General features: G+C 37.8%; 2 protein-coding genes and 2 long non-coding RNA genes across 8 annotated transcripts; 2 read left to right on the top strand and 2 right to left on the bottom strand.

Moving 5' to 3' along the window:
* Window positions 1–42,572: 42,572 nt before the first annotated feature.
* LOC140533434 (uncharacterized) lies at window positions 42,573–76,533 on the top strand. The gene is made up of 5 exons (XR_011976919.1): window positions 42,573–42,713; window positions 56,108–56,212; window positions 57,640–57,705; window positions 59,110–59,257; window positions 75,914–76,533. It is a non-coding gene; the product is annotated as an uncharacterized lncRNA (long non-coding RNA).
* ORC5 (origin recognition complex subunit 5) lies at window positions 72,391–166,510 on the bottom strand. 5 transcript variants are annotated; one of them, XM_072653132.1, is made up of 16 exons: window positions 166,037–166,306; window positions 164,612–164,738; window positions 161,935–162,027; window positions 159,144–159,344; window positions 153,385–153,459; window positions 150,374–150,485; window positions 147,844–147,974; window positions 139,029–139,077; window positions 138,829–138,919; window positions 134,455–134,507; window positions 131,522–131,634; window positions 120,869–120,916; window positions 117,621–117,731; window positions 103,997–104,092; window positions 76,293–76,405; window positions 72,391–73,185 (listed from the first exon to the last, which is right to left on the bottom strand). In XM_072653132.1, exons 3-16 carry the CDS (start codon window positions 161,959–161,961, stop codon window positions 73,140–73,142), a joined length of 1,266 nt encoding a protein of 421 aa, XP_072509233.1. In that variant the 5' UTR covers window positions 161,962–162,027; window positions 164,612–164,738; window positions 166,037–166,306; the 3' UTR covers window positions 72,391–73,139. The 5 variants fall into 5 exon arrangements, with proteins under 5 accessions (XP_072509233.1, XP_072509230.1, XP_072509234.1 ...); XM_072653129.1 differs by lacking the exon at window positions 164,612–164,738 and having other exon boundaries at window positions 166,037–166,333; XM_072653133.1 differs by lacking the exon at window positions 103,997–104,092 and having other exon boundaries at window positions 166,037–166,314.
* A 181,229-nt stretch (window positions 166,511–347,739) lies between these two features.
* On the top strand, window positions 347,740–1,053,324 carry LHFPL3 (LHFPL tetraspan subfamily member 3). Its single transcript, XM_072653128.1, has 3 exons — window positions 347,740–348,439; window positions 809,877–810,113; window positions 1,053,127–1,053,324. The coding sequence occupies exons 1-3, from the start codon at window positions 348,001–348,003 to the stop codon at window positions 1,053,153–1,053,155; spliced, it is 705 nt and encodes a 234-aa protein (XP_072509229.1). The 5' UTR covers window positions 347,740–348,000; the 3' UTR covers window positions 1,053,156–1,053,324.
* Window positions 1,053,325–1,083,593: 30,269 nt separating this feature from the next.
* Window positions 1,083,594–1,099,828, bottom strand: LOC140533431 (uncharacterized). Its single transcript, XR_011976918.1, has 3 exons — window positions 1,091,939–1,099,828; window positions 1,089,928–1,090,246; window positions 1,083,594–1,085,330 (listed from the first exon to the last, which is right to left on the bottom strand). It is a non-coding gene; the product is annotated as an uncharacterized lncRNA (long non-coding RNA).
* Window positions 1,099,829–1,153,433: the final 53,605 nt, after the last annotated feature.

Genomic DNA, 1,153,433 nt, shown 5'->3' with positions numbered 1-1,153,433 from the left:
AGAAATCTGAAAACTAACCTTAATTGCTACCTCATTTTCTGAGTTTACTTTCTTCAAAAACTATTGTTCCTTACTGAGATTTTTCAACAATTTGGATGTTCTAATTTGTTTTTCATTGGGGTCTAGTTTGCTTAAGTCAGGATATTTTGACTCAAAATGGCGATGAAGATTGTATTCCTTCCCAATGGCTATTGCTTCTCAGCAAAAAAGGCACAATATTTTGTCTCTCATTTGAGTAAACAAGATCTCTTTGTCCACTTTGGATTAAACATTCTATGTTCTGATTTGATCTTCCATTTCTTTTTATCACCCATTTTACAAAGTCACTCCAAAAACTTTAATGTTAGAACCAAAAATTCTCCACAGCAACTGTTCACATGTGAAGAAATACTAAACTGTCTGGGCTTGGAGAGAGCCCCAGACATTCATGTAACTTGGAGGGTGGCCACACAGAAAGGGAGGGGAAGAAGCCCTAGCATCTTTGCCGCTCATCTCACAGCTAGCATCAGCTGCATTGGCGCATGGCCACACTCACTTTGTCCCTGTTCAACACCAATGATGACTGAAAACAGGGAAAAGATAAGACTCGCTCTTCTCAGACTAGAGACAGACTGATGATGGGTGGTTGCCTTGGATCACCTACCCGCCAAGTTATGTGATGGATACAGTAGTGACAAGTGGAAGGTGGGTTAAGCAGGGCATGGACAAACCACTTATTACATCTTGACTTTCTTTTACATTTTCCACATTTTTTTATAGGCCACCCAAAATCGTTTGGTGTGCCTCAAGTAACCCATAGATCATATGTTGTGCATGCCTGATCTATATAGTTCTTTGCATGATGTCTCCACCATTAGAATGTGAGTTCTTTGAAGTCAGGGATCCTGTTTTGGCTTCTGTTTTTAGCTGTTTACAGTACCTGGCAGGTAGGCAACATTTTTTAAATGCTTGTTGACTAGCTGACTAAAGAGAATAATGAAAAAATTGGATTTGATAGGCATAGGGAGAGAACCAAATGAAAGTATCAGGGAATTTGGTTATCACTCAAACATCCATCATGTTTTTACAAAACTGATCACTCTAGGATATAAAGAACTTATAAATAAATGGAAAAGGGCAAAAATCTTAAACATTGGAGAATATGATACACATATACACACAATTAGTACAGAAAATCAGATCATAATATAAAGACCTAAATGGACCAAAAATAATCATTATCTAAATAATGCTTTGTTCAAATGCCAAGTATAAAAAAAAATTAGAAATATGTTAAAGATGAGAGCAATACCATGTAACAAAATTTATAGAATTCAGCTATGGTATTTCCTGGAAGTAATTTTATGTGCCTAGATTGTTATATATTTCCTCTCTCAGTTGTGCTTCTGATTCACCAGACTTTAGTACCATGACTTAGGCTGCCTTTTCGTCCTGGAACATATCTCAGTGCCTTGTGTTTTCTCACCTCAGATCATGCTAGTTCCTACCTTCCACTGCAGAGTTCCTTCTGGGGGCCTCCATTTTGGGGACAAGTCCAGGACAGCCCTCTTCCACTTTCTTCCAGATTGTGTTTTTGTCTCCTTGGACTTTGACACCCTAGTGGCACAGTAGATTTAGAGTTGGCTCTGTGGTTAGGAGTTCAAATCTGGCCCCAGACACTTTGTACCTGTGTGACCTTGGGCAAATCACTTTATCCTGTTTGCCTCAGTTTCCTCATCTGTAAAATGAGCTGGAGAAGGAAATGGCAGACTAAAAGAAACAATAATAATAAACAAAAAACAATAACAACCCCAGAAAGAGCAGCTCCCCTGCTCTGTTCTGCTCTGGCTACAGCACACTCCATGGAGTGCTAAGCCTGCATCATGGCCACATAAAGATCAACATATGCTTAGAGTCTTTGGAATAACATAGCAAAGCCTTGGGGGGGGGGTCCCTTGGTCCCCCTCTCTACCATCTTACTCTCATGGTGGGCTTGGGGAAGATGGAGAGGGAGAACACTGAATGACGTTAAAAGAAGACCGCTCTCCAAAAGGATGTATCATTTAACAAAATCTTCTCCAACCTAACCAAGGCAGTCCATTCCTCTCCTGGAAAGCTCTGCTGGAAATAATGGTGACTTCAGCTCTCATTTTCATGACATTTTGAATTTTGCAACACACTTGACATGTCCTGGAAGCAACCCAAAGAGGCAAGTGATAGTCTAATCCCCACTTTCCCAAGGAATAAAGGAGTAGGTGACTTGCCTAGGATCACAGACCTAATATGAATAAAGGTCTCTCCTGACTCCAGGCTCAGCACTCTTTCTATACTAATCATGTATCATTACTCTCCAGCTATAGAGGCTCACTGTGGTGAAAAAAAACAAAACAAAACTCTTCCAGAGATGATGATGATAATGATGTTAACATGCCTGTAGTTTGGTGGAGATGGACAGTCTCCCAACTGAGGAGCCAGAGGAACTATGGCATGAAAGAAGGGTCATCATCATTGGATACTAAAGTCCAGGAAGACGACAGCAGGGAGTATGATGGAAAGGAAAACATGAGCCATCATGTGAATCAAATTTTATTAAGCTGTTAGGAGAAACAGTGGACATAGCCAAGTGTAAAAGTACTTTACCAATATGTGAGAAGCCCTACTAAAAGTACACAATAGCAGTGATGAATTATTTCTATCTAAAGAAAAGTAGGGATTTAATTTGATGCGCTACCACCAGTAAGATAATTTATGGTAGCTTTTTCTTCCGAGACACAATAGAGCTCACCATCTACACAATTTATGGAAGGACAGGCTCTGCAGACACTGTGGGCGCCTGTACCAGATTTCCATCATTAGTTATCATGCCAGTATTCAGTTCTGGGTCACTGGCATACACAGCTTTATGGGTGCTCTGCCAAGCTGATCTGAAAAGAAACTTGCCTTTCTGTATGACCACAGGCAAGGGTCATTTAGATCTAAGTTATAAACAAACAAAGTGAAAACAAAAGCTAACTTGGTGCAGCATAAAAGGGTCCTGAATTAGAGTCAGAGGGCCTGGGTTCAAATCTCACCTCTGCCACTTACTACCTGTGTTATATCATAGAGGTCATTTCACTACTCTTGGCCTTAGTTTTTCATATGTAAAATGAGAGAGCTGGCCTGGAAGGCCTCTAAAGGTCCTAGCCCTAAATCCTATGTCTTCTGTATACCTAAGCAAACCACTACCTGAGTTAGTATAAATCTCAGATTAGGTTGTTGGGGGGGTGGAGGGGGTGGGAAATAAATCAGAGAAGGAAAAACGATGATATGTTCCAGTCATCTAAAAACATTCAAAAACATTAGTGATGGGATTAGGATGCTTGCAAATGCATATGTTGTATTAGGAAATGGAGTGACATAATTGTTAATAATAGTGTTTTATCCGGTGGAATTATACCCCACACCAGATGACTAACAAGCCAGAGACTGTCAGTATTGGTTGCAAAATAAAATTATTGTCTAATTTAGGGAACATCTGATGTCAGGTTCACAGAGAGAATCCAATCTGAATGTAAGATTGGATACAAATCAGGAAGCTAAAAAACTTACTGGAGCATAGATAGATTATTTGCCTGTCACCATGTTGTTTATTTGATAACCCACTATCAAAGTCAGTGTTAAGGAGAAAATCGGAGAGTAGTCATACCTGAAGAAACCTCAGTGGTGATGGAAGACCCTATACTTGAGTGAAACTGCATGTAGGATTACTTAGTAAAGCAAAGCTAGGCAATGTCTGTGAGTCTAAAACTTTGTGAGGATGTCATGGATCTGGGTATCCTCTTTTCCCTTGTCTCCTGACCTTTTCCCTTAGACCTTAGTAAATGCTTGATGACTGACTGACTGAGTGGCTCCTGTTATGACAGAAATCAAACCCCACAGCTGGTTGCCTACTCTACCTATGTGTAAAGCTGGCCTTGCCTGGGTTACAGGGCTCAGTATCAACTGAGTATGAAAGATTTATTTTTTTAAATATAATCCTTGTTCCAAACACAAAATTAAGAAGTCTCCTAATATGTCACCATTGGTCTTAGGTTGGAATCTTTATGTCTTCCTTCTCTAGCAGATTCCTTTCCAAATAATGTTCATTGACAAATGGTACCTAATGATTTCACGGTCATGATGTCATTAAGGTATAGTCCCAGAGGAAAATCATTTTCTGCTTAGAGTCCACACAAAGGAGAGACTACCATCTTGTTAATGTATAGCTAATGGTAAGTGGGGTACATGAGTCCCTGTGAGTAAAGAAATAGCTTCTTCTAGAGGGAGTCACCACTCAGGAGCAATTTTCAGAGTGGATTTCCAGGAGAAAGCCACAAATGACAGCAATTCATCCTAAAACGTGAAAAAGAAAGGTTATATTGAAATGTGTTCCACAGATCTTCAGGGAATGTATTATATAGGTCATCCTGCCTGATGTGATTACACATTATGTGTATAGCAAATATAATCTGACTTCCCTGCTAGAGAAGAAGCTAAAAAGGCTTGAGAAATGTCCAAGAACAGTGGAAAATACTGCATGGGGGAGTCTGGAAGGTCTGGGCTCAAGTTTTGGTTTACCATGTGATCTTAGGCAAATCACCAAACCTCATCTGTAAAATGGGGGAGGAACTTGGGCTAGATAATAATAGGTGATATTAAAGTTTCCCTTTTATGTATAGAAATTTCATTTGATTCTTACATCGACCCTGTAAGCTAGCTAAAACAAGTATTATTCCCATTTTATAAACGAGGCTCAGAGAGCTAGAGTGATTTTCCCAAGGTCACACAGCTAGTAAGTGATAGAGTCAAGACTTAAACTCAGGCCTTCTGGTGAATTCCGACCACCTTTATACATTCCCCCACAAAGAGGAAGGGAGGAGAGGGGAATAACTAGAATGAATGATTAGTACAGCCCTTAACTGAAAAGCAATTTTACTAATTTTAGTGTATATTCTTATCTACTTTAAGACTAGCATTCTTAAAAGATTCTCACACTAGCTAGACTGCTATATTTGAAAAGAGATATCAGCTCCTTTTGTTCCTGAAGTATGAAACAGTTCTGCTGTTCATCCTTCATTTCCAAGGAGGGCAATGTCATCATGGGGCGATGTCTTGACTTGCATGTGAACTGGATTTAAGTGTGGCAAAGTAGCACAAAGTCATCAGCCTCACTCTCTCTTTCTAAGTCATAAAAGTCCAGAGGCAAGATAAAAGTGAAAATAACTGGAGATGGCCAGGATGCAATGGATGACCTTGGTGTCTTTGATGCCTGACCAAGGTCTAAATGCTCCACAGTGTCTGCTTCAGCCATTTTCATGGCTGGTGTAACAAATTGTTCTCATTTACTCAGTATGCCAGGGAAAGTCTTTATATCCTTGGGGTAGACACCCCCTAACTCACCAATGGTTTTGAGGCCTGTTGGATACCCTCAACGTGGTTTAGCCCACTTGTTGAGGCAGTTTTACCATATTGTGGCTGTTGTACATGTTACAACTTCTTAGAAGCACAGGTGAGAGTTGGGTGAAAGGTCAGCACCAAAGGTAGATGAACAGACCTGAAATTTGGGATCAGATTTATTTTCTTGAGACTACTTTATGAGTTACTTTGCTTCTGAGGCCACAATGGACAGATAAAAAAACTGAGTGACCACTGAAGCTGATTAGCATGTGAGTCCTTGTAGCTTTTATTGTCTGTGTGTACTACACAGGTAAATTAAAGAGATTGGGCCTATGTTTCTGTTACACCAGTTCTAGTACACCTTCTAACAACACATTTTTTAAAAAAATTTTACCAATTTGTCCCTTTCATTCCACTCCATCTCCTCCACCTATAGCAACTGAGGGAATAAACCAACAAAAATTAAAAATAAAGCCCACGTTATGTAGATTCTATAGTCCAGCAAGATAGATTCTTGCATTGGCCATGTCTGAAAATGTATGTCTCTTACTGCCTTTCTGACAGGAGTTGAGTGACATGTTTCACCTGTCATCTTTTGGACTCCTGGTTTTTCATTCTATCCATCTAAGCTCTAAAAATCTCCCACATTGTTTTTTCTCTATTTGTAAAAATTGCTCTCCTGGTTCTGCTCACTTCACACTTGCATCAGTTCATAGAGGTCTTCTCAGTTTCTTTTGAAATCATCCATTCTGTCTGTATAAGAATAATTATCATTAAGGTCCCTTGTAGCTCTCAAATTTTACAGCCCTCCAGTTTCATAGAGAAAATAAAAGCCTTCTGGGTTGTACAGAAGAAGCGATCCATGAAAAAAAGAAGCCAGAAAGGAAAAGAACATAAGAAAGGGAAGAGGAAACAAAGGTGGCATCAAGAGGTTAGTGACTGAAAGACTGGCAAGGAGGAAGAAGAGAAGAAACTCTATTGTCTACATGAAATCCTTGTAGTGAAGCAGGATGGAACATCTTCCGAAGAAGCAGCAGCATCCCACAGTTAACTCAACACAGTCATCAGTGATGAGAGGCAACCTTGTTGATTGCTGACGGGTAGACGTGTGTAGACCTGAAATAGCTACGTGAGAGGTGAGCTCCTGGACTGCAGCATATCTGAGACAGGGACAAAGAGTCTGCCAGGATTTAGTCAATCTGCGAAGCACCAGCTGCCTCTGAGCATGTACAAGGGATCAAATGACTGTCAGAAGAAGCCTGAAATGCATTTTCAGGGTTTCAAAGTCCTGATAGGAAATTGAATAACAATAATGAAAAATTAATATATTGCTTTAAATTTGAAATATTTCATTTGATCCTTACAACAGCTCTCTGAGGATTCACAGGAATGTAAGGAATGTCTTCCTTACAGACAAGGAAACTGAGGCTCAAAGGAGTTAAGCATTCCTGCCCTCCTTAAAAACTCATCTCAAATGTCACCTTCAACAGGAGGCCTTTCTTGTTCCCCTCAGTGACTTGAGCCCTCTTCTACATGCTTTGTATGTACTTAATAATATATATGCTGTCTACCCCATTTTAGAGTAGCTGGGTAGCACAGTAGTAGAGTGCCAGGTCTGGAGTCAGAAAGATCTGAGTTCAAATCCAGCCTCAGACACTTTCTAGCTGTGTGACCCTGGGCAAGTCACCCCTGTTTGCCTCAGTTTCCTCATCTGTAAAATAAACTGGAGAAGGAAATGGCAAATTACTCCAGTATCTTTGCCAAGAAAACGCCAAATGGAGTCACAAAGAGTTGGACACGACTGAAACTATTGAACAACAACAACCCCATTATAATGTAAGCTCCTTCAAGTCAAAACTGATTTTTGCCTTTCTTTGTATCCCCCATACTTAGCACATTGCCTAGCATATAGTAAGCACTTAATATTTGTTGATTGATTGAAGTGAATTGCCCATGCATGCACAGCCAGTAAATGTCATAGGCAAGATTGGAACCCAGGTCAACCTGATCGCAAGTCTAGCACCCCATTCACTATTCCACACTGCCTCTTTGAAGGCCTTAGCACAGGTAATATTTTCATTCTATCTTCCATTTGAACAATACACAATGGAAGAGCTGTTTCTCATGAAGACTGAGAAAAAATGCATTTTAAGAGTTTTCTTTTTCAGCTAAAACTGTAAAGCTGAATACGATGGAAGGTAACTTCTATGAAACAAAAATAATTCTCAGGAGGAAATGGTAAGGAATACAGGAAAGAGAAATGCCTCGGGCCTCCCAGCTCTAGGTAACAAGGCCCAAAGCATGCCAGTCAAAACTGAAGTGGAGATGTTAACACCCATTTCACAATTATCTCCAAGACTTGGTGAGTTTCAAATAATAGCTAGAGAATATAGCAGTGTAAGAATGTACTTTGATGTTTCAAACATTCTCATCAAGGTAGACGTTCTCTCTGAGTATAAACTACATCTGACACTGGCATCATCTTTGCATCCTAGGGCAGCATTTCAAGCTCATAACCTAACCAAAAAGACATCAAAGAGAATCTACCCACCATTTACCTAGAGGATGTACTGGTTCTTTTAATATTTCAAGGATACCATTGCAACAACTGAGCAGTCCATTTGTTATCCTTTGCTCTCCTATATACTCCCTGGCCAGCATACTTTTCATGTCCCTGATGATAACTTGCGTACCACTTACTGGTAATATGTTTCAGCCTGCTAGTATCCACCATGTGTCTTACTGTGCCCTTTGGGTCATCTGAAAATCCGATTCTTCTGAGATCATGGGGGTGATTCACAGCCCCAAGTAGAGAATATCTGTGTTAAAAAATATGGGTTTTGGCAGCAGAGAGCAGTCTGGGATCATTAAAAGTGATGTGCAGCTTCACAAATGCAATCCAGCCTGATCTCTTAAAGAGTCAGGAGTGCTATAGCTCAGAATTAACTGGGGCTGGTAAGAAAACAGAAGGATAAGGGAAAAAGGGTTATTTTTTAAAAGCTATAGTGAGGAAAAAAAGCAAGGTCAAAGAAGGGATAAGATGCTTTTTAAGGCAGATGGTACAATAACAAAAAGAAAAGAGAACTGCTCAAGTCTTTTTTGGCCAAAGAATAGTCTTTGGATTAGAAAAGAAGAATAAATTGGCCTATGATTTCATTGGTATAGGGAACTTCCTTTACTAATGTAGTTCAGAAAGTACCTTCTCTACAACTTATAGTCTCACAGAATACTGCATTTAGAGCATTTGGGATCAAGGGACTTATCTAGGATCACACAGCCAGTGTGTGTCAAAGGCAGAACTCAAATCCAGAACTTTATGGTTTCAAGGCCAGCTCTCTATACCCACTATGCCATGCTGTTTCTCAATAAAAGTGGCCAGTGGTTAATGGGACATTGTTTGAGAACTAGATGGGAGTGTAGTGAAGTGGTTAAAGGTTTGTTTGTTTTGGTCTTAGAGAGTTGCTTGGGCAAGGTAGGAGATATAGAGTCAGGAGGGAAGTTAGTGAGTTCAAGTCACAAAGCACATATGAACTCCATTCTTGATTACCAATAGAACTGATGGGTGAGCCACTCATTAGGAGTGATTTCTAAAAGTTCATGCAAAATAAAAAGGGTACATAGGACTGGAGAAGAGTAAGCATCATTCTGATTTTCCAAAAGAAAAAAGGGGAGAAGAGCTCAGACTCTGTAGGTCAGTGAGCTTGATTTGGATCCTGGCAACAATTCTGGAGATTATAAATGATGATTAGTGAGAAACTAGAAAAGGAAGCAGTGATATTGAAGAACCACTACGACTGTATAAAAAAAATGGACCACTCTTAACTAAACTCATTTCCCTTTTGGCCAGTTACTAAATTGGTAGGTCAGAAAAATGCTGCAGATGTATCTTATCTTGGTCTCTTCAAAGCATTTTACAAAGTATCTTCAGCTACTCCTATGGGAAAGATGGAGAACTGTGGGCTAGGTGGGCTAAGTGAAGAGAAAACTGGTTAAATGACTGGCTCAAAGAGTGACCGCTAATGGTCCAATGTTCAATAGGAAGAGAACATCTAATGGAGTACCCTGCAGATCTATGCTTGGCCCTCTGTTCTTTAATATTTTTTATGACTGATTTGAATGAAATCATTGATAGTATACTTATCAAGTATGTAGATAACACAGAGCTGGGGGAAAAAGCTATCATGCCAGATGACAGGGTTCCAAAGATCTGAACATGGTAGAATATGGGGGATAAAATAAAAAATCATAAAATTTAGGAGAAATACATATAACACCTTCAAAATGAATTTTAAAAAATCGTCTTTCCAAGTATGAGGTGGGAGAGGCACAGTCATACATAATGCAGTTATCTGAAAACTCTCTGGGGGTTTTGGTGGACTGCAAGCTTAGTATGATTCAACAATACTATCTGATATCAAAGAAATTTAATACAATCTTGGCTTGCATTAAGAGAAGCATAGTATCTAGGAACATGGAGATAAGAGTCCCTGCGTATGACCTCATCTGGAGTATTGTGCTCATTTCCGAGCCCCGCATTTTGGGAAAGGCATTAATTAGAGTGTGTCCAGAGAAGGACAACCACCCCAGCTAGCATAACAGGATGGGTATCCAGAGCTAGCAGTCAATAGGAGATAAAGAGAGAAAGATGCTCAATGGAAAGGAAAAATTCCTAATAATTAAAACTATCCAAAAATGGAATGAGCTGCTCATAGAGGTGATAGAATCCCTCTAATTGCAGCTCTTCTAGGAAAAATGATGACCACTGGTCTGCTATGATAGATTCTTGTTCAGGCTAGATGGTCATTGAGCTCCCTTCTGAATTCATTCCTTCTCCACTAGCTCATTCTCATCTGCCTAAAAATATGGTCAGGTCTTCCTAATGCTAAAACACCAACCTTGCCTTTGACTCCTCCTTTCTACCCAACTACTGTCCCATCTCCCTCTTTTCCATTGATTGCTACATTTATTTAAAATATTTATTTAAAAGCCTATACATAATGCCAACATTTCCTTATAACCTACTTTTTTCATATCCTTTAGTAGTCTGCTAACTTTAGTAGTCTCAAATTGCTGTCATAAAGGAGATCAATGATATAGTAAAACAAATTCAAAATTGTCTTTTTTTTGGTCTTTCTTGCTAGATGTGTATTTTTTTTTAACACTATTGGCCATCCCTCATTACTAGATACTCTCTCTTCCATTGGTTTCCATGATTCTACTCTCCTACTACTCTAATTACTTTATTTTGTTGCTTACTGGCTCTATGTTCTCTCCCTGACCTCTTAATGTTTATGTTCCTTTGGCCCTCTTTTCTCCATTACTCTCTCCCTTGTCAATCTCATTCACTCTCATAATTTATAGGTTCATAAGGTGATTGATTTTGAGTCAGAAAGGACCTGAGAAGTAATCTAGTCCAACTCCTTTATTTTACAATGAGAAAGCTAAAGCCAGAGGTGAAGGAACTTGCCCAAGGTCACACAGCTGGGACAGAATTGGAATTCAAATCCAGGTCCTTACTCCAAATTAAAAATGCTTTCAACTATACTACAATTCTTCTCCAACTTCAGTTACCACCCCTATTCAGAAGATGCTCAAATGGGCATCTACATCCCTGAACTCTCAGTTCTTGACTCATATTTCCAACTGCCTATCAGATATCTCCTCATGGATATCTGACTAGCACCTTGAACTCAATATGCTTCAAATCAAGTTTTCCCTTCTACCTCTTTGACTCTGACATGATATCATCAAGAAATTATTTCCCACGTCTTGGTTTTATCCTTGATTAGTCTTTCTCTCCCTCAGCTATCATATTAACTTAATTACCATGTCCTGATAATTCTGCCTATGAAACCTTTCTCACATCTCTCTCCCCCTCTTTTTTCTCATTTGTACCACCTTAATGTAGTAAATGCCTTCATTATGAGCACCTGGAATTCTCTAAGAATCACCTCACAGGCCTTCCTGACACCATACCTCCCATAGAATTCATGCCAGACTAATCCTTATGTGCAGGTATAGACATGTCACCCCTTTACTTTAGTCATTTCCTGTTTCTTACCAAATAGAGTTCAAGCAACTTAGTGTAATGTTCAAGGCCCTTCCCAATATGGTTCCACTTAACTTTTCCAGCCTTGATTTATATTATTCCTCTTTATGTAGGCAACAGTTATTCAAACTGGACCATCTAAACTCCCCAAACCACACCCAGAACTTTCTTGTCTCCATTTTTTCTTATATCTGGAAAATTCTCTTTAAAATTTATCTTATTTGATTTGGTCACCATTCTCTACTGTGTTCAGATATTTTGGAATCCTGTCATCCAATGTGACAATTATTTTCCCCAGTTTTATGTCAATTACATATTTTCTAAGCATAACATTTTCACTCATATCAATGATAAAATATATTAAATAGCAGCAGAACAAGCACAAATCCCTATGGTACTCTAACTGGACACTAACTTCCAATCTGAAACTAAACCATTATTGATTATTTGCCAGTCATTTCACCAATTTGGATTTCATTTAACTGTATTATCCCTAAGTTCAAAGGTATCAGATATGCTGACTGTTCCCCAAAATGTAATTGGGAAATATTTGAGAAAATAAATAAAAATACAATAGAACACAGATAATAGTAATATGTGGTTTTCTAAGTCAATATGTCACCCATGGTAATCCTTATGTCACCACCGCTAGCCCACACTTCTCCATCTTTTCTACAAGAATAGCCTGAGAGAAACATTTTAGCTTCCTTCATATGTTGAATTACTGCCCATCTATTAAAGTCCAATTCAGATTCTACTTTCTCCAAAAATTCCGTTTTCTTTGCAGAAATAATAGCATGCCTCATCTCATTTCATATATAGGACTTTCTGGTGGTAACTCTTTGATGTACCACATCTCAGGTACCATCTTGTATCATACTTATTTATATTTGTGTCTCATCTTGCTTGAGTAAAAGCTTATAGGGGCAGGGACCATGTCTAATTTAAACTTCATATCCCTCCTCCCTCCCCCCCTCAAGTGCCTATCTCAGTGCTCTGAAAACTGTGAGTACTCAATAGATTTTTGTTGAATAGCTAATTGAATGAATGAATGACTCTCAGTAATATATGTTACATATTATCTTTCTGGACAAGATGGAAAAATCTGGGCTACTTCATATGCAGTTATCTTTGTAAAACAATGCTACCCATAGTGTGTTAAAGAATCTATCTCAATATGAAGAATTTGGAATTACTGTTTATTTTACCACTGAAAGGCCACAGAGAATAATATGGGTAGCCAGTAACTACCCAGGTGAGGTAAATTTTTAAAATCTAGAGGATGTGGCCCAGTGGGCATCAAAAGAAACATGCTCCCAAAAAATCAATCAATACCCATTTTTTAAGCACTTACCATGTTCCAAGTCCTGAGGATACAAAAATAAAAATAAAATCATTCCTGCCTCAAAAAAATACATGCAAAACATACAAAATAACCTTCTGGGAGAAGCCATTAGCTTCTAGGCAAACCACTGAGGATGCAAGCAGAAATTGGTGCCTACGTTGTGTCCTGAAAAGGATTCCAAGAATCAGTAAGGGCATTCAGACATTAGAGGCAGCCTATAAAAAGAGAGGGTTGATAATGAACCCATGGGAGTTGATGAAGTCACTGAATAAGATAGTGTAAAAAAAAGGAAGAAAAGACTCACCCACACAGTTGGAGAGCATGATATAAATGATGATTCATTAAAGGAAACTGATAAAGAGCCACCAACTTGTTGGAGAGGAACCAGGAAAAGCAAATGTCAAAACAGCCCAGAGAGGCGAGAATAAGACTCTAGGAAGAGAAGTTATCAATAGTGTCGAATGTTGCAAAGATGTCAAGAAAAATAAAGATTAAGCAAAGGCCATCAGATTTAGAAATTAAAAGAACACTCGTAATTCTGAAGAAAGTAGTTTTGGTTGAGTGAGGAGTCGAGGGAAATAAAGAGGCTGAGAACCTGGGAGACAGGAAGGATGATGTCCTTGGGAATGGGAATAGGAAAGTTCAGAGGGAGGGTAGACTTACAGGGGAAAAATAGTGTAACTGAAACCCATTCATGCCTACTCATCCCATGCTACTCAATATTGCTTTTCTCTTAACCAAAAAAGAAAGAAAGAAAGAAAGAGAGAGAGAGAGAGAGAGAGAGAGAGAGAGAGAGAGAGAGAAAGAAAGAAAGAAAGAAAGAAAGAAAGAAAGAAAGAAAGAAAGAAAGAAAAAGAAAGGGAGAGAGGAAGAAGGGAAGGAAGGAAGGAAAGAAGGAAGGAAAGAGGAAAGAAAGAAAGAAAGAAAGAAAGAAAGAAAGAAAGAAAGAGAGAGAGAGAGAGAGAAAGAAAGAAAGAAAGGAAGGAAGGAAGCAAGGAAGGAAGGAAGGAAGGAAGAAAGGAAGAAAGAAAAAGAAAGAAAGGGAGGGAGGGAGGAAGGAAGGAAAAAAAGAAGGAAGAAGGAAAGAAAGGAAGGAAGAAAGAGAGAGAAAGAAAAGAAGACTTCCTCTTTGGCGACTGCTACAGTGATAGGGGACAAAGTGTAGTGATACTAGGAAGGTAAGGTAGAATTCTGTCTGAACTGCTGAAATGGGTGCCTGGGAATAATATGGCTATAACCTACCTAAAGACCCCATGTCTGGGGCAGCCACACAAGAGGAGAAGGAAGTTGTGGAAGACGCAGAGTGGGTAGTGTTTAAGGGAGTGTCTAGTAGTGTTAGAGACAACCTATGGGGGAGTGGAATGTGGCCCATCTATCCAATCTGTCTTATTAGTGGATCACAAAACCTTGAAGTCCTCTTCAACTTAGAAAACTAGTATTCTAAAGAGGAGATCTAAGTGCAGATTTTGGCTTAGTATAAGGAAGGATGTTCTAACAATTCGTATAACCCAATTGTGGAATAAGAATTGGAAAATAAGATGAGCTCAAGTGTGTTGAATCATTGTCTTGTCTGGAGTATTACAAAGGAGATTCTTCAGCTGGGAGGAAACACCATTAAGGTGCTTTTCAACACCAATATTCTGTGATTTTGAAGATTTTTTTTCTAAACTAAAAGCACTTCAATGAACGGCAGAGCACCTGAGAATACAACCTGGTTAAAAAGTTGGGCATGAGCCAGCACAGTTTAGGAGGAAGAACTAGGAACCTGTGGCCTCAGCATTAAAAGATAATGCTTGAGAAGACTTCAGAACTATGAATGATGAATGAGCACTTATTAGGCTCCTACCAAGTACCAAGTACTTTGCCAGCCCCTGGGGTTAAAACTCCAAAAAACAGTCCCTGCCCTTAAGGAGTTTGGTTGGTTGGCTGTTGTCCTTCATTTTCGAAGAGGACCAAAATGACATTGCTCTGCTAGAGTCAAGATACAGTGTGTCTGACTATGACTGATCAGACCAATAGGAGCTCCGAATATTCTATCACAAGTTCTATCACAAATAATCCACGTGAACACTTGGGGTGGATTCTCTAAATTTACACGCCTTGTGTTTCTTTTGAACTACTTCAATTCTGTTTTGCTCATAGAATGCAGCACCTTCTCTCTTGTGGGCACATCATGCTGAGCAGTCCTGTGCCAGTGTCTTCCATGACACACAATCAATTCCAAAGTTCTTAAGAGAGATCTTGAGAGTGTCCTTGTATCGCTTCTTCTGACCACCATGTGAACACTTGCCCTGGGTGAGTTCTCCATAAAATAGTCTTTTTGGCAAGTCTACATTTTGCATTGGAACAATGTGGCCAGCCCATCGGAGTTGGGCTCTCTGAAGTACAGTTTGAATGCTTGGCAGTTTAGTTTGAGAAAGCACCCCAGTGTCTGATATCTTATCCTGCCAGGTGATCAGTTAAAAAGGTAAGGTGACCTTTAACTTTGTCAGTTAAGGAGCTAAAATTCTGATGGCAGAGAAGGTACATATAGGAGAATGGTAGCCAAAAAGGATCTTTTCATTTGGAACATTGCAGAAATGTTGAGTGAAGCCACTTGAAAGTGTATTTACTCATGCTTTCCAGAAGCAATGGTGAAAATGATTTGGTTATGATCCCAGAACTAAAGGTGGAAAATAGTGGGAAGGTTCACAAGCTAAGAAGACATCTAAGAAGCAAAGAGAAGTCCGGTTCAGACCCACCTGAAACTGGGAGCCAGGTAAAGCAGTCCTGCCCACCTCCCCCAACTCCCCCCCCCCCCAAAAAGGTGGGGCACCCAGGGCAAGTGTTCTGGAAAGGTCAAAGACATGGATTCTGATCCTGACAGCAAACTGACTAGTGAGAAGACAGTCTGGGAGTAAAGCCTCTACAAATTTATACTACTGACTGACAGGCTGATTACTCATGTAACAATGTGAGAACAGTTCTCATATTACACCATCTTCCATCCCTGTGCTCCATTTCATTATTTGTGATTTATAGAAGTTGCCATTTGCCATCGGCATTTTTAAATGCTTGCTCTCACATTAATAGCAAAATAATTGAGGCAACTTGGCATAGTGGATAATGTGTGGGCTTGGAAACAGGAAGACCTTAGTTCAGATCACACCTCTGACATTTGTTGGCTCTCTGGCCCCAACTTAGCCTCTATTGCCTCTGACCTTATCTATTAAATTATTGCCAGATGGTGGGAATTTCCCCATAATGACAATAGTCCTCTGTGAAGGGTTGGTGAGTACTAGACCATAGTTTTAGCAGACCAGAAACTGATATAAGAATCTGAAGGTATCTTTGCAAGATTTCATTATAGGTTAGCAACTGAAAACAGCATGGTAAAGGAAAGATTGTAGGCAGCTAGGTGGCTCAGTGGATAGAGTACTGAGCTTGGAGACAGAAAGACTCATCTTTCTGAGTTTACATCTGGCTTCAGACACTTAGGAGCTATGCAATCCTGGACAAGTCACTTAACCGTGTTTGCCTCAGTTTCCTCATCTGTAAAATGAGCTAAAGAAGGAAGTGGCAAACCGCACCAGTACCTTTGCCAAGAAAACCCCAAATGGGGTCACAAAGGATCTTCAATTGAAACAATTAAGAACAAAGTAGGAAAGATTCCTTGATTTGGAGTTAGAAGAATTATGTTTGATCCCTGGATGTACTACTTAGTATCTGTGTGAACTTGGACAAGTCACCTAACCTCTCAGGACCTCAATTTCCTCATATGTAAACTATAGGGAGGTTGGATTTGATAATTTCTAAAGTCTCCTCAGTAATAGAGACAGTGAAAGGAGAATTTCAAAAATTTTCTGATCACTAGATCCAATACTTTGGTGCAAAATACAATTAACATGTAGTCTTTCTACAACCTGGGAAACACGTAGCTTGGGATCTCTAAGGTAACTTAACTACCGACTGGAAAAACGCTGCGATTCCTGAGAAGTTGCTGATATACTCATTTAGCTACTGAATCATCTTCTTTTGTTCCTTTTGTGTTTCTGTCTTATTGTTGACAAGCAGTCCTTAACAGCTCCCTCTAATGATAGACAAGGGACTGGGGGGAAAGAGCTAAGCAAAGAATCTGACAGCTAAGTATTTGTTTCACAATGTATTTCCACAACATTCTTCTTATTTCTTTAGCAGCCCTGTTCCCTTTCAGCTTTCAATTATTTTAGGAATTTCAATTATTTTAATTTCAATGTTAGGAATTTCAATAATTCAATTATTTAGGAATCTTTTTGCAATGCATCATAAAAATACTTACTAATTTGGCACTTGGCCAAATCTAATTCAGGGACATGTTTGAATATTTTAACTAGGAAAATCTCATCAGAGATTTGAAGTTGGGAGAGAAGATTTATCATTCAAAAACAGAGACACAGACCATTGTTTTTATAATGGATCTCTTTTAATTACTTTTTATTCTGAATCTAACAAACACTCAAAAAAGAAAGAACTTTTCCATACACAAGTAAGAAGGGCTATATATATGTGAAACCATGAGTCTCTGTTATATGCGACCTGCTTCTTGGAAAAAAAAAAAGTATGTAATAAATTCAAAATGTTCTTTGAAAGTTGGCCTAACTGATCTTATTGGCACACAATGGCCACTAGATGGCAGCAGCAAGAGCACTGGCTATTTCTTTTCTGGGAAATAGGACAGACCTTTTCTCAAGGTCTTCCAACCTGTGTCCCACGGAATCTTCCATCTATGTGAAACTCTACTGTTTCATAAGTAGAATTTAGATTTACCTATTTCTCATGAACTTAAATAAAATTCTTTGTATTTTGAGCTTTATGCAAAAATCCTTTCTGAAATCAATTCCTGTCTCTTTGGTGTCCAAATTACACTCTCATTTTTACCCTTTACTGGCATATTTGTTGCAGAGGGTGATGCTGAACCAGGACAGAAAGTAAACAGTACAAGTGCTGTTAACCATTCTGGGCCGAAGTTTCCTCAAAAGCCACAAAGCAGCAGTTGGTTTGGAAGGCCTCTGAGGTCCCTTCCAGCTCTCATTCTATAGTAGAAAATTGGTTAGATTTCAGTAAAATTCAGTAAGCATTGATTAAATGTTTACTATGACAGAGAGTTGGTACAGTGGATAAAGCACTGGATTTAGAGTTAGAAAGACTTGAATTCAAACTCAGCCTCAGCTGTCTACTAGTTTATGACCCTGAGCAAGTCATTTAACCGCCACCTCATTTTCCTCAACAGTACCATGGGAATAAGAATAGCACCTACCACCCCACCCCACCCCCCCACTCCCGCCCCCAGGTTGTGGTGAAGATCCAGTGAGATAGTATTGGTAAAGTATTTACCTTTACAATGCTTTGGGGACCGCTGGGTGGTCAATGGATAGAGCACTAAGCCAGGAGTTGGGAGGATCTGAGGTCAAATCCAGCATCAGGTACTTACTAGCTGTGTAACCCTGGGCAAGTCACTTAATCCTGGTTGCCTCAGTTTCCTCATCTGTAAAATGATCTGGAGAAGGAAATGGCAAAGCCCTCTAGTGTCTTTACCAACAAAGTCCCAAATGGGGTCACAAAAAGTTGGACATGACTGGAACAACTGAACAACAGTTACAACCACCTCCCGTACCCCCTCCCTTCCCTGGGGTTGTTAATGAGGATCAAATGAGATATTTGTAAAGCACTTAGCACAGTACGTGCTTAAAATACTTGTGTCCTTCCTTCTTAGTGCCAGGAGTTAGGGGTATAAAGGTAAAATGGGATATTTCTTGTTTTCTGAGACTTTCTATTTAACTATGGGGTGTGACAGAGGCCATCCCTTAGGGCATATTCAGAGTTGATCTTCCTGGGTCTTGACACCAAGAACAAGCTTTAGAGAATATTTCTGGTCCTATGGGACTCAGGTTTTCATTTTGAGTTGATGAAGAGTCCCCTTACTGGCTTAACAGAAATAGCTAATGACCTAGGGGATATTTAAAAGGAAGCAACCCCACTATAAAGCCTCTTCCCTTTGGGGTATACCCTCTATCATGCCCACAAGTTAATAGAAATTGTTTTTTACTTATTCAGATGTGAACATGTATTTTTTGGTAGAATGTAACAGATCTATTCACTGAATGGGCATTACCTCACCCTAAATGAGTACCAAATAGCCTTGGCCTCAAGGGCCCAAGGCCTCCCACTGCATCCTGGGTCATCTCCAGTCATCCTGATGAATATCTGGTCACTGGATTCAGATGGCTCTGGAGGAGAAGTGAGGCTGGTAACCTGCACAGCTCTCCCTCACTCAAAACAAAGTCAAGTGCAAGTCATGTCATCATTTCGCTGATGGCATGGTCTTCTTTGGCAATGAAGGAAAAACACAACAACATCCTCTATCAGGATTGAAGCCAGCAGATTCCCTTGAAGGGTGAGGGAGGGAAAGTTTGCCCTGGGTCACAACCGACCATCTGGCTGTGAAAACATGCCCCATCTTGGCAAGCTTGCGCTTGGATCTAGGGCAGTCTCTTTTGTGGTGATTCTTTTCTGATCTTAAGTGGCAGAAGGTCTGGCCCTAAAGTCAGAATCCAAGTTTAAGGTATTTCAGCCAGTTACATGCATTGTTGTTGTTCAGTTGGTTTTCAGTCGTGTCTGATCCTTCATCACCCCATTTGGGGTTTTCTTGCAGAGATACAGGAGTGATTTGCCATCTCCTTCTCCAGCTCATTTTACAGATGAGGAATTGAGGCAAGCAGGGTTAAGTGCTGTGCCCAGAGTCACACAGCTAGTAAGTGTCTGAGGCTGGATTTTAACTCAGGCCTTCCTGGCTCCATGCCAAAAGCTCCCACCTCTGCAATTCTTGGCTTTCACCTCATCTATTCCTGGTATTGAGCCTGCTTGGCATTTTTTGGCCATTTCTTTGACATGCTGCCACCCTTTCCAACTCTAGCTACATATTTATTGTTTTCTCCAATTGGAATGTTAGCTCCTTGGTGGTAACGACTGGCCTTTCTGCTTTTATTTGTATCCCCAACGCTTAGGTCAATGCCTGTCACTTGTAAGCCTTTATTAAATGTTCTTTCATTAATTTGTTCCATTCCTTTGCCCTGACTATCCCCTACGCCTAGACCACTTCCTATCACCTCTGCCTCTCAGAATCCCTTATGTCCTTTAGAAATCTGCTCAGCTGTGTCCAAGGGTCTATAAAAACCATGTATACCCTTTGACCTAGCAATACTGCTACTCGATCTAGATCCTAAAAGAGATGAAAAACCAGAAAGGAAAAGGACCTATGTGCACAAAAAGGTTGATAGCAGCTCATTCCTGGTGCAAAGAATTAGAAATGGAGGGAATACCTATCAATTGGGGAATGGCAGAACAAGTTGTGGTATGTTATTGTAATGGAATACTATCGTGCTATAAGAAATGATGTGCCAGATGCTCTCAGAAAAATCTAGAAAGACTTACATATACTGATGCAAAGTGAAATTAATAGAACCAAGAGAACACTGTACACAGCAACTGTAGTATTGGTAGATGATCAGCTGTGAATGACGAAGCTGTTTTCAGCAATACCAAGATCTAAGACAACTTTGAAGGAGTTAGGATGAAAAATTCTATCCATCTTTAGAGAAATAAATGGTGGAGTCTGAATGTAGATTGAAACAACCTTTTTTTGTTTATTTTTCTTGAGTTTTTATTTTGGTCTGTTTTCTTTTACAACATGACTAACATGGAAACATGTTTTGTACATATAACCTATATCTAATATGGGGAGGGAGGGAGAGAATTTGGAACTCAATTTTCAAAGTGAATATTGAAAATTGTTTTTACATGCAATTAGAGAAAAATAAAATTCTAAATTTTTTAAAAAGTCTGTTCAAGTTATGTCTTCTTCAGGAAGTCCACCCTGATTCCTTCCAGTGTCTAGTGTACTATTCCCCTCCAAAAAAAACTTAACTTCCATTCAACATATATTTTGTATATGCTCATTTATTATACATGAAAGAGACAGTGTTGTATAATGACTAGCGAGCTGGTCTTGAAGCCAGCAAGACATAGGTAAAATTCTCACCTCTGACACATCTTGGCTATATGACTTTGGGTAAGTCACTTAACTTGCCAGTGCTCTAGTCCATTCTCTGTAACTCTAAGTTGCAGAGAAGGTACTGATCTGCATTTGGTAGAAGGAATTTCCTTACCCTGGAGTGCCCAATATCAGTGAAATCACAGGTCCATTCTCTATCCTGTATTTCTTTATCTTGCACACAGCTTGTTTGTAAATGTTTTGCTAGTTGTCTCCCCTCTCCCATTAGCTAATGAGCTCTTTGAGGACAGCAATTTTTTTTGCCTCTTGTATCCCCAGCATATAGTAGACACTCAATAAATGTTTATTGTCTGTGGAAAATATGCATTTTTCTCACCTGACAAACTGTAAGTTCTTTGAAAGTCGCGCCTATTTCATCTTTGTCATATGTCTCTAGCAATTAGTATAATGTCTGGTACATAGTAGGCTATCTATTGCCTCTGGGATAAAATTCAAACTCACCTATTTGATATTTAAAATCCTTCACAGTCTGGCTCCAACCTCCTTTTCTATACTGATTTCTCATTATTCTCTCTTATATACTCTTACTCCAGCCACAGACTTACTTGCCACTCCCTCTCTCATCTCTGTGCTTTTGCTCAGACTCTCTGCCAATGCCTGGCATGCTCTCACTCCTCGTGTTCACTTCCAGGAATTCCTTTCTCCTTTCCAGGCTCAGATTAAATGGTACCCTCTACAAGAGGCTTTTCCTGTTCCCTCAGGTTCTCAAACTTTCTCCCCCAACACTGCCCCACCCTTGCAAAAGTACTTTGCATTTATTTTGTATGTTTTATTCATCTGTGTATATGTTCTCCCCTCTCTTCAGTGAAATTCAAACTCCTTTCATTTAAAAAAATTTTGTATCCCCAGTGCCTACCACCAGACTTGGAACAAAGAAGGTCCTTTTTTCCTTCCTACCATCACTACTGTAAGGTAGCTCCTTATCATTTTGCACTTGGATAACTCCATCAGGGTCCTTTCTTGAAGTCTCATCTTCTCCTATAGATCTTACTTACTCTCTCACTACTCTGTATTCAATCTATTTAGTTAGAATCACATAGGCTTACCCTTAATTGTCTTTCTCATTGTTCCAGGGATTTTATTTGGTCTCCCTACATAAAGCTAAGCAGCTTGAGGACTGAGGCTACGTGGCACACTTCTACCCTCACAGTGATGCCTGACACCCAGTAAACCCCTCAAACATGGTTTTGGACTGACTATAAATGGTTGTTCAACCTATGCTAATGTCTTAATGGAAGGTTAGATACCAGGAAAGGGATTGGAATGTGGTCATCTAGATGTAATGCCTCTCAACTTAGTTTCTGAACCCATTAAATCATCCTAAAAGGGAGAACTAAAGTTTCTTCTATGAGATAAAGGAAAGATTTGGACTTGGCTGTCTCTAAGGTTAGTATACAGCTAGTGATTGTCTGAGGCCATATTTGAACTCAGGTCTTTGTAATTCCAGGCCCAGTGCTCTATCCACTGTTCCACCTAGCTGCCTCAAGATGTAGCCTGCTGAGGTGTAAAGAAAGTAGTATCTGTTTTCATCCAAAAAATTGGATTTCAGGAGACAAAGTGGTAGTGGGTGAAAAGTCAGTTGTCAAGTCTGGAAGAAATAAGTTCAAATCCACACACACTTTGTATCTGTATATGTGTCTATATATATATATGTATATATATATATACACACACATGCACACATATACATACATACATATATATGTATGTGTATATATATATATATATCTCCAGTGTCCCAAAAATCTTAACATAGTTTATTAAGCTATTAAAGCTTAAAACTACACTAAGAATTTCAGGACATCTTGTATTTTAAATGCATATATACATCTATATCTATACACATGTATGTATATGTGTAGCTAGAGATATCCCTAATCCATTGGAGAAGAAAATCCAGTATCTTTGCCAAGAAAACCTGGATATCCATGGGGTCACTAAAAATCATACATGACTAAATGAATGACAATGAGAGAGGTAGAGAGAGAGAGAGAGAGAGGATACTAACTAGATATAATCATATTCTATATTTCATGCAAATTTCAAACCTTGCCCAGTGCATGCCTAATCCAGAGGATGCCTCCTTTGGGTAGTTGGTGGTCTATCAACTATCAGATCTCAGAGTACAATTGTAAGCCACTACGACTATACGATATGATACTACCTTTTCCTGGGAGAACTTTTTCTTGGTTGTTCATATACATCAGTGCATGTACAACTTCACCCTTGATCATGTCTTCCCAGTGACAAATCCACATAAGGATTACAGTCACAGTATACCTAATTGACTCAAACCAGATTCCTAGGAGCACTCTTGATATGAAACATTGGGAAATAGAACAAGTCTTACTATATTTCAGTTATCTAAAAAGTTGATGTGGTAATCATTTGGAGTCAATACTATTAGGACCATCTGAAACCTTCATTATCACCTAACAATCATTATATCCTTTAAGATGCATAGAGCCCCACATCCTTGGAGTCATTTATGCCCTTTAGTTTTATTCACATGGAAACAAGAGGAAATAGACTTAAATGGCATCAAGAAGGATTTTATGTTACACATAATAAAAAGCTTACCATCCATTCAGATGAGTCCTAGAATCATAGATTAAGAGTTAGAAAGGATCTTAGAAGTCATTTATTCTAATTCTCTCACTGTACAAATAAGGAAGCTGAAATACAAAAGGTCATATAACATTACCTTGCATATATCCATAGCAATTGTTTCATTCTTTATGCTTATATCACCAGCACCTAGGACAGTGCCTGGCATATCCTGGGCAATTAATAATTGCTTGCTGATTGATTAGATGATTTGACTAATGTTATTCAGGTAAATGGCAGAGTAGGTTTACCTTGCCAATTCATAGAACATTTGAGTCAGTTTACCAAAGGAAGATATAAAGTTCTCTGAAAACATTTTAAAATTGGGTAGATACAAATGTATCTGAAATAGACTTAGAAAATGCAGATCTGTATTTTCTGCATAATTTTTGTTGATTTTCAAAGAAAAAGAATATTCTCTGACAATCTTTATTCTGCTTTCAATGTCAACACTCAGCAAAATTATAAAGCAGAAACTCAGGTATATTTTCCTGACTTCTGATGAAATTCCTCTGTCCCTCAAAACTTTCAACAAGTATTGACTCAGTGCTAGTTATGTGCAAGAAAATGTGGGGAGAACGTGTATCCTGTTCTGAAGAATTTTGTTCTCATTGATAATCTAATCTGTGCTGAGGCTCAATTCAACCCAATTCAAATTAATTTTTTAAAAGCTAACTGTACAAGGCACTGTGCTGCTCAGGCCTAGGAACAGAGGGCTGAAAACTGACACAGCTCCTGTTTAAAGAGGTTACAGTATAATACGGGAGATAAGACAGGTACACAAATAATTACAGTGTAAACAGAATGTGAGAAGGGTAAAGCAAAAGTTCAAAGAAAGTGTTATGAGAAATTGGAGGAGTGAGAGATCACTTTCAGCTGGGGATAGAAAATACAATATGGCCCAGGTGGTATCTGAGTCTGAGTTGAATCTTCAAAGAAGGGAGGGATTTAAACAGGTGAATGTAGGTGGTGAGAGGGATTGCCATTCATTCAACATACATTTGATTAAGCTCTTGCTATGTGGGGCAGCTAGGTGACACAGTGGATAGAGCCAGGTTCAAATCCAGCTTCAGACACCTATTATCTGTGGGACCTTAGGCAAGTCACTTAACCTCTTTCAGCCTCAGTCTCCTTATCTGTAAAATGGGGGATATAATAACACCAACGTGAGGATCAAGTGAGATAATGTTTGTAAAGCATCTTGTAAAACCTTATGGCTCTATACAAATGCTAGCTATTATTATTAGCATTGAAGGTTCAAAGACAAAAGCAAAATGGTCCCTAGAACCACAAAACTTATATTCTAGGCATATAGGAAGGCATTCACAAAAGCATGGTTATGAAAGAGGGTAGGATGAGAATTTCTTAACACACTTAGGTCATGCAGAGTTACCAAAGACAGACAGATTATAGTGGAAAGTTCTGACCAAAGGTGATCCACTGGAAAAGAAAATGGCAAACCACTACAGTATCTTTGACAAGACAATCTCATGGAAGACACTCATCAGTTGGGGAATGGCTGAACAGTTGTGGCATATGAATGCAATGGAATACTATTGTGCTAGATGAAATGACAAGCAGGCAGATTTCAGAAAAACCTGCCAAGGCTTTCATGAACTACTGTAAGGTAAAGTGAGCAGAAGCAGAACACTGTACACAGTAACAGCAACACTGCAAGATGATCAACTATGAATGACAGCTATTCTCAGCAATACAAACATCCAAGACAATTCTGAAGGACTCATAATGAAAAATAAATATTTTTTTGTTTTTTGTTGTTGTTTTTCTCCAATTTATTTATTTAATTTTTTCAAAATTCACTTCCATAAGTTTTAAATTTTCTCCCCTTCCTTCTCCAAGATGGCATATAATCTAATATAGGGTCTACACATACATTCTTATTAAACACATTTTTAAAATTAGTCATATTGCAAATAAGAATTATAATCAAGTGGAGTAACTATGAGAAAGGAAAAACAAAATAAAACAAAACAAAAAAGGAAATAGTCTGCTTCACTCTCCATTCCAACTCCACAGTTCTTTCTCTTGATGTGGATGACAAAAATATTTTTAAAGTAAAGTTTTGTTGTATTAAAAATGTAAAAAAAAAAATTCTCAGTTGAATTGGCAATATAAAAACAGGTGGTGGATGAAGAGGGAGTAGTCTACTGACCCCCTGGACAAGATGAACTCCTCTAAAGTTCTTTTTGTCTCTACATCTATGACCCTAGGAAGATCAGTGTTCAGCAATTAAGATATTTTCCTGTGTGCTTCACAAGTGAATTAAGGCTGTACCTACACAGATAGCAAAATAACTGAAAAAAGTTTCCATCCTTGTATCCTTGAACTGATCTGTTGGTTTGGTGTCATGTAGAACAATTCAGTGGATAGAGCACTGGATAGGGTCAGGAAGATCTAAGTTCAAATTCAGCCTCAGACACTTCCTAGCTGTGTAACCCCGGGCAAGTCACTTAACCCTGTTTGCCTTAGTTTCCTCATCTGTAAAATGAACTGGAGAAGGAAATGACAAACCACTCTAGTATCTTTGCCAGGGTCATAAAAAGTCAGATATAGCCAAAATATATTTCAGTATATATATTGACAATAAAAGATATAATCTTAATCCACATGTAAAGCAGGAACATAAAAATTCATTAATAATAACTTCAATTCAGTAGAAATAGCAGTCCTAAATAATTATAGTATAAAGGAATATATTGTATAGAAAATATAGTAAATATAGTATAAAGGAATATGCACTGGGGATGTTGTAACTCCAGTAACATAGGGAATTTGACCCAGTTTCCTTCCTGACATTAAGGGGCAATTAATGGTTCATATGTCATATTATTATCTCCCTGTAAACTTGGGTGAGAAATCTATTTTGTCAGATGGAATGGAACTTGGTGTCCCCATTTGGTATGACTAGATAGCATGGAGCCCTTCTGATGAGCTAGAAAGAAAATGTTGACCTGGGTACCATATTAAGAGAATATGTACAATGATTTGAATTGAATGCCAGTTACCTCTTTACTCACAGAATTACTGATAACTTCAGCCAATATGCTTTTTAAAAATTCTTCTTCACTCATTATAAATGATCAAACATGAATTTGTTCTTAGACACTAGGGCAACAACATATGAAAGGCAGAAAAAATATTGAACTTTCCTGAAGGCCAAGTGAAGTCTGATTTGTGAAGTGCTGGGATGTCATTGAAAGTAAAGTATGAACCATTGTTCTGATGATTACTAAATACATTAGCAATTCCTGTGCCTGCAGAGAACTTATGTGAATTTCAATGGCACTTCTAGATCTGAGCAGCTGTACACAGTGGGAAGTCCTCAGCCCTCATCTCAGTATTAAAAGAACGCACTGGGGTCCCTACATTTCTTTAGAAAATGAAGTTGCAGCTCAGGTTCTTGTAACCCAGGAAGTTTTGTAATCACAGAGCTTTAGAGTAGGAAGGGATCTCAGAAGTCATGGTTCTAGCAAAGCAAGTCTAAATCGTCTGCCTTATAACAATTCTTCAAATATTTATAGATAGTGATCAATCCTCCCCTCTCTAAAGGTTCAAAGTAGGTGCTTAATAAAGGCTTGTTGATTGATTCTCCAGAATAAAGAGCTTCATTCAGTTCTTTCAACCAGTCCCTTTATGGCATCTTTTCTAGACCCCTCATGAGCTTTCACCCACCCCTGAGGTCAATACAGCTTGCTATGTCCTTCCTAAAACTCAGTGTTCAGAACTAGGTCTGGCACTCCAAATGTGGGTCTGACCAACGCAGGGCACAGAAAGTCAGCTCCACCCTCCTTGCTCTGGACTCTAGACTTCTGCTAACGGAGTCTAAATTTGCATTAGTTTTTTTTTGGCTGTCATGTCACATTGTTGACTCACGTTGACCTTGTGATTTACTAAAAATTCTGGGTACTTTAACATTTGGCTTTCTTTTGTAGGATGATGGGTTGCTCAGGAATAATGGCATATACTTGTAATTCATGCTGCCAGGGAGGATGAGGGGGTGCATCACTTGGGTTCCAGGGGTCTTGAATTGCAAAAACTGATAGGGTGTCCATACTAAGTTCAGCACCAATATGATGACCCCTTCCCTACCACCACCCAAAGGAGAGGGAGTGGGGTACCATACTGCCTAAGGAGAGGGTGAACCAGTCCATGTAGGATAGTGGGATTAGACCCATCAAGCCTGAGTGAGATAGCATATTTAATCTCAAAAAAGAATAGTTTTTTAAAAAAAATGACTAAAGGTAATCTCAGTAAAATGTAATACCAAATAGTCTCACCAGTGCCAGTTCCTGGACTCTTATTACTTATTACATATAGCTCTGGAGAACTGAAAAGGGTGAGTGTTTTATAGGAAGAAGAAGACATGGGTATGTCTGATTGACTTCCTACCTCTAATGTCACAGAGAAGGGAGCACCAATTATCCAGGAAACTGCCAATATCTAGCTTGGAAGGTTCCATGCATAAAAGATCCCAGGAAAGGAGCAATGAAGGGATGGAGGAGCAGGCAGGGGAGAAGACAGGGTTAAGGCAAAGATAGCATACTGCACAAAGAAAGACTAGGCCTTCCAATGTACCATATAGTATGTCTCATCCTTTTCTATTGATTGACAAAAGACCTTCACCTGGGCCTCTGGAAACTCTAAAATTAAGGGAAAAAATTGAAAAACTAATGGAAAAGTTGAAAAACAGATGATTAGCAGTAATTCCGCTGCCTTACTTAACCTATCAGATATCACGCAGTTTACCCATTTACACATGCTTATTGATTTAATGTTTTGTAAATTTAGCTCTCTTCAGACTCAGCTGATGTGTGGGTGCGTGTCCTAGGCTGGTATTTATTCCACAAGTGTGAAGTGACTTGTTAATTTATGAGTGGTGAAACCCAAAGTTGTACAGATTTTTCCCCCTTCCTCAGGAAAAGGAATAAATATATGCAACACATTTTAATCAACTTATTCCTTTCAATATTTCATTTTTAAGATTATTTATTTTCTGATATGATATTCATAGGGGTCTGACAGAAAATTGTCAGCCCGCCTCTTCTTTGTATGAGCTATCTTTGGAAACCAATTACTTGAAATAACAAAGCTTTCTTCATAAAATCATTGTAAGGAAGAGAAATCTTAGGGGATGCCCACAAGAGAATAGGGAAGAGAAGGAACCCCCATCTGTAGGTTTAATCTCACACCTTAATCTGGAACTAATCTTGGTTATAAATAGGGAGAATGTAGGGAGAGCTACCACAGTTATTCTTTCAGAATCTAGTTAGCATTTCTTTGCTTCCTTTTCCTACTTTGACAATCCCATCTTCTAGAAATTAGAATCATTTCTTTGACCCCCTCATCACCCTGTGGTTCTTCTATGCCTTGTCCTTTATTTCTGTCCCACTAGCCTTCTTTTCCTAGGTTTGGACCCCTGACACCAACCGCTATATTTTCTTAATGACAAACACCAGCTATTTGGATCTTGGCAGAACTCCTCCCCAACGGAGATTTGGGATGGACTTCAACTTCAGCTTCCTGACTATTTCTCCATTGCTAAACCTCTTAGTTTTGTATTTGCCTTCCACACACTCATCTCTAAATGAATAGCCTCCTCATCATGCATCCATCTTTAGACTTTGTACTTCACTTGACCTTATGGTCTCTTGCTATTCAGTGTCTTGTCTTTTCCTAACCTGGTGTATCCGACTGTTGCTTAAGCCCCAGCTATCACTGGGTTTTATGTTGACTTTGCTACCTCTGTACCAAGATAGGAAGCACTGATCTGCTTCTTCATCCTGGCCTTAGATAACATGACTCTGAGCTTTCAAGCCCACAGTGGGGTTCTCTCTGTTGTCAATTTAGCATTGTTCCTTCCATCCTCAGCAAAGGTCCTGGCCCTTTCTCCAGTATAGCATCACCCTACTCCCAATCATTTTTGCTATCTTAACTTTATCTGAGAGAAAATGATGTAGCTGATTAAACAAAAAACAAAAAATCATCTACTTCAGAATGAGGAGGAGCTGGATTCAGATTCTGCTTCTGACACTTACTAGCTCTGGGACCCTGGGCAATTAATTTAAACTTTCAGTACTCTAAATGACTCTTCAAAACTAGAAGTAGCAGTACTGCATTGATGAAAGAAATTCCTCATCTGGGAGTTCTCCGTTCCAATGACATCGGGGTGCAGTCTCTTTCTTTTGCTTCCCTAGACAGCTTTGGCTCATATTTGACCCAGGTTTTACTTCACTGTATTTTATAAGTCTCAGATTTTATGTGGATTATAGACTTACTATATATGTAATATATGTTAACATAATATATATTAGAAACAGGGATATTTTCTCAATATTTTAAATGGGGGTAAAAGGAAAGAAAAATGAAGGCATTTTGGACTAATTTCCTTCTCAGTTCTCAAACTAGTGTTTTTCTTTTCATTTGCCCTATAAGTGGGGGTGTTGTTAGAAATCTGCATATAGGGATGTTACTAAGATAACCCTTTTCCCTTGGGTATGCAATGACCTTTCTAGTCAATATTTACCAATATTGAGCAGAATCTCAAGTCACCATCTTCTAAACATACAGTAAGTTTAACTGAAAAGGAAGTTTTGCCCTGTCAGAGGGCTTTGATCCAGATAAAGAAGAAAATTATTAATCCTGGAGGAAACAGGACTTTGATCCCATGTCAGCGCTTAGATGAATGACAGCTGCAGGTATCGTCAGAAGAATAATCATCTTTAAAGTCATTCACCGCAGGATATTCTTTGGATCAACAAATTTCTCCATGTTTGTAAAAGTTCAGTGCACCTGAAACACTTTGGTGTGCCACAGGTTGTACAGGCCCATTTTAGGGGAATGGGGCTGGTCTGAATTGGTGACTTCATCAGTGTAGATAGTATGCAGGAAGGAAATTCTAACAAAGCAAAACCTTCAACTACTCTGAAACTTATGAAGTCTTAGAGATTTTCTTGGGGTTAATAAAGTTAAGTGACTTGTTTAGGGTACACACAGCCAGTAGGTGTCAGAGGCAGACTGGAATTCAAATCTTCCTGATTCTGAGGCCCATTGTTTTATTCACTATGTAATTTTAAAGCCTCTTCTTTTTAAAAGGTAAAGACTATGAGGGAGAAAAGCATTTTTTAAAATGACTGCTCATTGATAGGAGAATGAGCTACAGGAATTAGCTTTGGAATGTTATGGTACTATAAGGAATGGGAGAGGCATTGTGACATGTGGATAAAAAATTGGCCTTAAGAGTTAGAAAAACTTGGATTCTAGTCTAGCTTTTGACACATGCTGACTGTCGCTCAGTGCCCCAGTTAACTCTCTAAAAGCTTAAGTTGAAGATTAGGTGTTAATATGATAAACAGGGTATAATGTTATTGTAAGGTTAATAGTAGGTGGGGGGGGGAAGAATTAAAGATCTTCCTCATCCATTAATAGGCATCAATACCTTTTGTTAATTTCTGCTGAGGGACTGGGTCAGAGGGTAGTACCCTCAGGCTCTGAAAAGTATATAAATACTCTGAGGTGAAGTTTTACTTTGGGGCTTACTCATTGGACATGTTTATTTGGCCAGACAAGACTCTGGGTAGCTGCTAAAGAGCTTTGAAAACCCAAATGTTGGTGATTCTCTGTTAACTCTGCATGTATGTAATGGTCAGACAGTTAGATCTGTCTGTTGATCTGTGATGTATGTATTGCTTATGGTCAGACATTTGGAAGCCCTGTCTGTTGGTCTTTATTTTTCTGTTTGTATTTTCTCTGAAGTTCAAGGTGCTGACTTTTTTTCCTGAACTAAGTGAATGATATATGTGCTTAATTAAAGTGATTGTTGACCCCTCAAAAGCTGCTTTTCTTTTAGAAAAGCAGATCTAAGAACCTGTACAGCAAGCCTTCCTGTGTATGCTGGGGTCCTTGTTGATACAGAGGGTTTATCACCCAGAGCTTCCTACACTGATGAAATCATAGGTCCAGTCTAAAAAAAAAGACAAGTATGAAGAATCCAGAGGAACAGGAAAAGCTAACAGAGCATGTGCAAAGTGATCTTCCTGTCTTTTGCTGATCACCTGTACCTGTGAGGGAGATGGTGCTTTGAGATGATAAAGCACCGTATTGGTCTCCAAACAGGAAGAAGTGATGACTCAGTGGATACATAAAAGGAATAGCTGTACCCTCAGAGTTCTCTTCCCTCCTAGTTTCAGACTGTCAGAACTGTTTCCAATTGCTGCTGTCGGGATAGGGGAACAGCTTATGCCATCTAGGCTCCAGCTGCTATGTGGCAGGGAGCACATGGCAGACAAAGCCCATGTCCTTCTAGTGTAGTCTGAGCCTAGGTTTGTATTACTTCTTTTCGTTTTGCTCTTCCCTGATCTTAAGTTAAAGAATATTTATCCCAAGATGGATGTGTCCAGGCTTGGAGGTGGCCTTGTGAGTGGTAGAGTTGGGAGGTCCTGGGTCTTTTTGGTCAGATATACTGGTGGACAGGAAAGGAGTCTCCATAAACTATTCTAGCCTTCTCAGAGAAATCAGACACCAACAAGGAGAGGGTATCAACCTGGCCTGTTCTGCCAGAGGATGTGAACTTGAGAGAGACAATACAGAACTAAAGTAAACTATAAATGTCTAATCAGGAGTCCTGTAGATTATTTCATGTACAGATGGAGTATAAGAGCAGTACTATTTCCATTTCCTTGCCTATCTCTCTCTCTCTTTTCCTTCCCTTTCTCCCTTTGTTCCTTCTTCCCATCCTCTTTTTCTTCATTCCTTCCTTTCTTCTTTCCTTTCTTTCTTTATTCCATCCATCCTTCCTTCCTTCTTTCCATCCTTCCCTCCTTCCTTTTTTCTTTTCCTTTTTTTCTTTTTTTTCTTTGTAATCGAGTTGTGGGTCTTCTGTACCTTTAGCTTTTCCTTGATGTGTAAGAAATAAATATCTGTCCCATACCTAGAATTATATTATGCACTGAGTACCTCTTTGCTTACCACTATAGGCATACCCTAGACATAAAATAATGCTTAAGCTATAAGTAATCTTTGCCCAGAATGTCAGGATAGGAGACATGATGACTCAAAGATTATGAGAAAAAAGTAACCTGATTCCTCTTCCAGGAAGTTAGGCATCCCTGGATGGAACTCAGTTCAGAATAGAAGAATCTCTTAGGGAAGAATGAGCGCAATGCTTCTGCCCTTTGGACCAAGCAGGATACAAAATTACAATTATATGAAATAATGAAGTGGAAGAGAACAGAGTGCACAAGAACTACAAAAATGTAAGTTATACAACTGCTACATTCTAGTTAAATTCTGCTGAAACCAAAAAGTCTCCATCCAGGAAAGTATGATTCAGTAAGAATAATTCTAGATTTAGAGTCAGAGGAACTGGGATGAAATCTTGACTCTTAACATTTACTTCCTATGTAATCTTGGGCAAGTCACTTAACCTCTGTGAGACTCAATCTTCATCCATAAAATGAGATGGTTAAATTAATGGTCTTAGAAGTCCTAATATAACTTTAAGTCTATGATTCCCCTATGAAGTGATTACAAAATCCAATTCTCTCTTATCAGAATAAAGGTAAAAGACTGTGGGTGTAAAATGCAGCATATTCTATCAGTTACTGCAATGCTTAGTTTTATTTGAATGTTTTCTTTCGTTATGAGAAGGGTCAATATAGGGGTAGTTTAAGGTGAAATAATAGTGTTGTGAAATCAAAAGGCAACAAAAATTTTTTTTAAAAAGAAAAAAGGAGAAAATCTTTATATCTTAATTGCATAAACTTAATAAAATTGCATTAACTTAAAACATTTTTTTAAAAGTTGGGTTAATGAACGCAGTACATATGTAAGTGAATGAATGAATGAATGTACAAAACCTTTGTTGAACATTTTGGTCCATTTATTCCCTCTGTCTTCCCTAGCAATTGTAAAGTGCTATTTACACTAGCCTGGGGGGCTGATGGGTTCTTATTTTATTTAACTGGTGATATGCCATAAACTGCTGTGCAAATTAACAGAAAAGATGAATAATGATAAACTGGCTGCACCTCTTTCCAGAAGGATAGCAGCTATTCACAGTTTATTTGAATTTGTTGGGTGCTATCCTTTCCCATACACATTGAGCTTAACTTTCCTCTTGGAAATTCTTCCTCTTTTCTTACAGGGCCAAAGCAAAATAGCTGTTCTCCTTCGCTTTGAAACATGTACTAGAAGGTGAGTTCTTCTATCCATACAGCAACACAATCCAGTATTCCAGCACCTTGACCTTGAGACACACTGAGCAGCAAGAGCTCTACTTGGTAACTGGGGAAGCATCAGGCAATCGTGTTCCAACCATTCATTACCTGAAGCCTTCTCATCCTTCAAGATAAAATTCACATCCTGCCTCCTCCTTGCATCCTTCCCTGACTACTCCAGCTTTCCATCCTCTCTCTACTATTAGCCCTTCTACATCTGTACCATCTGTATTTTTCACATCTGACTGATCCATCTCATCATATCCCTCATAATATCGGAGCCCAGAGAGAAGCTCTCAGAATTTCCTCTTTCACACACTGCACTCTGCTTCAGCAAGGGGGGAATATATCAGGAGACGTAGTTTTGATTATAAACCAAGAGACTCCTAGGGAAAGGGGACAGTCCTTTGGAGGGAAAAATGGGCTACATAGTAATGTTATCTTTTTCTGCACAGAGATCTCATCTTCCTAATCCTTGAAGGCAGTTTCTTAGGTACCTCTCATAATTCCTAAAATAGCAGATAGTAATGTATATAGTCCTATATACTATATCTACATATAGTAAAATATATACTACAAAGGGGAAAGATTGTTAAACTTTTGTTTTTCGTCCCCAGTGCTTAACACAGTGCTTTCCTTGAATACAGTAGGTGCTTCGTAAATATTTGTTCAACTGACTTGTAAATGCTCACTAAATATTTGATTAATTGAACCAAAATAATCATAATAAAAATTTAGAGCAGGAAGGTGTCTCTGAGGTCATTGGTACAACCTCATCATTTTACTAATAGAAACTAAGAGTCAGACAATCTCAGTGACTTGCCCAGGGTCATCAAGTTGGTAAATTTCTGGGAGGGGCTTCAAGCTAAAACTTTCCCTACTCCTGGCTCAGAACTCTATGAACCACACAGGGGCATATCTCAATCATACCTGCTCACCGTAGGAATGATAGCGAATTTGCTCCAGGGCAGGGAAGCTCCATCCCTGGAGACTTTTAAATAAGGTAGATTTCCGTCTCTGAGATGTTTAGAGGCAACTAGGTGATTTAGTGAATAAAGCATTGAACTTGGAGTCCGGAAGACTCACCTTCTTGAGTTCAAATCTGACCTCAGACATTTACTAGCTGTGGGACCCTGGGCAAGTCACTTAATCTACTCCAGTATCTTTGCCAAGAAAACCCCAAATGGAGTCACAAAGAGTTGGACACAACTAAAATGAGTGAACAACAGTGCAATCTTGGTTAAGTGTACAGACCACCTGATCTTAGGAGAATGCCACCTTTTCTATAATTAGGCTGTGAAATGCTGGACAACTACAAAGCCATCCCGAGCTCCAAACTACCTTTATACCTAGTGCAGCTAGTACCAGGATATATATGAGCCTCAACAGCTTGGTCCATCCTCTAACACATACTATTCTCATAAGAGGTCTGTTTCATACTGGAAACCAATAGGGGGCAGGAAGCACACAGAAATTAGAAGGCACAAGTGATTAGAATAGATTTAGCCTGGGAAGAGACCTTAGAGGCACCTTGTCCCCATTTTGTAGGTGAAAAATCTAAGGCTCAGAAAGATAAGATGACTTCCCCAAGGTCAGAAGCAGGATGTGAAGCTAAGTTCTTTGACTCCAAATTTAGTGCTTTTTCTTCTCTATAATAGCTATCTCAAGGGCAGCCAATATAAAAGAAATCAAGGACTGAGCCACTGAAAAGAGGACTGGTTCCATTTTAGACCTCTAGTAACTGGCTGCCAAAGACAGAGCTTTTGCTGAAAGGGGGTTGAAGGTACCCTATGAAGATATGGAGAGGAAAGCATCAAACAAAGGTAGGGCTAAATCATTAGCAATTCTAAGTTGGGAAGCTAAAATTGGTCTTAGAGCCTATAGGTGAGGTAAGTTAATCAGCCTCAGCAGCTGCAGGTTGTAAGCTAGGAGGAAAGATATCTGGAGTATCTGTGGAAAGCAAATAGCCTTAACACTCAGCATGAGCTGAGGTACTGAACAAAATTAACTGTTAAGTAGGACAGAATAAGAGAACTTAATATGAAATTCTTTGTTTGAATAGAGGACTTATTTGCTGGAATTCTTCACAGAATAAATAGCCCAAAAGTTTTCTTTTAAATAATGTTCTATGTTAGAAACTCTTTAGACATATGTAAGAGGCTTGGTACATTTAGCCCCTGGTTTCTCTTTCCAGGCTGCAAATATCTCTAGTGATTACCTGAAACCAAATGAACACTTACCATGGAATAGGTCATTATTTGATTGAGGCCAGGATGACAGGGCAGAAGGCCTTAGTGTGACACTCAACATCTCTTGCAACCTGGTATGTTTATCATTGTAAGACACCGCAAATGATCTACCCGGTATTCAGTCTCGCTAAAGCCCAAGGAATTGATTGAATATGATCACATCATTTGAAATTCATGTAGCTCCTGCTATTGCAACAGTAAATCAAATGGATGACACTGGAGCTGACAGGCCCTCCTTGGAATTGTATCTGTAAGTTCATGTTATGTTTAATACCTAGCTTTTGAGATAGGCTAAAAAAAAAATTCCAGTAAATTTAAATACTTACCCTATTAATCTCCAGCAGAGGGACATGGCTTAAAGGGTTCTATTTCAAATCTCTTTTATCTTACCCCCCAGGATGTGTCAACATTTCTGTAAAAAGACCACTCAGGAGGGACAGGCTTTTCTCCTTGTCCTATTCAGTGCTTTGTGTCTGAGTTCCAACAGGGGTGTTAATTAGTGACAGAACTGACCGTAGGGAGTTTGTGACTTGGGCATCCTTGCACAAGAAATAGGAAATGAAATAAGTGAACCCCTCATCTACAATAAGACCAAAGAGATAGCAGGCAGCCATGATCCCTGCTGACATTGATTTGGACCTGGTTTGAGTTAGTGGTGTCTATGAAGGGGAGTAGAATTCCACATAAATACAGTAGGCCATCACCTGGTTGGTTTGATTTTAGGGGCCAGTGGAAGCCCTAACACTCAGAAAATAGATTATCTTATTGCTGGCTAAGGTTTGAAGGGACTGGAAAAATCTGGAATACCAATCAAACCTGAAATTCATGATTCTTAGGACTTTCTAGTGCTGGCCCATTAAAACACAAATATCATTGGAACTGGGATGAATTCAAAATCAGAGGATTTAGAGAGTTCATAATTTTACCTCCTGTAGAATGTAAACTCTTTAAGGTCGGAGACTTTTTTATTTTTATCTTTATATCTATGATATACCTAATACGAGCAGACCTTTAGATACTTTTAGAGTTGAACTGAATTTAGTACAATCCTTTTATTTTACAGATGAAAAAATTAAGGTTCAAAGAAGTTTAGGTCTTTGGAGAAAGACTGAAAGTTTCTCTTCCACCCTCATTTTGGAATCACTGCATGAGCTTTCAGTACCTTGGCAGTTACAGCGAGATTATATAGCCTGGGCAGAACCAAGATGGCAGAGCAGAGACAGCAATCTAGCCAAATTCTCCCAACATTCCATTCTAAACAAATTTAAAATAACGCGTCAAAGTGAATTCTGGAGCACCATAGTCAACAAAAGGTCAGGTGAGAAGTGACATTAACCAACCGTAAGACAACTTAGAAAGTTGAAGGAAAGGTTTATGACACCAGGGTCGGGGCTAGCCTGGAGTACTTGCAGAAGAAACAGCAGAGGTGGCACAGGTGGCAGCTATCACAACCCCAGTAGCTTTGATAACTCAGCCCAGATATGCTCCAGGGCACAGAAGGGTACTACTAGAGGTTGCATCTAGAGGGCAGCAAAGGACCTAGTCATACTTCAAGGTCCCAGAGGAGACCCTCCCTGGGTAAATACTAGAGTGAGGACTAGGAGATCATTGACCACACCTCTCTCTGAATCATACCACCTTGGAAGCATCAAAAACTTACAGGCCCCTAGCCCTGAAAATAGTAGCTCTGAAAAAGTGTGAAGCTTGGGGCAGTGCTCACTCACCCACGTGAGCAGAGCTCACAGAGTTTAACATAAAGTTCAAAGTCAAGAGACAGGCTGGAAAAATGAGAAAACAGCAACAAAATGAACCTAACCATAAAAATCAACTACAGTGACAAGGAAAATCAAGAAATAAACTCAGTAGAAGACTATCATATGAAGACAGTTACCAGAAAAGCCTCAAAGAAAATTCTCTCCCTCCCTCAAGTCCTTCCCCAATCCATTAAGAAGGCAAGCAATATATCAATTATACGTATGAAATCATGCAAACTATATTTTCATATTAGCCACATTGCAAAAAAAACCCAAGAAAAATAAAAAAGTGAAAATTATGTTTCATTGTGAATTGTTCATCTGTTCTCTCTCTGGAAGTAGATAGCATTTTTCAACATGAATCTTTAGGAACTGTCTTCTAAATGAATGTTATAAATAAATAATATTTTAAAATATTATAGGCAGCTAATTAGAAGAACTCCAATGAGAGCTCAGGTCCTCTGATTTTAAAAGCAGTACTCTTTTCATTATCCCATGGATAGGATACTGTGAGCAAGTTTATATAGTGGAAAGAAGAGCTAGCTCAAGGATGATGCTCAAAAATCAAGGAGAGGCCACCACTATCATCAGTCTTTAACAGTAATAGCAAGTATTATTCAGCACTTCAAGTTTTGCAAAGTGCTTTCTGTTTATTATTATTCTCTACTTATAACAATCTCATGATGTAGGTGCTATTACTATTCCATTTTGCAGATGGGGAAACTAAGGTTGAGAAAATTTGAATGACTTGGTCAGTAAGTATCTGAGAGGGTTAACTCAGGTCTTCTTGACTCCTGGACTAAGACTCTATCCACTCTAAAAAAGAAAGAAAGGAAAAGAAAGGAAAGGGAAGGGAAAGGAAGGAAAGAGAAGAGGAGGAGAAGGAGGAAGAGGGGAGGGGAGAATCCAAAAAGGTAGATAGAGGCAGAAGGATGGAGGTACTAAAGACAAGCTTCCTTTTACTTCTCAATTTTGCCTTATCCTGGCTCTATCCATATTCTTCTACTAATTTTCTTCTGGTCAGTATCTAGTCAGCAAGCTTTTCTGTTTAAGCATCATCATCATGGTTGGCAGCCAGAGCCCTCAGCTATATTCTAGGAAGAAGATGAGACTAGTTTCTTTTTTCAAAATTCTTTTTGAGCTCTTCCATGGCTTGAGTCCATTGAATATTTATTTTGGATGTTTGGGATACAGAAGACTTGACTTTTATGTCTTTCCCTGATGGTAAGCATTGTTCTTCCTCATCTGAAAGGATGGGAGAAGATATCTGTTCACCAAGAAAGTAACCTTCTATAGTCTTATTATTTTTCCCTTTTTGGGGCATTTTCCTAACCAGTTACTTGACTTTTGGGTCCTTTGTCAAGAGTAGGGTATACTCTGGGAATCTGTAAGATCTCAGTTCCTCCAAGGTGGTACAATCAAGTGTGTACACTGGTCTGGGAGCAGGCAGAGATTTTTGTGCCCCGAATCTTAGCAGTTTCCTCTCCACAGTCACCTGGCCTCCAGTTCCACCGCCATTCTGTGTGAGATAAAGATCAGCTTCCTCAGGGTCTCTACTCAGGGCTGAGGTAAGAATGGGCTGCTCAGTGCCTCTAGGGGTTTTACGTTCCAACAATGGATGTGGGCTGCTGTGGGAACTGCTGCCTGCCCAATGTGGCCTCCATGGCTGCTGCCTGAGGCTGGAGCTATGGGAAGGCCCTTCTCCCTTCCCAGCCAGATGAAAATCTCTGTCACTGACCTTTGGCGCCTGTGGGTTGAGGGATTTGCAAACCTGCTGCTACTGTGACTGGAGATTCTGCCCCTGAGGTGTCCTCCTTCCAGAGCCATGCCACGCGGCCAAGGCTGGGCTGGGCTCCGCTCCGCGTCTGGGAGACTGGTTTCTTGATACAGTGTGTAGCACAAAGGGATCAACAACGCTACAGTCAGGAGAGAAACAGAAAAGGAAAGGGAGGGAGCCTACAACACTGTAATGCTGCTGGTATACAAGAATGAGCACTGAGTGACTTTGCTAGTGTGTGAATTTGCACAAGTCGATTCAATGAAGGCAAATCAAGTTGAATTCAATGACTAATAATAATCTACTATGTGTTGTGCACTGTACTAAGTTTTGGGCATAGAAAAATATAACTTCAACACTAGACTTAAACTCAAGTAGTTTACAATCTAATAGGGAGAAGGACAAGTTCAGAAATGATAAGGTAGGAATGAACAGAGATAAATGGAAATCCAGGCAACTTGTGATGCATTTGAGAAGAGATCACTTTCACTTGAAAGGTATTGGGAGTGGGGGGTGGGAAAGAAATGGGTCAGAGAAGGATTATTGGAGGAGAGGTTGCCCAAAATGATCCTTGAAAGAAAACGAACACTTCAACAGATGAGATATTGAAGAAGGTGGAAAAGAGTCCATTCCAGGCATGGAGAATGATGTGAGCAAAGACATCAGAAAGTTGGACAAGAATGGGGGGCATGGTTGGGGTGAGGAGGGGATGATTGAAGAGTTGTACATTTCACTTTTTTGGCCTCAGTTTCCTTATCTTTAAAGTGAGGGAGTTGGAATAAATTACCTCTGTAAGTCTTTCTAGTTGTAAATCTTTTGACTTGTGTTTGTCCTTCATTCTTGAAGAAGACCATGACATCAAGATGAAGACGTGACTTGCAGTATACTTTGATTTGAGTGAGGGAGGGCTGTGCAAGGTCACCAACATCACTTTCTTCTCCTGAGCCACCTGGGTCCTGATATTGATCAGGACGACAAATCTTTTGACTAAAAAATTTCAATAAGCATTTATTAGATGCTTGCTTTGTGCAGAGCACTGTTCTAGGTGTATATATGTATGTGGAGTGTGTATATGGAGGTGGTAAAAACAAAAGAAATTTATACCGAAGGGCAGTTTCTATTCTTAAAAGGTTATAGTTGGAGAAATGTAATGCATATAATGATAATAAAATGTAAAACTTGTAATGATAGCTGAATAATGTGAACCAACATCTCTAAAAGTACAAAGTAATATGATCTAAGGGGTGGGGGGGAAGAAGGGGATTCCTTAATCCCCTTTTTTTGTGTCATAGACCCCTTTAGCATTCTGGGGAAGTCTATATTCTCAGAATAATGTTTTGAAATGACTAAAAAAAATGGGATATAGAAAAGGAACTAATTACAATGAAATACTATTACCAAAATATTCTTTAAAAATTCATAGACCACATATTAAGAAGTTCGGACCTAAAAGGAATCATATATTCAGAACTGAAAGGAACCTCAGGGGCCAGCTAATCCTATCTTCTCATTTTATTAAGAATGAAATTGAGGCCCATGGAGGTTAAGTGATTGGCCCAAGCCACAAAGGTAGTAAGCATCTCCAGTAGGATTTGAAGACCTCTTTGATTACAGAGCTAATGCTCTATCCACTGTACCATCTGTTTCTCCAGATTCTTAAGGGTCCAGGCAAAGCATAGCTGTTATCAGACTGAGGAAGGATGTGCCAGACAGCTTCTTAAAACAAAGAATTTTGAGCTAAGTTTGAAGGGCATGGGGCATTATGTTGGTCAAGGACATCCTAGGTGGGAAATGTCTTTGCCACTATCACTCATGGATCAATCCATAGGGATAGATTTTGGTTATGTGGGCCTTGCATGAGTATTTTTTCCAATAACCCTAACTCTTAGAAGCAGTTTGTCAATAAACTGAGTCATCTCAGCTGTCATTAAAAAAGAATCAATTTTTACTTACCCAGTTGTGAATTTCAGTTCTCAAGTTACCTAAAATATGTTTTTCTCCTACTATCTCAACCTACAACCTACTCTCCCTGTTACCTCTATCTCCACAGTCTTTCCCAAAGTTATCAATATGTACAGATAGAACAGATGATGAGTATTAACAACCTATACCCACATACTGATAGGGCTCCATGAACTCTCCATTAAAGAGGTAGGACTTACAGGCCTTTGTACTAGCTACCTTTTCTGGTTCCTTTCTTTCCCCAGTGACTTCCCTCTGAATTACCTTCAATTTATACTGTATATCTTGTGTGTGTGTGTGTGTGTGTGTGTGTGTGTGTGTGTGTATGTACACATACAACACATCTCTCTCTAAATATACATACATATATATGTATATGATTTACATGCCATATCCCTCCATTAGATTGTGAGATCCTATAATGCTGATACCGTCTTTTTGCCTTTATTTCTTAATGCGTAGCATAGTACCTGACTCGGAGTGTTTAATTGCACCGTCATCAACAAGAAGTTTGATTCATTTTGATTTGTCATTCAGCTTTGCTCCTCACCGCCTCCTCATACCCTTAACAGCCTCTCCCCTCTGATTGGAGGGACAATAACACCTCCCTTTATAGAGGGCTCAGCATGTTCTAGTTAACTTCATTCTCTACCCATTGCTCTGCTTGATGCAGGCTCCCAAACATCATGTGTGTTGTCTTCCTCAGTTTGAATAGAAACTCCTGGAGGGCAGGGACTGTCTTTTTCTCATTTGTGTCCCCAGTACTTAGCATAGTGCCTGGCACACAGGCAGTGCTTCTTAAATATTTATCGACTATTTACTAATAAAGACTCATTGACTGACTACTCTATGCTTTTACGAGGCCCTATGCAACCTGAAGCTACCATCCATCCATTCATCAAACATTAAATACTTGGTCCATATAACAAACTGTGGTGAACAAGAGACTGAGATACAAAAGATAAAGAAGATGTTTTCAGTCCTCAAGGAGAATAAAATCTGGCTAGCTCCATTATCCAACATTTCTTCAGATAAGAAAGGATGGACCCAAAATGGTTAAGAGGAAATTGAAACCTAAAACAGGTGAGTAGATAGCAGCAGAACACCAATCAGTTGTAAATGAACTCAAATCACCTGACCCGGATAAATTGCAACATGAAGGATACTGAAAGAACTTGCACATATGATCAGAGGATTAGTAGAGCTGCATCTGAATCGACAATGGGCAAGCATTGTATTGGTTTTTAAAAGGGTAAGAAGATGGATTCTTCAGACTATAGACATAATGAGCTTGATCTCTCATTAGGATAGTGGGTAGGAAGTCAGATTGAGAGGAGTGAAATGTGAGGAGGCAGTGATCAAGACGGGATAGTAAGTGCAGATAGATGGCTTTATCTTGGAAAGGAAGAAGAGATATATAGGGTGATATCTTGAGGGCATGGCAGGGTTAGGGGAAGGTTTTTTTAAAGGAGAAATTAAAAATGGAGGAAGTGACAGAGAGAAACAGAAACTGAGACAGAGATACAGAGAGACTGATAAAAGTGGCAAGTTCACAAAGAAGGAGATGGGATCTGGGGCTCAAACAGAGAGACTGGCTTCTTGCTCCGACAAAAGGTCAGAGAATTAGTGAACATGTAGTAGAGTTTTGATATGTAGAGAAGAGAGAACTCAGAGGATGGCCTCTATTGTCCTCCTGAAGTGAAAGTAAAGGTCCTCTTCTGAGAGGCATAGAAAGCTTGAGGAGAGAGGTTTGGAGTTTCTCTGGGAAATGTGATGTTTTAGGGATGAAGAAAAGGGTATGAAAGGGAAATCGAAAGTAATTTGTGGTACTCAAATATCAGACTAAAGAATTTTTGCTACTAAGACCTAAGTGGGTAGGACTCTAATGCATAAGGACATTGAATAAACTAAATCAGAAATTACCAATTTCCATAGCAATTGTATTGAACAAGACCCCATTCTTGTTAGCTACCAACTTAGTAACAATTTTGATGCTATTATTTGTATATTTAGAATGTGTATCACATACATATTAGCTGTTCCTCATAAGCCAAAGGGATGTGTTATCAGCTATGTTTTATGATTCAGATCTTATTTTTCTGGAGATTCTTTAAAATTATTTTGCATTGTGAATTTAATCATCAGCACATACAAATATTTCCATATATAAAGAATAAAAAAAGATTGTGTGAACCCGCATTGTTGCTCAGTTGTGACCCATTTGGAGTTTTCTTGGCAAACAAACTGGAATGGCTTGCCATTTCCTTCTCCAGCTGATTTTACTAATGAGGAAATCAAAGCAAACGGAGTGAAATGACTTGCCCAGGGTCATACAGCTAGTGTCTGAGGCCAGATTTGAACTCAGGAAAATGAATTTTCCTGACTTCAGGCCTAGTACTCTATCCACTGCACCACATAGCTGCCCAAAGCCACCTGGCTTCAAAAATACCTTCAAAAATACATGTATCAAATATAAAAACTTAGTCTTGAAATTGCCCTGTCTCTCTGAACTTTGTTTTCTTCTGTTCATTTTTAAATATTTTATTGATGTCCTTTAGTTTTTTCTTTGCATCTCTATAACTACCAACTAATCTCCCCCTGCCAAAAAAACCTTCCCTTTGTAATGAATAAGTATAGGTAAGAAAAACCAACATACTAGTCATGTTTGAAAACATAGGTTTGTAGAGACTTTTCATATGTATTGTTTCAATGGTATAGAAAAGTGGCTTAGCTCAGAAGGCACTAGGTGCTAATTCTTCATCATGTAATCTTAAGCAGCCTTGACGTTTTCTGAAAAGCAAAAGAGGACTTAGAAAAACTGAAGCATGCTTTGAATTTTTTAAATGAAAGAATTAGGGTAGGGAAAAAAAACACATGTTTTTGTGTTTTTTTTGTCATTTGTTGCCAACTGCCAGTAATGTACATTCTGAACACTTTTAAAAATGAGCAGTTTTCATCATGTCCTAGCAAATGATGAGACTTTTAGGTGAAGGGGGTGGTTCACAGCATTCTTTTGCTTCCCAAGCAGTGTGACTTGGAAGTGACCATTGATAAAGGCTTTTCACTGCCCAGGGACTCTTGCATGGGCAATCACTTTTAAATTTTGCTACGTAAATTCTTCCAAAGGTCTGAAGATCAGCATGTTCATTCTCCTTCAGAAACTTCAGTAGTGTAGAAGTGAAATGAAACATATGCAAGTCTGAATTTCAAAAGATGTTCATGAATAAAGATGTTTGTTTCCAAGTAATCTGCACTGCTCTTCATATCAGCAACTAATGGTCTTTAATCAGCAGTTAAAAAAAAAGATCATCTTGCGAGTGCCTTTTTTTCTTTTTAAAGAAATCTGATTGCTGATTATTAGAGTACTACATAACTCAAGCAAGTCAGAAAGTAGGGAGAAGACTGAAGGGTGAGCTTTTGGCCAATGGAAATTCAGAAGGCAACAACCACTCAACATGTGCTCCTGAGTATAATCTTAAAATTCTGCTTTAGGAGAGCTTTAGGAGAGTCTGATTGCTTAAGGAATTCAGTAAATGATCACTGCAGAAAAAGGAGGAATTTTGCAAGCTCAGCTCCTGGAACATATATATATTTATTTGGAATACACATCTGTGTGTATGCATGTGTACACAAATACATGCACACATATAATTGATAGTGTGGTATAATGGATATAGAACATGTCTAGAAGGCAGGAAGGCCTGGGTTCAGTTCCTGCCTCTGACAAATACTTGCTGTAACCCTGGGCAAGTCTTGGTGCTCCAGGCCAGTGGGATCAAACTCAAATAGAAAGAGGGCCACTAAACTGTACATAAGGATCCCTGCAGTCCACATATTGATTTAGGAAACCAGATGAACAGCATTTATTTTATTGTATTTTTATTTTTGTTAAACATTTCTCAGTTACATTTTAATCTATTTTGGCCTATACTTGGGAGTGCTATGGGTTGGGTCTATCAATCTATACTCAATAAGTTACAGAGAAGGTACTGACTTTTATTTTGAAGTTTTTCTTTTCTTTTCTTTTTGTTCTTATATAAAATAACATATTTATTTATTCAGAAACACAGTCAAGGAGTGAGGTATGCCAAATATATGTCCAGTTAAATAAAGGATGCCTATGTCTTTATATACCAGAGAGTTTTTTATTCCAACTATTTTGGATGGAAATCTTTCTAGAGTGTATCATACATTGTCCTGCTTTCTTAAACAGAGTAATTCAAACATAATCTAATGTTTTCTTCAAAGTTCATCATAAAGATGATTTATATATTGTTTTATCATTTTCAGTCATGTTGAACTCTTCTTGATCCCTTTCAGGCTTTTCTTTTTTCCTTTTTTAAAAAATATATATTTTTCAGTTTTCCACATTCACTTCCACAAGAATTTGAATTCCAAATTTTCTCCCCATCTCTCCCCAACCCCACCCCAGCATATTATGTACCCCACTCACCCCTTCCTCTAGTCTATCCTCCCTTTTATCAACCCCACTTCTTCTATCCCCCTCCCCTCTATTTTTTTGTAGGGCAAAATAGATTTCTATACCCCATTGCCTGTGTATCATTTCCCAGTTGCATGCAAAAACAATTTTTAACATTCATATTTAAAACTTTGAGATCCATATTCTCTCCCTTCCTCCCTCCCCACCTGCCCTCATTGAGGAAGCAAGCAATAAGTCATACATGTGTAGCCATGCAAAACACTTCTATAATGGTTATGGTGCAAAAGACTAACCACATTTCCCTCTGTCCTATCCAGCTCTCCATTTAATCCATTCTCTCCCTTGACCTGTCCTCTCACAGTAGTATTTGCTTCTGATTATCCCTTTCCCCATTTCGCTGTCCCTTCTATTATCTTCCCTCTCCTATCCACTCCCCTTCTGCCTTCCTGCAGGATAAAATAGATTTCCATACGCAACTGACTGTGTGTTATTCCTTCCTTAAGCCAAATCCTATGACAGTAAGGCTCACTTATTCTCTTTCATCTCTTCTCTTTTCCCCTCCATTGTAAAATCTCTTTCTTGCCCCTTTTATGTGAGATGATTTGCTACATTCTACCTCTCTCTTTCTGTTTCTCCTAGTACATTCCACTCAACAGTAAATTTTATTTTTTAGGTATTGTCCTTTCATATTCAGCTCACCCTGTGCCCTCTGTCTACGTATGTATGTGTGTATGTCTGTGTGTGTGTGTGTGTGTGTGTGTGTATACACACACACAAATATATATAAAATATAATACAATACTTATGTGTAATACATTTATACATACATACGTAATACATCCTTGTATATATAAATACATATACATACACACATATAATATACATATATACCCATACATATCTATATCTAGATATCTATTCTCTCTAACTACCCTAATACTGAGGAAGGTCTCATGAATTACAAATATCATATTTCCATGTAGGAATGTAAGCCGTTCAACTTTAATGGGTTCCTTAAGGCTTCTCTTTCCTGTTTACCTTTTCATGCTTCTCTTGATTCTTGTATTTGAAAGTAAAATTTTCTATTCAGTTCTGGTCTTTTCAACAAGAATGCTTGGAAGTCTTCTGTTTCGTTGAAATTCTATTTTTTTTCGCCTGAAGTATTATACTCAGTTTTGCTGGATAGGTGATCCTTGGTTTTAATCCTAGCTCAATTGACCTCTGGAATATCATACTCCAAGCCCTTTGATCCCTTAGTGTAGAAGCTGCTAAATTCTATGTTGTCCTGATTGTATTTCCATAATATGTGAATTGTTTCTTTCTGGCTGCTTGCAATATTTTCTACTTGACCAGTGAATTCTGGAACTTGGCTACAATATTCCTAGGAGTTTTCCTTTTGGGGTCTCCTTCATGAGGTAATCAGTCAATTCTTTCCATTCCTATTTTATCCTCTGGTTCTAGAATATCAGGACAGTTTTCCTTGATGATTTCTTGGAAGATGATGTGTAGACTCCTTTTTTTATCATGGTTGTCAGGTAGACTAATAATTTTTAAATTATCTCTCCTGGATCTATTTTCCAGGTCAGTTGTTTTTCCCATGAGATATTTCACATTGTCTTCTATTTTTCATTCTTTTGGTTTTGTTTTATAATTTCTTGATTTCTCATAAAGTCATTAGCTTCCATCTGCTCCATTCTAATTTTTAAAGAATTATTTTCTTCAGTGAGCTTTTGGACCTCCTTTTGCATTTGGCCAATTCTGCTTTTTAAGGCATTCTTCTCCTTATTGGATTTTTAGGCTTCTTTTGCCATTTGGGTTAGTCTATTTTTAAACGTGTTATTTTCTTCAGCATTTTTTGGGATCTCCTTTAGCAAGCTATTGACTTGTTTTTCATGATTTTCTTGCATCACTCTCATTTATTTCTCTTCCCAATTTTTGCTCTACTTCTCTTACTTGATTTTCAAAATCATTTTTGAGCTTTTCCATGGCCTGAGACCAATTCATATGTTTTTGGGAGGCTTTGGATATAGGAGCCTTGATCTTGCTGTCTTCCTCCAGTTGTATGCTTTAGTCTTCCTCTAATTGTATGCTTTGATCTTCCTCATATGAAAGGATGGAATAAAATACCTTTTCACCAAGAAAGTAATCCTCTATAGTCTTTAATTTTTCCCCTTTTTGGGCATTTTCCCAACCAATTACTTGACTTTCAAATCCTTTGTCAAGTGGAAGGTATACTACCCCAGGCTTCAGAGGTTTTGTGCAGCTGTTCTCTGAGATATCTCTAGGGACCTGTAAGTTTTCAGTTCCTCCAAAGTGGCATAGTCAAGGGAGAGGTGTTTACTCCCACCTGGCCTGCACTCTGGTCTGTGAGCAATAATAAGCACTCTTTACAGCCCTGGAACTGTGAGTAGAATTCCCTCTCTGCAGCTGCCACCAGCTCAGCCATGCCAGAGTTCTTTCTCATCCCAGGACCGCCACTCAGGACTGAAACCCAGATGGGTAGCTTGATTCCCTCAGGATCTGTAGGCTGAGAGTTCCAGAAGTGACCTTTGAAACTGTCCTTGGCATTTGTGGGTTGAGAAATCTGGAAACTGCAACAGCTGCCCTTGATTCAGCACCCTGAAGCCTGCTCCAGTCCCATCTGTGCTGGCCTACACTGGGCTCCACTCCTCTCTGAGGGAGGTGCGATAGACCCTTCCTGTTGACCTGGCAGGCTATCTTGGGCTGGAAATCTGTTTCACTCTGTCTTTCTGTAGCTTTCTGCTGCTCTAGGATTTATTTAGCATCATTTTTGTAGGGATTTTAAGGGATTTGTGGAGAGAGCCTGAGCCGATTTGTGCTTCTACTCCACCATCCTGGCTCCACCCACCTTGAAGTTTTTCAACTAGGTGTTCTAATACCACTGAATTAACAGGTTCAGTCCTTATCTATGTATGTGAATGTGTATGTGTGTGTGTGTATATACATTATAATGTAACATATAATAATACATGATGTATTATTTTTAGACATATAATTGTTCTGCCACATAGAGAAAACACTCTTTTCATAATACTTGCCTAGACTTCAAAAGTGGAATGATCAGACAACTTATTTAGTATGGTATGGTAAGGATTTCTTCAGTGTATGGCTTGGACTAGTTGGTCACTAAGGTCCCTTCTACCTCCCAAATTCTGTGATTTCCATTTTCTTCAACAAAATGGAAATTGTTTGAATGTCATGCCTTCATTTAAATAGCTCATTTATGTATAATTGCCACTCCCTAGTCATCCTTTATTGAGTTCTTAGATTGACTTTAAAAACCACATATATCAGATAACTAAACAATTTGTGGAACATGTATGTAATGGAATATTATTGTGCCATAAAAATGATGAGATAGACTTTTTCAGAGGAAACTGTGAAACCTTTGTGGACTTATGCAGAGTGAAGCAAGCATAACTAGAAGAGCCATGTAAGAATGATAATATTATAGTGAAAAACAACTTTGAAAGACTTTAGAACTCTAATCAGCTCAATGATGTACCACAAGTCCAATCAAATGAAGATAAAACTTGCCATTCACTTCTTGAGAAACATTTAAAACACATTTTCAGACATAGCTAATGGGGAATATTTTTTTTGGCCACTTTATGTAGCTATAAATTGAAGGTTTTTTTAAAATGGGGGTTTCTGCGGAGAGTGGGAGAGATGTATTAATATAAAATACTTGTTACTTGAAAAATAAAAATAATAAATTATTTAAAAATATGTCAGAAAAAGCAGTTTTTGTTAACCCCTCAGAGTGCAATGGAAATGCTATGGATAAATTCAAAGATGGGTGTGTATATACACATCATAGATAGATAAATGGATACACAGATAGCTATAGATATAGCCTTATGATGAGAGCTCTATCTGTTGGATCAATCAATCAAATACTTATTAAACACCCCCTATGTGTTAGGCATTGCTCTAAGTGCTAGGGATAAAAGCACAAAGCAGGAAAGGGTTCTTACAGGCAAACCGCTTATGTGCTAATACAGGTTTAGAAGTGACCTTGACTAACAGTGAGGCCTTTTGCTAATACGCCATTGTAATAACTAAATCACCTTGGGTAAAGACTAAGTAGATTGTATTTAAACTGAATTCCATTACCTAGTGAATACTGCTTTATAAAAATAGCAATATTCCTGTGTAAGTGCCATAAGTATGGATAGTCAACTGCTGATTATTTTTGTATAATTTAATTATTCTATGCAATTCAATGCCTATTTATTGAGCACTGATTCTGTGAATTACTTGAAGAAAGTTTTAACCCCAAACTCTTTTATTTCTGTCACTCAAGATACTTCTGGGACATCATCCTTCTCTTTCAACTAGTTTATATTAAGAGAATGGAAACATTTTAATATGAGCCCAGATAAAACATGATTAAAGAGAAATCCCCAAGTGCTGAAGTAAATATGGTACTTTCCCCAAATCAAATAATATATTCCAAACTCAATGATGAGAGTAACTCTTATTATGTATCATTTTACAGTTTTACAGACTGGTTTCCTCTTAGCAACCCTGTGATGTACACGGGGATTCTTGTATTATCTGTTGTTTGGATTATCTGTACCCTTATCCCCATCTCTCATGCCACTTTTTAAGAACTGACTCTATGTGTATAATTAATAACTATAAATATGTACTCTGTATTCCACAGCCAAACATTGAGGCAGATAACTAACACAGTGGACAAGAGCACAGGACTTACAGTCTGGAAGACCTGATTTAAAATCCAGTCTAAGATACTTACTAGCTGTTTGAACCTAAACAAATCACTTAACCTCTCTCAGCCTCAATTTCCTCCCCTGAAAAATACCAAAAATAATAATCCCTACATCCAAGGGTTATTGTGAAGATCAAGTGTATGTATGTATATGTGTGTGTGTGTGTGTATGTGTGTGCATGCATGTATACTAGCTTGGATTTGCATAGTACTTTTAAGGTTTGCAAAGCTCTCTATAAAGAAATCTACATAGATTAAAATATATAAATAAATTTATTATATATTATCTATAGAGAGCTTTGCAAACCTTAAAGTGCCATGTAAATTAGTAGATCTTATATATATGTAAATACGTATGTGTGCATATGTTTATATGTATATACATACATACACACACATATATGCCAGAAAAGAGAGAGAGGGAGAGAGACAGCAAAAGAGAGAGGGAATCCTTTGCAAACCTTAAATGTCTATTTCCAAAAGATGATTAGGGAAAAAGGATAAGAACCTAAATGTTCCAGATTTCTTTGTGGTGGCAAAGAACTGGAAATTGTGGGGATGCCCATCGATTGGGGAATGGCTAAACAAGTTGTGATATATGATAGTGATGGAATAGTACTGTACTATAAGAAATGATGTGCTCAATGATCTTCAAAAACCATGGAAAGACATACATGAAATAATGAATGAAATAAGCAGAACCAAGAGAATAACAATATTATTTTAAGAAAGATTTTGAGTGAATAAGTTATTTTGACTATTATAGATACCCAAATTAACTATAAAGGACATATGAAGAAAGATGCTATCTGCATCCAGAGAAAGAACTGATAAATAGAAGAATGTATAGAATAATAATTTTGCATATATATGTTTGTGTCTAATGGTAGTTATGTCTAGGGTTAGGTAGGGAAGGGTAGAAAAAAATAGAAGAAAAAAGAAACATGTTATAATTTTGTTGTATATTTGAAAGGAATAGCAAATCATGCTTAGTAGATTAGCAGTTTCATGTACAATCATCTTTTTTTTTAATTGAACTGTGTTATAGAAATGCTTGTTTTATTCCATAAATATGTATTAATGTAAAAAAAGAGGAAAAGTACTATATATTCATATGTGTATGTGTGTGTGTGTGTGTATATATATATATATATATATATATGTATATATATATATATATTTGCCCAAGAATTTATAGATAAGGAAACTGTGATCCTGTGTAGTTGTTGGAATATAACACAAGCCTTAGTGGGATACTGCATCTTGTCATGTCAGGTAATAGCAACAGTACATGTCCATGAGAAGGAAAGTCCAGAATATTCTAAAACACTGCAGAACATGGAATAAAAGGAATTCTTCCTTCCAATAAGGTTGTGTTTGTTCATAAGCAAAGGAAGACAGTCTCCTTTGGCCCAGATGAGGATAAAGTTACCTAATATATTTTATCTTTGGTTGTACAAGTTATGCCAAGTCCACCAAGCTACAGTTATAGGAAGAGAGAGAACTTACGGATATGGAAACAAAAGGGATTTAAGCATTAAGTTAATTTCAGTAGGTGAATATGTTCTCCAGTTTCTTGTTTATCTGGAGAACCCAAAATAAAACATTTTCAAAAAAAGTCTGTTCCTAGGACAAACATATAATTTAAATAATTTATCCTAATACTAACTCTGCTTTAAGAAATGAATTCTAATAACCTCCAAAGAAATCCATAGATTATATCAGTTTGTCAGTCAGTAGCTACTACCCCTACCCCCTGCAACCTTGTGTAGAGTTCTATTTTGAGTTACTGCAAACAGGTGTAGACCTTTTTCTCTTCACTTTCCTCTTTAACACTCTCAGGTGCCACCAGGGGGTAGTAAGCAGATTGAGGTTGATTAGTTGTTGAAGCAGATTAGTAAGTATCACTGAGCAATCAGAAGATTTTTTATTTAGACCTGTGATTTCATTGTCATAAGGAAATTCCAGATGGGGAAAAGTACTTCAAGCAAGGCAGATCGGCATCTCCTCTCAATTTCTAGTACTAGCAAGAGGCCTAGGACACAGAAATAAGTAACTTGCCAGAGACACAGCCAGTGTTTGGGGACTTGAACTCAAGTGTTGTACTTTTTCCACTGTTTCAAAGCTGCCTTTTAGTCACTGGATAAAAACCACAAAACGGGATATAAGGCTGAATTCAAAGTATTTTTCAGGTTTTAACTGTCTGTTCATATAAAAGGCCAAGAATGTAATAAACTAGGCAGTTTTAGAAACCTTTCCTCATCCCTCGAGATTAGTTTTGTCTGAGTTCCTTTCCCCTGTCCACTCATCTATATGGGAACATGGAGAGGATTTGGAGTTGAGAAATGAGAGATCCTGGAACCCTGGCATATTTTAAGAAACGCTAGCTTTGAAGTTAGAACAGCAGAGTTCAAATCCTATCCTTAATGCTTGTTACCTGTATGTTAATTCACTCAACCAACCTGGTGTCATTTTCTCATCTGTAAAATAAGAGAGTTGGAATACATGATCTCTAAATTTCTTCTAGCTCTATGAATCATGATCCTATGAGTCCCCTACATGGACAGTGATTAGGTACAGTCTTACCTTCATAGATTTAAATTCCAGGGTGTAAGAAATGCTCATCATAAGTTGGCAGTTGAGGTTTCTGACCAACATCTTTGTTTCAAAAGTCAAGCTTGAGCCTGAGGGTGTGTTGGCTTCTTCCCAGAGTTGTTCTTCATGGACCTCGTTCTTTCTGTTATGGGAGTCTGGTACCTTATGTGTCTTCTCTCAAAGCTGGAGTCAGAAAAAAAAAGAAAAGAAACCCTCCTTTCCCTAGCTTTTACTCCTTCTACCTTCACCCTCCAGTAGGCAGCAATCATTACTTGTTATCAATGAGGAGACAAATGCTTACTTGAGCCCTGGGTTACAACAGTAAAGCTTCCCCTTGCTGCAAAATTAGATTGCACTGATTTCAAATATATTTTGTATTTTATTTATATGTTCATTATGTCTGTTTACATGAATATATAAGTTATATATTTATATACAAAATGTCTAAGTATATAATGTGTATATACATATATATATATATATATATACACACCACATGTTTATGGGGAGATAACAGGCATACATGTAAAAATGTACAAAATATATTAATGTAATATAATATTCATGTAATATGATTCATATGATATGAATAATTTTGTGCATTATTATATGTGTACCTGTTTCCCCCAAACCATATGATATATATAAAATATACATACCTTATTAATTATAGTATATTTCTGACAATTATGTATTTATATGAATATATTTTCTTCATTATTTATATATGCACTTGTGCATGAAAATAAAAAATAAAAGCTCCTTTGCTTAAATATTTGTTGATTGTTTGAAGAAAATTTCTTTGGACCATTCAAGAACTAATAGAGTGAAAGATAGATATGGAATAATGAAGGTATGGTACCTGTATTCTAGACAAAGGAGAATGAAATAGACAAGAAAGTGAGAAACTTTCTGCAAGTGTTGAGAAACAAGTCTCGGATGTGTAACTAACCTTTTATCTCCTACATGTGGAATCACAGAATGGGACCCTAAAAGGGCAAAGGTGCAAGATTTTTGCATATTGAATCAACCACATAGTAAAGGAACATCTAGGAAAAGATCAAAGAAAGTGTTAAAAGATATAGATCTTACAAGTACCCAATGGAGGAAGTCCCAGAGCTCCGGGTTCTAATCCCTGGTCTACTGTTGTCTTGCTTCCTAATTTAAGGAAATTACATCTGAACTCCCTTCAGGTCTCAGTTTCCCTAGTGTGGATTACATGATATCTAAGGTACTTTGTAGCTCTAACCATCTTCAGGATGATGTGTATGATTTTGTGATGGTTAGAAGTATATGTTGGCAGCTGCCAAATCACCAGTACTTTGAAAAGTCAAGGAGGGCTAAAGAGTTATGCTGGGTCAGGTCAGAAGCTGTCCATGGCTCCTTCTCACTATTTTTATCTGCATTGCTGTCCTCAGCAATGCTTTGACTTGTGTGAATTGTTACCAGAAAAAGAGTTTTGTTTTCCAGATTTCACTAAAAGCAGACAAAATGTTGCCTATATCTTTTGACATTGGCAAGATATAAAGGATAATTTATATTTCCTTAGTTAAATATCTGTTTTTTTCTTTTGTTCTATTTCTTCTTTCAAAACATGACTAATGTGGGAATATGTTTAATATGATTGTACATGGATAGCCTACATCAGATTGCATTTTGTTTTGCAGAGAGGGGGAAATTTAGAACTCAAAATCTTACAAAAGTGAATGTGGAAAACTAATAAATAAATAATTTCTAAAAAACCAAAAAAATTGTCTTGTAATTAGAAAAACTAAAATACTATTAAATTAAAAAAAATAAATTTCTACATCTGCTGTTTAGACTGTTTTGAAAAACGCCATGGTACTTTACTGCCAGGTAGTCCCTGGGACACATGGGAAGAGAAATGGATTTGAAGTTCAGTTCTATTTGCTACCTATATGGCCTTGGGCAACTCACTATCTCTCTGGGCTTCAGTTTCCTCACCTATAAAATGGGGGGTGTTTAGACTAGATGCCCTCTAGGGTCCTTTCCAGTTCTACATCTTTGATCTCATTATATTTTCCTCACCATTAGGTCACGGGGTGGAGCAAATGAAGGTATCTTTGCTGTGTCAGGCAGTATTCGTCATCCCACAGAACCCTGTTTCCATCTAACCCTGTTAAATTACATGCCTTTTTCTTTCCCTAGAAAATTCCCTCTTTCCCTAGAGATGCATTTTATCATCCCTACGAGTACCATGCCCAGAGCCCTGCTTGCCTCTAATGCCTAACTTCTCAGCCCTATTCATTTAGTCCCTTTGTCTTAGGGGAGGGAGGGAGGTTTGTTATATATTGCTTTGATAATGCTTTAATCATGGATTATGAGTTGCTCTACAGCTCCCTGAATGCTTTGGCAGGGGCTCTATATAAATAAAATTATTATTATTAAAGTCAATTAATCAGACACACAAATCACTTTTCAGTCTTTGGCAGGCCTCAAGCCCCGTGATGGAAGGCAGAATTATTTTTTTCCTCCATAGTTAGTGTGGCAACATTTTAGGGTGTCAGTGATGTGGAAATGTCACTCTTATAACACACTACCGGCAACTTGAATGAGATTCCAGCCCACAGGCAGAAATGAAGGCTGAATGCCTCCTCCTTTAGCCCATTAGCAAAAGTATAGAATGCTTTGATTAGCTGTGAACTAAGCTACCTAAGCAATGAGATCCATTTTTAAAAGAAGGCTGGCAAGGAGGATATGTAAATAATTTGGGAGGAACTTTAATTAAACATTAAAAAAAAGAGAAAAATTAAGACAAAATAGTTACTGAGAAGCACCTCTTGGTATGATTAGGATCTCTCAGCACTCTGGGTGTTTTTTTCTATACTCATAGGTGGTATAGTGGCTACTGAAGTTGACCTTAAAACCAGCAAAACCTGAGTTCTAGTTCTGCCTCTGAAATATACTGGCTGGTGACCTGGACGACTCAGTGCTATAGGTAAGATGATGACCTGCATTGGTAGAAGAGGGAGTTTCTGTCACTGGGATTTTCCTATCCAACGAAAATCACAGGTTCAGTCAATATCCCTTCAGAATAAAGTGGAAAAGAAGCTACCTTTGTTGGCACATTTCTTATTTTTATTAGTCAACTATTTCCAATGTCTTTTGGGGTTGAAGAGAAGGTCGAACAAGGGGGGCAAATGAGGTCACCAGTATTTTGAAAGAGACTTCCATTTTTTATTGATCCTTCTAACATCCCTGGGAAGTTGCAGTTTAGTCATGTCCGACTCTTCACGACCCCATGGACAAGTCCACAGGGTTTCCTTTTTTGACAAAGAGTTTGCTATTTCCTTCTCCAGTGTGTCCCCATTTTACACATGAGGAGCTGAGGCAAATAGGGGTCAAGTGACTTGCCCAGGGTCACACAGCTTAGTAAGTGTCAGAGGCTAGATTTGAACTCAGATCTTCCTGACTCCAGGCCCCATGTGTTCTATCTATCTACTGCACCACCTAGCTGCCCTGGAAGGTAGGTGCTGTTATGACAGTTTTACATTTTATAGTTGAGAAATCTGAGGCAGAAGTTAAGTGACTTGCCCAGGGTCACACAACTACTAAAAGTCTGAAGCGAAATCTGAGTTCAGGTCTTCCTGACTCAAGTCTCAGAGCTCTATCAACTGCCTCCACTAACATTTCAACTAATTCAACTAACAGTTTTAATTATCATCATTCTTATTGAAGGGTTTGATTTTCTCACTAACACTATCCAGAAGTAGCGCTGTAGTGTAATTCAATAGGATCAAACCTGCTGGCCACACATGGCCCACGACACTCCCAAATACTGCCAGAAATGGATTATAATGTAATTGGGAAATATTTAACAAAATTTTAAAAAACAGTAGAACACAGATAATATTAAATCTTATTTACTTTTTTGGCATGGAGAGACAATCAGGGTTAAGCGATTTGCCCAAGGTCACACAGTTAGTAACTGTCTGAGACCAAATTTGGTCCTCCTGACTCCAGGGCTGGTGCTCTATCTGCTGTACCACCTAGTTGCCCTATAATTTTAAAATTATATTTTAAAACTAAGTCAAGATGTAGCCCATAGGGATCCTGATTTACAGACTGGTGGCCAGTGTTTCTGAGTCTGACATCTCTGGTGTAATGGATAAAAGTTCCAGTCCTGCATCTGTCACTTAATAGTCATGTGAACTGCACAAGTCTCTTGACCTCTCTTAGTGTTTCTTCATGTATAAAATGAGGGGGTTGGTTAGCTCTAAATCTTGGATCCTACAAAGCTGAAGAAAATTAAGTGTCTTTCTCAAGATCACAAGGCAGTTGGTGATGGGCATATTAGTCCAGAGCAGAGCAGGTAGTCTTACGGCAGAGATTGAGATATTGAAGTGGTTTGCCTTCTTTCTCCAGATAATTTTACAGATGAAGTTACTGAGGCAAACAAGGTGAAATGATTTGCCCAAGGTCACACAACTGGTAAGTATCTGAGGCCACATTTGAAATCAGGATGATGAGAATTCCTAATTTCAGACCTGGTACTCTATCCACTGGACAAATTAGCAGACCACTGGTTATCATTAGAATGAAGAAATATGGTAGAAAGGGCGAGATGGGGGGGGGTAGGGAGGGGTGTCTGGCATTATAGAAAGAAGAAAGGTTAACTGGGATGGGATGGTAGGACAAATAAGAGAAGTCTAATTTATTTTTATTAATCTTATTTTAGTTTCTTATTATCTATTATTATAACATAACATATTTTATTGGGTCATATATTATGTTATATTGCATTGTATTATTATTATATTATGCTATGTTATATTATATTATATTATGCCCTGTCTGTGAGCTAAATGAGTCTGGTTCATATATCTGTGAAACCCATGCATATGTTCAGTCAGAGCTGTTAGGCTGGAGTGGACAGAGGTCCAGATTTATCTTGTCTGGAGAAACTTCTTTCCTTCCTAGAAAAACCCTAAAAGGTGGTTTGTAGTGATTGCCTGTCCACTCAGAGGATGCCAGAGGCCCCCATTATGTTCAGGATAAATAAAAGACCATTTGAAACACCAGCCAGAGCACTTGGCCTCTAGCCTCAACCAAATGCCAACCACAATCCAAACTGTATTTCTTTTTCATCTGATTCTGACAAGGTGGTTTCCGTATCTTACCCACCCACAGCCTGGCTCAATGGAAGGCATGTATGAGAGCAAACTGGCTGATGCTCAATTCAGACAATCAATTTAGCACAGGCCATGATTCCTATCCGATTCTCTCCCTCCCACAGGGTTTGCTCCTAGACCACCCCCAGGGTAGATTTTTGCAATATACTGTAGGTGGGGCTGTCTTCTAAGATGCTGCAACTTGTAACTGACATCAATGGCAGCAGTGTGTTAAATAGGTCAACCTCACTTAGCTGCATGCTCATTTAACATGAAACTAAAACAGGCGGTGTTCTGATTTACATATTGGATGTTGACTGCTCCAATAGCCTGCTGGCTATGTCAACACTTACAAGTCTCAGGTAAGAGGTGTTAGAATATTTTATTATTAATTAGTCAGATGCTAGGCTCCACTAGCCTGGTGGGGGAAGGGGGAACATGAACGCCCCGCTGCAGGTCCTAAAAGGGCTTTAATATCTGTATTACTAACAGGTAAAGGTCAGGACCCATTTAAATGTCTGATAAAAAATCATCTCCCTGTGCCTGCTAGCTGGGGAGTTCTGATAAACACCTGGATTATGGGTATAAGCATATAAGACTTTCAAGTCTCTTGGAGAAGGTACAAACCCCCTTTATTAAGTCTGTGCTATCTTTGAATAAAATGTGCTTTTATGTAAGTATAACATCATGTGTGTTATCGGTCTTTTTGGCTAACCTCTTGCAGGAAGTGCAGGAGAGAATTAATTGCATCTAAAAGGGCCAACGGTCAAACATTTTTAAGTACCTACTACAAAGCAAAGTGGATGGACATCTGTAGTGAAGACATGGGCTTGAGTCTAAACTCTGACATATACTGGCTTGTGTGACCCTGGGTAAGTCACAACCTGTCAATGCTACTGGCCACTCTTAAAGACTAAGGTGCTGATCTGCATTGACAGATACTTTCCTCACTGGGCCTTCATTAAACTTAAATCACAGGTCTAGCAATTTTTTTTTTAATGTGTCAAGCAGCATGTGATAGGGATTCTGGTGAGGAATTTCTCAGCCAAGAGGGAGCTGGTCCTCCTGGGAGTATATCCCACCAGCCTATCTTAAACTGGAGGTCAGATAAAGTGAATAATCATAACAAAAAAGGGGAAAATCATTACTTCTCCTAAGACAGAGACTGGGTTTCTCTAGCTTTTCCAGTACACTTGTTGGAGTACATAGGCAAGCATCAGTATTCAGTAGTAGGTAAATGCGTGTCTGACCAATGTGGTGTTAGGCTCCCATATTTGAAAGAGCTATTACTGGAACCTATAAGCTTCTTCTAGATTGAGGGCTCACAGGGATAATGCTCAGTAGTGTAAAGTCCAGAGTTATTAAACCAGGATGATTAGAGGTATTGACAAGGTGGGTGACCTTGTCAGTCACCATGGTCAAAATGAAGGCTCTTAGCCATATAAAACATTTTAAAAATGGCACCGTTCTTCTGCCACATTACAAAGACAAAGCCACATTCTTGAGAAGCAGGGCTGCAGAGAATGTATAGATGAAAGAAAATGCAAGGTAATTTTAGGAAAGAGAGAACATGAACATCTGTGAGGGATCTAGAAAGTCTTCCCAAGGGTGGTATAATCTGGACCATGCCTTGAAGGAAGATTTTTCTGAAATGCAGAAATGAGAATGAGTTAATCCACACAGATATAAAAATAAAAAAGAAATAAACCTTGCCCTCAAGGAGCTGACAAGAAATGGACTGATTAGTTCAGCTAATTTGACAGAAGCTACATAAGCGATATAGTGGAGCTAAAAGGTGAGCTAACACAAGTGCTCTTAAAGTGGGGTTAAGAACTTTACAACAGATTTTGATAACTGAACTTCAATATATTGGTTTAACTGGTAATCTTATGTATCTTAATTGATGCATTTAAAAACATTATTCTTAGAAGAGGTCCTTACCAGAATGCCCAAAGGGTGCATGGCACACACAAAAAAATTCAGAGCCCTGCACTAGAGGGTAATGAGCTGACCTCAAAGTCAGGAAAACACTGGGTCACATCCAATCTCTGATAAAGACTTGCCTGGGTGAGTCACAAGTCACTTAAATCTCTCAGTCCTTCAAAGAACTTCCTCAAAATTCAAAGGTGCCAAACTGCAACAGTGGAAGGAGTTTCCTCATCTGAGAATTTTCCACACCAACAAATTCCAGGTCTAGCCCCCGTCCCTGTTTTATAAAAAATAATTTTACTTTCTACTTTTAAAACCAAGCAGATGAGACATTTTGAAAACTGTGATCTGTACTTTATGGTTTCTATACACAGTGCATGGGAATACTTAATACAATTCCAAAAATTCATCTTCATATTTCACAATAGATTTTGTACAGATGACAGGCATTTAATCCACATAGAAAACATGGGTATTTTAAAATTGTACCTGATATTTATTTTAGAGTAGGGTAAGATGTAATTTGTATAATAGCAAAAAGGTAGTAGCAAAGCCATTCTGATTTCTAGAGTTTTTTGGGAGAGGATTCCTAGAAATATTAAAAAAAACCTCAGACCTTTGGAAAGTTCTTACTCAATATGATGAATGCCATAGCCTTCATTATTCCCCCTTTCTTAACAATACCTTGATTGAGCTTTTGTAATGCTACTAGACATTTATTTTCTGTTTATGTAGAGAGCTTCTCCATGGAGATACGTCTGTAATATGAAAGCATCCAATATAGAAAATGACACGCATTGCCTTTATTCTTCCAATTTAATTAATGCTATGACAACAACTTGGCAAAAAGAGAAGGTGGAGAATGGCCTCTGTAGGGAACTGCAGGTTGTAAACAGAAAGAAAACTATCAAATGTAACTAGGAGTCAACACATTACAAAAGAAAGCTTTCTCCACGGCATGCATAAATTCTTAGCACAACAGGAAGATCTAAAAACTGGGTGTTTAGCCCAAGAAAAGCAAAGGGGCAAGATAATCATAACAGAAATCAAGGAATCTTTTTTTTCCAGATCAGATTTCTAGAAAATTATTTTCTTGGTTTGTTCCCACTGTGGCATGCAGGCCTCCCCAGCTCTCGGTGACTCCCCAAAAGCTCGGCTTCTCTAGCACTTTGCTTTAGAATTCTGAGAGAATTCTAGAGGCCTTTGAAGAGAAGACCTAAAATAATAATTTCTGGGGGAAAAAAAATCTTCATTACATTTTTCTATTTCTTGCTTCATTTCATGTTACAATTTAAAAAAAGATCTATTTGTTGTTTTTTTAAAAAACTTTAAATATTAAACCCCCACATAACTAGATGTGCTAACCTAACATAGTAGGCTTTTACTCACAGTCATATAAGTTACATGACACAACTGAATTTACTATATATATATAATGAAATCTATTATAAGCAACAGTCAACTTCTTCCAGACTACCATCCTACTAAACCTGATTCTTACAGAGTGATAAGACCTAGACCAGGGGTGGGAAACCTGCAGTCTCAAGGCCACATGTTGCCCTCTAGGTCCTCAAGCGTGGCCCTTTGACTGGCTTCAGTTGAGCTATTCAATGAAGTTTAGATTCAGTCAAAGGGCCGTACTTGAGGACCTAAAGGACTTGTGGCCTTGAGGCCACAGGTTCCCCACCCCTGAGAGACACTTACTTTCTTCTAATATTCTGGATCATCCCTCTTTCATTGATGAGGTGTAGCTATTTTTAGTTTTCTGGGGCCCAGATTTGAAAGCCCCATGCTGGAAGAATTATTGTCAGAGGACCATTCAACCTTGTTTACCAATTATCACTAGTTGTCCAAGGAGACAGCTTATTACATGGCTATTCAGATTTGTCTGTTATTATATCGTTTGTACATATTTGCTTGTTGTCTGCCCCATTGGATTGTGAACTCTCTGTGGACAGGGATTGTCTGTGGCCTCTTACTGTGCTTAGCACAGTGCTTGGCATGTAGTAGGGGCTTAATAAATGCTTACTGATGGAAGTACTGTGGAGAAGTAGCATTCTGTAGTATGAAAATGGATTCAACAAAAAGATTATATATAACATTTTAAATTGTCATTGAAAAGAGAGAAAATCAATCCATCAATCAACAACCATTTTCCAAAAACTTTCCTTGTCCTCCTCATCACTGTAAAGGGGGAGGAAAAAAATATACATATACATATGCATTTACATTTTTATGTGTGTTGTGTAAGCATGTGTAAACTGGCACGTACAAGATAAATACAGAATAAATCAAAAGTAGCCTTAGAGGGGAAAGCACTAGCAGCCAGGGATGGAGCACTAAAAAACTGATGAAACCTGGTTTTCTGAAAAATGATTTGTAGCAAAAATAATCAGAATCTTATTGAATAATCACATTACTGGGTATAAAGCTTAACATTATCAGAAAGAAAAAAGAACCATCTATTCACAGACATTTACAGCAGTATTACCTGTCAAATTTACAAAATAAAAACCTACAATAGGAACAACCCAAATGGTCTAAGAATTAGAGGTCTACCTTAGAGCCAGAAAGACTTGGGTTCAGGTCTTGCCTCTGACACATGCTGGCTTTATGGCCATCGGTAAGTCATTTGATCTCTCAATGCCCCACATAATTCTCAGTCATTGAGCCAACTAACACTTAAGTGCCTAAGAAGTGCCAGGCACTGTGGTATAAGAACTGGGAAAAGTCCCCCCACCCCCAAAAAAGTCTCAAGTCCCCAACCCACTTCTCTAAGACTCTGTGTTATGGACTAGTTGACTATAGATAGCATCAGGACATCAGTAGAGAGGATTACCACAATTAGGAATTCTTCACACCCATTAAATTTCAGGTCAATACTCTTACCCCTCAAAAAAAGGGTGGGGAAAGTTCTAAGACAGTCACAGCAGAACAAATGCTGAGAAATATATATTCAGGGACAATCACTAGAACAGTTTGAATAGTTTAGCAGTACTGAGTTTTGAAGAGGTTGCTTGGGAAGATTGTCTCCTATGAGCATTTGTGGGGAAAAAAAAGCAGAATTGGAACAGAAAAAAGAGAAATCCATGGAGGAGTGTAAGGGAGACAACAGGGTCAAAAGAGAAATAATAAGAAATGGAAGAAGAAGTTTAGTTGGGGCAGACTGCAAGAATGCCTTGAAAATGAGGATAATGAAATCTCAGTCTGGGGATAGGGGATTTTATTATGGCAGATTTGGCTTTGCTGGTTAGGTGGGCAGAATCAGCGACTTCTGTGGAGGGGGTTTTAGAAGACAAGGGAAGAAAATAAAAGCATATAGATTTTAGTGATGTAAAAGTGGGGAAAGAAGGTAGGAAACTTTTAAATGCTATCCAGAGTCAGGCCTGGAATCTGAAGAGTGGCATAGGTAAGGGCCTCTGCTTGCATGTTTTGTAGCAAGATAGACACCAAATTTCTAGAAAACCAGTAATGGGTGAAATTTCAAGATGATGACTGGGGAGGAGGGAAATCTATAGCTTAAAAAGGAGAAAAAGAGAAAGCATTGCCTGATGAAGACTTACGTTACCTACTGTTATGCCCATGTTACCTACTTTTTGTTCTCTGCTATCCAAATTTGGAAGATTCAGATAGATGCAGGGACATATGAATACCCTAACTACTCTTGGGTCTTTAAATATTAATATATTTTAATATGTTTTCTAGGAAAAAAAACCAAAACCTAGAAATGAAAATGTCCCAGAGGCAGGGACCATGCAGAGAAACATGACATGTTGGCTAAGCAGAATAGGATATTTATAGTATATTTAGCAAGGTTGAAATATCATAAAATATTGTTTCACAAACTGCTTTTGCTCCAGGCCCTGAAAAGGCTAAGGTGGCTTAGCGAGAAACTTTTAGGGATGTGGAAGAAAAACAAGTGGATTCAACAAAAGTATTGTACATATTAACATTTTAAATTGTCACTGAGAAGTGAAAGAAAATCAATCAACCAAGAGTCATATATCTAGTGCTCACCATGTGCCAGGCAGCATGTTAAAACTTTCCTGCCATCACTGTGATGGGGGAGAAAATATATACAAAAATCAGAATGTATAAGATAAATTCAGAGTTAATGGCAAGTAGCCCTAGAGGGAGGTTAGCACTAGCAGCTGGGGGTGGAGTACTAAAAAACTGATAGAATCTTCCTTTGGAAGGTAATTTGTAGCAAAAATAATCATGTTCTAATTTAATAATCACATTATTGGGTATACACTTTAAGAACCTTATCAGAAAGAAAAACGAGCCACCTATTCAAAGATGTTTATAGCAACGTTATCTGTAAAATTTACAAAATAAAAACCTGAAGGAGATAAAATCAAAGTGGTCCAACAATTAGTAAATAGGTGAAAAAAGTGTGATACATTAGTATAATGGAATGCCCTTGTAACCAATTTGGCAGATCCTCTGATGTTACAAACCAAGGCAAATCTCCAGGATGTTTCACTAATAATAATCTTGAAGACTTATTCCCATACCCCTTCTCCCCCCATCCTCATCCTACCTACAGTCATTTCTGTGAACATCAGAATCTAGCTAGGGCTAAATCTTAAAGAAACTTCAGTTCCTTTGCAAGCATTTGGATTAACAGAGGCAGTAAAAGGTTTATTTAAGGCAATAATGAACACAGAAAGGACTTTCAAACAAGCCCCTAGGAAAGAAATAGAGACCATTTGGCTTACTTACCCAGAATTTTGGCCCGCAGTTCTTTCAAATTCAAAGCATCTGTTAGAGATATCCCTGTATCACAAAAGGAATCACAGGACCTCTGAGTAGACAGGCAGTGTAGGGTTTTATCTGGCCATGGATTCCTCCATTCAGATGGCTGTCTGGGACTCCCAATCCCTTAGTCCTATCTCGTCTACCATCTCTCTCTGCATAGCACAGAAGGAACAACTTTCTATTGACCTGCTGTCAGTATTTTATATACTTAAGAGCCATTTGCTATCACTATCACTCATCTTGTCTTCTGCCATCGGTGTTTTCCATGGATTTTTTCCCCCTCAACAAATATATATTCAGCATTACCTTGTTATCATGCTGGATTTAGGAAACAAGGATAACATGTGTAGGAATCAAAACGTATCAGTCTGCACTGGAGACATCATGACTTAATTCTCAGTAGAAGTGGTCTGCACATTCTAATGGGTTTTTGCTGTCATTTTGAATGTTTATCCTATATGTTTTATTAGTTGATATAGTCCTCTCTCTGTCTATATTTGGGCAGCTTAGGTGGCACAGTGGGTAGAGCTCCAGGCCTGGAGTCAAGAAGACCTGAATTCAAATCTGGCCTCTGATACTTACTAGCTGTGTGACCCTGGGCAAGTCACTTTACCCTGTTTGTCTCTGTTTTCTCAACTGTAAAATGAGCTGGAGAAAGAAATGGCAAACTATTCCAATATTTTAGGTAAGAAAACCCCAAACGGGGTCACAAAGAGTTGGACGTGATTGAAACAAACTGAGCAAAATGCTATATATCTATATCTCTATCTCTATACCTAGATATCTCTATCTATCTACCCCTACTGCTGGTAGTAGCGATTTATAACCTAGAACAACTATCCAGTTCCATCAGCGTACTTGGTCACTCTCTTTAGTAAATTAATATGTTCAAAATGAGACATACCTCTAATATGAATGCTAAACTGCACTTCCAAACAACTAGATATGCTTTGGCTAGAATTCTCCTGCTATGACATCAGTGTTTTTTTCTGTGGAGTGGTAGGAGCTATACTTGCTTTGTGCTAAGGGTTTTTGCCAGAGATGGGTAGCTAGGCTACCATGACTTCACGGAGTAGAGAGTAGAGGTCAAGTTCAGACCCCCACCATGGCTGTGGTCGAGCCTCTTTCTACCCTCTTTCTCTCCCATCCCAGTCACTTCCCATTTCTCATTTTGGTAGCCCTGCCCAGTGCCCTATAGATAAGCTTTATGTTTTTATTTATCTTAAAAACGACAACAACAAAAAACCCCTTTACTAGCTTTGATCTTCACAAAGGTGAATAATTTTTTAAAAAAATTAATGAAAATTCACCTCTCTTTCCCCACTGAAAAACAGAAACAAAACCCTTGTACCAAATATGCAGTCAAGCAAAAAAATTCTCACATTGGCCATATCTAAAAAATATGCCTCAATCTGCAAGTCTGCCACTTTTCAGTCTGGAGTGAGATAGCACGTTTCATCATGAATCCTCTGGAATTGCTTTCAGTCATTTGTTCATTGGAGTTCTTAAGTCTTTCAAAATTGTCTTTAGTGTCTTTATTGTACAAATCATTCAGGTTGTTCTCAATGCACTGTACATCAGATTATATAAGTCTTCCAAGGTTTTTCTGAAAGGGAATATAAGGTATAAGTGGAATGGAAATGTAAGGAAAGGACAGGTATGAAGGGCTTTTGAATGCCAAACAAAGGATTTTATATTTGGTCATAGAAGTGATAGGGAGCTAGAACGCTACAGGGATTATGGAACAAGAGGGAACTACTGTCCATAGTTCTCTGGACAATGAGGAGATGAACCTGAGTTATTTCTGTAATAAAGTTCTGTGAATGGGTTGAAGAAGCAGAAACGGGCAGTTTGATAAGAAAGAAGGCTGAGGAAAAGATTCTTGCAGAGGAAAAAAAAAAGCTCTAGACAGCGTACTATTTTAGAAAGGGCACTGATAGCTGGGAAGAATCAGGAAAGGCATTGTGTCACTTGAGCTGAGCTTTGAAGAAAAACTGTTATTTGTGCATTTTCTTTCATTAGATTGTGAGCTAAGTACTTGGGAGCAGGGACTGTCCTTTGCCATTCTTTGTGTTCCCCATTCATAACACTATACTTGTTTCATAGTCAAACACTAAATAAATAACCAAAAGTGCTAAATAAATATTTATCAACTGCTGTCAACTATAATCATTGAGTCATTTTCCCTACTGTTCTTATAGCTTCACGGAGAAAATTTTCTTTCATCTAAAAAGTTTCACTTGCTTTTGTTTGCTTACAATGAAAATAGATATATTTATATATGCACACGTGTGCGCACACATATTTTATATATACGTACGTATACATACACACATATATGTGTATATATGAAGGGATTTGAAAGATAGAGGGAGGGGATTCATATTTCCTAAGTCTGCATGTGATTTTCAAATTACGTTTTCCTATTCAGACACTTTTAACAGCTAACTGTTCTATTCACTATTTGGCTACAGGAGTGTTTCCTTCATAAAATCCATTCTCTAAGTATTCTTCTACTATATCCTTTGAAAGACTTATAAAGGGAATTGTACAGATTTGACACATTGTATTTCATTGTACCATTTATTTATCTGTAGGTAATCAATCACTCACCTCTTTTAAATTCTGTTTTGTTAGCATGAAATTTCCACTAATTATTTTTTACTACTCCTTTGTTTTGATTTCACCTCTTTTATTTTGGTTTATTGATTTTCATTTTAATCAAATTAACTACTAGTTTGTATATTTTATTAATAATTTAAAAAAATCAGTTTCTAGTTTTACTTATGGAGGCAGCCAGGTGAATCAGTGGATAGAGTGGTAGGCCTGGGAAGAACTGAATTCTAATTTGGCTTCAGACATTCTCTAGCTATGTGACCCTAGGCAAGTCATTTAACCTTGTTTGCCTGAACCCACCGGAAAAGGAAACGGAAAGCCACTATATCTTCACCAAGAAAACCCTATGGATAAGCATTGGTGTACTATGGTTCATGGGCTCACAGTCAGATGTGACTCAACAATGTTTTATTTTCAATTTTATCGTTTTTGATTTTTATAATTTCTCTTTTTGTGGTATGGTATGGGGACTTCTAATTTCCTGACTTGTGAAAATTTTTTTAGTTGCATACTTAATTTATTGATAATTTTTTCTTATGTTGATTGTTGTTAGAGTTTCAACACATACATTTTACGCCCTAAGGACTACTTTAGATACATCCCAAAAGTTTTGGTATGTGATCTTAAACTGGCTTAAAATTTTGATAAAATTACTGTTTCTAAGATTTGTTCTTTGACCCACTCATTCTTGAATATTGTATTATTCTGCCTCTATAAAAGACTGGAACCTTTCTTCAAGTACCTTTGATTATCATTTTTATTGCATTGAAAGATGTTTACTATTTCTAATTTTAATACTTCTGCTCTTTCTCGGGTCACTGAAGTTATTCTTTTATACTTTGATAACTATATTTCAATATAAGTGGTTTATTCTGTGGCCTTGTGTATTTCATTTTATGAATTTCAAAACACCGTCTTGCTTCACCAGACTGCCAAAGGGATCCAGGACACAAACAAGGTTAAAGAAACCTTACTTGAGAGGCAGTTGGGCTTGGCTGTAATCTTTTACTACGCCATCTTTGCTGGAAGACCCAGGCTAATTTCTCTATCCCTAGAATCTTTAAAAGGCTTTTAGTTCTGCCTCAGGCAATCCTAGTGCACAGAGCTAAGGTTAGAATTTTTGGCACAAAAGGAAAGCAGCATACAATACCTACCCAAATCATCTTTATAATTCAAGATGTAAGAATATAGGAAATACATAAGACAAATTCAGTTGAGCAGGAGGATTGGACTTTTTTATGAAGGTAGGGACAGCATGATATTGTTGGACATGAGGTATGTACAGTGGGTGGGGAGGGCATAGTGGTTGTCAGCTGAAGGAAACACTTGATTTGGTTGTTTCCTATTGGACTAATTATTAGTGTTAGCTAGGTGCTAAGTTCAATTGCTTTGATGCTACTGAAGGAGTAAGAATGCTCTCAAAATATAAATATAACACATTCAAAAGTAAGTTCTCTTTAAAGGAGTAATTTAAAATTTCAGCACCCTCTAAATTCAGTACCTGGGGAAAAGCTTTGGTTGTCCCACTCAACTTTGACCTCTGCTATCACATGACCTACTGAAGAAGGGGTATGCACCCCCTTCAAGTTATATCTTATATGGGGCCTCTTAGGTTTTCCTTTTTCTCTTTTTCACTTAAGGAATACATTTGCTCTATAACTATAAAAATCCTTCAAGTGACAGAAATCACCCAAGAATATCTACCTATAAAGAACCAATGCCACAAACAATTTTTCTACTAAACTTGGACCTAGAAAGCTCCCTGTGTTTAAAACCTAGATTTGAAAGAGAAATCAGCAATGCCTCTTAAAGCCAAAATGCTAACACTTGTATTTTTAGTGGAGAAATACGTAATTATTTGTACTTTTAGTAAGGATCAAATGATGATACTTAGTTTCTATGAGGATGAGATGGTCAAATTGGTTCCTAAGTTCCTTTAAGGCAGTGAGAATCACAGATCATCCCATGGATAATCTGAGGCAAGGAAGTTTCCCCAAGACCTAGAGGGTTCGTGTTGGATAATGCAGCTGTTGTACCTGATGTTTACAGAGAGTTGAATGCCTTCCTAACTTCCCCATCATTATCGTGCATTAACATGCTGGAGAATGTTGCAGGAGAGCTTTCAGGTTAAAGGAATGAATGCACGGATGATGATTTTCTTTGCTCTACTGAATCATTCCTTCCTCATACTGTGCCTCATAATGTCACTGCTGGAAAGTGAACATCAACTGCATATTCAATGTATTTAACTGGAAATTTGATTGGAAATTTGATATCTCAATATGAAAGATGTCTTTGAGCTCTACTAAGCATTTCCAAAGAAAATTGTGTCAGCAGATTAAAGTTACATACAAAATTAGCTAAATTTATGCTCATAAGATAGGCAGTCATATTCAGGGGTAGATGAAGCATTCAAAAGCTAGGCGATAGCTGAGTACTAACCTTTAGTTTAATTACTTCAAATGATCTAAGGTATGGAAAAGAAGGTTAGATGATGGAGCTTTCAGGTAACACTACAACAATCCTCTAATTTACATAAATTAGGACTATTTCCAAGTTACATTCACACTGGCTTGAGTCTATTAAGGTATGCCATATACTTTAGAAAATACTGGCCTTATAGTTGGTGTTGTCACTAAAACCCTAACACTAACATAACCAGATGTACTTTTAGGCAAAGTTCTTGGGCTCAGAGATTATTTCTTTGTCTTTGTATTCCCCAAAGTCTAATATAGAGCCTGACCCCACAGTAAGTGTTTAAAAAATGTCTGTTGAAGTCAGGTCCTATTTTAGGTGTGATTTGAAGTCTTCCTCTACCTTAAGAAAGAATTTGGCATTGAAAGGGACCTTAGAGGTTTTTCAATTGAAGCTATTCATAATTACAGATAAAGAAACCAAAGAATCATGAATGGAAAACATGAGCCTAGCTCCTCACCTTAAATGTGAATGGATTAAATGATCCAACAAAACAAAGAAGAGTGCCAAATGGGATAAAAAAAAAAAATCCACCATCTATTGCTTAGAAGAAATACATCTAAAAAAAGGCATTCACAGACTAAAAATGAGATGGAAGAGCCTCAGGTTAATAACCCCAAAAGGCAGGGGCTACAATTATGCTGCCAGACAAAGGAAAAGCAAAATTCACTACACAGAAAGAGATACACAGGAAAACTGCACTATGCTGAAAAAAACCATAAACAAACCAATGTCAACATTAAACTTGCATATTAATTCCTTTGCATTTAACTGAATTACAAGGAGACATAAATAGTAATATAATAGTGGCAGATGATTTTAATGTCTTTCAGTTTGGGATAATTAAAACAGAAAGAAAAATGAAAAGGAAAATATAGAATTTCACAAATATCTAGAAGAACTAAAGCTAAAAGACATGGAATCTTTTAAGCAATATGCTAAAGAATATATACATATACATGCATATTTATACAAAAACTGTAAGGCACAGAGATTCCCAAAGTCACACAGGTAAATATTAGGGGTGGGATTAAGTCCTCTGACTCCAGAACCAGAAGTCTTTCTACTGTACTACAAAGGCCCATTCCTTAAAATAGAAAGTTTAATTACCCACCTGCCACAAGTGTCTAAAATTCCCAGTAGAAAGTCTTATTGCTATCTATAGGCTTCCCATGTGAAAATGAAAATATCCCACAAAGGGCAACACATTAAATACTCACGAGCCTTAAGTCACAAGATTCATAACTTGTCAAGACTCAGAAAGGAGATTCAAGACAAGTATAATTGGAAGAGAGGATGACAGAGATCACAGGAGTCAAACACGTGGCTCACGAAACTCCTACAGTGATCCTAAGTCAGATTGAAATATTTAACAAAATAAATAAAAATACAATAAAACTCTGGGCACCCAATGTGAGAGTCTATGTTTTGGGGGTGGGAGGAGGAGGCAGGCACTGAAAAACTTCAGTTCTCTCTCTCTTTGTGTCTTGCTAACTCTACCTCTTTACTCTCTCCACTTCTTACATAATAATACCAGCCTATGTAAATCTAGATCAGCAAAAAGTTTTTTGAAAATATATTAAATCAAACTACTTAGGACTAAGAAGCCACACTACCTAGCGTTCCTCTTACTTGAAGCGTTTGTACAAAAATGGCTTCATTTCTGTTGACACTTGGGAATTCTGCTATAGGAATCTCACAACTTTCTCTATGTATAGAGCATGGGTTCTGCCTTGACATGACCAGTGTACCCCTACTAATGGCTAGGGTGAGGCCATCATAGAAAGAATATACTAATATTCACTGCGAATAGAGCTCTTTTTGGAAAGGAATTTCTTTCCTTGTTCTCTTCTAACAAGAGAAGGGTATAATTTATTTTTCTCTTCTTTCTCCTTACCTTCTAAATACAGGATGTGCAGCACGTAAATAATTACTTGTTTAATTTGTACTTTGTGTTAGTAAGTTATAGTTCCTATGTGACAGGCAATTATTGTATACAAAGATTTCTTATCTGGGAGTGCGTAATGTGAATTTTTCTTCAAAAATGAATTGTATGAAAATTCCATTTGTATTGAAATTTAAATTTAGGCCCTTTTATCAAGCCTTCTAAATGAGTTTAAAATAATTTTCAAATATTCAAATGTTAACCTGAAAGTGCCTTCAAAAAACCAAGTTAGACAAGAAAATTTAGAATCACAGTCTATAGTTGACATAACAGACACAGTTTTAATTGTAAAAATTTTAATAGCTAGTGGTTAAAATAAAGAGCTAATCACATTAATAAAGCCCTAGTTTGGACAGTTAATTGCAAATGGGTGTCCAGGTAAGTATCACACAAGCACTTTCCAGGTTGGCAGTTACTACAATCAGTCATATATGCAAAGTTGATCTATGTCCGATCAAATCTACCTTCTGTTCTGAGAAAATTACGACCTACACAGAAAAAACATATACATACCCATTTGGATTTAGATACAACCTTACATTTATTACATTTCACAATTCCAATCTCTTAAAATGGTGGCCTTAGGAAAAAGCTGCTTTGGCAGGCAATTGCAAAGACTCCTGCAGAGAGGAAGTGAAAAAACTGGGCATATAAACAAGGGCTGCTGGCACGTTCAAAGCGCAGGGGAGAGTTCACAGAGCAAAATGCAGTCCTAAGTAAATGGGTTTCAGGCAATTTCAGTGTTAAGATAACATCATTAAGAATAGAACAGATTGTGCTCAAACCCTGCTGTTTATAATTAACACATTGCTTCCAAATACTCCAGGGTCTCTGGTAAATAGTCCTCTGCTCAGATCCACCCAGACCAATCAGAGCATTTTCATCGGATGCCATGCTGGGCCAGCACCTGTTTGGACAAATCCAATAGAGCCAAAACACTCCTCTGCCTGGCCAGCTAAGTGATGGATGAACACAGCTTGGCTTAGTCACTGTCATAGTGTCCATATGTGAAGCTGGGAAGCTTGTTTTCACAAGAAATCATACAAGTATTTTATTATGTCGAAGTTCACCGTCCTATAAACAAAAACACAGAACCTGTTAGTATCACCGCTCCTGGACTGCTCAAAGCAATGTGTGTTTAGGGGAAGAGTACACAGGAATATTCACAATTAATGCTTTATAACCCACTGGTGCTATGACACTGCACATAATACTGACAAGTCTGATGCCAATTCTTTGAAATGCTATTAGCAAAACAATATCTGAATAAGTTTTTGCCAGGCATTAAGTTTTTTTTTGGGTATTTTAAAGTTAGATCTAACTGTGTAAAGACTCTATTTCAATTGTGCCACAGAAAGTTGAAATTTAGCTTGCCAGCTACTTGCTTTTTGTCTAATAAACAGGATAAAGTAATTGGAGATGCAAAAGTATTTAAATCTTTTGTGCTGCTGAACATTGTTTATCATCCAAACCACCTGTTTAAGCATTACATACTGCATAGCTCATCTGTCCTCATTTATGGTGTTCATTCTTTCAGTCTTTTAACACTAGTTGACCTGTGTATGCATTGTAGCTAAATCTGTAAAATCCAAGAATGAGATTCAACAGATAGATGATGTGAATGTGTATTTTTGTACTCTGATGGCAGGCAGAATAAAATAGCAGTGGAGAGAGACATATAATTATTTTCTTTTCTCTAAACTCATTCTTCACTACAAATATTCAGACTTAGAGTTTTATTATTTGAATAAATGATCAAAATAATTAGATATAATGATCTAGCAATAAGTATAAATGAAAGGCTTAACACTGAATGCTGCAAAAATAATCCTCCATATGAGAGCGGCATGTTAAAGATTTGCTAATTGCATCTCTTATTTATTAAACCATCATCACTGAATGTTTTTGGCTATAATTTTGTAACTTTTTAAAAAAAGTTTCTGGCACATTATTAATACAAAAGATATTTTGAAATTCTTAAAATAGTTGATAATGGAAACTATCTGTGGAAAACTATTTAGAACAGCTTAAGTGAGGCTCCAGGGTGACAGTGGTATCTAATGAGGACAAGAAAGAGCCCAGGTACCTTAACCATTTGACCACAATGCCATCACTATAAGGAAAGCTAACCTCACCACACAAAAGAATCATGACCAAAAATAATTCATATATACCTGACACTAAAACAGAAGTAAAAAAAAATTAACAAAATATTTTAATAGTATAGAATGAAATATCTGATTATACAGCTTTAATCCCCTTCTCCAATTTTTTATATATTTATTCTTCTCTACAGCTTTTAGAACTCAGAAAATTTGGAGAGAAGGAATACAGATGACAGAAAAAATCTGGGTATTAATTGAATTGGTAGAGGGAGAAAGAATGGTTTTCTGAGATATCCAGGGCATGGCATGTGCTTTTTTATTATAAACAGAAAGGGAATTCAAGTTAGCACATTCCTATGGGTAAAACTATAATGTAATTCCCAGTTTCAATGAATAGTAGGAAAAGTGGATCTGATTCTAGGGCTTATTGCCTGTGTGCTTTTAAATACATACTGAGCAAAACTACAGCTTTAGATGATTAAAAAAAAAGTGAGAAAACTAACCAGTTTTAATGTATTAACTGGTGAAAACAACTTAAATCTGAAGGAAATGTTTCAGTGTTAACAGAGAATGAATGTTAGCAGAGAATGAATAGCTAAATTCATTCTCTCAAGAAACACACATTTATCAAGGTAACTGGAATTCCTAATTTCCTCTACTGTAGGCAATCTGCCAATTGATCCCAGCAGATCATCTTCCAAGGTATTGGCAACTATACGAAAATTTAACAGTATGCCAACATTGGCAGTATCAAGGATGATATAAGGCAGTCAAATTCATAGCAGGCTATAACTCTACTCTTATAAGAATGCTGGATTAACAAGGCTTAGATCAATTTATTCTTGGGGAAAGTTTTGATTTGTAAAGGAGAAAATGTGCTTTGCAAGTACTTTCTCTAACTCTTCTTGGCTTTTTACATCTATCAAGTTCACTAAGCACAACTGTTTCTCCCCTGAAGAATGCATTGCATATTGATTTTTTTGGGGGGAATGATTGATTTCTTTTTTAAAGCAAACATTATAAAAGAAACAGGACATGAGTATGATAGAGAAAAAAGGCAAACAGTTTCAATGGTGATTTTCCCAATGTCATTTTATAAATCAGAATTTAAATGACTTATGAGCTGAGGATACAGTCTGGGCACATTAATTTAGTACTTTTCCTTTATACCTCAATCTTCTTTGTGTCTTTTTCCTTTTTAAAAATAATGTCTTCCTCCTAGGAGCTATTATTTTATTTCTTTCTCCTTCTATACACAGATTGTAGAGTTGTTTTTTTTAAAAGTTCAATTAATAACCTGAAACTTTATGAAGAGAATACCTTAAATCAGAAATCCTATCACATTTTCATAAAGAGTAAAGTGTATTTCACTGTTATAGGCAGGTATATACCTGACAAATATTAGGTAATGAAGCTTAAAATATTTGATCCTAAGTTAACCTATTTCTATACCATGAATTTCAATTTGAAGACGGAAACTACTATGAAAACTAAGTAATAAATTAAGTTGCAAGATACATAAAAATGCAGAAAGAATGGAAAGGAATTGGGCAAGAGGAATATTTTTATGACTTTTTAAGTAGGATGCTACCACTCCCCCTCCAAAAAAAAAGGAAAAAAACCCAAACCAACAAGTGGCTACGTAAAGTGCACCAAATACCCATATGCACTAGTTATATTTTGTTTTTTTTCCACAGATTACATGGTCCTAACTTCGGCTGGCCATTTTGTACATTTGCAACATTGGTGTCAGTGAATTTTTAGAATGACAAAAGCTGTATGCTCTACCGAGGTCAGTGGCAGAATAATCTTCTCATATGATGTACCACAAATTAGAAGACAGAATCTTCCAAGAGATAAAGGCTAATGGATAAAGATTCACCACACTGAGGAGAATCAAAAGAATGTCCTATGGGCTCTGAGGGCATTTCCAAAAGAAGCATGGACTCCCCCTTGAATGGTTCTGGGAGTCAAATGAGCTCTTCATTTTTAAACAACAAATACTATTACTTTTAAATTTATTACACCACTTACATAATTTATAGACTACTACATTAAAAGCTATTTGGAGCTGACCTTGCAATAGCTCTGACGAAGTCTAAAGACACAGTGCATTTGTACTTTGGTCCATCAAGTTGGTCATCATGGCCAACCAAAGTTAACAGCTGAAGGGTCACAAGAGAGGTAATCTAGAAATGAGAAAGCATAAAAGTTTTAACTGCTTATGCAAAGATGCATTATATCATCATTTCCATTCATAATCCAATACAATCATTTTAAAGATCCTTCAATAAAGAATATACAAGTGCAAAGGGAATTACAAAGTGAATACAATTGCTTTGAAATGTGTATGAGATAGACACCCAGACATCTATTTAACTAACATAAACATAAGCATCTTTAAGGGTTTTATCCTTGGGGAACACTCGTTTTCTTTTTCACTGAACGAAATACTTTGTTTCATTAATGACTCAGAAGTATGAGCACTGCCCTTCTAAAATAAGAGGAATCAAAACACTTTCCCAAAACACATAAATGTTTTTTGAAGTTCCTATCCAAATACAGCAAAAGATCAAAAATCTACATTCCTTGGGGATCAAGCAATGTGTGGTCTTTGAATCTTTTTTCTCTCTCAGATTTCAGGGCTAGAAACAGGCAGGAGAATGAAAATAAGTACCAATAGCTAGCTAACCTGAATTGTCCTTTTCCTCTGTGTTGGTATTGCTTTAAACCTGAATATTGACCAATGAGTCAGGAAAATAACCCAAGGCTTGGATTTACCAAAGACAGATTAAGTTTTGTCAAGTCAAAACCAAGGAGTGTAACAAAACAACATCCATCTCCCAGGACCATCACCATCACCTAAAGGATTAAGGCTTGAAATCCAGGAACGATAGGTGCTCCAAGCACTAAAAGGCTTAACTCGGGCTCATTCTATACTCACACCCAATGTTACCATGCTGTGGACCAGCAGGAGACAGAAAAAGGCAGTGGAAAGAAGTGGGAATGCATAACTTTGATGATTTGCTTGTGATCTCATACAGGACTGCTCTATAACAAACAATTCAGCATAAGAAATAACTGAAAAAAAATTACACAAGACTATTCATCTAAATCAGGAACTAAATATTGCTCACTTTAGTGGCTTAGCACTAACATTTTATAAATGTCCAAGAACAATGAACAGAACGACTTGTTTTAGTTAAAGGAATTTAGAACTTTTAAAAACTTACCAACCTCACTAAGTTCTACTTTGAACTTTCTTAGTTTTGATTTGAAAACTACAAAATTGTCTTTTTATTAAATTTATTTCTGTAAGAGGAAGATATGATCTATAATCTATTAAATCAAATCTCTCTTCAGTCAACGAAGAAGCATAATAACCTGCTATTACAGCTGCTCTTTTGCATACTAGTGCACCATCATTCTGCTGGATGCGACTGCTACTGGCTCCTTATATTCAGGGACTACCAAAGAAAAAAGTTTTATCTCCTAGAAAGAATGGGCATGAGGCTCATAAAGGCTCCCAATGAAAATACCATAAATTTAGACAGCTCTTAGGGGAGACCTCATCTAAATACAATACATAATTTTTTAAATCACCTGGTTTCATTACAAATGTTTTGTTATTGTGTTAATAATACATATTTCAAGCAAAAGGGAAAAACAAAGAATATTCCGCATTCAGGAGCTATAAAACTGTTATTTTTAAGAGAGGCATGAAGTATTTTTAATTTAATATTTAACACAATATTTCTTCAAAATTAGTTCTATTTTGATGAGACAAAGAAATCACAACTTTCTGCAACAAATTTGGAAGGGACTTTGGATCGTCTGGTTCATCTTCGTTTTAAAGTCAAGGAAATTAAAGCCTAGGAATTAAATGACTTGTTCAAGGTCATGCAACAGATTAGGGACACAGCCAAGACTTTCTACAATCTAGTCTTCTGATTCTTAGCACAGTGATTGTTTCATTCTAAGTGTTCTTTCTTTCAGCAACTTTGGATGCAAAAACTAATCATCATCATAATAGAGCATTTCTAGCTAAGGTCTATCAAACATAAAAAGATTGCTAGAGCCAAGGATCACATTCAGTAAGGGAATCATAGATCCAGACATGGAGGTGGCACCTGAGATGTGCCATGAAAAAGGATGATTTCAAAAACTAGGAATGGGGTAAGAAGGAAGAGGTAGGGAAAGATGTCCCTCCAAGACCTATTAATAGTGTGAGCAGGGGCATAGCAGTAAGAGGAAAGATCAAGAAATAAAAAATGGTGGGGGGCAGGGAAGGAAACTAGCATTTATGAAGAAACTACTGCATGGCAGGCACTGTGCTAATAATCCAGACAGGTTAAAATAAAGAGTGTACAAAGGAGAGTATTATGAAATAATGCTGGAAAAGCAGACTGAACCAGAGTATGGAGGGCCTTGAATATTAGGTGTGTATTTTGTTAAGGCAGCAGCAGGAAGTCACTGATGAGAAGTAAATTTCATCAGAATAAACACCCAACTACATAGAAAAGCTAGACTATAACTAATTATACTTCTTTTTTTAATGTGAAAACTAGATTTTATTACAAAAGAAATAAAATCACATGAGTGGAACCCAAAGGGTTCACAGTCCTTACAAAAGTTTACATATCTATTGCTGTACAAAAGGAGGAGAAAACACGAAGGGGTATGGCATGGGAAGGAAAAGGTACAATAATCCCTCCTGAAAGGGAGGAACAAGGCAATAGCAAAAACCATGTTCTTTTTTTTTTCTTTTTAAATTAATTAATTTATTTAACTTTTAACATTCATTTTAACAAAATTTTGGGTTCCAAATTTTCTCCCCTTTTGTCCCCTCCCCCCCCAAACACCAAGCATTCTAATTGCCCCTATGACCAATCTGCTCTCTCTTCTATCATCCCTCTCTGCCCTTGTCTCCATCTTCTCTTTTGTCCTGGAGGGCCAGATAACTTTCTACACCCCTTTACCTGTATTTCTTATTTCCTAGTGGCAAGAACATTACTCGACAGTTGTTCCTAACACTTTCAGTTCCAACTTCTTTACCCTCCCTCCCTCCCCACCCCTTCCCTTTGGAGGGCAAGCAATTCAATATAGGCCAAATCTGTGTAGTTTTGCAAATGACTTCCATAATAGTTGTGTTGTGTAAGACTAACTATATTTCCCTCCATCCTATCCTGTCCCCCATTACTTCTATTCTCTCTTTTGATCCTGTCCCTCCCCATGAGTGTTGACCTCAAATTGCTCCCTCCTTCCCATGCCCTCCCTTCCATCATCCCCCCCACCCTGCTTATCCCCTTATCCCCCACTTTCCTGTATTATAAGATAGGTTTTCATACCAAAATGAGTGTGCATTTTATTCCTTCCTTTAGTGGAATGTGATGAGAGTAAACTTTATGTTTTTCTCTCACCTCCCCTCTTTATCCCTCCACTAATAAGTCTTTTGCTTGCCTTTTTTATGAGATAATTTGCCCCATTCCATTTCTCCCTTTCTCCTCCCAATATATTTCTCTCTCACTGCTTGATTTCATTTTTTAAAGATATGATCCCATCCTCTTCAATTCACTCTGTCTCTATGTGTGTGTGCGTGTGCGTGTGCATGTGTGTGTGTGTGTAATCCCACCCAGTACCCAGATACTGAATAGTTTCAAGAGTTACAAATATTGTCTTTCCATGTAGGAATGTAAACAGTTGCACTTTTGTAAGTCCCTTATGACTTCTCTTTGCTGTTTACCTTTTCATGCTTCTCTTCATTCTTGTGTTTGAAAGTCAGATTTTCTTTTCAGCTCTGGTCTTTTCATCAAGAATGCTTGAAAGTCCTCTATTTCATTGAAAGACCAATTTTTCCCCTGAAGTATTATACTCAGTTTTGCTGGGTAGGTGATTCTTGGTTTTAGTCCTAGTTGACTTTGACTTCTGGAATATCCATATTCCATGCCCTTCGATCCCTTAATGTAGAGGCTGCTAGATCTTGTGTTATCCTGATTGTATTTCCACAATACTTGAATTGTTTCTTTCTAGCTGCTTGCAATATTTTCTCCTTGACCTGGGAACTCTGGAATTTGGCCACAATGTTCCTAGGAGTTTCTCTTTTTGGATCTCTTTCAGGAGGTGATCAGTGGATTTTTTCAATATTTATTTTGCCCCCTGGTTCTAGAATATCAGGGCAGTTTTCCTTGATAATTTCATGAAAGATGATGTCTAGGCTCTTTTTTAGATCATGGCTTTCAGGTAGTCCCATAAATTTTAAATTGTCTGTTCCAGATCAGTTGTTTTTCCAATGAGATATTTTACATTATCTTCCATTTTTTCATTCTTTTGGTTTTGTTTTGTGATTTCTTGGTTTCTCATAAAGTCATTAGCCTCCATCTGTTCCATTCTAATTTTGAAAGAACTGTTTTCTTCAGTGAGCTTTTGAATCTCCTTTTCCATTTGGCTAATTCTGCTTTTGAAAGCATTCTTCTCCTTGTTGGCTTTTTGAACCTCTTTTGCCAATTGAGTTAGCCTATTTTTCAAGGTGTTATTTTCTTCAGCATTTTTTTGGGTCTCCTTTAGCAGGGTGCTGACCTGCTGTTCATGCTTTGACTGCATGTCTCTCATTTCTCTTCCCAGCTTTTCCTCCACCTCTCTAACTTGCTTTTCAAAATCCTTTTTGAGCTCTTCCATGGCCTGAGCCCATTGAGTGGGCTGGGATATAGAAGCCTTGACTTCTGTGTCTTTGCCTCATGGTAAGCATTGTTCTTCCTCATCAGAAAGGAAGGGAGGAAATGCCTGTTCACCAAGAAAGTAACCTTCTATAGTCTTATTTCTTTTCCCTTTTCTGGGCATTTTCCCAGCCAGTGACTTGACTTCTGAATGTCCTCTTCACACCCACTTTGCCTCCAGATCCGCCCATCTGGAGCTTGGGGTCTGAGATTCAAATGCTGCTTCCCAGCCTCAGGGCTTTGGGCGGGGGCAGGGCTGCTATTCAGTGTGAGATTAAGTTCAGGTGCTCAGGTGGGGGCAGGGCCGCCTCACGGGCTCAGTTCCCTCAGGGGGTTTATGCAGAGACCTTCAACAATGGATCCAGGCTCCTGCCTGCTTGGGGAGCCCAGGTCTGCTCCCACCTCCGCTTCTGCCTCCCGAGGGGGCCTGAGTTATGGGGGCACCCCACTCCCCTGTCGACCCACCAAAGAGACCCTCTCACCGACCCCCGTCACCTGTGGGTGGAGGGACCCGCGTGGCTGCTGGAGATCCTGTCCCTGAAGCCCACTCGGATCTGCTTGTCTCGGTGCCGCGGCCATGGCAGGGCTGTGCTTGGCTCCCAGTCCGCGGCTCAAAGGACCTTTTGCGAGAGGTTTGCAGGTCCCTCTGGAATAGAAATCTCCTTCGCTCCAATGTTCTGTGGCCTCTGGTGCTGCAGAATTCGCAGTGAGTTGCTATTTACAGATGTTCTATGGGTTGTGGGTTCGGAGCTATGTGTATGTGTGTCTTTCTACTCCGCCATCTTGGCTCTGCCTGCTAATTATACTTTCTTCCCCCTCAATACATTAAGATATATGTTTAAATTTGCTCTGTAATCATTTTAAGGCAAAAAATTTTGAGCTGAGATTAAACTTCCCACAAGCTGTATACAGTAAAGGATCAATGCAGAAATTTAAAAATACAAATATTCAGAATCTTTGAACTATTCTTGGTACAGATAGATTAAAGGCTGATTCCTAGGATATTCATCTTAGTCTTGATTAAATACTAAATCATAGTGTTTAATATTTCCAGTACTTAATATTTGTGGAGTATTTTCTGATTCTAACCTCTCATAACATCTTACATATATAAGTACTCTCTAAAATCATTTCACTGTTAAAAAAGGTGATAAAATTTTTTCAACTTTCTAAATTTTATTGACAAATCTAAAGTTGAAGAAAAGGTATATATCATTGTACTCTTCCATATTCATAGCATTTCCTACTTAGCAAATTCTGAAGCAGCTTTTATAATTAGAAAAGTATATTCTATTGTAATAACTCTTCAACAAAAGATTAATATTTTGATTCCTATGCTTTAACTTTACAACATAAGTCTTGAAAGTAAATGCTGAATGTGGAATCTCCATCTTTTAATAGTGTAAAAACTAGATGAATTCTCTTTTGATGTTTTATTAATTTGTAACAAATAAGGCACATCATATAAAACATTTGAACACAAATTTAACTTAGTTGCCTACACTTGTCTAAAGCCCTCTGCTACTGATAGTTAAATGTGTACAGATGTTACATAGCAATGTAACCAAGAGCAGTTTGAAAACCAGATGTCATTTAGAAAACACATTTCGTGTAAAATTACCATCCAGGACTAGTCTCTTGGAGTTAAATTCAATGACCCCAGCACAAATTATGTTAACATGAAAAAAAAAGCTATCCTGAGAGAACTAAATATTTTACTCTTTCAGAAATCAGTAAAGACAGAAAGAAAAAATGGTGCCATTAAAGATGACTCATATGAACCACAGGTAAAAGAGACTTAGTAGAAATATGTGAATGTAGGGCTTAGAAAAAGAAAATATTTCAAACCCTAACAAATCTCACAGCATGTAGGAAACAAACCTCTGATAAAGCTTTTTAACTGACTACTTACCAATGGGGGAAATTGGTTGAAATTGAGTCATTCTTATGTAGTAATTTCATAGTGAGAGTTGGTTTCCATTTTTTATCATCCTATTCTTGTTTCCACAATTACTTTGCCATGATAATTATGAAAATTTTGAATACAAATTACTTAGCTACCTTGAATATCTCTGAAGTTAGAGGGTCAACTCTAGGTTAGCGAGAAGATGGAAGATAAGCAGAAATCTTCACATATTATCTTTTAGTTGGCTATGCCATACCATAGAATTTCTCATTTGGAAAATAGCGTTTCTCTTGTTATTCATGAGGAAAAATGTCAAGGATCCATGATGTCATCACAGTGAAAGGAAGGGAGCTTAGAAATCATCTAGCCTATGTCTCCTGATATTGCAGCTGAAAAAATTTTACATTAAAGGTAAAACAACTTGCTTAACATCCAACAACTACACACTTAGTTAAAAGCAGAGCCCAGACTAGAACTCAGACTTCCAGTATTTTATTAGTAAACTAGCTTTGAAGGAGAATGGACCAAAACTGGTCATTCCACATGTATTTACTGATTGCCCACAAAGTTCATAGAACTGTGACAGAAAATCTAGATCCTAATTTTTGGCTTTACCCTAATTGTGAAATAAGGACAGGTATACTCTGTCTTATAGAGATTTGCTCAAAATCAACAGGATGGTAGGACCAGTCTTCCTGATGAAGAAGTGGGTAAGCTGCTCAAACTTTAGTATGGGAGTAAATTTATTCCACTTCTTTGGCATGGTAAGGTACAATGCAACAGCCATACATACAAAGGGGACAAATATGAAAACTATTAGAGCAACTATTACAGAAGTTATGGAAGGTCAGGCACAGAGATGCACTGTTGGTAGGGCTGCAAATTGGACCAATTAATCTGGAAAGAAAATTAGAATGGTATCTCAACAGTCATTAAACAGGGCATATCTTTCAATTTAGTGATACTACTTACTACAAGGTATATTCTCCAAAGAGATCAAAGAACTCATGTCTACAAAAATGTTTTTGTTGTAGCAGAGAACAGGAAACAAAGCAGGTGCTCAGTAACAGGGGAATGACTGGACAAACTCTAGTATATGAACATACTGAAACATAATTTTCTCTATGAAGTGATGACTGCTACAGATTCAGTGAAACATAAGAAGACTTGTATGAAATGATGAAGAAGAAAAAGAGGCAGAAGCAGGATAGCAATGTACACAAAAATCATAATGTAAGGGAACAATTCTGAAAGATATAGAATTATGCCACCCATGTCTAGGCAGAGAAGTAATGGGCTAGAGCTGCAAATGAGACATTTTTCAGACACTGCCAAAATGATCATTGTTTTGCTTAACTTTACTTATTTGTTCAAAAGGAGGTCTACTGAAGGAGAAGGTTGGAGTTAGTGGGTAGAGGCAGAGATACAAAAGAAAGGGGAATTAATAAAATTTTAAAAATTTTAGCAGAAGAATACAAAAAAATTCCAAAGGAGACACAATCAAGGCAATTTTGTTAATACAGGACTAAATTTAACATGCACAGTTTAATCCTTCTTCTTTGTATATTGAAACTGTAATTGAAATGTACATTGAAATGAAACTTGATGATGACAGATAAATGAAAAAAAAATGTGGTTTTGTATAGTCTAACATATTACTGTCGCAGTTAAGTGGCACAGTGGTAGAATGCTGGGCCTGGAGTGAGGAAGACCTGAGTTCAAATCCAGCCTCAGACACTTACAGCTATGTGACCCTTGGCAAGTCATTTAACTGTCTGCCTCAGTTTCCTCATCTGTAAAATGAGTTGGAGAAGGAAATGGCAAACTATTCCAACAACTCTGCCAAGAACACCTCAAATGGGGTAACGAACAACAGAAATTACTAACAACAGTATACTATTATGTCTTTTGAGAGTATTTTCCCTTTAGAACCTGTTATTGCAACTGTTATTGTAACAAATTTAACACATCCCCTTCCCTTTTAAAAAAACTTACAGTTTCAAAATTTTTGTACCCAGTATGATCTCTTTCCCTTGGTTCTCAGATTTATAACATAAATATGTTATGATCAACACTTGAACTGGAGGTAACTGTCCTTAAGCAAGGAATATTTATTGAGAAACTGATGAATTAATGTCCTTTACAATGACTACTAGAAGCTAATTCTTCGTTTGCTCAATCAATCAATATTTATTAAACAACGATCATATGCTTGGCACCATGCTAGGAGCTAGATATAGAAACAAAAATGACAATTCTCCAGGAGCTCACATTCAACATAAACACCCTGTGTGTTCATTCTTCATTGTCGAAGAAGACCATGCCATCAGAGAAATAAAGACATTACTTGCACTTGACTTTGTTTTTGAGTGAGGGAAGGCTGTACAAGGTCCCCAGCTTCACTTCTCCTCCAGAGCCATCTGAATTCAGAGACCAGATATTCATCAGGATGACTGGAGATGACCCAGGATGAGGCAACTGGGGTTAAGTGACTTGCCCAAGGTCACACAGCTAGTGAGTGTCAAGTGTGTGAGGTGAGATTTGAACTCAGGTCCTCCTGACTCCTGTAGTGGTGCTTTATCCACTGTACCACCTAGCTGCCCCTTTCTTCTCATTACTTGGTGAAACAACTCTAAAAACAGAATTTCTATGCGAATTTCATACAGAAACTTAAAAAAAAATTCAGGGTATATGTCAAATTGCTTGCCTTTCCATTGAAGGGGGAGGGAAGGAAGGAAGGAAGAGAGGGAAAGAATTTGAAACTCAAAATTTGAAAAAAGAATACATTTTGGACAACTATCATTGTCTTAAAAGTGAAGCTGGATTCCTGTTAGAGAATTATTTAAGAGGGCAGATACTTGTAAAATATAAATATTGGCTTTTTTTTCTTGTGATAAATAGTAGCAACTAATATATATGAGGGAATTTAGCTGAAACTCTGGGCTGACGATTTTATAGCATTTGTCCAAAGGCATAGAGATATAGCAGGGCAAAGAGTAGGTATAATGAGTTTTAATAAGTTCAAATGTCAAAACAGATCAAAATAAGAATTTGTCAATGTGAAAACTGAAAAGAGTAACTAGGATCTATCCATTATCACCCCGCAGAAGAAAAAAAAGAAATAAAGAGAACCACTGAAACACTATGTATACAATCAAGTGATATGGAGAAACCATATACATTTTTCATATATAATCTTCTTTTGGGGTTCTAGTTTATGTAAAAGTGTTTTTTTTTTGGTGTCTGTTAAGATTAGAACAAAAGATTAGGGATAGAAGTGTTCCTAGGATGCAGAAGGTGGTGTAGACCTTCTGGTAGGAAAAGATCTGACACTGCATAAGCAGGGGCTAAGCAGCTGAATGTGCTTGAATGGTCCTCTTTTCTTTTCTCTAATCATAGGCAGAGCCATTTCTGAGCACTGGTCATTGCGGCTCTGCATATATGCTTCCCTCTCTTCCCAGCTGGAAGGTAGGCCACCACTGATGATGCAACAGGTTCCTGAGCCCAAGCCAGGGCCAGGGTCTGTCAGCTACAGCCTTTTTACCCTCTCCCCTTTTGCTACTGGAACCCTGCAAGCGGAAGACAGAAAAATACAGCAACAAGAAACTCAGTGAAAGACTGCCCTGGTCCCTGCCATCTTTTCATTAGTTGTGTTCTGCAATCAAACTCTACCACATCCTTTACAAAAATTCAAATGCTGTAAATCAAGCCTTTTTCAACCTTGGGGCAAATTTCAGCCCTAGAACAAAGTCCTATAAGCCCTACCCTAGTTTCTGGCTCTATATTGGAGTGGGGAGAATTCTACAGAAAGTTTGATAAGAGACACAATTAAATCATATTATCTAGGGTATTTATAGATGAAAACTGGAAGGAAAACAAAGTGTCACAAAATGGAAATAGCTTTGTCAGAGTTTCTATAGTGATCTATTCTCATCTTTGAAGATAATGGAGTCACTACACTTGGAATCAAACATGAGGAAATGGCACTTAAAAAGATGAAATTGTGAGGAGAGGCTGGATTAGACTACATACATACAAAAGAAATCTGTGCTTTATGGATGTCATGATACAATTTTGAGGGCACTCAGTGCTCAGTTTTTAATGTCAAAGGGAAGATACTGAAAGAACTATGGAAAAAAAAATCAGATGATATATTGCCAAAAACATGTAAATGAGAAAAAACCTAGCAAATACTGGCTCATATGCCTGCTTTCTCATTCCTATAATTTCTTTGTAAGAATGTTTTGTGTGCATATTTATGGGTTCCTTGAGGAATACATAAGCTTTCACACTTTTGTAGACAACTTTACAATCACAATGAATAAATATGGAGAGAATAAAAGATTCTGTTGTTTATTAAAAAAAAAATTGATGTGGTAGAGGCAAAATGAAACCTCTAAGTTGACTATTCTTCAACAAGGTGTTTACCATGTGTATATTAAGTTTATACAAAAGTTCTAGTTATGTGTGATCATGGATAACTTTGGTCAATGGTTCTCTATTATCAATATAAAGTAAAGCAACATACTTACCAAAAGGTATACCACTGTCATGGTGAGGGGGGAGGAAGGGAGAGAGATTGTGAGAGAGAGGATGTTTCCTGTAGAGTCTAAAGAAGGAATTACTCATAGATGGTGAGATCCTCTAGATATTCCTGTTTGCAGATTACATAGACTTCTCAATTAAGTGACAATTTTTCAAAAGCCAGGAAAAGTTATTTGGCAAGGAATGGGGAGTTCATTTAATTTAAAAGACCTAGAGAAAGACCTCAAGGAAACTGGGTAGATTGTCTATAAAATATTTATAGGAGGTTATGGTCTATTAGAACCACACCTGATGTGAAGGCCTGGGTTGAAGGCTTCACTGGAACTAACCAATGGAGGAAGTACATCAATAACCTCATGGATTCAATTAAGTATTAAAATTATTTGGGAAGGTCTTTTACACTAAAACTTCTGAATGCAGCCCAAATCAGAATAAAATGTAATTGGAAAATATTACATCTCTCCCCTACCCCACCATACACAATACAACATACAGAATGTTAATTTTTGGTTTTTTAAGTCACTATATGGCCAGCAAGGATCCATTTCTATATCAGCCTGACAGCACTGTTTTACACAAAATGAAATGTAATAGAAGTTTTGAATAAGAAAACAGAGAAAACTTGGCAGATAAGTTAGTATAAACTATTTCAAGTTCATAAGATATTTTGGAAAAAGGGATGGCAGGAAGCAGAATAATATTCCAAAAATATAGAAACATTTGGGTGATCACTTAATTTTTTTCAAGTCTTACTTCATAAGCCCCAATAATTCCCAAAACAAATGACAAAGTTCTTAGGAATAAATGTTTTTCTTTTGGTGACACCTGGGCAAACAAGTAAGCAACTTATTAATTAATAAGTCCTAAGTTGAGAATAACCAATATATAAAAATATGAACTTAACAAAATAGGAAAAATTAGAGGGGCAACTGTCCACATGATAAAATGATTCTCTTCAAAAATTCTTTAAAAGTTGAATTCCTCTACTGTATTTAAAGTATGATGCAATGAATAAAAATAAAACAAACATTAAAAATTTTTGGTATAACATTTATTACATTAAACAATGTACACTTATACTGGCCTTAACTAAAAACTCTTTCATGGAATTTATTCTAATACTGTTAGGAGATATTTAGGGGGGGAAAATGTGTGTGCTGCCAAAGAATTATGTCCCCCGCCAAAAAAAATTGCTTTAAAGTTTTGTTAACGTTAAACCTCAAACAAAATTATTCCATAAAAAACAACAAATGACACAGGCTTAAATATCAATCATTCTTCTTCCTAACTTCCTAATCTCTAACCCTCCCATAATATCCATAATTCCACATTTAAGGCACCTTCTACTTACTGTCTACTCAACTCTTTCTCAATCCTCTCAACTCAATAGTGAATTAGAACTCTACTCAAAGATGAATTTTGATACTAGTATCAGCAATTCTCTTTGCATTTACACAACAATTTTAACATTAACAGAAGAATGCTGAATGTTGCAATTATGGAATATTTTGTCCCTAGGACAATGTATCTATAAGGCATTTTAAAAACATTTTTTAGCATTAGAAGGGACCTCAGTAATTATCTAGTTCAATCCATACTACAGTCTATATCTTTGTTTTTTCTTACATGTGAATATGTGTGTGTATATATCCATTAAAGCACACACACACACACACACTTTTTTTTTTGCACCTACTTACTAAACGCAAAAATTCAAAGTTTACAGAAAAAATTCTAGGTAACTCAAGAATTGAACTTATACACTCAATACCTATCAGGAGCCTTAAGGAATTTCTGTAACTATAGTGCAAATTGAACGAATGGGATAGGATGGTATAATAAATGTTCCTGATATAAAATATTTTAGCATGTAAATGTTAACTATAGTAGTGTATGACTGAACCTAAACTAGGTTGTCTTCCAAGGCAAGCGGCCTTGATGGAAAAAAAAAATCAGTGTAGCTAGCAAAAGAAGGAAAATTACTGGTTGGGAAGAAAAAAATCTTTGTATCAAGTCTCTGAAAAGGATAAACTACCTCAGACATAATAAACAAATACACCAAGAGCAATTCCTCAATACATAAAGTGGTAAAAGGATATGAACAAACAATTCTTGAAAGAAATGTAAAACATTAGTAGCCTTAAGAAAGAGTGCTCCAAATGACTAATAAAACACTAAAGTTTTATGACAGAGCCAAAAAATCAAACACTGGCAAAGATATCAAGAGATGGTATTAGTCAAGAAACATACACTGTTGGCGGTGCTATGAACTGATCCATTCTGGAAAGCATCTGGAACTGTGCTTTAAAAGTAACTAAAATGCTCTCTGTCCAAGATACCCTTTCACCCAGAGATCCCACTGATGGCTATTCTTGAATGAGGTAAAAAAAAATAGAAAGGGAATAGCAGCACTTTTTGAAGTATCAAAGAACTGGAAATTATACAGAAGTTCATCAGTGGGGGAATGACCAAAACGTATGTCATGTAATGACATATTACTATGTAATAAGAAATGGCAAACATGAAGACATGAGAAATATGGGAAAAGTTATATGAACGGATATAGTCTGAAGTAAGAAGGAAGAAAACAACATACACAAGAAAAATAATGTAAATGGTTTGACTCTGCAGGAGATATGCAAAAATGCACCATTCCTTTTAGTCACTGCAAGTGACTAGCTATGGGTATGGATTACTGCACTTGCAGTCAGATTCATTTGATATGTTGGTTGGGGAGGAAGGAAAACGAAGGGGAGAAAATTCATATCTCAAAATCTTATGGAAGTGAATGTTCAAAACTAAAAATAAATTTATATATATGTATATATATGTATGTGTATGTGTGTATATGTTATTCTTCAAACACAACAGGGCATTTAAATTTGATTTCTATGATCTTGCTTTAAATGCAAAAGGTAAAATCCACTTAAGTACTACAGAAAATTTAGATTACTGAGTTAACTTTTTAATCTGAGGGTAAAATTTCATTTTAATAAGAATCTGGTTCACACATTCCAGTACCCCAGGGATTTGGAAAATGAATATGATGACTATTTCACAGGTCTGTGTTGCTGAACAGTATTTCCTAAATGACCACTACCTATTTTAGGTACATATGATAGCAAATATTTAAAGCATATTTAAAATATGTGATACATCGCTGACTCCACTGAATGAGGTTAGAAACTAATGAGTAACCTAAAATAATAAAACATAAACATCACTTTTATTTCTAAGATAATTCTGAGTACTAGTCCAAAGTCACCTTTTGTGCTTAAACAGGGCAATAAACTAAACATGAAAAAGATCACTTGATTTTTTTGGTTTCCTTTTGTTGATGCCTTCTGTTCTCTATTTTAATTCTATTTCACAAACAGAAATTCTTTTTATTCCATTTCATGTGTAAAACTGATTTTTTAAAAGTTGTTTTGGTTCATGTAGCATCTGAATTCCACTAAGTTGAGACCAAAAATGTTTGTTATAGGATCAAGAATATGAGAAAAGTTTGATGAGTTTCCTCATGAGAACTAGCTTAGAAATTAAAATTCAATTAAAACGTCAGTTTTAACATAGCTAACTTTAGCATCTACCTCAAAGAGTTTTGTAAATTAATTTTATAACTAAGATATTAATTACTGAAGTTGACATAATACCTTATTGGTCAAATCCCAAATAATTTCATAAAACCGACATGTAACAGCTAACATGTGGCCCATTTATTGCTATCTTCCCTCCACTCCCCTGGCAATTTTTCTTTAGTGATGTATTCTATTCATTGGACTTTTCCCATGTGGATTTTACTTCCTGTCTAGTGCAAGGCAGGAAAATGGCTATATTCACAAAGGAAAGGAGGATTAAGTGAATCAAGTAAGCATTTTTTCCTCAGTTAAGTATGAGACCCTGGGCAAGTCTCCTAACACTTCAATGTTCTAGGCAACTAAGAACACAAGTTACAGAGCAAGTACCAATCTCTTCTAGTAGAGCGCTTCTTCATCTAGGAGGACTGAGGTCCTTTACTTTCCAAGTAAAGGTATACTACCTTGTTTTTCTTTGTAATGAGTAGGGAAGAGGAGCAAGGATATAAAGGCAAAAATGATATAATACAGAAAATAACTCACAGTAATAATATCAGTTCATGTGAACAACATGAATTCACTCATAAAAAAGAGAATAGGCAGAAGGGATTAGAAAGCAGAACCCAACATTATGGCATCTATAAGGAAATACATTTGTAACCCCAAGACTGACTGAGTCTGAGGGTATGGAGGAGAAGCTAATATGCTTCAGTTAAATCCAAAAAGAGCAGAGGTAGCAATAATGATCTGAGATTAGGCAAAAACCTGTGGTAATTACTGTATGGAAATCAAAGGGAAACACAAAGTTCTTAATTTTGTATGGAATGATTACAAAAACTGAAAAAAGAGATAAATAAGCAAGGAAACAATATCAATACTATACATAAATATATATATATGTGTGTACATGGACATACCTAATGACCTAGTGTCTAACTACTTAAAGGAAAAACTAAATGAATTACAGAGACAAAGAAATAGCAGCATATAATAGATGGGAACCTTAATATGCCCCTTTTAGATCTAGATAAATCTAACAAAAAGGTAAACCACAAAGATGTCAAGGATCTAAAAAAGATTTTAGAAAAAATTAGATATAATTCATCTCTAGTAACTACTGAATGGAAATCAAAAGGAGTATACATTTTTAAATTTTGCACAGAACTGTTAAAAATACTGAAAATGTGATAGGGAATATAAATAAAACCTCATAAACAAATACAGAAAATTAGAAATCATACACACATTCTTTACAATAAAATTATAACCAATAAAGTGAAGTTGAAGAAAAGATTCATATTTAAATAGACATTAAAGAATTTGGGCCAAAGAGGGAATCACAAAAACAACAGAGAATTTCATTCAAGAAAATCAGACCTGCAGAACTTGGCAGCAGGTAGGGGCCAAAATTAAAATAGGCTAAACTTCTTTGGGTTGCAGATAGGTTTTTAGCAGCTCACTTTCCAAGTAAAGGTATAATTAATGATTAAACTATTTTGCAAATAAACCATATTTTGAAAAAGGGAAATTTCAATTAATATCAATTAATTACAATTATTATTTAAGATTTTCATTTATCCTCAAATCACTCTTCTCAGAGTAGAGATAGATCCATGATGGTTGGTTGCCATAGGTCCCATGACAAGAGAGTGTGCAGTAGCAACCCACGCACCAAGTTACCTGACAGGCACATGTGTGTGAGTTCATCCTTCACTGCCGAAGAAGACTATGCCATCAGAGAAATGATGACATGATTTGCACTTGACTTTGTTTCTGAGTGAGGGAGGGCTGTGCAGGTCACCAACCTTACTTTTCCTCCAGAGCCATCTGAATCCAGTGACCAGATATTCATCAGGATGACTGGAGATGACCCAGAATGAGGCAACTGGGGTTAAGTGACTTGCCCAAGGTCACAAAGCTAGTGAGTGACAAGTGTGTGAGGTGAGATTTGAACTCAGGTCCTCCTGACTCCTGCACTGGTGCTCTATCCACTGCATCACCTAGCTGCCCCATAGTGCACAAGCATATAGTGACTAGTGGAAAGCAGGTTAAGTGGGGAATGGACAAAGCATTCATTACATCTTTACTTTCTTTTACATCATCTATATTATTCGTGGGCTGCCCATAACCCTTTAGAGGGCAAGCAGCCCACAGGCCATATACTTTGCAAGCCTGAAGAAAATGATGCCAATAAGGTAACATGCCAAAGCCTCTGAGATGTAACTGAAATGATCTTTAGGAGAAAAAAATTTAAACTTCCATCAATAAAAGGAAAAACAGAAAAGTGAATTGTATATGTAACCAAAAAAAAAAAAAAAAAGTAGAAAGAGACTTTCCCAAGGTCATAATGGTAGTAATAGGATTGGAATTGCTTTTATAGTGGGTGAGCCTGGGTTTATATTAAACCCATGCATCATTTTGTGGTCCTCTCATGATCTATAATGTAAGATTTTTGAGGTGGCTGAATGGGAAGAAGAATTAAGGAATCATAGATTTGGAGCTGGAAGAAATTTAGAAGTCATCTTGCCAAACCTGTTCATTTTACAGTCAATGAAACTGAAATCCAAAAGGCTTGTGACTTGCCCAAAGTAACAGGTATTAATTGGCAGAATGTGAAATCAAAGTCAGGTTCTCTGACCAAATTAAGTACTCTTTCCATAGTGTAGCAGGTATTAGGAAGAAGGGGAATCCTTTTTATACACTTTTGCAAGAGAAGAATGAGAATAGAATCTATGACAATGGAATTTCAAGGTGGAAACACAATGGGAAATTGCTTGTAGGGTGAGATTAAATAAGAGTAGATGATAATATACTTAAGGGAGCTGTAAATAGCAATCTGTGTCCAAGAACTCTGGCCTTGGGCATAATCTCTCTCTTCTGCTACTGAGCTAGCCCCACCCAGATATCTCCTTCAAAGGCCCTGGCTTCTCCATTGCATTTTCACCCATGTACAGTAGCTCTCCCTTTGATTTCTGCCAATGTTAGTATATTATAGCATTTTAATGTTACCAGCCTACCTGCCTGAATAAATATTTCACTCTATATGCTACACATACAAGATGAAACAAATGATAGTGACTAGTCTTGGGGATTGTCTGGTAAGTGGACAGACTGAAAAACAGCAAAAAAAAGTATTTAGAGAACTGATGGACAGAGTGAAGTAAGAAAAAGTAGAGCGCGAGGGAATCTGGCCCTTGAATACAACAGCAAAGAGGTCTTCAATGGAGAGACCTGATCTGACATGGTGAGTAGTGTGTTCTTTTAATGTTCTTGGTAAACAGTCCACTTGTCCAACATCTGTTATATAGAGACAAGAACAGAATGCCAAGGGGCGGGGGGAAGGGACCAGAGAGAGAAAGACTACACAGTAGCATTCACCAGGTGCCCATATAACAGGGAAGCTAGCTCAGAGGGAGAATCATAGAGGGAAACACAATTTAAACTTCACCAGGTTAAACTTAAGTTGAAAATTGAACATCTTGTCTGGGATGCTACTTGATAAAGACTAAAAAGTTATGTTCACATCAGACAGTTAGACAGGTATTATCTATGTATGGATCAGAGTTCAACCTATCCAATTAAATAACATATTACAAATGTCATCAAAATCAATTCTTCTAAGTAGAGATCCATCTACTGATGCAGAGACTGACAAAAGAATTTTAGTAGCTCTTAAAACTGCACATCAACTCTTATCAAGTTTGAATTACTTATGTTAATCACAGAACTTCAGATTTAGCCATTTTAAGGCAACTTCTAAAAATGAAGGAATGACAGCAACAGTGACTGAGTTGTATGCAACTTTCCATACCACTGTCTCCTATCTTTTTACTAAAATGAGTGTTTCATCATCTGTTCTCTGGGACCTAGACTGGTCAGCGAAATTAGTCTCTGATTGCTTTTTATTGTTACTTTCATTTATTTATTTATTGTAGCCATTGTGCATATTGTTTTCTAGGATTTCTGTTCCGTATTAGACAAACAAGTCTTCCCATATTTTTCTGAATTTCATTATTTGAATAGGCAAAAATTTGTTCAGTCATTCACCAATTGATGGGATGCCCACTTTGCTTCCAGTGTTTTGCTAATACTGAAAGTGTTTTAAAAAAAGAAAAGGGACTTTTTTTTTTGACTTTGACCTCCCTGGTGTATATTTTGTAAGACTGCTGGGTCAAAAGTTATGAACAATTTAGTGACTTTTTGTTCCAAATTGTTTTCCAGGATTGTTTGACCAATTCACAGCTCCAGCAACAGTATGTCAATGTCTTTCTCCCCATAACCGCTCCAACATCTACTATTCCCATCTTTCATCATCTTTGTCAAGCTGATATAACCACAGTTTTAATTTTCCTTTCTCTTATTAGTGATTTGTAGCATTTTTTTATATGACAGTTGCTCATCTGGATGTCTTCTGAAAATTATTCATCTTTTGACCACATCTATTGGGTCTTGGTCATACATTTGGGCCAATTCCATATATAGTGTGGCTATCAGACTTTCATCAGAAACATTTGGTAAAAAGGTTTTGAAAGGTAACTTTTAAAGGAATTTTAAAATTTGAACTTAAAAGATACTAAAAAAACCCTTCCTGACTGCTCTAAATTGAGGAATATTTTTCTGAATTTAAAGTCATACTTTAACGCAAACAATAAACAATATTTTTTATTTACACAATGAGGTAAAAAAGAATTTTCTGAACATTCTTTAGCACAAATACTAAAAAAAACTCCAAAAATCAAACTATTAAAGGATGAAATATTAACAAACATGAAGCATAAAATACCAAAATGTTCTGCACCTTCTTATTGAAGAACAAGGACCATCAGAAAGAAATATAAGTTTTCTAATTTTGCTGGAAATCCATTATGATATTTCTTTGTTTAATATTTTTATCTTATGAAAATTTATTCTTTTGTCAATAGTTTTCAAATTTCGAGGGAGTGAACACTACTTTCTACAGCTGCCTTACTTGCCTATTAATCTATGCCAAGTTTTGCTGCTTCCAATTCAAATGACTGAAAAGCCACGCAGGGGGGTGGATTATCTTGTTCAAAGTAGGAATCCAGAAGCAGGCTTAAACCAGAAACAAGTAAAAAAAAAAAATTACCTATATTCTGAATTTCATTCTCTTTCATTATATTTTTCCAGTCATATTTCTATGCAATTCTCAGAAAAGAAACTATTTTTGCATGGCAAAAATATCTGAAAAACAAGTTTGACTCATTCTCCTTCTGGATATAGGATTTATACAATATTAATCAAGTGCAATTTATTTAAAATAATTTAATTCAAACTACTTATCACAATAACATTGTCTTTCTGTGAAACCTGACCCTCTTATTATTCAGACGTTTATAAATAAATCAGAACTCTTCTTGTATGTAGAACATTTTTGGATATTCAGTGTTTAAATGGGGCTATGCAATATTTGTTTAATTAATCTTTGCTCTATTAACAGATATACCAGATGTACTATTATGCGCTTTGTTCTCATCTAAGTAGGGGATCAGCTGATTAGTTATCTCTAAACAATAGGAGTTCATGTACCACAGTGAGGATTTCTCCCCCTTAATCTGAGAGGCAATCACTAACAAGCTTCAGCTGGAAATGCTTGTTGTAAACACAGTGTGAACCTGCTCCTGGACTAATAAATGATATTCCTTCTGTTAACAGGAGTAAATCAATTTTCAACTGTAATTAATTTTTGACACATTCATTTTTATATTTTTATATCAGTATAGTAAGTCAAGTTTTTTCATCATAACCTTGTACACTTACCATATACTAAGCTTTGAAATATGTATGAAATTCCAAGGATGTTAAATGACTTAAATAAAACAGCATTCTATATACATCCACAGAACCCAAAGAGAACTATACCTGATCTAATTTCAGCATCTGACAGTATCATATCTATCCATGGAGGCTTATCACAACTGGGGGTAGAAGGAGGTAAGGAAGAAGACAAGTACATAAGGGTCACTGATATGAGGAGCTAAGGGAGCACTTACTTAACCCACTAGCACAGCAGAACCAGGGGCATGATGGTTACAGCCTCAGCCTCTTTCCAGAGGTGGCTTATACTGGTGAGCTACCGGGGAAATGGAAGGTACATCTTTCATTAACAAAAGCTATCTACATTTCCCAACAATCATGCTCCTTTTAGCCCTTCATTACCATATAGGTTCAAGTAAGTGGGGCATACACACAGAGAAGGGAGGAGCTACTGCTAACACCAATGCAGTCCAAGCTTCTGCCCAGACTGTGTCAGAGAGGAATGGAACGGTGAAAAGGCCATGTGCTGCCCAGGGTCAGAGAGGTATTTTTAACAATATGATTCTCGTAGCCTTCTAAATGAATCTATATCAAATGATGAAAAAGGATAGAAGAGTAAAGTGGTTCCTAAGCCACTTCTTGTTCAGATTAGTGGCTTCCATCACATGACCTTGCCCTCAAGCATTATCATCAACTCTGTTACTATTCTGAAATCAATCTCTGGTACTTAAGAACACCTAACTTTCTCTGGAAGATCATTTCTCCTTTCTTCCCTATACTCCTCTTCAGTGCTGACCCACTCCTTGCCTCCTCCCCACACATACAAGGCCAGGAGGCATATTTTTTTTGGGTTTTTTTTTTTGCTTCTAAACTGCAAATACTCCAAGTTTTCTTTCTTGGAGTTCCCTCCACATACACATATCATATCTGCTGAGACCTTGTTGTCATTTGCCAGCCCCTAGATCACTATCCTTCCTTTACAAAGTCAATCAGTGAGTAGGCTGTTTTGCTCTTCACCTCAAATTCTGTTCACATACCTTAAGGACTTAACCATCATGCTCATGTTCTCTGAAACATTCTGGCTTAATGGTTCATCAAATTCCATAACTCTAAAGACCTTCAATCCTACTTTACCTTACCCAACTAGAAGTTTTGTTACATTTTAGTCCAAAACCTACCATTTGTCTTCATTTTAAGTGTTCTCCTAGTCCATGTCCTCTGCTCTGACTTTACCCCTCTTCCTTCTGCCTTGACTTTACTGTTAACTAGTTTTAACATGCAGTTGAATTCTCCTCCAAAGGAAGGTAAATTTGGATGGCCAGAGGCTGCCCAGTTAACTCGGGGTTTACTGGCTAGATCAATCTCTCCTTCTGTCTCTTGTCTCTCTCTCCTTGTCATTCCCAAAACCTTAAACCCAGTGCGCTTGAAGCCCATAGATTGGACAACAACAGGACCCTGCTCAAGCTTCACTTAATGGCTGGCTTACAGTGACTGTCAATAGTAAGTTTCTCTTTCCCTCCCAGCTTCATTTACTTATTTTTTCTTTTGCTCATTAAAGGGGCCATTCCCTGCCTACTTCTTAAAGAGGCCTATTCACTGAATGGGCATTACCTCCCTCTAAGTGAGTACCTAAAAAGGTCTAGCCTAAAAAGGCCAAAGACATCCTGATAAATATCTGGTCACTGGACCCAGATGGCTCAGGAAGAGAAAATGAGGTTGGTGACCTTGCACAGCCCTCCCTCACTCAAAACAAAGTTAAGTACAAGTCATGTCATCATTTCTCTGGTGGCATGGTCTTCTTCAGCAATGACGAATACCACCATCACCACCACAACAACCCTTACTTCCCAGGACCTCATGTCCTTTTTTATTCACACAGTACAAATCCTCAGTCCCCTCTTATCTCCTTCTGCTTCTACTCACAAGCTGTTGAAAAAGTCAACATAACTCTACCAATGGAGTGCATGACAAATTAGTGTTACTTAAATGCACCTGGCCCTTCATTGTTACAGGATGAAACTTTTACTCTTCCTGACCCTCAATTATATTCTCTACAGTGGTTGTTCCAAACCTCTTTCCTCCAGTCGCCTCTGTATCTTTGGAGATTATCTCACTTTCTAATTTATTGAGAAAACTGAAGCTGTCTTCCCTGGGCTGTCTCTTCATCCCTACTTTATGCCTTGAAACTTCTCAATCTTTTCATCCATCTCCTCCTTTCATATAGCCTTGGACGAAAAGGTGATCTCTCTTGTTTGTCAATGCTATCTTCTTTGCCTCTATCTTTGGTTTCATGCCCTTGATGGTCTCCGAAACTCAGTTTTCCCCATCTACTAGATCTTTCTTTGCTGCCTATAAGTATGTGGAGTGACCCAAGGGTGAAGGTTGGCTTAGGGTTCTGGAGGAAAAGATGAGATGCCATGCATCATCCACATGGATTAAAAATAATCAGAAAATTGAACATGAGTAACAAGGCTGAAGGAGTAGCCTTTTCTAGGACCCTCTGGACACATTCAAGTATTCAGAATTCAAGTATTTACATCATAGCTTAAACTGCTACTGCCTTGGCTACAAATTTGAGTCCTTCAATTTTTGGAAAAACGTAGGCAATGTTCTTTCTTCCAGATGTGTTTAGTTGACACCTTCAATGGTGGAATTAGAAGAATCACCTCCAAATGGGGCTGCTCCGCCCCCTGGGAACCCACCAGGCATGCCTCCTGAACTCTGGCACAGTTTGGTAATGATAGGGTTGCAAACCTTCTCCAATCCTTTCTGCTGATGCTCAAATTCTTCCTTCTCAACAGTTTGGGTTCTTATCCAGGCGAACGATAATTTCACATTTGTCAAGAACTTTCTGTTTGTCTTCATCACCATTCTGCTGATGAAAAACTCAGTTTTTCATCTTTTATGGTAGCCTTCATATTAAAAGCACAAAATTCAAGAGAATTCTTGGAAGACACTTTGTCTCTCTGCTTCTCATCTTCAACCTTGTACTTCTCAGCCTCCTGGAACATACACTCAGATTCCTGTGAACTCGAAATTGCTAAACAGGTTGTCACCTTCTGTCATTGCTCTTTCACTTTCATAAACCTAAATACACACACCTGGATGGTAGTCTGAGAAGGTGGTAAAGGCTTGCATCTGCTTGGTGGGGATGGTGATATCATGCTTCATCAGAAATGTCTTTACTCTACCAGCAGCTTCAATTCCAAGGGAAAGAGAAGTTACATCCCAACAGCAGCAAGTCCGGTACAGTCTCACATTTATCTCCAGACAAGATGGGAGCCTGGACTGCTGCACCATAGGAAACAGCTTCATCAGGACTGATACTCTTGCTGAGCTTTTAGTCACTGAAGAAGTCCTGCAGAAGTTTCTAGATTTGGAGGAACAAATTAGAATCATTCACCAAGATAATGTCATGAATTTGTGATTTATCTAGCTTAGCATCTCTTAGGGCCTTTTCCACATTGGTCAGCATACCATGGAAAAGGTCAGTATTCAGCTCCAAATTTTGAGTCCTGGTGAAAAAAGGTATGGAAGCCAGTACTTCCATAGAAGAAACCAATCTCAGTACTGGCCTGGGTACTAGAAGAGAGGGTATACTTTGCACTTCACAAGGGATACAAAGACAGCTCTCTTGCTCTCAGTGAAATGGTTGACCATGTGGTTATCAAAGTCCTCACCATCCAAGTAAGTGTCCCCACTTGTAGGCTTGACTTCAAAGATGCCATCTTCAATGGTAAAAATGGAGATATCGAAAGTACCACCTCTAAGATCAACACATTTCTCTTGGTACCAACCTTTTTGTTCTAGCCAGGAACAGCAGCAGTTGGCTCACTGATGATTTGGAGCACACTGAGACGAGTGATGATTTCAGCATCTTTGGTGGTCTGACACTGGGAATTGCTTAAGTAGACTGGTACTTCGATGATAGCATTTGTGATGGTCTTCCAAAGGTAAGCTTTGGTAATTTCTTTCATCTTGGTCAAGACCACAGAAGATGTTATTCTGGATAGAAACTGGATAGAACCCTTTGTATTTCACTTGGATCTTACACCTGCCTGTGCCATTCACCACCATAAAAGGCCAATGTCTGATGTACAACTGCATCATCAAATCTGCAACCAATCAGACATTTGGTATCAAAGACTGTATTGGTGGGGTTCATAGCAATGTGATTTTTTTTTTGCAGCATCATCAATTAAATGTTCTATATTGGTAAAAGTGACCTAGCTTGGGATGTTCCCACTTCTTTGATCATTAGTAATGATCACCACTTTTCCATGTTGGAAGATTCCCACACAGGAACAAGTTATGTCAAGATCAATGCGAACCACAGGTCCCTTTGACATAGTTGCTGGGATGTTGAGGGTTGGAGTTAACTACTGTGGAGCAAGAAGGGCTGCTGCTGAACCAAGTAGGATATTTGAAATGTTAATCAGATTTTAAATGATATTATTTGTTATAACATGATGATAGCTGATATTACTAAATGTTACAGGGCATTAAAATTTTCTTTATTAATTAACAAGTATTTATTTTCTCTCATTCCCTACAAGCCCATTATTTCTCCTCCTATTATAACTCAAAGACATTTAATGACCACTCTGGTTGTATTCTTCCCTTGTTGCTCTTGTCTACCTGTGTTCCTAACCTGGGTGTCTCTTTATACATTTTCCCTTGTGTGATGTTAAAAAGGTATAATTGGACCAATAAAGAGCATAAGTATGTTAAATAATATGTTTTATACCATAAATGTATCATATAGTGTTTTAAACATTACTGACCCATCTAATTCTTCTGTAAAGTTTCCTTTCGTTCCTTGAAAGAGACTAGCATATCTTTTCAATACTAAATCTCCCTCTGTGACAAAATATGTCTTGATTTTTGTCAAAACAAAGAATAGTAGATTTGGGATCAGAAGACTTAGATTCACATGGCAGTTCCTCTATTTACAGAGATTTTGGTCTATAACTCAACTTTTTTTAAAGTCACACTTTCCTCATCTGTAAAAAGGGATTAATAATGTTTATTCCTATATCACGGGAATGTTGTGAAGAAAGCATTTTGTAAACCTTTAGGTTATAGTTTTGTAAACAACCACGTATATATACATATTTTTAAGTGCTATATAACTATAAGCTAATGTTACCTTGGCCACAAGCTCAGAATAACATCAAAAAGATTAAAAAATGTTCTAAAAATGTTTCACTAAATCTGGCAAAATTAATAAATAAACAATTGATCATAAGCTAACCTTCTTCAGGAAGGGGTGCAGGAAAAGGTAAGGAGAAGAAAGCATAAGAAAAGGAAATGACAAACTCCTCACCTGAATACTAAAGAACTTAAATACTTTCTAGAGCTCAAAACTCCACTTAACAGTTCATTACCTGCTTGTTAAAATTCATTGACTGAAATCTGGGACCTAGGCAGAAGGGGCGAAATATTTTGTCCACAACTACCTATTTCTCAAGCCAAAGTCATTATTTACAAACATTCAAATCATGCCATTTCCTGAAATCCATAGAATCCCGATGCTAAAAGGGGGCATCTGTAGATCCTACCTAGTCCATCTGGCTATAAGATCCTTAACAAAAGAGTCAGTCATTGAGACTCCACTAGGAACACATATGTAGAGTGAAGTGAAACCTACTATCTGATACTATGCAGGGCTTCATCAACTTTTTCCACTCCAGACCCTTTTTTTGAGTTTGTAATGTTAATGGGATCTTCTCCATCTGTTAATAGACCTCACATTAAGGGAAGCTTACTTAGTGGAAGTTTGCTTGTAGGAAGACTTTCACACCTTTTGCTAATTTCTAATTGGACACTGGGTCATGAGGGTTGTGATACCTTCTGGCTGAGAAATGTATATAAACTCTGAGTTGGTACTTTGCTTTGGTGGTTCACTTATGAGAAGGACCTTGTGATTCTCTAGTCAAGACTCTGAGTAGTCATATGTTCAGACCGCGTGACTGCTCAGATGTAAAGGCTTTCTCATCCAGGGATTTATGCAGAGTGTACAGCATTATTGCTTTGATTCAGACAGTAGAGTCCTCTGTTGGTCCTTATTTCTCTGCTTATACTTTCTCTGTATTTTCTGTTTGTATTTACTCTGAAGTTCAGGGTGCTGACTTTTCCCCTGAACTAGCAAACGTAATTAAAGAAGATTGTTGACCCCTTAAAAGTTGCTTCCCTTTAAGAAAAGCAGATCCAAGGACTTGTGTGCTAGCAAGTCACCCTGAGTGTGCCAGGGTGCTTGCCTTTACAAACTTTTGACCCCTTTTCAAGTTTCAGCGGCGTTTGTGGCATTGCATGGCCTGAGGGCACATGCAGTGCAAAATGTGCATGCTTTGTTTTCAGAACCAAGGCTGTAGTGAAGTTGCCCAATGTAACACAGGCAAATGCTGCCAGAAACACCTTGGATTCATTACAATTTTGATTTTTAATTAATTTCTGATCACTGTGCATTCAGAAACCTTTTACTGTGGCCAAATTTTTCCAGTTCCCATATGAGGTCATGACCCACAATTTAAGAAGCGCTATATTATAGCATATTCCACTTTTGGATCTTCCTCTTCAGTAAGAAATGTTTTGTTTTCTTTCTATTGAGCCAGTATTTGCCCCTCTGTAATTTCCCCCACCCCCACTGGTCCCAATTCTTCATTGTGGGGACAATCAAAACAATTATTTTTTCATATCACAAACCTTCAATCATTGAAAGACCACAAACATGTCCCCCTTCTCCAAGTCTCCTCTTCTAGCTAAACTCTCAGAACACTCAAGTTTTTGTCACAATCTTTTTGCCTTGTCTTGTCAAGGGGTCCGCTAAAATGTGGGCAACCAAACATAGGACTTAAGTTCTAATCACATGAAATACTTAACCAGTTTCACGGAACCTTCTTTGTTATGAACACTGAACTTCCACTGATGAAATCTAAGACTGTAGCAAGGAAAGTGTAACAGCAGCCAGAAAGCTAGCCTTAAAGCTCTAGATTCAAATTCAGTTCCTGACACATATTAGGTGTGTGACCAAGAGGAAGACATGGAATCCTCATCTACTTACAACAACTCATTACGACCATATAGTTGCAGTATGGGTCCCCTACATTGATGAAATCATAGGTTTAGATTAGTCCTACTTGTTTCTCTCCCCCAAAGAATTGTGTTAAGCTTTTGTGCAACACTATTGACCCATTTTCACTTGTATGTTTTCACTAAATGGTTGTTTCAGTCAGTGTGGTGTAGTGAAAAAGGTGACTGATAGACCTGGAGTTGAGAGCTCTTTATCTGAATCTTGGTACTGATATCTGTGTGCCACGAAATCATAAATAAGTCACTTAACTGGTGAGCCTCTTTCCTCATCTGTAAATTAAAGAGAATAATATTTATATTACCTACATCACAGTTTTGTAAAAAATAAAAGTTACTACAATAATTTTAATATCTCCCCATTCTATATTAGTTCAGTAAATTATTTTGAACCCAGCTGTAGACATTTATTCTTCTTAAAATTTTTAATTAAAACTGTTTTTATTGTGAATTTAATCACCAAATATTAGCATTTCAATATACAGAACAAAAACGGAATTGTATATGAAACTATAAGCTTTCATTATATAGCTTTTTTAGGAGTATAATAAATTTAAAATGGCAAAGACAAAAGTACCCTGTTTATATCCACTTCTGAACTTTTTTGCAATCTTTTTCTACTTTCCCTATTAAATTTCAACATGTTACATTCATTATAATTTCAAGTCTTGATTGTTTTTCAAAGAGATGCTAAAGTAATCTAGCACTGCTGGGAGATAAAGTACTATAAATAAGTTATCTGAAACTTTGTAGATAACTGAATTCATTTATGTAGCAAACTTATTTTTGAAACCTAGGAAAGTTATCTTTCTAAAATAAAATGTATCCTATATTTTCCTGTACTCTTAAGGCTTCTGAATCTTATTTATGGCAATAATACATTTTTTTAATCACCCCTTTATTTTAGTTACTGATTTTCCAACATATATTATTTAATCATTTAAGCCGTTTAACGTTATATTTACTATAATGGTTTACGTTACATTTTTGGATTTAAATATTTGTAGAACCCATTACCATTTTACTGCTACCAAACCTCTTATTTTTAAACTCTTTCTTAAGCTTTCAAGACAAAATGTGCCAAGTAAAATAAAATTTATTAGCACTGAAAACATTTCCCATAAAGTTATGAATGTATATTTATATATGTGAACAATATATTTGGTATATCCAACAGAAACAATCCTTGGCTTTGAGAGTGGCAGCTATAAAGTACTACCTACGGGAAAGAATAGTTACTGACATAGTCCTGTTACAGTGAAGCTGAAAGTATAATTTATGTAACTTTTTTTTCATCCCCAAGGCATTATCTTACATGTCACCTTTGAGTTATGGGTCCATTTTCTAGACTCAAGCAAAAAAACAACTGGAAAAAGCCTTGATGCACTATCATAATCACAAAGAAAAAGCTGCTATACCTGAAGGATCTTAACATCAAATTCAGAAAAGGCTATAAAAATGAGCACAAATATTCTTTAAAACAGAACAAAACACAAAACCTCTTTTCTAGCTAATGGGATAAAATAAAAGGTGATGCTAAATGATTCATCAGCATTCCAAGTATTGCTTAAAATAGTGCTACCACGTAGGGAGACAGGTCAATCCTTTGTACTCTTATTCATAAAACATTCTAAAATGATCTAAAAAAATCTTGGAAATAGGCACTTTACTGAGGATAGGATTCTGGGTTGTTTTGGTGGTAGCACAGTAATATATGGCAAAACCAGTGTAGTTAAGAGACCTGGGAATTTAATTTACTGCACCACTGGAGACAGAGTATTGTTACATACTGAAGAAAGTGTGTGTGTCTCTATCAAGTACTACTCATTCTGATCTACTCATCAGTGAAAAAGGTATTAAATAAGATTCCTCTTATTCTTTTGAAGTGAAACCCCCTAATAATCTCAGTTATGGTAAAGTGAATGGAAAGTAGCATAGCCTTCTGAGATTTATATATTTGATAAAGTCAAGTTTTTGGTTAGGTATTTTGGAGACACAAATACTGTGTGCATGTGTGTTTGTGTATGTAAATATATTTTGATCCTGAGTCCTAACAGAAGCCTACAGATCCAGAGAAAGAGAGCAATGATAACCATACCATTTTAAAACATTAAATAATATGGGATTGTTTTTCGGGAAAAGCTTCCTCCAAGTTGAAGATAGAAGAATTCAATAAACATATTAATGTAACATTTAGATACAAATCAGTTCTGATGAGCATGATAACATATCATGTTATATATTGCTAAGAACTTTACAGTTTACCCCACTTTTGATAAGTCTCCCTTGATTGTCACAACAATCCTGTTTGGGATTATAACTGTTGACAACAATTTCTCTTTATTTCATGAAATTCAGTTGCCTTTTGCACCAACAAAGAATTGAGCCACAAAAAAATACAACGTGTGATCAAATTTTTAAAAAATGCAATAAGAATCACCCTCCTTCTGCTCCAGACCTATGATTTTGGTAGTGCACAGAAACTGCCGTGTGGAATATCCTTCTACTGACACAAATCAGCAACTCATCTATCAGACAGAGTCCTCAACAGTTGCCTGGACACTAAGAAGCTAAGTGACTTGCTTTGATCATAGAGATAAATATCAGAAGCAGGTCTTTCATGCCAGTCCTTTCTGACTTGAACACTAGTCTCCTATGCACTATTCTCTATGGCCTAAATTACATGATTTTGATGATAAAGATTTATTTCTCTTAAATTATTACTTAAATAGACAAAGGATGAAAAACAAAACACTTTATAAGTAGAATGTTGTACATATCGTCAGTTCTTTTGTTGATCTCATTAGCTTAACTGTTTTCTTCCTTCTAAGGAAGAGTTTAATGAGACAGGGTATATCAGGAAATAATTATGGCACTAAAATCAAAAGGTCTCAACACAACCTAAAAAGAGAGAAGGGCCTCTCAGTAACTAAAAAGAAATAAACAAGGAAACGAGCAAGCAGGGGAGTAAAATCATAATCACAGCTAACATTTACATTGTGTACTATGTGCCACGCTAACCGCTTTACAATTCTGATCATTTTTGATCATCTTTGATCATCTCAACAATCCTGTGAGGGTACTATTATTACCCTATGTTGCAGATGAGGAAACAGAGGCAGTCTGAGGTTGAATGACTTACTCAGGGACACACATCTAATAAGTGTCTGAAGCTGGATATGAACTCAAGTCTTCCTGACTGCAGGCCCAGCACTTTGTCCACTGCACCAAAAGGTCAGGAAGAAGTCACCAGAAGGAAAAAAGTAACAAATTAACTTCAACAACAGACCAAGAATTAAAATGGAATTACATGAAATTATATAATCAAAATTAAACAAGGGATCTGGTGTTGATGAAGAAAGAGCAAATATTTGGAATGAAAGGCTGATCATCATTCAAAACAGAAAAAAAACCAAACTGTGACAGAAATTCAATAACATAGAGCCAGACTGGAAAATCTGAATGAAGAAATAAAATCAAAAGGAAGTAAAATTTGCTGAAAGCCAAATCTGAAATGGTAGAACATGCAGCAAAACAAGATAAAAAGATACCTCAATGGAAAAAGCATAAAAAGTCTACATACACTCAAAGAAAACGGAACTAGAAGATCAAAGCTGGAATGACTCAAGAATCTCTAGATTACCCAAAAACTTGAATAAGAGAATAACCATTATTTTTCAAACACTTCAAGAAAATTTCTCAGGTCTAATAAGAACAGAAGACAAATGACAAATCAATAGAATTCACAGGGCATCTTCAGAGAAATGTCCGATTACATCACTTTGACACACTGTGATTGAACGCTAGAAGTTCAGCAAAAAAGAAAATTTATGAGGGTACATAGATTATACTCATAATAATTTTATATCTAGTGCATAATATAAGGAAAAAGCAGGATTCTGCAAATGATATTCTAAAGTATGCCATATCTTTATGTTCATATAACTATCTGAAAGATGTAGAAAATACAAGATGCTATGCTGCTTGTTTTTTAAATGTAAAAATGCATATGATCACAGAGAGAAAATACTGCCTAATAGGTCTCTTTCAACAAAAAAAATCATCCATGCAGACATCAAATTATGTGCAATTCCACATATACATATATACACACACAATGAGTATATACACATGCGAAATGTATGTAATATATATGCATGATGAGTTGCTGATCTGTATGAATAGAAGGATTTCCCACAGGAATTTGTTTGTAACACTGAAATCGTAGGAATATATATGCAATCTTACCTAATTTGTGCACATGTACGTACATATGTGTAGATATATTTATCTAGGTATAACACACATTATGTTAAGATTCCATGCCTGTACACAGTATGAATGTCTGTGTGTATATACAAAAAGAAAAGGTCACCTTGTTTGCTGGTCCTCAGATTATTACCAGCAGGTGAAGAATTAAACCAATATGTATGCTTGGCAAAGGTGTCTACTCATTGTTATGAAAAAGATATACTAAAGAGATGTTTTCTACAAATGGTGATATCCTCCAGATGGTACAATTTATAGATAACATTAATCTGGTCGCATCAGAACAAAAAAGAATCTCCTGGATAAAATATGTAACCATTCCAAAAAATATGGCCTGACCATTCACACAAGGAAACCCAAGAGGACGAAAAATGTCTATTGTCTGGATTCACACACACACACACACACACACACACACACACACACACACAGAGCTTTTTCCTGAAACAAGTCATCTTTTTAAAACCAAAACTCTTCAGTATTTTATAGGGCTGTAAGTTCTTGATTACCACGGTCTTCAAAGAATTAAAAATAAGGACCTTACAGGACACTGCAAAGTTAAGTGCTACATGGGGCCTGGCTAAAACATATTACAAACAGGGGGCAACTCGGGAGAACTAGAACAAAGGATGTCATCAGTGAAATACATAATTGAAAAGATGGACTCATCATGTGTGAGAGCAAGGGATAACATGCACAGATTGTTGCAGTCTTCTATTTTTCTCACCTTGCCAAAAGAAAGCAAAGACATTTGGGTGGATACTCTGTAGTAAACTTACAGGTAGAAACAGACAAGCACTGCACAGAACAGAGAGGTGAAAGTGTTTTTTTAAACTGCATAATTGAAGGGAATACAAAATGATTGACTGTTTACAAGCAACTAGGAAAAAAAGCACCTATCCTGATTCATTTTCACAAGATTAGTCACTCTCCAAACCCCTTACACAGAAAAATACAAAATATTCCTTACAGAAACTGGGAAAATATATCTTTTGCAGAAAATAAATATAAAAAAATTGACATTCAAAATGTATATCATATGGATACAAATGTGTAAAAGAACTACGTTGCAACACAAAAGTGGTGCAAGGATACAGAAAGGCAGATCTCAACAGAAAATATAAGCATGAACAAGAATCACATTTTTTAAATTTTCAAAATTTTTAATATCCAAGTAAATGCAAATAAAAACAACTGATTCCACCTAATAGCCATCAAATTGCTAAAGATAATATAAAACAATAAAATCCAGTGCTTGTCTGGCTATGATAAAATAGGCAAACTTTCACTACTGTTACAATTGTGAATTTGTATAACCTTTTTAGAAACCAACACAGAATTAATTACATAATAAAAATGGAAAATGTTCACATTCTTTAACATCCAATTACTAATTTCTAAAGAGGTTAATAAAAAAGGGGGGGGGAGCGTATATCAAAAGAAAAAAAAATTCCAACAGCACTATTTTTATCCACAAAAAGTAGAAATAAAATAGGTGACCATTAGTTGGGGAATGGTTGAACAAATATGGTGTACGAATTCAAAGAACTATAACTGAACCCTAAAATATTGTTACATGTTCCTAATTTCATTATAAATCCAACTACAAGTGTTTATTTTCTAAATATCAAAAAGAAACAAAATGAAAAGTGATCATTTTACCTTGATAATTTTGTGGTATTTAGGCCACAACTGATTTTTCTATAGATTCAGTGTCATGAATTTCTGCCTTTGAATTGTTAAGAATGCTTCTCAAAGTTATATAAAATAGTATTGCATTGGGTGGGAAAAAGCGGTATTGATCATTCATGAAAGAAATTCAAATGGATTGAAACAATAGTTTAAACGTGGGATTTACGCTAATGCTTACCTAATGTAGAAATATTCAAAATATTAATTTAGGTATTGAAAAGCATTAATAAAATAACATACTTTTGTTTATCTAAATACATGATAAACTATCATTTCAAAACATTCACTATTTTTCATGAGGGGAAAAAACCCTATTACAGATCAAGTAAATATGGAGTATTGGTTCATAAAATCATATATTTAAATGATTTTTAAAAACACTGCACAAAACAGTAATGTAATTGTAATGGCTCAAAATTAACAAATTATAAAGGACTATGCTCATGACATTTAAGTCACTAAAAAAATATTATGCTTAGCATGATACTGCTTACCATGCTACACGGCTGTGATATTAAGAGTTTTTTAAGTAAGGACTAACCACATCAGTAAATGAAAGAAATCTAACCAACGTTTCTTCTTAAGGTACTAATTATTCAACATGCTACCTATCAAGTGATACCAACAGGATCAGGAAAGCTTAGCCAACATTCCCTGTATATCTCAATGTATTTTGCATATAACATGCATTTATAAATATATACTTTAAATTCTTCAAGAATAATATGTCTCCTCTAGAAATAACATAATTCCCCCTAAAAAAATGCTTCTTATAATTTTTTTCAGAAGGTTGAGTTACAATTAAAATATTAAAACTGTAAGAAATTCTTTTCCCTTATGAAAACATTAAGTCAGAATAATACCTGTTAGTCCTAAAACATAAACTGACCTTTTCTTTTTCAGTAATAATCGCCTTTCAATTATAAATAGTTTACAGTTGGAGAGGAAAAAAAATTTTAACTCAATTTACAAGAACATTTAGAATCATAAAGGAACTGCCAATATCCTTGTGGACATTACATTCAAATGCGAAAGTATAGTGGTCTACTTCAATACTACTCTGAAAAAATCCAACTGATACTAATTCCTTTAAAAGAAAAAACACCACATAACTAGAAATATGCCAATTAAAAATACAAACGACAAACTTTATAAGGTAATATAGTAAATGGCATTTAGGAGATATTTAATTATATAGTTTGTGGATGGAGAAAAAAAGGAAAAGAAGAAAAACAATTCCAATAATTAAAGCCTTCTCAACTACTAGGGAAAACAATGAGGAGGTATATATCAATTTTTACTTAAATTTTTAAAAAATGATCAATGTTAACAACTGTTGATTATGAATCCTTTAATTGTAGCTCAAAAGTATAAATGTTTAAAAATGTTTTAAAAATGTTAATGTTAAATATTATCTATTAATTTAAATTAATAATTATAAATATAAACAACCACACAAAAATAATCACAAAAATTAATAAATAATGTTATTAATTGAATATTACGTTATATTAATGTTAAATGTTAAAATATTTTTTAAAAGGCTTAATAAATATACAGACAAAAAATCAAAATGTCTTCTCATTGTGTGTGTTCATCCTTCATTGCCAAAGAAGACCATGCCATCAGAGAAATAATGACATGACTTGCACTTGACTTTGTTTTTGAGTGAGGGAGGGCTGTGCAGATCACCAGCCTCATTTCTCCTCCAGAGCCACCTAAATTCAGTGACCAGATATTCATCAGGATGACTGGAGATGACCCAGGATGAGGCAACTGGGGTTAAGTGACTTGCCCAAGGTCACACAGCTAGTGAGTGACAAGTGTGAGAGGTGAGATTTGACCTCAGGTCCTCCTGACTCCTGCACTGGTGCTCTATCCACTGTACCACCTAACTGCCCCTCTCTTCTCATTACTTGGTGAAGAAACTCTAAAAACAGAATTTCTATGTGAATTTCATACAGAAACTTAAAAAAAAAAATTCAGGATATATGTCAAACTGCTTGCCTTCTCATTGAAGGGGGAGGGAAGGAAGGAAGAGAAGGAAAGAATTTGGAACTCAAAATTTGCAAAAAAGAATGTTAAAATTGTTTTTACATGCAATTGGGGGAAAAGGAAATATTAAATTTGAGAAACAGAAGGCAAAGAAATAAAAGGGGATACTGAAACCTGAAAAAAAATTCAGGATAAAGAATGTAAAATAAACCCTAAAAGCAGATAATTCACTAAATTATAAGGCTTTAATATGTTATATGTTAAACACTTTATTAAAAAGCAGATTAAAAGTCAATTGAAATTTTTTTTTAACTACTCTTCACTCTTAGGGCAAACTGATTTTTTTTTTTTTTACATAAATATGTGAATTGGAGAAACACCAAGTACTGCTGCAGTAAGCTTTAAAAAAAGTATATAATTTACTTTAAGGAAGAAAATACATTTAACATCATTGAAAAGACAATCTCCAGTTTTTGTTTTGTGCATTAAATTTTTTTGAATAAGAAATGACTATCATGAAAAATCATTTATATCAATGTTCTTTCCTCAGACAAACCATATTTTTTAAACCAAATACAGTAGAGGTTGTAGGAACAAGGATTACTGAGAACTTGAATAATGTTTTTAATATTTACTGTGACAATGCTGCCACCTAGTGTACACTTTGACTTTAGTCAAAGAAAGGCAGCCATAAGTAATGGATAATGAGCTGGCCTAGGCACCAGGAGCACCTGGGTTCAAACCATGCCACTGACACATATTTGATGTACAATCCTGGGAAAACTACTTCATCATGTAGGCCTTGAGGCAACTCCCAAAGATGATAAGTTTCAAAAAAGGTCCTGACCTACAAAAAGAGATCAAGTTCTTTAACAGGAAAATAGGAGTATCTCAAAAGCACAGGTGCCTTTTCTATCCCAATTGAATATTCCAGGGATTAAGGAAAAGTATACTAAGTATACTCACTCTGCTAATTGCCAAGAAAACCTTTAAAGTATTCTCAAATGATTTCTGAATTTGTTTCAGAAGTTCTGATTTGTTTAGTTTTTTACTTTATCCCTAATGGTCTCACATCGGAAAGCAGACATGCACATGCCAATCACTCCCAGGCCTCCTATGACTACTATGATAATGACTACCAAGACAGGAACTGACAGACCTCATCAAGCACCTACTGTGTGTTAGGCATCGGGTAAATAAACACAAAGAATCAAACAATCTCTCCTCTTTAAGAAGCTGACACAGCTTAAATACAAATAGAACAGAGAATAAATACAGGTAGCTAGGAAACAAAGGTATTAGCATTTGGGAGGAAAGGCTTTGTCTTTGTCTTGAAGAAAGCGAAGGATTCTATAAGGAGAAATGAGGAGGGAATTCCAGGTATGAGGTATAACCAGAAAAGGCAAAAATAGGGCAGATAAGATCTAGCTTGGCTGGGGTATGAGGAAGGGGAGTAATATATGTCTCAACAGACTGAATGGGGTGTGAATTGGAAGGATTATAAGAGCCAAAGAGACAAATTTATATTTTATTCTAGAGGCAAGAGGTGATGTCTGGAGTTTCCTGGACAGGGGAATAACATGGTTATTATATCTGATGTTTTGGTAACCACGTAAAGCATGAACTGGATGGGAAGATAGCTGAGGCAGGAAAACCAGTCAAGAGGCTACTATAACAGTGTAGGTAAGGTCTGCCTGTGTAGGTAGAAAGGTCTGACATGAAAATGTCATGAGGCAGAAATGGCAAGATTTGGTACCTAATCAGGCATAGGAGAGATTATGGTTGTTCATCCTTCTTTCCCAAAGAGGCCCAATGACATGCTGAGGGTAATGACTTCACTTGTTTGTGAACTGGATGTAAGTGAAGCAGAACAAGACAAACAGAAACTAAGGAAATGGAAGAACAGAGGTACCTTTCACAGAAATAGCCCTGACCCCACCAAGATCTGGACAGAGTACCTGGCAAAAAGTAGCACTTAACAGATGCTTACTGACTGAAAACAAAACGTCCCAGGACTTCCAGTCTGAAATGTCCAATGGGCAATTTGAGATAAAGGACCAATGCTCAGGGAAGAGACTAGGGCTCTCTCACAATAAATATTTGCTTATTTATTGAAATGTCCTCTTGGTCCTATTAGTTGGGAAAAATAAAATTGTGTGGATTTATTTCATTGATATTAGATCTAGGAAGTAGTGGTAAGTGTTATCAGGAAGTATTTATGACAATATCATACTTCTAAATACTTTTAAACTTCAGACATACCTTTAAAAATTCATTTGTGTATACTTTTTTAGACTTCTAAACTAAAAAACGTGGTCATTGCTGAAACTACTTCTTAAAAATGGAACTGGAAAAAAAACCCCTCATTTTTAAAATATAACTGATTTGCTATATTATTTGACTTATTAAAAGATCTTTAAGGACACTTCCACTTTCAATCTGCCTACAATAATCCCATCCCAGAAGGTTAGAGACCAATGGGATGAGAAGAAAATACTTCAGAACTACTGCTATACTTTTAAGAACTCTTAATAAAGGAGCTCTTCGTAAACAAAACAAAAAGCAGTTCCCATACTACTTGTACGTAAAATTTCAAATCTCTTAATTTAGCATTCAAGGGCCTTTTCAAGTTGATCTCTGTCTACTTCTCTATCTTTAATCCTCATAAACTCTCTATTCCAAATAAGCTGACCTATATTCATAATGCCCCCCAACACATACTTATTACTTTCCTGACCTTTTCTTTGCCTTTGCTCAGTTCCAGCACATCACTAAATGCCTCCCTTGCTATGTAATTCACTATCCTTTAGCCCATCCATCCTAAGGTTGACTCTCCTCGTTCCAATGTGGAACTCTTTCCTCTGAAGTTTCAACTATAAAACTGAGATTTATTTATAGCCTTTTTAAAAAAGTATCTTTTCTCCCCTAAATAGTTCCTTGAGGGCAGAAATCATTATTTTACCTCCAATATACCAAACCACACAAACGAATTTCTTGTACAGTACTCTCTTGATATCACAGCATCAGCTTATATTTTAAGCTAAAAAGGAGTTCTGTGGTCATTTAGTATAGTACTTAAACTGTGGGTCATGACCCACAGTTTAAGAAGCACTGAAGGGATTTCAAGTGGAAAAAGTTTAAGAAGTCCAAGTTCAATTCCCTCATTTTAAAGATGACAATAAACTGAAGTCTACTACCTGGATGGCCTCTTGGCTAAAGGTCACACAGGTAGTAAGTGGATTCAAATCCAGGTTGTTGGAATCCAAATCCACCATGATGTTATCAGTTGTAGGTTCTGGGAACACAGATTTGCTTTTTTAATACTGGCCCAGGAAAGTCAATTCTGATAATGAGAAACCCAAAGCTTGCAACACCTTCCAAAATTGAACATAGTTTTAAAAATAATTAGAAATTATTTATATAAATATTTCATAAAATGATAAAAATTAACAATTATCTTCACCCCTTGTGTGCAGGCATACCCGCCACCCTATGTTTGTTTGCATAGTGGAGATGTTTCAAGAAATGGCTGTATTACTTTTCTTCAAAAGCAAAAAACATCACATATTGTTATCTAATTTTACCCTTATTGTACACTGTGAAATAAAGGCCTTAGGGTAATGTAATAAATTTACTGTCACATAACAGAATGTGAGAGACACAATATGTACATATCCCAGAGCTTCTACATTAGAACACTTAGTTTTAAGTCCTGATTCCCAGCACTGAACTAGCTGTGTGATCATAAAGAACTTAATCTCTGAGGCTGTTTTCATATCCATCCTTTAGTTCCAGTTTATTAATTAAAATTTGCTATCTATTTATGGAATTCTTATCCCAGTAAAATAAATGAAATGAAAATTCTAACTGGAAGTTTTCCAGTAAGTGAGATCTAAAAAATATTTTTCTGGAACCCATTTGCAAAAGTGACCAGCCTATAATATTAATAATCCTCCTTAAAATGTAGGTCACTTGAAAATTTTTTTTTATATATCCTCACTAGTTAAGGCACATATATTCTTTATTTTTATAGAGAACTGCTGCCACCTAGTGAATTATTTTTGAAACAGACATTAGCTAAAAAATTTGATAATGGCTGACTTCCTCATACCAACTGCCATTAGGCAAAACAATGATTAGTCTTTGTAAATACTAGGGAAATACAAAGATTTATTTTCCTCAAGTAATGTTACAGAAAAAAGAACTTCCTGCCTCAAGTCTTTCCTCACTGCAGTTCACTCTCCAGTCTGCTATCAAAGGGATCCTACTGACTTGTAGGCCTCTATTTGAATAAAATCCTTTGGCCCCCTATTACACCCAGAATCCAATAAAATATACTCAATCTGGCATTAAAGCCCTTCAAAACCTGAGTCTTTCCTACCATTACTCTTACTTTTTATTCCCCTCTGTGTATTCTATGATCTAGTGACAATGGCCTTCTGGATATTCCTGAACACAAGACCCTCCCTATCCAGCTCTGCATTTTCACCAGATGTCCCCCATCCCAAGAACGTTCTCTCTCATCTCTATGTTCTGGCTTCCTTCAAGTCTCAGCTAAAATCCTACCTTCTACAAGAAGGCCAGCCCAACTTAACACCACTGTTATCCTTCGAGGACTACCTCTCTCAGTAGTTCGTAGCTGTTTGTATGTTCTCTCCCCCATTCGAATGACCTCCTTGAGGGCACAGGGGCTGTTTTTGCTGGCATTTGTATCCATAGTACTTAGCAAAGTGCCTGGCACATAGGAAGCTTTTAGGGAATGCTTGTTTCTCAACTTACTAATTGGTCAAATTGAGGCTCAATGATTTATATCTTTGGAGTCAGAGAAGTTGGATTCAAATTTTACATTTGAAAATTGCTCAGCAAATATCCGTAAAATGAGGACTCGGTGGTCTCTGAATTACAAATGTATGCTTTCCAAGTCCAGCTCTATGATCTTATAATTTCTGATCTTAAACGCAGGCATTTTCTCTGATGGGCATTATTATTTCTGATCTTAATTATTTAAACTGTCTAAGTAGAATTCCATCACACAAAAAATTAAAAGTTAATCAAGCTAAAGCCTTTAAAAATATTAATTTGGCTTAAAGGTTAACAAGTAGTCTGATTCTCTACGTTCACAATTTTTTTCTAAACATTATTTACTTTTCCTGAATTTTGACTTCTTTATTCAACTCAGCAATACTGACAGGAAAGAACAGCTCTCTTTTCTTTTTCTAATAGTATCAATGAAAACCAAACCACATTTCCTTCAACAACGGAAATATCTAACAGCAAGAATTTTGGCAAATAAGAGCACTAGTACTATAGTCTCAAAAGAAAAACAAAAAATTCCCAAAGTATACATCCCAAAATTTTCTTTGCACTACAATAAAGGATGTTCATAAATTTATAGCTCCACTTTGAAGTACTCCCCTACCTGGGTTCAACTCCACAGAATACGATACCTGTTGGTGTCTGTCCCCTCCCTTTGCCATTTCCTGCCTCCTTTTGTGTGTTGTCTCTTTAGATTACAAGCTATTTGAGGGCAGAGACTGGTTTTTTTTTTTTTTATTGTCTTTCCAGTACTTAGCACAGTTCCTGGCACATAGTAGACAGTTAATAAATATTTATTGGATTGGATAAATTAGAATACTCCCACCCCCACAAAGAGTCTAGACCTAAAACTTTAAACGAGTGAGAAGTTGTTCATTTTTTTTTAACACACACATAAAACACTTTCTTCTTTCACATTAATTAACACCATATCTTTTTTAAAGTGTGATTGTTATCAGATATCATGTAACACTTTGAGGAGCTCCCAAAAGATGATGGAAAAATAAGATAATATAAAATCTATACTTACCTGGGAGAAGATATTTGCAGTTGGAGCAACTCTGCTGTCCACAATACTGTATAATATTGCTAACAATCTGTCCAGAGGAAATGGCTTTGGTCCAAGAAGATGATTGCTAGTCTGTAAGAAAGAGATCAGTTAAATAGATTTTTCCTAGGAGCTGAGCACCCTTATTTATTGCACTGCAAAATCCCAAAGGCAATATTTACATTTTACATAATCCCTGAAGGAAAACCCTGAAAACTATGCAGCCTAAAACCTCTAACAAATATGACAGGGGACTGTAAGTCAACACTTTGCAAGACTCTAAATGGTCAAGATTTTTTAAAAAAATGTTTTAATTTAACACTTTCTGAATTTCCTTTCATTCCCTCTTTCAATACTGGCATACTGAGAGGGAAACAAATTATTTTTCCTCACTATTCTTAAAATTCAATTATGATAAATATTAGGGATTATCATTTCATTCTCAGATATCAGTTAATAGCTTAGGGATACCTGACCTAATGTCAATTATAATGAATATTTTATGATCTGCGTAGAAGATGCTGTCAGTCTGAAAACATGAAGATGGCAGATTTGTAAAAACTTTGAGCTAGGGCCTAGAAAACTTTGTATTTATTTACAAGTAAAATGACATACAAATTTTATGATACCACTTTGAGAAAAAGATAAATTTAAAATGCATTATGATCAGTGCTCAGTGAATTTTTACCCAATATATTTATCAGCAATTAGAAAAAACATTAAAGAATAAAAAATATTATTTTTAGAAAGTAAGATAAGGAGAAGTAACTTACTACAGTGGAAAGATTTGGAGTAGGAGGACCTGAATTTTAATTCTCCTTCAAACTTACTACAGGGAAAGGCATTTCCCTTCTCCACATCTGTTTCCTTAATTTGAGAAATGAATCCACTAGACTTAAAAGTTATTGTTTAGTAGTGTCCGACTCTGTGATCCCATTTGAGGCTTTCTTGGCAAAGATACTGGAGGGGTTTACCATTTCCTTCTCCAGCTCATTTTATGTATGAGGAAACTGAAGTCAACAGGATTAAAAGCCTTGCCCAGGGTCACAGAGCTAGCGTCTGGGGCCACATTTGAACTCGGGAAGATACAACTTCCTTCAGGCACAGTCGTTTACTCAATGTGCTACCTAGTTTTCCAGATCTTTGAAGTCATAATGGTATAGAGGTAATCTTGCTTTCCTGAAGGTTCTATCCCAGGATATAAGGTCTGACTGATTCTAGTAACCTGAAAAGGCTTTGAGTATTTACTCATCTTACAATCTTCATCAACAGCCATGGATTCAATTATCATCTGTGTGCTAATGATTGTCAAATATACTGACTTAGCCCTAACCTCTCTGTTGACTTCCAGTCTTATATCTCCTAGACATCTTAAATTTAAGACATTCCAAAATAAATTCATCATCTTTCCCCAAAAACTCTTCTGTCTTCCTAATTTCCTGATTCCAGTTGAAGGTACCACCATCCTCCCAGGCTCCCAGGCATACAATCTAGGTATCATCTTCAACTCCTCATCTCCATATCCACTGTTGTCAAGGTCTGTTGATTTTACCTTTGCAACATCTCTGGAATATGGCCCCTTCTGACCTCTTAAGCCACCACTACCCTGACATAGTCCCTCATCAGCTATTGCAATAACCTGTCAGGTGGTTGCCCTGCCATAGGTCTCTTTCCATTCCAGTCTACCCTCCACTCAACCGACAAATTGATGTTCCTAAAGCAAAGGTTTAACCATGTTACTCCCCACTCCCATACTTATTAAACTCCAGCAGCTCCCTATCACCTCTAGGATCAAACAGAAAATCTTGTTTAGCATTCATAGTCCTTCATAACTTGGTCCATCTCCTTATTTTTCCAGTCTTCTTGTACCTTACACCTCTTCCTACCCACAGATGCTTCTCTTCTGTAGTGGTCTCTTCACTGTTCCTCCCACCAGATCCTCTATCTCCCCACTCCAGACATTATCACAGGTCTTCACCTCAGTTTGGAATGTTCTTTCTCATCTCCACCTCCAGGCTTCCTTGGCCTCCTTCAAATCCCAGCTAAAATGCCACCCTCTACAAGAAGCTCTTCCTGATACCCCTTAATTCCAGCGTCCTCTCTGTTGACTGTCTCCAATTTATCCTATTTATGTCATGTATATACATAGTTGTTTGCATGTTTTCTCCCCCGCTGGACTGTAAGCTCCTTGAGCTCAGGCTATTCACAAAATGTGATAGTATATCAGGCTTGAAAGTTTCCAATGATTTGATCTTGCAGATGGGGGAATGAACTTGTAACTCATGAGTTGTCTCCTCATCTGGAAATATTAGGGTGCTTTGAAGTTAGTAAAAAGATACTCGAAATATTTACATTTTGTTGATAGCTATATTTTTTGAGGAAGCAAAGAGAAAGCAGTAGGACAAATGATCATACTTTGAAGAATTTTTGTCATAATTATACTTTCTTATTCAGCATTTTTATTTAGCTCTCTTGAATATTATTATTAATTTAAATTACTTCTGGTAATGTTTAATTGCAAAAATACCCTCACATTTTTCTATTCCTTTAAATGTAAATTTAAAAGGTTTTGTACATTCAGAAATGTGATTTGATTTTATGTTGACAGCCAAACTGTGGCATAAAACACAATTCTAATGTTAAAATGAAAATATCAATGTCTTTTGTTTCTCTTTCTACCTGATACTTTGATCAGCACTGGCTATATGTGCTATAAATGTAAAATGGTTTCACTTTTTCCTTCCAACCCCCTCCATTTGAGGTACAAGAGTAATTTAGATTCTGTGATGGTATGGGACCGTCCAAAAGAGCAGCTGGATACAACCTCTGAGGGTACCACCTAACTAACAAGATTCAAATCTTTCATAATTTAAAGTTAACAACTGCTGTGGTCAAAAAATTTTACGCTGACAACTTTTGGGTGAAGAACCTCCCTGAACTTAACTAGAAGGGTCATGATACAAGAGATTTACAATCTGTATGGGACCATAAACCAAGTATTTCCAGCTTGGAAGCACCTGCCAGAATCAGAACTCTTCTGGGTAAAGCCTTTAAGAACTTAGTCACTTACATCCCAAAAGGAGGCACCAGACTAAGATTTTAGAAAGCTTTCTAGGCCCAGCACTTCAGTGAAAATACATAATCTTTAATCATTAATGATGTCTCCATTACCTATGAAGAAATACACACAGCAAGATTTTTCTTTATGAAAATAATGAAAATGTAAATACCTTTTCGTGTTTTTTCATAAAACTAGCTTTCTTGATTTTTCCATGATGCTGAAAATGAATTTAAAAAAACAGTGAAAAAAGGATGAACAATCAATGAACCAACAAACACTTAAGTACCTATTATATACTAGGCATTGGGGACACAAGTACAAAGAACATAATGTATCTATTGTATATGTGCATGCACAAAATAAATATAAATAAAGATAAAACAGTTAAATACAAGGTCATTTGGGATGAAAGCAGGGTATGCTAGAACCACCTCAAACCAGCTAACTGTTAAATTTTCAGTGTGACCATTTACACCTTGGAAATCAGCAAATGACACACATCACAGCTTGATTTATTGTCCTGTTAATTGCTTAGACTTAAGTGATAAGAGAAAATTTTAGCAATGGGAATTAAATTAAAAGTGTGCCAGAGCATTATGTTTCAATGAGGTAAATGTTTACCAGCCTTGAGGAAGGACACTAGCAATTAAAGAGAAAAGGAAAAGTTTTATATGGAAGGTGGTACTTGAGCTGAGCCTTGAAGAATGTGAGGGATTCTGCAAGGCAGAGTTAAGGTAGGAGTGAATTTCTGCCATAGTGGAAAACTGCTGCAACGGTAGTGATAGGAGATACGAGTGCAGGATAATCAAGAGAAGGTCAGTTTGAATAGATCTCAGGGTGTGAGAGGGGGAATAATGTACAACGAGGCTAGAAAGATGATTGAAAGGACACATACAACTTGGCTAAGTGCAAAAGAATTCAACATGAAAAGAGCAAAGTTTCATTGATTTAAACTGTTAAGTGTTATTTCTATCATTTACAGTATCCTCTTACAGTTTTACGTATTTAATTTATTCCTATAATCCAATACATCAGAAGATCTGTGATTTGATCAGTGCAGGTATTACCTCCTTTGATGCAAGAGCACAGCCCTTATACATCTTGGTAGAATTCTATGAGCCATATTTCATCACTTAGTGACCAGTTTTTTGGTGGAAAGCCTTTTCCAACTTTGTGTCAATCAGTCTAATAAACATTTATTAAATATGCATTGACTTGATTTATACATTTTAATTCTTGAAGATGTGAACCAAATAGATTTGGATTAGAAGTTGGAAAAGACTGAAGTCTGTTTTTATGCTATCTATGAGCAAAGTATTCTCTAAGTAATAGTGCAGGGGACCTTGTTAACCTTAAAAGAATTATTTTTAAATACTTAAAACAATGTGTTTCTATGAAAATTTGGATGGATGCTGCTAATTTCAAATGAATTTCATCTAGTTCCTGAAGTGGATTGATGAACTCTTACTTAGAAATATTTTGTTGGTAGTTAGTTGTCTAACTTGAATTACTGTGTGTACTAAATGGCTTTTCCTCCTACCTTAAAACATTTCTCAGATGTCAACATCCATAAAGAAGTTAAATATTCCAGAATCATAGGTATTTAGGGTTGAAAAGGATGTCAAAGGCCACTTGGTCAAATCTATAAATGACGAAGAATGTTCTCTACAACATTTCTAACAAATGATCAAATCTGACAACCTACACCACTCCAAGTAACTCATATGGCAACATTTTCATTAACCTCAGTTTCCTCATGTGAAAAAAAGAGGCGAATTAGATAGATAGTCTTGAATGTCCCTTCTGGTTCTATATCTATAATCCTCCTGGGTAGGGAGGTGACACCGCAGGACATAACATGGTAACGATGATGAAGTCTTGAGTTGTAGTGGAAATATGCATTGCTGTATGATCCTCTGGTGTCTCTTAGACTTGTAATGCAGTTTTAATTTGCTGTGTAAATTTAGCGGGCTGGTTGAACCCCGACAACTAGGTCTCCCCTGGCTATGTATCCTGATAAGTCACCATCTCCTTCCCTGTTTCTTGGCAAGGGATAATCACTGTCAAAATGGTTCAAGAACACTGAGTAATCCCTTCACCTACCCTGCACCCAGATGGCAAGGGGGAATATTCTTGAAGGGCTCTATAAAAACACGCTTAAATTCCAAGTAAGTGGAGCAATCACTGCCACTCTCTAGACTGCATGGTTGTCCTCCTCCCTAGGCTGATTGATGTCCAGAGATTCACTCTTCCATTCCACAGGTATTTCTTAATTCCCTTAGTACCCTGTCCTCCAGGGTATTCCCATCCTCTCTCTTTCCCTTCTTCTTTCTCCCAGTTTTACAGCTTACACCTGTCAATGGAACCACTTAGATGGGAAATAGGCTGAGCATGAAACATTAACCAAAACTGAGATGAAGTTTTCTGGCACCCCATGGATGAGGTGAGACAGGAAGCCTCATTGTCACCCTCTATTTTCTCCAGAAAAAGCAAGGTCACTGACCAAAACTGTGTCTAGGACTCTCAGCAGCCATAACTTCAGGGGCACCACTTGCCTTCACTGAAAAGAGTTAAGGCCTTGAGTTCAAACCCAGTGATTAGGAACTCCTACCCTCCCCTTAGTGTGTGACCAGGGCTGGGACTAGTAGCCACACTTTCTGGTAAGGATTTCCTGTCTTCATTAAAAAAAACAAAAAAACAAAAACAAAAAAAACCCCAAAGGCTAGGGCTAAACCCTTATCTGGGTGAAGGGATTCCCTTCTTATTTTGTCCCTTAGATTCACAGCCTCTGACCAGGGCTAGGAATAGGACTTGGACCTAAGGTCTCTGCCCCAGTGGAAGGGAGTTCCTCCCCTACTGTGGTCAAGGAAAAGCTTGTATTCCTAAAACTACATACACAAAAAACTGAAGAACCTGGTACAGGGAATGGAGATGGTGATGTCTTTCCCTATTTCTGCTATTTGTTGAAAATGAGAGCTTTAGGAGAAAAAAAGCAATTAAGTGAATAACTGGTTAAGAAGATTGTACCTGTGAAGAGGATTTTGACTTCTGTACCACAGCCTAAACAAAGAAATGAAGGAGTAAAAATACTGGGGAGTGGTAAAATATATATTTGCCTTAGAATAATAAAACAAGTTTATATTACTCAAATGACCTTTTCTTCACATTTGAAGATCTTTCTACTTGCATGAAACACAGAATGTCATTGAAATCATCAATTTAACCATTAGGCATCTTGAGAATTTGAAGCAGTCCCCGCCCCCCTCACTGCTATGTGGACTCTTTCAATAAATCCTTCACTGTATGTATTCAGAAGCTCTCAAAAGTTTTCTTATATTTTCTTTTCTGCATTATGAAATGCGAATTTTTTGACTGGTCATGCACATACTATCATCAAAGTTATTTACTTTGACCTCTATAGAATTCATGTGTTCTTTTAACATTGTTGCCTTTTCCTTTTATTCTTCTAAACTTTCTTCCATTTCAGTATTTCTCATAATCTCTTTCACTTTAGATTCTCCAACATGGATTCCATTTGTTTTCTAACATGTGTTTAATTTTGCTTTCAGAGTTACAATTTCTGGCTTTATTCATTTCTTATTTTAACAAGCTTTACTTATCTTTTGAACTGTTCTTGAGTTTCTTGTTCTTCCATATTCTCAAGGGCATCTTTAGGCATCTATTTTCCATTAGGCATACTGGTTCATTTTTCTTCTTTGCATTCTCTTTGACATCTTACTCATTCTTCCTTCTGCTTTCAAGATCTTCTGTGCTGATTTAACTGTTTGAGTTCTGGATTTTTATTGAGTTTTTTATTCTTTATATCTCTGATGGTTTTAATTTTAGTAGCATTTTTTGCCTTTTCAAAAAATTCTCCTGCCACTTATTTTTTGGCCCCTCCGTCTTGCTGGTAAGCAGACTACTGAAAATGGGCGGTACGGTTCTTTTAGACTACTAACATTGAGGGACAGAACTCATTAACCCAGGTCCTTCACAGATCTCTAACATACCCAAAAGAAATTATGTGTCACATGTAGAATGATTACAACTAAATCCACAGAAGACAAAAGCAGATAATTAAAAAAAAATAATTATTTTATAATATAATAAAATAGATAATTAAAAAAAAAATTCTTAATAATTCCCAATTGCCTTACCCCTACCAGTAGCAAGACAAATTCAAGTACATTCAGGCTTGCGCAGAACATGGCTCAAGGACAGGGACTCTGCTATGGCAATGACTGAGCAATCACCCACACCAACTATATTCTGCAAACAGTGGCAGATGCTGATTAGGGCTGTTGGAGTGGACAAATGCAAGGAGCCTGAGGGAAAGGAGGCTGAAACCCAGCTGAAGACAGTGCTTTCCCCTCTGAGGTTCTTCAGGGCAGGGACCCAGGTTGCCAAATTCTATATTCTGTCTCGTGGACTTATTTTCTATTATATTAGCAATACGATAATTTAAAAAAAAAAAATTATCTTTTTTTTAAAAGCACAGTTTATTCTAACTTCAGTTCTTATGCTTTTTTGCTTGTTTCTGATAAGGCTTTTATTTGGTCTTTTACCAGGCTCAATTATTACTTAATTTACATTAACTAAATTTGCTAATTTAATGTATCACTTATCCATCTGAGTATATCTCTCCAGAAGTTTTATGTTTTTCTATCTGTGAAGCTCCAAGTCCTTTAGTTATTTTGTTGTTCCTTAGCAGAGTTTTTTATTATTATTTTTTATTTATCTATGTTAGCTAGTTTTTATTCATGTAGTTTTTAAATACTATTTTTCCTCACTGGTATTTCTATTATTTTCAGCAGGGATGCAAAAAGTAAAAAGCCTGATTCCTTTTTAAATCTCGTATTCCATCATCTCAACTTTCTATATTTTTCTTCACTGAGTATTTAACAGCCACTATCAAAAATCCTACTAAAATACTTAATTAGAGTATGGATGTCACCTTGGTTTCTTCTAGGAAAAGTCAACAGAATGAAGGCATTAAAAGGTCCTACAAAGTCAAAACTCCAAAGGAACTTATGATTCATTGTTACATTTTTTTTCCTTACAACGAAGCAAATGACAACCAATCCATGCCTGTTTAATTTCTGCTACTCTTGTCCACACTCTTCTATAAACTCAACACAGAAGTCCATCCAGAATGCTGACAACTTTCTCACCATTTGACAGCATAAGGATTCTAGAAAAACACACAGGCTATCCAATGGTTATCTATTATTCTGTCAACATGACCAGCTTCTTTTTTTACTCATACAATTAATTTGTTAATGACATCCTTTATTCAAGTTCTTATTTTTAACTTCTTGTTTGGAAAGGATTGCAGCCTACTCATGTCTCCATTTAGCAACCACTTCTTCTATATTCAGAATGAAATGATTCTGATCAATCAGGAAGATCTCTACTTGTTAGTCACTGGACAAGTATCTCACATTTAGAGTACCAAATGCTAGGTTTAAGTTCATAACTGGTTTAAAAATTGTGAGATCCCTAGCATCTTCTTCTTCTTTTTTTCTACTACAATGATACATCACCTTAGCAGCTAAAGGAGATTCACCAATAGCAAGGGGTCACATTTTGTACTTTTGTAAACTTCATGGGCTGTACTGGCCAAAAAATTATCAGTGTCTTCTACTTCTTTTTTTCTACTACTGTGATACATCACCTTAGCAGCTAAAGGAGATTCACCAATAGCAAGGGGTCACATTTTGTACTTTTGTAAACTTCATGGGCTGAATTGGCCAAGAAATTATCAGTGTCTAGCCTACTGCTGAAGAGACCAGACTAGAAATGTTTCAGAAATAGATACGTAACTATTTGTCATTTAATGGCCAGTCTAGTTTGGAGGAGCTCATTACCAACAGGTCTGTTTTTGGCTTAATTTTTGGTTCCAACAGCTCATGTAGATCTTCAATCAGGGAAAGAATAGCTGACAATCTGCATCAGAAGAGAAAGTACCCACCTTGAGGAAGTAATAGCTCTTTTTAAGTTTGCAGAATATCCTAACGTGACTTTACAGGTTAAGCACTTCCCCTCATCTCCACAAAAACTGGCTTACTGATTTATAATTTTAAAGCAACTTTGAAAATGTAGCTACAATATGAAATGAATGTGCATTTATAAACAAAAGCTTGAGTTCATGAAAGACTAGCCAAGAACTCGTGTTTTACGGGATAAACTTCTAAATATATTTAAAATCCATTTACATACAGTAACTACTTCAATAAGCTTAGTCATGTTGTTGTTCTGAACTTCACTAAAAACTTGAATCACATGTGATGTTGAAATGTGACACATAGTATTTCTAAAAGGATTTTCACAGATATCTTAATTGAATAAGTTGATTTAAAAGAATAAAACCAACAATGTTCTGAACTGATTTCATTCAGCAAAATTAGAAAACAGGGAAATCAGTGATTATATTAAGGTCATTTGTCATGAATATTATAATAATCAAATTATTTAGTCCATGGATAACACACTAAGTAAACTATGTGCATTACCTGTAATTATGCTGTTATAAAGGTTACAATAATAAAATTATTATTAGTCCTGAATATCTATTACTTGTAATTTTACTTTCCTTTAAAAAGTTGAATAACAATATAACTAATAGCATTTACAAATAGTGACAATTATAATTATTACAAATACTGGCTATTATATATTGTAATTGATTTTACGACTAGGCAAAAGGAACTTCACAAAGCAAAATTATGTCTATTAATTGCTCTCCTGCAAACCAGGATGCCAAAAAGATACTTTCATGTAATAGGCTACTATTTTAAAGATGCAAACAACTAAATAAATAGAAGACAAATGGCACTGCAACAAATATACTATTACATTTCTATACTGAGGAAAACATGCTGAAAATCAGCCAAACTCCAAGTTAGTACTCTTATTTGCTACGACAATGAAAATACTAAATTTAACAAATTTTATTACTACACTCAAGACTGATGTTTCAAAGTTCAGCATACACTATTTCTATAAAACAAAGAAAAGCAGTTTTCAGTTAAGTTTAAAATAATTCAGAAAATATTCAAGGCCTACTATGTACTGAATATCAAATATAAAGAAATTTGGCATAATCTCTGGCTTCAAAGAGTTTAATATACAGAATCTAATTGGAAAAGTCTTTAAACATATAACAGTATGGACAACAAGACAATAAATACTATAGGAGATTATAATAAGGAGACTCAAGAAGAACCCTAAAGTTCTCTTCAGTTCTAAAATTCTTCAGGGCCCACATAAGGCGAACGATGAAGAAGAGGTAAGGCTTGGCTACACAGATAACATTCCACTCATGAAGAACATCATAGCAAAGTTACTGAGATGAAAATCAGTATGACAGGTCAGGGAAGAGAAGGAAACCAATCCAACGTGAGTATAATAGACACTGGGAAGAGAGAAAATTCAAAAGGTTTTTTTCTTCTATATTTTACACATACACATCAAGGAATTAGAGGATTATGAAAAGAAGATGGGCTACTCATTTGCTTGTATGAAATCCTCTGATCTATTCTCAGAATGTCAATTTTAAATTCAATCATCTTTTCTATTTTATTTATACAGAAGTTTTTTAAGGAGATAGTTTGCCAAATTCTAGTTTCCATCTATTAGATTCCCTCTGTGTGACTGTGTGTTCTATAACATTTGAATTTTATGACTTGTACACGAGAGACCATTCAGCTATATGCACTGTTCTGATGCCAGGGTGATGAGGGAGAGGGGGAGGGGGAGAAGGGGATAGGAAAGAGAGAGGGAGGAGAAAGGAAGAAGAGAGAAGTAAAGGAAGGAGAGAAGGAAGAAAGGAGGGAAAAGAAAAAAAGGAAAGAAAGGAAGGAGACAAATAGCCAGAATAATAATCCACGGGTACCCTTGAAATGTTGAGGGGAAATGTCAAAGGCCTCAAACACATGTTATAGACCCCTTTTGGTGAAATGTTATGAGGACATGGGAAAAAGCCAAATAGAATGAGTTCTGATCTGTATCAATGGAGGCAACTCCTGAATTGATGAGATTACATTTAAGCATTTAATATTTCATATGCTTAAAATTAATTATAGTTGTTCAGCCATGCTATATAAATGACCCTTTAAATATTTACAAAGTGATCTGGTTTTGCTTCCTCATTTAGCAAAACAAACCATACTGACATTCACACATTAAAAAAAAAAAACCAAAACACTTACCCAATACTCTTGCCAATTTTATTCACTGCTACTGTCTCCCAGTTGCAAAACATTGCAATACGGAGGACCAAAGATAAGTACAATACAAAGCAATGAATGATCTAAAGTACAAGTATTTGTACTGATAAACACTCTCAAAAACATGCCCCTTCTTTCTAGGCTCCAATTCATTCCTGGCTAACAGCTTAGAACCCAGATCAAGAGTGCAAAAGGAATAAATGGTTAAAAGCAGAAAGCTGACCACACTAAAATCGGAGAAAACCTAACTTTACTATATTCATTTAACAATATAGACCTTTATTAAGTTTCTACTGTCTATCTAGAGCACTGTGCTAAGAGAAATACAAAGTTTAGATAACAGTTCTGGCCCTTCTGGAGTATATACTCTAGTAAAAAGTCATCAATACAGATAATTCTGAATGAAAGCATTTCCTCTAGTTTCCATGAGAATACTTTACTTTATTTATTCATTCAAGAAATATTAGTGTAGAATGTACATAGGCTTATGACAGAGAAAGCCTAGTGCAGTGACAAATTAGGAGAGATCAAGATGAAAATCCTGCCTTAGGACTTCCTAGCTATGTCTTTTTTGTTCATAAATTTCCCATTTGAATGAACAAAAGATAAACATTGTTATTCCATAAAAATCTGAAAACTCTTCCCTTATATAAGAACTTACAAAAATAAATTTCTGAAACTCAAGACATTATTTTAATCTTTTGACTACTCCTACTAATACTCTCTGGTGAATAAATTAATAGTGAAGGATTATGTCTGTAAACTTAAAATTTTCATTTTATGATTAGCAGGTTCATATGTTTGGAACTGGTAGGGACCTCAGAAGTCATCTAGTTCAACTCCTTCATTTGACAGTTGAAGAAACAGAGGGCTAGGGGTCAAGGGTGGGGAAGGCGATAAATCCTGCCCAAGGTCAAAAAGGTATAGAAGAGTTGGGAAGTCAAGTCCTCCAAATTGAAGTCAATGGTATTTCCACTATACTACAATGCCTGTACTTTACATTTTCTGACTAGATTTGTGTTATCATTGGAATAAGGAATTCTCATTAAGGGAATTGACTCTACCAATGCAAAAACGCCCACTTTCTACAATGTATAGTTTTAGAGAGATGACTGGGGGGGTACTGCAAGATTAAATGACTTTCCAGGAATAAGCCAGCATGTGTCAGAGGCAGGACTTGAAGTAAGGTTCTTCTGACTGAGGCTGGTCCTCTATCAAGCACAGTATAGTAGAACTTCACTTAAAACCACTTATTTTTCTAAACATCTGTGAAATCTTGGGGCATAATTCTAATTTTCCTAAATTTTCATGAATGTAATGAGGGTAAATTGGAGCCAGAGGACTAAATGATCTATAGCTTATTTTACAAAGTAATATTCTCCAAAGCTCTGCCTGTAGACTATTACTAGCTTGGTAAATTGCTGGTGGCCTTTATCACATCCCTTTCATTATTCTCCTAATTCTGAATTAAATATTCAGTTATTGGATCTAGGGACTAGAAATAGGCTACATGAAAAGAAAAAAAATAGAAAAAGGAAAAAAGTTAAATTTGGCAATAATTGTGTTTTAATTCTGAATGTGACAGTTTATACTACATACCTATTTATTCAAGGACCCTAGGAAAATTCTACTACAGGCCACTTCCTCGGGCTCAAACAGAAAAAAAAAAATTAGGGAATAATCCACACAATTATTTTTCTCAATATAATTTTAGTGTTATTTATTTAACACTCACAACATACCCCAACAATGCCCACAGATTTGTTGACAGCTTCAATGAAACTATTCTGAAATTCTTTCAGTACAGAAAGGACATGACATTGCTTTCTTTATAGTCTACTGAAAAATAATTTCACTATCATCATATGATAAAACTGGTGAATATTACTGAAATTATGAAAGAATATGACTTTTGACTGACATTATCCTTCCCAAGAGATTCTCTTTCTTAATTTACAATTCAGTTTCATGTTTGAATTTTATTATAAATTTTATTATAAAAATTAAAAAGCTATTTTTAACTCCTTCCAAGAGGATGGATGATAAATCCAGAGTTTCCAACTAAATATTCTTCAGTTAAAAGAATAACTTTAATGCCAAATCAAAGATATATATTTTTCTTTCTAGAAGAAAAGAGTCTCAAAATGGGATATTTTAGTTTATTATTTCAGCAGAAAAAAATAAGAGTTTTGGTTCATAATTCACAAAATACAGGATATATTATAGGAGGAATTTTACTGAGGCTAAAGAGCCAGAAAAATAACTACTGCACTTGAGAAGCTTCTGATGTACCATACTTCAATCAAGGTTTGATTTACAAAGAATTCTGAGTTAATACATTACTTGCTAACTTACCTCCCGGATCTTAACTGGTTTCTGTATAATGTACCAAAATTCCAGATCAGAACCTCAATGCAAAAATGTTCATAGGAGAGGACTAAAATATATTATAAGATCTATTACTCTACTATCTTCATTCAGCTCTACTTCTTTTAAGAATTTAGTTTTTGCAAAAATATTAATTCCACTAACATAATTGTAATCTTCAGAAAAAAATAGCCCAAAGAAAAGTAGAAAAAGCATATAGAAATTACCTTTAGGAAAAATCTTTTATCTGTTCTCGTTGGGTTGTATGAAGCCAAGTATGCAGCAATCAGAATAAATTTGGAGTAATATGGAAGTTCTACATGAGCATGAGCAGAAAGACCTATGGAAAATATTTTTATAAAGCTCATTAATAATAAAACAGGTTGACAATGACATAGCACTTTGCAGTAAACAAAGCCCTCTTCTTAACACAATCCAAACAAGTACAAGACAGAGATTCACTGACTCAGAAACAGAAAGATCTTTGGAAGACAATTTATTCAACTTACATGTAAGAACCTTCCTAAGGACTGGTAATAGAGCTCCTGTTTGAAGACCTTCAGCAAAAGAGAATCTATTACCTCTCTAAGAGCTAGCACCAGTTTTGGATAACTTGAGAAATCTTTCCTTACATTGAACCCCTCAGTATCCACTGGTTTTAGTGCTACCACCTAGGGCCCAGTAAAACATGTCTACTCTCTCTTCATTGTTATGCCTCTTCATATAGCTGAAAACAGCTATCATTCCCCCTCTAAGCCTTTTCTTCTCTAGGCTAGCGAAACCCAATTTCTTCAATGTAAATAAATATCTTAGTTGATTTAACCTAACATTATGTCTTGAGTATCTGTTTCAAAAGTCACATTCTTGGAAGGCAGCATTCATTTCCATAATCAATTTTGTAGCTAATAAGAAATTTTAAATGAAACTAGAATTCCTTATGGGAGGGGAGGAGATGGAACAGAGGCAGTGTGGTAGAGTGGACAGAGCTGGCCCTCAAACGTGGGAAGAGCTCAGTTTAAGCCCAGCCTCCCCGATACCAGCCACGTGACCTTGGGCAAGTTACTTAAAACTCCCAGTGCTCCAGGCAACTTTCAAGGACTACAAACAGCAGAGAAGGTGACAGCATGTGCTGGCAGAGGCAGCTGGGTCATCTAAAACTCCTGTAGGCCAGTGAAATCTTCTAGGTTTTGTGTGTTTCCCTTTGGCAAAGTAAAGTTTTTCTTGGGAAGATAACAATGTAAGAAAAAACGTAAAAAATTATTTTCATTTAAAAATATTATTCCTGTTTAAATCAATAAGATCTGAGTTTCATTTTTCAAAAAATTATGAAAATGAAAAAAAAAAGTCAGATTAGGACCCCAATGGTTATCACAAAACTGTGGATCTGAGGGCGAAGACGGTTATGCTTTTTTAAAAAATTTTTTGCTCCACAGTACTGTAAGTCACTAAAGTTTTAGATAAAATTGGATATAAACTGACAAAATTTTCATTTTTTCAAATACTCATGAAATGTGTCCCATTTAGTCTATGACTTGACTATGAAAATGATAATGTAGAAAATAATATTTTTCTACTCATACTGAATTCTTAGTCACTTGATTAATCTTAAAATATCTAATTCTTGAAGGAATACAATTTTAAGTGCATTATTACCTATTTTCACTAGTGACAACTATATGCTTTCTTTAGGGTAGCTAGATGAAAAAGTAGAATATATACAATACTGTGTTCTTAACCATCATCATTGGAAAACATCTCTGCTCTGACACTTCTTTTTACAAATATATTTTCAATTAACCAACAAACATTTATTACCTACTTTTCTTCAAGTTAAATACCGTATGTCAGTCATTCAAACAGTACATATTAAGTGCCAATTATGTGCACTTAATAGAAAGGCAAAAAACAATTGCTGCTTTCAAAGAGTTCATAGTCTAAAGAGGTGGACAACATACAAACAACTATGTAGCACAAAATATATACAAGAAGGTACTAGTATTAATGGGGATTGAGATAAAGGCTATTCCTCTCATAGATGGCTATTTCCAAAGGGTCTGGATTGCCAATAACATTTTTAATGAGAAAGAGGTGAAAATACATGTTTAAAATATAAAACAAATTGTAAAACACTAACAGGCATAATAAAATAAGATTTTAGTACTGACTGTACTTTTTACTGTCAATGAAAACTAGCAGAAAATGGCCCCAGGTGTTCAATCCAGAACAGTGTATTTCCTACCCAAATGCTAACTTGAGCCTTAGTTGGTAAAGCCTGAATGTCCAGCTGACATGTAAAAATAGCACTGTGAAAGTGACAAGGCATTTATTTGTTCGTTAAATCATAACCACTGTTCTGACAACAATTAATTTTAGTTTAAATAAAACACCATCAACTTCCAAAAATTGACCCATGTAGATGTCTAAGATTTATCTTTTTAAGCTGCATAAAGAATCATTTTCTAAGATAATCAGCATCAAATTTTAGTCTATTTTGTTGACTGGGAGTATGGCATAATAGCTGGACTGTCAGAAAAATATTAGGTTAAGAATGATTGCTCAGACTCATTTCAATAATGGGTTTCACGAACATCTCTTACTTTATGTAAAATATGGACTCTGATATGAGTGTTCTTCATAAGTATTCATCTACTGAGAAGATGAAGTTAAAATCTACCAAAATTAGGCACTGGTAGAACAAAGTGGTATAATGAGTTATACCTCTACAAAAAAAAAAAAGATTCATTATGACTAAATACTTTATTGCCAAAAGAAGAGAAAAGTCAGCTACCACACACTTCCCTTCAAAGGTAGGAAAACTAGAAACCTTTGGACATTTCGGTCTATTTCCACCCCACCAAGTGCTATTCAACACTCAGCAAAGTGCTTGGCACAAAGTGAGTGCTGAATAATGCTGACTGACCCTTTCTGCTCTCCACAGCTTTCCCCTGAGGGGCACAAACACCTGGTTCAATATGTGTCAGTGAAAAATGCAAGCATCCTAACTGCCAGGCTCCAAAAGCCTGGCAGTCAGCAGCAAAGCCAGTGAACAAAAATGAAGGAAAAGTAGGACTTCATAGTTAGACTCTTCTCAAATAATTCTTGGAGGTACCTCAATAGCAGGAAAAGTCCATTAAACATTCCACTATAATGTTTTTGATACCTTTCAATTGTCCCATTTCTGTGTCATCTTGCTGTAATTTTTCCCATTGTGAACTAAAAGTTTAAGAAAAGAATATAAATAAATTAGCTTCATGTACTTGAAAAGATATCCTTAGGAAAATTCTAAATTTCTAGAGTATTACAGACGTATGCAATTCTATGAAGAAGAGATTTTAAAATATATAATATAACCAGTTTTATAAGCCTCACAGTAAAAAATGACCTTGGTACTTTAAAGTAACACTTTACTTTTGACTCAAAATTCATATTAATTCAATTTAACAGACATTTATTAAGCTACTACTCCTATATTCAAGGAATTGTGCTGGGTACTACGGATATTATCTAGCTTCCTCACTACTATTTACAAAAATAAAAACAAATCTATACTTCAAAAGACAAAGATTTACCACCACTAAGGATATTCAAAAGAATACCCTACAGGCTTCTCAAATCATTTTTAAAAAAGAGTTTAAATTATTATTGGTATTATTATGATTATGAACAGTCTGTATTTATATAGCACTTTAAGGTGTGAAAAGTGTTTTAACATTTGGTTTTCACAACTAAGTCATTCTTATCCCCATTTTAACATGACTTTCTTAGCATCTGAGGGGGATTCTAATGGAAGTCTTCTTGATTCCAAATTCAGTTATCCACTACACCAGAGGTATCAAACATGTAATTCAAATATGACTCAAACCAGATTAAAACATAATTGGGAAATGCTTAACAAAATTAATAAAAATATAATAAAATATAAAGAATGTAAATTTGTGATTTCTAAGTTAATATATGGCCCACAGGGATTCATTTCTATTTGTTTAACAACTCTACACTAAATAATGCTGCCTCTATCAAGTCATCTGCAGATGGAGTGAACCCTTCATTTCTAGGGTAGGAGGGAAGCAACATGACAGAGTGGAAAGAGCACTGGAGTCAGGGGTCATTGGTACCAAACCCTGGCTCTGCCATTTATTCCTCATGTAACCCTAGGCAAGTAAATTAATCCTACTAGACCTCAGTTTCCTCAACAATGAAAAAGAGGGGGTTGAATTAGATGGCCCCTAAAATCTCTTCCAGTTCCAGATCTTTGATCCTTTAAATAACAAATAAGGTGTCTCTAGTGTGAAGAAAGATTTTCCCCCCTTCTGGAGGGAGGGTAATTAATTACTTCTTCCAAATTTTGTCACCTTCCCCCCCACCTCCATCACCCACCCCTAACTTGAGTGGCACAATGGATAGAGAGCTGCGCCTGGTGTCAGGAAGACTCATCTTTCTTAGTTCAAATCTGGTTTCAGACACTAGCTATCTGACCCTGGGCCAGTCACTTAACCCTATTTGCCTCAGTTTCCTCATCTGTAAAATGAGCTGGAAAAGAAAATGGCAAACCACTCCAGTATCTTTGCCAAGAAAACCCCAGATGGCATGACAAAGAATCAGACATTACTGAAAACAACTGAATAGTGGCAATCAGTTTGAGCAATATATGTTTGTTGAGAATTGTCTATTCTATGATATTAATTTCTTTTGTATTTATTATTTCAACTTTCTCACTGATCTACATTTTCTCTTTTCTTTTTGCTATTGGCTTTTTTGGTTTTAAAAATGGCAGCTTCTGCTTTTATTAATTCAATTGTTTTGTAAATCTTTTTTACCATTTGTTCTTAGCTTTATAATCTCTTTTAAAACTACAGCTATGTTAGTTTTCTACTGTCTTTATGTGGAAATCTAATTCATTTATTTTGCCCTTTTCTTTCTTATTAACATAGGCACAACTTAGCCATATAAATTGCTTCTGAAAACTGCTGTGACTGTATCCCATAGATATTGATATTATTTCTGTCAGCTTTTAAATACTCTGGCTTTGTCTTCCTCTTTAATTCAAGTTTTATTATTATATTTTCCAGTTTCCTTGTTATTTTATATATTTTTCTCATCCTAATTATAAATTTACTATTGTCTGAAAACAACACATTTACACTTCTACTTTTGTGAAATTATGTGGTGCTCCTCTATGCCCTATGTTAGCAGTTTTTGTGAATATTCTGGGTACTTGATTTAGTTTTCTCTATACAGTTGCTGTTTCCAATTTAATACTCATTGAGATATGACTTTCTTATTAAATTTAATTTTCCTTAATAACGTATTTTTGAAGTTCCCCATTATTATTGTTATATTGTGTCTATTTTGTCTTCTGAATTCAAATTTTATCTCAAGCTTAGAAACTACTTATAAACAAAGTAACCAAGGGCCAGTCACTTTAACTCAGTCTCAGTATCCTCTTCTGAAAAGGGGGATAACAAGGCCTGTCTGATTCATGTCATAGGGTTGGAATGATGATCAAATGAGAAATCTGGGATCTTGGGTGGGTATAGGAAAATGAGTGTTCACTTTAATTCAAGATAAATACCATAGTAAGAGAACCAACCATCTCTGAGGTGGCTCTAGGTATATGCAACCCAGTATAGTACAGTAGAGGGCTTGAAGTAAAGCAGCCTACTGACAATCCAAAAGGTAGGGAAAGAAAACTGATGAATGACCCCACTTGGGGGGAGAGGCAAAGAGTTTACAGGGGGTGGAAGTACCCTTTAGACCATAAGACTTGGGAGTAGTTCAGTACAGCTCTATAAGGCACAGTTGTAATAAATTCCTCTTCTCTAGGAGAAGTAATAAACATGAAAAAATAGGTAGAAAATAAGATGTTTTAGAAAAAAGATAAATGAGATAAAGTGAAAATCAACATGACCAGAAAAAAGATGGTACTTTTAGCAATGATTCTCACTAAGTTCATATGCCAGCATGAATCTAAGATTTACTTCAGCTACCACACTGTCAGCTTTTTCTGAACGGTTTCATCAGCAACAGTTTGCAGCATTAATGACCAGATCTTAGGATCTAGACAATTTATTTTGGCCCAGAATTCTTGTTTATTGTAATAGAATTTTATAGGCTGGACAAGTACAAAGAAGGCACATCAGTACAACTCCCAAGAAGCTGTACATCATGATAAATATGTTTGAAAGTAAAGAGGACAAGAGAATCTATGGATTTACTGAGAGAAAATCTCAAGCAATGTTGCTTGGCTACCAATGGCTGGAATATCACAGCTATTATTAGATAAACCTAGAATAAAGCTTGAAGTTTTGGGGGCAAAAATTACCATGCCAGCTTAGCCTGGAAAGCAAAGTCACAAAAAGCAAAAAATACTCAAGATATAAATTTAATTATTAATCAAACGCCACATTTTACACGTCCTCAAGAAAGGTTACATACTTCAGCTACATCTAAGCACACAGATTATAATTGCCACTACGGAGCATCTTATTTTTTTAAAACAATGTCAAACATATAAATAAAGAATACTACCAACAAAGCTCCAAATCAGTATTTTCAGAAATATTTCTTTAGATAAATCAAAGGTCTGTGATTACTAGGAAAATAGATACATCTCAAAGTAGTTTATATAATTTATCTTGATATACACTGCTACAGACAAACGAAACTTATTTATCTCAATCTGGTTAAATTGGAAATGCAAACACTTTCACCTAATTTTTCAACTCAGAGAGGACCCGCTGTTAGGAAATTAAAAGTTTAGCTAATGCGACTTATTTTATTCTCTAAAATCATCGTAAAAGATGCAGAATTTCACTGTAATTGTTCTAATGATTAACAGCTTGTTGTTCATATAATAATTAAATTATGTCAGATAACAGTTTAAACTAATTTATTAAAAGTAATGTGATGAGAACATTAATTGGTCAAAGCATAGAATATAAATTTCAAATAACATTTTTAGGCTGCTTCCAGAAATTAAAAAACAAAACAAAACATTTTTAATACCTTTAAGTGTTAAGAAACACTGGTAATACACACAAAATTTACTCATTTTCAAATTTTAACTAACCTTTCTGGGAAAGAAATTAATCTGAGAATGACTTTTGGATAGAAAAGATAAATTGTGGTCTTTACTACCTAGGTGATCTACAGCATGTATCCATTTTAATATAAGAATAGCATATACTTTTTTCACTTGATTTATATAGGATACAGTGGGTTTGTTTTCCAACCTAAAACGAAAAAGTTTACAGAGTATAAGAACCAAAGCTGGTTTAAAAATATCCTCTAATTCCTCTGAATATTACATTCCTATCTAATAATTTTGGAATAATTTACTTCACAATAAAATGTTAATTTTCAAGCCAGAAAAAAAGTAATAAACATACAATGATTTCTATTTCTTTCCAGCAGGTTATAAATATTAGCTTTATCCTACTATGAAATTGAGGAATAAGAACTACATTTTAGCATAATAAATATCTAGACAATCAACTGAATAATCCCCAGAACTTTGGCAAAAAGCAAACCTTACCTTGATATCTCCCTGAGATAAACAGTATGCATAGCTTTCTTCAAATGAGGTTCAATATTTCTCCACAATTTACGAGTATCACGTTCATTAGCTACATTAAACAAAAACACACACATACAACAAAAACCCAAACTTTAGCAATATAAATCCTAGAAAACAGCTGAGCAAAAGTATGACTAACACACAAAAAAGACATTTACCTTCTCCTTTTACCACAGGTTCACAATATTTAGAAAAGTTAAGAGCTGCCTATATTTAAAAAAAAAAGAAAAAGTTATTTCCAAATAGTTACCATTATACTGTGACAAATTTATTTTTTAAGGTAAGTTATTTATTACTTTATCACAAAAAGCTGAGGTGAAGAAAATTCATTAACTATAATAAAAATTTTTTTAATGGTCAAGGAAATTTTTAATGAGCCAAATCCTGCTAGAAAATGGTTCCTTGGCTGTACAGTAAGTACTTTTAGGGAAAACAAGTACTTTTAGACTACAGAATAATACAACACTCTGAAACAATGATTTATAAAACAGTTCCTCATAATCCTAAATCCTTCACCAAGTTTATTATAGTAGTATAATTCATGAAATTTGTCGAATTAGTTCTGGTTAATTAACGGCTAATTGAAACATTAATAAACATGGTTTCCATTTAAAAGCAATATGTCAAGTATGTATAGTAATGCTTATTTATTTCCAAGAATTTCACATGAAAATAATATGACCTCTACATAACAACCAACCAATAAGCCTTTATCACGTCCTTACTACATGCCAGGTCCTAGGGATATATGTACAAATATGTGGAAACTCATCATGTTAATTAAATGTATGACTAAATGAATGAGATGAACTAGCACTAAAAATAAACATAATGAAACATATATTGACTCCATTTTTCCCACTGTACCTCAATAAAACATCCAGACTCAATTTTTTAAAAGTATGTGTTCAGGGTAGAAAATGTTTCAACAACATCTAATATTAATTTTCCCTTCAGAGGAATTCCCTAGAACAACCCTGTCTAGTCTTTTAATCTTTAGGTCTAAGAAATGCATCCATTAATAAACAACTATCTGAATGGGAGTAGTAACTGCTGAATTTTCATTTTTCTTTTTAATAATTGATTTATTTTTAGTTTTTAATATTCACTTCCATAAGTTTTTGAGTTTTAAGTTTTCTTCCCCTCCTCCTCCTGCCCTTTCCCCAGGACAGTGTGCAATCTGATACTGGCTCTACTTATATCACGATATAAAGAATCGGAACTAACGGGAAGAACCACGAGAACGAGAAAGAAGAAACAAAACAAAAGAAAAGGAGAGCAAATGGTATGCTTCCATATGCAATTCAATGACTCCAAACTTCTTCCTCTGGAAGTGGATAGCATTTTCTATCCTGAGTCTTTTGGAGTTTCCTTAGATCCTTACATTGCTGAGGAGAGCCAAGTCTATCAAAGTCACTCATCTAACAACGCGGCTGTTATTGTGTACTTTGTTTTCCTCTCTATCTCAGTTCATATTAGTCTTTCCAGGTTTTTTAAAGTCTTCCTGCTCATCATTACTTATAGCACAATAGTAATCCACTACATTCATAAACAACAACTTGTTCAACCATTTCCCAATTGATGGACCTCCTCTTGATTTCCAATTCTTTGCCACCACAAAAAGAGCTGCTATAAATATATTTATATAAATATAAAATATTTTGCTATAAAAATATTTTGTGGATCCTTTCCCAGTCTTTTTGGATCTCTTTAGAATACAGACCTAGAAGTGGTATTGCTGGGTCAAAGGGTATGCACAGTTTTATAGCCCTTTCGGAACACTTCTAAACTGCTATCCAAAATGGCTGAATCAGTTCACAACTCCACCAACAATGCATTAGCGTTCCAATTTCCCCACATCTTCTCCAACATTAATCATTTCTCTGTTTTATCATGTTAGACAATCTCACAGGTGTGATGTGGTACCTCAGAGTTGTTTTGATTTGCATTTCTCTAATCAATAGTGATTTAGAGCATTTTATTCATGATTATTGATAGCTTTAATTTCTTCCTCTGAAAACTGCCTATAACTGGTGAATTTTAAAAAATGTTTCCTTAGTTGAAAGATCAGAAATGTGGTCTATAATTCACATATACCACTAACTACCTAGTCCTTCGTATTTTGCTTCATATAGCAGGTTCCCGACCCCTGAGTAGGGAAATGTATTCAGTTGTCTAAATACATTTTTTAAAATTTTAAATAAAACAAGGAAGTTTTTGTCTTAACAATGAACTGACTTCATAAGAACCTTTTCCAATTACTAAATATCATAAATTAACAAGACCAACAACTATCCTTTGATGTAGCCTGTGCTACTATGCCTTCTGTACTCTTCCTGTGCTAACCCTAACTCTGGTAACCCAATTTTTTCATCAGTATAGTATAACAGAAAGAGCATTGGCTTTAAAGCTAGATGAGTGGAGTTAAAATGCTGATGCCTGTGAAACTTTAGGCAAGTCACTTAGATTCTTCTACATGCCTATAATCTATGATCTTATACTCAACTCCTTCAAATGTTTCCTGACTTTCTAGTTCTCTGAACTTTCTACTCCAACTTTACTTGCTTCTACTACCTAATCTCAATTCCATGGTCAGTCACTTCAATGTTTGCTTAGTCAGTTACCCTAACATTAGTAATCCTTCATCCCTAAGCAACCTCCACTATCCATAATCTCTGTTCCTACTCCAGGCTACTAATTATCCGCAGAGAAAGTCATGCAATCAAGATGTTCAGAAAAACTATGGAGAGCACCACTAGAGAGCCTCTACCTGGGCACCTTCTCTAGCTTTGGGGACTGGATAGTTTGGAGAGCTGACAGACTCTGCAAAGGTTTTCCTATGGTCAAAGGGGTCCAGTTTTAGGATAAGAGAATCAAACACAGGTTCTTTCAATGTACTGGTGGAGCCTGTGAGAAAACTGCTAACACTGCATTTGCTTCTGCTAGGGAAAGCAAAGGTAATGTTACATTTATGATACTCTGGGGAGGGTGAATCTAGCCTATAAGACTTATAATTATCTGTCCAGGTGAGAGAAATAGAATATTTACAGACTTGGTCATTACTATTGTGAACCAAAAACCTAACTTTTTTCAATTATATTAAGAACAGGAGAAAAAATGTGAAAGAACTTAGCTACTTTATATTAAAGTGAAGCAATAGCTCTAGTAATATATCTGTATATCCAGAGGCTAAAGTGATTATAACTTTAACCATTTGTAATTCAGCTATACAAATATAAAGTAACACCCCTAACTCTATCTCTACCCAAAGCCTGATTGGCCTCTTGATCTAAAAAGAAAGAAAGAAGCTATCATAAAGGCTATATACCTCACTTAGAGGGAAAGGAACTACACTCAGCACCCTCACACAGACAGTAATATTTAAGGTCGCAGACTTTAAGATGACAAATGGATAGCAATAGTGACAACTAATGACAGAGGGAGGAGGAATGATAGAAAGCAAAACAAAACCCCACAGGAGCTTAATTATTGTCTTAGATCTGGTCTGACCCCTGCACTAGAGGTGATGAGGCCAAGAGGAACAAATGGCCTTGCTACCAAGTCATGCAGGCAGCTAATGGCAGAGCTGGTACTGAAGGAATCAACAATACTTGGCTGCTTGTCTACCCCATCAGCTGCTCAGCTCCTTGCAGGCAGGGACAGTCTTTTGACTCTTCCTATACCCTTGGTGCTTAGCACCATGCCTACCATGTAGCAGGAGCTTTAAAAACGTTTACTAACTGCTAAATATATTATAATAAGACCTAGGGGCCAGAAGAAACCTTGAAAAATCATGTTTCCTCAGGTACGACTATACCTAAACCATTCCAGATGGAATAAATGCTATCTTGTTTTATAAAATGTCCAGATATTATAAATGCTGCTGGTAATCCAATTTTATTTTTAACAATATTTCATCTAAATCCCTCATACCACAATCTAATTTCCTCTTTCACATTCAATGGTTAACTCAATATAACGACCTAATAAGAATAATAGACTCTTACCTCAGGGGTAACCTAACAGGGATTCCTGGGGTGGAGTTAAGATGGCAAAGTGGAGAAAGCTGAGATCTCCCAACATTGCCCTCCAAACAACTTGACAGTAACCCCTGAAATTGAACTCTGGAGTGGCAAAGCCAACAAAAAGTCAGAGTGAGACCTTCCTCCAGCCCAACACAACTTAGGAGGTTGGAAAGAGAGATCTGGGACATGGGGGAAGGAGGCTGGCTCAGAGTCCATATGGATAAAACCAGTGGTCAGACTAGGTGGTGGTGACAGAAGCAGTAGCAGCTTTGGGAGCTCTCAGGCCACAGATGGTAAGAGTGCCTAGTAACTTGCCAGAAAGAGACTGTGCAAGCACTGGATGTAGGGCCATAAACTGTTTGGCAACTCCAATGTGTTTAGCCATTTCTGGGTCATAGTTCAAGGTCTGAGAGAAGCACTTTTGGTCAACAGGGAACAGAAGCCCTAAGGGGCAGTATCACTTCCAACCCCAAGGGATCAAAGACCCTGAAGAACAATATCATTTCTAGTCCAACTAAGGAGGGGGCCTGAGGAGCAGTATAGTTTGCAATCCCAATGGATCAGGGGCCCTTCCTAGGTAAGGGCCAAAGTGCAGACCAAGAGTACAGTGACTACATCTCTCCCCAGATCACACCAAAAACTTCCAAACCCACAAAACTGGCTCTGAAAAGAGTGCAGAAAAAGCCTGAAGCTGTACCAGGAGCAGAGCCCAACATTAACATAGAGTTCTAAATCAAGAAAGAGGGAGGAAAAATGAGCAAACAACAAAAAGGAACCTGATCATAAAAAGCTACTATGGTGACAGGAAAGATCAAAACGCAAACTCAAAAGAAGATAATATAGTCAAAACATCCACAAGCAACGCTTCAAATTAAAATGTGAATTGGACATAAGTCCAACAAAAATTCCTGGAAGAGTTAGGATATTATTTTCAAAATCAAATAAGAGCGGTAGAGTAAAAAATTGGTAAAGAAATTAAAGCAAAAAAGAAAATTACGAAAAGACAATTAACAGCTTGATAAAAGAGGCACAAAAAATAATACCCAAAAGGCAGAATTGTCCAAATAGAAAAAGAGGTACAGAAATTCACCATAATTCCTTAAAAATTAGAATTGAGTTTGTGGAAGCTAGTAACTCCATAAGAAATCAAGAAACAAAGTCAAAAGAATAAAAAAAAAAAAAGAAAATGTGAACTATATCATTGGAAAAAGAACTGACCTGAAAAACAGATTAAGGAGTGATAATTTGAGAATTACTGGACTATCTGAAAACCATGATCAAAGAATGAGCCTAGCCATTACATTTTAAAAAATCATCAAGGAAAACTACCCAATATCCTACGACCAGATGATAAAATAGAAATTGAAAGATCCATTTATCACTGACTCCAAGAGATCCCAAAATGAAAAGTCTCAACAATATTTATAGCCAAATCCCAGAGCATTCCTGATAAAAAGACTAGAGTTGAGTAGAAAACATGATATTCAAACAGAAAACTCAAGAGAAACATAGAAAGGTAAACATGAAAGAGTATTTATGGCATCTAATTCAGAACTCCTCTCAGTTTGACCAGCAACCTCATTTAAGTTTAGATTTCCTTCAAAATGTGAACTATTGTCAAAGAGAAGCTGATTGTGAATGTCCTAAAGGAAGACCAAGACCTGCATAACAAGATCATTGTTGGGGTTGGTGCAGTTAACATGGCATGTGCCATCAATGCCTTAATGAAGGATTTGGCTAATGAACTTGCCCTTTAGAAACTAAAGAGAGAGATGATGCATCTCCAACATAGCAGCCTTTTCCTCAGAACACCAAAGACTGCTTGTGACAAAAACTACAGTGTGACTGCAACTCAGAGCTCGCTGTTGTTATGGCTGGGACACATCAGCAGGAGGGAGGAAGTCATCTTAATTTGGTCTAGAACAATGTGAATATCTTTAAATTCATCATTCCCAATAGAGTTAAATACAGACCTAATTGCAAGCTGCTTACTATTTCCAATTCAACAGGTTTTTGACATATGACACTTGACATAAGCCAAGTGGCTTTCCTAAAAACAATGTCATTGGAAGTGGTTGCAATTTGTATCCTGCTGGTTTCCATTACTTAATGGGGGAGGGACTCAGTGTCCATTCTTCAAGTTGTCAAGGATGGGTCTTTGGGGAACATGGAGATTGCAGTGTCCCTGTGTGCAGTGGTGTGAACGTTGCCAGCGTCCCTCTGAAGAATCTTTATCCTGCTTTAGGAACTTATGCTGACTGAAAGCACTGGAAAGATGTTTATACACAGGTAGTTGAAAGTGCTCATGAGATGATCAAACTTAAGGGCTACACTTCCTTGGCCACTGGCACGTCTGTGGAAGATCTGATAGAAAATATTATGAAGAATCTCAAGAGAGTGCATCCAATTTCCACCATTTATGATGATGTCTTCCTCAGTGTCCCATGTGTCATGGTGCAGAATGGAATTTCAGATGTGGAAATCCAGAAGGAGTTACAGTTTTAAAGTCTTTTATTGTGCGGCCACTTCACAGCCTAGAGAATGTGACAGTGGTTAAGGGATGATGTAAAATGCACTTTTTCAAGTAGGTCAAATCCTTCCTCTGCTTAAAGAGACAACACCAGAAATATAAAATTTAAGAGTCTCTAGTCTCTTCATAAAGTTAGAAATGGGAAACAGTACAATGTGACTACTATTTGCTAAATCCTGTTGTTTGCACTGTGATGCTGGATATGACTTGTACATTAAAGTAGGTGAAGTAGTCGCTGTCAAGCACACCCAGCACCTCACAAGGACATAACTTCCTGCCTTACAGGTGCTACCAGAAGACAACTTTTGGTTCCTGGACATAAAGCACCATACAGTACTAATACTTTGTTGATGCGCTGATTACCTTTGTGCTTCCCTCCATTAGGGTTCTACAGCATAGTCCCATGTATCAACTTTCCAGAAGACCTGATATTTGTCTATAACTACATATAGATAGATAGATCTCTCTCTTAGTACTTATAAATATCCACACTATATAAAAAGATTTACATATGTGCAACAATGTAACTAATTCCTCAAGGGTCATACTAACCCAAATACTGAACAAATAACTTAAAAAAAAAAAAGTCATCACAAGGGACTCAATAAAAGTAAGAATTGGTATCCCTTGACAAATACTTAGAGGAAGTGTACTTCTAATCCTTTCACCTACTGGTCACTAAACACTCCCCAAAATCCACTAAATCACCTACTCTATAGGATAAAAAGTACTTGGATGCAGGTCTATATTCATTTATATTTTTATTAACTTATCCAAAAAATTTTCATTTGAAATTTTATAAAGCTAATTAAATAATTTTGACCAAAAAAGTCTTTTTCTTTCATCAAAAGTATCCCTTTGAAGAGGTGGTAAAGGATTAAGGTATCTTTTTCTCTCCTATGGTCTGTGAAGATGATTCAAAATGGTATATACCACTTCCTTTTTTAAGTTTATTATTAGCTTTTTTCCCAAGACCAGCTTCTATTTTTATTTAAATTCGGTATTTTTATACTTTCAATTTTCATTATTCTCTATCTTTCAGTATTTCCAATTTGGGGTTCTAAATATTTAATACAAAACTTTCCAAAAGTTTAGAATGTATTTTAAAACAGAAGTTGACATTTATCCAAGGAATATAAGCAATGATTAATGAAAATTGGAATTCACAGCTTCTGATTTAAGTATGTTTCCTTCCATTTAGATAAAAAGTTAGCATATATAAAAGAAACTCAAAATAAACTAAGAGAAAAGTCTAAATTTTTGGTTACTAAATTATGTGTCTATTTTCTTACTGTTTTCTATTACTCTTTACAGGTGGGTAGGTGATAGTTTAAAAAAAAGACAGATAATTCTTGGAATGACCTTTGGAATGTTGAACATACAAAGTGGAAAGAGTTCAGTGATCATGTCAAAATATTTATTAAACCACAGATTTAAGTCACACAGATACACTTTCTATTTTATGACATCTCTCATATCATCCCCTTATCATTATTCACACAACTATCAGCTTTTCTCAGGACCTCAAAAACTCTGATCTGGAGTGTTACAATGGCCTCCCAATCGGTCTCCCTATTAAGTATCTTCCTGCTTCAATCTATCCTTCATGTAGCTGACAAAATGATCCCCCTTAAGCCCAGGTCTAAGCATGCCACTCCCCTATTGGATACATTCCAGTAACTCCATATTGCCTCTATGATCAAATATAAATCCTGTCTGATTTTTAAAGGTATTTACAAGCTAGCTCTTTTTCAGTTTCATTGTATATCAGTCTCTTTCCCACACTACTGTCCCACCAAACTGGCCTTCTTGCCATTCATCATATAAACCACTCCATCTGCCATTTGTATGCTTTTGCACTGGCCATCATTTGTAACTAAAATATACTCCCGCTAAAAAAATCCCTTACCTCCTTAATTCAAGTGCCACTTTCTACACAAAGCCTTTTCTGATTCCACCAACTACTAGTATACTCTCTCCTAACTACTATGTATTATTTTATATTTATTCTGTACATTTATCTATATTCTATATCCATATATAGTATATACACATGTATATGTGTATGAATAAGTGTATACGACACACATATGTGTATGCGACACACATACCCCATTTATTTATGTACAGATCTCCCCCAAAGCATAGAAGTTCATGGAAGGGAGGGACTATTTAATTTTGTCTTTGTATTCCGAGCATCTTGCACAGTAACTTGCATATAACAGGCACGTAATATTTATTGACTGATAACCTATGGGTCATGAGTTTAGCATGCAAAAAAAGAGAGAGAGATTTAAACCAGTGAAAATAATGTAATATATAAGAATAAATCCTTAGCTCATAGACTATGTTATTTTTAATAGTTTATAGCAAAGTAAAAGTAATTACAAACAAGAAAATAATTACACGATCACTCACCAGATGTCTGAGTTCTTTTAGGTCTCTGCAGACAGTGTAGAAAACACCAAGCAGAATATTAATGTAGGCAGCATAGAAATCAGCTGAGTACTCTGGAGGATGATCATGGGACAAAATCTTTTGAAGATGTCCTGGTCCATAAACACAAATTTGTTCTTAATGATTTATGAAGCATTTAAGACATATATTTTTCAATACTTTATTACACCACTCTGAAACAATACATGAAGTCATGAAAAGTTGTAAGAATTGTAAACCCATTAGAATAGGAAAGCAACATTAAATTTTGAAACCAAGATGGGGGAACATGGGAGGTGGAGTTATATGTCTGCCTTAGTGCTACAAAGCTTATTAAGTGGTAAGCATGACAAAAAAAACAAGAGGAATTTTTCTAAAGTAGATCTCAAAAGCCTTATTTACCTTAGCAAAGTAAATAACTTAAAAAATCTAAATGGATAAATTGGATGCAGGTCTATATTCAGAGTTGAATATTCTATCATGTTAGGTATTCTAAGTAGAAAATAATTTGGTTAAAAAACCAAACAAAAAAAATGATCATCTGCTTTAAAAGCTTTTCAGGAAACAAAAAGAATTCCAAAATTCTAAATAAATCTATCCATTTTCAAAGATCTCATTCCTTACCTTTCTCTCTCTCTCTTTTTTTAAACATATTCTTCTTTCTCCTACATTAAGAGCCTTAAAATTCATCTCTCTCTGCTCCTAACTTTCTTATATGACAACAGAAATTTAGAAACAAAAGACATACATTTTCTGGCTGTGGTCTTCTCCTTCCTAATCTCTGTACTCCCCATCTCACATCTCTGCATCATGTGACACTATTAATCACACTCTTTTCAAAGGTATTTTCTCGTTTCTTGGTTTTAGTGAAACTTTCCTTGTTCTCTTCCTGGCTGGCTGATAGCTCTTTATGTCCTCTTTACTGAATCATCTTCTGTGTTATTCCCTTTAACCATGAGTTTCTGCTGGTACTACATCCTGGGTTACTGTCCTTTGTCTATATACACTTTCTCAGGGATCTCTTCAGTGCCATTATCTTTATACGATGATTTTATCTCACCACCTATCTGCTTAATCACTCTAACTAGATGTTCCAAAGGCATCTCAAATATAATAGATCAAAAACCAGAACCCCAAACTGCCAAACAACATTGAGAGCCAAGCCAGTAGTTTCTTCACTTTACCCTGTAGTGTTCAGGATTTAGAGAATCCTTTCTAAAGGGATATTCATTCCTTAAAGAAAAGGCACAGTATAAAGAAAATGTGCCTGTATATTTATATTTACATATATATGTGTGTGTATATATGTGTATGAATTATAAATCATAATAAAGACTGCACTGCATCTACACATGTATGTAAACAACACACACTATACATATGAGGTGGAATGTGAGATAAAATGTTAAGTGGTCTGTGGAAAGAACAATGAGATGTGAATCAGAATATCTGAGTTCAAATGCAGCCTCAGGCATTTACTAGCTGTATAACCTTGGGCAAGTCACTTAATCTTGGTCTGCCTCAGTTTTCTCATTTGTAAAATGGGGATCATAACAGCACCTAACTCCCAGGATTACTTTGAGGATTGAGTAAAATACCTGTAAAGTCCCGAGCACAGTGTTTGGCACAGAGTAGGCAATATATAAATCCTTATTGCCCTTGACTTTCTTTGGTATGATATGGGGGTGGGAGAGGTGGGGAGGGGCATGGACATTCACGTAACTTCCTTTCCTCCAAATGAGTTTTTTCCCCCTTGTGAAAACAAGTAAAATTTTGTAATGAATGACAGCAGTTGGTTAGGTCAGCTGATCAGAGTGACATTATGGCCCAAGAAACTGAGGCCAAAGCCAGAAGGAGCCCTAGACTTCAACTAATACAATCCCCTTACTTTATGACTTGAGAAATTTAAGTCTAGAGGTTATATGACATTCCTACATCTGGTTTTTTTATTGTATCACAATGCCTCTTACATTTCATAGCCACAGACTATATACTAAGCATTTAGAAAATCTGTAACTGTACTGAGGGAATAGGTGAAAAAAATGTGGACGAATCGGTAAAAATCCACAGTCACTACCGAAAAACATACTCAAAGTTCTGAGAGTAGGTCAGGCCATATTATTAATCTACCAAACTGTTTGGCTACAGGGTAACACTAAATACTACCCAAAAAATCAGGCCCTTTAGCATATATGGCAAAACACACTAACAGAGAAGGAAGAATCTCATAGACTTAAAAAACACATTTAAATGTCTGCAAAGTACACAACGCTTTCCACATGTGAGCAAATGTAAGTGGGGATACAAAGATCATTACACTGAAATGCTCCCTTCCACTGACTGCCAGATTTCCCACACCCCACAGTGATATTGCATTTCCCTTTCAGAATTTACTTTTTAAATGATCTCCTCATTCAAACATGTTGATAATTGTCTCCCAAAAACTGATAATTTTAAATATTTCCATTTAAAAACTCACTTCTGAAAGGAATAAAAAAAAATGAGCATTTACCTATGCTATAATCAGGGAAATACATGATGAATGGTTCAAAACATCCAGTATTTGGTCGAAACTTCTCCCAAACAATTTGACTGAGAAAGATAACAGTTACGTTTCTGTTGGTCTGTAAAAGAAAAAGGAATATAAGGTGACCTTGTATATTGAAACTGTAATCAGAATAGTGATTCCATCTGGATTTTTCATTCAGAAAATTATCAAATTTCCAATTTATTATAAAATATTTGCATATTAATAAGCTATCTTTAGACATTCTAATCAAGGACTCATACATTTGCAGGTTTTCATAATTATCCAAAATTTCTATAAAACTCTTGTCATTTTAATTGTTATTCAGGTACTCTGCTTGAATGAAACATATCTCACAAAACGTATTGCTTTTACACTAATTTAAGAATATACATTGCTTGACTAAGATTAGAGCTTTTTATAAAAAATGTTGTTAGGAATGAATGTATCCCTCTAAAAACAACTGCATCTTTCAATAACAAAGTTGATTATATTTTTAAAAAATCAATATTTACCAATAATGTGAAAAGCATTACTTTCTAAAATTTTTCCTCTTTTTAAGTAAAATAGAAAAACCGGGAAGATTCCAAAGACATATCACACGTAAGAATTACAGTCCATCTAACTTTAGAAGAATTAAGTAAAAAAAGATCAAATTTTTCAAAGGATTTAAATTTATTTAAATTTAGTAATGAGTCTTCATTATTCTCTTCGAAGACAAAGACAACATTTCAATAAATTAATAATCATCTCATAGAGAGCCTATTGGCTGCATCATACAAAAAAAAGGATAATCACCTCCAAATGCCTCTTTCCATCTATCCAAGAAATTCAGTGGTTTAAAAAAAAACAAAAACTCTGCATATATTCTTCCAGGGAAGAAAAATATTTGTGAGTCTAAAAACAGTTCTAACTAAAAATCACTAAGCTTTTTCCATTTAAAAATGATTAATGATAAAAAAAAATACTGATTTATTAAAACCAGATTTAAAAACTATTGGCCAGCAGGATCTTGGAAGAACAATAGAATATGTTTCTTGTCTAAAAGTGATTTATAATGCCAAACATCCATCTATTTATCTGGCAGTGTATTCAGTATGAAATGAATTTTACCATTACTGAAATTTTTATTTGTAGCCTCATATGAAGAGCAAAAATCAAATAGTAATACAAAAAAAAAAAGAATGGTGGAGGGTTCATTAGGGAGAAGGAGGTTCCCTCAGGCCTAATACATTTTCCTTGCTTTATGGGAAGTCCTAGGAAATGTATTTTCTTTGTTTGTACAGAGGGGGATATTCTTCTTGTTTTCCCCCAAATCTGACTCTCCAAAACTCTGGGACTCCTTTATCCTACTAAAAAGATCTTTAAGTTGTATATCCAGTTGCTTTCTCACCTAAATACCAAAAGCCTTAATACAATACAATCTTACACACCATAAATCTGTAGATAGCCTGTTTGGTAAACACTAGTATGAAGGGAGGGCAGGGAGAGGGACAGCATGAATATGGTAATACAAAAGCACTGGGAAACTAATGATACTGGAAAAAGATTTACCACTCGTGGGGTCTGGATCCTAGCATCCAGGGGCTAAGAAAGGCAAAAGGAAAGGTCAGCCACTTAAGAAGACTTATGATAGGGAGATCACACTCCAAGTCTCAAGGCTATGAGAATCCAGTGATGATGTGAAATCTTCTACCGTATACAGTAACTTGGACAAAAATAGAATCCCAGCAACTGTGTCTAGGGTTTCTCTTCACAAGCAGAACAGGGCTGGAGGTGAAAAGAGTTAGGTCAACTACTGTCTCTTTGAAATCAACCTCAACTTCTAAAACACTTAAAATAGGTTAACAACCTACATGTCCAGCCTTAGCAAGAGCAACATTTCATAGGCATTGAAAAGTCCTCAATCAAAGCTAAAACAAAGTACTGTACATTTATACCCTAGCCAAATGTGAAAATTCTGTTCCCTTTCATGTCGTAGCCTAAACAGATACCTGTGCCATCTTCTCTAGTCTCTTATCTCATCCTCAAAACCTCCCTCATCTGTCTCTTATTGTTTGAAATTCTTTTACCAGAAAGGGATAACTGTCATTCTATCATTATTTTTAAAGCATTTAAAAATACAAAGAAAACCTGGAGTGGTAACACAATAATGTAGATGAGTTTTAGTTAAAGTGTAAATATGGGAGATAATTTACCTCAAGGGTAAATGAGAACAGAAAGGACAGGCTAGACACACCAAGGAAAAACTTTACCTACAATAGGTAGATAAAGATACACCATGTTAATATTTTCAATACAATAAATAAAAACAGTAGGTTACAAAATTCATTCCATAGATGAATATAAAAAATCAGAGGGAACATTGGCTTGTAAAAGGATCAAAGTGCTTTTCTGAGGTTTTCTGGGTAAGCCAGCTTTGTAGAAATACCTTTCCCCCTCCACAAGAGATTTTTGGGAAAAGCATTCAGTTAGTCTGGGCAACTTAGGGAGACAGTTATGGCTCAAATACCAACTCCTCCATTTGCCACATTAATGGTGCTACTTTCATACGTACCTAAGTGTCTCAAGAAGCTCTGTGCTCAACAATACTAAGTCTATTTCACTTTCAAACTAGCTGCTACATTTATTGTAATGTTCTTAAGTATTTTGCTTCATGAGATATATGCAAAAGAGTTCAAAGTGATGAAATATTGCATTCGATGAACATGTACTGCATACTTTACAGAAAATCAATACTGGCGGAAATGAGGGTAAGAAGGAGAAGGGAAGAATTCACGTCAATATGTCAAATAAAAGTAAAATATACTAAGCAGATGCAGATCCAAAAATGTCATAAGTATACTTTTCTGTGTACAACTAATATGCAGCACTTGAAAAACGATATGTAAGCACAAGTGAAACTGGATGAAATTTTTTTGTAATAACAATTCCCCTATTTTGTAAATCTAAGTTTTTATCTAATATGTTCCTGAAATAAAGCCCAATTCACTTACCAGTTCTTGTAACCTAAGAAACGCAGGGAGTAGATTTGCTTCCATTTCCCTTAAATATTCTGCTTTATCCAGCACCTTAAAAAAAAATAGCAATAATTTTGAGCAGAGTAAAAAGCAACTTAAGTCAATCAACACTATGTAGCACGGTGACCCGATCTTTTCATTCAACCTTATAATTCAAATCTTACTTTCTCAAAGAATTTTTATTTTTTGTTCAGCTTCAAATATCCTATTCCAAACCAGGCTCTGAAGAGTTAACAAAGCTTTCTTATTAAAGTACAACTCTAACCATGTCACTCCTTGCTCATGAATCTTCATTGGTTCCTTTCTACCTCTAAAACTAACAACAAAAAAAACCTCAGCTCAGCATTTATATAGCTCTTCACAGAGTGCCTGTCATCTACTTTTCCAGAATTATTTCACATTTCTCCCCTTTTGAAGCACTCTATGATCCAGTCAAAATGGCCACCTTGGTATTCTCCAGACAGTATTCCAAATCCTCTATTTATTCTTTTTGCACAAACGGTTCCATATTTCTAGAATTCAGACCCTACTTACCTTATGTACCACCTACTTCAGAAAGTCATTCCTGAGCCTCAGCTTAGTCCTTAATGCTTTCTTCCTACTACACACACACACACACACACACACACACACACACACACACACACACACACACACACACACACACACACCCTGTTTGCATTCCATATATTTCAACTGAACATAAAATATAAATTACTTAAGGGTAAGCCCTATTCTCCCTTTAGTTTTTGTATTCTAATGCCTAGCACAGAGTTCTGCATAGTTTTTTTGTTGTTATGGAATTGTGACTTAATTGATTTAAATAATTCCCTTGTGAGGCAGCTCCCTCTACCAATACAGATCAACAACTTTGCTGCATCACTGGCTCTCCAGAGAACTGCATTGGCTACTGAGAAGTAAGTGACTTGTCCAGGTTCAACCGGGCGGTATGTGCCCAAAGCAGGATATCTTAACTTCAAGGCCTGGGTCTAGAACAAAAGGCACATTTTAAAGAAAGACCTGCATGAAAGAAATGGCGTAAATGCCATCATAAAAAACACAGATATTATGAAAAGGAAGTGGGTCAGTCATATAGTGAGAACAAGGGACAAGAGATGTGCTTAAGATAATTAAAAGAACCAGAAGAAGTCCTCAAAGGATTTAATGGACTTACTGAAGGATAATGAAGGGAATCACACAGGATATAGGAAAGAAGGGAAGAGTTGTGGTCTATAATAACAAACTGAATGATCGTACCACTTGCTACCACAAAGCCATTTCTACTTCTACATGAAGTTTCTACCAGTCACATGTGTAAAATTCAACTTTTGAAGAAATGTAATAATGTCAACATAAAAAAATTAACATAGCATCTCTTTCCAAAAATTACTGTTCTAGTGCTCTATGGGTAAACATGTCCTTAGCTGGAAAAGTAAATACAGAAATGTGCAACTTTTATTGCTTTTCAAAAGTCTCTATGTCCCAAATGTTTAAAAATAAATTTACTTTTCACCCTCTAAAAGCTCAAATTTAAAACTTTTGGGTGTAATTAAATGAAATTTATCTAGCTTGAATTATTTTATTGAATAGTGAAAAATTTTAAGATCACGCACAGTTCTGAGAAAATATAAGTTTTTAAAATAGCCTGATTTTTAGTCCAAATTCATCATCCTATGACAGTATAAAGCAAATGCCTTTCCAAAAAAGGTAATCTCCAAAACAAAAACAAATCCCTAAGATAATTTTCCTTTCTTCAATGCAACAAAAATCTTTGCATAATTTACTGCCCAAGTGGCAATGATATTTCCTATCATCATTCTTTAAAACAAAACCTTGAAATTTGTATGAATAAATCTTATAAATTTTAATAAACTTTAAATGTATGATACAATGTAGGAAAAGTGTTTCCTTTGATTTTTTTCATACTTGTTTTATAATTAAGAAATACATGCAAAAATTAGTGAACAACAGTAACCATCCATTTCAATCTTATCTAATCTAATTAGGAATGAAATATTTTAAGCAATTTACTGCTCAAATGAAATGAATTACCTTTTCAACTATGTTCCCAACATGCATTTTTCCTTTCAATCTCCATTTAAATCCTCTCACCCAGAAAACACAGGTTACCTCAAATAAACTGATGATTCTTCTTTACATCTATTATTATGTAGAACAGCAGTGAAACACTAATTTAACGTAAGTATTTAATTTGACTATAATCTGCCCAGTACAGTTGACAATAGTGTAACATTTAATGCCTTGTATTCCTTTATAAACAACTGCCAAATAATTAATGTCCGGAAAGGCAGAAATGTTAATAAACACATGTTTTTCTTATTCATGTACCCTTAGAAATTATCCTTCACTTTATAATTTGCAAGTTAATTTAACTCATAATAATATGCTGTTGACCAGCATTCCCATTGCAAGCCTGCCAATTTATATGCAAGGTTTGACAGTCTTATGAGTTTACTATTTTAAAAATCTGTAACTAGAAGCATATAATGAGTAGCTCCTACTATCTACTTCTTATTCCAAATTTTTAGCCAAATAGCAAATATTTATTTAGAGTCTGTTATGTGTAAGTGTCTCTATCAGGTGCTGTGGGAAATACAAAGAAGTAAAAAACACAGTCCCTTTTTCAAAGAGTACACAATCTAGTCAGGGAGAATATGCACAAACACTAGCAATACAAGACAAAATATAATAGTAATCATAAGGTAATCCAAGGTAACTTGCCCTTTCCCCCTCATAGGGTTGAAAACAGCAAAATCTGCAAATTCCATTCATACAGAAACATCAATAAAACAACTACTACTGTCCCATTAATTGTTGGGGGTTTTTTTGATAGTAACTTTTTAAGTTTTAAAAAAGATAACTTATACATATGTGTAATAACAGCATGGTGCAGCCAGTGGACAGAGTACTGGGCCTGGAGTCAGGAAAACTCCTCTTTCTTGAGTTCAAATCTGGCTTCAGACACTTGGAAAGTCAACTAACCCTGTTCGCCTCAGTTTCCTCATCTGTAAAGTGAGCTGGAGAAGGAAATGGCAAATCATTCTAGTATCTTTGCCAAGAAAACCCCAAATGGTATTATGAAGAGTTGGTGCAACTCAAAAGATTAAGTAACAGCAAAAAATAGCATGTAAGAAAAATTCTTCACTTACTAAAATATCTAACAATATATATTAACACAAACAAGACAGAAAATTGTGTGCCTAAAAATTTAGTCTATGACATTAAAACCAATAAAATTAGAATACTCCAAATTCTGTTATTCAGTTTTCATATTGCTTATTTTACTTACAAGCTGATTTTATCAGGTTTTTTTTTAATTAAGCATACTCTTCATTTGAATTTTTGGTTTATTCTTGTTTTCTTCATTCACTGAATATGAAACATGCATGATTTTTATGTTAATTCTATATTCTCAATTTTATGCATTTTCAATATTCTATATCAAATTAATTTTTCTTCAGTATCTTGCATTTAAAATAAGCTTTTAAAATAACTCCCCCACCCTTCACATTTGATCACTCCTAGACTATATTTCTTACTATCTTTAGACCTTTCTTCCACATGTTCACTAAGGGCTCAGTAAAGACAGAACAATCAGGATTTCACACTGCTGTAATTCAGTTTAAATGTCCTGAGATATTAAAAGAATGAGGGGAAGGACGCAAAACTATGAGGTTCATCTATACAGGATTTACAGGAGAACATGGAAGAGAATCACACAAGATGAGTGGGTATGACAGAAGTAACATCTACTAGGATCCCAAAGTCAGGGAAGTTATCCTCAAAGAACCGAAAGAAACCAGGGCTTGAGCAATTGAAACCTTGGGGCACAGGTTGACACACCAAAAATCAGTGGCCCTCAGCTCAAAGAATGTCCACTGTTCCCAAGTTCCCACAACTACCTGCTTGGATGTTTTCACATGAAGGTGAAGGGGATGAAGTTCACTTGAACCAGTACTGCATACTTGCAAAGTATCTTTTCTCTGCTTTTGTTAAGTAAACTTCTTTTCCATTAAAAGTTGGCTCATCTCCAATGTCTCATTTTTTTCCAATCCAAGTCTGAGTCACTAGACCAGTGTAGTAGGTCAGGTCTACTTTACAATAAAGAGGTTAGGATCTCTATTAGTGGAAGGAAGAATCTGCCCAGGAAGGGAGGGAAGACAGGATGAGGGTAGTACAAAAATGAGACAGCAGCTAAGAAGGAGCAAACCAGAAGGAAGGTGGAGAAATATTAAATGGAAATATTAAATGACAGCAAGGAATAAGAGAGGAAAAATGAAAAAGCAGGAATAATGTAAAAATGTTCAAATCACTGAAATGATATTACATTCAGTATCCTCTATTTAAGCAATATATCTTTAAAACATTTCTATCAAAATAGTTAAATCATTTTGGGTGCTTAGAGAAAAGTTTTAATTATCTTGAAAGTGAATTTAAGTGCATCTGTATCTCCCAATAATGCTAGATAACTGAAGTGCTATCGTATACATAATTTAGTGTGCATATGTGTAGTTCGCTATGTATGATTACCTATATATTGTCAGTCAAAAAGTACTTAATATCATGTGTGTGATTTCTCTTTTCAGTAATGAAAATCAAATGGACTGATGGACCATTTTTCATGTAACCAACAACCCTTAGGACGAAAAAGACTATTTGGAATTCAGTTCTCTCTACTAATTATCTTATTCAAAAACTAAACTTGCAACTTGAGTTTCATTAGCATCATACTATAATCACTTGTTATTAAAAAAGTCAAATTTATGATAAGAAGATAAAATATAAAATTTGTAATAAACACCCAGAAACCTTTCAATCCTCATATAGATTTAGAACTGAAAGAGGTCTCAAAGACCATCTAGTACAGATGTGGGGAACCTGCAGCCTCAAGGCCACATGTGGCCCTCTAGGACCTTGGGTGCAGCCCTTTGACTGAAACCAAATTACACAGAACAAATCCCCTTAATAAAAGGATTTATTCTGTAAAACTTAGACTCAATCAAAAGGCCACACTCGAGGACCCAGAAAGCCAGATGTGGCCTTGAGGCTGCAGGTTCCCTGATCTAGTCCAAGTCTCTCATTTTGCAAGTGAGGAAACAAGCCCAGGGAGTTTAATTGACTTGCCCAAGGTCACAAAGGGATAGGATTTGAACTCATGTTCTTACTCCTCAATCAGTGCTGTTACCACGTTGCCTCTCCTTTGCTACAAAGATCTATAATCTCACCAATTTAGGGACTTCTCCAATATTCATCAATTTGCCCTTCTGTGGTTTTACTCATCACCTCTAGAATTTTGTAAAGTAAAATATTTTCTTAGCCACCAGGCTGATGATAGCATCAAAGCTAAAGAAGGGGTTTGAGAGGTTGCAAAAGTAGCACTGACAGGCCTTGGCAAGAGACTAAAGGATGGACACACACACACACACACACACACACACACACACACACACACACATAGTAAGGAAACAAAAATCACATTTAAGATGTGAACCTGAGTAGAATAGGAGGATAGTGCTACCCTAGACAACAACAAGGAATTTAGAAAGAGGAGAGGGTTTGTCTATGTATATGTAAATACTGAGAGATCCATAAAAAAAAATTCATATAAGTTATAAATCCATACAGAAGTACATATAAAATCAATCTGAAACACTAAGAAGTAATGAATATAATAAATGAGTCATTAAAAAGAATAACATAGTTAAATTACTTACAATATATACAGTCTGATCATCCACACCCTGGTCTTGAATTACTTTCTTAAACAAATGAACAAAATCATTAAACGAATCACAGGCTATATAAGAGGCACATTCATCTTTTGAAGAACTGTGACAATTCAACTGGTTTAAAATGTGCTCCAACAGTATCTTTGAGGTAAAACATTCAACACAGTTCACAATAACATGTGGAAGCTAAAAAAGAAAAAAGTAAACAAATCTGACAATTTGATCCTTTTTTTTCTAAAAGCTATTACAAAACCAATCATCAGTTCTATTTAACAATATGTATGATTGTTGAAACACCCAATTTTTAAAAAAAATTAATAATTTTAACAACTTGAGGTCAAGTGAAAGCTTGAATTCTAGTCCCAGGTTTCACATTAATTTGCAGTGTGGCCTTAGGTAAGTCACTTTATTAAATAAACTGTCTTATCTGTAAAACAAGAAGTTTGAGCTAGATGGTCTCCATTATCCCTTCCTCTTCTAACATTCTGTGAGTCTGAAAGCAACAGACCACACATCATAGATTTGGAAATAAACATGAGACCATATACTTGACTAAGTTTGGCATCTACCATTGGAAAAGTTTCTCAAGATGAAAATACAAAAGTAAAATGTGTAGTTTTTAGAGAACGAGTGATGAAAAGGACCATTCTTGGAGGGGAGAGGGTGGGGTGAATAAAACACAGATGTGGAATTGTACAGAGGAGGCTGCAGTCTGTTATCTGGTTTTGCTTAATTTCAGTGGGTAGGTGGGGTAACTTGTCTGGAAAACAGTTTTTTAAAAAATAATAAAAATTAATTAAAAGGTAGACTATTGTATTTTAACCTTTCAAATTTTAAGTATCTGCTATTTCAGGATTTGTTTTACCTAACAGATCAGAACCCTCTAAACTCAGTGGGCACTCTGAAACAGTTGCTGTGGGTAAGAAATTCAGGACTCTATGGCCAAATTGGTGAGACCCCTTGAATTAGGCCTTGGAGGATGGGTAAATAATTCATTGTTGATCTAAACGTAAAGTTTTTCCAGTTTGAATGAATCTTCCAAAGCCTGCAATCTTTTGGCATAGATTTCCTCTATGCTATCGTTAAGGCATCAACAATAGGACTTTAGGGGATAATTCTATGAAAAGCAATAGATATGATAAATTATAAATGATGAATATTAATTATTTAAAAGTAAAGACTCTGGAAAGAAAACAAAACAAACCAAAAAATGCAAGAGTACTCTGATCAGAAAAAAGGTCAGGATTTAGAAGAGAGATAGCTGAACTTAAAACATTTTATACTTAAGATATTTTAAATTCTTCTACCTATCTTATTAACCAGGCTTTTAGAAATTCACTTATCATCTAGAAACAGTCAACCTGAGGAATACCAATCACATTAGCAACCTGCAATATGAATACTGTATTTGAGATGATGTCACCATGCAAATAATTTATTATTTGGTAAGTAAGAAAATTCCTCAGACCAGGGCTTCTTAAACTTTTTCCACAGGTGACCAACACACGTGAGTCAGTACTTCTTAAACTTCAAGTCTTGACCCGCAGTTTATGAAGTGCTGCCCTATACCACTATAGATCAAAACCAACTTATGAATTAGTAGTAAGTCCTAGGAAGAATCTTGAGGAACAGAGAGATTAAATGACTTATCCAAGGTTACACAGTCACTATGTATCAGAAGCAGCTGAACCCATGACCCAAGTCTTATCAACTTCAAATCCAGAGCTTTTGATCCACTGTTCCAAACTGCCTTTGTGGATCTCCAGATATTAAAGTTACAAAAATTTACTACTTTTAAAGACAGTTTTGATACATTTAAACTAATTCTGTATTATAAAATTAGAATTTAAAAGGTGAATGTTGATAGTTTAAATTTTTGTTTTAGACAATTCACACTATATTACTACTATAGAACACAGAAATTCAATGATTACACAGTTTTTATCTACATTGTTATAGAAAATATTCATATTTCAATTCTCTAGTACATTTTATATAGGCTACTTAGAATATATAAAAATGAAGCATCTGAAAATAGCATTTTCAGATACAAACTTAGTAAGATCTATTTAAAACTTCTTATATTGAACAAGCAATGAGGTTCTCTTAGTTTAATAGTAACCATATAGCTGCATTCTTTACACATACTTTAAGTGCTAGGTTATAACTATAACCTGCAGGGATCAATTACTTTTCTATAAAGAATTTCTATAAAGAATCATTAGCACTTGAGGCACCAGCCTTCTGATAACTTCTCAGTCTTTTGTAAATAAGCTACATCCTCCTAGGAATAAGGTAGTTTATAGAAAAAGCTCTCTGCCTTTGAAAATAGAGGACAACAATGAAAGAACTACATTGTTATTTACACAGTGCTATCAATTTCACAAACGCTCAAAGTGACACTTTCTCATGATAGCAGTAGATAGTTTCCAAAACTTTCTATACCTTCTACTCTATAATGATTTTATTTACACATTTTATTGCTAGCACACTGTAAGGCAGATTCAATGAAGGTACTTGAATATGTTCTTGCTTCTGGAAAAAGTCACAACAGAAAATCTACTACAATGGTGTTTAATAAATTATTAATCTAGTTACTAGAGTGGTTATAACACAAAATTTTCAGTTATAACACCAAATATAGTATATGTTTGTTTCTAAACCAAATCTGTAGTTATTTTTAGTATTTCTAACATTATTTCCTACAGGGTGTATTTTTCTTCCACATACTATAACATTTTAAATCAACTTAGAATGAGTTTAATATTACTCTTACCTCTGAAGTTTTCAACAAAGTTTCCATCACATAGGTCTTTCCACTAGCTGTATGCCCATAAATAAAGATGGATGGGAAGCTAAAATGATGGCGCTAAGGGAGAAAAAAACAGGGATCCATTTACATTTACAAAATTTACAAATGTATTGAACTTCAACTTTACCAAACTTTTTATTTAGCTTATTTTTTCATCAATCCAAAACACTGCAATAAAAAGAGCAAATGTTTTCTTGCTGAACAAAAATGGTTGCAAGACTAGGAGGGATTTTAAGAAGCATTAGGTCCAAGGCCCCACACAATGGAAAGACAGAAAGACTATTAGTCCACCCAGGCACTTACTAAAGAAAGTCAGTGATAAAATTTGTCTATATTAAAGTCAACAATTAAAAAAAAAAATCTGTGTGCTCCTCTTACAGTTCATGAAAGCAGCAGCTGATCAGAAAAAAAAAATTTTTCTTCAGAGATTCCTACTCAATCAACACTATAAATATTCCTCCAGTGAGTTAGGCAGTTAGAAAATTTTTGTTGTTATCATCATGATCATCAATAAACATTTAACGAAAGTCTCCTAGTTGTCGAATCAAAAACAAGTTCTAGGATAGGTTACCCTACATCTCAGCTGAAATGAAGTTTTCTTTAAAAAAATAAAAAAATCTATACTTGGTTTATAACTAGTTTTTTTGAGGTTTAATCATTTCATTCCCTTCATGAATCCATTTGGGGTCTTCATGGCAAAGATATTGTAGTAGTTTGCCATTTCCTTCTCCAGTTCATTTTACAGATGAGGAAACCAAGGCAAACAGAGTTAAGGGACTTGCCCAGGGTTACAGAGCTAGTAAATATCTGAGACCAGATGTGAACTCAGGAAACCATTTCAGGTCCTGTGCGCCATCCACTGAACCACCTAGATATCCTTTCTATAGTAAAATACATGTGCTAAAATTTCACATCATCAACTGGTTGTTAACAAAATGAAAACCATATGGTATATTTCAATACACAAGTGTTTCTAAACGCATATAAGGATGTGTACTGAATGTTTACTTAAGGATTTAAGAATACAACCAATAATGCCCTCACAAAGAGCAGCTCTTTCTATTAATTAAGGCCCTGATCACAGAGGACTAAATAAAGCTCATTCTTGGAAGCCCTAGAGCACTTACTGTTTGTATAAGTAATTTGGCACAAACATATATTACCTTGGAGCCGTGTTTTCAATTCAACAAGTCAATTCAACAAACGTTATTAAAGCCTCAACTAAGTTCAAGACGAGGTTAAGAAAGATGAAAATAAAAGCCACTGCCATCAAGGAACTTACTGAGGAATATAAGATATACAACAATATTTGAGTTAGATCCCACAAAAAACTAGGGAGATCAGAAAGGGTTCCTTATAGAAGTTGGCACCTGAGCTGAACTTTAAAAGAAATTAAGTAGCCTAAAATGTAGAGGTGAGGAGGGCACGTACCCTGAGCATATGGGATAGCTTGTGCAAGGCCCGAGAGATGGGAAATGAAATGCTGATTGCGAGAAACAGCAGGACCACTTGGGCTAGAACAAATATATGGGAAGTGAAGTGATATATAAAGAGGTTAGAAAGGTCTGCCGTGACTACCCAAGATAATTAATTCCAAAGAGGCACAGTAAAACTGTCTCAAAACTGATCTACCATGCCAAATCTTGACTGAACAGTAAAACATGGCTGGCTGCCTTTGGCCCCCACTTTGATATACTTTTCCACGCCATATGTCTCCTGGGTCTATCCAGTCACATGTTGCCCTACTAAACTACTCTGCCTCTTATTTTTCTTTTATTCTCATCCTCCACTAAGGAAGAAAGGCACGTCCAGGTCCTCTGACATCACCATTAGTTGAAATGGTGACAAGGTTATCAAATACTTATCATATATAACTTTACTATGCACTTCCTATGTAATTCAGTTAGTATCCTAGCTGAATGAGAACCATAGGAGTAATGACATATCTAAGCACTACAACATGAACTCCTCAAGGACAGGGACCTTTTTGGGGATTTTTGCTTTGTTTTGCCTGATTCCTCATCAGGGCTTTTTTTAACTCCTAAGCCAATACACTGGTTTCCTTTAAGTTCCAACTAAAATCCTGCCTTCTCCAGGAAGTCTTCTCTACTCCCTCTTAATTCTAGTGATTTCCCTCTTTTAATTATTTCCTATTTATTTGGCCTCTTTCTGCATCCCCTGCACGTAGCACAATGCCTGGCACATACTTAATAAATGTTTACTGAATGAATGAACTCAAGTTTTCTCTATCCATTATGCGAAATGACTCTTTACACATATCATGCCTCTGGTATATTAGCTCTGTGACCCTGGGCAAGCTGGAATACATCTATAGGATGGTGGTATGAGTAGTGAGGACAGTGAGATGATTATTGCATATAAGGAAAAGTTAAAGAAAACAGATATGACCAGACTAGAGAAAAGATAGGATGGTGGTCCACAAAATTATGAAAGGCTACCATGCAGAAGAACGACCAGACTTATTCTTCATGGCTCCACAGGACAGATCTTGGATCAATGGGTGGACATTAAAGATAATTGTTGTGTTTGTCCTTCGTTCTCAAAGAGGACCATGCCATCAAGATGATGACATGACTTGCAGTTGACTTTGAGTGAGGGAGGACTGTGCATGGTCACCAACCTCTCTTTCTTCTCCTCAGCCATCTGGATACAGTGGCCTGATATTCATCAGGACGACTGGAGATGGCCCAGGATGCAATGTGAGACCCTGGCCCTTTCAGGTTAAGGTCCTACAGCATTCTCACTTTCTTAAAGAGAGGAAAACTTTGTTTCAATACAAGGAAGAACAATTAGAGATATCCCCAAACAAAAACATTGTCTCAATACAAGAAAGAACAATTAGAGATATCCCAAAACAGAATGGGCTGCATTGTGATACAGTGAAGTACCTATTACCAGATGTTTAACTGAAAGTCAGAGAGGAAAGGGTACCTTGGAGAACCATCATTTTTGCAACTAAAGAAATAGAAGCCCCAAGATGCTAAATGAAGACCAGTGTTATCCCTGTTAGTGGCAGAGCAAAGAATGAAACCCAGGTCTCCTTGGCTCTCAGTCCAATAGTCTTTTCACTAAACCTAATTTAGTAGTGGATGTTATATAGAGGAAACTGCGTATATTGGGCCTTTAAGTGTCCTTTCCAAATATGACATTCCGTGAACCAAGTAAGATGACCACATTTTGAGTAACCACAACAAAATTCTAAGTAGAATATGATCTGAGATATTAGTATGCCTCACTTGGCATTATTATTTCCTTCGAAACCTGCTGGGGGCGGTAGAATGTTTCCAAACTCCCTAAGAGTCTTCTCCCTGGCCAATGGGCCTTTCACCTAACCGTTCTGGTAGGAAATGGTCAAACCAGCTGTCAGGGATTTTAGAGAGCAAACTCCTGGATTGCTAGGCATGAAGCCCAACTTCCCAACAACCTCACTGAAACCAGAACCAGCCAACACAGCACACCTCAAAAATACAGCCCTTACCAAGACCTCGCGTGTCGGGCAAGCTGCTTTGTGCTACACCCCCACAAACGAACTCAACCTTCCAAGGGGACTGTGGATAATGATAAACTGCCACTAGGGCTTCCAGCTCAGACCCTCCCTCCCTCAAGACATCAAAGTGCTCTGCCAAACTGCGGTGCCCCGCAGGCTCTTCATTTTGGGCCACTGGTCAGAAGTCAAGGCTTCTCAAAGTTCTACAAGTCTCTTTCCTTAGCCTAGTCCACCTGTGGCAAGACCCCGCAGAATCTGAGTATGTTCACTTTGGGGAGCTGGGGGGACGAGGAAGAGGACAGAGAGGGCTGTCTGCGGCCCCATCCGATCCTCAGTGACCCGGGACTTTGATCCCCACTTTTTTCTCCCATAGATGAGAACACGGAGGCTGCGAGGCCAAGCCACGAGCCCAGAGGCACAGAGCCGCTGGACGTCTCAGGCAAGACTCGAACTCGGGGCTCCGGACTCAAGGCCGGCGCTCCCCTCACTCCGCCGGCTGAGGAGGCAAAAGCGAGGTCTGAAAAGTAACGTTTAAGGAAGCCGTCTAAGGAACAGTACCTCTCCAAACAAGGCCGTCAAAGCAGACACCTGGGATTCGCGACAAAGCACCGCGTTCTCCAGAGGAAGCATCGCAGCGGAGGGGGGCGATGAACCCGCCACGGGGAGAAAAGAGCAGCGGACGCCTGGGGCGGCCTTTACCGCGCCCCCCCGCCAAAAGAAGAGCACGCGACACAGACGGGAACTCAACACCCAGCGAGCGCCCGCTAGACGCTTAAAAAGCCCCGGTCCAACCTCCCCGGGCTTCAGCAGCCTTTATGGCCGGACGCCAGCACGTCGGCGTCGTGACGTCACCGCGCCGGCGTCGGCGGTCGGCGTCCTTGGGGAGGGCGCGCGGGCCGGGAGCCGCTTCAGACGCCCCCTCCTGGGGTACCGGCAGCCTGTGCGGGCTTTTCTAGGTTCTCCTAAGACTGAGGAAAAAGGAGAGGGCCCAGATCCTCCCCCGGTCATCCGGAGGCTGAGCGGGAGGACAGCGAAGGGGGCCTGCTGGGGCTTCCCTTAGGTAGGCCTCGGGCCCGGGTGGCCACGCCCACGGCGCCGGGATGAAAAGAGGCGGGGCCGGCATCCTGCCGCGTGGAGCTGACGTTCGGGGTTTTTAGAGAGCTGGGCAAGGTTCGTGGTGCGCTCTGGTGCTCCCCAGGACATGCATGGTGACCCCGGCTTCTCTGACGGGCTAGGGTGAATACGCACACGTAGGAATTGTGTGTATGTGTAAATACAAATTACACGTGCATGTGTGTGTACATAAACACACAGCGCTTTTATATGTCGTCGACCTGAACGTTTGGTGACAAAACCAAACTTTTGGTTGTTCCCTTAAAGCTGGCAGTACGGGCCGAGAAGGGCATCTCTGACCGACTGATCCCACAATGCCCAGGTTTAAATCTGCTTTCGGACAAGCAGGGATGTCCGTGCCCCTCAGATTGGTGGTCTCTTCTATGTGTTTGACTATACCATGAGAAAGGAGTTTTCTTAATTGAATAGGTTATAAATAAGAGAGGTGACCGTTTCAACTGAAATGACTATCCAGCATATCTGTGTTTTCTTTACCATTAACGTGCTGTAACATAGTATATGTCCACAAAACATTAAGATATGGAAAAAGTCCCATTGTTCAAGATAGTGTCTTGCGTTAAGGGTCTCATAAAGAATGCTAAGTCAGCCCCATCTGGCCTTGTTGACATAAGAAGAGGTATTCTCTGAGTTTACCTAAGAGAACAAGGAGAATGTTAGATCCAGGCTCTTCTTCTGATTGATTAATTCAGGCTCTGGCCCATGTTAAAGTCCAAAAATGATATTAAATGTTATCAATATACAGCCCATATATGTGTGTACAGACACACCGCAAGGTACGAATGTATATACAGCATCCTGAAGAGTTAGTAAATTACATATAAAATTGTGTGTGTTTATGTATGTAACATGGTACCTGGCATATAGTTAGCAATTAATAAATGCATGTTTCATTTCTTTATTTTTAAATCTAATTTTATTATTTTCCCATTTAGCAGATCAGTACACAAACAATCAGGCCTTACCATGTACCTGGCACGAATGAGGGAGAAAACATGCTAAATACTACGGTTATACAAGATGTCTAGCTAATGGTAGCAATAACAGGATTTCACTGGGCCAGTCTCTAGCCTGGGAATGAAGAAACAGCAGGCCAGAGACAAAGTGCCAGTAATCAGGTAGCCATTTAATTAGTTTCATTCTGAGGAAGAGATTTGCAAATCCAGTTTTCCTCATCAGAATTCCACCTTGCTGCAGTGAAGACAGAGATTATATAAAAATCACCATGATAAAGGGGGGGGGGGGAGAATGTAGATTACAAACAATCATTTCTCATGTGGTTTTCCATAACAAGCCCACCAGTGGAAGACAATACTACGATTCTGGAGTCTGTAGGAGGATCTCAAGACTTTGGGGATCATTCCTTAGTAGGTCACAGAACCAGAGTTCTCTGAGGCTCAAACAGGTTCTACAGTGTTTGATTCCCTTCACTTTACGTACACAGGCACAAGAATGCCAGTGATTGTGAGCACTGTCAAGGTTTGATTGATCATTTCAAGCTGCATTGTGAGCATCTGACTCACAAGCTAGAAAAAACAATTCTGAAAAATCTGATCTGTGGGTATATTCATTATACTTATATCATTTAATAAGAAAATCATAATTCCATTCACAGTAGGTAAACGTTGGGGGAGGGGGGAAGCAATAGTAGTGTGGGGGGAAGGTGACTTGCAGAAGGTAGATGGGATTTGAACTTGATGGAGCACAAGGAAGCCAATACTGTACTAAATGGTGAGGAAAGAGCATTTTAGGCATGGGGAGAACCACCAGTGAAAAAAACAGGGAATTAATTGCCTCCCTTCTACCCCTGTCCAGTTACACAGACAAAAATTTTAAAAAGCAAGCAAAAAACAACCCTTGTCACATATTCATAGTCAAGCAATTGGCCAAAAATACTTCTCATTCTTCATTTTGAGCATCATTTCTCTGTCAAGAGATAGATGACTTACTAGGGCTGGTAAAATAACAATTTTATGGATCAAGATGAACAAAGTTGTTGGCATAATTTTTAAAAGACTAGCAGTAGTTCAGAGGAATCAAATTTGAATGACCATATTAAGTAGTTTAGCTTCACAGCTTGCCTGTAACAGATTGTGTGACCCAGAGTAAATCACTGAGCCTTAGCTTCTCCATCTGTAAAATGGAGGTGATAACACCTATCTCATAGGGGTGTGATGGGAATCAAATGAGAGAATATATGAAAAACTCTCCACAGTCCTTATAACACTATAAGTGATAGCTATCATTATCATTGGTGTAAGCATGCAAGGAAGACATTAAAGAGGCTATAAAACAGCTGAATCCAGAGATGAGATTACTAATCCCCCAAAAAAGAAGGTAGAGGAATAACTACATTTTATTTTTGAGGAAACTTGGCCCCAGCTGTGGTTTTTTCCATAATTGCTTTGGCTAAGAAAAATTAATTACTTAAAGGTCTCACATCATAGCAGAGAGTTAAATACCTTATTCCAAACCTAAGGCACTTTACTCTTTAACCCATTCTCAGTAAATTACATGAGCTTTGATTTGAATATAATTTGTTCTTTGCAATAACAAAATATTCTAATATTGATTTGTAGTGTGTTCTTGATTATATGGGCAAGTATTAGTATGCCTAAAATTATATTTAATCCACTACCATTGCTAAAACTCACTTCAGTAAGTATTTATTAAGCTCCTTTGTCAAACACCATGCTAGACACTGGAGATACAGGAAATGTGTGTTCGTCCTTTGTTGACAAAGAAGACCATGCCATCAGAGAAATAATGACATGACTTGTATTGACTTTGCTTTGAGTGAGGGAGGGCTGCGCAGGTCACCAGCCTCACTTCTCTTCCAGAGCCATCTGAATCCAGTGACCAGATATTCATCAGGATGACTGGAGGTGGCTCAGGATGAGGCAACTGAGGTTAAGTGACTTGCCCAAGGTCACACAGCTAGTGAGTGTCAAGTGTCTGAGATGAGATTTGAACTCAGGTCCTCCTGACCTCCTGCACTGGTGCTCTATCCACTGCACCACCTAGCTGCCCCAGAGATACAGGAGAGGGAGGGAACAAAAACAAAGAAATAGCCCCTGCTTTCTAGAAGCATTTATTCTATCTGAAGTCTTACTATCTAGGTCTTACTGATGATGAGTCATTGACATCAACTTTGTATGTATGACCATATATCCCCAAGAAATCAAAGAAAGGAAAAGCACCCATATGTATAAATATATTTTAGCTCTTTTAGTGGTAGCAAAAAATTGGAAGCTGAGAAGTTGCCCATCAATTGGGGAATGCCTAAACAACTTAAGGTATATGAATAGAATGGAATACTACTGTTTTGTAAGAAATGATGAAGGAGAAGATCTGTAGGAACTGATGTAAAGTGAAGTGAACAGAACCAGAACAATTTATATAATAACAACAATATTCTAAAGATAATCAACTTAGAAACTCAACACAGTGACCAACCATAATTCCAAAGGACTCCTGATGAGACATGCTCTCCACCTACAGAAAGCAAGAGATCTTTGTCTCAGTATAGATTGAAGCATGTTTTCTTTTTTTTGGAAGGGTATGAAGCATTGCTAATTGTGGATTTTGTTTTTCATAACTATACATATTTGTAATGACCTTTGTTTTTCCATGCCTTCTCAACAGGTAGAAGGGGAAATAAAAAAGAATTTGGAACTGAAAATAAAATAAATTGAATTTATTTTAATTTTAATTTATAATTAAATTTAATAATTTTAATAAATAAATTTAATAAAATAAAATTTAATTTATTTAATTTTAATAAAATTAAAAATTTAATTTTAAAAAAAAATAATGTTATGACTGACTGGGAGAAGGTGGAAGGCTGCTATAAATTCTGCTGCCCAGGAGGTTGAGACTCCTGACTGTCTTGAGCTTATGAAGTCTGAGGTACAGTAAGCTGAGCCATAGGGTTAAGTTTGGCATTAATATGGTGAGCTTTTCATTAATAGAAAGGGTTGCTGAAGGAGAGGTAAACTAGCCCAGATTGAAAACTGAACAGGTCAAAGTTCCTGTGCTAATCACAATTGGACTGGGCCTCTGCATGCCCCTGTATCTCCAAACTGGATATCTTAAAAAATTAAAAATAAAAAAAGAATATTATGAAATCAAGTCTTATTACTAACAATATTTTATAGCTATTAAACTCTTATTTGACACATTGTGTCAAAGTTATTTAATTTCTTACTGGTATCTATTAAGATGAGTGAAATCTATTTAGATTTAAATTGACAGTTTAGATGTATTAATGAACACCCCCCCAAAAATATAATCCTTTGGAAAAGCAAGTAATTTCTTCAGGAAGTTTGCACTTTTTTTTTTTTTTAAAGATTATACTCTCTTCAATATCCCTTTGATTATCTCTACAGCAGGTATTTCCAACTATTAGCTTTCCATGTTAGCCTTTCCCCACAGTCACTCAGCTAAGGACCTGCCCTCATACTTCACTGAAAAAAATTGACCAATCAAGGAATACTCCTCCTTTTTCTCCCCTTATCACATCATTCAGACATGTTCACCAATTCTCTTGTTCACCTTGCTCTCAAATGAAAAGGTAGCCCTTCTTGCCAAGGTTAATGCCTCTTTATAAGCACTCTAGATTCTTATCCCCTGTAGTCTTTCCCAGTAAATTGCCTCCACTATTATCCTTACTTTCTTTTAATTTCATTCTTTCTCTACTTACTCTTGTTGCATACAAATATGCCCATGTTTCCCACATTCTTAACAAATTCTCATTTAATTCTATCTATTAACAATCATCCTATATCTCTCCTCCCCTTATCAACTGTACTTGAAAAATTTTTCTATACCAGGTGTCTCTACTTCCTCTCTCCTCACTTCTAGCACTGTTGCACTTCACAGATAGCATTCTCTGTCTGGCATCAGACCTAATTATTCAACTAAAAATGGCCCTCTCCAATGTTACCAGTGATTCCTTAATTGTCACTTTAATGGCCCCTTATCAGGTCTCATCTTTTTTGACCTTTTGCATTTTATACTGTTGATCATTCTGTTCCCCTAAGTATCTTTATTAGGTTTTTATAGAACTGCTTTTTTAAAAACAACACTGCTTTTTCCTTCTACCTGACTACTCCTTCTCAAACTCTTATTCTGAATCTTCATCTAGGTCATGCCCACTGGTGTCTCCCAAAGCTCTGCTTTGGTCCCCTATTTCCCCCTATGTTCTTTCTTGTTGATCTCATCAGGTCCCACAGATTCAATTATTTCTATGTAAATGGTTCTCAGATCTCTATAGCCAGCCTTAATCCCCCTCCTGAGTTCTGGTCCTACATCACCAGCTGTCTCTTGGATATCTTAAATGGGATATCCCACAGACATCTCAAACTCACATGTCCAAAATGGAACTCATGTCTCTCCTCACCACCAAACTCTCCCCTTTTTCAAATTTTCCTATTACTGTCAAGAGCACTACAGTTCTGTCAAATACCCAGACTTGCCTTCCTGGTCTCACCCTCAGCTCCATATTCTCATCCCACATATCCACTCAACTGCCAAATCTCATTGTTCATAACTTCCTAAAATCTCTCATATAGACAAATGGGTGGCAGAGTGGATAGAATGCAGGACTTGGCGTCAGGAAGACCTGCCTCAAAATCTGCCTCAAACATATATCTGTGTGACCTTGGCCAAGCCACACCTCTATTTCAATTTCTTCATCTGTAAAATGGGGATAATAATATAATCTACTTCCCAGGATTCTTATTAGAATCAAATGCGTTATATAAAGCAATTTTCAAACCTTAAGGCACTATATAAATGCCAATTACTACTATTATTTTTATATACATTCCCTTCTGTCTAATCACATAGGTAATGTTCTAGTTCAAGTTCTCATCATCTCTTACCCAGACTATTGCAGTAGCTTTTTAATTGATGTTTCTGCTTCAGGTCTCTCCCCACTACAATACATCCTCCACTCAGCTGTCCAAGTAACTTTATTCTAAAGTGTAGATCTGACCATGTCCACCTCAAGCTCAATGAACATAAAGTCTTATGTTTGTCATTTAAATATTTCATTGCCTCATCCCTTCCTACCTTTCCAGTTTTACACTTTACTCCCCTCCAAATACTCTATGATCTAGCTGCCCTGATCTACTTGCTGCTAGCACAAGACACACCATCTTTCATCTCTGTACCTTTATATTAGCTCTCCTCCATGTCTGGGTTATCATGGCTTCCTTCAAGACTTAGCTCAATTGTGCCTTCTCCAGAAGGTCTTAACCAGTCTCTCCAGCTACTAATACCTTCCCCTCTTGGATTACTTCCTGTCCTGTATATGTCTTATTTTTACCTAGTTATTTATTTGTCTCCTCCATTAACATATGAACTCCTTGAAGACAGGGGATGTTTTTGCTTTTCTTTATATCCTCAGCACTTATTACAGTACTTGAAAATCAAATACTTAGTAACTTGAGTGTGGCAAATCCACACTGAATACTTTGTCATTCAACTTTAGCATGTTACAAAACTGACAACGCTGTGTTCCATTTGCACGAATATAGTTAACAATACTTATAACTTGTTTCAAAGTGTCATTTAAAATAGTAGCTTTAGCACAGAGATTTTTGCTGATGCAAGATACAATGAAAAGAAATGAGAGCATCTGAACCCGTTAATACTTCTTTTTATCTGTGCAATAAACCCTTCATGTTTTCCTTTCATGCACATGGAAGGTGCACCATCTGTATGTACACTCACTAAATACACCAAATCCAGTCCAATTTCACAACATTTGTCTTGAAAGTTGTTAAAGATATCTATTCCCCATGTTCTGTTTGCAAGAGTGTCAGTAATTTTTCATAGCAAAGAAAATCTTCTGTTATAACCCAGATGAAGTATAAAACCTGTGCCAAGTCAGTAGTATCAGTTGATTCATTCAGCACCATAGGATAATATATATTTTCCTTTTGAAGTATTGGATGAAGTTGTTCTGTTAAGCTGAAGGCTAATTCATGTTGCCAATCAGTTATGGTTCTTGAAAGAGGCAGTTGTTTATACTTTGAAAGTTATTGAGGTCTAAGCATCTTACGACTTCAACAGTGCATTCTTTCACAATTTCTGCATCACTGAATGGCTTCCCTTTTTTCCTGAGTATATAAGCTACTTTATAAATTGTTTCAGTGGCATTATTTCCAGTTCTTATTGCTTCTTGAAAGAATTGTCTTTACTTTTGATTTTCACTTTTCATTTCTGCAATACAAACTTTCATTCCTTTCTCTCGTTTAAAATATTTGTGGTCCTTATGAGTGATGTAATGCTGATGAACACTGGATTTCTTTACTGTTGATATTGCAATATCACAAAACAAACAAATCATCTTATCTTTAGTAGAAACAAGATAATATTGCCATTCCCAATCCTCATTAAAACATATTTTCTTCCTTCAGAATTCTCTTGGTCTTCTTTGACATGATGGGCTGTTAAACAGACAGAATTTATTTTATTTTTATTTTAGATTCTTATTTATTTATTTAACTTTTAACATTCATTTTCACAAAATTTTGGGTTCCAAATTTTCTCCCTTTTTGTCCCCTCCCCCCACCCCAAAACACCGAGCATTCTAATTGCCCCTATGACCAATCTGCTCTCTCTTCTGTCATCCCTCTCTGCCCTTGTCTCCATCTTCTCTTTTGTCCTGTAGGGCCAAATAACTTTCTATACCCTTTTACCTGTATTTCTTATTTCCCAGTGGCAAGAACAGTACTTGACAGTTGTTCCTAAAACTTTGAGTTCCAACTTCTTTTCCTCCCTCCCTCCCCACCCCTTCCCTTTGGAAGGCAAGCAATTCAATATAGGCCAAATCTGTGTAGTTTTGCAAATGATTTCCATAATAGTCGTGTTGTATAAGACTAACTATATTTCCCTCTATCCTATCCTGTCCCCCATTACTTCTATTCTCTCTTTTGATTCTGTCCCTCCCCATGAGTGTTAACCTCAAATTGCTCCCTCCTTCCCATGCCCTCCCTTCCATCATCCCCCCCCACCCTGCTTATCCCCTTATCCCCCACTTTCCTGTATTATAAGATAGGTTTTCATACCAAAATGAGTGTGCATTTTATTCCTTCCTTTAGTGGAATGTGATGAGAGTAAACTTCATGTTTTTCTCTCACCTCCCCTCTTTATCCCTCCACTAATAAGTCTTTTGCTTGCCTTTTTTATGAGAGATAATTTGCCCCATTCCATTTCTCCCTTTCTCCTCCCAATATATTTCTATCTCACTGCTTGATTTCATTTTTTTAAGATATGATCCCATCCTCTTCAATTCACTCTGTGCACTCTGTCTCTGTGTGTGTGCGTGTGCGTGTGCGTGTGTGTGTGTGTACTCCCACCCAGTACCCAGATACTGAAATGTTTCAGGAGTTACAAATATTGTCTTTCCATGTAGGAATGTAAACAGTTCCACTTTTGTAAGTCCCTTATGACTTCTCTTTGCTGTTTACCTTTTCATGCTTCTCTTCATTCTTGTGTTTGAAAGTCAAATTTTCTTTTCAGCTCTGGTCTTTTCATCAAGAATGCTTGAAAGTCCTCTATTTCATTGAAAGACCAATTTTTCCCCTGAAGTATTATACTCAGTTTTGCTGGGTAGGTGATTCTTGGTTTTAGTCCTAGTTCCTTTTGCCAGGCCTAGAGGCCTGTGGGCTACCCGAGTCTTTCTTACCTCACCTCCGAGGTCTTCGGCTGGCCACGCCGGATGCTCATATGAGAGAAAGGACGTTCCAGAGTCGAACAAGGGTTGAGCTTTATTTCAGGGTCTCGGTTACAAGTGCAGGGGGGTCTTCCTTAGGAGGAAGAGGGGGAGATTTCCTAAGGAGGCTAGGATCTTAAGGGATTGGAAGTAGAAGTACAAGTGGGGAGAGAGGGGGAGGGGAGAGAGGAAAGAAGAGAAGCAGAGCCTACTGTCTTCTTGGCTCCTCACATGCTAAGAGAGCTTTCAGGCTTCCTCAATCCTACTTAACCTTCAGCCGCATAGTTTGCATCTGAATACCATGCTGTTAGGTAACTAGGTGTGCCCAGATCCGGGACAATCTCGAGGGCGGGGAGAGCTCTCTCCCATCACGTTTCTCACGGGAAGAGGCGGAATTACTCGAGATAGCTCGGTTCACCTCGATTCCCTGCCGTTTCCTGGGGGGGTCTCGTGAGAGCTCTAAGATTTAGAAGCTCCCACCTTTACCCGCCCGAGACTGTCCACACGGAATTGAGCTTCCAATCCCAACACCTTTGACTTCTGGAATATCCTATTCCACACCCTTCGATCCCTTAATGTGGAAGCTGCTAGATCTTGTGTTATCCTGATTGTATTTCCACAATACTTGAATTGTTTCTTTCTAACTGCTTCCAATGTTTTCTCCTTGACCAGGGAACTCTGGAATTTGGCCACAATGTTCCTAGGAGTTTCTCTTTTTGGATCTCTTTCAGACAGTGATCTGTGGATTCCTTGAATACTTATTTTGCCCTCTGGTTCTAGAATCTCAGGGCAGTTTTCCTTGATAATTTCATGAAAGATGATGTCTAGGCTCTCTTTTTGATCATGGCTTTCAGGTAGTCCCATAATTTTTAAATTGTCTCTCCTGGATCTATTTTCCAGGTCAGTTGTTTTTCCAATGAGATATTTCACATTATCTTCCATTTTTTCATTCTTTTGGTTTTGTTTTGTGATTTCTTGGTTTCTCATAAAGTCATTAGCCTCCATCTGTTCCATTCTAATTTTGAAAGAACTATTTTCTTCAGTGAGCTTTTGAACCTCCTTTTCCATTTGGCTAATTCTACTTTTGAAAGCATTCTTCTCCTCATTGGCTTTTTGAAGCTCTTTTGCCAATTGAGTTAGCCTATTTTTCAAGGTGTTATTTTCTTCAGCATTTTTTTGGGTCTCCTTTAGCAGGGTGTTTACTTGTTTTTCATGCTTTGCTTGCATCTCTCTCATTTCTCTTCCCAGTTTTTCCTCCACCTCTCTAACTTGATTTTCAAAATCCTTTTTGAGCTCTTCCATGGCCTGAGCCTATTGAGTGGGCTGGGATACAGAAGCCTTGACTTCTGTGTCTTTGTCTGATGGTAAGCATTGTTCTTCCTCATCAGAAAGGAAGGGAGGAAATACCTGTTCACCAAGAAAGTAACCTTCTATAGTCTTATTTCTTTTCCCTTTTCTGGGCATTTTCCAAGCCAGTGACTTGACTTCTGAATATTCTCTTCATACCCACTTTGCCTCCAGATCTGCCCAGCCAGCTTGGGGTCTGAGATTCAAATGCTGCTTCCCAACCTCAGGGCTTTGGGCAGGGGCGAGGCTGCTATTCAGTGTGAGATAAAGTTCAGGTGCTCAGGTGGGGGCAGGGCTGCCTCACAGGCTCAGTTCCCTCAGGGGGTTTATGCAGAGACCTTCAAGGATGGATCCAGGCTCCTGCCTGCTTGGGGAGCCCAGGTCTGCTGCCGCCTCTGCTGCTGCCTCCTGAGGGGCCCTGAGTTATGAGGGCATCCCACTCACCTCTCAGCAAGCCGAGAAGACCCTCTCACCAACTTTTGGGGCCCGTTGGTGGAGGGACCCGCGCGGCTGCTGGAGATCCCATCCCTGAAGCCTGCTTGGATCTGCTCCTCTCAGTGCCGCACAGCCAAGGCAGGGCTGGGCTCGGCTCCGGGTCCACAGCGCGAAGGACCTTTTGCGAGAGGTTTTCAGGGCTCTCTGGAACAGAAATCTCGTCTGCTTCATTGTTCTGTGGCTTCTGCTGCTCCAGAATTTGTTGGGAGTTCTTTTTTACAGATATTTTATGGGTTGTGGGTTTGGAGCTAGCATATGTGTGTCTTTCTACTCCGCCAGACAGAATTTAAAAATACTGTTGAGCTATGCAACTATTCACATTCTACTTCAAACAGAAACACAGTGCACCGTTGTCAAAAACTGCTAAGACTAGCGTACTCAACCCCTCTTGCCACCAGCCTCATGCAGTTGTGTGTGTGTTCATCCTTCGTTGTGAAAGAAGATCATGCCATCAGAGAAATAATGACATGACTTGCACTTGACTTTGCTTTGAGTGAGGGAGGGAGGGCTGTGCAGGTCACCAAACTCACTTCTCCTCCAGAGCCTTCTGAATCCAGTGACCAGATATTCATCAGGATGACTAGAGATGACCCAGGATGCGGCAATTGGGGTTAAGTGACTTGCCCAAGGTCACACAACTAGTGAGTGTCAAGTGTCTGAGGTGAGATTTGAACTCAGGTCCTCCTGACTCCTGCACTGGTACTCTATCCTCTGCACCACTTAGCTGCCCCAGTCAGAAAGGGGAAGTTAGAACTAAATAATGAGCATAGCAGCCTTCAATTTAGCCCTCATGGCTTACTAATGTTCTAATTCTATCAGTCAGTATGCATCAGTCAATATAGAGTTAAGGGTTGGCATGGTCAGATCTACATTTTAGAAAAGTTACTTGGACAGCTGAGTGGAGGATGCAGTGTAGTGGGGAGAGACTTGAAGCAGAGACATCAAATTAAAAAGCTATTTCAATAGTCTGGGTAAGAGGTGACGAGAACTTGAATTATTTTGTTGAAACTTATTTTATTCTTTGGTATTTTAAATACATTCATTAAAAAATAAAATTAAAAATATAGAAAATGAACAAAAATATAATAATAAAAATATGAAATTGTGTTCTGTAAAACTTGGATTAAGTAAAAAAGTCTGCACTTAAGGACCTAGGAGGCCACTTGTGGCGTTAAGGCTGCAAATTCCCCACCCCTGTACTACATTCTCTAAAATCTGCTCTAAAACACACACCCTTACATCCTCAGACTTTTCAATTAATTTTTCTTCTTTCCACCTCCTAGCTTGACAGGAAGCTTTTCAGATATTTGTTTTTACTTTGCAAAGTAACTCTGTGAGAAATATAATTTTAGTTACTTTCAAAATTTTGCAGTTTTGAAATCAATACCAATTTAGTTTTATTATAGAATTGTTAACTGAAAACCTGACATGCAGCCTTTTCTACTAGTCATCCATTACAAATCTCTTACCTCCAATTTCTGACCTTATTTAGCATAAATAACCCAACGCTTACATGACCTAGTTTCTTACATCACTGAGAACTTTTGCCACAACTTATTTGAGCTTCCTCTGTACCACCTTACCCACCCCCCAAAACTCCCAGTCATTATCCACTCTCTTACCCATCTTTTTGGTGACAAGGTTCCTACTTTAAGGAATCTTAGCACTTAGGAGTCATTTTCTCCTTTAGGACACTTGACTCACAGTTATTCCTTATTTCTTTTACTTCTTTAATCTTTGCTCTTAGATCCCTTTCTTTTTAAAAAATTGTCTACGTATGCAGTTGACACCCAAATATATATCTTCTACCCTGACCTCCCTTCTGAACTTCCAACCTGCTATCTAGTCACTTTCATGACACCTTCATCTTGATGCCTCATGGACACCTTAAATAGTAGGAAAAGTTTCCTGCCTAAAAAAGCTTGTTGTCCAAAAAATCTGTATGTCCTTTTTTTTCACTGTTTCTGTCTGTGGTACCACTATTCACCATGTCTCTATGTGCACGGTTTTGGGATTACCTTTGACTCATTTCCCTTACCTTTCATATTCATTTAGTTACTAAGTCCTGCTCATTTCACCTCTGTGGCATTTCGTGCCCCCATCTCCTCTTCATTCCCTCTACCTGTCTGGACTATTGTCATAGCTTCCTACTAGGTTTTCCTGCTTCGTTTCTCTTCTCTTTTTTTTTTTTTAATTTTTTTTATTTAGCTTTTAACATTTATTTTCACAAAATTTTGGGTTACAAATTTTCTCCCCTTTTATCCCCTCCCCCCCCAAACCCAAGCATTCTAATTGCCGCTGTGACCAATCTACTCTCTCTTCTATCCTCCCTCTCTGCCCTTGTCTCCGTCTTCTCTTTTGTCCTGTAGGGCCAGATAGCTTTCTTGACCCCTTAACCTGTATTTCTTATTTCCCAGTGGTAAGAACATTACATTTGATCCTAACACTTTGAGTTCCAACTTCTTTAACTCCTTCTCTCCCCACCCCTTCCCCTTGGAAGACAAGCAATTCAATATAGGCCAAATCTGTGTAGTTTTGCAAATGATTTCCCTACTAGTTGTGTTGTATAGGACTAACTATATTTCCCTCCATCCTATCCTGTCCCCCATTACTTCTATTCTCTTATGATCCTTTCCCTCCCCATGAGTGTCAACCTCGGATTGCATTCTCCTCCCCATGCCCTCCCCTCCATCCTCCCCCCCACCCTGCTTGTGCCCCTGTCCCCCACTCTCCTGTATTATGAGATAGGTTTTCCTATCAAAATGAGTGTGCATTTTATTCTTTCCTTTAGTGGAATGTGATGGGATAGACCTCATGTTTTTCTCTTGCCTCCCCTCTTTATCCCTCCACTAATAAGTCTTTTGCTTGCCTCTTTTATGAGAGATAATTTGCCCCATTCAACTTCTCCCTTTCTCCTCCCAATATTTCTCTCTCACTGCTTGATTTTTTTTTTAAGATATGATCCCATCCTCTTCAATTCACTCTGTGTACTCTGTCTCTATGTATGTGTGCGTGTGTGCATGTGTGTGTGTGTGTACTCCCACCCAGTACCCAGATACTGAAATGTTTCAAGAGTTACAAATATTGTCTTTCCATGTAGGAATGTAAACAGTTCAACTTTAGTAAGTCCCTTATGACTTCTCTTTGCTGTTCACCTTTTCATGGTTCTCTTCATTCTTGTGTTAGAAAGTCAAATTTTCTTTCCAGCTCTGGTCTTTTCATCAAGAAAATTTGAAAATCCTCTATTTCATTGAAAGACCATTTTTTCTCCTGAAGTATTATACTCAGTTTTGCTGGATAGGTGATTCTTGGTTTTAGTCCTAGTTCCTTTGACTTCTGGAATATCCTATTCCATTCCCTTCCATCCCTTAACGTAGAGGGTGCTAGATCTTGTGTTATCCTGATTGTATTTCCACAATACTTGAATTGTTTCTTTCTAGCTGCTTGCAATATTTTCTCTTTCACCTGGGAATTCTGGAATTTGGCCACAATGTTCCTAGGAGTTTCTCTTTTTGGATCTCTTTCATGCGGTGTTCTGCGGATTCCTTGAATATTTATTTTGCCCTCTGGTTCTAGAATCTCAGGGCAGTTTTCCTTGATAATTTCATGGAAGATGATGTCTAGGCTCTTCTTTTGATCATGGTTTTCAGGTAGTCCCAGAATTTTTACATTGTCTCTCCTGGATCTATTTTCCAGGTCAGTTGTTTTTCCAATAAGATATTTCACATTATCTTCCATTTTTCGAATCTTCACGCTATGTTCTGTGATATCTGTCTTTCTCATAAAGTCCTTAGTGTCCATCTGTATCATTCCAGTTTTGAAAGATCTATTTTCTTCAGTGAGCTTTTGAATCTCCTTTTCCATTTGGCTAATTCTGTTTTTGAAAGCATTCTTCTCCTCATTGGCCTTTTGAACCTCTTTTGCCAATTGAGTTAGGCTAGTTTTCAAGGTGTTAATTTCTTCAACATTTTTTTGGTTCTCCTTTAGCAGTGAGCTGATCTGCTGTTCATGCTTCTCTTTCATCCCTCTCATTTCTCTTCCCAGTTTTTCCTCCACCTCTCTAACTTGATTTTCAAAATTCTTTTTGAGCTCTTCCATGGCCTGAGCCCATTGGGTGGGCTGGGACAGATTTCTGTGTCTTTGCCTGATGGTAAGCATTGTTCTTCCTCGTCAGAAAGGAAGGGAGGAAGTGTCTTTTCTCCGAGAAAGTACCCTTCAATAGTTTTATTTCTTTTCCCTTTTCTTGGCATTCTCCCCAGCCAGTGGCTTGACCTCTGAATGTTCTCCTCACACCCACCTCGCCTCCTGGTCCTCCCAGCCAGCGTTTGGGGACTGAGATTCAAATGCTGCTTCCCGCCTTAGGGCTTTTGGCGGGGGCAGGGCTGCTATTCAGTGTGAGAGTTAAGTTCAGATGGTCACGTCGGGGCAGGGCTGCCTCTCAGGCTCAGTTCCCTCAGGGGGTTTATGCACAGACCTTCCACAATGGATCCAGGCTCCCGCCTGCTTGGGGAGCCCCTGTCTGCAGCCGCCTCTCAGCTTCTATCTCCCGGGGGGGCCCGAGCCATGGGGGCACCCCACTCCCCTCTCAACCCGCCAAAGAGACTCTCTCACCGACCGTCCTCACCTGTGGGTGGAGGGGCTTGTGCTGCCACTGGAGATCCCGTCTCTGAAGCCTGCTCGGATCTGTACGTCTCGGAGCCGAGGCCGCCGCAGGTCTGGGCTAGGCTCCGCGTCTGCAGTGCGACGGACCTTTTGCGAGAGGTTTGCAGTTCCCTCTGTGGGTGGAGGGACCCGCGTGGCTGCAGGAGATCCCGTCTCCGTAGCCCACTCGGATCTTTTCCTCATGGTGTCGCGGCTGCTGCAGGGCTGCACTCAGCTCCCAGTCCCGGCGCCCAGTCCGCAGCACGAAGGACCCCCCGCGAGAGGTTTGCAGGTCTCTCCGGAACAGAAATCTCCCTCGCTCCAGTATTCCGTGGCCTCTGGGTGCAGAATTCGCCGTAAGTTACTCCCCTCTAGCCATTCTGTGGGTTGTGGGTTCGGAGCCATGTGTATGTGCGTTTTTCTACTCCGCCATCTTGGCTCCACCCCCCTCTCTTCTTTTTCTAATTCATGCTTCATATGACTTAGAGTAATCCTTCTTATGCATAAATCAGCCCCCAAAATTTTCAGCAGCACTGCATTTCTTTCTGAATAAAGTTAAAATATCTTTGCTTAGTACTTAAATATCCTTCATAAGCTACTGTCACATTAACTTTGCATCCCTACCACATATTATTCCCCTCCATATTCTCCATATTCCAGTTAAACCAATTCATTCTTTTACCCCAAATGCACCCTTCCTACTCACTTGCCTTTGTTCATAGATGGAATCTTCTCTTCCCCCATGTCCCCCACAATATATACAAACCATTCATCTGTTGATTTCATATATATCCTTTAAAGCCCAACTCAGTACTTAGCTTCCCTCTAGTTTCCAATGACCTTTTCCTTCAGACTTTGCAAAATACTTTGGACTTTTTGCAATTCTTTGGTGTGCTCATCATTTAATATTGTAGCTCATATTTATCCTTGCTTGTCTTGCATCCTAGCTAGACTGTGGGTAGAAAACATCTTTTATTTAAGTTTTGTATATCTGGCCAGCACAGTGCCCCACACACAGGTGCTTAATATTTGTTGAATTGAATTGGATATAATAGTGCTCAAGCACCAAAAAGGGAAACTACAAAAAAAGTAAGTTAAATTGACTTATTTATTTATTTTAATTGTTAATGCCATTAATGATCAGCAGTATTTCCTAGATTCTCTGATGTGTTGACCTCTTCTTCCAAACTTAATGGTTTTAGTCTTAAATTATTAGGTGATAGCAAGTTAAAAATGTGCTTGGGGGCCAATTATTTGAAAATAATTAAATGCCAGTGGAAAAGCTTTTTTAATGTGTTAGTATCCTAGGACTATTAAGTCTCTAACTTAATTGAGCAATAAATACACCATAAGGTTGGGAAGAGAAGGCAAATTCTACCTGAATCATGTTGTTAATTTTCAAACATAAGTTCATAGGCATAACATTTGATGATACTGAAGATCCCTCTCCCCTCCCCCCAAAATGCAAATGATCCATTGACAATGTATGCCCCTGATAGAATCCTGTTAAAGGAACAGTTAAATGGCCAAATCTGGCTGTATGTCTTCATGGAGGTCCAGTGTGAAACACGTACACACATTAAGTGACTTGCTTATGATCTCATAGTGATAGTAGTAGTAGATAGAAGATAGATAGCCCAATAGAATCGGGCCTAGAATTCACATATTTGTATTTCTAAGCTAGTGCTCTTTCCATAATTCCAGTGTCCCTCTTATTACCATTCCAGTTCCTTTTCTAGTCATATACTGTCTCACTGGCAAGTAACAATCTATAAATACTATGTATGTCCACCACTGCCTTTAAATCATTTGTAATTTTAATTTTTTGTAACCCTTAATTCTTTAGGAAATGCAGGGTTCATGGTTATATCTATATCATCACTGGGAGAACATTGGCATCAAAAAGATGGTAGCAAGCAACTTGCAATTATTGAAAACACTGCAGATTTCCAAATATAATACAGCCTCAACTTCAAAAAGTTTTTTTCTGTTTTTTTTTTTACTCTTAAGAGTTAGCTTAGCATGGCATAGATGTTTATTTATTGCTGAAGCATTTTCCAGCAAAATATAAACTCTAGTTGGCTCTATTTTTGTTCAAAAGTAATAACTAATATTATTATTAGCATTTATATAACACTATGTACCAGGCCCTTTACAAATATTATTGTCATTTGATCCTTATAACAACCTTAGGAGGTAGGTTCTAGGTAGACAGGTAAATACTCATTTTATAGTTGAGGAAACAGGCAAAAAGAAGTTAAATGACTTGTCCAAGGTCACCCAGCTAATGTTTAAGACCAGATTTTCACTAAGGTTTGCCTGACTTAGGCCAAGCACTCTATCTGCTGCACTATTAGCCTCTGAAAGGTAACTTTTAAGCCTTCAAATAGGTAACAGAGCTATGGTAATAGACTTGCTTCTACTTTTCCTGAAGAAGTCATACTTAAGTTCAGTGAGGCTTATTACCACTAGTTTGTCCACTTGATGGTGAATTCTTTTGCCATAGACATCTGTGAAATAAATTAAATAAAAAATGACTTTCAGGCCTGTATGGTCCTTTTTTGCTCCTTCAGTAACTAGCAAAGTAGTGAAAGAGAGGGGCAAAGAGCTCCAAGAATGACATAATTTTTAGATCATCTATCAACAGAAACTTAGGTGATGGGACTCTTAGTGTGAGATACTTGAACAGTGACTAGTGAGTGAATAAAACTACTTCAAGGCTTTTCAACCATTTTTGTATTAAGGACCCTATGGTAGTCTGGTGAAGTCTATGGCAACGTTCTCAGAACGATTGAAGGAAATGTTAGATCAGTTAAAGGTTTACAAAAATGGAAATGTAGTTTTTCCCAATCCAAGTTCATGGACTCCCTGAAATCTATCCATGGAACCTAGGTTAAATGTCCCTCTAGAGGAACTGAATGATGTCATTCTTAACATTTTTTTCTATAAGTGAAACAAAAAGACAAAACAATCATAGCTAAATGGATGGATGACTTGTAGGGTTCCTCTCAGAGAGGTAAATAAAGAAAAATTAGCGTTGGGTTTTATTGTGCATGCAATGGCAATAAGAACATTATTTCATCAGATATTTACTCATGATAAGCATTTGCAAAAAGACCACAATTAAAGTAATTGCTGTTTATGCACCAACATCTGTTGAAAAGAATGAAGAGGAAGTAAAATTCTCTGAGCTCAACAAAAACCTCCAAATTAAATCAAAATATACTTTGATATTCTGTGCAAAGGTGAGCATAACAACATCGATGACATACATTGGAAAATACAGATCAGGAATAAGACATAAAAGAGGTGAAGATTTATAGACTACTACATAGATACTTTATGTCTATACATCATGATTACTCATTTCAATAACCAGAAGGTACTAGACATGAAAATCACTGAATAATATCACAAAAATGAAATTAATTATATTTATATTATCCATCATCTGCCATTAGGTGCTCTTCTTGTTTCATCTCCACCATGATCATTCCCCCAAGATCATCACAAGGAAACTCATGATCATAGAGATTGCCTCAGCTTTGGTAATCACACCTCATCAGTATCCTCAGTTGCTTCTGCCTCTCTGTTTGGAGTGCTAGAGGGTGGAGTAAAAAACTCCTTCTATATCCTTCCTTTTTAGGGGGCTCAAAATCTTAACTATCTTTTCATCTACCATCAGCTGCTCTATTTGGTTTCCATTGTACATAATCTTCATCATGTTCCACACTAGGTACCCTTTTATGCCTACTATCCCCAACCATTCATCTTTCTTTTCTGTATTGTCTTCATTAGATTGTAAGTTTCTTGAGAACAAGAATTGTCTTTTTCTTAATTGAATCCCCAGTATCTAGCATAATGTCTCGCAACCAACTAGTAGAGACTTAATAAATATCGTCTCATATTTTAATGGAAAGAAAATTACTTATTCTTGATGTGGGAGTCATTCATATATCATCTGTGTAAATCAGATCAACTATATATTGGAGAATAGTTCAAAATAATGAATACAGAGAGAAAAAAGATATCATGCAGTTACTTCAATCTAACCTATTTAAAGAAGGTTCCAGTGAAAGAAAACACATAAACACAATTATGGTAATTTCATACAGTTGTGAGGGCACTGATGGAGTTATTCTCAAGGTATTTGAAGTAGGAGAAGATACTAAAGCTTTGGCAAATATCTCAGACCTTACTACTACCCCCCAAGAAAAAGTCACCTGAGAAAACAATTCTTGACTTGTTTTTCCTATCTGTATGGTTATGAAATTAATTTATACACCCATACATTGAGGGTATCCTTGATGATAAGGAACGAGAAAGGCTTTTATAAGCAATATTACATGGTAAACTAAATCTTTACAATCATATAATTGGTTGAATGATGTAATGGGTACACAATCCTACTGTGCTTAGTGTATGTTGATTATTTTTTTAAAAAGGCATTTGGCTTGCTAGATCAAAGTGATAAAATTCATTATTTGTAGAGGCCTGAGGAAATATCTATTCTATTAAATTTTTGATCAGACTCTAAACTGGTAAAAAACTTTGCAGAGTAATATGTGTCCCCAAAATGATCTTACCATTTAACATAGTGTTTCAGTTGCTAGGACTCAGTCCTAAAAGAATCATGAAAAGTAAAAAGGTAACTACCAGTGCAAAATATTCATAGCTACTTTATTTGCAACAGTAAGATCCAGGAAGAAAACCTATGTGTCTGTCAACTGAATCATGGCTGACTAAATAATGGTAATTAAGTAAATATTATAATACCATAAATTGATAAATATGAAGAATACAAGTCAATATGGAAAGACCCCTATGAAGTAAGGCAAAGCAAGCTCAACAGAAAAAAAAGCCAAAGACAGTAGGATTTCAGATAGGGTTGGAAGGGGCGACAGAGTAAAAGGTTTTTTTGGTGCTTTTAATGTGTTTTTGTTTTGGTAAAATGTGTAGTCTTTTATGTTAAATATTTTATATAAGATTTTAGTTTTATTTTTGTTGATGAATATTAAGCTTATTAATCAAAATATTTTTAAAGTTTCAATTTAGTTCTACATCTTTTTAAATAGATCCTCTAGATCATTATTTAGATTGCTAAAATAATTTGATGGTGACTTGATTACTATTTTATTGTGTCTTGGTCTATAACAGAATTGTATTCTAATGCCTGATTATGGCATGGAGGTGAACCCGATGGAATATCATTAGGTTTGGTAGATTTTTCCATTCTAGAGAGTTCTCAAGCACAGTACCAGCAAAAACACTGTTCATTTTCAGACGACTTAGCCTCACCAAGAACAGACTGCTCACCCAAAGGCAATGACAATCAGGGAACCAAAGAAAATTTAGAAGTAGCCCATTCCTCATTGTTGCTCTTCTGTTTATGTGTGGTGCTTGCTACAATCACAGTTTTTAAACTTTCTATAAATACTTACTTAATTATTGGTATTCTAAATGTGACATACAGTAAGATGAATGGATATACTAATAAAGAAAGTAAATTATAAAAATCTTGACATTTTTCTTTATAAATCAAATAACGTAATATTTGTAGAATACTTAGCAAGCACAGTGGCTGGCATGTAGTAGACACTTTTTAAAAGCTTATTCTTTTTTCTTTCCCTAAATGAAATTTAATTTCATTCTAGCTAAATGGAAAGATGAGTGACATCTAACTAAAAAGCAGTTTTGGTTTGTCATGTCTTCTAATGATGTTGGTTTTTGGACAAAATAAGCAAAATAATTAATCTACTCTTTTGGCTGTGCCAAAAAAGTTTAGTTTAAAACCCAGAATTCTAGTAACTTGAAAATTGCTAGCATAATGCCAATGCTCTTAGTAGCCACTATGAATATGCATGTGTATTTCCAGGGTGAATTTGCAAAATATAATAAACTTTCTTCTTCTAAGCCAAAATCAAAATATTTATTTGGGATATCATTAGAATACCAGGAGGTAAGATTTAACAGGGTACTTATCACTAATCCGGGGAGCAGCCAACATCTTAAACTTTCTTTCCATCAGGTCTCCCCACAAAAAGGAGTTCCCCTAGACAAATTCCTCCCTCTGCCCATTCATAGCTTGCTTCTCTCTGTTTCTTGGGACAATGGCTCCCACTCACAACTTACTTTCTGTCTCTGCTCTGCCTGTTCTCACTCTGCTCATGCTCTCTCTCTGTCTCTCTATCTCTCCCTTGGGCAAATTCCTCTCAGTCTGAGTTCCATGTGACCCAGGCTCCATGTGATCACAGGGTCCATTTGTTAGGCCTATTAATGGGCAGAGAAGATCTTCCTAGCTATCTTGGCAAACTATTTTTATAATCTTAATATAGCGAAACCCTACAAAACTGTATTAAATCCTATGCTCTGTCCTTCTCGTATGATGAAGTATGAGTGTGTCAGCCTCCTCCTGGTCCCTGTTTTGTGTTTTTTGGTTTTTTTCCCCATCCTGTAAGCAGTAAGATTCTCCTCTATGGCAGTGCTGCAGTTGCAGTAGCAATAGCCAAAGAATATACAGTCATGGAAGAACTAAACTCATGTTCTCTTTGGCTTACTCCTGACAAGGTGAAGCACTGTAAGCTTCTGTTGCAATATGGGGCTGTAATTACAAACTCCTTAGCACATATGAGAATGGCAAGTGATAGCACAATGCCAAGGAGAGAGTGCTGAATTTGGAGTCAGAGCACCCGGGTTTGGATCTCAGCTTTGCCATTCACTTAAATTCTCTGGGCCTCAGTATCCTTCATCTGTAAAATGAAGGAGTTGGACCAGATGGCCTCTTAGGTTTTTTTGTGCTCTAAATTTAGAATCCTACATATATCTAAGATCTTATCGTTTCAGAAATAGAAATATGATCCATTGCTACAAGCTGGCCCTTGGAAAAACTGAAATAGGAAGAGTCGGTCTTCATTGTTTTCTACCAGAATTCTAGATGCCCTCATGCTACCTCATCATTTAGTGAGGAAAATGTTTGATTTGACATAATGAAATTTGGGCTTGAGGACTGGCTCATATTAATAACTAGCTATATGACCATGAGCTAGACACATAATGATTCTAGATTTCAGTTTCTCCTCTGGCCTGAGGAAAGTGGAATGACTTCTGAGGTCCTTTTCTGCTTGTACACTCTCTGATTCTGGAGGTACTATGACCCTAAATAGCAGAGACATGGTCTACTACTGCAATTCCTCATCTATTTCTGGCCTCCTTAGGTAACACTTCATCTTCTAGGGTCTTTTCAGTCCCTCCCAGTTGTCTTCCATCTGGGTCACATTCTGTCAGTTTGTCAATCAACAGGTATCCATTAAATATGTATTATGTGACTGGCATGATCTAAATAAGAGTTTCCTTCTTTGATTTTCATGGTCCTAAATAGCTATTCTGATAAAATTCACTGTTATTTGGAAAGGGTTAGACCCTCTTTCCTGTTTATTATATTTCCAATTTGCAGTGGCCTCTTGAAGATAATACCTTAACATAAAATAGTGACTATCAAATACTATTTTAGGCTTTCTAGGAGGTCACTAAGTGTCATAATTTGTGCCATTCTTCAGTTACCACAACTTAGTTAGTTGCTTATTTTATAAAGATTTGGACTAGCCTTGCAGGGTACTCTTTTCCTATTCCAGTGACAAGAGCAGTAACCTATGGACTGGAAGAAAAGTTGGATGTCAGCTTGAAGGGCCTTATACAGGTAAAATACAAAAGGACGTTCTTTTTGTATCAACAACAGCAAATTAAGTAACTGCATATTAATTTTATTGAATTTTTAACATCTATTTCTTCTATTGTACAAAACTAAGTGTAGCTCCCCCTCTGTGCTCATCCTTCCAACTGCTCTCACACTGTTAGACTGGATTTCCTGGTGATGACTGATTACTCTCTATTCTCCCTCCCCCCAGTCTTTGAATAACCCTGAAGAGTTGTGGCTTCTAATATTGTTGATCATGAGTCCCCATGCAGCGTGTTCCTCTCCCTTCAATATTGACCAACTAGTTGATATTGATTAGATTTTACAAAGGCATATTTTCTGAGAAGATGTAGCAACGAGAGAATTTACAAATTATCTGTCAAATTGAGGGCTAATTCTTTCATAAGAAGAGTCAATTCAAACTTGAAACACGGAAGTATTGAGGAACACATATGGATTACACATGGAGCCAAGGGGCATCTTACAAGGTGACTTGGCTGACTGGTCAACCCATGAGTGTCTGGGTCAAGTACATTACTTGACTGTTACACTAAAGTCAGTTGTTGTTGGAACCTTGAATGGCTTTGATGGATCTCCTAGTCTCACCAGTTTCCTGAATTGAGAGAGAGAGAGAGAGAGAGAGAGAGAGAGAGAGAGAGAGAGAGAGAGAGAGAGAGATAAGGAGAGAGAAGATTTATTAAGTGCCTGCTGTTTGTCAGGCCCTGTGCCAAATACTGGTAATGCAAATATAAGCCTCCTCCCCTCCCCCCAAAAAAGACATAGTTGCTATTCTCAAGGAGTTACATTCTAATGAAGAAATATAACATGTAAAAAGAAAGTTGGAAATCAGGGGGTGGGGAAAAGGATACACATATGATGGCCAGGTGAGGAGGTCTGGAGAGTCAGGAGTAGGGCCAGGAAGGAAGTGATCATGGATGTACTGGACACTTCCTTAAATGATGATCTTAGGCAGGAACTCACCAATCAGAGGGGAGGACTGCAAGGGTTCAGAAAGGTGATGAAGGATGGGGTAGAAAAGTCCTCAGAGTCAGGAATGGAGATGAGAGAGAAGTATCTATCCCAGGATACTCATTCACCAAAGGCCAAAAAAAAAAAAAAGAAACAGAACAGGCATTGGCATTCCATGTATTGATGCACATGTGACGGCTGGATAAAGGAAAAGAACTTGCTTCTGCCTCGCCCTCCACATGACTGACAGCTCACAGCAATTCTGCCCATTTGGAAGCCACTAGGGAAGAATATTTTGTAAGAATCATCAGTTATGGCTCCTCAGCCAATTAGAAGGCTGTCACCAGAGCACCAGTCTCTCATTCACCCACAGCAGGAAATAGGTTCACCAAGGATCCACATGTGGGATTGGTAGCAGAAATGAACCACACATACACACACACACACACACACACACACACACATACACACACATATATAACTTATATAACTGATCAAGAAGTGAAAGTCTGAGCATATTCCAAAGACTCGCATTATATAATCATGTACCATATTTTAATGTAATACACTAATCAACTGATTTTTGTCTTCATATTTTTACCATATTTCCTTATAGATTCCCAAATTCCTTTTGCTTTGTATCCTCTTCCCTATCTTGTTATGTGACCTTGATCAAGTCATTTCACTTCTCTAGGCTCCAGTTTCTTCATATGTCAAATAAGGGGGTTGAAATAAATGATCATCAAGATACCTTTCAGCTCCAACGTTCTGCTCTCTGGCAGAATATACTATAAAATTTGTACTTTACACAATTCTGGGAGGGAGAGCTACCACATTGTTGTGGGATCCAGAAAAGATCTTGATAGCCTATAAAGATGGACCAAATAAAATAATATTAAATTTAATAGTGACAAAAAGTAAGTTCCTATACTTGGATTAAAAAAGTTAATTTCACAAATATGATATGAAAGAGACACAGCTACACAATAATTGATGTGGGATAGGGAGAAGATCTGAGGGGTTTTAGTGGACAGCAAACTTGATGTGAGTCAAGTGTGACACATGGCAGCCAAAAATACTAAGGGGAGTTCAGGCTGCATTGAAAGAGAAATTGTGGCCAGAACATGGGAAGTAAGAATCCTGCTATATTGTCTTCTCTGGTCAGGCCACCTTTGGAGTATTGTATTCAGCTCTGAATACCATATTTAGGAAAGACATTTGAATATTTCCTGGATACTCTAGACAGGTATCCATAAGACAGTGAAAGTACTTATGATTATTTCATCCATAGACTGAGCAACTGGGGGGTAATTTAACCTGTAAAACATGAGACGTAGTAGAACATAATGACTCTATTCAAGTAGGACTGTCATGTGGAACAGGTATTAGTCTTGTTTTCCTTGGCCCTAATTGGAAGCTCCAATTGAAAGTTTCAGAGAGTGAGATTTCATCTCAAATTAGGTTAAAAACAAAAACAAAAACCCTTCCTACCAATTAGAGCTCTACACAAGTGGAATGGGCTAATGAGAGATAGTAGGTTATCTCTTAGTGGAGGTATTCAAACGTATATTGGATGACCACTTGTCCAGTATGATGCAGGGAGTTTCTTGTTTACTTACAATTCTTGAGTACACTCAGGAAAACTGAATGTAAGAAACCATACCTGCAGATCCTCATCTATATCCAGGCCAACAAATTATTCCACCCTATAATATTTCTAAACTAATGGAGTCTTGGGGGCATCCATTTGACAAAGCAGTAGTCTTAGATAAAAGGAATAAGTTCCTCATAACACAAACATGAACAGTTCAGCATCATGTATGCTTTTTATTTGTGAGGTGTAGGAAATATTCAGAACTATTCTGTGCCTCCCCTTAAACTCTCACTGCTTTTAGTAAAGTCAGAAAGGTGGGAGGAGTGGAAGAATATAAAGGTTTTTGAGATCTGCCAAACAATTAAGATTATTGAAAGACTTTAACAGAGGTTCATTATTTTTAAATTTTTTTTTGTTTGTTTTTAAATTATAAGCATTGTGTATGAAGGATTCATTAGGCCACTGATATAGGACGTCACATACTCCAGAATTGTTGTCTTTGCTTCCTTTTTCCAAGAAAGTTACATAAAGGGTTAAAAAAAGATTTTCTTTATTTTGTCTTTTTTCCTTTTTTTTAAACTAATGAAACTGCAGAAGTAGTTCTACAAATAAGCAAAAATGTAAAGGGATAGGAGAGATTCAAAATAGGAAAACAGTGATAAGACCAGATGTAGTTATGGTTCTAACGACTTACAATCTAAATATTAAATTTATCCTACATTATTTATTGTGTTCCATCCAAGACGTTTTTCTTTGATAAACTGAGTGGAAAATCTCTCTTTCTCTAGCTCTTCACAGTCTATCCCCTTGTCTTTCTAGTATTCTTAGATATTATTCCCTTTCATGCACTCTAGAAGCCGGCAATACTAATCAACTTACTGTTCCTCACACATTTTACATCTCTATACTTTTATACTGGTTGTACCTCCATGCCAAGAATTCTTTCTGTCCTCACCTGTACCTCTTAGAATCCCTAACTTTCTTTCAGACTTAACCCAAACTGCCACATTGCTGTTTCTTTTTTTCTTCCTTCCTTCCTTCCTTCCTTCCTTCCTTCCTTCCTTCCTTCCTTCCTTCCTTCCTTCCTTCCTTCCCTCCTTCCTTCCTCCCTGTCTTCCTCTCTTTCTTTCCTTCCTCCCTCCCTCCCTTCCTGTCTCCCTCTCTCTCTCTCTCTCTTTCTCTCTCTCTTTCTTTCTTTCTTTCATTTCTTTCTTTCTTCTCAAGAACCCAGATAGAAGGGAGTGGGGAAAGAAAATATTATTTCTTCCCCTGACATTCAGATGAAGAAGTTTTCCTCTCTGTCACTTTATGCTTATGTACAACAAGCCATTCACTGCCTCCTTTTTCTTTTCCTCCCTCATACTCATGTAGAGGATATGTGTGGGTGCACCATTTTGTTTTGCCTACATTAAGTTATGTGTGCCCACATGGGTCTGTCTAGATGTGGCTATCCAGGAGGCAGAAATATATATCTGTGGAGTCTTCTCCCACTTCTTTTCTCCAAGGGAGACTTTGAATTCTGTCAGTAGGGAAAGTAGGAGGTTGAGGTCAGTGACTGTTTTCCCTGCTCTATTCAGAGAGAGAAGGTTTCAGTCTAGAATTTTATATGCTCCTTGAAATGTTGTTAGTTTGGTGATGTAACTTTTAGGTTCAAGCTGTACTCAAATTGACCCCCTTCCACTAGATGGCAGTTCCACAATGAAAACAGATAGCAAATAACCAATAAACTCATTCATTCAAACAAACAGAAATCAGAGTCATGAGAATATACACTATATGATATATATGTATATATATACATAGATGTGTACATGTGTATATATGTATATATATGTGTGTATGTGTGTATATATATATACACACCAGACAATGGAAGAGAGGTAACTTACCTCATCCAAGAGGAGTCACAGATCTTATCCAAAGGGAAATTTCCCAAAGTCTCTAGTGTAGTAAACTGGAAATTTGGATGTGATTTAAGCACTGCCTCCTCTACCTGGGAGCTTCTCAGAGTCTTTCTCTACCTTCAGACTGAAGGGAGGTTGGAATACCACATCTTCTTTCCTGAAGATGAAAGCCCAAAGACTAAGGTCTCTCTTCTTCCTTTCTCAACAACTCCACCTCTCACACAGACTTTGAACAATGATGAAACAGTCACTACCAATGAGAAATGTTTCATCAAATGGGCTTCAAGGTTCATGGTACATTAATAATGAATCATACAACCAGGAACAGTTATATCTAATCAGATAGCTTAAAGAACAACAACAATGAGGGGCAGAGCCAAGATGGTGGAGTAGAAAGATGCATATACTCTAGTGCTTCCCCCAGAGCCCACAAAATACCTGTAAAAAATGACTCTCAACAAATTCTAGAGCAGCAAAAGCCACAGAACAACACAGTGAAAGAGGTTTGCAGCCAAAGATAACCTGGAAGGCTAACAGGAAAGGTCTATCTCATGGGACACTAAGTGGAGCCCAGCCCTGGCCACTCAGCACTGGGAGGAACAGGACCTGAACAGACCTCTGGGGCAGAATTCCCACCAGGGAGGGTCCCAGATGCCTCAACCCACAAGCCACAAAGAAAGCTCCAAAGATCAGTGTGGTAGGGTTTTCCCAGATGGGCAAGAGGGGAATGGGGTTCCTCTTGCACTGGCCCTAGGTGTCAGCAGCAGCAGGCAGCAGGTGGCTGTGTGGAAGTAGCCTGGGTCTATTGTCCAGTTCAGAAAAATTGAGTCTAATATTTCAAGGGAATAAATGGTCTTTCAGTGATATAGAGGACTTTCAAGCATTCATGATGAAAAGACCAGAACTATATAGAAAATTTGACTTTCAAACACAAGAATCAAGAGGAGCATGAAAAGGTAAACAAGAAAGAGAAATCATAAAAGACTTTCTAAAGTTGAACTGTTTACATTCCTACATGGAAAGATAATGTTTGTAACTCTTGAGGCTTTTCTCAGTATTTGGGTAGGTGGAGGGATTATACACACACACACAAACATACACACACACACGCACACACACATAGAGAATACAGGTTTAGTTGAATCAGAAGAGATGATATCCATAAAAAAAATAAAACAAAAATTAAAGAGTGAGGGAGGAAAGTACTGGGAGGAGAAAGGGGGAAATGGAATGGGGCAGGCTATAACTCATAAAAGAGATAAAGAAAAATCTTGTTTAATGGAGGAGAAAAGGGTGAAGGTGAGAGGGGAAAAACGAAGCTTACCCTCTTCATGTATGGCTTAAGGAGGGAATAACATGCTCACTAAATTTGGTATGAAAATCTGTCTCACACTACAGGAAAGCAGGGGAGGAGGGGACAAGTGGGGTGAGGGGGATGATAGAAGGGAGGGCAAATGGGAGAAAGAAGTAACTAGAAATAAACACTTTTGGGAAGGGACAAGGTCAAATGAGGGAATAGAAAAAAAGGGGGGGACAGGGTAGGATAGAGAGCAATATAGTTAGTATTACACAACATGATTATTATGGAAGTCTTTTGCAAAATGACACATATGTAGCCTGTATTGAATTGCTTGCCTTCTCAGTGGGAATGGGGAGGGAGGTAGGGAGGGAGAGAAGTTGGAATTGAAAGTATTAGAAACGAATGTTGAGAGTTATTATTGCATATAACTGGGAAATAAGAAACACAGGTAATGGGGTATAGAAATTTATCTTGCCCTACAAGAAAAGAGAGAAGATGGGGATAAGGGAAGGGTGGGGTGTGATAGAAGGGAGGGTACATTGAGGGAAGGGGTAATCAGAATGCAAGGTATTATGGGGTACAATACAACTTTGAAGTATACTAATATTTTAAGATATCTCAATTCAAATTGATTTCAGGGAAATAAATAAGGTAGATTTGTTTTAAAAAGACATACTAGAAAGGGAAGATGAAGTAATAATGAAATATAATTATATATAATAAATATATGTAATATAAAATATAACAAAAATGTTTCCACAATGAAATTATATGTATGATTAAATGTAAAATGTTCAACATAAGAAAAAAATTAAGACTGCATTGGGTTGAAAAAATACAATTTTGTTAACTTTTCTATTTCAATAGCTAGCTGGATTATTTTCTCAATTATTTCTTTGTAGCTTTAAAAATTACATTTTTATATTTTTTTCTATTCTTTTGGATAAGGAAGAACAAAGCCTAACATCAGAGGAAGTCAAGGCTTCTGCATGCAAAACCTCCAAAATAAATATGCATTGGTATCAGGCCCTGGAAGAGCTCAAAAAGGATGTTGAAAATCAAGTAAGAGAGGGAGGAAAAATTTGGAAGAGAAATGAGAGCAATGCAAGAAAACCATGAAAAACAAGTCAACAGCTTGCTAAAAGAGACCCAAAAAATACTGAAGAAATTAACACCTTAAAAAATAGACTAACTCAAAAGGCAAAAGAGGTCCAAAAAGCCAATGAGGAGAAAAATGCTTTAAAGAGCAGAATTAGCCAAATGGAAAAAGAGGTTCAAAAGCTCACTGAAGAAAAGAGTTCTTTAAAAATTAGAATGGAACAGATAGCAGCTAATGACTTTATGAGAAACCAAGAAATTACAAAACAAAACCAAAAGAATGAAAAAATGGAAGATAATGTGAAATATCTCATTGAAAAAACAACTGACCTGGAGACAATTTAAAAATTATGGGATTACCTGAAAGCCAGGATCAAAAAAAGAGCCTAGACATCATCTTTCATGAAATTATCAAGGACAACTGTCCTGAGATTCTAGAACCAGAGGGTAAAATAAATATTGAAAGAATCCACAGATCACCTTTTGAAAGAGATCCAAAAAGAAAAACTCCTAGGAACATTGTAGTCAAATTCCAGAATTCCCAGATCAAGGAGAAAATATTGCAAGTAGCCAGAAAGAAACAGTTTGAGTACTGTGGAAATATAATCAGGATAACACAGAATCTGGTAGCTTCTGCATTAAGGGATCAAAGGGCCTGGAATATGATATTCCAGAAGTCAAAGGAACTAGGATTGAAACCAAGAATCACCTCCCCAGCAAAACTGAGTATAATACTTCAGGGGGAAAAATGGTAATTCAATGATATAGAGGACTTTCAAGCATTCATGATGAAAAGATCAGAGCTGAAAAGAAAATTTGACCTTCAAACACAAGAATCAAGGGAAGCATGAAAAGACTCTGATGGAGACAGTCAGGGACCTCGTACTCATGACCCTTGAGAACAGATCATTGGACCTCTTCCTCTGACTTGAATCCTTCTGTAATTTCTTGCTTAATGTCATCAACAATCATCCTGGGAAGAAATCTCTTTGGAGATGAAGCCCAGCACCTGCTCCTGCAAGTGTCACAGCCATAGCTACTGAATATTCAGAAAAGAAATTTCTTGCCAGCAAAATCCCTGGCACTGTCAAATGGTTCAACATGAGGGACTGATCATTTCATCAGTAGAAATGACATTAGAGAAAAGGCACAGCTATTTGATTTGCTGCCACATCCTAATGACCATCAGACCTATTCTTACAATTTGAAAGCTTCCATAGGTAGTTGCCTCTTCCTTTTGAATGTGCGCTTTTTTTTTTAACAAATCAATTTATTTATTTTTAGTTTTCAACTTTCATTTCCATAAGTATTAATTTTTCTCTCCCTCCCACCCCTTTCCCCACAAAAATTGTAATCTGATATAGGCTGTACGCATACATAGAATGTGAGCTTTTTGAGAGCAGGGACAGTTTTACTTTGCTTAACAAAATGCTTTGTGCATAGTAAGTACTTAATAAATGTTTTATTTATTTGTTTAAAAAAGCTAAAAAAAAAAAAAGAGAGAGATATTGAAGCTCAGTAGAGAGATACCTGAAGCAAGGAGACTAATTAGGAGGACATTGCAATCATCTAACCCAGAGATTATAAGGGTATAAAGTAAGACTGACTGCTTGTGATTAGAGAAGAGTTAGATGCAACAGATGTTACGGAAGCAGTAAAGGCTGGAGTTGACAGCGGATTAGGTATATGGGATGAGGGAGAGTTGAGGATAATATTAACGTTAACAAATCTGAGAAACTGAAAAAGTGGTGGTGCCTTCAACAGATATAGGGAAGTTTGGAAGAATAATGTTAAGTCCGTATCACCTCATATCTCGACTGTTGTAATGTGCTGGTTATTCTTGCCACAAGTCTCTTCCTACTCTAGTTCATCATGCACTCAGCTGTCAAATTGATCTTTTCAAACTTTTAAAATTTTATGTAATCAAAATTATTCATTGGGAATACTTGTTATTGTCATTATAGTATGCCTAAATTTTAGTAAAGCATTTGACAAAGTAAAAAAAATAAACTTTTAAGAGGACAGAATACTTAAAGCAGTGAATATTCATGAGTGTCTTCTCAGCCAACAGATAATTAATATTTAAGATACAATACCTGGCATGTAATAGAAGGTTATTAATAAAAGCATTTATATATCACTTTAAGGTTTGCAAAGCACTTTGTAAATATTATGTCATATTATCTTCACAATGACCCTGAGAGGTAGATGATATTATCCCCATTTTAGAAATGAGAAAACAAAGTCAAATGGGTTAAGTTCCTTGTCCAGGGTCACTAAAGTGCCTGAGGCAGGATTTGAACTTGGGCTCTCTTGACTCCAGGTCATCTAACTGCCTGAATAAAAATGTTTGATTTAACAATCGAATATTATTTTGAATTAACTGGTAAGAGAATGTGAAGGAAAGAAAGTGTTTTAAGCCATATGGTAAAAGTAAAGTTTAAAAATTTATTGTGAAGGTATGTTAACTGATATTTGTGCTTCATCATCCCATTAGCAGCAGAAATACTGATAGATTTCCTATATACATAAAAATCTATCTAAATTCTTTTTGTGTGTATATATGTATATATATATATGTACACACACATACATATATATACAATATCCCAGATTTCTTTACATGACACTTTAAAATTCTTACATAGTTGTTTCACATATATGTGTCATATTTCCTCAATTATAGCAAAAGGTTCTTAACAGCAAAAGTTTTTTTTATCATGGTAAGCCCTCTGTGATTGTTGAAAGAATGAATATAGTATAAAAAAAGTTTCAGATCCAGTCTCAGCCTGTAATGAGAAAGGCATAGTGATCAAGACATGGAAGGTCATAGTTCTATTTTCTTTTGCCCAAATCAGACTCCATCTGCAGTACTGTATTCAATTGGGATCACATTTTTGGAAGAATATTATAAAGCTGCAGCCAGAGTAAAATGAATAAGATGGCAGGCCTTGAGAACTTTTTGAGATTGGTGGAAGGAACTAGAAAATCCATCATGTAGAAAATAGATTAGGCTTATATTGCTTGGCCCCAGAGGACTCAACTAGGAACATTGGGTGAAATTTGCAGAGAAGCAGGTTTATATTTTTTGTACCTGTAGTCAGGAGAGGGAACAGGAATTAGAAATATGATGTCCTTGATATGGGTAACTCATAGATGAAGAAACTCAATCAGTGTAGGTTAACAGATTCTCTTTAACTTATAGTCTTAATTGTCCAGAGCACTGAGACTGACTTGTACATGGTTGCACAGTCAGAATATGTTTCGGTAGGTAGGTCTTGAACACAAGTTTTCCTGGCACCAAGACCATGTCAAGGCATTTATTAAATACTATATGCCAGGCACTGTGCTATACATTGGGGATGTAAAGAAAGAAAAAAAGCATGGTCCTTGTCTTCAAGGAATTCATATTCTTAATTGGGGAGACAATGTGTAAATAACTATGTACAAAAAACATATACTGAGCAGATGGAAGGTAATCTCAAACGAAAGGTACTGGTGGGGTGGGAGGGGAGGACTAAGAAAGACAGTGAAGAAAGTGAGATTTGAACTGAGTCTTAGATGAAGTCAAAGAAGCTAAGAGGTAGAGGAGAAGAGTGAAAATGTACTAGATGACACCATCAGTATGAAGTCATGGAATCAGGAGATGGTGTGTCCAGTGAGAAGAACAGCCAGTGTAGCTGGATCCTAAATATAGTGTTCTCAAAATGTGGTCTGGGGACCCTTGAGGGGATCTAAGACCCTTTTAGGGGATCCATGAGGTCAGAACTGTTTTCATCATAATAGTAAGGTATTTTCATTTCTAATATAGTAAATATCAATAGATAAAACACATAAATAAAACATTTTGGGTGAGGGGTCTTCAATAATTTTTTAAGAGCCCAAAGTGAGGGAAGACTGTGCTAAACACTGGGGATGTAAAGAAAGAAAAAAAGCATGCTCCTTGCCTTCGAGGAATTCTTAATTGGGGAGATAATACGTAAATAACTATGTACATAAAATATGTACTGAGCAGACGGAAGGTAATCTCAAATGAAAGGTACTGGGGGAGGCGGAAGGATTAAGAAAGACCTACTGAAGAAAGTGAGATTTGAGCTGAGCCAAAGAAGTTGAGAGGTAGAGGAGAAAAGTGAGAATGTACGAGATGACATCATCAATATGAAGTCATGAAATGAGAGATATGCACAGACTTCAAATAAAGGGCTGGAGTAGAATTTATCATGCTTCAACTGATGTAAAAAAAAACGCAGGGATAGCAATAATGATGTCAGACAAAGTAAAGGTTAAATTAAGTTAAAAGTGGAAATAGAAACTACACTATATCACCAATATTTTCCAATATTGTTTTAGTCCATTGAAAATGATTGTAGACAGGTATTTATTTCCTCTACACAAGCGAAATGCTAAACACAAGATTTTTGCAAGTGTGCACTGACAAGAAAAGCTTTAAACAGCAGCAGTGTTAACTACTGCTATTTTTTTCCAAGTTTGAAACTTTAAATATCAAGACATGAAGCAGTTTACTTGACAGCTGAATAGGCATTTCACGTTTCACCTCACTCTACACTTGTTTCCCTTAAAGTACATTTCTTCTAGCAAGCCAGGCCAGGGATTGAACTCCTTCATTTGTTGGTGCTATGCTCTTTGATGCAGAAACTGCCAGCCACAAGTCAGCTCTAATCAAAGAATCCAGGATCTCCCTTCTCTCTAGATTGGAATCATCTATCTCAGGAACTCTATTCAGTTATCTAAATGCAGGAGAGGAAAGAAAAAAAAGAGAAAAAGGCAGTCAGGGACCCCAGGGCCTTGGTTCATCTGGCCAACATCCTGCCTTCATCACCACAAAAGAGCAGTGTCCATTTCTGCTTTCTCCTCCCACTTCTTCAGGGGTATAATGGAACAGAATTCACATTATCTGTAGCCAAGTAGAGAAGAGACAATCCAGGGCAATGCACTCCCTTTTAAACTTCCATGGAATCAGTGACTATTTTCTGCTCATTTATCAATAAGATAATTGCTTCATCATCCCCAAAGAACCTGAGTCTTTCAGAATCAATTCACTCCTGGCCTGGCTGGAAGTAGCCAGGATATTCATCATCTTCAAAGCTCCCAAGTATTTAACTAACACATGGTAAGCCAGAAGTAGATAGAGCTCTCTGTGCATGCCCAGTTATACATATTTATATGAAAAATTGATTTCAGTTGGTTATTTTCATGTTTCTTTTGTCTCCATTTAAAGAAAGTTTTCACTACAGATTCTTTTAAATAGAAAGTTTTGCTTATATATATATATATAATATAATAAAGTTACAAACTTGATTTATTCACAGTTGATTTAGGAATACTTTTGTTTCATAAGCAAGGCATACCTATGTTAATTACTGATTTTTTGCATATTTATAAATTATGATTCATTTAATTATTAATTTCCAAAACTTTCAAACCCCACTTGACTAAACATTTTTTTGATAATAAAAGTCAATAATGGTCATAAGACATTTTGAAATTCCCTCTTTATTTTTTTAAGGATCTTGTACACCGAACTTGAATGTCCTATTTTTCCAAAAAACATCTATCAAGAAAGAAGTCACCTATGTTGGTAATCAATACCAAATGGATAAAGAAATTATAATTTCCTAAGTGGAATCTCACCCTCAAGAAATCAACTTTAAAGAAAGAATTTAAGTATCAGCATGTTGTAATTGAAAGAACATTGGATTGTGAATCATGAAACCTGGGACCTAATCCTGACCCTATCACTGTATAGCAGTGATTGAGTAAATTATTTTCCTCCTCTAAGCCTCAACTTTTTGACTTTAAAGTGATATGCTTTGACTAAATAATCCCAAAGTCCCTTCTAGCTCTAAGGATTTTTTTGGCCATAGTTTTAGATAACTAATCAGTTATATTCCATAGATAGAAATGTGGTAATCATCACCATAATTCCTAAATGAAGTCTTTTTACTTAATAGATTTAATACAAGGCCATACAAGGCTGGTCACAGAAGTAGGAAGATCTAAGTTCAAGTCTTGCTTCTGATCATATGATCATGGGCAAATCACTTAATTACTTGGTGCTCTAGGCAGCTCTCTAAGCCAGAAAAGTTGCTTATATACATTGGTGTCTTACCAGAGCTTCCCTATATTAAAACAATATGGAACCAAAAATAATAAATAAATAAACCAAATTTAGGATCATATGTTTAGACCTGAAAAGATTATTAGAGGCAAGTTGAAGCCTAGAGAGATATAGTTTCTAGTTCACAGTCATCATTGTGGTTGTTCATCCTTTATTCTCATTGCCTTCTATTTTTTCATTCTTTTGGTTTTGTTTTATAATTTCTTGGTTTCTCATAAAGTCATTAGCTTCCATCTGTTCCATTCTAATTTTTAAAGAACCATTTTCTACAATGAACTTTTGAACCTTGCCCGGGGCGACTCCCGAGCCTTCGCCTTCTACTTACCTATCCCTGGTCCTCGGACGTCTCTGGCCCTCCTCCTGGTTCGGGGGAGGGAATTCCCTCTCCCTGTTGGGGAAGGGGAATAAACAGGCAGAGCACCCGAAAGGAGTTGCAGCCAGCAAGCTTTATTCCGTTTCTCTCTCTAGCTCTCATGATCATCCCCTTTTATTATCCCCTGTCTCCTCCCCCGTACCTCCCATGGGCGAGTGAGCTCCTCCCAAGTGCCTCCCCATGGGTGGATCCAGCCTGTTACCAGGGCCATCCCAGTACCTCGTGGCTTGCTAGACCAGCTAGCCTGCCACGTAAGCAGGTTCGGACCCTCAGGCGTCTCACGGTCCTCACGGGGGACCCCGGTCCAGAGCTGTCCCCCAACAGAACCTCCTTTTTCATTTGGCCGATTCTCCTTTTTAAAGCATTCTTCTTCTCATTGCCTTTTTTGGACCTCTTTTGCCATTTGGGTTAGTCTATTTTTAAAGGTATTATTTTCTTCAGCATTTTTTGAGTCTGCTTTAGCAAGCTGTTGACTCGCTTTTCATGCTCTTGCATTTCTTTCATTTCTCTTCCCAATTTTTTCTCCACCTCTCTTACTTGATTTTCAAAATCCTTTTTGAACTCTTCCATGGCCTGAGACCATCACATATTTTTTGGGGGTTTTGGATGCAGAAGCCTTTACCTTACTGTCTTTCTATGATGGTATGTTTTGCTCTTTCCCAAAAGGATGGGAGAAAATACCTTTTCACCAAGAAAGTAACTATCTATAGTCTTATTTTTTCCCCATTTTGGGTATTTTCCCAGTCAGTTACTTGACTTTTGAGTTCTTTGTCAAAAACTGGAGGGTGTGCTACCCTAGGCTTCAGAGGTTTTGTGCAATTGTTCTTTGAGATATTTCTAGAGACCTGTAAGTTCTCAGTTCCTCCAGGGTGGCACAATAAAAGGAGAGGAGTTTACTCCCCTCCTGGCCTGTGCTCTGGTCTGTGAACAACCAAAAGCACTCTTTTCTGCCCTGGAACTGTAAATAGAATTCCCTTTCCCTAGTCACCACCAGCACCACCAAGCCAATACTCCTCCTGACCTCAGGGCTGCCATTCAAAGACTGAGACTCAGTTTAGCCACTCAGTTCTCTCAAGGTCTTTAGGCTGAGGGCTCTAAAAGTAAAACATACTGCTGCAGTGGCTTCTGCCACCCTCGGGCTGCAGCTGGGGCTGCACCACGCTCCTCTCTCACCTAGGTATAAGAGCTTTCTTACTGACCTTTGAAGCTGTCTTTGGCATTTGTGGGTTGAGAAATCTGGGAACCACAGCAGCTGCCCATGATTTGATGCTCCAATCCTGTCTATGCCACGTAGCCCACACTGTGCTGTGCTGTACTCCAAGCCTGTGATAGACCTTTCCTGTGGGCCTTCCAGGCTGTCTTGGACTGGAAATCTGTTTCACTCTATCATTTTGTGGTTTCTGGTACTTTAGGATTTATTTAGAGCTAATTTTTAGTGATATTTTCTGGGCTGTGGGAGGAGAGCTAGAGGATGTCTGTCCTTCTACTCCGCCATTTTGGCTCTACCCTTCATCCTTCATTCTTGATTACATCAAGAGAGTCATGTCTTGACTTGCAAGTGAACTGAATTAAAGTGAGGCAGAGAGAGCTATGCAAAGTCATCAGCCCCACTCTCTCTTCCAGAGTCACAGGAGTTCAGTGGCAAGACATAGGTCTTGGTGATGGCCCAGGATGCAGTGAGAGAACTTGGCCTTTTAAAGGTAAGGTCTTTCCCAGGTGTCAATTTGTCTGATGCAACACCCACTCAGTAGTTAAAGGCTAGGTAAGAATTGAGGTAAAAGATAGCCTCTTTTGTCTTCACAAAAGAATTAATCAGGGAGAGGAAGACCCTCAGAGTTTTTGGCCCAGCATAGAAACAATTGCTATACACTTACTCTGAGCCATCAAAATCCAAACAATGAGCAAGTGAGACTTGGGCTAGGGCCTATTATTAGCTAAGTAGTGAGAACTGGAATGATTACCATTTCAAGACATAGTCAAGTACCTCCTTTGAATCCCAATAAGCTTTGTCAAGCCTGTTGCTCATTTATGATTTCTTGAAATATAGCTCTAGAAGCCCATAGTTACACTCCTAATAAATAGTTGAAGCATGATTTGAACCTTGGTTGTTATAATGGAGATCCGACATCTCCTCAGCTGACATCTTTCCAGATAAGGGAATCTAGAGGAACCTAGGCAACTTGCTTGTGGAAGATTCATAATGATATGGAATTGAAGTGCTTTAGAGAGACTATGGTGCATGCATGGTCATTGTATAACTGGTTCTGGTTGCCTAATCACATGTTGAAGAGGAGGGCTGTTGATTAACTGCAAATATATTCAGAAAGTTAGCTTTTGGCACAGCCTCTTAGCCTCTTTTGGTTACTCTTTTGCTTGTAGTTTTTGGTGAAGCCAGTGTGATAAGGGAGCCTGTGGTACCTTCTCCTTTTTGAGGGAATATCACTGTGTAAAGGGGCATCTATATATGAAATCTCAGTATCTCTTCTTCCCCCTCTTAAATGAAGAATGTTGAAGCTTCTGACCTTGTAAGTTTGAAAATCAGGAGGACATTGGCATCTTGGAATACCAGAGTCTGAATTCTAGAACCAGTGAATGAACAACGCCCCAAGATCAAGGAGTGAACTTTGGAACCGTAGCCTAGCAATAACTGAGACAAGGACTCATTTTGCAGACATGTCTTCTTTGGATATGAACTCTATGAAACCAACTCAATGTAGGAATTGAGCCAAGTTTGAGTCTACCTTCCCCAGAGACTGAGGTGATAGATGGAAGAAAGTTTCCTAGAGGTATTAAGGGGAAATGTCTGTACTTTGTTCTTTGAAATAAATATCATTTCATAAAAGCTAATTGATATTACATGATTAAATCAAATCAAATAAAAAATCAAATTAGAACCATGTTACTGGTAACTAACAATATGAGGAGAATATAGCCGTTGTGGGCTTGAGCTAATAGTAACAGAAAAGCCTAAGTTCTTCAGGTTTTCATACAACTCTGAGGGGCAGATGTATAGTATGTTGTCTGCCTCCTGAGAGTGAGTCAAAGCATATACCCTCCTGACTACCTGCCCTATGTACTACATTATGTTGCTTGTTAAATGCCAGAACATTCTTCAAGTCAAAACAGAACAAATGATCCAAGAATCTCCAAGCTCTACATTTTTAAAAGCTTAATTATGTCTAAAAATTCATCTATCTATCTACCTATTTATGTATATATGTATCTATCTATTTCTATCTATCTATCCATCTATATTGGATAATTCACCAAATCCATCAAGTCTTTGTTTATTAAACTACAAATTGCTATTATAGAAATAAGACTAAATGAGCAGAAAACTTCTTAAAATGAGTGAAGTAACCATACTAAGGTTTGGCTTTTCTGTTATGAAGACCAGGGGGCCCTGTGGTTCAATGTAAGCTTTGTAATCTTTGAGTTCCTATAGTCTATATACTATAGGAATTCAAAGTGGAACTAACCCAAAGTAGTCTTGCAGAAATAAAGTGTTGTCGTGTTTCATAGTTTGTCCCTTGTCTATTTTTTACTGATATTTAACACAACATCCTGCTTGGTAATGAAGATGACGCACTATTTATCACAGGTAGTATAACTCTACTCTCAGGTTTTATCAGCTGTAAATAATTCCCTCCAACTTAGAATCTGAGATAATCTTTTGATTAAAGTGGCCTTGGTATATATTGAAAAGTTTGTAAGTGTGCCAGGTTCCTGTCCTTTGTATACTGAGAGGCTTTCTTTTGGTCCTGAATCAAACAAAAAAAACCAAATGGTTCTAAAACAGAAGGGTGCCATGTTCCTGATAATTTGTGGGACCTAAACATATCATAAAGGATATTATTTCTGTGACAAAACTTATTTCATCTAAAATTAGTCAAATCTTGTTAATTCTGGTGTCTCGATATTTCTCACATCTGCTGTTTTCCATTGACACTTTTTATTTATTTGTTTTTAGTTTTCAATATTCACTTCTATAAGATTTTGAGTTCTAAATTTTCTCCCCCTTCCTCTGCTCTCCCCTCATGCAATCTGATCTAGACTATACATGTACAATCATATTAAACATATTTCCACATTAATCATGTTGTAAAGAAGAATAAGAACAAAAAAGAAAAAACCATAAGAAAGAAGAAACAAACAAAAGAAAATAGTATGCTTTAATCTACATTCAGACCCTGTAGTTTTTCCTCTGAATGTGGATAGCATTTTCCAACATGAGTCTTTTGTAATTGTCTTAGAGCCTTGTATTATTGAGAAGAGTTAAGTCTATCAAGTGTTGGTGTTACTATGTACAGTGTTTCCTAGTTCTACTTACTTCACTCAGCACCAGTTTATGTAAATCTTTACAGATTTTTCTGAAGTCTTCCTGTTCATCATTTCTTATGGAACAATAGTATTCCACTGCAATCAAATACCACAACTTGTTCAGACATTCCCTCAGTTTCCAATTCTTGGCCACCACAAAAAGAGCTGCTATAAATATTTTTGTGCATGTGAGTCCTTTTCCCATTTTTATGATCTCTTTGTGATACATATCAAGAAGTGGTATTGCTGGATCAAAGAGTATGCACAGTTTTATAACCCTTTGGGCATAATTCCAAATTGCTCTCCAGAACTGTGGGAACAGTCCCAACTTTACCAACAATGCATTAGTGTCCCAGTTTTCCCACATCTTCTCCAACATTTATTATTTTCCAGTTTTGCCATCCTTATCAACCTATTTACTAAATTATTTTAAGTTTCCTAGCCCATCTCTTTGGCTCCAGATTCTCCCCTTTCTAATTCATCACTCATTTAGCTGATAAAATAATGTTAAAGCATATATCTGGCCAAGTCAAGTTATCAAGCTTTTATTAAGCAGGCACTGTGCTAAGTTCTACAGGCATACATTGGAGATATTGCAGGTTTAGTTCCAGATCATCATAATAAAGCAAATATTGCAATAAAGAAAGTCACATGAATTTTTTTTGGTTTCCCAGTGCATGTAAAAGTTATGTTTATACTATACACTGTCTATTGTGTGTAGCAGTATTGTGTCCAAAGAATGTACATACCTTTTGACTCAGGTTTACCACAAACCTTTAATTTGCAAAAAAAAAGGCAATGAAGCAAAACACAATAAAATGAGGTATGCCTGTATAAAGAAAGACAAAACCAGTCTCTGCTCACCTAGAACTCTCAATGTAATGATTATGCTCAAAAAATCTTCAGTGGCTCTTTATTGATTGTAGAATTAAATGCATACTTTTTAATCTGGTATTTAATGCCCCTCTCCCTCACTATCTGGATCTCAACCTAACTTTCCAACCTTATTTTACTCTGTTCCCGTTAAAATATTAACTCAAATTGATGTAGCACTTATCTTAAAATAACTCTGTAAGGTAAAGTAATGCAAGTAGCCCTATTCCTATTTTTACATAAATTGCCCAAAGTCATTTAATTACTTTGTTTCAGAAACAAAATTCAAACCCAGATTTCCCTTGATTTCAGGTCTGGTGCTATTTTTACTTTACCACACTTTCTTTCAGGTATCCTAGGCAGACTGCACCCATTTGGGTTCACCTTGCATTAATGTAGATTATTCTTTATCCTGAAAAAAGGCTCCCTTTGCATCTTCACCTCTTGAAATCATTTCTTTCAAGTTGAAATCTTTCTTTTCTCAACACTCAACTCAAATGCCATCTCCTCTATAAAACCTTCAATGACAGTCTTCCTCTAGTCCCCTCACCCCTCTGTTAAAATGATTTTTCTATTCTCAAATTTTCATGAAACACTTTGACTGACCTCTCTATTTAAAAAACCCAACAATAAATTTGGCATCTTTTGTTTTTGCATCATCATCATTTCCAAATTTTCTTTTCCCTTTTCTTTTTTCTTTTAGAGGTATCTGCATTTTATTTTTTAAAATTTATTTCATTTTAGTTTTCAACATTCACTTCGACAAGATTTTGAGTTACAAATTTTCTCCCCATCACTCCCCTCCACTTACCCCAAGACACTATGTATTCTGAATATCCCTTCCTCCAATCTGCCCTACTTTCTATCACACCATTCCCTTCTCTTATCCCCTTCCCCTCTATTTTCTTGTAGGGAAAGATAAATTTCTATACCCTATTGCCTGTATGTCTTATTTCCCAGTTGCGTGTAAAAGCAATCTTTTAACATTTGTTTTTAAAACTTTGAGTTCCAACTTTTCTCCTTTCCTCCCCTCCCACCCACCTCCATTGAGAAGGCAAGCAATTGTATATAGGTTACACATGCGTAGTCATACAAAACACTTCCATAACAGTCATGATGTGAAAGACTAGCTATATTTTCCTCTATCCTATCCTGCCTCCCATTTATTTTATTCTCTCTTTTGACCCTGTATCTCCTCAGAAGTGTTTACTTTGAATTATCCTCTCCTCCCATTTACCCTTTGTTCTGTCATCCTCCCAAAGCCCCACTTCACCCCTTCTCCCCTACTTTCCTGTAGTGTAAGATAGATTTTCATACCAAATTGAATGTGCATGTTATTCCCTCCTTAAGCCAAATCTGATGAGAGTAAAATTTACTCCCTCTCACCTTCCCCCTCTTCCCCTTCATTGAAAAAAACTTTTTCTTGCCACTTTTATGTGAGAGAGAATTTATCCCATTCTATTTCTCCCTTTCTTCTCCCAATTTATTTCTCTCTTACCCCTTAATTTTATTTTTTAGATATCATTCTTTTATATTCATCTCACTCTGTGCCCTCTGTCTGTCTGTCTGTCTCTCTCTCTATGTGTGTGTATGAATGTATATATATGTATAATACATATGTGTGTGTGTATATATATATATATATATACACACACACACACACACACATACATACAATGCCTCCAACTACCCTAATACTGAGAAAAGTCTCAAGAGTTATAAATATTATCTTTCCATGTGGGGATATAAACAGTTCAACTTTAGTATGTCATTTGTGATTTCTCTTTCCTGTTTGCCTTTTCATGCTCCCCTTGGTTCTTGTGTTTGGAAGTCAAATTTTCAACTCACCTCTGGTCTTGTCATCAAGAATGCTTGAAAGTCCTCTATTACATTGAATAACCAATTTTTCCCCTGAAGTATTATGCTCAGTTTTGCTATGTAAGTAATTCTTGGTTTTAATCCTAGCTCCTCTGACTTCTGGAATATCATATTCTAAGCCCTCTGATCCCTTCATGCAGAAGCTGCTAGATCTTGTGTTATCCTGATTGTGTTTCCACAACACTCAAATTATTTCTTTCTGACTGCTTGCAATATTTTTTCCTTGACCTGGGAGAACTGGAATTTGGCTACAATATTCCTAGGAGTTTTCATTTTGGAATATCTTTCAGGAGACAATGTGTAAATTCTTATAATATCAATTTTACCCTCTGGTTCTAGAATTTCAGAGCAATATTCCTTGATAATTTCGTGAAAGATGATGTCTAGGCTCCTTTTTTTGATCCTGGCTTTCAAGTAGTCCAATAATTTTTAAATTGTCTCTCCTGGATCTATTTTTCAGGTCCATTGTTTTTCCAATGAGACATTTTACATTGTCTATTTTTTCATTCCTTTGGTTTTATTCCTATAATTTCTTGATTTTTCACAAAATCGTTAGCTTCTATCTGTTCCATTCTAATCTTTAAGTAACTATTTTCTTCAGTGAACTTTTGGACCTCCTTTTCCTTCTGACCATTTCTTCTGTTTAGGGCATTCTTCTCCTCATTGACTTTTTGGATCTCTTTTGCCATTTAGGTTAGTCTATTTAAGCTGCTATTTTATTCAGCATTTTTTGGGTCCCCTTTAGCAAGCAATTGACTCACCTTTCATGATTTTCTTGCATCACTCTCATTTTTATTCCCAATTTTTCTCTACTTCTATTATTTGATTTTCAAAATTCCTTCTGAGCTCTTCCATGGCCTGCGACCAATTCATATTTTTCTTGGAGGCTTTGGATGGAGGATCATTGACTTTGTTATCTTCTTCTGTTTGTATATTTTGGTCTTCCTTGTCACCAAAGTAAGATTTTATAGTCTGATTCCCTTTTCTGGTTTTTGCTCATTTTCCCAGCCATTTATTTGCCTTTTGAGCTCTTTGTCAAGGTAGTTCTCTGCTTCCAGTGGGGGTGGGGGGGGGTGTAATGTCACCCTCTCCACAATCTGTGGGCCTAAAGCTCCAGAAACAGCCGCTGCCTCTTCCCTTGCTGCTGTTGTGGCTGCCACAGGCTCCTCCAACCTCCCCTCCCCCAAGGGGCTGGGGAGAGACCACTCTGCTCTCTCGCACAGGTCCTGTAGCTTTTTTCCACTGACATTCCAATTTGTCCTTAGTGTTTTGTGGTTGTGAAGTCTGGAAACTGCCACAGGTGGCAGAGATTCAGTCCCCCCCACCCCAGGCCTCCTTAAGTCCTGTCTGTGTTCAGTTTGGCCCATACTGAACACTCTGCCACGCTCTGCTCCTCAGCTCAGTGTGATAGCCACTTCCTGTTGAATTTACAGGCTCTCTTGGGCTGGAGTTTTGCTTCACTCAATCATTCTGTGGGTTCTGCAGCTCCAGAATTTGTTTAGAGTAATTTTTTATAGATAGTTGGCTGGATTTGGGGAGAGAGTCCCTGCTTTTACTCCACCATCTTGGCACCACCCTCCGTTTTCTTAACAAGAAAATAAAAGAGGGAAAAAGATGTTTTTTTTTCCCCATGAAGAAACTAAGGCATAGGTATTTAAATGGCTTTTCATGATCATATAGCTTGTGATTGGTAAAGGGAAAACCTGAACCAAAGTCTTTCTGGTAAAGTTATAGTAATTTATCATATATATAAACATACATATGTACACATACGTATATACACATGTATATATTATATTCACACATATGCATATGCATATATTTATCCACTATATTAAGCCAAGTGCTTAATGAACATTTGTTAAACTAAATTGAATTGAAATGTAACACATTTAAAGAGACTGAACTTTTATTGACAGTGTACTTCTCACTTAGGACCATTAGGAGTTCAAAGATTTAACTCTTATAAACAGAATTGATAATAATAATAACAATGAAAATAGCTCACTATCATATAGCACTTTAAGGCTCACTAAATACTTTCCTTAATAGACTAATAAGGGCATCATTCCTTACATTACAGAGCTACACTATATTTCTCAACATTACAATTTTGCAGATTTCTTAGATGACACATTGCAGAATTATAGTGTGTTGACTTTGTGATATTCTTTTGGTGGTACTTCTTGGCTGAGCTACATTTGACATTTTTAATGAAGCAATACAAGGTCTTACCACTGGGATAAGATCACCATGTGTCACAGAAATTAAAGGAGAAACTTCTAAATGTACTGCGCATAACACTGGCAACAGGTTCTGCAGAACATAGTAAATAGATGCTCTCTGATACATGCAGAACATTTTAGACTTAGGGAGGTTATAAAGGTTCCAGCTATGATTTGCAGGGTGCTGAGTATAGGTTCTTTAAGAAAGTCCATTTTCTTTTAAAATGCCATTTAAAACTCATGCAAATAAAGCCCACAGACTGTCACAGAAGTTCGTACTATGTGTTAGATTTAAATAATCATTACTTACATATCAACAGAAGATTAGAGGAAAAACAACTTAGCTTGCTTTAGTATATGTAACAGTACTCATAAATAATCATGAGTGCAAGATGGAAGTCCATTTGGTTATGTTGTACCAATAACATATTATAAAGATACTGTAGGGAGACTGGTCCAATTTAGGGCCAGTTGGAGAGGAAAAAATCCATCATAAATGTACATACATATAGATACACACCATGTGCACATACATTCATGTATATAAACATCCATACACATATATATGATGGATACAGGCATATTTATCCACATATACATATATGTATTTGTGTGCATACATGTAACTATATATACACATATTTGCATATGTGTGTGTGTGCATACCTGTGAACAAATGTGTGCACATGTAAATATAGATATATGTACAGATAGAAGTAGTGGGTTATATCTCCAACATGTGGCTAGTATTCTTGGATTCTAGGACTGTGTTCCTAACATCATAACTCACAAGCCTCCATCAACATACTTGTTCTTCACACCCAAATAGACACAATTAGTTCTTAGCAAAATAATTTTCTATCGCATAATAGGAATAATGAAAGAAAACATTTCCTGCTCCTCCCACTGCTGAAATCTCAGGGGTCTCTTCATTAATACACACAGCAATGTGGGAAGAGTAGGCACAGATTTAGAACACAATAAAGCACACAGGTAGTGCTCATAGGTGATATTCCATCCTCTTACATACCTCTGTTGTTAATTTTTTTAATCCAGTGGATGAATTTTTAGTTTTTTCTTTTCATAGTCTCTAGAGATGTAGCAATTTATTTAATTACTTGTGCTTTCTGTGGTAGTTGTATTTATTTACTTTTCTTATATTTCTATTTTTTGGAGGTATTTGCAAGTAAAATAATGCGCTCATATTTGGTTCTTGGGGCAGGAATGCTTCAAAAGTTTCTTGCTGAATATTCATATTTTTCATTGATGGCTAGGCTCAGGTTTGCAGAGTATATCATTTTAGGCTGCATCTTGATCTCTTTTGCCTTTTCAGGATATATTATTCAATTTCCTTACGTGTTCTTGGTGAGAGCAGAGGAGTTTCATAGTAAAAATTCCTTTCTTTTGTTTTTGAAAATCTTCTCCTGGTTGCTTGCAGAATTCTTTATTTTCATTGGATCAGTATATTTAACTATTTATTATTTGAAAGTAATTTTTTTTCTTTTTTTGCTGGAGGTGGGTGATCTGTCAGTTATTTTGATTATTGCTTTGTTTCTTGCATTTAGAAGTTGTAGGCAGTTTTCTTATCTTATCCCTTGTGTTGTAAGTGTTCAGATTTTTTGACTTGTTTTCTTCTGACAGGACTTAAGTTTTCACTATGCACTCTGTCTTTTAGATCAATATGTCTTGCTTATATAGAGATCATATATTCTTTTAATGTTATTGCTCTTTGCTTCTTTTCTTCTAAATTGTCCTTCACTTTAGTAACCTTGTTTTCTAAATGTGTTGTTTCTCACTTTCACTTCTATGGAGAGATTTATCCCCATTTATTCAATTGGTGTTGTTTTCTGTTTTGCTATTCATTTTTTCCCTACAGGTCATAAATACAGCCATTTGTTCCTACATAACTACTTCTCTCAAGACTATGATTCTCTTAAACAATTCTGGAACATGCTTACAAAATTCCATGTCCTCTTAGATATCTACAAGGTTCTGTGTTTCATCAGCTATTAGTTCAATTTCCTTTGTCTTCAATATTTGCTTGGGGACATTTTAATTTTGTAGATATCATTATTTATTTTCCCTACAATTTTTAGTATGTTTTTAAAAAAATTTATCTACTTATGCTCTAGGTTTTAAACTAAATTTCCTCTTGAGGAAACCACCTGGTGGCTTTAGTTTTTTTCATTATATGTCCTTGTTGCTCACTCTCTGACTCTTCCCCCTTTGATATTGGATTTATCCCCAGGGCTACACTTCAAAATTGTCTCAATTTCCTCTCAGATTGAGGAATTTACTTTTCATTGGAGCTTAGTCCTCATTCCAAGTAACTAATGGGAGAATAGCACTCCCTCGAGCTGGGCACTAGCTCTCTTTTAGACCTGGTGAGATTCCTCATGCTGGCTTCGTGTCCCATTTATCTCTTTTTTAATTTTCTGAATGGGCTGAGTCAATGTCTGTCCCTTTTTGCAGGCTTTGAGGAGGGTGGAGTGTATGTTTCAGGGAAGTTTTTTGTCACCCTGTGGTTCCCATGCAGAATGTAGTCCCCTTCTACACATGGCTAGACAGAGTTGAGGTACTCTGTTTATTGCAGCTGAATGATGAAGGAAGGTCAGAGGTGAGGAATGTTAGTAGAGAATGCAGCAAGAGAGAAATCCCTGAGTGGCCCAAAGCCAAAGCTTCTGACCAGTTTGGATCCCTGGCAGAGCCTATAGGCTAGTGGGGAGAAATGTGTTGAGTGATGAAGTTGGGGGTTATCATGTTTTACTGTAAATTCATAAGGTTGTTACTTGTTGATCTTCTTGCTCTCTTGTCCCTCAGGAACAGCTATAATTGTTTTACCTCTGGCACATAATTCTTTTTTTATTTTATTTTTTGAGGATTAGTGGGAATGGAGGAAGCATCTAATCTTCCATCTTATTGGTCACATGACTCAAAAATACAACCCAGCTCTCAGTTGCCAGCTGTCTTCTGTCCTGTTGAAGGTCCTACTTCTTGAAGCTGTTTCCTCCCTCTTTATAGGTGCTGTTTCCGCTCCTGTTGAATGTGGTGTTTCTTCTTGGTTAAGTAGCTTCTCTTTAAAACTACATACCTGATGGGGAATGATGAGAAGGTAGAAATTCTCTCCTTCCTTCCAGGGGAATGGAGGGGAGGTAGAAGCTCCCTTCTTCTTCTCAAGAGCAACTTCCTCTCGGGGGTTGTGTTCCCTCTCCAATTCTGGATTGAATCAATGGACTACTTAATTGCTGGATACCTTGATTGTTATATAGGCTCAAGGATTATGACTGAAAATCTCGGCCAGTCATTAATTATTTCCTGTGTGGTGTTAGTTGCCTTCATTTAAACAGAATGACCAATATTTTGGTCCTCTGAATAGTGTAACCTGAAAATGTGAAGTATATAGAATTGTGTTTAGCTTGAAAAACCAAAATGGGATTCCTATGGTATGAAGGAATGTCTTATAACTGGAGGATAAGAGTGAGTTTCTTAGGGAACATATGAGTGAGAAAGAAGGGGTCTGTGGATTTGATGAAGACCAGGTATTCTAGATATTCATCTAGATTTAGAGACAAGGTCTCCAAAATGCTGTCTGGAACTTTCCAATGGACCATGGCATGACTGCAAGGGTAATTGATCAAAATGTCAGAAAGCAGGTCATACTCCACCCTTGCTGAGATAGTCAACCATGGATAGGACTTGTCTTCACTTAACTATACCAGCCCCTTCATCTGTTAACAAGCAACAACTCCCCACTCTATATTCTTCTGCTACTGTCCTCAGCTGTACAATCTTTCCCTTTCTATAGCAGTCTTTGGGTCAGGGTGGTTATAATTTAACCATGACCTGGGCACCAACAACCAGCAGCTACAGAGGAAAAATGTTCCCCTCCTCAGTATGCCCATGCCCTGCCACTAGATCACTATGTAATTGAAGTAGATGCTTCTAGCGAAGTTATTTCTACCCTGGGCAGTGATTGATGAGTAGTAGCCCCAATCTTAACCCTTTTTATTTTCAGTGGAACAGGGTAAGCTGAACAGGATGAGAAGACATGAATAGATTGGCATCTGCATTGCAAATCTCCTTGCTTTATTTGTCTTGTCAACTCTCCCTTGCCCTTCTGAAATCCTCTTTTCTTGTAGAACACACTACTGTCTTGTCCCCTAAGTTCTCAAACCCTTTTTTATCCTTGACTCCTCATTCAAATGAAACTTGTCCATTCAAAGTAACTTTAACTGCCAAATGTGATGCTTCTGAATCCTTACTTCCTTGACATTTCCATAGCATATGACATCATTGGCCACTGCTATCCTCTCTGGGGGTGCTGAAAACAACCAATATGTCATATGTAAAAACTCTCATATCTGTACACTTTACAGACTTGGAAATAATTTTTTAACCTTTTCATTTTTTTTCCAGAGTTTCAATGAGTTTAAAACTCATTTGTTAAACATGTAAAAATGCATATAAACATATAAAAACATATAAGCATATAAGAAATATACAAAACTCATTTGTTAAACATATAAAAACTGATTAATTAGCAAGAATAACTGGTTTGACATCAGAAAAGAAGGAAACTGACCACCTAAAGTTAAACAAAAACCTTTGTATCATTGGTAAATAGGATTGAAAAATGAGCATTTTGAGTAACAAGTACAGTTAATGATTCAGGGATAGCCAGGTGGTGCAGTGGATAGAGCACCAGTGCAGGAGTAAGGAGGACCTGAGTTCAAATCTCACCTCAGACACTTGACACTCACTAGCTTTGTGACCTTAGGGCACTAATCCTTAGGGCAAGTCACTTAACTCCAGTTGCCTCATTCTGGGTCATCTCCAGTTATCCTGATGGATATCTGGTCAGCGGATTCAGATGGCTCTGGGGGAGAAGTGTGGCTGGTGACCTGCACAACCTTCCCTCACTCAAAGCAAAGTCAAGTGCAAGTCATGTCATAATTTCTCTGATGGCATGGTTTTCTTCAGCAACAAAGGACGAACACACACACAGCCAATGATATACTTTTTCCATTGTCTTTATTCAAGGACTGCCCTGGATCGCTAAGGTTCTGCTATGGGCACCCAGAATTTAATGTCAATAGTAATCAGGTTTCTCACCTTGGTGTTGATAATGGTGTCCTTCACTTCTTCCTCACTCCCCTTTTCCCCAGCAACTTTAATGCTGCCAGAAAAGAAACGCTCTTAGAGACCAAGCTATTGTTTCCGAAGATTCTTGAGACAAGTTGGTAGGCCCATCTATCTCACCCAGTCATGGTGCAAACAGTTGCAGATCATAGAAACTAGTAGAGAAGACCAAACCATTGCTGGTTATCTATACTAGAACAACAATAGTACACTACAAATTACTTCAGAATTTATATCTTGAGACATATTTTCTGAGAACAGGTCATTTCAGGATTTGTTAACTTTTGTATCTCTGCTTCCCAAATATCTAGTTCTTATGTTCTTCATTCCTATTATTATGAGTCCTATGTATCTTGCTGTGGAACTGAAATAATTCCTGATAACCTATGATGGTATATTATATATCTAGTTTACCTAGGAGGAAAGGATCTCTTTATGGGGCCCTGTTGATCCATAATCACTACTGAAGGAATAAAGTTTTAATTCTTTTTAGAAACCCATGACCACTGATGAATGCAAACATGAGTGAATGAGAAAGGAATTTAGGAAGTATTATTAATTATATAATTGTTACCATAGATTATATCACAAAACATCTTCAATGCCTAGTGCTTTGTTATATACTACATCTAACACTCTAGACACTTTGTTGCACTGCCCAATGTTAAAGAATTTTCCAAGATCATATGTAACATGTAGGAACACAATCATAGACACGCAGGTCATCAGATATCCCAGAGCTACATGGTTTCATAATATTGAGGTCTTACCTGATTCCCTTGCTCTGCCTCCTGTCAGCACATTCAGCTCCATGATAGCACAATAGGAACCTGTTTAGGAACTCCAGCCTATAGACTGACTTTCTCCCTGCTTTAATATGCTATCTATAGGTAGCCTCAGAGAGTCAGGCTTATACTCTTAGTATGACTTTTGACAATATCTGCCCTCTTTATGTTTTTGGTACCCAGATGTTATTCCCTGAATTTTCACTCCAGAGTATCCAACTCTGGTTTACTAAAGGAGGGCACTAATGGAACAAACGACATGAAAAAAAGGATAATCACTTTGCTTTACAGGTATGTTGTCAACACTACAGCAAACCCAGTTCAATCTAGTACTAGGCATGGGTACTAGGTCTATTTTCTGTATGCAATGGGAAGAAAGGTTTACACTTTTGCAAAAGGCTCCATATTCATCTCACAAAGTAAAACTGAAAACATGCCAAACAAACAAACAAAACCCCAGACCCACAGTACAGAGAGGCTCAAAATGAGAAATATTCAAGTACTTTTTAGACTAAGGATCCATGAATTTGTTGTTTAAAAATATTTTGATAATCATATTTCAATAATTGCATTACTTTTAAACCTATGTGGTTTATCTTATTTTCATATTCATATTCATTTAAAATTTATTCCAAGAAGAGTTCAACAGCGTGCCAAAGGGATCTATGACACAAAGAAGGTTATAAACCCCTTATTGGGGGAATTTTTCAGTACTTTTTCCTTATAGCACTCAACCAGGAAACCTAGGGAAATGTATGCTTAGTACTCTGATCCAGTATGTTGAAACTGATTTCCCATTTAAAGGCATATAGCTCATGGTATTAGAGGAAAGATTTATTAAAAGAAGGAAGCAGGCAAAACAGAGACCCTTGAGCAAACAATCATTCAGTTCGGTTAAGTAAACATGGACAGGGCACTGCTAGCTGCAAATACGTATACCCTCAGAATCATTTACAATCTAAAATATGAAGGCTTTTCTGATAGAGGCCTCTTCTATGTCCTGTCTTCACTTGATTCTCTCTCCTGGTCCAAGGAGGAGGTGAAGGGAGTAAGAAAGTTAACTCTCTTTTTCTTACTCTTCCTACTGGTCTGTGCAATTTTATAGGTAGGATGAGGATGAGGTTCTTGAGTTCTCCAACTTTTCAGTTCAATTATCCCTATGAAGGTTGAAACTAAAACATATACTACTATTTTCTTCTCTCTAGGTGCTCCTGCTCCCCTCTTTCTTCATCTTTTTTTTCCTGCAGTGTTCATCAGTTATCAGTGTCACAAATTACCACATATTACCCCAGGAGTACACTATATATTCTCCCCCACCCCGTTTAAATTGGAGAAGGGAACAAAGGGAAATTTTTAGCACCTGAAACTAGTTACAGAAACTAGTCTCAACCTGAGATTGGAAAAATTTCATTAATGGGTAATGACTAAACAGAAAGAACTGTCTGTCAAAATACAGGCAAAGAGATCTCAAGTGCTATCTATGGCAACATGAGAACTCAGACAAGGGAAATTATAGGTCAGAGAAATCAGTCTGGTAAATGAAAAAGTCTATTCCTATAAGGCTTAAGTTTTTACTCATTGAAGAAAATACTTCTGCTTTGGAACTTCAAGGAAATCAGGAAGTGTCAAGACTGAATTATTGGTCAAAAAAGTTAAATGGCAGCTCTAACAATTCTATATCTCCAGGAATTTATTAGACAAATTAAAGACCAAGCAGAGAAATATCTGATAGAATTAGGGTTTGTATATACTATTTGAGGACCTGGATACTGGAAGTGCCCAGAGTACAAATTTCTAAAATTTGCCAAAAGGAAAGAATGTTTTATGTGACAGTTTTCAAGATGATACTTCTTCTTGAGGAAGACAGAACTCTACCTAACTGTTCAAATTTAAATTAGTGATGACTACAACAAGACGAAGCATGAAGTGAGAGATAACTCTTAATCTATACAAGGGTACCCTCCAGCAGCTTAAAGGAATAAAATACCTATTTTCTCTTTATTGTGCCGGGACATTGACAGGAAGAAAAATGTGTATGTATATAAAACATCAATTTAGTTTGTGCAATGAGATGTATTGAAAAGAGACACTGGTAAATCAGGAATTTATTTGATTAAATCATTCGGTGTTTCTGACATCTTATTGGGGATATGTATGGGATAAGGGTGGTGTGAACAGTTACTTTAGGTGGGCAGTTTTGCAAATGTCTGTAGTGAGCCTCTGCATGTTGTACAATACATGATTATAGGATCATAGATTTAGAGCTGGAAAAGACCTTAGAAATGTAGTCTAATCACATCTTTTTGGAGGAAGACAATGAGACAGACCCAGAGAAGTAACTTTCTAGGTCACAGGTAGTAGGTAAATAAAAGAACTCGGTGTGGTGCAGGAGCAGCAGTACCACACAGGGCTGACAGTTAAAGATTTATTACTATATACTAGGGGAGGAGGAGAACAAATGCCAGTGGGTAATGGTGTGTGGTCCCTTTGCTCTTATAACAAGGGGAGCACACAGTGGGGTGACTCTTGACATGGAGTAGTGCAATCATTTTTGAACTGTAGTCAAAGGTCCAGAGCTCCTTGGGGTTCAAACTTACGTAGTCTTAGATAAAGAGCTGGTTATCACCAATAGGACACTGCCCCGTAGAGGAAGATAGTAGTGGAGAAGGGACCAGATAAATGAGAGCATTTTCTAAGTTGCCTAATAAAGAATGAGGAATTTTAATCGCATTTCATTTTGTTGTTATTATTGTTCAGTTGTTCTAGTCGTGTCCAACTCTTCATGACCCCATTTGGGGTTTTCTTGGCAAAGACACTATAGAAGTTTGCCATTTACTTCTCCAGCTCCTTTTACATAGGAGGAAACTGAGACAAACAGGATTAAGTGACTTGTCCAGGGTCATACAGCTGGTAAATGTCTGAGGCTGGGTTTGTCCTCAGGTCTTCCTGACTCCAGGCCTGGTGCTTGATCCACTGTGCCACCTGGCTGCCCTAGAATGAGGAATGAAGAATGAGGGACAGGGACAAAAGGAACTTAACTCCGTGCCATCCAACAAATGCCTAGTCTCTGAGTTTATTAGCTTTAGCATAAGGTGGAAGACAGGTCATACCAATCAAACTGGTTTTTGCTGGTTCATATCCTCCTTATTCTTCTATTCGTACTTTTCTACCTTCAAACCTCCTAACACATACTAGCAATCCCTTCTGTCATTCACATTAAATGAGTGATGAAATAATCTGGTGCTGACCTTTTGGTTTTACCTCTTGAGTATTTGCTAAAGTCAAGTTAAAAGTATTTATAATTCTTCCCTGGACACTAGAACTGCTGAAGTGATGACCTGGCATTTCTTTCTTTTTTTCTTAATAGTATGTTTTTTCCCCAATTACATATAAAGACAATTTTTAGCATTCATTTTTACATGATGCTGAATTTCAAATTTTTCTCCCTCTCTTTCTCCCCTCTTTCTTAAACGATAGGCAATTACATATAGGTTGTATACGTGCTATCATGAAAAACACATTTCCATATTAGTCATAGTTGTGAAAGAAGAAACTGATCAAAAGAAAAAAAACACAAAAAAGAATGAAGAGAAAAAAGGATGTTTCAATCTGTATTCAGAGTCTATCAGTTCTTTATCTAGATGTGGGTAGTATTTTCCTTGGTGAGTCCTTCGACACTTGTCTAGCAACATTGCTGAGAAGAGTTGAGTCATTCATAGTTGATCACACAATACTGCTTATACTGTGCACAGTGTTTTCCTGGTTTTGCTCATTTCACTTTGCATCATTTTGTACAAGTCTTTCCAGGTTTTTTTTCTCCTGAAATCTGTCTGTTCATCATTTCTTATTGCATAATAGTATTCCATTACATTCACATATCACATCTTGTTCAGTCACTCCTCAATTTATGAGCATCCTCTCAATTTCCAAAATTTTGCCGCCATAGAAAGGGCTGCTATAAACATTTTTGCACATGTAAGTCTTTTCCCCTTTTAATGATCTCTTTGGGATACAGTGTATTAGTTTCTCAATTTTCCCATATTGTCTCCATTTGTCATTTTTCTTTTATGTCATATTAGTCAATCTGATAGGTGTGAGGTGGTACTGCAGAGTTGTTTTAATTTGCATTTCTCTAATCAAAAGTGATTTAGACCATTTTTTCAGATGACTATAAATAGCTTTGATTTCTTCATCTGAAAATTGCCTATTCATATCCTTTGACCATTTATCAATTGAGGAATGGTTTGTATTCTCATAATTTGACTCAGTTCTCTATATATTTGAGATATGAGGCCTTTATCCGAGACACTTGCGGTAAACATTGTTTCCCAACTTTCTGCTTTCCTTCTAATCCTGATTGCTTTGGTTGTGTTTGTGCAAAAACTTTTTAATTTTATATAATCAAAATGATCTAGTTTATATTTTGTAATGCTTTCTATCTCTTGTTTGGTCACACACCTGTAACTCACTTAACTTCTCCTTTAAGAATTTGGATCTTATACCATTTGGTGTATCTATGTTTAATATTGAACTTCATTGTCTATGGTACCTTTTTAGCAAGATGTAGCTTCCTTCCTTATCTCTTTTAATTAGGTCTAGTTTTTCTTTTGTTTTGTATGAGATCAGAATTGCTACCTCTGTTTTGTTTTTTTTTTTTTTACTTCAGCTGAAGCATAATAGAGTCTGATCCAGCACCTTACCTTTACTCTGTGTGTGTTTCTGTGCTTCAAGTGTATTTCTTTCTTTAAAAAAATATATATCATAGGATTCTATTTTTTGATCTATTCTCCTATCTGTTTCCATTTTATGGGAGAATTCATTCCATTCACATTCACAGTTATGATTACCAACTTTCAGTATTTCCTTCCATCTTCACTCTCTCCTTTCACTCTTTCCCTCCTCAAAAGTGTTTTTTTCTTCTACCTCCTCCTCAGGTCTGCTCTCTCTTCTGTCAATTTCCCCTCCCTCCCTTAATTTAATCTTTTCCCCTTCTACTTTCCTCTCAGGTAAGATTTCTATTTTCAACTTATTGTGCATATTATCCCCTCTTTGAGCCAATACTGAAAAGAGTAAGGTTCAAGTGATGGCCATTGCCCACTCTCCCATCTTTTCCTTCACTATAATAGATTTTTTATGTCTCTTTATATGAAATAATTTATTCCATTCTACCTCTCCCTTCCTTCTGAATCTGGTGTACTCCTCTTACTTATCTCCTAATTTTTTTTAATGTCATTCTCTCAAATTCACCTTATACTCATACCTTCTCTCTATGAATATTCCTTCTGGTTGTAATATTAGTGGAACAAATTTTAAGAATCACATGTATCATTTTCCCATATAGGGTTGTCAACAATTTAGCTCCTTTGAATCCCTTATGTTTTCTTTTCCCTTTCTACTTTTTTTAGGTTTCTCTTGGGTCATGATATTGGAGATCAAATTTTTTTTGCTCAGTTCTGTTCTTCTCTTTATGAAAGTTTGAAATCATTCTATTTCACTGAATGACCATTTTTACCCTTGAAGTATTGCTTAATTTTTCCAGGTAGGTGATTCTTAGGTGTAGTCCTAGATCCTTTGCCTTCTGGAATATCATGTTCCATGCCCTCCAATCCTTTAATGTTGAAGCTGCTAAGTCCTGTGAAATCCTGATTGTGGCTCCCTGATATTTGAAGTATTTCTTTCTGACCCCTTGCACTATTTTTTTCTTGAGCTGACAGTTCTGTAATTTGACTATAATGTTCCTTGGGCTCTCTTTCTTGAAGTGATGAGTGAATTCTGTCAATGTCTATTTTGCCCTTTGGCTCCAGGGTGTCAGGGCAGTTTTCCTTGATAATATCTTGAAAGATGATGTCCAGGTGCTCCTTTTTATTATGGCTTTCAGGTAGTTCAGTGTTTTGATAGCGTCTCTCTTGGATCCTTTTTAGGTCAGTTGTTTTTCCAATAAAGTACTTAACATTTGCTTCTATTTTATTTCATTCTTCTGAATTTATTTGATTGATTCTTGATATCTCATAATTATTAACTTCCACTTGCCCAATTCTAACTTTTAAGGAGCTGTTTTCCTCAGTTAGCTTTTACACTTCCTTTTCCATTTGGCCAATTGTATTTTTTTAAATTGTTTTCTTCAGTGGAATGTTGCATCTCCTTTTCTATTTAGCAGCTTCTACTTTTTAAGCAACTGTTTTCTTTTTGCAAGCTTTTGACTCTTTTTTCATAATTCTCTTACATCACTCTCACTTCTTTTCCCAGTTTTTCTTCTACCTCTCTTATATGATTTTTAAGCATTTTTTTTGAGCTCTTTATGAGTTCTTTCTGGGAACGGCACCACCTCCCATTTTTCTTTGGAATTTTGCCCATATCTGTTTTTGTCTCTTGATATTCTCTGTTGCCATAATAACTTTCTGTGGTCAGATTCTTTTTCTTCTTGTTGTTTTTTGTTCATCTTTTTTTGGTCTTTTCCCCTTTCTTTTAAATATAAGGTCTATTCTTGGGGTAGAAAGGGACTGTCTCAGGCTTCTTGTGACAGAAGCTACAGGCCAGTTTACCTGGTGTTGCACTGATTGCCCTGAAGCTCATGGGGCACCCTCATGTCTGTTGCTGTGCTGAGGGGGTGTGGTGGTGGAGTGGTTGGCATGGCTGGAGATCATAGAGGTCTGGCAGCTTACCTGGTGCTGAGCCAGACTCCTAGTGCTGGCATACTGGTATGAGACCAGTGGGAGTTTTTATATTTCCCCGTGGTTATGCTGAAGCATGTGGCAGTTCTTGGAACTGGAGTCAGCTTATTCCCCTGTCTATGCTGAGGCATGTGGAGGAAAGGTGCTGGTGTTGGTGTTTGACTGCTGCATTGCCCTGGGGCTTAGGATCTCCCACTGAGGTGAGGCTTGCTACTGGCTTGTTGGGACACTTCCTGTTCTGGACTGTGTTCCCCTTTTGCCCAAATGAGACAGACTTTTCTTACTGATCTACCAAGTTTCTTGGGTTAAAAGATTGTTTCATCTCATCATTTTTGCTGATTCTGCTTTTCTAAGATTTGTTTTGGGGTGCTTTTTTATGGTTGTTTGGATGTGAATATGGGAGAGTTATGGCAATTTGCTGCTTATTCTGCCATCTTGGCTCCCATAAGTCTGATCACCTGGTATTCCTACAGGGACAGAAATAGGGATTGGACCTGTGATTTCTTCAGTATGGAGCAATGATGTCAAACTTCTAGCCAGCAGGACCCTAGGCTGACAACAATACTACAGTGGGGCCAGAACTAGATTAAAATGTAATTGGGAAATGCTTAACAAAATAAATAAAAGCACAATGTAATATAGATAATGATAATTTATGGTTTTCTAAGTCAATGTGCTATTTCTATTTGACATTGACACTCTTGGTATAGAGAACTACAAATCAAGACAACATGTTCTTCCCAAGAAGCTTGGTACCTTCTTTACAACTTTTAATCTTAAGAAGTTTACTATGCCCACTAATTTAACATGATGACAAACTTATAAAAGAATAGAACAACATATTATCCAAGAGTAGAGTTATTGTTGTAAGGTAGAGAATATTGTTTTTCAGGGTTAGATGTTACATTTTTTCCTTAAAATTCATATAATTTAGAAATAGCACTGGAGACACTGTCTACTGGCAAACAGAAATCTTCAGTGTCTTCAGTTTTGATCTCCTAGGGAATGGCCTTAACCCTGAGATGGATAGAGACCAAACTGTTACTGACAAACTAGCTCCTCTAATTTCCATCAGCAGGGGTAGGTGGAAGCCATGGGAAGGGAGGGGCTAATTTATTTCTGTTTTTGTATCCCCTAAATCTGGCACAGTTCCTTGCACACAGTAGGGTTTTAATTATTGTTGTTGTTCACCCTTAGTTTTTGAAGAGGACAAGTAACATCATGGGGTGATTTGTTGATTTGAATGTGATTTGATTTAAGTGAGGCATAGTTGCACAAAGTCATCAGTCTCATTCTTTCTTCTAGACTCACAGAAGCCCAGGGGCAAGACAAAAAGTCAGGATGACTGGTGGTGCTTTAGGATGCAATGGATGACCTTGGTATTTTTGATTTCTGACCAAGCTCTAAACACACCATAGTACCTGTTTCAATAACCTTCATGGCCATTGGAACACATTGTTCTCATCTGCCCATTCTGCTGGGAGAATCCTTCACATGCTTGAGATAGACATCCCCTAATTCACTGAACAGGTTTGAATACCCTTAGTTATACTCAACCTGTTTTAAGCAATTGTGATGACCAGTAAAATAGTATCTTTTGCTGTTTTTGTTTTAGTATAATCAAGTGCCTCTGATTGAATCTTGCCTTTATCAACCAAAAGTCTTTACAAGGAGTAAAGTACAGAAACAAGAGTTTCTTTTTTTTGGGGGGGGGGGGCTAACATCAAAGAAATCATTTTAATGATAGAGTGTATCATAAACGGTCAGAATCATAATTTGAAGTTTTCCAAACATCCTATCTGTATGTTGCATAACTTACAAGATTTCTGTTCTTGTTCTGGAAAGATTTGGTCTTTTTAAAATTTCCTTGTGGCAGCCACTCTTCCCTGACCCCAAAGAGATTTTTGGAAAGAGCTGGGGTTGGGAAGTGGAGGGTTGGGGAAGGATATGTTAGTTATTTTCTAAAAAATCATTTATTTATTTATTTATTTTAAGTTTTCAACATTCACTTCCACAAAATTTTGAGTTCCAAATTTTCTCCCCATCTCTCTCCTCCCCACCCCAAAACACCAAGCATTCTGATTACCCCTTCCACCAATCTGCCTTCCCTTCTAACACCCCCTCCCTTCCCTTATCCCCATCTTCTCTTTTGTCCTATAGGGTAAGATAAATTTCTATACCCCATTACCTGTATTTCTTATTTCCCAGTTGTACACACAAACAATTCTCAACATTTGTTCCTAAAACTTTGAATTCCAACTTCTCTCCCTTCCTCCCTCCTCACCCATCTCCACTAAGAAGGCAAGTAATTCAATATAGGCTATATATGTGTAGTTTGCAAATGATTTCCATAATAGTCATGTTGTGTAAGACTAACTATATTTTCTTCCATCCTATCCTGCCCCACATTTCTTCTATTCTGTCTTTTGACCTTGTCCCTCCCCAAGAATGTTTACTTCTAATTGCTCCCTCCTCCCATTTGCCCTCCCTTCTATCATCCTCCCCCCACCTTGCTTATCCCCTTTTCCCCTACTTTTCTGTACTGTAAGATAGTTTTTCATACCAAATTGAGTGTGTATGTTATTCCTTCCTTGAGCCGAATGTGATGAGAGTAAGCTTCACTTTTCCCCTCTCACCTTCTCCCTTTACCCCTCCATTGAAAAAGCTTTTTCTTGCCTCTTTTATGAGAGATAATTTGCCCAATTCCATTTCTCCCTTTCTCCTCTCAATATATTCCTCTCTCACCACTTAATTTTCTTTTTTTAGATATGATCCCTTCCTATTCCACTCACTCTGTGCTCTCTCTGTCTGTCTGTCTGTGTGTGTGTGTGTGTGTGTGTATATATAATCCCTCCAACTCCCCAGATACTGAGAAAAGTTTCAAGAGTTACAAATATTATCTTTCCATGTAGAAATGTAAACAGTTAAGCTTTAGTAAGTCCCTTATGATTTTTCTTTCCTGTTTGCCTTTTCATACTTCTCTTGATTCTTGTGTTTGAAAGTCGAATTTTCTTTTCAACTCTGGTCTTTTTATCAAGAATGTTTGAAAGCCCTCTGTTTCAATGAATGACCATTTCCCCCCCTATAGTATTATACTCAGTTTTGCTGGGTAGTTGATTCTTGGTTTTAATCCTAGTTCCTTCGACTTCTGGAATATCATATTCCACTTCCTTCAATCTCTTAATGTAAAAGCTGCTAGATCTTGTGTTATTTTGATTGTATTTCCACAATACTCGAATTGTTTCTTTCTAGCTTCTTGCAATATTTTCTACTTGACCTGGAAACTCTGGAATTTTACTACAATATTCCTAGGAGTTTCTCTTTTTGGATCTCTTTCAGGAGGTGATCAGGGGATTCTTTCAATATTCTTTTTGCCCTCTGGTTCTAGAATATCAGGGCAATTTTCCTTGATAATTTCATGAAAAATGATGTCTAGACTCTTTTTTCATCATGGTTTTCAGGTAGTCCCATAATTTTTAAATTGTCTCTCCTGGATCTGTTTTCCAGGTCAGTTGTTTTTCCAATGAGATATTTCACATTATCTTCCATTTTTTCATTCTCTTGGTTTTGTTTTGTAATTTCTTGGTTTCTCATAAAGTCATTAGCTTCTATCTGTTCCATTCTAATTTTTAAAGAACTATTTTCTTTTGAGCCTCCTTTTCCATTTGGCTAATTCTGCTTTTTAAAGCATTCTTCTCCTCATTGGATTTTTGGACCTCTTTTGCCAATTGAGTTAGCCTATTTTTAAAGGTGTTATTTTCTTCAACATTTTTTGGGTCTCTTTTAGCAAGCTGTTGACTCGCTTTTTATGATTTTCTCGCATTTCTCTTCCCAGTTTTTCCTCCACCTCTCTTATTTGATTTTCAAAATCCTTTTTGAGATCTTCCATGGCCTGAGACCATTGAAGCAGAAGCCTTGACTTTTACATCTTTCCCTGATGGTAAGCATTGTTCTTCATCATCTAAAAGGATGGGAGAAAATACTTGTTCACCAAGAAAATAACCTTCTGTAGTCTTATTTTTTCCCTTTTTTTGGGGAAATTTTCCCAACCAGTTACTTGACTTTTGAGTCCTTTGTCAAGAGTAGGGTATACTCCAGGGACCTGTGAGATCTCAGTTCCTCCAAGGTGGCACAATCAAGGGAGAGGAGTTTACTCCTCAATGACCTCCAGCTCTGCCACACCAGTACTCCTTCTTACCCCAGGACTCTGCTCAGGACTGAGATTAAGATCAGCTGCTCATTTCCCCCAGGGGCTTTAAGCTGAGGGCTCCAAAAATCGACTCTGGCTGCTGCCTGCCACTGCCACCACAGCTGCTGCCACTGCCCACTGCTGCTGCTGCTGCTGCCTCTGCCATCTCTACTGCCACCATCTGAGGCTGGAGCTGGGGGCACCCTTCTCACCTGGCTGAAAAAGTCCTCTCACTGACCTCTGAAGCTTCCTTTGGCACCTGTGGGTTGAGGGATCTGAGAACCTCTGCTGCTGCTGGGGATTCTGCCCCCAAGGCCTGCTCCAGTACTGCTCCTCCCAGTGCACCATGGCCAAGGCTGGGCTGTGCTCCTCTCTGTGTCTGGTGTGACAGACCTTTCCCATTGTCCTTCCAGGTCACCCTGGGCTGGAAATCTCCTTCACTCCATTGTTCTGTGGCTTTTGCTCCTCTAGAATTTGTTGAGAGTAATTTTTTACAGATATTTTATGGGCTGTGGGGGAAGACCTAGAGTATTTGTGTCTTTCTACTCTGCCATCTTGACTTTGCTCTTAACAAGAGTATTTTAATCCCAGTATTTTAATACATGATTGTTGATTGATAAGTCTCATGTCTCTGTCAGCTTTAAATCTATGGTACTGCACTCCTCACCAGAATTCTTACTTGTTCTTGAAACCCCTCCCAAATGCTAAATCCTTCAAAATATCTTCCCAGATGTCCCCCCTCCCAATTTAGTAAAAAAACTTTTTTCCCACCTTACCACTGACATTGTTTATACCTCTCTAAGGGACATGTATATTGGTTATCTCTAGTTATCTATGCATATGTCACATTTTACTAGCTTGAATTTTTCATGAGGAAAGGAACTCTCTGCCTTCCCCAAAGCCTAGTACATAGCTCTAATAAATGTCTATTGAATTGAAGTGAATACTGAAACACTGTTTACTCCTTTACAATTTTTACCAAAATCCATCACAATGTTTCCTCAAATAGCATATAATATTTTGTGTGTGTATGGAGAGGAATAGCTAATTTTTTCCATCATTACATAAGAATTAAAATCTCAAAATAAACTCTACCATTTAAGACTCTAATTAAAGTCAGAGAATTTCTTTGTGTTAGTTCTCTGAATATAGATCTAATTAAAGTTCAGGTAACATACTGAATTGAACTGAGTTGTTAAACTTATAAGATTAGAAATTGAGGCAATAATTCCTAAGTGTAATAATCAGTAAAACATAAACAGCTCGGCTACTTGTGTGTTAAAGAGAGTTTAGAACATCTCAATACATTGCAAGTATTGAATAAAAGCAAAGTAAGCCAACACCTCTGGTCCATGCCAGTCTTTATTCTTAACAACTTCCTTAGTGTGGTTAGCCACTGAAATCTTTAATTATAAACAAGAGAAATAATTCCAAAGCCCAAAGTAAGCACTTTCCAAGTTTTCATTGAGAATCAAAACTTTAATGATTAGTAAGACAACTTCTATTTCCCTGAAATGTATTTTATTTTTCAAGATTACTTCTGTTTGAAAACTTTGAGATTCTTGGGGGAAACAGTTGAATCAAATTCTGACCATGTCAGAATGATTCAGTTCTTCTTTCATTCTATTTGTTTTGGATCTAGAACAACAAAGACTCTGAATCACTGGAAAGATCAAAGAAAAATCTGTAATATTGATATAATTTTTAAAAAATCAAACAACTATAATAAAATAATCCATAAAATAATGTCATAATTCAAGAGAAATGCTGTTGGCTAGAAAGTGTGGTTCAATGGCACTAATCAATAAGTCAATGTGCCAAACTTAATGTTTTTATTTTTTCTAAAGAAAGAATCAGAATTAGCACAGAGCAGCTTGAATTTTGCTGTAGGTCATCTATATCCAGGACAGCATACTTCCTTCCCCCAGTGGAACACCTTCCAGCTCACATAAATATCCCTGCTTCTTCCTGCAGGCCCACACTGCTAACTGTAGGTCCTATGGCAGATATGACCTTCTCTGAAGGTTTGTTTTCCTGTGAATTCTCTTGATTTTGGGGCTCATGCCATACAGGATGCCCAGGACCAGCACAGATTTAATGAGGAGGTCAGTGGCAAATGTTGGTTGCCACTCTCTTTCTCTCTCCACTGTAAATTCTTTGAGAGTGGAGACTGTCTCCCACCTCCCCAGAACCAAGCATAGTGCTCTGTGCAGAGGGAGAGCTCAAAGTGTTTGTCAATGATTATGATTTGTTATTTGTTTCCTGCCAAATAAATGAAGCATACATCCAACACCCTTATAATCAGCTGAGGGGACCTACCTTGGAGCTAATTTAATTGCGCTATACTAAGTACACCTCATGTACTTTGGCCAGAAAATTCCTATTTTCTGCTCTTCTAATTCCTGTGATACAGATCTGTCTCCTGTCTTAAGTAAAAGCCTCTTTCTCTTGCTATTTCTTTCCACATTCTCAGTCCAAGTCACTCATTCCAAGCCTTCCTTTGTTCCTATCTTATTCTGTCCTCCTTTTCCATTGCCCCTTTTAAGACCTTCCTCTATTGTTTAAAGATTTAAAACTCAAAAATATCTTTCATCCTAGACTTGTCCTCTCACCTTCCTTCTGATTTTGTTGAAACCTAACTTTCTCTTAAGGATGCCATATATTTCTTGGCATCCATTCTAAGGCTTCCTACTCCTCTCACAACCCCTGACATACAAGTTCCTACTATGACTGTCAAACTTTTCCCCTCCTGCCACCATCACTCAGCAACCACTTCTTTAAAATGTACTCCATCTTGTCCAGACCTTTGTTTATGCCTTCCATGTTTTCCTAAGTCGTTCTCCTTTTCCCCCAGGAAGTTAAACACCTTGCTCATAGTCTTCTTCCCACCAACTCTTACCCACTTTCAACTCTCCTGGCTTCTGAGCTCCTAAACTCCTCACCTCCCAAGAATTCCATCTGACCTACCTCAACCACCCAGAAGTACAGTCATAGTTTAGAACCTCTCCCAGTTGCATCCTTCCCCCAACTGAATTGACCTTAATTGCTAGAATTCTTAGTTATAGTTCTAAAGAAATGTGCTGGATTTTGACTAACACTCTGCTGGCAGTAAAAGTTCAGCAAAACAGCCATTCTTTCCTCCCCTAAATATTTAGAAGTATTTGTACACCATATAAGGCTATATAATAGCTTATACTTAGGATTAGTGAGGATTTCAGGAGTTCCCCAAATTTTTATTAGGTGCTCATCAAAAACAACAGCAACAAGAACAATAACCTCACCTCTGAGTAGAATTGAAGTGGGATTTGAAGAGGGTATCTATAGTATAAAGCAATGAACGTCAAAAGCAAGATTTGAAGTAGCATCCTAATGGACAAGAAGATGGCTTACCTGACTTCTCTAGTGAAGCTTTCTTAAGAAATTAGGGAAAAACTACTTTCTGTACAGGCTCAAGTCCTTCATCTTTTGATCTAATATGGTTAAGACTTTTTCCAGTGGTTTTAGAGGTTAATGAAATCCTACTAATGAAAGTGGGCTTCTATCTCACCAAGAAGAAAAGAAATATGACTGTTAGGGAAGAGATAATGCTCACAGCTAGCATTTATACAGCATTGTAGGATTTGCAAAGCACCTTACAAGTATCAATCTTATTTGATTCTCACAACCTTGGAAGGTAGGTACTATTATTATTATCCCCATTTTACTGATGAGAAAACCATGTTAGGAAGAAGTTAAAAGATTTGCCTAGAGTCACACAGTTCGTAAATGTCTGAAGATAGATTAGATCTCAGGTCTTCCTGACTACAGGTTCAGCAATCTATCCATTGTACTATCTGACTACCCTGAGATGTGTGGTTAAGAATGTTCTGAGAAAGCAGTAATTATGGTTAAATGGATTAAAGTGTTTAAGGAAAGGTCACAAAAGGACAACAGAAACTGGAGAAAGACAATTGTAAAAAAAAGGAAAGAATAGATACTTGATTTAAAAATATTTCTAGATATAAGGAGGGAAAGAATAAACAGAAAACAAATATATAAATTGCACTAAAAAAGATGATATAAAAAAATCAGGCAAGTCCATACAAACATGTGTGGACTCCCAAAATCTATTTAATAGTATGAAGAAATATTTATAATGTGATAACATCCGTGTTTTTAAAAATAACACTATATTTATGTAGTATTTAAGGTCAACACCCTCCATGTACTTTTCTAGTCTATTGACATATGAAGTGCTATCATGTTGAACTCAAAAACTCTACTCAGATGATTTGGTTCTGCTGGAAACTTAGAGCAAATATTATTTAGAATACGGTAACCCTTGCAGCTAGGGTTTGATAGTATTTTGTTTCTCTTGTAGAAACGTCTATTGCTAGAGTATTCAATTTGTAATTTAAATTCTTGTGAGGTAGTTTGGGAAGAATTATTAATCCAATGCAATTCAACAAGCATTTATTAAGTACCTCTGCTAGACAGGGTTCTATATTAGGCACTGAGGATACAAAAAGAAAATAAAAGAAACAGTCCTTGTTCTCCAGGAATTTACATTCTTTGGGGAGGGAGAAAACCTGTATATGGATAAGCACATTCATTTTTATTTGAGAACAAAGACACCATCAACAACTAGGGGGACCCAAGAAAGCCTTTGTATAGGAGGTAGCACATGAGCTAAACTTTGAAGGAAGCTAGGGTAAGAGGTGGCAGTGACAAGGTAGTACATATTCAGGGCTTTTGGAATAACCAGAAAACATGGAATGCTGGAATGCCAAGTTCAGGACACATGCTTGGAGGCTTACTCATTCAATAAATCAGGTGAGAATTTGGATTAGAAAAGTTTTTCACTCCTCTACACAATATTTAAGGATGTACTAACAACTGGGCAGGAGGGACCAACATCAGAGGGTTCAATGTTAAGTTTCCAAGATAACGGGGTATGAAACAAGGAGTCATCAGATTTTCATTTTCCCAGGAATCATCAATTCTTTAATGAAGTCCTGCAAATATTTGATTGTACATAAATAACAAGTTTCTAAAAAAGAAGAAAAAAAACAAAAGAAAAAAATTGGTCAGGATCAATATAGTCAACCAGCTGAATCATCTGATACCAGGTCAATCACCAAGCACTTCATCAGGCTGCCACACAGTTGATTCAATTGAGTGGTTTAAGATGATGAAAATAAACAGACCATAAAATGATCAGTCTGGTTATTTGGGCAATCTTTACAACACATTTCTGTTATGCTTTTCCATTCAAAATATTCTCCTTTCTTCTCTCCACCTATCCCAAACTGACTTGTTCTTTAAGGGTCAGCTAACAACCCATCTGCTTCAGGAAGCTTTCACTGATAGGTCTAGTTTAAGGTGAGTTCTGCCCTTTCTGACCTCCTATGATACTTATTAATCACCACACATCTGAGTACTTAATTATATTCTTAATATATATTGTTTCCTAATCATTTCATCTATTCAAATTTTGTTTCTCTTCTATCCCCATCATTCCACCATTCAATGGATAGAAATATTTGAAGAATAGCAACTATATCATGTTTTTTATTACTATTCTCTAAAATATATAGAATAGTACTGGACAAATGAGACATACTTACTAAACATTTATTTCAGTAAAAGTTGGTCACATAGACAAATCCTATTGATTCCATAAGTCCACGATACCTATGCTATACTTTGTGTTTCCATTGTCATCAATCTAGTGCAGATGTTGTCTTATCTTGCACTACTGCAGAAGCCTTCTATTTATTAAATTTCTCCTGAGCACCTATTTTGCTCCAGGTATTATGCTAGTTGCAGAGGACAAAAGGATAAGATTGAAACAAATACTACACTCAGGAAACTTGCATTCTATTGTGGAAAAAATATACCAGAGACAAGTATTTACAAAGCATATACAGAGCATGTGTAGTCTTCCCCTCCCAGTTTGATATGATTTAATTTTTTTGAGTAGGCAAACTAGGTCTTCTTTTGCCTCATTTCTTACCTAACCTGAAATCACTGAATGGGTGTTGCTTCAGACAAACTGAGAATTGGGAAAGTTCTTATCTGAAAAAGGCCAAGATCTCCCACTGCATATGGGACCTTCTCTAGTCATCCTGATCTGTGTCTTGCCATTGGACTCAGATGACCCTGGAGGAGAGAGTGAGGTTTATGACTTTGCATAGCCCTGCCTCACTTAAATCCAATTCACTTGAAAGTCATGGCATCACCCTCCTGATGTCATTGGTTCTGTTCCAGAACAAAAGACAAATAATAACAACAGAGCAAATAAAAGGTAATTTTAGGGGAGGAAATGGCACCAACAATCAAGGATTATCAGAAAAGGCCCCCAGGAGAGTGAGACACCTGAGTTGTGCTGTGAAGGGAGGAGAGGGTTGTACAAGTCACAGGAGAGTTCTAGAATGTCAAGACCCAGGTTCAAATCTTATCTCTGATACTTAATCCCTGTGTGACCTCCAACAATTTATTTAACCTCTTAAGATTCAATTCCCTTATCTGTGAAATGAAAACTGGGCTAGACAGCTTCTAAGGGCTCTTTCATCTCTGAGTCTCTGATCATATAATATGAATGCAGAAGTGAGGAGGAAGAACATTCCAGGGATAGGATAGAACCTATGCAAAAAAAGCTAAACAAGGGAGGTAGAAGATAGAATGCTGTATATAGTGAAGTAGACCAGATTGGCTGAAACATAGAATTCATGAGTTGGAAAAATATGAGATTAGTCTGGAAATATAAATTTGTTGGGATTGGAAGTTCAAATCCGTGTGGATGGTCTCGGGCGGGTAAAAGTGGGACTTCTAAATCTTAGAGTCTTACGAGGCCCTCCATGAACAGTGGGAATTCGAGAAGGTCAGACTGAGCTAGCTCGGCTAGCTGGGGTATTTCCGCCTCTCCCCGGGAGATACGTGATGGGTGGAGTCTCCCTGCCCTCGAGGTCGTCCTGGATCTGGGCACACTATTGTTATCTAACAGCACGGTATTCAGATGCAAACTGTGTGGCTGAAGGTTAAGTAGGATTGAGGAAGCCTGAAAGCTCTCTTAGCACGTGAGGAGCCAAGAGGACAGTAGGCTCCGCTTTTCTTCTTTCCTCTCTCCCCTCCCCCTCTCTCCCCGCTTGTACTTCTCGGAGGTGAGGTAAGAAGACTCGGGTAGCCCACACAGGCCTCTAGGCCTGGCAGTTGGTGCCCCAACAGAGGACTGGGAGCGCAGATAATCCTGGGTGTTTTTGGGGAACACCTGGAAGGGGCTGTGAAAGAAGCGAGTCCCGAATCCTAGATTCGGAAGGAGAGAAAGAGTGAGAGAAGCTTCCCACACCCATGGGAAAAGGGCAGAGATGGGGAATCTATTGCCAGTAATAAAGCCAGAGGAACAGGAGGTCTGGGCTGAGAAACTTCACAGGGAATGCAGGAAGGCGGGGGTCACAATAGAGTTAGATGACCTCCAAGAATTTTGTAAAAGGATTTGGAAAGTTTCTCCTTGGCTCAAGCAGGCAGGAATATCAAGAGAAAAATGGGGAGCGGTCGGAGAGCAAATGACTGCTTATGAGCAACAATACCCTGGGGAGCTGGAGGATTTAGATTTCCTGATATTCGGTGTAATTAAGAGCCTGCTGGAAGGGCCGGAGAGGCTAGGGCGGGATTGGAATGAGAGTGGAAGCGGAGAGAGGGGAGGGGAGAACACGGGAGGGACGGAGAGTCCAGGCAAGCAGAAAGTTAAGTGGAAAGTTAAGGAGCGTAAAGAAAAAATAGACTCGGAGCTCCATCTAGCGGATGGAAAAGGCGAGGCAGGGGAGAATACGCCGTGCCTTCCCTCCGTGCCTCCTTATAACCTGCTCCATTGGTCAGACAGTCCAGGGCCACAGTCCAGTTTGGAAAAAGGAATAAGAAAGGCTATAGAGAATGGAGAAGATGTAGGGGCATTTCCTGTGCTAGAAATAGCGGACCCCAGTGTCCCCGGTGGCGTTCGAAGGAGCCACATACCCATAGAGTGGAAGAGAGTGGCGACTCTTAAAGAGGCTTGTACCAAGCATGGCCCTAATTCACCCTTTGTCATAGCCATGCTTGAAACTCTCAGTGGTCAGTTCGTTCTGACTCCTAATGACTGGAAGAGCTTAGCTAGAGCCTGCCTTACCCCTGGGCAGAATGTGATTTGGGTATCAGAATTTTCTCAGAGGGTAAAGAGCGCTACCAGTGGGCTAGGGGCTCAGGCCCCCCAGGCTTATCAGCAATTTACAGGAACAGGGCAGTTTGAGGCTACAGGAAATCAATTACAGTACTTGGCCGCCGATTATGTCTTGATTGCCGGAATGGCTATTAGCCGCCTCGGGATGAGGTTATCAAATTTTTAGTAAGGGCCATTGCTGTTGCTCTGGAGTCCCCACCCTTGAATTGGAAGTCAGACACCCCGATTTGGGTGGAGCGGTGGCCCCTGACTCCAGAAAAACTCCAGGCACTACAACTATTGGTTAAGGAGCAATTAGCACCCTGGAATGCTCCTGTGTTTGTTATAAAGAAAAAATCCGGGAAATTCAGGTTACTTACAGATGTTAATCAAGCATTTGTGAGCACCTGGCAGCAGCTATACCAAAATAAACAGCTGCTATGCATTCTTATCAATTTTACCTTAAAGGTGATCCTCGCTAAACAAAGAAGGGGAAAAGGTCACCTAATACAATCAGAGCTTGATACAGCTGTCTCAAAAGGCTCACATACTACTCCAGCTATGAGACATTTTAAGATACTAATATGGGGTCGAGGGTATGTTTGTGTCTCCACAGGAAAAGGGAATGCATGGATTCCCATTAGAAGGATCCGTAAGTGGGAACCCGAGGTCGGAGGCGATGGAGACGCAGGAGGCGGAGACCCCAGAGAGCCCGGAGACCCCGGAGAAGGATCATACACCACCTGAGCCTGCTGCTGACAGCTTTAACTTTCCTGCCCAGAGAGAAAGCAGCCCTCATCACAACCGCAGACACTGCCGCTGACAGCCTTCAATCTAGGCATCCTTTTTTCGCCAGGTGAATGAGGACTTTGATATCACAGACTCAGACACTTGGGGGGGGGGAGGAGGTGACCAATTTTCCACCTGTATAGATCCATTTGCAAGATTAAGGGGGGTGGTGACGTGTAAGGTGCCAACACCACCTGCTCCTCTTAAAAAATGCTTTGGGATTAGTTGATTGCACTTCCCCTGTTGTAACTCAGCCATGTAGTTTCATCTTTGTTTTATTTGATGCCTCCCTTTGTCAGTTGTGCTAGCTGCAGATTTCTGTGTGAATGAAGTCTTGTTGTAGGGTACTCATATGCTAAAGGCCTTCCTAATCCACTCAGCCTCTAGCCACTGTTTGCTCTAGAGCCAGATGCGCTCCGCGCATAACAAAGAAGGGGAGATGTTGGGATTGGAAGCTCAATTCCGTGTGGACAGTCTCGGGCGGGCAAAGGTGGAAGCTTCTAAATCTTAGAGCTCTCACGAGACCCCCCCCAGGAAACGGCAGGGAATCGAGGTGAACCGAGCTATCTCGAGTAATTCCGCCTCTTCCCGTGAGAAACGTGATGGGAGAGAGATCTCCCCGCCCTCGAGATTGTCCCGGATCTGGGCACACCTAGTTACCTAACAGCACGGTATTCAGATGCAAACTATGCGGCTGAAGGTTAGGTAGGATTGAGGAAGCCTGAAAGCTCTCTTAGCACGTGAGGAGCCAAGAGGACAGTAGGCTCCGCTTTCTTCTTTCCTCTCTCCCCTCCCCCTCTCTCCCCGCTTGTACTTCTACTTCCAATCCCTTAAGATCTTAGCCTCCTTAGGAAATCTCCCCCTCTTCCTCCTAAGGAAGAATCCCCTGCACTTGTAACCGAGACCCTGAAATAAAGCTCAACCCTTGTTCGACTCTGGAACGTCCTTTCTCTCATATGAGCATCCGGTTTTGGCCAACCGAAGACCTCGGAGGTGAGGTAAGAAGACTCGGGTAGCCCACACAGGCCTCTAGGCCTGGCATAAATTGGACCTGGACTGTGGAGGGCTTTAAATACCAAACAGACAGTTTATCTTTTATCTTACAGGCAACAGAAAGATATTGAAACTTCTTGAGCAAAAGAGTGATGTGTTAACACCTATGCTTTAGTAATATCAATTTTACAACTTTATGCATGATGGATTGGAGTAAGGGGGAGGCTGGCTACAGGGAGATAAATTAGAAGGTTATTTCAATTGTCTAGGTGAGAGGTAAAGAGGACTTGAGATATGGTAGTGATTATATGAACTGAAAGAAGAGGGTGGATGTGAAAGATGTTGTGGAGAACTTGGAATTGATTAGATATGGAGATATGGGATAAGGGAAGAGGCAAGGATCACTTCTAGGCTGTGAACTTGAGTTCTGCATGAATGGTGATACCCTTGACAGAAATAGTAAAAGTAGGAAAAAAGAAGTGGGTTTAAGTAGAATGATGAATGCTATTTTTAACATATTAATTTTGAGATAGCTTAAAGGACAGTAAGATGAAGATATACAGGAGGCAGTTAGAGATGTGGACCTGGAGCTCAGGACAAAGATGAAGACTAGATTTTTATATTTGAAAAGTCATATTCAAAGAGATGAGGATTAAACCCATGGGAGCTCATGAAATCATCAAGAGAAAAAAAATGTAGAGGATGAAAATAAATGGACCCAGGAAAGAACACTGATGGTACAAACACTAAAAGGGAATGGGATGTGGATGCTGATTGAACAAAAGAATCTGAAAAGGATCAGTCAATACTTAGGAGGAGGACCTAGAGAGTACACTGTCATAAAAATCATGTTGAAGAGAGTACCTGAGAGGAGGGAGTGGTCAACAATATCAAAAGCTACAGAGAGGCCATGAAGGATGAGAACTGAGAAAAACCCTTTGGATTGAGCCAATAAGAAATCACTAGTAATCTCAAAGAGTGCAAGACCAAATGAGTGGTGGGATCAAGAGCCAGATTTCAAAGGTTGAGAAGTAATTGGGAGGTGAGGAGATGCAGACAACAAAAGTAGACAGCTTTGGAAATGGAAAGAAAGGGAGAATCAAGATAATAACTTGAGGGGATGGCAGGGTCTGGTAAAGGGTTTTTGTTGTTGTTGTTAAGAATGAGGACTGATCTTGACATGTTTGTATAAAACAGTAGGAAAAAATGATGTAGATAGAGAGAAACTGAAAACTGAAATGAGAGGATGATTAATGGTGAAGATATGAGGACAGGAAATAATAGGACATATAAAGTGTTTACTCTTGTTAAGGAAGCCCCCTTCTGATACTGGAACAAAAAGGAGGAATAGAGGAAGATATTAGGGTCATTTTAGGTACAGAACTGGATAAAATAAGAAGCTCCTAACTGATGATTTCAATTTTCTCTGTCAAATGTGAGACAAGGTCCTACCCCTAAAGGGAAGAAGTGGTACAATAAATGGATTAGGGAGAGAAGGGAAAATTTGTACTTGACAGTGTGGGAATGTGATGAATAATGAATTAGGGAAGAGTAAAGGAATTAATACCAGTGAGAGCTCCATTGATATCAAATAGTACAAATTTGTAGTGTAGCCCATAAGCTCAGCTTTGTGACTAACACTCACCATCTTGGAAATAGGAGCATAGAAGGCCAATGGTGAAAGTAATTTAGGTTTATAATTTAGAAAGAAATGAGGCAAGATGGCAGAGTAACAGCATGCACTTTCTAGAGCACTGCCCCCAAACCCAGTCAAATACCTGAAAAAATGACTCTAAGCATATCCTAGAGCTGCGGAACCCACAGAATGATGTGAAAGAAATCTCCAGTCCAAGGAAGCCTGGAAGGTCACCAGGAAGTGTCTATCGCTATGCTCTGGGAGCAGAGTGCAGTCCAATATAGGCCAGGCTGGCACAAATAGGACCTGAGCAGGCCTTAGGGAGACTGAATCTCTCACACCTGTGGCAATTTCCAGAGTTCAGGACCCCAAAACATCAAGGAAAAATTGGAAGGTCAGTGGAAAAAGCTTGTGGGATCAGTGTGGGAGAGTGGGGTGGTCTACCCAACCCCAGGGCAGCAGAGGAGGGAAAGGCAGAGGAGCTTGCTGCAGCCACAGAAGCAGCAGTAGCAGAGACAGTGATTGTTTCTGGAGCTCTAGGTTCACAGACTGTGGGAGGATTGATCAGCTGACAGACCACCTCCCACTCCCATGGGAAGCAGAGAACTACCTTGACAAAGATCTCAAAAGGCAAGTAAATGGCTGGAGAAATGAGCAAAAACCAAAAAAATGTTGGACTATAGAATCTCACTTTGGTGACAGGAAAGACCAAAACATGAAAACAAAAGAAAACAAAGTCAAAACTCCTTCATCAAAAGCCTCCAAGAAAAATATGAATTGGTCTCAGGCTACGGAAGAACTCAAAAAGAATTTTGAAAATCAAGTAGGAGAAGTAGAGCAAAAATTGGAAAGAAAAATGAGAGTGATGCAAGAAAATCATGAAAAATGAGTCAACTGCTTACTAAAGGAGACTCAAAAAAATACTGAAGAAAATAACACTTTAAAAAACAGACTAACCCAAATGGCAAAAGAAATCCAAAAAGCCAATGAGGAAAAGAATCCTCTAAAAAGCAGAATTGGCCAGATGGAAAAGGAGGTCTAAAAGCTCACTGAAGAAAATAATTCCTTAAAGATTAAAATAGAGCAGATGGAAGATAATGACTTTATGAAAAATTATGAAATTTTTAAAACAAAACCAAAGGAATGAAAAAATAGACAATGTGAAATATTTCATTGGAAAAACAACTGACCTGGAAAATAGATCCAGGAGAGACAATCTAAAAATTTTGGGACTACCTGAAAGCCATGATCACAAAAAGAGCCTAGACATCATCTTTCATGAAGTTATCAAGGAAAACTGCCCTAATATTCTAGAACCAGAGGGTAAAATAAATATTGAAAGAATCCCCTGATCACCTCCTGAAAGAGAGCCAAAAAGAGAAACTCGTAGGAATATTATAGGCAAATTCCAGAGTTTCCAGGGCAAGGAGAAAATACTACAAGCAGCCAGAAAGAAACAATTCGAGTATTGTGGAAATACAATCAGGATAACACAAAAATCTAGCAGCTTTTACATTAAGGGATTGAAGGAAGTGGAATATGATATTCCAGAAGTCAAAGGAGCTAGGATTAAAACCAAGAATCACCTACCCAGAAAAACTGAGTATAATACTGCAGGGGAAAAAAATGGTCATTCAATGAAATAGAGGACTTTCAAGCATTCTTGATGAAAAGACCAGAGCTGAAAAGAAAATTTGACTTTCAAACACAAGAATCAAGAGAAGCATGAAAAGGTAACCAGGAAAGAGAAATCATAAGGGACTTACTAAAGTTGAACTGTTTACATTCCTACATGGAAAGATAATATTTGTAACTCTTGAGAATTTTCTTGATATTTGAGTAGTTGAAAGGATTATATACATATAGACAGAGGGCACAAGGTAAGTTGAATAGGAAGGGATGACATATAAAAAAATTAAGGGGTGAGAGGGAAATATATTGGGAGGAGAAAGGGAAAAATGGAATGGAGGAAATCTCTCATAAAAGAGGCAAGAAAAAGCTTTTTCAATGGAGGGGCAAAGGGGGGAGGTGAGAGGGAAAAAGTGAAGCTAACTCTATCACATTTGGCTCAATGAGGGAATAATATGCCCACTCAATTTGGTATGAAAATCTATATTACACTACAGGAAAGTAGGGAAGAAAGGGATAAGTGGGGTGGGGTGGATGATAGAAGGGAGGGCAAAAGGGAGGAGGGGGTAATTAAAAGCAATAACCTATATTGAGTTGCTTGCCTTCTCAGTGGGGATGGATGGGGAGTGAGGAAGGGAGAGAAGTTAGAACTCAAAGTTTTAAAAAGTAATGTTAAAAATTGTTTTTACATGCAACTGAGAAATAAGGAGTTCAGGTAATGGGAAAATCTATCTTGCCCTACAAGAAAATAGAGGAGATGGGGATAATGGAAGGGAGTGGTGTGATAGAAGGGAGGGCAGATGGGGGAAAGGGTAATTAGAATGTATGGTGTCTTGGGGTGGAGGAGGGGAAAGATGGGGAGAAAATTTGGAACTCAAAATCTTGTGGAAAGGAATGTTGAAAACTAAAAATAAATAAATAAATTTTAAAAATAAATGTAATGAAATACTATTGTGCTATAAGAAATGATGAACAGGTAGACTTTGGGAAAGATTGGAAATACTCACATGAACTGATGCTGAGTGAAGTAAGCAGAACCAGGAGAACATTGTACACAGTAACAGCCTAAGTATTCAAGGACTGTTTTTGATAGACTTAACTCTTCTCAGCAATACAAGGACGTAAAACATTCCCAAAGGACTCGATGCAAAATGCCATCCACATCCAGAGAAAGAACCATGGAGTTGGAATGCAGAATGAAGCAGAATGTTTTCTTTTTTGCTATATTTCCTTGTGTTTTGTTTTGTTTTTCTCATGGTTTCTTCCATTCATTACAATTCTTCTAAGCAATATGACATGTATAAAAGTATTTAATAGGATTTAATGTACGTGTAGAGACCTTATAAGATTGGATGCTGTCTTGGGGAGGAAAGGGGAAGGAGAAGGGAGGGAAAGAAAATTTAAAACTTAGGGAAGTGAACGTTGAAAGCAAAAACAAATAAATAAATTTGAAAAAATTTTTAAAAAAATAAATGAGCAGTGATCAGCTTTTATCCATCACAGGACAGAATAAAATTGATCTGGCTAACTAATATTGTATCAACATTTCAAAGGGAGCAAAATGAGGCCAAAACAAGTGTGACAACTTTCGAATGTAGAGGAGGTGGATTAAATGGAGGTTGCACTGGCAGTCACCAAATTGCCAACCGACAAAACAGGTTAAGGAAGGATGAGGTATGGGGAAACATGGAAAGACAAGATCTTATGGTCAGATAGAAAAATTTAAAGATTTGACATCATTGAGATAGAACATGTATATGACAATGAATTTAAGGTATCAACATCCTTGTGTGAAGTTGAGATGGAATGGAGGTAAGGGGATATCAACATAAATATAGAACTACCCAAATTTAAGAACAGATTGCTTTGGAGTAGGAGATCATGAAAAAGGTACTGATCTTTTTGAGAAAGTAGAGATTATCACTTGAATTAGGAATTAGTAAATAACTGCAACAAAAACTTGTTTAGGGTGATGGAGAGGGATGAAATGATCCCCAAAGGAGAGGTTGCTGAATAAAAGGTATATTCCTCCTAGCTCATTTTGTTAGAGATTATAAGAGAAGGTGCCTCTAGTACTGAAAAGGATGAACAAATAGAAAGATGGATAGATAAAGCAATAAGTGCTTACTATGTGACAGGCAGAAAGGTAGTCCCTGCCTTTAAAGGAGCTTACATTCTAATGGGAGAAGGCATCACATAAAAGAGAGATGAAAAATCAGGGATGGGGAGGGCAATACTCTTGTCGTGTCAAAATAAAAAAAAAATTGGAAAGTCAGGAGTTGAGCCAGGCTAGCAGTGAGTATGGAAGACATAGATACTTTCTCACACAGAGATTTTGAAGAGGAACTCAAAACTCACCAATTGGAGAAAGAAGCCAGAGGAGTGGAGGAAACTTCAGAATGAGAAAGCCAGTGGAAACATAGTTTGGAAAGTTAGAAGCTGAGTGAGGTTAGAGGTAAGCATAGCCAGCATGGGTAGAGGAATGAACAAGAATGCTATATCTTCTGGAGAGGATTAAGTTTCTGTGTTTACAAAGAGAGGATAGAAGTGTGAGAGGATGAAGTCTAACGTGAAGGATGATTTGTTAAAAAAAAAAAAAAGAGTGGGAGTTCCATAGGACATGGTGTAAAGGCAGAGCAGAGCAGAGTAGGGACATATTGTTGAAGAGTCTGGGCTGATAAAGGAGCAGAGAGTGATATAGCATCAGAGAAAAGGAGTTTTCATCTAGGCAGCCTTCATCCTTGAATTACAAGGAGAAAAAGGAGACTGTTTGCTCTTGTTTTATTTTCCTAATTAGTTTTCCCCACCTTCAGATATTTTTCTTCAAACTATCCTACATATAATCCTATAGTAATATTCCTAGTGTACAACTTTTAACTATACTATCTCCCTTTCCAATACCTTTGGCTCCTCATCGAATATCAGTGATTCAACACGCATTTATTAAGCACCTATGGTGACAGGCACTGTGCTGGAGCCTGAAGATAAAAAAACAAAAAGACAAAAGTAAAAGACAAAAAAATATGAAAGTCTCAGCTTTCAAGGAGCTTACATTTTAGGTGGGATACATAAATAATAGGTACAACTTATGGAAAGAATAAATGCAAAGCAATATAGGAGACAAAAGAACTAGTTGCGGGGTGGGAAATCAGGAAAGGTTTCATTCAGAATGTGGCGTGTGAACTAAACTCTTAAGGGACACTGGGAATTCTGAGTAGTGGGGAAGAGAGTATTGCAGCCATAGGAGAGGATGCCAAGGCACAGAGAAAGGAAATTGAGTGTTGGATGTGAGGAAGGGAAGAATACATACACAAAAATCATTTAGGTGTTAAGCACTGAGCTAAATTCTAGAAATACAAATGCAGAAGTATCACAATCCCTGCCTTTCAGAAACTTATGTACCAGTAGGAAGAGAAAATACATATAAGGGAGTGGTCACAGGTATTGAGAATGGAGGCAAGGGTGTCAATTGATGTACCTTTTCTAGTATAAGTGAGAGTTGATTTGATTACTGTTCATACAGTAAGAGGTAGACAGCAAAGCAATAGAGGATGTTAAGAATATGGTAGTTATAGAGGTGGCAAGGAGATGGCCAGAATGGATTATATTTTGAGATATAAAGCATGGTCTAGAGAGGCTGGATATAGAGGCCTATGTGCATTGGTGCTAGATGTCACACATCAGGACAACAAGGCCCCAGAAGAGTGGTTCTGAAGTGGAGTGGAGTAAGTCACTCAGGGCATGATATCAGGAAGTCCTGTGGTCTGAAAGAAACAAGGGCAGGTAGGTGGCAAGATGAAGGATCAGATGGAATATGAAATATGATCTTGGGTCTTAGGCTGGCCCAGTATGTCTATGGGCATTTACGTTTCTTGGAACAAGAAGCCCATTTGGCCTGCCCACAGAATACCTGAAGAGGAATAAGGCAGGGTTAAAATAAAATAAAAGCAATTTTATAAAGTCCTCCACAATCTGGTTCTCACCAATCATTCCAGCATTATTCAGACCTTGTACTCAACTTCATGTACTCTAATCAGTCTGGCATAATAGAAAGAGTATTGATTTGAAGTAAGAAGACTGGTGTGGTGGGAGCAACATCTGTTACTAATCTGATTAGGACCCAAGGCAGGAAGACTGGAAAGTCCCTGCTACCTAGACTAGTTTTCTATAAAAATGCAAAGAAACTTTCTGTCTTTTAGACTTAATTGGGCCAAGAGACTAAAGTTTCAATTGTTGACATAGCTATCCAACTTCTTAAGGCATAAAATCACAGCCCCATAAATCTTTTCAGGCCAGACCAACTTCCCACTGAGTTAAGAGACCTTTCTAACACACTATTCCATTATGTTAAATGCCAAGGTGAGCTATACCTATATAAGCCAACATTATATCTTTACTGAATATTCTTTCCATGCTATTATTAAGTTTCCTTTGAAGATTTTTTTAAATTTTCTTTCTTTTTTTTTACTTTTTTTAATTTAACTTTTAACATTCATTTTCACAAAATTTTGGGTTCCCAATTTTCTCCCCTTTTGTCCCCTCCCCCCACCCCTAAACACCGAGCATTCTAATTGCCCCTGTCTGCCAATCTGCCCTCCCTCCTTCCCCACCCCTTCCCTTTGGAAGGCAAGCAATTCAATATAGGCCAAATCTGTGTAGGTTTGCAAATGACTTCCAGAATAGTAGTGCTGTGTAAGAACTAATTATATTTCCCTCCATCCTATCCTGTCCCCCATTACTTCTGTTCTCTGTTTTGATCCTGTCCCTCCCCATGAGTGTTGACCTCAAATTGCTCTCTCCTCCCCATGCTCTCCCTTCCATCATCCCCCCCCCCACTTATCCCCTTATCCCCCACTTTCCTGTATTGTAAGATAGGTTTTCATACCAAAATGAGTGTGCATTTTATTCCTTCCTTTAGTGGAATGTGATGAGAGTAAACTTCATGTTTTTCTCTCACCTCCCCTCTTTATCCCTCCACTAATAAGTCTTTTGCTTGCCTCTTTTATGAGAGATATTTTGCCCCATTCCATTTCTCCCTTTCTCCTCCCAATATATTTCTCTCTCACTACTTGATTTCATTTTTTTAAGATATGATCCCATCCTCTTCAATTCACTCTGTGCACTCTGTCTCTATGTGTGTGTGCATGTGCGTGTGCATGTGTGTGTGTGTAATCCCACCCAGTACCCAAATACTGAATAGTTTCAAGAGTTACAAATATTGTCTTTCCATGTAGGAATGTAAACAGTTCAACTTTAGTAAAGTCCCTTATGACTTCTCTTTGCTGTTTACCTTTTCATGCTTCTCTTCATTCTTGTGTTTGAAAGTCAAATTTTCTTTTCAGCTCTGGTCTTTTCATCAAGAATGCTTGAAAGTCCTCTATTTCATTGAAAGACCAATTTTTCCCCTGAAGTATTATACTCAGTTTTGCTGGATAGGTGATTCTTGGTTTTAGTCCTAGTTCCTTTGACTTCTGGAATATCCTATTCCACACCCTTCGATCCCTTAATGTGGAAGCTGCTAGATCTTGTGTTATCCTGATTGTATTCCCACAATACTTGAATTGTTTCTTTCTAGCTGCTTGCAATATTTTCTCCTTGACCTGGGAACTCTGGAATTTGGCCACAATGTTCCTGGGAGTTTCTCTTTTTGGATCTCTTTCAGGCGGTGTTCTGTGGATTCCTTGAATATTTATTTTGCCCTCCGGTTCTAGAATCTCAGGGCAGTTTTCCTTGATAATTTCATGAAAGATGATGTCTAGGCTCTTTTTTTGATCATGGCTTTCAGGTAGTCCCATAATTTTTAAATTGTCTTTCCTGGATCTATTCTCCAGGTCAGTTGTTTTTCCAATGAGATATTTTACATTATCTTCCATTTTTTCATTCTTTTGGTTTTGTTTTGTGATTTCTTGGTTTCTCATAAAGTCATTGGCCTCCATCTGTTCCATTCTAATTTTGAAAGAACTATTTTCTTCAGTGAGCTTTTGAATCTCCTTTTCCATTTGGCTAATTCTGCTTTTGAAAGCATTCTTCTCCTCATTGGCTTTTTGAAGCTCTTTTGCCAATTGAGTTAGCCTATTTTTCAAGGTGTTATTTTCTTCAGCATTTTTTTGGGTCTCCTTTAGCAGGGTGTTTACTTGTTTTTCATGCTTTGCTTGCATGTCACTCAATTCTCTTCCCAGTTTTTCCTTCACCTCTCTAATTTGATTTTCAAAATCCTTTTTGAGCTCTTCCATGGCCTGAGCCCATTGGGTGGGCTGGGATACAGAAGCCTTGACTTCTGCATTTTTTCCTGATAGTAATCATTGTTCTTCCTCATCAGAAAGGAAGGGAGGAAATGCCTGTTCACCAAGAAAGTAACTTTCTATAGTCTTATTTTTTTTCCCATTTGTAGGCATTTTCCCAGCCAGTGACTTGACTTCTGAGTGTCCTCTCCACCCCCACCTCGCCTCCAGATCCGCCCAGCCAGCATTTGGGGTTTGAGATTCAAATGCTGCTTCCCAGTCTCAGGGCTTTGGGCGGAGGCAGGGCTGCTATTCAGTGTGAGATTAAGTTTAGGTGCTCAAGTCAGGGCAGGCCCGGCTCATGGGCTCTGTTCCCTCAGGGGGTTTATGCAGAGACCTTCAACAATGGATCCAGGGTCCTGCCTGCTTGGGGAGCCCTGGTCTGCTCCCGCCTCTGCTGCTGCCTCTCGAGGGGGCCTGAGCTATGGGGGCACCCCACTCCCCTCTCGACCCACCAAAGAGACCCTCTCACCGACCCTTGTCACCTGTGAGTGGAGGGACCCACGCGGCTGCTGGAGATTCTGTCCCTGAAGCCTGCTCAGATCTGCTTCTTTCGGCGCTGCGCTGCCGAGGCAGGGTTGAGCTCTGCTCTGGGTCCGGGGTGCGAGGGACCTTTTGTGAGAGGTTTTCAGGCTCTCTGGAGCAGAAATCTCGTCTGCTCCATTCTGTGGCTTCTGCTGCTCCAGAATTCACCAGTGTTTCTTTTCTCTATAGGTATTTTATGGGCAATGGGTTCGGAGGTAGCGTATGTGCGTCTTTCTACTCTGCCATCTTGGCTCCGCCCCCTCCTTTGAAGATTTAATACTAAATATTGAATAGTTAGGTATTATGTAGTTTATAAGTGTCTCATTGAACTACTAGGCAGGCCTAAGTTAGGCCCAGGTCAGGATGACTTGAATTTATGTCCAGTCTCTCATACCCATATTCTCTTGTTATTAAATGAAAGTAATAATCTACCCCACAAGTTTGTTGTGAGTAAAGTACTTTGCAAATTGTAATGTGCCATATCAGTGTAAGGTATTATAACCTTTCTCATGCCATTCTGTATGTCTGAAGGCTATCTCAATTTCTCTTTTCAAATCCTATCTATCCTTTAAGACCATCTCAAATGCCATCTCCTCCATGAAAATTTCTTTGGCATTGTGCCTATAGCTATAAGTTATTGCTGACATCATGTTTCATTTTGATTGTATTTTTCTTACACACCTTCACATTCAACTTCTATCTAGTTGCATATACTTCCTATTCTCTCTCTCTCCTCTTTATTTTGTAAGCCAGTACTCTACTTTAGTCATCTTAAAAATTAAAGTAGAGGTTCTTAACCTGAAATATTTTAAAAAGAAATAATTTGATAACTGTATTCACTATAATTGGCTTCCTTTGTAATTTTCTGTATTTTATTTTATGCATTTAAGAACATCATTCTGAGAAAGGATTCATAGACTTCATCAGACTGTTGTTGAGTCCACGATGAAAAAAAGGTTAAGAACTCCTTAATTACAGATTCTACATAATGACTTGCCCATGTGGTAAGTGATGAATGGAAGTATCAAATGAATGGATAACTATCTTCCCCCAATTAACTTTTATTTGTTTTGTCTATACTTATACACATATTTTTCTCCTCTAGTTGAATCTAAGTTCCTTGAGATCAGAGACCTTTCATTTTTATTTCTGTATCCCCGGGCTTAGCATGTAGTAGTTACTTAATAAATGCTTGTTGCTTGTTTGATAGATTGGATTGAGTCTTACATGCACTGTATCAAAAATGTATCTGCACCAAAATTTACATTTTCATTTTTATCGCAGTTATGCCAATTGTAGCAGCAGAAACAGCTGTCTAAGAGGAAGAAAGGCTTAGGTTCAAGTCTTCTTTCTTTCTTTCTTTTTTTTTTTAATAAAACAAAGTTTTTTTTTAAAGGTCTACTATATACAAGACAAGAAGAAATACATTTTATAGGGTTTTAGGAAGACTTCAGTATCCAATGTTGTATCTGGCCCTTGCCAATTATATGAATTTTGGACAAAATACTTCACACACATCCTGGGTCTTAGGGATTGGATTGGATGATCTCTGTGGCCCTTTCCAGCTGTAAATTCCAAGACCCTACATTAAATTTTTTTCTTTTTTTATTTACTTTATTCTGAATTTAAGAAATAAAACAAATATTTCCATATAATTAGAATAGAAAAAATATGCTTGTACATGGAAATGTACAACTTCCTATTCCTTTTAAATATATATTAACATTATATGGGACTTTCTTTTTTTTCCTTTTTTCTTCCCTCCTCTCTCCCTCCCCTATTCTAGAGATGGTTACTATTAAGCATTTATACATATACATATATATGTATGTATGTATATGTGTATTTATATGTGTGTATATATGTATATATGTATGTAAAATCATTCTATACATCTCTTTATTAGTTCTTCTCTGGATATAGAGTGTCTTCCTTCAGGGGTCCTTTAAGGCTAATTTGGGTATTTATCACAATCACAATGAGTTAGTCACTTAAATCTGTTCTTAAAACAATATTGTTTTTACTATATATGATGTTATCTTGTTTCTACCCATTTTCCTCTCTATTATTTCATGCAAGTCTATTCATACTTTTCTAAGATCATGGAGCTCATCATTTCTTATAGCATAGCAATATTCCATCACAATCATATACTGTGAATTGTTTAGTACTTCTCCAATTAGCAGGTATCCCCATAATTTCCCAGTTTTTTGCCACCACAAAGAGAGCTGTCATAAATATTTTAAATATATATGGGTTCTTTTCCTTTTCCTCTAATCATCTTTAGAAACAGACCTAGTAATGGTATTGCTGGGTCAAATGGTACAGCCAGTTTAATAATTCTTTAGACTTAATTCCAGATTACCCTCCAAAATGGTTGGATCAGTTTACAATTCCATCAACAATAGAGTATCCCAATTTTCCATATCCCCTCCAACATTTGTCACTTTCCCCTTCAATCATTTTAACTGACCTGATCTGTGTGAAATGATATTTCAAGGTTGTTTTAAGTTGTAATTCTCTAATAAATAAAGATTTAGGGAATTTTTTTCATATGATTATAAATTGTTTTGATTTCTTCATTGGAAAACTGCCTGTTCATATCCTTTGACCATTTATCAATTGGGGAATGACATATTCTTATAGATTTGACAAAGTTCTTTATATATTTGAGATATGAGACTTTTATCTGAGAAACTGTTTATAAAATTCTCCCTTGCCTTCAATTTTCTGTTTTCCTTCTGATCTTGGCTACATTTGTTTTATTTCTACAAAGCCTTTTTAATTTAATGTAATCGAAATTATCCATTTTACACTTCATGCTGCTATCTCTTATTTATTCCTAAATTGTTTGTATATTCCACAAGTTCCCAAACATATCTGGCCTATTTCCCCCCTTTTTAAAAAAAATTCCTCAGTGCTCCTCTGAAAATCTACTTTCTTTAACCCTTTAATTTTTTTTAAAAAAATTTGCACCATTTCAAAAAATATAAATTTTTAAAAATATCTTAAATTTAATAATTTATTTTAAATTTGTGTGTTTTTTCTGCACTGAAACTTTGATGACACAATATTGTGTCATGTGACTATATAATATCATATTGTAAACTGGTCATTATATGCACATATTCCTGCCAGTGCATGTTGGACTTGCCAACAATGCATGACATGCTTACCTGCCAATATTTGCATGTTAAGACCTGTTGGTGGACTTGACCACTAATACATTGTAACTTGCATTTTGTGTGCTTATTTGGAAAATAATATAATCATTATGACTTTAACTGTTACACAACAGATGAAGCATGTACAAATGGTTTTTCAAAATATTCTTATTTTCTCTTCTTTCCTTATGGTTCTACTGTTTCCCTCTATTTTTATTCAAAACCCCCCAATTGCACCTGAGGATACTATCACCCCACTGGATCATTCCAGTGTCCCCCAAAAGGCTTTGGGAACCTATGGATCTATAAGTCTGATAGGTAATATGTTCTATGTTCTTCAAATTTTCTTGCAATATCTCTCTTTATATCCAGATCTTAAGTCCTATTTCTAAAACATACTGGCTTTGTGAACCTGGGGAAATCTATGAAATACTCTGTGACCTAAGTGACTATCTAAAACTGTAGGTTGATGAGAAAGTGTCAACTTACATGAGTAGTTCTCTGTATCTATACAAGCACAGGTCCAGTTTCTATCCCACATATCAACTGAGATTAGAATTGTGCCATGTCGAGGCAAGCATCATATCGCCATCCCTTAAAGATCAAAAATACTTTGAGAAATGTGGAGCACTGAGAAAATGTATAAGAATGATGACTAAAGATTTAATTCCTTTGCTTATTGCCCTGTATTAACTGAAGATTACAAAGTTTTCCAAAATTTTTTGGTGTCAGATCTCTATCTTCTCTTTTGTCCAAAGTTAAGTCAAAGTTTAAGCAGTGGGTGATAAAGAATTCATTAACATCAGTGATCTTTCTTAAGTGGGTTTTCAATTTTTTGGCCTACTTGCTTATTTGTATATCGGGAAAAATGTATTTCTCCTACAGAGACCCCACAAGATACAATAATCATTATTCCTAAGCGTTTGACTTTTTCTCTTGAGTATGTTTTACAGACAATTAATTGGTCTACTAATTAATTTTCATGGGAGCACTATAGAATCTTATAGAACAGAAATCTTTTTTCTCAGATCCTGAATTCTTGGTAAATTGCCAACCTGCTTTCCTGGTCTCATCATCTTGTAGAATATATATATATATATATGGTAGAACACACAAGAAAATCAAAGCTAATGTACAGTATTTGTTCTAGAAGGGCTGGTGGGAACTTTAGACAAAAAGTTTCTGTAGAGTCAGAGGGTCAGGGAAGTGAAGAGAGGTGAAAAAGGAGAAATTTTTCAGGTGAAACGATGATTCTTTTTAAACGTTAGACTGTCAGCCTTGACAATGTGTTTTTTAGATATGGAGGGAAACTGGTGTGAGTAATTATAGTCAGTGACTGTCTTTGTCAAGATATTGCTGTGTAATTAGAGAAATATAAAATATGTCTCAGTTAAAGACACCTCAAACAGTGACACTGCAACAATCATTGACGAGAAAAGGTTAATAAAGTCAGAAGACACACTCTGGCATGGTGCACAGGCTCTACAGTATACTTGAATGTCTATGATATAAGAGAAATTTCTGTCATCCTTAACACCATACACTTTGCTTTACAGCAGTCTAGATGAAGAAAAAGCTAGTTGTTAAAAAAGCTCTAGTATTGGAGGGCAGATTAAACGACGAAAACCTCAACAGCATTTCTGCCTATTAACTAACCAGATAAAGTGATAGTCACATGAATTTTTACTTTTAAGCCCACAGGATTACAAACAAAAGTATTTTTTTCAAGATCTATGGAGTGTAGTTGGGATCCATTTTCTGTTTATGAATAAACCTAGTTTATCAGTCTAAACAGCAAGGTAGCTCACTGTCAAAGAAGCTGATAGATTAATACGTGCAGCATCAGAATGTTTACTGCATCACAATTTTGGAAATGAGAAACCTGCTTCCCTTAAAAGCACATAGGAGAGCAAATGATATTTTCTTTGTGAATTATGGGGCTATTTGAAGGGGCACATTCTTTATCATTTATTGGGTAAATAGGAGAAGCCGTTTGATGCAGCTGCCTGCTCGCATCTGACTCAGATTTATAGGAGCTCAGACTGACATGCTGAATGCTAATAAAGACACATGGTCGGAATAACTGATTACATGGCCAGATTTGAAAAGACACAAAACAGAAATAGAAGTCTCCTCTACTCTCATCACATCACAAAAAAGTAAAGAAAAGGATACCAAAGAAAGAAAAAACATTTTATCCAGTTACCTATCTGGAATGATTTTTAGGATACAAGGATAGTCCTGGGAAGTAGAAATAACTAGGTTTTTTTTACATAATAATGTACAATGCAGTGAATCTACTCCTTTCTCTCTCTCTCTCTCTCTCTCTCTCTCTCTCTCTCTCTCTCTTCCTCCTTTCATTTTTTATCTAAAATGTAACATCTAACTAAACAAAAAGTGAGAGATCTGGAAAAATTAGGTCAAGACAGACCAAATGATTTCCAAAAGTACTATTAATTAGCCACAAATAGATATGACCTTCAAATACTAAACCCATTTCACTGTGTCCAAATGAATTTTTAAAAAATGAGATCAGATATTAGGATGACAAAATTTTGGTGTTGACAACTGTTTTTATTAACTAGAATAAAGGATCTTTAGGCACATATGAGACTTTATTTCTTTTTTTTTATTTTATGATCGCTGAAGTAAGAGATTGAGAGCTCCTGTTGTATTCCCAGTACCAATGATAACTCATTCATCACTGTACATTAAAGTATAGAAGCAGCCATGGAAGTTTAGGTGGGAGCCAATACCTAATTACATAATGTATGATTATGGATTAAACAATAAATAAATAGAGTTTCCAATATAATACCCTAAGGATACTGTTAAGACTGTAGTATTCTAGTTCAAATAGTAAAGCTGATTCCTCTTACTAAAGGATAATATAAATATAGTGAAACAAAAGATAACACAAATATAGTGTTCCATGTGATGACTGCATAGCTGCACTTAGCCATGGATACAAGACTGCATCAGAATTGTCCTACTTTGCTTTATGGTGATGCAGAAAGAAAACTAAACTTGGAGATAAGATACCTGGGTTCAAGACTTTGAATCAGTTCTACTTTGACCTTGGGCAAATCACTTGAAATTTTCTACAGCTTGATTTTCTTAAAGGAGTGGGAAGGATGATACAAAAGTGACTTCCAGTTCTAAAGTTCTATGATTTCATGAATCGAAAGTTGGAAAAGATGGGCTTTCTTGTTAATGATGTGTAAAGAGCATGGCAAAATTGGGAGGAAACAAAAACTGAGTAGGATTGTGGATAGAACAGAAATAGAAGTAAGGGTTCAATTGAGATAATACTTGACTATTGCAACGAGTTCCTTGCTGACCTCTCTATCGTGAGATGCTAAATTTAGCTTTAATTTGTTTTCCGCAAGCATCACTCTATGCATACCATTATTTAATATAGTTCTTACTTGATTCTGAAATTCTATTAACGTTACAAATGATGAGATTCAAATCTCTGCCACCAGCTTGTACCTCTTCTCCACTTATTTTTATCTTCCATATACTATATATACATATACATATATGCATGTGTATATGTATACATACACATATACACATGTATATATGTATATATACAGTGTACTACTATATCTAACCAAACATATTTGCCATTGGTCTCGTACAAACCACTCACTTCCACTCCCACTTTTGAGTTATCTCCCCAAATAGAATTATCTTTCTGTTCTTTTCATTAATCACAGTTAATATTGTTCTTAAAAACTAATTTATAATCCTTAAGACACTCTATATATGTGAGCTATTATTTTTACAATGTATTTCTATATTTCTTTGTTTTGATATCACCATGCCACATGCTTTGCGAGCAGAAGTGTCTTCTATTCCCTTTAGATTTCTCCACAGAACCTGCTTTGATGGAAGATATGTATATTAATCAATATTAGCAAATTGACTATCGGATGGACATTCATCTTGGAAATAATTTCAGATACATTAAACTACAAATGAGTACCAAGAACAGAGCAGATTTATATTTTACCATTTCCATGCTCTTCTTTCTCAAAACCTTATTTTAATTGAAAATATTTTTTGTCTAATGTTATTTCACTGATATAGGAAACACTAAGGATAGAAATTCTTTCTACCAAAACAGAATGTTAACTTATTTGTAACATAGTTTTGGAGAGTTACATGTCTGGCACTGAGAGTTTGAAGTGACCTCCATAATAACACAATTAACATGGGCAGGGAAGATCTTTAACTCTCGTTGTCTGTAGTTTACATTATAATAATTTACGTATACAAATAAGGGTATATTAGGAGCAGCCAGGCATAGCAGATAGAGTGCTTAGCCTATAGTCAGGAAGACCTGAGTTCAAATCCAGCCTTAGATACTTACCAGCTATGTGACTATGGGCAAGTCACTTAACCATGTTTGCCTCAGTTTCCTCATCTACAAAATGAGCTGGAGAAGGAAATGGTCAACTACTCCAATATCTTTTCCATAAAAGACCCAAAAGGGTTCATGAAGAGTCAAACATGACTGAACAAAAAAGAATATATTATGTACACTTATTGATAAATATGCAGAGAGAACAAACTATGTATTACATATGTATATGAATGCATGTATATATATACACACATATGTATATTTGTATACTAAACCAAAATAACACAGTCCCTGGTACAAAGTAAGTGCTTAATAAATTATTTTTTCATCCATTCACTCATTCATCATATATTCATTAATTTATTCATTATACTGTAGTAAAGACATGAACATCCTAGAGAGTATCCAGAAACAAGTCACCATATACAAAATTATGAAGCATGAGTCAAGAATCCAAAATTATCTACCTATCAAAATGTCATTCAATGGAATTGAGCACGTAGGACAAAAGTAGAGAACTTTCTCATCATTTTGGTAAAAAGAAAGATTTTTTTTTTTATTTTATAGTTATTTTTTTTTTGAGTTGAATTTTTTTTTATTTTGTAATGTTTAACAATCACTGCCATACAATTGTGATTTTATCCCCCCCGCCTACCCCCCACTCCCCCCCTCCCACCCCCCACTCCCCCCCTCCCTCCCCACGACTGCATACAATTCTGTATAGATTCTACATATACTTTCCTATTGAGTATATTTTCACTATAGTCATGCTATGTAGTCAGACTAAGATAAATGAAAGAAATCGTATAACAAATCAGAACATGATACACAAACACATACACATACACAAACATGATCTGCTACAATATGTGAGTGACTTCCATATTTCTCTCTCTGAGTGTGGCAGGCATTTTGCCTTGAGATCCTCCATTGGGATTTTTTTTTTTTTTTTTGGTAAGAAGTTCTTGTGTTATTACACAAATCTAAGTCTACCAGAAAAAACTCTCACACACTGTGGTTGTTGCTGTGCATAAAGTTCTCCTGGTTCTGCTCCTTTCACTCAGCATCAGGTCATATAAGTCCTTCCAGGCCTCTCTGAAGTCTTCTTTTTCATCATTTCTTATGGCACAATAGTACTCCATTACATTCATATACCATAATTTATTCAGCCATTCCCCAATTGATGGACATCCCCTTGACTTCCAGTTTTTGGCAACTACATAGAGTGCTGCTATAAATATTTTTGTACATGTGGGACTCTTTCCCATTTTTATGATCTCTTGGGGATATAGTCCTAGTAGCGATATTGCTGGGTCAAAGGGTATGCACATTTTTGTAGCCCTTTGGGCATAGTTCCAAATTGCTCTCCAGAATGGTTGGATGCGCTCACAGCTCCACCAACAATGAATTAGTGTTCCAACTTTCCCACATCCTCTCCAGCATTTATCATTTTCTTGTTCTGTCATGTTTGCCAATCTTATAGGTGTGATGTGGTACCTCAGAGTTGTTTTGATTTGCATCTCTCTAATCAATAGTGATTTAGAGCATTTTTTCATATGATTATAGATAGCTTTAATTTCTTCCTCTGAAAATTGCCTGTTCATATCCTTTGACCATTTATCAATTGGGGAATGACTTGTATGATTATACATTTGGATCAGTTCTCTATATATTCTAGAAATGAGGCCTTTGTCCCCGAGCTTAGCTGTAAAAATTCTTTCCCAATTTACTACATCCCTCCGGATTTTGGTTGCATTGGGTTTGGTTGTGCAAAAACTTCTCAGTTTAATGTAATCAAAGTTATCCATTTTGCATTTCATAATGCATTCTATCTCTCCTTTAGTAAAGAATTCTTCCCTTCTCCATAGATCTGATAAATACACTATTCCTTGCTTCTCCAGTTTATTCATGGTATCAATCTTTATACCTAAATCATGTACCCATTTGGACTTTATTCTTGTGTACGGTGTCAGGTATGGGTCTATGCCTAATTTCCGCCACACTGTTATCCAGTTTTCCCAGCAATTTTTGTCAAACAATGAGTTCTTATCCCAGAAGCTGGGGTCCTTGGGTTTATCAAACAGAAGGTTGCTATATTCCTTGCCTACTGCATCTTGAGTGCCAAGTCTATTCCACTTGTCTACCTCTCTGTTTCTTAGCCAATACCAAGTGGTTTTGATAATTGCTGCTTTATAGTACAGTTTGAGGTCTGGTAGCGCTAGGCCACCTTCCCAAGCATTTCTTTTCATTAGTCCCTTTGATATTCTGGACCTTTTGTTTTTCCAAATGAATTTTGATATTATTTTGTCCAGCTCTAGAAAGTAATTGTCTGAAAAGAAAGATTTGAAGAAAATGAGCTTTCTCATATATACCTTTAAAAAAACCCCCAAAGTTTGAAGTTTAAACATGAATGAGGTTAAGTAACTTAAAAAACAAAAAATCTGATATCAAAACACATAAACATAGACAGAAAACAACTACTACAGATAATGTACAAAAGCAACACATATAGAAAGTGAGACACTGCAAGATACCTCAAGAGATATGCTTAAACAGATAATGTACATTTTAAAAATATACAAGAAATTACACTGGGAAGAAATTCACAAGGTCAAATGAAAGAAGAACTTAATTCTAGCTTTAGTCATATAATGACTAAAGCTAGAATTAAAAACCATTAGTAAACTCAATAGGAAATATTTTCTTTTAAAAATAACTGATGTAGAACATATAATAATAGAAAACCTGAAAGAATCAATAGAAAACAATCAATAACAGGCTTACTACAGTGGGAAACAAAATTGCAGACAATACAGATAAACTAGGAAAGAAAGTTCAGAAAATTACCAAATTGTGAAAAGAATTGGAAAGTTTGCAGACTTCAGTGACAGACCTGGAGGATGTCAAGATGTAGTAACCTCAGGACTATTGACATCTCAGAAAGTATAGATAAGGAAAAGAACTTGAATAATATATTATCTGAAATTGACAAAGAAAACATGCTAGAATTAACCAAAAAAATGGAGATAGAAAGAAACTACAGAATTCCAAGAAGGAAAGACTCAGTACTGAACTCTTCTAGAAATGTTATAGTTAAATTCCAGTGCTATGGAGATAAGAGGGAAAAAAATCATGTTGTAAAAATAAAGCCAGCAATAAATTACTAAGAACTAAAAATCAGAATCATAGCAGACACAAAAAAGGTGACAATTGGAATATTATACATGAAAAACTTAAGAAGCAGATGTCATGATCTGAAATTATTATGTCTTCCCACTGAAGTTTGATATATGGAGCCAAGAGAGCAGTATTTGAAAAGTGCTTAAGTTTTACAAAGTTTTCAGAGATACAGAGTATGCCAAGGAAGTCTTCACGTAATAGTCAATCTTCAAAGTAAAAAATCTGAGTATTTAAAATATTTCATACTTCTGTAATCAAGACAAATTGTTTGCTAACCATATGTCAGAACCCTGAGTATTATTGTTTTTGCTAAAGTACATGAGGTTCTAAAAAGGTGTGTAGATGAGTAAACAAAACAAAAACAAAAAACAAAGTGGGTGGGTGGGTGGTACTACAGAGAGAGTGAACAAATTGGGGAAAGATTTGAGACAGAACAATTCCAAAGGAATGCAACCACATTTGATGAAAAGAGAAGTCTAAGTTAAAGAAAGTGACATCATTACTTAGGGAAGGCAGAGTAAAAATATTACAATAGTTTGTTAATTGGAATAATAATTATTGTACATAGAAATCATATTCATAAAATGTATATTACCTTCCAATATGTGGATGGATGAAAATACAAATCATCTTTAAAAATACATGTAGACTAAACTATAAGATAGAAAAAATAATCATAGAATTGATAAAACAGAAAAACTTTGCCCAAAATAATTAGTGCCACTCATGCTTTTAATGATTCTATCTTGTTATAATAAATTTTAGATCAGTTTTCAGTTTAAACCTATTAAATTTCAGAAAAAAAATCCATGAAAAGCATCAGTAGCTCTGATTATTTTGAACAAAGTTGAATTCAAATGAGAAAGCATTAAAAGAGTTAAATAATGATGTCCTATTATAGTAAAAATTCTATTAAAATGATAATATAATCATTAAAACATATGTATATAATAATTCTGCAACAAAATTTGTTAAAGAAACCCTTATCATATGACAAGGGAAAAATGGACAAAAAATCAACAAATATTCAACTCTCAGAACTTGATAAATCAAGCAAAAAGAAATAAGAAAGAAATTACAGAGCTGAATAGAGTACTAAACAAACTAGATATAAAAGATGTATTGTTGGAAATAAAGAGGTCAAATAATCAATATATTTTTCAAACATTCTAAGAACACACCAATAATTGATCATATTTTTTATTGAAAATTTTAATTGATATTTGATTAATATCACCTATATTTCATGGCATCACATTTCTGATGCCATGGTACTCTTCAAGAACAAAGAACAAACAACAACAATATCTCATAGATTTCCTCTTCCTTTGTGGTGGCAACTAACAAAAAGCTAAGGGAGTGACTATTAATTGAGGAATAACTAAACAAATCATGCTGCAAAACTATTGTCCTGTTAAGAACGGTGAAAAAAATGGTGTCACAGAAGTTTGAAAAAACTTGTATGTACTGATGCACACTGAAGTGTGCAGAATTAGAAGAGGAATTTATGCTGACAACAAAATTGTCAAAGTGAACAATTTGAAAAGACTTAAAAACTCTGATCAATGCAATAATCACCCATGATTCCAGACAGCATAATTATGAAGATGGCTACCCAACTCCTGACAGAGAGGTGAGAGACTAATATACAAAATTTTGAACATAACAACTGTAGGAATTTGTTTTGATTGACTGTTCATATTTGTTTAAAACATTTTCCTTTTCTTTGTTGTCTAGTGGGGGGTGTGAGAAAAAGAAAAAGAAGTTTGACAAATTTTTTGAAAAAAGAATATGACATAGTAGGTAAAGCACCAGACTCAGTCAGGAAGACCTGCATTCAAATAATGCCTCTGACACTTACTAGATATGTGATTTCAGACAAGTCACTTATCCTCCCTTCGTATTAGTTTCTTTATCTGTAAAATGTGGATAACAATAGCACCTACCTTTCAAGGTTGTTATGAAGAACAAATAATATATATAAAGCATTTTGCAAACTTTAAAGTACTATACACTTATTGTTATTTCATTTTGTCCCTTTCTAAATATTTCAATTAGCACTAATTCCTCTGACTGGATTTTGGTTGGAAGAATACTTTTATGGGAGCTATTAAAGAGTCACTTATTCTTCTTGCATCCCAGTGTGAGAGTTGTCATGTAATGTGTGTGATAGGGGCATCCTAAAAATTCCAGGAACTCCATTTTGAATTACTGATGTACTGAAGTACTGCTTACTACCAGGAAAGGTCATTACATTTAGGGTAATTTTAAAAATCCTGTATCCAGGATAATTGATAGAGCCTATCAAGATTTGTCTTCTAAATGTCTGGAGACATGAAACAATTAACCAAGAATTCCCTGTCACTCTTGAATTGTTAACCAAATGAAAGATAGAGTCAATTACCAAAAATAAAATGGATATTTTGATTACATGAAATTGAAAAGCTTTAGCATGAATAAAAATTTAATGCAACTAGGATAAGATGAAAAGAGATCAACTGGGAAAAAAATCTTTGCATCAAATTTCTCTAATAAAAGTCTAATATCTGATATATATAGGAACTGATGGAGATCTATGTGTCCTAAAGCCCATCCCCATATAAGTGGTCAAAAGATATGAATAAACAGCTCTCAAAAGAAGAATTGCAAGCTATTAAGGAAGAATGCTTCAAAAGACTAATCAGAAAACTGGTAAACATGACAAAAAGACAGGAATAGTCTAGCCCATCACACTTTAGACATTAATTTTCTTTTAAAAGTTTCATTTTACATTTTCATTTTGTCCCAGCCATCAAAGACTTCTAAGCCAGATTGTTTTATAGATTAGACACTTTTCCACTAAAATATATTTTTCTTTGAGAATTCCTGTGTCAATTCAGGGATGGTTGGTGGTGATTATGAATATACCCGCATAGTTCTCAATCACAAACTGTAACAGACTCTCTATAAAGAAGGCAGAATAAAAACATTTATTCAGACATCAAAAAGGCAAATCCCCGAATCAGAAAGTAAAATCCATCATAATAGCCAAGAAGTCAATACACCTTAGCACTTCAGGGGACAAAGTCATTCTCAAGCCTCCTTCCCATTACCTGCTGGGGCCTTCCCACAAACAAACAAACACTCAGGAGCCCAGCTGTTTGCTCGCCACTCTCCACCCTAACTGCTCTCAATCAGTAACTATCAGTTCTGCTTCACCCTTCCTGTTTCACAGGTTCAGCAAGCTCCACCACATGTGACTGTCTTCCGTGTGATTTAAGCAGGTCACATGGGCCTATTAGTGAATGGGAAAGATCTTCCCATTTCAATTACCATTACACGCATCTATAGAACCTGTCCCAGATGTGCCATAAATAGCCTAGTTTGTATTAGTTAGAATTATTGGCAATTCCTTTGTAGTATTCTAGGGCTTAACATAAATACCATATATGAAGAGAAGCTTTTAAACTCATTCTCACTGATCCAACTCAGACCACCTAAGCCCTGAGCCTAGAGGGACCTGGGCTATTTGTTACAGGCTTCTCTAGTTATCTTCATTGTTTCATATGGCATAAAAATATTCCATTACATTCTTTTGTCAAAATTAATGCAACCATTACATTTTTAAATGGGAATGTATTTCATTTCTATTTTTTTTACTAGCACATTATAAAAAGTGCTGCTATGAATTATTTTATTATATATAGGATTATGGCTGCCCATTGACATAAGTATAAAATATCCACACTTCTGCTTTACATTTAAAGCCTTTCATTATCCAACCTTTTCTTCTAGTCTGATTATGTAATATTTCCCTTCATACACCCAAAATTCCAGTTACACTGACATACTTTTCACATTGTTTCCTTTAATAGAATGAAAAAAATTGAGATTAAATACTGTTTTATTCTTTAAAAAAAAGAGAATTCCTGTGAACAAATATTTAGACCATATGATTACATGAATTTTGTATTGACAAAAATTAGGCTTCTATCTCTGAAATAATTATCTTCAACCATTTTCATTCATTTGAAAAAAAGAAATAATTACAGTAAAGCCAAAAATTTCCCAGAGACAGTGGGTTATAGTGGAAGCACCATGGATCTAGTGCCCAGAGACTTGATATTTTCCAGGTATTTGACTAGAGGACCATATGCTGAGATTTTTTCCACATTTGTAAAATGGAGATAATCATACTTGCACTCTATTTTTCTCAGGGCTATGGTGAAGAGGGAATTTTATAAATTTTAAAGTGCTTTGTAAATTTAACCTCATTACAAATGTTGTTAAATATTTCCTTTATATAAATAACATAAACTTTCATATACAGCACTTATTACATAACCAAAAGAATGGTGAGTAAGCAGAAGTAGCAGTCTAAGAAGGTTTGGTTATGGTAATTAATATTCATAACATGTACCATATAGTTATAAAATATTACTGATTATTATAGCTACTATGTAAAATTCAATTGACTCTCCCAGGATGTGTACAGCTACATTATTATCATTTCAGGCCATTATTATGGCCTGAAAAATGTTATGAAACTACAGTGCTCTTAATAAAATAAGATTTTGTTCCACACAATTTTATACATTCATTTACATTTTCTTTTATCCATAACTCAACCATTTACTATCTACAGCACATCCTAGAGCTGATATCTTTCAGGATATAAATTGAAGGATTAAGTAAAATGGCACTCGCTGGTATCTCAGGGAAAATGTCAAAGTTTAATATGGAAAGAAAGCCAAATTCATTCACAGAACTCTGGGTACAAGTGAACTTTCTTGTGAAGCAGAGGATATATGGAAGCTAAGGGCAGAGGAAAGCAGAATTAAAGCAATACCACAACAATAACAAAAGCTATCATCTTATGATTTGCAAAGTCATATTTAGATAGATAGATATAGAAAGATAAATATGTTTGCATATGTAAAAACTCATTTTGTTGTATATAAAGCAGATGGTATCATTTTCTCTATTTTACAAATGGGGAAATAGAAGCTGAAAAAGTTTAAATCACCTGCCCAAGGTCACCCAGTTGGTAAATATAAGAGGTATAACTTGAATTCAAGTATTCTTGACCCTAAGTCCAATACTAAGCCAAGCTGTCTACTTGTTTAAAATTTGAATTCAATTAAACTACCTTGGTAATAAAAGTAATGAGTCAAAATGATCATTTATGAGTATTTTTGGATAGAACACTTAATTTTATGACTCTGTACATTTTCACCAACTGTATCTATCCCTTGCCTGTAATTTTCTCCCTCCTGATCTCATTGGCTTCCTTTGAGCCTCAGCTAAAATTCCAACTTCTACAAGACATGTTCCCTGATTCCTCTTCCTGCTGGTAGCTCCCTTCTGTGATTATTTCTAATTTATCCTGCATATATCTTGTTGTATGTAGGTTGTCTTTTACAGGTTATCTCCCCCATTAGATTATGAGCATCTTGAGAACAGGGGATTTTTTTTGCTTTTTTTTTTTTTTTTTTTTTTTATATCTCTAGCACTTGGCAAGCTGCCTGGCAAATAGTAGGCAGTTAATTCTTATTGATTGACTAACTTTATGCATAAGGCTTAGTAGTACTATTGGCATAGTAGAAATAGTATTGCATTATAAATCATTGGACTTGCATTGATTACTAGCTCTATGTTCTACATGTGTGACTTCAGACAAGTTACTTGTGCTTTCCCTCTAAGACTAATTCTATTTTATCTTGTACATATTCTTTTTGTACATAGTTGTTTGTATGTTGGCTTTCTCATTAGACTATGAGGTCCTTGAAAGCAGGCATTATTTTTTGCCCCCACACCTTTTTTGCATGTTTAAACTTAACATATTGTGCCCAGCATATAGTAGGTGCTTAATAAATGCCTATTAAACCTGACTTTATTTATATAAACCACTACTATTATAGAAGTCATCAGACAGATGCATGGGTATTCATGAGATCATGGGGACAGTAAAATCAGTCAAATTAATCAGGTGTTTTGGATGCCAGTTTGTAAAAGTGAAGGAAAAAAAATCTTTCAATCTCATCAAATGGAACCACTTTAAAGTGAAGTGATCACCCTAATATGGTCACTATCATTTTTCTTTAGGGAATCAATTCAATCTATTTTTCATTGTAGGGTGGAAATTAGAGAGTGCCTCTCAGATCCTCCACCATTTCCCAGGGCATTCACCTCATCACTTCCCACTAGTATTCATAATGCCCCTTTACTCGTACTTCCCTGCTCTACCCTCTCCCCACCTCACTATTTTTCAGCTTCTTTTAATATATTTTCTTCCCCCACCATATTGTAAGCTCCTGGAGAGCTGACATTCTTTTATGCCTTTTCTTTGTATCCCCAACACTTAAAACAGTAGGTGCTTTATAAATTTTTATTGACTCTCTGTCTCTGATATGGATGTTGACATGAAAACTAGACAGAAACATTTTCACCCACATGTATTATTCCTTCTAACCCTACCCATGGTTAAGGTCAAGATTTGTGTTGGCCAGGGTCTGAAAACTTGAGTAGCTTAATTTTGACACATTTATTAGTAGGACCCCAGAATAGATCAGGTCTTACAAGATCAAAGGTTTCAATTGAATAGCAAGCATTCAAGGGCCAGAGGCAAGAGGCATATTCAACAGAGTCATCAGATTGGTAGCATCTGGATTCAAAGATATAGATTCCCTGACTAGGAATGTTCAAGAATAAAGTCACCTTGTCTAGAGAAACAGATATCCAAAATGTCACTGAGTTAATTCAAAAGAATCTTCTGATCTTTTAAGCTGTAGTGTTTGGATTAGCAAGACACTTTGGTCTCCTCCTAAATTCATGAGTTTAGAATTTGAAGCACCCTTAGAGCTCACTGATGCCAATCTCTTCATTTTACAGATGAGAAAACTGCAGCCCAGAGAAACTGAGTGGCTTATCTACTACTGGGTTCAAACAGGATTTGAACTCTGATTCTCCTGACACCAAGTCAAGTATTCTAGCACTTACACTATCTTGTTTCTTTTCTGTTCTGGCTTCTGGTATTGACACCCACCATAGCTTGTGCTTTCTGCATTGATATTCTTAAATTCTCAAAGAACCAGATACCACACCTTGCACATACTAGTCTGTCCCTAACAAAAATATTTGGTTCCCATCTTACAGTCTTATGCTTATGTAAAAGCAAGCACCCTGACACATCCAGGATGGCCTGCTGTACAGGTTCTTAGATATGCTTTTCTTTTTTTTTAATTAATTAATTAATTTTTAGTTTTCAACAGACACTTCCACAAGATTTTGAGTTCCAAATTTTTACCCCATCTCTCCCCTCCACCCACCCTGACAACATGCATTCTGACTATCACTTCCCCCAAACTGCCCTCCCTTATTACACCCCTCTCTTCTCTTATCCCCATTCCTTCTATTTTCTTGTAGGGCAAGATAGATTTCTATACTCCATTGCTTGTATATCTTATTTCCCAGTTGCATGTAAAAACAATTTTTAACATTTTTTTTTAAAACTTTGGGTTCCAATTACTCTCCCTTCTTCCCTCCCCACCCACCCCCACTCAGAAGGCAAGCAATTCAATATAGGTTATACAGGTGTAGTTATGCAAAACACTTCCATAACAGTCATATTATGAAAGACTAACTGTATTTCCCTCCATCCTATCCTGCCCCCAATTTATTATCTCTTTTGAATCTATCCCTCAAGTGTTTGTTTCTAATTATCCCCTCTTCCCATTTGCTCTCTCTTCTATAAATCCTCCCAACCTCCACGTATCCTCTTCCCCTCTACTTCCCTATAGTGTGAGATAGATTTTCATACCAAATTGAGTGTGCATGCTATTCCCTCTTTAAGTGAAATCCAATGAAATTAAGGTTCCCTCTTTCTCTCTCACCTACCCCCTTTCCCCCTGCATTGCAAAATCTTTTTCTTGCCTCTTTTATGTAAGATAATTTGTCCCCTTCTATTTCTCCCTTTCTCCTCCCAATATATTTCTCTCTCACCTCTTAATTTTATTTTTTTTAGATGTCATCCCTACCTATTCAACTCACCCTGTGCGCTCTTTCTATATGTATGTAATCCCTCCAACTACCCTAATACTGAGAAAAGTCTCAAGAGTTACAGTTATGATCTTTTCATGTAGGAATGTAAACTGTTAAGAGACTTTAGTAAGTCCCTTATGATATGTCTTTCCTGTTTGCCTGTTCATGCTTCTCTTGATTCTTGTGTTTAAAAGTCAGATTTTCTATTCAGCTCTGATCTTTTCATCAAGAATGCTTGAAAGTCCTCTATTTCACTGAATGACCATTTTCCCCTGAAGTATAATTCTCAGTTCTGCTGGGTAGGTGATTCTTGGTTTGAATCCTAGCTCCTTTGACTTCTGGAATATCATATTCCAAGCCCTCTGATCCCTTAATGTAGAAGCTGCTTGATCTTGTGTTTTCCTGATTGTATTTCCACAATTGTTTCTTTCTGTCTGCTTGCAATATTTTCTCCTTGACCTGGAAGCACTGGAATTTGCCTACAATATTCGTAGGAATTTTCTTTTTGGGATCTCTTTCAGGAGATGATCTGTGGATTCTTTCAAAATTTATTTAACTCTCTGATTCTAGAATATCAGGGCAGTTTTCCTTGATAATTTCTTGAAAGATGATGTCTAGGCTCTTTTTTTTTGATCATGGCTGTCAGGTAGTCCAATAATTTTAAAATTGTCTCTCCTGGATCTATTTTCCAGGTCAGTTGTTTTTCTCATGAGATATTTCACATTGTCTCCTATTTTTCCATTGCTTTGGTTTTGTTTTATAATTTCTTGATTTTTCATAAAGTCATTAGCTTCCATCTGCTCCATTTTTAAGGCTTTTACCATTTTATTCTTTCTTGGTTTTGTTTTTTCATTTTTAACACAGTTCATATCACATAACACAATTCCAACTTTTGGCCAGGTGATATTTCTTTTAAAGCATTTACAATATAGACTACAAATGAATATTTTTTAACATTAACCAACTGAGACACAAATAATAACTGTGTATGCTAACTTCACAAGCCCTTGACCTAATTATCTCCACATTATTACTAAGAATTAAAGGACCCTAACTTATTATTGTTGGTCTAAAGTCCTAAGTCTAACGGCTTAATTTTAGACTTGACGTCCGATGCTCCCCTACCAACAATCTGTAATTTAATAGATCCAGTATTAAGCTTACAAACCTTTTGACTATAGGAAATTGCCACTAAGAGTAGGGACATTGCAGGGAAACAACATCTCCCCATCTTCACGTCAGTTCCAGCAGTAGATTGTCAACTTGCATTCAGTGAGGCTTAGAGTCTGCCAGGTGTCAGTAGAGAAACTGAGTCAGGAGAATCCTACCTCAACTCAGGCTGAACAGCCACTCTCCGACATTTTCCATGAGATCACCATTTTCAGTTCATACCAATATCTCACAGGCTTACCAGCATCATGAATTGGAGGCTCAGATCACCTTTCTTGCTATCCATACCTGCAGTTAGACTCAGAACAGTCACTTAATAGTCCCATAGCATCTTAAAACAGCAAGGTCCAGTAACTAGGTTTTAGATATGACTATAATTTCACATTGGCTAAGGAACATCTTTTGAGGCAAGTCTTAAGTGATTTACATGCCTTTCTATACCTGTTGTAGTTCCTGCTTAAATAACAATCATAAAATCAAATTTACCATTAAAACCTTAACTTTTCCATCAATGCCAAATTTTACTCGAAGTTATCTGCCTCTAGGAGACTTAGACTAAAATTCATTTCCCCAAACTAAAGATATCTCTAGTTTAGTCTCAGTAATTAATTCAGTCAACTGTTTTAATACTAATTGCTTTTACGTCACTTTGTAACATGTCCAATTTTTCTCCCCAGCTCTCCCCTCACCCACCTCCTAATACCTTGCATTCTGATTACCCCTTCCCTCAATGAACCCTCCTTTCTATCATACCCTACCCTTCCCTTATCCCCATCTTCTCTCTTTCCTTGTAGGGCAAGATAAATTTCTATACCCCATTACCTGTGTTTCTTATTTCCTGGTTATATGCACTAATAATTCTCAATGTTCCTTTCTAATACTTTGAATTCCACCTTCTTTCCCTCCCTCCCTCCTTACCCATCCCCACTGAGAAGGCAAGCAATTGGATACAGGCTATGTATGTGTCATTTTGCAAAGACTTCCATAGTAATCATGTTGTGTAATACTAACTATATTGCCCTCTATCCTACTCTATCCCCCCTTTATTTTCTATTCTCTCATTTGACTTTGTCCCTTCCCAAAAGTCTTTATTTCTAGTTACTCCCTTCTCCCATTTGCCCTCACTTCTATCATTCCCCTCACCCCACTTGTCACCTCCTCCCCTACTTTCTTGTAGTAAAAGATAGATTTTCATACCAAATTTAGTAAGCATGTTATTCCCTCCTTAAGCCATATGTGGAGAGAGCAGCTTCACTTTTCCCCTCTCCCCTTCTCCTTTTTCTCCTCCATTAAACAAAATTTTTCTTTATCTCTTTTATGAGTTATAGCCTGCCCCATTCCATTTCTCTCTTTCTCCTCCCAGTATTTTCCTCCCTTACCCCTTAATTTTTATTTTATTTATATTTTTTTGTGGATATCATACACAGCCTGTACTCTCTGTCTATGTGTGTGTGTGTGTGTGTGTGTGTGTGTGTGTGTGTGTGTGTATGTATGTACAATCCCTTCACCTACCCAAATACTGAGAAAAGTCTCAAGGGTTAGAAATATTTTCTTTCCATGTAGAAATGTAAACAGTTCAGCTTTAGAAAGTCTTTTATGATTTTTCTTTCCTGTTTACCTTTTCAAGCTTCTCTTGATTCTTGTGTTGGAAAGTCAAATTTTCTATACAGTTCTGGTCTTTTCAACATGAATACTTGAAAGTCCTCTGTATCATTGAATGACCATTTATTCCCTTGAAGTATTAGACTCAGTTTTTTTGAGTAGGTGATTCTTGGTTTTAATCCCCGTTCCTTTGACTTCTGGAGTATCCTATTCCAAGCCCTTCAATCCCTTTATGTAGAAGCTGCCAGATCCTGTGTTATCCTGATTGTATTTCCACAATACTGGAATTGTTTCTTTCTAGCTGCTTTCAATATTTTTTCCTTGACCATGGAACTCTGAAATTTGGCCACAATATTCCTAGGAGTTTCTCTTTTCAAGTCTCTTTCAGGAGGTGATCAGCGGATTCTTTCAATATTTATTTTGCCTTCTGGTTCTAGAATATCAGGGCAGTTTTCCTCGATAATTTCATGGAAGATAATGTCTATTTTTTTGATCATGGCTTTCAGGTAGTCTCATAATTTTTAAATTGTCTCTCCTGGATCTATTTTCCAGGTCAGTTCCTTTTCCAATGAGATGTTCCACATTATCTTCTATTTTTTCAAATTTTTGGTTTTGTTTTCTAACTGCTTTGTTTATCTCATAGTCATTCATTTCCCTGAACTCAATTCTCTTTTTTCAGAGAACTGTTTTGTTCAGTGAGCTTTTGAACCATCTCCTCCATTTGGCTAATTCTGCTTTTTAATGCCTCCTTCTTCTCATTGGCTATTTGGACCTCTTTTTCCAACTGAGTTAGCTTCTTTTAAAAGGTCTTATTTTGCTTAGCATTTTTTTTGGTTCTCCTTTAGGAAGCTGCTTTTCAAGCTCTTCTATTGCTTGAATCCAATTTAAGTTCACTTTGGAGGCCCTGGAGGCAGGGGTCTTAACTTCCTGTGACAGGAAGCCTTGTTCTTCCTCATCTGAAAGGATTGGAGGAGACACTTGTTCACTAAGAAAGAAACCTTCTATGGTCTTATTTTTTTCCCTTTTCTGGGCATTTCCCCAGCCTTGACTTCTGACTCCTTTGTCTAGAGATTAGACTCACTTGCTCAGTTCCCCTGGGCTTTCGGTGGGGGCAGTGCCATCACTCAGGGCTGGGGTTTAGATCAGCTGCTCTCTACCCCCATAGGCTTTAAGCTGAGCTGCCTGAACAATGGATCCAGATTGCTTCCAGGCCTCTGTAACTGCTTACAGTCTGCTGTTGTGGCCTCTGTTGTCACCGGAGGTTTTTGCTGGAGAAACCCTGTTCCCTCTTGCCCAGCTGGGAAAGCCCTCCCCCACTGACCTTTGGAGCTTTCTTTGGTACTTGTGGGTTGAGGTATCTGGGACCTTCCCTGCTAGGAACTCTTCCCGGAGGTCTGTTCAGGTCCTGTTCCTCCCAGTGCTGAGTGCCCAGGGCTGTGCTCTGCTCTGCTCAGCGTCCTGTGAGATAGACCTTTCCTGTTGGCCTTCTGGGTTACCTTTGACTGGAAACCTCTTTCTCTCTGTTGTTCTTTGGCTTCTGCTGCTCTAGACTTTGTTGAGAGTCATTTTTACAGGTATTATGTGGGCTGTGAGGGAAGCGCTAGAGTATATGCATCTTTCTACTCTGCCATCTTGGCCCCACCCCCCATCTGCTCCATTCTAATCTTTAAGGAATTATTTTCTTCATTGAACTTTTAGACCTCTTTCACATCTGGCCAATTCTGCTTTTTAGGGCATTCTTCTCCTCATTGGCTTTTTGCACCTCTTTTGCCATTTGGGTTAGTCTGTTTTTAAAGGTGTTATTTTCTTGAGCATTTTTTTGGGTTTCCTTTAGCAAGTAGTTGACTCATTTTTCATGATTTTCTTGCATCACTCTCATTTCTCTTCCCAGTTTTTGCTCTGTTTCTCTTACTTGATTTTCAAAATCCTTTTCTGAGCTCTTCCATGGCCTGAGACCAATTCATATTTTTCTTGGAGTCTTTGGATGTAGGATCTTTGATTTTGCTGTCTTCTGTTTGCATACTTTGCTCTTTGTTGCCAAAGTAAGATTCTATACTTTGATTCTTTTTTGGTTTTTGCTCATTTTCCTAGCTATTGACTTGACTTTTGAGGTCTTTGTTAAGGTAATTCTCTGCTTCCAGAGTGGGTAGGGGCAGTGTACTGTCAGCCACTAGATCCCACCACAATCTGTTGGCCTAGAGCTCCAGAAACAGTTGCTTCTGCCCCTGCTGCCTCTGCCCCTGATGTGCTGCTGAGAACTCATCCACCCCCACTGCTGCCCTGGTGCTGGGCCTGGACAACTCTGCTCTCTCACACAGGTCCCACAGGTTTTTTCCACTGACCTTCCAATTTGTCCTCAGTATTTTGGGCTTGTGAAATTTGGAAACCACCACTGGTGCCCAAGATTCAGTCCCCCACAAGGTCTGCTCAGGTCCCATCTGTGCCAGTGTATCCCACCCTGGACTGCACTCTGCTCCCAGCACAGTGCAATAGACACTTCCTGGTGACCCTCCAGCCTATCTTGAGCCGAAGATTTGATTCACTCCATTATTCTGTGGGTTCTGCAACTCCAGGATTTGTTTAGAGTAATTTTTACAGGTATTTGACTGGGCTTTGGGGGAGAGCACTAGCAAGTCCATGCTGTTACTCTGCCATCCTAGATCTGGTTTTCTAAAATAAAAGCAGCTTTTGAGGGGTCAGCAATCACTTTAATCAAGTATATATATCATTCACTTAGTTTAAGGGAAAAAGTAAGCACCCTGAACTTCAGAGAGATCAACAGACATGGCTTCCAAATGTCTGACTATAAGCAATCCATATATCACAGATCAACAGAGAGAACCAACTGACTGACCATTATATACATACATAGTTACCAGAAAGAGAAGCACCAACATCTGGGGTTTCAAAGCTAGGGGGCTTCTTCGCAGTTGCCTAGAGTCTCCTCTGGCCAAGAAATCACTTCCAATGAGTAAGCCCCAAAGTAAAACCTCACCTCAGAGTATTTATACTCTTTTCAGAGCTGGAGGGCTGGACTCTCTGACCCAGTGCCTCAACAGAAATTAACAAAAGTTACTTGAGGTCTATTAATAGGTGGGGAAGATCTAATTAACATTACACCTCAGGGTCCACATCAGCTTTATTCAATCATGTCATGATTTTACTCAGATGATCTAGAGCCCTTGTTAAAGACAACTCACAAATCTTGGCTCATTTGTAGAATCTGCCTCCTGACAACAGGAGCCCAATCACAGTACCTATAAATAGATTTGTTTTCTTGCTGAAGACATTTTTCATTTTCTGCTTTCTCTAACCTTTTGTTCCATAGTATTGTTTCAGATCCTTTCCATGTAGCTGGTTTCTATTGCTTAGTCATTCTAGCAGCATCAGCCTGCAGGAAATCCTTTCAGATATATACGATTTTCCTCCCACCCAAAGAGTAGCTCTCATAACAGTTGCATTATGTTTTCCAGGTTTCTATATGAGCTCTCAACCATGGCAAGTCCAACCACTCACCTTAATCCTCTGCTTCTTCATGAGAGTTAGCTATATTTCCAGGGGAATTATTTTAAGGTTGACTATAAGGACCTATTAACAGAAACAAAGCTTAAGCATTTGGCAGCAACAATTTGAATTTTTAGGGAACTAAAAAAATGTACTTCTCCCCAGGGAATAAGAGGAGTTTTGCTACTCCACTTCTTATGACATCTTAAAAAAAGATTTACTTACAAAACTTTTCACTTCTTATTCTGATATGAAATCTCATACTTTTGATTAAAATAAAGAAACTTAGAGACGAGAGAGTTATCAAAGAAGGCAATGAGCAGATTTCATTCCCACACATTATAGGAGCATAGATTTAGAAAGGGCATTAGAGATTATCTAGCCTAATTTTCTTATTTTGTAGTTGGGGAAACTTGGGCCCAGAAGAAAAAGTGATTTCCCAAGGTCATTTAAGTAGAAAGTGGCAAGTTTGATATGAACACAGATTCTTTAACTTTAAATCCAGAGCTTTTAACTACTACATCATGATACTTTCCAATATAAAAGAATGTCAGAATTACTTCAGAACACTGCAATTTCATTACTCAATTATCAACATCGGTGAATCTCCCTTACCTTCAATGTCAAGGTCAAACTCAGCAAACATTTATTAGGCACCTATCATGTGCAAGACTTTGTGCTGGAACCTGAGGATGTACAAATGAGAAGGATCATAAGTTTCTTGAAGGCTAAAACTGATCCTTCTCATTTTTACACCCTCTGTTTCCAGCACAAAGCCTTGCACATGATGGGCGCCTAATAAATGTTTGCTGAGTTTGACCTTGACATTGAAGGTAAGGGAGATTCACTGATGTTGATAACTGAATAATATAAGTCATGTATGCAAATAGCTCTAATAATGAAAGTCATAATATTAAGTAAATAAGAAAGGTAAAAAAATAATAGCATGAGAGATTCTAAGAGGGAGGTAGTCACTTCCAGCATGGGGTGGGGAGTGGGAGAACAAAATCTTGGAAGGAGAGAAGGATATAAATAGTTGGAAGGAGAATTCACTTACATATATGTCACAGAATGTATAAATTGAGAGGCAGAAGAAGACAGGACAAGATTAGGGTACAGTTAGTAGTTAAATTTGACAGAGAACAATATGAAATAAGGTTAGAATGTTATGTTGGAGTCAGATTGTATAGGACCTTGAATGTCAGAGAAAGGAATTTGTATTTTATGCACTAAGCAATGGGGAGACATTGGAGGTTTCTGAGAAAGGGGGAGATGTGGTCAGACCTTAAGATTTCTTTGGCAGGCATGAGAAAGTTGTTTTGGAGAAGAGAGAAGGTCAGTTAGAAAGTTATAATATCCAGAATGGAGGTAATGATGATTTCAACCAGGGTGGTGGTCAGGAGAGCTGATAAAAAGAGACAGTGTAGAAGCAGAAATGGTATTACAGAAGTAGAAATGATATTACTTGACAGATGATTGAATATGAATATTAAGAGTGAGTGAAAGAACCAGATATAATTCCAAAGTTTTGAGCCTGGGGAACTAGGTGAATGATGATTTCGCCAATGGAAATGGGTCAGTTAGGGACACATTCACCTCTTGCATTTTTCTCCCCAATACCCTCTCTCTCAGTGATATCAACAGCTTACATGAAATCAGTTGTCATCTCTATGCAGATGACTCTCAGATCTATATAGCCAACCCAAGATTGTCTAGTGTCCTACATCACCAATTACTTACTGGATATTTTTGAACTGGCTGTTCAATAGTCATCTCAAATTCAGTGTGTTCAAAACAAAACTTATTATATTTTGTACAAAAGCTACCCATCCTATTAACTTCTTTATTTCTGTCAAGGTCACTAATATCCTTTCAGTAATCTAGGTTTGCAAGTTTGAAGAAACCTTTGACTTTTCATTCTCAATCACCCAACGTATATAAGCAGTTACTAAGTTAAAATATTTCATTTCTCCTCTCCATACTTTTCCAGGAAAAAAAAAATTCCTCCTAACTTCTACCATTTAGAACCCTATTTACGTTCAAAGTTCAGCTCAAACATCATGTATTTGAAGTCTTTTCTGATATTCCTAACTGTATATCACTTTGAATATTTGAGTATATATACAAATATGTATATATGTCATTCATAAATAAAACATGTACATGTATATATACACATGTGTATATGTTCTGTATATTTTTGTAAGTATATGTGCTGTCTCCCCTAAGACAATATAACTACTGTGAGGAGACTTTCATTCTGTCACCCCAACAATTCATATAGTCACCACTCTACTTCAAGATCTTACCACTTCATGACTAGACTTTTGCAATATACTCCTAATTGCTTTCTCTGGCTTTTCCCTCTACTTTCCAATACAACCTTCACACAGCTACTAAAGTGATATTCCCAAAGCACATATTTGACCATGTGATTCCCTTGCTCAAAAAAAATCTCCACTGACTCCCCAGTGGGACTTTTCAATAAAGTTTAGTCACTTTCTATTACCTTTAGGATAAAATACAAACTTCTATGGTTGATGTTTAAAACCCTTCCCGATCTGACTCCAACTTATCTTTCTGGGTATATGATACATTTGCCCTCATTTATGTTCTTTTCAGGCTAGATAAATTGATTTTCTTATTGTTCTTCACATACATTTCATCTCTTCTATGCATGCATTTCCAGGAAAATATTTCCTTCTAAGCTCTATCATTTAGAACCCTACTTGCCTTCAAAGTCAGCTCAGATATTACCTATTTGAAGTTTTCCTGAACTTTCTAGTCCTCTACCCCTGAAATCAACTTGCATGTGTTTGTGTGTGTATGTGTATGTAATATACATATATATAATCAAGATATATGCATATACACATACACATTATGTATATACTTATACATACATATGTTGTCTCCCCTGAGACAATGCAACCACTATGAAGGAAGAGACTATTTCATTTTCTTTTTTTTTTTATTCCTCATGCCTAGCACATAGTAGGTGTTTACTAAATGTTGATCAGCTGAAATTACACATACACAAAATTAGTATTGACCTGAGGAAAACTTCCTAGGGATTGAGAGCTAACCAAAAATGGAATAGTCAGTCTTGGGAAGCTGCATTAGAGATCTCTGAAGTTCATTGAACACTTATATTCTGTGATTCAGTTAATGTAATGCTTGGAGTTGGGAGAAAACTGGGATAAAACCACATCTCTGACATTTAGTAATTGTGCAACAATATGCAAGACACTTAACCTGAGTCTCAGGTTCTTTATTTGCAAAATCAGGATGATACAACATATAATATCTACCCCACAGGGTTATTGTGAGACTCAAATGAGATAATATATGCAAAACAATTATCAGCTATTTTTACACATATTTTTCCTAATGTGAATTCTGCAATCTATCAGACACATTGCATACTTTTTGAACAAGAACTGAAATTTTAAATTAATATATTATACTGCACTGAAAAACAAACAGAACAATATGATTGAGATTTGGGGTACATTTATTCTTAGAAAGATAAAGATTCAACAGAGAAAATACATTCATTTTATTTCATTCATACAGTCAAGGTCACTTTTTTATGATTCAAGAGTAATAGAGGATCTGAAGATAATACTCTTATAAAATTTTCTTTGCCAAAAACATGAACTGAAACAAGATGTGAAAAGAGTATTAAGAGTAGATGAATTAGAGGTTTCTTTTGAAAGGCACATTCTTAATACAGATCTATTGAAGGAGATAAACTAACTTCATGTACTATTGCTATTCTACCTCCTTGGAAGAGAGAATTTCAAGGTCTCTGAAAGCCGGAAAACAGATCACACTTAGTTTTACTGAGCCTTTATGTTCCCCCACTTTAAATTGAGTTTAGCTACACCTCTCAAGATAATTACTTCTTAGTGAATCACAACATTGAGCTCCTTACTGAAACAATGCACTAAGGATACTTTTTCTTACTCTTTCTCCTAAGGTAGAAGAATAGCTATGTCAGAAAAGTCAATTCTAAGTCAGGACACAAACACTAATTAAACAACTTGAACAAAAAACATAGACCATTTCCATTTTACTAATGTATGTAAAATAGAGTTATTAAAATGTAAGTCACATTTATCTTGAACTATGTCTCTCCTTGTAGAAGAACTATTTAATTTTTATTTAAAGCTATTTCTAACAATTTAATAATAGCAGTGATAAGAGAATTTTTCTAGTTTCCACTTTTTCTACTCATAAAATGAGAGCAGCAGGGACCATGCAATTTGTGTCTAACACAGCAGATGGCAGTATTTTTTAAAAAAGAAAAAAGGTCCTCCATTTACAAATCTTGATGATTGGATCATCTGCAATCAGGCTATTTATATTACAGATAGAAGTTTCTATACAAAACATTCGTGCTTTTGTTCTTACATTTATTGTTTTCTGGGTAAGTGCTTAAAAGCAGTATGACTTGAATAAAGGAAATAACTGTGTAGCTGAGAGTTGCCAGATTTTAATTTGGACAGTACAGAACATATTCTGAGCCAAAGTCACAGGGGCAGTGAAGGAGAATTGTGTGCTAATGGTAGTCATCAGCAGTGTCTGACTGTGTTTAGACTATTATGTGACTCAAACAAGGTTGGAAAATGGGATAAGATGCTGCAATATGAGCTAATTACAAATATATAAACACATACACACACATACCCTCCCCCCCCCCCCCACATGGAATAGATCAGGTGAAACTATTCTCTTTATGGGAAAATATTCCAGACATACACCTCTGTTTTGGAAAGCTTAAAGAAATTCTATTGATGGAATATTATTCAACATTAAGGGTAGTCACCTCCTTCAACTATTACTAAAAATGCAGGTTCTTTGATCTTGTTGACTCCATCTAGAAGGAATAATTTAAGCATTAGTTTTCTAGAAGTAATAACTTAAGCATTAGTTTTGGTCACAATATCTTTTTAAGGAATATGAAGGTATCTTTCCTAACTGCAAATAGAGACCCATGTTTCGCAGAAAGCATAAATTCTGGTATTCTGGCAGTGAATTCTGTACCCACCCCACCAGCACAATGGCTAGGAGTTAGCAGTGACCTGAACAAGATTAGCTTACTTATCACTATGGCTAGGAAAATCACTGAAGTTGGGCTACAATGAAAGGAGGAAGAAGGAGGTGAAATTTATTATTTCACATAAATGAGGTATATGAGAAGATACATACTATTAAGGGTGGTGGGAATGGTTATTAGAGCCATTGTTAGAGGAAAGTTTAAGAAAGTGGTTCCTACTCTATCTCGCTGATCTAGCACTCTATTTCTTATCCAGTACCAGAGAGTTTTAATGATTGCCACTTTACAATACAGTTTGAGATCTGGTATGACTAGCTACCTTCCTTTGCATTTTTCATTAATTCTCTTGATTTTCTTGACCTTTTGTTCTTCTAAATGAATTTTATTATTTTTTCTAGATCTACAAAATAATGTTGTGGTAGTTTGATTGGTATAGCACTGAATAAGTAAATTAAGTTGGGTAGACATCATTTTCATTATATTGGCTTAGCCTATCCTTGAGCAACTGATATTTTCCCAGTTGTTTGGTCTTACTTTATTTGTATAAAAAGTGTTTTGTAATAGTGTTCATATAATTCCTGAGTTTGTTTTGTCAGGTAGATTGCCAAGTATTTTATATTGTCTATGGGAATTTCTCTTTCTATTTCTTGTTTCTGGACTTATTTGGTAATATATAGAAATGTTGATAATTTAGGTGGGTTTATTTTATATCCTGCAATTTTGCTGAAGTTGTTAATTATTTTTTCAAGCAGTTTTTTAGCTGATTTTCTAGGATTCTGTAAGTATATCATCATATTGTCTGCAAAGAGTGATAGTTTTTTTTTCTAATTGTCTATTTTAATTCCTTTTCTTATTGCTATAGCTAGCATTTCTAGAACTATATTGAATAATAGTGGTAATAATGGGCATCCTTGCTTCATCTCTGATCTTACTGGAAAGGTTTCTGTCTTATTTGTATTAAAGATAACACTTGCTGATGATTTTAGGTAGATACTACTTATCATTTTAATAGAAGAACCATTTTATTCCTATGTTTTCTTGTATTTTTAATAGGAATGAGTAATGCATTTTGTCAAAAGCTTTTTTTTTTTAAGTGTCCCTATTGAGATATTATTTTTGTTGGTTTCATGATTGGTATGGTCAATTATGCTGATAGTTTTCTAATATTGAATCAACCCTGCCTTTCTGGTATAAATCCCATCTGGTCATAATATGTGATCTTTGTGAAATATTGTTGTACTCTCCTTGCTAGCATTTTATTTAAAAATTTTTACATCAATATTCACTAGGGAAATTGGTTTATAGTTTTTCTTTCCTGCTTTTGCTCTTCCTGATTTAGTTATCAGCACTATATTTGTGCTGTAAAAGCACTTTAGTAGAACTCCTTCTTTACCTATTTTTTCCAAATAGATTGTATCATATTGGAATTCACTTTTTTTTAAATGTTTGGTAACATTCTTTTGTGAATCCACTTGTCCTGGGGATTTTTTCTTTTTTTTCTTTCTTTTTTTGGCAAAGGACAGTATTTCACCCCAGTGAAAATACAAAAGATTGAAAGAACTCACTGGAGCTCACAGAAGACAAAAAATACATAGAAGGACTCATAATAACTCATCACCAACTGTAATTCTCTTTCTTATTTGTTGAGTTTACCTCCCTATGTGTCTTAAAGGCCTGCTAACTCATAGATACTACACAAAGGAACTGAATTTTGGTTTACTAGTAGTCTAATATCCTGATATTTTACTGAACCCTATCCTCTTGCATCAGGTCCCTATCATTCCTCTAATACTTACTTACTCTAAGGTTTAATTTTCTACTGGAAACCAAGTACATATTTTGGAACACATCAGTAGGAAACTCACTTCCCACTGTCCAGATTATAGTGGATTGGCAAAATTTATATATCTTGCTTCTCTGCATTGTTGCTGAGTTGTATCCAACGCTTTGTGACTCTATTTGGGGTTTCTTTGGCAAAGATAATGGAATAGTGTTGGGGATGGAAGCTCAATTCCATGTGGACAGTCTCGGGCGGGTAAAGGTGGGAACTTCTAAATCTTAGAGTTCTCATGAGGCCCCCCATGAAACACCAGGGAATCGAGGAGTGAGACCGAGCTATCTCGTGTATTTCCGCCTCTTCCCGTGAGAAACGTGATGGGAGGAGCATCCCCGCCCTCGAGACTGTCCCGGATCTGGGCACACCTATTGTTATCTAACAGGCACGGTATTCAGGTGCAAACTACACGGCCGGAGAGCTTAATTAGGGTCAGGAAAGCCTGAAGGTGCTCTTAGCGCGGAGGGGCCCTGACAGGACAGAAGGCTCCGTTTTTCCTCTCTTCACTCTCCCCTCCCCCTCTCTCCCCACTTACACTTCTGCTTCCAATCTCTTACTGTAAGATCTTTGCCTCCTTGGGAGATTTCTCTCTCCCTCCTAAGGAAGAGCTCCCCCTGCACATGTAACCAGGACCCTGAATAAAGCCTAACCCTTGTTCGACTCCGGAAAGTCTCTTCTCTCATACGTTTATCCGGTTTGGCCAACCGAAGACCTGGGACAGGTAAGGTAAGACTCGGGTAGCCCTCAGGCCTCTAGGCCTGGCAGAATAGTTTGCTATTTCCTTCTCCAGCTCATTTTACAAATGAGGAACTGAGACAAAGATTAAGTGACTTGCCCAGGGTCACAACTAGGAAGTGTATGAGACTGAATTTGAACTCGGGTCATCCTGACTCCAGGCCCAGTATTCTATCTACTGCACCACCTAGTTTCCTGCTTCTCTGTATCATGGCTTTAGTTCCCATACTGTTCTCACTTTGGGTGTTATGTGGGCCATTTTCTTCTCTCTCCAAAAGACATATTACTTAGGATCTCTCCTTATTCTTTAAGGAATCAGATCTCTTGAGTATGAGGCTATTTGCAACATAACCCCTTATAGATTTTAGAACTGTACTGCCTATGAAAACTGACCACTCCCCCTCCACACAGAAGGCTAAGTATTGAGAACATTATTTATGAAGTCCCTTTCCAGGATACATTCGTGATTCCTTCTCTGGTCCCCACAACACACTTTCTGAAAGATAGGCAGAATGAAATATAAATGAAAAAGGAATGGGGAAACTAATGGCTCATTTACATAGACCAATACAAAGAGTTAATTCCTCTCATAAGTATCTGTTTTCCAAGGGTCTGATCCAGCCAAGACATCATGGAAATATCCTTAGGCACAGAGAATAAGTATGATATGTTTTATCTCCCAGAAAGGAGTCAAACGTGTGTGTCTACATTATAAGAAGAGACATGAATAATTAAAAGTTAAAAACAATCTCACTGAACTCATTGAGTTGATGAGGGAAGCATTCCTGATCAGCCTTTTTCATAGCCATCTGATAGGTCAAGGGTGGGGAACCTGTGGCCTTACGGCCACAAATGGCATTCTAGATCCTCAAGTGCAGCCCTTTGACTGAAACCAAACTTCACAGCATAAATCCCTTAACAAAAGGATTTGTTCTGTAAAACTTGGACTCAGTCAAAAGTCCTTATCCAAGGACAGCCTTATTGGAAGTGCTTCTAGCTTATCTCCATTATATATAATGCTTGCTGATGGTTTTAGATAGATGCTACTTATCATTTTAAGAAAACTCCATTGATTCCTATGCTCTCTTGTATTTTTAGTAGGAATGGATGTTGTATTTTGTCAAAAGCTTTTTCTGTATATATTGAGATAATCCTATGATTTCTGTTAATTTTGTTATTGATAAGGTCAATTATATTGATAATTTTCCTAATACTGAACCAGTCCTGTATTCCTGGTATAAATACCACCTGGTCATAGTGTATTATCCTTATGATGAATTGGTATAATCTCTTTGCTAAGTTATTTTTTTCTTAGAGAGCTCTTTGATGGCTTATTCAATTTCTTTTTCTAGGATAGGATTATTTAAGTACTCTGTTTCCTCTTCTGTTAATCTGGGCAATTTATATTTTTGTAAATATTCATCAATTTCACTTAGATTGTCAATTTTACTGATGTATAAGTTGGCAAAAATAACTCCTAATAATTGCTTTAATTTCTTCTTCACTAGTAATGAATTCCCCCTTTTCATTTTTGGTGCTAATAATTTGGTTTTCTTTTTTTTAAAAAAATCAAATTAATCAATGGTTTATCTATTTTATGTTTTTTCCAATAAAACCAGCTCCTAGTTTCATGTATTAGTTCAATGGTTTTCTTCCAATTTTTTAAAATCTCTCTTTTGGTTTTCAGGATTTTAAGTTTGGTGTTTAAGTGGGGATTTTTAATTTGTTCTTTTTCCAGTTTTTTTAGTTGCATGACCAATTCATTGATCTGTTCTTTCTTTATTTTATTGATGCATATTATTATAAACATAGATTTTCCCCTAAGAACTGCTTTGGCTGCATCCCACAAATTTTGATATGTTGTCATTCTCCTTATTGAAAAAATTTATTGTTTCTATGATTTGTTCTTTGACTCACTCATTGTTTAGGATTATATTATTTAGTTTCCAATTAACTTTAATCTATGTTTCCATGGATATTTATTAAATATTGCATTATGGTTTGAAAAGGATTCATTTAATATTTCTGCTTTCTTGTATTTGTTCATGAGGTTTCTTTGTCCTAATATATAATCATTTTTTTTGAAGGTACCATTTGCAATTGAGAAAAAGGTACACTCCTTTCTATTCCCATTCATTTTTTTCCTTAGGTCTATCTATCTAACCTTTCTAAAATTCTAATCATTTCCTTGCATTCTTTCTTTTTTTATTTCATGGTTAGATTTATCTAGTTCTGAAAGGGGAAAGTTGAGATCCTCCAGTAGTACAGTTTTATTGTCTATTTCCTCTTGTAATTTATTTAACTTTTCTTTTAAGAATTGGAATGCTATGCTATTTGGTGCATATATGTTTAGTTTTGCCATTACTTTATTGAATATGGTGCCTTTAGCAAGATGTAATTTCCCTGTTTATGTATTTTAATTAGGTCTATCTTTGTTTTTGCTTTCTTTGAGATCATGATAGCTACCCCTGCTTTATTTCTTTTTTTTACTTCAGCTGAAGTCTACCCCAGCCCCTTATTTTTATTTTGTGAGGGTCTCTATATTACAGGTGGTTTCTTGTAAACAAAATATTGTTAGGCTTCAGTTTTTAATCTACTCTGCTATCCATTTCCATTTTGGGGGTGAGTTAATCCCATTCCCATCATGCTAATGATTATTTACTGTGCATTTCTCTCCATCCTATTTTTTTCTTTTTTTACTTTGCCCTCCCCTCAATGGTCTATTTTGCTTCTAACTACTACTACCCTTAATCCACCTTCCTCTTCTTTTATCTCCTTTCCTTCCTACATTCTGGTAGGGAAAACTAGATTTCTATACTTAACTGAGTTATTCTAAGTATTCTATACTTAACTTTGAGCCAATCCTGATAAGAATAAAGTTCAAGTGTTATCCACCACTCTCTTCATCTTTCCCTCCATTTTAAAAGCTCTTCCTTTCACCTCTTTTATGTGAGATAATTATTCCTATTCTTCCTTGCCCTTCACCATTCTCCCAGTGTAACCCTCTTTCTCATCCCTTAATTTCATTTTTAAAAATCATCTCATCATAGTTATCTCTTATATGTGCCCTCTGTCTATGTATACTCCTTCAAACTGACCTAATAATGGTAAAGTTCTTAAGGAATGTAAACATTTTAATCTTATTAATGTCCTTATGATTTTTTTTCATGTTTACCTTTTTATGCTTCTCTTGATTCTTGTATTTGAAAGTTAAAATTTCTATTCACCTCTAGTTTTTTTCATCAAGAATACCTGAAACTCCACAATTTCATTAAATATCTATTTTTCCTCTGACAAATTGCACTCAGTTTTGTGGGGTGAGTTATTCTTGGTTGTGATTCTAGCTCCTTTGCCTCCTAGAATATAATATTTCAAGCCCTCTGATTCTTTTGGAAGCTGTTCATCTTGTGTGAGCCTGCTTGTGCATCCACAATATTTTAATTGTTTCTTTCCAACTGTTTGCAATATTTTCTCCTTGACCTAAGAAATACAGAATTTGTCTTTATTATTCCTGCAAGTTTTCTTTGCATCTCTTTTAGGATGTGACTGGTAAATAGTTTCAGTTTTTATTTTATCCTCTAATTCTAGGATATGAGGGCTATTTTCCTTTACAGTTTATTAAAATAGTGTATACTTTTTTTTGTCATGGTTTTCAGGTAGTTCAATAATTTTTAAATTACCTCTCCTTGATCTGTTTTCCAGGTCAGTTGTTTTTCCAATGAGATATTTCACATGTTCTTCTATTTTTCATTCTTTTGATTCTATTTTATTGCTTCTTGGTGTCTCATGGAGTCAATTAGCTTCCACTCACCCTAATTTTTAAGGAATCATTTTCTTCAGTGAATTTTTGTACATTTTTTCATTTGGCCAATTCTATTTCTCAAGGAGTTCTTTCCTTCAGTAAATTTTTGTGTCTCTTTTTAAAAAAGAAACTTTGCATGTAGCTGTTTTGGCTTTCTTGTCTTCTGCTTTGTGTCTTGATCTTTCCTGTCACTGTAGTAAATTTCTATGGTCAGGTTCTTTTTGTTGCTATTTGCTCATTTTCCAGCCTATTTCTTGACTTCAAACTTTATGTTAAAGTTAGGCTCTTCACTGTCTCAGGTTTCAGGCCTTTCTTGCTGCTACTTTCAGAGCTAGTTGTGTGGGTCTGTAGGTTTTCAGTGCTTCCAAGGCCATGTGCTCGAAGGAGAGGTATTACTGTTCTCTTGCCTTGTGCCCTGGTCTTTATCCAAGATGGGATTTTATTCCCCTGTAGCCACCAGTGCTAGCACCCCACCTGGCCCTGAGACTGTGACCAGGTCACTTTTTCTTCTGTAGCCACAACTGCTAGTGCTGCCCTGTCTTGGAACTGAGATTATGTGAATGATCATGGGTACTTCTTTCCACTACAGAACTTCAGCCATGGAGCTTGTTCCCCTACAATTGTGACACAGAACTGCATCTTGGCAGTGCAACAGGGTTTTGAACCCAGTACCAGAAAAGGGCCCCCTCAATTTCCTTCCAACCAGTTGTCTGACCCCTGCACCATCAGTGGGTTGAAAATTTCCAAAGCTGTTTCCTGCTTCAGTTACCTCCAATGCAGGGCCTGTTCTGCTTTCACTAAGCTCCCAGGGCCTAACAGTACCCTGGTGAGACAGATCTTTACTGCTGAATTCCTAAGTTGTTTTGAGCTAGAAAACTGTGTCACCTGGTCTTTTATTAGTTCTACCACTCCAGAATTTAATTTGAGGTGCTGTTTAATAGATGTTTGGAGGGGAATTTGGGAGAACTTAGACGAATGTTTTTCTACTTTACCATGTTGTGTCTGCCTCCAAAGAGCTAGTTTTTAAACATTAGTATATCTGTGGGTTGCTTATCACCATTATTCTAGAGCAATTAAGAAACATGATACCAACAAGTTGACAGAGAAGCAATAAGCTCAAGATGCTGAATAAAATATACATTTTGAACATATCCAATGAGGGTATTTACCTTGCTTGATAACATATTTGCTACAAGAGTTTTTTCTTTCTCTTTGTTTAAATTGCTTAGAGGAGGGTAGGAAAGGGAGAAAGAAAATAAATACTTGTTAATTGAAAAATTAACTTAATTTTAAAAAAGAATCCTTCCCAGTTGATTTCAGCAATAACTTTCTGTCAGTTTAGTATTTTATGGTCCAACATACATGGTGGTGCAATGCAAAGAAACCTGGACATATCCATCACTTTGTTTACACAATCCTATAGAAGGCTGGTTTGTTTATTCAAAACTTATGGTAAGAAACAACTGTAACACACAGCATGATGATGTATGAGTTAGATTCCCTATTCAAACACTAATCCTAGTATATAGCCAAGGAAAATCCAATATGCATGAAAGCGACTTTCTCTTTAAAAAAATGAATCGATCACTGAAATTGATCCAATCCATGCAAAAAATGGTAGCATTTCATCTGGAAAAATCAATCTTGAACCTTCAACATGGCTACCCATGGAGGCAGTAAATTAGTAATGTTGACAATAGAGAAAGTGGCAGTATTTTGTCACTTGGATGATTTCCTATTTGTAAAACCAGAGGAAATAAGGACATATAAAGGATTAGTGTAGATTATCAAAGATCTAGCTGAAGAATCATGAGTATTATTCATAATATATGAGGTGGAAGATCCAGTAGTTTAAAATACCCTTAATGCTACTGATGTCACAAGTCAAGGCTAATATCTACTTTATGTTTAATCATATTAAATCATATTTCTATTGTATCATGTATTACATTTGGGGAGCTACAATTTGGCTCATGATATTTCTGAATCTGCTTAATGAATCATATATATTAAATTTCTACTACAATAATGTTAGATTTAGTTATGGAGATGGAGTGACTTCCTCAAGAAGGACATAGCAAGTTGGTGTTAGGATCAGGGTCAAAAAGTCTGCTCATACTTAATCTTTTGCCCTACTCACTAAACCTGGTTATTTAAAAAAAAAATGTAATCAAATGTGCACAGTCCCCAGATACTATTGCTTATCCAAAGCATCCTTGCTAGTTGTTAAAGTGCCAGTGAGCTGGGCAAAAAATTTTTCCTTAGAAGATATGGCACTCTAGAATGACTTTCTCCTCATTTCTGATCTCAAAACTTGGGCTTTTTAATATTTTCATCATTATGGGGGGAAAAAATCTCACAGGCCTTTCTTGAAGGGAGAAAGGTATTTCATGTCTGAACACTTTCCCCTTCATTTAGTTTTAAATAGCTGTTGAATTCTCTAGTAAAAGTGAAATAAAGAAGAAAGTGTCAAAATCCAGCAAATAATCATGTGTTCCCAATTATCAGGTTAAGAGTTTTGTTGGGAAGCTGAAAACACTTCAGCTGGCCTCTCCTAGTATATCCTTTCCCTTCTTTTCTTCATCTTTCTTTCCCATTTATCCCCACATTAAAAGAAAAGATAGGTAATGTAGACTGATTTTTAAAAATATTATCTTTCTTCTTCATTCATAACCTAATCTTCCATAAGCAGGAGTAGAATAGTGGAAAAGAACACTGGAGTGAAAATGAAGAATCCTAAATTTTTCTCCTGACTCTCAATCAATCATTAAGAACTTATTAAGCAGTTATCATTTGCTGGACGCATCTGCAAGATAAACTCAAATTGGTACATAACAAGACAGGAAGGTGACCTTGAAGATGAAGGCACTATATACAAGATTGCTGTTGTGAACCTGAGTGCCTGGAAGGATGGTGATGCCCTAGACAATAGTAGGGAGGTTCAAAAAAGAGGTAGTTTGGGAGGGTAAGAAAAGTTCTCTTTTGGACTTAGTGAATTTGAAGTACCTGTAGGACATTCAGTTCAAAATGTCCGGTAGGTAATTATGACACTGAACTGAATTCAGGAGAAAAACCAGAGCTATGTATATACATCTAGGAGTCATCAGAAAAAAGATGATAATTGAACTATCAAAGTTAATGCAATCACTAAGTGAGAGAGGATAGAGAAAAAAGAGAAGTGGATCTAGGGCAGAGCTTTTGGGGGACACGCACAGTTAGTGCATTACAGAAGAATGAAATTACAGCAAGGGAGACTATGGAGTGGTGAGACAGATAAGAAGAAAAGCTTAACCAACAGTGTCACAAAACCCAGAAAGATAAGAGCAGCCAGGAGGGGAAGTTAGTTGACAATGCCATATTCTTCTGAGAGGTCAAAAAGAATGAAGATTGAGAAAAAAAACTTAGATTTGGAAATTAAGATATTATTGGAAATTTTAGAGAAAATAGTTTCTGTCAAATGATGCAGTCAAAGTCAAACAACAGAGGTTTTAGTGATATTGAGGACAACATTCAGGTTTTGAAATGAATGGCTAAAAGAATGATGGTACCCTTGAAAGAAGTAGGGAAGTTCAGAAGAGAAAAGGATTCAGGGAGAAAAGATAATGGCATCTGCGTGGGGTATGTTGAGTTTAAGAAGCTTACAGACATCTAGTTTAAAATGTCTTTTACTTCTTTTATATTGTAGGACAAACAGAAACCCCATACCACACCACCTTGACCCAGTCTTCTAAATCAATAGTCCTTTAACATCTCTGGACCTCATTTACAGAGTCTTCTGTTCTGAAAACATGAGAGAACTAGTCTAATTACCTTTTTAGCTTTAGAATTTCATGTTTCCATCTTGTAAATGAGATGATGGAGTCACTCCTCTTAAAGTTTACTAAGTTGGCCACTCTTCCTAGCTCAGTGACCAGTCTTCTTACATAGTCACCCCATTATGAGCTAAGCCTAAATTTTGTTTACTCCACTGGGTTCAAGATTTTTTTCATTTGTTTGCTTAAAATGCAATAGCTACTTGTGAACCATAAAAATTCACTTAAAATCAATTTAGTAATTGATGTTTAAAAACACATAATACATGAAAAGAATATAAAACTATACTTCCCTTCTGCAGTCAGGAGCTAAAATAAATACCTTGATGTAATCTAAGCTTAAAAAATATTTTTCAGGCAGGCAGAGTCAAGATGGCAGAGGAGAAGTACAGACCAGCTTGAACTCTCCTCCCAAAGCCCTTAAATACCTAGACTCTAAACAAATTTTAGATTAGAAGAAGCCACAAAATGACAGAGTGATCCCTTTTGGGAGGGGAACGGTGGATTCTTTCGATGACTATTTTGCCCTCTGGGTCTAGTACTTCTGGGCAGTTTTCCTTGATGATTTCCTGGAAGATATTGTCCAGACTCTTTTCTTCATCATGGGTTTCTGGCAGGCCAATAATTCTTAAATTTTCTCTCCTGGATCTATTTTCCAGGTCAGTTGTTTTTCCAATTAAATATTTTACATTTTCTTCTGTCTTTTCATTCTTTAGATTTTGTTGACTGATTTTTGTTGCCTCATTGAGTCATTAGTTTCTACTTGCCCAATTCTAATCTTCATCGTATTGTTTTCTTCAGTTAACTTTTGCATCTCCTTTTCCATCTGACCAATTTTTCCCTTTAAGGAGCTATTTTCTCCATTTAATTTTTGTACTTCTTTTTCCATTCGACCAATTTTCCCAGTTAGGTTTTGTGTTTCCTTTTCCATTTGATCAATTTTCCCAATTAGGTTTTGGGTTTCCTTTTCCGTTTGATTAACTCTTCCTTTTAGGGAATTATTCTCTCCAGTTAATTTTTGAACTTCCTTTTCCATTTGTTCAATTTTCCTTTTCAGAGTGATGTTCTCATCAGTGAATTCTTTTTTTATAATTTTAAAATCATTGGCCAGTTTTTCTTTTATTTCCTTCTTCAGCTGTTCCAGGTAATCTAGTTGAGCTTGCGAGAAATTCATAGTCCCTTCTGAGGTTTCAGATGGAAGTACAGTCTCAGCTCTGACCTCTTTGGTGTTTGTGTTTTGGTCCTTATCCCCATAGAAAGATTCTATGGTTTTTTCACTTTTCGTCTGCTTTTTCCGATTCATGATGTTGGCTGAGTGTTGTAGCTTCTGGTTCTTTCAGTCAGAAGGTACAGATCTTTGTGTTGAGCTGATGTGTGTTGAGGCTAAAAGCAGGTTTTTGTTTTTTGTTTCCCAGATCAACCCTGGGGTTAACTTGTTAGGTGTGTGGGAGGGGTGGTCTGGTCTCAGGAGATCTCCTCAGCTGACCTGAGGCAAAGGCAAGGTCAGGGGATGGTGATCCCAGCTTCCCTATTGTCTTCCCTTTTCCCCTGAAGGGCTGGGGTACGCCTAGATGCTAATGCATGTTCCCGCCCCTCCTGGGGCTCGTCTCCTGGCGCTGAGGCTTGCCTGGGTCTCAGTGCGAATTTTCTCTGCCCTGGGTCGTCTGTCCTTCCAGATCGCCTCCGCCACAGTAGGAAGAATCCCCCTTTGCTATTTTTCTAGCCTCTGGTGTTATGAGACTATTTGCCCCCTTCTGCTGTTCCCGCTGATTCAGGATTTATCTGGGGAAATATTTTATGGTTCTTTCACGGTCATCAGGGGGGAGGAGAGAGCATTTACTGATCACTCTGCCATCCGGGCTCCCGGAAGTTCAAGTAGGTGACTTACCGACGTTTAGTCTTCAGGCTGAAGGTTTCAAGGGCTGCTGCGCTGATATCTGGCGCTCAGCGGCTCTCACCGGCTCGGTTTGGCTTGTCTCCTGCTCCGCTGGTTTCGCTCGCCACTCTTGGGCTTCTCAGGTCCCTTCCGCCCTGCTGCGCTGACCACGCTGTGCTGTGCGCTGGGGGCTTACCCCCGCGGGACAGATCCTTCCCGTGGACCTTCCAGTCTAACCTGGGCTCCGAATCTGTCAAAGTCTGTCACCCACTGGATTCCATACCTCCAAAGTTTGGTCAGATTCTCCTTTCAGAGATATCCAGAGGAGTTTGTCCAGGAGCTTAGGTGAGTTGTTGCTTTCACTCCGCCATCTTGGCTCCGCCCCCAAAATGACAGAGTGAAACAGATTTCCAGCCCAAGACAACCTGGAAGACTGACAGGAAGTGCCTATCACACCATGCTTGGAGTGGAGCACAGCCCAGCTTGAACTATGCTGGCACAGATTGGGCTGGAGCAGGCTTTACGGTGCTGAATCACGGGCAGCTGCTGTAGTTTTCAGATTTCTCAACCCACAAACACCAAAAGGTCAGTAAAAAAGCTCTTTCACATGGGTGAGAGGGGGATGTGGTCTCCCCTAGTCCCTTCTGGAGCTCTCTGCCTACAGACCCTGAGGCAATCAAATGACTGATCTGGGTCTCAGTCCTGAGTGGCAGCCCTGGTATGAGGAGTGCTGGCATGATGGATCTGGTGGCAGCTGTGGAGAGGGAATCCTACTTGCAGTTCCAGGGCAGAAAACAGTGCTTTTGGATGCTCACAGACAAGAGTACAGGCCAGGAGTGGAGTAAACACCTCTTCTTTGACTATGCCACTTTGGAGAAACTGAAAACTTACAGGTCCCTTCAGATACTTCAGAGACCAGCTGCACAAAACCTCTGGAGCTCAGGGTAGTATACCCTCCGCTTGACAAAGAACTCAAAAGTCAAGTAATTGGTTGGGAAAATGCCCAGAGAGGTGAAAAAATAAGACTGTAGAAGGTTGCTTTCTTGGTGAACAAGTATTTTTTTCCATCCTTTTGGATGGGGAAGAACAATGCTTACCACAAGAGAAAGATATAAAAGTCAAGGCTTCTGTATCCCAAACATCCAAAATAAATATTCAATGGTCTCAGGCCATGAGAGATCTCAAAAAGGATTTCAAAAATCAAATAAGAGAGGTAAAGGAAAAATTGAGAAGAGAAATGAGAGAGATGCAAGAAAATCATGAAAAGTGAGTCAATGGCTTGCTATAGGAGACCCCCAAAAATGCTGTAGAAAATAACACCTTTAAAAATAGGCTAACTCAATTGGCAAAAGAGGTTCAAAAAGCCGATGATGGGAAGAATGCTTTAAAAAGCAGAATTAGCCAAATGGAGGTTCAAAAGTTCACTGAAGAAAATAGTTCTTTAAAAATTAGAATGGAACAGATGGAAGTTAATGACTTTATGAGAAACCAAGAAGTTACAAAACAAAACCAAAAGAATGAAAAAAATGGAAGATAATGTGAAATACCTCATTGGAAAAACAACTGACCTGCAAAATAGATCTAGGAGAGACAACTGAAAAATTATGGGACTACCTGAAAGCCATGATCAAAAAAAGAGCCTAGACAGCATCTTTCATGAAATTATCCAGGAAAACTGCCCTGATATTCTAGAACCAGAGGGCAAAATAAATATTGAAAGAATCCACTGATCACCTTCTGAAAGAGATCCAAAAAAGAGAAACTCCTAGGAACATTGTGGCCAAATTCCAGAGTTCCCAGGTCAAGTAGAAAATATTGCAAGAAGCTAGAAAGAAACAACTCGAGTATTGTGGAAATACAATCATAATAACACAAGATCTAGCAGCTTTTACATTAAGGGATTGAAGGAAGTGGAATATGATATTCCAGAAGTCGAAGGAACTAGGATTAAAACCAAGAATCACCTACCCAGCAAAACTAGAATAATACTTCAGGGGAAAAAATGATCATTCAATGAAACAGAGGACTTTCAAGCATTTTTGATGAAAAGACCAGAGCTGAAAAGAAAATTTGACTTTTAAACACAAGATTCAAGAGAAGCATGTAAAGGTAAACAGGAAAGAGAAATCATAAGGGACTATGATTTCTGTTTACATTCCTACATGGAAAGATAATATTTGTAACTCTTGAAACTTTTCTCAGTATCTGGGGAGTTGGTGGGGTTACACACACACACACACACACACACATGCACGCATGCACGCATGCACGCATGCACACACATATATATATATAGGAAGAAAGAGACAGAGCACAAGGTGAGTTAAATAGGAAGGGATCATACCTAAAAAAATAAAATTAAGGGGTGAGAGAGGAATATATTGGGAGGAGAAAGGGAGAAATGGAATGGGGCATATTATCTCTCATAAAAGAGGCAAGAAAAAGCCTTTTCAATGGAGGGAGAAAGGGGGGAGGTGAGAGGGAAAAAGTGAAGCTTACTCTTATCATATTTGGCTCAAGGAAGGAATAACATACACACTCAATTTGGTATGAATAACTATCTCACACTACAGAAAAGTAGGGGAGAAGGGGATAAGTAAAGTGGGGGGAAGATGAAGGAAGGGAGGGCAAATGGGAGGAGGGAGCAATTAGAAGTAAATACTGTTGAGGAGGGACAAGGTCAAAAGACAGAATAGAAGAAATGGGGGACAGGATAGGATGGAGGGAAATATAGTTAGTCTTATACAACATGACTATTATGGAAGTCATTTGCAAAACTACACATACATAGCCTATATTGAATTGCTTGCCTTCTCAGTGGAGATGGATGGGGAGTGAGGAAGGAAGAGAAGTTGGAACTCAAAGATTTAGGAACAAATGTTGAGTATTGTTCCTCATACAACTGAGAAATAAACAATACAGGTAATGGGGTATAGAAATTTATCTTGCCCTACAGGACAAAAGAGAAGATGGGGATAAGGGAAGAGAGGGATGTTAGAAAGGAGGGCAGATTGGTGAAAGGGGTAATCAGAATGCTAGACATTTTGGGGTGGGGGGAGGAGAGAGATGAGGAGAAAATTTGGAACTCAAAATTTTGTGGAAATGAATGTTGAAAACTTAAAATAAATAAATAAACTAATAATTAAAAAATAGATAAAAAATTTAAAAAAATAAAACAATACTTTAAAGTTTGCAAAAGAAAAAAAAAATTCACCTCCTGAAAGAGACTCCAAAAAGAAAACTCCTAGGAATATTGTAGCCAAATTCCAGAGTTCCCAGGTCAAGGAGAAAATATTACAAGCAACCAGAAAGAAACAATTCAAGTATTGTGAAATACAATCAGAATAATTAGCAGTTTCTACACTAAGGGCTCAAAGGGCTTGGAATATGATATTCCAGAGGTCAAAGGAGCTAGGATTACAACCAAGAATCACCTACCCAGCAAAACTGAGTATAATGCTTCTGGGGAAAAAATGAAATTTCAATGAAATAAAGGGCTTCCAAGAATCCTTGTTGAAAAGACCAGGGCTGAATAGAAGCTCTGACTTTCAAATACAAGAATCAAGAGAAACACAAAAAGGTAAACAGGAAAGAGAAGCCATAGGGGATTTATTAAAGTTGAACTGTTTATATTCCTATATGGAAAGATGATATTTGTAATTCATGAGACCTTTTTCAGTATTAGGGTAGTTAGATTGAATACATACATATATATATATATATATATATATATATATATGTATCCAATTATATATATATATATATATGTATTCAATCTAACTACCCTAATTAGTAGGTATATATACATATACACACATGTATATGTATATACACACACACACATCTATGTGTAGGTGTATATGTGTATGTATGTATATTTACATTAAATATGTGTAGATATGTATATGTACATATGTAGATGTGTGTATATGTGCATGTAGACAGAGGACATGGGGTGAGCTGAATATTAAGAGAGAATACCTAAAAAATGAAATTTACTGTTGAATGGAATGTACTAGGAGTAAGAGAAAGGGAGAGGTAGAATGTAGCAAATCATCTCAGAAGAAAGAGGCAAGAAAGAGGTTTTACAATGAAAGGAAAGGAGGGGGAAATGAAAGGGAATAAGTGAGCCCTACTCTCATGGGATTTGGTTTAAGGAAGGAATAACACCCACTCAATTTGATATGGACATCTATTTCACCCTGCAGGAAGACAGGTGGGGAGGGGATAGGAGAGGGAAGATAATAGAGAGAACAGCAAATTGGGGAAAGGGATAATCAAAAGCAAACACTATTGTGGGAGGACAAGTCAAAGGAGAGAATGGAATAAATGGAGGGCAGGATAGGTGAGAGGGAAATATGGTTAGTCTTTTGCAACATAACTATCATGGAAGTGTTTTGCATGGCTACACATGTGTGTCCTATATTGAACTGCTTGCTTTCTCAGTGAAGGTATGTGAAGACGGAAGAAGGGAGAGAATATGGAACTCAAAGCTTTAATAATGAATGTTGAAAATTGTTTTTGCATGCAACTGAAAAATAAGTTGTACAGGCAATGGGGTATAGAAATCTATTTTGCCCTACAGGAAAATAGAGGAAATGGGGAAGGAAGAAGGGAAAGTCACTGGAGGAAAAGGTGAATGGGGTGCATGCTGTCCTGGGGTTGGGGTGCGAAGAGATGGGGAGAAAATTTGAAATTCAAATTCTTGTGGAAATAAATGTTGAAAACTGAAAAATAAATTATATATTTAAAAAAAGAAAATATTATTCATAACTTTCCCCCATACTCAGAACAATCCTTTTAATAAATCAAGCCACAGGCTTAGAAGGAACCAAATAGGGTGGAATCAAGGGGCAAGAGCAAGGTAAGCCAGGGATACAATAGCTGAAATAACTCATCCAAGTTCCAATTACACATTCCTTCCTCTCATCCACTTATATAGAAACCAAAGGATCTGCCAGGAGTCTGTGATTGAACTTGCTTTTCAGCAAGAAGACGGAAGAATGAGCCAATCTTCTTGCATGCTTCATAGAGTGGCACCATCCAGCAGATGGGGAGGTACAGGGTATTTTTTCTGATTGCACTGATAATGCAAGTTAAAGGGTGTAGGTGAGCTAACTGTAGTATAGAAATGCAGATGCCTCTAATGACCTGCTATAATTCCTTGACTGATGAATCCCAGGAAAGTTTGAACTTCTTGTTCAAACTTTAAGGCACCTTCTGAGGCAATAAATTATACACAGACTGCTAGCTTAAACTTCATCCATGCCTCTAAAGCCTAAATGACCAGGTAGAAAATCCAAATTTTCTTCCAAGAATAACTAGGACGCTGAGAGAAAGACAATAGCAGGAACCACCTGGAGGGTGGCAATCAGCAGATAGTTATACATTTTAAATAAAGGTAGTTCATGAGGCAGGGAGCCAACATTGTAAACAGTTCAAGCTCTCTAAAGATCAGCCTTCCAAATGGCAGATTATACTTGTATCCAATGTGGAAAGGATTTCCAGTAAGAAAATCAATATTTTCAGTCAGTCATGTGCTCATAGGGTGCTAACATCATCAGAACAGCTTCAATTATGAAAGTGTGTGTTTGTATCTTACTTAAACTTACTGATGAGTTAAATTTCAAGTCGTTCATGGTGACTTTCATTTAAGAAAATGCCATTCCAAGAGGAGTGTATGATTATCTGTGAATGTGATTCTCACCTGATTTTTAAATCATCTGTTGATCTCAATGAGAATCTGAAACTGGAGGTCAGACAAAAGAGTAAGGATCTTAAAAGGGAGAATTTTCAAATATAGGTTAACATGACAGATGATAGTGGAAGGGTATTATGGACAATTTAGAATTCCCACTGACAAAGAGATCAACATTTTCACCACTTGAAAAGATTAAAAAAAAGGAAAATATATTCAGCAGAAGCTGGGCATTTGCCATTAATTGTAACTTAACCCAATTGCATAATGAAGAGTTGTTACATCCCTTTAAGATTTACATAATACTGTTAGCAGTATGATTTATTTACAAAGAACTTCTTTGATGTACTTTTTGAAAGAATTCACTTAAGTCACAGAAGTTCTTTATCTGGATATGATATTTCATTGGAATTCCAAATCTGAGGCTAGAAAAGAATGCTGATATTCTTAGTATGTTTGCTTTGGACATAAGAGGAAATGTAAAGGATTTCTGACCTCTCCTTATCTAGAGCAATTTTAGATCATTATATTGAGGCATATTACTCCTTCACAATGAAGATGTCAAGTATCTATACCTGGACCTGTTTTCCTTGGAACATACTCATTGGCCTGGTATCTCACAAGTTGCCCAATAGGGGCATAGTTTTCATAATAGGGGCATAGGTAAAAATGGTAACTGTTGAGTTAAACCTATCATGGAATATAGGGCATTCTCAATTCCCATAGGTTCTTTCCCTAAAAGCTTTCTTCCATTAAAGCTTCTTCCTGCCAATGGTCTAGCATGATAATTTACTCAGAATATTAAGCAGAAACATGGAGAAGTTAGCCATATGTAGAGATATGTGGCACAGTGGATAGAGTACTAGTCTTGGAGTCAATAAATACATGGTTTCAAAAATTTCCTCTGGTTGTATTTCATTCTGGGCAGCATGGGGTCATTCAAAAAATAATGGTTTTGGAGTCTGGGGACTTCAAACCTGACTCTTCTACTTATTATCTATGTAACCTTGGAAAAGTCACTTAGCATTTCTGGGACTTCATTTTCTCATCTGTAAAATGAAAAATCCCTTCCACCTATAAATCTTTGTTTTTAAGTTACTTAACCCCCATAAGGCTCAAGCAACTCCCTAGAACTCATCTACTAAGTCATAAATGGGTTGGCAGAAGACATTTCCATACCAGCAGTTCCCCATACTTAGATAACAGATCCTTCCATATTCACGCACTGAATGGGAACCTATACATGGAAGATAGTAAGAAAGGGCAAGAAAGGTGATGAAGTTTAAGAACTGGGAAGAATATTCTCTCTGGTTATGATGAACGGATAAACTCCCTTTCCTCAAGGGTGGTAGGTAGGTCACTTCCTTATGCATCTGAACCCCTTGTTGTGCCAAGATTGGATCATACATCAGCAATTCAAATAAATCTACCCATCATTATAACAAAAAAGTATTTGGTACACCACCAGATAACTATGCACATCTCGTATCTATCTAGAATGGTTCTTGTTCATTTCTTTTCAGAAAATAATGCATTGGCTAGAATTAGAAGAGTGATCTTCCAACTAAGAATGTACTGGAAATCACCACAGCCTCCCCTTATACATATTTTGGAGTCAACCCCCCATTATATATCAAACGTTCCTAAAAGTGCCCTAGAAATGTATTATTATATAATTTTTTTCTCCTTCTCTTTTGTTTCTACTATATTCCAGGTTTACTCATTGGTGCACAGTGAACTGAAGATGATAACACCCAGTCAAAGTTATAGGCCACTATTTGCAACCACTCAAATTATTTATGTTGCTTTCCTTTTTTCCTTCTTCTTTTCTAATTGCTTCTTTTGCTTTCTGTATCTTTTCCAGCCAAATAAGCCTACTTGTTGGTCCCCAAGCTTGAATCTTGCCTCAGGCTATTCACACAGTCATAACACAAGTGTTGCATGCACTTCCTCTTCATATCTTAGAATTCATAATTGTCATCAAGGTTTAATTCACATAGCACTCCCCACAGAAAGACTTTCCTGATCTCCTAGTTTCTAGGACACTTATCTTTCACAAATTATATTTATTTATCTGGCTAAATGCTAAATCTAACCCTACTTCCCCAGGAGAACAGAATTTCCCTCAATTCAATGCGTTTAGCATCTACTAAATGGTTGCAAAAATGAAAAGTCCCTGAGTTTAGGGATCATATTCCCACCACCTAAGACTGTGCCTTGAATATAGTAGGAACTTAACAAATACTTGTTGGATTAGGCTAAAGTTATTTTATTCTTTTTAAGAAACTTTTTTTTAAAAAGTGTAATGGGAATACAGTGAGAATATAATGAGAATAGTAGGCACCCAGTGCCTACGTGGTACTCTACAGACATCAGACTTTTAATACATATTTGTTGAATGGATTAGTAAGAAAGCAAGCTGTATGTTATCAAGACTAGAAACATATTCTTCTGAATGTAGTATAAGTAATAATAAGTATAATAATAATTATCTGCTTAACTAAAGCCAATATTTTAAAAATCTAAAATTTACCAGATAGATTAGAAGATTGTTTTCATTATAAAATGATCTTTGCATAATACATGGTTTAATCACAGAGTTTCTTCAAAAAGTCAGTTTCTCTTGTATATAGACATACATGCATGTGAATATATTATATATGATACAAATATATGTTATACAAAATAAACTTGTTATATATATTATATATCACACACATATATATAATACACCATATATAACAAATTCTGTTTTCCAAAATGACCATTGTGAATTGTTATACATTCTTTACTATATGAAATTCCATCCATGAAATGCATCGATGTCCTTTCAGAAGAGACCATGTCAACTCAAAGGAGAAGCTCTTATGTTGCTGATGGGGTCTAGTGGGGGCAGGCAGAGTCAGAAAATCTTTCCAGGCTTTCTAGACAGCCCTCAAATTGCACCACTGAGTCTAACTCTTGATCTGCCAATATGTATGGGAGGTTCCAGCACAATACAAGTATAGTTAGATTTTTACAGCACTCTTTTTGTTGTTGTGTTCATCCTTTGTTTTTGAAGAAGACCATGACATCAGAGAAATGATGACATGACTTGCACTTGACTTTGTTTTGAGCGAGGGAGGGCTGTGCAGGTCACCAGCCTCACTTTCTCCTTCTCAGTCATCGGGGTCCAGTGACCATATATTCATTAGGATGACTGGAGATGTTATGGAAGACCTTGGCCTTTTTAGGCTGAGGCCTTTTCAGGTACTTACTTAGAGGGAGGTAACACCCATTCAGTGAACAGACATCTTTAAGGAGTAGTCAGGGAACTCCCCCTTCAATGAGCAAAAGAAAAAAAAAAAACAAATCAGTCTGGGAGGGAAAGAGAAACTGTTACTATTGATAATTACTGTAAGCCAGTCATTAAGTGGAGCTTGGGCAGGGACCTACTGTTGTCCAATCTATGAGCTTCAGAGTGCACTGGGTTTAAGGTTTTGGGAATGACAAGGATGTATGGAAGGAAAGAAGGAAGGAAGGAAGGAAGGAAGATATCTAGCCAGGAAACCCCAAGTCAACTGGGCAGCCTCTGGCCATTCAAATTTACCTTCCTTTGGAGAGGAGAAGGAAGGGGAGAAGACAGAAGGGAGAGGATGAGCTGAGTTACCCAGCTAACTGGCTCAAGAAGAGAAAGTGAGGCTGGTGACCTGCACAGCCCTTCCTCACTCAAAACAAAGTCAAGTGCAAGTCATGTCATCATTTCTCTGATGTCTTGGTCTTCTTTGAAAACAAAGGACAAATACAACCTGTGAGTAGACTGAGCTGCCTGAGTGCGGACCCAGCTAACTGGGTAACTCAGTTCATCCTCTCCCTTCTGTCTCCCTCTGCCCTTCCTTCTCCTCTCCAAAGGAAGGTAAATTTGAATGGCCAGAGGCTGCCCAGTTAACTTGGGGTTTACTGGGTAAATGTCTTCCTTCCTTCCTTCCTTTCTTGTCATTCCCTAAATCTTTAACAAAGTGCACTCTGAAGCATTAAGGGCCATTCTCAAGACAAAGATATGCTATACAACCCTTAACTTCAAGGACTTTACAAACTGGTGGGTTAATACAGAGTCTACCACTTAGAACCCATTGGGTATTCAGTAAATACTTGTTTTTTGACTGACTTGTTGAATGAAGAACTCAAACCCCTATGAAATAAAAATAATAGAATGAATAATGCATGTTTTACTTTCTGGAAAGCTACTAAGCAGTAGACTTTTTTGTTATTATTAAATACACATCTAAAAATATTTCACCCAGCATTAATTATCATGGTTTAATATTTATGTGGATCATTTCACCTAAATAGACTCCAAAACACTTTATAAACAGATTTATAATCTATATAGTGTGTTCAAGTCAATTAAAGTAAAATTCAATTAAAATGCAACCACCTCTGAAGTAGGGCACAGCAGATGTTTAACAGCTCACAGCAACACCTCACAGCAGTGTAACTTCAGCAGCAGCTTATGATGGAAAATGAAGAATTCCATTTCCTATTTAAGCTACAGGGGCAATGGAGAGAAGCAGAATGTAATTACCCAAATTAGAAATTTGCTGTGACACCAAGGTTACCAGCCCTACTATTCACAGAAGCACCAAGGGATATTTATTGATCACACGCAGACAAGAGCACTGCTTTATGTCTCTTCGGAAGGACAGCACCCTCAGGCATATGGCCTCCAAATACTTCAATGCTGACAATTCATGATGAAACCAAATTTTTCACCGGCCTTCAAAAAGGCACTCCCTAAGATTCTCTGAAGGGTCATGACCACCAGTCTATTTCAAGTATGAAATAAATTGAACACAGCATTGTTATTATTATTGTTGAATGCTACAGTGTTATTACACTTTCCTACCTGTTGTAGTGGGCATTTTTGGATGAATTATCAAGGTTCTAGAGATGTAGTATAGTATAGAACAGTGAAAGAACAGTGAATTTAGAGACGCAAGACGAGTTCAAATCTTTGCCTTGTTCTGAATATCATTTGATCCTTACAACGAGCCTGGGAGGTAAGTACCACTATTGTTCCCATTTTAAAGATGAGGAAGCTGAGGAAGCTGGAGGTAAGTGGGAAGGAAGGAAAGAAAGGAAGTAATTTATTGAGCATCCATTTTATGCCAAGCACATTTTTCCTAATCTTCATCCTGTTATGGACAGAATGCCAGTCAGGATGGTCAAGTCTCCTCTATTTGCTTTCTCTCCATGTGTCTGCTCTTTATTTTGCTCCTATCTCCACTGACATCCATATCTCTACTGCCCATGCTTCCATGTCTCCATGAGACTCTCACAAAAAAACCTTACAGTACCTCTTATATCTCCCAAGTTATGAAGCCTTATTATCCAATCAGAGTATGCACTAGATTATGTCAATATATGACAAGGTCATATACAATCTGCTAGGAAATGTAGTCCAGAGTTTTCTCTATTGAGAAATGGAGTTCATGAACATGTCTAAAATTAATCAATCAAAAAGGTATTAATTAAGGTCTATGTGCTTCGCACTATGATAGGAATGTAAGTACAAAGAATGAAATACTCCCCTGCAGCCCCCAACCCTCATTCAAGTGAGTTTGCATTCATTAGAGAGATAAGAAGTACATATAGAAATACATACATCATAAATACAAGGTCAATAAGACACATATATATCTTTGAGTGTCCAGAGCAATCAGGTGGCACAGTGGCTAGAGCATTGTGTCTGGAGTCAGGATGACTAATCTCCTTGAGTTCAAATCCGGCCTTGGACATTTATTATCTATATGACCCTGGGCAAGTTACTTGTTTGCCTCTCATCTGTAAAATGAGCTGGAGAGAAATAGCAAACCACTCCAGTATCTCTGCCAAGAAAATCACAAATAGGGTCACAAAGAATCAGCACGACTGAAACAAATGAAAACAATATATTTGTGTGTGTATGGATGTTTATTTGCACATATATACACACACATGTACATGTATATGTTATTGTTGAGTCATTTCAGTCATGTATAACTCCCCCATTTAGAGTTTTCTGGGCAAAGATACTAGATCAGTTTGCCATTTTCTTTTCCACCTGATTTTACAGATGAGGCAAGCAAGGTTAAGTGACTTGCCCAGGGTCACATAGCTAGGAAGTGTCTGAGGCCTTATTTGAACTCAGGAAGATGAGTTTTCCTAACCTCAGGAGTAGGCACTCTATCCACTGTGCCATCCACCTGCCCCTATATATGTGTATGTGTGTGTACATATATATGTGTGAATCTACATGCCTATATGTGTATATGCATATACATATATATTTGTGTGTATCAAATGGAACAGACCTGGCCATATGCACATGCATACATGCAAAGTAGTTAAATATAAGTAGTTCAGGAAGAGAGGGCACTAACAAGTGGTAGGATAAAGTGTCTTTGCACCAGCTATTCTCTAAACATGGTGTTTACTCCCTCCCTACCTCAGCTGCATAGAATTTCAATTCCTTTAAGCTCTTCTTCATGAAATCTTCTTCGATCCTACCACATGGTCACATGGTCATATCTGTGCCTAAGGAAAATTACTCCAGTAAGAGTATGAGGATGGACTGGTCTGGTGAAAGACTTGAGGGAGGGAGGATGTCATAATAATTTAGGAAAGAGGTAATCTGATGAGTGGTAGCAGTATGAAAAAAGAGAAAAGATTAGACACAAGAGGTGATATGAAGGTAGATGCAAAATTCATTAAATGTGGAGTGAGGGAGAGTGAAGTATCTGGCATAATGCTGAGATTATGAACCTGAGGCACTGGAAGGATCATGGCACCTTCAGTAGAAATAAGAAAGTCTGGAAGAGAGGAAAATTTAGGGGGAAAGAAAATGAGTTCAGTTTTAAACTTCTTGAGTTTAACATATCTCTGGAAGGTACAGGTCAAAATGCCTAACACTCAAAGATACGAAAACAAAGGTACAGAAGTTTTTCAATAAATTAATGATAAATTTGGAAAATGAGCATTTAGAAATTCTATTTTTTGTCTGGTACTATTCTTGAGAATCAGATTTTGATAATGGATTCCATTTTCTAAAGCATATCCAGAAAAAAATAAAATGATACCAAATAGCTATTTTCCATCTATAAAACAATAATTCTACCTTCAAAGCCTTGAATATATTTAGGAAGATAAAAAATGTGAAGAATCATAACATTTTGGAAAGAACTTTGGACATGATCTAATACCAATCCCTTGCCACATCCTTTTATATATAAGCCTATAGAGTCCTAGAAAGTGTCATAAAGCAGGTCACAAGGTCACAAAGCAGAATTGAGACTGGAACCCTGGTCTACTGACTCCTAGGTAAGTGTTCTTTCCCATTCTAACTTAAAATATTTTCCATAATTAAATAAAATTACATAAAGCAATATCCAATTAAATTTTCTTGAAGACTTACAACAGGGAAGGCGAATTAAAATCAATGTATAGGACCAATGGATTGAACAGAGAGTAGAGCAATACGGTGCAAAAATAAATAGGATTTGGGGTGAAGAAATATTCTTGTAAGGCTATTTTACAATAAACCACATATGCAGTTACTTGTATATGTTTTTTGAAAGGGAGGAAATACAGTAGAGAATAGGGAGTGGAATAGACGGAGAGGCAGAGTTAGGGAATCAAAAGGAAGAATAATATGTTTGGGGATTATGATACAATTATATCACACTCACTCCCACAGGAACCATTGTGTTTTAGAGACAAACGAAGAATTTCCATTCCAGACCACTTTAAAAGAGACCCTCAAAATAGAACATGATTGCACAAAGATTCTTGTAGCCCTGGTGTAATGATTTACAGACATATACTGGTTCCTAGAACTTGTGTGGGTCCATTTATTTAAAACCACAGCTCATAAACCTCCATTTTCTACTGCATCGCACCTTCACAATATATTCCAAATCAGCGGTTATCATGACATCATATTAAAGCAAAATGATATTTATTTGCAATAATTAAAGAATTCAAATAAGCACTATAATAGCCTATTTCCCCAAACTACCTCCTCTCATGAATCATGAGAGAATTCAAGTCCCCTAGATTTACTCCTTTTATTGGGTTATCAGCTGATCCCTGTAACTGAGGAGAGGAAATCATTGTTACAGCCTTTCCCATTGGTTGAAAACTAGCTTCAATGCCTAGGAGGCATTTTCTCTAAGTAGAGGAATAGCAAAGAGTCAAGGTATGGGACATAACCAAGAATTCTTATGCTTGGGACAAATTCAGCAGAGTACATTCCTTCTAGTTGGGTATAGTGATGTTTGCATATGCATGCCAACACCCAGAGTCCATCTTGTGCCCTTGAAGCATAGCTGATGATCTTCAATCCCTTGTTCCCCAGTAGCAGGTGGTTGGGTGGTAAGCAGTAGAGGTGGTGAGGAATACGGCAGTGGGGGAAAGTAGGCTATGGCAGAATCACAGGGCTGTATTTTTGTACCTCATGCTTTTTCTTTTTTTTTGTCTTTCATACTTCCTAGAAACCACTGGCTTTCTTAAACTATTATTAATAGTAATTTTAGACACCAACAATTGCAGATTCTGTAGTTACTAATTTTATTTTATTTTTCTATAAATGCTGCTCCTTATAGCTTTCTACCATTTGTAGGTTAGGGATGGTAAGGTATCTTCCACCTCTACATACATACATCTATCCTTTCCCAACTTCACTCTCTCAGTTTTCACATCTTAAAATAACTAGCCTACTGGAATATAGATGAGATATTGGTTTTCTTCTATAAGCCAGAAGAAGTGTGATTTTTTTTTTAGTTGTGCTCTGTGGTCAGCTTGGCTTTGTGTATAAAGAATAGAGGCAGAACAAGGAGTTTGTATACCTTAGGCAAAGTTTAAAACTTGTGTCTCTTGTGGGTGGTGTCTCTGTGGATAGAGCACTGGGCCCAAAGTCAAGGAGATGACCTCAGATTAGATCTCAGATACTAGCTGCATGACCCTAGGCAAGTCACTTAACCTCAGCTTGCCTCAGTTTGCTCATCTCGAAAATGTAGCTATTAATAGTATCTACTTCCTGGTGTTGTAAGGCTAAAATGAGATAATATGTGTAAAGCACTTTATAAACCTTAAGGTAGTAAATAAATGCTAGTTATTATTACTATTATTATTAAATAACTTGACTTCTCACAAAATAAAGGTCCTCATGATGTAGAGATTAGAATTTTCCATCATTGTTGTATTATATATATATGTATATATATATATATATTTTAAAAACTCATATTTTAAAAATATCTTTTTTTTTTGCACTAATGATTATTGCCCATTTGGATACTACCTACCTTATCTATCCTAAGTCCTATCTTTGATGAACAATAACTATTATAAATTCAGACTTGATCAAAATGTAGGGAAAAAACCACTCAATCCCCTTAGAATGTTTTACATACACCAAATGGTCAGCCACCTGTGAGTCTATTTTCTTTCAGACATTTGAGTAAAAAAATGAAATAGAATTTGGATAAACAAATTTCCAAACTAGTAGCTTTAAAGAATTAATAAAATAACAACACAAAAACACAAATACCCAGAATGTACCAAGTTGGCAGAGCTCAGATACAAGGATAGTCCCGAGTAATTCTTTCTGTAGTAGGTCAGGCGATGTTGGTAATTAAATTTTAGGAAAATGCCTGGAATTTACTGGTTAAGACAGAAGCAGGAAAGAATTGAAGAGAGATCTTATTAGCAAACATTATAAGCTGATTTGAGGAAACCTGCCCTAAGGAAGGCATATTTCAAGATGTATCTGAATGGTGGGGAGCTTGCTGAATTGGGGTAAATTCTAAGGATATTACACATAGCTATTTCTGAATGACTTAGAAATTTAAGTTTAAGGGCTCACATATTGCACAATTCCATTGAAACATGAAATTTTAAAACTGCAAGAGACTTTAAAGATCACAACATCACTGAAGGTAAGAGAACAGACTTCAGCAACTATCTAGTATAACCACTATACATGAAAAAAAATCTCTCTATAATATACACAACATGTGGTTGTCCACACTGTTTGAAGACTTTCAAGGAATGGGAAGCTACTATCACTCTAGTCAACAAAGCAATGAACATTTATTATGTGCTTACTACGCAGTAGGCACTGCACTAAGTTTCAGCTCTAATTATTAGGAAATTTTCCTTAGCATCAAATTTGAATTGGCTTCTTTGCCTAAATTAGGCCCCATATAATTTTCACCATCATAAAGTCCAACTGCCAAATTTTACTGATGAGCATACTGAAGTCCAGAAAGATAGGATAATGTAATGGTAAATTAAATGGGAAGATCTTTCCCATCCATTAATAAGCCCATGTGAGCTGCCTGGGTCACATGGAAGTCTGAGTCCCATGAAGCCTGTGGTGGGAGGAGTTTGCTGAACAGGTAGAGCAGGAAGGAGGTGAACGAGGAATAAGTCAGTGCAGTCATAGCTGGGAAAGAGAGAGAAGTTAGCAAGTAGCATTAGTGGGAGAGTTTGTTTGTAATTTTGTTTAAGGGAGCTGATTTGTGAGAAGTCTAACAGAGGCAAGGCTTGGGGATGGTAGTGCCCCCTACATTGTTATTGTGTATAGATTTCTTTGTTACTATGATGAATTTCATTTTCTAGTGTTGGGACTAGGCTTTCTGGTGTTTGAGTAAATGTTTTGGTTCTGTCTTCCATGTGGAGAGTCTGTTATATTTTGTGATTCAGAACAGTGCTGGCATATTCATAGTGGCCACAGGTGCTGCGAATATTGCATTGGCACTACATTTGAGGAGGAGGATGGGATCATGGAATATCCGACATCTATTTACAAGCAGAAAGGCTTTAGAGAAAGAAATGGATATTCCGTGATGGGAAGATTTACCTTATTCCTCCTTAGCAAGAGAATGGTCTAAAAGCACAAGGCTCTGTAAAAACTGGGAACCAAGGCTATAGAAAGGAGAACCTAGAGATTTAGAAAGAGGTTTACAAGGAATACCAATAGAACCAAGAAAAGCACTGGCAGGGGTATGTAGGAGAGGATGGGTCTTATTGACAAACTATCACCTTATCATAGGAGCAGAGACAGGCTGCTGGAACAGAAAATTCATATGGAAAAATGAATTAGCTGGGTTGTATGAAAATTTTTCTAAGCTACAGTGTTTGAAGTTTCCTTTGGAGGGGCAAGCTAGAGGGTTTCAGGTGGTAGAAGGAAAAGCTGTTCGTTTAGCTCAGGAAAATAAACAAAAGGTTAACAAGAGGAAGGTACATGCAGCCTTTGCACTGGCTAGGCTTCATTGGGGCCCAAACACCTGCCAGGAGGATGTGAGGGAGGAGAATGAAACAGTTAGATGAGGAGGCTAAAGTTCATCCAATACTAAGAAGAAAGCAAGAGAATCATTGGTATTTTGGATGGTGAGAATCAGTGAAAAAGATAAATTTCCTCAAGAGAGAAGAGTAAATAGCAAGAAGATTTAAAGTCAGAATAGAATGACAAGAAAAGAATTGTTTACTGCTCTATTGAGAGCGAGGGTAGATTTTAGAAGAATGGATGGCATTCCAACTAATGAACTATACAAAATGTACTGAGAAAAGGGACTTGATAGTAGACTAAGCAGCAAAATAAGAACTCCCCTCACAGATCCTCCTGAAACATTGTATTCAAGTTCATACCACTTGCCGGGAGAATAGGAAATTGGCCCAGCCCCAGCTCATATTAAGAAAGTAGACCTCTAGTCAGAATGATGAACCTAAAATTGCAAACTGGAAAACAATAAACAATAGTGAATGAGACTGTGATAGGTTCATGGACTCCAGAAACATGTCTGACCCTATATCTCCCCTGCTTCTGGTTAGTGTCTCCTTGTTTCTTTTTGGCTTTTTGTCTCTTCACCTTGTTTGTCAGATTTGTTTTCTGTGGGCTTAATACCATCACCTGTAGATGCCTGATCACTTAAGCAAGATGTCATCTCCTGTCCAATGTGCTATGTCACACCTAGACCTGGCATCAACCAAGCTCCAGATGCTGATTGAGGAACTGACTCTTTGAATGGGACCTCTTGGGACAGGGACAGCTCTATGTCCAATTTCAGCTGGCAGTTGCTATGAAAGAAGAGACCTTTGCCCCTTATCCCAAGGAATTTGGGGCTCTCTTCATTCAAGGGGGGAGTGACGGGGTGCTTGTGCTGAAGCCCCACCCTGAGATATTGTTTTACATTCTTATTTTCTGTTATCCCTGTTAAAGTTCTGCTGATACCAGTTGCCCCGCCAACCTGACCTATGTAATGAAAAGAAAGATTTTGGGGCTGAATGCAATAGTAATTTAAATGGGAAGCTCTTTCTCATCCATTACTAGGACCATGTGACCTGCCTGGGTCACATGGAAGTCTAAGTCACAGGGAGCCTCTGGTGGGAGGAATTTGCTGAATAGATAGAGCAGGAAGTGAGTCAGAGCTGGGAAAGAGAGAGCAGGAAGCAGCTAGCATGAGTTGGAGAGCCTGTTTATGGTTTTGTTTAAGGGATCCTGTTTGTGATTTGTTTAAGGGAGCTGGTTTGTGGAAAGCCTAACAGAGGGAAGGCTTGGGGATGGTAGTGCCCTTTGCATTGTTATTGTGTATAGATTTCTTTGTTGCTATGATGGATTTGGTTTTCTGGTGTTGGGATTTGATTTTCTGGTGTTTGAATAAATAGTTTGGTTTTGTCTTCCAAGTGGAGAGTCATGTGATTCAGAACAGTGCTGGCATATTCATAGCTGCCATAGATACTTTGAATATTGCATTGGTGCTATAGATAGTACAGCTGTCTCCTAGCTAAGATAGTGGCAGAACCAAGACTAAACTTCAGTCTTCTTATTCCAACTTCTGACTCTTTTCACTAAACTAGGCTGATTCTTTTGTTCCCCCTTTATGTATTTATTTAACTTTTAACATTCATTTTCACAAAATTTTGGGTTCCAAATTTTCTCCCCTTTTGTCCCCTCCAAAATTTTCTCCCCTTTTGTCCCCTCCCTCCCCAAACACCAAGCATTCTAATTGCCCCTATGACCAATCTGCTCTCTCTTCTATCATCCCTCTCTGCCCTTGTCTCCATCTTCTCTTTTGTCCTGTAGGGCCAGATAACTTTCTATACCCCTTTACCTGTATTTCTTATCTTCTAGTGGCAAGAACAGTACTTGACAGTTGTTCCTAAAACTTTGAGTTCCAACTTCTCTTCCTCCCTCCCTCCCCACCCCTTCCCTTTGGAAGGCAGGCAATTCAATATAGGCCAAATTTGTGTAGTTTTGCAAATGACTTCCATAATAGTCATGTTGTATAAGACTAACTATATTTCCCTCCATTCTATCCTGTCCCCCATTACTTCTATTCTCTCTTTTGATCCTGTCTCTCCCCATGAGTGTCGACCTCAAATTGCTCTGTCCTCCCCGTGCCCTCCCTTCCATCATCCCCCCCCCCTGCTTATCCCCTTATCCCCCAGTTTCCTGTATTGTAAGATAGGTTTTCATATCAAAATGAGTGTGCATTTTATTCCTTCCTTTAGTGGAATGTGATGAGAGTAAACTTCATGTTTTTCTCTCCCCTCCCCTCTTTATCCCTCCACTAATAAGTCTTTTGCTTGCCTCTTTTATGAGAGATAATTTGCCCCATTCCATTTCTCCCTTTCTCCTCCCAATATATTTCTCTCTCACTGCTTGATTTCATTTTTTTAAAATATGATCCCATCCTGTTCAATTCACTCTGTGCACTCTGTCTCTCTGTGTGTGTGCACGTGCGTGTGCATGTGTGTGTGTGTGTAATCCCACCCAGTACCCAGATACTGAAAAGTTTCAAGAGTTACAAATATTGTCTTTCCATGTAGGAATGTAAACAGTTCAACTTTAGTAAGTCCCTTATGACTTCTCTTTGCTGTTCACCTTTTCTTGCTTCTCTTCATTCTTGTGTTTGAAAGTCAAATTTTCTTTTCAGCTCTGGTCTTTTCATCAGGAATGCTTCAAAGTCCTCTATTTCATTGAAAGACCAATTTTTCCCCTGAAGTATTATACTCAGTTTTGCTGGGTAGGTGATTCTTGGTTTTAGTCCTAGTTCCTTTGACTTCTGGAATATCCTATTCCACGCCCTTCTATCCCTTAATGTAGAAACTGCTAGATCTTGTGTTATCCTGATTGTATTTCTACAATACTTGAATTTTTTCTTTCTAGCTGCTTGAAATATTTTCTCTTTGACCAGAGAGCTCTGGAATTTGGCCACAATGTTCCTAGGAGTTTCTCTTTTTGGATCTCTTTCAGGCGGTGTTCTGTGGATTCCTTGAAGACTTATTTTGCCCTCTGGTTCTAGAATCTCAGGGCAATTTTCCTTGATAATTTCATGAAAGATGATATCTAGGCTCTTTTTTTGATCAAGGCTTTCAGGTAGTCCCATAATTTTTAAATTATCTCTCCTGGATCTATTTTCCAGGTCAGTTGTTTTTCCAATGAGATATTTCACATTATCTTCTATTTTTTCATTCTTTTGGTTTTGTTTTGTGATTTCCTGGTTTCTCATAAAGTCATTGGCCTCCATCTGTTCCATTCTAATTTTGAAAGAACTATTTTCTTCAGTGAGCTTTTGAACCTCCTTTTCCATTTGGCTAATTCTGCTTTTGAAAGCATTCTTCTCCTCATTGGCTTTTTGAACCTCTTTTGCCAGTTGAGTTAGCCTATTTTGCAAGGTGTTATTTTCTTCAGCATTTTTTTGGGTCTCCTTTAGCAGGGTGCTGACCTGCTGTTCATGCTTTGACTGCATGTCTCTCATTTCTCTTCCCAGCTTTTTCTCCATCTCTGTAACTTGATTTTCAAAATCCTTTTTGAGCTCTTCCATGGCCTGAGCCCATTGAGTGGGCTGGGGTACAGAAGCCTTGACTTCTGTGTCTTTCCTTGATGGTAAGCATTGTTCTTCCTCATCAGAAAGGAAGGGAGGAAATGCCTGTTCACCAAGAAAGTAACCTTCTATAGTCTTATTTCTTTTCCCTTTTCTGGGCATTTTCCCAGCCAGTGACTTGACTTCTGAATATTCTCTTCACACCCACTTCACCTCCGGATCCTCGCAGCCAGGGCTTGGGGGTCTGAGATTCAAATGCTGCTTCCCAGCCTCAGGGCTTTGGGTAGGGGCAGGGCTGCTAGTCAGTGTGAGATCAAGTTCAGGTGCTCAGGTGGGGGCAGGGCGGCCTCCCGGGGCTCACGTCCCTCAGGGGGTTTATGCAGAGACCTTCAACAATGGATCTGGGCTCCTGCCTCCTTGAGGAGCCCTGGTCTGCTCCCGCCTTTGCTTTTGCCTCCCGAGGGGGCCTGAGTTATGGGGGCACCCCACTCCTCTCTCGACCCGCCAAAGAGACCCTCTCACCGACCTCTGTCACCTGTGAGTGGTGGGACTCACGCCGCCACTGGAGATTCCATCCCTGAAGCCTGCTCGGATCTGCTCCTCTAGGCGCTGCGCAGCTGCGGCAGGGCTGTGCTCGGCTCCTCATCTGCAGTGTGATGGACCTTTTGCGAAAGGTTTGCAGGGCTCTCTGGAACAAAAATCTCCTCTGCTCCACTGTTCTGTGGCCTCTGCTGCTCCAGAATTCGCCGGGAGTTCTTTTTTACAGATGTTCTATAGGCTGTGGGTTCGGAGCTATGTATATGTGCGTCTTTCTACTCCGCCATCTTGGCTCCGCCCCTAGGCTGATACTTTAATGACTTGAATGAAAGATCTGATTTCCAAAAAGCTTCTTTACATGCTAGAAAAGTGAGATAAATCTAAGAACAAAAAATGTAATAGGAATATTTGTAAAATCTTATGGTTTAGGTTAAAAAAAAATAAGCCCAAGTACATATAGGATGGGGAGAGAAGGCCATATAGAAGAAGTTTATGTAAATAAGATGGAGATTTTATTAGATCACAAGTTTAATATGAGTCATCAGTGTGATATATATGTACATATATGTATATATATATATATATACATATAAAACTGTTAAATTTTATTTTTAAAACAAAAGGCTAAGGCTATATTAACCTCCCACACTTGCTAAATGTGTGTCCAATAACAAGGCACTTAACTTCTTACCAATAAAATGAGGATTCTAATGTTTTCCCTACCTACCACTGGGTAGTTGGGAAGAAGTGCTTTGCAAACTCAAAATTATTTAGTCAAATTTTTATTATCAACGATAAAAACAGAAGTATAGTGTCAAGAATAAGAAAACTCATAGTTTTATTGTTATTTATGTTGGCTAGGCCATCCCTGGAGAACTGATTTTCGTTGTGAACACCACATTTTCAAGACAAATAGCAAGTGATTTTTTCAAGGTTATCCATAAGTTAGTGGCAGATTCAGACATGGAATCCAAGTATACTGACTCTAAGTCTAATTTACTTTGCACTATATAATACTGTATTTGAACTTATCATTACTCATATCAGAAGACTTACTGCTATGTCCAAGGAGGAATACTGGTCATTCAAATATCACACATTGTCTTTCTTGACATAAGAGAGATTGTGAAAGTTTATTATCTTTCATATTCACTTTTCATATTTTTGTTGTCCATTCTGCATGAGTTTCCTTAAGCATTTTAATGCCTTGATGATTTTATTCTTTTCACTTGGCAGATAATTTTTCCCTTTGTGCCTATGTTTTCTTAAAATTGGAACTGAGATTAACATGGATATTTTTTGCTTGACTTCAATTCCTGTAGCTCTTCATTATAACTAAACATCTTTAATTTTGCTGTTGCATAAGTGATTAGGATCAGTTATGGAGTGTGCATATGCTTCCTAGTTAGGAGTTGTTTTAATTGTTTAAAAAAGTGCAAAATAATTATGCTAGTCTCATGAGTTGAATGGAATGTTTTAGGGTAAAATTATACTTTTAGAATAGAGAAGATATTCTCCAACAAATGATGAGAACTAAAAAATTTTAAGCAATGTCCTCTTCTGTATTTTAATTAGTGTTATAAACAGCAGAATAATATTAACATTATTGTTTTTCTACTACCAAAACATTACAACATGTTTCATAGTCAATTGACGCATGAACTTGGACTGGGTCTCAAGAGCACTATTTCTCTGCCTTACTTTCAGTGACATATTTATGAAATAGATAGTCTTACTGAAACCCTACCAATGAGTGCAATGAACGTTGAAGGGATAAAGAGTAGCTGGGAGGGTAGAAGCTTTGGCTGCATGGGTGTTCTAGTGGAAATATTTCCTGCTGTACAGTCAATGGGAAATCAAGTGCAGTAAGTGCAAAATCCATGGAGAACTGGAACTATCAAATGCAAGGGAGCAGACAGGAGGGAAATGAAGCATAAGTCAAGTTGATGAACTGGGCCACTGAAAGAAACAGATCAAACCTACTGGGACAGATGAATGGAAAAAGTCGCAACACAGAAGCCAAGAGACATAGCCACAGAGAAGCCAGAGGGTGATATCTGAAAACCATTGGCAGGTGAGTTATTTAATTATGTAGAATGCATTCTCTTCTTTTGTTTGTTTGTTTTTAAATAATGGGCTCTGGTAGGGTGGTGCCCTGATGAGAAATGAGAACCCTGATTCATCTTTACCATATACTGCTTTTGCTTCTTTAACATGTCTTCAACACTTCCCCCAATATGACTTCTGTTCTCAACTCTACTCAAAAGTCTCCCTTTGTAAAAATAATACTTAATTTTTCCCAATTACATGTATAGAGAATTTTTAACATTCTTTTAAAAAATATTTTGAGTTCCAAATTCTCTCTCTCCCTGCCCTTCTTTCACCTCCCTGAGATGGTAATCAGTTTGCTATAGGTTATTCATGGGCAATCATAAAAAATATATTTCTACACTTATTAAGTTGTGGAAAACGACAGACAAAAAGTCCACAAAAATAAAGTGAAAAATAATATATTTAAATCTGTATTCAGATGCCACCAGTTCTTTCTCTTGAGGTGTACAGGATTTTTCATCATAAATCATTTGGAATTGTCTTAGATCACTGTATTGCTGAGAATAGCAAAGTCATTCATAGTTGATCATCCTGCAGTCTTGCTATTACTGTGTACAATGTTCTCTAGCTTCTTCTCACCTTATGTTGCATCAGTTTGTGTAAGTCTTCCCAGGTTTTTCTGAAATCATCCTGCTCATCATTTTTTATAGCACAATATTTCTTACCAAAATTGTTCAGCTACTCTCCAGCTGATGAATATTCCCTCAATTTGTAATTCTTTGCCACCACAGAAAGAGCTGCTATAAATATTTTTGTACAAATGTTGAGCAGGATGCTTCATTCTGTGTTCTGATTCCACAGAACTCTCTGGATGTGGATGGCATTTTGCCTCAAGAGTCCTTTGGGAGTGTTTTAGGTCCTTGCATTGCTGCAAGGGGCTAAGTCTACCAGAAAAATTCCTTGCACACTGTAGTTGTTACTGTGTACAATGTTCTCCTGGTTGTGCTCCTTTCACTCAGCATCAGGTCATATAAGTTTTTCCAGGCCTCTCTGAAGTCTTCTTGTTTATCATTTCCTATAGCACAATAGTATTCCATTACATTCATATACTGCAATTTATTCAGCCATTCCCCAATTGATGGGCATCCCCTCAATTTCCAGTTCTTGGCCACCACAAAGAGAGCTGCTATAAATATTTTTGTACATGTGGGACCCTTTCCCCTTTTTATGATCTCTTTGAGATACAGTCCTAGAAGTGATATTGCTGGGTCAAATGCTATGCACATTTTTATAGCACTTTGAGCATAGTTACAAATTGCTCTCCAGAATGGTTGGATCTGCCCACAGCTTCACCAACAATGAGTTAGTGTTCCAACTCTCCCACATCTTCTCCAACATGTTTCATCTTCCTGTTTTGTCATGTTAGCCAGTCTGATAGATATGATGTGGTACCTCAGTGTTGATTTGATTTGCATTTCTCTAATTAATAGTGATTTAGAGCATTTTTTCATATGACTATAGATAGCTTTAATTTCTTCCTCTGAAAACTGCCTGTTCATATTCTTTGACCATTTATCAATTGGGGAATGACTTATATTCTTGTAAATATGACTCAATTCTCTTGTGTTCATCCTTTGTTGTCAAAGAAGACCACGCCATCAGAGAAATGATAACATGACTTGCATTTGACTTTGTTGGGGTTGGAAGCTCAATTCCGTGTGGACAGTCTCGGGCGGGTAAAGGTGGGAACTTCTAAATCTTAGAGCTCTCACGAGACCTCCCCAGGAAACGGCTGGGAATCTAGGTGAACCAAGCTATCTCGTGTATTTCCGCCTCTTCCCGTGAGAAACGTGATGGGAGAGAGATCTCCCCGCCCTCGAGATTGTCCCGGATCTGGGCACACTATTGTTATCTAACAGCATGGTATTTAGACGCAAACTATGCGACTGGAGAGTTAAGTAGGATCAGGGAAGCCTGAAAGCTCTCTTAGCACGTGAGGAGCCAAAGAGGACACAAGGCTCCACTTTTCCTCTTCTCCTTCTCTCCCCTCCCCCTCTCTCCCCACTTATACTTCTACTTCCAATCTCTTATTGTAAGATCTTTGCCTCCTTGGGAGATCCCTCTCTCTCTCCCTCCTAAGGAAGAATCCCCTGCACTTGTAACCGAGACCCTGAAATAAAGCTCAACCCTTGTTCGACTCTGGAACGTCGTTTCTCTCATATGCGCACCCGGCGTGGCCAGCCGAAGACCTCGGGAGGTGAGGTAAGAAAGACTCGGGTAGCCCACAGGCCTCTAGGCCTGGCATGACTTTGTTTTGAGTGAGGGAGGGCTGTGCAGGTCACCAGCCTCACTTCTCCTCCAAAGCCATCTGAATCCAGTGACCTGTTATTATTCCTCAGGATGACTGGAGATGACCCAGGATGCACTGGGAGACCTTGGCCCCTTTAGGCCAAGGTCTATGCAGGTAGTCACTTAGGGTGATGTAATGTCCATTCATTGACTAGGCCCATTTAAGAAGTAGGCAAGGCCGGGTCCCTTTAATGAGGCTAAGAAAAAGAAAGACCTCAGGCTGGGAGGGAAACAGCAACAGTTGCTATTGATAATCGCTCTGAAGCCAGGGCCCCATGGTGTCTGAGCTTCACAGTGCATGTAGTAGGCTGAAGGTTCAGGGAAAGGCAAAGGGAAAGAGAAGGGAAAGGAGGGGAAGGGAAAGGATTATTTGTGTCATTGGAGACTAGCCAGTAAAACCCAAGTCAACTGGGCATCTTTTGGCCATTCAAATTTACTCAGTTCTTTATTTTAGAAATGAGACCTTTATCGTAGACACTAGCTGCAAAAATTCTTTCCCAATTTTCTGCTTCCCCCCTAAGCAACTGTTTGTTGTTCTTATGGATATCCTTTCATAAAATCACAGACTTAGCATTTAGACATGGAAAAGACTTCAGGAAAAATCTAATTAAATTTCTTCATTTCACAAATGAGGAAACTGAGGTCCAGAGAGAATAGGCAAGTTGGCCAAAGTCACAAAAATAATAGAGACAGAATGGAAAACCAGACAAAGCCATTTATATTTATATAATCATTTCTATTTCTACCACACCATGATGTCAAATTCAACATTTCCTAAATCAAATTAATCATCTCCTCCAAATTCTTTCTTCCTTTCTACACTTTTGTTTTTGCCAATGACACCATCATTCATTCTTCCACTTATCAAAGTAAAAACCTTCATATTCTCATTGACTATTAGCTCTCCTTTATCACCTCTTTCTAATTGATTCCTAAGTCTTGGTATTTTTTTCTAAAATCAGGTCTTATTTTTTTGGAGGGGGGTCTAGTTTGTATATCTCAATATACATATCAAGAAACAATTGAGACTTAGCTACTAATTTTTCAAAAGTCACATATTTACTGGTGTGTTCAGCTGCAATCTCAAGGGCAAAACTGAATATGATGTGAAAAAGAATGCATGGGTCAATAAGTTCATACATGCAGTCTCCTTCCTTTGATCTTGTAAAAAACATTTCTTTTTCATGTCTCTTCCTCTTCCCCCCCCCTCCAATCTTTTCAGCAGAAAACAAGAATAAATCAGTAGTCACTTTGTGTTCAATGATCTGATGATGAATTGGGTACATTTGAAATTGAGTTCATTTTCATGTTTTACCTAGTATTACACAGTTAACTATTATGAGCCATAAAACAGCAAATTTTCCTCACCTTCTTTGGTTCCTAATGTAATTTGAAATAAAATTCTTCAAAAATTTCAACACTGATTCCCCTCTCCCTACCAATTTTCTCTTTTTTCCTTTCTCATCAACATGCTTACAACTGTTTTTAGTAGTGAAAAACAATATTATTTATATCCTTTCTCAAATTTCCACCACCTTAGGTTAGGTCCTTTTCATTTCATGCCTATATGATTTCAAAAACCTCTTCTCTTAACTGTCTCTCCATGAATAAATGAATGAATGAATGAAAAACTATTTGTTAATTATTTACTATGTGCCACACACTGTGCTGAGCCTCTAATATGGTTCCTCTTCTGACCCTATGGGTTTTTCATTTAGTTCCAGCTTCTCACTCATGCTGGAAATGCTACCATCCTTGCTACCCATTCCTTTTGATGAGTTTCTATCCAGAACCTCCATTTGAGAAAGTTCCTAGGCCAGTCAGCCAATCTGATTTCTAACTGAAGTTTACTTCCAACTCTATAGACTTTTCTGCTTTGCCTTTGTACAAGATACTTTCCCCTCTCCCTAATCTTTTCAGGCCCCTTTATATAAGGTTTTCTCCAATTAGAATGTAATGCAAGGCGTTGACTGTTTTCTGCCTTATATTTACATAGGTGGAGCATTTCTGAAATAGATGAGGCCATCCGTGCTACAGTAGACCTTCAGAGCTGAAGTTACAGAAAGAAAAGGCTGAACATCTCCCTGCCATGGTCAGTCTATAGCTTGTCTCTTCTGGGAGTTCCTTATGCCAATGAAAAAAAAATCCAATTCATGTCCCCTTTTCACTCTAATCCTTTGTGGTCTTTCTACAACTTCACACTATTGACTATGTCCTCTTCTAGTTTTTCTTTTTCTTTGCTTTTTTGAAGTTGCTCTCCTTTGTTATTCAAAACAAAGTCCATTCTCTCACCCTCTCTACCAGATTGTTCCTCAGTGTACATAGCTGGCTCATAATTTCCTTCTCCTTAGCTTGGGTGTCTCTCTTGATTCCGTTCTCTGTCTTTTTCTCTTTACATGCTCTTGCCTATTGATCTTATCTGTTTCCATTTATTCACATAGACAAATCCCAAATCTCTATCCAATCCTAATCTTTCAGTTGAACCACTGTACCTCATTACTATTTGCCAAATATCTTCTGGTTATCCTATAAGCATCTTAAACTCAACATGGGCCAAAATTGACCTTATCATCTTTCCCTTCCCTCTGGGCCTGCCCCTCTTGTAAACTTCTCAGTTTCTTTTAAGGTTACCTCCATTGTACCAAGTGGATTATCATTAAAAACCATCCTTGACTCCAGTCAATTTCCTGTGTTTTCCTCTACATATTTGCTCTCCTCCACCACTGGTATGCGTGACTACTTTATCTCTACTTTGAAAAATCTCTTAATTCCTTCAAAACTCTATATATGCTAAATGTTTTAATATGAAGACTGTCCTTATCTCCTCAGCTATTAGTGTCTTTCTCCATAAATTTCTTTTGTATTTTTTTGGGGGGAATTTTGTGCATATGTTGTCTTCTCCAACAGAATGTAAGTTGTTTGAGGAAAGGGAATTTTTCCTTTCTGTCTTTGTATTCCCAGTGGCTAGCATGTAGTTCCCTAATGAATGATTGTTGACTTATTGCTGCATTCAATTCCTCTCATCTCTCTTAATCAGTTAACAAATCCTTTGAATTCCACTTCTGTATGTAATTGGCAACCAACCTAGTTCCACCCTCATCATCTCTAACTTGGGCTATTATAATATCCTCCTAATTGAGCTCCCCGTTTCCATTCTCTCTCTTTCAAATCCTTCTTTCATAAAACAACCAAATTGATATTTCTAAAGCAAATGAAGAAGAAGAAATGACATTTAAAACACGAAATTGGGAAAAATGCTTTTTTTTAAAGCAAGAATCCTTTTTGGGAAAGGCATGTTTTAAGTCAGTGGTATCAAACTGAAATAGAAGGATTCTTGCATGTTGGCTTAGAAAAATCACATATAACATCATATATATTCTATTGTATTTTTATTAATTTTGTTAACTTTTTCTTAATTACAACTTTCTCTGGTTTGGCTAGCACTTAAAGTATTATGATGGGCCTCATGTGATGTTTGATACCCCTGCTTTAAGCAAAACAATTTTAAAGGTACCAGGTAATCAACTTTCAAATCAACAAGACAATAAACACTTATTAAAAACATATTATGTCCCAGGTACTGTACTAAAAAAGGGAAGATTTAAAAAATGAACATAAATCACATTGTATTTATTATTAACCCAAAAAAAGTGACAGGAAGACACTAGCAACTACTAAGCCATATACTCAATTTTTCTATAAAATATTTATGAGAATACTCTTTGCATACTACATATGAAGAGAATCCTTAATTAAACTATGAGAAAGGAAAGACAGTCTTTTTCAGATAACTTTTCTCAGTAGGTCACATCTTCATAGTACCACAATTGTAGAATCCTCTCTTGATTATTAAACTCATTTCAACACTTATTCGATTACTAAAATGATTAAAGACAAAAAAACAAAATAGTCTATTCTAACACGCTACTGCGTAGAAGGGAGGTCAATACAGCATGTACTGAAATTGATAAATACAAAATATACATAAAGTAATACAAAGTAATTTTAAGAGGGAAAGAGCATTAATAACTGGGGGAATCAGGAAAAATAATTGGATAGGAGCTAAGCCCTGAAGAAAGATAGGGATTCCCTGAGGCAGATGGTAAAAGAGAGTATGAAACATAGGATATTATGTGTACAAGTGTGGTGGTATAGGTTGGAATGTCATGTATGGGAAATGACGAATAGCTAATTTACCATTTGGATTAGAGAAAAAATAGTGGGCATATAGGTGGCACAGTGTGAAAAAGCCCTGGGCTTGGAATCAGGAAGACTCATCTTCATGAATTCAAATCCCACCTCAAACACTTACTAGCTATGTGATCCTGAGAAGGTCACTTAATGCTGTTTGCATTAATTCCTCATCTGTAAAATGAGCTGGAGAAGGAAAAGGCAAACCTACTTTAGTATCTTTCCCGCAGAATCCCCAAACGGATTCATAGGAGTTGAATATGACCAAGCAGCAGCAGCAGCAGCTGCAAAGATAGTGAAGCCTGAAGGGGAGTAATGTGAACTGTGAGCAGAAAGACAGGAGGGGGCTGTGGAGGGTAGGGCATTAAATGGCAGATTTCATATTTCATCCGAGAGACAACAGAAGTCACTGAAGATTGGAGACTCTGTAAATGGAGAGGAGATGGACGTAAGAGATATTTTGAGAGTAGATTTGACAAGACTGGGGAACTGAGGATATGAATCTTGAGGAAGATGGAAAAGTCAAGGATGAATCTAAGTTTGCAAATTTGAATGAGTGGCAGGAAGGCGGTGCTATCCAGAGAAATTTGAACAGAGAAGGGTTGGGGGAGGGAATATGAGTTCCATTTTTGATATGTTAAGCTTGTAATGCTTATACAACCAGTTATATGTATTCATTGGGTAGTTGGTTATTCAGACACTTGATTTTAGAGCTGGAAATATAGATTTTACCATCATCTGCATAGAGATGATAATTAAACTCTTGAAAACTGATTAAATCATCGAGGGACTAAATGTACAGAAAGAAGAAAACAGAACACAAGGCAGTCTTCAGGTAATTAGAAAGAAGTGTTGTTCATTATAGCAAAACAGCTTAAAACAGCAAAAACAAAACCAAAACAAAAGGTTTTCCCTTCAACAAGTCTCCCATTCATTTGTTAAGGGAATATAAACTTTCTTGATTTATAAAAGTATGAAATAAACTTGTTGTCTTCTGATTATTGAAATCAAAAGATGAATAAAATAGAGATAGGTGCTTGTCAGATGTATTTACCATTATCATCATGGAAGAGGTCTTGTGTAGAATCTAAAAAGAAGTGAGTATTCATATATATGACAAGATCCTCCAGATGTTTCTGTCTGTGAGTGACAGTGTAGTGATACCAACAGATGCCAGAATGCTACATGTCTTTCTCAGGGACAATCAGACCCTCAAAAGAAATTGGCTGACCTATCTATACAAGGAAAATTAAATGGTATAATAGTGTATATTATATAGATTATGATATATAGCTTAATGTGACTTCCATTGTTTATCTATATATTAACCAATGAATCCACCCTACAGCAAGCATTTATTAAGTATTGGCTGTGTGCCAGGCCAGGACATACAAAGTTAAAGTAAAATAGTCTCTGCCTTTGAGGAGTTAATATTCTAGTTGTTACCTTTCTGGGAGAGATAATATGTCCAGATATAGGTATGTAGGAAATGAATAAATATATGAACAGAATAATCAAGGGAACAGGACAGATTGATTTAGGTTGTGTTATTATTCTAAGATGCACTGACTATGAACTTGAATGGGAAAAATATCACATTTTTGTTTTCACTAACTTTTAGCTGAAATTAAGCATTTCCTGCCATTATACTTGAAAACAACAAACTTGTGGGTAACAAACCACAATAGTTTTAGCATACCAGTGACTTTCATCCATAGAAATCACAAATATTTTAATATCATGTTATAATTATTGCAGATATCTCAAAATACTATTTATCCTTATTGCTACTTTAAAATTATGCTAGTTATTAGACATACTGCTAAGTGTATTACTATATCATGACAACGATTTTTTGAGAACTATATTTCAATATACTTTGTTTTCTTGGTAATCCTATATATTTTGTTTTATGCATTTAAAAATATTATCCTGAAAGGAGTTCTTAGGATTTCCCAGAATGACTAATCCAGAAGGTAGAGCTTACATATTCTTTGGACAGGCACTGAAGATAGATTATGTGTTGGATCATAAATTGAATAGGAGAAGAGAAGACTATCTTGTTATTAGGAAACTGTCAAGAATACCAATCTGCTCCTTATTGCAAAAGCCTGTCTCTTTAATATCAATATCTTCCTGATAATGTGACATAGTGACAAGTTGTGGAACACCATAATCTCCATAATCAAAGTTATTTTACTCAAAAGACAATAAAGACATGCATGGGAGATATAGGTGGGTTACAATGTGTTACCAATAATGACTTGTGTGGGAAAAGTAGTGTAAAAGACATTAACTTGAACATGTATCACTGTAAAAGGAGATAATCAGGTTATAAAATAAGACAGGAATAAGAGATGGACAAGCCTGAGTGCTTCAGGGTTTAGTACTCACAAAATGTAAGGAAAACAAAAAAGACCTAGCCAAAAACCTCTAGCACATTGGGCAGAATCTCTATGGAAAGGCATAGGTAAGAATCATAAATGTATGAGTGGGTTAAGATCTGTGCTGTTTTAAGGAGTAGCTGTATTAATTAAAACCATGGATCCATTAAATGTACAGAAGTGAGATTGAAGGTTTACGATTTTTTTTCCTTTCCAGCAGTATTTGAATTTTAAGAGAATTCATATTCTTGAAGACTTTACAACACAAAGGGATGAATCTTACACTGGTATTTTAGGCACTGTTTGAGATAGTGGTAAAAATATCTTGTATTCTGTACCCTCCTTAGATGACCAATCTCTCATACCCATATGTTAGCCCATGTTTCTCATGTCCCTTTCCCACTATACCTATCCTCTGTACTCTCCAGAACTTCCATTCTTTATGAACAAACTTCTCTTTATATTAGACCTTTGTCATCCCCCTGGAAATAAATTTGTCTCTATTTTAGATCTAATTCTTCTCTTCCCTTGTTTCCCCCAGGACAATATCTTCCCACAGAAATTATTTTACATTTAATTTTATTCACAATACATTTACCTAAGTATATATTATATTTAATTTTCCCTGTATATTTTTTCTCCCAGAAGACTATAAATTCCTTGAAGGAATTTTTGTTTCACTTTTGTTTGCATCCCTAGCAGAGTGCCCAATGACAGACATGTAAGTTCCTCATAAGTACTTGTTGAATTGACCAGAATTAAATTCCCTACCTTTTTCTATGACTCATGTTATGCTACATACCTAGACCTGCCATGAGACACACTAAACTGAAATGCAAAAGAATTCGCTTTTTCATACCTTTTAAAAACCTGCATTATATAAGCCAAATAATATGATCTCAAAGCATCTAATAGAACCTTTTATGCTTTGTAGTTTGAGTAGTCACTGGTACAAGAAGGAAGAGTCCACAGAAATAACCAGAAAAAAAAATGCAAAAGTTATGGCTTTCTTTTTCTGAACGATAGCAACCGCTCATCAGAGAAGAGCCCCTGGGTTGCCATGACAACAGTAATACTGCAAACTGAGCCTGTGGCCTCTTGGTCTCTTTTCTTTCTCTTCTAGTCCCCTTTGCCTCTTGGTAGTAAAGAGCACTCCCAGATGCTGTGTAAAGCTCTTACCATATTGTTTACAAGTTAGTCTCTGGCAACACAAACGACATGCATAAGTTTGGAAATAAATATCATGTCCCAGTGTATTCACAAGGCAACAACACCTGTAACTAGAGCACAATGTATTCAGCCCCAGTGAAAAGCCAACCAAATACCACTCATCACTGATGTCTTCTTAGTAATAGTTTTGACCTCAAGCTCAATTTACCAATGCACATAATGATCCTTGTCTTTGTTCATCAATCAGACGACAAATATTCCTTGATAATAATAGCTCATATTTTTATGCAACTCCTTTAAGGTTTGTAAAGCCATCTCTGTACATTACTTTCGTTCAGTTTTCACAATGATCCCGTGAGGTAGATGCTATTACTATCCCCATTTTATAAATGAGGGAACTGAAGGTCAGAGAGGGTAAGCAACTTGCCCAATGTCACACAACTATTATGTGTGAGATGGAATGTAAATCAGATCTTTCTGACTCCAAGTCTAATGCTGCCGCCCACCACACACTCCCTTGGTGATCTGAATGATACTGTACATGTCCAGAGGTATTACAAACCCTTTTTTTAGCCAATATGTAATTACTGAGTTTAACTTACTCATTTCTCATCCTCAAGACTCTGATTTAGGACTGTTATTCAGTCATTGAGTGGTGTCCGACTCTTTGTGACCCCATGGACTACAGCACACTAGGCCGTTTTACACTCTACTGTCTCTTGAAGTCTGCCCAAGCTCATGTTCATCACTTCCATGACACTGTCTATCCATCTTATCTTCTGCCATCCCCTTTCCTTTTGCTTTCAATCTTTCTAAACATCAAGGTCTTTTCCATGAGTCCTGTCCTCTCATTATGTGGCCGAAGTATTTAAGCTTCAGCTTCAACATTTGACCTTCCAGTGAATAATTTGAGAATAGTCCAGCACCACATTTTGAAAGTGTTGATTCTGTGGCACTCATCTTTCTTACATCCCAACTCTCATAGCTATACATTGCTACTGGAAAAGTCATATTTTTGACTACGCTGACCTTTGTTGGTAAGGTGATATCTCTGCTTTTTAGTATGCTGTCCAGATTTGCCATAGCTTTCCTTCAATTTCATGACTGTAGTCATGGTCTGCAGTGATCTTTGAACCCAACAATATAAAATCTGACATTACTTCTATTTCTTCTCCCTCTATTTGCCAGGAAATGATGGGACCAGCTGCTGTATCTTAGACATATGTACATATATGTATATGTACATGTGTGGATAGATAGATATCTTCAAGTCAGTTTTTACATTCTCTTCTTCCACCCTCAAGAGGCTTCTTAACATTTCTTTACTTTATGCTACCAGAGTGGTATCATCTGCATATGTGAGATTGTTGATATTTCTCCCAGCAACCTTAATGCCAGTTTTTGATTTGTCCAAGCTGGTATTTTGCATGATGTACTCTGCACATAAGTCAAATAAATAAACTAACAATATACAGTCTTGTTGTACTGCTTTTTCAATCTTAAACAATCAGTTATTTTATGTTGAGTTTGAACTGTTGTTTCTTGGCTCATGTACAGGTTCCTCAGGAGACAATTAAGGTGATCTGATACTCTCATCTCTTTGAGGACTTGCATTGATCCACGCAAAGACTTTGACGTAGTCAATGAAGCAAAAATAGATGTTTTTCTGGAACTCTCTTGCTGTCCCCAGTGAAGCTGGCAATTTGGTTTCTAGTTCCTCTACCTCTTCAAAAACCAGCACTCTTCTAGTAATTCTAGGTTCATATGTTTCTGATTTCTGACACCTAGCTTGCCGAATCTTAATAATAACCTTTCTGGCATATGAAATGAGCAAAATTGTTCAGTAATTTGAACATTCCTTGACATTGCCCTTATTTAGGATTAGGATGTAGATTGATCTTTTCCAGTCTAGTGGCCCCTGTTGAATTTTCCAAATTTGCTGGCATACTGAAAGCAGGACTTTGACAGCATCATCTTTTTGGATTTTAAATACCTCAGTTGGAATTCCATTACCTCCCCTAGCCTTATTGTTAGCAATGCTTTAAGGCTCACATGACTTCATTCTCTAGATTGTCTGACTGTAGATCAGTAACTGCAACATCATGGTTATTGGTGATGTGAAGATCTTTCTTGTATAATTCTGTATATTCTTAACACTTCTTAATTATTTCTGCTTCTGTTAAGTCCCTACCATTTTTGTCTTTTAACATGCCCATTTTTTTTTGCTGGAAATGTTCCCTTGAAATCTCTAATTTTCTTGAAGAGATCTCTTGTCTTTCCCATTCTATTATCTTCTTCTATTTCTTTGCATTGCTCATTTAAGAAAACCTTCTAATATCTCCTTGCTATTCTCTGGAATTTTGAGTTCATTTGGATACATCTTTCCCCTTCTCCTTTACCATTCACTTTTCCTTCTTTTCTCAGCTATTTGAAAAGACTCCTCAGATAGTTATTTTGCTTTCTTGTTCCTTTTCTTCTTTGGCATGTATTTCTGTGTTGCCTTCTATACAATATTACAAACCTCTGTCCATAGTTCTTTAGGTAATCTATCTCCCAGATTTAATCCCTTAAATTTATTCATAACTTCCACTTCGTATTTGTAAGGGATGCTATTTAGATCGTACTTTTATTGTCTGATGGTTTTCCCTATTTTCTTCAATTTAAGTCTTAATTTTGCAATAAGAAGCTCATGATATGAGCCACAGTCAGCTCCAGGTCTTATTTTAACTGAGACTTTATAGAGCTTCTCCACTTTTGGCTGCAAAGTATATAAAATCAATTTGATTTCTATATTGACCATCTGGTGATGTCCACATGTAGAGTTGCCTTTTGACTTGTTGAAAAAGAGTGTTTGCTGTGATGAGTGAGTTATCTAGACAAAAGTTTATTATTCTCTACCCTGCTTCATTTTCTACTCCAATGACAAACTTGCTTGTTTTCAATTATCTTTTGATTTCCTACTTTAGCATTCTCGTTCCCTATAATAAGTGTGACATGTTTGGATTTTTTTGGTATGTGTTATTTATAAAAGATATTGTAGGTCTTCACAGAACTGATCAATTTTGGTCTCTTTGGCATCAGTAGTTAGGGCATAGACTTGTATTCCTATGATGAACAGTTTGCCTTGAATTCAAAAAGATATCATTGCCATTTTTGAGATTATATTCCAACACTGCTTTTCACACTCTTTTATTGTCTCTGAGAGCTGCTTTATTTCTTCTAAGGTAATCTTGTACACAGTAGTATATGTATTGATTACCTGAATTAAATTCATCCATTTAAGTTCACTGACACCCAAGATGTCAATTTTTCATCTTTCCATCTCCTGTTTGCCCACATCTGTCTTACTTTGGTTCATAGATCCCACATTCCAGTTTCCTATGAAATACTGATCTTCACAGCATCAGATGTTCCTTTCATCACCAGATGTATCCGTAGCTAAGCTTCCTTTCAGCTTTGGCCCAGCTGTTTCATTAGTACTGGAGCTACTTGTAACTGTCCTCTATTCTTCCCCCAATAGCATTTTGGACACCTTCTGACATGAGGGATTCACCTTCTGGTTTCATATCTCTTATCATTTTAATGCTGTCTATGGGGTTTTCTTAGTAAAGGTACCGGAGTGGTTTGCTTTCTCTAGTGGATCACCTTTTGTCAGAAGTATAAGCTGTCTACCTTGGGTAGCCCTGCATGGCATAACTCATAGTTTCATTGAGTTCTGTTAGCCCCTCTGCCATGACAAGGCAGTGAATCAAGAGGAGTGATTTGGGATTGGGGATGGACAATGACCTCCCTCTGATCTTCTATCAACAGTTTATATCTTATAGAACTTTATAATTGGAAAGGATTTTACACACACTATTGAGAGAAGGATAACTAGGATATTGAGGATCTTGAAACCAGGCTAAAGAAAAACTATTGTAGCAACGTGGAATGCTTAACTTAAAGCAGGGAATAGTTATGGGAACATGATAGCTATCTCCAGTGTCTGAAGGGTTGCCATGTAGAAGAAGGATTAGGTTTGCTGTGCTTTCCCTGGAGACCAAAAGTAAGAACAATGTGTGAAATCAACAGGTAGGTAGATTTCAAGTCAATTTAAGAGGAAAAAAAGCTTTGTAGCAATTCAGGCAGTCCCAAAGTAGTTGAGAGATAGTGAGCTCTCTGCTTTTGCTGGTCTTTACGCAAAAGTTAAATCATCACTTGTCAGAGATGTTATAAAAAAGAGTTTTGTGTCCAGCAGAGGTAAAACTAGATGATCGAGATATGATACTAGGTACATTCCAAATCTTAGATTCTATACTCCTTAAAACAACCTTGTGCTTTGGTATAGGGAAGGTATTATTATGATGCTAATCTTACAGATGAGGGTACCAAGGTCTTTGAGAGAATAATGGATGACCTATTGTATGTTGCAGAGGGGATTCTCTTTCAAGTTGATGGTCTCTGGTGTGCCTTCTAGTTCTGTAATTCTGAGATTTTCTAGTAAAATTCATGTGGGGTGGTGAGCAAAGGCATGTACTACAAGTCAGGAGCCCTGAGCTGTAGTCCTGGCTCTATTGCTAACCAGTGTGAACAACCTTCCTCAGCCTCACTTTTTCATTAGAAAAATGAGCAATTTGGACCAGTTTCATTTTGACCCTAATATTCTATAACTTGCTGGGACTTAAACCCAAGTCTTCTTACTCCAGGTCCATTGACTGTTCTTTCTACTTCGTTGATTTTTTAAGTTCTACTTCTGTTACTCCTTTATCTTCCCTCCCTGAGAAGCTGCATTTTCCTGTTCTTGTTATTATAGCTTTTGTATCAACAGCTCATGAATAAAAATAGTAAGCCAACTTTCTGGGAAACAAATCTTACTTAAATCCCTGTTTTCATAATTGTTTGCAGTGGTAAAGTGAGTTAAAGAAAGTATGGTTGTGCTCTCTCTAAGACTGTACAAATCAGAGTTAAGGGGGAGTAACAAATAAAAATTCTCAAGCTACTTATTGAGGTAATAAGATCCTTAGTCAGAAAAGCAAACCAAAAAAAATAGTACTTCAGAGATCACAAATGCTCAAAGGACCCATAGCTATCTTGTTTGTACATAGTTGTTTGCATGTTTTCTCCTCCCTTTGACTGTGAGTGCCTTAAGAGTAGGGACTTTTTTGCCTTTTTAACACCCCAATGCTTAGTACAATGTTTGGAACATGGTAGACCCTTAATAAGTGCTTATTACTGACTGACTGAGAAAATTAAAGTTGCATATACTTAAATACTATCATGGATCTGTGATCTCATCAATTTGGAGTTGCCTCCCAGTGAGGGAAATCTCAATCCATTCATGCCAGCCTATTCTGTGTGACTTGTTTATATTCTCCCATAAATTATCTGTAAGGGTTCTACTCACTACACTGGAGAATGTATATAAAAACATAAATTCCACATGAAAACTCAAGAATTTAGTAACAAACCAAATTTTTTTTTACATAGAATGTATGTTTCCTAATTAATTTTTCAGTTTTCTCATAGATGTTTAGCATGATGTACCTACTTCTGAAAAATAAGAGATATTTTCTATATTTATAAGATTATAAACAATGAGCTGGAAGGGAACTTATAGGTCATATTCCAATGCCCTTATTTTACAGATGGGGAATATGAGGCACAGAATGGTTAATTCACTTCTCCAAAGTTGAATTTGAACCAGGTTGTGAGGATGTGAACACAAATTTTCTGTCTCCAAACCAAGCAGTCTTCCCACCCTATCATGCTGCCTCATTAGTTGAGGGGACTATAGATTGTTAGGAATACTAAATCTTCAGGATTAAACAAGATTTTTGCTAAAATATAGTACTTGAGGATGTATCCCAAATTAGAGAACCCCAGAGAAGGGAACTATTGAATTAAAGACAGCCCAAACGAAAAGTAAAGTAGGCAAAATTTGTGAAGTAGGCCTGGAATGCCTTCTGAATCCTTGTTCTCTGATCCTTTGAGCCCTTGGTTGTGTCTTCTCTTGGTGACTAGTACTCCTAAGTTGTTTCCTTCTTTTCTATCAAAACCTTTTCTAGGGCCTTCATACTGTAATGGTATGCTCTCTATGTATATTTTAATACTGTCAGCTGAGTTAAAGAGTGAAGCTCTAACCCTGGAACTTTAGAAACCAGTCACTGGGTAAGGGGAAATACTTGAGATTAGCAGGGCCTCTCTAGAGTTCTAAACATCACACCATATAGTCACTTGCTTGAACTGCCATCAGGTATGTCCCATGGATTACAGTTGAGTAAGCTCTGTGGTTATGAAGAAAGCCTCCCTGTTTGAGGGAGAAGGGTTTTAAGGAGCAGTTATCAGTGGTAGGAAGTAGGAGACAAGTTCACAGTTTGAGCAATCCAACATCAAAAATTGGGAATATGGATCATAGATCTTAAAGGACCAGAGTTGAGGAGTCATGTCTGAAGTGTGAACCAAGAAAAAAATCTGGATCAACACAAGATCTAAGGGAAAGGTGAGTTTGCTGGTCCAGGCTGGCTAGTTCTGCCTAAGGGAAAAAGAGTATTGAGCCAAAGTTTTCTCAGTGTACGACACTTAGTTCGTAAGAGTGTGTATATTTATGCCTGATAACATTTGTGGCCAGTCCCAACTTCTTGGGAAGCTTCTACCACACCCATCCCTTATTGTTCTCCATAATAGGTGCTAAATCTAAGCATCTAGCCTCATCCAAAACTGGCAAGATGTCATTGGAGCATCTGATTCTTTTAAAAGTGGCAATGTTACATCCTACCATTCACAGCCAATCTCTAAACACAACAAGTTGTCACAGGAAATTTTATGAAATAAACCCAAGAAGAAAAATGCCAAGTGATGTGAACTGACTGATTGGTTTCTGTCAATTTCAGTAGCCCAAAGTATGCAGTCAACATTGCTTTTCTGGCATTGTTTCCTGTTCATGAGTCTTAAAAACCTTAGGCTTCCAGAGCTGAAGAGAACATAAGTTTTGACTAAATAACTGAAAAACACTAGACAACAGCATTGTTGACTTTGTTTTCAATTGTCTTAAGAGACAATTTGGAATCTCTGCTTAATCTGATCAATTGTGCAACCAGAAGAAATTGTCTATGTCTTTGTCCATTTGGTTATGTTGTCTAGATAAGACCTTAGGAAAAGAAAATACTATTTTTGTTTTAAACTCTTTTGGCCAAACATGACAATCAGAGTTAAACATGAGTTCATCTATTCTTATACTTCACTGAGCTATTCCTTGGAAGTAAATTAGATGTCTTTGAAACTATGGGAGTTTGTATAAGATACAAAGTAGATCAAGTGCCACTTCTTATATAAAGCCTTTTCCTTATCCCCCAATTTTTAACTCTCCTCTACAAATAACATTGTATATATTTTATATTTATTTCTCTGCTTATATCCGTCTCTCCTGAGTAGAAATAAGTTTTTCTAGGACAGGGAGTATCTTCATTTCTTTGACACTGCATCTCCCAGTGCTTAGCACAGTACTTGGCACATTTTAAGTACTCATTATATTCTTTGAATTGAATTGGACACAAGAAAACCATTTAATACAGTGAAGTCATCATTCACTAAATAAGGTTCTCGCCCGCTGAAACTATGAAATAGTGAGGTAAACCATTTCCTTGCCTTATATGTCTATCACTGAAATGAAATAAAACATGAAAACAGATATAACAGAAGGGGAAAGGTGAATCACTTATTCTGATGGGAAGCAAAGGAAATTTACTTCAGATGAAAAATGTTAAAGTGGATTCATCATTTTCAATGTTTTCTCTCTCCTATATTCACCTGAAACCCAGGGTGAAAACTCTATGGCAAGCAAGAAGCAATGAATCAGAAGACAGATTAAAAAAAGAGTACAAAGGGCAACATAATTAGGCTTGCTTGTGTAGTCCACAAGCATATAGATCTACTGGGGCAGTGGTTCCTAGGGCACATAAAAGGGGAAGGGTAGGCCTCATCTTCTGAGATCCACATAGCACAATTATAGAAAGTATTAATTACACCTGGTATTTTTAAAAAATAGAATCAAGAAATAAAGCTCCTATCAGAAACTCTGGTGAAATCATTCATGTGATTTCACAGAAATCCTTTGAATTTGCTATTCCTGCCACACTTGCTATCTGGTCTGTCCCATTTCCACTATTCAGGAGATTCTTAAGCACCTATTACTGCTGGTTCTCTGCAAAGTTCTAAATAAGGAGTATGGGAGGCTGCAGGAGAAGAAAATTACTTGAGAGTAAGAGGGACTTGTACCAATTGAAAAAAAGTATAAAGACAAGGGAAAAAAAAATCACAGAATACTGAATGTGACATGTCCAGTTGAAAGAAAACAGGAGGCCTAAATTTTAGCTAGGGTGAAAAGAGACAGAATTATTCTAGACAAAGTTAATATTGTGGGCAATCACATAGATTGCTATAACGAGTTTTTTGTTTTCACAAATTTCGTAGTGGCAGAGTACTGAACAATAAATCATACAATCATACACTTAGAACTGGAAGTTACCTTAGAGGTCATCTAGTCTAATTCTTCCATTTTCAAGAGATCATGGAGAAAAAGAGAAGGAAGTGACTCATCAAAGATCACAGAAATAGCAAAGGGTAGAGATGTAATTTGAACTCCGATCCAGCATTCAATTTGTTGCCAAGCTGCCCTCTTCTTCAAAGGTCAAATATTCAATTGTATCTGCTCATCTTAATGAGCTGGATCAAACTCAGTTACTTATCTAGTTTTTAGCATTCTCTACCTCTTGAAATTGCTTTGTATTGATTTACTTGTACATGTTCTATCTTATACACAAAATATAAGCTCCTTAAGGGTAGGGAAAGTTTCATTTTTATCTTAGCATCCTCATATAACCTTGAACACAGTAGGTCCTTAATAAATATGTAATGAATTGAAGGGTTTTTTCATTGTCAGTTTTGCCATCTGAAATAAAATTAATTGCTGAACAATTGAACTTGCAATTGGTTAATCTGATTATGAAGAATTATAGTATCTAAAATCAGAAAGGACTTTGGAGGACACCTAGTCTACCCTGTACCTGAAAAAGATACACTCTACATCATCGTAGTGGGAGCTATTATATACCCATTATAAACGAGAATGTAACAAACCTGACAGTCCCCCTACTACCTGTCTTAAAATATTGCTAAGAAAATTGAGAATATGTTTTCCCCTAAAATAAAATATTTGAGCAATGTATCCCAGAGATAACTTTCCTAAATACAATTTAAGCAATAATTTCATCCTGTGCCCTCTCCCCTCACCCAGTCCAGGTCCCCATTATGAATGTAAAGCTCTCCAATTAGTGGGGAAGACTGCTTTGCTTGCCCTTGTATCTGGCATGTAGTGAACCCTTAATAAATGTTTCTCTTTCTTTCCATTCCTTCTTTCCTCCCTCTGTCTCATCCTCCTCTCCTCCCTCCCTCTGTCCTTTATTCCTTCCTTCCTTCTTCCTCTGTCTGCCCCTATCTCTCTGTCTTTCTGTCTCTCTCTCTCTCACACACACACACACACACACACTCACACACACATAAGTGCATATCTGCCATCTTTTTGGGGAATGGAGGTGGGGGTTAAGAAGGACACCAGTGCAAAACCATGCAGAACACATAGAGAAAATAGAGAGAAGTCTCACATGAACTGAATAATGACATTGCCTCTTCATGAAAAAGCAAAGCCAGGTAACTTCCTCCCACTTCCCCACCCCCACCTCTTTTGTTGACTAAGTAGCTGACATTTCTGAAAATATACTCCTTACTAGGCAGGATCATATATCATGTCTGTATGTTGTCTGGTGAAGAATTTCATTATTAATTCATCTTCTCACATGCCATTTTATCAGCATATGAATCTTTCTAGCTACAAGAGACAAAGATACAAAACCAGATACAATCAAGAAAGAATGAATATGGTGAAGCTTTTCTCAAAGTCAAACAGACTGCAAACGTATGCTGAGCACATGCTTATTCTAGGAATCGAACGAAGCTAATGAGAGTAGAGGCTGGAGTGGAAAAGAAGTAGGGGATGTGCCTTCACAAGACCATAAAACCTAGACAAAAGTCCAGCATAATGAATTTTAAGTTGATGGAATCTATACTGATATATACTGTGAATTTTCTATAAAAAGAGTTTTATGAAAATCTAGGAAACAGTAATGTTTCCCCTTTTCTATCCAGTGGAGGTCATTAATCCCTTACTTCCATGTTTGATCATATTCAAATAATCTCAGGTTAAAATGTTATGTCTAGCCAGGATTGTAGGTTTTAGAAGTGTGTGTGGGGTGTGGGGAGGGAACACGGATCTCAGAGGTCATGTAGTCCAACTCCCTTTTTTTATAGATGAGGAAATGGAGACTAGGGAAGAGTAAATATTTAGCCCAAGGCTACATAGGTTGTAAGTAGCCAAGTCAGAACTCAAGCCCATTCCCTCTGACACCAATGTCTAAGGACACATCTCTGATAATCCTACTAGGTTAGAATGACTTCAACCACAGTCTAAGCAACAGACAACATTCATTGTCCAAGAACCATAGTCTGACAATGTCAATTACATGTGATGTTAGCCAATATTAATTAAGACCATTGAATAGAAGCTCAGTTACAAATCTCAGATCTTGGGAGTGTTGGGTATGGGACTCTTAAGTATTGGAAGATGAGTTATGGAATGTGCTAACAGGGAATAGTCACTTACTTTCTAATGGACAAATCAGTTGGCAAGTAAATCAGGCAAAGCCATATACAGAGGATCACTTGTGCCATTTCTTTCCCAAGTGGCCTTTTACTCTGTTATTCTTTCACCTAGTTGGGTGGCAAAGGGACTGAGTGCTGTGCCTGGAATCAAGAAGACCTGATTTCAAATTGGGGCTCAGATATTTGCTAACTATGTGACCCTGAGCAAGCCACTTAGCCTCTGTCTTCCTGTTTCCTCAGCTGTAAAATGATGATAATAATAGCACCTTCATTCCAGACTTGTTGAGAATTAAATGAAATATTTGTAGAACAGTATATAAAGTGCTTAATAAAAGTTTGTTTCCTTCCTTCATTTCGAAGGACCATGCCTAGCACTCCCAAGATCTGGGATTTATAGCATTTCAGATAGCTTCTACAAACCAGTAAATGCCTAGCCATTACTTAGTCCTCATAGCCCTAAGCTGGGGCCAACCTGGAGAGTGATTACTGGTGTAAGCATTTTATAAAATAAACTCCATGAGTTAGTTAATTTAACACTTAGAAATAGCTCCAAAGGAATAGGGAATTACAGCATAGATGAACTGCAAATTTTGACTGATCACAGTAGGGGAATTATATAATCCAACAATAACATTATGTAAGCATAGGAGATATAAGGCATACAATCATTCAAAGCTATAAACCAAGGATATTTTTTCCCAATAAATTGCATTAAACATTTAGAGTTAGGTTAATGATGTTCCCTGGACTGACATAGAGGCATATCACTAGCAAGTTGGTTGTAAGGTGATGCATACTTTGGTCATGGCAACCCATGACCAAATATAATAAACAAATGAAATAAGAACAAATACAAAATAATAGCTAACATAGCTAACATTTAGATAGTGCTTTAAGGTTACAAACCACTTTATGGAAATGATCTTATTTGATTTTCACAACAATCCTGTGAAGTAGGTGATAGTGTTATGTTCATTTTACAGATGTGGAAACCAAGATTGAGAGAGGTTAAGTGTATGTGACTTGCCCAGGGTCACACAGTTAATGAAGGTCTGGGGCTGGATCTGAATCCAGGTCTTCCTGAGTCCAAGTTGAGATCACCATCAACTCTGTCATGTAGATGCCTCCTTAACAGCCTTTGATCCTAAGTAGCCCTGTCCATACTTCAGGAGAGCAAAATGCATCCTTAAAGACAAATTGAGTGACATAAATGTTAAAATCTTATGAACACGGACATAAGACCATAGATATAGAGCTGGAAGGGAATTTAGAGGTCATGCAGTCTAATCCTTTTATTTTACAGTTTCGAAAATGAACTGGTAACACAGGTAATAAATAGCAGAGTCAGCTTTTGAACTCATGTCCCAGGACTCATTAGAGAGGTAGTTTGATGTAGAGGATAGAACACCAAATTGGAGTCAGGAAAACCTGGATTAAAATCCCTCCTCAGGCGTTTATACATAAGATTGTGATTCTGGGCAAGTCACTTAATGGATCAGTGTCGGTTTCCTCATCTGTAAAATAAAGCAGTTAGACTAGGTAATTTCTTAAGTTTCTTTCAATCCTAGATTTATATTCCTATGGTCCTACCTATTATCTTAGCATTTATGTGGGAGGCAACTTACCTTTAAAGCTGAATTTTGCTCTACTGAGTCATTATTTTTGAATTAACCAAAAACACAACAGCATCATGTAATTTCTATACTTCTTAGTCAAGTGTATTACTGTGAAGGTGTCTGCCATAGGAAATCATCTGTAAAAACTTGCATTTTCCTTTCTCATATTTTCATTATGGATACCTCCAGTATTTTCATGATGATTTTACAGAAACGAGAAAGCAGAAATTCTAGTGTGGCAGAAGTCACAGAACAACGGAGTGGAGGAGATTTCTAGCCCTGAGTGACCTGAAAGACCAACTGGAAAGGTCTGTTGCACCATACACGAACCAGAGCCCAGCCCAGCTTTGGCCATGCAGCACTGGAAGGAGCAGGACCGAGCAGGCTTCAGGGACAGAATCTCCAGTGGCAGCACAGATCCATCAACCTACAGGCACTAAAGGTCAGTGACAGGGCTTTTTTGGCTGGCCAAGAAGGGAGCAGGGTGTCCCCATAGCTCAGGCCTCCTCAGGTGGCAGCAGCAGAGGCAGCAGCAGATGGGGCCTCCCAAGGCAGGCAGCAGCCCATATCCATTGTTGAAGGCCTCATTGTAAAGCCCCTGAGGGAACTGAGCCCTGTGTGGCTGCCCTGCCTCCACTTGAGCAACTGATCTTAATCTCACACTGAAGAGCAGCCCTGCCCTTGCATAAAGCCCCTGGGGGATTGGAGCAGTTCATCTGAATCTCAGCCCCCCAGTGCTGGCTTGGTGGAACTGGAGGTGAGGTGGTTGTGGAGAGGAAACTCAGAAGTCAAGTAACTGGCTGGGAAAATGCCCAAAAATGGGGAAAAAATAAGGCCATAGAAGGTTACTTTCTTGGTGAATAGGTGTCTCCTCTCATCCTTTCAGATGAGGAGGAACAAGGCATACTGTCAGAGGAAATCAAAGCCCCTTCCTCCAGGGCCTCCAAAGGGAACGTAAACTGAGCTCAGGCAACAGAAGAGCTTGAAAATCGAGTTAGCAGCTTACTAAAGCAGAACCAAAAAATGCTGAGGAAAATAACACCTTTAAAAAGAGGCTAACTCAATTGGAAAAAGAAGTCCAAAAAGCCAATGAGGAGAAGGAGGCTTTAAAAAGCAGAATTAGTCAAATGGAGGAGAACAACATAATTCATTGAAAGAGAGAATTGAGTTAAGGGAAATGAATGACTATGAGATACACCAAGCAGCTAAAAAACAAAACCAAAAGTTTGAAAAAACAGAAGATAATATGAAACATCTCACTCGAAAAACAACTGACCTGGAAAATAGGTCCGAGAGAAACAATTTAAAAATTATGGGACTACCTGAAAGCCATGATCAAAAAAATAGACATTACCTTCCATGAAATTATTGAGGAAAACTGCCCTGGTATTCTAGAAGTAGAGGGCAAAATAAATATTGAAAGAACCCACAGATCACCTTCTGAAAGAGACTTGAACAGAGAAACTCTTAGGAATATTGTGGTCAAATTTCAGAGTTCCCAAATCAAGGAGAAAATACTGCAAGCAGCTAGAAAGAAACAATTTGAATATTGTAGAAATACAATCAGGATAACACAGGATCTGGCAGCTTCAACATTAAGGGATCAAAGGGCTTGGAATAGGATATTGTAGAAGTCAAAGGAACTGGAATTAAAACCAAGAATAACCTACCCAGCAAAACTGAGTATAATACTTCAAGGGAATAAATGGTCATTCAATGACACAGAGGACTTTCAAGCATTCATACTGATGAAAAGACCAGAACTGTATAGAAAATTTGACTTTCCAACACAAGAATCAAGAGAAGCATGAAAAGGTGAACAGGAAAGAGAAATCATAAAAGACTTTCTAAAGCTGAACTGTTTGCATTCCTACATGGAAAGAAAACATATATAACTCTTGAATCTTTTCTCAGTATTTGGGTAGGTGGAGGGATTATACATACATACACACACACACACACACACACACACATACACACACACACATAGAGAGAGAGTACAGGTTGTGTTGAATCAGAAGAGATAATATCCACACAAAAAAATAAAATAAAAATTAAGGGGTGAGGGAGGAAAATACTGGGAGGAGAAAGGGAGAAATGGAATGGGGCAGGCTATAACTCATAAAAGAGATAAGAAAAATCTTGTTCAATGGAGGAGAAAAGGGAGAAGGGGAGAGGGGAAAAGTGAAGCTATTATTTCCACATATAGCTGAAGGAGGGAATAACATGCTCACTAAATTTAATATGAAAATCTATCTTACAACACAGTAAAGTAGGGGAGGAGGTGACAAGTGGGGTGAGGGGAAAGATAGAAGGGAGGGCAAATGGGAGAAGGGAGTAACTAGAAATAAACATTTTTGGGAAGGGACAAGTTCAAATGAGGGAATAAAAAAATAAAAAAAAATAAGGGAGGATAGAGTAGAATAGAAAGCAATATAGTATTATACAACATGATTATTATGGAAGTGTTTTGAAAAATGGCACATATTTCGTCTGTATTGAATTGCTTGCCTTCTCAGTGGGGATGGGTAAGGAGGGAGGGAGGGAGAGAAGTTGGAATTCAAAGTATTAGTAATGAATGTTGAGAATTTTTATTGCATATAACTGGGAAATAAGAAATATAGGGAATGGGGTATAGAAATATATCTTGCCCTACAAGAAAAAAGAGAAGATGGGGATAAGGGAAGGGTGGGGTGTGATAGAAGGGAGGGTACATTGAGGGAAGGAGTAATCAGAATGCAAGGTATTAGGAAGCAGGGGGAGGGGAGTGATGGGGAGAAAAATTGGACATGTTAGAAAGTAATGTAAAAACAATTAGGATTAAAACAATTGACTGAATTAATTACTGAGAATAAATCAATGACATCTTTAGCTTGGGAAAAAGAATTTTAGTCTAAATTTCCTAGAGGTAGGTAACCTCGGATAAAATTTGGCATTGATGGAAAAGTTAAGGTTTTAATGGTAAATTTGATTTTATGGTTGCTATTTAATCAGGAACTAGAACATGTATAGAAAGGCATGTAAGCCACTTAAGACTTGCCTCAAAAAATGTTCCTTAATCAAAGTGAAATTATAATCATATTTGAAACCTGGTTATTGGAACTTGCTATTTTAAGATGCTATGAGACTATTAAGTGACTATTCTTCTGAGTCCGACTCCAGGTATGGATAACAAGAAAGGCTATCTGAACCTCCAATACATGATGCCAGTAAGCCTGTGAGATGTTGGTATGAACTGAAAAAGGTGATCTCATGAGAAGGGTGGGAGAGTGGCTGTTCAGCCTGGGCTGAGGTAGGATTCTTCTGACTCAATTTCCCCACTGACACCTGGCAGACTTTAAGCCTGACTGAATGCAAATTGACAATCTACTGCTTCCTGGAACTGACGTGAAGATGGGGAGATATTGGTTCCCTGAAGTGTCTCTACTCTTAGTGGCAATTTCCTACAGTCAAAAAGTTTATAAGCTTTATACCAGATCTATTAAATTATAGATTGTTGGTAGGGGAACATCTGAGGTTGTCTAAAATTAACCTATTAGGCTTAGGACTTTAGACCAACAACAATAAGTTAGGTCCTTTAATTCTTAGTAATCCTGTGGAGACAATTAGGTCAAGGGATTGTGAAGTTAGCATACATAAATATTATTTGTGTCTCAGGTGGTAAATGTTTTAAAAAACATTCTTTTGTGGTCTATATTGTAAATGCTTTAAAAAGAAGCATCATCTGACCAAAAGTTGGAATTGTTTTATGTGATATTAACTGTGTTAAAAATGAAAAATAAAATAAAAAAAAAGAATTGAGAAAGCAGTCATATGGGTCAGTATTCACAGTGCCTGACTTAAAATGAGTGATTACTAAATGATTGTTGACTGATTTTTACTCAGGGAATATAGTGTTGTGAGTTTAGTCTGAGACCAAAACATCTGGTCTACTGAGTTAGCTCAGAGAGAAGAAGAGGGAGGAGAAGGAAGAGGAGGAGGAGAAGGAGGAATAGAAAGGAGGAATAAATGGAGGAGGAAGAGGAGCAGAAGAAGAAGGAGGAGAAGAAAGAGAAGAAGAAGAGCTATACAGACTAACTGTTCTTTTCCCATTCCTAATATTCCTTCCAATACTAAAATTATAGAATCTATGAACTAGCAATACAGTTCATATTTCATGCTGCGTAGCATGGTGGAACTGTATTGAATCATGAGTTGATCTCAATACTGACCCTGTGTGGCAGAAGTGAAGAAATGTTTTTGAAGAGAGATGGCTCCCTTGGTTAAGCTTGAGATTTCATTGTTCAACATTTCTAATTCTATGTTGTTGATGATCAGGTCTTCTACTGGTTATTTAGCACATATGAATCATGTTATAGTTTCAAAATATTTCTCTATCATTAGCAACTTCTCAGTATGAATCAGACTAATTTTTATTATCTCTTCCTAACAGAGCAGGAAATGAAAAGGAGACATGTTTTCCCAGAAGTATCATAAGGAACTGCAGACATAGATTTTCACAGTTGTTTGGCTTCCTGCATTTCTGAGGTAGATCTAGTTCTAACAATAATAATATTAATAATAATAGTTAGCTTTTACATGATAATTTAAGGTTCACAAAGCACTTTACAAATATTATTTTATTCTAAGAATAACCCTATAAGGTAGGTGCTACTATTATTATCCCCATTTTACAGATAAGAAAACTGGGACAGAAATTAAGTGACTTGCTCAGAGGTCATATGTGAATTCATGTCTTCTGACTGCAAGTCCAGTACTCTATCCCCTGTATCACCAAGCTGCCTAATATAATAGCAAGGACCCTAGCATACACAGGAGGGTCTGTTGTACAGGTTCTTAGATCTGCTTTTCTAAAAGGAAAGCAATTTTTGAGGGGTCAACAATAACTTTAATCAAACACATATATCATTTACTTCATTCAGGGAAAAAAGTCAGCACCCCAAATTTCTGAGAAGGTGCAAACAGAGAAATAAAGACCAACAGACAGGGCTTCCAACTGTCTGACCATAAGGAATAAAATATCACGGCTCAACAGACAGATCCAATTGTCTGACCATTGCATACATACATAGTTTCCAGAGAGAGAAGCACCAACATCTGGGTTTTCAAAGCAGGGATGGGATTGGGGGGGGGGGGAGGGTTGTTGCTTAGCAGCTACCCAGAGTCTTGTATGGCCAAACAAATACTTCTAATGAGTAAACCCCAAAATAATACCTCACCTCAGAGTATGTATACACTTTTCAGAGACATAAAGCATTACCCTCTGACCCAACACCTCAATAGGAATCAACAAAAGATATTGAGGCATGTTAATGGGCCGGGAATATCTTTAACTCTTTCCCCCCACCCCTGACCATTAACTTTACATTAGCATAATGTAATCAACATGACTTCTGGAATCTCAGTGTGTAGTTGTACAGTATTGAGCAAGTCCAGGTTATTCCTAGTTCTTTGAGCATTGGGAAAACCAAGTTGGTCCTAGTGATTTTCTGGGCACAAGGATGGGGTTTATATACCCACAATCTTCCTATCATCTCTGCAATGAAGGGAGAGAGGTGCATTCATCATGAAGTCGAGCTTGAGCATTAAAATGTCACAAAATCCAATTTTTATTTTTGTTGTTTTTGCTATTCTTTTCTTTTAAGATTGTTGGAATTATTACATTTACATACACATATGCATGTACATATTTACACATGCACCTATTACACACACGTACACATATATACATACATATATGTGTGGATATGTACATATACACATATATAGTTTTCTTGATTCTGCTTACATCACTTTATATCAGTTCATAAACCTTTTTATGCTTTTTTGTACTCTTAGTGTTTTTATTTAATATTCATTTTCATTCATTTATGTAATATTCCATTATATTTATGCAAAACAATTTATTTAGCCATTTCCTTATCCTTCAGGATCTACTTTGCTTAAAGTTCTTTGTTACTAAAATAAACAAACAAAAACTATTATATTCCTCAGCAGGCTCTATCCCCTACTCCCTAGATATTTTCTCCAATGGCACAGAGACCTCCTTAACCTGGAAGTTTACTTTTTATCCTTGAACTTCTCACCCTAGATAAATACGATTTCCTGTGGCACCTCCCTCTGGTTGGCTAGTTTTCCCCTGAACCTCTAATTTAGGGAATGCTTCCAAGTCAACCAGGTCTTCATTAAACTCTAGGCTCCATTTCTAATTCTCCAGACTTTCTGTCCCTCACCTCTTTTCGTTTTTTTTTTTTTTGTGTGTGTTGTCTCTTCCCATCCCAATTAGAATGTAAGTTTCTTGAGAGCAGATAGGGGTTATCTTTGTTTCTGTTGGCATTTGTATTCAGAGACCTTAGTACAATGCCAAGCTTAATAAATGCTTGTTGACTATAAATATTTTCCTATATGTGGAATTTTTATCTTTGATATCCTTAGGGTAATACATCTAGTAGTAGAATCTAAAGGTCAAAGGTTATAGACATTTTAGTCACTTTCTTAGCATGATTCCAAATTGCTTTCCACAATGCTTAGACCAATTCATAACTCCTACTACAATGTAACAGGGTGCTTGGCTTTTTACAACCCCTCCCACATTGACTACTACCCAGGGTACATTCTTTACCTAGAATCAAACCCACCTCGGGAATGTATTGAGTTGAATGGCAGTCTTGGAAGTCACTGCATTTGGCTTCATGCCAGCCACCAGTCTTTCAGGGTCATATTAAGTTAATTATAGAGCTAAAGACCAAAACCAGAAATTGTCACTCCCAGACACTGTTCCAGCCTGTCTCAATACCCCCATTGGCAAGAGAGCTAATTAGACATGGATTTTTAAAAGCGACACTGTTTCACACAGCCAGGTGCTAGGGGATTTGGGAGCTTGGGACAGTCACTTGAAATTAATGTCAGTACTTTCTACAAAGCTATCTCTGTCCCAGTGATGGGTGGTCTTGCCAGATGGTCTTATAAATCCTATTACCCTCTCATGCCCTCTTCTTCTCTGTCCTACAGTCAAAATCTCTTATGTTATCAATGTCTCTGGGAAAAGCAGAGAAAGAAAACTGCAGAAGTCCTGCATAATTGCAACTAAAATTATTGATGATGATGATAAAATATCCCAGTAGAATCATTAATCCTATAATCAAAGGATCAGATGTATCGTATTATGCACATTCTCTGCCTGATAATAATCCATCCTATTTTAAGGACCTGTAGAGATTCTACAACTTTCTATGGCAAAGGATTGAACTTTATCAACAGTAAACTATTCCTCCTGTATAATAACCCAGTTCCCTTATGGTACTAGTTAAACCAAATTACTTTTTTTCTCTACTATCATCTTACATGTTTGTTCAATTGTTTTTCAGTCATGACCAACTCTTCATGACCCTATATTGGATTTTCTTGACAAAGATACTGGAGTAGTTTGCCATTTCCATTTCCTTCTCCAGTTCATTTTACAGATGAGGAAACTGAGGCAAACAGAGTTTGTTAGTAAGTGTCTGAGGCCAGATTTGAACTTAGGAAGATGAGTCTTTTTGACTCTAGTCCTGGTTCTCAATCTACTGTGCCACTTACCTGTTCATCTTTTTACATGAGAAGTCTCCAAAAGTTGTATGGGGATCAGAAGTTGAAACTGAATCTCATCATCTGAGGTGTTCTGGCACTTGAAGTGGCTATCCATGGGGAATGTAGCATGTTAGCTTTGTATATCTCACTGCATGTCCTCTGTCTTCATGGAGCAGATAGTCTAGTAAGAAAACAAAAAGATACCGACATAGATAACTATGTTATCCAACGCAACAGAAACATACCAGAATTACAGAAGAGCATTTTGTTGTAATCTTGGGGAGAGTGTTATGATTGTGAATGGAGGCGGATCAGGAAAATATTGGAAATGAAATTGAAATCAGACTTTAAAGAATCAACGCTAAAGGAACAGTTGATTAAAGGCAAAGAGGTATGACCTTGCAGTGACTATTTAGGGATATGGAGTTATCTAATTTGTCTGGAGCATGGAGTGGGTATACAGTAATAACGGATGAAAATGAAAAGGGAGCATGATTGCCAGATTATGGGTTGTTTTTTTTTTTTAATTCCATGGAGGAGTTAGAACTTACTCAGGAGGAAACAGGGAGCCACTGAAGGTTTTGGAGAAGAAAAGTAGCATGACCAGATTTATGCATAAGAAACAATATTGTGCCAAATCTATGAAAGCAGTTTTTTTTTCCAAGTAAAATCGTCTCTGACTATAGAGAATTTTAGTCCCATTGCCCATTGTACTAGATTGCATTTCCCTGATTTGTGGCATAGAAAGAAGGAGCAGGAAACGAAACTGGCAAGAATGAGGAAAATGAATGTTGAGAAAGCAGAGGAAAAGAAAAAAAGAGCAGGTCAGATTGTGAAAAAAAATCATAAAGTCAAAATCTACAACAGCAATTTGACATGGAGAGTAAAATTAATTATCTGGACAATTCAGGACAAATGCACACTTTGAAATATCTAGATAATTTGAAGGAAAGTGGGCTTGAGCTGATCTATGAAACAGCAGCTTTTACTACTTTATCTATTTTGCTAATGTATTTATGGCATAAAATTAATAAAAAAATTTCCAAGCAATACTCTACATTGTCCATGGTCGTTTTTTCCCTTGTGATTTTTCATAAGTTTGACCATACTGCTGAGTTATGCATAGATTGTCTACTTTTAAATAAGATTTCAGTTTTCCTGTCATGTATTTTCTATTCAGTTCAATGTAACAGCTATTTATGGAGTGCCGTTATATGCAAGTCAAGGTGAGGAATACTCAGATGACTAAAACCTGATTCTTTACCCTGAAGTAGCTTGCAATCTAGATTCTTAGTAAGATCTTTCAATGGGGGGGAGGGAGATAAGACATGTATATAAATAAATATGTAAAGAAAAGAGGACGAGAAGGAGAAATGGAGGGAGGCAAATGATGGAAAGAAGTCAACTTAGAATTACAGAATTAGACTGTAAGATCCTCAAGAGAAGGGGATAGTCTTTTGGTTTTCTTTACATCCCCAAGGTTTAGCACAGTGCCTGGAACATCAAGGTACTTAATAAAAGTTTACTGATTGACTGACAGCATGTCAGAGCTAGATTGTATCTTAGAGATATTAACTGAAACTTTATTTTACTGATGAGTAATTGGGCCCTGAGAGGGGTCAGAGTATTTTAGGATTATAGCTCAGAGGCCTTCTATTCCAACCCCATTATTTTACAGATGAGGAAATTGAGGCACAAGTAAGTTAACTGATTTGTCTGTCCAGGGTCACACAGGTAGTAAGCATCTGAGACCTAATTAGGGAAACACATCTTCCCAAGATCATAGGACTAGTAAAGCAAAAGTAACTAGAATTGAGCCGAGGACTTCTGACTACAAGGGTGATATCTTTTGCACTCCAATACCAGTTTCACAGAATCAAAGCTTTTTAGCATTGGAAAAGACATTATAGTTGTTCGATCATGGATATACATCTCTGCATCTTGTTGGCAGTGTTTAATTTCTGTACTATATCACCCTACAGAGCACTTGTTTGACATGTGAATGGGGAATACTCATTAAGCCTAAACATATTTGAAAACCCCTTTATTAATAAGAAGTCTCAGTTGACCTGTGATTTTCTATACTGTGCAGAATACAACAAAATGGGTCCTATAAAACATAACATAAAGGTAACATAAAGGTGACATGGGAAGGGACAAATGTGGGAATCTCACTTGAGGAAACCACTTAATTGGGCAAATGTTTCATTCCACTGTCAAACCACCGTGGATAAACATTAGATCTCCTATGAGTGAAAAAGCATTTACTAAGCACATACTAAATGCAAAGCAGTGTGCTGAGCACCCAGATCATAGATTTAGAGTTAGGAAAGGGGAAAGAAACCTTGGAAGTCACACAGTTTGACACTTTCATCATACAGATGAAGAAGCTAAAACCAGGAGAGGTGAAGTCACTACTTGCCCAAGGACATGTAGTCACTGTCGCCAGCTAAAGGCCAAGATTCAAACCCTGGTTATCTGACTTTTCCCATTCATTTATTATTTCCTCCATTAAAGTGTCATCATTCTTCAGAAATGACCCGCGGTTCTCAAAGGCTAGGCCAGCAGAGTTCAAACTCTGACAGGTCCCAAAGAGTTGGAAAACCTTCTGGTACGGTCGGGTCATTTAATGTCTGTTATGAGAAGACCTGCCTAATTTCTGAGAGGTTCCTCACAAAAAGTCTAACGAGCAGGTAATGCTCCCCACCCCCGCTCCTCTTGGATGCAGCAGCCCACGAAGACTGTCTCCCCGGGCTGAGGAGGTTGCTTTCCCAACCATCGTTTACTTAAATTTTTCTGTAGTCTCTTTTCAACTTTCCTCCCGTCTCTTCTAAGCCTCTCTTTTCAGCAGCTACTTCTGCTAAATAGCAGCTAGGAAAGGATCCCCCGTTCAGATTCCCCTGGCGTAGGGGGACCCTTAGGGGACAGGGTTCAATTTGGGGTGCCTCGCGCCCCTCCCTTCCTCACCTGTCGCTGACCACTCCCCCACTGGCTGCCCTGCAAAGACTGTGAAAGGTTGAAGCACTTGGCTGTGCCGCGGTGAAATGTTTCGGGAATAAGCCCGTCGTCGGGCCCGGAGCCCGGCACCAACTCTGGGAATCCCGGGGACCCTCGGGGCTCTGGTCTCCTCAGGTCCCCTCTGCCAGCCCTGCCTCCCTTCTCCTGCCCGCTTCTGTCTGCCACGTGAGGGCCGTCCCCGGGCCTGCCTCGAGCGCTAGGGGTTCGTTCTCCTAGCCGCCCGCCGCGGCGCGCGCTTTCTCGTGCCGCCGCTCCGGCTCCGGCTCCGGCGTAACCCAAGCCCTGGCCCCGTAGCCTGGCTGGGCAACTCGAGCCTAGCGCCTGATTGCCCAGCAGCGGATCTGCCACCTCCCGCTGCAGCAGCTGCAGCAGCTGCAGCAGCAGCAGCAGCAGCTGCGGGAGCAACGGCCCCGGGCAGCTGGAGTCAGAGCAAAACGGAGCGGAGAAGACCGGGGTGGGGGCTGGGGGGGAGAGTGTTGGTGAGCGGGGCTGAAGAAGCAGGAGGACAGGAGGAAGATCAGGGCCAGCCCAAAGAGGGGATGCTCAGCCCTCCCCCTGTCTCCTTCCGGGAGGGAAGATGCAGACTCTGAAACTGGCGCTGCTAGGCTGAAGCTGGAGCATCGGAGGTGCGGCGCTGCTCCGTGTGTGTATGTGTGTGGACGTGTGTGTGCGTGTGCCTCCTGTGCATAAAGAGGTGAGGGGAGGGGGAGGAGGAGGAAGAGGAGGTGGCGGTGGTGGTGGAGGAGGAGGATGCCAGGAGGAGCAGCAGCCGCCGCCGCCGCCGCTATGCTCCCAGCACAGGAGGCTGCTAAGCTCTACCACACCAACTATGTACGGAACTCCCGGGCCATCGGCGTGCTCTGGGCCATCTTCACCATCTGCTTTGCCATCGTCAACGTGGTGTGCTTCATCCAGCCCTACTGGATCGGGGACGGCGTGGACACTCCTCAAGCGGGCTATTTCGGGCTCTTCCACTACTGCATCGGGAACGGCTTCTCCAGGGAACTGACCTGCCGGGGCAGCTTCACAGACTTCTCCACCCTGCCCTCCAGCGCCTTCAAAGCTGCCTCCTTCTTCATCGGGCTCTCCATGATGCTCATCATCGCCTGCATCGTCTGCTTTACCCTCTTCTTCTTCTGCAACACGGCCACCGTCTACAAAATCTGTGCCTGGATGCAGCTCACCTCCGGTAAGTGCCTGCCCGCCCCCCTCTCTTCCTGGAGGGGAGGGAACTCGAGGTGTCCGGGGAGGGAAGTGGCAGAGCCCGGAAAGGGGCATTGGATGAGAGGAGATGGTGAGGGGATGGTTCTCTTTATGGAGAAACTTAATCGGACAGGGGATGAGGAGAGAAGTAGACCAGGCCAGTACTCAGAAGTCTTTCCCCCACCCCATCAGATGGGAAACCATCCCGTGGCTTTTGAGTGCCTTATACAAGTCCAGGGAAAAGCCACCTGAAGGGACCAGCTAGCTGCAAGTCAGTTGCTGGGAAGAGTCGGCTTGTAAAGGTGAAAGAAGTCATAGGAATCCTCAAATAGGAGGATTCTGAGGTGTGAGGGGCAGGGGGATGAGGAAAGAGAATTTGGGGAGGCTCTTCTACAGGTTTTGAGATTGTGTCTATCAGCCTACTTATTGGTGCCTTCCTGGACTATGGTTCTGTCATTACTGGAAGGCGACTGGAGACTCCGACTGCTGGTATTGGCTTGTGTCCATCTGCCCCAGGCTTGTTAAAGAAAAGAAACAAACCTTGGTCTGCCTTGAACGCTTGAAAATTCTGTAGTGGGTTCAGTCTTTTAAACGACAGCAAATGTAGAGTTCCTTGGAGATTTCCCAATGTCAAGTTTGCAGTTCTTGCCTTTTAGCTGTCACAATATCTCCCCTCACTCCCACCAGGAGGGAGAAGGAGGTCTTGGGAGAAGGTTCAGGTTCACTTTCCTTCGTAATTCCATCTTGGGGAGTGCATTTTGGGAGGTAGAAGATAAAGAAGTTAATTTCATTTGCACTCCCTGGAAGGTCTTTGCCTGCTTGGGTCAGAATTTGAATAGGTGAAGTAAAGAGATGGTTAAAAAATGCAGTTCTGAGCTTCAGAGTGACTTTTACCCCAGGAATAAAAAATAAAGTGATTTCTTAGGCACTTTGAAGAGTTTGGAAGTAAGACTGCTTCTCTCTTGTTCTTTCCTTTTGGCTGGTATTTACCAACCTCTCTTGAAATACCCCTTTGTACTTTGACACTTTCCCAAATACTAACCCTGCTACCCTAAGTTCCTTGGCCCACCCCTGTCAAGATACATAAGATACATAAAGTTGAATCTAGTTCCAAAAAAGGCTGGTTGAATGTTCAAATAATGAACGTATTTCATGGAGTTAGGCTTTCTCATTTGTATTCTCTGTCATTTTTTCTGATTTTTCAAAGCTAACACGCTTCAAGATTTTGTAGTTTATCATGAGAGCCTGGCAGTGTGTTATGGGGAGCAGGGCTTCAGTCTCTGAATTTACAAAGCAAGCTGACATATGTACATCTGGGTATCTTGTCAGCGCTTGATTTTTCTCCTGTACCATCCTATATATTACTTTTTTGATATGAGGATGGGGAATCTCTTTGAGACTAAAATTGTGTGAAAGTCATTTCTTTTTATAAATATAGAAAGTATCCCAGTTGACTGATGACACTATACACTCTAAATACCTGTATTGGAAAGGTACCAAGAAATGGGCATGAATATACTGATTTGGGAATTTTTGAGATCTCTACAGGAGAATATTTGTCTTTCTCACAGAAAAAAAGATACATTCTCTGCAGCTTCCTATGACACTTTTTTCCTTTCTGAAACTGCTGTCAACTTTAATGACAGTTTCAAACATGGTATAACTTTAAAATTTATCCCAAAAAATTAGACTCTTTGTAACAAATGTGTGTATTATAGAAACTCAGCTAGGGTTGCTCTGTTCTTGATTCCTATCCCTGGTTTGACCCTGGAGGGAAAAAGGACATGCAGGATGCAGATGTTTGGGGAAAGACTTGACCCTGCACAACTAATCTAATTTCTCTCAGTTAACTGACCTATTTAGGTTTGGTGTTTCAAATCAGATTCATCACTCAAACCACTGAAATTAACCTTGGATAAAGATATCCTGTCTATATGTTTATAAGATTTTATACACTAACACCAAACCTTACTATGAAACTAGAAAGGGAAGTTGTTTTTGGAGAAAGTTCACAGAGCTTCAGTTCATAGCTTACTGGGTTTGACTTTGACAATGTATTCTTTTCCTTCTTGCTCAGGGTTTAATGCTTTGAAGTTGTTTTTAGTATTTTATAAAGAAAAACCATCAAACATAAGAAAAAACCTTAAATTTTAAAAAAATTAGTATCCTTTGCTTTAGAAGAGTGAAGAATGTATAGTCTCAAGAATTTGACATAAATCTTTTTTTTTTTTTTTTTTAGATATTACTGTGAAACATTAGGACATTTCTCAAACTGAAAAGATAGGAGAAACATTACCTTCACTTTTAGAGAAGTATATGTCTATGCATGTGTTTCAAGCCTTTATTTGGAATTGCTAATTTTATTTGTTTTTTAAAAAAGATTCTAAATAAGACATATGGGAAAGTAGTTTCATTTACTGATATGGCATATCACTGAAAGCACAGTATTTGTGTTACAGAATCAAATCACATTAATACAGAATCAAATCAAATCCCAAGCAACAACATTCACTGTTTTGTTAATGAATGTGGCATAAACAGTCCTTCTAAAGGATGGCCATGTTTGAAAATTATGAGCTTAATGATATCAAGAAGACATTTTCCATTATATATTACGAACTTAATTGGAAACTGTAGAATGTTACCTTTTCACCTTTAATTGTCCTGTAGTACTTATAGTCTAAATGTATCTAGTAATCTCCAATGTAATTTGCCAAATATGAAAGACCAGATTTAATTCACCATTCACATAGAGAATATTAGAAGTCAAATGATCAGTTTAAATACTTAGTTAATGGAGCTATTTTTGTTTTAGTGGCAACAAATCCTAATATGTTCAGATCTAAAAATATTTAATAATAAATATTGATGGTGAGGAAAAACATATATTTGTTTCAGTGCAAGTCCTCTACTGAGAATCTTTCCCTTTTTCTCCTCCGCACCTGATTTTGAACGCAGGTTCAGGACCAGTACACTTGATTTGAGATCATAGCTACCATTGAAATTGTCATCATCATCATCACCATAATTATCATCTTCATCACAGATTTATTTAGCAATTAAAAATGTGCAAAGTTCTTTAATCAGCAAATCAACTCAAAAAGCATCTATTAAGCACGTGCTATATTCTAGGCACTATGTTAAACCCTAGGGATGCAAAAAAAGAAAAAAATAGTTCTTGCCTTCAAGGAGCTCACAATGTAGTGGAGAGAAAACAGGTAAACAGCTAAATACGAGTAACATTTATACATTATAAGTTGGAGATTGATCCCAGAAGGAAGGCACTGGCCTTAAGGGATACCAATTAAGGTCTCTGACAAAAGAAATTTTAATTGAGGCTTGAAGGAAGCCAAGGAAGTCAGAAGATAGAGATAGTAAAAGAGAGGCTTCGGGGTCAGGACATGGAGTGTCTTGTGGGAGGAACAGTAAGGAGACCAGTGTCACTGGATTGCAGAGTAAGTAGAGGAGAGGGGGGTTAAGATGTAAGAAGACTGGAATATTAGGAAAGGGCCAGATTGTGAAAGTCTTTAAAAGTCAGAGGATTTTGATCCTGGAAGTAATGTGGAACTATTGGAGCTTGTTGACTAAGGAGGTGACATGATCAGACCTGTACTTGTGGAAGAACAGTTGGATAGCTGAGTTAAAGGAGGGATTGAAGTGGGGAGTCTTGAGGCAAAGAGAGCAAACTGTTGCAATGGTTCATGCAGGATATAATGAAGGATTACATCAAGGTAGTGGCATGGTCACAGGACAGAAATAGGAGATGTGACGAAGGGCGACTTGACAAGAGATTAAATTTGGGATGAGATAGAGAATGAAGAGTCAAGGTTGATACCTAGGTTGTGAGCCTAGTTAACTGGGAAGATTTTTTATATTCTTGACAGGTATAGTGAAAATTGGAAAAAATGAGGTTTGGGGAGGAGATAATTCAGTTTTGAGCATGTTAAGTTTAAGATATCTATAGAACATCTTGTTCAAGATGTCCATTAGACAATTAGCGACAAGAACCTAGAAGACAGCAGAAAGATTAGAGAAGAATAAATACATCTTAGTATCCTTTATAGAGTATGACCATTAAATAGATGGAAGCTGATGAGATTACCAAGATAACTAATACAGAAGAGGAAGAGAAGAGGTCCTCAAACTGGATCTCAGGGGGTACCAACAATGTACAAATATAATCTGGATAAAATTACTGCGGAGGAGATTGAGCAATATTCAGATAGATAGGAGAAGAACCAGATAAGAGCCATATCAGGAAAGTGTAGAGAGAAGGTATTAAAGAGAAGAGAGTGACTGATAGTGTCAGAGGCACACAAAGGTCAAGAAGGTGAAGTTTGAGAAAAGATCGTTAGATTTGGCAATTGAGAGATCATTGGTAACTTTGCATAGGGCAGATTCAATTGAGACATAATCAGGAGCCAGACTCCAGAGATTTCAAAGGAAAGTTAGGGAAAGGGAAGTGGAGATACCAAGTGGATACCTTTTTTCTCAAGGAGTTTAGCCATGAAAAGGAGAAGAGATGTTGGATGATAACCAATGGAGATGGAAAGATCAAGCGAAGTTTTTGAGAATGGGGGAGAAATGAATGTGTTTGTGGGCATCAGGGAAGCAGCCAGTAGGCAGAGAGACGTTCCAGATAAATGACAGTGAGGATAATGGGGGGTGGGATCTTCTAGAGAGGATAAAAAGGAATGGGATTGCTTATACATGAAAAAAGGTTAGCTTAAGCAAGGAGAAGGGTCACTTTTTCATGTGAGACAAGGGTAAAGGAAGAGATAGTGGGGAGGGGGGTAGGAAGCATCTGAGTGATACAAAATTAGAAAGAGTAAAGAGGCAAATATGGGTGAATGGCCTTAATTTTTTCAATGAAATGAGAGACAGAGTTCTCACCTTTATATACATTGTATCACTTGGTCCTCACATCAATCCTATGTGTTAGGTACCATTATTATTCCTATTTAACAGATTAGGAAACTGAGGCCAAGAGGAGCTAAGTGACTTTTCCAGGATTACATGGCTAATAATTGTTTCAGACAGGATTTGAATATAAATCTTCCTGGCTCCAGGTCTAGCTATGCCCCAGGAGAGATAAAGCCCCCTTAAGGATTATCTAATCAATCCATTAGGGCAGCTAGGTGGTGCAGTGGATAGAGTACCAGTGCAGGAGTCAGGAGGACCTGAGTTCAAATCTCACCTCAGACACTTGACACTCACTAGCTGTGTGACCTTGGGCAAGTCACTTAATCCCAGTTGCCTCATCCTGGGTCATCTCTAGTCATCCTGATGAATATCTGGTCACTGGATTCAGATGGCACTGGAGGAGAAGTGAGGCTGGTGACCTGCACAGCCCTCCTTCACTCAAAACAAAGTCAAGTGCAAGTCATGTCATTATTTCTCTGATGGCATCGTCTTGTTCGGCAACAAAGGACGAACATACACACACAAAAAATCAATCCATTGGTTTTTAACCTGGTACCTATAGCCCTCAAGAAGGTTGAGTAGATTTTTGGGTGGAGGGGCTGTAAACTTGGATGAGAAAAATTACTTTTTTGTTTCCATTAACCCCTAACTGAAGTTTATCCACTCCATTTTAAAAACATTCTGAGAAGGGTCCTTAGGTTTCAGGAGACTGCTAAAGGGAACTATGATTGAGAAGAATTTAAGAACTTTTCGTCCTGTCCAATTTATTCCTTCTATTTTACATATGAGAAATTGAGAAAAAAAAAGGTGCCCATGTTCACTGCAGAGTTAAGTAGCAAACCTGGGATTCAAACACAGAATCTTGGATTCAGTTCTAGTGATCTTTTCATTGTTTCACATGAAGTAACTTCTTCAAGATCACTGAGATAGAAAGGAGGAAAGTTAGGATTCAGACCTAGATCCTTTGACTGAAAATTCCATGCTCTTTCCGCTGTGCCACACGCCTGAAAATATTTTTACTTGCTCCAAAAATATTTTCTTTAGCATCCTAGCCATGTTCGTCTAGCACTGGAAACTACGTATGAAAGGCATGGTATTTTAGATGCTGTTATGAGCTCCCTGACCTCTTCCTTCTATTTTCTCCAAATAATTATCAGTCTTCCAAGTGCAGAAACAAATCACTGTTCATTAACTCTTTCTTAACCTGATATGGAAGTTACTATGATACACCATTGAGAAAAAGGTTTAAAATTACATTCTTTGATTCTTTGTTTTTTTAATTTCCATTATCTAAAACTCTCAATACACCATATAAAAACAGTATATGAAATGACATACACACGCACACACACACACACACACACACACACACACACATGGACATTCAAAGAGTAAAAATGTCCATAAGCCAATCTACACAGGGAAAGAATTTGATTATTCTTATGTTCTGATCCCTCTTTACCCTGGAGAAAAGGTGGATCTCTACTTAGTTCTATAGGTTAATAAACTGCACCTAGTTTGGATGAGGATGGAAAGACAATGTTATACTTTTGGGAATTTTGATCCCTGCTTCTTTTCTCTTAGGGTACAGATTAGAAAATAGTAAGATAGTTTTCTTGAGTTAGAGTAAGAGTTTTTTTAGGCATACAATAACTAAACCTTGTAATGTTTTACAGGTTGTAATAATGTCTTAAATTGATTCTAGAGCCATATATATATAACCAGTATAAACTAAAGAGCAAATGTCTTGTGACATGCACCCTTTTGAATTTAGGCTGTTGCATTTTTCACTAGCTGAAGTCTCCAGATGGCATTAAAGATTTTGCAGAAGTCCAATGTAAATTACAAAACTGAGGCCAATCATTGAGAGACAAATGAGAGCCAAGAGAGTCACAACCACGACATTGGAATCATCTGACAAAAGTGCTAGTCAAAGAGGTGAACCTCTCTGGCACAGATAGAAGAGCCAAGAACATATTAATTGCTTCTTCACTTTTCCTCATCAAATGGTAGCAATTTTTTCTCAGTAGCTATTGTGAGGAAGTTTACTATAGTGGAAACCACACTGGCAGTAGAATCAGAAGATGTGGGTTCTAGAGTTCTCTTATCGGCTCTACCATTTACTGCCTTTGGGCAAGCCATTTAGCCCAACTTGGGCTACCTACCTTCTTCACCTATGAAATGGAGATAATAATACTTGGATTACCTACTTTCCCAACAAGGTATTTTTGAAAGTCAACCGTCACAATAAAATACAGTAAAACATTATATAGATATGAAAGTATAGTGAGTGGATGAGATAACCTTCCTGTTCTGTTATGCTACTTGCCAAATTTTCTTATAAAATTTCAAAATGGTATTGTTTATGTGAAAGTGAGACTGAAAAGTGAGATTAGGAATAGTTAAAACTCACTACTACCTCTACTGATGTTGCTGGACTTTGTCACATTATTGGAGTTCAAGTAAGAGAAAAAAATCAGAAAAGACTAATTTTAAACTCTTTACATGCTGTAGCTGTAAGTGAAGCTACATATCTTTGACAAACATGAACACTCATCATTTTCATTGGTTCATAGTATAGTCTGTTTCACAACTCAGTGAGTCCTTTAATCTAGCTTTTTGGAATTCCTTCTTGGAATTAGTTCCTGATTTGCTATCACTATGTTAACTTTGCCCCAGAAATGTACTTTCTGACCCATGGATGTTGGGTTTTTGTTTTTTTTCTGAGGGTGGTGTGGGGTATCAAACTTTGATTTTATTGATATGGTGAACTCTCAGTGAGAAGACTCCTAGCCTTATATAGTCTTAGATGGCCTGAGAGAGTCGTCTGGGGCAAAGAAAAGTCAATTTGTTTAAGTCACATAGTCAATATGTATCAAAAATGAGACTTGAACTCAGGTCTTTCTGACTTGAATGTCTGTTCTCTATCCACTAGGCTAAACTGTCTGTTAAGGAATAGCTTAAAATCTTTTGGAAGATGGTAAATATGCCTAAGAAATTAAAAATTCCCCTTTCAACTCCTTTGCCCATACTATTCTTGCTTTGCTCAGATTTAGATACCAAATATAAACTTGAAGCCATTTCCTCTACTCAGAAGGAGGAGTCTGACCCAGGTTAGACTTTTTGTGTCCTTGTTTAGACAACGTTGTGATAGAGAAAAGAGGAGAGGGAGGCCATTGTCCTCTCTTTTCCATTCTTCTCCATTCTAACCCTGCTTCCCTTCCACCAGTCAAGTATCCCCAGACTTTGGCTCCCTGCTTGTGCATGTCTCTAAGATTCAGATTCCCTAAGGAGCATAGTTGGGACTTATTCCTGGGAAGGCTAAGAGGGCCTGGGGACTCTGGCCTTACTGTTTGTAAGCAGATGTTGCTGATAACTGAAGGGAACATTAGGTCCACATAGGGAATTCTTAGCTCAGATGCAACTCGTAACACTGAGGGAACTGTGAAGAAGGCTGAGGGAGAAATTAGGCTCTACTGATGCATTGTCATCCCTTTTCCCTGATGGAGAGCCAAAAGGCTCCAGGCAGTGTATACTAACAAGAGCTAATCATAATACCTCACATTAACTTAGTGCCTTGATCTTTGCAAAGGATTTTTTTTCCTACCTTGTTTATGCTAAAATTTTCATTGTGGGAGAGTAAGTCCCACTTGCTAAAAAATATAAGTTTCTTTAATGTAAATTGAATGGTTAAGCAGTGAAATAAATTTGCAAGATATTTAAATGAGTTTGAAAACTTTTTTGCTTTTAAAAATGACAGAAGTAATTTGTCAGTTGAAGAGGTGTTGAAAAATATATTAATTTGTATGTCAAAACAAACTATTTCATAACACAGAGCAGTTTTTAAGTGAACATCTGTGATAAAAAGACCACATAAACACACGTAGTATGTGTTGTGTGGGTGAGTGTGTGGTGAGTTGTGCATTTGATAGATTTTTGCCATAATAAAAATGCTAACAAGTTTCTTATATTGTCTTGAATTTTGAAAGAATGATGATAATAATTATTATTCAATAAAAAGTTAAGCAGAATGCTATCTGTTTGAGAACATGAAAATAAAAGGTTTGTAATTGCAGTTTTAACTTATTACAAAGATAAGACCCTAATAGTAATATTGCTGGTGGCCAATGTGTTACAATTTAAATATGTGCTTTGAAAATCTTTTTTAGTGAAGAATATTTTAAAGAAAAGAGGGAAAAAAAGTCAATAGAGCTTATTCCCATGTTTGTAGCCTGTGGTAGAGTTCACTTCTGTGTGTGGTAGGAAGAGATAAACCATGGGGAGAGCAATGGAAGGACACACTGGTGTGAAGTGAATAAGCAGAATTCTAATTTAATGGATTCAATAGAATGGCAATATGGCTTAAAATGTGGAATATTCAGAAAATACTTGAACTTTGGGGGTCAGCAAACAACTCTAATTAATTTGAATTTTTCCTTATCATGATAAATTGACTGAAATTTTTACTTGATGTGAAGAGGAACCAAGGAGCTGATCTCCACTGTTACACAGTAAAATCAAGAACTTAATATTGGAAGAGAGAGGGAGAGACTCATTTAACACAGATACAGTGTTGATCTGGATAACTATCAGGACATTGTAAAAGAAATATTACAACATCCCAAGGCCTTCTATACACACCCCAACCAGTAAACCCATTTAGTTCCCAAAGCCATAGTTAGTTGAGTCACAATTTCCCTAAGATTTGGAAACTTGGGACAGGACAATCATGTGATCCCATCATCCTCACCATTGCAGAGTGCTGAACACAAAGTAAGTGCATAATAAGTGTTTATTAATTGATTACATGTGCTTTTTAATCTTATTACTTGTTTACAAACAACAGGATGAAATATCTTTTAGGAGAAAGGAAAATCCTTGTCCAGCCCATGTAAATAGCAATGATATGTTGCTGTTTTCAGCAGGGAAGAACTAAAGAAAACAATCCATTTTTTTAATAGAGAGATTTTGATGCTGACCTAGAAGACTTCATTGTGTATCTTTTATACGTGGGATTCTCCCCTGCTCTAATGAAACAAAATCCTATAACGTATAGGGACTATCCAGGTAATCTCCACTAAGGGTACAATTTAAAAGCCTGAGGAAGTTTTCTAGAATTACAGGATTATAGGAGGTCCGAGCTAGAGAGGATCTTTGAGATCATTTGGCCCAACCTCCTCATTTTTCCAGATGAAGAAGCTGATGTTAAATGATTTGCCTAAGATCGTATAGCTAGCTAGTGGCAGAGTTAAGGTTAGAATCCAGAACTCAATTGGAGTGCTCTTTATACCATCACTGCCTACTAATGGCAATCAATTCTATGATTCTGAAATAGGTCACCAGAATAAAAGGCTGTACTAGGGCAAAAAAGAAGCAAGCATATTACAGCATCTGAAAAAGAAGCTAGAACTCAGAGGCAGATCTTGAGCTAATAAAGAGAACTCTGTACATCTTACAGAGGCTGGGAAAGCAGTGAGCTTGGAGGCAGAGCATTTTGCTCTGCTGCCACCTAATTTCTCTGCCTTTCAGTCTCCTCATCTGTAAATTAGAGATAATAATACTTGCACTGCCTATGTCACAGGAGTGTTGTGAGGAAAGTGTTTTGTGAAATCTTATGTGAGCCAGAAAAATACAATGATAGAAGAGAGAAAGTTAGAAATGACTAAGCTTTGGTAAAGAAGACTTGATTACATGAAACAGGTTCATATATTATTATTGTTTAAAACCTTGAGTCCTTCAAAAATGTACCAGGGATGTGTTCTGAAGATCCCTAATATAAGAATGGGACATTTGTAGCCCTGTCTGATAGGGGACTCTATTTGAAAACTAGCCAAGCTAAAATAAGATCTGGCTTTGAAGAATGACAAGTTCACAGCAGAGCAATCCCCCCAAAGAAATAAAATACAACTACCTTCTCTGCTAGAAACAGTGGCAGAGAAAAGCCATGGAGAAAACTCCAGACTGAAACTCCTGTGACGTTTGATAACGTCATCTGTTAGGAGAAATGTATTGGCAGCCTGACAAAGTAGATACCTGGGGTAGACATTACTGTGTGGGACAGTGTGCAAATCCCAATTATCAAGGAAAAGAAATTCAGATCAATCCCCTAAAAAGGGGAGTTATATGAGATTTTAAGACCTGTGCATTTAAATCTTGTGACAGATTTTGAAACAAGTTGGGCTAAGGAACATAAACTAAGAAACAAAACATTTCTTTATTTTTCTCCTTTGACATTTAGGCTCGGATTTGAAGATTTCATTGATTTTTATAATGGACAAGAGTATCTCCTATTAAGGATTTCTTTAATTGAGGTATATCATAGGACACTGTAGGTTGTGTTTATATATAAATTGGTTTGATTTCACTCACTTAAAACTCAGTCGAATGAAAACAAGACTGTATTCAGTAAGTAATGCTGAAGAATGGTCAAATTGAATTTTTTACTTTCTAACCACTTATACGGACCAGCCATAGTAAGAATTCTCCAACTTGTAATGGGAACTGTAACCAAAAAATGAGTGTTCTTTAAAAAAAAAAAGATGACTTTAGAACATCTCTTGCAGTGACACAGTTCAGTAGATAGAGTGCCGGACCTAGAGTAGTGAGTTCAAATCAGCCTTAGACAACAACTGCGTGGCCCTGGGCAAATCCCTTAAACTTTTTCTGCCCATGTTTCTTCATCTGTAAAATGGGGACAATTATAGCAGTCTTTCCCAGGGATGTTTTGAGGGTAAAATGAGATAATATTTGTAAAGTGTTTTGCAAAACTTAAAGCAATATATATATGTTTTATTATTATTTGTTATTGTTATTATTACTGTTATAATTAATAAGTCAGGACATCTTAAGTAATTTTTGTGCCTTTTATGAGATGGGCAAAATTAAGAGGACAGAAACAAACTAATTCTGTTTTTAGAAAAAGGTAAGTTAGGATAAATTTTCTCAATTAACAGACACAATGGGGGAAAATCTGACCCATTTGGGCAGATAATAATGTATAACTCCTGTGGCTTTCTTTACCTTTCCTATACATTTGAGACATTTTCCTGTAGAGTACTCAAAAATATTCTCAGGTGTGTTGAGCCAGTGTTGGTTATTTTATTTGATAAGAAAACCAGAATGTATTAACCATCTTGCTATAATAGATGCTTTGTCAGTAGTAGAACCAATCAATCCCTTAATTCGGAATAAATTCACTTTACTCTTGGCTCGAACTAATTCCAAATAGAATCATAGGATTTTAGAGCTCAAAGGTACTTTAAAGCTGGTCCACCTGCTCTGCCATTATCCCTTGTTCTTCAGACTTCTATTGTCCCTACATTTACCTAACATTTTTTTTTTGTTATAAGCAACTAGATGGTACAGTGGATAGAGTGCTGGGCCTGGAGTCAGTAAGAGCTGAGTTCAGATTTGGCCTCAGTCACTTACTGGCCATGTGACCCTGGGCAAGTCCCTTAAACTTGCTTACCTCAGTTTTCTCATTTGTAAAATGAGCTGGAAAACAAAATGGCAAACCACTCCAGTGTCTTTGCCAGGAAGACCCCAAATGGGGTTACAAAGAATTATATACAGGTGAAACAACTGGACAACAGCATTACATGTTATTTGTATCCCTCACATGCTTCTACATTTTTCTATAATAAATCAGAACCATCTGCGTCTGTCAAAGTAACATGATCGCCCAGATATTTACCAGAATGCCACTTTAGGATTTCTAAAGGTAGAAATTGATTGATCCTCATGGACAGAGTTATGTCTGTCCTCTCTTCCTCTTGGTATATCTAGAACCATAGGCTAAGAGGGACCACAGAGATAACTGAATCTGATAATCAAATCTGTTGATGAGAAAGCTGAGGCCAGGGAGGTTAAAGTGACTTGTGCAAAGTCACATGACTAGGATGACCAGTCACATCTCCTGATTCACAATCTAGTGTTCTTTCCATCATACTTTGTATGATAAGTATACTTTGTAAGTATACTTTGTATACTCTCTCCTACATACCATTTAACACACAGGTATCCAAGTGTTCAATGAACACATTTAATTGATGATGTAATGGTGGTGGCAACAATGGTGATGATAATAAAGAAGTGACATATTCTAATAAGGGTAGTTGCAAGCTATAGACAAGTACTCTACTTTGATGTACCATACCATCAATTACTCTCATCTACTAGTTCATCAGTCTCATAGGATCCTAGATTTAGAGCTAGAAAGGACCTTAGAAGTGAAGTCCCACACCTTCATTTTATAGACTGAGGTCTGGAGAGTTTCCCCAAAGTCTCACAGATAGTAAGTTCTTGACCAATGCTGTATTCACTGTGCCATTTAATTGCCTTCTAGATCACATGACCTCTTATGTTCACTCTGTGTGTCATATAAAGAGATGACCTTTGATCTGACCATCAAGGGCAGATTAATTGTTCCACCTCTATAATCAAGAATTCTGAAATTCTTCTCTTTAACCACAACCTTCTTTCCTTGAACAACACTATTTTTGTCTCATATCTCCTAAAACTATTCTTCATTCTCACTATGACCTTAAGTCCATTCTCTCCTCCTTGTTCTGCTGGTCTGTCTGGTCACTCCTGCTCTAGCCTCCTTTGCTTTCCTTCACAATTTCTTCATCCTATAGATGACTAGTTCATCCATGCTTTTTTGTGAAATACCATTTGTCCCTTGTCATTTGTCATTCACAACCTAATTCTTGGTAACCCCCCACTCGTTGCCTTCTCCATTCCCACTCACATACTGCTAAATGCTCCTAGAGAAAGTTACCCAGTAATGTTAGGCTCATTCTAGCTAGTATCGAATTCTTTCATCATTCCCTTTTGGACTATCACTTCTTTACAATGATTTCAATGAGTTCTTCCAAAACTCCTTTTCTTCTACACTTCCTATACTACCTCCTCCTTACTCACTTTTGGTAGAGGACCTTTTTTCTTAATATACTGAGACACTGTGAGCTCTCTTTTCTCCCTCAATCCAAATTATAAAATCCTTCATTCTCTCTTCATTTGCTTCATTCTCTAATGGAGGGATAGGCTTTCTCTTTACCCTTTTACTCTTGTTTTTGATCTCATTTCCTTCTGTTAACTCTAAGAGGTAACAATGTCCTAATTATTCCCATTTTTTCTCTCATTTATAAACTCTTATCACCCTGATTTCTTCCCTGCCACCTGCAAACTAGCTTATATCTCTTTCATCCACAAAATAATTTAAGCCTTCCATTCTCTCTCTTCTCCTTTTTACAATAAAACTTCTAGAAATGGTTATCTATACACGTTATTTTGATTTTCTCACTTCCCACTTCTTTCTCAGTCCTTTACAATTTGGTTGCCAAATTGACTGAAATTTTGCTCTCCAAGGTTATCAGTAGAGTTATCTGTGAAATCCATTGACCTCTTCCCAGACTTTATCCTTCTTGATCTTGCTTTGGCTTTTGAGAAGCACTGTGGACTCCCCACCTAAACATTTTCATTTCTTAGCTCCTGTGTTGTTTTCTCTTTTTGTTATTTTATTGTTCTTAGTCTCCTTTGCTTGATCATTATCCTCTTCTCACCTAATGTTCATTTGTTCACTAAGGCTTAATTGTAGACTCTTCTCTTCTGACTTTCCAGTCTCTCTCCAAGTGATATAATCAGTCCCTAAGAGTACAGTCACTCTCTTTATGAAGATGACTCATGAATTTGTTATATATTCAGACCTAATCTGTCTCCTGATCTTTGTTTTCATAGAATGATGATAATACCAAAGCATTTATTTACATTTACTTATACAGCACTATGGCTTGCAAAGTGCTTTATATATGCTATATTATTTTATCAACCAGATATCTCTAGCAGTATGTCTTGAAGGCACTCTAAACTTAATATTTCTAAGCCTAAATGCATTAAATTTCCCTTCAAATGATCCCTCCCATAAACTTTCCTTGTTTTTGTTGATGGAACCTCCATCCCTTGAGTCACTAAAGTTTCTATCCTTGGAGTCATCACTGACTTTTTCCTCTTTTTAAATACTTATAACCAAAGAACTTACTGTTTGACAAAAACTGCTGGGAAAATTGCATAATAGTGTGGCAGAAACTGGGCATAGACCAATGAATACACCAGAATAAAGTCCAAATGGGTGCATGATCTAAAAGCTGATACTGTAAACAAATTAGGGGAGCAAGGAACAGTTTATTTGTCAGATTTATGGAGAATGGAGAAGTTTATGACCCAACAAGAGATAGAGAACATTATGAAATGCAAAATGAATAATTTTGATTACATTAAATTGAAAAGATTTTGCACAAACAAAGCCAATGCAACCAAGATTAGGAGGGACGCAGAAAAATGGGAAAGAATTTTTGTAACTAGTGTCTGTGATAAAGGCCTCACTTCTAAAATATACAGAGAACGGAGTCAAATTTACAAGAATACAAGTCATTCCCCAATTGATAAATGGTCAAAGGATATGAACAGGCAGTTTTCAAAGGAAGAAATTAAAAATATCTATAGTCATATGAAAAATGCTCTAAATCACTATTGATTTGAGAGATGCATATTAAAACAACTCTGAGCTACCACATGAAACCTATCAGATTGGATAACATGACAAAACAGGATGATGATAAATGTTGGAGAAGATATGAGAGAGTTGGAACACTAATTCATTATTGGTGGAGCTGTGAGCTGATCTACCTATTCTGGAGAGCAATTTGGAACTATGTCCAAAGGACTATTAAAAATGTGCCTACCCTTTGACCCAGCAATATTGCTTCTAGCACTGTATCCCAAAGAGATCATAAAAATGGGAAAAGGACCCACATGTACAAAAATATTTATAGCAGCTTTTTTTTGTGATGTCCAAGAATTGGAAATTGAGGGAATGCCCATCAATTGGGGAATAGCTGAACAACTTGTGGTATATAAATATAATGGAATACTATTGTGCTATAAGAAATGATGAACAGGCAGATTTCAGAAAAACCTGGAAAAACTTACATGAACTGATTCTGAATGAAATGAACAGAACCAGGAGGACATTATATACAGTGAGAGCCACAGTTTTGAGGACCGTTTCCTATAGACATAGCCCTTCACAGCAATACAAGGACCTAAAACTTTTCCAAAGGACTCTTGATGCAAAATGCCATCCACATCCAGAGAAAGAACTATGGCATTGGAACACAGAATGAAGCAGACTATTTTCTCTTGTGTTATGTTTTGTTTTTTTTTCATGGTTTCTTCCATTTGTTTCAATTCTCCCATGCAATATGAATGTGTTTAATAGGAACTTATGTGTGGAATCCATATAAGATTACAAGCCGTCTTGGGGAGGGAGGAGAGAGGGGGAGAAAATTTAAAACTTATGGAAGTGATTGTTGAAAACTGAATCCAATAGCATACATTGATATATACACAAAGAAGTAAAACATGAGGCAGAATCCCATCCATAAAATAAATATCTATATCCAGTCAGTTTCCAAATCTTGTTGATCCTACCTCTATGACATTTTTTTGCATCTGTTTCCTTCTTTTCATTCATTCAACCTCTACCTTGGTTCCGGCTTATGTTGCCTCTTGCCTAGAATCTTGTAATGGACTTCTAATTGATCTTCCTGATTCAAATCTCTTTTATTTCAAATCCATCCTTGCACTGCTGAAACATAAATCTGACCATGTCAGCCCCTTTCTTCAATTTTTTTCTATTGTCTGTAGGATAAAAACCAAAATTCTCAGCATTCCCTTCTCAGTCTGACATCCACATACCTTTCTGATCTTATTTCATATTAATCCCCTTTATGTACTCACCATGATGAGATGTCCTTTCGTGTATTTTAAGCTTGCTTTTTAGCTGTTCCCCACACATCTCACCTTTAAGTTTTGTGTCTTTATACAAGTCATCTCATATGTGTGCCATGGACTTCTTCACCTCTACTTCAAAAAATCCACTAGCTTCCTTCAAAGTGCAGGTCAGATGCCACTTTGTACTTGAACCCTTTCTTATCTTTCCAGTATTAACTCTTTTTCCCTCTTGGATTACAGGATAATAGTCAGAGATGGAAAGGACAGTATAGGTTGCAAAATATAACACCCTCATTTTACAGGTAAGGCATAAGTCTTTGAGAGGTTAAAGGATATGTCCATGGTCATACAGGTAGTAAGCAACAGAGCAAATGTGAAAACTCAAGTCTTTAATATAATTTACACTGTACTATGCTGTTTGGAAATTCCTTTGTATATGCTTTGTTTTTAGTCTCTTCTATACCTACACACGTGTGTGTGTGTTTGTATAATGCATACTGAATATGTAATACATGTATATTTATATATCAGTATGTCTTCCCCAGTAGAATTTAAGTTCCTTGAGGTCAGGAACTTTTTCAATTTTTTTCTTTTTATTCTCAGCACCCAGCACCATACCTGGCAGTATAGTAGGTGCTGAGCAAACTGTTGTTGAATTGAATTTCTGGTCTTTTTTTGTATAGGGTCCAGCAAAGTACCAGGCAGCTTGGTGGCTCAGTGCATACGGTGATGGGCTCAGGTACACCTGAGTTCAAATCTGACCTCAGATACTTACTAACTGTGTGAACCTGGGCAAGTCACTTAACCTCCATTTTCCTCAGTTTTCTCACTTGTAAAATGAGCTGGAGAAGGAAATAGCAAACTACTCCAGTATCTTTGCCAAGAAAACCTCATGGATAAGGTCTATGTGGTCATAAAGAGTTGGACAGCAGCAAGCAAAGCACCATGTTCAATTAGATACATGATGTATGCTTTTTAACTAATTATGTGGTCAAGACTTCTTTACATAAGGAAATTACTAGGTATGATTTCTTTGAACTTCAGAAAGAATTATGAGAATTGTTTCATAAATTTAACTGAATAACCCTGAAAAAGGTAAGCAGATTTTGAAAACTGTGTCTTAAAATCTTCATGATAATATTACCTTATAAACCCTTAGGAGCTCCTATCCATTTCCCTAAATAATAGGGGAATACAATCAGACAGCATTTAGATTATTTCCTTTTATATTCTTATCAAAAAACAGATGGAAAATTTTCAGTCTCTAATAACAATATTGTGGTGCAGGAACAAATTGGAAGCAGCAGTTTTTTCTGCCTTTTTTAAATATAGCTATCAAATTCTGAAGATTAGATTCCTAAATATTGCTACAGTGACTCTTCAATGGAGCTTCACTAAGAAAACTAAGAGTTAACTTAAAGTCTCAGCTTAATTCTCTAAGAGGAAAATAAGAATGGTGTGGATGTGGATTCTCAGTAATTGCTTATTGCTTTAAGTCCTCCCCTCCCCAGAAAGTTTTTTGTGATCTGCATGTGTGTGTATACGTATGTATTATAAATGAAAAGCTATTTATTTTTAATAGTTCAACTTCAGTTTGAAGTTATAAGCATATTGTAAAGTATAGTATATAAAATATACTCTATAGTATAGTATATAAAAGTATAGCATATAAAATTTTTCCCCAATACAAGGCTTGAATCATTAAACTGACCAATAAGCAAGCAGCCATTTTGTTCTGTAAATTAGTAAAAGTCGCTATTTCTAAAAGTAGCTGCTCTTTCCTAAGTGGAAGTTGGTGTTGACAAGGAAAACAAATAAATAAATTGAAGATGATCACAGTCTTTTTTCATTGTATAGTCTGCCGGAAAATATTCCTGGAAAGTAATATTAATCATCTTATTATCTCCCAGACCACTGGATCTGGTAGCCAGCAAGAAGGGGCCTCCAGGGATTAGTTCTGAGACATTCCAGTCTTTAGCAAAGTAGGTGAAAAAGAAGAATGGTTATGTGTGAATCTCCTTGCCCTGATAGAGGACAGGCTTTGGGAGGAACCCTGATCCGTGAGTCTGTGCCTCCTCAACTTTTCTCTTTTACAGGTCCTGGCCCCAGAGCAGTTTTCTCCTTTATCTACTTTTTGGATGAAACTGGGGGTGAAGGAGAAAGGGCAGAGGAGAGAAGGGCAAACGAGAAAGGAATCTTAATTAAAATATGAATAGAGAGGAAGAAGGACCACCCCAATAAAAAGAAATAGCTCTGGGGTAATGAACCCTTCTGTCACCAGCCAACCCCTGAGCAATGACCACCTTTTGTCTTTTCTAAGCAGTTTTTTAAGGTGACTTCCATGGTGTCTGTCCTTGACTTCTGATTCTTACTGACCTTTGCTCATTCTCCTGCTTTTTCTTCTGGCTGTCTCTTGCTTTAAGCTTCTTTTCCTACTTGCTTCTTTTATCTTTCCATGACCAAAATTAGGATTTTTCTGGTCCTTAGTGTTTCACCTTTTGCTTACAAGATAAAACTCTAGAAATCTACCTTTATGTCAAGTATGAACCCAACCATATTTGTATAATCTTATACACCTCAAATAGTTGATTTATAAATTTTATCAATTATAACATTTAAGCTTTTTTTTTTTAAAAAGCAATCAGATATAGATAAACTGATGGACCACAATGCCTTGCAATTAGATGGCACAGTGGATGGAGTGCTGGATTTAGACTAAGGTTATCCTGAGTTTTAGACATTTTCTAGCGGTCTGATCCTGAGAATGTCTGTTAACTACTCTTAGCCTCTGTTTCCTCATCTGTAAATCGAGGATAATAAGAGCTCCTACCTCACAGAGGTGTTATGAGGCTAAAATGAGGTAACATACACAAAGCACTCTGCAAACCTTAAAACACTGTATAAAATTTAGCTATCATTACCTCACTTGTTACCTTGCGTTCAGACAGATCATCTCACTACACACATTTTGAGGGGTAGTTATCATTTATTTGGTCCTCAGAACAGTCTGTGTCTCTTTACTATTTTATCTAAGGGATTATTCTCCTTCATAATCTGATTTTATCAGTTTCCTTACACAAATGTTCTTTTCCTGTCCTCCTTTAGGAAGCAAACTGTTTGCATATGAAAGGGAGCAGTACCTTACATCATATAATCCTGAAATCTCATTCCCAGAGAAATTTTCCCAGGAACATTAGGGCAGAAATCTAAGTCTCTAAACCCCATCTCTTTTTCTTGTTCACAGGTCTTAGCTCTACATATTGGTTTCAATTGCTTGCAAAAGAAAGGTCATTCATTGCCTTTTCACTTGAGAACTGACTCAAGCAAATATTATTTATTTCAGGAAGAGAGTGGAGGGTGAAGACATACCTATGTTCAAGTATTTGAAAGGTTGTTACATAGAAGAGAGGTTAGACTTCTTCTTGGTGCCCAAGACAAATAACTGGGAGTTCAAAGGTGGAAGTCATAGTTACATTTTGGCTTGATAAAAGCAAAATTTCCTGTGCGTTAGAGGTAGCCAGAAATGTAATGGCCTACTTCTGGTATGGTGGATTCCCTATCACCATGTCTTCAAACAAGGGATGAAAGATCACTTCTTGGGTATGTTAAATAAAGGATTTTTTTTCAACTATGGGTTGGACTAGATGGTTTCTAAAGTCTGTTCTCATTCTGAGATTCTGCAACTGAGTGTCTATGTGTATGTGCCAGCAAACCTTTATTCACTTGAAGCATCTCTAAAAGGAATTCACCTGCTTGTTACTTGTTTGTTTGTTTTTAAAGATGTGAGGCCCAGGCTGCCATCCACTGCTATGCCACCTCTATGGAAAGAGTGAACAGTTGAAATGCAAGAAGCTCCTCAAGGAATTGGTTTACAAAAGCACATGAACTCTTGCTTAGAGCCAAACCTTCTTCATCTTACATTCTGAAAACATTTCTTTCCCTCCTCACCTGCCTCTTAGATCCTCTGGTCCCAATGTACAGCAAAGAATTCTGTGCCCAAGTACAGTAAATAGTGAATCTGAAATAGTATGAATTTTATAGTTCAATGCAACATACTAGTATTGCTGTGGGATCTTTTAATATTGTATTGACCGAATTTAATATGCTTTTAGGCTGAAAAACAAAGACACAAAGTTGTGGAAGGGTGCAGTCAATGTGTGTTCATTTGAAAAGTGTTGCTCTCTTCCTTGTGTACCATTACAGAATTGATTTTAAAAAGGGGACTTAACAACCCCAACAACAACAAAACAAACAGTTGTGGTAGGCATTCCCTAAACACTTTAGTCTTAATCATGATAGGTTTATTTTCAGTAAGTAGAATGATTGCCAGATTCATTTCAACAAACATTTATGAACTGTTTCTTTTTTTTACTTTGTAAATAGTATTTTTTTCAAATTACATGTAAAGAGAGTTTTTAACCTTCATTTTTAATAAAATTTTGAGTTCCAAATTTTTTCTCCCTCCCTCTTTTCCATCCCCCCTCCCCAAGATAGCACGCAATCTGATGTAAGTTATACATGTACAGACATGTAAACATATTGCCACATTAGTCATGTTGTGAAAGAGGAAACTGAACAAAAAGGAAAAGCCACAAAAAAATGTCAATCATATGCATTGGTCTGCGTTCGGACTCCATAGTTCTTTCTCTGGACGTGGACAGGATTTTCTATCATGAGTCTTTTGGAATTGTCTTGGATTATTGTATTGCTTAGAGCTAGGTCTGTCATAGTTGATCATTGTACAATATTGTTGTCACTGTATACAATTTTCTCCTATTTCTTCTCACTTCACTCAGCATCAGTTCATGTAAGTCTTTCCAGGTTTTTCTGAAACCTGCTTGCTCATTATTTCTTATTGCACAATAGTTGTCCATTACATTTATATACCAAACCATTCCCCAGTCGATGGGCATTCCCTCAATTTGCAACTCTTTGCCTACACAAAACAAGTTGTTATAAATATTTTTGGACAGGTAGATCCTTTTCCCTTTTTTATGATTTCTTTGGGATACAGACCTAGTAGTGGTATTGCTGTATCAACCATTTCTAATGAGCAATCCCTAGTCTAGTCTCATGGTGTGACACATACATTCTATTTGGAATTTATTTGCAAAATTTTTTAAGGAATATAGTTTTTGTGTTTAATGAAAAAAAATCCAAACCTATATAAGGAGGGAAATAGGTTTCCTGTTATAGAACTAGTCTCTCCTAACCTTTGAATTTTTATATTATCTTTTTTTATAAGCAAAAATTTTTTCTAACAAACTTTCCATGAGAATAAAGTTTGTCCTTCAGTCTTTAAGAATTTTTTTTAACCTTTATATTCCTGGGACTTAGCCCAGTAGCTGGCACATAGTAGGTGCTTAATAAATGCTTATTGACCAATTAGTTATTGATTGTACATACCTTTATTCAGAGAGCCATCTTACTAATATCTGCCAGTGATCAAAATGAAGACAGGGGCAGAGAACATAGATACATTGCTGTAAATATACCACAAATGGAAAAATAACTTAGATGTACTGACATTGGGTTAGTATCTTAATCGTCTGAGAATATCATATTCAATTCAGACTAATGAATGGAAATCTCTAGGCCTTGTATATAAATAGCTGGAGTTATAGTAAAATTATGGTTATATAATCATTTCTCATACTGTTAACTTCTTTGGAGCAATTATGTCTGAACATTTATTTTTGTCCCAAGATATGAAATAACTTCAAATAAGTAAGGAAAAAGATGAAAAATCAATGGTGATACTATCTCAGGGATAACTGTTGATGTTCTGTAATCTTAAGTCACCTCAGTTACTAATTACTTCTGTTTCCTTGCTTTTAAGACAAAAATGGAACATGCCTATATTGTGGATGGTATTCACGCCTTCCCTTAGAGCAGTCCACTTGAATTCCCATGATTCCATGCCATTGGGTGAAATTTTGGGTCCTGAAGAGGAAGGGGAAATTTCCCATGAATGAAGATGATGGAAGGAGTGTTTTATTTTGTTTTGGATGGGGAAGCTAGGGGTTGAAGCTGTCTACATTTTCTCTTTGAATAATGTTTCTATTAATAAACATTTAATTGGCTTCTCACTTTGGATCTTGATATTGTCACATTAAATGGACTATCAATAATACTAATAAATAATAGCCAAAATAATAATAGTAAAATAATAGCTACCAACTTCTTAGTCTAGCATAATGAAAATTTCCAAAGTTTCTTCAAAAAGGTTGATTGAACCCATAAAAAGGAATCACCATAAGGGCACATCCTCTTATTGAGTTAATGAGACCTAAGATACTGTACAATTCTGTCTACATTAAGCCCCACTGGAAAAAACAGAATCTATTTTTGAATCCAAGTATTGAAATGATAAATATGAACCAAACTTGATTATGTATTAACATTATGTGTGTGTATGAATATGAAATGACAAATTCTAAATGGCTCACCTTGACAGACTTGGCAAAAGGATTAGTCAGAAAAAAATATGTATGTTTTTAAAAAAGCTTCTGTGCTTTTATCATTAAAACAATAAAGTAAAACATTAGGGAACCAAAAAAGGCACTAGTCACGTGACAGCATAAACAGTTTGAAAGCAAATGATTTGTCAGGGAAGAAAGTCACTCAGTTCTTAGGCAGCAAGGTAGCTTAATCATCTGATTTCAGAGTCACACAAGGTGGGAAGAAATAGAGGACAAATGAGGAAGACACATTGAGCTGTACAGTTCAAGTAGCTAAACAGATGGGACTGACATGTGACAAAAACAGCAGTGATCTTGTGCACTTCCCATCACCACTGCTCCATTTACAGACTTTTAGATAACGGGAGCAAGAGAGGAACTGTTAAATCAGGGCTTCATACGTGACAGAAAAGCCAAAATGTTTAGGAGAGTCAAATAATCTCTTTAGCAAATGTGGCTTGATGTTCAAATTCAAATTCTGGATGGGGAGAGTAAAGAGGAGAGAGAGAGAGAAAGAGGAAAAAGGACACAGACAGAACGGTGGAAAATCAATTCTGAGAAGCAGAAAAAGGACCATATTGGCATGAAAAAAATGTTTTATTTGGAAGTGCAGAGAAAGATAATAGAAAATAATGAAAAATTAATTTGAACACCCTTTAAAACAGAGTAGCATCAATTTACTCCTTCCTAGGGCAACAATAAAATTCTGACATAAGACATATCATAACCAATTCTCTTTCTCTTGTTATAAAAGATATCCCCCCATTTCATTTTGCTATGACTTATAAAAGCAAGCTCTCAGAAAAGAAAATATTGTCTAGGATTAGTCAAGGTATTCTAAGTAGACATTTGTTACTGGGGAAAAGGGTTTTTGGAGATAAATTACCTTACAACCTCAAATAAACAAGAAAGCCCTTACATGGTATTGCTATTATACAGTGTTTCTTTGGGGAGATGTTCTTTGGCTTTGAGTTTGTGATGACTTTATGATGTCAGGCTGCTATGGTAACTACTATTTTACTAAAGAGTAACAGATAGTCAACTCAAATCCCGAACTTATTGATGTGATATTCCAGATTTCCCTGTTTCTCATTCTAACATATTTTCTGTGCTGTTCTGGCAGTCGGAGATGATGCCTGTGTTACCTTTTCTTATTTCTCAGCTATTTTGTAGCGGTGATGTCAGACTGAACAAGGTTTAATTGTTCTGAAAAAAAGTCACATTCTTTTTCCAACATGATAGCCTAACACAATACTCTCTAGATTCCCTCTTTTTCTTTCATCAATGAAGAAGTTACTCAATTTTGGTTTCAGAAGGAAGATGTTGCAACAAAAGTCCCATATTTCCACAGCGATATGGTAGACTTTGGATATGGAATGCTACATATACTGTTGATTGTTGAGGTTTGTTTTGCTTAACTGTTTCTTTCTGCTTTAAAGGGAAAAGGGTCATGGGGAAGTGGATGTTCATTTTAAAAAATCTCTTAAAGCAGAAATAAAATGTTTTTAAAAACTAGCTATTAAATTTGAGATTTTTATGACTGTGCTTTGTGACACTAGCCTAAAAAAAAGAAGTAGGACACAGTGTAACTTAAAATCATAATAGTTCATAGCTGTGTTATGCATTAGAGTTTTAAAGAACAATCATGGTTTCAGAAAATAAATACTGAGGAAATATACTGCTCACCTTTTGATAGAGGTGTGATGGACTAGAGATGCAGAATGAAATATATATTCTCAGATATTGCTAATGTTGATTTGTTACAAGGGAAATCTTCAATGGAGTGAAAGTCATGGCGGGCCAATGAGTATTGAAAGATATAAAAATATAGCATCAATAAAACATTTGAAAAATACTTAGAAGAAAACAAAAAAGTGCAGTAGGGGATGCAAACATTAATTGTTTTATTATCTAGTTATATTACATACAATATACATGTATGTGCATATATATATATATTTCTGAAAAGAATGTTGTATGTAATAGAAGTCCACAGTTTCTTATATTGTCAAGTTCTCTGAATGTTGAGATATTTTTGTTTATTGATGATTTGTAAATTTAAAATAAAAATTAAAAAAAACAGTCATTAACTTCATCCTATTTGATTCTCATATCATACTTGTGAAGTAAGTAGCTCAAGTAATATTATATCCTCTTTATAGGTGAAGAAATTGAGTCTCTGAGTAATTGAATGACTTACCAAATGACCTACAGAGAATGAGTGACAGTCAAGACTTTAATTTAGGTCTTCTGTTTTTTAATCTGGTATTCTTTCCAAATTAACATGCTTCTTTGAGTGATTGAAAATGGCTTTCTCATGGCAGTCATTTCTCTGTAAATATCAGAATGTATGATCTTTCTGTACCTTTGGTCAAATGTGACTGAGGCTGATTCTATCACTTTCCCAACCCTTATAACTATACAGTATATATAACTTGAGCTACTTCAGTTTTATGCTTATTGAAATCCATTCCAACTTAAGCCAAAAAGATGAATTTAAGAAAAGAAAGACTAAGCCTTCTCTTTATGATAACTCTACCTTTGTAAAGGTTGCATGGTGATAATGTTTGAGTTCTTCTCAAACAAATTTGTTAAGAGACCTATTGGGATCTAGAAATTATTATGGCATATAATCTAACTGAAAAGGATAGGAGAAGTAACAGACTTTTTTGCTATGGCAAATCAAGATGAAAACTAACCTAATGAATTATAATTTTAATTGTGCTTATAGATTTTGAAGTTAGTTCTTGTGGATTTAATGTTTAAACTTTGGTTGTTAATATAAATTATCATAGAAAATGTATCCCCAAGTGTTTGAGCCTATTTAACTTTTATAAGATGACAAATCCCATGACATACTGTAGGGATAATTTCATCCTTTCATTTGCCCAGTGAAATCAGACAAAGTTTCATTCTTGTGATGAGTGAGAGCATCCTATTAGTAATTTTCATTCTTGACAACTTTGGCTTTGTCTTCTTGGTCTTTTTCCTCTCAAGTTCCAAATACTTGCACCAAGCCAATATTATTCTTATATCACTCATTCCTCTTCCTCCCACACTCCTTTTCTGCTTCATCACTTCTCTCCTTCACCTGCCCAGATTTAAATTTCTAGTGCCTACACTCAAAGAGCTCAACCATTCAATGCTTCCCCGTGTGCTTCTTTTGCACCTACTCTGCTTACACTTATCATTTTGGCTAAACAGAGCTCTTCCGTATTTCCTCTGTCTGCCACTTTAGCCCTGGAGTTTGCTTAATGGTAGCTAATGTGCCATTCACTTCTTTTTTAGTTATCTGGTTCTTAGTGACTTAGTAACTCCTGGAGATCTGGACTCACTAAGAGGTCATTTTTGATGCTTTGCAAATGTTCAAAAGATGTGAACCTAACTCATCATGTGTTTACAACCTGGGGTAGAGGTACCTAGCTAGATAATGGAGTTTAGTTTGACAAGCAATTATTATGTGCAGGGTACTTTGCTACATGATGAGGGAACCACAGATGAAAACAAAACAAGTACACAGATAAGTAGGTTTAGGAAATATACTTTATAAATCCAAAGCAATTTAGGGCATGGGGAGCACTAATAACTTAGTGGAGGATAAGGTAACAGTTGGTTTATGCAAATAGATCATGTTTATCTTGGGCTCTACTTGGCTTATCTCATTTACTTACAACAAATCTAAGGCAAGCGCTATTCTTAATCCCATTTTACAGATAAGGAAACTGAAGCCGAGAGAGAATAAGTGATTTGCCTGGAATCGTACTGTAAGTTTTTGAGGTGGGGTTAGTCAAGTCTGTTTGGAGGCTTGGTTAGGCTAAATTTGTGGGAAGGAAAATCTCAGTGGTTTTAATTTGGGGTGGAGAACATTTACCGCCCCTCCCCTCCCCGATCACGAGCAGTGTTATGCCTGGAAATATGTATTTGTAGGCATGATAGGCACATGATAGGTTAATTATACCTATTATATGTACCCTTGGACATTTTTCCTGTCATAACTGTCATATAGAAATAACCTCTGCTCCCCAGCTCTAGTATTTTTCTACATGCATTTTCAAAATGGTAAAAGGAAGTATTGGAATTGGCAGCTGTGAATAAACTATTTGTCACTCCAAACCAAATTTGGCATGAACCTGGTTCCGATGGAGAACTCTTTTTTTTAAAGCTACACAAAGAGAGACTCAGCTTTTTTAGGCCTGGGCGGCAAAATGAGGATCAGGACAGAAACTTGGTCTATGGGCAGTGCTGCTCCACTTTAAAAAGTGCTGTCATGTTTATAAGGTACTTGTGAGCAAACACATCAAACGAATACAAATGATTAAAAGAAACCAACCATTTTATGCAGTTTCTGTTAGTCGATGTCGCTGGGAGATTATGGTCCATTGCAGAAAGAAGTGGAAGATATTTCCCCACTGCCAGAGTTTCCGATTCTATATAGCATCAGTGTGGAAAAGGAGTAAATTAGGGTGCATAGGGATGCAGCAGTAGGAATGTCAGACAAGACGAAAAAGAGCCAGGTAATTTATGCAAGGGATCATCATTTAAGAAAAACTTTTAAAATATTCTGTCATTGAATTACATTAGGCCTCTTTAGTTATGTTTCCTTAGGCTTTGGTTTGATTCTGTGTCCTTGATAGCTTCTATAATAAATTATTCATTTGTATATAAATAAAGATAGAAGAATCTGGATGTGAGAACTGTTGAGCAGAGTGAAAGGAATCCCTGTAAGGTAAGGGGTAATCCTGCATAAGCACATAAAATCTGAATTATGACACTTTATTTTTTTTGGACAACACCTTATTAGTCAGGAGTTAAATATGCTGTGAGCTGCAGGACTTAACGAGGACTAAACAGAGAATATATCTTGAAGGCATAGCATAGCACTGGACAGATAAAGGTATATTGGTATTAGTAACACAAGATCAAACCAGAGATGTAGACCAAGCTCATGGAGCAGGAAGACACAAAGTGTCTGTCATAAATAAAAACAGGACTCAGTTTAAATTCAACCACAGTTAGAATTCAGAAAAAAAAAACAAAAGAAAAAGGTTACCAGAGCCAGAGCTCACAAGGAAAAGCCAGGGTTCAAACTTGAACAGCATGAATTGGGAGAAGAAAAATGCTCAGAAAAGACAAAGTAAATTATTGTTGAACAAAGACTTCTTGTGCAAGTGTTTATACCTGGTCTAGGGAGCTAGGAGCAAGAGTAGACAGAGCAAACACTAGCATTCAGTGCACATTAACTTCATGTTCATCACTATTACCCTACTGCTGGGTACATAGTAGATAATCATGGTACATTGAACCTTAGGGTTCAAAGAGAATTTAACATTCTTCTAATTAAATTTCTATTCCATACAGCCATTCACCTTCTACAAAATTCCTGGCAGATGGTCACATATACCTTCTGCCTGAAAACTTATGTGTAACAAGGAGTGAAAAGTGTTTCAAGGCAGCCCCATTCCTTTGGGACAGCTGCTTTTGATAAAGAGTTTTTCCCAAATTGAACTGATTTCTGTCACCCTATAACTACCATTCAGTGGTCCTACTCCTTCAACTTTCTAAAGCCACATAATATGCAAAAGTGACTCTTCTGTATAGCATCCCTTCATGTATCTGAAGGTAGACAGCTTGTGTCCTTAAGACTTTTCATCTCTAGAATAAACATTCTTAATTTTTGTTTTTCACACATTGCAGTTTTCAGTCTATGGAAACTTGAAAATTGTCATCCTCAAGTCACCATCAACATTACCTGTCTTTGACAAACTCAGTCTACTTTGTTGTTATCCTTTATTTCCCCCAAAAAGTTTTGATGACTTAAAAAATGAGTCATTTACAATGTTTCCCTATTCCAATAAAATCCTCCTCTATATAAAGAAAAATATAAGCAAAATTGACCAACTCAGGGATGGTCCCAGAGAATATTTGAACATGGTACAGTGTAAATAACTGTGGCTCTGGAGTAAGAGGACCTATGTTGAAAACTTTACTCTACCAACACTACCTGGGTAATTTTGGGCAGACCATTTAGCTTCCTTGGTTTTTAGTTTCCTCATCTGTAAAATGGAGGTAGAGGGAGGTGTTAGAGTAAATGAACTCTAACCTGCATTCCAGCTTTAAATTTATGCTCCTCTAGTATAATGGTATCAAAGTATGGTATGATCTCAAAGTATGAATGGCTGGGGTTTCCCCAGACCCTTTCACTGGTGCTATTGATCAAAACTATTTTCATAATAATACTAACATGAATTATTTTCAAATAACTAAATATGGATAAGATATAACTCATCTAAATAACCCCCCCATTGGGTTATTCAATTGGGTCTTCAATCATTTTTAAGAGTGTAAAATCATCCTAAGACCAAAAAGTCTAAGAACTGCTGCCCTACTATATTATCTTTAAAATATAGTGTCCTACCCATCTACAGAAAGGAGGGAAATGTTTTTCATGATCTAAGACCAAAATTTGTCATTCATTGCATTTAATTTGAGATCAACTGCCTTTTACTATTGTTTCCATTTATATTCTTTATGTTTTTCTCCTGGTTTTGCTTTCTTCCCTTTGAATTAGCTTGTGTAAATCTTCCATGTTTCCCCAGATTTCTCATATGAATTGTTTCTTGTCTTGCAATAATATTCCATTATCTTCCTTTCTCATAATTTGTTCAGCCATTCTATGCTCAGAACCTTATGAGAGTATGAAGTGAGCTTTGTGTTTTTTATGTGGTCTAGATGAAAGCAATAAGCCATCCCAGTATCTTTGCCAAGAAAACCCCAGATGGGAACAGGAAGAGTGGGACATGATTGAAAATGACTTATCGACAACAACAAAAATGTGGTCGATCCTTCATAGAATACAGTGGGGCTATTCTCTATTTTTATTTTCTTACACTAAATATTTCTAGGAAGCTTGAGATTACATTAGCTGTTTTAGCAACTACTTGCTTTGGTAAATGCATGTTGATGAACTTGATAATCAGTTGGTATTCATCAAGCATCCATCGTGTGTTTGCACTGTCCATGGTCCTATATATAGATGAAATATGGATGTATGCTTATGCTCATCAATTTTCACTGCAGGGGAAATAAAGCTAATATAAATTACACTGAATTTATATTCATTCACTAAATAAATACTTATTGCGTATCTTTTATGTATAGAATGTGGGGTGGGGTGGGAAAAGGATAAAACACAAGGCTTCTGCCCTCAGAAAGCTTATCATAAAATGGAAGAAATTGACTTGTATAGCAACTACTCAATGACTATAATACAAAGAAGAATGTGGTAAGTGTGTATTAGCATACACAGTAGTATGAGCATTTAGAGGAAGGAGACAGGTCCAGCTGTAGGTGATTAGGGCTGACTTCATGAATAATATGACATTTAGACTCAGCATTGAAAGATAGGTATGATGGTGTAAAAGACAGAAAAGGTGTCAGTGTTTCAGGAATAGGAAACAGTAAGAGAAAAGACATGGAAACAAAAACAGAGGACATGTCCAAGGAGCAACTTAATTTGGATAGAGCATAAAATATGTGAAAAGAGAAGAATGAGGTGAAACTAGAAAGGTAACTTAGAACCACGTTGTTGAGTTCCTTGAACTTCAGTCTATGTAGTTTAAATATTACTCAGCAGGAAATAGGGAGGCATTGAAGGTCTTTGAACATAGTAGCATTTGATGGGTAATATATTAGGAAGATATATCAGTAAGGTATCAGAGAGAGAAAAGATTGAAAGTATAGACACTCTTAATAGACTTAGGGATACTAAGAATTTAAAAAAAGGAACATACTGGATGGTTTGCAGAAGTAGAATAATAAGATTTGGTGTCTTACTTGTTCTTGTGGATGAGAGAGAGAGTTTATTAGATGTTAAATAGCTTTTTTTGCATCTTTTGTACAAGTGGCCCCCTTTGTCTAGAATATAGTTCCTCCTTACCTTTTCCTTGTGCCATCTATAGCTCTCTTGAAAGCACAGTTCAGGTGCCATTTCCTATAGGAGATCATTTCTGAATTCACCAGCTTTTAACATTCTTGTCCTCTTGAAATTACTTTCTATTAATTTTTAAATTTTGTATTATTTTACTTGTGTATTCATTTGTATATGGTATGCATAGGGTATGCTGTAAGTGGATTGGAAACTTTGAGAATAGGGATGGGATAATTTTTGTCTTATCTCCAGCACATAAAATGCTTTGGACATAATAGACACTTAGTATAAATTTAATTCAACAAATCAACCACCTCATTCTCAAAAATAACTGTACATTTGAAAAAATGATTCAGAAATGATTCTGGATCTTAATCTCATAGCAGTAGCATAGACCCAAAGACTATCAGTGTTTCCAGGAGGGATTTACAAGGAGCTTTCTGAATCTAGTTAGTCTGACATGTGAACTAGTGAATATGTTTTATTGCAAATGCAAAGCCAATGTACACTCTCATCTTAATGAGAAATGTGGTATGATATAGAAAGAAAAATTTTCATTTTGATTTTTACTGATAATGTATTACATAGATCTACCAAATTAGGATATAATGACATACAATATGGTGAGCATTAATAACAATGACAGTATTGGAGATTAAAGCAAGAATGTAGTGTCAGTAAAATGATTTTATTAGGACATAGTCATTATAAAAAAAGAAAATATGCTCTAACTAAGGAATGAAAAATGTGGTTGCTTCTTAGAAGCACATTTTAAAATTTGGCTACTGACTCGTATTCATGGCACGCAGACAAAGATGGTGAAAAAGGAACAGAGTTAATCCCTCTGTGGACACTGTGGCACAGTGGTTCTTTGAATCTATAAGACATCTGCACCTTTTTTTTCTTATTATGATGTATAATTTTCCTTCTTTGGAAGTTTGGTGGTGGAATACATAGGACTGGATCTGGAGTTGAGAAGCCCAGAGTTCAAGTCTGCCTCAGAAATTTATGAGCTATATGACTCTGGACAAGTCACTTAACCTCTCTGAGTTTCCTGGTCTATAAAATAGAGATAATAACAACACCTACCTCTCAGGGTTGTAAGTATAAAATGAGATGATATTTATAAAGCACTTTGCAAACCTTAAAAGTGCTATGCAAATGTTGGCAATTATTATTTATTTTTTATTAAATAGTGAATGATGGTGCCCTTGCTGAGAAAGAAAAGTGATTTCAGGTTTAAAAATAGTCTTTTCTTCTAATTCATCTGCTTAAAAGGTTTTAGTCCTTTAGGCCCCAGGGATTTTATGACTAGCAACTTCAGCTACCTTAGTTGGGTTTGGCATCTTTGGAATTATTGGAGTGATGCCAAGTCATACTTGCCGTACTTGGCATTGACTTTTTGGACTTGGGATCATACTTGGTTACTTTGATGTCAGAGTTGGTGACTTTGGGCTCAGAAAGCTTAGTGGGACGGGTAACCTTAGGGTCAGTGATCCTCACAAACTTAGAGTGAAGCTTGGTGCTCTTAGACCTTGAACATTTGGTACTAACATTGGGACCCAGATGTTTGGTGGCAGTCTTAGGGTTGGTATGTTTGACTGTGAACTTAAGTCCTGTGGGTTTGATGATCATGGCCCTGGAAAATTGGACTTGAGTGCTAATATTCAGTCACTGATGATTCTGGTTTTGTTGGCCTCTATCTTTTTCAGTCTTCTTGTGCTTCTTAAACAAAGTGCTTCTTTCCCAGAAATTTGGGGATAATCCCATTCAGAGGCTTACATCTCTGTGAATAATTTAATGATGTACTTTCTGTACCATATGTGTGACTGGCGGTGGACAGTATGGTTCTTAGACTTGGACATCTTGGCACTGTTGCTGCCTGTGCTCTCAGATACCCCTCAGAACAGAAGAGTTTACCAAGGGGAAAAGAGAAAAAGCAGATACATACATTTATTGAGTGCATAAATATGTCTTGCTCCAGAACCCTAGCCATTCTGTCTCAGTGCAACTACCTCAAAAATGTACTCACTCTATCTAGCAAGTTGAAAGTACCTTAAAATCAACTTTTTAAAGAATAATTCAGTTGAGAGGGGAAAAATTGTGCAGAGAACTTGAACCTTGAGAAAAGAATCCCTTAGAGAGGATAGAACCCAAAGTATTATCTCAATTAGACTGTGATGAGAAGACAAAAACTACAGAATGCTGGCCAGTGTGGGTGAAGATTCTGATACTGTGAAATCACATTTTGGGATTGGGCCACTGGGGAAGCAACAAGGTAGGCCTGGACCAGGAAAGAACTCATTTGAGGTGTGACTGCTGGTGGGAAAGCAACTACCATCTGATAGCTTCTTATTTTAACTATTTTTGCTAAACTCAATTATATCTTCTTTCTGTAGCACAAGTGCTATTAGAGATTTAAACATTTTAGCACCATGGACAAAGTCCTGGTTACCTTACTTGAAATAACTTGACAACCCTGTGTTGAATACACACACACACGCACATGTATAGGTGTATATATTACTATTTATCAAAGGTATGTAAATGTTGTTGTGATTAAAAAAATTCATTTAAAAGTGTTCCTGAGTTCATAGTAGTATTGTCATTATGCTTTTTCTCATTCAGTGGATACTGATACTGCAATTATTATTTTGTATAGAGCTATAAAATTGCAAAAGAGCTTATACATTTCTACCAATTTCTACCAAGTCTATCCATTTCTCTCTATTCCCCTCCTCCAAAGCCAATCCTTTTATCAGTATCAGTGTCAGTGATTGATACTTCCTCCCTTGTCCAGAGTATTTCTAAAAGCTGAAATTGAAAGGCTTTGAAAAATCCCATTAGCTCCTCCTGTAGTTGTTGGTGGACATGAGTTTGGTGCAAATCTGAATGAGTCAGTACCTACTGCAAATACAGATCATTGGCCCCTTACTGTCTCAGTCACCATGACTTCATCCAGGAATCTATAGCATGAAGCCTACAGAGATGTGGCACCTACTTGCTACTTCCTTTCACATTTTTTTTTTAGTATTCCATCATGTCAGCTTTAGGGCAGCTAGGTGGTTCAGTGGATAGAATGCTTCACCTGCAGTCAGGAAGACCTGAGTTTAAACCTAGCCTCAGACACTTACTAACTGTTTGAACCTGAACAAGTCTCTTCACTATGTCTCAGGTTCCTCATCTGTAAAATGAGCTGGAGAAGGAAATTTAAACCCTTCCAGTATCTTTGCCAAGAAAACACCAGATAGGGTCATGAAATGTCAGACACAACTGAAACGACTGAACATCAGCAAAGCTCTAGGAGCCATCATCCCTCCTCTCGAGTTCAAAGTTCTCATAGTGTACACTGAGTATAATGACACTTATTCACTATCACTTTCTGAACCCCTCCCTGTTGCTGCGTAGGTCAGCAGTTCTCTTGGATCAACAGTTTTGATCTTGAAGAAGAGGGACAGGAGAGAATCAAGGAATATTCTTTTCTCTTGACTCTTTATAAGTTGTTACTGAATTTGGACCTGTGGGCAAATGGCCCTCTTTAAAACTATTTCAATGAGGATGTGTTAAAAATTCTGCAAGCAATTCTTGGATTGAAAAACTCACTGGTTTATAATATGTAAAAGGACAGTATCCTCTCTAGTCCTCCCTACTTCCACTTCTAAAGTTAGTTTTATTATTAGATTCTAGACATTAGCATAAACCAAGAGGATGGGAAATTTAGCGCTATTCATGTAGGACTAAATTAATGTCAAATGGAGTTGTCCTCAAATATTATGTGCAACCATTGGCAACAGAACAAGAAATGGAACATATGTATCATTTCTGATAGGCTATAATTTGATTTGGGATTTTGTATGTTTATTTTTGCATTTGCAAGGGACTGAACTCTGTTTTTTGACAGGTGTCAGATTATACTCCCTTACAGTGGAAATGGGCACTGTGTAAGGGTATTGCTCTTCCATATTCATCCTGTGCATTGTAGTACAGACTTTATGTTGTCTTGAAAGTGGATTGAAAAATGAAATTAACACGTCATCATGCAGCTTGAAGTGCCCTCTTGATTGAGATATCCAAAGCAACAAACCACAATTTAACAACATAGTTTTGAAAAAATGGTCATGAATCTGTGATCTGTTAGATAGGAAATTGAGATTTATTACCTTATACTTGTACTGACTTGGTTAGCAGGTGCATTTTTATTACTATGATTCTTTTTCTTCCTCCAATGAATAAAGTACAATTCAAATTGTACTTTATGGTCAAATGAGATGTGCGGATCTCTTGCTGTAGGTGCATGTGAGTTCTTATTCTATATACAGTGAACTTCAGCTTAATAATCCTTTCATATAGCTGACATTTCATAAAAATGTTTTAAAATTTTGTTACCAGTGACAGTCACAGATGAGGTCCAAAGCATAGTAATGAGTAATCATGAAAACTGCCTCTATCAGTGCCCCTCAGCCAAAGAACAATACAGACTTTCCTGAACAGAGGCTGTAGAGGGCATACATACATCAAGAGATTATATTTTGTAATAATAGCATCTAGCATTTATGTAGCACTTAAAAGTTTTAAAAGATGGTTATTTCATTTGATCTTCACAATAAACATGTGAGGTGGGTGCTATTATTGTCCCAATTTCACACAGGAAGAGACTGAGGCAGGTTAAGTGACTTGCCTAAGGTCCAAGAGCTGCATGAGGCAGGATTTGAATTCAGGTCTTCCTAACTCCAGTTTTAATTTTCTATCCATTGTATCACCCAACAGGCTTAGAATACCTCTCTTGACTGTGTACATTTTTCTTCATTCTAACTAGAAAATCAATATATAGTGAATGAAATTGTTCCAGTGCAAGTACTACTCCCTTGAAGGTAAGATCTTCAGTTCATTTGGAAGTTCTGTTGACAATTTCATACAAGTGTCATGATGTAGTGGATAGGATGCTGGAACTAGGAATGCTTGACTTTAGATTTCATTTGCTTTATATGTCTCATAGGACTCCTGAGGTCTTACTTATCAAGTTGTAAAAAGGTTATGATTGCATAGAGATAAATCTCCATACCTAGGGTTTTTCCCACAGTCTACTAGGGAATTTTCAGTCAGAAGAAGCAGGAATTTACTGATTTCTTGGTGACTTGAAGTAACTTAAAGAAGTTTCTAACTTGTTTTGACTAAATATTGCTAAAAACGACACATTGAAAAGTAAAAAAAAAAATCAGTAAAATGATTATCTAGTATCATTTAACCATTTCTTTGGAAAGGAAATAGTTAAAGTAGTTTTGTTTTTGCATTTGCATACTCTAGCCTAATTATTATACAATTTATGCAAAATATATTATACAAATGAGTTGCACCTTGATGAACTGATTACCCTGAAGTTACGAAGATACAGATGAGGAAACTGAGGCAAATGGAGTCAAGTAACTTGCCCACAGTCACACAGTTAGTAAGTATAGGAGGCCAGATTTGAACTCAGGTTGATGAGTCTTCTTGACACCAGGCTCAACACTCTATCCACTGTACCATCTAACACCCCTTCTGATTTTTCATAGTGTCTGAAATTACTACTGTTACATTCATTCCTTTACCATAACAAACCATAGAATAGGTATTTAATAAATACTTGTTGAACAACTGAATGCTTTAACTCCAGATCCTCATCAAAATGTAAAAAATGATGTGGGAGAGTTGACTCAGCATCATATTGTCACTAAGGGATACTCATTGTAGCATAGATTATACTACCACTAGCTGAGAGTTGGGGAATCTAAGGAGGTGGGATGTAAGTCAGTATACCTGGAGTACAGGGAACTGCGTCAGGAAGTATGGGCTCAAGTGGACAGTGCACTGTGTTGAGTAGGGAGGGGTTAGAATGAGGAGTAAATCTGAAAAAAAAATCAACCTTTCTTTGAACTACTGGGAGACAAGAGTAGACATAGGTTGGGGAGTTCCGTGTCAAAGTCAAACTTTTCCAATTCTTTGTAGTTTCTCCTTGGACTGGTCCTGGCACAGAATACATAGATTGGGTGCAAGGAGTTAATGGATCATAAAACCTAAACTCTTCCCACTGCCCATGTCAGGGAATATTACTTTCTGGGATGGGTATTTTAAAAATTAACTCATGGTTCTGTTTGCACATATTCTATCCTTAAAGATGAGTTGGCACAGAGCATTTCTGAGACAGACTTTCTGGGGGAGGGGCCAGGGAGGCTTCCATGCTTCAAATGCTTTGGGGTTCATGTGCTAGAACTACTTAACACTCCCTACCTTCCCCAATTTCAGACTAACACAATATCAGTTCTTTAAAAGAGTGGTAGAAAGAAAAAAAACATTGTTTCAGTGGGCCTTCTGGCTGAGCACATTGATTTTATTTATAGATTACTATTGATTTTTGGTGTTACTTTAATCTGTGTTGGTGTGAAGTACCAGGGATAATTGCTGTAGATGGGAAAAGATACCCTCCCAAATAGCAGGTGCTGTTGCATCTGGAAAATCTCACATGATTGATTTGGGTAAAGGAGCTTTAATTTTTAAATTGCTTTTGAACTTTTCATTATGTGAAAGAAGAAGGGGGGGGAAAGGTAAGAGAGGGTAATCACACTTGGCCCCTGGATACCTCCCAGTCTGTTGTGTGGCTTAATGAGATAATCCATGTGTAGCATTTGGTATATCTTGAAGGATGGCTCTACATAAATATTAGATATTAATATGAATACCATGCAGAAGTACTTGGAGATAATAATTTTCATCCTTACTTGCTAAATGATAGGGTGTGACTATAATAATTTAGATGAGAGGGTTAGATATGTGTTGTGATAGAGAGAAAGAGCAAGAGATTAGAAGGAGAGGAGATTTGTGGGTAGAGTGAGAAACTATCAACTTTTCAGATTCAGAAGAATCATGTATTTATTGTTATTTCTTGTCTTTTATTTCACACTGTTGTGTTGCACCATTAGAAAGTCTCTTCTGTGAGACTAAACATAGACTTTCAGTAGAAATCTGATTGAAGTCCACCTCCTTTAAAGAAATGACCTTAAATTAGGCCACCTGGGATAGGCGAGAGGTAAAGGGGCAGTTTTCAGCCCTGTAGGTGAGGGAGCTGCTACCATTGCTACAGACTGGACCATCATCTTTCTCCCTGACTACTTACTTCTCCAAGAAAAAAATCCCAAAGAATGGTTAGTTGGAGGAGCACAAAACTGGGAATTAGGGGACTTGGCTTCTCATTTGGCCCTTAGATTTTCATGTTTTCTCTGGTTCTTTGCCTAGTGTATCACAAATAAACTCTGGGGGAAAACGTGATGAGATCTTCAGTGTCTAGAAGCACTTGGGCAGAAATAAGTTGATTAAAATACTAACTACTATCAGTTATTTAGGATCTGGTCATATTAGAATCATAGAATTGTAGATGAAGCTTTAATTCAATTCATTTTTATGTGTTTAGTGTACATTAATGTATGCAGAATACTGTTTGCATTGTGTACTAAGGGAAAGAAAATATTCAGCTAAGGCACAGTTTCCTCCCTCTTGGAGCTTACAGACATCCTAGACATAGGAAACATAGGAGAAAAGGCTCAGAGGTGGCAAACCACAAGTTGCATTCAGAAAAAGAAACATCCTAAGGGGCTTTCATATTTATGGCCAATGTCAAGCTGCTTGTTTCTTTCGCTCTTGACTTGAACAAAACATTCTTTTTATTGTTAACTTGCATTGTGGACTAGTGATCAGGTAGTAAAAGAGAACCAAAGAAGAAATTCATGTTGGTCGTTTCTTATTTTTATAGTTTTAGAAACAGCTCAGGTAAGGGGCCAAGAGGTTAATGGTGCAATAATGGATGAAAGTGGGTTGGGAAACTATCTGTAGAATTTAGTAATCTATTATTATTCCTGTCCTCTAGATTTATAATAGCAATGAGTGTTAGTTGTCTTTTCTTGAACTCCAAGCTATATTCTGTAAACAAAATAAATGATTCTTCCCCTTATGTCTTGCAGCTGTCCAGTTGAAGTAGTCATCGTGGCAGTGACCCTTTTGTTTGTGTAATTTGTCCAGAATTTGTTTAGAGATTAGGAGCGGTAAAGTAGAAAATCCCTTATTGGAGGCAATGTTTTTTGGGATTTAATAGTTCAACACACACACACACCACACATACCCCTACACATGAAGTATGTGTATGTGTATGCATATGTATATATATACATAGATATGTATATATACATATTCATACAAGTGTGTATTTGTATATACACAAATATACCTATATATACATATGTGTATGTACATATGCATGTATATGTACGTAGATATCAATATTTATATAAACATATATATATATATGTTTAAGGCCCACATACAAAACCCAGTTCATTTGCAAATAGACCAGCCTATCTGGAAATTGGCAAGTGAGTCCTGACCAAATGTGAAGGAATGGTGAATTCCAGATTTAGTCTTCATTATAAAACATTTTTTTGAACTGAAAAAAATGTTAGCAGCAATGACAACAAATCCCATGTTTATCAACTATGCCTAAACATTTTGGGGGAGTCTGAACCTATGATTAAAAATTTATTTCATTGTTTTTAAAAATAGCATTTTAAAGTTTTAGTTGGTTTTAGCTTTAATTCAGCTGAAGGAAAATTGTAGTTTTTTATTTATATGTTTCATTTTAATTAAATCCATTATTTTTGGAGGCATCAATTAAGGAAAGGGACATTGAAATATTAGTCAAATACATGCATACATATATATGCACACATACATACAATAAAAGTGTATTGTGCATATATGTGTGTCTATATGTATATAGGTGTGCATATGTAGATATATATGTGTGTGTGTGTGTGTGTAAGTACACATACATATAATTATTTTGGAGGTGAGAAACCTACCTCAGGTAAAAAGTAGAAGAACCAGGTTTTGTTTCCAATTCTGTAAAACTAAAAAAATCTTTACTGTAAATATTTTTACACTTAGAGATCTTTTCCCGCTTTCTTTGGTCTCATGATAGTGTTACTGACTGAAGGGTCATGTGCAGTTTAGTAATTTGGGGGTATAATTGCAAACTGCTTTCTAGACTAGTAGGTCAATTCATAGAAACACTAATGAGTTAATATGCTCATTTTCTCATGCCCTTTCCAACTTTTATCATTTCTTTTATTTGCCAACTTCCACAAACTGATGTATGAGGTGGCATCCTAATGTTGCTTTAATTTGCATTTCCATTATTATTAATGATTTGGAATAAATTTTTCTCATCATTATTGGTTGCTTGAATTTCTTCCCTTGAAAGCTAGTTGCCCATATCCTTTGACCATTAAACAGTTGGGAAGTAGCCCTTAGTCTTATAAATTTGAATCGGTTCCTTATATTTCTTGGGAATTAAAACTTTATCAAAGAAACTTGATGTAGAAGGTTTTCCTAGATAACTACTTCCCTTGTGATCATAGCTGTATTCGTCCTGTTTTTCCAAAGCTTTTTCAAATTTATATGATCAAAATCAAAATCAGTTTTATCATCTATGTGATCTTTATTACTTGTTTGGTTGTGAACTCTTACCCTTTCATAGGTTTGAAAGGTAGGTAACAGCTTCTTTAATTTGTTTTTCATATGATCTTTTAGATCTAAATTATTCATCCGTTTGGATCTTATCTTGATATGTGGTGTTACATACTAGTCTAAACGTAAATTTTCCTTGACTACTTTCAGTTTTCCCTGTAGTTTTTGTTGAACAGAGATGAATCTACACCCCAGTATCTGCCTTCTTATAGCTTTTCTAATACTAGGCTACAAGGCTTGTAGGTTTTTTCCTTCTATATTGTGTACTTTATTACAAACATAATTAATCACATTAATAACAAATGCAACAAAATATATGATTATGTTAATAGATGTAGAAAAAACTTTGACAAAATGCAATAATTATTTCTATCTAAAAGCATTAGAAAATTGGAATAAATGTACCTTTTTTTAACAGTTCATTATATCTATGTACAGTAAAGAGCCAGGGTTATATGTTATGAGACTTAAATGAGTTCATGCCATACAGAGCAGGAGTAAGATAAGGAAGTCCATTGTTTCCACTACAATTTAGTATGATACTAGAAATGCTAGCTGTAGCAAAAAGATAAGAAAAAGAAGTGGATGGAATAAGCATAGGCAAAGAAAAAACAATTATTACTTTCTGCAGATAATATATGGTTTACTTAGAGAGCCAATTGACAAACTGATTGAAATAAATTATAACTTTAACAATGTTTCGGGATGTGAAATCTGTCAATCAATCAATCAAATTGATATAATAAATCCACATGTTACCAATATTTCTATATATATGTGACCAACAAATTCAGCAGGAAAATGTAGAAAGCTATATTCCATTTAAAATAACTAGGGAATGTTTAAAACACTTCGGAATCTACATATCAAGATACACAGAAAAATTTTATCAATATATCTATAATGCTTTCTTAAATGGAGAAATATTAATTGCTAAGGAGTAGTTTAAGTCAATATAATAAAATGATGGTACTACCTAAATTATTTTACTTATTCAGTGACATATCAAACAGACTAAGGATTCCTTTATAGAGCAGAAAAAGTAATAAAAGATTCATTGGAGGAGTAAAAAGTAAAAAATTTCAAGGGAAATAATGAAAATAAGTGGGAGGGCTATGCGATTAAAATTCTTCTACATATCAGTAATCATCACAGCTATTTGGCTCTGGTTAAAAACATAGGGAATTTCATTATTTTAAATGATCTTGTTTAACCAGGGGCTAAGATCAATTGTTTCTACCCACTGAAAAAGTACAAATGCTATCAATATTCTTTAAATTTTGATGCTTAGTGGTAGGACTCAAGTTTATGGCCTTCTACTAATTTTAATTCAATATACATTTATTAAGTATGAATCATGTGCAGAACACTGTGCCAGGCTTTGATGTCATTGATTCTGCCATCATGAAATATAGTCTGTTTGGGGGAATAGAATACTTACATGAATGACCACAATAGAATGCAGAACTTAATAAATATATAAGAAAATCAGAGAAATTAAAAATATTATAGATGGTCTGAAGATAGAAAGATCAGTTTTGATGAGAAAGATCAGAGAATGAAAGCTTTGTGAATTAAGATAGCATTTGAGCTGGGTCTCTAAGGATGGATAAGAACGGCAGAGATAGTGGGAAGAAAGTCATTCTTGGAATAGTGAACGAGATTCAGAGGAAGGAAAAGCACAAGGTGTATGTTTGTGTATGTGTGGTGGTGTAGTGTGTGTGTGTGTGTGTGTGTGTGTGTGTGTGTTTGTGTTCAGACTAGAAAGTAGTTCAGTTGACTTTGGGTGTTTCACTCCTCCTCTTGAAGTTTCAATTTCTTCAGCATCCAGGGATAACAACATCAGCTTAGGGCAGCTAGGTGGTGCAGTGGATAGAGCACCAGTGCAAGAGTCAGAAGGACCTGAGTTCAAATCTCACCTCAGACACTTGACACTCACTAGCTGTATGACGTTGGGCAAGTCACTTAACCCCAATTGCCTCATCCTGGGTCATCTCCAGTCATCCTGATGAATATCTGGTCACTGGATTCTGATGGCTCTGGAGGAGAAATGAGGCTAATGACCTGCACAGCCTTATCTCACTCGAAACAAAGTCAAGTGCAAGTCATGTCATTATTTCTCTGATGGCATGGTCTTCTTGGGCAACGAAGACGGACACACACAGCAATATCTCCTTTACTCTACTTTGGCTGCCTCACTGGATCATTGTGATGATTTAATGAAATAGTGAATGTGAAAGTATACAAAATAGTTATTACTTCAAATCCTGAATCAAGTTTTTCTCTGCACTTGGCCAAGTCCATTTTGCCAATTTGTGGAAGTGTTGACTCATTTTTAGAATAACCAGACTCTTCCTGTGGCTTTCACCATAATAGATTTATAGAGAATTTTTTTCACATGTGAAAACTGCTTAATATCATTCTCTTTCAAGATAATTCTCTAAAATGCATAAAATTTGATATTCTAGGTCATCTTTGTCAGTGTTGACAAATCTTCCAAATCTTCCTCAAATTTGGTTTTGTATTTCATTAAATGTCAATTTAATATATGTTGTAGGATCTGTTAGATCCTGAAGTTCTTTTCCTATGGGACTCCCATAGCAAAAAGAGATACCCTCACCCCATTCCACTCCACCCACCCAACCCTGTTTATTTATGATAGCCTGATTTCTGTGTTGAATATTATGGATTTTAAATCAGAATTCATTCTCCAGTCACATTTCTGACATTCTGTTCTGAACTTCACCTTGCCATTTGACTCTATATCCTACTTAGAAATATGTTTTGTTTTTAAGGAAGTCAGTGCAGACAGAAGGATGTCTAGAGCTTAAATGCTACTGGGATACAAATAGAAAGTTTGTCAAAGTTTATTAAGAAAAAAGCAAAGACTTTTTTGGTCATCCGGATCTGGAATAGGAGGGGGTTGGATAGGTGACTTTCAAGGTTCCTTCTAGCTTTAAATCCTATGAGTTATGAGTATACAGCCTCATACTACCACTAGAACTCAACAGGTAGGTTTTTTCCTTTCCTAAGTTTTGAGGCAGTATGATAAAGGCAAAAGAGAAAAACTAAAATATGTTACTGCCAAAGAAAGACTGGGAGCACTTTTTAATCCTTAACTGGAAAGGTTGGAGCAGGGGGGTTTCTCAAGTCCTTCAGCTAAACTATTGATTTGTTTTCTTTTCTCTTTTGGTAGAAATACTCTGTGCAATCCCTCTCAGAGACAGAAAAGCAGCTTTCTGAACAAATAGAGCCCAGCTGCTTCTGGTGAATGGTATAGAATCTCTCTGCTGAAATGTTACCCTTCCATTCTGGTGAAAGCAGGGAGCCCAAAGAAAAGGTTAGCCTTTAGGGAAAGTTAGTAAAGGGGGGCCTTTTTGCCCTTCACTAGCTATTTGTCCTTCACTAGAGGTAGGAACCCAAGCAGGGAATGGCAGAGTACAGGTGAGCAGTAAGGAATGAGGAAACTCTGGTATAGTCACAGGAATAAGACAAAAGAGAGTAGCTGTGAGGTGAGGAGAGAGTCATTCAGAAGACAGACTCCTGAAAGAAAAATGGAGGCCATTGATTTCTTCTTCTAAAGTGGTAAAAAATTTTATTTTTAATGAGAAAAAATAATTTAATTCCAACAGAGACATGAAGAATTATTTTCAAGGCTTTGCAAATTTGTGAAATGAGAAGTTATGCATAGCCTAAAGCCTAGGGCCCTGGAACACACAACCTTTTCAGGTTCCTTACTTCAGCTGTGGTTTCCCTTTTACTTTCACAAATTTCTTTCTGTGGGTTTTGAGGTTTATCGTCACTTAATAGAGTAGGGTCTGCAAAGCCAGCCCAAAAGAGGCTAATTATTTCTGCCTAGGCATTAAGCCAACAGTTTGGAGAGCTGATACCAGGTGAATGATAGTGACTGTTTTACTGTGTAGGTCAGACTTAATCCAGGCATAATTAAATAAGAAAATAAGAATGAAGTATACAATCTGGCAAATTTTGCTTTTTTGCATGATAAATATAGCTATTTAAATATTCAACAGTATGAATATTGATTAATCTCTAACTTCTACTTTGAACAATGTAGTGAACAGTTTAGAACAGGGATTCTTAACATGGGCAGTTGGTTTTCTTGGTTGTACCTCTTCTTCTTCTTCTTCTTCTACTCCTACTATTATTACTATAAATTCCACAACTACTATTACTACTAGGTAGCTAGCACTTATATAGCATTTTAAAATGTGCAAAGTGCTTTACCATGTTAAATCATTTGATCCTCCTTCTACCCACTATTATTATTCCCATTTTACAGATGAAGAAACTGAAGCCGAGAAGTTATATGACTTGCACAGATAGTGTCTTAGGGAGGATTTGAACTCAGATCTTCTTGACTCCAGACTTGTATTTGTAATACATAACATAGATGAACACATATACCACTTACTTCAATCCACCCCAGGGATTGAACTGATAGAACTCACATAGATAGAGGGGAAATTCCATCACTTACGTTGTCACTCTCGAAGATTCCTGAAGGTACTCCCTCAGCAGCTACCCACATTATGAATCAGCTACTGTAAAATTACAAAATACCTCAGATTTTGTGCTGGAATTACTGTCATGTCGTGAATGCGATAGCCCTCTGATTATAAATGTCAAGTGGGGCATACAACTAGGAGACGGATATCTGAAGTCCCACCTCAGACGCTATGTATATTTTTAAAAGTGGGAAAAAATAAGTCTCTAATTATTGATTGGTTGGAGAAGTTGTGAATGTTTGATCTGGAGAGCATACGGCTCAGCGGGTCTTCTGACTTTCTTATCTTCCAACATCATATAGAAAAGATACTTCATCTGTTTGGTGAATGATGGCAGAGGCAATAGGTTAGACTTTGCAATGAGGAGAATTTCGTTTCAATGTCAAGAAAAAAATTTCCTAAGAGATTGTCCCAAAATAGAATGGATCAGTTTGAGGGACAACCTGCCCTTCTTGGAGATCTTGAAGCAGAGTCTGAATGAATGCTTGATAGGAATATCATACTAGTTTTGGGTTGGACTATGAAGTTGCTTCTAGGTCTAGATCCCAGGGGTGGGGAACCTGCAGCCTCAAGGCCACGTGTGGCCTTCTAGGTCCTTGGGGGCAGCCTTTTGACTGAGTCTCAGTTTTACAGAACAAATTCTTTGTTTGTGTGTTTGATTTGTTCTGTGAAGTTTGGATTCAAAGAGCCACACTTGAGGACCTAGAGGGCCACATGTGGCCTTGAGATCAGGGGGTCCCCCCTCCTGGTCTACATGATTCTGTGCCCCCCGGGAGCACCAGTCTTTTGTAGCCATGCCATTCCTCAGTGTATCAGGGTCCTGTTTGTCTCTTCGCATCGATCTCTCTGCAACTATATTCACTCACCAATGAAAAAAATCATATGGGCTAAGTTACTCTCAGTCACTATGTATTGCTCTTTTTTATTTAAATGTGCTAGTTGATTGTAGACAAGCAAAAACATTGGGGAATTTGCTGGCATAATTGTTGTGGCTTCTTCCTGCCATACTGCCTTCTCTGTTGTGCAAACAACTTCTTATTCAAAGTCCTAGTATAGCTTCTGCAAAGCTGTCTTCTACTCATCTCTGATTCCAAATCAGAATGCTTCCAGAAGGTCATTACCATAAACTCTCCTTCCTTCTATACATTAGAACCACTTGGGAAGAAAATAACTTCAACAGTTCTCAACCAGTTACTTCTGTATAAAGATTGAAGATTCAGAGTGAGTTTCTGAAGTGAGAGTGCCCTATTAAAATGGAAAGAATGCTGGGTTTAGAATCAGAGGACCAGGCCTCATATTCTGGTTTGGCCAGTGAGTTATTTCCCTTATTTATGAAATGAGGAGGTTATACTATAAAAACCTTTCAGGTTCATCAAGCTTTTCTCATTATTCATTTTCTCATTATTGGACCTAAGGAAGAAATATAGACCTGGTGAGCAACCATTCAGCTTACGTATCACCCTAATTTCAGTTGTTTTGTGTACATTCCTGTAAAACCTTTAGTTTATTTTATTTATATGGACACACACATGTACACACACATTTATATATACATACAGAGAAAGACAGACATAATCAGGGATAGAATCCTTTTAAAGCAGGGGTTCTTTGGAAGCCTAGTGAAGCCTATGGACCTCCTCTCTGAATAGTATTCTTAAATGCCTAAGATAAAATACACAGAATTAGAAAGAGGACCAATGACAGTATATTGAAATACATTTATCAAAGTTCTTTAAAAATTAGTTCACAGGTTTCAGTTTAAGAACATCTTTTCTAAAAAGACAATAAGGCAATCAGCTCTATTGTAAGGGTGAAGACCTAATTGGTCCCATCATTACTTAAAGCCTTCTTTGAGGTCCTAGTACTAATCTATAGGCATTTTCTCAAGGTAACCCTGGATCAAGGCAATTGATTAGGGAGAGGCAGTGTGGTAGAGTGGGTAGGTACAGGGCTGTACTTTGAGTCAGGAAGATCTAGGTTTGCATCCTGCTGCAGTCCTTGGCTTGCTGTGTGACTGAGGGAGAGTTACTTAGCCTCTCTGATCCTTTGTTTCTTCATCTGTAAAACAGAAATGATAACAGCACCTATCTCATAAGGTTGTTGGGAAGAGCAAATGGGATAATGGACTTAAAACATTGTTATTACTCCCAAGATAGAGCTTTGGGCAGGGAACTTGCGACCCACTTATATGGACCCTGCTAAGGAAAGATATATCATCATGAACTCCAATCTGTGGGGGTTATCTTGTCTTAGCCACTATTATGTGAATGTCATGGTTTCCATTCACATTATTGCCATATTGACTAACTACAGTGATTTCATATGAATGGACCAGCACTTACCATTTTCAAGTCTTGTGTCATACTAGGCCCCCTACTAGGGATCAGCCATACATCATAGCTCATCACCCTGGAGCATTTTTCTCTCAGAGAACATCACATATTTTATTGATCAACTGGGCAGTGTAAGTTCCCAACACCCCTCAATTTATAAATGCCTAGGCCTCTCCTGTTTTATTTTGACCTTGAATCCAAAAGAACTTCAAATCGGGCTATGGAAGATGTCCTGTCAACAGCCCCAGTACTTATCTCCCTATCTCTAGTGGACTTTTTGCCAGGCCCAAAATTCAGCTTCATTTTTCCCGATCCTTAGGGTTCTCTCCTTATTATAATACGTTTTCTGCTTGCCCTTCCAGATGATATGATCCTTGATACTGCAACAAAATCAGGATACTGCAACAAAATCAGTAACCCTGGTGAACTGAATATTGTTATAACTTTATGAATATGGGGAGAGTTGTCACCTAGCTGCATGGATCTTTGACTTTCTTCTCTTTCTTGTGGGTCTTCTCTGTTTCCACTTGCATTCATCTGGATGATCACTCAGCCACACCAACATGTCTCTCAAGCCTACTAAGTTATAGGAAGGATTTGTCCTACTAATCAGTCATTTAGACTGTCACTTAGCTCTCTCTTAAAACTATCTAAATTTTCGTCAAACCCCATGTCACATCAATGATTAAAAAAAAAGATCCATTGGAGTATGAGGAAGATGAGAGCATTTGTATAGGTAAACTGCCAGTGGTTAAGGGAATAAAAATTTGATTCAAAAATTCTAATTATGGCCAGAATTCAAAAATTCAATTCAAAAATTCTAAATTTAATAATTCTAAATTCAGTAATTTGAATAGAATTCAAAAATTATAATTATGGCTACTATGGCCAGAACACTGTCTTAAAACATTGGGGAAACACAGCAAAAGACAACAGAAAGAGCAACATTTTAAAGTATGTGTTCAAGCACACAAGTGTTCCTTGGCAAAGACACAGGGCATCTTTGTCTTTGTGTTAGGATTAAAAGAGGCAAGAAGTAATGAAAATATGACTGACGTATTAAAGAGGGTATGTTGAAACATAGAGAGTTTCAATAATTAGAGAGTTCTCATTGGATGACTGAGTTCAGTAAAGTCAAAGGAGATAAGAAAGGGATCAGTGAGACTGAGTGCTCTATCTTCTGTGGAGATTGATGAGACATTAAGGAGATGAGCAAAAAAGATCACCATTCAGCAGTGAGGGACCAGCTGAAATTAGATATGTGAGTTTGTAGTGGAATCCAGCAGTATAGTTTTGTGATATTTATTTAACAACACTTGATAACCTTGGAATGGAAATGGGAAAGGTGCAAAATGGAGATTGTTCATGGCTGGGCATGAGCATAGAAAGCAAAGGTACCAAGGAAGGGAGCACTGAAATTACTGGCAATTGAGTTCAAGATGGTGGAGAGGCTAATCAAACTAGAGCTGTGACTGCCTGGGAGAATAAAAAAAGACCAGAGAACTGGGATTTTCAATGAGAGGGAAGAGTAGATTAGGTAGATATGAGTCAGTAGAAGAGATTTAGAGTTGTGCGGTTCTCATCGAATTGGAGGTCCGAGTTCTGGTGGAGGTGGAGCAGTTTTAAATGCTTCAGAGCAGACTTCTGAAAAAGGGAAGTGAAGGTGAATGAAGTCCAAGGTCAGGGTTTGGAATTTGTCATCAACTTGGAAGTAGAAGGACTGGATTTCAAAGGAAGAGATTTGGTCGCTCTTAAAACACCTGCTTCTCTTTCTGTACTTATTACTCCGCCAATCAGGTATAATTACCTCTAATATAGTCAGCTGTGCCTCCTATTTCTATAGGGAACTTCTCTGCTATAGTCCTCATGCACCATTGTATTAGCAAATTTGTCTTTGTGAATATATTTCATGGTTATGGCTCTAGCCACATTCTTAATAAGTCATTCCAAAATGTTCAGTAAATATAATAACAGAGAGAAAATGAAACAAATGAGAAGCTGGCTAATTTGTATTAGTGATGGGTAAGTTCATTTGTGGCTTACTGAATTTTGAAAAATAGCCAGGAATATGGAGAAAAAAGGGGGTAGGGAGAAGAAAATGAAATAAATGAAACTTACTGCACTGTGGAGGGCTTTTTCCCCATTTATTTTGCCAAGTGTGGTTTGGTGTTAATTACATATTTATGATAATACTTTGTAGTTTCCTTGTGAATGTCCTGAAGCATGGTTTCTAAAAGTAATGAAGACTGTGCTACCTTGAGCCCTCCAGCAACATTGCTCTTCCATTAAATCCTAGCTGAGACTGACTGCCAGATTTTCAGTGAGAATTATAGTTTGTGGACTAACTTTTATTGTGAGAATTAACTGGGCTGGGATGAACATCCAGTTGAAATACTGAAGGAGAACACACTGATACTCATTTAATAAAGTCTATACACATTCTACTTTCTGCACATTTGAATAATCCTTATGGATTTGAAGAAGAACTAGGAATGCCTAGTTAAGGACAAAATTATGTCCATTTCACAGAAGTATTCCAAAGGATTTAAGGACAGTGATGAGCTGTTACTAGCAGTTTTTACACCCTGGGAAAGAAGTAAAAAATGCTTCTAGGGCAAGTGGCATGAAACATACTTTGATTGAGTTTTTAAGACATTCAATTGGGAGAAGTGGGAGAGAGAAAGTTCCATCCCAAAGAAAGGAGATAGAGACACTGGTATAATGTGATATTGAATCAGGGAAGAGTTTGTCTGGGACACTGCTACTAACTGGAATATTTCAATTAGTAATTAAAATGAGTATTTCTTGCTAATGAGGAAGAAAGGAGATAAATAAGCATTTATTAAATGCTTACTATGTGCCAGACACTGTACAAAGAACTTTACAAATATTATGTCATTTGATACTCACAGCAACCCTGGGAGCAGGTGCTATTATAATCCCCATTTTACATTTGAGGAAAAGAAGGCAAACAGAGGTCAAGTGACTTGCCAGGGGGGCATATAATAAGTGTCTGAGTCAAGATTTGAACTCAGATCTTTCTGACTCCAGGCCCAGCATTCTACTGAACCGTCTATCAGTGCTAGGAGTCAATAAATCCAGCTGTTTCTGGCTGCTGAAGTAAAAGTGTCAGCATCCTGGGACCAATACCTGATTGTCCTTTCTTGTTTATGGCTTCAAGACAGTGATGATATAAGTGACTCTTTCCCAAGCTTGGGAAGTCCATGCAGTCCATTTTCTTGGCAACAGAATGAAGTTCTTACTACCTGCTTGAAAACATTCTCATCTCACTTTTAGGCTAAATGACTTGTATAATATACTTGTGTAATATACAATATATAATATACTTATAAGCTCTTCAGATTAAAACTGTCTGATATAACTTCCCTAGTTTCCCAACAGTCACTAGGATATATGAGACTGATTTTGGGAGTATGTATTGAATGTTGGATGGTGACTGTTATACTGGGGATGAGAAACAGATAAAAATGAGAATCTGGAAATATAAAGATAATTAGTGTCTTTACCAGCATTGAGATTCTACAAGTAAATGTGTGTGTGTGTGTGCGCGTGCATGTGTTTCTATACAATCTTCTATTTATCAGTTCTTTCCCTGGATACAGATAGTGTCTTCCTTCACATGCGCTTTGTAGTTAATTTGGGTATTTATAATAGTCAAAATGACGTATTTGCTCAAGGTTACTCTTAAAACAATATTACTATAGCCATCTCTGGGTGGAGGGGAGGGGAGAGGGAAAAATAGAAATTTACATGATAACTTTATAATATATTTAAAAGGAATAACAAGTTGTATATAATATACTTGTTGCTTCATGTACAAAATCATCTTTTTCATACTGCTACAGAAATGCTTATTTTATTCCAGAAATTAAAATGAAATCAGTAAAAATTAAAAAAAAGAAAGATATGAAGAAGTGATTTTGTCAGTGTAGGTAGTAGCTTCCATCTACAACTTAATAGGAGATTAAGCTCTTGCATTGCCACACTACCCCACTCCCATTCCCCTGCATGCATTTAACTCCAATCATTGGCACAAAGTTATCTCAAGAATTAAATACAAAATCCTATGTTTGGTTGTTCCAATCCTTCAGCCTCACCCCCCTCCTATACTTCCAGTCGTATTACAACCATCTGAGATTTCCTCTAATTTACCCTGTCTCTTTCTTGTAAGGGTATCATTTCTTTCTTTGCATGTTATTTCTTATTTTAGAATTTGTGCTTCTTGAAGACAGACAGGCACTCTTTTTGCCCTTCTTTTTAAACTCAGGGCTTATTGCAATGTCTAGCACAGCTTAGCCCTTAACAAGTATTTATTGTTGTTGACGCCATCATTAATAAGCTAAGTCTTTTGGACTATATATGTATGTGTGAGTGAGTGCACATGTGTGTTTATATATACATAGGTACACATATATATACATATATGTGTATCTATGTATACATACTGAGCATTAGACAAACAGGTTATTTAACTGCATAGACAATTAAAGATTTTGCTGTCATGACCTTGTAGACCAAAATAGATCTTATGAAAAATTCTCCCCTATCTGGGGATGTGCAGACTTATGGGTGTCTTAACTGCAAATTTTCTACATTTTCTTTAGTTGTGCTACCTGCTTCTTAGAACTCAGACACGGGAGGGAAAATTGCATCTCAGTAATGGCCCATTTATAGTTAGGTACTTTCCAAGGGCTGCTGCTTGTCTTCAGTATTCTGAACTGCAGACATTCAGCCCAAGAAGTAGTTAGCAGATTTGTCATTGAAATTCTTTGGCCATCATTTCTTGCCCTTAGCCTAACTTGCTTCTCATTGGGAATTCACTGCCTTTGCTTTGGCTGTTTATCAGTAGAGGACAGTATTGAGTGAACCTGTCAGCTCATTAACAGTGGGGCAGGTGATTTAAACTTGTCCCTAAGTGTATACTCTTGGATCCAGGAGGCCTAAATTACAAGACATTTTGAGAAGCAGTCTATGTTACCTTGCCTAGACCTTGCTTCATCTAGCAGGTCTGTTGCTTTTCAAATAAGATGTTTTTTGTGCATTTTAAAATCACTGCCTCACCTTTTGTAGTCATTGTGCCATATTTTTTTTTAGTTTAGAAAAGCCTACTTTGGATCCTGTGAAAGACCCCAAGCTGTGATATTGAGACCCCTACCCAAAATAATCAGATCCACATGGTTTCTCTGTGGGTCTTTTTCTCCCATGTATTTCTTGAACCTGAAAACTCTGCCTCCTTGCAGAGACAGCATTCATTATTATCAACAAAGGGACAAGATTTTCTTTCCAATTACATGGTAATATTTCAAGGGCAATATTTTCTATAAAATTAGAATGACTGTGGTATAGTTCTCTTTGGAGATAGGTGTATATGTGAACTCTATGCATTGCCACAAGTCTTCTTCAAACCATGCCTCAGTTTACCTTTTAAGCCTTCCATCCTGGCTTTTTTCTAGTGCTAGGCCACTCTTCTAATACTCCTTGTTTAGAGCATTATTTCATTGCTTTTACTTTTTACTTGCACAGAGGATGGAGTACTGGGCCTGAAGTCAGAAAGCACTGGTACTTGGTCACAAAATGGCAGAATCTAGGAGGTAGAAGAGATCTCATAGACCATTTAATGCAGTCTACCCTCTCCGTATACAAGAATCTCTATTATACCTGACTGGTGATCTGTAAAGTTTTGGTTGAAGATCTCTTGTGAAGAGGAACACACTACTTCTGATGGCAGTCAGTTCTTCTTAGCACAGTTCTAATTGTTACGAAGTTTTTCTTTACATTGAGCTGAAATATACTTTTCTGACACTTTCTCCCATTCATTGATTCTAATTTTCCATCCTGGAGTGAATCAAGCAGAACATCTAATCTGTCTTCCATGTGACATTCTTCCAAATATTTGAAAACAGACATGTTTTGTCCTAAAGTAGTTGTTTTTCCTAATATTTTTTGGTGTCATAGACCAAGCATGGCAGTTGGTGAACCCTAGGGAGGTTTTCTAGAATGAATGCATGAAATAAAATGCAAAGGATTACAAAAGAAATTCCACTACCAGAATATTTTTTTAAAAAGTTAATGGACACTAAGTCAGAGATGTTCTGTAAGCAGAGATGTTCTGACAAAAGTCTAAAAACTGGTTCTCCAAATAGAAGTTTAATACACTTTATTAACATTTTCTCCATCCCTTTCTTAAGCCTAGAAAATCAGGAGAACGCTGAAGCAAGCCTTTATTTTGGTGTTTGCCAATTTCTGAGGTGTAAATGCTCACACTAAAAAAAAAAAAAAATTTAATTGGCTTTTAGCTGGTGGAGCTGGTTCCAGTACAACCCCCATTGCAAGTCTATTTCCAGGCAAAATATCCCTGATTCCTTGAAATGATCCTCCTACAGGAAGGCCCTTCACAATCTTGGTCACTCCCCACTGAAGTCTCTCCAGCTAACCAAAGTTCTGCCTTAGCTGTAGCACCGTGGATTGAACACAGTACTCCAGATGGGTTGTAACTAAGGAAGAGTCCAGGGGAACTATCATTGTCCTAATCCTAGACATTATGTATTTCCTAATATAGCCTAAGATTGCATTGTATTATTTTGCTCCTGTATTATACTATTTACTCATGTTAAGCTTGTAGCTCATTACCATCCCTTGACTCTTTTTTGGTCAATTACCTATTCATATCACTCTCACATATATGTGAAGCTGACTTTTCTAATGCCAGTGTTAGCCTTATATATGTACCCATTCAATTTCATCTTAGATTAAGCCTACACAAGATTCTAGACTGTCAAGGCCTCTTTGGATTTTGACCGCTTTTCAGTGGGTTGGTAGTTTTTTTTTTCCCAACCTTGTACCAAATGAATCCCATAATAATTTCCATGTCATTGATAAATAAATTAGTCAGTATGGGATCAGGTGTGGTACTTAAGTGGTATGGTGGACAGTATGCCAGACTTGAAGTCAGAAGGACTCTTATACCTGACTTCAAATCTGGCCTTAGACACTTAATAACCATGTGACCCTAGGCAAGTCACTTAACCCTGTTTGCCTCAGTTTCCTCAGCTGTAAAATGAACTGGAGAAGAAAATGGCAAACCACTCCAATGTCTGCCAAGAAAACCCCAAATGGAGTCAGAGATAATTGAAATAACTGAGCAAAAACCAAGGCCAGGTACAGATTTCAGGGGCATGCTGTTTGACAGACCTCCTTCCAAAATGGCACCAAAGTATTAACAATTTCTCTTTGTTTCCAGCCTTTCACTGAGTTCTAAAATCACAGATGTAGAGCTAGAAGCAAACTCTGAGGCTCATTGTTGAATCTCCTTTTACAAATGAGGAAACTGAGTCCCTGGTAGTCTGGGTGACTTGCTCCAGGTCACATCTTGTGACCCTAGCCTTTGGTTTGGTAAGCATTCTTCATCTATCTTTAGGTAACCAGGTTTCTGCCCCGCCCTCTGCTTCTGACCTGGTGTTCTAGCTACTCCCCAGGGTGCTGGTCTTCAAATTGAATAGTCCTCACTTGAACCCTCCCCATTGCTATTCCCAACTTATCTTCATGTCATGTCACCACATGTATCTGTACAGTCCCTGGAAAATCACAGACCCTTAATACATACTTTTCATTTGTCCATTCATGCAGGTAGTAATCATCACAGGTATGGTTTGAACCCACTGACATGAGAGCCCAGGCTCTTTCAGTTATCCCATCCTGCTTCCCCAACTGTACGATTATTGCTTAACCCACATCTTTCTACCCTGTCTACAGAGAAAATATGAGAGGAATTTATAAATGCTTTGCTAAAATCTCAGTAAACTATATTCTTTCTTTTACCAGTCTAGCAAACCCTGTCAAAAAACGAAATGAGGTTAGTCTGGTGAGAAGCACTTTTGTTTCTTTGTATTCACTGCTTCTTTCCCTAGATGTATTAATAATTATAAGTTAGGAGTCATACAGACCCATAGGTAAAGTTGTTTATTATTCATGTATTTATTTTTGAAATATGATTTTGTTATCTGTTTCCTATAGAACTGACAAATAGAGGTTTGAATCACTTTATTATCAGCCATATTTTAAAATATATTTGGCACACTTAGGAGAAGGGAACATATTTATAGTTCAATTTTTTTTCAAGGACCAAGTAATTCTTTAATTGATAATAGGTCACATTAAATTTAAAATTTAAAATTTGCAGAGCACTTTAGACACATTGTCTTGTGCTAGTCCTTGGCCTTTGCCTGATCTTGTGGGTATTTTTTTTTCATGAAAAGGGGACAGGCAGACTTTCAAAGATGATTTTGTTCAGCAGACCACATCCTTATAGTCCTGCACTGACTGAGAATTATACACAACATAAGATTCTACTATGTTTCTCATTGCTCTATCTTAACAAAGCATTTACATTATTAGAGGCATCCTGCTTTAAAAAGGGTATCTGGGGGTCGTGATGCCTGAGAAGTGGAGACTCTTCTCGTAGTGATGCCACCGCAAAGGTGAGAAGGTGTAAGCAGGCACTAGGAGAGACATTTAGAACAGTTTTTGTGGCAGTAGAGATTAGGAAAGCTGCGTGAGAAGATGAATCTTTTCTACTGCTCCTGTGAGCATCCATAGACTAAACTCTGCTGGGATAGTTCTCTCCATTCAACTGAATTTGTGCCAGCTGCCAAGATTCCGAGTGATGGCTTTTCTTGTCAAATAGGGCATCTCTCATGAATAAGATGAAATATGAAATTCTGGGGCAGAGGCCTTAGAAATAAATGTATATTTATCTTGTATGTATGTATGTGTAAACAATTTATATTCCTCACTCCAGCTCCCCAAACTGTAAATTCCTTGAGGGTAGGGACTTTTCCTTTTTATTTTTGTTTTTTTCAGTTCTTAGAAAGATGCCAGGCACACAATGGATTCTTAATAAATGCTTATTGATAAATTGATTGACACAGAGGTAACTTTAATAATTTCTAAATATCAACATCAAATGAGGCCCAAGACAGAGAGATATGTTTCCCTAAAGTGCCCACCAATGTAATACAGGACGTTCCAAACAAATGAAGTGTTCCCTATCAATGGCAAGGTTCTACAAATGTTCTTCTTAGTAAATGGAATGTTATTAATTACATAAAATCCCAGAATGCTACAAAGTTTTGTTAGTGAAATATGTAATTATTCAAAGGGATCACTTTAACTTCTAAAAATGAAAAAACAAAAATGGATTAAAAACTCATGAGACAGCTAGAGGGCACAATGGAGACAATACTGGGCTTGGAGTTAGGAAAATCTGAGTTCAGATCCCATCTCAGACACTACCTATGTGATCCTAGGCAAGTCTCTACTTTACCACTCCTGGACTCAGTTTCCTCATCTGTAAAATGGGAATATAATACTATACCCCTTACTTTACAGGATTGTTGTGGGAACCAGTGTGAAAAGCACTTTGCAAAAACCCTAATGCTCTACATAAATTCTACTAACTTGTCCAGATTGTAACATTACAGCTGGGTAGACCTCATATTTGGGTTAATTCATTACTTCATGTATTATGGTGGATATAAATATATAATAAGCTGGACCCAGGGTTGCATAGGAGGAAGAAATCTAAACAGATAACATTTGGAAAATTGTGCAGTGCTTTCAATGACCCTTACCTGCGTATTGTTGCAAAAACCTATAGATTGTTTCAAAAACCTTTGTATATGAACATAGATAACACTAACATCCTGCATGTGCTGTTACATGGCTTCACGTCATAAAACATTCTTCATGGACTTTGACACATGCTCTGCCCTTTACCAACTTCCCCCTCGCCTCTTAAGCTCTCTTTTGTATATTGCCTTCCCCTGTTACAGTGTAAGCTTCTTGAGGAGGATATGGACTAGACATCTGTCTTTGCTTTTGTTTTTGTCTCCCCAACACTTAGCACAGTGCTTGACACACATTGGGTGCTTAATAAATGCTTGTTACCTTGCCTCGCCTTTGCATTCTGGCCAAACTGTTTTATATGCTGTTCCATGGTATAGAACATTCTTTTTCCCATCTTTTATACCTGTGCAGAGGCTGTCCCATGAAGTTGCCCCAGCTCCCTTCCCAGACCAGCTCAATTGCTACCTCCTACATGAGGCTCTTATTGATTTCAACATCTAGCGTGCCCTCAAATTGCTTTATATTCACTTTATACATATGTTGTGGAAACTTACCTGTGTATAAAGAGGCACTATAGTGTGCTGGTTAGAGAGCTGGCCTTGAAGCCCCAAAGACTAGATGTAAGTCCTGTCTGAAACATTTTGACTTGGTGACTATGGGCAAGTCATTTAACCTCTCAGCATTATGTGCACCTCTCTAATTATAATTGCAGAGCATTGGTGGAGGAAGTTCTAGACATCACTGAAATAACAGGTCCAGTTCTTACTCCATATCTATCCATCTGGCATTCATCCATCCATCCATCTATCATCTCTCTCTCTCTCTCACACACACAATCTATATTGTTTCCCCTGATGAAACCTGAGCTCTTTTGAGGATAGGGACTTCTTTGTCTTTATGGCTGATACATGATAGGTACTCAATACTTCTTAACTGGTCAACTGATTGAAGATCAAAATTGTTCCTTGTTTATCAAGACATAGTCAATTAATTTAGTTTGTCTTGATGTAGTTGAAGGCACATCACATTCAGGGCTTTCTAATTTTCTTCTGGAATAAATTATTCATGATAGACAAGTGTGATATTTCTGAGTAGTCTCCAAGCTTTCTATCTATTTCATTTCTTGATCCTGAACCATGTATTCATATATGTATATGTATATTTCTCTTTCTGTCTCTTTTTCTTTCTCTATCTCTGTCTCTCATCCTGTCCTATGCCCACCATCTCACTGAAGTTACCAGACATCACAGTTGAATAGTGACTTATATTGAATTGATCTTTCTGAGGTCTTAATAGAATTTCTTTCCTTCTTCCTTGGCTGCACATGTAGACATGTAAGTTGCCCTTATGTTCTTGGTGAGTATATCAAAATAAAATGAGTAGATATTCATGAAATGTTAACTTGTTGCCTTTAGATTCTCCATGAACTAACTTCTAATTCCCTTATTCAGTTGACCAAGGAGAATAAGCATCATTAATTCAATGGCAATTTTTTTTAATGTCTTCTGATTTCATTTATAGTAACTATCAATATGGCCTTCCCATCTACCTGATTTCCAGATCCCTTTTAAGTACTCTCAATTCTCATGATAGGGAGAAAACAGGAATATCACAAATTGACTGTTTTCCGAAGTTTTTGGAAGGTGGGGGATTATAACCAATTTCATTTGAGGTGGAGGAAAACTGAGCATTTCCATGTTATTTTAGATGGCAGAGGATTTGATGCATTCGGACATCATATAAAGTGTCATGCCTTGTTTAATCATGGGATAGGAGGAAGCTCCTTGCTGACTCACTTGCCTTATGCTAATCCTCAAAGGTGCTTGAATTAAAAGGATTCCTGCTGGAGGTAGCTGGGAAAGGAAAAGTCAGGATGATGGAAATATGATAATTATCTTATTGCAAATACCATTACATTGTTACATTTTCCTTTTATTTCTTTGCTTAGTCAGTGCCTCGAGGGGCACACAGCCCCATCATTTAAAGGGAAATGAAGTTTTAGAGTGTTACAAAGGCATATATATGTAGGAGGAAAGGGAAAAGATTAAGGAAAGGAATATCACTGACTGAATATCTGGGAAAATCTTAATTATAAGACCTTTTATGCTGTGGAATCATTTTTTTTTTTTAAAGAAATGGCAGAAGGCTTATTCCTTGAAATACTTAAAACCATGTAGGAAAAAATACAAAAGTTGTTAAGGATAAACTTACACATGGGAGGAATGGGTCGGTTGACCAAAATTAACTTTATCACTTACGGTTTTCATAATAATTGGAGGACCAACCTCTGAATATTTTTTATTCTTTCATTACAAAAATCAACTCATGACCCCATGAAATTACATATTCCTCTGGAATAAGCTCTCCCCCCCTTCCCAGTTTCTGCATATGTAATCAAACATAGAAAATATTTCTATATATCTTCTCATTAGTAAGGCTGGAGCCCCAACCCTTACTGATTTGCCAAGTTTAGAAACATAACATCTTCAGAGAAAGCATATGGTATAGTAGAAAGAATGCTGGGTTCAGAGGGCCAGCATCCAAATCCTCTTACTTAATACCCATGAGACCATATGTTAGTTGTATCTTCTCTTGAGTTTGAATTTTCTTATCTGTAAAATGGGATCCAATTAGATAATTTCTGAGATTCTTTCAGCCTATGATCTCTAGTATCTGGTATCACTTTGTTAAAGCAATGGAAATAAAAGCACTTTCATAGATTCTAAAGTTACATTTTTCTTCAGCCTCTTTATATAAATTAATCAGTGAACCATTCAGAGCATTTGTGTCCAAAATTTATTTTCTCCCTTTACCCAGTACCAATATCATTGAGACATAGTGATAGTCTCTAAATCCTATCATAAGCTCACCATATAAGAATATTCCACAGCATGATCATTTACATTGTGGGGAATGCCTCAAACAGAATTAGCTTTCTCCTACTGTAGTTCAGTCAAATTCCAAGCAAATCCCAGAATCCCAGATCTGAGTTAAGGTTATCTTCATCACCTTAACCAACACTAATCATTGACCAACTGACACAGGGAAGTAAGGCTAAGAGCCCCAAGAATGTCACTGTCCTTCAGATCACAAGTCCTGTATCCAACCAGCTCCTGTATACTTGGCTTCTGGCCATTGTCCTGGGAAGCAGAGATTGAATTTGCTTGAGAGTGAATTTGCTAACTTTTTCTGCGATTGATGAAGCCCTGAACTCCTTAGCAACCACAGCTACTGAAGACCAAGGAAAGAAAGTTGAATATCAATTGGTTCAACATCAGAAACAGATTTTTAAAAAGATTAGTGGAAATGACAATAAAAGAAGATTCATTACCATCTCCTTTGTTATTGTATCATAAGGCCCATGGGACCTTTCCATCTGATGTGTTGCTAAAACTCTTGTCTCCCTCTCTAAACTACGAGCTCCTTCAGAGTGGGGGACAATTTCTCTTTTCAATTTGTATCCCTAGTACTTAGCACCACGCTTTGCACATTGTAAGTACTTAATAAATGCTGTTCAATTCATTCATTTATTCATTTGGAAAAACACCATTCTGGTCCTGGATTGTTCTTAGATCTCCTTACTCCCAGGAACTTAGCTTTGTTCCAGGGATAGTCTGGGAGGTAAAGGCCCATTTAGGGCAGATCTGAAGGTTCAGTTTTCTAGGGCAGACTCATGAAATTACTCCAAAATGTACCCATATTCTCCATGTGGAATTGGAATCACCCCTAGCATCCCAGTGAATAAGAACTAACTCAAGGTTTGATGTTACCATTTGGGTTATCCAGACTAGTTAGTGCCTTTGGGACTGATCCAAAACAAACTAATGCCTGGAGTTAGCACCTTAATATTTGCTGCTTTGTTACACATTGAAATTGAATACCTTCTTAGTTCTATGATCCTGGAAAAGGAATCCCATGAGAGTAATGACTGGCCAGAAGGAAATAACCTGAACTAATAAGGAGCTTCATAGATATAATCATATTAATTGCACCAAGGGAGCAATAGGTAACCAAGACAGTCTAAATGGGACAGGTACAGTGAGTATAAGGTATTGGCCTTTTTTGCAGTCTGCACTGGCTTCCAGCGATACAGCCAAAGAGAAAATGCAGTCAGGCCATCTGGTGAGAGCTTACAGAAGTATAAGCAAATGCAAAACCTTATCAAAGATAATAAGGTCACAGCCTTTGGGCCAAGTAGATAAAAAAAGAAATGTCTCAACATAGTTGCTGCTTGATTCAGGGGAGGAAGGAAAGAAGCGGTGGATACAGGTAGACGTAAAGACCATACATTCCTAGAAAGGGCTACCCAAAGAGTTTGTGAACCTCAAGCTCATTATAAAGATAAATACACTATTTAAGTATTTGAGTTGATTGCATGGAAATTCTCTGCCTAGATTCTCACAAGTGGCCTAGATTTTAGCATGAAACAGCATTTTCTATACATACATATGTATGAAGGAGATATTTTAATGTGCACTTAAAGAGAATTTAAGCCACAGCTCCAGGAGAATTACGTTTTATAATAATATGAATTTTGACTTTAACTCCAAAATATTTTGTTGGCTATTCTTTATTAGGTTAAGTGCTTATGCATCTTGGAGAAAGGAGGGAAGGATAAATTTTATTAATAATACTAGTGTAATCCCCTCCTCAGAACACTAGTTCCTGGTTTATATGGATTAAATTCAATTTTTTAAAGTTTCTCAAAAATAACTCAATAATAGCTTTGCAACCACCTAGGGTTTAGAGCTTAGAAACATCTGAATTTAGCCCAGTTCTAGTTCTGCTTAGGTGGATCTTTATTTTCCCTGCAAGTGTTCGGTTAACAATAAGGATTTAAAACATGGGACCAGTTTATGAAAAAGGCATGTAAAAATGGAAAAGAAACATATGAATCCAGTTATCAAAGGAATATTTTGTCTTCTGGTGAGTGTAATTTCCTTTGTTTCTCCAAGAGATCTAATTACTGTCCAAACAAACTCAGGTTCCTCCCACACTATTATCATTAGTCTATTTTACTCCTTCCCTTTGTATCTACCCTCTCCTTCACTCTCTTGCCCTCTGGCTTTGTGTTCCTTTATTTCATCTATTAGTTCTTCATGATACTTTACATATACCACCAGACTCTCTTTACTATGCACCTCCTTGGCTTGGTTTTAATTTTTCAGTATCCAAATGACAATCAGATTATTTCTGCTTAGACACTGGGTCATGTTCCTCATGGTTACCGTGCTCTGAAGTTTCTTCCTTCTCATGGCTCCGTAACTCCCCAAAATAAATGACCACAGTTTTTTTTGTTGTTTGTTTTTATTTTTTACTCTTGTGCTCTTGGAGGGCTATTCAATCTCTCAAAAGATGCTGGGATTCTTTCTGCATGTATTCTCTCTAAACATGTCCGCTACACTAAGGATTAGTGTAGAATTATAGACTTTTCAGATTGTGAGGGACATCAAAGGTCAGTCATCTAGTCTAACCTTTACATAATAAGATATCCACCATTCAAGTTCCATGAAAATTATCTTCCATATACATAATGCAGCCAGCTGCCTACTCTGCATATACATTGGACAAAATGGTTAATCCTCTTTAATCATTAGTAGAAAGTGAAAAGAACATTATATTTGGGTTCGGAAGACCTGAGTTCAATCCCTAGTTGGACCATTATTGGGCTGAATGACATTAGGCAGATCATGCATTGAGTCTTTGTCTCATCTTCACAGTCTAATGAGGGAATATATATGAAACACTTTTGGAATCTATAAAATATCGCATGTATATGTGAGATAGTAGTATCTTTCAGTATCTGTACACTGAATTTGCTATTGTTAGTTTATCTTTAGAAAATGAAAGTGAAAAAAGGATGACCAAATTTTGAAGATTTTTTTTTTTTTGCTAAACAGTTAGGGGCAATGAAAAGATGAGAAGACACCTTCTTCCACGGCTTTGAAGAGGTAGGCGTTCCACAGATTTAGAATATTGCATATATTTTTAGATTTTATTTGATATATATTAATTGTGCTGATCTTTATTCTTTTTTTTTCTTCTTTTAAAAAATGCTTCTTTTTGTATAAGATGGCCCAAGAAGGAGAAGGCGAAGAATACTGGGAGATAATTTAGGCACCATAAAAAGAAAAGAGAGCAATAAAACTTATTTAAAAAACAATTACTGTACTGTATATATAGTTTTAGTGTCAGACTATCAGCATTCTCTAAAATGCTCATAGTTTCCTGCTTCTATTTTGAGGTAGTTGGGCAGTGGAGGAGGAAGGCAGCCATATGGCCTAAGTAGCACCAAGTTTAAATCACATCTCACTTCTGGGTAGGAGTAATACAGCTTTTTTGTAGCAATTGGCAGTGGTCGGGCTTTTCATCCTTTCTTGACAATACTCAGAGACTGCATGTGAAGTTCCATGGGGAAAGTGTCAGGCATTTCTTACCTTAAAAAGGGAGCCTATAAGTAAAACAGGAAATGTTGTGTATTTCTTGTCATCAAGGGGAGTAGAGAAAAGTCAATGGACATATTTCATTCCACTTGCCTCTTAGATCTCCTGTATGGCATGTGCCTAATGCATTATCCTAAAACATCCTATCAGCTTTCTATTGCCAGGGGTTCTGACAAGGTCCTTCTTTTGTCATGTGTCCCTTAAGGAACTTTTTATATTAGTACCCATTGACATTAAAAATAAAAATTACTCATCTAGATCTATATTTTTCACATATAAATTATTATGAGGGGGGAAATTGGAATTGAAATAAACCTAAAATACGAGTATTAGAAAAGGAATAAGGTTTTTAAAAAGTGTATGTGTGTGGGGGAACAGCAGTGAAGGTTAGGAAAATGAAAGAAAAGAGTCAATGGAAAATAGAAGAGTTCCATAATATATACACCAGAAAGATAAACTAACTCTTCATCCTGAAGCAGATAAGAATGAGCTCTATCTTGAAATAAAGATGACTCCAGAGAGTAATGGGAAGAGGTGGAGAAAGAAGGGTGGAAACGGAAGTCTTCATCACTTGCTATTCCAAAAGCTAAGTACAGTTGATTGAAAGATAATAAATGAGAGGTTGATGGTTGGTTTTCTGTTCATGCTGTGATGGAATATTCATAACTACATATATTACTTTAGTGTATTAGATGTCACTAGAAGAGATTTATTCAACAGTCACATTTTGTTCTCTCAGTCTACAAAATTAAAGACAGTTATAATGTTGTTTTCAATGGTATGTTGTATTTGTTTTAAGATGATTATAGTTCTTGATTCCACAATTTATTTTTCCAAAAACCAGCTTCACAAGTACAAGATTAGAGAGGTATGTCTAGATAACAGTTTCTGCTTTAAAAATCTGGAGATTTTCGTGATCAAAATGAGTCAACAGTGTGACACAGACGCCAAAAAAACCCCAAAAAACAAAAAACAAATTAATGAGAACTTAGATGGCATTAAGCAAGGCAGTTTCCAAGATGAGGGAGGCTAAAATTCCTTTTTCCATTACCCTGGTACCTCATCTAGAGCAGGGCTTCTTTAACTTTTCCCACTTGCGATCTCTTTCCATGTTTTGGCAGCATTCATTGGCACTACCTGGATGTGATGGCATGCACAGTGCAAAGTGCACATGACATGGGTTCAGAACCAAGACTGCCATGAAGTTCACAATGCAGCATAGACAAGCTGTGCCAGAAACACCTTGGATTCATTACATGCTTGATTTTTAATTAATTTTTGATCAAGCGCTGATCTAGAGTACCTCATTTCGAATATTTCCCCTCCCTCCCACTTTATAGTATTTTATTTTTTCCAATTACATGTAAAGAAAATTTTCAACATTCACTTTTGTAAGATTTTGAGTTCCAATTTTTTTCTCCCTCCTTGCTCTCCCCCTTCCCAAGATGGCATGCAATCTGAGATAGACTATATGTGTACAATTATATTAATATATATATATATTTCCACATTAGTCATGTTGTGAAAGAAGAGCCAAAACAAAAGGGAAAAACCATCAGAAAGAAAACACAGAAAACAAAAGAGTGAAAATAGTATTCTTTGACCTACATTTAGACTCCATAGTTCTTTCTTTGGATGTGGATAGCCTTTTCCATAGTGAGTCTTTTAGAGTTGTCTAAGATAATTATATTGGTGAGAATGAAGAAGTTTATAAAAGGTGATCTTTGTACAATGTTGCTGTTACTGTGTACAATGTTTTTCGGTTTTGTTCTCGTCTGAAGTATTGTCTAACAGTTCTGGATATTACATTTTAGAAAGGACATTGTTAAATTTGAATAAAAGTGGCCAGGATGTAGAGAATACCCCGTTCTTTGTTGTTCAGTTGTAGCAGTTATGTCAAACTCTTCATGGCCCCATCTGGGCTTTTCTTATCAAAGATACTGGAGTGGTTTCCAGCTCATTTTACAGATGAGGAAAATGAGGCAAACAGGGTTAATGACTTGCCTATGGTCACACAGCTACTAATTGTGTTAGGTAGAATTTGAATTCAGGTCTTCATGACTCCAGACCCAGTACTCTATCTACTGTGCCACTTAGCTGCCCTCCCTAGTTTAGTAAAATCAAATTTCAGTGGAAATAGAAACCACAAAACTATGCATTGGGGCCACATATTAAGATTATCTATGTTCTATTGTATTTTAATTTATTTTATTAGATGTTTCCCAATTACATTTTAATCTGTTTGAACTGCACTTTGGGAGTGTTGTGGGCCACATACAGTCTGTGGGGCTTGTATCTGATACCTCTGCTCTAAACCATGCCACATGGAGATCAATTAAAGGGACTCAGGATTTTTAGCCTAGACAAGAGAAGATTTAGGAAGAGAAATTATAACTCTTCTGGCATATGAAGAGTTATCATGTGGAAGAGGAAATAAGGAAGGAAGGAAAAAACATTTTTTAAGTACTTACTATGTGCCAGTCATTGTGCTAAGCACTTTTTACAAATATTATCTCCCTCAATCCTTATAACCACCTTGGGAGGCAGGTGCTATCACTATACCCATCTTGTAGTTGAGGAAACTAAGACAGACAGAGGTTAAGTGACTGTTTTGGGGTCGTACAAGTAGTAAGTACTTGAGGCTAGATTTGAACACAGCTCTTCCTGAGTTTAGACCCAGCACTCTATCCATTCCACTGTCTAGCTGCAATTTGATAATGTTCTTGGCCCCAGAGGGCAGGAAGAGGAGCAGCGTATGAAAGTTACAGAGAGGCACATTTTTAGTTTGGTGTAAGGAAAAATTTCACAGCAATTAGACCAGTCCATCGTCTTTAAGTAGAAGATAGTTGCCCACTTGTCAAGCATGTTGTAGAGGGGATTCTTGTCAGAGGTGTGTTAAACTAGGTGGGAAAGAAGAAAATAAGCATTTATGAAGCACCTACTACGAGCCAGGCATTGTGTTAAACACTTTACAATTATCGTTTCATTTGATCCTTACAACAACTCTGGGAGGTAGGTGCTATTATTATCCCCATTTGACAGTTGGGGATACTGAGGCAGACAAAGGTAAAGTGTCTTGCCCAATATCACACAGGTTATAAGTGTCTGAGGGGAATTTGAACTCATGTTCTCCTCATTCTAAGCCTAGTGATATATCCATTGTGCCATCTAGATACCAGATTGTTCCTGAGATAGCTTTTAATGCAAAGATTTTGTGATTCCATTAGATAATTTATTTTCTATAGGCATAGTGGATGAGAGTGCAAATGTGTATTTGCAAATTATTGTTAACTTTTGAATTTCTTGGGTTTTTTCCTCTTTCTTTTCATCAATTTATCATCCTTGTGAGAATGAGCATAACATCATAGAGAGGTGGCCTAAAAATCAGGAAGCCTTGATTTTAAATATCTCATCAGAAGCATAATTTCTACATGATCCTAGATAAGTCACTTAATATCTCAGTGCTTTAGGAAACTTTCTAAGATGTTAAACTGTAGCAATGAAGTGCCAGCTTTTATTGGTAGAGGGAGTTTCCCCTTCTGGGAATTCTCTGTGCAAATGAAATCATAGGTCTATTCCCTATCCCTATGTATTGCTACCTTTTATCATAATTAAGGTAATTTAGGTAAATTAACTGTCATTTGCATCTGTCACATTCTGAGGAATACTGTTACTGCACTCCATCCCCTATAGAATATGCTAATAGACTTTCCATCTACTTGTTTTTATTCACTTCTCCCTCTTCCCTCCAAGCATCTACTATATACCCAGCACAGAGCCAGGCACCTTGGGAGAATACACAATCAGTATAAGACCCTGCTCATGAAGACTCTAAAATCTCACTGTAAAACCTTGTGTTCTTTTTCCTGACTTGCTAAGTAATTATATTAATTTAATTAATAATGTAACTATTAAGCAACAAGGAAAAATTTTCATTAAATGTGTTATTTCACTTTGTGTCTGAATCTACTCATTACATTCTTTTCATTGTCAAAGGCCATTCTATTTAACTGCTTCTGCAATAATTTGAGTCTGCCTTCTCACTTTTTTTCTCATATGGCCCCTGCATTCTTTTTGGTTCTGTCATTGAAATCACATATGGCAGCTCTACCCAGCCTGCTACTTATTGTCACTTGGATCATCCCTGGAAGTGACAACTTTGCCACAACTGACAGCCACTTCTTTTGCCGCCCACTTCCAGTCTTCTTCCTCTGCAACTACCACAGCCATCATCTTGCCATACTTTCATCAGCTCAAGTTGTCAGAGGGCTTAACACTCTCAGCCTTGATACACAGTGGGTACTGGGGTGGGAGTAATTGTGCAACAGGTGGAAAAAATTAATTGCATGCCAAATGACACACTGAATTTCCTCTGCATTTGTGTCTCCTCGATTTCTGCCCCATCTTTATAACGTTTAACTTCAGTACTTTGGCAGTTCATACCAATTAACTTCCCTTAGGTGCATTGTCAAGGACAATTGATGATCTGACCTAGACCATGAAGGTAGAATTGTGTATCTTTATGGCACTGATTCAAATTTAAGTGCAAACTAAAAGAGGGTTGTTGCCACTAGCTTGCACAGAAGGTTTCAATCTAAAGTTCTGGCCTATCATAATGGATTTTTAAAAGAAATCCCTTCTAAATTCATCCCATCTCCATTTTGATGGCTTTATGAATATATAATGTTTCCTTTTGAGCAGAAATATGAAAGCAGAAGGAAATAGGAAAAGCAAGGAGGAAGCAGAATTGACCAAAAAGATTATAGAAGAGAAAGGGAGATATCTGAGGTAAGAGATAGGAGGATGAATAAATGAATGAATGAATGAAAAATCACTTATTAAGCTCTTACTTTGAGACCATATGCTTGTTATATCTTCTCTTGAGTTTGAATTTTTTCATCTCTAAAATGGGGTCCATCTAACTGGAAGGAATAGAGTTGGTAACATTCATCTCATCCAAGCCCCATAAGCAGTCAAAGAAGTGAGAGAAGGATGATTGACAGGGCTGCTGGGGAGGAGGATTTAGTTCATTGATGTCCTTACATTCATTAGAGAGAATAAAGCCTGAGCAAGGTGGATGAGGGTTAGGGCAGAGATGTAATCATACTGACTCTAAGTCAGACCTGGGAGGTTGGGATGTTGCTTGTTCCTTGAATTGTCTTCTTGTAACCTATCCAGGGAAAGTTCTGTCACATGTCAATAATTAGATACTTTGGTGGAGAAAAACATTCCTCCAGTTCCAACTGCAATAAGGATGAGTCTGAATTGAGATTATTAGTATAAATGTAAACCAAAAGGACCAGTTGGGTTTTGCTGTATTTGCTAAGATGATGCTGAGAGAAGCCTGAAAACTGGTTAAAAGATTTATGGCAGTGAGCCCAGTCCTAGAGCAGAAAGCTAAATTCAGGGCCTGATGGACAAATGGATTATCTGATTCTACCCAGATCCCCCAAACTTGTATCTCTTCTGTTATTTGCTATGTCGTCCCTTCTGATTGACTAATCCCCTGAGCTATGGGTTTGGGTATCATCTCTCTTCCTAGAATATATTAAAGATATTTCTTGGTTAAATGGCATTTGGTAGAAGGTCTCTGTTAATTTGGGGGGTTTACTCATTGCATTCTGAAAACTGTGTCCTTACTTTAAATTTGTCCCTTCCCCATTGCAGCAGGTAATGGCCACAGCCCTGCTATCTCCATAAGTCAAAGATCTCCTGAGCACTATGTTCTCCTTTTCCATCCACTATTGTGGCAATTGGCAAGAATTTGGAAGATTGAGTTCAGGGTCAAGGTGAAGAAACAGTCACAAAGAAGACTGATGAAACATGGAGTAAATGGGGAGTGAGGAGGGTCTCTCCAGGCAATGTCACAGGATTTACCACCATAGTCATGAGAAAGGGTCTTATTACATTTCCTATAACTTTTTGAGAGGTTCTGCTGTGGTTATGAAAGCATGGCCAGACTTGGCCACCTACTGCAGGTTTCAAGTGTGTCTCCCCTCCTCATGAGTTAAACACTTTTCCTGTGTGTAGAGTCTGCTGTAAGGTGACCTCAATAACCTCAATTTCCTTTAGGAAGTTATTGACCATTGACCATAATGGTATTAGAGAGTTTGGGTTTTTTGTTTGTTTGTTTGTTTTGGTCTAGACCTGTGATTTTATTTTTCTAGGAAACTCCAGTGAAGAAATATCTTCAACCAGTACAAATTAACAGTTTATGGTCTACAATATTTGGTCTTAGAGAGTTACCCAGAGTCATATAGCCAATATGTATCAAAAGTAGGACTTGACCCCAGGTTTTCTGAATGTAAAGTTGGCTCTGTCCACCAAGATATCCCTCAGGAACCAGGGGAGGTACTTTGACCCTGGTATGAGTTTTATTACAGGAGAGAAAGCAAGCCATATTGATCATGATAGCTATCACTATTAAGATAGCATTATATCCCTGGGATGCCGTGAGGAAATCTTAATATTATTACTACTGAAGGATGGTAGCAAATTGGCAGGTAAATCTCCTAGACATGCTACTGTACCTTTGACCTGGCCTGAGTATTTCATCTGATTGGAAATACTTGTTGAAGTGATATGTTATTTGTGGCCATCAAAAGTCATAGTAACTTTGTATAAGGTCTTGAATATGTCCTCATGGTCTATTTCTCAGATGTCATTGCAAAGATACAACTTCCATAGATTTTCTTCAAAAGAGACTTTCTTAACATAAGGATTAAGTCTTGGAACCTATCTGATACTGATCCTTCTTAAGGCATAGGCCTTATTCCATTTGATGAGAAAACAGCTTAGTCTGAGTATCAGTCTCAAATGTGACTATAATTACAACCATTTTCTTTTCCTAGATGATATAACTCTCTCCTACATCAGTCAGATTCCAAGAGAAGTGCTTACAGGGCTGAATTTCCCTAAGTTTGATCAATGAATAGAACTGGTTGGTTTGGACTGGAACTCCTAGAACTAGACTGAATGCACTATGTAAAGATGACTTCACTGCCTTGACTGCTCTATGCACATCTTTGGAAAGGGAGCTTTGATTTGAAATCTGGATAGAAGTTAGTGCTGTGTGTTGCATTCAAAAGTCCTCAGCATTCAGGGAACTGAACATAACCATTCTCTACTATTGCATTATGATTGGATTATGGAACAGTAGCTTACAGATCCCCGTACTGGGATGACAAGGGAATGAAGTATATTTAGGTTTAGTACATTATAATATTTTCCAACTTTGACTTATGGTTCTCCTATGTCATTGGTTTAAACCAAAGTGGATGTCTGTTGGGGAACCATTAACTTCTCTGGAGGTCTTTAGTATTTGGGGCCAAAGTCTAGTCCATAAAATTTGTAGGCTCTCTGAGTTCACCATAGCTGGGAAATGAGAGCTAGTAGCTTCATCTCCATGGTAAGAAATAATTAGATTGTGGGGTGGGATGTAAAAATTGCTTACTCTCTCTTTCCCTCTACATTCATACAACACACATAAATGTACACACACATGTACACACATATGTATATCCCATTGCCTAGAATAGATCTTTGCACTTAGTAGGTACTTCAAATGTTTGTTGAATTGAATTGAATTAATGGGGTTGTTAAAAGTCTCAGTGAGGACTCTGAGGAAACCCTCTATGTTGCCCAATTTTGGACTATTTTTTAATCCAGTGGGCTCAGCAGACAGCCTCATTGAGTACAGTAGCTACTTGTAATGGTAATTATGTTAATGAGAGTTAAAGATCTTCTCCACCCATTAATGGGCCTTCCCATTAAGGGAAGCTTGATTAGGGAAGATTTGTTTTGTAGGAAGGCCCACATATCTGTGATGTATGTATTGCTTATGGTCAGACAGCAGGAAGTCCTGTCTGTTGGCCTTTCTGTTTGTAATTTCTGGTTGTGATTTCTGCTTGCATTTTCTCTGAAGTTCAGTGTGCCTTTTTCCCTGGAACTAAGTGAATGATATATATGCTTGATTAAAATTATTATTGACCTCTCAAAAGCTGTCTTTCCTTTTAGAAAGGCAGGTCTAAGAACCTGTACAGCAAGCCCCTTGGTGTATGCCAGGGTCCTTGCTGTTTCAATATGTAACCTTGACTCTAGAGAATCTCCTTGGTAATAGAGATATATAGAAATCTGGAAAATCCTCCCAGCAGAAGAGTCTTGAGGATTCCAAGTGCTGTGTTGGGCCTGCGTTTACTCCAACTTCTACGTGGAAATTGTTTGCATTCTTTAGTTCATCAATTAGCCTGGATAAACCAAGACAATTCCTTAGTGGTTGGTACGCATGGCAGATTCAGCTCTATGGTCTCTTAGGGGTGGATGGATGGATTGTATAATGGCAAGGAGTATTTAACTGCATTTGAGTCAGACAATAAGCAAAGAATACAATCCCTTCTCCTCTCTCCCCCACTCCAAACACATTTATATCAAGTGTAAATATACTTCTTGTTATAAGGGGAATTTTTATGAAAGGTTAGAGCTGTCTAAAAGTAGAATGGACTACATTGAAAAGTGGTGAATTCTCCCTTATGGGAGTTATTCAAGCAAAAGCCAAAGGATCTCTTGATGGGTATATAATAGAGGAAATTGTTGTTAGGTACAGGTTACACTAGATGGCCTCCAAACTTTCTCACAATCTTGAGAATCTATGAGTCTATCTCATTTTTTTTGAATCCAGGCCCATTGTTTCTATATCCTTCGCATCTGATCCCTAGCCTCTAAGAAGTGTAGCTAGACAATGCAACTCACTATATCAACATTTTTTTTTTTTGCTTCTAGAAGAGATTGGATGAGAAAGCATGTTGAAACTACTATTTAAGATAATTTGAGTTTTCTTTGTAAAGTCAAACCTCATTTCTCTCCCCCAGACTTACCCATTTTGTGGAGTATTCCATTTACTACCTAGAAGTCTCTGAGCAATTAACTCTATCTTCCTTGACCTCAGTTTCTTCATCTGTAAATTGGAGCAGTTGGACTAGATGACCTCTGAAGTCTTTCTAGTTCTAAAATGTATGTTCCTGTGAAGTGTGACAACTACTAAATCCCAAGTTTGCTTCCCTTTGTTATGAGGAATGGATAATTAGACCCTTTTCCTTGGTATTTGCTGAAGGAATTTTTATATTAGTCTGAGCAAAGTATAATTAAGAAGGTAAATCCATTGAGAAAATCCTCATCATTTATTCTAAAGCCATATAAAGTGTTTTTTCATTTTTTTCATTGTTTGGTATTTTTTTTAAAATTATTGCTTTCTTCCATTTGTATGTGTAACTTAAGAGTTTAGAGGCAGAAGGGATCTTGTGGATCAATCTAGAGTGATACCTTCATTTTACCAACAAGAAAACTAAAGGTAACACAACAAGTGATTTATTTTACATGCACAGATATTCAGTAAACAAACTGGGACTTGAATGAAGGTTTTCTCACTCCAGATCTTGGGAATTTTTTTACTACCATGTTGTCCCTATATTTGAGAATTGAATCTATAGCATTCATTTGTTGTCAATAAATATTTATTTAGCACCCCACATGTATTAGCACCACACACCTAAATATACATATATATGTGTATATATGTATATGTGTTTATATATATACATATATGTATAGTCAGAATTAGTTTCATTTCCTTACCATCTTGCCATAGATAATGCAGAGTTTACTATTAAGGTTTGTTTTGAATCCATATTCTATTATTCTTCTAAAGACAGGAATAATGTGCATTGTATTTCATCATAGAAGGGAACCTTGAGACAAGATTGAGTTCATGAATTCCAGTTCTGGTTATAGCTTGTATTGATTAGCAGGGTGATTTGTGACTAATCACATAACCTTTTCAATTTATCCTGTATCCCCCAGAATTTAGTTTAGTAGCTCATACTTTCCTTTTAAAAAGTACATTAGAAAGACTTTTTAGAAGATACATTTTAGATAAAAAATCATTAGATTTTACCTTTTCTTATGTACAAAAGAAATTAAAGTGCTCTACAAAAGGTTTTGAGATACTGGAAGAGAAGGCAAAAACTGGTTTTGTGTACCTTTCAAAAATAGTGCCTTAGCAAACCAACATTGTTCCCAGAACTGTTCTCCTGTTAGTGGTTAAAATTTGAGAAAATATATTTGGCATCATGTGTAACTGATGTTGTCATCAAATGCAAACATCCAGATCAATTTCAACACTGTTCAGAGCACCAGAAAATAATTAGTATTTACTAAGTGGAAAAGAACCAAAACCAGTAGAGAAGAAAAATCTGTATAATCCTGTAGGTGTGTTGGAGTTAAAAACCCCAAAATAGAAAGCCCAATGTAAAATGAAATTGTATTTAAAACCAAAACAAAGGGTAATGGGCAGCAGGTGTTTGTCAGAAATTCAATTTGGGAAAGGCTGAATTTTTAGGAAAAATTAGGAAAGGTAAAACATAAAGTCATTTTGGGAGCAGGTGTGAAATTGGTTGCTGTATCCTAACCATTATTGCCATTAATATTTGAGAAGCTGGCTCAGGAGTAGACAGCTTAGTAATGGAATGGGTTAGAAAAAAGAAATAAAGGATCCTAGGAGGGGTAAATAAATACTGAATATCATTAAGGGAACAGTGGAATTAATTTATAGGGAAAGATTAAAGTAGTACCGAGAGCCTAGCTTTGCTCAGCATTGACACAAGGGAGTTACAATAACTTTCTACAAATATTTAACTCTTGCATAACACCAAGAAAGAAATTAAAATTATTTATTGTGATGGCTATCAGGCATACCAAGACGTGCTCCAGAAAGGAAAATATTATTTCAGTGATAAAAGAAAGTTTTCCACTAATCAAAACTATTGGATCACTGAGTATTCTCCCTCTGGAATTTTAGGAAACTTTAAACACTGATGTGAGACTTGAACAAAAAAATGAAAACATACAAGACTATTTTTGTTACTACTTATCAACCTCCTCACTCTACCCACCAGTACTTTCATGTATCAAATGACATGAGAAAGGAAAAAAAAAAAGGGAGAGGGGAAAGCAGGAATAAAGAACAAGCCATTCAGCTTTTTTCCTGAATGTTTTCCTTTGATCTTTTCCACAAATTTATGTCTTCTATCATCAGTTATTTTTGCTTTGTTTGTGAAATTAGTCACTAATTTCCTTAAGAGTTACTTTGGAGAAACAGCAAAAAACCCTGATTATTCAGTGCTTTGCTGTAATGATCTATGGGCTTTATCACAAGGCACCCTCATTGTACCTATAGCATCTCTCTCACTATAATATAGAAATTGTCTAGAGCAAGTGTTACCCCAACCATTCGCACTAGTGTTATAAAAGGGTTAATATTGTACCTTGAATATTTATGTGGAATTTTGGTTATTTTAAATAGTTGACTTAGTGAGATTGTCTTAGATAGCCATTTAATTTCTGATTTCTTTAGTCTCTATGGAACAGTTAGATGTACTACTGTTTTTGCATTACATTGTATGAAGCAAAGTATTTCTTTTTTATAGAGATAACATTTTAATGAAATGAAGAATTTTGTTTTCAACAAAGCTGATAAAGAGCATCTTTCAGAGATTTTGTGATTGGCATAGAGGCATCATGGTAAAGTGCATTCAAATCTTGTTTCTGACATTTAACCACATGACCCCCTAGGAAATTCACTTAGCACTTGGAAGCCTCATAACAGTTCCCTGAAACTTATCTACTAAATCATAGATGGACTTTGGTCTATGCATCTGGAGTTTCACATGCTATGTAACTCTCAGACCCTTTGTGCATTCTGACATGAGATTGGCTATACATTCACCTATCAATTGCAAGATATATTACACACACACACACACACACACACACACACACACACACACATATACCCATAGGTCATAGCAACTCATCAAAACCGTTTACAAAGAAATAGAGGGGTTGTGCTCTACATTATTTACAGTGACAGAGGAAATGTCTGTGCCAGTGAAATCATTACTTCTTGACTTATTGTAATAATAAAATGATGCACATGGAATCCCAGTACTAAGATATTCAAATACATCCGTGACTTCATCAACTCAAGTGTTCTCTCCAGCAATGCAGATAATAACCAATCCATTCCTGCACATCCTGTCACTTGTGCTCACATGCTCTCAAAAGTTCACTTTGGAGAGTGGGAGAAGTGGTAGTTGTGGTGGTGGTTCTTCCAGTTTGCTGGAGTATGCTCTCATTTTCCCTTAACATCGGGTTCTCTATTTCCTATCTCTGGATCTTGTCACATATCTAGTCCATATTTTTTAAAATTTGCATTTCCTACTTGCTGTCAGATAACCTTGATATGGTTCTGCTAAGGAAAATAGTATTTATCCACACTGATGTTAAACTGAAAAAGTTTGCAGTGTGTATGAAGCATGTCCAATTTCCCCTTGCTAACTTTTTTTTTAATTAATTAATTAATTAATTTAACTTTTAACATTCATTTTAACAAAATTTGGGGTTCCAAATTTTCTCCCCTTCTGTCCCCTCCCCCCACCCCAAAACACCGAGCGTTCTAATTGCCCCTATCACCAATCTGCTCTCTCTTCTATCATCCCTCTCTGCCCTTGTCTCCATCTTCTCTTTTGTCCTGTAGGGCCAAATAACTTTCTATACCCCCTTACCTGTATTTCTTATTTCCTAGTGGCAAGAACAGTACTCGACATTTGTTCCTAAAACTTTGAGTTCCAACTTCTTTACCTCCCTCCCTCCCCACCCCTTCCCTTTGGAAGGCAAGCAATTCAATATAGGCCAAATCTGTGTAGTTTTGCAAATGTCGTGTTGTATAAGACTAACTATATTTCCCTCCACCCTATCCTGCCCCCCATTACTTCTATTATCTCTTTTGATCCTGTCCCTCCCCATGAGTGTCGACCTCAAATTGCTCCCTCCTTCCCATGCCCTCCCTTCCATCATCCCCCCCACCCTGCTTATCCCCTTATCCCCGACTTTCCTGTATTGTAAGATAGGTTTTCATACCAAAATGAGTGTGCATTTTATTCCTTCCTTTAGTGGAATGTGATTAGAGTAAACTTCATGTTTTTCTCTCACCTCCCCTCTTTATCCCTCCACTAATAAGTCTTTTGCTTGCCTTTTTTATGAGAGATAATTTGCCCCATTCCATTTCTCCCTTTCTCCTCCCAATATATTTCTCTCTCACTGCTTGATTTCATTTTTTTAAGATATGATCCCATCCTCTTCAATTCACTCTGTGCACTCTGTCTCTGTGTGTGTGTGTGCGTGTAATCCCACCCAGTACCCAGATACTGAATAGTTTCAAGAGTTACAAATATTGTCTTTCCATGTGGGAATGTAAACAGTTCAACTTTTATAAGTCCCTTATGACTTCTCTTTGCTGTTTACCTTTTCATGCTTCTCTTCATTCTTGTGTTTGAAAGTCAAATTTTCTTTTCAGCTCTGGTCTTTTCATCAAGAATGCTTGAAAATCCCCAATTTCATTGAAAGACCAATTTTTCCCCTGAAGTATTATACTCAGTTTTGCTGGGTAGGTGATTCTTGGTTTTAGTCCTAGTTCCTTTGACTTCTGGAATATGATATTCCACGCCCTTCGATCCCTTAATGTAGAAGCTGCTAGATCTTGTGTTATCCTGATTGTATTTCCACAATACTTGAATAGTTTCTTTCTAGCTGCTTGCAATATTTTCTCCTTGACCAGGGCACTCTGGAATTTGGCCACAATGTTCCTAGGAGTTTCTCTTTTTGAATCTCCTTCAGGCGGTGATCTGTGGATTCCTTGAAGACTTATTTTGCCCTCTGGTTCTAGAATCTCAGGGCAGTTTTCCTTGATAATTTCATGAAAGATGATGTCTAGGCTCTCTTTTTGATCATGGCTTTCAGGTAGTCCCATAATTTTTAAATTGTCTCTCCTGGATCTATTTTCCAGGTCAGTTGTTTTTCCAATGAGATATTTCACATTATCTTCCATTTTTTCATTCTTTTGGTTTTGTTTTGTGATTTCTTGGTTTCTCATAAAGTCATTAGCCTCCATCTGTTCCATTCTAATTCTGAAAGAACTATTTTCTTCAGTGAGCTTTTGAACTTCCTTTTCCATTTGGCTAATTCTGCTTTTGAAAGCATTCTTCTCCTCATTGGCTTTTTGAAGCTCTTTTGCCAATTGAGTTAGCCTATTTTTCAAGGTGTTATTTTCTTCAGCATTTTTTTGGGTCTCCTTTAGCAGGGTGTTTACTTGTTTTTCATGCTTTACTTGCATGTCTCTCATTTCTCTTCCCAGTTTTTCCTCCACCTCTCTAACTTGATTTTTAAAATCCTTTTTGAGCTCTTCCATGGCCTGAGCCCATTGGGTGGGCTGGGATACAGAAGCCTTGACTTCTGTGTCTTTCCCTGATGGTAAGCATTGTTCTTGCTCATCAGAAAGGAAGGGAGGAAATACCTGTTCCCCAAGAAAGTAACCTTCTATAGTCTTATTTTTTCCCCTTTTCTGGGCGTTTTCCCAGCCAGTAACTTGACTTCTGAATATTCTCTTCGCACCCACTTTGCCTCCAGATCTGCCCAGCCAGCTTGGGGTCTGAGATTCAAATGCTGCTTCCCAGCCTCAGGGCTTTGGGCGGGGGCAGGGCTGCTATTCAGTGTGAGATCAAGTTCAGGTGCTCAGGTGGGGCAGGGCCACCTCACGGGCTCAGTTCCCTCAGGGGGTTTATGCAGAGACCTTCAACAGTGGATTCAGGCTCCTGCCTGCTTGGGGAGCCCAGGTCTGCTGCTGCCTCCTGAGGGGGCCTGAGTTATGGGGGCACCCCACTCCCCTCTTGACCCGCCAAAGAGACCCTCTCACTGACCCTTGTCACCTGTGGGTGGAGGGACCTGTGCGGCCGCTGGAGATTCCATCCCTGAAGCCTGCTTGGATCTGCTCCTCTCAGTGCCGTGCGGCCAAGGCAGGGCTGGGCTCGGCTCCAGGTCCACAGCACAAAGGACCTTTTGTGAGAGGTTTTCAGGCTCTCTGGAACAGAAATCTCATCTGCTCTGTTCTGTGGCTTCTGCTGCTCCAGAATTTGTTGGGAGTTCTTTTTTACAGATATTTTATAGGCTGTGGGTTTGGAGCTAGTATACGTGTGTCTTTCTACTCCACCATCTTGGCTCTGCCAACCCCCCTTGCTAACTTAAGATATTATTAATGAATGTATCTAAATCTTCCTTGAACATTTTCTGCCATTACTTCTCAGAGTAATGAATGAATGAATCAAAAAGCATTTTTTAAGTGTTTACTATAAATGAGGCACAGTACTAAGCTATATAGTTTTGCCTTCCAGGAAGGCAATATCCTAATAAGGGAAATAACTTTTGGGAATGGTAGTTAGGGGAGGGTGGCTGGGAAGTTACTGTGATGCTGCATAGAACAAGACAGCATTTAATGCAGATACCTTTTTTCAGGTATCCATAGTGTATTGATTTGGTTATGGTTATATGGTTGGATATGGTTATCTCAGAGCAAAAGGTAGCAAAGGGAAGAGCAGGGGTCAGTACACATGCGGGCATCATGCTGGAATATAGCCAGACTGAGAGCATTGTCAGGTGTAGGGTTGGCTAAAGAGAGTAAAGTCTAAAGGCCCCTCAGGACAACCTGGCTCCAGGGCTGTGAACTCCCAAGTTCTTCCAGTCTAAGCAGCAAGGCAGAAAATGCACTGTACTTCTTTATTCCCTAATAGATAAAATTGCATTTTCCTTGATTTATTTATAAACTCCCTCCTTCAAGGTTCAAGGGCAACCCCACTTTGAATATTCTTGGATTTGATAAAGAAGTTTGTGTTTATTTTAACCTTTCCCTTCTTGATTTTATAATCAGTTATACGCATTTTCCAGGCAATCCCCTTCCTTTTCTTCGACCCTATAATCTGAATAAATCAGGTGAAAATTAGGTTTTAGCCTCCATTTTCTTTTTACCTTTGCTAGTGTCAGCCTGGCTTATATACTGCCCTTGAGTACTTCGTTGATCAGGGCCCAAGTGCTTTTTATAAAATGGGAGTTGTAAGCCGCTTATTTTCCTTAGGTTTCTGAGATATGTACTTCATATAAACTTGGGAGGGTTTAATAACCTCATTCATAAGATTTTAAGAATATATTAATATAGTTTTGGTAGTAGATTTCTTCCCATGAAACTGTGTAACAGTATTATGTTGTTATTAAATTATTTAATACAGCAACAACATTTTAAGGCTGTAGATTCTCAAACTGAAATAAAAAAAAATATAGCATCTGACAATTAAGCTCTCACAATTAATATGTTTGATAGTGCACGTTTCATCATTAATAACATAGGAAAGACTAAGACTGAAAGTACTTTGCAATGCATGTCTCAACGGTGTAATATCGTGCTGATATTACCAGATGATGATGACAAGGCTGTTGTTTGTTCTTTGTTTTTGAAGAGAACCATGACATTTGGAAGAAGATATCATGATTTGCAAGTGAATTAGATTTAAGTGAAGTAGGGCTGTGCCAAGTCACCAGCCTTACATTCTTCTTTGGGGCCATCTGGGTCCAGTGGCAGATGAAGATGATTTGAGATGGACCCAAATGCAGTGGGAGACCTGGGCCTATTTAAGCTAATGTCTCAGTTTTCCTGAAGCATTGCCCTCTCAGTGATTAAGACTAGGTAAGAAATGAGGTAGATAATGGCCTCTTTTACCTAATTAAAAAAAATCATCCTTGGAAGGACAAGATATCATTATAACCAACAGCTATTCCAGAGATATTCAATATAGAATAGTGAAGGTGAGACTGTATCATGTGAAATGAGAACGAAAGAAAAACTGAGGATTTATTTCATGGCTTCTGCATGTTTGGTCACTCTACTATGTATCTCTTTCCACAGATTCTTAGGATCTCAGAGTTGGACAGAACCTTACAGGTCATGTGGTCATACCAATTGAATAGGAATCTCATGTATAACATCTCTAATATTTCATTGTCCATCCTCTACTAGAAGAGATACCCTAATGAGAGAAACTTTACATCCAAAAGTAGCCCAATTCTACTTTTGGATAGGTCTTATTCTCCATAGGGTCATAGCTCTATAGCTTGAAGGGATCTTGGTGGTCATTTAGTTGAGCCCTTTATGCTACAGTTGAGGAAACTGATATGCAATGAGGCTTAGGGATACTTGCATAGGCTCTCACAAATAGTAGAGTCCCACCTCTTGCAGCTTATCCCAGCAGAGTGCTAGTTCTCTGTCCAATGCTTTTCTTTATTACACGAAGGTTGGTTTCCCATCACTCTGTATTACCAACTCTAGTCCTGAGGCTACTTCTACATGCCTCTTGCTGTCGCCTTTACCTGTTGTTCTATCTCTAGCCTCCTTCCTTAAAAAACAAAAAACCCCAAAAAACCAAAACAAAACAAAAACCTGTCGTCCATGCCTGGAATATTCTCTTCTCACCTCTCCCTCTTAGAATCCTTAGTTTTCCACAATGCTTAGCTTAGGTACCTTCTCTTAGAAGCCTTTCCTGATCTCACTAGTCATTAGTGTCCCCTCCTTTCTTAAATTGTACTGTATTGATTTATCTGTGTATATTTTGTAACCCCCAACAGAGCATAAGGTCTTTGGGGGTAGAGACTTGTGGGTTTTTTTGGAAGGGGGCAGGAATTACCACTAGCACTTAGCACTATTACCTTGAGTATATGTTGATGATATTGGTACATCCAGGATTCGAGATTTCTTCATTGTTAGAATTGTGAAAATATGCAACCCAGGATTTCTAGTTTGAGAGAATTGCTTGAGGTTCAGAGGTGTTTTGTGACTTGCCCATGGTCACATAGCTACTAAGTATTTTATGTGTAGTAGGTATTTAATAAATTCATTGTTGAATTTTAGTGAATGAAATTGATTTATCACAGTATTATAATTTTACATGACAGATTCATGAACTTCCCTCTTACCTAGAGTTAATATTTTTTAAGTCCTTATTTGTTTTTTTGTTGCTTATCTTCACTTTAGATCTGGATGTCTTAGACTAGGTCAGACATGATCATTTCCCCTATAAATTTATTTTGAACCTGAATATCTCTATTTTTCAGTCCAACCACAACTGAGAAAGAGAGATTTGAGGAGATAAGGAAGTTAAGATGGAACAAGGACATTTCTGAATTTTTTTAATGACTTAATGAGATCTAAGTATCTGATAGCATTTTGTTTCCATGCTATATTCTCAGAGAAGCTTACTCTTTAACTACATGTGAACAGATGACAGTCTTGAGTGTTCACTTCCCAGAAAAACAGAGGACTAGACTTCCCATTTTTAGCTTTAATAAAGACTCTCATAGACAGATCTCTTTTGTTCCCCAAAAAGAGAAAAGGAAAATAATAATTATAAACCTTTATAAAATTATTATAAATTATTATATTTTATTATAATTATTTTAAATTTTGAAATTATTGTGAATCATTTTAAATTTTGAAAAGGAACACATGGATGAAATTGCTTGGATTTTAAGAAATATCCATACTCTAGAGAGTAGACTTTCAATTTAGTAAAGTTTTATGTTTGATTTCAGTAATTAGAATAACATGACTATCTTCATCTAGAAGTGCTTATTAGGAAAATTTTGTTGGACATATTAGGACATACAGGTGTCCTACTAAGGGAGAATGTGCCTGAATGATAATTTTCCAATGTAGTTTCAAGGGGCTGCAGTGGTAAGGCAGGGGAACTCCTGTTCATTAAAAGAAATTCCAGGATATCAGAATCTTATAGGATAATTTTCTTGAAAGATGAGTTGTATCAGGTGATGTAAATTTAGAAAAGGAAGAGAAGAGAGTTCTAGCCACTATGGATAGAAATAAGAAAAAACAGAACTGCCAGTGCCATGGGAGCAAACAGAGATAAAATGCCAATCTACAAGTTTTGGTCAGAGTAGAGTAAGAGGGGGAGCATAAGGAGTGATATTTCACGGCATCCCTAGATTCTGAATTCTAGGGAGACTCCTGATGACCTCAGAGCCATCCAAGAAGCTTTAGGAAATTTCAACTTGCTCCAAGAGAACAGAAGTTCTCCATGTTGACTACTCAAATCATGCTAAGAGAAGACAAGATAATGACTGACAATTTCCATTCCATCCACCTATGTGCTGAGGGACATTTACTCTAAACCTATTTAATTTCTTCCCAGGAGATTGATCTATCTGTTAGTCTGGAGGTATATGAAATTGCATCTATTGGTATATGGGTATTGAGAATGATTCTTTTACTTGATTAATTCTGGTTTGCTTTTCACATTGTATCCTATATTAATTAATTTTACTATTGCATTGGTAACTTCTGAATGGATTGGTAACAAAAGCATTGTAGTTGATAGGGGCTCAAGCCTTGATATACATCAGTGATTATCTCAGACAGTCACACTGAACCTGGGATTCTCAGAGCCAGGGTTCGCAGAGCCTTCAGGGACTCATGTGTTACAGAGAGAAATTAAAGTAACAATATTTTGAGGATGGAAAGCCCAATACTATGAAGTTTAAGAGTACTAAAAGATTTAAGATGCATTTTCTACACTGACTCCTGGAACAAAGAAATGTCATAGCTAAGATATAGTCTTGAGAATACGCATATAAAGGTTTTATTTTGTTTGACGATGTTAAAATGCATGTTCTGCTTACTTTTTCTTTTAAATATTTGATAGTTATCATGTAACTTTATTTTTCCCCTTTTTTCTCTTTCCTCTCTTCCCTAGAGATGGCTACCATTAGGCACAAAAATATATATATATATATATATATATATATATATATATATATATATATATATATAATATGCAAGTATAATATATATATTTACACACACACACACACACACACACACATATATATATATATATATAATTATCCTATACATACTTGTATTTATCAGTTCTTTCCCTGGATGTAGATAAGGTCTTCCTTGATATGTCTTTTGTAGCTAATTTGGGTATTGTAATGTTTGTTTTATTTCTTAAGTTCAGAATAAAATAATTTTGAAAAAATGCATGTTCAGTTTTCATTTTAAAATTTTGCTCATAATGTACTTATTGATGGTGGCTATCTTACTGAAGGACAACCTTAAGCAGATCCTACCCAACTAAAAAGACTTTGAGTATAGACCTAGCAAGGCAGCCTAGCCAATTTGGAGAGGTTCCTTAACAGAAGTCTGGGTATAGGTGATTGTTGGTTTTTTTTAACAACAGCAATTTACAAGCATAATCTACTAAACTATAGAAAGATTGTAATCATAAGGTTATAAATTCTAAAACTAGAAGCAGCTTCATAGACCATCTAATCCAATCTGCCTGTCCAAGCTCACACAACTAGTAAGTGGTAGAATTAGGATTCAGACTTAAGTCTTCCAGTTCCAAGTTCAGCACTCTTCTACCTGAGCGTAACCCATTCCAGACTCTGTTAGTGGAATGATTACCTGCATTGATGAAAGCATGGATTCTTGAATGAAATATTATTCATGAAACCAGCTTGATATCATTATATATACATCTGTGTTTGGTGTTATTTTGTAATTGAGGAAACTGAGGCAGACAAGGATTGAATGACATGCCAGGATCACACAGCTGGTGAATGGGTGAGGTTGGATTTTGAATTCAGGTCTTCCTGATGCTAGTAACAGCTCCTTAGGTACTATACTTACCTACATACCTCTTTTAAGCACTTTTTTATGGGCCAGACTCTGGGGACAAAAAAGACAAAATTGGGAAATATCCATGATGTCAAGGATATTTCATTGTGTTGAGATACGCAACATAAATATTTGGCATATAAGGATAGAGAAAATCCATATAAAACAAATGCAAAATAGTTTTCGAGGGAAGGGATTAGCAGCTGGGAGATCATTCAAATATATGCCCCAAATATTAATAACGCTAAGCCAACCTCATATGAAATGACTTTGAAAAGCCATACATAAATAGTGCACTGTCTTGTGTAAGGGGAAAAGATCTGTGCAGCAGCATATTTAATACTGCAGTGACAAATATGTATTGCAGGAAGATAATCACCCAACTGTCTTAATAAGTCAACCAGGAAGGAGCTAAAAGGAAATGAACAAACATGGAATATAAAACAATTGAAGAAGGACATGATTGGCAAATGAAGGTGTCTAACACTGACATAACTGAATGCTGTTCTGAAACCTTTTCAGAAGGATGAGAGAATCAAATAATGATAGAAATAAAAATGCTATAAGTTCCAACAAGAAGTGAATTTAATAGAAAATGTCTCCCTGCTGTCCTGTAAACACTGAAGAACAAGAATGATCCTTTGACTGTGCATTCAGGAAATTAGTTCATTCAAACTGAATTAGGTTCAGTGAGGACATTTCAATTAAAAGGCAATACGGAATTAGTTATTGAAACAGGTTTACAGCTATGGTCTGAAGTTTGTTGGCTCGTTTACTCTGGGGGAAATGTTAGCTTCTTGATTTATGACTTACAAACACAATTCTAGATTCCAGGAACCTTTTTTGTAGATAGTAATGTTGATAAATTACCTCCCAGGAATGAGAGAATTGCGAATACATTTCAGCACTTGTTAGGTACCTACTCTATCCAAAGTTCTCTGCTAGGTAGGTGCTGAGGGAGAAAAATAAATAAGATATAGCACAATGGAGGGAAAAAAAACAACATACTGGTTTTGAAATTGGCAGACCTGGGTTCAAATGACATTTCTAGCACTTCTAGTTTGCCCTTCAACAAATAACTTTACTTATTGGGCTTATCTTGCCTCATCTGTCAAATGAGAGGATTGGACCAGATAGCCTATAAGGTCCCTGTCAGCTTTAGATCTATGTTCCTATAATGTTAGAGTTGAAATAGGTCTTTGTGATCATCAAGTTGAACCTTCACATTTGACAAATGATGAACTACACACCTAGAGAGGTGAAGTCACTTTCCCACAGTGTAGAGCCAACACAGTATTCACAGTGCCTACAGTGGTCATGAATATCCTGGCACAATTCTGAATTGTGAAATACTCTCCACATAGAAGACAGAACCAAAACATTTATTATGATACCAGAAAGGCAAACCCATTGTAATCTATACACAATAACAATGCAGCAGACAACATCATCCCCAAGCCTCTCCCCTGCTTGGCTTCCCACGAATCAGTTCCATTAAACAAATCACAAGCAGTTCCCTTAAACAAAATCACAACCAAGCTCTTTGACTCACACTAACCGGCTAACCACACGAATCATCTTGATGTAATGGTCCTCTTCAAAAATGAAGGATGAACACAATAACAATAATAGGTTGATGGGGCAACTAATATCAACAGAACTTTAATAGGGATAACAAAACATATGAAACATTATATGACAGCACATCAGACATGAGGTAACATCTGGCTTAAGCAATCAGGCAGCTACAGGTGGAGGATGTTAAGTCTGCAGAAAACAAATCTGACAAACAAGGTGAACAGGCAAAAAGCAAAAAAGAAGCAAGGAGATCCTACCAGAAGCAGGGTAGATATAGGGTCAGTCATGCTTCTGGAGTCCATGAACCTACTATCATAGCCTCTTTCACTGTTTACTATTTTCTAATTTGCAGTTTTGGGGTCTTCCACTAGAGATATACTTTTTTAAATCAGAGCTGGAGCCTGGCCAATCTTCTCTGTGCAGGTATTACAAACTTGGTTACAATGCTTCAGGAGGATCTGTAGGGGCAATTCTATTTCCCTGCTCAGTCTAACATCAAGCCCCTTTTCTCATACATTTTGTATAGTTTATTAGTTGGAATGCCATCTGTTCTTCCAAAGTCTACTCCTGCTTCTCAATAGAGCATTAAACAATTCTTTTCTTGTCAGTCTTTCCGACTTTGAATCCACTGGCTAGCTACTCTTCTGTCTCAAGGAAATATATCTTTCACATTGATTCTCACCAAGATACCAACAATTCTCCTCTCCTTTGGGTGAACCAATTCAAAATATCTGTGACTTCCTGCTAAATAAAATGCTCAATTACCTCCCCAAACACTGTGTGGCTCCCCTGATTCTCTTATTGTGCTTCTGCCTGAGAAGCTGCCCACATCTTCTTGTTATTTTTTGCTTCTTTTTGTGAGCTAAATTAACAACAGCTTTTTCTTCTATCATCTGAGACTTTTTAGCTTGCTCTTCTAAAGGAGAGTGTGAATGTTGCAGCATAAAAAGCTTCTCATGCAAACCAGCCAAGTCTCTTTCCATCTGAGCTTTTTCTTTTAGCAGCTTGTCTTTGCTTTTACACACAAGGTAATGACTTGTTAGTAAGGCCCAGCCTGTCCTCCATACCTGCCAGTTTTTTCCCTGATTCTATTGGTATTCCTCGCAAATACATTTCTAAATTTCTGGATCCTCCCTTCTATAGTCTTGGTTCCCAGTTTTCACACAGCTTTGTTCCTTTAGCCCATTCTCTTGTTAGGGAGGAAAAAGGCAAATCCTCCCACCCTGGGACATCCATTTCTTCCTCCAAAGCCTTTCTCCCTCCAAATAGAGGTCTGATATTTCATGAACCCATCCTCATCACCATTTGTAGTACCAATGTGACATTTATAGCACCTATGGGAGACATGAATATCCCGGCACAATTCTGAATCGCTAAATAAAACAGACTCTTCACAAGGAACACAGAATTAAAACATTTTTTCAGACACCAGAAAACCAAATCCATCATAGTAACAAAAATCTATACACAAAAAACAATGTAGAGGACAACACCATCCCCAAACCTTCCCTCTGCTAGACTTCCCATAAACCAGCTATCTTAAGCAGATCACAAGTAGGCTCCCTTAAACAAAATCACAAACAAACTCTTTCACTAAGCTAGCCAGCTGCCTGCTTGCCTGCATCCTTCCTAGCTCTAGCCCACCTCTCAGCTCTGTTCTAGCTTGATCTCTTCCTCTTCCACCCTTCCTGTTATACCCATTCAGCAAACTCCTCCCACCACAGGCTCCATGTGACTCAGACTTCCATGTGACCTAGGAACATGGGCCTATTAATGAATGGGAAAGATTTTCTCATTTAAACTACCATTACACATGGTCACAGAGGAATAAGAAGCAGAGTTCAGACTTGAACCCAGATGGTTTGACTCTAAATACAATGCATTTTTTTACAATAGCAAGTTGTCTCTTTGTCAAGGATTTCCATGAGATAAAACACATGACTGTGAGGTAGCAAAACTCACAGAAATAACCCCGAATGTGTGACACAATTAAGAAATAGAAGAAACAGGGCTAAAGCCCAGGTCTCCTGCCTCTGAGGTGGTAACCATCCTTTCTCTATGCTTTTTCATTAGAATTAGTCTTTGTATATTTTTTCTTCTGGTTATTTATTTACCTAGTTTCAAATTTCTATTTATTTTTCATAGCTATTTTTAATAGCACAGTATTTTTTTCATGACACTGATAGAATATAACCTCTTCAACCATTCACTGTTGGATATTGTGTTAGGGAGGTTATTGTTATCAAATAATTATAATAGAAAATAAAATAAGATACATGTACGACAGATGCAAAATACTGTGATAAGTCAAAGGAGAAAAAAATTCACTTTCAGATTATGAGAGCAGGGAGCCTTCCAAGACAAAAATCAGAAAGGTTATAATCTTAATTGTGAAAGGCAGGAAGCCTTAATACTAACAATAATAAACAGCAGTGTTAATACCCACAAGCACTTATATAGTGCTTTAGGGTATGCAAAGAACTTTTCACATGTCATCTCATTTGACACTCCCAACAATCCCTCAAAGTAAGTATTAATTATTATCCCCATTTTACAGCTGAGTAAGTTGGGGCTGAGAGAAGTTAAGTGACTTCCCTAGCATCATAAAACTGGGAAGTCCAATGCAGGATTTTAATTCAGATGACTACAAATCCAGTGCTCTATCTACTGCACCAACTTTAGTTATTGACAAGTTTAGAGTGAAAAAAAATTTATAGGATTTGTTCTAAATTTTGAAATTCAAAATTCTTAATATTTGTGGAGGTGAAGGACCATCACCTCCTTTAGAAAAACAAACAAAGGAACAATAAAGCTTTGGTAACATTCCACTGATTTAAATAAGACCTGGAAAATGTTGTTTCAAAAATGGGAATATATTTTAAGTGGTAGAGGTATTTAGGAAACAAAACTTATTGTTTCAATTGTGCTTAAGCATTAATGATGGTTCATATCTCTCCTGGGTACTGTCAGAATGTCAGCAACCAAAAATTTCAAAAGAAACAGCAAAACATGGGTAATAATGAAAAAAAGAACTTCAGAATGATTTTCCTTCTTACAGGCAATATTTCAATTTAAAAAACCCTCAAATTTATATGAAGCTCTGAACTGGATTGAGTAACCTCAAGAAATGCTTAGAAAATTAAAGTGTTCAGATCTTAAAGGTTTTTTTTCCCCTTAAAAAGTATTTGAGGAGAAGGAGGATTTCAGATGCCATTTTATGTCATTGTCTTTCTAAACTGACAGCTTGTCTTAGCTGAGTTAAAAAACAGTAGGACAAACAAAGAGAACTTTGGCAAAGTTTCAGGAGAAAAATGCTAGAACCTTCTTTTTGTTCTGGCATCAGGGAGTATTTTTCAGATTCTTTTTACCACAGCCATCACAAAAAAAAAAAAGAAAAGAAAAGAGAAAAGGAAAATGCTTGCTTGGGACCTTTTCAAAATCTATCTCTCCTTTGCTGATTATACTTATTTTTTCAATACTTTTATTTTGTTAAGTATTTCCCAATTACATGTAAAAATTTTAGCATTCATTTAAAAAAATTTTGAGTTCCAAATTCTTTCACTCCATAATGCCCCTTCTCCTTCCTTGAGAAGGCAAGGAATTTGATGTAAAGTCACATTTCCATGTTAGCCATGTAACTGACGAAAACACAGACAAAAAAAGGAGAAAACTAAAGGAAATTTTTTTAAAAGTATGCTTCAATCTGCATTCAGAGTTCGTCATTTTTCTCTCAAGGTAGAAAGCATTTTTCCGCATAGGTCCTTTGAAATTTTCTAGGGTTATTGTCTCAATTAAAATGACTCAGTCTTTCACAGTTAATCATTCTTAAAATATTGATGTTACTCTGTACAGTGTTCTTCTGGTTCTGCTCGCTTCATTTGGCTTGAGTTCATATTAGTTTTCCAGTGTTTTCTGAAACCATCCTGCTCATCCTTTCTTCTAGCACAATAGTATGTGGCATGTTTGCCCGGGTTCTGGATAATGAACAAAGTTCTTGTGCCTTCCCAGTCACCAATGGAGTGAAATAGGGCTGTGTGCTTGCTCCCGTGCTTTTTAGCATGATGTTTTCTGCCATGTTGACAAATGCTTTCAATGAGGATGAACACAGCATCAAGGTCAACTACCATACTGATGGTAAGTTCTTCAATTTGAAAAGGCTACAAGCCAAGACCAAAGTGGAGGGAGTGTTGGTGCATGATTTTCCATTTGCAGATTGTTGTGCACTCAATGCATCTGCTGAAGCTGAGATCCTGTAGCAAAATATGGATCAATTCTCTGTGCTAATTTTGGCCTAATAATTAACACCAAAAAAGCACAGGTGCTCCATCAGCCACCACTATACCATTCATACATGGAACTATCGGTTACAACAAATGGAAAAGTTTTGAATGCTGTGGATAAGTTCTCTTGCCTTGGTAGTGTACTTTCCAGGGATGTACACATTGACAATGAGGGTGATGCATGCATTGCCGGAGCTAGCTCAGTGTTTGGGAGGCTCTGAAGAAAGGTTTGGGAGAGAAGAGGTATTAGACTGACTATCAAACTGAAGGTCTGCAGAGCTGTTATGCTGACCTCATTGCTATACGCTTGTGAAACATGGACAGTCTACCAGTGCCATGCCAGGTAACTGAATCGCTTCCATTTGAACTGTCTTAGGAAGATTCTGAGGATCACTTGGCATGATAAGGTACCAGAGACTGAAGTCCTTGCTCGAGCTGAATTGCCAAGGATTCAACCTATGCTTCAGAGAGCACAACTGCGATGGGCTGGCCATGTTGTTCTAATGCAAAATGCATGCTTGCCAAAAAGGCTATTTTATGAAGAACTTGCATGGGGCAGGTAATCATGTGGTGGCCAGAAGAAATGATACCAGAACACTCTCAAGGTCTCTCTCAAGAACTTTGGATCTGACTGCAACGTGGGAGACACTGGCACAGGACTGCTCAGCATGGCGTGCCCACATAAGAAAAGGTGCTGTGCTCTTTGAGCAAAGCAGAATTGAGACAGCACAAAGTAAACACAGGATGCACAAATTTTTTATATCCACCCCAAATATTCGTATGGACTATCTGTGTCCAACCTATGGTAGAGCATTCCGAGCTTGTATGGGTCTGATCAGCCACAGTCGGACACACTGAAATTTCACTTTACAGTGGTGATGTCATTTTGGTCCTCTTCAAAGACGAAGGACAACAACCATTCCCCACAATTATATACCACAACTGACTCAGTCAGTTCCCAGCTGATGATCATCCTTTCAGTTTCTAATTCTTTGCTCCCACAAAAAAGCACTGCTATGAATATTTTTGTTCAATTTTTTTTCTTTTTTGATCTCTTTGGGATACAGATACTGGCATTGTTTGATCAAAGGGACAGTTTTTGTAACCCTTTGTGTGTAGTTCCAATTTGTTCTACAGAATGTTTGGACTAGTTCACAACTCCAACAACAGTGCATCAGTGTCTCAATTTTTCCACATCCTCTCCAGAATTTGTCATTTTCCTTTTTTCCCCCTTCATATAAGCCAATCTGATAGGTGTAAAGGTATCTCGAAATGGTCTTAGTTAGCATTTCTTTAATCAGGAGTGATTTTTAGAGCATTTTTTCATGTGACTATTAATAATTTTGACTTGTTCTGAAAAGTTTGTTCATATGCTTTGACAATTTGTCAAATGGGGAATTACTCTTATTTTTTTTATTAATTTGGCTTAGTTCTCTATATAGTTGAGAAATGAGGCCTTTATTAGAGTGACTTTTAACATATTTTTTCCCAGTTTCCTGTTTTTATTCAAATTTGGGTTACATTAGTTTTATTTGTACAAAAGCTTTTCAATTTCATATACTGAAAATTATGTGTTTTACTTCCTGTGATCTTCTCTATTTCTTGTTTGGTCATAAAGTCTTCCCTTACCCATGTAGTTGATAGGCATATTATCCCATGCTCCTGTAATTTACTTATATTATCACCCTTTATTCCTAAATCATTTATCCATTCTGACCTGATCTTGGTCTATGGTGTGATATGTTGATCTGTGCCTAGTTTCTGCCAAACTACTTTTGCATTTCCCCAGCAATTCTTGTTAGTATGTCTTTGTTCTAAAAACTTAGTTTTTTTGGTTTTTCAAATATTAGATTACTATGGTCATCTACCATTCTATGCCACTGATCTACCACTCTATTTCTAAGCCAGTGCTAGATTGTTTTGCTGATTATGACTTGGTAATATAGTTTGAGATTTGGTACTGCTAGGGTTCATTCCTTCACATTTTTTTCATTGATTCCCTTGATACTCTTGACCTTTTAGTCCTTCAGATATATTTTGTTATTATTATTTTTTAGCTATATAAAAGAATTCTTTGGAAATTAGGTTAGTATGGCACAGAATACATAAATTAACTTAGGTAGAAGTGTCATTTGTATTATATTAGCTCAGCCTACCAATAAGCAATTGATATTTCTCCAGTTCTTTAGATTTGCCTTTATTTGTGTGAAAAATACTTTGTAAATGCATTCATATAGTCTCTTGGCTTATATTGGCAAGTAGACTTAAAAATATTTTATACTATCTAGAGTTATTTTAAGTGAAATTCTTTTGTCTCTTCTTTTTGGGTTTTGTTAATAGTCTATAGAAATACTGATGATTTATGTGGATTTATTTGATATCCTTCAGCTTTACTAAAGTTGTTAATTGTTTCAGCTAGGTGTTTAGGCTCATTTTCCAAGTTTTCTAAGTATATGATCATATTATCTGCAAAGTGTGATAGTTGTGTTTCTTTGTTGCATAATTTCATTCCTTCAATTTCTTTTTCTTGTCTTATTTCTGGAGCTAGCATTTCTCATACAATATTGAATAACAGTGGTCATAATTGACATCATTGTTTTATTGCAGATGTTATTGTGAAGGTTCCAAGTTTATCACATCATAGATATTTCTTGCTGATGGTTTTAGGTCGATACTACTTATCGTTGTAAGCAAAACTCCATTGATTCCTATGCATTCTAGTGTTTTTACTGCGATTGGATTTTGTATTTTGACAAAGGCTTTTTCTACATCTATTGATATAATCATATGATTTTTGTTGTTTTTATTATTGATATGGTCAGTTATGCTGATAGTTTTCTTAATATTGAATCAGTACTGCATTCCTGGTATAAATATGTATGATCATAGCATATGATCTTTGTGATATATTGCTGTAATCTCCTTGTTAGTATTACATTTAAAATTTTTGCATCGATACTCATAAAGGAAATTGATTCATAGTTTTCTTCTTCTGATTTTGCTTTCCTTGTTTTATAAACAAAACTATATATCTCATGAAAAGAGTTTGGAAAGACTCTGTCTTTACCTATTTTTCCAAATTATATAGTATTGGAATTAATTTTTCCTTAAATGTTTGCTAGAATTCAGTTGTAAATCCAGCTGGTCCTGGGGGTTCTTCTTAGGAAACTCATTGATGTCTGTTTAATTTCTTTTTCTAAAATAAGGTTATTTAAGTATTCAATCCTCTCCCTATTAATCTGGGCAACCTATATTTTTGTATTCATCCACTGTCAATATTACTGTCGTATAATATGACAAATAATTACTAATAATTGCTTTAATTTCATTTTTCTTGGTTTTCTTCTTTCTTTTTAAAAAATCTTATTAACCAATATTTGATTGTTTTTTCCCCACAAAATTAACTCCTAGTTCTATCTACTAGTTTAATGGTGGGGTTCGTTTTTACTTTTAATTTTTATTAATTTCACCCTTGATTTTCAGGATTTCTGTTTTGGTGTTTAATTGGTGGGTTTTAGTTTGTTCTTTTCTAGGATTTTTTTTTAGTTGCATGTTCAGTTTATTGATCAGTTTGCTCCCTCTACTGATGTATGCGCTTAGCAATATAAAATTTCCCCTAAGTACTGCTTGGTTGCATTCCACAAATTTGAGACTGTTGACTCATTGTTGTCATTCTCTTTAACAAAATTATTGATTGTTTCTATAATTTTTTCTTTGACCCACTTATCCCTTAGAATTATTTAGTTTCTAATTAATTTTTAATCCATGCTTCCATGTCCCTGTTGAATGTTATTTTTCTTGCCTTGTGGTCTAAAAGGGTGCATTTAGCATTTATGCTTTTCTGCATTTGGTTGTGAGGTTTTTATACCCTAATATATGATCAGTCTTTGTGAAGGTACCATTTATAGCTGAGAAAAAGGTATACTTCTTTCTATTCCCATTATGTTTTCTCCAGATATCTCTCCTGTATAACTTTTCTAAGATCCTGCTTATCTTCTTAATTTCTTTCTTATTTACTTTATGGTTATATTTATCTAGTTCTGAGAGGGGAAAGTTGAGGTCCCCCACAAGTATCATTTTACTGTCTGTTTTCTGCTATAACTCGTTTAACTTTTCCTTTAAGAATTTGGATGCTGTGCCATTTGGTGCATATGTGTTTAGTAATGATACTACTTCATTGTCTATCGTGCCTTTTTTTTTGCAAGATATAGTTTCCCTGATTACCTTTTTAAATTAGATCTATTTTTGCTTTTTTTTTTAAATCTGAGATCATGATTACTATCCCTGCCTTTTTTACATAAGCTGAAGCATAATAGATTCTGTTCCTGCCCTTTACTTTACCTCTTTGTGTATCTCTCTGTTTCTACTGTGTTTCTTGTAAACAAGATATTGTTGGACTCTGGTTTCTAATCCATTCTGCTATCCACTTCTGTTTTATGGGTGAGTTCATCCCTTTTACCCGGTTATGATTGCTAACTGTGCACCTACTGATACCCTATTTTTTTCTGTTTATCTTCTCTCTCTTTTAATCTTGTCCTTCCTCTAAAGTCTGCTGTGCCCCTGACCACTGCCTTCTTTTATTTGCCCTCCCTTTTATTGCCCCACTTTCTTTTATCCCTTTCCCCTTCTACTTCCCTACTGAGTAATAGAAATTTCTACTATCAGCTGAGTGTGTGTGCATGTGCACACATACAGACACATGTATGTTTATGTATATATGTGTATGTGTACACATATATGTATATATATATATATACATACGTGCACAAATACATATTTGAACCAATTTAAATGTGAGTGAGGTTCAGATGTTGTCCCCCCACCACATTTTTACTTCCACTGTAAAACCTCTCCTCATAGCATGCAGATGCCTCTTTTATGTGAGATAATTTTCCCCCTTCTCCTAAGGAATCTCTCCTTGTCACCTATCAATTTGTTTTCCATCATCCCAAAATAATCAAGTCACTCCTGCATACTCTTTCTATGCAGAATGCTTCTAAGTGCCCTGATAATGATAAAGTTCTTAGAAGTTATATGTATCATCTTCCCCTATGGAAAGGTAAACCATTTAATATTGTTGAATCCCTTGTGATTTCTCTTTCATTGTTTATTTTTCTATGCTTTTCTTGAGTCTCATATTTGAAAGTCAAACTTTCTGTTCAGTTCTGGTCAGTTCATCTGGAATGCCTGGAAATCCTCTGTTTAATTAGATATCCATTGTAGAAGGATTATACTCAGTTTTGCTGGGTAGGTTATTCTTGAATGCAATTTCAGCTCTTTTGCTTTCCAGAATATCATGTAGTTGATAAATCTTGTGTGATCCTGACTGTGTCTCTGTGGTATTTCAGTGGTTTCTTTCTGGCTAATTGAAGTATTTTCTCTTTGACCTGGAAGCTCTGTAATTTGACTATAATATTCCTGGGAGTTTTCATTTTGGGATCTCTTTCAGGAGGTAATCAGTGGAATCTTTCCATTTCTACTTTACATTCTGATTTTAGAATATTAGAGCTGCCTTGCTCGATAATTTCTTGAAATATGTCTTAGCTCTTTCTTTGAGCATTGATTTCAGGTAGTCCAATAATTCTTAAATGATCTCTCCTTAATCTGTTTTCTAGGTCAATTGTCTTTCTAATGGGATTTCACATTTTTCTTTTTTTTCATTCTTTTGACTTTGTTTTTTAGTGTCCCATGGAGTCATTAGCTTCCAGTAGCCCAATTCCAATTTTTAAAGAATTATTTTCTTCAGTAAGCTTTTTTACCTCCCTGTCCATTTAGCTAGTTCTGCTTTTTAAGAAATGACTTTTATCAGTGAATTTTTCTGCCTATTTTTTTTCCTTTGAGGCTTTACTTGTAACTGTTTTGACTTCATTGTCTCCTTGTGAGTTGAAGTTTTAATCTTCCCCATCACCATAGTAGATGCTTTTGGTCAGGTTCTTTTTTTTATTGTTTGCTCCTTTTTGCTCCACAGTATTTCTTGATTTTGAACTTTATGTTACAGGTGTCTCTGTTTCAAGCATGGGGGGAAGAGCGCTGTATCAAGTTTCAGGTTTTTTCTCTCTGCTGTTTTCAGAGCCAATTGTTGGGATTTGGAAGTTTCTGGTGATTGGGATGGGTATGGTCACTGCTCTTCTGATCTGTACTCTGTTCCTTACATAGGAAGGACCTCTGATCCCTTGAGATTGCAAACAATACTTTTCTTCAGGGTGCCTGATCCCTTGTAACTAAAAGTGATACTGCTCCCTAGGGCTCCTTGACTGAAAAAGTGCTCCTCTCCAACCTTGAACTATGACCCAGAAGTGTGCAAAAGCAATAGACTTGCCAAACAGTTGTCCCTCAGTGCCCCTTCTCCTTTTGAACTTAAAGTAATCCTCTCCATCTTTGAACTGAAACTCAGAAGTGGGTATACACAATGGAATTGCCAAATAGCATCTGGTCCTGTGTCCATTACTAGCACAGGGGTCTTCTGTAGTCCTTTTTTCTGAATACTTGCCAGGTCACATTACCATTTCTAGCTTGAGAGCTCCTGAAGTTGCTATTGCTTCTGTTGTCACCACCTAGTTCCAACACTGGTATGTCACCTACATAGTCTGTGGGCCATTCTCCGCTTTTGGGTCACAGATTTCTCTTTTGGCCTCTCAAGTTGTCTTGGGTTGGAAGAATATCTCTTGGTAACCTTTTGTTGATTCTGCAACTCCTGAATTCAATTTGAGGAGTTATTTTAAAGTTGTTTGGAGGGGAATGTTGGAAGAGCTCATCTGATTGCTTTCTGTACTCTGCCATCATGGCTCGACCCCTAGAAATCTCTATACATAAGCTTATTATGCTGAAAAGAACATCAAATGGTATAAAACAGTAAAATCAGAATTGCTTAAGCATTATTTTAAAATAAAGGAAGGTTTCAGTCTTAAATAATAGCATTGACTGAAATACCTGGCTTGGAATGGGCAAACAAAAAGACATCTCAATAACTACCATGTAGATTCCTGTTTCCATCAGGTAGCAGCTTGTGGTCCAACCAACAGTAGGGCAAAGACTTCAATGTCCAATCAATCAATTAACTAGCATTTATTAAGGACCTACTCTGTATTAGGCACTGTGCTAAGCATAGTCTCTTGCCAGCATTGAGTGGAAGTGAAGAATGGGATTGGGTTAATGCTTCCCCAATAGTAATAGCAGTGTCATAATGTCATCCCATTCCTGTCTCTGTCATTTTACTCATGCACTGTTGATTCCTTACCTCTGAGATCACTTCCACTGTACCATCTCTCTCTCTCTCTCTCTCTCTCTCTCTCTCTCTCTCTCTCTCTATATATATATATATATATATATATATATATATATATATATATATATATAGAGAGAGAGAGAGAGAGAGAGAGAGAGAGAGAGAGAGAGATATCTTGTATGTACACATGCAAGTAGTTGCACACACACAGTTTTCAATTTGTCTTCCCCATTATAATGTAAATTCCTGGAAAGCAGGGACTATTTGTATCTTATTTGTATTTGTATTTTATTTGTATTTTCAGTTTTCTGAACAGTCCTTAGCTCATTGTAAGTAACAAATGTTTGTTGACTTATTCTCCTTGCCTGAAGTGCTCTTCCCCTGACCTTTGTCCCTTCATAAGATCAGATATTCTAGAGCTATAAGAGATTATCAGGTACATGGCATCCAACCTCCTCATTTTGAAAACAAAACAACTGAGACACAGAGGTGTTAAATGACTTGCTAGTAAGTTTCTAAGGCAGAATTTGAAGCCAGGTCTTCTTTAAGCCAAGTTCATATTGCATCCACTACATGAAGATGCCTCTCTGATCATACCAATCATTCATTCCATTGAATGCTCAGGTCCCAGTTACTTTTAAAACTTTCCCTAGTTTCCTTGGATCTTTTTCTTTGCATCCCTGGAATACTTACTTCACTTATCATACATATTTAATATTTAATTACATAGTCATATTGTTCTATACCAGAGCTCATTAAAAACAGCAATCATGTGTTTTTGTAAATCCACTTGTATCTTATATTCAGCTCCAAATTCTCTCCCTCTCACTTTCCCCTCCTCTGTTGAGAAAACAACAGGACAAAGAAAACCCATTATAAATATGTTTGATCAACAGAATACATCGCCAGGTTCTCCCTCCCCCACAATGGTCTATGCCTCATTCTGCTTTCTGAGGCCATCAACTCTTTCTGTAGGGGGGGTAGCATGTTTTATCACAAGTCCTCTAGAATTGTGACTGGTCATTGCTTTTATTTCAAAGTTCCTAAGGTTTCTAAAGTTGTCTTTACATTATTATAATTAATGTGTAAATTGTTTTCCTAGTTCTTCTCACTTCACTTGGGATTTTATACAAGTTTTCACAGGATCCTCTGAAGTCAACCCCTTCATCATTTCTTCTAGTGCAATAGTATTCCATCACAGTCATATACCATAGCTTGTTCAGCCATTTCCCAAATGATTGGCAGTTCCTCAATTTCATTTCTTTGTCACTCTGATAAGAGCTGCTATAAAGATTTATATATTTTGCTTTTTCTTTGATCTCTTTGGGGTATCACTTTTGTAGCAATATCTCTGCGTGAGAGGATTTGTGGAGTTTAAGGACTTTTTGGACATGTATCATATGTTATACTACTTTTCCCTCAGTGCCTCCTTGTATTGAGTACATAGATTCAGAGTAAAAGTTACAAGAATTTCCTATTAATCATACGAATTTCAGAGGTGAGAAACTGAGTCTTAGAGATGTTAAGTGGTTTAAAGTCATATAGTTCTTGACTGATTAATGCCAACTGCAGATCCATTTCCATCTCTAAAGACACAAGAGGGAGCTTGAATTTCCTGTTCTATAAAAATAATTTAAATGCCAAGAATTTCAAGCTAATTAGATTAGATAGGTAAATATAGAATTATAATAAAGTTGAAACTTTCAGTTTTAATACTTTCATCTCTCTGATTTGGAACTTTTCTAAAAAGAGAATTTTCTTATAATTGAAGCCTAAAGTATTTATCAGTGTAATTGATTCTTTTTATTCTTTGCTTTAATGAGAAAATCTATGCTTAATTAGATCTTGCCTTTTTTCTTCATTTCTTTCTTTTCTATTTTCATTCTTTCCTCCCTCTCTCGATTCCTTAAACTTCTTTACTCCCTTAAGAGATGTGGTCAAAGTTATACTTGATCAGTTTTGCCTTATGTCTACAAGAATAATTTTCATATTGATTTCAGTAAAAATCCTACACAGTAAAGACTTCCCTAGGTTCCTAGAGGACCATGAGAGGATCTGCATTCTGTGAAACACTTGACTGCCCAAATCTTCTAAGGATAGGGTACTTTGAAATGAAACACAGCTGCCTTGATGTTTTGAAAGAATGTTGAAAGGAAGAGACTATGTGCAATCAGATTGTTTTTCTCCCCCCCTCCCCATTCAAAAGACAATAATTTGTAAATGCATAATTGAGGCTGGGAATGTCAATCGGATGAAGCATCTGTGTAGTTATAATTTATGCCAAACTGGAGGACACCATGAACAAGTTCCCACTGACCTAAGCAGCATATTTAATGATGCAAAATATGTTTAGTGAAATCAACATGAAGCAGCAAAAACATTCTTAAAATATCACCATTGATGTTTCAGTTTTCTCATTGATTTAAAGAGAAACTTGATACCTGAGGATTTGGCCAGCTAAGTTTTAGCCACAGTGTCACATTAGTGAATTTTAAATAATGTGATATTATTACTGAAAAGAAGTTCAAACTTAATGACATTCAGCATTCTTTTCTAAGTCACTCCAGAAGAAAACAATCTCCCACACATTAAGAATGTCAGCTCTTAGAATAAGAGAATTCAGCCTTACTAATGAATAATTACAAAATAAAAATGATTCTAAGGACATAATTTTCATTCAGGCTATGCAGATGCTATTCTAAGGGAAACTAAAAATTGGGATATGAAATGGGAAGGTAAAAACTCAAATTCTGACCCCTGGTCTAGCAGTTTTAAAAGAGTTTCTTGATCAAGCAGTTGTTAAGAAATCAATTACTCAACAAGTACATCTATTGATCTCCATGCTAGGCACAGAATGAAATGGAACATAGTCTTTCTCTTTGAGGAATGGAAATCTAAGTTGAGACAAAATGGGCCATCTGAGAAAATGCAAATTGTCTTGAGGGTTCTAATATTTGTATTTTTAGATCTGTGCTTCCTCTTTAAAGTGGGCAAAACTTAAAATCATTCATTTATGAAACATACATTTATACTCATTCATTTTGCAAGTAATTTTTGATTACACAGCATGATGTGATGCATTAAATGCTGAATTTTCAAGATAACCTGGGTTTGAATACCATCTCAGATACCTACTAGCCTCATGTCCCTGAACAAATCACTTAACCTGCCTCAGTTTCTTCATCTGTAAAAATGAGGATAGTAATAGCTGAGGATCAAATAGGAGTGTGTATGTAAAATGTGTTGACCTTAAAATGGTATATAAATATCAGCTATTTTTATTATAGTATGGGGCTGTGAGGCATGCAAGAGTAAATGGCATAGTTCCTGCCCTTGAACTAAAGGAGGGAAAAATAAGTCAGAAAGATTCCTTTCAGTTTAAAATGATAAGAGAAGGCTTTGTGAAGAAGGTGATATTTAAGTTAGACCTTAAATTAAGGATAAGATTTCAAAAGGCAGAGATTGCAGAAAAAGCATTAGAGGAAGAGGGAATGGCAGGAACAGTGACATGGAGGTAGGAAAAGGCATATTTGGGATGCAGTGAGTAGGAGCATATTCAGGAATGAGGTAGGAAAGTGTAGGTGGGGCCACATTGTGGAGAACTTTAAATGCCAGGCTATGAATTTGTATTTTATTATGTAGGCAATTGGGATACTCTCGTCATGGGAGCAGTAAAGCAAGATGGTTTTGGCCATAGAATTTTGAACTGAAGGGAATGAATTCTGATGATATAGATTTGGAGAACTGGAAGGGATCCCAAAGACTCTAAAATCTAACCCCCTCATTTTACAGATGCATCAGCCTAGGCACACAGAAATTAAGTGACTTGCCCAGACACTTATAAGAATTATGTGAGCCTGAGAGAATCATTTTATTCTCTCTGATATTCAGCTCCTCAGCTGTAAAATGATGGGTTTGGATGTTTTGAGCCCTGGAGTCCCTTTCAGCTTCAAAACTATGATCCCATGATCCCTTGAGACTAGAGACAGGTATGTAGCCTGTTTTTTTTTTTTTCCTGTACTCTGGGGTTTCTGTGGTTAACTGGGCTCCATTTGCATTATTTTTTAAATAAATGTACCTCAATTGGTTTGTGTCTCCAGGAGCACTTCTGAGATCCCTTGGGACTTCATTTGAGGCGTGCTAACAGAACTTTCCAAGAAGACATATTTTAGAAGTAAAACATCTATTTGGGATTAGAATAGCAAAGGAATAGATTATAGATCTAGAGATTGAAAGTATTTTTAGAGGCTATACAAGTTATTCAAGAGGTAACTAGAAGACCAGAGTGTGAGCAAATAGCTTGCCTAAGGTGACACAGGGAATAAATGATCATAGTGAGATTAGAATCCAGATTCTCTGCTGTTCTATGCAATGATCTTTACACTAAAGTTTATGAGTAAATGATCTCTAGGGATTTAAATCTGTTTGGGCAGCAAAAAGTGGAGGGGAACAAAAGCTGTGGGAATAGAATCCCTGGGAAGATATTCCATATTTTGAGCAGAAAAAGGATCTCCTTTGGGACAAGCAAGCCATGCAGCATCTCTTGTGTAATTTTTGAACTGTCCAGTAATTAGACATCCCAGTCACAGCAGGATATTATCTGATTATATCAGCTCCCTTAGTTTATTCTCAGTCAGTCAGCAAGGAGGCCTCATGAATTTTGGCTTCCTCCATACTTCCCGGGGCACAATCCTGAATGTTTCCTGCACAGAGATCTCCATCCTTGACAGTCTCTTACTTGGTGTTTGCTCCCAGAGTTCACACATAATGGGGGAAGTAGTCAGGGGGACCTGTCCCTATTATAGGTATTTATAGAAAATGAAAGGAAAGGATAGTTTTAGAGAAGAAGAGCTAGAATTTGGTAGTTCATAGAATCATTGATTTTCCTTAGATGAGATCATGGAGATAATTTAGTCCAACTTCCTAGAATCTTGGAATTTGAGAGTTGGAAGGTACCTTGATGTCTATGTAGTCCAACCTTAACTTGTGTGGAGATAAGAAAAGAGAGAAATCTGGGGGGGGGGGGGCGGCGGCAATGTCATTCAATGGAAAATGAAAGGATCCAGAGTGAAGAGCGTTGTAGACTTTGAGGCCAGAAGACCTGGATTCTGATTCTGCCCCAGATGCCTTCTAACTCTCATGCTGGGCAAGTCCTTTAACCTCTCATTACCTAAGTTTCTTAAGTGTTAAATGACAGGGCCTGGAATAAGTGATCTCCAAAGTCTTTTCCAGTTCCCAGACTATAAAGCTATAAACTTAAAACTGTGTGCTTGTGCTGTAGCTGAGATGATCATCCCCTCAATTGTTCTCACCTAAGGGGAGCACTTAGGGAGGTGATTGGGGATTCCAGCTTCATTCTGTAAGTAAGTAGACTAAGTGATACACCTGTTGGGGCCTCATAAAATAGGGCCTGTGAAAATGAAGAAAACGAATCCTCTTTTTTGAATCATTTCACTAGCTGGAATTCTCCCTTAAGTTCATCTCTCTCCTTTATAAGAAGACTGGAGGTGACTGTGCTTTTCAAATGAAGATTCTTGGAAGTATGGCTGCTCTTTGTGTCTACCTTGCCAGGACTTAACTGGTATCATTATAGGAAAAATTGGCTCTCTGATTAAGTAGTTTCTGGATAGGTACTTACTGCTGGAGAGCCAAAAGACCCCTTCTCAGCCTTAGGCATTATTGCTGTGGGAATCAGAGTGTCTTGTGTAATTCATTCAAGAACCTACCAAAGAGGAGAAGGGGAGTGGGGAAGCCTTTCACTAGAGCATAGAGGGTCTCTTAGAGAATTTGTACCGCAGTTAGATAGTCCTTCAATTAATTCATTCCTCAAAATGTTTGCAGCTCTCCCTTACAGGAGAGGTGATGTAACAGTAAGCAAAATCATTTCATTCGAATGTGTATTCTTTGAATGAGTAAATGGTAAACACTCTCTCACATCCGGTATAAAATTGTATCATGCCAGGTCTTGATTTATTGTGTCCCTAGCAAAGTAGTCCAAACCAGGTAAAAGTAAAAAGGTTGACAAATTCATCCTTATATATATTCTAGGTAAGACTAGAAGACTAAATAAGAGGATTTAAGATTTTACCACCAACTCATCTTTATTTTAGCTCAGTGATTCCATCTGTAAATAGGGTCAGAGACTAGATCTATAATTTCCATGGCTTAGGGGATCTCCCAGGTGAGGAAATTTCATCTTCTGGTGCAGGTCAGCACCTTTGTTGGAGGCAGGTGTAAGAGTTAGATGTTGAGATGAAATGAAGCTCTGGCAAGTTAGCAAATGGCTAACGAAAGGTATTCAACAAGGATATAGTGGTCCTTAGTTTTTCTGTATGTGACTTGTTTCATCTCCATATGGAAACACATCTGGTTATCTGGGTAGATTGTGGTAGAGGATGTGATAACTGCTGAGGTAGTCAGAAATTCCTCACAGAAAGAGGAGTCCTATGGCTAGGAATCTGTATGCTCTTGGGTGAGCACGAAGCTGCTCAGGGAAGCCAGAACCAATCAGATGCTAAGCATAGTTTGTTTTCTATTTCCATTAGCTGTTTCTATGGCTAATCCCCTTTGCAGAGAGGAAGAAGGAGGGGCCTATGTCCACCCCATATTGTAGGTAAGGGAGAAGTACCTCAAGGAAACAAGGTCAGTTAAGACCTGGGACCACTTAGTGCATGAAGACCACCCAAATTACGGGGAAACACTGGTACATATTAGTTCTATCACATCCTTATTTGAAATGTGTAAAGTTAGAGAATTGTCTACACTCAGGAGTACCAGTGGCTTGCATAGGATAACCCAGGCAGGACCTGAACCCAGATTTTCTTGGCTTTGCTTGTAGCTCTCTGACCACTCTGCCAGACTGCATTTCTCCCTTTTGTAAAATGGTAGTGATATTTACCTTGCAGAAATATGACCAAGATTAATGAGGTGATTCTTATTAATTAGTTGCTTGATCAATCAGCAATGAACAAACTTCCCAAATACACCGTGTTCATCATAATTTCTTCCACCTGAAATGCCCTCCCTAACTGCCACCTTGCTAAAACTATATACCTTTAAATCAGGGTAGAATCTGTTTTGCTCCTCTGTTCACAATGATTGCAATCTCCTCTGAATTGACAGAATTCTTCTGTTCTTCTCATTTTGGTGATGAATAATGTACTACTCCCCTGTGACAACCGTTATATTGTTGTCTTGTTTTGTAATCTTTTTCCTTTGATTTTTATCAATGTCAAGAGAGACCATTAAGGAAATTATCTCATTTAATTCGCATGAGCAGTTGTTCAGTTTGTAGTTTTAGAGAGTTGTCTGAAGCATGGAGAGGTTGCATGCCAGGGTCACAAAGACAGGATAAGTCAGATGCTGGACCTGGATTGGCTCTGTTCAAAGCTGGTTGCCTATCTGCTATACCTCTCTTGTTATCATTATTGATAACCATTATTTTTTATGTATGACTAGTGTGTTAGGTCAATAATCTATAGTAGTATAGTCAAAGTGGAGGTGCATCACCCAATATGCACACTGGGCACATGGCCAGGCATCCCTAAGTTGTGATGTAAAATGGTGAGCAAGTAGAAGCTGAAATCCTACCCTAGAGGCCTATCCTATCCCCTGATGTACTAGACAGGTTTCAATAGTTTGTTCCTTATGTGTCTGACCCCAGACCTATATACTGAAGTTTACTCAGCTTATTTCATGGTCAGTCCTTAATGATCATTGGGTTAAAGATATCTTTTTTTTTCTGGCACCTACTTGGAAACATTTACTTTCAGACTCTCATTGGAGCCTTCTTGTTAAAGTCTAGAACTGCTTTCATGAGTCCATGAACTTTGTTTTATACCCAGGAATTTGCTGTTTGTTGTTCGGTTGTATCTGGCTCTTTGTGATCCATTTAGGTTTTCTTGGCAAGGACGTCAGAGTGGTATCCTTCTCCAGCTCATCTTACAGATGAGAAAATGAGGCAAACAGAGTTAAGTGACTCGTCCAATATCACACAGCTAGTCTGAGGATGATTTGAACTCAGGATGAGGAATCATCCAGATGTCAGGTCCAGTACTGTCCTCTGTGCCATCTAGATACCCTGCCTGGGAATTACTGACCATTAAAGAGATCTGAGAGAGGAGATATTTATATATTCATGAAAATTTTTGGATATAAACCAAGAAATATGCCCCTAAATAATATTTTTTACACAATTTATACGCACATATTTATACATATTTGCCTGTCATATAATAAGTACTTAATAATTGTTGATTCACTGATATATACAGACATAGATTGAAGCTCCTTGAGGGCAGCAATTATCTTCTGCCTCTTTGTATCTCCATTGCTTAGCACGTTGCTTGGCACATAGTAGATATTAATATTTTCATTGAATATTGATTGTTGGAAGTTTACAAATGGATAGTGTCTTTTAAAATATCTATTTAAATAACTGATTCCTAATTTTCTAATCTTACCTCCTCTTCATTCCCCTCCTCTACTGTTCCCCTTTTTTTCAGCTTCTTTTGTCTTTCCTTCTTTCCCCTTCATTTACCCCATTCTCCTCTCTTCTCTTTTCTCTCTTTTCCTTTATCCCTTCCCTTTTCCTTCTTTCCCCTTCCTGTTCCCCTTCTCCTTTCTTCTTTCCCCCTTCCTCCTTTCCTTTTCTCTCGCCCTTCTTAAGCAACATACCAGAAAAATGGTACATAAATGACTTTTGTATATTCAGAATCAGTACCAATGAATATTCCTATGTACAGGCATCATTTACCTAGAAATGGCAGCAGAAAAATTCGCCATATTCAAAATGGAGCATTTTTGGAAGGTTTGGGCGGGGGGGTGTAATTCAATTAAATAAGTATTTCTTAAACATTCAAAAACAGAACAGTCCCTGCCTTCAGAGAGCTTACTTTCTATTAGGTAGATTCCACCAGAGTAGAATTATGAGATTAAAGTGTATAAATAGTTTTATAAGTCTTTTAACAGAACTATACAGATTTATACACCACCAACAATAAAAACATATATCTGTTTCTTCATAGCCTCATGTTAGAGTGTTATTGTTTTTATTTCTTATTGGTAGTTAAATATGTATGTAATGGCACCTGAAAGTTATTTTAATTTGTATTTCTGGTGAGGTTCAAAATGGCTTACTGTCTGTTTTTCCTCAGGCATAAACCATTCATCTCATTTAACTACTGATTGGGTAGAATCTGCTTATTGGCCCTGTATCTTTTTTTTGTAGCTTTTTGCATATTTTGTGTACTAAATATTTCTCGATTTTTGTGGCATGTGTTTTCACTTCATTCTCTATCTATTGTTCTGATATTATTATCATTGTTCACGGCAGATTTTTTTATACTTTCTAACACATTGATCTTGTCTCTGCTGGTATTGTTTATTTTCTCAGTTGTTGTAAATTTATCTGCCCTCCACAACTAAAATAAATATGCTATTATTTTTTCTTCTAGTTTTTTCTCCTAAACATTTTTGTTTAATTTTTTTACCCTTTCCATTGAATTAAGCAAATATTTATTTAGCATGTGCCAGTCATCATGTTAGGAATTATATTCAAAATTTATCAAGTATACAATGCTCCATATGGAATATAGCCTCAATTGATCAAACAATTAATGAATCAACAAGCATTTGTCCCCTGGTTACACATGGCTAAGAATTGTTCTAAGTGCTGGAAATATAAAGACAAAAAGGAAGAGTTTCTGTCCTCAAGGAGCTCACTTTGTTTTAGAGGAGATAACATGTAACACTTATCAGTATGCACAAAATCTATACAAAATCCATGCAAGGTTGCTGTGGGAGGTGACATTAGGAGCAACTCTTGCTACTCTAGCTTGATCAGGAAAGATCTCACTTAGGCAGGGCTGCTCGAACTGAGCTTTGAAGGCAACTAGGAAGTCTAAGAAATGGAGGAAAGAAGGAGTATAGTGCCACTTTGGGATATAGCCTATGCAGAGGCACAGAGAAGGGAAGACTCATTGGTAAGGAACAGTAAGAATGTCACCTACCCTAACTGGAATATACAATTCTTGGAGGGAAGTAATATATAATAAGCCTAGAAAGGTAGTTTGGAGATAGGTTGGAAAAGGTTTTAAAAGTCAAATACAAATAATTTGCATTTGATCTGAAAGAGCGCAGGATCATAGATTCAGAGACAGAAGGGACCTCAGAGACCCTCTAGCTCAGCTCCCTCATTTTACATATGTGGAAACTGAGACCAAGGCAAAGTTAAGGAATTGAAATGAAGGCAGGATTTGAACCCACATCCTATACCTCCAGACCTAATTTTTTTCCCCATGTTTCCCTGCTAAAATGAGGATGAATGTAAAAAGAGATAACCTGCCTAGTGGAAAGAGTATTTATTGTTGGAGAGCCAAAGGAAGGACAAACTCATCAATGAACTGTTGGTGGAATTATGGATTGTTATCACTATGCTGGAAAGCAATTTAGAACTCTACCAAAAAGTTGGTAAACTATGCATACTTTTTGATCCAGCAATTTAGACATATACCTCCAAAAGCTCAAAGATAGAGTAAAAGGAAATGGATGTACAAAAATATTTATAGCAAAACTTTTTGTTCCATAAATAAATGAAATAAAGAGTATTAAGAGTCCGAGTTTCCATTCCAGGTCCAACATGAACTGTGTGTCACTTAATCGCTCCGAGCCTCAGCTTCCTAATTGTCAAAATGAGAATAATAAATACTTTTCCTGTCCACTTGACTGTTATGAAGAAAGGACTTTATAAGCTCAAAGTGCAAGTTATTGCTTCACAAGTTAATTATTTGTACGTTTGCCAATCCTCCCATCAACATTTTATTAAGTAGTAATTCCTTTCAATGTTGTTTATCATATAAGAAGTATGTATGATATTTTGATTTGCTATGTGAAATCTCTATTGTATTCCATACAAAGTTTGTATTTTTAACCAAACACCTTCCTTTTAGGTAATTATTGTATAATGTTATGTTTCATTTTTTTGGCAATTAAATTATATATATATATATATTTTTTTCCAATAAACAAAAATTTTTCTTTCTATTCCTTCCACCCTATCAGACACACACACACACACACACACACATACACACACACACATCAAGTGAAACAGAGAAAAACAAAATCTTTGTTATCAAAAATATATAATCAAACAAAAACAAATTTCTGCACTGATCATGTCCAAAAATATGTCATATTGTTCACTGTGAATCCTTCCTCTCTTTATTAGGAGGTGAATAGGATGTTACTTGATTATGCTGATCAAAGTTCCTAATTCTTTTAAAGTTGTTTGTCTCTACCATATTGTTATGATTTTTTTTTCAAGTTCTGTTCACTCTGCTATAGTTCTTTTGGTCTTCTCAGCTTTCTCTAAAACCATTCCCATCGTTATTTCTTTTAGTATATAGTATTCCATCACATTTATATAACATAACTAGTTCAACCATTCCCCAATTGATGGACGTAATCCTTTTTTTTCACTTCCTTTTCCTTTCTTCCCTCCCCTCTCCCCAGTGAATTTCTCTTCTCATTTTATTCTTCTCTGAAAATCATAACAGAACCATACTCAGCCTTGTCTAATTTGACTCTCAACATGACACCTGATAGTGATAGGGTTCAGAGAGGACACGTGTCGTCTCACCATATTTAAATGTCAGCAGTTTGTCCTTGTTTAGTTTCTTATGACTACCCATTTTTGTTTACCTTTCTACGTTTCTCTTAACTCTTGTGGATGAACTTAAAAGTTTCTACACAGCTCTGGTCTTTCTATTAAGAGTGCTTTATTTTCTTGAAAATCTTTTGTCTCTGTAGGATTATATTTGGTTTTACTGGATGTTATTCTTGGCTGTAAACTTATATGCTTTGCTTTCTGGAATTTCATATTCTAATCGCTCTGCTCCTTTATGGTGGTGACTGATAAATTGTATATGATTCTAACTGTGCTCCTTGGTACTTGAATTCTTTCTTTCTGGACACTTGCAACATTTAAAAAGATATCTCATAACTGGTTTTTGACTATAATGTTTCTAGTAGTTTTCATTTTGAGGTTTCTTTTAGGATATGACTAATAAATTTTTTGTTTCTACTTTGTCCTCTGATTCTAAAAAATCTGAACAATTTTAATTTTCTTTTAATATTTCCTGAATTATGATGTCTTGGCTCTTTTTTGGGTCATGGTGTTTAGATAGTACCACGTTTCTTAAGTTTTTTATTCTTTTTTCTCTTTTTTTGTTTTATTTTATATGAGATATCTTACATTTTTTCTTTTTTCTTTTTAGTCTCTTGACTTTGCTATTTCATGGAGTCATTGTCTTCTATTTGCCCCATTCTAATTTTGAGAGAGTTTATTGTTTGCACGAGATTTTTTACCTCTTGTGTGAAGCTGATGCCCTTTTCAATTCTTTTGTAGCTCTCATTTCCAATTTTTTCCCCTTAATATTCAAATTTCATTTATAAAATCCTCAAAAGACTTTGCCCCCTAACTCTTGATGCATTTCTTTCAGGAATCCCAGCTGAATTTATATTGAAGCTTTACGTTTGTCTAAGACTTTGCTTGTTGATGTTTTGGAGGCATTCTTTGTGTCTAAATTTATGTCTTGAATTTCCATGTCACCAAAATAATTTTTTTTATCATAGAGTTCTTTTTTTTGTTTGCTAATTCTCCCAGCCTAATTGTGATATGTTTTGAAATCTGATAGAATAAGTCTTCTGAATAAACATTAAAAAAAAACCCCGGTAATATTGTTCCCTTATTCTTCCAGAAAAATATCACTATAAATTTGTAAAATTCAAACCCCCTCCCCAGTGGATTTAGTGGGTATTACTGTATATTTGTAAGTTAACTTTGGTAAAACCTTAATCTCTGCTTAATTTAGGTTTCTCAGTATAGTATGGCTCTCATAGGATCATAGATTTAGATTAGCAAGGGATCTTAGAGGTTATCTAGTCCAACTGCTATGTTACAGATGAGAAAACAGCCTGGACAGGTTGAGTGATTTGCCCAAAGTCACAAAGTAGTATTTGGAAGAGCTAATCTTTGAACTCAGGACTTCTGACTCCAAGACTATTTTATTAATTTTTATGTCTTCCATTATAGTTTTATAATTTTATTTGAATAAATTTCTTACATCTATGAGTAAGTTATGATTCGGGTATTCACTCTTTTTGTTGCTATTGTAAATAGAGTTACTAGCATATCCCTCAGGGTACTCTGTAGCCATTGTTCATCATTTTTATGTTGTGAATAAGCCATTATTTGCTCTGAATAAAATACCTTAAAAATAAACATAGCAGTATTTTTCACTTATTGCACTTCTTAGTCATTTCTGTAACTATGATGATGTAGTTTGCTTTAGAAAATGATTTACAAAATCTGTTTATTCCCTTCTAATGTTTCCATGAGAACGTTGATGCATGTGCGGAGGTCTCTCATAAAGAAACTCAGATAATGTCTTTTATGAGTCTCCTGGTGTTTAAGTTGTGCTTGTTAACTTGTTGCAACCCCTTTCCACCCACCATGTGTCTTTCCACTTCGTTTTGGTTTATTTGTAATTTTTAATTCTTTTGAGATCGTGGTGCTCCACAATTACCAACTGTATTGCATTTCTAGGAGACTATTAGTGTCAAACAGATGGGTTTTTGCAACGGCAAGCAGTTCGAGGTCATTGAAATCACCACACGATTTCCCAAATGCAATCGAGTTTATTATTCTCCTCCTACCAAATTCTAGGCTCAGATCATTATCCATCTGTGGTGCATAGCTAGGATCCTACACTGATGCATTAGATCAACAGGCTGCTTGGGCAGTATGCATTTTTTAATTTACTTTGTTTTCTCAGTGTAGATGATTAGACTAATAATATTGTTGGCAGTGCTGTACAGTAGAAAGAATGCTATATTTGAAGTCAGGAAAATCCTGGGTTCAAATCACGCCTCTGGTGATTACTAACTTTACAACTACGGAGAAATTGCTTCACTCTGTTCATAACTTTTCATCTTTAAAATGGGGAAAACAAGAATTGTAGTATCTACTTCTGTTGTGGGGATCAAATGTAATACACAAGTGCTCTGCACACCTTAAAATGCTGCATAAATGCCAGTTATAATTATCATTATTCACTGAAAAGACAATAAATAGTATTCCAGGGCTCAGTGGAATTAATGCAAGGTCATATGTAAATGGGAATATCATCAACATGCTTTACTTTTGTTTGAAATCCTTGCAGAATTACCTTCACTAGACTCCACCCCGCAGAATCCTCCAACCCTATACACACATATTATATTGACTTTGGTCTTATATATGTATATATATATATATATATATATACACATATATGTATGTATACATGTATGTGTGTATATGTATGTAGACATACAAATGTTTATGTGTGTATAAATATATACATGAGGTATCAAAATATCAAAGTAGGTATAAGTGTAGCTATAACTAAATAGATATCTATCTATTTTTCTATATCCATATAATGTAAGGAATTTCCAGTTAAGATGTCCTTGTACCACTGAAGATTTTTGACTTTTCTGCAATTTGTGGTCTTAGAAAGTAACTTAGACCACTTAGTCAATAACTAATGTTGCCAGAATCACACAGTCAGTATCAGAGGCAAGACTTGAACTCATATCTTTGTTAATCTAAGGCCAACTATCTACCATACCTCATCCCTTTCAGTATTCTAGATCTTATCATTAAAAGTATAGTTTGTGAATGTCTAGAAAAGGAAGTAGCAATTATAATAGTGCATGACTGCATCAAAAACAAGTCATGCTACACTCTAACCCCATTTCCTTCTTTGACAGAGATGCTGGAAAAATAGATAAGGAGGATGATAAGGGCATACCAGGTATCTCAAAAGTCTTAGTGCACTCTTTAAGCTAGATGGTGCAGTGGATAAAGTGCTGGGCCCAGAGTCAAAAAGATGAGATCACTTCAAACCTGGCTTCAAGCCCTTACTAGCTGTGTGATTCCAGGCAAGTTGCTTAACCCTGTTGGTCTCAGTTTCCTCATGTGTAAAATGAGCTGGAGAAGGACATGGTAAATTACTGCATTATCTTTGCCAAAAAAACACCAAATGGATTCATGTTCTGAAAAACAACTGATAAAAAAAGATTTTTGTCAATCCTGCATTTTACCTATATTTTAGTAAAATAGCAGACAATTTCTCACATTATTTTTTTAACAAGATAAACATATCTCCATCTTGGGCTAGTTGATAGTAACTTACAATGGGTTAAGAACTTCCTCAATGATCTGAAGTGTAGTCATTTGTAATTTCCTCATAGTTTCAAAGGTAGTCTCCAATGGAATGCCTCAGGTAGTTGTCCTTGGTCCTATGCTGTTTAACATTCTTATCAATAATTTATAATAAAGATATAGGCTGTCATGGTTATGGAATTCCATGGTTATGGAAAAGTTAGAATAAATAACTGGCCTGGAGATCACAGAGTCAGGACCCAAAAAGAACTTGTCAGGCTAGATTGTTGATCTAAATCAAATAAAGTGAAATTTAATAGGAACGAATATAAAATTTTATACTTGCTACTTTGCAAGTACAAGATGGGAGAAGTGTGGTTAAATATCAGTTTATCAGTAAAAGATCTGGGTGAGGGACAATGGGGATCAGTGGACTACAAGCCCATTTTGCATTAACTGCCAAGAAAACCCCAAAAGCTAATGTAATCTTGGACTATATTAGCAGAGTGTTCAGGACTTGGAAAGTAATTATATTACTGTATTCTTCCCTAGTGAGACACATGTGTACTCTGTGTTCAGTTATAAGTATCACATTTTGCAGAAGGTATTAATAATCTGCAAACAAAAGAAAGCAAAACAAAAATAGAACAAGATGTCCTAAATGGTGAAGTATCTTGAGATCAAGCCATAGGAAGTATAGGTAGGTAGCTCAGTGGATGGAGTACTGGATCTGAAATGATAAGACCTGAGTTCAAATCCATTGTTAGACACTTACTAGCTATTTGACCTTGGAGAAATAATTTAGTCTCTTTTGCCTCAGTTTCTCATAAAGTGGGATTTATACACACCTTCCAAAGTTCTTGTAAGGATCGAATGTGATAACATTTTAAAATGCTTTACAAATTTTAAAGCACTTCATAAATGCTAGCTATTATTTTTGTTGTTATCATTGTTATTACTCCAAATTTGTGAAGGAACTGGAATTCTTTAACCAGCTGAAAATAAGACTTGGAAGGAATGTGATAGTTCAGAAGCAGCTCTCCAAACTTAGAAGCAACATCCAAAGGAAACAGCCACTTACTAGGTGAATCTTGTGTGCCAAGACATTGTGCTAAGACTTTTTGCTGCTTGACCTTTTGCCTGTAGTTGTATTAGCAAAACTCACCACAGTGCATGGCACGTAGGAATCCTTTAATAAATGTTTGCTTGCTCATCAGAAGTTGAGCCAGAATTAATGTTCCATTGAGAGGGATGATGACTATGAAGATGATGACTAGAGTGTAGATGGCATGGATTGGAAATGGTCAGGAAGGAACATGGAAATCCGCTTTTATCAGAGACCATCCAGTGATAGGTTCCGTTTCATTAAAGAACTGTAACCAAAGTCTGGATGCTGGAGAAGGGATCTTAGTCACATACAGTTTAGATTAGATAATCTTTAAAGCTCCTTCTGACTCTGAGGTCCTGTGATGTCAAAATGTGTGTGTGTGTGTGTGTGTATGCGTGTGTAATAACTAGACTTTATATAGTATTTAAATATTTGCAAAGGAGTTTTACAAAGATTACCTCATTTTATCCTCACAAAATCACTGGGAAGAAGGAGCTACGGATGAGAAAACTGAGTCTGAATTGTTCAGAGTCACACAGCTAGTAAATGTCTGAGGTTCGATTTAAACTCAGGTTTTCTTGATTCCAGACTCAGTGATCTATCCACTATGTCACTTAACTTCCTTTAAATATCTAGCTACTTCTGTGCGTATATGTAAATACATGTATGTATGTATATATGTACAAATGTGTACATGTATAACTTTAAATATATGTGGTTATGTATTATGTGTATGCACACACCTAATATAACTATGCATGTTTGTAAATATATTATATATGCATATATACTAAAATTAAAGCCTATATTTTTCTATTTCTTATCATCCAGATATTAATATTAAGTGGATTATTTAATAAACATCTTTTAGTCTCATTTGTCATGGTCTTGTTTTTTTTATGTACATGTGAAAGATACTCAAGGAAAACCTTCAGTGTTGTATCAAGGCTATGAGTCAAATAATTCCTTAAGTTAATAAACACAGCAGGAGATTATCTCTACATTCCTCAGTATGACAGCAAAGATGTGGTATGCTCTCAAAAATCATCTATAAAAATAATCTGTAGAAATTTTTTGTGGAAGCTTACTGTTTGTTCCCTGTTCATGTTTTCATCAGTTACCTGCTACATGTATAGAAAAAAAGCTTTAAACGATTGTATAAAGGGTTAAAAAATCTGGTGTATAGCTGAATAATTGCTGATATCTTCTCCCGAGATAATAAGAACAAATGGATGGTACCCAGGGCTTCAGGTAACTCTCCTGTGATGAATTTATGGGAGAACATGACCAGGAGTCAAATAGGTTAAGAAATTATGGAGGGACTGAATGATAATTTTTGAATCACACTGATAAAATCACTGCCCCATCAAAGTACCAAAGGGGGATCACAGGATCATAGAATTTAGAGTTGGGAGGGGCCTTGGAGATCAGCTCGACCAGTGCTTCTATGTCACAAAATGAAAAGCGATGTGGGACTTGCCTACAGCCAATAAGGAGTAGATCGTGGATTTGAACCCACGTGTAAGATCGTAGGATTCAACAAGGGAAGGGACTATTAAAGTTAATCTAATATCCAGTCCAGCTTCCTTATTTTACAGATGAAGAAACAGGCCCAGAGAACTTAAATTACATAATAGAGGTAGGAAAGTCAAAATTTGATTATACCCCAGTTCTTCTGATTCCCAGGTTCAATGGTTTTCCTATTTTCCACAGATAGGAACTTCCAGCTCATCTCTTCACCATTCCATTTGCAATCCAATCATCATTCTCAGCTCCCTCCCACCAGAACCTTGGATTCCACTCCCTATGATAGATAATCTTTCTTCTTCTCTTGCCCTCTCCTCATCATGTTATGGCATGCCTCCTCTGCTTTTCCTTCTCTCTTTTCTATGTTGTCTCACCCCATTAGAATGTAAGCTTTGTTGAAGACAGAAGACACTCTGGCTTGATGTTATATCCTCAGCACTTAGTACAATGTCTAGCACATAGTAAATACTTATTAAATGCTCTTTGTCTCTGTATGTGTTTGGCTCTGCCTCTGTCTCTCTGTCAGTGCCTCTCTCTCTCTTTCTCTCTCTCTCTCTCACACACACACACGCACGCACGCACGTACGCACTCACACATGCATGCACGCACACACTAACCCATGAGCTCTTAAAGAGAGGTTTTATCTTTTAAACTCAAGTACTTTTCACATTGTCAATATACTATCTGATATTACACAGTGCCTTACAATGCATATTACCCAGAGTGAAATACAGTTGGACCATAGAAGGAGATAATGAAAGAATGACTATACATATTTTATAGATGATGAAACTGAGGTTCTGACAGTTTATATTGTTTGCCTTCATTTACAAAGCTAGTGTCAGACCCTACAACGCATTCTTATTCCAAGTTCGATATACTTTTACAGGTCTACCCTGACTAAGGAAGAGTTAACCTAATACCCTTCATCCCAGGGAAAATGATGATTCTCATCGAACTATTACTTATTTTAACTTTTCTGAGCTTGCAGCTCTTACTGTCCATTCATTGAGCCATTCATCACTATTTACTGCCTTGTGACATTTCTCTTTTTATATTTGCTATTTAACTTTTGGAGCATCATTTAACTTTGTCTATACCTCTAGGCCTACTTTCCCCAAATAGACGGCACATTCCTTGAGTCAAGATTTGTATTTTATGGCAGCAAGGTGGTGTAGTGCATAGACTTGAAGTCAGGAGGACTTACTTCAATTTCTCCATCTATAATGATAGCATCTATCTCATAGGGTAATGGTCAGGATAACTTAACATATGTAAAGTGCTTTCTTACCAGTCAAGAGCCCTACAGATAGATGATCAATAAATATCTGATTGACTTCTTCCTTCTTCAAGAACTTCCAGTATTTTTTGATTCAGTGGTTTTAATTAGAGTAAAGGAGAGGAGGAAATGAGAGACAAGATTCTCTCCACATTTCGTCTACTACCTGATCTCAGAAAGTAACTTTATGTACATTTCCCTTAAGCCTGATTACCAGAACAAATATTTTCCTAATCACAGCTGATATTTTTTTATAAGAACTACTGAGAAACAGATAGATTGTTTGTTCAGGCTTTTGACACTTTATATCTGTGAAATTTTGGGAAAGATTTTATTTTATTTGTAAATTTGCTCTTTATCAAGTATCAGAATTTTCGTTTGTGGAAAAGACATTATAAGAAAGCAATGAGTTATGAGAAAATTATAGTTGATAGTCTAATGATGATGGTGGTAGTAATGAAAATAATATGATTTCATATGGATAGGGTTCCATTTTGTGGCAGAATTGTTTATACATGTGTGCCTCTATTGACACTAAGCTGACTCAGAAGGTTTGACCTTGACCAAATGAAACCAGACTGAGCTGTTTTCTCTACCTTTAGTTACTTTTCTGTCAACTGAGTGCTAGATTTTGTATCTCACGTATGCCTATTCATTTTTCTCTTTTGTGGTGGTTGTGGCTTTTGAGAATGAATATTACTACATTGTATACAATAACAGCAATATTGTAACAGTCATCAGCTGTGAAAGACTTAGCTTCTCTGATCAATACAGTGATCCATGACAAGTCCAAAGGACTCATGATGAAAAATGTTATTCAGCTACAGAGAGAGAACTGGTGATCTCTGAGTGCAGAATGAGGCATGATTTTTATTGCTTTTTTTTTGCAACTTGACTAATATGGAAATACATTTTCATGACTTCATATATATTATGATTATTGTATTTGTTTCCTTCTCAGTAGGTGGTGGAGGGGATGAAGTGAGAGAGTGAATTTGGAATTGAAAATAAGAATTAAAAAAAAAAGATTAAGTATTACTCTAAGGAAATATATGAAAGTTGTAGTGTTTAAAAAGGACGTTTCAGTGATTGTTAGTGATATTGCAGTAGCTGATGACATGGGGAAGTCAGGCATGTCAAGTTTCCTTTGAAATTATAAGGAAATGGGATCATTCACACTGTAGTGAAACAGAAAGTCTAGTTATAAACCCCATACTCCAAGAACTGACAAAATGATTGTTGTGAAACAACCTGATCAGTGCTCAGGAAACAAAAAAACTTTCAGAGGGAATCAGTAGCTAGAAAGATTGGTATTTGTTCCTCTACAGTTTTGTATAGACTTCTTGAATTTGGAAGAATAGGGAGAAGATCAGTTTAAAAAAAAGTTGCTAACTATTGCCACAGAGGGAAAAAAAAGCACTTATCTTGGGGATGACAATACAAAATCTGGAATTCTGAAGACTGGCAAAAGGTAATTGTTACTGACAAAATTTACTTTTTCAATGAAAACTACATGAAAATGGTTGTCAGAAGAAGCCTAGGGGAGACTTTAAAAATCCACCTCCTAAAAAAGCTATAGTTAAAAAAATGAACTTTTTGTTAGTTATGGTGAATAGCAAATATGACAAAAGTGTGCTTTCATGATGAAGAATTAAAAAAAAAGTGTCAAAAATCTTACGAACTTGGTACCAAATCATAAAAAAACTGTGTGACTGAAACTGAAGAACATAAAGGATGCTAATTTTTTTAGAAATGAAAAAGTTTCAAGGTTTTCTGGATGCTAATAAATTTAATCCCTTTACTTTGTATATGTTTTGCAAACAATTGAATGTCATTTCCTCTAGAACTGTCTCCTACTTTAATTGTCCCAAGAATGCTTTCAGTGTACCTAAGAATATGCTTATATTCCAATACTCTTATTTAATTATGACAAGCAGTCATTTCATTCACCTATGCAATAATCCATAGAGCATTAAATATAAAAGAAAAGCACAGTAGTAACGTGTTCATGGATCATTTTTATCTAAAACCTATTAATATATGAGAACAGAAAGAGAAGAATCATGTGAATGGTAAATTACTTTTGCATAGCCCATTATGATCATTATGATACAAAGCACTTTTCTTCACAACAGCATAGTAAATGTGATACTGTCATTATATAGTGGTTGGCAAAATGCACTTTATAAAAACACCCCGGATAATTGAGTCTGACTCATATGTAGGGATCCTACATCTGCCTCCTCCATCAAGTCCCTGTCTTTAGTGCAATACACAATATCATCCGATTTTCAGCAGCAGTTGTCATACTGAAAGTCATGTGTCATAAATAGAACCATTTTCTATTGAATTTCCTAGCTGTATGTTACCAGTGTGTAAGAACACAATAAATTTTTATGGACTTATTTTATAGTTTGTGGTTTTTCCTAAGCTCATTTTATTATATCTGATCATTTTTGGCTGTTTTCCTGGATTTTCTAACTATCCACTTTTCTAACATTTTTAATATTTTTTTATTTTTAAGTTTTTCAATTTTTCAATTTTCCCAGTTTGCAAGCATTTACTATTTTCTCACCCTCTTACCATTTTATGTTTGAAAAAGAGAAAAGCTATCCCTTAGTAACAAATATTCATAGTCAAATAAAAATTTCTCTCATTGCCCATGTCCAAAAGTATTGGTCTAATTCTGTATTTTGAATCCATTGCTTCTCTATCAAAAGAGATTATTAGAAGTAGCATGGGTGCACCTTTACCTTGTTCCTGTCTTTAAGGGACATGAATATGATGCTCCTTTATTAATTGCAATGTAGGATTTTGGTCTTAAATATGAAATTTTATCATGTTAAGAAATAAATCTTTCTTGACTAATATTTTTTAGTATTTTCAATCAGTCAACAAGAATTTACAAGTGTCTATGTGCCAGGCACTTGCTAAGCACTGGAGTAGAAAGAAAGATGAAGAGAGTCCCCATTTTCAAAGAGGTCAGTCTGATAGAGAAGATAATATGCAAAAATTATCTATGGACAAGAGAGATGCAAGATAAATTAGAGAGAAGCTGCAAAAAGAAGATACTAGCATTAAGGGATATCAGGAAAGAATAGGTACTGATTCTCATATGTGTTAATGAAGAATAGATGTTGAGTCTTATAGATTGTATTCACACCATCTATTGAGATAATGATATGATTCTTACTATTTTCTGATTAATGTTATTAATCACTTTTGTACTATTCCTTTCCCTTATATTTTACCAATCTTTTATTGGAGGGGTAAATCTCCCTGTTAATAATGACCAATTCTCTGAGTACATTACAAAGAATACTAATATCCCACTGGCCAAGATTTTACTTAGGATTTTTGTATTTCAATTCATAAGTGATGTTGGCCTGTAATTTCCTTTTTTATGTTGTCTGTGTTAGATTTTGGAATTGACACACATTTGACATTTATCACAAAGCATCACAAAATTTTTATATTTTGGAACAGTGTAGATACATCTTTTCTTCAGATTTCACCTTATTTGCATTTAATTGTAGGATGAAGGAGTGAAGGATAACAGATTGCAGCAAGAATCTATTACTATCTATGAAATATTAAGAGAATCAAGAGAAGGTCTCAAGTCAGTTAGAGAGATGCACATTCCAGGATTTAGAGAAAGATATGGAAAAGAGTTGGACAGAATAAAAAGACATGGGATGGAGGAGATTGTGATCTGTCTCAGAGAAGGAAATGTTCATCCCAATGAGATCATGAATCCAGTAAAGAAAGTAAAAGAAAAAAAAGAAGCTTTCTTTAAGAAAAGATTAGAAACAGACTTTGGAAAATAAAATTAGCCTATGTAGAAATAAGCATTTCAAACTTCCAGGTCATGGGAGTAACAAGATGTCACGCTAGATATTTTGTCTGACCCTCGTAAATTCTCAAACTTTCCTAAAACAAATTATGTGCCAAAGATAAAACAAATTCAGCTGTTTCCATGGTTTGGGGCACTAAGAATGAAAAGTAAGTTTAAAAAAAGAAGCCTCTGCCTAAGAACTTCCCCTTATTGACCCTCAGCTCATTTAGCATACTTCCACAACCTGTTATGGTACCAGTTGCAAGGCTGCACTAACACACCCAAGGACAGGACCCAGGCTTACATCCAAACTCACCCCTATGGTATGGTTCCCCCTCCTTTCCGCTGCTATAGATACTACGGCTCCAGGTTGTGAAAGTCTCCTTGGGCCTCTACAGCCACCTTGGTCACTGCCCTTGAGACCAAAAGACTGCCAGGGCCACAACCCCAAAGTATTGATGCTGCGAAGCTCTGAAATAGTGGTTGCTCTAAACTTCCAGTACCAGCAGGCTCCAAACTGCTGGTGCCAATAGTTTCTGAACTGCCAGTGCAGGACCAAAGAACTAAGGGATACAGAGAAGGGGACAAATCACTAGAAGAGGACACTGTGTCTGTGAGGAGCTGTGCAACACTCCATCAAACAGGATGGAAGAGCACAATCCCCATCTGGAGCAAGTTCTGATCACCCAAAAGTTGACTGGGACAGAGACATAGGCTGGTGATTGGTGAATTTTCCAACATGTCAGGAGGTTGAGACACTCTTAGGTCTAGCCTCTAGTGAAACCAGTCAAAAGGGAAAGAATCAGAAGTAATCCATAATGAAAATAATGAGGATAAAAAGACTGGAAGTATCAAAGATTGCAGGAAGAAGAAATCTCAAAGACCCTGAACACAAACATATGTGTGTGTATGTTTGTTTGTATGTATGTATATACAAACAGTTACGACTGAAGAAAATATGGCCTCCAGATTTAGTGCAGCAAAATGGAGAAAAATGATCAGATACTTGATGAGACAGAGATTCCTGTGGAAGTTGAGGAGAACATGGAACCACAAAATACTGTTTCTGAATGGTCTAAAAGATAAATGAGAATTTTGAAAGCAGAATTTATGGGCTGTTCAGCAAAAATAAAGGCAGCCAGGATGGAGCACTGGGCTTCTTTGTGGGACTGAATTACAGCATGGGAATGTACAGGGAGGGGTACAGTAGGATAGAGAGGAGTGAGTGATGTCCCAGAGTCAAATCACAGGCTGTCATTGACGGGAAGATGACTGCAGTGATTTTAGAGACAATCCTATGGTGGATTAAAAATAAATTTTCTATGGAAAAACTATTTGACATAAACTGTTGGGAAAACTAGAAAGCAGTTTGTCAGAATACCTTATACAATGCTAATACAGTAATTCTAATATAGTAATAATTCTAATGTAATATATGATCTTAATATTAAAAATCATACTATAAAAAATTAGAAGACAAACAGATCATGCACATCTCATAGCTATGGGTTAGAGAAGTGTTCCTAACCAAACAAGAGGAAGAAGCAATTACAAAAGATCAAATAGGTAACTTTGATTACTTGAAACTGAAAAATTTCTGCAACTTTATTAAAGTATCTAGAATAAGGAAGAAAGTAGTCAAATGGGGGAAAAAAATCTTTGTGTCAGATTTCTCTGATAAGAGTTTGGTATCTAAGATATAAAAGCCATTCCTCAATAGATAAATGCTCAAAGGATGTGAACAGTTTGCAAAAGAAGAATTGTAAAGCATTCCCAACCATATGAAAAAATATTTCAAATAACTAATAATAAGAGAAAAATACAAATCAAAACAACTCTGACGTTTTACCTCACTTCCTGCAATTTGGAAAAAATGACAAAAAATAGCAATAGTCAACATTGGAAGTGTTGTGGGAAGATAGATATGCTAACACATTGTTGGTGGAGCTGTGAAATGGCACGACCACTTTGGAAAGCATTTTGGAATTATGTAAACAAAGTGACTAAATTATTCATATCCTTTCAATAAGAGACCCCATTACTGGGCTTGTATCTCAGGTAAGCCACTAATGAGAAAAAGTCTTCATATACTTCAACATATTTAGAGCAGCACTTTTTGTGATAGCTAAGAATTGGAAATGAGGAGATGCCCATCAATATGGCATTTGTATTGGGGAGTAGCAATTGTAGTACATGAATATAATGGAATATTACTGTGCTGTAAGAAGTGATGCATGTGATGAACACAGAGAAGTTTGAAAGGTCTATTTGAACAGGTGTAGTGTGACATAAGCAGAGCCAAAAGCAATATATACAGTGACTACAATATAAATAAAAAGGACAAGCGAATGTAACAAACTTATGGAGATGAAGTGGGAATCAAATTAATAGATATTGGAAGACACTCCCAGCCTTCCCCTTTGTAGAGATTCACAGGTATTCGACACTGAAGTTTTTACCAAACTATCTCAAAACAAACCACTATTTGTCATATAAGATGACTCTTTGGGAAATGGAGGGGGAGGGATATGTTGGATACTATGTTGCTATAAGGAACAGAAAATGCCAGTAAAATTATGCTAAAAAAAGAAGAAATTAACACCTGTCCTATTAGACAATGGCAGAAATAACTTAGGAGAAAGGGAAAGAGGTAAATTCTCTGAAAACAAGAACAAATACAGGACAAGGTCTCATTAGCGGAAGATTCATGGAAACTCCTATCTTCCCCCTGAGTCTTGCCATCAGATCCTTAGGTGATTGATTATTTTGCCAATTCCTACAGACAGATAGATGAGCAGGCACACAGACACACAATAAATTTATATTTGCATAGCTAGGGGTGAATTTCCCTTTCTCTGGGAGAGGAGAAGAATTCTTTCATTCAGGAGAAGAATGAATTTTTGTGGTGTTGCCTTGCAGAAGCCATACCAGCTTTTATTATAGGTAGTATCACAAAGGGTGTGTATGTGTTTATTTTTCAGTTAATTCATTGTTAATTCTCTGATAGCTCTTTGCTGTCTGAATACTCCTCAAATACAATGTGAACATGGAGGACAGTAGCTATGTCAGTTACCAAAAGCTGCCCAGGTACTGTTGCTCCCAGAATCAGGATTGTAGCTTAAGTCCTAAGTGAGCAAGGTGAGAGATGTTATCTTTACATAGCTGATACAATATGACATGAGACTGAAATAGTGTTTTCCATAGTTTCTCATTAGACAGTATTTTTCTGAGTTTTGTTGAGGATTTTGTTTTTATTATTCATTATTTATGTTATTACTTGTTATATTATCATAATATTATCATTATTTATTATTTATATTGTTTTATTATTATTTGAGAAGAAAATAAATGACATGTTTTGATGTGGTTCATTTGCATATGAGATTTCTGCTCTAGAATTTATACATCTCTTATTTTAATTTATTTAATATTTATGAAAAGAATCAAATTGAGAATTTGGTATCGAGAGCAACTTTTCCTGTATATTTCCATACCAGAACACTTTATATCTTTCGAAAAACCAAATGTTTATTGAATGCCTACTATGTGCAGGGCTTTGTGCTGGGGACCACGGGGAGCATGAAGTGCTGTAAATTCCTGCTTTTAATCAGATTTTGCAAAACTGACCCCAGTCGTCAAGAGCGGCTTCGATATGGGATATCTAAAATTCAGTACAGTTCAAGCAGGGGATAGGAAACAAGAAATAGGCATTGGACATTTGCATTCATTCATATAGGGAGCTCCCAGATGGAAAATCTCCCTATGCCAATTCAGGTTGCCACCTTCTCTGCAACTGATATTAGAGCTGCCTGGAATACCAAGAGTTTAAGTGAGTTACTCAAGGGTCACAGTGCCTGTATGTGTAGAAGTGGGACTTGAAACCAGATCTTGGCTTCAAGGCCATCTGTCCACTCTGCTGTGCTTCCTGTCACACAAATCAAGAAACAATTTTAACATACCTAGGAAATCTAATGTACTGTGCTATACTCCTGGAGAGAGATGTAGAACCTCTACCTAAAGATAAGTAAATATACACTGCAGTAATACATTGTAATTTCAAGAGAAAAGTTTTATTTATGAAATTTCATTCCAGGATGGGCTTTTACATATTTACTTAGAAAGGGTTTGTTAAATAAATTAATAGCCAAAACAAGTTGTGGAGACTTGTTTAATCTTCTAAAGTAAATAAAAATGAAATTATTCTGATAGATTAATTTTATGAAAATAAATATTGTTTGTTACAAGTAAATCTTATCATGAAAGTGGTCTTAAAGTGTCTGGTCACAGAACTATAGTGCTGATATTTAGCTGGAATTGCTATATGTACTTTAATAATATCAAAGTTACATTTCTGTTCCATGAATAGACTTTTCACAAATTTGGCCTGACCGCGCCACCATCTGACTCATAAGCTTTTGCTATAGAAAGATGGCTTTTGACAGGTATTTGGATTATAAGCAGACCAGTGGTCCATGGGGGATCAGAGGTTCCATATCCTATTTCAATTTTAAATCATCTAGTCCTTGGAGTACTTAACACATTATGCAGAGGGTCATAGGCAAGAGAGCTTGGATTGTTCAATTCAGGCAATTACAACGCAAAACAACTCTTGCATTAGTTTTTGCTGGTGATGAGAGTCTAGAATGGAAGGTAACACCAGAACCTTCATCAGAGTAACACAGTACAAGATGATATAGCATCCATGAGGCTAAACACAAATGTAATTAAATTGGACAGAAAGGGGTTTTCCAACAAATCAGATAATATTTCAATGTTGTAACACATCAACTTGGGAATGGTAACGTTTTACCCTGGTCACTTAGTTTCTAAACTGCAATTTAGTCCTGCTTGATCATTATCACTTCCTTCAGCCTTTGAGTAACAGCCGCTTAAATGACTATCACTTCACTGATGTGGATTTTTAATGAATATATAACACATCTATAGCAATATATTCTCTGAAATGCGGTTTTCCTCCATTGAAGAAGATAGCACATATATGAGAGAAATGGTCTAAATTACACATTAGTTAAACTTCTTCATAATTCTTATGTGTTTGCCACTGTCTAATTATGTTTCTGCCATTAACCATGGCTTCACTGCAGGAGGCACGAGTTATAGAATCTTATTGGTTACTTCAGAAATGTGCCAACAGGGTAACCATAGGGGTGTGAAATGCTGGCACCTTGAGAGGGATTATGGTGCAGTGGAAAGAATGATTAACTTGGAGTCAGAGGACCTGGGTTCAAATGCTGCCTCTGCTCCTTGCTACATGTTGGACTTTATACAAGTCACTTAACCTCTCTGAAGCTTGGTTTCCCCAAATGTAAAATGATTCATTCCTTTGTGGTCCACACTCCTGACTCTGCAGACTGTCTCCATGCTAAAGCAGTTTTCTCACTCTGGAATTTCACTCCATCCAGAACTTCTCCCACTACAAAGATACTTCAATCTATGGCCTCTTCCTCTAATTGTGGTTCATCCTTCATTCTCAAAGAGGACTAGTGACATCACGAGGGTGATGTCTAATTGGTTACTTCCTCTCAGACCCCATTTTAAGTAAGGAAAGTATTTAGGTCACCATATTTTTGTCCCTCTCTGGGCTCCACTCCTGACCCTTCAGACTTGCTTCACTATATCCTCATGAGGGTACCTTCTCCCTCTCCAATACTTACTTCCTCAATTTTCTTTTGTATATTGTCTTCTCACACACAAAATAAATGAATGTTAAGTCCTTTGAGGATAGGGGCTGTCTTTCTTCTTGCCAGTATTTCTATTCCCAGCATTTAGCACACAATAAGTGCTTTAAAAATACTCGTTGACTTGGTCTTTTGGACTAGATGAATTAGAAGGATCTTTCCTATCTAAATATGTTCAGTTCAATAAGCATTTATTAAACTCCTACTCAGTGTAAGACATCTGGGATGAACAGACATAAAGGAATACTACTGCCAAAGGCCACCCTCAATGAGTTTGCGCTCTACTAATGGGATACATGTATAAAATTTTGCAAGTGAATAAAACTCTCTTATTAAGTCATATATCAAGATACTTTATGAGGAATTCTTATATAGGAAATATTTATTGCTGCAGTGCTTCCTTTTGGAGCTTAACGCTGTCCAGTTTTTCTCTAACATAGTTTAAAAGCCTACACAACATTTCCTGCATCAGATACGAGTCACAGCTTCCAACTTGAAAATTGTTACTGTTCTCCACAGAGCTGGTAAAATCAGCTTCTTGGTGGTTAGGGGAGACCTTTAGAGTTTTAAAGAGCCTGCTGCTTCCACAAACCTAAACCTCTGTGAGTCTTTATTCATTTCCTTCTTTCTCTCCTGTCTTACGGGCAGAGAGGAACCTTCTTGTTAACATCAATCCCCACAATAATCCCTCGATCAACATTTTACATAGCGGAGTTAGAGGCAGAACTATTTAAGAATCCTTATTCCCTTCCCATCAATCATCCTGTCTCTTTGATACACCTTCCATCTTTCTTTCTTTACGGACCGCTTCCCATCTGTCAGCAAAAGTGCCCAAATTTCTACAGTTATAGAAATACCTTTCCCTTGGTTCTGCTGCCACCCAAACTACCGCACTGTGATGCCTCTGCCCCCTTTCTGCTCAACTTAAAAGAAAAGCTAACTGCCAACCACTGTACTCAACCACTTCGTTACCCTTAGGCTCTTGCCAACTTTCGCATAGGTGGCTGGGTGGTGTAGTGGATAAGTCACTCAACCTGGAGTCAGGAAGACTTAAGTTGAAATTTTATTTCAGATGTTTACAAGTTATGGGACCCTGAGCAAGTCCTTGAATTTTTCTTAGCCTCCATTTCTCCATCTGTAAAAATAGAGATAATAATTACATCTACCTCCAGGATTGCTCTAAGGATTGAATGCAATAATATTTTAAATGCCTTTAAAATCTTAATTGCTATATGAATTCTAGCTAGTATTTGGTTTCCACTCCTAATGCTGTATTGAAACTACCCTTTCAAAGAACACTAACAGTTGCTTAATTAATGCAAAATCCAATCACCTTTATTTGTCCCCTGCTCTCCTCACCTGTGGGAGCATTTGGCACTGTTGCACATTCTGTCTTCTCATTTGAAAGAGCACTGGTCTTGGAATCCAGGAAATTTGAGTTCAAATTCTAACATTAGCTTTGTGTCCTATGACCGTACACTTTACTTTTCTGAGCCTCACCTTTCTCATTGGAAAAATGAGGATGATAACAACACTTGTAGTATCTATTTACACAGGGTTGTATTTTTGGAAACTATTGACTGCTTGAATCAATAAAGTGGCCATTTATTGGTAGATATCAATTTGGAGTAAATACTCTACTGGAATGTTTATCTTTGACCTTGTGCTATTCAATGTCTCCATCAGTGACTTGGACTAAGGGATAAGTGACAAATTTGGGGGTTGGGAGAAGCTAACACAGTGGATAGTGACTCAGTGCCCAGAGCTCAATATAATACTTCAGATAAGGTCTGATCAGGACAGAGGCTCATGAGGACTTTTCACCTCTCTTGTTTTTCTCATCATTTCTATTAATGTATCCCCAAGATCAAATTAACTTAAAAAAAAAGCCATATCATCCCCCTGACTTACATTCAAGATCCGGTAAAATGTCAACTTCAAGTGTTGTCTTCTTCCTTTGAATTCTTACAGCACTGTTTGCAAATGTTATTCATACATTCTTTTGTATTGTATTTGTCATCTTACATTTGTTACCTACCCCACCTTACTATATTTTCAGCTACTTAAAAAATAGAAACTCATCTAAAATCCACTGCTTTAGACCACCCCTATGAGTCTTGCATGTGCTATTTTAATTCAGTGCACTTCAACTCACTTCAGTTTCATAAATATCTAAATACTTTCTATATACAAGGCACTGTACCATGTGTTGGGGACCCAAAAGACCAAAAGGAAATGGTGCTCACCCTTAAGGAGTTTACATTCTACTGGGGGAGTACAACATTAATGTATATAAGTAGCTATGAAGTATAATATAAAATACTATAAAATAATATGGATACTATATATAATACCATAAAATAACATTCAAAGTATTGAATAGTGTTTATGGCATTAGTTTTCTTTTTTTTTTGATGATAACCTGTTGCTTACACAAATTCTAGAACAGCAGAGCTTGTATTTCTCCTCATATACTGATACTTGGGAAATTAACAAATTCATAGATTGAGCACCTTTGAGCAAAGATTTATCTCACACTAACCATACAGAAAAAGAAGTGTCTCTGGGACTGAAACAGTGGTGGCAAGTTTAATTGCAGAATTTGATCATAAAACTGACCTGCAAATTCCTGTCCAAAAAGAATAAAGGACTCTCTGTCCTCCTGAGAAATATAATGAAATTAATAACTATGAAGTCAGTGCCAGTTTTGGTTGTTGCTTTGATGATGTCATGATGTGTTAATCATTTTGTCCAGCCCCATATGCATTTCTGCTGATACAGTTTTTGGTGTTCACCTACTGAATAGCTGGCCCTACCTGTCCCCTCCCCCCAGCCCAATCAGCCAACAAAATGAAACCAAACATGTATCCCATTTTGTATCCCAAATTGTATCCCATTTCATTCATCCTTTTAGTTACTCAGTCAACATTATGGAGTGTCTGCTAGGTATGAGGACTCACGGAGGTCATGTTACATTTGGCATTATTAACCAGAATTTCTTCACCAGATGAGGAAAATATATAAAAGGCAACGTAGCATCGTAGAGAGAGCAACCAAATTAAAATTAGGATATCTGGTTTCAAATGCCATATCTCATACTAACTAGATAGGTGAACAGAATAAGTAACTTCATTTCTCAGTTTCTGAGTTTTCCTTCTTTATTAAAGAGAAACATCAATACTATATCATAGGGTTATTATTAGGAAAGTGCTTTATAAACCTAAAAAAGATATGTAAATGTAATCTATTATAAAAGTCATCTTTTCTCAGGAACACTATTTGTCGTTCAGTCATTTCAGTCATCTCTGATTTTTTTCGTGACCCCATCTGGGATTTTCTTGGCAAAGATACTGGTGTAGTTTGCCATTTCCTTCTCCAGTTCCTTTTACAGATGAGGAAACTGAAGCAAACATGGTTAAGTGACTTGTCCAGGGTCACACATCTAGTAGGTGTCTGATTTGAACTCAAGAAGATGTCTTGGTGATTTCAGGCCCAGCACTCTATCTACTGTGCCACCTAGCTGCCCAAAAACAGTCAGTTTTACAGAAAATTTTACTGTTTTTTATTATATTTCTTTTCTTCCTGATTTTCTCCACGATTTTTCTAGCACATGCAACAAGATCCTTTCTTTAGCTGTAAAGGAAAGAAAACTTTCCTTTTGAATGTCTCCTGAACTTTTTGCATGCTTAAATAAAAAGATTATCAAAACATAGGTATAGGACATTCCATTGCAATCCTGGTTTCATTTTTGTGATGCTTTGTCACTGAGAGAGCTATGTAGCACAGTGGACAGAGTACTGGGCCTAGAATTAGGTAGATGCAAATTCAAATCCAGCTTCAGATACTTACTAGCTGTGGAACCGTTGAGAAGTCACTTAACCGTATTTGCCTCAGTTTCCTCATCTATAAAAATGAGCTGGAGAAAGAAATTGCAAACTACTCCAGAGTCTTTGCTAAGGAAGCCCCAATGGGGTCACAAAGAGCTAGACATGACTAAAACAACTGCACAACAACAAGAAAAATGGGGATAATAACAGTATCTACTTGCTAAGTGGCGAGGATCTTATGAGGCAATATTTGTAAAGTGCTTAACACAATGCTTATTCCTTCCCTCCTTTTATCCCTCCCTCCCCATGTTAAGTATCCAGCCAGAGAAAGTGTAAACAGCATAGAGGTGGGAGCATATCAGGAGACTCTTTATATCAAAACCACAGTGGAAGTAACCTTTTCCTCCACATAAAAAAAAATTCAAAGAGAAATCGCTTGAGGGCTTGACTGTATTGAGTCAAGAGATTCAAACTTCTGTAGGTTCATTTGTGTTTATTCTCTGAAGAGCAATTTCTGAATTGGTTTCACTGTGTTATACTACTGAGCTAAGAAGGGGTATCACACTCCAGATGGGGTAGATTCCTTTCTGAGAGAAAGAGAGGATACAAGATAAAACAATCTTGCAAGAGTGCTTGAGTTAAAATGGGTGTGTTCATATATATAAGAACTCTATGGGAATGAATCGACTAAATTATATAGTACTGTAATATATTCTATGTAATGTGGAGAATGTGGATCTTTTTAAAACCTATAACTCCTGTTACAAATAGATTTTGGGATGGTAAATTCTTCAGACCAATACTAATAAATCATGCATTGTACTTTTAATCTAAAATATATGCTTTCTAACATTTATGTTGTAAAAAAAAAAGACTATGAATGTATATGAATAGTATTTGTATACTATTATTATACTATTTATACATATACACATATATGCTTAAAGCAAAAACTGTCAACGATAGACATTATTTCACTTAGATACTTGTTAACTAGTTTATCAGAATATTTCTGCATCTTAGATATATCTTCTTTTTTGAACTTTCAATTCTCATATTTTTATCCAACAATATTGTAATTCAGGGAATGCAACACCTTAAAACCCAGAATCATTAATGAAAACAAGATTAAATGCTTGCTATAATTTTTATTGTTGTGTTTTTCTGTTAACTTTATTTGCTTTCAGAGTTTACTATCTTTAATTCTAGCTTGAAAATCTCTTCCTTTCTCCCCAGACACTCATAATTTTTATACTAGCGCATTTCCTGGGTTTATCAGATTATAAAAGTGTACCCAATCAATGTGAGTCCTTCATTACATGACTGAATCTCTTCTTCTCTTCTCCCCTCTCCCCATCTTGAAGATTTACCCAAAGGTAGTTTATTTCTTATTGAATTCCTGTCAGAAAATGCCTTTCTTTCTGCCTTTTGTTTTACACAGTGAGTTCTTTAGCAGATTGTTTTCAGTTTGATTTTAGAACATAGGTTTTGATTTAAAAATGAATTTTAATATGGCTCCTTTTCATTGGTAACCTAAAACAAAGGTGGGTCTAAGTAGTCAGCTGAATATTTCAGGAAGAGGAGTGACACAGCTAATCCAGACTGTATTTGACTTTGAAATGTATTTGTATCTTCATCTGATCAAATCTACAATCATAATAATGAAGACGATAAAGTGGAAACAAGTTGGAAAGTAAGCCAACTTTCCAAATACGATCCCCTTAACAACTCCTCCACCTTCCTAACTCCATTCTATATTTTCAGACTTTGCCTAATGACTGAATAACATTGACTGCTAAAAGAATAATAATTGCTGTTAAAAAAATAAAAGCAAGCGGGAAAATGAATCTACCTAAAATCAATTGGTTCTGTAAGTATCATTTAAAGACATGTATCATATAAAAACAATTTAAAGACAGGCTTACTGCTGAACATTACTCTTTGTTTAACCAAATCAAATCGCAGTCACTGGGCTGTGTTGAGTTTTGTTACTCTTGTTATTGTTCTGGTAAAAAACAGAGTCAACATTTCAGAATGGAAGAAGAGTTGAACCTTTTGTTAACCTTTAGTTTTGCACATTTTACTAGCTCATTTTCCAAGCTTTAATTTTTTTAAAGTTTTTTTTTTTAAATCCAGAATATGGGGGGAGGAGCCAAGATGGCGGAGTAGAAAGATACACATATGCTAGCTCTGAACCCACAGCCCATAAAATACCTGTAAAGAAGAACTCCCAACAAATACTGGAGCAGTAGAAGCCATACAGCAACAGAGCAGAGGAGATTTCTGTTTCAGAGAGACCTGAAAAACTGACCCGAAAGCTCCATCACACCCCAGACCCGGAGCAGAGCCCAGCCCTGCCTTGGCCACAGGGCACTGAGAGAAGGAGATCTGAGCAGGCTTCAGGGATGGAATCTCCAGTGGCTGCGCAGGTCCCTCCACCCACAGGCGCTGGGGGTGAGTGAGAGAGTTTTTGGCTCGCCAAGAGGGGAGCAGGGTGTCTCCATAACTCAGGCCCCCTCGGGAGGCAGCAGCAGAGGTGGCAGTGGATAGAGGCTCCCAAAGCAGGCAGGAGCTTGGATCCATTGTTGAAGGTCTCTGCATAAACCCCCTGAGGGAACCGAGCCCCATGAGGCGGCCCTGCCCCCACCTGAGCAGCTGAACTTAATCTCACACTGAATAGCAGCCCTGCCCCCCGCCAAAAAGCCCTGAGGCTGGGAAGCAGCATATGAATCTCAGACCCCAAGCGCTGGCTGGTAGATCTGGAGGCGTGGTGGATGTGGAGAGGACACACAGAAGTCAAGTCACTGGCTGGGAAAATGCCCAGAAAAGGGGAAAAAATAAGACTATAGAAGGTTACTTTCTTGGTGAACAGGTGTCTCGTCCTATCCTTTCTGATGAGGAAGAACAATGCTTACCATCAGGGAAAGACACAGAAGTCAAGGCTTCTGTATCCCAAACATCCAGAATAAATATTCAATGGGCTCAGGCCATGAAAGAGCTCAAAAAGGATTTTGAAAATCAAGTTAGAGAGATGGAGGAAAAACTGGGAAGAGAAATGAGAGAGATGCAAGTAAAGCATGAAAAGCAGGTCGACACCTTGCTAAAGGAGACCCCAAAAAATGCTGAAGAAAATAACACCTTGAAAAATAGGCTAACTCAATTGGCAAAAGAGGTTCAAAAAGCCAATGAGGAGAAGAATGCTTTCAAAAGCAGAATTAGCCAAATGGAAAAAGAGGTCCAAAAGCTCACTGAAGAAAATAGTTCTTTCAAAATTAGAATGGAACAGATGGAGGCTAATGACTTTATGAGAAACCAAGAAATCACAAAACAAAACCAAAAGAATGAAAAAATGGAAGAGAATGTGAAATATCTCATTGGAAAAACAACTGACCTGGAAAATAGATCCAGGAGAGACAATTTAAAAATTATGGGACTGCCTGAAAGCCATGATCAAAAAAAGAGCCTAGACATCATCTTTCATGAAATTATCAAGGAAAACTGCCCTGAGATTCTAGAACCAGAGGGCAAAATAAGTATCCAAGGAATCCACTGATCACCACCTAAAAGAGATCCAAAAAGAGAAACTCCTAGGAACATTGTGGCCAAATTCCAGAGTTCCCTGGTCAAGGAGAAAATATTGCAAGCAGCTAGAAAGAAACAATTCAGTTATTGTGGAAATACAATCAGGATAACACAAGATCTAGCAGCTTCTACATTAAGGGATCTAAGGGTGTGGAATATGATATTCCAGAAATCAAAGGAACTAGGACTAAAACCACCTACCCAGCAAAATCACCTACTCAGCAAAACTGAGTATAATACTTCAGGGGAAAAATTGGTCTTTCAATGAAATAGAGGACTTTCAAGTATTCTTGATGAAAAGACCAGAGCTGAAAAGAAAATTTGGCTTTCAAACACAAGAATGAAGAGAAGCATGAAAAGGTAAACAGCAAAGAGAAGTCTTAAGGGACTTACTAAAGTTGAACTGTTTACATTCCTACATGGAAAGACAATATTTGTAACTCTTGAAACTTCTCAGTATCTTGGTAGTGGGTGGGATTACACACACACACGCACACACACACAGATACGGAGAGCACAGAGTGAATTGAATAGGATGGGATCATATTTTAAAAAAAATGAAATTAAGGGGTGAGAGAGAAATATATTGGGAGGAGAAAGGGAGAAATGGAATGGGGCAAATTATCTCTCATAAAAGAGGCAAGCAAAAGGCTTTTTAGTGGAGGGAAAAAGAGGGGAGGTGAGAGAAAAACATGAAGTTCATTCTCATCACATTCAACTAAAGGAAGGAATAAAATGCACACTCATTTTGGTATGAAAACCTATCTTACAATACAGGAAAGTGAGGGAGAAGGGGATAAGCAGGGTAGGGGGGGATGATGGAAGGGAGGGCAATGGGAGGAGGGAGCAATTTGAAGTCAACACTCTTGGGGAGAGACAGGATCAAAAGACAGAATAGAAGCAATGGGGGGGCAAGATAGGATGGAGGGAAATATAGTTAGTCTTACACAACATGACTATTATAGAAGTCATTTGCAAAACTGCACAGATATGGCCTATATTGAATTGCTTCCCTTGCCAAAGGGAATGGGTGGGGAGAGAGGGATGAGGAGAAGCTGGAACTCAAAGTTTTAGGAACATCTGTCAAGTACTGTTCTTGCTCCTAGGAAATAAGAAATACAGGTAAAGGGGTATTTACCTTTAAATAAGGCCCTACAGGACAAAAGAGAAGATAGGGACAAGGGAAAGGAGAGATGATAGAAGAGAGGGCAGATTGGTGATAGAGGCAATTAGAATGCTTGGTGTTTTGGGGTACGGAGAGGGGACAAATGGGGAGAAAATTTGGAACCCAAAATTTTGGGAAAATGAATGTTAAAAGTTAAATAAATTAATTTAAAAAAATAAAATAAAAATGAAAAAAATAAAGATAAAAATCCAGAATATGATTCTCCCTAACAGTAAAATCTTAAAAAGAGCTTATACATTAAAATTAAGGGTAGGACTATTTGTCAGATGTTGTCAAGATTTAAGCTGCACAGCCCCAAGAGAAAAAGAGAATTCATTTTAATATCAGTTTAGATATGATTTGCGGATCAGAAAACATTTATTAAGTGCCCATTATGTGCCAGGCACTCTGCTAAGCTCCAAGGCTACAAAGAAAGGTAAAACAATAGCCCTTGCTCTCAAGGAACTTAGAGGACGGAACCAACATCCATGCCAGAATGGAGTTAGGAAGAGTGAGAAGAACGGAAGTACATGAAGGCACCTATGACACAGAGCTTTCTCAAAATGATTCTCATGTCATCATTAATTAACTAAGCAACTAGAAGATAATGTAATCAGTTCTTGATGATACAAATGGACAGTGATAAACTGAGTAATCAATATCTATCTTATCTATCTATCTCGGGGGACCTTGGTGGTGCAGTGGATAGGGTCCCAGTGCAGGAGTCAGGAGGACTTGAGTTCAAATCTCCCCTCAGACACTTGATACTCACTAGCTGTGTGACCCTGGGCAAGTCACTTAACCCTGTTTACCTCAGTTTCTGCATTTATAAAATAAGCTTGAGAGGGAAATGGCAAACCCCTCCAGTATCTTTACCAAGAAAACCCCAAATGGAGTCAGGAAGAGTCAGATGTGATTGAAAAATGACTGAACACCCTCAGCACCAACCCCATAGAATTGAGTCTGGGATGTATTTGAGAAATTAGGCAAAATTTCAAACAAGAAAATCTCCAAAGACTTATCCTGAACCAGTGATTGAGCAAGTGACTCACAACCTGATTCAGGCTAATCATCTGTCCCAAGGAAAACTGAGCAACTTAAAGATTCACTTTAAATTTCCAGTTTGCTTCTTAAAGCCAGGTGGATAGCCAGCTCTGATTCTCCTAAAGGGAATTGTTTCCAGTCTATATTTATTTCTTCTGCCTATATTTGTGAATATTCATATCATCCAATGAGACAGGGAATGCTGGAATCCTCAGATAAATGGAGGAAGGGAAATTTGACTAAATCTGTCCTCCCGTTTTCCTAGAGCACTTTATTTGGAGATTCCCTTTCCTCCTTTCATATGGGTACTTGTATTATACTTGCACGTGCAAGTATAGGGAGAGGAGAATCCTAATATTCCTAATAATCTCCAATATGATGGAAACTCTTTGAAGGATCATTTTTCATCTTGGGATCCCAGGGCCTTGCACAATGCCTTACAATTTTGTAGGTACTAACAAAAGTTTGTTGCTCAGTTTATTTAGATTGAACCTGAAGGAGATAGTACATGAGATGTAGTGTAGCATAGAGGAAATAGCGCTGAATTTGGAGTCAGAAAACTGAGGTTCAAATCCTGGCTCTACTTGTATGACCTTAAACAAGTTACTGCATTTTTTTCTTCATCTGCAAAAGTAGGAGGTTGAATTGAATGACTTCTATATAAATTCACAATTCTGTGCAGGTCTGATTTTCTGTAAAGCTCTATTTGTTTTTAAATCAGTGACATTGACTTTTAAAGCCCCCTATACGCTGACCCTTTTCAACTTTTCCAGGGTTCTTGCTCCTTACTCCCCTCCACAAACTATGACACTGCCCTCATTGATATGTTTCTCCCACAATATACTTCATCTCTCAACTGGGCATTTTCACTGGTTTCCCCACACCCCCTTTTCCCTAGAGTACTTTCCTTCCTCATCTCCACCTCCTGGCTTCCTTTAAGCCTCAAGTAAAATCCTGTTTTGTACAAGAAACTCTTCTCAATGTCTCCCTCTTTTTTTTTTTTTTTCATTGAGGCAGTCAGGTTAAGTGACTAGTCCAGGGTCACACAGTTAGTATATGTCTGAAGATGGATTTGAAGTCAGGCCCTCCTGTCTCTAGAACTGGTGCTCTATCCACTCCACCACCTATCTGCCCCTCAATCCCTTTTAATTGCTAATGCCTTCTCTCCAAAATGACCCTGAACTTAACAATCTCTCTCTCTGTCTCTCTCTCTGTCTCTCTCTCTCTGTCTCTGTCTCTCTCTGTCTCTGTCTCTCTCTCTCTGTCTCTCTGTCTCTCTCTGTCTCTGTCTCTGTCTCTCTCTCTCTCTGTCCTGCATGAGAACACACACACACACACACACACACACACACACACACATCTTATTTATACATAGCTGTTTGCTACCTATTAGACTATGAGCTCCTTGAGGGACTGTTTTTGTCTTTCATTGTATCCTCAGTACTTAGCTAGGAGAAGCTGGGTGATGCAGTGGATAGAACACCAGTGCAGGAGTCAGGAGTACCTGAGTTCCAATCTCACCTCAGACATTTGACATTCACTAGCTGTGTGACCTTGGGCAAGTCACTTAACCCCAATTTCCTGATTCTGGATCATCTCCAGTTATTCTGATGAATATCTGGTCGCTGGATTCAGATGACTCTGGAGGAGAAGTGAGGCTGGTGACCTGCACAGCCCTCCCTCACTCAAAAAGCAAAGTCAAGTGCAAGTCATGTCATTATTTCTCTGATGGCATGGTCTTCTTCAGCAATGAAGGACGAACACACAGTACTTAGCACAATACCTCACACATAGGAAACTCTTAATGAAGGCTTCTTGCTTTGATTTGGCTTTCCCTCATGTGGGAAATAAATAGTCTGTGTCTAAGAATGTGGGCTTGGGACTGATGAGGTAGAATCTAGGTTTTGAGGTTGGTGATTCTCTGAATATTTCTTTAACCAGATGGCTCTACAGGCTGGATGCCATATGACCATGTGATACTTAGTTGGATTATTTAATTGTGTGTTTATTAAAGCTTGCAATTTCTGGCTGTATAGTATGCCTTTTTGAAGCGTCTCATTGGCTAACTGTGCATCTGAGGCAGTGATTGTCGTTTTTAGTATATCATGAAGGTTGGCAGTGATCACTTCTTACTTTCTCCTGCTATACAGAGAGCCAGAAGCTAGAGATTTGTTAGTTTCTGTGACCTTCCTTCGCTCATTCCCAAGCTGATTTTTCTTTAGTTAGTTATCTTGTTTCAGACACATTTCAACAACTGATGTTTGTTCATTTGGTAGGATAGGTGACCTTGGGAACCGAGACTGGTACTGCATGTAAGATGCCTCGATCCTAGACTGGCATGACCTCAGTAAATATCATATTTGTTTTGTGTTTCTGTTTCCTCATTTATAAAAACAGAGATAAGGGAATACACTTGAGATAACTGCAAAAGATGTTTATAAAAATTTGAATAAAATAGTGTGTATCAGACACAATAATGCCCATGTTGGATAGTGGATGGGGAGCTGGCTTCAGTGTCAGGAAGTCCTGCCTTATTTAAATATTGATTTATGTCCCTGGTTTTTAAGCCGAGGTATTCAGTGCTAGCCCTGATTCTTAATTGTTCTTAGGTCACTGCTGTGGGAGATATAAGTTCAGGAACATGTTTTCCTAAAGAGAGACAATCAGGTTTGGAGTGACTGCAGACAGAAAATAATTCTGAAGGCTCTAGTGAGTAGAGTAGAAATATAAAGCTGATTTATTGAAGCCTGACAGCTTGATTGATTTAGTCCACTGAATGTAGATTAATGCACAGTTTTAAGCTCCCTAACGTCCACCTATCTTCACTACTTAATATGGGTTGTTTGAAAATTGATAGAACCTTTGTATAATTCTCAATAGATAGGGCAACTATTCCAGCAATAAATTGCAATCTAACTCTTACTTCATATGAAACTGGGGTTTTCATGGAATGTCATATTTCAGTGGTGGTTCATGTCAGTAACCAAGGGACAGATATTAGTTCAGTGACCACTGGCTGCCAACAGGAGGGTATACCTGTCAGTGCCTATACAGAGTGGTTTCAACATTTAGGAATTTGTGCATTTGATAACTCTCTAACACCATATTGATTGTGTAGGTTTCTGAGGAAAACAGACCACAATGAGTGGAATTTTGTATTGGCAAGGAAAGGAGACGTTGATCTTTAAAGTGAAAGGCATTATCATGGAGTACTCCAAAAATGCCAGGTTTGTTTTGAGAATGCTTAAATCAAGTCTTAATGATCTGATACCTACCTTCTATTATAAACACATCGTATCCCCAGAGTCTTTTTAGTCTAAGATTAGAAAGAGAACATGTTGAATGGAATTTTAGAAGTCCTCAATAAACATGTGAACTACAGTCACACTGTCCTAGTATTTAAAATATTCTGGATGGGAAGGTACAGAGGTACAAGATAATATGATAGAAAACGTCTGCAATTAGAGTCACAAGGCCTGAGTTTGAATTCTTGCTCTGCTATTTGGGACCATAGATTTAGGGCTAGAAATGATTTTAGACTCCATCTAGTCCAATCCTTTCATTTTACCAGTTAGCATCTGAGTTCCAGTGAGCTTAGGTCACTTACTTTTGGTCCCAAAGGTGGAATTGGTACTGGAATGCAGGTCCTACTTTGAAAGCCTGGGCTCTGTCTACTGCACCACCCTGCTGCTACTACCTGTGTGACCTTGGAGAAGTCACTTAATGAAGACTAGTCTCTCTGGGCTTCAGTTACCTTATTTGTAAAAATGAGTGGTTTGGACAAGTGATCTTCCAGCTCTGAAATCTATGATTCTTAGAATACTTTCTGTATTACATGCAGTGACATTTTTATTTTATTTTCCCCCACTTAATGCATTTTATTTTTTCCCAATAATATTCAAAAAAAGTTTTCAAGGTTCACTTTGATAAGATTTTGAGTTCCAAATTTTTTCTCTCTTCCTTCCCTGCCCGCTACCCAAGATGGTATGCAATCTGATTTAGGCTATACATCTACATTCACATTAAACATATTTCCATATTAGTCATGTTGTGAAACAAGAATCAGAACAGAAGGGAAAAACCACAAGAAAGAAAAAAAACAACAAAAAAATGAAGATAGTCTGCTTCGATCTGCATTCAGATTCCATAGTTCTTTCTCTAGATGTGAATAGCATTTTCCATCTTGCATCTCTGGAATTGTCTTAGATCGCTGTATTGCTGAGAACAGCTAAGTCTGCATAGTTGATCATCACACAATGTTTCTGTTACTGTGTACAATGTTCTCCTGATTTACTTGGAGTGACATTTTAAAGTATTTTTGCTAATTTATTAACTCAGTAAGTAGATATTTCTGAATTTCGTTATTTAATCTTCACTGTGACCTAGAAGGAGTTGACCACAGCCAACTTTCAGAGCATTTTCAGTGTTTAATGAAATTGTGGCTCAAAGCGTCATCTGTGTGTTGTTGGCCATATCTACATAATAAAGACATACATATGGGCCAGTAAGGTTGAGGTTGCTGACTTTGCTTGCTTCACTTGCATGCAAATCCATAGAGAATCTTGGGAGAAAAGTGGGCTTCAAAATTCATTTTCCACAAATTTTCTATGGTATTTTTATTTGACAGAGCCTTTTTCTAAAATGGGTTTGGGGAACATAAGATGCCCACAAAATATTAAAGAGTTTCATAAGTATTTTCTAACTCTAAGTCAAATAGAGACTTGGATCAGAGGCACTGATATGATTAGCATGAGAAAATGAGTTTAGAAAAAGACTAAAAAATGTCTGTGAGTGATACTCGCTCACCATGTTAGAGAAGAGTCTGGCTACTGGAAGCCAACTCTTTGGGAACTGAGAGACCTTTATCATTTAGTAGAAAGAGCTACTTTTCCCTAGTCTTATGAGTTGCTATATAAAGACCTTTTCTCAAAAAAAGGTGGACCTTGGTTTCTGGGCTCTTGGCTAAAAGAGAGATAGCAAAGCCCACTTCTCCCTCTGAGTGAAAGAGCTAGATACTGAAAACTGTAGCTGAAGTTTAGTAGGTATCAAAAGAGAAGGACAAGGGAAACTGAATAGATAAAATGACACAACATTCAGCAGTGAAAGTTTTGCACATACTAAGAAATACTGTAGTATTTCAGAAATAAGTAATACTGTAGTATGCCTGGGGTGAAGGCATTTCAACAGAGAGCGATGCCTAGTGGCAAAGGGCCCTGCAAGAATAGTATGGTGACCTCACTAAGAGACACCAGGAACAACACTTCCAGTGTTGGAAGCATGATATCGGTGAATAATCAGCAAAGAATATGTCCTGTTTTTTGGGGTGTTCAGGGAGGACCAGCACTTCTGGTATGAGGGCTTGCAGAGCCCTTTTCAGGGCTGCTCATATACCTTTGTTGCTCACCAGGCACTCAACTCTCACCATGGCTCCAAGAAGCTGTAGCACGCACAACAGTCATACTCTTGCAAAAATTGTCTTGGCAGACGGGTTAAACCAGATAACCAACAGGCCTCAAACCTGTCAGTGAATTAGGGGGTTCACATGAAGCGTGTGAATACTTTCCCCAGTGGAATGGGTGGATGAGAGCAATTTGTTCCAGTGGCTGCAAGGGTGGCTTAGTCAGATATTGAAGTTGACAAGGTCATCCACTGCATCCTGGGCCATTGCCAGTGATCTTGACTTTTGTCCAGCCACTGGACTTCAATGACTCAAGGAGAGAGTGAGGCTGATGACTGTGCAACTCTGCCTCACATAAATCCAATTTGTACAAGAGTCAAGACATCACTCTGTGATGTCATTAATGGGTCCTCTTTACACAACAATTTGATAGGTGTTGTTGGGGCATAAGAAGGTTAAAGTATAGCCCATCCCTTTAAGGAGGTCATAATTCATTTGATGATATTAAAAGTTTGTTTTAACACTAGAAAATAAGAAGGAATTGCAAGAGATAATCATATGGACGAGGATTAATTATAAAAAGAATGGTATGGCTTTATATTCATATCAAGTGCACCATCATACAGCAGATAGGGTTGTGGAGTTAGAGACCTAAATTCACATATCGCCTCTGATACTTCCTATGTTGTGGTGTTGGACAAGTTACTTGATTGCCTGAATTTATAAAACGATAGTGTTGGATTAAATGGTCTTCAAGGTTTCTTTGCATTCTAGATGTGTGGTCCTTTGATCTTGTGATACAGTGATGTGCTAGAAAAAGTGAAGAAAGGTTCAGGAAGGAGACTGGACTTGAATTGGATCTAATAGAATTTGATTACCCAAAGAGGAAGAAAGAAAATATTCAGGTAGAGAGACTGGCAAGAATTATGTACAGGAAGTTCAATGTGAATTTCTAAAACACTGAGAAGGGATATTTGGATGGTACTGCTGGTTCCTGTTGAAGCATAAAAAAAGAAAAAAAAATGGCCAGAGAGGTAGATTGGAATTCGAGCGTGGAAGGCTTTGAATGCCAATATAGGAGCTTAGGCTTCATCCTTTCGATAGCAAAGTTCACCAAAAAAGCTCAGTACTGCAGGGGAGTGATGTGATTATAAAATTTTTGGAAGACTAATTGCTTTGTGAAATGTAGGATATGTTGGAATAGGGAAAGACTGAAGGGAGGCAGGGGAACCAATTGTAATGGTCTGAGGTAATGGGGAGTCCTGAACTACTTTGGTATCTGTATGAATAGAAAAGTCTTGGATATGTTGCTTCACCCCACTGAGCCTCAATCAATGAAAGTGTCTGCATATTTAGTCTCTAAGATCTCTTTTACCTCTAATATCCTCAAATAATTTTATCTATACAGATGAAATTAAAAATTTTGAACCCACCAACTTGTTTTTTTTTCTTCATTGCATCATTCTTTTTTCTTTAATCCGGTGTAGGGTAATTCATCTTTTAAAGTTGTAGGAATGAAAACACACATTCCAGTTAGTATCCTTAATCTTTTTTTTCATTTATAGTGGAATAGACACTGCCAGTTTCAAACAAATGGGGTATAGTGGGAAAAGCAAAGCATTGTAGGTCCAGAAACCTGAGTTTTCATCTTAGCCCTGATACTTATTAACTGCATTACATTTCACCTCTGTGAATCTTTTTCCCCTCATCTTTAAATAGTGAAGAATATTTATACTGCCTTCCTCTCAGGGCTATGCTGAGAATCACATTTGGAATGGAAGGTACCATATGATGCAGAGGGACTTAGTGGATAGAGGATCGTCCTGGGAATGAAAAATACCTGAATTCAAGTTCTTTCTTCAGAAAATAATTCTTTTGGTATATAACTGACAAGTCACTTCACTTCTCAGTGTCTCCTTAATCAACTCTCTAAAACTGTGATTCATGGAATAGTCATCGTGTTGATATGCGCTGGTAGAGATAGTTTCCACATTAGGAGTTTTTGACATAATTGAAATCACAGGTCAAGACTCCTGTATTCAAAACAAAAAAAAAAGCCAAACTATTCATGTGAACTGTTGTAAATATTTTATTTTATATTGTAAGTTTGAAAGAACTAATTGGAAATAGAATATACCTAGTTTAAGTTTTGGTTCTGCTACTTAGTACCTGTGTGACCTTGGACTTCTCTCTTCTCTTTGGGTCTCATTTTCCTAATCTGTAAAATGATGGAGTTGGGTTAGATGATTCCTAAGACCCTTTACACTTCTATCATAATTTCATAGTATGCATGAAATTTCCATAGCTCTTTTCCCTTTTCTCCTCTCCTACAAACCTGAGAACCTTGCTTTATTCTTTATTGAAAAAACTGAAGTACTTTACTACAATTTCAAAAGAAACTCAGACATATTCTGCCACTATCTATTTCTTCACTTTGGTTTCAGGTGAAGTGATTCTTCTTGCTAAGGACAATGCTGATGCACTGTTGATCCCATCCCCCACACTCTTCTCAATTTGATTGTCCCCTCTATCATCCCTTCTCTCTTATGTTCATTTTCTCCCTATCTACTGGTTCCTTCCTGGTGCTTACAAACATGCTCATGTCTCCCTATTCTTCAAAAAGCAGCCTTACTTGTTCAGAGCATACCCACCAGCTGTCATCCTATATCTCTCTGTTCTCGTCTAAACTCCTGTAGAAAGTCCTCCATCAACAGTGCCTCACCTTCCTCTCCCTTTCTCCTTTTGGAGACTTTTGGAAATCCAGAGTCCAGTCTCATCATTCAAAGACAATTGCACTTAGAAGTTATCAGTAATCTCTTAATTACTGTACTTAATCCTCATCTTTTCTTGACCTCTAGAATTTAACACTCTTGGTCACATTCTGTTCCTGATTACTTTTTCTTCTCTAGGTTTTTAATACACTGGTCTACCTATCTGGCTACTCCTCAGTCTCCTTTGATGATTATTCACTGATGTCTGTCACGTCCATTCTCTTTGGATGTCACACAAAGCTTGATTCTAGGCCCTCTTATTTTTCTGCCAGTAGTTTCCTTCAAGTCGCTTACTGATCTGATCAGCTGTGATGTATTGAATTATCATCTTTATATAGATGATCCCCAGATCGGTATATACAACTCTAGTCTCTGTGTAACTATAGTTCATATCATGAGCTGACTTTCGGATATCTCAAATTGGATGTCCCATAAGCTTCTCAAACTCAACAGACCCAGAACAAAATTCATTATATTTTCTCCCAAACTTATCCCTCTTCCAAATTTTCCAGTGATTGTTAAGGATACTACCATCCCCTAAGTCATCCAGGCTTACAGCATTGATGTCATTCCCAAGTCTTTGCTCTTATCCCACATATCTAGTCCATTACCACAGTCTTTTATACTTTGACATGATCTCACATCTACATTCCCTTATTTCCACCCAACAGCTACTGCCATAGTCCAGGCCTTTATCACTTCTCACTAGGAATCCTGCAGTGGTCTTCTAATTGATCTCTCTCCTCTAAATCTCTCCACACTCCAATCCATTCTCTATTAAGCTGCCAAAGTGTAGAGGTAAGCGTGACATCATCCTACTCAATAAAATCCAGTGGTTTCTTGTTATCTCCAAAATCAAATATAAAGTCCTTGCTGGCATTCAAAGACCTTAATAATATGGCCATTTCCTACCCATTGAATCTTCTTACATTTTATTCCCATCCAGAATTCTACAAGCCTGTCATACTGGCCTTCTTTACCACTACACTGATCTCTCACATCTCTTGCACTTTTGCACTGGCTATCTGCCAACTCTGGAAAGTTTTCCCTCCTCATCTCTGCCTCTTGGTTTCCCTATCTTCTTTTAAGATTCATCTCAAATTTCACCTTCTATAATAGGTCTTTCCCAGCCCTCCCCCCCAACTTACCTGGTCATGCCTTGCACTCTGATATAATCTTCCAGTGGTTCTCTATGTATATTTATTTGTATATGCCTAGTTGTGTCCATTAGCATTTTGTCTTCACCATTAGAATATGAATTCTATGAGAGTGGGGACTGTTTTGCTTTATTTTGTGTATCTCTAGCACCTGGTATAGCTGCTAGTACGTAGTAAGAGTTTAACAAATGTTTGATGACTGATTGACTTCCATGATTGTTAACATGATATGGAGGTATCCAATACAACCTACCACTGGAATTTGTTTTTTAAATCAAATATTGACTTGAATGCCACCAATTCCAGGGCATAAATGTTTTTTCCTTAAAAAGAAAATCAAATTAGTAAGATATTGTAGAGCCAATGCAATATTCACAGCACCCAAGGTAGCCATGAATATCTTGGTAGATTTCTGAATTGTGAAATACAACAGACTCTCCACATAGAAGACAGAACCAAAACATTTATTCAGACACCAGAAAGCCAAATCCATCATAGTAACAAAAATCTATACACAATAACAATGCAGAGAACAACATCAGCCCCAAGCTGTCCCCCTGCTAGGCTTCCCACAAACCAGCTTCATTAAAGAAAATCACAAACAAGGTCTCTCGCTCTAACTAGCCATCAGCTCTCCTTCATCCTTCTTACCTCTGACTGCTCTCATGATTACAATCCTCTCAGCTCTGCTCTAGCTCCATCTCTTCCTTTTCCACCCTTCCTATTCCACCCCTTCCTGTTCCATGTGACTTAGACTCATGTGACTCAAGCTTCCATATGACTCAAGCAGGTTACCTGGGCCTATTAATGAATGGGAAAGAGCTTCCCATATAAATTACCATTACAGATATACAGAAACATTCTTTTTTTTTCTTCTTGTACTCTCAATTAGTAAAAATATATTCACCATTGTCCATAATTCCATGGTTCAAAATAACTGGAAGCAACTTGAAGGTCTTACTAGGAGCAAGCTCATCCAGTTTCTTGGTAGATATACAAATTCTTTCATGTGATGACTAAATAATTATACAGTTTTGGAAGAAGTGCATGATTTAGCAAGTGTAGTAAGAGGACTTCTTTAAAGGTACCGCATTGTACTTCATCAAGTAAATACTTATTTAGACATTTTGCTGGAGGTAGTTGGGGGATGGAAGAGTATTGTTGAGTTTTTAACCTGTCAATCCACAAGAATTCAACTAATTCTCCACTACTCACTAGACATATTTTGGAATCCCTTCTGAAAACCATTACCATAGTGTTGCATTTCAAGCAGACAAATTACTTAATGGTAGTGTTCTTTGTAGATACTGCTATTAGTAAGCATCTCTCAATGTTATTAACCAAAATGCTGTTAAAAGCTAATGTGAGATGGGTCCCAAACCATTAACTTTTATTGCTTTGATTTAGAAGAAAATACCTCAATTATCTTTCAGATAAATTGATCAAGAAAATTTCAAAATGTTTGGTTCAAAGGAAACTTTTTTTCTCGATCACCTCAACCTGGAACAAGTTAAATGATGGAATTCTTTAAAATCTCTTAAGAGAGACCTGGTTTTCAATGTTGCCCATAAATGTAATTACTCTTTTGAGACTGCCTGTTTCGTGAAAAAATGAACTGATGCAAACACACTTCAGATGAAAATTTAAGACAGTGTCATGTCTTATCTTTTGAGTGGGTTAATTTCCTTCAGAAGAAAATGATTGTGTTCTAGTTTAGTTAATTCAGGTTTTTTTTTTGTCTCCTTGAGGGACAAATGTTAAAGAGTAGAACTTAGAACATATAAAAATGATGCCATGGAGAGACAGTAGAATTGCACCAGTGCGTAACACTCACAGTTTTCTAATAAAGCAATGCAGTAGGTTGCATGCTGAGTTTCTACCCACAATAATGGCATTTTTCCAAAAGTAGTTGCCTTGCAACACTATGCTGTGGTGTCTTGATGAAATATATCATGCTGTTTCTTGCTTCTTCCCATGATGACATGATGCATATATTGAATGCAGGTGTGACAATCTGAGTAAATTTAGCAATTCTCAGAGGGGCACAACAGTGGGAAATGAAAATAATCATAGTAATGAATTCCTAATGGGATCCTACAAACCATGACAAAGCCAGCCTGCATTCTCTCACTTATCATGTAATATTCAAAGGACCCCCCACAAAAAGACAAATACAATGGGTCACAAAAACTTGGCCGTACCTCATAATAGAGCAGACAGTGGCTTGGAATGTATTTTCCTCTACTCATCTACTTGAAGTGGGAAGAGTACAACAGGTAGGTCCCGATTAGTATGAGTAATGAATCCTATGAAATAGTCATATGTATTCAAGTTCACATTATTAGAAATTATAATTATGTAAAATATAGTAATTGGAAATATGTAGTTCTATTTTTAAAATATGACTTTCATAAGTTTCATTATTTGTGTTAATCAGGACCTAGGTGTAGATTTGAAATCAGTCCTAGATGCAGAATCAAAGATACCTGGATATTTCATCTTCAGTGACAGGACTGGTTTAAGATTGTTTGATTCCTCAAAGAAATAATTTTTTTTACCAGCCTTTCCATTGTCCTTACATAACCAAACTGTGTCAGTGGATCTAAAGATTGAGTTTAGAAAAATCCTTGACTAGGGTACTAACCCATTGTTGCTACTCCATTATTATCTGTGATTTGAATGGACATAAATCTGTCTGCTCTCAAGCTAGTTGCTTCATGTAAACCTTAGAAGCTGCCTTCTCAAACTACCTCTTCTCTCCCAAAATTTGTTGTTGTGATTCAGTTGTGCCCAACTCTTTGTGATCCCATTTGGGAATTTTTCTGGCAAAGATACTAAAGTGATTTGCCTTTTTCTTTTCCATTTTCCAAATGAGGAAACTGAGGCAAACAGAGTTAAGAGACATACCCAAGGTCACACAATGTGTAAGTATCTGTGTAGTAAGTGTCTGAGGCCAGATTTGAACTGAAGAAGATGAGTCTTCCTGACTCCAGGCCTGGCATTCTATACACTAGCTGCCCCAAGTTACATCCATACAAATCCATTCCCTTTTTTATTGGAATACTGACAGGAAGGACACTTGGTAGGGAGGGATTATAATATAACAAATTTCTCATTCTTCTCTCTCACATTTTCTTTTAAGAAAGAAAAATGACTTCATCCAAATACAGTGATACCTTATTGGAGCAGATAGGTTGGTATCTAGTACAATGTGTCAGTTCATTTACTTTGCAGCTTGCTTTGCTATATGAGCTGACTGTGTGTAGCTTGTATTCCCGGAGAAGGCTGACTGAATGAAACTGTAATGGTGGATGTTAAATGGATTTAATTATTTCATTTTTCAATGCTTGTTTTTTTTGGGGGGAGGGGAGATGTGTCATCTCTGTTTTGTTGATGAAACCTAAGGAGAATAACGAAGTTGAACAAATCACAGCTTTTTATAACTTTATATAGTATGATCTTCTCTTCAACACAATCCCACCCTCTTTTCATAAAATAATCTATATAAATTATGGTTTGCATTTTATTGAAATCAAAAATTTATTACAGGTTTATAGCAATACTCAAATCTGAAAAAATATGAAAAAATAATACAATCCAACCTACAGATTTATCTATTGAGAAAAATACATTGCAAACTCATATTTAAAACAGAAAAATGATAATACTAAAATGTGATAGGCTTATTTTAAAGTGAAAAGCTTCTTGAAGTGTGCCTTCAGTGATGATTTTTTACTCATAATCTTTTTCAACCACTGATTGAGTTCAATACTTTGTTTATAATATCCTTTCTAAGGTATCTCCCTAATTCCCACTGGCAGAGTGACACCGCAAAAGTATTGTCTACTATTAGGGTTCCAAGTGTAACCTTAGAGAGCAGGGTTTCTTATCCTTTCACTCCTAAATCCCAACCAATGCGCTTCTTACCAACAATTAGCTAGATTGTACTCTGGGCTCAGCTGTGATACAAGTGCTAGAATAAATTTGTACTTCTTCTGGGGAGGACTAGAACACTTACCTTCTACTTTTCCTACTAACGGTACCTCTGATTTGAACCCATAGGCTTGGTTTAATCATGAAACAATTCAATTCCTCTGTGTCTCTGCAATACTGAGTATCAACAGTTTCTTCCAGGTACAGTGAAACACATAGGAAAATCATCTGGAGGTCCAAACTCATCCCTTACTAGGACATGTAGACTAAATTTAAAGCAGAGACACCCACACCCACACATACATACTACACCCATGTACCTCACATTCAGAAAAGCCCAGAAGACGCAGAAGGTCAAAAAGAGAAAAACTGCTTTGGGGTTGATTAATCAGCATTCCTAGGCCAGAAGCTAAACTTTATCCTGTGAACCTGCAGTCCACCCCTCTTTTAGAGAGATGAGAGTATGGGGTGGAGGTGCAAAGTAGGGGAAGGACTTTTAGAAGGGTGTGTAGATTAAGATTTAGGAGGATGGGGGGAGAAGATAAGGGAGGGACTTTTAAAAGGATCCATAAGGAAGAATCTCAAACAAACTGTCTGGACTAATATTACAAAGCATACAGTCTAGACTTTCACAACAGTAAGAAAGGGGGGAAAAATGACATTCATGACTTATTGTGACCTATTGAATGAGTTGTTAAAGTAATATAACAGATATTAGTACTTAAGTATCTAAAAAAGCAGAAGTCAATTCAAAGAGACTTGTCTGACTTTTAAAGGAAAAACATTGGCAAACTCTTCAGGTAAAGTATAAAATAAAAGATAACAAAGTACTAATTCTCCAATGGATCCTCTAAAATTATAGGACCCAGTATGGAAGTCCTAGAAGGAAACTTTCTCTAGTAGGTTCTTGTAAAATTATCACAGAAGACCTCATCGCAGAGGACCTCTTTATGTGGCTACTTTTCCAACTCTCCCTCACTTTAGTGGGCCAGATCTTGAGAGGGTAGCTAATTATAATTACCCTGAGGATTACAAGAAACAACCTAAAGGACCAGGATTCTAGTTCTACTTAGCTCACAAGTCACCAAAGGTGTGTTTTCCATTAACAGTCAGTCAGCCAGACTTAATTGGCGTTTAACAAAGACACTTATTAAGCAGATATAGTGTTTTAAAAAAGGTAATTATAGAAAACATTTCCCTAAAACCCTAGAGTACGCTCTCTTTTTTAAGATTTTATTTTTTATTATGATGTTAAATATAAGATAAAATGAACATTTCCATATAAAAGTAGAACAGAACAGGAATATACATAAAACAATGAATCTCTATACTTTACAGTTTGCTTTTCCCTTTAAGTACCTAATAAATTCAGCATCTGACTTTCAAAAATGCCCTGCGTGTTTCAGTTTTTGGATTTCTTCCGGTTCTCTTCTCCGCATTTAAAAAATTCTTCATTGGCCTTCTATTCTGTCTCCTCACCCCTTTTTTAGAAAAACTTATTGCTAAATTTCATCTACTATATCCCACCCACCAAAACAACAACAAAAAAAGAAAATATTACCATTGTTTAAAAAAATATATACAATTTAATAAAATAGATGTCTATATTAGTCATATCTGAAAACATATATTTCATTCTATATCTAGAGTCCACCTTCTCTTTGTCAGTAGATGTGTAGCATGCTTCATCACAGGTCATCTAGACTCATGGTTAGTCATTGGAGCAGTCATTTTCCTGGTTCTTCTCATTTCACTCTGCATCACTTCAAGAGTTTTACCAGGTTTCTCTGAGAAGACTGCTTTCATTATTACTTAGTGTTCAATAATTCTTTATTACATTCATATCATAATTTCCTCAGCCACTCCCCAGTTGTTGGGCATTGCTTTTCTTTCCAATTCTTTGCTAAAATAAAAAGAACAACTATAAATAATTTTGTGTGTATGGGTATTTTTTTCATTTTTCTTTGATCTTTTTGAAGGATAGGCAAAGTACTAGTGTCACTGGGTCAAAGGGTAGGTACTGTTTAATAATTTTTTGACTATAGTTCCAAAGTGCTTACTAATTGCTGGACTAATTCACATCTCCAGTGAGCCTTTGCAAATTGGTTTTTTTGCACCCCCTTCAATAGCTGTAATTTTCTTTCTTTCTTTCTTTCTTTCTTTTTTGTACATCATTCCCAATATGATAGGTATAAGGTAGAACCTCAGGGTAGTTCTTAAATATTAATCTGATTATTAGTAATTTGGTGGATTTTTTCACAGTAGTTTTGATTTCTTCCTTTGGGAACCATCTATTCATTTTCTTTGACCATTTATCTATTGTGGAATGACCCTTTTAATGTATATATTTGAATCAATTTTTTATATATTTGGGATATCAAACTTCATTAGAAAACCTTGTTACAAAGATTTTCTCCAATTATTTCCCTTTTTACTTTGTCACTATTTTATTTGCCTTTCAAAATTTTGTAGTTAAAATTGTTCATTTTATGTTTTTTTCATCTTCTGCTATCTTACTTGGTCATGAGTTCTTTCCCTAACCATAGTTGCAAAAATTTATTTCTTCCTTGCTCTTTAACATTTTTTATGATGCAACCTTTCATATCTAAGTCATGTGCCCCTTTGATTGTTCATGGTATTATTTGGGGGGGGGAGGGAGGAATCAGCTTGTTGGCCAAAATGGAGATGTTGAGAAATGTAATAGATAGTATAGCATTTAAAACTTCCGTCAAAAAGAAAGTCTACCCACTTAGTGTTCAGATGTACTAGGCAGTGCTCTACCTGCTGAAAGCTATGGTGATGATCTTACCTGAATTGAACTTTTTTGATATATGCCCACTCAGTCTTAACCTCATTAAACATACTGTATTAAATAATTGGTGCATTTCATTCACTGTTGGAGTGAATTCTCCATTTTTGTCCCGCTTCTGTTGACTTTGAACTTTGTTTTTATTGGGAAAGAAGTGGATGCATTTATTCAAAAATAAAACTAGAAAATATCAAATATTTTGACTATTACTTCTTCCATCCATTCCTCCCTTTATCAAGAGGATTGGGTACCCCTTATAGTTTGAAAACTGTAATAGGAATATTTGTTCTTAAGGTGATATGATAGGGTACAAAAGTGAAAAAGAAGACTTTTGACCCTGATACAAATTAAAATCTTGTCTGATAGCATTCCTTGCTGCTGTGGGCTTAATATTATCTCCAAGTACTATTTTTTAATCACAGAGGATAAGATAAGTGACCTGTACCTCCAGTCTTCTCTTTGAGTTCTTAATGTCCCTGCTTCTTTTTTCTTCCATTGGTTGAAGCAGAATAAGAACTAGCACCATGACCTGTGCCCTACATTTGCCACAGTGATTGATGTCACTGGTGTTTCTCTAAGCAGGTGTAAGCTTACTGTCACCTCTCTTTTTCTCAACTCTGTGTACTCTGAATCTAGAGCTTGTCTTAATTTTAAAACAACAGCATTGGTATTAAATGTTGACAACCATTAACTAGACTTCTTCTGACTCCCTTAGGAAGGCTTCTTGCAGATTTTCAGGTTGCTTAGAAATCTTATGATCTCAATTGCTTTCAGTTACAATACATATTAAAAAAGAACTTTAAAGTAGTTTTATCCCCACCTGCACACTATATAAATCATGGTTTTAGTTGTACCAGACCTCACCTGATTAGAGATAGCTAAGACAACATTAAAATAAATCAAGTTCATATTTATAGTTGATTTCTTATACAAATCTTATGTTTATAGCTGAGTACTTATCAACACAGTCTCTCATGTTTATATTATATAACATAGTGATGTCATATAACAGATAATTGCCTTAAGACACTAGAGGTCTACCTCATAAAAAGAGAGAAAAGGAGAATTTCCTGTTAACCATTTCCTTGTGTCTTTCAAGTTTACACACTTGTTTGTTCATTCAAGCTTTGGTTTATTCTCTCTTCTAAAGTGGAACAAAAGATAGTAAGTCCTTAAGAATTCATATTCTGTCATTCAGTAGAGAGTGAACAATCTGCCTGTCCCATATTGTTTCTGTTAATCTTGTCGACTCTGTCAGTTCACAGCTGATAACTCACATAGCAATACAAGAAGCTTGTACTAATATTGAACTCTTTCTTATTCTAGAGTTAGCCCAGTTGGGAACTTTGAAGTAGAATGGCTTTTTGCCCACTGGAAGGAAACATTAAGAAAATATTAACCAAGACTATACAATCCCTGAAAAAAAGGGGTTTTTATCAACAGTGTCAAGAAATGATAAAGTATGAAAAATGCCTTCCCTGTCTATTAATACTTCATCTATTCCTCTGTACACAATTGTTGTTCAGTTATTTTGGTCATATATGACTCCTCATGACCCCATTTGGGGTTTTCTTGGCAAAGATAATGGAGTGGTTTGCCATTTTTTTCTCCAACTCATTTTACAGATGAGGAAACTGAGGCAAACAGGGTTGTTACTTTCCCAGGGTCACACAGCTAGTAAGCAAATGAGGCCTGATTTAAACTCAGGAGTATGAATCTTTCTAACTCCAGGTCAAGCAATCTATCCACTGTGCCACCTGCCTGCTCCCCTCCCACCCCTTACTTATCAATGTCCCTCAATTCAGTAATAATTCAAAATTTTGCAAACTGTAAAGCTTCAGAGTGACTCAAACCAGGTGGGAACCATAACTAGAAGCATTCATGGGTGACTGTACAGCCAAGAATAGGGACAGAACCAGAAATGGGACCAAAGGAACTGCTAAAAAACTATAATAGTTCAAGGCAGGACATATAAGGTTGGAGTTTGGATGAAGAGATTTTTGTACTGTTTATCAGGGAAGGTCATATGAATGCAGTAGTCAGTTGATTAATTTAGAAGGAATAAATGTCTCCCCAGCCCCCAATATCCTGACCTTGGTTCTCCTTTCTCTTTAAAATCAGTTCTTCACTGATTTCATCTACTTCCCTAAGTTTACTTATCACTCTGCAGATAAGTCCCAGATCTAAAATCGAACCTCAAAATCTCTTTTAACTCTAACACATCAATGAAACTATAAGGTCTTTAAGAGCAGGAATTATCTTTTTACCTTTCTTTGCATGTCTAGTGCTTAACACAGTGCCAGACAGATAATAGACACTTAATAAAAATACTGGTTAATTGACTTCTGAGCTCAGATTGCCTTCTCTCTTCCAACTATCTTTCCTTTCACATCTACTGCCAGCAACTAACTTGAGGTCAGGATATCAAAAACTGAACCCATCATGTTTCCTCCAGAGCCTGTCCCATACCCGGACCCCTCTATTTTCCCATTTCTTTTAATAGTTACAATATTCCTCCAGCCATTTAGCCTCCAACTCTTAGAGCCTGAAATTAAAAAAAAAAATCTTTTATTTTGTCTTCTCCCCCACATGTCCAATCAATTGCTACAACCCTGGGCAACTTAATCTCTGCTTGCCTGAGTTTCTTCATTTGTAAAATGATGATAATTATCACCTTCCTCCAGCGTTGTCTGAGGACAAAACGAGTAAATATTTGTAAAGCACTTTGCGGATCTTAAAATCATTTATAAATGCTAGCTATTGATGATGCAATGATGATGATGACATCCTGCCAGCTTCTATCACATTTCTCACATCCTCTCCACTCATGCAATCATCATCTGCATTTAGGCCTTCAGTGACTCTCACCTACCTTATTGCATTAGGCTTCTGATTAATCTCTCTATCTCTCGGCTCTGCCCTTTACCCCAGATTTGCCAAAACAATCTTTAAACATTTTTTTGTTTTTTATTGGAAATTTAATTATCATCAGTAAATGCAATCATTTCAATGTATGAAAGCAAACACAAAAAGATGTGTATAAGAAATTATAAATTTCTATTATGTTTAGTTTGTTTTTAAGGAAATATTTTATGTTATATTACTAATAGTTCAGAGTTGATATATTAGTAATGCTGAAGGTTATCAATAATTAAATTATATGTATATAATTTAATAGGATAGTCACTTCCTAATGTATAGATCTAATCATATGATGACACAATTAGTGTCTTCAGTGGTCTTTAGAATAAAACATAAAATTCTTAACCTGGCACTTTTAAGCCCTTGTGAAATCTGTCTCAAACCTACTTTTCAAGCATCACATCACTCCCTTTTGTGAAATCTGTGTGACATTCAAACCATACTAGTAGCTATCCCCCATCTTAGCCTGCTGCTTCCACTTGCACAGGTGTTACTCCTCATCTGGAATGTATGTACTCAACTTCTTTCCTTGTCTTGTTTAATCCTTCTCTCCTTTCAAGGCACAGCTCAAAGGCTATCTCTTTCATGAATTTTTTTCTGCTCCTCTTTGTCCCCCAAGTTAAAAGTGCTTTTATCCATGCCAATATTTTCCTGTATTATGTCAGATCTTTCCTTTGCTTCCATCATACCATACTATGCTTTACGTTTATTTCTGTACATATGCTATCCTTCTAGCAGGTCATAAGAATCTTAAAAGGTGGGGCTGTATACTGTTTTACATCTTTGTATCTCAGGGCTTGCGTATAGTAGACTTTAATGAATGTTTGTTGTTTTAATTTTAATAAGCAGAGATGGAAATGGGTTGAATTGAAAGACTAACTAGGCAACAATATGGGAACAATTTAGTGAAGGATTTGAAGACTCTTCTTTAAAAAAAAAACAACCTTTTTGTCTGTGGTAGTGAGCAGATACTGGGACGCTCCTGAGAAGCAGCAGCAGAGGAGAGGGGACATGGCATACATAGATGATTACTTAATAGATGCTTTTCATGATGATTAGTGTGATGACAAGCTGGCAAGCCAGGGAGATGACCTTGTTAGTGATGTTCCAGATCAAGATAATCTTCAGAGGACCAGAAATAGAAGCAAGGAGGACAATCAATCTTCTAATTAGCATTTATTGATTGCCTACTATGTATAAAACACAGGTCCTATTGGGGATGCCAGTGAGGAAAAAAAACTAGTGAATGACTATTGGACCAAGAATTTTCAGAAGGTCCATAATATAACCTTTTTTATAGAATGAAAAATAGTTTGATATCACCACAGCCAGCCCTCATCTTTTTCTTAACCTCCAGATTAACATCTCCAGCTGCCAATTAGACATCTCCAACTTTAGATCCCACATATATCTTACAATCTCCATGTTCAAAACTGAACTCTGTCTTTCCCCTCAAATCCTAACTTCCTTATTACTTTTGAGAGCACCTAAGGTCGAAACCTGGGTATCATTCTTGACTCCTCACTCTTACCACATTTCCTTATCCACTCTGTTGCTAAATATAATCAATGATACATTTGAAATATCTTTCTTTTATACCTCCTTCTCTCCTCTGACATTGCTACCTAGTGCAAGATCTGGCCAATTTATGTGTGAACTCTTGTAATATCCTTCTGATTGGTCTCGCTGCCCACTCTAGGTGTCATCTACTCAGCTGTCATGTTGATCATCCTAAAGTGCAGATCGTTTCATATCATATCATATCATCCCATTCAATAAATTCTGATGCTTCTTTATTACTTCCAGGATCAAGTTATAACATCCTCTATTTGACTTGATAAGCTGTTCATTCTCTTGTTACTTTCTACCTTTCCAGTATTCTTATACTTTGCTCCCTTTCATATGTGCTATGATCTAGTAACATTGACATCCTTGCTGTTCCTTGACTATGTTACTCTATCCCCCAACTCAGTACATTTTCATTTTCATTCTCTCCTTTCAAGTCCCAGATAAAATTCATCTTTTATGGGAAGCCTTTCTTGATCCTCCTTAATGCTAGTGTCTTTCACATATACATACATACATATATATATACATACATGTGTGTATACATATACACACATATATGTATACTGTTTGTTTATAATTGTTTTCATGTTGTCTCCTTCTTTGGATTATGTGCTCCTTGAGCTCAGGAACTGGCTTTTGCTGTTCTCTGTATCCCTGGCACTTAGCACAGTTCCTGGCACATTAGAAGCTCTTAAAAAATGCTTATTGACTGTTGGCTGACAGCCCAAATATGGTGATCAAAATGTTTTGGGGTTCAAAGATGACTCTAAGACTTGACTGAAGCAGAACTAAGAGAACAGCCTACATAAGAACCATAATAACATAAATTTATGTCTTTTTGAAAGGCATCAGCTAATGCTGCTGTTTAAGTCAGAAAGATCTAAGTTCAAATTCAGTTTCAGGTACTTACTAACTGGGAGACTGAGAAAGTCACTTAACCTCTTAGTTTCCTTATCTGTAAAATAAAGAAGGGAAGTTTGGTGGTTTCCAAGATCTCTTCTATGAATTAGATTAAATTCAAAGACCAGATTTGGTTTCATAGTGGTTCACATCATCTTCCCAACTATAAATAGAGCCATGGGTAAGTAATGTTTCAATTATTTTTCTTTTTGTTTCACTTTAATGTTTTCTTTGTTATGGAAAATGATGTGGCTCACGGTAATAGTGTCTATGTATATGGTGGGGAACAGTTATTGGGAAGTGATTGTAACATTAAAAATAAGTCAATAAATTATTTTAAAAGAGTAAGTAGAAGAGCTGTTTATGATATTATCTTCAAAATTATGCCCACAAATCAGGAGAAGAGATGGGTTTTAGGGGGAGGTGAGTAGCACTATAGCACTGTGAAATAACCTTAAAGTGGAATTGAATTAGTATCTAAATGCTTGCTGATCACATGGGAAAAGATTACTTTCCATAGGACCTGAGGTAGGGAGAAAAGCAGACCATACATTAAGCTTCCTGATGACTCAAGGATCAGAAAGTAGTGAGCACAAGGTATCTCAAGGAAATGACAAAGAGCTATATGAGAATTGCTCCTTCTCTTAATCACCCAGGGATGGAGGATGGAGAGGACTATGAAGTCCTCGTGTGATTGGCTGTAGCAGTGTTAGTGCACATCACCAAGAGCATCAGGTTACCATTGCCTTGAGAGATCGAGAACAGTTGTTACAATGGCAGTGAGGTGTTCTCTTGGGGGACAGGAGAGAATAAGAGAGTGGGGTGTACAATAAAGGCAGACATCTTCTACTTTTTCAAGTCTCAGTTGGCTCATTTGTAAAAGATGACATGAATGGAAGTCATTGACTTGCTTTCAGTAAATTGCCTACATTTAACAAATGCCAAATGGAATGGAAAAGAGATTTGTAGCCTGATTCTCATTCCTGTCTTCTCTATTTTTACTGATTTTAGCTCCTTACTCCATCCTTATTATTTCTCCTCCAAACTTGCTTTAGTTTGTTTTCTTTGAAGCTTCAATTTCTCTTAATGAAAACAAAGAATTTAGACTAAGACTTTCAATTCATTGAAAGCATAAGCCACTGAAAAGCAGCATTGTTCATCATATATCACTTCTACCTTATGAAACATAATAATTGGCTTTGTTAAAATTGGTTTATAGCTGCAAGGCAATCTAATTGATACACTATCTCAACTATAATGTGCACATTAGGGGGTTGACAACTAACTCAAAATCTTCAATGGTTAAAAAACTTTGACCATGTGTTTTGACCCCATAAGCAACCAGGAATCTTCACAGCTAGGCGAAAAAAATTTAGAATTTCAGTGTCTAAAATTCTTATTCTCAGCATCTCTTCAGTGAGCTTTTGAATCTCCTTTTCCATTTGGCTAATTCTGTTTTTGAAAGCATTCTTCTCATTGGCCTTTTGAACCTCTTTTGCCAATTGAGTTAGGCTAGTTTTCAAGGTGTTAATTTCTTCAACATTTTTTTGGTTCTCCTTTAGCAGGGAGCTGATCTGCTTTTCATGCTTCTCTTTCATCCCTCTCATTTCTCTTCCCAGTTTTTCCTCCACCTCTCTAACTTGATTTTCAAAATTCTTTTTGAGCTCTTCCATGGCCTGAGCCCATTGGGTGGGCTGAGACACAGAATCCTTGATTTCTGTGTCTTTGCCTGATGGTAAGCATTGTTCTTCCTCATCGGAAAGGAAGGGAGGAAGTGTCTTTTCTCCGAGAAAGTACCCTTCAATAGTTTTATTTCTTTTCCCTTTTCTTGGCATTCTCCCCAGCCAGTGGCTTGACCTCCGAATATTCTCCTCACACCCACCTTGCCTCCTGGTCCTCCCAGCCAGCGTTTGGGGACTGAGATTCAAATGCTGCTTCCCGCCTTAGGGCTTTTGACGGGGGCAGGGCTGCTATTCAGTATGAGAATTAAGTTCAGATGGTCAGGTCGGGGCAGGGCCGCTTCTCAGGCTCTTTTCCCTCAGGGGGTTTATGCACAGACCTTCCACAATGGATCCAGGCTCCCGCCCGCTTGGGGAGCCCCTGTCTGCAGCCGCCTCTCAGCTTCTATCTCCCGGGGGGGCCCAAGCCATGGGGGCACCCCACTCCCCTCTCGACCCGCCAAAGAGACTCTCTCACCGACCATCCTCACCTGTGGGTGGAGGGGCTTGTGCCGCCACTGGAGATCCCATCTCTGAAGCCTGCTTGGATCTGTACCTCTCGGAGCCGAGGCCGCCGCAGGTCTGGGCTGGGCTCCACGTCTGCAGTGCGACGGACCTTTTACGAGAGGTTTGCAGTTCCCTCTGTGGGTGGAGGGACCCGCGTGGCCGCTGGAGATCCTGTCCCCGAAACCCACTCGGATCTTTTCCTCACGGTGTCGCAGCCACTGCAGGGCTGCACTCAGCTCCCAGTCCCGGCGCCCAGTCCGCAGCGCGAAGGACCCCCCGCGAGAGGTTTGCAGGTCTCTCCGGAACAGAAATCTCCCTCGCTCCAATGTTCCGTGGTCTCTGGGTGCAGAATTCACCGTAAGTTACTCCCCTCTAGCCGTTCTGTGGGTTGTGGGTTCGGAGCTATGTGTATGTGCGTCTTTCTACTCCGCCATCTTGGCTCCGCTATTCTCAGCATCTCAAAAATATAACTGTGTCCTACTTTTGAGGCTGTACAAATATTAAAACTGATTGTAAGAAGAAATATTTGGAAAATGTCAGAGCAGCCTCTCTATTTTCATAAAATATTGAGCATAATTATCCAGCAGTAATTATCCTAACATTTTAATTGTTCAAAATAGGAGCTAAATTGGTCGATGATGAGAATTTTTATTTCTTTTAAGTTAACTCAACATGGCATGGAATACCCAAGTTCTAGCAACACTCTTGTTATCTGCAACAAATGTGATCCTATTTTCACCATGGATTACTTTACTGGTATGTCTATTCCTCAGTAAGTTGACTATTTGAAGGGGAATATAAATGAAATATCTTTTCCCTATTTCTTCTGGCTATTCTTAACTAAAGAATAATCATTAAAAACATGAATTCAGTTCATAAACTTTTGTTAATTCAGTGTTATGGTTCATATTTTCAAGTTGAGAAGCCATAAATATCTATCTAACTTCATACAGGGTTATTATCTGCTCATTTGCAAAGGAACATGAAGTTCACCTCTACGATTTGAGAGTAGAGAGAAAAAACCTTTTGGCAGAGAGGTGATGAATGAGATTTACCTTTGTGGATGTAGCCAATATGTACATCTGTTTCTATAGACTAGGAGAGAGGGTATTAAAATTTGGCAGGGGATAGGAGAGATTTGGAGGGAAAGAAGGGGTAGTGAAAGTGACGCCAGAAAAGAAAGGAAGGAGCGTCAAACATTGAAAATGTATAGAAGAACACAGAAAGAGTCTGAGAGGGAACCACTGGCATATAGGTTAATTTTTGGAAATAATGTGCTGAATTTAGTCTATACCCTTAAAAATGAAAAATGAATTGCAGTGAGAGTTGTGTTGTTCAGTTTCTTTGTGACTCTATTTGGGGTTTTCTTGGAAAAGATTTTGGAGTGATTTGCCATTTCTTTCTCCAGCTCATTTTACATGAGGAAACTGAGGCAAATGGGCTTAAGTGACTTGCACAGGGTATGAGTGTCTGAGTGTCTGAGACCAGAGTTGAACTCAGGAAGATGAGTCTTCCTGACTTTAGTCTCCACAGAGTATCCACTATACCACCCAGTTGCTCTTCATGAGAGTTGAGGTTTCATAATATATTCTTTTTCTCTTCTTTTTACATGCAAATATTTGGGTTTATTGGTATTTGTAAAGTTTAAGATCACACACAATTTTTTTTTTAAAGAGTAAAGGGAATCATCCCATGGCTAGAGGAAGAAGAGTGGAATAACTCTCTTTTTACTGGGACTTTTAAGAAACTGAAGTTTTAAGAAAAGAGCCACTAATTTTCTAGGAGATAAATTACAGAAATAAAAGATAGAAATGCTCTGTAACTATGTTGCAATACTGTATGTAGAAATGAACAAAGCTAAGGATGTTGCCGTACACCCAAAACTCTGATAAGAAATTTGTAATTTCTGGAGTATCTCTTACGAGCCTTGGATAATTTTGGAGTGATGTTTTCTGATCTTATGCCCATATCATTTCCTGGTAAGGTGTGTTTCTTTGACTCTAATGAGCTCAATGTAGAAATTTTGCATGTGATGAAATGAACATGTTCAGGTCTCGGTGTCTTAATGTAATGAATACACACACATATATGTATGTATGTACAGATATATGTGCACACATGTTATAATGCTAATGAGAGTTAAAAATCTTCCCCACCCATGGATGGGCCTGCCCATTAAGGGAAGCTTGATTAGGGGAGGCCCATACCTTTTCTTGATTTCTAATGAGGCACTGGTTCTCCAGGGTTGTGATGCGCTCTGGCTCTGAAAGGTGTATAAATACTCTGTTTTACTTTGGGGATTTATTCATTGGAAGTGTTTGTTTGTCTAGAGGAGACCCTGGGTAGCCACCAAGGAGTCCTTGGCTTTGAAAACCCAGATATTGGTGCTTCTTTCTCTGGTAGCTATGTCTGTGTGGGCAGACAGTTGGGTCTGTCTGTTGATCTGGGATGTATGTGTTGCTTACAGTCAGTTAGAAGCTCTGTCTCTTGGCTGATCTTTGTTTCTCTGTTTGTATTTTTTCGGAAGTTGAGGGTACTGACTTTTTGTCCTGAACTAAGTGAACAATATATGTGCTTGATTAAAGTGATTGTTGACCTCTCAAAAGTTGCTTTCCTTTTAGAGAAGCAGATCAAAGAATCCATACAGGAGCAGACCCTCCTGTGTATGTCAAGGTCTTTGCTGGATACTGGATATGCTTACATATATCCATTGTAGTCCTCTGGAGAGTCAACCTGGCATTGTGAATAGAATGTTCAATTTGTTGACAGAAAAGCTGTGAATTCAAATACCGACACTAATACCTATCAGCTTTGGTGACTAAAAATAAATCCCTTAACTACGGTTTGGTTTCCTTATCTGTAAAACAGGGATAATAGTACCAACCTCAATTAAGATAATATAAGTGAAGTGACTTATAAACATCAGTTATTGTTGGAGAAGACAATGTGAGATAATATACTTCTTTACAATTTCCTTTTAGGTTTTAATTTTTTAATTAAGTCAGAAGACTCAATAGAAGGAGATAAAAAACAGGGGAAATAGCAGGGTTGAAAAGGTCAAAATTCTGATTGTAGGCTTCCTCTACATATCATCAGCAGTGTAGATTTACTCCAGAAGTTTGAATGTTCTTTGACTAAAGATATAAATGATAATTCAACAATTAATCAGGGGTCTACGGACCTTTATAACCAAGGGCCTTTGGGTGCTCTGCTCCCTTGCTTCTTTCACTGCACACCTCTTCCCACCCAGTCTTTTAAGCAGAAGTCAGAATTCTGATTATTGGTAGAAGTAGACGACAGAATGAGGGTCTAATGAGGCAGCTAGAAAGGTGCTTTGGGGTTTTTCATTGCATGTCTCCATGGTACCTAATGTTATTAACAAATGTTTTTCCCAATGATTTTACAGTAGTCTTATTTTTTAAACTGCTAGAATTGAATGTTTTGTTTTTAAAAAGCCATTTAATATTAATACCTTAGCACAATAAGTATGTTTCTTATTTCCATCTTTAAAAAATACTTTTAAAAGACTCCCACACTTTTCATGATGGAAATGCCTCAGAATCGATGAGGACCGCAGCAGCTCACCTCATCACACAAATATTTATTCAGATGGTACTTAAAACTCATCATTTACCCAGAGGACCATGAAATGTCAACACTGGAGACATGAAAATGAGGGAAACACACTGCTATGATTCTGATTCTATTGTATAAAATCATAATACCTGGACAATTTTGGAAGAGTATGCTCTTTATTTTGTCTCCTGATACAGTAGCCATATTTTCAAATTCTATTAGTAGCTTTCCTTCTTATTTCTAGCTCCAACTCAGTAACATCCCATTCATTTACCTTCTTGAGGTCTTAACGACTTGACTGAGCTTCACTCCAGACTATATTTCTGTGATAATGTGGCACAGTGTCTGGAATGATGGGCAGAAATTAAGGAAAATATATAGCCTCACACGTTTACTAGCCATGTGACCCTGGACAAATAATTTTATTTTTGTGGACCCAAGTTATAAAATGGGGGTAATAACAACACCTACTTCACAGGATACTTGTGAGGGTCAAATGAGCTAATATAAAGAAAAGTGTTACGCAAGCTATATAAATGTGAGTTATTTCCCATAGGAGATATTCAACCTCCCACTTCTGTACTTTTGTACAGACTGTCCCCCATACCTGAAATGCATTCCATCCTCATCTCTGCCCAGCTTCTTTAAATCTCGACTTAAGGAATTTCTCTTAGATGAGGCAATGTACTTATCTTCCCAGTTCCTAGTACGCTCTCCAGAAATCATGGTATTTACCTTGTATATTTTGTATTTGCTTATCTGTATTTGTTATTTTCTCCCAATAGAATGTATATTCCTTGAAAGCAGGAGATGTGTCATTCTTTGTATCTCCACTGACCAGCACAGTGAATAAATTAATATGTAATACTTCTTCTGGAGTCACTGTCCTGACTCTTGCTTGAAATGGTAGGTTGGAACCCCAAAGGGCAACACAAAAAGAGTTGCTATGAATATTTTTGTGCATATGAATCCATTTCTGCTTGCTTTGATATCCTGGGGGTATGTGTCCAGTAGTAGTATTGCCAGGTCAAAGTGTATGTATGTCATTTGATAAGCCTTTTGGGCGTAATTCCAAATTGCTTCTTTGAACGGATGGACTATTTTGCAGCTTCAGTAACAGTGCATTTAATGTTCCCTTGAAAAATGAGTGTAGTGTTCAAATGTATCCACTGTGAATAAATTATGAGGTAGAGTATTTACGTTTGCTTGTAATAATTCCTATTTAACTGCTCAAAATAAAATATGTAACGAATAAGCATTTATTGAAGTAATCTACATTTTAATGTATGTATTGGACTGTGTTGCATGATAAATTTGCCATCATTTGCAATTTGGACAATTGTACTTTATATGCATACTAGATTATAAGATATTTTTTAGGTTCTCATCCAGCCAAGAAACTAGATATATTTGAATGGCTACACTTTATGGCAAAGTAGGCCAAAGTCACAGATTAACAATAAATGAGAATCTGCATCCAACAAAAGTTCACAGCTTGTTGAACATCAACTCATTTTTTGGTTGTAATTCTGGCCATATTGTCTTTTATATTTGTTCAGCTATACCATCTGTGATCAGTAACCCATCACATCAGTCTCTGGGCTTATACAAATCAGATTCAACCTTAGGTATATTTCTTCTTTCATCCTCCAAAAGAACCAATACAGTCCTTCACATTCGTGGTGCCATTCTGTAGTTAAAACTTCCTTTGAAGGAAAATGTCCCCTAGAGAGGCAACCTCCTGGCATTCTTCTGAGGCCCACTTTCATTTCAGGGATGCAACTATACCTTTTACCTTAAGTACTACCACCCTGGAAGGAAAAGATATGTGGGACTGCTAGAGAGGCAGCAACCACCTTCCCCTCAAACTTTCACCATCCAGATGAGTTGTAGTAAGAGTGGAGGGCAAAGTCCAGGTGCTTTGGTCTCTCATTCCATGGCTTAATTCTTTTTCTCCTCTGCAGGGGCTACAAATAGAATCCTGTTCCCTTCTCCCAGTGCTCCTTAGGATTTTATCTTTCAGGATCTCACATTAATTGGCTGTGTGATCTCCTGTTCCTGGGGCCGTATGGCTAAGGAGCGTTATATATATAGCTGTCATGTACCTCTGCTGCTAAATTTTCAGGTTTGGGTCTAGACAGCCAGGGACCAAAACCTCAGGGCCTAGGAACTATTGCTGCTACATAATTGCCCTGACTATTGCCATCGTGGGGCTAAGAGGCCTAAACTTTTGATTGTGCCAAAGCATAGACATTTCCCAGGGATGAAAATGTGTTCAGTCCCAGGTCTCTGGTCTCAGATCTTTATTCATTTCTCCGTCAGGAAAGGGCAAAGGAGTAAAAAAGTTGAATCTGTTGTGAAAGACTCCCTTTTATAGGGCTAGAACAAAGTAACAACTCTGATCCATGACATTCTGTGCCAATCAATTTAATCCAAATCAATCTGTAATAACCCCAAGCCTATCAATTTAATTCAATAAGTTGAATTGATCATCATCAATTCAGCTCAATAAATGAATGCAAAGTTCCAAACTATAGGTAGCCACTCTCTATACTTATCCCATTAATCAGTGAACTCTCCTGATCAACCCATCATACAGTATTTATAACCTACCATATCATTCCTCCATATTTTTTGTGCCTTCCCCAAAACTAGAGGGAAGGATTATTTTAATCCTTTCCTGACATGGCTTCTACAAGATCAGTTGAAATGATCATAAGGTACTAGCACTGAGAACGTGAAGAAACTTTAGAGGTTATCTAGTTCAACCTTATCCTTTTACAGAGGAGGAAAATGAGGCACATGATGGTCAAATGACTTGTTCAAGGTCTTATAGGGAATGAGAGTCAAAATCTGAAAACAGATTCTGTGACTCCAAGTTGAGCGCTCTTTCTATTCTACTACATTGTCTTTTTAGCATATTTTAAGCAATTGTAGATTAATCTCAGATTGCCATGGAATTAAGTCCTGATGTTTTAAGGAACAAAGTGTAGGGGAAAATGTGCAAGTGGAAATGGCTATGTTATTTTAAAAAAACTGAATTGGGGCAGAGAATAAGAGGATTGCTCAAAGGATGAGTGTGTATAAGCATGTTTCAGCCTAGAGCGTATTTCCATGGAGAATATCAAATTCCCCAAAGTAGGATTTGACAGACTTTTCTTGCCTTTTAACCACTGAGATATTTCCAGAGGAAGAGGGCTTTGATTCACTCAGTTGCAGTTTCATTTAACCCACAGGAGATTGGCGATTAACAAGCACACATCAAACCTCTGCCCGTTGGACATCGCAATGGTTTGATCTGGCCCCGAGTTAGCAGAGTAAAAATAAAAAATGATAGTTAGCTGCTTCATGGCTGTCTGATTGATTTCTGGATTGGCTGATGTAGATTATTTGGAAATACTGTCATTTCTCAACAGTTTGGACATGGAAAAACTGTCACCCAGGGGCAGTGTTAGCAGGCCTCTTTTCTGTGTCCAGAAGAGCGTACCCAGCATTTTCTGTTGGTATTGTACTGTAAACCCAGGAAGATCCCTTCATCTCTTTTTCATGTTTCTTTCATGGAAATGTTAGATGGAAACACCTCCACTACATACAATTTTGAGCAGGATTTAGTATTGTGGAGAGATAATTACTCTGAGAATCTTCCATAATAATGTTTTGTCATTTAGTCATTTTTCAGTCATGTCTGACTCTTCATGACCCCATTTGGGGCTTTCTTGGCAAAGATAATGGTGTGGTGTGCCATTTACTTCCACAGCTCATTTTGTGGATGACAAACTGAGGCAAACAAGGTTAAGTAACTTGCTTAAGGTCACCCAGCTCTTAAGTGTCTGACTCTGTATTTGAGGCTCAGTCCTCTTGACTCCAGGGCCAGTGCTCTATCTACTGTGCCACTTAACTGCCAAAGTAAGAAGGACTTATGGTCAATGTCAGTTAAAAATCATTTTTCTTTTTTCCTTTTGCTTCATTTAAAATTATTTAATTGTAAAATTCCTTCTTATAAGTTGCTAAATTGGGGTAAACCTGCTCACTTAGGTAAGAACTCTTGGCTATTTGACTGGAAGAGCCAAGTCAACTTCTACATAGATTTTTCCTCATGTGTGGCTCACACCATTTTAGTTACTGTGAATCTCCATGATTCAGAGTTGCTATGCCTCTAAACCAACTTGATGAATAGTGAAATTCATGTACCCATTTCCTTCATAAGAAATATTAAATATTTATTCCAGATTTTCTGGAATTCCATGGAAGATCATTAGCAGGGATATTTGAAGCCACATTGGAAAATTTTCATTGGCAGTTGATTCATGCAGGGTAACATTTTTTTTTCCTTTTTAAAATATTTTATTTTTCTCCAATTATATGTGAAAAAATTAACATACTTTTTTCAATTTTTACGTTCCAAATTCTCTCTTCCTTTTTTCCCTTCCCCCTTATTGACAAGGCAAACAACTTGATATAGTTTATTCATGTGCAGTCATGTAAACCGTATTTTCACATTAGTCATGTTATGAAAGAAAACACAGACCAGAAGGAAAAAAAAAAAGGAAAGTAAGGAAAGTTTTTTGTTTTTTTTTTAAGTATACTTCAATCCACATTCAGACTTCTTCAGTTCTTTCTCTGGAGGTGGATAGCCTTTTTCATCATGAGTCAGGGTAGCATTTTTTCTTAACTTTCAAAATGTTAACTTATTTGTCATTCTAGTTATAAAACTAATTTTGGCTTCACTATACAACTCTGACCCAACAGTTCCCACAGAGTGTCAATTACAGTAATAGCAGTAATAGAAAAAAGAGGGTAAAGAAAATAGCATTTTCCTCAATTCTATTCCCCTTCTTTGAATGTCTAAACCAGGAAAAAAAAGTGATATATGAAAAGTGGGAATCTGATACGATGATGATGATGATGATGATGACGACGATGATGACGATGATAGTGATGATGATGATGATTTACAAAGCATGTTATATCTATTACTCATCTGATCCTTCCAACAGCTAAGTGTAGTAAGTGCTATCATACAGATGATGAAACTGAGGTTAAGAGGTGTTAAGTGATTTACTCAGGGTTACACAGCGCTGGTAAGTGGGAAAGTGGGTTCCAAAGCCAAGTTTTCCTGGTTCCAGTTACAACTTTATATCTCCTAAACCAAAGTTCATGATTTTATATTCTTATATAATTTCAGAAGGAATGGAGGAAAGGTATTTAAGAAACTGATTTTCCTTGGAATATTCAGAGAGCTGGAAAATTGATTAGTTGTCTTCTCTTTATTTTCAGAAGCATCTTTGGTGAAAATAGCTTCAGATAGTTTTTGCTTTTTTTCTTTAAAGGATCCTTTTTTAAAGCCTTCTTTATGAAATAATATTGAATTTGAGGAAAGGGATAAACACAAGAATTAAGGTTGATTGTTACTTGTTTTCTTAATTCTGGGAAGTGGTGAACCTTTCCATTACTCAGTTCTGGATAGATCCAGTGGGAAGTACTCTTTCCATGTAGCAGTTGGCATATAAGACTACTCTAAAGCATTTATGAGAGCTTAGCCCTTAACAGAGTTTCTTGTCTTCTTTGACCTGCCCCTTCCCCATAAGAGAACACAATGTCAAGATGGGCAAAAAAAATCTTTTAGTAATCTTTATTTGTTTCCATTATTTACTTTCTACAGTTGATGAGCAAACTTTACTCCTTTTTTCCTTAGTGTCCCTTATATCTCGCATTCCATCCCTAACTCAGTTTCCTTACTGGATCCTGGTCATCAGTGACTGAGACTAATGCAACCTCTCACCTGTCAGAACCTGCACCTCTAAGTGCCCTTGTCTTTTAGGCATCTAGATGGCTTATGGACAGCGGGTATGGATACTATACTTAATGAATACTAGTTGTATGAGTCACTTAACCTCATTTGGCCTTATTTTCTCCATTTGAAAAATGAGGATAATAAATATGCATGTTTCCCAGGGTTTTGTGAGAATAAAATGAGATAGTATTTATAAAATACTTTGTAAACCTTATATCATTATATAAATACTAACTCTTATTAGATAGTATCCTGAACTGATAAGAACATTTTCCTTTCCACTTATTTCTTTGATTTGCTTTATTTCAAGCTCTTCAACTAAAGTCTTACCATTATAATGCACTGTGTGTAGAGTGCATTATTAGAGGTTATACCTGCAAAGTTAAGCTCTATCAGGTACTACTAAGTTAGTAAGGATTAAAGTATATGCCAGGCAGTGGGCTATAATTCTGTTGTCTGACAACTGATTCAAGTTTAGAAGAGTTAATTACTAGGTTGTCTAGATTGTGATAATTTTTTCAACCATAACAACTCAGGACAGTCCTATTGAGTTAGAAAGGAGTTGTGATTTTTGTTGGTGGAATGTGATTCATAATGATGAACTCACAGATTCTTGAAGTGTTGAAGAATTTAAATGCCCTGACTTATTCACAACTTTTCCCAATCTTTTCCATTCAAGCAATTTATTCAAATTCCAGCCCTGCCATAATCCCCTTTATGATAAAAGAGTTTATCTATACCTCCCCTAGTATAGGTTTTACATTGCACTACTAATTAAATCAATAAACATTTATTAAGCACCTACTATGTGGTGCTTAGCATTAGGGATACAAAAAAAGACAAAAGACAGTTCTTGCCCTCAAGGACCTAACCATCTAATAATCTAATTTAATCTAATCACAAATCAATTTGGACATATTGTAATTGTTAAATGCCATTTAAATGTGGTTTGTGAGCATTTATCATTTGAATTTTCTCTTTGACGGCAATTTGGGGCTGTCATACCCATTACCAATCTCCATTCAGCAACAGAGGAGACTTCATGTGCAGCCATATTGATTATGAGTAGAAACCCATATCCTGCATCTGTACTCATGCTTCAGGGAGCCTCTTCTCCTGTCACCTAGAGTTTCAGCTACAGCTTACAAGCCCAGCATGAAAAACTTTCCTATGTTGCTTCTCTAACCTAAATAATTTCCAGTTTCTCTTCACCAAGACATTAGGAAGCTCATGTTTATGTCTTCTGTCTGTTGAGGAACTGAACTTGTGAACCCATCACTAGTTAGTCTCTTCTCTGCTGTTTTAGGAATATATACTTCTTTCTGAACATTGATTTAGAGGACACAGGTATAATCCACTGTGTTTCCAGTTTTAGTTTGGTTTGAGATTCATCATTATGAGTTCAAATTTGGCCTCAGACATTTCCTAGCTGTGTGACCCTGGGCAAGTCACTTAACCCTGTTTGCCTCAGTTTCCTCATCTGGAAAATGAGCTGGGGAAGGAAATGAGAAACCACTTCAGTATCTTTGCAAAGAATACCCCAAATGAGTCATGGAGAGTCAGACTTGACTGAAAAAAAACTAATTAGAAAGCAATAAAAACCTGCAGAGTTTTGTGCTAGACCCTGAGGGAGACACAAATTAGGCTTATGAGTAAGGCTAGAAGGTATTCAGAAGTGGGTCCCGAGTTGGACTCAAGATGGCCAATAGGCACATATGTGATATTGTCATTTCGAATCCCTACCTTGAGACAGCATGGCATAGTGATTGGCTCGTTGAGCTTGGAGTTAACAAGACTTAGTTTCAGATCCTACCTTAGATATTTACTAGCAGTGTAACCCTGGACCAATCAGTTTATCTCCCTGGGTCTTAGGTTCCTCTTATGTAAAATGAGGAGGGTTGACTACATAGACTCTAAAGCCCCTTCTGGCTCTAAATCTCTGATTCTGTGGGGGACAGAGAATAAGACTGGAAAGAGGCAGTACTTTCCCAATCTGGGTAAAAATGTTTTCTTACACCATGAGGTCCTATAGTACTGAGATTAAATCTGTAGTTAACTGTGAATGGGACAGCATGTCAGCATATCCAGGATTCTTAATAATGCTCTTTGATCATGATAAGCATCACCATCATTTTATCCACTTTTGGAATGGGAGTGGCAGTATTTACTCACCTCTTGATGAAATGGAGCGAAGCACAATCTATTCCTGTTTTATGGATTCCTTAGGGAGTCTCAGATAAAAGACATTATGGAAAGACAAAGTATTTCTGTTTTAATTAATAGGACCAGTAAGCTGTATAATGCAATCTTACACTTAATATTTTCCATTTGGGTTCATATGATGAAATTGAATTATATTAATGAGTGTGTAGATAGTATGATTGAGAAATAAAATGCTATAAATTTGGGACTTTAATGCTTTAATCAAATGTTTTAGATTAACATAGAGTTCTTATTCCCTTAGGTTAGTAAATATGTTATAATATTTCAGTCATTTAGACTGAGAAAAACAATATGTCAACATTACGCCACTGATGAGTTTTAGGATATTTTTAAGATGCTGGGGGATGGGTGCTTCAAAGAGAAGCTGATGGGTTGGAAATCTAGCCTTATTTGGAATTGCTTCACTGAAATGCTGCCTCCAATGCTATTTCATTTAAAATGCTGCTGGCTAGTCTCTGATTGAACCCAGAACTTGATCAGAATAAAATTTACCCTTATACTCCAAGGATCGCTTACATTAGCACCTTCAGGAGATCAATAACAGACTTTAATGATACTAATAAAAGAGATCCTGATTCCAAACAGTCCCCATTTTCATGAGAGTAGCTTAGTTTTCGGTCCTTTTTGAACAAGTCAGTGAAATGTACTGTTTTCAGAAAAATGACTCGGAATTATACCAACATATTCTCCAAAATGTAAACCCTACTAATATATCTTCACAGTTGTGAGCTCAGTTACTTGGGCACTGTAGGGGAAACAAAAAGCTTCTCTCAACGATAGCTCTCATATCCCTTTTTTGTCTGCACAATTCATTATTGGTCTCACTAAACTTTTCCTTTAATGACAATAAAGATTTTGCTTCTACAAATTTTTCCCAGTTTGACTGCTTAGTGTTCTATCTATTCCTACCATTATTTCTTATTTAGATCTCTAATAAAATTAGCTTCCAAACTACCGGTTACTGAATAGATATTTCCCATCACAAAATTTACTCATAAGCCCAGGTCCATCTCTTCCCTTTTCTTCCCCCTCTAGCTACCTCCACTACTTGCCTTTTCCAAGTCAACATTAATTAACACTTGAAATGTGACTACCATGCTACAAGAGGACAAATTACTTAATGTCTCTAACCCTAATATAGTTTCCCCATTTGTAGAAGAGGGTAATTGTAGTGGCATTATGTTCCTCACAGGAGTATTATATGGCAAGCATCTTGAAAACCTTAGAACACTAGGTAAATGTGAGCTCTTGGATGATCTCAGTGCACCATGTGAGCAAAGGCATATGGACAATATATAATGTATGGATGAATATAATAGATGATATAGTGGCTTCATCATCTTTAATAGCCCAGGAATCAGCCAAACAGTGTAGTGTGAGAAGTAAAGCACCTGCTTGGCATTTACTTGCCTTAGGAAATAAATTTATAAGGTTGTATGTCATCTCTGTACCCACTATTCACCTTGATGGACAGGCAGACACAGATTTTGCATTCCCCAAGTAAAGTAAGTTTACATGCTCTTTGATAGTTTGACAGGTTCATTGCTACGAGTTTTTGACATCTATCTTCAAATTACAGGATAAGAAAGATACCAGGAAAAACACTTTTTGCCCATCCCACATCTTCTAGAGAAGCATATTTTGTCCACTCTCAAATAATGAGTATTTGTCTTGTTTTTGAAAACTTTTAGGATTTTCCTATCTATAAAGTAGAGGAAATACTATGCCCCTTGCCTACCTCACACTATACCAGCTAGTATTAGCCACAGTGATGATCTTGATAATTCCATGGCCTGCTTCAAAATCTCATTGAAATGTCTAAGAATTTCTTCTCTCTAGAAATTCTTACTTGTGTCTAAACTAAATTCTCTTAGGCTGTCAATTAAACCCATTTCTTCTTGTTCTTTTCTTAGTAGAGGTAGCAAAACATTGTTTATGATAATATCTAGCCATTTTTCCCCACAGTTTTTCTTCTCTGATCAACATTCACTCATAGACTATAATGATGCCAGATGGGAAATTCAGACAGATGTGAACAACCATTACATAAAATAAAATACTTAATGCTTTTTGCTTTTTGAGAAGTAAAAGACTTTGGGATACTGAATATTCATTCATTCAAAAGGCATTTGTTAAATGCCCTCAGTGTGCCCAGTTCTATCAGAGAATTAAAGTGAAATAAAGCTGAAGTTATATTTGTTTCTTTTCTTTAACTAGATGCTGTTACTGGATTATGGGAAATAATATATTTTCCATCCCTTTTTTTGTATAGAATGCTGTGAGGTCCTCAAAGAAATTGATTGCTACTGGAAAATTTCTAGACTTTTATTTTAGTAGTCAACAACTGAAAACAGATGGCTTTAGCTCCCACTGTTCTCTCTCAGAATGAAGTTTTTCATTTGTTTGTATGGGATGAATTCACCTCCTGATCCCAGTGAACCTCACCTTATAATGCAAGAATCTTTGCTGATGGTGACAAAAGGAAATCGAGTATTTGGTATGTGCAGTGCTTAGTAGCCTCAAAAGCCTTGTTCACTTGAGAAGTTTCTAGTTCCATGTCTGATAGCTGACATTGAGACAGTACTTTAGGATTTGCAGAATCCTTCATGTGTATTGCTTCATTTTGAAAAGAATACATATAAAAAGAAACCTTGTTCAGCAAGAACCATAAACATTTCAATATATGAAAATAAAAAAGAGGATTTGTATATGAAGCCATAAACTTCAGTTATATAATATTTAATTTTAATAAATGTATAGTAATTTAACAAATGAGTGACAAAATTGCCATGTTTGTGTCCCTTTGAGAATTCCTTTTGGGGGGGCTGTTTTCTGAGTATTTTAAATATTTTGTTGATAATTTTTCTTTTTAGCATTTCTCTCAGTAACCACTAATCTACCACAAAAGCCCCTCTCAAAAAAAGTAGAAGCTCTCACTTCTAACAAATACAATTAAAAAAATAAAAACAAACCAAGATATTGGTCATTTCTGAAGATATGTCTCATTATCCATGTCTAGGCCCTTCTATGTTAAGAGGTTGGAGTTGTACTTTCTCCTCAGTCCTCCGAAGTAATGACTGGTCAATGTGTTGATAGGAGTTCTGAAGTTTCCAGTGTGGTTTTCTTTTGCATTATTGTGTTCATCATGTAAACTGATCTCCTGGTTCTGTTCATTTCACTGTACGTTAGCTTATAAAACTTTTCAAAAGGAGCCACTTTGAAAAGGAGATTATGGGAAAAGGAAGCAAACAAATAAAAAAGCCTCTTTATCTACCAGCTTCTCATAGATTTGAGAATACCATAATTGGTGAGGGTTATAAAATGAAAGGTCAAATGAATTTGGCCACATTAGTTGTACAAAATATCTTAGAAGCAAAGGCCCAAGGGGACATCTTAACTATGTAATCATAACTTCTGATAAAACAAGAAACAAGTTTAAAGGAAGATAAAAGACAAGAAAGAGAGTTTTGAAAGCAAAATGTTGAATGCATTTGTGTGTATGTACATATATACACATGCAGAGATATGTGTGTGTATATATATTTATATAGGTATGTATGTGTATACATATACACTTATATCCATATGTGTGTTTATGTGTGTGTGTGTGTGTGTATGTGTGTGTAGAGAGAGACACAGAGAGATAGAGAGAGACAAAGACAGAGAGCCAGAGAAAGCTATGGAATAGAAAGTTATTGTTCATATAAACCTTTCCTTTGTCCTGATTTGTATGTACAAATGTATATGTACCTTTTGCATTTGTTAGATTAAAAATAAAAAAATTTCATAAAACAAAGAATACATTGTTATACATTGTATAACCAATAGACTGCTAGATTTGGAGCGGGAAGCTTTGGGTTCAAATCACACTTTTGAATCTAACTTTGTGATCATGAGCAAATCACCTAAACACTTTGATTCTTGAAGCCTTACCTACTTACTGTATTATACATGGGTTATGATATGTATTAGTGAAAGAAATACCTACACCCAATGAAATCCTGTCACTGAAGTGTTGACTTAAGCATGCTTTACATTGGTATAGCATGTCTCCTTTTCAAAGTGCTTTCTTCTATATTATCTCATTAATCTTCACAGTAATTCTGTGAGGTGGGAGAGGCAAATGTAATTATTCTATGGTGGAAAGATGAAAAAACTGAGACCTAAGGAACCCTAATTAATAAGAGGTTTTACTGTTCAGATATTTTGCCATTCTTGCTCTATACCCATCAGAAATTATGGAACATCTTTTACAATGGTGAATGTAGATTATATTACCAGTCACAGTTGGCATCTTTTGTTAAAAAGTTTTTATTGGTATCTTTTTGTTCTGTATCACCGTAGTTTCCTCCAGTTTTCTTCCTTAACTCCTTTGAGAATCATTTCATATAACAAACTGTATTTTAAGGACAAAAAAGAAAAATACCAGTAAATAGACATAACTTATTAAAAATACATTGAAAAGTCTAAAAATATATATACATGCAACACTTGTGGACCTCCTACCTCTGCAAAGGAGTGGGTTGGAAATGGCTTCCCAAATCTCGTTTTTTTAAAACTAGGCTTGTACTTTACATTGCAACATTCGTTCTTAAAATTTTGTGTGTATGATTGTTCTTTCCATTTACATTATTGTGACAATTGAATATATATATGGCTCTTCTTGTCTCAATCTGCATCAATTCTTCCATGCTTTTTGTATTCATCACATTCATCATCTCTTACAATTCAGTGATATTCCATTACATTCATGTACTATAATTTGTTTAACCATTCCCCAATCAACAGGTATCTACTTTGTTTCCAATTTCTTGGTATCACAGAAAGTTCTGCTATAAGTATTTTGGTTTATATGGGGACTTTCTTCTTATCAGTGGCTCCCTCATGGTATAAGTCGTATACCTAAGTGGCATATAATGGAATCTCTGGATCAAAATATGTGAATATTTTAGACACTTGGCTTGCACAATTCCACATTGCTTTCTAAAACGATCATGTCAATTCATAATTCCATCAAGAAGGTCCTCATGTGCCTAGCTTTACACAACTCCCCCAACATTAACTGTTCCCATATTTTGTAATCTTTGCCAATTATTAGGATGTGAAGTGGAACCTTGAGGTTCACAGCTGGTATCTTTGCTAGCTTAGGGAGTAAAATTTGATATGGATCAAGAAGAAAGTGAGTGATATTGCTGGCAGCCAGTTAAAGTATGCTTCTAAAGCAGTAGCATTTAAATTCAAGACATTTATGCTCTATACCCACTACATGCCAAGCACTGTGCTAAGTACTGGAAAGATAAGATAGAAATAAAATAAATTTTGCCCTCAAAAAATCATATAGTCTCCAGGAAAGAAACACATATAGTCACACAGATAAATAGAGAATATATGGATCATAGTTACAAAATAATTGGGTTGAGGTATGAGGAAAAATGGGAAGATAAGTAAAGTCCTCTTGTAGATGGTTATACTTCATCTAGACCTTGAAGGAACCAGGGATTCCAAAAGGGAAAGGTGAAAAGAGAGAAAGGAAAGAGTTTATTCCCGAATATGAGATAGACTTTGAAGATAAATCAAAGTAGGAAGTGGAATGTCTTGAGCAAGCATCATCAAGATCCCTTACATCATATAAATGGGAAATGGTTGAAAGGATTTTTTTTTTTCTCTGAAATGGAAAATGGATTTTAACTAGATAGAAAAACAAATGACAAATAGCAATAAAAACCGTAAAACAAATAGCAATAATCTTGAGAACTGGCATCTATATTTTCAGAATATTTCAAGGATGTATAATTCTGAAGCTTGAAAATTGTCATTTATGCCTAATTGCTGTGCAAAGGATTGCCTTTTTCCATGGATCGCTACTTTAAGCTCTTTTTAGTCATTTCATCAGAAGGTTATGTCTGAAAAATTAACAAATTATGGTATATATTCTGACATTTTTCTTTGCACAGAGTGCCCCAGAGCTGTTCATTTTGGTTTAATATAATGCCATACACAAACTGGATAATTGATATTTGGTATTGAGGATGAAGAAATCTATCAGTGGTTAATAGTAGATGTGTCTAAATTCAGAAATAATCAAGCTTAAGCATTCAAATGTAATGATAGTAAATGCCATTTTTTGTTGTTGTTTTTATTGGCAGGGAAGGAAAACCATGGAACTTAGTTGTAGGTCAAATAGAAATTACTGTTTAACTCACCTTAATCTACTTGAGAGTTACTATACTTCTGTCTATACCTGTAATTTATTCTCTGTGGCATAGGAGAAGTAGGGAAAGTAACGATCATGTCAAGATGTTCATAAAGTCTAGCTTGAATTTTTTTTAAAAGAAGTTGATTTAGGTAAATACCATGCTGCATAATTTAAGTATTTATGAAGAAATATGTTTGTCAAGCAGTTAGCTTATTCTGTTGTCTCTCAAGTGGTGACTTCAATTTCACCAACAAATATTTAACTAGCCTAAGCACCTCAGTTTACTGGAATGGTTCAAGACTGTGGAATTCTGCATACTTTGTTTTTCTGAATAACTAAAGAATAATCCTTCAAGTATTTGAAATATCGTCATAAGGACAATTCTCAAATTATTTCTCATAGAACCTTGGCACTGTGTGAAGTGAGTAGAATTTCCAATAAAAATGTTAATTCTAATTATATTTTTCTATTGATTATTATAAATGACATTATGTTGATATAGGCATATATAATAAGTATGAGAATTTTAGCATATGAATTCGTTCTTTTTTCCTATTTTTGATACAGATACAGTTTTACTCCAAAATTTCTCCAATTCTACTTTTGTCACATGCACTATGGTAGAGAGTGTAGAATGCTGAACTTGGAGGCAGGAAGACCTGAGTTCAAATCTTGCTTCTATCACTTACTAATTATATGATTGTGGACAGATTACTTAACTTTTCTGAACCTGTCAACTTCCTACTAAGTTACAGAAAAAAAGCACAATAAAAAGAGGTGTAAGGAACAGCTTCAGTGACAAAATCACAAATTCTTAATATAATACACACCATGTTTAAAAACATATCTTATATCTTCAATCCTCCAGGATAAGCTTTTGTGGGTTGACAATCTGTGTGGGGTCTAAAAAATGTTCAATAGTTGAATTCCTTTGGGATATACAGCTTTAAATATGTATTATAATATTCTGCCTTACCAAAAATATTTAGTGTAATTTAACCTCCACTTGATAAAGCTCATTAGCCCACCAAACATAATCAAGGTATGAATATAAGTTAACATATTGTGTATAGATATAGCTCCCCTTAAATGTGAGTCAAAGGGCTAAATGCATACTGACACCAGGAGCTTACTTTTTAAAAATAATTCATTGATAATGACATGCTTTTTGTCATTTGCTATCTTCATGCAAGTGAAGCATATCTAGCTCATGACTTCCAGGGCAGTGTAAAATATTTTTAAGAATAATTACTGATTCAGAAGCGTAAGCAACCTTTTCCCAAATTGTTTTCTCACCTTCCCTGTAATTATCTTGAGTTGATTTTTAATCAGAGTCCTTTGGCTTGTCAGAAATATTTGATGTATTATTATATCAATGTATTATTCAGTCTATTATTTCTCCACTACTAATACAGTGCAGCAATTCAAATTTCTTATTGTTTTCAATCCATTCTTAGTTATCTATAGTTCTGAAGAATTGCCACAATGATGCTGCAGCTTTCCTCTGAAAGTTCTAGGGAAAGATTAAGGGATGACAAGTCATTGCCACAGGTTAAATTACAGCCTTTGTCAAACAGTGATTTCATAAACTTCATATCTGTAGGTACACTGGTATTGTTCCTTTGAGTATTGTCTTTTCCCAAGTAAGGGTGTCATTTGAAATACTTATTTGTTTTCAGTGGCTCTTGACGATCAAACCAAATTTCAGACCAAATTTGTTTGGCTTGATTGATGTATGTTGGTTAAGTAAATTTACAGTGTGCTTTACAAAATAACAATTGACCATTGCGCCCATGTATACACACACATACACACGTGTACATATATGTACATATACATGTATATAAATACACATGTATACATATACATATATGCATTAACATCTACATATACATAAGGAATAAATACTTCTGGAAGTTTTCACTAAGAGATGTTGCTGTTTGTCTTGCATTCTCAAAGAGTACCTTGGCATCAGGAAGGTGATGCCATGACTTGTGAGTGAATTGGATTTAAGGGAGGGAGGGCTGTGCAAAGTCACCAGCCTTACTTTCTCCTCTGGAGCCATCTCAAGACATAAATCAGGATGACTGGAGATAGGCCCATTCATTAAGTGGATTCTGTAGTGAAGATGCTAGACAGAATCTGTCCTGAGATGAATTTGACTTCCTTTCAGTTTTTAGGGCAAAGTGAAGGTGTATTTCATTATATCTAGGAATTGATTATGTAGTGTAGTTTTTACTGAGTGTCCATGTCCTTTTTATGGGTGTGTTTCTTCCATTGATAATGCATAATAAGACCATAAGATCAATAAGTCTAATAAACTTTTTCTAATTTATCTAATATAACGGACCAGTTAGCATTATCTGTTACTAGTCTTCAACATTTGTAGATTTCTGAGTGTTTCTAAATTCTTGCTCACTAAATAAAATTTTAAAAAAAGAAATGATTTTTCTCAATGACATGGGTTATAGAATATGCAGTAGAGCCAGATCAAAGTGTAATAATGTGTGGCTCTTGCAAGTTTCCTCACACTGCTTGAAAAGAATCCCTTTCCCAAGAACAACCATCTTTAGCTCCGAGGCAATGTGGCTCTTCATTTCTTTTGTTGCAAATTTGATTTCAATGAGAATCACATTTCTCATTACCTTTTAGATTGTCAGTTGTAGAAGGAACTTCACTGATGGACTCTATCAGGAGAATCAGATAAGGAATATTCGTTTTCTGCCTCATGCATTGCAATTGAAGCATTTACATCATTGAATTCACTATCTAAAAGTTCACCATTGGATGAATAGATGAGATATTTCTCATTAGTTCTAAAATGTGTTCATTTCTCAGACATTTTATTGGTAAGAATAGAAAAAAAGATAGATAATTATGACCACCAAACTATTAATTCTGAAAATCCAAAAAGCCATAAAAATAAAAAGTTATGTACTAGAAATTACATGTAAAAATAAAATTTTGCTTTTCTTTATAAATACATTATTCACCTGGTTTCATAAACATTTGATGATTTCTAATGTAAGAAGAAAAGACTACTATGGACCAAAAAAAAGCCCAGTAGAAATTCATGTAGGATTATTTCTTCTTATTTACAACCAACATATAAAATGCTTAAGCATATATATATCATTTAACACATCTTACTTAGCATTTAACATGTTGTTACATATAAATCCACTTGCTTTAATTCCTTCATTTGAAAAGTCTTTAGAAGAAATATTGATAAGAAAAATACAGAACAAGTAATGAAATAGAAATACCTAACACTTTTTCAATTTCTGGTATCTAAAAGTTTTTTATATCAGTTGATATGACTGGTCCCTCTAGTATGAATAAACTTTAATAAGTTAAAATGGCACTAAGACTTTAGTAATACCCTGTATAATGTCAATTGTAATAACTGTAATGAAGATGATGATGAGGTTGCTTTCATGTATATACACACACACATACACATAGATATATACATGTATGTATACGCATACATATACACAATACATATCACATGTAAATACAAACACATAAATTATGTATACTTACATATGTGTGCATATATATACATACATATATATATATTCATAGTATTTATTAGAGCACTTTACTGGATCACCTTGTCCCTGTACTGCAATGAATTCTCACCATTACCTGTTCTTCTGTACTGGTTAATGTACCTTAACATATCATGTACAGCCTGAAACATCCATCATCTGCTTTCTATTTGCAGTACTGCTATCTTAGTTAAAACCCTTAAGTACTGATACCTGGACTTTTTAAATAGTAATGTCACTGTTTATGTTTCCAGTCTGTGTCTTTCCATCAATATATATGGCATATTACTTACTGTCAGATTAATTTTCCTGTCAGATTAATTTTCTTAAATGACCACTTAGTTCAGATCATTCCTATGCTTATAAGCTTTTAGTGGCTACTAGATAAAGTAACAACTCTTTATATTCAAGGGTTTCCATTTAGGACCCTGATTCCAAACTGCAAACTCAACCTTATATTTGTAAAAACTTTTAACAAACTTTTTATTATATATTCCTCCTTTGACACTTTTTAAAAATTCTTTCACAGTAATTCATCCATTCATCCATCATTCAACAAATAGTCATTGAAAACCTGCCTGTATACAAAAAGTCAGTCCTCTACAAGCCTAAGGAATAAACAACCAGTGATTGATCCCACAAATGGCATGTTCTTGAAATATTCTAAAGGTTATGTTGTTTTTTGTTTTCCTTTGTGTTCAAGACACTATATTGGATGCTACAATAATATAAAGATTGAGTGTATGCCTTCTAATTTACACTCTAGCAAGAGAAGAAAATATCTATAGGAATAATTACAACACAAAGGATTACATGATAAATGTCATGTTATGAAGAAAAGGGAATTACCAGGGAACAGTCATACATCGTGGGATCTTTGGTGAAGAATTAGAAAGGTCTTTCAGTTATCTGCTCCAATCCCTTCATTTTACAAATGAGGAACTGAAGACCAGTGTCTGGGCCCTAAATTTGCCCTAAATCATAGTTTGAGCTGGAAGGAACCTAAGAAGTCATCAGCTCCAGCTCCATCATTTCATAAGTGAGGAAACTGAAGGCCAGAGAGAAAGAGTAATTTGTTAATGTCATACAGTAAGTAGATACTTGAAGAAGTACTTGAATCCAGGTCTTCCTGACTCTAGCTCAGGCACTCTAGTCATTCTACCATGCTGACATACAAGTAGGAAGGGATAGATCTAGGATTTAATTTCTTTTTAAAAAAAAAATTATTTATTTCTAGCTTTCCACATTCATTTCCACAAGATTTTGAGTTCCAAATTTTCTCCCCATCTCTCCCCTCCCCACACCCTAAGACACCATGCATTCTGATTACCCCTTCCCCCAATCTGCCCTCCCTTCTGTCATACCCCTCCCTACCCTTATCCCCATTTCCTCTATTTTTTTGTAGGGCAAGATAGATTTCTATACCAAATTACCTACATTTCTTATTTCTCAGTTGCATGTAAAAACAATTTTTAACATTTGTTTTTTTAAACTTGGAGTTCCAACTTCTCTCCCTTACTCCCTCCTAGTCCATCCCCAGTGAGAAGGCAAGCAATTAAATATAGGTTATAAATGTATAGTTATGCAAAATACTTCCATAAAAGTCATGTTGTGAAAGACTAACTATATTTCCCTCCATCCTATCCTACCCCCTCATTTATTCTATTCTCTCTTTTGATCTTGTCCCTCCCCAAAAGCATTTACTTCTAACTACCCCCTCCTCCCATTTGCCCTCTTTTCTATCATACCTTCTCATACCCCACTTATCTCCTTCTCCCCTACTTTCCTGTATGTAAGATAGATTTTCATACCAAATGGAGTATGCATGTTATTCCCTCCTTAAGCCAAATGTGATGAGAGTAAGCTTCACTTTTTCCCTCTCACCTCCCCCTTTTCCCCCTCCATTGAAAAAGCTTTTTCTTGCCTCTTTTATGAGAGATAATTTGCCCCATTTCATTTCTCCCTTTCTCCTCCCAATATATTCCTCTCTCACCCCTTAATTTTATTTTTTTAGATATTATCCCTTCCTATTTAAATCACCCTATGGCCTCTGTCTAAATGTATATAATCCCTCCAGCTACCCAAATACTGAGAAAAGTCCCATAAGTTACAAATATGATCTTTCCATGTAGGAATCTAAACAGTTCAACTTTATTAAGTCCCTTATGATTTCTCTTTCCTGCTTACCTTTTCATGCTTCCTTTGATTCTTGTGTTTCAAAGTCAGATTCTCTATTCAACTCTGGTCTTTTCATCAAGAATACTTGAAAATTCTCTATTTCATTGAATGAACATTTTTTTCCCCTGAAGTATTATACTTAGTTTTGCTAGGTAGATGATTCTTGGTTTTAATCCTAGCTCCTTTGACTTCTGCTATATCATATTCCAAGACCTGCAGTCCCTTAATGTAGAAGCTGCTAGATCTTGTGTTATCCTGATTGTATTTCCACAAACTCAAATTGTTTCTTTCTGACTACTTGCAATATTTTCTTCTTGACCTTGGAACTCTGGAATTTGGCTGCAATATTTGTAGGAGTTTTTCTTTTGGGATATCTTTCCTGAGGCAATTGATGGATTCTTTCAATATTTATTTTACCCTCTGGTTCTAGAATATTAGGACAATTTTCCTTGATAATTTCATGAAAGATGATGTCTAGGCTTTTTTTTTTTTGTTATGGCTTTCAGGTAGTCCCATAATTTTTAAATTGTCTCTCCTGGATCTGTTTTCCAAGTCAGTTGTTTTTCCATTGAGATATTTCACATTGTCTGCAGTTTTTTCATTCCTTTGGCTTTGTTTTATAGTTTCTTGATTTTTCATAAAATCATTAGCTTCCATCTGCTCCATTCTAATCTTTAAGAAATTATTATCTTCAATGAGCTTTTAGATCTCCTTTTCCATCTGGCCAGTTCTGCTTTTTAGGGCATTCTTCTCCTCATTCGCTTTTTGGATTTCTTTTGCCATTTGTGTTAGTCTATTTTATAAAGTGTTATATTCTTCAGCATTTTTTTGGAGTCTCCTTTAGCAAGCAGTGGACCTGTTTCTCATAATTTTCTTGCATCACTCTCATTTCTCTTACTGATTTTTGCTCTACTTCTCTTACTTGATTTTCAAAATTCTTTTTGAGCTCTTCCATGGCCTGAGACCAATTCATATTTTTCTTGGAGGCTTTAGATGGAGGAACTTTGACTTTATTTTCTTCTGTTTGCATGCTTTGATCTTCATTTTCACCATAGTAAGATTCTATAGTCTGATTCTTTTTCCCATTTTTGCTTATTTTCCCAGCCATTTTACTTGACTTTTGAGCTCTTTGTCACGGTAGCTCTCTGTTTCCAGTGGGAATGGGGGGGGGGGGGGGGGTGTACTCTCAGCTGCTCAATCCCCCCACAGTCTATGAATCTAGAGCTCCAGAAACAGTGCCTGCAGCTGCCCTTGTGGCTGCTATGGCTGGTCCTGGGTTCCCCTGCCTTTTCTACCCTAAGGCTGGGGCCAGACTGCACTAGTTCCACAGCCTTTTTCTACTGACCTTTCAATTTGTCCTTAGTGTTTTGGGGTCCTCAAGTCTGGAAACCACCACAGATGTGAAAGATTCGGTGCCTCCAAGGCCTGCTCAGGTCCTGTCTGTGGTCCTGACACACCCACACTGGACTGCACTGTGCTCCCAGCATGGCACGATAGACACTTTCCAGAGACCTTCTAGGCTGTCTTGGACTGGAGATTTGCTTCATTTCATCATTCTGTGGGTTCTGCAGCTCCAGAAGTTGTTTAGAGCCATTTTTTCAGATATTTAGCTGGGCTTGGCGGAAGCACTCTAGAAAGTCTATGTTGTTACTCTGCCATCTTGTCTCTGCCCCCAGAATCTAATGTCTAAGCTTGTGCTCTAGAGCTCACTTTTTTCAGGGAAAAGTTCAGGGAAGGTTCATTTGAAGGATGTTGGGATAGAATAGGGACAGTGATTAGGATTTGAACCTGGGTGAGAATGTAGGGTTCAATCTATGTGAAATCTCTAGCTAATTTCAAACTGCATTGTCACTAATTTCAACCTTCAGCAAATACCATTACCTTCCTATTCAACCACTCCCATATTTCCAGTCCTTTTATGAAGTCACTTGATTTTAATAATCTGGAATACCCCAGTCCATGGTTTTTCAATTACTTGTTTGAATGAGAATGAATAATCACTTTTTTTTCTCTACTCAATTTCCTTGTGCCACAAGGTTGATTTGAAGTCTCTTTAAAAGTTCCACACATACCCCCATCTAACCTCCCCAAGCACAGGGAGGAACTACTATATTTTTAAAAACTATATATATATATATATATATATATATATATATATATATATATATATATATATATATATATATACATACATATATGTATATATGTATATATATATACATATATGTATATATACATATATACATATATGTATATATATATATGTCACTTATCAGGTACATAAATACTTCTTCCAGATACCATCAATCCACAAATATTTCTTAATCATCTAGATAGACATATACAAGAAAAGAAATAATTTCTATTTGCAAAGAATTTATATTCTGATGGAGGAAGCAAGAGATTGTTAAGGAGAATAAATATAATGTAGTTACCCATGTGCAAGAGATATCATTTTTAGTCTTCAGTCTTCTCAAAGTAAGCCTCTCCATTAACGCAGGTCCTTCTTAAAGTCAAACTAATAGAAACTACAGCTGAATCTTTTTTCCTTATTTAGTTGTTGGGCATTCCATCATATTGTGCTCTTTGTGAATCTCTTTTCTATAATTCATTGTATTAGCTATCCTTCTAAGTTCTTATTATATACAAGTTTAATGTGACATATATAGTCATCTAAGTTCTTGATAAATGTGATAGTCAGAACTTGGCCTTGGAGAGATCCCTGCTGTCTTCTTCTAGAGCCTTTCTTCCAGGATGAGCTTTTAATTATTTGTTTCTAGTTGTCTAAGAAAATTTAAGTTTGCCTAACCAACTCAATTTTTATTTATTCCATTTTTTTGGTGATCATAAAAAACTTTATCATTGGTGGAAGTTGCAAGGAGGCAGATTTGGGTTTTATATAAACAAAAACTTTCTGGCAATTAGTCATAAAAAGGTAGATTGTCTTGGTCCTGCAAATAATGGGTTACCCCTCACAAGAGAGCTCCAAGCAAATTAATAAAAAAAAAATCAGATGATCCCTTTTCATATATTTGTAGACAGAACCATAAATAAGACATGGCAAATGGGACTTTGCCGCAGGGTGCTAATATCTGAATTTGGGGAGGTGTGCTTACTTCCCACAGACAGCACAGTCTCCTGACTTGTACCAAGTGTACCACAACTGCCCCCAAATGGCTACTTCCAGGATCTCCTTGGGCATTCATCTCCCTGAGCCCAATTTAATTTTATTGTGTTCTTTTGTGATTTGGGGTACATTGTGGTAGTCATTGATTTGACATGCACACAGACACACAGACACGCAGACACACACCTGATTCTGCTTATTTCACTTGGTATTAGCTAATATGCAACTTCCGATGTTTTTCTTAAATTCTCATAGTCATAATTTCCTACGGTACAATTAAATTTCCATTATGTTCATTTCACATAATTTATTTAGCCATTTCCCCTGTTGATAGGCACTTACTTTGTCTCCAGTTCTTTGCTACCACAAACTCCCTTTTTGTTGTCCTTAGTATTTATTACAAACCTCATGTCATTCTGGGCTTGAGCCTTCTTTATTATTCTTACAAGGTCACAGCACCCTTTTGTATTTACTGTTAGTCGCCTATCCTTACTTCCATCTTTTGTATATTTCCTTTGAAAATCTAAATGCATTTCTGAGCTTCTTTCTTAACAATGACATCACTCTTATTAGACTTTTCCCTTTTTTTCTTGTTCAAGAAAATCATTTGTAATTACATTGTTTGAATCTAATGCTTGAGAACTTCCCTTTTCTTTTCAGTCAAGTTCCCTTTTAAAAGCTCAGACCATGACATTATACTTTTCCTGGCTCTGAATTCTTTAAATTATATTCTTCTAAAGTTTGGGGTCCATAGGACACCAAATTTGAAGTAAAAAAGACAAGTTCAATTCCTGCCTCAGACACTTAACTATTTACATGACTCTGGGAAAGTCACTTGAACTTTCTGTGCCTCAGTTTCCTCATTCTCAAAGGAGAGATTAGACTTGATGGTCAATAAGTCCCCTTCCAGCTCAAAACCTATGTATGATCCTATAAATCATAAACTCTAAAAAAGCGTTCCATCATTCGTGTGACCCATTGATTCTTTGATTGTTTTCAGAATGACATTCAGGATGGTAATTCCTTCAAAGTTATTTAACTCTAACATAGCAACTACATGACCATTAAAACACATCCAGAATTTGTCAGGAAAGTTTCCTGGGATAGTTTTCACTTGTATGGGTGTTTCTTTTTCCTTTGATCTTTGACCTTTCCTCCAATACTGTCCCATTATTTTTCAAATCTCAGGAGATAATGATTCTCTCCTTCCTCCTCTATTTACTCTTTTTTTAATGAGAAAGGAGTAACCTTCCAGTATTCCAGTTACAAATCTCATCCTATCAAATCTCAGCTATGCTTATTAGATCATATTTATTTCCTTGCATTAAACTCTTTAGTTTATTGTATTTGTTACTTATGCTTGTATATTAGTAAGACCATGATTATTATTTTTGCCCTTATTTTTTATCATCTTCTATGAGTTACTGAATGTCCTTATTGCTTTCTTTCATATCATTCTTCTTGTTCTTTGCATAACCCAATAATTAAGCTCTTCAGGGAAAAGGACCTTTACATTTATGTTTCTGTATAGCTAACGCCTAGAAGATTTCCTGTCACATAGTAGACCTTTAATTTAATTGATTTTTATTTGATGCCTGATTGAATCTGATTTCATCTACATTTTCCCTTTTCTCTACTCTTTCAGTTTAAATTTTTCTGAGTGGAAATAGCTGCATCAACTCCATCCCCAGTCTTCTTGATCAGATGAGCCAATCACCAGACAAATATATTTTTTCCTCATCTACTTTAGTTACAGTCTAACCCTGGCCAAAAAGTCATCAGTTCTATATCTCAAACCAAAAAATCAAATGTTATTCTCTTAGCTGTTCACCTTTTCATGTCTTCTAAAGAACTTAGCTTCAATCAACAACAATGACAAACTTCACTCATGTCACTAAGATCTTGGGTTTTATACCCACTTCCTTAAAATATCTAGGAAGCTTTTCCACATTCTTTCTGACATTTTCTGACAACAGTGTGTATGCATCATAATGAAAAGATCCCCGAATTTAGTTCATCTGCTTTGTAATCTTAGACACATCACTTCTCCGGGCCTCATTTTATTTATCTGTAAAAATGAGATTCCCTTCTAATTCTCAATCCAGTGATGTTATAACGATTAATAGGCAGTGATCCTCCATTTTGGCAGCTCTCAGTCATGGCTTAGATATATGCCTTGGGAAGAGATGCCTCTTTTTCCTTCTTTTTATCTCTTAAATTCTTACCATTATCCCTACTCGCTTCCTTTTTTTCAAATGTGTGCTAACAAAGTTGTCCCTCTTGACAGTACCAACCCTATTACAAATGCCCTTGACCCCTCCTTCACCTTATTTTCTCTAGCAGATATCCCACTGTAATTCTCCCTTTCTAAACTTTAATTTCTATCTAACAATTCCTTTTTTACCATCTTCAAAAGGCTGGACCCTAAATCCCTTGAAGATATTGTTCTATATTTTCCTCCCTTTTATAAGCCAAACACCTGGAAAAAGCTTTCTACACGCATTGCTTTCACTTCCTCTTCTCTCATTCCACAATGCTTTGCATTCCAGTTTTCTGGAGTCATCACTCAACTGAAACTTCTCTCTCCAATGAGACTAACCATTTTTAAGTTGTCAAATCTAATGGTCTTTTCTCAGTCCTCATCCTTCTTGACCTCTTGCTTTTGGCATTGTTGGCTGCCATCTCTTCCTGGATACTCACTCCCCTCTAATGCTTTTGTGGCACAGCTAGGTCTTGGTTGTCTTGCCTAAAGGAGAACTGCTCCTTCTCAGTCTCCTTTGCTGGATTATCATCTGGATCACACTTCTTAATTGTGTCTGTCCAGAGATCTGTCCTGCACCCTCTTCTCTTCTCTCTCTCTTGACAACCTTTTCTGCTCTCTTGGTTTTAATTCTTATTGTCTGTCCAGATGACTGACAGATCTGTAGAAATGCTTGTTGATTGATTAGAGAAAATGGACATAACAGTTCAAAAATTTTCTGGTTTGATTTACCGTGGCAAAAAGTTGCCTGCTACTCCAACATATTTCCATTTTTATAACCTTATGATTCTTATGGAATCTCTGAATCCCCCACAGTCCTTCCGTGGTACATGAAAAACTGACTCTTCTGTATTCATTGTGTATGGGAAGAATGATATTTATATCATTCCAATGGATGTTTGCAATCTATGTCAATGAAGGACATCTTTTTCTTCTTCATTCCCCATCCCCAGATAATTATTTCTGATCTTCCAGGAGACCCATCTTCTTCCCTGATAAACTGGAAGAAAAATAAAACAATTTTTCCAGTCAATTTACCTTCTCCCCTCACCAATTAACATTTAGTGTACCCATAAGTGTTAATTGCTTATAACAGGAAACACATGCATGGAAGTCTCCACTGGTGAGTGGAACATATTCTATAAGCTGGCTGAAATTGAGCTCCTTTTTTATTTCCCATGACTACTCTTGGGGCTAACTGCCTATTTGCTGTGACTGTTTGCTGACCCATGGACCTCTAAGTGACACTTTTTATAGTGTGCTTTATCTGGTGATAGCTTGCCCAGGTATTCATAATGATTAATTAGTAATTAGCAAACAACTGCCTGTGCCCTGATGCAAACAGTAGCTTCAGTCAACTGCCTCAGTAAACATATGAGAAAGAACTTGGTTAAAGGACAAAATCCCAGTAACTTCTCACCTCCTCTTTCTTCTGACTGGCCTATACCACTTACATGGAGGGAATCAGAGCACTATCATTTATTCTAATTCATGACTAAACAAAGAGCCTCCACCTTTTGAGGTAGTGAGTTCTCTGTCCCTGGAAATATTAGAGACTAGGTAAGCAGAATTCAGGAATGCTGCAGACAGTGATCCAGGAAGACTTTGGGTGAAGAGACTTCAGGGTCCCTCATTTGGTTTGAGTAATCTATCTTCTGGATGATCAATCTGTGAATATTAGAATTAGTAGAGAGTTACTACCACACGAGGAGCAGCACCGTGGATAGAGCACCAATCCTGCAGTTGGTGCTCACATCTGGTCTCAGACACTCACTAGCTATGTGACCCTGGACCAGTCACTTAAATCATCTGCCAAATGAGCAGGTGAAGGAAATGGCAAACCACTTCAGTATCTTTGCCAAGAAAACCCCACAGACATTCAGGGTCACAGACATTTGGACATGACTGGAACGACTGAATGACAATAAAATACCACCACTATGCATATGTTTTGTGTGGAGAGAAGCACTGTGGTCTGGACCTGTGAAGTCGCTGATCTAAAAAAAGCTTCTGGTGTAGAGACTCCCTTCACAGATACAGAATGATAACTCATAATTCAAGGGAAACAATATAACCCATCCAGTGAGCCAGCAGCAAAGCTGGAAATAGAGCTCAAGCCTCCTCTTCTGAGTTCATTCTACTTTTCTGTTTCCTCTCTCTTGATATTGGAAAGAAAGCCATCAGTTTTTTTTCCTTCCCCTATAGGAAAAAAATGCATTAAGTCATTGGGTAGAACCATTCACTTATAACCACTGCAAATAGCTTCCAACACTAGGTAGTTCTCCAGGCAGCTAAATAAGCTATTAAAATGAATCAGTGTGCTGTGACATTTTCAACTCAGACCATCTCAACCAGGAATTTCAAAGTTGAATTATAAAGTCAAAGAATCTTGTGATATTAAAGCAGAGGGTCATTTAGTTAAAGCAGAGAATCTAGTTCAGCTTCCACATTTTACAGATGAAGAAACCAAGACCCAGGGAGGGTTAAATGATCTACCTAATGTCATATAACTCAGGAGTAGGGGGAAGAAAAGCACCTGAATTTCCATCTGGTTGTTGGATCATTCAAAAAGATGAACAAGCTTACCTGACCTGGATTGGCATTTTATAAAAACATTTATTTATTGGAAAGAAAAGTGGATATCATCTTAGACTTGGAGCCAAGAAGACTTGAATTCAAATTCTATCTCAGATACTTACTGTGTGGCCCTGGGCAAGTCCTTTAACCTTTCTCATCCTCGATTTTTCAACCAGATGAACCAGCCTCTAATCTGTGGCTGTCCAGAGCCTAACAGAGCCTGACAGGAGAGTCAGGAATCAAACTGAAGTTTAATTTCAAAGTGAGGGAATACAACTTGCAAGCTGGGAAGTAGATTAGGCATATGGGCTGGGCCCCCACTCCTAGTGGTGTGGCTGAACCTTGATTTATTTATTTGTGGCTAGACAAAGAGTCAAACAGTATAGTGTAGCAATGGTAATAAGGCACAGCAGCAACCATGAGGCAAGATTGTCTAGTGACAAAAAGTCTGTTCATAGTAGGGCTTCATGTCTGCTTCTCTTGGTGCTTTTCCAAACTCAGGGACCATCAGTTCATCCAGAGGGTGAGCCCAAAGGTTTGTTGTTAGCCAAGCTCAGTGCGCAGTTTGTTGTTGGGCCTTAGCTGTGGAAAACAGGGGGTCTCCTAATTTAGGTGACAGTTTCCTCACCTAAAAAATGGGAAAAATAATAGCACCTGTTTCAGAGGTTATGAGCATCAAATGTGGTAATATTTTTAAAGTGTTACATAAATGTTTATTAATTATTATTATTATTTTTGAACATATAATGAGGATTTTTGAGACTTTTTTATGTTGGTAGTCAGAGCTGGGCCTAGACAAAATTGTAAAGTGAGGAAGAAATGACACAGCTGGTGTAGTTGTAGAGTACTGAATTCAAATGCTGCCTTAGCTGTGTAACTATGGGCAAGTCACTTAACTAATCTTTGCTTCAGTGTCCTTAGCTGTAAAGGGGGTTAGGCAACCAAACAAAATAATATGGGTAAAGTGCTATAGAAATGTTGGCTATCATGAAGTTGATACTTTCTGTTATTCTATTTTACCCCCTTAATGTCTTCATTAACCCTTCCCCATCCTTACCCTCAGGTACTTAGTGGTCTCTTAGAGACTCTTGGGCAGCTAAGTGATGCAATGGAAAGAGTGCCAGGCCTGAAGTCAGGAAGACTCATTTTCCTGGGTTCAAATCTGGCCTGAGACACTAGCTGTGTGACCCTGTGCAAACCAATTAATCCCGTCTTGCCTCAGTTTCCTCATCTGCAAAATGAACCGTAGAAGGCAATGGAAAACCACTCTAGAATCTCTGCCAAGAAAACCCCAAAAGGGTTCACAAAAAAAGGTCAGATAAAACTAAAACAACTGATCAACCAAAAGAACCTCTTGGATGTCTAGGGGTCCCTGAGCTGATGTTTCAGTTGCTGGGGTAGTATGCTTTTTACATACAATACAATGGAAATAATCATTTCTTAAATGCCTGTTCTGGACAGAACAAAGGGATAGGTCCCGGGAGAGATACAAAGATAAATGAAGCTAAATTCCTGACTACATCTAGTAAGAAGTAGGATATGTACACAAATAACTATAATACAGAATTGATTAAGACAGGTATGAAAGTGATGCAGAGCAGGTGGTATGTGAGTACTGAGACTGGAATGATTATTTCCAACTATGGAGATGGAGGAAGCCTTTATGAGAGGCAGCATAGTGTAGTGGGAAGGACACTGCATTGGACATCAAAATGCAAAATTCGGTCCATATTTTGACTGCAAAAATATGACTGTGAGCAGGCAATTCATTTAACTTCTCTGGGTTTTCTTACCTACTTTCCAGCTCCAGAGCTTACAATCCTATGAAAGGATAGCCCTACTTTCCCCACATTCTTACTTTCTCTATTTTCTAAATTAAAAAAAATATTACCATCTTATATTCCCTCAGGGCCCTAATATCTATAATGGCAATTGGTAGTAACAGACTAATCAAATATTCATTATCTGTTTCTCTTCCCTGATTAGATTACAGAATGCCTTGGTCCATTTCAAGTGCACATTTCCCATGTTATAAATAATATTAAAGATAATTCACATTTAAATGGTGCTTTGTATTTTAAGTACTTAAGTAATAACAGTCAACATGTACACTACTCCAAGATTTGCAAAGCTTTTAATGTATTTTTTTTTCTCAATTGAAACTCATAAAAACCCTGTAAACTATGCACTACTGTTAAGATGATTCCCATTTTACTGATGAGGAGATTAAGGCTCCCAGAGGTCAAATATGGAAGAAGCATCAGAGGCAGAATTCAGACTCTGGTCCTTCCTCACTGAGAGTGTAGCCCTTTTGGTACCATACCCAACCTTTGAAAAAAAGAATGATGCTATAGCCAGAGAAAAGACTATAGAGAGAAAAAAAAAGAACTATGTAGTCTGAATATAGATCGAAGCATACTATTTTATCTCTCTCCTTTTTCTTTCTTGTGGTTTTTCCCTTTTGTTCTAATTCTTCTTTCACAACATGACTAATGCAAAAATGCATTTAATATGATTGTACACTTATAGCCTATATCAGATTGCTTGCCATCCTGGGGAGAGAGGATGGGAGGGAGGGAGAAAAAGATTGGGAACTCAAAATCTTATGAAAGTGAACTTTGAAAACTATTTTTACATGTAATTGGAAAAAATAAAATACTATTAAGTGGGTAAAAAGGAAAAAATAGTAATATAAGTAATTTATTCCCCCTTTAAAGATCAGGAAATTGAGTCTCAGAGAGGGTAAGGGACTTGCCTTTTAGCTAGATATTTAGCTAATAAGTTATCCACTTGGGAATTAAATAGAGGTCTCTTGACTCTAAGGCCAGGTAGTGCCCTCACTAGGATTCTCTCCATGACTTTTATCATTAATTAGTCATATGAGCTTAGTCAACTCAGGCTCTTTGGGTTTCAGGGTTCTCATGTGGAAAATGAAAAGTTTAGAATGATCATCTCTAAGGAGTGATAGCACCTCCCCCACTCCAGGGGTGATGTGAAGATAAAATGGGATAATATTTTTAAAGCACTTTGGGTAGTATCTGGCACAAAGTTGGTGCTTAGCAAAAAATTCTTGTTCCTTCTCTCCTTTAGGTTGTAAAACCATTCATCCTTTGGCTTGCCTTGAGGACTCTTTCTCTTTTGCATGAGTTCCATTTATTCAAACATTTCCATTATCTTTCTATCGTTTTCACTCTAGTTTGTCCTTTAGGACCAAAGCTAGCGTATCTAATCTCCTTTCCATTTAGTGGGACTCCACACAACGGATAATTCAAACTTGCAGACATTTACCGTGTTCTTCTTCCTTGTTTTGCAAGCTTAACATTCTCACTTCTTTCGTCTGACATGATTTTTTACCATCTTGGTCACTCTCCCCCAAGATGTTCTCATACTTGTCAATGTCCTTCCTAAATGTGTTTAGAACAAAGTCCAGTACTGAGATATGGGCTGACCAGGCCAAGGTCCAGAGGGAAGAGCTTATACTACTACTAATATTATATACCAATAATAATAATATACACTAATAATGATATATTATATATAATAGTAATATCCTAATAAAATATACCAACAATAATATACACTAGTAATATATTATATATAACTAGTAACACTAATAATATACCACTAATCATAAGAGTAATAATGCCAACAACAGTAGTATTTATATAATGCTTCAAAGTTTGCAAAGCACTTTAGTCAACCAGTCAAAAAGCACTTATTAAGCACTCACTCTGCTCCCTGCACTATACTGAGATGGGAATGCATATATAAACAAACAAACAAAAAAAACCAAGGTAGTCTCTGCCCTCCAGGAGCCTACATACTACTGGGGGAAGGCAGTACATAAAAAGAAACTGAAAAAGTGGTTGGGAGGAGAGAAGGTGCTCAGCTCTTTTGGTGGGTGGGTGGGGGGGACAATGATGGAGAAGAACTAAGGAGGAAGGGCACCCTCAGGGGAAATGAAGAGATTCTCTGTCTGTGTACCCTCTCTAAGAGGAGGTTTTGGAAAGAGCCATCCTGTCAGAGGAAGGGGGAGGACATTCTGGAGCTGGGAGTTCCAGGACTGCAGGGATCTTTCAGGAAGAAGAGATTGCAGGGGCATGATGGAGAAACCCAGAGGAGTGCATTTTATCCTCATAGCAACAATGGGAGGTAGGTGCCATTATTATCCCCATTCTAGACATGAGGAAACTGATGTGGATAGAGGTTAATTGATTTTCTCAGGGCCACACAAGTGAGACCTATCTGAGATAGGAGTCACACCTAAGTCTTCCAGGTTCCAGGTCCAGCCATCCAGATGGAAAGTGTGCTAGAAAGTATGATCATCTTAAGTTTCAATCTTGCATTTGATTTTAATTCTGCCTAGCACATGATCTTCAATAAGTCCCTTCCTCCTCTCTTAACCTTCACTGCCTCATCTGTTAAATCAAGATAATAATGCCTAGAGTACCTACTTCACAGGGTTTTAGGCTCAAAGGAAGTAAGCTATGCTAGATAGTTTGCAAACTCAAAAGTATTTTGTTACTGACAGCTTCACTGCCTCATCTGTTAAATCAAGATAATAATGCCTAGAGTACCTACTTCACAGGGTTTTAGGCTCAAAGGAAGTAAGCTATGCTAGATAGTTTGCAAACTCAAAAGTATTTTGTTACTGACAGCTTCTACTGTTGTTATCATTTCTCTATTAATACAACCTGAGATGAAATAATGACAGGAGAGGGGAGGTTTCTATGTCATCCTGTTGATTCCTAAGACCCCTAGCCTTTTTGTACATGAGTCATGGTCTAGCCCTGTGCTTTTCTCCATCCTCAACTTGTGTAATTGAATCTTTTTTAATGTAAGTATGAATCTTCTCCATTTATCCCTATTAAATTTCATCTTGTTAGATATGGCCCATTATCCTAACCTGCTGAGACCCTTATGGATCCTGATTCTGTCATCCAGCATGTAACCTATCCTTCTGAGTGTCACGCCATCAGCAAGTTTGATAAGCATGCTGTATGTAAGATGAGGTTATTGGACTGGATCTCCAAAGACAGCTTCCAGCCTTAAAATTAGGTGATTTTTATGAAGAAAATCAATAAAAGAATGATGATATTGGTTGAGATTTCAGGCCAACCTAAGTGGAGATATTTTTGGTTAGCCCTGGTTGCGGTTAAAAATGACTGAATTTCAGATACGTCAGTTCAGAAGGAGGGAGGAATATGGAGAAATCTTGTCTTGACAACATAATTAGAAGAAGGACATAGAGTAGGGGTAGCTGCAGTGAGAGGGTATTCCACTGAACAGGACACTGCCCCCACCCTCACCCCCATCACCCCAAGGAAGAAAAATAAACTGTATATTCTTTAGATGTTGGCCTATTTTGATTTGCAGTCTTGTGAAGTATTTGGGGAGGGGTAGAGGTGAGGATGAGAGAATTAAATCATGTGGCCATGGAAGGAGAAAAAAAGTAGAAAGACTAAAGAAAACTGAGGGAAAGATGAAGGAGAGACAGAGAGAGAGACAAAGACATAGAGGCAGAGAGGGACAGAGAGAAGACATAGAGAGAATATTCCATATTCACAGAGAGAATTTCCACTGAAAGGGCCTAGTGAGCGGCCAAGCATGTCAACATAAGGCATTTGGGGAAAGAACATTGCATGGAAGGAAGAATTGATGAAATATACTATGGTGCTGCCTAATAAACGATCTCGTCACCTTACCCATTGGGTTTCTGAATTTTAAATCATCTACTAGTTCAGATAATTGGGTTAACAGCAAAGTATCCAGACCAACAGAGCAAGTGGGTGCCCTGGTACAGTATAGGATGCACAGTTTTGCAGGTATGAAGCCCTTTCTTTTGGGTGAAGACCCTTTAATTTTTGTCTTGATGGAATGAATGTGTCTTGAGAGTGGGGCTCTTTTATTTTTGACAATATCTTCGATTCTTGGAACATAGTAGTCATTTGAAAGATGCTTGTTGACTGGTTGGTTGAATGTACCCTCCACAACACTGATCCTGAATAGATCTCCCAGTTATACCACAAATAGAGGAGTCTTGAATAATTTGGGTCCCCTCTTTGGCAGTTTATGTTTTCTAACCATTGTAATCCATTTCATAATTAAACTAAGGTGAAACAAGTCATCCATTTGTCACTAGTAGGAGGTGGAGAATATATCCCCTTTCCAATCTTGGCTTTTTTTGAATGTTTCTCCTTCTGGCCCCTTCTAAAAGTCTAAAACAGCAGCTGCTGGCAACTTGTGAACATTTGTGAACGTTGAACAGCTTTATAACCTAGAAGGCAGCTGGAATTCTTCCCAGCCTACCATGTGCAACTTTCTCTCACTCCAGGTGTTCTCCCTTTTTGAATGACTGACTGCTCACACACTGGCTTTACTCCAATAAAAGGAAGGGAGAAAAACCTAGGGACACACATTCACCACTGTTTTGGATAAAGACTGGTCTCTTTCCTGGTATTCTTTTGTTGAGCTGTATTTGGCATCTACTAACATGCAAAAAAAAAAAAAAGAATCATCAGTAGTTAGAGCATGCAACACAAGTCTACTTTTCTGGGTGTATCTGTGCACAAAAAGATCTTCTAGACTAGTAGTCTTTTAAAAACTGTCTATTTTAGACTTATAGCAGTTATCTATTTGCTATGATTCCCATGTAAACAATGGGACAAACGACTCCATAAGAAGCATTGGGAAAACTACTGCTAGTACATTTCTGCTTGTGATGGACAAGTGTACACTATTAGAGGGATCAATTTTGGAAGATGGGACAACACAGAAAAATTCTGAACCAGAATTTCTCTAAAATGAGAGTTTGACTTGGTAAGGGAATAATGACAATAATAGACACCAGGAGTTCTAGGCACCAGATAAAAATGGCTGAGAATCATTATTTGAGGTAATCAAGGAAAAAAGAATGAAATATGCTGTTCATTATGTCATATTATTTAACCTCTTTATATTTTTGTTTCATAAAGTGAGAGCAGTAAAATTGTTGGAATTGGTTTAACTAATTTGGTTCAATTCAGTAAACACTGTTAATGTGCTCCTATGGGCAAGTTATTATAAGGCAGTTGTGTGGCATAGTAGATGAGGTGCCTGGGTTGGAATTAGGAAGACCTGAGTTAGAATCCTATCTCAGACACTTAGAACTCCTCCTCCCCCGCCCCCCACCTGTCTCAGTAATTTCTGGGGACAGAAGGAATGGTGGTGGTGTTGGTGGCAGCAAAACATGTACTTTGATAATCAGTTTGAGGAAAGAGCCTGAAAACACAAAATAACTAGGAAGAGAGAGTGTTAAGTAGAGGGGAACTTGCAACATGTAGAGGTGTAAGCAGTGCCCTAATTTGTGAAATTTGAGAAAGATCATTTTCAGCTGAAGGAGAAAGTTAAAGAAAGTGGACTTCAAATTCAATATGGTTCAGCAATGTGACTTAGCAGTCAAAAAAGCTAATATAACGAAGGCATGGAGATGGAAGAAGGTAGCAAGAATGGGGGCCAGAAGTCATGTCTGCTTGCCGAAAAGAAAACATGTAAAGGGATGAGTACAGAATGAGATGTTCTTGGAAAGGCAGATTGGAGACTGGTAACCAAGGAGTTTATATTTTGTTTAGTAGTGATGGGGAACCATTGAAGGGTTTGAATTTTTGAGCAGAGGAGCAATATGGCCAGACCAGTGAATCGGAAAGATTATTCAGGCAATAATACAAAGGATAGATTGGTGAGAGGACAGAATGGAGGAAGGAAAAACAGGGAGGAGATCCCATTGTAATCATCTAAGAGAGAAGGAATGAGGGCCAACACTAGGATGCTTGAAGTGGGAGTACAAAAGAGGATATGGATGAAGGAAATATTTCACAAGTAGAATTTACAGGATTTTATACCCATGAAGGAAAAAAGGGACGAGTCAAAGAAGACTCTAAGGTGACAGGAACAATGGTGATTCCATCATTCTAAACAGAGGAATTGATGGACACTAGGTGAGAGGTCAAAATGGGAAAGTCTGGAGTGAAGGTGAGCAGTTCAGTTTTAAACCCACTGAATCTGAAGTGTCAACAGGACATCCAAGTAGAGATACCCATCGGAAAATGAAAATAAGAGGCTAAAATTCTAGGGAGAGGTCCCTGGGAGAAATATTATCCTTTGGGAATCATCTGCATGGAGAATTGACATATTATACTGAAGCCTTAGCATACATACACCTCCAAATAAGACTGATTATTTACAAAGTGCTTTTATGAGTTAAGATAAGACAATATATGGGTAAATTATTATGACTGATACTGGAAGTCGCTTTTTGATAGAGATATTCTATAGTAGTTTCCTTTCTGTTTTCTATCTTGGAAAAAGAGTAGGTTGGGTGTATTGGAGGAGTGGCTCCCAAATGACATTTCACACAGAATTTTTAAAAGCTTAAATATTTGTCTTTTACTTTGTACTTTCAAGAGAAAAAAATTATCATGTGAGAAATACTAAAATAGAGACATGTAGGCAATCAAATAAATGGTAATAGAAAAAATAGTTATTTATATTGCTTTCTTGTTACTTCTGCCCCCCAAGAGCAATGGCTTCTGAATATGGTATAATAATCAAAACTTCAGGTAAATCAAAGATAAAATAGGAAGATACATAGCTAGGGTGAATAAACTAGCATATATTACCAGGGATTACTTGTACCCAAGGAAAGTTTATTAGACTGCTTCAACAATGTGACCAAGCAGCCAAAAACAAAAAAACAAAATCTAATGCTAACTTTTTCTTTTGTTTGTTTTTGAAGTAGGAAAGGCATGGGAAGTGCTAGTCCCTCTGCGCCTAGAATGTTGTATTCAGTTATGGAAGTCACATTAAGAAACCTATTTCCTTTTTCTTTTTTTTTGCAGTTATAGAATCTTTGGCACTACAGTTTAAGAAAGACTTTGATAAACTGATAGTGTCCAATGGAAAGTGACCAGGATGTTGAAATCCTTAAGATCATGTCATGGTATAGGTTTCAAGAACTGTGTGTGCTTTAACCTAGAGAAAAGCAGACTTCATGAGATTGTGATAACTGTCTTCATGTATTTGAAAGACTATTGCGTGGAAGAGGGATAAAGTTGTTGCACTGTTTCAAAGGAGAAGACTAATGGTAGTGGGTAGAAACCACAGAGAAAAATTTAGGCTAGATATTAGAAAAGCCTGCTAATTGCAGCTATGTCAAAGTGAAATGGACTGATTTGGGAGGTTCTTAATCATGGCGTAGCTGATCACTTCCTGGAGATTTTATTAAAGTTATTCTTGGTCAGGTATGGATTGGCCTAGATGGCATCTGAGGTCTATTCCTACTTTAAGATATTACGACTTTGTGATTTCAGAGGAGAGTTTCCATATTTTTGGCTTTTTTATTGTTATAAGATCTCTGACCTCTAAGGAAAATAGGGCCAAGAGATCTTGGTGATTAGGACAATTCACAAGTCCTGGAGGGGAAGAATACTGTCAGGGAAAGAGGGAATGTCATATTGAGTATAACCCGCACTTGCTTTCATGAGCATTAATACTCTCTAATGACCAAGAATTACTGTTTCCTTCTCCTGGATATTTCATCCTCCTTAATAGCTTTTAAATTAATAGACTCAAGTGTTGCTAAAAAGAGAAGCCTCATTAATGTGTTGGATAACATTTGGGCTATCATATAGTAAAGATTTTGCAAAAACACAATTCACAGTTAATCTTAGCTTAATATTTGAAATGCAAAGATTTCACTAATGCGCTCTAAAAGATGTAAAGCCTAGAAAACTAAGCATTCTTTTATACACTGTTTTTGCCCCTCTGTGCAAAATTGGACATTACAGCTGTATGTTATAGTATTGGATTTGGAGCTATCCATTGGACAGGACAAGAGTGCAGAGTTCCATTGAACATCAGAATTTGCTGTATTTCTTGCATATGTTTTCAAATAATTTATGACATATCACGTTATCCCATTTGAGGGTCAGTGAGTTTTCTCACAGGGCTAATAAAACTCACGTGTATGTAGAATTTTAAGACTTACATAATGTTCTCCCTAAAGTAATCTGTGATATAGGAAATACAAGGTTTATTATCCATCTTTTATAGATGATGAAATTAAGGCTTACAGAGCTTAAGTGATTACTCAAAGGTCACAAAGGGTAATTATAAGAACTGAAGTTTGAACCAGATCTTCTGACTCCAAGTCTAGCTTTCTGTCCACTTCTCCACATTGTTTCTAGTGAGTTTGTTGAGCTCTACTGCTAGGCATTCTGCCTTTCTGTATTACTTGGAGGAAGGTGTCTGCCATATTGGAGTCCCAGTACAGCTCGTCCCAGGTACAAAGATAACAAGAACATCACTGGTCCAATCACATTAGGAGAAGTATAGTGGACCCAGAATCAAGAACCTGGTTTTGAGTTTTGTCTTCAACACTTATCAGCTGTGTAGTAAAGAGCCAATAATTTGACTTTTCTAAGCTCAAGATTATTTATCTATAAAGTGGTTGGTAATAACAGTTGTACTCTCTACTTCATGGTTACTGTGAAGAAAGCACTTTGGAAACCATAAAGTGTTGAAGAAATATGGGTTATTAATGTATTGCTCCAATTGTAATTTTTGGTTAATACCTATCTCAATCATCTACATAGAGCTGAAAAGTTTAAATATGTATGCCTTTATAAATAATGAGAGAAATGGCAGTTTATATAGATTAAGGGACCCAGAAATAGATATTTCATTTTAAGCTTTTCTTATCAAATAAATCTAGCATTGATTGTCAACTGATTAGAAGTGATCAAAGTAATTTCCGCTGAGCTATCAGCCAAGAAGGGATCCCCAGGAGCAATGCAATTCATCTTGTTGTTTCTGGACAGGACTAAATTCATATTATTCCAGAAGGATAACTGTCTAATGATTGTAAAATGACTACTTTGGCAAACTTCACTTTGATCCTAGAATCTGTCTGCAGCACCCATTTCTTCTCAAACTGAATGAATATTGGAAGCATCCAGGAAATAAATGGGTAATACATGCCTGTGTTGAGGAAAATTTCAATATTTATATGCTCACATATGCCCCTATTCATGGTTATGATTCAGTTCTCTTTATGAGAAGGGTACATGAAGGATTCTGGAAACAAAGAGGGAAATTTTTCCAAATTAATGTTTTATTTTATCCTACTTCATTTCTATTTATATTTTCTCCCTTCTGCTTTTACAAAAGCCCACCCTAAATGTAATGGAATCTTTATCCTGAGCCCAATTTGATAATTGATGAGTGTCTTTGCCTGGGACATCCTTATCTTCCGAAGTCCAGTAACGTTGCTCACCTCCCTTCCTGCTCACCCTTGCCTGGGCTAATCCTCTACACCAGCTATTTTAGCCACAAGTGAGTGCCCTCCTTCCCTTGCCCCCACCCTAATTTCCAGCTCCATTTTTATGTCTTATCTTCTCTTATTGAAATGTAATGGAAATAAGAGAGGAAAGACTGTTTTGGTTTTTTTTCTGATTTTTATATCCTCAGTGCTTGGCACATAGCAAGCACTTAATAAATCCCTTATTTATCTATGTTATTGCAATTTGCTCACCAAATTTTGAAAAGCTCACAAGTTGAAATGACTATAAGGCAGTGTACTATAATATAGTTATCTCTTCCACATCATGACTTTCCCCATCACAGCTTCGATAGATATATCATAGGTTGGCATAAGGAATTAAATGGGAATTTGGGGGGAGTTTTGCAAAAGCTGTAGATGACATGTGAAGGCCAGCAGATAACAATTTAGAGAAGTTTGGAAACTCAGAAATTCATAAAATATATGTATAATATTGTATAATATCAACATATTTTGTCTTTTAATGCTGTAATAATTCAGACTTCTCTGCTGTGAAGGGAGGGCTGAAAAATTTTATGTGGATTTTCCAGATCATGGGAGTGCCATGCCCCTAACCTTGGTGATGGGGAAGGGATAACTGTAGAGAATATACTAGACTAGGAATTTGGAAACCTGAGTTCTAGTACTTAGTGACTGGCTATATGACCTGAAGTCATGTTAAATCAGTTAACTTCCATGGGCCTCAGTATTCTTATTTGTAAAATAAAGGGACTCAGTTCTCTAAAGTTCATCTGACATTTATCATTTAAAAACTTAAAGTTAATGCCCATCAACAAACACAGATATTCAGATAAACAGAGAAAAATACTTATACACTAAAATTGTAAAGGTCTGTTTTTTATAGCTTGTCATTTTAAATGTACAGATTGTTTTTAATGAGCTAGTGATAAAATTGTGCTGTCAACTTCAATGTCCCTTTGTAAGCTTCTCTTTTTCCCCCTCATTTTCTGTATATTTTTTCCTGGATTTTGTCATCTTTTACAATTTTCTGTATCTCTACCACCACCCAAACGTAGTAAACTTGCAGATATCGTCTTATGTAAGCTTTATACTCACACAACATAATGTGGATGAGCTCACTCTACATGTAGTGATTTAAATGACCAATAAAAAAGAAATAAATATAACTAATGGAGCTAATTAATCTTTTTACACATCACTAGGTCATTGTGGAGAGAAAACCCTGTCATTAGTGATATAATGTTAATACACTGAAACATAAACACACAAGAACAAGGACATATTTTTCGTTAAAATATTTTAAATTTATTATCATAACTTTCTTTTCTTTTTAAATTTTGAATTCCAAATTCTCTTCCTTCCTTTTACCCTCTCCCACACCCACTGAGAAGGCAAACAACTTGTGAAATCATAAAAATATATTTCCATTTTAGCCATGTTTCCAAAAAGAGCAAGAAAAATAAAGTGAGAAAATTGTATTTCAATTTGCACTTAGAGTTCTTCAATTTTTTCTGGAGGTGACAGCAATTTTCATCATGAGTCTTTTGGAACTGTCTTGGATCATTATATTGATCAAAGTAGCAAATCTTTCACAGTTGACCATCATTACACCATTGTTATTACTGTGAAATAAGGATCTCCTGGTACTTCTCACTTCACTTTGCATCAGTTCATGTAAGTCTTGCTTTGTCATTTCCCACAAACCCTCATACTCTTTAAGATAACTTCTGAAAAAAAAATAAAGTGATTAGAATTTAATGGTTGCATGAATTTCCATCAATATCCCCAGAGTAACTCTTTGTGCCTTTTCTAGACTTAAGGATGACCTTGAAGAATGAAAAAACCAAACTATGTTCCATACCTCTTCTATACCTGTGTTCTCTTAAGGAAAATCATTCACTAAGATTTATCTATAGTGCAGATAGAGCACTATAAGAGTATATTTAACCTTTTTTCCCCCAAAATATTTTCATGTGAGGAAAGAAGGAAAGAAGGGAGAAGTGGAGGGAGGAATGTAAAAGCACTTGGAGATACACATACAAACAAAAATAAGGACAGTCTGTCTATGGTGGCTTATGTTCTAATGGAGAAAAGCAACACAAAAGAGATCCAAAAAGTAGGGAATTGGGGCTAAAGTTATTCAGTGAAGGCAGCATGATTTTCAAGTACAGAGAAAGTCAGGAACAGGACTGGGAGGGAAATGAAGGTAAGTCAGCCAAAACCACTCCAGGCTGTGGGCAGCATCAGGAGGAACCCACCAGTGGGAGAAGGAAGATGGAGCTTGTGGAGGGTTATTCTATGTCTAGTGGAGTGGGATGGTAAGCTGTTCCTGGGTAAGGAGGCCCAGTGTTCTGAGGGTAGTTCCAGGACGAATAAGCAGTGGAAGAGACATATCTTTGAAGTCTAGAAAAAGTCAGGAACAGAACCAGGAGGGGAAATTATTTCATTTTATACTTCAGAAAGATTAGCAAAGTATTATTATCTCATTTTGTAATTGAGGAAACTGAGGCATAGAGGGAAAGTGGAAGAAGGTAGTGTAGTGGACAGAACGTTGAACCTTATATCAGTAGTCATGGCTGTACATTCCAGATCCATCACTGTTTGTGTGACATTGACAATCCAATTAACCTCCCTGAGCCTTAGTTTCTTTGTAGACAAAAGTGAAAATAATAGCATCTTAAATTTAGAGCAAGGGGAAGAGACTTCATCATTTTATAGATGAGCCCAGCAAGTTTCATAGAAGTGCCTAAAGTCACCCAGATCATAAGTAACAGAATCAAAATTTGATCCTCTGATGCCAAAGCTAGTGAGCCTTCTAGTATACCATGCTGCCTCTGCAATAATGGGGTTACTACCTGCTCACAGGGTTGTTGTGGGTCAAGTGCTTTATGAAAATGGAACTTTTTAAAAAAGGAACTTACATGTAAGTTGTTATTATTGTATATTAGTATAACTAAGGATAACTTGGTAGATTGTTACTCAATGAATTGAACAGATTGGAGAATAAATGGAAATCGCTTTAACAGAATCACAGAATTTGAAAATTGGAAAGGAACACAGTGGTTATCATGACTATCATTGCCTGAAAAAGAATTCTTTCTACCACATGCCTGGTAAGTAGCTAGTTGTTAGTGAGTCAATAAATATTGATTAAGCACCTACTAAGTACCAGGCACCATCATCCAGCCTTTGCCTGAAGACATCCATTGAGGGGAAATCCTATGGCTCCAGATGTATTCCATTCCACTTTTAGGTAGCCTTTAATTTTATTAAGCTTTTTTCCCTACTTAAGTTAAGCCTAAATTTACCTATTTGCAATCCTTCTCCATTGGTCCTAGTACTGACATCTGGGGCCAAACAGTAAAAAGGCTAAACCTTCTTCCAAAGGATAGCCTTTCAGATTCTTGAAGAGTGAATACATGAAAATTTGGATTAAAAAAAAATAATTGACTTGCTGGGCTAGAGGATCAGTTGGTTAATAATGATTAAGACATTTCTAGGTAAAAGAAAAAAATTGACTGATATATTACCTTTAGATATGAAGAAAGCATTGATTGAAATAGATTTACCATCTAGGGGCAACTCTGCCAAGAATGGTGAAGGTTTGCCTTAGTCTTGCTCAAGAGTATGTATCCCCATATCAAACCCATATCAAGTATTTCATCATAAGTTAATAAAAATAGTATGGGGTTAGGAGCCAGGAAAACTGAGAGCAGGTCTTTTGAAAAAGATGTGAGGCCTTTCAAATTCTTAAAATTATGTCTCCCATGAGCCTTCTCCAGATTAGATATCTCTAGTTTTTCCACAAAGTCCTGTTATGGGCTATCGGTCTTTCACTATACTGATTTCCCCTCTGGTTGTCTGCCAGCCTACCAACGTCCTTCTGTAAATGTTGTGCCCAAAACGGAACATGATTATCTATGCAGGTAGGTTGTTGCCCAGTAGATAGAGCCCTGAGCCTTGAGTCACCAAGATCTGAGTTCAAATCTAGTTTCAGACACTAGCAGTGTGATCTTGGCCAAATAACTTCTGTTTGCCTCAGTTTCCCCATCTTTAAAATGGAAATAATAATCGCAGCTTCTTTGCAAAATTGTGAGGACCAAATGAGATATTTACGAAGTGCTGAACAGAGTTTCTGGCACCTAGCAGGTGCTTTATAAATGCTAATTATTATTCATTATAATACAGATATGTTCTCATAAAGACTGAGTACAACTGGACCTCCTTATTTCTTGAAGTCATGCTTTAATTCAGTCCAAGAACATGTTAGCTTTTTGGATGTTGTAACACACTGTGGATGCATATCAGGTTTGCATCCTACCCAAATCCCCAAACCTTTTATGTTTGTTTGATTTTGAGAGCGAATCTCCCTATCTCTCCTAGCAGTTATGTGCATGGAAACTTTGACCTGTTCCATTTCCAACCTGGAGCAGGTCTCCTTTCTTAAACAAGGGGCTTGACTCCATAATCCCAGACTCTGCAGAATCTAATTCTGACACTTGGTTGGCATTAACTCACAGCAACTCAGAACTTTTGAGCTCAAGTGATCCATAAGCCTCAGCCTTCCCGATAGCAGAGATTATAGTCTGTTGCATACCCAGCCCCAAATCTTTTAAGATTAATTTCTATTGGTATTCTTTTTTTTACATTACCTAGATTTTCCCTTGTTTCCCTTCCCCTCCCAGGTATGCATCCCTTTTAACAAAGACTTGTTTTTAACAAAGAAAGTGAAAGGGGAAGATGGGATTGGGGATCAGTAAAATCAATCAGTCTATTGATTGGAAAAACCTAGTGGAATATGTAATAGTCCTTATCTATGGATAAGGAACCTCAATCTCTAGCCAAAGAAGAGGGCAAGATATTTTCTCTTATCTTCTTCTGTAGCTTATTCATTAGCAATTCACAAAATGTTGGTTTGGTTCCTTTGTGGTGGTTGTTCTATTTGCATTCATGTTGTTTTCCTAGTTTTGTTCACCTTGCAGCAGTTCATGTAGATCTTTCCATGATTCTTTGTGTTTATCATGCTGGTAATTTCTTACAATGCAGTAAGATATTCATGGACCACAATTTGGCCATTTCCCAATCAATGGGCATAAATTTTATTTTTTGTATTTTGCTATCACAAAAAGACAGCCCTAGATCTTTTGCTGTATGTGAAGCCTCCCTTTTTGTCAGTGACCTTGTACATGCCTCACAGTAGAATCTCTGGATTTGAGGTTCCAAAATATTTTCCACCAAACTGCACTCAGTTCTCCTGACTCCCAATGCTGTGCTACTTTTGTTAGCTTCTGATGAGGTGAATGGTATGAGTGTATATCCTCTAGAAACAAGTAAGGCAAATTCATTCACCCTTTTCGGCACAGTTGTTAATGACTGGTAAATGAATTGCAATCAGTCTTCTCTTCTTAGGAAACTAGTATGTCAACCAGTTATTTTACCTGGAATTAGCTTGTCAGTTAACACCTTGATCCTCTGGCCCAGTGAGACAAATTTTTTTTAAATACAGATTTCATACATATATGAAGTCCCCAAAGGACAGATAGGTGAAAATATACTTTTCATTTTAAAATCCTCTGAAACTTGGTGAGTCGTTAGTTTAGAAATGATCAGGAGCCTGATTGAATCCCAAGACCTTTCATTTCTTAAAGTTGTTTCTGTTAAGAAAAGAAAAAAAAAGGCTCATTAAAAATTGCTGGACAGCAGAGAGTGAGACACAAGTTAACTTAATCATAAGGATTGAGTTTTCTGTATATCCACTTTGGTGTTAAAAATAATGGCCCTGATTCTCTTTTCCAAGGACAAAGTCAATAGAAATTTCATAGTGTGACCCTGGATAAGTCATTTAGTCTTTCTCAATTTTAGATTCTTCATCTGTGATATGGGGCTAATAACATCTACCTTTCAAGTTTGTGGTGAGAATCAAACGTCATACTCTTTATAAAGTGTTTTTTCAAACCTTGAAGTATTATGTAAATGTTACTTATATGAATACATTAAATATGTATTATCATGATCATACCTTGTACTAGACAGCAGTTTATGATTAAAAACAAAAAAACCACAGTGCCATATTCAGATCACTTCAAAAGGTGCCATCGACTTAGCAATACATGCCTTTGTCCCATCATCACTAAAGCAGAAACTGAAAACAACCACAAAAGCACACAAACTTAAATGAGCCATGCCTTAAAGCATTCTCTCAGCCTAGACAAGAACCAGTCTTTATGAGAGGTTGCCTTCTGTGCTCTTAGGGAAAATCTTAGGACAGATGGTAAAGAACATCACTTTAAATCCCAATACCCCAGTTTCAGAAAACAGTTCTTCTGCCTTTCATTAATGGCAAAATAAACAGGTTTCTAGCCCTGTGGCAGTGCAGCAACTATTTGAGTAGTACTTACTCATTAAAGGATAAAATAAGTTATCTGTCTTATTCTGAATCAGTTCATGTTAGTTCAGCAAATACTTATCATATGCCTACCATGTCCACTGTAGTAGACATTAGAGATACAAAAACAAGAACAAAACTGTCCTCACCCAAAATAAGTTTATATTCTGGTGTGGCTGAGTTGGACACAATGGATAGATATAAATAATCATAAAATATATAAAAATTAATTTCAAAACGTGGGCAAGAGTTTGAGAAAGGGGACAGGAGGAGGACAAGAAGGGCCTCCTGTAGAACATGGCACTTGAGCTAAACCTTCAAAGGGAACTAAGGATTCCAAGAAATGGAATTGAGGAGGGAGAGGCTTCCAGGGATAAGGGACAGTTTGATCAAGCACCCAGAGAAGGAGAACGGAATGCCATGTACAGAGAGCAGCAATTTTGTTAAAGTGCAGGGTGGTTAAAAGGTAAACACTCTTAAGTCCAGAAAGATATATAGATATAGATCTTGCAAGAAGAATTAGAAAAAAAGAGAAAATGTCTTTTTCCCCATTTCTTTTTCTGTTTTCTCGATGTAGATCAGAGCCTGGGCCAATCTTCTTGGATGAATGGAGTTAACTCTTGCAATAAATCAGTTTCTATATATGGTTTATGGTAGGAGAATCCCCCATGTCTAATGTCATGGACGTACATTCTTTACAGATGATCAGAGATCTCTGATAACTTTTTCTTCTTTTTCTCATTTCTTTTTTTTCTTTTGTGTCGGGGTGAGGGACCATTTAGGGACCATTTTCCCCCATTTTAAAAAGATCTTTGCAATAGACACTTACATGTACATAGTAGACAAAAAGGAGGGGGTTGTACATGAAACTGTATTTTTGTCTTCCTTTTCTTTCTTAATAAACTCAATATTTTACTTCCAAAGCTGTCCAGCTTGTGTATAATTGCTCACAGCCTTGCTTCTGGTCTCTATGTTTAAAAAAACATATTTCAATGATCATTTTTTCTTTCTTTTGTTTTCAGGTAACCTTATCCCTATCTTTCTTATCTTTCCTCATCTCTCCCCCCAGAAATGGAGGAGAAAAGGAAAAACAAAAGGTTTTCTTTTTTTTTTTTAACAAATATTCATTGTCAAGGAGAACAGATTCCTCCATTATTCTGCAGTTTGAAATGATCACCTATCTTTCAGGTAGTGGATATGTTTCATAATCCGTCTTCTGGAATCAGGGATGGTCACTGCATTGATCATGCATGAGTCTTGAAGTTGTCTGTCGATACAAAGTTGTTATTTTATAAATTCTTCTTCTTGTTCTGCTTATTGTATTCTGTATCATTTCATACACTTCTTCCCAGACTTCTTAGAAGCCATTTCCTCAATCATTATTTACAGTGAACTAATATTCTATTAATTCATATGATGTAATTTATTCATCCATCTCCTGAATGATGCATACACCCTTAAACTCTCTGTTCTTTGGTGTAACAGACCTGCTATAGTTTTGGACAGGTCCTTTTCCTTTTAATTTGATTCAGCTATTTTTGATAAGGTCTTTTATGCAAGCAATTGAACTAACAGAGTTTCTCTTTTACCCAGGAACTCTGAGGGTCTTCTCCCAGTTTGATTTTTTTTTTTATTAAAGGGGTCACCCCTTGAGCAAATACTTAAAGAAGCCTATTCATTGAATGGGTGTATCTCACTGAAAGTGAGAATGTGATAAGACCTTAGCCTGAAAGGGCCAGGGTCTCACATTGTATCCTGGGACATCTCTAGTCTTCCTGATGAATATCATGCCACTGGATTCAGATGGTTCAGGAGAACAGCCCTCCCTCACTCAAATCAAAGTCAACTGCAAGTCATGTCATCATCTTGATGTCATGGTCCTCTTCAAGAACGAAGGACAAATACAACAACAAGAGCAAACGGACCAAGTGGAGCTCATTATCATTGCTTCCTGATAAAGACTGGAATGGAGTATTGAGCACTAGATTTAGTGTTAAAACACATGAGTTTTTTTTAAATGCTAGCTCTCACTAGCTTCATGATCTTGGGCTAGTCACACAACTTCTTTGAGACCTGGTTTTTTCATCTGTAAAATGAGGGGAGTTGATCTTTCCAGCTTTGAATCATAAGAACCTTTCCACATTGTAAGGGCTGCTTGGGCAGCCTTTATCAGTTACAGATGAAGTTGGTCAACCCCAAGTCACTGATGTTGTACAATGATGAGATTAAACAATTTATTCCCCACCTTTCCCCATTTAGAGTGGTGCTTGCACCTTGACTCAGGAACTTAGAAAGAGACACAAATTTGCTACATCCCTATACGTTCTCTGAGTTGCCACCACCTCATACCAATACACCATGGGAAAGAACGGTTTAAAGGCAAACCTGACATGTCACTATCAGATTCGTAACATGGTTTCTGACAGATACTTCACTGGTCAGGTCATTGTGAATGTTGAAATCACATTGTTTCTTCCTCTCCTGGTTGACATTTTGCCATATTTTCAATACCTTGTGTGTTTTCCCTTAATCTAACTCCCCTCCCCTCTAGTTTAATATTTAAATTTATGTTTGTACTCATTTCTTTTCCTCCTTTTTTAGTGGTACATAGAGGGATTCTGTAGGATGGTAACCATAGCAACAGCAGAACAAGAGAGATGAGATTTCACCCCAAAAAATGCATATCATAGTGATGTTGGCTAAGAGCTGTCGATCTGCCATCTCTCTCACACATTAGGAGAAAGGGCTGCTTGTGTGTATTCCAGTTATTATTGTTATTTTCTACCTTTTTTTTAAAAAGATGGCATGTTTTCCTATTTTTCTTTTCTTTTTAGATCCCTAAATTCATGATGTTCAAAGAGAAAATTTGCATTTGGGGATCAAAGTCGAGAACACTTTTAATGGATAAAAATAATAGTGCTTTGTTCTTATACATGAGTAAACTTTGTGTATGCACAAAATGTGGCAGGAGGAAGACTGTGTTTGAGACTTTGTTTATCTCACTTGATGATAATAAGAATGGCAGTCAGATAATTTACTCTTTCATTGTCATCATCCTGGGAGGATCAGGCAAGAGGATAAATTGTCTGGAAGGTTCAGGGGCTCCCAACATTGAAGAAGGAGAGGAATTACTTAGTTTGGTATCAGGGTTGTTGTGGGGCAGGGGAGGATAAGCAGTAAGGGGATGAGACCGTGAAAAGATAGTGAAGAGGCTGTGTTTCATTACTTGAGGTTTTAAATTATACAACACAAAATGGGAGAAATTATAAGTGAGATATAATCCTGTGCCTTTGAAATAAGTTATAAAAGATTTTCCACTTTTGCAATTTTTTTTGGATTATCTTTTAAATTAGTGGAAGTTGTAGGGGTTGGTGATGGTAGGACTCAAAGATGCATAGAACCCCACAGTTAGAAGGTACCCCAGAAATCACTGAAGGGCATTATATTGCCCAACTCTTTGCTTGAGTCACTACCCCCTTCCCCCAACATACAAAATCTAGCTTCTCCTTGAAGATATCAAATACATAGGAAAATCATGTTCCCCCTCAAAGGCATCTGATCCCATTTTTGGATGGCTCTAATTGTTAGAGAATTCTTGCTTAAGTGGGAGACAGTCTTATAGAGCATAAACATTATGGACCACAAGTTTTTAATTACGGTTCTTAGATAATATTTATTAAAAAATCACAATATAAGCCTCAGAAAAAGTGTGACTTTATACATTTCCTAAAATCAAATAAACATTTAAGAGGCAAAAATGCCAAAATTGATATGCCATTTACTTCCCTCATCTTTCGCCTCCCTTGTTAACAATGCTACTGATTTTTCCTCCTTTGGTGCATCCCACTCTCCCTGTCTCTATCCCTGACCCCATTTGATCCTTTCTTAAGCCACTCTTTGTGACTGACTCCAAAAAAAACTGTTTACTTCCTCCTGAAGTTTTCCTAGCCAAATTCACATCTCTCATTTGTCCTCATCACATCTCACTTTAGATTATATTTATTAATATACATGTTATAGTCCCTTTTGTTGAATGTAATCTTGAAGGCAGGAATTACGTTATTTAAATGTGTATGAGCTGTGCCTAGCATATTGCCTTGTATGTAGTAAGTACTTTATAAATGTTTTTTAAATTAAGGTTAATATAATTCAGTTATACTAGTATAATGGGTTGGACTGGATTAGACCTGGATTGGAATTCTGACTCTTAACTTAATTTCTTCATCTGTAAAATGAGGAGGTGGGACTGGGTAACTTCTAAGATCCTTTCTACCTCTATATCTATGATCATGTGACTCACTTTTACCAAAATTTTTATTCCTGGACAGCCATTTGAGGAAGTAGCAGTTGAGGTATTTATAGCCCCAAGAAAGATGAAAGATAGGCACCATACTTCAGGCATATTGCTACTACTTTCAATCATGATATGGACTCCATTTTGAGCTCCACTCAAAGTGAAAAATACCCCAGCCAATGTAATTCAAACAAAATTCAGGTAAAAACATTTCGTTAATGAGACTGACCAATGACTTAATCATCCCAGACAAAGGCTCAGTTGTAAAACTCAGTACTGTGTATAGAGGGGCATTTCCAGTACTTAACTGAATAAAGCAATAACACACATCTAGTTATCAGTTTGGTGTAAGGATTTCAGCTTCCCAAGTTTCATTTTTATTTTAGCCTTTTGTGAAAAGTGAAATTTTATCTCCTTCCAGTTTCTCCTCCCTTTTGTCTATTACATTTCAGTTCCACCAAACCCTTCCCTTTCCTTATTCCATTTCTTCTCCATGGTCCTGGGTTTTGGAATTAAGAGTTTAGAAGGGTGAGAAGGAGTAGGGGGAGACAGAGAGAGAGAGAGACAGAGAGAGAGAGACAGATGGGGGGGAGGAGTGGAGATTTAGTATGGTTTTACTATGTGGCAGACACTGTGCTGAATTGCCCTTTGCACTTCTAGTGTCAAAGAAACATCTTCTTGCAAAGTCTTAGTTCTTTTGTCTTAAGTTAAGGATTCTTTACCTGGTCTCCACAGAACCCAAAGGGGTACATGGGTGGATTTCAGAGTGAATTTAGTTTCAGTGTAAATGGAGATCCAATATATATTATCTTGTGCGTTTAAAAACATTATTCAGGGAAGGGTTCATAGGTTTCACCAGACCGCTAAAGGGGTTCATGGTACAAAAAAGGTTAAGAACCCATGACTTAAGTCCACCCTTTTAAGTGAAGATAACTCCCCATGCCATCGAATTTTGCATCAGTATATTCTTCACTTATGGTAGGGTATTCCTTTAACTGTGATTTCCTTCATAAGATACCATAGCCAGAAGTATTTAGTAAGTATTGGCCCACCTTCTGGTGATAAGTCCTTCCAAGCTTAACTAGGCAGATTCTCAAATGGCAGATAAAGTCAGTGCTTTGGCCTGTTTCAACTTGGCAGACCCTGTCCTAGTGCTTGTAATTCACTGGCACAGCTTTTGAGGATCATGGGTCCTTTCCATTCCATATGTGTTGTTAGAATAGGATTTAGTTTGGAGATTTAGGGGGTTAATGACTTCAGGGTTGGGGAACTTGTGACCTTGAGGCCAAATGTGGCCTTCTAGGTCCTTGGGTGTGGCCTTGTGACTGAGTCCAAGTTTTACTGAACAAATCCTTTTATTGAGGGGCTTTGTTCTGTGAAGTTTGAATTCAGTCAGAGGACCACGCTTGAGAACATAAAGAGCCATGTGTGGTCTCAAGGCCACAGGCTCCCCACCTCTGGACTAAATAATGTCATTTCAGTGGTTCTTATCCTAACTATTGCATCCTTCTTGAAGACCTGCTACACTTGAGTCATTATTGTTGTCACTGTAGGTGATTCAGAAATCTAAAGCCCAGCTGCCATATCTGTTATAAAATTTCTCTTGATGCTCCAGTGTTCTCCCTTCTCCATTTGGCTTATTTTTACTTATCTATACACAGTAGAATATAAACTTCTTGAGGTCAGAGCTTTTATCTGTTTCCCCGGCACCTAGCACAGAGCCCTATATCTTAGATGATTAATAAATGTATATAGGAGTTTGATATACAAATGTAAATCTTTTTTAGTATTCTGTTTTTTGGTACATTGCATATTGAAATGTTCATGTTTGTTAAGGTTTGTTGATAAAAAAAAGAAAATGTTTTCATACAAAAAGATAAAAAAGTTTTTGGAATTTGAATTTGAGGTGAATTCATCTATGCTGCCTTGTTCCTAAAAAGCTTTCAAAGCAGTTACAGAAACATGATATTCTTTAAAGGTCTCAAGAGCAGTAAGGGAGATAAATAGGGGTTCAACAACACAAGCAATGTCGCAAGGCAGAACATGATTAATTGGCAATTCAGTGGTACAGGCAAAACCTCTATGGGATCAGAAGGGAGGGAGAGATCACTGAGGGCTAATCACTAGAGGGAAGACTGCACAGCCCACTAGGGCTTTGGAATAGGTGGGGAAAAGGGAAAAGGATTCTCCAGTTGAGGGATTCTTCCAAAGTCAAAGACTTCCCAAACTTTCTCCAGTATTCCAAATTATTTTGTAATCATGTTAACATGGAAGATGCCTTTCTTCATGCTCAACCAAATCCTTTTATGTTTTCATTTAAGCCTATTTCCTTATGTCTTTCTTTGGCAGGTACAGAGAATGACTACTCAGCATCCTCACAAAGAATCTTCCTATATTAGAAAGCAATAATCAAGTCACCTGTTAGTCATTTTCTCTCCAGGAAAAGCAAACCCAATTTCTTTCATCTTTTCTCAAAGGATCTATTTTCCATTCCTTTAATCATTCAGGTTGTTATTTATTAGCCCTTCTCCTGTTTTTCTGCATTCATTTTAAAAATAGGGTGACCCCAAATGGACATAATTCTCTAATAAAAAAATGGGACCACAGAAGAATTTTTTCCTAGCCCCTTACATCCCTTAATTTTTTAAAAATAAGTTTCACTGTAATATTGAATTTTTTGCCACAATTTTGCTGACTTATTTTATCAACAGCTGTGATTTCCAGTCTTTTTTCTTCCATATGTATACCTAATCATCTATTTTCCCATGTTTTATTTTTACGTTAGGGTTTTTTTTGTCTGATTTTTTTTTTTCAAAGTGCCTTCAAAATTATTCTTGTGGAATTCCATCTCATTTTGAGAAGACTGTTTAATTTCCAGGTGATTTTATTTCCTTCCTTTATTTCCTTCCTTCCTTTCTTGCAGAGTAATAGTAGTCCCACCTAACTAAATACTGTTTACAAATCTATAGTGCACTTTCCATTCTTGATTTCTTTGCCTAGGTTATCAATAAGACAGATTTCTACCACCTAACCCTCTTCCGACCCCATTTAACCAACTGTTCATCATTCCCTATATAGCATTCCACCTCTTTTTTCTGTACTTTCATATTTCACTGAAAAATATTTAGGCCATTCACTAAGAGCACTCTGTTATCCCCATATCTTCTGCCACTACCTCCTTATTTGTGCTTGTTTCACATAAAGATGTAGCCCTTCTCCTTGCCCAGGAAAACTCTTCTGCATTGATTGCAAGGTGATCCCTTTCCATCCCATCTTCTCCAGCAGAATGCATTTTTATCATCCCCACTCTCTCGCTAATCTTTAATCTTTCTCAGTCTACCCGCTGCTTCCCCTTTGCTTACAAAAATGCCCCTGTCTTTCTTATCCTCAAAAAAGCCTCACTTCCTACGTCTATCCTAGCTAACTATCATTCCATAGCTCTCCTCCCTGCTTGAGAAGTCAGTCTACTGTTGGTGTCCACTTTATTTCCTCTGAATCTCTTCTTAATGCTCTAGGGTTCGACTTCTAACCTAATTATTCGACTAAAACTGATCCCTCCGAAGTTGCCAGTGATCTCTTAATTGCTGAATCTCATGGCTTTTCCTCAATCCTCAACCTTCTTGACCTGTCTACAGCCTTTAACACTTGGATCATCCTCTTCTTTACACTCTCTTTTCTCTAGAGGCTTAGATCACTGCTCTCCTGGTTCTCCATTTACCTGTCTCACTACTCCTCAGTCTTCTTTGCTGGATCTTCAGCCAGGTCATGCCTGCTTACAATAGGTATTCCCCAAAGCTCTGTGCTAGACCCTCGTCTTTCTCTATACTATTTCACTTGATGACCCTATTAGCTCCCATGGATTTAATTATCATCCAGTGACATTGTTTTCCTTTCATTTCTTTCTATAAAACACTCCATCTCCTAATTCTGTCCATTTTTATTGGCTATCACCCATGCCTAGGATTCCTTCCTTCCTCATGTCCACCTCCTGGCTTCCCTGGCTTCCTCCAAGTTCCAGGTAAAATTCCAGTTTCTGCAAGAAGCCTTTCCTGTTTCCCCTCAATTATAGTACCTTCCCTCCAAGACTGACTTCACTTTATCCAGATATCTTGTTTTTACATATTGTTTGCACATTATCTATTCCATTAGGCTGCAAGGTCATTGAGAGCAAGGACTTTTGCTTTTGCTTTTTTTTTTTTTTTTGTATGTTCAGTGTTTAACACAATACCTGGAACAAAGGAAAGGCTTAATAAATGCTTGTTGGCTTGACTTTGTGCTGACTGTCCACCATATCTGGAATGAACTCCCTCCTCATCTTTATCTTACAGAATCCCTCTTTTCCCTTAAAATGCAGCTCAAGCAAGAAGCCTTTCCTCATTCCCCAATCTCCTAGTGCTCTTTTCTCCCCATCTACCAATTTTTATTTTGTTGTATTTTATCAATATGCTTATATATTTACACGGTTTCCCAAAACTGAATATAAAATCCTTGATAGTAGCGATTATTTCTTGTTTGCATTTTAGTGTCTGCAACTTACCTGGCATATAGTGTGTTCATCCTTCATTGCCCAAGAAGACCATGCCATCAGAGAAATAATGACATGACTTGCACTTGACTTTTGTTTTGAGTGAGGGAGGGCTGTGCAGGTCACCAGCCTCACTTCCCCTCCAGAGCCATCTGAATCCAGTGATTGGAGATGACCCAGGATGAGGCAGTTGGGGTTAAGTGACTTGCCCAAGGTCACACAGCTAGTGAGTGTCAAGTGTCTGAGGTGAGATTTGAGCTCAGGTCCTCCTGATTCTTGCACTGGTGCTCTATCCACTGCCCCACCTAGCTGCCCCACCTAGCACATAGTAGGCAATTAATAAATGCTTACTTGTCATGTCAAACAGAATCAAAATTCATTTTCACATCCCGGATCATTTCTCCATTCACATGAATAATAATTGTAACAACAACATATATATATAAAATTCCATAAGTGTTGCAAAATGCCTTTCATGTAATCTCATTTAATCATCACAACAAACCTTTGAGCTAAGTACTCCATTTTAACATGAAAAAACTGAAGGTGTCAGAGGCTAAGTGACTTGCCCAATATCACATAGCTAGTAAGTATCTGAGGCAGGATTTGAATTTAGAACTTAATGACTCCTAATGCCGCACTTAATCACTAAACCACCTGGCTGTCTAGAGATAATCAGTCTCCCCCTCCCCATTGTTATTTCTCATTCAAATTACCATATATTTATTTGTGTACAGATTACATCCCCTAGTAAAAATAAAGGCTCCTTGTAGAAAGGAGGTCTTTGTTTTTTTCCCTCAGTGGCTAGCACAATACCTGGCATTTATTTGTTAAACAAACATTGTTATGAACTATGTGTCATGTACTATGCTGGTTGCTAGGGATATAGAGTCCAAAGCAAAAAAAAAAAAAGTTACCTACTCTGTATCTCACATTCCAGGTGGGAGGGGAAAGGAGAGAGAATTGATACCTACACATGTAAATACAAGATAAGGACAAGATAAATACATGATGTATCCAAACATTGGGGCCTCTTCTGATTATTGAGGGTATCATGAAATTCTGATGTAGCTATTGAACTGAGCCATGAAGGAAGCTTGGGAATCTCAAGAAGGAGAGATATCCCAGCGTGGTAGACATTCTGTATAAAGCTTCAGAGGTCAGATATCAAACTGAATTGAATATATTTTGTTCATGGTTTCCTTTTTATTCATCTTTCTTGGTGCTGTATCATTAGAAAGAAATAAAATTGGTCTTGCATAACTTATTAATCAGAAAATCATGCTGGCTATTGGTTGCTGGTTGATCAAAAGAGGACACTCAGGCAAAAGAAAATTGTCCTATTATGCATGGAAAGAAAAGTCCAACTGCTCCTTTGGAGCTAGGCACAATGCAGCAAAAGCAGAGAGAATCCTCAATAACTTTTTCTCTTGTGTCAGCATAGGATGGCCCTACCAAAATAAAAATGGAAGTATGTGAGTGTTAAAAAAAAAAATGTGTATTACTTTTTGGGGCACCAATCACTTGCCATTGGAATCTTTCACTTTCATTTCAGTGCTTATATGCAATCACATATAAGGGGAAACATTTTACCCGACCTGGATTTATTTTTAAAACTGTCTCACGTGAGCAAAGTATGGAAATGAAGGGCATCCGCAACGCTGATGTTGAAAAGTAAATTAGGAATGAATGATGATAATTAGAGAGTACAACCATGTCTTCCCCTATATACATAAAGGTAATGAGAAAGATCTACGTTGAAAGCATTGAAGGAGCTTTGAGAAATGAGGGTGACGACATATGCTTAGTGGGCTCCATATGAAAAGAGTATCATCACACAATCCATACTTCAGTGTTCCTTGGAAAGAGATTTTTTTTTTTAATGAACATGGATGACTAAATTGTTTTATATCAGAGAAAATTAAGCCTCCTCTGGGAGAATGTTCAATAGAGGAATTGAAAAAAATATGAAAATAAACATTTTTAAATGAACTTTCTATTCCAAGAAATGAATGAATGCCTCAGTAGAAATAACCTATCGTGTTCAAATAAGTCATGAATAAATGCAATTAACTAAAGCAGTCACTTGTCAAAATTAGCAAAGCATATCGATATAAATGAAAAACAAATCCCTCTCAAGTACAATAATGAAAAAGCTGTAAAAGTTACCGATGCAACAATTATAAAGTTAAGTTGGTGGAATAGGCCTTTGAAAGTCCTGTTACATTCTTCTTTCAAGTAGTTGATATATATATGTATATATATATATATACACACACATACAAATACACACATATTTGTATATGTGTATATATGTGTGTGTTTGTGTGTGTGTGTGTGTGTGTGTGTATTGGTTGGTTGTTGTCCTTCATTCTCAAAGAGAACCAAAATGGCATCACTCTGATAAAGTCAAGTTTCAGTGTGTCTGACTGTTGCTGATCAGACCAATACGAGCTCAGAATGCTCTACCACAGACTGGTCCACGTGGGCGACTACTCTAAGTTTGCACATCCTATGTTTACTTTGAGCTGTTTCTATTCTGCTTTGCTCATAGATCATAGCACCTTCTCTGATGTGGGCACGCCATGTTGAGCGACCTGTGCCGGTGTCTCCCATGTCGCACAATCAGTTCCAAAATTCTTAAGAGAAACCTTGAGAGGGTCCTTGTTTCACTTCTTCTGACCATATGAACACTTACCGTGTGTGAGTTCTCCATAAAACAGTCTTTTTGGCAAGTGTATGCTTTGTATTCGAACAATGTGGCCCGCCCATTGGAGCTGCACTCTCTGAAGCAGAGTTTAAATGCGTGACAGTTCAGTTCAAGTAAGAACTTCAGTATCTGGTACCTTATCCTATACATATGTATGTATGTTTGTGTATATGTATGTATATGTATATGTGTGTATATATGTATATGTGTGTATACACACAATATATATAAGTACATACATAATCATTCCCTTTAAGAAATTTGCCGTGAAGTACCATAGTTAAATAGTTAAAAGTAAATTTTGAAATATCAGAAATGATTACTTTGAGCTCCCTGGAGCTGTAATTAGAGATAATAGAAGCATTACCTCTCTTTAGGATGTCTCTAGCAATCCCGCTGTGACCCCGTGCCTGCTCCTGTCAACGCATCATTGCCTTCTGCTTTTTCAGCTCTGGACTGATAAACATCACCCTTGTGACTCCAGGGGTTTAGTGGCCCTTGTCTTGGCCTCAAACTAATTCTCTGTTTCCTGCCCTGATAATTCTTTCTTCTCTTGCATAGGTTCAGGCCTCAGCTTCCTAGTCACTTTTTTTCATGCTCACTTCTCATAACTTTGGCTATTCCTTCTCTGTGGGTAAGCCCTAGATCTCCAACTCTTTATTTTTTTTCCTTTGAGTTCTCCATTTCAAGGTGCCTCCTGAACAATTTCCTACTGACACCTCAAACTCAGTATGACCTAAGCCCTAACTCATTTTCACCCTTTCCTTCTGATGTCCCTATGTCTGTTAATGGCAAAGCCATTCAGTCTCCCTGAGTTGATGTCTCTGTAGAAATAATCAATTGTGTCAAATAAGTTTTGAATAAATGCAATTAAGTGAAATATTTTTTTCAGTTCAGATTCCATTTGGAAGGCCCAGATAGAATAAACTATGGAGAGCCTTTCCTCCAACCTTACTGCTAGTGTTCATTTTCCTGTTCTGTCTGCAAGCTGATCTCTCTCATCCCATTCCTCTCCTCCCCATAACTCCCCTTCCATTCATCCTCACCCTTCCATTCTCCTTTGCAGCCCTTTTATCCTCTTTCCTTTCTTCCTCTTTCCTCTTTATTTACAAATGTATTGTCTCTCCCTACTTCTCCCTACCCCTACTGAAAAAAATCCATTGTAACCAATATCCGTAGTTAAGCAAAACATTTCCAATTTGACTATTCTCTCTCTCTTTCTCTTTATATACACACACATACATATTATATATGTGTATATGACATATATAATACACACATATACATATGTGTATGTGTGTGTGTTTCACTCTGCGTCTGAGGTCCCTCACCTCTCTATTAGGATGGGGGTAGCACCCTTTAGATGGGTGGTCCTTTAGAATCATGGTTTGTCATTACATTGATCAGAGTTCTTAAGTCTTTGAAATTTGTCTTTACAAATAATTGCTATTTTACAAGCTGTTTTTTTGTTTCTAGAAACTTTATTCTGCATTAGTTCATCCAAGTTTCCCAGGTTTCCATGAAACCATTCTTTTCATAATTTCTTATATATAGCACAGTAGCATTCCATCATATTCATATAAACATAACATGTTCATTTACCCCCCAAATGACATATACCTACTTAGTTTCCTGTTTTCTATCACTTCAAAACTATCTCAGTGTGCAATTTTTATGCAAATGGTTCCTTTTCTTTTTTCTTTGGTCTCTTTGGAAATTGGATCTGGTCTTGGTCTCATTGGATTAAAAGGTTAGGGTATGCGTGTTTTATTCACTTTGGGGGCATGATGTCATATGGCTTTCCAGAATGGTTGGATCAGTTCACAGTTCAACCAACAGTGCATTAATGTGGCTGTTTCCCCTCATATCCTCCAGCATTTGTCATTTTCTTTTTATATCATCTTTACCATCTAATGGGTGTGAAGTAGAATTTCAGAGTTGCTTTCATTTGCATTTCTCTAATTCTTAGTGATTTGGAACATTTTTTAAGACTGTTGACAGCTTGGATGTCTTCCTTTGAGAAATGCCTTTTTATGCCCTCTAGCCATTTATCAGTTGGGGAGTAGCTCTTATTCTTTTGAATTTGAATCAGTTCCATATATATCATGATGTAGCAGAGAAAGCACTAGACAAGCAATGCCAACCAGAAAAAGCACTAGACAACCAAGTACATATGTGTTTGTATATATATGTAGGTATATGTGTGTGTGTATGAAATAGACCTTTATCAGAAAAAAATACTACAAAGATTTCCCCCCCTTAACTATTTCCCATCTAATTTTAGCTATATTGGTTGTCTACTGGCTGCTGCTATATCATGCTTTTCAAACCTACATGAATCCTCCCTTTTCCTTGCTCCCATTGCCAAATGAGTCTCCAAGTCCTGTTGGTTCTGTTTTCATAAAAATCTTTCAGGTCAATTTCTCCCTTTCTATTCCAATTCATTCTCATTAGAACTATCTTAGCCCAAACCCTTACCACCTCTTCCTTGGACCTTTGTATTAAATTCATAAATTGTCTTCCTGCCTTAAGTCTGTCTCTTCTCCCTCCCCCTCCAGGTCCTCTTGGACCACATACACAGTCAGATTAATCTTTCAAATATTATGATTATATTGTTCCCTTTTCTCCAAAAGAATAAGAATAAGGTTAATAAGTCTAGGCTCACAGACCTGATATTCCTAATCCTAGGAACCACTGGAATTCCTTGAACAGAGTAGTGGCATGTTCAAACTTATGCTTTAAAATCATATTGGCAGCTCTTTGGAGACTGGTTTGGAAAATAGAGAGACCAGTTAGAAGATAACTATTGTAAGAGTCCAGGGGAGAAATGATGAGGACCTCAGCAAAGGTGGTGACAGTGTGAGTGAAGAGAAGCAGACAGATGAAAGAGATGCTGTGCAGATAGAATGTGAAAGACTTGGCACTCAATCAAATGTAGAAGATAAGAGATGGGAAAGTGGAATGTGACTCAAGTCACAAACTGGCTGACTAAAAGAATGGTGTAGCCTTCAACTGAAATAGGCAAATTAGGAAGAAGGGAGAGTTTTGGAGAGAAAGAAAATGAGTTTTATTTTAAACAATGAGTTTAAGATGGCATTGAAATGCCCCATGTGCTGCTGGTGATGTGCAAATAGAGCTCAGGAGAAAGCCTAAGGTTGAATCTGGAACTATATGGCTTAGAGACCATAGTTGAACTGATGAGATCAGGAGAAAATTGAGAGATGAGGAAGATAGCATAGGATAGCCCTGGTATGCCTACAGTTAGGGCAGGTAGGTGGTACAGTAGATAGAGTACCATGCCTGGAATCAGGAAGACCTGCATTTAAATCTCAGCCAGATACTTATTAGCTATGTGACCCTGGGAAAGTCACTTAACCATGTTTGCCTCAGTTTCCTCACCTGTAAAATGAGTTAGGGAAGGAAATAGCAAACCACTCTAGTATCTTTGCCAAGAAAACCCATAAGGTATTTGTAATAATGTAAAATAATAATAATAATGTAAAAATGTAAATAATATAAAATAATGTAATAATATAAAACCAAGTCTTCCAAATGTTCAATAAAAAAACACCTTCGAGGAAAAAGAAAACAAAATGCTTACAGTTAAAGGATGGAACATGGATGGTAATCCAGCAGTGGAGACACACAGGAGAATCAGAAGAGAATAGCACCTTGGCAACCCAAGGCTGAGAGAGTATTCAGGTGAAATGAGTGGACAAAAGACCCAAATGCCACAGAAAGCTCAAGAATAATAAGGACTTCACAGAAATCTTAGGATAGATGCAAAATGAAAAGGAATAATAGACCGTCCTACCTGTTATTCTGCTTCCGTGTGTCTAAAAGTTCCACTTTTTGCACAGTGACCAAAGTCATTTGTTTTGCTTTCACAGACTTATCCCAATCACTTCATTCTAAATGAAAGTGTGTTAATGATATTAACATGAGGTTCTAGTAAATTGGGAACTCACTGGCTTAAACACAAGAAAAATACAAAATATCCTGGTTTTTTTAATCAACCTTTAGGCTTTAAAATAATAGTTTAAAACACTTTTTTCCCCCATTAGAATGTTCAGTGGACTTAATCTGCTTGACAGGGAAATTTCCTTTGATGTTCCCCTTTTTAATAGGATCTTGTTTTGTATATAGAATTTGGCACTAAAAATAAAAACTGGAGCAAAGTTACATTTCTTTTTTGGTCAATTGATAGCACCAGTTGACTTTAAGATTTTTTTTAAAACTCCGTAAATGTTAAGACATTTATCCAAAATACAATTAGTTCCCCTCCTGGTCAAAGAACTAAGATAACACAATCATTATATTTTATAACATGCTAACTTTTTTCTTCCAGATCTTTAATTTTGTTGGTTATAAAGGACCTGATATGAGAAATGCTTTCTCCCAAGGCAGACCAGGAAATGTTCTCCAATTTATAATTTAAGAGAGCTGCCTGGGTAACTGAGGGAGATTTTGGAGATGGAATGTCAACTTTGGAGGTGGTCTTCCTCACTCCATGACTGACTCTCTCCCCATTATTGTGTTATTCCATTATTTCTCTAATATGGAAACTAGAGCTGAGAAAATGATATTGTTAGAAATGGGAAGAAGGGAAATGGTCCAAAATAGTCAAACTTCCAGAACTCAGTATTAAAAGAGTGGCTTTTAGCATTTAGACATTTGTCATCTTTCATGTTGCAATCACTGAGCCAGCATGGCTTCATCAAGAACAGGGATCGATCAGCAATCAATCAAAAAGCATTTCTTAAGGTCTTACTATATACCAGGCATGTGCTCAACACTGGGGATACAAAGAAAGGTAAAACACAACAAACCCCCCTCCAAAAGTCCCAAACACAGACTTTTTCATACTAATCTCATTTCCTCTTTCAGCACAGTTACTAAGCTAATTGATCTGGGGCATGTGATGTGTATGTCCTTCATCCTTCTTAGGTCATCCTGACTCTAAGTTCAATTGCTTAGATGCTGATAGAGAGTATTCCTTCTCATATATAGTTTTGACTAAATGACTTTTCTAACTCTAAAATTCTATGATTCTGTAGTAATGGCTCATACTTGTCAAGCAATTTATGGTTCAATTTAATTTCATTCAACAAGGTTTTATTAAGCACCTACATTATCAGGTGTGTGTGTTCCTCCTTCATTGCCCAAGAAGACCATGCCATCAATAATGACATAACTTGCACTTGACTTTGTTTTGGGTGAGGGAGGGCTGTGCAGGTCAGCAGCCTCACTTCTTCTCCAGAGCGATCTGAATCCAGTGACCAGATATTCATCAGGATGACTGGAGATGACCCAGGATGAGGCAATTGGAGTTAAGTGACTTGCCCAAGGTCACACAGCTAGTGAGTGTCAAGTGTCTGAGGTGAGATTTGAACTCAGGTCCTCCTGACTCCTGCACTGGTGCTCTATCCACTGCACTACCTAGCTACCCATTGTCAGGTACTATACTAGGTATGAGAAATACAAAGATGATGATGATGATGACGATGATGATGATGTTGCTTCCTCTGTGCTAGACACTCTGCTCAGCACTTTATAACCATTCCTTTGATCCTCACAATAATCCTGAGATGTAGGCATTATTAGTTTCCCTAATTTACAGATGAGGAAACTGAGGCAAACAGAGGTTAAGTTATTTGGTCAGGTCAGACAGCTATTAATTCTCTGAAACTAGATTTGAACTTAGCTGTTCCTGACTCCAAACCCAGTGCTCCATCCACTGGGCTACCTAAAAAGCCAATAATTCCTGTCCTTAAAGGACTTTCATCCTATTGCAGTTGGTAGGGAGTGTTTATGCACATAGATAAATGAATTCAAATTACGTACAAAGTAATTTGGGGGTGAGGTCTAGTGGTACCTGGTGGTAACTGGAGTCTTAGGAAGGGCTTTGTTTGTGTCTCAGCTGAGGCTAGAAGGGAGCTGAAGTAGATAGCACATATATTATTCTTAATATTTACTAATTTACTAATACTCATTTTGCTAACAAAGCAAAATTATTTACTATGTCTCGGTTTAAGTGATTCACCCAACAACATACAACTAATCACCATTATAGGCAGACCTGTCTTCTGACTCGAAGACCAGTGACTTTCTCACTTCCTCTTAGCAGTTGGTCACAGTCAGAAAGCATTTGCTAAGCACTCACTAAGTGCCAAACACTGTGTTAAACATTGAGGATATATGGAAACAGAAAACTATGGTTCCTTCCATTAAGGAACTCACCTTCTAATGTGAGGAGGAAACATGCAAGTAACTAGTGCTGTCTATTTATATATATGTGTTATATATCCATATTTATGTGTATATGTGTCAGTATAGTTTTGTGTGCATATATATACACATACATACATACATGTATATGAAGGTAATCTCATAGGAAAGTCACTAGCAAATGGAAGCAACAGGAGAATCTTCATGCAAAAGTCCATGGATGATGCACTCGAAATTGAAAAGAAAAGATCTAGAACTGTGTCTTGTTATGCTTTAAAATTATATTATTGTTTACTTGTACTTTGCACTAGGAATCTTAGGGCATAAACCTCAGATAATTAGCAATATGAAACTAAAGACATCAAGCTTTGGGGATTATTTCATATAATTTTAAATGGAAAATGCAGGAAGGAAGGAAGGAAGGAAGGAAGGAAGGAAGGAAGGAAGGAAGGAAGGAAGGAAGGAAGGAGAAACGGATGCATGAGGACCAGGAATTATATATCCATTTTTTTCTCCCCCCAGAAAATAAAATATATTTTTGTAATGGGCATGGAGTGTGCTACTTAGTGTGGGAAAAACAGTGATGACAGTAATTTAAGATGTTTGGTGGTTATTAGAGGGAATCTCCTGATTCAGTTGAGTTCAGTATATTAATACAAATGGAACTCCACTTTCCTCATGCCTAAGTCAGCATCTTGAAGTAAACTGTGTGCCTGGGGAGGTCTATTAACTTATTCAGGACACTAGGGTATCATTTAAGGGCATTACTATAGTGTTCAGTTACTCTAAATGGTACCCTAGTGGCCTTCAAGATCTAATTTACCTCCCTCTGTGCTTAACTCACTCCCAATAAATATAGATTTTGAGTACACATGCTGTAGGTCAGGGGTAGGCTGCCTTTTCAGGAATGGGGTTCCTGATAGCTGAACCTTTCTGCCTGGAGGCGAAAAAGAAGAAGGGAAGTGGAATTCTACAGTAGGCTGAGTGCATTTGAAAAATCTCCAAGCTAAAAATAATGTCCCCCATATGTTACTCAAATTGGTGATTTAGGATTTTGGAGATGCTCTTTGAAAATGACAATGATACTGGGGAGGGTTCAGGCCTTTGGTCACTCACCTTGGGTGTGAATTAACTTTAGTCAGAATATTGGATTGTTTTCTTCCTTGCTTAGATATAACCGGCTGAGGCAATAGGAGTTTTGAGTAGAAATAAGGGAAGTACAAATGTAATTTAGGAGTCTGGGGCATTTTTGATGAGGGATAGAAGTACAAGATGGGGGCACATTAAATATCCAGAGGTCAGACTTCTGGACCTAATCATGACCAACTGGGGAATGCTATACATTTGATCAAAATACTTGACAATGCCTCTCATATATTCTTGTGGAAAAGATGGAAAGATATTGACTAGATATAAGTTCATCTAAAAAGCAGTCTGGGGGATTTCAAATAGATGCATCTTCCTGATTCCAAGCCCAGTGCTTTATCCACTGCACCACCTACCAACCTATTTTCAATGCTGGAGTAAAATGTCACTGCCATGAAAAATTAACATTTTACTTGTTCTTGGCCCCAAAAGTAAGGACAGAATAGAGCTACCAGTGGAATTTGCTAGCCCAAGATGGAATGAGTTGTTTCAAGGTATAGGGAATTCAAGCAGACTGAATCACCATTTGTCAAGGAAGCTGTGGGTTGATGTTGTTGTTTTGATATAGGTTAGATTATGTATCCTCTGAGGTCCATTCTAATTTGGTAATGGCTGTGGAAGAGGGCACCCCAAGTGGGACTGGGGGGAATATTAGGAGAAAGCCACCAATCAGCTTGTAGAATCTTGGAGTTGAAAAAGGCTATCTAGTCTAATCCCTAATTGGTATATGAATCCCCTTTACAATATTCCTGATTGGGGGTCACTCAATTGTAGAAAACGTCTCTTGAACAGAGAACTGTTCCAGTGACAGGGAATTCACTATCTCATGACTTGATATTCCAATTTTAAATAATTTTAATTGTTAGCAAGTTCATAATCTACTTTGGAATTTTGCCTAGAGATCTCACTAGTGACGTGTCACTAAAAATTACAGTGTAGACCCTTTGCCATGTATGTTATAGTTTGTTTATTGTAGGCTTATGTTTATATTATCTTTGTCACCTGATTTGTGCTGTCAGCAATGTAGGTACCTCCCCCAGATAACAAGCTATTCATGTCTTCTCATCTTGTCTGATTATTATATTTATCCTCCGTCACTATGCCACCATATCATGATCTTATTTTACGTTATTCCTCATATGTGGACTCCAACCTTCCTTTCCCTGTTAATATCCTGTCCTTCAATACCCAGTTCAAATATAACATTAGAGCTTTCTTTACTTTCCCAGAGATGATTTCTCCTTTATCTGACCTCATAAGGCTTTAGAATGTTCTCATACAATTAAAATATTTTAACACACATTACATGGATCAACATCCATGACTTACTTCCACCTATTAGATAAAAAAAAATACTTGAGTACAGAAAGAATGCATTTTTATAATCATTCTTAAACTCAACACAACTAATTGTTTGCAACAAATACTTAATAGATGTTTTCTGAATTATTTTTCTCTAGGTTCTAATAACTGTTAGTTGTTTGCATTATGAGTTGTTTGCATTGTAAGGGTGATTTATCTTATATTCCTAACCTATAATTTCCATCAGTATAGGTCACTTGGAGTTTGAGAGCTCCCTTCACCAATACAGATAAACAACTTCTGTTTGAGTGAATTGACAAGGTCCCATAGCTAGCATGTACGTGGAAAGTGTATCATAGTGGGACAGTGTGACTTTTGCACTGATTGGAATTACAAATGCCATATGATATCTATGTTAACGAAAGATCTTCCCCACCCAGATTAAGGGAGGCTTGTTTTACTGAAGGCCCATACCTTTTGTTAATTTCCAGTGAGGCATTGGTTCACAAGGGTGCTGATGCCCTCTAGCTCTGAAAAGTGTATATATACTCTGAGGTGAGGTTCTGTTTTGAGGCTTACTCATAGAAAGTGTTTGGCCAGAGGAAACTCTGGGTAGCCTCAGAAGTCCTTGGCTTTGAAAACTCAGATGTTGGTGCTTCTGTCTCTGGTAACTATGCATGTGTGGTCAGAGTTGGATCTGTCTTTGATCTATGATGTATATATTGCTTATGGTCAGACAGTTAGAAGCCCTGTCTGTTGCTCTTTATTTCTCTGCTTGTATTTTCTGTACTGGTGAATGTAATTAAAGATGATTGTTGACTCCCTTTTAAGTTACTTTTCTTAGAAAAGCAGATCTAAGAACCAGTGCCGCAGACCCTCCTGTGCACGCCAATGTGCTTTCCTTGACAGGGAACAGTATGTTCTGATCGTTAGGAAGCCAGTGGCACTACTACTTTTTAAAGGACAAATATAATTTCTATCAGCCTCATGAGTTTTTTTAATAATCAGGCTCCCAAAATGTATCTGATTCCCCTTTATATTATAAGGATGACATTTTTGACAGTGATACTTGTGCTATAGACAAGGATGTATGTAAATATATAAAGTAGTCTAAAAATATGAGGAGGCAGCTTAATTCAGTACAAAGAGCCCTATTTTTGGAGTCAAAGAACCTGTCTCTGAATCCTGATTTTTGCCACTTTCCTATGTGACCTTAGGAAAGTAACTTTGATTCTCTGGGTCTCAGTTTTTTTCCAGTGGAAAATGAGAGGGTTGAATCCGATGAACTCTGAGCTCCCTTTGAGCTTTAAAGCTATGATCCTCCAAACTGAGAGAAGGCAGTTAAAATGAATATAGAGTAGTTGCAATTTTTTTTATTATTGCTTTGATTCAATTCAACTGTGCATGCCCCCAATAAATTGCTGAAATGGTTTGTATATGTAGAAAAACTTTGTGAATTTAGTTCATTAGCTATTATAAGAACTATGTTGAGGAGCCAGAGATGATGAGGTCTAGTCCAATCTGGACGAGTCACAGAGCCTGTGAGTACACAAACTGTACCTTAACTCTGGCCAACCATCTTGAAACTGCACACCATCTATTAATGGAAAGTCACATTTATATAGCCCTTTAAGGTATGCAAAATAATTTCCTCAAACCACCCTGTGAAGCAGCCTGTATAAATATTTTGCAGATGAGGAAACTGAAGATCTAAGAAGTTGACTTGCCCATTGTCACACATTCATCACTTCTAATAGAAAATTTTCTCAAAAAGTATCATCCAATGAGAAATAAGTAATGTTATCTTCATATGTGAAGGACAACACAACATGAAATATGATTCACTTGATACAAATACACTATAATATAATTTTTAAAATTCTTCCCTTAGTTTGTGAAGATTTTTTTAAAAATTGCAACAATGAGATTTAAAGTACCAGCTACCGCCACTATCCCCTGAACTATTGACCTTCCTAACTTGAAGCTGCTCAAGTTCTCTTCCTTCTGCACAGCTGCCAGATTGATATTCTTAAGACAGACATGTGACGATATCATTCCTCTACTCGGGAAGCATTAATGGCTCCCTGTTACCTTTAGGATAAAACTCAAAAAAAAAAATCTTCCACTTAGTATTTAATGCCTTTTAAAATCTGGCTAGCTTAGTGTTTGGGAGGCACCAGAGGAAAGTGTGGGAAAGAGAAGGTATTACTACCTATCAAACTGAAGGTCTACAGAGCCATTGTGCCGTCCTCAGGGTTCTACACCTGTGAAACCCAGACAGTATGCCAGTGCCATGCCAGAAAACATCACTTCCATTTGACTTGTCTTAGGAATATTGTGAATATTACCTGACAAAATAAGGTACTGGATACTGAGGTCCTTTGTCACACACAACTGCCAATCATTCAAACTCCACTTCAAAGAGCACAATGGGCTGGCCACATTGTTCAAATATTAAAAATATGTTTGTCCAAAAAGCTATTTTAAGGAAAACTTGCACAAGGCAAGTATTAACATGAAAGTCAGAAGAAGTGATACAAGGACATTCTCAAGGTCACTCTGAAGAATTTTGGAATCAGTTGTATGACGTAGTAGAGAAAGACTGGCAAAGGACTACCTAGTCCTTTGATGTGTGCCCACATCAAAGAAGGTGCTGTGCTCTATGAGTGAAACAGAATGGCAATAGCTCAAAAGAAACATGAGATGCACATATTCAGAGACATCTCTACTCCAAATGTTCACGTGGACTATTTATTTGTGCCTGACCTGTATTTGTCATAGAGCTTTTCAAGCTCATATTAGTCTGATCAGCCAGTCAGACACACTGTACCTTGATTCCAACATAGTTGGATGAGAATGAAGGACAACAACCAACCAACCAAAATCTGGCTATGTTTTTTCAAGACTGATTTCTTATTACTCCGTCTCATATATGCTACATCCCAGACAAACAGAATTACTTGCCTGTCCTTTTACCTTCCATTCTGTTTCCTATCTTTGTGTCTTTTCTGTCCTCCCTTCCTGAAATACTTTTCCTCTTCACCTCTTCTTTGATTTTCCAGCTCTTTTCAAGACTCTTACCCACTTCCCTTGCGGGATTTATTTTGCAGAATTTTTATGTTTAATTATGTGTATACACGTTCTTCCCCCACCATTACGACCCCTCCAACTACTCCACAAGAGTAGAGATGGTTTTGTTTTTATTTGCATCCACCTACCTTAGTACCTAGCACCTAACAGGTGATTAATAAATGCTTATTTAATCAAGGAAGCATGTAGTAAGTGCCTACTATATGCCAAATACTGCCTAGGTGCAAGGCAAAAGCAGTTATAAACATAAGTATACAAGATAATAAAGGGAAAGCATTATCCTATAAGGGTATTCAAAAAGGCCTTATGTAAAGAAAACTCGGGATTCTACAATATGCCCTACGTGAGGAAGGAATGTATTCTAAATATGGTAGCCAGTCTCTGTAGCTGCACAGGGGTAGGTGATAGAACATATGTATTAGGCATAACAAGTGGACTCATTTGTGAAGGGTGGTGATAAGTAATAGATTGCAAAGCAATTTAAATGCTAAATAGAGGAGGTTGATCCTAGAGGAAATAGGGAGTTGGTGATGGTTGTTGAGCAGAGAAGTAACATAGTCCTTTGCTTTCAAAATATCAGTTTGGAAGGTATATGAAGAATGGATTAGAGCAGGAAAGAGATAAAGAGAAGAAGGAAGACCGTAGCAGTAGCCTGGGTAAAAGGTGATGAGGGCTAAACTAGTGTAGTAGCCATGTGAATTAAGAAACAGAGATGAATGTGAGAGATGGTGCATTGATAAGTTTGACAAGACTTGACAGTTTATTACAAATGGGGCAGAATGGATATGAGAAGTGAGGAGTCAAATATGACTCCAAGGTTGTAAGGGTTAGCAATAGGAAAGTTGGGAAGATGGAGGGTTTGGTGGAAGGAAAGATAATGAATTTGTTTAAGATATATTTAGTTTGAGTCTCTGGAATATCTAGAGCTGGAAATGTCTATTAGGCAGTTTATGATAACCTTGGAAGAGATACTGAATATGTTGATCTAAGACCTATCTACATTGATATTATGAGAACTAATGAGATTACCAAGAAAGAATATCTAAGGGGAGAACAGAAGGAAACCCAGGACATAGCTTTGGAGAACAATCAAAGGAAGTACAGTATGAATGGAGAGAGAACAAATACTCCTACAAAAGTTGGAAAGAGAACAGCCAAAAAAGTAGTGGGGTAAGTTGTGTCAGGAAAAAACCAAACAAATGAGAGTAGCAGTAAGGAAGACGGATAGTCAGTAGTATTACATATGCTAGAAAGGTCATGAAAGACAAGGACTGAGAAAAGCCCACTGGATTTGTCAATTAAGTCAGTCAACAAACATAAAGTGTTCACCATGTGCCAGGCATTACAATTAAGAAATCATCTGTAGCTCTGGAGAGAGAAGTTTTGACTGAGTGGTGAACCTGGAAGCTAGATTACAAAGGGGTTGAGAAGTAGATGAAAGGAAAGAATTTAGAATCAATGGGGTAGAGACTTTTTTCCCCTAGGAGTTTAGCCATTAAAGGCAAAAGAGATTAAGAACCATGGCTTGAGGGGATATTAGGGTCAAATGTGAGAATTTTAGGGATCAAAAAGACCTGCCCATATTTATAGGGAGCAATGGAAGTGGTCAGCAGAGATGGATAGTGATTTGGGAGGGGCACAACTGAGGTGGAGGGGGCTGACAAATGGAAAGTAGTTCCAGAGGAGGCAAGTGAGTAAGGCTTAGGTAGTCAGGAATTCTGCACCACTAGGATTAAGAGAATAAAGAGTGGAGATTTGTTGTTAGTAGGATAGCAAAATATACCGTTCTGTTTAGGGAATCTCAACTTCATCAGTCCTGTGAATGAAAGGGACTTCATCAGTTCTTTTTTTAAGTACTAGTATTGAAGGGTGATTGAGCTTGGTGTTAGAGGACTTTCCTGTAGATCAGTGGTTCTCAAAGTCCAGGGGTCCCTGAGCATCCCCTAAAGCCTTTTATGGAGACTGTGAGACCAAAACTATTTTCCTAAGACATTTTAATTGCTAATATGTCAAATGTTGATAGATATAACTCACATAAACACAAGCTCTTTTAGAACAAAGGATATTTAAAATAGTTTTTCTAAATGTAAATGGGTCCTGAGAACAAAGATCTTGAGAGCCTCTGATATAAATTTGTGTGTTCATCCTTCATTGTCGAAGAAGACCAGGCTATTGGAGAAATAATGACAGGACTTGCACTTGACTTTGGTTTGAGTGAGGGAGGGCTGTGCAGGTCACTAGCTTCACTTCTCCTCCAGAGCCATCTGAATCCAGTGACCAGATATTCATCAGGATAACTGGAAATGACCCAGGATGAGGCCAAGGTCACACAGCTAGTGAGTGTCAAGTGTCTGAGGTGACATTTGAATTCAAGTTCTCCTGACTGCTACACCGGTGCTCTATCCACTGCACCACCTAGCTGCCCCTTCTGATATAAATAAAATCAGCCCAGAGAAGTCTGGTATCAATCTTTGGTCCTAACCTGGAGTTTAAGGCTAAGGCTTAACCAACAGGATTATATGGAATTAAATCATTAATAAACATTCATTGAATGGCTGGTTTTTGCCTTTCATTTAGTATTTTATTTTTCCCCAATTACATTTAAAAATGATTTTTGCCTTATGTTTTTAAAGTTAAGTTCCAAATTTTCTCCCTCCATCTCCATCCCCCTCACTGAGAAGGCAGTCAATTTTATATAAGTTATACATGTGTAGTCATGCAAAGCACACTTCCATGATTAGTCAGGTTGTGAAAGAAGACACACACCAAAATAAAAACTCAGGAAGGATAAAGTAAAAAAAAAAATATGCTTCAATCTGTATTCTGACTCCATCCGTCCTTTCTCTGGGAATGGAAAACATCTTTCCAGGTTTTCCTTAGCTCATCATTTCTTATAACAGAATAGTATTCCATCCCAATCATATTCCACACCTTGTTCAGTCATTCCCCAAGTAATAGTCACTACCTCAATTTCAAGTTTTTGCCACTAGAAAAGAGCTGCTATTAATATTTGGGAATTGTTCCAGATTTCTCTCCATAATGGTGGAATCAGTTCACAGCTCTACCAACAGTGTATTAATATTTCAATGTTCCCACATTCCCTCCAACATTTATCATTTCATTTTTCTGTCCTATTATCCAGGCCTCAAGAACCCAAGCTCACTCCCATGCTATGATGAGATTTCAAAGCACTATTCCTAAAAGTCTGTTTTCATGGAATACTAGAATTTATAGCTGCAAGACACCTTATAAATAATCTACTCTTACCTACTCATTTTGAAGAGACTGAAGTCATGAAAGGAAAGTGATTTGCCCAACAAAACATAGCAAGTAAATGGGAAAGCTGGGGGTTAAAGGAAATAGATAATGGACAGTTTTCCAAATACGTACTGTGAGTGGCCATATTTGCCAAGTAGCAGTGGAACTCTCTATTGGACTATGTATTCCTGGGTCTGGCATGAAGGTTTTTAGCGTTAGGCTAATCTGTCTGCTCAGTACTGTTTCTTGGCCCTGGTGATTTCTGCAGCTGATTGGGACCTTAATCTCCTCACTCTCTCTTCCCATATTCCATCTGTCTTCAGCATCATCCCTATTCTTCCAGGTGTCACTTTGATCTCAATGCAGCCATAGATTCTTTCATCTTTATATAATTCTTTTTTTGTCTCCTCATCTTTTTTGAACTTTTAATTTGAATGTTCCTCAAAGATCTATCCATAACTCTCTCCAACTGCCTCCAACTGATCTCCACCTGCCAACAAAATCTTAATCCATATGACCCACCACCTCAATGTGTCTAAATCCAAGTTTATTAATATTTTCTTGAAACCTACCACTCCTCATTTTACTCTATTTTTTCCAGTGATATTTCCATTTATCTATTGGCCATGTACAAACCCTAGGTGTCATGTTTTTGTCCTTTATCTCTTTCATTCAGTTACCAAATGCTGTCCTTTTCACCTTTGTAACATCTTTCAAATCCATCCCTTACTCTCAATTTCCTCTTACACTTTCCTGTAATAGGCCCATATTACTGTCTGCTTGGACAATTGAAATAGACTTTTGTCATGTGTTCCCACTTCCATTACCTTTTCCATTCAAGTATGTTCCTAATATTACACCTGAAGTAGTTCATGTGGTATACATATATCTAGTTTGCCATTCCTCTTCTCAAAAAAGTTAGTGGCTACTTATTTCTTCCAAATATAGTTCATATTCCTTTGCATGACATTCAAAAGTCTCTACAGTCTAGTATCACTCTACCTTTCCAGTTTTGTAATTATACGTTTTACTCACTTTTCATCCCTAAGACATCTGATCTGTGTTATATCCCCTGGATTAGCCTTACTTTCTTACCTTTTTGCCTTTGACTAAGCTGTTCCCTATCCTGGAATGATCTCCCTCTCCTTAATGTGTTGAATCTCTATCAGTCATTTAAGATCTAACTAAAATGCTATATACTACATGAAGTTTTTCCTGATCCTCTCAGTTTGATAATTGATATTCCTGCTCAGATCTTTCTTTGCCTATTTGCTTTGCATATCTCTAATAGACCTTTCATCAAATTCTTTGAATCATAGTTGCCTGGCTCTTATCCTTTTTCCAGACTATATGCTCCATGAGGACAGGGACTTGACTTTATCTGATCTTTGTGACTTCCTCAGTACTTAACAAACACAATGTGCTGCTTCATAAATGCCTATAGAAGAATCTTCACAAATGCTTATTGAATGAATTAATGAAGTATCTTTTTCAAAATTGTCAAATTTTCAATTCTTATATTTTATTACTTCCAAAATATTCTAAATGTTATTGATTCATTTTCCAGCATTGATTTATTTTAAAAACCAATAATAAGTTGCATACACATCAGTATCTCTGTTGTACTCTTGGCTTCTCAGCTAAAAGATAATGAGCTGTAGCCATATATATGGTAGTGAAAATATGAGAAAGTGATACAGTTCCCGCAGTCATTTAAGCTTTTGTTGGAATAACAGTTCTCCCTGGAGTGCAGTGGGAGTATTTTTCCCACTCAGAAAGAGTTAAGCTCCTCCATGTGTATCACACATCCTAGTCTGCAATATGTTGCTTACTGTTTTGAAGATTTTTTTTTAAATTGCCAAATTCAATTTGTTCTAAGGAAAGCAATTCTTCACTTCCTTGATGTTCTGACTTCATAACTATTATTTATTACAATCATTTTATTTTTTCCCCTTGAAAATAAGGGACCCTAGGCCTTAGGAAGGCTGGAGATCCAATGCAGTTTCAATGAGAGGTCAAAGATGTTAAGAGAGAATGTGTAAATCTTCCACAAATTCCTTCCTACACTCACTAGAACTTATAATCCCATTTATACTATGATAGCACCAAAACTAACACCTTGCAAAGAATTAGGCACTTAGGAATTTGTTTTTTTCTGCATGAATATCTTACCCTAATGCTGTGGGAGACTGATAGAATCTCAGGTAATGATCATATTTTTATAAAAATGACACGAGTATATATATATATATATATATATACATATACACATACATCTTGGGCATAAAAATGTAAAGATATATTTATCCACGGGGTACCTCACCACTGTCCTGACAATGTTTACTGCAAAAGACCTGGTTCTGGATGCTCTCACATTTATTTATATCCTGGCTGTTATATATACTCATTTCACTAGGCAGAAGCATCGAGAAGGTGCCAAGTTCTTTATGGTTCCAAAAGAGTAGAAGACATATCCTATTTCCATATCTCTCTGAGGGAAAATACTAACTTGTTCTCTGCGGGTCTACATTATTGCTGATTTATTCTATGAGAATCAGATTTCAAGCTCCTGGGATTCCCCATTTGCAACCTGTGTGACCTTGGGCAAGTCACTTTCTTCCTATGAACCTCAGTTTCTTCATCTATGAAGTAAGGGTGAATTAGATAGCCTTTGAGGTCTATCCCAGTTTTTTTTTTTTAAGCTATAAACCCATTAATGTTCTAGAACTTAGCTATTTCTCCTTACTATATCCTAATATGGTCGTATCTGTTTCCATAGTACTTGGCAGTGGCAGCAGGTATAAAATTCATCTCTTTATATGGAGGGTTGGAGGAAAGGAGGAGTAGAGAGTGAGAAAAAGGAATCTTCCCTTTCCACCTTAGCTCTATAGAAAAGCTTCTGTGTATTCTCCCTACCCTATAGAGGGTAAAGTGGATTTCAGAAAATAGTAAAAAGATCATTAATGTTTGGGGTAAGATAACTCATAATTAGAAAAAGTAGTCTGTCACCTGAGAATACAGTCATAAATCTAAGTTTATGCATAGTTTCCTTTGAAGATATTGATCTCTGTCCTTCTAAAAACAACTGAAGTCTGTTCCAAATTAATTCATTTCTCAAGAGAGTCTGTGCACAGAATTCATGTAGAAAGTTGAAAATTAAATTAATGGCTTCCTTTAAAAAGTCTGTAATGCATTCCTCCAAAAAGAAAACTCTGATAAGAAGTCATGGGATGATAGATTTAGAAACAAAAGGAACTTAGAGGTCTTCTAGTCCAATCCCCCCGCCCCCCCCAACCTCATTTTACCTATACAAAAACAGTTCCAAAGAGGTCAAATGTCATGCTCAAAGTCACACAGGGAATAAGTATCAGAGAAAAAATTTGAACCCTTAGATTCCAAAGCCAATGCTTTTCCCACTTTTCCCATACTGTGTCCCATGTTATAATACGGATTCCACTAGTCATCATTCCGAAGAAAAAGGTGATCTTCTTTCTAAAGGCAACGAGGAACCAACTGCTCATATTAATGTCATTAGAGGTAGTTGTGATTTTATTCAGCACCATGGAAAGAAGTTATGGACACTTGGATTTTATCTCCTTTTGAAGAGTAAATGTATTAATGAGAGATAAAAGAAAGAATCCTACCAGAGCAATGAAAAGAGGGTCCATAGATGTCTCTTGAAACAATATACTTCCATTTTCCCCACTTTCTGTCTTCTTAAGAAACTCTGACTACTTAGCACCCCTCCTATAATCCATGGATAAAATTCGCTTTTCATCTGTTATCTGTCTCTCTTAATATCCTAAACCCAGGATTCTAGAATTATGGCTGTAGGACACACACACACACACACACACACACACACACACACACACACACGCACACACACTCCATTCTCTTCACCTCCTGCTTCTTTATTATCATCTATCCCATTCACCTTTATACTTCCTTTGACCCACGTCATCCCATTTGTACTGATTATCCGCTCTGCTATGACTTTTAGAATACCCTTTCTGTTACAATCAACACATTACATCCTGTGTACTTTTCCTTCCTTTAAATATTAATTGGAAATTCACTTTCTCCTTAGAGTACAACATCCTCAGAATCCTCTACCATGGAGTAAGTATATGTTTACTCCTTGATCCATACTGCTGGCTTTGATCCATTATCTATATTCAAAGACTGCTCCTCTTTTGAAGGACATGATCCAATTATACCATATTCAACCCAGGTTCATTAGGGTTATAAACCAACCTCTCATCTTCTTCCAATCAATAAGCATTTATTAAACGTCTAATATGTGCTAGAAATTGTACTTGGTGTTAGGGATACAAAAGTGAAATACATAATCCCTTCCTCCAAGGAGCTTATATTTGGAGAGAAAGCATGTGCATATTTAAATATATACTTCCTCAATAACTTCAGCATCTGGTTTACAGTCTTCCTGTTCAATCCTTCTAAAGAGGATCACCATTCCCTCTCTTTTCAGCATCCATGTTGCTGACCTTTTCTGATATTTTCTTAATCTCCAAATGTACTCATACCAGTTCTGATTGATTGTTGCCCTATGCCTTGCTTAATTATGGGTGATTTCACCCTGAATAGTAGTTCTCCCACCTGCTGTAGGCATTTAAGGAAACGAACCAGTTTCACATACTCCAGGCTTAACAATGAACATCTCACATACCATTTGCAAAATATCTAATCCATGGGAGTAACAACCAAGTCATCTGGAAGCCAGTGACAGGCCAGCCTTCCAATTAATCAAAAACTCTTCCTATCTGTAAGTCAAAATACAAGATCATTGCAGGAGAATCTTGCTGAATTTAATAAACTCGTTTTGAACAGCTGCTATATGTAAGTGACAATGTTAGTTTCTGAGGGGATACATCAACAATTTGATAGCTCTGAAAACTGATTGATATGGTGTGATAGGATCAGGGTTCCCAGTTTCTAAAATGAAACAAGGATTAGATTTTTTCCCTAAAAAGCAACAAAGCTGTCTCTGGGACTTGTTGACCCCTGCCTTACTTTAGGAAACTTTCTGGTAATCTAACAGCATAAGAAGTCCCAAAAAAGTCAGGTCCCTTCCTATGCAGTGTATGTCTGAAGGTCACACACATTTCCATATGGATATGAGGGTGGACACATCAGAGAGGTTAAGTACTATAATATCTCTGTTGATAAAGTGTCCCAATATCTAACCTGACCAGGGTACTGGAAGTAGGTCCACCTCTAACATGTGGGTATCCCCTCTAATGGTGCAGATGGCAGTCTACCCATTCCTACCCATTCTGTTCTAAAGACATGCACTAATGGTTTTAGCAGGCAAAGCAAATATTTGTTACTATTAGCTACATTTATATAGCACTTCAGTGTTTGCTAAGTACTCCATATATATTATCTTATTCCTTACCACTGTCTTACAGTTTCCAATTCCTGTAAATTCCAAGACCCTTGTCCATGTCTTCCTGTAAAATCCCTGTGACAGGTCCCTTTAAAACCCAGAAACCTCACCTCTAGCTTGACATGGTCTCATTAGGGCATGTAGGCTGTGTACCCATCATTCTCTATGAGACTGGCCAATGCCTTTTTCCACTCAGACATTTCACCGAGTATATATGTTCCCCCACTTCTCCTGCACAATTTTTTCTTTTGTAATAACTTGCAACCTGCTTGCGACAATACAAAGCTGAATAAAATATGGTTGCTGTTGTCAGGGAACCTACTGTCTAGTGGTGGGTAATAAACCACATGCACAAAGAGTTGCAAAATGCACTGAGAGTTCATGGGTGGGAAAGAACATAATATAGCTAAGAGAAGTAGCTGTCAAATTGTCAGTGGGGGAAACATAACTTTTCCATGATGCATCTGATCAGTTCTAGAATTGTGCTTTGAATGGGGGAAAAGCAGCATTATTTAAATTGAATTAATTTGAGTATCATCCTCAGTAGTCACTGTCTTTAATATTATGAGGTATGTCCCTCATCGACAGAGATAAAAAAAGTAGAATTCACTCCCCTCATCCCCTTTAGTTCTGTAACTGTCATTTCTCATGGTGTCAAAATACTGGAGTTCAAATCTTGGTTGTGCCATTTACTGACCATATGAACTTGGGCAAGTAGCTAAAGTCCTTGGGCCTTAGTTTCTTCATCTATAAAATAGAGGTATTGGATTAAAAGAACTTTGTGGTCATTTCCAGCTCCAGCTCTATGATTCTATGCCCCATTGACCCATAAGTTAACTAAATTCTCTAAAACTATTTTCTCATCTATAAAATAAAGAAAATAACATTGGTACCACCTACCTCATATGGTTATTGGGAGGATTTGAAGGATTCAATGAAATAATACACAGTACTTTGGAAACTTGAAAGTGCTATAAATGCTTGGTGTTTAATTATCTTCTTAAACCTCAATTTCTTTATCTGTAAAATGGAAATAACAATGTTGGCATTACCTGTGTTGTTGGGTTGTTGTACAGATCAAATCTACCACTCACTACATACTTGTTAATCTCTGTGGGCCTCAGTTTTCTCTTCTGCAAAATAAAGGGGTTGGACATAGTGATCTTGGTGAATGTTATAAAATTTGATAGGGTTTACTGATCCCAGATTGATGAGAAGTCCTTTCTATATATAGATAACTGGCTAAGCAATTATACACCTTATGACATGAATGCCTGGACCATGTGAAATACACTTACTGAAGACCTTGGAATATTATTTCCAAATTTGTCTCAGTCCGTATCACACCTGCAGATTTGGTAGGAAACATAAGTGTGTATCTGAGCATCTTAATGATTTTCCAAGTTCTAAATCTGTAGTCCTGTGTATCAAAAGCAATTTTAAACCAAGATGTGCTTTAAATGTCAGTTATTAGCATCCTTGTTTTCTTGCATCAATAAGAAAAAAAGAGACTATTATGGAGTTTCAGACTGTGATTCTTACTTTATTTTTAATACCTTAAAAACAAATAAAATCCCATTGCAATTGAAAATAACTGGTTTTTCATAGTCATCCACCCTCAGCATATGGCATGAAGCTTGCTTTCCTCCTTAACAGCGATTTTTAAAATATCAGGTTACAACTCAGCTGTAGCTATGACTGGCAAACCGCAGGTACATTTGGTATTTGCTTATCATTGTAAAATTGAGCGTGACAGATCAATGAGGGGTGGAACTGGGCCGACTGTCAGTATACTTGAAATTCGGGAAAGACCAAATCTAGATCCAAGAATTTGATTTGTGAGATTTATAAGTATTCATTCATTTCTTAACCATAGTTCGTTAAATTTAACAGTTGTATAACTCGGAATTCACAGATGACAACTGCAACATATTTTGGGTAATAAATTACTAGCTGCTTTAAGAAATGTGACTGATTTAACAATGCTTTGTGGGGAAGTAATAGGAGTACTACAATCTGTCTTTCTACTTTTAAAGAGTTTATTTTAAGAGTTTAGATTGCCACAATAAATATTCTTTTAATCTGTAAGCATCAAGTAAGTCCACTCTCAAAGGCAGTCATTTGCTTGTCTAGTAATAAACAGTACTTTATGATACCCAATATCAATTTACATTTACTCTTTAACTCAGTGGTAGTGGTGTAAAGCTGTTTGGTTGCTCTTGCTGAAAGTGCTATACAATTATCTGCTGTTTGAAACAAAAATACTGCCTTTGTTTAAAAAGAGGAAGGGGGGGCTAGGAAGGATAGGAAAGTTGGAGTGAGGCCTGGAATTTATGTGAGTTGGAAACTCTTTAAGTCAGTGATAAGGAATATATTGCTAAGCACAGAGATAATAGCTAGGTGGCATAGTGGATAGAACCCTTGTCCTGGAGGCAGGAAGACCTGAGTTCAAATCCTAACTCAGGCGTGTAGCAGCTGTATGACCCTGGGCAAGTCACTACTCTTCTTAGCCTTATTTTCTTCAGATATAAAGTGGGAATAGTAATTGAATCTACCTCACTGAGTTCCTGTGAAGATCCAATGAGACAACATATGTAGAGTGCTTTGCAAACATTAAAGAGCTTTGTGAATGCCAGCTAGCAGTAGATATCATTATTGTCATCATAGTAGTAATAAACATTGCTTTTCCTGCTAAAAACTATCAGTACTTGCTATTAGAACGCTTCACCTCTGTTCCCTTGCTTTTATTCTGCTGTTGGGATTGTTTTTCCCCTGTGGTGCCCTTGGTGCCTCACTCCCATTGCCTTCCACATGTCTGGCCATTTTGACTGATCTTGTGAGACAGGAACTTTAGAGAGCATTAGGGCTCCATTGGAAATATAAGCAACCACAACATTCCAAGGATTACAACATGTCTTAACCAAAAGATAAAATAAGAGTTGGCAAGAGCTGGTGGATTTTAGCCAATGATTTTCCTGGTGGGAGGGTTAAATTTCTGCTTATTAACATACGCAAGATACTGATTAATTCTCTGACTTGGTGTTTATATAATTAATTCACTGGCCTCCAAATGGGAACTGTCCTTTAAGGGAAAACTTGAGAGGAAGAATTTCTACATTTCCCAGGAGTTCTAGAAATCAAAAGAAAAAAAAAAATCCATTAGAACTAAGCAGTCCTAACCTGCTGCGTGGGTCTGATTCAGTAGCAGCTGTGTGTGCTAGGCTAGAATTTCCCCCCAAAGACCACATGCAGGTGTAAATAGATCCACATGTGTTTGCATGTGGTTCTTGTACAATTTATAAAACTATATCGATGGTGTAGCTTCTCTCACTAAAGTACAAAGTAATGCTACAGTGATACAGCATGAAATTTCTGGAAACGGTGGGTTTCTGATCTCTCTCTGGCAGGGGGAGGAATAGGGATAATGCTGATGGACCAATAAGACCCAGGAAGAGAGTGCTGATGATATGGTCAGTTTACCTGCAAGGAGAGGCTGTTTTTTGCCTCTCTGGTATCCCCAGCCAAAGCACAAAGTAGGTACTTAATCAAGGCTAGTAGACTTGGCTGTGTGACATTAAACAAAGCACTTAACCTCTCAGTGCCCCAGGCAATTCTCTGAGCCTATAAAATGCAGAATTCTTACAAATCGAGAATTATAGGGGAAGTTTCTGAGCCCAGAGCCTCTTATACCAAAGAAAATCACCTGACCAGACATTTCACTCTTCCTTATTTAATCTCCCCAAAATAAAAAAAAAAAGTCTTTATTCAAGGACAAAATGGTATGGTAGAAAGAACACTTGTCTTAAAATAGAACATACTGAGATTTACTCTTGGCCTCATCACTCACTGTGTGAACATGGGTAAGTCATTGAACCTCTGAACTTCAACTTCCTGGAAAGGAGAATAATAACATCTACCTTTCCAGTCATTTTATAAGATTGTTGCAAGGATGAAATGGGCCACTGGAGGTAAAGGTACTTTCTATATTGTACAGTGCTATATAAATGTAAATAAAGTATTGTTATTTTGTGTACACACAACATTATTGCCCCCAATTCCCCATAGGAAAGTGGCTCTGGAGGAGACTGAGAAAGATTACCAGACTTTTTAGAGGTCATTAATGGGCCTCCAGCCAGGGTTTAGAAATTATCATTCTAGTGATTAAGCATGTCATTAAATTAAATTTAAATTTGGGGCCATCTCCAGTCATCCTGATCTATATCTGGACCCAGATGGCTCCAGAGGAGAAAGTGAGGCTGATGACCTTGCACAGCCTGCCCTTACTTAAATCCAATTCACTTGCATGTCACGGCATCATCTTCCTGATGTCATGGTCCTCTTCATGAGTGAAGGACAAAATAACAAGCTCTATGGAAAGGGAGCTGCCCACTAGGGATCAAACTGATCAGTTGGACAGTCCAACTTCCTTCCTTCCTTTCTTCTTTCCTTCTTTCCTTCCTTCCTTCCTTCTACTTAGTCATTGTTTGGGCCCTGATTGGCTCAGAGTGAATGTAAATAGCAATAGTTTCTCTTTCGGTCAGAAACCCTGAGGGTCTTTCCCTCCCAGATCAATTTATTATTATTATTTTTTGACTCGGTAAAGAGGCCATATTCAGCCACATTTTTTATGAGATTTAATCACTGAATGGGCACTGCCTCAGTCAAATTAAAGACCTGTTAAAGACCTTAGTTTGAAAAAGTCAAGGTCTACTGCCTCCTGAACCATGTCCAGTCATCCTGATTTTATCCTGCCACTGATCCAGATGGCTCCAGAGGAGAAAGTGAGGCTGGTGACTTTGCACAGCCCTCCTCACATAAATCCAATTCCCTTGCATGTCATGGTATCACGTTCCTCATCTGATGTCATAGTCCTCTTAGAGAATGAGGGACAGCTAATCAACCAACCAAATTTTTTTAAAAAAATCTTTCTTCCCTTTATTTTTATCCTCACTGCTATTTCACCACAGTACTAGACTAAATATTTTCCTCACCTATCCTAATTGGTGTTTGCACCTTTTAAGTATTTATAGATTGTTTTTATATCTTCACTTAATCATCCCTTAGTCAAGCTGTACACATTTATCTTCTCCCCTCTTTCTTCATAAATCTGTTTTTCCACAAAACTGAATTTGTTTTTGCATTCTAAACTGTTCTTCTGGTCTATACATTGCTAAGAATAGCTAGCATTTCAGTAGCACTTTTTAGGTTTGCAAAGTGCAGTGCGTGTTATGGCAAATACTCCCACAATAACCCTGTGAAGTAGGTGCTATCCTTGTCATCCCCATTTTACAGATGTTAATGAGATTAGGAGTGCTTGACAGAGGGCAACAACCTCTGTGCTCTCCCCTCAATGCCCCATCTGATTCTTTATACAGACAAAAAGTTGTTAATTTGATTCAAATTGTGCATATTAAGAGAGATTTCCTGAGAATTGTCAGGAGAGGCAGCTTCTCTCTTTGGTATCCTATGATTCAAATCCTAAAATGGATCTGTGATTGTAGAGATTGGAGAGTTACCTTCAATGATGCAGATTGAAACCTGTCAATTCCTGCCAATCTCATGACTCTTGCCTATGTTCTTTGCCATATGGGGTCCTTCCAGTATGTTAGAGGTCTTCCTCACTTTCTCCAAATGTTGTGAGGGTACCTGTGGAGCTCCCTGGCTGTCTACCTGTCTTACCTTACTATCATAGAACAACCTCCTTTCTTTGTGTGTGTGTTTGTGTGTGTGTGTGTGTTTCCAAAGCTCTTTATTGATGATATGTTGCAACCTTTTAATGTTTGGATATCTTCTATGGGGTATCCATTCAAATACCTGTTGAAATAAGAGTAATAGACATTCTTCATCCATCTCAATCTTTCCTATATAGATAGAAAGCTCAAATTCTGGGGAATTAAAAAAAAAAGCACAACTCTATCTGTGTCCACTATTCATTTTAAGCCTTTTTATAATGTTTCTCCCAATTTATTTGAAGATAAGCTTTTTCAAGAGGCATGTTTAGTAATCACTTAGTGCTTTTTTAGGGAGAAGAAGGCAGAATGAAATATTAGAGTGCACTTGATTACTTCCTATTCTTGAGTTTGTGTCTAATTTCTCCTATTTTGAGAAAATTTGTGGCGAACCAAGTAATCAATCACTGCTTTGTACCAACTTTTTTATGATTTCATAATGATATTTCAGTGGACCCATGATCTCATTGACATAGATACTGCTTCCACTAATGCAGATCTTGCCCATCCTCTGGTCATGTTGTTTCATGGATCCTCCATATTTGATCTACTCACTTGTGGGAAGCTTTCATACCAGCACAATGTTCAATCAATTTATTGATTATCCCTCATTCTCATTATGTGACTACCTTTTTTATCTGGTCATGTGTTTCGCCAGTCATATTGCATATTCCTGTTATTTCATGTAGTATAATTGCCATATGCTGTCTTCCTGCTCCTCCCATGTCACTCTCTACCACACTATGGACCACCTGTAACTTTGATTCTTTGGGAATTATAGTTGTAAGATTCATAACCATGTGCTAGCATTAGGAGAACATCTGTGATTAAACTGTGGGGCTCTGCACTTTCCCAAAATGCAATCAATCCTGCTGACTTTGTTGTATTTAGATCTAAGGATGACATGTTGTCATCCTTAGAATGCCTGTCCCTAGAAATGTGTACTGATGTACTAACATAACAGATTTACTATGAAGTTGCATGCCATATGACAGACAATAAACATTACATGAGAAGACTATATGATTTCCTAGAGTTTAGCAAACTATTGTCAGCAAACAGAAATATCTAGAGGATCTCCCCATGACTAGGGGATCTGTCTCCTATTCGAAACCTGCGTAGAACATCTTCTATGCCAATGGTAACCACATTTGGTAAGCTTGAACCTCTATTTTTTCACTGTTGTTGTTCAGTCGTTTCAGTCATATCTGACTCTATGTGACTCCATTTGGGGTTCTATTGACAAAGATACTGGAGTGGTTTGCCATTCCTTCTCCATTTTTCCAGTTCCTTCTTAATTTTTACAGACGAAGAATTGAGACAAACAAGGTTAAGTGATTTGTCCAGGGTCACGTAGCTAGTAAGTCTCTGAGGCTGAGTTTGAACTCAGAAAGATGAGCTCCTGACTTCAGGTCCAGCACCCTATCCACTGTGCCACCTAGCTACCTTGATTTTATGCTTTACTTGTTATTATTAAGTGGAGGATTATTGAACAGAGGTGTTCTCTGTGGTTATATTTACCAAAAAAATCTTGTATTATCTTAACACACATGAGATGCATTTTAGAAGAAGAGACTTTTAAGGGTACGTTTTACTGAATAATCGAATTCTTTTTCATAATCATCAGTAAGCAAGATTGGGAGCTTGTGTTCTCTGTTCTTTATTCGTAGTTGGGTGACTAAAGATGCTCTATGATTGGTTTGCCAGCTAGAGTAAAAGCTGTGCCTTGCCTGACGATAGCTATAAAAGATATATTTTCTTGTGCAAATGCTTGGTATAAGAGTGACAAAAGAAACAAGAAAGAAAAAGGCCACAGAGAAGAGAAAAGATAATGGTAAAAATTAGAAGCAACAACAGAAATAGAAGTGGTAGCTGAATAGTATTAGCAGACACTGATTTTCCCCATCCTTGGAATTTTCTCCTTCCTCATCTCCATCTCCTGGCTTCCCTGACTTTCTTCAAGCCCCAGCTGAATCTCCCCTTCTACTGGAAGCTTTTCCTTAGCCCTCTTTCCTCTGGAATTGCATCTGATGTATCCTTGTTCCTACATAATTGTTTGCATGTTGTATTTACCCACCCCCTCTTCCCTCACCCCCATTAGATCGATAGCTCCTTGAGGGAAAGGACTATTTGGGGGGGGGTAGTTTTTTTCGTCTCTTATAGTTAGCACAGTGCCTGACTCATAGTACACGCTTAATATATACTTGTTGATTTGATACTGATAATGAATGGTCAAAATGGAGGTCTTCAAGCAAAGACTAGATGATCTCACCTCAGACTTGACACTCACTAGCTATGTGACCTTGGGCAAGTCACTTAACCCCAATTGCCTCCACCCCAGGGTCTCCAGTCATCCTGATGAATATCTGATTCACTGGATTTACATGGCTCTGGAGGAGAAATGAGGCTGGTGACCTGCACAGCCCTCCCTCACTCAAAACAAAGTCAAGTGCAAGTCATGTCATTATTTCTCTGATGGCATGGTCTTCTTCGGCAATGAAGGATGAACACAAACACATGCACATGCACACACACACCATACACATACAGACATACTCACACACAGTCACGCACACACACAGACACACACCACACACAGACACATACACACACCACACACAACACACACAACATGCACACCTCACACACAGACACACAGATACATACACACACCACACACACATGCACACACAGACACACACACCACACACACATAAGCACACACATACCACACATACAACACATACACACCACACACAGAGACACACAACACACACAGACACAAACACAGACACACACAGCACACACACAGACACACACAACACACACGCAACACACACACACACACACACACACACGACCTCCTGTTGGGTGTGTTTAGAATAGGGATTCTTTTTCAGATATTGGTTGACTTCCAAAACAGAAATCTTGTGCTTCCATTATTCTAAATGTTTTCAATTTCTGAAGGAACAAATTTATTGAAAAATAGTAAGAGAAGCTAAATTTATCAAGCTCAACTCTATGATGACTAAGTGGGAATAGAAATGAAGTTTAAAAGGAAGGCCTTAAATTAGAAAGAAAAGATCTAATTAAGTACAGTGTACTCAAAATCCCAATCTCAGATCAAAGGAATATTGCGGTCATCTAGTCCAACCTGTACCTGGCCAAGGATCTCCTCTAGAACATTCCACAACAAGTTGTCATCCAGTACTTGTTGGTAGCTATGAGGCACAGTGGATGAGCACTGGACCTAGAATAAGGAAGATACATCTTCCTGAGTTCAAATCCAGACTCAGCCATTTGCTAGATGTGTGACCTTGGTCAAGTTACTTAACTGTTTGCAAAATCGGGTTACAAAAAGTTGAAGACAACTGAAAGGACTGAACAAAATTTGTTTAAAGGTCTCTGGTGAAGGAAAGCTCACTAACTTCCAAGGAAGGCCTTTCTACATTTGGATAGGTCTAATTGCTAAGATACTTTTCCTTATATAAAGCCTAACTTTTCCTCTATGATTTTTTTATCTGTTGTTCCAAGTATTTCCATCTTCTACCATCCTTTGGTACCTAGTCCATTCTCTATGATAATTTGAAAATCATTGAAGAATTCAGTAGTTAGAGCTCCTAGTCCTTTCAGTACTCTATGATGTAATTCATCAGTGCTTGTGACGTGAACCCAACTGGGGCCTCTAGGGATTTTCTTATATTTATTCATGCTTATTAGAGAGTTTTTATAATCTATTAATTATTCGTGTTCTCTCCTTCCCAGACCAAAGATATTCTGCTTGACAGAGAAAACTGAAACAAAATGTGAGTTAAATGGTTCTGCCCCATGGTCTAAAATTGTCTCATCCAGTCCAAGCAGGGAATTTATCATTTCTTTGACCATCCAACCTCTTTGACTCAATACAGCTTTTTAAAAAAAAAAAATTAAAGAAAAACTCTCATTTAATAACATATGCTGAATTTCAGATAGATTTTCAATAAAATACAAAAACAGTTAAAATACAAAGGCTGATATATAAAAGGTCAAATAACTTTCCAGAAAACTCTCTTTCAGAATCATTCATTCATCAATAATTATGGATTATTGAATAACTTCTATTTCCTATGTAGATGTAAAGCCTGCATTACAAAGCAGTCCTAAATAAAGTAGTCCTTTCTTAAGAGAAAGATGTATATTTTGAAAATAATTGAGAAGTTTATTTCTAAGCTTTTTTTTTTCTCTTAGAGGGCCAGAACCCCTACCCAGGGCCAATTTTATGAATAAGTTACCAATGTAATGCCCAAATTTATCCTATTTGCTTGTATTACCACTATTGCAATTTAATTCTTTTAGGTTAATAGACTGCCTTTTATTAATGTGCAGATACCCTTAGGATGACTTGTACATTACTCCTTTACCAATCATCTAAACCTTAATGAGCATTAGATAAATTCCTTATCAATATGACCTACTAGCAGTAGCTGAAGACACAAAACAAAAAAGAACTACGATAGACCCTTTTGGGATGGGTGGTGAAATGAAAGACAATGAAGTAAAATAAAGTGATTGAAAAGGGAAGAGGATAGCTACAGATGATGAAGAGATTGTTTCCTGGATATCTCCACTCTTAACTCCTTGCTTTCAAAGTCTTGATAATCCCTGAGTACAGTAATCAAACTAATCCATTGCTACTTAAAAAAAAAAAAAAAGACATGAAAATCAACTCTTCTATGGTTCCTCTTGCAAGTTTTGTGACTACCCAGATGAAAATTCCCTTTCGTGGTGACCATGTTCCTATATGAACCACCTCCTTTGGGACAGAGACTATCATTTTTGTATTTGTATCCATAGTGCCTAATACAATTCTTTGCATACATTTATTAAGTCACTTTTTAATCATGTCCAACTGTACATAACAGCATTTGGAGTTTTCTTTTTTTCATAAAGATATTTTATTCCCCCCCCCCAGTTACATGTAAAGACAGTTTTTAACATATATTTTAAAAAATTTTTTTGAGTTCCAAATTTTCTTTCTCCCAGCCTCACCTCCCCACTTTCAGAAACAGTAAGCAATTTGATATAGGTTATACATGTTCAATCATACAAAACATTATTACCATATTAGTCACATTATAAAAGAAGACCCTGACCCAAGGGAAACGAAAAACATGAAAAAATACAGAAAGTGAAAGATAATTATGCTTCATTCTGAATTCAGATTCCATAAGTTCTTCCTTCATTCTTTCATTTTTTCATCATGAGTTCTCTGAAATTGTCTTGGATCACTGTATTGCTGAAAAGAGAGAAGTCATTCACAGCTGTTCTTTATACAGTATTGCTCTTACTGTATACAGTATTCTCTTGGTTCTGCTTATTTCACTCTTCATTATTTCATGTAAGTCTTTCCTTTTTCCAAAATCTGCCAGCTCATCTTTTTCTTATAATATAGTAATAACCCATTACAACCATACAACCATAAAGTTCCATTACAGCTTGTTCCGCCATTCCCCAATTCATGCACATCCTCTCAATTTCCAATTTTTGCCACTAAAAAAGAGCTGCTATTAATATTTTTGTACAGTTTTTTTAGGCCTTTTTAGGGATAGTTCCAAATTGCTCTCCAGAATGGTTGTCATTTCACAACTGCACCAAGAGTGCTTTAGTGTTGCAATATTCCCACATCCCCTCCAACCTTTATCAACATTTTCCTTTTCTCTAATATTAGCCAATCTGATAGGTGTGAGGTGGTACCTCAGAGTTGTTTTAATTTGCCTTTCCCCATTCAGGGTTTTCTTGACAGAGATACTTGAGAAGTTTGCCATTTCCTTCTGCTACTCATTTTACAGATGAAGAACTAAGGCAAACAGGGTTATATGACTTGCCCAGGGTCATGTAGCTAGTAAGTGGCGGAGGACAGATTGAACTCTGGAAGACTCATCTTCCTGACTCCAGGCACAGCACTCTATCTGCTGCAGGGACTTTGGGTAGTTCAGTGGTTAAAGTTCCATACCTGGAGTCAGAAAGGCTCATTTTTGTGAGTTCAAATCTGGCCTCAGACCTTTATTAGCTGTCTGACCCAGGACAAAGTCATTTCACCCTATTTGCATCTGTTTCCTCATCTATAGAATGAGCTAGAGGAGGAAAAGGCATACTACTTTATTATCTCTGCCAAGAAAATTCTCAATGGGGTCACAAAGAGTTGAACGTAACTGAAATGACTCAATAACAAACAATATGTGGTCTTGGGCAAGTCACTCAAACAACAACCATCTTATTAAGTACCTACTATGTGCTGGGCTCAGCCCATAAATGAAACAGTCCCTACAGTTGAAGTTTTGGCTTTTTTCCCCCATTTATTCTTTCCCACAGGTACTGTTCTTGAAGTATAAAGAGAACAGAAACCTCAGATAGACACACTGAGGCAATGACCAGATTTCATCAGAGACCAAATTCTGTTGTGATCTGGCCTGCCCCAACCATTTTCTTAGCTAACCTCTACTACCCACAGAAAAAGCATAGTAGAATTTCTTCTCTGAGATCTAACTTTTCTGAAAAGTACAGGTAAGACTAGTCCTGTTGAATTCCATAGAAAAAAGTTCAGCGAGATGTATATACACATACAGTGGGAAACCAAGGAATTCACACTCAAAACCACTGTTACTCAGAAATTTTCTGAAGTATTTGGCCTTATTATATTTCCTTTTTAAATTCCTTTAGACAATAGTATTGATTAACTGTAATTCTTTCATAATAAACAGCCAGTTTTTCCAGACGACCAGAATCAGAACACCCACTGAAACTATGATTTATACCTTCCTAACAATTGTTTCAATTGGGTAGAAAATGGTTTCACTTAGCTCCAGAGCTTTTGTCACATTTAAGTACTCTTTTAGATGATGAAAGCTGACTGTTTTTCAGTTGTATTGGGAGGACTGAGGGACAGTAGGGAAGTAGGGAGGGAAGGGAGGGAGGGAAATTGAAGACCAGAGCAGGTATAAAAGTTATTAATCTTTTTCTTTAACAACATTTTATATTGCAGAATAGTGTTTGATAACTGACTAGATGAAAAATAAATATAGTCATTCCTTTTACCTCGCCAGGGTTAAGGGTGCAGTGCTCCCAGTCTGGAAAATCTGCATAAAATTTTTTGGCCTTCCCTTTGTACCAGCACAAAAGTCTGATACTTAATTCTCTTTTATGGGGTGTTTACAGTGCCTTATTGTAAAATTTGGGTTAAGTATTTGGTCACAGATTCTGTGTCTCTGCTTCTATATCATTTGTAGCTTTCACAAAACTCCTTCAAAATTCCCATTTAGTTTCTTATGCTGACCCAAGATATATTGAAACCATGATGGGGAGAGTCACAATGTAGAAGAGAGAACTGTATTTTCACAATTAGAATCGTATTTCTTACATGATCTTTAACAGTCTTGTGTTCAAGTGATGGACATGCCTCCTTTGTTTACCCACTCTGCTGGCAGAATAAAACTTTGACATAATTCTGTTGAAGGCTGAGCCTGTTCTAGTCCCATCAGTATTTTGTCTCTGTTTTGTTCATTCTGAATATTTTTTAGTATGTGTGAATTCATTTCCAAGTTATTATAAGACATTTTATATGACAATCACAAACAGATTACATCAAACCAAAGCCAAATAAATAAGCTCTATCTAGTTTCCCAACATCAATTAATTTTTGTATTTCTTTCAAAGAAAGCCTTCAACCTGATCCAACATTGATTTGTTATTACTCAATGAATACTAATCCCTCAAGTGACCTCTGGATATTCACATACTTTCCCTTGAGAGTTGATTTCAATTTTTAAAAAATTATTTCTTTTTCAAACTGCTTGAGCTTTAGCAGGAGCCCATGTCATTTTCCTTTTATCATTTGTTCCATTACAACTGCAGGTGCTTCCTCCATCCAATTAGTATTGCTCCTTGGTTGCCAAATTGTAACTCATTAAACTTTAATTTCCTTTTGATGTTATATTCCATTCTACTGTTTTTCTATTTCATCAGTCTATAACTGAAATTCGCCAAATTTTTGAAAATCTACCAGTAAGTAAATATTTCCATGAAGTTTCAGATACAAGTATTAGACACCATCTTCCATGTCTTTACTGTTTTTTGATATATTAGTCTTTTAATTGATCCATTAGTCTTTTTATTTAATATCATTTTTCAGTGTAAAACACTCAAGGGAGAAATAAAAAATTTAACTGTTGAACCCTTAAAATCTCTTTAATGAGCCCTGCCAGTCTTAAACCCAAGAGATTGGCATCCCATCTGTTCAAGTGGAGTCCTTCTTCTCCAAATAGTTGCTTCTTATCTAGGAAGGCAGTCAGTCCTACACTTAGCCTCCATATGGTCAGTGCTGTTCTCTAATCTAAAAATAGATTTAGTGTTGTGGGAGAGGGCTATATTTTCAAACAACACTGGTACATAGAAATGATTTCCAAAGCCTTCAGCAAATCTTCTGTTCTTCCTCCTACTTCTGACATTTCTACCTCCCTCAAAAAGACAATAGTCAATAGAATCATCAACTATTAGGGAATGTGATCTCCTGCCATATTTCCCCATCTAGACTACTTTAGATATAGCAAAATGAAAACATATAGCCTTTTATGGTCCTACCTCACCTCCACATAAATTGACCACTTAAGAAACACATTCATTCAGTAAATCAGAATAATCTCACCAAGCTATGTCTTGATGGAAGCACAGCCTATGTCTTGACTATAAGTACTGGATTGCTAGATATGAAATAGCACTTGATTCATTTTATGCATCTGCTTTCATTTGGATGGACAGAATTATTACTCTGTCCCTAGTATAGTCATTTCATGCATGCAGACATCTTGGAACTTGAGTGTGCATATGTGTATCTATAAAGGCTTATCCTCCTTTATACACTGGAAGAAAGGAATGTGATTCCCATAATAACTCTTCCCCCTTCTTCCTCTAACACAAATGACAGTTGAACTGGGTAGACTTGTCTAGGATGATTTAACTAGAGATTTCCTGAGGGCCCTTCCACCAACCAGGCATGTGCTTAAGTCAGCTCAGACTGGCTCTGGAGAACTCACTGTTAAATTTTTAGTGTGATCATTTAAACCTGGAAAATTAGTAATCGCTATTAATCATAGTTTGATTTATAATTTTTGATTTTCTGGACTTAAGACAGTGTTAATGCAAATTAAACTTTAAATTGTGTCCTGGATACTTATTTTGTTGTTGAGAGAATGCAGTTGTTAAATATTCACCAGCATACTCTTGCTTCTGGCACTTTCATTTGGATCTGAAACTAAAAGACCCTTCTTATTTGAGTAACAACTATTTCAGAAGCTAGACAGATTTCCAGGCATTTTTGACCAAGGTTCTTTAAATAATGTATCATTTTGTGAACTGAAGGCATAATAGGGTTCCTACAGGAAAGAACGGATTATTGTTGGATTCATCCTTGGAAAATAAAAATATAACCTTCAGATTTTGGTTCAGGTGGCCATTTTTGTCAAGGTGCTCTCCTTGGGCATATTCTATTATTATGTTAATCAAATTTGGAAGTGACCAAGCCATGAATCATCACTGAATGATCAATGCTAACATTTTCTGTAAAAATAGCCTTTATTAGTCCACATTAACTTTGCAAATTGGAGTGTTGTGACAGCTGAAGAACTTGTGAGAAATGTGCTCTTAAACCCAGATTCAGGAACGCTGGGGAGGTAATGTCACAAGGTGCTAAAAATACTTTGGCACTTAGAAATGATAGTTCAAAGAATCATTTGGGTGGGGGAGGGAGGACAAGTGGTTAGCTTCCTGTTTTCAGAACCTAGGCCATAGTTCAAAAACTTGGCCTCCCCAGCTTCTTTGCATGTTCATAAGCTTTTGTCTTTGTTCATATTGCCAGAGCATTTTTTTTTATTATGGTGAACAAAATGACATGACAAGGCATAAATACGTCATTAACTATACTGTCCATCACAATTTATGAATGCTTTCTTCAGGTCCAGGTCTTAATAGGTATTCTTGGCATTCAGGAAGATAAAGCCCTTCCTACAAATACTTATATAAAACTGAAGTAGATAGATTATATAAAGGCTGAGAATGGTGCAATAAGAATCTAACTTTGGAGCTAGAGCCCTGCAATCAAGATCTTTAACTTGGGACTTCAGTTTCTTCATTTGTAAAATGAGGAGTTTAGACCAGATGGCTTTTAAGGTCACTTCCAAGTTTCAACCTATGAATCCATGATTGTTTCTTTGAGAGAGGAATTGAGTTACTCAAATAATAAGTTTGTTATGTTCATGGATGGATTTCGTATAGAATACCTTCTATGGGTGATACATTTGAATGTGCTCTGAGGAAAGTGTCAAAGAAATCAAAGACTGCTCATAAAGAGTTTCTAGTCTGGGTAAATAAAGGCATGAAACACATTACAAAGCATAAACAAATAAAAAATCATGGTCTATAAAATCGACCTACTCTCTTATTGCCATATAACTTCTTGTATTTCTGTTGAGAAAAATATTTTCTTGCATATCTACATGCACACACACACAATTAGGTATTCTGTGTTGAGACATGAAGCCTCTTGTAGAAAGAGATTTGAGGAATTAGAAAGAGATGTTTGTGAGGGATAAATATAATGTTAAATTAAATTAAAGAAGTATTTCCAGTCCAGTTACCTCTTATTCCTTTCCTTTTAAAGTCTACTTTATCCCCATATCATCTGTCCTGGCAACAGAGAACTGCAGGGTTCCCAATGTACTTTCAGATCTGTGAGGCAACATGAAAAGGGTGTGGTCCTTCCTCCTCTACCTAAAATCAGAAGTGCTTAAGCTTCAAAATTTAAGAGAAAATTATGAGTGCAAACACCTCTTTTTAATCATACGAACATGAATTTAGAGCTGGAAAGGACCTCAGGAACCATCTAGAAAAGAGATGGGGAGCCTATAGCCTTGAGGCCATATGTGGTCTTCTAGGACCTCAGATGCAGCCTTTTGATTGAGTCCAGCTTTTATAAAACAAATCCTTTCATTAAGGAAAATCGTTTCATTTCTCTCAAAAGGCTATACTTGAGGACCTAGAGGACCACATGTGGTGTTGAGGCTGTAGGTTCCCCACGCCCAGTTTCTAGACTAAACCCCTCTTTTTACAGATTAGAAAACTAAGAGTGTAACTTGGTACCTTCACAGAAGCTGTAAGTGGTAGAACAGGATTTGAACTCAGGTCCTCCAATGCCTAATCTACTGTGGTTTCCACCACTTTTTGTAGTAATGCACTATAGAATCATTTCCTTCTCAAAGATTTTGTCTTAGAAATAAACTACTGAGAAGACTGGACATCCCCTTCAAGAAATTTTGTTTAATAAATTCCAAAAGTTCTGAGCAAAGGAAGAATTTGAGAAGGTCTTCTAGATGAACCATGATCTTTTCCAGTGATTAATATTGTCACTAGTTTTTTTCAGTGAAGATGAGATTATCAAAGCTTAAAGAGGACTAGAGCCTAGGTTTCAAAATTCTAGTAATTCCCTCTTGTCATCCTTATTTTAGAGCAAAGATATTAGATGGCAGAAAGAAAATACATAAATAAAAATATACTAATTGTTAAAATGATGTATTATTAAGACATATTAATTCATCAACAAGGGGATGAATTTGTAAAAAAATCAGAGAAGGTTTCCAAGAAGTGATAAGTTTTGTGAGTTGAAGAAAGTGCAGTTTTGGCAGATAGAAAGAGGAGGAGAAAAAACTCTGGGGTGAGGGGAGGGGAGAGTAGAGAAAGCTGTAGTGGATGGAAGCAGAAAAAAGAAAAGCTAGTAGTTGTAACAGAAGTAAAAGCAAGATTGGATCTCCCTTTGGGTCTAGGAGTCTCCTGATTTATCCTATCTTGTAAATTTTGTTTCTCTGTTGAATGTGTCTGCTCTATATTCCTGTCAAAGGCTCCCTGACCAAAGGTGCTTTTGAACACTTAACAAGGCTGTGAGCCCAATTCACTCTTCATGACTGACCGGGGAGAGAAATAGGCCTGTTCCAGAGAGCAGCTATGGGCTAAGGTGGTGCTTTATTGATATTTATTTCTGTTTAATGGCTTCTGGTACTTTTTTTGGACTAACATGTTTATGAAGACTCAGACATTTTAATTCACCAGAGTGAACTAGAGGGCAGTAACTAAGGCACAATAACATATAAAACTTTATATTATGGAAGAGGTAAGTTATTGCTGAAGACCATGACTTCTTCTCACTCATAAGATACTACATTTAGTGAGATAAGTAAAATTTGAGCCATATTTGAGGTACTATTTCAACACGGTTGAGATATTGAAAAATGAATGAACTTGAGAAATAACTTCTAGATTCTTATAAAGCCAGTAAACTCCTAAAGTTTATTTTGATCAACTCTGCTGTGAATAGTAGGTTTAGAAAAAAGACTAAATCCAGAGTCAGGAAGACCTGGTTTGAGTCCTGCCTCAGAAACTTGGCTGCTGTATGTTATTGGGCAAGTCCTCCTCTCTCTTTCTCTCTCTCTCTCTCTCTCTGGCTCTCTGGCTCTGTCTCTCTGTTTCTCTGGCTCTGGCTCTGTCTCTGACTCTCTGTCTCTGTGTCTCTCTCCCTCTCTCCATCTCTCTGTCTCTCTCTGTCTCTCTGCCTCTGTCTCTCTGTCTCTGTCTCTGTCTCTGTCTCTCTCTCTCTCTCTCTCTCTCTCTCTCTCTCTCTCAGTTTCCTTATCTATAAAATTAGACGGGTGGGCTCATTACCTTATAAGGTCCCTTCCAGCTCTAAATCTATGAACTTATGACTCAAAAATCAGAAAACAACTAGAGCTAATCTAAAAACCAGTGTCTTCATTTTGTTCAATGAATTCTCTCTATAGTGATGCATGGCATAAGTGGACAATATTTTCAAAAGGACACATCAGACAAAGGCTGATGTACAATCTGAGTATTCCAGGGTTGTGGAGAAACAAAATAGAACAGTGGTCAGAAATCAATTTGGAGTAAATCCAAGATGACTTGTCCTGGAGGAGGTCAATTTTTTAGTTGATTCTTATAGAAAATGAGGAACATGAATTTGGTGGAGAGGAGGGAAAAATGGATTTTCAGGTAAAGGATACTACATATTTCAAAGACTCATGTACAACAATGAACACGTTGTTTATAGACAATGAGTTCATTAGCTTGACCAGAGGAGGATTCATGTAGGGGAGTGGTGGAAAACAGTTAAACAGGTAAAGGTTAGGATGTTGAAGGGAAATTTTCATATAAATTCAAACAACATTTATCATGTCCTCAGTCTGTTAACTCTCATTTCATGTTGTGTTTTTGTTTTTAAAACTAGTAGTAATGAGTAGGCTAGCCTTTAAATCCCAAAATGTCTAGTAAGGACATGAAGATGTGTGTGTATACATATATAGCTCCAATGATAATATCAATATAAGATAGCAGTCTTGTGACTTATTAAAGTAGATGCTATCATGTTTGGACTCATGAATTCTTGTGTGCTCCTTAGCAAGGCTGCCTTTGAAGTTCTTCTTTAATGGTCTATATTCTTCCAATCTCAGGAAGCATAGACAGTTTTGAATCCAATGAGATAAAAGAACAATGTCACATTTACCTGTGGAATATCTGTTCTCATATCCCTGATCTGACTTCAAAAGGTTATTATGGAACTGACATGGTCTCAGTCCTCATAAGGAAGAGGAAACATCCGACCGATCCTTTCAAGCAGTGTGCTCTATCTATTAACACAGTTTGCATCGTGCTTGTGGGAATATCCTTATTAGGGAAAAATTGGTCAGTCAGTTGAATGGACTACTGGTCGCAGGGTCCAGCCAGTCAAGGGTGCCTGTTTACTAAGGCAAAGGTAAGGCCATGTCAATCACTTGCTCAGGAAATGTTAGAGGGATTCTTATTACTTCTTGCATAAAATACAAATACTTTGACCTTTCCATCTAACTTCCTTCACAATCTGATTCCTAGCTCCTTTTCCCTTTACAGATTGTTTTCATATTTCTTCCCTACCCATCCTGTGTGTCCAGTCAAACCACAACTACCATGTCTACCCTCCAGAATGCTGACACACTTGCTGTTTTCCACATATGTACTCTACCTTCCATCTCCATGCCTTTGTACTGGCTCTATCCCATGACTGGAATATTCTCTCTCCTAACCTCTGCCTCTTGGAATCCATGGTTTCCTTCAGTATTCAGGTCAAATGCCACCTTTAGCATAAAGCTTTTTATGGTCATCCTAGCAACTAGTGCCTTCATCTGTAAGGTTATCTTCCCTCTACTCTCTTGTATGTATAGTATCCTGTCTGCCCCCTCTCCCCTTATAGCCCTTAGACTATAAGTGCCTTGAGGGTAAGGATTGCTTTTGTTTTTCTGTATCCCAAGGACTTAGCATATAGTAAGTACTTAAAAAGTACTTGTCGATTCACTGAATTTATAGACCAACAAACTTTTTTTTAAAGCACTTACTATGTGCCAGGCACTGCTGAGGATACAAAAAAACTATAAAACTGGTCCCTGCCCTAAAAGAACTTATATTCTGTTAGAGATACAAAGTGCTACATGATGTCTGAGAGGGGCAAGTCATTATTAGCTGGTCAGATCAGTGAATGTTTCACAGCATCTGACTTAGGATTTAAAGCATAGATTTAGCAAGGGGGTGAGGAGAGAGTGGAAACAAAAAGAGTAAAAGTATAGCAGTAGAAAGTATATATGAGATGTGGTGAATTGAGCATGTTGAAGGGGCTATTAAGTATGGAAAAATAACAAAATAAGACATGTAGAAGGGTATCAGATAATGAAGACCTTTGAAAAATTTAATTGGTGGTGGGCTTCAAAGATCGGAGAAATTTAGATTTGATTCAAGATACAAGAGGGAATCCTGTGTGAGGAATGGAATGAAAAAAATGGTGTTTGAAGAAAATTATTCTAGCATGTCATGAAAGCCTCCAAGCACAAGGTAGAGAGAACCTGGATTAGAGGTTGGACCTCTAAAAGGGCAGGCAAAGTCAAATTGAAATGAACTTGCCCATTTCACCTCTCCAGAACATAATAATAAGCCAGACTGGGGTCGAAAGAAAAAGAGGAGTAAAAAATGATCAGGAGGATAATGGCATCATTTATAAAATTGGGAAAATTAGAAAGAAGTGCCTGCAGGTGAAGATAAGGAGTCTGATGCTTTTGCCTTTAAAAATTGACTTTTCAGTAAGAATATAAGCTCCTTGAGGGCGGTGACTACAGTAGTTTTTATCATCATATCCCCAGTACCCAGTTCATCTCACATACCAAATACTTAGCAAGTGTTTGTTGGATTAAATTTAGTTGAAATAATAATATCCATATCTCTAATTCAAATACCACTGCCATTCCTCCATTCTACTCCATTTCCTACACATCCTTTTCTGGCAAGAAAAATTCCTTTGCAACCAGTATGATAAAGTTTATTTAGTTGACAACACTTGAACATCACAGTTTACTAAAATTCCATTCTGTTTTAATAATTATTTTCATGTTTCAATTTCCAAATTCTTCAAGGAAATGTGTTAATGGAATCAGACACAAGCCTATATTATTTACAACATTCTTAGGAAATTACATGGACCAATGGTCATCTGCGTGCAGAAGCTTGGTAAATGCAATAAACACTGGTTAGACAGGCAATTACATGATTGTAATTTGCATGCCCAAAGGCAGGAATTTGGAACATTAAAGGGTCAGATGCATTTTGGTAAAGACATCTGTTCTGTTATCCCTTGGAAATGTAACATGTTCTTTCCCCATTAACCCCAAGCCTTGGAGTCATTTCTGTAATAGTTCTTTCTAGGGCAGCCAGAGTTAGAAACATTTATAGTTCTGCCTATATTTGACCAGAGAAAGCTGCCTGATATCAGTGGTATTATGATGTGGTAAATATTAGAAAGATCTCATCTTATAGGTCAGTTCTCCTTGAATCATTTCTAAACCATTATATCAATCAATCAATAAGCAGTTGTTATGGTCCTATGCATATGCCAGGCATATGCCAAGTATAAAGAAAACAAATGCAACAGTAAAATTGGAGAGAAGAGAACCATTGTGTTATGAAGCTTTTTTTTTCTATTCAATTTCAGTTCAATTCAACAGTTATCAAGCATCCCAAAGAACCTATTGTATGATTGGCAGCTTGCTCTACCCTGGTGATAGGAAGATAATAATGAAACAGCCCCTGCCCTCAAGGAACTTTTGTTCCACTAGAGTGATACATTCACAAAGATAAGTCACTGATATATAAACAATGCAGCACAAAATAATTAAAAAGAAAATAGAATTAATACATGAAGGATCCAAAAAGACTTCAAACAGCAAAGCATATTTGAGCTGTACTTTGAAGATAGCCAAGAGGTGGAGGCGAGGAAAGAAAACATTGCAGGCTTGGGGGACAAGCTATGGAAAGGTCAGGAGGGATACAAAGGATAGCATTCTGTGTATGGGAAAGAGCTAGCAGGCCAGTGTGATTGATTTGTGGAGTCCCTGAAGGGCAGTGCTACAAAATAAGGCTGAATAAGTAAAAGCCTTCCTTATCATGACTGTCTTTAAATAGCAAGCTGAGGATTTTGTCTTTTGTCTTTGACGTCATAGGAAACCACTGAAGATTCTAAAGTGAATGAGATATATATTTTAGGAATATTAATTTATTAGCTCTGTGAAGAGAGAAAGAAGAGGGGAAGGACTGGAAACATGGACGAGAACATGCATATATCTAAACATAATATATATAACATATATTAAATATATAAATGTTTTATATTTAATATATATTCATGTATATATTAAATATATTATATATAAATATATAAACATGTATACATACAGACATACAGATGCTCATATATATGTGTGTGTGTGTATGTGTGTGTATGTAATCAGGAGAAACCACAGGTTCAAATCTTACTTTTGATACTTCCTAAATATATGACCTTCAGCAAATTATTTGACCCCTCTGAGCTTCAATTTCCTTATCTATAAAATGGGAATAATGGTATCTTTCTGTACTTACCATATAGGATATATAAATATATGTATATATGTATGTACATCATGTTTGTCCTTCATTGCCAAAGAAGACCATGCCATCAGAGAAATGATGACACGACTTGCACCTGACTTTGTTTGGAGTGAGGGAGGGCTGTGCAGGTCACCAGCCTCACTTCTCCTCCAGAGCCATCTGAATCCAGTGACTGGATATTCATCAGAATTACTGGAGATGACCCAGGATGCACTGGGAGACCTTGGGACACACACACACACACACACACACACACACACATATGAAGAATGTATGAAGTAGGTACAGAGTAACCTGATTAGGGGTGAAGGAAAGGCACTACTTTGCAAAGACATTTTCAGCTCAATCAGACTAATAGTTTAACAACAACAAGCAAACAAGTAGCGTGTTTGCAATAGTCTTGGTATAAGATGAGGAGAGCTGGAAATAGGGTAAAGACTGTACAAGCAGAGAGAAGGGCATAGATGTGAGTGATATAGCAGAGGTGACTGGATGATGGGTAGAGGAAGAGAAAGAAAAGATTCAAGAATGCCTCGAAGATTTTATTTTAGGGTACCTGGGAGGATGATCATGCCCTTAGCAGGAACAGGGCAAATTGGAGGGATGGGATGGGCCTGGGGGAGGGGATGCCTGAATAATGAACTCCCCATTGGACATATTGAGTTTGTGATTTCTCCTAGAAAATAAGTAAGAACTGCTTGTAGATGATTTGAGGAGGGAATGGGGAGCAAGAGCTGTGAAACTAGGAGCATCTGTCTGATTATTTTCCTGTCTCTTGCACCTCATTAGAAGTGATGCCACTGTGCCTAAGTACTACAGCTTCTCATTGCCAGAGTCCTGAGGGCTCTGCCATAGGTACATCAACGAGAATATTGAACAGCTGAAAGGATGATATGAAGTCCCTCGCTGTTGCTGACCTTGTAATAGTGGCATCCCTGTCACTGATATATTCTGTGTTATAAGATTTCTAGGAATTATAGGAATTTCTCACATCATTCCAGAGACACCTAAAACATAAGACCAGACACACAGAGAAAGTCATCATATAACCCAACTTCCCAGAACTGCCTCACTCTCATATAGAGTCCTCTACTGGCCCTCTCCTCTACCTTTGCTTCCTGTTGGCAGTCAGGTCTGTAGCATGAAGCAGAAAAACATAATGGAAGAGTGCCAGACTTGGAATCAGGAGAAACCAAAAGTTCAAATCTTACCTCTGATATCTCCTAATTATATGACCTTCAGCAAATTATTTGATTCCTCTGAGTTTCAATTTCCTTATCTATAAAATGGGAATAGTGGTATCTTTCCGTACTGACCATACAGGATTAATGAGAGGATCACACAATAAAAGCAAAGTGCTTTGTAAACCTTTGGAGTTGGTAGATAATCATCAGTTGTATTACTGTGAAGGATCCCATAGAAAGAGCGGCTTAGAAGGTTTAGATTTGTTTTTATAAACTGGCTACAGGGGTATGTGACCTTCTCAGAAATAGTGGCAGCACCAGTCCTATAGACCAATTGCCCCATCTTCCTGATGCTGTAACATTAAGTTAGTAGTTTGAACCTAAAATTGACAATCATGCATTAGTTAACCACCAGCAATTTTCCCTTAGAACATATGTCAAAATAGCCATGATCTCCCTCAGTTTTGAATTTGCTGAATTGAATGAAATTGTTTTAAATGGTGCGTATATGTTTTCTAGTGATTCTCAGCTCACTTCTACCCTTAAGATTGATAATTCCCTCTTTAGATTGATTGGGGTTAATTGAATGCTGTAAAAATCATTCCACCTTGCAACTTTATTGTAAAAATAAAAACTTTTCCACTGTTAGGTTCATTTTTAATCTCACTTTTCTCAAAATTTTGCACCTCATACTAAAGCATGAAATCTATATGAACCCTGCTATGTGGATTCAGCCTAGCCCTGTTTTTTCATCTCTGGCATCTGGATGACTTATCCTAATCAAAGCCTTACCTTTATTTTTCATTCCCAGCTTTTAACCTATGTTTCCTATGCAAATTCATTGAATCATCAACATTATGCTGGTTTCAGCTTTTTTATATTAATATGCCAAGGGTGGGGGGGGTGGTCAGCTGGAATCAGCTGGAATCAGCTGGAATTGAAGGTGATTGTTAAATTTTCATCCTGAGTATCTTAGCCAAGAAAGCTAAATGGATAGTAGTCCATGGGGTCACAAAGGATCAGATCGGACTGAATGACTCAACAATAGTGAAGATCTCATGCATACAAATACATTTATAACATCTTTTTGTACTAGCAGAGAAGTGGAAGCTAATGGGGTGCTTGCTCATCAGTTGGGGAATGGCCAGACAAGTTGTGGTGTTATTTATTCCATATATGCATATATTCCATTATGTAAATATAATACGTTCTGCTGTACAATGAGAAATGAGGAGAGGTATGCTTTCAGTGAAACCTGAGTAGAGTAGAAAGAATTGATATAGAATGAAGTTATCAGAACAAGGAGCACTAATTATTCCCTAACAACATTGTACAAACAAACTTTGAATGTTTAAGAACTCTGATAAATAAAATTATCAACCATTTTCCCAGAGGACTGATGATGAAGCATGTTACCCAATTCCTGACAGAGGTATAGAAAGATATGTGTTTATGAATGTATATGTGTGCACACATATGTGTATATACATGCACACATTTTTTGACATGGACAATATGAGAATTCCCTTGCTTGACTATGCATATGTGTTTCCCCTACCCACCCTTGCGGTGGTGGGTAGGAGAGAAAATTAATCTTTGCTAACCAAAATGATAAGACAATTTTTTTTTAAAGAAAGAATTTTGTAGGTGTTTGTTAAATTAAACTAAATTAGGAACATATGCTTTCTGTACCATTTCAAGCCTCTGATACTTGTTCCATCCCATTCTTGTTAGAGTCTCCCCCCGTCTATTTCCAACTCAACCCTCCCTGTCCTCTGTCATCCTACTATGGTCAGCCTGACCCAGTTGGGGGGGCCTTTACCTCCATTCTTTGCAATTTTCTGGCTTTGGATCCAGTCTTCTGTATTCTGTGGTTTTTCACTTATTCTTCTCTGATCATTTTGGAATTCTAAGAGAAGAAGAAAAAGCTGTGAATGTATAGTGTTTGGATTTTCAATTTTTAAGTGTAATTGTTGCTAGCTTTAAGAGTCATAGCAACACTTGAACTTAAAAGAAGTTGTCTCACAGTAGATTCACTGTAAATTCATGGACATATAAAGCTTGGTCCTTGAATATACTCTAGAATATTATGTCTATGAGTGACCTCTAAAGGGCATCTCACTCATCTCCTCACCTCTAGATTGAAGTAACCATTCACCCACTAGCCAGCATCAACAATGGTATATTCTATTTTAAAATTCTCCAGAAAGTACTGTTCAGCCTTTTAAAGTAAATCATTACAAGGTCTGACAATTCATGGTAGGCACGATGATTTGAAAATATGAATATGCAGATGGAATATAAGGTATATAACTAAGGAAGAAATAGTTTTCAGGAGTTGACTAAGGTCAGTGATCCTGGAAGTGATCCAGGAAGTTGGCATTTTAAAGGCAATAATGTGGCCTAGTGTGTTATGACAGCAATGATTTCTGACTTGAGGAAAATGTGGAGGGTATTTCAAGGTCCCAACAAGCAACCATTCTGTAAAACTGCTGCCTGTATATACATTTTTCTAGCCCTAATTGTTTCCTCCATTAAAATGTAAGCTCCCATTCCCTCAACTGATAAATGGTCAGAAGAAGAAATCAAAGCAAATAGTCACGTGAAAGAATGTTCTAAATCACTATGGATTAGAGAAATGCAAATTAAGATAACCTTAGGTACGACTCACATCTATCAGACTGGCTAACTTAAGAAAAAAGGAAAATGACAGATGCTGGAGGGGATGTGGAAAAACAGGTACACTAATGCACTATTGGTGGACTTGTGAACCAGCCCAACCATTTTGGGGAACAATTTGGAACTACACTCAAAAAACTATGAAACTACACATATCCTTTGACCCAACAATACCACTACTACGTCTGTATCCCAGAGATCAAAGAAAACAGAAAAGGATTTGTATGTAAACAGATATTTTAGCAGCTCTTTTTGTGGTGACAAAGAATTGGAATTTGAGGTGATGCCTATCAATTGGGGGGTGGCTGAATAAGTTGTGGCATATGATTGTGATGAAATACTATTGTGCTATAAGAAATAACAAAGGGGATGGTTTCAGGAAAATCTGGGAAGACTTCTAGGAACTCATGTAATGTGAAGTGAGCAGAATCAGAACTGCGTACGCAGTAGCAGCAGTACTGTAATGATGATCAACTGCGAAAGGCTTAGCTATGCTAATCAACACAGTGATACAACTCAGTTCCAAAGGCATCGTGATAAAAATGCTGCCTACCTCCAGAGAGAGAACTGATGAACTCTGAGGACAGATTGAAGCACACTGTTTTCCCTTTCTTTTCTTGCTCTATTTATTTATTTATTTTGCAGCCTGGCTAATAAAGAAATATATTTTGCATGACTTCACATGTGTAATTGATCTGGTACTTACCATCGCAATATATGGGGAAGGGACTGAAGGAAGAAAATCTGGAACTCAAAAAAAAATTTTAAAGTTAAAAATAATTAAGCAGATAATGAATAAACTTTTTAAAAAGAATGTAAGCTCCATTATGACAGGAACTATTTTTGCCTTTCATTGTATCTCCATCACTTATCACAATGCATAAAATATTGTAACGATAAACAATGCTTGTTAACTAAGTGCTAGGCCATATCATTTAGTCATGTCATTTCCTGGCTACCCTTTACCTGGCATTTGGCATCAGGAAAATCAAGAGTGACAGCCAAAGTGCTGCCAGGAAATACTCACTTTAATGTCAGATTCCAAGAACATGTGAGAATAGTTCCTGGAGGGAATATTTTGGGTCATTCCTATACCTTCCCACATTTTTCAAATATGTCTAACAAAGAATGTAGTTATAGCTAAAATTTATACTCTTTTAAAATACATAATGAGATTTACTATTGTCTAAATAAGACTAAATTGAAATTGATACCACAACTGAAAAAATAAACTTAATATATGAATTTTCAGAAATATAGCAAATGTATCAGAATCAGTTATGAATACAGTGAGTTAATACATGAATACAGAAATTTAGCCAGAGTTTAAGCCATTATTTTATTTCTATGTGCTGCTTTTATCTATATTTATAATAAATGTTCCCAGAGAAAACATGAGGAAATATACCTCTTCCCATTCTTAAGGAAGTTTGGGGAATATGGGTAGAAAATATTGTATATTTCATTAGATGTAGTGGTTGTGTTAACTGTATTTCTTTGTCTCAAGTGAAGGTCCATCAGATGGGAATGAGGAACATATTTAGAAATAACTGTGATGTGAAAACATAAGGCATTCATTTTAAAAAAAAATTAAATGTGAATCAGGAAGCCAGAAACCAGTACCTTTGATCATGAAACTCCTGCTCCAAAGTCTAATACAATGACCCTCTCATTGTGAATTTTCAATTTGAATTATAAACATCTATTCTCCCGTTGCCTGTATGTTGGTGAATGTGAATAATATTACTAAACAAAATGAAAGTTGGAGAGGAAAATCGGTGAATGGAAAATAGAGAATGCATAAACATGTGTAGCCTAGCACCTCTTTCCAAACTGTTTAAAGAAGACTGTGGTGATTTTTTAATTAAGCATTCCATCTGTAACTCTTTTCTAGAGAATAATATCCACTTTAAATTCTCAAACAACAAGTAGTGTTTGAGGATTCCCTGCGGAGGTGGAAACTGACTTGTATAAACTTAAGCTGGATAGACAATCCTCTCCAGGTAGGCATGTGTGAGAGTAATTATTTCCTTCCCACTCCCACTCTCATGTAGGACTAGAGGGACACTATTCAGTGTGAGGAGGAATCAATTCTCAGACAGGCAACAAGCATTTATTTATTAACCATCTACTGTGTTTTCAGTGATATTGGGGGAGGGGAAGTGGGAGAGAGTAGAAGTCATGGTCTCTACTCACAGGAGCTTAAAAATCTCATTTAGGAAAGCAATCTGTGCAGATATGAAACAACTAGTGAGGACCCAAGGCAGTATGCCAACAATGAGAATTCAGAGGAAGAGACATTGCAGTTTGTAATTGGCCAGAGCAGTTTTGTGGATAAGAAGGTATTTGAATTTAGCTTTTTAGGATGAACAAGATTTGAAATGGTGGAGACAATGGGGAGAACATCATGAGGGAATACAACTGTGCTATAAAAAATTATGAACTTGATGATCTTAGAAAAACATGGATGGACTTGCATGAAATAATGAAGGATGAAATGGGCAGAACCGAAGGAAAGTTGTATATGATGACCACCATGGTGTTTTAAGGACAACTTATAGTGACTAAATCATTTTGACTATTATAAATACTCAAATTAACAACAAAGGACATCTGAAGGAAGATGCTATCTACATTCAGAAAAGAACTGATAAATAGAAGTATGTACAGAATGCTTTTATATATATATATACATATATGTATATATATATATACATATTTGTATCGAATAGCAGCCATCTGTAGGGTGGGAGCAAAAGAAGGGAAGAAAAAAAAGGAGAAAAAAGCTTTCATGATAACTTTATTATATATTTAAGAGGAATAGCATGTTGTACATAATAGATTTGCAGTTTCATGTACAGTCATCTTTTTTTCTATTCTACTATGTTATAGAAATGCTTGTTTTATTTCTTAAGTTCAGAATAAAATAAATAAAAAAGTTTTTAAAAAGAAAATAAACCTGGTATATGAAGAAGAAAGCAAGGAGCAACACCTGACTGGAACAGAGGGTCCAAGATTTTTTAAAAGTCACACATATACTTGGATAGTTATCTATAGTAACCAGTTAATGGAAGAATGGATAATATAATTGATTGAATAATTTAATGCATTATCGGAAGGTATTCCTCAAGAATCTTCTTTTTCCAGGCCATCCTCTATAAAGCTGTCCTTGTCCCTCCTCTATTTAATAAACTCTAAATACTCACTAACTTTAGGATCAAAGATTAGCTCAGAACCCATCATTTGAAGCTCCCCAAACTATATACACACATACATATATATGTATATTGTAGAGACTTACAAGTGTGCATGTTGTCTCACCAATAGAATAAAAGCTACTTCAGGGTGGAGGTCACTTAATTTTTATCTTTGTGATCTCATTACATAACAGGGAGCCTAAAATATAGTAGATGCTTAATAAATGCTTATTGGTAAAAGGATCAGACTTGATCTTCTGAGCAATGGGAATTTCTCAAACAGGGAACTGACTTGCTGATAGAAGGAAGCTTAATTGAGTATTTCTATATTTATATAAATATATATTTATAATATATATATTATATATATATTTATATGTTATCTTTACTCATAATTAGCCACCTGTACAAATGACCAAAAGGGATCATAAGTGAATTAGACCTCCATGGTAACCCATCTTCCCCCACGTACGTTTTTGCCTCTTTTATTTCCCTGTATGCAGGGTTTTCCTAACATATGTGATGTTTAAAAAGTTCAGGAGACATGGTTTCTGGGTAATTAATCATTTTGTTATTCTTTCTAGCATTTTATTAACAAAAGAAATTGTCCTTTGTTCTCAAAGAGGACCATAACATCAGGAAGGTGATGCAATGACTTGCAAGTGAAAGAGGTCAGTAGCACTCTCAAATCCCAGAGATGAATCATGTTGGTAGGTTTACAGTTACATGCCCTTGAAAAAGTGGCTGTTCCAGAGAGTGGTAATCAACTTTGATTGATTAACAATTAATGAGAAGAATGAATATTTCCGTAAGAAGCAATCTAATCAAAGAATTTATCCCCATTCAAACCTGAGTAGAGCACAATGAGATTCCTCACCTGGGTAGGATCTGAACAAGATGGTAGGAAAATTAATCCAATCTCATTATCAGTAATGTCCTTCAGAAACTGAACAATGCACTGGCATCTGAAAAAAAAATCCTGGTCCTAATTCAATGATTAATTACTAATATGACAGAGATATAATAATTTCTCTCCCATCAATAAATTTATACAAACTTTTACCCAGGTGGAGTAGTGAATAGAGAGTGCTGCTGTACATGGAGTCAGAAAGACCTGGTTTGGAATTCTGCTTCAAATACTTACTAGATGTGTGACCCTGGGCAAGTCTTTTAGCCTGTGGGCCTCATCTGTAAAATGGGAGTGCTAACGTCACCTACCTAATGAGTTGTTAGGAGAACTAAAAGAGGACTTTGCAAACCTTAAAGTGCTATATAGGTATCAGTTGCTATTTTTATTATAACAGTTATTATTGCCTCTATCCAAAACATTTGTGTTTCTAGAAAGGCTTTTAAAGACATCAAGGGAGCGTTGCTTCCAGGAGTAGAGAAGTTAAAAGCATTCTGAGACGCTTACGTCACAGTTTGGAAATGAGAGGCATATGAGAGGGTTTGAAGAGGAAAGGAGAAAAATAGATATTTCACAGCCCCCAGTTATGTCACAGGGATTGCCATGTAGTGACGTTAAACCTTTTATCCTCTGTGCTTTTTCCACTCCTCTGCAGTTGCTCAAATCCTGTCCCTGGAATGTTTATTTCCCCTTTCATCTCTGCTTATCAGAATCTTCTTTCTGGGCTCAACTCAAGTACTCCCTTGTATGGGAACCTGTCCCGGGTTCCCAGCTTCAGCCAGTAGTCCCTTCTCCTTCTTTTCCTTTGTATATTGGTGTCCCTGTTGTACTGATTGAGGGAAGGATTGAGGGGAGAAACTGTTACTCATTGATGTGCCTTTGCATCCCTAGTACCTGGCACATAGTGGGCATTTAATAAACGTGTTGAATGAATTCAGTTAAATTAATTAGGAACCATTATATTTTTTCCATTTACCTCACAAGAGTGTCATAAGTTAATATTCCTTTTGTGAAATCATTTTAGCCTCTTAGATAAAAGATGTATTCATGAGGCTCACATGTGTATATGTGTGTGCATATATACATACATATAAGCATTCAATCATACATATATAGATAGATTATATATGTATGTGTGTATATGTGTGTGTATATGTATATATATGTATGTGTGTGTATATGTATATGTGTGTATGTGTGTGTGTATGTGTACTTAAAAGTAGAGAAATTATTCTCTATTGTCTCGGCCACAAGCCTCTCCCCTCTCCAATCTATCCTTCGATCAGGTGCCAAAGGGAGCTTTCAAAAGCAAAAGTCAGACCATGTCATCCCCCTACTCAATAAACTCCAATCATTCCCAGTCACCTCCATAGTCAAATATAAAATCTTCCATTTAGGATGTGAAGCCTTCATAACTTGCCTCCTGCTTCCAGCCCTTGTAGGCCCTATGCACTTCCCACATACTCTTTGATCCAATGACACTCTCTGTCCTCCAAGGGTTCTTCACACAACACTCTCATCTTCCAGCTCTCAGCATTTGCAATGGCTATCCCCCATATCTCCCTCCTCATCCTCACCTTCTGGTTTCCTTGGCTTCCTTCAAGTCCCAGATAAAATCCCATTTCAGATCCTCTGTTATTCCAATACCTTTCCTCTGTTATCTCCAGTTTATCTTGGATATACTTGTTTGTATGTAATTGTTTGCCTCCTCTATTAGATCATGAGTTACTTGCGAGAAGGGACTGTCTTTTCCCTTCTTTGTATCCTCAGCACTTAGTGCAGTTCCTGGCACATAGTAGGTACTTAATAAGTGTTTATTTGCTGATTGAGACAGGTTTATATTGTAAGAGAATTAATTGTCCTTGATGTCTTTTTTGAAGAACAAGTCCCACATCCCTTTAAAAAAAAAAACAACCAACTTATCTTTCCAACAGTTTGAAATTTGCTCTAAATTTTCCAGTGCTCTTCTAGCCCTCTAACTCAGTTATATTTAGCTCAGCTATAGATGCTGACCTTTTCAACAGGCTGTATGACATGATGCACTCACCTGAATGGTTCTTAACAGACTTGAATGAGGCTAATAATATTTCTTCCCCCCATTTTCTCTGAAGCTTTGCCCAGCTGTGGTACAGACCTACACACACACACACACACACGCACACACACACACACACACGTGAGTATTTAAGGAAGCAACTTCATATTAAGTTGGCAAAATAGAGGACTTGTACTTCTGCAATCTGGTTAATCAAATGAATTAAAATGAGCTTTAGTTCTTTGAGATTTATTGAGAACTGGATTTTCCACTACTTTTTTTTTCCCTTAGCATCCTGTACTCATAGGCCTCTACAGTTAAGAGCTCTGTATTAGACGTCAGGAGATCCGGGTTAAAATCTTGACTGAGCCACTTACTGGCTATGTGTACTTGGGTAAATCACCAAACTAGTCTGGGCCTCAGGTACAGCAGCTTTAAAATGAGAGGAGTCAGATTAGGTTAACTGTGAGTTGCCTTCTGACTTTAAATCTACAATCTTAGGGACAATGAAAAATTACTCCAACTTACCTTTTAAAACTTATTTCATGTTATATAGTGCTTCTAGCTACTCTCTCTACACATAATTCTATTTCTCACTTTTGTTGTGCCTTTACTTAAGATGTTTCCATGTGCACTCCCTCCTCACCTCCCTACAGAGAATCTAAAACTCCCTTCCAAGCACAGACAGCTTAGGTGCCAACTGCTATGCAAAATCTTTTCTGTTCCTCCCAGGTATTAATGATCTCTCCATCTTGAAATTTTTATATGGTTTTATACATACTTTGTATTACTTATATATGCATAAGATATTACTTATCTATGTGCACTTATCCATGAATTTTATCTACCTCAATAGAATGTATTTGTATGACTAGTGTCTAGTCATATGCCTTGCCTGCCATAAGCCTTAATAAATATCTGTTGAAATTAGTTGAACTGGATGATTTTGACCCCTTTCCACATACTTGGTAAATCTGAGTTTTATAGGATTCTATTTCCTAGTGATGGTTTGTAGTATCAGGCAGGGTGGGACCTGGTTGGGAACCAGGGATTGGTTTGCATCAGCAGTTATAAAGGCCTTTTTGGGATCCAGAGATCTGAGTCTACATCCTTTCTTTCCTCATTTAGCCATTTATTTGTTTTAGTCATAGAAGCCTCTATCCCTTTGTCAAAGCAGTTGTTCTGGCAGTGATAGTTTGATCAGAATTAAAGCACCCACTGCAATTATACATCTATTATGACAGTAATATTACTGATAGCAATAATGATGATGATAGAAGGAAAGGCTTTTCGTATATAAGGGAATAAAATGCCTGCCTTGCTGTCTTGCCACTTAGCATCCTAACCACCCAAAAAGAGGTGCACAGAACTTGGTTTTCCAGAACTTGGCAATCCTGTTTAAATGACCAACCGCATTGATTATTAGAATATTCAGATAAAAGGAACATTTGACAGTAAAGGAGACAACTGGCTGACTTTTGCTAGGGGATGTCCATAGGACTGGAAGGGTAGAGCCCAGCCATGTTACAATGGTCTTCTTGCTTTTTGCCCCAGAAAAAGAATTGGATCTGTAGTCAGAGCAACTGGATTTGACCTAGACCTAGCCAGACTGGGCCTGCTGTCCTACTAGCTATATGATGCTGTAAAGTGAGGAAGTTGGATTAGAAGAACCTCTAATCCTTCTGCCTCTTAAAATATAGCTTTCAGTCTGGAGAACAGGTATGCCTCAGACTCTTGGATGATGGACCAATCCTCACTCTCAAGGGGTCACATCATGTTCAGTATTTGCTTTCTTTGCCAGTAATGGCCCCATCCTTCTTTCCAACATTCTCATTTTTTTGTGTGTATAAGAAGGAACAGGTTATAGCAAAAGTCTTTTGTATTTTTCATTTGAATTCATTGAAGGATAACATCTTTCAGAGAGATCAGAGAAATGATAAAAAGAAAGGATCCCTGTAGCCTGGAACCCTAAACATGAATGTAGCTCTGTAAAGATGGAAGGCTGTCCAGAATGAAATCTTAACTACACAGTCAATCATAATTATTGAGAAGAGGGAAGGAGAAGGTGTTTAATGTGGCTGAAATGGCTGCTTTGGGCAGAGCTCACCCGGCAGATCAGATTTTAAAAGGAAAATGCAGAAAGGTAGCATAGCCCTGCAGTAAGACTAGAGTCCAGGTGGCCATTAATAAACATAAAAGATTTTTGTTTTGTTATGTTTTTATGTATATGTGTGTGGGTATACACATATACATATACAAATGTATGTGTATATATATATATAACATTTTATATATGTGTGTTTATATGGATGTATGTGTATATATATGTGTGTGTGTGTATATGTGTGTGTGTATATATGTATATATGTGTATATATATATGCATATATATATGCATGTGTATGTGTATGTGTATGTATATGTATATATATTGACAGACTCAGGGCCAGAGAACTTGAATTTGAATTCTTGGCTCTGCAGCTTAACTACCTACTTGACCTTGGGCATGTATCCAAGGTTGAGATACCTCCATTCACAAATGACACTGCTTCTCCTTGGGGAAAAAAAACCCAACGCTCTTTTTAATATCAATAGACTCCTGCTGGTGCTATTTAGACCAGGCCTGTGATTGCCTTGGTGAAAAGAAACTCCCTCCAATAAATGTTCCACAAATTATAGTCTTAGAGAGTTGCTCTGGTACTGAGAGGTTAAATAACATTCTCAGGGTCATAGAGTTAGTGTGTGTCAGAGACAGGACTTGAAGGTAGGTCTTCCTGACTGCAAGGACATGCTGTCTGTTGGCATCTATGTTTTGAGTAGGACCACACTGCTGGCTAGCCCAGGAGGCTATCAGAGAGCACTTTATCCCCTGAGACTTTGGTGACATTTGGAAGCTGAAGGTGGTGAGAAGGGCAAAGATTAGAGCAGCTGCAAGAAGTGGCATTCTCCTCCTTTTACCCTCCTTTAACCCTCACAGTTAACCTAATCTGACTCCTCTCATTTTAAAGCTGCTGTACCTGAGGCCCAGACTAGTTTGGTGATTTACCCAAAAGGGTAAAATTCCTCTGGAATTCCTCCAGAATTCTTGTCCCCGCAGTGCTTTCTTTTACTGCATTAAGAAACAAATAGGAGTAAGCTTTTCTCTTACATTTTTTGATAGGTATTCCGACAAGTAGTATGTGTGTGTGTAATATAATAGATGTAATGTATAATAGATACATACTATATAATAGATATAATATATAATAGGTATAAGCATTTTAAATGCAAAAGACTTTTTATAATACTATTTGACTGTTTAGAGAAGCAATGTGGAATAGAGGCATTCAGAGGATCGAAAGCCAACTTTGGAACCAGAAATACCTGAGTTCGACACATACAGGCTGTGCGACCCTGGACTGTCTTTCTGCTACCATCATTCAATAACCTTTCATTCTTTGAGGTGCACTCAATCCATGTTGATCATCCAGTCAGGATTCTGGTGGCTGCTATCTCCTGGCCTCCAGTACACTCTCCTTCCCTGCATTCCTAAATCTTAGTACCTTCCCTTTGGGAGGGAGTGCCTTCCTTTTTTGTTCCCTTCCTTCTTTCTATCTATCCTTCCTTCCTTGGTAAATTTAACCTGTATATAGTGTTTGCATGTTATCTCTCCATTAAACTGTCAGTTCCTTCAGAGAAGGGAATGTTTTGTTTTCTTTTGCTTTCCTTTCTTTGTATCCTCAGTATTTTAACACAGTGCCTGACACACAGTGGTTGCTTAATAAATGTTTCTTGCCTGGCCTTGTTGACTTAACCTTTTAGTTTTCTGAGAACTTCTTCTAAGGCTACAAATTACAGAGAAGGTGCTTGCCTGCTGCAATGGAGGAAACTCTTCATCTATTCCCTATCCTGTGCCAATGAAATCACATTCTTTGCAGAGGTTCTTACTGTGGCATCCATGAATCCATTTTAAAAAGTATTTTGATAATTGCCATTCAGTATAATTGGTTTTCTTAATATTGTTCTCAGAAGGGATCTTCAAGTTTCACCAGATTTCCAGAGGGTTCTAGGGCACAAAAAATATTCCTCCTTAATATAACAAGATTAAGAATTGTGGAATATGAGCAAAAGATTCATATAATACTTTAACCAGGGTAGACAGAATTTTAGATCTTCACAATTAATGGCCATCAAAGCTGGAGGGATTGATGTTCAGATTAATGTTGTTGTTCAGTCATTTTTAGTCATGTCTAACTCTTCATGAACCCATTTGGGGTTTTCTTGGCAAAGCCTTTGCCAGTTCATTTCACAGATAAGGAACTAAGGCAAATAGGGTCATGTGACTTGCTCAAGGTCACATATCTAGCAAGTGTCTAAAGTAGGATTCGAAGTCAGGAAGATGAGTCCTCCTAACTTCAGGTCTGGCACTCTATCCACTGCACCACCTAACTACCTTCAGATTAATAACAAGGCAAAATTTGGTTGACAAGATAGCATCTCTGAGACACAAATACATGTATTCTTTCTCTCTCTTTCTCTCTCTCTCTCTCTCTCTCTCTCTCTCTCTCACACACACACACACACACACACACACACACACACACACACACTTTGTTTTTTCCACTTGAAAAAAAGAGTTCCTATATCAGCAACAAGAGAGAAACCTTCTTCTAGTGTGATTGGTTTTTATGTTGTGTTGATAGGAGAATATTTGCCATGCCCCTTGTATCTAAATTCTTTCTCCAGGTTTAAGGAAAACTAATTGACCTGGCTGAGTGTGTGCCTTCCCTGAGGCACAGCTGGGTTAGAATTATGAATCTAAAACACAAGCAATTGAAAGTTATTTCATCCCCATATATTTGGTTTAGGCTTCCTTATTTTGGTGCCTAACTGATTTATGCCCAGCCCCTCATGAGTCTTAAAGCAATTTACAGAATTAAAACCACGGAATATTGGGATCACTTTGCACCCTACCTCCAAGCAATCACCTTTACTGCCGTGTTAACATACCAGTTACTACTGGCATTGCATACTGTGAAGTAAACACTACAACTAAATTGGTGTAGCCCTGGAGCAATACTCTAGTATTCTCCCAAAGCTAGCGTCTCTATAGATTTTCTGGAATTTATTCTCTCTCTCTCTCTCTCTCTCTCTCTCTCTCTCTCTCTCTCTCTCTCTCTCTCTCTCTCTCTCTCCCTCTCTCTCTCTTCCCCTCCCTCTCTCTCTTTCCCTCTTTCTATTCCCCTCCCTTTTTATGCTCTGTGAAATATCTCATGAGTGCCAAAGACATTATTTTTCTGACCAATCATAATTCATCCTAAAAGAATTCATGGATCATCTGTGTGCCCTTTGGTGTTGTACATTGATCTCATAAAGTTTCTCTAGTTTCTTTCCTTTTAGTTAGTTCATTATTTTTTGAGGCAAAACTGTTTTCATATGTGTACGCCATCTCAGCTGTTGTTTATTCGTCAGCTTATATACTTTAAGCTCTTTGGGAATAGAGAGAGCTTAATATTTTTTTAGATCTATGTACTCAGTATCTACGGTGTACCTGGCACATTTGTTATTGCTCAGTTGTTTTCAGTTGTGACCCCATGTAGGGTTTTCTTGGCAGAGACACTAGAATGGTTTACCATTTCCTTCTCCAACACATTTTACAGATGAGGAAGCTGAGGCAAACAGAATTAAGGGACCTGCCCAAAGTCACACAGCTAGTAAGTGTCTCAGACTAGATTTGAGCTCAGGTAGATGAGTCTTCCTGACCCCCATGCTCTATCTACTGTCCCACATAACAAATGCTTAATGAACGCTTACTGATTGATCTTTGTTATCATGAGAACAATTATAATAAAATTATCACTACCCCTTCAAGGTCAAAGTATCTTAAAAATTTTATTTAATTGTGATCCCTACATCCTTCAAGATCGCCAACTGCATTGGAAGTCAGCTAGATGACAAGTTCTTTGGCATTTTGTGAATCCTCTCAAAGGGACCAACCTACTACTGCACAAAGCCCTCAATAAATGACTGTTAACTCATTTCTTAGCAAATCCATTAAAGGTAGAAACTCAATAGTTACTGTTTGATGATTGGATAGAGATCACTTTCCCACTGAGGATACCTAACAAGAAGACAGGCAATCAGGTCTAATCACTGAAGATGTGGAATTAAAAGCCACTAATTGCAGGAACTCAAAGCTAGATGGTAAGTTCAAGGTCATCTGTTGCAGCCCCTTGTCTTATTGACAATGAAGGTGAGGCATAATTGGCCCAAGTGCACTCAGGCAAGTAAGAGACAGGGCTAGGTTTGGACTCAGATGTCATGATTCCAAATGGCAAGTTCTTTGCCACCCTATCACACTCCCTGACCATAATGCTCTGCTGCCTTGAGATCTGAGTTAAGATCATGGTTTTAAAAGCCATGCTTTTACTTGCCATTTTTTCACATATTTTTTATAAATAATAATAGTTCAAAATAGTGTACATGTTACAAAGCATGCAACTCTTGGAGGTACTTAATAATATTAGGTCAGTGATACACTACTTTGAAGCTTATAAAATGTTTTCTTCACGATAGCCCATGAGATAGAATGATAGTCTTATCATCCCCATTTCATGTATAAGGAGAGGCAACATAGTATAGTTGAAATAGCTCTGGTTCTAGAGTCAGAGGCCCTGGGTTCCCATACTGCCCTCCCCATCTTTACTATCTTTAACCTTGGACAAGTGACTTGTCTCTATGGGCCTCAGAGTTGTCATCTAGAGAGCAAAGGTGTTGGACAAGATGGTCTCCCAGGTTCTGTCCATTTAAATTTGTCATGCTAGAATCCTGAATGGAAACTTAGAGAGTTTATTTATTGTGCATAGTCACGTGGTTGTTAAGTGGTGGCAGGAGAACTTGAACCCAGATCTTTAGACTCCAAGTCGAAGGCTCCTTCTATAACGATATTCTGTCTCTTGATGAATGTGGTAATCTTATATATGAACAAACTGGAATACCAGACTAGGACAGACTGGAGGTTCCAAGGACATAGGGAATTTTTATTCTTTTTATGTCCATAGAGTAGCTGGGTAGCACAGTGGCTAGAGTGCCAGGCCTGAAATTAGAAAGGCTCATCTTCCTGTGTTCAGATTTGGCCTCAGGCATTTACTAGCTGAGTGACCCTGTTTACCTCAGTTTCCTCATCTGTAAAATGATCTAGAGAAGGAAATGGCAAACCACTCCAGTATCTCTGCCAAGAGAACCCCAAATGGGGTCATGAAGATTCTGACACCACTGAAAAAAAGTGACTCAACAGCGACAACAAATGTCCATCAGATGAATAGCTAATGATACTACTTATTTTAGATATGTTTCTAGCACAGAATAGATCTTATTCAGTCAGTAACACAGATAGCAAGATTAATTCTGATTCCATGGTTGATTCTAGAAACTTCCAAAGACTGGAGAGACTTTCATATGAGTCCTGTTGTACCTCCATCTAAAAAAACAAAAGCATGGGAGAATTTTCATACTGTTCTACAGCTCAAGAAGGATAGTAGAATCTCCTTTTTTTGTATGAAGTGGGGTCCAGGAGAAAAATAAGTAAAATATATATTGAATTATATGTAGATTTGAATATGAATTATTCATATTCTTCTTTCCAATTAGCAAATGCTGCAATGAAAACTACAATGAAAGCAATCATAAGACAGAAAAGCTAAACAATGAAATATACATGTGACATACACTGGAGTAATGAAAGTGTATGTTAGGCAAGTTTATTCCTTCATCAATGAAGAATGTTATTAATTATTTAAATTGCCAGTTGATTATAGAAACATATTAATCAGTGTTTGAAATTACCTATGTGTTAAAATGAGAAGATGTCAGGCTCATTGAAATATATTAAGTCCTATTGGATTATGGATATTTTGATGAAAATTAAAGTCCTAAGAAAAAATAATAAGTGTAGATCCTTCTCTTATTAAGGAAGCTCTTTGCTTTAAAACATGCAAGAGCAAAGAATCAGAGATCTATAACTGGAAAAGACTTCAAAGGTCATCTCATCCAACTGCCTCATTTTACAGCAGCTGTGTATGGTGTAGTGGCTAGTGTGCTGAGCCTGGAATCGGGAAGACCTGAGTTCAAATCTGGCCTCAGATACTTACTAGCTGTGTGAACCTGGGCAGATTACTTAACCTCTGTTGGCCTTAGTTTCTTCAACTATAAAATAAAGCTAATAGCACCATCTACTTCCTAGGGTTGTTATGAGGAGCAAATAAGATATTTGTAAAGTGCTAGCACAGAGCCTAGCACATAGTAGGTACTATAGAAATATTCTTTTCGCTTCCCTTCTATTTTTATAGATGAGAAAATATAAGCCCAGACAGGTGACAGGACTTGGCCGGCATCACACAGATAGGTAGTAAGTAGCAAAGCTGGAATTAAAACACAGGTTTTCTGATTCCTTACTTAGCCTTTTGCACGATCTGTCAGAGAAGACCCATTTAAAAAGCAGTTGTAAATCTGACCACTTCGTATATCCCAGCTTGTCTAAAATCAGTGAAGGGCGGGCTGTCGTAAAGGCGCAGAGACTGAAGGGGACATGGATGAGAGGGATTTAAAGAAGGAAATGATCACATCATTCTGAAAATGGAATTTTTTTTTGCAAAGTATAAAACCAAAAATAAGATGCAGGATATTTATTGTCCTCTCAGACACATTAAGTGAAACCTGGTCAGCAAACACTCTGTGTTGCATCTGATGGATAGAAAGTGTGTCAACTCTCGTTTCCCACATTTCCTGTCACACATCCTTCCCTTGTTGCAAGTGGCATTTCACCTTGTCTTTTAGTTCTCACCTCTTTTGCCACATGACGGGGCTACTCAAATAAACTTATTTTGGAGTAATTGCTACTTTTGACCTCATCCAAAAATGTGATATGCAACAGCACTGTATACAGGAGGATAGTCGAGAGATGAACCCTCAAGTGAAAAAGCTTCCTCTTTTTTTTTCTTTTTGGTAACTTTTGTAGTTCAACTAGTCAATTACCAATTCTGCTTCAACTAGTCAATTACCAATACTAGTCAATTACCAACTAGTCAATGCTAGTGTGAGAGAGAAAAAGACAAAAAAGATACCTGTCCTCAAGGAACTTACATTCTATTAGGAGAGATAATATCTGCACATGTTGTTATATGCCAGGCGATTTTGAGGGGAAGGCTCTCGTACCTGGGATGGGGGAGGGAGAATCAGAAAAGACTTCATGTAGAAAGAGATGTTTTGAAGGAAACAAGGGTACTGGGAGGTGGAGGTAAAGAGGGAATGAATGTATGCCAGCCTGTGTGCAAAAAGCAAAGAAATGCAAAATGGGAACACCATGTCTGAGAAAAAGCAAAAAGGCCATTGGGTTAGATTGTTGAGGGCCAGAAGGGGGAGACACTGGATAATAAGGCTGCAAAAGTAGGGTGAAGCCAGGTAGATGAACAATCAGTCATTAAGTAGTTATTAAACATTGTGCATCTAGCATTATTGTGGTCCAGATAGTTCAATGTTAGATCCACAACCCCAACTAGTAAAGGTCAACAAATGTTCTACCATTTGGAATCTTTCACTGGAAGTGTGTGTGGGGGCGGGGGGAGCACATTTCATTAGGGTGTTCACATAGGGAATTATGTGTTTTTATTTTTTAAGCAAACTTTTATTCTCTCTTTATTAATATTTAAATTCATCAAATTAAAGAAACAAAAATTTAACTAAGTCTAATTCTTTAAAATTAACAAATAAACTTTACTGTGAAAATGAAACACAATACAGGAAAGAAAAAAAACCCTGAGATATTAATGTATGATTGGACCAGTTCCCTTTAGAACTATTCATTTCTTTTTATCCACATGCCATTAGACAAAGATAGCTCTTGAATATGATTCTTGGCTTCATATCTATGCCATTTGAGATACTTTTAAGCAAAATTTTCATCATTATAAAAAAAAGAGACAACAACTATCCATCCTACTTTATAACTGTCCCTTCTTCCAAATATTATGTTCAACCAGTGACCTACTATAATTCCAAAAGACTTAAGATGAAACATTCTGTCCACCTCCAGAAAGAGAACATATGGACTCAGGGGAGAGATTGAAGCATATTTCTATTCTTTCTTTCTTTTTCTGGTTTTGTTTTTTTAAATTCCCCCTTGGAATATGGAAATTTGTTTTACGTGTCTATATAGTATATATATCTATATCTATGTATGTGTACACACGTATGTATGGATATGTATGTAATTATTTTCATTTTTCTTTTCTTCTCAATGGATGGAGAATGGGAGAGGGGAAGAAGATTTGGAACTAAAAATAAAGTTGAATTTAAAAAGCAAATTTTGGGTGTAGTATTTTCTTTATGTTGTATTATAGTTTCCTTGGCTAATGATCTTAGCACAGTCTTTGCACATTTGATATAATCAGAAAATTTTACTGTCTGAGAGCATAAAATTTTAAATTATTTCACTATGTTTGAAGCTAATAAAAGTCACCCTTATTTAAGACCGTCCTATTAGATGGAACTATCTTCTACTTGACACTTGGTAAGGGTTTCAATTTCTAAAGGGGTTCTTAGTAAGAGAGAGATATTCCACTGAAATGAAAATATGCCTGCTTTTGATTTTATAGCTGCTTTCAAGCAATGACTTACAGGTATCATAATCAAATTTTCCCACCATTGAAACACATGGCCCCACACCCTTGACAGGCCTCTTGGTCTTTTGCAGTGTCCAGTTGACTGACCGTGGTCTGGGCACTAGCATAGTTATTATCTGAAAAGTCCAATGACATCATGAAATCTTTCTCAGGTCGACAATTCAGGGATAACTTTCATTGGCTTAATATTGTGGCCCTCTGTTGAAATTCACCTCTATTAGGTGAGATAGAGCCATGCATTCCCTTTGCTTATCTGCCTTGCCTCAAAGAAAGGCATAATCAAGCATTCAGGAAACAAGATTAGCTGGTCCCTGGATAGACTAGAGTTTTGCCTTATCTTGAAAAGGGATCTACACACATATGTGCATGCACATGCACACATGCATGCTCACGCACACACACACACACAACCTCATAGCACCCTTGAAAACTTAAGTCACTCCTGCCATAATATGAATGTAACCCTTTACTGGCAAGGAAGCTGGTGGAAAGGCTAATTTTCCCAGCTGGAAAGAGGGACTCATGATGGGAAGCAAAAGCTTCATTAAATCGGGGAAGCCCATGAATTTTGGAGCACTGGGGTGCAGACATGGTTCAGGACAAATGACCCTTGTAGTTAACCACAAATGCAGGTGCTGCTACCCTAAAATGAATATAATCATGAGTGCTTGGAGTCTTCCCTGTCCCAATACTTAAGGAGTGATCTATCAGGGCTGAATATTGCTGTTACTTTGATGCACTTCTGGAGACCTGGCAAATTTATCCCTTCTCTATTTCCTTCCCTTCTTCTCCTGCCCCATGGATGCCTGGCAGTCTCATTTATTTGCTATTTGTGTATTTATAATGAGTTGTCTCCATATAAAGATAAGCTGATTTGCATTGCATCTTAAATGAGTGCTTGTTATATACGAGTTGACCATGCATTTAAGGAAGAAGAGACAAGGGAATTGATGGATCCATAGACCTCTTTGTAGCCCATATTGCAGTTCTCTCTCTCCCTCCCTTAATCTTCCTCCTATCATCCCTCCCTCCTGATTTCTCTCTCTCTCTTTCTCCCCCCTCCCGTACTTCTCCCTACATTATCCCCTCCCTCCTAGTTCTCCCTGTTTCTCTTTCTCTTATGTTCTCTATTGCTCTCTTTCTCTCTTTTTCTGTCACTCTGTCTCTCTCCTTCTCTGTCTGTCTCGGTCTTTCTTCTCCCCCTCCCCCCACTTTATTTTCCTTCCTCTAATAAAAGGCTTCTTAAGGAACTGGTTTTGCTTCCAAGGCTGCTGATGCCAGACAACTCTTAGCACAAGGAGAGTAGTCAGAGATAGTGTCTTCCCTTTGTGTTAGAACTGTGTGTACTCTCCAGAGGACTTAGTCACCAGCCACAAGTCTCTGCCTTACCCATGGGAATGAAAAACACCATCTTTCTACTATCTACCTTAAAACCAGGGCCAGTTAGACAGCCCACACCCTAAGATAAACAATCTTTTCCCCAAGAGCTCACCTAATTAAGGTTTTGTACCTTCCCTTTGGTTTGTCATCCCAGACTACAATCTCATTTCTAAACTCATAATACTCACAAAACCTTTTTACTTCTATATTAACTAAACCAAAGGATGTGTTCTCTCTCTCACCTATAAAATGCATCTGACACCTTGTCCCCAAGAAACCTTGAAATTGACATTTTGGCGGAGTAGGAAGAGAAACAGATTTGGAGTTAGAAGACCTGGGCGTGGCTCCTAGCTCCACTTTTTATTACCTGCATGACTTTAGGTGAATCACTTCACCTTCTCTGGCCTCAGTTTCCTCATCGGTAAAAGGAGAGGCTGAATTAAATGACTTCATTCAGATTTATGGTATAATGATCTCTGCTGGTGAGGCCCTCACCAGTACAGATTTAAATAGTACTAATATGTTTTCTAGCCTAATCCATACCTGAACTGGAATCTTCTTTATAACTTCCTTGAAAAATGATCCTTAAGCTTCTACTTGGAAATTTTAGTTATGGGGGATTCATGACCCCCTGAGGCATCTGATTCCACTTTCAAACAGTTCTGATGCTTATGAAGGTTTTCTTTGTACCAAATTGAAATCTCTCTCTCTGAAACTTCTAACTGTTGAGGCTTTTCCTGGTGTCTGGAACTAACTGAAATTAAGCTAATCTCTATTCCACACGATAGGCTTTCAAATACCTAGATAACTGTCATGCCCCCTTTTCTTCCCTAGGTTATACATTCCAATTTCTTCCACTGATCCTTAGAAGGCACAACTTCTAACCTGATCACCTTCTTGGTTGGTCTTCTGTATCCGAAAGCATCTCATTTTGCCAAAACTTTTTTTCTGTTTTTTGGATAGGGCAGTTGGGGTTAGTTGACTTGCCCAGGATCACACAGCTAGTAAATATCTGAGGCCAAATTTGCACTTAGGTCTTCATGATTCTAGGGCTTGTGCTCTATCCACCTCACCACCTAACTGTACCCCAGTACTTTAAAACTTAAGTATATTTGTGATCTCAATGAAAGAAGTTATACGTTATCATCTTGTCAAACTATTATGCATGTCATCCCATAAATCTTTTATACGAAGTTCACTCAGTGTACTTGGGACTTTATTTCAGGCTATTGGGTACCATAAGCAGTGCATGAGCTATCTACAGGTTATCTCTGCTTTTTGCTTCCTATATGGCCATTTTCTAGTCATACAAGTCTTTGATCTTTTACTTTTTGTTCACAATTTTTTGTTATGAATATGTGAAGCTCTGTGCATAACTTCCACACCTCTCTCCATTTCTCTTTGAGTGACCTTTCAATTTTGGTTATGCAGAAATTATGACCTTTCATGATTCATAGCCATATAGTATTGCCAGAAGAATACTGGTATTAAAAAGCTTGTGGTTCATTTCCTATCCTTTGTTCTCAGAGAATGGTGAGAGACTGTCCCCTCTTTCACTCTAAACACTGTGATCCTTTTCATGTTTTAACTCAATGAAAAGGCACAGTGACTCTTTTGTGCCTAATTTTGATAACTTGCACTTGTGGAGTTTTATTACACAATTCTGATACTTGTTTTCTTATGTATATACATAAACACATGTATATCTGTATGTAAATGCATAAACTTATGTATATATATGTAGATACATAAACATATTCTGAAGAAACATTTCTGTGTTTTTTTTTAACTTTTTTTTAAACATGGAAATCCTAAGATCAGATAGAATCATAAGCTTAGCTGGAAGCAGGCTCGGAGGGCTAGGTAAAACCTCTCCTTTTACAGATCTCATTAAACTGAGGCCTAAAAAGATTAAATGGTTTGAGCATGGTCACACAAGCAGTAAGCATCAAAAGGTGGATTGGAATCCAAGTCCACATTCTTTCCACTCTATCGTCATGCTGCCAATTCTGAGTCATCTAGCTGAGATGGTACAGGGCAAAAGGACAGATCCTGAATTTGGAATCACAAGACAGAAGCAAGCTGGGGCTCTTCAATATTATTATTTGTTACTATGAATAAGTCTCTTGAGCTATGGTTTTCTTACCTGTAAAATGAGAAGACTAATAATGCCTATTGTTCAGAGTTGTGGGGGAAAAAAGCATTTTGTAAACTGTAAAGCATTATAAAAATACAAGCTATTATTAGTTTGTAATGAATCCAGCATTCTTATATTATTCAGACATCCTGGAGTTCACCTGCTCAAAATGTTTTATGGAGAAGGAAGCAAATGTGAATGAGAGCTGCATCGAAATTAAAATGTAATTTTGATTATATTTCATATTCATGCTGAAGTTCATCTTGTCTCAATGTTAAAACCTCTTCTGAGCCATTTCAGTAACTTTCCCTTAAATAGTTTATGATGTTAGTAATTCATACTTATCATTTATACATAGTGCCCTCAAGAGTGTACTTTAGTCTGTGTAATAAAGAGGCCACAAATAAAATTAGGAACTTGTAGCTCCATTCATTCTTCTAGGAGACTGTACAATCCCAACATCTTTCAACCTAATTCTTGACATTTGCAAATCCTCAATGTTCTGGCAAAAGTTATTCTGTGGTATAGGGTTCTAGACAACTTCATGAGGTATAGAAACTTAGCAATGGAAAGAATTTTAGAGCTTGACATAGTTTAACCTTCCTCCCAGTCCCTTCCAGAGAATGCTTATCCTGCCTCCATTTTGTCATTTTCAGTGATGAGGAGTTTATGACTTTTCAAGATGCTCAGATTTTTGTTATGTAATCGGGTTGATCAGGGATGCACCTGATCTGCTCTGGCTTGGGCCCATCCCACTGGATTATACATGAAACTGAGTTAAACTTAAGCTTCCCTGGTCATTTTTAGTGATACAATGAAAGACTTGTGCTTTGATATGAAGCAATTCTCTTTGTGGTCCCTTCATCCCCACGCGCAGTGAGAGCCATCCCCAGTCGTCCTGATCCATATCTGGCCACCAGACCGAGGTGGCTCCAGATGAGAAAGTGAGGCTACTGACTTTGCACAGCTTTCTCTCACTTAAATCCAATTCACTTGCAAGTCATGGCATCACCTTCCTGATGTCATGGTCCTCTTTGAATGACAAACAATAACATCCCCACTCAGAAGACATTAAAGGGAGAGACAATTGTCTTCTCTCATGAACATGGGGTTTGGAACTTTTTATAAAACTTCCCATAGGGAAGAAGGGAACATCACCTTTTCTTTGAGCCCCTTCCCCAATATGGTAGAAGCCTGAACATGGCTACAAGCATATGGGCTTGCCATTATTGGGCATCCGGCATACCTGGGAAAAGGAGAGGGGAAGGTAATGTTTCCCTGCCCATCATGGGAAGTCCCAGAGAAAGTTCCAAGCCACATGTTCAAAAGAGAAGAAGACAGTGTGAACAAAAGTTCTTTCTCCCTTAAATTTTACAGTGAGTAATCACCTTTTAATGCCCTCCCCTTCCCTTACTGTCTTCACTGGGACCAATCAAGAGATCAATAAGGGGATTGTCTCATCTTCTCAAAATGCAAATCCTTTAGAGCTGATCCCTATTTGTCACTAGAAGTGTTGAGAGGAGCTTAACTTCACACATTCCAAGTGTAGTTTGCTCTACCTAGAAAAGGTTAAGGGTTCCCTGATTACCTCCATTACAACTTTAGGAGATGGAGACTAGATGTTGATGTTGTTGGTATCAGGAACTCCTAAATTAGGAAGCTCCCTCTACCAATACAAGTCAATGCCTTCTCAAAAACTTAGCATCTTAGAGATTTGCCAGAGCACAGAGAGGATAAGTGCCTTGCCCACTGTGAGGGCAGCTAGTCTATGTCAGAGGAGGGGTTCAAACTTGGGCATCTTAAGCTTTGAGACCCAGCTCTCTAACCACCTCATGCTGCCTTTTATTACAATTATCTTTAGTCCAATTCTGAGACTTGGCAAGTTTCTCCCCTCGCTCCTTCTTATACCCCATTGAAGCAACGCAAAAGTCTGATCCCTTTCCGATATAACAGTCCACACATTTCAGGCTAGCTTTCATGTTCTTCCATGGTCTTTTCTTTTTGAACCTAAACATTCCCAGTTTTTTCAATTGTTTCATATATAAAATAATTTATAGATCCTCTTCTCTCCTGATTGTCTTATTATAGATCTCTCAGTTTTGACAACATTCCTCTTAAAGGGTAGCACTTTGAACCAGTCATGGTTCAGCAAAATTATTATCTTTGGTTATCTGGGTACACTTTTACTTCCACAATCTACAGTTATATCACACTCTTAATACCTAAGGTCCTTTTCACAAGAATTTCCATCAAGTTAGTTCTCCTTCATTCTGTAGTTTTTGAGTTAACTCCTAAAACCTAAATATGTGGGTCAATAGAAGGACCACTAGACTAGAAATCAGAAGACTAAGGGTCAAGTGCCAACCCTGTGACTGACTGACCCTGTGACCTTATTACTTCTCTGCCTTGAGTACCAAGTACTTTGTAGACCCAGTTCCTCCAACTTTCAGGTCAGCCCTTATTCCATCATACCACACATTTGTGGATCTTCAGTATTATGATACCTCTCCGATGTTAGCAACATGACTGTATCTGCAGGGTTTTAAAAAATGTCTTTAGACAGATTAGGCTGGGCCTGGGGATGTAAACTCATTTAAAGTGGAAAGGAAGCTCTCTTGTGATTTTCCTTCTTATCTTGTATTCACCTTTCACCTATGCAGTTTATCCTACCCTTTCCAATTCCAGTATTGTTTTCTTTGGTTGTAAAGACACAAATAAAAGATGAGTAGTTCTTCCTTCACTCTGTAATCTTTAACTTTATACTGTATTCCCCAGATATTAGTCTTATATCTGCTTTTTCTTTTTGTTTGAAACACAACATAAAGGGAAAAGGTTTGGTTTTTGGTTTTTCGTGGTGTTTTGTTTTTGGTTTGAAAGCCTCAGACTACTCAGTAATTTAGTCTTCTAGTTCTGTTGTTACCAATTCCTAACACTTTTTAGAAAAAAAATTATCCATCCACCCGTCTTTTTATGCATGTTCTTTTCAAAACCTGAGCTCATCAGAGAGCTTTTTCTCTCTGAAGTTTATTGATTTCTTTAGCTAGTTTTCTCTTTTCTTCCTCATGGGTATTATTCTCATTCGTACAAACAAAATATTGTTTTTGAGAACTACACATCCCTCCTGAGCCATCTCCACTTTGGGAGTTTCTGGACATGAGATCATAGCTATCATTTTTTCCCTAAGTTTTTGAAATCTATTTTCTTATAGTTCAAGAATTTTATGTTTATATTTGTGCTGTACATTAAGTTTTGCATAGCATTTTATGTGCCTTGTCTCTTTTGATCCTCTCAAATATTCTGTGGCATGGGTGCTCATACGATTCCCATTTTACATATGAGGAAATAGACTGAGAGAAATTAAATAGCTTGCCCATCCGACTAAAAGTTTGAGGTAGGATTTGGATCCAAGTCTGTGATTTTAAGTCCCACTACACTATACTGGCTCTCAAGAACATAGCTGTTTATGACCACCATTCATTAAAATGTAAAGGATAACATGGTTTCTTTCTCCCATAGTTTCCATTACTTTTGAATCACAAAAGGGTTCTTCTTTCTTAGAATTAAATCTAGACTAAGAAGTAGTTCCCTTCTGAGTAATGAAACTCTCAGCAAGGCAAATGAAGTACTTATCAGATGTGCTGATTTTAGCTGAAAAGGCGTTCTTAGCAGATGTTCCAATATCTCTCAGCAGCACTACTACACCTTGCTGCTTTCATGTCCAATATTATTAGAAAATCATTCTTGCCCTCTCTGACCAGGAATTATTTAGTTTACTTTCACAGTGATATCACACAGAATCAGCGAATCATTACTGGATCTGCACCTGGCCAATAATTGCTCCTAAAAAATGCCCAACAAATGGTCATCTAGTTTTCACTTGAAAGGGGGATCCCACTAACTTCTGATGTTGCCCATTTACATTTAGTTTTTCATTACACTTAGCCAAAATTTGTCTCTGACATTGCCCCACCCTCGTATTTTTCTGAATATAGCTGAGTCTTTCTCCTTTTGTCCTCTATCAAGTACGCAGTACAGTGCTTCTGCCCTCCAGACTGCAGATTTCCATATAGGTTGTCATTAGCGTCTTAATTGACAATTGTTTCCCTCCGATTTGTTACTGTTGAGCAGGACATATCTTTCCATGACTGTATTCTAGTCATGACTTCCATCTTAGCATATCTCAATGGTGTCTTTTTCTTTTTAAACTTCAAGTTCACTTTTAAAATGATTCATGCTCTGTGCATCTTGAGGTCATGAGGATTGTTCCCAACCCTGTTCCTTGTTGACTGTTCTTGAGTCTAGCTATATTGTATTATAGAGTTAAAGAATTAAAAATTACTGTATAGACTTTGATGCCCAGAATTCCTTCCCCTCTTGGCCCTTACCTCTAGAGCTTTAGAAGGCTATGACAGATCTTTCTGAAGTTGTAGGATAAGTTTAAATTAATAATAATAACCCTCGAGGGATGTTAGCTGTAGAGAGGGGAGGAAGGACATGGACTCAGGCCAATCCACGGATAAAGTGTGTTTTATTCAAAGAAATTTAAAATTCCACTTGAGGAAAGCAGGAATTTTATTGCCTCAAGGACTAATTCATTTTTACTTAGCCTTTCAACTTTTGTTTCATTGGACTCAGAGCTTTTTGGATAGTTCTCCCTTTCACTAAATAGCAGGGCACATATATATTACACATTTCCACCAATAATTGGTAACCTGATACCATATTTTAATCATATATTTTCTCAGCTTTTCTTGAAAAGGAGCAGTAAGCATATAGAAGTACGTATTGGAGAAAATGACCTTGCAGATCCCTTCCTTTCCTCTCTTAGAGCCTGTAATTTTGTGTGAAAAGTGGAAATAAGAGTATTTGGGGGGGTCAAAGACTGTGGGTTCTCTAATTTGCTATCTCTGTGGGTTAAGGGATCCCTTTACCTCTCTAGGTTGCTGCTTTCTCATGAGAGTTGATATGAATGAACTTTAAGATTCCTTCCAGTTTTAACTCTGTGATCCTAAGATATCTGTCTAGTGTCTTCTTCAAGTTACAAAAGAGGTTCCAGGATTGCATTTGTGACAAGTAACGTCAAAATAACACATCTTCACTGTATCACACTGAAGGGTTAATTTTCTGAGGTGATTCACTCAGATGAAATACCAACTGGAGATTTAATCAGGTGCTTGCCCCAGTGGAATTCTCCCATCTTCTTTGATCACACACAGACTGAGGTGGGCTGAGTAGCTATTTCTTTCTTGGAGGTAAAAACTCCAGACTGAAGCTCTGGGAAACCTTGTTAATGTCGCTGTTCTTTCACCCTCCTCCATCTATGGCACTTTCTGATAAAATGTGATTACTATGGGACAATCCCCTCCTTTGTAAACACCATCTTTTGTCCTGTTCATCATGAGCATTGTTATGCAATGCAGAATCTGCACCCTAGCAAATTCTTTCATTTACAAATTCCCCAGATGAGCTTTCACTTTGGTCTTTTGTTAAAGATAGCAGCTTTTCCCTATAATTGGTGTCAGAGTAGATGAAACCCATCTAAAAGCAATGTGCATTGGAACTGGTGGGGAGTAGAGTGATTGGCATTTGAAATAAAAGCTTATCGTGTTATAGCTTGAAAATATTTACTGGTAAATCAGATCTCTTGATTGTGTCCAAGCCAATATAAGAGTCATCGAGTTCTGCAAAATCCCAGTCCAAATAGGAAATTATAGAAAGTTCCAAACAATCGGAGTGACTAATCAAGAGTTTCCTGACTATAGTCACAAGCCATTGGTTTATAACTAGCATTGTTACAACACCTAATCAAGGGAGAGCATTTATTATCTCTTTAGAATGTCATGCTTCAGCTATTATTGTAGGATGAGTGCGTTACATGTAAACATTCATATATATATATATATATATAATTTTATATATATATAATTATATATAATATAATTTTATATATATATATATATATATATATATATATATATATATATATATATATATATATATATATATATATATATATAAAATTTTATAGACTCACTATTACCTGGAATAGGACAGCTAGCCAGTGCAGTAGAAAGAGTGACTCCAGTGATTCCTGGAGTCACGAAGACCTGAGTTCAGATCTAGCCTCAGATGCTTATTTGCTGTGTGGGCAAGTCATTTAACCCTGATTGCCTCAGTTCATAATCTGTAAAATGAGCTGAAGAAAGAAATGGCAAACCACTCTGGTATCTTTGCCAAGAACACCACAAATGGGATCGGAAGTGACTGAAATCAATGAAACAAAGTCAGAGAATTGCAGTTAATTGTGGTTAATCAAGCTTTCTGGTTAATAGAATGTTATTATATGTGTCATACAGGTATTGTTGATTTTTCAAAGAATTTGAGTACGATATTTCATCAATAAAATTTGTGAATAGTAAAAATTTATAAGTAGTCACATGGGGAAAGTTTACATAACCCAAAGGCTCCACTGGTTTCTTCTTGATGTGAAGAAAAATTCAAGAAACGCCCTCATCACAATCAATAAATCCACTTTAGCGAATCTATGAGAGGATGAACAAGGCTTACCTGGGATAGGAAAATACACTGATGTCAGTCATTCGATTAATCATCAAACATTTATTAATTGCCTACTCTGTGCTATGATTTTCATTACTAACAGGAATGCCTTCATGGATGAGATCAAAAATAATCTGGAGTATATGAGAATTTGTTAACCCTCAAATTACATTGAACATAATTTAATATTTCTTGAATATAATTTAATATTTCTTTTATTTTATAAGCTTTTGAAATTAAATATATTACACATATGTAAAAAAGAGTTATCAGTTTTGGACACTATGCCTATGAATGAGTGCAAAACAGAAGCAGAGATGGTACCAGTATCCTGTGGATGATTTTTTGCAAATAGGTAAACATTGCTGGAACCAAGCAGTGGTGTACTTATTTTTAAATGAGAAAAAGATACAGTTTTCTGTTCCATAAAGGAATGAGTAGTGGGCTTCATTCTGAACCTTATTTTTATAGCAAAATAACTCAGTCTTGAAGCCTTAAGGATTTTTGTTCAAGAGAATATTTTGGACTCATTGCATTTGTACAACCAAAGGAAAAAATGTGGTTAATGAAACAAAAATAACAGCACACACACACACACACACACACACACACACACACACACACAAACTCACACGTACAAATATGCAGAATGGAGAGCAAAAAGAGTAGTAGCCTTTGAATTTAAACTGCTTCATAATATCTGTTGTATTCAGTTAGAATTGAATTCTTTCATTTCACAAAGATATCTAGTAGAGTTTGGAAGGAAGAAGGGTAGAAAAGTCTTAATCGATTGCAATGTTGTATAGATAAGTAATTCATAAAAAGTTTTTAGCTGAGAGGGACATTAGGGAGCATTTAGTCCAAATACCTTATTTTTACAATTGAATAAACTGAGGTCCCAAGAGAGCAATTGGTTTGTTCAAGTTCAAAAGCTAGTGAAGGTCAGAGAAAGGAAAAGAACTCAGATCTCCCAACTCAACTAGGCAGTTCCCAGTAAACAATTGACTATACCATGCATTCCAATAGGATGATGATTGCCTTCTGTTGCAAGTTAAGAATGACCACTGGTTCTGAAAAGTAATTAATTTCCCTGTAGAATACAATAACAGAAATTACTCATAAGAAGTTGAGTAATTCTCTGACCTAAATTCACAGAAAATGAGTAGCTTTTATATATTCAAACAGTCAAATAGATCTGTGATCGCATCAATTCAAGACTTCCCTCCAGTGATTCAGATTACTGCCCACGCACGAGTACACATGCTGTGCAGTTTTTGTCTCTATTATCCCCAACATTTGCTACAAGGTGGGTCATGCAAAGGATTATAGCCTTTCTTCACTTTCTCCCAACATCACAAACATACCAGTGCAGAATTTTAGCATCAGTTTTTAGGTATTATTGGTGAATCAATCCATTTTGAATATTAGAAGATGAAGAGTCATCACAGGGTACCCTAGGAATTCTGAGCAGTGGTGCCATGAAATACCTGATCATGTACCTGAGACTTCAGGAAATTCTTTGAACCTGTTAGCCATGGTACAACCTACCTGATCGCAAGACATTCCCCAGTCATCTCTCCACTTGGGGACAATTGGAATGCTTAATATTGAATTTCTAGATTGCCTTGGACTCCAGAAAAGAACATTGGTCTCTTGTCCTCACTTGTGTCCCTTTAGATTACTTCACATGACCCATCTTGTCCCTTAACTTCCCCATGACACTTGTATACACGTTGTCTTAGTTTTTGTTAATGAAGGGCTCTTAATAAAAATACTAGGCAAATAGCATTAACAGAATGAAAAGAGAACTATGGAGTGATGAGAGAAGGGCAAGGAGGAGAGGGAGGGAAGAAGGGAGAGAGAGAGACAGAGAGAGAGAAGTGAAGAAAGAGAAAGGGAAGAGAGATAATATGATAACATGAATGACTATAGAATGGGAGAGACCATGGTATGACATGCTGACTGGAGAGACAGGAGACCTGGGATCTTGTTCTGGTTTTATGTCACTACTCATGAATAGTTCTAATATGGAAGGTAATGGACTTCCTACCATCCCTTGGGAAACAGCTTCACTTCCCCCATATTTCCACTATTTTATTCCCCTTTAAATTCACTCCTGTACTTAATGACTCTCCATGGAACCCTCCAAAGCACTATAAGCAAGATCTTCCTGAAGTGTAAACCTTTAAAATGTCTCTAGGCTATTGGTTCTTAACCAGTTATGGTCCAGGTTGGATGGAGAACTTTATTAACATCATCCAATAACAATTTTTTTTTTTTTTACCCAGGAGACAAAGTCAATGAGAAGACATCAATCAAAGATTCCCAAGGTTCTGTAGGAGTTTGGGCAGGGGTTATTGGAACTAGATCTTTGCTGGTTTATATGAGTTGCTGGCCCCCATGTTGGAAGGGAAATACCAGCTGAGTTTTTCCTTAGTGCTTTACAAACTTCATGCAAAATGTCTAACATCTTTGTATACTTCGGTTTCTCTACCAGCTGTGTATAAACAAAGTCAAGAAACACTTATTAAAAATTTACTATGTACCAGTAATGTGCCAATACAAAAACAACAATAATAATTCATTTCGTTAGTGCCCAACTCATCATAACCCCATTTGGGGTTTCTTATCAAAGATGCTGGAGTGGTTTGACATTTCCTTCTCTATCTCTTTTTACAAATGAGGAAACTGAGGTAAACAGGGTTAAGTGATACAGGATCACACAGCTAGTAAGTGTCTGAAGCCAGATTTGAACTCAGGAAGATGAATCTTCCTGACTTTGTACCACTCAGTTCCCAAACAATAATAATAGCTAGCATTTATATGCCACTTTAAGGTTGGTAAAGTACTTTTTACTTTGTTATCACAACAATCCTTTGAAATAGAGGTTGTTATTTTACTGTATATAATATGTAGCATAGGAAGAAACTGAGACCAAGAGGTTATCTTGACCAGGATGACCCAATTAATAAACTTCTAAGACAGGGTTCCAACTTGAATCCTCCTGGTTCTAGGTCCAACACTCTAGCCATTACACCCATCTGTAATGGCAGTAGAACTCTTGACTCCAGCTGCCCTGTTAATGCACTCCTATTGCCATTCTCCCTCAAGTCACTGAGTTGCCACTTGGCCAGATTCCCTGCACTAAATTCTTTTCATCTTTTCTCATGAGTCAGTAGCCTTAGGTTAATGACTTGTAATTGCCTTTCTTTGAATTCTCTCCAAGTTTTTCACCTCTTTCTGGCATTGAGATGTCTCCAATACAGCACTGTAACCTAAATAGAGTTACCTTGATGCGTGAGAGGAAAATAACTATCTCTTTTTACTGTGAACTATAACCTTTGTGCTTATGGAGTTCTAAACTTATAGCCAGTAAATTTCATCATAAGCCCATAGGTAATTTGCTTTTTGTCATTATTTCTAGATTTTTTTTTTGACCATTTCCAGTAGCTCCCATTCTATTGGATATCTTTGCAATGAATTATATAGTCTCCTGTGCTGTGTGGTCTAACACTTATACACCATTAAATACACCATTAAATGACTAAAATTTGGTACAGTGAAACATCATTGCATCTGGAACCAGAGGAATCCAATCCTGCCTTTGATTACTTCCTGAAAGTCATTTAACTTCCCCAGGGCCTCTGTTTCCTCATCTGTAAAATAAGGGGACCATCTAGTAGAAATTTGGTGGGAAACCACTAACAGTCAAAATGAATGCATTGCTCTTCTTGGTGTCAGAGAACAGGACTTCAGTTCCTCAGTACTGGACTAGATTGTCTTATTAAAGAAAATCAATTCTCTTCTATTAATGTTATATCTAGCACTATAAGACTAAGAAATTTTTTCTCTGGATATGCTTTTTTGAACTACCATGCCAATTGAAAGAAAAGGGGTCTTTGTGTGAGGGTAACCAGGAATTCATTGGACTTAAACTGTATTTGGACCCAAGTAGGACAGAGCTCAAGCTCAGTAAGTGGCCAGAAGGAAGGTTGTGCAATTTTATTCATTAAACAATGCTTTCCTTATTTAAACTTGACCTTTGCTGTTTGCCAGATGATATTTGGGCACTTAGAAGCAGTTGTGATTTTGCATCATACAGAGATTTTGTTATGGTGACCATTATTTTTACCAAACATGCAGCATATCCCACAAGTGGCAGTTTATGTAAGAGTCATTCACAATGAGAAAAGACCTCCTTGGTCTCTTTATTTCAGTATCACTTTGGAGCTTCATGGAGATAAAATTTACAGCCAAAAAGATTCTTAGAGATCATCTAGTAAGCTCATTTACTTGTTTTATGTTTCCTCAAGGTCCTATAATTCCATATTTTTAATTTCAGTATGTGAATGGAAACTTCATTTTATCACACATGCACACACAAACATATGTCTCTTACCTCCCCTTAGTAATACATTGCTGTATATTCATTCATCCATTCACCTTATCCTCCAAGTTCCTAATATGCCAGTTCACATTGCTAGACAATAATTCATCTAAAAACAATCTAGGGATTTTAGTGGACTCTGAGTTCCATGAAGGGATGTGTTGGAGTCAGCTCAAAAATAATTCTCAAAAGCTGATTGTAAAATTTTAAATTTGAGCATTTACACCTCTGAAATGAGCAAACACTATAAAACAGAGTTTGATGTATTGTTTTTTGATTGTCTAGACTTCAGAAGATGATGGATAAAAATTAAATAGTGCAAATTAAATTTAAAGGTGTGTCATGAGTACCCTTTTGAGAGGTGTGGAGGCAAAGAACTGATTGTTAAACATTTACCAGCATGTCCTTCACTACGAATCATCAGTGTCAGTCAGTAAGCATTTATTAAGCACTAGTGTGATATGACAGCCAACAAAGTTGATGAGATCTTAGGCTAAGTTAATAAAGGTGTTGTGCTCAGACCTGGAGACGGGGTTACTCTGCTTTACTCTGCCCAGATGAGGACACATCTGGGATATTAAATTCATTTGTGAGTGATAAAATGATCAATCCAAAGAGGATAAGGGGGTTGGGGCAAGATCTCAAGATCATATCATGTGAAGATCCAATGAGGACACTTAGGATGGTTACCCTGGAGGAGACTGGAGGGAATCAGTTACCTGTCTCTAGGTGCATGAAAGTGGTCAACTGGATGAGGGATTAGGCTTTATTCTGCTTAACCCAAGAGAACAGAATTAGGAACAACGGGTAAGAGGTGCAAAGAAGATTATAGATCTATAAATCAAAGGGACCTTGGAGGCCATCTAATTAATCCCTTCATTTTAAAGATGAGAAAACTGAGGCCAAGGGCAGGAAAATGTCTTTCCCAAGGTCTTCCAGGTAGTAACCATCAGAGGCAGTTTCTGAGTTCCCAGAGGGAGTGATTCTTTTCACTGTACCAACAATTTAATTTAAGTAAAAGTGTTCTAACAATTAGACCCATAGAAAAGCAAAATGGACTTCCTTGGAAGGTTGTAAATTTTTCTTTCCCTTCACCAGAAATCTTCAACCAAAGGCTAAACATCCATTTAGTGGGAATTCTTATCTAGATATAAATAGATATAAAAAGACTCCTTCTAATGTCATGATCCTATGATGCTGGGGTTGTAAATCTAGAGACACATTAGTTTAAAAATCACTTAATAATAGAACATTTAAGTACAAAATATTATTAGCTGTTGTTATCAATTCTTTGTTCTCAAAGACGATCAATGATATCATGAGTTTTATGTCTTGACTTCAGTCTCTTTCATTTCACGTATGAAGAAACTAAGATTAAAGAAAGGTTAATACGTAGGATTATAAAACTAGTTTGTGGTACTCTGGGTTTGAACTTGGATCTCCACTCACCACCACTAAAAATGTCTAGGTAGAGACAGTATTAAAGATTTTAGATGCGATTGATTGAAATGAGCAAAATACGTGTCACAACCCAACCTCTTGCTATGTCTCCTTTGTAACTTTCAAGACATGCCTGATTTTAACCAAATCTGAGGAATATTAAATAATATCAAGCTATAACTCAAGCTTAAATAATAGAGAGAGTGCTCTATGGTACATGCAGTATTGGGTCAAGTATCAGGACCACCTGACTTCAAATTCCACTGCTGGCCCTTAATAGTTTTGTGATTCTTATAAGTCTCTTAGCCTATGTGTGTCTCAGCCAACTCCCTAGGATGTACCTACAAAATCATAGATAGATAGGATTGATGGCTAGAGTTCCCACCTTAATGAAGTCACAGATCTTTATCCATATTCACATATACCTTAAGTTAACTACATTACTGGGAACTGTGTAAAAAAATATTCAAATGGACATATAATGTACCATCTTAATACCTTTTAATTAAATTTGGTAAGTAGAGAAGGATAAAACAATAACTGTTGAACGCATACTATGATTAAAGCATTATATTTGTCAATATAATAATATAAAAATATTATAAAAAGGATAAAAATAAAGTGGCATTAACCCCTTGGTGAGGTCTACAATTCACAGATTCAGATTGAGAGCTGGAAGAGAGTTTAGCCATCTAGTCTGACTCCTTCATTTGAGAGATGAAAAAACTGAGGCCCAGAGAGGTCAAGCAGCTTGCCCATGATCCCACAAGAAGTTAATGGAAAAGCCCAAGTTCTCTGACTCTAAATCTTGCACCATGTTTCTTCCCGTAATTATCAGAGTTATTTGAAAGGCATGGGGCCTCCATGGTCTCCATGGTCTATCCAATGACAGACATGAGGATAGTTCCCTCAGGGTCTAATCACACTATTATCATTGCTAGCGTCTTTCACTAACTTCCCTCCCTGCCTCATCTGGTAGGAGAGTAGGAAGGGGAGGCATGTCAGAGAAAATTACAGCCTGCATTCAGAAATGGACACAGTCAGAAGGATGGGCAACTTCCAGGTCCTAGTGTTCCATAAGAATGCTTTAGGTTAACACAAAAACATTTATTTCTGTCCTATTTTGAATCTTATTTCCACAATCTTAATGCTTAAAAGCAACCTTTGTAAATGATGGATTTCATTTTGCTTGGGTAATGAAAAAGGTCCAGTCAGTTACACTTTCTGCATTTCAAACAATAACAATGTGCTATTGTTATGTTTTTGTGCTATATGCTGTATAAAGAAACATAGTCATTGTTTCCATCACGTGGAGGGAGAGGTTTACACCCAAACACAAGCCATTTTCATAGATACCTCTTTAAGGCATAAGAGGTTATAAAGGACAATTCTGCATTACGTTTTTAAATCCCTAGACTTGATTTTCTAAGTCTGACTTTCTTCATACTTTCTCTTAGATGCATTTGTAACTTCTTATGTTTTTAAAAGGGAGAATTTCTAGTTGTGCCTCTCTAAAATCTACTGACTACGAGGCAATAAAATTGTATTGCATAAAGGACTGCTGAAGAAAGGCTTACAAATAATTTGGAGACAAAATAATAATCCTCAAAACTTGTGGGTAAAAGAACAAATCATTGACAATTTCATTAAAGCTAATGAAAACAATGGGATGATATGCCAAAAATTTGAGGATACAAACAAAATAGTCTTTAGGGAAGGGAAAGGGAAGGATATATGTATATATATCAAACACCTACTATGTGCTAAGCACTGTGCTTCACAATGAACTTAGGGGAACATTTGTATCTCTAAATATTCTCGTCGAGAGAAGAGAGAAAAGAACAGATTGACAAACTGAGCATCCAACCTAAAACAACAACTAGAAAACCAACAAATTAAATTACTCCAATTAAACACCAAAATAGAAATCTTGAAAATCAAGGAAGAGATAAATAAAATTGAAAGAAAGAAAAAACAAACATCAAATAACTAAAACTATAAGCTATTTGAGGGTAAAGCAATAAAATAAACTACTAGCAAATTTGATTAAAAAGAAGGAAGAGGGAAACTTCTTAGCAATACTGATGTCAGCACAGTGAAGAACGTGAACCAAATGAAACGGATTTTGGTAAATGGTCACTGTCCCTCTCATGGCTTCTTCTTTAGAAATCAGCCATCAGAGAGCCCATTCAGCACTGAGGCTGATGACAACTTCTGATGGTTGTATTAAACACCTGAAACACCAGCGCAGTAAGACAAACATTCTCTCTTGGATATGTATCAAGAAATCCCCTGGGTTATGCTCCTCTATGAAAAAAAGATGTTTGCTCAGGATGAACCACAGGGACATTCTGCTTGTAGGGGGCTACAACCAGGGATGTGCAGGTGGAGGGTGGATCATGATGTGAGAAAGGAAATGCAGGGCAGTCTTGCTTCTTTCTGAGATGGGGAGATTACTTGTTAGGTTATATATCAGGATAAAACTCAGAGGGGAGGGAAGGAGGGAGGGATTTCAAGGAGAAATCTTCACGGAGAATAATTATGAGTCATTCTTTGAGGTTCATATGTCCACAAAGTTGTAAGTCCTGCTTTCAAACAGGAAAAAGTCCCACTGAGCCCACACACTGAGAGCTCTGAATGAGGCAATTGGTGTCTCCTGCTTTAGCTATATTATTTCCTGACTTTCTGTACCAATTTATGCGACCTTTCTTTATGCTTTGAAGCGTATTATTCATGCCATTAAGATGTGCCTTTAGTTGTGGCACATTCTCCATTCTCCTTCCTAACTCCTTTCTAGCAATGGATACTAATTTCCCTGTTTTCTTCTAGGGGAAAGAGAGAAAAAGAAAAGACTCTGGGATATCCATGCCCTTAGTATAAAATTGTTCCTCATGTAAAAGGAACCATCTAAGAATCTGACTCTGGCATCTGAGGCCCTATACAATCTGACTCCCACTATGCCTAGAACTGATTCTCCCTACCCTGCCATCTCTGCCTTTTGAGTCTGTCCTTTTCTTCAAGGCTCAAATCATATCCTGCCTTCTCTGTAACTTCATTCTTCACACTTTTCCTACCCCCAAGTCCCTCAAGTGAAAATTTTCTCTCCCTCCTCAGATGTCTCATCACCCTTTTCCTGGGTCTCTCCTTTTTCACTTATCTCATAATTCCTTTGCCAATTTATTGGTGGATTTGTTCTCCTTACCCTTTATATTGTTATATCATTCCTATAGATTTCCTGATTTCTGACTATATGCTTCAGATTCCAACTATCCACCTTGCCTTACCCTTCAATCTAGGCCTGCCCTCTCCCTTTTGTATTTCTGCCTGGTTCCCATCCTTCTTCCTCAGTTTCTGACTTACTGCTTATCATTATCTCTGGTAGTCATATGTGCCTCACTTTTGAATTGTCTGCCAAATTCTGACCAAGTGATTTGATCTGATTTTGCACATACCCAATGTGATACAATGAAAAGACTATTGATTAACATAGATTCATACTCCACCTCACATACTTAGTATCTGTGTAACTTTGGATAAGTCTATCCATCTTCTGGGACTTCAGCTGTAGAGTGAGGATGTTAAACTACACAACTTCTGAATTCTCTTCCATTTCTTGATCTGTGACCTTATATCTTAGACCAATGGTTCTTAAATCTTTTCTGTTGTTCATGGACCTCTTTGGCCATCTGGTGAAACCTATGGACCCTTTCTCAGAATATAATGTTTAATATAAATTTACAAAATATATATTTTAAATAAATGTTTAAAATTTTAAAAAATGTTTAAAATACATAAATACATAAAATACACAGGATTACAAAGGAAACATGAAATTGAAATAATATTGAAATTATCAAAAAATTTTCCCCATCCACATTCATGGACTCCCTTGAAATGTGTCCTTAGACCCACTTAATATCTATGCATGAATTCCCCAGAAATCTATCCATGGGACTCTTGGGTCCAGTCTTCCCACTCATCTGTGACCACCAATTTTAAGTACTTTTACTTTCATGCTTTCCTTTACCTCCCAGCCTTGTTTAAAAGTTCTTATATTTCCATCCTTCCCTATCCACAGCTAGGTGGTACAATGGATGGAATTTGAATACTGCTTTAGACACTTAATAGCCATGTGACACTTAGTAGCTATGTTTCCTCTCTCAGCCTCAATTTCCTCATCTCCAATATGGAGATAATAGTAATGTCCATCTCATAGAGTAGTTAAAAGATTCAAATGAGATAACACAAGTAAAGCATTTTTGAAACATTAAAGAGTGATATAAACATTAACTACTAAGATGGCTAAAGCAGGCAGTGTGGAGTACCTAGAGTTTGGTCAGGCATCAAAGACACCAAGGTCATACGTTGCATCCTGAGGCATCACCAGTTGTCTTGACTTTTATCTTGTCATTGGATTTCGATGACTCTGGAAGAGAGAGTGAAGCTGAAGATTTTGAACAAATCTGTCTCACTTAAATACAATTCGCCCATGAGTCAAGACATCACACTTGATGTTGTTGACCCTCTTTCAAAACAAAGGACAAATACCAACAACATTGATATTATTATGTCTGTGACCTATGAATATGACCTATTATTGTATCTGTGAGCTATTTACATATGGTTCAAGTGTTGAAACTTAGTCTTCTTGTTATATATAGGTAGATTCAGCACTGCTAAGTGGTTCAGAACTGCTAAATGGCTAGATTGGCCAATGAGATCAGTTTTTAAAATACAATTATTTGGGGAATGCTTAAAAATGATCAGTCCAGGACCATACTTGGGCATTCCTGAATTGTGATTAAATTCTATTCTGAGCTACCTAGTCTTTTATAGTCATTGTTCCTCTTGTCTGTGAATTAGATCTGGAGCCAAGGTTCTGAGGGAGTCTTTAAATGAATTCTTTTGAGCATCTGAATGCTCATGTGGTTTAGCCCATTCAGCTTTAAACTTAGTTTATAGCCATGGCCACTTATGCCTAGGCCTGAGCAAGGTGGTTGATGAAATCAGAAGTAGGAAGTTAGCCCATACCTTTTTCCTATAGAGCTTGAGAAGTTAGGTATCATGATGGGGCTAGAGAGTGTTCAGAAGAGGAAACCAGGATGGTGAAGCACTTTGATTTCATATAATATGTGGACCAATGGAAGGAACTGGACATTTTTAACCTAGAGGGGATATTCCAGGAAACCCAGGCTATTTCCAGATATTGAAAAGGCTATCATATCATATCATATCATATCATATCAAGAGGAGACCTGGGGGTAGAGCTAGAAGTAATGACTGAAAGCTGCCAAATTTAGACTTGATGTGAGAAAAAGTTCATACTAGATAGAGCTATCTAAAAATAGAATAGAATACCTTGGGAATATTGTGTTGCCTTCACCAGAGATCTGCAGGATGGGATTGGATGAACACTGGTAAGGTATGTGGTAGAGGAAGTAATTTTTCTTATATTGTCAGATGGCTGACTGAAACTCTGAAACATGTATCTGTGGTATCACAGTCATCATAGAGGAGGTTAAGCTCCTTCTAAACTGGTGGAAGGCTAAGAAATCGTTCCCTCTCAATTTGGAATGTTTGTTTACACTGTTTGCTCTGTGACATAATCCAAGTATGTTTCATGTCTTAAACAGCTTTTTAGCGTAGGAAAGTGAGATATGAGGCAGCACAGGGTCTAGGGCCTCTCAGGAGAAATTTTATGAAAATTAAATCACCTCCCTTATAAACAGTACAAGTAAGCAAAATTCCAATAGTCATTTTATGCTAAATGATTTCAGCTTGGCTGGAGTCCTAGGGAGTGCTAAAGGACCTGCCTACTAAAATACCTGAATTATATTCATGTAACCCAATAAAATACTCCAGTGGAGCTGTTATCTCATCAGTGTAGATATTTCCTCCAACAAGATAGATTACAACCCATTCCTTCTGGCCTACAAAGTAAGACTCTTGTCCATGGCCTCCCATTAATTTTCCAAAGGGGCCCCAACCAGCATTGTGTATACCTTCCTGGCTTTCTCTTGAGTCTGTAGGGATACTAGTGTAACCCTAGGGATCTACAGTGGTCAAACCTTGCTCTTATTATGTGACTAGTCTAACTTCTTGTTTCTTCTTAAGATTCTTTGATGATAATAATTGTTGTTATGATTATCATTGCTTCATTATAATCCTTTTTTGGTAATATGTCTCTGACTATTCTTTCCTACCATGCACCCTCACTCTGGTGCCCTTTGGGTGATTTTCATTTTTAACTCTTCAGATATCCTAGTGCTCCATGAATTGTAGCCATTTAATAGTACTAGAAGAGTGTTGGTCGTAAGAGGGGCCATTATTTGAGGGCAAGGCTTAGGATGATTAAAATAATATTGACACTTCCCAAAGGCAATCCGGGTATCTCTCCTACTCTTCAGTGCTAAGTACTGCTCATTGTCCATTTACTGAACTTGTCCAAGGTGTATGTAGCTAAACAAGGAGTATGTGGGTACACACATACACACATACACACACACACAGACAGGCTCTTTAGATTCTCCCTTCTGCCTATGTGACAAATTTGGACAATGGGTATTGTCCTGAGTTACCAGAACCTTATGAAGAACTAAAGGAATTACCATTGATGAAGACAAGGCCAAAAGAGTATTTTCTTTTAAAGGAAGTGGCTAGGAACCTTGAATTTTCAAATTCATTGGCTTCACTTCTGGAAGAAGATTCTGGAAGCATACGTTAAAAAGTCAATACCTGGAAAGAGACAAGGAATTGAGCTGCTGTTAAAATATAGTTACCAAAATAAATCAGACTAAAGCGATACTTTTTTCTATCCACTAAGATGCTAATCTTTTCAACATGACAAATATAAAACTGACTAGAAAACCATACTCAAAGAGTAGTTTTTAGTCATGCTGTGTTAAGTTGGGAGAAACATCTAGAAAAACAGATTTAGTACAAGGTCAAATGTCACAAAATGTTAGAGATTGAAGAAATCTTAGAGATTTTGTTACCAAAATCCTCATTTTGCAGATAAGGACATTGAAGCCCAAATAAGTCAAAGAATATTCATGGTCATGGACTAGAACTTATTCTCCTAAGCTCCACTCCATTGCTATTTTCACTATATGTTGCCTATTGAAAGCAACATTAGACATTGGTTTTTATACCTACAAGGACCTACACATCTATTATCCTAATACAAAATTCCTTTATAATTCTCTCCCTTTTTTCAGTAATCCACTTATCCCAAGATTTACAATTATTTAACTAGTGCAGGGGCAGCTAGGTGGCTAAGTGGATAGAGTGTTTGGCCTGGAGCCAGAAAACCTCGTCTTCCTGAGTTCAAATCTGGCCTGAGACCCTTACCAGCTGTGTGATCCTAGATAAGTCTTTTAACTCTGTGTTCCTCATCGGTAAAATGAGCTGGAGAAGAAAATGGCAAACCACTCTAGCATGTGTCCCAAGAAAACCCCAGATGGGGTCACAAAGGGTTGGACAAGACTGAAATAACAGAACACCAAAGTAGTGTAGAGCCTTGCTCGTAGTAGTTTTGCCACAGTTGTTTGTTGACTAATTGGTTTTTCTCCTTATATAACTTAGACAGAAGTAACCAGAGCTAAATGGGAGAGATTACTTTAGAGAGAAATACATGATATTGCAACGTGGAGGTAGTAATCAAATCCAGAAATTAGGAGAGGAGAGGAGGAGGAGGAGAAAGAGAAGAAGGAGGAGGAGGAGGAAGAGGAGGAAGAGAAGACATAGATTTCTTAATGTTTGGAAAATAAAAAATCTGAGAGTCAAAGTGGATCATTATTGGTGGAACAAGAGTAATTGATCACAATAGTGAACTGATGTCTGGTAATATTGTTGGCCAATAAGCTCAGAAGAATCGTATAGGTTTTGTCAGGGAGAAAAGGCTTTTGCATTTTGCTAACGATGAATCCCTGAAGGATAATCTCTACCATCCTCAACACATATTCCTCTTTCTTCTCTCTCAGTTTGTTCCATAGCTCCCTCCTTTTATTTTCACCCTTTTTCCTTTTTTTTTTTTTTTTTGGCCTTCTGGCCCTCATCTATCATATCTTTCCCATGACTTCTAAGACAATTTAGTAACACTCAGAAAAGACTTTGTTGTTCAGTCATTTCAGTTTTGTCTGACTCTTTATGATGCCATTGGGGGTTTTCTTGGCAAAGATGCTGGAGTGGTTTGCCATTTCCTTCTCCAGCTCATTTTCCAGATGAGGAAACTGAGGCAAACAGGGTTAAATGACTTGCCGAAGGTCACGTAGCTAATAAGTGTCTGAGGCTGGATTTGAACTCAGATCTTCCTGACTCCAGACATTTTGTCCACTGTGCCACCTGGCTGCCCCTCAGAGAGGACATGATGTAGTAAATAAGAGCTTTGCTTTCATGTGCAAGTCATTTAGCGCCTTTGTTGTTATTCATCTTTCATTCTGGAAGACAACCAAGGACACCACAAAGGTGATGTCCTTTTTTATATGTTAAATAGAGGTAAGAATATTTGCTCTGCAATTCTAGCAAGGTTACCATGAGGAAAATACCATACAAACTTTTAAAAATGTGAGTTATCATTACCCTTTCTTTGTCCTTCCAAAGGAATTAAGAGCTAAAACAGATCATACATGTAAGAAAGCATGAAGCAGTGTGACAAAGGGAATGGGAATTTGACTGCAGAGCAAGGAGTATCTGGGTTGCAGTCTCACCTCTGACTGACGTTGGCTATGTGACCCTGAGCAGCTCACTTAACATTTTAGTGCTCTCACTAACTCTCTAGAACAGTAGAAGTTGGAGAGGAGGAGACAATTTATATCTATAGAGTAAGTTCTCTTATGTTAGAGAAATATTGGTAAGAAATCAGAGGTCTAGTACCTCTCCTCTCCATAAGAAAATATAGGAGGACATACATTCTCATCACAGGATTCGTTTTGTCTAAAGCAAAACGTTGACATTTTCAATGAGAGAATATCACTTTGGCAAATGTCTGCCCTGGGATCGCCCAGTTTAAACATATTTGATGCATCTCACTTTCGATCGTCCCTGGCATCATTTTTACTTAACCCCACCTTTATTCAAACATGATAGCTAATGATGTAAGTCATTGAAAATATGCATGAACATGCCTCTTCAGTCCCTGATAAGTTTGGAAGTTCACTGAAGTCTTTAGATTTTGAGTATTTTGGTAGCCCGTATTGTTCTACAATTTATCAGTTGATAACTTTTGCTGCCTCAGTCATCGTGTTTTCCCAAGTGGAGAACCTTTGACTGTACACTGGAAATGTATGCGTTCCACAGCAATGAAAAGTTATTAAATCGGGACTGCAGGGGAATGCAGAGGAATGATCTGTTTGTCATTCCGAGGAAAACAATTTAGAACACTGTTTTTAAAGCTTAACAAAATTACTTAAAATCTTTCAGAGAAACCACCAACCTTTTTCATCTGGTCCCCAAGGATTACATTTATCTTTGAGATCTAGTTGCTGCAAAACACTGATAATGCACAAATTCTGTGAGGTGTTAAATCTCCCTCTACCAGTGGCTTGCCGAATTAATCAAATTACCTTTTAAAGTTAATGCAGTCGGTGAGAAGAGTTTAATGATATTCAAAACCTTCATGGTAATAATTACAGATGAAGAGGGTCAGTCAGTTGAGAATTAATGCAAAAAGTGCACAGAATGATAATCTGAATGAATGTGTCGAAGCGTGCATAAAAAGTATGGGGAAAGTGAGCCACAAAGGGGAATTCATTCACTTTCCTTTGAGAGAAGGGAATCAATGAAGGTTTGTTAGGATCTGAACTCAGGAAAGACTGGAAGGCTCTAGCAGTTTAAACAGGAGGAAGAAAGCAGATGAGGAAGCTGGGAGGGCAAGAGAAGACTGGTTATTATTTCTTGCCATGTACACCTGCATCTGCCATTTTGGGGTGCTGCAAACAGCTGCTATAATTCAGCTACCACTTCCACCCACAAGTCTCTTCTCCCCAATGTCATCTTTCCTCACACCTTTTTTATTTTCTACGTCTATTTTTAAAAGGAGAGATAACACAGTACATAAATTATCCCTCCCACTCGAAAAAATAATTGATTGTAGAAAAGCATTACAAGCTGAAAAGCTGAGATGACTTAAAGTAAAACACATTTTTCCCTACATTTTCTTCTTTCCTACTACTTCTAACTACTTTTACTTAACAATTGGAGGGGATTTTTTTTAGGCTCTTTATTTTGAGCGCTCACTTCTTCCACATCTACACGTTTTGGAGTTAGCGTTGTCTACTTGCTATATTTTTATAGGAGGCAGCCACAGCAGATGGTGTGGTAACATTTTTTAATTTGATTGGCTTAGTAAACAGATGTGTAACTCCTGTATGACTTGCTAGCCCATGTGTTACATTAAACTCCTTCTGGATATGAACATTAACCCAACCCTACAGCCTCCTAAACACACAACTCCCCGAGACACTGTGAAATTGCAAGCATGCACGATGCTCAAATAGGCCCACTGGGCCATGTCCTGAGTCATGTGAGATACTGGGAAGGACAGACTTCCCAAAAGAAACTGTGGAAACTTTTTATACCATGTCCTTCTCCTCTTCAAGGACATGAATTTGGAATTTTATCCTTGGGATGTATGCTTGAGATGCCCCATTCTAACCTTATATGCAGGCAATACAGAAGACCACCTGCACAGTGACATTAGAGTGCTGAAATAAGGTCTTCAAGTGGGGCTTCAAAGTGTTGATTTTATTGTGTGTGCATGTGTATGGGGAGAAGAAGGAGAGAGAGAGAAAGAGACAGAGACAGAGAGAGAGAGACAGTGAGAGAGAGACAGAGACAGAGAGACAGAGAGAGAGATAGAGAGAGAGAGATGGAGACAGAGAGACAGAAAGACAGAGAGACAGAGTGGGAGGAGAGAGGAGAGGGAAACGACAGAGAAACTGATATAATCTGTTATAACATAGGTTAAGAAGGATGCTGTGATACTTTGCCTTGATCAAAGGAATCTTGGAGACCATGTCATCCAACCCCTTCCTCTCACACATGAAAAAACTGTGGCCCAAGGAGGAGAAGTAAATTTTTGCTCAAGATCACATCAGCAATAAGCATCAAAAATGGGAAGACTGAGGTACTTTAGAGTGAGAAAAATATTCTTTAAAATATAAATTTTTAAAAATTTCCTTCAAAAATGTGAACATAAAAATATCCATTGATTATAGTTCAATTTGGTTCAAGGCAGAACCAAATTATTTAGCCAAATATTGGGGGGGGGGGGAAAGCACTGGATTTGGAATCGAAAGTACTTGAAGTGTGATGTCCATTTTTGCTGGGATTTCACGCCATTATGTGACTTAGGAAAAGTCACATCATCTAACTTCAGCTTCCTCACGTGCAAAAAAGGAGATTGAATTAGATGAGCTCTGAGGTTCTTTCTAATTCTAAACCCTATTTCTCCTATGATATCCTAGTGACCTGGATCAGAGGTGTCCAGCCACCACCCAAGCACTGTTCCCTAGTGCAGTCAAACCAGATTTAAATGTAATTGGAGAATATTTAACAAAATAAATAAAATTACAACAGAATGTAGAAGATATTAACATGTGGTTTTCTAAGTCAATATGTGGCTGCAGGAATACTTATTTCTGATTTAGTGGGTCCATTTCTATTATTTCATTGTTCTTAATATTCTTCGATGATGATTATTGTTACTGTCATCATTAATTCATTATAACCCTTTTCTGTAATATGTCTCAGCCTATTCCTTCCCATCATTTACCCTTTTCTCCATTACCCTTTGGGTGATTTTCATTTGTAATTCTTTAGATTCTGAAGTCCTCCTTAAATTATAGCCATGTAACAATATTGGAAAAATATTGGTATTAAAATGATGGGTCATTATTTGAAGGTGAAGCTTGGGACCATTAAAATACACACACACACACACACACACACACACACACACACACACACACACACACACACACACACACACACACCATTGGTTGATGCCCTGGGGATCTTAGTTGTTTCTGACAACCACAAAACTCCTTACTATGGAAAACACTATCACAGACTATTCATGAATGATGAATGTGTGTGCCCGGACTTAAGAGAAATTTATCGACTCATCTAAAAATATGTGTGCCTTGTTGGTACACATACGCAATACACTGTCTTGTTTAGAGAAGGGAAGACATCTAATGACATAAGGCCCCTGTGCCACCACAAGCAGGGTCAACCCTGCCTCCTTCCCTCTCTGTCTCCAAATTATAGAGCTCTGGGTCTGCACCTTTGGAAAGAATTCATCGCATGTACACCTGCAGTAATTACCACCCTCTTCTCTTGAACACATTGATTTCACTTAGCTCCATGCCACATGAGAAGAAATGCCGCTGCATTCTCTCAGGACAAGAGCCACCCCTGTTCCTTCCTCTTTTCCACAACTTAGCTGTCTCGCTTTACTTGAGTGCTAACACTCCTTATGAATCAGGTAAGCAGGGAGATCCATCAATAAGCTTTGCTATTTGTTATGGTAAAATGCTTTACAAGAAAGCATTGACTAAAGAGCAACATTAATTATCTATGAATTTAAAAATATCCCTAGCCTGTACACATACTTGCCTATAAATAGACTTAGTTTTTCTAAAGGGAAATCTCCATTCCCTGTTCTTTTTCCATCATGCTCCTTGAGTGAGATCATGTATTTGCATAAAGCTTTGACTAGGCCTCTGACATCCTTAGATAATTACAAAGTAGAGATTTGAAAATTATGTCCAACAAAACTGACTCTCCTTACTTATCAGCCAATACATTTGAAAAGTAAAGAGGTGGCTATCTCAAGCGTATCTTAGAGCACAGACTTTAGTATAAAAATGAGAGTCTTACTAGTCATATGTACACAGGATACACAAACTCATTGAGAATGCAGTGTGAACAGAAGAAAAGGAGGCAAGTAAGTGTTAATAGTACACATAGCGTGTTTTATTTGTTTATAACATATTGTGCTTTGCCCAAGACTGATCAGCTAATGTTCAGCTAAAAACATCAGAAAACACCTGTTTGAATATAAATGCAACTTTGGTTTCACAAGTGTATTTTCATAATTGACTTAGCAAATGGAACTGAAAGTTGAGAGTGAGGAAAATTGTCTCAGTTTCAGTGAATATTAACTAATTGTATGGTAAATGTTAAGCTTCCTATGACTGAATGTAAAAATGCTACAGTTCTAAGGAGCCTTCTAGACAGGCTCATCCTTTTATTTTACAGATGAGAAAACTGAGGCTCAGAGAAGTTTAATACCTTTCCCTTGATCCCACAATCCAATATTACCCAACAGATATTTGGTATGGTCTTATTATATGCAAATCAATGAGGACAAAGCAAAAAATGGTCTCTGCCCTCCAGGAATTTATATTCTCCTGGAGTGGGGAGAGGGAGAGACAACATAGAAACAGATAAATGTAAATATGATTTTTTGAAAAGGGAGAAAACGCAAGCAGTTATGGAGATCAAATAAGACTTCTGTGGCACATGAGTTGAGATGGTACATGAGCTGAGTCCTGAAGGAAAGTAAGGATTCTAATTCATTTCAATTTTACAAGCATATCATCACCATTATTAATAATAATAAAAGTTAACTTTTATGGAACAATTTAAAGTTTACAACAAACATTCCACATATTATCTCATTTGGTGTCCATGATAACTCTACAAATGTGGGAAACTGAGCCTGAAAGAGGTTAAATTACTTCTCCAGGGTTCCACTGCTAATAAGCATCTGGGGGAGGATTCAGAGCCATCGCTTACTGTCTCTAAGCCAAAGCTTTATCCACTATACCATCTCTCATACTGTAAAGCATTTCTTAGACACCGTGTTTATACTGAGAATTCAAAGACAAAAATAAAGCAGTGCCTGCCCCCAAGATGCTTATAGTCTATCAGAGACAGAATAGACAAAGATAAGCCAATACAAAGAAGGTTCAAAGGGGATGGTGAGGAAGGGAGATCTAGACAGGTCTCCTTTCTATGAGGTAGTACTTGAGCTGAGCCTTAAAGTATACTAAGCATTCACCTTACAATAAGAGGTATTCAGTAGTATTGATTTCCTTTAGTGGAATCCTGCGAAGTCTGAATGCCCATTCATTGTATATGTTGCTGAGGAGGTTCTTGAGATGGAGATGAGGAGGGAGAACATACCCCACATGGAGGACAGGCAGTAAAAAGCACGGAAGTGAGAAATGGAATGTCATGGAACAGTAAGTGGGTTGTGTTGACTTGAATGAAGAATAGAAGGGGAGTGATATGAAATTAGCCTGCAAAGATAAGTTCATCTCAGATCATGGTGGTCTTTAGATATCAAATATAAGTGTTTGCATTTCATCCTGGGGACAGTGAGAGCCACTGATGCCTCTTGAGGAGAGGAATGATATGGTTGGACGTGCAATTGAGAAAAATAAATCTTGACATCTATATTGATGGCGGCTAGGAGAAGGGAGAATCTGGGAGCAAAGAGTCCAATTAGGAGACTGTTGTAGTATTCCAAGTACTAAGTGATAAGGTCCTAAATTGGATGGTAGCTGTTGTGAGTAGAAAGAATAATGTCAAAGGTGTTATAAAGGGAGAATGCACTAGACTTGGCAATTAAGTATGGGAGTTGAGAGAAAGGATGATGTGAAGGTTGCAAACCTGGCTTATTAGAAAGGTTGATGGCAACCTCAAAAAGAGGAAAGTTGGTAGGATGGGTAGTTTTAGTGAGAAAGATAACCCTGTTTTGGACATGTAGAATTGGAAATATCTAAAGGACATCTAGGTAGCGATGTCCAATGGGCAGTTGAGCTCAGGAGGAAGATTAGGATTGGATTGATAGATCTGAGAGTCCTCTGATGAGATAACTGTAAGAAGACATAGAAACTCTTCAGAAGAGAGGCCAGAGCAGAGCAACTATAGGAGACCCTCAAAGTTGGGGCAGAATGTTGATGATTATACAAGAAAGAAAACTGAGAAGACAGGAAGGGTAGTACAGTGTCACAGTAAGCTAAGGAAGACAGTCACCAGTATCAAAAATGAGAGAAGTCAAAAAAGATAAGGACTGAGAAAAGGCCATCAGATTTAGAATTGAAGAGCTCACTGGTAACCTTGTAGAGAGCAGTATCAATTACATGGTGAGATAAAGACCCATCCAAGATGTTGAGAAGTGAAGAAATAGAGGAAGAAAATATAGAAGATGTTTCTCTAGGACTTTATCTGTGAAAGGGAGAAGAAATAAAGTATCATATTTTACAGGGATAATAAGATCAAAGGAAGAATGGTTTTTGGTGTTTTTTTTCTAAAAGTGGGAAGACATGACCATGAACATAGCAGTGAAGAAGCCAATAGACACGAAAAGTTAAAATGAGAAGGGAGTGTTTAATCAAAAAACAAAGTTCCTTATAGTTCAAAGATACTCCAGAGCACAAGTAAAGGAGGTAGGCTAGGCAAGTAGAAGGGGTAGTTATTCATTAGAAAATAGGACAAAGAGAGAGAGAAAGGGGTGGCATCATTGGGTTTTGAATCATTGGGAAGAAGAAAAGAGGAACTGCATCTTGAGCAGTCCCTATTTTGTGGATTAAGTAGGAGGCAAGGTCTCAGTTGATAGGGAGTAGAAATTGGATGGTATAAATGATTCAAGGAAAGAAGAGAATATTGGCAACAAATTCTACAGGGAGTATGACTGAGAATCAATTGGGGAAGAATACGAGGGTGGTCTTAGAGGAGTGAAGGCTTGGTTGAGATTTGTAGTGGACCAGTCAGCATAACTATGGGAGTTACCTGAGTAGCAAGAATGGAGGAATGGAGTCTGAATGCAGATTGAAGCATATTATTTCCTCTCTTTTTTGTTTTGTTTTTCTCATGGCTCCTTGCAATTGTTCTAATTCTTCTATACAACATGACTAATGTGAAAATATGTTTAATAGGAATGTATATTTAGAGCCCATATCAGATTGCTTGCTGTCTTGGGGAGGGAAGAGGGGACGAAGGCAGAGAAAATTTAAAACTTATAGAAGTGAATGTTGAAAACTAAAAATAAATAAATTAATTTTAAAAAAGGATGGAGAAGTGGAGAAGGTGGATGGTAAAGGTAATGTTGGGTTAGAGTTTGGCAAGGCATGAGCAATGACAGAACAAAGGGGCATGAAATTCAGAAACAGAGGATAACGTATATTTGAATTGGTCAAGTAAAAGATCCAGATTGAGGAGGAAGATGAGGCCAGAGTAGGGATGATGGAGTGGTAGAATAGTATGGGGTAGAGTGATTGGAGATTGAAGTAGGAATGAATAATAGGTTTAGCAGAAATGAGGTAAGGGAGAAATAAAGGAAAAGGAGGTTTTTGTCAGATATCATCATTTTAGAGTTTGGATTAATGGAGACAGAATAAATATGAGTGATAGTGAGATCAAGAGTGTGGCCTTATGTGACTGAAGTAAAGATACCAATGATAGGAGCTGGGAGGCCAGGGTGTCTCAGATGGGAAGACCTCACTATGATTTGAAGTCTCCAAAGATAAGGGTAGTGATTAAAGGGAAGATGAACTTGGTGAAGCAGGTACTGAATGCCTTAACAAAGGAGAGAGAATGGCCTGGGGGCTATTAGATAACTTACTAACAGGATCTGAATAAGGTGGTAGAAAAGGCGCAGAGTGAGCCTTCCGAGGAGAGATGGCAGAAGGGGAAGGTCTGGAAGCAATAAAAACAAATATGCTTCCTTGTCTTCCTGGCCCAGTGGATTGGGAAAGATCCATTTAGTTTAACCAGGAAGATAGGAGGTTGGGGAACAGGTTTGCCTGATTATCCGTGATTGGCCTTCCTGTACTCGACAGTCCAGGAAACCTAGTCTCTCTGTTCTTCACACACGGTCCTCCTCCCTCTCTGCCTTCAGGACTCAGCTCAAGCATTGCCTTCTATATGAAGTCTTTCCTGCTGCCACTAAGTGACAGTGAAGTACTTATTAAGTGCACACTATGTGCCAGGAACTGTGCTAACCCTCAAGGCAAGCTTACCTTGTAAAGAGGAGGGGAGGGCAATGACTACATATAAATAACTGGGTACATACAATAGAAATACAGAGAAGATGGAAGATAAACTCAGAGGGTAAGGCACTAGCAGGCATGCAGGGGTGGGGAACCTGCAGCCTCGAGGCCACATGTGGCTCTCTAGGTTCTCAAGTGTGGCCCTTTGACTGAAACCAAATGTCACAGACTAAATCCCCATAATAAAAGGATTTGTTCTGTAAAACTTGGACTCAGTCAGAAGGCTGCACCTATGGACCTAGAAGCGTCAAGGCCACAGGTTCCCTACCCCTGACTAGGATGACAGAGAAAGGTCTGTGACAAAAGGTGGGGTTTGAGTTTTATCTTGAAGGAAGCCAAGGAAACTGAAAGGCTGAGGTGAGGGGAGCAGAATATTCTGTCTGGGGACAGCCAGCATGTTCCTCCAGAAAGGAATGGCAAGTATTTTTGTAGGGGGTGTGTGTGTGGGGGATGGGGATGTGAGGGGGGGGTGTGGGTGTGTGGGTGTGTGTGATGGCACATAGAAGGCACGTGATATACTTGTTGGTTGACTGGTTGAAATGAAGGGAAGTTTGCAAACAGTAGAGTAGAATACAGATTTCCAGAGAGAATAGAAAAAGTGGAGGGATTGGTTTCCAGGGTGCAAGAATAAGGGAATGAGGATATAAGAAAGCAGAGAGTTGTATCAATGAGATAGGTCTTTCCACGTAGACAAGAGAGGCAGCCACTTGGTACCACAGGGTTAAGGAAGAGGACAAAGTGAGAGTGGACAAGGAAGTAAGGGATTCAAACCAAGGGCTCCTGAATATTGCTCCATTCCTCCCTCCATGCTGCCAACAGAAAAACACCTAGCAAATATCACCTAAAATAGCCACGCAGAAGCTCTGGCTGCTCTCAGCACTCGTCAGCAGTGAGGGGCATCTCAATGAATAAATTAGCAGAGAAACATCAAGAGTGTGGCAGTTTAGTATAGCTGACAATGAATAACACTCCAATCTCTTTTTATCTATTTCTTTTGAATGGAATCAGGTGCCAGTAATGAGAAATTCATCACTGCGATTTAGACAACCAATGAATGAACAGATGTTGGGTCTGGGGTTGACAGGAGGGAAAGTCACCAGAAAGAAATCAGTTCTAGCAGATTTAGACTTAAACTTTAGATGCTAGCCAGAGATGTGTGATTGTGTGTGCTTGTGTGTGCTTGTGTGTGTGTGTGTGTGTGTGTGTGTGTGTGTATTAGGAGGAGAAGGGGAGAGTGTATGCTCCTTTTGTACCAAAAAAGTTTTGGTAAAAGGCCTTTTTCTGAAATTTGGCCTTTGGAACAAAGTGCTAAATAATGTAGACCTTTCTCCTTTGGTTACTGAATCATCAGTGACCTCTAGGTATATCTCACTCATTCTGTGACTTAGGATAGGGAAAATTGCCTGGCAAATTTTAAGGAATATAGACAAGGCTGAATTTATTTGGCTTTCATGGGGGTTGGGGAGAAATCTGCGCAGAACCATCTGAGCCTGTGTAGTTGAGATGACGCTTAGTGGGAGTAGTCAGAAGGTGATTGCATGGAGGGTAATTGAACTGAGTTCTCCTTTTTGGGTGTTTTTGCCATGGAAGGAGAGTAAGGGAAGGACCTTGGGCATAGACTCTTATGGTGGATAGGAGCCCAGTGGGAGACTGTTGGTAGGGAGACTATTGGTGGTATAAGCTAATGATCATCAAGAGGATAGAAAGATAGGTGAATGTGTTCATCCTTTTGGCACTCACCATTCTATGAATCTTCTCCTAAGCCTTAGCCACTCTGTGGTTCTAGCCATATTTTCTCCACCAATATAACATTTTTTCCTTGCTCTTTGATATGATTGTTGACAATAATAATGAGGAAGTGGAAGATGATAATGGCTAACATTTATAGAGCGATTTATGATCTACAAAGCACTTTGATAAATTATCTCATGTTAACTCTCACACAGCTCTGGGCAGGTAGGGGCTGTTGTTATCCCCATTTTATGGACAAGCAACTGAAGGAGATAGAGTTAAATAATTGCCTTATAGCTAAGAAGAAGTGGAGATAGAATTTGAACTCATTTTCCTAAATCCAAGTCCAATATTCCATCCACTTTGCCATTTAGCTGCATTTTTTCATTTATAATCTGTTAATGGTATAGTTCTAATATTTTGGTCTTATCAGGCAACTTTACTTAATAAAGTGTTTTATTGTATACATTGTACATGTAAACTGCCTCATCTGTGGTAATGGCTTTGTTGGCAATCGGGCAGATTAAGTGAATTAAATAAAGAATGCCATGATGTCAAAATCTGCTCTAGAGTTGTAGGCTGCAAAATTCCAATCATCAACAAAAGACAACTGAGGCAGAGCTCTGAGCATAATCAGCTTATTAGGGAGACTGATAGTCCCTAGGCAATTAGATCCAAGACCTTCCTTGCCATCAAGGATGTCCCTGTTCATGGGAATGTGGGTTTTATAACCTTTAGGAAGTCACTAAAAGTAAAATAAGGCAGTACAATTCCATGATTGGGCATCTGCAAAAATGTGCAACTCCTATGATTGGCTAAGGGAGAAAAGTGATGGAGCTCCCAGGATTGACTACTACTTTGTCAGCAATATTCTTAGGCCTTCTACATGTCATCTGGCAATCTCAGCAGGGTCTTTTATAAGTCATTAACCACTACTATTTGGCCAGTAGCATTCTGGGGTTCAAGCACACTGTGACAAGGGACCAAGAAGTTGTGGTTTTCTAGCAAAGGTCACTTAGGAATGGAGAGGGGGAAAGTGCTAATACAGCACATTCCTAACACAAGTTAATATAAGTTCTTATAATCGACCTAACAGTATAAATCTATCCTATAAATCAATATATGGTAGGTTATTTGGTTACAACTCATTCTTATAGCATTGACTAGCATAATTAAATCAAGCACATTCTATCCTATTTAACTCACTAACACAATCACTGATACCCATTAAATCACAATGAACTAAGTAAATACTGATTAAATTGAATAAGGGTTTTAAAATTATTTTCACAAGAGGTGGTATGAATAGGGGCAGGAAGCTATACATCTGTCCCAAGCAAACAAAAGATCATGAGCAGCACTGATTCCCATTATAGGTTATGCAACTCTTCCCATGGGTGAGAAGGCTGTCCAAATGGTCAGTAAGGACTCACCTGGGGAGGTCAGTCTGTTTCCATTGTTGTTTTAAAATAGATTCACCACCATTCATTTTAATTCTTCTAGCGTCATGACTAATGTGAAAATGTGTTTAATAGGAATGTATGTGTAGAACCCATATAAACCTGCATGCCCTCTTGGAGAGGTAGGGGGAAGAGAGGGAGGAAAAATTTAAAATTTATGGAAGGGATTGTTGAAAACTAAAAGCAAATAAATTAATAAAAAATAAAATAAAATATATTCACAGTGTACTGGGTTTTGAGTCTGAAGACCCAAGTTCAAACCTGTTCCCTGCTCCTTTATAATCTGTGACACTGGTCAAGTCTGAGCCTTCTCTGAGCCTCCAAGGGTTAGACTAATTTTTAAGGTCCCTTCCAGCTTAAGCATTATAAACTACTTGTGGCATTTTTTCAGAAGACAGGAATCAGGGCTTGTTTCTTTCCATGAATATCTAAACTAATAAGTAGCTAGTCCAAGCCTGAAACAGAATTTATAACTTTGTTCTTCTTATTCCCAAGACTTTACTTCATTTTCCATTGAAATGCAACCCATTAAGGAGAATCATCTCTTTTATTCTTTCCCACCAAAATGGGCAAAGCAGTGATTTATTCCTTTGCTAAATTTGTGCTGCATTGGTCACAAAATCATCCAACTAATGGTATGATGAATGGAGCCATAAGATATTACAATAATAATAGGCTGCCTTAAAAGATTATAATCAGTTACTCAGTTCACGTATGTTACACAATAAAATATTCCTTTCCTTTTTATTTTCATTTTAGTGGGATTTTTATTCCTTATTGTTTTTTTCAGGGTATTTTTTTTCTAGAATCCAGGCACGCATTCCATACAAAATGTTCATAAGACCTGTTTTTACAGTTAATCGCAAAACAAAATTTCCATGCATCTTTCCTGAATTTCAAAGTTTCATATGGTTGAATGGCATAGACTTAAAGATAATGCTTGCAAAGATATCAGTAAATACCATAGATGATTTCCTCATGTAAAACCTAAGCTTATTCAAAGTTGTTAATGCAGATAGACCATGAAGAACTGGATAATTCTTATTCTTAGTACATATTATCTCACACTACTTAAAGAAACAGTTTATAGCAGCTTCTGTTTTTGGGACAAATAGGCATGGCAGTCTTAATTAATGAGAAACAATAATAATAGCTCACATTTATATGATCCTTTAAAGGTTTCAAAGCACTTTACAAATAGTATTTTGCTTTATCCTCACAACTCCAAGAGCTAGATGCCCTTATTATCCCTGTTTAACAGATGAGAAAACTAGGACAGGTAAAGATTAAGTGACCTACCTAGGGTCATATAGCTAGTAAGTGGCTGAGGCTGGATTTGAACTCTTTTCTTCCTGACTCCAAATCCAACGCTCTATCTACTATGCCACCTACTTCCTAAATTGTAAGTCATTTAATTAAGTCCAAATTATAGGATATTTAAAAAGAAATTCCATTTTGTTACCTCAGAGCAAACATAACAATAAGAACTGTCAACAAACTACTTCTCAAAAAATATCCTATTTTAACTCAAATTCAACAAAAATTTATTATCTGCTATGTACAGCACAATGTGCTAGGGGGCATAAAAGCAAAACATTGCCTTCCCTCAAGGAGCTCACATTCTATTGAATGAATAAAATGAATAGATTCGTTTATTTCATTAGATGTTTATTATATCCACTACCTGCAAGGCACTGAGAAGAATAGTCTGTTTCATATTCTCATGGAACTTACAGCCTAGGAGTGGAGGGAGGGTGAGGAGGATGAGGCCATTCAATCAATAATCAAGCATTTATTAAGCACCTATGGTGTGCCATGAAACTATTCTAAATCTTGTAAGTACAGAAATAATAATGAAGACTTCCTTGCTCTCAAGGAGTTTACATTTTGTCAGGAAATCAGACATGAATATTGATAACTCAAGGCATAATGTCAAAGGGCAGAAAAATCAATTTTGTGACCTTGGACAAGTAAAGTCATCTCTCTGATCTTTGGTTTCTTCAAATGTAAAATTAGTAGATTAGATTTGATCATCTCTGAGATTCCTTCTAGCTCTAAATCTGTGTTCCTGAGATTGTGTTAATCAGTTGGGTCTGGTTTTTGAGCATGGTCTTGAGAAACCAATGGACTTGGAGTCAGAATGCCTGTGTTCAAGTTCCAAGATCTGTCATTCAACAGCAGTAGATTTTTCACTTATTAGATATCTGACATTGAACAAATCAATTTAAGTTTCTGGACATGTTGTATAAGATTAACTATATTGCCCTCCATCCTACCCTGTCCCCGCCTTTTTTTCTATTCTCTCATTTGACCTTGTCCCTTCCCAAAAGTGTTTACTTCTAGTTACTCCCTTCTCCCATTTGCCCTTCCTTCTATCATCCCCCTCACCCAATTTGTCCCCTTCTCCCCTACTTTCCTGTAGTGTAGGATAGATTTTCATACCAAATTTAGTGAGCATGTTATTCCCTTCTTAAGCCATATGTGAAAAGAGTAAGCTTCACTTTTCCCCTCTCACCTCCTCCCTTTTTTCCTCCATTGAACAAGATTTTTCTGATCTCTTGTATGAGTGATAGCCTGCCCTATTCCATTTCTCCCTTTCTCCTCCCAATATTTTCCTTTCTCACCCCTTAATTTTATTTTTTAATGGATATCATCTCTTCTGATTCAATTTAACCTGTATTCTCTGTGTGTGTGTGTGTGTGTGTGTGTGTGTGTGTATGTATGTAATCCCTCCACCTACCCAAATACTGAGAAATTTTCAAGAGTTACAAATATTAGCTTTCCATGTAGGAATGTAAATAGTTCAGCTTTAGAAAATCTTTTATGATTTCTCTTTGCTGTTTACCTTTTCATGCTTCTCTTGATTCTTGTGTTTGAAAGTCACATTTTCTATTCAGTTCTGGTTGTTTCATCATGAATGCTTGAAATTCTTCTATATCATTGAGTGACCACTTATTCCCTTGAAGTATTATACTCAGTTTTGCTGTGTAGGTGATTCTTGGCTTTAATCCCAGTTCCTTTTACTTCTGGAATTTCCTGTTCCAAGTCCTTCAGTCCCTTAATGTACAAGCTGCCAGATCCTGTATTATCCTGATTGCATTTCCACAATACTTGAATTGTTTCTTTCTAGCTGCATGGAATATTTTCTCCTTGACCTGGGAACTCTGAAATTTGGCCACAATATTCCTAGGAGTTTCTCTTTTCAGGTCTCTTTCAGGAGGTGATCAGTGGACTCTTTCAATATTTATTTTGCACTCTGGTTCTAGTCAGGGCAGCTTTCCTTGATAATTTCATGAAAGATAATGTCTAGGCTCTTTTTTGATCATGGCTTTCAGGTATTTAAATTGTCTCTCCTGGATCTATTTTCCAGGTCAGTTGTTTTTCCAATGAGATGTTTCACATTATCTTCTATTTTTTCAGTCTTTTGGTTTTGTTTTGTAGGTTCTTGGTTTGTCTCATAGTCATTAGCTTCCCTGAGCTCCACTCTCTCTTTTAAAGAATTATTTTGTTCAGTGAGCTTTTGAACCTTCTTTTCCATTTGACTAATTCTGTTTTTTAAAGCCTCCTCCTCATTGGCTTTTTGGACCTCTTTTTCCAGTTGAGTTAGTCTATTTTTAAAAGTGTTATTTTGCTCAGCAGTTTTTTGGTTCTCCTTTAGCAAGCTGCTGACTCGCTTTTCAAACTCTTCTATGGCCTGAGCTCATTTTATATTCATTTTGGAGGTACTGGAGGCTGAAGCCGTGACTTTCTCTGACAATATGCCTTGTTCTTCCTCCTCTGAAAAGATGGAAGGAGACACCTGTTCACCAAGAAAGTAACTTTCTATGGTCTTATTTTTTTTCCCCTTTTTTGGGCATTTTCCCAGCCAGTTACTTGACTTCAGAATCCTTTGTCAAGAGGAGGGTCCTAGTACTACTCCTCCCCCCAGTGTCATTCTCAAGGCTGAGATTCAGATCAGCTGCTCAATTCCCCCAGGGGCTTTGGTTGGGGACAGGGCCACTACTCAGGGCTGAGGTTCACATCAGCTGCTCAATTCCCCTAGAGACTTTAAGCTGAGCTGCCTGGACAATGGACTCAGGCTGCTTCCATGGCCACTGTAGCCACCTGCCACCCACTGCTGCTACTGCCACCACCTCTGCTACCCCCTGGGGCCAGTGCTTGGGGGACCCTGCTCCTCTCTTGCCCAGCTGGGAAAGCCCTCCCACACTGACCTTTGGAGCTTTTTTGTCCCTTGTGGGTTGAGGGATCTGGGACCCTGCCTGCTGGGAATTCTGCCCCAGAGGTCTGCTCAGGTCCTGTTCCTCCCAGTGCCATGCAGCCAGGGCTGGGCTCTGCTGTGTTCAGCATCCCATAAGATGCACTTTTCCTTTGGCCTTCCAGGTTACCTTTGGCTTGAAACCTCTTTCACTCTGTTGTTCTGTGGCTTCTGCTGCTCTAGAATTTGTTGAGAGTTATTTTTTACAGGTATTTTGTGAGCTGTGGGGGAAGCACTAGAGTATATACATCTTTCTACTCCACCATCTTGGCTCTGCCCCGAAATAATATTTTAAAAATAAAAATTTTTAACATTATATTTTCTTTGTCTGGGTCAGTTGTTTATGCCATATGAATACCTGGGTTTAGAACAGCATCCTGACCTGCCTAACACAGTTGGGCAAAGTCATTTGGCCTCGATTCAGGAGAGAATAAGGAGCCTCTTAAGATTTTTGAGTAATGGGTTGAAGTGACCCAATCTATCCTTTGGCAACATTTATCTGGCATCAATGTGTAAGACAGATTAGAGGGCAGGAGCAGGGAGATCAATTTTAAGGCTATAGCAAAAGTCCAAGTAGCAAGTAATAAATGCCACAAGTAAGAATAGAAGCAAATTGGATTCAAACATTTATTAAACTTGTAATATGTATGAGGCACTTTACTTGGTACCGGAGATGCAAGGGGCAAAAATGACATCCTCTGACCTCAAAAAGTTTGTAATTTAATAAGAAGAGTCTTAACATGTGCATAAATATGATACTAAGGAGAACATAGGAGTTAATGGCAGCAGGTGGATGTGAGAGGGACATGGTATAGTCACAGAAACCACAGAATTTCCTGGCTGGATTAGAGGAAAGGGAGCACCACCAAATTGTGGGAATCAATATGTGTGACATATTGAATACTGCTAGACTTTTGTAAAATTACCGTTATATTTTTAGAATATAAGTTGGCTTTTCTAAATTAAAAAGTTCACTTTCAAGTTGATGGGTGCCCTTTATTTGTTTAGTGTGGCAGCTAGGTGGATAGAATTTCCAGACCTGGAGTCAGAAAGACTCATCTTTCTGAGTTCAAATTTGGCCTCAGACACTTACCAGCTGTGTGACCCTGTGCAAGTCACTGCACCCTGTTTGCTTCAGCTTACTCATCTGTAAAATGAGCTGGAAAAGGCTACCACTTCAATATATTTGCTAAGAGGACCCCAAATGGAGGTCACAAAGAGTCAGATACTACTGAAAACACCTGAATAACAAAATTTCTTTAGCAAGTCACTTTCTTCATGTTTAGAGCAAAAGCAAGCCAGTCCAGTCTGTCTGAATGATCATGAACTGTATATTAGTGAGTTCATGTTTTACTATAGACTTCATTCTTGTAATCTTTTCCAAAATACTTTAATGTGTCCCCTTTGAGCTTTTAGAATTAATAGACTATTTAGGGTAGCTAGTCAACATGAGTGTAAAACTTGGAGTCCGAAAGCCTTGAGTTCAAACCCTGCTCCAAATGTCTATTAGCTTTGTGACCCTAGGCAAGTTACTTAACTGTGACCTGCCTCAGTTTCCTCACCTATATAATGAGATTAATAGCAGCACTTACCTCACAGGGCTTCTATGAGGACCAAATGAGATAACATATATAATATATTGTGCAAATCTTAAAGTGTTATATAAGTTTTAGTTATTATTATTTTTGTTTCTTTTAGGTTTTTAAGCATCTTGTTTTTCACATTCTGCAGAATAAAAACTTGAGCTCCTAGATGATGAGTAGAGAGCCTTAAGAGGAGAAGTTAACAATCATCATTATGCTCACATTCTGTCAATGACTACATTGAGAGGCAGAGAGATAGAATAGTTTATACAGGGTCACACTATGAGTTAGTACTAGAACTAAGCTGATACTTTTCTACTACAGAAACTTAGATGCCACTTTAGAACTAGAAGATTACCTTTTATTATTGTTTTAAATATCTTAAGTTCTTTGGGTCAGTTATATCTTATGTAACAATAATAAAACATACAACCTAGGACAGAAAGGATGTTGGTCACTTTTTTCATTATTCTATCTTTATGTAAGATCATATTTGTTGTTCTTCAGTCATTTCAGTCATGTCTTACTCTTTGTGACTCTGGAGTTTTCTTGGCAAAGATACTGGAGTAGTTTGCCATATCCTTCTCCAACTCATTTCACAGATAAGGAAGCTGAGGCAAACTGGATTAAGTGACTAGCAAATATCTGAGGTCAGATTTGAATTTAAGATGATGAGTCTTCCTGACTCTAGGTCCAAGGTTCTATCCACTGCACCACCTAGTTGTCCCAAGATCAGGTTAGGATAATAGCATGGAAATGACTCTCACAACACCTTTATAAGGCTAAGGGTATCAATGACTCCATGATCGTTGTCTTTTTTCCAATCCAAAGAGTGTTATAGCAGCAAGGAGGAGGAGACCAGAGACCTTGGTCACGAACTTCCAGAATTTTCAAATAAAGGTTCAGACTTCTCTAGCTATTCACTGCTTGCCAAGAAAATGCTCCTGCTTGATGATCCGTAACAGAGAGGGAGCCTGGCTAAAAATCAATAAGGACCTATTACATTCAGAGGGCTTGGTCAGATGGGACAGGCTGGGTAGGGAGGTCTCAATTATCTATTTTTAAAGGCAGCAGAAGCCCTTCTACAGCTAATAGGGCAACTAATGCTACAAACTTCTCTTGGCTACTCCAACTATAGCCTTTCATGACCTCAAATATATTAATTTGACTTCAGCCCCTGACCATTTTCCTTTAAATATCCTCGATTCTTTCCTCAAACCTTGCTTGGAACTAAGAACTTTTCTTTCTTTTGTCCTGGTATCTGACATTAGGATAACTGACTTAATCTGCCTGACTACTCCAACCAGCTTGACCATAGTGCTTTATCCTTTGTGTGGCAGCCTTGAGACTTTATCATTCTTGTCAACTAGCCCCACTGGACAAAAATTCATATTCATTAATAGGCAGTAAAAATGCTATACCATAGTATCAGGAAGCAGATGAAGTAGTTCATTATTAATATTTTAGAAAGGATGTTATCTACGTTTTTCAGGAGTCATCCTCATCATATTAACATTTTCATTTAATTACTGAATATTTTCTATTCAACTCAGTTCTAAAGTTAATCTCTCATTCTTTGAGACATCTTCAAAATGTCAAAAATGCATCAAAACATATTGGGTCAATCTAAACATAATTTGTTTTTCCACGTGTCTGCCTTATAAAGATGAAACTCAGATACAAAGATTGGCCTCAAGAAAATGGATGAGAAATTAATAGAAGCAGGGGAACACTTTGGCTCACCGTTCAGTGGCCTTTTGTGTTAAGCATCTCTGGGCCAGTTGCTCTGTCTGTCTGTCTGTCCGTCCGTCCGTCCGTCCGTCCGTCCGTCTGTCTGTCTGTCTCTCTCTCTCTCTCTCTCTCTCTCTCTCTCTCTCTCTCTCTCTCTCTCTCTCTCTCTCTCTCTCTCTCTCTCTCTCTCTCTCTCTCTCTCTCTCTCTCTCTCTCTCTCTATATATATATATATATATATATATATATATATATATACATATTTTTTTTTCAACACAAGCTAATTGATAAATAGGTTTCTGTTTTGTTTTGCTTCCTGAGAGGGATAGTGTGGTTAAGTTCCCGTTATTAAACCTCAAGAACACAGAATCAATGATCTTCTGTGTAATACCAATGAAAGTGTTTTTATGTAAAGATATCTGCGAATCAGGTCAGCCAAGTTTGACTTTGGTCAAAAGAAAGAACTAAATTGATCATTTTAGGTTATTTCCTAATAGATATGGTAATGCCTAGATTTATAAATTCTCTGAAAACACTGAAGATGTCGGCCATAAAGGCTTTTTTAATTTAAAAAAAAATCACAATATGAAGAGGGCTTTGAGGATTCAGAACAAAGACAGGAAACACTTGTCTCTAACTGTTGGGTCAGTGGTGCGTGAAGGGTCAGCAACAGAGAAGCCTGTAGCTGGAGAGGAGAAGGAAGTTAGAGTGGCAGAAGAGATGACCATGCTGATATATGAGATGATAGTGGCAACTAATGGGGGGAGCAGTAGAGACTTTGTCAGCATCTAAAGGTGCCATGGAGGAGGCAACAGGGAGTTGAGGATGACATCAGTTGAAGGGAAACCAATGCTGCAATCCTTTGCTCTTCACACTATCCCATAACCACCTTAGTTAATTATGATAACACCAGCAGCAATAATAATAATTCTAATAAATAGTCAATGCTAATAGATAACATTTACATGGTCCTTACTATGTGCCACTCACTGTGCTAAGCACTTCACAAATAATATCTCATTTGATCTTCACAACAACCCTGAGAGGTCAGCGTTTTTATTATCTCGTTTTAAGTTGAGTTCTTTAGTAAATTCATTAGGATACGAGAATGCAAATAGATAACTTCTCAACATTTAGATTTCCCCGGTACAGTTTCTTTCCAACGCTGAAGTAAGTTCCTGTTTGGCTTAGACTTCACAGAAAATAAGTGCTACCAGTCATCTCTTTTGTGTCAGACAAAATCAAAAGCCACACTAAAGTCCAGGTATTTTGATAATCTTGCCCAGTAATGGTGATAATTAATATTTATATAGCACATTAAGGTTTTTGAAGCTATTGGCATACAATTATCTTATTTGAGCCTCACAACTACCTTGTCAAGTTAAGTATTAAGCACTTTAAATGTGAAATAATTATTAAAGAGATTATTACTCCCTTTATTAATTGATGGAGAGCTAATATAGTGTAAGGGGATAGAGAGCTGGCTTTGGACTCAGTTCCCTTATCTGTCTCCCACTGGCTGTGCAACCCTGGGCAAATGACTTCACTTTTCAGTATCCTAGACAACTCTTTAAGTCTCCAAGCTGTAGCTCCAACGTCATTTACCTTTGGTAGAGGGAAATCACCAAGGGGAAATGATAGATCCAACTCTCAAAAATTCATATTTGAGGAAACTGCCTCAAGAGGATAAGTGAGTTGTCCATGGTGACATAACTCTTCAACTTCAGAGACAGGGTTCAAAGCTGTACAACTTTCATGGACTCAATTCTATTAACCCTTTGACTTCAGCCCTTGACAAGTCTCCTCTAAATATCCCAGACAAGAAATATAGTTAGTCTTACACAACATGACTATTATGGAAGTCATTTGCAAAACTACACATATATAGCCTATATTGAATTACTTCCTTTCTCAGTGGAGATGGGTGGGGAGGGAGGGAGAGAAGTTGGAACTCAAAGTTTTAGGAACAAATGTTGAGAATCCTTTTTGCATACAACTGGGAAATAAGAAATATAGGTGATGGGGTATAGAAATCTATCTTGCCCTACAAAAAAAGGGAGAACATAGGAATAAGGGAAGGAAGGGGTGAGATAGAAGGGAGGGCATATTGAAGGAAGGGGTAATCATAATGCAAGGTGTTATAGGCTGGGAGGAGGGAGAGATGGGGAGAAAATTTGGAACTCAAAATTTTGTGAAAATGAATGTTAAAAAATAAAAATAAGTAAATAAACATTAAAAATAAATAAATAAACATCCCAGGTACTTTCCTCAAACCTTGGAACTAAGAGCTTTTCTTTACTTTGTAAACCTGACCAACCAGCTTGACCATAGTGCTTTATCCTTTGTGTGGTGGCCTTGAGACTTTGTTTTTTTTGTCTAACTAGCATTACTGGACAAAAATCCAGATTCAATAATGGGCAGCAAATATGCTCTATCGTTGTATCAGGAAGTAGATTAAATAGTTCACTGTTAAGAATTTAGAAAAAAAGGATGTGCCAGACAACTTTCTTTTGCTTCCTTAGTCATAGCAATTTATGATAAAAGAAAATTAGTCAGACAATATGTTTGAGTCACTAAGCTGTACTGATTATTTCCCAGGATTCTGTGATCTCCTAGGTGTTTGTGTTGATTTGTTTTGGCATCAGTCTAGATTTCAGAGTTGATTTTTACAGGAAGGACCTGTTCTATTAGCAGCTCAAATTAGTCATACTTATCTCTCAAGATATTCAAAGGACTTTTCAAAGTAATAATTAAAACTTTTAAAATCTGCACAAGATACATATGTCATACATGTCATTGTCTGATTTTATGAAACCATAACACTGCAAATGGGTAAACAACATTCAAAGCTAAATCTCAACTCAGTAGAAAAATCTTGAGGACAATAAGATTCCCCCATTATAAACTCTTTTTTGGCAGGGGGTTGGGGCCTGGGCACGAAGGGAGAGAAAAAGCAAATGGCCACAAAGGGTGTGGGGAAGGAATGATCCTAAATTCCTAGAGGTATCTCCAAGTAAAATCATCCACCCCAAGGGATAGTGGGTTCTTCCTCATCAGACTTTCAGGTAAAGGGTAAAGGACTACTTTGCAGAGGAGATCCTTGTTCAGGTATGAGTTGGCTGCTGAGGTCCCCTTTAACTCATTCTGTGATTGTGGAATCCTGCAGTAATGGATTTTTCCTCTTCATTATTGAGCTGCTGAGGATGCTGGAGCGTGCCAACTGGCCTCAAAATCAGTCCTCTGCAAAATAGTGCTGATGCAGGGGAAAAAATAGAACTACCATTCTCAGGATCCTGACAGTCATTGCAAACTGGTCATAGAGGGCACTGAGAATCAAGTAGCACTTTATTAAGAGAAAAATCATCATATCAGTATTGGAACTGACCAATTTTCCCCTTCATGAGCTAATTACTTGAAAGATCCAGTTAAAGCAAGACATTTAAATGAATGTACTTTTGTCGCTTCCAGGGGGATGTATCTAGATCCATGTGACTAAATGTTAACTAGACAGTATTAGTACAAACTAGAAAATTGGTTGATGGGGGGTTAGGGTTAGGGTTAAGATTTAGGGGGCAGGGAGGGAGGGCTTAATTTAAAGAGATTTTATTATACTAGTTAATATTCTTAAATCTCTGGAAAGCAATTCTCAAGTGAAAATAAAGTCTTTCATTTTATGGGATCTGAGGACAATTTTACTGGGAATAAGATACTTCCCTGAAGGCTTAGTGATCTGATCAAAAGAACTTTAAAATGAAAGTGGAAGAGGAAAGGGAACAATACTCAGAACAAATAGGTTAGACAACATGAAGAGAAACAGGTAAGAAATAGAGAGAAGAACAGCAATGGAAATGTCCAGTAGTTTATAGGAGAAAATAACTAAGAAAAAGACAGAAAAGAAATTCATGTCTTTGGACATCAGTTCACCAGTGCACAAATTCTGGGTAATAAACAAGGAGAGTTAGACTTTAAGAGCACAGATTCCAAAAAGTTCTGATTGAAGTCAAGTGTGATCCCATGACCAGTAGCTCTAAAAAATAAACTAACAAAACAGATAGGAAGCTCTCAAGAATTAAATTTTGAAGTAAAAGCATGAATAAACTTGATGAGGAAGAAAAGGGAGATGCATGAAAAGAAAGCAGAATGGTATAACAGGAAGCCTTCAGAGGAACTTAGACTTTAAATGGACATGTGCAACAAATGGAAGTCATGGCAGTCAAGAGAAAATCAAACAATGAGTTATCATTAAGTAATTATTATGTGCCAAGATATGCTAGGCAATGAGGAGAAATACACAAAATAGTTGCAGTCTTTTAAGAGAATCAGGAAGATGTGACAGATGTGACCGAAAAAGATGTGACAGAGTCAGGGTACAAAATGAGGTCTTTTGAGATGTGGTCAATGAGGGCATTTGTTTTGATATATTATGCATATTTCTTATAAAATTTCACCATTGCCACCCCCAGGCTGACAGGAATGGGACAGAAAATAAATTTTTATTAATTATAAAATTAAATTATTATTTTTTTTTGTAAAAGAGAGAATCCAGAAGATTAGAACTTATCTCAGATAATCTACCATCAGGGACTAACTTCCTGCCTCAACATTGCCCCTTCTAGACAAAAAAAAATGGCTCAGTCTAACCTGTGTCAAGTTTACACTGGTTAGCAGAATCCTAATCCATCACAAGCTGATAGATTCCTTTTCTGATTTGATAAGGCTGGGGTCACACCATGATGGGGGCCTTATAACCCAAAGACTGATTAGATGGAGCAGGTTCCTGCCCTAGGGTCCTTGTTCTGCCCAGGTGTTGACACCAATCCTCTAGGTGCCAAATACTACAGAAGGTAGATAAATTAACTCGCGTACTGGGATGGTTATAGATGATATCTCACTGTGGTACAGTGTATAGATTGCCAGCCTTGGAGTCAGGAAGACGTCAGTTCAAGTCTCACCTTTGGTACAGCCTGTCTGCTGCAAAAGTCATGTAATATTTCCATGCCCTAGGAGCTCACTAAGGATATAAGTTGTTGAGAAGGTGCCAGCATGAACTGGTAAAGGAGTCCCTCACTGGATGCTCCCTTAGCAGATGCCATCGGAAATGCAAGCCCTGTCTCACAGCCATTACTGGTCCATGAATTCCTCTGGCTCCAGGATCTCATCTGGGTCTACTGAACGGTTTTATCTGCTGCTTACCCTGACTTCTCCAAAACTGAACTGGTCAGGCTGATCATCACTAGGCTCAGCCTGTGCCCCAATACTGGCTTCAATTATTCTGTTCCTCTTGAGAAATCTTGGGGGTTGGAGGGGAAATTGGAAGCTGCTGTCCCAAGTAGCTGACTGATTGATTAATGGAGGAATAAGGAGTGAAGAAAAGCAAGAATTGATTGCTTTTTGGAGTAGATGGGGTCATGTTAACAAATGACAGAGAGCACAAAATCACTCAGCTCTGGTTTTGCATATTTTCTTCAATAATAAGAATAACCTTCAGACCACAGAGACTAACAAACAAGAGGGAACTGGACCCCACGATAAATGAAGAGATGGCCAAGCACCCAGAGGCCCTCGGTGACTTCGAGTCAGCAGATGAAATGAATTATCAGAATTGTAGCCACAAATTCTGACAAGGGGGGGGGGCGGCAAATTCAGCTGAAAGGAGGCTCATCTGGAGCACAGGAAGGCATTGGTATTCCAAATTAGTCAGGACATGCCCATATTATTGCGATCCTGTTTGCTGTGGTTTGGTTGTGGTTCAGTCTTTGTGACCTCATTTGGGGTACCCCCTGTGAAAGACATGACACTGGTGCAAGGTGTATTGGTGACACGGTGTGGCCCTGGATGGATAAAGTCATCCTGAGAAAGGGGACACATCCATTCCAAACAGAGTCAAGCCCACATTCCCTAAATCTTAAGGAGAAGGTCAGGAAGAAGTGAGAAGTAGGGACAATGATAGTAAAAGAAGATAGGTCCCAGGAAAGGGGCACGTGAAGGTGATGGGACCCTATGTGTAGCTGTGCAAAGTCAGGGAAGGGATATGAAGGAGTCACACTGTATGGCATGGGGTTTACACAGGATAACAAGATGAAGAGTTGACGGGTTAGAGGGCCACTGGAGGAAAGAAATGTGTCTCTGGGTATCGGCACCCTAAGTCAAAGCCTGATGTCATTTTGGCTCTGTGAGTGCTGAAAGACCTTGTGATTGTGACTGCTAAGCTAGAAGCAGTGATCTTGAGAAAATCACAAAAATGAGTTTCAGTTCTGAAGATGGACCAAAGTCATCCTGCTTTTCGAAGAGGGAGACAAAGTGGTTGGTTGGTTGTTGTGCCTTGTTCTTGAAGAGGACCAAAATGATATCACTATGCTAGAGCTCAGTGTCAATGTGTGTAACTGTGGCTGATCAGATGAAAGTGGAAGCTATGAAAAGCTAATATAGATAATTAAGGTTTTTTAAATATTGGGGATGTATTTGGAAATACACAAATGGAAGTGTTTACTATGCAGTAAAAAGTCAGTTCCTGCATTTTAGTAAGAAATATCTCTGCATAAGGCTGGAGGGTTTAGATCCAAAATGACACTGTGGTTTAGATTGTGACGTGTAATGCCATCATGGATTGTTAGCAAGGGATCATTAGTCATTAATAATGATGATAGAGCTAACCGTGAAAAACTCCACAGCAATAACATATTGCAAATGACACTATTAATTTACACACTGTCCATAAAGAGGAGGTAAACATTTACTTCCTGCCAAGTTTATTTACCACCTCTTCCTGGTTTTGTCAGGGAAATGAGGAAGGCATCTGGGGAAATGGTGAAAACAAAACAATGTTTAATTAGTTTTAAAATATTTTGAACTCAAATGTTAAAATAAGATTTCATCTTCAGCCTTTTTTTTAAGTGAAAATAGCTATATTCAGAAGATTCAGTGTTTGCATTGTCCTAGTGTTGCAATGAGGCATTGTAGGCTTGAGGGAGAGAATGTAACCATTTTAAAAATAAAAGTAAAAATTCCATTATAATGGTGTGGTCAGTTGTTCTAGAGTTGATTTCCAGGGACTAGATCCTAGATAAGATCAGTTCAGATTTTAGAGCAGTTGTATACTGTAACAACATAACATTCCCTATGATCATGTAGTTTTTGGAAGCTCTTTGCAAAGCAGACTCTCGCTGAATCAATCTCTTCCTTCAAGTTTGCCACATCATTCGTTATGTCTTCTTCCTGAACTTTACCTGAAATAGTAACTATGAAAGTCACTTCTTTGGATTTATAGAATAAAAGAGGTAGACAACACCCCCATCTCTACAAAGTTGCAGTTAATATATGCAGTTAATATAATAATAACCCTCTTTGTTGCTCATTTTTCAATGGTATCTGACTCTTTGTGACTTCTTTTGGGGTTTCCTTGGCAGAGATGCTGGAGTGGTTTTCCATTTCCTTCTCCAGCTTATTTTATAAATGAGAAACTGAGGCAAACAGGGTTAAGTGACTTGCCCTGGATCACATAGCAAGTAAGTGTCTGAGGCCAGATTTGAACTCAGGAAGAGGAATCTTCCTGACTCCAGGCTTGGCACTGTATCCTAAAGCACCACTTACTTGGCCCTGCAACCCATCTAACCCTCTACCCATAGCAAATTAATAGAGATCAGTTTATCACTTGTGCTTCTTGGGCTTTCTAAGGCAATGAGTTACAAGGCAGGCATGTTTGAATAGAAGTTAGAGGAGAATAGGGATCAGGGACAAGCCCTAGATGGCAGAGGCTGGTACAAGGTATCTGACCTTGAGACAACAGACCAAAGTGGAAAGGAAAGGCAAGCAAAGAAAGAAAGGGATTAAACATTTATGAAGTGCTGAATTTGAATTAAGGTCTTCCCAGCTCTGGACCTTTATTGATTCTGCCACCAAAGTGATGGTATATTTGGGATGCATTAAAAAAAGGAACAAATTAGGGAAGGATATTATCAAAAACTTACAAATCTAGCATCAGACACTTTACTAGCTATGTGACCTTGGGCAATTCATTTAGCCTCTGCTTACCTCAATTTCCTCACCTCTTAAATGGGGATAGTAATCACACCTACCTCCCAGGGTTGCTGGGAGAGTCAAATGAGGTAATACTTGTATCACAATACGTGGCACACAGTAGATGCTGTATAAGTGCTAGCTATCAGCAGCAGTATTTTCCTCTTTCTCCTCCTCCTCCACCCTGATTCCAGGCCCAGCACTCCATCCATGGTGCTACCTAGCAGCCTCTTTAATCTGCTAGGACTGTATTCTAAAAAACAATAGTAAAAAAAAAAATTATCTATAACATACGAAAGGATTCCTAGCACTTTAATTTGTAGTAGTGAAAAAACTGGAAATAGCCTGTGTGTCCAATTCATTTTGTAAAATCTGCTCGGCTGCAGTGGGGAAAGATCATGCTTTGGAGTCTGAGTGCCATGGTTCGTATCCTGGCTTTCCTTCATTGCTTCCATAGCCTTGGGCAGCTCACTTCACCTCTGTAAAATGAGGGAACTGAGCTAGATGACCTTGAAGGTCCCTTTCAGCTCAAAATCCAAGATTCTATGATTATAATAGAATGATATTGCACCACAAATAGGAAGACGCTAAAGTAATACAGAAGGGCTTGCAAAGAAGGAATTAAAACCATATGGCACATTAACTGTCACAATATACATGTCCAACAACAACAGTGTCTAAGTGTACAGATGGGAAAGCAGAAGATAATATAGAACAAATCAGCCATTTTGGCATTGAGTTCCTTAAAACATTTTTTTTTAATTCAGCAAACATTTTAGATTTTTTTTCTTGAGTTATTGTTTATAAAAAAAACTTAATAATAAAAGCAATAGTGGTATTTTCAATTAGAGGTTTGGGCAAGGTTAGGTAGATAACTACATAACAATAAGAGAAGAGGCAAAGAAAAAAATAATTCATTTTTCACTCATTCTGCTGGTGCTCAGGGGTTGAAAGTTAGTTAAGGAGAAGAAGGGGAGGGAGAAGGAAACAGAGGGTCAAAAATAGAAGATATTAGACATTTTTAAAAGGAAAAGAGCAACAGAAGAAAAAAGATTTGGCTAGTGCTGGTACTGGTAGTGACTTCATAATTATGATAATAGGAAAGGGATGGCTGCAAGTATGTGATTTTTAAAAGAATGATTGATTTAGACCATTCAAAAGAAAAGGGAAACGGCAGAAACTATTTGAGGCCAGGCGTAGTGGATACAGAGTTGACTTTGAAGACAGAGAAAGCTAAGTTCAAATCTCATCTCTGGGACATCCTGGCTGTTTAACTGTGGGCAAGTCACTTAGCTTTTCCATGCTCTAGATAACTCTGGAAAAGGATAAACTGCAGAGAAGTTTCTGAGCTGCATCAATAGAGGATATTTCCTTAACTGTGAGAGAAATGATAATTTCTTTTTTATATTAATAAGCAATTATTGAATTAGGATTAAAGGGTTTTCTACTTCGTCATTCAGAAATCAACCAGCATGGAAAATCTTGGACAAAGACTTAGCCCAGGCTAAGATCTAATCAAAGACAGTAAAAGAAATTCTAAATTTAGGCAAATGGCTAGATTCCTGCTCATTATGTTTACTCAGACAGGTCTGTTTGGATAGACAGGTGATATGGAAATTGATAAGTCTTGACCAAAATTTGGGTGCTCAGGGTCATGTACCTTAAGACCCTCAGTGGAATGTAACTTGCCTCTCATTATAATATTTATTCTGTCATGGATTGTTAACCAATCAGAGTTGATTGCCACCCTTAGGAACACCCACTCTTCCATGGTGAGCTCACCACCGAATTTGTCTTTGGCAATCGCAAGTACCACTGACCTCTTCTATTAATAAAATGATATCATTATTAATAAAATGATTAATTACCCAGAAATGATATCTCTCAAAACTTTGAAAAATCACAGCTAGAAGTTCCCAAAGTAGCCCTTTTCTGAGAACCTCATGGACTCGTTAGAGCAAATGATACCATATTTTCCTTTTCTTGGGCAAGAACTTTATTTTCCCTCTTTTGAAGGGTTACTTAGTTACTGAAATTGATTTGAAAATAGCCTAAGCTGAGAGGTTATGGATGGGCAGAGAGATGATTACTCAGTATCTCAAAACTAGTGGACCATAGACCTAAGAAGAATGAATTCTAGGAGGTAGTTCCATCTTAAATGGTACTAGCTGCTAATGCCAGGAAATGCTTAATGCTCCTTTTTGTGAGGTGCAGCAGAAAGAGCACTGGATTTGAATTAAAAGGACCTGATTTCTTATCCTGGCTTTGCCTCCGTGTGAACTTGTGAGAGTTATTTAACTTAACTTCTCTGGGCTTGTTTCCTCGTCTCTCAAAGGAAGAGGATAATCAGTATCTCCTCAAAGGTCTCTTGAAACTCTACATCTGTCTTACTTTGATTTGGTCTTTTTCTTTAATCCTATTTTAATTAATATGCATTTATTTTCTCACTGTCCCACTACCACCCCCCATTTAAAAGAAAAAAAATAGAAAAAGAAAACTCCTATAACAAATATGCATAATCAACTAAAATAAGTCCCACATTATCCATGTGTGATTTACTTTAGTGTCTTAGTAAAAATGAAACAAATAAACCCTGACTGTGACTTTAAAAGTTTAAAATTATAGATAGATAGATAGATAGATAGATAGATAGATAGATAGATAGATGATAGACAGATAAACTCAGTATGTAATTCTGCCCCAATAAGTATAGACTTCAGGCTTCACACATCCCCTCATCTGAATGGTAGATCAGTCCAAGTGACTTACTAATGATTCACCTTATAATTGTGACCAATTACAATGTGGTCCATTTATTACAATTACATGGTAATAAACATCATGAGAAATATTAACCAAAGACTTCAACTAAAAATTTAACAGTAAAACCTGATATGGCCAAAAGGTCTTCCTTTGTCCTCTCCCTCACTTGCCTTCCTTGCCTATCTTTGTGAATCCAGAGTTGAAATTCATGTGTGGTACTAATCAATCATAGTTTCCTCTTTCCAGAATTTTCCTGCTAGTGTTTTTGCATTCCCTATGGAGTACTCCTCTTGGTAGTACTCATGCTTATAATTAAGTGGTACAACTAGAGGTTTCCATTTGGAAACAAATAGGCAAAGACTTCTGTTGACCAACTACACTACCGTACTTTTAGTGAAAGCATCCGCAGAATGTCTGAGTAATTAATTGCTTGCTTCAGTTTTGGAAAAGAGTTGTGAGATGTGTGTAAGTATCCTCACAAAGGCTATTAATAGTTATATGCAGTCAGTGAAAATCAGTATTAAATATGAGCTGGCAAAGTTATTGACAGTGCCAAAAAAATGTTGCCCTACAGTGGTAGGGGACGGGCTCTTTTCAGTGACTTAGTAGAGGGAGGTACTTTAGGGACCTCATCTAGTTCAAACTTCTCCTTTTATAGATGATAAAACATAGGTCCTGTGAGGTCCACAGGTCTGTTGTGGTCACGTAGAATTTGAATGGTGATCTTCTCACTTCAGATTCAATGTTTCTTGTTTTCTCCTTTCCTCCCCTCCCCCACTGTGAGCTCCCACCCTACACACTCACACACACACACACACACACACACACACACACACACACACACACACAATCACATCTCCTATGGTTTTCTTTGTTGTGTTCGTCCTTCATTGCCTAAGAAGACCATGCCATCAGAGAAATAATGACATGACTTGTACTTGATTTTGTTTTGAGTGAGGGAGGGCTGTGCAAGGTCACCAGTTTCACTTTTCCTGCAGAACCATATGAATCCAGTGACCAGATATTCATCAGGATGACTGGAGATGACTCAGGATGTGCTGGGAGACCTTGGCCCCTTTAGGGCAAGGTCTGTTCAGGTACTAACTTAGGTGAGGTAACGCCCATTCATTGAATAGGCTCCTTTAAGAAATAGCCCCTGGATGGCTCCTTTAATGAAGCAAAGAAAAATAAAGACATCAACCTGGGAGGAAAGCAGCAACAGTTACTACTGATAATCACTCTGAAGCCAGGAGGGTTCAGAAGGGAGCCCTTAGGCAGGGGCCTAGTGTCCTATGTGTGAGCTTCAGAGTACAGTGGATTTAAGGTTTGGGGAAGGAAAAGGAAAAGAAAGGAAGGGAAGGGAAAGGAAAGGGAAAGGAGAGGAGAGGAGAGGAGAGAGAGGAGAGGAGAGGAGAGGAGAGGAGAGGAGAGGAGAGGAGAGGAGAGGAGAGGAGAGGAGAGGAGAGGAGAGGAGAGGAGAGGAGAGGAGAAAGGAATCTGGCCAATAAAACTCAAGTTAACTGGGCATTTTCTGGAGAAAAGGAGCTGAGTTACCCAGCTTGCTGTGTCCCCATTCAGGCAGCTGTGTCTACCCACAGATTGTTGTGTTCGTCCTTCATTGCTGAAGAACACCATGACATCAGAGAAATGATGATATGACTTGTACTTGACTTTGTTTTGAGTGAGGGAGGGCTGTGCAAGGTTACCAGTCTCACTTCTCCAGAGCCCATGGTTTTCTTTAGATCCCCATAAAAAGCTAAGGAATTCCCCAGCTGATCCCAGTGGCAACTGTGATTTAAAAGAGATTTACTATTTAAGAGGAATATATGTCTTGATTATGTCAAGTCTTAGAATTAGATCTTTGTGCATTTTTTAATATAATGAGGCTCGTTACATTAGGAAGTTGAGGGGAATGGTCTTTCAGAGATTGGGTGCTGGTAGCTGCTTTTCAAATAGCCTCTTTTGAAACCCGTTGAAGGGTAGAAATGGCCACTGGCTAGACAGTTCCTTGAGGATATATCTCTATGTAGCACAGGATATAAGATGTTAATAGCCAGCAGCCCCACATCCTCATGACCTGCTAAAGCAGAAATTCTTTAGGGACATTAAAAATTGCAGCATCTGCAATAGAATATCTGATGCAGGAAAAGGGAGGGAAACACTGAACCCAATCCAAGGGAGCAGGCAGGAGCAAGAACCAAACAAAAGCTGGGGAAAACAGGAGGAGATAGAAAAAACAATGGTCCAAACTGGAAAAGATTACAGATTTAGAGCTGGCAGTTACCTGAGAAGCCCCCAAGTAGAACCCTCTCCTTTTATAGTTAAGGAAACAAGCAGAACAGTCCTTGCCCATGGTCCCTGAGGAAGTCTTCCTGACTCCAGGAAGAACCCCATTCTTATGCCTGTCCCAGCTAGTATTTGATATTTGGAGGCACCTAGGTGGCTCAGCAGATAAGGAGTCCAGCCTGAAATCAGGAAGACCTGAGTTTAAATGTGGCCTCAGTCACTAGCTGTGCATCCCTGGCCAAAAAATCTGTTTGCCTCAGTTTCCTCAGCTGTAAAATTAAGATGATTATAGTATCTACCTTGGAGATTAGTGTGAGAATCAAATAGATATTTGAAAGTGCTTAGTACAGCCTCTGGCTAAGGTACTATATAAATGCTTATTCTCTTTCCCCAACTCTTATTAAGAGTGTGCCCAGCAGAAAAAGCAATAAGCCTTTCTGTAGGTGTGTAGCCTGAAGATTTTGGTTCAAATCCTGGTTCTGCCTCTTTGACAACATCTCTGAGCCTCCTTTTCTTCATTTGGAAAATAGTCAATAATAACACTATCCACCTAATAAGTTGTTCTAAAAACAGCACTTTGTCAGTCTTAACGTCATAAAGAGATAAGAAATAATGAGCTAGGTGCTCTCAGAAAAACCCAGAAAGACTTATATGAACTGATGGAAAGTGAAATGAGTAGAACCAGGAGAACATTGTACACAGTAACAGAAACACGGTGAATAACTTAGCTTTTCTCAGCAATACAATGGTTCAGGACAATTCCAAGGGATTCATGATGAAAAATGCTATCCATCCCCAGAGAATGAATTGATGGAGTCTGAATATAGATCAAACCAATACTTTTATAATTTTATTTTTCTTGGGTTTTTATTTTGATCTATGTTCTATTTTACAATGTGACTAACAGGGAAATATGTTTTGCATGACTACACATGTATAGAACCTATATCAAATTGTTTGCCTTCTCAACAGGGAGAGTGATGAGGGTGTTGGGGAGGGAGGGAGAGAATTTGGAACTCAGTTGTAAAAATGAATATTGAAAATTTTTTTTACCTATATTTGGGGGGAAATTAAAACAACTTTTAAAAAAAGAAATAAGCAGAGACAGTGAAGGCGAGTTCTTACTTGACAAAGAATGCATGTTTGTGGACTCCCTTTCTGTAGAATAGAACTTCATTCATTCAGCAGATTTTCATGTGCTGACCTATGTATAGGATTTTACAGAGTTTGGTTCATTCACAATTTCCCTTAGATTACTAAAGGAACCTCTAATATAATAAAAGATGAATCGTGTGTGTGTGTGTGTGTGTGATCCATATTTACTACTGTTATAAATGTGACCTCAAATTAACATAATAACTTTATGAAATATGAAAAACATTAATTAATAAATATCAGCTAAAATGTAACACTAAAGCATAATATATGAAAAATACTGAAATATATGCAACTTTCACTGGAACATTTGTCTAACATTCTAAAGAAATCACAGATCTGGGTCAAAATTTCAAATAAATGGAGGCAGAGGGAGGGGAACTAATATAAAGTAGCAACCCAACAATATTCAAATTAATTCCTACAAAATTAGCAATCTAAGAACAAAAATTTAACAAAATTAAAATTATTGCTTTATGTAAAATCAAGTGCCTTAGAAAAAACTAGGTCCAGTACCTTGAGGCTGTAAAAATGTTTGGAAAGTATCAATTACCTTTATGTGCATTGTCAAGTTTATTAATGAACCAGTGATGAATTTCTCCTAACAATCAGACACAAGCAGAATTTCACTAACTGTCAGATTTTGTCTTTTGGTTTTGGTTGGCTTTTCTCTCCAAATAACTATATTTATATGATTCATGATTCAAAAAGCCTATCTTTCCTTATGCTTCATATACAACAGGAGTCCAGGCTATTGACAGCAGAAAGGATGATGTTTCACACCTGTCATCTTTTAGCATTCCATTCCCAGACTTTGGCACTACAATATAGCTAGTAATAAGATTACTTTTTATAGCCAAAAGACAAATTTCCTTCTCCCAAAGACTGCTTATTAAAAAATGGCAACCACCCATTACTATATCACGGCTGCCATCAGAAATTCTAAGGCTAGCTCCGTAATGAAGTTAGTATTGCTGGTGTAGTAGTATATTTGGACCTGCAACTAGTAGGGAGCATCTGGGGAACTGTCCCGTACCACAGGAATTTAGTGTAGAAAAAACTGAGTTTAACACCTATACAGCAAGGATATCAGTCAAGTTAGGAAACAACCATATGGTGTGCTCCCTCCTCCCCCTCATCCTCCAGCTTCTACACTCCATTCCCCAAGGCATCCCTCTCAGCCATGGCCATCAGTGGCTTCACCCATAGTTGACAGTATCCCCTATACAGGGTCATATGCTAAAATTTTCCTACACCATAGGGTTTATGTGTTAGGGTCTCCTCTATATATACAATGGAATTTGTTTTAATAAGTTGGTTTGAAGAAACCTTTTGTGCTCCTTGTCCTGTCGAATTCATCCAGCATAGCAGTATTATCTATATGTTTTCCCATCTTACTGAAAGAAAACTCCCTTTGTCTACATCCAAAGTTTAAATGTTCCAAAGAACCTTAATGATTCTCAGAAAAGCCTTGATTTTCATTTCAGACTTCCAGTTTCTTTTTCAGTAAGAGGCATGTTTCTATCCTCCCTGTTCCTTATCTCTGTCCAAGTGTATAAAGATGACAGAAGTATATGACAGTAACTTTATGTTGTCTCATAAGCCCAAAAAGGAAGTCACTGTCATTTATATCAAATGATACCATAAACTGAAATAAAAATATCTCCCTCAGTTGAAACCTTACCTCTATAAACAACAGGACACAACAGTGATGTATTGGCTCAGCCTGATCCAAGAAGTGACACATCTCTTGCCTGACTCTTTTGATATAGGAACAATCCAATTGTAGAGGTACAGAGACACCCAAGGATGACACATTGGAACTCAATTGTTGTTAACAGGCTCCTTGCTTTAGACTGACTATTCTCTTGTGGTTACAGCTTTAATGAGAAGAAGTTTTTTCAGACAAGTTTGTGTAGGCTGGTTTAATTGTCAGAAGTGATAAATCATAAAAAGATTAGAAACTCTGATGTCTCACTAAATTTGGGAGAAAGAAATACTTCAGTGAAGTAGAAATGCTTGTTGAAATGAACTGAAAAGCAGAAACATTTATTTAAAAAACACCTGGATCCAAGTGTATCCATCATGATAAAAATAATCTCTCTTAGGAAGATGATTCTCTTTATGACAACTGACTGCAGTTAAAAAGAGACTCATTCATTCATTTATTAAATAAGTATTTTTCTTCAGGTGCTGAAAAAGTTCCCCATCTTTTCTTCAAATAGGAAGGCACCTTGGTTAGAATTTGTTGTTCCCTCTCCTCCTGCTTCTGCAAGCGTGGGGAAGTGAAATTCACCTCATTGGTATCCTTCTCTGATCTAGCAATGTACACTGTCCAGATATGGGCCAAATGGAAGCCATGAGGCTTGAGGGAGAATCTCAATTTATCACCGCTAGCCCATCAGTTTTTCTCTCAACAATAACATAAAATCTCTAGTTATGATTAAACTAAAAGTGTGTCAAAAGCTTAACACCTTCCCTGCTGATTGAATTTGTAATGAGACAATAGGCTCTGCTTGAATGAGAGAAAGGAGGAGGCACTTTTTCACCATGAATAAGTTGAATGCAAGGAAAACCTCCACCCACCCATGTGGTAGATTTATGAAAGAACTTTGGCAAGAGTCAAACAGGATGGCAGGCAGGAATGGGTTGCCATCTCTGCCACTGGAAGTATTTACCATAAAAATGATATCACTACTCATTGAAGTTTATGGGTCATTGTTTTTATATGACTTTTTAAAAAAAGATTCTTCATTGTGACAGTCCCATGAAATGTTACCACAGTTCTAGTTTCCTTCAATTGTCTTTCTTAAAATTCTTCTGATATTTTTATGACAGATTTTTTCAAATATTTTATTTTTTTAGTTAGATATAAAAAATATTTAACATTTTAAAAATTTTAAGGTCAAAATTCTCTCCTCTCCCTTTCTTCTCCCTGCCGCCCCATTCCTCATTGAGAAGGCAAATGATTTGACATAGGTTATACAAGTGCCATCGTGCAAAACTTCTTTCCATGTTAGTTATGTTGTGAAAGAAAACATAGACCAAGAAAAAAAAAGAAAAGAAAAAGAAAGTTTTTTTTAAGTGTGTTCTTATTTCCATTCTGACTCATCAGTTCTTTCTCTAGAGGTGGATAGCATTTTTCATCACAAGTCCTTCAGAATTGTCTTAAATCATTGTATGGGAATAGGTAAATCATTCACAGTTGATCATTGTACGATATTACCGTTACTGTGTACAATGTGCTTGTTCTGCCCACTTTATTTTGCATCAGTACATATATGTCTTTCCAGGTTTTTCTGAAATCAACCTGCTCATCATTTCTTGTAGTATAGTAGTTTTCCATATTGCTATCATATATACCACTTCTTCAGCCATTCCCCAGTTGAGGAGTATCCCTCAATTCTTGGCCACCACTTAAAGAGCTGCTAAAGTATTTGTTTACATATAGATCCTTTTCCTTTTTTAAAAAAACCTCTGTGGGATATAGACTTTGTAGTGATATTACTGGGTCAAAGGGTATATATAGTTTTATAACCTTTGGGGTATAATGAATTGCTCTCCAGAATGGTTGGATCATTTCCCAGTTCCACCAGTAGTACATTAGTATCTCAACTTTCCCACAACTTTCCCCTCTCAAATATTTGTCATTTTTCTTTTCTGTCATATTAGCCAATATTTCTCTAATCAATAGTGATTTAGAGCATTTTTATATGACTACAGATAGCTTTGATTTCTATGTCTGAAAACTATTTGTTCATATTCTTTGACTATCAATTGGGGAATGACTTGTATTTTTATGAATTGCACCCAGTTCTCTATACATTTGAGAAAAGAAGCCTTAACAGAAACCCTGGCTATCAAACTTTACCTCAGTTTTCTGCTTTCTTTCTAATCTTGGCTGTGCTAGTTTTGTTTGTATAAAATATTTTAAATTTAATATATTAAAAGTATCCATTTCACATCCCATAATGCTCTCTGTCTCTTGTTTGGTCATAAATTCTTCCCTTATCCATAAATATGACAGGTAAACTATTCCTTAATCTCTTAATTTGCTTATGGTATCAACTTTTATGTTTGTGACAGAATATTAAAAATATCTTACTACAAATCCTCCTATTCTCTAGTCCTGTTATTTCTTGCAGTTTCCTATAACTGTGTTTTTATGTAAACTCTAACGTCTACTCTTCTGGGGCAGCTAGGTGGCACAGTGGATAGAGTACCAGGACTGGGGTCAGGAATACTCATCTTCCTGAGTTCAAATCTGCTTCAGACACTAAGCTGTATGACTGTAGACAAGTCACTTCATCCCACTGCTGAAACCATCTGTAAAATGAGCTGGAGAAGGAAATGGCAAACCACTGCAGAATATTGGCCAAAAAAAAACCTCAAAGGGAATCACAAAGAGTTGGACACAACTAAAAAATTACTCAACAATAACAAAATATATTTGATATTGAAACTATACTCCCCCCAAAATTTAATCTTTCTTTGATGATTCAAAATGTACCCCACAATCCTAGGGTAGGGTGGCAATGATTTTGGTCAATGGAATGATGACTAAACCATTTTGTATGGCATATGTAACTATATTTCATTATGCTTTCTGTTTCTGCCAATGTCAAAGCATTTAGGGCCAAATTATTAATATCTTCGGTCCCTGAGAATAGATTTTATGGGAAGGAAAAACACCAATGATATATTCCTTGTATCTGCTGTAAGAATATTGGGTTTGACAGACGGTGAATCTGGCCTTGAATGACAATTCTTATTTCCTTACGACCTATGGACATATGTAGAAGAAATGTGATTATGTCTTACTACTTCCATAATTCAGTATATCTCATCCATGTAGGTACTGCTTTGGTGATGCAGATTGCAAAATTTCCATGACTCCCCATTCCATAACTTGTGAAAATTCTTCTGTAAATCCTGTATGGGGGTATACCCAACATGCCAGGGGTCTTCTTCTGGTTCTCTTGACAGGTTTACTTAAAACTTTGAATATTTTTGCTTATTAATTTTAATTTCATTCTTCCCTGAAATGAAAAATGAGTTGGCCTTTTACATATCCCCTTTTGTTTCATTACCATATAGGATTTTAATCATTTATCACTGACATTCCCTGTTTCTACAATTTTAGTCTAGGTGATTCTTTTAAAACCTTTTATAAATCAACATCCATTTCATTTTAGCAATCATTTTGTATCAGTATTACATTTTATCATCTCCTTGTCTGTCTTTCCAGAGTCCTTTGTTATAGTATCTCTAAGCAAATTGTAATTTATTTGTTACCTCTACTGACTTATGTATGTGCATATATATATGTATATATATACATACATGCATACACATATAAAACACACGAATATATGCTATATGTGGCAGTGATTTTATATTTCTTAGGAAATAATGACTCAGAATTCTTGAAGTAACTCCTCTCTAGGAAACTTGAAATAGCAACAATTCCTGTGGATGGAAAGGCAGCAGATTTGTGTTTCTGATAAAATATCAAGCTAAATTAACTATCCAAACACACTTTTTGAAAAGAGGCTTTTGATAGCTAAAGAAATAATGTTGAAATTGCTATGAAGATGAGAGCTGTGGTTGTGAATAGACAAAAGCCTGTAGGCTTGCTAGGGCTTTCATATACAATAAGTGAGCCTGGTTTTTTTTGTGTGTTTTTTTTTTTTTGACATTAGCTATAAAGTTTGGGTTAGATTTGTTTAGGAAATAGATTTCTGGCATGGGATAAAGGGATGTTGATCCTGTAAATAGCTGGCCTTTTCCCCCAACTACTCGTTTCACACTGTGCTGAAAAAATAAATCAGACATGACATAGTGCAAGGAACACTGGCTTTGGAGTCAAGTTGATTCTGTGACCTTGAGAGAGTCATTTTCTGTTGCTTGGCCTCTGTTTCCTTATTTGTAAAATTAGAGGGTTAGATTCGATCATCTCTAATGCCCTTACCAGCCAGAAATCCTATGATCTTATGAACTCAATTAAACAATTTAGTTATCTGCAACCAATGAAAAGCAGCAAAGGTACAAAAATTTTGAGAGCTGCCTAAAACCCTGGAGATTAACTGACTTTCCAGGATCACAAATGCTAGCATGTGTTAGTGGTAGGACTTCAAAATCTACTCTTTTTCTGCAGCAAATTTCTATAGCCAGTGTGATGTAGTACATTTTATATTAGACATCCTTCATGTTGTCTCTGAATTTGCCTGAATTTGGCTTAGAATAGGCACTAGCTCAATGTGAGCTATGTTTTATGCTGGCTAAAGTAGGTTCATTACCCAAAAACACCTTGCTATTTGTGATTCTCCAGTTTACAAATTTGGAATTTGAATTAGTTTATACTAGCCCAGACCCATACCCCCAAGCTGTACTAGGGGGTGGGGAAGCTACTAGAGGGATCAAAGGTGGTGATAAAAATTAAAGAATAAGCCACTTGGTAAGGGGCAGGAGAGTTTTCTAGATATGGATGCTGAGTGAGACAGTCTACACATGAATTTTGTTAGTTTACTTAATCTTATAACCATGAAGAAAAATTAATGCAACACACTAGTTCATCATTAGCATTCTTGTAAGGCATTACAGTGGTATCACAGTAGCAACCATAGCCAGAAAACAAAACAAAACCTCATGTGGTGCCCAAACCTCAGGTGTTCTTTCCCCCTAATTGTGAAGGGGAAAATGGTCATAAAGAGATGAGACTCCTCTACCAATAGATGGAGGCAGCAAGAGCCTGCCAAGTCATTTTTCCAGGGCTCCCATTGTTCTGGGTGCCACACTTTATGAACCAAACCCAAACATGCATACGTATGTGTATGTGTGTTGTGTATACACAGTATATATACACCAACTCACGAAAAGCTTCACTTCTGCCTGCTAAAATAAATAAAATCTCCTTTCTTTTCTACTTCCCCTGAAATAGAACATACCTAACTCTAGGCAAGGGAAACAAAGAAAGTCATTTTACTTTGCCAGCTGATAGGGGGACCAGTTGGCATCTTAGGCATTCTCTCCAACCTCTCCACCCAATTCAGTCAATCACCTTTTCTTGTCTAGTCAGTCTCTGAATATCTCACAAACCCACCTCTTCTCCATGCAACATAGCCACAATCCTAATTCAGCACCTCTTGCCAGGACTGTTATACATAGTACCTTCTTGGTCTCCTGCTTCCTGTCTCTCATTTCTCTGATGCATCCTCCATGCACCAATTGATATTCCCAAAGCAAATATTTGACCATGTTATTTCTCTGCTCAAGAAGCACCATTGGTTCCCTCTTGCCAATAAGATTAATTACAAACTTATTTTGGCATTTAAAACCCTTTACAAGCCAGCACCAAAAGATAAAGGTGAAGGAAAGCTTCCTGTGTCTGTTCAATAACGTGCAAAGGGGTGGAGGTGGGAAGTGGAATATTGTGTGTAGGTTAACATTACTACAGGTGAAAAAAGAGGTTAAGATCATGGCAAAGGAGAAAGAGTAAAAGGCTCATTTCTCTAGTCCACAGATAGATAGCAAGATAGATTAAGCAGTAAGAGATTGTGGTTGTGAGATTATTACTTTTTGAAATAGGACTACATAACCAGAACAAATACTGTCAGGGGAAAAAGAGGTCAAGTGTTTTATGAACAATGTTAATAATTGCTAGAAGAATATTATTTCACATTTCCATAGACTTTTCCCAGGTAGCTCGGTGGCATGATAGATAGAGCATTGGGCTTAGAATCAAGAAGACTTACCTTCCAAAGTTCAAATCCAGCCTCAGACACTTACTGACTATATGACCCTGGGCAAGCCACTTAACCCTGTTTGCCTCAGTTCCTCATCTGTAAGGCAAGATGAAGAAGGAAAAGGCAAACCACTCCTGTATTTGTGTCAAGAAAACTCTAAATGGGGTCATGAAGAGTCAGACTCAACTGAATTTAAAAAAATAGAATTTTATTTGAGTGAAGCTCTTTTAACAAAAAATAAAACCCCACTGGTGTATCATTCAAGACTACTTATAAAGGAGAAAATTTTAAATGATTATCATTACATTTATATATATATGGATATAATGTTTTTCCTTTCCGCTGAACTTCCAGTAAATTCCCTTAATATCTATTCATTTAATGGGTAAGCTTGTGTAGAGAATTTTAGATTTTAAAGAGACTTTAAAGATCTTCTAGCTAGTCCCCTCATTTTACAGATGAGAAAACAATTTATTTTTAGATTTATATTTTTGTAGAATTGTCATCTAATGAATTTTCCTATCTTGCCCCCATTTTCACTTCTTTGAGGACATACTTTCTCTTTCTTTTATGAACATTATTCCATGGTTATTTCATCATTAAAATTCTTTTGAAGCATCTCTGTTAGTTTTAAATAATTTAGGTTTATGGCCATCCCATGATGTTTTGATTCCTTTTGCTTTATTCATAAGTAGATCTTCCACTTCTGTTTTTATCCTCTAATGTAGCAAATTCATTAGCATAATCTGTACCCTTTTTTTCCCCTGATAGTTTCACTTCCCTAGTAGGGGTAGAAGAGAAGGAGAGACTTGCCAACTCTACCAGACAAGTCATGCTTCTACCAGAATCTCTGAAAGACTCCCAGCTTCCAAATCATTTTTTCTCTTCAAGAGACACTAGAGAGTGACTCTCTGTAATGTCAGTCTTCCACTTTACAGTCATCATGATCGACTTTTTCTTCCCTAATTGGAAACTTTATATAGGTGTTCCCCCATCTTCCACTAAAACTCACATTTGCATATAAAACTCTCCTCCATGTCAAAATTTCCAAGAGTAGGCTCTCGCTAAATGGATACATGTGGTAGGGGAGAGTTAGGTGAGCATCTGAATCCAAGTCCACAGTCACCCTTGGGAATTTTCACAGACCTTTCAGATTTTCTCTTGAGTGTTAATGTGTCACAATGGATAGAGAGCCACTTTCAAAGCTAGGAGGACATGGGCTCAAGTCCTGTCTCTGACATCTACTGACTCTGTGAACCTGAAAATTCCTAGCCTTTCATTGCTCTAGGCAATTCTCTGAAGACTATAAATGGCAGAGATTTACCAACCTGTATTAGAGTTTCTTCACCTGAGAATTCCTTCTATCAAGGAAATCACAGATCCATTCTCTATCTTTATCCCTTTAGATTCTAAGCTCCATTTATTTAACAAGCAAAATTAATTAAGTTACTTACCAAAGTAATTAGTTATAGAGTTCATTGACTCTAGATATCCTAAGATGATTGTCTTTCCTATGTAGAAGGATGATCCTGAGACCCTGAACAATTTGAAATTACAAGGAAGTAGAACTTTAATTAAATCTTCCTATAGAGAATGTAGATGTGTCCCTTGTACCTCTTTGAAAGAATTGAGGACATCTGGTATAGCATTTACCAACTTATTCCTCAGGAACATGCCAAGGTCTATATGGTTCTTTACTTGGGATTCATCAAAATATCAAAGGATTGTACTTGAGCAATCTCAAGTTTATTTCCTTCAAAGGAGATTTCAAGGCACAGGGTGGTACTATGAGGCTAGAGGACTGTATAGTTACCTGGAAGGAAGGTGGAAAGGAGAATAATTGGGTTTTTGATTATGAACCACTGTGAATCACTGGTGTTTTATATTTTTCCTAAAGTTTAAAATAAAGGTTGTCCTGTACCCAGTATGCATTGTTATCCTGAGCGCATATACAGTAACTGCGGGCCCTTATATCTCCACAAACATGGAAGAGTGGACATCACTCTATTCCAGGATTTCCAGAGGAAAATCTGGGTAGAGGAAAATGAACCAAAGAAATAGATGGGAGGTCTGAGAGAGTGAGGAGGATCCCTGAGACTGAACCAGGTCTATATAACCTCAAAGATCAGGATTCAGGGCCATGTATTATATCTGTTTTATGGAAAGTGGCACTTTAGTTAAAAGACTTCATTGAACCTTCTTGATTTCTTTGTGTTTCAGAAAAAAATTAGGGAGCTGAAGATGATATCAAATGATTGAAAAATAGTATTTGCCATTTGAATTTTCTGTTTCTTTTTTTTTCAAATCAAACAAATCTTAAGTACTTACTGTGTGCAAAATATTGCACTAAACATGGGAGACACAAAGACAAAAACCAGAAAGAACCGTTGTCCTCAATATTATTATTTTTACTACTAATAATAACTAGCATCAATATAGTGCCTTAAGATTTGCAAAGTATTTTACATCTGTTATCTCACTTGATCCTGTGAAGCAGGTGCTACTCTTATACCCATTTTACAGATGAGGAAACTGTAACTAGGAGAGATTAAGTGACTCACCCAGTCAACAAGCTAAGGGTTTGAGGCAGGATTTGAGCTCAGGTTTTGCAGACTCCAAGTCTAATTGCCACACTTGTCTGTCTCTCCTCACTCAAGAAGCTTACATTCAAGATGAGGATTTATATATGATCAGAGGGGAATAAATAAAACAAAACATTGAATCACAGAATTTCATAGTTGTAAAGCACCTCAGAGGCCATCTGACCTAAAGATTTCCCTTTATACCATACCTGACAAGTAATCATCCTACTTTTCTTTGAATGCCTCCAATATGGAAGGTCCCTCTACCTCCTAAGAGATCCCATTGTACTACGGAATAATTCTAATGATGATGAAGCATCAATTTGCCTTTTTGCAACTTTTATCCACTGTTCCTTCTTGGGGCCCAACAGAATGAGTCTAATCTCTTGTCCAAATGATAGCCCTCAAGATCCTTGAACAGCAATACACCCCTTCTCTCCCCCCAACCCAATCATTTTGAGATAAAACATTCCCTTGGAAGCTCTCCAGTTTATCAATGCCCTTCTGAAATTGTGTGGCCAAGAACTGATCGCAGTTCCCAAACTGCACTCTAACCAGGGCACGGTGTAACTCCTTACTCCTGCCTTTATGTTTCACCCAACCTGTCTTGATTGGTCACTCAAACTCCTGGGCTGTCCAAGTGGAATGTCACTTTCACTTTTTCCCCCTCAAATCTAGCTTGTACAAAATCTTTTTGCAAGTTTCAATTGTGCTGTAGTTGACCCCCTCCTTATCTGCTCCCAGTAGGGGATAGTAGTAAAAACACAGAATTTGTCGTTGACCTCTACTAGGAAATTTTTAGCACTATGTAACTGGTAGACTGCTGAACTTGAAGTCAAGAGGGCTTAGGTTCAAATCTTGCCCTAAACATCTAATGGTTGGGTGACTCTAGACATGTTATTTAATTTCTCTGTTCCTTAGTTTCCTCACTTGTCAAATGAAACATTATGTCCTTCTTGCTCTAAATCTATAATGTAGGGATATTCTTGCTCAATGTGGTTTTGTAAATTGTCTAATAATCCCCATTTAATATCTTTCTGATGAGCCATCAACCTTTTAGAATAAGTATATACTTGATAGAATAATTGTGTGTAGCTATTTCCTAGTGTATAACTATATGATGTATATTTCCCCTTTAACAGGAATTCATTTTACTGAGACATTTTGGGGTTATGGAAAGAATCCTGGATTTGGAGAGACCTGAATTCAAATCCTAGCTCTGCTGTTCATTAAATATATGTGATCGTGGACTTCAATTTCTTCATTTGTTAAAATGAGACAGCTGGACTAGATAACCTCTAAGGTCCCTTCCAGTCCTAAATCTATTTTCCTAGGATCTGTACAATGAGATTAATACTACTTGTACCACCCCCCTCATGAGAGAGGTGTAGAGAAAGCCCTTTGTCAAAACTGGAGTATTTTGAAATGGCCACTATTAACATTAGAGGAGTAGCATATATTTGGACCTCTTAGTGTCCATCCTATTGGAATGATTTAGGCTAATACTGACCAAAGATAGAGGAATAGACTTGGTAATCTTTAGAAGATTCTTTCTTCCTGAGAAGCCTTGTCTAACAAAAGTGAATTTGCACGTATTTCATGGCTGAAATGGTCTTGGAGATTAAATATGGTAGAGGGAGCTATCATTAATATTAACTTCATTCAGCCTTTTGCCAGTTGTTAATTTTTTCTTGCTTATGAAATTGCCTTGTATTTACTTACTCGTGTATGTATTATACTTCCTCTCCCTCCTTCCCTCCCCCCAGCAGAATGTCAGCTCTCTGAGGTGGGAACTTTTTCTTTTTTATCTATATAGCACCCATACCTAGCATAGTGCCTATGGTATGCCCTTAATAAAGGCTTGTTGATTTGAAATGCAATATGGCCACCCTGCAAAGCTGTAACTAATTTTCTTTTATAAGGCATTAATCACACTAAACACATCTTCTTCGACCACCCATTGATAAATTTGAAGGTTCAGATGCCCTTATCTTGAATTGTGATATTTATTTGAAAACAAAGCATATAGTTACATTCAACATTCAGGAATCTATCGCTGCAAACTGCCAACTCGCTAAATATCAACAAAATCACTTTTTTTCTATTTTATGTTTGTTCTATAGGCAAAATTTAGCACCTTTCAAAGAGGCCAGACTGTCAGTTCTAGACACAAAAATTCTCTTCTTCCCAGGCATGAGCCCAGCAGCAGAGGAAAAAATAATACATAGCACTTCTCATCTTCAAAGTGCCTTGCACACATTCATTAACCCTATGTTTCAGTATCTTTGCCAGGGAAAAGGAAGAAAAGCACATTGCCTATTTATTGCTACTTATCGCTGAGACCGCTAGCTTCTGTCATCGGTGGTGCTGACTATTCCCCTAGGCTGTCTGTTCCCCCAGCTTTTCAGGTAATACTTCCTAGTATCTAACATGAACTAGGACTTCAAAGTGGGATTTTCACTTATCTGCCAAGCTCCCACCTTTTCTCAACACAGGACCACTTTCTTACCTATACAGTTTTCTAATGATTTTGAGAGCTATATTGACCAATCCAAAATTGATATCCCACTGAAAGACCATATGGTTCAGGAATGGTGGGTAGTCCTTGTTTTAAATCTTCCTTAGTCCCTGAAACTCATCCAGTGAGAATAAACATTACATTATACCAAGCCAATAGATATTAGAAGGTAATATTTAATTTCACAAACACTTAAGTATGTACAGGTACTGTAGTATGTCCTGGAGATAAAAAGACAAAATATCTATCAAGGAATGAGGACAGGACTATTTCACTTTTCTGTTTGTATCTCCAGTTTCTAGGATAGTATTTAGCATATAGATCATTTTTAAAATGCTAATTAATTTCTTAACTGATTGATTCTCTTTGGGTTACAAAATGTCCACAGAAAGAAGTAAATACTGTACAAGACAATTGAAGGCAATTCAGCCATGTCTGACTCTTCTTGACCCCCTGGATCATAGCACGCCAATGTTGTGGATAAAACTTTCTTGGCAAAGATACTGGAGTGGTTTTCCATTTGTTTCTCCAGGGGAGGTAGAGCACAGGTAACATTAGATTGTAGGATCACAGATGTAGAGTTAGAAGGGAGCTGAAAGCTCATATTGTCCTTCCCTCTAATTTTACAGATAAAGAAACTGAGGCACAAAGAAAGGAAGTTACTGAGTTGAGCTTACACAGGCAAGAAATAGCAAGTTAGTGTTTGAACTCAGATCTTTGGAGTCCTGCTATTTTTACTATACCAGATTAGAAATGTCACTTTGACTGAATGTTGGAAGAAGCTAAGAATTCTAAGAGAAGTCATGTATAAACAAGATGTGTATGTGTGTGTATGTGTGTGTATGTGTGTGTGTGTTCTCATGTGCAGGAAACTGGAGATACACAGACAAAAATTAAACACAACCCTTGCCCTCAAGAGACTTGCATTTTACACTTTAAGGGGATTGTGTGTGTGTGTGTGTGTGTGTGTGTGTGTGTGTGTGTATGAGAGAGTGACTTATTTACTGATTTCTTGAGACTAAATTCAACACTTCAGAAAGCACCTTCATACTTCAAGAGCACTTTCAACAGCTATTCTGAGTGATCCCTTGGAAGAATGAATGGAGCTGCCAAAGAACTTAACTCATTACCAAGAGAATGATATAGAACCTAGAGGATGCAGCACCTAGCTAAGCTAGGTAATAAATATCACCCTCCACCATCCCCAGCTCCCCATTAAACTTAGCGGCTCCCTATAACCTCCAGGATCCAATACAAAATCCTCTGTTTGGCATCCAAAGTCTTTCACAACCTAGTCCCCTCCTACCTTTTCAATCTTCTCATACCTTACTTCCTACCATGTCCTTTTCAGTCCAATGACACTTGGCTGTTCTACAAACAAGACCTTCCATCTCTTGCCTGCAGGCACTTCCTCTACCTGTCCCCCATGCCTCGAATGCTTTCCTTCCTTGTCTCTGCCTCCTGACTTCCTTCAATTCCTGACTAAAGTCCTACCTGCTACAGGAAACCTTCCCAACCCCTCTTAATTCTTAATTCTCTTAATTATTGCCTGTTTACCCTATATTGAGATTGTTTGTAGAGTTGTGTTTGCTTTTTGTCTCCCCCATTGGATTGTAAGATCTTAGAGGGCTTGCCTCTGTTTGTGTTCTCAATGCTTCACAGAGTGCCTGGCACATAATAGGTATTTAATAAAATGCTTATTGACTAACTGACTGGCTAAATGCTCGTCATCGATGTGAGGCAGTGTGCCATAATGGAAAGGGCACTAGCGACAATACTTACCATGTATTCTAAACAATAAGAAGTAGAACAACTGTCATCTGCCTTGGAAGTAGTGTATGATTCCCTGGAAGTTTGTGAAGTCCTTTAGTCACATTTTTATGGTTCTTTTTTGCACAAAGATACTAGAGTGGTTTGCCATTTCCTTCCCCAGGGTCACCATTTTATAGCTGAGGAAACTGAGGCAAACAGAGGTTAAGTGACTTGTCCAGAGTCACACAGCTAATAAGTGTCTAAGGCTACATTTGTACTCAGGTCCTCCTGACTTCAGGTCAAGCACTCATTCACTGAGCCACCTAGCTGCCCCTGGAATTTCCTTATACTGAGGAAATCACAAGTTTGGGGAAAGGAGAGAAAGGAACTGGTAACCTTTTTAAAGTATCTGTGAGGTGTGAAGGTTGGAACAGGTAGCTTTGCTAACACCTTGGTGAAGGAGAAGATGAGTCAGCTGCTACCTCTTGAAAGGGATGGAGGAAGTGAAAACCTGGCTCCATGCCTATGAACATCCTCTTTAGGTGACTTTGTTTTAAATTAACGCTGGTAAGATACACCGTGCCTTCAGATCCCACTGAGATCAGGTTTGACCATCAATAGCAACCAAAAGCTTAATTGCCTCTATGAAAGATGAGGCACTAAAGACATTTTTTAAAATATTTGCTGAGCAGCTGGTGGAGAAATAGCAGCTCTAGGACAGTTATTGATTGCTTTAGAATCTGTGTCACTAGGATAAGGAATTTAGCTAACAAATTTTCTCCCTTGTTTGGCCTTACTGAGTGAAAAGTGAAAACCACTTTGCACAGTTATTTACAATGAGTTTCCAGGCCCTCTAAATATTCAGAAGTCAGTGCTATAAGAAAACAGTCACAGAGAAGCATTCTTTGAAGAGGATTTAAGTTGGTAGCCCTAGCTCATTAAAGTGAAATTTCAGTAATTCCAGTTCCAGTTAAAGGGACTCTTTTTGCAGTATCCCATCTGAATAATTGTAACAAAAGGTTGGTACCTGTTAAAGAAACAAATCTCACCACTGGTCTGTGCTTGTAGCTTATCAGTGGAGCCTCTGAAACTTCAGGCCAGGGCTTTGGGAAGATGTCGTAAATGGGAGCCTTTCTTGACCCTTGTACACGAAGCAGACTTTCTAAAATCCAAATGATTAATGTCTAGCCTTAGCACTCCTACATGCCAAACATTAAATTATGGTCTCTTGGAATAGCTCCTTTAGAAAGGCCTAAATGTGCTGCTAGGGGAAAAAACACCATCTTGTCCTGTGATGAATAGCTTATGCTGCAGGGCTATCTATTTTATTTCTGGCCTGGGCTTGTGATTTCGCTGGTAGCCTGCTAGGTAGTGCTGTGGATTGAATGCTGAGCAGTCAGGAAGACCTGAGTTCAATTCCAGCCTCAGACACTTATTTATTGCCACTGCGACTCTGAGCAAATTATTTACTTTTGGTTTACCTCGTTTCTTCAGTTGTACAAATGAGAATAATAACTTCTGAGGATCAAATGAGTTAATACCTGTAAAGCATTTAGCGCCATGCCTAGCACATAGTAGGTGCTATATAACTGCTTTTTCCCTTCTCCTTCCTTTCCTATTGAGGACACTTCAACTACCAATGCACCCACTCTGCTACTTACAGTCTAACAGTTACCTGGGACACTAATGACCAGGGTCACACAGGCAGGATTTGTCAGAGTGTCAGGAAGAACTTGAGCCCAGGTCTCCCCAATTCTGGAAGGAACTCAGTAGTATAGTGGATAGAGTGTCTGAATCTGGAGTCATGAGGACCTGAGTTCAAATGTGACCTTAGATACTTACTAGCTGTATGACCCTGGACAAGCCACTTAACTCAGTTTGTCTCCATTTTCTCATCTGTAAAATGAGCTGGAGAAGGAAATGGCAAACCACTTCAGGATCTTTGCCAAGAAAACCCCAAATGGGAAAGTCAGACATGACTGATGTGATTGAGCAATAACAGCTTCCTGATTCTGAGACCCTGTGTCAGGTTAAGAGATATGCCTATGGTCACATAGACACCCTGTCTGAAAGGAAAGACTTGAACTCAGGTGTTTCCAACTCTGAAGCCAGTAGCCTGTCCAGTCTTTCATGCTATCCCCACCATTCGATTAATTTTTAAAAAGCAAAATATTATCATTTCCACTGTACAAATAAATATGTATTACCAACTGATGAATGGCAAGCCTTCTTATTCATTCATCTCCTTTATCATTTTAGTGTTCTCCTTTATTTGTTCTGACATTAGTCTCTTGTTGCCCTTTGCTTTCAAAGAGGTTGCCTCCAAGGGCGTTGATCTTCGTGTGTACCAGCATGCTTGTGAAACCTGATGAGTGCCCCATACTCTTTTCACATCATTCATTTCTGTTTAATCTCTCCACTGCTTAGCTAATGCCTGCCTCTCTCATTGTAGCTCTGCCTTTTCAAATGCCTGGAAAGCAAGGTTACCTCAGGTCAAAATGGGCTACTCTAGCCCTGATTGCAATATTATGAGATGGATCTTCTGGCCACTCCTGCGATCTCAGTGTAGCCACACTTGGGCGTCTCCTTCTGTGATTCTTTATAGCATTTCTCCTGCAGGCCCTGCTCACTGCTGCCTCGGCTTTCCGCACCAGGGCTATTTAGCATTCCTGCTGTCATCTGTCATTGACACATGTCCAGCCCAGCAGAGCACAACTTCAGCATTGGTGGCTTGGCTTGGCCCCAACCCAATGGGTGTGAACTGCCCCTGTCACTAGTTATATGGGTGGTGTTGACTGAATTGCTTAAGAAGTAACATGATGGCTGTGGAAAGCCCAAGTCCTCCAGCTTTTGTAAACGTTGGACATGATTTTGTATACCAATTTGATTCTACATTGATAGCCCCTATCCAGCCCCCATTAGTCTTCCAAAGGATGTGAAAACCATCTTAATCCAGTTTTCCATCTTTTGACTAGCAGTAAATCACTGATCAATGTACCATGTACACAAATATAGTCACTGGCTGCTAGAATCAATTCTCAAAAGCCACAGAGGATTTCAGTTCAAATGCCCCCTGGCATTAGAGGTTGGTATTAGCTGATGTCCACTGCATTGAGCACTACAGGAGTGAGTACCATGAAAAAGAAAGACAGTAAGAATGGAAAACCTTGTCTCAGACCTATGACAGCTTTAAATTGAGGGAATATAATGAATATGTGAAAAAGATTTCAGATTTGCAAAACAATATCCAAATGAGTATTGGATAGAGTGTTGGGCTTGGAGGCAGGAAGAGATGGTACTGGTCATGTCTCTGATACTTACTAGTTGTATGATCCTGGGGAAGTTGCCTTCACTTGTCTCAGGGAACTCAAGGACTAATCTACTGAGCAGTAGATACATTAGCATTTTGTCAGTGGGATGGTGATCCCACGCTGGGAGTTCACCATACTGCCAACATCACAGATAGCTCATGTGTTCTCAAATACAAATGAAAAAACTATTAATTTTGAATATCTGTGCAAAGTATATGTAAATGTTTAGGGACAGTGGAGTAAAGAAGCAGCCAAAGCAGACTTCATAAAAACCTGGAAAGACTTATGTGAACTGATGCTGAGTGAAGTGAGCAGAACCTGGAGAACACTACACACAGGAACAGCCACACTGCGCAGTGGTCAGCTGTGATGGACTTAGCTCTTCTCAGCAATACAATAATCCAAGATAGTTCCAAAAGACTTGTAATGGAAAATACTATCCACATCCGGAGAAAGAACTGATGGACTCTGAATACAAATTGAAGCATAGTATTTTCACTTTCTTTGTGGTTTTTCTTTTTTTTTATTTTTGTTCTGTTCTTTCATAACAAGACTAATATGGAAATATGTTTTTAAAAAGGAAGCAGTCAAAGGTAGGATGGTTAATGAAGGTAAATTGTGTGAGGAAGTTAAGTTTTGATCAAGTTCTCAAAAAAAGAATTTCATGTGGTTTCAAGGAGAGAAAAGATTACTTCAAGTAGCTGGAATGAGATACGTAAAGATGCAGTGGTAGAATCAAAGTTCATTCCAGATCAAGAATCCAGGTAGATCCTGGAAGCTTAACCAGTGGTCTGAAGTGGGGGAAAGGTGTGTCACTCCCAGGGTTTTGGGGGATAACAAATAATTTTCTTGACTGGACTAAAGAATCCATGAAGAGGAGCAAAGAGAAATAATATTCAAGAGACAGTCTCCATTGTCCTCGGAAGCGATGACTCTGTTACTCTAAAATCTTGTGGTTCTTTGCCTCTTCCTTTTGCACTTACAATTATAGGAGTTTTCTAAGCTTATGTACCCAACCAGCTTGCAAATTCCTTAAGAACAGAGACTCTGTCATTCACTTTTATATCACCCAGACCATAATTCAGTTCACTTAAGCAATCGAGTACACAACAAGCTTGAAGAGCCAGTTGAATTGTTTTTATTTCCTAAAGCATTGCTTTGTAAAAGACCTTAATGTGAATGAATGAATGAATGTAATGAGCATTTATTAAGCACTTACTAGGTGCAAAAAAGCACTGTTCTAATAGCAAGGAAAATAATAGAAAAGTAAGACTCTCTCTGCTCTCAAAAAACTTATTCTAATGGGAGAGACACCTATAGAAGATTTCAGTTCCAAGTCAGATAGAAAAGTCCCGTGCTCTTTAGGGTTCAGTGGCAAAGCAGATGGTAATGTGTTTTCTTTCGTATTCTTTCCACAGAGAAAACCATATCCATCTCTGATGTCAAACCATTTGCAAGTGACAAGCACTTGGTAGGGAGAACATTTTTTCAGGGTCTTCAGTAGTTATTGCTGTAACGCCCCCTCTCCCCCGAAGAAGCAGCTACCAGATGACATCTCCACAAGGGTGGATTATTGTCAGGGTGGGGCTAAAAGGACCAGTTGGTGGGGGAAGGGGCAGTGCTGCCACAACCAGGATCTTGGGCTTAACCCTATGCTGGTGGCAATTGGTCAGCAGTAGGGGGTGGTGACAAAGTAAGCAAGCCCTTTTTCACAGTTATTGCTCCCCTAAATACCGCGCAGGCTAGAATAGAAGCAGAGCTGATGGTCTGTGAAGTACTGTTTGTCATACTGTATCCATTAACGTGTGAGGGAAAGTGGTTATCTGACTTCACATGACACTTTGTTTACACTTGTCTTATGGTGCTAATTGATCACATTCTCGATGTGCTTTTCTTACAGAACTTATCTGTATGTTTTTAGTACTTAATAGATTGTATTATAGCGATTTGGGCATGTGTTTTATCTCTCAAGTCATTTCCTACAGGAGTACTTTCCTGATTCCCACTAGATGCTAATACCCTCCCCCAAAGAAATGAGAATGGCTAATGAATAAGGAAGGGCAGCTAGGTGTATAGAGCAGTGGGCTTGATTGAAATCAGGGAGGCTCATTTTCATGAGTTCACTAGCTGTGTGGCCTTGAGGAAGTCATTTAACTCTGTTTGCCTCAGTTTCCTCATCTGCAAAGTGATCTGAAAAAGGAAATGGCAAACCACTTCAGAAATGTCCAAATGGAGTCAAAAAGACTTGGGCGGGACTAAAATGACACAACAATAATAACAATGAATAAGGAGCTGATCTCCAAGCTAGAAATGCCTGAACTTAGGTCTTGTTTCTAACACATGATGGCTGCATGACCCTGGTTAAATGTTCTGGGCAACTTTATTATCATTTGACATAAAGGTACCCATTTGAACTCCTCATGCAAGAGTTCATTATGCCAATGAAATCACAGGTCTTCCCTCTGTCCCTGTCCCTATAATTTGTATTTTCTTTTTGGGGGGCATACTGCTTTCCATTATAAGGTGCTTGAGATTAGACATTATTTCAATTTTTTCATCCCCAGTGCCTAAATTATAAGTAGATACTTAATTAGATTGCCAGTTCATTGACTGGGTGGTTAATTTGCAATACCCTTTTCTTAAGCATCTAGGTAGTCATTATAGCTCTGAAAAATGCCTTGTTGGTATTGAGTATTAAGCAATTGTCAAATAGATTGCTGGATCAATGGATGGATGGATGGATGGATGGATGGATGGATGGATGGATGGATGGATGGAAGGAAGGATGGACAAACAAACAAGCTAACTAACAAAGTGAAGACCCTTCTCCAAAGTCCTCTCCAGGGGTGGGGAACCTGCAGCCTTGAGGCAACATGTGACCTTATAGGTCCTTGAGTGTGGCCTTTTGACTGAGTCCAAGTTGTACAGAATATTATTTCTGTGAGCTTTGGATTAGGTCAAAGGACTGCATTTGAAGCCCTAGAGGGCCACATGTGGCCTTGAGGCTGCAGGTTCTCCACCCCTGTGTCCTGTAGTCCCTTAGAAAGGAGAACAGTAATAGTAATGTAGGTTCTGTTTAGGGCTGAGTTGCATTGATTCTCTAAAACCAGACTTTCTAGCAAAGGAGAGCTATCGGGAGGGGCTGGGGTTTTGTTTTGAAGGCATTTCCCATCTGTGGACAAAGACAATTTTTTTTTAAACACTCCAGTGCTAGATAGCCAAACAATTAAGTTTCAGCACATAATTATATTGCATAGGAGCATTACTGATACCATTATTTGGCTATGCCCTTTAAGGACTTAGGTATTATAATTACAATGAAGGAAGAATATTTAATGATTCATTTTAAACTATTATGTGAATTCTTCACCTAAAAATTATTACAGATCTATAAAATAAAGCAGTTACCAATATTTTACTATTATTAAATGAGCTGATTATATTTTAGAAGGAGTTTATGAACAATATCTGCTTTATGAATGTTTTAAGAGACTTCTATCAAAATCCTTGACTTTCTATAATAATAACTATTGAATTAAGACAAAGTTATATCTGACTCAGGGCAACAGATTACATTCAAAATATTATATGTGGCAAGTACTCAAGGGTTAAATACTTCTCTGTAGATTTTTGTTTGATTTCACAAGGATATTATAAAAAGAAATACCTATTCTTTGAAATGCTTTTCTCTCCTAAGAATAAATGTTATATAAATAAATTCAATGGATAATTATGATGGTGGAGTATGATTATGGATGATCAAGTATAGGAGAAAGAGAGTGAGGTTTAGAGAGTCATAGAACCTAGGTTCAAATGCTTGTTTTACCATAATGTGACCTTGAACAATTAATTCTCAGTAAGCATTTACTATATGCTAGGCACTATGTCAAGCACTGAGGACATAGAAAAAAAATCTAAATCAACTCCTGTTGTCAAGCAACTGAGCAAGTGATTTCCCTTCTATGTGCCTCAGTTTCCTCATTTGTAAAATGTAGATGTTGGATCAGATAAACCCTAAGGCTCTTCAATTTCTAAATCTATGATCCTATAATCCTAAATCTATGTATTTATGTGTGTATAAAGCTTCACATATATATGTGTGTACATATATACATTCACATCTACAAGCATGTATATGGGTTTGTCACATGTATGACATGTAAATGTATACATGACATATAAAATGTATATGTGTATATTTTTCCATATACACACATATGCCTGTGTATACATATGTGTTTGTGTCAAAGTCGTGGATAGGAAAGAAGAGAATCCTGAAACCCAGCCATAACTAAGGTTTTAGCTTAACCTTTTGACTAGTTCTTCTGTCTCTCCATCTCAGTTTCCCATCTGGAACAATAATTCAATTGACCTCATACTTCCAATCCCAAAGCACACCACAATAGCTTAGTTCTTTATTCATTGTTGGTCCTCCATGGCATCTGACAGAATAGGATTGCATAAGAAAAGAGCAGAGGTCTTTTGTGCTTTCCAGCTGTACATCTGATGACAAAACTATTTCCCAACCATTCCAACCATAGCTTGATTGAAATTGAACCTACTTGTATGTTCATGTGCATCTACTCTCCCTGCTGATGCAGAGTGAACTTGCGGAAGAGGGTACCACAGGTTTATGAGTTAGATGTTTTCATATTACTTTTTTAGCGATACTATGTCATCAAATACTTTTGCTTGGAGTTACTTGTCTACTCAAAGTATTGAAAGATAACCATTTCAGTGGGAGCACATGAGCAATATCACATTATAGGTTTAAGCCTCAGAGTTCCTTGAACTACCCTCAGAGGAGCCTGTCATGCAAAATGGGAAAATTCTCCCAGATGTTGACCCTCCAGAGCAGAATCCCTGCATGCATTTATTAAGGCTGATTAGTTTCACTGAAAGCTGTAGTCAAAATGGTTCAGTAGGATTTTTTTTCCAGCTGTGATTATGGAAGCAGCCTATATTTAAAATCAATCTGATAACTGCTCTGATAACATGATCCATCTGAAAGTGTGCCCTACTTGTGGATAAAGAAGAACGAGGCAGAGGTCTTTCTGTTAATCATCAAAGTTTGAAATTTGTATTGGATGTTTACACAGGCTTAGAAATTACTTATGCAGTAGCTATACTGTAGGAGAAAGGACTCACCACATTGATTTTTTGGAAATAGGTCAGCCACATTTCATTAAAGAGGGTTAAACATGGCATTTTAAAATGTAGATAGTAGGGTTGTCACCTACTATGTTAATTTCTCACAGTAACTTCAGCAAAACTAGAAGATCCCAGGAAGTTTCCAAGTTGTTACTGGTAGTTGCTAAGGATTACAGAACCAAAGAATTTCAATGTTAGATGATACCTCAGCAACTCTCTAGTCCAACCCATATACCACCATTACTATCCCAGGGGGAAAAAACCCTACTACACAAGCATAATAGATCATCCATCCATCCTTATGCTCGAAGACCTCAAATAAATGGAAAACCATCACGTGCTACAGTAACCTGTTCTACTTTGGCATTACTAAAGGGACTTGGGGGTTGTTTTTGGCTTTTTTTCCCACTTTACATCAAGCCTAGATTGGCTTCTTTGAAGCATTTACCCATCATTTCTGGGCCCAACACAGGAAGAAGATTACTCTTCTATAAAGACAGATTTTCAGAAACTTGAAGATAACTTTCATGTCTCCTCCCCCTGCAAAATCTGCTTCCCAAGTCTAAACATCTCCAGTTCCCTCCTTCAATGTTTGTGTAACATAAATTCAAGGCCCTTCACCAGCCTTGCCCTCTTCTAACTACTCTCAGATTTATCCATGTCCTTTCTAAAGACATGCAAACTGAACAGAATACTCCAGATGTGAGTTGATTGGGGTAGTATAGTGTCAAGACACCACCTCTGTATCGTTAGAAGATACATCTTTCTTGTTTTTGTTCTTACCTTGTCTATTCACCAAGACAGGTTAGAGGTATAGGCACTATGATGGTGGATTGCCATCACCTTCCTCTTGTTCAATAGTTTCTCCAGACATCTGACAAAGACCTTGATTCCCATATTTGAAGTCTGTACCAGCTGGGCAATGAACTTCATGCTGTACTAGAGTCTCCTTAAGTGTCTGTTGTAGAGAGACTGGGGACTAGTGATTTATGTAGCTGTATTCACAAAATATAAGGTGCACCCCTCTGTGCCTGTGTCTCTAGAATGCTTAAATTGGTTGAAAAGCAAGAGTTCCATTCAATCAACCAACTTGTTTAACTAAGTATTTTACATAATTGGTTGGCTGTTTTGACATAGAGACACAGTCTATTTCAGGAATTCATTTCCTTTTTATTCTTAAACAATTTATCATTGATGCATTAAAGTGTTAATAAGTAGGCATTTAAAAGGGGTGCAGAGAAATGCTATTTACTCATTAGAAATGACTGTTAAGTTTGCTTTAATGTTCTTCCTTAAATAAAAAAACTGTTCTTCCTTAAATAAAAAAAAAAACCCTCCCTGCCAACTTTTGATGGCAGGAGGGAGAGGAAGTGTGTATATAGAAAACAAAACTATGTACACTATATTTTGCATCACAAGAGGAATCCTTACATAAAATATAGAAGATTAGTGACTAATATTTGCCTTTTTATATGCCAGATTTGTCCTGTAGGTTGAGAATGTTCATTAAAGTACATACAATGATTTACTTGAAATAAGTTTTGCTCTACTGTACATTTGGGAACTTGCTTGAATTTTCCATCTGTCAAAAATACTTAATTATATAATCATTTTGCAGATTGAAGAAGTTTAGGGGAATATTTTAAATCAATCCATCAACAAACATTTATTAAGTGCCTACATGTGTCAAGCACTCTGCTAAGCACTGCAAATACAAAAAGAGGCAAAATATAGCTCCTGCCCTCAAGGAACTTATAATCTAGATAGAAAAAAATATACATAGTCAAGCAAAACAAATTCCTTCAATGGTTGTGTGTATATGTATGTATGTGTACATGTATATATGTATATATATAAACATGCATGTCTTTTGTTTTACTCTAAATTCATCATGTATTTCTCATAGATTGCATGCTTAATCATTGTTCCTCTAGAATCATAGATGACCATTGGATGGATCACAGTTCTTCCAGCTTTCAAAGTTGTTAGTTTTTGCCATGTTGTTCTTATATAAATTATTCTCTAGGATCTATTCATGTTATTCTTTATCAGATTTTTTAAATCTTCAAAATCGTTTATTTTTCTAAGATTGATGCTTCTCTTTCTGAAGAAATCAGTCCTTTGAAAAACGAGAGATTTCCTGTGGTGACTTTCTGGGGTTTTTCTTCCTTCACTGATGTGCTTTGACCTATAGCCTCAGTGACAAAGTTAGTCCAACATTGAAAAGTAAAAGTTTTACACAGAAGGAGAAATAAATGAAGAAGATTATACTGTCTCCTGTTTAGGATGCTGAATAAAATATTCGTTCAAATACAGTGAGGATTAAGTTTTATCAAACCTTCCTTTTGTTATTTATATATACATACAAAGGTCTACCATATGAATTTTGTGGGGATTATTCCTATTCAGATTGTGCTAGCCAATAAAAATTGAAGTACTATGGAAATAATAAAAAGAGCTGAATTTATATGCCCAGAAATAACAAAGCAGAAAGTCAGAACAGTAAATCTTTTGGTTATATTTCTTAACATATAACATAGTCAAATGCCTATGAACTCCAGCTTCTTACATCTTCCAAATGGACATAGTCTGTATTTTTTCCCAAGAATTTTTGGTTGCTTTAGATAAATATTGTGGAGAACAGTGGCAAGTTAGAATATTTGCAGAAAGAAATTGCCCTCCTTCAGTCTCAATTCCCAATAAGTCTTTCATTTAGACAATAAGGCAGGGTACAGTGGATAGAGCACTGAGTGTAGGTTTGAGTCCATGCTGCCTTGTGTGAACTAGGACAAGTCATTTAATCTACCTGGGCCTCAGTGTCTTCATTTGTAAAATGAAGAAATTGGACCACATAGCCTCTGAGGTCTCTTGAAAGTATCTGTGGATGTAAGAGATTTCTCCCTTTGCTATTAATAAAATAGAAGGTTTCTTCTCCAAATCAGCCAATCAACAGTTCAATAATCCAATGAACTGAGTTCTGGCCCTAGTGTCAGGAACACCTAAGTTCAAAACCAGGTTCAGAAACTTACTAGCTGTGTGATCCTGGGCAAGTCACTTAACTTCTGTTTGCCTCAATTTCCTCATCTGTAAAATGGATATAAAAATGGCACCTATCTCGCAGGGCTGTTGTGAGGATCAAATGAGACAATAATTGGGTTTGTTTTTTTGTTTTTTGTTTTTTTATTACTTGTTTTTCATTTCCAGCAAAGAGACCTATTTATACAAATTGATAGCAAAACAGAAATCAAGGAAAATATACACCACACAGTACAGACTGAAGGTGCTCTCCCGTTGGGAGAGAGACAATTCTTTCAAGATAGAAAGGATCTATCTTACCCAAGGGGAAATTCCCAAAGACCTCTAATGTAGCAAGTCAGGAACAAGAACATTATGGTAAAAACTGCCACCTACTCTCATGTCAGCTTTTTCCCAGTCTTTCTCCTCTCAAGTCCCTGAAGAGAGTTTGGAATCTGATAAATTGTCTCTTTTAACATTGGAAGCCCAGACAACTGGCAGATACTGTATAGTGGCTGAATCTCTTGTCTCTCCCTTTTCTACCACCTCCATGAGATAATAATTGTAAAGTGCCTAACACTGTACCTGGCTCATAGCAAGAGCCATGTAAATGTTAGCTATTATTAAGCATTTACTACATACCAGGCACTGTGTGGGCCAAATATTGGGGATATAAAGTAGAAGAAAAGAAAAACAAAAGCACCTCATAGTCCTATAAGGGGCATACTTCCTAATGAGGGAGACTGGGAATAAATATCAATCATTAAACATTTATTAAGAGCCTATTATGTGCCAGATACTGTATGAAGCATCTAGGTACATACAAGTAATAAACAGAATAGATGGAGGTAAGCATCAAAGGGATAACATTGTCAGTTGAAGAACCCAGGAAATGCCTACACAAAAAAGAATTTGTGCCAAGTCTTAAAGGAAGTCAGATAAACACAAAGGCATGGTGAAAGGGCAGAGCATCCCAGGTGTGAACAGTCATTGCGTAGTCTTGAAGCCAGGAGATGGAATGTTGTATTGGATGGTAGAGTATAAGACATAGGGAAATATGGAGCCAGGTAATGAAGAACTTTGGATGCCACAAAAAAGAATTTATATTTGTTAATGGAAGTTAGTTTAATATAAGTAAGAGGGGTAACATTGTTGAGCCTATGCTTTGAAAAAAGCACAACACTTTGGCTCAATGGAGAATGCAATGAATTGGAGACAACCATTGCAGTGATTCAGACAATGTAAATTTTTGAACTCTGTACTCCCCATTGACTCTCCTGCCTTCTCCCAAACCACCCACCATCCCACATATGCAAGGAGAGGACTTCACATCATTCTTCCATCTCCTGCCAATTCTGATTTAAAAACATCTGCTCAAGCCTGATACCTCTTTACCAGCTGGCATCCTGGGAACTGAAAGGCACTGACCTCCATCTCTGCACCTGTTTCAATAAGGTTTTTTTTTTTTCTTCCATTAGCTTTTAGCAAAAAGTAATTTCCCCTTTTGTTTTCATGCAGTTTTTGTAAGGTAAATGTTATAATTCTTTTTAGCCTAAACTTTGTAAGTTTTTAGCAAGCTTCTACTGTTTTCCCCAGGTAGGGCTGCAAGGATCTAAAGGCCCCTGCTGGGCCCCCCCTTTTCATCTGGACCTCTTTTCAGAAAAGGAGATGCCTCTAGGTTCCTATGAACCTGGGCCCTTCTCTCTTCCATTCTCACTCCTGAAACTGAGATACCTTCGTGGTATCTGGCTTCATGGAGCCAAACTTGGAAGGGGATTCAGAGGCCATTTTGTTCCAGCCTGTCATTTTACAGATAGGGAAACTGAGGCCCCTAAGGATTATATGACTTGTCAGAGATCACACAGAGGTGTGATTTATACCCTGTACCTCTGACTGCAAAGCCAGTGATCTTTCAACTATACCACACTGTAACACCAATGCAATACGCATAGCAGCCCCTATGAATATGCCTGCATATTTCCAGGGTAAATTTGCAAAATATAAATAACTCTCTTCCTAAAAGACAAAAACCAAAATATTTATTCAGATACCAGAAAGCTAATTCCACCATGGTAAGAAAGAAGTTTATATATATCACCAATCCAGGGAGCAGGGACATCTCCAAGCCTTCCCTCCATTAGGCCTCCCCACAAAAAAGCTCCCCTAGGCAAAATTCCTCCCTCTCTCACTCAAGCTAGCTGCTCTGCCTCAGCTCTGCCTCTCTCTCAGCTCTGCTTCTCTCTTGTTTTCTGCTCCACGTGTTCAGTAAGCTCCTCCCTTCATGGGCTCCATGTGATTCAAACTCCATGTAACTCAGGCTCCATCACAGCAGTCAGCTGAGCCCAAGCTCAAAGCAGGTCATATAGGCCTATTAATGGGTGGGAAAGATCTTCCCATTTCATTAATCTTATACACACTGACTCAATACTTCTCTTTCTGTAGCCTTTATTTTCTTTTTCCTGTAATTCTGAGATTATAAACTCCTTGAGGACAGGGACAATTTTTTGCCTTTCTTTTGTATGCCTACCATTTAGCACAGTGACTGGTACACAGAATTGACTTGATACATGTTGTATGGATGACCACATGGAACAACCTCTTTTCTGGCACAAATGCTTAAAACACATCTTATTTAACTTATTTAAACTCTAGGCACTGTAAAAGAAAATGTGCCTGTTATGAATTCCATTTGAAAGGGTATTGAGTCATTGCCATGAGTCTTAATTTCTGGCACATAAAAAAAGTCCAAATTCAATTAAACAGATATTGATTGAGCACCCACTATGTGGTTCAAAGACTGAGTCTGGCACTGCAACAGATACAAAGATGAGCAAGATAGACCCAGTGTTCAAGTATGTACAACTTAAGTCCATAAAGAACTATAGTATCAGATGTGACCAGTGCTGTAAGAGAGGTGTAAGTAAACAGAATGTGAGTCCTCTGAGGAGAGTGAGAGAGTGTGGGATAAAGAGAGAAAGAGAGGCAAACATGGAGGGTCAAGAGACTCATGGAATTTAAGAGCCACTGGTTTTGTTTAATTCTTTGTAAGGCCTAAGTCTGATATGCAATAGATGGATGAAAAGAATGGGGAATAGGAAATGGAGAGAGGAGGTGGGGGGGGGGGAGAAGAGAGAGAGAGAGAAAGAGAGAGAGAGAGAGAGAGAGAATCTGTTCAGACATAGGCCTCAAGGAAGGCTTCAGAGAGGAACAACAACTTGAGGGATTTTTGACAGATGTAAATGAGAGAAGACATTTCATACAGAGTGGACAGCATAAATGAAAGAACTGAGGCAGGAAAGGATAAACCATGTTCTGAGGACAGTGAAAACTCAGTTTGAATGGAGTAGAGAGTATTTGTGTGGGGAGGAGGATTAGAGGGATTTGTGGGAAATCAAGCTGAAACTCTAAGTCAGGGCTAGATTGGGGAGTTTAGTTTTTACATTTCAGGCAAGAGGGAGCCATTGAAAGTTTTTGTACTGGAGACTAACATAATCCAATATGTGCTTTAAGAAACTTCATCTGGCAATGGTATGAAAAGTGAATTGGAAAGCAGATTTGAGGCAAGGAGACCAAGTAAGAGACTGCATAAATATCCAGGCGAGAGGTATCATGACCTGAATTAGGGCCATGAGACTGGGAATGAAGACTGTAGTATGCTGTTCCCAGAAACATCTTGACCCTTCTTATGCGGGCCTCCAAACAACTGTTATTTAAATGGTGTCACATGGATGAACTTGACCAAGAGGGCCTCAGTCTCCTTATTAGGAGCACTGTCTACAGCCTGAGACCACAGCCATTGGTATTACCTCTTCCCCCTCTGAACTGGCAGTCATCAGAATAAATTGTCTTTCAATTCTCAGTTTTGTCAAAATACTAATTACCTGATTTCTTCTCTTCTTCACTAGGCAAATGTTTCACTGTCATAAAGCAGAGTTACAAAGCTACTGCTTTTGTCTCTACTAGATCCAACCCTATGCTGAAAAGGCAATGTGGTCCAGTGGAAAGAACCTTGGCTCAGGAGTCAGCACATCTGAATATATACCTTCAGGTGGGGGACAGGGAGTTTAAAGGAGGGGAAAGAGTTCCTCTGCCTGTGCTCTGTCTCCTTAGTAAAATTCCTTTATAAAAGTGAATTCATGTTAGTTGGCCGCTTAGTATCTGTGTAACCTGGGCAAATCACTTAACCTCTCTGAGCCTCAGTTTCCTTATCTGTAAAATGAAAGGTTGTATTCAGTGCCCTTTGAGGTCTCTTCTAACTCTAGCTCTACAGACTATGTTATTTGAGTTATTGGGCATCGCTCCATGGCTATGACTCCTACAGTTCAATTACGTGGGCATCCTTCCCTATACCATTCACATCATACTGACACAAGTTGCTAAAGTGGTGGGGAAAATCTAATGCATGTATATTGCAGGTACAGGACAGGGGATTGGGTGGACTTCCTGATTAGCAGAATGGAGATGATGTGAAATGGACTAATGTCACCCTACAACGGAAGCCACTTAGGGAACAACAAATTTGGGAAAATTCTAGGCTCTAAGGAAGAAAATGCTCATACTTGTTCATTTATCAATGGATCAAATGAAATGGTATTTGTAAAGAGCTTAGCAGAGTGCCTGGCACAGAACAGGAACTTAATAAATCTTTGTTTCCTTCCCCCCAAAGCTAACCTCTCCACTTATATCCTCCATCTCAACCCCTCGGATTTACTCTATGCTCTTGTTTCATCAATCATTCTTTCTTTTTAATGAATATTTAATCTCTCCCTCTCTGCTCCTGTAGCCTATGCTTTTTTTTAGGTCTTCAGTAGGTTAAAAAAGAATTGGAACCTTACCCTGCTCCGCATTCCAAACTATTACCCTTTCTCCTCTCTTTCAGTGCTAAACTCTTGATCTCTACCCTCACTTCCTCTCTTACCTACTCACTCCTGGCAGAGCTATAGCAAGGAATGCTTTCTCATGGGGCCGAAACAGTTAGGGATAGAAGTGGTGAGGGGGCTTATCCAACTTCTGTCAAAGGCAGAGCTGAGATCTGAACCCAGGTCCCAGGACAACAAATCCAGGGCCCTTTCTACTATACAACACTCCTTTGTTCTATGGATATGAAAACTAAGAGAGATGAAGTGATGTGGCCAGGGTCTAACTGCAGGCAAGGTTGTCTTCAAGTAACTTGAAGAAATACCACGTGAAAGGGAGATCAGACTTGGTCTGTCTGGTTCCAGATGGCAGAACTAGAAGCAGAAGGGCAGATTGAAGCTGGAGGTGAGGAAAAACTTTCTAACAAGAATGGTCCAAAAGTGAATTATAGTACATTGGAAGGGAGTAGTTTGTTAAAAGAGCTGCTAGGTGGTGCCATAGGCACTGGGCCTGGACTCAAGAAGACCCGAGTTCAACTATGACCTCAGATACTTGCTAGCTGTATGATCCTAGGCGAATCATTTAACCCTTTTTGCCTTGATTTCCTCATCTGCAAAATGAGCTGAAGAAGGAAATGGCAAACCACCGCAATATATTTGCCAAGAAAACCCCCAAAAGGGGTCACAAAAAGTCAGATGACCAAATAACAAGAAAGTTAGCCACTGATCAGGGCTTTTAAGACCTTCTGAGATACATTGGCAAGAACACTACTGCAGATGTAGAGGATCTGAGTTCGATAGCTACCTCTGACATTTACTGTGTGTGAGACCTTGGGCAAGTCACAGTATCATCGTTGTTATTTAACACATATAATGCTTTACAAACATGGAAACTGCTTTACCTACAGTATCTCACTTAATCCTCATTACAGCCTCTAAATGTCCAGGTGAAATTTACTGTAGATGTGACCTTGAGTAAGTCACTTAACAGTATTATTAATACTAATCGTAACTAACACATGCAACGCTTTATGGTTTGCAAAATACTTTACATATAGCATTTCATTTAATCCTCATTAGAACCTGTAAGTGTTCAGGTGAGATTTTCTATCAGTGTGACCTTGGACAAGTCCCTTACAATATTGTTGTTCATGATAATAGTAACTAACACATATAATGCATTATGATTTGCAAAGTGCTTTACACATAGTATCTCATTTAATCCTCATTACAACCATCTGAGATAAATGCTGTTATTACCTCTATTTTACAGATGAGGAAATTGATCCTAAGAAGGCTTAACTTCCCAGGTTCACATAGTAAGTGTCTGAGGTAGGATTCAAACTCAGGACTTCCCAATTCTATCACCTTCACCATGCTGCCATTTTTCCTTCTTGGCCCTTCAGTTTTGCATTTGTAGAAAGAAAGGAATGGGCAAGATGTCCTTTGAAATTCTTTCTCATTCTAGATCAGGGATTCTATGATTCTGCTTCCCCAGCCTTATCTTGTTTGACTCTCCATCTTGTATTCTACCTTCTAGACAAACTACAATACCTGGTTGCTTTTTCTAACTCTGTCCCCTTCCCCCTGTGCCTTTGATTCTTCTTGTTTGTATATCTGAAATGAACTCCTTTTCATTTCTATCTGCTAAAGTCCCTCATTTCCTACAAGACTCAACCAATGTGTTCCATTAAGTTTTCCCTAATGCCACCACTAACCAGGTTAAAGTGCTCTAACTCTTAAAATTTCTCAAGGCATTAGCCTACATCTCTCCTTTGTACTCAGTATTTTCTTTATTTCACAATTCTTTGATTACATGTAACTTTCCCCCATCAGATTGGAAGCTTCATAAAAATGGAGTCTATATCATGTCTATCTACCACATATTAAGCATTTAATAAATGTTTGTTGAATTGACTTAATTTGCACCAATTTACTCCACTACTGGAAAACCAGTTGAAAGCATCTGGCCATCACAGTAGCTGCTATTGCGTTTGCTTCAGCAACACAAGTTCAGTGCCCCGAACTCTCTTCTCAAACGCTGCTGCTGCTGCTTCCCAATCCTCTTATGGGTAGGGGATAATGGAAATATCCATCAGGCAGAAATAGCAGCTTTTGCCTTTAAAATTACTGAGCTGAGAAAAAAATGCTAGATGGGGAAAGTTTGTGTTTGGCCTCCCTTTTGCCCCTACTTCTGCTTCTATTGCTCCCTTCTCCATTGAGTGCATCCTTTGCTCCAAGGCAAGGGTCCCATCACCCTAGGTTTCCCTTCTCTGGTCAGTGACTTTCATTATCTCCCCCCTCCACCTATCCCTTATTGAATATTGTCTTTCCCCTAGAGGCTAAAGTACAACTATCCAAAGTTTGGAGGGAGCTGGGTTGATTTTCTACTTGTACTGCACCCGTAATTACCTAAATTATCCTTGGGGCTTGACATGTGGAAATCTCACTCACTTTAGAATCTAGATCATTTTAAACTAGAGAAGAAACCAACTGATTTCTGAGTCTATTGTTGTGAGCCCTCTCCTAAAAAGGCTAGTGTCTGTGCTATATCTATTTTGAGAGATAATTTTTATCTTATTCTTGTCCTTGCGGTAGATTTGTCTAGCTCTTTTTGAGACATGTTTCAGTTTGATTCACAAAGCATTATTTGCCCAGCTGTCAAGCTTTTCAATATCTTGCTCTCCATTCTCCTTATTGTTCTTTTGCTTTTTAAGAGAAAAGGAAATAAGGACAAAAATGGACCATGTGTAAGTGGTAATCCACACAATATAGTTCTTAATAAGTAACATTAGAGTTTGAAATAGGAGCAATGAAAAAAATAGCCTTTGTTCTATAGCAAATACGGAATAGCTGATGTGGATGGATGGGTCCCATGATTGAAAAAGCCTCTAATGCTTGCCAAACACAGCCCTCCAAAAGATCATTTATAAAAAATGTCATTTGGTATGTATTTTATTGTGAATTAACTAAATTTTACTTTAAGCTAAATATTGTGACTCATGCACCTGGAAAATAGAAACAGATATGTATTCAAACAGACACAAAAAGCTTTCCCATAAATATTAAATAGTCTTAACCATGGTGTAAAATCTGTATTTAATTAAATTTTAATTCTTTGAAGAGCTTTTAAAGTTACAACACCTACAACCTGAATTTCTTCTCTGTGCACAAAGTAGGGTCTAGCTGTTCTTTCTGCTTTCATTTCTCAAGAGTCCCTAACACTTAAAAAGAACCACAGGAGCACAGTTTCAAATGTAGTGCTATTGAACAGATCCATTTCACTTATCTGTTCATTGCTCTTAGTTTTGTTCCTTGACACTCCCAAAATAATTGGGTTTATTTACTAATGAAAAGGTTATTTTCAGATGACTTTTGCTTCAATTACCTCTTCATGAAATCACAATGAACAAGGAGGTTGATCTAACATCCACACTTGGAGACCAAAGTGGATGAAAACCACATATTGCCTAGATTAGGGTATGTACTTGGTTGGGTAGTCATTTCAGTTAGTCTTAGAGAAATGCTACACATGAATAATGAGCTAGGGATGAAATTGAGTGGTAGAAGATTGGGCTGGACTACATCTGGGAAGATGCTTAGTTTCCAAACTGTCCAACAATGGGAAAGATAATTTCTTTAGAAATCAATATTCTCTTAGTGATGCTACATAGCTGTAATTCTCCTAACATGATGATTACAAAATGATTAAAACTACAAATGCTTTAAAGTTAATGGAGACATCAGGTTGATATAAACAGGTTGCAGTACTTCGCTAGCAACAACTTGCATAAAACATGTAGATTGAAAACTATCATCCAGGGAATGTAAGTCTAGAAAAAGTTGTGAGCTGCCCCATATCAAGAAAGAGAAGCAAGAAACAAGTGGGCATTTCCAGTAGTGTAGGGGTATCAACATGAACCACAGGATGCAAAGGATGAAAAGGCATAGAGAAAGGGGTTCTGTCAGCTCTTCTTTGGTGAAGGAAGTATCCACTTCAATTCAATCACAAATCACTAAAAGTCTCACAAAAGCAATTAAAATTTATTTTTCTCTTTCAAATCTCCCTACCTTAGACTGCTTAAACCAATGTACATAAATAAGAGAATTTCCAGATGAAAAGTAAACTATTTTGTTTTGAAGCAGTTGCTTTTCTCCATTCTCCCAGTGCCATTACAATATAATGGAAAGGCTTTGGGCTTGGAGTCAAAAGATCTGGGTACAGGTCCTAATTCTAACTGACTGTGAATCATTAGACAAACCTCTCAACTTTCTGGTCTCAGTTTTTTCATCTTCATAGGGAAGAGTGGCTAGTCTGTATACTTGCAGTCAGTCAATATGCATTCATTTATTAAGCTTTCACTAATGCTTTTACATTCATACCAGCCATTGTAAGTTCTCATCTGTATATTTCATTCTTGTTAGACTCTGCCTCCTCCATGCCTTACATCCCAGCTCAAATCTCTAAGTGATTATTCTTAAACTTACCTTACCAGCACCCTGTCTTGACTCATCATTATTTTCTGACTTTCTCCCCTGGGTAATGAACTAGCTCTGAACTCAATACTGTCAGGCTATGTCCTTGCAGAGTCCAGGCAAATCTTCCTGATGTAGCTGATCTGTGCCTGATTAACATGCAGCATATCTTCTATTTATTTCTGTTATAAAGGGGCTTCACTTTCTTCACCTGTAAAAGGTTGGTCTCAATCACCTCTGAGCTCACTTCTAACTGTAAATGTGTGTTCCTGTTGATCCTACGAAAGTCAGATATTTGTCTATCAGATTTTCTATAAGTGGACATCCCTGGTCTGTTGCCCTTTTCATCCTATTTTAAACTTTACAGTCCTAAACTAGAAGACACATAAAGAAGCAGTAGGATAACCACTCCAGTAGGAACTCCTGCCAAGGAGTTGGCTCTTTACAAATATGTCTTTTATGGCCTTCCTTAACATCAGTTTAGAACTCACATTGACTGCTCAGGTTCTTCAAATTCTATTTGGACAGGAACGTCAGAACTGTGTTCGAACACTCCATGTGTTATTGACATTCTCTAATGATCACCATCATCATTATCATTGTAAGTAAAAATAAAATAGTACTGCAGGTCCACAAACTCCCCCAAAGCTGTTGTATAGCAACTTTTATTGACTTTTGTGAAATAACCACTAGAAATGAGACTACATGGAAAGAGTATGCCTGGGCTGTTGGCATGTGAGCTACTTCGTTTCCTTTGGGAGCAAAGATTTTTTTTTAAGTCTCCATAAAGAAAATATTGCAAATGATAAGCCTCTCCAAGCATGCTTTTAATGCATAGCATAAAGTACTAAAGCAAATTATTAAATGGACATGTGCAAATTATGATTATTCTAATTAAACATACACATAATTAGAGGGAAATTTGCTACCTAATGTTTATAACCCAAGTCATTAGTCATTGAGTATGCTTTTCAGGGGTGTGATAGTGGTTAGGGCATAGCAGAAAAAGTTGAATCTACTGGTTAATTATTCATAGACATCCCCCAAAGCCCTTCTCTAAGTACCACACCATGATATAAAAGTGACAATAGGTTCTCAAAAGCTATGTTCGTGAAATCCAAGCTCTGAAAAGCTTTTGAATGTATTCCTGGCTACAAACTATGCATTTGTGGTCTATTGTTGGGGTCCCCTAGACCACTTACGGGAAACCCTAACCCCGACCCAAGGCTCTTGTCCAGCAAGAGGCCTTGATCTCGTGAGTAATGAATGGGGCAGGAGACAAAGATGGTGAAGACTCCGTTTTATTCATCTAAATCACATGCATTTATAGTTTTACCTACGTACATTCCTAAGTATATTCCTAAGCCCTACGTAGAACCTATCACCTATCACCTTTTACATTGAACCTATCACCTATCACCTTTCCTTATATGGGTATCTTCTCCACTGGACATCCGGAGCCAGGACAAAGAGCTGCCACGTTGCAAACAAGGACGAGACCCTTCCTCCTGAATCCATCTAGTTCCACCCCTACTGACAAGCCCCTAGGTTATCTAGGCAGGCTCTCAGTGTGGCGTCCTGAAAATGGATAGGGGTCGGCTCTAACTCGTCCCGTTACAGTCTATAGATTAGTTCAGCTAAAGACAAAGAAGCTTATCTTCAGAAAGTTGATCCACAGACACAACAACTCTTGAAATGGTTACAATACAAAATAGTCCCCAATTTTGGGAGACTCCTTACTCCCTGACCACCTACTACTGCCTGACAACTTGCCACATTACTGGAGGGAATGAACCATATCCAAGATTGTAAGATCTATGAGAGCAGGGACTGTATCTTACCTAAGCTTTATATCTTCCCCAAAGCCTAGCACTGATTCTACACAGGATAGGTACTTTAAAAGTTGAATTAAATGTCTATATTCTTGTGGTAAATGAAATCTGGAGAAATAAAGAAGTCATTCCTAATCTGAAGATCAGGCCACAAGTTTTCCTCAGAAACAAAGGAGTAACTTTTGTCATTCACCAAAGGGAACCGAGAAGCATCATCTCATGGCTTTTTTCTTGGAATGTTCATGATTAGCATAACAAACAGAATACCAAGAAGATAATTGTAAATTACATACCAATATTCGTGACAAAATAGAAAAATGCTAAGAATAACTTCACTAGATCCACCAAATTAAATTGAAATAAAGTTAGATAGTCAATGACTTAGAAGTGGAAAAGACATTATGTTGAAAAGTGTAGTTCAGAACCAAGGAATTAGTCTATATATTATGAATGATTTCTTGAAAAACAGTGCTAAGTAGCTCTGGGTAAGTTTATTCTGTTACAACATAAAAAATGAAATTGACCATGTCTTAATGGCAAGGATATAACTGGTTACCAGTAGGGGAATAAGTTGTCCATGTACAGTCAGATCACTGATTACTTAGGGTGAAATTCAAAATAAATATGCAATTTGAATCATAAAGTCTAAGAGGTGAAAGGGATCTTTGAGTTCATCTCAAATGACTAGTTCTCCCTAGTCATTTACCCAACAACATACCTTTTAACATGCAACATACTCAACAAGTAGCCATGTTGACTCTGCTTGAAGATACCATTGAAAGGAAATCCACTACCTCATAAGGAAACTGGATGTGCTTTTAATTGTTAGGAGGTTTTTCTCATATCAAACCTCAATCTGCCCCTTTACAATTTCTGCCTTTTGCCTATAGGTCTGCCCTTTGAGGACAAGCAGAACAAAGTTAATCTCTTTTCTATATGACAACCCTACAAATGCTTGAAGATTGCCTCTTCTCCTGGCTCAACATGACCTCTTTACCTCAGTCTCTGTCTGGAACATTCTGCAGGCTTCTCATAATATTTGTCACCCTCATCTGAACAGGATCAACTTTGCTTGTATGTTTCCTAAAATGTAGTGACCAGGATGGAACACGGTACTCTAAACATGGCCTGGTCTACCTTACCTCCATCATCATCATCATCATCATCATCATCATCATCATCATCATAGTTAGCATTTATGTAGTGCTTACTACGTGCCAGGTACTGTGCTAAGTGCTTTATAATCATTATCTCATTTGTTCTCATAACAATCCTGGAAGGGAGGTGCTATTATTATCATTATTCCCATTTTATATATGGGAAAATTGGAGCAAACAGCAATTAAGTGATTTGTCTAGTGTTGCATCATTGATAAGTAAGTGTCTGAAGCCAGAGCTAAGTTCAAGTCTTCCTGACTCCAGGTCTGGTGTTTTATCTGTTGTTGCCTCTCTGCTTCATTCTAGATACTATGCCTCCATTAATTTAGCCTTCATGGCATCATTTCTTTTTCCTTTTGGGGGGGGGCTCCATGTATGGCACCTGGGGACCCACTCTGACAAGTGAGCCCCAAGAAAAAATATTCCAGAATCAAGGCATTCTGTGGATCATCACTCATTCATAACCATAGCTCATAAGCTCTCACCTGGAAGCCAGAGAACCTATTTGTTTAAAACAAAAGACATTTTTTTTATTGTCTTATTGTCTTATTCTTCATGACCCTATTTGGGGTTTTCTTGTCAAAGATACTAGAGTGGTTTTCCATTTTCTTTTCCAGTTCATTTTACAGAAGAGACAACTGAGGTAAACAGGGTGAAGTGACATGCTTAGTGTCTGAGGCCAGATTTGAACTCAAGAAGATGAATCTTCATGACTACAGACCCAGTGCTCTGTCTACTGTACCACTTAACTGACGTAGCAAATAAAATAACAACAAAAATTTCCCCCATGAAAACATAAGGCATCCTTTCCCACAAGTTATCATGACCCTGGTGGTGGAGATCGCACAGAAAAAGACCGTGTGTGACTGATGGGAAAAATATCCCTTATTTGTCCTTTTATTTTTTTTTATTATTTTGTATTTTGTAACACTCATGTTTTAAATACCATTGATTAGGTGACACCCATTGTGCAAAATCCAATTACTGAGATAGTTCACAGACAAAGAACTCAATTTCTTATTTTTTAAAAAATTACTCCTTTGGTCTATCTCAGTGAGGCTTCCAGCCAGATCAAACTCATGATACTGGGAGCTCCCCAATTGGCCAGCTCTACAAGCACTACAGGAGTAGTATCAGGGCCTGCCTTGCTTTTAGAAGTGCAGGTTCCCCTTCATTTAACTTTTCTATCATTTGAATAAAATTTTACTATTACATTTAGCTTTGATTACCATGATATTTCCCATGATTTCTAATCTTAGGCCCTCCGAGGTCAACAATACCTCTCAATTTTTAGCTCATCTGTACAAGTGGGGCTGGTTACTACAGATTTAGTAAGATATGAGAAAAGGAAAACATATGGTATAATCCAATGATCCGTGTACTTCAAGCCCTTCTGCACAAAGAAGACACCAGAGAATCAGACAGTATTCCCTCATCTGCCCTATATACCGGTTCAGTTATCAACGAAGCAGAGTATGATACTCTTATGTTGGCATTTGAAAAGCTGAAATTTTAGTTACAAATAGGGCTTAGATAAGATAGAGTCTCACAGGATCATATTTCCTATACATCCCTACCCCTTCTTTTTTGGAGTGAAAGAACACTTAGGAATGTTGCATAACTATTTAGAAACCCTAGACACAGGCTAAACAGCTTGCTTCTTCTCCTTCAAGCAATTGAAATCCAGTTTCTCTCTCTTCAAGTAAAACTAGTGAGGCATATGTCAATTCTGGTTCTTTATTCCTGGCCCCCAGGAAGAAAACCTTACAGATCAGCTAGGGTGTCCCCTTCATTTTATAAATGGGAAAATTGAGGCCTAGAAAAGTCACCTAACTGGATCAATCACACAGGTAGCAACTAGCTGAGCCAGGATTTTCACTTGACTCTGACTCCAAACCGAATTAGAAGAAGAAAAAAAATGGTTGGGGTTCCTGTGGAACAAAGTGGGTAACTTTTGTCTCCTTTAACTTGGACTTCTTATCTCATTTTGCTCATAATTTCCAAAAGCCCCTGACTCCCCCATAGACTCAAAGGTATGCAATGAATGGCATTCAAGGTTTCCTAGACTATTAGAACTCATGCTTCAGATAGAGCTGGATTACATGGTTTCTACATGTCTGTCCTTTTTCCAGTTCCTTAATTTTGTAATTCAGTCCTACTCACATAAATTAGATTGGCCTTGCACTGGAGCATCCTGTACTTCTCTGAGATTGACAGTATGGGGAGTGACATTGAAGTCATCTTTCTTTAGTAGAAATAGAAGAGTTATAGAAAGTGATTAGAAAGGGAAAATGTGATATCACTTCTACTTCCCAAACTTCTTGTTGTTGAGTCATAGCTAACTCTTCGAGATCCCATTTGGAATTGTCTTGGCAAAGATACTGTAATGGTTTGCCATTTCCTTCTCTAGTTCATTTTACAGATGAGGAATGGAGGGAAATAGGACTAAACAACTTGCTTAGGGTCACATAACCAGTAAGCATCTGAAGCTGGGTTTGAACGCATGAGAATGAGTCTTCCTAATTCCAAGCCCAGTGCTTTAATCCACTGCACCACATAGCTGCCCTTTCCCATACTTACCTATTCTAGAAGAATTGTAGATTAAGTCAATCTACAGGCAATCCACAGGCAAAAGTGTTAAAAAAAAAAAATACTTGAGATTCCAAATCCTTCCCTCATTTCTTCATTCATTCAACAAATGTATGAGACAGTTTCAGACAACAGAAGCTAAACAGATATCAGCTCACCTAGATGAAGCCAAATAAATTACTCAGTGAGGAGAAACCAGCACGCTCCTCTGCTGAATTCCCATTCATATTTAAGAGGACCAAAAGTTAGGGAGTAGTCCCGAATCCTCCCTAATGAAGAACTCTCTCTTTATCTGTCAAAAACAGAGCAAAGGAAATAGGATAACTTCACAGTAAATCATTTTATTTCTTTGGCCTTTGATTTTCTTACCTGCAAAATGAGGAGATTGGACTAGATCACCTCCGATGTCCCTTTAGGTTCTAAAGCTGTGATCCAGTGATCACAGATATTTGAGAAATATTGTAGCAGGGTAAAATTCTTATGCACCTAAAGGAAAATGATATTTAAATAAGTTCACCCCAGGGAGGAATCTTGGCACTGGGCTAAGTGAAATCTGATGATAGGCCAGAGGGAAATACTCAACTACTGTTCAAGATATTATGAAGAAAATGGGGCTGTCTTTCTGAATTCAGTCCCTGCAGGTGTCTAGAAAGGGCCATGAATTTCTACTCTCTTTGACTTGTTAATTTTTGGACAGGCTTTTTAGCATAGTTTCACAGAACTTCTCCACAACCAGTCATTTCCAACATGCCAACTCATCTTACAACAGCCAGCAATAAAATTAATTAATAATTGGCCTTGCAAGCCTTCTAATTAAAATGAATAGATTCTAAAAGTCTGTGATATTTGGATTCTGAGGAAAGCTTCTAGTGAGCTGATTTGGGGAATGATCTTAGAGATGTATCTTAATACCATTGCTAAATCAGGCAGACTTTTTCTATCTTGGGGATCAAAATATGGCTAGAATTAACCTTAGAGAACATCTCAGTAAGATGTGCCTTCCTTTGAGAACTGGAATTCTTTTGTTTTTGTCTTTGTAGCCATAGATAAAAAGCACAGGGTCTTGCACCTTTTAGATGCTTAATGAGTGTTTGTGGAATTGAATTGAATTCTCAAATGTAAGCCTCCAGTGGTGAACAAAGAAATAGAACAAGTATTACTCCAAATCATCTCTGTTACTAGAATAGCCAAATGATATTGTGTCATGCTGTCATATTTACAAAATCCAGAGGGCTTTTCTTCTCAAAGTCCCTGTAGAATTTTATGCATACATACATATTGTCTGTCAGGAGAAGACATTCCTCACTTTCCATATGCAGTTACTCTTATATTCCAAGAGAAATATTCAGGTGTATCCATCATTAGTTGATAATTGCTAACCTACACTCAGAAATGGACATCTAGGTGGCAGTGGTTAGAGTGCCAGGACTGGTGTCAGGAAGATTCATTTTCCTGTTTTCAAATCTGGTTTCAGACAGTTATTAGATGTGTGACCCTGGGCAAATCACTTGTTTGCCTCAGTTTCCTCATCTGCAAAATGATCTGGAGAAGAAAATGGCAAACCACTCTGGTATCTTTGCCAAGAAAATCCCAAAGAGAGTTATGAAGGTCAGACAATGACTGAAAAAGATGGAACAACAATACTCAGAACTAAGGGAGAAAAGTGAAAATTGATCACTGACCTGATAAACACATTGAGTCATTTGACTCCCCAAAGTCCCTTAAATTGAGGGATGCCAAGTATCAAAATTAAGCATTTAGAATGACATGGGGAACAAGGAGGTAGGAGTCTAAGATACAGAAAAACTGTAGTGAAATTTTCTTCTCTTGTGCAATGAATAAAAGAAGGAGATGACAAAGATTTTGTGACTAGGAACTAGATCTCTGGGTTTCATTGGTATTTAGAGGTCCCAGGTGCAACAACTCCCTCCTTGGCCCTCTCTCCTCAACTTGGAGTCTTAGAGAGTTCGCTAGATTACTGAGAAGTTAAGTGACTTATCCAGGACCATTTATCTAGTATGTATTGGAGGTAGGACCTAAATCAAGGTCTCCTACTTTACTGTATAAGAAGAGACTTCTTCAGCATCCTTAAAACTATTTTGAAACCATCCAAAATGACTGAATGATAATAATTCTTCACAAAAGGGCATGCCTTCTAAGGGAGAAAGGTAAGAGATAATGGGAGAAGAAGAAATGGAAACAGGCAGAAACCAAAGAAGATAATTTGATAGAATTCTTCCTGAGGCAATAAAGAGATCAGGATCAAAAGACCATAGAGATAGATCTAGAAGGGACCTTGAAGGTCATTTAATCTAAACCCCTCATTTTACACATGAGAAAACTCAGATTCAGGGAGAAGAAACTTTTCCAAGATCACACAAGTAGTAAGTGGCATGGAGACAGATTAGATGGGTTCTATTTGTCTCCATAAGGGAGATGTGAGAACAATAGATGGGATTTACAAAGAAGCAGATTTCAGCTTGATTTAAAGGAAAGTTTCCTAACAATTAAAGCTGTCAAGAGTGGAATCTCTCAGGAGATGTGAGTTCTCCATCACTGAAAGTGATTCAAGAAATTACTAGATGATGACTTCCTGCTGTAGAGAGTATTCGTGTTCCCATATGGGTTGGACTAGATGGTTTCTAAGGTTCTATGAGATTATTGTCACTTAATGATTCTTGGGTTTTATCAAGTACTACCTTGTGGTCAAGGTTACCTAATAGAATGACTAAAAGATGTAGTGACTAGGGACTAGACCTGGGATTTCATTGCTATAGAGAGCTTCTATATGAGCCAAGTCAGGCAGAGATGTACAGTCTTAGAAAGTTGCCTGAGAATCTGAGAAGTTAATAAACTTGCCCAAGGTAATAGAACTTGCGTGTATCAGAGGTGGGACTTAAACTCAAATCTTTCTCACTTCAAGGGTCACTGGCTATCCGGTACTCCATGCTGCCTCTCATGATGTCACTATTAGCTAACAAAATACCTAAAAGATCTTATGATTATGGAATGCGAAGGAAATCTTTTATATCAATGCTAAGTATGATTATAAAACCCATCATTACTTTATCCAAACCTGTTTACCCTCTGTCCTCCAAATAATTCACATTTTTATTTCTGTCCCTTTGCTTAGGCTATTTCTTATGTCTGGAGTACCTTCCTTCCTTCTCTTCACTTATTGAATTTCCTACCCATCTTTTATGACACAATTTAAATAGCACCTCCTCTGTGAATCTTTCCTTAATCCCTCTAGCTAATCTAACCTGATCTGATTTTTTTTCAGTTCTATAGTGCTTTTATATAGTTTTGTGTATTATGATTATTTGTGTGTCTTATCCTGCAGTAGATTTTAAGTTCCATGGGCAGAAACTGTGTCCAAACTTTGGATCTGCCTTAGTACCTGGGACAGTGCTTGGTACATAAATGCTTAATAAATGTTTTTTTTCAATTTTTCATAATTCTCAATGTTCAATTAGTCTAACCAAAGTGGAAATACCCTTGCCAAAGGCAATGCTTCCGTGATACATGAATGTCTTCTCATTTTCTCTCAGATGACATTCACTGACCATGTCTTATGCAGTGAATGCTGTAGTATGCCCTTTGGGAAGATGCAAATGACACTAAAAACCCAGTTCCTCCCCTGAAAAAGTTATAGGAATTAAGGCTGGAAGAGAGCTTGAAGATCATCTAGTCTAGCCCTCTAATTTTAAATTTGAGGAAATTAAAGCCATAGAGATTAAGTAACTAGTCCAAAAGTGTGATGGGTAGTAAGTATCAGTGCCAGAATTGGAATTCAGCTCCTCTACCTCTTCAACTAGTGTTCTTACACTAAACTATTCAGACAGACAAAGTTAGAAAAAAAAAAAACAAACTAGCTATGTATCCATGCCTGATCAATGATATCCTCAGGTGGACCAGGTGTTTTTATGACCCATTAGTATGTAACTTTAAGGCTGAGGGACATATCTTATAGAAGGGAATCTCCTAAGAATTCATATTTGATAGTAAGAATTACATTTGTATTTCTTTAGCACTATTCCTGCTGAAGGTGTTGTAAAGCCTCTTAAAAAATTACATATGGCAGAGGGGGCATTTGGCCAATGCTGGCCTTGGGTTGGAGTGCAGCCACCATCAGAATGGGCCAAAGTGAATAACACTTTATGGGGTCGAGATTGAAGGGGAACATCAGCCAAGGGCACTAATGAAGACCTATTAGAGGATTCCTAAAAGGAAAAAAAATACCAGGGTTTAAAGGATCCCATGCAGAAACTTTTTGCCTCCCAAACAGCCTAGTGACGCGTAGTTTCTCCACCTCCAAATGATGAAAATATTAACTAATTATGGTTCTCAGACTGGCAGGTGTGTTAAAATCAAAATTTGATGTTCTTTACCATTCAGTTTTTAATATTTCTGGAGTGGCTTGAAAACATGGCTAAATGTAAGGAGTAAATTACAAGAGGTGTAGAGCCAAAATGTTCTTGGGAATAAGAGAAATTAAGAGAAAATGGCTGTGCAACACCTACTCTGTAATGGTTTTGCAGTTGGAAACAGATTATAAGGTTCATGTTGTCATTTTGGGGTATGTGGGGAAAATTGTGGAGTGAAATAGGGCATGAAGGGTTAGCAGTGCATAAATTTAAAAAGGAAGGAGGGCAGTGGATCATTTAAGCAATACACAAAAGGAAGTTTACAAGGAGTGCAAAAACAGGCAGGGGCAATGTGTTTGGTTATTACCATGTTAAAATCAATATATACTTTAAAAAAGTTGTACATATTATAAAGATACATAGTTTCATATATGTCATTCTTTTTTCTGTTCTTTGTAAATAGAAGTGGTCATGATTTTTAATGTTTGTAAAGTTCATGATTCTAAAAGAAAATATTTGTAGGGACAAAAACAACCCCAACAATGTGATGAAGCTAGATCTCTGTGCAGAAATTTCAGGTCCAACTAATGTGAAGACCCTCCTCACTACAACCAGCAGGGTTTTTGTTTATAAAGGAGGAACAAAAGAAGGAGCCTAAGATATGATCCCTGCCCTTTAGGTACATATGGGTGCCTATATTTAAGGGCATATAGTCTTGTGGGGAGAAATTACAAACACGCCTATATCAGCAGAGAACAATAATAACTCACTTTTATATTGTGCCTTGAAGTTTGTAAAGTGGGAGTGAGAGAAAATCAATTTTTGTTCATTGAAAAAATAAATTTTAATTTTTATAATAAAGTTTGTAGAACTCCTTGAGGTAGACAGTAAAAGTATCATTATTCCCATTTTACTGAAAAGAAAATGAGGTATAGAATAAAAGTAATTTTCTAAAATCTCATGGCTTTAAATAGACCAATCCATTATCATTGCCGAGAAAGCCCCAAATGGGGTCATGGATCATCAGAAACAACTGTTGTAACTGAAAAACAAAGCAACAACATGACTTTAAAGTATCACAGTTAGAATCTGAACCCAGGTTTTTTACTTAAAGAGTAGTGCCTCTATTACATCATCCTTATATTACATTGTAAGAGCATATATTTAATGAAATACCAACTTGTATGTCATAGTAAATCTCACTGTGCTCTTTTCTAATAGGGAGGAGGAATATTTACGTAGGAATGAATAAATATTCCATGAGGGTGTCTAAGGAGAGCTAGGAAGAGAAGGGTAGAAAGAGTTTATAAGAAGCTAGAGATTATTTAATCAGTCAATATTCGTTAAGTACCTACTATGTGCCAGGCACCATGCTAAGTTCTAGGGATACAAAAAGAGGCAAAAGACAGTTCTTGCTCACAAGGAGCTTACAATCTAAAGGAGGAATTTATCTTTTTTAAAAAGGTGGATAAGTGAAAAAATATGATGCAAGGGGAAAAGGGAAACCCAGTCAGTCAGTCAATCACCCAAGAAAAATACCACTTACATTCTCAAGTCCTTCACTTTTCCTACCTAGAGTTTCAAAGTCATTGGAGACACATTCAAGTTTTTTCCATTTATTTTCAGGAGAATGAGTGAATGGTATGTGGTTGCACTGACTCTCAGTCATATTTTTTTTACATGCTTCAGGAAGAAGAAATACAGTCAGGTCTAATGCAAGTGGACTGTTATGCAGACCTCTCCCTCCCCTTGCAGGGTTCTGTGTATTTAAAAAGGATTTAAATACTTTGCAAACTCCAGGCACTATGCTAAGCAGTGGTATGGGTTCCTCCTTCATTGCTGAAGAAGACCATGACATCAGAGAAATGATGACATGACTTGCACTTGACTTTGTTTTGAGTGAGGAAGGGCTGTTCACTAGCCTCACTTCTCCAGAGCCATCTGAATCCAGTGAGCAGGTATTCATCAGGATGACTGGTGATGATCCAGGATGAGGCAGTTGGGGTTAAGTGACTTGCCCAAGGTCACACAGCTAGTGAGTGTCTGAGGTGAGATTTGAACTCAGGTCCTCCTGACTCCTGCACTGGTGCTGTATCCACTGTACCACCTAGCTGCCCCATAAGCACTGGTGATGTAAAGAAGAGGAAATATAATACCTGTTCTCAAGAAACTTTTATTCTAATGGGAGCAGATGACATTATATAAATAATCATATTCAAGAGACAGAGTAGATGGGAAAGGTCTTTAGCAGCTGGGGAGAAGGGAGAGGGAAAGGGACCAGAAAAAAAGCCTCTTAGAGACTGGTATTTGAACCTTGCTGCACCAGGCATCCTTCTCTACTGGCACTGAAGCCCCTTAGCTTCTGGGGCCCAAAAAGACCCTCGAAGGTGTGGGACCACAGAGAGCCCTGCAAGGGGAGGGAGAGGTCTGCAGAATAGTATACTTGCATCAAGAGAGACCTGACTGTATTTCTTTTTCCTGAAGCATGTAAAAAAGATATGAATGAGAGTCAATGCATCTACCTATCATCCACTTAATGCTCATGCTCCTGAAAATAAATGGAGAAAGCTTGAATGTGTCTCCAATGACTTTGAAACTCTAGGTAGGAAAAGTGAAGGACTTAAGAACATAAGTGGTGTTTTCATCTACTCTCAGTAGAAGATCATAACAATGGAAAATAAAGACCTATTTAGGAAGTGGGTAGCTAGTTACATTGATGAGAAATGAGGAATAGAATGCCATTTCTGAATTATGGCTATAAATGACAGAATGGTAAGGAAAATCTCATGAATAATGAGGGGAAGTATGTGGGCAGCAGACTTGCCAGCCTGATGAACGAGAATTTCTTAAGTTGAAATGTGAGGGTGAAGAAGGAAAATATCCACATATAGAGTTTTAAGGTTAACCCAATGTCGTTGAATACGAGTATGATGTAGAAAGAATAAACATGGAGATAACTATCTTGAAAAGAATAGGATGCCCTCAGAAATAAAAATTTGGCAATAAAAATTGGGAATTAACTTAATGCTGAAGAAAAGGGAGGAGGCCAATGTGGCTGCCCACAGATCTCAACAATTAGTTCATATTATAGAAGGGTATATATACAAAAGAACTATTCAAGTAGTGTCAGGAGGGTTAGACCATGGAATAAACTGTAGCTTATTAAAAATTCTTTAAAAGAAGGAGTACTTTTAGAAATTTCAGACCAAGAAAGGGATGGCCTCCTGACTTGGAGAAAATGATGCACTGTTAACAGATAAAAGAGAAAGCAGAACTAGGAAAGTAAAGTAGGTAGAGGAAGCCTTTCAGGCCGAAAGGAACCTTGAAAGCTAAGTCCAATTCCTCTCCTTTTACAGATGAGCAAACTGAAGCACAGAGTTCTTAAGTTGTTTGCCCATGGTCGCACTGTTACTAAGGATCTGAGGCAGGATTTGAATTCAGGCTCAACTACTCAGATGCTACTTTAATGTTATCTTTTCTCTAAGGAATAAGTTAGGGAAAAAAACAACCAGTGGCCTAGAAGATATAGTTATGGAGTCACTTGAAGGAATCTTTGAAGAATCATAGAGAATCAAAAAGGCTTCAGAAAATAGGAGAAGGCAAATGTTATTCAATTTCAAAAAGATGAAAAATGAATTATAGAAATTTTTAACCAGTGAACTTGAGCTTGACAAAGGTATATAGGTATTGCAAGCACATAGAGCTTCTTGTAGAACCTAGGTGGCACAGTGGATAAGGGTGCTGGACTGGGAATCACCAAGACTCATTTTCCTGAGTTCAAACCTGGCCTCAAGCAGTTAATAGTTGTATGACCCTGGGCAAGTCATTTAACTCTTTTTATCAGTTTCCTTAACTGAAAAACAAGCTGGAGAAGGAAATGGCCAGGGACCTCGAGGCCATATGTGGCCCTCTAGGTCACACTCCCATTTCATTAACTCTAGTGACTCCCTTTCAACTTCAGAATTACAATTAAATGCTCTATTTGTTATTGGAAGTCTTACCCCAATGCCCTGACCTTTCCAGTCTTCTTACACCTTCTACCTCTCTTCACCCTCCTTCCCTACCCCAATCTACTCTCAGCCATCTTGCTGTAACCTAGACAAGACCTTTCATCTCCTAACTCTGGCCATTTTCACTTATTGTCCCTCATGCGTAGAATGCTCTCCCTCCCTATCTCTGCTTCTTGACTTCTTTGCCTTTGGGGTTCAACTAAAATTTCACTTTCTGCGGGAAGCCTTTTCCAATTTTCTTAGTTCTAGTGCCTTTTATCTGTTGATTATTTCCAGTTTATTCTGTACGTAGCTTGTTTGTTCCTAGTTGTTTGCATATATCTCCTCTATTAGATTACAAGGTCCTTGGGAACAGGAACTGTCTTTTCCCTTCCTTTGTGTATTTAGCACAGGATTTAGCACATAGTACACACTTAATAAATGTTTATTGACCGACTGGTGATCCTCTACAGCCTAATAGATTTGGACTATAGACAGTATAAAGAAATTGACAATGGGAGTATTAAAGACAGAGAAGATAAGGGAAGATGATCGATGTCCAAAAATATTTGAAAGGCTGTCATGAGAGATTTGGCCTTTTGTTTTGCAGTTAACCAACAGGTAATTATTAAATGCCTTCCATGGGCCAGGGATTGTACTGGGCACTGAAAATACAAGTAGAAAAGAAAAGAAACAGCTCCTACTCACAACAATCACATTCTACTGGAGTATAATAAGTACATGAAAACATTCATACAACACAAATCTGAATGTCATAAAAATGTATTCAAAGTAGTTAAATATAAGGCAGTGTAAGAAGGAGGGCACTGGCAGTAAGTGGAATTGGTCAAGGTTTTGTGAAGCAAGTGGTCCCTGAAATTCCTCTTAAAGAGACAGAGATGGAATATTGCATGTGTGTATATATAAATACCCAAGGCTCTGCCTGTATTGTGGGTTCCTTTGTACTTGGTATAGGAGTTCCCACGTGCATGTTGGTGTTTTTTGTCCTTCATTCTCAAAGAAGACCATGACACCACACACATACACACACACATACACACACACACACACATGTGTACATACATACATACAGCAAGAATGGGGAGTTGTAGGAGAAAGAATGGGGAGAGAAGAAATTCTTTAGAATTGAGTCATGAGAAAAATGAAGAATGACAGGTATATGTGTGTATACATATACATGTGTATATGTGTGTATGCATATGGATATGGATGAAGGTAGGTAGGATGGTCTTGCTTATCTGAAAAGTTCCAGCTACACAAATGGTTTATCAGGCTGAGTTAGCCCAGCCAGAGCCGGGCTTGTAGCTGACTTAGCTTCTGGGGCACTGAGAGTTTGATAGAGTTCAGTTGGGTGGGGGAAGACTTCATTTCTGGAAATTAGAGCAACTCAAGAAAACAAATTGAGGGGGCCCGTCATAGAGCCTTGTATCCCCATTACTAGCCTCAACTCCCAAGCCACTGAAGTCTAATTAAGGGCAGTTTGGGACAGGAAAAGAGGAGAAAGATCATAGGATCATAAATCTAGGACAAAGCAAGACCTTAGAGGCCATTAAGTCTAGAGAGCTTTCAATCTTTTTTTGGTCCCTCTTACAGTTGACTTTTCAGTAAAACCATACTATATATCCTAGTGCAATGTGAAAGGAAATACATTCTAGAATTCACCATGCATATGCATATTAAAAAATAAATTAAATTTTAAAAAGAAGAGTAAATGGTATTAAAAAGTTATTTTGAGTTTACCCATAAACCATCTCCTCCATTATCATTAAGATATCCATGTGTTTCATATGATGGAAACATTCACTAGAGCAGATAGCACCTTAGTGCCATGTAGTCTTAACTCTGCATTTATCCCAAATATATTTAGAAATTACCCTTTACATTCTCCAAATTTACCCAGAACTTTTTTTCACAGTATGTCTCTCCAGAACTCGCCCAGCTCAGCATGTCCACCTGCAAACTGCTCTCTTCTTCCTAGCCAAGAAAAAGATTGCAGCTTAGTCTAGTGGTTGTAGAACTAATTTTTAGCTTGGCATCTCCCCAAATCCATGGGCCCAGGCTCATTCCATCAAACCCTGGTGCCAGTACATCCCATTCAGAGCTGAATGATGGTGACTCTCTAGTGACAGTACTTTTTGCCCTCTACTTAAACTTAATTGGGAGCAACTTCCTGCATGACAACCCCATACAAAAAAAATCTTCAGGATGGCACCTAAGATCTGTCCATTCACTCAATGCCAAGAAATTCCTGACTCATTTCCAAGGGAGCAACAACTTGCAGAACCAACGAGTAGGCAGTTCCAACTCCTCTAGAACCGTAACTCCACATGCTATTTAATTAATAGGCTTCTTACTTAACTAAATTATTTAAGAATAGGAGTGGAAAGGCAGATGCTTGGTCCATGGGCTATCCTCTACTTTCTTCTGTTGTCCCCATTGCCTAACTCATTTGCAGAGATTGACCAGGGGGATTTCTTTTTATAATCCCAATGGGCATTTGCTCCTTCTAGATAATGCCAGTATAAGAATTATTTACTCAAATACATTACTAAGTCAAGGGGGATTTAGGCAAGGTGCTGTATGTAAGTAATCTTTTGGCTCTCAAATCCTAAATGCTCCCAAGGAAGACTGTCAAATCTCCATCCCTGGAGTTATTTAGGAAGACACTAGATAAACATCTGTAATGAACTCATTGACCATTTATCCAACTGAAGATAGGAAACTGGATCAGATGATCTTCTGAGACCCCTTCCTGTCTAGATCCTACAATAATAACTGACATATAAAGTGCTTTAATATGTTATATCCTTTGAGTCTTATAATATTGTTGCAGGGTAGCTACTAGTACAGGGCTTCATAAGATGGAAACCATGAACTTTGGAGGGGATAATTCTAAAAAGTAGACTTTCGTTGTGTTACTACATATTGTATTTATACATTTAAAGACATCCTACAAAATGCCTCATAGGTTTCATCATTCTGCCAAAGAGGTAGATATCACAAAAAAGATTGCAGATTTTAATATAGGAGTTATTTTGTTTCTCTCAGACCTGGAATGCACTCTCTCCTCCCTCCTGTCTTCTGTCTTGGCTTCCTTCAAAACTCATCTCAAGCACCATCTCCCTAGAGTGAGACTTTTCCTGATCTCTCCAGCTGCTAAAGACTCTCTTCCCAAGAACAAAAATACTTTGAATTTACATTGGACATCTTATCTATGTCCACATTGTTGTTGTTTTTTTTTAATAAAAGTAAGTTCCTTGAGAACAGGGACAGTGTTATTTTTTTTCTTCATACCCCCAGTGCCTAGGACAGCACTTGAAAGCTGCTTGATAAATGCTTATTAATTAGTTACTGAGGAAACTGATAGAAACTGACTTTCCTGAATAGGTAATAAGTATCAGAAGAGAAATTTAACCCCAGATCTTCCTAACTCCATCGACTAATCATTTGTCCCTTTAAAACCTCAATCATGCTGAAAATCCTATCAGTTGCTTCTGTCAAAACACTGTATCTGCTCAGCCCTTCTTGTTCAGTCATTTCAATGGTATCTGATTCTTTGTGACCCATTTGGATTTTTTTTGGGCAAAGACACTAGAGTGGTTTGCCATTTCCTTCAACATCTCATTTTCCAGATGAGGAAACTGAGACAAACAGGGTGAAGTGACTTGCCCAGGGTCACATAGCTAATAAGTGTCTGAGGCTGAATTTGAACTCAGGAAGATGAACTTTCCTGACCCCAGGCTTAGAGCTCTTTATTCTATGGTGCCACCTGACTGCCCCTAAAATTTTCTCTGTTACTTCCCCCCTAAATCCTATTTTTATCTAGTCAAGCTAACTTATTTGCAACTCCCAACCTACCCAATACTGTGTGGCTCATTTTGTTTTCTCCCTTGGAGAGCTCACACTTGCTGTTCTCCTCACTTGGACAGCGACCTTTCTTAGTTCTTTTCTCAGAATATCTCCTTTTTTTCTTAAAAAAGAAAAAACACCCCAAACTGCTCAAAACTCACCTTATTTGGAAACCCTTGTCTAACTGTACTTATCCATTATTTCTCCATTTTCTCCAGATACACACAACATTTAGGCATATGTGCAGTTAAGTCATTATGGACTTGTTTAATACAGTTTTTCTCATCATTTTTCAGTTGTATGAGGTCTGTATTTTTTTCCCCTGTCTGCACTACTTCTCCCATTAGATTATGGATTCTTTGTATCTAAGATTTCAGACATCTTTTTCCTTTGTATCTTTGCTCAATACTAAGTGGGCATCCAGTAAATGTTTGTGACTAAGTGAAGATCCTTGTGAATGCAGATAATGGTAGACCCAGCAGTTACAGGAGCATCTCACACTATTATCTTCCCAGCATGTCAAGTTTGAATCCAGGGAGCATATAGAGATTGGAGCAGGGAATTCTTCCATGTATACATTCCAGAAGAGCACTTGCAAGGGTGACCCCTTAAGTACCACAGTCATAGGCATCATGAAGCATCAGCTACTTTGGATCATCATAAGTGACTCATGCATGGACTGAGATGTGCAATGAATATTCATTATGCAGAATTACGTGTAGTAGAGAATTTTGTTGTAAGCAATTGACTGGAGATGATTTCATTGGGCACTTATAGAATACTTTTGTTATAGACTATCTTTTGTTGCAATGGGATTTGACCTACCTGTATTAGAAAGCATATTATCTTTTCTCCTGCCTCTCCTTATCTTTCTTTTAAACCAAGCTTTAGCTACACTCCCATTCAGTGCTGGTTTCCTTGGTTACCAATGACTTTCTGTTATTCATTTGTGGATTTTGGGTGTTAAACAAAATATCTCCTTGCTTTTGTGTTGCCTTGACAAAGGTTAGAGGTAGTGATTGTGCTTTTTTGTCTCCAGAAAACCAATGCATTTTGGTTTTTTTCGGTAAGATTATTACAGTGAAAATAGGCTAGCAAATGATTTGCTTGAATTTTCATTACTGGAGAGGACTTATTTCTTTTCGTCATAGGTTTCAGGATTTTGACATTTGGTTTAAAAATGCTATAATCAGCCTGGCTGTGCTGAAAGGATCATTTGGGCTTTTCTATACAAACAAAATAGGCTTGTGTGGTTTATTTTTTCATTTGAATCCATATAATATACTTGAATTGCCCAAACTTGATGTAAATACAATACTTGATGTAAAAACAATAATAGCTCCCTTTTGAAGGTCTACTGAATGGTAGTGCCTCTGCCAGTTACATAATAAAAGTGTCTCCACCCCCGTTTTACAGATGAGAAAATTGAGGTTTAGAGAGGTGTGAAGTAACTGACTCAAGACAGCATGGCCATGGAGGTTCAAAGCCAGATTTGAACCCAGGTCTTTTCAGTCCTAGGCAGGGGCTCTTTTCAATACCATGTACTAAGACCTGGGAAAAGTTGAGAAGTGAATTATGGGAAGTCTGTCTCTCTGAACCACACTTATCTTTACATTAGTGTTAAGTACTATTCCACACAACAATGTGATAAAATGAACTTAACCCAAATGAATAATAATTAGACATGATAAGGGCGCGTCTTTTCTATGTAACAAGTCATGGGGGTAGATAAAGAGATGGGAGTGGGTCATGTTGGTGAGGAGATGTGTAATTTAAAAAAATAAACCAAGTTTCTGAGAAGTTCTTCCAGAGATGCTGCCTGTTTCAAAACAGTTTTCACATTCATATGACTAATCCAGAAGAAATATCCCTTTAAGATCCTTTAGTTCTTTATCTTTTTGTGATGAGTGAAGAAAGAGAGATCCAAAGAGAGAAAATGAGTTGTTCAAGGTCCCCAAGCCAGCTGGTAGAAGAGTTCACACTAAACTGTAGTTCTTCTGACTGACTGTCCAATGGTTTCTTCCATATTCTGATGTATCCTATATCTTTGAGCACTTTACTCTTTAAAAAAATATCCAAAACTTTTATCTTATGTTTCCATATATATTTTTCTATTTATTACATAACACATCTATTTTTGATGTTTCACTATGGAAAAGCTGTAACTCTAAAATAGTGATGCTATTGTAATATATTAAATTATTCAACTTTCAAATTCTGTCTCCAGCATTCCTTCATCCTCCCTCAAAAAGGAAGGCTCCCTTGGATGTGATATCTAATAATAAAAACACATTAACCAAATATTTACTCATTTTTGTCACAATTCAATATGACTTCCTTGTGCCTACGGATATGTTCTTTCTCAATATTACTTCTCTAACGAGTTCTATAATAACTTAACATTCATAGAGAAGGCTTTAATTTTTAAAACACTTCATTCCATTTTATTATTTTTATAATGATCCCAAGACTATCTCTATGTCCATATTCTGAAAATATAGATGGCATGTTTATTGAAGATTTTCATTATGTTTCAGGATTTCTACACTCCAGAGCACCAGAAGGACATTAGAGCAATTGACGCCAACCTAAAAGCTTTAGGAAAGAAAGCTGCCAAAAACTGTCTTTAATGATACTCGAGCATAATCAGATCATAGCTACATAAAGTCTCTGGAAATACAAAATTTAGAAATTAACACTTTGTACTTGAATTACTCAGAGAAGTAGTCATATGTGTTTATGTAAAGTGCACATAAAAACATATATGAGAAACATATACCAACATGGTATGGTAAATGACCTTAACATACCAGGAAGATCTAAGTTCAACTTCTGTCTCTAACACATATTGGCTATGTGACCCTGAGCAAGTCACCAAACCTCTCAGGGCCTCAAGCAATGATCACAGATATCAAATTCAAAGACTTGCAAACAGGTCACTGCTGGTGTGAACCAGATTAAAATGTAATTGGAAAGTATTCAACAAAATTTTGAAAGTGCAATAGAATTTAGATAATGTTAATATGTATTTTCTTAGATCAATATACAGCCAGCAGTGATCCTTATGTGCAGCTTTGTGGCCCTTGTTTTGTAAGTTTGACAATACTGCTCTTAAATTAGAGATGAGCTGTGATCTAAACTGGTGGAGGGAGGTTCTGCACCTGAAGTGCCTGACAGCAATGAAATCATAGGAGTGCTCTTGTCCTGTGTTCAATGATGTAAGGAGCTCCCTCTGCCACTTCAGACTAGTACCTTCTCTGCAGTTTATAGGCAGGGATTCTTAGGGAATTGTCTGGGTCAGAAAGAAGTTGAATAATTTGCCCAGGGTCTCACAATTATCATATGTTAGAGGCAAGATATGAAACCATGGACTGTACTGCATAGGTGTCAACCACACTCCGCCTGGAGCAGAGGGCCCACAACATTCCTTTGTATGCTCTAAACCAGATTAAAATGTAACGGGGTGTGGGGGCATGGTCAATGTAATTGGAAAAGATTTAACAAAATAAATAAAAATGTAATAAAACATAGATAGTATTACATTTTAAAACTCAATCAGTATGCAGCCCTTAAGGATCCTCTTGTATGGTTTGCTGCCCCCCAAATTCTGTTTGATCTTGACATCACTGTCGTACCCTGTTTGTTTCACATAAACCTCAATGATGGACAGGCAATAGTTTTTTGGAGACATGAATGATCCTGAGATATAGATTTCAAAAAATAGTGAAGGATAGAGCTCTCTGTTCTCCGGTCAGCACATTGATCTCCCTTCCATAAGAACTTTGGACAACCAATGTCCCTGGGTTTGATATGGGAGATTTCTTCATATTTCTTCCAGATTAGGTTTCCATGACACTTCCTAGCCACTTCCTCCCCATGCTCCACCTTTTTAACCTTCTAATACCCTTTTATGTATTGTCTTTCCTCGTTATAATGTGCAGAGATTTGCTTGCTAACTATGTTAGATTTCCAGCACTTAGCACAGTGCCTGGCATATAGTAAGGGCTTTAATAAATTGAGTTATAGAAAGAAAGAAAACTACCAGCTAAGATGTTTGGGATCACTTGATCTGGAGGCAAATATATGTGTGTGTGTGTGTGTGTGTGTGTGTGTGTGTGTGTGTGTGTGTGTGTGTGTGTTGAATATGGCTAAAGAGTTAAGTGGCAATATTTTGGTTCTTACTACCCAAAGGCGAAATTACATATATTTTCTAAAGAAATGCTCAGATAGCCATACATTTGCTAAATGTGCTGGGTTTACCTTAGCTTAACTTGCTGACTATTGAATTTTGAAGGAAACGTGTACCTTGTGAATTGTTACTTAACATTATTTAAGCTGCCTGTTCATCTATATGGGCAGTATTCTTGTGAAAAAATTTACAAAATATGAGTTAATGTTATATGATTATAGAGTCCTTCAACATTTCAAAAATTCATGATTTTATTAATATAGGTACCCATAGCATCCATCAATGCAGACTCAAACCTCTTTAGACCTTAGTAAAAAGGTATTCCTATGTTTCTAAGGCCAACAAACCCAAACAAAGGATGACCTCAGTGGTCAGTCTTCTGGTGATAGACTTTACCAGACTTAGACAAGATGGTTCTTTAATAGCAGAAGTAGCCAGCTGCCACCAGAGAGAGCCCTATGCGAGCTAGATGGTAGAATGAATAAAGAGCATGGAACTTGGAGTCAGAAACATCTGAGTTCAAATTCAAGTTCACACAATTACTAGCTCTTTGACCCTAGGTACTTAACATGTCTGTGCCTAAATTTCCTCATATATAAAATAAGATAATAACAGTACCTCTATCTGTGGGTCATTGTGAGTATCAAATGAGTTAACATATATTTTAAAAAAAACTCTGTAAGGCTTACAACGGTATATAAATGTGGACTATTTTGCAAAGACTTTCTAGTCGAAAAGGCTGAGGAAGAACTTTAAGAGCACAAGGTCACCCAATAAATGGTCAGATTAGTACTTTAATGGGAGACCACTTGACAGAGAGATTATGAATTCAAATTGCAGAATGAGGAATCCTACACATTTGAATGTGGATAATGTGGGAGTTTGTTACAACTGTGCATATTATCTAAAAGGGTTTTGTCTTTCTTATTTTCTTATTTTGTCTTTATTATTAAGTCAATATGCAACCAGTAGGGATCCTTATGTACAGGTCATTTGTTGTTCAGTCATGTGAGACTCTTCATGACTCATGACTCCTTTTGGGATTTTCTTGGCAAAGGTACTGGAGTGCTTTGCCATTTCCTTCTCCAGCTCATTTTACAGATGAGGAAACTGAGGCAAACAGGATTAAGAGACTTGGCAGGAGTCATACAGCTACTGTCTGAGGCCAAATTCAAACTCAGGAAGATGAGTCTTCTTGACTTCAGGCCTGGCAGTCTATCCACTGTGCCACCTAGCTCTACAGCTTGGTGACCCCCATTCCTGTTGGAGTTTGATACCACTGTTCTAAGTCATTGATGACTTGCAATATCTATCAGTGGAGGGAGACAAATAAATATTTGCTAATTTAAAATAAAATATTAATTTAAAAATAAAATGAAACTTAAAAAGACTTTAACTAAAGATTCATCAGTTAACATCTTTTCATTGTTAGAGGCAGGTAGGTGGCACAGTGGATACAGGACTTGACTTAGAATCAGGAAAGACTCAGTTTCCTGAGTTCAAATATGGCCTCAGATGCTTACTAGCTGTGTAACCCAAATCATGTGCTCTATGCACTGTGCCCACCTACCTGCCTCAGAATGCAATGGTGATGCCAGTCATCAAGCCTGCTTCTTTTATTAGGCTTGTTCCTTATAAGGCCTGTTAGTAGTTTAACAGTTCTAAACCATGTGTTGCTAACAGGATCAAGAAGGTGATGTTATGAATTTGTCAATTGAGGTAGCAAGTAGTTGTTTGAAGTTCTTGTTGAGGACTGAAAATCAAAATCCATATTAAAAGCAGACTTTGTATACATTACAGTCATTGCTTTCACACTGGAGATTCCCCTCTCTGACCCACAAACTCCTCTTCCTCAACATTTTTCATTCCAATTCATTCTTCTCTACTTCCACTTGCTGTTTCTTGCAGCCCTTTGGATCTGAGTGCTGGAGCTATTTCCTAGCTGAATAATTTGCTTTAAAGATCCACTTTCTTTTCCATCTATGACTAAACTCCCTTCTCTAGTTCATAGTCACATTCAACTCACTCTACCCTATAGATAGCAAATCTCTCATTTTGACAAGCAAATAATGATCTGCATTATTTGGCTAGTGACTTGTCAGCATTACGCAGTCCTGATGATATGTGGGATCACTTAATCAAGTGTTTTTCAACAGATACTGAAAAAATTATTTCACTGCTCCGTCTTTGGCAGAAAAAACATGATATTAAATCATAAAGCACTCATGAGAAGGGAATTATATGTGGGTGCTAAATCACAAGGGTACAATTATGGAGAGCTTTCAGACATATTCGTGTATATTATTGGTAGGCTCACTTAATATTTAGAAGACTGTTGTTTAGTACAAAAAACCCTGAACCAAGAGTTGTCTTATGTAAGTTCCTTTTGTATGTTGTTCTCAACCGTTAGTTTAGGGTCTGCCAGACACACAGTAGGTGCTTCATAAATAATGATTGATTGATTCCTCCTGAATATTATTTAGTAGTTGGGTGATGGGAAGTTACAACTTTCCTGAGCCTGTTTGTTCACTGTAATTTGGTAATATTGATAATAATATCTGTCCTTTGAACTTCATAAAATTTTAAGGATCAAGTGGCATAATAGACATGAAAACATTGTGAAAAACTGTGAAATCACCATGCAAGTATGAAATAGTAAATATTATATAAAACCCATATGGTCAAGTATGTTCCTATAGCACCTAATACTTTTGCATATTTAAGAACTATGTGTACATACATACATACATACGTATATATTTGTATATATATACAAATAGGCATACATACGCATACACACTTTTATTTGCTTTGGTTCAGACTTGTGATTTCATTAGCCTGTGAAACTCCCAGTGTTGAAACCAATGCAGATTAGACATTAAACCCATAATCTTAAAGTGCTGCTTATACATAGTCTCATTGCTTGTCTATGGTGTCCGCATCTCTTATACATAAAAGATGGAACTGGAAACTACATCTTCCTGTTGCCAAACCCATGGCACTTCCCTTTAGATACATATTCACATGTTTAAAGTAGGGGAGTGCATCACTGAACTCAAATACATCTCCTAGCTTCTCACATCTGATTTCACCTATTTCAAGTGGACTAAGGAAAATTTAGTCAATCAGGTTTACACATTCCCCCTTGAGAATCTTGAATATGAAAGCATAATGTTAAAGTTTTAACCCTTATCTGAAGTATCTAGAAAGAGCCCTCTTCTTCATTCTTATAATTATAGGATTCTGGAAGGAGGAAGAAATTGAGGCTCAAAGATTGTGAATGATTTTATGATAGGATATAGCATTTGAAACTGGATCTTCTCCCTCAAAAGTATTCCACTACACCATGCTGTCTCTTACTGTCCTTTCATTGATTAAACTAAACAAATATTTCCTAAGTACCAACTACATAGAAGACACTAGAAGATGAAGGGGGAAGAGGGGAAAAAGGTAGGACAACTATGGGTATCATAGTATGGAGAAGCATAGAGAGGAATTGGTAGAGTTGATTTTTTTATGTGCCCCAAGGCAACAAGACACATTGTTGCATGGTCATTTCATAATGTAGCGCTTGCTATTAGTATCTTCTTTGAAATAACCACAGGTGGTACATAACATCAGTGAAGAGGGTAATGTAATGGGTAATTGTAATGGGTAGAGAGATTCTACAAAGAATATGATAAGACCATCTACATGAAACTGACTTACTTTGTAAGTAGTAAGTACTTTGATACTTATTGCCTTCGATGCAAAGGCAAAAATAGATGAAGATAGTGAGGAATACATTATAAATATTGCTAAGGAATAAGGATTGAAAGTATCCAAAAAATATGAAGATGGCATGGCAGCCTCACATCTCTACATCATGAATACATTATTCAAAGAAAAGAATTGATAAGCATTAGATATAATGAGCACCAAATAACCTCACAAAAAAAATGGAAAGTTATAGAGTTTAACAAAAAGTAAAAGACTTGTTGTTGAAGGTACCAGTCGACATATTGTCATACCACTGACTTTTTAAGGCAAATATCAAAGTTAGTATAAAGCTATAAAAAGGAAAAATAATGAGAAACAGATATGGAATTTTTCCAGATATGGAAACAATTGAAACAACTCAATACTGATCTATTCATTATATGGATAATATAAATGGATAGTGGATAGTAGAAAGGATATCAGTCAGTCAGTAAGCATTTATTAAGAGCCTTCTATGTGTCAGGCACTGTTCTAAGTAAGCAGTGGGGGGTTAACAATGAAAAGCAAGAGACAGTCTCTAGCCTTTAGGATCAAGGTCTAATCGAGGAGACAGCAGTCAAACACATAGGTACAAGCAAGCTATATACAGAATAAATAAGAAATAATTAACAGAGGGAAGACGATGGAATTAAGAGGAATTGGGGAAATCTTTATGTAGAAAGTGGGTTTTTCTTTGGGACTTGAATTATAATTATTTTATAAGCTTTAACTGATACAGTTCAATTACTATAATAAAGAGACTGAAAGAGGCTAAACAGCAGCTTAGTCAGAAAACAGTTAATTTACTTTCTAAGTGGAAAGAAATGATGGTCAGAGATAACACCCATTTCAAATATAACCTCATTCATAAAGTCTTACAAGGAATGATAATGTAAGATTATGAGCAGTTTCATACAGTAGGGAGAAAGAAGCCAGTTTCGAGAAATCTTGGTGAGAGCCCAAAAGAAACAAAGTCATCCCAAAGGTATCCAAAGATGAGAAAGGATATAAGTCAAAAGCATGAGAAAAATGAAAAAGATCTTTAAAATTGTTGGAGCAGACTGTTTTTTTAACCACTGAGGGCAATAAAACTACCACCCTTAGACTCAAACAGTCTAAGGCTGTAACCCATCACAATCCCAAAGGTGCTTATAGCAAAAATAGAAATAGCACAGAAAAGAAGATGGAAAAAGCAACCAAATTTACACAGAGGAGATCTATACCAGAGGCAGTACAACTGTGAAGACATGGAGGAGAGGGGAAGCAATTCCAAAGGTGTCTGAAGGATAGGGATGAAGGGGTTGGGAAGATACCAAAGATGTGGAAATAACTGTCAACCTATTAATGTCCCCCCCAAAAATGACTAAGATAACATCAGCAACTATCAAACTATATGTCTACTTTAATATATACATATGTATGTATATATGTATGTATATAAAGAGAGGGGAGAAGAGAGAGAGAGAGAGGGAAACAGAGAGAGAGAGAGACAGAGAGACAGAGAGACAGAGAGAGAGAGAGAGAGAGAGAGAGAATTAGAGAGAAAATTGCCTCCCTATGCATTGGGAGCATCTTTACTGACTGTACTGGTAGTAAACAGACAGGCTTTCACAAGTGATATTCCACAGTGGATCATATCTTTACCATCATACAAATGACAGAAAAATATATTGAACTCAAGATTCCAATGTAATTTTTATCTGTTTCTTTTTTTAAAAGTATTTGCTTCAATAAAATTCTATCTTAAATTTTCTTGTCAAGCACGGAAACTCCCACCCATTTATCAGGACAATTCAAGATATCACAACAGAGAAAACCCTGATCAAATACTCTTTGATCATAAATATCCAGTGGTACATAAAATGGAGACTATGTTCCCCAGAGGTGTTCAAAACTATGATTGAGGAGACCCAGTACAGAGTCCCAAGTTGTAGAGGGATTTTCAATGTATGATGGGGTCCTTCTGATGCTTCCTTTCATAGATGACATTATATTGGTTATACCAAGTCCCAGAACAGTACAGAGTTTCCCAGAATTGATTCACACCCATGTAAAAGAGTATAGCTTTACCATCTACATATAACCAACTAACCAAGTGGATGAAAAATATATATTACCCAGATTAGGACATGCAGTGGAATAGATACTTCTATGGGGCTTATTGATCACTGTTTATATCTGGAACAGATAGTACAAATGGACAATGAGTTGGACCTAAAATCAGGTAATAAAAGGAGAGGGAGTTAGATTACTTTCAGGAAACTTTAAAATTCTTTTAATGAACCCAGATTTCTCCCAGAAGTAAAAATTCAATGTTTTAACACCATTATTCTACAAGGGTTGTTAATGGACAATAAGACATAGAACACAAGAATAGTACCTAAAGAGTTGAAAATGAGCATCATAGATGGCAGTGAGGGTATGCATGTACCTTCATGACAGCTTTGAGGAGACTGCAACATGTAGCAAATGAAGGAGAGACTTTCAAAGATAATAGGAGTGAAAGATGTCATCAAGAATATAGGAAAAAAAGGTAGACTGATCAATTGGCACAGGCAAGGGATGATAAGCAGATGGCTTGAATTCTCCTCCGAGATCCTTAAGTCATCAGGAGAAAGGAAAGAAGACCTCATGCAATGAGTAGATCCATTGTGGGTAAACTCATGGGAGATTATGGACAAAAGTCATTGAAGATGAATAATCATAGATGACTTTTGTCAGTCTCCACTTTTGAAAGAAACATCCAAATGAATGTAGTTGTGGATCCATTTGAGTATATTTTATTATGAGCACCTGAAAAAGAAATTACCTAATTGTAAAACCTGGATTTGTCTTGGATCAAAGGGGCTGAATTATTTCTTTAATAATGATTTTACAATTGGGCCATATATCTGTGAGCATGTTTCTAAACACAGCAATTCATTTGGCAAGTGTCCACACAGCCTTTTGGCTGCATTTAAGGAGTAAAATCAAGCTGTGGGTTTGCCCCTACTGCTGCTATTTTCACAGCATGGATTTAACCGTGCCATAAATTCTACCCTAAAGGACTAAAACAAGTAGATCTTGACTGACATTAATGATGAATGTTTTGCCCTAAAACATCACATATCCATATGCAACCTTATTTGGAGGAGAGTTTGATTTTTTAAAAATGTTCTTTCATCCTATATATGTTTTTTGTATTAAGAAGAATCCCTTGGGATATCTGAATAAATATGCTTAATGTTCTGTCCATTGTCAGTATCTGCTTTCTGTTAGGTGACTAGTTTGATTTATATGAAACAGCTCCATTTTTCCATCCATATGCATGCATATGTATATATAATAAATGTACTATATAGAGGCAAGCATATGGGATTTCTATACAACTATAAAATTAATTTCGTTTGTTGAAAAATCAGTTAACAAATATTTCAGTGTCTGCTTTGGTATAACAATGTCTTAGGTACTGAGAGAAAGGCAAAGTTTATATAAGGCAGAGTCCCAGCTCTCATGGAACTATTGGTCTATTAGAAGATAACTATAAACATAATACTGTGTGACACCACTGAGAAATTATAAAGCAAAATCCTTTCTTAATGGATTGAGAGAACAAATGCCCTTTATTGAATCAGTTTGTTATCAAATAATTCCAATGAATAATTCCATTAGGAAGTAAAGTATATCTTATTATTCTAAATATTGCTCAAAGTGAAGGGTAAAATAGCTTATATTGTTATAGAATCCTAGAATCTTACAGGTACCACAGAGATCATAGTTCTACTCATCATTGCAAATATATACAATTTTTCCTAATACCATGTACCATTTAATTATAATCATACTCACCCATATTAAAAGAAAAAGGGGCTGTTTCTTTTTCTACATCAACTAGGATTCTCTTGACCTTCATCTTCCCAAATACCATTAATAAAAGCTGAAGTTCCTGGGCTATGTGACGAGGTATATTGGAGCCAGTTTGAACCAGTTTGGAGAGTCAGCTGTTAAATTTTAAGTGATCATTCACATCTCAGAAATTGTCTAGTGCTAGAAATTAGGGCTTGATTTTGTGTTTTGTTAATTATCTAGACAAGAAAATGATGGAGGAAATGTTAATGATGTAAATTAAACTTAAAAATGTATCAGGTACATTTTTTTGAGAATCAGTTGTTGAAAATCCTCTACATCTTCTCTGGCCTCTCCAAACACCTCTACCTAAAGAGTCTTAATGGCAGCTGTTTTTTGACTCTTCCACCTCCTATTCTGGGTATGAGGTCAGAGAATTTCTGCCTAATGCGGTTAAGGATTACCCACATTCAACAAGTAGTCTCCAACATGTTCATTCATTCATTCATTGAGTAGTGATCATCATATTGTTGAGACTGAAAGGAAACCCAAAACAGAGATAGAGGTGAAAGCAAGAAAAATATCTTTCCACCATGATTGCCTTTATAGCCATCTTCCCTCTAAACCACAGGGAGTTGAGTGGCCCACATTCCCTGGTTTTCCCTCCTCTGGATATGATTTCTTAATTGTACTATGGATTTTCTTTTTGTTTGAGAAACTTTAGCTCAATGCTGGATTGGGCCACTGATCTTAACAGAACCATTAGATCATCCTCAGCTTTCTACATCCTAGCTGTTCCATTGAAGGAAATCACTATGACCTACCCTGAATTCTAGAATCCAAATTTATAGCCTTGCCCCAACTTTTGAACCAGATCTTTGACTTCATTGACCTTGGTTGTTGGTGGTAATCCAAAATTCCCCAATTGCCCCATTTACTTTGACCTTTTATCCTCCTAACCCTCAGAGAAGCAATTTGGAATCATTCATCCCAGATCCATGTGGGATGTTTAGAATTGATTTCCTTCCACCATTCTGTCTTCAACCAGGGACTTTCTTTAGCAAAACCTGACATACAATGAGCGATCAGCACAACATCTGCCTTGTCAGCACACTTGAACTGATTTACCCAATGCCAGTTCCAGGATTAGATTTCTTTCTGATCAATCTCAGTTTGGACAAATAATCAATCTTTTTGGCTGCACAATCACTGTGGGGGAGAGAAATGTTAGTATGCAGTGATATGTATTTGCATTATTCAAAGTTTCTTCTATTTCTATGAACTAGGGATAACTTTTCCATTGTTTGTGTGTTGTAAACAATTTATCTTCACAATTAAAGGGCTGCTTGTTATTGAGATTGCCATCTTTTAAACAATTTGTTTCATGAAATGTCTGTGCTGGAGGGAGCTGTAAAGGTACTATGTGAGCAATACAGAATCAGTTTCCTACTCATCTTATGCTGAAATGTGAGGCTTTTCTGAAAAATGGGTTACTCATTTTAGGAAAAAACCTGCAGCATTGCCTTGAAAATAATTTTAAAATACCCTAGATTTATGTAGAAGACAGACTGGAGATATAGCTTTGGGAATCAGCTCCACAGAGTTGGTAGTTAAAACCATGAGACAATGAGATTGCTAAGGGAGAAAATGTAGAGATAGAAAAACCTATGGTAAGCTCACATAAAGAAGTTTGAAAGAGGCTAAAGAGTATTGAAGGAGGCAGAGGAGCAGCAGTTAGAAACATAGGAGAAGTAGTGGAGAATATTGAGAGCGAGGGAAGAGAATGCATAGATTAGTCCTAAGATATAGAAAGCTGAAAATAACCTAGGGTCTTATTAGAAAAGGGTGATCACAGTATCAAAATACGTAGAGAGATCGAAGAGGATTGCATAGTGGGGAAAGAGCATTAGATTTTATGATTAGGAAACCATTGATGACCAAGGAGAAAGAGAAGTCTCAGTGCAGTTTTGATTGCAAGGAAGGGAGGAGAAAAGTTTTAGTAAGGAATTAAAGGTCAATTATTAAGGCAGTAAGTATTTATTAGGCATTTAATACTTAATAAATGCAGGCACTGTGCTAAGCAGTTCTAAACAACTTTTTTCAAAAAATTAAGAATTGATGAGCAAGAATGAGAGAAACTAATAGCAGGATGAAATAAAGGGTTAGCTTTAGGAGTAGGAAGGCTGTCTCTTCTGCTGCCATATTGTGCTTGTGTGGTTTGTCCTTTGTTCTCAGAGGACCATCAGAAAGATGATGATGTGATTTGCAATTTGAGTGAGGTAGGGCTGTGCAAAGTCACCAGCCTAGCACTTTTGCCTTCAGAGTCATCTGTGTTCAATGGCCAGAGAAGACCAGGAAAATGGCAGATGGCCCAGAATGCTGTGGGAGACCTGGGTTTTTTTAAGCTATGGTCTTTCCAAGTTCTCATTTTGAGTGAGGCAACACCCATTCAGTGAATAGGTCTGTTTGTGAGCAATTTTAGGGAATGAAGAAGGAGAAATTGGTGACCTCAATCTTCTTAACCAAGAAGGGGATTCAGGGGGAGAAGGATTTCTGTTTTTTACAAGAAACATTAGGAAAAGAAGAAAGTTGTTTGGCAGAAATTTGCTGAAAGATCAGCAACTTTTATAACACATACAATGAATAGGCAACATTAATATTAAAAGGTTCAACATAAAAACATTAGAAAAGAGAAAATCAGGTTGTTTTCCCAACTATGGCTCAGGGAAGAATTTTTTTTGAAGTCACAAGTCTGCCAGATATATACCTTTAAAGATTATTCTAAATCCAAGCATAGTTCTGCTTGGAGAGAAATATTCAGACTGGCAAGGTGCCTTTATGGCCTCCGACTTCTTTCTAACATATTTTAAAGTTATATTTATAGAAATCTTGAATAACAAAAAGGTCATAATATGATTTAAAAAAAACAAGTTGAGGTTAAGATTCTACTCCATCTGATCTAGGGATGGTAATCAGTTTTGGTTTTTTATTTGCTTTGTTTTGTTTTGTCATAGAGCCCTCTTGGGAAGCTGGTGAACATTTCTTATGAACATTTCTTCAAAATAATATTTTTATATGTGTAAAATAAAATACATCAGTTCAGAAAGGAAACCAATTGTATTAAAATACAATCATCAAAGTATTTTTAGAAACAAGTCCAAGAATAATCATAATAAATAGATAACATTTATAAACCTAAGGTTTGTAAAGAACTTTACAGATATTATCTCATTTGGTCTTCACAATAACCCCAAGCAGGAGGTTCTATCATTATTCCCATTTTATAGATGAGGAAACTAAAGTGGATACAAGTTAAGTGACTAGCACAGCTAATCAGTGCTTGGGGTCATAATTGAACTCAGTTCTACCAGAACTCCAGGTCCAGAGTTAAATATTCATTTAATATGATATTCTAAAGTTAGTTATCACCCTTAATCCATTGTCCTGGGGCTTTAGCTTGTGATATCGACACTTTCCTAAAGGGAAACATCTGAAAGGGACTTCAGACTGGAAAAATACATGAAATTTTCAGTTAAACTAAAAAGGAGTTTTTATTGTGCTTCCATAATTCCCTTCTTTTTGTGCGAAGCATAATCTATATTTATTCATTTATTAATTCTAGTGTCTTATTTTTGTACCTGCTAACCTATAGCAAGACACTATTATTGTAGCTGGTCTAAGATAAAGAATATTTTACATTTTAATTTAATATATTAGATGAAATAAAGGAAGGAGATGACAAAAAAAAAAAACCCTATTCCAAATGCTATGACAGTATGCCAAGTGATATTGTCTTGATTTGGGTTGTAGAAAGTAATATATTTGGTGCAGACGAGACCTAGGATTCTCAGCTTGGTGTCTAGCCCCTTAATCTCCTGCACAATACTTAGAAAGCTATACAGAATAGCAAAGCTGTCAGGGATCAAGGTGGTCTAATTTAAGGGCAATTAAAAATGTAAAGTTACTTTATCCTGTTGGTCATGTGGCTAGTAGATAGTTGCTACAGCTATTACAAAGTAGGTATTATGAATCTAGGCACTGACTCTTCTAATACAGTACAGCTATAACTAGGAGTGTGCTGGAGCCGATTTGAACCTCAAGAACTAATGGTTAAAATTTCAGTGTGAGCATTTATACCATATACATATATATACACACACACACATATATTATGTGAATGTATATATGTATATATACACATGTATATGTATGTGTGCATTTGTATATATATATATAAGTATGTATGCATATGCATATATGTATACATATTTATATATCTATACATACATGTGTATACATGTGTATATATACATATATACGCATGTATATGTTATACATAATAAAAGTTTAAGTGAGGGAGCTGGGGGATCATGAAAGTCTTCATGTGAAAAAAGTCAGTGCTTGAGGTGAGATTTGGAGGTAAGGGATTTTGTGAACCAGAAGTGAGGAAGAGATCATTCCAAGCATGAGAGACAGCCAGTGAAAAGGCACAAAGACAAGAGGGAAAACCATGTTTAAGGGACAACAAGACCAGTTGGGCTAGATCACAGTCATAGGAAGTAGGTATAATGAGACTGGAAAGATAAGTTGAGATAAGGTTATTTTTTAATGTATCATTATAACAATATAACACATACAATATAACACTTAAAATGAAGGGCATTAAGAGCCAGATTTGATATTTTGTCTGAGAAGCACTCTGGAGTCACAGAGTTTGAATGGGTAAGTAACATAGTCATACCTTGAGAACCTTGGGAAAAATCACTGTATGGAGACAGTGTGTGGTGGTTGGGTAAGACTTAGGGTCAAGAGACCAAGTAGGAGAATCTATAGTAGTTTAGCTGAGAGATGATGAGAATTTGAAATGTACAAATACACATTTTCAAAATAAGGATCACAAACTATAAATAACCCTATGAAAATATTTTCAAATCAATAATTAGAACAACTGAGATTTCATCTAACATTTCGCAAAATAATTAGCAAACATGGAGTGATGTTAGAGGGACTTTATAAAGATAGGTATCCTATTAAATACCTAGTGGAAGAAGCTATGAATTGGTCTAGTCATTTTGTATGTCAATTTGGAATTATGTAAGAAAACTTTGTTTCCTGTGATTCAGAAATTCCTGTACTGAGCTCAAAGACAGGAACACAGGACCACCTAATCCATAGCAAACTATCTCCAGTAACACTAAAAATGTAATAACAAAAAGTAGAAACCAAGGTAGTACACATTAATTAGGAATTGACTGAAAAGGTCGCAATAGGGGATGAAAAGTGGATTTTGTGTGAGAGTAGAAAGAGGAAGAGAGATAATAAAAAGTTGGAAAGTAGAATTTTGAAATTTAAGGTCTTAGAGATAGTCTAGTTCTAAGAGATGATGAGGTATGAGCTTGAGGCACCCTAGATTTTGAAATTTATGAGAAGACTAGTTTTAGAGTCAGGAAAACTCCAAAGACAGCCTTGGTGTTTAATAGACTTGTGATCTTACGCAAATCATTTAACCTCCCTCACCGTTAAGTCCCTCATCTGTAAAATGAGGATAATAACAGTATGTATCTCACAGAATTATAGTGAGAATCAAATGAGATAATAGATAGAAAAGTCGCTTTACAAACCTTGAAGCACTGTATAAATGCTAGATGTTATTGATATTCTAAGTAGATGATTGAGGTGTGATGGAAAACATTCTAGGAACTGAGGAGCTTGATTTGTGACAGCTGGTTGTCAGAAGGGTTGTCAACATGAATACTGAAGTCCCCAAGGATGGTGTCAGGAGATACTGTAGAGAGAAAAAAGCCAAGTATTAAATTTATTCTAAAAATTGAGAGAGTGAGCCAATTTTATATATAGTATAAAGAATCTTTGTACTTGATGTCCAGAGCAACCAAGACTGATGGAAGTCCTGGAGCTTTGGATTAGTTGAAGTAACTGGGGATATTGATTCTATAAAAGAAAAGAGAAAGACTCTGCCCTTGAAGATAAGACATAATAGCTATCTTGGAGTATTTGAAAGGCTGTCATGTGGAAGAAAGATCAAACTCATTCAATTTAACCACAGAGGGCAGAATTAGGTGTAATTGGTGGAATTTTCAAAGAGGAATATTTAGAAGTCTCCTCAAGAAATACTTCTCATAATTAGATAATAAAAATAGAATGGACTTCCTCAAGAGGTAGTAGAATCTCCTTCATTGAATGGTGATGTATAAGGAAATCTTGTGTATAGGTCAGACTACATGGCCACAAAGGTCCATTCTGCTTTTAAAATTCTATAATCCTGTCAGGACACCAAGGTTTGAATCCCAATTCTAATACTACCTAACAGTGTGACCTTGGATGAGTGACTTTGCTTCTCTGCACTTTAGCTACTCACCTCTCAGGGCTGCTGTGAGGAAAGCGCTTTGTAAACCTTAGAACAAGATAGTACTGTGAGCTATTATTACCCAGAGGTAGGATGACTCATTTTGATTCAAAGCTTCAGGAAGTCCTTGAGACTGAGGCAAGACTGTAAATAGCATCAGGCTTCTCCATTAGCTGAGTTATTAAGAGTAGTGTAGTAATATTTGGAGTTTAACTCACAACTTTCAGGGTCGACTACATAGATACCAATTACAATAATATTTTGTTTATTCAGAATTTTTGTCAGAAAGCTGAAATGACAAGAATTCATTTTTTTATAGAGTTCTGTAATTTTCATTGATGTTTACAATCCTAGGATGGGGCCTTGGACATCATGAGATCTCAGGATTGGAAGAAAAATCAGTGGCCATCTAGTCAAATGGTCAGTTAGACTTTTGCTAAAAGTCTCCAGTGAGGGACAGTCTTCCAAGAGAACCCATCCAACTTGCAGACAGCTCTAATTGTTAGGGACTTTTTCCTTATATCAGTCTTAAATCTGCCTCTTTGCAGCCTCCAACTCTTGTTCCTAATTCTACCCATTGGAGTCAAGTAAAACAAGTCAAATTCCTTTTGTGTCTCATCTTCCTTCAGTCATTTTTCAGTCATGTCTGAGTCTTCATGACCCCATTTGGGGTTTTCTTGGAAAAGATACTGGAAAGGTTTGCCATTTCCTTCTCCAGCTCATCTTACAGATGAGGAAACTAAGGCAAACAAGTTTAAGTAACTTGCCTAGGGTCATACAGCTAGTAAGTATGTGAGACCAGATTTGAACTCAGGAAGATGTCTTCCTGACTTCAAGTCCAGCACTCTATATACTGCACCACTTAGCTTCCCCTTCTCATCTCCCACCTACAGGAAATAAACATGCCTTGTTCCTCCAACCAGTTTTCAAATGGTTTGATCCATATAGACCCTTCACTAACCTGGTAATCTTCTAAATGCTCTCCAGCTTGTCAATGTTTTCCATACAAAGTGGTATCCAGAACTGAACACTCAATTTTAGAGATGTGGTCCACCAAGTACTAAGTTCAAGACTATCATTTTCTGATCCTAAATACAGTACTTCTCTTAATGAAATCAATTACGTTATGTTTCTTTGCTGCTCTTGTCTCAGGCTGAACCTACAGTCCACTAAGACTCTCAAACCTTTTACAGATGGGCTCCTATCTAGTAATGCTTCCCATATCTTGTCCTTGTGAATTAATCTTTTAATTCATTTTTTAAAATTTACAATTATCCTCATTAAGTTCCTTCTTAGAGGTAGTGTGGCATAGTGGATAGATGGTCAGTCTTGGAGGCAAAGATGGAGGTTGAGGGCTTCCTCTGACTCTTACTCAGAACAAGTCATTTAACCTCTATGATATGATATATTTTAAAGATCATATCAGCTTAACCCCACTGTTCTACTTTGTCCACATCTTTCTGAATCTTAACTCTGTTTTTTATTGGCTATCCCTCCCAGCATTTTGTTATCTGCAAATTTGATAAGCATGACATCTATGCTATTATTTCAGTCACTGATAAAAATATACAGATCTCACTTCACAGAGATCGTGTCAAACCATTAAGAATTAACCTTTGGATATGGCCGTTCACCTAGTGCAGAATCCAGAATGAGCCATCATCTATTTACTTATATCATACTTTTCTTCTTCTTTTTCACAAAAAGCTTATGAGATGCTTTGTAAAATGCTTGGTTGAAATTTAGATAAGTAATATCTACCACATTCCTGCTAGTCAAGTAACTATCAAAAATAAAAATAAAGTAAGATTCGTCTGGCATTCGATGAAACCATTGGTGATTGCTACTTCCTTTTCTACATGGTCAGTAACCCTTCTTTTAGTAAAATGCTCTGCAGTTATGCCAAGAATAGAAATAAGATGCACTGACCTGAGGTCTACAGATTCTATTTTCCTTCCTTTCATTTTTTGAAAATCAGCACCACATTTGTTCCCTCTAATTCTGTGGCACATCTTTCAGAGATCATTGATGATGTTTTATAATAGAAACTCACTTGTAATAATATCTTATGGAGGACAATGAAGGAAGATTATGAACAATATTATCTAATAAAATAGCAATAAGCTATAGACAGAAAAATAAGTTTGCCAGCAATTTTGTTAGAGACTCAATTAAACCAGATCATCCCAAGAGCACCTTAAAGATGAAAATGAGAGCAAGAAAATACTAGGTCAAAAATGGTCAAGATTCCCGTAAGACTGTTTTCTCAACAGGGATTACCACATTTGAACTCCAAAATAATACCCCCTATATGTTTTACATGAAAATGTAATTAAAGAAAAGAAAGCTGGGAAGAGCAGCTAGATGTATATATGTATGTGCATATGTATATGTATGTATATATGTAAATAGCTTCTACAAGGAACAATATATGTATATATACACACACATATACATATATGTATATACATATATACACATGTGTACATACATATATTGAGGTATTGTGTATAAATCTCTGTATATGTATTGTGTGAATATATATGTATGTACGCACACACACGTACACACATTCCATATTGAAGGTGACCAAATTTTCAGAGAATTGAGAGATCAATTATCTGAGTATATAAAAGAGGAGAGAATACCAAATCCTTTGGGAAAAAAATCACAGCTACTATTTTTTTAATGTGACTGAAGAAATCAATACCTACCTACACATGCTTTCTTGGCTCTACAAAATCTATATGAGAATGTGAGATGAGACTAAGAAGGATGTCATAAACAGTATTCTATACAAGACTATGATTTCCGTTTTTCCCCTTTGATGGCCCCACCATATTTCCAGTCACCTATGTTCACAACTTTGTAATCCTCTTCAGTTTTTTCCTTTACCTTTATCCCCATATCCAATAAGTTGCCAAGTTTTGTCAGTCCCACATCCACAATATCCATCTCATTCTTTCAAATGATATGGCCCCTTGGTTAATTCAAACTTTCATTACCTCTCACCTACACCATAGTAATAGCCTCCTAATTGGTCTCCTTTCCTCTAGTTCCTTAGCTTTTCAATCCACCATTTACATATTTGCCAAATTAATATTCCTGAAATACAACCTAACCATTTCACCCTGTATTCAAAAATCTTCAATGATTCCCTATTACCTGTAGGATAAAATACATACTTCTTGTCGAATTTATGATCTGTTGCAATCTGAGACCCCATCCTCCTTTTCCGGTCTCATTTCATATATTTTCCTTCCAAAAACTCTGTTTCAGTTAAATCAACCAATCAGTTCTCCCATACGTATCATTCACACTTCCCCTTTCTTGCCTTTGAACAAGTCATCCCCATATTGAGAATGCAAGCCTTCTTACATCCACCTCATAGAACAAACACCTAGCTTCTACGAGAAACAATTCAGGTACACAAGACTTCCTACACCTCTCTCCTCTAAGCGGGTAACGTTTTCTCTCTCTGGAGTTAACCAATATCATTTTGTACATTTTGTTTTGCTTTATACATTTTGTATCCCAATCTACCAGCAGCGTATAAACTCCTTGAGGGCAGGAGCCACCTCATGTTGTCTTTGCAACCCCAATACCTAACATTGTGTGTTGTACATAGCAGGCACTTAATAAATGTTTGTGAAATTGAGTGAAAGTTTTAGTAATACAATTAATTAAAAGGTATAGAGAATAAACTCCTACTATGTTTGTTATCTGTAGACTCATTTTTTAAAATAAAGCATTTGATTCCATAGAGCATAATGTTGCCTTGAAGTGAGGGTTTTTAACATGAGATCCATGAACGTTTTTTATGTTTTGATAACTACTTTGTATAGTTAGTTTCCTTTATAAACCTTATGTATTTTATTTTATGCACTTAAAAATATTATTCTGGAAAGGTATCTGCAGGGGTCCAAGATACACACAAAAAAGGTTAAGAACCTCTAGCTTAAAGGCTTTCCTCCAAAACATGTCTCATAAGCATATGTGAGAATCATAGAAAATTCCTTGAAAACATGCCACAACAGAGATAATTTTGTTCAGTTGCTCTCTAATTATTAATATAAAGTGAGACATAAATTGAAGAGTCATATCCTTGCCAAAGCTGTTCGTTATAGACAATGTCCCACATGGGGTCCAAATGGAATGAAGTTAAATTTAGCAAATGTTTATTAAAGATGCATTCCCTGTAGGTAGAAATGTCCTCCAGATGTTTCTCTTTGCAGATGACATTAAGTTGATTGAATCAAGCCTGGGAATGCGACAGGGTTTCCTAAGTGAGATCCCCAAATTGTTCAAAACACTCTTAAGCATTTTATCTACATGAAAAGCCAAGAAAAACAAAGAAAACTCATTGCTCACACTGCAATATACTTTTGGATGGTTACTCAATGACACGCTCTGTGTGTGTGTGTGTGTGTGTGTGTGTGTGAAAATCATGTAATACCACAGTCTCTGAAGTATTAACATGACAAGTTACTCAACTGAATTGAATAATGCAAAAGTATAGGTTGGCAGAAAATGGCTGCAGTATATTAATAATGAATTATTGCATACGAAAAGCAGAAAAAATGATACATGAATGGAAAAGAAGGTAGATTATATGTGAAATAAGAGTATGGGATAACTAATAAACAACCTGCATGCTCCGTTGTAATACCCAGAGATCTGTATAACCCATGTAATAACACAATATCTAAAGGAAGACCCCTTATGTTGGTTAGACCCCCTGTGGAGGATTGTGGAGAAAGGGGAACATATATGGAGTACCCACACTGATTAGATCACAAATCTATTGAAAAATCCAAATCTTAAAGTAATGTTGTATTCTTTTAAGGGCATTTTAATCTCTAATTTGGCAATGACAAAAATTCTTGGGCCAGGTTTTTAAACATGTTTTTCTTAATTAGTTTCCAGTGCAAGTAATTGATTTCATATTGGAAAATGGTCAGTATTATGAGTTGAAATGTTGTCTTTTGGAAAGGCTCTAATGAGAATTGATGGTTTATGTAGCTAGAATTACTTTTTTTATGGTTTCCATCAGCATGCTTAGCAGGCGGGTTCATCCATGAAAATCACCCACTGAATCGTTTTCATTGTTTAAATTTCACCAAAGAAGGTTAGCAAAACATTGTTCAGAGATAATAAGCCACATTATAATTATAACAGTCCATTCAACAACAGCAAAAAAAAAAAACCCAACAACATACTGCCCTATTGAGAATTTAACTATAAAAAAAAAGTCAAGAAAGTCTCAGCTGTAGTTCCCACAGCAACCATGCCTCGTTTTCACCTTACATTTCTATAATACAATTATGTTTAGACATGAACTATGTTCAAAGGAGCAAGAGTTATGTTATAGGTTACAAAATACTTGCTTTCCCTTGTTTATAGCTTTACTAAAAGAAAAGGAAGCATGGTTTTCAGTGGGATTTCCCATATGTTTTATGTTTCCTCCAAGATTATTTCAGAAAGTAGAAGGAAAGAACAGCCATCTCTAACGAGTTTTAGAGTGAGGTAAGAATTCATCTTCCTCTTCACTTTTATCTCTTTTTTTTAACTTAGTACCTAAATTGATAGGTGACTTCCTAATATGCTAAGTATCAAATGTCTTCTATGACTGAGAAACGTGAAAGGGCAAAATTCTCTGCTTCCCCTAGGCCATCTCTTGCTCTCCAGAACAACAATCAAAAATTCCATTCAGACTTCCCATGCTTTATGTAAAAGATAGGTATCTGAAGAAGTTGCATGTGAATTGGGTCATATTTTATATGTTCTAGGGTGGCTTTTACATGTGTCATAGTAAAGCTTGCTATAAGGTAAAGGATCAAATTTTGCAGTGCACATGAATACTCCCTAACTTATTTGGTCATTGAGAATTTTCATATTCTGGTTTCTTAAAGCAAGACTCATACTTTTAAACAAAGCAATGGCTCAGTTTGCTTTTGGCTGGGGTTTGTATCATACTTTTATTTTATACCTCTTTCTGCTCTGTACTTCCTGTTTTCATATTGTGAGTGCTGTAACTTATTCATAGGATGATATTTCTAGAGATGAAAGGAACCTCAGAAGACATCCATTACAATACTTATATCTGACAGATGAGGAAACTGGGATCCAGGTGTGACTTTTCCAAGGTCATGTAGTTGGCGTCAGAGGATGGATTGTACATCAAGCCCTCTGACTCCAGAACCAGGGCTCTTCATTTTGTTTTATTCCCTTCAAGAATTACCTATGTTAGATTGTAAACTCTTTGCTTCAGGAAATTTGTTTAACTCAGCTTTCATTGTACCATATCTGTGTGTAAGATCAATAGAATATAACTTCCTGGAGGACAGGCACTGTTTTGTCCCTTGTCTTTCTACTCTCAGAATCTAAGGTAGTGCCCTGCACATAGTAAGTACTTGTCTTTTGCTAAAATGAGTACTTGGAGGATTTGCATATTCTTTCACTTCATGGTCACTTTCACTCACCGCAAAATAGGGGTCTCATTTTAGTATTCAACACTTACAGACTGTGTCATTGGCTATTATATAGATTCAGGTTTTTAAAACTGGTTCATTTTTTTCTTGAGTATATGGGCATTCAAGGAGAACTACCACCTCTGGTGTGAGGGCCTTCTGAGCCCCTTTCAGGGCTGCTAATCCACCTTTGGTATCCTCCTTCACCCAACTGTCACCTGTGTGTCCAGGAAACTAGAACATGAGCAGCAGCCATACCTTGGTAAAACCATCTGGCAGATGGGCTAAGCCAGTTTGGGGTAACTGACAGGCCTCAGACTCATTGATGAATTAGGGCAATGCCTACCCTAAGCATGTGAAGACTTCCACTGGCAGAATGGACAGATGAGAATAATTTGTTCCTACAGCCATGAAGGCAGTTGAAGTAGTCTCTGGGGAGTGCTTAGAACTTGGGCAGACATCAAAGATGCCAGGGTCATCCACCACATCTCCAGCTATCACCAGTTGTCCTGAATTTTGTCTTCCCACTTGACTTCAGTGACTCTAGAAGAGAGAGTGAGGCTGATAACTTTGTGTAACTCTGCCTCACTTATATCCAATTCACATACAAGTCAAGACATTATCCCATGATGTCATTGGTTGTCTTTGAAAATGAAGGCTGAGCAACATTTTCTTCTATTGTCTATGCTTATGGTTTGTGTAATTGGTTTTCAGGTAAATGGTGTACTTGGATAATGGATTCATGATCTGAACAGTCCAACTTTCAATCTGTGGTTAACTGGATTGGAGATTAATAATCTTTTCCACTGGACCATGTTGTGTTTTAAAGGCTTTTTAAATTATAAATTATAAAACTCTCAACTATAAATAAATTGATTATAGATTTTGAACCCAATGTAAAGCTAAAACTATTGAGACAGTTAAATATAAATATTAACTAGTGTTGATTACTAATAATTATAATTCTGAGCAAAATTTAAAGAAATATTCATGAATGGTTGCTCATCTCATGCACTCACCTTTATTTCCAATCAATATTTGATCCAGTCTTAGTTTCGGTTCAGTAGAGTATGAATTTCCAATTTAAACCAAACTCTTTTTAGATTTTGGTATCATCAACCTCAGAGTATATTTCTAACCATGATTAACAATACCCCCCTCCTATGGTTCAGCCACACTGATTTGCTCAATGGATTCTTATCCCATACTGCCTCCTTCTACTTCAGGGCATACACTTTTTCCAATGCATATATATTTGCATACATTATCCAAGAAAATATCCTCCCCCAAACTCTACATGTTAAATGTCCTTCTGAGACAGCTCAAATGCTACCTCTTTCACAGAGCCTTTCCTGAAGCCTCAACTAGAATTGTCCCTTCTGAAACATCTCATTCTGTTCTATTGATTTCCTTTTGTCATTTAATCATTCCTATCTACCATTGCTGTATATTTCTCTTCTGCCTGTATTCCATGCCCCCTTGAAAGCAGGATTAACAGTCGTTTTTTACTTTTTGTTCCCATTACATTACATTCAGGCATTATATTGCTGGCACATGGTATGCATTTAGTTAGCATTGTTAAATTGGACTCCTTTGCCTATACTCTATAAGCCCTCAAGACTCATAAAAACGTTGTGTATTTTTTTTTCTAAAATCTTTCCTGAAAATATTTTCTGCTCATCTAATAAAAGGCTAAGGAATCCTTTCCTTTCACCCCAGACCAACTCTCTGAGAGCTCAGACTTACTAAATATACTTCTGTTCACATTCAGAATCAGAAAAAGAATTCAAGTAAAGGTGACCTGTGTGTGTTTCCTAACCCTGATATCAGCCTTCTAAGAGGGTGTATGGTACATCACTATGTCTCTTAATCTTACCTCTTCACTCTTTGAAGTTAGTCCTTAAGTTTGATCACTGAAATTTATTTATAGACAATTCATCCACTTTATAATTCCTGCAGGTTTCTGCCATTTTAGAGTCTTGTCTAAAGGGCTCTTTTTAAAAGGGACTGGGAGTTACTAACATCTCAGCCTGGAGACAGCATATCATAAAAACACATTTACAGCACAATGATGGATTAAAACAAGTATGAAGTAATACTTCCATATGTTGAATGAACTTTTTCCAAGGCACTTAATTTGTATTATCCAGATCTATTTAATTTGCTTATGTGAAGTTTAGAAGTAGCATGTTAATTCTAAAAACATAAACAGAAGCACATGTCCCCACATGCCACTGACATATGTACAAATTTGTAACACATATTTTCACTTAACATTGCTCATTAAGTCATTGCCTTTATATTTTCATGTGATTAGGAAGACCAAGGAATGACTTATAGACCTTTTTTGTCTTGAAGATACTTCTAACATATCCTCCATATAGTTTTTTGGGGTCCATATTGGCAGATTTACCATATGGGACACAAGACTCTTTGACCCAAACTGACCAGGCTCAATTGGTTTCTTATTTTGCACTGGAATCAGTTGTTGTTATTTTTCTTTTGTTTTTGAAGAGGACAAATGACATCATGGGGTGACATTCTGACACGTGTGTGAATTGGATTTAATTGAGGTAGAGCTGTCAGCCTCACTCTCTCTTCTAGAATCATTGAAGTCCAGTGGCAAGACAAAAGTCAAGATGACTGGTGATAGCCTGGGATATGGGGGATGACCCTGGCATCTTTGATGTCCGACCAGGTTCTAAGCTCTCCACAGCAACTGCTTCAGTTGCCTTCATGGACATGGGAACATCTAGTCATTCTGCCAAGGAAAGTCTTCAAATGCTTGGGCAGAATCCCCCTAACTCACTAATAGCCCATTGGTTACCTTCAACTTGGGTTAGTCATCTGCTAAGATAGTTTATTGAGGTGTGGCTCCTACACATGTTCTAGGCTCTTGGAGTCACAGGTGAGAACTGAGTGCCAGTTAGACACCAGTGGTAGTTCAGCAGCTCTGTAAAGATTCAGTAAGCCTTCACCCCAGAGGTGTTGATCCTCCCTGAATATCCCATACACCCCATTGGAACCAGTATAGACCCAGCTATAAGTTTTATTTACAGAGTAACTGGAGAAAATAGACCTAAACACAGAAAAAAATAGCCAATGAACATTATCAGATGCTACCTGACAAAACTAAACTGCCTCAGAGAGATAGACAGTAAACATAATGAGAAGAAAATGTAATTAAACTTCAGTTTGGTTAGATCCTAACCTGAAACCTTATTGTAGGCCTGTCTCCAGTAAACAGAGAAGTTTTACAACCAAGGAAAGTAAGAACTGATGTTTTCTGTTTGGCCTTTGGGGGGGCATCATTGGATCAGAGGCAAAATGGAACCATGATACATTGAACTGTGTTGGGGTGAGAGTCTTCTGCCTTATTAAAAGGTCCTAGGTTCCTCACCTGAATAGTCCATCATCAAACAATAAGATGGCACCTGCTTCAGAGAGGAGGAAACTGATCCCAAAAGAGACTTAGTGGGTTGACACCTGAGGTAAGAATTATACTGACCAGAGAGACCAGGGACACAGCCTATCAGAAAGAAGCCAGCAGTATTTTGATAGAGTTGCTCTTTTTTAACAGGGTTGTCTGGTAACACAAAGTGCTGATTCTTCTGCTTTGAGCCCAGGAGAGAAAAAAAATCTAAGAATTCAGGCTCTCTATTACTTTCCAACCAATTCATTTTTTCCACAACTTCATATTTCCTTATGTATTTTGGCTCTATGTATATTAACACAACATAGATCTCATTTCAGTGACCCTCATTTTTAAAATATATATTTTTTATTTTTCTTCAATTACATGTTAAAACAAATTTTTAACATTTGGGGTTTATTTTAGCTTTTATTTCTAAATTCTACCCTTCCCTTCCCTGCCCTCCTCCCTGAGATAGTGAGCAATCAGATATAGGTTATACTTGTACCATCATGTAAGACATTTTCATATTAGTCATTTTGTACAAGAAGACTTGAATGAAGGAAAAAGAATGAAAGAAAGTGAAAATAGCATGCTTTAGTCTGTATCCAAACAATATTAATTCTCTCTTTGGAGGCAGATAGTATGCTTCATCATTAGTCCTCTGGGGTAGTCTTGGATCATTGTGTAGCTGAAAATAGCTAAGTCATTCACAATTCCTCATTGAATAATATTGCTATTACTGTGTACAACATTCTCCTGGTTCTGTTCGCTTCACCTTGCATCAGTTCATGTAAGTCTTTCCAGGTGCTTCTGAAATCATCCTGCTTGTCATTTCTTATAACTCAATAATATTCCATTACGATCATATACCAGAGCTTGCGATGGGCATTCCTTCAATTTCCAGTTCTTAACCACTGCAAACTTCTTATAGGTGGCAGTAACTTGTGCTGTAGGTGAAATCCTTCCAAAAATTAAATACTTTTAGAGTGAGCATTTTTTGAACACATAGTCAAAACCAGAGAACTTAGCAATCACCATACATTGGGGAGCCCCAGTCATGTCTCTCACTTCACTCACAATTTAACTCTCTCCAGCCCATTTTATCTCTACCAGCTTCCTTCCCTCTACCCCACAGTGTGGTTACCCTCTTCTCCTCCTGAATTCCAGTTTCCTTTTTTTCATGTTTTGTCTTCTCTATCAGACTGTAAATTCCTTGAGAGTAAGGATTATTTTGTTTTCTTGTGTTTTGATCCCCAGACCATAGCCAATGCCTGGCGTATAGTAAGCACTTAATAAATGTTTAATCTATCCACTTTCAACACTGAACGAATGTAAATAATAATGATGAATAATGTAGAAAAAAAGTGTGGTGGCAAATATATTCCTGGAATTAGGGTCAGAAAGTCAGAAAGACTTCAGTTCACATACCACTTCTACCCCTTACTACCTGTGTGACCTTGGGAAAGTTATTTTATCTCTGTGCCTCAAGCAGCTCCTTAGAACTTAGCTAATAAATCAGATAGTAGTTAAGGTTGAGATCCTTGAAGTTTCCCATCCTGAATTCACAGTATATGTGTAATCAGAATAAGTCATTATACAAGTACAATACTCTTTATTAATAGCAATAACTATTTACATTAATATAGCAAAGCACTTTTCTCATAATAAACCTTCAAGACAGATATTGCAATTCTTAGCATCTTCATTTTATAGGAGAGGAAACTGAGGCAGCTAGTGCTAGAACTCCAACCCAGATCCCCTGGCTCCAGGACCAGTGTCCATTTTCCTGCAGTATCCTGCTACCCTAACATGGATTTCCTTTTCTGATTCTCACTGTAGCCCTGTGGAATAGATAGGGTACTTTCCAGATGAGGAAACTGTGATCCAGAATAGTTAAAACAGTTGCCCACTGGGCACACAGCTCAAGTGGCATTCCAGATTTTATCATTGTTATTCTGCCATCCCTCAGCGTTGGGAGTTTTTGCCTTGTTCCATTTTTTTCTCCTGCCTTTTTTATAAATAAGCTTCCATGAACCAGATGTACAGCATCTAATAACTTTAGCAGTCCTGGGAAACAGAATAGTAGCACACCATGATTGACTGTAAGCCTTTTTTTGGTCATGCTCAAACTCATGCATTGTGGAAAGAATGTGATATGCAAAATTATAATTAAGCCCTATCAAAAGCATCAAAAGCAAAGGGAAAAAAAAGTCAGAGAGCTCATGTAGCGCATCTCACGTCAAGATACAAGCAAGAGCATGCAAATATTTTTCAGGCAGGATCTGAAGGCAGCATATACTTTCTCCCCTTTCCTTGCAGTATAATAAGATACATAACAGTCAAGTTAAAAATCAAAACTACTGTGTGCATCATGGATGAGCTTATGTTATAGTTTGTAATTTTTTGAGTTTATGTATTTTATTAGCAAACTTAACCTTGTCCAGCTTTCAATTAAATTTCTTAGGAGCCTTTTCATACAGAGATGAACAAAAGGAGGAACCAGGGTTTTTGCTATTGTTTTTATAAGTGTGAAATAGGAAAACCTCTGGCCTCACTAATGTTAACATTTGAATGCAGAGTTAATTGCAACATAATGAAGGTCTAATTGAAATTTTCATTCATGCATGATCATTCTGTCTAAATTCTTATATTGTAATTTAATCTTTTTTCAGACTATAATAGATTAACTTAAGTGCTATAACATTTAGTAATTTGTGTTAAGTGAGAAAAAAATGTCAATTTTCACCTAATGTTATGGCTCAAAAGGATTTTTAGTCAGTTTCCTTGAGCCTTTTCTAGGAAAATTAAGTGATGACCTGAAGAAAATAGCACAGTATGTGTCAGTGTAGTTGTTCCGTTTACTAGCTATATGACCTCAGACAAGTCATTCACTATACAGAGGATCTTCTTCCTCATTGTAAAATAAGGAAACCAATACCTACATAACGTCCCTAAGTAGGTTGTGGTAAGGATCAAATAGGAAAAGTACCAAATGCTACAGTGCTTTAGTGATCATAAAGCACTATTCAAACACAAGTCCTTCTTAGTAGTATTATCAAACTATTATTTCAGTCATATCTGACCCTTCATGATGCCATTTGAGGTTTTCTTGGCAAAGACACTAGAGTAGTTTACCATTTCCTTCTCCAGCTTGTTTGACAGATGAGGAAACTGAGATAAAACAGGGTTAAGTGACTTATCCAGGATCACACAGCTAACAAATATCTAAGGCCAGATTTGAACTCAGGAAGATGAATTTTCCTGACTCCTGGCCTGGCACTCTATCTGCCCAGCTGCTCTATTATCAAACATACATTTTATATTTATAAAGCCATAACAAGCAAGTTTTGCATTCAGGGCAAGTACAAAAGGTAAAGGAGAGATTCTGGGCTACCCTGAGTTACCTTCTTGAGAGATTATAATTTAAGAGCAAGTGACAGGGGAAGGCCAGGAGTTAGCACTCACTTGAGTAAGGGTAGGGTAAGGGCTAGGGGAGGCATGTGCCATCTATTACCTTCTTAAGTTCCGCCTTTTTCCACACTTTTGAAGAACTACAAATTTTGTCCAAGCCCTGTAAACATCAGTGTCTAGGTCAGATCCTAGATCACCTTACTCTAGTTAGAGCATCTATCAATAGATAGACATGCGCATATACATATTGTTGTGGATCAGTCCTTTCAGCCGTGTCTGACTCTTTGTGACCCCATTTGGGGTTTTCTTGGCCAAGATACTGGAGTGGTTTGCCATGTTCTTCTCAGGCTCATTTTATAGATGAGGAAACTGAGATGAACAGGATTAAGTGACTTGTTCATGGTCACATAGCTAGTAAATGCCTGAGGATAGATTTGAACTCAATAAGATGATCCTTCCTGTCTCCAGGCCCAGCACTATCCTCTTTCCAGGGCTTCTTAAATTTTCTCTTCTTCAATGCTTGTGTGTTGCGACCCACAGTTTAAGAAGCACTGCACACCACCTAGCCACCCTACATTTATACATATAGATATAAATAAACATATAATATAAATATGTATATTTGGTTTCATATATACTCATATGTATGTATGTTCATGAAACCAGATTTATGGATAATAGGACAACTGTTTCCTAATTCAATTTTTCTTTTCCACTGTCTAGAAAAAGTAGCAACTCTGTGTTACTCATTTTATTACTCAGTTTTAACAAACATTATTTTTTTATTATTTACTTTGACTTAAACCACAAAAATGTTGATCATCATTCCTAAACCAGAAGACTGACACCATATCTCCCATGTGTTTTGCATACTAGTTAACCTAGAACACCAGCCTATTCCCTCCCTTTTGTTTGTTACCAGAGATTTTTTGGGGAAGGGCCTCATTTATCATGAGGTTAGATTGTAAATTCCTTGAGGGGAAGAATTTTGCCACATATATTTATGTCTCTATGACAGCATTTATCAAAATTCCTTGTAATTGAACTTGACTTAATCAGTATTTGTTAAGCACCTATTATGTAGAAGGCTTTGGGCTGAAAGAATCACTGCCTCAGAGTGTAGATTTCATTTAGCAATACAAATAAGTCAGATTGTAAATAAATTTACGATGAGATAAGAGCTCTAGAATCTTAGGGGGTTCAAGAAAAGCTCCTCATCGGAAATAGACATGCTCTGAACCATAAAGGAATAAGGATCCTCTGAGACAGAAGTGGAACGCTCTCCAGTCATGGAGAGAATACAAGGAAGGGTTAGGTGGAAGAGCCAAATCAACAAGGGCCTTCAAGGCTAAAATGAGGCTTTTCTATTTTATCCTTGAGGTAATAGGGAACCACTAAGGATTCTTGAGCAGGAGAGTAACAAGATAAGAGTTCTGTTCTAGGAAGAGTAAAGAGCCTGAAAGTTTGGAGATCCACTTAGAGAGCTAATGGAACAGTTTGGGCAAGAGGTTATGTGGACCATAGGATCATAGCTTAAAATCTACAGAGCCAGTCAGTCCAATCCTGTCATTTTATAGACAGAAAACTGAAGCCTGTGGAGGTTAAGTGACTTGCCCAAGGTGTTACCATAAAGAGAAAGAACTTGAAAGACTAAATAAATATTTGTTGAATTAATAAAGCAACATGTCTATAATATCTATCCTTAAGAGTCAGAGTCAGTTCTCGAGTTGAAAATTTAATTTTTGCTTTGGTACTTTATAGGGCTTCGAACATAGTGAATTTTGTTTTTAGCATAGCTTAACTCCCTCACAAACTATGGATGACAATCATCACCTCTATCCCAGAAAAAAATTAGAATGGACCACCCAAGTGTTAAGCATAGTTATTACTTAATTTGGAATTGAAAATACTACAGTATGCAGAAGCAGTGTGGGCAAGATAATATTTATATTTGGATTTTTTAAACTTATTTTTAAAAAACCTCCAGATAATAGGTGGCCATTTCCAAACTTAGTAACCTAAAAGTAAGGGAGGCAAAGTTCTGTCATGTATCAAGCCAATTTCCAAGCCGAAGCCTCAGTGTGTGATCTATACTCGTTGAAACTGATAGTCTTACTACCAGTCAGAGCCAGAGCTAGCTTGGTACAACTGAAGTGTGGACGTCTGCTGGAGGTGCAGGGAAGTCATGCTTTCTTTCTCACCATGGTAACTCTCCACTCCACCATTGGCACTCCCTCAGCTGGTACCAGGCTAAGTGCTTCTCAGGTACAGGAAAGAGCCTCTGCAAAGAGTCCGGGGTAAAAAATGGAAGATCAAGTTTGGGAAACTGTAAGTAGTCCAGTTCAGCTGGAGCATGCATGAAGATGCAAAATGTCCAATAAGACTCCCATGCTCCTCTCACTGGTGAGGCAAGTATGGATTGGGTCAGGTATAACACCAAGTCCCAGGCTGAGTATGTAACTCTTATTTTCCACACTTTTATATTCCTACTACTTTTCTGTTCTCTGATTCTGGCACCAGGTCCTATCCAATTAGGAATTAGATTAATGTCTTTAGGGAAAAAAAAGGAATTGTAATAGACTCTAACAAGTGGCCGTATGCCCTCCTACAAGGTTAAGAAAGCCCAGAGAGATTGCCTAAGGTGAAACCTTGTAGTAAGCAGGAGAGCTTATGAATTACAGATACCAGATAACACTAAGTAAGGAAGGCAACACAGTACAGGGGAAAGAGCCCTGATTCTGGAGTTAGAGAACTTGTATCCAAATCCCCCTTCTGATGGATGACCTTGGCCAAATAATATTACCTGCCTCAGTTTCTTCATCTGTTACATGAGGTGACCTCTGAGGTCAGTACAAGCAATAAAGAGAATATTTGCCTACCCTTTCTCAAAAGGCAAAAAAGTTTTCTCCCAAGTCAATAATTAACCAACTTTAGCTTGGCGAAGAAAAAAAGTTGTCAGAAGTTTTTCCCTACAGACCTCAAATATTCAAAATAGTATTTTGTCCTTTCAGTGATTAGAGAAGACTTCATTTATCTCTGGCACCATCATTCCTGAGGGCCACCACGGCACAGTAGGTAGAAGGTTTCCTTTAAAGTCAGGAAGTCCAGAATTCAACTAGTCCTGCCTGTGACTAATAATTTGTTGGTTTTAACCGCTTAAACTCTCAGTGCTCCAAGCAAATCTGAACAACTGCAAATTAGAGATTACTTATTGCATCAGGGAAAAGAGTTTCCACACTGGAAGCTCCCCACACTGATAAAATCCAGGTCCATATGAAAACAAAACAGTCATGACTAACTTTAAACGTAACCACACAGTATCCTGGATTCATAGTTTTCTAGTGGTTGTCTTAAAATCATCTGAAGTGGAGAGTCTCACAAGACCAATGAGTAATAATGGCATGTATATATGTGTGTATATGCATATAAATATATGGTAAGTAAATATAAATGGCTATATATGGCTTTATTACTCAATAATATATATACATATATGTGTGTGTACATATATGTGTATTGTGGAGAGTGTGGAGACAGAGAAAAAATTCTAGGTTATGGAGTGTTTGATCTCAGAGTAGGAGTATTTGGAGAAAGTGAGAGCTGTAAACTTGCCACCATTCTAAATAAGAAGAAAGATTACTAACAAGTAGACTAAAAGGAAAGGTCTAAGAAGGCTCCCTCTACCCTCCTATAATTCCACTTTTCTACTTGAATATGTATTTGCATGTTTATTTTTATCCTCTACTGATGGGCTGATATATGTATTTGATTATGTCGTGTGCTTTGCCACTAATTTTAATTTGCAACAGTTTCAATCCAGGCCTAAATTTAATTCATGTGGAATTTTTTTTAGCTTTCTAAAGCAGGCAAGTATTTCCCAAGTCAGTTTACTTTAAATGTTTTTTTAAATATGTATAGAGAAAAAAGACATGGCTGGTGATTAATGCCTCAGGGGGGAATTGGAGCTGGCTTGGGCTTACATGACTATTATTGGTCAGATACATTATTCTTGACTCCTGGACCTTGCAAAACAGAGGGAGCACAAATTTCCCTCTAGTGGTTTGGGTTGAAAGTTTCTCTGCCTTTACGTATGGGAGCTATTAACCCTTCCAACCATGCTGAAACAATGCATCAGGATTACTTTCTAAAACTCAATTAAGTGTCTGGTATAGTATGTGGGGAGTCTATTGGCTCTGTCTTCCAGGTCCCGGGATTTCCTAGATTTTGATTTTCTTATAATATCGATTTGGCTTTGGGAAACTAATGTAATTTTATGCTTATTAATCTTATTAAGGATATTTTCCCCCATTATGTGAGGTTTACAGATTGTTTCTTATCCCAGTAGTAGAGAGGAGTTTCACTTAATAAGCCTTCCCAATTCAAGAGTAATCATAGATTTGATGATGAGGAAAGTATAGGGTAGTGGTAGACACCTGAGTGCCAAATCACATATGTGCATATGTGTGTGTATAGATATAGATATATAGATAAATAATGCCCACTTCCACCCTGTGGCCCTCCTTCCATTTGTAGCAATCTTCAGTAAAATGAGAGGATGGAACTAAGTGATTTCTAAGTTTCCTAAAATTCCATGATTCGATGTTTTGGACATTCCTAGATCTGATCTTGGAAATCTCCTATTCTAAAGATGGGAAATTATCTGCATGAGGTCACAAAGGCTGGCATCCTTACATTCCAAATCCAATCTACTCTTTTCCATGCTATTGCTGTTTGAATGGGCTAAGCTTCTTCCAAGAATACCCTATGCATAGTCTTTTCTCACCTGCCCAGTCTTCAAACCTTAGAGTACTAATCTTTGATTCTTCTCTCTTCCCACATCTAATCAGCAACTGAATTCTGCTCTTTCTAGCTTGGCAGTATTCCTCAACCATCCTCTTTTCCCATTCAAACTGCCACCAGCTCATTGCTTCCACCTGGATTATTCCAATAACTTTCTAATTACTTTCCCTTCCTACAATATCTCCTCCTTTGATCCATTCCACACACTGCAGCAAGATTAATCTTTCCAAAGAAAGACTCTGGTCCCTTGCTCAAAATCTTTTAATGGTTGCCTGATAAAGTTCAAACTCCTTCCCTTATCATAGAAGACCCTTCACAATTTAGCTCCAAATTACCTACCCAGTCTGCTTTCTGATGAATAATAAATCCTTTCATCATGTAGCTTTTTAACTTGTGTCTGCATAGACATACTCTTTTCTACCTACAGTGTTTTGTCAACCTGAAGGCTTGGTCTCCAGACATGCCTTTTGTTTTCCATCTCTGTGTCTTTGTTCCTTCTGTTTCCAGTGCCCAGAATGCTGTTCTCATCTCTCTCCTCATCTTCCCTCTCTCCTTCCCACACTGACATACTTGTCCTATCATCCTTTGAGGCCCAGACCAAATAATATCCCTTCCATGCATCCTTCCTGGTTCTCTCCATCAGAACTTCTCTCTGCCTGCCCACTAGTGCTACCTGCTATAACATTTCGCACCTTTCTTATTATGCTTTCATATTCAACCTTGCATTATATTTTCAGAGGCTTAACTAGGTTTTTTTTTACCTGAGACAGAAACAATGGGGCTGGGGACAGAGAGGAGGATGAAGGGAGTACAAGGGACAATAAAAGAGAATTAACTTGTTTTAATATCCACATGTGTAGAAGGAGATTTTATTGTTTTTAACTTTGGAGTAAACATTAGCTCAGAGCACGGTCATGTTTTCAACCCAATCCTTTCCTCTTCCACAATCCTAATGAACATAACAGTCCCAGAGATGACACCAATCATGTTCCACCTTCCATGGATGAAAGTGAAAAATGTTGGCAGAACATTGTATCTTTGAGTATTCTAGAACTTGCATCATTGCCGGTCGATTGATCTTATATGATTATTGTCAATGATTCATTTAGGCTTTGGAAGAGATGATGTTACATAAAAGGAGAGACAATTAACATCCCCCCTAAAACCTGACAAGAATAGAAGAGACTCTACTGACCTTTACAACACACACACACACACACATACACACATATACATATACACACACGCATACATATACATACACTCACATACACACACACTTATATACATATATATATGTATACATATATATACATATATATATGGTTATGCTATCGCCCTCTACTCTGGAAAATGAAGAGTTGTTGGATTTGTTTTTTCTTTTAGAGCACTGGTCCCAGGAAGACCTAGGTCCTAATCTTTCCTCAGTTGTTTACTAGCTTCACAACCTAAGGTGAGATGCTTTACTTCTCAGGGCCTCAGTTTCCTAATCTGTAAAATGAGGGTGGCTAGACAGGATGATTTCTGAGATCCCTTCCACTTTGAGCTCTATGCTGCTGTTGAAGGCGAGGGTCCACTCAAAATCAATTATGCTATCCACAGTAGTGTAAGAGACCAGTCTCTTCCATGCAGGTTCTCTTTCTTTGTTTATGCAGCAGCAGTCAAGTGGAGGGTAGGCACTTTAATCAAGTCCACAGTGCAGTGAAAAGCTCTCAACTCTAATTTCCTGGTGACTAGGGGAAAATATTACAGATAGCAAAATAGAATAAATTGAGGGAAAATTAGGTATGATATTGTCAGTGATTCTTTGAGATCAACATTAAAGCATACTGAAACCACTGACTGAAGTATTCATTATGGACTTTCTGCCAAACTCGTTTTCTCAAGAGGCAGAAGGCTTTCACTCCTTTCCTATTGTTCATTTGGATCAGCCAAGAGACTCTAGAAGGTTTTCAGCATGGGGTAGCTCTGGCTCAAGTAGTCCCTGCAAGGCATATCCAAAAACTAGCTGTGTGGCCCTGGGCAGGTCATTTAAACTCTGTTTGCCTCAGTTTCCTCTTCTGTAAAATGGAGATAATAATAGCGCCTACTATGTAAATTACTTTGCAAGCCTTAAAGCCCTGTATAAATACTAACTGCTACTATTTTCATTGTTGTTTGCTGCTGCTGTTATAGTAGGGATAAAAGAGATTGGTTGGAAATTAGGAAGTTACTAATCAAGAGCTCTTAACTCATACACTCAAAGGCATCTACTGGCATTTACCTAAAACCTTGAGCTTCCATAAAACACAACATTTACTTATACTTTCTGCTGAGGAAACCCTTCTATACTTAAAGGAATTTCCATACTTGCTAACAATCAGGTCGTCAGCTTTTTATGATTGTTCTCTATAGAGAAAGCAAAAAAGGTAACAGAGAGCAAAAAGGTCCAAGACAAAGGAAAGAAGAGATCACAGAGAGAGGGGGCCTTTCTCCTCCATGGATACAAACTGCAGAAAAATATAAGTTGCTATAATATAAAGAGGCCTATGTGTTATACTCCATATGTTTTCCTTTCAAAGAAATTATTAGCTTACTAAAATTAGTAATGCAAGTCTTAAAAAGTAGGGTTTGTTCTCACATAAAACCTCACAAAGATTATTACAGAGAAGCAGAAGAGCTTTACCAAAGGTCTATCGCTCTGCATTCATTATAGAATTGATTATCACTGTCAGAGTGTGATAGCAGTACATCATTGCTAAGTAATAATATTGGTGGAGAAAAGCTATCATCTTGGATGAGGCTTGGGGCGTTTAAGTTAAAGCCCAAAATTACATGGTGTTTTTGAAGGCTATCACCCTTTGGTATGAAAAGAAAGATGATGTTAACAAATGTTATGGTCTCTAAAGCAACTTCGGTTCACAGCTCGCTGGCAAAAACATAGGTTACCATGGCAAGGGTCACTCTCGGAAAAAAAAAAAAACATCAGATGGACAGATCAGAAATATAAAAATGCAGGAGATGAATGAGTGGATAGCTTCTGCAAGAGAAAGCTTCTGAGAAGGGCTCCCAAGTAGAAGGAACAAAGAGTATGAATTATCCTCCTCTTTTCCTCATAGCTAGGATCAGGGGAAAGAAAGACTAGTATGAGGAAGGCTGGGAGCAAAGTTCATGCCAGAGTGTTTTACCCCAACTCAGAACGCATGGTATGAAACTAGACTCCAGAGAAGAATTCAAACACTTCCTCTCTTTCCTTTCCACTCTAAGGCTAGCTTCAGAAATGGCAAATGTGCCCTATTCTGTTGAATACAAGAAACAGTGTAGATCAAGGTTGGGAAACCTGTGGCCTTGAGGCCATATGAGGCCTTCTCATCCTTAACTAGGTCCCTTGAATAAAAGGATTTGTTCTTTAAAACTCAGACCCAGTCAAAAGGCCACATTCTCGGACCTAGAAGACCACATATAGCCTTGAGGCCAGAGGTTCCCAACCCCTGGTGTAGATGATTGAACACAAAGGATTTCACCTAAGCAAGTCTGTGAAAGACCAATTTTTAAAAGACTCATCTTCTATGTACATGATGCCCAAACAACCAGTTGTTACATAAACAAATATCACCTCCGCAAAAAAAAGAAAGGGTTGGGGTTTTTTTTATTGAATTGATTCTTTTCTTAGATGAACTGATAATGAGTTTTCACATGGCATTGACAGTTTATTTCTCCATCCTGTTTAACCAAGCCTACATTCCCATAATTCATATAAATTAAACAAAACAAAGTAGAAGTACAGGGGAGAGACCCTCTTTTTAAAGTCAACTGGGTCACAGCATATTTTTTCAAATCCTTGTTTTTTTGATAAGAAAAAAATAGAGATGTGAATTACAGCAAACAGAAGTGATTTTGTAAGGGAAACCACAAAGGGCTGGTGGAAGAAAATCAAGGACCTTGCATCTCAGCTTGTGCAAGTTCTGGAAAAACTAAAGAACTGCTGGATGGAATCCAATGGGATGAGGTAAGAAAAAACATGGAGAAAAAATGGAAAGTGTTCAGAGGAAAATTACCATTTACCCAAGGGACATACATGACACATAGCAATAAGTGAATTAAGCAAAGCACAGATTGCTTTTGCAAAAAAAAAAAAAAGGCAATTGAAGATTGTGAGGGACAGAGAATATCATGTGTAAAGGAAAAGAAAGGGTTTAAAAGAATGTAGCTGAGGGAGACAAAGTGATCATCAATTTAAGCTTTCACAGGGGGAAATGACAGTTTTCAGACATAAAAGCTGCCAAAGGTTACAAAGAATACTCCAGAAGGGCATGAAAATATAAGGGGGCTAATTTGGGTAAAGGGGAAAGGTGGAAGTGGCAGTAGATAGAAGGGAAGATGTAAATTAATTCCTTGCTTTAGTAATCTCAGGAGATGGGAGAGAACTGATTCAAGAGATGGTACTCATTATACCTGAAAGAGAAAAAGAATGCAGGAAGAAAATCAGGGCAGATAAAGGAATGAAAGGGAACAAAGCTAGATCGAGTGCCTCAGTCCTATCTGCTCTCCTTCCAGGTTCTAACCCCAGCATTTTTTCAGGAGTAAATCTCTGTGTGGTTCTAGAAGAGGCTGAGAACAGAGTGGGTTTGAAGGGGAGACAATTCTCAGAGCAGGAGGAGAGACACAGAGACCTACGAATGGAGGGATGTGAATTTCATAAAGGCAGAGCAGAGAAGAGGAGGACCCCAGGGAGGGACTGGAGAGAGTCATAGGAAGAAACCTAAATATGATCTGGACCAAATTAGTTTGTGGAAGGTTCCAGATGGAATAACATACTTCACAGACCTAATCCAGCCCATTTGTTAGAAAATAATTCCGTTCTGACGCCTGGAGGGGAGAGAGAACAGGAAATTAAAGGAGCAATGGATTTCAACTCCAGTCAATCCTTTGATAAAGTACAGTGCTGAGAAATGATCTGTAGGGTCCTACAGTGGTCAGACCACTAGAGTGAGAGAAAAGTATTGCTTCCAAGAACAAAGACAAACAGTGATTGTTAATAAGAGGAAACCACTAAGGAAAGGCTTATCACAGAGAAGGTGCTTTAAGCTCATTGAGATGTGCTGTTTATTATAATTAGCTAATATTTGAAAAGTGTCTAGTGATTTTATACACTTTAATGATCCATAAATTAGCATGTACAAAAGATGCTTCCTGAATGGGTATTAGGAAAACAAACATTTTTAAAGGTCAAATGAAAGGCAGAATGATGGTCCCTACTAAAGGGATCACAAATTTCTTAAGTGCACCAAATGAACAAAACTCTGAATATTTGGAAATAGAACTATGGGAATGCAAGAATGGTAACTTATTTGACTTTACTAAAAATCTCAGTGTACCTCAGAGACAATTTCTCTACATAATTTCAGGAGCTCACAACATCTTGGGATAAAAATTATAACTAAATTTTATATTTTTCCACCTAACTTATCTATAATGTGGAAAAGGTTTTTTTTTCCTTCTTACTAGTGGAATAATCAAGACCTTAATTTTTATACTTTAGCACATCAGCGGATCTCAAATCTCATCAGTAGGCACACCCTTTACTAGTATAGATTGAACCATAGTAGGCAAGTCTACCTTTTTGTGCTGGACTTTTTTGGTTCCTTTTTAATTCCATAAACCCTGCAGAAGAAAAATTTACTCCACATGTTAGAAACTCTCCTCCAAGCATTTTACTAAATATTTCATAAATTTCACTGTAACACCCTGGCAATCTCTATTTTATCTCTTATTCTCCTTATATGACCAGCCCACTTATTATTTTCTTGTGTCCTGACATGTCCCACATATTCCATCCAACCATCAAGTTATCCAACCAGGTCACCGTGTCACCTATCTGCTGCTACTGTCCTGCTTTTTCAAATCTGGATGTACCTACCACACCAGAACTGGTCTTTCTCACCCACCTTTATTTTCTGGGAAATGTAATATACTCATCTTAGAAGTTCTCATGCTTCACCCTATACCTCTGCTTTCCACCTCTTGCTTGCACTGGACACAGTAAACAATTCAGTAATACAATTTGTTTTGGAAAAGGCAGGCCATTTGACTGCTCTCTCTCTCTCTCTCTCTCTCTCTCTCTCTCTCTCTCTCTCTCTCTCTCTCTCTCTCTCTCTCTATATATATATATATATATATATATATATATATATATATATATATATATATATATATGTATGTATGTATATATATAAACTTCACATTTCTGTTACTTCCTAGGGAAAAAAAAAATCTCTTCCTTGGCCACCAATCACTCTCTTATATGCATTAACTTCCTTTATTAGATTGTAACAGGAACTGCTCCTCTTTCTGTATGTGTATACCCAGCCCTAGGCACAGTGCCTGCCATATAGTAAATGCCTTTTTACTCATTTATTAATTCATGATGCTTTTAATGCTGCTTTTCACACATAAGTCATTGTACTAAAATCTACTTAGACTTGTAAAGCCCTTGGCATAGTGCCTGGTACAGAGCACTATTTAAATATGAGCTATTATTAGTAGTATTGTTACTTATGCCCACTATGCATTTTTATTGCCCTTTGGGTCACTTACAGTTGTCATCCTTTTGAGACTGTGGTGTTTAAAGATTTACAACTATATAGCACCATCTGTAGAATATTGGTGTTTAAGAAGATGTACTTTTGAAAGAGTACTTCAGGGTCATTGAAAACACCATATGATTTTCCAAGTACAATCCAGCCTCATCCCTCCCTTCTATTCAAATTCAGGGTCCAGCTCACAGTCCATTTTGCAGTGTCTTTCCTGGGTATAAGGACCAATATGGCAACTCCATGAGTTGTCTGTTCAAAAGAATGTCATAATCTAATATTATATATTCTTCATCCTCTTTGTTTTTCCAGTGTGAATGTCTAGATTGCTTTTTTAAGTGATTGTGAATCTCCTTCTTGATTGCCAAGAGTGATAGTCCTGTAGTATTCCAGGGCTTGCTGCAATCAGCCCAATGTCAGTGGCAAATAGGATTATCTATGGCACCATTTTAGAAAGAAAAAATTAGGACAACGCCTGTTGCTTAACTTATGCATACTGCATCTCTGCAGTAGGAAGGAGAGATATTTAACAAATTAGGATGGAATATATTAAGTGGAGAGTAAATTACAGTTACATAATACACTGATTCCTTCTGAAAATCTTTTCATTTGCCTCTCACGAATTTCATTACAATTTTGAAGACTGAGTTTCTTGATAGCTCATTGCTGAGTTTTTGTTGTTTTTTTTATTTTGTTTTTTAGTGTACTGGGAAAGAGAAAACAGTCAGATCCTGAATAAGTTTTCAATCTTGGTATTTTTGTTCTAGGTATAACTTTGTTCCATAACATGGTGAACCTCTTCCAGTAATTGATTCCAGTAATCATTTTAGCATGTTGTATTTCACTATATTCTTGACAATGCATTGTGAAGCTCAGCAGATCTATAAAGTAGGTCATCTTTATGCAGAAGAACCCCAAGAAGACCTCCTCTGATTTTATTTTGAAATGAAGTTGGCAAACCACTATGAGTGTATGTTTCTCTTTCTTCTTCCTTTGAAAAAAATGAAGTTGTCCTGATTCTCTCATAGGAATGATATTTTTACAACTTTGAGGGTAATGTTATTATCTCCTGCCCACAACACCAGCTATATCTGTAATGAGGCATGATATGGTCATAGATGAGGTTCCACTCTGGGGATTATATTCATAAAATAGTAAGGGTCAAACTCTAGAGTTATACAAAATAGAAATTCTTTGGAAGAGACCTTAGTAAACATCTAGTCTAACTTCTTTGTTTTGTAAATGAGGAAACTGAGGCCTCCAAAAAGTTGAAGGATTTGACCAAACCTATACAGATAGTGGCAGCTAGGTGACACAGTGGATAGAGTACTGGGGCTGGTCTCAGGAAGATTCATCTTCATGAATTCAAATCAGACACTTATTAGCAGTGTGAGCTTGGGCAAGTCACTGAACTCTTTTTGGCTTAGTTTGCTCATCTGTAAAATGAGATGGAGAAAGAAATAGCAACCACTCCAGTATCTTCACCAAGAAACCCCAAATGGGGTCCTGCAGTCAGAGATACTGAACAACAACATAGATAGGAGTGCCTGGATTTGGATTTTGTGAGTCCAAATCCATTGGTTTCTTTCAATGTTGTCTCTCCAATTAGAATATAAATTCCTTGACAGGAGGAGTGATTTAATTCTTTGTTATTTGTACCTCAAGCACTTAGTGCAGTGCTGGGCTCACAGTAGACACTTAATAAATGTTTATGGATTGAGTTACTATGCAGTGCCCTCCACTAGTTAGTGACCATGCTAAGTCTAGACCCCAAATATTCCAGGTCCCAGTCCTTTTTTCTACTGTGCCAAGCAAAGGACCATATTAAAGGACTCTCTATGCTGTTTTGGACTGGATCTTTATTCACCTAAAACTTAGTTTATTCCAGAATATACTTGCAAATGTTTGCATTGACTTCAGTACACCTAGTGGAGAAAGGGGGAGGGGAAGCAAGTGTCCCTTTAATCATTGATGAAAATTGGTGCAATATTTGGGTAAAATAGATCTCTTTGACTGTGATGATGAAGAGAATGACAAGGAGAGGGAACTAGACCTAGTGGCAATGTATCATGACAGCTTCTGCAAGATTGGAATTGCCTTCATAAAATGTGGGTGCGCCCCAACACTGTCACTATGGAAGCTTTGATCTAGAATTGATATGATTCACTGCAAATAGCAAAAGCTTAGTTTCCTCTGTTGTTCAGTCATTTCAATCATGTCTGACTCTTTGTGGTGCCATTTGGGGTTTTCCTGGCAAAGATACTGGAATGGTTTGCCATTTCCATCTCATTGGACAGATGAGGAAACTAAGGTAAATGACTTGTCCAGGGTCACACAGCTAGGAAGTGTCTGAGACCAGATTTGAACTCAGAAAGATGAGTCTTCCTGACTCCAGGCTCAGCATTCTTTCCACTGCACCACTTAGCTGCTCTAATTTCCTTTGTAGTTAAATGAAATCTTGAATATTTTTAGTCCTGTGCTGATGTGTCAAATTCAAATGCACACTCATAATGGCAGGGTTAGATAAAATTTCTTTTTATTTCTAGTAGAAAGCTGATGGTCACTTCATAATCAGTACAAAGGATTCAGCTGTGTAAAAGCGACACAACAGGAATAAATAGAACCAGAAATTCATGAGAGAGCTGAACTTTATTTTGCTTTATAGCCAGCTCTAAATTTTAGGTTGCTCAGTGACAAACATGGCAACCAGGAATTTCAAGCTCATGATGACATTTGCCTCCAATCACAGTTACCACCTACTCAAATGAGGGATTCACTTCAGTGAGTGAGTAATTCTTATAAGGGCAAAAGTTTCACTAAGGTCCCTTCTAGCTTTAATATCTTTGATTGTATAATCATCAACATTGACCCTTCCCACATTAGGGTGCTTAATGTTTTGTGTTTTGTTGTTGTTCAGTCATTTTCAGTCATGGCTGACTCTTTGTGACCCTATTTGGTGTTTTCTTGGCAAAGATACTGGAGTGGTTTGCCATTTCCTTCTGCAGCTCTTTTTACAGATGAGGAAACTGAGGCAAACAGGTTTAAGTGACTTGCCCAGGGTCACACAGCTAGGAAGTCCCTGAGACTGGATTTGAACTCAGGAAGATGAGTCTTCCTGACTCCAAGCCCAGTACTCTGCACACTATGGCACCACCTAGCAGCATCTTTAAGTAACTAATATTCTGCACAATGATTCAACTCAACTGGCTGTGGAAGAATAGAAGAAAGGAGAAAATCCTTTCAAAAACTTAATCCGAAGGTATATATCATCCACAGCAAACTCCAGTGAGATGCAAAGCCACTAGGTGTCATACTGGATAGAGTGCTAAAATTGGAGTCAGGAAGACCCAAGTTTGAATCCAGCCTTAAACACTTATTAGATGTATGAATCTATGCAAGTCACTTACCCTCTGTTTGCTTCGGTTTTCTCAGCTGTAAAATAGGGATAATAATAGCATCTGCTTCACAGAATTGCTATGGGGCTCAATGAGATAATATTTAAAAGGTACTTCACAAAATTCAAAACGCTATATAAATGTTGATTATTATTATCACTATTAAATGCTGACAGTATATGCTCTCTCTACACTAGTAGACCTTGTCAATACTATCACAAGGACGTGGTATTTGTTTTTCCTAACATGCCATATACTCTTCAGGATAGAAAATGTTTGTTATTCTTTGTATTATTATTTTATTCTGAACTTAAACACCAAAAAAGACCATTTCCATACGCAGCAGGGCACAAAAAGCATTTTATTTGAGACTATGGATTTCCATTTAGTATCATTTGCTTTCTTTTTTTAAAGTATATAATAAATTCCATACGTTACTTTCAAGACCAACATGCTTATCTATGATTCCTTATGAACTTTCTTCCGCTCTCTTCTGTGCATTTTAAAAAATATTTCAATGACCCTGTCTTTATTATCACTATTGCCCATCTCCTCTCCTGGATATACCTCCCCAATTAAAAACTAACAGAACAAAAGGTGTGTGGGAGGGGGCAGAAGCCTTGTAGTAAATGAGCATAGTCAAGCAAAAAGAATCCTCATAGTTTCCATGTTCTAAAATATATGTCTTTCTGTATGCTGTCCATTACCTGCTATCAGCAAATGAGCAACGTGTATCACCACAGGTCCTCTGGACACACAGTTTGTCAATGCATTGTTCAGAGTTCTCAAGTCCTTCAAAGCTATTTTTCTTTCCAATGTTACTATAATTGTAGAAATTACTCTCCTGGTTCTCCTCACTTAATTCTGTTGCTTCATATTACCCAGAATTTTCGGCAATCTTCTTTTTCATTGTTTCTTCTGGCACAATAATATTTCCTTGCCTTTATATCCCACAAGCTATTCAGTCATTCCTCAGTTATCTAAGTGACAATCTCAAGGTATCATCCTTAGTTTCTTGTTTTTCTTTGTTTCTTCCTTTTAAACCACACCACAACCACTTTCGGTATTAGAAAATTTGGTTTGCTTATAACTATTGCCTTCTGGATATTATCATCTTCTTAACTGCATCCTTCCTTATCTCTAGTAATTTCCATGTTTCATTTGATATATTTCTACCATCAAATTCCATGTGTATGTTTAACCGTTCTTTCTCAATTTCATATGAAAGAAGTTAATCTAATGCCTGCTGTCTTTCTTCCATGTTTTTATCCTTTTTTTTCCCTCAAGAGCCACAGTTATGAGAAATGACAAGTTATTAACCCTTCTTCTTCCTTTCTGTGGCAGTGAGTTCCTTTTAATTTCTGTTAAGTCCCTTAGAACAGAACCAGTCTACCCCCTCTCCCCCAGACCACTTTTTCCTATTTATCTCTGTCAAAACCATTTGAAGACATTAAGGTTCTGAAGAGGCACTTGTTTCTTTTCCTTCTATTAGAATGTTAGCACTGCATGATCACATAGTTTTTTCCAGTTGCTCAAATAAATTTATCTTTCTAGATTTATCTTGAATTTTATGTTTTATATTTCAGAGTTCCTACTGAACTCAAGCCTTTTTATCAGAAATATTTGAAAATTTTCTATTTCATTAAAAATCTACTTTTTCCCTGTAGGATAACACTCAATTTTTTTTAGGGTAAGTCATTCTTGGCTGTAAGCCTATCTCTTTTGTTTTTTGGAGTATTGTGTTCCATGATCACCTCTCATTAACCATGGAAGCTACCAGATCTTGTGTAATCCCGATTTTGGTTCCTTGGTACTTGAACTGTTTCTTTCTGGATTCTTGCAGTGTTTTTCTTTGACATGGAAGCTCTGGATTTTTGCTGTGATATTACTAGAACTCTTCTTTTTTTTCTTAGGGGGGTTCTTTTCAGGTGATTGTTGCATTCTCATTACCTTTATCTTCTAGTTCTAAAATATTTGGGTAGTTTTCATTTGTGATTTCTTGAAATGTAGTGTCTAGGCTTTTCTTTATCATGGTTTTTACCTGATCTAAAGATTCTTAAATGGTCTGTCTTGGACCGTTTCCCCACATCATTTGTTTTAGATATCAAGTATCTTCTATTTTTTCAATTTTTGAGTTTGTCCTAATATATCTTGTGATCTTATAGAGGAATCGGTTTCTATTTGATTTACTCTAGTTTTCAGGGAGTTTGTTACTTGGGCAAATTGTGCCACTTTTCCTTCTAAGTTATTTTTTTATCTACTTTTTTCCTCCAGAGCTTTTATTTCATTTTTTTTTTTAACATAATGCTTCTTTTCTTCTAGGGATTCATGTAGTTCTTGTAAAAAAAAAATTTTGAGTCTTTGAATGTAGTTGTTATGAAGTTATTCTCTCCCTCTTGGGGGGGAACCCTAGATCTACATTACTTTTTATACTGGGGTTGTTTTTTTTTTCCTTTTACTAATCTCTCCAACTTTAGTTCCTAAATTGGGGACTTTGTCCCAGCTCCAGGTTCCACCTTTTGTTACACTTTTAAGTCACCTGAGTTCCTGTACTGGCCTTTACCTCCCAGAGTTAGGACCCCTATGATCTTTGAAATTCAAAACACTGAATCTTTAGGGTCCTCTCTGGAGTCTTAGGACATTGTTAGGACCTTAGAACCCTAAGACAATAGTCACTGCCCACTGTACTGTATTCTTTGGGGCATCCAAGGTCCCCAGCCAGGGTCTTCTGACCACCCTGGAACTTTGTTGAAGGTGGCCAGCATTTTTGTTTTCCCTGACTAAGAGTCTTGCAGTAGGTAATCATATTACCTAGAAGTCCTGAACTGTGCATTATTCCTCCTTTGTATCATAACTAGCCCCGAGCACAATGCTTAATAAATGCTTGTTGGTTTATTGATTAATACATTTTAATTTAATTAAAGTATACCAAAATGAGTCCCATTCCATCATTTAAAAGACTACAATTTCCTCTTGCCTAATTATAGTCTTGGATTAATACATCTTCATTAAACTTTTTCCAGTTTTGGATTAATCTAGTCAGGGTCAAAGGTGCAATAGGTTTATAAATTCCCAGAGTTAAATTAGAGCCCACTTTCATAGGACCCAAATGTCAATATCCCTAGTTGGGGAGAAGATTAGGGAGGGAAGGTCAGGGAGATCAGACAATTCAAAATTGGTTAATAGATTCCACCCACAATGCTAAATCACAGTGTTTTTCTTTCCTTTGTACACTAGCAAGTCTTGAAAGGATGTTCATCAGCTATGCCCCTAGCAGGTCAAATCCATGTGTTAGAAATTGTCTCTTTTGTGATGCCTTTCATTGACAGTTTGATGCTAGGTTAAGTTTCATTTTTGCCGATGGAAGGTATTCTTTTCCTTCAGTGTAAGTACTGCCTTTCCAAATACCACGCACATTTTTAGATTTCACCTGCCAACTCTAAAACATGATTTTATCAACTTATCCAGCTATGTCTGTCATTTGTCAAAGTCAGAAAATGTAGCAGGAGGTGGGGAGGAGTCTTTAGCATTATGTTTAAAATCCTAACTTCTTGTTTCCCTTTTTCACCTATCTCTCACACCCCTCCCCGTGCCCCAGCCCCAGGGACATTCCCTTTTTCCCGACAGTAGTAATATTTCTTTTGAAGTTTCAAAGTGAATACTCACTAAATTAGCATTATTTACAGGCTTTAGGATACTTCTTTTTCTATTTAATATCAGTCAACGAATGACACTTACATAGGCATTTAAAGTTTTCATATATCATTTCATCTAGTGAAGGTGTTGTTATGCCCATTTTACAGATAAAGTACATCTCAAGTTATTCTTTATGGTCTAGTGAAATTGTCTTTAAAAGAAAAGATGAAAAGAAAAGAATGTATGGTGGAAAGGACAGTGACTTTTGAGTCAATAGATCTGTACTCAAATCTCACCTCTTGACATTTTCCACCTCCGTGACTTGGGTAAGTCATTTAGCCTCCTTGGGCTTTGGTTTCCTTAACTATAAAATGAGAACCCTGGATAGTATGACTCTGGAGGTCCTTCCAACTCTAGATTCATGATCCCATTGAGTTAAACAGGCCAGAAAAAAAAAACTGAAGGGAGAAAAGAATTTCCACATTTTTCCCCTCTGTTCTGTTCTCTGGCAATTCTATGGTTTAAATATAAGTAAGTACTTCCTAGAATAAAGCTAAGCATTCCAAGAAAGAGGAGAAGCAGTCAAAGGGAACTGGGAATAAATGGAATAGATTTTAGACCAGAAAGGTCTTAGAGTTCATCTTATACAAGGGATCTCAACATTTTTATGTCATGGACTCCTTTGGCCTTCTGGGGAAGCCTATGTTCCTCCTCTCAGAATCATGTTTTAAATGCATAAAATAAAATACATGAGACTAAAGAGGAAACCAACTATATTAAATATAGCTATCATTTTGTAAAAATTCATAGACACCAAGTTAAGCACTCCTGATCCAATTCAGTCCATTAATCTTACAGATGAGGATATTGAGGTCCAAAGAAATTAAGTCATTTAACCCAAGGTCACATGGCTAATAAATGTTAGAATCAGATTCAAATTTAAGTCCTTTGATGTAAAATTAAGGTTTTTTCCATTATATAACACTGACTCTCAAGGAACAATCATTCTTTTTTTTATGACATCCACAAGATCTTCTACACCTTAGGGGAAAGGAAAGTATGAGAGAGAATGAAGCTTCCCCAGTCTTGGTGGAAATACAGTTCACAGGAGCCCAGTCAGCTGCTAGGATGCCCAAAGGAGTACACAAACATACATATATGCATACATGCGCACAAACACACACACACACACACACACACACACGGGACAAACTTTGGGGGCTTCATTTTATTTCCTTATTTCTGTCAATTAAAAGGCCAGGAAAGACTGGGAATGGCAGGGAAAAGGATAGGTTTAGGACAGGGGTGGGGAACCTTCTGACTCAAGATCACATATGGTCTTCTAGGTCCTTGGGTGCAGTCTTGTGACTGAGTCCAAGTCTTACAGAACAAATCCTTTTATTAAGGGAATTTGTTCTGTGAAATTTGGATTTAGTGAAAGGGCTACACTTGAGGACCTAAAGGGCCACATGTAGCCTTGAGGTCTCAGGTCCCCACCCCTGATTTAGGACCTTGATTTCACTGATATAGGGGAACTCTGATCAGTGCTTCATCTGCAACTTAATGTCTTGAAGTTGTGTGTGTGTGTGTACATGTATGTGTGTGTGTATGTGTGTGTGTGTGTGTGTGTGTAGTGCTTCACAAACCTTAGAGGACAATATAATGTTAGCAGTCATTATTATTAGAGTCTTCACAGGAATGGAGAAGTTAATGACTTACCTAGGGTCCCATGGCCAGTATGTCACAGGTAGGATTCAAATCCAAGTTTTTCAGGCTCTGAAGACAGCTCTCTATCCAGAATTTTGCATTGACTCCTAGCGAAGACCCTCTCCCTCCCCCAAATTAAAAAAAGCAAGATAAATATAGAGTCTAAATGAAGAATTAGCATGGGTGCTGAAGTCACAGTTAAATGAACTGGATTTCAATCCAGGCCCTGTCATTTACTATCCATGTAACCTTGGCTAAGTCTCCTAACTTCTCCAGGCTTTTGTCTCCTCATCTGGAAAGTGAAGGGGTTGGACTCAATGAAGTCTGAGGTCATTTCCAGCTCCAAATTGATGATTTTATGACCCTGGGTGGAAAAGCAGAGTATCCTAGAGTTACACATCTCTGGGGATCCATTACTTTTTCCAATGCATGTCAGATGTTTTTTCTAACCAAGATGCCTTTTCATCTTCACAAATTTTATGAAGGAAGCTTAGAGAAATTCATTAATGAGTACGAATCCTTGAATTTTTTTATAAGAATGTTTTTGTATGAAGCAACATGACTTCAAATAGTAGATGGGGGTCAACTTTGGAGTTAGAAAGAGTGGAACACAAGTCCTAGTTCTGACACACAGTGAATATGTGATCATGGGCAGATCAGCAACCTCTAGGTGCAACAGAAAATTCCCTGAGACTATGAATGACACTTGAGTTGTTTTTCTACAGCAGTGGGGGGAGTTTCCAAACTGAGACTTGGTTACACTGGTGAAGTTCATGTGATCATATATTTAAAATTGGTCTTCCAACTTAGGATCTTAACTTGGGCTTGTGACCTTGGTGTTTAGATAGATACATAGATATATAGAGAGATAACAGAGAGATGATATATATATATAAATGACATATATGATAAATAGATGATTGATGATTGATAAACTGTATTTCAGTATAATTGAGTTCCTTTGTGTGTGTATACACACATATATGTACACATATATAATATTTGTATAAGTGTATAATATATGTAAAAGAATATAATGGATATAAAATATATGTTGTAAATAAATCAAGTACATGTTATAAATATGTATATCTGTACACATGTAGATATATTTTAAACACTTAAAAGTATGATTCTGAGAAGGGATCCTTAGCTTTCACCAGCAGGACATAAAAAAGCTTATGAACACCTGAATATTATTAAGGCTATCTAACTGAATGTCTTCAGTTTAAAGATGAACAAACTGTGGCCAAATGAACTTAAATCCTTTACCCAAGATCAAATGGGTAGTACATTTCAAATCCAAACCACCACAGCCACTCCTAGGCTAATTTTTTTAAACCATTCAAAGTTTAAAATCTTTAAATCTTTAAAATAGCACTTTAAGAGAAGCAAAGAAATATGTATAAGGAGAAAAAGAAACAGCCAGGATAGGGCTGTACCAGGGCCAAAGAGCATTTTAGGAAAAGTACAGAATAAGGCACACTGGTTGTAGAAGGTCCTTCCAATCATCAGCGTGCCTGTATTTATTTTGAATGAATTAAGTGGTTCCTGATGCCACCCTTGTAATGAAAAGTGAAATGCTAGCGGTCAGACCAGCACTGGATGTGTATGGTAATGGGATTACCTGAACTTGTCCAAGTGCAGTCAACAGATGACTTATCTAGTGAGTCAGAGGATGAGAGTAGCAGGTCTGATGGTGACTCAGAGCAAAGATCAGGGCTTCTACTCTCTGGCACACTGTTCTGGAGGAAAACATACTTACACATGTTGAATTATTTATGAATGCATGATAATGGCTCATGTTTAAATAGTGCCTCAGAACACCAAGTGATATATTCCTAAATCTAACCTTTATTTTGAATAGCATTAGGAGGTCCCTACGAAATCAATCCCTGATAGGGGCATCCACACTTTACAAATATGATATCAAAGCTACAGATTATTAGCTAAGGTCACATACCAAGTAACCGGTGGAAAAAGAATAAATCCCACTGCTTTAAACCTCTATAAAAAGAAATGAAAGACAGACATTGCAGGGAAGGTCAGTAATGTAATGTACTATAATTAGGGTGCCGATTATCCTTTCGTTGTGAAGGATAATCATTTATCAAATTAAGACCTTGTGCCTTGCGCATGAAAATGTTGACTAAGACTAGATCCCTGCCACAAAACTTCAAACATATAGCAGTTGTGAAATTCAAACACATCAGTCATTAATTCATTCATTTACTGATAGGTAATATCAAACTCAATGAAGGCAGAAGAGGTTAATTAAAGTAAACAAATGGTAAGACTTTCCAGAAGTCTAAATAGGACTTAAATGAACAAATCTCTTAATTACTCTTCCCTGATGTCAAGACTGGCCCCTGTTCTCCCTTTGGTTTCAGCATATTTAAGTACTGTACCATAGGTATAGCTGTAAAAGCAGCTCTATTACATATGGTAATTAATTCATGTATGCTTATTTAAATGGAACAAGCTGCTAATTGGGAATAGGGAAAAGCATGGCTCAATTTTTTTTTCTTTCCTCACTAAAAAAAAAAAAAAACCAGACCAATTGTTTTGATCTCTTGTAAACCCATCCCAGAGAATCTGTATATAAATAAATTTATACACTCAAACTGCATTCATTCTCATTTCACGAATTTAAATTTGTGATTATTCTAATACTGGACTACAGTATACCTCAGCACTAAGTGGAGAGGGGAGAAAGACTAGCTAAGTCAATTAGCATTGTAAACACGGGAAATATTTAATCTCCTTTAGAGGGAAGACTAATAAACAGTTTCCAGGATTCATTTTAGCAGCAGTTTTTGCATTAAAATAATGAATTTACTAATTACAAATGATTCTTGTTTATTTTTTAAGCACTTAGAATATTCTAAAAAGATGGGCCCCATTACTCTTCGTTTTGTCTTGTCAGCAGTATTGTTGTATGAATTTCAAGGGTAATTAATACATTTTAGAATACCTGGGCTGGAAATCAGGTGAACTCCCACATTAAAGAATGATTTATATCAGTCTATAATCGAATATACTTATGTCAAGGAACATGCCTATGCAACTAAATCCATGTTATGATGGTGTTCTACTGTATATATCAACTCTTCTTTAGAAAGTTCTGCCATTGGCCCTCTTCCTTTGTCCTCTCATCATGGCACCCTATACAACCGCTTTCCAGTGGACCCTCCTCTCTCCACTCATACAGCCACCCCCTCCTAGCTAGTACAGGCCTTCATCACCTTCCTACCTATCCCTGGGCTACTACAGTAACCTCCATATTGGTCTCCTTGACTCAGATCTCTCCACCACTCACCTGCCAATACGATTTTCCTAAAGCTGAAGTCTACTTGTGTCACTTCCCTACTCAAATAAATCTAGCCTGCTATAATAATTTGCCCTCTGGTTGGTCCCACTCTCCTCTATTCTAGTCTATTGCCTCTTCAATCCATCTTTTCATCCTGCTCCCATTATTATATGTTCCTAATCTACCATTCAAAAACCTTCAGTAGTTCTCCATTTATTTGTTGTCGAGTCATTTTAATTGTGTCTCACTGTCTGTGACCTCTTTTGGTGTTTTTTTTTGGCAAAGAAACTGGAAGGGTTTGCCATTTCCTTCTGCAGCTCATTTTCCAGATGGGGAAACTGAGGCAAACAGGGTTAAGGAACCTGACCAGGGTCAGAGAGCTAGTCAGTGTCTGACGCTAAATTGGAACTCAGTTTCTCTTGACTCCAGACCCAGTACTCTATCCACTGTGCCACCTAGCTGCCCTTTCTATTCATTGCCTATAAGATAAAATATAAATTCTCAATCCTGACATTTAAGGCCCTCTACAGTCTTTCTCTAAGCTATCTCTTTAGCCTTATCTTGTGCTAGTTCGCTTTACCTAGTCGATGTTCCAGAAAAATTGGACTGACTATTCCTTGTTCCATTTCCTTTTTTCAGCCTGCCCTTTCCTATCTCCATATCTTTGCTCACATCATCTTTCTGGGATGGGAAATCCCTTCCTTTCTTCAAGATCCACCTCAAGTTTGACTTCTTGAAGTCTCTATGGTGAGCCCATGCCCTCAGCTGAGGAAATACACCACTTCACAAATCATACAAATACTAATTAGCAGCAGCTGCCTATATTCACTAGGTCTCTAACCTGGTGTGAATCTCATTACCTAAGCTCTCTACTGCACTCCTTCTGAGCTCAAGTAATGTTAAGAGAGCATGTCAGGGGTGTGCTGGTAAATATTTAACAACTAAGCTCTGGGGAGGAGGGAATGTGTGCACATACTTTTAAATATAATCTTCATTATTAACACTTCCTTAAGTCTAGACAATCAACAAAAATGATAAATCAAACCCTGATTTGTAGGAATTGCTGATTTCTGAGGTATAAATGTTCCCCTAAAACTTTAACAATGCATTTAACAATGCAAGGGGGTAGAGCTGGCAGCACTAGCACACCCCTGAAACTCCCTTTGTTACCCTTGCACATGGCATAGTGCTTTTGCACATAATGGACTCTTAAACAATGTTTGTTAAATTGAAAGATATAAATTGTTTGTCTCAATCACTATCCCTTCTCCCAATTTGAGCAAATTAATGTTTGTTTTTAATATTTCTCTGTGTGTGTTTTCCCTTCTTTGGTTCCATTTCCTATCACCAAAAAAAAAAAAAATCTCCCAACCCCATTGCCTAGCTAACAAATACACACATGAATCTCTATACTACCACCAGAAGGACATAGCTCTGTATGTACATGTCACAACTGATTCCCTTCAAGGGAATAAATCCCTTTACTTAGACTGGATTAAAGGTGAGTGGCAATTTGACAGAATTGAGAAGCTCTTTTATTTTCCTCCAAACTTTTTATCTCTTTATTTCTTCCGTTGGCTTCTACAGTTGTTTAATCTCTCCTCCAGCCCACCTTCCCTTGCTGATGGTCATTTCTGACATTTTAGGACCATGGGCTAAAGGCTCTTCAAATGATCATTAGGTTTTAATGTCAAAGATTTACCTTGAGACAATATTTGGACTCTCCAACCCACCAGTACTTCATGTCCCAGGTGGACCAGTTACCAGTTTTCCCAGAGGTAATAAATATCATTGCTATAGTCCCCATTTTCCATGTGCTGATGAAGACGCTTTAAGGATGCTGAGTGTATCTCTCTTACCAGGTGTTTCATTACAGTGACAGACAATCTATGTGTGAAGGTTTCCCCTTCAGTAACTCGGAAACTCTGTTGGCATCTATTTCGTCAATTACTGTATGCCTGAATAATTGATAGAGTTAAGTGAATGCGGGCTCCTCTCTCCACCAGGTTCCCCTTGAGTGCTCTAGCAACATAAGGCAATTTATCATGCTTTTTGTGCAACAGTGCAGAGACTTCTTAAAGAATGAATTTAGAATTCCTCTTCCCTTTCAGAAAATAAGTACTTATCAGCTTCCCCAAGCTAACAGCCTTGATTAGGGCAGTTGAACTAGTGATATCTACAGAACCAGTTACTAATTTCATTTCCCACCCACGCAGTCCCAAACCCCTACCATTCACTTCATCCATCTCCTTTCATTTTCCCTTGGAGGAAAGCCTAATTATAAACATTTGTGGCTTTTTATAAAGGTGTTTCCTTCTCCAGGTTAGATAGATCTCTTTGGCCAGAGAAGAGTTTGCATAATTACTCACTTCAAGGAGCAATTAGCCACTTTTGTACTTATTTGGAAAATGAAAGTTACCATGGATATAAGCACCATCTGCACAAATAACCACCTTTCAGAATTGGGAGCCTCCTTGCCACTTTGGGAAATGAAAAAAATTAAATCAGTGGTCAGTTACTCACAATGAGACCTTGGACATGTTCTGTGTACTCGAACACTCCACGGGAACAGCTGTTTGGTTTTTAAAGATCCCTAGTATATTCTCTGCTTTCTTCTCTCCTTAGCTTGAGTTAGTAGCTTTTCATTACCCTTTCTCTTCAAGTCTATCCTTAAGTAGATTTCAAAAAATCCAACAGAATGAGGGAAGTGTAGCTGTCATTTATAAGGGATATTCTCTTTTATACAAGTGAATATGCAGGACTTTTATATGATTGAAATACATTTATTTAAATACCACAAAGGATCATGGATTTACAGCTGGGTGTGTCTTTAGACTTCATCTTATCCAATTAATCTAATCCATCATCTAATCTAATGGATCATTTTTGTGTCATCAACCCCTTGGTCAATCTAATGAAACCTATGGACCTCTTCTCATAATATGCTTTTAGGTGCATAAAGGATATAAGATTACAGAGGAAACCAACTTTATTTAAATGCAGTTGTCAAAGTATTTTAAAAACAAATTCATAGCACCCTGGTTAAAAACTAGTCTAACTCTCTCATTTTGTAGGTCAGGACAAGTCACAGAGAGCTAAAATTACTTACCCAAGGTCACATAGAAGGCAGAATCAGGTTTCAAACTCAGACCCTCTGATTATTCCTTAAAAGAATAGAGGTGTCTCTATGGGAAAACAAAAAGGAAAAAGAATCTGAAGAAGCAAAAGGGAAATCCTAACCTGTGTTAAAGGTATTGAAGGTGGAGGGATATGCCCTTGAAAATGAAGGAAACAAAAAGGGCGACTGAATAATTGGAGCCATGTCAAATGTATAAGAGGGCTTGGCACGCCAAGGAAGAAGCAGTTTCTTGTGTTCCAAGGACTGACGATGTGAATCAGACCATGTCTAGGAACTTTTGTAACTGAGGCAAGTCCCTTCAGCTGTAAATGCAAAGTGCATGGAGCAGACACTGTCCCATGGACAAAGGAGACAGCCAATCCAAGACACTAACAGAGGCTTGCTCCTGGAAAGGTCACTGAGTGAAAGAAAAAGGACCAAGGTGAGGCAGGGGAGTTTAACCCAACTTGTTATTGACTGGTATTCTATGGTAAATAATGATCATTCTTTTGACCTAGATTCTAATAAGTCCTGTTGTTTCTTTGCTTCTTAATTTTAAATTCTTAAATTGATTAGTTAAATTAATTCTTAATTCTAAATTCAGTGTTTTGGGATAAAGGCTTTGTTGCCCCATACTAGTGATAGTTTTGTGGCAGCTAGGTGGCTCAATGAATAGAGTACCAGGCTTAAAGTTGGACAGACTCATCTTTCTGAGTTCAAGTCTGGCCTCAGACACTTATTGGGTCTATGCAAATCTCTTTGCCTCAGTTTCTTCATCTGTAAAATGAACTGGAGAAAGAAATGGCAAACCACTCCAGTAACTCTGCCAAGAAAACTCCTAATGGGATGACAAAGAATCAGACACCACTGAAAAACAACTTAAACAACAACAAGTGAGAGCTTTGCTAATCATTCTTGATTTAGAGTGCTTTCAAAATGTAAATAAGATTCCAAAATTACAGTCTTTTAAAAGCCTTATTTCAGAATTTTGGCTCCATCTAAATTTCAGCGTTCTGAGACAACATTTCCAGGTACCCTGCCTGGTTCTGGTTTTAACAAAAATTCATAGCTGTCAGCAGGAGAGAGGTCATCCAGTATGGGACTGTAGAAAAAGAGACACAGCAGTGGATTCAAAGCAGAAGGGACCTGTAAGGCCATCTAGTTGAACACACTGAGGACTATGGAGGTTAAGTGATTTTGCCCAAGGTCATATGAATAGTAAAATGGAAATGTGGGATTTGAACCCATGTCCACACTTTTCACTGAGAGGAATACTGAGTTAGTGTGATGGAATAGAAATGTTATAAAGAAGATTTCTGTTCTATGACTAATATGGAAATATATTTTGCATGACAGCACATACATAAACTGTATCAAGTTTCTTGCTTTCTCAGTGAGAGGGGAGGGTGAGATAGAATTTGGAATTCAGAACTGTGAAAAATGAAGGTTAAAAATTATTTTTAATGTATAATTGGAAAAAATAAAATTTCAAATTTTTTTGAAAAAGAATGTGATCTCCTTAGGGGCAAGGATGACTTTAACTTTTGTATTTGTAACCCAAGTACTTAGAAGAGTGAATGACACATAGTAAATGGAGGAAGAAAAAGAAGGAGGAGGTGGAGGAGGAGAAGGAGGAGAAGGAGAAGGAGAAGGAGAAGGAGGAGGAGGAGGAGGAGAAGGAGAAGGAGAAGAAGAAGAAGAAGAAGAAGAAGAAGAAGAAGAAGAAGAAGAAGAAGAAGAAGAAGAAGAAGAATTATTCTTGTTTGGATTTTATTGCCTAATCATTCTTCGCTTGTATCCAACTCTTTGTGACCCCTTTTGAGGGATTTTTGGCAGAGATACTAGTGTAGTTTGCCATTTCCTTCTCCAGCTCATTTTACAGATAAAGAACTAAACAAATAGGGTGACGTAACTTGCTCAAGGTCACACAACTAATAAGTGTCTGAAGTCAGATTTGAACTCAAGAAGCGGAGTCTTCCTGATTCCAGGGCTGTCACCCTGTCCTAAAGCACCACCTAGCAGTCTCCATTTACGCTAGAGGACCTTTCTGGCTCTGAGATTCTGTAATATATTCATATAATAGGATGTTGTAATGAAATTTAAAAGTCTAACTATAAGGAACCTAGAAGAAGCTGGAAATCACGAAAAAAAAAATAAAAAGCAGAACCAGAAAAGCAGAGTATCCACTAAGTACAACCATATAAAAGGAAACATACAAAGGAATGATTTGACAAAGAAAGCCATTAGAGACCCGAAAGCAATATCTGAGATGTGAAGAACATTATTTTTACTTTGATTTTGAAATTCACTTTTTTCAAATGTAAAATACCTATAAAGCAAGTTTATTTAATTTTGTTTAGATTAAATGTCATTTACAATCACTTTTTTAAAAGGGCTGTGGTCAAAATGTGAATTGGAGGCATGGAACACTGAATTTTGCTCATATTTCTGCTAGGTTCCTAGGCCTAAAGAACATGGATTCTGCCTCTCTCCTTTTTAAGCCCATTCTAGGACAAAAAGTCACAAAAGAAGTTCTTTTATGTAGTCATATTTTCAGAGCAACCTCAGGGCCATCTTAACTCACTTTCACTTACTTCAAATATCCATTCTTTTAACAAATCTTGTCAATTCTACCTTCACAACATTCCTCCTGTAACATTTCACTCACCCAGCTGCCACTCAATTCAGATCTCATCACCTCTCACCCAAACTGTTTGCTGTTTTTGTCAAGTCTTTTCAGTGGTGTCTGATTCTTCATAACCCTGTAGACCTCTGTCCTTTGGATTTTCTTGGCAAAGATACTCGAGTGCTTTGCCATTTTCTTCTCAAACGGCAGACAGAGATTAAGTGACTTGCTTGAGGTTACATAGCTAAGAAGTTTCTGAGGTTGGATTTGAACTCAAGTCTTCCTGACTGCAAGCCTAGCCTGCTTTCCACTGCACCATCTAACTGCCCCCTCACATAAGCTGACCATTGTTATTTAATTGGCCTCCCTGCCTCAAATCTCTCTCCACTTCAGCACATCTTCCGTTCAGCTGCCAAACTGATCTTCCTCAAGTGTAGGTTTTACTGTCATTTCTGTCTCTCAAGAAGCTCAAGTGACTCCCTATTACCTCTAGGATCCAATATAAACTCTTTTTCTTATCATTTAAAGTTCTTCACTTGGCGCCCTCCTGCCTTTCCAGTGAGTTTGCACTTTACTCTGTTACACATGCCTACTCAACAGTTCAACTACAATGACTCTTCTCAAATATAACACCTCTATGACAAGAATGATAAAAGCAATGGGTGGCTAGGTGGTACAGTGAATAGCGCACCAGGCCTAGATTCAGGAAGACTCATCTTCCTGAGTTCACATCTGTCCTCAGACAACTCACTCACTAGCTGTGTGTGCGACCCTGAGCAAGTCCCTAACACTATTTTCTTCAGTTTCCTCATCTGAAAAACGAACTGGAGAAGAAAATGGCAAACTATTCCAGGATCTTTGCCAAGAAAACCCCAGATGGGGTCACAGAGATTAGCACATGACTGAAAAACAAATAACAATAGCTCCCATTAATGTAGAACCTATTATGTGTCAGATACTGTGCTGAGTATATGAATATTATTTCATTTAATCCTCACAGCTACCATGTGAGGTAGGTACAGCTGTTATTCTTATTTTATACTTGAAGAACTGGGACAGACAAAATTTAAGTGACTTGCCCAGGATCACACAACTAGTAAGTACCTGGGACTGGATTTGAACTCATGTCCTCCTGACTCTAGGTCCAGCTTGCTTTCCACTGCCTTTACTAGAGCAATAGCCATGTCAAAATCACCATTTTAAGCTTTTAAAAATAGTAGCAACATGCTACAAAGTAAAGTATTGGTCCTAGAGAATGAGTCCAGTACTTTCCTCTATTCCTTATGAGTTGGGTAATCTCAGGCAGGTTACTTCATTTCTCCAGACCTTCATTTCGTCATCTATGAAATGAAAGGTTTGGACAAGATGGTCTCTACCATCACTTGTAGTAGTTTGGACAGTCTACTATTTGACCCAAATCCATGATGGAACCTCTAATGCATATGGTTTGGCCAATATCACCTAGGATCCAGAGGTTTACTGGGGCCATCATCTTCCAAGCCCTGAGCTCCAGTAGAGCTACCCAACCTTGGCTAATGAAGGAAAATTGGGAAAGGCTGTTTGCAGAAGGGAGGACTTCAGCTCAAACTTGAAGGAAGAAAGTAGAAGGTAGAGACGAAGTAGAGTATTACAGGTATGGGAGATGGAGAGATCGCCATTGAAAATGTGTAGAGTCGGGAGATGGAGTGTCATATGTGAGGAACAGCAAGGAGATTGGTGTCATTGGATGGCAGAGTGGATGGAGGTAACAAAGTGTAAGAAGACTTGAAAGATGGGAATGATACAGGTTATGAAGTTCTTCTAAAGCTAATTGGATTTTATATTTGGTCCTGGACATAATAGGGAGCCACTGGAACTGATTAAACAGGGACATGGGGATAATAGAGGGCTCTAAGGTATGTTAGGAAGATCTACTTGACAGCTGAGTGGAGGATGGATTGGAGTGGCAGGAAGACCAACCAGCAGGCTATGATAATAATTTGAGCATGAGGTAATGAGGGCCTGCACCAGATATTTTGAGTCCAGCTTTGGGTTTTGTTTTGTTTTTTTACCACAAGGATTTTTCTTATTAAAAAAAAAACCATTTAATTTACTTAAAACAATTAAAAATTTATCCCAGTTAAAACATCAAATAACCTATGTTTCATAACTTCAGTTTAGATCTGTGCTGCTCTAAATAAATAAAGTCTCATGACTTAAGTCCCCCCAAGACATGTAGCTCATGGTAGAAAGTTCACATATTCTAGAATCATCAAATGTTAGAACTAGAAGGAATTTTGAAGATCATTGGAAACAAGGACCTTTGGGAGTTCAGAAAGTTTAGACTTTCATGTGATAGGATTTCTCTGATCTCAAGCCAACCTCTCCTTATGCCTGGCATCCTTTTCTGGAATCTTCTACCACCACAACTTTCCATGCTGGAAATGTCTATATGCTATGCTGTATTCCCCCTAGTGCTTCCTTGCCTGTAGTATTGAAGGTCAGAGACCTCCTCTGCACCATCCTCCTTTCCCCTGCCAACCAAAATTCCCTTCGTCTTTGCCTGCCTTATTGCTGACCTGGCAATTGGGCTACCCAAAGCTGCCCTAACTGTAGGACATCCCATTATGGATGTGTTATCAAGCCACTGCCCTAGACTTGGCCTCAGTGTCTGCATGAGCATGTGAAGCATAGTCAGATAGGAATGGGATGTCTATACCCTGTGCTGTCTGGGTATAGATCTAAACAGCAAAATTATTCAGCTTCTTCCAAGTCACACAACTATTGATGGTGTGATAGTAGTGTGATACAGAGAGCCCTGCAATACAACCTAAGCTTTCTTCCCAACTTTGAGTAAATCACTTCTCTTAGGCTCTCATTCTCCTCAACAGTAACATGAGAGGACTGGACTCATTGACCTTTGCAGTCCTCTCCCACTCTGAGTTTATTATTATTAGTCTGTACAATGCACCTGAATTCATAGTATGAAGCCCAGGTCAACATCTAAAATTTATTCATGGAAATGAATCCCCACTATCAAACTTTTGGTCAGTTCCTCCATGGTATCCATTTACGGGGCAACTGTATTTTTTTAAGGGCAAGAAAACATTTTGTCACTTGGCGGGGTAGAAAGAATACTGGTTTTGGAATCAGAGAATCCGGGTTCAAATGTTGGTTCCACTACTTCATAGCTGGGTGATCTTGAACGATATATTTGACTTCTCTGGAATTCAGTTTCTCCATCTAGAAAATGTACATTGGACTAGAAGAGCTCAAAGGACTATTTCAGGTCTAAATCAATGGATCTTTTATCATCTCATACTTCTTTCTAACTAAACATCTTACACAGTAGTGTGGTGCTTGGTCAACTATTAAGAAGTCCGTAAGTCCTTCAAACTGTACTGGATTTAATCTTGAGTAATGGGCTGTTTTTCACACGAGCAAGTTGGTCTCACTAACCGAACCAAATCCAGGCACATAGGATAATGAAGAGTCAGAAACCAGTTTTCTGGATCCTTATTTTCAATGAAAGTGTCTTAGGGATTTTAACCACTAAATCACCAGCTTCATTTTATTTTTTTTTTACCAGCAAATTGGGGGATATATTGTAGATATAGCCATCTTGTTCTTGAGGTGTGGTATTATGCCTCAGTAAGAATTGAGTTTTGAGTTAGAAAATCTATATTTATGTCATATCCACACCACTTACTAGTTGTGTGACTCAGGATGTCATTTAATTTGCCAATCCTCAGTTTCTTCACCTATAAAATGGGAATCATAATGTTTGTACTCCCTGCTTCTACAGGATTATTATGAGGAAAATGCCTCTCAAAATATATAGTACTATAATGATATAAACTGGAAGTGTGAAACTCACCTGTAGGGAAGAGACCACCAAAATTATCATGGGGCCAAACCAGATTAAAATATAATTTGGAAAGGTTTTACAAAATAAATAAAATACAAAATAATATTAATTTGCAATTTTGTAAGCCAACATAAGGGATCTGTCTCCATTTCAGCTTGTAACCCACTGATGTAAGCTATCATCGTTGATAATTAATGATTGATTCCTGATAATAATGATTAAAAATTCTGTGATCACCAAAATCCTATGAAGTAGCAAAGTTTTTAAAGCCCCTCAAAATCTTGTCCCAACATTACTCCTCCAATGCTACTGCCCTCCTTCCAAAACTACTTTGTATTTAACTCTATTATATGTAATGTAATGTCATTAATAACTTCATTAAAGAAGTAATTTGAAACTTTAAAACTTCTTATATACCCTCAAAACTACAAACTGCTAAAAAACTGTCTCCTCTGTAATATAATTATTATAGAGCTTGAATATAACTTTTTTTCAAACTAGATAATCCACTCCTAGGGAACTAAATTGAATGTAAGAAGTTAACAATGATCACATGGAGAAAGCTCATCTGGATCCTCTTATTTCATATCATTCAATTGAAAAAAACATCTAAATGCCTATCAAGTGCAAGACACTATAGTAGCAAAGACAAAATGAGATAGCCCTTACCATCAAGAAGTTTACATACATTGGAGAGATACAGCATACATACATCTAAGAGGGAGGGGGAGGAATCAGAAAACATCTCATGGAGAAAGAAGGTTCCCCTGAGGGGTATCATGAAGAAAGTATGAAATTCCAAGAGGCATTGGTGAAGAGGGAATGAATTCTGGGCATGGGAGAATCACCTCTCAAAGTTATGGAGGCAGAAGATGGAATGTTTTATATCAGGCATAGGCAGCAATTGACTGAAATACAGCATCCACAAATGGGAGTAATATGAACTAGTCTCTGAGAGGGACTTGAGAGTCAGAGTTCCAAAAGTCCTAAATTACAGGATAAAGCTTTTTCATTAGGCATTAAAAAACAATGGAGCCACTGATGATTTTTGAGTAGGGATCTGGCGTGGTCTGATCTGATTTATAGTAATATCAACTTAGCAGATTTGTGGAGGGTAGATGGAAGAGGGGAGAGACTGGATGTGGTGAAACAGAAAAACCAGTTAGGAGAATACTGCAGCAGTTTAGGCAAGAAGCAATGAGGACCTATACTAGATTGATTGTGATTCAAAGAGACGGAAGAGGACAGATGTTAGAAATATTAAGGAGAGGAAATCAGGTAAGCCTTAGTAACTGATTAGCTGTGGGCTGTGAAAAGTTGAATATTATGCTTAGGTTGTAACTTAAGTGATTGATGGTTCCATAGACAAAAACAAGAAAGTTAGTAGTGGTAGTGAGTTTGGGGTGAAGGACTCTGTTATAGGTTATGGGTTTTTTTTTTTTCAAATTTTAAGTTTATGAGATGAGAACTCTTTCATCTCTGAAGAATTCATAGGATTCTCTAAATAATGTTTAGAAAACAATCTAAGTCTGTTCTTTCCTTGAATTTCAGTTTCTAATAAAGCTTTGCTGCACCATTCTCCATGATGAATATTTTCCATTTTAGCTGCTATCATAGCCCTATAAAATCAATGCTGTGCCCTTGCTCTTCAGTGTTATGAGTTAATTCTTGGCAAAAATCAGCAATGGATGCCAAAAAGCAATGTTTCTTAAAGATGGTCCCTTTCAGGTAATCCAGACTCTCTCTGTAAAGCCCGATGTTCAGAGCAAGTTTAGGTGAAGAAAACCAGTTAGAAGATCTTTGCTTTTAAGATAACCAGAAGAAATACCCTAGTAGGGTCGTGATGATAAACATAGGTCCTTTGAATGATATCTTATAAAAGAGATTTTTAGAATGATTTAGAGAGATGTTAATAAAGTGAGAGTTGTGTGAACATTTTCCCATTTTTCTCTTTGTGTTTTTCCTCTTTCTTTCTAAGCTGCCTGTCTTGTACTTGGCTGTATGATTTTCCCTGATGGCTGGGATTCAGACGAGGTAAAACGGATGTGTGGTGAAAAAACAGACAAGTACACACTTGGGGCTTGTTCAGTCCGCTGGGCGTACATTCTGGCTATTATTGGAATCTTGGATGCCCTGATCCTCTCTTTTCTGGCGTTTGTGCTTGGGAACCGACAAGACAGTTTGATGGCAGAGGAACTGAAGGCAGAAAACAAAGGTAAGACTGTTTAGGGAACTATCTCTGGGCAGCCTCAAGGACAAAACTTAAATGGTGGTTTCCTTATTTTTCCCCCACCATTAAATACCAGTGCATTCCCTGTAGTTTTAATTGGTTTCATCATCTAATTCACAATTTATTTTTGTTTAATTTTTTCCAATGGTATCAACTCATGAACTTGCCCCTACAGGCTTGAAATAAGAACCTATTTCCCTAGATATTTCCAAAGCTTCTATTCCATTGACTTCATTTAACTATCCCTCTTCCAGTTTCTTGTTCTTTCTATCTCATTGTCCCATGATGATCTTATTTTAATGTTTGCAAATAGGAGGATGCCACAATGTTTTATCTATTTAGATAAATTAAGAAGCAACTGTATCAGTCTCTAGAAAAATATGTGTTTTTTAACTATTTGTGTACCAAATTAAACTCCTGGAAAGCGTCATAAACTCTACAAACTTCATTGTAAAATTGTAAAATATTAATTTCAGACTTTGTTCTGTAAGATTGATACAGTGATATCCAAATATTCAGATGGATCTATGAGCTTATCAATGGGAATGTTCCCACCAATACTGCAAATTGTTCCCCCCCACCCCATCCATCCTACACAACCTCAGTTTGTGTCTGTGAGATGACATTATTGACCCCAAATCATTAGATCTGGAAGTTAAATTAACTTTAGTTGGCCAAGTTTAAAATAGGTCATTGGGTAACTAGAAGTTCTAGGGCCATCTCAGGAAGAAATGTCTTACCCAAAACACTAAAAACCAGGATAGTAAATAATGAAGAAGCAGTGAGTGATCATAAATAATCCAGTAGGCCAATAATTGTTAACAGAACAAGCAATTGTTCAAGACGAGTCTTTTAATTTTCTCACCACATTTCTAATTAAGTTTCGTGTAATAGAATTTCAGAATCGGTCTTCTACTGCCAATTTAAATTCATCTAACTAGAGAACTCAGTTTGTCTTATCATCACCTGTTACTGTTTGGACCTATAGCACCACCTTCAAATGATTGTTTTCTTCCTCGTTTTGCTTTGTTTTTATTGTAACTTGAAATGAGACATTCTCGAAAATAGGAAATTTAGCTTCCTGCTTCAAATTGGTGCTCAATTGAAAAGCCCCCAAATATATTTTAATATGTGTGCTAATATCCCTATGTGAACAAAGCATGTCTGAGCATATGATAGCAAGGTTCATTAGGAAAACTTGTGGTAGGAGACTGTGAAACAGGGAAATTCAGGAGGGTAGTAATCACTTAGGAGATCTTCATTTCCTGGTCAAGCAATCTGGAAGTAATATAATTGGCTAAGTGGGAACAGATAGGTAAATTCTGCTCTGCAGCTAGTGAGTATGTTTTAATTACCAAAATAGTATTGTGGATGCTTTGGGTGCTAGATTTTGAGTGCTGCTGAAATAAAGTCAACTTAAGCCCTGATAATCTTCTAGAGTAGATAAAAACCCTTTCCGTTCCTCTCTGGACTTGCTCCTCTCAGAATAACCATCTCAATATCGCTATTTACAGTAACAATATCAGAACACATGATAGCATCAATTATGATAAATTGATATAAAACAATAATAATGGCATTATTACTTCAATGAATCTAATAGGTCATTGATTTCGATGCTTCTGCTGACCCATTGATGCCTTCTCATCCTGTGAGATTCCTATCCATGTCAACCTCATGAGTTTTCCATAGACCATCTGCTCAACAAACTAGAAGGAGGCCTTCTCTGAGTTATTTTACCACTCAGTTTTTGTTTTTCATAACCAGAAATAATAATAACGCTATTATTAACAGTGATATTATTACGAGTAAGAACATTATTAACAATAACCTCACTGGCAGTAATTATAGTAATAATACCTTACGTTCATCTAGCATTTTACAGTGTTAAAACACTTTCCTATTCACTGACTTACTGGAGTTAGTGGCCATAGTCTTTATGGTACTTGATGGAATAACACAAGTGTTCAGTCCATGAAGAACAAGCTAGCGTCTTCCCTGGCTTCCTTTATGAGTCAGCCCAAATCCTATCTCCTCCAGGGGAACTTTCCCAAGTCTCAGGTCTCCCTACTGTGAGTGCCTTTCCCTTTAAATGCCCTCCCATTTGTACAGTATATATCTTGTATGAATACTTATTTGCATCTTGTCTCCCCCCATAAAAAAAGGGAATTCTTTGAGGGCACAGACCTTGGTCTTGCCTTTCTTTGTATCCTTAGCCCTTTGCAGGGTGCCTGGCACATAGTAAGCACTTACCAAATGCTTCTTGGATGATCTGATGGACTGACTGACTGGAAGGAGCTAATTACATTTATGGTTTTTGTTCTAAAATGCCAACGTTAAAAATCAGAAAAGCTCTAGAGTGGAGTACATTGTGTTAATCTAACTTCTATATAATAAGAGAGGCAGGCATTCTTTCCCCAGGGGCTAGTATATTCATTATATAGCTCAAGCAACTATTTTTTTTAAAACCCTCCAGCTTTCTGGATGAAATATCATTCAGCTCCAGAGGGGAGAATAAAAGGAAGAAATTAGAAAGGAAAAAGGGGAAAGCAAGATTAGCAGCAACAAAAAAAGCCATCTGGTAGCTGGCCAGTGGTAGGCCTTAGTATGTGCCCTATAGAGATGCTAGAGCTAGGAATACCCCTATCGTCTCTGAATTATGCAGAAAGTGAATAAACATGACTTTATCACTTATTATATGCCAGGCACTGGGCTAAGCACTTTACAAATATTAGCTCACTTGATCCCCAAACTACAAGGTAGGTGCGATTGTTATTTCTTTTTTAAGTTAAAGAAACTGAGGTAAACACAGGTTAAATGACTTATCCCGGGTCATACACCTAGTAGTGTCTCAGAACAGATTTTAATTTAGATCTTCCTGATTCTAGACCCAGTGCTGTATCCACTCTCCCTAGACATATCTGATCTTTGTGTGATCATTAGAGGCTTTTAGTGAATGAGAGAGAAAAAATGGGTTTTGAAAGATAGCATGGGGTAGGGGAGAGGTCAGTGACCTGGAGACAGGAGCTACAGTCTAGAGATGCTCTTTGTATGTGTGGCTCTTAAGCAAATGTATGTCAATGAAATGGAGACCATTATCTAGTTTACAGATAAGTCACTTGTATTGCCTACCTCAGAGAGTATTTGTAAAAGTTTTGTGAAGTTTACTATATGTTTCAATCAATTTCATTTTTTAAAAAAGAGACAGACTAGTAGGGTAGATAGATAACTAGACTAGGGTCAGAAAGACCTACATTCAAGTCTCACAAATCAGTTGTGTGACACAGGGCAAGTCACTTAATTTTTCAACGATACTGTCCATTTCAGCACTAGAAATTACAAAAAAATTACTGATTTGCAGCAGTAGAGGGAGTTCCCTTCCAGGGATGTTCTCTATACCCTAGGTGCATTCACTTATCTCACTCCACCCCCCCCAGAAAGAGCATTGTAAAATTTATTAGAGACACAATAACATAACCAAGCTACTATAAAACCTGCATAGGACTTTTCAGAAAACTACCTCTAGATAATTCAAATTGAATTGAATGACAGCAGTATTAACAACTTAGAAAACATTTTGTTGTACCTTCCTATTTCATACCATATGTATATTTTTAAAATAATCATTCCTTTCCCAAGTTTTTACATAATTTTGTATACAAAAAATGCATATAATTCCCCACATGATATTTGTTATCATTTCGTGCTTTCCATTAGAGTTAAACAATTACCTAGACAGTTTTTAAAAGACTCCTTCTTGAATGCTTGAAACTCAAATCAATCAGTTTCTCTAATTGTTATTAGTTTCAGGGAAGGGGAAAGTTCTATTAGAGAACGAAGCTAAAGCTTAAAACTAAAATGAGGCTTGGGAATTTGTGGACAGTTTATCTTTGCTGTGTCTCCATCAACATTAGCATAGGTAATCTGTAGTTTTGTTCAGTCAAAGTCCAGTGGCATTTCATTTACTTTGTCAGATGAGATAGATCCAATAAAGTAGCAGCCTTTAGGCCTTTTTGACAAAACAAACAAACAAACAATCAAACAAAAACCCATGTCACCAGCACATTTTTGTTATGCTCCTGAAATCAAAAAGGTAGCTTGGAGAGATGAAGAGAGAGCTGGCCTTGAGGCCAAGAAGACTGGATTCAGACCTTGCTTCTGACACCAGCTCTACTGGCCATGATGCTGAGAGCCCCCACTTAATTCCTGGGGGCTCTGGACCATTCTATGAGATGGCAAGTTTCAGAGAAGGTGCCAACCTGAGTGAGTAGAGGGAGTTTTCCTTATCCAGGAGATCCTGATAACAATGAAATCGAAAGTCCAGTCCCTGTTCTATTGAAATCAATTTAATATGCTCTGTTTCCTCCACCATGCCAGTAACTCAATCTTACACACTTCTGAACTTTCCTCAACAGTAGAATAGATGCAATTAGGCTAGGATTTATAAGTTATTCACCAAATATGATCATGCCCACACTTACCCCAAAATAGAACTAGCCCCATTGTTACTGGCCCCAGGAATACATGCCAAGAGTAAAGGTAATCCTTCCTGTTTTCAAGTTCAGCCTTGTGCTTCTTCAGTGAGAGAACAAGAGACAACCTTTCACCCAGCTGTTCTGCTTAACAACATCTTTTAACACTTTGAACTGTGAAGTCAATTTAATTATGGAAAATTAGAGTTTTATCCAAATGAAAAGGAGAGGAAATGAAAGCTTCATTTTCAATTTATCTTATTAATTGCAAAAAGACAAATAATTGCATTTTCCAGAGGTCCCACACTATAAATATCTCTCTACTTGTCCGATATCACTCATAAAGAAGCCATTTTCTACATATAGGCAGATAATCTTAGGAGCTACTTATCAAATAATTGAGTTCTCCAGAGAGCAGATTGGAAGACTCTTTGACTTCCAGTACTTAACCTCATAGGCAGTGTTTCCTCATTTTCAGTTTAGCTAACAAGAGGTAACTTACATTATTAATGAGGTAAATGGCTTAAGCTTTTTGTAATGTTATGGCACAGAACTAGCATGAAATTCATTTTATTTAGATAAATAATTGTGAATTACTTCAAAAATTGTTTTGTAGCCACAATTAATCAGGCTCTTCCAAATGGACTCAATATAATTTATCTATTAATGGAATGAGGCAACCAGGTGGCACAGTGGATAGAGCACTGGAACTAGACTCAGGAAAACCCATCTTCTTGAGTTCAAATCTGGCTTCAGACACTTTGTAGCTGTATGACCCTGGGTAAGTTACTTAACCCTGCCTGCCTCAGGTTCCTTATCTGGAAAATGAGCTGGAGAAGGAAATGGCAAAACACTCCAGTATCTTTGCTAAGAAAACCCCAAATGGCATCATGAAGAATTGATATGACTAAGAAACAACTGAACAATGATTTGAAAGTAGCCAGAGAAGCTAGTCATAGAACCAGGAGATGGAATGTCATGTTCTGTGGAGAATAAGCATTGCATTAATAGAGAAGATAGAAGAGAGGAAGGTTTAATAAGAAGAATATAAAAGTAGAAAGAAGTCTGGTTATTGAGCAAACAAGGGATTTCATATTTGATCCTGGAAGTAAATGAGTTTATTGAAAAGGACTTTATTGAAAAGGAAAGATCACATGATCACACCTGCACTTTTGGAAGATCATATTGGCAGCTGACTAGAAGATTGACTAGATGGACTAGGGGAAACTTGCAGCAGGGAGGTCAACCAGAAGGTTATCGTAGTAGTCAGAGTAATATAGTAATGTGTAGTAATCGCATACAAAGTGATGAGGGCCTGCACCAGGGCAGTGGTTATGTGAGTGGAAAGAAGGGGATACATACAAAAAATTGATTCAAAAATAGAAGTGACAGGATTTGGCAAGAGATTGGATATGTGGAGTGAGTGCAAAGGAGATCTTGAAGATAACATGACAGATAGGGAGCCTGGGTGACTGGGAAGATGCCAGTGACCCCAATAGGGATAAGGAAGATAGGAAGAGGGGAGAGAAGAAAGAGTTCAATCTGGGGCATGTTGAATTGAAGATGTCTGCAGAACACCCAGTTTAAATGTCTAACAGACAGTTGGAGACACAAGACTGAATGTGAGCAGAATAGATCTGAGAAGAATCTACGGAAAGATGATTAAATCTATGGGAGCTGATAAGATCACCAAGTTAAAAAATAGAGAGAAGAGGACCCAGGACAAAGTTTTAGAAGGCATCCACAGATAGTGAGTTATGTTTATCCTTCATTCTCGAAGAGGACCATGACAACAAGATGATGACATGACTTGCAGTTGATTTGATTTGAGTGAGGGAGGACTGTGCAAGGTCACCAGCTTCACTTTCCCCTCCAGAGCCTTCTGGGTCCAGTGGTCAGCTATAGCAGTTTCTAGACTTCTACCTACAAATCTTCCTACAAATGCCAAAGACAACTTCAAAGGTGAGTGAGAAAGCTCTTTTACCTGGGTGAGAGAAGAATATGGTCAGGTCTCAGGCTCAGCCCCAGGATGGTGGCAGCCACTGCTGCAGCAGCAGCTGCTTCTAGAGTGCTTGCCTACAGATGGTGGGGGAGTAGAGCAGCTGATCTTGGTCACAGTCCTGGGTGGCAGTCCTGGGGCAAAGAGGAGTGCTGGTGTGGCAGAACTGGTGGTAGCCATGGGGAGGGAACCATACTTGCTGTTCCAGGGCAGAAAAGAGTACTCTGCTCACAGACCAGAGTGTAGTCTAGGAGAGGAGTAAACACATCTTCTTTGATCATACCACTTTGGAGGAACTGAGAATTTACAGGTCCCTAGCGATATCTCTGAAAATAGCTGCACAAAATCCCTGATACTTGGGGCAGTACACCCTCCACTTAACAAAGAGGTCAAAAGTCAAGTAATTGGCTGTGAAAATGACCAAAAAGGGGGGAAAATAGGACTACAGAAGGTTACTTTCTTGGTGAAAAGGTATTTTCTTACAATGAGGAAGATCAAAGCATACAACCAGAAGAAGACAGCAAGGTCAAGGCTCCTACATCCAAAGCCTCCAAGAAAAATGTGAAATGGTCTTAGGTCATGGAAGAGCTCAAAAAGGATTTTGAGAATCAAGTAAGAAAAGTAAAGGAAAAATTGGGAAGAGAAATGAGAATAATGCAAGAAAATCATGAAAAACGAGTCAACAACTTGCTAAAGGGGACCCCCAAAAATTCTGAAGAAAATAATATCTTTAAGAATAAACTAACTCAAATGGCAAAAGAGGTTCAAAAAGCCAGTAAGGAGAAGAATGTTTTAAAAAGCAGAACTGGCCAAATGAAAAAGGAAGTCCAAAAGCTCACTGAAGAAAATAATCCCTTAAAAATTAGAGTGGAGCAAATGGAAACTAATGACTTTATTAGAAATCAGGAAATTATAGAACAAAACCAAAGGAATTAAAAAATAGAAGACAATGCAAAATATCTCATTGGAAGACCAACGGACCTGGAAAATAGATCCAGGAGAGATAATTTTAAAATTATTGGTCTACCTGAAAACCATGATCAAAAAAGAGCCTAGACATCATCTTTTAAGTAATTATGAAGGAAAACTGCCCTGATATTCTAGAACCAGAGGGCGAAATAGAAATGGAAAGAATCTATCAATCACCTCCTGAATGAGATCCCAAAAAGAAAATTGCTAGGAGTGTTATAGCCAAATTCCAGAGTTCCCAGGTCAAGGAGAAAATATTACAAGCAGCCAGAAAGAAACAATACAAATATTGTGGAAACACAATCAGGATAACACAGGATTTAACAGCTTCTACACTAAGGGATTGGAGGGCTTGGAATAAGATATTGCAGAGGTCAAAGGAAATAGGATTAAGACCAAGAATCACTTACCAAGTAATATTGAGTGTAATGCTTCAGGGAAAAAAATGGAATTTCAATGAAATAGAGGACTTTCAAGCATTTTTCTTGAAAAGACCAGAGCTGAATAGAAAATTTGACTTTCAAATACAAGAATCAAGAGAAATGTGGAAAGGTAAACAGGAAAGAGAAGCCATAAGAGAGTCATTAAAGTTGGACTATTTACATTCTTACATAAAAAGATGATATTTATAGCTCATGAGACCTTTCTCAGTATTAGGGTAGTTAGAGATAACACACACACATACACACACACACACACACACTCACACACACACATGCTCATACACACATACATACATGTATATGTATATAGGGGTGTGTATGTATATATGTATGCATGTGTATGTATATATGTGTATTACCTATGTGTATCTATGTATGTGTTTGCATGTTGTGTATGTATATATAGAGAGAGGGCACAGGGTGAACTGAATATGAAGGGAAGATGCCTAAAAAATAAAATCAAGTGTTGAGAGGAATGCACTGGGAGAAAGAGAAAGGGAGAGGTAGAATGTAGTACATTGTGTATTTCTATGTATATAGATGTTTATATGCATGCACATATGTACATGTATGTATACGCATTGATATAAAATATATAGAATATATATAATAAATATATCAGTTTCTTCATAGATAAAAAGAGAGAGCAGAATTAGATTAAGGTCCGTTACTTTTTAAGAGTCTTGTTATATTTTATAATTTATTTCAAATAATGTCAGAGAGATTTATACCAGTGTCATCTATACTGGTTTGTGCATTTATATTATGTTATTTTATTTATTAATTGTATTAAAGCTGATAAAGTATAGTAGAAAGATTACATAATTACTTGTTGTGGAATAATACATGTGTGATCTAGGAAATGAAGGAAGATCACTGTGGAGCTCTGTAACAGCAAGCATCCTAGCATACCCAGGATGAGCTACTAGCACAGGTTCTTGAATCTGCTTATCTTAAAGGAGATCAACAATCTCCTTTAATTACATTCACTAGTTCAGGGGAAAGTCAGCACCTTGAACCAGAGAAAATACAAACACAGAATATAAGCAGAGAAATTAGCATAAAGACCAACAGACAGGGCTCTGACTACCTGAATCAAAACAATATTGCTATAAACTTTACATATACCACTGGATCAAGAGAGTCTTCACATCTAAGCAATCAGGGGTCTGAACATACAGCTACTCACAGTCTTGACCAGGGAATCACAGGGTCCTTCTCATAAGCCAGCCCCCAAAGTAAAATACCAACTCAAAACACATACACTGCTCAGAGCCAGAAGGCATCACAACCTGCATGACTCAGTGCCTAATCAACTTAGTACCAAAAGGTGTGGAAGCCTTCCCACAAGCAAGCCTCCCCTTAAGCATGTTCCTCCTTAGGCAAGTCCCTACCCCAACAGGCTCTACTTAAAGCCTATTAATGGATGGGGAAGATCTTATTATTCCATTAACATTACAAGCTCCTATAGATTTCTTCCGTTACCACATTAGCACCATGAATTTGTCAGCTTAGTCACCTGGGAAGCCAGGAAGAGCCTGACCCTTAAAGGATAAGATATAGGGCAAGATGGAGAAGAGACAGGAAAAAAAGGGGAAGGAAGCATGTCAGCTTCTGTGGGTCCTTGGGGATGGTAGGGATGAAGTGTATAGGTAAATGGATAGGCAAAGAATGGGTAGAATGCCCCAAAGAAAGAAAGAAAGCCCAAGAGGAATATCTCAGTGAGGTCTCTGTGCTATGGATAGTGAGGGTTAGGGAAAGGGTAGCCTTGGAACTCTAGTTTTAAGTCCTACTAACCGCCAAGTTAACCATTTGTTATTGATAGCTACCAGTGGAAAAGTGAAGGCAAAACCTGAAATTTTAAAATTTTTGTGTCCCCTCAGGCTCATCACAGTGCCTTGAACATAGTGGGCAATATAGATTTTGAATTTAAATTTAAATGACTTTCATGATCATGTGAGTACACACAGAGACATAGACTCATTGACTAATGGAGCTCCTAGACTATATTTTAAGGGTCACATTGGGGCTCTATTGTTAAAGGGTTAGTGGTCACAGGGCTAGATGAGATCTGAGATTGCGTATGCCAATGTGTACCTTCTAGAGAAGAGGAGACCTTCCCCTGTCTTCATCCCAGTTCTACTTTTTGGACCAGGCCCACTCATCACTTGAATTCCAATTCCAGTTGGGAAAATGAGGAAGAGCTAGTGACAGCAACCACTTGGATAGTCAACACAGCTCCATTGCTATCCATTTTAACTCAATATTCCTAAAAATCTGGATTTTACAAGAGCAAATCAGAGCACCAGCTACCTCCAATCAAAATGGATTCCAGACAATCTAAGTGCAGTTATTTCTTCCACATTGCAATTCTCTCTGTTGCAGTTTCCATATATTGTGGATCAACATAAGAAATTAAATGGGAATTTGGGAGGAGTTTTGCAGAAGCCACAGACAACATGCAAAGGCCAAGAGATGTCACAGAAAAAGCTTAGAACTCATAAATGCATAAAATATATGCATAGTATTGTATAATATAAACATATTTTATCTTTTAATACCATAATAATTCAGACTTCTCTAGTACATATGGAAGGCCAAAATATTTTATGTAGATTTTCCAGATTACAGGGGCACCACACCCCTAATCCCCGTGATGTAGAGGGATAACTGTAGTGTTTAAAAAAGAAAAAAAGCATGAAGCCTATGAGAGTAGAAAAAGGGAAATGTACTGGGATGACTAAAAATTACATTACAAATAAATTTTAATTCAAATTTCCCACTGCTGCTTTAAATGTTTTTGAAGCTATCTGAGAATCTCCAAGTCTTTCCAACATTTTACTATTTTCAAAGAGATGAGATATAGGAAAACAGTAAATATTAGTGAGACACAGAGGCAATTTCATGAATATTTTTTGGTGTCTTAAGTTGCTGGCCCATGCTCATGTCTTTTTCTTTCTTTTAAGATCTATCCTAATTTCAGGTCTCTGAACTGAAGATAATTTCAGTTGTTGCCCCAGCATGTATAAGCTAACAAGTACAAGATTGCCTCCTTTTAAATGGGTTATTTTTATCTTGCCAGGTAATATTGTTTCACCCTTTCAAGCATGTTGCTTTTGTTTCAGTGCAAATCTATTATTTCTAACCTTTGCAATTGCCACAGCCACTTTTAATCACTGTTTTCAAATTTCTCCAACAAAATCCTACTCTAATAGAGCCTCACTCAGCACAATGGAGAACACTGGCTTCTTGAGAACTGTGCCATTGTCTCTGTGTCTCCAACATCAAAAGAAACGTGATGGACAAATTTAGTCTCCACTCCAAATGTTCATATGGACCCTCTCTGCCTGACCTGTGGTAGAGCCTTCCAAGCTGGTCTGATTGGTCACTGTACTTTGACCCCAACATAGCAATATCATTTTGGTCTTCTTCAAGAACAAAGCACAACAGCCAATGTCTACCTAGCCTCTGTGGGTGGTACAAAGTGCTGATCATCCAAGAATTAGCCCAGTTCATTTGAGGGGGGACACATAGCTAGGGGTTTGGCCACCTGCTGATGAATTCTGTTTTGACTACTCCTTAAGAAAACCTCATTGATGTGTGGGATGGTGAGGCAAAGGGTTTGAGATAGGATAGGGTTAGAATGAATATTCAAAATGTTGAAAACAGATCCTTACAGTATTGGAGAAGTGCTTATTAACTTCTAATAAAGATGATAATGACAAGCATTTATAGCACTTTAATATTTGCAAAACACTTTATGTCTGTTATTTGAAACTCACCACAACCCTGGGGAGCTAGATGCTGTAACTGTTTTTATTGTACAGAAGAGAAAACTAAGGCACAGATTTGCACAGGCCACTTAGCTGGCAGGTCTGAAACAGGACTCAAAATCAGGTCATTGTGACTTCAAATGGAGTTCTCTAGAATGTGAGATCCTTGAGGGAAGAGGCCATGTTTTCACCGTTATTTGCATCCCCTCTACTTGACATAATACGTAGTAAGTAATTAATAAATTAGTAATTAATAAATACTTATTGACTGACTGATTGCTACAGCAGTGATGTAAAAACTCAAATAGAAATGAGGGTGCTCAACTGTACATAAGGATGCCTGGAGATGTTATATATCAACTATATTAACATTGTCTACATTCTGTTGCATTTTTATTTTCAGTATTTCTTATTGTTTTGTTGTTTGGTCATTTCATTCATGTCTAACTCTCCATGACCCCATCTGAGATTGCCTTGGCATAGACATTAAAGTGGTTTACCATATCCTTCATCAGCTCATTTTACAGATGAGAAAACTGAGGCAAATATTTCTTAATTACCCATTTTAATCTGATTTGGGAGGCACTCAGGAGAGTTGCAGGCCATGCAGTACCTCTGTACTATCGTACCTAACTACCATAAATATATGCCTTATGAGTATTTTCCTGTAGCCTCTCCCCTAGCACACAGCCTACTTATATACCGCAGTTAATCTGATGTTCGATATTGTTTTCTGCCACTTCCTATAATACTTCTTCCTCTGAGTTCTCTCAAGCACTATGTTCCATGTGTATGACCTGCTATTTCCCGCTTTCATACCTTTGCACCATTTAGCCCCTATGTCTGCAATACAATCAGTAAATCAATCAGTAAACATTTATTAAGGGAAATATACACCTTTCTCACCTCTGCTCATACAGTCCATAGGTTCTTTCAAAGCGTGTCTGGTGGTACTATCTATACAAGGCCTTTCCTGAACCCCCTTGCCCAGCTAGTTATTAGTAAACATTCCTTCCTGAAATTCCTTTGAATTAATTCATGTCTATGGACAGGTTACATTTCTTCCTAATACAATATAATCTCCTTGAAGGCAGATACAGTTTTATTTTTGTTTTTTCTATCTCTAGGTCCTCTCAAAGTGGCCTGCACATAGCAAACCCATAATAATTGTCCATCAAATTGAATTTAGTATGGAAAGGTCAGAATTGTCATCAAGGTGAGGTCCTAATATTCTTGGTTCTAATGCCAGTCATTTCCTTGTGATTCAATTTTTCTTCCTCCCAAAGGCCATATGACCAGCAAGCTCTGCAGAACTGTCCCTGTCAAAATGATAGAGACATTCAGTGCCAATCATCAGATCTGGCCTCGGAGCAAGTATACAAATTTAAACTGAACAGAAAGTGAAATTTCAGCAGGGAGTGAAAAGCTTCAAATTCCACAGGAAAGGAAAAAAATGATGATTAAAAAAAATTCTGAACAATTTCTTCAATATCTGTTCTATGTCGTCATCTTTTTTTTCCTTTTGATATCAAGGAACACTTTAAAAATGAAGTGATGACTACCACTTTCTCTTTCTTCACTTGATGCAAGTGCCCTTCACTTTGGAGCAGGACACTATATTCATGTCCTTGACACTTGGCAGAGAAGACACAAACTCAATTCCAAACAAAATACTGCAGAGCTCTGTAAGTACAGGCATATTTTGAGAAGCCCAGGGATGTAGACACTAACTTCTGTGACCTTGGGCAAGTCACTTCTTGTGAGGTCATTCAATGAGTCTCAGTTTCCTCATCTGTAAAATGGGATGGGAGGAGTAGCTGTCTAAGGTACCTATCTGGCTCTGCATTCTATGATCAAATTACTTGTCCTACATTCTATGACTGTATGCTGGCATGAGACTGAGAGTTCTCTTTTACAAGAAGAATGGATGATTTATTATAGGGGAATGCTCAAACAGCCTGCTTCAGGACAGGTAGGGGTGAAGAGGGTTTAAGTGACATAGGTAAGCTACCCTAGGACAATTTGAAGCATAAGGTTTCATTATGTAGGACCTGAGTTCACATCCAGGCTCAAACACTTGACACTTACTAGTTGTGTGACCCTTGGCAAGTCACAACTTTGATTCCCAAATTTCCCAAAAATACGGAAAGGAAAGTGAGGCAAGTAACATTGAAATAGTGTTTAATCTGTGACTGCCATCAATCATCAACCATTTATTAAGTTCCTATATTCAAGGTGCTGTTAAATGCTAGGGATATAAGGGAGAAGTAAAGGAAAATGCCCTGCCCTCAAGGAGCTACATTCATTTACAACAGGAGTTGTAAACTTGGATAGAAAAAAAATATCTTCATATAAATATAATTGATTTCCTTTATAATCCTGTGTAATTTGTTTTATGCATTTAAAAACATGATTCTGAGAAGAGGGCCACAGGCTTCCCAGACAGCCGCAGGGTCCAAAACCCCTCTCAGAAGTGATGTGAAATGAGGGAGAAAATATGTAGCTAAATATGTGGTACATGAGGTAGTCCTATAAGCAAAGATTCTAGCAGCTGGGGATGACTGAGAAGGGCTTTCTGCTTTGGATCTATAAATACCAAAGGAAGCCAGAAATTTTAAGGGGTTGAGGTGAGAAGAGAAAGCATTCCAGGCAAGGGGAATAGCCTGTATAAAAGCTTGGAGACAGGAAATGGAGCATTGTATGCAGGGGTGTGCTGGAGCCATCTCATACTAGCTGAGAGCTGATTGTTAAATTTGTGCTGAGCATTTACACCATGGAAATGAGCAACAGCTACAAATCATGAATTAATTTATTGTTTGGTTGATTATCTAGACTTAATAAATTGAAGGGAAAATGTTCATGATGCAAATTAAACTTAAAAATGTGTCATGCATACATTTGTCTTTGGGTGAACTATGTTAAATATTTATCAGCACATCCTTGGTTGTATGTGAAGCACAACAAGGGGGGCCAGTATGGCTGGATGGCACAGTACGTGAAGGAGAGTCTATCAGTGTAGACCCCCTTCACAGATGCAGAATGAAAGCTCTCTATGGGTTGTTTATTGATTTTATGAGTCCTTCTGACCAAAAAAAGTCCCCCTTGGTGGCCAAACTTATAGCAAGGACCAGCTACCAAACTTAGCTTGACCAGATCCTTCTGATATCCGTCCCATACCCAAGAGTTTTCCACCCTGGTGGAAAGGATGTATCAGAATTTGGGCTGGCATATATAGAATGTAGGGCAGCTACATGGCACAGTGCATAGAGCACTGGACTTGGAATCAGAAAGACTGCTGTTCATGAGTTCAAATCCACCCTCAGGCACTTCCCAGCTGGGTAAGTTATTTAACCTTACTTGCCTCAGTTTCCTTATCTGTAAAATGAGCTAGAGAAGGAAGTGGCAAACCCCTCCAGTATTCTGTCACTGGAAAGAAACAGAACACCAAAGAGGTAGGGCCAGGAGCAGAAATTCAAGGTGGTGGGGAAAGAAAGCTCAGTTTGGAGTATTCATGGGTTATTGTAGCCTAGCCCCAGAGGTCAATAGTATAAAACTCTGGAGAAGGGAAGTTATTGAGGCCACAAGATGTCATGTAATCATCAGGTCCATGCTGGCCCTGTTAAAGTGATGGAGAAATTCAGTATCATCAGTAGATCAGTGAATCATTCAGCATTGATGAAATGTCACCTGCATGCCAGACACTGTGCTAGGCTCTAGGAATAAAAAAAGACAGTGACCTCAAGGAACTTACAGAAGAATGGAAGAACAGATATGTAAAAACATACATGAAACAGGTACTCTCCCTTGAGGGGGTCAGAGAAAGGCACTAGCAGCTGCAGGAGACCAAGGAAGCCTCACAGAACATGGCGCCCAAGCAGAGACATGAAGGAATCTAGTGACTCCCAGAGGTGGAGGGGAGGCTAGGGCCTGGTGGAGCAGGTATTTGGATTCCAGTGGAGTACATAATGAAGTTCCAGAAGAGAGAAGAATGTCTGTAAACCCTATGAGCAGAGATAAAAGGAAATAGTTAGTTTAGGATATCAGATTCATTGAAAAGCCAACAAAGGGTTTTCAATCACACTCATCCAGAGGAGTCATATGTGAGTAAGGTCCAAATGTTCTGTGTGGACTGATTTATTCTTGAGGAAATAATTGTCCAAAGCCTTGTTTAACCAAGAATGTTGGGTATCCCCCTACCCCAGATCGTGCCTTTCTGGACTTCTTTAGGTAGGAGTATATGTCCAGTGGCCACCAAGTGAGACTGTACCTTGAACCTCTTGGTTTCCTCTAGAATTGTATTGGAGATTACTGTATTCAAGCTGGCCCCTAGACCACCTGCCATCTTGTTCTGTTCTTACCTCCCCAAACATTCCTGAAATCACCACTATTTTTAAAATAAAATAGCTGATATTTACATAGTACTTAGATTTTTGCAAATCACTATTTCATTTGATCTATACAAGATATGCTTTTGCCTTAAATAAGAATAAAACAAGTACTCTCTCCTTCTGCTCCCTCTTCTACCTCTTCTCTCTCTGTCTCTCTCTCCTCCTCTGTTTCTTTCTCCTCCCCTCTGTCTCTGTCTCTCTCTGTCTCTCTGTTTCTGTCTCTTTCTCTCTCTCTCTCTCACTGAAAATAAAGATGTAAATTTTCTCATTCCAGTTCATAGACCCTCAGGTTAAGAACCCCTGACATAGAAGAATTTTACAGATGAGAAAACAGAAGCTCAGAAAGACTGGGTAATTTGTCGACAGTCACATTAAGAATCTAATATGAGATTTCAAACCCAGCCAAGTTCAATGTATTTTCCCCTGCACCATGATGCCTGAGGTTTGGTTTTTACTCTGACATTTTTGAAAAATAAAACCAAAAATAGTCATCAGACATTAAAACTGCCCATTGGGAAAAAGATGTGCTCAAAATAGGAAAAATGTAGCTACTTTATAAAAGGACATTTGAAATTTCCAGTGGGCTGGTAAGCATGTAGCCTAAGACAAGCCTCTTTAAACCCTATGGACATATGCCATGAAAGAACAGAGATGTTGGTTTGGAGTCAAATAATTTTTTCATGTATCAAGAGCTAGTTTCTCCTTCATAAGTCTTACTTTGGGACTTATTTGCCTGTTGCACCAACACAATCCATTCTTCTATGAATAATAAGGCAGGAGGATCTCCCAGTGATAAATTTCCTTGCCCTTTTATCCTGATGGGGAAAGTGCTATTCTCAGGAAGTACCACTAGGGAGGCTAAGTCCTTTTTTCTTTAAGTGCTAGCAGCTAGGAATTCCCTTTAGTACATAGGAAAAGAGATCAATAAAAAAAAAAAAAGAAAGAAAATAAACCATAACTTCAGACATAGGAGACTTCCTCAATATAGAATCACACCCATCAGCCATGGGCCAGATGGTCAGCCCTTCTATTCTAAGTGTGTTTTCTTAGTTCAAAAATATTTTTCAAGTGATTCTTCTAGAACCATAATATATTTTTTTTAGGTTGAGTAGATTTGTAGAATCAGGGATTTGAAAGTTGGAAGATAATTCAGGAGCCATCTAGTCCAAGGGTGGGGAACCTACAGCCTTGAGTCCACATGTGGCCCTCTAGATCCTTGAGTGCAGCCCTTTAGCTGAACCCAAACTTCACAGAACAAATCCCCTTAATTAAAGGATTTGGTCTGTAGAACTTGGACTCAGTCAAAAGCCCTCACCTGAGAACCTAGAAGGCCACATGTGGCCTCAAAGCTGCAGGATCCCCACACCTGATCTACTCTAACCCAGTAAGATAACCAGTAAGTGGTCTTTTAGCCTCCACTTAAAGATGGTCCAAGAATGGCAAGCCCATTCTTATTTTTTTCTTATAGTTTTATTTATTTATTTTTAGATTTCGGCATTCATTTCCACAAAATTTTGAGTTCCAATTTTCTCCCCATCTCTCCCCTCCCCCCATCCCATAACACCTGGCATTCTGATTACCCCTTCCCTCAATGTACCCTCCCTTCTATCACACCCCACCCTTCCCTTGTCCCCATCTTCTCTCTTTTCTTGTAGGGCAAGATAGATTTCTATATCCCATTACTTGTATTTCTTATTTCCCAGTTTTATGCAATAACAAGTCTCAACATTTGTTTTTAATACCTTGAATTCCAACTTCTCTCACTTCCTCCCTCCCCACCCATCCCCACTGAGAAGGCAAACAATTCAATACAGGCTACATATGTGTCATTTTGCAAAAGACTTCCATAATAGTCATGTTGTAGAAGACTAACTATATTTCCCTCTATCCTATCCTGTCCCCATTTATTCTGTTCTCTCATTTGACCTTGTCCCTTCCCAAAAATGTTTACTTCTAGCTACTCCCTTCTCCCATTTGCCCTTCCTTCTATCATCCCCCTCACCCCACTTGTCCCCTTCTCCCCATACTTTCCTGTAGTGCAAGATAGATTTTCATTCCAAATTTAGTGAGCATGTTATTCCCTCCTTAAGCCATATGTGAAGACAGTAAGCTTCACTTTTCCCCTCTCACCTCCTCCCTTTTCTCCTCCATTCAAAAAGATTTTTCTTATCTCTTTTATGAGTGATAATTTGCCCCATTCCATTTCTCCCTTTCTCCTCCCAATATATCCCTCTCTCACCCTTTAATTTTATTTTATAGATATATAGAGAGAGATATATATAATTTTATAGATATCATCCCTTCTGATTCAATTCAACCTGTACTCTCTGTCTATATGTGTGTGTGTGTATGTGTGTGTATAATGTGTGCATAATCCTCCACCTACCCATATACTGAGAAAAGTCTCGAGTTACAAATATTATTTTTCCATGTAGCAATGTAAACAGTTCAGCTTTAGAAAGTACTTTATGATTTCTATTTCCTGTTTACCTTTTCATGCTTCTCTTCCTTCTTGTGTTTGAAAGTCAAATTTTCTTTTCAGCTCTGGTCTTTTCATCAAGAATGCTTGAAAGTCCTCTATTTCATTGAATGACCATTTTTCCCCTGAAATATTATACTCAGTTTTGCTGGGTAGGTGATTCTTGGTTTTAATCCTAGCTCCTTTGACTTCTAGAATATCCCATTCTAAGCCCTTTGATCTCTTAATGTAGAAGCTGCCAGATCCTGTGTTATCCTGATTGTATTTCCACAATACTCAAATTGTTTCTTTCTAGCTGCTTGCAATACTTTCTCCTTGACCTGGGAACTCTGGAATTTGGCCACAATGTTCCTAGGAGTTTCTCTTTTCAGGTCTCTTTCAGGAGGTGATCAGTGGATTCTTTCAATATTTATTTTGCCCTCTGATTCTAGACTATCAAGGCAGTTTTCCTTGATAATTTCATGAAAGATGATGTCTAGGCTCTTTTTTTGATCATGGCTTTCAGGTATCCCATAATTTTTAAATTGTCTCTCCTGTATCTATTTTCCAGGTCAGTTGTTTTTCCAATGAGATATTTCACATTATCTTCTATTTTTTCATACTTTTGGATTTGTTTTGTAATTTCTTGGTTTGTCATAAAATCATTAGCTTTCCTCAGCTCCACTCTCATTTTTAAAGAACTATTTTCTTTAGTGAGCTTTTGAACCTCCTTTTCCATTTGGCTAATTCTGCTTTTTAAAGCCTTCTTCTCCTCATTGGCTTTTTGGACCTCTTTTTCCAATTGAGTCAGCCTATTTTTAAAGGTGTTATTTTCTTCAGCATTTTTTGGATCTCCTTTAGCAAGCTGTTGACTCACTTTTCAAACTCTTCCATGGCCTGAACCCATTGCATATTCATTTTGGAGGTACTAGATGGAGAAGCCTTGACTTCCTCTGACAGTATGCATTATTCTTCCTCATCCAAAAGGATAGAAGGAAATACCTGTTCACCAAGAAAGTAACCTTCTATGGCCTTATTTTTTCCCCTTTTTTGGGCATTTTCCTAACCAGTTACTTGACTTTTGAATCCTTTGTCGAGAGGAGGGTCTTAGTGCTCCTCCTCACCATGCTCAGGGCTGAGATCAGATCAGCTGCTCAATTCCCCCAGGGACTTTTGGTTGAGTGCTTCACAAATAGATGCCCACTGCTGCTTCCCCCACTGCTGCCCCTGCTGCTACTGCTGCTGCTTGGGCCCAGTGCTGGGGGGGAGCCTGCTCCCTCTTGCCCAGCGGGGAAAGCCTTCTTACTGACCTTTGAAGCTTTCTTTGGCACTTGTGGGTTGAGCAATCTGAGACCCTCCCTGCTGGGGATTCTGCTCTGGAGGCCAGTTCAGGTGCTGTTCCTCCTGGTTGCCATATGGCCAGGGCTGGACTCCACTCTGCTCAGGGTCCTGTGGGATAGAGCTTTCCTGTTGGCCTTCCAGGTTACCTTTGGCTGGAAATCTATTTCACTCTGTTGTTTTGTGGCTTTTGGTGCTCTAGAATTTGTTGAGAGTCATTATTTACAGGTATTATATGGGCGGTGGGGGAAGAGCTAGTGTATGTGCATCTTTCTACTCTGTCATCTTGACTTCATCCCCCCCAAGCTCATTCTTCTTGAAGAAGTCAATTCCAAGAACAGTTCTATTGTTAGGAACTATTTTTTTCTGGTATTAAGGCTGCTCCCCGCGCACCCCACCCCCAGTTTCTACCCATTGTTCTTGGTTCTGGTCTCGAAGCCCAAAAGAAACAAATCTAATTGTTCCTCTACATGATGGCACTTCAGATACTTGAAGAGAGTTATCATGACCCCTCAAGTCTTCTTTTCTATTTGAAATATCCCTATTTCCTCCTTTAGATCCTTATATGTCATGAACTTGAGACCTTTCATCATCCTGCTTTGCCCTCCCTTAGAAACTCTCCAACTAAGTATGATATGAATGTAGTGTCTTCATTCTACCAGCCTCCTGTCTTCATAATTGTGAGGAGGATAATGTAGAGGGGTCAATCAAATGACCACCATTTCAGTGGCAAAGAAACAATGGCATGGAAAATAGCTCTTTAAGAGTAGAAGGAATATTAAAGGATGTGAAGGTATAGACAAGATGGTGAACAGGGTAAACAATCAACAAGAATTCATTAGCCACTTACTATGTGGCAGCCATTGTTCTAGGTACTGTGATACAAAAACAAAAGGGAAACAGTGGAATACTCCCTGCCTGAATTTCTGTTTACTCTTTCAGCAATGTACAGTTGAGGAGGAGTGTTCAGTCAGCCCAACTAATGGACAGGTATGCAGTTGGCAGTTGTGGAGATGGTTGAAAGTTTCTGTCTTTAACACGATGCAAAAGGGAAAGTGGTATCACTCAGAGTCAGCCCTGGCTCCTGAACTCGTAACTCCTCAACTCTGATCCACCATCATCCCCTTCACCCATCCAGGCTTTGAGTTGAACAGACTGAGTTTTATTTCTTTCACTTCTTCAATATTGAGGATAATAATAATAGCTAACATTCATGCAGTGCTTACTGTGTGCTAGATTTGTTTGAAATTCCCAACAATCCTGGGAGGTAAATACTATTATTATCTCCATTTTCAGTTGAAGAAACTGAGGCAAGAGGTTAAGTGACTTTCCCAAGGTCATAAACTAGAAAGTATCTGAGGCCAGATTTGAACTTGGTATTCCTGACTCCAAGCCCTATCCACTGTGCCACCAAGCTATTCTTTTACCACTACTCAGAAGAATAACTGCCAGGAACTCTGAGGTACCATATCGCATCTATCAGATTGGCTAACATGACAAAACAGGAAGATGATAAATGTAGGAGAGGATGTGGGAGAGTTGGAACACTAATTCATTGTTGGTGGAGCTATGAGCTGGTCCAACCATTCTGAAGAGCAATTTGGAACTATGTCTAAAGGGCTATAAAAATGTGCATCCTTTTGACCCAGCAATATCACTTCTGGGACTGTGTCCCAAAAAGATTACAAAAATGGGAAAAGGTCCCACATGTGTGAAAATATTTACAGCAGCTCTCTTTGTGGTGGCCAAGAACTGGAAATTGAGGAGATGCCCATCAATTGGGGAATGGCTGAACAAGTTGTGGTATTTGAATGTATGGAATACTATTGTGCTATAAAGAAATGATGAACAGGAAGACTTCAGAAAAGCCTGGAAAGGCTTATATCAACTTATGCTGAGTGAAATGAGCAGAAGGAGGAAAACATTATACACAGTAACAGCCACAATACGCAAGGATTGTTTCTGGTAGACTTAGCCCTTCACAGCAATGCAAGGACCTAAAACATTCCCAAGGGACTGGAGACAAAATGCCATCCACATCCAGAGAAAGAACTATGGAATTGGAAATGAAGCAGACTATTTTCTTTTCTGTTATGTTTTGTTTTGTTTAGTTTTTTTCTCGTGGCTTCTTTCATTCATTTTAATTCTTCTATACAACATGACATGTGAAAATGTGTTTAATAAGAATGTATGTGTAGAATCTATATAAGATTGCATGCCATCTTGGGGAGGGAGGGAAGAAGGAAGGGGAAAAAATTTAAGATTTATGGAAGTGATTGCTGAAAATGGAAAACAAATAAATTAATTTTAAAACAAGGAAAAATGTTCCTGGAACCCCTGGGTTCTAAGCATGTCTATGTACTTGTGGAGAAATCTAGGTCTAGACTGCAGACTGTAGATGTTTTATGTGGATTCATTTTTATGCCTTTATTCATTTTATTCAGAGAGTAAAACACAGTATATAGTATACAAATCATCCTCTATGCAAATACAGACAGAATTTCTGTCTGGTCATCAAATGGGTCGACTTTATTGCAAGACTGTCTTACTAGGGTTTGGAGAAATACAGCTGATTTGAAGAGGAAGTGGAGTTTCTCCCAGGTGGGGATTCAAGAAGTCGTTCTAATTAGTTAAGTGCACATTAACCACATCCAACAGACTAACAAGGTAAGTGTGACTACCCAGAAAGAGACAGAACTAGAATAATAAAAGGTTGCTACTTTCCAGGAAATATTGAGAGCCTGGCATTTCCCTGGTATGAGGTCTTCCTTAGCAGGGACGGTAGAGCACATAACCCCTGGAGTGAGCACAGTACTTCACAGACACTGAGTTCCTTTGTAGTGACTAAGAACCTATAGCCGCTAAGAGTATAGCAATGCTACCTGGTGGTTAAACAGGGTAAGAAGTAAAGGGAGTGGAGCTGGGAGAAGGGAAGAGAGAGAGAGACAAAGTTCAGACAAAATGCTTTAGGAAAATGTAAATCAGCAAAGAGCCCACATGAAGGGTAGGGTGGGGAGTGGTCAAGGGTAACTAAAATCTGCTCTGATGTCATTGGAAGAACTGTGGACCTTGCTGAGATGTGTGTGTGTGGTATGTGTGTGACATGCACATGTGCATGCATATATATTTATGTCTGTATCTGTATAGGGAAGTATATATATGTAAATATATTATATACATGCATGTGTGTGTGTATTTGTATATCAGGAAGACTCATCTTCATGAGTTCAAATCTAGCCTCAGACACTTACTATCCAACTCTGGGCAAGTCACTTTACTCTGTTCGCCTTGGTTTCCTCATCTGGAAAATGAATTAGAGGAGGAAATAGAGAACCACTCTAGAGTCTTTGCCAAGAAAATCCCAAATGGAGTCACAAAGAGTCAGACACAACTGAAAAAACTAAAACAACATAAAAAGTGTGTACATATATGTATGTGTGTATATATAAGTATACATATATGTATATACACACACATGATTTTAAACTTTCACACTCTCCTTTGTAGTCAAACTGACCTGAGAGCTAGTCCCTATGTACAATCATTCCAACTCTTGCCTCTTTTCTTTATTGATTATAGTACCTGAAATGGTGTCTCTTTTTACCTTCCCACCCAGAATCCCTTGCTTCATTCAAAGTACAATTCAGGTACTACCAACTACAAGAGATCTTTCATGACCCCATTAATTATTGAAGCTCTTTTTCCCATGAAGACATTTTGAATACACTTTTTGCTTACTTCTCTATTTAGATATTATATCCCCTAGTATAATGTAAGCTCCCTGAGGGCAAGAATACCTTTTTTGTCTTTGTATTTCTGATACACAGTGCCTTGAATATATAAGGAGCTTAATAGATGTCTGTCACACAAAATTGAATTGTGTTGAATGATGGACAGGTTCCCTCCACCAAGAGAAGCTCTAGCTGATAGGTAGATGAGCAGCAGTCACAAATCTGAGTCTTCTGAAGGGGTCTGCCTCTGAATAAGTGGATGAAACTTAGTTAGGTACGGGGAACAATCAAAATAGAAAATCCTCCAAATAAAAAGAAGCCAAATTACTTTCTCCCCCCCAGAGTGATAAAAGTTGAGCATTGCTAAGTCTCTGGATTTCCATATGTTGGTCAGAACGTCTCATTTTTTCCCTCACTATAAGCATTGTAAATAAACCCAGTGCAAACAGAAGTAATAAGAAGTGAAGCCTGGCATAGGAATAAACCTTGAGGGGAAGAGAATGGACATCTATATTTAAATGTCTTCAGTACTGGAAGGCAAAGAAATTCTTACTTGAGGCTGTAATGTTTTCTTCAATTCACCTGGCTTTGCCTAGAGAAGATTCCAAGAACTTACCCATCACTTACAACTCTATTAAAGGAGCAGAATAAGCCACATTCATATTGCACTTTCTTTAAAGCATTTTTCCCCAACTCCATCAAGTAAGTAGTTATTATGCACGTTTTTTCATGTAAAGAAAATGAAGATCAGAGAGGTTCAATAACTTTTCCCAGGGTCACATAGCTAGTACGTATCAGAGCTAAAACTCACACCTAGGTCCTGTGAGAAATGATTCATTTGGAATCCTACTCTGTTCCAGTCAGAATTAATCAATTTGAAATAATTACAAAAGGGTAGAGATTATAAATTCTGTGTCTCAGAACTGTGAACTGCAGATTGTAAGTTCACTTGCATAATCATAGGAGGCTATCTACAGAATGTCCACCCTTGTGGATATTCTTGTTATGGTAACCAAGTCCAGCGCAGTGGAGGTGTCTCAATTACATGAAACTTATTTTTGTGCCTCTGGACCATTCTCTCATGTCTAGCATGAGAGGACCACATAGTCAATGGAGATACCTCATGCTTTGTCAACCTAAGCTGCTGACATACCATTTTTTGTCTGATACTTATTTTTGACCCTCATAGCACAGTCTATCAACCAGGGGGATTTATACTCTGTATAGCTCCTCTAAAAAGTTCAATTATCAAATATGATATCAAGTCTTGTAAAATTATGGCCCTGGAAGAAGGGGGTATCTCAGACCATGGGGAAGGACTGGAATCCACTTCATTGGAGGGGACCATGGATCCTTTAATAAATTGGCTCAGATCTCTGCCTCAGTGGGCTTTCTTGCAGATTGGGTAATGATAAGCCCCATGCAACTCCAAGCCTAGTATTGCCCTTTGCACTCCACTATAATGTAGATAATAACCTCACCATCCTCTTAAGAAAACTTGTTTTTGTTTTCCTTACTTCTGCAATACTTCAAGGATCTATAATTTGATCAAAATGGGTACCTACTTCACTGAAGCAGATCGTAATCTTTCTTTTTCCACATCCTAAAATTTCATCTCTTGGTTGATAGCCTTCTGGTAATGAGCTTCTTGGAATATAGCTGGGCTTGTCCAGAGAGAACAGAGCTGTAGTTCACATCTGACTGATACTCAAAGCCTTTTCAAATGGGAGGAACCTGAAATAGTTTGGGCTCAGTTGTCACACACTTCAAGAACTCCAACTCACCTCCATAAGGCTCCAGAATAGGACTGCAGGGGAAAAATGGCTTCTTTGCTAAGCATAATATCATATATATAACTCTAGGTTCAATGATCTTAACTGATAAACCTAAATTTCTACCAGTTCTGATATGGAAGGATAGAATGAGGAGAGAGCAATGTAGAATTGCCATTTGGGGCCAAGTAAAAATGGCCTTTCCAAATGAAATGGTTTATGTGGGCAGAACTTTGTTGTAATTATCATGGTGTTTAAGAGAGGGGAGGGCAATTTTATTCGACAGTCAGGTACCCCCTATTAGCAAAGGCAGTCTTAAGTAGAAGAAACAACCACCCACATTACATAACTTGAATAGTGATAAAAAGTTTCCCTATCATGACTTCAAGAAAAAAATAACTCCCCCTACTGACCTTGCCATGGTATCTGAGTATTACCCCTTTTAGAGTGTAAAAAAGTTACCTGGTAGAAGTTATGGGAGTATATTTAATCAGTCAGAAAATGAGAATCCACCAATGTCAGGAACATGTAAAACTCCTTTTTAGCTCAACTGAACATATTAAAAAATAAATATTTCTCTAGTCTAAAAATTTTTCCATACTTAACTTTTAGGAAAGTAAGAACAAAAGCTGATTTCCTTGGAGAAATGGATTACTTCTCTAGATAAAATCTTAGCCTCCCTTTCCCCAAAGTAATTGGTGCCTGGATGTGGATCCCAGGAAGGAAGCCTTTGCTTTCTGTCCTGGAAGCAGGAAATCATCAAGAAAAGCGTTAATAATGATTCTTGCTCTGGAATGTTATCCTTCAAACTGTCTTTTAACATATTATAACATTTTTCCTGCTCAAGATTCCTATAAATGTACTTTAAATGGTGTTGGGGTAGAAAGAGATGCCTGAGTTCATGAGTGGACTATGTATGCTGTTTTGAACATTATCCTCTCTAAGTTAGAAGAGGCTTGAATTTAGAATAATGATAAATTAAATAAAATTGTTTGGGGCACATTGTGCCTAAGATGCAGAATATGATACTAATACTTTTTTTTCCCATGGGGACAACATATAAATCAGTAAAGCATTATCAGTCATTTGTGCCATCTTGTGTTGGTTTTATTGGAGTAGCTCTAGTAAGTCTGGGAAGAAATGGAGCACGGAATATGGGGTTCATTTAAATCTGAAAGAATTGTCTAAAGAGAGATGACAGATCTGAAACAAGAATGGCAAGATGCTAAAAGAGAATGTGGCACTCTGGGCAGACAGGGAACATCATCAAGGCACTATCTGGGAGGTCCAGGGACATTCAGGTGGGGAGAGGCACCAAAAGGGAAGAAGGATGGTAGACAGAAGATGTAATTTGGAGCCCTAAGACAATGAGGTGGATGGGATCATAGACAAACTCTTCTGCCACTATGACTTTAGACAAGTCATGGAAACTTTCTGGGCAGCAGCTTTCACATTAGATGCTCTCTAAGGTCCTTTCCCACTATTACATTCTGTGATCCTAGGAAAAGGAAAAAGGGATAGGAGAGATCCTTCTATCAATCAACAGGTTAAGTGCCTATGTTTGCATCCTGCCTCAGAAACATATTAGCAGTGCAATCCTGAGCAAGCCACTTAGTCTCTCAGTCTCAATTTTCCCATCTGTAAAATGGGAATAGATAATAGCTCCTATTTCACCCAGTTATTGTGAGGATCCAATGAGATAACGTATGTAAAGTGCTTTGCCAATGTTAAAGTGGTATATAAATACTAGTGATTATTAGGAACTTGGGATACAAATGCAGAAGTGATCAGATCCCTGGCCCTGATGAGCTTATAGTCTATCAGAAGGCAAGACAAAAGTCAGGGATTGAATTCCCAAATTTCCCAGATTTCAGTGGGCACAGTATTTCATCCCCAGGCAAATCATGGCATTTTGCTCCCTTTGATTCACCTGGTGACTCAGTAGAGCTGTCACCAGTGACTTAGGCAACTTAGGGAAGGTAAGGAGATTTCTTGCTGCTGCATCTTTGATATCCTGTAGACACAGAAACATTCAGAAGGATAAATAATAGACATGCTAGGAAAGAGACAAGAAGAAGAGGAGGGAGAGATCAAAACAGGGCCATTACTTTCTAGCACCAAAGCAACGACACAGGCTTAAATCAAACAGAAATTCATAAAGTATAAGATGGCCTATCATATATCCGTCCATTCATCCATACATACATACATACATCCATACATACATACATACATACATGCATACACATGCATATAGAGAGAGATAGAGAGATAGATAAATAGTCTTTTTGTTAGGAAGAGTACAGAAAGTTAAGAATGTCCTCAACCCTGCCACATAGAAAGCCATCACTTCTTCTCTCCACTAAAAACAAAACTTCTCAATTTCTAAGGGACTTCCCAGGATTTTTTGTAGACCTGGAACTTTGCTATCCATAATATTTTTTGAAATAACTGGGACACATTATATTTTAGATATATAGTGACATTTTGCTGCAACTGTACTTATCAAGACAAATTTTGCCCTAGCCCACTCATGCCCTACATTGATCCATCTGCCAGTGAGGAGTCTAGCCTTGCTTTTTAAATTTCCTTTTTGACTTCCTTTCATGAGCCATAATGGGCCTGAACATGCATCACTAGACATGATGTTTCCTGCCTGTGAAAAAGTCTCAACAGCCCACTTTCTCATCCCTTGACTACAAACACTGCTCCTCCTCCCCAATCTGCTCATCTCCTGTTGGGATTGAGTAAACACTAAGATAATCAAGTCTCAAATGAATTATCTGGACAGATGTCAATAATACAATAAAACTTTTTCCTTAGCTCCAGTCTTATGAAAGCTGTAGAGAAATGTTGTAAATAATGGGAAAGTATAAATGATTTTGGTTAACAATTTCTTATCAGTAAGGTGCATCATAAGTACTGGGGGAAATGGCCAATACTGCCTTCCCATATTTCAAACAAATCAACAGAGCCTTCTCAGCGGGCATATGATAAATCCCTTCCCAACATTTGTACGTCTCAGTTTATTTCTTCTGAATTATAATAATAGCTCATACTTACGTGATGCTTTAAAGTTGACAGAGTAGTTTTGTCACAAGAACTCTATAAGTTAAGTAATGCAAGTATTGATTCATGCATGAGAGGGTAACAATTACTTAGAGTTGGTGGGTTTAGGTTTTGTTTTGTTTTGTTTGCTGGACCACAGCTGGACAAAGCAGCTATGTAGTGCATAGAGAGATGGTGCTGAAGTCAGGAAGGCCTGAGTTCAAATCATGATCAGACCTTTACTAGTTGTGTGACCTTGGGCAGGTCATTTAAATCTCTGTCTGCGCTACTTTGCACGGTTAATTGTAAAGATCAAATGAGATAATAATGTAAAGTACTTGCACAGTACTTGGTACATAGTGGGTGCTTAATAAATAAATGTTCCTTCCCTTTTCTTTTCCAGCTCGGAAATATCAGAGCTAGGATTTGAACATGAGTCTTGATTCTAAAACTATCTTTCTTTATACGACAACTCACTACTACATCTTTCTGAAAGATAATTGTAAATTATGTTCTTGCATGTGGATTGGGGGTAGGGGGAGGAATACTTCATTCTCATTAACTTCTAAGATAAGGTTGCCTGCCTGTGTGTTTACTAGAATTGCTGTTCAAGATTCAGTCATGTCCAACTCTTCATGACCCTGAGATACTGGAGGGGTTTGCCATTTCCTTCTCCGAGCCATTTTACACATAAGGAAATTAAAGCAAACAAGGTTAAGTGACTTGGCAAGAGTCACATAGCTAGTAAGTGTCACAGATTTGAACTTAGTAAGATGATTCGTGATGCCAGACCCGGCACTCTAGCCACTGTGCCATTTAGCTGCCAATAAGAAAGTTACTTATTCCTACATATGTACAAAAAAATCTCAGTCTGTTCTTCAGGGCTAATCTTATAATAAACAATGGCCATGTTCCCCAAACACTTTGGAGAAATAAGTACAAGTGGAGTACAAGTAGTAACAGTAGTGAAAATGCTGGGGAAAGAGGCCCTGCAAAAATGGGAAGCTAAAATGTATTTTAAAAGATGTAAAATGTGAGAACATATAAAGTATAATTATTTAAAGGGTATCCATATGTAGTTAAAGTTCTGTGACAAGAGCACAAATAATAAGTGCTTTGTTAGCCTGAATCTCAGGCACTCTATGAAATTAAGAATAAGATCCCTGGATAGGCTGAGCCAATTCACTTCTTACTGTAGTCATATGCAGATATGTACAGTTTGGCCATAGAATTATAAGATTGATTTTTATTTCCCTCATAGAAATGAGCATATAAGCACAGTACTTTGCACTCAGTGAGTGCTTAATAATTGCTTTTTCATTCATTTATTCTCATATTTTATGTATGCACACAGACATGTGTATATATACATATATGTGTATATATACACATATATGTGCATGTATGGTGTGTGTGTATTTACACACCATACTGGTCTGGACATAAGATAATTTTCTTCTAAATCTGACTCATATAATATCTAATTTCCTTTCATTTCAAGGGGTACAGTATATACCTGAAGAAATTCTATATTTCAATGAATGCATAATGCATAGAAACATATATCACCTGACTGTTCTAGCCCCACTCTCTGAGGACTAGTGGCTCTTGTTCCCAGGTCAGAGATTTCACTAGAATGGTTGGGGAGAAAGGCCAAAACATCAGGCCTGACTCTCAGGACCAAATGGGCCTAAAGGGGAAAAAGAAAGAGCACATCTCTCAGGACTGTCCCCCTTAACATAGCGTCACCTACTGTGAGTGAAGGGCTCTGTCACACTCACATGTGAATGCAGGAAAAAGCTACATGACTTGTTTAGTTAAGCTCTTTTAAAGATTTTTGATCCTTTTAGTACAAAGTCCATGGAAAAGGCTGCTCCCAAACACATAGTAGGGCAGCACAAAATTTCCACAAATTCTCCCATCTCCTAGAAGTAAGTACCCTAGTGTTTTCCACACAGTTGATGCCATTTTTTGTTCCTAACCCCACTGTACATATGCTTTGTATGGCTGAAGTTTATCATTTAAGAATGTCAGATGAACTATAAATTAACCCCTCTCATCTGGTAACCCAATAATGAGTTGTAAATTAAAATATTAAACAATAGATGACTAAAAACAAATGCCATGGGATGTTGGTAATGGTAAAGAGCTTGATCCAAAAAGTTTGAGCAACTGTCTAAGGACTGAGATCACAGGAATTAGAGTATGTCTGTTTCAAATCCCTTCTCATTTCATAGAAGAAACAAAGGGCCAGAGAATCTGAGTAGTATACCTGAGGTCATATGGACAGCAGGTTAGAGGTATTGTCACCAGGCCAGATGCTGTTGTCCTACAGGCAAAAACAGGACTGCTCTAAACACATGACAAATGTCATGGTTTTTACTAGTAATTGAGGAGGTTAAAGGAAAGCAAAGTGAAGAAAATTTATTATTGACACTAAACCTAGAGTTTTTTCTTCATCCTGTGTAGACTGGTAGGCTTAGTGGCATTCAATGTGGTTGCTTCAACAAGCCTGTCAAAATTCACACACTTTCCAATACAGTCTATATATGATCATGAGGTCAAACCCTTATTGAAGTGAAAACAATGCAGATCTCAACAAGGTGAGGTATACTCTTTCCCTTGGCCCTTTTACAAAATGTCTCATACCCTCCAGCACCATAAATGGGTTGTATATTTTAAATTTAATTCTGTCTTGCCATTTTACCCAGTATTTCAAAGTTAATCATTAAGAGCTATAAAATAATACATTTTCTTCTCCCCTTCCTCAGCTCCTCAGGCAATATAAAATAAATTATTTCCAAAATTTCAAAACCATCTGCTGACTGTCCCCCCATTTCCTCCCCCCACACACTTTTTTCATTTTAATATAAGCAAACATAATTTTAGGGAAATCACGGGCCTACACCTAACCACAAGTTACCCTTTACTCTCTGAAATATTGATTTCTTCAGTGATTGGAATGGTGTCTACCCCCACACCCAGCCAGTGACTGGGCTATCTGGAAATGATGGGGATCAGCAGCCACAGGTCACTCTACATAAAGAGAAAATGGAGAGTTCTCTGTTTCTGAAAGGAGAAATGAACTGTGACTAACTCACACAGGTCTTTTAAAGGATAAATAAAGCCCTTTTCCCAGAGTGGGGGAAAGTTTCTGCTTCTGTCCCATGAAAGTTATTTTCCTGTCACAAATATAAACATCAAAAATTCTGGCATTTCATAGTAGCATTTTGTTTATTCATGAGCAGCATCCTTAGCATGAATTCCAAATACAGCATGTACAAAAATCCTCTTCTACTATTGTACTCAATTCAATCTCTTTCTTGCTGCTAAGATGAAAATGAAGTCTGCCTTTTAAATTTTAAAGGGGAAGCAGTGCAGCAGAGCTGTGCTGAAGGCCTGGCATGTAGACTGGTAGTGCCTTACACTCATTGTTGCTTAGATGTTGAGGTATCAATGGATGCAAATACATAGATTGTTAAATAGATAAAATGTGAGAGAAGTCTCTATGCATCAGTGATCTCATTGATGTCAGTCCTGCCTCCAACAACACAATTCACAATCTGTCTATGCCTTAGGGCATAGTAGGTCCAACAAGGGTTGGATAAGATCAATGAATAATTATTATTAGCCAATCATTAGATAACTAAGTATACCTTAATAGAAGCTTATTAATTGATCTACTGATTGTTAGCTAATGGAACATCCACTCTTAATTGATCATGTTGATTAATTATTAGCTAATTATTGGTTAATTACATACCACTTTGCACACTGTTGTATGCCTTGCCCTTCTACTTAGACCATCACCTCACTTCCTCATTGATAACTAAGACTCTGTCCCTGGGTCACTTGACTCTGATTATTTTCCTGTGGTCTAGGCAATCGCATCATTTCCCAGGAGCACCATGTCACATGGCCTTACCTTTCCAGTTCCCCTTTATGTGTTATTTTCTCTCATTAAAATGCCAGCTCCTTGGGAGCAGGGATTGTCTTGTTTGATTGTATTTGTGTACTCAGCATATCACACAGTGCCTGGCACATAGTAAGGTTTCACAAATTTTTTAAGGTTTCACAAATTTTTTATCTATCTGTATCTATGTCTATCTATCTATCGACATATATCTTTCTATCACAGGGAGTCATCCTAATTTTATTGACAGCCTTCTTGATTGTTTGACATTGCATGGATACCCACACAATGGAAAGGAAAATCACTAATATTTATTATGGTGGTATCAAATCAAATAGAAATGGGAGCCACTAAACCATAGATAGGGCAGTTAGGTGATACAACAGATGGAGCACTGGAGTCAGAAGGACCTGAGTTCAAATCCAGCCTCAGACACTTACTAGCTATGTGACCCTGGGCAAGTCATTTAACCCTGTTTGGTGCAGTTTCCTCTTCTGTAAAATGAGCTGGAAAACGAAATGGAAAAAGTGGAAATGGCAAACCACTCCAGTATTTTTGCCAAATGGGGTCACCATGACTGAAGTGATTCAGCAACAAACCATACACTGGGATTATTGCAGACCATGTGCTGACTCTGTTTTTCAATGTGATATTATCTATGTATTTTATTTGTTTAGTTAAATATTTCCCAAGTGCATTTTATTCTGTTTCATGCAAGACTTGGGAATGGTGTGGATTGTGTGATGCCTGCAGGCTGCTTAGTTGACACCACTGATGCAATTTTCTATAGCAAGCTGCTATCACAAAGCATTCATTACTTAATGGGATCTCTTTCGATCCTCCAACAACTTTGCAAAAGAGTAATACAAGGATTAATCATTCTTTTTCTATAGATGAAAAAAACAGCTTTAGGGAAGTTCACATGACTTACCCAAGAGGACACCAAGAGTACTCAGTAGAATAATGAGGCAGACCTGAATCTTTTGACTACACCGAGCATTCTTTCTATAGAGCAGACTACATCACAGTCTCTCTCTTTGATCAGCTATAAAGAAAGCATTATTTCTCTTCCATGGATTGCTGCCCCCTGGGTGATGTGACTCATTCATCTTCCAGCTTCTTGGCTTGCACAGGAATACTGAAGTCATTTTATTGGAGAGTTGACCTGCAGGTCTTTAGAACTGGATGATGTAAATATTCCTCAAAAGAGAAAAACGGAGTATCCACTTTTATTAGGACACTTTCTGATTCTTCAGCATGTTCCATGTCTATAAAAGTTTGGTCTTAAAAAAAGAAAACTGAAATCACAGAGAATGTACCTTTCCAAAATCCTCTGGCTCCTAAGTTGTTTTAGAGGTTAGAACATGGTTGTTTTGAATGTTTTAGGAGAATGAAAGCAGGCAATTGTCAGTTATTCGAAACATCTCAGTTTGGTTAATTCTATGGACTTTTTTTCTTTATGCAATAGATTTGATTGACAGACTGTTTCATGGGCAGATTTTTAAGACGTTGAAAGGTGAACTGACATCTGAGGGAATAGCCTTTCACTTTCTTTTGTAAAGCAAGAGAAGTTAGAGTCTGCTGATGCTTGAAGGACTCCTATTTGCTGAAAACTGGCTCAGAAATGTTTCTGAAGGGTCGATCAAATCTTTGGATTACACACCTAAGAAAACATTGTCTTGGGAAAATACATTCTTTTGCATGACTGAACTTTAACGTATAGGGGGAGGGAGACATTTGTAAGTGACAATAATGACTAGCATTCATACAAAGGCTTTAAGGTTTAGAACTCACTTTACATGTATTATCTGATCTTCACCATCCTGGGAGGTAGGTACTATTATTAAACCCATTTTACAGATTAAGAGACTGGGACTGGTAGAGACAAAGCAATTTGCCCAGGTTCACACATCTGGTTAATTTCTAAGGCAAGATTTTAATTCACACTTTTCCCATTCCAAGTCCAACACTCTATCCCTTATGTAACCCTGCTGCTAATAAGTCCTAAAGTTCCTCAGATTTTAATTGAGCAAGCATTTATGAAGCACCTACTATGTACAGAATACTGTGCTAAGTGTTAGGGATACACAGACAATAACACGAACAATACCTCAAGAAACTTAAATTCTATTTAGTAGATATAACTTGTACACAGATAAGTAAAAACACCCTCCCCTTTCAAAAGAAAAAACAAAAAACAACTCAGCACTTTTTTCTTTGACCAAGCCTATGAACGAATTGGCATAGGGAGCTCCTGGTGAGCAGCTTTATCTACCAATACACATAAGATCCTCCTCCAAAATTTATAGTGGTAGAGATCTGAGGAGGGCCATGAGCAACTGAGTCATTTGCAGAGTGTCATAGAGGGAGGGTATAAAAGGACCAGATGTCCTCGAACCCTGTTCTGCCTCACCCCAAGCCCAGCTCACTCCTGAGACACTCCTATAATGATAATGATAATAAACCATAAATACAAAATAACGTTGGTTGTTGGAGCAGCACTGTTGCTCCGTCTGTCTTGATCCAGCTGTTGGAGTAGGAGTTTTGAAAGGAGCTAGGGATTTCAGCATAACAGGATGAGAAGGGAAATCATCCTGGACAAAAATATGGCGGCTTCAGGTAGAATGTCATGAATAGAAAAACAGTGATTTGACTCATTCAGCTGGCACAGTGAATAGGGGATAGAGGGAATGTGAAATCAGTGTGGAAAGATAAGCTGGATCCAGGTTGGGAAGGATTTTAAATATTTAACAGTGGAATTGTATCCTGGATATAATAAGAGAGTCACTAAAACTTTTTGGGCAGAGAGTACCTCAAGCAAATCCTGTGATTTAGGAATATCTATCTGGCAGCTAGATGGTAGAGTGGAGAGAGAGCAGGACCTGGAGTCAGGAAAGACCTGAGTTCAACTTCAGCCTCAGACGCATTCTAGCTGTGTGACCCTGGGCAAGTCACTTAATCCTGTTTGCTTCAGTTTCCTCATCCAGCATATTAATTGGAGAAGGAAATGGTAACTCACTCCAGTGTCTTTGCCAAGAAAACCTTCCACATACATGCACATGCACACATACACAAGAGGATCACAAAGGGTTGGACATGACTAAAAAATGACTAAATAACAATATTTGGCAGCCAGGAAGATGAAATAAAACAGGAATTCAGTGGAGGGAGGGAGACCATGTGACTTGCACTTGACTTTGTTTTGAGTGAGGGAGGGCTGTGCAGGTCACCAGCCTCACTTCTCCTCCAGAGCCATCTGAATCCAATGACCAGATATTCATCAGGATGACTGGAGATGACTCAGGATGAGGCAATTGGGGTTGAGTGACTTGCCCAAGGTCACACAGCTAGTGAGTGTCAGGTGTCTGAGGTGAGACTTGAACTCAGTCCTCCTGACTTCTGCACTGGTGCTCTAGCCACTGCACCACCCGCTGCCCCGGGAGATCATGTAGGAGGCTATTGTAGTGGGTGACAAGTAGATAGAACACTGGGTCTGGAATCAGGATGACAAGGGTTCATATCAGCTTCTATCACTAGCTATATGATATTAGACAAGTCACTCAGCCTCTGTGTGCCTCATTTTCCTCAGCTGTAAAGTGGGCATAATAACAGCACCAACTATCTACTTTTCTGTTGATAAAATGAGAGATTTGTAAAGGGCTTTACAAATATTAAAGTGCTATGTAAATAGTAGTAGTAGTAGTAGTAGTAGTAGAAGTAGTACTAGTAATAGTAATAGTAGTACTAGTAATAGTAATAGTAGTACTAGTAATAGTAATAGTAGTACTAGTAATAGTAATAGTGGTACTAGTAGTAGTAGAAGAAGTAGTAGAAGTAGTACTAGTAATAGTAATAGTAGTACTAGTAATAGTAATAGTAGTACTAGTAGTACTAGTAGTAGTAGAAGTAGTACTAGTAATAGTAATAGTAGTACTAGTAATAGTAATAGTAGTACTAGTAGTAGTAGAAGTAGTAGAAGTAGTAGTAGTAGTAGTAGTAGTAGTCTTTGCCATTGCCACTGAAGTCAAAACACTTCAGATTTTTCCCTGGAAATTTGAGCATCCTTGTCAAACGTCCTTGTTAGTGGAGAATACTGGTTTCTAACCACTAGATTTAATTTAATTTCACTGTGGTGTCCATGACTTTGTCAATGTGCCCACTGGCTTCTGAACGATGAGCATTTTAATGAGCTTCATGATTTCATAGCAACCTACCTCATATAGGATGTGAAGAGTAATTGAGAAAAAGATTATGAAACACTTTACAGCTATGAAAAAATAATCATTTATTTAATATAATCATTATTATAATATGTATAAATATAATCATTGTTATAAATAACCACAGATGATGAAAGCAATTCATGAGAGATGATAAATATCCCAGCCTAGGTGGCAAAGGTCAACTTTTATCAAAAAGCAAATGCCTCAGCCTCAGCATGGTAATAGGATAGATGGGAGCCTAGGGTGAGTGAGGGTTGTCTGAGTCTGTGGGCCAGCCCCTACCTTCGGCTCAGGGCCCATAAATTTTAATGGGCTCTAAGCCCTAGTTTGTGATGGCTCAAATTCCTAATTTTCCTAGTTGGGCTCCTCAAGTAATTTAAGCAAAATTATCCATTAACAAGTGTCCTTTATGAAAATAGCTAGCATTTAAAGGTTTTTAAAGTATTTTCTATTTTCCTTCATTTGGTCTTCACAATTACCCTGTGCTGGGCCATTGCCAATCTTCTTGACCTTTGGTCTGACCACTAGATCTGATGACTCTGGAGGAGAAAGTGAGGCTGGTGACTTTGCACGGCTCTGCCTCACTTAAATCCAGTTCACAAGCAAGTCAGTCATCCACCTCACGATATCATTGGTCTTCTTCAAGAAGGGAGGATGAGGGACAACCCTATAATGAAGTCACCTGCCTCAGACACTTGCTAGCTGTGTGGCCCTGGACAAATTACTTAACCTCTTCCAGCCTCAGTTTCCTCGTCTGCAAAAGAGGAAATAACAGCTTCAAATGCAGGGCTTCCAGGGAACAAGTCCAACATTCTAGACACTGTGCTACCTATCTTCCTCTCCTTTGTTCAGAGATCATGAGAGTTGAAAAAGCACTGGCCTTTACCTTAGGAAAACTGGATTCGAATTATGTCTCAGATGCTTCCTAGCTTTGTGATCTCTGATAAGTCACTTAATCTCTCTAATTTCAGATTTTCCATTTAATTTTTAAATTAAATTTTTATTATTAAAATTAAAGTGTATTGATTTTTTAAAATTAGACTTTAAATTTCAAATTTTCTGATTTTTAATCTTTCTAACTTCTCAGATTTCCCACATATAAAATGGCAATAATGATACTTGTCCCACCTACTTCACAGGGTTGTTTTGGGAAAATACATGGTAAATTTTTAAGACCCATGTAAATGTGACTATTATTATTTATAAATGCCGTAATGTATAAGATTACCCTAATCTGTGGATCTATAATGTACAGATGAGAAAACTGAGCCTCAAGGAGGTTAAGAAAGCTATCTAAGACCTCAGAACTAGAAGCAGCAAGACCTGGGAATGGAACTAACATCTCCTGCCAGTGACTGTCTCTATCTTGGATACACAGCATCTTTTTTTTCCCTCCCTAGAAAATGAACCTTCTCCCCATCAGATTTCATAGTGACAGAGTCAGGCATTCTAGACAGAGGTCATTCATCTGTATTCCTTTCAGGTGTACTGTAATCCCTACTCTCTAATCTCTAACTCACTCTTTTCCTAATTAGGAAGCTTTATGATTGCTGGAATGCTCTTCTTGATCTAAACACACATTCTTAATTAAACATCATTTATGTAACCACTCCTCTACCTAATCAGTGGGGGAGAGGAATACCAGAGATTCCATTTAAGAAACTCATAGTTTTTCTCATCACCCAAAACAAGTTCAATTTAACCCAACCCCCAATTCATAAAAAGTATATCTTCATGCAGCACTCAACAGAGAGGAGCAATCAGCAAATTCATTATTAGGGGCAGCTAGAGAGTGGAGAGGAAAATGTGGGGCCTGGAGTCAGGAAGACTCATTTTCCTGAGTTTGAATCAGGCTTCAAATCACTTAATTGTGTTTGCCTGGTTTTCCTCATCTAGAGAATATTCTAGAGAAGGAAATGACAAACCACTCCAGTATTTTTGCCAAGTAAATCCCGAAAAGAGTCATGAGTTAGATACAACTGAAAACAACTAAACAACTGTACTCACACTTTAAAAGATAATCATTTGCTTACTTTAAGTAAGATTTCAGTCTTTTTTGTTTTATTTTAATTTTTATTAAATAATTTTCAATATTCACTTCCATAAGATTTTGAGTTCCAAATTTTCTTCCCATCTCTCCCCTCGCCTTACCCTAGGATGACATTCTAATTATCCCTTCCCCCAGTCTGCCCTCCCTTTATCACTCTACCCCCTTTTTTTCCCCCTTGCCTTCTGTTTTCCTATAGGGCAAGATAGATTTCTATGCCTCATTGCCTGTGTATTTTATTTCCCAGTTGCAAGGAAAAACAATTTTTTTCCCCAATTTATTTATTTATTTTTAGTTTTCAACATTCATTTCCACAAAATTTTGAGTTCCAAATTTTCTCCTCATCTCTCCCCTCCCCTACCCCCAAACTCCATGTATTTTGATTACCCCTTCCCCCAATCTACCATCCTTTCTATCACACACCTCCCTTCCCTTATCCCCATCTTCTGTCTTTTCTTATAGGGCAAGATAGATTTTTATACCCCATTACCTGTATTTCTTATTTCCCAGTTACATGTAAAACAATTCTCAACATTTGTTCCTAAAATTTTGAGTTCCAGCTTCTCTCTCTTCCTTCCTCTCTGCCCACTGAGAAGGCAAGCAATTAAATATAGACTATATATGTGTAGTTTTGCAAAAGACTTCCAGAATAGTCATGTTATGAAAAACTATCTATATTTCCCTCCATCCTATCCTGCCCCATTTATTCTAATCTCTCTTTTGACCTTATCCCTCCCCAAGAGTATTTATTTCTAATTACCACCCTCCTCTCATTTGCCCTCCCTTCTATCATCCCCCCACACCCAACTTATCTCTTTCTCCCCTATTTCCCTGCAGGGTAAGATAGATTTTCATACCAAATTGAGTGCATGTTATTCCCTCCTTAAGCCAAATGTGATGAGAGTAAGCTTCACTTTTTCCCTCTCATCTTCCCCTTTTCCTCTCCATTGAAAAAGCTTTTTCTTGCCTTTTTTATGAGAGATAATTTGCCCCATTCCATTTCTCCCTTTCTCCTTCCAATATATTCCTCTTACTCCTTAATTTTATTTATTTAGCTATCATCCCGTCCTATTCAACCCACCCTGTGCCCTCTGTCTCTGTCTCTGTCTCTATCTCTCTCTATATATATGTATATGTATATGTGTATGTATATGTATATGTATATGTATATAATCCCTCCAACTACCCAAATACTTTCAAGAGTTACAAATATTATCTTTCCATGTAGGAATGTAAACAGTTCAGATTTAGTAAGTCCCTTATGACTTCTCTTTCCTGTTTACCTTTTTATGCTTCTCTTGATTCTTGTGTTTGAAAGTCAAATTTTCTATTCAGCTCTGATCTTTTCATCAAGAATGCTTGAAATTCCTCTATTTCATTGAATGACCATTTTTTCCCATGAGATATTATACTCAGTCTTGTTGGGCAGGTAATTCTTCGCTTTAATCCTATCTCCTTTGACTTCTGGAATATCTTATTCCAAGCCCTTTGATCCCTTAATGTAGAAGCTGCCAGATCTTGTGTTATCCTTATTGTATTTCCACAATATTCTAATTGTTTCTTTCTAGCTGCTAGCAATATTTTCTCCTTGACCTGGGAACTCTGGAATTTGGCAACAATATTCCTAGGAGCTTTTCTTTTTGGATCTCTTTCAGGAGGTGATCAGTGAATTCTTTCAATATTTCTTTTACCCTCTGGTTCCAGAATATCAGGGAAGTTTTCCTTGATAATTTCATGAAAGATGATGTCTAGGCTCTTTTTTTGATCATGGATTTCAGGTAGTCTTATAATTTTTAAATGGTCTCTCCTGGGTCTTTTTTCCAGGTCAGTTGTTTTTCCAATGGGATATTTCACATTGTCTTCTATTTTTTCATTCTTTTGGTTTTGTTTTGTAATTTCTTGGTTTGTCATAAAGTCATTAGCTTCCATCTGTTCCATTCTAATTTTTAAAAAAAACTATTTACTTCAGTGAGTGTTTGAACCTCCTTTTCCATTTTGCTAATTCTGCTCTTTAAAACATTCTTCTCCTCATTGGCTTTTTGGGCCTCTTTTGCCAGTTGAGTTAGTCTATTTTTAAAGGTGTTATTTTCTTCAGCAATTTTTTGGGTCTCCTTTAGCAAGCTGTTGACTTGCTTTTCATGATTTTCTTGCATCACTCTCGTTTCTCTTCCCAATTTTTCCTCCACCTTTCTTACTTGATTTTCAAAATCCTTTTGAACTCTTCCATGGCCTGAGACCATTGCATATTTATTTTGGAGGTTTGTGATGCAGAAGCCTTGACTTTTAGGTCTTCCTTTGAAGACTTAAATTGTTCCTCCTCATCTGAAAGAATGGAAGAAAATACCTGCTTACCAAGAAAGTAACCTTTTATTGTCTTATTCTTTTTCCCTTTGGGGGGGCATTTTCCCAGCCAGTTACTTGAGTTTTGAGTTCTTTGTCAAGGGGAGCGAATACTCTGGGAACCTGTTTGAAATGTCCCAGACTTTCTTCACTAATTTAAATCTCCCGGGCTCCCTACACTAACTTTCCCTCCCTGGGCTTCGCTTGGAATCTTACCTCAAGATCTACATCTTTGTCGGTCCTCAGGCGTCCCTGGTCCCTCCCATGGGGGAGGGGAATAACTAGACAGAACACCCGAGCTGGCAGCAGTCCACTCTTTAATTGTTCATTCACTTCCCCCCGGGATCCCCCCAATGCTCCAGTATATCTTTAGGCACCCGAGCTCCTCCCATGTTCCTCCCCGTAGGCGCAGCCTACCCTGTTACTGAGGCGGTCCCAGTACCTCGTAGCTTGCTAGACCAGCTAGCATGCCACGTAGGCAGGTTAACACCTCCAGGTGTCTCTACTTTCCATACAGGAGGCCACGGTCCAGAGCTGGGCCCTAACACCTGTTAAGTTCTCAGTTCCTTCAAGGTGGCACAATCAAGGGAGAGGAGTTTATTCCTCTCCTGGCCTGCTCTCTGGTCTGTGAACAGAAATCCCTCTCCAGAGCCTCCACCAGCTCCACCATACCAGCCAGCAGCCCTCCTGACCCAGGGCCCCCACTCAGGACTGAAATGCAGATCAGCTGCTCAATTCCTCTTTAGACCAGGGCTCCAACAAAGGAAGGTGATGCTGCCTGGGGCCAAGGCTACACTGCTGCACTGCATTCCCTTCTCACCCAAGTGAAAGAGCTTTCTCAGTGACCTTTGAAGCTGCCTTTGGCATTTGTGATTTGAGGAATCTGGTACCCACAGCTGCTGCCAGTGGCATGGCACCTGCTCCAGTCCTGTCCTTGCCATAGCACGGCCCACACTGGGTTGCACTCTGCTCCATGCCTGTGCTAGGCTGCGCTCCACTCTGCGCCTGTCAAGGTTTCAGTCTTTACTAGAGCCATTAGTTATTAGTTAAAAATCTTTCAGTATCCCCACTTACATGTGAATTTCTTAGACTTTTAGTAAGACCTAAATCCCAGTGCTATATCCACTACTTATTACCAATGTGGCCTTTGTCACAATATGTGACAATATCTTTGAGTCACAATTTCTTCATATGGCAAATGGAAATAAAAACACTCTGCCTGCTTTCTAGGGTTGTTGTGAAGACTAAATTAGATCATTTACAAAAAAAGTGATTAATAAACCATAAAACACTATGAAAACAAAAAATATTTTGAAAAGTCATGCCTTACACCTCAAAGCAGACTGTATTGGATATTGATAATCAGAGTTGTTAAAAAAAAAAACAACACATCCCTGCTGCTAAGTCTTCTAAGGAATCTTATATGATTTTGATATATATGCAGTGAAACTTTCTTAGTTTAGTGTTTTCTCACTGTTAATGGGGCACTTAGATTGTGTGGTGGATAGGACACTGGGCCTGGAGTTAGAAAGACCTGAGTTCAAATCTGGCCTCAAACATTTACTTAGCCCTGTTTGCCTCAGTTTCCCCATCTTTAAAATGAGCTGGAGAAGGAAATAGTAAACCATTTAAGTATCTTTGCCAAGAAAACTCTAAAAGAAGTCACAAAGAGTTGGACGCAGCTGAAGTACTTAGGCATCCTGCTCCCTTCCTCTACTCCAAAGAAGGATCACTGTTGATTTTTAAGAGTCAACACCATGTAGTGGAATTGTGGGTGGGGTTCAAGTCTGAGAGGCCCACAGTTAAATTCTGCCTCTAATACTTACTAATTGTGATGGACAAGTCACTTTTCTCTTTGAACCTCAGTGTCTTTACCTGTAAAATGGGGCCAATGCTCTCTGAAATACCTCCTTCACCGATTTGTCATGAGTTTCAAATACAATTATATGCAAAATGCTCAATAAATCTGAGAGGTACTATCTAAGTATCACTTATTAGGACTTTGATAAATTTATGCAGACCCTTTTTTATATGAGACTCTTTCAAATTCTCAAATATTGGGTGGCATTTCTCTTAGCCATGTGATAGTCACTAAGCCCTTATCCCAGTTTAGAAATGTGCTTTCTGAAGTTGAAATTTAACCTATTGTATTTGAATTGCCTCTGCTGGGCTCAAGAAGCAAGAAATTATTTACTTTTACACTTGACTGCTGGTTTCCACACCTCTTGAATTATTAAGTAGTTTGAGGGCACTTTCAATCTTTCCATACTTTGACCTGTAGCCCTCTGCATTTCATGCAAGATTGTGGGGAATAATGTCCTTTCCATCACTCCTCTTTATTTTTCTTATTTTTTTCTTAAATCCCTCTATTCTGGAAAATTGAATTAAAAAACACCAACCCCCAAATGCTCTCTTTACAGGAGCTGATTCTGCTCCGTCTCTCCTATTTATTTTTCCTCCTTTTTGCTTGTTTGTTTGTTTGTTATAGTTGGTTTTGCTTTTTAAAAGCCTCCTATTCTGGAATATTAGAATAAAAAAACCACCAAATGCCAAATGCCCTTTTAACTGAACCTAATTCTGATCTATTTCTCCTATTTATTTTTCCTTCTTTTTTCTGTTTGTTTTAATTTTTTTTTAAAGCCTCTTACTCTGGAAAGTTAGAATGTTAAAAAAAAAAAAACACTAACTGCCACATGCCCTTTTAACAGAACATAATTCCAATCAAGGTGAGTGTTGAGCTTTTTTTCCCCTGTTCTCAGGTCCTGCAAGGTCAGAGGGCATTTAGGTCTCTGAGTCCTGCTAAGAATCATGTCAAAATGGATATCAGCACACAAGAAAAAAGAAAGCCACAGACTGAGGCATTTCTAATAGAAGCTTCATTAGAAAGATGGGGAAACAACTTTGTATTCAAAATAGGGGAAAAAATGCAGCTGGTCAAGCGATCTTCTTTTTTTCTCAGTTGTCTCAAAGATGATATAAAGAGAAAGGGACTTGGGAAATCAGCAGCAGGCCATAGAAAGAGAGAGCACTTCGCTGCTTTGCTAATTCAGACTATTTGCCACTCTTCTTCATCTCAGAATTTTTAGCTCCTACTCTAACCTGGAAGGAGATTTGTCTTTTCTAAAAAATAAAACGTTAAAACCAAGAAACAGCACTTTTAGAATTCTAGAACATGGGGGAAAGGTCTTCTGGGGGTGTATATTTGTTATTGTTTCACGAGATGGATCTGTACTGGAAGCAACACAGTTTGGCAGCATTGCAGGATTGAATTCTAATATATCTTAAGAAAAGGAGAGAGGATACCAAATGTTTAAGGGAAAGAGCTAGAGACTTTATTTTCTTCAAAGGTGATGGAGAAAATGATAACCAACCCATAGACTTACTTCCTCAGCTCCATAAAATCTTTGGAAAAGTTATCTGCTCATGGATGGAGGAATCATAGAATCATTCACTTAGAGCTGGAAGGAGATCATAAGCCTAACACTCATCATTTTACAGATAAAGAAACTGAGGCATAGATGGTTAAGCAATTTGCCAAGAGTCAGACAGTAAGTGAGTGTCTGAGGCAGGATCTGAACTCAGATCATCTCAACTTCAAATCCAGTATCCACTATGCCACCTAGCTGCCTGATCAATTTCCCTGATGAAAAATGGAATGGTTATCATTTTACAAATTATATGGTGTAGAGACCATATTTCATTGTCATGTAGAAGACTGAAAGATACAGAGAATACAAGATCTCATCATGCTTATAATTTTCTGACTCTAAAAAGTTCATAGAGCAAAATCCTACTTTAAAATTTATCCTCCTAGAAACTACCTCCCATGAACAAGACAGAAGTCTTTAATCCTTTGAAAGGTATAATAAAGATAACCTTGTCTGATGACCTAATTATTAATAGCAAATAACATGTCTTCCTGAGTTCAAATCTGGCCTCAGACACTTACTAGTTGTATGACCCTGGGCAAGTCACTTAGTCCCGTTTGCCTGTTTCTTTATCTGGAGAATCAGCTGAAGAAGGAAATGGCAAACCATTCCAGTATCTCTGCCAAGAAAACCCTAGATGGGGTCACAAAAAGTCAGGCATGACTATATCGACTGAATAACAACATTGAAACATAGGAATAAGAAGACATATATATTTGTCACCATCATGAGGAATGTCCAGAACAAAGTACAAATTGAAGAGGGGTTCCCTATTGATGCTGAGGTCCTCTAAATCAGTGGTGTCAAACTCAAAAGAAATGGAGGTCACTAAAATATAAATACAGATCCTTGTAGGAAACATATTGACTTAGAAAATCACATACTAACATTATCTTAATTCTCTTATATGTTTATTTATTTTGTTAACTATTTCCCAATTACATTTTAATCTGGGTCTACTCTAGGAGTACTGGGGAATTGTCTACAGCCTGGGTTTTTGATACCTCTGTTCCAGATTGTCTTGTTTATGGATGACATTGGGCTGATTGTATAAAGCCCCCAAACATTACCAAATCTGTTCAATGAAATCTACATAATGAAATTCAAAAATGTTTGATTTAACCATCCACAGAGAAAAAAACAAATGGATAAAAACTCTATTGGTTATTTGCTAGTCCAGAGGTTCTCAAGCTTTTTTGGCTTAAAAAGATTATTTAGTGCCCCCCGCCCTGGAAATCTACTTTCATTAACCCTTTAACTGTTTTTGAAATTTGCTTAATTTCAAAAACAAGATATTTTTTAAATGACATCTCAAATTTAATAATTTATTACAAATTTGTGGGGGTTTTCCTGCATTGAAATATTGATGATGCAACATTGCATCATGTAATCACATAGTATCATATCGTAAACAAGTCATTACAACACAAACTCCTGCTGATGCATGCTGGGCTTCCTAATAATGTACGTCAAGTTATCTGCCAACACTTGCTTGTTAAGATCTGTCAGCCAACTTGACCAGTGACTGGTTATAACTTGCATTTTGTGTTTTTATTTGGAAAATAATGTAATTACTGCAACATTAACTCTGTTACACAACAGATTAAACATATACAAATGACTTTTCAAAATTTTCTTATCTTCTAGTCTTATGCTTCCACTGCCCCCTTATTTTTATTCAATGCCCCTCAGTTGCACCCAAGGCTACTACTGCCCCCCCGGGATCATTCCAGTGCCCTCCAGGGAGTGATATCACCCACTTTGGAAAACTATGGCACTAGCCCATGAAATACAGTTGGATAGATAGCCTATGTAGCTTGTCTGTTAATACATACAGCTTTGATAGACAATGGGAACAGACAATGAATTGCCCTCAGAGATGGAAATGAAGAGAGTGGGATGAATTTCCATTAGTTTTTTTCCCCATGCTTTTAATGACCTCAGACTTCTCCCTGAAATTCATCTTTTTAACATCAAATTTTTTTCAATACTCTTAAAAGGTGATAAGCTATGGAACATCATGATCACCAAAGAACAAAAGTTTTAGATCCTCCAAGGACAATGGAGTGATGCTCAGTCAGAGAAGTGGTGGAAAGCATATCATCTGAGTGGAGTATAACTGGAAAAAGACAGTGGTGTAGTAAAAACAAGGGTAACCAATGGATAGAGAGCTTGTGCGCCCCACTGGTATCCTTGAAATTTCAAGAGTTCTAGAGGAAGCACCTAAGATGCCCCATGAAGGATGAATGAGAGAACATAAACAAAAGTCACTCAAAACTGAAAGTCTTGAATGGCATGCAATTTGCACCTGTGAAGATAGTAGCAACATTAGTGAGATCATAGATCTATATCCAAGGCTCACATACAGTGTGAATTATAATGAAGAAATGGAAGTTGTTCTTAAATATACCCCTTTCCCTAAAACAGGTTTTATTTTTTCCATACTGTTTGGGAGAAATAGCAACAGTCCAGTCATTTAACCAAAAACTATCTACCATGCATGAACAAAATCAATACAACCAGGAGTTTAATAGAGAAAAATAATCTTTGCATCAGACATCTCTGATAAGGGTCTGATAACCCAGACAGAGAGATTACCAACAAAAATAAATAGACAAAAACCATTTTCCAATGGATAAGTGGTCAAAAGATTGAAAACAAAGAGAAATTTAAAAAATTGCAAGCTATTAACAATCACATAATAGACTACTAAAATAATTAATAATAGAAGAAATATACTTGTTTGCAAATTGGCAAAGATGGCAAAAGATGGAACTAATCAATTCTGAAAGGGCCATAGAAAGAGTTTGTTCCAACTAATACAATCAGTGGAGCTGTGAATTATTTCAACCATCCTGGAAAGCAATTTAAAATTATGCTTAAAAATTATCTAAAGCATTCATAGTTATTGACCCAGAGGCTCCACTGCTAGATAAATAGTCCAAGGAACTCAAAGACAATAAACCAAAAAGCACTTATTAAGAACTTAACTGCCAGGCACTGTACTAAATGTTAGGAGAACAGACAAATATGAATTAGGTTCTGCTCCCAAGAAGCTTACATTTTAATGTAAGTCATATATACATGAGTATGATCAGACTATAACACAGTGAACTCAGGATAGTTGTTGGAGAGAGAGCAGTAGTTACTACAGACATTAGGAAAGAAGTCATGAAGAAGGTGCCACTTAACAATGAATTTTGAAAGACACAAGAGATTCTAAGCAGAGTTGAGGAGAGAGTGGATTCCAGGCATGGGGGATAGAGATGGGAGATGTTTGAGGAAAAGTAGGACAGTTTGGCTGGACCATGGAGAGTAAGAATGGAAGTAAGTTAGAATAAGGCTAGAAAGGTCAGTAGGACCAGGTTGCAAAGGACTTTAAACGTCAAATAATGACGAGTGGAAGGAGATAATTGGATAGGGGATAGGGGTGACATGGTTAGACCTGTACTCTAGGAAAACCATTTTGGCAGCTGTGGGAGATGAGTTGGAGTGGAAAGCATCCTGAGGTAAGGAGACTACTTAGAAGTTAGGAAGTAATGAGAGTCTGACATCAAGGGAGAGTTTTATGAATAAGGAGAAAAGGGCATATGTGAGAGATGTTGAAGAGATAGAAGTGACAAGATTTGGCAACTGTTTGGATATGTGGGGTGAGTGAGAGTGAACAATCAAGGATGACACTGAGATTGTAAACCTGGGTGACTAGAGATGTGCTGTTGTCCGTAAGGGAGGTCTGAAGAGGTATAGGTTTTAGGGGAAAGATGAGTTCTATTTTTGGACATGTTATGTTTAAGATGCCTAAAGAACATCCAGTTTGAGATGTCCAGTAAGGAGTTTGTGATGCAGGATATGCTCATAAGAGCATGTGATAAGGATAATATATGTACATTTACATATATCTGTGTGTATACATGTATGCCTAGTAATACTATAGCTAAGTCAAACTTATTTATGTAAGTTTGTAAGTATATGTATGGAAGTATGGAAGTATGGAAGTACGTATAGTTTAGCAAGTGCTGAGGTCCAATTCCACATTGTTTTCCAAAACAGTTGAACCAACTTCATCAGTAGCATATTAATGTTCTCTACAGCCCCTCCCAATATTTGTCATTTTTCTCTTTTTGTCTTTGCCAGTCTCCTAAGCATGAAATGAAACCTCAGAATTCTTTAGTTTGCATTTCTATTCTTACTGGTGATTTGAGACATTGTTGATTATTTAGCATTTCTTCCTTTGAAAGCTTTCTAATCATCTCTACTGGCCGTTTATTTGGAGGTGGTCAGTACTATGTTGTCCTTATAGGTTTGTTATCAGTTATCAATGTGAATATCCAATCTTTGTCAGATATCTGACATAAAAAAATTTTCCCAATTAACTGTTCCTCTTCTAAGTCTAACTGCATTAATTTTGCTTGTTCAAAAACTTTTCAGTTTTATCAGAACTGTCTATTTAATTTTCCATGATCACATCTATTCCTAACCTTGTAAAAGATATCTCTCCCCCAGATCTAATGCTTTTCCCACTACACCAGGTTGCCTATTTCAGACACTTATTTTCTCCTTGTATGTAAAGTTTTTTTTTTTACCAGATAAAGAATTGAGCCACTCAGGGGTGTTATAAAGAATTCTAAGGCAATCATGTACTAGAATCATGACTCTGAATCACTTTCTGATTATGGATATTGCAAAGCTCCAACCACATTCATTCATTGTTCCCTACCTTCAGACTCCTAACTGAAGATCTTCTGTAGTAACTAGAAGAAGATTAGAGTTATACTAGCTTCCTGGTGATGGTCTTGCTTGTGAGAGAAATTGTAAGGTCTTTTTTTTTTTTTAATGGAAAGTAATTCCAGGCATGATAGGCCAGATGGAAAATGAAAAAGAACCCAAATTCTATAGCTGTACCCTTCAGGAAAGGAGATTGACCCTAACTTTTTATGATTCTAGGAAAATGAAAATTGACCCCTCCTGAAAGGGAGGAATTTTGGGAGGACTTGCCTATATGGCACGATATTTGGCATCTTTGATCTACTAAAAAAGGAATGAACACTTTAAATATATTCTCCTCTCATTAAAACAGGTGTTATTTTATCAAAAGTTTTAGGAAGGAGGATCATTTAACAACAAAAAAATAACAAAAACAAATCAAAAAAACCCAAACAAACTCCACCTTGTCAGACTTTCTCCTCCTTACCAAGAAGATCTGCCTTAGGTAGAAAAAAAAATTGATGCAGAAAATCTTTGACATAGTAAACACTATGTAGTAAATAGTATTCCATCTTTGAGGAAAGAGCACAAAGAAGAAAGCAGAGGTCATGATGAGTCTCCTTGTTTCAACTGCTTCCAGTGGAAGATCTGAGAATCAGCCTGTGCACTTGGTATCACATCTATGAATTTGCTCCAAGGGGAAGCAGTAAAATGTCTGTGATGTGGATACAACAGCTAAAACAGATGAGTTTCAAATGTTCTTTCTCTGTGATATAATTCACAACATATAAGTCTTTTATTTGATCCAGAGAGGCAGTGGGAAATGGGGGGGGAAATATGCTTGGCTGAAGTGATGACAGATGTAGGTTCAAATGTGGCCTTTGAAATTAGCTAGGTGACCTTGGACAAAGTGACTTAACTTGTCTGAGCCTCAGTCTCCTTATATCCAAGGGTAGAGCCTGCTAAACCATTGTTTAAATCTGGGTGAGAAGCCTGTGGCCTGGAGGTCACATGTGACCCTCTAGGTCCTCAAGTGTGGCCCTTTGATGAATCTAAACTTCACAGAGCAAAGGGCCGCACTTGAAGACCTAGAGGTCCACATGTGACCTCGAGGCCGCAGGTCCCTCAACCCTGGTTTAAATTTTCACTGTGACCATTTAACCTCAGAAATTGGCAGCCACTGCAAATCAATGCATGATTTTTGTTTTGTTGATTAAATAGGCAACAAAGTATTGGAGAAAAAGTCAATAACACAGGTTAAACTTAAAAGTGTGTCCTTTGTACATTTTTTCAGACCCAGTTGTGAAATATTTGCCAGCACATCTCTGTCTGTATCTATAAAATAGGGACGTCAAGAATGCTTGTAAAAACCCACCCCACAAAGTTGGTGTAAGGAAAGTGTTTTGTCAACCTTAATAAAAGATGGATGAGAAAAAAAAATTTTCAGACAGGACAATCCGAGTTCTAATCCTGCCTCAGTCACTTTTAGCTGGGCGGTGCTGGCTGAGTCACTGGACCTCATCCATTCCCTCAGCTGTCAAATAGACTTAGCAAGAGCACCTACTTCCCAGGGTAGTTGTGAAGATCTAAATTATATAGCATAAGAAAACTACTTTGCAAACCTTAGAGCAGTGTGTGTGATAGCTATTATTGTTACTGCTTGACTTAGAAGATGGTACAGGTATACCTCGTTTTATCACGCTTCACTTTATCACGCAGATGTGTTTTTTACAAATTGGAGGTCTTAGGCGACCCTGCATCAAGCAAGTCTATCAGCGCCAGTTTTCCAACAATGTGTGCTCCCCTCATGTGTTTGTGTCACATTTTGGTAATTCTCACAAATATCTCAAATTATTTCATTATTATTATATCCATTATGGCGATCTGTGATCAGTGATCTTTGATGTTACCATTGGAATTGTTCAAACAGCGCCCATTTTAAGATGGTGAACTTAATAAATGTTATGTGTGTTCTGACTGCTCCACCAGCTGGCCGTTCCTCATCTCTCTCCCTCTCCCCTAGCCTCAATATTGAAATTAGGCCCAGTTCATAATCCTACAATGGCCTCTAAGTGTTCAAGTGAAAGGAAGAAACTCAGCAAACTTCACTGTTGTCTTATTTTAAGAAATTGCCACCACCACCCCACCCTTCAGCAATCACTGTCCTGATCAGTCAGCAGCCATCTACATCATGGCAAGATCCACCACCAACAAAAAAAATTATAATTCTGAAGGCTCAGATGATAGTTAACATTTTTTATCAATAAATTATTTTAATTAAGGTATGTACACTAGGTTTTTTTAAGACATAATACTATTGCACACAATAGATTACAGTACAGTGTAAACATAACTTTTGTATGCACTGGGAAACCAAAAACTTTGTGTGACTCACTTTATTGTGACATTCACTTTATTGCAGTAGTCTGGAACCAAACTCGCAATATCTCTCTGATGTATTCCTGTAAAACATTTTTAAGAAATTTCTAAATTTCTGCTTCGCTATGTGCCCATTCAAGGTAGCACTTCAACTCAGATACATATAACTCTTCGTTAGGTTGCTCCAAACTCTGCAAGGATTTAGTGAGAAGTAAAACGTCTTGAGTTTCTTTTCATGTGGTTATCAGCAAATTATATCTTGAAACAAAAACATAGCCCTTCAGCATTGCGGTATGACAAATAAAGATGGCAGGTTGTACTACAATGATAACAATCCCCTATTAGCACTTACTGTATGCTAGGCAGTGGGGATATAAAGACAAAATGAAATAATTCCTACCCTCAAGAAGGTCGCCTACTGAAATATGTAAATGAATAATGTTTACAAAATCATTCAATTGAAACTATCCTCCAAAACTGTAGCAGTATATGGCAGTCTGGATCCTCCCTGATGTCTCTGTAGCACTTGACATTGTCAGTCACCCCATCCTGGTTATTGCCTTCTCTCTGGGTTTTAACAACACTACTCTCTCCTGGTTCTCCGTCTATCTATCTTACCACTACTTTACAGCCTACTCTATTGATTCTTCATCTATGTCATCCCCACTAATCATGGGTGTTACCCAAGTCTCTATTCTGGACCCCCTTGACCTCATCAGTTTCCATGGGTTCAGTGATCACCTCTATGCAGATGACTCCCAGATCTAAACATTCAGTCTTAGTCATACGTCTCCGGTTACCTCTTTGACATCTAAAATTAGATGTCCCATAGGCATGTCAAACTCAACAACCCAGACTTACTATCTTTATCCCCAAACCCTTGCAATGCTGAACTTCCCTATTATTGTCAAGGGCAACACTACCCTCACAGTCATCCTTGACTCATCACTCTCACTCTCCCTTCATACCCACTTCAAAGCCAGATCTCAGCGTTTCTGCCTTCGCTACATTTGTGAGCCCCCTTTTCCCACTCAGACAACCACAATTCTAGTTATTACATCTCACCTGGACTATGGACCTCAAGAGTCTCTCCACTGCAATCCAACCTCCACTGAGCTAACAAGGGGATTTTTTTTCTAAAGCGTAGGTCTGACTCTATTACCCTCTTGCTTCCTGTTACCTCCTGGATCAAATATAAAATCTTCTATTTTTACATTTAAAACTCTTCATAATCTGGCTTCTTGCTATGTTTCTCATCTCTTATCTTACTCTCCTTCAGACATTGTGGAGGGGAATAAGGTATTCAACTCTCTCTGCTGGTCTACTGGATCCATGAAAGTAGCACTCCATTTCCCATCTCCATGCTTTTGGCTGTCCTCTGTGCCTAGAATGTGCTGCCTCTTCAACTATTCCCCGGTTTCTTACTTTCCCTGGATTCCTTTAAGATCAGATCAAAGTCACCTTCTACAAAGGCCTTTCCCTGCCCCACCCCTCCACCAGCTGCTAATACCTTCCCATTTCGGATTAACTCCCACTAATTCCATCCGTATTTTTTTCTATGTACCTGTTTACTTACATGCAGTGTCCCTCATCTGAATGTCTGCTATTGAGGACAGGAGCTGGTTTTGTTTTTTGTCTGTTTGTTTCTCTCTTACCTTGTATTCCCATCCCTTAGCATAGGGCCTAGCACATAGTAAACAATACACGCTTGGTGAGTGACTAAAAATAAATGCAGAGTAATTTAGGAGGGGTGTGCTAACACCTGGGGAAATTAGGAAAGGCTGTTTGTAAGAGGAAGTGCTTGAGCTGAGCTTTGAATGGAGTTAAGGTTTCTAAGAGGTAGAAATGAGGGAGAACGTCCCAGGTATGAGAGACAGCTTGTGCAAAGGCATGCAAAAGGCCTTTGCACACATGCAAAAAAAAAAACCAACAACAAAGAAACAGAAAAAAAACAAATAAATTAGTTTAGCTGGAACTTAGTGTGGACTGAGGTTACTTACAATTAGGAACAAAGTGGGGGAAGCTGGAACTGTCATTTACCTACTTCTTTCTCTATTGTGTCATCACTGCTGCTGTTTAGTTATTCAGTTGTTTTGATCATGTCCCATTCTTCATGATCCCATTTGGGGTTTTCTTAGCAAAGCTGGTGGAGTAGTTTGCCATTTCCTTCTCCAGATCATTTTACAGATTTAATCACAGATAAACTACAGTCAGGGTTAAATGACTTACCCAGGGTCTGAAGCTTGATTTGAACTCATGAAGATGAATCTTCCTGATTCTAGGCCCAGTGCTCTATCCTCTATGTCACCTAGCTGCCTCCTGTTATTTGATTTAAAAAGGATCTTCTCTGAAATCCTGATTGGAGTTCATTTGACTCAGTAGCAAAATGCAAAAAAAAAAAAAAAAAACCACAAAAACTGTGACTCTGGAGCCACAGAAATTGGGTTGAAATAAAAATCTTAATCCCACTCAATACCCATGACTTTGAACAACCCATTCAACCTTGCTGGGCCTTGGTTTTGTTATCTGTGAAATGAAAATTGGACCAGGTTATTGCTAAGATCCTTCCAGATCTGAGTCATTTTTCAAACCCTCTCTAATCCATTGATTTGAAGTAAGAAAATACAGTGGTCCCCACCTTCTACTTGAAAACCCCCAGTGATGGGGAGTGTCAAGCAGAGCATTCCAATTTTGGATAGCTCTAGTTCAGGAAACTTTTCTTTCCATTGGACCGAAATCTGATTCTTTGCAACTTCTATCCATTATTCTTAGATTTGTCCTCTGAGGCCAAGCAGAGTAGGTCTAATCTCTCATCCCCATGACAGCCCTTCAAATACTTAAATATAGTTATCTTATCTCCCCATGTCTTCTATTCTCCAGGCTAAACATTCTCAATTTGTTCAACTAATCCTTATGTGACGTGTTCTCCAGGCTGCTCACCATCCAAATGAATGTAGGGAGGCAAAGCCCTGTGCCCAGTGCTCGGAATGTTGCTATAAGTCATGAGCATCTGTCTAAGTAACTAGGCAAGAAGAGGGGAGTGCAACCACCAGAGGGGTGTGTTGTTTGACTCAGTAGCTACCCTGTGTTTTTTTCTTCTGTGAGAGTCCCCACAAAAGAAAGATCTTTGAGAAACATATGGGGAAGAGGAGTAGGTTTGACCTGGCTTGGATAAGAGTCCTTTGTTTTTCTAGTGAAAGAAAACCTGCCTACAGCCAGTCAAAGCCTAAGAAAATCTTTGAAGTTTACACAAAAAGTAAATAGGAAGATAGATCCCTCAGACAAACAAGTCATACTCCTCCAGCCAAAATCTCAGGGACACTCAGTGCCTTAGCTTACTGTGACTTTTACTGAAGGCTTCAGTAGATGATGTTCAAAAGACCTAGAAGGATAAATGCATCCAGTAGATTACACACAAACTTTTCTTCCCAGAAGGTTTTAACTCAGAGGTAGAGGGTGCTGACTAGGCAACTCTACTGTCAAGTGGAAAGTAGACTCAAGGGACCAAGGGATAGCAGCAAAACAAGCTTCCTTATTAAAAGGATTTTTTAAATTCAGTCTTTGCATATTTCTTTCTCAGACACACAAAACTTAGAGAATAGGATATATAGAAGGGAGAATACAAGGAAAGACCAGACAGATAAAGTGTCACATTCAAGAAGCCGTTGGATAACAGTTAGTAGGGAATTTGAACTTTAATTGGTAAATCATAGGGAGCCATTGAAGACTAGTACGACAGAAGGAAGAAAAATCTGGCATTTGTGTGAAGGATGGTTTGGAGGGAAAAAGAAGTAGAGGCAGGAAAAAGAAGCTAATACAGAAACCCAGGCAGAGGATAACAAGGCTCTGTATTTGGGTCGTGGCAGCAGGAATGATAAGCAGGAAACTGAGCTAAGAAGTTATTATAGAGAGGGGATAAATATAACTTGGTAATGGATTGGTGATGAAAAGGAAGAGAGAGGGAAGAGTAAAAGAAAAAAATCCAGGTTTTGAAGTAGGTAAACCCTTGCTTCACAGGGAATGGAAGAGGGGGAGAGAATCCTTTCAAATCCTAATCTGAGAGAGATAAGCAAACACAATTCAAACCAAACTTGGTAGACAGAGCTCTTTATTTGGCAATAGCTCAGAACTCACATTTATATGGTACTTAGCAGCTTACAAAGAATTCTTCTAGGCACAAGTCTAGGAGATGGGTGGTATACTAATGCTTTTCTCTAAAGTTCTTTTTTTCTTTCTTTTTCTCTTTTTCTTTCTTCCTTCCTTTCCCTTTCTTTCTCTCTCTCTCTTTTTTTTTTTGCTGGATATTATGCTATTGGGTTGGGTTTTTTGGTTTGGTTTTTTTGGCTAGTCTGCTGGAAAGGAGCTCAGATGACCTTTACAGGGGTAGCTGTACCTTAAATTTTTTTCTGTTGGAGCATGGGAAGGCATTGGCATGAAGAGCTCATCACTTTTAGAAGTATTTGGACCTTTCCTTTCTTTCTTTTCCTCTTTCTTTTTTTGGGGGGGGTGGGGGGTGGGGCAAGGCAATCAGGGTTAAGTGACTTGCCCAGGGTCACACAGTTAGTAAGTGTCAAGTATCTGAGGTCAGATTTTGGACCTTCCCTTTCAACCAAACTTTTGCAGAAACAACCAAATCCCAAGAGAAATTTTAAAGCATTTTCCTCATCACCATCATCTAATCGTTACTGAGCACCCATTGCATATGAGATGCAGTATGGAGTATGCAAAAAAACCTGAGCCACTGTGAGCTGTGCCATTATTTGGCTTATGGTGACCTTGCAGCAATAGTGCGGAGCCCCATGATAGAAGACTCAATTATTATAATTCTCTCCCAGCAGGGGTTTCATTGGCATTTTCCATTCCTTGCAGTTTGTGCTGAATATAGATGTCTGTTCTCTCAGTTGCATGAGGAAACCAGCAAAGTCCATGGTTCTACCCTCATACCAGGTTATTCCCCTTTTCCTGTGCTGGCCCTCAAACTGTGGAGCAGACTCTCCATTGGATGTCAAAGCTAACTCAGACCTCCAACGTTCCTGCCTCTGTTCAGAAAACCTTTACAATATTAGTGAACTTCTGTCCATTCTTAACTCCCATAACTGTGGTTTGTTCTGTGATTCTTTGTTGCTATATTATCAAGCTGTCACATACTTATTATTAGCCTACTTTCATGTAGACATTTTCAGACTTTTTTTAATATATAGCATGAATGAGTCTAAAAATAACTCCTTTAAAGGATAGCATATGGCAGGTCAACTACTCTTAGTATTTCAATATTTTAGAAAATAGTTAAAGCCCAGGAAATATGGACGCCACTTTGAAGAAGAAGATTTGCACAGAGGTCAACAGAATCAATCTGCCTTGCACGGTGCTTAGAGATCTCCCAAGTCTAACTTTGGGCAGGTCATGGTCTCATTCCTCTCTGAGCCTTGTTTTCCTCATCTGTAAAAATAAGAAGCTGATCTCTAAGGTCCCTTCCAATTCTCTATATCTGTGATCCTAATGAAAATGTAATGTCTTTGGGTGAGGGGTTATTTAATTTTTGTCTTTATATACCCAGTGCCTAGCAGAGGCATTTTAATAAAGACTGACTGACTGAATGAATGAATACAGAAGCCTAAAAAATAGACCCCCATCTTGGAAGTGTGTGTTTGTCCTTCATTGCTAAAGAAGACCATGCCATCAGAAAATCAATGACATGACTTGAACTTGACTTTGCTTTGAGTGAGGGAGAGCTGTGCAGGTCACCAGTCTCACTTCTCCAGAGCCATCTGAATCCAGTGACCACTTATTCATTAGGATGACTGGAGATGACCCAGGATGAGGCAATTGGGGTTAAGTGACTTGCCCAAGGTCACACAGCTAGTGAGTGTTAAGTGTCTGAGGTGAGATTTGAACTCAGGTCCTCCTGACTCCTGCACTGGTGCTCTATCTACTACACCACCTAGCTGACCCTTCCCCCATCTTGGAAGGCTCTGCTACTAGGATGTACTGGAAAGTATGAAGAAGTAACTGGACAAGGGGGATTCTTTCTGATTCAAGTCTGTTTTTGTCTAATGGTACATCACTCTTAAGAAGAAAAGGAAAAAATAACTACTGAATGGGTTAAATTTCAGCTAGAAAAACAAAACAAGGAAACTGCAATTTTCAAATCTCAATAAGGTGCAATTGTGCTGCCTGATGAATTGGTCTCAGAAAGCTTTATTTTGATTGTGCTGTGCCTATGGGAGATCTAAGTGTAGCTCTCTCCTGTCTCAGCCTCTGCCTGGCTCCCCCATTAGTGCTTACAGTACTGCAGAGCAAAACAAGTCAATTTGTCTCTCAGTTAGGTTCTTCCCTGGAATAGAAAATATGGGAAATGCATTGTGGCAGGAGGCAAGGACGTAGTCATCTCTTGGGCATATGAAGATTCTTTTCTCTTTTTTTTTAATGGTGTTACTAGCCATTGAAACTACCTCAAGGTTCTCACTGTCATAATCTAGCAATAGCACCATTGTGTGGCATTGGGAAGAGATTCTCCTGCAGTTTTCATCACAATTATGTCCTTGACTGACTTTCCAAAAACCATCTTTTCTACCAGCCAGCCCTATTTCAATTAAGCAATGCAACAACTAGGAGAATCAGCTCTCCTGGATTTGCTACAACCACAAGAAAATTACTCACCAAGGGAGATATGGAACAACTTTGCAGTGAATGACAAGGAATCTGTCCACACAGAACAGAAAGTATAGAGTTAAGGGGGATGTTGAGCATCAAGTGGACTGGGACCATAGATGCCACACCAGACAGGAGAACCATTGCCTGGGCCCATATGGAAGAGACAGCAAAGCTGAAGTGGTTAAAAAAAATGTGCTCTGTGTGAATATATGTGTGTGTTGTATGTGTATATGTATATATGTGTGTGTGTATGTATGTGTGTATATACATATGGAGAGAGAGTGCAAATGTCTGTAACAGGGCAAAGTGAATGGAAATGATGTAAGGAGAAGGGAAGTTATCAAAGATAATCAAAGAACCAGAAAAAATCAGTATGAATTAGAATAGCAAATGGGACAAAGTGACTATGGAGGTGAAGAATTCTGATCAGATTAGGGCTCAAAAAGACCATATCAGAGATAGGGCAGGGTTATTCCTGTCTGCCTTTTAGATCCTCGGTTTCCTTGAAAGTTTAGTTCAGGTATCATCTCCTACAAGAGACCTTTCCTAATTATAGAAGCTGCTATTATCTCCCACCTGCAAACTTACCTTGCGTTTTGTTTTTTTTTTGGTTATTCTCAGATACTTTTATCTCCCTGATAGGTGAGAACTTCTTGAGTGGTGGGACTGTCTCTTTTTGGTCTTTCTATCCACTTCCCCTAGCACAGTGCCTCCTAGATAATCAGCAATTCATAAATGCTCATTGGCTATTTGATTGACTATTAAATATTAGAACAGCTTTAATGAGAGAAGCTATAATAGCTTTCCCAATTAAATAAATTCTAGTGATTCCTTTTTATGTCCAGAGTCAAATAAAAAAATGCTCTGGCATTTAAAACCCTTCTCAACCTGACCACTCTTTACTTTCCTAGTCCTCGCTGTTTGTCCTTTGTTCATCATACCGTTAGTGGTGGGTGCCCTGCTCGAAGGGAATGTAAATTTTGATTTCTGAAGACTGTTTTCTTAGGCGGCATTAACCCAAATCCAGTCTTCATACAACTCTCCTCACCATACTTTATGATACAGCTACTCAGACCTACTTACTGTTACTCTCTTGGGACCTACCCCATCTCCCCAAATCTGTGCCCTGAGCTGTTGCTCACATATGGTCAAGGGCTTTTCCAGTCTTCTCCTCCCCTGCTTTACAGTGATATTACCTTCAATTTATTCTAAATATAGATACAGTTAATTGCATGCATATAGGGAATTGCATGTTGCCTCTCCCATTAGAATGTGAGTTCCTTTAAGACAAGGGCGATGTTTTTACTTTTTTTTTTTATCCCCAGAACTTAACACAGTATTCAGTACATGGTAAGCTTAATAAAACAATAAATCCATAATAAAGCTAAATAAACTTAGTAAATGCCATTTGACTAGCTAACTTTACAGCTCAGGAACGTGATCTAGGATGGCTTTGTTCTGGGTGAAATCATTTCAAGGGCCTTGAAAACCCTGTTTTTCTGTGGTTTTGCAAAACATTCTGAGTTTTGAAATTTACCCTCCATCTAATCAAAGTATCTTTCCAATGAATAGATATGAATCAAGGAATGCCCAAACAAACCATGCTATTTTTGTTGGGGTCTCTAGAAGGCCTATTAGAAAGTAAAGAAGAACTGTGAGCAACTAGGCCTGTAAGGATAGACTAAAAGACTTTTTTACTCTTCCATGGAAGAGGTTCTATTTTAGAAGATTCTTTTAAAAGTTATATGCACATACAAATATATACAACACATATATGCACATTGTGCACATGTACGTACTGTATGTGAGTGTGTGCAAAGAAAATGAGAAGGGAGACAGAAGGAGAGAGGATATGTGTGTATATGTGTATGTTTGTGTGGAGACAAATATTATATATGTATACGTGTATGGATTAGAACAGATTGTCATATATATTTTTATATATACATATATAATATGTGTGCATATACTGTACATATATATATAAATATATAAAATCTATACATAATACACACACATACATATATAGCTGCCTCTGACACATACTGGCTGCATGACCCTGAGCAAATTACTATAAATTCTCACTGTCCTCGTCAGATTGCTATTAGTGTAAGCTGCAGAGAAGACGTCACCCTGTTTGGTACAGAGAGTTTTCTTCCTGATAGCTCTCTATACTAGTGAAATGATATGCCTACTCCCTATCCCATTCTTTCTCCCTCTCCCTGTCTCTCTTCCCCTCTCCCTCCTATCTCTCTGAATACATATATGTATATATAATATACAAAACATATATATATATGTTGTGTGTGTGGGTAACAGATGCCATTATTAATTTCCTCATGAGTGACCCTCAGCAGCTGGAAACTCTGTGTGAATGACTAACGTGAATAGGGAGCAGTCTTTTTTTACATGTTTCTTTGTATTTGAAGGAATGTGATACTGATCCTTTCTATGTACATATTATTTCACATCTCTGTCTAAGATGAACTAGACTTGTTTGGCCCCAGAAGACAGCACCAGGAGCAATCAGTGGACATTTCAAAGACCCAAATTTAGATATCGAGAAAACCTTCCTAACAATTAGAGCTGTCCAGGGTGCTGTGGGCCACCTCTCAAAGTGGTAGATTCCCTTTCACTGGAGTTTTTAAAAGCAGATTAGATATTCACCTGCTATGGGGTGTCATCATGAGGATTTTTTTCAGGTGTGCATTGCACTAAGCAGTGTTGTGAGGCCCCTCCCTGAAATTCTGCAATCTTGATTCTTTTTAGGTGCACACTATTTCACATTTCTTCTAGTTTCCCCACTAGGTATCACTTCCCATTAATCTTCACTAATTAAATGATTCTTGAAAGTCTCACCAGCATATGCTGTAGAGACAAAATGAAACCAGGTGACCAAGAAACTGACCAGTGGCACTCATCCAGAACCTCTAGTTGGCAAAAAGGCCTAAATGTTTTAGACTTTCCTATCTCACAATGGAAAGCCAAGAACTCAGTGTTCATTTTCTTTATTCTCCACAGAGGAGTTCAAAATAATTCTATGTTGCAAATATACTCCAGATTATTTTTTTATTTTCCAAAGTGACGTTATTAAGTACTTTCCCTTTTAAAAGTTAAAAGTGTGGCTGCAATTCTCTGAAATTTGGGAGATAGTGCTATAATCATTTGACCAATAGCAAATGAAGTTTAAAGCAATGATCAAATCGGGATGGACCAGGGCACTGGGAAGATGATATCGAGGTATTGCCATGGTAACCCACCAGGAAGACCTGCTTCAATCTTTGGGGTTAGTTTCCTGAGTCTAGGGACTGGTAAGTGGTGGAGTAGAAATTGACCAGACCAGAGTAGCTGGAGGTTAGATTTAGATGCAGCTGATAGAGATTGTGTGGCATGACAGTCAGGGAATGAGCTCTGAAGGATGAGACGTGGCTATCAAGAGAATCTGAAAACTCTGATGTGGCCAATTGGAGATAGCATTCACCCCAGAGAGGAGCCTGAAAGAAGGTTTGAGAATACAAGAAACAGCTGGAAGGGAAAGATTAACTGAACTGCATTCATCTCTGTATATTAGAAGTGACGTGCCAGCAGACTTTATTCTCTCCTGTTGCTATTTATGTCGTATCTAGGTAAAGTTTGCATTGCAGCTCCTCTAAAATTGGTTTTTAGGAGTGCTGTGTATCTTTCTCATTCCTTTCATAAAGTGTTCCCAAGCTTGCTTTATTATGCTGCTTTGCATTTCCAAAACACCTTTCATTTGAGACTCTCCAAGTACAAATACTAATTAAGCAAACCTTTGCAGCTTCTCTATGAGGTGGTATGAAATTCCACAGAGGAAGAGATTGGTGCTAAATGACTTGCCCAAGGTTGTACTACAACTCATTTTGAGGCCCAAGAATAAAACCTAGATCTTGTGGTTTCCAGACCTCTTCTCTAAATAATGTATCATAATACTGGCTCCTTTCCCCTCCGTCTTGAGGTAAAGTCTTTTATTACTGATAATCCTCAAAGGATGTCATCCATAGGCAAAGAGAGGGAGAAACAAATTTTGCTTATGTGGAAGTAGACTTAGAATGATTAACATGGAACTGTTTTACATGCTTGCACATGTATAATCTCTAATGGATTGCTTGCTGTCTCACAAATGGGAGAAAGAGGGGACAGAGATGGATAGAATTTGAGACTCAAAACTTAAAAAAAAAGTTTAAAAAATTATTTTAACATGTAATTGGGGAAAAATTAAAATATATTTTAAAAAAGGAAGTAGATGCAGATTTTGAGCTTCTCATTCTCATATCTTCCTAGTTAAATTCCTAAATTCTGAGGTCTATTTTTTTCTTTCCCCTAAACTACTAAGTACCAATTTCTATCAGTAGCCCTTCTTCTCTTCCACTGTACTTGTCTGTATATATCGTCTATCCTCTTTCTACCTGGTAAATTTGAGATATTGAAACATTAATCTTCAGCTCAAGAGAAAAGATTAAAGGTGCTTTAATAAAACCATCTAACTTGTCAAGGCAATAAAAAAAATCCTCTGGAAAAATCCTGAAGCATGAAAAGTTCCAGATTTTCCCAAGGTCTTTCTGGTAAAGAAGAAACTAGAGGATTTTGCTTTAAGGTAATTGCTAGGTCAAATCTACACACCACAATCCCACTTCACAGATTTACAAAATCTCAGAGTTTGGAAGGGACCTCAAAGGTCATCTAATTCAACTCACACTTGAATCCCTTGACAAATGGTGATCCATCCTTCCCTTGAAGACCTCCAGTGAAGAACCTTGAATCTCTGTATTAAAACAAAGAGCTGCTTCCTACCTCTCAGGCCAGCCCATTTTCTTTTTTAACCCAATTCAGATAATTTGGAATCCTTTTGATGAGGACTGGAAAGGGGGATGGAATGGATGAAATTCTGAAATCCCCCAAAGACAGGGAGTACAGGGTCAGTTTGCCTGGAATGAATTCATGAACTCAAACATTGTTGAAGTCAAGGTGATAAGGATTTATTATGCTTTTCAGCAGGCAAGAGTTCTTAGGGAATCTGTGGTTTGAATGGGGGACAGGTAAAATTTATACAGTATATTCTATAGTAAAACATGTGCCAATTGTGATGACTAGGTATTTCAGGGCAGGATTAGGGAATGGTTAAGGAGTGGTTAGCTCTTAAAGGAATATGCACTTTTAGTATCTACTGTACAGGTATTTTACTCAGAGTTCATTTGGAAATAGCCCAAGGTGGGGCTACATGGAGGTATGGTTTTAGGCCTGAAATGTTACTAAGTCAACTAACAGTCAGGACCAACTAAGGAATATCAGACTGCTCTCATCAATCTCTTGTTAGAAAAGATAAATGTAAGGGAGTATACGTATGTCTAAGTCTAGGATACATATGATTTGTCAGTGAATAGTAAAGTCATTATGACCCAGTACACAGCCAGTTCAGTCAGTACACAACTGGTTCAAACTAATAAGTTCTATAGGTACAGCTGGCTACTGTAACAGGAAGGGAGATAATGGTTTTTTCTGGGGCAGGCTGTTCTTGGGCTGGGGAGAAACTGCCCGGGATGGTGTTTTGAGACTAGGGACAAATGTGATGTTTTTTAGAGAGAAATGATTTTAGAATTCATGTCCAAGCACCCCATCACTTTTATCAAACCAAAACTTGTTTCCACCCTTTGCTCCTAATTCTCTAGAGCCAAGCAGAATAGAATCAAATCCTACTTCCAAAAGATAGCCCTTCAGCTACTTGGAGACATCATTTTGTGACCCTCTAAGTCTGCCCCAACCTAAACATCCCCATTTCTTTCAAGCAATCCTCCTATGGTACAATCTCCAGGACTTCGACCCTTTGGTCAACCTCCTTAGGACACACATTGCTGCTCTCTACTCTCTTTCTTAAAATATTTTCTCCATACAAAGAATAAGCATGGCTGAAAAATTGACAGGTGGCTTCTATGGACATCATCACAATGCGCACCACAGTCACAACCATCATCAAGAAAACAAAGACAGGAAGAGGCCTGCCTGGATAGTTACCTTCATGGGTTGTTTCCTTTTCTTTTGTTTTTGTTTTCTTTATCTTCAGCCAAGTTTTTGCATCTTACGTTTTCTTCTTTGTGCATCAAAGAAAAATGTCTAGTCAAATCCTGTCATAGGTAACATTAAAAATAAAAGCTCACTTTGGCTTTTATTTTAAATTTTGCTCTTTGATTTCTTCAGTTCTTGATGCATTAAAGAAACATTCATCCTCATTTTTTCATAAGAACTGTTTCCTTCTTCACATGCTATAAGAACTTCAGAAAGGTAATATGGTTTTAGGGGAATGCCAGGAGGATCTGAGTTTAAGTCTTTCCTCTGGCTGGGACTAGCTGTGTGACCCCAGGCAAGTCACTTAACTTCTTATGGCCACCAGGTACTGAGATAACACTAAGGTCAGTAAAAAGCCATGGAAGAAGATTGAACAGAGAAGAAATCACAGGCGCCACCAAAAATAAATACATCAAAGCATCAAGAGCCTCTGCAGGGAGTCTGAGAACAGGGACATTTCAGAGGAAAGACAGTCCTTCCATGACTCAGAAACTGTGAATATCTCAGAAAAGTGCATATATAAAAGCATACATATAACTGGAAGAGACTTTAAAGGTCATTGAGTCCAACTTCCTCATTTTAGAGATGAGGAAAATGAGTGAGAAAGGTTGGATGATTTTTTAAATTTTATTTTTAATTTATGGAATAAAATTAGCATTTCCAAATGATAGTACAATAAAAAGATGATCACATATGAAACTGTAAAGCTATTATATACAACTTGCTATTCCTTTCAAACATACAAGAAAAATTATGTAAATTTTTTTTCTTCCCTCCACCCAGACACTCTACTATTAAGTGTCTGAAGCAGGATTTGAACTCAGGTCGTTTGATTCTTCCAGTCTAATACCCTATCTATCTACTGCTGTATACTATTTTCCATCTGCATTTTGCCAGGATTTTTACTTTCATTACCATGAATAGGATTCAAAATGTATGGTCTCTAGGTCACCAGTTATGGCAACCTTAAGTCTGAGCTCAATATAGGGCAAGGTGAACAGATACTTGACTTTCACTACAGAGGGAGCACAGCTAGCAAAGTGACCCCACCAGTGCAGAGAAGAAAGGGGGTCATTCCATCTATTCACACAGCATTTTCCTTCTCTGTCCTCTCCCTGACCCTGCATGTTCGCAGTTTAGCTGGAAAATAGCTGCTATTTCCAGCCTTGGTCCTTGCTATTATGTCTTGTTTTAAGACCTGGAAAACTGGACAATGGGCTTAGGGGAGTCTGGGAATTTGCTCTGAAAGCTTCCACTGACTCTGTGACAGGAAATTGTTACTAGAGGGCAATGTCTTGCTGCCCTATTTGCACCAATTTCACAGACCAGTCTCTAGTGAATGTAAAGGCATTCTTTGAATTGGCATTCTTATTAGCGAGCTCAATGGATGTTGGACTGGCTCTGTCTGTCTCTCAGGGAAACTCCCATCAGCTAAAATCAGTGTATGTAAGCATCTGGATGACTTGCAGTGGGACAAGGTACTCAAGGGATATGGTGGTAAAAACCACATGTCTTCTACTCCAGTGGTTCCTCCCAGCAGCAGAATCATTGGTCATTAGCTAAATGATTGATGTCTTTCCATGGTTGGCTGGTTTCAGGCAATGACAAATGTGTCCAGGAGGGCTCTCCCCAGTTATGCTGGTTTGTTTCAGTTCATGCTTTTGTTTTACTTTTTCCATCAAACTGAAATACTCATCCCCCCTAGTAGAACTCTTCTATGCCAGTCCTTCCTTGTTCTATTATCTATCATCTAAATGTTAATCGAAATACTCAAGTGTTCCTACACCATAGCAGTCCTCTGAAAAATGATGAAAAGCCTTACATATATTTATTTCTTGTTTTTTTCTATTATACTGGTGATTTCTTCAGCGTAGGAAGTGCCTAATGCAATGTCAATGCAAATGGATGCCCGTACCATAATTTCTATTCTTAGACGGATACCTGAGTCACTAGGTTAATGACTTGCTCAGAGTCACACAGCCAATATGTGTCAGAGATATGACATGAGCCTTAGGTCTTCCTGATTCAGAGGCCAGCTTCCTAGCCACCATGTCATACTGCCTCTGAGTTGAATTATAGAATCATGGAGTCTCAGAGTTGGGAGGGAACTTAGAGGTTATTTAGTCATCATTGACAGGGGTAGGTATCCTCTCATATCACACCTAACGTGATTATCTAGCTTCTGTTCTGTTTTTTTTTTTTTTTGAATACAAGACGGAGAACTTCCTAAATTTAATTTCTGAGCTACCTTTTTCACAGAAATAAAATCCACTGTTTATAGTTTAAAGTACATCAGTACTGTAATGGTGGTAATACATCATCTTTAATGTCTTTTCTGCAGATAAAATATCATTTCAGTAGCTGATGTTGAACCATTTGACAATGTCAAAAACATCTCCATGAGAGTTTCTTCCTAGGATGAAGGATGCAAGGGAAGGGCTGGAAGCAGAACCAGTGGTCTAGGGGGTGCTGCCACTCTCAAAGTTCTTGGCCCATTGATGGCAGTTGCTCAGTAGTTTGTGTTGATACTGGTGAGGAAAGTGGACCCCTTCTCCACATTGATTTCTCCCTTTGCTGATGGCTGTGGTGCCTCAACCAAAAGTAGCACCAGTGATCTGGGAAACTCTTTATTCCTGAAGTTCTTTGGTTCAGAGTCTTGGGTTTTCTCTATCAGAATTTGAGAGAGACAATGGTCAAGGTGGTGATGATGGATTGACTTGTCTGACACATGTTGCTTCCTGTCTCTCCCTCAAGGTATCTTCCTGCAGACATAGTCATGACACCTTCCCATACAACCAGTCCATCCCTGGCCTTCACCTTTGTTGTGCTTTAAGAATGGAGACAGACACTTTTGAATCTGCTTCTCGGTCTTTCATTTCCAGGGTCCAAGATAGGACAAACTCTCTGTGTCTTTTGATTGTCCTTACACTAGAACTGGATAAAGGAAGGCAAAACATAGGGATTAGCTCTGGCTTCATACTTAACACTGAAATGGAGATTTATTCTAAAATGGAATTATTTACTTCAACAAAGAGGAAATGTGCCCTTCTGCTATACACTTTACATATTTTAGGAGGAGTGTTGAAAAGCTAGAATGGGTTCAGCAGAGAGTGAGGGAAACTGAAAACACACAATGATATGAAATCTTCTGTTTGGCTCTTAAAACCCTTCATAAGCTGACCCCTTCCTACCTTCCCTGTTTTCTTACATCTTACTCCCCTCTTTGACCTCCGTGATCCAGTGACATTGGCCTCCTTGCTGTCTTCCATCTTCTGATACTCCAACTGTTGTTGCCTGGAATGCTCTCCCTTCTTGTCCCTATCTCCTAGGTTCCCTGGTTTCCTTCCAGTCTCAGTTAATGTACCATTTTCTGCATGAAAACTTTCCCAGGCCTCCTTAATCTTAGCACCTTTCCTCTGAGATGATCTCCAATTTATTTTTTATATAACATGTGTGCACGTAGTTATTTTCATATTCTCTCTCCCATCTCACAGACTGTGAGCTGCTTGAGAGCCGGGGCGATTTTTTTTTTTTGCCTTTCTTTGTATTCCCTAGTACTGAGCACATTGCCTGGCACATAATAGACACTTAATAAATGCTTGCCAACAAACAAGTGGTTGAAACAATTAAGGATATTTGGCCTAAAGGAGATACACACATGACAGTTGTCTTCAGATTTAAGGGTTGTCATATAAACTTTCTACTCCAAGAGGGCAGAACTAGAATCAGTGGATACAAGACATATTTGAGCTCAGGATAAAGAAAGATTCCCTAATAAGGCTGTCCAAAAATGGAAGGAGCTGCTTGGTAATTGATAAATTCATTGTCACAAGGACCATTCAAATGGAAGCTGGATGAATAACTATCAAGGATGTTGTGGAAAGATTGAACAAAGGCTTGGGCTAGAATCTTTCCAGCTCTGAAATTCCAAGATTCTATGATACTGATGCAGCTTTCTCGTTGGATAACACTGTGTACACCCAATACTTTTTTTTCTGCCTTGGTACCTGTGTTCATGCCACTGTCCTAGACTAGATGTTCCTATCCCCTAAATCCTGCCCATCCTTCCAGACTTAGTTCATATAACATCTTCTTTATAAACTTTTTTATTTTTCCCCTAATTAGACCTGATGTTTTCTTTCTCCAGTTTTTCATAGCTTTCTCTTCTCCCTCTCCACCTCCTCCTCCCCCAGCTGTCCCTCTCTTCTCCTTCCCCCTCCTCTCCTCTCCTCCTCTCTTCTCTCCTCCTCCCCTACTGTCCTTCTTCCCCTTTTTGCTGTCCCTCCCCCTCTCTGTTTTCCTCTGCTTTTCCCTCTCTATTTATCCAAGCCTCTGATTTCCTGGGTATAGGGAGGTCCCAGGGATAAAACACCATCTGCCTATGCAAATTAGCAGTTGTTTTGTAATTTACTGCCTTTGGAGCAGGGATTCTTAACTTTTTTTTTTAATATCATGGACCCCTTTGGCAATCTAGGGAAGCCAAGTACTCCTCAGAATAATATTTTCAAATACATAAAATAAGAAATATGGGATTACAGAATAAACCAAAGGTTGGTGAAAATAAAGAAGTATTTCGTTTTCCCTCATCCAAGTTCACAAACCCAGAGGGGTTAAGAACCTTCATCTTAGAGAGCTGCCTGGGCCAATGAGAGGTTAAGAGCCTTGCCTAAGATCATAGAATCAACATGATAAAGGTAAGAGTTTGAATCAAGTTGATCCTGATTCTGGGCCTGGCTCTCTATCCACTAGGATAAGCTGCCTTTATCTCTATCATGTGCTCCTATTATATTATATTCTGAACTATGGTTATTGTATTATAGGTTGTTGTTTGGTCATGTCTGACCCTTCATGACCCCATTTGGGGTTTTCTTGGCAAAGATACTAGAGTGGTTTGCCATTTCCTTCTCCAGTTCATTTTGCAGATGAAAAAACTGAGAAAAACAGAATAAAGTGATTTGCCCACCGTCATGCAGCTAATAAGTGTCAGAGGCCAGATTTGAAATCAGGAAGATGAGTCACACACACATACACACACACACACACACACACACACACACACTGTGTGTGTATAAATACTATAGTATTATATATTTATGTATGTCTATACTACTAGATTTTTAAACTCCATGAGGGGAGGTACTATCTTAGCAATCATTGTGTGGCAGGTGTTTAATCCGTGCCTGTTGAATGCACAAACCATATTCTCAGATAAGTGTTGCAAATAAAATGAGGGAAGTAAGCATTATCTGACTTCTCCTAAAGTCACACAACTGGCTGGTAATGGGATCTGCATTTTAACCTCAAGCCTTTTGATTTTCAGTCATGTCGTCTTTCCACTAAATCCTAACAAGAAATGACAGTTCTATAAGCAGGCTTGCACACTGCAGTTTGGACACCAACATAGACAATCAGGGCCTGCTGCTATACACTCAGTCCCTGAGAAGTCCACCTCCCTCTCTCAGCTCTTGCCAGAGTTCAGTCTACACTGTCCTTTTCCAACCTACTCCTTCCCTTGCTCACTTAACTGAGAAAGAGTAAATCGTGCTCTACGAACTGAAAAGAAACAGCCTGCAGAAACAAAGCAAGAAACAAGAAACTCACTTCTCCTGCTGCCTCCAAGCTGGGAGAGAAACATAACTGAGGCCTAGTGCTCTACCTTGTAAGTGTGAGTATCGTCTGCAGAATATTAATGTCTAGCCTTTCTCTCCTGAACAATTGCTGCTTTAAAGACAGACAACCTTACACGTTCAGTGGGTGGAAAGCATGACTCATACCTAAATTCTGCAATCAAGCATATTTAAAATTTGGGTTCTGTGCAATTTGGCTAACATTAACTATATTAAGTAATTATCTGGTTCAGAAAGCTGTTACACCACCAAAGAAGAGAATGTCAGGAAGCTATAGGGGATGTTTGCTTGCCATGGCAAGAGCACATAAAGGAGCTGAGGTAGAGAAGGGACTTTTTTTTCTCCTCAAACTTTAAAATGTCATAACTAAATTATTTTCTCCTTCTTGAGTGTTCCTTGAAACTGATTCCCAATTGTTTTTGACCATAAGTGCTTTGGCACCTGAGCCACCTGACTCAGGTAAGCTGATGAGATGGAGAATGCTTCTGAAGACCTCTTTCTTTGCACCCCAGTCCCTCTCAGATTTTCAAGATCCTAAAGATCACTGGGGAAGCTAAGTGGAACAGTAGATAGAGTGCTGGACCTGGAGTCAGGAAGACTCATCTTCTTGAGTTCAAATCAAGCCTCAGACACTCACTAGATGTATAGCCCTAGGCAAATCATTTTACCCTGTTTGCCTCAGTTTCCTCATCTGGAAAATGAGCTGGAGAAGGAAATGGCAAACCATTCCAGTATCTTTGCCAAGAAAACTCCAAATGGAGTCACAAAGAGTCAAACTTGACCTAAACAACTAAACACTACCACCTAGTATAAATGTCATGCACATAATAGACACTTAGTAAATGTTTCTTGAATTTAACAGAATTTTAGCTCTCATTTTTGGAGATTAATAAGAGGATTTACATTGAGGAGGAAGGGGAAGCACAAAGTTTGTCTGACAAAAGAGAGACTGTGAATGGCAGTGGACTGCAGCAGTGAGATGGTGTGATGCGATGGCCCTGCTTCTGTGGCTGCCTCATTCTTACAGTCAGTTCAGGATTGTTCATATTCATGATGACGGAGCGATAGTCCAGGTAAACCAAGAGTGAGCCATCTAAAACTCATGCATTAATTCATTCTTTCTGGAAGGCAATCTGGCAAAGTGTAACAAGAGCTATAAAACTGTCCCTACAGTTTGATCTAGCAATTCTGCTTTGGGGAAGAAGTCTCCAAGGAAATTGTCCCAAGGGAGGAAAAAAAGCAGTCACAGCAGCACTAGTTGTAATAGAAATAAATGAGATTAATCCAAATGCCCCATAGTAATAGAACAACTAGACAAATTATCGTACATTAACACATGGCAACACTGCATAGCTCTTTTAAAAGACAAGAATGTAAACTATGGCAATACATAGAAATGTTTATATGAAATAATTGTAAGTGAGAAAGGAAGAATAAAAATAGTACTATACATTGATTACAACTGCATAAAAGAGATGATATAATATATAAGGCAGCTTCAGTTCTCTTATTTACAAATAAGCTGGGTGAATGATGTTAATGGGTGCTTTCCACCCAGTAAGGCAAGATAAAACACATACATAAATATTAGAGACACATTCAATTATTATAAGGGCCTACAAATGTCATGGGGTCAGTTAAGGGAGAAATTTGGGGGACTGGATCGGGCTGAGTCAGTCCCCTAGGCACATGAGGTATTTCCATTGGGATAGTAGCATCTACTGATTGACTAAGAACTGATCATTTTATCACTGAGACGTGTGAGAACAAATTAAAGTCAAACTGTGCTGCTGCTGCTGATGATGATGATGAAGATGAAGATGATGTAGCATTTGTATAGCACTTTGAGGTTTGCAATGCACCTTACAAACATTTCCTCATTTGATCCTTTAAAATCCTGGGAGAAAGGTGCTATTATTATCATCCCCATTTTAAACTTGATCAAAGTGAGGCATGCATTGATTAAGTGACTAGTCCAAAGTCGCACAGTTGTGTCTGAGGCTAAATCTGAACTCAAGTCTTTCGCTCCAGGACCAGCATTCTTTCCACTGTGCTGCTTACAGTCACAAGTGACAACTCAAGCAAGGATGAAGGGAAAGATGGCAGAACCATTAAACAAGTCTAATAAAGGATTCAAAAGTCCTGAAGACCTCCTAATATGAAGAATTTCCTCACCTCAGACTGGCATAACTGAATAACTGAGACCCCAGGCTCCACCTTGTAAATGACATGTTCACCTTCAAAACAACACTGGCTAGCTTTCTTCTCATAGACACGTGTTAATGGACAGTTATGCCAGTGTAAAGGATAAAAGCTTCTCTGTTAATTGAATGAATGCCAGTCATGGGGAGAGGGAAAAATGAGAGGGTCCTTGTGTCTGCTTGTGGTTGGTGTTTATTGTGTGTAGGAAGGACCGGCGGAGCTAGGAGTACAGGCTGGGCCACTCTCTGGTAGAAAAAAAAAAGTTTCACCTAATGTGTCCATCACAAAGTATTTGTTTCTCTTGTTTTGGGGGCAAGTAGGGAGGGCAACTATTGCAAAGGAGAAAAAGGCTGACAGAAAAAAATGTGTGACAGCTAGGGTGGATGTAGTGGATAGAACACTGGAACTGGAGTTGTGATGACCGAAGTTAAAATCTTACTTCAGACATTTATTAACTGTGTGACCCTGCCAGTCATTCAATCCCTCCTCACCTCAGTTTCCCCATCTGTAAAATGGGGAAAATAATAACACCTACCTGACATAGTTGCTGTGAGGATCAAACGAGATAATTTCTTTGTAAACATTAAAGTGCTAAATAATTGTTTATTTTTATTATCATTTCTTGCTGGAGGGCTCAGAAAAGGTTTAGCCAAACAGAGAGTAGTGGAAGGAGAAGGTGGGGAGACATTCTAAACGTAGGGGAAAGCAAAAGCAAAGAAATGGTAGCCAGAAAGAGTAAAATGTGTTTGAATAGTGGAAAATCTCTAATCCAAATGTAATTTGGAGTGAATAAAGGACAATATCGAAAGATAAGGAAGAAGGATGTCATGAGAAGAAAATTCAGTGGTATAAATCATTTAGAGTTCAGTCTTTATTAGCTTCTTCTTTTTGTGTAGTTGATCCATTTCTGAACTTTCTAAGAACCACGGCTCATAATGTTTGCAGCCAGTTTGCCTCTTTCATTAGGGATAGATGCACATTAGCATTGGTCTGAATTCCATCAGCAAATACTGACTGAGAGGGCAGTGCGTATTTATTCTAGGTGGGAAGACAAAAGCTGGTATGGAACAAATATAAGTAGAGAGGTGTAAAGGACCCGTAAATGAGTGCTACAGGAGTTACATATTGCCAAGGGACTATTCACAACAATCCCCAAGGGATTCTTCCTCAGGACTACAAAAATGAAACACAAGAGTTGATGAACAGACAATAGCATCACCTTTGCAATGACACATGACACACTTCCAGATAGGAAGGTAGGTATGTGAAAACCCTTGCCCCAGAGTGTGAGATTTCCCAAGCATGTGCAGTTTTCACCAATGACAGACCAATAATTTAACTAGGAATATAATATTGCTACAAATAATCTCTCTAAGGTGATTAGCCCATTCACAGATCATCAGAGAGAGTCATCTTCCAAACAGGTACTTTGTATCTTAGATCATCTGAATCATGAGCATCTATGGTTCTCAACATTAAAATCTTAGAATTTCAGGGAGAAGAAGGACCTCATAAATGATATATTTCAAGCAATAAGTGAGCAGGAAACCCTACCAAACTTCCTGTTTAACATCATCTAATTTAGTCTCTACTTAAAGACCTTCATTTATGAAGAACTCATAAGTTTTCAAGGTAGCTCCTTCCATTTTCGTTCTGCTCTAATTGTTAAGTTTTTCTTTATGTCAAGCTGAATTTCCATCTGCTAGTCTTAGCTCTGTCCTCTAGGGCAAAACAGATTAAGTCTAATCCCTCTTTCACGTGACAGCCCTTCAAATAGTTAATGACAACCATCACATCTTGCTTTCCTCAGGTTATATATCCTCTTTACATATATGTGTGTGTGTGTGTAAGTCTGTATATATATATATATATACATATATATGTGTGTGTATGTGTGTATATATGTATGTGTATATGTATGTGTGTATGTATGTATGTATATATATGTATGTATGTAAATGGTGCGATTTGGAGTCTTTTAGCAATTTAGGCCACCCTATTCTGCACAGTTTCTAGTTTACCCATCCCTTCATAAAATATGGCACCCCAACCTCAATTCTGTAATCTAAATGTGCTTTAACCATAGCAGGGTAACTAACCTTCATTGTATGGTACACTATGCCTCCCAAGGAAGGGATACTCATTCATCTTTGGTGTTTACCTGTCTCCCGCCTCTCACCTATGACTCCAAGAAGCTGTAACATGCATAGCAGCCTCACCCCCAGTAAAACCATCTCTGTACATGGTAAGCTTGAGGGTAACTAACAGGCCTCAGACTCATCAATTAGTTAGGGGGGATGCCCAACCCAAGCAGGTGAAGACTTCCCCCAGTGGAATGGGTGGGTAAGAGTGATTTGTTCCAATAGCCATGAAGGTATCTGAAGCAGGCAATGTAAAGCACTTGCAGTTTGGTTGGACATTGAGAATGCCAACGTCATCCAGTGCATCCTGGGCCATTGGCAGTCATTCTTACTTTTGTCTTTCCACTGAACTTCAGTGACTCTGGAAGAGAAAATGAGGTTGATGACTGTGCAACTCTGCATCAATTAAAATCCAATTCACTCAAAAAATCAAGACATCATTCCACGATATCATTAATCCTCTTAAAAAATGAAGGACAAAGAACAACATACTTCTATTAATGCTATAATATAAGGTTACATTAATTCTTCTGCCCAAAACATCACCCTGTGAATGGTATAGGAAAAACAGTGCTGGATTGAGAATTGGAGGTTCTAAGTTTGAATCCATTTGAAACACTTATTACCTGTGTGACCTTGAACAACATGTATTGCCTCTCTTTGCCTCATCTGAAAAGTGAAGGTACTCAATTAAATGAATTAAATGAAATTAAAGTCCATCTCAAATTGAGATCTTGTGATCCTTGTTTTGAGCTTATAATCCCCTAAACTCCTCAGATCTTTTTCACATAAATTATTAACTAGCTGTGTCAGATTTTACCCCTAGAATGTTAGAACTAAAAGGGTTCTTTTGAGATCACCTGATCTAGCATCTGTTGAGGCGACATTTGATAGGCTACCACCCCACAGCCCCAAGGAAATAAAAAATGAACATCTAACACCATCAAACTGCCATACTCATTGTGCACTCTGCCCTACCAAATTTTCCCCTTAATTGACATTCCATCTACCTTTCCTTTCCCTCTAAAAATGCTATGTCCCTCATTTCTGAAGTGTCACAATTAAAGAGGAGAAGCCAGGTGGAGCATTGGATAGAGCACTGGGCCTGGAGTAAGGAAGGCCTGAGTTCAAATCTGACTTCAGACACTTACTAGCTATGTAACCCTGGGCAAGTCACTTAACTTTGTTTGCCTTGGTTTCGTCACCTGTAAAAGTGATCTGGAAAAGGAAATAGCAAACCACTCTAGTATCTTTGCCAAAAAAAAAAAACCCAAATGGAGTCATGAAGAGTCAGACATGACTGGAACAACTAAACAACAGCCACAGCTAGCATTTATATAAACACTTATTATGTGCCAGGTATTATACTAATCACTTTACAATTACTATCAATCTCGTTTGATTCTCACAACAACCCAGGGAAGCAGGTGCTCTTGTTATCCCCCTTTTACAGATGAGGAAACTGAGGCAAACAGGTGTTAAGTGACTTGTCCAGTGTTACACAGCTAGTAAGTGTTGAAGTCAGATTTGAACTCAGGCCTTCCAGACTGTAGGCCCAGTGCTCTGTCTCACTGCCCTCCTTTCTCACCTCGTCATCTTCCTTTAAGATTCAACTTAATTGCCAGAGACTTATAAGAGCTGTACTATGATTTCTACTACCACCACCACCCCTAAGATGTTTGTGCGCTCCCCCTGGAACTTACATTGCATTTACGTTTTGTACTCTTGGTTGGCATTTACACATGTTGTTCCCCCTATGAAAACAATGGAGATAAGTCTTTGAAAGCATGGATTTTCATTTTTACCTTTATGTCCCCAAGCATTGTTTCTCACAGCCCCTTGACACACAAGGAGGTGCTTAATAAATGCTCTTTGAATGAATTTGTTCAGTTGTTTCAGTTGCGTCTAACTCTTCATGACCCCATTTGGGGTTTTCTTGGCAAAGATACTGGAGTTGTTTGCCATTTCCTTCTCCAGCTCATTTTTACAGATGAGGAACTAAGACAAAGAGAGTTAAAATGACTTGCCCAGGGTTACACATCTAGTATGTGTCTGAGGCTGGGATTTGAACTCAGGAAGATGAGCCCTCCTGACCCCAGGTCTGGTGCTCCATCTACTGCACCACCTAGGTGCCCCTTAGAATAAATAACCTCTCTGATCCTACAGACAAGGAAATTCGGGTCTAGAAGATTAAAGTTGGATGTCTATGCTCACACAGGTAGTTAGTGTCAGAGGCAGGAGGAGAACCTAGATCTCCTGATTGCCACTCTAGAACTCTTCCTCCTGAGCCACACTGCCTCCATAGTGCTATGTAAATGCTGATCAACAGTCTGGTTACCCAAATCAACATGATTCACAGCACCTTTCCATGTTCACATAGAGCTGTGCTGTGATTTGTCCACTTAATGCATAGCAAATGGCCATGTCTTTAGAATGAACGCTTTGGACAGAACCCTTGAGGTAATTTAATTCAAGTATTACACGTTGATAGGTTATAAACCCCCAGCTCCGAGAAAACACAAAAAGTCTACGCAACACCAACTATGAAGCAAACTGCCAATCTTTCTTTATGGCTAAAAGTCAATGTTTCTCTTTTTAAAATATTTTTTTTAATTCCATGATAGCTTATAGGGATTGAAATTTGGGCAGAAAACCACCTCACTTTGTTTTCAGAGGTGGAGCATCGGGAGTGTGGAATATTAAGTACTGTCAAATCTGGTAGATATGTTAGGGAGATTTACTGAAGTGTTTCTTTTGACTTTCTTTTATTAATTTTCATTTCTTTGTTACACGGGATAGTTCAGTGGATAGGGGAAGGAAGAGAATATATATTTAGAAATATAATAGCAATGAGAACAACAGAGAGCATATTTACAGGGGCTATTTTCAGAAAGGAAAAATTCAAATTTCTAAGCAACAGAAAGTCAGAGGAGCTGGTTGAGTTTAAAAGGTACCAAATCTAAAGAAACATGGTTTACATAACCTCACAAAGTTCCTGGATTCATGCCCTCAAGCAGGCAACCACTGCAGTAAGTTAACTTGAACCTCCCACTGTACAATTTAAATATTCAAATCTCCTGAAGATGGCCTCCAATGACCACCCTTTCTTTATAGTTGAGGCTATACCTGAGGGTTTCTTCTGATCACTTTTATGACCTATTTCCTTTCTTCTTTTTTTCATCAGAATATAAAAATGTTTGATTGCATCTTAAAGCTCAGTTTTCCCTTCATTCTTTAAGGCACATTCAACTTATCAGGTTGCTTACAGAAAAATGCATTATAATTCTAGAAAGAGCCTACACAACTTTTTCAAATGACATCCATGGGCTAGTCACATAGGAAGACCAAGGGATAACTCAGTGGACAGTCAGCATGGTCCAGTCATGTCCACAACACATCAAAAAATCTAAAGCAGGGCTGGGGAACCTGTGGCCTCAAGGCCCTAAGGGGATTTGTTCTGTGAATTTGTATTCAGTCAAAGGGATGCACATGAGGACCTAGAGGGCTGCATATGGCCTCAAGGCCACAGATTCTCTACCCTGACCTAAAGCAAGGTCCCTAGTAGGTTGAAGTTGACCACCATGACCAATTTATAGGACACAAATTCTTGTCCATGAATCACATTAGGGATGTTTATTCTAGAGGAGAATTAAGGGGAACATAATAGCATGACAGGTTTGAATGGGTTTCACATTGCCACAGCATGGGTTGTACATCATTAAAAAGAGTATACCTTCATTGGCAAACTCACAGATCCATCCAAGTATGGAAGCTATTGAGCATTAATTGCCTGAATAATACAAGATAAAATATTTTTCCAAATATTTGAAAGGTTAAAAGTCAGTGGTTTGTTTTCTAAGTAAATTCTGAACACACACACACACACACACACACACACACACACGCAACCCTGAGTATTGTGGATATTGGTGAACAAAATCCAGGAAAGAAGTTTCTGCCTTCCCACTTGTCCCACTAATATAGGATGTTGGAATTGGAAGAGAACCCAACGGCCACCCAGTCCAATCTATGCAAGAAAGGAATCCCCATTATAACAGAAGGCCTCCAAGGAGGGAGGACCCACCACCTCCCAAGGCACCCAGTTCCACTTTTGAACAATTCTATTCCTTAGGAAATTGTCCTGACATCAAATCTCAATTTGTCACTTTGCCTTTTTCACTCAAAATTCCTGGTTCTGCCTTTGGGAGTCAAGCAGATCAAGTCTAATCTCTCCTCCATATGACAACCCTTCAGATAATTGAACACAACCATCATATCTTCTGTGAATGCCCTTTTGCATAAGCTAGACTAACATAAACACCGTTCAACCAGTCCTCTTATCACATGGGCCTATGACATGAAGTCAAGGTCCTCATAATCCATATCGCTCTCCTCTGAATATTGTACAACTTATCAGCATCCTTCTTAAACTGTGAATCCCAAGATTGAACACTATTCTCCATTTGTAGCAGCCAGTTAACACAGTTGATAAAGTGCTGAACCTGATATCAAGAAGACCCAAGTTCAAATCCAACCTCAGATCCAGCTTGCCACTGGATAAGTCACAACCTCTCTGCCTCAGTTTCTTCATCTGTAAAATGGGGATGATAATAGCTTCTACCTCCCAGAGTTGTTGTGACAATAAAATAATATATGTAGAGCACTATGCAAATCTTAAGGTGCTATATAAATGCTAGCTATCATCCTCTTCATCATTAGTGATCTGACGAGGGAAGAGTATAGAGGGATTCTCAGCTCCTTAGTCCAAAAAAGCAACACTTCTTCTAATGCAGTCCTAGATTTCATGAGATTTTTTTTTGACTTCTACATCAAATTGCTGACTCATACAGAGCTGGCAGTTCTCTAGATCTTTTTCAGACAAATTGCCATCTCACCATGCCTCCCCCATTCTGTAGCCATGAAGCTGGTTTTTTTTTTTTTTAACCCAAATATAAATTTGGGTTTACTTTTAATCTGTATTGAATTTCATCTTATTAGGTTCGGGCCTTTGCTCTGACCTGCCAAGAACTTTTTGGATCCTGACTCTGTCACCCAATGTGTTAGCTATGCCTCTAGCTTTATGACATCTATAAATCTGATGAGCATGCCTGCCATCTATGCCTTTATCCAAGTCATCAATGAAAATGTTAATCAGTGCAGAGCTAAGCACAGATCCCTGAGGCATTCCACTGGAGACATTCTGCCAAATTAACATTGAACCATTAACAACTGCTTTGCTTATCTTATTATTCAGCATTTTCTAAGTCCATCTAATGTATGGGATGCATGAACTTGTATTTTTTAAAAATATATTTTTAATAATTGTATTTCAATTAATTAGTTTCCTCTGAAATCCATTGTATTTATTTTTGTGTTTAAAAACATGAGGTTCATAGGCTCCCCAACTAACAGATGGATCCCTAACATCACTTCCCTCTTTCCTATAAAAAAATTAGTATGAGACACTTAGTGAAATGCTTTGTTAAAATATAGGCAGACTCTATCTCCAGCATTCCACGGATGTACTAGCTTAGTAACTGAGCCAAGAAAGGAAATAAGGTTATAGTCTAGCCTGACTTGCTCTTGATGAGCCATGCTAGCTCTGTAGGGTTAGGAAATGAAATAAAATGCTGGTTGTAAACTCACACTGATAAGAAAGATGTATTTTCAAATACGATCCTTTAATCTGTTGTCATAATCATGACCACCAGGCAACAGGAATGAAACCTGAAAGAAGAAAAAGGGAAAATGAGTCAATTAAAAAAATAAACTTGGAGTTGGGGGGGGAGGGATGCCTATGGCAGCACATGACCAGGGGACTATTCCTCATATGAAGTCCCATATCCCAAGTCCTTCTCTAACTCCCCCAAAATAAGCACTCTTTCTGAAACCCCGGAAGATCCCAGTCAAATGAAAACATCAGCTAATGCCAATACTGCTGCTACCCAGATCACTCTAGGCAGAGATGCTAGAGCAGCTATAGGTGTGATGTTCAAAATGCTGATATTGGGTTTAAGTATTTTATTTTCACTGTGTATTTCAAAAACTGTTTTCTTCTTAGATTCAGTTTCTTATTTTACCCTCTGAAAGGACCTTGAAGACGGGCTATGGCATTAATGCATAACTTCGTGATGGAAAAAGCCTGCCAAAGTATTTCTGAAACAAATGGAAAATATACACAAGAGAGGATATAAATAGATGTGCAGATATCTCTGCACCTCTGATTCAACTGTGAAAGCTTGAGTACATTCTTTAGCTTCTCTGAGCTTCCTCACCTTCTTTTAACCCTTTAAAAATATTTTAACCTAGAAGATGAGCTTCCTCATCTTTTAAAACGACATGTATCTAGGGTTCCCAACCTGTTTTGGTCTCTATATCCCTTGGCTTTTCTATTCAATATAAAAAGAACCGATAATAGAGTTTACTATGTATATGTTAATAAGAAATACAATAAAGAGATTAACCTTCTTGGGTTACATGCACTCCAGGTTGAGAACCTGTGGATTAAATTCTCTTTAAGGTATCTTCCAGTTCCAGATTATAAGAACCATGGATCTCCCCTGATTGAAAACCCCCAATAGATCTCCATTGCCTAATGAATCAAGGGCAAATTACTTAACTTGACATTCCAGGCCTTCCATCATAGAGCTCACCTTATCAGTTGTCTCCCACTATTCTTTGGCATAAACCCTACACCTTGGCCAAACTCAACTATTCACCACTCCTTGAGCTTCTTCCAGATATTCTCACCTTTGATTATTGTGTTCCACTGATCTGGAATTTCATCCCTCCCCCATGCCCCTAATTTCCACCTGTTAAAATCCTATCCATCCTTCAAGGCCCAACTCAAATGCCACTTGTTCAAGAAGTCTCTCTTAAGACTTTCAACCAGATGGGATCATCTCTCCCTAATCTGAACTACAATGGCCTTTAATCTTCTTTCTTGGGGCACTGAACATATTCTTCCAGTATTATAGTCATTTCTGTATCTATCTTGAGAGGAAGCATAGAATTGTGCATAAAGGGTTAGCCTTGGACACAGTCTTGCCTCTGACACATTTTGACTATGCGAATTTGGGCATATCACTTAAGTTCACAGTGCCTCAGGCAACTCTTCACTATAAACTGAAAAAGACAGCACTGACCTCGACTGGCAGTGGAAGTTTCCTCATCTGGAAATTCATTATAAACAATGAAAAACTGGGACTAGGTGCTATCCCCTGTCTCCATACACCTGTCTTACCACTTCTACTAGACTCCACACTCCTTGAAAGCAGAAACCCCAAAAAGTATTTCCTATAGAGCTTAACACAATGTCTTGTGCATAGTAGGTGCTCAGTGATGAATAAATGTAGTGGACTCTAGCTGAGGGTCTTTTCCCCCACAAAGAAGACAATTTCATCCCAGTTCTCTAAAATACCTTAAGCATTGCTGAAATTCTAATGAATTCTATGAGTTATGTGACCTTTGTGAGTCTAAAGAAGGATGAACCAAAGGGAAAAAGGACTAGTGTTTTTAACTCTGATCTACCAAGTAGCCTTGGGCAAAAGATATCTGTGTCTCCATTTCCTTGCCAGTGAAATAGATCTCCCACTAATTCCCTAAGGGAGAAATTCTCATTATGATTTCAATTCTAGCTTCAGAGGCAGAATTAACAGAGGTAGGTATCCTTGGTGTTTTCCATTCTTGGGCTGCTAGAAGACTTACAGGTATTCTACTTTAAATGTGCCTGAAGCCTTTTGGCAGTCACACCTCTGTAGTCTGTATGGTCATGTTTCTAATGCTGCGGTTCCAGTGATGCCCTAGCAAGTCAGGAAAAGCTGACAGTCAGGAGCTTGATGAGCAGAATGAGGCACCAGGTTTTTCTTGAGGATAAACTTCTAGGTTGTCACATCTGCAGTGTCTCATTTCTCCTCTGTACTGCTAATTATTCCCTTGCCCTGATCCAAAGACCTAAAAGGTAACCTCTACTGAAATCCTCAGTGCCTGATTGCCAACACTTCAGAGAAAACAGCTCTTCTCATTTCAACTAAAGAAAAGGGGAGAAACCATTTACTCAGCATCACTCAGCAACTGCTTCAAGGCATTTATTTGATTTCGGGGCTGGGGTGGTGGAGGAGGAGGTGGTGCACTGGATTTTGAATCAGAACATTCTAGGTTTTAGCCTTGGCTTTGCCACTAACTACCTGTATGACCTTGAGCTTGACCTCTCTGGGCTCCAGCTTCTTTATTTGTTGACTTCAGTGACCTCTACAGCCTTTCCATCACCAAAGTTCTATGATTCTAGGAAACAGTGTAATAGCTGATAAATTCTCTATCCCTAACTAATATAACAAGTGGGAATACACTATCATCAACTTATTTTTAGAATCAAATCTTACCAAGCAAGGACAGAGGAAAATTTTTTGGTTTTGTGGGGGTTTTTTTTCATTTATTTTCTGAACTGAATTTCTGGACATAGGCTCCTATACACTGACTAATACAGCATCGTTTCACCCCATGCTGATAGCAGGTGGCAGAACCATTTCTGAGGTCCTGTCTGTCTCTTGAGAGGTCATAGAACCAGAGATTTAGAGGTCCTTAGAAGTCACTGAATCCAACCTCCTTGTCTCTACAATGAGAAAACTGAGGTCAAGAGAGTAAAATGACTTGTCCCAGTTGACCCAGAAGGTAAATGGAAGAATGAGGATTTGAACCCAGAATCACTGACCTCAACCACAACTCTTCCCATGATATGTATCATGCTGTCTCAGATCTCACATCTGCCTTTTGCTCCCCTTTATACATTAGTCCCTTCTTTCTCCCAGTAGTACTTAGCTTCCCACACTTATGGTAAGGGAGTACAGAAGCTTCCATTAAAACAGCAAAGAAGTTGCATACTTTCAATCAAGAAAATATTGTATTGTCACGCAGAGAGAAGGGAGGATCAGATGTGGGGCTTTTTATGGCCATAGAAAGCCTTCCTGCAATGAATACAGTCTTCCTTAGTTCCCGGACACATTCCTGAGCAGGCATTTAATAAATACTCATGTCATTGAACCAGAAGGTCAATGATTCAATAAAAATTTATGGAGAACCTACTACTATATAGCTCACATTCATACAGTTGTTTAAAGTGTACAAAGCACTCTCCCCACCACGATTCTGTGAAGCAGGCTGTACAAGTTATCTTCATCATTGATCATTGACATCACCATCACCCTCACCATTACCCCATTTTACTAATGATACTTGTCTGACACTCACTACCACTGCACTACCTTCTATTGGTCACTTCAACTCTCGGGGCCTCCATTCCCCAACTATAAAATGAAGGAATTGGACTTGATGAACTTTCCATGTTCCTATGATCCCCTGATGGTGAGATCTTCAGAGGTGAAAGAACTCACTCATGTAGCAGAGATAGGATTTGAGCCATGGTCTTCTACCCCAAAACAATCCCATTCTTCTATCCTTTGTGTATAGAAATGTTCATACTTATTGGCAACTGGTGGCACAGTGATTGGAGCACTGGGCCTGGAGTCAGGAAGAACAGTGTTCAAATCCTGTCTCAGATACTTTCTAGCTGGGTAACCCTGAGCAAGTCACTTAGCATCTGGTTGTTTCAGTTTCCTCAACTGTAAAATGGGAATAATTATAGCCTCTACTTTCCAGGTTCTTGTGAGGATCAAGCGAGATGGTAATTAAAGAAAAGTGCTTAGCACAGTGCCTAGAACACAATCGGTGCTATATTAATGCTTATTCCCTTCCCTTACTCCTTATTGGAGTTTGTCTAGTTCAAAACTATTTTTAAAAGGAAAACAAAGGAATATAAACAGTCCCTATGCTCATAGATATTAAAGTCTAATAAAGGAGATGAAATTAAAAAAAAAATACCCTGTCTCAGAAGGTAGAATGTGAAAGTGCAACCCTAGACACACAAGGTGCTTTGTTAATTGAGAGAAGTGAAAGATCTCATTTGGGGGTGCTTCTTGAAAGGGATAATGTTTGAGCTGTGCCTCAGAGCAGTGACTTAACCTAGACAGGTCAAGGAAGGAAAGCACATCCTAGGTAGAAGAGTTATCTGAACCAAAGATACAGAGAAAAGGAAACACAGTACATGTTCAGGTCCCTGTCATTGTCTAGTCTTTCTGAACATGAGGGAGGGGGGTGGCGCAACGGGTATGAAGGGAAATAAGACTGAGAAAAGAAGTTGAGGCCAGATCATGGAAAGCACTCATTGAGTGTTTGTGTACGTGCCTTTCTTGGCAATAGACTTGAGTGCATCATTTCTCCCCTCAAACTGATAAGTTTTAACTGTCATCTATGTGGGCCATTCAGCCTTCACACAACATAACATCCATGATAGATGGCACGATTCAATTAAGTATCATAGCTCTGGCAGGTACTATCTGTCATCAGGGCTGTCATTCCCTTTAGATGATCCCATCTTCTACTGTCTATAAGATAAATCTTGAAGTGGAGTTTACAAAGACCTGAGATTATCCAGAGCTGGCCCTCCTTGTAGACATATGACAGTTTACCTATAATCATGAGATGTGAGAGACCTAAGAAAGCCTCCTTAAAAAAAACTTTCAGATTTCCCACAACATATTAATTTCTACCATTAGGGACTCATTCCTTTGGCTTAAGCATTACCCTCTACAATCTCCTTTAAAATGCAAACCCCCTTGGTAGGGATGACACACTGAGATATGAATACCTGAGTGCAAACTGTTCCCCATGCATAACAGCCTTTCTCTTATCTCCTTGCCTTTGAACTGGCTGTACTCCCCCACCCCCACCCCAGAACTAGAGTGTACTCTCTCCTCACCTCTGTCTCTTAGAATCCCTACTTCTCTTCAAAACTCAGCTCAGGTATCATATTCTACATGAAGCCTATCACGATTTCCTAGCTGCTAGTATCATCTCCTGCACCCCCTCCACCCTCAGTAAAAATCACCTTGTTTTCATGTCACATATATTTTTATGTATACTTATGTAGTACATGCTCTAAGATGACTATCCCAACATCTACTGGTACTGATGACTCAGGTTTACAGATGCTGCCCTTCACAGTTCTAGGAGAAGCCCTGAGAGATTAGAGATTTTGTTTGGTTTTTTTCCAGTGCTATTGCTCATGAGCCCCCATCGGTGTACTTCCTTCCATGACTATCAGTAGATTACCAATTAGTTAGCCAGACTTGTTTACTTTTTAAAAAGGATATTTATTAAGGTAGTATGGTTAAAAAAAAAAAAAAAGATTGGTACAAAACTTCTTCCCAGAAGTTGATGATGTACTCTCCCACAAGTACATTTAGAGTCCGGGGGAAAGAGGGCTTAAGATTGGAAAGCATATGTGGCAAATAAATAACTCCCTTCTCCTAGGTTCTAGATATCCTTTGTTTTCAATTCTCAAGAATTTCCTCTTAAATATAATGTATTTCTTCCTGGGATCCTTATGAATATGCCTTCTAGTATCACATCCAGTTTCTTTTCAGCTCCTGATGCATCATAACTGACAGCCACTTCTATCCCTGGGGAAGATGCAAAAATCCAAAATCCTCCTGACCCTTTAAAATTCACAAGATCCTCTTCCAGTCAGAGGTGAGAGAGAAAGAGACCTGAGCTGTGACCTCTCCTTTCCTTTCATCCCCAAGAAACTACCCTTCAGGAGTTTTACTTAGCCACTCTTTCTTGATCCTGTCTCCTGAATAATTCAGGTTCTAAGCTAGCTTGATATTTTATAGATAATCCTGAAGGCTTTGCGAAATTGAGATTTGTTCTTCCCTTATGAAGATATCAGAGCATATTAACAATTTTATATAATGATTACTCTATATTATTCCCGGACCAATCCTGCTCTGAGTCTAGGATCTGAACCAAACTGCTGGTGTTACTACTGGTTTCTGAATTTCCTGCTTTCTTTGTAAAGCACCCATTGCTTCTCTACTCAGCAATGGGAACTCTACCCCTCTTTAGAGGTGCCCTTCTCGCTCCATCTTGTGAATCTATGACCTGGAACTGGGTAATGTACAACAAAACTGCCATTTTACCCTTTTCTCCTTTGCAGTGCCCCAGTATGAGTGGGGAGTTCCCCATGTGGGTCTGGAATCTCCTCTTGCCCTAATGCACAGCCTCTTCCTGGACATTCTTTGTCTCTTTCCCTGTACTGAGCTAGAATGACCAAAGGATTCACTGTGACTGTATCTGGATTTTCCCATCAAGATTCAATCTGGTACATTTTCTAGATCTGTTTGAAAGAGTTCATGGATGGGATCTCACCACACTGCTTCCTATCACTCTGCCATTCTAACTAATAAGCTTCTCAAGGGCAGGGGATGTATTTTATCTCTTTCTGGATCCTTGGTACTTTGCAAAGTGCCTGGCACATAATAGCGGCTTAATGAATATTAATTGACTGACTCCTTAGTAAGCATGTCTTAAATAGAAGTGATCCTTGACAAAATCCTTGAGGAAGAATTTATTTTCCGTTGGACCTTGCCAAACTTCAAAACTGACTACTTGGTTCCAGCACTAAAGCCAAATTATTTGAGCTTATTATTTCCAAGTTCCTAGATGGGCAATTTCTCCATTCCTTGCATCATATGGCATGCCCTGTTTGCTGTGATTTATTCCAACATACCATTGCATTGATGACACATTGGCAGTGAAGAGGAATCTGGGTCTTATAATTGTGTAATCTAAATAAGGCATAATTAGCCTGTCTAGCACCTATCATAAAGTGGTGATATTTTACAAACTATTAATTAATTTTTCACAATAACAGGAAGAAGATACAATACAAAGATATAAAATATAAAATGCAGAGATGCAAAATGCTGAGACGCACAATATAGTTCATGGAGTGCTGGACTCAGTCAAGAACTTGAATTTCAATCCTATCTCACACTCTTAATTTGTTTTTTATCTTTTGTTTTTATGTTACTTTAATTTCTAAATATATCCCTCCCCCACCCCCATCCTATTCAACAAGTCATCCTTTATTACCAAGAATTTGGTTGAACAAAAGTGTGTTGTGTGTGTTCGTCCTTCATTGTCAAGGAAGGCCATCAGAGAAGTAAGGACATGACTTGCACTTGACTTTGTTTTGAGTGAGGGAGGGCTGTGCAGGTCACCAGCCTCACTTCTCCTCCAGAGCCATCTGAATCCAGTGACCAGATACTCATCAGGATGACTGGAGATGACCCAGGATGAGGCAATTGGGGTTAAGAGTGGTGCAGTGGATAGAGCACCAGTGCAAGAGTAGGAGAACTTGAGTTCAAATCTCACCTCGGACACTTGACACTCACTAGCTGTGTGACCTTGGGCAAGTTGAACAAAAGTAATCTTTTATCACCCTTGGCTGATAGCATATGCAGTGTTCTATACATATAGTGCCCACCTCTACAAAGAAGGGAAGGAGATTCATTTCCCCACCTCTTCCAGAGCCAAGCTTGATCATTACCATTATACTGTGGTTTTTATTTTCTCATTCTCTCCATGTTCACTGTTGTAGTCATTCATATATTGGTTTCCTGGTACTGTAACTTCATTCTTTGACCGTCAAAAGGCGGCTCCCCATGCTTTTCTGAATTTTGTACGTCCATCATTTCATAACACTCAGTAATGTTACATTACATTCACGTGCCACAATTTGCTTAGCCATTTCTCAGTCCATGGATATCTATTTTGTTTCCATTTGTTGCTGTTGCTTGGAATATTCTGGTATTTGTGGAACCTTTCTGTCTTTGACCTTCTTGGGATACTTGCTTAGTGGTAGGATCTCCAAGTCAAAAGTATGAGCATTTGAGTCACTTTCTTAGCATAATTCCAAATCTGTTTCCAGACCAACTCTTACCTCATGCATCAATGTAGCTATCTTTCCATAGTCCACCTAATATTAACTATTCCCATCTTTACTCATGTTTTCCATTTTCCTGCCTCAGCTTCCTACTAGCTCTGTAAGCATAGATAAACTTTTTGACTCCTCAGAATCTCGGTTTTCTTACCTATATGATGGGGATAATAATATTTTCAATGCCTATATTACAGAGTTATTGTAAGGAATGTATTTCACCAGGATAAAAGTGCTATAAAAACGAGTGATTATTAATGCAAACTCTACAGTTGAAAACAAAGAAGTTTTAACAGTGCTAATGCCAAGTCTTATTGATGAAGTAGGAATGAACTTTTTCTGTTTTCTACATAGAGAGAGGTGGTTATTTAAGACATTTGAGGGCCACATTTATCGAAGTGAATCAAGGTAATTACTGACTCTCAGAGCTTTTTAATATAATCTTGTGACTCACAAAAACATTTTGTAAAGTATGAAAAATGTTTCTCGAGTCACTTGAGAAAGAGAATGCTTTCTTCTCAGGAGAAACTGATCCTCAGAAAGCCTGCTCCTGAAAAGCAACAGTTTCAACTGGGCAGGCAGTAAGGATGTGTTATGGTATGGTGGAATGAACACTGAATCTGGAATTAAGAGACTTGGGTTTGAATCCTGCCTCTGACATTTACAGTGTGAACAGAGAAAATCATTTAACCTCAGTGAGCTTGAATTTCCTCATCTATAAAATGAATATAATAATAATTGCACTGCCTAGCTCATATGGTTAACATAATGAAAGTATTTTCTAAGCCCAAAGCATTTCATAAGAGTAAATTGTTATCATTATTGGGCATAGAAAGGCAGCCTTTCCTCATCCTCTTAAACAGTGGATATCTGCCCTCAAACTGGGATGGGATATTGAGGAAAACCAATCCAGGCAGAGTGCATAGAATGGAGGGAATCAAGATATAAATTCAAATCTTGCCTCATACTTTGATAAGTTGTGTGATCCTGGGCAAGTCACTTAATGTCTCCCAATCTGAGATTCTTCTGTTGTAAAATGGGGAGAATATTAGTCCCTAACTTCATAGGGCTGTTGTGAGGCTCAAATGAGACAACTTTTAAAGAGTGTTCTACATGATTGTACATGTATAACCTATATCTGATTGCTTACCATCTCTGGGAAGGGCAGAGGTGGGAGGGAGGGATAGAATTTGGAACTCAGATTTTTTTTAAAGACTCAATATTAAAAAATTATTTTAACGTGTAATTGGTAGGGGGGAATTTATATATACATATATGTATATTACATATATTATATTTATATGTGTATGTATATTACATATATTACATGCATATATGTGTATTAAAGAGTGCTGTAAACCTCAAAGTGCTATATAAATGCAGAGATAAAATGCAGCCAGGCATGTAAATGCTCATAATTCTTAACAGTTGGAAAGTGATTTTGTCCAACACCTACAGATCATCTAGTTTCCACTTGAATGCTTCCAGTGATGGGAAACTCACCACTATTCCATTTTTTAGATAGCGCTAATTGTTAGGAAGTTCCTCTTGTATTAAGATGAAATTTGTCTATCAATCACTATCCATTGACTCTGACAATAATCCTTCAGTTATTCAAAAGCTGTACTTCATACTGATGAAATCACATTGGAAGCATTGTGTTTATTTCTGGTCACTATATTTTTAAAGGGTCACTAATGCTCTGAAGAGTGTTTAGGGAAGGGAGGACAGGTTGGTAGGTCTTGAGACCACATCATTCAAAGATGTGAGGATCAGTTTAGGGATCTGGGGATATCTAGTTTGGGGCAAAAAGGAGACTGGAGAGGGAGGTCTAAGAGGGGGACATGAATGACAATGTCTTCAAGAATTTGAAGGTTTGTGATATGGAAAAAAAGGTTCAATTTGTTCTCCTTGGCCCCAGAGGGCAGAACTTGAAGAAGTGAGTGGAAGCTTTAAAGGCAGATCTAGATTTGATAATATTAACTTCTTAACAATTAGAACTGTCCAGAAGTGGAGAAGGAGTAAAATAATAATTGGAATATAATTGGTTCTCCCTCACTGGAGTGCTTAAAGCAAAGCCTGAATGATTATGATTTAGTGGTATCATTACAATGAATCTCAATCAAGTACAGGGTCATTGGTCAGTCAATAAGTGCCTATTATGTAGAAGCACTGTGCTAAGCACTTTGTATCTGTAAAGGAAAGCTAAAAACAATCTCTCCCCACCAGGGGCTCACCCTCTAATGAAGGAGAAAACATGGATATTACCACATGCAAATAAACTATATTCAACACAAATAAACAAGAAGTAAGCAACAGAGGGAAGGTACTAGAATGAAGAGAGAGTGGGAAAGACTGTATGGCCTCTGATGTCCCTCAGATTCTGCGATATCCCTATCCCCATTACCAAGCTTTTTTTTGTTAATGTTGATAAATATAATAAATTTGGTAAGTGAAAAAATCAATATTTTCTTCAAATTATCTTGTATGACTTGGTCACTTTTCTCTGTACCAACTTCAGTTACTATCCAGGTAGTCACTATTCCTTTCCTTAACTGTGACACATCTAGTTCTTACTGCTGAAGGTTGGAAGCCTTTTTGACCTTTCATTTTTTTTTAATTTAAACCTCCTGGTGTGTAATTTGATCTTTCCAAAAAGTGCATCTATTCTCTATTATATAAATGGATAAACAGAGTGAGAAATGGACTCACTTTGGCTTAATGGAAAGAACACTAGAGTTGTAGTCAGCATTGTTGGCTTTCCATCCTGCTCTTACCAACTGTATGGCCATCAATGAATCTCTTCATCTCTCTTTCCTTATCTGAGAAATCAAACAATATTTATCCTAACTGCCTCACAAGGAAGATAAGAGGAAAGCCCTTGGCAAGATACAAAGTGATGTAAAATATGAGCTACTATAATTATAATAACTAGCATTTATATAGCGCTTTAAGATTTGATATGTAAAAAAGCATTCTACATGTGTTGTATCTCACTTTAATTCTCATTACAAAGCTGGGAGGTAGGTGCTATTATTATATCCTGATTGTACCAATAAGGAAACTGAGGCAAAGAGAAGTTAAGTAATTTGTCCAGGGTCATAGAACTAACAAGTATCTGAGGCCAGATTTAAATTCAGATCCACAGCCAGCACTTTCTGCACTGTGCCACCCAGCTGCTTGGCTCTCACTTAGTGAGAGGCTACATGGCATGGTGGATAGAGAACTAACTTCAGGGTCAAGAAGACTTTGGTTCAAGTCTCACTTCTAACATGTTCTAGCTGTGTTGATCTCAAGTGAGCCCCCTAACTTCCCAGGCAACCCTCTTAGTTCATAAGTTGCAGAGAAAATTAGTAAGGGGAGTTTACTCATCTGGGAGTTCTCTATGCCACTGGAAAAAAAATATGTCCAGCATCTATCCCTGGTATAACCAACACTTAACCATCTCCACATTATTCTGCTTGTGCTTTTTGCAAAACTCTTTTAATGACCCTAACATCTCCCAGAAGCAAAGGTTCATCTTTTTAATGGTTGGTTGTTGTCTTTTATTTTTGAGGAGAACCAAAAATCACATCAATATGCTAGAGTCAAATTTCACTGTGTCTGACTATGTCTGACCAGATCAATACAAGCTCAAAATGCTCTACCACAGATCAGGCACAAATAGTCTATGTGAACATTTGGGGAGGATCCTCTAAATTTGAGCATCCTGCGTTTCCTTTGAGCTGTTTCAATTCTGCTTTGCTCATAGAGCATAGCACCTTCTCTGATGTGGGCACGCCATGCTGAATGGTCCTGTGCCAGTGTCTCCCATGTCACACAATCAATTCCAAAGTTCTTAAGAGAGACCTTGCTAATATTGTATGGCTACAAGTCATGAAACACATCTTCGAAGAATTCAAAATGGATATTATTCAGAAGGCATCGAGAGGCATCGGAAGCTTGTCAGTAGACTGCAACAACTAAATGAAAATGACCCAGGATAGTGGATGTCATCAATGAAATGTATGATCAAAGAAGAAAATAGGTTCATCATTTGGTAAGAGAGAAGTATAACTGGTTATAAATGGGGCCTGTGTGTTCCATTAGCACTCTTGAAAAATTAGGAGAAAGGAAGGAATGCTTCAAGAACACTGAGTAGAATGGTGGATTGGTGGGAAGAAACAGTCCATAATCACACTGGTTGGGTAGACATCCATGAAGAGGGTGCCATCTTCATCATGAGAAGGAGTGTACACACGGAGGAGGTCACAGATTCATTTGAGTGCATTCAGCACTTCACATGTGGGAAAGTGTTGCAATTATTTTCATTATCATTTTGGTGACTTGTTGGAATGTAACTGTTGTGACTGCATATTAATGTCCAACCCATCTTGAGTACAGTCACGTCTCCTTGCTTATGGAACAAATAGAGATCCCTAACACAAGAGAAAGCATGGAAACAATAGCTTTGGAACCACATTCTGCTCCTTGCATTCTTTCTCCTTCCATTTTTAAATGTTGGGCAATGTAACTTATCCCTGGTGGGTCTCTATGAATTATTTGTGATACCATGGCAAGAGAAAAGCAGAAACCATTTCTTTCTGCCAAATCTTGAAGGGGGAAGGGGTGAAATAATTTATTTATGTCAGTGTTCTCTGTGATTACTTTTTCTGTTCCTGTGATCTCTCACATAGGATGCAGTTCAATTAAGCTATAAAATGATACCCACAAAATCCCCTGCAGCATCATTAGTAAGCATTTGACATGCATTTATCAGGTGATACATACAGACCCTTGCTGAAAGTTTTTCTCTGGAAGGTATCAGTATAATTGATGTTCTATCCGAAATATTTTCAGTTCTAGTTTCTCTAGATTGACTCTTCAATTAATTTATTTCCTTCTTTCTTTCTAATTCATTTTTTCACCAGTCTGTATGGTGTGAGGATGAAGTTTAAAAAAAAAATATGAAGGCAAGCAGGCAGCTGGCTAGTGAGAGCTTGCTTGTGATTTTGTTAAGGGAACCTGCTTGTGATTTTTTAAGGAGATTGGTTTGTTGGTGTGTTTGTAGCAAGGGGAAGGCTTGGGGGTGGTATTTCCCTCTGCATTGTTATTTTGTACAGATGCCTTTGTTACTATGATGGATTTGGCTTTCTGGTGTCTGAATAAATGTTTTGGTTCTGTCTTCCATGTGGAGAGTCTGTTGTATTTAGTGATTCAGAATTGCACTGAGATATTCATGGTTGCTGTAGGAGCAATGAATATTGTGCTAGTGCTACAAGGCAGCGTGATATAGTGCTATAGAACATTAAAGGCATAGCATAGCAGAGAGGTTAAAGAGTGGATTTGGAATTAGGAAGACCTGCATTCAAATTATGCTTTCCATAACTGTATGACTGTAAAAACTCACCGGACCTCTGAGTTTCAGTTTTCTCAACTATAAAATGAGAATAATATGATAATTTCACTGCTTATTTCAGAGTTGTAATGAGGATACAATCAGATAATGCATATAAAGCACTTGACAAACTTTAGCATTGTATAAATGTCTGCAATGAGAAATGCATAAAAATAAGTATGCTACAATATGAACTAGAAAGTGATGAAGATCAAGACAAAGGCAGACAAAATGCTCTAAGAAATACAAGTGAGACAACTTTCAACTGGGGTGGGAGGTGGAGAGACAGAAGGAGAGATACTAGAGAAGGCTTCATAGAGGAGATAAAATTGATTAGAACCTTCAAAGAAAAGAGTGTAAGCTTTCATAGAGGTGATAAATGAAATGATGGGGAGGAACTGATGAAAATACCAAGTATGAGAGTATATATAGAAAAGATCAAGAACAGAACATTTGGGGATATCCATACCTACGAGGGTAGAAGGAAGAAAAAGAAAGCAGAAATCAACAAAAGAGACCAAGAGGAAGTGATGTAATGGTAATTTAAATGGGAAGATCTTTTCTGAAAGGTTCCCCCTTCAAAAAAAACTTCAAAACTTAAAAAAAAAAGCTATATAAAAAAATAAAGCTATTTTTATTCCTTTTGCTTCCATACCATTGAGTGGGCATGTGACCATGAATGGAGCTAAAAAGAAAACTTTTTTGCTTCAGTTTTCTTATCTGTACAATGGGAATAATAAAGATAACTGAGATTAAATATATCAATAGAATTTAAACTCCTTGAGGTCAGGGACTATCTCACTTTTACCTTTAGATGGCCAGTGCCTAGCACAGTTCCCGGGAGGGAAATAAACACTTGATACATTTTTATTCAGAAATAACCATATACCATCCCTTGAATTCACCTACAGAAATGTAGTCTTTAAAAGTGTATTTTATTGCTATGATTAGTATTAGTTATGATTGTATGATTAGTTTGTTACCAATTGAAATAGCCTATCATTTTCTTCCATGCTTTTTGCTAGTGTAATCAGAACAGTGCTTCTGTGCACATTTACCTCTAATAACTGGGCCATTGCCATGTATGCTAGAGGCCAAGGTAGAAGTGTAGTTGGCTGAGATTTTCTCAGCTTCAGGGGAAACTTTCAAATTGTTCACAAGACAAACCCCCCAAAAAAGTATAAAAGAAAATTCAAGAGTCTGAGAATCAAACCTGTAGGCAACATTTCTATTGACATGGCTAATTCTGGAATAATTAAAGAGAGTTTAATTAATCGTGGAGATAAGTGTAGAGAAAGGGATCTTGGCAGCCTTATGCTCCTGGGTGGAGATTATCAGTCCCCTGCCAGGCCTAATTCTCCTTTGGCATCACAAGCTTTTTAGTTCTCCACTGAAGAACCACATGACCTTTATATTTGGGGAACCTGACTATCCTGAAAGTGCTATATCACCATCATCAGTGCACCCCAGCCACCAGGACTGCATCAAGAATGTGCTCACCAGCACCTCCCAGGTGAACTCTGCAGTACTGATCATGTTGGGGCAAGGTGGGGTGAATGACTTTGAAGTAAACATCTTCAAGAATAGGTATACCTCTCAACATGCCCTGCTGCCCTATACCCCGGATGTGAAGCAGTTTTTATGGAGCTATTAGTAAGATAGATACCCCAAACCCTCATACAAGAGCAAATGGTTCCAGGAAATCACCAAGGAAGTAGCTACCTACAACAAGAAGATTAGCTGCGACCCAACATTAGGGCAGCTGTGCCCATTGGGAATGGGCATGGTGACAGACTGGTGAGAAGCCAGCAGCAACAAGTTATGGTCCAAGACCTGGAAGAATGAAAGGAAGAGAGGGTTGATGCCAGTAGGGTTACTCAGCTTAAAGCCTTGAATTCTACCATCTCCACCCCACCCCCATCCTGCTCTGTCAATAAGCCTCTTGGGCTAATGTTGTAGGGTATCTATTAGACTAAAAGTATTGGAAACACATTTCTGAGGTGAGATGGAAACTATCTCCTTGAAGGGAACTAGGTTGATAACTTTTGCTCCCAGCAATGCCATTACAGAGGTCAAATCTGGGAAGATTCATCACAAGGTTCTGGCCAAGGTCCGGGCTAGGGAACATTTGGACTTCAGTGTGAAAAATACATCTATGAATGATGTTCATCAGGGCAATGTGACTGGAGACAACAAAAATGATTCTACTATGGAGACTGGCAGCTTTCTGGCACCCTAGTATTGTCCTAAATCGAAGTTAAGTCTCAGCTGGCTCTGCTCCCATGTAATAATGCCACAAACTCAAATCTAGTACAAGTTTATAGAGCTAAGAGAGCTAGCAAAAAGTTGAAGGACAACTCCAGAGCTCTGAAATCTGGGGATATTGTCATTGTGCAAGTGATTCATGGCAAACCCATGTGTGTGGAAAGTTTATCTGAGTGTCTGACTCCAAGTCATTTTGCTGTCCATGACACAAGGTAGACAATAACTGTTGATATTCACAAGTCACTTCTGGCAAAATCACAGAGTCTGCCATCAAGACTAGCAAGAAGTGAATGCCCCCTCACTCCCTCCATTGGCTATTTTTTTGTAGGCTTTTCAAGGCCTATATGTATCTCATATTTTTTACTCAACTCTTAGATTCTTGTTCTTATATATGAGCTTTAGTCTTGGGGTCAGGAAAACAGAAAACTTAGTACTAGGTCTTTTTGTATCTTTGGATTGAATAGAAATTTTAAGAATTATTTTAATAAATTAGTATACCCATAGCCTTTTGCTTCCTATCTCTGAAATTTTAATATCTTTCCTAGAACCTCAGAGCTAGATTAGGACCTTAGAGATCATCTGCTTCAACCTGTGCCTGAGTAGGAATTCCTTCTATAATTTCCCCAACAAGTGGTCATCTGTACTCCACTTGAAGACCACCATTGATGGGGAATGCTCTCTCAGAGCAGCCCATTTCACTTCAGACAGCTTTACTTGTTAAGAAATACTTCCTTATATTCAATCAGTCAGTGAACATAAATGGAGGATAGAATGGGTTACAGAGGAATTTAAGACAGGAAGACCATTTAGGAGACTGCTGGAAAGGTTGGGATAAGGGATCAGGAAGGTGTGTGGGTAAAAAGAAAGTGTTGGATGCTGGAGATGTTGTGGAGATAGAAAGAATAAGATTTGGCAACTGATTAGATAGAATATGGGAGAGTTTGGAATAAAAGATAATACCAAAGTTGTGAACCTGAGCATCTGAAGAATGGTGGCATACTCAGAGAGAAATAGGGAAGTCAGGAAGAAGAATGAATCTGTGGAGAAACACATTCTGTTTCAATTATTTTGAATTTGAGATACAGTATCTATGGACATCCGGTCTGAAATGTCCAAAAACCAATGGGAGATGCTTCACTGGAGTTAAGAAAAGAGAGTAGAGCTGGAAATATAGATCTGGGAGTTATATGCATAGAGATGATAATTAAACCCATGAAAATTGATGAGATCACCAAGTGAAAGAGTATAGAGAGAGAAGAAAAAAAAGAACCGAGCAAGAGTCTTGGGATCCTCCTGCAGTTAGAACACATGATATGGATGATGAACCAGCAAAAGTGATGAAGGAGCAATCAGACAGATGGGCAGAAAACTACAAAAGAGCAATGAACCAATATCTAGTTTTCTGGCACTTCCACCATAATTCTGCCCTCCAGAGATCAGCAAAATAACCCTAGTTTACCTTCTGACTTTAAAATATTGAAAATAATTGTTCTCACTATGTCTTTTTCAGCATAGTCATTGTTGAATGGCCTGGTCTTTAATCTCTTCACTGTCCTGATCACATTACTTTAGATATACTCTAGCTTGTCAATGTCTTCCTCAAAATGTGATGTGGTCTGATTTGGTCTACCCAGGACAGAGTATAAGAGGGACAATCATGTCCCTCCATGTTTTTTTATTAAAGTTGACTTTGGGGGCTGTCACATCACATTGTGGACTCTTCTTGAGCTTATAGTTCACTGAAACTCTTATGAGCTCTTATGAAACTCCATGAGCTCCATGACCACAGCAAAATTGTGTTTTATGGTCACTCCTTTGCAAACTACTTCATCTGAATTCACTAAGGTGTTACCAGTGATTTATCACAATATAGCTTCTGTTTAATCAGTGACCTTAAGATAATATATTTCTTGCCCACTTGTAATTCACATTTCCATTGGAGCTTAGCATTTTGTCCTCTGTTAACACAGTATGATATCTAGGCCTCCGAGCAGCCTCTCCCTACTAAGCAAGATGCCCCTGACTTGGCTCAAACTAGGAAAACACTGTCTGATGACTTTTAAAGGTGACATAAAAGTTCTTCAGTCAGCTTCAAGATGGTTTGGAGACATTTCGTGTGGAGTGTACATGATCTCTTTGGTCCTGTCCATTCTTTGGGAGATTATTTAACCCAGTCTTTCTGCCTTCAAAGACAGGGCTACCTAGAGCCTGGCTACTGAGGGACGGTGGAAGCACAATTTAAAATACCTGCAGCTTGAGAAAATGGATGACACAAGGAAAGCTTCAAATTCTTGTTTGAAGTCAGAGTGACAAAGGATTCTAGTTGACTAGAAACTCTCCTGTCCACCAAAGTCAGAGACACAAGCTGCTTAGAGTCACACAGCAGCTATAGGGAGACACAGGTAAGCTCTTGGCAGGGGAACAAGCAAAATGAACTGGAGGGTTTTCCTCTTGTCTCCTCATTACTGAGCAGGTTGATAGTGGCATGGAAGATCCAGCCCTCAATGTCTGCTAGACAGCAAATCTTTCTGCCCTGTAGTTCCGATAGCTATTACAAAGCATAGTGAAGGCAAGTTAATCCCCTTTTCATCTGCTACCCATTTCAATCCAACTTGACATGATGCTCTCCAACACTAAATTGCTTTTGCACTTTTGGTTCTTACAGTCTGAGAAACAGAAACAGCCTTACTGCCTTCAGGCAAAAAGGCACAGAATTGGACCAGATATTCTCAAGAGGACAGTTCAAGTTCTGTGATGTTGCAGTCCTTTTCCCTCAGCCACATAGAAGGCTTTTTTTTATTTGTTTGTCTCTCTTACTGGTATTCATTATTACATGGGAAAACTAGACAGACAGTTGGGCCAGAACATCCCAAACCAGGTAATAGCATAACCACATTCTGCCTCTTGCTTATATAAGTAACAATAACTTGAGAGGCAGCCTGGGAGAGTGGATACCAAACTGGTCAGGAGTTGTTTATATTAGCTGTATGACTCTGGGAAAGTCATTTAACCTCATAGTGTCCCCAGTCTACTCTTTAAGGTTGCAAATTGCAGAGCAGATCCCACTGTTCCTAGATATAGGGAATGTTCTCATCTGGAGTTCCCTGTCCCAAATAGATCACAGAACCATTCCAATACTAATTATAATAGTATGTTGTTCTTCAACCATTTTAGTCGTATCCAACTCTTTGTGACCCCACTTGGGGTTCTCTTGGCAAAGATCCTGGAGTCATTTGCCATTTCTTTCTCCAACTCATTTTCCAGACGAGGAAACTAAGGCAAACAGGGTTAAGTAACTTGCCTAGGGTCACACAGCTAGCAAATGTCTGAGACCAGATTTGAGCTCAGGAAGATGAGTGCTCCTGACTCCAGGTCTAGCACTCTATCCACTGTACCACCTAGCTGCCCTTAAATTAATAATGACCCCTTGCATTTTTATAGCACATTCAGGAGCAGTGTACTTCACTCATAATAATTCTGCTAGGTTGGCAGTACAAGTACTATTATGGCAATGTTACAGAGGTGAAGCTCTGAGACATAAAGTACCTGCCCATCGGAGTCATAAGGTTGTAAAGGATACAGATGGCATTCACACTCTGGCCTTTTGTTTGAAGCTAAAATAGAATGCGTACAGAGTGCTAGACTTGGAGCCACAAAGAGTTGGATTGGGATGCTACCTCTGACACTTCCCTAGCTGTGTGACTGGGGGCAAGTAACAACCTCCATGAGTCTCAGTTTCTCCCTTTCTAAAGGAGGAATAGTGATGCCTGATAGAGAGGTGGCCTCAAGAGCTACAAAATTCCCATCTTTTAGGTTTAAAGTCCTGCCTCAGACACAAAGTGGCTCTTCAACCTGAACAACCTCTTCAACTCTGTCAAATCACTTGACAAATCTCTAAGACCAGGAATTGTCTTGAAGGTGCTGCCCTGCATTGAAGGAGGGACCTTCTTCATCAGGGAATTGCATATACTAAGGAAATCCCACAAGTAATCCCTAATGATGCTTTATACCTAACCTTAAAACACCATGTAAATCTCAGCTGTTCTCCCTATAGGTATAGTGCTCTTTCTGTGACATAATACTCCCTCTCATACATACTGACTAACACCAACCTGCTTCCTGAAGGACTTAGCTGAGCAAAGTAGGATATGTGGCCACTGGAATAAACTTTGACACTTAGACACCATGATGGCCATTAGTTTCCATCAAATGTTGTTCTCTTCTATTTAAAAATACACTCAGCAGAAGCACTGAATGACCAGGCTTTAAGCAAGACAGGTAGGCTGATTTTTAAAAAGGACACTTCATTAAAGGAAAGGAGAAACAAATTTTAAATGAAATTTTAGTTTTAAAGAAACAAAAAGTGAGGAAACCTGGACCCTGTGTAATGGGCAATGAGAAATATGGTCCATTGGTTATTCATCATGAGTAAAGCTAGATATAATTCCATTTATAATTTTGTCCCTGAAGCAATAAGAGGCAGTGGTGCAGAAGTAACATCATCAATGAATAAGCACCATGTATATCATGGTGGCTTGAAATGGAAAGTGGCTGAAATGATGATAAATTTCCCTGGTGTCAGCATTGAACTCACATTTAGAGAGTCATTGGAATTACAGAGGAGAAAGACTTGATGGGTCCCCCAGTCCAGAAACTAGCTAAGACAGAACCACACCCCTCTGCTCATTCACCACCACTACTGGTAAACAAACTTCCCCATACGATGGGGCTGGGAAATATTATAATCCCTCCTCTTGCTAAAGATGCTTTCCTATGCCTACCTTTCCCCTGGGTATCTTTAAGATGCTATGATCGCTGTTTTAGAGGACAAATCAGAGAATTACCAGCTAGAACCCTTTGTAAATCTAATTTTGAACCAGAATGTGAAATTTCCTGTTATTTCTTTCCTTCCTGTACTCTGGTTTTTGAAGTTATAGGTGTTTGAACTCTCTGGTATGTCTAACAGGTCCTTTTCTTCCATGAGAATGTTATAAACCTATCCAAGAAGAGCAAAGAAAATCTCAGCACAGGAAACAGATTTTGGTGGGACGTTCCAAGTGAGGCCTCCTCTGTGAGAAGTTTACTTTTATTTTCTTGTCTTTCCAAATAATGCAGGATTCATCAGAGGAGAGGACCCCTTTTGATGGAATTAGACTCTCCCCTAGCAGTTGGAAATTTATTTCCTGTTCTTCTAATTGCCATGATACCTAACTATTCCAGGTCAGGCAGAAACTCATCATTATCAGCACAAGGAATAATGCAGTTTTTAGTATCTTATCCCTGCCTACAAGGTAATAATATCATTAGATTTTTATGGCCTCTTCCCCATAAAGAAGTCAAATATTTTCACAAACATTATGTAATTTCTCTTTATGTAACTCAAAGAGGTAAAAGTAACTATAACCAAAGTATTTTGCAAATGGAAGGCCTGAAAGAAAAACAGTAATGGTCAAAGGAGGCTGTGGTCCCACCTAAATTCCACCCCAAACTTGAGAATTATCTTCTCTACACAGTATTCATGGGAAGAGTGGGGGCCAACTTAGAGTCTTATAGTAGTGTGGCACATATGTAGGAAACAGGTGTCAAAGGCAACCCACTAGTTCTTAGTGTCGCATGGGCTGGAAACTTTCTCTCTTCAGAAAATCCACATGTACTTTCCCTTACATGCAGTGTCTCTAAAGGGTCAGGTGCTCAGCTGGATGCCCAGGATCTGTTTGTCTGCATAGCTGATTCTCTTCTGTGCTGCCAGGAATCACAGTGTTTGAGGATGTTTCCTCCCTCACAATCCTATCTGTCTGAAGTGTGTCCAGGCTCCCCACTGGTTGTATTCTCTCTTAATGAAACTTGCCAGTACTTCCTCTTCAAAACTATATGACTGATAGGTTGAAAAGGGAAAGAGAAATTATCTCCTCCTCCCCCTACCCTTGTTGGGGTCTCTTCTATAGGCAATTCTTGGCTTGCAAAGCCCTTGCAACTCCCACAGATTTTGGCTATTTAAAGCCCCCAGCACTTGGGTGGTCGTTTTGCCCAGCCAATCAAAGTGTTCTGTTCTTAACTAGAACAAGATGATCAAACCTCACAAAGGGAATGTAGCATAGATGTATCTTTACCATTAATTCAATACCTCTTTAATAAATGACCTTAATATAGCACCTTAATGTTTGCAAAGTACCTTACATATGCTATTTCATTTGATCTTTACAGTAGGTGCTATTATTATCCCTATTTTAGAGATGAGGAAACTGAGGTAGACAAAGGTTAAATGACTGGCCCAGGATGATATAATTAATAAGTGTCTGAGGCAGGATTTAGACTCAAGTCCTCCTGACTGCAAGCTCAGCATTCTTCTCACTAGACCACATAGCTACCTCTTTAACAACTTGTGATTACATTTTGAGTTTTCTGGGTTTATCCAAATTAAATTTCCTAATACTTAAATTCACACAGCCCTGGCTTCTATATCATCTGATTTCAGGATTCAATATAGCTCTGGCTCTAACAGATTTTGTGGACTAGTCTGTCCCTAGCCTGCCATAAGAGGGTATTGCCTATTAGCAAACATTTATGTTTTGATTTGTCTTTCCCTGGATCCTCTCCTGATAAAACAAGAGAGACAATACTAGGGTAAAAAAAAAAATGCTAAATTGTAGCCATGAGATGAGGTTTCTAGTCTCATCTTTACTGTGAACTAGGTGCATGACTTTGGACAGGTCATTTCGCTTTTCTGGACCTTAAATTTTTCATCCATTTTATTCAACAGTTGTACTACATGACTTCTAATGACCTCTCCTGCTCTGCCACAGAATGATTCTTCTAACTACCAATGTTGGCATTTGATGAATGGTTAGCATTCAACATTCTTGCCAACTGTGATACAAATAATAATCAGACAATAGGAACAGTTGCTGTGAGTCTTCCAGAAAGAACAGTTAGCTGAATGGAGGACGATGTCAAAGAGTTGGAATGACAGGGGTGGTATTCCTGGCAGTGGAGGAGTCATCCGGTCTGCAGTCACTGTCATCTGAGACTTTAAAAGGAGATACCTGTCAGAAAGCTAGTGATGTCTAAAATCACATTAAATTCTAGAACATGCATTTCTCTAATAGTACATCTTAAAAACCTAGTGAAAAAGTATGTTTCTATAACAGCTTGCCCCATGAACTTCATTCAGATCAGCCTTGTGTTTTTACCTCTGTAGCAATGTCTCTTCTTTTGCCTTTAATCTTGAGTGGATATAAAGGTGACTTGTAAGGTACTTGATTGACAGTCAGAAAGAATCAGCTTTTCTATTTATTCTCAGAGAACAGTTGTCAATCACATCACAACTGATGAAAGAGGATTGGGGCATGGGACATAGGGGAGTTACTAGGATGATAAGAGAAATTCCTGCCACCTCCATTCGACAAGAAAATGAAGTATATCTCCCTCAGGGCTTTTCCTCCAATTACTGATGTCTCTTAACCTTGTTTACAAAGCCCCTTACAGTTATTTCTGGAAAGTGAGGATGGGGACAAGGTAGGCAGAAAAGCACAACTCAACCCTCCAACATTCATATAAACAGTCAACTTAGCAGCGATTGAAGATACACAGATCATCTCCCAATTTCATTTTAACCAATTAGTTTAACCTTACTTTTCCAACAAGCTGTTAATAGAATGTCTAGGAGGTAGCCAGAGGAGAAATTCTTGAGTTTTATCCTATCTTTGGAGCTAAACAAGACCATAAAGATCTTCATAGGATCAAAGACCTCAGATGCGGTCTAGTCCAAATCTTTCATTTTTCAGATGAGGAAACTGAGACCTAACAGATTAAATGATTTGCTTAAGGCTACACAGATAGTAAATATCAAACACAAAATTTTAACCTGCATCCTCTGACTCCAAATTCATATTCTTTCCAACCTACAATGTTATTATCCTAACACCCCTCATTTCAAAGATAGAGTGACTGATGTTCAGAGAGGTTAAGTGACCTTGCCCAGAGTCATACTCTCTTACTCCATATTCAGTGCTTTTTCTACACAGAATGATTCTTCTAAATATTCACCTCCCCTTATTCTAGCCACTTTCTAGTGCCTACAAAATAAACAAAGATAAAAATAGACAAAAGGTAGCAGGAGGTAGTAGGAGGAAGCAAGTAGTTTGGTTATTTCACTAGAGAATCATCCAGTGAACTGATACAAAGTCAGGGAAGCAGAACCAGGACAACATTATACACCATTTCTATGATATTGTAAATGAAAATGACATTAGAAGGCAACTGGTTTCAGACTAATTGCAACAGAACTGTCTTGGTCCCAGAGAATAGAAGACAAAAGATATTACTCTCCTCTTCATAGAGAAGCAGGGAACTATAGAAGTGAAATATTATGTATGCTACCAGGTTCAGATGCCTTGTTGGCTGGGTTTACCTAACTGTTTCTCTTTATCACATTGGAAGGTTCAACGGGAAAAGGACTATGTCAGGAAATGACTGTGATTTAAAAAAACCAAAAGCTTCATCCACGTAACATTTTTGGTCAAAACAGGGAGAATCATATGTAATAATCATTGACTGAGTAATAGATCCAAAGTAAAGAAATCTTGTGTCCCTATCTTTAAAAACTGCCCTAGAAAGGAAATAGTTTGGCCTGATACCATCACCCTCCTCTAGCTGCCTGAAGATATTAAGCCCAGAAAACTGTGACAAGCAGCTCATTGATGATAGCTACTCCCCTCTGAATCACAAGGATGGTCTTCTACTGCAAACACAGAAGTGTATTATTTAGTCTTTCAGCAAACAAGAGGAAAAACAATGAAATAAAAGGAATGCAAATCATAAGCTGCTACATAAGATCCTAATTACCATAATTTGACCCATCCTCTTTCCCACTGCCGGAAAGTCAGCCTTCTGGATGACAGAGAGCCAAGTATGCTAGATAACAGCCTTCTGTTCTCTTTCCCTCTCTATGTTCCTCTTTGTCTCTGTCCCTCTTTCTTAAATTATGTTGATTAAGACAGCCATTCTTATATCTGTTTGTAAGCCATAACTGTATTAGTAAATGCTTTGTATAACTTGGTAAAAGGTGCTGAGAAAGAAAAGTAGACTCGCTTTGTATCTGCAGTCCTACAAAAACTCACTATCAGACTGAGGGACATTTTGGGAAATTACTGTCAGAAATATCCATGGAAGTAGTTTGATGGAGTTTAAATATAGTAAATATGAAGTATTCTGACCTTTTTTTTACTATGATTCAATGTATTAATAATTGAGAGCCAGTCAACATTAAGATATGAAATGTTCAGAAATGTTCATTTCTGGAACCTGTTTTCTTTCCAGATCCAATACCAGATGAGTTTTTTCTCCCGTGTACCCCTGATTTTACCTCTTCCCCTTAAGGATTAAAATACTTTCCAAAACCCATTAGTAGTTCAGCCTTTTAGATTTCTGTTGGCCAATGAGCCAGGTAGGAAAACATGCTTTGGCTCAACAAACTGTTAATTTCATCCTTGTCTGAATTCACCTGAGATTTCCTGGTATTTAACCATAATGGATAGGTATCTAAAAAGCAGCTTGTTTCTTCCCCCCAGTGATTCTTGCTAGGACTCATGCTGCCTTTTGTTTTGATAAGTAATATGTAAATGTGCTAGACTGCCGTCACCAGCTCAGGTACTGTATATGATGAAATTTTCAGTGGCCCTGGCAACTTTAGAGCAGAGTCCGCAAAGGCCTGCAGGGTGGAGAGCCAATTTAGGAGTTGTGAAGACAGAGCATTCAGTCGGGAAGCTCCCAGCATACTATCAAGCAAATGTTCCACTGACCTTTTGTGTGTTAAGGCATTAGTGCAGGCTAGTTTAGCTTCAGCAGTATAGAGTCAGGAAATAGCTCAGCAGTAATTTAGAATGCCAGTAGTGTAGGGTCCATTCTTTAAAAGGGGGAAACCTCCAGGTAGCTCAGGGCTTCCTATCAGAAGCTAGTCAGAGCAGGCTTTTCCACATAGGGACAGATCAGAAGTGGCCATGACCTGCAACCTAGCTAATTAAGTGAGCCTGGCATATAGCAGACTCCTGGCAGGCCCACACTCAAGACCACAGGGTTAGTAAACAATGGGAAAGGTGTGTGAATGCCTCCAGTGCTACAGGCAAGTTCACATGGGAAGGCCAAGTATTCTGTAACAATGTGGGTTGACTGGAAGTTCAGCTAACCAGGCCCAGGTCAAAATCAGGAGATCCAAACCCAGCAGAAGCAACAAACCAGAAATAGTTCTAAGCATGAGTGACTGATGCCATGACCTCTGGATCTCAACCTAGGACAGGGAGGGAGCAGCAGAGGTAGGGGGTGGGGGAGGGAAGGTTGGGAAGAAATGAGAAGTCTTTACAGCAAAAAGAGCTGTAAACATGGCAGCTAAAATGGTAGTTCTCTTGAGCTCAGGAGTTCCAAGCTGCAATGGGCTCAAGCAGTCTGGTGTCCACATTAAGTCTGGCACCATTATGATGAGTCTAGTTGGGGGAAGAGGGGTTGGGGGGGGAGGTTGCCTAAGGAAGGAAGAACTGTCCATGGTCAGAAACAGAGGTGGTCAAAGCTCCTGTGCTGAGCAACAGTGGAAAAGGGCTCATGAGTGGCCACTGCATTTCCAGACCAGGTGAGATAAGAAGACTTAGTCTCAAAAGAGGAGAAAAAGGAAGGGAGCAAAAGGACAAGGAGGCAGAGAGAGGAAAAGGAAGGAAGGAAAAGGAGGGGAGAAAGAAGAACAACAACAAAGTTGTCATCTCACACAACATGAGTCCATTATGAAACAGAATGCATTGTTTCTCTTAAGATTTAAAGGATATGTTTTTCACAATATCTATGTAAAATAGGTAGTGCAAGTATTATTACCTCTGCAAGTGATATAACCCCTGCCTCCTCATCAGCCACAATGACTGAAAACCCAGAAAAGAAAGTTCTCTTTGCAAAAGTCTTTGGCACCATCAAATGATTCAACATCTGAAATTGATGTGGGTTCATCCATGGAAATAACTTAAAAGAAGATTCATTGCCATCAACTTTTACCCTAAGGACCACTAGATCCTTCCCAGTTCTTGTGGCAACTGACCATCCTCTGTACATAATCATCCCTCATTAGAACATGAGCTCCTTGACATCAGGAACTGGTTTGCCTTTTTATTTGCATCTTCACGCTTAGTAGAGTGCATTGACCATAGAAACTACTTAATAAATGCTTTTTATTCATTCATTCCATTTTACAGATGAAGAAACTGAGATTTAGAAAAGTTAAGTGATTTTCCCATATCTAGAAAAGTCAGGAATTCTTCCTCCTCAACTCCACCTCCTGGATTTCCTGACTTCCTTCAAGTTCCAGATAAAAATCTTAACTTATACATGAAGCATCTCCTGATTCTCTTTAATTCTAGTGCCTTTCCTTTGTTGATTATCTCCAATTTATTCTGTATTTATCTAGTTGCTTGCATGTTGTCTCCCCCATTAGAGTATAAGCTTCTTGAGAGCAGGAACTAGTTCTTTTTTGCCTTTCTTTGTATCCATAGTATTTTGCCCAGTGCCTGGCACATAGGAGGTGCTTAATAAATGTTTGGTGGGCTGAATTTATCTTCAGCAAATGCATCCTAATGATAATTTATATAGTTTATTTTTTAAAAAGGGTAAGACTAGCAATATTGCATCCATTTCTGTTTCAAAAATGGGAGATGCTGCTTGATCATTTCTTTAGGGGCAGCTAGCTGGCACAATGGATAGACTGTTGGTCCTGGAGTCAGGAAGACTTGTGTCCAATGTGATCTGCCTAGCTGTGTGACCTGTAAAAATCACTTCACCTCTGTTTGCCTCAGTTTCTTGACCATAAAACATGGATAAAACAGGATCCACCTCACAGGGTTGTTGTGAGGATCAAATGAGAAAATATTTGCAAAGTGCTTATCATAGTACCTACCACATAGTAGTCACTATATAAATGTTTATTCCCTCCCTCTCTCATTGGGTAACTATGACAAAAAGCCCTTGACCCTAGCCATCTCCTGTATTAATTTATCATGATACATTCCATTCAGAGATGAGAGACTTCCAGGTGGCCTGTTTGCTCATTAATAATCCCATCTTCTGTCCTGCGCTTCACTAGCTTAATCCTTATCGACATTGGTGGCAAAGACTCTTCTGTCACAAGAGGTTATTTGAGTTGTTGTGTGTGCATCTGCTCTTGTGGTCTGAGTTTTACTTCTTTCTTTATGGTTTCCATCATTCTTTATTGCTTCCCGCAGACTGTGTCCTGAAGCCTCTCATTTTCTTCTCACTTTTACCTTGATTAATGCCCTTCATAAGTTTTTCTTCCCTCTGCATTGATGTACAGTAAACTGCCCAGGCAGCTTCTTAGCTGTAGAACTCACATTCAAGGAGACACCCTTCTCCATCTTCCCTTTTGACAATTATGCCAACCACTATCATTGTTCTAACCCTTGGACACACAGGTGCTCAGTTTCCTTTACTCTGGGTGACTTTCTTTTTCACCCTTATATAATGGAGGGCTTTGTTACTATTATACCTCTGAGCTGAAAATTTTCATTGTGTCTGTTAGAATGCTAGAGATTCATTATCAAAGGGGCAGAGAGTCATTGATGGCTGGAGAAGGGCTGATTGTCCTTAAAAAAAGAAATAAAGAAAATAACTCAGTGACATTTATGGCTCTTGTCATGAAAATTCATCTCATATAATAATTGGTTTCTGCTTCTGATCTCTTTCTGAACATTCTTTAATAGATTTATAAGGAAAGAAAATATGCAAAATAATGCCTCACCTAGGGGAGTGAGGCAGTTGGGTAAAGTGAAGTAAGAAAAAAGATTATTAATAACCAATGATTTGGGGAGATCCAGAGTTTCATCTTTTTCTATAATCCTCATTTCAAAATTCAGTCTCTTGAAGGACATTATTGATAATGAGATTAAATTAACTCAGACTCTACCCAACCTCACAAGGAATTTAATCTAGCATGGGGAAGCCCATTGTGCTCCATACATGTCTGGGTGGGGATAGATTTAAATAGATTGCCCAAGGTAGGAGGTAATTTAGAAGTAAATGACATAATCAAAGTTCATTAGGATAGGTCCAGCCCCTCGTTGTAATATACATCCTATCTCATTACTTATTAACCAATCAGAGTTAATCATCACCCTCTAGGGCACCCACTTTTCAAAAGGCATATAAATTGTGAGCCCACCTCCATGGGAGTCCTTGGCATTCGAGAGGGCCGCTGACCTCTTTTAATAAAATGCTTGCATCATTAATAAAATGATTAATTACTCAGAAATTGTACCTCTCGAACTTTTTTAAAAGTCACAGGAGAGAGAGTCCTGACCTTAGACCCAGGAAGACTTGGGTTCAGGTCCTGTCTCTGACACATTAATAGCTATGTGATTTAACCCCTCAGTGCCCTAGGCAACTCTCCAAGACTGTAAGAAGCAAAGAAAATGCTGCCCTGCATCGGCAGGAGGGTTTTCTCCTTCAAGAGTTCCTCATATCAATGAAAGAACAAGCCCAGTCCTTATGGTATCTAAGTGAGTATATATTTTCTTGGTAGGGCATCCTTAGAAATCAAAAGGATTCCAAATCCATAGTCTCCATTTGTTTTTTACTGACTCAGAAAATATTAGGCAGGCTTCCAATCCAGTTTTCTCTTGGCTACACAAAGTCAAGATCCGCTTGCCTGAAAGAGAACCTCCTTCCTCTTCTTGGCCTTCCACACCATTGACCTGAGAGTAGCTGTCATGGAATTTGACTTTAGAATCATGATGCATATGAATGAAAACTGAAGCAAAGCTTCACTCAGGCAGAATGGTGATTCCTATGAGAGAGCTAGGGATGCATTTTGCCCTTCTCACCATGATTTGCTGAACTCAACTAGATCCAATAATCTAACACTTTTCATAGGGTCAGCATGGACTCAACAATATGAAGTTTAGTTGTGTAAATGCACTACGCTGCTGGCTGAAATTTATTACATCATTTCAGAATTTTGATTGATTAGTAGCATCCCATAGAATACTTAACACCTAATAGATATTCGATAAATATTTGTTGAATGAATATATTTGGCATCAATATTTGACAATGAATTACACTGATTATAACATGCAAAGTCAACTGGTGGTGCTATTCCTCTTTGCCAGTGAGACAATATGAATATGGAAGGGAATAAACAATTAGGTAGATCCTACTATGGGTGCTAGGGGGCCTAGTAGATAGAGTGCCAGGTCTAGAGTCATGAAGACTCATCTTCCTAAGTTCAAATCTGGCCTCAGACACTTACTTGCTGTATGACCTTAGGCAAGTCACTTAACCTCTGTTTACCTCAATTTCCTTGTATGTAAAAATGAGTTGGAGAAGGAAATGGCAAACTACTATAGTACCTTTGTCAACAAAATCCCAAATGGGATCATGAAGAGTTGATCACAACCGAAAATGACTCAAAAACAAGCTCCTACTCTGTTGCAGACACTGTGCTTTTACAAATATTATCTCATTTGATCCTCACAACAACCCTGTGAGGTAGGTGCTATTATCATCCGCATTTTACAATTGAAGAAACTGAGGCAAATAGAGTTTAAGTGACTTTCCCAGGATCACACAGCTAGTAAATACCAGTGGAGAGATTTGAACATTTTCAATGCCAAGTTCAATGTTTTCCTAGCTTGTGACTTGAGCTCCATATTAACCACATCACCAATTCTCAACACTCTAAGCTTGTGGTGCCTCTTTAAGCTATATCTCTTTTCATTTCTCATTGATGGTTCAGTTATCTCCTTGATGAGAGGTCTCATGCAGCACAACGAGTGAATACAGGTTTCTGCCTCCAGTCATGCTTAGCTCTCGGTTGGAATGACATAAATCTCTAGAGCCCTTGAGAGGGAACTAGAAATTTTGTTTGCTACCCCTCCCTTCTAGAAGTAAGGAGGCACAGAGAAAATTCATATTTAGAAATTAGAATAATTAGAAAAAAATGAATTCTGATTACCAGAAATCAGGCTATATAGCAGAAATTCAGAATTCATTTTTTTCTAATTATTAAATGCCTATTCCAGTTAAGAAACACACAACTAAAGAGATAATGGAGTGATCAGATACATAATATGCTTGGGTCCCTGTTAGTCATGAATGGCACTTTGAACACAGCAAAATAAGGAAAATGTTGGATTGCCAAAGTCACTATCAACCAAATTATGTAAAACTTGATGCATCTCATCTCTCAAAAATTTCATTTTGCCTAGATATTAGAAATATAAGATTTTGTACCCAGATCTAAACCAGGGCAAAATTGTTAAGTAGGCCAGGTTTGTGGTCTGTGACCTCTCACCTCCCCCTCTGTGTCCCTCTCTCATCTCTTGCCCAAAGCCTTCATATACCCAGTAAGTTCATGTTGCTTTGCAGATTCCCAGAATTATCCATTGCCAAATGCTACCCAGATGTGTACAATGTGGGTAGTGCCTCTCCATCCAGAAATTCTCTTCATTCTTCCTCACCATAAAGATTCTCATTCTCTTACTACTCTGATCATAGTTATTAAGAGAAAATCATCCAAGTGATCTTATTCACTGAATTTCTTCTTCCCCTTTCATGAGAAATTGGTAGGTTGTGACTACAAAGCGTTGGATCTCGAACAGTAAAGTTTTACTGGATTTTTGGAGAGGACACTTTTCTGATGAGAAAGGCCTTCCTGATTTTTTTATAGGTGACACGGGGATAGAACAATAGACTTGGAGTCAGGAAGACGAGTTCAAATCCTGCCTCAGCCACTATAGCTGTGCGACCATTGACAAATCAGTTAACCTTTCTGAGTTTCTGTTTCCCTATCTGTAAAATGGGAATAAAGACAATACTAACTGCCTCACTGGATTGTTGGCAGAATCCAATGATATAAGATAGGTAAAGTTCTTTGAAAATCTTAAAATTTCTTTGTAAATGTTAGCCATTATTATTATCATTGCCATTACTCAACTTGGGTTCTTCAAGACTGAATAGAGGTACTAGCTTGTACTTGTAGTCTTTTCTGATCCTTCCAGCTGTCACCACTCTCCTTCCTCAAATTATCTAGTATTCACTTACCTATGTGTGCATGGTATATTCCCAAAATATTAATTCTCTCAGGACAGGGGCTGTTTTTCTGATTTTGTCTCTGTATTTCTAGCATATAGAAGAGTCCCTTTTATGTAAAAGATGCAAATGAATAATGTTGGATTGAATATGGCTACTTTCCAAAAACCGCTTAAGAAAGTTTACTGAATTGGAATGAATCCCACAAAAGATTACTCAATTTGAGGGGCATAGAGTGATTTTAGGTTCTTTAATGATTAAACCCCAAAGGAAAAATAAAGTAAATATAGCTATAGACTTTGCATATACAAGGCCATAGCTCTCTGGGATGAGGTGATCTGTCACATGCAATCAGGAAAATCATTGACTTTAACTTCTCGTCCTACATGGTCACACCAAAGTTCTGAAATGATACATTTTTTTCCCCTCACCAATTCCCTCCACCTTCATTTTTCCTTCCTTTCTTTTCTTCATTCTTTTCATCCATTTCCTCTTCTTGCTATTTCTGGGACCCCACGCCTGCTGCCAACTTTATTGCCACAGTGCAGTTCCCTTGCAAGAATTGGATAAATGTAACAGAAAGAGCAAAAGAGTCAAGATTTCTCTTAATCCCACTCCAGTATCCTCCAGGATTAAGCTAAATCATAGCCCAAAATTAATATTTTGTTTTTCTTTTCTGAGGAAAGTTATGACCAATCTCCATCTCTTTTTCTTTTTATTGATCCAGTATGGTTCCAACCATGCCAGTCTCTTCTCAGGCACTCCCCTTATTTCCAAGACTGGCCCACAGGTCCCAACTCTCATTCCCCTATGAGTGGGCACCAGATTTTTCAAGTTCACTCTTGTGTCTCATGTCACCTAACCTGAAATCTAGCCTCTTTCTCCATCTGGGGCTTCTGGGATTCGAAGGCTCTGTGTAGTATTTCAATCACATTGCATAGTAAACTATGATATGTCTCATGATGAGGCAATAAAGAAACGACAGGTGGTGCATTTATGGGTGATTAAAGCCTGCCTGCCACAGGCAGTGTTATAATGCATGAGGCTGACAGCACAGAAATCGAAGTAATCCCCTGTGAGAAAACTGCCTTGGTTGTCATATGGCTATTATTATATTGGAGTTTTACAAAGAAGACAGAATCAAAGTAAAATTGCTAACCTTCCTTCCCAAAAAAGAATGTGTGTGTGTCTGTGAGAGAGAGAGAGAGAGAGAGAGAGAGAGAGAGAGAGAGAGAGAGAGAGAGAGAGAGAGAGAGAGAGGGAGGGAGGGAGGGAGGGAGGGAGGGAGGGGGAGGGAGGGAGGGAGGGAGGGAGAGAGAGAGAGAGAGACAGAGAGAGAGACAGAGAGAGAGAGAGAAAGAGAGAGAGAGAGAGAGAGAGAGATACACAGTTCAGGTATACTGGATTTTGACCACACATCAGAAAATTCAGTTAAAGTTTGGAATTTCTGGGGCTAAAATGTTATAATGCTCTCATTCATACTTAAAGTAGAGGAGAGTCAAAACTAAGTTAGGCGAAGCCTCCTTTGAGAATCCTTACATCTCCTGAATTATTCATTTAGGATTAGAGACATTCTGTTAGGAACGAAATTCAGTGAGGGCTTCTCCTAAGAATCCCCAGTTGGGTTTATTCTGCAGATGACTGTATTGACCATAAAAGGGGTTGGTTCAAAACAAAACCATGTTTTCTTTCTGGAATCTTGAGTTCTGCAAGAACATAGACTATGTTCAGAAGATGGTTCAGAGTTATATTTATCAATGAGAGGGACCTCAGAGGTCTGCAGGACCAAGCTTTTCATTTTATAGATAAGAAAATTGAAGCCTAGAGATGTTAAATGGCTTTCCCAAGGTCATCCATCAGGCAATAAGTGGTAGAGACAGAATTAGAACTTCCTTCCTCCAGCTTCAGACCCATCACTCTCTCCATTGCATCACACTGATAGTGATGAATTCAAGTTGTCTACAGCATTTGTGTCAGACTCACATGGAAACAGGGGCCACTAAATCATCCATGAGGATCCCTATGGGCCTCAAATTGACTTAGAAAACCACACATTAACATTATCTATGTCTTAATGTGTTTTTATTTTGTTAAATATTCTCCAATGAGATTTTTACCTAGTTCAAGCTATACTTGGGAGTGTTGTAGTCCAAATCCTGTGTGCTTGACATCTTTGGGCTACCGCATAGAATATATAGTGACAAGGAGTAGAAAATAAGGTTGTAGAAGGAGGGAATAAAGAGATTGTTGAGGGTCTTGAGACTAAGTAGAACAGTGAAAAGAGTGAAATAAAGTCTGAATAAGGGGAGATAAATCTGGCAACAATATGAAGGCTAGATTGGAGGGGTGTGTGATAGCAGAGATGGTAAGATTAGGTAGGAAGACCTTATGATGATCTAGATGGAATGTATTAGGACATGGATTATGGTGGTAGCAGAGAGAATAGAAAGAGGTATACAGATATGAGAAATGCAATATAGCAGAGGTAGAGGCCAAAGGATTTGGCAGCTGGTTAGATGAGGAAGATAAGATGAAAGAATCAAAGCTGACATTTCAGGCATAGGAGACCAAATAAATGGTGATGTCATTGACAAAAGCAGAGAAGTCAAGAAGAAAAAATTTCAAGGAAATGATAATACACATTGAATTTGAGATACTAAGAGGACATCCAAGTGACTGGTAAAGATGTTAGTCCAGAGTGCAAAGAAAAGGTCATGCTTGGAGATGTAGAAAAGGAAGCCATCTGTAAAAAGGGAATAGTTGAAATGATGGAGAGTAGAAAAGATTGCCAAAGGCAAGAATATATGAGAGAATAAAATAAGGTGATGGAACTTAATGAAATCATCAACCAATATGCAAATTAGCAAATTGTTCACTCTGTCTTGTAAGAGAATCATCTATTAATTTAAATAAGACCTTTGCCTTAATTATTTATGTGAGTAAATAAAAATGTTGAAAAAATTAGGGTCCTTCCTATCAAACACAATCACACATATTAACATTTACTTGTAGGTATTAATTAGGGCAACTAGTTGGTACATTGGATAGAGCACCATATCTGACGTCAGAAAGACCTGAGTTCAAATCTGACCTCAAATACTTACCAGCTGTGTGACCCTGGGCAAGTCACTTAACTCCATTTGGCTCAGATTCTCACCTGTAAAAGGAGCTGGAGAAAGAAATGGCAAACCATTCCAGTATCTTTGCCAAGAAAACCCCAGATGGGGTCATAAGTAGCCAGAAACAACCGAAAACAAGTAAACAACAGCAAAGTAGGAATCAATTACGATAATACTAGCAAAACATCTCACTTAAAACAAAGGATTTGCTGTAAGAAGTACTGTTTTAAAGGATTTAATTCAGAAATATTCTGGGATGCTCACAATATTTGTGACGTGATTGTCTCTCTTCCATATCCTTATATCCATCTTCTCCACATCCCTTATTATCTTTCCTACAGCCATTTGCCATCTTGCTTTCAATTTTTGTTGAGTATCTTTCACCCAAGATAGCTACCAATCACTATTAACTGAACAATACCTTTTTTCCACCTTACATATATTCCCCAAATGTTCAGGACTGATCTTGTCAATGGAAACATATTCTAGTCATTAATTCATTATGAATGGGAAATGGGAATTGTTACTCATTGATGAAATTTCCAGTTATTTCTACCTGATTTATGTTAGCCTGAATGTAATCTTCCTCCCATTTTATTGATTTTTTTAAAATCATATCGATTTCTGAATATGCTCTTCCCCCTGTCATTCTCTAGTGAAATTTCCCTTATAGGAAAAAAATTTAAAGGGAAAAAAGTCTTCAAAACCTACCAGTATAGAGATTGCATCTAACAGCTTATGCAACATTCCACCCACATTACTCCCTGACTCTTTACTGAAGGAAGCAAAGCATGTTTTCTCAGTTCTTTCCAGGATCAGGATTGTTCATTTTAATTATACATCATTCCATTTTATTTCACAGTTTCTTTGGTTTTGCTTATATCCATCATATATGTTGTTCTTTTGATTCTCTTAACTTCACTCTATATCAGTTCATATAAATCTTCACATTTTTCTGAAATTTTCATTCTTGTCATTTCTTAAGGCATAGTAATTTTCCATTACATCTATATATGAGTTTGTTCAGTCATTCCCCAAACAATAGGCATCTATTTTGTTTCCATTTCTTTGTGATCAAAAAAAAGTGCTGGTAATACAATCACTCTTAAGGGGAAATTGGAATAACATTATATCATTTATTTATAATCAGAATTTATTGAGCACATTCAATTTATTTAGCAATTTAAAAATCTAGTTAACCAGTTCCATATCCTGCCTACCTGCCTACTTCTTCGAGTAAGAAAGAAATTGGAGATGTGTGACAGATACATGGAGTAACTGAAAAGGATTTCAGTTTCAACATGACTTACCTCAGTTGTCCCTTTTGGATAGAAAATAACATAAGAAACACCAGTATGTAAGACAGGTGCCATTCTCTCTGCTTCTTCATGAGTCACAATGTGTTTGTTTTGGCTTAAGATTATGCTTTTATCAGTATCACCAAATGCAGGTTAATAATTGGTACAAGAAGAATGCTTTAGAGACAGAGCCTAGAGATCAAAGGAGACTAGCAAGAGACTGGAATTTTCTTCTGGTTTGCCACTGATTAACTTTAATAAATAAGAATAAACAGTCAGACCATAAGGTAATGTCTTATTGTTTATTGTTTGGTTGTTTCAGTCATGTCCAAATCTTCCTGACACCTTTTTGAGAGTTTTTCTTGACAAAGATACTACAGTGGTTTGCCCTTTCCTTCTTTAGCTCATTTTTACAGATAAGGAACTGAGACAAACAGGAGTAAGTGACTTGCCCAAGGTCACATAGCTAGTAAGTGACTGAAGCAAGATTTTAATTCTGGTCTTCCTGACTCCAGGTCTTGTGCTCTCTCCACTTGAGCCACCTAGCTACCCTAAGGAAATATTTACACAATTTAAATTGCTCTAGAGGACCTTGCACTTAGTAGGAACCTAATAGATATTTTGCTCCATTGGGTGTTTGCCAAATGGAGGTTAATGACACACAGTTAAATACCAAGTGAAATCATCCCGTAACTTGAGGACAGTCCTTTCGGAGTCCTCAGTCCCTCAGCAGTTTCTTGACCATTTGGCCAATCTGTTTTCTCACAAGTTCCCTGCATCTCAGAGTTTCACTTGAACAAAGCCACTTAACTTTCCAAAGAAAACAATCACCTTTCAGCTCAGATCAGCTCAGAGCTTTGCAAATTGTTCAGCATCCTCCTTTTAACTGTTGAGCTGCTGGGAGGAGCAAAGAAAGGAGGAACGCATTTTTTCTGTTCTTCTACTCAAGTTCTGGCTGACAGAAATGAAAGAAATAAAAAATAAAAATAAATAACTCCTTTCAGTTGAGAGAGGTGCTTGGAGACTTTAACAACAGTCTGGTGGTGAATGTATCTCTCTTTCTTGAAGCCATGAATGACCACTGAGGACAGCTTTACTAGTGGGACCACTTTCTAAACTCTTTTTCTCCAGAGGAACACTTGTTTGCTGATTCAGGATTATTTTTCTTCCTTTAATGAAATTCCAGGACTGTACCAATAAGACAAAGACCATACTTAGAAAGCGCCATCATCAATGTGTTGGTGGTGGTGGTTAACCATTTCAATCATGTATGACTCTTTGTGACCCCATTTAAGGTTTTCATGTCTAAGATACTGGAGTAGTTTGCCATTTCCTTCTCCAGGTCTACAGATAAGGAAACTGAGGCAAATAGGATTAAGTGATTTGCCCAGGGTCATACAACTAGTAAGTGCCTGAGGCCAAATTGGAACTCAGGTCTTCTTGACTCTGGGGCTGTCACTTTTTCCACTGTACCACTTACCTGCCCCACCATCATGCATACTAATTATTAATAGTTTGTGTGTTGGAATGAAAAGATCACAGGATCTGTAGCCATAGAACCAGAGTTTTAATCCTGGATCCACCACTAATTAGCTGTATGACCTTGGACAAGTTATTTAACTCTTGAGTATCAGTTCCTTCCTCTGCAAAATGAGGGTAATTTTAGCCTCTTTCTTACCAGGTTTTTGTAAGGATAAAATGAGACAAGGTATGTAAAATCAATCAGTAAAGATGTATTAAATACCTACTGTGTGCCAGGAATTGTGCTAAGAACTGGAGATAAGAAAAAGAAAAAAACAAAAGCCAGTCCCTGACCTCAAGGAGCTCACAATCTAGTAAGGGAAACAACATGACAATAGGGACATACAGTCAAGCTATGTACAGTATACACAGGAAATCATTAACAGAGGGAAGGCACCAGAATTAAGAGGCATTGCTTCACAAACAATAAAGCACTCTATAAAGGTGAGTGAGTGATTAACAATAAAAAACAATAACTTACACTTACAAAACTCTTCATATTGTCACTGTCACCAACATCATCAAAATTAAATATTTCTTGTTAGTGTTGTAAAGGAGAAGGGAAAGGCCAATGGAACTGTAGTTACAAGGCCTGGGTTTGAATTCTAACTAGCTGCATAACTCTGGGCAAGTCTCTTAACTGCTCTGGGCATCAGCTTCATCTGTTAAATGGGTGTAATGGTCCTTGTATCTCTTACCTCTTGAGTTATTGTAAAGAAAGTACCTTGTAAACCAGAAAGCTCTGTACAAATGACAGATGATCATAAGTGCTGGGGATGCAAAGAAAATCAAAAGACATCCTTGCTTTCAGAGCATCTACTCGGAGAGACAACATGCAAATGAGTATGTACAAATGAGAGATATAGAGGATGAGTTGAGGATAATCTCAAAAGGGAGGCACTAAAGTTAAGGTGGACTGGGTAAGGCTTCTTATAGAAGGAGGGGTTTTAGCTGAGGCCAGGAGATAGAGAAAAGGCAGAAAAGCATTCCAGGGAAGACAGACAGCCGGTTCAAATGGTCTAAGTGAGGAAAATGGAGTATTTTGTGTGAGGAACATTAGCTCATTTAATCCTCACAATAGCCCTTCCAGATAGGTCCTATGGATATTATTATCCCCATTTTACAGATGGTGTTATTGAATAAATGTTTAATAATTGATTGATTATCATGTATACTGCCAGAACAATATGGCAGATTCAAATGTCAAAGAAATCCCTGGGCATCATCTGGGAATTCTTCAATAAGGATTAGGAGTTACCAAGAGCTTACTTAGGCTCAATACAAGTTATGTCCACATTCCTGGCAGCATGTTATCCATCCATCCACCAACCAACAAATATTAAGTACCTACTATGTGCCAGGCACTATGCTAATGCTGAGGATACAAAGAATGAAACAGTCCCTACTCCCAAGAAGCTAATACTCTATTAGGAGAGAAGCACATATATAAATGTGTAGATGATAACAGAGACAGCAACATAGCTAACATTTATATGGTACTTTAAGGCTTGCAAAATATTTTACAAATAGTATCATATTTTATCCTCCCAACAATTGTATTTTACAGAGAAGGAAACTGGGGCAAACAGAGTTAAATAACCTATCCAGAATCAAGCACTTAGTAAGTTTCTAGGGCCAGATTTGAACTCAAGACTTCCTGACTCTCGACTCCGTACTGTGTCAATTGTATAGCCTAGATGTTTCACAAATGCAAGGTATTTATATACAAGGTGGTTAGGGCAGAAGGGCACTAGCAACAGGGGCATTCCGAAGGGCTTCCTGGAGGATTCATTTGAGCTGCATCTTGAGGAAAGAAAAGGATTCTATGAGCTGAATTGTGAAAAGTGACTATGTTCCAGGAATGGAAGACAGACTGTGCAAATACAAAGAGGTGGAACATGAAGTTCCATGGGTAAGGAAGAGAGAGAAGGCCCATTTGGTTGTACTGAAGAGGAAGAGTAGTATCCGATAATTTGGGACCAGACTGGGGAGAGCTTTAAAAACTAAACAGAAGAACTTAGAATTTTATCCTGGGGGTAATAGGGAGCCATTGGCGTTTATTTATTGAACATGGCTTAAGGATAATCACTTTGGCAGAACATGTAAAGTAATGGACTAGAATGGGAAGAAACTGCAGTCAGGGAGAATGGCATTATAGGGGAGTGCTCTTCAAACCAATTAGGATATAACTCCTAATAGAAGAACAAGCAAAAGCACATTGCCAGACGCAGCCAAATCCATTGCCAACACCAGACAAACTACTCAAAGTTACTGTCCTACTAACAGTAGGTTAATGACATTCTTTTTATAGAATAGAACATCATGATGTAGTTATGATTATTGATAATTATGATTTTATTTCCATAGATATACTAGCAATTCTGAACATCTGTCTTTAACAATAATAAGAGAAATGAATGTGTATATTTGATTCATGTTAATGTTTATTAAGTGTTTACTATCAGCAAGGCAATGTGTTCATTTGTAAAGATCGAATGTCAAAAAAATGAAATAGTCCCTATTTCTGTTTTTAATTTCTTTCTGTGCCATTGTACTAAGCCTCTGAAGACTTTCTTTTGTTGCCACCGTATAGCCAGTGTAAAAGAAATCAATTTTAGTAACTGTATAATATGAATAGTCTGCAGATTTAATATGTACTGTGAAGAGTAAAATTTCAAATATCCTTTCAATATTTTATTTATCTTTTCAACTTCTTAACTTTATAGAAAAGGAGAGAGGGAGGAAGGAAGGAAGGAAGGAAGGAAGGAAGGAAGGAAGGAAGGAAGGAAGGAAGGAAGGAAGGAAGGAAGGAAGGAAGGAGATAGGAGGAAGGGAGGGAAAGAGGATGTTAAAGAAGGAAGAGAGGAAAAAGGAAAGGAAGGGAAGGAGGAAACATTCATACAATGCCTACTTTGTTCTAGGTACAATAATAAGCGCTTTAGAAATACTCTCCTTTGATCTTCACAACAACCTTAGGAGGTAGAGACGTACAAGCCAAAATCTGAAAGCTGGTTATCTGATCATTTATTCTCGTCTCGGTATTCCTACCACTGGCTTGTCACTAAAACTTCCTAAATATGCTGTGAACTCCTTGAAAACAGGAATTGTCTTGTCTGTTTGTACCTTTAGTACTTTGCAGAGAGTAAATGTTTCATAAATGCTTTTTCATTCAATCAGTATAAATCCTTTTGGGGTGGGGTAGAGGTGGGGGGGCAGGAGGGTGTACAAGACATTTTACTCTAATAGTGATCAAAATAGCTCTGTCAGTGTCTGAACTTCATTACAATACCAAAAAAACCTCTATTTAAATATCAATCATTTAAATTAATCTAGAACCAGGCACCATATCGAAAGTGATCATCTCAGAAATATAGACCTTGATGTATACAGTTAGGTCAGATTAGTAGAAATAGTGAATCCCCTAAGGTGATAATAATGAATCCCCAGAGGTGGTCACTTTATTTGAATTCACACTGCATATTTCCATTGGGCTGGAACCAATTATGAGATTTTACATAATTATAACTTTGAATTAAGGAAAATTTGAATAAATGTGACCATTTCAGAGGAAATCATTGTGTGCACTAATCAGAAACTAGATGTAATACGTAAGAACCAAAGTCTATGGACTTTGAAGTTCCATTTTCAGTAATGATTCCTAAGAAATTGGTCAAGAATCCTTCCTGTTTTGTTTTTTCCTGCTTCTGGTATTATTTTCCTTTCAGATAACCCTTCCTTAGAATTCATAGCCTGCTTTGAGTGTGGGGGGCCACTAGTAGAATCCAGTAACACCTCTTTTGAAGATAGAACAATAGAGCAGGACATGAGTCCACGTTATTAGGCATACTAGATTCCAAAATAATCCTCTCCCTTCTCCCTACAAACTCAATATGAGTTAACACCAGGACATGGCAGTTAAAAAAAAAAAAAAGGACTCATATGATCTTGGGTTGCTTTAGTAGAAGCACAGTGTTGAGAACAAGGGAGGTGAATGTCTTCTTGGTCATGTCACCTCTGTGTCCCATCAATAGTCAACCACAATGTCATAAGCCTTATGTGAAACTAGGTTTATTATTTAAAAAAAAAAACAAATAAGTTTATTACAGGAGAAATGAAAATGCATGTGGAATCCAAAGAGTTTACATTTCATACAGAAGTTTGCATATTTATGGCTGCAGGACAAAGAAAGGAGGAGATACCGGGAAGGGATGTGGCCTGGGAAGAGAAGAGGAGAGGTATAGTGGAAAAGGTAGAAAAGGACAAAGCCCCTCTGGAAGGAGAGGAGCAAGGCAAATGTCAGAAGCCACATTCTTTTCCTTTGGGCAATGCTAGACTACGAAGATAGGATGATCTGCATTTCTACAGGGTCCCAGCTGCATAAGCAAATTTCTCAGCCTGACACAGACTGATTGGCACTTGTCTTGATTTCCAAGAACACATAGGCACAGGGAGTTCAGTTTGGGATGTAAACAACAAATTATGTCAAATGGGGGGAGGGACTTCATCCTTGACACATTCAGAGCCTCCTACACTTGGTCCAGTATTTCTGGAAAATATGGCAACTCAAAAACACAAGTTCAGGGCACCTCTTAACAGCTCTTCATAGTACTATTGTGTTTAGTTCTGAATGGCACAGGCTAGGAAGGACATTGATAAATTGGGACTACTCCCAAAAGAGTATGACCCCCTGGGGCAGGGGGGAAGACTGGGGTGAAGGTATCTAGTTTAGCCCAGAGAATACATAAGGAGGAAGGCCACCAATGGATTATGTAGCAATGACGTGAAGTTCCAATAGGAAAATTCGTAATGGTGGATAGCTGTCAACCCTACACCATGATGGTGCTCATCATTCCTTAGTCACAACCCTTTGTAAGCTTAACTGCAAGGCAGTACATGAATGAGGAACTACTTTTTTTTCTGCAGGGATGGGGAAGAAGAATTGTTTTCATCCCCTGATAGCCTATGATAATAGATAACATTTGTATAGCATTTTAAGATTTGCAAAGCACTTCATATACAGATCTCAATTCTCACAACAATCCTGGGAGAAGTAGATCTAAGCCACCTAGCTGCCCATACCTCATATCATCTAAATTTTTATACTCATATACACAGGATAACTTGACCCTAAAGAATGAGGGAAATTGTTTATATTGTTTGCTCCCATGTGCTTTCTTGGGGACAGAACTTATTAGGCCTGTTTTTAGAACAAAATATAGGTGAACATATGAAAGGAAGACTTTCTCAATGATAAATGAAGCTTTATCCTCACTCCTAAGCCTTGGAGAGATGTGATTTCATGGTAGGCATCTTTGCCAATACAATGAAAATCTACATTGAACTGACAGCCTGTTCCACCTAGCCTTTCTCAGACTCACCAGCATGTCACAGTATGTCCATGGGCAACCACCAGAGATTGAATGAGAGTCATACATTTTCGATATTTGCTAAGGTTCTCACCTGCCCATGACCTCACTTCCTCCCAGTCCAGCATGATTCCATACTAATCTTGGAATCCAGGGCCCTGTCTTAAGTTGCTGAGTTGTGTGAGCCAGTCAGCTATTTCCTGAGATTGCTTCTTAAAGAGGTACATTTGCTGAAGGTAATCAGATATTTTATACCAAGTACAAATGTGAGCTCTAGAAGGAACCTTTTATATTTTCTTGGATTTGAAATCATCACCTTTGATCTCAATTTTAGTCCTCTCTGGTAACCATGGTTTCAGAGATATTCTTTCAATTACTATGTCCTCTTACATAAAGGAGATGCTAGACTTAATCTCTTAAGCCCCAGGTGAGATTCTGCACTGGCCTGGTTTGCAGCTTACTTATAAAGTGAACTCCAGACCCTGCTTTCAAAGGCACATCATTACTATCAGAGTTGTATGAATTCATTTTCAGCCAGTTTAACTTGACAAAGAGCTCATCCTTAAACATGGATTCAGTTTCGGTAACATCTCAGCTGGGCATTTCTGCTTCCTCCTAGAGTCTAGCCACACAGTCACGTGGGATGACAAAGCTGATTTCCGCTAGCCTGATTTCCCCTTTAACTACATGTCTCCACTACTGAAATGTTTCCCTCCCTTCTTCTTCTCCCATTTGAGTAAATGAGATAATAAAGTGTCTATCTCAGAATATACACTTTGTGTACATTACCAAACTTGAGATGAAAATTATCAAAGTTAAGTTATCACATCAAACAAACTAAGAACTGGGACTGAGTCCTTAAGTCTATACAGACCTCTGTCAAGTGGGTTTGGATATAATTTGTTCCTGATTTTCTTGGCTATGATAATAGCTTTAGAAACACATGTGCACATTGCTAAGGAGTGATCTTGTGAGGAAGAAAATGATAGTATGAAATGGTGATTGCATGGAAGCCCAAGTAAGCTAGACTAACTCTTGTTCAGTCAATGTCCTCAATCAATGAGTCAGTATCCAGTAGGTGCATACTGTGTGCCAGGTACTGTGCAAGGGCCAAGGATACCCACAAAGACCTTGCTGGTTTGTACATGAGGATAGAAGGTCAGCAGGTTAGAAGGTCACAAACCAGTAATGGAGTTGATAATTGGGAAAGACCAAAGGAAACACAGAAGGATATACAGGGCAAGAGTGGTAGCAGCCAGGAAGAAGAATGGAGTTCTGGAGGGGTTTACTCTCATCTTGAATGGGACAGGTAGTATACAACAACAAGGTTCATCCTGATTTTGCTTGAGAAACTAGGAAGTAGTTCTGGGAGCTTGAAGAATTCCCAGAACTTGAGAAAAGAGAGGTGTCTCTAACCACAATCCCATCCCCTCTCCTTTCAGAAAAAAGGAGCAACCCAGGGAAGGGCTTTGAATCTGGGGAAGAGGAATCTTTCAGAGGCTCTATCCTATTCAGGACTGGGGACTTAAGTTATCTTTGGAAATAATGGTTGCCCATTCAAAAAGTGGTTTTGTTTTTCTCTCTCCAACAAAATTTTGAACTCTTTAAGAGCATAAACTGTTTTTGGTCTTGACTTTTGCCTCTTCTTTGGTATCTGACAGCACTTAGCACAGTTTCCAGCACATAATAGGTGTTCAATAAATGCTTTATGACTTGTTGCATGCTTTCAGGTGGCAAGTCAGTCTTAGTACGCTGGTGGACACTATACATATACTTCCCCATTTACCTGGGTAGAAGCTGTCTGACTTCAAGGACAATTCTCCCATCACCCTATCCTTCCTCTCACATATTATTATGTATTTCTTTACTATTACTTTACTCTTGAAAACTTTCTACTCTTTGTTATATATTTCCAAATACTTCCAGTCATTTTTCAGTTGTATCTGACTCTCCATGGTCCCTTTTGAAATTTTCTTGGCAAAGATTTTGGAGTAGTTGGCTATTTCCTCCTCCGGCTCATTTTACAGATGAGGAAACTGAGGGAAGCAAGGTTAAGTGACTTGCCCAGGGTCACATAGCTAGTTAGTGTCTGAGGCCAGATTTGAACTCAGAAAGATGAGTCTTTCTGACTCCAGGCCCAGCACTCTATCCTAACTGTCCTCCAAATGCTTAGTAAGAAACAACATATCTTATAGATGGTTAAGAAATACTTGTTGATCAGTTGACTGACATACATGACTTGAGATCAAGAGAATCATTATGTATCAGAGCTGAAAGAGATCTTTGAGCTCATTCAGTATATCCCTTTTTTTTATAGATGAGGAAGCTGACACCTAGCAAATAAAGTAACTTATTCAAGGTCACAGAGCTGGCCAGAGCTAGAACCAGGTCTTCCATTTCCTAGACTTATACTAGTGATGACCTAAGTAGATACTTGGAATTGATAAATCCTGAGAAGTCCCAGATTGAAATTTCTTGCCCCCTTTTGACACTAGTGATTGAGACGTACATCTCTTAAATCTTCCTTTACTTTTTTTTAACTTTTAGTAGTATTTTTTCCGATTACATGTAAAAGATAATTTTTGACATTCATTTTTTATAAAATTTTGAGGTCTAAATTTTCTTCTTCTCTCCCTTCCCCCTTCCTAAGATGATAAGCAATTTGATATAGGTTATGTATGTGCAATCGTAAAACATTTCTCCATGTTAGTCATGCTGTGAGAGAAACTGAACAAAGTGAAAAAAAACCACACAAAACAGTGAAAATAGTATGTTTCAATCTGCATTCAGATTACATCAATTCTTTCTCTGGAGGTGGATAGCGTATTTCCATCATGAGTCTTTCAGAAATTGTCTTAGATCATTGTGTTGCTGAGAAGGGATAAGTCAGTCATAGCTGATCATCACACAATGTTGCTGTTACTATGTACAATTTTCTACTAGTTCTACTCACTTCACCTTGCATCAATTCATGTAAGTCTTCCTAGGTTTTTCTGAAATTCACCTGCTCATCATTTCTTATAGCACAACAATATTCCATTATATACATGTACCACAATTTGTTCAGCCATACCCCAGTTGATGGACATCCCCTCAGTTTTCAATTCTTTGCCAACACAAAAGGAGCTGCTATAAATGTTTTTGTACATTTAGGTCCTTTTCTCTTTTTTATTATCTCTTTGGGATACAGACCTAGTAATGGTATTGTTGAATCAAAAAGTATGCACAGTTTGGTTGCCCTTTGGGCATAGTTCCAAATTGCTCTCCAGAATGGTTAGGATCAGTTCACAACTCTACCAACAAAGCATTAGTGTCTCAGTTTTCCCACACATCCTCTTCATTATTTATCATTTTCCTTTTCTGTCATATTAACTCATCTGATAGGTGTGAGATGATACCTCAGAGTTGTTTTAATTTTCATTTCTCCAATCAGTAGTGATTTGGGCATTTTTTCATATGACATATGAACTTTGATTTCTTCATCTGAAAACTACCTAATCATGTCCTTTAACCATATATCAATTGTTTCTCCTTTTTCTAAAATATATATATGCCCCATGTAAAATACATATGTGTATTGTTGCCATATAGTTTGTCTTAGAGTATAAATGTGACTCACAAGAGGTATGGATAGACATGATCTGAGATCTAAGGAGACAGTGCCTAAACCACTCTCAGAACTCTGAGAGTAGGCTGGGGGGAAACAATCAGGACCCTTTAGTCTTCAAGAGAGAAGCTGAACTAGAATTATAGCTATCTGTCCCCCTCAAATATTGCTGACCTAGGGGAATGATTTTTGGGAGTTCAAAACCATGCCACTTCTCTGGTTATAGTTAAGGGGTAGAGAAGCCTCAAGCTTATGCTCTTTGACTTGGCCTCTTCCCACCCAAAAGTGGGTGTGCAAAAAAAAATCCATAATAAGGAGTGAATTGCAAATAAACCCATTTATCCAAACAAACAGAAATGTCAAGAAACTCTACAAATTGGAATATACAAGAAAATACAAAAACACAAAAGAGCTCCTTAGAAGGTAATGAAATGAGATCTCAGCTCAAACCACAAGAGAGGGCTTCATGTCACACAAAGGAAAGTCTCCAAAGTTTCTAGGGAGGAAAGCTGAAATTCAGGGAAATGTTGATCCGCCTGCTTCCCCTACTTGAAGTAGAGCTTGAAAGTTCTGGAGTCTGTGTTAAACCATATGTACCCTTCTCCCCAGAAACACTATCCAACTTCACCCCCAAAGTGTTGCCTCAGCATTCTCCACAACCCTTAGGAATCCTGTCTCCCTTTATACCCAGCACCAAGGACAGGGCTAACCTTCTCTCCCTACTCTTGATTGGGAACCAGGGTTACACTTCTGCTTGACTTTCAGCCTCTAGTATAGAACCTTGAAGAGGCATCTCAGTAACACTTCTAGGTGCAGGTCCAGGAAGAGGGTTCCCCAGTTTGTTATATAAGCATCCAGTATTTTTGCAAACGCTCAGCAAAGTACAGAGACTACAGGTTGTGTCTAGTTCCAAGTCTCAGTGAAACACTTTCCCTACCCTTCTTTAAGTATACATTCAGCAACTCCATTCTCTTCCCTTCTACCACCATCATGACACCTAAATTCTTCTCTCTAAGCTCCAAGTTGTGAGTGGGGAGTAGGATTTTAAATTTGTCCATTGCTGAAACACCATACATTCTTTTTTAAAAAATAATACATCATAGATTCTTTAGGGCCATTATTACTCTGATATAAGAAGACTATGAAATGCATTTAGAAGAGCTGGGAGAAATGACAAGGAAAGGATCTCCTAAGGCTGAAAGATTCCCCGCCATCACCTTCCCCACCTTCCCAGAGGCCAATCGCCCTAGCCTGTGGGACTGAATGGCTTTAAACCCACTGGTGACCTAGAGAGGCTCCCCATCCCTCCATGCTTTGTTTTTTTCAAACCTTCAAAGGTGATTCCAACAACTCTCCTGGGTAATCCACTGAGCTGTCACAATCCTTGCAAGCAGAATGCTCTTCCTTAGGTCTAACCTCATCTGTAGAATTCCCTGCCTGCCTGTGACAGCTGACCTTCTGGGGATGGTGAAAGACATACATCTTTAAGTGTGTGGCAGTCTCTGCTACGGGTTGTTAATGCATTTTAATCCACTCTGATTCCTCTCTACCTGCACCCTGGGGTGATTGTATCATTAAGGACACAATTTTATAAATAAATAACCTAAATCAGAGCAGTACAGATTAATGATGCAGGAGGAGGGGAAGGGAAGGGAAATGGAGGAAATGCAGCAAAGCCAGGCAGATAGAAGAGCACCCTTGCTATTCCCAGGGTTGGTGCTCTCTGTTGCGAGGTCTCCAGTCCTTCCTTCTACTTGTTTTTCCCACTCCTCACTCCCCATCCTCCCCCATACCCAAAAAAGAAATCTGGAAGGAGAAAGTTAGACGAGGAATCTCTGTTTAATCTGAGGACTGGGGCTTGGAGATCTCACTTTTCATTGTTTAGGTCTCCTTCTCCTTTATCATCTATAGAAATAGAAATGTTGAATTTTATGTTTGGTATATCTTCCCTTTCCTTCTGTGCTAGCTGTGACCAGATTTTGAATCCCTCTGTATGGCCAGCAAACAGTTCTATAGAAATTTAGAAGGGGACAATGACATTCTGTCAGACCCCCATCATATTTATTTCACATGGCTTGAGAGCTAGAGAAAGCCCCCAGCTGCTTCCATTGTTATTTCATAGATTGAATTCCAGCCTTAGCTGATCCCTATAAATGCAACTTAACAGGGTTTCACCTCTAATATATCCAGAAGCATGAATTGCAGAGATGATAGGCACCACTACTTTCCTAGAAATAATACTAAAAGTGGGATCCATTTTCCCAGCCCTGACAAACCATTAGTATACTGCCCACAGGATCACCTGCCTTCTGAGGAATGCCTAAAGCCTCTCACCCTTAGCTCAGTGATTTGAGCAAGCATCCATCTCTGGCTTTTTAACTTTCTCTAAAGGAATTCACTCCTCTGGCCCATTTAGACCTGAAAAACCCCTACCTCTGTGGAATCCTTGTATGCAGTCTTGCATGGGAGCCTCCTACCTGGCTCTTTCTGTTATACAAAGAAACCTCGCTTCTGGGTTCTGAATGATTTCTCAGTGTTCCCAGAAGAAAAATCTTTGCAGTTGGACGCCTGTACTTTTTTTTTCCCCTCCTCTCATAAAGAGCAGCGGTTGTATTACCTTTGTAACACAAAGTATATGTGCTTCAGCACTAATATCCTGAGTCACAGCATCCAAATTAATCGCTTTTAATGCTGCTCACAGTGAAAGCTTTTGTTCCAGAATGGTCAGGACCATTCAGACACTCAGTCGTTTTATACGGCTGCATGCTTTCATCAGGATTTCCTATTATCTTTTCAAAATCTTGTCTTATAGGCTGGCTTCTTGTAGCCAAAACTGAATTCAGAATTCAAAAAATTAAAGATTAAATATCCCCACTGTGAGACATGGGGTTATGGAAAATCTTTAGCAAGTCATAGCAACATCCTATATCACAGTCTTTTCAAGAAGTGTGAAATAGAGAAACAATGGGCAAAATGAGAGCATTGTGATGGCCTTTTTTTTTTAATATGGGTGTAGAGAAGCTGTCTCTCTGTTGCTTTATTTCCTGATGTGCTTCCCATTTGCAGCTACCATACTGCTGGGCAGAATTCTCTTGAGGAAAATTGGGCTCATAAGGACATTTACACCCTCTCTTATATACACATCTGGGCATGTTACATCTGAAAATTGGAAAATGCACATGCATTCAGACACCATGCAAAGGGGAGAAAAAGGGAAATGGAAAAATATCAAGCACATTTGTCATTTTCAGGGGGAAAATTGTACAGGCAGCTTCCCTTGATGTAAATTTAAATGAATGAAGGGGTAAGCCGAGTGGTAATGATAATACCAGGTTTCCAGCTTAAAGTTCCAATGTCATTGCTGAACTTCTAAGCTGCTAAAATGCTTTTCTGAGTCTGACTGGAAAGAGAAAGATGTTTTTGCAGGGGGGGCCTGAAGCACGTTTCTACAGGTAGGATAAAACAAGTCGAATAAGAAGCAGAAGCCACATGGGTTCTTGATGCCCCAAGGCTGACCCGCGACAAAATCCAGATGGGTGGAGTTTCTTCCATGCCTCTCCTTCTTCTCTGCCATCTTCTTGAAGTCCCTATGTCTCTTTTCCTGTTGTCTTTTCCAACCACTTACACCCAGGCACTAAATTCAATTCAACAAATGCTAACTAGGCACCTGATATATGACACACACTCTCCTAGCCGCTGGGGATAAAAAAGACAGAAATAAAGCACCACCATCAAAGTTGGTCCTTCTACAAAAGTGCCAACAAATTAGATTTCTACTTTCTGCTTATACCACCCAGCACTCCACAAATTAAATTCCCATTCAGTCTCTGTCCCTATCATAACTAGGTTAGAATCACAGAATTTCACACTGGAAGGGACCTTAGAAATGTCCTAATCTAATTTTCTTAATCTTAAAGATAAGAAAACTGAAGCCAAGAGAATTTTACCTTGCCTCATGCCACATAGGTAGTGACAGAGCTGGGAATAGAACCCAAGACTCCTGATGCTTCAGTCCAGTAGTCTTCCCATTATTGGGGGGAGGGATGTGTCAGACCTCCGAGTTCTTCCATGTGGAGAATTCCCAGTATGAAAACTCCTTCCCCATGCAAGTTCACCACTTAAAACTTAGAGATATGCATGGGTGGAGTGACTGAGGTCTGGAAGTTGAGTTTTCTTAATTCCAAGTTTGGTTCTCTATCTCCTTCTCCAATATGTGAAACTCAAATAGAAAAGGGAGAGAGGAGGTATGGAGGAGTGCTCTAAAAACCACACATTAGCGTTATCTCTGTTGTATTTTCATTTATTTTGTTAATTATCTCCCAATTACATTTTAGCTGCAGCCCTCAATATTAATTCAGTAGTTCTCAAACTATTTCATTCATGGCACAGTATTCTTTGTCATGAAGACCTAAGGCACAGTGAAAGTTTAAGTTGGCACCACCAGACGTGGAGAGACAGGAGGCTCATGTAGTTTCCTTTCCATAAGAGCCACCGGTGTTAGACCTAGACCTAGACCTAGACCTAAGTCTAGGTTTGATGTGTGATAGATAGATAGATAGATAGATAGATAGATAGATAGATAGATGGATGGATGGATGGATGGATGGATGGATGGATGGATGGATGGATGGATGGATGGATGGATAGATAGATAGATAGATAGATAGATAGATAGATAGATAGATAGATAGATAGATAGATAGATAGATAGATAGATAGATAGATAGATAGATAGGTGGGTGGATAGATGGATGGATGGATAGATAGATAGATAGATAGATAGATAGATAGATAGATAGATAAGATAGATAAGATAGATAGATAAGATAGATAGAAACAAGGAAGGAGAGGGGGAGAGAGAGAGAGGGAGAGAGAGAAGGAGAGAGAGGGAAAGGGAGAGAAGGAGAGAGAGAGAGCACTATTAAGCACTTACTCTATGTGTCAGGCATTGTGTTAAGTGTCAGGGAAATAAAAACAAGCGAGACAATCACTGTCATAAAGGAGCTTACTTTCTAATGGAGGAAAGTTAGTTACACATATGTGTAATGGGGAAATTTTATTTTGTAACTACTACATTTGCTGGGTAAGTAAAATTTATATTTGTAAATTTTCTTTTATTTGCAATAATATAACATCCAAGCTTTCTCAGCACACATAGTGAAACTCACCACACACACTTTGAGAGCCACTACATTAATCAGACTGACTAAAATATTCATAGTTGGTTAATTGTGTTACTCTTCCCAGGGTATATTTACTGTAAAAAAAAAAAAGATTCCTGAAAAAGAAATGCTTTACATCAAAAAGAATTTCTAACATTGGACTTTCAAACACTATGGCAGGTAGATAGGGGAAAAACTTTGTGGGCCTGGAGCAGGAGTGGAGGGCAGATGTCTACTGCTAAACTACCCACCCCTACAACTAACCTTACTACAAGCAATGGTTCTGATGTCTGCATACAGAAATCTGTGATTGTAGCTGGCCTAGAGCTGCTACTTGCTCAGTCAGGGACACTTGGGCTTAGGGAAGCTGGGACACTGACTACATCGAGTTAAAACTGTCATTCTGAATCCCAAGATCTGCAATACAAAAGCAACAGAGAAATAGCAGGGGAACTTCTATTTCTCAGCTCTCTTGTTTGCAAGGTGTTGATTACTTGGAAGAGGTGTCTCCATATTCAGGGACATGGGGGAGAATGCAAGACAGCATCAGCCTAGAATGGCTAAAAAGCTTTCATATTCACCCCTCATCCCACTCTACCTCCCCATCCTCCATTTCCATCTGTCCTCTATCCTTTTTCCCCACTGGTATTCTGTGTAATGACTGGTCTAGTTCCTCCTTTCCCCTCAATGCCAATTCTACAGCTCTAACCACTTAACCCCTACATGCTAGCTTCACCTCAAGTACTGGGACTAACTTGGCCTCTAGGCAAGGGAGATCTAGTCCCTGAAGTCCATAGCTAAGGTGACTTTGTGCCAGTCCTGCTCTTTAGTCATACTTTACCCTCATTCCTTCTTGGGACTAGGCTTCTGCCTTGTTCATTGAGAGGTAATCAAATGTGGTTGAGGAACATTGAATTTGTAGTCATAACCAGCTCTGCTCGTTACTCTATGATCTTAGGTTAATCACCTATAGGTGGCGTAGTCCATAGAGTGCCAGACTTGGATTCAGGCAGAGCTTGGTTCAGGCCCTGACTCAGATGCTTCACTAGTTGTGACCTTAGACGAGTCACTTTAACTCTTTCACTCTCAATAAGGGGGTTGGACTCAATGATCTCCATTGTCCCTCCAGCTCCAAATCTCTGATCCTGTAATTAACCCTCACTGTCACTATTGCCACCTGCCATCATTTGTAAACACCACACACACACACCATATGCACACACCACACAACCATGTACACATACCACACACACATATACATACTCATATACCATATACACACATGAAATACACACACGACACATACCACACACACCACATACACATACACACATACCATATATACACAAACACACACTACATACACACAGCACACACAGCACACATACCATGTACACATACCACACATGTACACATGCACATACCACACACACATACATACTCATATAACACATACATATACCACATACACACACCACATACACACACCAAACACACACATACACACAGCACATACATACCTACACACACATGGATACACACATACCACACATACCATACACACACACATGCACCACATACACACACACAAACTCCTTGTTGCCTGGTTCATATCCCTTCTAACCAAATCTATGTCTTAGCAGTCTAATATTCTAATTCCTGCAAGACTGGGGCCTTGCCTTGATTTGACCAAGTTTCTCAGGGACTGGAGCCCCCGCTCCAAGTCTTCATGGGTAAGGCCTGCTACCTACTACTGGATCTCCAGTGGCTCAGATCATGAGCCTGCTGCCAGATGATACTGATTCTTGTTTCTGCCAACCTGCCAAGATACCTACATCCTGTCCCTGGTGACCCTCCTTGACCTTGGTTATCCATGTAGCCAGAGCTCTGCTGACTCTGTGGTCATGTTGTCCTGAGGCTAATTGCGTACAATGCATAGAATGCAGGACATGGAGTGAGAAGAGTGGGTTCCAGTTCTGCCTCAGATACTTTCTTGCTGTGTGATTCTGGGCAAGTCATTTAACCTCTGTGAGACCTCCTTTCATCTATAAAATGGAAATAATAGTACCTAGCTCCTAGGGTAGCTGTGAGGACAAAGTAAGATAATTCTATATTTTACTTTGTATGCCTCTATCTACCCCAATAAACAGCAATCCATAAATACTAGTTATCATTATTATTATCATCATTATTTCTTGTCCACTTAAGAGTCACCAGCTGTGACATCAGAAAGACCTGGTTTTGTCTTCCATTTTGAAATTTACTGGTTGTGTGACTCTGGGCAAGTCACTTAACCACCCAGTGCCTTAGGATATTCTGTAAGGTACAGAACTGTTGCCAGTTGATTTGCATTAGGAAAATTTCCTCTCTAGCAGTTCCCTATGCCTTTGTATCCAGAGAGAAAAAGGAAAAATTACCTGTCTAGATTCCCTCCTGTTATGTACTATGGAAAACTTTCCCTGTCTAGCCCCTGGGGCCCTACCCTCCCAAAAATGTTTGGGGAAATTTTAGTCAAGTTTCCTCACTCCTTATGATGTCTGAAAGGCCGAGCAGAGAAGAGAGAGGAAGAACATGCATGGTCTATCTGGTGCTCATATATATGCACTCAGGAGGCTTCCTCTGGGGCTCCATGGATCATTACCTATTAGCCCATAGATCCCCTGCCTGAGAAAGCTTCAAACTCTGGGGAGCCATCTGCAAAGGAACAGGAGGAGAGCCAAAAACAAGAACTAGATCTGATTCAGAAGCACTTGCAGCTGCGGGCAGGAGGAGGCTTAGAGACAATTCAGACTGAAGTGAGAAATGAGAGAAGGAAATGTGGAGATTGACTTGATTTTGAGATGAAATCCAAGGTCACGCTCTCAGCTACTACCCACCCCTTTCCAGCCACTGTAAAAAACTCTGGTGACTCTTTGCAGACAGGCTGAGAGAGAAACCCAGTGTCACCCAAGTGATGAGGGGCCCGTTAGCAGCTGCCTTGGAGGCTTCCTCTGTGAAAGTTAGAAAGGCTTTTGTCATCTTGTATGGACAGAGGTTTGCAGTCTTACATAGATAGGTTACAAGATTAGACCATTAGTTTAACTGTAACTAAGGCCCCAATAACAAACAAGTTAGGTTTTGAAGGATCCATGTCCTTCAATTACAAAGGGGCACATCGCCAGGAGATTAGTCACCTGGAAATGATTTTGTTTTTTTTTAGCCATGGCAACCCATGAAACAAAGAAAAATGTTAATGGCCTTCACACCCATGAAGCCCCACCTATACTTAGACAGTGACAGGGGCAAAGTGACAAGAAAAGGGCATACTGACTATTAAATAGATTTTAGACGATTGATAAATTTCAGCTTGAATATTGGCACCATAAATATGAGATCCTTCTCTAATGATGAACAGGTGGATATAATGCTAGAGGAGGTGAATCATATCAGTCTTGACCATCATACTAAAAGCAAAACTGGTCCCATGGCAAGAATGAGGGATGACACCAGAGTTTCTACTTTTGTTGGGTTACTTCAGTCATGTCTGATGGCTGGTTTGTGGCCCCATATTGGTGGAGATACTAGAGTGGTTTGTATTTCCTCTCTGGCTCATTTTATAGATGAGGAAACTGAAGCAAACTGAGGATCACACAACTAATGTCTGAGGCCAGCTTTGAACTGATGAAAAGGAACTTTCTTGACCCTAGATTCAGCATTCTATCTACTACACCACCCAACTGCCCATAAGTTTCCACTGGTATCCTTTTGATTTGGGAAGAAATTGAGGAAGAATGTTGAGTGACTTCCTGTGATGAATTGTGGGAAGATGTATCACACAAGTGGGGCAGGCATAGAGGGGTTGTGATCTTCATCATTGGCAGGGACTTAGAAGTCAATGAGATGATGGATGAGGATGAGGATGAGAATGATAGTTAGTAGTTAAAGCATGATTTTTACATGTTATCTCAGTTGATCTGCCCAACAACCCTGTTAAGATAAAAACATACTATTCTATATTTTACAGATGAAGAAACACCAAGCTTAAATAACTTGCCTAAAGTCACAGAGCCAGAAAATGTCTGAGGCACGATTTCAACTCAATGTCTTGATTCCAAGTCCAGGACCTTATCTGCAGTGCTACCTAGTTCATAGATCTAGTTGAGCACTCATATTCTACCAGAACACTTTATAGCAAGAGTATGCCCTTTCTCTTCCTGCAAATCAAAGCAAAGCCAAAGACTGGAGAGCTAGAAAACTGGGGTGGCTGACAACAAGGTAAATAAACTAACCAGCACCTGGGGGCTCCAAGTGAAAACTCATTTAGAGACAACAGCTCAAGTAAGAAGGTAGGACAAGCACTAGTTGAATGCACATTAAGTATCATAATCAAAGGCTGGAAATTTTCCCAAGAGTTCTGGAGAACAACTCTGCAGTGGAATTGGAAGGTGGAGATGACAATAATCCAGCAAACGTTAGGAAGGTGTCAACATGGAAAGAATGTGGCAGAGGGGGATCTGACTTAGAACAAGGTGGAAAGATCACATTGGAAGAAACAAAGACAAATCCATTCCCCTCCCCAACCCTACCACTAACCAAAGCCTATGCCTGAGTGTTGTATTGTCATGAAATAAGGTGCTATGTGATGAGAGTGAAAATCCAGTAAAATTGTGTCATTTATGCTGGGGTTCACATTGACCTTTCAATAAGTCAGTGGTGTGCTTTTGCTGAATTTGGTGTATTTGATGTATACAGTTTATTGCATTTGATGTAATTTGATGTATAGACTTATCTGAATTTGATTGACAACTAGAAGCAATCTAGTTGGAAGGCTTTGTGAGGGACCACATATCCAGGCACCTTAGAAGTTCTTGGTGGTGCATCTAGAACTACTCCTGATGGCCACTTTTTCAAGCATATACTTAATGCAAGGAGTTTTTAAAATCTCCTGAAACCATATTTCTAGCGCAGCTAGGTCTCTCATGGATACACTGCTGGGCCCGGAGTCCAGAAGATTCATCTCCCTGAATTCAAATCTGACCTCAGATAATTGCTAGCTCTGTCATCCTGGACAAGTCACTTAACCCTATTTTGCCTATATTTGCCTTAGTTTCCTCCTGGAGAAAATGAGCTAGAGAAGGAAATGGTAAACCACTCCAGTATCTTTGACAAGAAAATCCCAAAAAGGGTCATGAAGAGTCAGACATGGTTGAAAATGACCTAACAAGTACAGTATTTCTAGGAAATTTCATGAAAAATAGACCCTATCAATAGGTTTCAGCCTATTCTGTATAGGACTATTTCTTTTGTCCATGAGGATTTTCTGAGACCTAATTCAACTTCTACTACCCCATTAATCTCTTCTCTTGAAGGCTGAGGGTGTGATTGAGGCAGTGTGATTCAGTGCAAAAAAAAAAAGTCTCTGGCATCAGAAGACCTAGGTTGAAATCCTACTTTCACATTTACCATCTATAACTACCTCCCCAACTGCCTAATGCCTGCCCTTCTGAGTTTGCTTTCCATCAACTCTGTGTATATCTTGTACACCTCAAGTTATGCCTACATCGTCTTCACCATTAGGATATGTGTTCCTTGAAGGTTGCAGCTGTTTTATTTTTCTTTTTGTATTCCTGGTGCTTAGACAAGTGCATTTCATATACTATATGCTTAATAAGTACTTGGATGGATGGATGGATGGATGGATGGATGGATGGATGGATGGATGGATGGATTGTGGATGAGTGAATGGATGGACTTATTTACTGACACTGATTCATGTAAACTTGAGAATTTCCATAGGAAGGCAAGACCTACTAGTGGGCAAGGCTGCTTGAAATCCCTCAAAAAGGAGAGCAAGGTTTTCCTTACCATCAAAGGTTTTAGATATAAGTTTCTTTTTATTAAGTCTGGTTATATAAAACCTACCCTGTATTTGAAGTCTTGTTAGCTCAAATACTTGTAGAGGAGCTGAGAATTCTTTTCAGGACAGATAGAAGCCAAATTCTGATGTTTTCAGGGGAAATCTTACATGAGAACTTGAGCCAAAAAGATTTAGTGAATCAATGGGTTTATCAGTCAAAGGTATTTATTAAACGTCAAAGTGCTAGGCACAAGAGATGGATGCAAAGATAAAAGTGACAGTCTCTGTCTTCACGTACCTTACAATCTAATGGAGGAGACAACTTGTATGTATAGAAGTGTACACAAAAATAAAAACAGTACAAGGATGTTTGGGGAGGGAGGGCATCGGCATTTGGGGGAATTGGAAAAAGGTCCATGTAGAAAGAGGTTCTTGAACTGAGTGTGGAAGGAAATGGGACATTCTGAAAGACAAAGGTGAAGAGGTAATATTTCCCTGACATTGGACACACTCAGGGCAAAGACATGGAGATGGGAAATGTGTACAGAAAAGCAAGTAGTCCAGTATGACTGGATTGTAAAGGGGAGAAATACAGATAGGTAAATAGAATATTTATTGAGTGCTATGTGCCAGACCGTTAAATGACACAGTGGATAGAGTGCTGGCCCTGTGTTCAGGACAACTCCTTTTGCTGAGTTCTAGTCTGGCCTCATACACTTACTAGCTGTGTGACCCTGGGCAAGTCATTTAACTCTGCCTCAGTTTCCTCATCTGGAATATGAGTTGGAGAAGGAAATGGCAAACCACCATAGTATTTCTGCCAAGAAAATCCTAAAAGGGGTCATGAAGAGTCAGATATAACTGAAAAATGTGCCAGGCACTGTCCTGAGTGCTGGGAATCGAAATCAAAGCAAAAATAGCATCTCTGCCCTCAGAGGTCTTACATTCAAATAGAAAAGATTATATATAGAAGGGAGCTGGAAAACATCAGGGTGAGGAGGCAGAAAGATACCTGCTCTGGGACAACACAGGAGAAAGGGCAGAAGTTTGGAGAGTGAGGAAAGAAGCTGGCAGTGAAGTAAGCATGGCCTAGGCACCTTATGAAATAGTGGTCTGGGCCAGAGACTCACCAGTATCAGAAAAGAGATGCAGGATAGAAGCATCTCCAAGGTGAGCCTGAAAAGTAGGGAGGGGCCAGTCTGAAGAGCTTTCAGTACAAGATAAGAATTAACATTTGACCCAATTTGGAAATTCCAGAGACATGGATATTGGTTGGAGCTCTGGCCTTAACTAGCCGTGTGACCTCAGGCAAGTTGCTAAACCTTTCTGGGCATCTGTTGCCTCATCTGGAAAATAATAGGGTTGAATTTAGATGATCTTTCCAGTTTTGAGATACTTTGACTCCATGACTCTCTGGCCTTCCGTTTACTTGTCTCCGAGTGAAAATCGTCCTTTTTAAATTGTGTTGATTAAATAGCTTAGTGCTGGCTCCCTTCTGAGTTTAATTTCTGATTAAGTGACTCATTGAATCTCAGGATTTCTTTATTTTAAAAAAAAAATCCCATTTTCTTTTCAGTGGCTACTTTTGCCTGAGTAGATATTATGCTATAAATTACACTATAGCTTTGTAAAGCATGACTTAGAAACATTAAATATCTCATAAGTGCTTTAAAATTAATTTGATCTTGAATGTGTCCATGTATGAATGGGCTTGACATAAGCCTTTCAATTTTACGGTCCACTTCAGGGAGTGCACGAACCACGAAGCGTAAATCAGTCTCCACATTTGCTGATAGCGCTCACTAAGCTACTGGAAGAAAGGAGGCTAACAAACTCTTCAAAGACGTAGACATTTGCAGTGCAATAAGGATTCAAGTTTTCAAATGCTATAACTAAAGTTTGGTTCATGCTTTTGACCTATTCCAAAAATTCACATTTTGTCTTCCTGCTGTTACTCAGTCACATCTACTTTTCACAACCTCATTTGGGGATACTCTTGGCAAAGATACCGGAGTGGTTGGTCATTTCCTTCTGAAGTTCATTTTACAGCTGAGGAAACTGAGGCAAACAGGGTTAAGTGACTTGCCCTGGGTCACACAGCTAGCAAGTGTCTGAGGTCAGATTTGAACTCAGGAAGATGAGTCTTCCTGACTTCAGACCTGGCACTCTATCCACTGTGCCACCTACCTGTCCCCCATCATGTCTACATATGCACAAATGGAACTGAAAACTCAAGGCATGCTTTATAGTTGGCCTTGGATTCCCCACTCCCATCCTTCCTTCCTTTTTATCCCCCTTCAAAAAAGCCCCCTACACACTGATGTCTTGAACCAGGGGTAAGGAAACTGCAGCCTCAGGGTCACATGTGGCCTTCTGGGTCCTCTGGTGCAACCTTTTGATTGAGTCCAAGTTTTACAGAACAGATCCTTTTATTAAAGGGATCTGTTCTGTCAAGTCTGGATTCAGTCAAAGGGTCATACCTGAGGACTTAGGGGGTCATATATGGCCTTGAGGTTGCAGGTTCCCCACCCCTCCTGCATTGTAAGTTACAGAGACAATGCAGACCTGTTTTGGTAAAGGGAATTTCTTTCCCCAGGAATTTTCTATCCCAATAAAATCACAGATCCAGTCCCTATCTCTCTCCCCATCTAGGTAATTGAGGCAGACCATGTTTAGACTTGGGTTAACTTGGTTTTGTTCATGTAGACCCATATACGATGTAACGGGTGAAGTAAAGTTAAAAGAGGAACCACAAGAGGTTTGGGGAAAATGAGTTCTCCGTGTGATTGATTGGTTCAATATTTACTGAATGGCCATCATAGACTGGCTGCAGTGCAGAAAGCCTGTGGGCTTTGACAGTTAGCAAATTTATCAACTTGTAACAGAAAACAGTTAAGAAGCTGGCGAGGAGGGCAGGGAAGAGAAGCAGGGAGGGGAGAGAAAAAAGGAAAAATGAAGAAAGAACTGCAACAAAGTGTACCCCATGCCTGGAATGCATTACTTCCTTGCCTCAACCTTGCAGAATCCCTGGCTCTGCTCAGAGATGCCAATCAGTCCCCACCTTTGGCATGAAGCATTTCCTGATATCTCAACTGCTAATGTTCTCCTTCTAAAAATGCCTTGTATTTAACTACTATAAGTACCTATTTTGCATAAATTATAGTTTTATACAATAGTATAGATACTTTGTAGAAATCATATTTATATAAAATAGCATTCTTATATAAAGTATATTACATGTGCTATAGTATACTATATGTAAACATATAATGGTATAAAGTATGAATATATATAAAGTATATATTTCTTAACTTTATGCTACATTTAGTTTTGTATATACTTGCTGTCTTCCCCATTAGAATATAAGCTCCTTGCGAGTAGAGATTGGCTCATTCTTTGTACTGGTCCCCCAGAGTCTGGCACCTAGTATATCCTTAATGCATTCTTAATAAATACTGGCTGATTGATTGAAAAAAAAAAAAAACCAAGATAGTGACTAGGAAAAAGCAGTTACTTCCAGCAACGGTTTCCGCTATTAGCAGCTAGCTGTACCTCTATGAAGATTCAGGTCTTGGAGTCAGAAGACCCAAATTCAAGTCTTTGATCCAAGTTCAAAGTCAAGCTCTGACTTTAATACTAGCTACGTGACCCTAGGAGAGACCCTTAACTTTCTTCTCTAAGTCTGTTTCTTCTTCCTTAAAATAACATTTGTACTCCCTACCTCCTAGAGCTGCTGTCAGGAAAGGGGTTTTTGAACCATAAGTTGCTCTACAAATTATTAGTGTGGTTGTTACCATCATCAGTGCCAAAGTGATGGTGAGATGCCTCTGATCTCCCAGAGTAGGGAGCAGTAATTAACCTCTTTGGTCCTGAGTGCTTCTATTGAGCATAAGCAAGGAAGGGAGAAGAAAATAAAGGGCGGAGAGGGAACAGCAGAGAAAGAAAAAGAAAGTGCTACACATAAAGCCTATGTTGCCTCATGGGCTGGTCATGATGGCTGTGCCACAGGATGCCTGGTTCTGATGTAGAAGCCCTAGCCAAGGAAGAAAGAGTTTCGTTTTATTTCAGAAAGGGAAAATAATGGCCATAAAATTCTCATTCTTTTAATAACTTTTCTCCTATAACATGATATATTTATAGCTATAACTTTGTAATTTTGCATTCATTTTTATTTTTACAAATTAAAAATTATGCTCCTACTGAAACTGGGTTATCTTAATCAAATGGTATAACATAAGGATGCATCTTTTTCTTAATAAAAAAAATTATCCATGCATAAGAGGCATATGGAAATTAGCTAAAGAGAGTTTTGATGAGAAAACAGTTGAAACAGTTCTATGTTCCACTGATTACTGGAATGTTTAATTCAGGTAATTCTATCTTAGGTACCAAAAATTGTGTGAAAGTGTCATCTCCTCCTCCACAGGGAGCTGGCGTACGCCAACAGTTAGGGTGATCTCCTCTTGAGGGGGACGAGGAGGGTTCGAATTCAGATTCAAGCAAGCCTAGCATCAATCAAAGGCCAACCTAAGTATGGAAGCTCAGTTTTTTTGGAGTGTCAAAATGCAAGAGTTGAGATGAAAAGGAATGAGTGGCTGAGTGAAGGATTGGAGATTATACCATAACAACAACAACTAACATTTATGTAGTGTTTGCTATGTGCCAGGTACTCTGCTAAGGGCTTCCCAATTATTATCTCATAAGGTCAGCAAATGGATTGTTGTAATGACGTTTGACCTTCCCAGAATGTAGTGTATGTTCCCTGATTCCATTCTCTGCCCTTCCCTGAGGTCTGATCACAATCAAAAGGTTAGATTTGCTTTACGCCTTCTTACTTCAAACTGTGCTAATAAAATCATGATGTTGGACAGAAAGAGCTCTCCCCTTCCCTTCAGGAATCAAATCTTCACTGTATCTGTCAGTGTTTAAAAAAAACAAACTAAGAAAAGTGTTGCATTTAAAGAAATATGGCAAGGCATCAAAATTGGGGGTCTAGAGCAATGATGCTCCAGGTGCTTCTGGCTTAGGAGTGTAGAGGGGTGGGGGATGAAGAAGTTTGCTGAGAATCTCAGTTAGAAGGGACCTCAGTCAGGAGTCATCTAGTTCAACACTATACCAGATCTTAGTTTGTCATCTACCTTTTTCTGGACTACCTTTTTCTGTGAAAAAATCAGAGGATGATAGATTGAAAACTGCAAAGGAGTTCAACACTTTCCTTCATTTAACAGATAAGGAAACTGAGGATCAGAGAGGTTTAGTGACTTATTTGCCCAAGGTGAGTACTTTCTGAAACAGTCCATCAAAGAAGCTTTGTTTTGCCTGTAGCTCAAATCTGGGAAGTGTACAAAGGAGAATTATCTGATATTAACATCTCAGACCAAAAAAAGGATAATATACTGGGTTCTGATCTTTGATGATGACTTGGATCCACAAAGTACAGCTTGATGTGATTTCCGTGTCATCGTTTCCTGTTATGGTGGGCAAATAGAAGCATAAAATAGAGTCTTAAAGCAAGCTAGGGGATAAGGGGTACGGAGTCTTCAACTAAAGCCCCTTTTATATGCATCCCTATCCAACTGGCAACCTGGATCTTGTGTAACTCTAGACAAATCATACTTCTATGAACTATCATTATATCATTTGCAAAGCAAGGAAAGAATTTTCTACCTTGTCTACTACTACCCAGTAGAACTGTGAAGAATAAAATAATAATCTACATAATGTGTCTTGAGCACCAGATTTGTACAAATATGAATGAAGACCAACTCAGGCAAGTCCTTTCAACTTCTGGAGCCTTAGTTCCCTCATCTGTAAAATAAGAGGTTTGAACTTGGTTATCATTAAGACCTTGTCCAGTTCTCAATACTGTGGCCCTAGAAACTCTCACTTACCTGAAGACTAATTAGGTAGCTTGTGGATTTTCTTCTTTGTGTTTCCTCCTTGCCTTTTGAACATTTCTTTGTGTGTTGGTGTACTCGATGAACAATGATATACTACAAAGACATGATTAAACAGGTTGGTAGAATTTGCAGTTTCCTAGTAGTGGAAAAATGTCATGCCTGAGGTATCAAGGGAAAAAAATTCAAATAGTTGGAAATTCATTACAGCCATGCTGTTTCTCCTTACAACATTTGGTCAGAGATTTTGGTACAGAAGAACACTAAAAACATTGACTGACATGAAAGCTGAAGATCTGCATTTTCTGTGAAATCTGGCAGCATATTGGCTGAAGATCTGGCTTCAAAGCCAAGAATTCCTGGGTTCAGATTTGACTTCAGAACCATACTGACTGTAATACCCTGGGCAAGTCTTCTAACACATGAGTGCTCTAAGTGACTCCCTAAGACTATACGTTTCAGAAAAAATGTATTTCTACACTGGTAGAGAGAATGTCCACACCTAAGAGTTCCCTAGACCAGTGAAATCACAGTTCCAGGTGCCATCCATATCCTTTTGAAATCTCATACTGGCTTCATTAGTGTAGATTATCAAGCACTGATTATATTCTTAATCATTCAATTCGCTCACACTAGAACTCAGTGTATTACATCTTCCACAGAGGTTACAAGAAAATGTTTAACTATGTAGGACAAATTCTGCCCTCAGTTACACATTTAATGACTTTAATTCACAAGTTTCCAGGCACATATCTGCAGGCAGAATTTGCTGCATAGCCAATATTGATTCACCTCAAATGGGTCACAGTGTATAGTATTTCCATAAAATGAATTTAGCATAGAAAATTGAGTTCTAAAGCATTTCTTTTCCTCTGTAATTTCTCTTTTAGAATACATTTCTATCAGCTTCAAGAATTCCTTTCCCTGCCACAGCTTACCACCTTGTCTTCTCATCTTTCCATTCAGTATTTCTTACCTCAACCAAAGGTCAAACTGGATATTTAGAAATGACTGAATTCCCAGTAGCATTTTCTTATATCTCTCAGACTTAATCAGAATCCAGATCCACACACCAGAAACCTTCTCTGTCCTTTCATTTCAAAATCCTGAATGCCCTTGGTTTCTGATATTTTTGCCCTGAGAACTTTTTCTGTGGCATCACTGTCCTCCCTTCCTGTTATAATAGATTTTTTAACCACCGTGGTATTAGAACTGGGAATCATACTAGCTGGTCAGAGTCTGACAGACCTACTAGGTCTTTGTTGTTGTTGGAAGAGGATCAATGACACCAGGAGGGTGGTGTCTTGACTTGGAAGTGAATTGGATTTAAGTGAAACAGAATTGTGCAAAGTCATCAGCCTTGTTCTCTTCTCCAGAGTCACTGGAGTCCAGTGGCAAGACGTAGGTCAGGATGACTGCAGTGGGAGACCCTAACCTTTTAGAGTTTGTCTGGGGCAATGTCCATTCAGTAATTAAAGGCTAGGTAAGAATTGAGGCAAAAGATGAACTAGTTTGCCTTGGAAAAATAATCAGTCTGGGAGGTCTAAGTAGGCAAGGAAGCACTTCACTTTGTCTCGTTTCAACTGGAGGAAACAAGATGCCCCTCTCAGGTTAAACTCATCACTTCTAATCTAATCGCCATGCTACTAACTCATGCCTTGACTAATACCACCTCCCTCAGCATATACAGAATATGTACAAACTGAATACATGGTAGTTTGGAAGGGTTTTGGAAGGTTGGAAAGGTTTGGAAGTCACCAGAGAATTCAACAAAAGTTTCATGTAGAAAGGGACACCTGAACTGAGTTTTGAAAGAAACTAGGGGGTCAGAGAAGCAGAGGTGAGGAGGAACTACATTCTAGTCATAGGTGACATCCAACACAAAGTCACAGAGATAGGAGATAGAATGTCATCTTTGAAGAACAACAAGTAACCCACAATAGCTTGACCATAGGTACGTGGAAGAGAATAATGCATAATAATAATGTATAAAATGAGAGCATACAAAAGGGCCAGGTTGTGTTAAGAGATGTAATTGCTAAATGGTAGACTTTATCTGTAATCCCAGAGGAAGTACTGAGCCATTCATTGAAAGTTAGAATATAACTGGCTAGATCCCAAGTATGTACAATGGCTACAAATGCATCCTGACTTTTCTACACACTGTTGCTTTCCAAGAAATCCCTCCTAGAACTTATTTCCCTTAGGTAAATAAATCTTGAAATACAACCACACCATGATACTTTGACAGTGGCATTTTATAAAATGACATTAACTCAGAACAACAAAGCATTTACATGTGTAAGTTGATAATAATGTATATGGAGATGGTTCAATTGACTCTTATGCCAGTTCCTCAAGGAGTATTTTTTTCTACTCCAGTGCCTCATAAGGGCGTAGAGGGAACCATACATTCCTAAACACTATGCAAATGGCACACACCATCCAGCAGGTTCTATCCCCCAAGTTTAAGAAGCTTCACATATGATCCCAGCACAATCTGTGTCTGTTGTCTGAGTACCATCCTGGTTCGGAAAGTGAAGAGGTTCATTAACAGAAGACTGACCAAAGACAATGAATCCTTTGCCTCATGAAATAAGATAAATATTGGAAACAGCTGTGTGGTCATTGCTACTTAAGCAGTGACAGTGGGGGAGAACAGAAGATGCTAGGATCCACAGTTTTGAGACCACCTATGGACAGTAATTTAATTTTTGGCACTCTGATATCTTTATACAATATCTGAAAAGTTAAAATACTACTGAAAGAACAGAATCAATCTATATTGACCTTCTTGCTGCATATTAAACTGGAGGATATAAACCAGCTAAATAGAAGAATGACTCACAGATTCTCCTCTGAAAGTCAAGGAGTTGGAGGAATTGGTTTCACTGTGTCACCAAGGGCAACCAACAATGCAGTATTTCAACCAATCCCTCTAGAGCACAATTTCTAACCATCCTGTTCATCCTCTTTTGAACACAATACCTTCTCAATGCCCTTCCTAAAATGTGGAGCCAAGAGTTCAATAGAATACTATGAATAAGGTTTGTACAGGGCAGAATATAAGAAAACTATCATCTCCTTCAGGCTGGAAGACTTTTTTCTAAGTTTCTTTTCATTCTAACTTGAATTACTTCCATGATTGTTCCCTTTTTTCAAGATCTTTTATTTAGCCTTGTGATCTTACCAGTGTAATTCTTGCTTGATTTCTTTAAATATGTCATTAATCCATTTGAGGGTAGCCTTGGGAAGGTCTTGAATGATTTCTATTTTATCTGTTTTGCTTCCAAAACTTTAGCTGATTCACTTGCTCCAAGATTTTTTTTGTATTTATATCTACATTTCTCATTTTCAGTTTTGGTTTGTTTGTTTTTTCTCTTCATTGATTTTGTTTAAGGAATATGTGAAGATCTGGCTCCCACTGATTGTCTTATTTTGCCATCTTGACTAGAAACTTTGGTGTCTACTAGAAACCTGGGAAAAATAATAAAGACAATACATAGCCCAGATAATGACATGCAGTAGGATGGACAGCCCATTGAATTACTTCATCAATATCTGTGATTCTTGGGATTACACATACATCTGGAACAGGCACTGCTGATGGACAGTGAGCTGTATCCAGTATTGAGTAGAAGGAAGAGAACAGGCTGGATTAGATTTGGGAAGTTGTGTATTGCTTTTAATGATACCCAACTTCTCCCTGATGCCAAAGCATATCTTTTCAACACCAGTATTTTCATGGTGGTACTATATGGTTGTGAATCATGAAATACCATGATCACAGGGGAGAAATATATGGTCGTATGTGGTAAATATATGTAAGGAGTCTGCAGCATAATCCTACCAGTGATGACTTACCACCCAGAAGTGGCAGAAGTGATATCATCAGAGACTTCTATATCCAGAGAAGAAGGTGGGTCAGTGATTCAACAACAGGGAGGGATGGATAGTCACAGTATTATACTAATTCATAAAACATTCAAAGTCTCAGAAGGAAGCCTCCATTATGTTAGCCATCTTCCATGGACAATTTTTGGAAGGATATGAACAAAAATTTCATGGAATGAGAAAGCATGGATGGGTTGTGATTTTCACCAGTGAGGGAAGTGCCCACACCAATGAAATTACAAAGACATCAAAAGTGGCATGGGATGTAGAAGCTGTCAGTTCAAGTCAGACCTCAGACCCTTACTAACTCTATGACCCCAAGAAAATCATTTTACTTCACTCGGTCTCAGTTCTCTCATCTGTAAAATGAGGGTGTTGAACTTGAAGACCTCTAAAAATCTCTTCCATCTGTAAATCTATTATGTTGTGAAAGTATTAACCCAGAAGTAACAGAGGTGTGCTGTTCTAGCCACATGTTCTTACTCTGATCTTTGAGTGACCCACATGATGTGCACTTATGAACTGGCTGATTAAGAATAAGGGTGAACTCTGTTGCTGTGGAACTAAACAAATGCTAACTGGAATATATGGGGATCACACTATCCCCTTAACCTTATTAACGTCATTCTTGAACCTGCTTAGCTAACCATCTCTTCTGGGAGGAAGGCAAAGATGCATTTATTTCTTGGCTTATCTCTTTAACCCATGGCTTATTACCAAAATTATGAGCTTTCATGGACTAATTTGAGACTGAGAGGCTTCTCGGTGATTATTTCTTTAGTTCCTGCCCCACTCAGAGTTTCCCCTAGGAACATTAGAATTTTACAAATTTCTAGCTCTTCCCTGAGACCTTCAGCTCCCATGTGAGCATCCAGTCTCCAAGGCATAGAACATTAAACAAGTGTCTTTCACTCAGTGAAGAATACAGAAAGGATTCCTAGCCCACCCCAGAGACAATCAACAAAGGTTTCCCTTACAGTGAGTCCTACTTCCCCAAGGCCACTACACGGTGAAAGGCACCAGCTTAGTCCTAGGTGGTATAACTCATTCTAAGTGTTCTCTGATTCTGGTCCCTCAACCAGTCCTTGACCCAGGGTTACCTGCTACACACATTGTTCTCCCTACTTTGACACATTGTCCCTCTGACTGCTACTTCTCTGTCCACAGAGCTTATTTGTTTCTGGCTATTGAAATCACAGCTCCGTCAAAGGTACCAAAGGTAATATAGTGGATAGAATGTCATCATTTCAAGTCAGATCTTAGCATAAACTTCTCCCATGTTATATGAAGGCCCTGTCACTCTATTGCCTTACTACCATCCCTTGGTTCCTCCTGGGCCTCCACCACTTTTATTTCTGTAATCAAAGGAAGGGAACAAGCATTCATTAACCACCTACTACAGGAGAGTCACTGTGCTAAGTGCTTTACAAATATCTCCTTTGATCCTTACAACAGCCTCCAGAAGTAGGTGTTATTATTATTTTCATTTTCAGTGGAGGAATGTGAGTCATGCAGAGGATAAATGGCTTACCCAGAGTCACAAAGAAAAAGAAGAAAAGGAGAAAGAGAAAAAGAAGAGCAACTATTATTCCCATTTACATTAGAGAAAACGGAGACAAAGAGAGCCCAAGTGACTTGCCCAGGGTCACAAATCTCATAAATGTTTGTGGTCAGATTTGAATTCAGCTCTTCCTGACTGGGAACCCCATGCTATATATGCACTGTGGTTCCACCTAGCTGCCACCACATCCATTTCCTACTGCTTCTATTGCCAACATCGATTTCCTACTACTTCTTGAAGAAATATAGCTCATTCGGAATGAAGCCCTCTGAGCTGACATACTTTTGAGCTAGGCAATAAATTCACATACTCCATGATGTCATTGATCTTCTTCAAAAACAAGGGACAAATAACAATAGATTTCTGACGTTTTTGTTAGCTAAAACCCCAACCCTGTCTTGCTAACACATGAAAGAACCTTCCAAAGGATGAGAAGACTTCCTGATTTACTCATCTCAGTCCACATTCTTCAGCCAAGTGAGGGTGAACAAATTCCATTCACCTGTTCCCCTCCTTATGATATGAAGTACGGAGTGCTCCAGCAGGGTCAACACTTTTCACTGAGTCTTTTCAGGATTAGAGAAAAGCATTCCCACCCTTTTCCATGCACCCTACTGAGTCCAGCCATTTTCAGTTGTGTCTGACTCTCCACAACACCATTTGAGATTTTCTTGGCAAAGTTACTAGAGTGATTTGCCATTGCCTTCTCCAGCTCATCGTACAGATGAGGAAATTGAGGCAAACAGGGTCAAGTGACTTGCCCAGGGTCCCATAGCCAGTAAGTGTTTGGAGCCAGATTTGAACTCAGGAAGATAAGTCTTCCTGACTCTGGGCCCTGCACTCTATTCACTGTGCCAGTTAGCATGCCATTCTGTCATAGCACCAGCTCATTAGTGCCAGACCATGCAAATCACCCTATGACTCAGAGGAGATCTAAGAAAGCCCCATTATCTAGGGAAGGGAGTAAGGATGGCTACCATTGCAACCCTGCTGCAATGCTGTGTTGTGACTCCTAGAGGGCAGACACCATGTTTTATTCATCTTTGTATCTCTCATCACACCAACTACATTACCTTGAATGTTAGAAGCAGTCTGGTACAATGGAAAGACCATTGGATTTAGACTGAGGACTCAGCATCCCTGGGTTCCTTCACCTCTCTGGCTCAAGTTTCCTCATCTATGAAATATGTATTGAACGAATGAGTGAGTGATAGAATGGCCTATTTCCTAGACACTAAGGAGAGGAGACAGAGTGGTCCAGTGGAAAGAGTCAAGGCTCTAGTTAGAAGTTCTGGGTTCAAATTTTGCCTCTGATGCTTACTTACCTGTGTGATCTTGAACGTCTCAACTTTCCTGGGTCTCGATTTCCTCATCTGAATTGTGAGAAAGTGGGATGATGACCCTAGCCTAGCCACTAAGAATGAGTCCATCCTGTCTCAGAGAGAAAGTCAAGCCAGATGAAGTCTCTTTTCCAAGTTCTATTTCCAATGAAACTTCACCAGAAGTACCCTTTGAAGGTATTCCCCATAATCTGGCCACATAACCTATATAAATGATACCTTTCTACTGCTGGGGAAATTATGTGAATTTTTGCAAGCAGTTTAGCCATTTCTTTACAGTATGTCAGCTCTTCATTTGCATTTAAATCAAGGCAGATCTTCGTATCTAAATTAAATGATGGTTTTATGTGGTTGAATGAACAGCTTGAACTCAAATTTTATTATGTTTTTGTAAGAAGAATAATTAACCTCTGCACATCACAAATAGGTTTTGAATGCTAATGGCTTGCATGTTTATGTTTTGTATTATATATTTCAGAATCTGAACACCATCGTGTAAATTACCTGCAGCACACAATTTGCTTTTGCATTGGGAGGTTAAAATACAGCCAATGGCACATGGAAATGTATTATTTTTACAGAGTGGTGTGGAATGGAGGTCATACCTTAAGAACAGATTTCCTGCAAAACCTCAAAATATCAATTTGCCTTAAGAAAATATCAGAAGGATTGATAAGAATTGTAAAGATGTTTACATTTTTACTGTGAAGATGAATTGAGGTGAGTGGGGTAGAATTTCTGTTATTCAAAAAGGTGAAAGAAAACAAAGGCAGGCAAAAGAGAAATATGTGCTCTCATTGAAAAGTTCTAGGAGCTTACTAGTATCCTGTGAGATGAGGGAGGACCAAGTGACTGAGGGGAAAGAGAGCTACCTCCTTAGAGAAATCTAAGGAAGATTTCCAGACATTTAACTGATCAGAGGAAAACAATGAGACAGGGCTAAATTGGTGACTTTGTACCAAAATAATCTCTAGTGTAAGCTTCGGTGTTTAAAACACATTTTAATGCCCTCATTCAGAAAGCACTCAGTAAGTGCCTATTATAGTCAGTGAAGAAAAGGTAGGAAGGCCAGAGCCTGCATGTCTTACATCATCATTCCATTCTGTAAAGCTGGTATTTCCATTCAGTTCGCATTCCACACAAATGATATCCTGTTGCATTGGACTATGGGTTTAGCTGAGGCAGATTTTTGATAGACAGCATGAAACTTGACCAGGGATTAGAAGGGAAAAGAACTCCTTACAAAAGGGAAAATGGTAGCTCCCCAGAACTAGGAATTCTTACAGCTCAGGCAAATCCAATTAATGGGGTAAGAGAAAAGAAAGTAACAGAATATTAAGACAATCTGCCCCAAATACAGTTGCACTGGAAAAGGGAATAACCTGTTTTCCAGAGAATCCAGACTATGTCCCAGGAAAGAGGCAGAGAGTAGAAGTAGACCTCCCCAAAAGAGAGCCATCGTAACAAAATCCTGAAGGTGGCAGCTTAGGTCTAGACAAGGGATGGGAGCAATCATGGGGTGTGAAAGCACACACACACACACACACACACACACACACACACGCAGATACATGCTGGCACTCAGGGTCAAAGCCCCAGTCACTCTGCCCTAGCTATAAACTTGGTATAAACACAAGTAAAAAAGCAACTTTTAATTGGAACAATGGATAGGAGAGAACTAAGAATCAATGCAATGCCATAGAACATAAAAGGTAAAGAAGGCATGAAGGGGTTATAAATTGAGAAAGAATTTCTCTGTTGGACTCAGAAGGTGTTTTTTGAGGTAGTATATGGTCTGGCAGTGAGGGAACAACACTGAGATCTCTTCTCTGGGGAAAATGAAGGATTCTCTATGTTGTTTCTGGTTGATTCATACCCCTATTTTCCCACTAGATACAGTTGAAAACGTATTTTATCTTCCAATACCAAGAATATTGTGCTGTTTTTAGCCACAAATACAAGAAACATTATTATTCAACTACTGTGTGCACATCACTGTTCCAAGTACTGGGGATAATATAAGTAGTCTAGGTAAGACATAGACCTTGACTTCAAGGAGCTTACAGCCTTCTTAGGAATAATACACCAATACAGATGCTAAAAGACACAGAGTTCATGAGATCACAGTGAATCTAGAGGAAGAAGGGAACTCAGGAGTCATGTTAGTCCAATCCCCTCATTCTTAAAGAGTTGCAAAACAGTATGTGAGAGAAGATCATTACCAAGGTGGGGAAGGAGAGATGAGAGTGGTAGGGCGGATCAGGAAAGGAGGAGGTGGCATTTGTGTCATTTGCAAAGTGGATAGCCATGTCAATTTGGATAATCGAGTTTTAATTCATTGCCTGTGATAATAGCTAGTATTTATACAGTAGCAGTTTATGGCAGCTAGGTGGTGTAGAAAATAGAGTGCTGGGCTTGGAGTCAGGAAGACCCCTCTTCCTGAGTTCAAATCTGACCTCAGATACTTACTATCTGTGTGACCCTCAGCTTCTTCATCTGAAAAATGATCTAAAGAAGGAAATGATAAACCACTCCAGTATCTTTACCAAGAAAACCCCAAATGGGGTCCTGAAGAGTCAGGCATGACTGAACAATGCAAAACATTCTATATATGCTGTGTCATTTGGTCCTCACAACAACTGTGGGAGGTAGGTACTATTCTTACCCCATTTTACAGATGAGGAAACTGAGGCTGAAGCAGGTTAAGTGACTTGTCCAGGGTCACACAACTGGTAAGTATCTGTGAGGAAGGATCTGACTCCAAGTCCATCACTGAAGTCACCTCAACACTATTAAAAACACTGCATTCTGTGAATAACAAACCTTTGTTATATAAAAACAAAAGCAAATACCCTGAAGTATTTGTTCCCTGAAAAGTCTCTGGAGTCCCATATCTTTTTGCCAGGATTCCATTTTATGTCTGTTCCATCTCATGCCTGCCCTCCTCAGATGGGCTCTGAGGGTCCAGCATTTGGAAGAAGTATCAGTCAGCTTCAGCAGTTTCACTATTGTCTATGATAACCTGGAAAGCAGGAGCTTAAACTGTAACACACCCAATTCCCAAGGCTTATTGTAAATCATTCCAGAAAATGAAGATACTTACTCAGAAGGAAACTATGATGTATTTTTTTGCCAAATGAATAAGACATCTGAGCACTCAAGTATGTGCAAGGTAAATGGACATTTAGCAAACGTAACTATTTTTCTGAGTGGTGTATTATAAATGAATAAACTTACATACTTAACCCCAACATTGAAAGTGCTCATCTGCTTGACAAGGTGTGAGTTACTATTGTGACAGCAAGTCCTCTGTGAAGCCAACTGTGTCATTAGTACACATCTAAGTGCAGTGTTAGACATACATTTATTAAACGCCTACTGTGTCCCACTGTACTAAGCACTGGGGATGTAAAGGAGAAAAGGAATCAAGGAACTTATGTTCTAAAGGGGGAAGACAATGCAAAAGGAAGCTGAAAGAGGCAGGGGAGGGGGAAATCCCACCAGAAGGTTCCTGCAGTGGGGTCAGAACTGAGCAGAGCAACTGAAATGCTGAAAATCCTGAACATTCCAGAAAGGAAAGTGTGGGGAGGGGTTTATGGCTCAGTCCTCCAATCAGAGGAAAGAGGCAAGTGAAAGTGCTGAGGTGCTTGATGTCAGCACTGAGTCAGTCTCCACAAAGGTGAGATTTCAGGTGATGAGCTTATGCTGAGGGAGGCATGATTTCCATGGAATCAAAACCAAGCAGAGACTGATGGGAATATGGGATGTGAAATATATTTACATCATAAATACGTATGTCAGTGATCGCCATGCTTTAAGCAGCCATGTGTGTAGGGAAAAGGCTGCTTCTGAGATCTGCTGACATCTATCAATTATAATATGCTCTCCAGTAATAATAATTAGCATTTATATAGTACTTACTATGTGCCAGACACTGGGCTAAGCACTTTATAATTATTATCCCATTTGATCCTCCCAATAATGCTGGGAAAGAGATACAATTATTATTCCCATTTTACAGATAAAAAAATTGAGGCAGTAAGAGATTAAGTGACTTGCCCAGGATCACACAGCTAGTGAGTGAACTTGAACTCAGGTCTTCCCAAGGTGGCACAGTGGACAGAGTGCCAAGCCTGGAGTCAAGAAGACTCATCTTCCTGAATTCAAATGGAGCCTCAGATACTTACTAGCTGTGTGACCCTAGTCACTTAGCCCTGTTTGCCTGTTTCCTCATCTGTAAAATGAGCTGGAAAAGGAAATGGCAAACTACTCTAGTGTCTTTGCCAAGAAAATCCCAAATGGGGTCAGGAAAAGTCAGACATGACTGAAGATGATTGAACAACAACCACAGCTTGCTGACATCAAGCCCAGCATTCTATCCACTGAGCAATTTACCTGTCCCAGTAGAATGTAAGCTCCTTGGTGCTCAGGAATATTTTTTTTCCTTTGCATACTCAGTGCCTGGTACACACACACACACACACACACACACACACACACACACACACACACACACACACACACTGAATGCATCTAGTGTACTTTCTGTTACATCTTGCTGCTTGGATTATGCAACAAGAAGTAATAACTTTGTTTATGCTTTTAGTTGCAAAAATACAACAGCTTTTAAACTTTTCCTGGTAGTAATCTGAAAGGTCACAAGATGGTGATATTGCTCCACAATGTTCAATTCAATTCAGCAAACATTTATTAAGCATCCTGTGCTAGGTAGGTGCTAAGCATACAAAAAACAAAACCATCCCTCTCAGAGTGCTTGCATTCAGTGAGGTGGAATACATGTACAACATATACCCAGATGTTGTTATTCAGTTGTCCAATCATGTCCAGCTCTTTGTGACCATAGCATACCAGGCCCTTCTGTCCTTTTCTATCTCTCAAAGTCTGTCCAAGCTTATGTTTGTTATTTCCCAGATACTATCTATCCATCTTATCCTCTGCCATTCCATTATCCTTTTGCCTACAATCTTTCCCAACATCAAGGTCTTTTCCAGTAAGTCCTATCTTCTCATTATGTGGCCAAAGTATTTTAATTTCAGTACTAGCGTTAGACCTTCCGGTGAATAGCCTGCATCAATTTCTTTAGGTACTGACTGATTTTATCTCCTTGCTGTCCAAAGGACTCTCAAAAGTCTTCTCTAGCAACACAGTTTGAAAACATTGATTCTGTGATGCTCAGCCTTGCTTATATTTCAACTGTAACAGATATACTGGAAAAACCATAGCTTTAACTATATGGACTGTTGTTGGCAAGATGATGTCTCTGCTTTTTAGTATACTATCCAGATTTGCCAATTTCCTTCCAATAAGCAACTTTAAATTTCATGGCTGCAGTCACCATCTGCAGTAAACTTTGAGACCAAGAATATAAAATCTGACACTGTTTCCATTTCGTCTCCCTCTATTTGCCAGAAGGTGATGGTAGTAGTTGCTATGATCTTAGTTTACCCAATGTTAAGCTTCAAACCAGGTTTTACCCTTTTCTTTTTCATCTTCAGATCAAGAGCCTTCTCAATTCTTCTTCACTTTCTTCTATCAAAGTGGCATCCTCCATGTAATTACAATTGTTGATATTTCTCCTGGAAACCTTAATTCCAGCTTTTGATTCATCTAGCCTGGCATTTCACATGATAAGTGAAATATAAGTTAAACTAACAAGGTGATAATATACAGTCTTCTTGCACTCCTATCTTAAACCAGTCATCTGTTCCATGTTCAGTTCTAACTGTTGCTTCTTGACACACATACGCATTCCTCAGAAGGCAAGTAAGATGATCTGGTACTGCCATTTCTGTGAGGACTTGCCCCATTTTGTTGTGTTCCACACAGTCAAAGGCTTTACTGTAGTTAATGAAGCAGATTTTTTTTCCTGAAACTCCCTTGCTTTCTTTATAATTCAGCAAATGCTGGCAATTTGGTCTCTGGTTCCTCTGCTTCTTCAAAAACAACCCTGTACTTCTAGTAATTCTTGGTTTACATATTACTGAAGTGTAGTTTGCAGAATTTTAAGCATAACCTTACTGGCATGTAAGATGAGCACAATTGTTCAATAATTTGAACATTCTTTGGCATTGTCCTTCTTTAGGATTGTAGCACCAACACGATATTCACAGGGCCTATGGTGGCCATGAATGTGCTGGAACAATTCTGAATCATGAAATACAACAGACTCTCCACATGGAAGACAGAACCAAAATATTTATTCAGGCACTAGAAAGCCAAATCCATCATAATAACAAATAAATCTATATACAATAACAATGCAGGGGGCACTACCATCCCCAAGCCTTCCCTCTATTTGACTTCCCACAAACCAGCTCCCTTAAACAAATCACAAACAAGCTCTCTCACTCATGCTAGCCAGCTGCCTATTTTCTCTTTCTCCCTCAGTTCTAGCTGCTTGGACCAATTTCCTCTCAGCTCTACTTCAGCTCTGCCTCTTCCTGTTCCACCCTTCGTGCTCTACCCTTTCTGTTCCACCCATTCAGCAAGTTCCTCCCACCATAGACTTGTGTGACTCAGACTTCCATGTGACCCAACAGTTCACATGGGCCTATTAATGAATGGGAAAGATCTTTCCATTTAAATTACCACTATGAGGATTGAGGTGTAAACGGGTCTTTTCCAGTCTAGGGACAGCTGTTGAGTTTTCCAAATTTGCTGGCATATTGAGAGCAGCACTTTAAGACCATCATTTTTTAGGATTTTAATAGTTCAATTGGAATTCTGTCACCTCCACTCAGCTTATTGTTAGCAGTCCTTCCTAAGGCCCCTTTGACTTCATTCTCTGTGATGTCTGACTCTAGATCACTAACCACACCATTGTTTATTCTTTACACCTCTTCTTAATCTCCTTCTTTCCACATCTATTTGTAAAGCCTCATCAGATAGCCATTTTGCTTTCTTGTTCTTATTTTTCATTGGGATTTTTTTTTGCTTCCTTTACAATATTGCAAACCTCTGTCCATAGTTCTTCAGTCATTCTATCTACCTGATCTAATCCCTTACATCTATTAATCACTTCCATTTCATATCCATAAGGGATGTTATTTAGGTCATACCTATATGGTCTGATGATTTCCCTAATTTTTTTCAATTTAAGTCTGAATTTTGCATAAAGAAGTTTATGAGCTGAGCCACAGTCAACTCCAGGTCTTGTTTTAACTGACTGTATGGAGCTTCTCCACCTTTGACTGCAAAGTATATAATCAATCCTATTTGTATATTGACCATCTGGTGATGACAATGTGGAGAGTCACCCTCTGAGTTGTTGAAAAAGAGTGTCTGCTATGATCAGTGAGTTATCTTGACAAAACTCTATTAGTCTGGGCCCTGCTTCATTTTTTACTCCAAGGCCAAACTTGCCTGTTATTTCAATTATCTTTTGATTTCCTACTTTAGCATTCTAATTTGTTATGATGAATGTTACATCTTTTTTGATGTTATTTCTGGAAGATATTATGGGTATTCAAAGAACTGAGCATCTTTAGCCTCTTAAGCTTCAGTGATTGGTACATGGTCTTGTATTACTGTGATACTGAATGGTTTGCCTTGGATTCAGACAGATAGTATTTGTCATTTTTGAGATTACAACCTAGTACTACTTTCCTCACCATTTTATTGGCTATGAGGGCTATTCTATTTCTTGAATTTCTATATCTTTTATGTATTTTAATTAAAGACATTATTCTCCATTTCTTGGGATTCTTGCTCACAATAACATGTAATGATCTCCTGAATTAAATTCACCTATTCCCATCCATTTAAGTTCACTGACACCCAAGCTATTGATATTTAGTCTTTCCATCTCCTGTTTGACCACATCCAGGTTACCTTGGTTCATAGGTCTTACATTCCATGTTCCGGTGCAGTATCAATCTTTATAATATACAGACACATTCACAGCTACGTTTCCTTTCAGCTTTGGCCCAGCTGCCCCATTCTTTCTGGAGATGTTTGTAGTTGTCTTCCACTCTTCCCCAGTAACCTGCTGGATACCTTCCAACCTGAAAGGCTCAACTTCTGGTGTCATCTCTTTTACCATGTTAATACCATCCATGGAGTCTTCTTTGCAAAGATATTGGAGTGGTTTGCATTTCCTTCTCCAGTGGAACACCTTTTTTTCTCATCAGAGCTCTACTCCGTGACTGTCCATCTTGGGTTACCCTGAACGGCATGACTCATAGTTTCATCAAGCTCCACAAGCTCCTCTGCCACAAGGCAGTGAGCCAGGAGAGGTGTACCAGGATAAGAAATTACAATTTAGGGAATGATTGTAGTAAAGAAGAGAGTAAAGAAGATACTCTAGGAGAATTTAAGAAGGGATGGAACTGGTCACTGTGGTGACCAGGGAAGGCTTCACTGAGAGTATAGCATCTGAGCTAGGCCTTGAAAAAAGATTAAAGATTCCAAGAGGTAGAGATAAAATGAAAATTGGCGTGTAACTATCTCTGTTTTTCCCTTATTTTTTCTCTACGTAAGTTACTTTTTCCATACTCCAGTGTTTTTTTCTTTTTGGGTATGTATCCCTTTGTGTTGCTACCTTTCTCTTTCTCTTTCTGTGTCTCTTCCTCTGAGAGATTTTTCTCTCTATCTGTCAAGATGCTTGGAACAAACAAGGATAATTCTTCACCTTCTATAGCTCCTGCCAGTGAGGAAAGCAGCTGACAAGCAATTGACTACCATGCCATTTCTGCATGGGTTTCTTTAAGTACTAGAAAGTAGGAAGGGAGGCATTCAGAACCTTTGACAATGCAGCCCACTTCCACCTTTCCAGTCTCCTTACACCTTTCTGCCTGCAGTGACACTAGTCTGTGGCTATCTTACAAATCGAGCAGCTGGGTGGTACAGTGAATAGAGCACCAGTGCAGGAGTCAGGAGGACCTGAGTTCAAATATCACCTCAGACACTTGACACTCACTAGCTGTGTGACCTTGGTCAAGTCACTTAACCCCAACTGCCTCATACTCGGTCATCTCCAGTCATCCTGATGAATATCTGGTCACTGGATTCAGATGACTCTGGAGGAGAAATGAGGCTGGTGACCTGCACAGCCCTCCCTCACTCAAAACAAAGTCAAGTGCAAGTCATGTCATTATTTCTCTGATGGCATGGGCTTCTTCAGCAACTAAGGACTAACATAGCAACAGTCTTACAAATCATACATGCCATCTTAGCTCCCAGCATTTTCTTGGGCCTTCCCATGCCTAGAATACTCTTCCTTCTCCACTCCTACTACTGACATCCCTGGCTTCCTTTAAGTCCCAAGTAAAATTCCATCTTTTACCAGAAGTCTTCCTAAGCCCCTATTAATTGTAGTTCCTTACCTCTGCTAATTATTTCCTATTTATCTTGTGCATAGCTTGCTTTGTAGAAATCTGTTTGCCACAAATCGTGAGCCGCTTGAGGAAAGGAGCTATCTTTTTCCTCGTTTTGTATCCCCAGAGCAGTACCTGGCACATACTAAGCATTTAACAAATATTTTTTGGTTGATTGATTGAGGCTGGCTTTCAAATACTTGGTAGCATCAGAAACCAATCTTTATTTGATACTTTTTTAAAGTCTGGCATGGAGCAAGTGCAATTATCTGAGAAAAAAATAAAGAGCAAAGGCTAACTAGTGGGCAACATTTATGATCAATTACTATTCACAAAATGTCTAGAAAACTACAAGAAAGTGCCCGGCATATTAGGGCAGCACTTCTTAAACCCTCTGGTGTCATGGAGCTGTTTGGCAGTCTAATGAAGCCTATGAACCCCTTCTGAGAATAATGTTTTTAACTACATAAAAGACCTCACATTATAAAAGAAATCAATTATATTGAAATATAGCTAATAATGGGTCTTTCTAAGTTCATGAACCCTAGAGTAAATATTCTTGTGGTGGATATAAGGGAACACGTGGACAAAACAGCAAAACATAGGGACAGCCATGAATAGGTTGAAATCTGTAATGCTAGAAGAACTATCTATACCAGTAACATCAAAGATATGATGATTTATCCAGGAAATTAAGATTTGCAAAACCCCTTTACATGTATTCTCTTATTTTAGTCTGCAACAACTTTGTGAGCTAAGAACTATTTACTGTATTTTGCATTTGAGGATACTGATGCTTACTGGGCTTTAGTGACTCCCCTCCACAGTCACTCAGCTTACCATACAGTCTCTGTGAGAGATAAGTGAACTCTGCGGAGATTATAAGGATTGCTTATGGGGAGAGAAAAGAGTTAAGAGCTAGGAAACATTGATAGGGCAATAATGCTGACATATTTTGCCTTGGATCTTCTCCTGAATCTGCATTTGGGTATGTATTAGGGATTCCCAAGAGTCTACGTCAGTCTAGGTTCATGACTTGGTTGTTCCAGTACCCTGACACAGAAAGGAAAAGAGTGAGGAAGCAGCTGACTAATGAAGTTAGATCCAATTTATTACTGCCCGTTTGCATTATATAGGCTGTTTTCATTTGGTTCCTTGTCCTTGAGAATACTAATATGAATAGCTAGCATTTATATCACTTTTAAGACTTACAAAGTGTTTTACGAATGTGATATAATTTGATCCTCACAACTACCTTGTGAAGGAGGTGCTGTTTATTATCCTTATTTTACAAATGAGGAAACTGAGGTATACAAAGGTTAAGGGACTTGCTTAGGGTCACACAATAACTGCTTGCAGTTGGATTTGAATTCAGTCCTTTCTTATTCCAAATCTAGTGTTCAATCCCCTCTAATTGCCTCCTGTTCCAGGAAGGATGCCAGGATGAGGTGGGAAGGGATCCTCTCCTTTCTTCTTAACTTTTCTCTGTCTTCCTTCCCTAATTGGTCTTTTTTCTATAACTGGTCATGGTGTAGAATTGAAGTATGTTTTTTATTGTCTGTTTAGTTATTGAATAGAATTTTATGTTCTGTGTCTGTAATTTTCTCAGTGAATGAATTTTATATTTCTCTTAAAAGAAAAAAAGTTAAATTAAATTTTACACATATACCTTTAAATTGATTGTGTCTCATTATGAGTGAATGACCCTCAAAAGAAATATTTTTCACCTATGACACTAGAAAAAGCAAAAACAGAAGAAAAACCCAGAAAGCCCTGTCTCCATGGATTGAAATATTTGGTACAAAGTATTCTCTGTGCTACACTTATTAAAAATTCTATCTGGGCCTGTGATTTCTTTGGTTCAGTAAACTTTCTGGGAAGAAGCTTCCCTATTTGAGGCAGATGGTAGATAGTACAGAGGATAGAGTGCTAGTCCTGGAATCAGAAAGGCCTAAATTCAAATCTAGCTTCAGATACTTCCTAGGTGTGTGACCCTGGGCAAGTCACTTAACCTCAGTCACCCTCTTTTCCTCAGCTATCAGATGGGGATCATACTACTGCCTAGCTCATGGGGTTGTTGTGAGAATCAACTGAGATAACATTTGTAAAGTTCTTTGCCTAGTGCCTGTTACACAGTAGATGCCTAAGAAATGTTTATTCAATTCCCTTTCCCCCTATCAATGCAGATCAGCAACTATTCTGGAACCAGCACATAGTAAGTGCTTCAGAAAATGGTTGAAAAAGTATTTATTAAGTGCTAAGTGCCAGAGTTAGAATTTTTTTATTTTAATGAAATGCTGTCAACATGCTCACAATCTATACAGGGTGGTTGGAAAGGGCCACAAGTCCTTGGGATTGAACATCTGGAAGGGAAAGGCAAAGGGGACCAAAGGCTACATCAGTAGGTCACATGACAGTGCCAGGGGTCTGTGGGGATTAACAGAGGGTCAAATGGGAAGGCCTAATTGTCCTCTGCCTCATGGGAAGTGATAGAATTGGTGACTGCCATCTCATCCAAGCACTCGAGTAGGCTCTGGTTTAGGGTTTATGAACTCAGAATCAGCACACTTTCTTCTGCTCCATAAGTAGCCCAGATGGACCCTGGGCAGCCTGGGCCTAAGAGCAGAGGAAAGGAGGGAAGGAAAAGGAGAAAAATGTCCCTGGGAGTGGTAGGTTTTCCCATCAGACAGCCCAGTTCTGAAATGAACAGTAGTGGGAGAATTAGGAAAGAGAGAAGGGAAAAGGCATAGGCTCCCCTCAACACCCCCATACCTTGATGGCTTTATCATTCATTCATGATGATCCTAAAACACTTAGAGAACCCTTTCCTGGGAGCCCAAATTATCTGAAATATGAAGTGATTTGAATTCTTCTCTGAAAAGTAATTGCCAGAATGTTGCATCAGAGGTGGTGACTTCAACTGAGGTGATCTTAACTCTTAGGCTGACTAGATCTGACTTTGTTACTAGAAGCATTCCATGAGGATAAAAAGGGACCACACCTATAATTTCAATGGAAAAGAGAACTCCCATAAAGAAAATTCTTCTCAATGCAGATTGGCACTTTCTCTGCAGCATAGTGGAGTCTTTCAGTTGCCTGAGACACTGAGAGGTTACCGGGAGAGACTTGCCCAATACCAGAGGAGGGAAGATGGGAGGGAGCAGACAGGCCCCTGTTTTCAGACTCAAGAGCCCCTGAGCTTTTTCTTTCTCTATCACAGTCTCAAAACCACCTATCCTCAGCCACATTATAGTTTTGCGAATACAAATTGAAATCTACAGATTGTCTCCATTTCCCTCCCTATCCATCCCATAAGCCCTCCCCCAAACACAGATACAGCCTTAGGAAAATAAATGTATTCATGTATTCTAGCTCAGGGGAGGGATTGAATCCTCACTACAGCAAACCAGGGCAATCCAGATGGAAAGAAGCTTCCAGCTTGTGATATATTCATTTTGTTTGAAGGAATTATTCATCCTGATCCTGGGAAAAGAGAAGATTTAGACATATACTAGATGTCAAGGTTATCATGATGCAAAGGGGTTCAATTTTATAGGAATGCAAGGTGATAATTAATAATAATGATGACAGGGGGTGGAGCCAAGATGCCAGAGTAAAAGCAGGGACTTGCTTGAGCTCTCCTCCAAAACCCCCCAAATATCTGTAAAAAAATGACTCTAAACAAATTCTGGAGCTGCAGAACCCACAGATTGACAGGATGAAGCAAATCTCCAGCCTAAGACAGCCTGGAAGATTGACAGGCTGGGGTGGAATGCAGTAAAATGTGGGCCACTCAGGCCTTGGGGAGACTAAATCACTGGCAACCATGGAAATTTCGACCCCCAAAAGCCTAGGACACCTTGGAAGGCTAGTGAAAGAAATCCCATCGGACCTATGTGAGAGAGTAGTGTGGTCTGGCCCTAGCCCCAGGTCTGTGGAGGGGGCAGAGGAGCCTACTACAGGCACAGCAGGGGCAGCAGCAATGACTGTTTCTGCAGCACTAGGCCCACAGATTGTAGGGGAATCAAGCAACTGACAGTACAACCTCCCACCCCCATTGGAAGCAGAGAACTACTTTGACAGAGAGCTCAAAAGTCAAGAAATGACTGGAGAAATGAGCAAAAACTGAAAAAAGAATCAGACTATAAAATATTACTTTGGTGACAAGGAAGATCAAAACACACAACCGAAAGGAGACAACAAAGTCAAAGCCCCTACATCCAAAGCCTCCAAGAAAACTATGAATTGGTCTCAGGGCATGGAAGAGCTCAAAAAAGAATTTGAAAATCAAGTGAAGTAGAGGAAAAATTGGGAAGAAAAATGAGGGTGATACAACAAAATCATGAAAAATGAGTCATCTGCTTGCTAAAGGGGACCCAAAAACTGCTGAAGAAAATAACACCTTAAAAAAATAGACTAGCTTAAATGGTGAAAGAGATCCAAAAAGTCAAAGAGGAGAAAAATGCCTTGAAAGGCAGAATTGGCCAAATGAAAAAGGAGGTCCAAAAGCTCACTGAAGAAAATAATTCCTTAAAGAGTAGAATGGAGCAGATAGAAGCTTGATAAACAATCAAGAAATTATAAAATAAAACCAAAAGAATGAAAAAGTTGAAGACAATGTGAATTATCTCATTGGAAAAACAACTGTCCAGGAAAATAGATCCAGGAGAGACAATTTAAAAATTATTGGACTACCTAAAAGCTATTATCAAAAAAAAAAGCCTAGACATCATCTTTCAAGAAATTATCAAGGAAAACTGCCCTGATATTCTAGAACCAGAGGGTAAAACAGATACTGAAAGAATCCACTGATTGACTCTTGAAAGATATCCCAAAAGAAAAACTCCTGGGAATATTGTAGCCAAATTCCAGAGTTCCTAGGTCAAGGAGAAAATGTCACAAGCAGCCAGAAAGAAACAATTCAAGTATTGTGGAAGCACAATCAGGATAACATAAGATCTAGCATCTTCTACATTAAAGGACCAGAGGGCTTGGAATATGATACTCCAGAGGTCAAAGGAGTTAGGATTAAAGTCAAGAATCACCTACCCAGCAAAACTGAGTATAATACTTCAGGGGGGAAAATGATCATTTATTGAAATAGAGGACTTTCAAGTATTCTTGATGAAAAAGACCAGAGCTGAATAGAAAGTCTGACTTTCAAACACAAGAATCAGGAGAAACATGAAGAGGTAAACAGGAAAGAGAAATTATAAGAGACTTATTAAAATTGAACTGTTTACATTGCTACATGGAAACATATTATTTGTAATCCTTGAGAGTTTTCTCAGTATTAGAGGGATTTTATATATATATATATATATATATTACATAGAGAGAGACAGAGACAGAGACAGACAGAGATAGAGAAAGACAGAGAGAGAGAGACAGAGGGCACAAGGTGAGTTAAATATGAAGCAGTGATATCTAAAAAAAATTAAAGGGTGAGAGAGGAATATATTGGGAAAGAGAAAGGGAGAAATAGAATGGGGATAAATTATCTTTCACATAGAAGAGGCAAAAAAGCTTTTACAATGGAGGGGAAGAGGGGGGAGGTAAGAGGGAAAGAATGAATCTTACTCTCATCGGATTTGGCTCGAGGAGAAAATAGCACACTCAGTTTGGTATGAAAATCTATCTTACCCTACAGGGAAGTAGGGGGGAAGGGGATAAGTGGGAGCTGGTAGAAGGGAAGGAAAAATGGGAGGAGAGGGTAATTAGAAGTAAACACTTATGAGGAGAGACAGGGTCAAAAGAGAGAATAGAATAAATAAAGGGGCAAAATAGGAAGGAGGGAAATGTAGTTAGTATTTCACAACATGACTGTTACAGAAGTGATTTGCATGACTACACATGTTGAACCTATATCAAATTGCTTGCCTTCTCAATAGGGGTGGGTGGGAAGAGAGGAAGGGATAGAAGTTGGAACTCAAAGTTTTAAAAAAGAATGTTAAAAAATTGTTTTTACATGTAACTAAGATATAAGACATGTAGGCAACGGTGTGTAGAAATCTATCCTGCCTTACAAGAAAATAGAGGGGTAGAGGATAGGAGAAGGGGTGGTGGTGATAGAACAAAGGGCAGATTGGGGGATGGGTCATCAGAATGCACACTGTCTTGGGGTGTGGGAGGGGAGAGATGGGGAGAAAATTTGGAAATTGAAATCTTGTGGAAGTGAATGTTGAAAATGTTTTATGATCACAACAGCTCTGGGGGAGAGGTGCTATTATTACCCCATTTTACAGTGAGAAAACTGAGGCAGAAAGATATTATGGGACTTGTCCAGGGTCATACAGCTAAGTAAATGCTAGACAGCACATTTGAACTCAAGTCTTTCTGACTCCAGGTCCAGCACTCTATCCACTGCTTCACTTAGCTGATAGAGACATTTGGTGACTTACACAAAGTCATACAGGTTGTAAGTGGGAGATCTGGGATATTAATTCAAAACCAGCACTCTAATACCTCACACTCCTTTCTTCTTGGCCCCAGAGGACAGACCTAGAAGAAATGTTGCAGAAAGGCAAATTTCAATTGTGTGTGTGTGTGTATGTGTGTGTATATGCACATAGATAGATTGGTTGAGTGATTGATTGATTGATGTCCTAAATATTTAAGCTATCTATAAGTAATGTGGGCTACCACCAAAAATAATGAGCTTCATGACACTCCACTTGTAAGGGCTATCCCAGAAAGGATTACTGTTGTTGGACTAAATAGCCTCTGGGGTCTTTGGTGACCCCAATCCAGAGGACAATTAGGCATTTCCCTGGAGTTGGAGGTATAGCATGAATTTTCTCTAGGTATGCCAGCTCTGAAAACCTTACTCAGTGGACCGGCATGCTGGGAATTTGCCTGACATTCTTTGGGAAAGTATCTCCACTGCAACCTCAAACTCATCATTTCTGTGGTTGTTCCGCCTTTACTGTTTTTGAAACAGGCCAATGACATCTCGGGTGATGTTTTGATTTGCCTATGAATTGGATTTAAATGAAGCAGAGTTGCATGAAGTTGTTAGCCTCACTATCTCTTCCGGAGTCATTTGAGGCCAGTGGCAGGACAAAAGTCAAGATGAGTGGCATTGGTCCAGGATGCCTGAGCAAACTCTAAGTGCTCCATATCTCATACTTCATCCACTTTCACGGCCATTGGAACAAATTGTTCTCATCTGCGCATTCCACCAGGGAAAGTCTTCACATACTTGGGGTACTCATACCCCTAACTCGCTAACAGTCCTGTAAGATACCTTCAACCTGGTTTAGTCCATCTGTCAAGACACTTTATCAGGGTGTGACCTCTGTGCATACTACAACTTCTTGGAGCCATCAGTGAGAATTGGATGAAGGTGGACACCAAAGGTGGATGAGCAGCTCCAAAAAAGGGCTCAACAAGCCATCACACCAGAGGTGTTAGTTAGTCTTCCCTGAACATCCCATACATGCCCATTATTTGCGCATTGCATATTTAGAGATATTGCTAGTTGACTCATTTTTTTCTAATATCCTTTCTGTGAATTTGAATGGAATTATTCCATATAGATCCTAATACAGGGTTCTGAATTCTTGGGTCAAATGTGACCCTTCTTGCATATATCCTTTAGAAGACAAGGACTCAGATTCGTCCTATACAGGGATATGGGTTTACTTTGATATCATTCACTTCAAAGCCGTCTTGTATTTCCCATCTTCCTTATAATTTAGTTAATTGCTTAATAATTCTGTTTAACTATCTCCATTTGTACAAACATTAATTAGACACAGTTTTTCTGCCTAGAATTCCTTTTACTTATGTATCTAAGTGCCTCTCTGCCTCTTTCTCCCATTTGTACTTTTGCATGAGTGACATGCTAATCACCCTGGTATTCACACACTCAACAGGTGTGTGAAGCAGTGTAGCAAGCCTGTGTGTTCTGAAGATACAGCACCTCTGATCTGTGCTCTTCAAATAACACCTGGAACAGGGTGGAATCCAGTTCTGCATGTGAACACATGCTTTCCCTGCCAGGTGGACCAGGCTCTGATAGTCAACAGTACTTTGCATATAGTTAGCACTTAATAAATGCTTTATTCAGTCATTCATTAATTCAGCTTAGGTTTTCTCACCTTTAAAAGGAGGGGGTGAGGCTGCAACTCTAAAATTTTCTCATGATGAAACTTTCCTCTTAAGATGAAGTAAAATTATTGAGGAGAATGCTTGAAGTTTCCACAGTCAGAACAACCCTCCACATTTTTGAAAGAGTCAAATGGGGGGAAAGTATTTTGTTCCCAACAATGAAAATCCTAATGGAGGAACCTATTAACCCTATTAATTAACTAACCCTATTAATAAGAGGGACCTATTAACCCAAATTTTCTAAAATGTTCTAAATATATGAGGAGTGCTATACTAATTAATCAGTCAGCAGGCATTTATTAAACACCTCCTGTGTGCTGGTCAAGGTGAGTTCTTGCCCTCTAGGAGCTAACATTCTTAAAGAATGTGCCTGCCCAACAAGAGTTTATAGTCTATTTGTCCACTTCTCATTTCAAAGAGGATTTGACTTGGTATAGATTTTTATTTCCATACAGTCAAACATTGTCTTCATTTTGCCAGCTTAAAAGTTTAAAATGCTTTTCTTTTTTGAGCTGGGCAGGTTGGCTCTTCTGCTCTGTCTTCTGTCTCTAAGCATTAGAGTCATTTCAATCTATCACTTCCAAACAATCGCCAAGTCAACTGTCCATCCTTTTAAGAAAGTGTGAGTAGAAAGGACAGGCTACAGAAAGAGATCAGCGACACTGGCATCATTCAAAAGCTTCCTAAGCCACTGAAAAGCAACAGAATCAAGCAAGGAACTATGGGAGGGATGGAATCAAAAGTAGAAGAACCCCAAACCAAGAAAAGTGATAAATGGAGCTAGAAAAAACATACTGGAAATGGACATATCAAAATAAGCTAGAAATGGAGAGTCACAAAATCATAAGATCTCAGTGCTGGAAGGAACCCAAGAGGTTGCCTGGTCCAACAGGAGTGAGCAGGCATCTCCACTACAAATACTTCACAAGTGGTCATTCAGTCTTTGCATGAAGATTTCTACCAAAAGGAACACTAGTACTCATCAGTTGGGAAAAGACTGAACAAATTATAGCACATGAATGATAATAATGCAGTAATACTGTGCCATAAGAAACAATAAAAGGCACAGTTTCAGAGAAACCTGGGAAAATTTAAATACAGAATGGAGGGAGCAGAACCAGGCTGATTTCTACAGTTACAACACCCACTGTAAACACAGTAAGAACTCTGGATCATCAAAATGACCAGCCCTGATTCCAGAGGACTAATGACAAAGCATGCTTCCTACCTCTTAACAGAAGAATGATGGACTCAGTGTGCAGACTGAAGCATATTTTTTGGACGTGTCCAGTGCAGTTATTTGTTTTACATTATTATGCATATTTCTTATACAGATTTGGTCCAATTTGGTTTTTCTGGGAGGTGGGAAAGAGATAGAAGGGAGAGAAGTGAGTTTGTTCATTTAAAAACATAATTTTAAAAATGGGTGGGACCCTCTACCTCTCAAGCAGCCTACACCGCCTTTGGACAGATCTACTTGTTGAGAAGTTATTCCTTTTCAGTTATTGTCATTCAGTCCTGTCCAACTCTTCATGACTCCATTGGGGCTTTTCTTGGCAAAGATACTTAAGTGACCTTCTATTTCCTTCTCCAGCTCATTTTATAGATGAGGAACTGAGGCAAATAGAATTAAGTGACTTGCCCACGGTCACACAGCTAGTAAGTGTCCCAGGCCAGATTTGAACTCAGGGAGATGAATCTTCCTGACTCCAGGTCCAGCTGTGTCCTCTGCACAGTTTCCCTCTTCAGTTTGCCCCTACATCAAACCTAAACCTGCTTCTTTTCAACTTTCTCCCCTGGATCCTAGTTTTGCCTTCCAGGAACAAGAAGAATAAATTATAATCCCTCTTCCTCAGGATAGCCATTAAAGTACTTGAGGAAAGCCTTAACTTTCCTTCTCTTCAGACTAAATATGTCTACTTCCTTCAACAGCTCCTCAAATGATGCTATTTTAAGACCCTTTCACTATCCTGGTCACTCTCCCTGAATGCTGTCCAACTTACCAATGTGCTCCTAAACTTTGGTGCTCAGAACTGAATACAGTACTCCAAAAGTGATCTGACCAGGGTGGAGTACCAGGTGATTCAGTACCATTGACCCTTCTAGTTTTGGACAACCTCCTTGTCTTCAACCAGTTGAAGACTGACTTAGCTTCTTTGACCTCTATATCACACTTATTGACTAATACCAAGCTTGCAAATCTCAAAAACCCTCAGTTGCTATATTTACTGCCAGGCTTTAAACAAGGAACAAGGAACCTTTTTAAATAGACCATTTTACATATGTAAGTATGAGACAATCAATAATGAAAGAAAAATGAAAGTATATCTTTAAGGCATTCTCTTTCAGAAACAAATAATACTGCTGCCAATTTTTAATGCAGAAACTATGAGTACCACATATTAACACAAAGTAATGTGTATAAATAAATAGTGTCTATGAAAAATGAAAGTTCACCTCAGCTATTGACTTTCTGTCACACATAAACTTTAGTCAGGAGAGTCCTGTTATTTCTGAGCATGGGTGAGAGGTTGACCACTTATAATAGGAGCCAACTGGAGGCTTAAATTACAGTGCTAACCCAGAAGGCAGATGTTTACCCACACTTAAGGCATACCAACCCCCTGCGAACTGTTCCCATGCTGTGGTTACCATAGCTGGCAGGCCAGAGATAAAACTGGCATCTGCCCTGTAGTGCCCAGGGTATCTCCATACCCTGAAAAACTGAGGGAGGCCTTATAAGTACAGATAATATGTGGACATGAAGGAGTCTTAAGGTTGTCCTTACAGCCCCAGGTGATCAAACTTATCAAAATAGACGCAAAAATGGTATAAGAAAGAATTTGTTATCCTGCTAGATTTGATTGGCAAATACAACCACTACACCCTAGGATTGGCTACCTCTTTCTTCAGTGGTTCTTTAAGTTATATTTAAAAACATTTTTGGGGTTGGCAGAGGGTGGTCTGGACTCATGATTGGCATAGGGAGCTCCTGGGATGTAATCTCCCTCCACCTATGCAAATAGGCCACCACCTGTGTGTAATTCATAGTCTTACAGTTGCCTGAGACACATAAAAGTTAAGTGATTTTTGCACCCAGAGTGTCCTGATTCCAGGACTGGTCCACTCCTAGCCCATGTTGCCCCTCAATTTCAGAAAGGTCAATCGATATTAATCTGAATACCAATGCATTACATTATATACATTACATTATATACATAGCCCAATGTGATCTACATGAAATAAACTAAGTTTGTCATCAATTTCTGTCCATCTTTCTTCAAAGGCCTTCCTGATAACCCTATATCTAAAATTATTCCTGCTGTGTAAAGTGAGGCTTGAACACTGTTACCCTGTAGTGATTTCCTATAGGAACTGTTGCTTAAACCTGTGCATTTCTAATCTGATGTTTTTCTCCCAAGCATCTCAGTTTCTGTCCCTGGTTTTTTGGGCTGTCTGTCAATCACTCTAAGGCCTGGACTTTCCATAAGTTCTGTGCCTCTGGTTAGGCTACTGTTATCTGGAGAAGCCATAATTTTCTATCCCTTTCTCTTTTCACACTGTGAATAGGATGCTACAAAATGAGCTAATTGTTTTTAACCTTTAAAAAAAAACAACACTGTGTGAGATCTCTATTTATTTTACCTTAACCATTCTGTTTTTCCCTCCTAACCATTCAGACGATGGAAATGCTTAAAGCAAACTAAGGTAGTATGAGACTGAATCATGTAAGTGCGAGCATGGCGCCCCTGGGGGCTACGCTGTTTTGTATGCTTCCGCTTAATTATCCTGCATGTCTTTTCTGCTTTTCTCCTGAGAGTCCTGCATTAGGCGCTTGGCGCTTGGAGAGCATGAGCCATCCACAGCTTTTAAGCAGTAGATCCTGCGTCTATGTTCCTAATTTTATGTGTGTTTTCTAATGACATCTTCCCTCTCTGACAATCCCTGGCACGTGTGTAAGAGCCAAAGTGCTTGCAGCTGTAAGCCTGGCACCTCCTGTATGAGGTGAGGGAGGGGGGCAGGCTGGTAATCCCTTGGGGTTGTATATGATTATTGCCTTTTCACAATGACCCCCCGCCACATCAACCTTCCTTAGAATTCTGTTCCTGTGTTCCTTGCTTCTCACTGCGACATACTTCTCCATAATGTGGATACATGTCATACAGGCTTCTTCATGCAGCTGATTATGGTGTACAAAAGCCTTTTGGTATGTGTTATGCCCTTATAGAGGCCTCTATCCCAAGATGGATTACTTTATGATTCTTTGAAAGGGTAGATGCTATGTAAATGTTTAAACATATATATTTAAATTCATATATATATACCACGTTAACAGGGACAAAATGAGCCATGGAGAATGCATTTTTTTCATTTATTTACTTTGTATCAGTCAGTGAGAAGCAGCATGAGGGAAAGAAAAAGGGTCATCCTTGGAGTCAGGAAGACCGGGGTGTTGTACCAATGGACAAATCTCTTTAGCATCTCAGTTTTTCAGGAGACTCTCTAAGACAGCAACGGGGAACCTGCAGCCTCAAGGCCACATGAGGTCCTCTAGGTCCTCAAGTGCAGCCCTTTGACCGAATCCAAACTTCGAAGAACAAATCTCCTTAACAAAAGGATTTGTTCTGTAAAACATGGACTTGGTCAAACGGCCACACCCGAGGACCTAGAAGACCACATGTGGCCTCAAGGCCACAGGTTCCCCACCCCTGCCTAAGAAAATAATACATTTCAGATGAGTTGCAGAACCATACCAATGGAAAAAGGAACCACACCAGGAGTTCCCTATACCACTAAAGTGAAAAGTACTAAAGTAGACATATTTCTTTATATATGTGTATGTGTATATGTACACATATACTTATGTATATATGTATATAATAGACATGTATGTTTGTGTGTGCATTTATACTAAGCAAACATTATATGTATAAAAACTATTGGTATAGAAAATTCCCAGAGAAAGAACATATAATACCAATGAAGACTAGCCCCTGTTCTGCAGTTTAGGTTTTAGAGAATTTCCTTTTAGGACCTGAGAGATTAAATGTGTTGCCCAGGGTCACAATCAGTATATGTGTATTATGTATGTATTTATAATATACATATATATCAGAAGAGATACAGAGAAAGAAATAGAGCCAGATTCAGAGCCAGAGACACAGAGAGAAAGTGTTGTCTGAGCTTCCCACACAAACATACGTAAATCTTTCTAATATTCCTTGATTCTACTTGAAAAGGTGGACACATTAAGCCAAATCAAATAATCCCCTTTGGGGATCTATATAGGCTTGTCCAGTTTAGGAAAAAGTTGCTCTAGGATTATAGATTTTGAGTTAAAAGGGACGTTAGAGGCCACCAAGTCCAACCCCCTCTTTTTGACGGATGAGGAAACTGAGGCATGGAACATTTAAGTGACTTGCCCAGGGTCACGCAGCTAGTGAGTATCTGATGTGGGATTTGTATCCAGATCTTCCAGGTTCTTTCTGACTCTAAGTTCAGTGCTCTGCATATCATACCATGCTGCTTTACAAAAATTTGGTTATAAGTCTTCATTTGGAATTTGAACTGCATTTTTTTCTACATAGAAACTATGTTTTAAACGATGATTAAATTATCCAGCTAGCCCACACAAGCCAATTTAACCCATGATTCAGCTACACTCTAATGGTATGGGCCAAGGACCAAATTGCTATGTGGTACAGTTTCCCCTTGCTTTTCTGGGCCCAGGTTTCCATGTGTAATTTAGAAATGGGCTTTGGTCTTGATTATCGCTTTCACTCCCTTTCTGTACCCCTCACCTAATATCCCTCTTGTCAGATATCCCGAACCCTCATGCTGGTCTTAACCAGTAGTATCCAAGTCAGACAGAAGCAAGGGCCCTTAAACCCTATGTAAGGATCCCTGTAAACCACATATTGACTTAGAAAATCATGCATTTGTATATTTCTTTTTTTTTATTAATACATCAATACATTAAAATCAGATAGAAATGTAACTTTAATCTGGTTTGGGCCACACATGGGAGTATCAAGCTGATGGGCTGTGTTTGACACCCACCATGACAGCAGGTTAGAGTTTACCCATGATCCAAAATTACTAATCTCTGCCTTCGCCAATCACAAATCCCATTCCCTCTGCTTAGTGAGATGTCAGAAAGAAGGTAATGGGACTGAACTAACTCACACAGGCGAGTTCTTCACAAGTCCACAGATATTTGAATTCCTAGACGGAGAATGCTTTGTTAATCCCAAATCAACTACTAATACAGGGGAAGAGGAGGCAGAAATCTCCCACAGTCCAGCAGTTCTGCCTGGCAACCTGATCTGATGGTTAGCTTCCCTAGTCTACTCCAGCTTTTTTTTTTTCTTAGAAGCAGCAAAGTGGCCCTCTGGAATGAGTGCTGGCTCTGGAGTCAGAAAGACTTGGATTCGAATCCAGCCTCAAACACCTACTAATCTTGTGACCCTGGGCAAATCACTTCACTTCCATGTGTCTCTGTTTCCTCAAGTATAAAATGAGGATAATAACATGACCTACCTCACAGGGCTGTTGTAAGGCTCAAATGAGATAATATTGCAAAAAGTGCCAAGCACATAGTAGGTGCTTTATAAATGCTTATTTTCTTTCCTTTCATTTTTACTTAAGCAACTAGGTACAGTGAAAAGAATGCTGGACCTAGAGTCAGGAAGACTTGAATTCAAATAGGATCTCAAATATTTATCAGCAGTGCAGCCCTGGACTAGTCACTCATCTTCTGCCTACCTCAGTTTTCTCATCTATAAAGTAGGGATAATAATAGCCTCTCTCTGTGAAGATAAAATGGGATAATACTTACAAAGCATTTTGCAAAACCTATAAAAACTAGTCCCTGTTGTTACTGTTATTTTTATTTTAAATAATAAGTTCCTTAAAAGTTCAAATTTTTTTTGAACCTCCATGGTAGGTTCAGTCATGAGTCAGGGTAAAGAAATCAGGACAGTTAACAACCATCTACATCAAGAATTCTTAATCTAGAGTCTATGAACTATTTTCCTTTGTGATACTATTCATTTTATTTTGTGTATTTAAAAACATTATTCTGAGAAGGGATCCATAGGGCTCACCAGATTGTCAAAGGATTCATGACACAAAAGCCCCTTATCCAGGGGTGGGGAACTTATGGCCTCAAGGCCACATGTGGCCTTCTAGGTCCTTGAGTGCAACCTTTTGACAGAGTCCAGGTTTTGCAGAACAAATCCTTTTATTAACAAAATTTGTTATGTGAAGTTTGGATTCCATCAAAGGGCTGCACTTGAGGACGTTGAGGGCCACATGTGGCCTCAAAACCACAGATTCCGCACTCCTATGCCTGCTTTATGTGAATGGACCATTTTTAAGCTCGGTATTGTAAGTCATAGATAGCCTACCTATTCAGCCCCAAATATGGATTTTGTAAATTCAGATTTATAAAACAGTTAAGTTGGGGAGAAGAGTGTTCCTCACTTTACAAAAGGATTTACCCTAAGATTATTTTAAATATGTGCTCACCCTGTGCATTTAAATTATGGTTCTCCCTTCAGCTATTCAGTGCCTCAACAATTCTTCAGCAAAGTGCCTCTTTTGTAAAAACAGAAAAAGTATTTCTTGGTTAGCACTACCAGATTTTTTTAAGCCCTCACAGAAGTTTGGGCTGTGCAATAAAGAAGATTCAGATGAGGTTTTTAGTTTCATTCTCTTAAATAATCTGAACTGAAAAGACCACTCTCGCTGGGGAACACAGGATCCTCCTTGATTCACATGAAAAAGAGAAAATTTTTGTTGGAGTCCACAACCCTCATCTTATAGATCAAGAAACTGCTGCCCAGAGATGCTCAGTGACCTGCTCAAAGTCACACAGCTAGATCAGCGAACAGGTCAGCTCATGAGAGAAGTTCTCAGTTACCCCCATCCCAGGGATCTTTCCAATTTATCACCACTCCTTTCCAATTCTTGGAGTAACTCTGAAAAAACAGTGGAATGATTGGTAGAAAGAGCGATGAACTGAGGATCGGGAAATCTGGGTTCTAATTCTGGCTCTACCTATGTGACTTTAAGAAAGCTACTTCATTTCTCTAGACCTCAGTTTTCACATCTGTAAAATGGAAAGATTGAACCAAGTTGTGGTTATAAGGACTTAGATGCTTCTTACACTGTTGACTCTCAATATTAAGGGATACAAGACTTGCTGTTTTAAAAGACTGAGCCTCTCTATAGAGATAATAGAGAGCACGGAGCTGTGGCTTTCAGACAGATAATCCATACAAAACGAAGAGTAACCTATAGAGAAACCTTGATGTTCCCTGTACTTCACTAATAAGATCCTTGAAATGAAATCAACAAGCATGGTGGGGGAGTAGAGGGAGATAGATAGGGAGAGGAAAAGAGAGGGAGAGAGAAGGAGGAAGGAAGAGGGAGAGTAAGAGAGAAAACAAGGAGGGGGAGGGAGTGAGAGGAGGTGGAGGAGGGAGAGATCTCCATGTTGTTTTTAAATATATTACCAACAAATATACAGAAATATGGATATCCCTTACTTTGAACTGTTGGCATATTCCCCAAAAGTTACATATAATCAATATTTTTTGAGAACTGGACCTTATGTTAAATGCATTGAAGTAACTTGCTTTTAAAATGAATCCCTGTGGTGAGTCTTATTTTTTTTTGTAAAGCAAAGAATCACACTAATTCATCACCTTTGTAAATCCAGGTTTTCATCTATCAGGCTTGACTTAAAGCAGAGTACAGCCAGATGAAACATGCTACCTCTCCAAACCTCCCTTTATTATCCCTGACAGTCAGCATTACTCAGTCACATGAAGGATACTTTGGGATGTGGCAGCATTGGAGGAGAAGGGACTCACCCTCGCCTCCTGTGCATAAAACTTAGTAATTTCCCCACTTGTTCCATGTTTTTGTTTTACTGCTATTAAAATGGGGCGGGATGGATAAAGACCCATCAAGCAAGTGTCCCGTTCCTCCCATTTTTCCTGTGACAATAATACTAATAGTATTTAGGGGAGGTGATGCTGCCCCTTGAACAAACCAAGCATATCTAGTCAGCACGCTGATCATTCCTTTGCATGGAAACAGGAATTCATAGAATCAAACCCCATTCTGGTTAAGAAGGAGATCACTGAGCTCTTCTCCTCACAAATGCTTCTGTTTGCACTTGCTAGCCACACTCCAGGGGACTGTGTCCTTTTTCATTCTACGGTTTGAGTTTGGCATTTTGCTGGACAATCATTGTCTTGATGGGACCTCTAGTGATCACATTTTTAACTGCAGGATCTTTGGGGAAGAAAAACAACAAACAACATCTCAGAAGCGCTCGATGGCCATGGGGTTGGGGACAATTGAATCCAGTCAGTATTTATTAAGCACCTACTATGTGCAAGGCAGACTACTTGGCAGGAATTGCACAAGTTGACACAACAAAGATCACATTCTCATAGATCTTACAATATATTATAGTATAACTACGTATTTGTTGCTGTTCAGTCATTTCTCAGTCATGTCGGACTCTTTGTGACCTCATCTGGGATTTTCTTGGCAAAGGTCCTAGAGTGGTTTGCCATTTTCTTCTCCAGCTCATTTTACAGATGAGGAAACTGAGGCAAACAGAGTTAAGTGACTTGCCCAGGGTCACACAGCTAAGAAGTATCTGAGACCAGATATAACTACATATAAGCACTGGATTTGTTGTCCAAAGACTGGGGTTCAACTCCTACCCCTCTTGATATCTGTGTTACCTTGGATGAGTCAATTAACCTTGATGGAACTCAGTTCAGGTTTGTGTAGAATAAACTGAAATACCATTTTTGACAAGTAGTTCTCCACCTAGATTTTTGCTTGGAGACTTTCACTACCATCTGGAAATCTACCACCTCTCAGAATATCCCACTCCACTTTTGCACAGTCTTAATTGTATACATGACATAATTTATATCGCATGAATATGGAATCTGCCTTTCTGCATCTTCTACCCATTGTTTCTAGCTTGTTATGCCCTGTGGGGCCAAGCAGGAGTCTAATCCCTGAAGACATTTCTCCAGTTCCTATAGCCTGTTCCCCTATGGCATGATCTCTAGTCTTCTCCTTCAGCAGATGGTGGAATCTCCATCAAAAGTCCTCAAGTGAAAATTCAACAACTTCTTGTTAGTTAGGGTTGTATATAGAATTCTTGTTCAGGCACAAACTGAATTAGGTGACCTGCAGGGTCCCTTCGAACTCTTACTTTCTGTAATTCTGTAAATCCAGAACCACTACTAGGGAGAGCATGATAAAGACTCAGAATTAATCCATCAATAATTAACAAAATTAACATTTATTATTATTAAGTGCTTACTATTTGCCCAGGACTATGTGAAGTGCTAAAGATACAGAGAAAAAATAAAAATATTACTTGCCCTCAAGGGGCTTATATTCTTATGGAGGAAACAACATCTAGATAAATAGATTTAAACAATATACCTACCAAGTAAAAGGAAGATGACCTTAGAGCGGAGGGCACTAGTAGCTAGAGGAGATCAAGAAAGGTCTTCCGCAGAAGGTACTACTTGATCTGAGTCTTGAAAGAAAACAGGGAGTGTTCCAGTCATGAGAAGACAGCTGGTGAAGAGCAAGGGGATGCGAGCTAGAGAGAGCATTGTGGGTAAGAAACAGCGAATGAACCAATATAGCTTATCCATATAATATGTGGGAGCAAATTGTAAAAAAGACTGGAAAAAGCAGAAAGAGGTCAGGTTGTAAAGAGTTTTAAATGCCAGAGGAGTTTCTATTCGACCCTAGGAGTAATAAGAAGCTACTGAGAGTTTATTGAGTAGTGAAGCAAATAAAAGAATTAACATGCAGAAATGAAACTCTAGGCAAGGTTAAGTAGCATCAATCAGCAGTGAACTCAGTCATTACAATTTCATGATTTCTTCCAACAGCATTTGACAGCTTACTGTTACCCTCTTCCACTGACTTATCCGTATGTCATATTGCGGCAGTAAACTCTAAGAACCTTGACGACAGAGGCCATTGCATTATTTGTCTTGATATCACCAGCACTTTACACATAGTAGGTGTTTAGGAAATGTTTTTCAAAGCTAATATCAGAAATTGGAGCTGAGAAAATGATTCGTAGGAGTTGAGACGTGGAAGCAGACATGGTGGCAAGTTGGGGGAGAGTGCTCTTGATGGTGTGGGTTCATGGCCCAATGGCATGGAAAGCTAAGGAAGCCCCCACAATGACCAAGCATCACATCAGGGCAGGAGAATCTAAGAAGCTACATGAAGAGTCCCAATTTGGACAGATCAGATGGGTAATCAGACATGTGCCCAACTCCACCACTTATTCTGTTTTTGCTTTTTAATTTCAGGCACATTTCCCAATATAAGAGCCTGCTCCAACAACCAGTCTTTGTAATCATTTTCGCCCCTTGGATTTAGTGGTCCACAGATACCCTGGCATCAGTCTTGCCTAGATTTTCACTTTAAACTAGCTTTCCACTGGATTTGGCTCCCACCTCCGTTGCCTGAGATGTGAATTGCCCTTCCCTTGGCCTAGGAAGGTGACACATGTCCTGGGGACAACATAACTGACCATAAGTTAAGACTGAGTAGGATCAAAAGAGCTATAACAGAATTGATCAGACTGGGAGAACAGAGAAGATTTGAGAGACCAGTGTTCAATTAGGACTAAGAATGAGTATGGGAAGAGTAAGGAATTTGGAGAGATGGATATAATCAGAGAGGAATTTAAAGAGTTCAGAATCTTGAAGGCAGAGCATTTTGAAAGGAGGAAAGGACTAAGACAGGGCAGCTAAGTGGCGCAGTGGATAGAGCGCTGGACCCGGAGTTGGCAAGACTCATCGTTGGGAGTTCAAATCCAGCCTCAGACATTTGCTAGCTGTGTGATCCTGGGCAAGTCACTTAATCCTGTTTGCCTCGGTTTCTTCAACTGTAAAAAATGAGCTGGAGAATAAAATGGCAAACCACTCCAGTATCTTTGCCAAGAAAACACTAAATGGACTCACACTGAGTTGGACACAACTAAAAATAGACTTGACAACAACCACCAACATAGTTGGTAGTTGAAACAAAGTCAAATCCAGGGAATAGCAAATAGGCCAATTGGCTGCAATGTAGAGTATTTAAAAGGGAGTTACATGGAATAAAAGAAAGGTAAATTGTGTAAGGATTTAAATGCCAAGCAGCAGTGGTGAGGTACCCCATCTCCCTGAAGTATATACATTAGCTCCCTCTATTCAGTATTGTTCCCATACTTCACTAGTTCTGAAAGAGAGCTCAGTAAAGAAGTTGGAGCACACTAGGGACAGATTGTTTTAAAGAGGTCACGTTGTTCCTTTGACTAATTTGTTTTTTGCTATGACTGTGAGGGAAAGCTCACTGGAGAGGGCATCGTCTTCTGAAAATGAAGTCTTTCTCTGGAAGGAGAAATTAATTCTGGGGAGAACAGAGAGAACAGGAAACACAGTGGCCCATCTTGGGCACATTTCCTCTCAGTAGTGCTTACTGAACAGGTCTCCCATCCATGAGCCCAAGATTGCTGGTACAGCATGGATTTGCCATGTATCGCTTGGCACAGGAGGCCAGCCTGTCTCATCCAAACTGTGAATTATTAGGCATTAAGAGGTAGTGGGCTATACCCAAAAGAATCCCACCTGGCCTTAGAGTAAAAATACCAACTTCCCCACTTACGAGCAGTGTGATGGGACCTCTCTGGGCCTCAGTTTATCCCCTCTAAAACTGATTTGCTAAAACGTTCCCCAGCCTTCTTCACAGAGTGGCTGTGCTTTTGCTTCTTGAGGGCAGGGACTATATCATATTTGTCTTTGTTCCCCCAGAACCTAGTGCAGTGCCTGCTGCATAGCATGAGCTTGAATCATGGAAGTGAAAGTATTTGTTGCTCCTCAGTCACCGTAATTGTGTTTGACTCCTCATGACCCCATTTGGGGTTTTCTTGGCAAATCTTTTCTTGGAAAAATGGGAGTGGTTTGACATTTTCTTCTCCAGATCATTTTACAGATGAGGAAACTGAGGCAAACAGAGTTAAGGGACTTGCCCAGGATCACACTGCTAGTAAGTGTCCAAGGATGGATTTAAACTCAGGAAGATGAATCTTCATGACTCCAGACCCAGTGCTCATTCACTGTACCATCCTGCTGCCTTAAATTATTTTGCTAACTATAAAATACTGTACCCAGGCAAGTCAGAATTATCATGGCCTTTGATAAAGAGTTACTCTTTCCTTTCTTCTCCAATGAACAGAGAGTTGAGGACATTTCTCCCCCCAAAAAAAAGTAGAAATAAAAATCCTTTTCATGCCATTGAAGGCTATGCATTGAATGAGAAAAGAATCAAAACATTTTAGAGCTGAAAGGAACCTTTGAGATCATCCTATCCAACCTCCTATCAGTTCAGTTCATACAACTTCTTTGAGGTCAGCATTTATTTATTTGCTCTGAATTAACAGGGTGTAAACTGTGGGAGGGTGGGAGAACTTTTTGGATCTCAGCACTAGCTGTGTGCAATCCCTGAGCTAACCTTCCCACCTGGTCTTCAGCCTCCAGATTACATTCCAGCTTCCCACAAAGAGAAATCCATTCCATTCCCTATTTCTGAAATCTCACTTCCCACTGTTGTCTTCCAACTTGCCTTGTCAGGGAGTGAGGAAGTGAGTAGGGAGGCTAATACGTTGGAGATGTGCCAAGGAGAAAATTAAAGTGTCCAATTTTCATAAGCCTCTAAGAACAAGAATGATCGAAGTACAATCTATTCCTTAGAGTAGAGCAGAAATCCTTAACTTTCACCCAATGAATGGAACTAGGGTGTCATGGAGGTTTGGGAATTGCCAAAATACCAAAGAGGACATTGTTTTCCTTCCTTTTTCCTCCCTCCATCTTTCCTTTCTTCTTCTTCTTTCCTTTTGTAAGCAATGGATTTAGAATCAGAAGTTATTCAGTTGTTTTTCAGTTACGTCTGACTCTTCTGACCCTACCTGGAATTTTCTTGGCAAAGATACAAGAGTGGTTTGCTATTTCCTTCTCCAGCTCATTTTATAGGTGAGGAAACTGAGGCAAACAGAGTTAAGTGACTTGCCCAGGGTCACACAGCTAGTAAGCTTTGATTTGAACTCAGGTCTTCCTGACACCAGACCCTGTCCTCTATCTAGCGCACCACCTAGCTGCTACAAAGTGCTTAACTATCCACTACTCCAGCAGCTCTTGGAGGCAGACAGATATGGCACCCTTCCTCTGAGAAGCTCAAGAAGCTTTCCTCATATTAACTACAGAATAAGCATAATTCTGTCTATCAGGAATGCTCTGTTAATTAATTTTAAAATATAACTAAAAGCCAGGTCTTGCTGGTCTCATAAAGAGAAAAGTAAAAAGATAAAGAGGAGATATAACACTCATCTTCCAGGGTAGCTGTTGTTTTGTTACTTATTAGGCGTCAATGATGTGCACAGATGTGCCTTGGAGGAGGAAAACTTTGTTAATGTTCCTAGAAATTGAAGAATAAAAGAAATAAAAGAGAAAAGGAGGAAAAAGGGAAAATTAGAAAGAATGTAAAGTTGAAAGCAACCACACTGAAAGTAGAAAACAAAAGGAGAAGGTGGGTGTCTCAAAGTTATGACTGATTGTTGCAAATTACTTAATTTCAATTCAGGAACCAGTGTGGTTTATCAATGAATCAATAAGAATTTATTGAGTACCTACTATGTACTGGGCATTGGGGATACAGAAAAGAAAGGAAAAAAGAAAAGAAGGAAGGAAAGAAGGATGGAAAGAAGGAAGGAAAGAAGAAAGGAAGGAAGGAAGGAGGGAGAGAGGAACAAAGAAAGGAAGGAAAGAAAAAGGAAAGAATTCCTATTCTCAAGGAGCTTACGTTCTGTTAGGGGACACAACATGTACATAGATATTTGCATAGTCCCAAAGAATAGATATGAAAAGAGACCACCTACCTTCCTCTACTCCTTTGCATAAGTGGAGGTCCAAGAGTATGAAACATTGCATATATTTTCATACTTTTTAATATGCTGATCATTTTTGCTGATGTTTTCTCTTCTTCCTCTTTTTCTTTTTTCCTGAAAAATATTATCCATAACTTGGGATGGCTCTAAGGGAAGGGATGGGGGGACAGAGACTGGGAGAAGTTTAGGTAATAGAAAAAAATAAGATATTAATAAAAGTTATTTGTAAAAAACATAGAAGTTTTTCTGGAATACATGTGAAATAGATAAAATATTACAGGATCTAGGGTCATCAAAACCTGGGTTCAAATCTCATCTCTGCCAACTTACTAGTTATGTGACCTTGGACAAATTACTTAACTTGTCAGAACTTTTCCTTCTCTATAAAGTGTGATGGGTGGACTACAATCCTGGAATCAGAGATTTAGAGTTGAAAGTGGCTTCAAAAAGCTAAATCCAACCCCCTCTTTTTACAGTTGAAGAAACTGAGGTCCAGAGAAGTTAAGTGACTTTTCCAAGGCCATAAAGCTACTAAGTGTCTGAGGAAGGATTTGAACTCAGATCTTCCTGACTCTAAGTCTAGTACCCTTCCTCCAGTTCCTTCTGGTGCTAACTCTATAATTCTATGATCCCTAAGCCACTTAATATCGCTGGGCTTCTTATATGTTTGAAAACATTTTTTGAGGTATATGAATATTCAAATCAACTACAAAGGAAGATGATATCCAACTCCTGAGAAAGAACTGATATGTGGAACTATGTATTGTATAATTTAACATATAGTGTCAAATGTTGACCTTCTCTAGTGTAGGGTGGGGAAGGAGGAAGGGAAACAGCTTAGAACTCAAATGTAACAAGAGAAAGAAAGAAAGAAGGAAAGAAGGAAAGAAGGAAAGGAAGGAAGGAAGGAAGGAAGGAAGGAAGGAAGGAAGGAAGGAAGGAAGGAAGGAAGGAAAAGGAAGAAAGAAAGAAAAGAAAGAGAATAAATAGGTTGAGTAAATAAAGAAAAGAATTTTTTTAAAACCTCCTCCACAAAAAAAAAAAAATTTTTTTCAGTTTTTCACCACCTAAATGCATCTTTCTCTGCAACTCTTGCTAGCTTGAATAATCTCCTTAGGCAAGAATATGAGGCTTCATACATTTTCTGTTAACATATCATCAGCAAAATGAAGTGAATGCCCTCTAAGATCTCTTGGGTCCCTTTCATTTCTAAATGCTGCAAAGCTCAACATCCTCTAATCCTAATTCGGTGTAGGGAGAGGGAGGGGGTTTCTCATCCTGATTGAGGCACTGTCTTATTCCTTACACACTGGCTCCCTTTACATGAAGATATAGTCAGCTGTATCTCTGCAGGCTGAGAAATCAGCTGCAGGAGTGTTCATTTAATGCTGACAATGAGGAGGAATCACATGAGCAACTTAGGTTTTATTGACATGTGCCCAAGCATATTCCCAAACCCACTGTCCTTCCCATTTGGATGGGAAATCTGTGAAGGAAATCTCAAAGTAAATTTACCTAGTCTCAGCCTCAGCTTCAGAGGTCAATGTAAGCAGCAGGTTTTTAAGCAAAAATTAAAATTTGCATAAATCTGCATAATGGAGAATGATAGTTTCTTAACATTGGTTGAGAGCATCTCCTTCAAGATGGCAGTTTCTTATATTAATCATAGGTCATCTCATCTACTTTAGCTTGTTTGCCATTCTCCTTCGAGTCTGGGGATCCTGGTAAGTTGAATAAGTCTTAAGAAGTTATGCAAAGTTTCACAATTATAATGTGAGAAAGTGTTGAATTAGAAAGATGGAATCATGATCTACAGCACGAGTTCTTTACTGTTTTGAGTCACACATGCACACACACATGCACACACTACTGGCAGCCAGGTAAATCCTAGTGACTCCTCTTATAAAGTTTTTAAATGCATAAACAGAATTCATAGGATTACAAAGGAAACCAATTATATAAAAATATTTAATTTTTCCCATCTGTGTTCACAGATCCCCTGAAACATCTATGAGCAACTTAGGGATCTGTGGATCCCAGGGCAAGAACCCCTCTTCTAGATCAAGAAAAGACCTCAGCAGTCCTCTTGGCTAAGCCCCTCTTTCGACAGAAGAGGAGGCTGAGGTGTAGGGAGATTAAATGATTTTTCCAAGGTCATATACTTTTAAACATCAGTTTTGAGCCAGGGTCCTTTGACTCCAGAAGCCATTGTACTTTTCACTATACCACCTTCCCTCTAAAAACAGAACCAAAAATACAGCTACTCTAGCACCAGATATCTCGTACAGATAGAATTTAGGGTAGCAGAACAGAGATTCTATATTTTTTAGAAGGAGAAAAAAGACATTACCCTGGCTTTTTCTTTCAAGCTCTGAAGAAACTTTTTCAAAAAATTATCTCTCAAAACGACCCCCTCTGTAATTTGGAGATTCCTCTCTACTGAGCAGGAGTTTACCACCTAAATGCACCTTTCACTGCAACTGTTGCTAACCTAAATAATCTCCTTAGGCAAGAATATGAGGCTTAATATATTTCTCGTAAACTATCCCATTCTCCTTGAGCAGCTTATCCCAGCTCTGCGAATTATAGAAATTCCATTCCTGGCAGCAACAGCCTGTTAAATTGGTTTTGATTGGTAATTGAATCTTAAGACCTTTTCAAGGCAACATTCATAACAACAGATTAGTGGGGTGAGTGATGTCATACAGCACTGTAAAGCGATGGAATAGATTACCATAACTGGAAGTCAAATTCAAACACCCCTCACCTGACTCTGTGACTTCCATTCCTCTGAAAAATTGAACATAAAAATATACAAAGTTTGCTCTCTCCCTTGAGACTGCGATGGGCCCAATCCAGGTATCCAAGTAATTGAATTGCCAGGCAACTGGTACATGTACTTTCTTCTTCTGGGACCTGGAGCTGGGGAGTGCCAGCGACATCCTAACATCTCACATTAAACTTCTGCAGTTTTTAAATTATTTATTATGATGTTTCAGAATATTTATGTTGATAATCCTAAATGAGTCAATACAAGCCTTCTGAAATGTCAAGCTGGGGGTGGGGTGGGGTGGCCCAGAGTGGTAACACAAAAGAATAGTCTTTCTGAACATTTTTTTCAATCGTATGTGTTTAATTATCTACAAACCTTTCTAACAAAGGTAGTCCCCTGAACTATATTTATGTTTGAATGATGAAGGAACTTTCTGGGTAAAAACCTCTCCCAAGTACCTCTTTCTAGCTTGCAACTATTCCTATAAACTTGGGCAATTTACTTTATTATTTAAGAACTTAAGAGCATGTAAAAATTTTATTGACCTTAAGTACTGGTACAACTGGGGGAAATCAGCAGATTTTTCTTAATGAAATTACATTGTGCTTTTTGAAGCTCCTAGGCATTGAAAATATTTTGCAGATATTAATAAATGTTCATAAGGAGTAATGAGGAATAATATGAAAGTGTGTTGGAGAATGGCAAATATCCTGGAAATCTGACCTTCCCTGTTGAGTCAGAACCAAGAAGACCCATATTTAAACAGTGTAACATTATTTCCTGGTTCAGTAGAGATGGGGAGAAGAGGGGCAAATAAGGATCAAGTTTGGGAGAAGATCCAGAAAAGAATCAGTTTTTCTGGTCTACTTTGGTTTGATTCAGGCCAAAAATGAACTACTTTAAAGGGCTGTGTTGTCTCTATCATCCTTTTCCTTCAACTGTCCATCTTAGCAAAAGCCCAATACCTGGAACAGATACCACAAACTACACCTGGGGCAGACGGCATGAAAGATATCCTCAATTGGAAGGAAGAAGCAGGTCAAATTGGAGAATGAGCTTAACCCAGCCCGCCCTCTATTCGTTTTAACCATTGTTTTTTTTATTCAATTTTATTTTAATTTTAGTTCTGAATTCTCTCTCTTCTACCTCCCCTTTCCCACCGACTGATAAAGCGATAAAAGCAAAACTTTATAAATATGTAGTCAAACAAAACAAATATAAATGCTTCAGTCTAGGTCCATCGCTTCTCTGTTTGGAGATAGATAGCTTATTTCAACATGACTCCTCTAGAAATGTGGTTGGTCGTTGTATAGATTACAGTTCCTAAGTTATCTGTTTCAGAGTTCTTTATCTTTACAATATTTTTATTATTGTAGAAGTTGTTCTGGTTCTGCTTACTTCACTTTGCATCAATTCATTCAGTTAACCAGTTGTTCTTAAGAACTAGATGTTCGATTGTTTCTGCACTGCTTAAGACTTGAAAGTACTGTCGACACAAATTCAGCGCACTGAGGCAAAATTCTGGTCACCCTATCCTCCTTATACCTCTGCTCCTTAGTTATGCTGGCTTTTGAGTCAAACAAGAGTCATCAGTGGCAGCTAGGTAGCACCACAGATAGAGCCCTGAGTTTGGAACCAGGAAAACTCATTTCTTAAGTTCAAATCTGGCCTCAAAAATTTCATAGTGGTATGACCCTGGGCAAGTCATTTAGCCCTGTTTGCCTGAGGTTCCTCATTTGTAAAATGATCTGGAGAAGAAAATGGCAAACCACTCCAGTATCTTTGTCAAGGAAACCCCAAATGAGGTTGTAAAGAGTCAGACACAACTCAACAACGACAACGAGTCATCAGTAAAAGTTAAATCGGTAGGGTCAAAATCAAATAGAAATGGAGACCACTAAATCTGACATGAAGATTCCCCCAGAGCTCATACTGACTCAAACAACCCCCTATCCATATTACCTCTGCCTTATTTTTATTCACTTTATTGTGGTTATTTTATTTCATTTTGCTGTATTTTTATTTATTTTATTAAACTTATTTCCCAGTCACATCTTAATTTGATTCAGGCTCCACTTGATAGCATTGTGGGCCACATGCGTGGCACCTCTGTACTGGGGGATTCAATTTGCCACCAAACTCCCCAGTCAATTGCAGGTGAGGGACCAGAATCTAACTTTTATGGCAAAATTTGGTGCCCATTTTATCAAAATATTCCCAGAGAAGCACATCATTTTGATGTTTGGAACAATTCTGCCCTATTCAGCAGTTCTCACTCCAGCTTACACACTCCTGGGGCCAGTATATTTGTACCTAAATCTTTTTAATCCTCTTGTCTAGAGATTTATAGCTTTTTCTTTTTATACCTTTCAATGAACAGTGAAGTCAGGGCTTGGCCTTTCCTGACAGCTGTTAAATTTACTGAACTCAGAGAACTGGGCCCCCTTGATATGCTCCTCAGTGAGGAAAGCCCATAACCGTGCACAAGAGCAGTAGGGCCTTTCCTAGATAAAGTGCTCCAGAATAAGACTGAGTCTATACAAGATTTCTAGGTCATTGTTAATACCAAACAAAACTTAGGCACCAAAGTCTGTGTCTCATGCCATTAATACTGGGGAATACCTGAGAAAGCGCTCTACTTTTAATAACAGAAAAGTGAGAAAGTATTTTTGAAAAACTATTTAGAATATATCTGGATCATAGGTTTAGAGCCAGAATGGACCTTAAAAGTCATCTAGTCCAGCTCCTTTATTTTACAGAAGAGGAAACTGAGGGCTAGAGGTGTTACGAGATCTCAGAGGCTATAGTGGCAGATCTAGAATTTGAACTTAGGTCCTGAGACCCCAAGTTCAGAATATCTTCCTTTTTTTTTTCTTTCAGGGCTCCCTGAGAACCAGCCTCAGTAATGTCTTTCCTCTCTCCAAATTTATCATTCCACAAACATTTTAACCAGTCTCACCAAATTTGCCAATAACTTAAAATTAATTACAGGTATTTATTAAGCCCCTGTTATATGCCGGGCACTGTGCTGGGGGGATGCAAATAAAAAGAATGAAAAATTCTAATGAGGGTAATAACAAATACATACAAAAATATATACAATATAAAACAGGTTAGTCACAGTCATTTCAGTTGTGCCTGACTCTTCATGACCCCTTTGGAATTCTCTTGGCAAAGATACTGGAATGGTTTGCTTCATGATTTCCAGCTATTTTACAGATGAGGAAACTGAAGCAAACAGGGTTAAGTGACTTGCCCAGGGTCACACAGCTAATACATGTCTGAGGTCAGATTTGAACTCAGAAAGATGAGTATTCCTGACTCCAGGTCAAGCGCTCTATTCACCATGGCACCATCTAGCTGCCTGCCTGGCATGTGGTGGATGCCCCTTAAGTAGAAACTTGAGGGACTTGAATACAGCAGGGATAGGGAAACCTGGAAGAGAGTCTAAATCCCTGGGGCCCAACTTTCCCCAACAACTTTGCCAAATCCCCAAATAGGCAGCACTGGGGGCTTCCCAAGTTTGTAACCTGATTTATGGAGGTTTATTGTCAAATGTCTTTTGACGGCAAGGTAGTATGGTGAGTAAAGCCCTAGATTTGGAGTTCAAATCCCATCTCAGATACTTCCCTAGCTGTGTCACCTTGAACAAGTCACTTAACCTCTGTTTGCCCAAGTTTCTTGGTCTCTACAATGAGAATAATAATAGCACCTCCCTCCCAGAGTTGTAGTAAAACTAAAATGAGATAATTTTTGTAAAGCACTTTGCAAACCAACTGCTAGCTATTACATCTTCCCCATGGGGAGACCTCTGGGGCAGGGATGGGGAACCTTAGGCCTCAAGGCCACATGTGGCCCTCTAGGTTCTCAAGTGCAGCCTTTTGACTGAATCGAAACTTCACAGAAAAATCTTTTTATTACAGATTTATTACGTCTCTATTAGAGACTTAACATAGTAAGTATAGATACATGCTACTTCCAGCCATAAGTATATGCCGATAGTATACTACTCCTTTTCATCTTGGGTTGTCTAAGGATCACAGAGAATTCTATCACCTGTAATTAAACATGACATCCTAAGACTTTTTTAAGCATATGAGCACGTATATATATGTAAGCATATGCATACTTAATCTCCAAGTCAGAGACAGAGGTTTAAAAAAATTTCCTCAAGGTCACCCTGGATATGTCTCAAAAAGACAGTCTTGGGAGATGAATGTTGTTTCATTCAGTCAAGTAGTGGAATCTCCATTCACAAATCTGCTCTCCTACCCTCCAGCCAGGTTTCATCTTTTCCTTGTTCCTTTTACTTTTCCTGTTTTAACCTATATTGGGGGGTCAGGTCATGAGGTAGAATGGGAGGTGAGAAATTCCCAGGGCAGAAGTCGCCTCCACCAACGCAGATAGGATACATACTGTCTTAAAGAGTTGCTGGAGCCTTGAGAGGTTAAAAGAACTTACCTGTTACATGATGAGTAGGTATCAGAGAAAGTATCTGAAACTATTGGAGACTTCCTAAGTCCAAGGCTGGCCTTACATGTTCACCTTTGAAATTGGAGCAAGAGTGGCCTATTATAGTGGGTAGCTTGATCTTATGGATTAGAAATTCAGAAATCTGAATTTTATTCAATTTAAGGTAAATTATTAATTCATTGAAAAGCTTATATTAATAAACTGTGAAATTTTGCCATTGAGCTCCTCCAGCACGTCTCCCAGCATCTTTAATTTACTACTAAAAAAGCAGACAAATTCATAAGCAATTTCTCCCTTCTTTTGTCTCTTTTCAAATTCATTAGGGACTTGTGGAATATGTTAATAGTCCTTCCAGGAGTAATCAAGAAATTTCATCTCCTATTTTTCTTTTTTAAAAAGAAAAATGTGTTTTGATTTAGAGGTTTTTTTCATGAAACACAATTTCCAGAAATAGTGATATCTCCAACTTTTCCATTACAACTTGTTTTTCAGCCTTCAGTTATGCGTTACTTATGTGTGGGAGTGGGGGGAAGGGGATTGTTCAGGAACCCTGTGCTCCCACAATCCCAAGATGTCCTTGCATAGAAAACCCTCAACATTTATACCAAGTTCAAATACCAAATTTAAAGGTCTCAAGAATAAAAGAAAGGTTAAAGTTAATACTGCTTATAGTACAAGGTAGAATATGCTCTGGATTTAAAATACAATAAATAGAAAATGAGAGGACAGTAAACAAATTCTTATTCTCAATGCTGATAGGAATGTTGTTTCAATACAATATAAACCAGATGTTTTACACTTGTGTTCACTTAGTACACAAAGGCAGTTCATTAGCGTAGGAAAGTGAGAAAAGAAGAAAGAAAAATTACATCCAGTGGCACCAAGCCCTTTGCTCAGCTCCATTTGTCTTATCGGTGACCCCATTCCAAGACCCCAGTCAAGAGAACATATTTGATATGTTTATCAGAAATTTCTCACCTCCATCATTTATAACTGTTCCTATACTATTAGTCCCACAGAAGTATAGCAATTAATCTTCCTCATCATTGTCATGATCCTGTTCATTCATTTCACTGGCTTTACAGCAATGATTAGATACTGGCACAAGCTAGAACAAGGCAAAGAGGTGCCAGTCTAGCTTGTGATGCTGTGGGCTCTGGTATTGATCTCAATATCCTCTTCGTGTAAATCGAGCTGGTTTCTGTGACCCATTGTCTAGGATTCCTGGCTACTCTTGAAAGTGTTGGGGCAGTTACTCCCTTCAGCTTAACCACCTCCCCCATAATTTCTTTTTACCTGCTCAATACAGTTGTGGAAGGAAGATTCATTTCAACAAGATGGTGGGGACGGGAGGATTACACATCCAACTTCATTTACCTATGTCACCATTGAAGCCTCATTCACTTTCTCTAAAATGCCACCACTCCTTCCAACTAGACCAGTCATCTTCCCCCAAATCTGGGGCCCATAACGGGGCCAAGGTTAATGATCCCCTCTTCACACACACCCCAGAACTGCCAGGTGAAATCTGAATAAAATGAGTATCCATGGGGGGACATGGTAAGAGTAGGTTTATATAGGATTACTGTGTTAAGACGCTCAGCTTTGGAACTCCACTCTTGGGGCTGAGCATTTCTTATTAGTAAAGGCAAACTCGCCTAGTCTCAGACTATGCTCCACTTTCTCATTTGCTCAGCCATCTACCATGGGGATCTTGCCACTTGCCCTACAGCCACAGGCATCCATCCAGCCCCTTCTCTCTACCTCTTAATCTGGGAAGAGAAATCAGATCAGAACGACTCTCCCTTCCAGAAAAGACAATAACCATTTATGGTTCAAATGTGACCTTCCTTGTGACCTACCCCTCCAGTCCAAAAACTCCTTTCACTGACACAAATCTCCTGTATTTGTCTTGTCTCTTCCTATTTGAATATGAGCCCCTTGAAGGCAGGCACTATCTCACTTTTGTGTTTGCCTCCCCAGTGTATTAGATAGTGCTTGGCACATAAGTAGTGGTAATAGTAGAATAAGAGAATACATGTGTTAGTTGTTCAATTTTGGAATGCCCACCTTGGATGCTTAATAGATACTTTTAAAACTCATTAATTCATTATGTGCATATAAAGGGCTATTATGAGACCTGTGGCTTTTTTATAAGAACTACTTGACCAGTGACATCTCCTTTGTCCCCTGAGCCTATTTCCTTGAGTTACTGACTCTAATTCCTGTAGCAAAAAGCCACACCCAAAGTTCCAAAAACTTCAAAGCAGCTCCGGACACCTCTTTCTCCCTGATACTCTCTCATTTCTGAAAGTAACTTCTGCCAGTGTGGGGTCAGCTAGGTACAAATCATAAGAGAAGACAGCTGTAAGGGTTAAGGAGCCTGGTAACATTTGCACATCTTTTCCATTTTGTCTACTTGTTATCAAAAAGAAGGCAGATCTGCTTTGTGATTGTTCAGTCCTTTCATTCATGTCCAACTCTTTATGACCCCATTTGGAGTTTTCTTGGCAGAGATACTAGAGTGGTTTGCCATTTCCTTCTCCAACTCATTTCACAGAGGAGGAAACTGAGGCAAACAAGATAAAATGACTTGCCCAGGGTCACACAGTGAGGAAGTATCTGAGGCCAGATTTGAACTCATAAAGATGAGTTTTCCTAACTCTAGACCTACCACTCTATCCACTGTGCTGCAAGTCTGCTTACAATTGCCCAAATTCCACTGGATAGATTTTCTCTTAAGATCCATACTCATTCACCCTTCAGAGTCATTAATCTTGGTGGAATTTCTTAGCAAGACAGCAATTGCCAAGAAGCGGTTACCAGGAAGGCCTACTGTAGTGTAGAAGTTGTACATGGATCTTTCTCATTTCTTTTAAAGGAGACTAATTGTGTTGGTCTCAGAATTATTAGAATGACTGAAAGTTCCAATGGTATAATCCATAGTAATTTCTATATATGATCTAATCTTTGATTAGTTACAGTCTTTTTTGTTGTTTTTCCATTAAAAAGCAGTTGTTTTCTCTTTCAACTTTTTTATAACACCACCACCCCAAACAAAAAGCTTGTGACAAACATGCATAGTCAAGCAAACAAACTTCTTTGTTTGCCAGGTCCAACAATATATATATTATTTTGCGTATTTTATATCACCTCTCTGTCAGGAGGCGGCAAGCATTCTTTATCAATTCTCTGGAATCATGGCTGGTCATTTCATTGATCAAAGTGCTTTCAAAGTTGCTTATTTTTACAATGCTGCTGTTGTGGTACAAACTGTTCTGGATCTACTTACTTCACCCTGGATCAGTTCAAAAAAAGTCTTCTCAGATTTTGCTGAAACCCTCTGCTTTTGTCATTTCCCATGGCACAATAAGAAATTGTGTTATGTACTGTATTCCTATATGTAAATTTGTATATGGGCGTCTGGGTGGCACAGTGGATAGAGCGCTGGGCCTGGAGTCAGGAAGACTTGAGTTCAAATCCAGCCTCAGACACATACTAGCTGGGTAACCCTAGGCAAATCACTTAACTCTGTTTGCCTCAGTTTCCTCATTTGCAAAATGAACTAGAGAAGGAAATGGCAAACCACTCCAGTATCTTTGCCAAGAAAATCCCGTATGGGATCATGACAAGTCAGACAAGACTGAAACAACTGAACAATAACAACAAATTTACATACTATGATTTGCTTAGCCATATCCCGGTTGATGGACATGCCTTAGTTCCCACTCCTTTGCCACCATAAAAAGAGCCACAGCCTCTTATTATAGAGTTGGGTTCCATCTGAGTTCTGCCTGTTGGTCAAATAGGAGAGCATGGTATTCTCACTCACAGTGACTCTACTGTTCCATAGGCCTACCTGTCTGTGATCTGTCCAGTATTCCCACTTCTGAACAGCCAATGGCTGAACCTCATCATTTAAAATAGGTGATTGGAGCCATGGCCCCACTAAGGCTTGATGCCACATGATCAGGTCCATGAGCTGATGTTCACACTGGCCTCTTCTTGAGCCCCTTTGTCCATGTGACTTATTATACAGCCCCAGGTTTATATATTTTGAAGCAGATTATATGTTTAAAGAATTGAGCTCCTGGGAAATAACCTTCATGTTTTCATGCTCATGCACTAGTCTATTATATTGAGTCCAAGTGGCTTTCATGTAATATCCATTCATTGAAGTTATACTTAACCTCTCATTTTTTCCCTTTGGTTTCTTAGCAATGATACAGATCTTGGCAGAGATAAAAAAAAAGACAAGAGTAGAAACAATTTTATTATTGATTCTAGAAGTATTTTTTTTCATTTTGGTTTGGCTTGACCTCTTTTTGACTTTTATCTGTCTTCATCTCCAAAATCCAATAAAATGAGCAATGCAAAATTGAAAAGGAAAAAAGTCCTTTGGTGGAGACGTTGATTCTTGTTTTCGTAGATGTATTGAATTTAATTCTGGCTAAACATAAGCAAACCTACCCCATTTTCAAAATGCTTCTGTATGCTAGCATGGTTACTAAATGATCAAAAATAAAGTACTTAGTTCTGCACAATATCACGGCATCTCAGAGTTGGAAAGAACCTCAAAGCTTCCCTAGCCCAAACCATACCTTATTAAGAATGCCATCTGCAACATGTTTAAAGACCTCCAGTTTCACTGTTGGACAGCTCAGATGGCTTGGCAGCTATTTCAGTTCACTTCGACAAACCTTTAGCAGTAAGTACCTACTATATTCCAGTCCATCCACAAGAATGTTATTGTATTAAGTGTCTCCTAGGTGCCAGGCATTGTGCTAAATGATAGAGAAACAGAGAAACCCTCATCTCAAGGAGGCTACAGAGACGAATTTTTATAATTGTCCTTGCTTACTGAGAACTTGTTAAGACTTTGTTTATTCTGCAAAATGAAGGGATTGGAGAAGGTGGTCTTTGATGTATCTTTTAAATATAGATCTGTCTTCTTTTCAAGATAACACATTATCTATCAATTGTGCTGACCAAATTATTGGTTTTAATCTAACAGGGTCTCTTCAAATGTTCATTCTCTTTATCCTTGCCTCTTTAGATGGGATCATTACTGTGTGTGTTCTGACAAAAGCTAGGGCTGTGACTAAGAGTCTTCCATAGCTGGTGCTAGTGGTCATCTCCCATGCTTTGCACTTGTGCCATACTGACCTGCTGCTTGTTCCCCAAATGGAACACTCAGTTTCTCCCATCTCCGTTCCACTGCACACCCATCCTCCATGACTGGAATGTTTGGCTTACTGGGATATCTATCTCTCTTTTTAGAGTTTGGTTCATTGAGTATCAAGTGACCTTTGCCGATTTCCCGGAGTGTAAGAGATCCCACTGTCTCTTAATCTCTGTGTAATTTTGTTTTGTTTTGTATATGTACTGTATATCTGTAAACATTTATTCCCACTAGTAAAATGTAAGCTCTCTGAAGACAAGAACTATTTATTTCACTTTTGTATTTGTATTTTTGTATTTGCCTAGCACATGGTCAGTACTTCATGAGATTTTAGATTTAACGGGACAAGGGACATTAAAGCCCACCCAGTCCAATCCATTAATTTTACAGATAAAGAAACTGAGGCCCCTAAAGTGATTTGCTCAAGGTCACACAAGTTGTAAATGACAGAGGGAGGATCTGAACCCAAGTCCTCCGGTTCCAAAGCTAATCTCCTTCCATTGCACAACACTTACTAAATGCTTATTAAATGATTGATTGATGTCCAGGGTTTGGAAATGTTAGGGTAGCAGTGAGAGAGTATAAGGACTGATCATAAACATGAAATATTTGATTCACTCAACTCAGGTACCCTGCTGATGTCATTTAAAAGTCTAATATTTGGGATTAATATCATCCCCCTTGAACCAGATGAACTTCAGCTGTGGACAGCTCCAACCACTGTGAGAATTTCCTGTGTTAGAAACAGATGAATTAACAGAGCCATAGATACTTCCTGAGTAGTTCTTGATACTTTCCAAAGATCTGGAAAGAAGATAATGTCTTCACTGATCCTATTTTAATGCCCTAGGAAAAAGTGAAATTATACTTCATAAACATGAGCTGAATCAAGTCACTTAATCTCAGTTTTCTCTTCTAGAAAAAGGGTATAATAATTGTGGGCAGCTAGGTGGCACAGTGGAAAAGAGTGCTGAACCTATGGTCAGGAAGACTCATCTTGCTGAGTTCAAATATGGCCTCAGACACTTAGTAGTTGTGTGACCTTGGCTAAGTCACTTAACACTGCCTCAGTTTCTTCATCTGTAAAACGAGTTAGCAAAGGAAATGACAAATCACTCCTGTATCTTTGCCAAGAAAGCTGCAAATGGGATCACTTAGAGTTGGACACAAAAACAGCAATAATAACTATACTTACCATACAGGATTCTGGGGACTGAATAAGATAAAATATGTAAAGCATTTTCCAACCCTTAAAGCATTATATAAATGCTATTATTACTTGTTCATCAGTTCTTTATCAATTTCTCTCTTTTCCTTTTTACTATTTTCTTTCCTCACCTCTGATTTTTCTTTCCATTTCTGTCAGAAAATTACAAACCTGGAAGGGACTTCAAAGGATTATGTAATCCCAACCTCCTGTCCCCAGGATGGACTACACTTAATCTAAGAAGTACTAATAATATGTGAATTATATAGAGTGTTAATGCTCACAGAGTATTTTTCTCAAAACAACCCTTTGAGGTAGATAATGTGCCATTGCTATTTTGCAGATGAAGAAACAGCCTCAGAGAAGTTAAGTGACTTGCTTAAGGTCACACAGCTAATATGTAGCAGGGCCTCTTCTCAGACACAAGTCTTCTGAATCCGAGTCCAGTTATTTTTTCACTCTCCTTTGAATGCCCTATTCAAAAGTACAGTGAAAGTATGTCAGGAAGAAAGTAGTTCATTGCTAAGGACACAATGGTATATATGGAATGAATGCTGGATTTGGATTCAAAGGAACTGGTTTCAAATCTCAGATCCACTGGTTTCTTCCTGAGTGCCCTTGGGCAAGTCATTTCTTCTCTAGGCTTTGGTTGGATTAGATGGCCTTTGAGCTCTCTTCCAACTCTCTCTCTCTCTCTCTCCCTCTCTCTCTCTCTCTGTCTCTCTTTCTCTCTCTCTTTTCTCTCTTCTCTCTCTCTTCTCTCTCTGTTTCCCTCTTCTCTCTGTCTTCTCTCTCTCTGTTTCTCTCTTCCTCTCTCTCTCTTTTCTCTCTTCTCTGTCTCTTTTCTCTCTCTCTATCTCTGTCTCTTTCTCTCTCTGTCTCTCTCTTTCTCTCTCTGTTTCTCTCTCTCTTCTCTCTATCTCATTCTAGAACATGGATATATTGTGTGGGTCAAATTAACATCCCCCCAACATAATAATTGCATGCAAATAAAAGTTCTGCTCCCTACTTCCCCAGCAACAGTTTTAAGATATTTTACTTAATCTCCAAAAGGGAGATCACAATAGTCCTTATCATTCTATGCTGTGCCTCCCAATATGACTGATGTTTTTAAGAGATGTAAACTAGAGAACTGGACTTTGGTCACATGATCTGGGTTCCACGTCTGACCCTACCACTAACTAGCTCAGTGAGACTGGAAAGTCACTTCACCTCTATCCTAATAGCCTTCCTAACACCATGATGAAGTCAAATAATGTGCACTAGAAACTGTCCTCTTGTTCCCAAAATACTTCCCAATAGTATTTGGAGATCTTGAAAAAATATTGAATAGTCTCACTGATCTTGACACCAACATGTGAGTTTGTTGCTGTGGTTCACTTGTTTCAGGTATGTCTGATTCTTCATGATCCCATTTGGGGTTTTCTTGCCAAAGATACTGGAGTGGTTTGCCATTTCCTTCTCCTGCCCATTTTTACAGACGAGGAAACTGAAAAGCAAACAGGGTTAAGTGACTTGCCAAGGATCACACAACTGATAAGTGTCTGAGGCCAGATTTGAGCTCAAGAAGATGAGTCTTCCTGACTCCAGGTCCTGTGTTTCATCCACTATACCACCTAGCTGCCCCTAACAGGTAAGAGAATATGTGACCTTGGAATCAGGAAGAACTAGGTTCAAATTCTGCCCCTAATACTCACTGGTTTCATGCCTCTGCTCACTTCTGTGTACCATAGAACTCTCTACTAAATCACAGATGGGCCACATTCATGTAAGAAGCTTCCTGCTCATACACTTAGAATAGCGTAGTATTCAATCCTGAACAGTGTACAGAGATGGCAGCTGCTTTCATCTAAATGATCTGATCTTTCTTATTCTTAGAATGTTTAAGATATTAACCTCAATATGGATATCAAATTAATTTGGACAAATCATAATTGATGTCAATTAGCTGTAGCTGAAGTGCATTTCCACTTTGTACTACAATTCACAACTGTACATAATTGCCATCTAATTTATTTGCTTTAATTAATATTTGACTTATACAAAAAGAGATAGAGGAGATTTCTCAAGAGTGTCTTTCTGCCTACAGTATTTTAATCCAACCTAAAAAGTAATCCTTAGCTTACAGGGTAATTCTTTCCTTGTTTAAAATGCATACTGGTTCCAAAGGAGCTCAGAGTCATTACACATACATGTTAATTTCAGCTCATCCATTGCCCCCAATTCCATGTCATTAAAACTCAGCAGTAATATTGTTTTTGTTGAGAATAGTTTTACATGAATTATCCCCTCTGTTTTGCTAGATAAATCACTTAGTCCCCATCTGCAGAGTAACCTGAGTAACACTCAGAGTAAGCAGAGTGTAACCATTCAGTTGGTCTTTCTTCCTTTTTCCTTGTTCTCCACACTCTATGATCTCCTCCTCCATCCTATATGTCTAGTGCCTTCATGATGTTCCTGGTTACCCAGAGTACTCAAAAGTTATACCTCTCCCACTTCTGTTCTTCTGCCTTAACTCCCATACTCAAGGTCTTCCCTGATTCTCTCCTCTTCATTCTTCCCCTGTAAAATCATTTGTCCTGTAAAGTGACTGATGATTATCTGAAAAATGAATTCACAATGAGGTTTTAATAGCAGATAATTTCTCTTGGAAAACATGCTTTTGTTTTCAGTGCCTTCACTGTCTTAACCCAAATGAGTGACAGATGGTGGATATTTTCAGACAAGAGAGGGAGATAGTTTGAATCCAGAGAACTCTTTCTGAATCCTTTAAATTGCCACTATTTCACTTATACCTGAGATCAACAAACTAGGCCCTGCCTATTTGACATTTTGTCAATGACTGTGATGATACCATAGAAGATAGGCTTATCAAATTTGAGAATGATACAAAGTTAGGAGGCAGAGCAAATGCTTGGATCACAGTGTTGGTGTCCAAAAAGACTGATGGCCGAAAGGACAAGTGTGGGCCGGTGGTGAACACATAACAAGGTTAAATGCAGATTCATGCTAAGGTTCAAAATAGATCAACTGCCCAAGGACTAGACACTGGAGACCTGGTTTAATAGCCATTCATTCAAAAAAAACACATAGGAGTGCTGTGGACTGTGACCTCCTCAGAAATCAATCAGGATGTCAAAGATCTGATACAGTGCTATATCCAGAAACAGGAAAGTCTTATTCTCTCTGTGTTCTGTGCTGGTCAGAGAACAACCATAGGATCATGTCCTGTTCTGGGCGCTACACTCTGAGAAGGATATTGACAAACTGGAAGTCCCCCAGAGCAGCACCATCAGGTGAGAGAGAAGACTTACCACCATGTCGCCTGAAGATTATTGAAGGAACTTGGGGTCTTTAGCCTGAAGAAGATATGGAGAGGCTGTACTGGCTGTCTTCAGTTATGTGAATGGTTGTGATGGGGAAAAGGTATTGGACTTACTCTGGGAAGTTATAGAGGCCAGAACTAGGACCAGTAATAGAAGTTAGGGGGAAGCAGATTTAGACTCTATTGACCAAAGTTCAAGCATCCAACCTTGAACAATGAGGAAATGCCAAAGGCATTTAAGTAGAAGCTAAATGGTGATTTGTCAAGAAGGTAATAGATTTCTGTCCTGGATGGGGTTTGGGGCATTATTTTTTGTTCTGGACCTATGCTTTCATTGGTACAAAGAACTCTCAGTGAGGAAAATCCTCTTATTACTGCAGTTCAACATCAATTCTGCAACTTAATGGTTGCAGAGACCTCGCACATGGAAGCACAAATTATCTGAGAGTTAAGTGATTTGGGTTAAGAGTTTAGTGACTCACCCAGGGTCACACAGCTGGTGTTTGTTAGAAGGACTTGAGCTGAGCTTGCTCTGACTCCTAGGTTGATTCTCTTCATGTTGCTTCTCCAGGGTCCCTAAGGGATGGAAGGGACTAGAGCAGTGATTTCAGAGCAACAGGGAGCTCCCACTGAGGAAACTCCCTCTACTAGTGCAAGAAGCATCTCCTTTGAAATATAAAGTTGTAGAGTTTCCAGGGCACTGAGAGATTAAGTGACTTGTCCAGTGGTCTTGAGTCCAGGTCTTCCTGACTCTGAAAGCAGCTCTGCCACTGCTTCTTCATGCTACCTCTCATGAGTGCACTTACAACTCTAACATTCCATAATGTCTTCCCTCTCTCTCTCTCTCTCTCTCTCTCTCTCTCTCTCTCTCTCTCTCTCTCTCTCTCTCTCTCTCTCTGTCTCTCTGTCTCTTTCTGTTTCTCTGTCTCTCTCTCTCTTTCTGTTTCTCTCTCTGTCTCTCTCTCTCTCTCTGTTTCTCTCTCTCTCATATATGTGTCTGTATGTATAAGTACATGTGTAACTATGCCAGTACTTGTTGGCTCCTTGGGGCAGATCCTCTGGAGTGGTAGTAGGGAAGGGATAAACCTTGGGGTTCTGGAAAATAGAATTATGGAGGACTGCACCTCAGGTATTTCTCAAAGCTCTTTAATTCTGGTTTTCTAAATAATATGATTCAACTAACTTTTCTGCCCTCTTTTTGTGAACAAGGTTTATAGTTGATAGGCTGTTCCCATCACTTTCCGGCTACATATACAGCCTATAACTCAAGAGCTCAACTCATTTAAAAACTTGCTATCAGAGTAAACAAAAATCCCATGCTGATCTAAACCAGTTAGCAAAGGTACTGGTGATAGAGACATAGATAGGTTGCACAGTGAATGGATAGAGGGCTGAACTTGGAATCAAGAAGCTGATGTTATTCAGTCGTGTCCAACTCTTCATGGCCCCATTTGGGGTTTTCTTGGCAAAGGTAATGGAGTGGTTTGCCATTTCCTTCTCCAGCTCATTTTACAGATGAGGAAACTGAGGCAAACATGGTTAAATGACTTGCCCAAAGTCACACAGCTAGGAAGTGTCTGAGACCATATTTGAACTCAGGTCTTCCTGACTCCAGGCCTGGCATTCTATCCCCTGTGCCACCTAGCTGCACAAGACGTGAGTTCAAATCCTGCCTCAGATCACTGTGTGATCTTGAACACATAACAACCTCACTGAAGCTCTCTGTTTCATTTTTCTTATCTGTACAGTAGGAATGATAATTGCACCAATCATACAGGGTTTTTGTGAGGATCAAACGAAACAGTGTCTGTACAGTATTTTGCAAACTGTACAGCTCTATTTAAATGCTCTTATTTTAGAAAACATAAATTAGGACAGAGACAAGTGAGAGCACCTAAGATGATTTAATTGAAACAAAAGGGTACCCAAAAGCATTCTCTAACCTTAACTATGGCAAGGATGGTGACTCATCATTTTCACATCCTCTCTTTCAGTAGCATCCTGAATGTCAGTCTAAGGTATAACACCAAAGGACTATCTACAAAGGATCATAGATTCATAAATACTAAATAGCAATAATAATGATAATAACAATTTATCTCTTAAAGGTATTTCTCCTGGGATGAAACTTAAATTACACCTTATTGTGGCAACCACGAATATGATGAATTGTATTTTAAGTAAGCTTATTTTTAGCCAGCAAGTGGCAGTGGCAGACAGATGTTAAAAATAGAAGCAAGTCTTCATAGGGCACAGAAGCCTGGGGAGCTTTTCCTTCCTGATTAATGGAAATGAAACCCAGTGCCCGCAGCCTAAATGGTTGTAAGAGAAGGTGCAAGGAGCTGTAATCAGGTTACAAAGCTTGTGACTGGTAATTTGGAAATTAGCATGTAATGTGTCACAGAGTCCAAGCTTTCAGGGACACGTCCTCTAGCTTTAATTCTTCAGGATTGCTTTGATTGTCAGTGTTTGGAGCCAGTCTGTTTGGTCAGGTGCAAGAAGTGGTATTTCCAGTACCATCTTGTAGTACGCTGATGTTGAGCTGCATTTCTCATTGACAGATAGACCTATGTCCCAAAGGGATTGTATACATGTTAGTGCCCACCAGGGGACACCAAAGCAGTGTGGTCCTGAAACAGTGACTGTGAGGGGCTAATATTCTGATTAATTATACATGGTGTGGGAGAGCTGTTTCCCAGGCTTGCCACTCTTGATTCGTTGGTGGCCTGGCTTCTCCATGCAGCAACCCTAGGGGCCAGCCATCACACACACACACACACACACACACACACACACATTTGCATGCACATAAATATATACATGCACACATACACACATGTGCACATAAATGTACACATGCACACAAACATGCATACACATATGCACATACACATACATGTCTCCTCTGTGTTCTGATCCTCTAGGGGTAGGGGACCTCATCTTCACTCATAGGATTATATTTTTAGAGCTGGAAGATAAGATCAGGGGTTCTTGAGGTATGTAAATTTGGGAGGTTGGGTTTTTTTTGTAATAACATTTTGGTGACTTTATTTCCATATAATTAGTTTCCATTGGAAACCTATTTATTTTATTTTAAGCATTTAAAATCATTATTTGAAGGAGTCCATAGGATACCCCTGACTGCCTGAGGGGCATTATACACAACACACACACACACACACACACACACACACACACACAGAGTTGAAAATCCCTGATCTCATTTTGCAGGTGAAGTAGTTAGTCTCAACAAGGTGAAGTGACTTGCCCAAGATTATATAAATGTCCAAATCAGATTGAGACACAGAGAGTGGATGATAAGCTATAAGTAGAAGCTGGTCCTACTTTCAACAGACTGCCTTGAAACCTTGTGGGCTTTTTTATTTCCCCTATCTCCTATGATCCAAGGCAGTAGCTGGTACATTGGATGGACACTGGCCTTGGAATTGTGAAAACTCATCTTCATGGGTTCAAATCCAGCCTCAGATACTTCCTAGCTGTGTGACCCTGGGCAAGTCACTTAACCCTGTTTGCCTCAGTTCCTACATCCAATGAGCTAGAAAAAGAAATGGCAAACCACTCTAGTATTTTTGCCAAGAAAAGTCAAAATGGGGTTCCAAAGCATCAGACACAACTGAAACAATTGAACAGCAATATCCCCCAATCCATAACATATCCTTGGCTTGAGTCTTGGAGGTCCCAGAGCAGACTTCGATAGCCCACACAGCTTATGTCAAAGGCAAAACTGAATCACAATATCCTAAGTCAGAGATCTGAAAAGGACTTTAGAGGTCATTGAGTCCAGTCATTTCTTCTGATAAGGAAACTGAGACCCAAATTGTCCCTCTTCTATGACTCATCTTCCAATCACACTCCTGTTCCCTTGGAGCAGCTGATCTCACCCAGGCATTAGGAGGAAAGCAATCTGACTATTTGATTAAAGTCATTTGTAAATAGTGGAGCTTGACCCATTCTGGAATGTTTGCATTTCTAAGAGATATTTGTTCATCAAAATTAATATCTAAAAAGTGAAATGTATATATGTGGAATTCATATTTTGGAGCAGAAGAGAGCTGCTGTTCCTACCACCACCACCCCGTACCGCAGTGCTAAGATCAAGGGTCACTGCTTTAGCATCCCAGTTCTAAAAGGTTGCCAACCATTCCCCACCCTACCCCTGCCTCTACCTTCCCAAAAGAGGTCTCTAGGAATTCAGGATGATTGTTAAGATGTAATAATGAAAAGAGGAGGAGGACCAAGAGGAAAAGGAGCACAATGCAGAATGAACTGATGGAAGAAAGAAAAAAATAAAATAAAGGGCCCAAGCAGCCAGCCTTGGAGTCATGAAGACCTGAGATCACATCTGGATTCTGGGACATACCAACTGAACCCAAGGTAACCTCTAGAGCCCTGAAGTAACTCTAGGATTTTGATTGCAAAACAAGTGTTAATATGCTTTGGCAGAGGAGATTTCCTCACTGGTAGTTCTCAATATCAACAAAATAAGTCAGTCACTTGCCTGTCAAACAAAAACCTAAGTATTACTCCCAGATCAGTGCCCCAAGAAAGTACATAACATTTCATTCTCAGAATTTAGTTAATTTTTTAAAAATTTCTTTTGAAATAGAATTCCCTGCCTTGCCTCTTATGAAGGAGACAACATGATATAATTGAAAGAGAACCAGATTTAAGGTCAGAAGTGCTGGGTTCAAATCTTACATCTGCTATAACTTCTCTGCTCTGGGCCTTAATTTTTTCATCTGTAAAATGAGGGAGTTACTCAGTGATGTGCCAAATCCCTTCCAGATCTTAATCCTGTGGCCCATGTCTAGGCAAGGGAAACAAGTAAGAATGGTAATCCATGAGGATTTTTTTTCTCATCAAGGGAAGAAAGAATTATAATTCAACAAATGCTATTAAGTGGTTTGTCCCGATGACCTAAAGATCAGGAATATAACTCCATTTCAGTTAGTCAGTCAGGGCTTTCTGTCCTGAAGCAGCCAATGAGATTAGCCAGTTCCCCTGAGAAAGCAGGGGGCCCTTGAAAACCCTGGAATGACCCAGCCAATAGTGTAAAATAGCAGTGCTTAGACCAGGATAATGTAGTTATGCAAGGACTCCTAAATACCCTGGCACTCTGTATTCAGATACCATAGAGGACTTTGAAGGCCCAGCACTCCGAACCTCAAAAATCTAGAAGGGCCTAATTCCTGCAGGTGGAGATCAGGGCAGGAACCTGGGAATCACAGGGCAAGACCACACAAGGTCAATCACTCCCTTAAAAAGTACAATAGAGATCTGAACCTGACCCTCACAGAAAGACTCAATTTAGAGAAGTAAAGGTGCAGAGATACATGCTAAAGAAAACACCAACTAGAGAAAGAGAGATCCTCAAAAAGGAGAAAGTAACTTTCTAACAACCACAATTAAATACTCAATGGGAAAAAATGGATTTTCCCACAAGGACTCCATGGATATCTAAAAGAAATGAAGCAAAGGATTTTTTTTTAAATGAGACATTTCTGGAGGAAACATTTAAAGGGAAATAATTAATTTAGAATAGAAAGTAGTAAATCTTAACCAAGTAATTGACTCTCTAAAAAGTAGGATAAAGCAGACAGAAATAAGGATTCCATGGTACAGCAAGAAATATTAGAAAAAAAATCAAAAGATTGAAAACTTGAAAAAATTATAAGCCATCTGATTTTAAAAATAACTGACCTAGAAAACAGATAAAGGATAGATAATTTTAAAATAATTGGACTCTTTAAAAACCATTGATTTGTACACTGCCTTTCAAGAAATCATAAATATAAACTACACAGAACTTTAGAATCAGAGGGCAAAGTAAAGATAGAAAGAATCCATTGATCTCCTCCTGAAAGAAACTCCAAAAGGAAAAGTTCTAATAATGTCATAGCCAGAATCTAGAGATCGTCTATCAAAGAAAAATACTGCAACTATGGGGAGTGCAGAGCAGTTTTGTATCAAGGAACTACATAGGATCACACAAGACCTGTTAGTTTCTAATTTAATTGAGAGATCTTGGAAGACACTCTTCCAAAAGACAAAGGATGCAGTCTTACAACCAAGAATAATTACCCCTACAAAGCTAAGTATAATCCTAATTGGGGGGAGGGGGGGAACTATTATTAATGGAATAGAGGGCTTTAAAGCATTCCTAATTAAAAGAACAGAACTGAATAGAAACTTTGAAATACAAAAACAAGAGGCTAGAGAATCCTTGAAAGGTAAATGTAGTTGTGCAATTGGAAAGGGTTGTACAATGACTGTGGTACTTTCATTCTAATTAACAGAAGAAATAAGTCCCCCTTCAAAACCTTAATGTCTTCAATGAGCATTGAGGGAGTTAAATAAGAGAAACAGAGGTCCCAGGGGGAATTGGTTACATTCTAAGGTTTTGAAGAGGAGGAAAGAAGGGGAGATAAAAGGATTACGCTATATAGAAAAGAGGAAGAAAGGGTTGGAATTTGCTTGTTCTTGTAGAGTATCCAGAGAAAGAGGGAAAATGTAGGGACTGAGCAGCTGGTAAACTTCCCTCATCTGAAACAAAGGAGAGCTAAACACGCACACGCGTGCATACACACACACACACACACACACACACACATACACACACACACACACACACACACACATACACATTTACATAGTAACTCATCAAACTCAACAAGGCAACAAGTGGGGATAGGAAGTGGTTAAGAGAATGATAGTGTTATGGAGGGAATAGCCATAAGGAAAACAAGCTTATGATCTTAAAGGGGAAACTTAAAAGGAAAAAGGAAAAAAAAGACAGAATTACAATCTAAGAAAGTACCTTAAATAGCCTCTTAAATAACTGGGGAATTGGAGAATAAATTGTGGTATATGGATATAAGGGAATATCATTGCACTTAAGAGATGACTAAAGAGACAATTTCAGAGAATCCTGGGTAATATGAACTGGTGAGCAAGAACAATTTATGAAGGGACAGAATTGCAAAGAAAAACAACTTTGAAAGATTTCAGAATTCTGATCAATACAATGAACTATGCCTCCAGGGGACACCATGTTACCCACATCCTGACAGAGTGCTGATGAGTCCAAAGTGTAAAGTAAGCCATACATTTTTATAAATTGTATGCATTTACTTTGCTTGATCATATTTATTTAAAGGCTTTTTTTCCTTTCACTCAACTTTCAAATGGGAAGAAGAATGTTTTGAATCAGGAGAGTTAGCGATAATAATTCCCCCCCAAAAAAGAAGATTATTGAAATGTTTTTTAACTTATCCAGAATAGAATAGAATGAAATCCAAAGGACAGCTTTGAAAGTAATGTGTAAAACTGATGATATAATTTTTAAATATATCATATACCATGGAAATTCACAGTTTCATATACAATTTTTTGTGCTCTCCTATATATGTGAAAATAAAGTAATCTTTTTTTTGGTGTTTAAGTTCCAAATAAGAAATTAAAATTTTCTTTAAAAGATAGTAACATGTTGAATTTGTTATATGCTTTTTAAAATTATGTAATAGATATTTTCTATATATTTTACATGAGAGATTTGTTACATTTTTTAGAGTATTTAATAGAGATTTGCATTTCCCCATATAATCTTTTCCTGTTCTACTTTACATAGAAACAATTTTTGCTATTCATTGAATTCAGAATTAAAAATAATTTTTAAATGATGCAGAAAACTAAAGAAAGATTGAGAATGATGGAAAATGTGACAATTAAGAGGTACTGGTAATTTTGAAAAGAACAATTTCAGTTCAGTGTCAAGATTGAAAGTCAAATTGCAAGGGATTAGGAAATTGCTAAGAGGAAAGGAAGTTGAGACAAGGAGCATAGAAAGTTTTGTCCAGAAGTTTGTCTGTGAAATGTAGAAGATATATAGAATGATAATTTAAGAGGATGATAGAGTCAAAGTTTTTTTAAGAATGGGAGAGACCCAGGCATGTTTGTAGGAAAGTGGGAAGGAGCCGACAGAATGGGAAGGGAAAATAAGATTAGAAATTAGAAAAAGAAGATTATAGGGGGAGAAAACAGGCAGAGAATCAATGATACAAGTCAGAAGCTTTACTTTAATGAGGAAGAGGAGGAGGAAGCTCATCTCTTCTTCAGAAACTAAAGAAAAGGAAAAGAGAAAGGGGGATGATAACAAGTAGTCTGAGGTATAGGGGAAAACGGTAAACTCACCATGGAGGTCTTCTATTATCTCACTAGAGTATATGGTGAGAAGGCATGGAGAAAGGATGTAATGGAAGGCATGAAAATAGAAGATTTGATCACCAATGGGAAAATTTAAAAGAAAATAAACATCATGGTGGTGGTGGTAGGGGTGGGCTGTTGTTTATATAGTACGTATATCATTCCATCCTCACAACCACCCTCTCTATAAAGTACTACTCATTCTCCTTCCACACATAAGAAAACTGAGGATGAGGTATATTAAGTGACTTACTAGGGTTAAATAACTAGTAATTAGGGAAGAGCAAAAAATTGTCTTATGGCACTAACAGCTCATTTGAGATTAAACAGCATGAACTGAAGACTTTTTTTTTCCAGACCAAATGCTGATGTCCTCAGGGAAAATTCTTGTGGAAAAATAAGCCAAAGAGACTTTTTTTGGGTGACTTCCCCTTCCCCACCCTTCACTAATACCTTTCCAAGATCAGTACTCATCGAAGACAGCGGCATCAAGGGTTGGGGCCCAATTAACACATGGGTTATGAAAATAAATAATACCAATAGGAAAAACGACCATTACTAATGAAGAGCCACATTAATGCAAATTCTCTATGTAATATAACTACTCCTTCTGTGTACAGTAGCAAATTTTAGAAATCATAGAAAAACTCTTTGAAGTCTTCCTTAGAAGCAATATACTGCTGGAAAAGACCTACCTTAGTCCCAGAAAACAGTTAAGGCTCAGGAAGAATCTAGTTTATTAGTTTTCTCACATCTTAAAGGTGGCAAAAAAAATAAAAATCATAGCATTTTCTCTTCTGCTGCCAATGGTTCCCTTACCCTGGGAACTACTTCCCATAAATGATATCTAAGAAGGGTGTCATCAACCTTCACTGGCAGCACATCGACATTGGCTCCGCAGAGGTATGCTGAGACATAAAAATGATCCTGTTTTATAGAAAGCAACTGAAGTGGGGAGAAGGTTAACATCTAACTATAAAAGCCCATTACCTTTCCCTAAAAGCATTTTCTAAAAATGAATGCTCTCCCTTAAGGTGGTCTTTTATATGAAAAAGTCCTCATGGAAACATTCTTAAGAACCCCGGAAAAGAATCCATCCTCTGGAAGTATGTTTTCAGTCATGTCACCTTATTTCAGACCACAATGCATCTGGTATCTTTGATTCCTCCTCTTTCACTGCATGTGTATAATCAATGACAAATTCTTGTTATTGGACCTCTTTGATTTTTCCTTTATACTTCAACCATCATCAGCCTATAGGGCTACTAGGTGACAATGGATAGAATGCTGAGCCTGGAGTCAGAAAGATTCATCTTCCAGAGTTCAAATGTGGTCTCAAACACTTCCTAGCTATGTGACCCTGGACAAGTCACTTAATCCTGTTTGCCTCAGTTTTCTTATCTGTCAAATGAGCTGTAGAAGGAAATGGCAAACTCTTGACTATCTCTACCAAGAAAATTCCAAATGGGGTCACGAAGAGTCAGACATGACCAAAAAGGACTGAAGTCCTTAATACCACCCACACAGACCCTTGTATTGGACCTTTGACAGGTCCCCTTGCCTCTATAATCTATAATCTTCCCTCCCTAATCTTTTCTGTGCGTTCCTGCCAGTTTACCAGTCCTCTGAAGTAACTGTAACATACTTAGCACAGTGCCTGAAACATAGTAATCACTATAAAAATATTAGCTATTATAGTTATTATTAATACATAAGTAATATCAGATCACTCCTCTGTCCAGAATCCGTCTCTGGATTCCTATTTTCTATCAAGCATCTTGACTTAGAGTCCAGCACTCTCCATGTTTTATCTCACACGGCACACTTCTACCTGTTCTATGCTCCTGCCCAACAGTATCACTCCTGTGGTCACTGGATCTAGATGGCTCAGGAGGAGAAAGTGAGGTTGGTGACCTGCACAGTCCTCCCTCACCCAAAACAAAGTCAAGTGCAAGTCATGTCATCATTTCTCTGATGTCATGGTCTTCTTTGAAAATGAGGGACGGACACAATCTGTGAGTAGACAGAGTTGCCTGAGTGGGGACCCAGCTAGCTGGGTAACCCAGTTCATCCTCTCCCCTCTGTCCCACTCTCCCCTTCCTTTGGGGTTTACTGGCTAAATGTCTTTCCTTCCATCCTTCCCTCCCTTCCTCCCTCCTTCTTTCCTTCCTTCCCTCCTTCCTTCCTTCCTTCTCATTTACAAAACCTTAAACCCAGTGTACTCTGAAGCCCATAGGCTGGACAACAATATGTCCCTGGCCAAGCTCCACTTAATGGCTGGCTTAGAGTGATTATCACTAGTAACAGTTTCTGTTGATTTAGTTATTTTTTCTTTTGTTCATTAAAAGGGCCATTCCTTGATCACTTCTTAAAGAGGCCTATTCACTCAAGGGACATTACCTCCCTCTAAGTGAATACCTGAAAAGGCCAACCTAAAAAGGCTAAGGTCTCCCATTGCACTCTGGGCTATCTCCAGTCATCCTGATGAATATCTGGTCACTGGACCCAGATGGCTCAGGAGGAGAAAGTGAGGTTGGTGACCTTGCACAGCCCTCCCTCACTCATAATGAAGTCAAGTGCAAGTCATGTCATCATTTCTCTGATGTCTCTGAAAATGAAGGGCGAATACAGAATCATTCCTATAACCCAAACACCTCCTGTATCTTTCTACCCCTTTATCTCTGGCCAGCTTGTTCTCTGTACCTGGAATACTTTTTGCCCAGCTGCTGCCTCCCCCATTTTTGGAGGACTATCAAATGTCACCTCTTCCAGGAAACTTTCCCTGTTACTCCCATCTAGAAATTATTTCTCCCTCTTCTGATCTCATATACTTAATGCTCTTATTTTTGACAAAAGGCTTTAGAGAGGGAAGAGATATTACAAACAATCTACTATAATGCCTTCATTTCATAAGTGTGAAAACAGACCCAGAAAAGTGAAATGACCTGTCCAAGATTACACAAGTAGAAAGCAACAAGATGGGATAAAAACCATTTCAAAGCTCTCTCCATCACCAAATACCATTGCTGTATTTATTCTTGAGAAGCTATGTGCAGCAGTAAAAATGCTCAATTTAGTGTTGATAAACCTGGTATCGAATCTAGGTTCTGCTGCTACTACTGAAATGTCCTCCTACAAGAGGACTTTACACCTCTTGGGCTGAGTAGCTTCATCTGTGAAAAGAGATAGTTAGGCTAGATGAACTCAGAGACTCCTCCTAGTTCTAAATCTATGATCTTGTTTAAAACTGTCTATTCTATGTTTTTGTACATGTGTCATTTCTTTCTAACTGATTGCAGACTCCTTCAGACCAGTCACCATGTCAATTACTTACCTTTGTATCTCCTAAAGTACCTAGGTAAATTGCACATAATGGGTGTTCAGTGCACATTATAGGTGTTTGATGAAAGGGGCTGGGAGAGAGAAGGAGGAAGGAAGGAAGGAAGGAAGGAAGGAAGGAAGGAAGGAAGGAAGGAAGGAAGGAAGGAAGGAAGGAAGGAAGGAAGGAAGGAAGGAAGGAAGGAAGGAAGGAAGGAAGGAAAGAGCAAAGGAAGGAAGGAAGGAGCAAAGGAAGGAAGGAAGGAAGGAGCAAAGGAAGGAAATGTAGGTATGTATGTATGCCAACTCTTGACCGATTACTAGGTTGGCTTGTTCTGGTCAACTCCAAATTACTTGATGGAGTCTAAATAAGTTAGAGAGAAAAACATGTAAATTGAAGAGCTATTCAAACTGCTAACAATGGGGGAAATCGTCCAAATAACTTCATTTTGGGACACTAACACTTATTTCAGTATAGGTCCTCACTTGTGACTCTAGGTCTTTCATAATAAGGCTTGAACTACTTTTACAGTTTACTGTCCTTTACATACTCTCTACTCTGCCACCATGTGAGACTCCTTACCACATCTCTTTCATGTTGCTATGCTGTCCCATTTCCATGTGTTTTTCTCATACTGTTTACTATGCCCTTTCCTCACCCCATCTTCTGTCATTGAAGTCCTCCCTATCTTTTAAGATTCAGCTCAAATCCTACCCTAAGCCCCCAGATAGTATTGATCTTCTTCCTCCCCTGGACTCTGCATAGCATCCTCTCTTACACTCGCCCTTATCCTCTGCTGCCTTAAATGGTGTTCGTGTGTGTATGTGTATAGGATAACATGACTTAGAGCTAGAAGAAGTCTTGGAAATCATTTTGTCCAGTTCCTCCATTTTCCAGAAATTGAGTCACCTCCTCAGCCAGATTATGAGCTACCTGAGAACAAGAATTGTGTCTTATTTAATATTTGCATTTTCTAGCACTAACAGTATCAACACATAGTAGATACTTAAGACATGCCTTGATTATGAGCTCCATGAAGACAAGAACTGCATTTTAGTTTAATCTGTTTTCCCCAGCACCTACAGTAGGTGCTTAATACATGTCTTTTGGTGTTTCTGAAAGTTTGGTCTTTCTCTTAGATAGTCCATCCTTCATCATGTGCTCCCAATAGTGATTTTTACCACAGTCAGGTACTTCAGCTAAGAATAAATTCATTCCCTGGTAAATGATCACATGAACTTGGTTTGATGTTTTTTATGTTTGTCATGTTTGTGAGAAAGCTCATGCCTAAAATGACAGAAAACCTAAGAACATCGAATGTTCATTCACAATTGAAAAGTTCCCTCTTATTAAATTCTCATCAATTTACTCACTATTGGCCTCCATGTTATAGTAACAATTAATTTTTTTAAGTAGGTCAAGCTGTGGAAGGTATTCCACCACCAGGTGAATTATACCTGTCTCAGAAATGATGAAAGTACTGTACATTTTTTCTTACTAAATAATAATTCAGAATATGTTTCCTGAAAGTTTTCTTTCCCTCTCTCTTCGTTCTCTGATCATTCCTTGGCAGCAGGAAGAGTCTAGGAGGCACATTAATTCAGAACTACTTTACAGTCTAGCACATGATTAAAAGGAAGGTGGGAGTTTGACATGGCAACCTCAATCTCTGTACCTCCAGAGTTGTACTGCTTCCACAAAGGACAAATTCCTAGGATGCTCTGCCACCAGGAGAGTTTCCCTTGGGTAACAGCCCCTCTCTCCCCTCTAATATTTTTTAAAAGCATACTACCCACACAGACTATAGAATGAGCACTCTGTTGCTTGTTCAGTTAATCTGACCTTAATGTAGAACTACTGCTGTAAAATGCCTTATTGGATGGATACATTCAAGAAAGAAGGTTTTGAAATTGGCCAATTGACTGTAAGTTTAAAGCGAATGAGGCCACCACTAGAGAAGGTCTAGGACAGAGCCTTGAAGGACACTCACAATTCAGGAGCCAAACATGCATGATGATAAAGCAAAGGAGACCAAGAAGAAGTGGTTGGACAGGCAGGAGGAGGACCAAGAGAAAGTTCTGTGCCAAAAACCCAAAGATGAGAGGGTGGCAGCCATGTTTAGTGCTGAAGAGAAGTGAGGGGACAAAAGGACTGAGAAAAAGACTGGATTTAGCAATTAAGTCATCAGGGGCTTAAGAGGGTGCAATTTCAGTTGAATGATAAAGTTGGAAGTCAGGCTGCAAGGCTTGAGATATGAGGTAGAGGAACCAGAGGGAAATTCAAGGGGGCACGGCAGCAGTTTTAAAAGCAGCACTCCCAGGGGACAAGCTTAAAGCTGGGTTAGGTGGGCATTTGGGGATGACTAGTCCTTTTTTTACCTGAAAGAGGGAGCAATTATGGAAATGTTGGGAGTAGATCTCTGAAGGCAGTTAATACACCACTTCTTTGGAAATGAGAACAAGCAGGAAAGAGACTCTAATGCTGTATGCCCCTATCTGTGAAAGCTTCTAGACCAGCTGTCCCTCATGTTCATCATTACTGGTACAAAATGGGTTCCTATTTTGACATTTGAAAAGTTTGAGAGACATAATTTCTGGGTAATTGATCATTTTGTTCATAATGCTAGCATATTATCAATAAAAGGGTCAGTGACACTCTTGAATTGCAAAGACCCCTCATGGAACCCAGTCAACACTTATATGCCCTTGGAAGGGTAGGTGTTCCTGAGGTTGGCATTCAGCTGTGACTGGTTAACAAATAATGAAAGAGAATGAATATTATAATGAGAGGTTGGCTTATTCCAGTGAGGTTCTTGGGGTAGGTGATACTGAGCACCCAGTCTTGGTCAAAGAGACTTGTCAGTATCCATATCACCTATCTGACAAAAGGGTCAATCCACATTTTTTCAGACCTGTCTGACTAAACACAATGAAGAGGAATCCACCAATTCACCTAACATTCGAATTGCTTATTCTCTTTGATGAGATCTTAACCTTCCTGGTTGGATAAGTTTTGTCCAAGATTTCCCACAATGGTTGATTTCTGGGTGAGGAAGTGGAAAACTTTTAGCTTATCATAATTCAATAATTAGTTATTAATATATGAAAGAAATAATCATTTCTCTTACTCTCCATGCTCAAGAAAGAGAGGGGCCCTACATAGGTGTGCATGGAGCATGGGCCAGCATTGTCATGTCATTGTCAATTTCCCTGTAAAATTTTAAGTGACTTACTCAAAACTGCACAGCTAGTAAGTGACAGATTTGAGACTTATCCAAGTCTTCTGAAATGGAGCTCTCTACCATTTGTCCTATATTATAGTTCCTTGCCTGAGAGCAGGACCTGTTTACATCAAAAATCTATCTTATGTGAACTTCAGAATCAAAAAACAAACCTCTCATCTCCCTTATGATAATTCTGGACCTGGAATGTGCCAGCCCAGTAGGCCCACTTCAGTTCATCTGTGGTTACCGGCTTATTTCCACTGAAGTCTTCAATGCAAAGCAAAGTCATCCAAGAATCAGATTCTAGATCTGGCTTTCACCTTCCCAAAAATGGCATTCTCTCTTATAGGACAAGAGTTTTTTAACTTCTTGTTCAGTTATTTTTCAGTCACATCTAATGCCATTTGGGGTTTTCTTGGCAAAGATACTGGAGTGGTTTGCCATGTCCTTCTCCCCCTCATTTTACAGATCAACAAACTGAAGCAAACAAAGTTAAGTTACTTGCCCAAGGTCACACAGCTAGGAAGTGTCTGAGGCCAGATGTTAACTCAAAAAGATGAGTCTTCCTGACTCCAGACCTTGCACTCTATCTACTGTGCCACCCAGCTGCCCACTGAGCACAGTGCCTGGTGCTTAATAGATGCTTTTTTCCTTTACTCTTTCCTGGGCATAAGATGCCTATGCAGAACAGAAATGTACCTATACAAAACCATGAGACTACGGAATAGTGTAGATGAATGGCACATTCATCTCAATTGTTAGCCTTAGCCAAGGGAATCATTTTCCAGGATGACAACAAGGAAAATGAAGTTACTGATTCTTTTTTATTTGCCCTCCAGGTTGTTAGCTAGTTGAGGGTAAGGACTTCCTGTTAAGCTTCTTTGGATCCCCTGTGTAAGTGCCCAAGACATTCATATTAAAAGAATGAATGTATGAACAAAGGAGCACTGGAAGAGAAATAGTGAATACACAAAAATGTGTCAGAAAAGCCAGTTCTACAGAGTGAGCATTGACTGATAGAACAGGGAAGGTGTATTTGTCTAGTGCCTGAAGATGGTGCTTAAAGAAAGCCCTTCTCCAAAGATGATCTGGGCATCATGTTGCACATGAGCTGCCAAGTCCATGAATATGGGGGTGGGGGTGGGGAGAAGGCAAGAGCTTCATTTTTGCTAACAGGGATGCCCTAGTTCTCCCAACCATGCAAGATGCTATTAGAAAGGTTGAAGCAACTGTACTTGAAGCTAGTTAGGACAAACCAACACCAGAAGTTCCCTTGAACCATAAGGTACCTATTCAAATGGAGTAAACATGCCCATGTGTCTTTACAGAAACTCCAGATTGTTTGGAACTCAGAAAGTACTACATACTGGAATTGTGATGCATGTGGGGGTGGGGGAGAGGAACAATTCACTATATTTAAAGCCTATTAAAAGAAATCTGGAGGGCTACTGCTACATTTTAAAAATATTCCATTTTTTAAGGTCATCAAAGTTTTCTTCTTCACCAATGCAGAATAAAATTCTCAGGCAGTGAAGATTCTATCTTCATTATAGAAAAGCCATGGTGGAGTGAGTTAAAGGTTAAAACCAAGCCTGGGGGTTCGACTCTAATGTGATTTTGCTATATGATTGGGTAATCAGCTATCCCCCATGCTTCCATTTTCCCCTCTGTCAAATGACAACACTCATTCTTTCCACTTTCCACATGGAAAGGTCTTTGAGCAGAATTGGTCTTACCCAGCGGCACAGTAAATGATTGCCTGCAAAGAACGTATCACTCAGGCACCTGGAAAATTCCTCTGCCCAAGAACGCCTTTCCCTACACTGCCTGGAATTTCTCACTTCAGTTTATTAAATTGACTAAAAGTCCACCAATGGGAGAAATTCGTGTTAACAAACTTCCTTTTAAAAAATGGAAATTGTGTATATCATTCACCCCCTAGTCAGAACTGGTTTGGTTGGATTGCTTTTCCTGCAGTGTAATTGAGATGCACTGAGTAAATAGGAGTTTTAATAAGGCAGGCATGAGATGAGGATAAGGGACAAAGAGGATCTCTGAGTTTGGAGAAGAACAGAGAAAGGGAGTTGGGAGGGTTCGATGAAAAGCTTTTCCATTTATCTATTTTGTCTTCTTACATCCCAGACTATAAAGTACTGCCCAAAGGACTTATGGATGTGACGTAGTTATCTCTCATTGCATTGTATATCTCTGGGGACATGAGAGAGATTTCAATGAGAACAATCGAATTGCATGATTTCCTTATTGCTATTTGTTTTTAAGTCAGACCCGTTTTTAATTGGCATAGTGAGCCCCCTGTGAATTAACTCCCTCTGCCAATATAGAACAGCACCTTCCCTGCAACTTATGGTTTTAGAGAGTTACTTGGGGTACAGAGGAGTTAAGTGAGTATCCCGGGATCACACAGCCAGGGTCAGATTCAAGACCTGACCTCAGGTCTTCCTGATACCAAGGTCAGCCCTCTATCCATAAAGCTGTGTTGCTTTCTGTATCAGAGTGAATGAAGTGCTCTGTGCATGCTAGGGGCATAATTTAACTGGTAGTGTAACCAAATCCAGGGCAGCTAGATGGTAGGATGGATTGAGTACCAAGCCTGGATTCAGGAAAACTCATTTCCCTGAGTTCAAGTCTGTTCTCGGACACTTACTAGCCGTGTGATCCTGGACAAGTCACTTAACCCTATTTGCTTCAGTTTCCTCATCTGTAAAATGAGTTGGAGAAGGAATGGCAAACCACTCCAGTATCTTTGCTAAGAAAACCCCAAATGGGGTAACAAAGAGTCAGATATGACTGAAATGGCTGAACAACATAACCAAATCCACAGTATAATGTGAGACTCTATGTGACGTTTTTCTAATAGAAGTGTTACTCTAGCTTCAAAGGTAATTTATCATTTGGGTAAACCTTTCATCTTGTAAAACTTCCTAACTGTTTTGTGTAGCACAGACTCCTTTGGGACCCTTTCTCAGAATGATGTTTTAAAATGAATTAAATTTTATGCCTTTATTTACAAAAGAAACCAATTATATTGAAATGCCCAATATTTTTGTGACCAAGCTCCAGGTTGAGAAAGCTTGACAGGGACTCTGTTCAAAATAGAGGGGCTGTTCCAGAGCCCTTCCTGTGACCTTGACTAACAATGGCTCTCAGTTACTTTGGTCTAAATTTGTGATAGTGGCTCCCAAGGAGCTGTGGAGGCTTATTGTTTTGTTAGCTGTCACAATAGGGAGAATACTACAGGAGAACCTTAGGAGCTGCCTCCTTCTCTACAGCTATATTATACACCTTGCTGGCAGGAGGTATCTGTTAGATGCTGACAGCATCCTTGGCATTCACAGACACAGGTGTTGCTTACAGCAGTGTCTCTGTGTACCTTCCATGGAAGTGCTTCCCTGTTGTATGTTTACTTGATTTTATCTACCAAAAACACACACACACACACACACACACACACACACTTCTGATAGTATTAAAAAATTCCCGCTATGCCGCCTACTGAACCAAAACCACATTCATCATCATAAGGGATGCTTTCAAAAAAAGAGAGATTACACAGTTATTTCATTTTTGTGTACCCCAAATTCTGCATCCTTGTTTCATTGTCATCTGTCTATCCTTTTGATTTGGGCAGGGTAGGGTGTGGAAGAGGAGGACACAACAGAGCAGAAGGGAGAGTGTATCACTGAGGTTTCCAGCAAAAAAAAAAAAAAAAAAATTGTCTCTCTCCATCCTGAAATCTCTCTACTCTGTTTTATCAGGCACATGTTTCTTTCATCCCTGTGTTTGAATAAGCACTGACAGGCATCAGGGATTTAACCGTCTCTCCAATTAGCAAATATTTACAGCTACTGGGAAATAGATGCCACAGAAAGACCACTGACCTTTTTAGCCTAAGCATCACATGTTAGCAATTGGTCCAGATCCAGGGGGCAGAAGAAGGTTGTGCCCCAAAGAGGAATATTACCGTGAAACCTCAGGAAACCTCAGCTACCCATTCACTGTGGTTTAGGGGGAGCTACCTTCACACTGCCTTCTGTGCTGGTATACTCTGGCCAGCCAACTCATATCATTGTGAGCCTTAAAGACTAGTGTAGGGGAGAATGGAGATGTGAGCAGTGCTGGGCAGCCAGCAGCAGCTTGGTTGTAACCGTCTGGATCTTCACTTCTGTCTCCTTTGGCAAGTCAGTGGCCCTGTCTACTCTTTCTCTGGGAAAGGCGATTGGGAATTTGGGTAGTGTTTCTGGGTCCCTTTAACTGTCTCATAGGGTCTATGATCATTCTATAGCTAGGACAAAGTATCTTTAAAAAAGTCTTCTGGGCAATGATGGGGTGTCCTAGAAATTCACAACTAAGTGTCATAGTAGATAAAATACTGGACTGGGAGTTAGAAAGACCTAAGTTCAAATCCTCTCTCTGACACTAGTTGTGTGGCCCTAGGCAAACTACTTAACATCTCAGACTTAGTTTGCTCGTTGAAATGAGGATAATAATATTGCCTACTTCAAAGGGTTGTTGTAAGGCTCAAAGGAATTAACATGTGAAGTGTTCAGCAAATCACAAAGCACTACCTACACACTAGCTATAATTATTATATTTATCAGGCAGTCTATGTCATGGCAGGGTGGGTAGACATCATCATGGCACCATGATCTGGCAATGTCCATTGGTATCACTAGAAAGCCTGAAGGATAGGAAGGGGAGGAGAAAAAGAAAAGAAGGGGGAGATCGGAGAAAAAGGAAAGAACTACATATGGTAGAGACTGATAAGAGTACCAACAAAAAACTGTGTTGGACACTGCTGGTTTTCTCATCTACCTCTGCCTTAGGGTAGAGTATCTCTCCAGCTTTCTTGAAACACAGTCATGCTGGGGAGAGGGCCAGAAAGTCAGTACCATCTTGTAAAGAACTTTCAGTCCAGATGCACAAAGTCAAGGCTCTGTGTGGCTCTAAGCCATAGCAATGATGCCAGCAGGATTAGAATACTCCCTTGACATACCAGGGTCTGCCCAAGGGGAAAAAATGTCCTTCCAACTCATTCTCCAACCTACTCTGACTGTACTAAGGACAACAGAGAGTCAACATGACCCATAGACTGTGATGGGAGATACTTCAGAATATGGTCTGCCTCATGATCCGCCTTTTTCTCCCTCCCCCACATTGGGCAACAAAGGGCTGGAGCCAGCCCTCCCCAGAAGCAAGAGGGATGGCCCTGTAGGTTGTCAAAGAGGGAACAGCTTGTGTTGTCGGTTTCTCCAACAAGATGCTAGGAAGCAAATCTGTTCCCTTCCTCATACGTTGATGGGAAGTGAAGAAGGAGTCTGGGCCTTCTCTCACCCTGATGATTTCCCATGACTATCATTTTAAATGCAGGGAGTGTTGTGCTGCTAATGGAGGCCGCATCCTGGTTCCTGAGGCGCATTCCTAATAAGGGTATTTATGAGGATTATTGAACTGCTGCAGACACCTCAGCTGACAGAGTTCTGGCATTCCCCACAAGTGCATCTGATTTCTCAAGGAGAAAGACCCGAGCTAGTAGTCCTACTGATTTGCTGACAGTCTGATATCATAAATTTCACGAGTTCTCTCTCCTTCAAATAGCTTTTTCTTTGGCATTCTCATATTTTGCTGACAATCAGATAAGACCCACTTTGACTTGGGAGCTGGTACTGTTTGTGGAGCTGACTTCCCCTACTCCCAGCTATCACAGAATCAGGAGAATGGGTCATGAGTAGAGAAAAGCATTTAGATGTTTTTGGAAAAGAGCGTTCATACCCCAACAGTAAAGAAGCCAAGGCAGAATTCAGTTAGTATAGTTGCTGGCCATAAAAATAAGGAATCCAGCTTATTGACAATGATATTTCTGCCTAGTTGTTCCTGTTCCCAAAAGGAGCCAACAATCCAGCAGAATAAGAAGAAAACTAGTCAAGGACCTGGAAAAGATGCATAAATGGAGTGAGTCAATGCCAAGGCAGCTCATTACAAGGCATGACATCTAAGAGGCTGGAGGGGCAACAAGAAAGTTACACCCAAGGTCTCAGCCTTGGCTTTGGTGATTCCCTCCTTCATCTACTTTTAAATTCTGATAATTTAAAATTACCAAGTATAATCCAGGCCCTGGTTAATAAGGGCCTCAAGTAGAATAATGGCAGTATGGGTGGAGAAGGGATGAATGTGAAAGAATACTGCATTTTGGGGGGAGAGCAAAAAATTGAAAACAAAATAGATGCCCATAAATTGGTGAATAGCTTAATAATCTGTGGTACATGAATGTAAAAAAAAATTTCTTGTACTATAAGAATCAATCAATGAAGTAGATACAGAGAAGCACAGACAGATCTAAATGAACCAATACAAAGTGAAATAAGCAGAGCCAAGAAAACAATATACTCAATGGCTACAACAGCATAAATGAAAAGAACAACTACAAAAAAAAATCAAAAGCGGATGTTGCAAAATTATAAAGAAAGCATTGCTCAAAAAAATGAGAAGACATTCTATGCCACTTTTTAGAGAGATCTGCAAGTATTGTGTATTATATATTTGCAGACTTTTTCAGTGTGTTGAGCGCTTATGCTGATTTTTTTCTTTTTTGTCTTTAAAAAATAGCATTTCTTATATGGGAAGAGTTTCTGGGAAGGGATGAGAGAGAGATACTGTGTTTTATAAAAAAAAGAAAGATGTCAACAACAGAAAAAACTTTTTTAAGTCTCTGGTGACCTTGAAAATAGTACTTGTGATAGAGTGGAGGAAATGAAAGCTACATTATTAGAGTTTACTATGGACTGCCCAGACAGACAGAGAATGAGGATGATGGAATATGGCTGATTCCCTCATAAATATTCCAGATCAGCTGTCAAGATGGAGTTATGAAAAAGACTTCACCCATCTATACATCCCCTTCTAGAAGCCTCATTCTTCTAAAAGGAGAGCATCTCATAAATTTTTGTTGGGAGCTCTCAGCGAAGAACTCTCTAAGCCAATACAAATCACAGATTAATCTGCCACTCATAGTCTTAGGTTGTTGCCAGGGGAGCCTGAGTGGCTAAGTCACTTGTTAAGGGTTAAATGATTAGTATGAGGGAGGATTTGAAAGCAGGTCTTCATGGAGGCAGAACCAAGATGGTGGAGCAGAAGTAGGGACCCACTTGAACTGTCCTGCCAAACCCCTCAAAATAGGTCTTCATGACTCCAAGATCAGCTCTCTGTCCACCACATCATGTTATTGTTCATTCATTTTAGTCGTATCCAGTTCTTTATGACCCCATTTGGCATTTTCTTGGCAAAGATACCGGAGTGGTTTGCCATTTCCTTCTCCAACTCATTTTATAAATGAGGAAACTGAGGCAAACAAGGTTAAGTGACCTGCTCAAAGTCACACAGGTTGGAAGTGTCTGAGGTCAAATTTGAACTCAGGTCTTCTTGATTCCAAATCAGGTGTTCTCTCTACTTTGCCACCTAGCTGAAACACTTTTCCGGGTTTCAATTCCAGTGTTTTAAGGTCTGTAACATGAAATGCATTCAATAATTAAGCCCCTTTTCCAATGCCTCATTATGACATGGAGGTGACTGAATTCTTGAAGGCAGTACCAACAGAGCCTAAGCTCTGACTTTAAGTATAGACCCAGTGATAAACTGTCTGGAAAAGGACCAGCCTCACTAAGGTGAGAGGGGTTCTTGAACCAAGTATTACCTGCCAACTAAGGGACTCTTTTGTATTCATTTGTTTTTGTCATAAGCATTCAGGAAACTTTCTACTAAAGGTACATAGAAGGTTGCTGTCTGCCTTACTGGAGGGAATAGTTCCTCATTCATGAACTCAAGTATCCTTGAAGTACTAAATAATGTGGGAAAAGGTTTCACATGAGTGTCAACTTATCTCGTCCTACCACAGGAAATGGATCAATGGACAGACGTTGTTTAGTAGTTTTTTAGTCATGTCCTACTCTCTGTGACCCCATTTGGGGTTTTCTTGGCAAAGATACAGGAGTGGTTTGCCATTTCCTTCTTCAGCTCATTTTACAGATAAGAAAACCGATGCAAACATGGTTAAGTGACTTGCCCAGGGTCATACAACTAGTAAGTATCTGACACTGGATTTGAACTCAGGTCTTCCTTACTCCAGGTCTGCTCCCCTATCCACTGCCCCCACCTAGTTGGCCCAAACAGAGATTTATCAGGAGTGGCACACACTTCCTAAAAATACCATATTTTCCTTCAGTATAATGTAGAGCTTTCTAACAACATGAGCTATCAAAAAAAGGGAACATGCCATTTCATAAGGAAGTGAAGGAAGAGGAAGCACCCTCTAGAATGAGGGTGCTTAGCCTTTTTGTGTGTGCTATGAACCCTGCTGGCAGCCTGGTGAAGGCCATGACCCCTTCTCAGAATAATGTTTTTACATCCATAGGATGTAATCCAGAGGATTGCAAAGGCTACTGACATACAGCAATTAATTTTTTTTAAGTTCACAGACCCTAGGCTAAGAACCCCTGCCAAAAAGCTGGACAACCACTCCTCAAAAATGTCATAAAGAATATTCCTATATGAAGTTTAGGTTTGTGACTGCCAAGATCCCTTCCAAAGCTAAGATTTTCTCATCCTTTCCTTTGGCACTCCCAGCCCAATCACAGCAGAATACTGAAAATCCACACTCCTTGTATTTTCTACAAAGTAATCAAATTTTCTTGTAGCAATGTGCAAATTTTGGATTCAAACAGGTTAGCTATGGGTGATGGTCAAGTCAATGAGTATTTGCTAAGTGCTTACTGTGTGCCATGCCAAGCATAATGGAGTAATACAGATGATGATTGAAATATACCTGTTTCTATGTGACTCTCTCATCACTGTAGCAAATCATTTTTAACATCATCTCTTAAAGAAGGTAATGTCATCATTAATCTTATTGGTACCATCATATCTCCCTGAGCTTATTCTACCCACTAAGGCCCCAGCAAGTTCTCCTCTTTACATAGAAGTCAAATGGAAAGATATGTATTTGGAGCCAGAAGATCCGGGTTTGAATCCTGATTCTGAAATTTAGTATCTGTTCAACTTTGAGCAAGTCACTTACCCTCTGTGCCTCAGAGTTCTCAGCTGTAAAATGATGAGTCTTTCTGCCCTTAAATCTATGATTTTCTTATTGAAGTTTCCATTGATCCTATGGATATTTAAACAGATTTATTCTGTCCTTTTGCTTTACTATGATGCTTTCTATACAGTATATGCCTAATAGAGGTTTGTTGAATCCCATTAAGTTGGACCAAAGATGCCTTTTCCTGAATTTTCCAAGTTCTAAAGAGTTTCTCATAGCATCACACAGGTGGTGGTTGACCAGTTAGGAAAGAAATTTCAAAGAGGAACATCTTGGCTTGGTGTACAGACAGACCCTGACAATTAGAAGTGTCAAAAAGTTCAGTGGACTGCTTTGGTACATTGGACATTCCCCATCTCTGGAGGTCTTCAGACAGAAGAATGTATGGCATCCAGGTAGCAGCTATTAATTATTGTTATTACATTGTTATTATGCTGTGGAGGGCTTGACTAGGCCAGTTTGGGTTGTACTAAATTACCATTGATATCTCCAAGGCATCCATTGAATGTTTTCATTCGCTTCTGTGGAGGGAACTTTGTTGCATGCATAGATTAGATCTTAGCTGTTATGGTACCAATTCTGTTTGGTTTAGAGAGCAGGCTTAAGATTCAAATGCCGTGTTTTATTACCACGAACTCCACAATGGGTGCTTAGACCACCTCCTCAGGAAAGGTTCATTAAATTAACAGTAAAAAAGATGTGATGTCTGGTAACTCAAGTATCTAGATTCAGGCACTAACTCTCTTGGGAGACTTATGGGAAATAAAAAAGCCTTACCTGTTACTCAATTATGTTGCACAAGATAAAATTAGGTAGCAGCTTTAAGGACCCAGGTTTCACATAATTTAAAAACATGAATGGCTGAAAGGAGGGATATCTATGAGGTTTTTTTTTAAAGTATGTATTAATCATCATGGACAGCTAGACTTATCTTCCTGAGTTCAAATCTGGCCTCAGACACTTGCTAGCTCTGTGACCCTGGGCAAGTCACTTACTATTTGCCTCACTTTCCTCATTTGGAAAATGACCTGGAGAAGGAAATGGCAAACAACTTCAGCATCTTTGCCAAGAAAACCCCAAATGGGGTCACAAAGAGTTGGACACAGCTGAAAAATAGCTGACCAAATTAACCATTCTTCTTATGAATGACAATTAAGCAATAAGTATTTGTTGAGTGTCTGCTATGTGCCAGACACTGTGCCACATACTAGGGAGAAAAGTGCAAAAACATTTTCTCATAAAAAGCTTACATTCTGATGGAAGAGACAAGTACATATAAAACTTTAAATAACTTTAAATATAAAGTTAATAAGAAATGTGTGTGTATATATATGCACACATATAGGAGTTAAATACGCAGTAATTTCAGAGTGAGAAAACCAGCAGTTGGAGGAAAGAGAAAAGACTTCATGCAGAAGATGGTGCCTGAGCTACAGCTCAGTGGAAGAGAGACTCTTTGAGAGGGAGGTAAGGCAGAAATCCATTCCAAAAATGCCAGTGGAAAGGTAGAGAAAAGGAAGATGGTGTGCTGCATGTAAGAAAAGAGAAAGCCAGTTTGTCTGAATCACTGATTGTGGGAATGCAAAAAATGCCCAACTAGGTTGGAAAGATAGATTGGGTTCAGGTTGTGGAGGACTCTAAAAACTAAGCAGAGGAGTTTATATTTGATTCTAGAAGCACTAGGGAGCCACTGGAGTTGATTGAGGAGGGAGGGGGAGGGTCATATGGTCTTCACTTAAGTAATATTACCTTGGCAGCACTATGTAGGATGGACTGAAATGAAGAAAAACTCGAGGTAAGGAGACCAAATAAAAGGCCACTTCAGTAATCTAGGTGAGCACTGATGAGACAATGTAATGAGATGACAGAAAAATTTCAAAGGATCTCTAACCTCCGATAAATTGTATTTTAAAAGAAGACAGATACAGGATAAATGGATATATCAACATATTTAGATGCTTCAGTGGATCCAAAGTATTACTAATATAAGTACTCTTTCCACAGTATAGATTGTGACGCCCTGTGCCTTCTCATCTTATATGACTATATCCATACTCCCCTACAGACTTTGCCAAAAGAATCTACCAAGTGTGCTAAAGGCCTTCTTCCTGGTTCCTTTTAATAATCATACATATTTTTGGTGTCCTTTATTATTCTTTTCATATATAAATAATTATTGATCATATGTTGCTGCCTAATTACACCCACCAGATATTCTTCCACTGCCTGCTGGGTCACCTCTGACTTGTACTCTTCTGAGATCAGGTGTCCCAGGATTTGTAGCCAGATAGCATCATGAAGGATTAGTGTTATAAAAGATCCTTTTTCTGCCAAAGAATAGCCTGGGATCGTCGACAGCATTATATAGTATATGAAATTTCATTTATTCCCCTCTCTTCCTTTTACTCAGTCCTAGCATCATCTACCATCTCTAGTATTTGTCTAAGATATTAGCATGAGTGAATTAATTCAATGGAATATGCATCCAGCTTCCATATCTGAGTAACACACAGCTTCACTGGGGCTTAGACCTTTTATCTTGAGTAAGGTTTAAACCTTATATAGGATATCCCATTATTTTTTCATCCATTTGTCTTTTTCTGCATGAATGCAATGTCTTTTACAAACATGAACATCTAAAGACTCTCAACATCAACAGGGAATGATACCCCTTTCTTTTAGAATTTGTGTAGAACAGAATTCCTGAGACTGACAAATACCTTTGACAGTATGTCTCTCTGTTTTAGGCCTCACGTTATTGATAATCAAGATGGTTAAACAAAGTTCTCTTTGTGGTTACATCTATAAGGTTTTCTCTGTGGATCTTATATATGAAACTTACATGATCTTAATATATGGATGGGAAGTACCTTGTTAAAGCCTTTAAGGCTGATTTTTGCTCTATTGAGTCAAATACTCTCCTTTATCAACAAGCAAATGTTTTAAGATCTTATGTAGTCTCTCTGCCTCTGTGGGTGGCTGTGAAAAATGTTTGGTAACACCAGGAAACCAAATCCAGCCTGTCTCCAACTCATATCTTCTTAGTTTCAGATCATCCTCAGTGTCGTATTATTAGAATAAACCATTCTCATTCAAATGTAGTGAGACAGGAATTACTAGAGGTATTCCCAGGGGAGTGCTGTGGGCCTAGCTGCTCTCCACCCTCCTCCTCTCAGTTCATCCCCAATTTAAAGGTATCACCCCACAAGTATAATATGCATTGTCTCCCCCAATATATTGTATCACCTTCAGAGCAGAGAATATTTCACTTTAGGCTTTGTATCACTGATGCCCTACCCAGGGCCTTATCCAATAAACCCTTGTTGATTAACTGATTGATAGTTTGTTAGTAAAGATTTGCTTATCACTTTTTCATCTTAAGTTGAATAAAATACAGCAAATGTTTTGAAAAATGGTAGCAATGACATAGGCACATAGTCCAGTAGCTGCTGAGGTTTTCTTGGTTATCCTCTGGGTAATAATAGTATATAAAATATTTTCCCTTCCTTGAAGTCTCTCACTCTTTAAAATCTTGGCATTTTCCTGACTACCTCCAAGTCCACACCAACTTCAGCAGTTTTCTACTGAATGTATTCAGTCAGGTCCAGCTTCATCCTAAGTGCTCTCTGTTTCTTCAAATACCAAATGGGTCCTGGGGTGCTAAAGTCCAAATGTGGTTTGGTTCTGTTGTCATTGATGAGGAGAGATAACTACAGGAATGCTAGCAAATCTAGTCCATTTCACATCTATTAGTTCTCTCTCTTCCTCTTTCATCTATAAATACAAGGATGTCTTGAAATACATAAATATAAAAATATAACAGTCACCATCAAAAATAAATTTTTATTGTATCTTATGACAGCTGGGATGGTGGGCAGTTGCTGCCCATGAAGACAGATCGACATTTCTAGAATGGATTGGGGCACTGTTTACATTTAGTTTCCACTTAAGTAAAGAAAGTTTCACTCCGAAGGTAGATTAGGCAGGCCTTGAGGAAGCATTTGAAGAAGGGAGGGGCGACTACAAGGTCAACTTTGAGAGGCAAGCAATGCCTTGGGTAGAGAGTGAAGTGTGAAGAAAAAACAGAGTCACGGGGCAGTGAACCGGGGAGTAGCAAAATCAGACAGGGAAGTAGCGAGGAGATTACCTTAGTGAAGAGGAAGGAGGGAGAGATAAGAGGCTAAGTACATAGCAGCAAGAGATCTAGAGGCATTTGTCATGTTTAAAAGCAAATAAATATCCTAGTTACAAATGGCCCAGCTTCATGTGTGGCTGTAGTCTTCCGTGTATTTTCTGAAGAGCGATCGTAACAAATAACCTACTGCCAGAGCATGAGGGAATTGGGGAAATGTAAAAGTAGAATGAAATAAATTTAGACTATGTGTGTGGATATCTGGTCACCAAAGTAGAGCTTGAGAATATTGTACCCAAATTCTCAGGATTTACCTGTATTTGCAAAAGGCACTAAAATCTGACAGTGCCCTACCATAACCCACTTCTTAAGGGCTATCCCCTGGACCTGCCTTCTAGGTGAGATTCCTCTCCTCACTTCAGAAACAGTTCAAAATATGCCTGCTTTACATCAGAGCTAAATCGTCTGAGAGCAAGGATTCAGTGTAGCATCTGAGGCATATTCTATAGGTGCCCTGAGAGGCTAAGAAGGTCTACATGTAGGCAGAGTTTTCCTGGAAATTTTGTTGCTTTTAATAGGTTCCATGGCTACATCCATCCATGTTCCTTAATTGTGGGAATGTTAGGGAAGGGGTGTGAGGGAAGTTGTTCATAAAATAACAATCAAAATCCCTTCTCATGAATTACTTACATTCTAAGAAAAGGTCATATGGGAATGTATTGTGCCTAATGTCAAGTCTAATTGTCAGTTGCACACAAGAATAGAACACAATTATCCGGGTCTGGCACTTAAGCCATTTTCTGCCCCTTATTTGCACAGGAAGTCCAAAAGAGTGACATGCACAACAGTTTTAATTAGCATCCTCCAACTCTCTTACTTTGCCAAAGAGCATGCTTAGAAGACCACAAATTGGGGGTAAGGGTAAGAAAAGATGATATGCAACTCTGAATAAAAATGAGAATGGGGTGGGAGAGGAGGAATGAGGAAAAGGCCAGCTTTGGGGGAGAGCCCCAGATGAACCCCCTTGCCTGCTGTTATTTGTAAAATGAGCAAATCTTTAGGAGGAAAATATCTAAAACCTATGTTTCAGCTGGAGTACTTGCATGCCCACCCCTCCTTTCTGGGGCATTATAAGTGGACAGACCCAGATTCATGTGTATCCTCTCTTAAAATAGGGCTGAGCCCTTCAGTACCCCTTCCCTCAGTTTGGTGCCAATCAAGGCTGAGTGTGTTGCTGACACGTGGACCTTTATCTCAGCCCCTCAAAAACTCATTCCCAAAATCTAATGGTGGAGCCCACATTTATTAAGTTCCTGTTATGGGCAAGCCACTGTGCTAGGTCCTGGGGACACAGAGACAAAAATGAGACAGTCTCTGCCGTTGAGGACTTTAAATCCTACTTACCTTCAAATCCTATGCCTTTTCTGTCATAGACCCCACTGGCAATCTGGTAAAGTCTACAGATATTCTCAGAATAGCAATTTTGGAATATTGAAAGAAATGCTCAGTTTAAGTTGGGACTTGGTGAAAATAGACATTTTTTTTCACATCCAAGTTCACAGAGCCCCTGAAGTCTGTCCATGGATTCCCAGGTTAAGAACCCCTATACTAGAAGATATAGCAGGGAATTTGAGGATGGGAGGTTTCAAGGTCAAGATGTGGTAACGCTCCCTATGAGATTTTTCCTAATTCCCTCTAGCTGCTTATGGTCTTCCCTAACACCAAATTACTTTGTTATCTTCTTGTCTGGGCATAAGTTGCATAGTATATAAGCTCCTTGAAAGCAATGCCTGTTAGGATTGTGTATTTGTATCCCAGCACCTATTAAGTGTTGACTTGTGTTGTATTCATGAAAACAACATGTGAGCAACATCAGGAAGGAAGGCAATGATTCAGAGAGGAAAAATTGAGTAAGGAAGGCAATGAAAACATGGGGGACAGATTTTTCTAGTATGTAAAGGTGGGAAATGGAATGACAAGTACAAGGAATAGCCAGTAGCCTAGTGGGTACAGTATAGAATGTGCCAAGATGAGTAATGTGAAATGAGGCTTGTAAGGTAGATTGGAGCCAGATTGTGAAGGTTAAGGAGTTTGTATAATACCTTAGAGGTGAATGACATGTTCATATGCGTGCCTTCAGAAGAATATTTTAGCCTTACAGAGGTAGGATTAGGGGAGAACTTGGAATCAGCTAAGTGGTACAGTGGATAGAGCATTGGCCCTGGAGTCAGGAGGACCTAAGTTCAAATGTGACCTCAGACACTTAACTAGCTGTGTGATCCTGAGCAAATCACTTAACTTCAGTTGTCTCCAGAAAGAAAAAAAAAGGGGGGAGGGTGGGAGCCTGGAAACAGAGAAACCAATTATGAGATTCTTGCTATAGTTCAGGCAAGAGAATAAAAGGGTCTATACTACATTGGTAGCTCTAGGAGTAAAGACAAGGAGAGAGATCCAGAGACGGGATTCTAGAGACGTGACTGCTGATTGGAGACAGAGAGTAGTTGATGGGATGGGCTTGGGGAGTTGATGAGCTCAATTTTAGTCACACTGAATGTGAGATGCTAAAGAGATATTCCAATAGGCAGGTCCAAAAGTCAACTGCAGTAGCAGAGTTCAGGAGGGAGTTTAAGGTTGCGTGTGTAAAGTTGGAGTCATCTTTCCTAAACTCAAGCCTATGCAGGTCCATATGCTCTTGAAGAAGGGGCTCATTCAGTTGCAGCATGCCACTAGTTGCCCAAACTGCATTTAGGATGCTGTTTTTAAATATTTTCATAGGGTTTATTTGTTTTGACTAAAGTAGACAAGGAGGTTATGTCTTATTTTCCCAAAAGATTTCTTCATACAGTGGAGTTTCTGAGGAATTGCCTTCAGGACTCAGAGGCTTCTGTATAAAGGTCAGATCTTGTTTTCTGTCCCAAAGATACAAAGTCATTCGAGATTGTGGGCAGCACCAGTACAGGTTCTACCCAAGGAAGATCTGGAGGCTATACCCTTCCTCCTTCTGTAAGATCTCACTGTCTGAGCATCAGGCATTGAAACAACCCACGCCAATAGACACAGCCAATAGCTTATCATGGAAGCCATTTTTTTAAATGGATATATTGTGTAATAGCTGTGGTTTGGGTTTTGGTAACCTTATTATCCTAGCTAGAGACAGCATGACCTCAGTTCTAGCAATGGCTAGAACTGGCCTCCGAGCCAAAAAGCTTACATGTATCTCGCAATGCTTTAGGCAATTCTCTATGACTAGAACTTACAGAGAAAATGCTGTCCTGAATGGGTAGAGGAGGTTCCATTATCAGTCACTATCCTCTCTCTGTTATACTAACTGTGGGTAAAATAAGAATTTTAATAACAATGAAAATTAGAATATGTTGCTATCAAGTCATTTCAGTTGTACAGACTCTTTGTGACCCCCTTTGGGGTTTTCTTGGCAAAGATACTGTAATGGTTTGCCATTTCCCCCTCCAGCTCATTTTACAGATGAGGAAGCCAAGGCAAGAAGGTTTAAGTGACTTATCCAGGATCATACAGCTAGTAAGAGTCTAAGGCCAGATTTGAACTCATGAAAATAAGCCTCTCTGACTCCAGGCCAGGCACTATCCATTGCACCACCTCACTGCCCAAATAATATGTACAATGCAGATGGCATATTTCTGGTTGGCATGATCATTTTGCTTTCTGATCATTTCAATGAACATTTATTATTGCAGAGGTGGGAGGCCCCTAGTTGTAGCACACTGCATACATTTTCAGACTTTTTCAGTGTATCTTATTTGCTCATCTTTTCCTTCTTTCTTTTTTACTTTAAAAAATTATGCTTTTTTTAAGGGAATGACTTCCTGGGAGGGGAGAAAGGAGGAATATTGGAAGAAATTCTAGAGATATACAAAAAAAGCCAAAAATTTTTGTTTTTTAAAGGGATAAAAATTTATTAAAATAGCAAACATTTATTAATTGCGTACTATATGACAGGACAGTAGATATGAGAGAAAAATAAAACTCATCCCCTGCTCTCAAGGAGTTTACATTCTGCTCAGTGACAAGGGGGAAAGGAATACAATATGTACATGGAGAAGTACAAAATTTATGCAAAGTGATGCAAAATAGCTTCAAGGAGGACAGAGTGCTAATAATAAGGTGCAGAGACTTCCAACAATTTTTTTTCCTCGAAATCCTTTCAACCAAAAAAAGAAAATATGTTGTGAACCCCCAGGGTAAGTTAATATACTACTCATAATATTCTTTTAGATTTACACATCAAGTGCTTACAATAACTACAACAATAACTTTTGCTCAAAAAAGCTCTAAATTACTGCAGAAACAAAAATCTACGATGCTCCAAATATACACACAGAAAAAATATATTTATAGCATAATTAGGCAGTTCTTTACTCCTAAATATGTCGTTAAGGAATTTTTTTTAGCAATAACCTGCTAGACCATGGTGGAGAACCACTGAATAGGAGCCACTGAATTCGGACAATGAGAAAAGGCCTTATGTTGGAGATGGGGACTGAGCAACGCTTTGAAGGAAGATGAGGATTCTGGGAGATAGATGTGATGAGGGCAGGCTTTCCAGACCTAGAGGCTGACCTCTGTAGAGACCTGGAGGGGAAAGATGGAATATCAAAAAGTTTTCAAAGTAGAATAATATGAAACCATATTAGAAAAGTATTTGGGAGCCAAATTGTAGAGGTCTTTAAATGAAAGGTTGAGGAGTATGTACTTTATCCTCAGAGCAGTAGAGGGCTACTGAGTATTTCTTAGTAGGAGAGTAGCATTGTTAGATTTGTGTTAGAGGAATATCATTTATCAGCTAGGGGAGAGACCAGAAGCCGAGGGACCAATGAGACATGTACTGCAATAGTCCATGTAAGAATTATACTGTGTCTTTCTCCTGCTCTAGACTTTACTACATAAGGTGTATTTGAATAGTAACTAGCACTCTGAAAGCTTAAGAAAGTAGTAACCATTTGGTATTAGTGGAGAAAATCTGTACTGCTTGATTCAATTCCATTTTATTTGCCTTGCCATTGTTTTATTAAATAGTTTTTCCTCTGAAAAAAAAATAGTCCACGTAAGAGACCATTCAAGCCCAAACTAGGGTGAAAACCACATTAGTGAGAAAAAGGAGATAGATATGAGAAATCCCATGGAGGAAGAATTTCCAAAACCTGGCAAATGATTGGGTATTTCAGAGTAAGGGATAAGGATGACTCCAAGGTTGTGAACCAGGGTGACAGGAAGGGTGGATGATGGTACTCTCAGTAGAAGTAGGAATCTATCTCTCTATCTTTAGAAGAGGAACGAGCTTTGAGGGACATATAATGATTTCTGTTTTGGATGTGCTAAGACTGAGATGCCTGCCCATGGAGTATCTAAGTGGATTGATCTAGCAGACAGCTGGAAATGTAAGGCTCAGCTTCAGGGGTGAAAATAGAACTGGAGATAAAGATTTGGGTGTCATCTGCATGGAACAGATAATAATGCTTTCATGTTTTCAAAGTGCTTTATATACTTTGTCTCAACCATGTTATTACACATCATGGCTATCCCTTGGAGAGCTAAAGCTCAGCCCACTTCCGGGGGTACTATGGTATAATGCAAAAAGCACTCCACTTGGAGAAAGGAATGACCTGTGTTCAAATCCCACCTTTGACAATTTGCTACCTTTATGACAATGTTCAAATCACTGAACCTTTCTGAGTTTCCATTTCTTCAATAAGAATCCCTAAAGTACCTACCTTAACCAGGTTGTTGTTTGACTCCAAGGAGATCATAGAAAATGCTTTGTAAAACTTGGAGGTTTTATATAAATGTCAGCCATAGCCCAGTAGTCAAGATCAGGGAATAAAGGCAGCTTAGGGCTTTAGATGATTAAAATTCTGCTCCTCTATTTCAAGGCTGGAGACCATCAATTCTACTTACCCCAGAGTCCCCCAAGTGGTCTATAAGAAAGGAGGGCTGTGAGCAAAATCAGCATATGGAGAACATGCCAATTCATCTTCTACCTCTGTGTCTTTGCGCTGGTGGTGTTCAGTCTCTGTTTCTGTCTGTCTCTCTTTCTGTCTTTGTCTCTCTGTCTCACTTTCTATTTTTCTACATGTGTATATCTCTGTTTGTCTTTATCTCTGTCACTATCTCTCTGTCTGTCACACACACACACACACACACACACACACACATACACATACACACACGTCTTAAAATGCAACATGTAAGTCCCTCAAGGCAAGGACTGAGTTTAACTTTTATCTGCATATCTCCAATCTCCATCTTTGTTATCTAACATGGTACCTGGAACATAGCAGGTACTTACTAAATGTTTGTTGAATTTCATATGACAGTATCATAAAAGATTTAGCACAGAAAGGGACCTTAGTGGCCATCTGCTCCAAAGATGAGGAAACTGAGACCCAGAGAGGTTGTGACTTGCTAAGAATCCTTAGGCCACTGCACTATCAGCCAGTTATTATTTTTACTAATCTCATAGAATTATTGTAAGGATCACATGAGATACTGTATCAGAGCACTCTGCAAACTATACAGACCTTTACCAATGCACTAGTTCTATAGAATTTGAGGTCTCATGGTAAAATGTTCAGCTTCCTTTAAGACCATTGTACTCAGGCTCTCAAATAAAGCCTCTCCGATGGCCTGGTGTAAGGTGGATAGTTTATTGGATTCTGGACTTGAAAACATGATGTAAGGAAGAATGACCAATAACTTGAGCATGGATCCTTAGGTCCTGGGAAGATGCAGCCTGGGAATTCTTCTACCACTCATTATCATAACAAAGATCCAGTAAGTGAGTCTGCTTTAAAATATAAAAATAAAAAGTCTACCCACTCACATAGAAACCATTTTACAATCCCCCACACAGTGATGGCATCCCAGCTACTCTAATCACCAGGGCTCTGTGCCCTAATTGAATAGGTCAGCTAAGAACAATCAACATTCACTCAAGTGTGGGCCCCACAGGAGACCTTTCAAAGTCTGTAAATAGAAAGAAAATCTAACGACATAGCATTTAGGTAGTTTGGACAATGCAGTCCTTGCAAATGCTGCTCTCATTAACCGTGATTCAAGTGACAACTTCCAAAAGGATTTGCAGAAAACCCTTACAACATGAAACACCAGCAAGCCAGAAGCACATGACCCACTACAAGGGCAAACCCGCCTGAACAAAGATTCAATGCGGTGAATGACTTATTTATACAGGTTCTGCTCTGCACAGACCTGGAAGGATGTGACATCTATTAAATTGCCTCTTTTGAGTTGCACAGCCATCCACATTATATGGGAAATGTTAGCCAAAGTTTTGAAGAGAATGAAAAGTTTTACAGAGTGACAACCCCAGAGCTCTCACATAGACATTGTCACGAACCCTGCAAAATGTTGTCTGTGTCTCATGGAGCCAAAAGACTGAAAACTGAAAAGGGGAGAGGTGGGAAAGAAGATCTGCATTTCTCCCTTCCCATCTGATGGATCTGTGAAATTAATTGGAATGCCTGAGTATTTTTAGGACAAATTGTCATCCTTAAGGAAATTCTTAATGAAGCCAAGTAGCTGTGTTTATGGACCTATGTTTTCCCTGTTCCTTGAAACCTGCATTGTATTGTAGAGAAATACCATAATGGAAACCAGTAGACCTCCCATCCTCACCTCCTAGGATACCTTCCCAGGCCCTCAGGGTTTGGTTTTATAGAGTACTAGTGATGAAATGCTCTCACCCATTCAGACACATGACGGTTCCCAGTTTTAGGTTTAGACTTCTAGGTTAGTGCCATCACGTTCAAATAGAAAGGGATCCCTGTGAAGTGCACATTGACTTAGCAAATCACAAGTTAATATTATCTATGTAGAATTGTATTTTTATTTATTTTGCTAAACAGTTCCCAATTATATTCTGGTCTGGTCTGAGGGCATTTAGATGTTTTACAGAAGCAGCCTGTAGATCCCAAGTTTCATACTTTTACTCTAGGCCATCAATCAAGCCAGCAATAAATATTTTTTAAGAGCCTACTATGTGTTATAACCTTCCTAGGCAACTATCTCCCAATTGACTCAAGAGTTTAAGACATTATCATCATAGTCTTCAGGGATGGGAAACTTACCAACCCCGATTTAGACAGTACTTTAAGGTTTGCAAAGCATGTATATTTCATTTGATTCTGACAACAATCCTGTGAGGTAGCTGTTATCATTATCCCCATTTTGTACATTATAAAATTGAGGCTGAGAAACACCTGAAGGAAGATTTGAACTTGAGTCTTCCTGACTCCTCATCCAGTACTCTATGCTCTATGATACCTAGTTGCTGTAGACATCCTTAGAGGTGTACTACTTTTTCATGATCATCAGAAATTTGAGAGGCTAAATGGCTCTTATGGCAATTGTGCCCAGCATGATGACTGGTGAAAGATGAAATTGATGCAAAGTAATGAGGAAGAAGGGGTGAAGCCAGAATGCCCCAGGGCTCAAGATCTGAGTTCAGTGGATTAAACACTCAGCTTCCACATGGGGTGATCCACAAAGATCTGGGTGGAATCTCCACCTTGGTTATCTACTCCAAGAGAGTCCAATGTTTGTCAGTAGCTCATTTTATATGCTGCTATGGCTTAGAGATCTACCTAGGTAGCCTTTAGCTCACTAGAGCAGTTTGGGGACTAGAATGCAAGGCAGGGAGGTCATGAAGAGTCACAGATAGAAGCTACAGTCTGTATGAAAGGGAATATTCCGAGTAGAGGAGCAACTGAAGTCCATATAACTAAATAGTACCAGAAGATGTAACAGTATAGCAATGGGGGAATTCTTTGATTGTACAGTGAATGTACTTGGTAGGACTACATTTTAGACAGGAAGCCTTGAAGAGAGATGAACCTTAATTTTTAGGGTAGTGAGCCATGTGTTCCAAAACTATGAATAAACTGGGGCCAATAGCTAGATTAACAGTGAGAGCACAAGCCACAATGCCAATGGCTATTTCAGAGGAAGAGGATGGTCTGGGTAGTCTAGGGGAGGGTCAGCATCAGACAGAAAGTTTGTCATTTGTTTGAATCTGTGGACCTGAGGGTGGGGGGAATCTCTATTCAAATCCAGGGTGACAGCCACCCACGGTCACTGAGGTGAATGCAGAGGCTGTAGCAGATCTATCCATGACTTTGCTCATAGAGTTCTTAGACCTGTTATGAAATTCATGTATTTTCACATGATGGCAGACATCATGCTGGCTACAAGGCTTCCAAAATCCTAACTGGCCTTAAGCAGGGTTTGGAGAAAGGTCACATGGTATGTGGGTGGCACCTCAGTTTTGGCTTCCCTGGGAAGAACACAGATTCGTGTGACCCAGAGATTCCCGGTGGGCAGTAATATAGCTAAGGACCTCAGCTAGGTCTGCCTGTAGTGATAAAGCCAGATAAAGGTGACCATGTTTCTCTGGGATTACATTGCCATAAAAGCTTCAGCCCTGGGAAGGCAGATGGCAGTTGGCTTATGTCTGGCTCCCCATACCTGAAGGGGAAATAGTGTCAGCGAAAAATGGAATACACTTTCTAAAATCAGAAGACAAATCCAAATTCTCCCTCTCATACATAGTCACTATGTGATCTTGAGTAAGCCTTGGTTTCCTCGTGTACAAAATGAGGAGTTGAGTAAGATGTTCTCTGAGGTCCTTCCCGGCTTTAGATCTATGGTTCAGATGGGATTTTTGGAAGAGGGCAAAAACCCACTGGTTGTGGTTACCACCCCCTCCTATTGGATAACCAAACTGAACTATTTTTAACAAAGATGGAAGTATTAATTCAACTGTTGGGCAGTGCTAAAGTGTTCCCACTTCCAGTGATCAATTCTTGCTCTGCCTGAGTGCTGATCCCACTGAGATCAGGGAGCCAGAATCAAGATCCACCTTCATAAAAGGCCAGTAGGCACTACATACGTTCCTTCAACAAGTGGCTCTTTACTAGAATGAGAGAAATAAAGGGAAAATCAGAATGGGTGGGGGGATAGGGAGTGATCTGTCAACTTGTATTATCCCTTCCCCCAAATGAGATTGTAAAATTTCTTTTCTTTTTAAAGTATACTTGCTTCACTCTATTCAGACACCATCAATTCTTACAGTGAGGATGGGTAGCATGTTTCATCCTAAGTCCTCCAGAGTTGTCTTGGTTCATTGTATTATTAAGAATAGCTAAATTAGAATGCAAAATTTTAAAACATCTCTCTTTTGTTCTTTCTACCATTTTATTTAGTCTAAGTTATCTGGAACTTTTGTTTTTTCTCTCCTTCAGAGTCTTAAACCTTAAAAATGGATTTGAGCATAATTTAACCCCCGATTTCCCAGTGTACTAGTAAAAGAATTTCAGTTTCCCACACAGATTCACTCTTCACATATACTGAGAGAGAGATGCTGTCTCAGCCTAAATCAGATCTCCAGTGCCTATGGGCTTAAACATTAAATTCACACAAAACAAACACATAATAAACTTGTTCTTTTAGGGTTTATCATATTTTAAGCAATAAAAGCACACCTTCCAATTATGCAAGTTTATTGACTTGCCAGAAGGAGGATACTAAATTAGGCATCCCTGTTGTTATTGTGAAGACAATGGATAAGTAACTAAAGCATGTGGGTAGCTCTCTGGCAAGAAAACAAAAACCAAGAAATGGAGAAGAAAGTCTGGCTCAGAGACGGTAAATGACTTGTCAGGAGTCACACAGCTAGTAAGTATCTGAGGCAGGACTCAAACCCCCGGTCTCCTTGATTACTGGTCCATTGTGGCCGCTACTGTTCAGGCATCTTTCAGGCATGTCTAATTCTTCATGACCCCATCTGGGGTTTTCTTGGCAAGTGGTTTGGAGTGGTTTGCCATTTTCTTCTCCAGCTCATTTTACAGATGGGGAAACTGACGCAAACAGGATTAAGTGACTTTCCCAGGGTCATACAGCTAGTATGTGTCTGAGGTCAGATTTGAATTCAGGAAGATGAGTTTCCCAGTCTCCATGTCCATCACTCTATCCACTGTGCTACCTAGCTGCCCTCAATTACTGGTCTTCCAACACTGCCTCTCTTCCAGAGTTGGGAAGAGGGGGAGATGTTGCCTCCAACCCGGACATCTGTCCTTGATCTACTGGGAACCTGCCTCATGGGTCAGGAGCTACCACTTGAAAGTACTTTGGAACATGAAAGTTCTTTGTAACTGCAGAGAGTTAACCAAAGGTAAGGTGTTATTATGACTAAGAGACTTTAGAGAGGGCTGTTAGAGTGTGGCCCAGCAGCTCTTTCTAAAGGAGGGAGACCTTTCTTAATCTCTAACCTGCAGAGAGGTTCTCTAATCAGCACAAAGGCCTAGAGTGCCAGGGGTGGGCAACCTACAGCCTCAAGGCCACATGTGGTCCTCTAGGTCCTCAAGTGCTGTCTGAATCCAAAGACAAAGGGCCACACTTGAGCACCTAGAGGATCACATGTGGCCTTGAGGCCACATGTTCCATACCTCTGGACACTCTTCTCAAGAAGATTCATAAGCCAAATACCCTTGTTCTCATTCAAGTCAGAGACATCCCTTTCTTCTTCCAGGGTGTGACTTGTGTATAGCCAGTGTCCTAAGACCAGCTATGTAATTACTGAAGGCCACAAAGTGGCCATATTGACTGCTTTACTTATTCTTGTATACTCCAAGAGTTACATGGATATTTTCATGCATGATTCTCCTGTGTGCATGTAACCATTAACAATTGCAAGAAACATGTTCCTTGGAAAAGGAAAAAAAGATTAGATTCTATATTCCTGGACATCAGCACACAATAGCAAAAATAAGTTTTGGTTTTTTCCTACATGGTCAGTTGTAAATGTATTTTACAATATCAAAAAAAAGAGGAAGGACAAACTTCCTTCTTCTTTCTCTGCGTTAAACTCAAGTCATCCAAATTCCTAAGGTATAATCATTTGCTGTCCCTGTTCTCTCTCTTGTATTCCCCTTTGGTTTGTTTTTTTTTTCCTCCCCATTCCCTTCCTATAGTTCTTTGTAAGTGTGATACACTGTGGATAAATCAGACATACCCATAATCAGCTTCTTCTGTGGCTTTGGGTAAAACTTCTTAAGATGATAATAGTAACAATAATAAAAGCCAGTGCTGAAACAGTGCTTTGCGGCATGCAGAGTGCGTTCCGTGCTATCTCCGAGGCTGAGTATTCTAGGGTTGCTCATACAAACCAAGCTTGGAATTCTGTAGACATGAGCTTGGGGCTGGGGGAAGAGGGAAGGCTAGACCACCCTTTGTTTAAGGCCACACCAGCACAATATAAGAACCCAGCATTTGTTCAGGATCCTGTACCGCTTAGCGTAAAAAGGCATTCTCTTGTAGGGGTTCTGCCTACATGAAGCAACTTAAGGAAACCATTAGAGTCTAATCATCATTATGACATCATCATATTCCAATTATCTTCACTTGGTTCAGGGAGCAGTTAGGCTAGTTGTGAACAATCTGACTGAGAGAAGTCCATTAAAATCAGACTGTGTGCGATTTTTTTTTTCTGTGTATTTGTAAAACAGCTGGCAGACAAATAGGATAAATGAGGCTCAATTTCCCCAGTACTTCCCTAGCCACCCATTCAGAAAGCATCATCCAATTTTGAAGTAGGGAAATGATTAGGACTAGACAGGGTTCCTATTGTTTCCTTGGAGTTTGCTCAGCTTCAGAGGGCCCAGTGATGAAAAAACACACTTGTAAGAAAACAATTCCAGAGCCTTCTTCAGCCCAGCAGAGAGAGAGAGAAGGGTGAGAGAGGCTGCTGTAGAAGGAGCATCACCTTAAAAAAACTTTCCATTTATTTATTCATTCATTCATCTAATTCATTCATTTGTTTATTAATCAATTTTTGCTATATTCTGATTGCAAGCAGGGTACCCCATCTGCCTGGTGGAGCCAGGTTGTAAAAACCTAGGCTGTAAGACATTGAATATGTAGTCAACAGGCGTACTGCAGTACTGGAAGTAGAAAGCAATGGGGAAGAGTGGGGGAAGGAAGGAATTTGAAGTCCAAGAGCCTGGTTTCAAATATTACTTTTTACCTGTGTAACTTGTAACAAATCATTTGATCTCTCTAGGTCTAAGTGCTTATATGTAAAATTAAGAGGTTGTTCTACCAGAGGTTCTTAACCTGGAGTTGATGAACTTTTCATTTATATGTGTATACACATATATACACACATACATAAACACATACACATACACACACACACACATATATCTTATCAGTATAATTGGTTTCCTTTGTCATCCTACATACATTTAGAAACATAGCTTTGACAAGGGATCTATAGGTTTCCCCAGACCAACAAAAGTGTCAGAGATACAAACAGGATTAAGAAGCCTGGATCTAAGTGATGATTGAGCCCTTTCTGCTCTAAATCTATGATCCTAACTGTGACTCCAACAGACGGGAGACAGGAGAAAACAGGGCTGAGAGGCCAAAGGCTGAGCATTAACTAGAATCTGGGAAATGGGAGTGTCCTATCTGAGTGTTAGAACTCCACAGCTGCAAATACTGGGAATAATCAGTCAGTCAATCCACACTTGTGAAGTGCCAGTCATGTGCCCAGCACTGTGCTAAGTACTGAAAACACAAAAAAGGCCAGAAGACAGTCCCCGCTCTCCAGGAGCTCACTGTCTAAAGAAGAAGACAGATGTAAACAACCATGTAGAAAGAAGTTAGACACAAGATAAACTGGAAATGTGTGTGTGTTCGTCCTTCATTGCCGAAGAAGCCCATGCCATCGGAGAAATGATGACATGACTTACACTTGACTTTGTTTTGAGTGAGGGAGGGCTGTGCAGGTCACCAGCCTCACTTCTCCTCCAGAGCCATCTGAATCCAGTGACACTTGACACTCACTAGTTGTGTGACCTTGGGCAAGTCACTTAACCCCAATTGCCTCATTCTGGGTCATCTCCAGTCATCCTGATGAATATCTGGTCACTGGATTCAGATGGCTCTGGAGGAGAAGTGAGGCTGGTGACCTGCACAGCCCTCCCTCACTCAAAACAAAGTCAAGTGCAAGTCATGTCATCATTTCTCCGATGGCATGGTCTTCTTCGGCAACGAAGTCACAAACACACACGCAGAAATTACAGAAAGCAGGGTGACATGAAACTGGAAATAATCAACAGAGGGAAGACGCCAGAATTAAATGGGATTAGAAAAGGCTTCTTTTAGAACAGGGGTGGGGAACCTGAGGTCTCAAGGTCACTTGTGGCCCCCTAGATCCTCAGCTGCAGCTCTTTGAATCCAGACTTTACAAAACAGTTCGATTTGTGACCTCAAGGCCACAGGTTCCCCACCCCTGCTTTAGAGGGTGAAATTTTAGCTGGGACTTGAAGGAAGCCTGGAGGCAGGCTTTCCATGAATGCATAAGGTACAGCCAGTGAAAACACCCTGAGTCAGGAGATGAGGTGTCTTAAAACAATCCCACTAAATATTTTTTGCCATTCTGATCTACTCCCTTTGTTTCACAGATCAGAAAAATAAAGCCCAAAGACATCAAGTGAGTTTCAGTGATATGAGCAAGACTTGAGCCTGTGTATTGACTCCCAGACCAGTACTATCACTCCTACTCCCAGCTCCTCAGGAAGCTGTTTTGCGCATTCCCATAGATGGACTGTGTTTAACTTGGCTGATTTGATTATACATCAGTCTGTGAAGCTGGCCTAAATCAACAGGTTGACCATGCTACATGTGGCCTTATCTAGTCCCAGACCCCACTTCCATACTTGCTTGGGAAAGGTAAAGTCCCTTCTGCTCCAAGAGGGAAAGATGGCCAAGAGGTAAAACATACCATGATCAAATTGGTGCTCTGTGGTCAGTATGGAATTAGATTTGTTTGATCATGCATATTTGTTATAAGAGTTTTGTTGTTCTTTGGGGGAAGGAAATGGAAAGCTTGCAAACTGAAAAAAAATTAAAAATTTTAAAAATTGGTGTCCAATTTTAGCCAAGAACAAAGAGCACATAGATCTATGCATCTTAGGTTGGAATATCAATGAGATCTGGGAGAGCATGCCTTGCCATAATCTGAGACCCTTGGACAGTTGGCTCCAAAATTTCTAAGTGGGGCATAAAAACTTCTCAGTCTCTTTTTTTTTCAGGCTTTACTATTTTTTTAAATCTCCTTTAGATAAGGGAGACACCGTGCATTTTAACCCATCTGCTGTGGTGACTTTTTTATGCTGAATACCTAATACAGGAAAAAAAATCATCCTTCCTGGCAGAAAATGACCTGTCTCTCCTCTTTGTTTTATCCAGTTCTGCTAAGCCAATACTCTCTAGAATGAGCACAAAACAACACAAGTAACAGCTTTTATACATCAACATCCAATGCAAAGAAGCTTAGAAGAGGACCGAAGAAAGAGATGAATGTGGACAAGTGTGGAACACCCAACTGTCAAGAACTTCCTTCTATATCTGGATCAACAAACATGGAAGGGATTCCTGAGGGGAGGGAGGGAAGAGAGAGAGAGAGAGAGAGAGAGAGAGAGAGAGAGAGAGAGAGAGAGAGAGAGAGAGAGAGAGAGAGATGCAATCTTGGATTAAACACCAGCTCATTAGAAACTGTCATTGAATAAGATCTTCAGAAGTGCATGAGAAGTCACATTTGGGAAACATTTTAAAAACCAGGGGAATGTAGTTGTTGCTAGATTAACATGTAAAATATATATATGTATTGAAGAGGTTTGTAAATTGTCCTTTTTTTAATTAAACTAAAAAAAAACAAAAAGCTTTAAACTTTCAACATTATAGAGGCAGTCAGTTCTAAACTATTCCTATCTCAATAGCCAAGAGACTGACCAAGTATCATTTATTAAGGAAGCATCATATTAAACAAATCTGAATGTTTTCATCATATAGGAAACATGACTTTTACACCTCTGACCTTCATTTATTTCACTGTGTAATTAGTTATAAGTACTTGGTTATTAACATATGTAAAGCTTCTCACTTTTTACAATATCTGTGTTGTTTAATCTGTCTGTAAAACTTAACTATATTGAGAAAACGTTTTTGACATATACTCTGCCGAGTTGTATATGACAGAAAATACAATTGGTGAACAGCCTAGGTTCCCAAGCAACCTAGACATCTCTGTCTTCAGGCAACAGCAACAAGGAACTCTGAAAAATATAGAAATCACATTTCCACCTTGAATGCTCACATGTAATATATAGGCTGCTCTTAAATACTTTTCTATTTCTTCCTAGTACGTGCATAAGAAATTAATATACTTTATAAGTAGGTATCTAAAACTCTCTGATTTTCTTTTCCACATAACATCCAAGGCTCATATGCTGTATTAACCTAACCTAATGGCACTCTTCTTCGTTTGTTTAAAAGATTCTAACCAACCAGATCTATTTCTAAAAGATAGTAAACGATACACTTAATTTAATAGCTTTAGGAATCAATGAAAATATACATATATAACATCAAAGAAGCTTATTAGGAATAAGTTGCCTTTCTGTTTTTACTAAGTTGGGATTCAAAGCATTCAAGCATTTTTATTGGTTGTTTCACATTTAGAAGTAGTTACAAACTAAACAGGTTTTTTCTTTGAATGTTCGATGCTCCTTTTTATACATATTCCAGAATTTGACCCCAATAGAACTTTCCTTTTTAACAACAACAAAAGAAAAAATTGGGCAAAAACAAGTGACATTATAATTGTGTCTAATAGGAAAGGCAACATTCCACACCTCTAATTCTCTCCCCCTGGTCCCCAAACTGTGAGGATAGAAGGATGTTTCTTTACCTGTTCTCCAGTATCAAGATTGGCTATTTAAGTGGTTATTTTTAACAATTTGTTGCCCCTCTCCCTAGAAGCCTACATTCACACACACACACACACGCACGCACACACACACACATATACACACACCATCCAATCCCAACAATAACAACAAAGAAAAGTGTTAATAAAGACATAACTGATTCCCTGAGAATCTCATTAACACAAGTTAAAATGTACATGCTGAAATAATCAGCTTATAGTTACCATGCATTTTATAAGGGCTTGAAAGTATAGACTCATACAGATAGCACTCTTTTATCCATAGCCTCTACATGAGAGTAAATCAACCAAACCATAATTTAATAATCCAGTGAAGCTTACTAAATTTAGTCATTCTGTTTGTTATTGAAGTAAACCTAGATAGAGTAGGATATGAGAAGTGGGACAAATGAAGTTCCTTTCCTCTTACCGTTTATCAATGAAGTCTATGCTGAGTAGTTTGCTGAGTGGTATGTTTTCCAAGTGTTTCTTAGTTCTGCTATTATCATGGTATCCAACCCATTATTACTGCGTTACACCATTTCAAAAAAACTCACTTTACAAAACATGATCACTTACCAAATCAATAAATTACAGGGTGATTCTTCGAGCCACAGAAGAATTCAACATCACAAGTTTCCTTTAAATAACCTACCCCACTTGTTCATTTATAATATCCAATTGCAAAGTCTCTATCTACATACAACTCTCCAAGAAAACATCTGCTACATAAAGGGGGACACCCCTGTACTTTGTCTACAGTGAAACTGAAGGCCCTGGCTTTCTGTGTTCCATATAAAATATTAAACAAATGTAGAGTTCTGCATCCCTAATTGTGATGTAAAAATTGTATAATAAAAAAGCACTTTCTAGTCACATGCAAACACTGGGGGGGAAAGTTTTAAAAGTTGCCATGAAAACTTAGTGTAATTTGACATTACACTTCAGAGTGCTCTGAAGATAGGTCAGTGACAATGTACCATTTGTACATAGACAAAACAAGCCGTCACAAATATGTAAATCGCTTAATGTGAATTGAGTATGAGACATACATTTTTAACTTTTTAAAAGGTGACTCCCTTTCTCATTCTGTTCCCATTGTACCTCGTCTAAAATGTTGTGTGTAAGTTTTTTTAAGGTCCAGGAAATGTAAAGAAACTTGTTGGAATACCTGACTTTCTGTATAAAAATAAAAATAAGTTTTTGTTACTAAGATGAATGCCTGGTTTTGTCATACCTCAGAAAGTCCAATGGTGGCTTTCCAGAATAGTACCTGAAGGGATAGCTTCGCTTCTATCATCATTCAGCAATTCATTGAGAAATGGTTGGTATTGACAGAAACATCAGTTTTCTGGAAATCCTTGCTGCTGTTGAATTTCACTGTATGCACTCATCACAGTCACATATTGGAGACCCATGGGAGAAAAGGTAAGATTAAGATCTCCAAAGCCTCCCCTGGCCCAGACTAGACAAGTGTATAGTTATGTTTATCTATAGAAAGTAAACTGAGAAAGCTGTTTAGTGAGGTAAAGCTTCCAATCATTCATATAAAATTGTGCCTAGAATATACTCAATAACTGGCTCCATTCTGCACTGTGTATGCTTGGACACCATCCTTTTCCTTCATCAAGGGACAGTCAGTATCTAATACAACGAATCCACAAAAGTCTTGCAGTGAGAGACACAAGAAGAGGGATAATGCAGTATTAGAAATTCCAATGCCCATGGAGTTAAAGGTTGAGGAAGTCATTATATATATATGAAAAATTAACAACACAAGGCGACATACATTGTTCTTCCATTGTCTGTCACTGAATTAAGTCAACTGCCTCTTCTGGCATTCGAGACTCTCTGCTTTGTCATTCCCAGACTATCTTTCCAGCCTGATCTCGTATTACATAACTCTGTGCCCCCACCAAACTAGATATCTCAACACCAATTCTCAGGTAGCTTTCTACTGACTCCATGCCTTTGATGACACAGTTACCACATGCTTAGAATATGCTGCCACCTCCTCCATGGATCTTTCCTAGATCCTCCCTGCTGAAAACAATTTCCTGCTTCTTGAGAGTTCTCATAACATTTTTGCTTGGACCTCTCTCTCCCTTGAACTTAACACATTCTACCTCATGGTGCCATCCTCCTCATGGACATGTCTTATTCCCTCTGTTAAATTATGTGCTACTTGAGAGGAGGAACTTGTCAGCACATTTTGTGGTGATGGTGGTCAGAGTGGATTAGACTGGCAAGGTGAATGGTGCAAACACAAATTAGGATAGGAGTTCAGAGAGTGAAGAAATCATGGTAAGATGAAGTAGAAAGGAAGGAGCTGAGATTTTTTAAATTTTTTTATTTTATTTTGGGGGTTACATTTGAGTTCCAAGCTCTTTCCCTCCAAATCCCACACTAGAAAAGACCACAGACAAATATATGTATATATATGTGTATATACATACACATATATATACATATATTTGTGAAACTATACAATACGTAATTCCATATATCAGTTCTTTCTCTGGAGGTAGACACCGTCTTCTTTGATAGATCCTTTGTGGTTGATTTGAATATTCATCTAACTCAGAATAACTTAAGTCATTCCCATTTACCCTTCCAGCAACATTGCTTTTGCTGTGTACAGTGTTCTCTTGGCTCTGCTCATTTCACTCTTCATTATTTCAAGCAAGCCTTTCCATATTTTTCTAAAATCATCATTTTTTACAGCACAATATTATCCCATCACAATCATATACCACAGCTTATTCAGTCATTCCCCAGTTGATGGGTATCCCCTCAATTTCCAGTTCTTTGCCACCATAAAGAGAGCTGCTATAAATATTTTCGATCATATAGGTTCTTTTCCTTTTTTCCTAGTCACCTTGGGAAACAGACCTAATTGTGCTATTGCTGGGTCAAAGCATATATGCAATTTATAACTCGTTGGGCATAATTACAGATTGCTCTCCAAAACGGTCAAAATTAGTGTCCCAATTTTAGGACCTGAGATTTTAATTTGGCTTAGAAACCTGGGTAGAATTCAGATGAGCAAAGGGAAAGAAAGATACCATCGGGTCCAAAACAGAAATCCTAGAGTGTGAGCAGGGCTGGAGATCCAAAAGAGAATTCTAGAATAAAACAGCAAATACCAGTTCAGGTGAGAGGTAATGACTAATTTAATAAACAAAGTGGCAACAGTAACAGATGTGAGTAATATTACAAAGAAAGGTTAGGAAAGCCTAAGAGACTGCTTGACTACAGGGAACATGGGAAAGGAAGGAATCAAAGATACCCACTTGCCAGTATTTTCCAAATAAATTTATATAATGTGTGAATGTTAAAATGTGCCATTAAAATCATTAGCCAGGGACTTGACCTTATGAGTCTTTGTCCTTCCAGTCAATTAATCAATCAACATTAAATCATTAAAATTTTAATCATTAAAATTAAACCATTAAAATTTTAAACCCCTACTTTGGACCTGGGACTGTGCTAGGAGCTAAGAATGCAAAGATGGAAATGAAATAGTTCCTGCTCTCAGGAAGTTTGCCCTTGGGATATATATGTGTGTGTTTATGTATAAATCAAATATTTGCATATATATAATAAATACAAAGGAATTTGGGGGAGGGCACATGTCATGAAATCTGAATTTGGGGGGAAGAGAAGCAAAAGTCAGAGCTGCAATTTGGAGATTTTGCATTCTAAGCTTTTCTATCCCCATTCCCTGTTTTACAGATGAGGAAACAGAGGTTGAGTCGTTGACTTGTTCACAGGTGATCATTGTCAGAGTTGGGATTCAAACCCAGATCCTCTGATTCTAAATCTAAAACTCCATTTATATGTTGGATTCAGTTCACTTTGCTCCTAATTCTCCTGGTCCTATGAAGTTGAAATTGAGGATGTAATTTGCAAAAAGAGAGGGAAGGTCAAGGTCAGCTTCCTAAGCCAATAGGTCTAGAGATGGAAGGGACCTCAGAAACTGTCTTGTCCAATCCTCTCATTTTACAGGTGAGAAAACTGAAGCCACTAGATATTAAATGACTTGCCCAAAGTCCAAGGTAGAATTCCTCAAAGGCAGAATTTTTACCCAGATTCTAAGCCTTTGGTTAGTGCATGGGATGGGTAGGTGATACCATAGTGTACAGAACACTGGGCTTGGAGTCAGGAAGATTCATCCTCCTGAGTTCAAATCTAGCTGCAAACATTTACTGGCTATGTGACCCTAAGCAAGTCACTTAACCCTGTTTGCCTCAGTCTCCTCATCTGTAAAATGACAGGGAGAAGGAAATGACAAACCATTCCAGGATCTTGGCCAAGAAAAACCCAAATGGAGTCATGAAAAGTCAGACACCACTGAAAAATGACTAAATTTTTCATTGTACTATATTGTCTCTTTAGGAATGTAGGATCATAAACTTAGGGAGAGAACGGTCCTTTGAGGCCAAATAGTCCAACTTCTCATTTTTCAGTTAAGGAAACTGAGGCCTAGAAAGCGCAAATGATTTTGGTTACAGAAAAGAGAAGGAAATACCCACAGTACCCAAATCAATATTCTCATTACTATTTTAAAATCCTTGAGCAATAAACATGAGTGGGAGGAGATCATTAAGCAGTGAAGTTAATTCTTATTTTTAATAATAGCAGTAATAAGTTAGAGGGAAGCCGAGCCAGACACAGAGTATAAGGCCCCACTAGGGACAGCTCTGAGGAAGCAGAACTTTTGAATTATGAAATCTCTGAATTGCAGGTCTGACTTCTCCAAAAAATTCAGGTTCCATGACAAATAACCTTGTATTTATTATACACATACAGCATTTGATTTATACTTCTATATGTGCATGTTGTCTCCCTCAGTAAAATACAAGTTCCTTGAGGACAATGGGTGTCTGACATGGTGTGAGGATGACCGCAGATTCTTGGAAGTCACACCAGCACAGCTCAAACTAAAAGATTTCATCAAGCAGGAAAAGTTTTACGTAGGGGCTTGGTGATGAACTGCATGATCTTTGCTTTAAAGACTGGCCAAATTACGTTCAGAGAGGTTCACTTTCAGGCTGGGTATGGGGTGGGGGAGGAAGGGAGGAATTTTTTGGCCACAGCAGCTCTCAAACACCATCCACTAAGTTACGGAATAGTCACAATCTTTGTTGATAAACATGCCCATGTGGAGGGAATTCTAGATCACTGAAGTCTGATGTAAGTAAAGGGTGGAGAACAATTCAAGCCCCCAAAGATTATAGGTACTGGTAACTTGAAAAAAAAAGTCAACACATGTGCAATCAATCAACCGCATTTACAAAGCACCTACTGTGTGCCAGACTTTGTCCTGGGCACTAAGGATACAAAGATGAAAAAGAAAAAGGTCCTCCCTTCAAGAAGTCTGTACGCAATGAAAGAGCCAGCTAGTACCTATATAAGCATATACAAGGCCATTTCACAGAGAAGCACAAGTAACCAGGGAAATCAGGAAAGGCTTCAAGTAAGAGATAGCCCTTAAACTGAGCTTTGAAGAAAGCAAAAGACTCTAAGAGAGGAAATGTGTGAGGAGTGCTTTCTGGACACGTGCAAGGGGAGAGGGGGAGGACTTTGTACTCCTTTCTGACTGGTGGAAAGGATGCCACATGTAGAGTAAACAGACCAAGGTCAAACTAGTTTTGCTTCTTGTGACCTCAGGCAAAGATGTGACTGAAACAAGAGATAAGATGAAAGGTGACCTTTTTTAGGGATGGGGGAGACAGAGAATCTCCCACTCCAGCTCACTCCACCACCAGGGCTCTGGTAGCTCCCAGTGCTCCCCAATCCAACAAGCCTTTATGGAGCATCTATTTTTCAAGGCACAGCACTAGGCACATGCATGATCCCTGCCCTCAGGGTTGCTTCCATTGTACTAGGGAGATACAGCATAGACATAGGTAAGGACAGGCATGATTATTTGAGTAAGGGGAGAATATTAATATTATATTACAATATATAATATTATAATAATATTAATACTAGGGGATCAGGGAGGCCTCTTGTAGGTCATGGGACATAGCCTGACATTTGAAAGCAACAGGGGATTCTAAGAGATGGAAGTGAGGAAGGCATAAATTCCACGCCTGGGCAACAGCTGGTAAAAAGTCACAGAGAAAGGACAGGTGATTTCACCTCCAGGGAACAATGATCAGGCCAATTTGACTGGGAATCAGAGGGCCTGAAGAAGGGTAATATATAGTACGTCCAGGAAGGGAGACTAGAAGATTTTGATCAGCTTTAAAGGTGAAGTTGAAGAGTTTATACTTTCTCCTAGACCAGAAGTAGGGAGCCTGTGGCCTTGAGGCAACCTGTGACCTTCTAAGTTCTTGAATACAGCCTTCTGACTGAGCCCAACTTTTACAGAACAAATCCTTTAATTAAGGGAATTTTTCTGTGAAGTTTAGATTCAGGAAATTGTCTGGTTGTCTCCCTCCAGGCCATGGGGAAAGGATCAGGACCCTCCAAATGGAGAATTTACAGTGAATAAAAAATCCTTCACTTTTCCTGTCAGTCTCCCGGATATCAGAAATGCCCATGCTGGGAATTCATTTCTTACTCACCTCCATCTGATCAGTATCCTCCAGTCTTGACCCCTTGGCCCCATACTGACTCCCACTTGGGGAATATCTTGGGTGGGCCAGGGCTAGGCACAAAGTCAAGGCCACATAGAGTGTCCTATTTGCAGGCAACCATGTACTCCCTCTCTACTTCCCCCAGCCAACCCTATTCCCTACAAGGAGTTAACAATTGTGGACCACACCACACTCAGCTTAGGTAGGCATCCCCCAAGACATCAGAGCTTCAGCAGGTTCTTGGCAAGAACTGATGGCTGACTCCATTTTCCCTAAATGCTATAAGGCATGGGAATGGGAGTTCATTGAACTAAATTTGCTATAGGACCTGAAAAGAAGTGTGGACAGTTCTAACCCTCCCAGGTACAGCCTTGTACCACTCTCCTCATGGCTTCAGGCCAGTTTGGTAACCACTAATTTGTCTTGATTAGGGCAAAGCCCCACTCTCTCTAACTTAGGTAATGGTTCCAACCCTGGGAAAGTCACAACTTCTCTGAATTTTAATTTCTGATAGAGAGGGGGGAGGAGGAAGGAAGGAAGGAAGAAAAGAGAGAAAAAGAAAGAAAGAAAGAGGGGAGCGAGAGGAAGGAAGAGAGGGGAAAGGAGGAAGGAAGAAAGAAAGAGAAAAAGAAAGAGAAGGGAGGAAACTTTGAGAATTATACCACTATTAGGTATACCACATTATGTCACTATGATATTATCACCCTAATGAAAATGTTCCATAATCAAAGCAGAGACCTTTCGGAAGGTGCACCACCAATAAGTACTTGCTTGGATGGATGTTATTATTTTCATCTTACAGATTCAGAAACTGAGTGAGAAATGAGGTGACTTAAATAGAGTCACACAGCTAAGCACATGCCTGTGGCAGGATTTGAATTCAGATCCTCTGGTGTCTTTCTAGTGACCTTTTATAAATGCACATTAAGATAATTGTAGGGGCCTCGATTGTTTGCATTCCCAGGACTAGAAATCATTCTCTAGAGATACTAGAGAAATTGAGTCCAGTAACACGAACAGTTTCAAGTTAAAACTAAGAAAACTGGCAACGTGTCAAAAGGATCATAGGATCCTAGGCTGAAAGCTGGAAGAAACCTTAGAGATCTTATTATGTCCCTCATTTTATTTTATTTTATTAATTCCTCATTTTATAGAGGAGAAAATGAATGCCCAGAAAGACGAAGTCGCTTATTAGACTGAGCTTCTTGAACCAGGGACTGGTTTTTTGCTTTTCTTTGTATTATATAAAGAATATATATTATTTTTGTTGCTGTTTTGTCTATTTCAGTCATGTCCAACTTTTCATGACTCTGTTTTGGAGTTCTCTTGGCAAAGATGCTGGAGTGGTTTGCCATTTCCTTCTCTAGCTCATTTTACAGATGAGGAAACTGAGGCAGACAGGGTTAAGTGACTTGCCCCAGATCACACACTTAGTAAGTGTTGGAGGCTTGATTTGAACTCAGGAAAATGAGCTTGACTCTGGACCTGGCACTCTATCCATTGTCCCACCCAGCTATCTCTTTATGTCCTCAGCACTTAATACAATGCTTGTTGACTGACTCATTTCAGTCACAAGGACACATAGACAGTAAGTAGCAGAAGAAGGTTTCCAACCTAGGCCTTCTCTCTCCAGATCCTGACCCCATCTAATGTCCTAGCTGCCCTTAGAACTTGCTGGGTGACCCACTATAGACTATTCCTCTTCTTGGAACCTCTATTTTGTGATTTCAAACATTCAAAGGTGGAAGAAATCTTAGGAGCCTAATGACAGGACAGCTAGGTGATGCCATAATGCACAGAGTGCTGGGCCTGGAGTCAGGAAGACTAATCTATCTGAGTTCAGAACTGACCTCAAATACTTACTAGCTTTGTGACCCTGGGCAAGTCACTTGATCCTGCCTGCCTCAGTTTCCGCATAGCTAAAATGAGTTGGAGAAGGAAATGCAAACCACTACAGTATCTTTGCCAAGAAAACCCCACATGGAGTCATGAAGAGTCAGACACAAGTGAAGCAACTCAACAACAACAAAAAGCCAATTGAAGTCACTTGGCCATTCACACCAATCCTGAGAGTCAGGATTCAAACCCAGGTCTTGTGGCTCCAAATCAAGTATTGTCTCCACTGTAGCTTTATTCATCTGTAAGATAAAGGAATTGGTAGAAAGATGATCTCTAAGGTCCCCTCCAGCCCTAATACTCTATAATCTATAATCTATGTCATAATATGTTCATAGGACGAAGAAATATTTGATTTTTCATGGTTGGACGCCTAGAAAATTTCCAGAAAAATTGCCCATCAAGGCTATAAATGCCTCTTGTTAATCTCTCCTGACAGCTTTCCTCGTACTAAAGTCCTACTCTTGGATTTTCTCACTTCTGTTTTAAAAGAGTATTTGAGTTCTCCTCCCAGTGATTAAAACCAATTCTGAGTTAAATACAGTTGTCTTGATCATGTCAAAAATGATGAAGGTAATTTCCAGGACCTTGCCCTGCTCAGTCTACTTAGAATGATGAGATGTTTTTAAACTGGTTTTTGCTGCCATCTGGTGGTAAATTCTATTATTTACTCAGCCAATATTATAGACTGATGGGAGTGATTTTTTTTCCAGATTTATTGGATTCACCTTGTTAATAATTGAGTATTCTGGTTCATTTTTTGGTTGTTCCTTTTTTTTCTTTTTGAAGTGGTGTTTGAGACTAGGTCTCCCTATTTTGCCCAAACTGGGAACACAGTGGTCACTCTCAGGCCCAATCTCACTGCTGTTCAACGTGGAAGTTTTGACCTCCATTTATGACCTGTACCAGTTTGCCCCTCCATAGGCAACCTGGTGGTCCCATGCTTTTGGAGGTTCACCATATTGGTGCCAGACCTAGTAGAGATACTAGATTGGCTTTAGATCTACTGCAATTCAGAACTCCCAAACTCAAGCAACCCACCAGCCTCCACTTCCCATTGAGGTAGAGGTTATAAATTTAGACCAGCCATGCTGGACTCTATTTTCCATTTTTTTCCTTTTTTAGTGTTACCTTAGCAATTATCAAGAATCATAAACATTCTAATATACAAAGAAAACCAAAATGGAGGGGTTGGTTCCAAAACAATAAATCTCTGATATTTTGGTTTTTTAAGTTATAAACTTTAACAAAGGTAGATGAAGGGAAAGGAATAAACATGTATATAGTGTATAATATGTGTCAGGCATCTAGGTGGTGCAGTAGATAGAATGCTAGGCCTGTAGCCAGGAAAACTTGAGTTAAAATCTTGGCCTCAGCCATGCGACCCTGGGTAGGTCACTTAACCCTGTTTGCTTTGGTTTCCTCATCTGTAAAAAGAGTTGGAGAAGGAAATGGCAAACTATTCTAAGATCTCTGCCAAGAAAACCCCAAATGGGGTCATGAAGAGTCAGACAGAAAAATTACTAAAATTACTAAACAACATGTACCAAGTTTTACAAATATTATCTCATTTTAGTAGCAACATGATAGCCCTGTTTATATCCACTGGAAAACCTTTCTGTTTTCTTCTGTGTATTTTTATGTTTTGTTGATGTTCTTTCCTTCCTTTTCCATTCTGTGTTAATATTTATCAATTACAGATTGCAAACTGTACAAACACAGAAATCCAATTTAGCAAACATTTTGAAAGTACTTACTTTAGGCAAGGCTCTGAGCTGGGCCCTAGAGATAAAAAAAAGAAAAAGGAAAAAGGCATTTCTTGCCTTTAATGCCTTAGTTACATGTTAAGAAATAAGCCTTTCTTTCTTTTTTTAGAAAAAAAAGTGTTTTTAGTTTATTTAATAAAACATGCATTTCTATAACATAGTATAATAAAAAAGATGATTGCACATGAAACTGCAAATCTGTTATGTATAACTTGCTATATAACAGTTATCATGTAAATTTCTTTTTTTCTTTTTTTTTCTCCACCACCCCCTCTACTAGAAATGACTACCATTAGACACAAATATGGGTGTGTACATATATGTGTGTGTGTGTGTGTGTGTATAAAATAATTTTATACATACTTCTATTTATCAGTTCTTTCTCTGGATGCAGATAGCATCTTCCTTCATATGTCCTTTGTAGCTAATTTGGGTTTATAACAGTCAAAATGATTAATTTGCTCAAAGTTGTTCTTAAAACAATACTGCTGTTACAGTATACAACATTCTCTTCATGCTCATTTAGCACTTCATTACTTCATACAAGTCTTTCCATTTTTTTTTCTAAAATCAGCAAGCTCATCATTTCTTATAACACAGTAGTATTCCATTACATAAGAAGAAAGCCTTTCTTTCTTTAGGGGTTGTGCCAAACCAGTGAAATTGGTGCTGTCCCCCGCCCTCCTTAGCACTGTTTTTAGTCTAATGATTGTTCCTGTAAGTGAAAGCTTTGGATTGTTTAGTTTGGTTTGGTTTGGTTTCCCGGATCACAGACAGCTGCAGTCTAGACTGACCATGGTTTGATAATGCTATTTTGTATGGAAATTTTATATCATAACAAAAGAAAAAAGAACAGTTGGATTAAATGAGAATATATCTGGTTTTGATTTCCACATCTTTATGGCTAGGAGTACCCAGAGATGTCTGTCTGGTCTATCAGACAGGGACATTTAACTCTTATTGTGCTATTTCCGGCAAAGCACAAACTAGAAACCAAAAGACCACAAGAGAAGCTGACATTTATATAATGCTTTCGGGCTTACAAACATTTGACCCTCGTAGCAGTCCTGTGAAGTCAGTAATACAAATATCATTATACCCTTTTTCTTGATAAGGAAAATGAGCCTGAGAGCCTCAGACTTTCCTTTAATCATACAACCAATAAGTGTCAGAGAAGATTCAAACCCAGATCTCTGTGAATTCCAAGTCCAGAACTCTTTCTTATGCACATTTAATTTCTTTTGTAAATAAAGTAGTATTCCCTGAACTGCTGAGCTTAATTTTGCAAAAGAAAAGGTCAAAGCAAAAGAGGTTTTCAAATATTTTATATTCAGTTGAAGCTATATCACAATCTTCTTGTAAATGAAAGGGAAAGGGCTCCCCTGCAAGGCTGCCTGGTAGAGAAGTGGATAGAATAATAGACGATCACTGAGCATGGAGTCAGGAAAACCTAAGTTCAAATACTTATCAGCTGTCTGACCTTGGGCAAGTCACTTCACCTCTGTCTGCCTCAGTTTCCTCAACTGTAAAATGGGGGTGCCTATCTCCCAGGGTTGTTGTGAGGAGCAAATAAAAAATATTTGTGCTTTTAGCACAGTGCCTGGCACATAGTAGGCACTTAATAAATTTGTTCCCATTCTCCTTCTGTATTCCCAAAAATCACACCAAAGAACCATCAGTTTAAAAAGTACCAAACTTTCAGAGAATAAATGATTTGTCTGGGGTCACACAGCCAGTGAGTATCTGAGGTCTGATTTGAACTCAGGTCTTCCTTTCTGCAGGCCAGGCACTCTATCTACTGTACCACATAGATACTATATTACTTCATTGTGCAAGACATTCTCCCTATTCTGATGACCTCTCAACCCTGCCTTCTTGAAAATGCCTTAGTAGTAGGAGAGGGCCACAGATGTATATTATTTTTTATTTTTGGCAAGGCAATAAGGGTTAAGTGACTAGCCTGGAACCACACAGCTAAGGTTAAATGACTCATCCAGAGTTACACAGCAACTTAAGTGTCAGATGTCTTGAGGTCACATTTGAACTCAGGTCCTCCTGACTCCAGGGCCAGTGTTCTAGCCACCTAGCTTACCCCTTAGATGTATTTTTAAATTAAACATTTCAACTCTGTTTACAATTATACCCAAATGCTCTGTCAATAAATATCGCACTTTAGGCGATTTCTCTTGCTTGAGTTGTTAGTATTCAGATTTTCCAGCCTCATATTCCCAGGATTCTGCTGCCCCCATCCCCCAGGATTAGAATCTGAATGGATGCTGCTGACAAAATGATTTCCTTCTTGATCCTATCCCAAAATCTAGGGAGAGATCTGCGGTTTCCAAGGACTTTTATAGTTATTCCTGCAGCACCTCTTTTTTTCATGTAAACAAGAATTTATTCATTATTTCTTCTGTTCCAAGCCTTATCATAGGGTACAGATTTTTTTTTTAATGAAACTAGTGATTTCCTAAGAGGAGGGAGCTCCCAACACAAAAATCTCCCTACCAAAGCAGATCAGCACTTTCTCTTCAACTTACCTTAACACTACTACTAATAATAATGTTTATATAGCACTTACTATGTGCAGGCATTGTGCTAAGTGCTTTACTTATCTCTCTTGATTCTCACATGAAATAGGTGCTATTATTATCTCCATTTTACAGATGAGGAAACTGAGGCAAAGGGAAGTTAAGTGACTTGCCTGAAGTCATACGGCTAGACAGTATCTCAAGCTATATTTGAACTCAGGTCTTCCTGTCTTCAGACCCAGCACTCTCTCTACTGTACTGCCTAACTGCCTGAGAGAATAGTTAAGAAGTTAAGTGATTTATTCAGGGTCACATAACCAGAAAAAACCAGAGGTACAATTTGGACCGCATCTTCCAGGCTTCTAAGTCAGCCCCTTATCCATCACGCCATGCTGCTTTTCTAGGCTGAGAACACGAGGCAGTCAAACATTTGACAAACACCTGCTCTGTGTCAGGCACTGTGCTAAGTATTGGGATACAACAAAAGGCAAAAGACAGTCCGCTCTAGGAATTGAGTGTAATAAGAGAGAGAACATGAAAACAACAGTGTACAAACAAACTATTTATAGGATAAATGAGAGATAATCAACAGACAGAAGGCACTGGAATTAAGGGAGGTCTCAGAAAAGGCTGAAGGTAGAAGGTGGGACGCTAGCCAGGGAAGATGGCAGATAGAGATGAGGACGAAGAGTGTTCCAGACATGGGAAAAGCCAATGAAAATGCTTAGTCTGGAGATGGATTATCTTGTTCAAGGAACAGCAAAAAAGACCAGTGTTATTGGATCATAGAATATGTATGGCTGGGACTGGGGGTTTGGGACCAAGTAAAGGGTAAGAACACTGGAAAGGTAGGAAGGGTCCAGATTATGAAGGGCTTTGAATGCCAGAGGATTTTGTGTTTGATCCTAGAGGCAATAGGGAGCCATTATCAGAGTTTCTTGAGTGGAAGGTGACATAGTCAAACCTGCACTTTAGGAAGATCACTTTGGCAGCTGAGTGGAAAATGAATCAAAGTGGAGAGTCCCTGGTCTCAAGGAATGTAGACAGAGAGGGAAGGAAGGAAGAAAGGAAGGAAGGAAGGAAGGAAGGAAGGAAGGAAGGAAGGAAGGAAGGAAGGAAGGAAGGAAGGAAGGAAGGAAGGAAGGAAGGAAGGAAGGAAGGAAGGAAGGAAGGAAGGAAGGAAGGAAGGAAGGAAGTGGGGGAGAGGAGATGATTCTAAGATTATAAAATAGTAGAATAGGAAACTGAGAGATTGGAGGAACCCTGGAGGTATTCATTGCTATTCAGGGCATTTGACAGATTTTTAGATGGCCCATGGCCTCAAGGGATATGGATTCAAACAGTTAAATACAAAATATATCCTGTAGCACTTCAATTTAAAAAGTGGTAGCAAAAGAAAGGGAGAATGAATAGAAGTTGCCGTACTTGATATCAATTCAATGGAATTCAACAAATACTTTTTGTAGTCACCTACTATAAACACTTATATGGTACTAGGTATACAAAGATGAAAAATGGCATAGTCCTTGCCCTGAAGGATTTTGTAATCTGGTGGGGGGGATAAATCATATACACAAATAACTGCAAAACAAAATAGAATTTAATAAGTCCATTATTGTTCAGTCATTTCAGACTGTGATCCCATTTGGGGTTTCTTGACAAAGATCATGGAGTGGTTTGCCATTTCCTTCTCTCCCTCATTTTACAAATGAGAAAATTGAAAAAGACAGGGTTAAGTGACTTACCCAGGGTCACATAGCCAGTAAATATCTGAGGACAGATTCGAACTCATGAAGATAAGGTCTTCGTGACTCTAGACCCAGAACTCTAGCCACTATGCCACATAGCTACCCCAATAAAGCTATAGGAAAAAGCAATAGATAGAAATGGAAGATTGGGAAGGGATGAATCGCTTTAAGGTATCTGAAGAAAGATGGTCTCAACAGAAACAGAAGTGAAGGGAGTCTGTTTAATCATTCAGCAAGTGCTTATTAAGCATCTCTATGATCCTGGCATTGTGCTAGGTGTTGAGAATGCCGACAGAAAACAGAGCAGTCCCTGGATTCAGTGGAGAGAGCATGGTTCAAGAGTGAAATTCAAGCCAAAGTTGGGTTGATTCAAACCCAGAGGAGGGTTCAATTCCCACTTGGACATTCACCACACATGTGACCTTGGACAAGTCACTTAATCACCCTGGTCCTCAGTTTCTCCATCCGTAAAATAAATGAGATTGGATTATACAAGCTCTGAGACCGCTTTCATTTATAAATCTATAAGGAGCTTGTTCCTGGCATGGGAAACAGCCTACACAGATGCAGAGGTGAGAGGGGACAGAAAGAGGTCAGGGGAAACAATTGATAGGGAGCAGCTAGTTTAGCTGGACCCTAGAGATATAGGATCAATATTACTCATCAGAAACTTGACAAAACAAGATCAACACCCCTTCTCCATTGTGTTCTTGGGAGTGAAAACAGGGATAACATGCTAATAATAAAAAAAAACCTAATTATGCTTAATAAGCTATTCAACATCTATGATTAAATTTGGTTCTCAATTAAGTAAGGAAACCAAAGGATCTGTGTTGACTCCCAGCCCTCATCTCATCCTCCTCCCAAATAAAATCAAGACTTTTTGTTTCATTGGTCTAGAAAAGGTTAGACATGGCAGGCATAAAAACAGGCAGGAGAAATTATTATGGATTTTTTTAGGACTAAACTTTTTGTTTGCTTGTTTTTTTAAAAGGCAATACTCCAAAGGACACATGATGGAAAATGCTGTTCACATCCAGAGAAAGAACTGATGAAGTCTTAATGCAGATCAAAGCATGCTATTTTTCCTTTATTTTTTTCATGGTTTTATCCCTTTGGTCTATTTCTTCTGTCACAACATGACTAATACGGAAATAGGTTTTACCTGATTACACATATATAACCTATATCAAATTGAGGGAGGGAGGAAAGGAAGAAAGGAGGGAGAAAATTTGGAACTTAATTTTTTTAAATGAATGTTAAAAATTGTCTTTACATGTAATTGAAAAAAATAAAAATATTATTTAAAAAATTTTTAAAGCAATAAATTGAGCACCTAAATTATTGAATTAACCTCAGATTAACTTGAATAATATTTCTGCAGGAATTAAAGATCATGAAGAATATCAGGTATCACATGAAAGAGATATTTGCGGTTCAATGACTTGAGTCTGGAAGTCTCTGAGCCTCAGTGACGAGGAAGAGAAATCAATTGAGTAAAGGGTTATTCATCTCAACCCTCTCCAAAAACCTCCTCACGTAAAATTTTCTAAGTGCACAACAAGAAAAAATAGTAAAGAAGATCTGAACTGAGCTGAAACTAGCAAGGCAAAGTTCTTCATTTGCAGAATTAGTCCAATTTTGCAACGATCCCTAAGGGTCTAAGACTTAGTGGTGGGGAACCTTCTGGTCTCAAGGCCAGACATGGCCTTCTAAGTCCTCAGGGACAGCCTTTTGACTGAGTCCAAGTTTTGAAGAACAACTTCTTTTATTAAGGGGATTTGTCCTGTGAAGTTTGGATCCAGTCAAAGGGCCACACTTGAGACCACAGGTTCCTCACCTCTGGGTCTAGGTCAAGGTGAATACAAGGAAGTTTCACTACAGTTTAGAAGAGTTCTGACATCACCCAACTGGGGTTTATTCTTGGCCTAAAGTCCCTCAGTATGAAGTTAATGAACAAGTTTGGGTCTGCTTAAGAATGGACTTGAGGATATTTGCTCTATCTGAAGTTCTCCTATAAATCCTCAGATTGATAAGGCAGAGTCTCAGAAGATTTCCAAGTGAAAGATGCTCCCTGAGATTCCAGGAAGCCCTTATTTTCACAGACTCATCTGCATCTGAATACTGGCAGCCTTATCTCCCCAGTTACTAGAAAGGTATCAAGATCACAGAGGCGAAGGGTAGGAGGAAGGAAGAGTGCAAAAGGAGGAAGAAAAGATGCAGATAACAACAGACTGTTCCACTGTTTGGAATCATTGCCTAGGCAATGGTCTAAGCAACATTGAATTTAGAGAAAACCAAATGAGCACTGCAGGTGTGGGGGATAGCTAAGGATCCCCACCTGAGAGGATGATGTGAAGGCAGAATGGGCAATATGATCAACACTCCTATCTCCTCTGGCACATGTAGCCTAGTGACACTGGAGCTGGGTGTCTTCTTACCCTAATTTAGGGGAAGGGCTCCAAATCCTGGATGACCTCCATCTAAGCAGTGGCTTTTAGGGAGAGCATAGGAAGGGGAATGTTGGGAACATTGTTATATTGTGGATAGAGTGCTGGACTTGGGAGTCAAGAAGACCAGAATTCAAATACTGTCTCTGACACATAAAAGCTGTGTGGCCCTGAGTAAGTCATCTAACCTACTTGGGTATCAATTTTCTGAAAAATAAGGAGCTTGTATTTTACGATCTGCAATTTGTCTTACAGGTCCTACAGTTCTATGATCCTATGACTCTATCCTGGGCCCCATTTTCTTCTCTCTGTCTTCACCCTTCCAGTGATCTCATCAGCTCCTGTGGGTTCAAATATCATCTTTGTGTAAATGATTCCCAGATATCTATACGCAACCTCTCCTAAAATCTAGTTCTACATTCTCACTTGCCACCTACTGAACATCTCGACATGAATGTTGCCAAGGTATCTCAGACTCAACATATTCAAAATGGAATTCACTGTCTTGTACCCTAAATGTTTCCATTCTCCAAACTCCTCTATTTCCATTGAGGATACCATTGTCACTTTAGGGTCCTGGCTTCACAACCTTGATCTCATTCCCAACTCTTCACTCTCCCTGGATTCCTATATCTAATAAGTGGCCAACTCTTGTTGCTTGCTTCTACAACATGTCTTGCATCCATCTCTTTTTCATGCTGTCATCACCCTACTTCAAGTGCCTGTACTATGACAATATCCTTCTAATTGGGCCCCCAACTTCCAGCTGTGCACCTCTTCAATCCATGCTCCATACCGCCATCACCAAACTGATCTTACTAAAACATGTTTGCTACATTACTCTCATGCTTGAGAAACTTCAAGAGCTCCAGATCACTTCTAAAATATTATACAGATTCAACTTGGCATTGAAATCCTTCACAATCTGCTGTAATTTATCCTCCAGGTTTATTTCATCTTAATCAACAGCATTTGTTAAGGACCTACTATGAGTCAGGCACTGTGCTAGGCACTAGTGAGGCAAAGGAGGGGCAGGGAATGAAGTTCTTACTCTCAAGGAGTTTGCGTTCAATTAGGGAATATAACAGCAATCAGTCAATAACCATTTATTAAGCACTCAGCTAAATTGATCTGCTTAGTATTCTCTGAACTGGTTATTCCATTTCTTGCTTTTATGCCTTTGTGTTGGCTGTAGCCCATGTCTGGAATGGGGTATATAACTCCATGTCTGAACCCTCCTCACCTCCACCTATTAGAACTCCTAGCTTCCTTTAAGGCTCAGTTATGCACTACCTCCCCTGGGAAGCCTCTAATTATTAAGGTTTCCTCTAATTATTAATGTCCTTCCTCTCTTCACATTATTACATATGTACCTTTATGTTTCCATGTTGGATTCTCCCCAGTAGAATGTAAACTTTGAGGGCAGGAAAGTTCATTCATTTTGTCTTTGTATTCCCAGTGTCTTACACAAAGTAAACCCTTAACAAATGCTTATTGGGTTGAACTGAATTGGAAGCTAATTGGAATTAGACTGAATTAGAAGGCAATCTGCAGGGGTCAACTCTTCTCTCTACCTTTCTTGAGCTAGTGTCAAGGGTTTCCAATTCCCTACCCCTTCAAATGAGTTTTATTTTCCTGCTACTTATCACACAGGCAAAAACTTCCTATTTACACCTCTGCCAATCACTATACCTTGAGAGAAACATTGAGACACGCTCACACCAGGAAGAGAGGTTTTGGAGTCTAAATCATCCGTGAGCGACAAATGAATTTGCCAAAATTAATTTACCACAAAACTCTTCTTCCTCTTTAAATCTCTCTCTTATTGGCATAATGACACCTAAATGCTGAACAGCTCAACATTCCATAGCCATGCCTGGCCATGGTGCTGAAATAACATAGTCCTTGTATTAACATTGTCCAAATCTGCAGGAACAATTCAAACCCACTCTGCTATAGATTCTAACTCTGAGTTAGTCAGTCTTAGCATAATATAGCTCAATTCTCCACTGCTATTCCTGGCCATGGTGCTGAAATAAGAATCTCTTACATAACATAGTCCCAGCTCCCAGAAACAATTCAAATCACTCTTCTGTGGATTCTAACTCTGACTCAGTCAGCCTGATACCATTTACTTACACCTTCTGAATTCAGAGGTCTAAGACTAGACTCATATCCAGAACATTTAAAACTCCCTGTGGAATAGTCCAGAGAATACCCAGGATCTGTAATCTTCCTTCACCTAGACCTGCAGAAATGATCCTTCAACAGACTGCTTTCTCTTTCTTGTCATCTAAGACATAGGTCCTCAGAATATTATGATTAAGGTTTTAGAGTTCTGGCTGACTCTTTGTCTTGCATCCTTGCAGCTCTCCTAAGACCAAGTTGCCTGAGTGGGGACCCAGCTAGCCGGATAGCTCAACTCATCCTCTCCCTTCTGTCTCCCTCTCCCCTTCCTTTGGGGCTTTGAGGTTCACTAGCTAGATGTCCTTCCTTCCCTCCCTCCCACCCTCTTTCCTTCCTTCCTTCCTTCCCTCCTTCCTTCTGTCCTTCCCATTTCCAAAACCCTAAATCTAGTGCACTCTAAAGCCTATGGGGTGGACAACAATAGGTCCCTGCCCAAGCTCCACTTAATGGCTGGCTTAGAGTGATTATCACTAGTAACAGTTTCTGTTGACTTGGTTATTTTTTCTTTTGTTCATTAAAAGGGCCATTCCCTGATCACTTCTTAAAGAGGTCTATTCACTCAATGGACATTACCTCCCTCTAAGTGAGTACTTGAAAAGGCCAACCTAAAAAGGCCAAGGTCTCCCATTGCATCCTGGGCCATCTCCAGTCATCCTGATGAATATCTGGTCACTGGACCCAGATGGCTCAGGAGGAGAAAGTGAGGTTGGTGACCTTGCACAGCCCTCCCTCACTCATAATAAAGTCAAGTGCAAGTCATGTCATCATTTCTCTGATGGCATGGTCTTCTTCAAAAATGAAAGACAAACATACACACACATTCCTTTTATTGAGACATATGCCTGGAGTAAAATGGATTATTTGGTATTTATGTTAAGCTTTCTGCACATTTCCCCCTATAATAACTTGTTGCTATTTTCTTAGATGATGCTAATTATCACCTTCCATCCTCTTCCTCATGATATTTTGCTAATGAGTTTATTTTGTGGTGTTGCCATTCACTGTCATGTCTTTCTAATATATTTACTAGTCAAAAGGAATTCCACTCTTTGGGCTTCTTTATTGTGTCATTTACTTTACAAATTCTTTGACTTCTATGGAAATCACTGATATTTTGTGTAGATGGCTTTTCCATCATTCATTTCCCATTTTTAGTCATCAGGATCTTAGTTAAACAGAGTAGGTTTGTGCTATTGTACCTGCATCTTCTTTACTTTGTCCTTTTTTTAAGGTAACCTTCATTTTTACTTTTTCTAATTGCCTGATGGTCTAACTGCTCAAAAACAGCTAAACTGGAAATGACTTCCACATTGGTACCCAGTTGTTTTCTATGTGTTAAGATAGATCCAAGTTATTTTTTCATGACGTTTCCTGTGTCTTTTGTCTCTGTTCTTAGAGAAAATATTCAACTGTCAATTAGGAAAAAAAATCTTTGTATCAGATATATGTGATAAAAACTTGAGATCCATGACATATAGGCAAATGACACAAATATATTGAACCAAGATCCATTCCCCAATAGAAAAGTTGTCAAAGAATATGAACGTTTCAGAATAAGAAATGCAAATTATCAATAATGATTTGAAAAATACTTCAAACTATTAACAGCAAAGTAATGCAAATTATACATTATGCATTCTTATGCATCTGAGGTTCTGCCTCATACCCATCAGACTCAAAAAATATGGGAATGTGAAAAAACTTGGAATATTGCTGAGGTTATGGGAAAACAAGTATATTAATATTCTATTGCTGAATTTTGAATTCACTCAATTGTTCCTGGAGGAAAAGATTTGAAACTCTGAGTAAAGTCAATAAGCTGTTAATACCTTTTGATCCAAAGTCCCCTACCTTGTGATATTTTCCACAAGGATGTCAGTGACAGAAACTAATATATGATATAGCATCGCTCTTCGTGGTAACAAAAAAAATGGAAATAAAATGAGTATCCAGGGGACAGCTAAGTGGTGCAATGAATAGGGCACTGGCCCTGAAGTCAGGAGGACCTGAATTCAAATTCAGCCTCAGACACTTGACACTTAATAGATATGTGACCCTGGGCAAGTCTCTTAACCCCAACTGACTTGCAAAAAAAAACAAAGAAATCCAAGAAAATTAGTACCCACTGATTGGGAAATGACTGAATAGATTGTGGTACACAAATGTAATGGAGTATTATTGCACCATAAGAAATTGTGGATATGAAGAATTCAGAAAAACATGATAAATTTTATATCAATAGATACAGAGTGAAGAAGGCAAAACCAAGATAAACAATATACACAATTCTATACAACTGCAAACAGTAAGACTAAAAAGCAATTGAACTCTGATGAATTGTAATAAACAATCTGGCTCTAAAGATATGAAAAGAAACCAATCTCCCTTTCAGGAGAAAAATGAGGCAATGGAAGTGAATTTCAAAAACTAAAAATAAATTAATTTTTAAAAATAAATAAATTTGTTCATAAAAAAATTAAAATGGGGCAATGAATGCACAACACAATATATTCTGTCAGAGTTGACTTTCTTTAAATGTTTTTGTTGCTGTTGTGTTTTCTACAAAGAAGAGTCCAATGGGATAGTAATAGATGCCAGGAAGTCAAGAAAAATGACTAGTACACAACCAAAAGGCAAGACTAAAAATGATTCTTTAGAAACAACAGTAATCATTATATGCAGACTTAAGGCATCTGTGTGTTCTACTAGTATTTGGCTGCTTTTTTTATCCTGATCCATATTTTCTAATGTGTTTCTTCTCATCATCCCTTATGATCCCCTTTGTATCAAATATGAAGACATATGTTAAATTGGTTTAGAGAATACTGTCATATTCTCTGTTGAATTTCTCTACCTCTTCATCTTCTGCAATAAGCCTTGACACATCTACTTGGTTATCTTCAAGACAGTCTCTTTGCTTATGCTCAATGCCCCCTGACCTTCCTCTCTCGACCAGCTTTGGGAATAACATAGAGAACACCTGAAAATGACCTGCTGAGCTTCAGCTAACAACTATGGGGAACAAACTCAGAGTGAACAGCACAGTTTAATATTAAACTCTCTCAGAAATACAGGACTTTGTCTTCTCCAAGGCAAGATCTTCTTTGCTCCTCCCACCCTCACAGCTCATAGACATAGCTCCTTCATCCCATCCTCACCCAACCACAAAGCCTTCCTCTTTTGTCATTCACCCTCATTATTTGCATTTATTTGCATATATTGCATAATTTACAAATATACCATTGCATGCAGAGACATAGTCCCAAATTTGTCCAGTCCAACCTTTGGGTAGCAGATGCTTTTGGTAACAATCTTACTATGGCCTGAGGTTGGATTGGCCAGTCCCTCATAATCTGACATTTATGTGTATTTCTGGGGGATAGTTCCATCTCTGCTAATGTTCAGAAAATTTTATTTCTGTCTGACTCTAAAGGTTTTTTTCTTGTCAGCACCTATATTTCACAAGCTAAAATGCATTCAAAAATAATAAAGCTAGGCAGTTATAAAGATATGCAAGTGCTACCAAAAGCAAAGCTAAAAAACATGTTGTTTCCTTTAGGGGGAAACTGCTATGTCCCCCTTCCTATGAGGAAGCTCATCTGCACTCTGGTTACATGGACACAAGTGCATTAGGAATCCATATAATAACAGAACTGGGACCAAGGAGATGGTAACATACTCTCTGATTATCTGTGAACCACATTCCATCTTTTCCTTCTAGCAGAGATCATTCTGCTCTTGTCTCTGGGGACAGCCATGCCATCTTGAACCAGTGTCTTCCATTATTCTCCTACTGTCACTATAAGGGAATCTTGTTGAATTACTCAATCTCATAAATTGACTTTAATTTAGGCCCCCTGTTTCTAATACTATCCCAAACCAGATCCACTCCTCAATTTCATTGAACTCAATAAGCAGTAATGAAGTACCTACTATGTGCCAGGCACTGCCTAAGTTCTGAAGATACAAAGACAAAAATGAAATAGCCCCTGCCGTCAAAGAGCTTAATATACAACTGGTGCATTTTGTCCAAAGTTTTCTGATCTCACCACTTGTTAATGCTTTGCCTTCTAAGGTTACCAGCATTTGCTTTGTTCTGTGAGTGTCTCACACATACAGCAAGAGGGCAGAGTACCTGATACATAGCAGACAATTAATAAAGGCTTGTTGGCTGAGTGGTAGCCTCAGCTGAACTGCAACTTCTCTAAGAAGTGCTCATACATATATACTGATAATCAAGAGGTGGCTATAATTCTTTGAGACTGAAACCCCCCCAAAAAAATAGCATGAAAAGATGGTATATATATATATATATATATATATATATATATATATATATATATATATATATATATATGTGTGTGTGTATATATATATATATATACACATATATATATATGTGTGTGTGTGTGTGTACACACACACATATGTGTGTGTGTGTACATACATGCAAAATGTACACATAGGTGTGTGTATGTATGTATATATGTATATATACATACACACATACACATCCATATATCTCAGATGTAGACATATCTTGTACAAGTCATCAAAAGAGAGTTTGTGCCCTCTGAAAAGCTGCAAAAAAACAAAAATAACGTCCAAACCCCAATTTTCTTTCACTTTGGAAATTTCAGGCAAGCATGAGATTCCTTGGGATGGGGAAAATTATACAGAAAGATCATATTTGCTCCACCCCTAGTGCTGAAGCTTTCTTTTTAATAATGGTGCTTCCGGGTCCCATAGGACAGAAGGGCTTTGTTTCTGAAAAAGCAGGCTCTTTGGGAGCTGGTATGACCAGATGGTGTTGCTACTGAGCCACAGATGGTTTTAGTGCTGCTGGCTGTCTGTGAAGTAAAGAGCCACTTTCAGCCTGCGAAGTAAAGAGCAAAAACCCAGGACTTCTTAAACAGTAACCCGGATCTCCTCCTTTTCCCCCATCTTCTACCTCAGACTGCTTCTGATTCCCACCTCCCCAGCCTCCAGCCCTGTCCTTGGGAAAAGTTTTACTCAGTGAAAAGAATAGGTTTCCCCCTCTCTCCATGAGTTAATTGGAACACTGATTTTGTGAAAGGTTCCCCTCTGCCAGAAACAAGATTATCACCCACCGCCTCTTTCTGTTTACTAAGAATTTGTATTGATATGCAAGTAAAGGGTCTGAAAGTAACTAATTAATATAATGATATATAATAATAATAATTAGGGGGGAAATCATTCTGGAAAGCAAACCTGTCAGGAGAAGGAAGAGAAAGCTATGAAGCTGACAAACCCTTTAACCCAGCCATCTTCTTCATGGGATTCTGCCCCAATCATTTTAAAAGAGTCCTATTTTCCCAAGATGTTTTTGGCTGTACTATTTATATTACGAAAAACTGGAAACAACCTAAATACCCCAAGGCTGGGAAATGACTAAACAGACTATGAAACATCAATGTCATGTCATCATCATTGTCATCAGTACATAGGCTGTCTCACACACCCCACCCCCACCCCCCCATGCTTGAAACGTAGCTCCTCTTCCCAGAATCCTTAGCTTCCTTCAAGGCTCAGTTCAAGTTCATCTCACATGGGGGCCTTTCCTGATTCCCCACCAGCTGCTTCCACCTCTCTTCCCTCAGAACTACCTGGTACCTATTTTTATACATAAATGTACTTGAGAGGTGCAGTATGCTAGGCAGCGAGCCAGCCTTGGAACCACGAAGACTAAGGTTTGAATCCCGTCTCTGATAAGTCCAATTGTACGACCCTGGGCAAGTGACTGGGCCTCTCAGTGCTGGAGGTAACTCTCAGAGGGTAGAAGGTACAGATCCGTATTGGTAAAGGGAGTTTCCTCACCTGGAAGTGTCCTATATAAATGAAATTACAGGTCCAGTCCTTTCCCCTATACATGTAACCTGTTGTCTCTCAAGCATCTCTAGGGTAGGATTGTTTCATTTTTGTTTCTGTATCCCTAGGACCTTATGCAGTGCCTGGTATATAGTAAAGGCTTAATAAATGTTAGTTGATTGATACCTCATCATCATCACCACCACCATTATCACCACTGTAGCTGCTCAAATTCCGCAAGACTTTTTTTAAAGACATTATCTCATTAACTCTAATCCTAAAACTCTAACTCTAACCCTAACCCTAAATATTCATGCTCATTCCTTCAGCCCCATAGCCTTACTACACAGATGAAGAAGTTGAGGCTCGTGGAATCCAAATGACTTGCCCAGGGTCTCACAGCTGGTAGGCACCTAGGGTAGATTTGAACACAGGTCTTCCTGACTCCAAATCTGCATCATCTATAATATAGCTGGAAGCTTTATAGCAGCTAGGTGGTCCAATGAGTAGAGCACTGGGCCTGGAATCAGGAAGACCTGAGTTCAAATCTTGGTTGACACAGTATCCCTGGGACCCTGGACAAGTCGTTTTACCTGTTTACCTTAGTTTCCTCATCTGGAAAATGAATTGGAGAAGGAAAGGACAAACCACTCCAGTATCTTTGCCAAGAAAACTGCAAATGGGGTCATGAAGAGTCAGATACAATTGAGCAACAAAATAAAACTGGAAGAGACTTTAAAGTTTATTTTGTCCAAGATCATCATTTTATAGAGGAGGAACCATAAATCCAGAAAGATAGTGACTTACTCAGGTCACACAAGGAGCAGAGGTAAGATTTAAACAAAGTTCTTCTGAATCTGGGTCCACGGAAATGCCTGGGATGAGACTATGAAGAATGATAAAGAAAATAGGGAATCATCTCTACATAATGCAAAGTGGAAAACTATTGACAGCTATATTTTAAAAATCTAAATGTACAATAATTGTAATATTTGTGTCATGCATAAGTTTATTTTTATTATCAAGGTGATTACATAAATGTACAATTTTTCAAAATACAAGCAGAGGTGGAATTATATCTTGTCAAGTATATTGTTGAGAACAATCTTTTTGAACAATGGGTTGGACTTGATCAACTCTGAGGTCTATTCCAACTCTAAAATTCTGTGGTTTTGTGAAAATCAATTTTTTAAAGATTTTTGAGACCCCCCAAGGTATTCTAAGGCCAAAACACTAAGTTGTGGAGGTCATGTATTCTGAATTTTGGGTTAAAAAATATATAAGAGAATGCAATAAAGAGAAAACAAGTGATAAAACTTATTTTTTTTAGATTTTGTGACTGGATTTCCTATTTCATCCAGTCTGGAAGTACAGTGACTCATGCACAGGCAGATACCAATACTGATCAGTGTGGAAGCTTTAACCTGTTTTATTTTTCTGACCAAGGTGGGATCACCCCTCCTTAGGTAAAATAGTGGCCCTTTACATGGGAGCTCACCATATTAGTGTCAGCCTTAGTATCAAGTCATCCACCAACCTTAGCCTCCCAAGTACTGGGAATTACAGGTTCCAAATCCACTTCCTGACTTTTTAATATAATGAAAAAATGAGTTATTATTGGACTTTAGCCAATTTAAAGTAAGCACATTGATTGAGAGAGTTTCTTCCCCAGAGGAGTTAGTTATGGCAATTATGTCATAAGTCTAGTATCTATTCCTATTTCTAAAAATATGTATGTAAAGATATATTACAAGTGTACATATATAATATTACTAAGGTTCCATCATGCTGTAAAATTATATGACTTTATAAATCATTGAGAAATATTTCTTGAAGTTAACACTAAAATAACACTGATTACTTCCTGTTTCCAAACCCTCATCAAATATCTTTTCTTTATTACCTCTCCTTTACAAGTGAATTAAACTATTCTTATTACCAAGCCCATCTATAAATCTCCTCTATAAACCATATATTTGTTCCCAGTAGAATATAACTGCTTCCTCCTTGATTCCAGTGTTAGCTCCCATTGACCAGACAGCTTTCCGTACTCTTCTCTCAAGAGTTATCATTGGCCAGTTATCTCTTTGGGATCTGTCCTATTTGTCTGCTTTCAGATGTCTCAACATTTTCCAAAATGTTTAAAGACCTAGTATCTATATCTTCTAAAGTATCCCCACACATATCTTGGAGATCCCCAGTTTCTAGGTATAAATTACCAGCCATGGCACAAAAATCAATCAGTCTATCAATCAATCCACATGCATATGTAAAATGATAAAGATGAACACAGTCAAAACCTAATCAGTTCCCATGATGTGCTTGTTTTCTTCCCCATTTCAAGAGAGGAAAGGAGAGACTACAATTAAGTCTGATGGACTTTGGTTTCGTATCTTCCACCCTCAATAGAAAGAGTATCCATTTATAACTCGAGATACCAAACCTTGATGTAGCCCATATTTTATTTAGAGAAAGAGGATTCTTATGAAGGCATCATTGCAGTGAACCACTTGAAAGAATTTTCAGTAAACGTTATAACAGTCAGAAATACAAATATTCCCACCTGAGTATTTTATACCTTTATCTCACTTAGTTTATCAAAGAAAATTGTTGTAATTTGCTCAATGTTTTTCTTGAAAAAATGATTAACTCTGCTTTTCTTACACATCTCATTTGCTTTCCTCAAGAATTAGAATTTTTTAAGGTTATGCTTTTTAAGGTTAATGTACCAGTAACTAAAATCCTTAAATGGTTACGAAACTCAGCCTGCACCACATTTTTAGGACTGTGTTTCAATTGGATTCTATCATACTACATAGGCTAAGAAATTTGATGGCTAAAAAATCCACGTTCTAATGCTGGCTGTGTGCCCTTGGGCAGTTTACTTAAACTTTTTGTATTTCATTCAGTCTTCTGATCTATAAAACATGAAGGAATTGGTATCCACATCCCTTCTAGCTCCCACATTATGTAATGACTGTAACAATATGGCATTAAAAAATTACAAAGGAATTATTCTATGATGCGATGAACAATAAATTGTTGTTCAGTTTTGTCTAAGACATCATGACCCCGTTTGGGATTTTCTTGGCAAAGATACTGAAGTAGTTTGCCATTTCCTTCTCCAGCTCATTTTACAGATGAGCAAACTGAGACAAACAGAGTGAAGTGACTTGCTCAGGGTCACAAAGCTAGGAAGTGTCTGAGGTCAAATTTGAACTCAGGTCTTCTTGACTACAGGCCAGGCACTCTATACACTGTGCTACCTAGCTCCCCTAATAATAACTTCTATCTAGTGATTTTCTCCTGCTTTCAACTGCAAAATCATCATGATGTCATATTAATTATCTCTTTCTACATTGAAATGCAAAGCACCATTTCTGAATGGGAAGGAGGGTGGGTGAGAAAGATGTTGTGGCAGTTTAGCTAGACACACAGTAACTATTCCTTTAAAAAAAACAGCATACATGCACATGAGTGCACACACACATACATACCCATGCCACTGAAAACTTAACTGTCTTATACTCACTGTTGCTTTTAATCTATGTTTATTTACCCTTTCTTATTAGGATGATATTTCACCTTGACATAAGGAAAAACTGGTTTTGTTTCAAAATTTCTGAAGAAGATTGTATAACAATTCTAGTAGTCCCAAAGTGAGCTGCCTCTTGAGAAGATAGGTCACCCATCCTTCATAGTCTTCAAGTAGAGACTGGATGACCAACTTCTGGGAAATGTTGTAGAGGGGATCCCTGTCTATGCACAGGTTGGGTAAAATGAACTCTATGCCCCTTCCCACTCTGAGATTGGGAGTTTGTGGAGATGTATAGGAGACAATGAAAACTTGGGGATTCAGTTAACATCACGGAGTGGGTGAAATGATGAGTGGAGAGTATTCAGTCTTTTCCTGACTTTGTTACCAACCTAAAAGTAGGATTCCACAAGCAGGGGCAAGAAGGCAATTGGAATTTTGTAGATTTTTGTCATTAATAAACATTTATTCTTCAGCCATTGTGTCAAGTGGAGTGGAGGGTTGAAAGAACAAGATTTGTTCTCTACCCTTATGGTTCTCATAGGAAAAATAAGACATATAGGGTAACAGTGTGACATTTTAAAAATTTGAGAGACAGTTTCTGGGTAATTAGTCACTTTATTGATAATGCTAGCATGTTTTTAATAAAAGAGGCCAATGACACCTTTGAATGCCAAAGATCCCTGATGGACCATTTATATGCCCTTGGAAAGGTGGATGTTCCTGAGGGTGGCAATCAACTGTAACAGGTTAGCAAGTAATAAGAGAGAATTAGTATTGTAACAAGAGGTGAACCTATTCTAATGAGGGACTGGGGGGACTTGGATCATGTCATTTACTTCCAAAGCATCCCCCACCCTGGGCAATTTAATCAAAGAATTTACCTTCACTCAGACCTGAATGGAGCATAGTGGTCTCCAACTGACTGGATTCTGAACAAAATTGTTAAAAAAGTTAATCCAATCTCATTGTCACTAATGTCCTTCAGAGACTAAATGATATCCTGGCTTCTGAAAAAAACCTTAATTCAATAATTGATTATTAATATGAGAGAGAAATAACCATTTTTCTCAATAGGACTGCTAAACTTCAGCTTGGTGCTCACAGAGACCACAGTCAATCCTAAAGGAGTCTAACCTCTAAAGGGATCAGATTCTCTTTTCTCACTGTTTCTGGCAGTTTATAACTGCATTGGTATTCTGCGGGAAATACCTTAAAGTTTAGCTCTGGCTCATTATCTAAGCCTTAAATAATTCCAAGGTCTCCCCACAAGGGACCATCAAAGGTCCTTCTAGAAAGGTATCCAATGTATAAACTATTGACATAGTACATGGTAGAGCTATTTATTTCTTCCACACAAAAGAAATACTTAAAACACAAAAAAACTCTTAAGTCTGTATTAAAAGACTGAAAACATGAAATAGTTACCTATAATTTCTATTATTCTGTCACAAGAGGTTAGTTTTTAAAGCATGAAAACAAAACACACTTTGTGGGAGTAACAGACACAAATTTTACCTTCACTTCAGTTTGTTTGTTGAAAAAAAAATAAAAAGTACAATGCCCAGAACTGAACACAGTATTCCAGCATTTGGCACAATGTTCTTGGTGATGAGGATTCAGAGGCAAAAAAGAAACAGTACCTACCCTCAGGGAGCTTATATAACATCATGTGGGATAACAGAGTCAGCACCAAAAAAATCTAGGCACATCCTAGAATTATAGCTTAACACTAATAACAAATATTTCCTGATGAATGTGATAAAATTTAGTAGCGATAAATACAAAGTCGTATACTTGGATTGAGAAACATCTACTAATTAGTACTGAATTGAGGAGGCATGGTTCAACAATAGTTCATTCAAAAATACAAAAAAACTTCAGGGTTTGAGTGAACTGCACGCTTGCTGTGAATGAACAATGGGAAATGGTAGCCAAAGAAACAAATGTGATCGGTCTGAATCAAAAGTATAGAGTGTAGAGCAAAGGGGGTGATATAACTATGCTGTAACCCACCTTGACCAAATGATAGTTCCAAGCAGCACACTTTGGGAAGGACATTACCAAAAGAGAAACATCTAGAGTGAATAGGAGGGTGATAGAAGGACTGGCAACCTTGAATAGGAGAGAGTCTTTGAAGAGAACCAGGTATGTTTCACCTAGAGAAAAACAAGAGGAAGGATACGATAACTGTCTTACTTTGTTGTTGTTTGGTCATTTCAGTCATGTCCAACTTTTGATGATCTCACTTAGGATTCTCTTGGCAGAGATATTGGAGTGGTTTGCCATTTCCTTCTCCAGTTTATTTTACAGATGAGGAAACTGAAACAAACAGGGTGAAGTGACTTGTCCAGGGTCATACAGTTAGTAAGTGTGTCTGAGGCTGCATTTGAACTTGGGTTTTCCTAACTCTAGACCTGGTGCTCTCTCTCCACTGTGCCACCTCTTTCATGTCAAACAGGGACTAAACTTGTTCTGCTTGAACCCAGAGAGAAGCATTAGGGGCAATGAATGAGATTTAGAGAAATGTAGATTTCAGTCATATTAAAAAATAAACTCCTTAATCATTCTTCAAGTGGATAGGCTTTCCACCACTAGAGACCTTCAAGCAGAGAGTGGGTAGCCACTTGTGGAAGATGTTGAACAAAAATTCCCGTTCAGATACAAGTTAGACTAGATGAGCTGTGTGATCCCTGAGAACCCTAAGGTTCCTTGATTCTGAGCAGATGTCCACCAGACTAGAAGTGATGTTATTCTGGAGTTTAGGAGAGAACTTCCAGTTAGATATTTCAAACTGGGATTCACCTTCACAAAGGTGATGGTTGAACAGATGAAAGTGGGACAAAGTTGCTAATGGCAAAAGAATAGAGAGGTAAGAAATGAAGGTTGAAAACTTAATTCTGGGGAATGAAAAGATGAGTAAGAAAGGAAAGAAGAGTGAGAGATAGGAAGAAAATGTACCTTTACGATGCCATAGACACTAAGGAGGATAGTAATCTGACAGGGAAGAAATGGTGAAGCATGGCAAATTCAGTAAAGTAAAAGAGTATGAAAACTGAGAAAAGGCCATAGGATTTGTCCATTGGGAAGTCATTGGTGACCTTTGAGAGAACAACTGAATAAGTCACTGTAGAAAGAAACCAGCTTGCAAAGTATTAAGAGATGAATGAGTGAAGAAGTGGAAATAACAAGTATAGATCCCTCTTTTAAAAAGTTTGACGGCAAAAAGAATGAAGGCTCATAGTTTGAAAGGATAGCTGGATTTATTAGGATGTAGGAGATCTAATTATAATGACTCACATTCAATTACAATTCACATTTATGTAATAGTTGAAGTTTTGGAAAGTGCTTCCTCCCAACAATCATTTCAAAATTTGAGCAATTGACAGTGGGACCAATTCCAAATTATGAGAAGTTTCAAGGTATGGCTCTACTTGTCAATTGTAAAAGTGGAATGGGTCATAGGATCACTGAACCTTAGAGCTGGAAGGCACTTCAGAGACCACATAGTAAGTAGTGTAGATATTATTATCTTCATTTTCCAAATTAGCAAACTGGGGTCCAGAGAGGTAAAATGACTTGATTACAAAGCTAGTGAGTGTCAGAGGGAACATTCAAAGCAGATCTCTCTGATTACAGGAGTAATCTTTCCACTACACTAAATTCCCTCTACAAAGAGGAAAGTCAGAGTAGAAGAAGCTAGTATAAAAAAGAAGTAGAAGACACAAAAAAGAGACATTACTGATGGAGCAAGGATATGGGGGAGTCAGAGAAGAAATGAGATTGAGGACACCAGTAGAAAGCTAACCTTGTAAAGGAGGAAGGACACTATTTCATTGGACATAGGAGGGAAGGAGGAAAGGAAGGGGAATGATAGAAACCAAAACTGACATGAAGAAACCCATGCTTGGTGGAATTAAGAACTGGAGGAGATTAGAAAAAGTTTTGAATTTCTGCTAAGACAGGACATCTACTTACTGAAATACTTTGTCTGTGATTTCATCTGTATCTCCCTTTACTGATCTCCATGTCTTAATAAATGTGTTAATGAGCTGCTGTCACCAAGAAAACCTAATCATTTGATAGCCAAATACCTAGTGTTGAGCCTCTCAGAACTTAGCTAGGCTAATTCTCAGATCAAAACCATACAGTATCTTATTGGACCCCTACTCAGACCTTTGTTAGTTTGGTAGAACCTTTAAAGCATCTAAAAAAAATAGAGACAGTGCAGTGCAATGGAAAGACAACTGAGCCTCTCCACTGAATTTTGGAATTGTGAGTACATCATTTAACCTGACTGTGCCTCAGTTGCTTCACTGGTAAAATAAGAGGGGTTGAACTAGATTACCTCTGAAGTCTCTTTGTGCTCAATAGCTGTGGTGCCAAAAAAAAAGTATAGTAGAACAGCATGGATGACATAGCTAAGGAGGGGTAGTATAAATTTGTAGTTGGCTGTGGGCAGAGTTGGCTCTGGAGAACAAGTTGGAACTATACTCCAAAGGCTATAAAACTGTGTATACCCTTGACCCAGGTATAACTCTACTGGGTCTGTATACCAAAGAAATCAAAGAAAAGAGAAAAGGACTGATTTATACTGGAAAAACATGTAGGGGCAAGGAATTGGGAACTGTGGAGATGCTCATTAATTGGGAAATGGCCAGACAAGTTGTGGTATATGAATGTAATGGAATACTGTTGTCCTTTAAGAATGATGAGCAGGATTGTTTCAGAAAAACCTGGGAAGACTTATATGAACAGGTACAAAATGAAGTAAGCAGAACCAGGAGAACATTGTACGCAGTAACCACAATACTGTAATGATAATCAACTCTAAAAGATTTAGCTATTCTGATCAAAACAATTATCTAAGACAATTCTAAAGGATTTATGATGGAAAATGCTATCTGCCTCCAGAGAGAGAACTGATAAACTCTGAGTACAGATTGAAGCATTTTTTTCATTTTCTTTATTTTTCTTCCTTTTTTCTTTTTTTGGGGGTTTTTTTTGGAACATGACTGATAAGGAAATATGTTTTGTGTAACTTCATATATGTGATTGATATCATATTGCTTACCTTCTCAATGGGTAGGGGAGGAATGAAAAGGAAGGAAAGAATGTGGAACTCAAATTTGTAATAAAAAAATGAATGTTGAAAATTAAAAATGTAATTGAAAATAATTTTTATTGGAATATTCCATATTTTTATATGGAAAAAGTAAAATTATAGTAAGATATGTAGTTGGGGAGGGGGTGGAAATGTCCTGATTTCATTACTTTCTCCAATAAACCTCAGCATAGTGAGAGCTAAAGTGAAGAATTTGGATGGTAGAGTTTTGAGAGGCCTGGTATGGACAAGGAAATCTAGAGCATCAATGATATGCCTCTTATTTGCATGTGGTGGTTTTCATATTGTTTCCCTAATTAGAATGAGAACTCCTGGAGAACAAAACAGTCTTTTATGTTTCTTTGCATTCTCAGTGCTGAACACAGCCCTGGTACATAGTGCACACTTAATCAATGCTTATTGACAGGCTAGTGGCCATGATGTCAAGGCTGGGAACAGGGAAAGAAGTCAGACCAGAACTGGACTGATGAACTAGGACAATAAAGGAGTGTCAAGGGATCCATTGTCACAATGTGAACAGAGAACAAGTTCAGCAGGATTAGGTGGTGGGAAAATGTGTGGTTAAAAGGAGCAAACTCAAAGTCTGAGATTTTGACAGTGGAGCAATTCCAACTTATGACAGTACTTAAGACATGACTGGACTTACTGGCAAAAGTGGAATGGGTAATTGAGTCACTGAACTCAGAGTTGGAAGAGACTTTAGAGACCACTTAGTCCAAATCACATCTGAACAAGAATCTCCAGCAAATGGCATAGGTTTCAAAAGAAGAGAAAGCCATTAAGAGATGGTAGAGAAACAGTTATCTGCAATTAGCAGTGGGCAGCAAGACATATACCAGCTGCCTTGCCCTGAAACATGAGCCAGGAAGAATGAGAAAAAGGGCAGCAGGAGTAAAGGCATTTGAGAAAAGAATATCTTCAGAGGGAAAGCAGGTTTCTGCCAATGTGAGGAAGTAGAAGGAGGAATTGTGGGGGAATTTCAGTTTAGATGGTAAATTTCCATGTTGGGTAAAATGATTTTGAAACAGAAATGACAAGAGGGATAGTTTCAAAGAAACCTAGGAAGACTTGAATGAACTAATACAGAGTGAAATAAGCAGAATAAAGAGAATAATTTATGTAACACGATAAAGACTTAAAATTGTGAAAGACCTTAAAACTCTACCACTGCATTTCACAATTCCAGAAGACCCAACTCATCTTTGATGGACTCAAGATGTAGAAGGAAATGTAAGTTTTCAGATATGGCCAATGTAGAAATTTGTTTTACTTGATTTGCATATTTGTTACAAAGGATTTTTTTTAATGGAAAGAGTGGGGAGATGGAGAGAAAACACAAGCTTATTTGAGAAACATTAAGGAGAAATGTTAAGGAAGACTGTGAGCAGTATCACTCCACAACACAACACCAAGCATGGAGAAGGAAAACCAGCTTTTAGAAAGCTTGGCAAGACTCAAAGAAATTAGATTATCCCAGGTCATTTATAGATGAAAGTAGAATGAGAGCAGATAAATACAAAGGGGTGTATGGAATGTTCCAGGAGGGCTAGCACCTCTGGTGTGAGGGCTTGCTGAGACCTTTTGAGGGCTGCCCATCGACTTTTGGTGTCCAGCTTTCACCCAGCTCTCACCTGTAGTTCCAAAGAGCTGCAGCATGTGCAGCAGCCACATCCCAGTGAACTGAAAGGCTGACAGGCCAAATCTATTGAGAGTTGAGGGTATCTTGCAGGCCTCAAACCGGGGGATGTCCACCCCAAGCAAGTGAAGACTTCAGTGTGCAGAATGGGCAGATGAGAACAATTTATTCCAGTGGCCAGGAAGGCTGCTGAAGCAGGCTCTGTGGAGTGCTTAGAATTTGGTCAGACATCAAAGAACTCCAAGGTCATCTATCACATATCTGGCCATCACTACTCATCCCGACTTTTGTTCTTCTACTGGATTTTGATAACTCTGGAAGAGAGAATGAGGTTGACAACTTGCATAGCTCTGCCTCACTTAAATCCAATTCATGGACAAGTCAAGATATAACCCATGAAATCATTGGTCCTCTTCAAAAATGAAGGGCAAACAATAACAGTTATATGCTAGAGAAGGGGAAATGGCAGTTAAGAAAAGTTATTTTGGGATCAGGTTGAGAAGGACTTTAAAAACCAGATTGAAGAAGCTATATTTGATCCTAAAAGCAACAGACAACCCTTCGAATTTATTGAATACAGATAGGGGTATGCTGAAGCCAACTATACTGGATTAAAAACCAATTGTTAAATTTTTGGTGTGAGCATCTACCTCTCTGAAATGGCAAATGCTACAAATTAGACCTTGATTTATCATTCATTTAATTACCTAAACCTATGAGAGTAATGGGAAAATGTTAATAATGCAGATTAAGCATGCAAGTGTGTTGTGTATGCATTTCTTTCAGAGAGCTGGTTGCTAAACATTTACCAGTAAACCCTTGAGTACAAGAGCAACATGGGCAGACATAATAAATACATGTTTTTAAACAAAATTATGTCTCACTATGCCTTTCACTGCATAGCTAAAATTCAAATCTGAAACATTTTAACTTTATCACAAATTATCAGTTTTCGTCTTTTCCCCATCTTAAAAAAAAAAAAAATAAAGGACCCCTGCCCAAATTTTTATAGCACTGTAAGATTTACTAGGAGGATGAATGCCTACATCCCAACTTCCCAGAGCATTTGAATTTCTCTTTGGGATTCCCCAGCCATGTGAGGTCTCCCTCATCAGGATATAATAGTAGTGAAGAAGCTTTATAAAATCAGATTCACTGATACCAGGGTGTTGTTAGTGGATCATATATTACAGTTCCCCGTTACATCTAGGGTGCTATTTATGCATCCTATCTGCAATGAAATCAATTATTTTCACTTATGTATTGTAAAATAAATGTCCCATTTACTGTAAAATAACCGACATTTATATATAAGTTTATAAAACATTTTACCTAATTTTTTGGAGGAAACTGGGGTTACGTGACCTACCCAGGTTTACACAGCTAGTAAGTATCTGAGGCCAGATTTAAACTCAGGTCCTCCTGACTCCAGGCCCAGCACTCTTATCACTGTGCTATTTAGCTGCCTCTACATAATTTTCAAAATTTGTTCCTCATAACAAGCCCCTGAATGAAGTGCTCTAGATCTGACCATCTCCATTAGACTCAGATAAGTGAAGTGATTTGCCTAGTGTTACACTGCCTGAGGCAGACTAAACTAAATCTTCCTGACCCCAGTCTATGCACTAGATATAATAGCCATTTCTTCTGTTTTTCTTGTATTGCTACAGCACCAAGCCGAGTGCCCAGCACTGGTAAGGCACTCAGTAAATGGTTGCTCACTATAGGAGAGATGAATTCTAGCCGCTGTTTTTCTCTGTTCTCATTCAGAAGGTGTCCTCCCAGCTAATTAAGCCTGCAACATTCCCCGATCTTTTTCCAAGTTTCCTGCCTGATGAAGCAAGGTGGCCCGGCATTTGCTGTTTTTATGTAAATTCTATCCGTTTTTTTCATTTGGGTACCAGGGGGATTGAAAGAGCCTGTGAATGAGGGCTGGTGTTGGAGATAATGAAGGAAGACTGGTGAGAGGAGGAAAGAAGAAATAAAAAAAGAAAATGAAAGTCTACCGAGTTTGCCCATCCACTTTGCGTTTTCACCAAACGGTTCCCGACTCCTCCACCAATCATCGGACTTCATCCATTAGGCAGGGGGGCGAGGGTTGGCAAATTGGGGGTATCTGTGGGGAGAGTTGTGCTTTGTGCACCACAGAGGAAGAAGGGCCAGGATTTAACACTGCGTAAGTAAACAGAGGCAGCCTTAGTGGAAAGACTAGAGAAACGTCCTTAAAATCAGAAAGCTTTAGGTTGAAGTACCACCGCTAAGGCAAGTGGATTATGAGATCCAGGGTGAGTCAGCTAACTCCTAAGGACTGGAAATTACAGCGGAGGTCTAGATCTGCGTGGCTATGGAAAGTTTTCTCCCTGGGAGTTCTCTACACACCAATAAAGTCTCATTAAAAAAATCCTATTCTTGAGGACCACTATTTGACCGATTTATAGATATTCCTTTGCGTTCCTGGTCAGCTCCTGTTTAAATGAAACTGTCAGATACCTACTACATCTATTTCCTCTCCACCCTCCAGATTTTTCCCTCCTCCACAGTGTTGCCTCCAAAGTCTCTCCCTCCCTTTCCTTATTTCCTCACTGTGGCATAATCGAGTCACACTGAACAATGGGCTTTTTATATTATAAGTAAATACACTAACCGGGGGGAAAACAGAGCTGCGGTTATTCTAAGATCTTCCTGACGATTCTTTCGGCCCCGTGTTTTTGACTCTCCAATCCTTTTTTTACAGTTACCAAAATAATATTCCTAATGAGCTCTTCTTAAATATTTCGGCACGCTGCTCCAAGAACTTCAGAGGCTACCCACTGCCTTTGGAATGAAACCTAAACGTCTTGGCTGAGTGCTTAGCAGTGTGTGCTGGAGTCACCTAACACCGGCTCAGTATGAGCATTTAGACCTCAGAAATTAGCAAGTGCTACCAATCAGGGTTTGAGTTATTGCTTTGTTGATTGTCTAGACTTGAGATAATGGAGAAAATGTTGGTAAGGCATTAATTAAATAAATAATTGGAAGATTAATTAAGTGATAATTAATAATGATTAAACCTAAAAGTTTCATAATGGGTTTTTCCTCCTAAACAGCCGGTTATTAAACATTTACTAGCACATCCCTGCTTGACCCTACTTTGCCCTGATCACACTCTACCTTGTGTATTGAATTTCTTTGTATATGTTTTATTTATTATTAAATTGTATCAAATGTTGGAATATTTGCCCCCTTCCATTTCCCATTTGAGCAACTGGGGAAAATAAAATGTGCCAGCACCAAGAGATAGATGCAAATATTGATGGGTGTGGCCAGCAATTGGGAAAAAGTGTAAAGGGTAGAGGAGAGGAAAGGCCTCCAGAAGAGAATGATCACAAAGGAGGGGAGAAGAGAATATTCTGGTGGTCTATGGTCCTCATCTTGCACTGAGTAGACTCACCCCAACCTGGAGTAAAAAAAAAAAACTGCTAGGCAGCTAGCTGCTATCCCTGTGGAGGGTTGGTTGGTTTGTTTTTCCACGATCCAATCTCTTTATTATAAGGGTCACTGTTAAGTCCCCTCCTTGGGAATTGCCCTTGTAGATTGCCCCTAGAAAATCCCTCAAACCTGCAGTGTCCTGGTCCAAGATATAATATAACTTCTGTGTTCTGTCCAGCCAGAGCCAGGCAGGGAGGAAAGCAGTTAGTTGGAGGACTTGGGAGTGGGAGCATAGGGAGAAATTTCCTGTCGTCTGCTCCAGCAGGAAGGTGCCCAGGTGAGCTGTTGAGGGTACCAGGTTGTTCTGAAGAGGCTGGATGTATTTGGCACTGATGAGTAAAAAGCCTTTGGCTCCAGAGTTCTTGTCCACTGCCCAGCTGGGGATGATAGCACTTAGGGGCTTAGGAGATGGGTGACAGGAAGAAGTAAAGAGGGAAGCAGAGAGTCAGAGATAGTGCCAAAGAAACAAAAACAGAGACAGAGGGACACAGTGACAGACAAAGAGACAGAGACGAATAGGAAGATGGAGAGAGGAACAGATGATGAAAAGGTCAGTGATAGTTAGAGGGACAGAGACAGACTGATCCATATCAAGACAAACACAGGCACAAAAACAACGACATGGTCAGAGACAACCTACCTTTTCCCTCCCCCTGGGACCCTATTCAAATACGGGGGAATAGTAGGCCCAAATGGGACTTAGGGGAAGGGTTTCTACTAAGGGACCTCTCCTCCTTGGGTCTCTAAGTGACACTAGAAATTTTCACATAGGGAAACTGTGGAGCCTGTCAATGTCACCACAGAGACTATCTTTGTGTTCCCCTCTCTGGGAGTCCCAGTTGTTATATACATAATAGGGCAGGGACAGAGTCCCCTCCTTGTCTATTGTCTCCATCCCCAAAGGCCTAAGTCCAAGGCGCTCTCACTGACCTCATTAGACTCCCAAGTAAGATTTTTGGCTTGCAAAAGCAATGCTGTGAAGACCTGCCTGAATCCAGAAGCCCCAGACAAAGCTCAGAGGCCCAAGCCAGCCCTCACTGCTGGGTGAGATGGCAAAGGAAGTTAAGCAGAGAACACAGAGGGAAACAAGTTCTGATATTAGTAACCCAGCTGCAGATCCGATTTTGACAGCTGCTAAGAGGAAGTGGCTAGGGGGGCAGGATAGAGGGTGTGGGGCCCCCACAGCTTAGTCTGACAGGCCCTTGCTTTGGTTTAGTTACGTTTTATTTATTTAGACATTTTTATGTAGGGGGGAGGGGGGAAGGTGCAGGGGTGGGGGATGTTTGAAGAGAGAGGATGTAAGAACTCAGAGGAAATGCAATGCCTTCCTCTTTACAGACTCATGTGTTCATCCAACCAAAGCCAGTGCCTCCTCTTAAAATGAAAACACAGTAGAAGTAATAATGTTTTGCAGGTTCTTCTGGCTCTTAATTCAAGACACTTTGCTAATTGCTCTCCTTTAGCTGATGCCTCCCCCAGAAACTCCCTACTCAAGGGGCAATTCAGGAATTCTCAGACTCCTGACTAGGGGTGAGGGGAGGTATTCCCTAACCCACCCTAAGTTCAGTCATGTCCCGCTCTTTGTGACCCCATATGGGGTATTCTTAGCAAAGATGCTGGAGTGGTCTGCCATTTCCTTCTCTAGCTCATTTTACAGATGAAGAAATTGAGGCTAACAGGGTTAAGTGACTTGCCTAGGGTCACACAGCTAGGAAGTATCTGAAGCCGGCTTTGAACTTGCCTTCCTGACTCCAGGCCTAGTTGCTCTTTTCACTGTGCTGCCTAACTGTCCTGAACCCACCCTACAGACTCAAAATATGTTCTCCCAAGTGTAAGGAGAACCTAAGATTTATGAATATTATAACTAGGATAACTAAGTACAATCATTCCCAGTTAGCAAAGGAGAGAGCTAAGGCATCATGGGCCCTGATTTTGGGTAGCACCACTAAGGTATGGAGTCTTAGGCTCCTGAGATTTGTGACATAAGACAATTGTGGTATAGTGAAAAGAACTCTGAAGCCTGAGGTTCTGGGTTCAAATCTTGCCTTTTATACTGTGTGACCCTGGAGAAGTAACTTAACCTCCCCTTTGCCTCAGTTTTCCTATTTATAAAATGGCAGAGTTGGTGTACATGGCCTTTGAGGTCCCTTCCAACTCTTACATCCATGAACGGACCCAGAATCTTCTCTAGTAACTAAAAAAAAAGGTAGGGGAAATAGTGTGAGCCCAAGCTTAGTGATGGGAAATGAGTATGACTGTTGGGAAACTAACCCTACTCAAGAGTGGCTGCACGTGTAATGGGTATAGGAAAAAAATAGCACTAAGGCATCTCTCTGTTCTCACTTGTGATTCTCCATCTCACATTTCTCTGTCTTTGTGCTGACCATTCTGCCTAGAATGTTCTCTCCTCCCAAACCCCATCACCTTAACTCTGCCTTGAAGAATCCCTCTCTTCCTTTCTAGGTAGCATCTTCTGTTTGATGTTCTTCCTGATTCCCAACCCTCCCAAAACTACTGGTAGCCTTCCTCTCACACTATCTTGTATTTAATTACTTTGTATAATATTTGTATTTATTAACTTTATATTTTAGCTCTACACATTTTTATTTGTGCTTATTTCCTCTCTACCTCTCCCCCAACACTGGAATAGAAGCTGATTTGGGTGAAGGATTGTTTTATTCTTTGCACCTAGTATAATGTTTGGCAATAATAAACACATGTGTCCATTCATAGATTGACCCTCAGTTTCCTTATCAATAAAGTGGGAGAATAACTATTATCTCCATTTTTCTAATTTCTCAGGTTACTAAGTCCCTAATTATTTCTTTCAATTCAACTTAAAAAGCATTTATTAAGAGCCTGCATTGTGCTTGGCACACTTGGCACCCACCCCATTCCAACCTCCAACCACCTAGAAGTTTCCTCTGTGTCTTATTTGGGAAAGCACTATTCTCAACTCACTGATGCAGTAGCCCTACTAAGTTATTAGCTGATGATAGTTGGATGTATTTCCCAGTGTGTGGAACACATGTGTCATGAAGAGGCAGCTTTCCAGCCATACTGCCTTGCAGAAATCTTGAACCTATGGCAGGCCTGAGCTCCATAGGTCCCCAGCAGACACCTAAGGCACTAACACCCAATCACCAGGGAATGTGGCAACTGAGGCAATCAGGGTTAAGTGACTTGTCCAGGGTCACCCAGCTAGTAAGTGATTGACGCCAGATTTGAACCCAGGAAGATAATGCTTCCTGATTCCAAGCCCAGTGTTCTATCTACTGTGCCGCCTACCTGCCTTAAATGTAGCCTATGCTAATTCATACTTTCTATATATCTACTAGAACCACATGACCTGATTTAAACCCCTATGAATTTTTTATTGCCCCATTTTTAGGATTTTCCCCAAAATATACTGATCTGTGGCAATATCCCAAAGAATTTAATGTAATAAACACAAATTCCATTTATTTTCCCAACAGTGTCTCCTTCAACATTGGCATTGACCTATGTGAATTGGCATGAATAAACTATTGATGGTAAAGGTTATGGCTGGCACTTAGAAGAGCATTTTTTAGGGCCTCATCTCCCAAGTTTCTGAACCGGTTTTCTGAACACTTCCACAAATTTTGTCAAACAGACAGACAAGGGGCCATGTCTTGTTGCAAAGTCACCATGGCCCACAAAAGGTCCCATAACAGTTAAGTGAGGCAGTTGATTAAATGCAGTACTTCTAGTCAGGGGAGTTCATATTCCACCTCAGAAGCTTACTAGCCATTTATGTCAAGTCAACGGTCATTTACAAAGTACCTACAAGCTAGGCATTAGTCAAAGTGCTAGGGATACAATGAACAGCATAAACAGTCAGGGCCTTCAAGGAGATCACAGTTTAATGGAGAAAACATGGAAACAACTATGTAGAAACAAAACATAAATACAGGAAAGGCTTATTAGTATCAGCGGGATCAGGAAAAACTTGAGGCAAAGGTGAGATGTTAGCTGGGACCTGAAGGAAGTCATGGGAGCCAAGAAGCAGAATGAAGATAAAGAGAATTCCAGGCCAGGGGGAATGTCAGTTAGCCTCTTCTGGGGCTCCATTTTCTCACTTATAAAATGAATGGCTTGACCTAGATGGCTGCTGAGGTCTCATCCACTTTCTAAATCTATGAACCTCAATTTAGCAATGGGAGGAGTATAGATTTCTCAACAATTAGATTCCTTCAACAAGCGAGCTGACAACACCCAACTTTTCAGTTCCAGAAATACTTTCACCAGGGTTTATAGTCACTATTCTTCAAATCTGTAAGAAAAATGAATGTTTGAAAAAAAGGTCAGACCCCAGTTTAAAATTTTTTACTTTATTTTTTCAGTGAACATATTTACTTTCTCTCCTTTTCAGTCCTTTCCCCAAAAGAAAAAGAAAACCCTTGTAACAAGTAAACACAGTCAAGCAAAACAAATTCCCTCATTGGCTGCATCTGAAAATGTACATCTCATTCTTCCTCATCGGGATGAGGTGAGGAGCATGTTTCATCATCGACCCTGCAGACTCATTAGATCACTGCCTTGATCAGAATTCTTAAATCTTTCAAAGCTGTTTGTCTTTACAACGTTGCTATGATTGTATACATTGTTCTCCAGTTTCTTCTTATTTAATTCGGCATTGGTTCTTAGAAGTCTTCCCAGGTTTCTCTAAAACCATTCTTTTCATCATTTCTTACCAAACAATAGTATTCGTTACATTCATGCATCATAATTTGTCAAGTCAGTCCTCAATTGATGAGCACCTCCTTAGTTTCCAGTTCTTTACCACTACAAAAAGAGTACATATATATATATATGCATGTATTTATGTATGTATATGTATACATATACACACACAGAGACAGATATATGTATATAGATAAATATATATTTATCTGTCTATATATCTATCTATGTTACAAATATCACTGTATATATAGGTCCTTTTCCTTTCTTTGATCTTTTTGGTGGATAGGCCTAACAATGTCATTATTAAGTTAGGGGGCACAGTGTAGTAAGCTTAAGGGTGTAATCCACTTGTGAGCATGCTCAGTTTGCCTAACTCAGAGCATCCCCTACCATGTTGTTGGGAGTAGCTTCCTTGATTGACTTTCTGCATCTTTGAAAACAATACAATGGCACTGTCTGCTCTCTCTTTCCACCATCCTTTGTCTTGTTCCTAGCTGTTATGAACCGCTACCCTTCATTTATTCTGGCTCCAAGAAATAAGCTTGTTTGTTTCTGTTCTATATTGTTTGTCCTCTAGTCCTGCAGGACCTGGGAGTTCAAGCCATGGAGACCTTGGATCCAGGATTGCAAGACAGCTGGTGTGGCAAGACAGCTGGTGTGGCAAGTCATCCTGGCATGGAAGCCCTAAGACATCAGAATACCTGGGACTGGAGCCCCAGTGAGGTTTTTGGACTTCCATCTGGGTCTTTATGGGAACCTAGAACCTAAGCTATGAACTTAGTACCCTTGGCTTCCTTAGAAACCTAAATGGTGCAGGGGGAAGGGATTTGGAAGCCCGTTCATTTATTTGCGATTATGTCTTCTGAAGTAAATATATTCCTTTATAAAAACTCTACTGTGTTAAAGGACATAGTTCCCAATTGCTTTCTAGAATGCCTGGCCTAATTCACAGTTCCACCAACAGTACATTAATGTACCTCCAGTAAATCCTGCAACATTTGTTATTTTTTCTTGCCTTGTTTGCCACTTTGATGGGTGTAACATAGGATGACAGAAGTTCTTAAATGTACATTCTTTCATATACCTTTTGCTACCTTGGATTTTTCATTTGAAAAGTACCTATTAATTTCTTTTGGACATTTATCAATTGGGGAATGATTCTTCTCCTAATGAACTTGAATCTGTTCCTTACAGGTCTTGGACATCCAAGCAGAGAAACTTGCTGCAAAGATTTTTTCACAATTACACACCTGAGTTTCTGATCACAATCTAGTGAGAATCTAGGGCCACGCTGAGTATTAGGGGGTAGGAGAATAGAGTTGGGGAGTCTTCTCATTCCTATTACTTGCCATATTTTCTTTTAGGCACCCACCCCATATCCCTGCAGGGCTTTCAACACTAGTGCTACTTTTGTCTTTTTGCTGTGATTACCAAGATCTTGCCCCCTTTCCCAAAAGACAAAGCTAATTTTAAAACAATTATTTTGTCCCTCTTTGGTAGCTGAATAAAGTAGACTTCAAGGGTTCCTTTTCCCTGATTCAAAACCTTTTAATCTGGGTTTGGTTGTACCACTAACTTTCAAAACAAAATCATTGCTCATCAGGTGTTTTCCATCGTCCAGAAATGGTTGCAGCTGAATCAGAGTACTTAGAGAGCCTACGTGCTGATGTTCTAAATGATTAGTCTTTTCTGCCTGTAAATCAGTGGAAATATTCAAATATAGTGTCAAAATTAGGCACTTGCCCTGTCTCTAGGGCATGCTGAAGGGGGAACACCCCCTTGAAGTGGCTGGCAAGATCAGCTTAGATGGGGATGAGGAGTACAAGTAAGTACGATTCCAGAGGGTCAAAAATGAAGCATGCTACCCACCTCCTGACAAAGAGGAGAAGGATTCCAGATGCAGAACGGGACATATATTTTTGGACATGGACAATGTGTGTTTGTTTTGCTTGGCTGTGTATGTACGTTACAAAGGTTTTTGTGCTTTTTTAAGAATTGGGCCACAAGGAGGGAAAGAAAGTAAATGCCTATTCCCTGAAGAAAAAAAAGGAACAGGTAAGCAAATGTTAGTTTCCATTGCCCATAGTGTTCCTTTCCACTGTCTATTCTTTGTTCTTTGAGTTCTGGGGATAAGAAACTAGGTTTCTGAGTTGTATGAAGACAAGCCTGTAAAATGCTTCTGAGAATGTTTGCCACAAAGCCCTCATCAGCATGATTTTGCCCAGATGACCTGATAACTTAATACAGTATTTCATACTGTAAACATATAATAATTGCTTTCAGAGGACTGGCTTTTTTTAATCAAGTCCAGTAAACAGAAATATCTTTGCAAAAACACAGAGGACTGATTGTTTTCATCCAGGCTCCATAGACCTCAGCCACAAACCTCGGAGCTGGTTTTTAATCCTTGCCCCTACCCCCTACCCCCAATTGTTGGGAATGTAGTTAGATGCTCTGACTTAAACACACAATACTTTCAAAGAATTATCAGTAGATTTCCCTCCTTTTTGACAGCTCTGGAAAGGAGCAATGTGATGATGTTCCAGAGCCGAGGTCAGACTAGATAAGGCATACCTGCAACAACAAAAGCTGAAGAACGGATTAGTATTCATCACGCTGGTAGAAAAGGAAGTATGTCACTATTGTGTTACTGGAGTAACCAGAGGCAACAGTCAACAAACCTCAGAAGGCAATGTGGTTGAAAAACGGAAGGTTCAAGCTGTTGCTATCAGAAGGCTTATAAAACATTAACCTAGTGGGCATGTGTTCCTTTTTTCTCATGGGAGAAATGTAGCATCTAAAAATCTCAAAGCATTAAAGTGGCACCAAATGGGGGGGGATGGGAGGGAAATAAAGGTCAAAGGTCAGCTCTCAATGATTCTAAGATTTGAGAGGAAGACCGCATGACAACTGTCTTCTAGTTTGTGAAGAGGTAGCATGTGAGTGTGCAGAACCAGAATGATAGGCAGAATAGCAAAGAGACAAAGTGAAATTTAATATGAGAAAACATTTCCCAAAATGAAAGTTTTCTGGAAGTAGAATAGGATATTTCAAGAGGTAATGGGTTCCTCTTTACTGGAGGTCTCTAACCAGAGGCTAGATGACCATTTTGGGGGTACGTTTTAGAGGGCATTCTTTTTTGGACAGGAGTTAGACCAGATTGGCTGATGAGGTCCCTTCAAACTCTGAAGTTCTGTGATTCAGCATAACCAAAGTCCACTGGTATGGGAATCTCTCTTCACTGATGGAGATCACGCCATGCCTGTGAGGGGTAAAGTTGGTGAAAGTGGGAGACAAGAGAAATTCAGTCTCTGGTGTTTCTGGCCTCTCACACTGACAGGGAAGACCTGGGAAGATCTAGGATTCCAACCACTCTTCAGGGCTCAGAAGGAAGAACTACTCTAGAAAGAGGTAGTCCTAAGAGGACACTGACAGTGTCCATCATGTGCTTACCCTCCCCTTGCAACACTAGACACTTCAGGGAATTTCTCCTTTGGATGAGATCTGGGGCTTCTGTCTGAGTAATTTCTGTTTTGCTAATAATTTGGATCAATTGCTATTTGCTATGTGTGTGTTCATTATGGAACTTGTATTTGGTGGGAAGAGTCAAGCCTTGAACATAGAGCTTGGAGTCCCTTCTCCTTGTTAAGAAATAGTGATCAGGAGTTTAACTTGAACCTTAAAATCAAATCTCTGGACTGATAATATTTAAAAAGAGCAGAGAGATAGTTCTAGCCCAGTAGCCTTCTCTTTGAGGAGAGAAGAGGAGCCTCTGGTTCCAACTTCCTGCACCCCTTCCTGGTAGAAATCAGACTCCTTTGGAGAACACTAGAAATATATCTACTCTTGCCTCTCTTCAAGCCAAATTGAAATAGCATTGCTCCATGAGTGTTTGTTTTAATCTATATGAATTCAGAGCAAAGTGAATTTGGAGAAGCTGGTTCAGATTCAATCAGAGGCCAAAGGACTAAGGGTAGGAAAGTTCAGGGGAGTCAGTAAATTTAGAGAAAAAAAATTACACCTCCATATTCATTAGGCTCTGAATGGAAATTAGCATTTCTTTCAATTATGAATATCAGCAACAAACTACAGCATTGTTAGGCTTCCTCCATACTGCCAAAGGTATGTAAGCCACAAAAAAGATCAGGAACACACGACCCAGCAGAAAGTTTTTGTATCGTTAGACCCAAAGATCTGTGTTCATCTTTGTAGTCTCTCAGCGACAAAAGCAAATTAAATATGTTGAATGAATGAATGTGAGTGAACGATGAGAAGCTTGGATACTTGGTTTCTAGTACCAGGTTCACTAAAGAGTGCCTGTGTCACCCTGGGTAAATCATTTAACCTACCTCTGCTTTCCTATTTCCCTCCTTCTTGCCCTTCTGCAGTCTAAAATTGAGACCTATGTGCGAGGCCTATGTTTAAATAGAAACCTTTTGAGCTTGTTGAAGAGGATGATCCAATAAAAGTTTTATGTATATAGTCTGGGCTTAATTAAAAGTAACTTCACAGAATCCAAGACAATAATCTTTTATAATGAGTTTGATGAAGAGTTCCTAATTATGTCCTCAGCTGGCCCATGGTTAGATAACTGTGGAAGATGGGATCCTATTCATATCATTTAACTTGAACTGTGCCTTAGTTGATATGTGCATAGGACAACCCATGAAGATTTTATGGAAATGAGAAGATGTGAGAGCCCACAGTTGCTGATGTCTTCTTACATTCTTTAAAAATAAAATGCCATCTGTGAACTTTTACATTCTTTTGGAATCCCTTTCCCCTTAAAGTATCTTGAGTATAAACCCTTTCAAGTTAGTTTGCCTTTATTTGCAACATCAAAAAGCTATGAACACACTAAGTGTCATACAACCAGGAGATGGTGAAACAAATGATTGTATGTGAAGGTAATGGAATATTATTTCACCAGAAGCAACAATAAATATGAAAAATTCAAAGACATAAGGGAAGACTTACAGGAAGTGATAGTGACAAAAGCAGAACCAAAAGAATAATATAAACATATAATATAATGCAGCTATGTAAAGACAACAAGAATAAACAACTCATGTAATGTATATCTAAAAGGAAATCAATAAGCAAAACATGGATAATATGTTGTCATGTTAAAGTTGATATACACATTTTTGGGAGTGGGACTTCCTTTACAATACATTTTTATCTTCATACGCCCAGTGCTTAGCATGGTACTTGGTATACCGTAGATATTTAATAAATATTTGATGATTAACTGGGGCTAACGGTTTACAGGCACACATCCAATCATTTATAATCCCTTAAAGATTATTTTGTATCATCTTACTGGCTTCTTTTTCTTACTTTATTTTCCTTTGCTTTTATCAACATATTCAAATATCTATACTTGTCAACTCAGCCAGCCAGGAAATGTAGCTGCCACTCACTGGCCCAATCCACTGACTGATTAGCAATGAAGCTTTGATATTCTCTGCTTCTAACCTAAGCCAGTCCAACTCTCCTTTGGTAGCCTGGTGGTCCTCTGCTCCCAGGGGCTCACTATATTAGTACCTGACTCACTGTGATGTCTAATCTTTACCTTACAGAAGTTCATAGCTCCCTAACTCAAGTGATCTACTAATCTTGGCCTACACAGTAGCAGGGACTATAGGAATGCACCACCCCAAATGAGTACAAAAAAAATTTTTAATTGTGAAGCCTCCAGCATAGAGTTGTATTGTAAGCAGTTGGCCAGGTCCAGACCTTCTTCCCACCTTTCTCTACTTAAATGACATAATCACTTGTTAAATTATATATCAGGCACTGTGGTGGTTGGGTTAAATATGAGGTTATCCTTAATGAAAATGTGATTTTAAAAAAAAGCAAACTTTTAAAGATTTTTTTCTTTTTTTAAACATAGAAAAGGTTTTATTTGATACAAAAGAAAAAATACACAAAGAGCTCATGTACAGTGAAGAGGAAATAAATAATTGCTATCCCTCCTGGTCCTCTAGGTTCCCGGGTGTGGTTATCCCACCTCCACCTTCCACCCCCATTCCCAGCATGCAATACTGTCTCTTCCCCTCTGCACTCTCTCTCTCCCTCTCTCTCTCCCTCTCCCTCTCCCTCTCCCTCTCCCTCTCCCTCTCCCTCTCCCTCTCCCTCCCTCTCTCTCTCTCTCTCTCTCTCTCTCTCTCTCTCTCTCTCTGGTTCCTACAGCTCCCATCATTCCCTAGAACTTCTCTGATTCTGTCCTGCTGTCCCCATTCTGGCAACAGCAGGGCTGCTTCTCCCTAAGCTGGTGGTTGCACAATTGACTAAGGAACGTACATTCTACTTTGCTGATTATTTATTGATTTTAAAATACAGACACATATTTTTTAATTTAGTAAAATAAAATTCAACCTTAAGAATGTTTCTAAATATGTATATGTTAAAATTACTTAGGCTTTTAGGCCGGATTCTGAGGACCCAGTGAGTTATCATTGTTTGCTTTGTTTTTTTTTGAAATCTACCCTCGAATGTATCCATCTCACTCAGAAGTTATTCTTTGCTTAAAACTAGGGTTTCTTCTTGGTGTTTTGTATTTATTATTTTTTTTTCCAAGTACACACCACCAGGAATGCATTATATTTTCCTTCTTCAAGTCAGAGATAACAGGAATCACTTTGTTCAGTGATCTGCTAAGGAGAGTCATTCAATTAATTTCAATTTAACAAGCATCTTTTAAATACACTCTATATGCCTGGCACTCTATTAGGCACCGGGGAAGTCAAATACAAAATGAAAAATAGTCCGTACCATCACTACCCTTAAGAAGTTTACATTTTACTAGGTGGAGGGAGAGAGCAATATTTATATAGCTCAGCAAATACAAGATAATTTGAGGGAGTGAACACCGATAAAAGTGATCAGGAAAGGCTTCCCTTAAAAGGTGGCACGGGAGTTGAGCATGAAAAGAATCTAAGTCTTCTAAAGGCAGTGTATTCTAGGTATTTAAGATATCCTGTACAATTAAGGCATCCCAGGGCTAGAGATGGAGTTACAAACTTAGGGAATACCAAATAGTCCAGTCTGGCTGAAACATACAGTACATGAAGAAGAGTAAGAAATCAGTCTGAAAGGTGGTTTCCATTTCTATCCAGACAATGAAAAACTTTAAATGCCAAGAGGAGGAGTTTGTTTTTTATGCTAAAGGTAACAGGGAACCATTGAAAATTCTTGAGCAAGGGAGTAACAGAACTATGTTTTAGGAAGAATGTATCCGACAGTTGAATAGGAGATAGATTGGAGAGAGGGAAAGACTGGAAGCAGAGACCCTTTAGGAAGTTATTACCAGAGTCTAGGAAAAAGCTAACAAGTCCCTGAACTATGGTAGAGGTTGTGAGAGAAGAGAGAAGGGGCTGGTTGCAAGAGATGCTGTAGAGGAAGAATGGACAAATTCTGGTAACTGACTGTAGGTGGAGAGTATGTTGAGTAAAGAGTCAGGAATAACTTTGACATCGATAGACATAAAACAGGGAGAAATACATTCAAATAAGGATCACAGGTGGTCAGAGGATTATAGATTTTAAAGTTGAAGTTGACCTTGAGGCCATCAAGTCTAATCTGGTCATTTTAAAGATGATGAAATGGAGGCAGGGAGAGGGTAAGTGACTCAGGAAACTCAAAGGTAGTGAGTGTCTGCATTAGGATGTGAACCCAGGTCTTCCTGCCTCTATCCACTATACTGTTTACCCTGGTGTCACGGGAACTGTCTTGCCCAGATATCTGTCTGTCTCTCTCACACATACTCACTCACACCCCTAGTTGATGAGGTAGTCTTGGAACACTCTAAACAGACAGCAATGCAAAAGAAAGAAATGAATGAAGAATGTACACTGACTAGATTATTACATGCAGCTGGATAGACAACCTGTAAGTCAATATGTACATCTTGGATGAGTGATGCATTTGTTCATTTTTTCTAACACTTCTTGTTTTTAAATAGTATCTTATTTTTTTCTGATTACATATAAAGACAATTTTTAACATTCATTTTTCAAAAGAATTTTGAGTTCCAAATTTTCTCTTTCCCTCCCCTTTCCCTTCCCTAATATGGAAAATAATTTAATACAGATTATGTATGTGCAATCATGCAAAACCTATTTCAATACTAGTCATGTTGTGAAAGAAGAAATGGTTTGCAAAACACACATACACACACACGAAGTGAAAATAGTATTCTTCAATCTGAATTCAATAAATTTAATTCTTTCTCTGGGTGTGGACAGGATTTTCCATCATTACTCTTTTAAAATTGTCTTGGATCATTGTATTGCTGAGAACTAAGTTATCCATAGCTGATCATTGCACAGCGTTGCTGTTACTGTGTACAGTGTTCTCTTGGTTCTACTTGCTTCATTTTGGTGCATTTGTTCATTAAGCTGGGCCTAGAATTGAGTAACAAGGAAAGGTACGAGCTGGATCTTACATAGGAAAATGCTAAGTGCTTCATTCCCCTTAAACACAAAAGGCATCAGGCAGTTGGAGTGGGGCCAGCCCTGCTGAGTGTTTTCAATCCCAAACTGATCATTGTTGCAGAAGTCCATCTCTAGAACATCCTGATGATGCTGTGAGACACTGAATCATGGGATACCATAACCTTAAAGACTCATAATTATAAGCAATACAAAGGGTAATGAAAAAATACATGGTAGCTCTAAGTAAGTTAAAGGATGTTACCAATGATAGCTTGTGTGCAAGAGTCTAGTTAAAAAGCATTTATTAAGCCTCTATTATGTGCCAAGCACTGTGCTAAGTGCTGAGGATATGAAAAAAAAAGCAAAAACAGTCCTTCCCCTCAAGAAACTCACAATATAATGGAGACAACACGCAAACAACTTGTACAAACAAGATATATTCAGGACAAATGCAAAGTAAAACTCAGAGGGAAGACACTAATATTAAAGAACAATGGAAAAGACTTCTTGCAGAAGGTCCCAAGACTTGAAGGAAGCCAAGAAAGGTGGGAGGAGAGGTGAGCAGGGAGAGAATTCTAGGCATGGAAAAAAGCCAGTGAAAATGCATGGAGTCAAGAGATGGACTGTTTTGTGAGAGGAACAGCTAGGACTCCAGAGCATTTGGTTCATAGAGTATATGAGGGGGAGTAAGGTATAAGATAAGAAGATTAGACAGACAGGAAGGGGCCAGTTAAGGGCTTTAAAAGCCAAATTTGTTCTTGTTGAGTCATGTCAGACTCTCCACAACCCCTTGGACTGTAGCAAACCAACGCTGCCAATGGAGTTTTCTTGGCAAAGATACTGGAATGGTTTGCTTTTCCTTCTCCAATGGATTAAGGCAAGCAGATTAAGTGAGTTGCCCAAGGTCACACAGCTAGTGTCTGAAGCTAGATTTGAACTCAGGTCTTCCTGATTCCAGGCCCAGTGCTCTATTCATTGTGTTACTGATCTACTTCCAAAAAATAGAGTTTATTGAATTTATTAAATCTAGAAGTAGCATTGAGTTTGATAAGCATTTCACTTTATCTTGTCCAGTCTCAGACCTACACATCACAGTTATTTCCAGTCTCCATCTTACCTCCAACCTCAGCTTTCTAACTCTAGCCCTGAGAACAATAGTCAAATCAACATTACAAGGAAGCAGCATTGTGTTCAGTTCTGAATGCTACATCATATATATTTTTAAATTTATCAACTTCTTTTGTTTTTATGTTAGGGTCACTTTTGGTTATACCTCTTCCCTGACTTTCTGACTTCCTCGTCCAAAATCCAAAATGTTCCTCCCTGGGTACCACCCACCATGAGGGCAGGGACTGTCTTGTTTATTTGAATTTTTATCCTCAGCGCTTAACACAATACCTAATATGTAGTGACAGCTTTTTCATTCATTCATGGAGGATACAAAGGATTAGGAAAGGGGCAACCCCTTCCCCTCCTGCTGATTATGTTAGTAAGACAACAGATGGATATAGCCTGTGCTATACAACTGTATCATCATGACTTTAAAAGCATAGCAAGAGGAAGACATTCTGCACATTTAATCTAGGTGTGACTACACTGATGTGTACAAAGACAAATCTCACAAAGATATTTTGTATTAAATCCTTTATTAGAAACTTGGCATTGACTATCAATCAAAAGAACTATACAGCAACCATTTACATTTAAATTACTTAATTTCACCAAAGTATCAATAATTTTTTAGTCATGCCCTCTAAGTTCCTATCAATATTCTTTTAAAGATGAGAAAACAGGCACTTTGGTCTGTAAGTACTAACATTTTATTAGACATTTTTTTTAAAATCTCACTGTGCGGATTCTATATAGATGATTTACGGACTTAGGAAAGACTCATACAGGAGAAGACATGGAGTGCTTGTGAACCACATAGTTCAATGAAAAAAATTACCCATACTAGAGAAATCACAGCTTCAAACAAGTATATACCTAAGTCAATTCCTGAAAAAAATGTTTATTTCATATATATTCTGCCACATATCCAATAAATGTATTCCACCATCCAGTAAGCCTTTACTTATAACAAAAATTTTTAAAGAAAGATTTTAAAGAGCAATTTGGCAAAAACCAACACTGAATGAATGAATGAATGGAAAAAGCATTTATCATACACTTACTGTGTTCAAAGTTTTGAAAAAACAAACAGAAAAACAGAACAGCTCTCAGAGAACTTACTTTCTAATAGGAAAAGGTATCACACACAGGAGGTTTCAGTTGCCAATCAGTGGAAAAATCCAGTAGTCCTTAGAGTACAGTAGTCAGTCAAATGATAATACATTTTGTTAAGTGTCATTTCCATTGATAAAGCCACATCAATTTCTGATGTTGAGTCACTTAACAGTGCCACTTAACAGTACATCAACCCTGTAATTGGTAGGTGAAAAATTTATTTCCTGAGTTCTTAGTTATCTTTTTAAATTACTTTTTTCAAGCAACAAAAAGTCAATCTCTCCCTCTCACTTCCCTCTCATCTTCCACAAAAAAAAAAATTGGGAAAACACCCAAAACATCTGTTACAAACATGTATAGCTAAGCAAAACAAGCTCCCCCTTTAACCATGTAGAAAAAAAGTATGTCTGCACTCAATCTGTCACCTTTCTGTCATGTTTCATCATGAGTCCTCTGATACTGTGGCTGATCATGGCATTGATCAGAGCTACAAAGTCTTTCAAAGTATTTTGTCTTTACAATAATAATTATTGTATTTGTCTTCCTGGTTTGCTCAATTCATTCTGCATCAGTTCATACAAGACTTGCCAGGTTTCTCTGAAATTGGCCCCTTTTATCATTTCTTATAGCACAATAGTACTCTATAACATTCATACACTGTAACTTGTTTGGCCATTCTTCAATTTCATTTCTAGTTTTTTGCCACCATAAAAAACAGCTACTATAAATATTTGCATACGTAAGGTTTTTTTCCCCTCTTCATTTGATTTCTTTAGCAGGTTACACCTAATGGTGGTATCACTGGTTCAGGGATGTGCAATTGAGCAACTTCTGGGGCATAGTTTCAAATTGCTTTCTAGAGTAGCTGGACCAATTTACAGTTCCAGAAACAGTGCATTCATCTACTTGTTTTCCCACAGCCCCTCAAGTGTGCATTTTCCTTTTCTGTCCCCTTTACTGATGGGTGTGAAGAGTAATCTCAGAGTTGTTTCAATTTGTATTTCTTTATTTATTAGTGATCCAGAGAATTTTATGTTATAGTTTTTGATACTGTAGGTTTCTTCCTCAGAAAGCCCTCATTTCATATCCTTTGACTATCAGTTGGGGAATGGAGCTTATTCTATTAAATTTGAATCAATTCCCCATATATCCTATATATAAGACCTTTCTTAGGAAAATTTGCTATAAAGATTTTTTTCCCCACTTACCTTTTCTCCTAATTTTAGCTGCATTGATTTTGATTGTGCAAAAAACCTTTTACATAATCAAAATTCTCCATTTTACCTTTTGTATTCCTCTCTATCTCTTATTTGGTCATGATCTTTTCTCCTATTCATAGATCTGACAGGTAATGTTTTCCTTGTCCCTGTAATTTATTTATGATGTCATCATTTACGTTTAAGTCATGAACTTTTCTGGTTCTGTATTACATGTACACATACATATATGGGTATATACATACTTCTGCAATGAAAGGAGAGGGATGCATTTTCTCAACTTTTTCCAGAGCCAGGCTTGGTCACTATATCTCTAGTTTCAACTTGCCTAACTAGCAGACAGATTTCTTATTTTCTACTGGATATCTTCTCAGAATCAAAGAATCTCAGTTGTAGAAGAGAACTTATCTAGTTCAACCGATATCTGAACAAGAATTTAGTGTATATAACACCACTGCTAAGTAGCGTTACATATACTAAAGATAGTACCTATCCATCTTTGCTTGAAGGTATCCACTGATGGAAAACTCACCCTCTCATAAAGTAGACTACTATGGGAAGTGTTGGGAAATTCTTCCTTCTATTTAGGTGAAATCTACATCTGAAACATCCACCCACTGCTTCTTCTCTCCACTCCTGACTCTCAAGACTTTTCCACCCCTGCTTCAACAGCCTTCTTACCCTAGAGATGTCTCCATACCGACAGCTCCTTTTTCCAATTGGTGTGTTCTTGCCATTTTAAGGAAGTGCCCAAGCCAGTTATGATCATATCTCTTTCAACTCTACTTCTGACTCTCTGGACTCCCCCATCCCAAAGGTACCTCCCTCACTATTCTTTTAAGCTCCCTTTTATATTTTGTTTTCCCCCATCAGAATGTAAGTTCCTTAACAGTAGGGACTGTACTTTTTTTTTTGCTTTTATTTGTATCCTCAACACTAAATATACTGCCCGGCACCAAGTAAGTGCTTAATAAATTATCTCTCTCTTTCTCTCTCCCCCCCCCCAAATAAAACAGGAATTCTATATAGATGGGGCTCTCCAGATGTTCCTCCTGCATACAGAAGATATTTTGCTAAGTACATAAAGACCAAGAACATGGTGGAATTTCCTAATGAGATCCATAATTTCTTAAAAGAGACTGACCTAACAAACCATACAAGAAAAATAAAAGATGAATGGTGCCTGTTTTCAAAACTGTAACACACAACTGTAAAGTCAGTTCATTGAGTTACCACATCCATGTTTAGACCTAGGATGGGCGCTGAAGAGAGACAAAGAAGTGGGTCAGGAAATATATTAGGAGGAAGAGAGGCTGTATTTCACTTAGGAAATAGCATGATGCTTTTTAAGGATTCAAAGTTTCTCTCCAACTCAAAAATTTGTCTTTTAACACAGATGTTCCCTCAGTGTGCTATATGGCTATGAATACGGAAACACTACCCTCTCTGAAAAATCAAAGCTGAAGGAAACCTAAAGATCAATGGGGAGGACACATAGGCTACAGTCTATTTCCAGTGATGATCTGTGCATAATAAAAGGTATGACAAAACAAGGTGTGTGACCTCTGGCAAGTCACTTAACCCTGTTTGCCTGTTTCTTCATCTGTCAAATTAGCTGGAGGACCACTCCAGTATCTCTGCCAAAAATACTCCAAATGGGGTCATGTAGAGTTGAACATGACTGAATGACAACAGGGCTTTTCTTCTAAGTCAGATGGATTGTGATATATGTTGGTAGTGGGAGTCTCACCTCTCTATGCAGTAGAGATCACAGATTCTCTGGGTATTCAAGTACCTTTTCATCAATGTCCAGCTTAAGTTTTATCTCCTTAGCAAGATGCCTGGTACTAAGTACTTAGTAAATGTTTGTTTCCTTGTTTCCTTCCTTCTATTAAAAAAATCTTCTTTGACCACAACTGATTTGGTTGGTTGGTTAACTCATACATTTGACATTTTAAGCACCTGCTGCATGCAAAGCACTTTGTTAGGCACAAGGAAAGATAAAAACACCCTCATTAAGTGCATAATCTTATAGCCCTGGTGATCACTCTTTTCTCAGAACTTGTGTCATTTATTGCCTTTACCACTCATTTGACAACTGTAATATGTTTACCTTCTCTCTTTCAGTATAAACATATGCCCATATAGAGTTGCCCTGAGCAGTATTATTTTAAAACAATATTGCTAACACATCTTCATCAATCATGATTATCATCCCTGACATTTTAAAAACTCCTTAAGGTTTTCAAAGTATGTTACATGTTATCTCTGATTATTTTATAATCAACCTCCACTGTGGAGTCATAAAATCCCACTGTACTGTTTTTTGGCTGATTGCCCATTTGCAATGTAAGTGTGCAGCTAATGCCCCACCCCCCTGTTATTTTGCCTGATATCACATTTTCTACAGACTGATTAGTCATTTTGATGGGTATACTCAAACAAGACAATGTGGTACAATGGAAAGAGTGCTGGAGCTGAAAACGGGAGAGACTTGGATCCAAATCCTATGGCTCTGTGACGATATACAAGCACTTAGCTTCTTTTAAAGTCAATTTTCTTACCTATAAAATGAGTATAATTATTCCCCTAGTGCCTACACCACAAGGCAGGGCAGCTAGGTGGTGCAGTGGATAGGGCACCAGTGCAGGAGGACCTGAATTCAAATCTCACTTCAGATATTTGACACTCACCAGCTGTGTGACTTTGGGCAAGTCACTTAACCCCAATTGCCTCATCCAAGGTCATCTCCAGTCATCCTGATGAATATCTGGTCACTGGATTGAGATGGCTCTGGAGGCCCTCCCTCACTCAAAACAAAGTCAAGTGCAAGTCATGTCATCATTCCTCTTATGGCATGGTCTTCTTCAGCAATGAAGGACACACACACGGACAGACAGACACAGACACAGACACACACACCACAAGGCTGTTGTGAAGATCAAATGAGATCATGTCTGTTGGTGAAATTCTTGGCAAACTTTGAGGCTGCTACAAACAAAGCTTACAACTGCACTAAAGCTTTTGGGGCATGTGCTATAAATGGCAGATACTATGTTGTTTCCCTAACTAGATTGTAAGGCCTTTAGAAGTGAGGATTGTATATCGTACACCCATTTGTTTATTCAATAAATATTTATTAATCACCTCTCTTATTCAAGGTTCTGTGTTATCACAATGCCTTACACATAATAGAGATAGGAACTGGACCTGTAAGTTCACTGGAGTAGGTAACTTACATTACATGTAATAATAGACAATAAACAAATATTTGTTTACAGCATTGAAGATGAAACTATTGTTCCATTTTAGTGCAGGCTTGACACATAGTAAGCACTTAATAAAATGCTTTTTCATTGATTCATTCATTTATTTTGGAACCTGGATCTCTTTAAAGCCTCAACTTAAATCACTTCCTGATCCTCCCAGTGGTTAGTGCATCCCTCTTTATAATCACCGTGTATTTTTTTTTCAATGGCTCATAATTATTTACCTCTGAACATGTCACATTTCTCCCAGGAGAACATAAGGTCCTTGAGGCAGGAGCTGTTTCATTTTTGCCTTCGTGTTCCCCCCAATGCCTAGCTAAGTACCTGACATATAGGAGGCAACTAATAAATGCTTGTTGATTCAAAGGTTGACTTGATTGGTTGAATGTGTGTCCCTGAGGATGAGAACTAAGGGGCTTGAAATAGCCCCATGATATTTCTTCCTTGAGATTCTGTATATTAAACATGCAGCTTTATTAGCTACAAGAATATCTTTTTTGCTTTTACTTTTTAAACTCGGAACATGATATGAATGGCTGCCACTGACCTGTGACTCGTAAATTTGTAGTCCATGGGAATGCCAGCCTTATTTTCTGACCTTACTCTCTAGACACCTCCTCGATCTTATACTTAGGAAGATGACTTTTTAACCTAATCAAAAGATGTTATGTTTCTCCCTTCATTTTGATTCAGTATTCTGTCAAGATCTTTTTAAATCTTGACTCTCTAGTGCTTTAGCTATCTCTCCTTACTTTATCATTTGCAAATTTGATCTAATTTTGTTTTTTTTTTCTAAGCCACTGATAAAAATGTCAAACAGTACAAACAGAGTCAAGTGCAGAATCCTGGCACAAGTCCACTAGAGACCCAATTACAAGTTAATGTAGGATGATTAGTGACTGCTCTTTAGGTCTGGTCTTTTAATCAGTTCAAAAACCACACAATTGCACTATTGTCTCATCCACATCTGTATATTTTTCCCAAAGGAAAAGCAGACTTTCTCAAATCCTTTGCAGACAGACACATTTTCCTGATCTGCCATTTTAGTCATAACCTTTTCACATAAGGAAAGCAGGTTTGCCTGGCATGATGTTTTTGATGAAGTTATGCTTGCTCTTTGAGATCCTGGTGAAGGTGTTCGCTACCCATCTATTTAACAATGCACTGGAGAAATCTGCAGTTAATAAAAGTCTAGTTTTCAGGCTTCATTCTGATAATAAAACAGAAGCATTTCTTCTCCAATCCTGTTCACAATCTTTCAGATACTGATGTTGGCTCAGTGGCCATGTCTGCCAGTTATTTCAATGCCCTAATATATAGTTCAGTTGGGCCAAATGACTTGGCAATCATTGAGGGCAGCCAGATGTGTTCTTTTATCTTCTGACTTATCTTGGACAACTACTCCCTATTAGATGTTTTTTGTTCACTCTCCTTGGGAGAAAATGAGTGGATTAGCTCTGCTTTCTTGCTGTCTCCATTTATCATTATCCCACATACCCCAACAATTGGTCTTATCCTTTCTTTAGTACTCTTATTTTTCCTCAATAAAGCTTTAAAAAAATAGATTTTGTTGTTATCCTTAGCTTTCTTTGCCAGTCTCAGATGATTCTGAGTATGAGCCATTCTGACACTATTCTTACAGGAGTATGTCATGCTTTTCATCCATTCCCTGTCCTTTATTATAAATATTATTAATTATACTATAAAATTATAAATATATTATAAATTATAATTTATCATCTATCCCTGCTGCAGATGCTGGGCTCAGAAGCAGGACTGGTGGTCTAGTGGGGGATAGGTGAGCAAACCATTTTTCCACAGTGATATTGTCCTCAACAGTAACTGTGGAGCTCACAGTAGGAGAGTTGGGGTTCTTAGGGGCACTGCTATTACAAAGGCTTTTGGATTCAGTGTCCTGGGCCATTTCCACGGGGATCTGAGGGGTGATGTTGGAAGAGATAGTGACAATAGTTTGGCTTGTCTAGAACATGCTGACTCCTGCCTTTCCCTCAGTGGCCCTGATCTATGAGTTCAGTGCACATTACTCATCAAGAAGAGCCAATGTAGGTACACACGCACTGGTCCATAGGCCCTAAACATTAGAAACCATGAAGATCCCAACAGAGGAGGTGCAGACAATCTGTAAGATGAAGAAAGAAAGGCCTCTAACATTAAAGTGTGGCCCAGATTCTGGGGTATCCTTTGGAAAGTGTGACATAGGTAGGAAAAAGTGCTGTATCTTTGAGTCAATCTAATCTACCTAGAACAAACAGGATGACTGAAGTTCAGTTGTAGTATGAATATTTGTGAGCAATGACACTGGCCCCCAAAATAAGGCACATCCTAAATGAGATGCTAAAGGTTTGCTTCTAACCATGTGATGTCCTAGAATAGACACAGGTGAAAAGAAATCAGATTATGGACACAGTAGGGTGAGGTGGTAGTGGTAAAAATTGATCAGCCATGACAAAAGTGCCAGAACATATGGGTTTTAATTTATTATCCCAGCTACCTCCAATATAATTTCACTTGGGAAAGAAAGTCTTTGAAATGACTCCGGTATAATGTGAATGTCAAAAACTATTTATATAGGACTCTCCTTATAGGTAGAGATTAATTACTCAACGCTCTGTACTTGTATGAGAGGTGAAGTTGGTGAGAGCTTGAGAAAAGAAAAAAGAGATCCTGGTCTTCTGGCTTCCACCTTTGAAAGAGAAGATGCTCAGTTTGAGACCCTCTTTGGGTTCCTGAAGCAAGAGAAAGTCTGTGGGAAAAGGTCAACATGTAAAGGTGCCAGAATTCTCTGATATGTCCCTCTCACAGCTTGCTTAAAGGAATTGCTCCTTAGCTGAGATGCGAGATTCTCTCTTAGCTAAGCTCTTGCTCCCAATGGGAGAGCTCATTCACTTTGTATTTTCTGGTATGTATTTGTATAGGTATACCATCTCTGATTTCTGCTTTGCTACTGATGTGGATAAATGGGCTTATTTGCTTTTTGCTATGTCTGTTCATTACAGAACTGGCATATAGTAGGAAAGAAGCCAAGGCTTGGATACATAGTTTGGGGCCTTCCTTCCTCACTAGAGAATGGCAAACAAATGCAGCTTTTGAATTTACAAATTATTTCCCCTAGACTAACAATATTTAAGAGAGAAAATAAGACATAGCTGTAGTGCATTATCCTTGCTCTCTGAGAGCAGTCAACTTCTAGTCTCCATCTTCTGCTTCCCCTCCTGGCAAGAATCAGTCTCCCTTAGAGAAGGGGAGAGGGAGGGGAAGAGACTATAGACGTATTTATTTTTGCCTCCCTGCAAGTCACTTCTAAACAGACCGATGTAGACACATAACCTACATGGACAAAACACACAACACACTCCCGCACCCCTACACTAGTATTTTACCCAAGTTCCTTATTATGAAGATTGCTAAAACAATTCCCAACCCCCACCTTGCTAGACTAAGCTCTTGGGAGCAGGTATTCTCTTTTATCTAAACTTGGCATTTCCTTACAACAGCAACACTTTGCTTGGTGCACAGCAGGGGCTAAATTAATGTTTGCTGAATTGAAAAGAGCTGAGTTAAACTGAGGTAAAAGGTTAGAGAGTAAATAAAATGAAGTCCAAAAAATTGGCTTGCAGATTTTGTGGAATCTATCCAAATCTTGCAAGATGTGACATTGTTTTGTCTTAAAAGGAGACTTGAAACAATTTAAAATCAACCTTTAATTCTTGGGCCAATAAACTCAATAAGCAGGAGGCCTAGAAGTTTATCTTTTAAGTTTCCTGTCATTTTTCTCTAATCATTTGTTTATAATGCATTGCTATGGTGAGAAAGAGTTGTTCAACTAAGTCTTCCAAGTCTGCACTGAAAGTGTTTTCATTTCAGGGCTTCATTCTCTGTCGTGTCCCTCGCCCTCTCTTCCCCCCCCCTTCTCCCTCCCTCTCTTCCTAACTCGTTTCCTTATTCTCTCAGAGTAGCATTTCAAATATCTTTTCCACTCCATAGATCCTTCTGTTTTGGACCTTTATTCTGTCCAATCTTACTTAACAAATTCTTGTTTATGTTCCCGTGTGAGCCAAGCTTCTCTGAAAGAGCCTTTTAAACTTAGTTATATGTGTTACAGGATTTAAGTCCTCAACTTTCCTCCCTAAATAGATTAGATCTTGCTCCGTCTGGATGAAATTATTGAGAATGCCGTTTTCATACTGGAGATTTTAAAAGATTGATACATTTTGTTTTGACACGATAGACATTTACCAACAAATACTCAAACAATCCCTCTTACAAAGTATGTTCCTCAAAAAACCAATTTATGGATCACTAAAAGAAAGGAAGGATGCATCCTTTAACTCAGACAATATGCTACTAATTGATCATTTTGTTTGACTTGGGTTTTGTTGTCTTTATTTTATTGCAGTCTTAAGTGTGTTGTTTTGATTCTGCCCCCCACCCTCACCCACCACCGCCTCCCAGTTTCCCCATACCACTTAAGATTGTAGATTTAAATGCAACTATAGAGGTCACATCCAACTCCATCATTTTATTTTATTGTCTTTCTTTTTAATATTTATTTTTAGTTTTCAACATTCATTTCCACAAGATTGAGTTCCAAATTTTCTCCCCTTCTCTCCCCTCACCCCACTCCAAGATACCATGCATTCTGATTACCCCTTCCTCCAATCTGCCCTCTCTTCTATCACATCCCTCTCTTCCCTTATCCTCATCTTCTCTCTCTTCTTGTAGGGCAAGATAGATTTCTATACCCCATTACCTGTATTTATTTCCCAGTTGCATGCAAAAATAATTCTCAACATTTGTTCCTAAATCTTTGAGTTCCAACTTCTTTCCCTTCCTCCCTTCCCACGCATCCCCACTGTGAAGGCAAACAGTTCAATATAGGCTATATATGTGTAGTTTTGCAAAAGACTTCCATAATAGTCATGCTGTAAAAGACTAACTATATTTCCCTCCACCCTATCTGGTCCCCCATTAATTCTACTCTCTCATTTGACCTTGTCCCTTCCCAAAACTGTTTACTTCTAATTACTCCTTCCTCCCATTTGTCCTCCCTTCTATCATTTCCCTCACCCCACTTATCCCTTTCTCCCCTACTTTTCTGCAGTGTAAGAGAGATTTTCACACCAAATTGAGTGTGCATGTTATTCCCTCCGTAAACCAAATGTGATGAGAGTAAGCTTCACTTATCCCCTCTCACCTCCTCCCTTTTCTCCTCCATTGAAAAAGCTTCTTCTTGCCTCTTTTATGAGAGATAATTTACCCTATTCCATTTCTCCCTTTCTCCTCCCAATATATTCCTCTTTTACCTCATAATTTTGTTATTTTAGATATCATCCCTTCCTATTCAACTCACCCTCTGCCCTCTTGTCTATATGTATATAATCCCTCCAACTACCCAAACACTGGGAAAAGTCTCAAGAGTTACAAATATAATCTTTTCATGTAGGAATGTAAACAGTTCAACTTTAGTAAGTTCCTTGTGATTTCTCTTTCCTGTTTACCTTTTCATGCTTCTGTTGCTTCTTGTGTTTGAAAGTCAAATTTTCTGTTCAGTTTTGGCCTTTTCATCAAGAATGCTTGAAGGTCCTCTATTTCATATTTTTCCCCTTAAGTATTATACTCACTTTTGCTGAGTAGGTAACTCTTGGTTTTAATCCTAGTTCCTTTGACTTCTGGAATATCATATTCCAAACCCTTTGATCCCTTCATGTAGAAGCTGCTAGATCTTGTGTTATCTTGATTATTTTCCACAATACTCAAATTGTTTCTTTCTGGCTGCTTGCAATATTTTCTCCTTGACCTGGGAACTCTGGAATTTGGCTATAATATTCCTAGGAATTTTTCTTTTGGAGTCTCTTTCAGGAAGTGATCAGTGCATTCTTTCAATATTTATTTTACACTCTGGTTCTAGAATATCAGGGCAGTTTTCCTTGATAATTTCATGAAAGATGATATTTAGGCTCTTTTTTTCATCATGGCTTTCAGGTAGCCCTATAATTTTTAAATTATCTCTCCTGGATCTATTTTCCAGGTCAGTTGTTTTTCCAATGAGATTTCACATTGTCTCCTATTTTTTCATTCTTTTGGTTTTGTTTTGTAATTTCTTGGTTTCTCATAAAGTCATTAGCTTTCATCTGCTCCTTTCTAATTTTTAAAGAACTATTTTCTTCAGTGAGCTTTTGAATCTCCTTTTCCATTTGGCTAATTCTGCTTTTTAAAGCATTCTTCTCCTCATTGACTTTTTTGGACCTCTTTTGCCTTTTGGGTTAGTCTATTTTTAAAGGTGTTACTTTCTTCAGCATTTTTTGGGGTCTCCTTTAGCAAGCTGCTAATTTGCTCTTCATGACTTTCTTGCATTGCTCTCATTTCTCTTCCCAATTTTTCCTCCACCTCTCTTACCTGACTTTCAAAATCTCTTTTGAGTTCTTCCATGGCCTGAGACCACTGCATATTTATTTTGGAGGTTTTGGATGCAGAAGCCTTGACTTTTATGTCTTCCTGTAATGGTATACTTTGTTCTTCCTCATCTGAAAGGATGGAAGACAATACCTGTCCACCAAGAAAGTAACCTTCTATAGTCTTATTTTTTTTCCCCCTTTTTTGGGCATTTTCCCAGCTAGTTACTTGACTTTTGAGTCCTTTATCAAGTGGAGGGTATACTCTAGGAACCTGTAGGTTCTCAGTTCCTCCAAGGTGGCACAATCAAGGGAGAGGAGTTTACTCCTCTCCTCACCTTTACTCTGGTCTGGGAGAAACCACAAGCTTTTCTGTCCAGGATCTGCAAGTAGGGTTTCCTCCCCACAACTGCCTCCAGGTCTACCAAGCCAGCCAGTGCTCCTCCTCACCCCAAGGCTGCCACTCAGGGCTGAGATTCAGATCAGCAATTTGATTCCCCCAGGGTCTTCAGACTGAGGGCTCCAAAAATGAACGCTTTAGCCACGTGGGGCCAGGACGAGGGCAGGACCCTGCTCCCTTCTCATCCAGGTGAAAGAGCTTTCTTACTGACCTTTGAAGCTATCTTTTGGCGTTTGGGGGTTGAGGAATCTGGAAATCACAGTTGCTGCTGGGGGTGCCCTGAAGCCTGCTCAGGTCCTGTTCCTGCTGCACCACGTAGCCAAAGTTGGGCTGTGCTCCGCTCTGAGTTCAGTGTGATAGACCTTTCCTGTCTGCCTTCCAGGTTATCTTGGGATGGAAATCTCTTTTACTCTGTTGTTTTGTGGCTTCTGTTGCTCTAGAACTTGTTAAGAGTCATTTTTACAGGTATTTTATGGGTTTTGCAGGGAGAGCTATAGCAGGTCTGTCCTTCTACTCCACCTTCCCTCATTTTATGAAGAGGTTAAATGACTTGCCTAAGGTCACACAAGCAGCAAGGGGTAGGTCTGAGTTTTAAACCAGGGCTGTGAGTTCAATCAAGATCCTCTTAATCCAGATGAAAAATCCTTTGTACTGCACCACACTGCCTGCTTCTGATGTCCCTCAGAATTCTTCATATTTTCCATTTCTTGTGACAAGAAAATATTCGTTTATATTTCTATATTTAAAATCTGCTCAGCCTCTTCCCAGATGTTGAACAAGCATTTCATCTCCAGCTTTTTTTGACATCACACTTTTGCTATGAACTTTTTTTTTTTCAATTCATGTGCTTCTTGCTGTTAGAGACTTCCTTGGTTCCCAGTTGTTTAAGAGATCTGTAAAACTGATGGAAGGAGTTCTTAAAAGCCCATATGAAATGAGGGAACCTCATTTTATATCAGAAACTTTCCTCATAAATTATTGTAACTGACCTTTGCACTAGGTCCATCATCAATTCAGTTTTCTCACAAATCAAGTCTGATGATTTGGGAGATGTCCTCTCACCTACCCCCCTTTCCCTTCTAGTGTATATGCTCCAGTTTAAGCCTGAGGTTAGAGAGGACAGTTTCATAAAATATGCACACAATGGTTCCTTCAAAGTCTAATTTACAAACATTATGCGATTAGACTGTTATTTTTGGAGAAGAAAAATTTGAGCAAGTCCATGTTTATATAAATAAGGAAATGGAATTTACGTTTCTGTCTAGCAACATGCAGATTTATATCTTATTACATACTTACGAACTTTATAGCTACTTTGGCTTCAAGTCACACATCTTTTTCTCCTTGACAATTTCTATTTCCTTAGCATGGTCCCAAATAAATTAAAACAGAAAAGACTACATTGTGGTCTTTTTATAACTGTTGCTAGTGATTCCAATTTCTCCACACAAGAATTGCAGCGGGATGGGATTATAATGCATATTATGCATTGTATGCAAACACATGTATCATTACATGGAGTCAGATGGACTATTGGTCTTATGCTATCCTGTAACACACCTTCTATGAAAGCTTGTTATAACCTATCTAGCCACAATGAATATGCAGCATGCTTCCAGAAAATAGCCTAATAACGGAATTTGTTTTAATTTTCTTCCAGAAATAATTTTACATTGTAAATTGACATTCATGGATTTCCCTTTGATGAGAAAGAAGGCTTCATACAATCTCAAAACTCTCCATTCATAGAGAGAACACCTGAATCAATGAAGTTACACAATCAAAATCAGTATCAAAATGTATATATCAAAATATATACAGTATGATTTATCCTAGAATTCTAGGGGATTTAACATGTTAACTGAATAAGCGTAAAAAGTCATTTACTTTTGTCACATATACATGTTTCCAATAGTATATTCCAAAGGGATCAGTTTGGGGGGTATTTTTTTCAGACTGATACATATTAATACTTAAGTTCTACCCATCCTGCTTAGCATTGGCAATATGGGAGGAAAAGAACTTTATTACATAAAATTCATTAAGGTGGGGAGTTTGGAATGACTAGATTTCCTTTGTCTAGGGAATCTAAGAAGCTGGAGAATAAGATGTCTGTAGACTGGACTACAGCCAGCTTCAATAAAGGACTGCAGTACAATAAACCCTTGTTAATCTAATACAGGTTTATTTAATAGTGTGTGATTCAAATCAACTGCTGTTCCCTAGCCAGCATCTTAAAAATGGCTTAATCCAAAAGGATAGATAATTTATCATTCCAAGAAGAAATCAGGTCTGAAGAAAGAGGTTCTTCTGATTGGATGACTTCCTGCATCACAAAACAGCTGTGCATAGCAGGAAGGAAACCAGCATTTGTGGGGAACCCTGTGAAACAAACAGCTGTTCTGTATATCTACCTCTTCTGCCTTCCTCTTCAGAGGCTGCAGATAGTGAAATATCCATAAGGCAGGAAGCAAGAAGAAAAAAGTAGAAAAGTTAAGGTCTTAAACAGACCAACTAGGACTTCCAAAATCTGGGGCAATTTCATTTTAGGGGGTTGTGGGCTAGCAAGGTTGAGTGGGAAAACAAGTAACATATAGACACATACACTTGTAGACTTCCCTTGGTTAGTCATAGAAGAAATGGAAGAAAATCTGCTGTTCAACAATTCTGTTCCCTTATCTCTTCCTAGGGCCTGACTTTTCTCCTTCTTCCTCCTTACCAACCTCTGGTGAAGGACTGTGATTTCCATTCCACAAAAGAGAGAAAGTGTGCCTACTTTCTCGGATGTTGGTGCCTGGGACAAAGGCCTTACCACCTAGCTCTAGTTAAGGAACAGGATGGCTCCGAAGTTGGAGGACCTGGATTTAAAACCTAGCTCTGCCACTTAATAGCTATGTGATGTTAAGCAATTCATTTAAATTATCCAGGTCTCAGTTTCTTTACCTGTAAAATGAAGACATGGGCTAGGTGACTTCTAACATCCTTTGCAAATCTATGTTCCAATGGTCTTACCCAATTGCTGACTAGCTTTCCCCAGTAGAATGCACACTTCCTGTGGGCAGAGATAGTTTTATTTTTTGTCTTGGTATACCTGGCACTTAATGGATGTGTGCTGGATTGAATCAGTCACAGCAAATTTGAATCATCCCTTCAAAAAGGCCTAGCTAGGATTCTGACCCATTAGTTAATACTATATTCTAGAAGAATTTTTTTTTTAAGTGAAGAAAACTAAGATAAGAAAATGGTGAGAAACCCAAAGCGCTCAAATCCCCCAAAACATGGCTTTCTGCCAGCTTCCTCCAAGCCTGATTCTGAATTATCTTCTTTCTCCCCAATGCTACTGTTTTTACTTTTTTCCCAAGATGGGAAGGGAATAAAAAAAAGGCCCCAGATTTTAAGAAGTAACCTAACAAGTTCTTATCTTTTCATTCTTATGTATCACTCTTCTCTTGAATTTCATACTTCCTAAACATAAGGTAAAAATCAGCAAAATTATTCACAGTACTTTCTATGCCTAAAAGGGAGTTCTTACAAGACAGGAAGTTGTTCTTGGAACCAGAACCAGAGTCTTTTGACATCAGTTTTTACTAAGTTCCGCAAATTACTACTTTCCTATTTCCCTGTCTCCATCAAAGGGTGGGGCATACACCTTTTAAATGTAGTTTTCCTGTCTCCTGTTTAATTTTCTTCTCAAAACAAAAAAGCATTTATTTTTCCTTTGCTGGATTTATCCATTACAATTCAGCAAACAGAATAATTTAGTTAAATTTGTATTTTTAAAAAGTATCTGTAATGAAGTGTCAAGCACCGTCTCAGCAGGATCTCTCCTGTTCTCCATTTTCCCCAATTCCCAAGTGTACATTTTGCTTTTGGGGCAAAAGAATACTTTTCAGCCATCTGTCTACCTCCAGAGCAGACCTTGTAGGTTCAAAGTAATTAGCCCTGCACTTGTGACCAGAGGGAAGTCACAGATTACCACCCTTCCTCTGTCCAATTCTCCTCCCTTTTGGTTGAGGTAAGGATCAGTTGTTGCTATAGGTTGTAAGCTTGAAATGTGCCCATTTTAGGCATAAGGGAAATGTTTTGCAATCCAGGATATTGTGCACTGTTGATGTATTGTTGGTAATTTTTAGACAGTGATTTGTTTCCTTAATGGATTCATATAGGGCCTTTACACAGGAAATTGCTGCGTGTGTGTGTGACTTGAGTTAAATCTGTACTATGGAAATTTGGATTTACACAAATGAAAAAAGATAAAGGTGTGCACAAACTCTTTTTTTTTTAAAAAAAATGATTTTCTGTGTGTATATATGTATGAAAGGCCAGGTGTGGCTAGAATAGAAGGAGACCTTGTCCCTTGGACTTGGCTTTGTGTCTCTTCAACTCAAGGCAGGAAAATGGAAGGGAGGGGTGATTTCAAGTTGGAAAATTAAGGGACTGTGAACCATTGCAAATGATTCAAATTCCAAAAATTAGAGTTTTTGGACAATTATTGGGAAGCAGCAATTACCTAGGTAAGAATACAGAGGAATTAGGAAATACACACTAAAATTTGGGTGAGGTGTCACAGACAAGGACCCTGAGACCAGAGGAAGTTTAGCTCAAAGAAAAGATTAAACCTGAGTGCACTTGGAGAACCTGTTCAATGTCCTGAGGAATTTGAGGCAAAAAAAGATCTCTAGAAATGGAAGGTCTTCTAGTCAAGACTGGCCACTCCTCAAAGCAGAAAAACCACAATGATTTTTGGTTTTGTCCCCACTCCACCCCAAGAACATGTTTGCTGGTATTGTGGCTAAAGCAAGGGTTAACGCCTTACTAAAGGGCTCTAAAAAATATTTGGAGCTGTGAACTGAAACACAGCAGCAAAACCCCTCCTCTGGAGGAGACGGAAGGGTGAGGTTAGATGCATAGAAAACTCCAGTCACATGTGTAGGGAAACCATGCCTGAAAGCATCATGCAGGGATAATTTACATATTCAATGAAAACCAGTGAGGAGCATCATGGTGACATCAACAGAGGAGATATCAGTAGCTCTACACAGTATCAAAGGCAAGAGTTGTTCCTCCATGTGAGTATCCCATCACACACATCCCCTAAACTTCCCTTTTCACACGATTCTGACGTGTTTTCACTCTTCCCACAAGTGGAGTGGAATGTATGTTTAGGAGAGTATGCCCCAGTTTTATAAGAGGAAATCGGTTGTATTGCTACTTTCAAAAAAATATCCCATTTCAATAAATAAAGACCCTTGTATTTAACTAATCCTGTCCTGTGGATGACTCTGAAAGATAATATATTGATGGGAGCTTGTGACCACCCTCTCTTCCTGGTTACTCTCCCCCGTTTTTGTGTTGGCAATATTCTCTCCAATACTTCTCCTTAGCTCTTTTTGATGGTTCATCATCCATATCATGCCCCCTAATTGTGGGTACTCCCCATGGTTCTATTCTAGGGCTATCTTATTTCCTCTTCTAAATTCTCTCTCAGTACTCTCATCATCTCTCTATAATTGTTGCTGTTTGCAGGGGTGCAAGTGGGTGGCACTTTCTTTGTACCCCAGTGTTTAGTGTCCTGCACGGTGTATTGTAGGCACTTAAATGCTGGTTGAATTCCCTTGACTTCAAGAATAACTTCAAGGATCTACATATCCAGCCCATTTGTCCCCTGAGATTTAGTCTTTATCTTAACTGTCTCTTAAGACATTTCAAATTGAATGTACCAGAAATATCTTAAACTCAGTATGCCTAAAACTGAAATCAACATTCATCCTAAATCCTAACCAGGGGAACCTGTGGCTTTGAGGACACATATGACATTCTAGGTCCTTGGGTGCAGCCTTTTGACTGAGTTTTAAGTTTTTACAGAACAAATACTTTTATTAAGGGGACTTATTCTGTCAACTTTAGATTCAGTCAAAGGGCTGAACTTTGAGGACCTAGAAGGCCACATGTGGCACCTTGAAGCCACAGGTTCCCCACCTCTATAACCTCTTCCAAACTTCCTTGTTTCTGCCAAAGTTACCACCATCTTTCCAGATTCATAAGTTTGGCATTATTTTGGACTCTTCATCCCCACATATCCAGTCCTTCACTACAACTCTGGTATCTAACCCCTCATATCTACTGGCACAGCTAACCCTTTAATTCAGGCCCTCCTAACCTCTGGCCTAGATAATCAGCCTACTAATTGATCACCTTGTCTCAAATCTCTCCTCACTCTAGTATACTCTGTACACTGCTGTCAAAATAATTTTCCTTAAGTGTAGAGCTAACAATGTGACTCTCCTATTCAACCCAGTTTAACTCCAATGGTTTCTTATTGCCTACACAATAAATCTAAATTACTGTTTGGCCCAAACCTAACTTCCTACCCTCATTAGAAATTATCTTCTGAGAACCAGTCAAATCTGCTTTCTATTCTTCACTTGAGACACTCCATCCTTCACAGCTTTGTCATGGCAATCCCCTCCCCAGCTGGAATGCATCCTCTCTCACTTCCACCTTCAGGAGTCTCTCTCTCTCCCCTTTTAAGATGCAGTTTAAGCACCATATTCTCTATGAAGCCTTTCCTGATTCTTCTAATTTCTGGTGCCCTTCCTCTTCCCTAATCACCTTTTAATTTAATTATTGTATATACATACATACATTCATATATACATGCATACATGTATGTATCAATTGCGCATTTATACTGTATTTTTTTAGACATATACTTACATCCCCCATTAGAATATAAGCTCATTGTGAAAAGAAAATGCTTCATTCTTTATATTTGTATCTTTACCATCTAGAACAATGTTTGGCACATAGTATTGACTGGCACCAGGAGTCCATGTTGTTTCATTGTCCCAAAGCACCAGCTATAGGGTGGTGTGGTAGGGGTTGGGGTGGAGGTAGCAGATGGGGGTGGGGGTGGGGTGGAGATTGGGTTGTCTTCATTAAACTAGAGAAGCCAGTTATTTTGATCTCTCAAAGAAGCTACTAGTTAGGACAGGTGAATGCTAGAACTGTCCAGAATTTGGAGCTTCCTCTATCTGTCTGGCAGTAAAAATCAGGTCACCATGCAATGGAGTAAACTATTTCAGGGTTGCCAGGGATGGAAGGGGTATAGGGGTGGAAAAACTGTTTAGAAAAACAAAGTTTCCATTGTTCCTAAGAATTTATATTCCTTGGAGCACAAATATCATCCTTGAATGAGTTTTTATTTATATACCAATTTCTATCAGGATAGCAAAATTCCATGATAAAGTTTATTAGGGATCAATTCATATCCCCTGTGTGCTAAAGAAAGCATTAGGGTTCTTTTTATGACACAGAAAACTTTCATAAAGTGGAGGTTATTCTATGACACTCAACACTGCCATTGTAGGAAGTTTATACTCCATCTGAAATACCCTTAAAAACCTTTGGGTCAGTTTTATTTGGCCAGATTGCCTCAAAACATTTCCTCTGAACTTGTTTGGTATCCTTTTAGTTTGTTTCTATTTTTCTTTTCCTCCCTTTACTTCCCTTCCTGAAAACATATATGATCTTTAATAGAAGTGGGCTTTCCCCCCTCCTATACCTTGTATTAGAAAACACCAGAAATATTTTCTTTAAGAAATGCACATAGGGCTTACTTAAAATGTGATTTCAATTCCCATGAAAATAGAAGTGTTTTATTTTGCCAAATTATTTCAATTAGGTATGTTTGATTTGTTTCTATCGATTGTTTCACAGTTTATCTACAATCTTTCTAGACTCGTTAGTAACTTAAATGGTATATTTTGTTGTGATTATGAATACACTCCAGACAACATTTTGACAAAAGACTTTTTTGCAAAGATTTCCTTCAAGATTACCAGCTTAACAAAACCTGATAGGTACTCCACAAATACCCACATTCACTTCATTGCTCACAGGAAATGAGTTTTTCAATTTCTAGCTGATAGCACACTCTGTTTAGTTATCTTTAACATCATTAACTCTGTTTACTCTTATTCTCCACTTGCAAAGTAGTTGGAAATGGCACCCTAAATATTTCAAAACAAAATATTTATATGCTTTCCACAATCCCTAAGGAAGATAAGAATCAAAAATACTCCTGATTTAGAGCTGGAATAGAGCTTAGGGCTGATGAGCCTGTAATATAAAACTTTTCTAGTCCCATTAAGGAGGGCTGATGGAGCTTTCTAACTCCTACCATGTTAGAGCTTCCAAGTTTTTAGCAATGAACTGTGAGGTCTGTTTCAGCATCTCCCCAGATAATAACTAGCCTTTAAATGGAACAAGTGTTTGTGTAGGGAGCACACACTGACATGTCATAAATACATTGGTTTAGATGTATTTTCTCCAAGTGTTACAGAAAATCTGCTATGCTGCTAGTTCCATTTCCTGTCTGTACAGCAATATTAGAGAAATAAATGCATGGGAACCTAAAGAAAGTGATTTGTCTCAAAATTTCTGCCTCTTCCACCCTCCCCTCTAATGTCTTTTGCTTTAACTATACAATTTAGAACGATTCATGAATATTGCCCTTATCTGCAACCCACACAGGACCTGGCATTGACCAGGCTCCTCTAATGAGGTTAAGGTGTAAACTGGAAAAGTGCAGAGCTCTTGAGGTAAAAGCTCAATTAGGGGGAGTGGGGGAAGGAGGAAAAAAGTGCAATTCGAAGAAGAAAACAATTCATAAAAGAGATCACATACTTGGCATAAATGAATAGCCACATGTGTTAGAAAAGGAGTTTGTTGAAAGGGTTATTGAGTTATTGAGCTTGTATGGACAGTGGCTTTAGATTTGCTCCTTTTACTAGCACACAGTGAATTTGTTGGCCAATAAGTGCACAGGAAATCATAACTCTAAAAACCCTCTTTTGTAACTCTTTTATGAACTCACACATTCCCATTTCTAGGGTTTGGGACTTAGACTTTACCCATGAAGAATAAATAAGAGCAGCTGAAGTCTTCTACTGAAAAATAGCTTGTTTTCCACCAGTTGGTGACATGGTTGGAAAGGTTTTCATGAGTCATAGATTTAGACCCTAGAAGAGGCCTCAGAGGTCTGCTATTCCCACCCCTTAATTGGACAAATGAGGAAGCCAGTCTAGGAAATCTTAATAGAAGTGAAGTACTGGAAAAAAAACTGTCAATAGCTGTATGGTTTTGGATTGTTTCTTTGGCTGGCAACTAGCTTTGTTGCCCTCCACGTAAAGCACTTTTGCTGCTTGCTTCACAAGAGCGTCTAACAGTGCAAAAGTGAAACTAACACTTAACAGGATCCAATGAGAGAATCAAGACCACTATGATTGCCAGGAATGATCTGATGCTTTCCTCTTATTCCTGGGGCCTTGAGCCTTGGATGTAAGAGTGGGAGTGGGTGGGTGAGGGAGAGAAAGGAATCTAGTACTCATATGGGGTTAGGCTGAACATTTTTTAAAATGCAAATTAGGTAACAGCAATACTGAAACCGTATAAGGAAAGAGTAATACTGAGACCCATCATCCTCAGTTTGGAATCACCACTATGATTCAGTTGGGTATTCATAGAAAAAAGTATCTGATTGCCTTGATAGGTCAATCCACTAAATGTATCACCTTTGTCTACCTTCAACAGATGTCAAAATGTTTGTTGACATAGATGGTTTTTGTGAATTGCCATGACCCAAAACATCACCCTGTGCCCAATATTCTGGTGATGACCTTTCTGAATACAGTTACATAAATCCTACAGTGACAGTCTATCACCAGGCCCATACTCAGAGCCTCTTATTTGGTAGACCCTGTCAGAGCTTGCGTTTCCCATTGGCCTAATTTTAAAGATGCTGATGAGGCATCTGAGGCATCTTGATAGGACTATGGTATTTATGTACTCATTCAATAAATGTTTTATTAGATACTATGTGTGAGACACTGTTTTATTTGGACTAAAATGTAATAAATGATCAGAACTCCTGTTATCCAAATGGTAGGTAGTTTTTTGCTTATATGTAGTTTGGAATAATCCAATTCACTATTCCCTACATTGTGGATACAAGACAAAAATAAAATACTCTAACTTCAACAAACGTGTGTGTGTGTGTGTGTGTGTGTGTACACATATACATACATTAGAGAGATCAGGGGAGACCTAGTGTAGCAAAGGGCAATTAACCTATCTTGAAGTACACTAGGAATTCTAAGATATAAATGAAAGAATGCATTCCATATATGGGAGATAGCTTGTGAAAAGATACAATGATGGGAAGAGTGAATATTATGTATGGGGCATAGCAAACACGTCAGTTTTTCTGGGATACCAAATAAGTGAATGAGAATAACAAGCCTGGGAAAGTTAAATGGAAGCAAGATTGTGAATGATAAATGCTAAATAGAGAAATGTATATTTTATCCTAGAGGCAACAGAAAACCAACGCGGACTTCCTGAGTAGGGGAGTGATGTGATTAGACTTGCTCTTTTTAAGGAAAATCAATTTTCTATCTATAAGAATAAAGAAGGAAGCAATTGAGTGCTCAGAGACCAATTAGGGGACTATTATAGTAGTGCAGGGTTTGAGGAGGTGGAAGAGAGAAGACAATGAGTTCAAGTTGGCTGTGAGGTGCCAGTGGAACATCCGCTTTTTAATATCCAGTGCGCAGCTGATGATACAGGATTGGAGCCAGGAGACAAGAGTTGGATATACAGATTTGGGAGTCATCTGCAGAGGTCATATAAGTCATAGACATAGAGTCAGAAGAGACCTGAGACGCCATCTAATCAAACTCCCTCCTTTTATAGGTAAGTTGAGACCCAGGGAAGTTATGTGACTTGATCAAAGTCATACTAGTAAATACCAGAAACTTGTACTTGAATCCAAGTCCTGACTTCAAAGTAATTGCTTTCTTCTTTGACCTAGAAGTTGATGAGATCAATAGGAGAGGCAAAGGACCATTAACTAGCTAAATCCATATTATGTCCTGATTAAAAAATGAATTCCCTTTAGTGGTAAACTTGAATTTGCATGATTTGCCATTATAATTATATAAAAAATCATTATTGGTTCTAGCCCCAAGGAAATCTGCATTGCCAATTTGAATAGTAAAACTTCAGGGGATTCATTATTCACAGTAATCTGGACCTAGCCACACAGATGGTGGAATAGGAATGATGACACAGTTGTCACATGAATAAAATCACATATCCTGTAAATTCTTGTAACTCTGGCCTAACTGGAACATTCTCCAGAAACTATAGTAATTTATTTTAAGTATCATGCCATTATTATTGTTCTTAATGTACTGGTTTTATAAAGTTCCCTTCCGTGGTCAGTGAACTTGGCCATTCAAATACACGATAATATTTGGATCATATAAAGCAAATAATTATTTTTGAATACCTACAATACAAGGCATAATTAGACGATGGGAGGGATATAAATAAAGGCTTAGTTTTTGCTCTCAAGGAGCTTATGATCTACCTGGGAAGTATTTTTTTACTATCTGTGATTAGTATGTCATGGTTAATTCAACTAGTAAATAAAGAACTTTGTAGAAGAATGGATGTTTATGCAATAAAATTGTTTGCTCATTTCTTCAAAGGCCAAGCACGTTTAGTTATTTTGTGTATAAAATATTGGATCAGATTGGCTCTTTTCATTATGGTTTAATAATATTTAACTGCTACTGTAAGTCAGAGTATTTCTGACCACTAGGAAGATACAAGAACCCTCAACTGTAAAAAAGAATGGGTTGGCAGGATGATCTCTAAAGCTCAAGGTCATATAATCCTTTTATTTTATTGGCCCAAACTTCTCTAATGTTATGTTTCACATTTCCCCATTTTTTCTATTTATCGATTACTCAAAAATATTTACTAGATGCTTCCTACATGAGTATTCTCATATTTAAAAGAGGTATTTACACTACTTCAAAAAACAATTTTGAAGGAAGCATTTTGCAAAACTTAAATATCTTTATAGTTACATTTTAAAATTCAGATGCAGAAAGAATATCTTTAAATATATCACAAGATAAAGCAAAAAAAGTTGTTCATTTACCTCATCACTAAAAATGGACTTGGAAACGGCAATACTGTCTTCCAACTAACATCCTATTATTATCACAGGCTAGGTGGGTTTGTTATTTAAAAGAATTACACTAGAGGGTGCTAAATGCCAGGTTTTGATTAGGAAAACATGTTCTGCTGTCTATTGTATACTATATATTTTCTAATAATTGCATTGAAATCAAAATAGGTCTTCCAATACTAGTGTGATGCACTTTGTAATGACTGAGAAAGCATCTATCTTCCTAACGATTTTCATGAAATTAAAATCTAAACAATTGGTGGGAATGTTTATTCATGTTTTTTTTCTTACTCTTATTCAAAAGGGTTTGGCCTTTTAAGCTCAGGAATTTTCTAAACACTCTGCTCAAACGGTTTTTTAAAAATTAAATTGTTTTCAGTGTTTTGACAATCACTTCCATATATCTTAGATTTTTTTCCCCCTCTCCTCCCTTACCTGAGACAGAGTACAATCTTATATAGGTTGTACACGTACATTTCTATTAAATACATGTGCTCAAATGGTTTTAATGGTCAAGCACAATCAACACAAAAAAGTTCTCCCCTAGATTTCTTCATGTCAAGTGGGGCATTTCTTAACATCCCGTTCCCCCTTTCCCTAGATTACAAGAAAATGATATGGATTCTAGTACCATAGCTCAACTTGAAAAATTAAGTTCAAATTCTGTCTGACATTCAGTAGCTATGTGACCCTGGGCAACTTAACCTCAGCCTAAATTTCCTCATCTGAGAACTACCTCATGGGGCTGTTGAGAAAAAACGAGACAACATAGATTTTGCAAACTTTGAAGTCATAATAGAAATGCTATCTATTATTATTACCTAGACTTCCCATATCCCTAGGACCTGGGGAATCAGGTAATGAGTCATAAGCTCAGGGATTTGTTCTTTCTTTACGGGCTTACTGCCACTTTTATGAACTTAGTTCCATCTAATCCCCCTAATGAATTGTCAATGAAAAAAAAAAAGACACAGGTAAGCACAGGGTGATGTGGTGCACTAAGTTTTCCATCAATGTGAATACTCCATCCAGAGGTCACTGTGTACAATTTTTCTACATTTTTATATAAATTTTCCACAGCTAATATGACTTCAACAGACTATATATGTTGCTTGTTCAGCTGAAACACAAAAAAACTTCCCCCTCCCTTCCCCACTCCTAAAAAATTCAAAACTACTATTTCAGAATCCCTTTTCCCTTGTTTTGGTCCAGACTTGTTTCATCAGTGTAGAAATTCTTATCACTTGTTCATAATCAGTAATTCATGATTTAGTTCTGGAAAGCTGCTGGCTTGCTAGTAAGTTGTGACTAACTCATGATCTCTAGTATTGATGAGGCATCTGAGGCATCTTGATAGGACTATGGTATTATTAAGAAATTCAACAATTGCAATACCTTGAATCCAGATTTTCTTGACCCTAAGGCAGGTGATATTCCTGCCAAAGTGCCACATAGCCTCTCAGAAATCATCAAGGTTTCAACGAGCACTTCTGATGATGCTATTGACTAAGTTTCAACAAAGGAGTGAATTTAAGACTCTGGATTCTTACGTTGGAATGATGAAAGTATTTTCTTTTTTGCTCCTTTTTTCTAAGTGACTCAGTGGGGCTTTGGAAGTACCTTACACACTTACTGGGGTAGGTAGGTGGTGCACTGGATAGAGCTTGAGTGCAGGGGTCAGGAGGACCTGAGTTCAAATCTCACCTCAGACACTTGACACTTACCAGATGTGTGACCTTGGTTGGGCAAGTCACTTAACCCTAACTGCCTCATCCTGGGTCATCTGCAGTCATCCTGATGAATATCTGGTCACTAGATTCAGATCGCTCTGGAGGAGAAGTGAGGCTGGTGATTTACACAGCCCTCCCTCACTCAAAACAAAGTCAAGTGCAAGTCATGTCATGGTCTTCTTCAGCAACGAAGGACGAACACACACACCCCCCCACACACCCCCCCATGTCCCTATCTCTTCCTGAGGGAAAATCAGTGCAACAAGACATAGCATGTAAACAAAACTATATCTTCTTCTGGTATTATTTCTTTGAAAAACAGGAGTGAAGTTTAGTAAAAGAAATCAGGAAGTCTCTAGGATTCCCAGAATGCTATCTCTACAACTCTGAGGCAAGAGTTAGATGAATGATGTGGGTTACTTTCTACGTCCCCAAAATGTGTTAATGACTCCTAAGTTTGTAAACTTCCTGAGGAAAAGGTCACATAAAATGTGGTACCTATTACATGTAGTACATACCTAGAAATTAAATTTAAAAGGGACTTTAAAATTATTTAGTCCAACTCTTATTTTACAAATGAGGAAAGTGAGGCCCAAAGAAGTCAAATGACTTATCCACAATCACACAGGTAGTAAGGTAGGAGAATCTTTTTTGAACCAAGGATAGCTCCAAAGTTGAGTGTTCTTTCCACTATACCACATCATATTTCAGTCTCCCACAGAACACATTAAAGTGTGTTGTAGGTAGAGATGATCTTTTAAAGTGTTTGAAATCTGGTTTTCTACCTTTTAAAAAAAAATAAGGCACTTTGTTATTTCCTCTAGAGTAATGATCACAATGGCCACTTCACAGGCATTTCCTGAAAGTGGTTCCAATGGAAGTAATGACTCTTAAATGACCCCCATCTTTAGGTATAGGAAGAAATACAATCTTGCTTCTCTCAAGCAGTTCTTCATGAAGGGTGGGGGGCAATGGGATGAGGACTGAGTGAGAATGGGAGAAGGGGTATGGGAGAGAGAAAATAAACTGAATACTGAAAAACCATTGAATACTGAAAATCTGGACCTCTGGGAACCAATCTGTATGAAAAAACTGAATAAAGCTATTTTTCATTCTCTGCAGTCTCAGGGAATACAGACTGGGCCATTCCTTTTCAGGGAAGGCAGGCAAACATTGGTAGAATCTGGTTTAAAGGGTTCCTCTCCATTACAGCTTCAGATGATTCACTCACCCCAGGCAACTCCTTTAACAATCCTGCCAGATTCTAGCCAGTCAGGGGCCAAATTGTGAGGATAGCTGAGGTATTTCTTTTATCTCAGAGTCTACTTTCCCTCCAGGGAGACTAGTCTCCTCCCTTCCTCACCCCCTCTGACCCCAAGGACGAGGCAGGATTAATTTATTGTTGGCAATGTCTGGTCCTTGGAGCTTCCTGCTTCTCTGTTTTAAGAGGGAGGGGAGGGAAACCACAGCTGTCTTATAAACACTGCTCTTCCTAATGACCACTTTGCTTCCTGCTTTTGGGGCCGTTTCAGTCAGAAAATACTAAAAGTGGGCAGCAATCCTACCAAGCAGAATTTACAGTATAAAAGGGGGTAGAGATAGTTCCTTTGTCTGCAGGTTGGTGAACCTAGGCTTCCCTTGCTTTTTTCTCCAAGTTCCTAATATTCCCCTCCCCCAACTCTCCATATTTGCCTCTCCCATGCACGGAGCTTAGTCTCTCTCCATGACACAGGAAGCTGCTTCAGTCAACGCCCTACACAGCTCCTCCAGGCCTTGTGATTGCCAGCTCAGAAGTAAAGTAACACTTCAGCAACCAAGCAAATTGCTAGTTTTAGTCTGTTACAAATGGCATATGTTTCAACCCCTAAGGAGAGGGCAGCCTGATAGAAGAGATTCTGGACTTGTAAAACAAAACAAAAAATCGGGGGGGGGGGGGGGGGGGGACAGGGTGGAAACGGATGACAGACGGATGGACAACAACAAAAGACAAATGTTAGGAATGAGAAAAGAGGTTTGTCTCCAATAGTCTACAGGGGACAGACTTCTGTATATGTTGCTCTATGTTTCTCTTGAATACATCTGGTCAGTTTTTTCCATCAGTTCTCGAGGTTGGGATATAAGAAAGCCACACAATATGATTTGATAAATGTTTATTAAGAAATTCAACAACTAATCCAATCAATAAGCAATTTGTTAAGTGCTACTACCCAGAAGATCAGCTACTTTCTACCCATCAGTGCCCAAGTCACTCTTCAACATTGTTTTGTGAGGTCAATCTAAAAAACTATACTTTATTCTATAAGCAATCATGATTTTAGAGAAGGAATGTGAGTCAATCCCATGCATTAGGAAGATTATTTTAGCAACAGAACTGGAAGACATTGGGAACAGGAAAATCGAAAGTTCAGGTTGTTACAATTGTATAAGTGAGGGGTTATGAGGCCTGAACTTGAATGGTGGCAATGTTAGAAGGATGTGAGAATTTTTAAGTTTATTCAACAGGACTTGGCAAATAACTGGGTCTCAAGGAGAGGTAGAGTCATTCAACTTTCAAGTTTGATTTGAAAGATGTCATCAATAGAAAAAGGGAACTGCAAGTTAAAGAAGACAATAAGAGTCTGTTTTGGATATACTGAGTTTAAAGTACCAGGAAGATGTTTTAAGTGATATCACATCCAACAGTCGGTGGAAAATATGAATTTGAGTTTAAAAAAATAAAAAAGAAGTTCAGCAATGTACAGACTTAGAAACATAAGTGTCGAGTTTTGAAAACACGTTAAAGATGAGATCACCAAAGTAGAGAGTGTAGAGAATAGAGCCTAGGACAGAGACTTTGGGAATACTAATGCTTTTTCTATTGATCAGAATGGTTTGAAACTGAAGTCATAGTTATCAAGGATGTTCCATGGAAAAATACAAAAAAAGGTTCATTCCAGTTCTCTTTGTTCTATAAAACTTGCAGATTTTGAAAGGGATCTCAACCAAGATTAGACAGCTTTGGAAATATTTCTTTCTTTGCTCAGTGAAATAGTTTGAATATGAGGAGGTCAAAGTAACACAGATTTGGCATGCAAAAGTGGAAAACCCCACATGAACTTAGGTTCTAGAGAATTTTGCTCCAATAGGTCCACTTAGCTCCATCCCCACATTCTAGTCCTATATCATACTTATATGAACTATGTATTCAATTTGAATCTTTAAGTCTCAAGAATAGATATGAAACCAGGTTCTTAGATTTGGGTTTGTAACTAATAGGCAAAGAAAAATATCTCTCACCAAGGAGTTTCTCATTCTGCCATTCTCTGCTTGTTTGACCTTGAGCAAGTCACTCAACTTGACGCTTAGTTTCTTCTAATTAGGAGTCTAATCAGATGACTTCTAAGGGTTCCTTTTAACTTTAAATCTATAATCATTTCTTATTAGATATGGGAGTGTTCTGATGTCACTAAACCTATCATCCTAAGCTCCAGATAGACTGATCTCTTCAGTGAAGGGCCTGATAGCGGATCCAAAGACATGTTGAATGGAACAATTAATAAATTACCTACTCTGTTCCCATCCAAGAACAAATTCTGCAATTGGGTTCAAACTAAAGTCTACATAAGTGAAAACGGTTTCAATGGCTATTTACACATGAGCAATAACAAAATAATCATTACACCTGTGCAAGCAAAGACTTGCTTAGAATTGTTTCACCAGATTCTTCTGGCAGTCTATAGGTAATAGATAATTACATCAAAGGAAGTCTCTGTGGGAGGCAGCTGCTCTTCTAGAAGAAAACTGTGCACTATCCAAACTTCCTGGAATTTTTAAAGGTTCCCTTTTGGTGAAACAGGAACATGGCCAAAAGGGCTGTTCTGGTAACAACCAGGCAATTTTAAAAATGTCTTGACAGTACAGACACTTCCCAATAAATATTCCCTCTAAAAGTAGTCCCCACAAAACTCCTAATAAAGTGAGTTCATCTGATATCACATATTTGCTGATTTTGTCATTTACCAACTGTTAACAGAAAGCATGTGTGCCAATACATGCCTTTGTATCTGATGTTGTACTGCCTTACAGAATCATTTTTATTTATATTCTGAGTCACTGGTATAGTTCTCTTGGTTTTATTTTCTTTACCCAGCATCACTTTGTAAGTTTTTCCCATGTGCTCTACATTCTTTGTATTTGTCATTCCTTCAAACGTAATAAAAAAAAAAGGTACTGGATCTGTAGCCTGTTATCAAATATTTTATGTTCTTCAGTGATCTGAACTGGTCTGGTGGCAACAAAAGTAACTCAAATTTACAGAACTGGTTTTAAATTGCTTTACCTTTTTGCAATTGAAAGCAACTGCAAGTTTCTTTATGTTCTCTATTAATGTTGACTAAGGATCTAGAACCTGAATAGCACACTTAACTAGCAAGTCCAACTTCTCAGGGGAAAAGTCTAAAGCACAAGAGAGGAGGAAACTTTCTTCAAATTAAGAACAATGTACCTCATTAAACTGTTCCTCCACTCATAGAAATAAGTCTCATTCAGCCCCACCCCAACCACCTTGTGCCATGGAGATTCCTTACAGCCAGTCATAAGCTCCTCTTCCTCCAAAGGGAAACCACTGTCATTCATAGTATGGATTAGCAAAAGGCCAGTTCATGCATAATTCTTGTTGCTGAGCCCAGGTACGATAACCAACACATATGCTGATATTTAAGAAGGTTTGAATAACCTAAAACTTCAGGAACTATTTCAACCCCCTCCATAGCCCAGTCTTAATTATGACCATTAGAACGGGTATGTGCTCATCTCCTTTCTTTCCCCTTATCTAAGCCTTGAGACAACCCAAAGCAACAAAATAACCTAAATCTAATGTTGGAGAGGGTACCCAGAACTCAGGAGTATGTTATCGTCTAAACTTTTTATACTACTCACTGTAAAACCAGAAAGAGAATCACATTCTCCAAGGAGAAAATGTTAAATTCCCCAAATAATGGAATTTTCTTTAAAAATTAAGTGTCTGACTAAACTTTCAAGGATGCTAGACAGACACTTTTCATGTAGGTTTTCATGTAGGTTCATGTAGTAAACAAAAGGTTTACTCTAGTCAGGCTCACGGCATAGGCAAGTCAATCTGCCTATAGATGGCATTGTAGACTTCTTTTCAGATAACTCTGAGTGAAAGATTTTAGGACTCAGCCTTTCACATAGTGAAAAGGTTCTATAGTATCTTTATTGTCTGTGGTATGGTATAAGATCATATCCATTTTATGAACCTTAAGAATAGTGTTTTAAAAATCTTCAAATATATGACACGGAAAATAATAATTGATAAATCTGGTTTCCTTGCTGATGCTGTGCTATTTCAAATCTGTGAGGAAATGTCATGTAGTATACATATGTAGATGTGCCTGGATTTTTTTCTTTGTTCTGTTTCTTTGGATAGTGATTTTTCAACTTTTTCCATCTTAGCCTTTCCAACTGAGTGAGGATCCTATGTAAATTTAGCTAGACTGGGTCTCTAACAGCAGACATATACAAATAGGCTCTATGTGAAGCTTTTCTGGTTTGGTAGGACCTGTCATAACTTGTACTCTGCAGACACTGCCTTTCAGAATTCAGTCTTATTGAAACACTTCAAAGGCAAAAAAGCTTTTTGAAGATGTTAAGTATAGCTAGAACTAAACTGCTGCCAGAAGGGATTATCAGTTGTTACAATCACACACGGCTAGCAACATGGTCAATAATCTTTCAAAAATAAGGAAAATATTAATAGAAGTCTGCAAGTCATTAACAGAATGAAACTAAAACTTTTCCCTTTAAAGATAGAGCTTTGCCAAATAACTCAATTGCTAATGACTTTATTTTCTCTTCTGGGTTAAAAGGGCCCCCATAGCTAATTGAGCAGGTCCTAGAACATACCAACTGTTGACAACACATAATTTTATGTGCTTAAAAAGTTTATTGATGTCTTTTGTTTCTACATCAGCCATGACTGGAAATAGTCCTGCATCCCAAACAGAATCCTCCATTTCAACAAATTACATAACAAATACAGCTGACAATGTATATACATTTTGCCATAGTCCCCCTACTTCACTTCAGTAGTAGGCTTACTACTCAAGGTTTATAACGGGTTTTCAATTCAGTTCAGCTTCCTTTCACCAATATTTTCCTTTACATGGTTGTAGTCATTCATATTAGTATTTTGCTTCTCATTTCACTCTGCGCCCATTAATAAATATCTTCCCATTTTTCTTCTAATTTCTAAGACTTATTAGTCCCTCAATATTTCATATGCCACTTTTTCTGCCATTCCTTACTTGACAGACATTCACTGTTTTCCGTTCTTTGCCAACAGTATGTACTGTGAATATTTTGGCATATATTAGACATTTGTTTTTGTCTTTGACCTCTTTGGAAAAGATATCCACTAATGAGGATCAATGAGTCAAGGAATATGAAAAGTTTAATCACTTTTCTGACACTGCTACAAAATGACATTCAGAATTTGAATTATTTCACTATTCCATCAATAGTGTACAAGTGTGCCTATCTTCCTATTGTCTAATCAACACTGACTAAAAAAATTTTTGCGTACAATGGGTTGAGGTAAAAATGTTTTCAGTTAAATTTCTCTGAAAGGGACATGGTTTTTTTCATATAATCACTTAGTCTGCTGTTCTTTTGAAAACTGTTCATATCATTTGGCCACAATCAATCAGTAATGGCATTGTTGGTCAGATATAAGCTTCAAATCTCAATACATCTTGAATATCAGTCTTTGATACATTGCTTAATTTTCAACATCACATTACCTTCTCAGTTGGAATACTCCATTGTTTGCAAGTGTTGGTGTTTCTATTTAGTGGGTGAAATGAAAATTATGTGGATTGGTCTACACTGGCTGACATCAAACTATTATTGTAAGCACCATGCCAATTAACCTAGAATGTAAATGAAGCATCTGACTTGTGGCTTAAACTGTTGTCTCAAAAATCACACCAGCTCATCAGGTAAATACCATGCTATAAAAGGAAAAACACTGACTGGGCAGGGCCTCAAAATTTGGGCTCTGCCACTATTTTGCTATGCTGTGACATTGATCTTTTTTGGGGGGGGAGGGGTGGTGGCAAGGCAGTCAGGGTTAAGTGACTTGCCCAAGGTCACAGAGCTAGTATGTGTCAAGTGTTTGAGGGAGGATTTGAACTCAGGTCCTCCTGATTCCAGGGTTGCTGCTTTATTCACTGTGCCACTGAGCTGTCCCTTGCAACACTGACCAATGAATTCTCTGGGCTTCTTGGTTTTCTTCAATTAAATCCAAACAATTCAGCATGCATAGCTTACTTTGTGCTAAGCAGTGGGAAAATCAGACCTATCCCTTCCTTCCTCCCCTGGCAAAAAAAAAAAAAAATTCCTTGCTTTAAAGGACCTTACATTGCATAAAGGAAAATACCTAAACACAAAAGTACATTCAAACTAAACCAAAGTAATTTAGGAGAAAAAAGTCAACAGGAGAGATCATATCTAAGAAATAATACATGAGCTGGACTTTTGAGGAAGTTAGGGGATTCCAAGAGCTTATGGTGAATAGAGTGAATGCATTCCAGGGATGTTGAAAAATTATGAAGATAACTGAAATAAGGAGAATGGAACACTACATGTAAAGAAAAGCTAGTAAGCTAATTTGCCTGGACCAAAGACAGTTACATGTAGTAAGTTTGGAAAAGTAAGCTGGAACTGGATTATGACAAGTTTTTAAATGCCAAATAGAGGGATTTGTATTTGAGCCTATAGGCAATATGGAACCACTAGAGGATTTTTTGTTTGGTTTTTTTGGTAGGAAATCACTTTGGCCAGTGGGCAGTTTAGTAATACATAATTATTTATATAGCGTTTACTACATGCACTAGGCATTGTGTTAAGCACTCTACAAATACTATTTCATTTCATCCTTACAACAACCCAACAAGGTAGGTGCTATAAATCCACATTTTACAGTTGAAACTTAGAGGTAAAGTGACTTGTCCAGAGTAAGTGATTGAATTAACTCTACTTTTCCTGACTCTAGCCCAGCACTTTAGCCATTCATTGCCCCACCTAACTACCCAATTTTAGAGGCAGGAAGATCAAATAGGGAAGCTATTGTAATAGTCCAGTGAGAGGTGATGAAAGCTTGAACTAGGGTGAAGACTCACTTACCAAGGAACATTTATTAATTGCTTACTATCATCATGCAAAGCACTGTGGTTGCGAAGACAAAAAGAAAAAAACATTCCCTGACTCAAGGAGGTCATCATCCTAATTTAAGATACATAATTTCTATTCATTCTTGACAGAACACGGAATCTTGCCCTTCACCATTAATGAAATGGAAAGTAATATCAAACGTGGAACTTTTACAAGGCTGCACTAGAGTGACTCTTGTGAAGGCTAATAATGTATCTTTCAATTCCGTAGTTGTAGTAACAGCTAAACCAGACCACAGAGCCAAAAAAACCATGCGGACTCACTCTTTAAAATTTTTTCCCGTGTTTCAGAAGCAGCTAGATATGGCAGCATAGCTCTAATGTGTTTAAAACTCTTACCAGTGATCTCTTTGTTTAGTATTTAATATTCCCTGAGGAAATCAGATGATAGGATCTCAAAAAGGTCCCTCCCTTTCCAGTTCTAAAAATCAACCTATTTTGAACTCCAACTGCTATACATATGTACCAGTTTTTTTCTCCTAGGCATATTAATATTATGTTTCACATGTCCAAAGGTTAAATTGAAGCTTTACTAGCAATCTACTGAAAATAATTATATTAGTTCTTCTCTTTTGAATTGAGATCACATAAATCAGTACTAGAAGGAATTTAAGGGACATACAGACCAAACCTTTCATTACATAAATCTGGAAATTGAGACTGAGAGAGCAAGTGGTTTGCACAAGGGCACTCAGGAAGTAATAGTAGAGGTGAGATTCATGCAAAGTGATATAAACCATTAAAAACATGTATATTAGTAATCAGTCTATTGCTCTTCTGGTCCATAACAGAATGCTTATTAATTTGATAAATATTCTTTTAAGTGCTTGGGAAAATAATTCTCTCCTCCCTCATAGGTGAACTTAAGTTCAAGTCTTTAAATAGGGGTAGCTACCTGCAGAAAACTATTAAAGATTTATTAAGTACCTACTAAATGCCAGGCACAATAGAAGGCAAGGGTAGAGATGAGGAAAACCTTTAGACAGGAGGTGGCATTTCAATTGTGAATTAAGAAAAATTAAGAAAGCTTGAGTAGCTGTGTAGTGGATGGAGGCATTTCATTACATTTTTTTTCCAAAAACAAAAACAAAACCAAACCCCAAAATGCTGATTTCAAATTATAAAGTATCTAAAAGTTTCAAGTCAAATAGGACTCTCCAATTCTCTAATTTGTTCTTTTTGCGTAGAGCCTAAATTTTTCCTAAATCTCAAATTTTAGTGACCAACCCCCCCAAAAAAACTTTTTCATGATCCTCTAGAGAGTAGGTAGGTCAACTGTTGCATGAGGTAATCTACCTAAGTGAAAATCTTTATTTCCTCAAGTATTTGCAACCTTCTACAGTCACCTCTCCACCTTAAAACTAAGAAAAAACTCATTTAATACGGTACTTTGCTTTAATAGTCTGCCTAGAATATCTATTAATTTATCCATCTCAGGCCTTTCAAATGGCTTTCCATTTCTCAGTAAAATTCCTATTCACCTTTTCATTTACCCTGTTACAGTTCACTTCATGTATTGTTCTTTCAGTATTGGTTACTTTACTTTGTATCAGTTCACACAAATCATCCCATCTTCCGGTAAATTCCTCTTCATTTTTTCCTTAGCATTCCATTAACTCATGCATCTTAATTTGGCATGCCCGTCAATGGAAAGTTTCTCTGTTTTTGGTTTGTTACTACAAAGAATGAAATTATGAATGTTGTGGTGCATACTGACTTCCTCAGGGTATATGCCCAGTAATGGGACTGCTGGGCCAAAGGGTATGAAGGTTATGCACAATTCTGGACACTGGGGGACTCCATGGGTTCATAAACAGTATATCAATGTACCTGACCCCCATAAGCTCTTCTAGTCCAGCCATTTTTTACATTTTTCAAAACCTTTTTACCAGGTCAATTTGTATAAAGTAAACAGAAACCAAACTTAAGGTGTTTTCATTTACATCTCTTTTAATAATTTGGATAATTTCATTTGGCTTTTGTTGTTGTTCAGTCATTTCAATTGTGTCCACTCTTCATGAACCTGTTTGGGGGATTTCTTAGCAAAGATAATGGAATTGTTTGCCATATTTTTCTCCAGCTCATTTTACAGATCAGGAAGATGAGTCTTCCAGGCCCTGTGCTCAATCCACTGAGAACCCTAGATGCCTTTTATTTGACTTATATCATATGTGAAAGGCTATCAGGTGGAAGGAGGAATGGATGGATTTCTATTTAGCCCTAGGGTACAGAACTAGACTTAAGTTGCAGAGATAGAAGGAAAGATTAACACCTGGAACTACTGAAACAGATACTGACTGCCTTGGGAAGTAAAAGGATAATAGACTTAGGATTTAAATCTTTAAAACTTTAGAGGCCATCTCGTTAAACTCTTGCTTTATAGACAAAAACTAAAGCCCTTTAGAAGATGTAACTTGTCTAACAGGGTCAAACAAGTAGTATGTGCTTTTTGAAATCTGAACCCAAATCCTGATACAAAGTTTAGTACTGCTGAACTACAGGTGGTGATGCAAAAGATGGACGGATGACTATTCCTTGGGGATATTATCAATTTAATTTTTGCTTAAGGGATATGTTGTACTAGATGGCCTTTGAGGTCCTTTCCAACTCATAGATTCTGAGTATACTTAAGTTTATTTTAACTTTTAAAACAAAGTGAAAGGCATTATATAAAATAGTGGAACACTGGAGTCAGAATGCCATGTGAACATCAAGTTTTTAACCTCAGTTTCTGTAATTGTAAAATGGAAATAATACTTATACTCCCTATGTGACAGGAGGTATTGTAGAGAGGGAAATTTGTAAACCTGAAAGCACTACAAATGGGTGAACTATTTAAATACTACATGCATGGGATTACAAGAAAACTAATTCCAGGTATGCTATTTTAAAATCTGAGTGTTTCTGCATCTGTAAAACGGGGATAACATAATCACTACGTGTTTTGCAAACTATATATTCTGTAGAAGTGAAGTATTATTCATTTGTTCCACACGTAAGGAGTCATGCACTTAAGTGGAGTACAAAGGCAAATACCATAAAGGAGAATCACAATCTATTCAACAAATTTCTTTAGGGATAAAATATTATAGGCTCAGTAGTGATGTCTCTAAATTTGCTTAGATAATATTTCTAACTCTCTTGTAGACTTTAACAATTGCTCTTATGTTCTCACTTTTCATTCAAGTTTGCTAAGCCTGGTACCACATAGAGGCCTTTCAAATGACTGGGGAAGGTAAATGGAGCCTAAAGGTTACTTGGCAGATGAGCTAATGAAAGGATTAGCCTTATTTTACCACTCCAATCAATTAAAATTTAAATGACTGTGCTCATTAGTATGATGAAAATGCCATTCTGTCTAGTTTTCCATGTGTCTCAAAAATTTAGCTAGGTTCTATTTTGGTTATCATCCCCTCCCTCAAATAAGTTGGCTCCTGTTCTTTAGGTTTTTTCAGATTGAAAAGAAAGCTAACATAATAAACCATTCACACAAGTGAATAAGTATAATTTTATTTATGCGTTCAAATTTATGTGAGACACTTTTAGTGATTCTCTTGGCTCTGGTTTCATAAGGATGCTTTAATGGATCCATTATGAAAAATGGCTGGTGCTAACTCCACATCTTTCAGTTTTCCTCTTCTTTCCATTCACCAAACTAACATCCTAGTGGAGGATGCTAATGCAACACGCCTGAACTACTTCTATAGTAGGAGTCTCCTAACTAGTCTCTCTGACTCTGGTCTTTTCTTCCTTTAATCTATCTTATATACTACAATCAAAATAACCCCATACTCCCCCATCTCATTTATCCACTCAAAAACCTTCGGTGGCTCCCTATTGCCTGTAGGATAAAATACAAATACCTTACTCAGCTATTTAAGGCCCTCCATAATCTGTCTCCAATTACTTTTGCAGCCTCATTTCACATTATTTCTCTTCACATACTCTGCTCCAGTCAAACTTTTGGCACTACTAATTGTTCCTGCTACCACTACACACTCCCCGCTCAAAACGCCATCTTTGCCTCTATGCATTCAAAGACTTTTTCCCCATGTCTATGGTACTCATTCTCACTTTTCCCTTTTGAGAATCCTTATCTAAATTTCAACTTAAATGCCTTCTCTTCCTCTAAGAACCCTTCCATTATCTCTCCAGCTAAAAATGCAGACACTTTCTTAAAATAGTTTTTCATCAGGGTATTTTCAAATCACACCCCTCCCCGCCATCACACCTTTTTCTGTAACTCTGTGTTATACTTATTGTGCCATACTCCACTCTTAAAGGTGACTTTCAATTTTAATCTTTCTACTTGCAATACTTTGGCCACAGTAGGTATTTGAGAAGGGGAGGGAAGCAATGGGGGTGGAGGGTTCAAGTGACTTCTCCAGGATCACACACGCAGTCCTAAACTCCAGGGTCAGTTCTATTCATTTTGCCACCTTGCTGCCCTGCTACTCTTTAGTAAATGTTTTGAATTATTTAGGTAAGTAAAGTTACGGCAGAAATTAGCCTACAGTTCTGACTCTATAATTTCATTGAAAACAAATCCAAGTATTAAAAACTAATGAATTCTGACTCAACCATTACATGCAATATGAAATTCTACCAACTCCAACATGATACCTACTGTTACCAATTAGGGTCAGGACAATTCTAATTCTAATTTGACAGAGGAAAATTAACTTGTGTTCTTAGAAAAACATTCTCAAAATTTTGACCAAATTATACTGGCCTCAGGGAATTAAAACTACAAACAATGTGGACACCAGTAAGGAATAGAGCTTTGCTTACTAGGGTGAAAAAAGTATGAAAGTGTAAACTATACTGAGTTTGAAAGCATACAGAACTGAAATGGAGTAAGTTATTCCTAGTGGCATAACTACATGTTCTGTGTGCAACAATGCAACATTTGGAACCATGCATCAAGTTATAATAATTAGGGCTACACTGAATGCTTGTAGTATGAAATGTTAACTTTTGTTGATGCCATTTTTCTTATGAAATGAAAATCTAGCATTTAACCTTGAAACCTCTATTTAATTAATAAGTTTACTGAATTGAGGTTCTTAAGATGACAAAATATCTGAACACACAGGTTTTCAGCCTGGAAGAGATCCCAGAAGCTAACTAATATTTACCAACTGCAATTCCATATACATTACCACCAACAAACTGTTCACCAAGCATTTGCTTTATATGTATATGTGTTCGCCCTTCGTTGCCAAAGAAGACCAAGCCATCAGAGAAATGATGACATGACTTGCACTTGACTTTTGTTTTGAGTGAGGGAGAGCTGTGCAGGTCACCAGCCTCACTTCTCCTCCAGAGTCATCTGAATCCAGTGACCAGATATTCTTTAGGATGACTGGAGATCACCCAGTGTGTGTGGGGGAAAGCGCGAATCCCCCTTACTCAAATTGACTGCTCAGAGGCATCTCAAGGTAAAAACAGAAAACCTCCTTTATTCAGTTCTTGCGAGAAACCAGAGGTCCCTTCACCAGTAAAGCTGGAGTAGGGAGGCGCCTTAAGAAGCAGAATGGTAATTTATATAGACCCTGAAGCAAAAATCCCCCTCCCACCACTGACCATTATTCTCATTGGCTGAGAAGCAAGGGCTTACATTCTAGGCGGGAAATCTAACCAATCCCTTTTGAAACCCAGTTCAAATTTTCACTTCCCCTTGATGTTATAAAACCAGTGAAAATACATGTCATTATATGAAAATTAGGCATTGAAAATATATGCAAATGAAGCATTGACAACTCATGCAAATCAGGTGGACCTGTGTGAGGACTGTAGATGGCATGTGCATATGCAAATTAGGTAATGAGGAGTTAGTGAGTCATATCCAATCACTGATCCTAAAGCAATACATAGCCTTATATGGAAATCACCTAATTCTTAAGGAATGGAAACCTGGGCCTAAGGTCTCTTCCACTCCAGGGAGAAGACTCCATATTCCTGAGGTCTTCATTAAATCTGTTCCCATTCACCCAGGATGAGACAATTGGGGTTAAGTGACTTGTCCAAGGTTATGCACCTAGTAAGTGTCTGAGGTGAGATTTCAACTCAGGTCCTCCTGACTCCCACACTGCTACTCTATCCACTGCACCACCTAGCTGCCCCTCAAGCATTTGCTTTAAGTCCCTCTTAAAAAAACCACACACTCCTATTCCTTATGGATAGCCCTAAACACATGGAAAATTTTCCCATCAATGAATGAAGTTCTTTAGACCTTCATGTTTCATACTAGTCTTCCTCTCTATAGGTTAAAACTATCCTACTTCTATCAACTACCCTAGAATAGCACAATCTGAAAGTCCCTCGACATTATAGTCTCCTTCCTTTGGATACTCTGCATTTCTTTGATATAATACTCCGGGCCACGGATTTACCGTATTTACTATCATCTCTCTCTAGCCTTAGATACTATGCCTCTTTTAATGAAACCTAAGACTGCATGAGCTTTTTTGTCTAACATAACTATATCCATTAGCCTGTAGTAAAAACAAAAACACCCTCCAAGATCTTTTCCAGATAAAATTTTGGTTTAGGCAAACCTAACCCATTCTTGAACTTGTGAAACTTAACTTTTTGAATTCGAGCACAGAACTCTTACATTTTTCTCACATTTCACCTTAAATAATTTGGTCCGTGGATTTTGATTATTATCCAAAGTGGCCATCCTTTTCTTTGTAGTATCATCTGCAAATCTGATACACATATAATGTATACCTTAATCAATGAAGCCATTGATAAAGTATTAAAAACAGATGGATTCTTGGGGCATCTCACTAGAGAATTCCCTCTGAGAGGGCACAGAGACATTAATTCCTTGGTTTTATTCAATTAACCTGTTCCAACCCTTCTAACTATTATTATTTTCTAGTTCACATCCCTACATCTCATTGAAAAGGCTGGCATAAGGTGCCAAATTCTCTACTGAAATCTTTGGTAAACTATCTCCTCATCTAATATTTTATATAGCTAACATAATCCTGCATACATTTTAAAAGATTAATCTAGTAGGCTGTGTTCCTAATAACACATTATCATTTATACAGAGCTTAAGGTTTGCAAGGTGCTTAAGGATATTCTCACTTGATGCTCATGAATTCTGTGGTGCTATTTTCCCCACCTCATTTTATAGATGAGAAAACTGAGATTAAGTGACTTGCTCAGGTAAGAAAGGTAGTAAGTGTCTGAGGCAGGATTACAACTAAGGTCCTTCCTAACTCCAAATCCAGTGCTATCCACTGCATCACCTAGTTGCTCATTTCTTAATGAAGGTATTAAATTTGTGTTTGGTGGTACCAAGTTCTAGAAGTTTACAAAACCAGCTTTAATTAACTTTGTGAAATTTTGCCAAGAGTTTCAGTTAAGCTCATAGATTTTTTTTTTTCCAAAAGAAGAACAATGTTTGGCCTTTGCTGGTTCTGTAGGCATCTCTTGTTATCCAGAATCTTCCAAAGAACACTGAAAGTGGCTTAAAAAATAATATCCAATATTTCTTTCAGTTACCTGGGATACAGTATGTGCTTAGACCTAGTCACTTGAACTCCAAAGTAGCTTAGAACTCTCTTGTCACCTTGACAGTTTCAATGTCTTATCAATCAATATCTTTTCACAGAATCATGGCTTTGCTGCTAAGAAGGAATCTTAAGAGGAAACTGAGGCCTGGAGAGGTTAAATGAATTGCCTGATGTCTTTACATATAAAAGAATCATTCCATGAGTTAGTTAAGAACAACTGAGTTGTTCTGCCTTCTCCACATCATCTGACAGATACAGTCTTTTCCCTACTTTGATCTTTTCCCTGTCATAACTAAAAAAAGTCCTTTTTGCTGCTCTTATCCTTCAGCTCACACTAAAGCAAGGTCAGATGTTTGTTCCATATCTATGAGAATAGAAAATTCAGAACCTTTGGAAGAAAGTCTTTTCAATTAGGAAAGAACTGGGGAAAATATATTCATAAATTATACATCTCAGTAGTAAAAACTGCTGAATTTTAGAAGAGATAAATAATTAAGATAAAACTTTAAAAGGTCAGCGGAGGCTAAGGTATTTCCTACATTTCTTAAGGGATATAAATGTATCATTTAAAAGGTGCATATTCTAGGGCACAATAAGAAAGCTAGGAGATTTAGGACCCCCCTCTTCTATGATTTATTAATTGGAGAATACTCTTGACCTATACTGTTATTTTGCCATATTTATATGTTTAGTAAAGAGGGTATTTGCACTTTCCCTACGGAGATCACTTCCAAAGGAATCAACTAACCCCTAACAAACCAGTAATTTATAAGCAGTAACTCCTTTAAGTTTACAAGGATTAAGTAAGGTAAATATTGCATGTAGTTAAAAGTGCAACATTTTTACGGAGCCTAGCAAAGTTTAATACTGTATAATAGTCCTTATTAAAAACTGCTAGAACTTTAATTAATAGGTAAGAGCATTAACCCTTCAACTCCCACAATGGGCTTGGAAAATTAGTGTTCAGATACTCTTTAGTATTAGTCTTATGTTAGGCTCATGGATAAAAGAAACTTGTGCAGAATATATTCCCAACTAGAAGACAATTTTGTGGACTTCCTAATTTCTTTATTATTAATGTATCTACTTTCAAATTTAAATCTATATAAGAGATTTATGTCCGCCATCATTAAACTGCCTCTCAACTAACTAGTCTCAACTAAAAACAAAAATAAAAACCAAGACATTGTCATAACCTTTTGGGGCCTTAGTTTTTATCAGTAAAATTACAAGGTTGGACTACAATTTTCAAGCACCTCTTTTATCTATAAAACCCTATGATTTTATTTCTTAGCTTTATAAAACACTTTTCCTTCAACATACTTTAAAATAATGCTTAATGGGACAAGCATTCTTAGATGGTTCTTACAACTCTTAGATGAGATTGCTTTCACTTTTCCAATGCTGTAGTATTCCAAATATGAACCAACATTTTTTGATTCTGGCTTACTGCCTACTAGTCAGAGCAAAATAGGAATTATAATAATTGCAATACCACTTTCACAGAATTATTGAAAAAAAATACCACCAAAAATTTTTGAGATTATTATACAAGTGTGAGTTATCATCACCTACAGATTGGTGAGGAAAGTGTTTGCGAAAGTATGAAGAGCTATAAAAGAATGAGTTATGAGTTTTTAGATTTTTAATCAGTTCCAGATTTGAATCCTAGAGTCAAACAGATCTGATAATAAAGGTTTTTATACAATGAAAAGCACTGTGTATACAGAAAAAGGAAACAAAATCTGTGACAAGTTTTGACACTTAAAATCTCTAATAAACTAATGCAAATTTATAATGCAAATTTAGAATCATAGCTTGCGAGAAGAGGATTGTGACTGATCTTCTTGCCAAAATCTAAGTATTCTCCAAATAGAGGTAGGAGGGCAAGGTTACTACAATGATCTTCCCTTCTCAAACAAGAACTTTCTTCATCTTTCAGATCCTATTGCCTCCTTGACCCCCAGTATCATACCTCTTAAAACTTTAAGTTAGGGACAGAGCAGTTTTTCTCAGTCAAAAAAAAGCTGGGATTCTCCGTGTAGGAAGAGATTCTTTATAAAAGTTAGAGATAGCTAACCTTTTTGAATATTGATCCTACTGCATGATTTTATTTAATATACAAATATTCTGTTTCTTTTAACACTTGCTAATTAGCAGAAGTATACAATTACAGACACTACCCTTTAATAATCATTCTTATTATACCTTCTTCCTTTTTAACCATTTTGTTCATACAGTTGTTCAAGCTTGGATCTTCAATTTTTTCTTGTCAGAGATGATTAGGTATGAACTATTTTGCAGCTAACCAAAATGATTTTTACAGCCTAAGTTTTACAGCCCCAACAGCCTAAGTATGGTTATTTCTGAAATTATCTAGATAACCCTAGAACAGTAAAGAAACATAACATGGTCAGTTCAACCTTTAACGTAATCTCTCCTGGAATCATCTAGTAGGTCAGCCAAACATCAGCAAGCCAAGCAGAATTTAGGGTAACGACAGAGAGTTGATAGTAAATGAGCAGTAAGGCACAAACATGGAGAAGTAAATGGTTTTCCCTTCATATTGGAGTACCACCCAGGGGAACACTGTTAAGCTGTTCAAAGGCCAATTTCTTTCTGCCCTTTATGCCATGTTAAAAAAAAAAAAAAATCCTATTTTAAAGCCCCTGCTGACTATACTATAAAGTTTGTGGAACCGAAAAAAAATTTGTGTAAGAATGCTTAACTTTTGGATAAAAAAGAAGAAAGAAAATTGAACTTCATTACAGCTAGCTCTTAAGGTTCATAACCAGTTGCCTTTTATATCCTTTAGGTCGTGCAAAAAAAACCTTAGCCTTATGCTATATTAACATAAAGACCCATTAGAAAGGATTCTCTTCTCTTACTATGTAAACTGTATAGTTTATAACATGACAAGAGATCTACATCAGGTTGCTGAGAATCTATCCAGTCACTGCATATCTGTGTGAGACTGATATTTAAGGGAGTTACCCATGCAACTTGAGAAAAGATCTTGTTAATAATAATTGCTTTGTTTTTATAATAGTCTTTCTTCTAAGAAGCTCAAAGTACTTGAGAAAACACCATCACCTCAAGGGAGGCCTTAACAACTGGACTGAACAAGAGAAGTATTAAGAGTTCTACTAGTTCTACTAGTTCCACAAGTTGCACAAAACAAATTACTCCTACTTCTCATAACTCCATTTGTTTTCAGCTTGCTTCAGTTTGTTAGGGTGCCTCTTACATAAGAGGTCAAAACAAGTTTTTGAGTTAAAAGAGGGTCTATTTTCTAGCTTCATATACCTAAGTATTCCATATCCTTAGAAATTTGTAAAAATCTATGTCCTAGGCTATGCTGCCCCAAATTTTTCTTCTTGCCTTCCTTACACAAATAGGTTCAATTTTTTCTCATGTCCATTTGATTATAGTTGCAGTTGCTGATTATTAAGTATAGGAAATGATACTGGAGTTCTAAAAATGGTTGTAGTTCAAAATTTAACAGAAAAATTACAACAAAACACAACTGTCTTTGGGAAAAAAAAAGTAGCCATATTAAAAGGGTAGTATCACATCAAGCTCGAGCTGGAAAGCCCCTTGGAGTTTATCTAGCCCAATCCTCTCATTTTACAGATAAGAAAACAGAGGCCCAGACAGGTTGAGCTGACTTGCCCAAAAGTCACCCAAATATTAAGTATCCAAAGATAAAATTCGAACCCTGGTTCTCAGACTCCTAAGCCAGTGCACTTTCCACTGTCTTATCTACTCAGTGTAAAGTACACAAACAACCATTGATAAAACTATATTAAGTCTACCACCATAAGTAT

This window comes from Notamacropus eugenii, chromosome 3 (assembly GCF_028372415.1).
Source record: "Notamacropus eugenii isolate mMacEug1 chromosome 3, mMacEug1.pri_v2, whole genome shotgun sequence".
Lineage (NCBI taxonomy): Eukaryota > Metazoa > Chordata > Mammalia > Diprotodontia > Macropodidae > Notamacropus > Notamacropus eugenii.
This window is presented reverse-complemented; position numbering and strand designations above follow the sequence as displayed.

Excerpts from the sequence above, each read along its gene's own strand:
- ORC5 (XM_072653129.1), bottom strand. The coding sequence starts at position 166,108 with ATGCTTCCTCTGGAGAACGCGGTGCTTTGTCGCGAATCCCAGGTGTCT. Across the intron at positions 162,028-166,036 it reads TGACGGCCTTGTTTGGAGAG|CGCCATCATTTTAGCTTCCC; the intron begins GTACTGTTCCTT and ends TTTCTCCCTTAG. Across the intron at positions 134,508-138,828 it reads TATCTCAGGGAGATATCAAG|TTCACAATGGGAAAAATTAC; the intron begins GTAAGGTTTGCT and ends TTAAACTTTTAG.
- LHFPL3 (XM_072653128.1), top strand. The coding sequence starts at position 348,001 with ATGCCAGGAGGAGCAGCAGCCGCCGCCGCCGCCGCTATGCTCCCAGCA. Across the intron at positions 348,440-809,876 it reads CTGGATGCAGCTCACCTCCG|CTGCCTGTCTTGTACTTGGC; the intron begins GTAAGTGCCTGC and ends TTTCTTTCTAAG. Across the intron at positions 810,114-1,053,126 it reads ACTGAAGGCAGAAAACAAAG|TTCTGCTAAGCCAATACTCT; the intron begins GTAAGACTGTTT and ends TGTTTTATCCAG.